The 1,153,433-nt window shown below is 46.0% G+C and overlaps 7 protein-coding genes across 13 annotated transcripts; 2 read left to right on the top strand and 5 right to left on the bottom strand.

Moving 5' to 3' along the window:
- The first annotated feature begins 1,633 nt into the window (after positions 1 to 1,633).
- Positions 1,634 to 202,231, top strand: LOC147730783 (uncharacterized). Of its 3 annotated transcripts, none has more exons than XM_086958631.1 (23): positions 1,634 to 1,708; positions 59,891 to 59,943; positions 62,861 to 62,965; positions 100,487 to 100,578; positions 101,671 to 101,784; positions 101,949 to 102,003; positions 114,878 to 114,940; positions 137,539 to 137,606; positions 137,725 to 137,827; positions 139,393 to 139,509; positions 145,458 to 145,561; positions 148,322 to 148,488; positions 148,782 to 148,917; positions 152,747 to 152,870; positions 157,419 to 157,593; positions 168,423 to 168,619; positions 184,386 to 184,444; positions 184,831 to 184,892; positions 190,497 to 190,635; positions 191,088 to 191,160; positions 195,066 to 195,222; positions 196,750 to 196,907; positions 201,118 to 202,231. In XM_086958631.1, exons 2-23 carry the CDS (start codon positions 59,932 to 59,934, stop codon positions 201,574 to 201,576), a joined length of 2,739 nt encoding a protein of 912 aa, XP_086814757.1. In that variant the 5' UTR covers positions 1,634 to 1,708; positions 59,891 to 59,931; the 3' UTR covers positions 201,577 to 202,231. The 3 variants fall into 3 exon arrangements, with proteins under 3 accessions (XP_086814757.1, XP_086814758.1, XP_086814759.1); XM_086958632.1 differs by having other exon boundaries at positions 1,688 to 1,785; XM_086958633.1 differs by lacking the exons at positions 1,634 to 1,708; positions 59,891 to 59,943 and adding an exon at positions 60,233 to 60,430.
- On the bottom strand, positions 7,657 to 10,527 carry LOC147730784 (uncharacterized). The gene is made up of 2 exons (XM_086958630.1): positions 9,992 to 10,527; positions 7,657 to 9,714 (listed from the first exon to the last, which is right to left on the bottom strand). The coding sequence occupies exon 2, from the start codon at positions 9,433 to 9,435 to the stop codon at positions 7,657 to 7,659; it is 1,779 nt and encodes a 592-aa protein (XP_086814756.1). The 5' UTR covers positions 9,436 to 9,714; positions 9,992 to 10,527.
- Positions 202,232 to 237,191: 34,960 nt separating the features above from the next.
- On the bottom strand, positions 237,192 to 279,190 carry TMEM216 (transmembrane protein 216). The gene is made up of 6 exons (XM_086955601.1): positions 279,149 to 279,190; positions 262,517 to 262,533; positions 260,345 to 260,438; positions 259,260 to 259,352; positions 242,752 to 242,953; positions 237,192 to 242,391 (listed from the first exon to the last, which is right to left on the bottom strand). Exons 1-6 carry the CDS (start codon positions 279,159 to 279,161, stop codon positions 242,376 to 242,378), a joined length of 435 nt encoding a protein of 144 aa, XP_086811727.1. The 5' UTR covers positions 279,162 to 279,190; the 3' UTR covers positions 237,192 to 242,375.
- Positions 279,191 to 460,180: 180,990 nt separating this feature from the next.
- On the bottom strand, positions 460,181 to 523,148 carry TMEM138 (transmembrane protein 138). The gene is made up of 5 exons (XM_086955602.1): positions 523,079 to 523,148; positions 514,139 to 514,317; positions 498,462 to 498,633; positions 468,431 to 468,506; positions 460,181 to 461,652 (listed from the first exon to the last, which is right to left on the bottom strand). The coding sequence occupies exons 2-5, from the start codon at positions 514,264 to 514,266 to the stop codon at positions 461,540 to 461,542; spliced, it is 489 nt and encodes a 162-aa protein (XP_086811728.1). The 5' UTR covers positions 514,267 to 514,317; positions 523,079 to 523,148; the 3' UTR covers positions 460,181 to 461,539.
- Positions 523,149 to 523,181: 33 nt separating this feature from the next.
- Positions 523,182 to 709,901, top strand: CYB561A3 (cytochrome b561 family member A3). Of its 2 annotated transcripts, XM_086955608.1 has the most exons (7): positions 523,229 to 523,267; positions 601,708 to 601,766; positions 634,769 to 634,970; positions 647,931 to 648,139; positions 656,949 to 657,103; positions 672,692 to 672,854; positions 709,684 to 709,901. In XM_086955608.1, the coding sequence occupies exons 2-7, from the start codon at positions 601,710 to 601,712 to the stop codon at positions 709,711 to 709,713; spliced, it is 816 nt and encodes a 271-aa protein (XP_086811734.1). In that variant the 5' UTR covers positions 523,229 to 523,267; positions 601,708 to 601,709; the 3' UTR covers positions 709,714 to 709,901. The 2 variants fall into 2 exon arrangements, with proteins under 2 accessions (XP_086811735.1, XP_086811734.1); XM_086955609.1 differs by lacking the exon at positions 601,708 to 601,766 and having other exon boundaries at positions 523,182 to 523,267.
- On the bottom strand, positions 709,862 to 932,453 carry TKFC (triokinase and FMN cyclase). Of its 4 annotated transcripts, none has more exons than XM_086955605.1 (18): positions 932,295 to 932,453; positions 817,408 to 817,516; positions 801,242 to 801,431; positions 800,697 to 800,807; positions 798,247 to 798,428; positions 797,435 to 797,513; positions 796,758 to 796,847; positions 773,235 to 773,269; positions 764,555 to 764,639; positions 764,353 to 764,442; positions 758,828 to 758,944; positions 745,167 to 745,289; positions 733,270 to 733,407; positions 732,651 to 732,757; positions 732,346 to 732,449; positions 731,020 to 731,053; positions 722,656 to 722,745; positions 709,862 to 710,438 (listed from the first exon to the last, which is right to left on the bottom strand). In XM_086955605.1, exons 2-18 carry the CDS (start codon positions 817,411 to 817,413, stop codon positions 710,277 to 710,279), a joined length of 1,743 nt encoding a protein of 580 aa, XP_086811731.1. In that variant the 5' UTR covers positions 817,414 to 817,516; positions 932,295 to 932,453; the 3' UTR covers positions 709,862 to 710,276. The 4 variants fall into 4 exon arrangements, with proteins under 4 accessions (XP_086811731.1, XP_086811730.1, XP_086811732.1 ...); XM_086955604.1 differs by lacking the exon at positions 932,295 to 932,453 and adding an exon at positions 833,793 to 833,985; XM_086955606.1 differs by lacking the exon at positions 932,295 to 932,453 and adding an exon at positions 833,681 to 833,802.
- A 115,267-nt stretch (positions 932,454 to 1,047,720) lies between these two features.
- Positions 1,047,721 to 1,048,448, bottom strand: LOC147730789 (mitochondrial import inner membrane translocase subunit Tim22-like). The gene is made up of 2 exons (XM_086958634.1): positions 1,048,232 to 1,048,448; positions 1,047,721 to 1,048,124 (listed from the first exon to the last, which is right to left on the bottom strand). The coding sequence occupies exons 1-2, from the start codon at positions 1,048,446 to 1,048,448 to the stop codon at positions 1,047,775 to 1,047,777; spliced, it is 567 nt and encodes a 188-aa protein (XP_086814760.1). The 3' UTR covers positions 1,047,721 to 1,047,774.
- Between the last annotated feature and the right edge of the window lie 104,985 nt (positions 1,048,449 to 1,153,433).

A 1,153,433-nucleotide genomic window follows, 5' to 3' on the forward strand; every position in this document is an offset into this window, starting at 1 on the left:
CGTTTGTAACATGCACACGTCACTTTTCTCTTGTAACACAGTGTTTTCTACCTCTTACATTTTGTTTGCTTTCGATACCTGCACAAGTGCCACCATTGCCTACGTAACGTTTGTTCTTGTGTTTGAGTGTCCTCCATATATTGCAGTATTATACCTCTATGTTTACTTTGTACGCTTTTGTAACCTGCACACATGTCACTTTCCTCCTGTAATGCACCGTTTGCTACCTCTTGTATTTTGTTGACTCAGAGAGTCCGCCTCCCATCATTCAAGTCAGAGGCCTCTGAAGTCATTTGCGGCGTGCCACAAGGATCTTCACTCAGCCCCACCCTCTTCAACGTATACATGAGCCCCCTCGCGGCCATCGCACACCAACACAACCTCAACATCATCTCCTACGCTGATGACACTCAACTAATCCTCTCACTCACCAAAGACCCCAACACCGCCAAAACCAACCTCCATGAAGGAATGAAAGAAGTAGCCGAGTGGATGAAGCACAGCCGTCTGAAACTGAATTCAGACAAAACAGAAGTCCTTATCTTAGGTACCTCCCCCTCCGCCTGAGACGACTCTTGGTGGCCAGCGGCCCTTGGAAAAACACCCATCCCGACGGACCACGCACGGAACCTGGACGTCATCCTGGACTCCTCACTCTCGATGACCAGACAAGTCAACGCCGTTTCATCATCTTGCTTCAACATTCTCCGCATGCTCAAAAAAACATTTCGCTGGATCCCCACCGAAACTAGAAAAACGGTCACCCACGCACTGGTTACAAGCCGACTGGACTACGGAAACACCCTATACGCCGGTACCACCGCAAAACTTCAGAAAAAACTCCAACGCATCCAGAACGCAGCAGCCAGACTCATACTAGACATCCCACGTAAAGACCATATTTCTGGTCACCTGAAAGACCTCCACTGGCTCCCCGTCAATAAACGGATAACATTCCGCCTCCTAACCCACGCACACAAAGCACTTTACGAACTCGGACCCGAATGCCTCAACACACGACTCTCCTTCTACATACCCTCCCGCCAGCTGCGCTCTTCCAACCAAGGCCTTGCTGCTGTACCTCGCATCAACAAAACCACCATGGGAGGAAGATCCTTCTCCTACTTGGCTGCTAAAACATGGAACTCACTTCCCATTCACCTTCGCCTCACTCAGAACCACCTAGCATTCAGAAAGCAACTTAAAACGTGGATATTCGACCAGTAATTCCCCACCCCTCTTCAAGCGCCTTGAGACCCTCTGGGTATGTAGCGCGCTATATAAATTCATTGACTTGACTTGGCTCACGATTGTCACTTTTGCCTCATGTAATGTAACTTTTGCTTTTGTTCACTTGTAAGGTTCTCATGTATCAGTTCTGTTCCTATTGTGAAGCGCTCTTACACCTTCGGGTAAAGTCCGCGCTATATAAAAACGTATAAATAAATAAATAAATACATATCTTGTCCTGTGGGGTGGGCCGTGCCGCTGGGTGACTGAGGGAGCCGGTGTTCCGCGTTCAAACTTCCCAAATTTGAGTGTGATCGGAACTGCGCCTTAGCACCATCACCTCTAGAGGGAGGTATTGTTTTACTTATCTCCACATTACCCTTTCCAATGTCTCCCAGCAACAGACACACCAACAGGGCGAACCGACGCTGCTACCAGAGCTCAGGGAAACTCCGGAGGTCCTGGCAAGTGGCAAAAGGTAGAAATGTGCACTCTGCCTGTTGGCACCACCGTCTCATGAGACGGCACTGACCTTTTGAGGGGGATGAACGAGAGGTAGGTCAAACCTTGGCCAAGGTTGAAACTGGGTAGAAAGAGCAGCCGAGATCCCAGTAACCGGTACGAGGAGGGAGGGGGCCTTGAGACCAGAGTGTTTGGGATGTGAGACCCCGCAACAAATGAATTCTGGTGGGGTCCAGACGGGCTGGAGGTGTCTGTGGTCGGGTTTCCCCCGCTATGTTCCCTGTATCGTGCATCAGTCGCTCAAATGCGCATGGAGTGATTGATTCATCGAGTTCTCGTTGGGTTCTGCAGATCTTGGGCCAATCCATTTCCTTTAGGGGAACTTTCGTTTTGAGCTGGGATGTAACTGCATGGTATCTGCAAACCTGCCAACTCCCACAGTGCCACCGTGTGTTACACGATTTTGTGTCCCATCACCCTGTCACTGTGAAGAGCCGAAATCACAGGGTGGCAAGGAAAATGAGTGGAAAACAACTTTAAACAGTGGATTCTCTGCTGATTTTTGGAGGCAGTAACCAGCTGCTGGCCATTAAGAAGTGTGAAAACAAGCCCGGACATCGCAAACACAGTGGTGTAGCAAGGTCAGGTGGTACCTGGTGCAGAACATTTCTTGTCACCCCGGCTTGACAAAATGTCAAAAGTATGTGTCTAAAACACATATTTTTGCCATTTTGTCACCCCTTTCAGTGTTGACACCCACCCACCGCACCCCCTTCCTACACAACTGCACAGACAGCCTCAATGACATATTGTTGTAATTTTTTGGGAGGGGCCTGGGGGCCTGGTAAGGGCCAGAGTGCCTCTTAGGTAGCTCCCTGCATGAGGCCACACTCCCTCCAAGGCACCGCCCTTCCTCACACAGTTGTGAGCTGGAAGGTATGTATCTGGACTTCACTACTGGGACAAGGCATTTGCGTTTGCTACTCTCTGGGGTTCCTGTGTCGGCCAGTCTACCACCCTCTTACAGTCTGCCCACATGTCCGTTGGGACTGCCACTTCGAACAACATATCCAAGTCTTCCCATAGCACCTTGGAGATAGTCACAATCCTATCCGAATGTTCCATTTTTCAGGGTTCTCCCTTAATTTGGGTAGTGAATTTGTGAAATGGGAAGAGGAGTTGGCCTAACGGCTACGTCGGTCTACCTCGAATCTGGTAAACCTGGTTACAGTCTCGGCAATGATGCTGTACATCCTGTGATTCTGGGCAAATCACTTAATCTCTATATCAACAAGAGGACACTGTTCCTATAGCAGGGTGCAAAAAGTCATCCATGAATGAGGTGCAAAAACCCGGGCATTTAAAAAAAGAGGAGTGAAGCGGAAAGAAAGAAAAGCGTGGGGATCCTAGGTGATGGGGACCCACACATGAAGATGAAAGACCACAATGTGTCCTCTGATGCCCTCACACACCCCAAAGGGTGTCATGCTTCATCATCGGGCAGTTGCTTCTCATAGGGCCGGCGCTGTAATTCCCTACGGGTCTCCCGAAGGGTCTCTTTATCGGAGATCTTTTATAGGACTGCCGGATGGTGCATGTGGGTGTGTACGGTGGGGGTCCAATGAGGGTGATGGAAGTGCGTGCAAGTGTAATAGAGAAGTTAAAAAAGGGTAAACATGCAGAGAATGTCTCAATTGTGTACCCTTAGTAGACTCAACTGCTAAATAAAATCTAGCCTCAACGGCATATTATGCCTGGGTTTTAGAGGTCATAGGTCAACATGTTTTGCGCCTGCGTCGCCTTGGCGCTTCTTCAGGACCTAAACTATAAAATGTAAGGTGCACGTAAAAAATTGAATTAAAATACCCTCTAATTTGATCATGGCGGGCAGTGCTCTGTATACCCATAATCTGGCTGCAGCTGCATGACGTAAACCGCTCCTGAGTAATACCCTCTAATTCGATCAGGGCGGACAGTGCCCTGTATACCAATAATTTGGTTACAGCTGCATGATGTAAACCGCTCCTGAGTAATACCTTGCACTGCTGAGGGAATGCGTTACATGAGGGAATGTGTCCTCATGTAACGCAACTGGTGCTATGTAAATCACTCTGATAACCAATACCTTCGGGTCAAGTTTGCGCTATATAAAACTCTGCTAAAAAATATATATAGGTTGACTCAAGAACATGGAACATCAAAAATCACTTTATTCGGTTTTTCAAAGAAGACCATAAAAGTTCATAGAAATACATTTCATACATTAGTTCAATTAAAAAAAGACTGTTAAAAAATCATGAATTTAAAATACATTTTGTAAAATCATTAAAAAAAGAGGATAGACTCTTACTACCAACCCTTATAGTCTTTTCATACATTTGATTTTGATTTTCAGAGATTAGACCTATGGCGTATACAAAATTTCAGAAAACGTACAGTTACTTTTGCTATCAATTCATTTTCCAGATATTGTAACGCCAGGTAGGCTGGGCGACATTGGCGTAGGCCCCAATATTTAAATATGGGCAATAGCCATTGTCTGCGGGGTGCCTCAAAGAATTTACAAAATAAGACTGTATGTATCGTCGACTGCTTTGATTGGGAGTCACAAGGGCACAATGACAGTTTTGATGACCAATCATTTTGTGTGGGAAAGCAGACCATTAAGTGGAACATGTTGAACCTGAGGCGTGTCAGAAGTAGTTTTTCAAATTGGGTCATGTTATACAGCAAATAAGGTTCGATGGATGATACTGTTTGGACTAATAGACTTTGTTGTACAGAGGATTTATGGATTTCTTTTAGCAGACGTGTTTGGTGCAGATGTGATAGACATGCTTTCCTCAGTTCTAGTTTGGAAATACTGTTTAGAGATGATGGATCTGTAAAATAATGACTATGTCCCATATCTGTAAGAAAGGCTTTTACGTAGGCTGTCCATTTCATCCGCCCATAGTGCTCAAGCGTCTGAATGTCTTGAATAATGAGTCTGGTTAAATTGCATTGTTCAGTGACCCAAATTCTTCTCCAGAGCATTATAGGTTGTGTTCTTATAATGTCCTCTAGGTGGTCTATGCCCAGCTCTTCGTGACAGGCGTATGTTGAAGAATTTTTCGGCAGCCCCAATAGGGATCTTAAGAAGGCGTTTTCTATTTTTTGTAGTTCAGTCACGTTTGCGTAGCCCCATATCCCTGCCCCATAGATAGCGGTACTGACACATTTTGCCTTGTAGATTTTTAAGGTTTCTAGAGGTGGCTTGTGACCCAGTTTTTGAACAAATGATCTCAAGGCCGCTGTTGTTTTTAAAAATGATAGTTTTCTCGCCGAAATTGCCGCTTTCCTCTTAAATTTGTCATCGATGACAATTCCCAGGTATTGGTAAGTGGGTGTTCTTTCTAGAGCTTCCCCTTTCACAAATAGTCTTTTAGGTTTCATGTTTTTCCTCCCCGCATGCATAGTAAAAGTTTTTTTAACGTTTAAAAACAAGTTCAAACTTAACATGAATTCACAGTATCTATCCAATTCTCGCTGCAGTTCCACAGATGTTCTCGCTAAAATGACCGCGTCGTCGGCATATAGCAACGCGGGTATATGCCGACGACCGACCGAGGGGAGGTCTCTACTTCCCTCAAGTAATGCTGTCTCAAGGCCATTTGTGTAGAGGGTGAATAGAAAGGGGGCCAGTACGCATCCCTGTCTGACCCCCTTTTCTACACAGAAGCTATCTGACAGTTGACCCTTTGTCCCGAATCGCACTCTGCCTGTTGTTCCAGTATAGAGTTCTCGTAGGAAATCTACGATAGGGGGATCTACTCCCATATTCAACAGGATCATCCACAGCCTTGAATGTATGACACAATCGAAGGCTGCGGATAGGTCCACATACACCATGTGAAAGACACTCCCCTTGGCCTCTAAGTATTTTCCTGCCAATAGGGTCAAGTTTAGCGCTTGATCCACAGTGCCCAGACCTTCGCGGAAACCATATTGTATATCTGATATGACATTATTAGTAACAACCCACTCCTGGAGTCTCTCGAGAATTATCCGACCAGCGACCTTCCCGAGAGAGTCCAGGAGGGAGATAGGCCTATAACAAGTTGGTGAGTTTCGGTCTCCCTTTTTAAAGATCGGGACGAGTACAGAGGTCTTCCATGATTTTATCAGGCCTTCTTCTAGGGATGCGTTTAAAACATTTGTCAAGAGCGGGGACCAGAGTTCTTCCTCGTATTTATAAATGTCAACGGGGACCCCGTCGGGCCCCGGGGCTTTGCCTAATTTTGTGGATCTTAATGCTTTCTGTACCTCGTCATGCGTAAACTGCAGGTTTAGCGGATAGATAACTTGCTTCAGCAAGTCCGTTGTTTCCATATTATCTGATGGACTCAAACCAAAAACATTTGAGTAATGTTTTACCCATTCAGTGTTGGTGATCGCGACGTCGATAGAGGGTATGTCCTCCTTCCCTGTGAGGTATGGTGACCTTACTATTTTCCAGAACTCAACACTATCTTTGAGTTCTGTACTTTTTTTTAGACGCTCCCAGAGCTCAGTTTTTATCTCGTGTTTTCTGTTTTTAATTGCTAAAGCATATTCTCTCCTTAGAGCGGTAATTTTCACCCTGTCTCTATACTTACTGGCCAATGCTTTTTTTAGTTTTACGTGTGCTTTAGTACAAGCTGAATTGAACCAGCCTTTCTTATCACAGTTAATCTGTTTGCAAGATCTAGTTAAAGCCTTTTTTATCTTTTCTGTGATAGTATTGAAGCTAGCTATTGTCTTGGAGCTTTCTGCCTCATGGTCTAGACAAAGTGATATCTCTTTTTTACATGCTGTAACAATTGTTGAGGTGGTCGCTTTTTTATCAACATTTCCCCATTTTAGGGTGTAGCCATTAAGAGACCCCATCTCTAAATTTTGCTGATGCAGTAGGGAAAAAGTATCAAAATCTTTTTGTTTTCTTTGTTCTCTTAAGCTGATTACAATCGGAAAGTGGTCACTTAAAGGGTTTTTGGCTACTTCGAATAATTCTATATTTGGACCTTTATGTGCTGAGATCATAACGTAGTCTATCAGACTCGTCAGTCCCCTGCCATTAAAGGTTGGGGTAAAAGGTACTTGGGAGGTTTTTAGTTCGTTTGCAAAACCCAGTTCTAATTCAGTTACAGCCTCATTCATTTTTTCACCTTCATGTGAATGAGTAAAGTGAGTGATCATATTACCATCATCTTCTACTATCCCACATTTATCTGTATTATTGTTGTTACATAGGTGGATGTTAAAGTCACCGCCCCATAGTATGGTGCATGTTTTATTAATAAATTTCTCTTTTAGATTTTGTAAAGTACCAGAGATTTCTTGAAGAAGGTTAGTTAGATCATCTAGTTTTTTGTTATTGTAAAAGTTTACAATAATGTATAACGTCTGTTTAGTTGTCTTTAGAATAACTATTTGGTAATTCTCATGTAGTTTAACTGGAACTATCTCTTCATAATGTAGGGTGTTGGCTATATAGATAATTAAACCGCCACTGTTTCTTCCAGATGAAGATTTTTTTGCTGAAGAAAGGAAAGTCTTGTATCCCATTATATGTAGTGGGTCAATGGCCCAAGTTTCCTGAAGACAGATAATACTGCTCGCAGTCACTTGGTTTAAAAAGTTAGGATTTGTTACTTTAGCCAGCAAGCCTGCTATGTTCCAGAAAATTATATATATTAAGGAAGTACTTTTGTTATTGCTGTGCGAAATTTTCTTAATTAATGAGTTTCCATGAGGTTGGTGGCTAATTTTTGATTGAGCTAAGTTAGTTTCGTCATTTGGTCCTACTTGATTTTGAGTATTTAAGGTATTCTCTGGTATTATGTTCTGCATGTCTAATCCATAAGTATTAGGGGGGCTATCTGACATCTGGCCTTCTGGGTTTAATGTATGGTTCTCTAATTCTACAGGGTAGGTATTTTCTTGTCAATCATTAAAGTCAAGAGTAGAGAGTGCAGCAAACCTATTTTGAGTTGGAATACTATAAAGATTGCCAGGTGCCGCGGCAACATGTTGCCAACGAGGGTCCCTATACTCTTTGTTTGGCATTGTAGACAAGTAAGGGTGAGGTGTGAAATGAGAATGGACCTGTGGATGATGTCTTTGCATATGGATGTTCGGATATGTAAATTTGGGATACTGCTGTAAAAAGGGGAAGTTGTTTGAAAACATTGGATGATGATCGAAGAAAGGTGTGGCTAGGTTAGATTCCGTTGTTGGTACATCAGTGATCAGATGCCTATAGAAGTACCCCAGTGGGAGTAAGGTAGTATTAAATTCCCAAACGGAAGGTGGAGGGGCTCTGGCCAGAGTTTTCTCGGCCCATTGTGGATTCTTGAAACTAATAGATACACAATCACCTTCAAATTTTTTCTTTAAAGGGCCTATCCATCCTACTCTCTGTACGTTGTTTATTTCTCCTGTGCATTCTATCGGATAGTTACAGTTTGCTATCAACCAATGCAGGATCTTGTTTTTCAAAGATGAGTGAGTTTCCTCTTGATCGTTCCTAAGCCTAGGCACATTAACTAAAATCAATACATAAGCACCACATTCGGGAGGAAGATTGATTCTTGAAGGGATCTGCCTTGAATTATATGGTGGATCGTGTGTTAACCGGGGTTTTTGAGAGTTTGTGGTAATAGAGGTTGAATGATTTTGTCTCTTTTTTTGTTCTTGAGATGATGTTATCGTCTTTCCTGGAGTAATGTTTACCGCCTGAGTACTAGTGGTTGTACTTGAAGTTGGGCCACTTCCTGTGGTAGAGTTGTTTGTAGGCTTATCTTTGCTTACTAGAATGGATGAGTTTGGTTGCGGTTTTGTTGTTCTAGTTACAGATGATGTAACTTTTTCTGTCTGTTTTGTAATAGTAGTTTTACCGGTGTTTGGTTTTCCTGCTGTATTAATAGGTACAATGTCTCTCATGAGAGTCTTTTTGTTAACAGCGATGAGTTCCTCAAGTTTCTTTTCAATTCTAGTCAGTCTAGATTCGATTGGTGAGATGTAAATTGCCAGGAGATTGCCGACACTTTCTATCAGTTGGTCATCTTTTATTAGCTTTACTGATGCGTCAAGGTTATTTATATACTCCTGGACCTTTTCCTGCATGGCTTCAGTTGAAGGGTCAGGTTGTTTAGTTATTCCATTGGCTATGGGGTACTTGATTGTGGTTTTTCTAGATTGAACTTTAGATTTTTTGCGTAATTTACCCACAGAAGGGATGCTTATTGTTGGTTGTTGAGTCTGTTTACGAATAGCGCCCTCTTCGGTGGGTCTTATTAATATGGGGCTATTCGGTTCTGTGTTTTCCGGAGTAAGATTTATGTTTAGATCTGGTGTCTTTTCGAGATCATTGCTCGTGTCAGAGTCGCACTCAATCAGTGGGTCAGTGGCCGATAAATTGATTTCATTAGGAATGGTATGAATATCAGGCCGTGTTTCTTGCAAGCATCCTGGTTGTTGTTCATGTTGTTTAACAGGAGTTTTTGCCAACAAAATGTCGCCAAGGGAGGAACGTTTAGTTGTTAATAGTTCATATGAGGCCCTACGCTTGGCAGCTTCTAAGTCTTGTGAGACTCTTCTTTCAAGGAGAGAGATGCTTAAATCAATCGCGTCGTGTGTTCTCGTGATAAAGTTGTCAATGGGGCCAATGATGGATGTACTGTTTGCAGCAGCAGTTTTGCTTCTACTTCCCCTGGTAGACATTGCGATATAATTGTGGCCAGGGTGTGATGGCAAGCAGTGATAGGTAAAACCAGAGATCTCTCGGTCAATCTGATACAGGGGAACTCAATATCGTGCAAGCAGTTTTGGCTTAATATACTAAGGAGCGAGGGAGGTTTTTAGACACATGTAGGTAATAATAGAAGTGTACCTGGAATGACGTTGTGCAAAGATGATAGAGGGGTGTATCCAACCCAACCTCCTCGACCTCTGAGGGCCTCAGAGGGCCCGCCCTTTGCCCGGGCTTCGCCCGGCGTCCCGCTCGCGTCCCGCGAGACAGGGGTGATGGTTGATTTATGCGCCTCCTGGCGCCGAAATATCGCGGGATGTCCCGCTAAGCCTGCTGGGTGTTGTGGTCCTGTGCCTGCACCACGCCCACACTCCACTCGTCAGCCGGACTCCCGAGATGGCAGATGGGGTCCCACGGCGGGAGGCGGGCGGGCTGGGTCTGAGTGAGTATCCCAAACGTTGTCCCAGGGCAAAAACAGGCAGCACCTGTCCAACAGTGAAGGTTTCTGGTTTTTTACAAATGATTCACCCCCTCGACCGGGATGATGGTTGATTTATGCGCCTCCTGGCGCCGAAATATCGCGGGATGTCCCGCTAAGCCTGCTGGGTGTTGTGGTCCTGTGCCTGCACCACGCCCACACTCCACTCGTCAGCCGGACTCCCGAGATGGCAGATGGGGTCCCACGGCGGGAGGCGGGCGGGCTGGGTCTGAGTGAGTATCCCAAACGTTGTCCCAGGGCAAAAACAGGCAGCGCCTGTCCAACAGTGAAGGTTTCTGGTTTTTTACAAATGATTCACCCCCTCGACCGGGATGATGGTTGATTTATGCGCCTCCTGGCGCCGAAATATCGCGGGATGTCCCGCTAAGCCTGCTGGGTGTTGTGGTCCTGTGCCTGCACCACGCCCACACTCCACTCGTCAGCCGGACTCCCGAGATGGCAGATGGGGTCCCACGGCGGGAGGCGGGCGGGCTGGGTCTGAGTGAGTATCCCAAACGTTGTCCCAGGGCAAAAACAGGCAGCGCCTGTCCAACAGTGAAGGTTTCTGGTTTTTTACAAATGATTCACCCCCTCGACCGGGATGATGGTTGATTTATGCGCCTCCTGGCGCCGAAATATCGCGGGATGTCCCGCTAAGCCTGCTGGGTGTTGTGGTCCTGTGCCTGCACCACGCCCACACTCCACTCGTCAGCCGGACTCCCGAGATGGCAGATGGGGTCCCACGGCGGGAGGCGGGCGGGCTGGGTCTGAGTGAGTATCCCAAACGTTGTCCCAGGGCAAAAACAGGCAGCGCCTGTCCAACAGTGAAGGTTTCTGGTTTTTTACAAATGATTCACCCCCTCGACCGGGATGATGGTTGATTTATGCGCCTCCTGGCGCCGAAATATCGCGGGATGTCCCGCTAAGCCTGCTGGGTGTTGTGGTCCTGTGCCTGCACCACGCCCACACTCCACTCGTCAGCCGGACTCCCGAGATGGCAGATGGGGTCCCACGGCGGGAGGCGGGCGGGCTGGGTCTGAGTGAGTATCCCAAACGTTGTCCCAGGGCAAAAACAGGCAGCGCCTGTCCAACAGTGAAGGTTTCTGGTTTTTTACAAATGATTCACCCCCTCGACCGGGATGATGGTTGATTTATGCGCCTCCTGGCGCCGAAATATCGCGGGATGTCCCGCTAAGCCTGCTGGGTGTTGTGGTCCTGTGCCTGCACCACGCCCACACTCCACTCGTCAGCCGGACTCCCGAGATGGCAGATGGGGTCCCACGGCGGGAGGCGGGCGGGCTGGGTCTGAGTGAGTATCCCAAACGTTGTCCCAGGGCAAAAACAGGCAGCGCCTGTCCAACAGTGAAGGTTTCTGGTTTTTTACAAATGATTCACCCCCTCGACCGGGATGATGGTTGATTTATGCGCCTCCTGGCGCCGAAATATCGCGGGATGTCCCGCTAAGCCTGCTGGGTGTTGTGGTCCTGTGCCTGCAACACGCCCACACTCCACTCGTCAGCCGGACTCCCGAGATGGCAGATGGGGTCCCACGGCGGGAGGCGGGCGGGCTGGGTCTGAGTGAGTATCCCAAACGTTGTCCCAGGGCAAAAACAGGCAGCGCCTGTCCAACAGTGAAGGTTTCTGGTTTTTTACAAATGATTCACCCCCTCGACCGGGATGATGGTTGATTTATGCGCCTCCTGGCGCCGAAATATCGCGGGATGTCCCGCTAAGCCTGCTGGGTGTTGTGGTCCTGTGCCTGCACCACGCCCACACTCCACTCGTCAGCCGGACTCCCGAGATGGCAGATGGGGTCCCACGGCGGGAGGCGGGCGGGCTGGGTCTGAGTGAGTATCCCAAACGTTGTCCCAGGGCAAAAACAGGCAGCGCCTGTCCAACAGTGAAGGTTTCTGGTTTTTTACAAATGATTCACCCCCTCGACCGGGATGATGGTTGATTTATGCGCCTCCTGGCGCCGAAATATTGCGGGATGTCCCGCTAAGCCTGCTGGGTGTTGTGGTCCTGTGCCTGCACCACGCCCACACTCCACTCGTCAGCCGGACTCCCGAGATGGCAGATGGGGTCCCACGGCGGGAGGCGGGCGGGCTGGGTCTGAGTGAGTATCCCAAACGTTGTCCCAGGGCAAAAACAGGCAGCGCCTGTCCAACAGTGAAGGTTTCTGGTTTTTTACAAATGATTCACCCCCTCGACCGGGATGATGGTTGATTTATGCGCCTCCTGGCGCCGAAATATCGCGGGATGTCCCGCTAAGCCTGCTGGGTGTTGTGGTCCTGTGCCTGCACCACGCCCACACTCCACTCGTCAGCCGGACTCCCGAGATGGCAGATGGGGTCCCACGGCGGGAGGCGGGCGGGCTGGGTCTGAGTGAGTATCCCAAACGTTGTCCCAGGGCAAAAACAGGCAGCGCCTGTCCAACAGTGAAGGTTTCTGGTTTTTTACAAATGATTCACCCCCTCGACCGGGATGATGGTTGATTTATGCGCCTCTTGGCGCCGAAATATCGCGGGATGTCCCGCTAAGCCTGCTGGGTGTTGTGGTCCTGTGCCTGCACCACGCCCACACTCCACTCGTCAGCCGGACTCCCGAGATGGCAGATGGGGTCCCACGGCGGGAGGCGGGCGGGCTGGGTCTGAGTGAGTATCCCAAACGTTGTCCCAGGGCAAAAACAGGCAGCGCCTGTCCAACAGTGAAGGTTTCTGGTTTTTTACAAATGATTCACCCCCTCGACCGGGATGATGGTTGATTTATGCGCCTCCTGGCGCCGAAATATCGCGGGATGTCCCGCTAAGCCTGCTGGGTGTTGTGGTCCTGTGCCTGCACCACGCCCACACTCCACTCGTCAGCCGGACTCCCGAGATGGCAGATGGGGTCCCACGGCGGGAGGCGGGCGGGCTGGGTCTGAGTGAGTATCCCAAACGTTGTCCCAGGGCAAAAACAGGCAGCGCCTGTCCAACAGTGAAGGTTTCTGGTTTTTTACAAATGATTCACCCCCTCGACCGGGATGATGGTTGATTTATGCGCCTCCTGGCGCCGAAATATCGCGGGATGTCCCACTAAGCCTGCTGGGTGTTGTGGTCCTGTGCCTGCACCACGCCCACACTCCACTCGTCAGCCGGACTCCCGAGATGGCAGATGGGGTCCCACGGCGGGAGGCGGGCGGGCTGGGTCTGAGTGAGTATCCCAAACGTTGTCCCAGGGCAAAAACAGGCAGCGCCTGTCCAACAGTGAATGTTTCTGGTTTTTTACAAATGATTCACCCCCTCGACCGGGATGATGGTTGATTTATGCGCCTCCTGGCGCCGAAATATCGCGGGATGTCCCGCTAAGCCTGCTGGGTGTTGTGGTCCTGTGCCTGCACCACGCCCACACTCCACTCGTCAGCCGGACTCCCGAGATGGCAGATGGGGTCCCACGGCGGGAGGCGGGCGGGCTGGGTCTGAGTGAGTATCCCAAATGTTGTCCCAGGGCAAAAACAGGCAGCGCCTGTCCAACAGTGAAGGTTTCTGGTGTTTTACAAATGATTCACCCCCTCGACCGGGATGATGGTTGATTTATGCGCCTCCTGGCGCCGAAATATCGCGGGATGTCCCGCTAAGCCTGCTGGGTGTTGTGGTCCTGTGCCTGCACCACGCCCACACTCCACTCGTCAGCCGGACTCCCGAGATGGCAGATGGGGTCCCACGGCGGGAGGCGGGCGGGCTGGGTCTGAGTGAGTATCCCAAACGTTGTCCCAGGGCAAAAACAGGCAGCGCCTGTCCAACAGTGAAGGTTTCTGGTTTTTTACAAATGATTCACCCCCTTGACCGGGATGATGGTTGATTTATGCGCCTCCTGGCGCCGAAATATCGCGGGATGTCCCGCTAAGCCTGCTGGGTGTTGTGGTCCTGTGCCTGCACCACGCCCACACTCCACTCGTCAGCCGGACTCCCGAGATGGCAGATGGGGTCCCACGGCGGGAGGCGGGCGGGCTGGGTCTGAGTGAGTATCCCAAACGTTGTCCCAGGGCAAAAACAGGCAGCGCCTGTCCGACAGTGAAGGTTTCTGGTTTTTTACAAATGATTCATGGAACATGTAAATAGCACCCTCCCTGAACTTCCCTTGGGGTACTTCTTCACTGCTACTTCTGTGTCCTCTCCCTTCACTTCCCCTATTGTTTCCTTCCTCCATCTTACCTTGAACCTCTCCTTCATTGTTCGTTCTCTGAACATCTCCAGATGACTTCATTCTTGATCAGTTCCTTCACATGCGTTCTCAAGCCCTTTTGCCTTAATGCCCTCAAGTCCCTGTCACCAGCCATCATTTGGGCATTCCTTCTTAACTTCTTTCTCTGGGTCACATCATACCCACACTCATTTGCTAGCTTATCCATATTTGCATACACTTCCGACCACTCTTACAGCTTCTTTGCCCAAGTAAATCAGTTTGTCCTCAATCTGGTGTCCTAGGAAATCTAATCCCACATTTCCCTTGACAATGACAATCTCTTCAAGTTCAGTTTTTAGTTGGGCAATGTTTATTCTCTGAGGAACTGATCCACCAGATGCTGAGGCTGCCCAGGGAACTGTGGCCTGTATGGTGGTCGCTATGGTTCCTCCCATTAGATTTCTGCAAACTAAGACATTTTGGGACCCTGTGACAACCTGACTGTTTGGAGCAAGCTGAGCTTGAGGGGCACTCAGTGTTTGGGGGCTGATAGGGCACTCATACTTGATTGGTTCATGGATGAAGGGGCACTTACGACCAATGGGATGCGTGCTTCCTGCCTCAGTGCAGCTCAGGGCGCACTAACTTCTATGGGGGTTGGCGCAGTGCGTTCGTGCGTTCACTTTCTGCTGGATTTTGGGGCATATTTCCAGCTCCTGATGCTGCATTATATGAGGGTGGTATGGACCTTTAGTAATTCATCTGTGAAAAAAAAATAAAAATGTAATGGTGATACTTGTAAAGCGCACTGTTACCCCATCTCGGGGTGTCCTGGCGCTGAAGACCACTGGGGAACCCGTCCTGGCTTTCCCTGTGAGATGGTCCCTACTGGGTATCTCCAAGGTGAAATCAGACATCCCCGGCGTCTGTGGAGGGCCGTTGTAGAGATCAGGCAAGCTTAATGCCCAGAGTTGCCGAGTGTGATCCACGGTTAGAGTAGGCACCGAGGCGAGAATTATCAAGTCCGTTGACCCTGGTCCACGACCCTGCCGCATCGGGGATTGAACCCTGGTCCCGGGCCGTTCTCTGCTTCCTGGTCTGCCGCCTCTACCAGTGAGCCACACCACTCCACCCTCTTCATCACTCTCGGGCTGTAACTCTTCTTTGGGCTTCTTTGGAGTGGCAGGATTCTCTTTACCCAGGGCATCGCTGTCTATCAGAGGTTAAACACCTAGGGGCGGATTTACAAGCCCCCTGCACCACCAGTACGTCACTTTTTGTGACTTACTGGTGGCGCAGGGGGCTCCTCCATATTTAGAAGGACAGGAAAAGCCTCCCTGCGTGACTTTTCTACTCCTTGTAAATACGGCCTATTCACACGCATCACTTTGCGTTGAAGGGGCGTTCCATGGGTGTTGCTGTGGGTGTTCCAATCCAGCCAATCACATCTCAGCTCTTAGGCATTTGCTAGCCTATCCCTGCTCGGTATCCTATGTTGTAAATAGCCGGTGTGCTGTCAAACTCTCCTGAACTCTGTTTTCTCGCACTCTCATACAATTTAAACCTTTCTGCTTCTTCTATGTGAAATTAAGTCTATACAAAAACTGCTTTACTCAGAACCAGGGCCGGTCCTAGAACTCCTGGGGCCCCGGGCGAAAGAGAAGATGTGAGGCCCCTCTAATTTGCATGTATCTTCCAGTCGCAGCCGGCATGACTCGCGGGTGGAGGATCTCGCGGGAGTTCAGAAGGGGGGGGAGAACAGGAAGCAGGCAGCCTCCCTCCCCTCCCCTAAGCCAATCATAATGCTGCAATGGCAGCGTTGTGATTGATCAGGACGCCGACCAGCCAGGCGCCTCTGGGGAGGCCATTTTCCCCTTGTAGGCTGCATTGCAGCCTACATAGAGAATGGCCAGAGTGCGCAAGACTGGTTTGGCTGAACAGTCAGCGCCCTTAGCAGTTGGCAAGGCAATCCTCCCCTCCCCTAAAACAGACCCGCCCGCCCCAACCATACACTTCTGCTTTCTCGCAGTGCTAGAAGTAGAAACATAAAATGTTCGTTTTAGCATTTTGTGTTTCTGCTTTTGCGAGAAAGTAGTGGGTCGTCGCTCCTCCGCCCTAGTGAAGGAGCCGTCCTTAGTAATATCACAAGAAGTGATATTATAAAGGGGGGAGATCCTGTTGAGGTAATGAGGGGCGGGATCATTCAAAATATAAAATTACACAAGAGAAAACCTCTAACACCATGGATATAATTGCACATTTCAAAACGCTCCCTTATCTTTCTGTGCCATTATTGTGCTACCTTAGGATGACATTACGTAATTTGTTTTAACGTAAGTCATCTCAGCAGAATCCCACACTCCCATGCTACGAGACGTAGGTCAATCTTTTTTGTGTGTGTGCTCTTTACTCGCCAGAATTATGTTAAGTGCAAAAACACAACACATACAGTACAAAATTACAAGACACCATTGCAAACAAATAAAGATTTTACATAAGCAAAAACAGTCTTAGAACAACTGAGACCACTGCTAAATCATACATGGACTTTTAGGTATGCTACAGATTCAAGGGGTTGTCAAATCAACGCTTTTGATTTGGTATTAGAACTGTAGGAAGTAGATGTGGCCAGATTTAGCACTGGTGGAGCCCTGTGCGACAATGTTGGTGCCCCCAATGACTTGCTCTGCCACGGATTCCCTCGCTACCACCCTTTACCAGTGCCCCTCAAGTCTCCATAACTACACTCTCTCTCAGATGCATTTAATTTAATAAACAGCACCACTGATACCAGTTTAGAGTGTCAGAGAACTTTATATCACACTTTACACAGAGATAATCAATAATACGTGTGTAAATCACAATAGGTAATTTTACATAAAACAAAGGACTAGGAGTCACATGACAATCGTACTAGTAGGCAGTATAGTTTAATAGTGATTGATCTGGAGAAACACAAACTCTGAATTTAGAACGTAATACCATGGTTGGAAGTTCTCTTTAATAACCAGAATTGATTTCTGTTCAAGTGAACCCTTTTCGCAACATTATGTTAATCAAAGACTTGGGGAAAAACCATAACAATGTAAATTATACCTTGCAGTGTGCATGCAGCTCTTAGATGACAGTTAATAGCTCATTGTTCTATGTTAGGATTTTGACTTATAAACTGCAAGTACCAATAGGATCTCTCTGACAAAAGCAGTTATCCACTGGCCTATTTACATTATGTGGACTTAGTGATCTGCATGGTACATGTTCTTTGCAGCGAGCACATTAACCCTTTGCGCTACCTTCCCATGAGTCAAAACTTCCACTTGACAAACCTCCATCTCTCTCTAGGAAGAACATTGATCACCGGAGTTTCATGACATTTTTATTGTTGCCGAAAATTCCTGGAGGCCAGGAAGGAGGCAGCAAGTGCTTTTAGAAACATAATATACTCGCAAACAAGACCCAAAGTCAGCGCTCAATGCGATCTCACCGTTTGCACCGCCCTAGAGCCTCCCTGCTCAAGGGTCCTGTGACCTCAATGACAGAGTCACTGTTGCTCTAGGGTGTGCTGCTTCGTAGGCCTGCCCAAAAGACTTGCGGTGGGCTTCAATAGGGATTGTGGTAGACAGGCCTTCAAGGTTAACCCACACTTGCCACTGCTAGGGTTCACCTGCCGATGCTAAGACACCAGGGCTTCTAAGGTCTTGGGGGTCCTTCCAAGGTCTAGCATGGAAATGTGCTGCCTCAGGGAGATTGGTCTGGTGGACTGGTCATGAAGGCTGAACCTGGCTCCCCAGTTCCAAATTCGGCAGCTCTGACCATGGTGCCACATCCTCTCCCCACTGAATACCATACTACCCCACTGAGAGAAACTCGCACTGCTTTCAACTACAACCCAATTGTGCCCCACTAGAAACACCTAGAGGCGACTCATTTCAAATTATGCACTAGACAAGAGCAATATGCTGCCTAAAAAAAAGTGACAACATGCTGGAAAAAGCAAACACTCATAAGGAATGTAAGATTAATTAAAGCAGGGGAAATGTAAGCAGGAACAACACGGTTACCTTAACGCTTTTGCACTTATTCAGAAATGAATGAGTGCTTTTGCATGAAAAGTTAAGGCCATGACTACAGGGCCGGAACGGACCTGCTTCAATGCCCATTGAATATATCCTTACAAAACTAAAGCAATATGGTTTAATAAAAAGACCACATTTGTGAATACAGAGCAGCGGTATGCACTTTATTTTCCAGTTCGCCCATCAAGCAGGTATTGCAGGACATCCAGAAATGGTGCACTTCCCCACCCGGGGAAAACAATGCTGTTTAGAGAAAGATAAGAAAACAAAAGTAGCGCTTCACTGGTAAACTCTGTGTAGTGGCACTAATGTGTTTTGGCTGTGAATAAAATCAATCTGGCCCCTTTTCGACCCACTCTGTCTTGCTTTAGTTATTTTTTACATTTTGAATTTTTTATTTCTCTCTTTCCCAAGGCTGCACTTTGGAAGTGAAAAATGTCACAAAAAGATGACCTTTCCAGCAAAAAAGTTTTTATTTTTTGTATTCATTTCACAGGGTAACAAATAAAGGAAAGGAAAAGAAAGAGGGAGTAGTGGCTACTGGGAAGGGGGCCCCCACACCCTGACCTTGCAGATTTCTACAGTGCTTCGAGGCCCAGGAAAAGGGGCCCCCCTCCCCTGGAACTGAAGCAGTAACAAGGCCTTTCTTAAAACACTGCCCCAGCACCAGTTTCTCTGGCTGCTCCCTCCTCCCCTCACCCACCTCTCCTTACCTGTGTCCGGCTGGTCCTGGAAACAAAGGGGCCTTCTGTCACCTAGCAACAAAATGCAGACAGGGAATGGCCGGTACTTAAGAGAGGTGTTGCCTCGCCCCTGACACTCTGAGCCCTAATTGCTGGCCCTGCCACTTTGACTTCCCCACTCTGTTTGTCCCTCCCCCCCACCCCTGCACCCCCAGGAATGCCACCACGTGGTTGACACCAAACATCTCTGATGTATATTCTAATTGTGTGGGGAGGGGGCCCTGGTGGAGCAGGGGGGCAATCTGAGAAAGTAATTAATTTCACAGTAAAGGGGGAGGCCCCCTGCGGGGCCCCCTGCCTCTCACCTGAGCGCGAGGCCCTGGGCGGTTGCCCATACTGCCCATGCCTAGCGCCGGCCCTGCTCAGAACAACACTCATGCCTTAGAAGACGTTCGACCTGCGGAGGTTTACCCTTACCAGTGTGCCCACTTCAGTGATCTAGTAATGAGCGACAATCAGCCTTAATTAGTACACCAGCACAAACAAAGATATGTCCCTATCTTGGTGTGACTGATAGCACTTCACAGTACACCTTAGCTAAGCTGACAATATAACAATCTGAAAATTTCGGAGTTACACCTAAGGTATCTTTTTCCAGTGCAAGTCACGACAAGCACTTTATACAGTACGATCTTCAATCATCCTCAAACGACATTAAAGAAACAATGACCAACATCTCTATGAATCCGAGAGTCAAAGTAACATTATAGTTCAATTCAAAACCCGTCCACTGCATTTCAACATTTCTCCTCACACTACAACTTGCAACATGCACCTCTTCTCATTCACACTAATTTATACACCAATGATCCCTATTGATACTCAAATTGTTGTTTTCGGACTATTGGTCAGCTACCTGGTCTCCTCACAGCCATCACCGGTCAGAATTGGGGCATTGACTTAGTCAATTTGGACCTGGGGGCGCAACCACCTATACCATGAACGAACAGTTCTCGGGTGGATAAGATGGCAGTCGCCTTCTTGTGAGGCTCCGATAAAATCCGGGCCCATCGTGCATCATCCTGCATACCTCCAACTCACGAGTCCCGGTAAACTGCGGGGAAGAACCCCCGTCTGGCACTGATATCTGCGGGTTGCCGAAGCCGCTGCCTGCTGGAGCTGGCGATCTTAATGTGACCAGTGAGTGGCAGGAAGAAAGGCCTACTCCCCAGTACAACAAGACTCGCGTCTAGCTCGGCTCTGGGTGCCTACAGAGCCCTCCCCTGGCCGCTTTAAATACCTGCCCGGGGGTCCACGGTGCTCATCTCCTGGATCCCACGACACACCAGGAGAGGTGCTGGCGTTGCCGGAGTACCATGGCTGTGATGGTGCCGGACGGCTTCTTTCCTAGTTGTGGTGCAGCCATTTTGCCATAGACTGCGCAGAGGACTTGATACATGTGGAGCGGCACAGGAGGAGAGAGGACCACTGATCCCATAAACCTGTCTCTGCCCATACTTTGTGTCGTGGGACATCCTTGCTGGGGATAAGTAGGTGGGCTCTCCACCGCTTGCAGCGTGAGAATGCATGTTAAGGACTGCGGTCTTGGAGATCAGCCGGGCGTGAGGCCTGGAGCGGCCTCAGCCTGCTGGACGAGTGTGACACAGATGCCTGTGGTAGAATAGTGCGGCGCTCTTGGGTGCGTCAGAGGGGGGATCTGACTGGTAACAGTGACCTGCACTGGGACTGGCAATGGGGGATTGCAGCACTGGTCCCGTCGGAGACCAGGGAGGTAATTGCTCTAAGCATATAAGCAATTTTTTTAATGTTGATTGCAAAACTATGCTGACAGTGTTTTAACCTGAATAGAAGGAATTGGGTTGTGTATTTCTCTGTGGCATACTGCAATAATCTCGCATACCTGCAAACACCAAAGCCACGATAGTTAAAATCCTACCTAAGCCTGCACGCTCGGCAGCCAATCCCGGTGTGTGGAGGGCGGGGCTGAGGCAGGACATACTGGAAAGCGAGCGGTTAGCGCTCTAGACTCTGACACTTCCTGGGCTATTTAGGCGGCGAGGAGGCAGCGCATTTTGCGGTAGGGAGGTGGTGGCAGCTTCTCCTAACCCCGCTTGGCGCTACAAAATCAGATAGCGGTGCCTAAATTGTAAATTGTAAAAGGAAACGGATTTTTTAAAAACGACCGAATTTTTTTTAATGTTGATTGCAAAACTATGCTGACAGTGTTTTAACCTGAATAGAAGGAATTGGGTTGTGTATTTCTCTGTGGCATACTGCAATAATCTCGCATACCTGCAAACACCAAAGCCACGATAGTTAAAATCCTACCTAAGCCTGCACGCTCGGCAGCCAATCCCGGTGTGTGGAGGGCGGGGCTGAGGCAGGACATACTGGAAAGCGAGCGGTTAGCGCTCTAGACTCTGACACTTCCTGGGCTATTTAGGCGGCGAGGAGGCAGCGCATTTTGCGGTAGGGAGGTGGTGGCAGCTTCTCCTAACCCCGCTTGGCGCTACAAAATCAGATAGCGGTGCCTAAATTGTAAATTGTAAAAGGAAACGGATTTTTTAAAAACGACCGAATTTTTTTTAATGTTGATTGCAAAACTATGCTGACAGTGTTTTAACCTGAATAGAAGGAATTGGGTTGTGTATTTCTCTGTGGCATACTGCAATAATCTCGCATACCTGCAAACACCAAAGCCACGATAGTTAAAATCCTACCTAAGCCTGCACGCTCGGCAGCCAATCCCGGTGTGTGGAGGGCGGGGCTGAGGCAGGACATACTGGAAAGCGAGCGGTTAGCGCTCTAGACTCTGACACTTCCTGGGCTATTTAGGCGGCGAGGAGGCAGCGCATTTTGCGGTAGGGAGGTGGTGGCAGCTTCTCCTAACCCCGCTTGGCGCTACAAAATCAGATAGCGGTGCCTAAATTGTAAATTGTAAAAGGAAACGGATTTTTTAAAAACGACCGAATTTTTTTAATGTTGATTGCAAAACTATGCTGACAGTGTTTTAACCTGAATAGAAGGAATTGGGTTGTGTATTTCTCTGTGGCATACTGCAATAATCTCGCATACCTGCAAACACCAAAGCCACGATAGTTAAAATCCTACCTAAGCCTGCACGCTCGGCAGCCAATCCCGGTGTGTGGAGGGCGGGGCTGAGGCAGGACATACTGGAAAGCGAGCGGTTAGCGCTCTAGACTCTGACACTTCCTGGGCTATTTAGGCGGCGAGGAGGCAGCGCATTTTGCGGTAGGGAGGTGGTGGCAGCTTCTCCTAACCCCGCTTGGCGCTACAAAATCAGATAGCGGTGCCTAAATTGTAAATTGTAAAAGGAAACGGATTTTTTAAAAACGACCGAATTTTTTTTAATGTTGATTGCAAAACTATGCTGACAGTGTTTTAACCTGAATAGAAGGAATTGGGTTGTGTATTTCTCTGTGGCATACTGCAATAATCTCGCATACCTGCAAACACCAAAGCCACGATAGTTAAAATCCTACCTAAGCCTGCACGCTCGGCAGCCAATCCCGGTGTGTGGAGGGCGGGGCTGAGGCAGGACATACTGGAAAGCGAGCGGTTAGCGCTCTAGACTCTGACACTTCCTGGGCTATTTAGGCGGCGAGGAGGCAGCGCATTTTGCGGTAGGGAGGTGGTGGCAGCTTCTCCTAACCCCGCTTGGCGCTACAAAATCAGATAGCGGTGCCTAAATTGTAAATTGTAAAAGGAAACGGATTTTTTAAAAACGACCGAATTTTTTTAATGTTGATTGCAAAACTATGCTGACAGTGTTTTAACCTGAATAGAAGGAATTGGGTTGTGTATTTCTCTGTGGCATACTGCAATAATCTCGCATACCTGCAAACACCAAAGCCACGATAGTTAAAATCCTACCTAAGCCTGCACGCTCGGCAGCCAATCCCGGTGTGTGGAGGGCGGGGCTGAGGCAGGACATACTGGAAAGCGAGCGGTTAGCGCTCTAGACTCTGACACTTCCTGGGCTATTTAGCCCCTCGTCGGCCCTAGCGCGCAGCGTTGGCGCGCAGCGTGGCGCCTACTCCTGCGCCTAAGACGAGCCGAAGACCAGCCCGTCTGCGCCCGTCCGCGACAGGACGGGGCTAAGGGGCCGGAGATTATGGCGCTACCATCACATGTCCTAGAAACATCGTCTACCACACGATTATCATATACTTCGCAGGTATTGCTTGCGATTCGTGCTGATATGTCCCATGCCTGTACTTTTTGTATTGATACTCCGGCTGAAGGTCCTTTTTCCTGTTACAGATGCCAGAGACAGTTTGATCTTGATATGAACTGGAACATGCATTCACAGGTAGCTGAGGTCATACCAGCAAGAAAACTAGATTGTGTTCCTATTAATATACAGACAAATAACCCCATTAGGTGGAGTAAAAATCTACTCTGTAATACTCGATCTTTAGTGAAGCATTCTACACAGATATGGGATCTTGTACTGACTGAGGAGCCAGACCTCTGTTTTTTAACAGAAACCTGGCTTAAGCCCCATTTGGTTCCAGCAATCACTCTTAGTGTCCCATTAGGATATAAGATTGCCAGGGTTGACCGCTTAAAGAAAACTGGAGGGGGGGTGGCAATTGTGTATAAAGAGGAATTGAATTTAACTATACTGGAGGAAGTTAGTAATCCTCAAATGCAACTACTTATTTTTAAACTTAGTCCTAATCCCAGAGATCAAAGTAAGGGTGCATTGTTGTATAGACCACCAGGTCCGATTGGGACTTTTCCAGTTGTGCTAATAGAGGCTTTAGCACCATTTGTACAAGATAATCAGGATTTCCTCTTGGTAGGGGATTTTAATGTCCATAGTGAGTTAGAGGACTGTAGGGAGGCAAGAACTCTCCTAATGGACCTAGACTCCCTAGGGCTGAAAAAGATCAATGACGGCCCCACTCATGAGGCAGGCCATACGTTGGATCTGGTAATGTCCAACTCACCTTTAATCAAATGTATGCCTCCTGAACAAGTAGACTGGACAGATCATTTTATTTTAAAGTTCCACACTGCTACTAACAATAAACCTCAAAAGCGGAGTACTCTGGCCACTAAAAGGAGGCCCTGGCATAAACTAACGGTGGAAGCCTTTAGAGATCAGTATAAAGCTCCCCTATATGGACTCACTACAGGAGATATAACAACAGAATTGTACAGGTTTGACGAGGCAGTTAAGGATGCAATAAATAATACTATCCCCCAGAAAATCTACAAACCCCGCCCAGCTAAAAAGCAAGAAATCTGGTTTTCTGAAGATTTAAGATCCTTGAAACAAAAGACCAGAAAACTGGAAAAATTATGGAGACGGTCTAGAAAGCAGGAGGATAAAACACTCTATAAATCCTCTTCTAAATTGTACCATAAAGCCATCAGGACTGCGCGGAAAACCCATATTGCTGCACAACTCATAGAGGCAGGGAAAGATTCTAGAGTTTTGTATAACATCTTACAAACCTTTACCAGACCAGCAGCCTGTGAGACTGTTGAGGTAGCCACTCAAGAGCTGTGCAATGAGATTTCTACCTTCTTCATGGAGAAGATAGAGGCTATCTATGAGAAGATAATGGCCTCAAAGACGGCTGTGGGAACAAGTAATAACAACATATCCCAGTCGAGTATACTATCAGGACCACCTACTCAATGCCTCTCTAGCTTTCCTCCTATCTCTTTGGAGGAGGTAATCTCACTGGTTGCACAGATCAAGAGTGGAAGTCCCTATGATAGCATTCCTGCCCGCATCCTGCCTAAGCTGGTAGAAGTTCTTGGACCAGAAATCCAGAACTTGATTAATCTTTCCCTCTGTACAGGGCAGGTTCCTATGGACTGGAAGAGGGCGCTAGTAAGGCCATTGAGGAAGAATACTACCATCCCCTGGACGGAGTTGGCGAATTTAAGGCCCATCTCTCTTCTCCCCTTTTTGGGGAAGATTATAGAGAAATATGTAAATCGCCACCTATCCAGCTACATTGAGCTAGTAGGCGGTCTGGATCCTTCTCAGTCGGGATTTAGACCAAGACACAGCACCGAGACCACCTTGCTGTCAGTCGCAGACGATCTACGCATGTTCCAGGATAAAGGTCATTCTGTTATCCTGGTTCTGCTGGATCTGTCTGCGGCGTTTGACACCGTGTCATACGACATCATGACAGCCAGGCTAGTTAACATCGGCCTGGAAGGCAAGGCGTTGTCATGGCTGAGGAGTTTCCTGACAGGTCGTACCCAAAGGGTCACCCTGGGCGATTATCGGTCAGAGGAGTTGGAGATCTCTAAGGGGGTGCCACAGGGCTCTTGTTTGAGCCCTACTCTTTTTAATATCTATGTGGCCCCCCTAGCTAACATCATGAGATCGTATGGATTTATTCCAGTGTCATATGCAGATGACACCCAACTCCTCTTTCCTTTTAAAACCCTTACGGTGGAGGTCAGGAACTCCTTTGCCCAGGGGATGAAGGCGGTGGCAAACTGGATGGCATCTAACCTCCTGCAGTGTAATGTTGCAAAAACGGAGGTGATGCTGTTCGGTGAGGCCAAACTTCTGTGGACCCCAGACTGGTGGCCTCAAGATCTTGGCCCGGCTCCAGAACCCAAGCAGGTAGTGAAAAACCTTGGCGTCCGACTTGATCAGGAGCTTTCATTAAAACATCATAGCAATCAAGTGGTGGGCTCCTGCTTCCATATCATCGGGATGCTACGAAAGGTTTTCCCTTTACTACCTGACTCTACTAGGAGAACCTTGGTGCAGGCCCTAGTATTGAGTCGCTTGGACTACTGCAATGGGCTGTTGTTGTCAACAAATGAAGCGGTAATCTCTAGACTCCAGGTAGTCCAGAATACTGCTGCCCGTCTGGTCCTGAACAAGCCCTCTCGCACCCCGTCTAAACCCCTTTTGGAGAAGTTGCATTGGTTACCCATCAAACAGAGGGTGAAGTTTAAGATCTGCTGTACAATGCATAAGTGTCTACAGGGAAATGGTCCAGCATATCTGATTAATAAATTCTCCTGGTATACACCGACACGCTCTTTGAGATCCAGTGAGCAGGCATTGTTACAGATTCCAAAATTTAGCAAAGTGAGACAAGGGGGAAGATCTCTTACGGTTGCTGGTCCAACTTTGTGGAACAGCCTCCCACTGTATTTGAGACAGTGCAAGGACCACCTTCCTTTTAGGAAGCAATTAAAGACATTCCTTTTTCAAAATTGACTTATGTTTATGGTTAGGGTCCGCTAGTTGCTTTTTTGGCTGCCAAAGGCGCGGAGATACTCCTTCGGGAAGTGATCCTAGCGCGGTACAAACACGCAAAATAAATAAAAATAAATAAAAGCAGGTGAGGGCTGCCTTGGGCCCAGGAAGATATCACCTAGGCACGATGCCTTCCACAAGACCGATGGTGAGGGGACCACAACGGTCTGGCTATGCTATGACCCTAGGACATTAACAAGCACTGTGCCATATGTCTGTATGAAATGAGGACTCCCTCTGAATGATAGGAGTGGCAGGGGGTCCAGCAGAAGCATGCTACCCAAGTGAATCTGAAGACGGAGGGGTGATTGCCCAGGGGTGTGGCCCATCGTCGGTTGCTTGGGGTCTTGTTCATCCCCTTGAGGGAAGTCGCACATCAGGCAATTCTGAGAAGTGACTGGCTGCCCTATGGCCAGAGTGGACATTGAGATGTGGTCATGGAGAAGGTCTTCAGCCTGCACTGCCTGTACATAACAAGACGACTTCATGCCTCTTGTGGGCAATTGAAGTGCCGCTTCTGATTGCGAGGTACTGGGGTAAACTGTATTGGCACTAACACTTACTAAGTGCCCAATCTGCGTGGGCTGGCCTCCCACGAGCTCACCTAAAGAATATTATTTAATTGGTGTTGAAAATGGGCGTAGGGGCGGTGGGTAACTGCAGCCTGGGAGTGCTCTGTGGTGCTGGGTGTCTCCCCTCTCGGCCCGCTTGATTTCCACACAGGACCCTTGACGTTGTGCCTAGTGACTGTACTTCCTCGTCTTGAACCCCTAGACACAGTGGATGGCTGCCTATAGGGCATGATTAGGCCAAAGTACTCCAGGCCATCGCCCCCTCAGAAATCAATCATGGCTATGCTGGCTGCCTCCCCCCCAATGGTGGACCTCATCCGTCAACTAGTGAGTACTCTCTAAAAGCACCCTGGAATGTTTGACAGGGTGTTCTAGGCCATTCAGACTCTAAAAGTTCTGTGGATGCTCAACTCGGGCCATCCAGATGGAAACCGGCCTTCTGCTGGCATATCATGCCAAGTTCGCGTAGAGAGTTGCTGAGGCAGAGTCCTCCATGACCTCTACGTGGCTCTCCATGGTGGCTGATTGGGAGCAACTAAAACTCTGGAAGATTGAAGTGCAAGACCTCAGGGGAGAGCAGAGGATGCGAAACGGCGTTCAAAGCACAGCAACGTTCACTTCCTGGGCTTCCCAAGAGAGCAACTTGGAGCACTTTATCAAAGATTGGCTACCACAGATGGTTCTGGCCAATCATATCTATGGGTTTTCCCCTAAGAAAGAGTGCACCGCATCCTTGGTTGCTCGCCTGTACCTGGGGTGCCACCATACCCAGTGATTCCGTGTCTGCTCAAATACATGGAGAGAGATCTGATCTTGCTGGTGTTTCATGCAAAGGGCCCTTGTACCAATAATGGGAACACTATCACTGACTATACGGCAGAGGTATGAAGGTGTCGCAAAACGTTTAGAGCTGTGAAGGTGTAACTGCGGAACCTGGGACTGCCATATGCCCTGCTCTTTACTGTGAGGCTCAGGTTGGTTGACGCAGACGCAACTCACTTCTTTTCTGCCCCAGACATGGCGGTGCACGAAAAGAGTTCAAGACGAGTTGGTAACGGAGGGAGATGACCTACAAGGCTGGTCTGATGGGGGATCCAAACTCAACTGCCGCCCATGCAGATCTTAATCACGTCCATCTTATGACCAAGCTGAAAAAGAATGAGCTCAGGTGTTAGGTACACGTTGTTAAACAAATTCAAGTGCTGGCACTAGACAATAACCAGGAATCTGTGCTTGGTGTATCTGATTCAGTGACCTTGGACGGAGACTCCACCATTGCCTCGGTGAGGTCACCTCGTAGAGAACTTTCAGACCAGTGACTCCTACTACACCCGTGTGTGAAATGATTTGCACTTGTGCTGGAGAGAGGCAGATGGCGCCGTGGTCATTTTGTGAGAAATTGTTTAACTGAGAGGAAAACTCTGGAGCATTTATGTTCTACGTATGGGTCTGTGGTACCATCAGACCTTCCTTAACATGCCTATTGGCTCCACCCTCAGGGACTTCCGCAAGGACTGTTTGGCATTAAAGTCACATTTTAGTTACATGGGCCATATGTACGAAATTTCCATTTTACATTTCCTAAATAGCAAATCCCAAGAAAACACTATTTGAGAAATGGAATGTACAAAAATAGAGATTTCCTAATGGGGATTCTTACAGAGAAGTAATTACTATTAGGAAATCACAATTTAGGAAATGCTAAACCATTTGTTTCTATGGGCCTATAGACCCATAGGTATGAATGGTATTGCATTTTCAAATTTGCAATTTCCTAATAGGAAATCACAGATTAGGAAATGCAAAACCAAGGGTGTCTATGAGTCTAAGCCCCCCCTTAATACACCCCCAAAAAAGTGGTGCACATGTAAAGCGCATAAATACCCTAGGGGCATGTTCGCTACATGACACTTTAAAAAAATACATATTGGGTGCATTTTTTTTAAATTGCACAGGGTTTCCATTGACTTGGAGTTGATTGTAATAGCATTTCCTAATACCCATTTCGCGTTTAGGAAATGCTTTGTACATGCGCTTAGGAGTTGCAATTAGGAATCCCTGTTACGTATCTCTCTCTTTCTTTGTACGGGAAACATCCTTAACAACGCAGTCAGTACACATCAATGCTGTTACATCGCGGTCGTTACAACGACCGCATGTAACAACGCTATGCCATTACAACGCAAGTCTTTACATCGGCTTGCGCTAAATGGCGTGCTAACATTAGAAATGGTGTAGTTTACTATCCCAACACCTTCCCTACTGATAAGTGGACTGGAGTTGGAATAGTAAATTACACTTTTTTTAATGTTAGCACACAGGGGATGAAGCACTACAAATAAAATAAAATAAAGTGGGTAAGAAGACGTCAGGAGACATATGAGCATAATTAACTTAATTCAAAAGAAGTTGTTGGGAATGCTACTGATCTATTTCAAATGAAACAAGCTCGAGGAGCTCCAATGAGTGTGTGAGAAAAACGTTAGAGGCCCGCTGCTTTCCACACCTATTTCCCTCATGCATACAATAACACACCAGACACCCATTCATACACTTACACACCGAGGCACACACAGATACATACATTGACACATCCAAGCACACAGTCTTGTATGCACTTACATACACAAAAACCAATTCATACACTAACACACCCAGGTGCACACTGATACTTACATGAAAAGACATATGCACACACAAACATAGACTAACACACCCAGTCACACACTGATACATGCACTGACACACCGAGGCATACACTGAGGCATTCACTTAGACTAACACACCCACACATATACTCATACATACACTAACACACTTAAACTCACACTGATATATCCACTGACACACCAGGCACACACTCATACATATAGTAGCACACCTAGACACACTGATAATTGTACTAGCACATCTAGGTAGACACCAATGCATACACTAATACAATCAGGGACAGACCAATTCATATACTGACACACCTAGACACATACTCACCCATACACTGACACACCCAAGATCAGATTCATACATACAATGACACACTCAGGCGCACAGTTCTACATACAGTAACACAACCAGGCACACAATAGTAAATTTAACAAACACACCCAAGTAGACACTTGTGCATATATTAATACACTCATCCATACACTCATAGATACACTGATGCACCCAGACACACACTCATTTGTACACTAATACATCCATCTACTCACTAGTGCACACAGTGAAATACAGAGGCACACAATAGTAAGGAGACAGACACAGCTCTATATGGAAAATATTTACCGGTTCATACAAGAACCTTTTTTTATATTTTATCTTAAAAAAAAAATTTTTTCAGAACCAACTTTTTCTTCTTTTTTTATTTCACAAAAAGGAACTATACTGAATGCAAAAAAACTGCAAACAAGCAAATTGTATGCAAAACAGTCGCATACTGAAAAATAGTACTGTTTTTGAACAGTAAAAAGAAAACAAATTAACAATGATGAATCTTCACCTTCTCTAACATGGTTATGATGTCATCGGTTTTCTTTAGAACAAGCTCTTGGCACTTGCCACAGTGAATAACCATGGGTTTTAGCTCACTGCAGGTTGCTGGAATAGTAGTGTTCCCGCAGGGTTGTACAAGACCAGATGCTGATGGACCAACATCAGTTTTAGTAGTTGCGCTCACACCATTGTTAAATAAACTCGTTCATGGTTGTTCTTCACATGCTTCCACATCGATAATGTGCCCTAACTATATTTCTTGAGAGTACCTCTGGAAAGCTTTTTTCCACACAGCATACATTGTACATACCGAGCACACACCTTTTTTTCTCCTGATGGGACTGGAAACCAGACCCAAACATCACTCACCTTTCTTAACTAGGCAACTTTTTTCTTGTGAATCACCTTCCTGCTCTGGTTCTAGAGAAGCAGCTGGAGTATCGCCTTCTGTTATAATTTCTCCTTGGGTAAACGGTTTGCACCTTTCTCCATCAAAAGACAGTCTAAAAGTGACTGTATTGGGTGTGGTCTTTTGAAAAAGTTGGGTGTGGTTGAACATTAACCAATAGGAATGAAGATTTTCTTTTTCACAACGCACCCTTATTGTATAATTTACTTTAGAAGCTCCTATATTCCTAAAATAATTTTTTTAAGAAATTGGAGAATCTGCGGATTGAAAACCGTGGGCTCCTTACAACACGTGATCAGAACAAAAACCATAGAGTACAACCCGGGGACAATCTACGGTTCCGCAGAAAATCAGCAGATTTGAAATAATTTTTAAACTATTACAGTAATAATAGTTATGTGTAAATGAACACTGCTATATTATTGTTTTTTCCAAAATAATTTATTTTCCTTCTTCATATTTTCCCCTTATTGTCCCTGCTTTGCATTTGGTTTTTCTACTCTATTTAGTATATTGCTTATACCCTTTCCCCTCATTGTCAGTGCTTTCTTCTTGCTATTTGTGTAATATTTTGAGCACTTTTTCATTGCGTTTCCCACATTTTTACAACTTTCTCTTTTATTTTGGGCACATGTTCTCAGTACTTATTCATTCTTTTTGACATGTACTATAAACTAAGAACCATGCAGGAAGTTGACGAGCAGGCCTAGCAGTAGGGAAGGTCCTGTGAACAAAACAAGAATTAGTAATGGGAGAGGCACTCCAGTTTAAAAAAAATTCTCCAGTTGTCTAAGCGTGCTGCAGAGGAGGACGCAATGCCCATGCTGCGTCAAAAAAGACAAACATGAAAGAATCAAGCTGAACAGCCTGACCTCTGTGCACTGTCACTATTACCCTTCTGGGTTAAATTATACACATTATGCAACAATTTTCAAAAAAATTAGAACACCGAAAGCTGTGATCTTGATTGTATCCAATTGTATTGTGAAATCATAATATGAAATTACATTAACATTCTCATGTAATTCATTCATTGGAATGAGATATTTTTTCCATCAAAAATGGTTTCCATCTTACAATTTTATGGCCAAAAGTTATCGTGCCCAATGCATTTCGGGCCATACGGCCCTTCGTCGGGGGCAGTACTTATCTGGCCTAAAGAGCTAGCAAGATCTGTGGATTCTACGAGAGTTGAGATGATTCAAAGAAGCATCCTCCGATGTGCTTGATGACGAGCCGTCTATGTCCCGCACTCTATTTCAACAATGTTCTACAGGCAAACCCCTGCACGCGTTAACTGGACGAATTCTCAAACCCGGACTATGACCGCCACTCGATCTGTCTGACAGATCGAGTGGCGGTCAGACAGATCGAGTGGCGGTCATAGTCCGGGTTTGAGAATTCGTCCAGTTAACGCGTGCAGGGGTTTGCCTGTAGAACATTGTTGAAATAGAGTGCGGGACATAGACGGCTCGTCATCAAGCACATCGGAGGATGCTTCTTTGAATCATCTCAACTCTCGTAGAATCCACAGATCTTGCTAGCTCTTTAGGCCAGATAAGTACTGCCCCCGACGAAGGGCCGTATGGCCCGAAATGCATTGGGCACGATAACTTTTGGCCATAAAATTGTAAGATGGAAACCATTTTTGATGGAAAAAATATCTCATTCCAATGAATGAATTACATGAGAATGTTAATGTAATTTCATATTATGATTTCACAATACAATTGGATACAATCAAGATCACAGCTTTCGGTGTTCTAATTTTTTTGAAAATTGTTGCATAATGTGTATAATTTAACCCAGAAGGGTAATAGTGACAGTGCACAGAGGTCAGGCTGTTCAGCTTGATTCTTTCATGAAGGTCCTGTGAACAACCTATAACAGCATTAAAAAAAATATGAAAATTCACAGAAAAAAAAAAGTTACAGGGACATAGTTAGGAAATAGAATAAAAAAAATATTAGAAATTCATTAAAAAAACAAAGGTTACAAGGACTTTATAGTTAGGTACTGAATTTACTCACACAAAACCATACAAATTTAGCAGTTATAGTTACAAGCCCTAACTGCTTAGGACCTCACATATTACATCACTCATGACATGGTCAGTGACATCACTGATGATGTCTCAAATGTCATCACTGACGACATCACAGTTGAAATCATTCAGTGAGTTTGTTTTCTAAGAGTTAATGATTGTTAAACATATATATTAAGCTACTACAAAAGTTAAATTAGTATACTAGGTGTGCTACTAATGAGTTATACTATTCTAACATATATAAGTGGCTGTGTGACTGTTCATTGGCGGGGCCTTGAGCAATCAGCAGAAGTGTTCCTTGACAGACTGAACTCTAACAAACTGTATATACACTTTGCATCTAGCATCAGCAAGCAGCCAGAGCAGTTTTTCAATCTTACTGTATACATAGATCAGGGCAAGTATGTTACTAAAATCTAGAGGAAGCCCTCTGAGGGCAACACGATTTTACATACCCGCAGTTTTCATCCCAACTAATTGAAATTCAGCATGCTATAAAACTGGCATAATGTGATGTCCCGGAGTGCTGTTTGTTTTTCTTTTTCATTGACCATTGGAGCAGTTCCTTTAAGGGTCTATAACTCATGCCCTTAGGAAACTATAATTTGCGCCCCCACAATGCACAATTTTTACATCAATAATTTCTTTTGCAAATGATGCAGAGATGTTTATCAATGATGTCATAGAAGATGTTGAGTGATGCAATATGTTGGATAATTTGCAGTGAATGTTGAAGGTGCGAGTTATGATTTGATTTGATTGATTTGATTTTAGGATTTCTAAAGCGCGTAGCTACCCTTGGGCGTCCCAGCGCTGACATTAAAGCTTGACCAGGTTTTCAGCAGTCTGCGGAATGAGAGAAGATTGTTTTCTTTCCGGATCTTAAGGGGAAGGCTGTTCCAGAGTTTAGAGGCGTTGTAAGAAAAGCTGCGACCGCCAGCGCAAGCCTTTCTTATTCTGGGAATTTCTGCTAAAAACAGGGTGTCTGATCTGAGTTCTCAGGAAGATTTATGTCGCTTAATTAGGGGTCTCAGAATCTTAAGGCTCGATTGCAATATTTGGATGTCTAAGAGAATCTTTTCAGACATTGTCAACATTTGCAGAAATGCTCATCTACATGCTGATGATAATTTCTTTTACATATGGTTGGTAAAAAAGAAGATTAACAAGTACAATGCTGTGGTAATTTATAGCATTCTGATTTTGATACTAATGACCTGTCATTTCAGTGTGTTATCTGTTTTTAGGTACTTCCTATTATTCTTTGTCATTGTAGCTTGTAATTTCTTTTAAAAGCAATTTTAAGTTTTAACAAAATGGGTTATTTACCAAGATGAGAAGCGAATCTGTTTTCCAAAAGATTATTTTCTGTTACACTGCTACTATCTGCATTCCTTCTTGTCTCATTGAAATCTGTAATATACAGTCCTGTAAGTTGCTTTACTTGAGCTAGAGCATTGTAGGCCATACTCTTTTTGAATACTGTTGATCCAATGTTGAGGAGTGCATAATCTAAGCTTAGTCCTTGTGATTTGTGTATTATTACTGCATAAGCCAAATAAAGAGGAAACTGTACTCTACGAATATATAAATCTTTCAGAAATAAGAATCTTGCTGCACATTCAGAGATATGTTTTTGCTGTTTTTGCTGTTTAATGTGGTCAAATTTGACCGCAATAAATTGAATGTCTTGTTTTTTACCAGACTTAACAAAGTCTACTACACATGGATCCATTTACTAGTCTACTACACATGGATCCATTTACTAGTCCTTCTTCTACATTTAAATTGTGACTTAAAATGAAGCTTCAAGATATATATATATAGCAAACAACAGCAAAAGAATGGGTGAATGTCTTGTTTTTTACCAGACTTAACAAAGTCTACTACACATGGATCCATTTACTAGTCTACTACACATGGATCCATTTACTAGTCCTTCTTCTACATTTAAATTGTGACTTAAAATGAAGCTTCAAGATATATATATGTAGCAAACAACAGCAAAAGAATGGGTGAATGTATGACATTGTTCTGCATTCTGTCCATCAATTGTTCTTTTTGCATTTGTCCCCCCAAGTGGGACGGTATGCCCAGATGTGGGTCCAGTGCTCTCCTTGTCCAGTGCTCTCCTTGCCAGTGGAAGAGGTGTGGCGACGCGGCTAGGGCGACTAACTCCAGAATCTGGGGATCATGGTTCGATCCCCGGCACCTGCGGCAGATTAGCCCAGCACCATGTGACTCTGGGCAATAGCTTGCTTAATCTTCTCAACGGCCCCCAGCGCCTAGAGACCCTTATGGGTGATTGTGCGCTTTACAAATGTGGATTATTATTACTGGAGTCAAGCTATCCTGGCTGATGAAGGGTGAAACCCTGAAACCGGTCCTAAGATGCTTGTCTCCAGTCCAGGGAGGACCTGGCCTTGCAGTTCGGGTGGGATTGTTCCATGAGGCACAGGGTCAAGACTGATTTGCATATGGCTGCGTTCAAACTGGAACGGCATGGTGAGCAAAAAAAAGTTGGATTTAGGCCCAGATCTCTGTACTGGGGTGAATGTATGACATTGTTCTATATTCTGTCCATCAAGTGTTCTTTTTGCATCAAGATTTATATAGCCATAAATCTTTCTCCAGTCCGGGGGTATGTGAAACCTATTTTCCTTATTTTGTAATTTAGAAGGTAAAGTTTTGCTTATAGGTATGTTTAGTTCAAGATTCTCCGCTTTGTCTTTAGACGGAAGATGTAGAATTATTTCTATTGGTCAGGTGTAGCATTTGATTGTTTAATTGTGCACATTCTTCTACAGTTGGCATTAAACAAACAGCAGACTTTGATTTAGAAAGAAGGGAATGCATAACTTCAGCAGGTGAATGAAGGTTAGGAAATAATGTTTTTGTATTTAGCTTGCCTCAAGTTTTGTATTAATTCTGTATATGTGAAACGCAACCAAAAGTCAACGCTGTCTTTACTTCCCAAAGAATTCCGAGCTCGGTCTTGGAAACGTTTGTTGAAAATTGGTTGAACTTTTACAATTGTTAGTTGTAATATCTCCAAAGACAATCACGTTTGCCTTCAAACAGCAGATCATAGTGGGGGCGTGGCTAGTAGCCGAGCATGGCGGCAGCCTAAAAGAAGAGCTGCGTAGATCGGACGGCCTCTCCTAATATCCGACTACTTATCCGTGCAGGAAAGATGCTCTAACGGAGGGTCCCGAAGCCTAGGACCGGGCAGAACCCAGGGCAGCAACTTTGAACATTGTCTGACACCGGAGGCGAGACTTATGTCGTGGCGACTCTGAGGCCTACACAGTAGAGACGAGCTGGGTCCTATCCTATTTGATAGTCCGAGAGGAAGTGAAGGCAACTCGGATCGACACCACCGGAAACGCTCGACCACCACGATCCAAACAGGCGGCCACGCGTCCGATAACTGCACGGACTGATCGGTATGGCCTAATTGGAATTTGGTGCATATAAGAAAGGAAACTATCCACGGTTGTGAAGAAACGCAATCAGACTGCGGACAGGTGAAACCGAAACCACGGTGGAACAATGGATCGGTCCGCCATCTTAACACGTCGGGTTCAGACCAACGAGGGACAGCATTGAGCGCCGTCACCACAGAACTGTGATCAGCATTCTAAAAGTTGGACCTCTGGCCTTGTAATACCTGCTCCCAACTTGTTCGGGAACTTGCAGATTAACAAACTGCGAGAACCCGCACAATACGGATGGTGTGGGCCTACTACTCAGTCTGATCGTACGAAGGGAACGGCGCAGACCAGTTACAGGAAAAGTCCACTGGACTCTGAAAAGCTAAGAGACACAGCCTACGAGACGCTTGTGGTGCGAACAAGCAAAGATGGCTGGCAAGAACTCGAGAGGAGGCACTACACAGACCCGTATCGATAGATTTGCCAGTGGCAAGCATCCTCCTACCCATCGGACGGGAAGGCCCCAGCCAGCAAAATGGCGGATGGGACGAACACACAGAAAACCACGCTGGAGGACATCATGCAAGCGTTAACACAAGTGCAGGCCACAGTGGGCTCAATATCAACGGAAATCACACTGATTAGAGCAGACTTCCACAAGATGTCCGAAAAAGTGAAATCAATGGAGGTGGTCACAAAATCACTTGTGGAGGATGTCTCTGAGCTCCAAACGGCGATGGTACGGATGGCGGTGGAGAACAAAACACTACGCGAGAAGCTGGACGATCAGGAAGGTCACTCAAGAAGGAACATCAGAATTCTTGGCGTACCGGAATCTGAGGGCAATAGAGCAACATACCTATATGTGGAGGACTTGGTTAAAAAAGAGCTCCAACCCAAGGGGCTGTCTGACTTTTTCTCAGTAGAAAGAGCACATCGAGTACCGGGGGGTAGACCTAAACCGGGCGCGACACCACGGCCCATTCTAGCCCGTCTATTCAACTTTCGGGACAGAGACGCCATTTTGCAGGCGGCTAGAGTGTCCCCTCCGGTCAAGATCCTCAACTCCACGCTGGCCTTCTTTCCAGATTACACAGCAGAGGTGGCGCGCCGCACGAGGACGTTTCTGGAGGTAAAGAAAGAACTGAGAGCCAGAGAGATCCCGTACTCAATGATTTTTCCGGCTAGGCTGAGAGTGGTATCAGAAAATAAGACTTGGTTCTTTGACACTCCTGAACTGGCGAGAGACTGGCTGGAGGGATGAAGACCATCGACCCAGCCCCGCCGATCGAATAGGACACAAAAGAACAAAACCACGGGAATTCCTGAGGGCTCACAAACATCTCAAAGAACGGAAGAGGAACTCTCACTAGACGGAGATACAGTGGTCGACGACGCCAATAAGGAACACTAACCTCCTGGGGACAACTAATGACTTGTTATTTAACTTTGTGACCTGCCTGAAGGTCTGTTGCAGGACACTGGGCTGAGGGCATCCGAGGAGAGTAAGAGGGGCCACCGGCTCCGGAGAATCTTCACCCCTGCGAGCAAGTATTTGGTGTGGGGAATGGGTTAAGCACTCTGCTAAGTTGAGGGGGCGGGCGGTTCTATGTCCGTATAGCAGGGGGGCAGGGAGGGGGGGTGTTCAGGATAAAGGGGGGGGTTTCGTTGTTTGTTTTGTTTGACTCATAAGGATAACGCACATCATGACGAACGGAACACGCAGATGGGCATACGCCGGACACAATGGCAACCATGCACTGAGAAAACCATGTCAGTCCTTCCAGGTATGCTATGGCACACGACGTACAACCTGATACCCTAGGTGAGAGCGCTCGCTCGGGGCCGGTAACTCCACTACAATTGATGTCCTGGAACGTGAGGGGACTGGGAGGCAAGATAAAGAGGGGGTTGGTTCTACAGGGTATTAAACGACTAAATCTGGATTTGATCCTTCTTCAGGAGACACACCTAGTGGGAACGGCCAGTAAGGCGTTAGACAGACGAGGCTACAGCATGATAGTGCACTCAGACTTCACCTCAGGGTCCCGTGGAACGGGCATCTTAATGAGAAAAGAATCCCATTTTATTTTACATTCCACTAGAACTGATGAACACGGCCGTTTTGCGGCAGCAATTGGGCAATGGGAAGGTAAACCACTCAACATTGTTTCTGTATATATTCCTCCAGCATTACATGCGACTACCCTTCCTGATTTGGGGAAATTACTGTTAGATCTCCCGGAGGGCGACCTTGTGGTGGGGAGGGACTTTAACGCAGTGGCACACAACACACAAGATTGATTTCCGGTCCGGTCACGCGCTCTTGGACCGTCCCGTTTCAATGAATTCCTCGAGGCGCAAGGACTGCTTGATATTTGGAGGCATCTTAACCCTGAGGGCCAGCAATACACCTACTACTCGGCAACTCATAATAGTCTGTCCCGCATAGACTACTTTCTTACACTGGGCGATGGCCACCTTACCATAAACGATGTGAAGATCAGACCCAGGGGTATTTCGGACCACTCCCCCCTAACATTGAGCCTCTCGAGCTCAGAAAGAGCCCGCAAAAGAATCTACCCAATCTATCCAGGTTATATTAAGATACCGCATGTCCGGAAGGAATTGAAAAAGTCGACCCGGCATTATTTTGCAGATAATACTGCCTCGGTATCATCCCCCACGACCCTATGGGAGGCCTATATGACGGTTTTGAGAGGGCATGCAATTACAACGATAACGGGGCATAAACGCGCACAACAAAAAGAATTGCTGGACCTAGAATTGAAACTTGAAGCAGCAAACGCGGCACACATGGCACATCCAACAGAGGACACACTTCACACACTTAATCTCTGCCAACAACTGCACAATGATCATACACGGCGGCAGACGGTTGAGAATATAACTGCGACAGCGAATAGAGTGTATAATATAGGTGACAAAGCCAGTAAACTCCTGGCTTGGTTGGATAAAAAGAAAGAGGGTTGTAGGAACATATTGCAATTGAAAGACCCGGTTGGGAAGCTACACTCGCACACATCGGACATAATAGAAATCCTAGCGGACCACTTCCAAGGAGTATATACCCCGGAAGTGGAAGTCACAGCAGATGTAGCAACACTGGCCCTCCAGAATGTACGAACCCCGACTCTACCCCAGGAAACAGTAGATGAATTGGAGGCAGACCTATCGGTGGAGGAGATACAGGCAGCAATCAACGCACTACATACAGGAAAAGCGGTAGGCCCCAATGGTATCCCGGTCGAATGGTACCAAACAATGGCAGACACACTAAGTGGGCCATTGTTGGCCATGCTAGAGGATAGTTTAGAGCGGGGGATCCTGCCCTTGGATCAACGGATGGCAACGTACCACCCGATCTCGCTTCTCAACGCTGAAGCAAAAATATTGGCGAAAGTATTAGCCACTAGATTGATGCCCCACCGATCCCACCTGATCCATCCGGACCAGTCGGGTTTTATGCCCCATAGAAGCACGGCACTGAATCTTCGACGTGTACATGGCGCATTGGCACGAGCCCCCTTACTATCAGAACCAGCAGTCATACTATCGTTGGACCCCAGAATGGCGTTCGACATGGTGGAATGGCAATACCTATTCGCAGTCCTAGCACACATGGGCTTCGGCCCTAAATTTATCGCATGGATAAAACTTCTGTACACAAATCCTGACGCACACGTGGCGGCCAATGGCCACATTTTCCGAGAAATACCGTTGGCCAGGGGGACGAGACAAGGTTGCCCGCTCTCCCCCCTACTGTTTGCCTTGGTCCTAGAACCATTAGCGACTGTCATTAGAGCCACCCCATTAATGAGAGGAGTGAGTTGGGGGGAACACTGGGAGGACAGGGTCTCCCCCTATGCAGATGACATGTTAATTTACCTATCCAACCCAGCCACTGATATCCCGGTACTATTAGAAATATGCAATACGCATGGTATTAACTCTGGTTATACTATCAACTGGTCGAAATCGGTCATCTATGAGCTGAAGGGTCCACTACCAGACCTTCCCTGCGACTGCCCGTTGGCGATTGCAGACGCCTCGTTTAAATATCTGGGAATCTACGTCGCCTGAGACGCCGTGATATACTATGACCAAAACTTGATACCGCCACTCACTCGTTTGAAAGCAGAAGTGAGACACTGGAAACTCTACCGTTGACGCTGCTAGGGAGGGCAGCACTGTTTAAAATGAAGGCGCTTCCACGTCTTCTATATATTCTGGAAAATACACCAACTCTAGTGCCACCCTCATATTTTCAAAAAGTGACGGCGGTAGTTTCAACCGAGGCTGGTACGACGGTGGAATAGCTTTACTGAATATGCAGTTGTACTATTGGGCGTCGCAACTCAAGGTGATAAACCAATGGATCCACGCACCACAAGAGGACCCAGCTTATCTAGCAGACAGAGCGCAGTTAGGCACACACAGTCTATTGGCACCGCTGTACAATAAAAGTCTTCTGACAAAACTAATGGACCCGACTAAACACACAGTAGTACTCTGGCATAAAGCACAGGCTTGACTCAAATGGGGGGATGTGATAACTAAACTTACACCTTTGTGGGACACTAAGTTACTAGGATGTCTGAGACACAGTAAGGGGTTCACCCAATGGGACAATATAGGGATTACCACAGTGGGGGACTTATGGACAAATACTGGTATGGTCCCTTTCTCGCAATTACAACAGCAGTATGACCTAGGTCCTAATGAGACATACCGGTATATACAGATACGACATGCATTGATGACGGCCAATGAGCCGGGATCAAAGGTTCCCGAATCCTCCCCGTTGGAGGACCGTTTGCTCACTGATTTTATGCAAACGGGTGCCACGTCCCTCACTTATCGGAAATTGTTGAACAACCTACCTGATCCACTAACTAAACTAAGAGAGAAATGGGAGGAGGAGTTGGGTGAAATGGATGAGACAGACTGGAACGCCGCATTGGCATCCCCACGAGAAGCGGGCATTTCGGCCCGCTTCCGGCTGGTACAATTTAAGATTCTACACAGGGTATATTATACCAGAACTACCTTATACAGACTGCATAGGACTGACCATCCAAATTGTCTGAGGGGCTGTGGAGAGGAAGGGACACTGCTACACACACTCTGGGTTGCCCGATTATCAGTGAATACTGGCGACGCATTATGCGGACCATTTCCCAAACTCTAAAAGTATCGCTCACGCCGGACCCGAGAGAATGTTTGTTGAATGTATGGGGGAAGAATGATTTCACACGTCAGGGACAACAGTGGGTAATAATGGGAGTAATGTTAGCCAAGCGTGATATAGCGCAGAAATGGGGGGCGGTGGAAGTACCTACTTCGGCACAATGGTGCAGAAACATGGATAGATTGATGGTAACCGAGCGAGCGGTGTACAAGATAAGAGCTAACCCTCGCAAATGGAACAGAATATGGCTACTATGGAACAAGTATCGGGGTGACCTGTGTGAACCTCTTTCAGAAGAGGACGATGACAGCTCCGGAGATGAGGACGAGCTAGATGACTGACTCACTTAGAATACTGAAGAGTAGCGGGAGGAGGTCTAGGCACACATGTGATTGCTAGTTTACACTACCCACAAAGGGAAGAGACAGAACAGTGGTTCGGGGAAACCCACTGATGTGAACGGTTGAATATATATTGATATCTTTCTATAATGTTCATCATTCCTAATGAGTCTATAGTTGTGTTCAGATAAAAATAATAAAAAGTAAGACGTTTAATTTTCTACAACTATTACCGGAATGTCTTAACTACACTGTCCATTATTGCTGCCGGACCGGAAGGTTGTCGGCTGAAGAGCTGTGTAACACCGAAGTCGAATCACTGAATGTATGACAATTGGTCTCCGGACATACAAGTATTGTAATGTACATTTGACAACTACTAATAAAATCTTACAACCAAAAAAAAACAAAAAACAGCAGATCATAAGAGGTTTTGAGTAACTCCTGCATACAAAGATGAACAAAATGCCAACATTAAGTTACAAGCCATACTAACTTCATCTATAATCAAAACCTTAATTTTTTAATGACTCTACCAAGTTCTTAGCATATATCAGTATTTAATTTTTAGTATTTCAGTTTGTTATCATGCTCCACAGGTGGTAGGAGTAGACAACATATGGTAATTCCTTTGATGTAATGTGCTGCTAAGCCAATAGGAGCAGTAACTGCACAAGATAAGTTAGAGCTAGCAACTTTATGCACATAAGCAGTAATTTAATAGGAAGGCGTTTCCCTGTGTCTGCTTGCAGTGATGGCCGATGCAGATAAGAGTGATGGAGAGGGGGGAGGTGGGAAGTCAACAGACGACGATGAGGGAAAATAAAATTGAAGAAAAAGAACACTTACTCTGCTCTCACCGCATCGGCGAGGCGAGCGTAAGGTGAGTGGTTTTATTTTTGTTCAATTTTATTTTCCCTCGTCATCTGTCGACTCCCCTGCTCCCTCTGCCCCACTGCCCTACCGCTCTTACCTGCAATGGCTGTCTTAGCCTACTTGTCTACTTATATATTGTAATATAGGTTCATAAGTAGTACATTCACATATTCCATTTACATATTGAACCAGATGACCTACTGATTCTTTTATGTATTTTTACATTTCTAATTGTTCACTAATTAATTGAGGTACTAAGTTATTTAAATTATATACAACCTTTTTGACTTGGCCCACTGCATATTGAACCTCCTCTGTGGCAACCACAGCTTCAGTATCAATAATTGGTTGTCCAAATGGGTCAGCAGTCCTGGAAGTAGAAGTATTATTAGTAGATGGAGTATTGTATTTCTGCATTTTAATATTTTTTCTTCTATTTTCGATTTAGCATTTATAATTATGTTTGAAATTCAATTAACATGAAAATGTGGCTGGTTAACAAACAGTTAACACAGGCTCAGTAGTGCACAACTGGATAAAATCTATTGATCAGACCTGTTTAAACCTTTTCTTTAAAGAAACATATTCTTTAATCATATGTTTTACTCATCAGTTGAACTTATTACAGCACAACATTTTGTTTTTATACATAAACACTTTGTAAAACAAAATCATACAACTTTATACATTGAAGATACATTGAATTTTCTTGTATGCATCATAATTCGCCCGCCCAATGCATTTCGGGACAATTGTAGAGTCCCTTCGTCAGGGGCAATGCTGCAAAATAACATAAACAGGCACATCAGTCTCTATGTTGTACATGATTCACTACAATATAAATCATACCACCACCAAAGAAAATCGAAAAGAAAAAAAACACACCCAAAGTGTGATTACCAACAAGCATCCAAAACCCTGAAGAAACATTACCAACTACTCACATTTATACACTAATGAATATACTTATTGCGAGCTTCGATCTGCCTCGGTCCAAATAAACTATAAAAAAAGCAAAATGGACAGAATCAGCCTGCCTCCTCTGTATACGTGCGTGAAAAGTCTAACTGCCAAGCAATCAATCATTATGCAAAAGCGTACCTGTCTTTTCTTTCGAAATCCTGCGTTCTGCAAACCCTTATCCTCTTAATGTGTTATCAAGAATTCGATATCCCTCTGTAAAAAAAATAGAGTGCCTCAATGCACAATACGGTTCCAAGAATTATACTACCAAAGGTTCTAAGACCTTGCTCTGTAAAAAAGTCCTTACCGAATCGAACAACAACTTCAACTCGTCAAACAATCTTCGCGTACACCTTCCGACGTTCGGAGTCTCCCGCGTTTGCGTTAAACTGAAACGGATCTGGGTTCAACTACTGTAACCTTCCTCCCCATTGGTTACAACAACACTCTTCTTAACCAATCAGATACGGGATGTCATGGCAACTTCTAACACGTCGTCCGTAACTACGGTAACAAGGCTCTGCTGTTGAATATGATCGCCACCTATTCTGTTTACCTACTCAAAAACCGGGCAAATCGGTATGATATTTTACCGTTTCCTTGAATATAAAAAGTCCGTGTACTATGTGAAAACCCTCACTAAAAGGATTCTCACGTATACCAATTATGCTAAACGAGGCCACAAGTATGGGTTTCAACCTCGAGATGTTTAAAGCTACAACAGAACTTTATTGAAAGCTGTAAGCACACAGATGTTACTGAATTCAATAGATATAGCGCGACCAGCCAATTTCTTCACCAAAAATACGTGAGGCTAGGTGGAGAGAAAAAATAAATAAAAATAAAGAAGAAAAGAGTTGAAAGGAATCAAATATACATGAAGAATATACATAAAAAACACTGGTCATTGAAAAACATGCAAAAATAGAACCAAGATAAACAACATGTCATGAATCTAAACACATCAGAATTAATGCAACAAGGTGAATATATTACACTAGAACACATATTTACAAAAAGCTACTTAACTCTATCCGGTCATTTAATCCCCCCGGGGGTCAGTGTCCCCAACATTTTTATCCAAAAAGATTCTCTTTGTAACAATTTCTTATTCCTGTCACAACCCTCTGTGATTGCTACTGTCTCTAGAATGGTGAATCTAAGTTGGGCAATAGTGTGTTGTTTCTCAAGCCAGTGTGTTGCTAAGGATGATGTCGTGGATTTATTTCGTATTCTGCTTTTATGCTCTGAGATACGAATTTTCAATTTCCGCTCGGTTTTACCCACATATAAAAGGCCGCAAGGGCATTTAATAGTGTATATAACCTGATTGGTGTTACAATCTCCTACAACTTTCAATTTGATATTTCTTCCAGATTGAGGATGCGTAATCACATTACCAACCATCACATTGTTGCAATGCACACAATTTGTGCATTTCCTCATTCCTTTGTATTCCTTATTTTTCGTGGACTCTGAATACTTTAGCAATTCTTTTAGGTTTTTGGACCTTGTGTAAGCAAACAAGGGTTTATCCCTGAAGCTGTTGTGGAAGTCATTTTCTTGCTGAAGGAGTTCCCATCTTTTTTGTATAATGTTTTTCAATTTTGGTGAATTGACGGAGTATTTTGAGACAAACACATTCCGTTTTTGTTCTTCTTTTTGTTTTTGTACTAATAAGTCAGTACGACTTTTCTCAATAGCTTTCTTTTGCGCTGTATCCAGTATATCCATCGGGTAGCCTCTTTTTATGTAGTTTTCCTTGTATTCATTAATATACTTCAGGCATTCATCTTGTCCTGTGACTATTCTCCTGATCCTCAAGAATTGGGAATATGGTAAATTCTTCAATAGATTCGGAGGATGAAAGCTGTGATAGAGCAACATACTGTTCTTGTCAGTTGGTTTACGATACAAGGAAGTGCTAATCCTTTCTCCTTTGAGTTCTACCATCACATCCAAGTATGCTATCTTTGATCTGCTGACAGTGTGTGTTACCTGAATACGTGGATTCCTTGAGTTTAGTAATGTAATGTTATGATGTAGTTGTGCTTCTGTTCCAGACCATATTAGAAATATATCGTCTATGAAACGACAAAAAAATTCCAGATGTTCCGTCCATTCTTTGTGCGCAAAAACATGTTCTTCCTCAAATTTCGCCATGTAAGTATTGGCAAATACAGGAGCCCCAGTAAAGCCCATTGATGTCCCATTCAGCTGCATGTAGAATCTTTCTGACCATTGAAAATAGCTGTTCTTTAAACAAAAACTTGTTAGCTGTAATAGGAACACTGGGTTAATGTCAATTTCTGGGTGTTGCAACAACATCCATTCTTCAGCTTCCAGTCCGTCAGTGTGTCCAATTGATGTGTACAACGACACGACATCTATGGTACATAGAATGTATTCTTTGCCTGTTTGTAGATTGACAGATGCCAGCTTTACCAGGAAATCGGTTGTATCCTGTATGTATGTATGCCATTTCTGAATGAATGGTTGCAAAAAATAATCAATAATTTGCCCAGCTGGTTCGAAAATTGAGTTGCAACCTGCCACTATTGGTCGAAAAGGTGGATCTTCTAGTGACTTGTGCACTTTAGGCAACATGTAGATCTTAGGCTTGCTAGGATTTTGTGGCATAAGAAATTTAGCCATGGTCGGTGTGATCCAGTCTCCATCGATGGCTTTGTCTATCAAAGATTGTAATATCTTTTGAATTTCACTTGTCGGGTCTTGTTGCAACAATAAATAAGTATTGGTGTCATTAACATGTTCTTCTACTTTTCGTTGATAAAACTCAGTATCCATGAGTACCAATGCACCCCCTTTGTCCGCTTTCTGGAATGTCAACTCTGTCTTTTTTGATAATCCCGAAATGCATTGGGCGGGCGAATTATGATGCATACAAGAAAATTCAATGTATCTTCAATGTATAAAGTTGTATGATTTTGTTTTACAAAGTGTTTATGTATAAAAACAAAATGTTGTGCTGTAATAAGTTCAACTGATGAGTAAAACATATGATTAAAGAATATGTTTCTTTAAAGAAAAGGTTTAAACAGGTCTGATCAATAGATTTTATCCAGTTGTGCACTACTGAGCCTGTGTTAACTGTTTGTTAACCAGCCACATTTTCATGCTACTTTGTAGAGTGTTAGGGTACACTCATTCAGTCGCTGCACACAGATCACAATATCAGGTTTAGACTTGGTAAAATTTGGAATAGCAAAGGAGTGCTCGGCGCACTATTGAAATTCAATTAAAGCAATTTCATTTTTATACACTTTAAATGAATCTTCATAAAAAGGGACCTTTGAGTTCTTCTTCTTTGTGCCATTGATTTAAAGTTAAAGAAGTGTTAAATAGTAAAAGTCTTTAGTTTCCTCTGTACTACAATTTAAGTTTACCATCGAGTAGGTTTAGTATAATGTATTAAACAACCATTGGTACCTTCTACTTAAAATGTACTATTGTTGAGATCTTCTATCACATTGTTGCTATATGTGTAGAACTGAGCAACTTCAAAGAGGCATTGTTTTTCAAAGAATTGTCTTCTCTTTGGGTAGTATGTATCCAACATATTTGTTTTCAAATGTCTTTGTGGGTTTAAAATATGCAAAGTATCCAATTTAAAGTAGGCTTTTCAGAACTTTTCGGCACGATGAAGACAAGCCTAATCTAAGCCACATGATTACTTCTGATTTACAATATAATCTTGAGGAACTTAAGCTGTCACATGCTTCACAGGTACTAACCTCATGGTGAGAAGGCATTTGTAGGCTATATCTGTATAATCTTTTACTTAAGGATTGTTCGGCAGATATTTCTTCCCATGCTTCCTTCATATCTGTTTTTCTGCCTTTGTAGTGTATGAAGTAGCATAATGTGAAACCACTGTAGAGTTATGTGCAACAAATTGTATATCTATGTAAGCAACCTGCATATGTAGACTTAAAGGGTTTCAGTCATTGATCCGTTATAATGGTTGTGGTCTTCTAAGATTGTTTGTGTTTTTTTGTGATTTGCCAGTAACCACGTGTCTTACAGATAACATTAAGTTGTTTACTTTTCCTTTCTGTAGAATTGGTATTGGGAATCCAAAGCAACATTTTGGGTAATATTTAGATTTGGTCCAATATTTTCTTAAGCAGTATTTACCACAGTTATGTGATTGGAAGCATAAAACGTGCTCAATTAGTTTCTTGTTCTCTTTTTTTGGGATGCCAAAAGTCACATAATGTTCATAAAAATTTAGAACTAAGTCATCAGAGTCATATCCAAACTTAGGAGCATCTTTGATTCAGAGAAGCATATAAATTTGTGGTGTGCCTCTTCCTTGATACTATTTTTTTCACCAAAAGTAATCCAGTACTTCTCCAACTGGATTTTTCTTTTTGTTGGTCAGGTAATGAGGCCTAGTTTGAAATGTGTGATTCAAATATCTGTTAACATTTGCAGGATCCAAACAACATATTTCTGCCAGTGTTTTGCAGTTAATGTCTGGAAAATTAGCATTGGCTTCGAGAAGAAATAGATACAAATCATCCAATATTCACTCAGCACAGCTTTAAGTAATAAACCAAGTAGGGGGTCCTAAATTTCTGAGTATACATTTCAGTTCTCCATGTCTTTGAAACCAATATTCATTTGTTACTTGTGGAAATGCCATAATATTTATTATTTTATATTCTAGATTTGTAATTTTTTCATGCATCTTTTCAACAAAACCTGAGCTGTTATATAAGGAGAGCCAGTTCCAGATCGCATAACATGTGCTACAGCATAAGAAGTGACAGAAAGTACACTTTCATATAGTAGAATGAAAATATAAAGAATATCTTGTTAAAAGCATTGATCCTATGAATATAATCTGATAGCTTGGTACTAACATGCTTAAATCTGGGGTGGGCAATCATTATATTGTCCACCTTTTCCAGGGGGAATAAATGTGGATAAAATCTTACTTCTACTGTTGGTACTGTGCCAGCAGCCTGGATAAAGGTGCTTGTAGTGCCACTTTTGAAAAAGAACTAATGCAAAACCCTCTAATTACAAGCAACTATAGAACTGTTTCATTACCCCCTGCATTGGAGAAAATGCTGGCAACACTGGTAAATTCCCAGATCACCAGGCATTTTGAAAGTAATATCATTCTTCACCCTCCTTAATCCAGCTTCCACTCTGGTTTTAGCACAGAGTCAGCTCTCTTTGAAGTCACTGAGTAAATCAGAAGTATTCTTGAGCTTAGAAAAAATATCTCTTCATCTTACTTGATCTGTTTGCTGCCTTTGATACTGTCTCTCACGAAATACTCCTGCAGAGACTGGAGAAGGCAGGTTAGGTCGATAGTGGATAATGCCTGTAATTGGCTAAGATCTTATCTCTCTGGCTGGCGTCAGGCATGTTTTATATCATCTTTCTTCTCACAGTTTTAATAAAATGAGATGTGGGGTCCCGCAGGGATCAGTATTAAGCTCAAAATCAGTATGGCCCCACTGACCTCCATTGTCGAACGCTTGGGTTTCAATATCATATCTTAACAGACGGCACACAATTTAGAATGACATTCCAGCATGTTGATGATACAATGGTCAGTAGCTTCCAGGGATGTCTCTCAGCAGTTGCTAACTGGATGTATCTTCATTAGACACCAGGAGAATATGATATATTGATTTGGGTGAGGTCCCGTCCCTACACCAGTTGCTAAAAATCTAAGGGTTCAACTGGGCACTGCTTTATCATTCAAACAGCAGATGCACGCCACTGCCAGCACTTTCTTTTCCTCTTCCTAATTCTTGAAGAAAGACCTTAAAATATCTTTCAATGGCTACACGGAAAGACATTGTGCATGCATTAATTACATCAAGATTGGATTATGCTAATGTACTTTACCTTTAGAGCAAGTAAATAGATTTCAGCCGATTCATAATGCAGCTGCCATCCTTGTATTAAACATCGCTGAAAGGCAATCAATTCGTCAAGGTCTGACACAACTGCACTGGTTACCCTTTCAAGTTAAGAATCAAATTCAAATCACTTTTGATCACTCATTGGCATTTCGTTATATAAGCCCTCAGCACATTCAGGAAAATATAAAAATATACTTCCCAGCAAAGGAACTATGCTCCCTTAATCACAATTTGTTTTGCATATCTAGGGTGCAGAAAGCTAGAGCTGGATGCAGGTCCTTCTCCTAATTGGCACCTAGCCGCTGGAACTCTTTGCCGGAATATCTCCAGTTAACCTCTAAAGAATCTATTTATAAGGCTCACTTGAAGATTTTTTAGTTTTATGAGACTTTATCTGTCATCTTTTGTAGTCAGCTAAGTGCTAGGACACTTCCTTAGTAGCAGTTGTTGTGCTTTATAAATCAATTTTTATTCATACTGTTTTTCCCTAAAGCTACTAAGCTTTCTTCATCTGATATAGTTCAAAAGCATCACCCATCATATCTCGAGTGCAGTTGGTGTATACTATAATGTTCATACATTTATTCAGCTTGTTCTTCAGTAATCTGTTCAAATTGTCCTGCTTCATTTGCTTTTCTAAAGGAAGAGATGTAGTTTGCCTTACCAAAATTATATAGTATAAATTGTTTTTCTCAAGGTAATGTAGTGCTTTCTGAACTTTTAATGCAATTAGTTCTTGTTTTATTTTGTAGGTACTCCATTGCCTAAAACCATTAAATGTTCATATATTTTGCATTCAATTCAAAGAGTGGTTATCTTTTTGTTGAAATCTAATGGGAGAAAACCAACTTTTTCTTTCAGTGCACATACTATTTCATGTGAATGAAAATTTCCAGATTTTGGTTGCATTCTAAATATGGTTTGAAAATGATGCACTGTTTGAATTAAAAGGCTTTCATATACATTCAGCTGCTGTAGTTCCAAAGGGATTGGCTATATTTGCAAATTGTTATTAATTTCACGTGAAGGCATGAAGTTACGGTTTTTCAAGACGGTAATTGCAGATTACATGGTATTCCTTGAGTTCGTATTTTTCTTCTGCAAATAGGAGAGTTAGATTTCTCTACTCTGATTTATCCTGATTTTTTTTCTTTCAAGGAGATCAATATTTACTTGCTTCTTTCAATATGTTCTTCAGAAATAAACACTAATTTGATGAGGGGTTTCTTGAAATTCAAGGATATCCAATTTGTAATTGGCTAAGTCCATTAATGGATTTTTTGATTCATTGTGACTAAAGGCAACGTCTGGACAATTATTGATCTCAGAGAGGGTATTAAAGTATTTAGATTGAATAAAAAAGGTATTGGAAATGATTTATGCCTGAAAGGAGTCACAAGGATTGGTGAAAGAGGTTTGAGATGGAATCAGTTACTCCTTTTTCTTTCCTCTGTTATTAATTGTGACTATCACCACTCTATGGTTATCCACTGTGGTGATAATGATATAGGACACTTACCTGGAGTGAGATTGGAAATTGAGATGACCGAGACATTTTCCATTTTAATGTCTATGTTTCCAAACATCGAACAATCAAAAGGTGATAGGAGCCATGCTTGCAATAAGTCTAACCACTGGCAATCACTTGGGGTAGCACGCCAACCCATTGTTCTTTTGCCCACCATGTCACCTCAGTTTGGTGTCAACCACATCCAAATCAGTCTTGACACTGCTCCAATCAGAACAGTCAAGCTGGAGCATCCAGGCCAGGTCCTGCCTGAACCAGAACACAAGCAACTCAAGACCTTTTAAATGTTTCATGCATCGCTCTAAGTGGCGTGGGAATTTTCAGACGTGGATCTCGTGTCCACTGTGACACTAGAACCAAGCTGTATCTGGCTGATAAGCCCATAACTAGGGCAAAACCATTCCTGGGTTGCTTATGTTCCAGTTGAAGAAGGACTTGGCCTGGCAGGGTTGAACTGTTCCCATGAGTAGCAGGGTCAATACTGATTCACATATGGCTGAGTCCGAACTGAGGTGGCTTGGTGAGAAAAAGAACAATGGGTTGGGATGCTACCCCAAGTGGTTGCCATTGCTTATACAAATTGCAGGCATTCCTCCATGCCCATCACCTTTTGTGTTTTTCATGTTTCCGAACACATATTTTATGTTGTTAGACGGACCGGGAGGGTCGGCCGAGGACAAGGGGAGAGGTCTCCGGGGAGAGCCGTCTCCAGCGAGCGTACAGACGAGTAACTTCCCCCCCACAGACGTACACCACACAGAGATAAGGTTTAACGTTCTTTATAAGCAATCTTGAGGTACGGTAGAATGGTACAAGGAGGTCTGGACTCCGGGGTCCCCTCGAATTTTAGTCTCTTGGACGGGAAGGTGGTAGCGGGACAGTCTTATTACCAATCTGGTAGATGTGATGATGCGATGGATAGCTCACAATCCTCGAGCTCGGCGTTCTAGATGGTCGGGCCGCGGTGGAGCCAGCAGGTCCCGAGATGATCGAAGGTGAAGACGGTCCGCGGCGGTGCCAGCAGGTCCCGGTGAAGATGGTAGTTACAACGGTCCGCGGCAGTGCCAGCAGGTCCCGACGAAGTTGAAGGATTCAGAAGGTTGCGGCAGCGCCAGCAGGCAGGACAATCGTTCGCAAGGCAGGACTACGGCAGCGCCAGTAGTCCGTCAGGGATGAGTTTGTCGCGGTGTCTCTCGACTCCAGGATACAACTGCCTTCCTGCTCTGGAGCTGCCCCAGTTAAAGGTCTGGCGCCCTTTGATGTCCGGACCCTCGCACTTGGAGGTCGGGAGGTCCGGGATGAGGGAGTCCAGACACCCAGCAGGGGGGTGGAGCCAGCGCCCGGGGGAGCTGGGTGCGATCGGCACCTGGCGGGGAGAGCCATCGACACTTCTCTCTCCCATTGACCTGCCAAGTGGGCCGTTCACCTCCTGGGTGGATGGTGGTGCCGGGATGTCGGGGCCTGGCCAGGCCCAGGGTTAGGGTCGATCTGAGGCCACGCGGCCTCGTGGTGCAGTGTCCAAGATGGCGGCCGGGCCGGCCGAGGGAGCTGGAAGGGATTCGACCACATGACACAGAGATGTCCGGGGGCAGGAGTCCCGCCTGGGACGGGTTGCGGGTTGCTTCTGTGGGTAACATCTGGAGGACCGGGACTCGGGCCCTGTCATGCGGGGAGGAAGCAAGCCCCTCACGTGGCCTGTCCAACATGCGTCCCCCCCAGCTGAAGGCGGGGAGAGTCACCCATCCTCTTGGGGACTCTCCTCGTCGAGGCGGAAAAAGCGTGACAGGCCATCTGCGTTGGCGTGGTCTTGGCCAGGTCGATGTTCCACAGTGAAGTCCATCCCCTGCAGGGAGATGGACCAACGTAGTAGTTTTGGATTTTCCCCCCGCATCTGCATTAGCCACTGCAGGGGTCGATGATCTGTCTGCACCCGGAAGTGGGTACCGAAGAGGTAAGGCCGGAGCTTTTTGAGGGCCCACACCACTGCGAAGGCCTCCCTCTCGATGGTGCTCCAGCGTTGTTCTCGGGCCAGGAGACGTCTGCTGATGAAGGCCACTGGTTGGTCAAGTCCTTCGGGGTTCAACTGGGAGAGGACTGCCCCAATGCCATGGTCGGAGGCATCCGTTTGGACGATGAATTCCCGACTGTAGTCGGGGGCCTGGAGCACAGGGGCAGTGCACATGGCGGACTTCAGCTTCTCGAAGGCCGCTTGACAGTCTGGGGTCCAGTTGACCTTCTTTGGGTGGTTTTTGGATGTGAGTTCCGTGAGGGGCCCCACAATGCTGCCATAGTCCCTCACGAACCGCCGGTAGTAGCCTGTGAGCCCCAAGAAGGCGCGGACCTCGGTCTGTGTAATGGGGGGCTGCCAGGACTGGATGGCAGCGATCTTGAGTTGCAGAGGGGCTACCAGCCCGCTTCCCACCTGGTGTCCGAGATAGGTCACGGACCCCTGCCCAATTTGGCATTTGCTGGCCTTGATCGTGAGGCCAGCCCGTTGGAGGGCCTGCAGGACCTCTCGGAGGTGGTGGAGGTAGTCGGGCCAGTGGCGGCTGTACACCGCGATATCGTCCAGGTAGGCGGCGCTGAATTCCTCGAGTCCCGCCAAGACCTGGTTCACCAGACGCTGAAAAGTAGCTGGGGCATTCTTCATGCCGAATGGCATGACCTTGAAGTGGTAGTGGCCATCAGGGGTGGAAAAGGCGGATCGTTCTTGAGCCCGGGGTGTGAGGCCGATCTGCCAGTAGCCCGCTGTCAGGTCGAAGATGCTGAGGTAGCGAGCAGCTCCCATGCGGTCGATCAGTTCATCCGCTCGGGTAATGGGATGGGCGTCGGTTCTGGTGACGGCGTTCAAGCCCCGGTAGTCGACGCAGAACCGGAGCTCAGGAGTGATGCCGGGGGCGGCAGCTTTGGGGACCAGTACCACTGGGCTGGCCCAGGGGCTGTCGGAGGGCTCGATGACCCCGAGCGTGAGCATCTTGGACACCTCCTCTTGGATGCAGGCTCGTACCCGATCTGGTACGCGGTACGCCCGATGTCGGATAGGGGGACTGTCCCCAGTGTCCACTTCGTGCAAGCACCAGGGGGTGATCCCTGGGGTGAGGGAAAACAGGGTCGTAAACTGCTGTAGGAGGTCCCGGCAGCCTTGTCGCTGTTCCGGGGTGAGGGCTTCTGAGAGTCGGACCCCGTCCACGGAACCATCTTTCTCCCGGGTCTTTAGGAGATCAGGGAGGGGCTCGGAGTCTTCTTCTGCTCCGCTGTCTGTAGCCATCAGGAGGCTGAGCTCCGAGCGCACAAAATGGGGTTTGAGTCTATTGGCGTGGAGGACCCGGAGGGGGTTCCGTGCAGATTCCATATCGATGAGATAGGTGATGGGGCTCTTGCGCTCGACCACTTTGAAGGGCCCCGTCCACTTGTCCTGTAAGGCACATGGTTCAGTGGGGGACATCACCCACACTTGTTGGCCAGGTTCGAATCGACGGAGGAGGCATTTTGATCGTACCACTTCTTCATGTCCTCCTGACTGGCCTCAAGGTTCGCTTTCGCCATTTCTCTGGTCTGATTGCGTAGGGTCAGGAGGTACTTGAAGACATCTGGAGGGGTCTTTAGGGGGGGCATCTCCCAACCTTCTTTGACTAGGCTGAGGGGCCCTCGCACAGGGTGTCCGTATAAGAGCTCGAACGGGCTGAAGCCGAGGGATTTCTGGGGGACTTCCCGATACGCGAAGAGGAGGCACGGCAGTAGCACGTCCCACTGGCGACGGAGGGGCTCTTCCAACCCCCCAATCATCCCTTTGAGCGTGCGGTTGAACCGCTCAACTAGTCTGTTTCCTTGAGGGGGATAGGGGGTCGTGAATCGGTAGGTGACCCCGCACTGTTGCCAGAGGGATTTCATATATTTTGAAATAAAGTTTGTGCCTCTGTCGCTGACGACTTCTCGGGGGAAGCCCACCCGGGAGAAGATCCCCATCAAGGCCCGGCCGACCACCGGGGCTGTCACAGTTCGCAGGGGAACAGCCTCGGGATAGCGGGTGGCGTGGTCCACCAGTACCAGGATGAACCGATGTCCTTGTGCTGTACGGGGGTCCAGGGGCCCCACAATGTCTATTCCCACCCTCTCGAACGGGGTGGTGACAACTGGGAAGGGTTGCAGAGGTGCTTTAAGTTTGCGGCCGCTCTTCCCGCTGGCCTGGCACGTGGGGCAGGAACGGCAGTGGTTAAGGACGTCGTTTCTCATCTTGGGCCAGAAAAAGTGGGTCACCAGGCGACTGTAGGTTTTGTCTTGTCCCAGGTGTCCAGCCAGGGGGACATCGTGGGCCAGGTTTAGCAAGAAGTCTCTAAAGCGGAGGGGCACCACTAGTACTCGACTGGCCCCTAACTCCGCGATTCTCTGTTCACTGTACAACAGGTCATTGTCCCAATAGATCCAATGGGCTCCGGAGGTGTCCCCTGCGCTCTGGGCGAGGGCTTGCTGGCGGAGTCCCTCGAGGGAGGGACAGGTCTTCTGCTCTTGACGGAACTGTTCTTGGGTGGGCCCCCCTTCCTGTCGCCACTGAGCCAGGCTGGGAAGGTCCTGGGGCTGAGCAAGCCCTTCGGGAGTTGGCCCTGGGGGACCGGTCGGGTCGGTGTCTTCTACCGGAGCGACCGGGGGAGGAGGTGCTGGCCATTCGGGTTCTTCGGGTCGGGGGATGGTACGGGCCGCCATGGCCCGGGTGGTTACGCACGCCCAGTCCGGGAGGCCCAACATCCCCAGGTGCTCTCTTCTCTCGACGGCGGCCCACGGGGAACTCTCAAGATCATTCCCCAGGAGACAGTCCACGGGGGCATCATCTCGGACCGTCACCTTCAGCATGCCGGAGACTCCCCCCCATTCGAAGGGGACGCAGGCCATCCGACAGAGACTCTCTGAATTGTCGGCTGAACGGACGGGGCAGAGAATGTTCGGCAGGATCTGTTCCGGTGTCACCAGGTGACAGCGGACGGCCGTCACACTGGCTCCTGTGTCACGCAGGGCTTCGGCCCTGCGCCCATTAATGTTCACCCACTGACTATATTTTCTGGTGTTGGCGGGTAGGGGAGCCCGCGGGACCATGTCTCTTCCCCCTAGGCACGCTAGCACCATGGCGGCTGGTTCCCATTCTTGTTGTTCTTGCTCGCATTCCTCTTGTTCTTCGGAGATCTGTTCTTCCCCCAGGGCGGCGGCCGCTACCTGGCGGGGTCTCGGAGTCTGGTACTGTGGACAGTTCGGGTCCCTTGCGTAGTGGCCGACTCGCTGGCATCGGTGACACGTGACATTAGCTCGGTACCCCGGGCGCACTGGGGGGTTGCCCCGGTTGGCCGGGGGCGGTGTGTTGGCAGCGGGGGCGGCCGGGGCGGTGTCTCTTCCTCGTCCCTGGCCTCCTCCTCCTCCTCGGGGACGGTGCTGACCTTGGTTGTTCCGGTGCTGTTCGTGCAGCCCGCTCCGGCCTACTCGGGTGATCTCCCACCGGTCAGCCTCGGCGGCGAGCTGCCGTGGGTCCGTCAATTTACTGTCGAGGAGGTGCTGCCTGAGCTCAACGAAGCAGTTGTTAGAGAGGTGTTCCCACACCATGAGATTAAAAAGTTGCTCGTACGTTGTTACATGGCTTCCCTTGATCCACCCCTCGAAGGCTCGGCTGAAATAGTTTACGTATTCCACCCACGTTGTACCCGGGATCCGGGTGCAGTCTCGGAACCGCTGGCGGTACATTTCGGGTGTGAGCCCATATCGTGTGAGGAGGGCAGCCTTCATGTGGTCATAGGAGGTCATCAGATGGTCTGGGAGTTGTAACAGGGCATTGCGGCCTTCATTGACGAACCTCCCCCATAGACCGGCTCCCCAGTCACTTCGATCGATCCGGTGGGAGGTCATGGCGATCTCGTAGGCCTTGAACCACTGTTGTATGTCGTCATCTCGGAAATACTCTCGAACGACATCCTTGGGGATGTGTACTTTCTTTTCTGTCGCTCCTGGGGTGCGCGGTTGCTCGGGCACCCCCCAGTTCTTTGTTCTGCTTCCGTAAGTCTATTTCTGCTAGTTTGCGCTCGTGGTCATACGCTAGTCTCTTTTCTTCGAGTTCTCTCTGTCTCTGTTTTTCTTCCCGTTCTTCTCGGAGCCGCAGATGTTCTAGGTTCAGTTTTTGCTCGGCTAATTTGAGTTCACCTTCCATTTTGAGCCGGGCCATTTCTAACTCATGAAGTCTGTTTTTTTCTCTCTCTTGGATCTCTTCCTGCGAGAGACCCGTTCTTCGCTCCTCGGGAGCCGTGGTGTTCCTCTCTGATGCTGCAACATTTTGGTCCGGGGGTCTGACGGCCCCGGTTTCTGCCCATGACTCAATGGCGTGTTTGAAATCGTCTTTAGTACTCAGACCGGTGGTAGCAATGCCCAATTCAATGCAGAATTGTTTCAGCTCACGATGGCTGTACTCTTCCAATTTCTCCATCTGGAATTTCTCGGTGGATCCGCTTTCTTTGGTTGTCATTGTGGTTTTGTCGTGGGGTGAGCTACTCTCTGTACGATTACGCGTTGATTCGGATCGCGCCGCTGGCCACCAATGTTAGACGGACCGGGAGGGTCGGCCGAGGACAAGGGGAGAGGTCTCCGGGGAGAGCCGTCTCCAGCGAGCGTACAGATGAGTAACTTCCCCCCCACAGACGTACACCACACAGAGATAAGGTTTAACGTTCTTTATAAGCAATCTTGAGGTACGGTAGAATGGTACAAGGAGGTCTGGACTCCGGGGTCCCCTCGAATTTTAGTCTCTTGGACGGGAAGGGGGTAGCGGGACAGTCTTATTACCAATCTGGTAGATGTGATGATGCGATGGATAGCTCACAATCCTCGAGCTCGGCGTTCTAGATGGTCGGGCCGCGGCGGAGCCAGCAGGTCCCGGTGAAGATGGTAGTTACAACGGTCCGCGGCAGTGCCAGCAGGTCCCGACGAGGTTGAAGGATTCAGAAGGTTGCGGCAGCGCCAGCAGGCAGGACAATCGTTCGCAAGGCAGGACTACGGCAGCGCCAGTAGTCCGTCAGGGATGAGTTCGTCGCGGTGTCTCTCGACTCCAGGATACAACTGCCTTCCTGCTCTGGAGCTGCCCCAGTTATAGGTCTGGCGCCCTTTGATGTCCGGACCCTCACACTTGGAGGTCGGGAGGTCCGGGATGAGGGAGTCCAGACACCCAGCAGGGGGGTGGAGCCAGCGCCCGGGGGAGCTGGGTGCGATCAGCACCTGGCGGGGGAGAGCCATCGACACTTCTCTCTCCCATTGACCTGCCAAGTGGGCCGTTCACCTCCTGGGTGGATGGTGGTGCCGGGATGTCGGGGCCTGGCCAGGCCCAGGGTTAGGGTCGATCTGAGGCCACGCGGCCTCGTGGTGCAGTGTCCAAGATGGCGGCCGGGCCGGCCGAGGGAGCTGGAAGGGATTCGACCACATGACACAGAGATGTCCGGGGGCAGGAGTCCCACCTGGGACGGGTTGCGGGTTGCTTCTGTGGGTAACATCTGGAGGACCGGGGCTCGGGCCCTGTCATGCGGGGAGGAAGCAAGCCCCTCACGTGGCCTGTCCAACATATGTACTCAAATATTTGTCAGAGACAAAAGTGGAAATTGTATACTGTAAATGCTGCAAAGTTTGACACTTTATCATCGCATTTCATTGCGATGATAAAGTGTCTTCCATTTTTGATTTAAATATAAAATATGGCAATGCAACATTGTTTCGTCCTGTTGGTGTTCCTTTTTCAACCTATGGAAACCATATCTTTATTTTAAAGCTAGAAATTTAGCTTGACAAACCGATATAATTATGTTTATTTAATAAACACAAAGGCTCTTTTAAGTGCCACTATATAGTGCATCTAATTTTATTTTGCCGGATATACATTTTTTTTTAGATTTTATTGGGCGTTGGAGTACTTTCTGGATAATTTTGTGAAAGTACTGTGGCACATCCTAAACTTTTGTTAAAAAATATAAATCAATAAAAATACTTTTCCCTAACTCTACAGACTTTGCTGAACTGCCTCATTTATTCCTTTATGTTAGAAAAATCATAGTAAGCTATATTTCACTTAAAAACACAGATCAAAGACAAAATGTGGTCTAAACAATATGACTGCCTTTTCATTTTGCAAGGGCTTTTGTTAACAGATAATATTGTGTTTCATTATTGCCCTGTACTGCAGTATACTGTGAAGGTAACCGCAGAATATCACGGTCCAATATATCACTAAGTTTTTGTATCTAATTACTTGAAATCAACTGACCAAATAAAGATCCAATAACAAAAAGGACCCTTCCCACACATATTTCTAGAAAATTTTAAGTAAACCAGTGCAACTATTTTGCAGCTACATCTTTCTAAAAAGTCTATGGAAAATTGATTGGTGGAAATACGTGTTTTGAGACCCCCCTTTTTCTTTGCACACCCTTAACTAATCACCACAAAACTTTGTATCATAAACCAATGCAGAAAACAGAATAGGTCTGCAAAGGTTTGTGAAGATTCATCAAAGGGTGACAACGTTATTAGCAAGCAAAAATCTGAGGAATTCCTACCTCTTAGAATCATAACTATAACTACCACCACCCTGAAATACCCCCCCACACACAGACACACATGCACCACCCTATACCTTGCTGAATTTTGCCTTATGTACTGCACCCAAAGTTTCAGATGCTCCTGCTGACGTGATGTGTTTTTAGGGGTTTGCAGCTCTTTTGAGTTGAAATCACATTATTTTAAATACCTCATATAATATAGCTACAACTTTGTTGTCACACAAATGCAAACACATAGCCATACAAGAGCATTAGCTTAGATGCTATCTCACTGCCATTGTAATGCCACTGATGGTTGTTAAATCTCTATTTCACACCCCACAAATTTAAATGACTAAAATCACCCTGGTTAATGATTATGTTTATTTTTCAACAGACATGCAAAGGTCTCGATGGTTGTGAAGAAACTCAAAGAAGATGGATCAACAGGTAATGATGCAATTTTACGCATGCATAACTATGAAAGACTTCACAACTTTCTCAATGTGGGGGGGTGGTTCTGTTGTCTGAGTACTGGTACTCATTCTGTCTGGAACCACTTGAAAGAGTTTTATTGCAGTTTCTTTCACCTTCCACTTGTAAACCAGAGGAGAAGGATATTTCTGAGCTGGCCGCCACATCTCTCTTCTGCAAGATTCTACACCTCCCAAGTAGGGTCTCCACCATATGCCTTAGGATTGACTTTTTCCAACATCTTTTGTAGGTCCCACCCCAATCCTGTTCCTCTAGAACATGGGTACTCATAGTACGGCCCGCGGCCGGTGGCGGCCCGACAAGCCTTCCGTGGGGCCCCGCGGACCATGAGACATCCTACCCGTGTTTTCAAAGAGTGTCTGCAAACACTCTGCTGCTCTGTGGGGGCCGGACGATTCAATCCAGTGAGGCCAGAGTGGAGCTGCAGGGGTGCTAAGAGGAGGTGAATGCACATGCAAATGGTCTTTTTAAAGACCTGTGAAGTGCTGTGAAGTGCTCAAGTGGGGGCTGTGTGTCTGTGCGCTCTGGGGAAGCTGGCTGGGGAAGCTGTCTCAGCCCGTGACACACAGGCAGGGTGAGATGGCAGAGGGTGACAGAGGGAGGTAGAGGGACAGAGACAGAGGGAGGGAGGGAAAGGGAGGGAAGACAGAGACAGAGGGAGGGAAAGGGAGACAGAGAAAAGGAGACAGAGAAAGGGAGGAGGGCGATCGAGGGAGATGGAGTGAGGGCAGGGGAGTGAGGGAAGGGAGTGAGGGAAGGGAGCAAGGGAAGGGAGTGAGGGAAGGGGAGTGAGGGAGGGCGGGAAGGGGAGGGAGGGAGGGAAGGGGAGTGAGGGAAGGGAGTGAGGGAAGGGGAGGGAGTGAAGGAAGGGGAGTGAGGGAAGGGAAGGGAGTGAGGGAAGGGGAGGGAATGAGGGAAGGGGAGGGAATGAGGGAGGGGGTGAGGGAAGGGGAGGAAGTGAGGGAGGGAAGGGAGTGAGGGAAGGGGAGGGGAGGGAGTGAGGGAGGGGGTGAGGGAAGGGGAATGAGGGAGGGAGTGAGGTAAGGAGTGAGGGAGGGAGTGAGGGAAGGGGAGTGAGGGAAGGGGAGTGAGGGAAGGGGAGTGAGGGAGGGAAGGGAGTGAGGGAAGGGAGTGAGGGGAGGGAGTGAGGGGAGGGGGTGAGAAAGGGGAGTGAGGGAAGGGAGGGAGGGAAGGGGAGTGAGGGAAGGGAGTGAGGGTAGGGGACGGAGTGAGGGAAGGAAGTGAGGGAAGGGGAGGGAGTGAGGGAAGGGGAGGGAGGGAAGGGGAGTGAGTGAAGGGGAGTGAGGGAGGGATGGGGAGTGAGGGAGGGAGAGAGGGAAGGGGAGGGAGGGAGAGTGAGGGAAGGGGAGTGAGGGAGGGAGAGGGAATAGGGGAAAGGGGAGTGAGGGGAAGGGAAGGGGAGTGAGGGTGAGGGAGGGAAGGAGATGAAGGGAGAGGGAGGGAGAGGGAGAGGGAGGTAGAGGGAGGTAGAGGGAAGGAGAGAGGGAGAGGGAGTGATACAGTCAGAGTGAGTGAGACAGAGGGAGACCGGGGAGGGAGATAGAGGGATGGAGGGAGGGAGGCAGAGAGAGGGAGATAGAGGGAGGGAGAGGGAGAGAGAGAGACAGAGAGAGAGGTGTGTATGCCGGGTCTGGTAGCTCAGTGGACGAAGGCGTCTGCTGCAGGGACCTGTGTTCAACCTCATGGTCACAGTTTTTTTGTTGCTCTAGACCCGCCCCCTCCCCCACTGACCCCCCCCCCCCCCCCCCCACCCCCCCACCGGTGCAGCCCTCGGACACAAACCACACTGTAAATTTGGCCCAGAGAGAAAGTTTGTGAGTACCCAAGCTCTAGAAGATTCCCTATTATGTTTATATAAGCTCAGTTCAGGTGCTGTCCAGGCTACTGTACCTTGAAGCTAGATTCTAGAATAAGATCTTGACAGGGATGACTGGAGAGTGGACAAGGGGCACAGAAACCTTGTAATGGGTTTTTTGTAAAATAAATAATTGTTCTCAACCTTGTGCTAGTATGTCTACATTTTCATCCTGCATTTTCTCTATAAGGTGACGCCCTGTAGTTTTATAAAGGCGCACCATATAGTCCCGGAAGTTCTCCCGAAAGACCCAAATACAGCTTCCTCTGGAAGGGCCTACTCTGTGCTTCTCACCTAGATATCCAGCATTTGAGTCCTCCTGAAGCTCTCAACATGCATCTAACCTGCAAGGACTCGACCTGGCAGCCTTTCATCAAGGCCTGTTCTCTAACGTCCTCCAGAAGGTCTCAATCTACACCTCTTCTAGAGGGTTTCCCACACGACCTTCTCTGCAGGGCCTTGTCTAGAAGATTGACTGCTTGAGTTACAGTAGGCATGCCTAACTCCTTTGGCGAGTCCAAGCCTAGACATCCTCTAAGATGTGCCCACCTGTCCTCCTCCAGATGGTCCCAGCCTTAAATCTCCTCTGTATGGGATACATATTAAGCATCCTCTAGTTGTTATCTATATTGTACACCCATTGGAAGGACTTTGCACTTCCATTCATAGGTTTCCTGCCCTACAACTTCTAAGGAATTTTTTGAAAGCTATATGCTTGGGATGGTACCCATCTGAGCATTACTCATCTCATTGCGATGCGCCTCCTCGACATTTTGTGCAAGCTATTCTCCCTTTACCTTCCAGGCTGGAAGATCTGAAGCTTACACATTTGCTGAAGTCTATCATCATGAAATACTCTATCTTAAAAGCTTATACCTGGCTCCTCATTCCTCTTGGCAGTTGGAAGAGGAAGGGGCAGCTTCTGTGCTGTGTGGCTCTCATGTGTCTCTTGCCATGATCTTACCAGTTCTTGACAAATGTCTTTGGGCTTTTTAGAGTGAAGATGACTCACAGTGGAAAGATGAGGAGCAGCAGATATTTGAGCCACTTTGTGAACGTCTCCTTTGTGCAGTGTCCCTTTTGCAGACCAGTCTTTCTGAGGTAAGGCTATGCATGCAGCTGAGAAATCTCAGTGTTCTGCCTCAAGTCTAGAACTCTGTACCCAATCTCAGGTTTTCGTGCTTATCTTTAATTCCTTTCAACATTTCTGCTTAGCATTGCATTTTTGGCTGACGGTATTCTTTGCATCATTATAATGCGAGTGAAAGGTGATTTACATGATTGTATGTCTTACTGCACTTCCTGCCACTCAGTGGGAAGTCTAAAGAGAGTCTAGCCTAGGAGGGATACTTGGTTACAACTCCTGGAAGAGATCAATTCAATGTAGGGATTTGAACGTTTAGGTCCTCTGAACCAAAAGCATAATTAAAGATTTCAGGGCTTAAGAGGCAAAAGGTACAGAGACAGTAAGGGATGGTATCTACTCGAGACAGAGTGATCCGTTGTTGCCACCCTCAACTTTCCTTCAAGGGGTCACCAGCCCCATAATCTATTGCGCCCAGAGGCGCCACTGAATCGTCAGAGGAGAAGTGCCCGAAGGCGCTTAAACTGGTGCGGGTCTCCCATGGCGCGGGACGCACGCGAGCCTGCTTGGGCCAAGGGCGGGCCCGTCTGTCCCAGTCAGCGGCAGGAGGAGGCAGGGCAGGGCCACCTCCCTTGGCCTGGCTGTAGGACGATCTTCCCTGGTCCAACGGATTAAATCAGATCATGGTACTGTACCCCTTCACTTTATGGTTAATCCCCTGTTTTGAAGAAGTATAGTTATCTCCATTTACTATTTGGTTCGGCCCGTCCACTCTTCCTGCCTCAGTGGGAGTGAGGGCCGAGTCAGAGCCTTTGAGCATTTTCTTATAGAAGTGTAGTGGCGAGTCACTATTGCTAATCAAACAACTAGGGAAATCCGAGTAAGATGGGCAAGAAGAAAATCCCTGATAAGGCTCAGGGAATGGATAACTCTCAGAATAAGAAGTCTCTTTACCATGAGACTATGGACCATATTGAGACAATATTAACTGAGTGCCAGGAGATAGTAGACACGGACCCATTGAGCTCCCATATCGCCAGCCATAACCATAGATGATGACCCCGCAGCCCCTTTACAAACTTCATCCAACCCAGTACAAGGGAAAAAATCTGGGAAGCTAATTCCACATATGTTCAAAATATGTCCCAAAAGGTTGAGTTGGTGTCTGAAAAACCAATCTTCCAATTTGGAACCAGACCCGATTAAATCTGTACAATGCACAGAGTCATGCTGCATCCCTAGTATAGCACAAGTTACCCAAATTGAAGGTCGAAATAGATTTGATGTCCTTGTCCAGGAGGAGGTAGGGTTCTCAGAAGTGGGTCCAAAGATCTCCGAAGTGTCCTTTAGTGTCCATGCCCCTGAAGTGCTTGAACTAAAGTCGTTGATACAGTCACTGAGAGATGAGGTGGCTGCCCTCAGACGGGGGGTTGCTACACAAACAGAGGGAGCGGCAGGCAGGAAGGAGGTGTACCACTGGTCCCTTTTTGCACCCCCCAGCAGTCCAATTTACAGCAGAGGACAGGGGTACAGGACCTTAATCTCTGGGGATTGCAGAGGCATCGAACAAAGTTGCCCTGCACAGTACCTTACTCAACCTTAAGTCAGCCCCATGAATCACTATCTAAATCTTATTGACCCATTGGCAACTAGGAACACACAGTCAGGAACTGTCCATGCCAGGGCCCGTTCGCCAAGGTATGGGGAGATACGGGAAATGGGGTCAGTAAGGGATAGTATCTACTCGAGACAGAGGTATCCGGATGATCAAGATGTGGTTTACCTCACTGAAATTCCCAAACTCTCTCGGGTTGGGCCGGAAGACTATGACTCACTAAAAAGTAAAGTCATTTAATGGCTGAGATCCACCCGCCACTGTTATTCGATAATTTAGAGGTGATATCAAATATGCAGGAAGACTCATCTTACCTGGGGCCAATAGGGACATAATTGAAGTTAGGTTCTTTGATAAGAATATGGTCATTGGATTATTGGCAATAGATTCCTGTACTATTCCCCCGGCCAATACCTCTATTTCTATTAGGTATAGACGCCCTTCAAGGTTGGAGCAAGGGCCCCATAGACTTACTGGGGAAGGATTATGTACTTATCCTCGTCGAAATGAGGAACACACTTTCAAAAGACTTGGTCACACCAGTAGAATCGATTATTGTTTAATTACGCCAAATCTTTAGCCCTTAGTGGAAGATATGATAGTGGTGAAAAGATCAGAGAGTGACCACAACGCCCTTGCTCTTGCAAAACATTGCCCCCCACAGACAGTCATTACGGGGTGCCCTGATTTGGGTGTGCTCTCGGTTACAAATAACCAAAGAGCTGTTAAATCGGACCGGGTGGAGGTGCACCTGGCAGCTTTAGAAGTAGCGAAGGAAAAAGCAAGGCAGTTGATCAAGGAGCTGGCCAAACTGCCTGCCAAGAATGCAATGGATAGCCTGGGGCCTGCCACAAGCTGTTCTTTAGCGAAATAAGGGACACACTTAGTCGGCCCCCCACAGTGTGGGGGGATGTGGAGAAAATGTAAAGACAGGTTGCAAGACACTGTGAGTCCTGGGATAACCAGGATTGCAGGAAGGCTAAGGGGGTGCTAATTGGTGCATTAAAACGTAGGGGGTGTGTGGAGATTGCATCTTGTAGAATAGAGTATTATTGGCCATTGGCAGACGACATGCTTCAAATATCTAGATCGCCACAGGGTCTCCAACAACTTCTGAATGATTTTATAAGGTTTTGTGATGACAGGGGCCTGATTTTAAATGAGTAAAAAGCAAAGGACATGATTCTGAACAGAGGGAAAAACAAACCAACAACTAGATCTGTGTGGGCTGGTAGCACCAAGTTGGAACACGTAGAAGTCTTCGATTACTTGGGCATCTGTCTGACCCCATCGATCAACTGGGGGGCACATATGGAAAAAGCAAAGTTACAATTAATCCACCAATGTGCCCACGTCAGCAAAATACATAGGAAGATGGTATCCCGTCAAATTTCCCTAGCCCTCGAAATCTATAACACCAAGGTTTTGGGAGGAGTACTGTATGGTGCTGAGCTATGGGGCACGGGCAATCAATTCCCCCGTATAATTGTAGAAAACCGCTTCCTAAGATCGCTGGTCGATTTTCCTGATAGTTCCCCTTTGAAACCTCTGTACTTGGACCTTGCCCATAGGTAGCCGCATCATAAGCTGAATTGTAAATTGCTAATATTCTGGTTTAGGCTATGGACAGTGGAAGAGCTGGAAACTTATCAAGAGACTCTGAATGATCTCCTGAAATTTCCCAAGGCATCTTAGATTAGGTGGTTTATCTCCTTACGCGATTTACTTGGGAGGCTGGGGATGGAGACCTTCTGGACTAATCAAGAAAGTATGGTGCAAATCACGAGGGTGAAGCTGAAAGAAATGTATTGGGAAAAGACACTGGCAATGGCTTTGGCAGAATCAGCTAACAGTTTGACAAAAGACTTTCTGCTTTTTAAATTCGTTCCACTGTTTTTGAGTCAACCATAGATAAAATTACAACTGTGTTGGTGCACAAACTTGCTTTACAGTTTCGCTATAAGACCCTACCGAACAGACTATTTTGCTCCAAGTGGGGTTCTAGGGCTTCGTTTGATATTTTTTGCCATGCTTGTAGAGCTTGCCCAGAATCAATTGTCCATTTATTTTTCTTCTGTCCCCATTATTTATCCTTGAGGAAAAATTGATTTTTCCATTGCGTAGACTTGTTGATCCGGGACACTATCTTGAGGTAATGAGAACATTGTGTATTGATACCCGTAGACCATTGGTCTTTGGCCTCTCCAGATTCTGGTACGCACTATGAATCAGGCGTGGGAAGCTACTTGCATGAAGCACTGTATTTCCCTAGGAATTGCTGCATTTTGCTCTTTGCACATTTACTTAATGAAATAGTTTTTAATATAGTTATTCTTATATGTTTACTGCTTTTATACTTGTATACTTTTTAGGATCTTGGTGATCGTAATAAAGTTTTTGATGATGAATAATCCTCATTCCCTTTGTTATTCAGCATTTATGTTCATCCTTTGTTCATTGATATGCTGACAATACTCAAAACCTCATTAATTTAAGGGCTATACAACACGCCTGCCTACCTTTGTACATCAATTTCTGGCTGGATGAAACAAAACTACCTGAAGTTTAATCCCGTCCAATCTCAGAGTCTGCCCTTAACCAACAAAGTCAATTGTGGATATAGCTTGCATTGGCCAAGTAAACTAGGGGATTGTCCAAAACCACTTCCTTCTCTTAGAAATTTGGAATCATGCTAGACTCAGAGCTGAATCATTAGAAAGATTACTCAAACGCATTTTAATCAATTGCAAGTAGTACAAGACATTCTATCTTTCCTATGTTTTATTCAAAATGTAATGCTAACAAATGTGGGGGCATATTATCAAGAAACGGCGTTAAAATTATCGCCGCTATAGCGGCATGAAACTGCCGTTAGAGCGGCGATAATGGGCTTGATAATATGCCCTTGTGAATTCCCATAGAAGCCCATGTTCTGGTGTGAACATGGGCTTCTATTGAAGTTCTCAAGGGCATATTATCAAGCCAATTATCGCCGCTTCAGCGGCAGTTTCCTGTCACTAAAGCGGCGATAATTCTAACGCTGTTCTTGATAATATGCCTCACAGTTGTCCACTTACATTAATACTATGGGCCATATGTATCAAAATCCTCATTTACGATTCTCAAATAGCGATTTTTTAGAAATCGCTATTTGAGAATTGCAAAATGGGATGTATGAAAGAAATCGCAATTTTTTAGCGAATTCTTAGTATTCCTTCATTGCGATTAGCAAATTGTGAATTTGCAATAAAGGAATACTTTCCCATACATTTCTATGGGCCAAGTCGCCCACGGGAATGAATGGGAAGTCATTCTCAATTTGCGATTCGCTATTTGAGAATCGCAAATTGAGAATAATTTCAAGGGTGCAACGATATCATAAGGACACCCTGATGCACTCCTGAAATGACCATGTGTGCACATATGGAGCACATACATGCCCTAAGGGCATGTATGTGCGCCACATGGCACCTTTGCAAATGCCAAAAAGTGTATTTGGGAAAGAAATCGCAAATTACAACCAACTTGAAGTTGGTGGTAATTAGCGATTTCTTAATGAGTAATCACACAACTTGGGTGCTTTATACAAAGCATTTAAGGAATCGCAATTTGCGATTCCTTAAATGCTTACGCAAACTTAAGGAATCGTAAATTTTGCGATTCCTTAAATTTGCGATGCGATTATCCTCATACGTACCGTTTTCCGAATTTTGAGTCGCAGACGCTGCTTTTTTGCGATTCGCAGAGTTTGTGAATCAAAATTCGGTTGATACATATGCCCATAAGTCAACTGTGCTACCTAGGTCTCCCATCCAAGTCTGTCAACCATCGTCAAAAAATCGAAAATACCCTGATCAGATCAGTCTTTAACCTTAAAAATATTCGATTTGGTCTCTGGCTACATCCAACAAATCATATTGCCTGCTGGTGAGTAAAATAGTTATTTTCAAAATATCTTATATGATGTTTAAAATCTAACATGGTTCTTTACAACTGCTCAGCACTTTAGATTTGCTAGTGGAGCCAAATTCGAGGTTTCCCATTTCAGTTCCAAGAAATAGTGTGGCAGAGGACTCGTTTTATGGAATTCAGTGCCACTTACTCCGCTCTCAAGCCGCACTACTAAAGTTCAGGCAAGTGTTAAAGACATTAGATCAACACCATTAACATCTAAACAACAGATCTTCAATAGGCTCTGCACTCCCCATTTAAAAACTGCTTAGCTCAAAGAGACTCATTTGAATCAAGAGACTCTTTTCAAAACACAATAAATAAATAATTATTAAAGCTAGTGTGGTCCATCATAAAGCTTAGTAATGGGCCTACCACAATATTACTACTCCTTTTGGACTAAAGATTATGAAATGCAGAGGTTTCCATGATTTAGGAATTCAATTTGGATGTGAAACGGCTACAAAAAGAATCTTATTGGCTGCTTGGAAATACGCAAGATTTTCTATTAGGGCTCCCTGGTGTGTTGATTTACAGAACAGAGGAGAGGACGTTGTGTGCACTCCATGGCAGCTATGCTATATCCAGCAAACCTGAGTGTCAGTCATAATTATAATGGTGAACACCCTAAATATTGATTCCAAAATATAGACTTCCCAAAATATTGAATCAAAAATATAGACAGCCCAGAATATCGAATTACTAAAATATAAGCAGCCCTTCTGGACAACCTCGCCAACCTCGGACTCAAGCACTACGCCGGCCACACGCTAGACCCCATCTTCTCCTCCAGCAAGCAAATCTCCTTCAGCCACGCCACCGGACTACACAGGACAGACCACAGCTGCGTCTACTTCACCTTCGAGAGAACCACAACCCACCACCACCCGCAACAGGTTCCCCGCAGAAGCTGGAGCAGGATCACCACCGACCAGCTCACCAACTCCCTCAGCCAGAACTCAGTGGCTCACCAACTGCGCCGATGACCTGGCACCGCTGAAGAGCCCTCCCAGCAGACCCAGCAGCAAGGGGGCCTCGTGGTTCACCAACAACCTCGTAAACTCCAAGAAAACCTGCCTCACCCTCGAGAAAGCATGGCGCCACGACCAGACAACAAAAAACATGTCAGCCCTCAAGGACGCCACCCGCAACCACCACCAGCTGATCCGCACCACCTGGAGGACAACATTCAAAGAACGATTGGACAACAACACCCACAACAGCAAGGAACTCTTCAGCATCGTTAAAGAGCTCTCCAACCACAGCGTCGGAAACAACAACATCACACCCTCGCAAGACCTCTGCGACTCACTCGCCTCGTTCTTTCACCACAAGATCACCGACATACACAACAGCTTCGACGCACAGTCCAGGCACCCAACCACTGAACCAGCGCCCCCCACCATCACCCTCTGCGCCTGGACCCCGGTCAGCACCGAAGACACCACCCGCATGATGAACACCACCCACTCCGGCTCCCCAACCGACCCCTGTCCACACCACATCTTCAACAAAGCAGACACCATCATCGCACCCCATCTACGGAACATCATTAACTGCTCCTTCGCATCCGCCACCTTCCTGGAGAGCTGGAAACATGCCGAGCTCAGCGCCCTCCTGAAGAAACCCACCGCGGACCCCACGGACCTCAAGAACTTCCGCCCCATCTCGCTCCTGCCTTTTCCTGACAAAGTCATTGAGGAGACCGTCAACAAACAACTCTCCACCTTCCTCGAGTCAAACAGATCCCTCGACCCCTCGCAGTCCGGCTTCCGAGCAAACAACAGCACCAAGATCACCCTCATCGCAGCTACCGACGACATCAGGGCCCTGCCCGACAAAGGGGAAACAGCCACCCTCATCCTCCTAGACCTCTCTGCAGCCTTCAACAACGTATGCCACCGCACCCTAGTAAAGCGCCTCAGCAACACCGGAATCCAAGGAACGGCCTTGGAGTGGATCATCTTGTTCCTCGCCGGAAGAACCCAGAGAGTCCGCCTCCCCCCGTTCCGTTCCGTGGCCACCGAAGTCATCTGCGGCGTCCTGCAAGGATCCTCGTTCAGCCACACCCTCTTCAACGTCTACAGGAGCCCCCTTGCAGCCATCGCATGCCAACACAACCTCAACATCATCTCCTACGCTGAAGACACCCAGCTGATACTCTCCCTCACCAACAACCCCACCACCGCCAGAACCAGCCTCTAGGAAGGATTGAAAGACGTCGCGGAATGGATGAAGCTCAGCCGTCTGAAACTGAACTCAGACAAGACGGAAGTCCTCATCCTGGGACCTTCCCCCTCTGCCTGGGACGACTCCTGGTGGCCCCCGTCCCTGGGCTCCGCCCCCAAGCCAACGGACCATGCATGCAACCTGGGCTTCATCCTGGACTCCTCGCTCACAATGACCAAACAAGTCAACGCCGTCTCGTCCTCCTGTTGCAACACCCTGCGCATGCTCCGTAAGATCTTCCAGTGGATCCCCACCGAAACCAGGAAGACGGTCACCCAGGCCCTCGTCACCAGCCGACTGGACTACGGGAACACCCTCTACGCGGGAACCACAGAAAAGACTCCAGAAAAGACTCCAGCGCATGCAGAACGCTTCAGCACGACTGATCCTGGACATCCCCCACCACAACCACATCTCTGCCCATCTGAGAGACCTGCACTGGCTCCCCGTCAGCAAGAGGATAACGTTCAGGCTCCTCACCCACGCACACAAGGCTCTCCAGGACATGGGCCCCAAATACCTCAACAGCCGCCTCACATTCTACACACCCACCCGCCAGCTTCGATCCGCCAGCCTCGCCCTCGCCTCCGTCCCACGAATCTGCAGAACCACCGCCGGAGGAAGATCCTTCTCCTACCTGGCGGCCAAGACATGGAACTCCCTCCCCGCCCACCTTCGGCTGACCCAGGAACATCTCTCCTTCAGGAAGCAACTCAAGACCTGGCTGTTCGAGCAGTAGCGTCTCCCCCTCCTCCCAGCGCCTTGAGACCCTAGCGGGTGAGTAGCGCGCTTTACAAATTTTGCTGATTGATTGAATTTAGGATATGAAAAATCGAATCCCATAATAAAGAATTGAAAATATCTATTTCCATAATATTGAATTATTTGTAGCGTTATGTATGGTAGTATATGTATTAAAATTATGTATTAATTTTGTAATGTATGTTTAATTTTTTTTAAGTAATGAATGTTATGTAATTTAATTTTTGCGTAATTTAATTCCTTAGTGGGTTATGGGTTTATAGGGGAATAGGGTGGGAAGTAATTTAATTATAGTAAATTGAATATTAATTTTTAGTTATGTATTGATAATTAATTTTTAATTGGTAATTAATTTAAATTAATTGGTAATTAATTTTTACTAATTGGTAAATAATTTGTATTTGATGAATTGATAATTATGTTAATTGTATTTATTTGGAGCGGGTTGTGAGTTCATAGGGGAATAAGGTGGGAAGTGATTTAATTGTAATGAAGTGAAAAATGATTTTTATTTATATGTATTGATAATTAATTAATAATTAATTATTGAGTGGTAATTTATTTTTAATAATTAATTCATTTTTTAATTGGTAATTAATTTTTTATTAATTGGTAATTATTTTTAATACATTTTTTATTGGTATTGATAATTAATTTTAATTTTAAATCATTACTTTCCCTACTGTTGCACTCTCTGGAGTGGGAATAGTAATTTTACCCCTACACTATCCAACGCTTTCCCTACTGTTGCACTCACTGGAGTGGAAATAGTCATTTTTACCCTCCTGCTTTCCCTACTGTTGCACTCTCTATAGTGGGAATAGTAATTTTACCCCTCCGCTATTTAACGCTTTCACTACTGTTGCACTCACTGGAGTGGGAATAGTAATTTTTACCCCTACGCTACCCAACGCTTTCCCTACTGTTGCAGTCATTGGAGTGGGAATAGTAATGTTTTGCCCTCCCGCTATCCTACGCTTTCCTTCCTGTTGCACTCTCTGGAGTGGGAAAAGTCATTTTTACCCTCGCTATCCTACACTTTCCCTACTGTTGCACTCTTTGGAGTGGGAATAGTAATTTGTACCCCTATGCTATTCAACATTTTCCCTACTGTTGCACTCACTGGAGTGGGAATTGTCATTTTTACCCTCCCGCTATCCAACGCTTTCCCTACTGTTGCACTCTTTGGAGTGGGAATAGTAATTTTTACCCCTACGCTATCCAATGCTTTCCCTACTGTTGCATTCACTGGAGTGGGAATAATAATTTTTACCCCTACTCTATCCAACGCTTTCCCTACTGTTGCATTTACTAGAGTGGGAATAGTAATTTTTACCCCTACGCTATCCAACGCTTTCTCTACTGTTGCACTCACTGAAGTGGGAATAGTAATGTTACCCCTCCGCTATCCAACGCTTTCTCTACTGTTGCACTCTTTGGAGTGGGAATAGTAATTTTTACCCCTACGCTATCCAACGCTTTCCCTACTATTGCACTCACTGGAGTGGGAATAGTAATTTTTACCCTCTCGCTATCCAACAAATTCTCTACTTTTTTTTTACATTACATTTATTATTTTTATATTGTAAGATTTTTTTACATTATTTTAAGTATGTTTTATTTAATTGTTTTTAAAATTTAATTAATTTTATATTATTTTTAATATATTTAAAACATTCTATATTTTGGTTAACTATATTTTTAACAATCTATATTTTGGATTCGATATTTTAGTACCTACCTGTTTGTAGATTGGGATTCTATATTTTGTCTGTCGATATTTTGGAGTCAATATTTTGGGCATTCTATATTATGTCCCTCGATATTAAGTCACTGAACCAATTATAACGTCTAATTTCTGGAACCTGTTGAAGGTGTAAGGCCCTGTTGGACACTTAGAATCAGATAAAGGGAACAAACAATTTATTGTAAAACCTGTAGTGGAGGGGGAGGCTGAGGGGGAGACGACTGGTGCCCGGGGAATGACTGCTGTCTTCGTGGCTCCGTTGGCCTCCTCTAATCAAGGGCCATGGGAAGAGAAGCTAGAGCATTGCTGGAGAAAGGAGAGCATCCTTAAGTGACTCAGTGAGATTCGACTCGTTTTTAGTGGAGCCCAGTCAGACTACGATATTGGCTGTGACAGCATCTCCCCTGTAGAAGAGTTATGATGGCACTAGTGCAGCCCTGAGGCCTCCACTGCCTCGGCTCTTTCTGCATGTGAGAAGGGTGGACCAGTTTTATACTGAGAGTGCTTACACTCCTTTGTAAAGGAGAGACGGACAGGTACATATGTGCTCCTGTGGCATACACGTGAAAACTCTCAGTCTCAGGGCATGGTTGCTCTTTGTGACCAGGGGCAGGTGAACTGGGTACATGCACTTTTTTATTTGAAAGAGAGGGTAAGCACCTCACAAGCTGGGTGCAGTACATTTATTGTTAACGTATCAGCACTTCTCAGTAGCAATAGGGGACGCTGGGATGGTGACCTCGTGTGATAGACCTGCTCTTCTGTGAAGGGAGTGGTCTATGATGATAAACTGAATTTTGGAAATCAGGTCAACACTTTGGTTTGATCCTCATTTCACACTTTGAGAATGATCAAAACAATACTTCCTTTCCTTCCATCAGATGCTAGAAAAACAGTTATTACAGCTTTAATCCTGTCCAAACTCGATTATTGCAATATACAAGAAGAGTATCTGAATAAACTACAGTTTTTACAAAATATGGTAGCCGGGTTACTTCTTGGAATTCTTAAGTTTCATTCAGTCTCCCAGGCTATACACAAACTACATTGGCTGCCATTCAGGAATGGCATTACATTTAAAGCTATGTATTTAGCCTATAAGGCATTACATGACATCGGCCCTAATTTCCTGATGTAGGCGTTCTTTTCGATATGAACCCAGTAGACATCTCAGATCCTCAGGGGCCAAGAAATCAGTGGTCCCCAGTTCTAAGACAATGAATTAGGTGTAGGAAGAAGCTTTATTACGGGTGCAGCCAAGCCCTGGGATCCTCTTCCACCGCACATTAGGGCCCTAACCTCCTTGCTCTCCTTTAGAAAGGAGTTGAAGTCATGGCACTTAATAACTAAGGGTAGCTTCTTATTTGTGTTCGAGAAATGGCTGTTCCATGACACCTCCGGGTATACAAGTGCTTTACAGATCTCTTTAACATAACATATTTCATTCACTGCTCTAGCCTGCAATAGTGTGGGTCATATAACTCTACTCCAATGTCTTAAAAATGTGCCAGAATCTCTGATAAGGCTCTGTGATAGTGGCAATCATTCTTGTCAAATTAAAGACAACAAATCAATGTTGGCTCATCTTCACCATCCCAAAAAGCTATCTCAGGTGTAATCACACAGCAATCTATTTTGTCTCATTTACTATTCAACATATACCTGAAACCACTGGCAAAGCTGATCTCTCAGTTTCAATTACCATTCCAAAAGTATGCGTATGATAATAAACTACATGCCCATGTGGACAGTCTCAATGAGCAGGATGTGATCAAATGATTTTCTAAAAGAATTTTTTCTAAAATTGCTTTTCAAAAAACAACTTGTATAATTGCTTTGCTTTCCCATTACAAATTTAACAGTGCATTCAACGGCACAAATTGCGACATTTAGCCTAAGAAATATTTGCTAAGAATTTGACAGCAGTTTCAAAAGTAAAAGTTATTAACTATGAATAAAGAACATTTTGTAAATACTTTTAGAATTTTTTTGTATCGTGGTAATATTTATTTACAATGTAAAGTGTGGAGAAAATACAAAACAACAATTCAAAACAGCTAAATAATCATTATAATGATCATAAGTTTAAATGCTTTGACAGTATATGTATTTGGAAAGCTTTGCGTTTGGCATGGTGCAATGACTCTTAATTATTGGCTGTGTTCCCCTATGCTAATATGTTGTTTCATATATTATATATGCATTCCACAAGAAATCCAGCCTTTGTATCGTTAATTACCCACACTTTCGTGAACTACACTTATAGGTTCCCTGACACACACAACACCTCCGTGGGAGATTATGCAGTTTTGCTTTGGACCAACCATTGTCTATGTTTATGAAAAATGTACAAACAACACACACAAAGAACACACAACACACTCTCCGAGGTCATTTCACATGGAAACAAAGTAATATTCCAGAACATTTATGAACACACAAATGATAACACACAAAACAATCTATTTTTCAACCATCTTTGGGGTTCTGAAGCCCTGTAGGGTTCCAGAGGCTCAAGTAGAAGTTGTATTGGGAAATGCGACTTGAAAAAGTGTCACTCTTCGTCGGAGATGATGATGGAAGATTACACTCTCCAGTTCTTTACAGAGCGTAGCTCGGCACATGTTGCAGACTACAAATGTAGTGACAATAAAGTCATGTGTACAGCTGCAGAAGAACATTCTCCACTCTGGTCCCCCATCTGTGCAGTTGCTCACATAGGGGCTGCAACAGAAGAGAAAGGTGAGCACCAGCCTAACTATTCCACAAGTATGGGCTTTGCTATCACTACTTTGCAAATGTTGAGGCTCTCTGTGTTACATGCACTCCCAATGCCATGATTGCATGTGTTGCAACGTAGTTGTTGTGCCTAAATAATCTTTAGAGCCCTCTTAAAACATCAGGACATACAATGCAAGTGGTGCATGCTGCCAGTCAACTTTCCACATTTCCATATGATGTGAAATAAGAACACACCTACCAGTTGTGGGGGCCTCTTTGTCCATCTGAGGGAACACCAGCACTGCTGCTACAGCTCCAGCACCTCTCTCCGCAGCCACAGGAGTGTTAGCTCCATCTACCGCACCACTCCGGTTACCAGCAGCCACTTGTCCTACGCGGTCTATCATGGCAAACAGCACACACAGAATCTAATACAATTCTTCTGCACAGCAGATTACCCTGCTCATTGAAGTGACTTGCAAACAATGGCTTATATAAGGCAGGTTTGGGATCTTCTCGCAAAAATCAAATCATACTTTGAAATTTAAGCAAATGTGCCTGTATTTTTCGTATCAAGTATGAATTGAGTTGCATTAAGTTAATTAAAAAACTTTCATTGAACAATTAAAGGACAGTCTGCAGTACAGCCTGCAAACAATATAACTCCTACTTAGACATACGACTTCATGGCAACAGCACATCGCAGCAACCAATCCGTTTTACCTTCACTTTGTAACATACCATTTATATTTTGAAGCTTGACATTGGTCTAAACTTTCTGTGACAGTTAGAAAACGAAGGGGCATATTTACAATAAAGTGGCGAAGTGTGTCGTGAAGCCAAGAAGGCTACCGACACGCTTCATCACTCTAGAAACGCAGGGCTGCATCATGTTTACTAGAATATGGTGCAGCCCTGCGTTTCCGCCTGCGCTACCTTTAGCTGCCTAGCGCTAATGTAGGCATGCTTGCACCATACTGTAAGTGTGCCTGTGTTGAGAGGAAGATTGTTTATGTGCAAGAAGGTCCACTTTCCTGCACATAAACAATCTTTAAATTGTGTTTTGTAACTTCTATGTGTGCTGCCTAATACAGCACACATAGAAGTTGCAAAACAGCATTTAAATGTTTTGTATTCTTTATGTGCCGGAAAGGAGACCTTCCTGAACAAAAACAATCATAGGCAATTTGAGGTTTCTATGTCTGTTGCACAAGGCAACACACATGGAAATAGCAAAAACGAGGAGAAATAAGGAATTTCCTCGTTGCGCCAGGGTAAGACCTGGTTTTCCCTGGTCCTAATTTTGGTGCTGCCTCCTAATTACGCTGCCCTTGTAAATAGAGGGAAGCCTCAAAATCAATGGGTGTTGCAGTGGAATGACCACAGTGTGAAAGGGGGCCTTATTTACAATGCAACATTAAGCCACGTTAAATGGCTTAATGCTGCCTTGTAAATAAGGCAAGGTCCCTATTGCCATCACAACGTCACTGAAAGTTGCCATATGGGCTTGTAAATATGCCCCTACGTACTGTAGGTACCTGATCCACGTAATAACGAAATACTTTTTGAAGTAATGTTGATTGGTCCCTCTGAACCGCCTCAGCCCTGGGTATAGGACTTCTTTGAACCTTTGTATGGTGCAGATCGTAAACATACAGAAGTGCTACTGTGTGGCAGATACCCTTAAATGTGCAAAACGTAATTGTCAGTACAAACTAGTCACAACTACAATGATACAGCATCTCCAAACATTCGACTACAACAGCATTTCTCATGAAATACATCTGCAACTAACTCCTAATCACATTGAACACCATACTGAGAACAGTGAAGCAAATCTGTCTCCTCAACCTCAGTGTTAGCTGAAATCCAAAATGTTCAATGTTTGAGATGGGTGGACTCTGCTTCAGAAAAATTGGCAGCAAAGCTTCAGAAACATTGTCAGCATGGCGGTTTTTAGAGGCTGGTCCTTCCATTGCAATGGCAGTATAAACTGGGCACAAGAGTTAACAAAACTAGGCTCTCGCAACTACATGTGTGTTATCAAAACACGAGAGACGACCGCCGGGAACCTACAGAGGAGGGATTGCCTGCAGCGGCATACCGCCGTAGAGGTGACGCACCCGTCTCCTCATTTGGCACATCTATAGAATCCCCTCCCGGCTTTCCGCCTTACACAAAAGCGAGACCCAGCGCCATACTTATAAATCATCATTACCAGTGGGAAACGATCACCTAACAGACGAGAGACTTAACCATATATTCCTACCGAATACTCTCTCAACAGTATCAACTATATTATAGTCATACAGAATACTGAGTGCCTGAACTGAGATCAAAAGACCCAGACTTACTCCGACCATACATTGGATTTGGAGTGGAAGCCCTGAAGAGTCGTGTTGACTCAACCGTACACGACGAAACACGTGTCGGCGATTGTTATCATTCTCAAGTCTGGAGATAATAAACATCTTGCTGTGACAAGAAGATTTACACCAAAGAACCTGCTTCTGCGCATCTTTTGCCTTTTTGGTCATTGTACCTTGTTTTGATAACACACATGTAGTTGCGAGAGCCTAGTTTTGTTAATTTGCCTTGTCTTTTGACTTGTTTGGACGGTTAAGGGTGTTTGCCGTCTGCTCTTTACGCACTACACAACGATACTTCATGTACCTTGTACACACTGTAACGTTCTAACCTAGGCAGCGCGCCCCCGGAGTCCTAATTTTTTAAAAACCCCTTTGCACAGTATTCTGGGCACAAGAGTTGTTAGCACTCCTGTTCTTATCAGTGTGATTGCTGTAATAGGTAATACACTGTAGTGCAGTGGTTCTGAATCTGTGGTCTGAGCCCCCTGGGGGTCCTCGATTGCTTAAAAAATTAAATTATATTAAACGAGTATGAATCATATATAAATCAAAAAGCAATATGAAAAATTAAAAATGTTCTGTAAGAGTGAAGGATTCTGACATGGGACACTAAGAATTTCATTGGCACCCGCAGATTGATTTTTGGGAGCAGTGCAAATGCATAAACCAGAATATAGTATGGATGATGGGTAGGCTCAATTTAATTTGCAAAAGCTTGTGTGTAAATTAAATCAAATATTTCATCATTTATTTATTTGTTTGATGAATCCTTGTTTCTGCATTTTTGGGTATTGTTTTGAGGTTCAAATCCTCGCAATTACTTAGGTCAGAGTCTTATGAGGGTAGGGGTGGTCCAAGGATTCAAATAATGATTCAGTGCGGGTCCCCAGATTCCACTAATAATTATGTGGGGGTCCACAAAGGATGAACCGCTGCTCTAGTGGACAAATAAGTAAGTAAAGAACAGCCAGATTCATCATTGTCCCGTTTTGCGAGTCCTTAATAGCGATTATTAAGGAATCGCTATTAAGGACTTGCAAAACGGGATTCATGTAGGAATCGCAAAATAAATTGCGATTCCCACAGCTTCCTTATTTGCGATTAGCAAATTGCTAATCGCGATTAGCAATTTGCTAATCGCAAATAATGATGCGATTTTAAGGGTGCCAGGGGTGTCCAAAGGGCACCCTGTAGCATCCCTGAAATGTGAATTTACACTGATGTTGTGCACACACATGTCCAAAGGACATGTGTGTGTGTAACATGCAACTTAGAAAAATGCATTCAAATGCATTTTTCTAAGTTTTTCGCTATTTACCACGAGGTTTGACTTCGTGGTAAATAGCGGACCTAAATTGCGAATTCGCAATTTTTAAATGTTTCATGAATAGCATTTAAGGAATCTCTAATAGAGATTCCTTAAATGCTAATCCTCGCAAATTTGCGAATTCTTTATTAGCGATTTTTGTATTTGGGATGATGAATCCCAAATGCAAAAATTGCACTCGCAAAGGGCCAGATTCTCAGAACCTGGCCCTTTTGCGAGCGCATTTCGCTTGATGAATCTGGCTGGTAGTTTCTTCATTCTTGAAAATCAAGATGCTTGTTTATAAATAGTAGTAAGTTTTTATTTGCTTTAATGTTTTTCACACTTCTGAACTGTCATACACCTTGAACTTTTCTTTACCTTACCCTCACGAGCCCTCCCTTGGGCTGGCAAGTGATTTAAGAGGAGAAGAAACATTACTTTTACCTGTGTGTCCAATGTACCTAACCATCACTCTAACATTAAACAGATTATTTTAAAAAAGTCTTTATGTAAATTAGCATAAGAAAGATGTAACTGAAACAGTAGCTCTTAGATGTCTTTGCGAGTATTAGACAGGTGTAGGTGAAAATTACTTAGTAGCATGTCTAGCAACACTTTGCAAATTACACAAAACAATAGCGTTACCATCTACTATTTCTTCAAAAAAGCTTGCCCGGACCCAGATGAGTTCTTTATTAACTTGACCTTCACAAAAGATCTCTGCATAGGGAATATAATGTCAAATGGGTACACTTAGCTGGGATTCAAGAGCACTTTGATCTTCACAATCATCTAAAATCCCACAACTGCTGTACATCAGAGACTGTTGCTTAGAGGTTGTGGAAGGCGTTCTGTCAATCATCAGTAATGGTGAACTATTTCCCTTTATGCTGCTTGACCTATCAGTGGCCTTTGATACGATGTAAAACAACGAATACTTTCTAAATAAGGCTGGTGGGACATTCGCTCAACGCTACAAAGGGGGAATTATCCAAACCCATTGCCAGACAATGGACTTTGAATCACAATATGATTCTTTTCGAGTCTCCCATCCCTTGCTAAATGCCTGAGCATTCTCATTGACCCCTTTCTGTCCCTCAAGAACCACATCAGGGTAAAGTAAAGACTGCATGGTTCCAGCTTATATTACTGCACAAAATAAGTCCCTTTCCCACCTCATTTTGTAGCCCCTACTTCTCTAAACCCTAAACAGCCCAATGAGCAAGGACAACGAGAAGATGGTAAGAACACAGACTTTGTACTGTGTACTTTGCAATTTAAAAACTGCTTTTCTTCCTCTACCCATGACTGTTTACATTTATTAATGGGTTTCTGTGCAATTTTTACTTCTAAAACTGCTGTTTTCATCTACCCGTGACTGTTTAAATTTCTCTTTTGAGTCTTCCCTAAACTGTGCTAAGGATACTAAAAGGTAGAACCCGGCCCCCCTTTACAAGCTAGAAATACACAATACACCCTAAACCTAACCAGAGTCTGTTTAAGAGGCTGCTTAACCTGTTTTATGGTTTAAATTGTGTTTGGAAAGTGTATTTATCACTCGTTTTTGGCAAGAAAAAAAGTGTTTATTTAAGTGCATGAGAAGCAGTATTTTAGTGGCTTAGAATTACCTTTCCTACAGGGTTGAGCAGGAACTACAAAGTGTTTATTGAGCCTGTCTGGATCCAAGGAGAGTCTGATTTCAGGGGTACCCCCTTGCCTCCTGCACACCAGTTTTGCTTTAGTGATCGACCCCCAGGCATCTGAGCAGGCCTGACCACTCCCCTCACACCTGCATAGGCCCTTAAGTTTAAGGTTACATCCTCTTCAAATAGATTTCTTATTGGTTGATGCATCCATGTTGTATTCTGCATAGGGCTAGGGTTTCTATTGGATCTAGTTCTTAGGGTTTTGTTAGATTGGTAGGGCTAGGGCTTTGATTGGTTAATAGGATCAGGCTCCCATTGTTCTAGGGTTTAGGGCTAGGGTTCTGATTGGTTAAGGTTAGGGCTTGGGTTCCCACTGGAGCAAGGTCACCTGATCTTGGGCTGGACAAAGACGGTTGCCGTTTTGGGCCGGGTTGAGCCTAGGCCCAGAGATGTTGCTCTTTTTACCATTTACTGGCCAACACCTTACACCATCCAGATACTCAAACATACAAACACAATCTCAGCAAACACACACTGCTCATTTACAACAAACAAACTATAACTGCATTTAATTGTCTTAACAACCGCTATTAAACCCCACAAACCACATCTAAACACCCTTCTTCCCCTACAGCCACACAATGGCACCTTCACTCTCATACAAACGAAACCTCTGTCCTATACCACTATCATATCCACACATCACCAACACAACCCAAACCCACATTATACATAACATTAATCCCTTCAAACACACACTCCATGTTCATACAAAATGCCAGCTCTGTACTGTACTTACGCTTAACAGACCCCTTTCCATCACCACCAACCCTATACTCAGTCCTCTCTCATATCATCCACAACAGCACCAATCCAATTCTCTCCAATGCACTACTTGCAACCGACACATCACCTCCTCTGCTCTCTGTATCATTCCTGGGCGTTAGCAGCTCAATTACCCTGCACCGCCTCCAGGAACTGACACATCATTTTGCTACAGAGACACCTCACCTCCTTTGCACAAAGCATCATCCCCATGGTCCAACGTACCAATGACCTGCATAGTAGGAAGGAACCGACGCATCACTTGTCTTCAAAATGGCTCACCTCCTATGCTCATCGCACTGTCTTTGACTTTTTGACTCATTCAAGGTACTGTTCCAGAGTCTGCGTTACTCATGTAGCCCGGCCCATGCTCTATCACAGTCGGACTGAACTTGAGGATTTATCCTGGTCACTCGTGACCAGATAGCCCCAGTTGGATATATTGTTATCTATGCAGTGTCTTTTGATTTAATCTTTAAAAAATCATATCTTGACTTGTGTTTGTTATATTTTTGTCGTTGTGCTCTTGTTTTACTTAGATAAATATTGCATATTTTTCTAAACTGGTGTGAAGTAGTTTTGTGATGTTTTCACTGTGTTACTCTGCGTGTGTGCACAAATACTTTAGACATTGCCTCTTTTGTTTAGCTAGACTGATCTGAGCAAAGCTACCCGAGGGTGAGCACAGGTAAACTTAGTGTGTACTAAACTTACACTGACTGGAGTGTAGGTCCCTACTTGGACAGGGTGCAAACCCCTGCCAACTAGAGACCCATTTCTAACATTGGTGATCAGCGCTGAGGATAGGACTTGAATTTGTGCATTACATACAGTGATTAGTGTATAATACTTCTATATATCAGACCATATCGTTCTGGCATACTATTTATTTTTATTTTTCTATTTTTTTGTTTGTTTTTTATAGCGCGAACTAGAACCAAGACATCGGGTATCAGAACACTTTAGATGAGCACCAGTTTCGTTACAAATGGACACATTCTTTTCTGTTAGGCACAGGGAGATTAAGTGAATCGCCCAGAATCACAGGATGTTGAGCATCGTTGCCGAGACTCGAACCCAGTTCCCCAGCTTCGAGGTCGACCGCTCTAGCCGTAAGGCTACATCCTCTCACCATTTATGCCTTTTTTTTCATTTGCAACTTTTTGAGTTTTTGCAATCATGTCTCAATCTGGAGAGCCATCAGCTGTACCTGCAGATTTGGAGTTTGAGCAGGAGAGGTTGGAAACCTATATGGTGCTTCAGCTCAAAAGGTTCTGCAGGGATTTCAAGTGTTCTTTTAAAGGCCTCACTAAAAAGGAGGAGCTGCAAATGGCGCAGAGGGCCTGGTTGGCAGCCAGGGAGGCAGCAGGGCATCCAGAAGATGGGCTTAAAGTTGTGTATATGGAGTAGCAAGATCTGCATTTGTATTTACTTGAGAATCAGGATCTGCCTGTGGGTAAGGCACCCTCCAGGGCAGGGAGCAGTGTTTCCATTAAAAGCCTGTCCGCAGCAGGGTTGAGGAAAGGAAGCACATGTTGGAGCTTGCCAAATTCAAAATGGATTTGGAGAAAATTAAATTGGAGGAGCCGAAGATGCTTTTAGCCCAAGAGCTGAGCTTGAAGGAGCTGCATTTGAAATCCAAGTCCAGCACAGATCGTGGCAGCATATCCTCAGTGCAGTCTGAGGGAAATGTACATATACCCAAGAGTCTAGTGGCTAATTATCATATGGGCAATGACATAGATTGGTGGTTTCATGGTTATGAGGCAGCTTTACATAAGCACAGGGTCCCTGACAGAGATTGGGGGTGCAGGCTTGTAGAAGTATTTGCAGTGGAGGGGGGGACACCTTATTGGCACTAGGGCCAGCAAACCAGATGAGGTACCCCAACATGAAAGAGGCCCTGATCAGAAGATATGTTCTGACCCCAGAAGCCTACAGAATAAAGTTTAGGCAGAACCCTAAACTTGGTTCCCAGACCTGGCTTGAGTGTGTTAATACCTATTGCAGAGCCCTGGATGATAGGGTGAAGGGCAGTGAGGTAACAGACTATGAGTGGCTGTACAATTTGATTGCACGTGAGCACTTGTTTAGTGTATGTTGTCCAGAACTGCGCCAGCACTTGGTTGATAGTAAGCTGACTGACCCCAGGAAAATGCTAAGGAGGTGGACCTCTGGCTTAGCACCAGGGTCCAAAGAAAGTTTTATGTGGGAGACTTTTCTAAGGGTGGGCAGGGTCCTCAACAGAAGAAGGAGGGGGACAAATATAAAAGTAAGGAGTTTTCTAAAGGGCCCCAAACTAGTTCCCAGGGCAACGATTCCCAACCCCCTATTAAAAAGAAGAGTTGGGACCCCAGAAGTGTTTCGCCTGTAGTCAGGAATGGCACTTCAAGGGGGATCCCAAGTGTTCCAAACGGGCACAGCCCCTTACTGGTGGGCAGTCACTGGGGATGGCAAGTGTGGCGCTTGGGGAGGAGTTGGTCCCAGCTAGTGGCGGGGAGCCAGCGGAGTTAACCGTAGTTTCTCTTGGTGACAGTCAGATGGTCCAGGGAACCCTCATGCCTGAGAACATTACGAAGTACAGCCAGTGGATGACAATCAGTGGGAGGAGGGTAGATGCTCTGAAACACAAGAGCCAGCATGACTACCATCAGTTGTCATCTGGTGTCTTCAGAGCAGGTAGTCCCTAATGTGGCCCACCAAGTAGTTACAGTAAACAACATCGAGCACCTAATGTTTGGTGGCTCAGGTTAACTTTGAGTGGGGGTGGGTCTCAGGTTTCTTCAAGGTAGCTGTGAGTCTGTCCATGCCTGTGGATTGTCTGCTGGTCAACGACTTGGAGAATACCGCCTGGAAAGCAGTTGAGCTCAGCTCACACTTGGAGATGTTGAGATTGCCTGAGTGAGTGTGCCTGAACCACATGGTCCAAGGCAGCACGTGAGGGTGGTCAGAAGGACATCAAGCCTGAAAGAGCGGCCCAGGTCTCTGCCAAGAAGGGGAGGGAAAGGGGTGCGGGAAACCTGCCCCAGAAATTCCCACGGTCTGGGAGGAGGCTGAACCTGAGAGGGACACCCGCAACCTACAGGGGACGATGTGGCCAAACTATGGAACCTGTCGGAGCTTTCCCTGTGGCAGCAGAATGGAGGTCCCTCCAGGGAGCAATTTTGCACAGCACAGAAAGAATTCCCTACTCTTGTGGGTCTTTAGAAGCAGGCCAAGGCCCAGTCACCTGGTGACGCCTCTGGAACTCACCTGATTTATTGGGAGAATGGTCTCCTGTAGAGTAAACCTAAGGTTGCCTGGTATGGGGAAGCCCATGTGCTGGTGGTACCCCAGCACTTCAGAGCCTTCCTACTGGGTCTGGCTCATGATGTGCCTTTGGCAGGTCGTTTGGGGCTAGACAACGTCTTTGACAGGCTTGTCACCCACTTTTATTGGCCTCAAACGAGGAAGATCTCAGATGCGTTCTAAAGGGCCTGTCCAACCTGACAGGTGAGTGGCAAGATGGAGGGGGGATGCAAAGCTCCCCTCCAACCCTTTCCTGTCATGAGCAGCCCTTTTGAGCGGGTGGGCATTGGCATTGTGGGGCCTCTGATCCCAAGACAGCCATAGGCAACAGGTTCGTCCTTGTCTTGGTAAACCAATCCACCCAGTACCCATAAGCTATCCCTCTCAGGACAGTGACTGTACCTACCATGGCCAGGGCAGTGATGCGGATCCTTACCCACATGGGTTTCCCAAGGATTTGGTATCTGACCACAGTACCATCTTAATGTCCTTGTACATGAAGGACATGTGGAAGACATGTGAAGTTACCTACAATTTATACACACCTTACCACCCCCAGATTTATAGGTTGGTTGAAAGGTTCAACTGAACCCTGAAAGGCGTGATTGTGGGTCTCTCAGAACCCATGAGGCGTACACGGGACATCCTCTTGCCATGCCTTATGTTTGCTTACAGGGAGGTACCGCAGAAGGGGGTTGGCTTCAGCCCTTTTGAACTTCTGTATGGGCACCCCATGAGAGGACCTCTCAGTTTGTTGAAGGAGGCTTGGGAGCAAGCTCCCAAGAAGTCACCCCAGGATGTATTCAGTTACATGCTGGCCTTCCAAAACCAGTAGTCAGCTTCCGGAAACTCACTCAGGAGAATCTGGAAGCTATCTAGGAGGATATGAAACATTGGTATGACCAGAATATCACTCTGGTTGAGTTTCAGCCTGGTCAAAAGGTGTGGGTGATCGTACCAATAAAGCCTTGTGCTCTGTAAGACCGCTGGTATGGCCTGTTTGAGGTAAAGGAGCGCAAGAGTGACATCACCTACCTGGTGGACTTGCAGACTCCTAGGAACCCCTTGAGGGTCCTAAATATGAACTGCCGTAAGCCACATTTTGAGAGGTCTGAGTTGACCATGTTCTTGGTTACGGATGATGGGGTGGAAGAGGAGAGTGAACCTCTCCCCAACCTCCTGTCTTCTCTACAAAATCTATACGATCGATTATTCAAAGTGAAAACGAACAAATACCGGCTATCAGGATGAATAGTGATTGAAAAGAAAGCGTTCTTCAAGTCTATCACAGAGAACGTGGTTGCAGTCGGGGGAACCAAAGTAAGACGTGTCGTAATGTCAGAAACCACAGGGTACTGTGGTACTACAATCTTGTTTACCTCTCCCAGGTCTATGATAAATCTATAGACCCTAGTATCAGTATCTTTTTACAGACTTGGAAGAATCGGGCTGTTACAAACATTAAATGTAACTTCCTCAACAACTCCAACTTTAATAAGGCCATGTACCATTCATATGAGTGCTTCTTCAACCTCCTGTGAAATTCTATATTGAGGCAAACGTGGCAACACAGCTCCCTCCTTAACACTAATATGTACCGGTGGGATAACCATTTGAACCACATCAGTATCTGAGGTAGCCCACAAAGCTTTAGGGAGTGAAGCCAATGCAATATCCTCTTTAACAAGACAAACTCTTTCAATCACAGGATGATTATCGTTCAAAATAACACGCACTCCTTCAGGAGAACATCGTATTGTAGCCCTGAAATGCTTGAGCATATCGAGACCCACAATATTATCTGGTGTGTTTGGGGAAAGCAAAAACGGACATGGAGCAGTAAATTTATCTAAACAAAAGAAGAGAGGTTAAATGTGTCTCAGAAGCCACAGAGACGGCGCAATGCAAGGAAGGAATTACACACCCAATTTGGGTAGATAAGAAAGCCCTCACACACCGACCTAGTCAGTGTCATGCTTCATCATAGGGCCCCACCAAAGAGGCAGAGTGCCTCTTTGGTGTGCTACGACACCAGAAGACTGCGGAGCTGGTTGTGTGAGTGGGCGTGCAGTGAGGTATATAGATAAAAGTGCCTAAAGAGTATCTAAAAATTTTTTTTATTGATAGATCCCTAAGACACGATTAAAACGTTCTTATGTGTCTGAATTTACAGCCAAAGGTAATGGTTTGGTTTAATTCAGAAATTACATAAAGTCAGTCAACATGTTTCAGCCTTTTACAGTGGTGTTAATTTACCTAAGCATTCATCAGGACTAGTGTGAACCCCGGCGGTATGGACTCTCTAATCGTCCACCCTAACCTGGGGACGTGAAAGTGAAAAAGTAAAAAGTGTAGTAAAGTGCAAAAAAAGGGGGGGGAAGGAAGAGCAAAATAGCCCATTCCTAAAAAACTCCTGATTTAGGAGTGTTTCTGCACCTGTAAAAGAAAAGACACAGACAAACATAGAAGACATACACACAATTAATGGTAGGTATAGGTCAAGTCGTTTGTCCAGGGTGCTCCAAAACTGTGGCAAAAATAGTGTTAGCAAATAAACACTAAAGTTATCACCATCCGTATAACCCTGTAGGGATGATACCACTAACTCTAGGGAGTGAAGTGGAAAATGAGTGCTTGAAACACGCTAAATAGCTAGAGGAGGTTAAAAACACATATAAAAGTACTCCATAGGAAGGATCAATGGACCAAAGGTCAGTGACCCCACCAGATAGTTCGTAAACACAAACAGTTATCTCACTTTAGGTTATGGCGCTAGCTGCACCATGGGTCTCGGGAGGGGGGTAGGAGCGTACCTGGCACACCCTGTAAGTAAAAGGCAGAGGTTTTGAGTACATTAGATCGGGTTTACTTAGCTCGATCGCGTAGGTCGTGTTGGATGAAATGGTGTCAGGAACTCACGCCCTCAACGCTCGCCACCCGCTAAGCACCTAGCTTAACCTCTGGACCGTACCACGACGATGAATAGCGGGCCGGTTATCGTGTTTAAAAGGCATTCCTCGTTACTCCGTGCACTTCCGGGTGGGCATGGTTGGGCTGAAGCGAGGCTTGGAACGCGCCGGCCGATTGCCGGTGGGCGTGGTCTTACTGAAAATGAGGCTTGGTTGCCGACGGCCAATGGAAACAAGCTAACAAACGTTTCCATGGTAGCCGGTCAGCTACTTTCTGACAGGGACGTTGATTAAAGCTTTATTCAATCAAAAAGCCAGGCTGACAATGCCATGCTGCAGACTGGATACCCCAAGATCGAGAAAGGGGAATGCGCTGCGCTGTGAAAAGTCACAGGGGGCGGATTACCCTAGGCTTGGTCTGATTGTTGGGTGACATGCAGTCCAAGCGCCAGTGCTAGGAAAAAAGGCTGATCAAAGTAATCATAGTCCCACCTTGTCTTATATCCACACAACTATGTAGGGGTGAAGGGGAAGCCGCTGGGATCGCAATGTATGTTTAGTCCTATAGCAAGAGAGAAAACACCATTAGGCGATAATACGGTGGTAGATCTTACACTACTTCGCTTAACAAGAATTACATAAGTTCTCAAGCAGATCAGTTATTTGGGGTCAGCCTGCAGTATATAGTGGAGGTGCAGGTGTTGTGCGGTCCTCTCTTTACATCAGTACTGTGTTCCATGGGATATCACCGTTCAGCCCAACTACAATGGTGCCCAAGCGATAAACCCAACGCTGTTCTTTCTCAAACAGCCTGCTTGTGATGTTAGTGGTACCAGTGATTACCTATATAATAGTGCATCTCAGGTCATTGGTAGTGTGATTGCTGTCCAGGAAATGACGACTCAACTTGGTCGTTGTTTTCTTGCATCTAATATTACTTCGATGCTCACAGATACGCTGTTTTACTTTGCACGTGGTCATGCCTACATAACGCAAGGCGCAGGGACAGGTGATTAGATACACAACATTGGTTGAGTTGCAGTTCGTGTGTGCAACCTGTGTCCAGGTCTTCCCTTGCTCTAATGTGAGTGTTTTAGATGCGTCCGTCAGATGGCACACGCTACAATCTGTGCAGGGGTAGTGCCCTGTGACTTGAGGTAAACCCCATGACTCCGTGACCGAAGGGATTCGTGGGGGGATCTTTTCTTTGGGGCAAGTGTGAACCAAGGCGTCTTTTAGACTGCGGCCCTTCTTGAAGGAGAAGAGAGGCTTCTCCCAGTCCTTTTTGGTGGATTTGATGATGCTCCAATGCTTGTTTATGGTCTTTTTCATGTAGTTGGACAGGCTGTTGAAGGTGGTCACACATGTGAGTGGTATTTTATGTTGAGTGTTAGTTTTCTCTTCCAACAGTGCCTCTCTAGGCTGGTTCCGAGCTCTCTTGAAACCCTTATTCAGAGTTGAGGCTGGGTAAACCCTATCTTTCAATTTTTCAGTTAGTCCAGAAGACTGTTCTTTGAAATCTTTTAGAGTACTACAGTTCCTTCTGAGTCTTAAGTATTGCCCGTATGGTAAATTCTCCTTCAGTGGGCGGGGGTGGAAACTGTTAAACTCTAGTAGATTGTTCTTGGCTGTGGGTTTGTGATGGGTTTTTGTGGTTAGACTCGTACCGGAGAGAGAGATCACTACATCGAGAAAGACAATTTCAGTTTTACTGGTGGTGTAAGTGAACCTGAGGTTGTGGTCAAGGGTATTAATCCATGTCAGGAATAACTCAAGGTCACTGTCACTGTCTGTCCACAGTAGCAGAATGTTGTCAATGTAACGCTTCCATAAAAGTATGGAAGCCGAGAATTCTGCGGATGGAGGTAAGATGTGTTTGCCTTTGGTATCGTCCTGGGGGATGCTCGTATAGAGGCTCTCAACATCCAACGTCACCAATGTAATTGAGTTTTCTGCAAAGGTGATGTCTAGAAGGAGCTGTAATAAGCTTTTGGTGTCTCTCAGGTAAGTCGGGGTTGACTGCACAAGTGGTTTGAGAAATTGATCACAAAATCGGGATAACGGCCAGTAAAACTGAAATTGTCTTTCTCGATGTAGTGATCTCTGTCTCCGGTACGAGTCTAACCCCAAAAACCCATCACAAACCCACAGCCAAGAACAATCTACTAGAGTTTACCAGTTTCCACCCCCGCCCTCTGAAGGAGAATTTACCATACGGGCAATACTTAAGACTCAGAAGGAACTGTAGTACTCTAAAAGATTTCAAAGAACAGTCTTCTGGACTAACTGAAAAATTGAAAGATAGGGGTTACCCAGCCTCAACTCTGAATAAGGGTTTCAAGAGAGCTCGGAACCAGCCTAGAGAGGCACTGTTGGAAGAGAAAACTAACACTAAAGATAAAATACCACTCACATGTGTGACCACCTTCAACAGCCTGTCCAACTTCATGAAAAAGACCATAAACAAGCATTGGAGCATCATCAAGTCCACCAAAAAAAACTGGGAGAAGCCTCTCTTCTCCTTCAAGAAGAGTCTAAAAGATGCCTTGGTTCACACTCGCCCCAAAGAAAAGATCCCCCCACGAATCCCTTCAGTCACGGAGTCATGGGGTTTACCTCAAGTCACAGGGCACTACCCCTGCACAGATTGTAGCGTGTGCCATCTGACGGACGCATCTAAAACACTCACATTAGAGCAAGGGAAGACCTGGACACAGGTTGCACACACAAACTGCAACTCAACCAATGTTGTGTATCTAATCACCTGTCCCTGCGCCTTGCGTTATGTAGGCATGACCACGCGCAAATTAAAACAGCGTATCTGTGAGCATCGAAGTAATATTAGATGCAAGAAAACAACGACCAAGTTGAGTCGTCATTTCCTGGACAGCAATCACACTACCAATGACCTGAGATGGACTATTATAGAGGTAATCACTGGTACCACTAACATCACAAGCAGGCTGTTTGAGAAAGAACAGCGTTGGGTTTATCGCTTGGGCACCAATGTAGTTGGGCTGAACGATGATATCCCATGGAACACAGTACTGAGGTAAAGAGAGGACCGCACAACACCTGCACCTCCACTATATACTGCAGGCTGACCCCAAATAACTGATCTGCTTGAGAACTTAAGTAATTCTATGTTAAGCGAAGTAGTGTAAGATCTACCACTGTATTATCGCCTAATGGTGTTTTCTCTCTTGCTATAGGACTAAACATACATTGCGATCCCAGCGGCTTCCCCTTCACCCCTGCATAGTTGTGTGGATATAAGACAAGGTGGGACTATGATTACTTTGATCAGCCCTTTTTCCTAGCACTGGCGCTTGGACTGTATGTCACCCAACAATCAGACCAAGCCTAGGATAATCTGCCCCCTGTGACTTTTCACAGCGCAGCGCATTCCCCTTTCTCGATCTTGGGGTATCCAGGCTGCAGCATGGCATTGTCAGCCTGGCTTTTTGATTGAATAAAGCTTTAATCAACGTCCCTGTCAGAAAGTAGCTGACCGGCTACCATGGAAACGTTTGTTAGCTTGTTTCCATTGGCCGCCGCCAACCAAGCCTCATTTTCAGTGAGACCACACCCACCGGCAATCGGCCGGCGCGTTCCAAGCCTCGCTTCAGCCCAACCACGCCCACCCGGAAGTGCACGGAGTAACGAGGAATGCCTTTTAAACACGATAACCGGCCCCGCTCTTCATCGTCGGGGTCCGGTCCAGAGGTTAAGCTAGGTGCTTAGCGGGTGGCGAGCGTTGAGGGAGTGAGTTCCTGACACCATTTCATCCAACACGACCTACGTGATCGAGCTAAGTAAACCCGATCTAATGTACTTAAAACCTCTGCCTTTTACTTACAGGGTGTGCCAGGTACGCTCCTACCCCCCTCCCGAGACCCATGGTGCAGCTAGCGCCATAACCTAAAGTGAGATAACTGTTTGAGTTTACGAACTATCTGTTGGGGTCACTGACCTTTGGTCCATTGATCCTTCCTATGGAGTACTTTTATATGTGTTTTTAACCCCCTTTAGCTATTTAGCGTGTTTCAAGCACTCATTTTCCACTTCACTCCCTAGAGTTAGTGGTATCATCCCTACAGGGTTATACGGATGGTGATAACTTTAGTGTTTATTTGCTAACACTATTTTTGCCACAGTTTTGGAGCACCCTGGACAAACGACTTGACCTATACCTACCATTAATTGTGTGTATGTCTTCTATGTTTGTCTGTGTCTTTTCTTTTACAGGTGCAGAAACACTCCTAAATCAGGAGTTTTTTAGGAACGGGCTATTTTGCTCTTCCTTCCCCCCCCTTTTTTGCACTTTACTACACTTTTTACTTTCTCACTTTCACGTCCCCAGGTTAGGGTGGACGATTAGAGAGTCCATACCGCCGGGGTTCACACTAGTCCTGATGAATGCCTAGGTAAATTAACACCACTGTAAAAGGCTGAAACATGTTGACTGACTTTATGTAATTTCTGAATTAAACCAAACCTTTACCTTTGGCTGTAAATTCAGACACATAAGAACTTTTTAATCGTGTCTTAGGGAGCTATCAATAAAAAATGTTTTGAGATACTCTTTAGGCACTTTTATCTATATACCTCACTGCACGCCCACTCACACAACCAGCTCCGCAGTCTTCTGGTGTCGTAGCACACCAAAGAGGCACTCTGCCTCTTTGGTGGGGCCCTATGATGAAGCATGACACTGACTAGGTCGGTGTGTGAGGGCTTTCTTATCTACCCAAATTGGGTGTGTAATTCCTTCCTTGCATCGCTCCGTCTCTGTGGCTTCTGAGACACATTTAACCTCTCTTCTTTTGTTTATGTACTATAACCGGGGACTAAGAGAGTGTTCCTTAATCTCCCTGCCTCTCCTATTGTTGTCCTGCAGTAAATTTATCAACATGAAATGCAAGTGGTTGTGACAATGGGCTAAGGGAAGGTGTTCCATCGAAACCTATCGATGTAATGGTTACGCCAGACAGGTGAGACCTTGGAACCAATTGTTTAGACAAGGCGCATACGAGTAGCTCCTGTATCAACCAAAAACTGATCAGTAGAACCCAAAACATGTGCTGTAACATAGGTACCCGTCTGATCTACCGGAACTTCAACTGATTCCTTACCCCATCCTAGGCAATCCTATGCATAAGCAGAATCATGAAAATCAGGCTGCACATAATCAGACATCTGGTATTGATTTTGTATATCAAAAGTGTTAAACCCATCCTGCGCTCGTACATTAGTATCAAACCTAGCGCGATTGTTCGTATTTCCCCTAGGCCCTGAATATCCTGAGCGATTTCTCATTTGTCCCCGACCTCTTGAATAATGTTGAGAACGCAATACTGGACAGTCGGCCATCCAATGTCCAAATTTCTTACAGAACGCACATTGATTAATAGACAAATTTGAACGAGTGTAAGAAGAGCCCTAAAATCCACGTCCGCCTCTATCATTACCTCTAGAAGACGGACCATAAGCTTGAGCCAGCATAACCTTTGTTTTTAATTCCTTACACTTCTTGTCCCCTCTACCTTTCACTTCTAATTCTTGACGTTCATAATATTGAGCCATAGCCAAAACAGATGCCGGAGAAGATGTATTACAAGAGCTTTCACTGGCTTTTAAACGGCTAGCTATCCCTAGTAACAGATTTGTAACATATTTATCAACAAAGAGATGTCTGCCCGTATCGTCTGTCAATGACTGACCGCTAAAATCATGAAATGCTTCCTCAAAGCGTGTAAAGAAATCAGAAACTGATTCGTCTACATTTTGCTTACACAACTCTAGAACAGTCCAATCAATCATTTTAGGGGGAATAATTGTTTTTAATGTAACTAATATAGCTGCAGGAAGATCTAGTATCAACTAGCACGGCTTTTGAGCAGGTTCCCTTTCCTCATCAATTTGCTCTAAATCTTTCCATTCTGCGCCAAAAGTTACACGATCATCAACTTTACAAATGGTCCTCCACATATCCGGTGGTAATATTAATCCAAAAAATAAATCAATATCACACAGGGTCATAGTACAAGAGCTAATGGCTCCCTCAACTTCCTCATAAAAAGCGGCTGGATTTTTCCGCGGGTCAGGTAATGCTGTTTTAAGTGCCATTACATCTGCCCTAATCCAAGGAGTATACACCCAATTATAGATCAAATAACCTTTAGCATCAACAGAACTTTTATCATCACTCGTACCCGTTCCTTTAAAAGGAACATACAAAGGCGCGGCTTCCCGCATAGGTTTCGCATGAACTATTATAGTCTTATCTGTTCCGAAGATAGAAGCTTGCGCCCTTCGGTCTGAGATGTCCGTGCAGCTGCATCTGCAGTCTTTTTCTCCTCCTGCAAGCGAACCGCCTCAGTTTGTAGTTTAACCAAATGCCTGATCGCATCAGTCACCTGGGAAAGAACAAAAAGACCATCACGCATTTGCTTATAATCAGCTGCTATATCATCGGGCTCTAAGTCTCTAGAATATTTCCGAAATAATTCAACAACTTCCATGGCAAACGTCTCAGTAAAATATAACTGCTCCCTTTCCTGCCACCCTTTCATGTTATCTAAAAGTTCGGAAGCAAGAGCAGTGCTACGACATGCTTTACGAGCAGCCTGTCTGAGTTCGGACGAACGTTCAGCGGACAGCATAGAACGGGTGTCTCGTATCCTTTGTTGCTCTGACCCAGAATCCTCATTGTCTTCGAACGGAGCAGACGGAACGGCATACAGAGGTGGAGGGCGATCTAGTAACAAAAAATCATCTTGCGGTTTATTAAGGACGCGATAGAGAGGTTGTCGAACAGCGTATTGGCCAGATACCTGTAATCTGTGTTCTCTCTCTTCTCTCTCTTTCAATTCTTTCACTTCTTTCTTTCTCATATCCAATGCTTTCTCCTACACATTCTTCTGTTGCCCTTTCTCAATCAAGGCTTGCTCACGCTTCGCTCGTTCACGCACTTCTTTCTCCCACATACGCACACAATCAAACATATCACATCTAGACTTCCGCTCAAATATCCATTGTTCCACATACTCAATCTTTCTCAAATCAAATGACCCATGTATAGGCCAATGTAACTCGGGATCCTTACGAGTGTATTTATTCCACAATGTGCTGTACATTATAGAAGAAAGAGCCTGTTTAACATACATATCTCTTTTAGGCGTCCCCTCTGGGGGAGCCGGTTGCGATTCTTCAAGTCTCAAATTGGTACCACTACAAAAGCAACACATCCTACGAAGTGCGCTAAAAACAGGCATGCCAAACAATAGTGCAGAATATGCAGTATTATAATCAAAGTAGCACTTAAGGTACTTCTAGTACGATGTGCCGTTCAAATCTAAATCAGATTGGAGAAAAGTCTCCACATTACCTGCCTATATGAATTGCAACTCATATATCAAATAAAAAGGATACAAATCTGACTAGTCTTTCCAAACAAATTTGCCACGGTAAGTGTTCCTAGAACTACCTTACCAAACAAGGGCATCCAAAACCCATAGCAAGTGCCGATAAACGGCTCTTACCACTCACAGGGCGTCCAGATTCCAACTGCCAAGTTCTAAATTCGACCAAACGGTCACTGCACGGCGAATCAACAGAAGAGATCTCAGTCAAGGACCGGCGCCACCTGGATGCCTGAGGCGGATTCCAGTAACCCTATTAATTACCGTCCTATTTCCCTCCTGCCCTTCCTCGCTAAAGTCTTGGAAGCCCACGTGGCCAGTTGTTTGTCCAACTTCATTGAACGTTCGGATTACCTTGAACCAAACCAAGCTGGCTTTCGCCCAGCACACTCCACGGAGGCTGCGATCTTAGCAGTAATGGACACCATGAGGGCCAACGCAGACAGAGGGGAACATCAAGTGCTGGTGCTCCTGGATTTGTCGGCCGCGTTCGACACGGGTGACCATATCATCCTTCTTAACCGTGTCGAGCAGGCCGGCCTGCGTGGAGCCACCGTAGAATGGGTTAAATCTTTCCTCGCAGACCGTACCCAGGCAGTCAGGCTTGGTGAATTTACTGCTCCCAAACTTTCTTCAACCTGCGGGGTCCCACAGGGCTCCTCTCTGTCCCCGCTGCTTTTTAATATCTACCTCTAATCCATTCACTCAAAATCAGGAACATTACATTATTCAATTATGCCGACGATCTTCAGATCATCTTCTCCCTCAGTTCCCCTAACGCCGTAAGCGAGTTTCAGGTCACCTTACTTCACATTCAGCGTTGGATGGATATAAATCATTTGAAACTTAACCCAGGCAAGACTGAGCTGGTCCTGCCTGGTAATAGTAAGTCCAGCTGGGGCCCACATTTTTGGCCACCTGAACTCGGGCTCCCCCCGGTCCCCTCCTCCTCCGTGAAAAGCTTGGGGATCATCATTGAGGACGACCTCTCGCTTTGCGGGCAGGTGGGCGCTGTGATCTCTTCCAGGCCTATCAGTACCGGAAAATGAGGAAGAGTGCCCTTCTGCTTACTCACTCTGCCCTGATTCAGGTGGTAATAGCATTGATACTCTTACGGCTCAATTTTTCCAATTCCATCTACCTTGGCCTCCCTGCTGGTCTGCTAAAAAGGCTGCAACCAAGCAGCCAGACTGATATTCAAACTTCCTAAGTGGTCTTCAGCCAGCTCTTGCCTTGCTCAGCTTCATTGGCTCCCGCTGGCCCACAGAGTGTCCTTTAAGACTGACTGTTTGGCCTTCAAAGCAGTGCACTGCAACTGCCCCAAATTTATCAGCAGCAGGCTTACCAAATACACCCTGAGGGGCTGCCTACGCTCAGCCCACCACCTTCTGCTTACCACCTCGTCTTTTAGACGGAAACGTCTGGGTGGCTGGAGCTTTTCCCATCTGGCTCCAAAATTTTGGAATTCTTTGCCTCTGGCACCCCGAAGCTGCAAAGACCTTACCAGCTTTAGAAAATCTTTGAAAACATGGCTATTCGTGCAAGCGGCTGGCTAAGCGTTCTGGACATAACAGCCTCCTCCTCTTAGCGCCATGAAACCCAAGAGTGTACGCGCGCTCAATAAATACTTGTTAACATAACATAACATGGTCAGATCAGAAAGAAGGGAAAAACGCCTTGGTTTGCCAAGACTCGGGTCTCCTCGGGCAATGATCGTCCGCGGCGAGATCCCAATCCTTCGTCGCGACCACTCCTTCGGGCATCCGAGTCGTCGATGAGCTCTACGTGTCGGGCGCCAATTTGTAGTAGCAGGCCTCAGCAAGGCCCACCAGTGCAAGGGGTTCGCCCTTCTCTGCACAAAGTCCTCAGACCATATAGGAAGAAGTTGGCACAGAAACTGGAATAGAATAGATAACGTTTATTACACCTCATGAGGTGGTGCCACGATTCAAACAGTACCCTTCGGTATTGCAAGAAGTAGCACCACAAACTAAAAGAGCATGGTCCTTTTATACCCGCACAGGGGCTCAAAAGAAGGCAGTACAAACACAGAAGCGAGTTTTATGTACATATAAGGTCATATAGAAAGGCACAATCAATAAGTGGGAGGAGCTAACGGTTTTGGGAACTAGTAAACACATTTCTGTCTGGTACTAATCACTTATATCAAGAGGGGGGAACAGAAAGCGGACAATTTTTAACGGGGTCCAATGTACGGTGTCCTATAACGTAGAGATCAACAACAATTGTACAGAGTTCCCCTTAGTAGGTAAACTAAAGTGACTAAATCTAACCTCTCTCTGAAGGAGTGTGTATGATAGGGAACGTGATAAACCCTGTTCGGAATTTAAGGATGCCTCACACAAGTCAACGGTTGGACGACTGTTGCCATCCCACCCGATGATCGTCCAGTGTCATCATTGGCTTCCTGCTCCTGCGGCAGGCTGGCGATGCAATGCCCGTCGGGCAGCACAGGGTGCTGCACTTTAGCGGAGTTCTTTTATTCCTTTGCCAATGGGTGTATGAGTGTGAGGGGCCTAGAAGGAAAGTGCAATAGTGAGCGTGAGGGAAGTTTTAAAAAAAGTCAGTAGAGTCCATTAGGCAAAACTTTAATAGCATGGCTCACTGCTTTATTAAAAAAATGAGGGGTATTGAGGCGTGACGGCTAGGGTGATCAAGCCTCATTCAACCCTTAATTAAAGTGTGGTCGACATGTTTCATGCCTCTAAGGCAATTCATCAGGACCAGAGTGCTCATCAAATTGCTGCCGATTCCCCCGTGATTGAAGGAATCGAGTATACGACCTGAATTATGTCGCTGGATCAACCCTTCATTGAGGCCCTCCCTGGGATCCACTAAAAACGTTGCAGTAGCCTATCACAATTTCACATTACAGACCTTCTTCAATATAGTCGTTATTTGTACCACAGAGTTCTCACAAATTCCTTACATGAGAAGAAAGAAAAAAGATCCCTCAAAGCTCCAGTCGGAGCAGCATCAACTTCATATCCACTTAAATGTCTTATCACGGAACACCGCTTTTTATCTTAATTCGCCAAGTGTGAGTTTCTCCCTCTATTATTGATATTCCCTTTCGTAGTATACTCTCTCCTGGGAAGTATCTATAGGGCTAGGTAGTAATAAACAATCTGTCATCAAAAGTGAAGCTCGTCAGTTTCTCCGGAATGATTCAAATGCTATTGTCGGGATAGCTCATTGCAGAAAGGACACCATTTATTTATATCGCCATCCATCGAGGTTTCACACATGTCTCGGTCGGAGGTACTAATCACTAACAGCTGCAGACCCTACTGGGCATGCGCGAAAGTGGGGGATGCTAAATATAACTCGTTGTCGGGCAGATTTCAAGCGCAGTTAACAGGATGATAGGACAAAGCACATGGTCAACATGTGGCAGCATGTAGCAAACAAAATGGCTGCCATGAATACAAAATGGAGTCTGCTAAATGTCACGATAATAGCTAAATATGAGATGGCTTCTGCTAATGCTTAATCTAATCGCTGTCAAACTACAACACTGTGACCCGCATCGTCATGGGCGTTAGCAGCTCAACAACCCTGAACCACCTCCAGGAACCTATGCATCACTTTGCTACAGTGACACCTCACCTCCTTTGCGCAACGCATCTTGCCTGAGCGCCAAAGTGCGTACGACCTGCACAGCAATAAGGAACAATGCATCACCTGCCTTCGCGATGCCTCACTTTCTCTGCGCATCGCAACTTCTATGACATTTTGACACATCCAAAGTACTTTACCAGGGTCCACGTGACTCATGTAACCTGCCTCAATGCGGTTGGGCTGAACTTGTGGATTTGTCCTGGTCAAGCACGACCAGATAGCCCCAGTTGGAGCTATTGTTTTCTAGGAATTATGTTTTGATTTCATCTTGAAAAATTCATATCTTGACTTGTGTATGTTGGATTCTTGGTTTTTTGCTCTTGTTTTACTCAGATAAATATTGACTATTTTTATAAACTTGTGTGGAGTACTTTTGTGTTGTTTTTACTGTGTTACTGTGTGTATGCACAAATACTTGACACATTGCTTCTTTAGTTTAGCCTGACTGCTCTGAGTCAAGCTACCTGAGAGTGAGCACAGGTAAACTTAGTGTGTACTACACTTACCCTGACTAGTATGGGTCCGTACTTGAACAGGTAACCCCTACCATCTAGTGACCCCATTTTGAACCGGATGGAGCTATAGTCCACATTCTCAAGCTATCTGGGAGTCAAGTTTCCAATGCATCCTTAGCCACCATCATAATGTTGGGCATATGTCTTGTCAGTCATTCTCCACTCACTAGTGGCAAGTAAAATGCAAGACTGTGTCAATGTTTACCAATTTCAGGTATACAGTGGTCAAGAAAAACCTTTCAAACATAAACCTCTGGCAATAGGACAGGGTCTATAGTAGATGGGGGTAGGGTTAGTAGGGGGATGAACTAATTGGAGAAGGAAAGGAGAGCACTGCAGGAGTACTTAGCATAAGAGGGTTAGGATGTTTCGGTTTAAGCAACTGGTGAGTCTACCCATGCTCCTCCCCTACCTAGTCTCATATGCCTCCCTTTACTTAACTCTCACCTACCCACCCCTCTTTTCTAACCTTCCACCATGACACCAGCCATCATACATGAGTTGAACTTCTCGCCCCAAATCATCACCAGATATTCTTGCTGTACAGCCTGTTTTCTCTTACTCAGTCCTTGCTGCTTGTCCCCAGATGCTGGACCTCAAAGATGAATTGATGGCACACTCACTGCCAAGCAGTCTGACGACCCGTCTTTCCATTGCTTCTGGGCGGCTTTTTCGCAGGTATGTACGATTGAAGATCAGAAAATATGGTTGGTAGACCTCAGATCAGCGATGACTGCATAGGACACCACAGTAGGTTTAACAGAGAGCATTTCTAAGGCCAGGGAGAGCGTGATATTAGCAGGGTGGGCTCTTTCGCATCATGAGGGAGATGAAGGGACCTGACTGTACTTTTAATTTGGCTGGTGACTTAAAACATCCACAGATTGAAATGGAGCTGTTCTGAACTAAAGCACAGTCTAGAGCAGAAAAGATTTAGATTGGGACATTGTTTTTCTTTTTAGTGATGTGTGTCTTTGTGTCCCAGAAACCTAAGCATGTTTCCCTTTCAGTGCAAAGAGAAATTTAGACACTTCCACAGAATTTATTTGAACAAATTGTAGCTTTCTGGGGGAGCATTACTTTATTGGACAGTGGTACGTATGACTGAAAATGTCTCACGCAAGACATCGAGACACCAGATATTCCTGTTGCTCTCTGGTTTCTGCCTCGTGTTGCCTGTGTCTAGTAGTTTAATGTTGACCTCTGGGAGTGACCACTGGTGCCAGCGTTTCTTCTTGCTGATCCCTTGATAATTGTTCTCCAATGCTCTCGATCTCTGTTTTTTACTCCCGTTTTCTTTTATCTCTGGTTGTTGCATTCAATTTTTGTGACTCAAAGATATTTGCTTCTGGGGTCGTTGATCTCAGATTGCTCCATTTCAGGTTTTCCCTAGTTGTATAACCAAGTGTAGAATAACCTAATTTTGCCTATTTATTACATTATTTCCCCCCAATACGTGTAGTTCCTTGTCCTGCTCCTGTGGCCCTTAGGTGTGCACCTTCTTTCCCCCTTTAATGTGTCCCCTGTTGATGCTGATCATTGTTGCTTTATCTTGTTCGTTTTGATTCCTGCCTGGCATTCACTGTTATTGTTGATCCCTGGTTGCTGCCACATTCCAATTGATCTTTCGTTGTTTTTCGTTGTACTTGGTGTCTGTGATGTAAGCTCTTTGTTCTTGTTGACCTCTGGTGAATGGCACGGTTTTTATAATCTTCTGATGCCTTTTTATTTATATCCTGTTTGTTTTCTGTTGGCCATTGCTCATGGCAGCGTATCAGATCTGTCGGTCCCCAGTATGGAGCTGGTGCGGTTGGTGCAGGTTCACTCTACTCCTTGGGAACAGAAAAAAAAGATCCTTGAGAAGCTGCACTCGGACAATGAGAGGTAAGAATGCGCCCATTTGCTATAGAATAATAATGAGGATAATCGTATGGGACCAAATATGGGCTGACGTAAGGGGACCAGGGTGAGATGGGGTAGGATACCAAGAAATATAACATGATAGCAGGAAAGTTTCTTCTCACAAGAATATCTATGTTTGTTTATAGGAAACAGAACTATCTCTCTGTGGCGCTCAGGCGCCTGCAGCTCCTGGAGGCCCAGGTGAGTCTCTCCATAGCTCCTCCTAATGTTAGGCTTCAGCTGGAGGGGTGTGGTGCCAGCTGTACTGGGGATGCTCAGGAGGCTGCAATAAAGGTTGAACAGAACAAAAAGTAAGGGCTTGAATGCATGAATTGCCTCTGGTGAATGCTCTCGGCTGAATGCTGTTCCATTCCTTGTATTAGTTCCTCTGTGCTGTTAAAGACAGGTGCTAGACATATGCTAAACAATCCTGACCTTAATCTATAGGTGACAGCCCAGAATGAACTTCCAGCCGAGGTCCCCTCTAAAGAGAAGGCAAGCAACCCCAAGACTGCTTTTGTCTTGTGGAACATCATCAGTGAGATGAATTAAAGTATTCAACCAATCATTTTTTGGGGGGTAATGGGGGTTTTACAACTAATCTGAAGGCAGTATGAAACTCTGATCCTTCAGTGGAGTCATGGGAGGGGCTTAGGATGGTTCCTAAGTGAAGGAAAGGCTGGGGTGAGATAAAGGGGCGTGGAGGACACTGAACCTTTTGCAGTGTCATGGGTGTGCTGTGTGCAGAGGTAACTGCAGAGTAAGACAAGGAGAACATTGATTTTTTGTTTTTGGTCAAGCCGTTCCGGCATTACTATTTGCGGATGACACGATTTTAATCTCTCAGACCCCTAAAGGATTACAGAATTTATTAAATGCATTTTACTCGTATTGTTTGGACAAAATCTTGAAATTAATTCTTCAAAAACTAAGGTTATGTCCATAAACCCGCATAAAGGTTTTAAAAAAGTTTTTAGTGTAAATAAGGAGAATATTGAACAGGTCCAAAATTTTCAATATTTGGGTATCAGCCTTGACTCTAAAATGAACTGGACTTCACAGATAGAAAAGTCTCGGCTAACGCTAATACAAAGCCAAGCTCCCATATTAAGGAATCACAAAAGTAGCTTTCTCAAGGCAGTATCACCCGCTATTGAATTATATAAATATAAATATAAAGCTCAATCTGCAGCCCTGTATGGCGCAGAATTATGTGGACATGTAGTCAGAGACTCCTTTTCAATACAGGACAATAGTTTTTTTAGACAACTTTTAGCTGTCCCAGGCTGTACTCCTCTAATTCCTCTATTTTGGGATCTAAATGTACGACGCTCCGATGACCATGCTTCCTTATGCCCGCTACTCTTTTGGGTCCGTCTTTGGTCCACTGAGGAATTAGTGGATTACAGAGCAGCTCTTAAGGTAATTCTACAGATTAAAAATACTGCTAGAATAAGCTGGCTATTGCACATTGAAAAATGGTTCCTAAAACTAGGTTTAAACAGCTTTTGGACATACCCCGATTGCTTGACCTCTAGTTCAAAAAAGTTATTAAAGGCACGATACTGGGAACATATCTATAGTTACCCACTCCAAAATTCTAAAATCGGGAAATTGACTCTTAAATTCTTTGATGTCAAAAGCGAATGTAAATTTGAATGTTTTATGGATGAAATATTACCCTCAATGGCAAAATCACTGTATTTAAAGTACCGCTATGGCATTCTACAATTAAAATCTAGAACCTCTAAGTGGGTGTGTAAGTCAGAGCCAACGAATGAAAGTAACTCTGACCACTGTGAACTCTGTGATATGAGCTTTAAGGAAGATGAGGCCCATGTCATATTTATATGCCCGGTGTACTTGCAAGCAAGGAGAAAGTGGATCAAACCCATCTGCCTCCTTTTAGGTTTTCGGAAAATTAAAGATGGGGAAAGAGTTTTCAAAGGGGATACTTCTCAGACCATAGTATTCGGTTTGAGCAGGTTCTTTCTAGCAGTAGCGATAGTGAGGAAGAAAAAAGGTCTCAAAATGTAATAACATTTTAGCTTTGTGCCCACTGTTAACGTAATGAAATAAAATGCATTTGTATTATAGTAGTCCCCACTTAATCTAGCTCAAACTATCCCCTGTAATATGTTCCTTGATTCTTTCCTAACTATTTTAACGTTTTATTATATTCATTTGTACTAATCTATTTTGTAAATATGAATTTCCTGATGTTTTGAATTTTAAACCCACTGTAAACCTGATCCCCCTGGCTAACTTTTTCTTCACACAATAGCCCAAGTAATTATGTGTATCTCAATTATCTTTTGCTCGGATTAATAGCACTTGATGTACTAGCACTTGATGTATATATTGATGTTTTTAATTAATTGTATTCTTTTATGGTTACTTTAACCGAAATAAAGATTTAATGAATGAATGGATTTTTAGTTTTAAGTGTGGTGCCATTGTGCCGTCGCCGCCAGTGGTTTTTCCAGCAGTTCATTGGGGTCCTGAGGTAGAGGATAGGGGTAAAGTGAGGTTTGATGCAGAGAAGACATAGAGAGCACTGCCCTGGTACAAGGTGTCAGTGTTTCGGGCCTGAATACAACAAGACAGTGGAGGTAGAATGGAAAGGGGCGACCAACTCGGTCCCCCCGAACGTATGGCCGAGTGCCTCGATCCCCCCGGGAAGCCATTTTTGGGCGGGAGGCGCGTCTCAGCTGGTATGCCCGAAGCGGCGTAGCTGGGGCGCGCTCGTTCCCGCCCTAGAGTGGGCTGGCCTAGACACCGACGCAGCCAGCCACGCCCTCGGGGCAGGCAGGGGCGGGTATACGCCCGCCCTGAAGACGGATAAAAAGGGACGCAAGACCAGAAGACATCCTCTTGTTCTTGTGCTCTGAAGCTGCACCTCCTCGCTGCACGTGAGCTCGGGACAGAACGAAGAGCCAATTTTGAGCGTTTTAATCTCTCTTTTTGTCTTCTAGATACTTCGTCTGAAAAGATGCCCAAGAAAGGCGCGAAGAGAATGTCGACTGACCAGTTGGTTCGGGCCCTCATGAAGGACATGTCCGAAATTAAGAAGCGGTTGGCGGAGCGAGACGGCGAGGAGGGATCGGGGCGTCCACCGGCCGGAGGGAAGCCAAAGAGGCCGAGAAGGGGGCCGGTCGGGGGAGACGTCCCGGTTCCCTGTTCCCCGCTCGAGGCGCCAGCCCCGGTACCGGCCCCGGTACCGAAGGAGGGGAATCCGATTCCCGTAGTAGTCACCCCGACATCCACTGAAGATATGCCTCCCGAGTTGGCGGCACAGTTAGCGGCGTGGTTGGGGGACAGTAGCGAGGGCGCCACGGCTGCCGAAGCGCAAGCACTCATTAAACAGTTGCGCGAGAAACGTGATACAGCCAAGGTGCCCGCGTCGGATGCGGTGATAGACAAGCCACGAGTGGCGGAGGCAGCATCCGGTGCAGGTAAGCGGCCATTGCCGATCGCAAGGGATGAGTCAACACCCTCTCGTAGAAAAAAGTTGGGGCAACATGTTCCTTTGGCAATAAAGGAAAAGATTTGGGCGGGGGAATACGTAAACATTTTCTCCTTGCTCGTTGATCATTATGAGGTTGAAACTGTTAAGGGCCAAAAGGATCTGATGCATCCAAGTGTTTGGCGCGCAAAAATGGCCGCCTTTAAAGTGAATGAGAATATTGGCAACTGGGGTAATGCTTGGGGAATTTTTACGTCAATTTTGGGGGAACGTAGGCCTGAATTGCTCCCGGAATTTCCAGTATATCAGTCACGAATTATGGGGTACTTGACATCGCACCAAGGTAACCAATGGTTCTGTTATGACAACCTTTTCAGGAAAGCGATGGAGCATAACAAAAGTTTAACCTGGGACTGTTACGATTCTTTGACATGGAATAAAATGAAAGAGTCGGGGATGTTGAACGTGCCGTTGGTGGGGAGTACTGTTGGTGAGTCCTCCCGCCAAAATGGGGGGACGCCCTTTCGGTCGGGTACGGGTACAGACGTTTACCCGAGACCCGCCGGCAATACAGGGAAGAGGGGTTTCTGTTTCAATTTCAACAGAAGTAAATGTACTAGGCCCCCGGGATCTTGTAAATTCAAACACGAATGTAGTGGTTGTGGGGCACCCCATCCTGAGTCCTCGTGCAGAGCCAAATCGGGTGAAAATGGGGGTAGAGGGGGCGCCAAACAGGTCTAATATAGTCCGAGGGGCGCCTTTACCAACCCCGATTGATACCCTGGCGATGATTCCCTGGCTCAGCGAATACCCAGATCGTACTTCAGCTGGGGTGCTACGAAACGGTTTTTCATATGGTTTCCGCATCCCGGTGGGGAACTTTCAGGGTGTCGGGTCGTGCAAAAATCAACTTTCCGTCTTGCAGCATACGACTGTAGTACAGGATAAGATCCGGAAAGAGGTTACCCGAGGTCGGGTTGCCGGCCCGTTTAGTGTTCCCCCGGTACAGAATTTTGTTTGTTCTCCTTTAGGGGTGGTCCCCAAGAAGGACCCAGGTGAGTTTCGATTGATTCACAATTTATCAGCGCCTCATGGCCTTTCTGTAAACGACGCAATTGATCCAGAGTTATGTTCGGTGCGGTACGCATCATTCGATGAGGCCGTAGCCATTTTGAATCGCCTGGGGCCCGGGACGCTGATGGCGAAATCAGATATCGAGTCAGCGTTCCGTTTGCTCCCGGTATACCCGGAAGACCAACGGCTTTTGGGATTCATGTTTCAAGGTTCGTATTACATGGATAGGTGTATGCCGATGGGGTGCTCTATATCTTGTGCATATTTCGAGAAATTCAGTAGTTTTCTACAATGGGTTTACACGAAGAAAACGGGTTTTCGAAATGTGATGCATTACCTCGATGACTTTCTGTTCCTTGGGGCCGCTGGGGATGATAAATGTGCCCGGGCCTTGACTGAATTTTGTGTTCTAATGAATCAATTTGGCGTGCCATTGGCACCAGGTAAAACTGTGGGTCCCACGACTTGCCTCGAGTTTCTCGGGATCGAGTTGGACTCTAGTGAGGGTTGTTTTCGTTTACCAGCTGCCAAAGTGTCGAAATTCAGGGCAGCCCTGCAAATGTGTATTATTGCATCTAAAGTTACGCTGCATCAATTGCAGCAATTGGTGGGGAAGTTGAATTTTGCCCTGAGGGTGATCCCGATGGCCCGCCCCTTCTCCCGTTCAATTGCCCAGGCGATGGTCGGCCTAAAAGAGGGTCATCATCGCACGAGATTATCGGCCGAGGTCCGCCAAGACATGCGTATTTGGTTAGCATTTTTGGCGGATTTCAATGGTCGAGTCGTCTGGAACAAACCGGCCTTGTCCTCTGAAGAGCTTGGTCTATGGACGGATTCAGCGGGAAGCATGGGTTTCGGCGCCATCTTCGGCACAAAATGGTCGGCACAAAGGTGGCCAACATGGTGGCATGAAGAGGGGCTGACGAGTAATATTGCTTTCCTTGAACTGTTTCCCATTTTGGTGGCCCTCAGAACCTGGCCCGATGGATTCAAAAATCACTCTGTCATATTTTGGTCTGACAATATGACCGTTGTAGAATGCATCAATAGTCAGGCAGCACGTTGTAAAATGGTTTTAAGGCTGCTTAAAGAAATTGTCTTACTGTGTATGCAACTGAACGTGGTATTCAGAGCAAAACATGTCCCAGGGGTGATGAACCAGGCTGCTGATGCACTGTCTCGTTTTCAAATGCAGGCTTTCTCGGGTTTCCTTCCCTCAGCGGACCCAGAGCCAGCACCCTTTCCCGAAGCTCTCTGGTCTCTCGGTGCCCCGAACTTCGTTACCTCGTGGGAGAGAGTCTAGCACCAAGGACGAGGAAGGCATACGAAGGGGCGTTTCGGGCTTATTTAGCCTTTTTGGGGACTGAGAGAGGGGGGCTTTGGGGGCATGAGGATTGGGTAGTACATTTTCTGATGTCCTTGCGTAAGGCTGGGAAGTCGGTGGCTACAGCCCAGAGGCATCGTGCTGCCATTTCCTTTGTTGCCAGGGCTCATAATATCCAGGACCCGACAGCGTCTTTTGTGGTACAGAAAGCGCTGCGTGGGTGGCAACGCCTTGAGGGTCGCAAAGTAGATGAGAGGCGCCCGATAGGTCTGGATAGGTTGTCCCAGTTGCTGGCCACACTCCCCGCCACATGCTCGTCTCAGTTCGAGGCCTGTTTGTTCCGAGCTGCTTTTACGCTTGCATTTCACGGGGCAATGAGGATAAGCGAGCTGGTAGCAAGGAACAAGCGGGATGTGGTGGGGGGTTTGTGCCGGGAACACGTTCAGATCAGGGGTGAGACGATGACTGTATCCTTTGTCAAGTCAAAAACCGATCAAGGTGGGGTGGGAGACTGCATAGTCATTCGCAGGATTCCAGGGTCTTCCATGTGTCCGGTGAAGTGTTTAGAAGATTACCTAGCACGAAGGGTGGCATCATGGGGGGGGACATTGTTGAGACACGCGGACGCCACCCCACTGACGAAGTTTCAGTTTCAGCGGGTGCTCGCGATGTCAATTACCGCAGCGGGCTTGGACCCGGGTGAGTTTGGGACCCATTCCTTTCGGATAGGGGCTGCCACTGAGGCTACAGCCAGGGGTCTTAATGTGAAACAAGTAAAACGAGTGGGGCGTTGGTCCTCCAATTGTTATAAGAGGTATGTGCGGTTGCACATGTTGTGAAGCCGTAATAATGTACTCACGCTTCTTGTCTTTTGTTTGGTTTTCAGTTACGCAAGCCTTCGAGGCGGGGCGGACTATGCAGTCGACCCAACACCAGGCCAGCGGTCAGACATCACCGGCTGTGAGAAAGGAGGTGTGGGTCGTGGGCCACTCATACGTGAGGCGTGCCGCTGACGTATTCAAAGCAGGTGACATGATTCACGTAGCTGGGGAATACGGGTACAGAATGTCCTTCTACGGAAGGGGCGGTCTCTGTATTGACCAGTTTCAGGCATTCTTTGAGGGTTTATTAGGGCGGACGAGGTCACCGCCGTCTATAGTCATAGTACATTTAGGGGGCAATGATTTGGTCACCACCGGTAGACGACTTCTCCTGGAGGCAATGCTTTCCACTGTAAGTTGGTTGGCGAGGAAAGTTCCGGGGTGCATAATTGCGTGGTCTCATATGATCCCACGAAAAGTGTGGCGGGGGGCTGTTTCGATCCCTGCTTTGAACCATTCTGTTAGAAAACTTAATAACAAAGTGAGTAGGTTGTTTCGTTCCAGGACATTGCATTCTATCTCGCACGGTTGTATTAATGATGACAGTATGTATCTAGGGGATGGTGTGCATTTGTCTCGGGTGGGAAATGAGTTACTCATAGGAGACTTCTTAGCATGGTTAAAAACGTTGGAACATGACCTTTAGCTAGGAGTTTTGTGGGGGGCCCGGATAGCCGGTCAACTATCCGGGCCTGTGGCGGTAAGGTCATGATCGGTGAGCACTAATTAGTAGATCCCTATGAGTGGGCGTCACCCAACACGGATGGGAGCGCTCGGGAGAGGTGGCCATTGGCCCCTCAATGGGGAGGCGGTCCCTTCTAAGGATGGGTCGCCGGAAGTAAAGGAAAGGCGGTCAAGGCCCCTTCCTTTGTAGGAGGGGTTACAGCCCCCTCCTGGGGAATTTCCCGGGGCCAGTGACATCTGCGACGGCAGATGCGGTAAGTTGTGTGGGGTTGGGATAAGGTCTACGGTACCTTCTAGATACCTCACACGAGTATTCGAACGACCTTTAACTGGCGTCGAGTCTTTAGGTGCCCCCGTCAAGTCAAGGGAAATTGGTAATAGTTGCACTTGAGGTACGCCTCCGTGCTGTCGCCCAGCCCAAGTGGGAGGGGTAAGTCTGGTTAGGGATCTTGACACCGGTTATGACCTTGCCGTTGGCCCTTAAACGTTAGGTTGTACAATTTCAATATGTCAAGAAATGTTTTGTAGGATGCTAGTTCGGCTAGGAGAACCTCTGTATTAGAGAATCTGTTAAGGTTAGCCAAACATCGCAATATGGTAATGAAATTGTACATAACATGAAACGTTTAATGTTTTTAATTTTGTTTTAATAAATACGGCCGGGATGGTCACTCCATCCCACTTCCAAAAACTTCAAGAACTGTTTCCGGTTTCCCTCCTTTTGGGGATTGTGTTGAGAGGGGGTGGCGGGTATCTCGGCCATATGGAAAGGGGCGACCAACTCGGTCCCCCCGAACGTATGGCCGAGTGCCTCGATCCCCCCGGGAAGCCATTTTTGGGCGGGAGGCGCGTCTCAGCTGGTATGCCCGAAGCGGCGTAGCTGGGGCGCGCTCGTTCCCGCCCTAGAGTGGGCTGGCCTAGACACCGACGCAGCCAGCCACGCCCTCGGGGCAGGCAGGGGCGGGTATACGCCCGCCCTGAAGACGGATAAAAAGGGACGCAAGACCAGAAGACATCCTCTTGTTCTTGTGCTCTGAAGCTGCACCTCCTCGCTGCACGTGAGCTCGGGACAGAACGAAGAGCCAATTTTGACCCACCCACCAGCCCCTGAAGACAGCCAGTTGTGTATAATAAAGTTGATTAATTTTGCTTCGGTTTTCGTATACAGGTTTTAGTGCCATGTTGATGTTGAGTTAATAAAGAATGGTCGTTTTGAGTATGTTTGCCATTAAAGATATTCAGTTTAGTGTTGAATTTTTAATGCATGCTCTTTCGGTCATAGTGGCCAATGTATTCGTAGGTTAATTTGCACTGTCGTATTTATTTTGGTAGGCGGTAAGGTCATGATCGGTGAGCACTAATTAGTAGATCCCTATGAGTGGGCGTCACCCAACACGGATGGGAGCGCTCGGGAGAGGTGGCCATTGGCCCCTCAATGGGGAGGCGGTCCCTTCTAAGGATGGGTCGCCGGAAGTAAAGGAAAGGCGGTCAAGGCCCCTTCCTTTGTAGGAGGGGTTACAGCCCCCTCCTGGGGAATTTCCCGGGGCCAGTGACATCTGCGACGGCAGATGCGGTAAGTTGTGTGGGGTTGGGATAAGGTCTACGGTACCTTCTAGATACCTCACACGAGTATTCGAACGACCTTTAACTGGCGTCGAGTCTTTAGGTGCCCCCGTCAAGTCAAGGGAAATTGGTAATAGTTGCACTTGAGGTACGCCTCCGTGCTGTCGCCCAGCCCAAGTGGGAGGGGTAAGTCTGGTTAGGGATCTTGACACCGGTTATGACCTTGCCGTTGGCCCTTAAACGTTAGGTTGTACAATTTCAATATGTCAAGAAATGTTTTGTAGGTTGCTAGTTCGGCTAGGAGAACCTCTGTATTAGAGAATCTGTTAAGGTTAGCCAAACATCGCAATATGGTAATGAAATTGTACATAACATGAAACGTTTAATGTTTTTAATTTTGTTTTAATAAATACGGCCGGGATGGTCACTCCATCCCACTTCCAAAAACTTCAAGAACTGTTTCCGGTTTCCCTCCTTTTGGGGATTGTGTTGAGAGGGGGTGGCGGGTATCTCGGCCATAGATATGGCGAACAACAATCCTATGAGATGGTGACCTGGTTCTGGAGCACAAGGATATAATGAAGGAGAGAACGTGGAGTACAGGACAATAGGCCTCATGTGCAAAAGGATTTTAATGTCATGAAGCCTGTGTAGGAAGCTGGCTCTGTATATAGTATACCAAAAAGAGGTATACTATGCAAAGAGTTCAGGTATCTCTTATAACTGATCAGGGGCTTGCTTTAGCAATCCCAAAGTGCTCTCTTAGGGAGTAGTGTGTTCGAGCAGCCTTAAGCTTATCAGAGAGGAGTGTTAGACTTCTGGTGCATGCACCCAGTCAATAAATAATACACACAAATCAATAGGGAGATCCAAACCAATTTATAAAATAGCATTAAATATATTTTGTCACATTTCAAGATAGAAATATTTACAGTTTTCAAAAATCCACATAGTGCAATTTCTGTAGCGGTAATGTTATCTGAAGGAGAAAAGACATGTACTGCATACAGGTAATTCAGAGTGACTTACAATCTTCCGGAGTTAGGGTGAGTATGGAACAGGGGCCAAGGCAGCACCAACAGGTCACCTCGGGCAGCACTGGGGCAGCTGGCTGCAGAGGTGTAATATAGGGTCTGGTGCCCTGTTGTAGTCAATGGGGATCGGTCTGGTCAAAAAGAGGCTGCAAGGTGGAACTGGGGACCAGTCTGGCTAACCCAACAAGGGGGCTCAGGTCTCATTATACCCTGGGACGTGGAGACACCTTTGGTCCTCTTCTCCTCGTGCCGCCAGATAGGACATAGGTGTCACAAGGCATCAGGTTTCTTTCACTGGAGATGCTCATGGTAGATGGGGCCTTTACAAAGAGGCTGCAGGCAATGTTGGGAAGTCCACAGTTGGCAAACCAACGGTGGGCTTTGGATCTGTAGGGTCTGGGCACCACCCTGGCACCGTTGACCCACTTCAACTCAGGCTACAGGGCACAGGTACAGTGGTGCTTTCTGGTGTCAGGTTTTTGGCAATCCGGAGTCCCTGCAGCTCTTATTGGGTGCCTATTGGATGCAGGGGATCAGCTCTGCTACTCCACAGTAGTTCCTGGATCTTGGGTGAAGGATGGAAGTCCGCCCAGGCTTTTGGAGGCACAGGCAGCTGCAGGATCAGTCGTCTGTGGTGCAGTTGTTGAGGGCTTCAAACAATTGAAGGTACCCCCCCTATATATGATTTGTAGGTCTGGGAGTAAGGGGGGAAACAACCTACACTAAATTGCAAGGATACTCCCACTAGACCTAAATTCCTTTTCAATAGCCTATGGAAAAGCAGGTGTTGAGGGCAGCAGACAGGCTATCAGGGTTGGCCCCAGGTCAGTTGCTGGTCTTCTGTTCTTGCTTTTGCAACTCTTCAGTGTCCGTATTTCAGGTCGTCAGGATCCGATTTTCTAGTGCCAGAGGCACCCTAAATACTAGATTTAGGGGTGTTATGGGAGTATAGGGCAGTGATCAATGGGCTACTTACCCCTGGGGTCTCTATGTCCCCTATATGATCACTTCCTGTGAGAGGTAGGCATAACCCTGTCCCAGAGTTCCTAATTCTGCCATTACAAAGGCAGCAGACTTTTACATTTTGTGTCCACATCAGGTAGCCCACCTTATTGGTGGAACTAGCCTGAGGGTGAACACGCTTTTCTGACTACAAATTCTCCTGCTTGTCCAGGTGCCAAATGGGCCCTGGCCGAGGGGCATGAGGACATCAACACTGGGGGAAGCCAGATCTGCAAACCAAAGACGGCGGGCTCTTTGATGCTCCCTGCCTTGTAATGCTAAATTACAGGTCTTCCTGCTGTAGGGTGGTAAAACACTCTCTAACGGAGGAGACCTTGTTCCTAACCTGGGAGCGTGGACACTCGCCTCTGGGGGGTCAGAAACTTGTCTTTGCTGGCAGGCTGGTTAGGACCAGGCAGCCAGCTCATTATTAGTTGGTATGTTTTCAGCAGGCACCTCTAAGGTGCCCTCTGAATGGATGTTTCAATCAATCCATCACTGGAATCAGTGTGGGTTTATTAATACAAGATGTTTGGTACCAAACATCTTTGGATTCAGTGAAGCCATCATGTAGCTAGGGAACTCGTTTTACACCAGTGTCCAGCACATGTATTTAAAACAGATTCGCTGATCACTTGTACTGGCAGCAATTGGGCTGGCAAGCACATGGCATATCTGCTCATTCAGATATGTCCACACATGTAATATAGTCCACCCTGCCTTAGGGCTGTAAGGTCCACTGTAGGGGTGACTTATTTATATTGCATGCATTGTCTGTATGCGTGGCACACAGAGACGTGTGCCATGTCATATTTTCACTTTTCTATGCACTAAGACATGCAGCCTGCATTAGCAGTCTGCATGTGTTATGTGAGGAGTCCCCTAGGGTTGCACAATACAAGCTGCAGCCCTTGGGATCCCTCTTTAGTAGCCTTGCCCTAGGTATCTGGTATACCATTTACTAGATATTTACAGAGGTGCAAAATGTTTTGCTAAATGGGGAAAAATTGTATATTTTTAGGGAAAGAGATGTGGCACTGGGATCCTGGATATGAGTAACCCAGTGCACTTTCTGTCAAAACTGCATTGAGTACCAGGCAAAAAAGTGAGGGTGACCATGTCAAAAAGGGCAACTCGCAAAATCACAGGTTTGAGACCACAAAACAGCCACAGCCACTGCAGGTAAGAGCGGTGGGGCGGTGGGGCCTGGTGAGGGGTAATTTCGAGAGACAGCCATGAGGAAAAATTATTTATTTATTTAATTTTCCCTCGTGGTCGTCTCGAAATCCTCCCTCACCTGGCCGCACCACTCTTACCTGCAGCAGCCACCACAAAATACTTTTTTGCTATATCCAGTATTCCTTCTACTAGACGTAAAAGTCTTCCCGCACTTATAAGGGTTTTTCTGACGCTTTATTAATGGCAAACCGGAGAACGAATGAAAGGGAAGTTGCAGTGGAATGTATCAATGCTTGGCGACCACAAATGTTTTCACAAAGTATTGATCACATATCAACACCTCAAAGTTGGTGGTATCTGATATGCAAATCATAGGATAGCTTACCCTTCAAAAATCCAGTTGGGTAGCCTCGGAAGAAGGGGTGAGTGGTACCGATCAGGCAGTGGCCCACATACTTCTTGCATGATCCTTAATTCCCTGATTGCCAATGATTGTTCTCTTGAGGTCCTTGCAAACTGGGATTTTTTTTTTAAAAAAGTAGAAACTGACCTTTTAATTGACATGGGCTGCTTTTTGTTTTAAATGCCCCTTTGGGAAAGCAGATGTTAGACCTTCCTGTGTAATTTGCATACACTTTTTCCAACTTTCCTGTACGTATATCAGGCCTAAAGATACTTGATGAAAGCCAGAGTGATTTTGGGGATGTGTGACAAGCTATATTATGGGTTGTGAAGTGGGTGGAGAGAAGGGGAGGAAGGTAAAGTGGGGGTGAAAAATATGAAGAAGACTGAGCCTTCGGGGCTTAGGTGCAGGATACTTGTTATTGGGTATCTCATTCTCTCTTCCTTGTAATTTTTTCCCTTTCAGTCCCATAGCATTGCTCGGTATCAGCGCATTGGTAACTGGGAACGTCTGTTTACAAGGCTAATGGTAAGTGACAAATTTGTATATGGATAGGCAGATATGCGTGTATGTGAGCACATATGTATATCTCCGTAGGTGAGAATGTTTGTTATTTGCAAGATGTGTGCATTTACATCCAAGAAACACTTTCAATATGTTTTGAAACCAGGGGCCTTATTTACAAGCCCATTGCGCCGTTGGTATGTCACTTTTTCTGACTCACCTGTGGTACAATGGATTGGCCCATATTTACAAGGCCACGTAAAGTGACCTTGCGTGACTTTACATGGTCTTGTAAATATGGCCCCCTTTCACACATTACTCTGCATGAAAGGGCCATTTCCTGGGTGTTGCTATAGGTGTTCCCATGCAACTTTCATGTTACTTGATGCATTCCCAGATTTACAAAATTTTGTAAAACTGGGAATGCTTCAGCATCCTACACCTCCCCAGGGTAGGCGTAGGAATAGCGCAACGAGGAGAAATAATGACACTTTTTATGCGTGTTGCATTCTCCAGCACGCAAAGAAAGAGGCCTTTTTCTTTAGCGAACTCCATCAGCTCTGCCAATGAGCGACGGTCATCCTTTGCAGCCGGGGCATCCTTGCCCTTTCGAGCCCATCTAGGAGGCATTCTGCACTTAATGAAAAACAGAAACGCATTGGTCCTCGTCCCTTCCCCTTCTAGCCTCCTTTGCCATTGGTCCTGAGGGTCCCCACTGCCTCTTGAACCCTCTACCCCATGCATTAGTGCACTTGCTCCACCAGTGTGGCCCGTTACACTTGAGTATGCGATCCATCCCACAACACCTTCGCCCTTGTGCCTTTATTGTAACACATGCTAATGCATGAGATATTAAACATTAGAGGGAAGAGCAAACAGAAAGGGCTATAGTTGTAAGGTAATCCCTCACGCAGTTCAACGCAGGCACTGGAGTACTGCTAATTAGTCCTTAGCATTAGTTAAGGGATGAGTACTTCAACGCAGGCACTGGAGTACTGGCAGAGGCAGACACCCAATTAGCCCATAGCACTAGTTAAGGGATCAATACTTCACCGGGCTGATCCAAGACATGTTTGACCAAGTCTCCAGGCGAAGGCTGGAAGAGGCTCGTTGGAGCCCGCCAATGGTTAAAAAAGGGGGGTGGGGACTCAAAGCCTGCTCAGACTGATCGACTATGTTACTGTCAAGTCAGACCTATACTGCAGTGGTATTCTTAAGAGAGTTTATAAAAGGGGGCCCCACACTTCACAGACATGTGCAGAACAACTGCCTTCTGGCCCAATTGCTTACAATTGACAAACATGTGCAGAACAACTGCCTTCTGATCCTATTGCTTACAACTGACCCCTCAATGAGCGCCTACACATATACACTCAATTAAGCTCGCCCATTGACCTGCTTGCCGCGCTGCTTTATACTTTCACTTCTCTAGTTGTAAGCGCTTAAGTAGGAGCTGGTATTTCTTTAAATAATATGCCTCCACCGGAGCGCCCGTTTCGCGGTTATGAGCCCACGCCGAGCACTGTCCCTGCTGCACCGCGCTAGTGTGCCCCCGAGTCCGATGCCACCTTCAGCTGACCCCCGCCCCCCATCCTACGCATCGCGGGCGGGAAGGTTCTCGGTAATACGTAGCATGCACCCCCGCCAGTGCGACCCGCTCGCTGTACCTTATCAAGCGGGGCCAAGCAGCAGTTCGCGGCCACACCTCTCCAGGCATCTTAGGGGAATCCGGCCCTTGATCCCATCACCCCACAAACATTCTTATAACAAGCATTTACAATGCAATCGTCTCTGCATTATTAAAGGTAGAGCTATTGGCATTGCTCATGACATTTTTTTTTTTTAATCATAAATAAATGGCATTGTCATTTATATTGCCAATAGCTTAATCTCTTGCATATGCGAGACCTATTGCATTAGCACCCACACACAGAGTAAGTAGTAGAGTAGTAGAGTGTGTAGTTGTTAGTGAGTAGGAGAGAGTTATTAGTAAAGAGAGTATTAGAGAGCGAGTAGTAAAAAGTGAAAGAGTGAGTATTAAATAGTGAGAGAGTGAGCAGTAAAGAGTCCTAGAGCCACACACATTTACATGCACAGCCACACCCTTACATATACAAAGTGTATTTTTAGTTTCAGTAGTAAAGAGTGAGTATTATAGAGTGACTAATTATGAGTGAGTAATGTTGAGTAGTAGAGAGTGTGTGTGAGAGAGAGAGTGTGTGTGAGAGAGAGAGAGTGTGTGAGAGAGAGAGAGTGTGAGATGGTGTGAGGGAGAAAGTGTGTGAGAGAGAGAGAGAGTGTGAGAGAGAGAGTGTGAGAGAGAGAGAGTGTGAGAGAGAGAGAGTGTGAGAGAGAGTGTTAGAGAGAGTGTGAGAGAGAGAGTGTGAGAGAGAGAGAGTGTGAGAGAGAGAGTGTGAGAGAGAGTGTGAGAGAGACAGGAAGGTGCACTGTTTTGAAAGTGCTATCCTATAGGGTTTGGGCATGAGCCATTAGGGTTGGGCATGGCTTTAGAGAGTTGACTTTGTCAAAGCAGCTCAGGAACTACAGTTAACAACCCCAACAGAACCACCAAAGTACTGGATGCTGCCTCCCATGGAAGCTGAAAACACTGCACTGAGTTACAACAGTGCAGAGCTAGAGAGAGAGTGTGTGTGTGTGAGAGAGAATGAGTGTGTGTGAGAGAGAGAGAGTGTGAGAGAGTGTGAGAGAGAGTGTGAGAGAGAGTGAGCGTGTGAGAGAGAGTGTGAGAGAGAGAGAGTGTGAGAGAGAGTGTGAGAGAGAGAGAGTGTGAGAGAGAGAGAGTGTGAGAGAGAGTGTGTGAGAGAGAGAGAGTGTGAGAGAGAGTGTGAGAGAGACAGGAAGGTGCACTGGCCTACAAAGGCCTGGCAAACTTGTAATGTTTTGAAAGTGTGATCCTATAGGGTTTGGGCATGAGCCATTGAGGTTGGGTGTGGCTTTTGAGAATTGACTTTGTCAAAGCAGCTCAGGAACTACAGTTAACAACCCCAACAGAACCACCAAAAGTACCCGATGCTGCCTCCCATGGAAGCTGAAAACACCGCACTGAGTTACAACAGTGCAGAGCTACCACCAAGCACCAAGACCATGTCCAGTCAGTAAGGGTGTACCGGGTAATGAGCACAATGCTTGGGCAAAGGCCACGGCAAGCATAAACTAGATATTGGTTTATTGGGCACACAGCATGGCCAAACGCAACACCCTGCAACCATAGTCTGTAGGGCACACCCCGGCCTTCCAGGGTACTGCAAAACTTGATCTGGGTGTAGAATGTGTCCCAAGGCTACAAATGGTAGCCAGTGTGCGCTGACCATGGTTAAAGGGCATAGTTTTGGGCTCTGAAAACAGGGAGATCAGATGAAGGTCAGCGAACACCCCTCGCAGTCTTCACCCCACCAATTTTCAAAGGTTTGGACTGTAACCATAGCATCACTTCAAATTACGCTTTTTTAGGTAAATATGTTACATATGTTGGTTACTAAATCTAAGTAAACCACTTTAACGTCCCTTAGCAAATGTTTTTCATTGGGTATGTGTGTATCTTTCTGCCTTCTCTCCCTGGTGGGCGACCTACATCTAAGCTATCCTTCAAAAATATGTGGGTAGCGATTTAACCCCCAAATTTGCTGCAGGTTTGTGGAAGGAGGGCTCTATAAGTTATAGAGTTGCAAAATAACTTTCTTGAAATTTGCATAGGCGAAACATATTTATATGTTTACTGTGTTTATAGACTTCAGGTCAACCTGAATCCTCAAAATCTGCTTCATGTGAGTGATATACCGAAGGCTTGTCAGCCAAAAAAACGGCAGAATTGCATGAAGAAAGACTGAACCAATGACTAACATCAACACACAGGAGCATTAGAAAGGCCCTAGGAAACAAAAACAAAAACAAACAAGCTGAGGGGAAGAATGCAAAACAAGAAATGTGGTGGCAGGAGTTATGCATAGATGTGGAATGAGGAAAATGAAACCTCTTAGGAGATGGGCTGAAAACATCCAAAATGATAAATCCAATAGATGAAAACACAACAGAGAGAGAATACAAGAACATAAAAGACAAAGGAGTAAAATGAATTTAACACAGCATGTAAGCATAAATCTTACAGAGAAGGTGCGTGTGGCATGTCCTGTCCTACACATACACGTACTCTGCTCTACTGTAATCTTCGCCTACTTCAAATACGCACTGTGCGCTCAGTGGCAACACCCGAATCTGCTCGGGGTCTGACGAGGAGTCTGACAGACACCAGCGACAGCAGCACTCACCATCCTCTCACGGCAGCACTTACCGTCCTCTCACGGCAGGCCCTCAACGGCTCGTTGCAGCTTCACTCGGAGTCCCTTCTCCCGAGTACTCGTCAGCTGCACTATACGGAGGCCTCTGAGACAGGCTACGACTATCTTACCGCCCTGCTAAACCCTGCCCACATGCATCAGCCGGCCACCACCACCCCACCCTCGTTTGCAGCCTCCACCCTGCTTACCCCACCGCCGGCCTTTTCATCTGCAGCCCGCCCACCCCCACTGCCAACCCACCGTGCCCCCTCCCGGTCCCAATACAAACACCAAACCGGCAATTACATCGCTCGGGCGCTGATGAGAACCATGTGTAGGTTGTTCCAAAACAGGATCTCTACCTTGACACTGGGGACCAATTTTAGAATTGCGCACCTCAGCAAATAGAAGGAAATTTCACATTTACTTTTTCAGTCCGGCTTCGTAATACTTCAGACATCGGGGACAATGTTATTTTGTCTGCACATAAACGTTTTAGAAGGAGGCTCATGGAAGCAAGCGGATGGATGCAAGGGCCGGACGCAGTCGGGCAGAAATGGCTGTCGCAAAGCTCCGACATTTTCGGAATCGGGGGTGTGCTTTTTGTTGAGTGACGGATGACGTCACGGTGAGAAAGAACGCAAAAAACACCCCCCCCGAATCCGAAAAAGACGTGGCTTAAAGGGAGTGACGCCCCTCTCCTCCAATGGCTGGCCAGCATTTACGAGTCCAGCCAATGGAGAAGAGGAGCGAGTTCAAGCCCCCTAACTAAGAAACATTAAATCTCGGAGTTCCGCCCACACTGCTATACAGTGCGACGCAGTCCTCGACCTAATAAAGGACCGCGCCGGGCGGATCAACACGCAGAACCATTCCCAAGCAGAGCCAGCCACAGTTTGCGGACAGACCTCCCCCCTGCTCCCGATTGCAAACCAGATGTCCCGATGTCCCACTGTGAGGCCCTCTCACCTGCTCAAAGGTCATACGACCGCTACTGCTCACAAACGCCGATGCCAGCCACGGCCCTCTTGTGCGCAAAACTTCCTCTGCGACCTCCGACCTACTGCAAGCGAGGGGACAAAGAGGGCGATGTTCCTGCCTCTCAGGCTTTTAAACCCCCAACCACTTCCTGATCCTGGGAGGATCCCACATGACGCGTTTCCGGGGAGGCATTTCTGGCATGCCTTGCTCTTAGCCCTCATTCCCTTTCCGGGTCTTTTGACCCGGAAGGGATTCCTACATTGTTCGGCCCTTTGCTGCCTCTAAAGGCACCACGCCCCCTAGGTAGGGTGGTGCCCGTCATTAATGGTTGTTTTTGTGCAGGAAGGTCTCCCTTCCCCGCAATCATCCCAGTAGCGCAGGCACCCTTGCAAAATGACACAAGGGTGCCTGCAATGGCGCTCGGCAGCCAATGGTTTGCCAGCCCTGGGAAAGCACCGGGATGCATCATATTGTTGTTAATACTGCACATCTCTGTGCTTTGAAAATTACGCAGCATGGTGCAGCTAAATGGCTTGTCGCGCTGCACGATTTTCTTGTAGATGAGGCCCCAGGTATCTGAAATGCGATCAGAGCCAATAAGGCCTAGACAAGCAAGGTTTTCATCTTGCCTTTTTCCCAAATGTTCATCCTTCTTAGTTTCAGAGATTAGTGTAAACTAATTAGTTATAGAACTGCTGCCAGGAAGGCACAATGTGCTGACGACTGTGGCTACGTAGTGGGAGTAGTTATTAATAGACCTGCACCGGCTGACCAGATACTAAAATAATACAGTGGTCTCAAATACTCGTGGTCTAACCCCAACACTTCATCCTTTAACTTGTTGTCCGGAAGGAACAATGCAGATGTTCCCTTTCAGCTTTCGAAGAGAGACAGGGTTCACAGCTTGTGAAGAAAGGTCCAGGTTTCACCCGAGGGGTGATTGCACTGGCTAGGCACTAGATGCAATTCTGTATCCTGGTCAAGAGGTAAGTAGACCAAAGGGCATGTAGGACTTCTCCATGTTTTGCATATCATCAAGGACATCTCCCCAGCAGAATATCAGGTGATTAGGCTGCAGGTCAAGTAAAAGGTTTCTGCAGTGTCTGGGCGGGATGTGGTAAGGCCACAAGGAGGAGGAACAAGCAGGAGAAAAGGCCTTCATTTGGATTTAGATTTTGTTTCTGGTGCAGGCACCACAGGGGAAGGGGATGGCTCCTCTGAACAATGGCTGGCAGATATATCAGGCAAATCCGCTTTCATTACACATGTTTTAACTTTTCTGAAAGTTAAAACATTTATGAGATTAGTCAGCATTTTGTAAACCTACATCTTCCTGGAGTTGCTATGTTGCAACTGGGTCAGTTAGTAATTTCTGATGTTCTATTGCTAAGCAGTGTCTTCTTAGGCTTGCAAAACTTCACTCTTTCGTGACTCATAATGATAGTCTATTAAATCTCCTGATGGGATTTTGGGAAGTTGTGTCTTTGTGCAGTTGCACATTGTAAGGATACCGGGCTACTAGTTGTGCTGGATGTGAGGCCTGCTCAAGTACTTGGTCCGTGATTACCCAGTCTCTGGGAACCAAGCACCCCATTGTAGCGCTTGAATCTCTCAGGGTAGCAAAGCTGAGCAGTCCAAGGCCTACTCAGGGGAGGTGGTGTGGGCTAGTAATCACTATTCACAGATACCCAATAATAACACTCAGTAAATGATTGTCCAGTCAGTGCTTTTTCTTTACGAAAGGAAAAATACATTCATTACACACACACACTACTCAATACTGTGCTGTAATTTACAAATATATAGATAAGGTATTTGGAAATACCTTGGTGACACTCTGAAATCACATTTGACCCCTAAAGATCACATACCACTAACCCCCACCTATACCATAAAGTACATTACAATACAGATAGGTGTCACTTTAAATAAAGCAGGCATATTGGCTTTCTCAATGTTACCACATTAAAAGACCAAATACCATATGCTATATTCCACCTCTCTATCACTGACATCAGTAACCATATTTCCTCTCTAATAATTAGTAATAATACTGCATTACAACCTTTTATGAAAAATCACTTTCAGCAATACATTTACAAATAAAGGACTGTGCTTGAAAGTTAGGCTGAAACAGTGGGTTGTCATAATTTCCCTGACTCTGGAGATGTAGGGTCACCTTTTAAAATCCTTTGGGGGACTCGGTTCTGTACTCCTGCAGTCGCCACAACTCATCTTTTAAAACAGTTGTGCTTCTGCCATCCTGGGGCCACCACAAGGAAGAGAAGTTTGTGCAACTTCAGCCCCACAGGAGGGGCATGCATATTAGATGAGCGGCTCGACCCGTGGCTTTTCTTTGCTCCCCTGGCCTTCTGCAACTTCTTTTTCCTTTTGGGCTCTTTTGTTGAGGGTGCCCGGTCCCACCTGCGAGCTCTGAATTGCATTTTCCTTGGGACTGCTTTGAACGACTTCCTTTTCTACCGGCACGGGTGCCGGCAACTGTATTCTCCCTGCCCGCTCCATGTGGGCCAGGTGTTGTCTTTGCAGTGGCCACCCTGCTCACCCAAGACATGGGTAGGAGTAGCAGGTGAAGTTCACCCCCATTGTGGGGAAGGTGGGGCCGCGAAGTCGATCCCCTGCCAAGTTCTCCATATGGGGCCTTACCTTTCTCCTCTTGCGTGGTGTGGGCGGCGACAGCACTCCTCCTCCTTTTTGCCATCAAGGTCTCAGGGATGTGGTCCTGGGCCCCTTCTTTGCATAAACTGGTCCGGGGGATGGAGTCCTCAGGCTACACACAGCTCTGGAGAGGGGGCCCAAAGCATGCTCCATTCCCCCGTAGGATGAATTATTAATAAGCTTTGCATCAACCTTTGGGCACTGGCCCACCCGGGGGTACTTGGCGGCACTCACGTTGGGTGGTCAAAGGTCAAATCTTTTCATATTCGACATCTCAGCTCCTGTTGGGCTAAATTGATTGATTCTGGGCTCATTTTGCTCCTGATGGTGAGCCTGCCTCTTGGCGCCTAAGGTGGCACACTTTGCAGTGAGCTGGTTCCACTGTCTTCCTGCGCAAGAATGTCTCCTTTTCTTGATATCTGGTGTTCCTCTCCTCTTCTTTGGGCACAGAAGTACATATCTTTCCCCAGCTGGTCTTTATGGGGTGTAGGGTCACAAGACTCACTAGTCCTGACGAAATCATCGGACTTATCCTTCCAGATCCATTGATCGGCGCTTAGCCATCACGGAGGGATGCTGCTTAGAGAAGAAGGCCCAGTCATTTACCACCTGGCTGTGCTGCTCATAGTACAGGCAGAGGTCAGGGTGGCCTATTCTACAGAGGCTCCACAGAGGTTTTCTAGTAAGGGACATTCAGGCAATCCTTGTTGTCCCCAACCCCACAGCAGGCCTCGCTTTACATCTGCAACGGCCAAAAGAAACGTTTGGGAACCTCGAATGGCGTGTTCTGTAAAACATAAAGACATTTTGGCAGATAGATCATTTTGTTAAGTTGTACTTTGCCCATCGGGGATAGTAGCAACCTCTTCTTCCTGTAAAAGAAACAACCATTGAAATAGTCAATAGGTATCGCCTTTTGGACCATATAAGTGTTTAGCCAAAAACAGTATTTGAGACAGACATCAGATCAAGGGCTGGGTTACAGAATTTGCTTTAAAAACTACTATTGTACATTAGGAGCCACAGGTCTGCGAACATTCATTACAATTATCACATATTTCACATTGCCCTGTTCCTATGTCAATTTGATTTTTTGAAGTTAAAATAATCTCAAAACTTAAATCCACAGTATTAGAATGTGCAAAAAATTGGTTTCCTTTGAAAACGGTGGGCGTGCTCAAAACCCACAGAAGAGATACAGCAAAAATTGTATTACATGCAGTGTTTCTTGGGTCAGCTGTTTGTTACCTCCTACAACAGGTTCTGAGCAGCTCTATCGATCAGAAGACGGCCACAGTCGGCCTCCAAATCTGGAAACGCCCAAACTGCTCAGATCCTGGGGGGGTCACTGGTAAATCAGCATCACACTTGAATAGCGCATCTAGGCAGAGACATCTCTAGGCGCTGTATATCGTATGGATGACAAATGTTTCACCATTTATGTACTGATGGTTCAAGTGGTAGGCAGTCAAAATATCGAATTGTTAATATCGAAGTACAATAATATCGAAGTAGTATTACCGAAGGTAAGTAATATCGAATGTAAGTAATATCGAAGGTAAGTAACATCGATTTTGTTAATATCTATGTAAGTAATATCGATGTTACTAATATCGATGTTACTAATATCTATGTTAGTAAAATCGATGTTACTGATATCTATGTTTGTAATATCGATGTTACTAATATCGATTTTTATATGATTTTTATGTATATTAATATGTATTTAATATGTATTATTTTTTTTAATGTAATTTAAGTACATTTTGTGTTTTAGTACCGTAGCGGGTTGTGGGTTTATAGGGGAATAGGGTGGGAAGTAATTTAATTATACTAAATTAATTATTAATTTATTAGGAATTATTAAAAAAAATTATTAGGTAATTCATTTTTATTAATTAGTAATTTATTTTAATTAATTGATTAATTGATAATTAGGTTCTCTAGCGGGTTATGGGTTTACAGCGGAATAGGGTAGGAAGTAATTTAATTATAGTAAATTAATTATTAATTTATTAGGAATTATAAATTCATTATTAATTAATAGGTAATTAATTTGTATTAATTCGTTTTTTATTTTAATTAATTGATTAATTGATAATTATGTTCTGTAGCGGGTTATGGGTTTACAGGGGAATAGGGTGGGAAGTAATTTAATTATAGTAAATTAATTATTAATTTATTAGGAATTATAAATTAATTATTAATTAATAGGTCATTATTTTTTATTAATTCGTTTTTTATTTTAATTAATTGATTAATTGATAATTATGTTCTGTAGCGGGTTATGGGTTTACAGGGGAACAGGGTCGGAAGTAATTTAATTATAGTAAATTAATTAGTAATTTATTAGGAATATTAAATTAATTATTAATTATTAGGTAATTCATTTTTATTAATTAGTAATTCATTTTAATTATTTGATTAATTGATAATTATGTTCTGTAGCGGGTTATGGGTTTATAGGGTAATAGGGTGGGAAGTAATTTAAATGTAATTAAGTAATATTTTTTTATTAATTGTTTTTGGTAATATATTATTGTTAATTAATAATTAATTGATAATTAATATGTATTAATTGCTAATTAATTTTTATTTATATTTCTTAATTGATAATTATGTTAAGTGTATTATTTTAATATTGGTGTTTGTTGTGCGCTCATAGGGGAATAGTGTGTAAAGTAATTGATATGTAATTAAGTAGTTATGACATTTATATTTGTGTATTGGCAATTAATTTATTGGATATTAATTATTAATTGGTAATTATTTTTTTAATAATTATTTATTTGTATTTGTAAATAGTTTAGATTTATTTAATAAATAATATTTTTAATATTTTAAAATATAAATTTATTTATAAATATGTTATTTTTAATGTCTACGCTATCCAACACTTTCCCTACTGTTGCACTCTCTGGAGTTGGAATAGTAATCTTTACCCCTACGCTATCCAACACTTTCCCTACTGTTGCACTCTCTGGAGTTGGAATAGTAATTTTTACCCCTATGCTATCCAACACTTTCCCTACTGTTGCACTCTCTGGAGTTGGAATAGTAATTTTTACCCCTACGCTATCCAACACTTTTCCTGCTGTTGCACTCTCTGGAGTTGGAATAGTAATTTTCACCTCTAAGCTATCCAACGCTTTCCCTACTGTTGCACTCTCTGGAGTTGGAATAGTAATTTTTACCCCTACAATATCCAACGCTTTCCCTACTGTTGCATTCTCTGGAGTTGGTATAGTAATTTTTACCCCTACGCTATCCAACACTTTCCCTACTGTTGCACTCTCTGGAGTTGGAATAGTAATTTTTACCCCTACGCTATCCAACGCTTTCCCTACTGTTGCATTCTCTGGAGTTTGAATGGTAGTTTTTACCCCTACGCTATCCAATGCTTTCTCTATTGTTGCACTCTCCGGAGTTGGAAAAGTAATTTTTACCCTCCCGCTAACCAACGCTTTCCCTAATGTTGCACTCTCTGGAGTGGGAATAGTAATTTTTACCCCTACACTATCCAACACTTTCCCTACTGTTGTACTCTCTGGAGTTGGAATAGTAGTTTTTACTTCTACGCTATCCAACACTTTCCCTACTGTTGCGCTCTCTGGAGTTGGAATAGTAATTTTTACCCCTACGCTATCCAACGTTTTCCCTACTGTTGCACTCTCTGGAGTGGGAATAGTAATTTTTACCCCTACGCTATCCAACGTTTTCCCTACTGTTTTTTTGGGGAGTTGGAATAGTATTTTATTTCCTCTGTTATTTAATATTTTTTGTTTTGTTTTACTTAATGTAGTATATAATTATTTTAGAAACATTAAAAGTAAATTAATTTTTTAAAATTTGTTTTGTATAATTATAACATTTTTATTTATGTTATTATTTTATGTTTATAGTTGAATTTGTAATTTATAATATTTTTAATTATTTAGAAGTTATTTACATAATTATTAAAATGGATTATTAAGTAAGTATATATATTATCTGTTATATGTATTTGTTTAATTTTTTTATTAAATGATGTATAATACTCATTAATTTTAAATAATATAAAATATGTTTAACTATATTTATTATATTTTTAAGTATTTTTTAATTAATTGTACATATTGTTTTTAATGAAAAATAACGGTATTTTTTTAAAACGATATTTTTGACATCCATATTTTTTTCTCGATATTTTTGTACTTACCTTGTTGTAGATACGATGTCGATATTGTTGACATCGATATTTTTGTTGCGATATTTTTGTATCTCGATATTCTGACTTTCGATATTCTGTCATAGATCCGGTTTAATGGACAGTAGTGATTCTTAAGTGTGTACAGTTCCCCCAAAATACATACATATATGTGTTTTGTGTTTTTCATGGGAGAAAATAATGTTTTGGTGCATCATTTAGTCAAAGGTTGTCCAACGGGAAGCTGCACGCATCCTTCATTTATGATTTGAGTTTGATATCAATTCACTTGGTACAGTTGGATGTGGCTGTGTCCAGCCCAGTGTGCCAAATCTGTGCTAACATTTTTGACTCACATCACCTAATGATGGGAGAATTTGGGCCCACCCAGTCAATTCCTTCAGAAGCAACAACAATTCTCTTCACACTCATGGGATGATAGGGTGTCACGGTACAAGGTGGTAGGACTGTATTTAGTAACACATTTTAGATTTTGGGATCCAGGGGACCTCGATTCAAATCCCGGACTCGGCCTCTCCAACCAGAGTAACCGGTGTGATCACATGTAAACACTGTATCCCTAAATTATCTAATCTTACAATCAAAATTGATTCATTTATTCACTGTCAGAAGTTCCAGCACATCATTAAACGGGCTTTACTAAAAAGTACCCTGCAACATTTTGAAGTCTGACCCCAGATACTTCCAGTTGTCGCCCAGTGATAGGAAGAGCATGTTGTCCTGTTTTCCTAAACAAACCAATTTCAGTCTTCCATAGAGTTCATGGACAGTGCATGCCCTTTTAAGCTGCAGTCATGCCATCAATCAGTAGTACTGCAAGCCAGTACTCAATGGACATGAACAGGCACTCAATTACACTCAGAGCAGCTGTGCTACGCTCACTCCTGGCCATCATCTGCCCCAATCTGAAGAGCATCCATTCATTACAACAGTCACAGCCCAGGTATAGAGAACGCAGTGCACAGAAATTCTTGGAACACAAGATACAGTGCATTCAAGCTTCTGGCGCAGAAAACAAAGCAACCCTCGCACCGTGTGATATACTGCAGCAACCGTGCATGCTCCAGCGAAGCTGATTGATGCGTTTTGCTGAGGAGTGGAAATGGAGGCATCCTCCAGACTCTCAGAGTTGAGGTAGGTACTCTAACCCAAGAGGATGAACATGCGGGAGGAGTTTGGTGCACAGAACAGGCGCCCTAAGAAAACCCCTGACATTTGATCTCGGTCTTTAACTGCCCAGAAAATGTGTCAAGATAAGAGCACGAGATGAGCAGGAAACAAAGAAAATAAGCCTTGGCATTCAAGGGTAGCTGTGTTTGTAAATGAAAAATTCTGGGTATATGTGAACTATAAATGACAACAGTTAAGCACATTTTGTTTGAAATACCAAAAACAAAAATATTACGAAAACATAAGCAGAAGGAATTGAGGGAAAGTGTGTGTTTATAATAATAAAGTCATAATTGTTTGTAAACTAAAGCCATCAGTTGAAATAAAAAATAAATCAAATGACCAGAAGAGTAACACGACATGTAATAGGGCCAGTCTACATGGGATTGGGCAAAACAATAAAAGGAGGGACAAATATAACCAAATCACCACTTAAAAGCAACGATTTCTGAACAGCACTCAAAAGAACGAATGAAAAATGGTGGGCATGCTTGAAGCCCACAGAGTAAATACAGCATGACTACAACTCGGTTTAACCACATCATTGCTGCTGTATATTCCCGTGCTGTGCTGCAATTTTCAAAATCCCTTGTATGTGACAAGGTCAACTCATCAAACGCACAGCGCAGGTAACACCCATGACGAGTTGACCTTGTCACAAGCATCGAAGGTGTTAAGGGCATGTTTTTGGGTGTGGGTTGACAGTCGTTGGCCAAAACATCTGAACTACTTTGTTGTAAAAGAAAATATCTCAATCTCTAGTTCTAATATAATAGATATTTCTGTTACAACAAAGTGTTTTTGATGTTAATTTTGGCCTACAACTCCGTTCAGGAGTGTGTTTATGGAGGTGGGTTGTTCTTTTTTAAATTGCTATATTTCTAGTGGTCCGCGCTATTATCAGTGTCTTTGGGGAACCCATTTGTTCGTTTTCTAACCTTTTCTAATGTTCCACCTCAATTGTGTAGGAATCCAGAATTTTCCCTAGGTTCTCCACTATTAACAGGTCTCGATCTTTTGTGATGAAAATCATGAGACGTTTAAAACCTCTAGGCTACCACTTTGGGGGTAATGCTTGGTCCAGTCCCTCTCCTCCTTCAACTGTGCAAATACAATGGAAATGTTCCAGTTAATTCTGAGCCATGAAAAGGAGTCAAACGCATCCGGAATCACCAGCAACATGTGTACCGAGTATTTGGGGTCCACTAAACACAGCAGTATGTCATCCAAATACAGGAATAGAACATCTTCCCAGTCTGGACATCTCTTTGACAAACCTTCTCTCTTAAAACCAAGAACATTTACAATAAACATTAAATGTACCGCAATCCTAATGAGCCCCTTTATGTAGTCTTTGCAGTAGTCGGGCTCACCATAGGGATTAAGGGGCTTATTTACAAGCTCCTTGTGCCGTCAGTACATCATTTTTTCCCATATTAAAAGTGATGCCCTGGCTACGCAAGTGGCATGTAATTAAGACCCGTCAATCACATTCTACACAGCTCACCAACGCTGCCATGTAAGAGACTGTAGGAACTCACCAGAATACAAATTCTCCATGACTAGCTGTCTTCGTAACTCTCAGACTGATCATGCATTCTCATCTCTTTCCCCACTAACATCATCACCTTTTGTCATAAAGGCAGGCACAGCCCAAAGATCAATTGATGCCTCATTCCTTTTAAAGTCTACTTCAGCCAGCTTCTGGGCATGATATAATCCTTTAATCTGACATACTATAACTACCCCAGAAACACTCTGATCATCCTAAAACTGCAAACTCCACAGGATCTGGACCAACCAGACCATCGACCAATGGATGCATGCTGACTGGCCGCCTTAATCCTAACTCATCTAAAATGGAACTCCTGCATTAGGGAGAAAGATTGAAGAAGTATTATCCCATGCTATTCTGTCTTCAGAAACTTGGAGCACCACCAACATTGACCAAAGTGATTATAGACTCCAGCCTGTCCCTGGTTCTCCAAGCTCTTTTTACACCATGCATATGTTATGTCATGCTTTGACTATGGAACCAGACTTTACCAGAGTGTATCATTCTGTCTATCATTACTGCATGACTACAAAGAATTCATAATACTTCAGCACAACCACTGCTACACATTCATCCACAGGATTGCTTCTCACTCTCTCTTGATGCAATTATCTACTGATCACTATATGTTCAACTTTAAAGGCCCACGGTATCATCCATAGGGTCATCAATGGCAGAATCCCCACATGCATTCAAGTAGGCCTCAAAAGATGTTCACAGAAAAAAACATTTTACTCCAGCTCACATCAGAGTTGGCCTTGCCTACCTATGTGAAGACATTGATGGGACCTTCTCTGTACAAGTGGGTAGACCCTGAAACTCTCTTCTAGAAAAAATAAAAACCTTCTAAAGCAATTTGTAATACCATAACACAGACCGGACTTTTCCCAAGATGATGACAGAGTGAATAGACATAACCACCACTTGTGAGGAGCAAGAAGAAACTGTGATACCTATTCTGCTCTGCAAGGCATCTACGATGGCTACACTATAATCTCTAAACCCCTAAAGTTCTCAGTGACCTTAAGATGCTGCCCAGTGCATGATGTCATCAATAATGGCTAAGCTTTTATTCAAGTAAGAAAACATCAAAGACATTCACAGAGGAAGCACACTTTGCTCCAAGTTGGTTCCTGCTTACCAGAGGAAATGCATTGGTAGCATCACATTATCTGTACAGAGAGCTAACACTCACAACACTCTAACAGATAAGTTAAGGACTATATAAAAACACCTGGAATTCAGGAGAACTGCCAGGGCCGGACCTTCTATAAACAGTGCCCCCAGGAGAAAATGTTATTGCTGTACTACTTCTTTTTCACTCATGGAGATTCTTGATGGCCAGAAAATCTACAACGGATCTGATCTGCACATGTCTAGGTTAACTGTGCACGTGGCGTAAAGTGTATTTGACTTTACATTTACTATACATATTTAACTTGTTTAAGGCTCTACAGAATTGAAATGTGTTCTTGGAGCACCCATGTTTCACGCCTCAATGCTGACCACACCATTCAGTCTGTTAAGACTAATTTGAACTGAACAGGATGTGATCACTCTCACAGTGCTCATTGCATAAAATGTGGTTGTGGTATTGTATCTATTGGGTTAGCATCCCACCTTAGTTAAAATATATTTGATGTACATATGCTTGTCTAAAAGCACTACCTTCAACTATATGTAGCTGCACCATTGCTAAATGAATGAACTGAATTGAAAGGAATTGCCTGTGTTCAGTGCAAACCATGTCATTCGTGTCCAGTGTAACCTGGGTCCTCCATCGGCACCCACAGGCCACACTTCCTCAGACTGCAGTTCTTCCTCTCTATTATCCTTGGAATTTTCATCTGTCTGTCTTGGGCTAGCTCTCATGACACCTACTGGTCCTATAATGGCAATTATTATTGGTTGATGTATCCCACACCTGGGTGACTCTCACTTGAATGAAATGGATTAACCATGGCTTTGTGCAGCATCCGGTGCTATGGATTGATCTCTACCGCACCTAGGAGGAGTCATAGAAATGTATATAATTGCTGGCCGACAGTAATCCCTAGGGATTTTTTACTCCATGGTTAACACATCAGAGCATACATGATAGTAGGGTGTGTAATACCCTTTATTAGGGGTTGCTGTCAGACACTCCTGGGAAATCTCAGATCATTTACCACTGCTAGTGACATAATCAATCTATTCACTTTTTTACCACCACAGGACGTATTTCACATCGGATTAAGACATTTTCGCAGATGGTATATATGCTTTTGTATACTTCTGTCTCTTCTCAAAACTTTCTCTTACCTCCATCCACGCATAGATGTGGCTACAGACTTGAAGAAACGAAGTAAGAGTAATCTCTTCCATACATATACAACAAGACACTCCCTGTATATGCCACAGCACACTCATATACTTTAATTGCATCGACACACTAGCCTAGGACTGAATGCCTAATACCTCACTCATTCTCACCGGGGAAGAACCTTTACAACTAAGGTTTTACAACGCAGTACTGTTACCACGCAACTTTTACAACGCAAGTCGTTACAACGACTTGCGCTGGGGGGCGCTCCAGGATAGTAAATAGTTAAATTTACTATCCAACTCCTTCCCTACTATCCACGGGGACTGGAGTTGGAATAGTAAATTAAAATATTTACTATCCAGCACCCCCCAACGCAAGTCGTTGTAACGACTTGCGTTGTAAAAGTTGTGTAGTAACGGCACGCATTGTAAAAGTACGCGTTGTAACGTCGTACATCCATTCTCACCTCACATTCACACATAAGGCTCGATTCCGATCCGGTAAAAAAAATCCCCCTTACGATTCGTATTCGTAGCCGTTTCCGTACGACTCGTAAACACACCGTACGACCCGGCGAGTACGATCCGGACCGGGTGATCAGGACGCTATTCGTACGGTCCGCGTCAGGTAAGAGCGATTCGTACAGAAAAGCGCTCAATCACATACACACCGTACGCCGCGTACCCCCCATGATCGCCGGGGTACGCGCCGTACCCCTGCGATCATGGGGGGTACGCGGCGTACACCCAGCGTACATGGGGTGCACACCGTATACCCACCGTACATGGGGTACGGTGCGTACCCCATGTACGCTGGGTGTACGCCGCGTACCCCACGTGATCGCAGGGGTACGGCGCGTACCCCGGCGATCATGGGGGGTACGCCGCGTCCCGGGGGGGGGGCGTTCTGTACTTGATTCGGCGCGAACTATGCGTTTACGGCTGTTTCCAGCTCCCGTAAAAAAAAGGGTTGTACGTTGCGTACCCGACACGAATCGTACTTGCTGGGTTGTAAAAACCAGCCGCGAACCGTAGCGATGTCACGTACAGCGGGTTCCGAGTGAGACTCGTACGGATATTTTAGTCATACGGAGTCCTGTACGACTCGTACGGTCTTTGGCTCCTGGTACGGATCGTACTTCGTCGTACGTACGGGGACGTGTACGGGTACGATTCGTACGGGGAAAATTGCTCCGTACGACGATTCGGAGCGCATTTTACCGGATCGGAATCGATCCCATAGTGTAAGGAATTAGAGTATTAGTTTAGTGGGTGAGAACCTACCTCAACTTATAATTACATTCCTTGTCAGAGTGAATCACAAACGTAACAAAATAAGCTGTGCTCATGCCCTTGGTAGCTATGATACACAGCAGACAGGTTTAACTTAGAGGCCCTGTAAAAAAGTGAAAGCATTATACAATAAAAACCCCAAACAAATTTAGGAAAATAGAGAATATTTTACCAAGTTAAATGACACCAAAAAGACAAAAACTCAATTAGTAGAGCCGGAGTTATGAATTTTTGAAGTTTGTATTTCAAAATAGCGCCTAAAATGACTGAGCTGCAAAAGTGAGTAGCCGGTCAAGCTGAACTGGGACAAGGGTAATATTTAAGGCTGGCGCTGATAGAACGTAGGATGGATACAAGGACCAGGTTTGTCCCGGTCACAAAGTTACCTTCTCATTTAAAAATGTTTATAGAGGTAGAATGTCTTAAGTGAACGGACTGGATCTGAGGAAGGGTTGATGACAACAGGGAGCCGCTGCTCAAAGGCTCCTTAGGGGTCGATTCCGATTCGGGAAAAACCGATCTGAATAGCCGTTCGGAGCGTTTTTCCTGTACGAATTGTACACTGCAACGACCCCCGTACGTACGACGAAGTACGATTCGTACCAGGAACAGGACTCCGTACGAATCGTACAAAGACCGTACGACTCGAATCTCCGCGCAAATCTCCCTCGGAACCCGCTGTACTCGACATCTGTATGGTTCGCGGCTGCTTTTTCCGACCCGGCAAGTACGATTCGTGTCGGGTACGCACCGTACGACCCTTTTTCTACGGGAGCTGAAAACAGCCATAAAAGCAGAGTTCGCCCGGAAACAGGTATGGAATGGCCCCCCCAGGTATGGTGCATACACCCCATGATCGCAGGGGTACGGTGCGTCCCCCTGCGATCACGGGGTGTACGCACCGTACCCCGCGATCTCGGAGTACACGCACCGTACCCCATGTTCGCTGGGTGTACGGTGCGTACACACTGCGATCGCGGGGTATGGTGCGTACACCCCATGATCGCAGGGGTACGCACCGTACCCCTGCTACCATGGGGTGTACGCACCATACGGTGTGTAAGTGATTGTGTTCTTTTCCGTACCAATCGCCCTTACCTGGCGTGGACCGTACGAATCGTGTCCTCATCCCCCGGTCCGGATCATACTCGTCGGGTCGTACGGCATGTGTACGAGTCGTACGGTCAACTGTTCAGCCTTGCAATACGTATGGATCGTGACAATTCAGATCGTACTACGCGAATCGGATGGACGGGTAAGAATCGTACGGCGATGGCTCCAGATGGAAATTGTACGGACGTTTTGTTTACCGAATCGGAATCGACCCCTTAGCGTCGAGTCTGGGGAAGCTATTTCACAGGTCCTGCACCGCGTCGAATCCGGCAAGGCCATTGATGAAGGTGGTCGGTGTAAAGTTCGATGAAGCCGTCTATGAAGGTGGTTGGTCTCGATTGTCTGCGTCGAATCCCATGAAGTTCTCAATTAGGCAGGGACTGGTACGCTGTGAGCAAAGCCAAGATTCCATGAACTTGGGGACAGTACTTGGGGGTCATTACTCACTCCCACAGAGGTAAAGAGAGGGGCCAGGTCAGGTTCAGTTGGGACTGGCCACCTGGAAAGCAGGAAAAGACCTCTGGAGGCTTGTTGTCGTCCTATAGCTCAAACAGGAGTTCAGCCACCTGACCCTGGGAGTAATGTCTGGGGTGATGGGTTTAAGACAGGAAGGCACAGTCTTTCTTTGGGTTCTTCGGACAGAAACGCAGTCCTTCTTCTGATTCTTCTCAGGATCAGGAGGGTTCTGAGGAGGGTACTGGGGATGCAACATTAATGCCCAGTGTCAGCCTGTGGATAGGGGTAACTACTGGCCACACCATGTCCAATAAGGTAAGAGTTAACAGTGGTGACCATAGCCACTTTTACAGCATTTCCTGCATGTTTTACTATAAACAATTCCACAGTGTCCCTCCCTACCTAGGTCCAAGATAGCAGAACCTTTCTTCCCATAGTCAGCTTCCTGGGCACACCCAGAGTTGTGGCTAATATAATAGACAAACCGTCCTTTGTGGTCACTCCAAACTGGTTCTGGGGCAGCTCCCCCTTCTATTGGGTTTGGAGTCATGCTGACTAGAGGGACAAAGGAAGGGAGCAACCTGGTTTCAGCTTTATCTACTTGTGACTGGGTAGGCCTCTTTAAACTGTAACTAGTAATGCTTTACAGTCCTACTGTAGTGGTTAGTACAATGAGTGCGGCAGCCCACTAGTAGCATTTAATTTACAGGTCCTGGGTACATCTATGACCATTTAATAGGGACGTATAAGTAAATTAAATGTGCAAATCAGGAGTCTGCCAATTGCAGTGTGTTTTTAAGGGAGAGCCCAGCACTTTACTTCTGGTTAGCATGAGTAAAGTCCGCAGAGCCCCTTACCTTAAAAGAAAGAGTTCATGCAAACATCTGGAGTACTACCGTGCAAAAGAAGGTCATTAACGCATAGGTGCGCTGATAAAAACACAATAAGTACATATCTGTGCTCCTCCTGCACAATATCATAAACTACATATGTAGCACACTAGAAAGACACTCAGTGTTCCATCTATGGCACTGCAGCAGAGTAGCATACAACCTATCCACAGCAGTAGATGCAATTAAAATACAGTGCTATATAATACAATACAGTATCACTCTAGTCTCGGAGAGACTAAATGACTGTTCTCAAAACACCCTTCTGCTTCACTTGAAAACACTTGTGTTGATAAGTGCTAGGACTCTCTTATTGGACAATTGCCAGAGAAGCTAGAAACTATGTCTAGCTCCTGGAACTTTATTATTACAGACATACTGCCATGAAGTGCTACTTATTTGGGTGTGGTACAACAGTAGTGAGGTTTTACTATAGGGCTGCAACAATAATGACTGCAGAATATCGTCAAGGTAACGTAGATTCATTAGTGATGGATACTTTTGTGTTTACACATTTTTTGTACGGATCCATGTTACTGTGTTCTTGCTCCTGGAATGACAATGTCATACCCTGAGTGCCTCATTTATGAAAAAAGACGCATCGCTGCGAGAAAAAAAACGATGCGCCACTTTTTATTGCGCCTTCTTGCTACACCAATGATGCGTCATATTTACAGTATTTACATTTGCAGACATTTACATGTCGTAAGGAGTTACAGATGCATCAGTATTTCTGACGTATCTGTAGGCCCAAAAATGATGCATTGCTGGAGTGTGTCACAAAAGATTCAACTCTTTTTGTTACACAAAAAATGAGGGAGAGTTCTTATTTTAAATTCAACGCTGTTGTGTATTTATAAGGTATTAATTCTATTCCTTTATCTTGATCCGTTGTTTGATTCAGCTTAATTAATAGCTGATGAACGACGCGTTTCAAGCATCACTGTTGTCTCTGTGGGCTCTCATCAGGGCATCTTAATTTCCCACATTGGACTCATCTGCCAATATGGTAAAACTCTTTTCTCTGTCTTTGGAATCTTGGGCAGCAAGCGCAAACTATTTTGAGGTGGATCTGGCACTACTTTTGTTCGTTTACATTTATAATTTCAAATTATGTGGAACTCTTTAAGGCGTTTTTGTTTGTTCTCCACCTGCTCTCTCAACAAGCCCTCACTCATGGACTGTCTCTCTGTCCTTCGCGTGTTGTCTCGTCTACTTGCTGTTCTTTCCCGATACACTTCAAACACGGTTCTGCAGTCAAGTTCAGAGCAGCACACACCCTGGGAAGTTGAACTCCAGAAACGCTGCGGATTCACTTGTGCTAACCAAACACCTGGCACTTCCCGGTTCAGTTCTCTGTTCCATAAAACAAGGTTTGCTAACTCGTTTCCAGTGTGCATGTGTGTCATAATGGGCAATGAATATTCATGAGACTGTTGCTAGTGTGGATACATGTTTGCTGTTCGTAACCCATGTCTGGATCACTGTTGTCAGCCTGTAGCGCCACATCCAAATGTGTACTAGCTAGACTAAGGAAGCATAGCTGCTAGGGAGCTTCAATATCTTCTTGGGGTTGTCACAAAGGCCTTAGAGACAGCACAATGATGGGCAGGTGCGGGTGAAGGATAGTTGCTGTCCCGTGCCCCTCATACTGCCTCTGACACCTTGACTTGTCCCTTCAGGGCGCGCAGGGTGTGGGCCGAAGATGGAGGCTGAGGGTTGAAGCGCTCCGGAGGACCGCTGTCTCTACGTAAGTGGTGCTCTGGGATTCTGGATTTTTCGGGGACATAAAGATGGTTGGGGAAGAGTGGTGTAGCAATTCAAGAAGTTTAAGACTAGCTACACTAACTGTCTGCTGATATTCACAGGGAGATTCCAGAGCTCATGGTCGAGACCCATCAGGATCCCCAGGAGGCAGACGTAAAAGACCAGCACCAAGAAAGTGAAGGAGACGTTGCGTCTGCTGAGAGGGTAAGTCCATTGAAGCATCCTTTAGTGAAGTATGTTGCTCGGACTTCAAGGGGATGATATAGTCACATAGCAGGCAAGTCTTCTACACTCTCTCTGAGAAAATAATCCACATCTGCCATCAACCCCATAAGCTTGGTAGAAGGTCATCTCGTGGTCCCCTAGGTTCTGTGCCCACGCCCTTACGCCATTTACTCTTCTTCAATGGTTCTTCTCTTTATTTTAGTCACAAGCCGATTTCAATAAATAGAGCATAAGATAATAGAGACAGATTCTTTTAATTCAAAACTGTATTCGCCATCTGTTCTTGCCCAGGGGTTCCAAAAAACACAACATAGCGGAGCCCATTTGGCCCACCACACCTCAGCAACTATGCTCCTTTCCTGCCTTTCGGAATTAAATAAACCACATTGTTGCCAAATTTGTGCAAGAAAGCATGGGTAGAATTAAAGACCATGCAAGTGGTGTGTAACCATATCGATGGCACATATTAATTTGAACAAAATATTAAAAAATAAAATATCCACACTTATCTGGGGCTTATTTATTAGAAACTGACACATCACTGCATTAGAGCAGCGATGCGCTGGATTCCTTGCGCCTGCGAGAGAACCCCTTATGCCACCATGGATATTCCATATTTATAATACAGATTGACAAGGATTGACAAATGCGTCAGAAAATCTGACATATCTGTTGGTGCAAACACCATGCATTGCTGGAGTTGTGTCATAAACCTGACGCAACTCTAGCAATAAATGGGGGAGGCCTATTCTTATTGCACTGTGTCACTCCTTACGCCTGCTTCAAGCAGGCGTAAGGTTTTCACGCAGTGGCGGCCTGGATGTGGTGTAGTGAAATATTGTAGATTTCACTGCGTCGTCTCTACGAGACCTTCTGGCGTGGGAACGCCCACCCTGCATACATTATGCCTGACCCAGGTATAATGTGGCGCAGGAGTTTAAAAGGTGACGCATCTGCCTAGATGCCTCACTTTGTAAATAGGGAGTAACCTGGCACCTTGGTTACGCCACCGTTGCGTCACAATAAGTGACGCATGACAGTGCAAAAGTGTTGCATAGGACTTGTAGTTAAGCCCCTCTATACCGAACTCCACATATATGTACCTTGGTGATAGATAGATAGATAGATAGATAGATAGATAGATAGATAGATAGATAGATAGATAGATAGATAGATAGATAGATAGATAGATAGATAGTTGTCCATGGTACGCATATGTGGAGTTAGGAAGAGTAAATCTATATATCCCTATATGGGCACCCCTTTTGATATATTTTTGTACCACAATATTGTGGTGGTCAATATTTGGTAGCACAGCACGTATAGTTTATATATATATTAATGAAAAGTATACAGGAAATGAAAAGACAGTTGTATTGAGGCTCTCCTCCTGGGTATGACCTTCCCCGCCGTTAATGCAGATAAATACAATTTTGCATTTTAAATGTAACTTTTTGTGTTTTCCTCTGTGCCGTTTTATTTGATTGTTTTGCTTTAACGTTCTATGCAAATGTCATTATATAAATGAACTAATCTTCACACAGAACAGCCCAAGGAAGTCTTTGTCTGACCATGAAGGAGTGGAGTCTGAGGAGGACATGGAGGAGCCCCGTCAAGGGAGTGCAGGCAGCAGGGCCACTTCCCAGAGCCCCATCAGTGAAGTGAGTGAAGCCGTGCTTGAAGAAGGGATAACCGAAGGGAGCTGTTGCCATTATTGACATTAACACATGAGAGTGTATAGTACTTAATATAATCATATGGGAGGAAGTACACTGGGTTTTTCATAGAAATATTAATATAAGAATCATACAATTCAAGCTTTTTTTCACCTTATTTCATGACAGAAGATGACAAAAAAAGAAAAGATTGAATTGAATGATCCTAATATTATTATTACTGCGAAAAAAGAAATCCATTCTACTTCACCACATATAATTATATTAAGTACTATAAACTGTGTGTGTTTAGGTTCCTAGTAAGAATACAGGAATAGGAGTGCACAATAGTGCTAATCCAGAATCAGGACAGTACCAGGCGACATATAGGTCTAGTGGGGACCTCCATTATTAGGAGGCTGAGGCATTGGGAAATGCAAGCCACTTCTAACACATTGCAACAGAATGGATGACACCACAAAGGGGTTGGGGCCAAGGTAGGAGTTATGACATAGGATGGATGAAGCCATGCGATCAACAAGTAAAGTTTTAAAGTCAGACAATAGCAGGAGTGAGGCAACAGGACGGGTGAGGCTATGAAGGTGGTGCTGCAATAGGAGATATGTAGCAACAGAAGGTCAAGCTCAGATCAAACCTGGGACCATGAGCATGGCTGGCTAAGGCCAATACATCATGGAAGGTTTAAGACCAAAAGAGATATGAAATCAAGTGAGGACTGGGCATATTGGATGGGACTACTTGACTAGAGTGACTAAGAGAAGGGTAAGAATCTGGAGAGAGCTGGTCATGGGAAGGAAGAAGTATTAAATGGATACAAGGAGTGGGATGTCCCACTGCCTTCCATGTCCTCTATCAGTACTGATGGTTACCTTGCTCCTGCCCAGATCCAATAGTATCTTTGTCTTTTTCACACCCATGTTGAACTTAAGCAGCTGTTGTGCCTCTGAGCAACAACTGCAGTCAAGATGCTGCTCTTTCCAGCTCAAGAATAAAGCACTGGACGCATAGTAGTGGATTTAAAGGAGTATATTTTTACTTGACAAAAGTATCAAGTGTATTAGTTTAGTTAAGGTAAGATCAATGGCTCCACACGCACTTGGCTCAGATAAAACAAGAGTGTGTATACATGAAACGAACTGTGAAAAATGTGTGGTTGATCATTTAGGTTTGACTTCTCATTTGACAGGAATGTGCTCTCAAATTCTGTGAGGAATGTGCACTCCTACTCTCTTCAGGAACTCCTGTTGGCACCAGGCACTGGAATATACAGCAAAAAGGCAAGGACTCTGACTGGTAGAGGTGCTCTAAACATTCACACATCCCCTACTTTGAGCTAGGTTGATGCTATGCAAATAGCACAGTCTCTAAATCCTCCCTGAGATTAGCACAGATAGTGGGTGGCATAGGCAGATTCTGCAGTGCCTCATCCTTTAAACCGGTTTCCCCTGTCCTAGAGATATATAAAATACAGGTCAGGTCTGCAGCCTTATATGCAGCCGAGCTCTGGGGACATACTAACACATGTAACCTGATGAAAGCAGAACATTCTTTCATGCGGCATTTGTTTGATCTCCCGCAAAGCACACCTTTGCTCCCACTACGTTTGGATTTGGGTCTGGAACCTATTACTGAGCTGGCGGCAGCCCGACCTTTACTCTATTGGAGAAGGTTCTGTTCTGTCCCGGAGCTGGAACCGTTTAGAACAGAATTTAAAAACATTTGGGGGCAGTTAAAGACCAAGAACATACCATGGCTAACACATGTTAAGTCCCTTCTCTACCAAATCGGCCTTCCCCAACTTTGGGACACACCGGAGGAGAGCTGTTTGAGGACCCAAAGGTCTGTCCTGGTGGCAGCCGTTAAAGCGTATAACCTCAAAAAGCTACATTCCTCTAAATCCCTGGGCAGACTATCTAATGAGTTTTTTACAATCAAAGATGAATTCAGGAAGGAGGCGTTTTTGGACTTGGTGCAACCTCCACTGGCAAGAAAGCTCTACATTCAACTGAGACATGGCTCCCTACCAGTCGGAGAATTTACCTCAAGATGGGCGAAAGCGACGAAACCTAACTGCCCTGCCTGCAATCATGATAGGGAAGACATTATACACATCCTCTTTTTCTGCCCAGCATATGGCGAAATTAGGAAGTGTTGGATCATTCCACTTTGCAAGAATTTGGGCTTTAGGCACTGTGCTCTCGCCCGTAGAGTCTTAACTTATGATACTACCCCCCCCCCCCATTGTCTTCGCTGTTTCCAGGTTTCTTCTCGGTATGTGGAGGAGAAGATCTGTAATAATCCACAAGGACTAAGGGATGACCGCTTTCATTTATAACTATTACTTTGATATCTACTGTTTAATAATTTTTTTACTTGATGTATTTATATTTTAACACTGTGCTTGTACATATTTTATTGCACTTTTATGGTCTAAGACCGAAATAAAGTTATCAAAGTAAATAGCACATACATACACGCACATCCAAGAGAACAATGAAGGGAACGCAGCAAGACTGGCTGATTTTTGGGTGCTCTGACCTTTACCAAATCTCTGGACTAACGGTTGTGCAAATCTTCAGAGTAGGGTGGTTGATGAGAAGACCCTTCCTGACAACAGACACTTTGTGTCTTTTTTGAGGAGTACCCAGTTGAGAGGTAGTCTAGTCTCTGCACGATAACTGAAACACGGCCATTGCCATCTGTTTGTCACTCACAGGCAACAAGAACCTTGTTTGCTGACATTTTGTGGTGTACCACTCCTAACCTGCAACGGTAAGGGTGAAATGTGTTGTCATGAGGAGGCTGACTTGCACGAATGGGAATAGCAAGGAATTATGTATATGGGGAAGGCGACAGTCTAGGCGAGCAGCCTAGCACAATGTTTGCCCTAATAGTAGATCATCCCCTATGCCCTTGATATAATTGAACAAGGCTTCCTCTCTCAGATGGTCTTTGGTTCTAAGAATTGTTAGGACACAGCCCTCCTGTGTTACTGCAATAATAACTTCAGCAGCAGGCCTTTGTCAGAACAGCTTGAATGTTCAACAAGGACAGGAGGGACAATAAAGGAAACACATGCTACTGTCCTTGATAGCTTCATGTTGGGCACACCGATAATTATCTAGAAGCGTTTTTCCTCTCTTACAAATGTTATGATTTACTCAAGTGACTGGCCTGAAGGAAGGGCCTGATCAATCTAACTTAAAGTCCAGTCCTTCCCATATTGTGAATCTCAATGGCTGAAGCTGGTCACGGGTAACAATAGAATACGTTTGCATTGTTGCCCTTCCCTGGCACGTACATGCCATCAAACTCAAGGCTTTCAAGTTGTAATATCCGTTTTTTTTTTATTCTGGCTGGTTTGTGTGCAGTAGAATCACTGAAGATTTACCTGAAAGGATTGTGATCTGTCATGACATTGAGTCAGTGCCTCCAGAGGTAGCGAAGGAAAGTCTGCAGCCTCAAACACGTGCAATGGTCTCTCTTAAGCTTGGAGTTTCACTGTTAGTGTAGGTAATCTGAAATACAACCGTCAAGTATGGCTTGGGTGAATACAGTGCCACTATTGCCTGCAAGGTGGCTTCAAAATATCACGTATTGTGTTCAATTGAAATGTCTTTCGCTCACTGGAAAGCAGACCGTGACTCAACCATTTGCAGGCAGTTTGTGTTTGGGTGACCGCAGTTTTGGATCATGGTGGCAGTATTCTCAAAGACACAATGATAAAGGCACAAAAGAGGAAATTAAGTCAAAAAGTCACAAATTATTTTGGGATCAGCAAAACACCATTAGCCCCAAAGAAATGCGTACAAGTATGAAGCATCAGTTGCATTGTGGCGCCTTTTGATTTGTTCAGAGTAATGCCATGGTGTTTCTGCCTGTGGGATACTGGCCTCAAATGGGTGCACTGCACTGGCACCATCTTAGAATAAACAATAATGTCTTCACTGAGGGTGACTGCTACAGAAGACATAATGCTGACATTCAATCTATGGTATCTCATGGGTGATATATGAAGTGGACTTGAGGTTTAGCCCCTGATTTCTTGACTGAGAAAACAATCACACACCCTTTCTGGGAAGAAGTTGTCTAGGGTAGGGTTAAACTGACTCTCGCCCTTGAGTGTTCTTTTTGGGAGACATGTCCACGCCAATGTGGACCTCAAGATACTATGGGGTTTGCAGGTCGGCATTCTGTGAGACATACAAGATTGGTCAGACCTTTTCATTGATCCCTCTGTTCCCCATCATAGCCAGCTCAGGCCCAGCCTTAGGTGCAAGGGCACTTTGTGGTTGAACAGAACCCCTAGCCTCACAGTGTCATCATTTTGCACTTGCTCTGGAAGTGCAGTTGCACTCCACTTTTGAATGGACCATACAACACACCCAGGATGAGCCATTATTGTGTAAGTAGAAGAAATGGAAAATCTGGGTGTCTCGATTGTGCAACAATGAGTAGGGTCTTGGCCCAAACAAAAGAAGCACATACATTTACCTCACTGTGAATGCCTACTGACTGGGCTGCAACCATGAGTATGTCAAGCAAGGAGGTGGAGTCAAGCCACACTGAATACAAAGATCTTGACACAAGTGGTGACAGTTTTGCCCAGTTATTGAAACTGAAAAATTGTCTTGAAGGCATGATGTTCACTGGTGCTTAACTATCATCAACTATGTATTTTAGTGAGTTCAACCGAACGAGAGCAACAATTAAGACAGTGTTGTCACCAATCAAATGAGTCTCCCTCGTGACCATGGGGTACATCAGTGACTTGCAATACTAAAATGCTACATTGCTGGGCAAGTGTAGAACAACAGAGCCTGACAAAGTGGTGAAGTTTGCCATGCTTGAGGTTGTAGAGACCTCTAAGTGAGCATGCATTGAAATTGGTGCATCACAACCACAGGAGTCACAGAGAACCATCATTCTGCCTACTGTGGACTATTTTTCAGACTGTGGTGCATCATCATGGACATGCAGGACTTACATGGCATGATCATACATGGCAAAAACAATGTTCTTCACATACAGGATCATGTTGGATGTTGCTTTGTTTCGGCAGCTCACATCTTGCCTGTTATGTTACCCATGTGTCATGAACAATATAGGTGAGTATCATACCCAGCACCCAAATGATCTCTCACCACAGATTTGAAAGAAAACTAGAAATATCTTCCATGCTCTGGTGCAAAACAGAATAAATGATGATTGGACTGTCATGACATACGGGTAAAGCCATAATTACAAAATAGGCCACCACAGTGGAATCATAAAATATGGTGAGCTAACCACCACTGTGCTAACAGAGGCAGGATGTCACTGCTGCCAGTGGCTTGCCAGCTTGCCTTCTGAGCTCTAAATGAGTTCCTTAGACACAGATAGTTGGAGCTCAAATTTGTCTATTAGGAAAACTATATACCAGGAGGAAGGCTTTGTCCCAATACCCACGAATTCCCAAAAATGTAATAAGGTCAAGAAAAAGGTGCCTTATATGCAAAACAGTCTACACAAAGACCTGTGAAAACCAAGGAATGTCCCCAACTTTCTGAATTGTAATGCAGTCCCTTACATCTCTGACTCAACGTTAGAACAGGGCTGTATCTGAATCAGATGTCGTTTTTTGCCTGTCGTTCAGCAGTCTTGGGTTAGCTTTTTTTGTCTATCTTCTGTCTATATATTTTCTTTCCTTCAGTTTGTCTCTCTACCTAGTTTCCCTTTCTGTCGCATCTGACCTTCCTTCTCTTTTTTTCATTCCCTCGTATTTCCCTTCTTTACTTTCTTTTACCCCACCAATTTTTCTTTGATCTGCACTTTGCTCTTTCTGCATGTCACCACCTCACTCTCTCTCTCCTTTTCTTTGATCCATCCTTGTCTTTTTCTTTACTTTTTACCTTGCGCTTCATCCTAATCACTTTTTCAATTCTCCTACAAAGGGTGGTAATGTCCCAATTTTTATTGAGACTCAAGAGACGGGTGCACAGACAGAGTTACAGACAGAGGATAAGGAAACCTGGACAGGAGAGTCACTGATAAACAGGTGAGAATCATCTGGAATTTCAAGAGTCAGAACACTACCTCACACACATCTTTAGTTAAACATAAAAAAAATCACTACCAGCAAGGGCTCTTTCTTTGTCTCTATAATCCCTTAAACTCACACATTCTTCAGACACCTTGTCACTTACTCCTCCTCCAACATACTATCCTTTCTGCTAACATAGCCTTCCCATTGAATGAACATTCCTTGCACGCCTTTCATTAACCATGCCTCCTACTCTGACATTGCCTACCAGAGTCAGAAAGGATAGTCTTAGGAGTGTAGTTTGTCAGCCATGTTGGTCCTCAAGTGGTTGAAGAGGCAAGTTTTTAACGTTGTCCAATGTGAAAATGAGTATAGCGGAACACAAATAAAGATACTGTCACCATTGCACATTGCTCATTACCAAAATGTTCTTAAGGGACTTGGTTCTGTCTAGAAGGGAGTGGAACAAAGTAGAATGTTAATATGGAGCAGTAAATAGAGGAATAAGTTATTGGAGAAAAGGATGCCAAGACACATATGAGGAGATTTCATAAATGAATGACCAGCCAGTGCTGAATTGCTGTGAGGCGGACCAAGATCAGAATATCGCAGATTTTATTTAATATTCAAACCAAAAATGACACATTTCTCATTAACAAAAGAGGCCAGGGGAAAACAATGAATTATTAAAAAGTATTATTCCAGTAACAAGCCCTACATTCACTAGGTTTAGCGGACATGGGAATTACAGAACTAGCTTGCGCTAAGTCACCATATTTCAGCCTTTACAGTATTTTCCAATGGGCTTTCGTCAGAACAAACAATATTTAATCTACCACGGTGAGATGCTGAATATAAAAGTAACCGATCAAAACTGTTGTCAGCAGGCATAGACAACCATGTTCCACTGCTCCTGCGAAACTCTAAGTTTAGCCATTCAGTACTGTATGTCATTTCAAGGTCTGGTATTTCCAAATACCCAGCCCTACTGAATGCCTTAGGGTAATTGAGTATGGTGGGAGTTTTAAGTGCAACAGGAGAGAAGGTGATTGGAGAGGAATGGGAATTAGTCAATTCATGAAAGTGATGTCCAGGGAGGTGAGGACTGCTGACATTTTAGAGAGATGACTGTTGAACTACATTGAGATGACAGAGAGAATAAGAAAAGAAGAGAGGCATTTGTCGCTGGCTGAAGTGCGCAGTACGCACACATAAGAGCACAAAGCTTAAAGAAACCAGATTATGTAAATGTTAAAGCTTGCATAATGTCAATGAAGAGTATATGCATGTTAGTTTACATAATCCACTGCCTATAGTCTGTCTCTCGATCTATTGGATTCCCCATGTGTATTTACTAAGAATAAATATGGCAAGCCTGGCCTGTAGTTGATCTTAGAGTAGAGGATTGTTCTGCACCTTTTTGAAGAACAATTTGTGGCAAAAGAGAGTGAGAAAGCAATAACTCAGGGTTTCTCTTAGACCAGCCTGGGCCTCTCCCAATCTATATATTGTTAAGCGACATAAAATGGATGCTGTGGCCAGCAAGACTGCTGTTGCAGGCAGTGTTTAAGGTTAAGCCTTATGATAACATATACTTTCCTTAACCTTGTTGGAGTGTTCGAGTTGGGAAACTGATCACTATGCTGCTTGACTTCATATTTGGTGAGGCCACTTGCAAATCAACACTTCTGCATGATGTTCCTATGTATTCGATACAGGGACAACTCCTAATTCATTGAAGGAACTCTGCTGATCTGATCATCATATAAAAGAGATACTTCAAAATCTATTGGGAGTGCTGATTTGTGTTGCTTTTATAGAACTGTTCAAGTTGTGTGAATGTAAGGTTCACTAATCAAATGACCTGAAGGATTAAATCAATTAAATTGCTGGTGCCCCTTTTTGCTACATGATGACTTTGAATGGCATTTCCTGATTATCCTCAACCATAACTGCAACGTTACCCACTGTCATTGAATCTATTAATGTTGTTACCATGGCAGATGGCATTGGCTGATTGTCAAACCCCCTTTGGAAGTACTAGTAGGAGGCTTCTGTATAGAAATGTCAACACTGAGCACCTTCCACCCAGAGACCTGATGTCCCTGTCATAGGGGCCTATTCTTTAAAGTGAAGTCATTAAGGAAGAACCAGTTTGAGAGGTATTGGTAGATCTAGATTTTTCAGATGTCCAATGTAACACTAACACTACCTGATGTGGACTCTGTGGGGCTCGGTATTCAGATTTGCTACAGTGGAGAAAGCCTCCTATTTCCCACCTCAATAAAAGACTCTGAAATCCTTTCGTATATCTAATCATGAATGGATTAAATTAAACAAAAGGATTTAAGGATCTCAGGAAGGAGCTTCATTGCCTGCCCCATATCACTAAGCGTTCTGTATATTTATGTGCATTCATGACTCCCTGCTTGCTTTTTACACAGGTTCTCACACATCTCACACACCTGCGTCTTATACACCTCCATTTGTACAGACCTCATCATCTCTCCTCCGCTGTTCATCATTTCCCTACTAACCTCCTCTCCCATTCCTCATATGCCAGCACCTCCCCATACAGCTTTCTCGCCTTGTCACACATTTTGCTCTTTGCTCCCCAGAAACCTCCACTGTTCGCCTCCACCCCCTGCTGTCACATACACTTGGAATGCTGCTGAGGGTGGTGCAGAGTGTACTGATATGAAGGCTGCAGTTTAGAACAGTCCTGGGTTGCTGTTAGTGTTGATGCTCCCTTTCTCTGCCTTTCTTCTCTCCCAGGTTTATCTGTGTGTCAGTGTCTCCTATCCAGAGTGGCTCAGGCAAAGGATTCTCGTGTCGCCTCACTTTTGGGAAGCAGACACATCATGTGCAGCTTACAACAATGCCTCTTCCAAAGCCTCCAAAGCCTCTGCCCCTCACTAAGCAGATCACCATCCAGGAGAAAGGTAGGCAGCTTTTTCAAGTTGAAAGAGATCAGGCCCGAGAACACAGGAGGAGATTGTTCCAAATGTTCCTTATCAGTATCTGTTTCCTCTCCATATGGAGTCTAGTTTGTGACACGATACATAATGTAATGTCCATTAATCACTTTTTCACCAGTTTTTACCAGTCCTTCAGCAGATTCTGCCTTTTGAACCTTGTGGATCTCACTATCCTAGGGTCCGTTCACATGCTTAGCCTCTCTTGGTCCATTTTGAGCTTTTGGGAATCTCATATGTTGTTGCTTAATATCGCTCAGGCACTGTTCTGGCTGCAAAAAAGACCTCTCCTGGAGCCCTAGCACGAGGTGTGGGAACGCCCAACAGAGGTACACCAGCTGGAATCCTGAGACGAGGTGCTTTATCACCTCACAGGGAAGCAACATTTGACGTACGGTGAGCATACCTCTTTGGGAGCACTTCCGGAAATCTTAATGTGGATATGTTGTATGCGTGGAGAAATGTGTCTGCTGTGTCTTCTCATCTCAGAAGACAGCATAGGAGTGCAGAAGCCAAATGAGGCCTGACAGGATGTTAGACAGGCCCCACTCATGAGATGGGTCTCCATTAAGGTGCCAAGTCTATGACTTTATTTATTTTTTACTGTAGCACATCATATACCATAGGCATCTTGGCACTCGAAACATCAAACGGCAGGGAATTAAGGAACACTGAGGCACAAACAGGAAACTAGTTAGCTGAGCAGCTGGCCTTAATGTGTTTCTTGAACAAGGCCTATTCAATAATTTTTCTAAGATGGTCAGGGAGAGCAATTCACAGTTTGGGATCCGCTACTCAAAGTGCTCTTCCACCAGCACCAAACTTTCTTAAAGAGCAGACTCACTAATAGGTTTGGGAGCCAGATCTAATGGTTCATGTTCTAGCATGGAGAATGACGTAATAGCAAACAATGCACAAGGCCAACTGCCTTAAATTAATACGATGACAGATGTGGAGACAATGTTGTCTTTTCTTTTCCTCTGCCACGTGGTCACATTTCCAGAGATATATAAGGTAAAATATCCATGTTCTGCAGTAGCTGGATTTTCCACAGAGGTGCCTGCGGTATGCCTCGATACAGAGCAATACCACTAACCAAAAAAACGAAAATTAGCAAGATAAAGGAGGCAGGCCAGAGTCTCTCAGTCCTTAGGTATGGGTCACATTCAACACCAGAATCTCAGTTTAAGTCTGTACTTCTGGCAAGCATTCACAAAGCTGGTTGATTCCATCTGGGGAGCAGAGGTCAAACCTCAGTATCATTTGTGTGACTTAGAGATATGTAAGGGCTGGATAATCTAAGTCCTGGATCAAGTCGTGTAGATTTTGAACATGATGGGCTAGCGCTGACTCCTGAGGGATGCCACAGTGTATTGACATATCTGCTCATTGTAAAAGGGAAGGGAAATTACTTGTGTCTGGACTTGGAGGAAACATAAAACCCATTCTAGGGTCTCTCAGTGGAACTCTGCCAAGCCAAGAATCAGAAAGACATGGTTAGTTGTATCAAAGGCTGTAGAAAGCTCTAACAGCTCTCCCCTTACGGTGCATAGTTTGTCAAGGGGTACTATTATGACTGTTCCATTGCTGTGTTTAGCTTGGAAACCAGCTTGGGACCAACCCTTATAATCAAGGGTGTGGGCCAGCCGCTAAGGCCTTCATTACTAGTGGCCCGGAAAATGGCCTAAATGTTTCCCACCCTTGGAACTATTGATACCCCTGGGAATCGGTAATTCAGGCAAGTTGAACCTCCGGACGATTACAAGTGGGACCCTGAGCACATAGTAGGTTCAGTGCCCAAAAAAGGCGGTCTGCTACACGAGCAAGCCAGTTGTATAAGTGATTCAATTGTTCATTGACAATGTCAAAGTCATTACTGAGAACAGTTAAATACGTTATGCCTGATAATGTATGCTCTACATTTAGGTTACTCCGGCGTCTACACATCCTGTTATAAGCAGTGCTCATTGTTTACAATGATTTGGGAGCGGGATCATTAAATTGAAAAGAGTTCAGGTAGTGGTCTAAGCTTTTAACAGCGGAGATACCTCTGCCCCGACCCAAACAAGGTAGTGGGAAGATTAGATTAAGGGCATGACCTGTAGCATGAGTAGCTTCTGTTATACATTGAATACGGTTGAGCATAGAAATGTACTGTTCAATACTGGTCAAGCCTTATCTAGTTAGCATCAGAGGTATCATCAGCCTGGTCGCTGAAGCCTCCCAGAACCATGACGCGAGAGACAGAATGGCTACCTCACCTAACAGGGTGGTAAGTGATTAACATGGTCAGGTTTGAGGATGGGAGAAATTGGAGACTACAGGTTGAGGGAAGGACACTATAAAGGTTAATGCTAATGGGAGACCTGGAGACGCCCTAAAAATCATAGCTAGCCCACCACCTTGTTGGATTTGAGGTGTCCTCCATCCATGATTCGGTGACTGCCAAAATATCAACAGGATCATTAATAAAACTGAAAATCTCCCAACAATTTCTGTGGAGAGATCAGCCTTAATTAGTCTGTACTTTATAACTATGCTCTGAGGTATTGGAGCAACGTCAGCATCCTCCTTTTGGTTTATCTCCAAATGGGTAGTCTGTCTGATACTTACGATTGCACAGTATCCGCATATACAAAAATAGTACAGCCCTATGTTTTTTTATGTGCGTAGACTCCACAGTAATAAAGATACTAATAGTAAAATTCCTTTGTGAATAGCAAACAATCATAAACTTACACAAATGTGTAAGTTTGCCTTTGTGAATCAGGTTCACAATATCATTCAACAATACTCCAAACAGAATCAAGGTCAGAAAACTAAAAAATGCACTCAGTCACAATCAGCGTAGAAAATGAGAGGAACAGGGATTGCAGGAAAAAAAATGTAAAGTGAGCCATTAGTAAAAGAAAAGAGTTTAAAACTTTGCCAAATTACCTTCAATTGCAGGCAACCACGTTCTTCTTGATTTTCCTGAGTGTTAGGTGCAGGGGTATTCTCAAAATAGGCCCCCAGTGGTCATTACATTCCACAGCACTAAATTGCAGCGAATATGCACCAAGAGTCCTCCTTCCAAAAAGGGTAGAAATCAAACAGAGACAACTTGGTCCAGGAGCAAGTGTCATAGACAAATTGACTAGTATTGCACTCCAAACAGACTCAAGGTCACAAAATCAATTGTGTTTCACAGTCGCAATCAGTGTAGAAACCTAAAGTGACAGAGATTGCAGGAGGAGAGAGGAAATGTGTAGGTAGGGTGAGGCTTTAGTTAAGAAAACACAGAAAGCTGCACCAGGCTATTTCCAATTGCAGGCAACTTCACTTTGCATTACAGTCCTGAGTGCCATGCGACCTATGTACTAATACGTCACATTGGTGGATTGACATTAATGAGAATGTCTAAACATTATTGTAAACACTAGGAGAAGATAGAACGGAACGCTGAAACTCTTCAGACACTCACCTCCAGTCACAGACCTGGGTTGAATCCAACATCGTTCTTTAGCTCATTTCGCCACGTCTGTTCAGACCCAGCCATATGTAACAGTAAATCAGTCTTGACCCTGTTCCTCCTGGGAACAGTTCACCCGAACTGCCAAGCCAGGTCTTCCCTAGACAAGAAACAAGCCTCCTACCCTGCCAACTCAAGGTGCACAAAGAGATGATGGAAGGAGAGCTCACTTTGCCACTGGATTCAAGCTAGCCTGGCTGATCAGGGGTGTTACCCCGAATGCATTTGTCCAAGACACAATCTGTTTGTTAATAAGTATCACCCAAACATGTGATGGATATATAGGGCATTTAAGCGAGGATTTGGCAACTTCTACACAAAATGCATGGGTGATTGTCTCATATTAACCTTTGACTAAATTAACTACTGAATTTGGGCTGTGCAATATAAATGTTCCAATAAGACATATGTCCAAGACTGTGGGCAGTGATATCTGTGTAAGCCTGGAAGACACATACTGAGTATCTTCCACTTTTTTTTTTAGATATTACTACTTCTATACATATTTATTTCTGGTGCATAATTTTTCCTAGTACACGATTTTTGTATAAATCTGCATTTGGAGAGTGCAGGGCTTTTAAGAGTCATGTATTACTTTGAAAGGCCTTTTGATTTAATTTCCTTTCTCTTTCTCTCTCCTTTATTCATCACCTGTACCATGGTCTACGCTCCCCACTCTCTCTTTACCTTTGTCCTCTCCATTCCTCTCTGCAGCTCAGATGAGGTGAAGTTTGAGGTCCCCACCGCCCCAGGACATGTAGGTGATGCAATTCTGGACCTGGCCTTGTACCATGAGACTGAAGGAATAGTGGCAACCGGCCAGCTTCGCATTACCTGGGTAAGACCCACAGCTCCTCTGTCCTCTGAACCCAGTGCTTCTTTGTACCATTATTCAGCCTTTTCTCTGGTCTCCGCTGTACAAATGTCCTAGTTACTGCTGCTTTATTTCGCAAAGTCATCAATGAGGACATGCCCCATCATTTCATCAATATTCTTGCTTGCTCCTTGTTATAGCAGATCCGCTCCCCTTGCTGCCATTCTTTGTCACTGTTTTTCCAGGCATCTTTTAAGGGCAGTATCTTCGCTAGTTAAACCTCTAACCATCCATACTCGTCACTGAACCAAATTATATTGGGCAAGTGAGCACACATAGAAAGAAGAAATCGCCTCCTTTGATTGTTTTTATGCAGGAAGGTGTCTCTACCTGCACAAAAACAATCACCCCAACAATGCAGATGCCCTAGAACCATGGTGCAGGGTACCTGCGTTGGTGTATGACAGCCAATTGAGCACCACCGCAAGATAAGAGGACAGGAATGCACCATATCTGATAGATATGGCACATTCCTGCCTTTTTCTTTTGCCATAGAGCAGTGCAGCAGGAAGGCTTGTAGCACTGCCATATGGCAAAATATTGTAAATGAGGCCCTAAAGTCCCATTGTCCCCTAGAAGTGGACCTAATCTAATTTGCATATGATTGATCCCTGTCTGTAATGGCACAGGTCAGCTAGCTAAAAAGTGATGGCCCAAAATGCAGCCTTGAGTGATAGCCAATGGCTGACAATAATTCAAGCATTTGACCTAGTATTTAGAGCAAGTCTCTCTACGTAGACTGGCCAGATGTGGGTCCAAGTGTCCCTAGTGTCACAAGACTCAATTTGCACTTCACTAATGAGACCCAACAAAACTAAAACCGGTCTGAGGTTGCTTGAATTCCTGTTCACAGGGCACTGAGATGGGCCACCTCTTGTGGTGCTTGGCCATGCCAGATGTGCACATGACTGATCCCTTTCTGCAATAGCACGGCCAAACTAATCATGATGAACTGGAAACTGGAGTGATTGCCAGTGGCTGAGAATAATTCAAGCATTTCACTCATCACCTTTTGTGCTACCTATGTAACAGAATGAGGTTATAGACCTAGGATTCCAGGGGGGACCATGTCTGTGATTGTGGCTGACCCAATCACATAGGTGAAAGTAATATTGGACAGCAGAGAGTTTGTGTTCTGTAAGAACATGGAAACTGTTGATAACAAGATACATAACTTGTGGATGTTACTCCCTAGGATACTTGTATTTGTATTTGTAGGGGTACTTGTAGAGCGCGACGTTCGCTCCGGAGGGAGCATCTTGGCGCTAAGAATCCTAGATGACCGGTCCGGAAACAGAGGGGGGTTAGATGGCTGCCTTAGCGAAGTCATCGGGGAGGCTGAAAATCCAAGTCTTCAGGAGCTTTCTGAAGGGTTTTTCGCGGGTTTGTTGCCTGAGATTTTTGGGCAGATTGTTCCATGCTTTGGTGGCTAGGAAGCTTAAGGTTTTACCTCCCTTCGTCTTCAGATTGTACTTTGCGGGTAGGATGAGGTTGTCCTGGGACGAGCGGAGAGATCGACTGGGGGTGTAGTGGGGAAAACGTCTGTACAGGTATTTTGGGCCGGATTTATTGAAAGCTCTGAAGGCGATGATCAAAATCTTGAATAGAATTCTCTTGTGGAGAGGCAGCCAATGTAAGGATCGAAGGGCTGCGGAGATGGAAGCTCTACGGGGCAGTTTGAGTACCAGTCGAGCGGCGGTGTTGAGCACGCTCTGAAGTTTCGCTAGAGTGCTCTTTTTTGCCCCTGCAAGAAGGCCGTTGCAGTAGTCCAATCGTGAAATTATAAGGGCTACTGTCACACTCTTCCTGGCGTCGAGAGGGAGAAAGTCGAAGAACTTTCTTAAAGATCTTATTATTCCGAAACATTTGCCGGCTACAGTCTTAGCATGTTGATCGAAAGAGAGATCTGAGTCGAATATGACGCCTAGATTCCTGGCCGTTGTTACAGTTTGAGGGGGAGCGACTGAGTCGTCTGGCCACCACAGGGCTGGGCAGAAGGAGGTGTTCTTGCCAATCGGGAGTATCTCCGTTTTGTTGGAGTTACACTTCAGATGGTTTGTGTTCATCCAATGGAAGACCTCCGTTAGGCAATTCTTGAGGTTGAGCTCAGAGCTGGTAGAGTTACCGTCCAAGGGCACGATGAGTTGTGTGTCATCGGCGTAGGAGGTTACTGGTATTCCAAAGGATTCGATCAAGGACAGGAGTGGAATGAGATAGATGTTGAAAAGGAGGGGACTTAGGATAGAACCCTGCGGAACTCCTGAGGAAATCGTCTTCTCTTTTGAGTGGAAAGGGCCCAGAGCGACGGTCTGTGATCGGTCAGCGAGGAATGATTTTAACCAGGATAAAGCGGAGTCTGAGATCCCTATGTCGATCAGTCTACTGATAAGGATGGAGTGGGAGATGGTGTCAAACGCCGCGGTCAGGTCGAGAAGAATGAGGATTGAGTTTTTTCGCTGATCTTGTAGCAGTTTGATCGTATCTGATAGTTCTATCAGCGCTGTTTCCGTCGAGTGTTTGGGACGGAAACCCGACTGCTGTGGATGGAGTATGTTATTTACTTCCAGGTATTGTCTAAGTTCTCTATAAACCAGTTGTTCTGTTATTTTTCCTAAGGCTGGGAGTAGTGAGATCGGGCGAAGATTGGTCAGGTCAGACGGGGATTTGTTGGCCTTTTTCATGAGGGGCTTGACAATTCCTTTCTTCCACCGGGGGGGGACGATTCCTGTGCTAAGCGACGAGTTGACTATGTCGTTGATTGCTGGGTTTATCACATCAATAAGTTGGTGAAGGATTTTGGGTGGACAGGGGTCAGACGGAGAGCCCGATTTGCAGGCCAGGATGACTTCTCTGGTTTGCTCCAGTGTTACAGGGGAGAAACTTTTCAGGTTGCCGGGAAGAGAGTCAGGGGGAGGGGAAAATGAAGAAGTACAAAAAGGGGGGAAGTTGCTCTGGATGGAAACAATTTTGTCTTCAAAGTAGTCGGAGATTTTGTCGCATAAGTCTTGTGATGGAGGTATTTCTGGTTGAAGTGCTTTGGGCTGAGTAAATGACTTTACTATAGAAAACAGAGTCTTTTGTTTTTGATGGGATTCTTTGATGGCGTTCACGTAGTAGGATTTTTTGGCTGATTTGATACTCGAGAGATAGGCTTTCCTTATTTGAATGTAGGAGAGACGGTCGTCGTTGTCGTAAGACTTGCGCCATTTTCGCTCTGCTTTCTTACAAAGTAGGTGAGAGGTAGCAAGATCGGGGGTGAACCAGGGGGCATTAGTTTTGGATTTTTTATGAGAAGTGCCTTGGCGTTTGGGAGGGTTTCTGGTTTTCATTTCCTGTGCGAGCCAGTTGTAGAAGAGGTCGGCGTCGATTTCGACATTTCCGGACAGGGTAGGGGTATGGGATTGATTCATAGGTTTAAGAGTCAAGCTTTCTTGGACTTTTTTCCAATTGACAGAGTTGGAAGGGTGGGAGTTAGTATTGTTGCGGGAAGGAGCACGCACGCTATGGATGTGGAACAAGATCAAGCTGTGATCAGACCAAATTTGTGGAAGCGGGGGCAGGGTGGTTAGGGAGGAGAGGTTGGTGCACACACCATCAAGGGTATGACCCAGCAGGTGGGTAGGTTGGGTGACAAGTTGTTGGAGATTAAACATTTCTAGTGTTTGGGAAAAATTGATGGCTTGAGTATCAGATTTGGACTCAAGATGTAGGTTAAAATCCCCGAGTAAGGTGAAGTGGGGGTACCGGAGAACGAAGTGACCCAGGGAATCGCACAATGAATCAAGAAATTCAGTGGCATTACCGGGCGGGCGATAAATAAGACCACCAGAGAAGGAGGTTTGTTCGTTCAGTTTGATTGAAAAACCTAGGCCTTCTGTGCTTTTTAAGGGCTCTAGATTGAAGGTATGGCAGGGGAAGGTGTTCCTAAGTATAATGGCAACACCTCCACCTCTGCCTTTCGGTCTGTCTTGCCTAAAGAAAGAGAAGCCTTGAGGTAGGGCGGTAGCAATATCAGGATTGCTATCTTCTGTTAACCATGTTTCGGTTATCATTAGGCAGTCCAAATCAGAGTCGCGAATGAGATCGCATATATCTTGATTATGCTTGCACATAGACCGTGCATTAATCAGACCACCTTTAAAGAGTGTTAGGGCGGCCTTGGGTTGTGATAGGGGAGTGGATGTGTCGGCTGAATGATTTGTAGTCGTCCAGCGGCAGTTTTTACAGCTGATAGTGCCCGCAAGCTTAGCTGGATCGAATTTACAGGGGCAGTGTTTGACGCCCTGTAATCGAAAGAGGTCCTCAGGGAGGTACCTGATGAAGGTGGGGGTTTTGACAATTGTCTGCTTGACTTAACCACCCCACAACCTCCAATGCATCACTCCCAGGCAAATGTCTTTTGTTACAGTTTCCTTCTCCAGATTCAAGGGGAAACCCCTTGATTTATTTTTCCAGCTCAGCCCCAGAAAAAGCACCTAATTGCTCCTCTTGCCTTTTTTTACTCCTCTGTAGGATGCGTCTGATGCCCTCACTTTGAATGTTCCTCTCATTGGTGCTGGGGTCAGGACCCGCTCTCCCCTGTCATCACTGGACCTCAATCTTCGCTTCCAGGAGGAAGAACTGCCTCGCTCCAGGGAACAGCTCACCCAGGCCTGGAGTGTACATGAGTTGGTGAGAGAAGCCACAGGTGGGTAAAGCATGTGGGGGAAGGTGGAAAGTAATGGGAACCACAATATGGGCCTCAACTGGCCTGTGTGTTTGGCCATCAGAACTAAGCATGCTGAGACGTGTAAATCCATATGTAAATTGAAAGCCTCAGCATTCTAACCACCATTGGTCGATCAAATAACACTAGTTTGAGATCGCCCTTATGGCATGGGGCAAGTTCGGTGCTATGCACCTTTAATGATTTCTTCATAGCGTACAGAAATTCTGATCAGAAGAAATGTGAAAAAGGAGAGAGGAACAGAAGGCTACATTCTACAAACAAATTCTCTTCCATCTAGATAGAGGACATGAACTAAATGGATATGAATTCTGAACTCCACTCCTACTGTCTAATGAATTCTTTTATTGTTTGGTTACTCAAAACCATTACATTAAAAACAAGATACAAAGTTAAAAAATTACAAAAATTACAAAAATTAAAACCAAGGGAGTTTGTGCCGCCCTGAGGGCTGGGGTTACGATGAGTAAAGTTCATATTGGGCATGGGTCTGTAAAGCCGCTATAAGGACATGCCCTCCGGGGCCATCAGCAAGGATCGTGTCTGGTGAATGAACTTTCCGAAGGAGGCCATGTGCTTTACCGTTGTCAAGGTGTAAAGATGGATGGTTGCCTCCTTTGCGGTGCGGATTCCTGATTGTCTTAGAATTGGCCTGAGATAGAGACTACGGGCCGTGCGCAGGGCTGGGCAGCAGAATAGTAGGTGAGCCAGTGATTCACGTTTGTACTTACAGAGCCTGCATTCCCGGGCTCCTGAGCCGACCATGCCGAAGGCATATAGTTCTTTAAGAGGCAGTGGATGTAGTCTGTAGGCTAAGATCTTATGAAGGGCTGCGCGGCCCACGGCCTGCTTCAGATGGTGTTTGGGATTGTGCAGGATATGCGGTAAGCACAAGGACTTATGAAGGTCTTTTTTTGCCAGCGACTCCAGGTCCAGTGACCACGCGCGCACTTGTTTTTTGATGACGGTGTAGCTGACATATTCGGAATTCCAGGACTCAATGGCGAGATTGAGATGGTCCTTCGCCGCCTTGAGAGTGGTCGACCAGGGATTCCCTGGTTCTATGAAGATACAATTCAGCGATGCCTTGAGTGTGTTCTCCTTAGCCGTCGTTGTTAGAAAGTAGTATTTGCTTAGGGTTGCCATCTCTTCCAAGTATTGCTGGTTGAGTGAGAATTCCAAGCGGACGAGTGTTTCTGGTACACCTCGGGAGGTGAAATAGTCTCTTGTAGGCTCTGCAGTGAATTTTTTCTAGATCTTTATGCAGTTTGCCTGGGAATGCCTGGAGAGCGTAATTTAGGGCCGGCATTAATTTTGCTTTGAGTACTCGTTGGATGGCCATTGTGAATGGGATATATAAGGAGGCGTGCAGATTGCAAATAGCATAGATTATAGTTTTGCCTTTGCCTTGGATGGTCTTTAGGTGCGCGCTTGAGAGCCCCGACTCCTGGAAGCAAATGCCCAAGTTAGTGTACCGCTGAGTACTTTCCAGCAGAAGGTGGCCAAGCCTCCATTTTAATGATTTTTTCTTTGGGTACTTTCCAAAGATGATGACTTTGGATGGATTTGCTACGAGCTTATTTTTATCGTTGTATGCGGCAAGTGCCGTCAGCGCCTTTTGTAGCCCAATTCTCGTATGGTCCAGGAGCACCAGGTCGTCGGCGTATTGCATGAAGTGAATTTTTGTCCCGCCTATCCTTGGGATAAGCAGTGCTGCCCCAGTCAAGGCTCTCTCCATGTCCGCTGTGTATAAATTGAATAGCAGTGGGGCTAGCACGCACCCTTGTTTTAGACCTCGGTCCGTGTTGATCTTTGCGGATGCATGGTCCCTCGAGAGTTTGATTCTTACCCACGTTTTGTGGTGCAAGGATTGGATCGCCCTCAACAAAGATGGATTGATGTTCCAGTGGGCCAGCTTTCTCCACAGGATTGCACGATCTATCCCGTCTAACGCCGCCGAGTAGTCAATGAAGCAGGCGAATAAGGGTGGGCTTTTGCGTGCCGAGCGTGGTGGACCAGATAAGAAAGTGCAGTGATGTTATCGACTGTGGTGGACCCTGGTCTAAATCCGGTTTGGCAGAATGGGAGGAGACCTTCAGCGTCCGTCCAGTCTGTGAGGTCCCTCAAGATGGCACTGGCGTAAGCTTTACCCTCGATGTCCAGAAGGGTGATCAGGCGATAGTTTGATGGTTCAGATTTGGGGCCCTTTTTGTGAATTGGCTGCAGGAGCGAGCCTCTCCATGAGTCTGGGACATCCCCCAGGAGCCAACATTCAGTGTACAGGTGGGTCAGGGTTTTTGACCAGAAGTCGATGTTTGCCTTGAATAAGTGTCCAGGAAGGCCGTGTGGCCCCGGGGCACCATTTTGTCTGATGTTTTTTTAGGATTTTGGTCACCAACAGTTTTCCCGGCGAGGCAGACATCTCAGTGGTTGGGTCTAAGTCAGCTCTAATGTTAGATGTTTAATTTTGCTTGGTGGCGGGGCCGGTTTCGATGTAAAGGGCTTTTACATGGGCGGCCCAGATGGGAGCCTCGAGGGAGTTTTCTCTGTGGTTTGTGCATCATCCGAGGGTGCTTAAGTAGTGCCAAAACTCCTGCGATTTTCCTGGGCTCAGCAAATCAAAGATTTTCAGCCATTGTGCTTCGCAGTGGTCTCGTTTTGCCTCCCAAACCTTCTTGGAGTGGCTTTTGCTGGCCTCTTGAAGTTGTTTCTTCATTGAGTTTGTGCCATGTTTGCGTTTCTTGCTCAGTTGTTTAGCGCTGATTTTGATTTCCGCCTTGTGACCGTATGTAGGTGGGGAGTCCCTGTTTAATGTGCAGTTTGAGGTTCCACGAAGGATCGCAGCAAGGGTCCCAGCGGTGGCATTCCAAGTGGCTATTGCGCCCTTTTTAGGCCGAGCCTAGACGAAAGCAAAAGCGAAGCTTTTGCTGTCTAGGGCTCGACAACTTATGTTATCACTCTGGGGGGAATGTGGACAGCAGACTGACAGGCGCTTCTCCTGCCGGAGATTTTACCTCGTGGGCGCGCACGGCGCCGTGCCCCTCTCGTGCCTCATATTCCCGTGCGCAAACACTCACACAGCCACACTCACGCATGCGCACATACACAACCACACGCATACACAGACACACACAGACACACACTGCATACACACATGCACCCCCCTTAAACAGACCCACGCGCACACAGACAGACACACGCACAGACACACTCGAACACACACAGACACACGCGCGTACACTACCCCCATTCCCCCCCCACCCCCACCACTCACCGGGCTCTTTCCGCGTGTTCCGTGTGTCCTCCGCAGCGCTGGTCTTCACCCGGGCCCCCTCCTGGGACCCGGGACTTCAGATGCCGCACTCCGCTTTGCCGCCGGGGCTCGGACCGCCCTCTCACTTAGCCCGGGCTGCTTTTTGTTTCTGTTCTGTGTTGCTGGTTTCACAAGCACCCCGTTCAGTGCTTTAACATAATGTCAGCAGCACCACTGTCTACAGAGGCAGGTCGTCAAAGAAATAAATGGGCGTGGACGTTATTTAAAATGAAAAGGCGAAATGAGGCGCTTGTTTTTTTATCGCGGATTCCCGTCCCGTCCGCCCGCCCTGGCTCTTTCCTGCTCCTTCTTCACGCCGCGTTTTAGAGCGTTTTGTTTCACAGCAGTTGACAACCTGATGTCTTCGGATAAAGCATTGGGACATTAATTCCGAGAAGGAAATGCCTTCCGCCGTCACTGATGTGTCAGCTTACTCCTGCTAATAAAATGCTACAGTCACATGTTTCGAAACTGAAATAATTCGAAAAAATAAACCTTTTGGTCATAAAAGCCACCGATGTTTTGAAATAACTCTGTACTGCACTTACTTCTGGCACTATGTTTAACCTTAACCAGCAGAGCTACCTTTGCATCCGGAGTTTCCAATTGCTGTTTGGTTCACAATTCTTATCTTTTTTTCATTCCTCAGCACGACACAATATCAATTTCAACTGCAACATGTTAGAAATCAGTAATATGTTCCTTAACGTAGTGAACACACACTGCATCAATTATCCCTACAAACAAAACCCCCTCTCTTCCAGCAGGGTAGCTTTCCTAAAAAGCAAGACCCCAGGTGTTCCTCGATTTTCCTCAGTGTTAGGAGCCTGACTCACAGCCCGAGGCCTTTTAACTTCGTTTTAGCCACAGATTCCATATCGATCCCAGTGGCTTCATTTCCTCTTGGAATATTGTTTTTCCTTCCAGAGTGTGACCACATGCAGGTTTCCCCAACACACCCTTTCACCCTCACACACCCTCTCACACTCTCGCACCCTCACCCACCCTCTCACCCTCTCACCATCACACACCCTCACCCACCCTCTAACACCCTCACTCACCCTCACCCCCACAACCCTCACTCACCATCATTCCCCTCACCCTCACACACCTCCTCCCCTCATACCCCCTCACTCACACCCCCTCACCCTCACACATCCACACACCCTCACACACCCTCTCACACTACTTCGAACCCTCACCCTCACACCTCTTCACCCTCACACACCCTCTCTCACCCCTCACACCTCCACACACCCTCACACCCTCACTCACACCCTCACCCTCACACACCCTCACCCTCACACACCCTCATCCTCACTCACCCTCACACCCCCTCACCCTCATACACCCTTACCCTCACACCCCCTCACCCTCACACCCCCACACACCCACACACTCCCTCACCCTTACACCCTCCCCTCATTCTCACACCCCCTCACCCTCACACCCCCCTCACCCTCACACACCCACACCTCCTCCCACACCTCCTCCCACACCCCCTCACCCTTACACCCTCACACACACACCCACCATCACAGCCCCTCACCCCCCCTCACCCTTACCCTCACACACCCTCACCATTACACACCCTCACTCACCCTCTCACCCTCACTCACCCTCACACCCCCTCACACCCTCTCACCCTCACCCTCATACACCCTCATACCCCCTCACCCCCCTCTCAGTATTACTTATTGAAAAAAAATTAAAAGCCATTGTTATTTGTAATATCAATACATGTAAGTCACGTAAATACAACACATGTTGCATTACAAATGCTATACGTGTCACATTTGCGAAAGTTATAACTATTGGCATTGTAAATGACTAAGCTATTAATTTCGCTATTTTCAAAAACAAAACATAAATAAAAAATGTGTCATTTACAATACCAATAGCTCCAACTTTCCTAATGCGAGACCTATTGCATTGCAAATGCTTGTTCTGTTCATTCAGTGACCAGCTTGGCCACTGGTTTGCCCAATTGTTAAAAGTTGTGATTGAGGTCTGTGCCCATTTGATTCTTCTAGGCAACTTTATCAGTTCTTCGCCATTAGGTGCTCCAATGTATTTGAGCCAGTGGCGAGTGTCCACTATGAGATTCAATGTGATGGTTAAGGCAGCGTGGTCGCTATCGCTGCTCGGATGAACTGTGAAGTTTGACATGAGAGGTTGTAGTTTTTCACTTAGGATGATGTAGTCGATCGTTGTTTGGTTGTTATATGTAGGACCGACAAAGGACCCTGGGCTGATATTTAGGAAGACCGAGTGCGCTGTCGCCAGTTTATAAGTTTTTAATAGATCATTCAGAGCAATGGTGGCCCCAGACTGATGTCGTCGTGTGGTTAATATCCCTATGTTATGGATATTGAAGTCACCAAGAATTATGCATTCCAAGGCCGGGTATTGGAGCATTAAGGACTCAAGGTGGGTTGTCAGCGTGGCCAATTTGGATATGGGCCCAAGTGGATTGTAGTAGAGGTTAATTAATGGAAACGCAAAGTTTCCATTTGTCAGGCGGCAGCCTTTCAGGATGCCCGCCTGGAGGTTGTCCGGGAGATTGGGAATTACCGCGAACTCCTACTGTCTACAGATGATCTCTCCAAAGAGGGGTCAAGGTTGAGCTGGGAATGTAGAGAGACCCACCTTTCATGTTGTGTGTTGCTCCATGCTTAGACAGGCCACAGAGTGGATGGAGAAGAGGGGACACTTCCTGAACCTGGTCTGTTTGTGTGAGATGCACTTCACTGCTACTACCCATGCTGTCAGCTTTGTGCAAGCCAGTGAAATGTGTACAAGTGTGAGAGAAGTATGCTCTTGTGATGCCCATGATACACATACTCTGTGTACAAGGAGGGAGGAGCGCATGCATTCCTATTGGTGTCCTATTAATGATGAATGTGTGAAGGAACACTTCACTACTGGTACGTTCTGTACTTCCAGGTGAGAGAAGCATGTGCGGCCAATATCCTTATTGACCCGTTAAATGTGCATCCGATGCTTGCACTGTTGCTGTTCGTGCTCTACTTACAAAATGGGGCATATTTACAAACCCTACTTACAAAGTGGGGCAAATTTACAAGCCCCTTGCGCCGCCGGTGCGTCACGTTGCATGACGCACTGGCTGCACAACCTGCTGCTTGGTATTTACAAAAAGCCAGCCTGCGTGGCTTTACCTGTGCTTGTAAATATCGCCCCTTTTCACACAACAATTTGCATGTTAGGGGCGTGACATGGGTGTTGCTGTGGGTATTCTCAGGCAACACCCATGTCCACTGATGCATTTCCAGATTTACGAGCAATCGTAAATCTGGAAATGTGTCAGGATGCTACGCCACCCAAGGGGTGGCGTAGCAAGGTACATTGAGGAGAAATGTTTTCATTTCTTCCCGTTTTTTTCCTCCTTCAATGCGTGCTGAATTCTACAGCACGCATTGGAAGAGGAAATTACCTCAATTTATGGTTTTTGTGCAGGAAGGTGCTCCTTCATGCACAAAAACAATCTTCCCATGATGCAGGCATCCTTGCGCCATGTGCAAGGGTGCCTGCACCGGCGCATGGCAGCAATGTGTGCAGCAGCTCTGGGGGAAGCACAGAGATGCAACATAATATGTTGTTTTAAATATGTTGCATCCCTGCGCTTCAAAACTAATGCAGCCGGGCGCAGCAAAATGACTTTCGGCACCACACTGCTTTAGTTTCTTGTAAATCTGCCCCAATGTGTGGGGAAGTCTAGTTCTACTGATGCCAGTGCTGTCCCTATCATGTTTGTGAGTGACATGTACATTGCTTGTGTACCAGACCAGTGTTTTAAGAACCTCACAGTGTTACTCCATGTGTTGAAGCTGCGAGGTGGCTATGTGTGTGGAAGCAACTTGTAAAATGATGTCTAAAATCTGAAGATTGAGTGCTAACCTTGAAAAAAAATCTTAGGGGCATATTTACTAGAAACTGGCAGAGCGCAGTGTTACACTAAAATAAGGCTGCACTCCATCAGTTTCAAAACACAGGAAAGTGCTGCATTTGCAAAACTACAGCACACCCCTGCATCCCCTAGGGCTGGCGCTGAAGAATCTGCCTAGTGCCAGCGCAGGCACTCTTGTCATGTTGCAAGGGAGCCTGCACTGCAGGGGTGTTTGTTTATGTGCAGGAAGGGATACCTTTCTGCACATAAACAATCTTTACATGCGATTTGCTGTTTCTATGTGTGCTGCAGAATGCAGCACACATGTAAAGATCAAAATGCAAGGAAAAATAGAACATTTCTCCTCCTATCACCTGCTTAGCCCCTTCCCCGCGGTGCTAATTCCCCCGCTGTGCTGGGGGCAGGGGGGTGGCGCACCGCCATGGTGCTCGTGACGAACTCAGCTCGTCACGCAGCACGGTGGCGCTGTGCTCATGACAAGCTGAGCTCGTCATAACCACGCCCGTTTTAATAGAACGCTCAGCACAGCGGGAGAATTATCCCCGCGTGTGAGCTCCGCGAGTGTCATGACGAGCTCAGCTCGTCATGAGCACAGCGGCACCATGACTTGAGCTCGTCATGAGCACGGAAGAGGTTAAGAACAGGTATTCCCTGGTGATATTTTTGGCACTGCTCCTAACCTTGTAAATATCAGGCAGTGTCAAAAAGCAATAGGTGTTGCAGTGGAACACCCACTGAAATACCCACTGCACGCCCCTTTCACGCTAAGTGCTGCATGAGTAGGGCTATTATTTACAAGGGGGTGTTACAACACATTAAGTGGCGTAACGCTGCCTTGTAAATAAGGCAAAGAGCCTAACGCCACCCGAACATCACAAAAAGTGACGTTCTGCTCATGTTAACTCCTTCTAAATATGCCCCTTAGTGTCAATTTATGAACGGAGATGTTAGTTTAGGATCAAGAAAACCATTAGCTTGATTTCCTTTATTTATTTCTATTAGTATTATTATCCATGTGAATCATGTGTATGCTCTCTTGAAAGCTTACTGCAGTGGTGTCATATATATTTTTGGTTGGTGGAGTATGATTTTGTAAATTCTGTCAAAGTTTTCATAACATGATTTCTTGTCAGACCCCCACAAAATCCATATGTGATGCCTTTATACACTGAAGGCCTTCGGGTAATGGGAAGCACAGTTGTTCTTGGCTCTGGCTAGTAATATGACTCCCAAATGTTTCCTCTTCACTCCTTCAGGCAGGGAGAGGTCCTCTAAATGGTCAAAACACAAAAAACCCAAGAAACACAGTTCTGCTTCAGTGATTGTTTAAAGCGTCGTTTCTGCCTTTTAACAGCGTCTGCTTCTTCCGCGCGGTGAATCCCAGTTCTCCAGAAACCTTAACCAGAGTGCATCTCCATCCACTAATCTGTCTTATTGAGGCTTTTTGTCAGGCCATGATGACCCTTTCACCCAGGGACCCATATGGCTCCCAAGGGTGTGTGACACCCTTCAGCTCAGGAATTCGGTAATTACAGCCCTGACACCACACAACCCCAGAAAGACATTAGAACTAATGTTACTGAAAGTTAGCTGCTTTTTCTTCCAGATTATAACTTTGTTTGAGAGATCACCAAGTGCTAAGAAAGGACGGCACGATGGTCAGAGCACACAAAGATATGGGCCAATGACCCAGTGGGTGAGTGGAAGATCATCCAGACCCATGATGAGATTTTTAGTACTCAGTAAATATGGTCAACCAAACCATACATTTATACTTTAGACACTATTACAGAGACTATATAGAAAGGTACGTTTACACGTGTAGATTTACCTGTGTCAATTTACTACTACCCCTATGGATAATTTTACTACTTTTTGCTGTTCACCATTTTTAAGTGTAAAGTTACTCCTGGGGGCAATCGGACATGTGTCCGCCCCCTGGTGGATCCTCCTGCACCAGGATTTATGAGTGTAAAGTTACTACTCATAACCTTTCACACATAGGTTCCGGTCTCTACCATTGGGGCAGAGATCATTTCCCAATAGTCAAGTTCAGAGAACAATAAAAGTTGAATAATTATTTTTAAAAATTAAACATTTTGTTAATGTAAAATAAAATTGTAGTTAACTTTACAAAAATATGATTAACTTCTGACTAGAAAAAAGAAAGTTACAACACATTAACTCATTTAATTAAAAGCTTAATAAATAATTAAATAAAATATATTGCTTTACTATATAAATATTATTACTTGAAATAATTAAAACATCTCACCCTCAATGCAATTTTCATATGCAATGATTATTTTGTAAATGTTAGTAAAATGTAACGGTTAAAGTAATTTTTGTTTTTCATTAAAAGTTTTATTTAGTTATTTTTAAATAAAAAATATGTATGTCATAAAAAAAATCTAATTCAGTATAACTTTTAACATTTTGCCAGCTCGTATCAGAATAGTCGTCTAAACCCAGTAATGAGATGAGCAGTGTCAGGCACACCAAGAGAACTCCCTACTTGGTATGGTACATCAGGACACCAAGAATAGGAGATCAGTCTTCTTATAGGAGGTTAAAAAAGAAAGGAATTACGCCCCAGATAAAGGTTAAGGAATGAAAAAATGAAGAATGGCAGCTATTCGGGACGATATCAAAGAAGCCAAGAAAAATGATTAACATGAATTCAGAGCGAGGTTGAACCTAAAAGATATATCCAGTAAGACACCAAAGATCCCGAGCAGCTTTTGACAACAACCCCACAACCTGCACTTACCCCCCAAGCACGTACCCTCAGTATTTTCCCTCCTTATCTTGACCACAATGGCAGGGGCGGCCTTAGGCATGTGCAAGCTGTGCACCTGCACAGGGCCGCCAAACCCTAGGGGCCGCCACGCCATTATATATCCTTAATATAATGTTCCTCTGAGGATGGATACATATTTACGTGGCAGCCCCTGGCAGGGATTTGGCGGCCTCCGGCTCTGTTCCACTTCCAAACACCCTGACCCCCTCTTCAGGGCCCCGCACTGACCCCCTCTTCCGTGGCCCCCTACCTACGCTCCCTGCCCAGGGCCGTCATGAGCCTAGAGCCGCCCCTGACAATGGGCATTATTAATTACGTAATAATGAAGAATCAAGGGCACTAAAGGACTGCTTCCGGTATGCGAGTGTAGCTCTGCTGTCTAGTAGCACCTGTACCTGAGCCAGTCTCATATGGCCTGAAGTCTGCCAACCGCCCACATAGATGGTATGGTGGGAGAACAAAGTGACATCCACCCCATTATGGCACTCTCTTTCTATGCCACCACTCTTCACCACCTCATTAAATACTATTTAACCGGTCCACCTGATGCCATCATAAATTGGGTGACTGTATCCAAACCTCTTGCACATTATTATTAAAAAGCATGAGTGTGTATGTCGCTTTTTACATTTTTTTACACCTTTTGTTAATAATGTGTGGCATGAAAGGCTTGCCTGAAATTATTTTCATAAATATAATGATTAACCTAAAAATCGGTAATGCTGTCTGATGTACTGATTTATTTTCAGGGATTGACCTGCAGCTGACAAGTCTACAAGAGCTACAGAGGCTCCTGCAACCCTCACCAGAAGTACTAGAGGCATCTACATCTCCTTTCCCTGGTCCAGCAGGTCCGCCCTGCCAAGACAGTAGCACCTCTCCTATGCCTGACCCTTCCCACCGCATGGCACTGGAAGATGTGCCCAATCCAACCATGGATTACCAGGTCAGCAGCTTCACACATAGGTCTAGGTCCAAAAAGTCGTTCAGACACTCTTCTAGACTTGTCTTTTTGTCCATGCATCACCAATGGAATGGTAATACACTTTCTTGGCCTTCTAAGAAAGGTGCATTTACCTACACCTTTTCCGACTGCTGCTACCTCTAAAAGAGGAATAGGTCTCAATCTCACCATACTAGTGAGCACACACTGACATTGCACCAGGGCCACCTATACTCCTTAATCTCTGTGGCTTTATTCACTGTTAATTTTCTACAGTGTACAAACTTAATCACAATTTTCAATTTGGCATCAGTAGGTATTGTCTTAGGGCTAATGTGTATAAGGTCTATCAAATTGGCACAAAGTAAAGCTTTGTCACAACTCATTTTACATTATTGATTATCCCTTGCTCAGGGTAGAACATAAAATGTGTAATTCAACTATTCATCCTTCATCTGTGAAATATTTCTCCACTTAACATCCTTCCCAGTTGTAAATGCCATAGAATGAATTATTTGCCACGTCTCATCAATCCCCAGAATACCATAGTTTGGCCAAAACATCTCTGCCCTTATGCATTCTCTGACCAGCCTTCTGCATTTCCCCCACTTCTCCAGCTGTAAGTTTGGCAATCTTGCAAGCCCATTGGAGTTTCTCCATTATGAATTCATTATATTTGAAAATGTTTAAATGATAAACATTATTATTTACCCAAAAAACTGAGGCAAGTATTTCGTTCTTTTTCAGGTTTTTTAAAAATTGTATTTGGTTTGCACCTTTCATATAATGCTTAGAGCGAAATGAAGAATCATCTTTTCTATTTTCTGCTCTGTCAGAGTTGGACAGCAGCTCATTCTTCCACATCCGTTTTTATACTCAGCAGAATTACTTTTCCTCCAGAGTGGTGTTTTTGCGTATGTGCCTTGTTGGTATCGCATTTTCTTACAGTTTGTCGCCCTTTGCCCGCACATAAACGACACAGGAGTCAGAGCTAACTTTTCACATCCTTCTTTATTCCCTGCCAGGATGTAACTGGCTTACAGACTAGATTAGTGTTCCTGTTCCTGTTTCCGCCTTTCCTCTTCCTGTCTGCCTGCTCTGTCCCGAGGCAGAGTCAGGCATGACGACATGACATCTCCCCCTTTTGTACAAAGTCCTACTGCTCCCTACATTTCTTCGACAAGCCGCCTAGGTCTTCTTACTTGACGTCTTGGACGGCTCTCCTGTTCTGGCGCTTGGCTATGCCGACTGGAGCTGCTGACAATTCTTGGGGAGTTGTGATGATGTGAATCGTTGTTGTCACTTTGACTAGCTGAGTCGCTCGATACTTGACTCGAGGAGGTTCCTCGGTGGTTTGAGGGAGTGTATCTCTTGAAATGCGATATGTTTCTTGTTATTTGCTTGTGGTCAGCTTTTGCTGTGATCATTGTTCCCTTCCTTTTGTAAACCTGCAGTGGAATGTCAAGGTATCGGCTATCTGCTTTTGTTCACCGGTCACCTCGTACTATGACCCAGTCTCCTTCTTGGATGTCGACGTCCTTGGCGCGCCGGCGTCGGTCTGCATACGTCTTCATTTTCTGTTTCTTCTCTCTGTCTATTTCGACCAGCGTGTTGTGATCAACAGTGATGGTCCGTGATTGGGACGTCGTGTTTATTGTGGGTAATCGAGTGCGGGGTGCTCTCCCCAGCATTATTGTGGCTGGGCACTGGTTCGTGGTGTTGTGCGGAGTGGTCCGGTAGGCCCTCAGCACCTCATTCAGGGTCTGCTGGATGTCTCGGTGTGTTAGTTCCGCTTGCTGGATTGCCTTTTTCAGTGTCCCCATGAATCGCTCCACCATGCCGTTGGCTTGTGGCCATAATGGAGTGATTTTCTGGTGTTTAAAATTGAGGTGTTTCGCAAAGTCTGTGAACTCATGGCTGTTGAACGGGGGTCCATTGTCAGATTTAACTCTTGACGGAATGCCCCATGCTGCAAAGATTTCATCTAGTATGGGGATGACTGCTGTTGCTCTGGTAGATGGTATCATGTGCGCAAAGGGGAATCTCGAGTACTCATCCATGACAACCATGATGTATTGTCCTGATTGCAGTGGTCCAAAGAAGTCGACTGCGACTTGTTGCCACACTCCGTCTGGAAGTTCTGACATTTGGAGTGGGGCTGGAGGTTCCTCACGACTAACCAGTTGGCATGTCATGCAGTCTTTTAGGGTTGATTCTACCATATGATCGAGAGAAGGGAACCAGACTCGTTCTCTCAAGATCTTCTTCGTGGCGTTTATGCCTCTGTGGCCTTCGTGGGCCAGGTTGATGATTCCTTGGTGCAGCTTGTGTGGGATCACAATTCTCCCCCCTCTCAAGAGGAGTCCTTTGTCACTGATGGAGAGTTCATCATGTATGCGTTGAAAGGCTGTGAGATCACGGAGGTGTGTATCCGAGCCTTGAGGTGTGTTTTTGACATGTTTTTGACATGTCGCCAGGAGTTCGCACGTATGTGGGCCATGACTGCTTGTATGAGTGGGTCCAAAGCGGATGCTTCTTGAATGGCCTCAAGAGGAACTGTAGGAGGGCATGCCGCATCGATGACAAAATGGATATAGTCGTCAGCTAGTGAATGTGCAGTCGTGGCACTGGATAAGGGGTGCCGAGACATGTAATCAGCTGGATTTTCAGCTTTGCCAGGCTTGTGGACGATGGTGTATATGTAGTCTTGGAGACGCAACCCCCACCGCTCAATGCGTGGCGGCATCTTGGCGTTAGGATTGCCGAATATGGTGATCAATGCCTGGTGGTCGGTGACGATGGTGAAGTGTTTGCCATATACAAACAGGTGAAAGTGTTCGCACGCCCATACCACAGCCAAGCTTTCTTTCTCCGGCTGGGAGTATGCTTTCTCCGTATCCGTGAGGCTGCGGCTGGCGTATGCGATAATATGGCGTTGATCAGAATGTTCACGATATTGAGCCAGGATGGCGCCCAGGCCCACTGGACTGACGTCGACTGTGATCTCTGTTCTCTTGTTCGTGTCAAAATAGGCAAGATTGATGGCTAAACCAACAGCCTGTTTGATTTCCATGAAGGCTTGCTCGCATGCTTGTGACCACTCGAAAGGTTGTCCTTGACGCGTGAGTTCTCGAAGTGGGTAGCTGATGGTGGCGTAATCACGGATGTAGCGTGCGCAATAACTCGCCATCCCAAGGAAAGAGCGGAGATCACTCACGTCTCGGGGCGTCGGGGTGTCAGCAAGTGCAGCTACCTTGTCAGGATCTGGTTTCATCCCTTCGCTTGAGAAGATGTGTCCGTAGAATTTCAGGGTGTTTTTGTGGAACTCACACTTGTTGGCATTGAGCGTCAAGTTTGCATTCAGTAGAGCGTGGCATACTCTGTCCAATGCAGTATCGTGTTCGATTCGATCTTTACCAAATACTAGCAGGTCGTCACTATAATTGAATGCATTGGGGATCCCTTGAATAACTCGCCGGATGGCTTCCTGGAAAATTTCGGCGGCTGACGAAATGCCAAAGTTCAAACGTTTGTAACGGAACAGGCCTTGGTGCGTGGTGAATGTTGTAATGTACCTTGATTGTTCATGGAGCTCTAGCTGGTGGTAACCTTTGTTAAGGTCAAGTTTGGAAAATATTGTAGCGCCATTGAGTCTCGTAATCATGTCACTTATGTGTGGCCCCGGGTGGCGCTCTCGCTCGATGGCGGTGTTGGGTGCGCGCATGTCCACACATAGTCTGACTTTATTGTCCTGTCCTTTCTCCGGGACCACCACGACTGGGGATACCCAGGGGGTGGGTCCTGATGTGCGTTCAATGATGTCCAATTGTAGGAGATCTTGGAGCTCGTCATCAACGGCTTGCTGTAAGTGGAAGGGCACTTTCCTGTGATGCTGGGCAATGGGTGTTATACGTTCGTCAATGTGTAACTTCACCTTGAAGTGGTTTAGTTTCCCCAGGCCCTTGAAGAGATTTGGGAATTTCGCCACGATGTCAGGGGCATCTTCAGTCATGTACAGCAGTTCCACTAGTTTTAGTCTTTCGGCTGATGGCAAGCTAAGCAGACAGTCAGCGACATCAGGTCCCTCTACCACATGGACGTATGCTGGAACTTTCCTGTCCTTGAAAGTCAGTGTGGTGTGAAAACGACCTAGACATGGTAGGGGTTTCCGAGACATCCATGTGAATATACGAACCGCTGCTGGCTCCAGTTTGGGTCGATGTTTCATGTTGTAATACTCCAGCGCACAGATATAGTTTAGCGATGCTCCCGAGTCCAGGACGAACTTTGCTGGATGGTCTCCTATCATGATGTCTAGTTTGGGGTATCGTTTCAAACGGTCCGGGTCAGACACCATGCAGATGTATTCGTCACTGTCTTGCGACGCAGGCGTGCGTGATGATGAGTCACTGGATGTGGATCTGTGCGCTCGATGTGAGCTTGTCGTATGGTGTCGAGAGTAATGCGTGCTCGTGGATCGGCTTCGCGGTTGGTGTGAGCTTGTTGATCGGTTACTTGATCTTGAGGAGCTGGATGGGTGTCTTTCTCTTCCCGTTACTGCACGTGCGTGGTGTCATATGCTAGGTCGCGGGACGGGAGACCGGTGCGTTGATTGTCTGGCTTGGCATGCTACCTCGAAGTGATTATCTTTTCCACAGCGGTGACATCGCTGGCCAATTGCTGGGCATTGTCCGGAATGGGGGTATTCTTGTCCACACCGATAGCATGCGGGTGTTGATTTAGTAGGTCTAGTATGTCGTGATTCTCGTCTGGGTGATGTTTTCCGGAAGTTATGGTGATGTTTGCTCGATCTGTGTGAGTTTGTCACGGATCGGGTGGTCTTGCGTGTTTGTACCCGGAGGGCGTGTTCTTTATGATCGGGCTTGTGAGTTTCCATTCACTTGGCATGGTCCTCCGCTTGATCATTGATTCTTGTTAGTTCTTTGATCTCTTCTAAAGTGTATGGTTTCTTCAATAGTCGCCTGCTTAGTGATTCAGATTGACATCCATCGATGATGCGAAGTCGCAGTGCGTCTTCCGTCTTGAAATTTTCAAATTCACAGTATTGCATCATCCTTTTAATACGCACAATGAAGTCGCCCATGTATTCTCCTTTTTCTTGGGTGGCCAGGTTAAACACATATCGCTCGTAGTCCACGTTGCGTTTGTGTAAGAATCGTCTATCAAGAGCAGCTTTTACTTCGTCATAGGTGGCAGTTGCTGCGTCCGGCATCTCCTTGATGATTTGTGCTATCTCTTGGCCTGCTAGATTTCGCAGTGCAACCAGTTTGCGTTTGGGATCTTGTAGTAGGGAGCCGTCCATGTAATCTTCAAAATCCTCACTCCAGGTTTTCCATGCGGGCCCCATGGTGTTGGCGGGCGTCACTGTCAGCGGCTGTGACTGTCGCATAAAAGGTGCCCCCACAGACGCCTGAGGCATCATGGCTGCGTTGGCTTGTGCTGCTGGGCCCGCTACCGCGTGTCTTCCAGAGGTACTGTTGGGCTCGGTGTCAGACATGTGAGGCTTGAATAGTAGTTTGGCTAATTGAGAGTTTTATTCACCCTTTGTTGTGTCTCCCTGCTTTCTCGTTGTTGCTAGGGCTTGTTGTAGTTGGGCATGTGTTTCTTTGCTTTTCCTTGCCCCTTTTAATTATTGTAGGCTTGTTTTCCCGCTTTATTTGCTAGCCTTATGTCCTGGAGTAAGTTGCGCCTGATTCTAAGATGGCCGCCGTGTTTGAGGCGTGGGTTGTTCAAGGGCCGGCGCCTGACCTAAAATTGGCCGCCAGATGGGACGCTGTCTTCTTGGCCCAGACACTCTTTGTCCACACGCTTGCAGTTGCTGCCACAATCACGCTTTCTTTGCTTCTGTCTTTTATTTCACTGTAGCGGGACTCACCCTCGCATCTGCTCTCGCTTCAGTGTCTCCGCGAGTGGGCGGGGTCTCCGCTCCTGCAGTGGCGCCGCTCGGTACTGGGCTGCTCCGGGGATCAGTCATCCGGTGATGCGTGTGCACTTTCCTTGCTCTGTGCACCTTGAGTGGCAGCGCGACGTCGTCTAGCCGGGTCGCGGCTCCGGGCAGTTTCTCGCGCCTTTCTAGGCAGCCGGTGCAGGAAACCACGGACTCGTCGTTTTTTTTTTTTTTTTTGGGCCGTGCAGGCGGCTGGGCTACACGACTCTGTTGTGGGGTAATTGGATCCCACCCTCGTCGCCAATGTCGCGCTTTGCCCGCACATAAACGACACAGGAGTCAGAGCTAACTTTTCACATCCTTCTTTATTCCCTGCCAGGATGTAACTGGCTTACAGACTAGATTAGTGTTCCTGTTCCTGTTTCCGCCTTTCCTCTTCCTGTCTGCCTGCTCTGTCCCGAGGCAGAGTCAGGCATGACGACATGACACCGTTATTCAGATTTTTTTCCTCCACATACTAAGGCTAGTTGACTGCTTCTGCTAAAAATGAGGTTCTTTTAATTATACAGCAATAGTGTCTCTTAGATGGACACTCGCATTACCTACTCTTCCCGTCCTCCACCGACAAGACTTTGTCATGGCAATACTGCGTGAAGATAAGGCCCAGAGTCCTCAACAGTGGCGGTTTCTGCTGTTGGGCGTCGGGGCTCCGCCCCCCCTTACTTTCATTGCCAAGGACAGTCAGAGTAAATAAAACTAAAAGCAATTTGTTGGCCAACAAATGTTTTTTTTTTTTAATAAAATGAGCACACATTTTTTGCTTTCTCTGATGCACCGACGCCGTGTCAGTCACTGTGCTTGCTTCCATCCGTGACGGAAGCAAGCATTCCATAAATGCTGCCCCCTAGGCTTGCCGAAAGTGTAGAGCATTTGCCGGGCTGAAGCTCTCACGGCCCTGAGGCCTGTGAGGTCATCAGCTCGGCAAATACAAAGCCTTGTTGACCAGTCTCCTCCCCCTGATCCCCTGGGAATGAAATCAGTCCCGAGCGTCTTTAACTGAAGCCCTGTATCTCTGGGGCTTTCCGTCACTCAGGGAGGTGAGAGCATGGTCACCACACCCTTTCCCAGCACGTCACAAGATGGGGTGGCACCCACCCTGTGATGTACTAGGAAAGGGTGGAGTTAAGGCTACAGGTAGCCGGGAAGCCAAGTAATCGAGTCTGCGCAGTGTGTCTTCATTAATTTTGAATACACATTTCGCAGACTCGAGTTGTCTGCTTCCCGCGCTGCAGACATTTTTGGACGCCTTTTCCACCACATGCAGACTCGTGAATTTTAGACACTGCAGATGTCCAGTGCAGTGAAATAACTTGCCGTGCTTCAATTAACGAGTCACCCGAGTCAGTCTTGACAATGCTTCAGACCGGCATGACAAAGAAAAACTTTGCTGCTGGGGAAATGAGAAAGGGACTTGCTCGGACCCGGCCTATTTGAAGAAAGTAAAGTAAGCAATTTTATCAATCACAGCTGTATTATAATCTCAATAAAAGGTATAAATTAATTGTTTTTTGCATGTTGGAATGGACACATCGTTTTCTAACTTTCTTAAGGTTTATTGTTAGGATCAGGAGGGAGAAATTTTTATTTTATAAATGTAATTTGTAAATACAGGTATGAACGTATTTATAATTCTTTAGAGTTTAATATGGGGTGCTATTTCAAATATATGGCGGTCCTAGCTTGTAAACAAAATGATCCCGTGAGGTGTGCTTGTGACATGTTATGATTGGCATATTTTCTTTATGGTAGATGATGTGAATGTCAGAGCGGCGATTTTTCAGTGGTGAGCTAGGATCGAGTCCTGGTGTCAGCTCAACATCCTGTAGTTTTGAGTAAAGACTGTCCCTGTCCTTATAGAACATGAATATGTCCTTGTCTCATGTAACTGGTGCTCATGTAAAGTGCACCAGTATCTTTGGGGGAGTTTGGCCTTTATAAAAGCTGCAAAAAAAACACAGAGCTAGAATGTCAGAACTAACATTAAAACGCATTTACTGTTCATTTTTTACCACATCCAGATATTCCTTCACAACTGATTTGGGGAGTCATACAACTAGATCTGAACTCAACAAAACACTGAATGAGTTAGCTTTGTAGAGTTCTCTTCTCTTTTTGGAGCAAATAACGTTGCATTTGTTTTCATCACAAAGAACCTTTGATTAATAGTATCAATCATTTGCCTATCTCTGTTGAAGCTTTTACGGTTATGCCGCCTGAAGTGCAGAGCATGCATGATTGGGTATTTTTTGCACTTTCAATGACTAGTCAGCAGGATGCTGGTGCCTGGATGTTTGAACAGCCACCTAATTGAAAATTGTCTCTTAAAAGAATTTCATTTCAACTGAACTTTTTCTGCTTCTGCTCATCACAACATTGTTGTGCTCAATTCGTTGCTAATTTCCTTTATATATTGCTGCAATACAAAAATATGCCAAAATAAGGACTTCCATTAAACGGGGAACCATTGAAGTTAAAAACATCTATGGTGTTTTGCTCTTTTTATTTAAAAGAATTGTTCTTGAAAATAAATTATTTAAGTTTTAAAACAAGATTTGCGCAGGAAATCGCGACCGACCTTGCAAAAAAATCCTGTGCTACCCTAATGTTATGTTAACTCATACCTTCGCAACCCCAGCCCACCACTCTCAAACTTCACTTGCCGCCACTGGTCCTCAAGGCACATCAACACAGTCTGTATGCCAGGCTGGTACAGAAGCACAGTTCTGAACTATCTGTCTGTCTCTTATCCTCTAAAGCAGGCATTGACCTCAGCATGTAAGGTCAGTGGGAGCAGGCTTGGGAAGGGGCAGTGATCTCACCTCATTCTGCTGCACCAGATGCAGCCTGCTGAGATCTTCGCCTACTACCACATCAACCTTGACCTTGCTGCTGGTAGAAGAAGCTTGCCACCATTCTCAGTGCCGGGTAAGGCACAGAGAGTTAATGAAACTCTTGGCTGCCAGTTTGGTGCATAGTGGCTCAGTCGTCATTTGGGCCGAGGCTTTTAGCACCATTAGACTTGACGCTTAGGGGCACTCGAACACGACCAGCTAGACACAACCAGGTCATCGGCACTCATGCACCTGATGGTAAAAAAAGAATTATGAATGTACCTTTGCGAGTAATATCCTTGTATTTGCCACCAACAACAAGACCTTACTGTAACAACAGTTCTAGACATTAAAGTTTAGAAGTAAAGATTCTACTTAAAACAGGAGCACAGAGAAGATCCTCCTTTGAGAACAGAGATCAGCAACATACTCCAGGCTAACAAGAAAGGGTGCAAAAACGAAGTAACATGAGCATGATCACAGATCTACTACAGCTAAAGAAATTTCTACAAAAAAGCTACTCAAAAAGATCATTTATATTCAGTCACTCTTAAAAAAATTGAACAACTTTAGTTTTCTTTTGGCATAGCACGCCTGCACATGACAGTGCTACAATGTTGCCCCTAAAACCAGGGAAGACAAAATTAGGGAAAACTTTGTCCAAGATTGTACCCCAGCCCTTTGGTGGATAAAATGTGACAATCTTCTCAAACAGCACTGTGTAGTACATACTAGTCACTAAGAAATTTCTGTGGTGGATTTGTGATTCATTGGCTAGGGAGCCCACACAAAGAATTTTGTGTCCCAGGACCCAAAGAGAATCCCTTTATCACAACAATGTGCTTGAGATCAGAGCGATTCACGTAGCTCTATAGGCTTCCACTCTATTGCCCGATGAAAAAGAAGTTAAAATTCAAATGTACAACACTAATGGCATGCATTATAACAGAAGCAAAGAGGAGCAAGGACATCAGCCCTCATGAAAGAACCTCAGCTGCTATGGATTCATCGCGAACGGCACTACTCGTTGCGCCAGAGAGTGCTGCTTGTTTCTGCCACTCGAGTAGATATTCTACTTGAGTAGCAGCTTCCCCCACGTGAGCAGCAGATTTCTCAATGCCAGCAGTCGCAACCTGCCGCAACCACCAGTGTTGAGAAATCTCGCCGGCAGGAGATCTAGCACACGATTATTCTTGCTTGCACTCAGCAAATTAACATTGATGAGCCACATGAGAGAAAAAACACTGCAAACTCAGCCGGTGGAGCAACATTTTTCACCCACCCCTAAAATTTATCGCACTATTAACTTTGAAACATGCTCTTCAAATTTGTGATTTTCTGCTGAACATATGCTTTAACAACTAATCATAAAACGTGTGTTGAAACATTGCCTGGATGTGACTAAACAATTCAAAACCTCTAGACAACTATAATCTCAGCACAATTAACCTTAGGCTAGTCTAATATTGTTGCCTGATAAATTATTATTGTTGGAAAATTGATTATTAGTGGTGGAAATAAGAACACTAACACAGTCTAGGGCTCAGAATAATTCAGAGGGTTCACTGGCTTGCCTTGCAATGAGCTTCCGGTCAACATTATGAAAGTCTGACCTCCAGAGCTTTCCAGCTGGATGGACTCGAGATCCAGGCCAGCTCGCAGTTGAAGGTGAGCAGCTTGACTCTCGTGATTGGTCCCGGTCACCTCCTCTACTTTCGGAAGTAAAACATTTTACAGAGCTTTTTTTGGCGGGCCCCTCAATGTTCTTCACCTGCCCAGATTCGGTGAGGGTTCGCCGACTTGGGTTTCAACCAACACCCAGTCAAACTCTGGAAGTCAGACCTCATAGAGCTTTTCAGCTCAATGAAACTGGACGGCAGGTTGAGGGTCGGCAGGTTGGCTGGCCAGATCAGTCGGTTTACTTATGGAGCTTTTTTTCCAAAGTTGCTCCAAAGTTCTTCAAACTTCTGGAACTTCTTCCTGAAATTCCTTTGAAGGTCCCAAAGTGTCCAAAACAACATCTAAGCGTGTGGAAGCTCCAAGATGGTCCTTGAAAGTTTAGGACTTCAATTCTCACAATCCACTTAGACAAAACCCTTACAAATCCACTGGTAGTACTCCAGGCTGGGGATTCTTGGTGGTGATCGTCCAGGTGAGTTCTGTTAACCTGTAGCTTGCAAGGAGTCCACCCTTTAGTCCTTCTGAAGCAAGGTAGGCCCACTGGGCTGTAGTTCCACATTGTGCAGTCAGTCAGAGTGCAGGGCCAGGTTGGTGCAAATCAAACTTCTCAGCATGGCCTCTTCTTCTTCTGCTTGTTTCAAGCAGCAGATGTGAGAGGCTCTGCCCCTCTCAGATGCTTGTTTCAAGTTCTCTGGGTCAAACAGGAGGGCACTCCCGGCCAATGAGGTGCAGGCCAACACTCCAGAGTATGGCCATATCCTTCCAGGTGTGGCACCATAGTCTCCCAGAGAGCACCATTTCTCCAAAATTCAACATGGCTGATTTTTCAGCAGAGAGGAGGGACCAGGCTAAGCCAACCTTCAGGATGGTTCGTCTTGATATTGTCCCTCCCCCTTGCATGTGCTCATTCCTTCCTTAAGCCAAAGAGTAGGGGTGTAAATGAAACTAGCTTCTCCTACCTGTCTCTTCCTTCTATTGAAGATTATTGTTTACGACCCTTCCCTCTGGTCTGGCAATCCTATGTAGCAGAACACTGATCTCACAGAATGGCTCTCTAACCCCAGAGGCTACTTATCACCTCATCAATGCAGCCTCGCTAATACACTTAACTCTGACCAATCAGGACATACCATAGGAAGGCTGAATTTTGGCTTACAGACGAGAAGGTCATATAGCTTATTGTTAGATTCATCAATTCCATTCAAGTTCTTGAATTATATTTTGATGACATCCTTGAAGTTAGTTAATATTTAATAACTTCTTGCCATGTTAACCTATGTAGCTGGGGATCTGCAATGAGGAAAATTAATTGGGAAATTTCTCTAACACCAGGGCCTATAAAACATATTTTATGAGGACCCTGCCTATATCTACAGGATGTCCCCACCCCTGGAACACCTAGGAGAGACTTTAGGGGTTCTGAATAGGTCTAAATATAGCAGATCCTCACTCTACAGTGCTCCTAGCACCAAAGTCGATTTTGGGAAGCACTTTACCACAATTTGGGGAGTGAAATTTGCAATTTCACTAACATTAGGGCATATAAAAACCATTTTATAAGGACCCTCCTTATAAAAAACTGAGCCCCCACCCCTGGGACACCTGGAGGAGAGTCCCTTATATGCCACAACATTGTAGTTTATTAGTTTTTTTGTGCCCCAAATACCAAAGTCCAATTTGGGCACAATTTGCATTTTAAAAGCAGCCCTGCAACACAGGGCTGCTTTTAAACTGACCTCAGGCTTCAGCAGTGCGCACATGCAAGTGCAGGAAGGGCTGCTTGCCTCTAAGCTGCCATGCCCTATTATATACCAGCGAATTAAAGGAAATTTCAACCCCCCAGTCCTATTATGTACGAGGGCCTTTTTGGGGAGGTCGTGCTAATCATAGGGTTACCCTAACCCATAGTGAACCCTAGTGTATGTAGGTGTTTTCACCGTATTCCTAGTGTTTCTTCAGCATAGAACTGGCCCTGGCCCTGGTTTGGCAGAGCCCAGGGTCAGTCAGTTACCACCGGTACCAGTCAGCAAAAAATGGGGGTGCCGAAGGCACCTGGATGACTTTACAACCCTTATCTATATTATTATCTGTAGTTGCAAAAAAAGATATATAGTAATTCTCAGCTGCACTAGGTTTCATTCCACCATGAATAATGCTGTCAAGGAATACGCTTTCAGAAAGTTCCATTTGCAGAAAGCTTCCAGGCAGTCTCGTTAGGCTTCGCACACCTTTTCCTCTGACTTCAGTTTGGATCGTACAACAGAACTGATGCAAGAAAGCCAGTACCACGTCCCAAAAAAGGTTGCTGAAGTAAATGTTTTGGATAGCATGCGTGACTCGCCTAAGTGATTTGTCACTTGTATGTAAGGATTCCTTGACTAGAGGAGGAGCCACTGATTCTTTTATAATCTAAATTCCAGCAGTGATAAGACTCTGAGATCCCCTTGCACCGGTCAGAGCTGGTCATGTTTTTAAACTGATATCTTACTCTTGTCACAGCAGATCAGGCTTGACTCCCTAAGCTATACAACTTCTGTAAATAGAACATTATTTCTCCGCGTAGCTTGATTTATGACCTGGTCATAGGTCATATGAGCCTGCATTCCTCCCACTGCAAACACCACTAAACACTCTATGTAAAATGAACATGTTGCTAGCCACCCAGAGACAAATCTGTACCTAGGGTAGGAGAGCTGCCAAATCACTAGTAATTGCTGTTGAACGTAACACTCTACATTAAATGAAATGTTTTTATTTCATTTATAAACCTTTATCAATATCCACTCACATTAGCAGGTGTGCTTAGTCTGCCACACACACAGGCCCTTACACACACTACACCATACTGTTTCCGTCACAACTCTGCCTACATTGGAGGGTATGCTTCCCAGGGTGAATGAATGTCACTAGTTGAATCGGGGAACATCCTTTACAATGGAACTTTTACAACGCAGTACCGTTACCACGCAGGTTTACAACGAAAGTCATAACAACGACTTGCGCTGGAGGTCGCTGTAGGATAGGGAATAGTTTAATTTACTATCCAAAACCTTCCCTACCATCCACGGGGACTGGAGTTGGAATAGTAAATTAAACTATTCCACTATGCAGCGCCTGTAAAACCTATGTGGTAACGGTACGCGTAGTAATACCACGCGTTGTACCGTCATACGTACGTTGAATCAGACTAAAGTAACAACTCAGCAGACAAAAAGGATACAATATGGTAAGACCTCTGTAAACTTGAGCATTGTCTATGTGTACCTGAGCTAGACTTTGGGCCATTTATTGTATCAACTCATCTGCCTATGAAATGCTGAACATGAGGAAAGCAACTCACAGACCTCACTTTCATCTATGTTCCAAGACAGCTGTCAACCGACTATGATTAATGTTAATAAAATTGGTTCCAGCTGAATCCCATCACTTTATGGGATGGCGTCTTCCTCTGTTAGTGCGTTCCACCACTTATTGTTTCTAGTATTTCACAACATTCTTCAAAAGTGGTTTCCACCTTGGATGTTTCTCGTTGAGTTGATTGTCTTGGTTCTTCTTCGTCAGGGGTAGTTATCTTAATAACTGTGGACTTAAAGGGTCCTCTAAGTCGCGCAGCTTCAACAGTGAGCTGTCTTCTGAATCTCATTACTTTTCAGCTATTCCCATGCTACCCCCATAGCACCAACATTACCAGTAAGTGCAAGAAGATGAGCCAAAGGCAGTAGGCATGCACGACAAAGGTATAGAATTCTGAGCAAGTTCCATCCCTCCCCATCCATGCTCCAATCAGATACCCCATCCATCCTCACTGCCCTCCTCTTCCTGTGCATTCCTTTCGTCTTCAGCTGTCTTAATAGACCTCTGTGGATTTGTAGATAGGTTAGCCCTTCGGAAGTTCCAAGCGTACATACTCTCAACGCTCGCTAGGCAATGGGTACCCTGAGGTTTACAAGAGGGAATCTGATAATGAAGTTTTAAGGTCAGATAAGTGACCATCCCCCAACGCCATGTGAAAATAGTTGAATACTGCTCATCATATCATTCAGGAGTGTCAACCAAATACGTTAAGTAAAAGCCACTGGAAAAGGTAAAAAAGAACAATTACAAACAGAAACAACACGTAGTGACTGTCCAAGCAACAGCCAGGCCAAAGAAAGGGGGCAAGTCTTTTCTTTTCTCTCAGCCAAAATATAGAGCATTTTCTCCTACATTGATGCTTTTTTTCCTGAACATGTCTTTTTTTATTGCATTGTAACATTCTATTGATTTAGCTGGCACGTGCTACTTGAAATTGCTGCAAACTTGAAACATGTTATTATATTGTAATCCATAACTTAGAGAGTGTGGTAGACAAAGTACACGATGAAGCATTGCTCATCTCAGAAGGGTACGCCTTCTCTGACCTTGCCGTTCCTAAGTTTGACCTCAAATCTGTGTCCCGTATGATTGAGATCTACATAGCAGAGCTATCATAACAAGCACTAATAAATCTAGAAAAGTAGCATTTGCCCACAAAGCTTTAAATGGGAAACCTATCCCATAGATGTCACATCTGAAAGTACTTGAATACGTAGTGTTAAGTGAGAATAGACTCATTTGTGATTCGCTGAATACAGCACTTATTCATGTTTGTCCATCATCCCCACTGACCTCTCTGTAGCATGGCTCATTTTTACAGGCTACAAGGCTGGCATGTGTTAGAATTGGACCCGAATTTAATTGGAGAAGTCTACACAAGGGGATTGTTGTAACTTTTGCGAGTAAAGAGACAAACTATCGCAACAATTGATTGCTTATTGATAGCTATTGCCTGTATCTAAGCAAAAGGTGTGATGTGTGGCAGTTATCACAACCTCTTGCCTTAGAGGGACTCCTCTTCAATTTCAGAAAGTGAACCATCTTATTGTCTCCCGTAAGCCTTACTCCTGTGGAGAAGCTCTGTATGTTTCCTCTTAATGGTCCAAGGACTTATGAGACACAGGACAAAAGAGATGAGCGACACTTCTTTGCCACCTTACTTTTCCAGGTACGAATCCTCATCTCGGAGACCACAATGCTATCCTAAAGAAAGCTTCTCCTGATAGCTGTCTGGGTCTCTGAAGATCAGAGTAGAGGATACAACATTTTGGAGCTGTTAAATCATCTAGGGTGGCAGTGTGGTTGAAATCCTCGTCTTGAGCCTAATTTCACGCCATAAAGTCATCACAATGTGACTATACTTGCGGGCGCACTTCGCAGTGCCAAAAGGAGCACTGTCATTTTTCTTGCCTGAGTCTGTGTTTTTTTCTGGCAGGGCCAGCATCTTCTTCAGGAGATGGTTGGAGAATTACGATCACTGCAAAATATTCCTGAGTGAGTAACACCAACAACTATCCTCTGCTTCACCAGAAATGTCCATTCTACACACACCCACTGCGGCACACTCACAGCTCCAACCCTGCTCAGCGCACGAGTGTGTTTGCTCCCCATACTTGTATGTGTCTACGCCTCAGACCTGTGTGTGTCTTCCCCCTCTCACATTCGGTGCCCAACACTCCTGGATGCATGTCCCCCTCATTCCTGGGTGTATCTGCTCTCCGCTCATGGCTTCATCTCTAATTCACGCCTTGGTCCTTCCTTGGTGCATGTGCCCCTCAGTGCTGGGGGTACCTCTCGCACATTCTGTTCTCTATCCCGTCCACTCGTTTCTCAGTGGTGCAAATATGTTTTGTGTTAATAAACTGATGTCTCTTTGACAGGAGAGATCTTCAGATGCTGCTGGACACATTCACTCCATCCACAAGTATCCCAGAAGACGCAGGTATTGCACTGATTCTTTCCATAGGTACTATAGTCCCCTATATACCAAGTTACTCGGCTGCCTCCCGTTTGCCCATTGTCTTTACATTCTGTTATCCTACAGGAAGTGAATCCACTCCCTTGTTCCGGATTCTGTAGCTGCTTTCCTTCCCCCGGGCAGTCGTGCATCTCTCATCTCCTATGTACCCTACTTCCTCTCTTGTGTTCTAATTATGAATCTGCGACAAGTAACAGCTAAACTCAGCATTTCGAAATTCCCCAGGGCCGTCCACCTGTAGGCCCTGTCCTCCTGACCTTCCCCAGGTATTCACCTTCTGCCCTTTTCCTAGGTTCTGCTAGGCCAGTGCTTAATGTGCCCCGGTGGTTTCCAGTGTCCAGTTGCACAACAACAGTTGCTTATTAATTCAATATACATTAAAAGGACTAATTCCGGCCACCCAAGCCATTCTTATAGCTTTGTGGGGCTGGAATAGTATGAAGTGCCATACTTGAAAGAGTTAGATGTTCTTAGGTGTGTTTGTACTGTCAGCCAGCGATGGCCGAGGGAATGGTGGTGCAAGCTTAAGAGGCTTCCTGACAGCAGACATGTCAGTTTCCTGTTTTACAGATTAAGCACAGTGCTAGGCACCAGTCTAGCACTCTCACTTGCCAGGTTTTTTGTGTTTTTTTCCCCACACAAGCTGTGTAAAGTCTAGCCACACAGAAGGGTATTGCAGGTTTCACAATCCATTAACAGATTGAAGGTGTGAACACGGACTCTTGAAAGGGTTTTTTTCAGATTCCGACAGGAGTACCAGAAGGGGTACCTTAAGTAAACCCACTGCGGCAGCACGTGCCCATAGGTTTTACAGGTTAAGAGCACCACAGCCAGAAGGGACATTACAGGGTAAAGCAATGTTTAGAATGTGTCTCGCTGTATTTCTCGATTGAAGGTAAGTTTCAGGAGCCAGGAGAAAGAAGAGTTAAAGCATACTCTTAGTGGAATGTGGGCAGAATGATATATCAAAGTATTACAATGAAGACTCCATATTTCAATTTTTAAGGATTACACACACAGCAAACGATGAGGCAGATTCACAAAATAATTTATGAATACAGTAGTATTCTTTTCCATACTATTATTTGCATTTGTGAATCGGCACGTAACGTCCAATTCCCTGTTAGTAAAAGTGCAATGCTATTCAGCTGATATTCCAATTTTTTGATGTTTTGGGGCCGTTCCACAAAGGCATGTAAAAGCACACAAAGGAGTATTCGAGGAGTACTACTTTACATACTCTAGACTGCTTTTGTGAATGGGTCAATTGTGAGTATCTGTCCATGCTGTCAGCCATGACTGCCAGGCCAAATGCAATGCAGACAGATTGCAACCAGTGAGATTTCAACAAGTGTTAAAAATACAATGCTATCCTTTTCGGAGAAGTGTATTGTTGTGAAACACAGGTTTGCCTTTTATTCTAAAATCTGTAATGCACGTGGCAGCGTAGTCATATTCGTTAAAAGAACCTGGAAACATATTAGACTTTTTTTTCTCAGAACTGAAAGTACGATTAGATATACACAAGGGCAAAAAATAAACTTGTATGAATACTGAGAGAAATATTTCAAAATACAATATCAAAATACCATCAGCACTTATTAGATAAAGGTTACCAGTTTTCCATTTTTACTGATTTTTATGCATCAGTGCGGTTGGAAAATGCTCTGTTTCTGTATACATATTTATTTTTAAAAACAGAAATTTGGCATTTGTTTGAGTGTTCCTCTATATTGTCAATCAATGCTGCCAGGCCAATGAATGAAAACACTTTTAAAACGCAACAGCTGCATAAGTGCATATTAAATGCTGGGAGCAAAAAAAGGATACGTTTTCATAATAGTGCTTAAACAGCTATTGCTGTGCATCTATGCTAGTGATATCACAGTAAAGTTTTCAGGTCGACCTTATTGTGCATAGTAACGTAGCACACTATGGGTTACATGTACAAAACGCGTTTGTGGTTGCAAAGACTGTGAATCGCAAAACATATAGGCTTTGCAACGACATAAGAATGTTTTTCCACCTCGCAGACATATCGGGGATATTAAGCTACTGAGAGGGTGGGAGGGAGTGCAACACAAGCAGAGTGACTCAGGAATAGAAATGAGATCTATGTATCTGAATGACAATCAACAGTAATTGAGTATGTATCGATTCTGCCATTGTTGATGATGTAAAAGTCATGTTATGATGTACTGAGCATTGGTTAATAAAAAGATTTATAAAAAGAATGTTTTGCCAAGTACAGACCTCCTTTTACGAGCCGGAGAGATATATCTACGTAAGTCGCATTACTATGCCTTTGAGAAAGCAATTGAGATTGCAAACAATTGATCAGATTGGGGTCATCGCTACTTGTCATAGGAGGAGAAGCCAGTAGTTCAGGAGACCATTTAAAGCACCCCTGGAGTCATCCCTGACAGAATTCTGTTTTTAAAAGCTGCACTTCTCCCAATAATGGGCAATTTAATATAAAAATACATAAATTCCAATACAGAAATGCAGGTATGCTGTTCCTTTCAGAACTGCATTTCTTAATTCATAAACATTTGCCGGGGAATCCCGAAATGCCTCCTATTTGATTAATATTAACAAGGCAGGAAATTATGCAACCGTCTTAGAATCAGCATTTTGCGAAACTATTAAGAATAGTAAACTTATACTTACCTAGGCATACTTACCTTCAAGATATTGTGATAGATGATATTTTGGCTACAATATTTAAACACAACATTCTGGTAGAATACCTTCAGTCGCACTATGACAAGGACTCGCCATCATAAGGTGATAGGGTCAGTCTGTCACATGGTGACAATGTCACTCTCAAACAGAGGTAATATTTTCCAACAATGTCGCTCTCAAACAATGGTGGAAAGTGACACAAGGACAAGGATAGACAGTCACGCGGTGACCAGGATTGACTGTCGTGCTGTCATACACGTACAGGATCAGACAATATTGCCCTAACAAATTAGATAGTCGCAAGGCAACAGGAATAGGCATTCCCATGGACGTAAAGTCATATCCACACTGATTTCATACAGTGAGCAGTGGTTTTGTCATAAACTGATAGTGACACACTCATGAAGATAATGTGCCTTGGAGTACAGAGGAGAGGTAAGGGACCTGAAGAATGTTGGAGTGAGGAAACGGCCAGAAACCAAACCCAATAAATCAGATTGTGTTCCAGGATCCGGGGCTCCTAATGCAAGCCCAGACTGGTAATGGTGAGGCACAAGTGGTTGCATAGGTAGATGAGGCCATAGGGGTATATTGAGTAGAGGTTGCTCTTGTAGAAGCGCGAACAGATCTAAACAATAATAGTCATGACGCTGTAGTGCTTTGGGAGCCTATCTAGAGGAGACATTAGAGTTGCTGTACGTAGAGGCGGCCCTCGAAATAACTTTGGCAAACTTTACATTATTATCTTGAGATGGATGGTACTTCCAACAGGCCCTGGTGATTGCCCTAAGTGGTAGCCACAGACCTTAGCAGCATCTCAGGATGAACTAATGGCGGTAAATGGATGGATGGGGATAGCAGCGCTCCTGGGTTGCTGTTCCTAGCCATAATTTAAGTATGTTCTTCCAGTAAGTGCATACATCCATTTCCTTACTGTAATTTCCCTTCAATTGTGATGTAAGTGTCTAGCCATAGGTGGCCTGAAATCGACACTGGATAGTTCTAGATCCGAGGAGACTTATATTGGTCAGAAAGTGATAGGGGTCTCTGCAGTTATCACTTTCAGTCTGTTGAAGTTCATGTTATGACCTTCTCCTAGTAGTTGTCCTCAGACCTGCTTAGGTCTGAACATGTGGCAAGGACTCCACATAGGTGGCACTGGCACAGCCAGATAGGATTTGATATATTTGTCTAAATTGAAAAAGTCTGGAAGTCTGGTACAATGTAGGCTTTTTCCTCTGCTCAAGAATATCCTTTTTTGTCTCGGATCAGGGTTGAGCATACATAGCTTAGACTCACAACAAAGAATCACCAGCTGTTTATGAAGTTCATTGCTCTGTTTTCAGACTTTCTACCGTGGCTTTATTTGTTTCCACAGTCAGGTGAATCAATTTACCACTCCATCTCAATGTGGGCCAGCACATATCATGCTATTTCCAGCTTTTCCTCCTTTCCCTCAAAAGTTCAGAAATGAGATTTGTGGAAATGGCAGTTTGTGCCATAGCTGTGAGGCTGAAGGTTGTGGCAGTTCTGCTAATGATGTAAGGGGAAGCAAAATGTCCTTTCTTTATAATGCTTTGCCAGAGCATGGGAGGACAGTGGGTACCTGTTACATGAACGACAAAGTATGAAAATAATCAATAGGTAGGCCCCAGCAAAAAACATGTGTGGCCTGAAATGTTCTAGCTTTTAAGTATTTGTTGAGGATCTACCGCCAATGCCATATTGCATAGCCTTGCCAGAAGTCCTAGAGAGATTACAGCACTAAGTTAAGCAAGGATCTTACTTACTTAGGGCCGGATTTAGAGTTCGGCGGGCGGACGGGTTACTCGGTCACATGCGTGACAGATATCCTGCCAGCTGTATTACAAATTCATGATATCCTATGGCACTTGTATTACGGTGGATGGAATATCCATCAGAACTCTAAATCTGGCCCATAGTTCTCAGAGCAGGCAGAGAGATAGAGTGGCATGCTTCAATCCCTTCTAGATCATATTATGAACAGATATGGGAAACGTTTAATGCTGCATTGATTTTAAACAGAGGGCAATTTTCAGTGACCCTCTTCTGAGCCGCACGATATAGCTTAGGGTTCAGTTGTCTGAAGTTCTGGCTGTATTTTCGTATATTTAAATCTACTACATTGCCTTTGTGAATATATTTCGCTTTTCATAAATAAACAAGAGTGTGAAAAGAAGAAATTATGCAGGGCCACTAGGGAATGGTCTATGTTTGGGGTTTATATAACACAAAGGTATTTAGATAACACCAAAGCATTGTACAAAGATGTGGGTAGGTAGGTGGAGTATGGAGGAGAATGGAGGCGATGCAACTAGGACAAGGGTGATTACCAGTTGACCTCCATCATCCAGTGGGTTATACATGGATAAAGTGTTGCTGGAATAGGTGGAGAACCAATGTGAGCGAGTTTTGTAGGTTAAGATAAAGGACACAGATGGAATCACCATCAATTTTAATAATACAACTTTGTACAGGAATATTATGTTTTTTATTATGTCTCTACAGTGCTAGCATATGCACACTCGCTATCACTGTTGTGCTCGGCTTGCATCCATCCCACAAAGACATAAATTATAAACCAGGAAATGCAGGCTATACTCTTTGATAAATCAAGCAATCTGCCTACTTATGTGGTTATCAACTGTAGTGTTAGACCTATATTTAGGATTTAGAATTAGTAAACAATTAAGATTTAGGGAATGTTCCAGTCGTAACTCCTGTAGCTAATGCCAAAGTGGTAAACCAGGCAAGAAAGTCACCAATTACTACTGTTTAGTGTTTTCAGATCTCTCTTTTGCTAAATCTGTCTATGGCACTAGTCTACCATCCTCCAAAGTTACAATTGAACTGTTTTAACAGAGCTCTTGCAGAGTTTATCCCAGATTCGAGCTGATGGCAATAGTCCAAATGGTGATGCTAGCAAGAGAGACTGGGATGAAGAGCCTCCAGTACCACTAGTGGGAACAGAGCTCAGCAAACCAACAGGAGAGACAGCCAGGTGAGGACACCGGTCCTGATGACTACCCTACGAGTGCTCACCTGGAATGTTCCCATATTCCTTAGGACTGCTCTGATGCACCCTTCCTTCCTAAATACTATTTAATTATCCTTTCATCCTTAAGGTTCTGATTCTCCCTTCCTATTTTGGCCTCTCTCTATTGTTACCATACTCTGCAGGACCTCTGAATCCTTCATCATTCTTAAGTCTGTTCTGATGCTGTATTCTTCCTGAAGACAACTTTGTCCCTCCTTTCCTCTTTAGGGCCTCTCCAGTACTGCCTAACTTTCTAGGATTTTTTCAGCTGCTGATGTTCTCCTAATGGCTTCTCAGAAGTTGCATCCTAACCCACCAGTAAAGTACCCACCTTACTAAAGTATTTCTGTTGCATCTCTGGTGCTCCCTTCAGCCATGCACTCTGGTAATATTTAACTCTTTGTGTTTATTTTCAGGTCACGCAGGCAGAGGACACACGGAAAGGATGTCAGTCGATCTTTGTTGCTACGAAAAGCTCTTCCAATGGATGTGAGTCTAGTCTGTTGGGAGTGGGTTGGATATAGGGTGTGTTTTGGGAATGGTTGGATTATGGTTGATTATATTTTGATAATGGAGATGCCTACTCACTTCTATTTGCTTGGTCTTTATACATGGGAGTCAAATAAAGCTCAGGATTCTAGGCACAAAATGATCAAACCCATGCTTAGACAGTGGAACATGCTCACTTCCCAGAATCATCCTACTATCCGTGGGTGACACCATTGTTCTCGGTTGTATTACCCTTTGTGCGATTGGCCATAGAGGGTGATTTACTTTTTGGATGAAGTTTCTCTTTATACATCCTGATTTTCTAACGTGCGCTCCAAAGAGACATTTGTTCATACAAAAAACTACAGAAACTATATTAAAACCAGATGTCTTGATCTATGAACGTGATCAGCTACTATAGAACACGTATGCATTCTAAAGAAATCTATCTAGACAAGAACCTCGTATCTGAAATGTCAACAGGTATCAGACTAGAACAGCGGAAAAAGCTTTACCTATTTAGGAAGGATTAAAAAAGACATATGCGTACTGAACACCCTACATTGCCTGCCCTCTACTTACTGCCAAAGGTACACGAAGGAGATTTTCTACTAGTAGGAAGTCGTATTAATTATATTTGCTTTTGTGTAGCCAAACATGTTAATATACAATTGCAATAAAAATTTATAAATAAATAAACCCTTTGACAGGGGGCTCAGTTCACATACTAAGGACACAATAGTTGAACTATGAAAATTAAAAAACTTCTATTGATAGGATGACTATATATTGACTGTTATAGATGTATTCCACTTATATACCTCCGTCAGAAATCAAGATGGAATATTGCTGTCCAGTAGGTTTTCTCCACGGGTTCTGCACACTAAACATTGACAAATAAAATACTTCTAGAAAGGCTTAAAGAAAGTATCCAAATATGTTTTTTTAACTTCACTTATACAGTCTATTTACAGGGTAATAGGAGCCAGGTATGCAATACCGTACCCAAATTAGTTTATGGGCCACTTCAAAAGAAACTAGTTATGAATGACAAGTCTTCTGAATATAAACCTCATGGGGGTGTTGCATAGATCACATTCTCTATATTTGCAGAGGCACAAAAAGCCATCTTAATAAAAATATCAGCAAAGCCAGAATGATTACAATATCCAGCAGCTCAAATGCCACACCTGCATAGTGCAGGTGGAATTTTTAGATCAGGAAATATATATTTAAAAGACTATCGCCTTAGCATTAATTTACACAGAAAAGAATCTCAATGTGGTAATTATTTTCCAACTTGTTCCCGCTAATGCCGCTACTATAATGGGCCACCTCCTTTCCTTCCAATACTTAGTTCTCATGTGAAATTTCTTTGTAGCTGGACTGGACGTACATTTACTTCTAGTTCAACTGGTAGGTACCTACATTTGCGTTTGTTGATACTGAGCATATCTTATTATAGAAATCTCTACCCAAAGTGCAGCTAATTCACAACGATTGCATAAATGTTTCTTCATTTTTTCACTATTATTGATAAACAGGTGCTTCTCAGGATAGTAGGTGTAACTGTGATAAAGTAGATGTCTTACATATCGCTGAGTGCGCTCTTCAAGTTTGTAATGTTTCACATAAGAGTCCTTTCCCCGCATTTTAGTTTAATGGTACTTCATGGGGACGAACATACTTTCTGTTACTTTTATTCTTGAAAAAGCCATAGGTGCGAATGGCCATAAAAGATGAAACATATCAGGTGAAGTTTCTCTTTTTACATCCTTGTTTACTATAATCAAACTTGAAGACACTCACGGTTAGCACCATGCATCTTCATCTTTAGAATGTACCCAGCCGATATAGAACATATACAAAGAAGATATTCTACAGGTATTTCATTCCTGATCTTTGGTGACATCTGCTTCCATCTTTTCACTATTATTGGACCAGAACCTCTGCGGCAACAATTACCAAGTCTTTTCTCCAGGCGCCACAGTAAGGCAATGGATAGTTCATGGTCCTGCTAGTTCTTCCCAAAAGTTATCCGTAAAGAAGACCCCACCTTTTTGTTTTTAGTATTCCCTGTCTGATGGGTTGTTCATTCCATATCGTCTGCTATTCCCCTCCATAAGCTAACTTGCATAAATGAAGGCAATGGTAGACAGTTATACAACATGGATTGGCAATGGCAGTTCTCAGTTGTATAGTGAAAAGATGCTATTGGTGGTAGCACACAACACAGCTACAGCGTAAACAGTAGAAGTGCAAATCTGCATAACGCAATGGAGAGGTGTATGGCAGATGATGGCAGCAGAATTTTCTTTCGCTCATAGAACAAGGGCAACAGAAGCAACAACAGTTCATGCTTTCTTGGACAGCACACACTACATACAGCATTTTTAGTAGCTGTGCAAGCTTTCCTTATATACTAGACCTAAACCTGGGCATATGGCTGAGTAGAGCTTAGGCAGCAGAGGAGGGTGTGAGGTTGCAGGAAGTACCATGATTGTCAGATAGCCAATGGCTCTGTAGATCTTGGTGGCAGATGTCACCTCAGAAGTTACTGTCATTGTTTGGTGGAGAAGGAGAAGAGCCATTGGCGAAGAGTCTATTCACCACTACAGATTCCCTTCACAAGCGTTGTCTGTCTCACCCACATGGGCACGAATGTGGGTAGGTGTGCAGGTTTCCAATGGCGTGAAAGGGTCGTGCACAGGTCTCCCAAAATGATTGCCTCCCTTTAAATATCATATATTAACCCATGGCCTTCTCCAAAATGAAGGATGCGGTGCTAGGACCCAAACCTGCTCCTCGTCTTTTACTCACCAGATGGGAGCTCGTGGTTGTGGCAGAGGCAAGTGTGGGTCTCGCAACTCGCACTTCCATGTTTAGTTCATGGCTCAGGTTAGTCTGCCTGAACATGTGTGCCATAATAAAAAGAAAGACATTCAAGACCGATTCTAAGATGGCTCCTTAGATGGGACACGCTCAGAGAACGAATCTCGGTCAACAGTGCTGAGTCAACATAAATGAGTAACATTGTGATCATCAAACGGCAATATTGGGGATTGTTCGTGTTTGCTTCAGGCTGTCCGGTCTGCACCCAGACTCAGGATTTCTGCACGTTTGTTTTGTCCTTTGCATTTCCTTTGTGGTATTCAAATCTTGTCTTTCAATTTTGGGTCCTGCTGAATGCCCTTTTCAGTTTTATGATTTGCTGCATCATGTTCTACCTCTGGAACCTCCTCGAAGATCTGAAGACTCAATGGGCCTCATCTACAAGAAAATGACACCGTACTGCGCTGAAAGCCATTAAGCTGCGCCATGCTGCGCCATTTTCAAAGCACAGGGATGCGTTGGATTAACAATACGGCGCATCCCTGTGCATCATTTTGCAAGGGTGCCTCTACTGCGGCGATGATTGTTATTGTGCAGGAAGCAATACCTTCCTGCACAAAAACAATAATTAATGAAATGTTCCTGTTTTTATGCGTCTCCTACGCCTCGGATTCTGATGCATTCCCAGATTTACCAAATGTTGTAAATCTGGCCATGTGTCAAGTTCCATGGATGGTGTGTGATGCGTGAAAGGGGCCCATATTTACAAGGCGTGTAAATATTCCCCTTTGCTGTTTGTTCCTATATCTGGTTTCTGGCAAGGGTAGGGAGAGACCTCGGATTACCATTTGTTTGCTCTCTCGCCTGTATAATTATAAATACTCTTTGCTCACAGGACAGGCCTTGTTATGAATCTTGAGTTTCCGGCCTATTAGCAGCTTCCTGTATCGGGACTGGCTGAACAATCCCCGCTTACCTTTGAGCTCTGGGTGGGACTTTCAAGCCCACACTACAGGGCTATAACTACAAGCAGAAAGAATTATCCTGGCCGTGGTGTTTCTTCTCTGTCCTAGGTCTGGCAGCGGATGAAGTATCTGCAGGACGTCATGCAGAAGAATAAACAGAACGCCCTGGAGAAGCTGCGCTCGGCCTCCAGCGAGAGCCTGGAGCGGCAGCTGAGCAGCCAGCGCCGGATCCAAGCGCCTCCCGAGCAGGACACGGGCTCTCAAGGTGCTGAGCGGAAATACACTTATTAATGAGTTCTGATCTCTCGCAATACCCCCCAACAGGATAAACGGGCTTTAGTCACATACAAGTGCTCTCACCAACGGGAGTGGGGTTAGGTCAGCCATACGCGTGCCCACACCTGATCTGAACTCAGTTTGTGATAAGGTTTCAGTCAAACACAACTGCAACTTCAGGTCGAATATTGATTCATGAATACACCCTGACGCACCACACTTAAGTGAATGAGTTTATTTCAATCACAGCTGTCCCACTAGTGTAAATGGGCATTGTTCATACACGCACAGGTGCACCCACCAGTGTGGATGGGCTCAGTCACACACACAGCTACACCCACAGGATGACTGAGATTCAGAGTCACACAGCTGCATCCACAGAGTCCAACAGCTGCATCCACAGGATGACTAAGCTTAAGAGTCACACGGCTGCAACCACAGGATGACTGAGCTTCAGAGTCACACAGTTCCATCCACAGTATGACTGAGATTCAGAGTCACACAGCTGCATCCACAGAGTCCAACAGCTGCATCCACAGGATGACTAAGCTTAAGAGTCACACAGCTGCAACCACAGGATGACTGAGCTTCAGAGTCACACAGTTCCATCCACAGTATGACTGAGATTCAGAGTCACACAGCTGCATACACAGAGTCACACAGCTGCAACCACAGGATGACTGAGCTTCAGAGTCACACAGCTGCATCCACAGAGTCAAACAGCTGCATCCACAGGATGACTTAGCTTCAGAGTCACACAGTTCCATCCACAGAATGACTGAGATTCAGAGTCACACAGCTGCAACCACAGGATGACTGAGCTTTAGAGTCACACAGCTGCATCCACAGAGTCACACAACTGCATCCACAGGATGGCCGAGCTTCAGAGTCACACAGCTGCATCCACAGGATGACTGAGCTTCAGAGTCACACAGTTCCATCCACAGTATGACTGAGATTCAGAGTCACACAGCTGCATACACAGAGTCACACAGGTGCAACCACAGGATGGCTGAGCTTCAGAGTCACACAGCTGCATCCACAGGATGAATGAGCTTCAGAGTTACACGTGCATTCACCACTCTGAAAGGGGTTGAGATAATGCAACTTGCTCTTCTTTTCCAGTCTCCTTTGCCAACCTGCCTTCTGTCTGCACTCATGGCCTACTCCACAGTTCCTGCTCTCACTGCTCTACTCATGGTTTCACTGCCCCCTTTGATGTACCTCCAGTTTTCTTTCTCTCTCTCTGCCATTCTTGGCCTTCTCTTGCTGCTGCCCCTGTTTCTCTCTTTTCCTCACTTTATTCCACATTTCTTGATATACGGTATTTCCCCTGGGCTGTAGCCACTTTCATTCACAGATGCTCTGTGCCCCCTTTTTACCTCTCCTCTCTCCTCTCCTGAGTTGTAGCTCTCCGTCCTCCATGTCCCTGCATTTACAGCCTCTCTTTTTTCACCTACTCTTTTTCTCCCTGCTTTTCTCTCCTTGGCGGCTAACTCTGTCACTCTCTTTTCAGATGATGTCTGCCTGCCCGCCCTCTACATGCCCACAAAGCTTGGGCACCTGTTCACCCCCAAGGCCCACCTATACTTTCACCCTTCTGGATCGGGCAGCGCCTTACGCCTCACGCAGCCGCCATCAGTGCTAAGTCTGCCACCGCTGAGTGCCCAAAATGTATCCTTTTGTCTAAGTCATGGAAGCAGACATAATGCAGTGAGTAACACTGGAGGAGAAAGTATGGGACTTGCACTTAGTAGAAGTGTAGAAAGTAAGTTCCCTTCATAGCGGTGCTAACAGCACACTGCTCTACTTGAATCTCAATACAGGCGAGCGACTGCTATTAGCAGGACAGTCCGATGCATGGTTTATCACAGCCTGGCAACTGTATTGTAGAGAATATCTATCTCTCTATCTATCTATCTATCTATCTATCTATCTATCTATCTATCTATCTATCTATCTATCTATCTATCTATCTATCTATCTATCTTTCTATCTATCTATCTATCAGATAAAGTCAAAAAAGTGCTTTTATTTGCATTGGGTTCGAGGAGCCCATTCAGAGTGCATGGTTGATAGAATGCTGGATGGAGTTTGTCCTGTTTTGGAGATACTGAATGAGGTGTGTGGGGTCCAGACACGCTTCATGGTATGATTAAGTATGATTAATTTTAGTGCCCATAAGTGTGAGGTGTTGCAGAGAGTGCGAAAATGCATGCATTTATTTATGTTTTTTCCAATATCTCGGTGATTTTTGCAAAGAAAAGAGACTCACCATTGTCATACCGTTTGCACGATTATGCACTCGCCATGATCAACCACACAGTGGCAAATTCTTGAGACATGACATTTTCTATAACCATCCCAGAACTAGGGGATCGTGACCGATTAATGTAGTGATTTTGTTCGCGGGGAATGGTATAGAGCTTGTGTTGAATAGTGCTCTAATTTCATGTATTGCTCGATTTTTAATGCACATTGCTTTGAAGATATGCGTCTGGCCACAGGTTGTGAGTGTAAGGAAATGAAGGTTGTTCGGTGTGAGTCCAAATGGGCATACTGAAGAACTGTCTGGTCCTCGTATTCTGAATCTTCCATCATTTCTGAAGTACTAGGAGAGGGGCGCCAACCTATAGCCTGTTCCCTAATGTTGTTAACAGATGCTGATTCATCCAAGTATCCATGCCTCCTTCCTGCAATATTCATGTTCACTTACTTGCTGTAATTTCCAAGTTCATTATTGACCTTATAATCAATTGTGGGTCAATTTGATAATCTGCCGGACACTTTGTATGTGCGGTTTGCTTTTGCATCATCCCAAAGCCCTGTATTCAGGACTCTTGCTGCATCCTGGGATAGCTGTCGTAGCTGTTGGGATTCCTTTTGCAAGCCGATTGTTATTGCAGTAGGATCTTCCTGTGACTCCGACCTATCTCCCCTTAAGAGTGACTTTCTTCTGCTCATACATCCTCCCTCCCCACTTCTCCTCCTTAGTCAACAAACTTTCACGTCACCTTCCACCTCCAGGGGTTCATGGATGTCCAACAGGAAGGCGTGCATACAGACCTCAGACAGCGAATCCCCATCAGTCCCTGCTCTGCCTGGATGACATGTTTACTAGGCTGTGCATGATAAAGCACACTCCCTGGCTCTTTGTGAACTATTTTGGTTTGATGGTCAGCTGCGTTTTGGCTGCTTGACTGCTGTATAGAACCATATCTCATGGCCTGGATTTTCATTTCTATACATACCGATGGCATGCTTCTTTGTTGTTTGAAGCCACGAGGCACTACCAACATTTGTGAGGTTGTTGGCCCCAAATATATTATCTGAATGGTCAGCATGGGTTCTTATCCTAACTTGTCTTCAGTGAAACCCCCCAATATTCATTCAATTTCTGATGCCGAATCCAGATTTAATGGTTCCTATTTGCACTCTTTACACAGCTCTTACTGTAGTCAAGAGTCTAATGAACTATACCATTGCAGACAATAGGAAATAATCCAGTTACTTCACTAAATTATTTTTCCCACTTCTACATCAACTGCGGAGAAGTGTTTTCACAACCTAGATGCTATAAGACTGGTGTGATGTTACTCGGCCTTGGTCAAAGGTTGAAGGCAGCATCTCTAGATGGTAGATGGATAACATTGTGTATGCCATGGCCTAGGCCAATGCCTACAGCAAGGTACTAAGCAAAGCTATAGTCCATTCCACTAGAGAAACAGTGGCAACTTCTGCTGATACACACAATTCACCAGTGGTCCTTGTACTTGTTTCTTCTATTAGATAAATCACGAGAATTGCAAGCACATCATATATGGACCAATTTGGCGATGCATACACATTGATGTCTTATGGGTATATACACAAGACAGCCTCCACATGTATGATATAGGAACTTCCTGTTTATTTCTTTCCCCATGTGACAAATATTGTGAGAGTTCTGTGCTTCGAGATGAAGAGTAGTTACTCAACATGTGATGAGTATGATTATGTGAATGGATGCATGTGTTCTGAAGAAGTTCTGGGATCTCTCCTAGATCTGTAAAAAACGAACTGAGCCTTAAAAAGAGTAGATACCTGGGTACCATAGTTTTAGTCCTTTTTCTAATAAATAATGTAAATCAGCAGATACTTTAAATTTCACACCCAGATCAGTCTCCTGATTCACTGCAACCCTTTAGTAACAGAAGGGTCCACACTCACCCTGCAACTTGTGTTGTAACAGAGTAGGGTTTACACCTCACTATTACCTTATACCACTGATGGCTGTTGCAGCCAAATCATGACAGATTAGAAAGGTTAGAGTGGGACAGGTGGTGCTCCAAATCATATTTCATTAAGATGAGCCTCACTCCTGTGTTCCAATTTGTTTATACTACGTGTTATTATCATTCAGAAGCACACGATTATGAAAGACCCAATGACGGAGAAGATACTGTGCCTTACCAGTAACTAAAGTTCTCCAGTATTGGTGGCTTTCTTTACCTCCTGTTGATACCAATATTGATGACACAACACTTTAGGTGAAGCCCCCTCTCGGGGTAATGGCAGACATAGGGGCTGTATGTGTATACCTAAGTTCCTGAATTCCCCTGCCCTTTTGTGGCATCAAGGCACCCTTCCATCCAGCCCCCAAGTTTATATTAGTCCATATACTTGGATCCTAGGAGTGTCTCAATTTACATAACAACAGAATTTGGGCTTTCAGCACAGGACGATGAACCAACTTTCTCTTTATGCTCTGAATCGCATGTGCCTTCCATACCGACAATAGCCCTGAGCTATCCCTCTGGTTTACTCTATCATAACATTGATCACATGATTCACTCGATCCCCAAAAACCGTTTTTGTTTCTACCACTCTTTTGTCCTACCGTCAGCTTTTATGCTAGCTTTTCACTTCTTTATTCAATAGATCTCAACATTTCTTTATTCAATAGACCTCAACGCTTCTCTTGAAGGAAGTTGATGATGATTTACGCATGAATGTACATATGAATGTTCTGTGACAACTCCATGACAATTTTTTGAGCCGCGTAAGGAAGCATATTGCTTCTAAGACGTGACCTCTGTTTCCAAAGTTATTAGAAAACTAGAGCACACTGATAGCTATTCCTGGGTGAGAATTTCTATAGGAAAATGTAAATTAAATAAATAAATACAGTGTGTCCCAATACAATGCAAAACTTGTGTGCAGCTTTTACTTGTAGAAAACAGGTGCTTAAAAGAGAGACAGTGATCTCAGAACTGACAGAGAATTGCACTGACTGTCGCAAAATGACAGAGTCCTAATTGTACCAGATGACGTTTAGCACCCTTGTATTGTGCAAAGACACACATGTTTCCATCAATAGGGAGTTGTTGTACTGCCCAATGTCTGCAGTGTAGTGAGACTAGTAGGGAAACATATCCACAAACCCTGAAATATACAGCTGTGAGGTCTCCTGCATTGAAATGTCCTCAAGCTATGCACAATGACAAGTGAAGGGACCCTTTACCCCCCCTTTATGTTGAAGGAATGTAAAAGTAAGAAAACAGAGGAACGTGCAACCACAAGAATAGCTCAGGAACCCTATACGTTAATAGCAAGAAGGTGAGATGACAAGTGGATCATGAGCACACATTCACCCTAACCAGGTAAGATCCTTTTTATTTACGAATGAAAATCGGGCTTTTAATGCAGTAACTTTGTGCCTTAATGTATGACATATTTCTTTGCTGTGTAAGTGAGAAGAACCTCACACATCTTTGTAAACCTCCTCTTCTAGGCCTGGCACACCTACATATCCGTTCTCTCTTAACACCCTCCTTCTCCACCTTTCGTTCTTTGTTTTTGATTCCCCTCGCCCCTCAGTAGTTTCCTTGACCTGATCGTACAGAAACTGTCTGTGCTGAATCTCCTGGAGCCCAGTGTGACACTGCCCTCTTTCCAAGGCCAGAGGAGAAGTGGGAAGAAGATGAAGGGGGTTTCCTCAGAAGGTAAAGAAGATCCCTCGGGTACATCAAAGGACATCCAAGAAATCTCCAACAGGAAAGATTTAACTGAACATTTTGTTGGAGTTGCCCAGGAGGGTACAGAGTCTTTTTATAGTCTTCACAAGGACACTGAAGATAACCCAGCGAAGGAGCGCTCATCTGAGAAGTTGGTTACAGATGTATCCGAGAGCAGAGAGACCGTTCCCATTTTGGGGAATAACAGTGAAAAAACGCTTGAAGGGACAGAGTTAATTGAGAAGGTTGCTCTAGATCGACCAAAATTAACAGAGGGCCTTTCCACTGAAGGGAAAGGCATTGGAGAAATCCTGGTGGGGGAGCAGATATTTGAGACTGTTGCTTGAAATGTATTAAACATTATGGAGTCTAATCAATCTCATAAAGAAGAGCAGATAAAAAGGAAGCAAAGGAATTTACCTCAGAAGTTTAGGAGAATTATATCAGTTCACCTTAGAAAAACTGGTGGAGAAGAATTTACTTAAGTATGTTGCTGATGCTACCCTCCAGGAAAGGTAAGGGAGTCTCTGAAGCCCTTCAGATAGATGATGTGATGGAAGGGAGGAAGCCGCAGCTCACCCTCACAATAGTTTGAGAGGAAAAAACAGTAAAAGTATTGCTTACATAGGAAATACGCGGCTGGAATTAGGGGTGCAGGGGATGCTGTGGCACCCCCTGAGGTCTTGGAAGGAATTCTCTTTTAAAATGAAAAATAAAGAGAAGATTGGATATTTGTCAGGAAAGTGATACTTTTTTCAAAGATATAGACTGTCAGATGTCAGAGGGCTTCTTCTTACTTGCTGCTGATAATTGTTTACATAAAGTGTTTATGTGTTTTCTAGGACTCAAAACTGAAGGCCTATTGTAACATGACCAGAGTGACACTCTTAATTGGGCACAGGAATGTGGGGGAAAAAGAATGCTGCAGTATGTCAGTGTTTATAGCACATGTAGTCAAGTCAAGTCAAATGGTCTTTATTCGGATATAAAATATCCATAAAAGTACAATCATCACTGCTAATATACATGCATTACATATAACATACATTCATCAACATAAAAATACAAGAAGAATTAAAAAACGGGATAGAACAATAAGCTTACAGTCAATAAATAGCATAAAACCAATGTGCAAGGCGTAGCAATAAAGTGCAGATAAACGCAAATTTAAACCTTCAATAAGTACAGAGAATCTAGCAGCATTATTGTGCAAAGATCGCAAATTTGTAAACTTTAGACTAAGTGCAAGTAAGCATTTGTAAACATTAGACCAAGTGCAAAATAAGCTATCACATGTATGATAGATCCATATCGAGGAGTGATTACAAGTGTATAACATGGTTTAGGGTGCATTCATGGAAGCTCGTGAACGTACCTCTGCTCGCAGAAATGAACTCACTCGAAAAATCATGTTATCACAACCCAGCTGCAATATTTCCTGGTATGCCAAGGTATAATCAGAAATCGCATTTGCCTTAAAATAGGGGATTAAATATTGTTTTGTATACCTTACATAAAATTTACAGGAAAAGAGAAAATGTAACATTGTTTGTTTACAACCAGTGCCACATGGGCAGCATGTCTCCTCCAGATTACTATTAAAACCAATCGGGAAACAGATTGAGTATTTTATGCTGTTATCCCTGAGGGGAAAAAGCAAACTATTCCATCTTCCAATATTTTTCCTAAGATAGTCCTGTGGCATATAATAATTGTTACTTAATGGCCTCTGGATGGAAAGATATCTAATAATTGAAGATTTACAAAACTCATTTTTTCCTCTTTCTTCATGATATAAATCATATAGTGCCCCTCTCACTACCTTTAAGTTTATACCGTCTGCAGTTAAAGGAAGATGAAAGGTATATTCTAGCTGAACGCTGGCTAAACTATTCTGCACTGCTCTAAGCCAGGGTATTCCTTTGCCTCCATCTTATTTAATTCAGAAAAGGGGGTGGTGATGAACAGAGTGTCTGAATTGAGCAGACCACTCTTACCCAGTCCAAAGATCAGGGCTTGATCCATCACCATTATTTATCTCACTGCCCCATCCCAGCTCAGAACATGGCTATATGCAAATCAGTCTGTCCCTGGCCCAGTGCATCATGGGAACAGGGCAGACTAAACTACCAAGCCAATTCTTCACCAGAAAGGAAACAAGCTACCGGGGACCGGTTTCTGGCATTTCAGCCGTCTTCGGCCCGGCTTGCTTGAATCCTGATGGAGCAGTGAGAAAGGGACTCATGTCTGAGTATACCCTGCCACACCTATAGTGGCCAAAATCGATTCAGAAAAGGGGGGTGGTGATGAACAGAGTGTCTGAATTGAGCAGACCACTCTTACCCAGTCCAAAGATCAGGGCTTGATCCATCACCGTTATTTATCTCACTGCCCCATCCCAGCTCAGAACATGGCTATATGCAAATCAGTCTGTCCCTGGCCCAGTGCATCATGGGAACAGGGCAGACTAAACTACCAAGCCAATTCTTCACCAGAAAGGAAACAAGCTACCGGGGACCGGTTTCTGGCATTTCAGCCGTCTTCGGCCCGGCTTGCTTGAATCCTGATGGAGCAGTGAGAAAGGGACTCATGTCTGAGTATACCCTGCCACACCTATAGTGGCCAAAATCGATTCAGAAAAGGGGGTGGTGATGAACAGAGTGTCTGAATTGAGCAGACCACTCTTACCCAGTCCAAAGATCAGGGCTTGATCCATCACCGTTATTTATCTCACTGCCCCATCCCAGCTCAGAACATGGCTATATGCAAATCAGTCTGTCCCTGGCCCAGTGCATCATGGGAACAGGGCAGACTAAACTACCAAGCCAATTCTTCACCAGAAAGGAAACAAGCTACCGGGGACCGGTTTCTGGCATTTCAGCCGTCTTCGGCCCGGCTTGCTTGAATCCTGATGGAGCAGTGAGAAAGGGACTCATGTCTGAGTATACCCTGCCACACCTATAGTGGCCAAAATCGATTCAGAAAAGGGGGGTGGTGATGAACAGAGTGTCTGAATTGAGCAGACCACTCTTACCCAGTCCAAAGATCAGGGCTTGATCCATCACCGTTATTTATCTCACTGCCCCATCCCAGCTCAGAACATGGCTATATGCAAATCAGTCTGTCCCTGGCCCAGTGCATCATGGGAACAGGGCAGACTAAACTACCAAGCCAATTCTTCACCAGAAAGGAAACAAGCTACCGGGGACCGGTTTCTGGCATTTCAGCCGTCTTCGGCCCGGCTTGCTTGAATCCTGATGGAGCAGTGAGAAAGGGACTCATGTCTGAGTATACCCTGCCACACCTATAGTGGCCAAAATCGATTCAGAAAAGGGGGTGGTGATGAACAGAGTGTCTGAATTGAGCAGACCACTCTTACCCAGTCCAAAGATCAGGGCTTGATCCATCACCGTTATTTATCTCACTGCCCCATCCCAGCTCAGAACATGGCTATATGCAAATCAGTCTGTCCCTGGCCCAGTGCATCATGGGAACAGGGCAGACTAAACTACCAAGCCAATTCTTCACCAGAAAGGAAACAAGCTACCGGGGACCGGTTTCTGGCATTTCAGCCGTCTTCGGCCCGGCTTGCTTGAATCCTGATGGAGCAGTGAGAAAGGGACTCATGTCTGAGTATACCCTGCCACACCTATAGTGGCCAAAATCGATTCAGAAAAGGGGCTGGTGATGAACAGAGTGTCTGAATTGAGCCGGGAGCTTGTTTCCTTCCCAGTGTAAGAATTGGCTTTTGAAGTTTGGTTTGCCCTGTTCCCATCATGCACTGGGACAGGAACAGACTAATTTGCATACAGCCAGGTTCTGAAACTGGGATGGTGCAGTGAGCTAAAAACCGGTGTTGGATCTAGCCCTGATCTCTTGACTGGGTGAGAGCTTTCTGCTTAATTCAGAGACTCTGTCCCTCACCACCCCTTGTTGTAAATATCCATCTTATTTAAGGCAGTCTGTGATCATTTCTTGGGTTAAAATCGCGGCTGGATTTCGCCATATCTTTAGCCAAAATAGAGCAGGTCGTGATTTAATAAAATCCTCCACATAATGTAAATTTAGTTCTTTATGGCATATGTAGGTAGGTGATGAAATTTGAGCCCCTAAAATCTACAGAATCTATTTTCCTCCATTTGTATTCCACTACAATTTACATGCCCCCATTCTTCGGCGCCATAAGACGCCGTGGGCAGGCATTGGGTTTTATAGATCTGTAATAATGGCATCACCACTTCAGCCCTCTTGGGCTGTCGCAGGCTAATGATGGAATTAAATGCCTTGCCAAGTTTATTTCTACCTTGAGCTATATGCGAACGCCATGATCCCGATTCAGAAAAAACTAAACCCTAATAAGGAAAAGTGCTGGTGCTTTTTAAAAGATCGCTTCCCGACATTATGTCCTTAATATGGTGCTTTTTTGGCCCACAAGACATTATGTAAGATTTTTTAAAATTGGTGCAAAGTCCCAAATCCGCCACGAAGGATACAAAACCTGAGATTAAAGTGCGTAGTGCTTTTGGTGCGCGGCCCATTAGGACCACATCGTCCGCATATAAAAGTACGGGGTAAAATTGACCATCAATTTTCGGTACATCCCGTGTTAATTCAGACAGGGAGTTATTTAATTTATTAATATAAAGAATAAAAAGCAAGGGAGCTAAAACACACCCTTGTCTCACCCCTCTGCCAATTAGGATGTCCCTAGAAACCTCTCCTTCATTGTTGATCCTCACCAGTGCTTTCAGATCTCTGTACAAATATGCCAAAAAGTGCACAAGTGCAGTGTCCAACCATAATTTAAAGCACATGTAAATAAAACATCCGCTTGCTATACAAACAATACATTTCAAGTACCTAAAAAATATAATCAACTCTGAAACAAGGTGCGGCTCATGAGGCCCATGGTATGTGAGAAGGTAATACCTCACTCAGTAAATACAGCTGAAGTGCAGTTTTCACCTACCTAGTGCGAGTTATACAACTCACAATGAGGGGTGATAAAACATGCTTTCCTCTGTTGGGAACTGCAAAACTAACATTGCAGGATTTCTCCTCAAATTGTATCAGGTTTTACCTGTCAAAATGTGGGCAGTGAAAAAGTGTGGTATTTTTACCCACGTTAGAATCTCGATCCAAGTGCAAATTTCAGGACAATAATTTACTCCCCACATTTTAGCTGTATATTTTTTTGCTCCAAAAATCACTATTGGACCTTGCACTACTAACCCTCCGCCCCCTCCCCCCCCCACCCCCCTCACCACGCCTCACCACCACCACCACCAGCCCCAACCCCACCACCTCCCACTCTTTGTAGTAAAGGAAAAATCTCATGAAGGACATTTGTGCTTCAAGTAGCATTTCAAGAAAAGAAAAGTGCCGCAGAGCGGGTTGAAAGAATGGCCTCCATCCTATTACATCAAACACAGTGTGCGCTTTACAAATGCTTGATTAATATATGGAAGGTGCAGAGGCAGGGAACGGTGAATACAGCAGAGAGCGAAGAAAGGGCGTGGGGTGAAAGGTCTGGCCAGCCAGTGCACCTGATGAAGAAGACGAGATGTGAAGATAGAAACAGGATCTGTAAGGTGACCTGCACAGACGAACTGAAGATGCTCTGCACAGGAGGGAGCACTTTGGCAATGAGGTCGGGGCACAGATGGAAAATGAGCGTCAGGCGAAGGACAAGATTGTGGCTATTGCTTTCAGTCCTAAGGTTAACTTAAAATTTTTTTTTAAAAAGGGTGTACTTTCAATCACACAGTTCTTGTGGCTTTAAGAAGCAGGAAGACAAAACAATGGGTTGGGGTAAAAAACATTTAGTAAATTAGTTTGATACCTGTGAACACAGCGAGCTTGTGTCGTAGAAATAGATTGCAATGAGGTCATACTATAAACATAGGGAAACCTTGATGTCATGCTAAACACATCTGTTACTAACTGAATGTTATTTTCGCAGGAAAGAGAAATCTGGCAAACACAGACATATATAAAACACGATTTATAACAAGATAGATCGGTGCTGATGACCAGATCCAGGAAATAGTTATTCACTTTGTTTCCTTACCAGAGGCTTCTCTCTTAGTTATTTGACAGGTAGGATTGCTCCCTTCTGAGAAAGGTATGAATATCCTTAAGTTAAGGCTTCCCTAATGAAGCTGATTAACTCTACCAAGACAACAGATTGAAAGTAAATTCATGAGCCCAGCCTGACGAGAGTCAATAGGCTATAACACCTTTCTCTGTTTCATTTCATACAGCGGAGTCAGACACTTTGCAGGTCAGCGCTATTCCGCCCGAATGCATCATTTTAAATGTAGTGTAAAGCAATCTGATTACTCAGGTTTCTGTCAGAATTCGTAGACTAGTTGAACTGCAGCCAGAGAGGGATATCTATTTATTTACATAACTATTTTGTACAGTTTTGGCACTAATCAGAAGATAGCATGTCATTATATAGGAAGGTATGGCCTGCTGTTTGAAGCTCCTGTGGTCAACTACCCAGCAATGCCTAACTTTGTACCACTGGTTCCACACTAGCTCCTCTGTGAGCAGACGTTTGACTCAGATTTATACAAAGGAGCCACACACTTGGCATGCCTAAACAAGCCCTTCCATGCATCATCATGCAATGCAGCATCATAAATATGGTTGAAAGCAGCTTCTTTACTTGCATGCCTTTCAGTATTTCATACCCGTAAGAAAGTTGGTGAGCTCAGGAGAAACTACTTAATCTATCAATCAATCAGCGCTTGTAGAGCGCTGCACTGTCACCGCTGAGGGTATCTGGCTGTTGGGGTCGGAGTTCTGCACCGAAAAGCCAGCTCTTGAGGAATTGGTGGGGAGAGGGAATAAACGAGCAGACATGCAAAACAGAGAGCAAAAAAATTAGCAAGCAGAAAAAGCAAAAACGGGCAGAAAAACGAGCAAAAGAGGCAAAGCAAGGGGCAGAAGAATGAGCAGAAAATGCAAAACAGAGCAGGAGAGGGCAAAACAGGGTAGAAAAGTCCAAACAGGGGGCAGAAAAGGGGAAACAGAGGACATAAAACAAACAGAAAAGGCAAAACAGAAGGCAGAAAAATTTGCAGAAAAGTCAAAACAGAGCAGTAGAGGGTAAAACAAAGGCCAGAAAAACGAGCAGAAACAGGCAAAACGCAGGGCAGAAAAATTAGCAGAAAATGTAGAACAGAGAAAAAAATGAGCAGATGAGACACAAATAAAGGGCAGCAGGCAGACAGGCGGCAGAGGGTAGCGGACTGAACAGGTGAACTGTCACAGGGGGAGCTGGCACGAGAACCTGCTGAATGGGGTTGTACTATGGACTCCATTAAATAGGTCCTGGGGGGAAGGAGGGGTGCTGGGAGGCGGTAGGAGGGAAGAAACCAGTAGAAGAAGCCAAAACAGAGGGCAGAAAATGAGCAGGTAAGGCAAACCAGAGGGCAGAAAACGATGAGAAAAAAGAGCAAGAAATTAGCAGAGGAGGCACAAACAGAGGGCAGCAGGTAGACTGGCTGCAGAGGGTAAGGGACTGTGGGCAAACTGTACAGGAAAGCTGTTGCAGGGGGAGCTTGCGCAAGGACTTAGCATTGTTTGCTATCCCAAACACAACATATGTGTTTAAGGTGCCAACTTAATTACTTATGGTGACATTAATTCAGCAAAAAACATAAAATTATATATTTTCAAGCCCAATTGTTGGCGCTACTTTATTTTCTTTTGCTTTATTTTTAATTTAACAAAATATTACAACAAACGTCACGAATATACACAAACAATCATTAACACAAAACGAAATCAAGGCCAATTTTGGCTTCTCCCACCCATATCTTTCACAACGGATTTAACAAATGTAATGGTGTTTCTATTAGTTCTAATATAGAGGTTTAGGTGTCAATCAAAAGATTATATCTAGGGACACTTAGGGATTTCTTTATATCTCCTAATACAACATCCCATCAAAAATTGGTTAATTCATCATTTCCATCTGTGGATTTGCTCCCACAAGAAGGGAAATGATCAACGCGTTTCGGCCATTGAAATTTTTAAGGCCTCACCAGGAACAGAGAGAAATGGATGGCCAGTTAGTCCTCAACGTTATCGAGTGAAGTGTAAACACAGGATATTCATCCAGCCCGAACCATTAATGGTCGCTGGTGTTCCGGGCAGCTAGGTGAAGTGGGGGAAAATCCACACTATCCTCTATATATTATGTTCCACTCATATGAGCCATGTGTATGTATAAGGAAGGGTGCTGCACGGGGTATAAAATCCACCATGGAGCGGGAAGAAACGTCTTCCTCAGTGCCAATACTAGTGTGAAGTGCCCGGATCGAAAAGTCAAAAAGAAATTTGATGAAAAATTCAAGCACAGCAAGTACAGGACATCTCTTTGCCTAGGTTTATTCCATACATTCGGTATGCATTATAAGAAAGCTGTTCATTACATGGGGGTGCATAATTTGCTACTTGATTTTCCCTCAGAAATAGGAGGAACCCAACGTAGCCCCTAATAGGAAAACTGAAATACAATTTTTGATGGTATGATGCACATTGTGTATTGAGATAACATAATGATAATTGGAAATATGCCAAGAATTTAAGCATAAAACTATTAACTATATTTGACACATATTTCTGTTAACAAATCAAATGTATACTGTATAATTTAAAATTAAGTATTTAGTAAAGTGATGTCAAATGAAATGCAACTTGGGGAGAACACTAAACTTACCTGCCTCACGCCGGAGCACGCAGCACTTACCTGCCTCACGCCAGGACAGTCAGCCCACGCCGCCACCGCCAAGAGTCACTTCCTCTGCACTCTGGTCGCGCCGCCGCTCCGGGACTACGATTCCCGGCAGCCTACGCGGCGGCGCGCGCTGTGACACCGCGAGGGCGCCAGGGGAGGCGCACAAAAGCGCCGAAGGGCCAGCTACGCGGGACGCGAGCGGGACGCCCGGGGCGAAGCCCGGGCAAAGGGCGGGCCGTCTGAGGCCGTCCGAGGTCGGACAAGGTTGGGTTGGGCCAGGAACTCTGCCCAAACATCTACAGACCTACAGACGCTCATTGAGCTGCAAACCTATCGTCTGTCAGGTAATTCGCTTCTTTATATTCCAACATTACGTTCTGTTACCTAGCCATCTGCACACATGCCTGGTTTGCCTGGTAAAAAGTCAACGCCTGCAACTAACACTATGGAGAACTATTTAGTCCAGGTAGTGGCGAAAATCAACAGTGATAGAAGGTCCTCTCTGGGTTTGGATTCATCCACACAATCCCCACTAGTAGATATAGAAACAGAGGACCCTTTTAACCTGACAAACACTAGCCTCTCTGGAGTAGCACAAGCTCCCTCACAGGATACTGTCACCATTCAACCTAGTGGCATAGTGGCCAGCACCGAAGACATCAACGACATTGACGTAGTGCCTCTGAGTCCTATGATCTGTGAGCTTATTACCCCCCCCCCCATTGTTCCAATTCCAGCACCAAGGATTACAGGGGTTAAAAGAAAAGCTATACAAAAACGACCGGGGTTAAGGTCAGCTAAAAACAAAATTGCAACACCACCAAGGAAAACCTCTTGTGTGGAGGAGGACGATCCCTCGGGGGAAACATATGCAACCTTCTCTAATATTCTACTTCAGAAATTTTGCAATCTGATGGACATAAAAATCAAAGGTATAGTCAAACCTCTGATAAGCAAAATTGATAAGCTATCCGCTGAAGTGACTAAACTGGAAGGTCTCCTTGGTAAAACGCTGGGTGAAGTAGGGAAACTCCCTGAAGTCATTACGTCCAATGTACAACCTCTGGTTAATGACATTTTAGCAAACAAATTGCCACCCACTGTTATTCCAAACCCCCCAGTGGCTCCTCTGATGAACCTACCGGAAATTAGCTCTGGTGTTGCACCCCCCGCCAATTCTATTGTTGAACCTAATACCTCAAAAGGGTCATTTGAGCTGGTGGTGGAAGCCTCGCCATTAGTTCTTGTTTTAGCAAATGTACCCCCTCTGGCTTCCGGTGAAGCTGAATCAACAGCATCGCTTGTAAACAAATCTTTATCTTGGCTAACCAACAACATGGCCATATCTTCGTGGGGGAAACAGCAACTGGCGGAGGAACTGGTAAATGCAAGAAGAGTGGAGTGGATTGGGAACAGAGAAAAAAAGTTCAAGGGCGATTGCGTTGTGCTTAATCTCTCACACCCTGATGCATTACCAAACATATTGCCTAATATTTTTCCGCCACAGAGACGCTCCACTTCTATTGTACCACTGACCCTTGACTTCTTTTATCCTCGAAAAGGCAGAGGCCCCAATCCAAGCACCTTAAGAACTAAATGGAACGTTGTAACCAAAAGGGCTAGCAAGAATTTTGGTTCCGTTGAGTGGGGTCTAGGTTTAGAAAACAGATTTTCTGCTCTTTCCAATCTAGATGCTTGTGATTGACAAATAATTAATTGTATGCCTCAGCTGCAAATACCCTCATCCTTGTGTGCAACAGGGGGGCATAATCGAGCCATTGGCTCTTCAAACGAGTTATGTACTCCAGATGTTTTAGTAGGATTAACAAATCTAATAGTAGAAGGTAATGTTAATGTGGATGTAAATACGAACAGGCCTGTTTTTGGTTGTGATTTATGTGGGGAGCATGCCTCTGGGAACCTACTATCCTGGAATATAGCTGGGCTATGTTCCAAAATGGACTGTGGAGAGTGGTTTGAATTCGTCAGTAAGTATGACGTCTGCATTTTCCAAGAAACTTGGGCCTGTGATCCTGTTTATGCATTGGGGTATCTGAATTATTATGTACCGGCCACCAAAGGTCCCAAGGGGAGACCAATGGGAGGTCTCACTATATGGGTCCGTCAGTCCCTGAAGATCCTAGTAAAAAATATAGAGCTAAATCATAAAGACATCCAGCTCATTAGACTAGAGAGGGACTCCTCTACTCCCATTGACATCTATAACTTATATGTTAGAGGGGGAAATGCTGGCAAATCTACGGTCTTAGCGTCACTGTACAGTTACCTAGACACTCACTCTTCTGGGAATAACATCGTACTGGCAGGAGACCTAAACCGTACTTTTGAACCCCTTGATACTGGTGAGGCTTTTTTAGGTGCGGAAGAAGATAATCTGTGGGAAATCCCTGCACTTGATTTAACCCCAATAACTCGCTGGACCGAGGATATTTTAAGCCTGAATGCTATGTGCCTTGAATATGGGCTAAGGGCTCTGAATGGTCGTACCAAGTCAGACAGAGTATCAGCCATGACCTTTGATAATGGAAGATCCAAGAGTCGTATTGATTATGTTATATGCTGTATGGCCCTGTGGTCATCCATTATTGATATGGAGGTTAAGGAAAGGCTTGAGAGTGACCATAATCCTCTTTGCGTCCTCCATAAATGGTGGCTGTCTGATGTGTTTGTCCCCAGTGCTGCTATCGATCCCTTACCCCCGTTGATTGTACCTACAAACGATTTACGTAGGCTGAGATGGACTAGTGTTAAAACTGATGAGCTGGTTATGGAAAAAATAAACATGGCAACTGACAAGGCTATCATGGCCCTGGAGGGTGAAACTGGGCTTCTTTCTAGTATAAATAATGCCACTAAGGTCCATGAAGCTCTCTTTGATGAAATTAGAGGCCATTTCCTGAAACCGGCAAATAAAAAGATGCATGCCCACAGGCCAGCACGTTGGTACAATCACGAATGTAGGCTGGCAAGAATCTCCTTGGGTGATGCTATTAAGAACAAGAATTTAGAGGCAATTAGATCTGCCAGGAAGCATTACAAACAATGTATAATAAGAGCGAAAAAAGATTGGGATGAGGCACACTGGAACAACCTGAAAAATGCTAGCGACCGTAAGGACTCCAGGTTATTTTGGCATATAGTGAAATGGGGACACGATAGGATAGAAGAAGCAAGCACTAATAATGTCCCCCAGGATGCTTGGGTAAAGTTCTTTAGTGAGCAGTATGCTTCTAGAGATCAGGCAGTGGATAGAAGGTACACGCATGGTTTACCTACTGGGGATGACATCTTCACTAAGAATGAAATACTTGCTGCCTTAAAAACTGTTCGTAGTGGGCGGGCTCCTGGTATTGACGGGGTGCCGGCAGATGTTTTCCTGAATGACACTGATAGATGGTGCAGATACATTCTTTTGTTGATAAATTTGATTGCCGGGGGGGCAGATATCCCAGTGACTTGGAGGGGCGCTGAAATCATCCCTATATACAAAAAAGGAGATCGGGCACAGCCTGGTAACTATCGCCCCATTAGTTTAATAGACACCATCCAGAAAATAGTGGGCCGAGTAGTTGTCAACAGGTTGCTGGATTGGGTTGATGAACACAACATTTTATCCCCCTTTCAGGCCGGATTTCGCAGGGCAACCAGCACTGTGGATCAAGTCTTCAGTTTCCAACTAATACAGTGGAAGACCGTGGTGCTAGGGGGAGGCAGCCTGTATGCAGCATTTGTTGATTTGCGGGCTGCCTTCGACCTGGTACCGAGGGCGAAACTGTGGGAAGGGCTTGAGACACTAGGGGTCCCTGGGAATCTGTTGATTTTAATTATGCGACTGCATGAGGGCAACTATGCCAAAATAAGATGGGGAGGATACGGGAACAACACTGCCGAATTTCCTGTTGAGCGCGGGGTTCGGCAGGGTTGTTCAATGGCCCCTACTCTGTTTACCCTCTTTATTAATGGTGTTGTTTCCCGCATGCAATCTCAGGCTGTGGACGCCCCTTCTCTCGCTGGGGAGAAGGTCCCCATTTTAATGTTTGCCGATGACACTTTAATTTTATCAAAAACCCCCAGTGGCTTACAAAAAGCATTGGCAATATTTGATGGGTTCTGTACTGACCACGGACTTGAGGTGAATGCGACCAAGACAAAACTCATGGCTTTTAACCCACATAGAAATTTTAAATCGAATATTACCATGAGTGGCCGCATACTCGAAGTTGTAAAATCCTTCACCTATCTGGGGATCTTGATCTCCAATGACAATAAGTGGCAGCAACACCTTAACATCGCTACATTAAGGCACAAGCAGCTATCTGGGGCTATAATTAAGGAGCATAGGAAGTCAATGACTAAACCAATTAAACCACCAATGACAATATACGAGGCAAAAGCAATTGGGTCTGCCTTGTATGGTGCGGAGCTATGGGGGTATGAAAACCTCCATGAACTCCAACTATCCGAAAATAAATTCTTGAGGTCATTGACGGGTACTCCGCAGAGCAGCCCTCTATTGCCCCTGCGTTACGAGTTAGGTAGAAGAGAGCTTACGGAAAAGGCCAAACTGCGCCCGATATTATTCTGGCGCAGACTTTGGACCACACCAGAACTCTCTCATTATGCGGAGGGGTTCTCTGATATCATTAAAGCTGATCATTACAATAAAATCAGGTGGCTTAAAACATTAAAGACTGTACTGTTCAATCTAGGACTTCATGCCCTATGGGCAGATCCTGCTGGGGCTTTATTTCCCTCTAAGACTGTGTTAAAAGACATATTTTGGGAACATGTAGCTAATAGTAGCTTACTTAACACCAACAGTGGGACTATGACCACTGGCTACCTAGAAACTAAAATGTTCCCCATCTATGAAAAGTACTGGGACTACATAATGAACCCCCTGGATAGGAAACTGTTATTTCAAATGAGGGTAGGTTCGCTCCCACTCTGTAACTTAACAGCTAAATGGAAAACAGGGGGGGCAGTACTATGTCCAGCCTGTGGGGTAGGAAAAGAAACCCTAGGTCATTTTCTGTTTTGTTGCCCAGTATATGCTGCCCCAAGGCAAGCCTGGTTGGCTCCTATGTGTAGGAACTTAGGTACAAAAAGTAGTATGGTGGCACTGCGTATAGTAAAATCTACCACTGAAGAATGGATCAATATTGCAATCGCAAAGTACCTGGGATGGGCGTGGGTTTTAAGAATGAGACTGCTGGCAAGTTAAATACTGCCACCAAGTCGCTCAGAGACTGCTAGACATTTGTCTATTCTCTGTAACCTTTAGTAAATAGCCAGAGACTGCTAAACTAACGTTTATTCTCTGTAAATTTTTTTAATTGACCAGAGACTGCTAGACACTCGTCTATTCTCTGCTTATGTAATCTGTCATCGGCTTAATATTGATTTTTTTTTTTTTTTTTTTTTTTTTTTAATGTAATGAATTCTTTTTTAACGTATGATCTACTGGGGATATTTACATTGTTATTATGATCATTCCCCTCTGGTCTCTATTTGTCGACGATAATGATTTTTGCACCTGTACATATGATGTGTCATTGTTTTTAAACTGTCAAAATACGTATGTGCTTGTTTGATTGATCATGTAAATTTAATTGCTTTTTTAATTGTATGTATGTCTGTCTTGCTTTTATGAGTAATACTCGAATAAAGCACTTTTTGAATTGAATTGAAATGCAACTTATTACATCCAATCAGAAATGAGAATATCACTCAAGAAACAATAGAATTAAAAAGTCAAAGCAAGAAATGATTGGAAAGTACAAGTTGAAGTGGTGACCATGGACTTATTTTGCATGTGGCTTGGAGAACATATCAAAGTATTGCACCTGAAAAGTAGGACCAAATATCAGTATGATTCATATTTCGTTAAAAACATTGATATTGTACTTACATATCTTTATAAAGGCAGCTAGTTGGTAGATGGCATATCCATAAAATGTCTTAAAATTCACGGTACAAAACTTGGATAGAAGATGCAAGATAGATTGGTAAGAGAGGCTGGGGGTATCTGTTTTTAATTTGTGCTATGTGCTGCATGCAGCTGGTAGGCACATTGGCAGAAAGGGGAATACCGCTACACAGATATATGGTGGGTGCAATGGGTATGTTTGATCGAAAAGTGTGTGGAGTTAGTCTAGTGGTAGTGTTGATCCATATAGCATCAAGTGGTTTTTTTTGTTTTGTTTTCAATCTTCCATGAGACAACCTTTTCAATTTTGGTGGTGCCAGTCAAACTTGTTAGGAGATGACAAGGGTCATTCTTAGGAATCAGAAAAGCTTGCTAAGCTTTGTAACCTAGGGACCTAGGCGCTTTCAGGGCAAGACTCAGCATTGTTAGTAAACCTCAAGATCAATGAGTGATAGTAAGTGAACCCTTTGTGAATGCTATTAGAAACAGGCAAAACTGTAAGAATTTTCGCAACATCTCAGCTCTCAATACTAAGGGACAGATTTACAAGCCCCTTGCGCTGCCGGTGCATCACGTTGTGTGACGCACAGGTGGCGCAGCCTGCTGAGTGATATTTGCAAGCACAGGTAAAGTCACCCTGCGTGACTTAACCTGTGCTTGTAAATATCGCCCCTGTTCACGCAACCCTGTGCGTGTTAGGTGCATGACATGGGTGTTGCTGTGGGTGTTCCCATGTAACACCCATGTCCACTGATGCATTTCCAGATTTGCGAGAAATCGTAAATCTGGAAATGAGTCAGAATGCTACACCACCCTAGGGGTGGCGTAGTGAGGTGCAATGAGGAGAAATGTTTAATTTCTCCTCGTTTTTTCCTCTTTCAATGCGTGCTGCATTCTACAGCACGCATTGGAAGAGGAAATCACCTGAATTGATTGTTTTTGTGCAGGAAGGTGTACCTTCCTGCACAAAAACAATCTACCCATGACGGAGGCATCCTTGCACCATGGTGCAAGGGTGCCTGCACTGGCGCATGGCAGCAGTTGGTGCGCCAGCACAGGGGGAAGCACCGAGATGCGACATATTGTTGTAAATATGTCACTTCCCTGTGCTTCGAAGTAACGCAGCGTGGTGCAGCAAAATGGAAAAATATATAAGGAGGACCCCTCTTGGTAGTTATATGGGACCGGGGGGAATTTAGTAAGAAAATACAGGGTGTCCCGCTCTATCAAGTCTAAGAACATTTTCTACAATGGAAGTATACTATGTACTTCTGTGTATAGTAGGATCTAAAAGGACCCGGGATCAATCTATCTTTTGGGGTTTGCAACAGAAGGCAGAAGACAACAGAAATGTAACCAATGTACAAACCATGAATATGTGTAGCAGGTATGTTCGTAAATACAAAATTGTCTATTATAAACAAAGAATGACAGTAATATAAACTAATACAAATAAGTTTTGATAAAAAAGTATACAAATTTATTGTTATTCCTTACAGTCTGAATCATTTGATGATATTAAAAACAACGATAAAAAGCAAACATCGAGGTAATCATTCAAAATATTTTGTACAATTCATCTTAATTAAAACAAAATACATTAAAACAAGAATCACAGGTTTAGTCGACGCGGCGTTAGGTTTTTCTTCATATGACACCTTCTTCAGGACAGATTCTAAATTTAAAAAAAACACAAGATTACCCACTACTATCTATTTGTACACATTTTGCATTTTAACAAGTTGATCTAACTTCATTTAACCGTCTCTTCGTGTTAACACATCTCTCGGCATTTCTATATCTTCTACACATATTCTTCTTGAGTACTACTAAGCATCGATACACTGTGGCTTTGTAATATTAAGAACCATTAAGAACATCATATATGACAGAGGATATGGAAAATTAGTAGTTGTTGCCTTTGTCTTTCATTCTGTTATCAATCCCCCAAGGATAGCACTGTCTTACAGGCTATTTTGTATTCGTTCTCGCAAGTTATTGCAGAGAAACGGCTACGTTTTAGAAAAAGTCTCAGCAAGAATCGGTTGAGTTTTATAAATCACAAGTTGAGGATTTAAGGGCCAGAATGGTCACCTACCTTAAACCAAATGATTATTAACACACCCACTTCAGTTTTAGTGCTATAATATGCCCCAGTCTTGTACGATCTGTTGGCCTCAGGTGCGTTTTTCACTGGAAATATCTATATGTTGAAAAAACTAAATATTGATATCGTATTGTTTGTTATAACCTCCTGGTTATTAGGCCATTGTAATAACTCTAAATACCTTGGGTAGTTCAATTAATGGCCTTCCACACTGTGCGAGGGAGCCACCGTAGTATTTAGGATATGGAGTTTCCTTATGAAAATAAAAAGGATTTAAATGATACTTTTCCGGGCTGATAATAACGGATTCTGTATGTCTGCCATTTTAAAGTGGTTACACTCACCTATTCTGATAAAGGCAAGCCGTTGCAGTCGTAGATACTTCAATTGGTATCGGCACAGGAAAGATTCAGGGGATCGCCTCCAGTCCTGGTTATTTTGCCCACTGTACACTGCGGACGAATTTAATAAACAGTGTATTTGGCTATGTTTGTTCCCACCTTCCTCGTTATTAATTCAAGACATTCGAGTATACTCGGTTGAGATGGTTATAAAATAGATACCGTGACCGGAGCATATATCCTAGGCCTAGATGGAAAGCGTGCTATTACTATTAAGTGCCCCTTCAATTTTAATCTACCACGGGGCGAGTTCCCATATTGTAACCAGAGCATATTTCTTAATACTAGATTGAGAGCACCCTGTTGCTCCCACTCGCTCGCTTTTAGTCTACCATAGGGCGAGTTCCATAGAGAAAATTACATATAGGTGGGCTGGTGTCTTATATAGCCATCATCCTATCCCATTTTGTATTCTGGTATTTCTAATTTTATGGTATTTAAGCTAATTCAGTTGCTTGTTGTTATTTAAAACTCGGTTACTTTGCCTTAAATTTCTCCTGTTATCTAATTCACAGTCTGCTAGTACTGCCATTATTACCCATACCGACTGAGCGTAAACGTACCTTTTTGTATGTATTCGGCCTCCCTGCTCCTTCGCGTCACAGCGTCGCCGGTTCCGTCGTCCAATCTGATAAAAATTTTAGACAACTACACGGTTCTTTCCTTTTACCTTATATAAGGGACTTTCTGATTGGTCCTTATTTATCAGTGTTACGATTGGACATCTATTAACCAATCCCACGTAAGTTACCATAGTGATATAACGCGTTTTTATGCCTATATCGTAGTTTTATTTACTTGTTGATTGGGCACGACTTGACCTATCAGGGAAACGTTGCTATGGAAATTTAACACGCTTTCCCTCACGCTTTTAGTGGCGTCCTGGCTTGTGATAATTACAAAGCGTTTATACTGGCCACCGGCCCATATTCCTCTACACTATTGCGCATTTCTGAGTTTAACTATATATTAACCCGTACAAAGTGGAGGTCTGTTACCAAAGGATTTTTTTATTATTTGTTTTTATACGCTGCCTGCCAAGCATTGTTTGACCTGTCGGAGTAGCGTTGCTATGGCGATCAGTCGCACGATCACTCGCTCTATTAGTAACACCATGTCTTTTGGTCATTAAACCTAATGCGTAATCATTCAATTTTTAATTTTTATACGCTTTCTGCCACGCGTTGACCTGCCGGAGTAGCGTTGCTATGGAGATTAGACACGCGATCACTCGCGTTGTTAGTAACTCCCTGTCTTCTAGTCAATAGTCCTAATGCCTATTTAGTGACAACAGCCCTATGATACTCCATACTACTGCGGATTACTCAATTTAGACTGCGTTTTGGTGCGTATGGAGAAAAGTCTGTCTACAGAGTTATTTCTTTAGTAATAATTCAATGACTGGTTCAGAATGTCGTTATACTTAGCAATCTCAACCTAGTCATTGGTGTGTTCCGTAATATCGCTTTTATCTACCATCAATTATCAATTACATAATCATATAGCACGAGGAAAAACTCATGTCTAATAGAAAAAAATGTTTTTGCTCAGAATATTGCAATTAGCGTTCCTTAAGATTCCTTACAGCCTAGTCTGTGAGAAACCTACTAGTTCTGTCAGGACGGGCTTTAGAAAAATTATGTTTATTGCACTATTTGTTCCCAGTCTTCTCTACTATTTAAGCCACATCTTACACTATTTAATTTTGACATGTAAAATTGTTCCCTCTTTTTCCTTTTTGCATTCGTGTTGCCTCCTCTTATGTTTAAAGTCACTGTTTCAAGGCCACACCATCTAAGATCTTCTATTTTATGTCTTGCTGTCTGCCAATGTTCCGTCAGTGGCGCCCCTTTCTTGTTGTTTCTGATTGCCGATTTGTGTTCATTAAGGCGAATTCGTATCTCTCTAGAGGTTTCGCCCACATAACACAGTTGGCAGGGACATTGTATTAGATAAATTAAGTTCTTGGTGCGACAGTTCATAAAACTTTTGATCTGTACTGTCGCATTTGTTGTGGTAATTGTGCTGCCTTTGATGATACTGGTGCAGTTAATACAACCTTGACACGGAAAAGTTCCCATTGGTAGTGGTGCATTGTTAATACATGGTTGAGTAACTTGTCTGCTCTCTCTATCGGTATGCACCAACCTATTGCGAATCGTCCTATTTCTTCGGAATGAGAACATAGGTTTAGGTAATTTTTTTTGAGCTTTGTTAGTAATTAAATGCCAATTTCTGTTTATTATATTTTTGATTTTGTTACTTACTTGGTTAAAGTTTGTTACAAAGATTAATGGTTGTATTTCATTGGGCGATGCTGATTTTTCTTTAAACAAATTGTCACAATTAAGATATTTTGCTCTTTTATATGCTTGACGAACCATGCGGTTTGCGTATCCCCTTTCTAAAAATTTAGGTTTGAGAACCTCAGCATGTCTTTCGTAGTCTTTCATGATTGTACAATTTCTTTTAAGCCTTAAAAATTGTCCAAAAGGGATGTTGTTTTTTTGGCAGGGCGGATGGTTGCTGTTGAAATGCAGCATAGTATTTCTATCCGTTGTTTTAGTGAAAAGCTTGACATGTAGTCTGCCCTCAGTGTGTTTAATGGTTATATCCAGAAACTCACATTGCTCACGATTTTTATGTGAGGTTAATTTTTAGATTTGAGTCACCTAGATTTAACCATTCTAGGAATTCAGTCAATGTGTCCGTGTTGCCTGTCCAAATAAAGAAAATATCGTCTATATACCTGGACCATTCCGTGATGTTCTCATAAAAAGGCGCAGCTGGATTAAAGACGTGCTTTCCCTCAAATTGTGAGACATACAAGCAGGCCAGACTCTGCGCACAGGTAGCCCCCATGCTGGTGCCCTTGATCTGCTTGTAGAGGTCTTTTTCAAAGAGGAAGATGTTGTTTTTAAGGACTAGAGTGATACAGTTCACTATAAATGTTTGGTGGGCTGTCAAATCTTGCCCCTCTGGGCTTGGGAGGTCTATTATCATGGTGATTGTACTATACTGCGGAATATTTGTATAGAGTGCCTCTATATCTAAAGTCACTAAAATTTGGGTATCTGGATTAAAATTGAGGCACTCTTCTTTTTTAATCATGGATGTGGTGTCTTTTATATAAGCTTTTTGTTTGACAACCAAGGGTTGTAAAAACACATCAGCATATTTGCTGAGGGGTTCGGTAAGTGAGCTTATACTGGATAGAATGTGTCTCATTGGGGGGTTGTTTATAACTTTATGTATCTTTGGAAGACCGTAAAGTGATGGAATGATAGGGTCATTATTCATAAAAAATGCGAATTCGTCTTCACAGATGACCTCAACATCTTTTGCTTGTCGCAACCATCTCAACCGAGTATACTCGAATGTCTTGAATTAATAACGAGGAAGGTGGGAACAAACATAGCCAAATACACTGTTTATTAAATTCGTCCGCAGTGTACAGTGGGCAAAATAACCAGGACGGGAGGCGATCCCCTCAACCTTTCCTGTGCCGATACCAATTGAAGTATCTACGACTGCAACGGCTTGCCTTTATCAGAATAGGTGAATGTAACCACTTTAAAATGGCAGACATACAGAATCCGTTATTATCAGCCCGGAAAAATATCATTTAAATCCTTTTTATTTTCATAAGGAAACTCCATATCCTAAATACTACGGTGGCTCCCTTGCACAGTGTGGAAGGCCATTAATTGAACTACCCAAGGTATTTAGAGTTATTACGATGGCCTAATAACCAGGATGTTATAACAAACAATACGATATCAATATTTTGTTTTTTCAAAATATAGATATTTCCAGTGAAAAACGCACCTGAGGCCAACAGATCGTACAAGACTGGGGCATATTATAGCACTAAAACTGAAGTGGGTGCGTTAATAATCATTTGGTTTAAGGTAGGTGACCATTCTGGCCCTTAAATCCTCAACTTGTGATTTATAAAACTCAGCCGATTCTTGCTGAGACTTTTTCTAAAACTTAGCCGTTTCTCTGCAATAACTTGCGAGAACGAATACAAAATAGCCTGTAAGACAGTGCTATCCTTGGGGGATTGATAACAGAATGAAAGACAAAGGCAACAACTACTGATTTTCCATATCCTCTGTCATATATGATGTTCTTAATGGTTCTTAACATTACAAAGCCACAGTGTATCGATGCTTAGTAGTACTCAAGAAGAATATGTATAGAAGATATAGAAATGCCGAGAGATGTGTTAACACAAAGAGACGGTTAAATGAAGTTAGATCAACTTGTGAAAATGCAAAATGTGTACAAATAGATAGTAGTGGGTAATCTTGTGTTTTTTTAAAATTTAGAATCTGTCCTGAAGAAGGTGTCATATGAAGAAAAACTGAAACCCCGCGTCGACTAAACCTGTGATTCTTGTTTTAATGTATTTTGTTTTAATTAAGTTGAATTGTACAAAATTATGTTGAATGATTACCTCGATGTTTGCTTTTTATCGTTGTTTTTAATATCATCAAATGATTCAGACTGTAAGGAATAACAATAAATTTGTATACTTTTTTATCAAAACTTATTTGTATTAGTTTATATTACCGTCATTCTTTGTTTATAATAGACAATTTTGTATTTACGAACATACCTGCTACACATATTCATGGTTTGTACATTGGTTACATTTCTGTTGTCTTCTGCCTTCTGTTGCACACCCCAAAAGATAGATTGATCCCGGGTCCTTTTAGATCCTACTATACACAGAAGTACATAGTATACTTCCACTGTAGAACTGGTGCAGCAAAATGACATGCTGCACGCGCTGCGTTATTTTCTTGTAGCTCTGCCCCTCAGTGCCGGAATTAGAACTCGGCGGACGGGTTACTCCATCACAATGCTTACGGATATCCCGTCCACTGAAATATAAATCCCATAGGATGTAATGGGATTTATATTTTGGCAGGCGGTATATCTGTCACTGTTGTGACAGAGTAACCCGTCCGCTGAGTTCTAAGTAAGTGCTTACCGCTTCTCCCCAGATTACGGGCACGTGGAGTTTAGAAGACAGGGAGTGAGGCTAGTCTGGGGTAGTGGAAGACCAGTGTTTTATTGCTGGAGAGCAGTCAACTGAACCTCTGCGTCATACGATGCAGAAAACCCAATCACTCCGTTAAGCCAAAAGGGAAGCTGTTCTGCATAAGGCTAGATTTTCAGGGCCTTTATATTTAGAGTTAGGGGGTATCATTATTTACTTCACAACACAGTAGAGGAGTAAGTGCTCCCAACAGAGGAGGTTAAGGGAACCTGTAAGCATCCAATATCTATGCCATGGGCCATGAAACTCCATTCCTTTGTACAGGAGACACTGACGACGCTGTGGCCTCAGACTACCAGTTCTCCAATGGCACACACGGCTCCTGCGGCAACTCAGGGTGACTCTTGGAGGAGCCAGGTGCCCAACGGGTCGTAACGGACAGCCACGAGCGGGCCATAGATACATTATCACACGCGTGACCCCCCCCACACTCTCCTCCCCTTCACCTGCGCATGCCTAACTAGCCACCATGCCATACTGCAACACTCAGGCAGCCACAACCAAATGGAGCAATATATGACGCAATGTATCCCAGTTCGACCTCCTGGGTTCATTCAAGTTCTTTTCTTTACTGGCACAAAACAACCCCTACGATATTATAGTAATGTCTTTGGCCTCTCTAATATCCCTTGAGAATCATTATGCTGGTTGCGTGCTTCGAATGCATGTTTCCTGGATTCTTTGCTAGATCAATGCTTAATTTGAGTAGGTGGTTTCCGGTGAACGACACAGGCAATTGCAGACCAGCACTTAATTGCCAACACCGGCACTTATGACAGCTGCCACATGGTGGCGCTGTTTTTATAACTGAAAGATGAGCAGAGAAACAGTTGTTTGTTAATTCAATATACATTAAAACAACTAATGCCTGCCACTCAAGCCATTCTTAAAGCTTTTGTGGTCTCGAAGTCTGAATTGTCACACTTCAATGTGATGGTTAGTAGTTGTGTGAGTACAGTGGCAATGTGTGATGCAAACTGCAGTGGCCTCCTGATGAGGGCCCTGGCACCTATTTTTTTTTTTTACAAATTAAGCACGGAGATGCTTCCAGACCCGATGAGGGGAACCTGGTAGCCCTTTTGCATTATTGCAGACTGCTCTTCCTGAGCATCTGGTAAGTCAGTTGGAGGACAATAATTCTGGGGAAAGAGTACTTTTCATCTTGATGCACAATTTCCATATTGTGGCATAATTTATAACGATAATTCCTCTTTTATCTCAGTTGTTACATAAGTGTACTAGGCCTGCTCCCCACTTAAATTCACAAAAGGTGATAGAAGGAATGCTTGCAATGCGTCTAATCATAGTCACTCGGCCTAGTATTTCAACCCATCGTTCACGCACATTTGCCTCACTTTGTCCATTCTATTTGTTGATTTAAGTGTCCCAGAGTGCACAAGCACACACCAAGAGAGCGGCTGGTATTTTGTTTTTTCTTCTTTCTCTTTTCACATGTTTTCCTCTGAGGGGTACTAACTGTTCAGCTAGATTACCACATGCTTTCACCCTTAATCCCATGGAGTGGATGTGGCTTCAGAATTCTGTTTCTGGCAGTGCTCTTCTGGGTCAAGTCCCCGACAGATGCAGCCATAGGGCGTTCTGTGAGTAAGACGCAGACCATCATTGCAATAACTGTCACCTATCCTGAGATATATTTGCAAAAACGGTGTAGTATATGCAGATTTATTTACTTAACAGACCAAACTCCACATGTCAGGGTATTGAACAGTCATTGATGTTTGAAAGGCGCTCTCTTGCGAAGGATGCAAGTGTATCGATACTCAACAGACCCTGTCGCCATTTTGTGTGGCAGCAAGAGCTGCATGCCCTGATCCAGCTTGATATTTTATGCTTAGAAATAACTGGCCTTTGCTTCACTCGATAGGTCCCGATTTACGATTTAGTGGGTGGTCCCCCAGTCTGACAGGTCGGCTGTGGCCTCTCCTCCCATGGTAGATGACATGCGAAGCATACGTAAAGAAAGATCTTTAGCTGCGCATCGGCAACCGGTGTACGGTTGCCCTGCAGATTGAAGAGTTTGCCGAACAGGCACCATGTCTGTTCAATAAAGTTATTTGTTTAAGAAGACCAAACTCCCAAAGCAGCAGTTTGTGTTCGAAAAAACAAAACCAAAATCTAATTATCCTAATATACAAGGAGTTTTCTACCTTTACCTCATAACCATTAGTCAATGCCCATGCCATGGGAGGTAAATCCAGTGACAGGTCCCCTCCCTCCCCCCCCCCACCCTTCGACCTAAATAGGGCACTGAAGGAGAACTGGATTCCGAACTAAAGTTGGTTAAAAACCTTGCTAAGTGTGCATTGCTTTGCGTCATGCAAGCACCCCCGCAGAACATTAGAAAATTACCCCACTCAGTGAGGAAAAGCCATGCTGTCAGCTACAATGTGGCTGGGACTTTTTTGATCATTTTCTTTTTTTTCAGAAAAATTCACTTGGGAGGTAATATATGGTTGGCGGCATATTTCTAATGCAACAGAACCAGATGATATAAGTTCTGATTATAAACTGTTAGGAGATGGGACTTTCCTTTTTTCGAACCTACCTGATATGAATAGACGGCTGGTCCAATTAAGAGATGACACATTGCGTTTGCAAAAGGAGCAAGAATTAGCTAGGAAAAATAAAGTTGCAGAACCAGTTCAATCTCAGGCAAAGAAAGTAGATGCTTTGGTGGATGCGAATAAACCTAGTAGTAGTGAGTCTGCTATGAAACCTATGCATGAAGCTGCACCCCTATGTTCCTCCAAAGGGTGCGGGAACCAATAATGATACAACTTCGGATAATGCAAAGGGATATTTTTATATAATTGGGTTTACACTCCTTGGAGTAGCGCTGATGTGATGGCTCTTAAAGCTGCTTTGCCCGACCCCCGGAAAAAATCCTGCCGCCTTCTATGAGGAGGTGGAAGGAGCCATTAGCTCCTGCACCATGACCTTGCCAGATATGGATATGTTCTTTGGGCTTATTTTGCCCCCGGATATGTGGAGAACAATACGTAAAATAGATGACAAACGCTGCATTTGCTGACACGTGGGTGGAATTAGAAAGAATAGATACAGAAAGGGAGCTGGCGCAGAAACCTCAGAAGGAGACAATAGATATTCCTAAAGCTATTGTGACTAAGTTAAAGACTCTCATACTCCCTAAGAAAATAGATTAGACAACGTTAGCGTCCTGTAAACAGAAAAAGGTGAGTTAGTTTCTGACTTTTTTTCAAGGATTGAAGAAACATTCCACGATTATAGTGGTCAGTCATTGGCCGATGATAAGGGTAGGCCAATGTTTGTTGATAAATTTGTTGCTTATATGTTACCATAAATAGCTTGTCACTTAAGTTCTTGGACCACATCTTCTCCAGTTTCACTTTTGACTATGGCCCAATATTATAAGCAACGGGAATAGGATTTCGATTATGCATAGGGATGCCTAGGATGGGGTAAGGGACAGGTTGAGGTGCCGGTAGATCAAATGTGTCCTTATGTTGATCCAAGTGTCTTTGGATCTACAGATCGGTTTCTGGTTGACACCGGGGCTGCCTGCAGAACTCTGTCTAAAATTGGTTCCTAGGGCTCTCCTCTGCTTCATCTAATTATCACTCTCTATCTGAGTTGGACAGTCGGACCTCGGGCAGGTCACGGGGCAGGTGAGGTTGTGTGAGAGAGAGAGACTGACTGAGTCATCACATTGACTCGATTAGAGTCTTCACTCTCTGATTCCCCTTGTGGTGGTGCCAGTTGTGACTCCTGTGAGCTACCGGCCCTGGGCAAACCTCAAACAGAAGCAACAAGTAAAGTAAAATAAGATTTTCTGTGTATTGAATTGACATAGGATTCTTAAATGCCCTGCAAAACATCAGAAATTATTGTTAAAGAGCACACATTTAAGGTTCAACCCTTCTAGCGGTCTAGCCATTGTTTAAGTAATATGAATAACACATTAAATGCCATTGTGATGTGTCGAACACTACATCTGTGTAGCCACAGCTTGTGCACGCTGGTCAGTGAGTGCTGGTGGACTGGCCATCAAGATATGGTCTGTTTTGAGCACCACAATGGCCGGAATGGCAGTACCGAGCATCGGGCGATGGACAGGTGTTTCCTCTGGAGGCTGGAAGGGTAGGGGACACGTTTTGTTAGTGGGGCTGGTTTTGTAGGAGTGCAGCAGTTTTAAAAGCACTGCAAAGTTCCCTGTATAGTCAGCAGTTTTCTGACAACAATGAAAGTGTCAAGTTAACTCTGGTGATTTATTAATGTACCTGCTGGAGAGAGATGGAAGTTTTGTCTAGTGGCAGTTTTGAATTATCTAAGGTAGCACAGAGGGTTAATATACCTGTTGCAAACTACATGTACCATGCATATCAAAGAACAATATTTTATGTGGATAGCTCAGTGGATTACTGCTTTTGTCACTGAGATTCTGTTGTTACTGTGCAGTTCATAAATTAGATTTGTAATCTAGCACAGTGAGTTATGAACTGCTGTCTCAGAGCTGCATAAAAGATGCATGGTACAAGTTAGAAAGTTATGTTTTTTTCCCAATCTTTCTATCCTGATGTTGCTAAGAAAGGTTTGTTCAGGTAGAAATATATTCTTTTTATTAAAATCAACCCTAACCACTGTGTTATTTTCGGAATCCTGAGTTTGTGCCTCTCCAGACTAAGCACTCTTAAAAAGTGCCTACCAATATGGATGACATGTGAATCCTACACCTTGTAGTCTCCTTTGCCTTCTGTAACATTTCTTATACACTGATTTACACACGTATGTTTCATTGTCTCTGTATGTGTGTGTGATGGATTTTGAAAATGTGGAAAGTTTTCCTTTAGGAGCAGTGATTAATGGAGTCATTTAAAAATGCAGACTGTAACATCTTCATTTGTGGGGGAGGAGCTACGCCAGCAACCAAGATGGCCGCATAAACTCCTGGCTCCGCCGACCTCCGCCAGCAGCTCGTATATCCTGCGAATTATCGTGATTTCACACCGAACTCCCGTATGTATGAGGAGTAACTGATTCTGAAGGCGCAATCCCGAACTTACTATCATACCGGGTGACAGAGATACGCCGTGTTTTATTCTCTATTCTCGGCCTACTCCGGAGCGGAAGCCGGGGCCTCGATTTCCAACCCATCCGGGCTGGAATTGAACAACATCGGCTGTGAACCCTGGGCTTTGTCCGGTCTCCCGAACGGAGATATAATCTTCCTGTTTTTGATGGCGATTTCATATCCTGCCTGACACACACGCTACGGCGTGTCATATCGTTTGCTGCGGCCCCGTATCCTACGTCCGGAGACACAGTGAGCTTGTCGTGGGAGTGAAGACAGGAGCCCTGATCGGTGGCAATAGAGTAACGTTGTGAGGTGAGAACGCCCGTTGCTGGTGTCCACTCCAGATTTGCTTGCTACCCCGGAGAAGTCGGCCTCTGGGGTCTGCATCCTGATCTGTGGCCTGCGAGGGGAGATGGAGGAGACGGAAGACTCACCCCCGCTGCATGCCGTAATGGCGGCCATTAGAGCGCTCCACTCACAGATCACCGTCAGCTACCTGGTGCTGTCGGCAACAATGGAAGCTCTTTGCCAGAGACCGGACAGTGGCTTTTTGCCATCATTGCTGCCAGCGTTGGCGCCAACGGAACATCGTATATCCGACTTCGAGGTCCCCGTGCAGACGCCGGATCCCTTTGGCGCTGTGGATTCCTACCCTACGGATCGCACGCCCATGGACATTGTCTGCGTCCCCTGCTTGAACCCTGTCTCGTCGAATTTCACAGTGGACAACCTTGACTGCCTTACCAAGATCACCTGTGACTATTGGAGGGTTTTATCATTCTGCCACACTTTTCCTCGCCTGCTTTGTGTGGATCGTGAACACTTTTCCTTTACTTGGCTTGTTCGCACTGACTTGAATCTTCATGCAAGCATTATTGCTCTCACTGTTGCTGGGGCCTGGGTTATAAGTGCTCCAGTGAACATTCGTACTGGCCAGGGTTAACTTGTGGGGCTTTTCAGGATACGGGACAACAATTGACTTGGCTGTTGGGATTGTGACCTGTTAACTGCGGGAGTTGGGTGGTATGTTGGGTGCTTCCCCGGATTGATAGTGTATTTTGCTGCATTTATTTTGAACTTGTTTCCGGGGGGTCGCATCTGGTGGGGGATAGGGGAGTCAGGGAGTGTGTTTTTCTGGTCTCCTCCTCCGCCATTTTCTTCTTTTAGGGATGCTTCTGGGCGACAGGCACGCTGCTAGTGGGTTCGGCCGTAGCCATTGCAGGGGTGCAGGGTGGTGGGGGGGTTTGTTACTTTGCCTTTGTTTTGTTCTATGGCCCCTTTTTCTTCTTTTTCTTCTTTCTTTCTCTATTTCGGGTATTCCTCTGGGCGACAGGCGCGCTGCTAGTGGGGTAGGTCGTAGCCATTGCAGGGCAGCAGGGTGGGGGTTTTGAGGGGGTTTGTTATTTTGCCTTTGTTGTGTTCTATGGCCCCTTTTTTTTTTCTTTTTCTCGCAGGGTCCGGTAGCGATAACTTTCGGTTTCATCCAGAAGTAGATGAGTGGGCAGGGTCTGGGGTGGGTGGCTGCGATGATAGATCGGTAGCTCTGTTCTTTCCTCTTAGTGAACTAACTGGCGCTTGCATTTATATTGTTGGTCTACTTTGATTCACGTCCATTTTTAACACCTACCCGCATTTTTGTACCTCCGAGTGTGTAGCTCCGGATATCCTGTATTTTCTTCTTTATCCCATTCTTGGTGGGGCGGGGGGGGGGGGGGGTTTAAATATAAAATGAAACCTTATTCATATCCTTGATTCGAAATGTTTCCGATACACCGCCTATCCTTTACCGCTGCCTGACCCATGGGTTGTCGGCTAAATAGCTGTGTCATTGCATTACTGATCCGTTTTGCATACATGTGGTACCGGCCCCTGCTGTTGCAGGGCTACTTTTGTATCTTGTGTTGAACGATATAGTAAAAGGTTTTCAAAAAAAAAAATCTTCATTTGTAATGCAAGCATTCATGCCTTTGCTAATGAAGAACAAACATATTGTTGTTCAACACAAGTACTGTACCAGTGATGTGCATGTTTTCTGTAGAAGACATTAATTATATTAAACCTGGAAAGAATCAATGGCACCACAGGTTTAGAAGTATGTACACCATATCATGAAAAGAAAGGTTGCTGGGCGAACTTGACCTTCAATAAAAAGCATTGTTATCTATGCTCCAAGACAGATTTAATATGTTACTCTTAATTCTAAAACAAATGATGACGTAAACTTGTTTTGAACACTATAGGCCTATCAACCATCCATTTTCATAAGGTATTTGATATTGATAATGGTTGATTAACTAGACTAGCGTATTTTCCATTATTGTACACTATTTGAAATGTTCTCAATCAATGCTACTTTATCTTAATTGTATACCTGAAGATACTACCTTAAAACAATGTATGTAGCTTCATTTTCAGTAGGATTTGAAGTATGTCTGTTCATAGGGTAGTTATTTTGTATCTGTAGAGATTTTCCAGCCTATGTGTGTGAGTAACCAAAGCCACCTGTGTGTAAGTTACCAAAAGCTAGATGCATCACTTCCTGTAATATCACCAAGCCGAAGGTCATGCAGTTGTTTCCTTTGATTTCATGGAGTATACAGGTCACATGATGTCACTTACTGTAATGTGATCAGGTACTTCCGGTGACATTATCATAGTGGATCAAAAGGCAGATGATGTCACTTCCTGTGATGTCACCAGGTCAAAGCCATTGAGATGTCACTTCCTGTGACATCAGGCAGGGGTCACGGTATATGATGTCAGTTCTGCTACCCCGGGCATTTTGATGAATCGACATCCATGCATTGAATCTTGGTGGGTTGAACAGCATGGAAATCTTAGGCGTACTAAAAGTGCCCAAGACTAACCTGGTGCACAAGACTTATTTTGCATTTCTCTCTTTCTACATTGCAGTGATCAGTGGAATAGCTTTAAATACAGATATTCCTAATTCATTCAAACACCTCTCTTTGAGTCATTGTTGCCAGTAGATGTTGAAAAAAAGTTAGCATTTTGATTGCCCAGAGAGGGTGCTTCTCTGTAGTAAAAGGCGAGCTCTAGTCGGATGTCTTCTAACTCTCACTGAGAGAACTTGTGCTTTTCTTGCTGAGCTAATCTGCTTGGTTATTGGAAAGACCAGGGAGATAGCCCATAGGTGTGGAGACGCCATGCTGGTTTTCCCACTCTGCCTACAGAGAAAGAACATGCAACCTTGTACTAACCTGAATCTTTGTGTCTGACACCTTTGTGCCATAGCCCATCTGAATCTTTACAATCTGAAGTTTTATCCAGAGAAAGATGACTACTGCAGCAGACAGATCAATTTTAGCTAAAAGACATTCATGTATAATGACTTTTCGTGCCCCGTTGTCTAGCTCTCTGATGTTAACTCTTGAAGGAGAGCAGTGTAACCCTCTGCTAAAATGGCAGAATCTGCTGAAATGTTTCTACAGTACCAGCGCTGATTTTAGATATGCTGCTACCCGAAATGACCCTTCCAGAAACGTTTTGTTAAACAGGATGTCTTGCACCAGTCCCTTGCAACGTCTTACACTACTACCATGCACCATCTGTTGCTCAGAATCAGAAGCATGTAACAGACAGAAGGTGATCTGGGAGTGGGTCAATCACTACTGTCTGCTTGCTTACCAGTCAGTAGTCGAGGTACAGGAAGATGTGGACGCCGCTCCTCTGGAGATGTGCAGCTATCACTGCAAACCATTTTGTTAAGTCTCCAGGGGCTGTAGTTACCCCCAAAAGACAGAACTTTGAAATAGAAGTGCTGCGCATTTATCATGAACCTGAGGTAGCGACAATGAGCAAGGTGGATCGGAATGTGAAAATAGGCATCCTTCTGGGTGGTCATGAAGTCACCTTGGTGCAGTAGAGGATTTATGTCCTGGAGAGTGACCACCTGGAAATGTTCCAACAAGATGTACTTGTGGAGGAGCTGAGGTAGAATATGGGCCGTCTTTCTTGGGGCATCAGAACGTACAGAACTATAGCCAGAAAATGCTGGCCAGCATCAAATCACCCCTGCCAATGCATTCCTACAAAAAGGAATCCAAGTCATTATTCCTAATATTTTTCAGCCTAACAAGAGTGGGGTTCTATAAATGGGAAATGTTAACCTGTGAGCATCTGGTTGTTGCATGTAGTGCTGGGAATTTACATGGTCTGCATGCTCTCCTACCATCCTACCATCATCTGCTGGGCTTGGACGTGTCCAACTTGTTTTTTCTTCTAAAAAGTATAGGTACAGTCACTCCCCCCATGACACGAATAGGCATCGGCTGAATTGTTGGATTGTTTTCCCACACGGCGGGTGAGGATGGAGATGGAGCACAGAAGTGAAAGAAGATGGCCACGCAAGCAAATTAAAAAAAAAAAAAGTAGTACTGACTTTGACCCTGCCATTGCAATTGTACTTAAGTAGCCCTTAGTACTCCTGATAACGCGTTGAAGCGTTTTTCAGAGAGTAGCTTGTTAATCAGGAACGCAAAAACCCCAAACCCTTTGGAGTTATTCGCTCTATAGGCACTGGAGGGTTGCTGATGCTGCTTCTGCCTCTGTTGGAGGTGGAACCATCTGGGAAGGTTGTTTTGGTGCCACCGCAAAACTGGCTCCTATGAAAGGACCCATGTGGCAATCGGGGCTGAAGATCCCCTATTGTCTTAGATGTGTCCTTAGTAATCTTTTTCTAGTATCTGATCAACCTGAGGTCCAAAGAGGTGTTCCCCATCAAAAGGCAGGTTGCTCAGATGCTAATCGATTTATGGCTTAAAGCCATAGACACGAAGCCAGGCAGGACGGCAAATGAGAATGCTTGAATTAATACATCTGGCAGCGGTATCAGCTACGTCCAGAGCACACCTGATGGTGATGCTGGCAATATGCTGACTCTGCAACTAATTCTTGTGCCCGTCATCTATTCGGATCCGGAAGGTGTTGGACCAGGTCCCCCATCTCATCCCACTGGGCCCTGTCATACCTGGAGAATAAGAGAATAAGCTAACCCAGTTGGCTACATGCCAGTTGGTGGCAGATTGAGTGGACACCCTTTTCTCTGCAGTGTCAATCTTTTTACTCCTTATCTGGCAGAGAGGCATTTCCAGTACCTTGAGCATTAGCTCATTTACGTGCAGTATGCACAATCAACAAGTGTTTTGGGAGCTGACAGAATGATGGATGTTGGTAAGTGCTTTGATAAGGAAGTCATGGTCCTCAGTAACAGAGTGGACACCTACCTTGTGCAAATTGGCTGCACTGTGAATAACCTCATGATAGGTGATGGTGTCGTCCGTATTTGAGGGTTTGGCTGGGTACAAGTCTGGATCTGTGTCAATGGGACAACACGTTCATAATTGTCCAAGAGATCATGATGGAGCTCAGAATCAAATGGAGCAAAAGTGTCCAGAGGATGTAGAGGACTACCCCCCCTATAGGATGAGTGTGGGGAACCCTCTGGAAAGCAGTGTGAAAGCATCCATGGCCCTGGTGAAACCTCAAGACGTTAGACAGGCTAGATGTTAAAATAATTCTGACTCACACCACTTCATTATTGTGTTCCAGCAGCCTGCGTAGATGGTACAGGTGGCAGGCTACCTGGCTGCCAAAATGACGTCTGCAAACTTAAGAAGGCAAAAGGGTTGTAACTAGCACTGCTCAACCTGCATGCACATGCAGCTTCAGAGACTGGGGATTAGGGTGCAGGACAAAGCATGACCATAGGTCTGCTCTATGTTGGAGGGGAAGAGGTGGCCAAATTATGAGTGCATAAAAAGATCGAAGTAACATATTCTCATTGCTCAGTTTGCAGCCATCACAATAAACTGTGCCTCACCCGCCCACACTTTGCGCAGATGTTTGGACAGAAGTGGGAATCTGTGGTGATGCGTACAGCAGATCTCGGGACCAGCTGAATATGAAGGCATCACCATGGAATAATCCAGAAGGCAGGGATGACCCAAAAGAAATGAGGGAACTTTCTACCTTAGGCTGTGTCAAAGAAATCCCCAATGTGGAGAATATCAACTTCATCACATAGCAGTGTAGCTCCCACTCGTAGACCTCCAGCTAGACAACTGATGGCATCCACTTTTATAATGAGGAAGCCTGTGAAATAGGCAACTACTTGGAAGACTCCAAGGGCTGCGCCTATTTCCACAGGTGAATTGTCTCCCAACAATGGACCAACAGCCCACACTGCCCTATTGATCTAATGGATGCTTGTGATGTTGTCTGACAGACTACAGAAGTTGCCCCCTGCAATAGCAGGGAGAAAAGCCTTCAGGCAAATTGGACCTCCTGACGCTCAAGTACATAGATGTGCAGGCACTTCTCCAACCAAAGGCCTGCACTGTTGTGACGGGTTGATGAGCAGTTTAGCGAAGAGACAAGCTTTGCCACAATGGCTAGAGCCGGAGGAGGGCTGAACGGTTACCCTTCAGAAGGTTGGAGGTTTCAACAACTAAAGCAGATCCTGATGCTCCGAATGGTATATCCTCACCTTAGCCTAGAGACTTCGATGAAGTAGTGGCTACAACACCAATAAACAACACTAAGAAGCACTCATCCACCAATATACACAAGGCACCAACAGGACGAACAAGGCCATGAGGACCAGCAGACCTAAGACCAAGATCCGAGCTGGAGTCAGACTAGTTGCAAAAACCACCTGAAGATCCACGATCCTCTGAAAAAAAAAAAAAGGCAAGCCTTCTTAAGTTGTTGAATACTCTGCCCCAATAAACGGCTGCCCTCTGTGTGGCAGGGAGAGGAGACTTCTGAATATTGATGGTAACACTGAGGTTGGGGAAGAGTCGGTGCCTGGAGATGTTCGTGGATCAAAGTTGGGTACTCTGCCTTTAGCAGTTAGTCATCAAAGTAAAGGAATACATGGTCTTCCAACCTCCATAGCAAAGCCTCCGCAGCTGCCAGCACCTTTGTAAAAACGTAAGACTATCATTATTCCAAAAGTGAAGACCTCAAACTGAAAATCATGAACCTCCAATACCACCTGTGAGCATGGAGAATTGGAAGATGACACCAATCAATAGGATCTAGTTCAGGGATACCATCTTGAACGTTTCCTTATGGCTGAACAGGATCAGAAGGCCGAGATCTAGAATAGATCTTAATTCTCTGTCCCTCTTGGGGATCAAGAAGGGAGTAAAACCTTGCCCCCCTCTCTTCCAGAGGCACTACAGTTATATTCCCTTCTGCTTTGAAGATGATGTTTGAACCACCACACTTCAGTAACGGATGGAAGTAAAAAAAAAAAAGAATAAAAAGTGCAAGCGACACGGAGCAGGTTATGGGGTCTGCTAATCAGCTTCTATATTACCAGGTCTGAAAACGCTTTCTCCCATGCACTCATTGTTTGGTCTAGGAGAGCTTCATTTAACGGAAGCAAGTGCCCTGCATAAGTTGTAGAAGAATTGAAGAGGTTCTTTTTTTTTTTTAAAGATCCATAATCTCTAGCTGGAAGGTCTTAGCCTGCATGGTGTCATCTGAAGAATCAGGAAACATCAATCATAATCTTTTTTGGGGAGGAGGGAGGGTGTTTTGGGACACCTGGCATTGAGGAAGAGTTTGGCATTGGGTAACGGTGTTGAGGCTCCATAAAGTGCCATGAAAGGTGGAAAATGACTTCTGATTCATATGGCAATTTTTGTTTTTTTTTGTGGGAGAATGTCTTAGAAGAATGTTACCTCGAGGGTGATTTTCCTTTTGGGGTGATAGTTCACTAGAGAGTCTCCCTTTGGGCATTTGTCAATAATAGACTGGCCTCCCACTCCCTAATGGCATTCACAGCTGCAGCTGCTGAAGGTAAGAGAGGTGGGGCCAGGTGAGGGGGGATTTCGGGGGAGAACAAGGAGGGAAAATTAAATAAATAATTAATTTTCTCTCGTAGTAGTCTCTTGAAATCCCCCCTCACCTGGCGCCACCACTCACCCCAGCCGCGGCTGGGCCTTCCGGTGCATGGAGGTTCTATAGCTGCACACTATCGCGTCACGTCCAGACTTCAAACACCTCAAATATTCATTGTTGGGTTCCAAAGGGATATCTTCTTGCAGCAACCGCTACAAAAAATATATTCTGGAAAAAAAAAATTTGAGAACGAAGAACCGCATCAACGAGAAACTTTAAAATAGGAATAAACACTAGCAGGCAAGATGACAACTAAGGCACTCCGGGAATGTCACGTCTTGAGCACAAGTTATGGCTGGAGTTATGTGGAACCACCTGGTGGTGCTGGAGAGTCCTTGTTGGGGGGTTATTGAGGGGAATGCTTTTGAGACCATAAAGAAGTCTGGAAGGAGTATTCATATGGTGAAGAATCTGCGGGAAGATCTATTCATTAGAATTCGTCCATATGTACTTTAAACCCCAAGATTCCTTACATCCCTGAAACTCTTGTCAGGGCTCATAGGAAATGTCTTCCTGGGTCAACAGAATTTCATCAGCAAACATGATTCATTAAGAGTCAGTTATTATCCAGGTTGAAAGCCAGGTAGTAGGCCCTACACACAGAAGTGTAGGAGAACCCGGAAGTGCAGGAGAATTTCACACAGTATGTTGAAGAAGTGTTCAATCAAAAAACAGTTGTTATGGAAAATAAAGATTTATTATAAATATTTCAATAGTCCATTTATGGAAAACTGGTGATTGGGAAATGAACATGATACAGTTGAAAATCACAGAACACTGCATACATATTGACTGAAGTCCTTATGGACTTAGGGAAGAATCTGCACCTCTTCAGAGATACATTATTGCGAGGAGACTTGCTCAAGAGCTTACGGATATCACACAATCTGGAAAGATGTTCCATCCACTTCCAGGCCCAGAACCTCCAGACAAACGTCCCCTTGGTCATCTGAATTCAGCAGACACAATGAAGAAGCTCCATCACCTACAGAACTCCTTAAACCAAGTCTATCTTCAGCCACCACAATTTCAGGCACTCATGGCCAGGAGAACAGCCTTTACTCCGGAAGAAGTTTATACTTTCCATTTAGTAATACAAAGAACATCTCTCTCAATACATGCCCAGCAACAGCTAGAGGTTACCTCTCCTCACAAGAACAACACATCTATGGAATTAGACCCTCTTTAATAAGTGGGAAAGCAACTAGGACAGGGGCACCTTTTCCTTCTGAAAGAATCAGCGCCACCAAGATATTAATAGGTTACACTTGCATTGAAATGCTACCACGGTCACATTATTTGAATCTACTCACCAGCATCATGTGGGTTATCAAACAAATAATCAGACTATCAGTTTACATTTTTGATCTATTTTCACTCTAGTAGTACTAGCATTAAACATCAGTGCTATTTCCTTCTTCCTTTTCTCACATTAATGAATATCCACAACTGTGCCCACCTCCCCTTTTCTCCTTTGACAAAATTGATAGGATCTTAATATAAAGTTTATGATATGTACCCATATGTACCAAGAAGGAGCCCTAGAGAACTTGGGGGGTATTGTAGTGCCTACTGGATGCCAAAGTTATGCAAGGGTGCCCTGCTAATTTGGATATTAGCCATGATGTCACAGGTCACACAACAATGCTCAGCAAATGCATCCATAGAAGCTTCAGTAGCTGCTTTGCACATATTCACCAATAAGATATTCCTGAAAAGCTAAGCAGTAGCACCCTTCCGTCATGCATTTGTTTGCAATTCGTAGAAGTGTTACATGCAGTATTCAATCCACTCCTACACCAATTTCTAAACAGCACATCTTAATCTCCTGGATGACAGGTCTAAATTTGTAGGATCCTTTGGCAAAGAAATCTTGCCTAGAGATCTGGAGACACTTTAAGAGCTGAGAAGCAGAACTGGCATTTGTGATGTGGACTCAAGATCTCTGTTTCCATGTAATTCATTCTTACCTTGTACACAAGTTGTACAGGGGAGCATATCAAAAGTCAGTCTGTCCCTCAGCCTTTGACCATTCTATAAGCTAGTGTGTTTAAGATAGCCCTATGCTAGTATGTGGAGCCTAAGTGATGTAATCAGTTTTCCTGCTATAGGAAAAGTCATATATAACGTGAGGATGGTCTCAAGATATTTCTACAAATGCAATTCTTTATATAAGGACCACCACTGAAATATTCTGAATCGCTGATGGCCTACTTGCCATATTGAATGTTCTTCAAAAATGCGTAGGAATTTGGTGCACTTGTGTTACGGGGGTTGGACCGTACTGGCATTTTCATTGTTTTGGAAGTAACTGGTCTACCAGCCATGGACGCTACGACGAGCAGAAATGTAATGCTAATGTGGCTACGGGGGCTGGTTAGTTGCCATCTCACTCCATTGCATTTTCAGTGTGTATACTATGCTTCCTGAATACTGAAGGCTCTTATGAACTTGTGATTTAAGCGGAAGCACCTAAAGGATACAGGTGAGGGAAGTCCCTGCACATGTTTATTGCAAATCATGACTGACATACACGGTCAGCCTGATTGAATGTTTCAGCCTGATTGAAAGTATGCATTGACGACTATCTCGGGTAATTTGAAGTATCTTTGAGATGAGGTATAGGTTTTTATTTCTTTAATTACAGCCGAAATAGGAATTATAGGTTGCTCTATCAGATGGTTAGAGGAGCAAGAGGACAAATTATACGCCCCTTTGTTGACAGTCAGTTGTTATACAGATATATTGCTGGGATTTTCGGGCAGCACATCTCTGTGAATGCTTTACTGGCAGAGTGGAATGTCCTAATCGTTGAAATGTTTTTAGCGTCTTTCTTACACATTGGTGTGGCTTCACCCTGTTCTTTCTTTTTCTTACTGGTGTCATTGCCCCTTTCTGGTTCTTAACAATGGGCCAGGAAGAGCAATACCTTTTTGAATATGTTCTACAGACATATCGCTATGATTTCTGGGCAGCCCATAGGTGAGATTACTTTACCGGCATGGTGGAATGCCCTGATCAGGGGGATGCTTTTAGCGTCTCTCTCGCACACTGGGTTGGCTTCACCACGTTTCTTCCTTTTCCTACTGGTGTCGCTCACCCTTCTGCTTCTTAACAATGGGCCCGGAAGAGTAATACTTTTTTAGTGTATGGAGGTAGTACGGTGCAATGCTCTGTTCGGGGGTATCTAATCTTTGTTTTCACATTGGTGTTGTTTCACTTGGTTTCTTCCATTTCCTACCAATGGTATTCCTCTTCTCTGGTTATTAATATGGATCTAGGAATAATAAGATTCTTTGCTCATGATCACATGATCTTAAATCTTAGAGTCTTACAAATACCCGAACAATTAGGTGGTGATGTTGTGCACTAGAACTGGTGACCTTAACTGAGTCATTACTTGATGGTGAGAATATGGCATTAATCATTTTGAATATTTTAAACAATGGGCTCTGGCACCCTACACTTGGTGTCGGGTCAACTTTCATACGGAGGGGTCTATGGAATGAATAATGGATTAGTAGTTTCACTCCTGTGTAGTCCATGTCTCCCCTTTGTATGTAGTAGTGCGTTTTGTTTTTCACCCTCTGTATATTTGGAAGGTGTGTTAATTGCTGCATGTATTTTGTTAGTTTAGGGTTTGATCCAAAAAATTCTTCTTCCTGCTTTTGACTGATCTATTTTTGTGTCAGTAAAGTTTATCACCTGTATTTTAGTCTACATTTGTCTCTGGTTTGTTATATAATTAGTAAATTGTCTGAGAATGTGTATTTGTTGTGCATTTGTAATGTTTTATTAATGCATTTGGATGACTATAAATGTTTTTATTCTCAGCTTTTAAAAGAATCATGTGGGAAGTTTTGGACCTGTGTTGTTCCTAATACACTGTCAATTTGTGTATGTATTTATATGTGTGTTTTCTGTTGCATGTTTGCAGCCCTGAAAAAAGCCTTGTACTGGCAAAACACGTTGGCTTTTTTGTTTACATGTGAAACAAAGCAAGCATAAAAGAAAACACTCTAACAGAGGTTCATTTTGTCTTGCGCATTCTGCTCTATCGGTTTACAGTGTTCAAACACATATCTTTTGTTGCCTGTCGAATATGTGTAAGGTACTCAGGATGTTTTTTGCATACTCTTGCCTACCCACTCCCCACAACAGATGTGACCTAAGAGTTGAGATCTGGTCCTACAAAATGCCAATTAATCACAACTCTGGTATTAGCCTTATATTGTGGTGGAAGCGTGCTCTTGAGTGCTGCAGGAAGTTTGGAAATATGTCACACGAAGTCCTAGATAGGGCTTTCACTGTTTTGAACTCAGCAATGTGTTTTCCTTTCAGAGGTTTTCTTATCTATAAACTACAACAAAGTGGTTCCAACAAAAGAGATAAACAGTCCTAAGCTACTATGCTGAACATCAGGACACTATCAATACTTTGTTTCCATGTTGCTATCCATGATCTATGAGTTTCTGCAAAGTTAAAAAAGAACATCGGTTTGATGGCAATTTTTGATACTTTCTCAAGTGACCTGAACTAGTTTTTTCTTACAAATGGTAGAACCTTTATCCAAAGGCAGAGAATTTCTCACAGAAAAAGTGTACCATGCCCTCACCAGTACATGCCAGATGGAAAAGCCCAATCTTCTTGTACTGTATAACAGAGATTTCGTAAAGTCTGCAGTCTTTTGTATGTCTCTGCCATCTATCACTACCTTGTATTCACTTTCTGTGTTTGTGGAAAGAATCAGTCAGCCCCTACCCATTGTTCTGCTGTTCTATTGTTGGCATCCAACATGAATGGCATTTCTCAAAGTTCCCAAATGGCGCTAAGAAATAGTGATCTTTTTCAAATACTGCCCCCACCTCATGCCACTGTGCTGGCACTCTGTGATTTGAGGATTAACTCACAGAAGTTAATCTAAAGAAGGAGTCATCCTCACCAGAAAAATACTTTAGCTACTGCATTATATTAAGGTTGACTAAGCCACATTCTTAGCAGCATGAATGTCATGAAAACCTCCGCTGTCCAGTTGACGGTCTGATATGACCAGACAATGAAACGTTTTTCTAAAAAACGCTAACTTTCTCAGCATCACCATCCAGAAGATGTCAATAGAAAAGTGCATGCAGACCCAGAAGCCACTACTGACGTCAGACTAGTCTGCAAGTCTGTGACCAACCAAATCATGTCTCATCAGTGAGACAGCGGCTGAAGGACGAAGGACTGCTTGCATTATCCCAACAGAGGTAGATCAGCTTATGAAATTGGACGTGAGCCGGCACACCTATAGAGCTTCTGAACCTATAAGGGGGATACTTGTTTAGAGATGCTGACTTTCTGGTGGGTGGGAGCTCATACTGAGAGTCCTGGGCGAATTGATTCCCACTCTGAAACTCTTACAAAGAACACTCTTCCCTGGGAAAATTATTTCTGCTGTTGAACGCAAATAACCACACATCAAACACCTAAAGAACCCCAGAAATCACCATTTCAGGGAGTTACACAAGAATAACAATAGTGGTGGCATATACTGATTATCAGGGAAACACACAGGTACACACAGTGCCACACATGAACAAACTAACACAGTCACACTGCACAGATAATGAACTCCTGCTCTCTGCTGGAGCGAGCACCTCCTCTGTGTCACAAACGTACTCCTCGACAACAAGTGGAGCACAGCCCCTACCACGGGTGCCATGAGCAAGGAACATGTGCACATTCACTGCAGAGCACTGTGAGGAGCAGTCATCTGCTGTACACAGCAGCTTCTGTCTGCTTATTACAGAGGATCTCAAAACCTCTTGGGCAGTAGGGTGACAAATTCTCAGGTGTCCTGCATTTGTGAGAACAGCATCAGTATGTTTCCAGCCTGTGAAAAGAGACAAAGATTGGGTAAGATGCAAAGTACAAATGCCTCCTCAGTATCCCTATTTATCTCCTAAACAGGTGTTATCTATGTGGCGGGGCAACCCCAGAGACATACAGGTACATCTATATTCACTCATGTTAAACACTGCAGATGAGATATCACATAAGGAAAGGTAGCCCTGTCCTATCTCTCTTAAGGTCTCTGTGATGCATTTACAGTTGATTCTATTTTTAGTGCTCTGTTCATCTGGCATTAACTATTCTTACTGTCCCTTCAATCATGGACGTTTTAAAAGGTGTTCACAACATGAGAGAGGTTTAGTTCCCCTCACCAGACCCCAGAATACAGGTATACCATTACCTGGAGAAAGAGACGAGGGCCACAATGTCTAGAAGGACTTCTAGAACATAGAAAACCAAGAGGATGACATTCATTACTGCTTCGAGACGCAACACGTAGGTCTGCAGGAGCAGGTAGTACAAAGCCATCATGGCAGCTGGAAACGTCAGGCCCACACTGATGACTACAGGCAGTTTTCTCTGAGTCAAGTTTCCTTTTGAACCTGTAGTATGCAAAGAGCAGAACATCTTGTAACATAGAAAGTCTAAAGTACAGCCCATACACAACAAGAAGAAGAAATAGATGGGGCGGAGAAGAGAAGAAAAATAGATAGTAAATGAACATATCAACAAATCCAAGTTAGGACCCATGTAAAGGCACTCATTCTGAATGCCACTCTGACATATTACGCAATCAGATTGCTGTTTAATGGAGCACCATCAAACATTACTCTGTAAGGATATAGGTTTGTTTAGACAATTCACAGTAAAATGATTTATAGACACTATGAGGAAGCTACACAAACTACAGCTGTTTAAAATGAACATAGAACCCACTTCATGGTGCACAGACAACAGCCTCTTGAGTAATGCACAACATATCATGGCATCTTATCCTGCGAGATAAGTATTTTATCATCTCTGATGTAGCAGATTACCAAATATTCAATGAAGTATGCAGAATACAAACAAAAACTAGTAGTTTACTGAACTTGTAAATGTATAAAAGGAGGCACCAGTTACATATAACTTCCTCGGTTCCACAGAACCATGTGAAATAAAAATATGAAGGCCGTTTTTAAATCTCATCTATGTATGGAACAGGGGTGGATTCTCCATTAGGGCTCTGCGAATGTGCCCCCCTGCTCCTCCTTCACATTCCTGTACAAATATTAAATAGATCGATTTATTTAGAGATAAGATTGTATCTCTAAACAAATTGATGTATTTAAGTCTGGGCTGTGTGTCCCAGGTTGCATGCACTGCTTCAGTCTGATGCAGGACACTGAAGCCAGGCAGTAAATCAACTTTCTGAACTGTGATGCACGACGCAGGGCTTACTGTTCTAAAGCCCTGCATAATGAATCATAGTCATTATATTTTTTGGCAGTATCCACTGTACGCCAGTAACGCTTTCAGCATCATAGTTTCAGGTGTCAAAGTCTCCATCTCTGTGTGAGAGCAGCCGTCGGTCATTCACATACATAGATCCCGCTCATTTCCATTCGTCACAATTGTGGAGTGGATGCAAGCATGGTGCCTTGTTCTCTGTAATGGTAAGTGCTAGAATACTAATCATCTCTTATGTATATTGTTCTGAGAACCCTCGCCACCCTAACCTCCCCCACTGTGACACGCGTCACCCCATGCCGTGGCTGCACGTCGCAAGACCCGTTCGAAGTGGAGCTGCTGCATTTGATCCCCTGCGAAATGATCCAAAAGAGGAGTAGGCCAGGGTTCTTTTCCCCCTGTGAGGTTGATGCAAATATCTGAGTCAGGGGCAAAGCGAGAGAAATGTGCTTACAGTAGATAGTTATCTGCAGTAAGACATTAAAGCTGGCCTTAAGTACCGAGTCCTGCAGAGAAGCACATGCTGTGCGCCTTAAAGTCTATCCAGTCCAGCTGAGCTATGTTGGCACATTTGATATAAATGCATTGCAGTTCTAAAGCGGTCTGCCGGCTAAGTGTCTTTAAATCAGCTGCAGGCCTCACTGCAATTACTACATCTCTGTAGGTGCATGGCCATGCGGCTTAGTCTCCAGACCAACAGCATGCAATGCAGATTTTAACAATAACATGGTATTAATGGCACAGTTTATGCTCCTAGGATTTGATGAAATACTACTCTGAAAAGAAAAGTATTGTGTAGTTTTTTTTATTTAATTCACAAGAAAGAGGTGGACATTAGCGATCATAGGAGTCCGAACCATGGCCCTCCAGCCCGCATTACCGCAGTCTTGCACACCAGTGACATGCCCTTAACAACAGTAATGCCAAAAACATGGATTGATTTACAAACAATGAGTGTTAAAAACGTTAAGGCAATGAATGTCAGCTATTTAGTTTCTCTCTTATTTCAAGTTTTACTTAATCTTGCCTCACTCAAAAGTTTGCTATTTAATCATGTTGTGTTTCTTTCTGTATTTATTTTCGTGCATACTTTGAGCTGTGCAGGGATTTATGAGGGGCTTTGATTAAGAACGCAGACGCCGACGCTGAAGCCAAAGCAAAGTGCCTGTCAATGGGTTGGCCTCTCTGCAGAGTACACAGAACAATGGTCATCATGTATTCCAGTTGTAATTGCAATTTTGTGAAAATGCGTGTGATGGAGGGGGGGGGGGGGTAAAATATTTACAGGGCAAAAGTAAATAAATTGCTCAAATATGAGTGAGTGCTATGTATGATTGGAAGTGGTGAAGTGAGGGAGATACAAGGAAGTGCATTTGGGGTCGAGTGAAAGGAGGGTACCGAAGAAGAAAGAGAGGTGGTTGAAGATGTGCAGATGGACGAGATGTGCAGAGAAATAGGACAAATATATCTAACCTAAAGCACACATAACTGAAGACAGAAATCCATCCACAGGCCTCAATACTACTGAAATATCAGAATGGAAAGCCATTTTGAAGGTAAATTATTATAACAAGTCCTTGTTGCTACTCATTTATGTTAAACAGCTAAAAACCATTGACAAAGCCAATCACACTGACAGGTTTTAGGTGTAGGTCAGTTTTTGTGTCATATCTGGATGCAATTACATCTAAGAGAGAAACCAAAATACTGGTCGGGTAGCACACTATGGGAATCACTGAAATTTATTTTACGTGTTCCCTTTTAGAGAGTCAGCACATTTTTCATTCCAATTAAAGACCTGTCTTCACATATTTCTATATGAAAGATTGCAGTCAGCAGCTGTGGATCATTTCCTAAGCATATTCTTCCAAAGTTGATGCTGCATGCAGTTCAAGACACTGGGCAAGCACACACTTTAAAAGGCTGAAGTTGTTGTGTTTTACAATTTGCACATTATAGTAACTGTCGAATATATTAATGCAATAAGATATAGGGTAGATTTTTATGTGTTTAATTTTTCAAAACTGTACATTCCCACTGCTTTATAAACCTTGCTTTATCACAAAATTAATTTGCTGCAAGATGCACCATTTGCCAATCTTTTGTATAATTTATTTCTCTGGAGGAGGATCCAGCCTGGAAACCACGTTTGTCCATTAAGCTTGCCCACGTCGCTCACTACATAAAAGTCATCCCAAACTTTTACGCCACACCACTTTAAATGTCACCAGCCGCCAAATGGAAAAAAAATTGTCAAAATATGAGCAATGGAAAGTATCAAGCCCATTCTGTTTCTTTTGCTTACACACTCCCTATACATAGATTCCAATCATTTTGCCTTGTTAGCTACATTCTGTGGAACCTAATCAATTATGGGTTCTTGTAGGTGAACTCAAAAATAAAAACATTTTCACTTCTCAATCACACATAAGACACTAACCAAATGATCTACCTTTTCACGTTTGTTCAGAAAAAGGAATTCTGTTCATGAGACTTTTTTTTATGAAAAGAATGACTCACAACTGAGAGCTTCATAAAAGTGCCCCGTTATTCTAAATAGATCCTGTGATGTAATTTACTGGCATCAGGATTAGAAAATCTGCAGGAAAACTATAAATTTGAAGTTTATCACTGAAACAAATGGATTCCCGCATATTACTCCCTAAAATCTTGTCCATATTGTCAGCTGTTCTGGAAGTGGAGGTTTGGAGTAAGGAGCTAATATTAGGTCGAATCACCGCCCATGTGTAATGGGGCCCTTATATAGAGCTTTCACTGGATGACCCTCCTTCTCGCCTTTACCAAAATTATTTTAAAAGGTGGCAGTAGATTCCCAAAGGTTCTGTTCTTATCTGATGGGATCTAATGTGACTAGCGAGCTGATGAAAGTGTTGCTTTTCCTTTAGAGCAGTCTGTTTTCATCCTTGTGGAGTTCTTACCTTTTGACAGCAACAATGGGTTTATCCCCATAGTATGCGAAGGCAAAACAGCAGATCTCTGCTCTATAAATTGATGACACAGAAGAGGCTAACTCTCACGCTGGGCACTGGTATAGTAAAGATTAGTTAAGTACCCCGAGTATGGGGAGGGAAGATTCTTTTTAGATCTGGTGTAGCCAAGACCTTTTGTTTTTACTTAAACCATTAATATATGTATATATTTACACATAGGGGGCTTTCTGTTACGTCTCTTCATCCATTGGTCTGCTGTAAAATGTCATTATCCGCCTACCACAGCATATAGTATGGGGTACAGAGCCAGCCCAACTCAGCTGGTCTCACTTGAATGACGGCATTTTGCTTATGCACAATATGCACATCAAGAAGAATTAAGTAATAGCCTAGGAGTGATGGGGTAATACTCCAGGGAGTCTACATCAACTTGAACAGGGCTCAATTTTGTATTCAAAATGGGCCAACCTATTGATGGATTATACCCCTTAAATCCACAGCGCAATCACAATGAATAATCAGAAAAAATATGAGTCCATTATATCACAGGTCTTAAAAATTTCAAATTCAAATTGAGCATTTGAGTCCATAAGTCGTCATTTTCTTGTATAATAATAATGTATTGATCTTGTGGTCCTTGAAATTAAAATATTTCAGGGTGCTACAAAAAGGTCCCAATCAAAGCATTTTTCGCCCCTCTACACTCATAGGCTATTACTCAATAAACTTATCTTCGCAGCCAAGGCCTTGGAGAAAATCATCAATAGACACCTCAACGACCACCAACTACTTGAGACCACTCAGTCTGGTTTTAGACCAAACCACAGCACAAAAACGGCCCTCTCACTCTGGACAGAGGAGACAAGGTGACCCTCATCCTCCCGGATCTCTCTACAGCATTTGACACAGTCTCCCACCCCATCCTCATCCAATGTGTTCATGACATTGGAATCCAAGGACAGGTACATCAATAGATCTTCTTCCTGACTGGAAGGATCCAGTCAATCAGCCTGGCAGCGTACCCACAAACTCTCTGTGAAGTTCCGGAAGGATGCTCCCCGAGCCCAACCCTCTTCAATGCATACATGATCTCTCTAGCCAGAATCATCTACTTTTGTGATATCAACGTCCTCTCCTACGCAGTTGACGCACAACTCATGCTCTAACTCATGAACAAGACGCCCAGTACCCTGATCAAGTTCAAGCCCTGCTTGACTGAAATCACCCACTGGTTAAAGACCAACTGTCTAAAGCTGAATGCCGATAAGGCCAAAATCATTAACTTTGGGAAAAGCACATCACTGTGGGACTTCACCTGGTGACCAACAGAGCTAGGACTGATATCCCCACCCGACTACCCATTCCAAGAATCACAGGATCAACATAGACAGCAAACTTAAATGACCGCCCAAGCCCATGCTGTCAGCACCTCATGCTTCCATACCAATCAATCAATCAATCAAGTAGCTTGTAAATCACAACTATTCACCCGTAAGGGGCTCAAGGCACTGGGGGGGGGGGGGGGATGTGTGTGACTGCAGATCTGTCGCACGGCACTGTGGTTCAGTCGAAGAATCAGGTCTTGAATTGGGGCAGTGACAGTGACTGTCTTAGGGGGAGAGGCAGGGTGTTACAGGTCTTTGCTGTGAGGTAGGAGAAGGATCTTCCCCCGGCTGTGGTCGTGCAGATACATGGGATGGCGGCAAGGGCCAGTTGAGCAGAGCAGAGGTCTCTGGTGGGTGCATGGAACAAGAGGCGGTGGTTGAGTAATGCAGGTCTTGTGTTGTGTAGGGCTTTGTAGGCATGTGTGAGGAGCCTCAAGGTGAGCCTTTTGTTGACTGGAACTCAGTGGAGGTCTCTCAGGTGGCTGGAGATGTGGTGCGGCGAGAGATGTTGAGGATGAGTCTGGCGGAGGCGTTCCGAATGCTTATAAGTTTCTTGAGGAGTTTCTGGGGTGATGCTGGAGTAGAGAGCGTTGCCGTAGTCGAGTCTGCAGCTCATGAGTGCGTGGGTGACAATCTTTCTGGACTCAGGGGGGATCCACTTGAAGATCTTTCTGAGCAGGCATAGCAAGTGGAAGCAGCATGATGAGACTGCGTTAATCTGTTGGTTCATGGTGAGGGAGGAGTCTAAGACGATACTGAGATTTCCTATGTGGTCTGTGGGTGTGGGGGGGAGGTCCAAGATCTGCAGGCCACCAGGCGTTGTCCCAAGCGGAGGGGGTGGAGCACAAGATGAAGACTTCGTTCTTCTCAGAGTTTAGCTTGAGGCAGCTGTCCTACATCCAAGTGGCGATAGCCTTCATCCTGTCCTTGAAGTTGTTCTTGGCAACTGTAGGTTCATTGGTGAGGGAGAGGAACAGCTGGGTGTCATGAACCCTGATGATGCGGAGGAAGATAACACCCTCTATGCCAGGATCAACATAAAACTTACCAGAAGGCTGAAGACCACTCAGAACTCAATGGTTAGAATCACACTCAACCTCCCACACCGCAATCACATCACACAAAACCTGAAGAAGCTCCACTGGCTCCCCATTCATAAACGAACCCGAGTAAAACTCCTCACCCATGCTTACAAGGCATACGTAATACTGGCCCTGCATACCTCAACAATCACATCTGCTTTAACAAACCTTCCAGGGACTTGTGCTTGTCCAGACTACCACCTCCACAAACTCCAAGCATACAGAAAACTAGATCTAGTTTTTGAGCCTTCTCCTACATTGCTCCTAAAGCATGAATTGGCATGCAAATTCACATAAGAGCTTCCTCCTCACTTATTAAACTCTGCAATAAGCTGAATACCTGGCTTTTCTAGTAGTCCCACTAGGCCCTAGGTTTCCTAGACTCACACCTGCTCAGCACAAGGATGCCCTCCTGAGTGATAGTGTGCTCTACAAATCTGCAGAACACACATATTACATCTATATGATACAGGCGACCGCTTCATTATAATAACAACTCCCATTTAAGACAGCAATAAGCATAGGAAAATGTCTGGAGGTTAAAGGTCAGCAAAGGCTAACCAGGCAAAAGTTGGAACAACTCAAGAAAGGCAGCAATAAAATGGCATTGATAGAGGAGATATACAGCGTGACCTTAGGAAAATAACCACGCAGTGTTGGTCTCCAAGGGGAATTTTACAAGAAGTACATAGATACATTGGTCAATACATTATTGGAAGTAATCCTGGAGGCAGTAGAATGGCTCCCCTTCAATGCTGGAGGCAATAATAAAAGTTTTAGCCAAACAGAACAAGAGATACACTGGACTATGGAGCATATCATCAACTCTCAAAGATTAACATGGACAAAATAATGACTAGATAGCTAACAGATTGCTCATAAAAGCAATGACAGGACTGATATATGAAGATCAGTGTAGGTTCATGTCTGTAACGACTTGGATAAGCTTAGAAACAGTAAAAAAAGACTGGACTGGACGGGGTAGGGTTGGTGACAATTTCAGCCCAGGAGAGGGAGTAGCACACAGAACTCTTCAGGAAAATAAGGGGATCATATTGAAAGAGGCTGACAGGGGAAACATTGTGGTCATTAATAGACATGACTACAAGAGTTGTGGTCATTAATAGACATGACTACAAGAGTGAAAAGGTGGTGGGTAATTCTTCATTTGAATTAACAAAAATCAATCAACATCTAAAGAGATGGCATGACAACTGTTTATTATATGATAACGAATACATGTATTTACGAATAGACCGGCAAAAATAGCTATGCCTCTACACTCTCCCCAAGATACAAAAAACAAACCTTTTCGACCAGGGAGAACAATAATTTCGGGTATTGGTGGAACCACAAAAAGACAATCTGAATTTGTGGATGTATTTCTACAGCCTCTGGTTAAAAACCTGCCCTCATATATACAGGACACAAAGCTTATGCTTAATCTGTTGGGAGATATCTAGTTGGAATCAGGCATGACAATGGTTACATTGGATGTTGTATCGCTATAACTAGCCTTGGACATGATCGGGGACTTGCAGCTCTATGACAAATACAAAATAAAATATCAGCCAGCCTATGGTAATATACAGAGATGCTGCTGGAGATGACAGAGTTGATCTTGAGGAATATTGTGATCCTATGCAAAGATGAATGGTACAGACAATTACAGGGGACTGCGATAGGTTCCAAATTCACTCCTTCATACGCCTGCCTCTTCAAGGGGGAGTTAGAGGTGGAGCTAATTTGGGTCCCACGTGGAATGCCACGGATTGACTATGTGTTCTACTGGGGACGCTACATAGACGATTGCTTTATGATTTGGACAGGTAGCGTACAGCAACTACGCGATACAAAAGGGGATGATGGACGGAGTGTTTGAGCCAATCAAACACTCACCCCCAGTCAACTGATATGGGTTCAATCCATCACCATTCTTTAGCTCACTCAGCCACCCCAGTTCAGACATGGCCATTTGCAAATCAGTCTGACCCTGTGCCTCATGGTAACAGCCCAGCCTGAATTGCCAAGCCATGTCTTCCCTGGACCGGAAACAAGTATCCTGGGACCGGTTTCTGATTAATAATCCTCATCAGCCAGGCTATCTTGAATCCAGTGGCCAAGTGAGCAAGGTACTCACATCTGAGCATACCCTGCCAACTTAGGGCGAACAAAGCGATACAAAAGGGGATGATGGACGGAGCGTTTGAGCCAATCAAACACTCACCCCCAGTCAAGTGATCTGGGCTTAATCCATCACCATTCTTTAGCTCACTCAGCTACCCCAGTTCAGGCATGGCCATATGCAAATCAGTCTGACCCTGTGCCTCATGAGAACAGTCCAGCCCGAACTGCCAAGCCATGTCTACCCTGGACCGGAAACAAGCATCCTGGGACCGGTTTCGGATTCATAATCCTCATCAGCCAGGCTATCTTGAATCCAGTGGCCAAGTGAGCAAGGGGCTCACGTCTGAGCATACCCTGCCAACTTAGGGCAAACAAAGCGATACAAAAGGGGATGATGGACGGAGCGTTTGAGCCAATCAAACACTCACCCCCAGTCAACTGATCTGGGTTTAATCCATCACCATTCTTTAGCTCACTCAGCCACCCCAGTTCAGACATGGCCATATGCAAATCAGTCTGACCCTGTGCCTCATGAGAACAGTCCAGCCCGAACTGCCAAGCCATGTCTTCCCTGGACCGGAAACAAGCATCCTGGGACCGGTTTCGGATTCATAATCCTCATCAGCCAGGCTATCTTGAATCCAGTGGCCAAGTGAGCAAGGGACTCGCGTCTGAGCATACCCTGCCAACTTAGGGCGAACAAAACGATACAAAAGGGGATGATGGACGGAGCGTTTGAGCCAATCAAACACTCACCCCCAGTCAACTGATCTGGGCTTAATCCATCACCATTCTTTAGCTCACTCAGCCACCCCAGTTCAGACATGGCCATATGCAAATCAGTCTGACCCTGTGCCTCATGGGAACAGTCCAGCCCGAACTGCCAAGCCATGTCTTCCCTGGACCAGAAACAAGCTTCCTGGGACTGATTTCGGAAGACATGGCTTGGCAGTTCGGGCTAGACTGTTCCCGGGGGTGGAGGAGAGAAGCCTTTTATCACAGCCAGTGGTCATCCTTGAAACAAGTATGAACTCCCCTAGGGGCATGGGTATACATAATGCTGTAAGGAGCATCCCTTCCCCTAATATTAAAACCTGCTCAGCCAGCCATGCAAAATCGGGATTTGTTCACCAGGAGGCGGGTGTAACAGCAAAAAGAAAACGCCCCGGGGCACAAATGCAAGTAGGGGGGAGAAAAGCTGAAATTGGCAAAAAGGCTGTGTCTATTGAGGATCCTGTTGTTGGGTCATGCTCAAGCCCTGTTCAGCCTGTATTATCTGCTAAAGAGGGGCATAGTAGTCACCAAGTAACTGTGGGGGTTGATGCACAATTTGATTTGGGTCCATTGTTCTGGAAAAGACTGGAAGGCACTTTCAAGAAGATATGTCACCCAATATACGATCGGTTGGACTCTATTGAGAATAGACTGGTGTGCCTTGAACTTTCACTTGCATCAGTCCAGAAGCAGTTGGAAACCCGGAGCACTGCCCCAATCTGCATGCAGAAAACAACTACAGCTCAAAGTACTGCTGATTCCAATATTGCTGGTGGGGTAAATGGGGATGTTGTCTCTATTCAAAAAGCCCCCACGGTGTCCATTGACGCACCTCTGCCTCCTACTTTGATAGGGGCTGGGAACTTAGCTCCAAGGGATGGGACGCATCAGGCAGATGTTAGTAGATCTGTAGTTATACACCAAAAATCGCCCGTGACGTCCCTAGCACATAGTGTAGCTACACAACCCAATATTGATCTCCCTCCTGAATCAGCCCCCTATGTGGTAGTCTTGGTCGGGGTTCCCTTATTGGCTGAGGGGAAGCGGGAGTCATATATAGACCTAAAAAATAAGTATACCTTCTGGCTTAATAAGTATCGACCACTGCCAATTAATATATGTGCAGAAATTTTGTTTGCCAGGAGAGTGAATTGGATAGGTAGGAGCCGTAAGTCTATGGTGGGGGACTGTGTTAAAATTAATTTTAGAGACTGGAGGTGTGTTAAACACATCTGTAGTTGGCCACAAAATGACCTGTCCCCCGAGATACAAACATTGCCTTTGTCCCATTTTTACGGACCCACGCAACTCATACAGAGGGATATTTTTCCACTGAGAGAGGCGTTGAATCCATGTCCCTTGGGGAATATAAGGTTGTTTAATAGATTCGATGCCTTGTCGGGGCTGGGGGAATGTGATTGACGATTTGTGTCTCAAAGTCCTATCCAGAATAGTGTAGAATCAAGAAACGGGGAAGATGTAGAAAGGACGGTGGGGCAAGCGATTGGCAAAGGAAGCAGGCAAGAAGGGAACGCTGGTCATAGGCAAAATATATTAAGTGCGGACACTGGAGAGGTGGCTAGAACAGAGTTACCGTTGGGGGAGCAGAATCTTACAATCCAAGCCCCCCTTTTATCTCCTGTGATGGTTGATCTTGTTGTCAGATTTGAGGGGCCAGTTTGTCAGATATCCTTCATTTCTTGGAACGTGGCAGGTGTGGGTCCCAAACTTGATTCACCACATTGGATGGAATTTATTAATAAATTTGACATCTGCCTTTTTCAGGAGACTTGGGCGGTTGATCGGGTGTTTAAAGTGGGCTATTTGAATTTGTATTGTCCCTGCAGTTAGGAGGCAAATGGGTCGCCCTATGGGCGGATTAGTGATTTGGGTCAGGCAGAGCTTTAAGTGCAATACCCAACTCCTCCCGGAGACAAATTCTGACATTCTCACCGTGAGACTTAGCTTTCCGGCCAATTTAAATATTGATATTTTTAATGTTTATGCCAGGGGCTTGCCAGGTGGTAGGAAATCTGATGTTGTAACAGCTCTGGCAGTGCTGATTGAGAATATCCCAGCTAATGTACTGCCATTAATTGCAGGAGATTTTAATACCACTTTCGAACCAACTGGACTCGATGATCTGAATCTAACAGAGGATGAGTATTGTAGGTGGGGAGTCCCCCAGCTGGATATTAAACCTATAAATAAATGGACAGAGGCCACAATACAGCTGAAGGGTCTCTGTATGGGGAATCAGTTGAGGTCTGCTAATGGCCGAACATTGTCGGACAGGATGGGTAAGAAAACTTATGATAATGGGGTTAGGGCAAGTAATATAGACTATCTACTCGTTCCCCTTAAGCTGCGGTACACCCTTGTTGATATGGAGGTAATATCCCGCATCGAGAGTGACCACAACCCCTGACTGCGCTGTTCAGACTGGGCCTAGATAAAGAGGACGAAGTGGCCCAGGGATTTATACCCACTGAATTAGCCATAACAAATGATGAGCGCCACCTTAAGTGGTGTCTAGTTGCAGGACATCCAAATACTATGTCTGATATGGAGATAGATTTGGATGCTGTGCTGGCTATTAGGGAGGCAGATATAATGCAAGGGTCATTGTATAAACCTTTTATGGAAGCCCATGATAATTTTTTTATAAAACTTAAAACACACTTTTGTAAACCCATCTTAGGCAAAAGAGTTCCAACTCGAAAACCTGAGAGTTGGTATAATGGTACCTGTCGACAAGCTAGGGGGGAGCTGGGCCAAGCATTAAAATCTATAGATCCTACCAAAGTAAAAGTGGCCCGTGCTAATTATAAGCATAAACAGTGTATCGCTAAAAAAGCATGGGAAGAGAGTAGGTGGCAGGACCTTAAGGTGGCATGTCAGTCCAAAAACCCAAAATCTTTCTGGAATATTTTTAAATGGGACAGGGGTGGGCGTCACAAGAGCCCACAGAATAATGTCGCTCAAAGCTTGTGGATTGATTATTTTAAGCCACAATTCGCCAAAAGTGAAGTCACTGATAGTGATGGGATTTATGTCCATACTTTTTATAAGGAGGCTGTCTTCACTGTAAGTGAAGCAGATAGGGCGTTAGACTTCGTAACTGAGGGACGCGCCATTGGTATGGATTGCGTCCCTGCTGATCTATTTCTAAATGACAAAAATAGATGGCGGTTGTACATTACGTATCTTGCAAATGCCATAGCTCAAGGGATGGAAGTCCCCCATTCTTGGAAAGGTGCTGAGATAGTGCCTGTCTATAAAAAAGGGGACAAGTCGTCAGCAGGCAATTATAGGCCTATTAGCTTGATTGACTCCATCCAAAAAATGATGGGTCGTCTGGTATTGGGAAAAATCCAAACCTGGATGGAAGAAGAAAACATCCTGAGTTACCTCCAGGCTGGCTTTCGTCCCAGGACCAGTACGATAGATCAGGTCTTTCGGTTCATTATTCTTTATTGGCGTTCTGTGGTATTGGAGACAGGCACTTTATATGCCGTATTTGTTGATTTAGGGGCGGCTTTTGACCTGGTCTCACGTAATAAATTGTGGCGAGTCCTGGACGAGCTAGGGATGGCCCCTGAGTTATTGAGCTTGATCGTTCGCTTACATAAGGATACGTTCGCTCGGGTTCGGTGGGGACGACAGGTCGAGGTAACGGAATCCTTCCGTGTTGAGCGGGGAGTGTGGCAAGGTTGCGTCATGTCGCCTACCTTGTTCTCGCTCTTCGTGAATGGGGTGGCTGATTTCCTCTCCCTGGTCCCGACCGATGCCCCTGTGATGAACGGTAAGCGAGTCCCGATCCTCATATTCGCGGACGATACCTTGATAATCTCAAAAACGCCAAGTGGACTCCAATGTGCACTGCGGCGCTTTGAAGAATTTTGCTTATTTATTTATTTATTTTATTTATTTTATAGCACTTATAAGGCGCGCAGCTACCCACAAAGGGTTTCCCGGCGCCGGCAATAGCAAAGCACATGACACAACTAGAGAGAAAAGCAATCAGCAGGCAATTATTTGTCGAACAACCACGTTTTTACGCTTTTCCTGAATCTCATATGGTTTTCTTCCTTGCGTATATGGACGGGCAGTGTGTTCCAGAGAGTTGGACCCAGATATGAGAAGGATCTCCCGCCCATTCTAGCCCTTTTGTACCTAGGCACCGCGAAGTTCGCTGCTGTACATGAACGGAGGCTGCGATTTGGGAGATAAGGCTTAGCAAGATCTTGTAGGTACCTAGGGGCAGTACCAGCTTTGATTTTAAACAGATAGTTCAGGGTTTTAAAGCGAATCCGATTTTCTACCCTGAGCCAATGCAGGTCCCTAAGATGTTTTGTGATCCTAGCGGATCTAGGAATTCTGCAAAGCAATCTGGCAGCAGCGTTTTGAACGAGTTGCAAGCGTCTTATTACTGCTTTGTTTGAGCCCAGGTACAGGATGTTACCGTAGTCAAGCCGAGATGTAACTAAGGCATTGACTACGGTCTTCTGGGTGGTGGGTGGTAACATCCAGACAATTTTGCGTAGCCATCTAAGAATGGTGAAGCACATGCCTGCCACTTTGTTGGCTTGCTGTGTCATAGATAAACTGTCATCTATGATGACCCCGAGATTTCTAACCTGGGAAGCTGGTGGCGGGAGCTTACCTAATGACGCCGGCCAGTGGGGATCACTCCAAAGATCTTTACTATTCCCTAGGAGGAGGATCTCGGTTTTCTCCCCATTTAGTTTAAGTTGGTTAGCCGACATCCAACTAAACACTTCGTGCAGGCCTATTTTTAGTGCAGATGGAGCAGACGGGTCACATTTAGAGAGTGAAAACAGAATTTGAGAGTCGTCTGCATAGGTCATTAAGGTAAGACCATAATTTTCTGCAAGGTCGGCAAGTGGTCGTCGGTACAAGTTGAAAAATAGTGGGCTCAGGATAGATCCCTGTGGTACACCATGGGGGGAGTAGAATACGTCAGAACATGCCGAGGAAGAGGCGATCTGAAAGGTGCAGAGGGATAAGTATGATCTAATCCACTCTAGTGCCCTGCCCTCAACACCATTCTCCTCCAACCTGGCAAGCAGTCTGGAGTGAGAAATGGTGTCAAAGGCCGCACTGAGGTCTAACAGGACCAATGCTACCGCTTGGACTGGGCCTAGAAATAAACACAGCGAAAACAAAGTTTATGGTCCTTACTGAACATAAACCGACTAGGCTTGTTAAACCTTTCAGAGGGAGCATATGTATGAATAATTCCCCACTAGAGCGGGTTGACGCCTTTACATATCTGGGGGTTACCCTCCAGAGAGATATGGGATGGACTAGCCAATAAGATCTTGCAGTATTAAAACATCACCAGCAGGCGGGTCTCCTTCTAAAAAGGTTTAACGCTTCAGTATCGAAACCTATTAGCCCATTATTAGAGATATCTGGGATGAAGGTGTTAAGTTCGGCCCTTTATGGGGCTGAACTTTGGGGGTTCGAAAATTTAAGAAATTTGACGCTAGCGGAAAACGAGTTTTTGAGAAAAGTAACTAGCGTCCCGCAAAGTACCCCCTTGACGCCATTAATGTGGGACCTGGGAAAAAAAGCTGTTCAAGACCTTGCTTCCCTACGACCGCTCTTGTATTGGCGTAGGATATGGACCACAGAGGAACTACAGCATTACGCATGGGGCCTAAAGGAAATAATTGCTAAAGATTCCTTCCATAAAATACACTGGCTGAAGGCCATTAGGTCCTTGTTAGTCAGCCTCGTAATGGGAGAACTATGGGATGATCCCGTAAATGCGATCTAAAAAAATGTTAAAGGCCAAGTATTGGGAGATGGTTAACTTAAAAGCATGTACAAAGGGTTCTTCTTCTCACCTAACAGGTCGTTTTCTGGAATTTAAGGCACAACCTAAGCTGGAATTATATTGGGATGCCATAGAGAAGCAGCATGACCGTAAACTCTATTTCCAACTTAGAGCAGGCACCCTTCCAATAAGGTCATTCACAGCGAAATGGGCAGGAGAAAACGACAATGACAAATGCCCTCGGTGCAGGGATGAACAAGAATCTATAAGTCACCTTCTGTTTTTCTGTCCCCTATATGTTGCTCCTAGATTAATGTGGGTGAAACCTATTTGTAATTTAATTGGCACCCGCAGACATGAAGAAGCATTAAGAATCCTATGTACTGACCCCAGTCTCCCAATTGCTATAGCTGTGGTTAAGTTCCTAAAATGGGCTTGGGTAATTCGGTTAGAACAGTTACGGCAGTAAATAGAGGATTTTATATTCATCTACTCAAATTAGTTGTGAAAATGAGGAGACATATTTTTTTTTAATCGAGCCTGGAGTAATATCACCCTGGACTATATATATTGATGAGTTTTAAGGATAACAGACATTCGACAATAGTCTCTTGAAGTTTAATCTCTTTTTAAATATTTATTGTAAAAAAAATTTGGCCACTTACTCCCGAACTTAAAACTTACAGGTGTCTGTGGGTTATATTCATCTTCAAGGGCCAGTGTCACCAGATCTACACTGTTTTATTTATTTCACAGAACAAGAAACCAGTGGTCTCTGGAAACAAGAATACCGAGACTGCCACAAGTTTGGCCAATCTGAAACAAACCCATTTCTGTCCCGATTGCCCTTTCAATTAAAAGCTTAATTTATATAAACACAAATAACATTGTAAACACAACCTGTACCTCCAGAGAGAACAGGCTACGATAAACAAAGGAAAGGCATACAATGCAGCAACGTCATTGCCATACTGATAAGTTATTAAACAAAACGATTGTCTTAAGGGAAACCTGGAAGCAGCTGGAACAGAAGAACTGCATTTATCACCAAAGAAACCTTGCAAGAAAACAGAGATAATGACTGTCCTTAACAAAGATTTCCCAATAGACCATACATTTGCAGCATTGTATGTCATTTGAGAACAGAAAAAGAACTCATTGGATTTCATGGAGTTGCTCTCTTTTAGTCCCTCACACACCAAATCAAGGAACGTGCTCATGGCCACTCAGTCGGTCTTCTCTCCCACCCCATTCCTCTCGAGCTTTTTTGTAATTCTGACCTTACAGTATGTGCCTCTTTGAAATTAATAACATGTCAAATTCTTATTTCTCACCAAAAAATATGCGGACGACCTCGATGGCAAGGTAGAGGAAGAGCATCACCAGGTCCAGCGTCAGGTTGGCCGTGGGATATGGTAGGAGCAGACCTGCAGGGTGAGACAGACCTCATGAGAAGCGCTAGCGCGGGCAGCGAGCACAGGGTGGACGAGGGTGTTGGTGGTACAAAACGGAATATTACATAGTGTGAGAGAAACGGGGGGTGCATTGGGGAGAAGGGAGAAAACACAATAACAATTGACAAAAGGCATAATGGTAATGGCACCGGAAAAGAAAAGGTATCATAGGGAAGCAGCAGCTAGGGAGAGGGAAGGTTGTTTACTTAAAGGAGCATAGAGTGATGGGACAATTCTGTGGGTCTGGTTTGGAAAATGCACTACATTTGTAGACTGCTCTCTCCTGTCATCACTGCCAGTGAGCGGCCTGCTTTTGCAGATCTACGATGGTGAAAGGAGACTACAAATGTGATGCCACTATCAAAACTAGGCCACAAACTGATGGGCACACCCTGAGAAAAATGTAATCCATCTCAATAGGTTTACAATGATCTCGCGCAAGCAAACACATAATACAGCAGGCCAGCATACAGTATTGTATTATATACTTGTCAATCTAGTTTGACTGTCCCCTTTAAGCTGGTGATGGGATGGCTTAGTGGCAGTATGGTACAATGTGAGGTGAACCAGTTGGAACAGTGCACAGGCAACAAGGTAGAAGGAGTTATAAACCCATATATGGCACCGAACGAGGGGAGAGCAGAGAGATTAATAAGTAAACTAAGTTATTTGAAAGGAGGTTAAAAGAGCAAATGGAAGGTACTATTCTGGTGACAGCGCTGAAATTAGTGATAGTGAGATTATTAGTACTAGAGCATAGAAGGAAAATGGCACACATTGCTTTATTTTGTCAAAAGAGAGTTTGGACTAGGTGTAGTTTCTACCCTGTAATGGCTTAAGAGGAGACTGTTACACCCCAGGAGCACTTGAGTGGACAGATGCTGAAATTATGGACTGAAGGCAATGTAATGGAGGCACCAGACGTACTGTTGAAACTAAAAGATCAGCATAAGTTACATACTCACCTTTGTATGCAAACATGAGTATTTCCATCACAAAGTAGGTTGCATAATACCAGCCGTTCAGAAAGAGGAGGACCTCCAGGGGAGTAGAAGAGAGCTGTTGGTCAAGGAATTCAACTTCTACCCTGAAACAGGAACTGCCCAACAGGTTAAGAGGCTCTAGAAATATTCACCCGAGAAGAATTATGTGACGGGGCAAAATTAATCAAAAGGACAGAAAGAAACTTGCTAAATTATGTACCAGCTATTGTTCTTTCCAATATTTTTTATATATAGAAACTAAGGTTGATGCTCGATATGTGTCTACGTGCTCCTGAACTTGGAATAACTGATGAACTAATAAAATAATGTGACACAAACATCACTTTCGTTTTTTTTGGACTCCCTCATTTACTTTTATTAGTCATTTTCATCCTGAACATTCTTTCTTCCACCCTCCCTTCCCTTTTGTTTTCCATTCTTACTCCCCTCCATTTGTGCATCCTTCTTAGTTCCTTCTTTTTTGTAGCATGCTACTCTACATCTACCTTTTCTTCAGTCAGACTCCTTCCTTCCTTATTACCTCAATGTAACTACTTTATAGGGTTTCTTCTTTCATCCCTTTTTAATCTGTGACTCTCCTATCCTTCCTCAATCCCTGCCTTCATCTTTTATCGTTTCTTTATCATACCACTGTCACTTTCTCTTTTTCCCATCATCCTATTATGTTCCTTCTTTTATATTGTTATCATCTTCATCCATTCCTTTTATACTTACCTACTTTTCCTTCACAAAATTTCCATTTCCTCTCCCAGTTCCTCTTCTCTTTTTCTCATTACCACCTACTCATCAGGACCCAATAAGAGAAATTATTTCGGGAGGGGGTAGTGTCTATAAATCCAATTTTGCTTGCCAGTTTCTTGTTAATGGGCATTCTGCAGAGATTTACATCGAACAGGAACGAGTCTTGTGTCTTCAATCTTAGTCGGAACAGCTCAACCTTTAATTATTTTGAGGTGCATCGAATTCCTACGGTACTAATGATTTAATAATAGTTGCACCTCTTATTACTATATTTGCAGTAGGAGTCGTATGCTCCGAAGGCGGTTTATAACCTCTTGATGAATGCTTCCCTAAACAAACTAACCGAAGCAGCACAGTTGAAAATAAAGTCACATCTGCCATAGGAAACGGTGGCTAGATGATCACAGAAGTTACAGTCTGGAAGACGCAGATGAAATACCTGGTATTTTTCTTCCAGCAGAGAGGAGTGTGGACTAGAGGGTGGAAGATGAGTACCTATGGTTATGAACTCTAATTGGGTGGCCTGCACCTTGGGCGGGCAGGATATCACCTTACTGGCATCCCAGCTCTGTGTGCGTGTGAGGCAACAGGGGGAGTGTGCCAGGTTCAGCACTGTTGGCCTTGAGAACCTGTAAATGCTGCACATTGTAGCCTGCAATGATAGGGATATGGAGGGGTGAGTTGGAAGGCTGTTTTGGAATTCTGGCCATGCAAACCATACGTTTGATTCTTTATTGTTTGAAATATACATGGAACATTCTTAATAACCAATGGTAACAATATATCAAGTATATCTACTCATAATACTGGGGAATACACACTCTATCATAAAGAAACGGATACTACAAAAGGCGTAGTTGGTCCAACCCTTCCCATGGTACATTCCCCCCCCCCTTAAGTAAAATATAATCACTGTGGTGTTGTTTGAATGGCAAGGGGTTTGTCGGGCTTACAGAGAGCATTCTCTAAGCATTACTAAGATCCTAACAAGAATGGTTTCCCTGTGGCCTTTCACATGCTCTACTTTCACCGCCTCCTCCTTTCCACCCTTCTCTCTAATTCAGCCTTCCTCAGCTAGCCTCTTATTCTCCCTCTTCCTTATCCATCCCTAGTTGCCTTCCTCCATCTCTCCTTTGTACCACCTTTATCTCAAGCTGTAGTGGTTGCTCAGCTAACAGTCGCTGTACAACGCCTGCAGCAGGAACATGAATCGGACCCTGTTTATAAGACTCAGCATATGCCCCCTCCCCAGTGCATTTACTTTCATTAAATGTGATAGGCATTTCCTTCATAGGGGCTGGTGGGCTGCGCTTGTCAGCGTCCATCCTGCTCTTACAAATGAGCTGTGGTGCTTATCCTACTGCTCACGCAGCAGCATGGCCCAAAGGATACAACTCTTCCGCGTCTCCCTAGAAAAAAAACACAAAGAAAATCAAATGTTAGAGCCGTTCTCCTTATTAATGTATCACCCTGCGTGTACTTGTTTCCTCCCTGTCCGGGGCTGTCAAGGACTGCCATCCTTGCAATGTTTTGAATGGCCAGGTGTGCAATAGTGCTGTTTTACCCTCCACTCTCTTTCTATCAGGTTTGCTATGTGGGATCTTTTGCTCTTTCCCGGTTCTTTTAATTGGCGGGGGGGCAGGTGGGATGAGGCAGGCAGGACGGGAGGAGCAGATTCACTCCATGTGCCAACATCAAGGCATCACTTAAGGGTTTGCTGTCCGTCGAGGTTGCCTACTCTTGGTTCACGCAGTTGATACTGCATCCTAAGGAAACGTCAAGTTTCTCTTTCTATTATGATATTGCCCCAGAACTGTTGCATTTCATCAGTTCTCCCTGCCTAGGTTTCCAAGTGTGTAATCTTAATCTCGTACTATCCAGGTCTCCCTCCAGCCCATCTTCCTGATCCAGAGCACAGTCAATGCTCCTCAGGCCCCCAGTACTATCCGCCCTCTACCCCATGTAGGTAGCACTCGGTGCTGTCCCGCTTTATGAAAACGCAATAACTGTGCACTGGGCCCTGTCCAACATAATACATCATGTGACTGCCTTGTGCAGCAAAGACATCAGGGGCAACTATCTTTACATTGAGGTCTGAATTAGTTGTGGAGTGTTTTTTAAAATGGCGTACCCATCTGACATCAAGGGGGCATGGAAAAAGGCAAAAAAAAAGCCTGAGACCAGTGGCATACATGTACACTGGTTCTGCCCTCCTTATCAGCGGCTTTTTGACAGAGCAGAGCAACTTCAACCTTGTGTTTGACTCGCAAAGCCTTCTACTGTCAGGTCTCCCTGCTGCCTTTTTGAGATGTCATTAAAAACCGTGGCTCTTGCCCCTTTCTCCCACACTGATGTCCTGCTACAGTGTTCCAGTGCTGCCAGTCATGCTGTGGTGCTCTGGTGGCTTCCTTCATGCCTCTGGGGTTCTGGGTGAAGCCCCTCCTGCTAATGAATTTGCACGTGATGGGCACTCAGCAGCTGTATTCCCCAGCAGGGCAACACTGCTTTCTTGCCTAACGCCGCCCATCATCGAGTGGTTCTGCATACATAACATACCATACCATAACATAACGTGTGTTTTTGAAAACCTCTCGTTCACCCAGTAGGGTATCTTGGCGCTGAGTAACATGTTTAATGGGCTACTCCAACTCTGAGTTCACTTGTCCTGTGGCTGTGCTTCCCCAGTGCTGCCTCTCTTGCTGCTCAAGGGCCGCCCCTCACGTGGTTGGGATACTGCTGGGCTAATCACTTAATCTTTTCGCGCCTAAAAATGAGTATCTTGTCTGTAATGCAACTGGTGCTCCGATACCTACGGGTCGAGTTCGTGCTAATAAAAACTGCTGTCTACAGTGTTCCTTTATTTCCCAGTGCTATTTCTCCTGTTGGTGTCTTTCCTAGTTCTTTCCACAGTGTTTTTTCCCTCGTATTGACAGGTGCTTCCAGCTCCCGATCAGAGATGCTGTTCCTCGAGCCGCTGTGCTCTCGAGCAGGGTCCCTCCTGCTGCTGTCTGCACTGCCTAGCTCCTGTCAGTATTCGTTTGCTTCCTCGTGCTGGGCTCCTCCGTTCCACCCCATCTGCTCTGTTTACCAGTTCTGTCTCTCTTGTGTCAGTGTCCCCAGTGCGCTCTTCCATCCCTATTACTGTTTTGCCTCCCAACCCCAAATCCTTGCTTCCTATTCTTTCAAGTGCCAGCCCTCTTGCTATCTCTCCACGGGTACTGTCCTCAAATGCAGCCACCCTGGACTGACTAATCTAAAACAGTTATGGGGCAGGCTACATTCTAAAAGATGGGTGGGAGGGGGCCTTCTGTGCACTGGCGTCTGCCTCTCTGCTTGTTGAAACTGGATTCTGCTTTATGTAATACAGAGCTTGTAATAATACCGGTGCAGCATGGCCTGTGCAAGGAGGAAGTGGTACCCGCATCTTATCAAATCTATCAGCGGCATTCAACAGCACTGATCCCTAGATTCTTACTCATCAGCATGCAGACATCGGAGGAGGACTTTTGAAGGGATCGCTTCGTTTAGGTCAAATCGATAAGAGGGATCCAAGGCAGCCAGGGTCGGATTGGGGTGATAAATTGGCCCGGGCACCCAAACAAAAGTGCCCCACATTTGCGGATCGCAACCTTTCAAAAAAGATTGTGTGGTTAGCATTAGCGGCTTATTTTGGGGAGATATAAGTGGTAAAATACGTTTTTTAAAGTTTAAAAGGTCAGTAGCATCATCTAAGACTGGTAACACTGTTATTCCATTACAGATCACCTACGTCTTCTGACACATACCTTCTGGTCAATAAAGCTGTCACCGTCAGGCCCTTGAAGGCATTGCTATCTCTCTTAGATCCCCAAGCCCTTGCTCAACCTCAGATCTCTGGATCCCAGCAGGACCTACAACTCATGGTCATCCTTAGGGATTCTCAGTCACCAATCCTATCCAACATGGCCCCAGAGGGTTACACTCATCCTCAAGTCTGTAGGCTTCTGCTCACCTCAAGGACCCATGGGTTCTGCAAATCCTAAGGACATGATGCTCATGCTCACTATCAGTTGGTACTTAAACCACCCACTTACCAATAGGACCCTTGAGCTCATTTCCACTCTTTGGCCCCCTGAGGATTCTGCTCAGGCTCAGATCTCTGACGCTCCAGCACAATCTCAGGAGCCTTTGGATTCCCTGTTTACACTTAGGCTCATTAGCTCTTTCTCACTCATACCTAAAAGCTTCAGGATGCCCTCGGTTCACTGAAAACCCTGTTCACCAGGAGATTTTGCAAAGCATATATTTCCCTTACTGCTTCAGAAGTAACTAATATGAAAGGAAAGGTCGGAGACCCCTATCCCACTCTATCATTCAACCCTTCTTGCCACTCAATATTTCCCCCGTTTGTCTCTCAGCTCCTCTCCCTCATTTCCTTTTGTCTCTCTTTCTCTCCATTCTTTATTCTCTCCCCTTTCATCCCAGGATGGAGGATGAATGTTTTTCTTTCTTTTTTTTTACACCAACACTGCCAAAAAGGCGTTTTTCTTTATTCAGTTTCTATTAAAAATATTTAAACAAATTTCCAGAAATTCGGTGAGTCCTTCTTTGCCTGGCACTTCCTTTGTTACCCCTGGACTCCTCGGGGGTAGCAAAGGAAGTTCCAGGAGTAGCAGCGAGTAAGTTAGAGGTCACAGCTGCGACCCCTGACTACAATGGTATGCTGCCAAGACATTTGTCACATCCTAATTACAGTGGTGATGGCTGGTCTAAAGTGGTTTGCAAGGTGTAGAATGTGGCACATGATTATGTGGTCTTGTGAATGATGGCGAAATCCAATGTGTTTTGGTTTGTGTGGATTTCAATTGGTTTGGTGTTGTACGTGGACAACACCTGGCAGTGGGCAGGCCTGATCTGCCCACTTCCTATGTCAAGTCAGATTTTATCAGAATGAGCTGTTTTTAGGCCCTACTGGCCTGGTCTGGCAGCTGAAAAACAGGTGTCCTGTTCACGGAGTTAAATGAGCAATAAAGATGCCGTTAAATCATGTTTTCCAGGTGTCACATTTGCTCTGAGCTCAAAGACAGAGATCAAATGTCAGCTTGGTGTTTATTTTTCTTTCTCCAATTTCAAAGTTAGAGGATTTTGTAAAGTGATCTGTCTGACCATGTAAATAACTTCTAAATGAACTGTTCAAATATTCAAAAATATATTTCAATAATCTGGCATTACATTTTTTGCAATTGTGTGATGAAAACAAAAGATTTCAACAGAATAGAAACAAATAAGAACACTTTACTTACTGATGTGCAAATGACAAATTTGTTTGCTGAAATCCAATTTCCACACAATATTGTTTAAACGTTGTTTAGTTTTATCAGTAAAACTGGATGTTAGTAGTAACATTTGTGGCCATTTCAATAGCAAATGTGCGGTCTGTAAATAACAGTGCGCTTCCAAATCATGCTTTAATAATATATTTTTAAAAATTGAGTTATTAAACTGAGAAACATTCCTGCCCATCCCGATGACAATGCTATTAGTGAACTAACAGGCAAGTCAGGGGTCATGTGCTCTCGAATTGTGGGCTAAATTCTTATTATGCAGCAAGCAAAAACTTTAGTCTAGTAAATCAAATAAATGTGCTTTTTTAAACAGCAGAAATACTGAGCTCATTGATTTGAAGCTGCTCCCATATGTGATGATGAAGATAAAGGCGACCGTGAAATTGGAGATTTGTCTAGTATCACACAATTCGAGACCAGTTTATGGGTCAAGTATGTTACATTCAGGTTTCATAGATTACTCAAGTCTCTGGAACTGCAGATCTGGTAAAACATCATTTTTCGATGCCTGAGGGAGACATGATGTTAGGAGATTTACTGAACTATCATGGTATGTGGAGTATGTTCCAGTATGTGTTGTGAGGTATTGTTTAGTATGGTGTGAGATGGATGGCATTGCTTACCTGGTGTTTTGGAGTGAACCGTGTGACACAGAGTGTCCTGGTGCAATACATTGTGTATGATGATATATTCTGGCACATTAGGATTCTAAATGCTAGGATTTCTATGCAATAACAGGGCATTCAATAATACTTGAAATGGTATCGTATTCATCATATTTCAGTGTGCAGTAACAGTGTTGTATAGTGAGGTGTAGTGGGATTTGACCTAACAGTGCAGTGTTAAGTTGTGTATTGTCGCTCAATGTGACGAGAAGCTTTGCAGTGTGGCAATGTGTGCATGCCTTTAATGTTTGTTGTGCTGTAGGTAGTGATATGATGTGGAATATGGTGTGGTTTACTATGTTATGTGCTGCATTGTTTGGTGCACTAATATGTGGTATGGCTGTGGCCTTGTGTTAATTATACAGCAGCGGACTTCAAATGTCTTTCATGCAGCGTCCGTCTCATGTCAAAAACACTTCATCGCCCCCCCCCACCCACACAGAATTAAAAACCTATTTTTTTTCAAAATTATTCTATAAAATTGGGATAGCTAAACATATTTAACAATTCAAACATTCTATTTATGTTCAGCTATCCCTTTTAAAAATACAATCAAATAATATGATGTCAACAAGCTATGGGCCGCCTTGTCTTCCTAAAGTGTAAACGTATCAACAGTGTAATGCTTTACCAGAAACGAGGGAAGGGACTATGCAGGGCTATTTAGAGCCCCCCTCGACACCTTCTCGCAACAAGACACTTTTTTTTAACTAAGAGGAAAGCAATGTTTTAGCATGTTGCTTCTCTTGGCCAGTGCCTGGCGCTATCCCTGAGATCTATTCATGCTCCCCCAGAGGAGACACACCCAGGTTGAAGACCTCTAGTATATGGTTTGTTTAGTGAAAACTTTAGCATGTAGAGCTGTATTGTGGAGTGAGGTACTATACTGGTAGAGTAGATAAACTGCTTGTGTGAGGGTTATAGGTGTGGTGTGATTTTGAACTGCAATATTCCAAAAGATCATTTGATGCTGTGGCAGAGTGGAATGTATAAGTGTGGTACTGAGTTTGACAGGATACCTGTGTTGCTTGGTGCATCAAATGATGTGGATTTAAGGTACTGAGAAGGTTTTGTCTCCCAAACAATAAACTCTACGAAGAACTGGGTTGAACACTTTAGTGGTTTATAATAGACATATTTTTCAGTCACAGGGGAGCATTAACATGAGTACAGAGGTTTGTAAAGAAGGATCAGAGCCTTACATGTAACTCTTTCATTGAGTGGGATTCAGCACATTGATCTTAATGCAGGAGTTTGGTGTCCTTTGTTAAGGCACAATATCATTATTACCAAATCATGCAGTATCAACTGAAATCTGTGCATATATTTCTTCCTGCTTTCCTCTGCACCCTATTTCTGCTGGCATGAGGGCTCAGAGCCGCAGTGAGTGTGCTCTGACCCCAAAATGGTACGGTCAAAATTGCTTTCATCCACTTCATCTATTTAACTTCCTGTAAAGCCATGGTAAATGGCATAGAACACACTCTAAAGGCATGGAAGTGCAATGTCATATGCGGGCTGCAATGTGCATTTACACCACCCGTATGTGTGACAAAAATATATGCCGACCAATAGCATCACGGAGCTCCAGCTGGCCTGCAGTTTAAAGCACTACTGTGACACACGGAAAGAACAAGTGCCATAGCACTTTTAGAAAAACTTAGTTTTATATATTAATAGATCACCCCTAAAATGTGTCTTCTAAAGCCACAGATCTGGGCGCTTTAAAAAGTGACACACTGTTCACAGGGCCACTGGAATTAAGCAATTGTGCGGCTGCTGTGATTTTTCGCAGTATTATAGATTTGCCGCATTTACCACATAATCCATCATCTGCCGCATAATCTGCAGATTTTAACAAAAGAACATTTTGTTCCTATCTCAAACAGTTAAAAAGTTACTAACAATGCAGTGACATGCGGTGCTGCAAACTGAAAGGCCCTTTGGAAAGTTCGACTGGTCATCTTGTTGTTGCTTATTGCTATACAAGCAGCAGCCTCCCCAGAATAAGGAAGATAGCACACTTAGGAGCACTGAGATGCTGTATATGGTAAAGCGCAATGCTGCTATCTTCTGAACACACTCAGAATTGCCTAGTGAGTGGGGGGGCTAGGAGAAGGCCTCTGACCCCTGTTCCGGCGCCTGTGTTTTTTCTTCCTCATATCTGCCCCTCAGTAGTGCCAGACAGCCCATACAAAAAACTGGGCACACAATTTTTTTTTGCAGGACTCACGCTGCCCTGTCACCAGGGAAAGCCAGAACTTCAGGTGTTACAGCAGCCGCACTATTCACAGTAGAGTTCCATAATGTAAGAAAGTCGATTATGATTAGGGCCTGGAAGCCGCCCAGGCCCCTGGAATTATATGGACAACTTTGTGGCTAGAAAATCTCATATTTATGGATTTGCAGCATTTGACACGTAATCCATCCTTTGATGCATAATCTGTGGCTTTTAACTCAAATGGGTTTCTAGCTCAAACAGGTCCAAAGTTACAAAAAACTCAGCAATGCATGTTGCACCACAGTGGAAGGCAATTTGGCTGGTCACTTTTCTGTTGCTTAATGCTGTATTTGTTTGTCAAACTGGTACTAATCAGATGAAACATTTGCCCAGACAATGTTAACATGTGTAAAACTGACAAAACAATGAACTAATACTATCACAAAATGTACTGCATTACACTGCATAATTTGGCTTTTCTTGCCACATAATTGAGTCAGTCTTGCCACATAATTTGGTCTTCCCAGGCCACATAATTCCTGTGAGTCTGGTAGTTGCCCACCCTAAGGAGTAATACTGCTAAGACTAACACTAACTTGTGAGGGTGAAATGTAAACGCACTAACTTAACTAGAGCTCAACCCCCTGGCAGTTATAACACAGAGCAGAGCAATATATAAAGCATTTAAGCAATATGGACAACACACTGAACAATACTAATTCCAAACTGAATTAGAAAAATAGAGTACATTTAAATGAAAAAAATGACCCTAAAACTTCAATAAAATAATTAGGGCCAAAAAGCACTTAACATCAATAACAGTCTAAGGAATGGGTAGTCTGAGTCCTAGATGCGATTTTAGACTGACTTGACTCAGAACGAATTGGAAACACTGAATACGTTCATTTCAGGCAAAGCTCTTACCATCTTACTTAGTCTTCTTAAGTAGCTCAAAATCATCCAGTGGGGCAAGCCTGAAGCTCTATCCAATGATGGTGCAACAAAACTGGATCTTTCTCAATATAACACTTATTCTTTTCTTTCCCTATACCAAACTATGAATGGGCAAGCCTAACCACTGTCTCATTCAAGTTAATGGAGTTCCTGGGTTCACCCCAACTGGGCTTCCTGGCCGGAGAGGGATCCAATGGCCCATAAGTGCTCGGCGAGTAGTTTTCACACCTCACTAAAGTCAAAGATTTGCTGGGCAGCTGCTGATAAGCTAATGCAAATTACCCTGCAGGTGCCTCAGGGAAAATGAAACTTTCTAAAAGTTAATTTTCCTAAATATTTATTAAAATCCAGCTTCACCAATGAATTACATTGTTATTAAATATGAAAAATTGTTTTTGAATTACTATTTTTGCCGAATCCTATTAAAAATGACAGTTTTAAGTTTATAATCTGTGCTTTGCATTTTTCATGATCCATCTAAAATCCTTTAACTTTGCACTGTTCCACTTTTAAATAACAGGCACTCTACCTTGTGGGAAAAAAGACGGACTTACGAGTAATTATTACTATTTAAAGGCGAGGTATCTTGTCTGTCAAAAGGGTTATTTTGATAGGTTTGACAGCAGGTTTTTAGGCTGCTGCAGTTAGGATACACATGGCAGGCCTGAAGCTATGTTTTATAAGCCCACTGTGTGGCATTAGGTGCTGCAGTCCACAAGTGGCATTCAACGTATAGGCCCTGGATGCATGTTCTATACCATATACTGGGGACTTATAGACAAGTTAAATATGTCAATCAGGGATAAGCCAATTAAACCATGTTTAAAGGGGAGCACAGGCACTTTACTGCTGTTTTGCAGGGGTAACAGTGCACAGAATTCTAGGCTGAAGTGGGTGACCTACTGAAAGCTCAAGTCAGAAGCCTGGCTCTGCTCAATGAAGTCTCAAGCCCAAAACAAGCCACGCTTTTACAGGAGACACTGTGGCCTAGGGTCTAAAGTTGCTAACAAGGCAACATGGGGAACTAGGTTCGAATCCCAGCCTAGGTTCAGCATCCTGCGGATCCCAGCAAATTTCCCTGTGCTGATAAAAACAAATGTTAACATAGTCAGTGTCTCTTATTATGCGCATTTGTTTTGTTGGTCATGGTTTGAGCTAGGTAATTTGGTAAAAATAAAAGGTGGATTCTGACAGTCACTGTGCTCTGATCTCATCCTCCAAAAATTAGGTACTAAGCATTACCCTTTTATATCAGAAAGAGATATCCATCAAGTGGCTCAATTGCACAATAACCCAGACCCCTCGGATTAATGTCTGTAGCAAAATAAGCTTTGTTTAGCTGTAGGATCCCCTATATACTTACTGACACTGTCTAAATGAATGTAGCTTAACTGTTCAGCACCTGATTAAGTTATGTGGAATGCATATGGTTCTTGCCACAACAACAGTACTTGCACTAAGAGCAAATGGTTGCATACTGTACAACTGAAATTTCAATAAACACAGTTTATTCGTTTTTTTTTTTAATGGCTCAATTGCACAGCGTGGAACTGGAAAATCTGTGCTCAAACACAGATTCCCTGATTGATCAAATGTTGTGATCCTAGGCAAACACTATTTCTCCGGGCCTCCTTTTTGGTCATTACACATGAAAGCACCTTAAAATAGGATTGTTCAGGATGTATGGTATACAAAACATCCCTGGTGTTAGATTTATTAGCCTATAATATTGCTCCATCTATAATACAAACATAGGTCACATATAGGGTACATGTGACAACAAACTTGCCTCTTCGTTCACTAAAAGCATTGCCACTGTGACGGGGGAAAGCTCGGCTCAGCCTATAAATTTGTTGGCTCAACCACCTCCACTTCTAAGTCCAGAGAAAACAGGGTCCAGAAAAAGGCAAATAATCTGAAGTGACAATGAAGAAAAGGCGGGTTTCTACATATAGAACTCAGAGATAGCAGCTGTTGCATCTGCATTACATCGTTTTCTGCATTTTCAAGATTGCCGAGTTACTTTAAATTGGACTGGAATGGTGGGTGATCATGTTGGGAGGAATGGCGCTCTATTTATTTCAATTCCTATTGTAAAAATGAATGTGTGAAGGAAGCACAGAATGAAAACTGAAAATGTACACCCTTAAGTATCTGAGGACTTGCACAGCCACCTCCGGCGACTAGTGAAAATGTATGTAAGGGTGGTTTTGTCGTACTTGTGGTGTCCTTCCCCACAAACTTCTCCTAGCAATCAAGCAAACACAGCAGAGGATGCAGCACAGGCCAAGATGCCAGAGAGAAAAAGAAAACTCTGCACTTCTGAATATGGAAACATAAAGCTAATATTGGAGTGCTATGTTATGTTAGCTGAAACACCAAGGGCTTAAATTTATGCAGAGGGCATATCGCTATTAAAGAGGGGTGCAATTTCAGCTTTCATGCCACTGAGTTCAAGGGTCTGTATGAGGAGTGACTGAGCCAAGCAACAATGTAACAGATGGAAATCTCTCTAACCACAGAATAATCCAGTTCCTACTCCTCTACATTGACTATCCGTCCATCTTTCTTCTGCTATCCTATTCCTCAGACACTACATACTCACAATAACCATGCTCTAAGCTTCTGCCCGTGCTATTCCTGCTGTCCATGTACATCCTACACTGCAACAGTCTGTCCCGTTTTGCTGTGTGTTTGTCTCAGAATGTCACAGGCGCGATACTGGAGTAGTAGATTTTTGTTGAGAGCAATCAAAGCTTGCATGATACTGCATGTGCTTCAGCACTGCACTGCTGCTTTCATCATTATACCTGTTCTATACACGAGAAACCCTTGCACCATGGCAGCCTGAGCTATACACATTCTTTGCGTTCTTTGTATGAGAAGCTTGCATGATGCTGTTAATTGGACTAAACAATATACGCCCATTCACACCTTGGCAAGTGTCTGAAAGCGGAGATTTGATGCCCATTCGTCTTTTTCCCGAGACTGACCTCCCCACCCCATCAAGATCATCTTCTTAAAAGTAGAAGAGGTGAATTAAGATTCTTCAACGGTCCAATTAAAACAAGGCAGCTCCGTGAGGCACTAGTTTCAATGAAAGTAAAGTGACACTAAAGTGAAGAGCGGATATCTCCCAATGAGCTGCAACAGCTCTACCAAGTGCCAATGCTATTCCGTTAAAAGGAGAAGTGACCAAGAGGTGCTAGCACTACACTGCCACCACACTATATTTATGCACTGAGTAATGTTCCCGTGGGCTAAATTCATGGAAGGAGAGCAGATGTGGTAGGCGCTCCTTTTCATATAATGCTGCCATTGGTGGGAATACCCTTCCACTTCATTTGCGTAAAGAGCCCAATCTGCTCTCGTTCCGAAAGCTCCTAAAAACCCCTGAGGTACAACTGCTTACCCCCTGAGGTCCAACGGCTAGGTTCAAATGCTTCTGGAGAGGGGGTTGTGGCCCATGAGCAGTCACCATTATCAAACAGGGAAGTTGCGAGTAAGAAATCGTATATATGGGATTAATTGATCAAGGTTGTGTATTGCTGGGCAGGATGAGGACTAACTCTACTGGGACTTATAGTGGGAAAACCACTTCCCTAGATCAGGTTATAGAAGTCCAAAGCCAGCAGGATGATGAGGTTTCTGACCATTTGGTGAAGATGGGTAATGATTTGGCCCCAAAAGAGAATCTCAACGGGCCAGACGCCTTCCATCTTGAGGACATTGTTGAGATTACTGTTTGTCACGATGAGGTAGAGTTGCACGTGCACCATGAGATAGGGGATCTCATCTTAGACCCACAGAGCAATAAGGTACCCATAGCACAGGGGTTGACGATGCTCTCTTGGAATATTGCCGGTTTGAGTACCAAAATGGATCTCCCTGACTGGGGTGAATTCATGGATATCCATGAGATCTGCCTTTTTCAGGAAACATGGGCTTTGAAGCCCATGCATAGAGTGGGGTTTGTTGCATATTGTAAACCAGCGGTACAGGGTGTGAGGGGAAGGCCATCGGGGGGGCTGGGTATCTGGGTTGGTGTTCATCTAAACTGTGCAGTTAGGATGATGGAAACCTACTGCCCTGATATCCTTTGTATTATTATTTCCCTCATTAACTTTCCAAAGGTGGCTATTATCAACGTCTATTCCCGCCCAGTTAGGTATGGTGAGACATCACAGGCATTAGACCACCTATTCTCCCTCCTCTCTATGTTACCTGATGGAGTGGTTCCCATCATTGGTGGGGATTTCAACTGCCACTTTGAACCCTTTAATACTGCACCCGATTCAGTCACGAGTGACGAGGACGTATAGTGGGGAATCCCAATGTGTAACCACTACCCAGTGAGGGCTTGGACCCCTCTAGTCCTGCAACTGACCACTCTTACTCTCAGCTACTCCTTGAGAGCATGTAATGGTCGCTTATCTGCCGATAACCCAGGGAAAAATACTTTTGATAGGATTGGCCAATCCTCCGCAATAGATTACATCCTGATCAACGTGGAGGTGTGGCATAGGATAGTAAACTTTTTGGTACAGCCTTGTGCCGAATGTGATCACAACCCGTTGGTTGTCACCCTGGAGTGGCATTATCCGGCACAGGGTCAGGTCGCGACCATCCCTCCTCCTCCTGCACTGCTTGCTGTTGATGGAGGCAGAAGGATTCGTTGGGGTCCTTTTCTGCGATCCCCAGAGGCGAAGGCTTCCCTGTATAATTCGATTATATCTTTCTTAGTTAAGGCAAGTACACTCGCAGATAGTAATGGTGCCACTGATTTGTTAGAAGCGATGGGGGAAAAGCATGTAGCTCCGTTCTTTTTTAGTGCATCCACTTGTAAAAAGAACATTAAAAGAACCAATAGCCTTTGGTACAATAGGGCATGCAGAGAGGCAAAGAACGCCCTGTTGACCCACTTACGACAGGGGTGACACTGAACGAATAAGGGAGACTAGAGCATCTTTTAAAAAATGTATTTTAGAAGCAAAAGCGGAATGGGAAATTGACAGATGGCAGGCGATGCAGAAAGCCCTAGAAGACAAGGACTCCCGAGGTTTTTAGAACTTGGTAAAAAACGGAACGCCTGAGGGCAGGAATGCCATCGAACCAAACCTTGGGGAGGAGGTTTGGCGTTCCCACTTCGAACCTTTTTATTCCAAAACTCAAGATGGAGTTATCGCGATGGGGCTGCCCACCATTGACCTTATTTTGGTACCGCAGGTAGACATACCCCCCTGTTCATTGGTTGAGGTTAGAGTGGCCCTGTCCAAAGTTCTCCCAAATAAGGCACCCGGACTGGATAGGATCCCTGGAGACTTGTTTAAATCTGAATTGGTGGTCTGGGGTCTGTATCTGCAGTGCCTATTCAATTCAATTCTCTGCGGCCTGACACCCCCACAAACGTGGGCAGGTGCGGAGATCATCCCTATTCACGAAAAAGGCTCTCCCTCAGATTCAGCAAATTACAGGCCTATTAGCCTTATCGATGTATCTCAAAAGATTTTTGCCCGGGTCCTTTGGGAAAACTGCAGAGTTGGATGGGCTTACCACCCTGCAAGCGGGTTTTAGGTCTAAAACCTCCGCTATAGATCAATTGTTTAGACTTCAGCTGATCTATTGGAAAACGATATTGTTGGAGGGAGGCTCTCTCTATCTAACGTTTGTGGACTAAAATCCGCATTTGACATGGTAGATAGAGACCAATTGTGGGACCTTTTTCTTGAAATGGTGGCCCCAGCTTATCTTTGTCAACAGCTTAAACGCTTACATAAAGGGACATTTGCCAAAGTAAGATTTGGGAAAAGCGGGGAACTTTCTTCACCATTCCCTGTAGAGAAGGGAATGAGACAAGGTTGCGTGCTTGCACCAACTCTTTTCTCCCTCTTCCTAAATGGGCTTATAAATGACCTTTTAGCTGTTAAAGACATAGATTTGCCCAAACTTTCTAACCGCAGAATACCAGCTTTAATGTTTGCGGACGACACTGAAGAATTTAGCTTGTTTTGCAAAAAGAGGAATTTGGAGGTCAACATTTTGAAAACAAATTAAATGGTCTTCCATGCCGACTCCACCAATTGTCCCCACCCCAAAATGGATTCTAGATCTCTAGAAAGGGTGCCTGTTTCTGATTATTTGGGTCTTACTTTGAATGAGAGAATGTAATGGGGGCCACAGATTTTTAAGGCTAACCTAAAACTAACCCAAGCCAGTGGGGGAATCTTGAAAGTTTATAGAAGCTGTGCTGTTAAAGTCATTGGTTCTCCTGCAGAAATATATAAGGTTCAGACTAGGGCAGCTTCCTTATATGGTGCAGAACGTTGGGGTCATTGCCCAACTAATATCCTGACTGTGACTGAAAATAATTTTCTAAGGCACCTATTGGGCTTACCGCAGAGTACTCCCTTAATCCCATTGAGGATGGACTTGGGAATCGCTCCCATTGCTGACCTGATTGCCACTCGTCCACTACTCTATTAGTGTCGGCTTTGGAGTACGCCTGAGTTGGTGGACTATAGAGTGGAATTGAAGTCGGTTATGTCAATCTTGGGGGCGGGTAAGATCCCCTGGCTGTCATTCATTCAGGAAACAGTTCGTAAAATAGGGAGAACTGAAGAGACCTGCTCTGCTATTTCCAAACAGTCACTAACCTGTGCCTTGAAGGAATTTAGATTTACAACAATCATGCAAACAACCGAGTCATCTAGTTTAACTTCTAGATTTCTGGATGTGAAATTGTACTACACCCTGGGGCCAGCTTTAGACCTGATACAACCTCTTGTAGGTAAGAAATTGTTTGTTCAATTTAGGCACGGGACGCTCCCCCTTTTAGCATTTACTAATAAGTGGGCGGGAGCCAATAAATCCTTATGTCCCGGGTGCAATGAGATCGAAGAGACAGAGATCCACGTGATCTTCTTTTGCCCAGCATACCATCTGCTGAGATCAAAATGGATTTTCCAACTCTGTAAGAATTTAGGAGCAAGAAACTACAGAGAGGTCTATAGACTACTAAAGCATGACACGCACCCAGTTGTTGTTGTTGCGATAGTAACATTTTTATTTGCAATGTGGTGTAAGCCCAAAAGTTTAGTGAGCCGTTGGGATTGAGTATTAGAGGGTGTCGTTTTTCTGCTGGTCAATTTCCTGATTTTAAAAGGTAATATTTGATGTTATAATTATTCTCCTCCCCTGCTAGCTATTTATTTTTTAAATGCAAATTTTTACTATTTTATGACGGTATTATTCTATTTTGATTTTCAAGATTGTCTATCTGTGATGCTCGTCGCTCCCCAAAAGTTACCAAAGGCTAATTTGTAGAGGGGTAGTTCTCCCATTTACATTGTATAGTCTCTGATATCAAGGGTTTAAATGTGAGAGAGTAATTATTGCAATTGTTTATATATTGTATAATGCTATCTTATGTTGTGACATTTTTTTTTAAATTATCTGATTTTTTATTGTGCTTTTAAGGCAGTATTGCCGAAATAAAGTTTTTCGAATCGAATCCTAAAAACCTAGCTCTTTTAGATCTGTATTCATTTCTCACTGTTCTGTCTTCTGCACCCGTCCGCAGTGCTGAGAGGCCTCCGGGAAGCCATTGCGCTTTATAAATGCTATTTCATTTCATTCAATGATCTACCCACCAAACATAATTAATCACAATGTGGTACAGTAGTTGAATGGCATAATCAAACAAAAGGCCCCTAATTCGATTGATGATACTGTATTATTCATAATTCAACAGTAACGCCATTCAGTGGTGCAGACGGCGCAAGATGCAAAGAAGTGCGCAATCCGTGACAGTATTTACAATAAAACGCCTAAACAACAAGGTGTCACAGGATAATACATCAATAAGTTCATTGTCCACATACAATCCTTACACAACAACTAGAGTTGGGGCGATTTTCATTGTGTGGTCTATACTCCCCAAGAAATGCCACTGGTTCCGGATTTCTGACCAGATGTTTAATAGAATATTTCTAACTAGTGCTTTGGTAAAGTTATAAAGGCAGCATTTGGGAGAAAGTATTATAGAATAACAATTCGAATGAGCACTCGATGACTCCCCCAAATAAAATACACTCCTCTGATGCCTCCGCATGCAAAGTGCTTCGTTAAGCAAGTGTGCTGCTGATAATGTAACGTTGATCAATTCATTCCCAATTATCAACACCTTGAAGAGTCGATCAAAATAACACCATTGGATGAGCATTTGAACGCACTAGCTATGGATGCACCTGAGCCATATGATTTTTATGAGTTGAGCAACGGAGCAAATATTCCTCCTCGAAAGCCCTGGCAGATCTTAACCACTAGTATTGTAATGCCGGTCCGATCTGAACATTTAATTGAAATGGCTTAGACTCAAACGATATTTCCAAGGGTCACAGCAGAAAATTAACAATTTTAAGAAAAAATAAAAGGGTCGGGTCTTTAAAATGCGAGTCACTTCAGAAGTTATTTACTTACCGCCGATTAATTTTTTGCACCTCTCCCAGCAATCCTTAATTTGTCATCCTTTCTTCCTGTTCTTTCTCTTAATTATCTTCTTTTTCTCCTCTAAATAGCTTTTCACAAAATAGTTACCCATTCTTCTTTCCATAAGCATTCTCCCTGGCCTGCACTTGAACCCTCAAACTCTACACCTCACCCTACATCCACTTTCGATGTCCCTCTATCCATGCCCCTTTCTCATAGAACTTTACTCCAGTCCTTCACATAACCGATCTAGCTGCCCCCTCCTCACGGCCAGTATGCCTCTCATCATCTCCCCTTTCTCTTTGCACGCTCTTTCTGCCCCCTCTTACCTCGCCTCATTTTCTTTGGTGCCCATTCTCTGTATGACACTCACCTCTAGGCGCCATCTTCAGTGTCCATGGGAACCAGTACAGCGTCGGAGCCGGAGAACGGTATCGATCTGTCAACAGTAAACATAGAAAGCGGACAAACAAATAGCTAGCCAGAAAAGCCTGACTGTGGATATAGAAAGAGGACGGGATATTAACCACTGTAACAGCAAGGGGGCGGGCTGCGGAGGTGCAGAACTGTCGTTAGAACTGAGATATAGTAACTTTGCTAGGCACGGGAGCCGTGAATAGTCCAGACCAGAACAGAATAATTCATGGATACGATCATAAAAAGATCACTTCTCTGCAGGCTCCCACATACGTCTAATAAAGAATTAGCGCGCTGAAGGCTTCGAATTTACCCGGTCCATGCGTGAATGGCTCATTCAGTCCAGATTTTTGTCGTTGCCTGCAGAGATCTGTAGTCTTGCTGTTTGACGTATTATAAAACTAGAACTACAAAGTCCCAGAAAAAAATATATTCCAGACTGAATAAACTGGTTCGGACCTCTATGTTCTGTGAGGCACAGTGCTCTACAAGAATACAAATACAGTCAGATATGTGCAGTAGATCTTGTTACCACCTATACTGGATTTATGCAATTTGTATTATCAAGTATCCACAGGATACATTTCGGGAGTGCAATTGATAGAGCACGCAGGTCACCCGACTAACTTTATTACCAAATAGTGCACACTTGGGCCGATAAAATTATTTTCATTCTACTTTAATCAGGTAACCTACACACTATTGTCAGCAATTAAAAATTTGCTAACATTCGTGCCAAGAATTTTCAATTCTATTAAGGACAGGAGGCGAGGATTATGCTTACTCTATTTCTTTACTGAAAAGACAGCAGCCAAGCAGTAAACAGTAAAGAAAAAAACTACAATACCCATGAGTACACAGACAGTATAAATAGGGTCACAGAGGTCATAACTTCCTCTTTCTTTGTCAGTAACAGTTAAATAATGAAAGTCAAAAACGTAGAAGAAAAAAACCAAGGATTCATGAAGAAAATCTGGCCGCAGGTCATCCACAGGTCAAGTAAACAGGCAAATCCAAGGACCAGAGGGACGAACCAAAGCAGCAACCGGAGACGCCAAATCCAATGTTCATTTGAGGTCGGAACCTGAAAATAGCAAAACATAGTCGTAATACCTACACCCACAACTCAATGAAGGAAAAAACCATGAGAGGGCGGGATACATTGCATAAAACATTGCATAATAAAGACAGAAACAATAAGTTATATCATAACTGTATTGAACAATGCAATTATCAATCAGAATAACAAGGGTGGGATAATCCTCGCCTCCTGTCCTTAATAGAATTGAAAATTCTTGGCACGAATGTTAGCAAATTATTAATTCTATGGCAGGACGGAGGCTCCGATTATGCTTGTTTAAAGCTTATCCACCACGACAGATGCAACATCAACAATTGGTTTAAAGTAAAACGTCTTGAACACAGATTCAGAGGACCAATCCGCAGCCCTCATGATGTCATGAAGGCTGGCACCCATGGAAAAAGCTTTTGAAGCCATAGCTCCTCTTGCGGAATGAGCACCAAACAGGGAAGTATCAATGCCCGCTTCCTGCATGAGCCAACGAAACCAACGCGCTAACGTAGCTGGAGTAACCGGTTTAAAAGGCTTTTGCAAAGCAATAAGAAGCTGACCCTGCAAATCATGTCGAAAAGATGCAGTGCTTACCTCGTAATCCTTGATACACTGGACCACACACAATTGAGGGTTGTGAGGAAAAGAAGGATACGAAACGGAGGAGGTATTACATTTCGTCCGTTTAGAAATAACAAAGGTGACACCCTCAGGGGAGAACGTGCGACCAGCGAGGTCCAAAGCCCGTACATCAGAAACCCGTTTGCAGGATATCAAACACAAAAGCATAGTCAGCTTGGCTGAAAGCTGTTTACGGGTCAAAAAAGAATTGGAAGGCCAAGCAGAAAGAAACTGCAGTACAACAGACACATCCCCCAAAAGCAACTTACTTGGGACAAGGAGGTTTAACCATCCTAATGCCTTTCAGCAATTTAGAAATCAAGGGATGTTCTCCCGCTGGTTTGCCATCAATAGGAAGATGACCTGCCGAAATGGCAGAACGAAAGATGTTCACAGTCCTGTAAGCCAGACCAGAAGATGCCACAGAGGCCAAAAAATTACTAATCAAAGCAAGATCTGCTGAAATGGGATCCACCGACCGTTGTGAGCACCAATCACACCAGCGTTTCCAACTAGACGCATAACGCTTGCGTGTGTTGGGGGCCCAAGCTTCATTGATAAATCGGGTAGTGTCTCCCGATAATCCAGGGACTTGCCAACGTCCCGCGAAATCCTCCATGCTACCAGCAGGAGCTGACCCGACAACACCAGAGGGTGAGGATTGTGAAGAGGATCCAAAAGCAGGTTCCACTTGTGTGGAAGAAGGAGCGGCGTCGAGCAGCTCATCTCCAGAAGAACTGGAAACCACGCCTGGGCCCTCCAGAGAGGGGTGATCAGAGCAAGCTCCAAAGAGAACTGACGCGCCCGGGCCAGAACCCGGGGAATCATAATGAATGGAGGAAACGCATAGCACAGGAGAGGAGGCCAAGGCTGGAGAAACGTATCCCTAGCCAAGGCCTCCGGATCCGGACGCCAGCTGTAGAATTGGGGAAGCTGGGCGTTGAGACAGGAGGCAAAGAGGTCCAGCTGACAAGACCCCCAAATGTAAGTCAACCTCCGAAAAACCCGAGGATGAAGCCTCCAATCCCTGAAGTCGCGTAGATGGCGAGAATTCCAGTCCGCAATCTGATTGCAGGAACCCGGCAGGTATTCTGCAATAACTGTGATCTTGCGTTGCAGAAACAGGTGCCAAAAGTCCTTAGCAATCTCCGAAAGAAGCTTGGACTTGGTACCCCCCAGTTTGTTCATATAACGAACTGCAGATATATTGTCCATCCTGAGAAGAATGCAACAATTCGTCTGTTGAGGGGACAGACACCGAATTGCGAAGGAACCCGTTAGAAGTTCCAGGCAATTGATGTGCAAAGACAGTTCTCCGGTGACAAAAGACCCCCCGTCGCCACCATACCGCATCGGGCCCCCCAACCCCAGAGGCTGGCATCGGACTCGATCACAGCATCGGGAGTCTTCCTGAACAGCGCCCGGCCGTTCCAAGACTCAATATGGTCCAGCCACCACAACATCTCCGTTCGGGTATCCTCCGAAAAGGGGACATGATCGGAATATAGCAGACCCTTCTGAAGATGTCTGATCTTGAGACGTTGAAACGCTCGATAATGTAGTGGACCCGGAAAGATCGCTTGGATTGAAGAGGACAGAAGGCCTACAATGCGAGCCACTGAGCGTAAGGAAACAGTCTGTTTGGCCAGAAGTAGACGCAAGTCCCTCTTGATGGACCTGATCTTCTGCCCGGGCAGAAGGAGTTGGCAGGAAACAGAGTCTATCCGAAAGCCCAGGAAATCCATCGATTGAGAAGGAGTAATGTCTGATTTCAGAGGATTCACCAGGAAACCCAAAGACTGTAAAAGATCTATGGACCATTGCAAATGAGAATGAAGAAGGAGAGGACACTGCACCAATAGAAGGATGTCGTCCAAGTAAACAATCAGACGAACTCCGCGAGACCTCAGAGATTCCATCACAGGGCGAAGAAGCTTCGTGAAACACCACGGAGCTGAAGAAAGGCCGAAAGGAAGGACCTTGCACTCGTACCAATTTCCGAGCCATTGAAATTGAAGATAACGGCGACGAGGGGCATAAATTGCCACCGAGATATAGGCATCTTTGAGATCTAGACGAACCATCCAGTCGCCCTCCCGAAGCAGGTCTCATAGAAGATGGATGCCCTCCATCTTGAAATGGCGGTATACCACTCCGCCGTTAAAGTCCTTCAAATTGAGGACCAAACGAGAACCACCCCCTTTTTTCTCGACGAGAAAAACATTGCTGATCGAGGATGAGAGGACGTGACACGATGGCCCCTTTGGCCAGAAGGGAGGCGATCTCTGCAGAGATCTTGTTGGGAAAAAACAAGAGGCTGAGGCCGAATGTGCTGGTGAGGGCGAGTGTAAAACTCTATCTTGTATCCCTGTACCGTCTCCAGCACCCAGGCATCGTTCAAGAGCAATTGCCAATTGTGGAGAAAAGATTGCGCTCTGCCCCCCAAAACCACATTGGAAGCGAGAATCAAGCTCACCTGAGGCGGAATCTTGTCGTCCTCCTTGGTTACCGTTGTAACCACCCTTGCCATAAGTACCTCTGCACTTCTTGGAGGGGTAGAAATTTGACTTGTTGTTTGAATAAGATTGGTTTCCTCTCTGGGACTTGTTGCCACGCTGCGAGGCTTGATCTGCGCCACAGCCGGACGAACGTCCCCTTCGTCCAGCCCTGCCAAAAAGTGGACGAAAGGCTCTACGGAGATTGGCCTGGGCCTTTTCCAACCCACTGAAAGAGGACACAAACTTGGTCAACTCCTTAAGATAAGGAGCCCCAAAAAGCAAGCCCTGAGCCTGGGATCCCCATTCTGAAGATGCCAAATCAGTCAGCCTCGGGTCCAGCTTCATCAGAATAGAACGACGGCATTCTGAAGACAAAGCGCAATTCGCATTACCCAGAATGCAAACTGCGCGCTGGGACCACCCCACCAATTTGTCGGGGTCAATCATAGCTCCAGACTCCTTGGCTCGGTAAGCCAGATCAAGAATCTTCGTGAGAGGCCCCAACATATCCAAAAGCTTATTCTGACATGAGCGCCAAGAGCGATCCAAACCTTTACTGGGATCCTTCGAGTATTTTTTCATATAGGTGATCATGGTCGGATCCACCTCAGGAGTGACTGCAAGTTTGTTGGAGAGATCAGGGCGAGGACACTCAGAGCGCAAACGCGCCCGCACATCCTTCTCGAAAGGGGTGCAAATGTGTTCCTGGACATATTCTGCCACCTCAGGAGAAGGCAGCCATGAGGATGAGTTTGGATGAACAATATCCGACGGGTCAAAGTCAATACTTGTGGCGTGGAGGGAGCATCCACAAAATGCTCCTTTCTAGCCTTCTTGGACGGAGGCGGCCTCGCAGGCTCTGAGGAGGAAGTGGAGGAAGAAGAGCCGTTGTCAGAATCAGAAGAAGGAGTAGTACGAGCAGGAGCAGGACGTGTTTTAGCTGCAGGTGCAGAAGATAAAGTCTTCGCCAACTTAGCAAAGTCGGAACGATGGGGGTTTTTGGGCGACTTCTTACTGCGCCCAGAAGAAGGAGGCAACCAGCCCTGTTGCGCAGCATACTCCGATAAATGCTTCTTCAATGGCGCAATCGCCTGGAATAATGCTTGACCCATGAAGTCATCCATGGATGCAGAAGGCTCCTCCTCACTATAATACTCATACCCTTCTTCATCATAAAAATCAGCCATGGCGACAAAGTCTGCCCAGCAGTGCCCACAGGAAGAAATTCAAAATAATTCAAATGATTTAAATGGCCAAAGCCGAATTTGGGGGAGTGGTACCCCTAATGCAAGCCAAAATTGCAGGCAAGCCTGACAAGTACGAGAAAAATAAATTTGGAGGGAGGGCTTGCACTGAAAACAAAGCTGAAGCCACTCTAGGCAGAGCCTATGCTACAATTTATACAACCCCTTCGATATAATTGCACAAAAGGGGAGTAATGGAGCTCAAACGGCAGGCAGAGGCAGGGCACGTCTTCTGAAATTTTCCGAATTCCTCTGTGAGAGACGAGCGCCCTCAGGAATGCGCGTCGTCACAGAGGTAAACAAACGCTGTCGCGCGAACAGCAGCCTGCCGATAGGAGGGACGCGCGACACACGTGCGTCTCTCCAGCCCCCAAATCTCCCGCTCCACTAAATAACAAAAGGACGCGACACAGCGCGTCCGTAAAGAAAGAGGTGACACACGCTCTCACAAACCAGTGGCCGAGAAGCTGAACACTCGAAAAAACAATATTTTCAAAGAACAAGGGAGACCCAAAGGAATATCACTAGGGACCTTGGGCAGTTACGTATTTCAAAAGACAGTGGTCCCTAGTAGTTCAGGGATTAGGCAGAATTGATGGACATACACTCAATAGTCAGTATGACCTTTGTCCAGCAGGGCAGGTTTTTATTTTAAGAGATATGGAAAACATAAAAGGATTTTTTACAAGGTGGGTACAACCAGTAACCCACAGGGGACAAGACAAAACAGGGGGGTAAACTTGACGCAACAAAGGCGGTCTGTGCTAGTATCTCAGTGAACAGACAATGGTAAAGTACAAAGCATCATTGTGAACAATTTTCTATTTGTAGGGTACATATGATGCTACTATGTCGACGGCGTTTCGATGCCTACACACAGATACATGGCATCATCTTCAGGACAAAGAATTAATTTGTTTGTCTTGAAAGCGTAACAGTTTTTTGGGGCCTATAAGCATACATACAGTTATATTGGGGAAACAAAAAAAGGGGAGACAAAACATAAACATTGGTCAATAACAAAACGACTAGGCATGTATATAAATCTGACCAGTGATCATCTGTGGCATTGTGAGCTGTTTGTGGCAGTTATTCATCTTTTAGGAATAGTAATTTTGTGAATTGTAACGTGGTGGCGTGACAGGCTTTTGTTTCCATGCAACCTATTGTGAATTGTTTATGACAGTGGGGACAACATTTAAAATCCGACGCAGTGACGGAACTGTGAGGGGCGACGCATGAGATTAAAAAAAATTCAATGAGCTCAGAGTTGGGCCATGCAAAGTTTAAAAACGGGTGGCGAGCGGTGTAAGCAGCGAAGTGTTGGTAACCGGCGGTTACGTGTAAAGATTTTTACATGCGGTTCAGAGGCGAAAGGAGTTTGTGAATTATCGTATAGCTCTATGTGATCAATTTTAAAAGGAAAGTAGCGCAAGCATACAGATCGTGATTTACCAATATTGTGGTCCACAAAGTAGTCTGTTAAGCAGTACCTATGCTTTTGGAATCAAAGCAAGTAAGGAAAATGAAGGGTTTAGGAGCACAATAGTATCCTGCCAAAAAAGCGGGAAAATAAAAGAGTGAGTAAAAACATATTGATGGACCGGTGAGAAGGTGAAGAAAAGCTCATAAAATAAAATAATTACCAAACCAGGGCAAGGGAGCCTCTAAATACGAGACCGGACCAATCGTGTCTCACTGAGAAAGAAGAAAGTAGATTTATATGAGTTATGGTCCTCGTGGGGTATGGAAATGCCGATTAGAGCATTCTGCAGGTACTTACTTCCTGGTTTGGCTGCTCCTTGTCTATGCAGGATACAAAATGGCGGGAATCGCTGTCGTGCTCGTGCCTGAGGGCTAGATATAGGGGAATTCAGAAATGAAAGAGGGACTAGTCGTGGTGAGTATGGCGGCCATGCTGGAAAGGTGTGGGAGTGTTTAGAGATAGGTAAAGGACTAATCGCAGTGAAACTGGCGGCCATGCTGGAATGGTGTGGGAGTGAGGAGAAGAGGTTATATATAAAGGACTAATCGCAGTGAAACTGGCGGCCATGCTGGAATGGTGTGGGGGTGAGGAGAAAAGGTTATATATAAAACCAAGTGCAATAAACATTTACATATTTACATGAATTATTTAAGAAACATCGCGAAACCTAGGAGGAAGTCAGGTATGTATTACAGGGTGACTGATCACAGGAGAGATGTCCAATCTTCGAGACGATTGAGGCCTGTATGGATACTGTTGGTGCGCAGTATCCAGTGAAGTTCCTCCTTGTTCAGTAACTGAGTTACGTCCGCTCCTCTGGGTGGTGGTTTTACCATGGTGATGATTGTCCATGTCAGATCATTTTCAGTGTGTCCTTTTTCTTTGAAATGTTCGACAAGAGGGGCATTTGGAGTATGGCACCGGATCCTACTAAGGTGTTGTCCGATGCGTAGCTTGACCTTCTGGCTGGTTTGTCCAACATATATCATCTTGCAGGGGCAAAAAATGGCATACACCACATTGATGGAGTTACAATTAGTGAAGTGTTTTCTTTCAAAGGAAATAGTGCCAAAAGTAAATGTTTTTCCCTCAATAGTGAAGTCACACACTATGCAACTGCCACATTTTGCATGACCCGTTAGGGCAGGTAACCCCCATGCATCATTGATGGTTGTTTTCAAATTAGGCTGAGGTAGGGAAGCTCTTACCAAATGATCTTTTACATTTTTTGCTCTCTTGAATGCAAAGATAGGGTGCTCAAGATTCAGTAGTCCGGCATTTAATACAGGCCAGTGTTTCAAGATGCTTTTCTTTATGGCATTAGAGGCTGGGGTAAAAGTGGTTACACACACTAGTCTGTCTTGGTTTTTCTTAGGTTTTGGTTCTAGCAGACTCTCTCTGGGGCAGTACCAAGCCCTTTTTAAAGAACGCCTTACTAGTTTTCGAGGGTATCCCCTGTTTCTGAGTTTTATGCTGAGAGTTTTTGCCTCGGAGAAATAGTCTTCTTTGAAATAACAGTTTCTTCGAATACGAAGGAATTGTGAAAATGGGAGTGAATCTCTGAGTGCTCGGGGATGGTGACTGCTATAATTCAGCAAGGTGTTTCGTTCAGTTGGTTTTCTGTGGAGGCTGGTGGTAAGGCGTCCTTCTGTATGTTTAATTTCTAAATCTAGAAATGGAATTGAGTCTTTATTCTGGGATAGTGTGTATTTCAAGCCATTACTGTTATTGTTAAGCCAATGTAGTAGGTGTGGTAATGCTTCCGGTGAATCGTTCCAAATCATAAATATATCGTCTATATATCGTTTCCACAGGGCAATGCCACTGTGGAAAGGATTGGATTCTGTCAGTATACAAGAGGTCTCAAGATGATCCATGTAGAGAGTCACTAGGTTGGGGGCAAAAATAGCCCCCATAGATGTTCCACGTACCTGGCCATAAAATTGACCCTCAAAAAGAAAAAAGTTTTTTGTTAAACAGATCTCCAGAAGTTGAAGAATAAAGACTGATGGGACATTGTGAGGGCGCGGACGTGTGTTAAGAACTGTCTCAATCACGCGTAGTGAATCATATTGTGGAATATTGGTATATAAAGATTCCACATCCAGCGTGCACATCGTGCTGGATGTGGGATCAAATGGGTATTCCTCAATCATGGTGATCATTGACATGCTGTCTCTGATGTAGCACAGTGTGTCAGCTACAAAAGGTTTTATAAAATAGTCAATATAGTGCCCGAGTGGCTCAAGGACAGAGCCACACCCTGACACTATTGGGCGACCAGGTGGAGATTCACAATTCTTGTGAATCTTTGGTAGGCAGTAGATAACTGGTACCCGTGGAGCTTTGGTATTGAGGAACTCATGTTCTTTTTTAGACAGGTATCCTTGTTCTAGGGCATCAGCAGTGACCTGTTGGATCAGTTTCTGTATTTCTTTTGTGGGATTTCGAGGTAGCTTACAGTAGTGTTCAGTGTTAGCTAGTTGGCGATGGATTTCTTTTTTATAGTTATCCAATTCTTGGATAACAATGCCACCTCCCTTATCCGCAGGTTTTATTATAATGGAGGAGTTATTTTTCAAGGAGGTTAGAGCTTTCTTTTCGTCAATTGTGATGTTGTAGGGGATGAATGGTTTTTGTTTTTCAAGGGTGGTAAGGTCATTGAGGACAAGTTTCTCAAATGTTAGTATTTCAGGGGGGACCATGCTGCCAGTTGGTGAAAATTTGGACGGTGGTTTAAAAGGAGTGCTCAGGTTTTTCATTGGACTTGGGTTCAGCAAGAAATAACTGTGAAGTCTGATTTTCCTGAAAAATCTTAAGAGCTCGGTTTGAGCATCGATGAAGTTAGGTCGAATAGTTGGGACAAAGGAAAGGCCTTTTGTGAGCAAGGATAGTTCATTGTCTGATAGCTCATGTGTGGTAAGATTAAAAATGGGTAACAAGGCAACCGCTTGAACAGATTCATTATTTTCTAGGACAGTGGTATGGGTTATATCTACCATTGGTAGTGTTGTCGGCGGGTAAACCGCTCGCCTGGTGGATTCGGGCGATTGGGCCATTTCTGAGGCTGTTTGGTTTTGCCTGTTCCCGGCGGTTCTGATTGACCTCTGCCTCGCCCTAAAAAATTCCTGTGCGAGGGTCCTGGGCTATCACTTGGGTCTGAATACTCAGATGAATCTCCTGAGCTATCAGAAAAGCCTACAAAATTTCGTCTTCTGTTAAACCTTCCCCAAGGTCTTTGGTTTTGAGGGCCGGTATAGGCTCGGTTAATATAGTAGTCTTTAATTAGGTAGGGATATGCTCTTTCTTGTGAAAAGTTTTTTATATCTTTTTTTACTTTAGTGGTTTTTTTTATCGGTTTCAAATTTGTGGAACTCTTCGATAGTTTTAGCTACTTTTTCGAGGAGTTTCTTAGCCTCAGTGTTGGTATTCTTATCTTTAATTTGTTGTTCCAATTCGCCAATTTCGCTAGCTACTTTTTTTAGTTCTTCTGTCGCAATATCTATTCCTAGCATCATCCAGTGCCTTGAACAGGTAGTTCTGATGTAACTGAAGCCGTTTAAATATTTCGGGTTGTCTGTGTAGACTCCCGGAATATTTCGGACTTGGAGGCCGACTGGTATTATGTTGGCCTTCAGATAATCTGTCAGTAGTTTAATCATTAGTGTTAATCTGACTTCTTTTTTCTTTGCTTTCTCTAATTCCTCCACTGGTGATGCATTTGTTTCAGTGGGTGTTTCTGAAGAATCGGAGAGAAGTGAGGGCCCTCCTAGGATTTTGTTGATGTAGTCAAGAGTATAGAGAGGTGGGTGGTCAGACATGCCTAGTTAAAAAAGTGAGTATTAGTGTGTGAGTGTGTATCCAAAAGAGTGAGGAACGAAATAACTGGAGAACCCACTTGTAAAAAGTGGTGAGGTTTTCACAAACCCTTGCAACCGTGCAGTTGCGCTACATTATTTTCAAAGAACAAGGGAGACCCAAAGGAATATCACTAGGGACCTTGGGCAGTTACGTATTTCAAAAGACAGTGGTCCCTAGTAGTTCAGGGATTAGGCAGAATTGATGGACATACACTCAATAGTCAGTATGACCTTTGTCCAGCAGGACAGGTTTTTATTTTAAGAGATATGGAAAACATAAAAGGATTTTTTACAAGGTGGGTACAACCAGTAACCCACAGGGGACAAGACAAAACAGGGGGGTAAACTTGACGCAACAAAGGCGGTCTGTGCTAGTATCTCAGTGAACAGACAATGGTAAAGTACAAAGCATCATTGTGAACAATTTTCTATTTGTAGGGTACATATGATGCTACTATGTCGATGGCGTTTCGATGCCTACACACAGATACATGGCATCATCTTCAGGACAAAGAATTAATTTGTTTGTCTTGAAAGCATAACAGTTTTTTGGGGCCTATAAGCATACATACAGTTATATTGGGGAAACAAAAAAAGGGGAGACAAAACATAAACATTGGTCAATAACAAAAAGACTAGGCATGTATATAAATCTGACCAGTGATCATCTGTGGCATTGTGAGCTGTTTGTGGCAGTTATTCATCTTTTAGGAATAGTAATTTTGTGAATTGTAACGTGGTGGCGTGACAGGCTTCTGTTTCCATGCAACCTATTGTGAATTGTTTATGACAGTGGGGACAACATTTAAAATCCGACGCAGTGACGGTACTGTGAGGGGCGACGCATGAGATTAAAAAACATTCAATGAGCTCAGAGTTGGGCCATGCAAAGTTTAAAAACGGGTGGCGAGCGGTGTAAGCAGCGAAGTGTTGGTAACCGGCGGTTACGTGTAAAGATTTTTACATGCGGTTCAGAGGCGAAAGGAGTTTGTGAATTATCGTTTAGCTCTACGTGATCAATTTTAAAAGGAAAGTAGCGCGAGCATACAGATCGTGATTTACCAATATTGTGGTCCACAAAGTAGTCTGTTAAGCAGTACCTATGCTTTTGGAATCAAAGCAAGTAAGGAAAATGAAGGGTTTAGGAGCACAATAGTATCCTGCCAAAAAAGCGGGAAAATAAAAGAGTGAGTAAAAACATATTGATGGACCGGTGAGAAGGTGAAGAAAAGCTCATAAAATAAAATAATTACCAAACCAGGGCAAGGGAGCCTCTAAATACAAGACCGGACCAATCGTGTCTCACTGAGAAAGAAGAAAGTAGATTTATATGAGTTATGGTCCTCGTGGGGTATGGAAATGCCGATTAGAGCATTCTGCAGGTACTTACTTCCTGGTTTGGCTGCTCCTTGTCTATGCAGGATACAAAATGGCGGGAATCGCTGTCGTGCTCGTGCCTGAGGGCTAGATATAGGGGAATTCAGAAATGAAAGAGGGACTAGTCGTGGTGAGTATGGCGGCCATGCTGGAAAGGTGTGGGAGTGTTTAGAGATAGGTAAAGGACTAATCGCAGTGAAACTGGCGGCCATGCTGGAATGGTGTGGGAGTGAGGAGAAGAGGTTATATATAAAGGACTAATCGCAGTGAAACTATAAACTGTAAATGTTTATTGCACTTGGTTTTATATATAACCTCTTCTCCTCACCCCCACACCATTCCAGCATGGCCGCCAGTTTCACTGCGATTAGTCCTTTACCTATCTCTAAACACTCCCACACCTTTCCAGCATGGCCGCCATACTCACCACGACTAGTCCCTCTTTCATTTCTGAATTCCCCTATATCTAGCCCTCAGGCACGAGCACGACAGCGATTCCCGCCATTTTGTATCCTGCATAGACAAGGAGCAGCCAAACCAGGAAGTAAGTACCTGCAGAATGCTCTAATCGGCATTTCCATACCCCACGAGGACCATAACTCATATAAATCTACTTTCTTCTTTCTCAGTGAGACACGATTGGTCCGGTCTCGTATTTAGAGGCTCCCTTGCCCTGGTTTGGTAATTATTTTATTTTATGAGCTTTTCTTCACCTTCTCACCGGTCCATCAATATGTTTTTACTCACTCTTTTATTTTCCCGCTTTTTTGGCAGGATACTATTGTGCTCCTAAACCCTTCATTTTCCTTACTTGCTTTGATTCCAAAAGCATAGGTACTGCTTAACAGACTACTTTGTGGACCACAATATTGGTAAATCACGATCTGTATGCTCGCGCTACTTTCCTTTTAAAATTGATCACGTAGAGCTAAACGATAATTCACAAACTCCTTTCGCCTCTGAACCGCATGTAAAAATCTTTACACGTAACCGCCGGTTACCAACACTTCGCTGCTTACACCGCTCGCCACCCGTTTTTAAACTTTGCATGGCCCAACTCTGAGCTCATTGAATGTTTTTTAATCTCATGCGTCGCCCCTCACAGTACCGTCACTGCGTCGGATTTTAAATGTTGTCCCCACTGTCATAAACAATTCACAATAGGTTGCATGGAAACAGAAGCCTGTCACGCCACCACGTTACAATTCACAAAATTACTATTCCTAAAAGATGAATAACTGCCACAAACAGCTCACAATGCCACAGATGATCACTGGTCAGATTTATATACATGCCTAGTCTTTTTGTTATTGACCAATGTTTATGTTTTGTCTCCCCTTTTTTTGTTTCCCCAATATAACTGTATGTATGCTTATAGGCCCCAAAAAACTGTTATGCTTTCAAGACAAACAAATTAATTCTTTGTCCTGAAGATGATGCCATGTATCTGTGTGTAGGCATCGAAACGCCGTCGACATAGTAGCATCATATGTACCCTACAAATAGAAAATTGTTCACAATGATGCTTTGTACTTTACCATTGTCTGTTCACTGAGATACTAGCACAGACCGCCTTTGTTGCGTCAAGTTTACCCCCCTGTTTTGTCTTGTCCCCTGTGGGTTACTGGTTGTACCCACCTTGTAAAAAATCCTTTTATGTTTTCCATATCTCTTAAAATAAAAACCTGTCCTGCTGGACAAAGGTCATACTGACTATTGAGTGTATGTCCATCAATTCTGCCTAATCCCTGAACTACTAGGGACCACTGTCTTTTGAAATACGTAACTGCCCAAGGTCCCTAGTGATATTCCTTTGGGTCTCCCTTGTTCTTTGAAAATAATGTAGCGCAACTGCACGGTTGCAAGGGTTTGTGAAAACCTCACCACTTTTTACAAGTGGGTTCTCCAGTTATTTCGTTCCTCACTCTTTTGGATACACACTCACACACTAATACTCACTTTTTTAACTAGGCATGTCTGACCACCCACCTCTCTATACTCTTGACTACATCAACAAAATCCTAGGAGGGCCCTCACTTCTCTCCGATTCTTCAGAAACACCCACTGAAACAAATGCATCACCAGTGGAGGAATTAGAGAAAGCAAAGAAAAAAGAAGTCAGATTAACACTAATGATTAAACTACTGACAGATTATCTGAAGGCCAACATAATACCAGTCGGCCTCCAAGTCCGAAATATTCCGGGAGTCTACACAGACAACCCGAAATATTTAAACGGCTTCAGTTACATCAGCACTACCTGTTCAAGGCACTGGATGATGCTAGGAATAGATATTGCGACAGAAGAACTAAAAAAAGTAGCTAGCGAAATTGGCGAATTGGAACAACAAATTAAAGATAAGAATACCAACACTGAGGCTAAGAAACTCCTCGAAAAAGTAGCTAAAACTATCGAAGAGTTCCACAAATTTGAAACCGATAAAAAAAACCACTAAAGTAAAAAAAGATATAAAAAACTTTTCACAAGAAAGAGCATATCCCTACCTAATTAAAGACTACTATATTAACCGAGCCTATACCGGCCCTCAAAACCAAAGACCTTGGGGAAGGTTTAACAGAAGACGAAATTTTGTAGGCTTTTCTGATAGCTCAGGAGATTCATCTGAGTATTCAGACCCAAGTGATAGCCCAGGACCCTCGCACAGGAATTTTTTAGGGCGAGGCAGAGGTCAATCAGAACCGCCGGGAACAGGCAAAACCAAACAGCCTCAGAAATGGCCCAATCGCCCGAATCCACCAGGCGAGCGGTTTACCCGCCGACAACACTACCAATGGTAGATATAACCCATACCACTGTCCTAGAAAATAATGAATCTGTTCAAGCGGTTGCCTTGTTACCCATTTTTAATCTTACCACACATGAGCTATCAGACAATGAACTATCCTTGCTCACAAAAGGCCTTTCCTTTGTCCCAACTATTCGACCTAACTTCATCGATGCTCAAACCGAGCTCTTAAGATTTTTCAGGAAAATCAGACTTCACAGTTATTTCTTGCTGAACCCAAGTCCAATGAAAAACCTGAGCACTCCTTTTAAACCACCGTCCAAATTTTCACCAACTGGCAGCATGGTCCCCCCTGAAATACTAACATTTGAGAAACTTGTCCTCAATGACCTTACCACCCTTGAAAAACAAAAACCATTCATCCCCTACAACATCACAATTGACGAAAAGAAAGCTCTAACCTCCGTGAAAAATAACTCCTCCATTATAATAAAACCTGCGGATAAGGGAGGTGGCATTGTTATCCAAGAATTGGATAACTATAAAAAAGAAATCCATCGCCAACTAGCTAACACTGAACACTACTGTAAGCTACCTCGAAATCCCACAAAAGAAATACAGAAACTGATCCAACAGGTCACTGCTGATGCCCTAGAACAAGGATACCTGTCTAAAAAAGAACATGAGTTCCTCAATACCAAAGCTCCACGGGTACCAGTTATCTACTGCCTACCAAAGATTCACAAGAATTGTGAATCTCCACCTGGTCGCCCAATAGTGTCAGGGTGTGGCTCTGTCCTTGAGCCACTCGGGCACTATATTGACTATTTTATAAAACCTTTTGTAGCTGACACACTGTGCTACATCAGAGACAGCATGTCAATGATCACCATGATTGAGGAATACCCATTTGATCCCACATCCAGCACGATGTGCACGCTGGATGTGGAATCTTTATATACCAATATTCCACAATATGATTCACTACGCGTGATTGAGACAGTTCTTAACACACGTCCGCGCCCTCACAATGTCCCATCAGTCTTTATTCTTCAACTTCTGGAGATCTGTTTAACAAAAAACTTTTTTCTTTTTGAGGGTCAATTTTATGGCCAGGTACGTGGAACATCTATGGGGGCTATTTTTGCCCCCAACCTAGCGACTCTCTACATGGATCATCTTGAGACCTCTTGTATACTGACAGAATCCAATCCTTTCCACAGTGGCATTGCCCTGTGGAAACGATATATAGACGATATATTTATGATTTGGAACGATTCACCGGAAGCATTACCACACCTACTACATTGGCTTAACAATAACAGTAATGGCTTGAAATACACACTATCCCAGAATAAAGACTCAATTCCATTTCTAGATTTAGAAACTAAACATACAGAAGGACGCCTTACCACCAGCCTCCACAGAAAACCAACTGAACGAAACACCTTGCTGAATTATAGCAGTCACCATCCCCGAGCACTCAGAGATTCACTCCCATTTTCACAATTCCTTCGTATTCGAAGAAACTGTTATTTCAAAGAAGACTATTTCTCCGAGGCAAAAACTCTCAGCATAAAACTCAGAAACAGGGGATACCCTCGAAAACTAGTAAGGCGTTCTTTAAAAAGGGCTTGGTACTGCCCCAGAGAGAGTCTGCTAGAACCAAAACCTAAGAAAAACCAAGACAGACTAGTGTGTGTAACCACTTTTACCCCAGCCTCTAATGCCATAAAGAAAAGCATCTTGAAACACTGGCCTGTATTAAATGCCGGACTACTGAATCTTGAGCACCCTATCTTTGCATTCAAGAGAGCAAAAAATGTAAAAGATCATTTGGTAAGAGCTTCCCTACCTCAGCCTAATTTGAAAACAACCATCAATGATGCATGGGGGTTACCTGCCCAAACGGGTCATGCAAAATGTGGCAGTTGCATAGTGTGTGACTTCACTATTGAGGGAAAAACATTTACTTTTGGCACTATTTCCTTTGAAAGAAAACACTTCACTATTTGTAACTCCATCAATGTGGTGTATGCCATTTTTTGCCCCTGCAAGATGATATATGTTGGACAAACCAGCCAGAAGGTCAAGCTACGCATCGGACAACACCTTAGTAGGATCCGGTGCCATACTCCAAATGCCCCTCTTGTCGAACATTTCAAAGAAAAAGGACACACTGAAAATGATCTGACATGGACAATCATCACCATGGTAAAACCACCACCCAGAGGAGCGGACGTAACTCAGTTACTGAACAAGGAGGAACTTCACTGGATACTGCGCACCAACAGTATCCATACAGGCCTCAATCGTCTCGAAGATTGGACATCTCTCCTGTGATCAGTCACCCTGTAATACATACCTGACTTCCTCCTAGGTTTCGCGATGTTTCTTAAATAATTCATGTAAATATGTAAATGTTTATTGCACTTGGTTTTATATATAACCTTTTCTCCTCACCCCCACACCATTCCAGCATGGCCGCCAGCTTCACTGCGATTAGTCCTTTATATATAACCTCTTCTCCTCACTCCCACACCATTCCAGCATGGCCGCCAGTTTCACTGCGATTAGTCCTTTACCTATCTCTAAAAACTCCCACACCTTTCCAGCATGGCCGCCATACTCACCACGACTAGTCCCTCTTTCATTTCTGAATTCCCCTATATCTAGCCCTCAGGCACGAGCACGACAGCGATTCCCGCCATTTTGTATCCTGCATAGACAAGGAGCAGCCAAACCAGGAAGTAAGTACCTGCAGAATGCTCTAATCGGCATTTCCATACCCCACGAGGACCATAACTCATATAAATCTACTTTCTTCTTTCTCAGTGAGACACGATTGGTCCGGTCTCGTATTTAGAGGCTCCCTTGCCCTGGTTTGGTAATTATTTTATTTTATGAGCTTTTCTTCACCTTCTCACCGGTCCATCAATATGTTTTTACTCACTCTTTTATTTTCCCGCTTTTTTGGCAGGATACTATTGTGCTCCTAAACCCTTCATTTTCCTTACTTGCTTTGATTCCAAAAGCATAGGTACTGCTTAACAGACTACTTTGTGGACCACAATATTGGTAAATCACGATCTGTATGCTTGCGCTACTTTCCTTTTAAAATTGATCACATAGAGCTATACGATAATTCACAAACTCCTTTCGCCTCTGAACCGCATGTAAAAATCTTTACACGTAACCGCCGGTTACCAACACTTCGCTGCTTACACCGCTCGCCACCCGTTTTTAAACTTTGCATGGCCCAACTCTGAGCTCATTGAATTTTTTTTAATCTCATGCGTCGCCCCTCACAGTTCCGTCACTGCGTCGGATTTTAAATGTTGTCCCCACTGTCATAAACAATTCACAATAGGTTGCATGGAAACAAAAGCCTGTCACGCCACCACGTTACAATTCACAAAATTACTATTCCTAAAAGATGAATAACTGCCACAAACAGCTCACAATGCCACAGATGATCACTGGTCAGATTTATATACATGCCTAGTCTTTTTGTTATTGACCAATGTTTATGTTTTGTCTCCCCTTTTTTTGTTTCCCCAATATAACTGTATGTATGCTTATAGGCCCCAAAAAACTGTTATGCTTTCAAGACAAACAAATTAATTCTTTGTCCTGAAGATGATGCCATGTATCTGTGTGTAGGCATCGAAACGCCGTCGACATAGTAGCATCATATGTACCCTACAAATAGAAAATTGTTCACAATGATGCTTTGTACTTTACCATTGTCTGTTCACTGAGATACTAGCACAGACCGCCTTTGTTGCGTCAAGCTTACCCCCCTGTTTTGTCTTGTCCCCTGTGGGTTACTGGTTGTACCCACCTTGTAAAAAATCCTTTTATGTTTTCCATATCTCTTAAAATAAAAACCTGCCCTGCTGGACAAAGGTCATACTGACTATTGAGTGTATGTCCATCAATTCTGCCTAATCCCTGAACTACTAGGGACCACTGTCTTTTGAAATACTCGAAAAAACAAAGCCGCGGGAAAGATGAGCACAGCCAAGAAGCGGCAACTAGAAAGCGCCGAAACCGAAAGGAATAAAGCGCAATATGCAGAAGAAGAAGCGCACAAAGCCGTCAACAAATGCACAACAATAGCACTAAGGTAAGATAAGTCATATGAATAAAGGCACTTAACTGGCTGCGAAGCAGCAAAGAAAGAGGAAGTTATGACCTCTGTGACCCTATTTATACTGTCTGTGTACTCATGGGTATTGTAGTTTTCTTCTTTACTGTGTACTGATTGGCTGCTGTCTCTTCAGTAAAGAAATAGAGTAAGCATAATCGGAGCGTCCGTCCTGCCATAGAATTCAGTTTCACTTCTTTTCTATTTCTGTGTACCTGACTTACCAATCCTTGTCACAGGTACCCAAGATCACAATGGATCAAGGAGCTAGCTGTGGATTAGATAGACAACACAATACAATATACAACTTTAACTATGTTTGTACTCTTTATAATGACCACAGACTCAAGAAGTTTTCAAAACCTTTATCTAATCATCATCATCATCATATGCCATGAGCCACAGATTTACACAGATCAAACTATCTATAACTAGAATTATAAATATCGTATAGCTATGAATGAGAGTAAGAATCATTTAGAAATCGGCAAAAATAAAGGGAAGGAGAAATAAGGAACACGCTATTTTAGATTAACAGACTTTCACAACTTTACTAAAGGCGGGTAAAGAAAGGGAACATGCTAATCAAAGTAGACTTTCGAATTTCATTTACGGTTCAGAGGAAACGAAACTTAGGCAATTTAATTTATCCAGATGTACTTATTCTCTATAGGGATGGTAAGAATGGAACAACCTATATATGCAAACGATTTAGTATTTGACTAAAGGTAGGTAGATAATTGGAACATGCTAATAGACAGTAATGCATGAAAAATCTCAATCATAGAACAATAGGGAAGAGAAGAAAAGGACGTGTGCAATTGTGCTTTATTTGAGAAAAGAGGAGGAAAGTGTAGGAAACGAACACCCACATATATATATATTTACCTAGGATAGATTTAAGACCAACCCTGGCCACGGGTCGGTTTGGAAAGACGGGAAAGGAACCTCAGGGACTTAGGTTGCCAGTAGGCGAGCAGGTACAGCTCGTGGACAGTCAAGACAGGATAACCCCAGGATTTGGATCAGGACCGGGTTCACCAAAGGGTACGATCAGCACCTGCAGCTTCGGTTGCAACGCCTGCGCTACTCCCTCTCTGCAAGGAATCTGCCAATAACCCCGCTTGGGTTCTCGAATCTCCTAGCAAAGTGCTTCGCCAGCGCTTAAGGTTTCCCAAAACCCCGACTGGGTCTGTGGAAAATACGCACAGACTGCTCCGCAGCTCTCTGTATCAGTCACCTATAGAGTACGTTGGGTCAGTGAGAGGTCAGCTATTCGGACAAGTCGGACAATTTCTCTAGCTAAACCTAGGCTAGTTATACTGTTTTTCGGGTCAGTGTACCACCCATAAATGTTGCAAGTGAAAGGATCCCCAAGCTCTGATTGGATAAAGGAGGAGGTTAAGTCATCACACCACCTAAATTATAGACTTTCCCAGGCTTAATATTCATTTTCGAACCCACCCCATAAATTCTATTTTCCCATGGCATATGTTTTACAGAGGACAATGGGGTATTCAGCAGATAAATACAATTGTTGCAAATTCAGGTACAAGTCAGCTTCTTCAGCTAGGTTGGAGTTCAGGTTCCCAAGATCATCTTGGCTTTGGCTGCCACCTGGCTGAGTTCCACTGCTGCATGGCTTTCTTTTCCCCCATCACGTGACTGGGACCATACGAGCTTCAAATATGGAGTAAGAAGTGCCTCTCAGGCCCAAAGAACACGATACATGAAAAGCAAGCGAAAACAATTTAGAAACACAGAATAAAAGATTACACTGTTGTGATCCGGTCCCATTGTCACCCCCGCCAGGACTGTGCCCCCCTGAAACCTTACCGCTGTCGGGAGCCCCACGCCCAAGCACTGTCAGACAAACTCCTCGGGTCCGTAACATTGCCAGAGCGAAAACCATGACCCACAGCGCCCCGCCCCTCTCTCTATTCCAGGAGCCAATCAGTGACCCGCAGCCACCGGAAGCACTTCACCGTGACCCCGGAAGTCCCACCCCGGAGGCAGCGACAGAACGAGTGAAAAGCGGAAGCACCATTGAGGACGCCGTCGGAGCATTGTGGCAGGATACTCAGACTGATGTTGGAGAGCGAGAAGAAGAACAACCCGAAGAAGACGAGTGGTCGGAGGACTGGTGGAGCCCTTGAGGAGGTGGCTGAAGAGCGGCCGTGGCTCACTGGAGAGCTACGGCGGACCGCGTGAGTAGCGTAAACCTCCCCGTGAGCACGCTAGGTGCTCAGTGTATATATTGTATAGATCTCTTACCTTTAGGCACTTATCGCACATTATAAACACTGTGAATATCGTAAAGCACTCTCACCTTAAGACGCCCCTCTTCCCGTCACACTCACCCTGACACCCTTGCTATTTTCTAGTTCTTTAACCTTCAGTACATTCCTCCTCCCCGCACCTCCCTCCCTCACTATTCGTTCCTTTCCGTTCCACTCACGTCCCGGTGTCGGTGGCGGCGTATGCCTTGAGTCCCTGTTCGGACTAACCGTCCCTTCTTTCTCTTGTTGTCCTCCGAGGTACCTCCCCAGCAACGGAGACAGAGCCCAGCCGTGGACCCTTCAAGCGGAGGCTAGCCGACCCGGAAGAACTACCCGACCCAGCTGGATTACTATATTCGTCCCTTCTGTTGACTCTTGTAACAATAAAACCCAACTATAGCCCACTACATTCGGCCTCCTTGCCTGATTTTCCGGCCCGCGACACCCTCATGACCACAACTGTATACCATGAAATGGCTATACTATACCCTTTACTTTATAATAACTATTGCATTAGGCTAAGTGCAGAACAACCAGCTTTGCAAAAGCGGCAATGCAAGCTCAGAGCATATGAGACAACAAAGCGGCCATCTTTAAGTGCATTGCGCATGAGCAACAAATTCCCACCAGAACTGCGAGTGCCTCACATCACATGGGTATGACCGACGCATGCGCAGACTAAATTCCTGTGTAGTAGCGACCATTTTAAAGGCAAGCGTATTACTGTTTAGTAAACACATAAGCAAGCTTCACTGTGACACCCGTGTAGTGTAAATTGTGCAATATTAGTAAAACAAACAGGTTGATTTAGTCCATTAAGATTATTTGAGGTTCTTGATACAAGCAAGTCGCTTAACGTGCGAATACTTGCTCCATCAATCCCCTCTTTGATGATATTTACTATCATCACTATTAATGGAACCAGATGCCAACTTTTCACATTTCACCCAATTCAATTTCTTCAAACTTTTTGTTCAGCCTCTTTTCTGCATCCTTATTTGGATGATAATTGTTCACCCTTTTATATATCTGATTATTCAGTTCTTCTAATTCAAGTTCATCAACATTCCGTTTCATTCCTCTCTTATTCACAGCATACTTCTTTTTGTGTTTTCGGCATTTGCAGCAAATTATTATGATAAGCACAAATAAGCCTATTCCCTCTATTGGCATCAGTATTTTACTCACAAGACTTTTCCCTAGGTTAGAAAACCAATTACCTACAGAGGAGAGACCATCAGTTAGTCTCTTCCAGGCACTGTCAACCTCCAGTGGTTTGAGCTCTTTTTCCAAATTAGTTATGTTTCTCACATATTTCTTAATTTCAACACTTTTATCAGGAATGTAAGTGCAACAATGTCGCGCTTTCAACATTCTACAGACTCCGCCCTCTTTTGCCAATAGAGTTTCAAGGGCAAGTCTATTCTGTAAAACCATAGATCTGATCGCAACCATTTCGTTATTGACCATCAGGAAACCTGCAGCAGTGTCAGTTGATAACCGATCTACCGATCTACTACTGTAGATAATTTGCAGATTCTGTTTGTATTCAGAGTCACTCCCACTGCAGGTATCAATGCACTAAATATATCACCTAATATTTCTCCTACACTTTCTCTTTTACTACGCACTAATCCATTAGTATTTTCATTGCTTCCAGCGACTTCATGCACATGGTATATCTTTGGGAAGACAATTCCAAAATAACAGCTTCCATACCAGTGATCTGGCAATTTGAAATAAGCCTTATTTCCACATATGTAATAAATTCCGGGAAACACAGGTTCTGACCCATTTTTGAAACTCCAACCTCCAATTACCTTGTAATTGTGTTCGCATTCACTGGAACCAATGAATATGTTATTATAGTAACTAGTCTTTTCTCTATGAAGACAAAGTTTCCATTTCTTTTCGAAATCCAGCAGCAAAGCAGGATTAGCTCCTCCATTTGAGGTGCTCCCCATATTTTCAGCTCATTTAGGAGTTTTCTATCTTTTATCATTCGCTTTTCTCTGGAAACTTTCTCTTCTTTTCTCTGCCATATTTAGAAACATTTTCTCTTGTTCATGTAATGAACATGTTAAGTTCTCTCTATGTGCTTCACCTAAGTCTATTGTACCTATGGTTAGAAAGTATTCTCCCATATAATGTGTTACATCACTTTTAGTATGTACAGGATTCAGATTTCCACATATAGGAAGTTCAGAAAAGATTACTTACGTCTGAGTTAGAGTAATAGTACTGTAACGGTCCTCTTTTATAGAACAAACTAGCTAAAATACTACAGGAAATTCCATATGTTAGTGGTAAATGATGATAGGTCACACCCTCAGCTACTGAAGTAGGTAGCTTCATACAGACGTTACAGTCTTCTATTTCTATTGCTTCTTCATAGTGTACTAACAAGTTTACAAATACATTTAAATAAGGTCAGTTCTTGATTCTGTGATAATGTAGTCCTTCCTCATCTGATGCATCTAAGTCCATTTTAGTTTGTCTAAGGCTAAGTGTTTTCTCAGGTCTGTCTACACTTTGTGGTGTCTCTTTCGTTTGCATCTCTTCTGTGTCTTTTGTCACTAATTTAGTAGGGTACAAATTAGTATCTTTACTCATCATGTAAGGAATAGTAATTGTTAGTCCTATCCATAATATCAGTACTAATGCTATACTACACAAACATACTTTGCAGCATGTTTTACAACAATTGTGTCTAGGTCTTCCATTCACAGTGGAATCAGACATTTCTGTTTAAAATAAGTTTTTCAACCCCTCTTTGTAACTTTGCACAGGTTGCTTACACAGGGCAACGTTCAGGTTGGTTCTTCTTCTTCGATAGTCTGGTCAGCAACCAGTTCTTCATCACTTTCATCACTTATATCAAGATTTTCAAATTCCTCCAACACCAGATAAGTCCATTCAGGACTCTGATACTTGTTGTTTAGTCCCTTTCTGTCTGACTAGTTCCAGGTCTTAGATCAGTTTCTTCTGCCTGGTCACTAAGCTGGCTTTGTTCAGGTGTATGCTGGATTTTGCTTTCGGTTGTTTCAGTTTCTATTTCCTGAACACATTCGTCTAACTCTATCTGATCCTGTTCAAGCACTTCGAACTTTTGGTCTTTTTCCGCTTGAACTTCCGCCCTATTTTCTGTTTGCCCCTCTTTAGGCTCAGGAGTTTTTGGAGGTGTGTCGATAACCTGTTCTGTCCCTATCTGACCTTCCTCATCATCACATTTGACATGGATTTTGATGATCTGATTATCTTCTTCTATTCCTGTCTCGTCCTCACTATCCCACTCTCTATCTAAGTAGGTTTGTCTTCTGTTTCTTATTGAGTCGAGTGTCAGGTCGATTACTGGAACCCAATCATCTTGACTGGTGCTTGGTTGTTCTTCTTCAACTACTTCAGGACCAATGTCTGGAGACCCCTCAGCTGCACAACCTTCAGCCTCAGTTTCTTCTTCGTCCTCTGTCACCTTTTTAGTATGGCTGGCATGGATCCACCGTGGCACACCCGCACACTTCACCGCTGTTGTGGTAACAAGAATCACTTGCCTTTTCTTTCCCCACTTCGGTGCAAGGCAACTCGTCCGAGTGTGTTTCTTAATTACAACCCAATCACCAGGGTTCAAATCATGGGCTGGAGTTGCTGGCCTGGCAACAGCGTCTTCCCCAATCTGGTGAGAGATAGAACGCACTTGGTCACCCAGTTGCTTGCGGTACTCTAGCACCAAATCATCAGAAATGTTTATCAGTTTGTGTCCTGGCACCCATGCTTGTCGCATTACTCTTCCCATCAGAATCTCGTGGGGGCTCAGGCCTGTCTTCCGATCCGGAATACTTCTAAGTCCCATCAAGACAAGGGGCAACGCGTCTATCCATTGCATTCCAGTAGATTCACACATTTTTCCCAATCTTGACTTGATAGTGCCATTCAGTTGTTCTACCACTCCAGAAGCCTCTGAGCGATATGCACAGTGTGGTTTTTGTGTAATTTTGAATGCTTCTCAGATTTGGCCTATTATTTCATTCCGAAAATGCCCACCTCTGTCTGTTTCAATTGTGACTGGAAAACCATACCTAGGTATTAGTTCCCTCAGTAACAATTTAGCTACAGTGATGCTATCGTTTTTTCTTGCAGGATAAGCTTCTACCCACTTTGAAAATAGGCAAACAATGACAAGGACGTACTTCATTCCTCGACAGGGGGGTAACTGAATAAAGTCAATTTGTAATTTTATAAAAGGACCTTCTGCTTTTCCAATTTTACCGGGTAAAACTACTGTTTTCTTTCCAGGATTCAATTGTTGGCATATCGAGCACCTCTGGCAGAGTGCCTCTGGTATGTTCCTGAATTTCAAATTGAACCATGTCTGTCTAAAGACACGGACCATTGCATCTCTTCCTAAATGTGCATCTCCATGTAACAAATCTAGCCATAGGAGCAAGCAAGCTGTCTGGCAACACAGGCATCTCATCAGTGTAAACAATGACACCATCCTCATTCCTTCGCTGACAACCACATTTTTTCCACCTTCTCTTTTCCTTTGGTCCTGCTGCATTCTGCAACTCTCTCAGTTCTTCCCATGTTTGTACATCTTCAAACACCATAAGTTGGCAGCTGTTTCCGCCTACCCCCAATTTGGTATTGATCGATATTCTATGTCTTGCACAATGTTGGGCCAGTTGGTCAGCATATCGATTACCTGCTGTCACATTGTCATCGCCAGATTTGTGAGCAGCACACTTGACCACTGCCAATTCTTTTGGTAACTGGATTGCTTCCAGTAGATTTTGCACAAAATTTCCGTTTCTGATAGGAGTACCTGAAGAAGTCAGAAACTCTCTTTGCAGCCACAATTGGCCAAAGTCATGCACAACCCCATAACCATACTGGCTGTCCGTGTATATGGTTATTCTCTTGCTTTTTCCAAATTTACAGGCTCTTGCCAATGCAACCAATTCGGCTACTTGTGCAGACTTAACTCCATACAAATAGGATGCTTCTACCGGACCTTCTAATGTACACACGGCATAGGCAGCGCTTAGGCCTCCATCCGCATGTCTCAGACATGAGCCATCTACGAACAGCTCGAAATCTTCTACAGTCAGGGGCATTTCCTTGATGTCTGGGCGTGGTTTTGTACTAAACTCAGTCAGGTCAAGGCAATCATGCTCGACCTCTCCCTTTACTTCTGCCATGAGTGAATTTGGTAATAGGGTAGCTGGATTCAAAATATTACATCGGGAAATGGTTACATTTGCTGCACCTACTAGAATTCTCTCCTATTTAGTGAGCCGACTAGGTGTGAGATACTGGGTTTTAGTTCTGGTCAGTAAGATTACAACTGCATGTGGAACATACACAGTTACAGGATGTCCCATAATGATGGATTCACTCTGTTCAAGACTCATGCAAGTTGCAGCTACTGCTTTCAGGCATCCAGGTAATCCAGCAGCCACTGGATCCAAAGTGGCGGAAAAATATGCCACTGGACGTCTAGTCAAACCATGCATTTGAGTTAGGACTGAAAGTGCACAATTGTCTCGTGTGCCACAAAACAGTGCAAACTCTTTCGAGTAAACAGGCATTCCTAATGCGGGAGCTGTACACAGACATTCTCGTAATTTTGTAAAAGCTGACATGCTTTCATCATTCCACTCCACTGGGTCTTTTGCTCCTTTCTTTGTCATTTTTATTAATGGTCTGGCTAGGACTGCAAATCCCACAATCCACTGTCTACAGTATCCTACAACTCAAAGGAACATTCTGATTTCCTTCTGAGTATTTGGTATTTCCATATTTCGAATTAATCTAATCCTTTCTGTGGTAACCTTCCTGATACCTCTCTCTATCTGGTGTCCCAGATATTTCACTGAGGAGGTGCAGAACTGTAATTTGTCTGGTGATACCTTATGTCCTCCTTCACCTAAATGGTTCAGTAAGGCAATGGTGTCAATGACACAGTCTTTCCTGCTTTTAGACACCACCAAGAGGTCATCTATGTATTGGACCAGGACTGATTCTCTAGGTAAAACCAAGGATTCAAGGCATTTTTTCAGAATTTGATTGAAAATCGAAGGACTTTCCTTGTACCCCTGAGGGACACAATTCCAAACGTAAACATGACTGTCGAATTCAAATGAGAAAATAAATTTGCTGTCTGGATGTAATGGAATTGAAAAGAATGCATGGCACAGATCAATGACAGTGAACCATCCAGCATTCCAGGGTATTTGGTACAAGATCACTGCAGGGTTTGGCACAATAGGACAGCAAGGAACGACAATTTTATTTACCTTGCGCAGGTCCTGCACTACCCTGTACTTACCACTCGGTTTCTTTATTCCAATTATCGGCGAATTACAAGGACTTCTCATTACCTCCTGTATGATGCCTGCTTCCAACAACCTTTTTATTTCAATAGCAACTCCTGCTTTCATTTCTGCACTCATTTTATACTGTTTAGTATTTGGGTAAACTGCATCTTCTTTTATGGAGATTTTAATTGGGTCAACATGTGCCATTAGTCCTACATCTTTTCCCGTAAAATCCCATACCTCTGGTTTCACTGTCTGTTGGAGTTCTTCAGGTAAGTTTTGTATTGTCAGTCTTTTGATTTCTGAGTCAGGTCTTATTAACATTAATTTGTAAATTCAGTCTTCATCTGGGGGTCTGAATTTCAACGCCTTTTGGTGTGCAAAAGATGGTACAGTTCATTTTGCACAGCAAATCTCATCCTAGTAAGTTCACAGGACTTGAGTCACAGACAACGAACCTATGCATTTCTTTGAAATTCCCTATTTTAATCTCCATGGGCTCTGTAACTGGGGTACTAATTAATTGATTAGAAACACCCACTACTTGGATCGCTTCTCCCGAGAGGGGTAGGTTTGGAATGTCTGCAGTTCTCACAGTATAACGGGTAGCACCAGTGTCCAACAGAAAGGTGACGTAATTTCCTTCAACCTTCCTTCAATGTATGGCCCTGACTGGTCCACCGGCAAGGAGGCGCCAAGCACGCACTCCTCGTCCTCCCCCTCAGGCACCGTCAGAAAGGTTCATCACAGAGGAATGTGTCATTCAACAAAAATTGCGAAGTTGCTGCATTTCTATCCTTCCTTCCTTCCCAAACCTCTGCTTCCTCACTCTGTGTTGCTTTGCTCCTATAGTTTGGTCTAGGTGCACAAGGCAACTGATTCTGTTTTACCTGTTGCTGTGTCTTTCGTGGTCCCTCATTCTGCGCCTGCGGATTTAAATCATTAATTTGTACATTATCGTTCTGCACAGCCTTACACTCGTCCCTCCAATGCCCTATCTTTCCGCACCCGTGACAGGGAAACTTCTTTCGTGCCTCTTCTCGGCTCATTTTTGCTCTGGGCTTTCCTCCACCCCCAGGGCCTTGATTCTGGGTATTATTCATTTTACTTAACTGTTGTTCTTGGTGCTCTGCAAATTTTATTTGTGCCCACATAACTTTTTCTTTTAATTCTTTTCGTTTATTTTCCAGCTCATCTTCACAATATTTAGCATACTTCAGGACTTCATCAATAGGTTTAGCTTGCCAACAGATTTTATTGTCTTTAATCCATTGGGAAATTTCAGGTCTTAACCCTAACACAAATCTATAAATGAAATGGGTCATGTCCTTCATTTCATTGTTATCTAGCCCGCTGTACGTTTTGAACACCTGTAACAGTCGTTCATAGTATGAATGTACAGTTTCATCTCTATTCTGGGTAGTTCTATCTATTCGAGTCCAATCAGTTTCCTTTGCAGGCACCTTTCCTTTTAGGTACAATATAACCTGGTCATACTTCCTCATCACCTCCGCTGAAGGAGCTCTTGTCTTTAGGTCTCTGGCATATTCTTCACTTGGCCAATCAACAGCAATTTTACATTCTGTCCACAAATCTACGGGAACCACAATGTCAAAGAACCCATCTAGATCTTTCAGGAGGCATTTTTGAACTTTAACAAATCTCTCGACCTGTCTGTACCATTCTACAGGTTTCCCTCGTAATTTCGGGAAATCATTTGTAAATGACACAATATCCTGTCTGGACCATGGGACATGTACATATCCTCCACCTGGCATTCTCTCATAGGATACAATGTTTCTGCTTTATCAGCTTCTTTTAGGAAATATTCAGAAGTCACTTGTCTTGATCTACTGTCTTCCTTTTTCTTTGCCCACCTGGCTTTCCATTTTTCGAAGTCTCCCCATTTCTGTAACAGATTCAGCACCTTTTTCTCTGACACGTTCATATTTTCTAAATCTTTGTCAGAAAATTCTGCTCTGTAGGGCTTTTGCAATACTTTGGATCTACTGACGTCTATTCCCATGCTAGCTGCTGTGTCCATTAATTTCTCATGGAACACTCTGGTGTTTCGAGTAATACTTTTGCAAATGAATAGTAATTCTTCCTCACTAAGGTGTTCAGCCTGTCTAGTCCCACGTTCCCAGCCATCAGTTCTTCCAATTCTATTCTTAATTTGTAAATATCTAATGGTTTTGGCTGAGGATTTATTTTCTCTAATTCTCGGGTCCATCGATCTATTTCTTCAGGAGTCACTACTGTGGCACTTCTAGTACCAGACGAGGACTCAATTTGGACTTCTCTTGCACCAATATGAGGGTTCTTTCTCTGTGAATTACCTTCTGGTTCCCTTATGGGCAAATCCATTAGGGAATTTACAGACTCGCATTCACTTGCCTGGTCATCAACTATTAAGGGCTCTCTTCTTGGCTGCACCACAGCTGGAGTAATAACTGGAGTCTTTGGACTAGCCTGTTTATCCCAGTAAAGAGGAACAACTGGGCCAATAGTTACTGGAATTGTCAAAGCCTCAGGACTTGTATTTAACTGGGATATCTTCTGGATAAGTTCAGTTCTCTGTTTAGCTAGAGCTTCTTTTTCTCGATCCTGTAAGATCTTTTCCATGGTGGTCTCATGTACTACTTGTGGAATCAATGGAGGGTAAAGATTCGGTGCAGTCGGAACTGACATACTTGGTCCCTCACCACAGGATGACCTATAATATGGTTCAGTCCGCTCGGACGTACTCGACCCCTCATTACAGGGAGGTCTAAAGAATGGATTTTTCGTACTCAGGGACCTAGATTCCTCCTTATAGGGTGATGGATTTTTCATTAATAAATCCTCCAGGTATTCATCCTCTGAATCACCAGCAGTCATTAAGTGTCTAGTTTTCTCAGTCCTTTTTCCTCCCACAGGTTCATCTACAGTTAAAACTGGGAACACTCCTTCTATCATCATGTTCTGTCTCCACTGCTTCATTTTTTTCTCCTTTGCTTCTCCATGCATTTTTGGATACCATTTGCTTATCCCTTTGTCAATTCTAGGTCTATCTCGCTCAAAGGCCTCAATCTCCTATTCTTCTAAAGCCTCATATTGTGTCAATCTGGGTCTGGGAGGTAAATCATTCATTCGAGTCCTCAAATTAAACAAAATTCTACCATTAAAGGTACAGTCTAAAGGAAATGCTAGAATTCCGTCATCTTTGGTATATTCCACCCAATTTTCCAACCATACACAGGTATGGTACCCTCTGTCAAATAACATAAATGATGCAGGAGTATTAGGTGGTGGAATGATTATACCCTCTCTAGTTTTGATGGGTTTATCCTTCTTGAAGTAGTTTCTAACTTTGTCTACAAAAGTCATCTTTCTCTTGTTTCCGTACATATTGTAAGGTCTGCCTTTTAACATCTGTTCTTTCTCAAAACCTGAATATTTCGGATCAGGTAAAAATTCTGGATACCACATATACTTCGCTACCCTAGTTCGTGCGTGAATTACGTACTCTTGTTTACAATATTCTTCCAATGCTAGCGCGTCTTTCAATTTTCAACAACCAATCAACACTGTGATTGCAAATAGTTTCGACCAATGGGAGCGCAGCCTTTCCGTGAGACGCGGTCTCACACTCCGGCGCTCGCCGCTCCTTTACAATACCAGCTCCGTTACACACCCGCTGTTTTGACCAATACCAGCGCGGCACAGAGTGACGTCAGCGCAGCTCCGCGACTGACTTCCTCCTTCACAAGGTAACGGACACACTCTTTCTTTCTAAAGTACAAGTGCTCTATTTGATTTACAACGTATAACATTCACCACTGTACTCTAGTGTCTAGAAAGGAAAGATTTGTTTCACTAGAAGTAAACCTCTTCTGTCTACTTTTCATATACTGCGGATAGACCCTTCTGCCTACCTTTCACACAAGCATTAGAGAACCTGCTACTTCTTTGACTCATCCACTCTTTTCAGGATATATACTAAGTCTAAAGTTTCACTAGCGAACTCCTTTGCTATCATTCAAGCTCTGACGAACCTACTACTCCTTCTATGTGACCCTTACTAGGTTATATCACAATTGAAGTTTCGTTAGCGAACTCGTTGCTATCATTTATTCAACTATTCGTACAGAAAACCCTAATTAGCGCCTCCAGTTCTGCCTAACCATGCACTAATTTTCCTCGACGTAAGTGACCTCTCTGCGAGGTGGATTCTCCTCACCACCCGCTATTCTTCCCCCGGGGATTCCAGACAAACATATAACAATCACTAACGGTTTTGTTAATTACATATATCAATATAGCAGCATTTCATTAAAAAAATTATTTCAAAAACATTTCATAACATTTCTAAGCAATTTTTCATTCGATCGATCGATACTTTTAGCAGCAATTGAAATTTTTAGCAGCAAATATATTTTACACAGTTATCAGCAAGTAACCTATCTACCTATCTTAACTAGTCCTTAAACCATACTACTGCTACCAGAAAATTACTGATAGAGCGCGCAGGTCACCCGACTAACTTTATCACCAAATAGTTCACACTTGGGCCCATAAAAATATTTTCATTCTACTTTAATCAGGTAACCTACACACTATTATCAGCAATTCAGTTTCACTTCTTTTCTATTTCCGTGTACCTGACTTACCAATCCTCGTCACAGGTACCTAAGATCACAATGGATCAAGGAGCTAGCTGTGGATTAGATAGACAACACAATACAATATACAATTTTAACTATGTTTGTACTCTTTATAATGACCACAGACTCAAGACGTTTTCAAAACCTTTATCTAATCATCATCATCATCATATGCCATGAGCCACAGATTTACACAGATCAAACTATCTATAACTAGAATTATAAATATCGTATAGCTATGAATGAGAGTAAGAATCATTTAGAAATCGGCAAAAATAAAGGGAAGGAGAAATAAGGAACGCGCTATTTTAGATTAACAGACTTTCACAACTTTACTAAAGGCGGGTAAAGAAAGGGAACATACTAATCAAAGTAGACTTTCGAATTTCACTAACGGTTCAGAGGAAACGCAACTTAGGCAATTTAATTTATCCAAATGTACTTATTCTCTTTAGGGAGGGTAAGAATGGAACAAACTATATATGCAAACGATTTAGTATTTGACTAAAGGTAGGTAGAAAATTGGAACATGCTAATAGACAGTAATGCATGAAAAATCTCAATCATAGAACAATAGAGAGGAGAAGAAAAGGACGTGTGCAATTATGCTGTATTTGAGAAAAGAGGAGGAAAGTGTAGGAAACGAACACCCACATATATTTATATTTACCTAGGATAGATTGAAGACCAACCCTGGCCCCGGGTCAGTTTGGAAAGACGGGAAAGGACCCTCAGGGACTTAGGTTGCCAGTAGGTGAGCAGGTACAGCTCATGGACAGTCAAGACAGAATAACGCCTGGATTTGGATCAGGACCGGGTTCACCAAAGGGTACGATCAGCACCTGCAGCTTCGGTTGCAACGCCTGCGCTACTCCCTCTCTGCAAGGAATCTGCCAATAACCCCGCTTGGGTTCTCGAATCTCCCAGCAAAGTGCTTCGCCAGCACTTAAGGTTTCCCAAAACCCCGACTGGGTCTGTGGAAAATACGGACAGAGTGCTCCGCAGCTCTCTGTATCAGTCACCTATAGAGTACGTTGGGTCAGTGACAGGTCAGCTATTCGGACAAGTCAGACAATTTCTCTAGCTAAACCTAGGCTAGTTATACTGTTTTTCGGGTCAGTGTACCACCCCCAAATGTTGCAAGTGAAAGTATCCCCGAGTTCTGATTGGATAAAGGAGGAGGTTAAGTCATCACACCACCTACATTTTAGACTTTCTCAGGCTTAATATTCATTTTCGAACCCACCCCTTACATTCTATTTTCCCATGGCATATGTTTTACAGAGGACAATGGGGTATACAGCAGATAAATACAATTGTTGCAAATTCAGGTACAAGTCAGCTTCTTCAGCTAGGTTGGAGTTCAGGTTCCCAGGAGCATCTTGGCTTCGGCTGCCAGCTGGCTGAGTTCCACTGCTGTATGGCTTTCTTTTCCCCCATCACGTGACTGGGACCATACGAGCTTCAAATATGGAGTAACAAGCGCCTCTCAGGCCCAAAGAATACGATACATGAAAAGCAAGCAAAAACAATTTAGAAACACAGAATAAAAGATTACACTGTATACCATGAAATGGCTATACTATACCCTTTACTTTATAATAACTATTGCATTAGGGTAAGTGCAGAACAACCAGCTTTGCAAAAGAGGCAATGCAAGCTCAGAGCATATGAGAAAACAAAGCGGCCATCTTTAAGTGCATTGGGCATGAGCAACAAATTCCCACCAGAACTGCAAGTGCGTCACATCACATGGGTATGACCGACGCATGCGCAGACTAAATTCCTGCGTAGCAGAAACCATTTTAAAGGCAAGCGTATTACTGTTTAGTAAACACATAAGCCAGCTTCACTGGGACACCCCGTGTAGTGTAAATTGTGCAATATTAGTAAGACAAACAGGTTTATTTAGTCCATTAAGGTTATTTGAGGTTCTTGATACAAGCAAGCCGCTTAACGTGCGAATACTTGCTCCATCACAATCCTTTTGGCATTTTTTGAGGGAGGGGGTGGGGAGCCTGGGTGCGTAAAATGAGAAGGGGAATATACCAAGTAAACTCAATGTGTGTTTTTATTGTGTGGAGGCGAGGATAATGCATTTCTTTCTATACTTTATTTTCACATAGGAATTAAAAGAACTTAAACAAACAGTAAAACATTACATACTACACAGCCCATCTACCATAGTGGAGCAGTCTCCATGGTAACCATAGTCCAGTCACAGTTCAGTCCATTGCATAGAATCACGTGACGTCCCTTCCACTCCTTCGTCTTCACTGCAACACTGCAAGATGTTAAGCTGGGATCGCCACCCTATTCAAACTTTTGAAATTACCAACAATATAGAGTCCTGTTACTCTATTTTGTGTTCCTTGTGTTCCCCTTGTCCTCCCCCCGCCCCCTCCTTCTGCTCCCTCTTCCCCGCGCGACCTATCCCTTGCGCGCGACACTGATGTCACCAGCTGGAATGTTGACAGCTGGACATTCTACTACGACAGTTTACTTGTCAGTTGACAGCTGACAGTTATTCAGTTCCTGATTGCTAGCCTTACTTAGCACTCCTGTCTAGGGTGTGTTGTCATATAATCTTAATAAATAACTTACTCCACTAAGCAGATTCTGGAGTACTACTTTACATTTATGGCAACGAGGTACCTGGACGACACACCAAGGGACCCACGGAATTAATTAAGGAAAAAGAAACTACGAAAATAAAATCAAAATAATAGAGAAGACTTGAGGAGACCTTCTAAAAGAAAATTTGTTGAACTAATAATCATCTGAACACATCGCAACGAGTAAAGAGAGAACAAAAGGCAAGTGGTCCGGATGTGGAGAAGATCGAGAAAGAAAAAAAGTATAGAAGGCACTGCGGAAAAGTAAAATAGCAGGGAAGTCAGTCGCTAAACTAATAAAAAGGCAGGAGAAATTACAAGGAAGCTGACCTTATTGAAGTGACTCAACGGCATCGCGGATCTCCACGGGAGCACATCGCGACGTGTGCGGGTGACGACCAGTGGCAAGTGGTGCGAGTGTGGAGAAAGTCGTGAGCGAGTGATAAGTTCTCCCAAAACTCTGCAAATTAATTGAAGCTATGTAGTCAGCCGAAAGGAATGAAAAGTTTCTGGTGATTTCCAGGGTACGAGCTGTGTTGAGGAGATCAGTGATATCTTGAGGAAATCTCCACAGAAACGGTGGAGCATTTGGAAAGGAGCATCGATGACGTCAGACGCAAGCGACGCCATCTTGAATGTTGAAGGTTGACGGTCTAGGCATTTTATCATGCACAGGAAGCATGGGTGCTGCCATTTTAGGGAATTATAAACAAAGACTGGAAGCAAGCTATAAGCATACCGGAGAGGAGAGTAACGTCTGATTTAGCACTTGCAACCGAACAGGAGGAACTAATGAACATTGCTTAATGCAAGAAAATTAGAGCGTTCTGAGAAACACACAGGTGAGGAGTGTGATTAAATATTTTCAAGCACAAATATTAAGGAGATAAATACTTCAAAGGTACTGTGTGACTACTTAGTTAATAAAATACTGTGACATCTGTGAACTAAAAATGAATTAGTGGACAGTTGTTTCACCATGGTGTCAGGGAATATTTACAATTTGCAGCCTCCAGAAGTATTTATAACCCCTTCGCTGCTCATGACGAGCTCAGCTCGTCATGAGGCATGGTTGAGCTGTGCTCATGACGAGCTGAGTTCGTCATGAACAATGGGGATTCAGGGAATGCAGCACAGGAGGGGAATCTCTCAAGCACCCAAGGTGTTAAAAGGTGCAGGGCTACCACTGGTTAAATGGGAAGAATGGAAGGAGTACTTTTGTAACTACATTTCAACATTTGATAAATAAGACGAACCGCTTAAGCCAGAGGAAAAGAAAAAAATATTATTACACTGTTTGGGAGCAGGTGGCTTAAAGGTGTACAACAATATCATGAAAAAGTAAGAGAAGGAGGAGAAAGAAATGTTTTTAATGAAGCCATGGAGGACTTAGATGGTTATTATAAACCAACTGTTTGTGTTGCTGTACACAGATATAAATTTTACAGAAGGAAACAAGGTAAGGAGGAAAGTATAGAAGACTATGTGTCAGCCTTAAAGAACCTAGCGCTCACATGCAAATTTGAAAACAAGCACAATGATTTCATTAGGGATCAGATAGTAATGTGTGCCTACAATCCAAACATACAGGACGCACTATGGGCAAATGGGAGAAACCCCTTCAACAGGTTATTGATATTGTTAAGAAGGCAGTATTGTAGTGTAGTGGCTAAAATAAGTGGAACCAATAATAAGATTATGGGTTGCAAGAAAAAAGAGAAGGAAGAGCAGAGATTAAAAGGAAAAGTGAAAACACATGAACAATTAAAATGTTACCGCTGTCGAAGCATTAAACATTTGGCAAACGACTGGAAATCCCCGGCTAGGAATAACAAATGCACACAGTGTGGACTTATAGGGCATTTTAAAAAGACTTGGAAGAGGAAAATAAAAGCCAATGTAAAATATGTTGAGGATGAGGAAGAGGACGAGTAAAACTCCTCATATGACTCTGACTACAACTTGTGTGTATTGAATGTGACTGAAGATACAAGTAGTGAAGAAAAAGAGAAAGGCAAAAAGAAGAAACCCATGTGCATAGTGGAAATAGGAGGTGTGAATATTGAGATAGTGGCAGACTCTGGTTCGCCGTGCACCATAATCAACCGTGTGGTGTGGAGAGATAAATTCCAACAAAAGTTAGGGATGCAATTGTAAAAACCAGATATCACACTTAAAACATTCACGGGCGAACCTATTTAACTTATGGGTTTCAGGGAATTAACTTTTACAGGAGAGAGAGACTAGTAGCAAGTTGTATGTCGCTGCCACTGGCCCTTCTGTGCTTGGATGGAAGGACCAAGGTAAACTAGGCATTACGCTTAACCCAAACATCTCTGAAGCGGTACTAGTTATGCAACAGGACAGGATACAAGGTAGCAACTTGATTGACAAGTTCCCAAAAGTATTTAATGGCAAAATAGGAAAACTGAAGGGTTTTCAACACAAAATTAAACTTAAAGATGATGCTGTGCCCTGCTTACACAAGGTAAGACACATTCCGTTAACACTCAGGGAGGAGGTAAGAACAGAAATTGAGAAACTACTTGAAGCAGACATCATTGAACCGGCAGAATCTTCTGAATGGGTCGCACCTCTGGTGGTCGCAAGGAAACCTAAAGGGAAATTGAGGTTATGCATGGACTTGCGTGACCTCAATAAAAATATCCTTATAGACCAAAACCCACTTCCCAGAATTAACGAGATGTTATCCCTCACAAAAGACATGACAGTATTCTCGACCATAGACCTAGCCTCAGCTTACCACCAGGTACCATTGCATCCTGAAAGCAGACACCTCACCACCACCTTTATTTCACCATTTGGGTGTTTCAGATTCAAGAGAGTACCTTTTGGTTTAGCAACGGCAGCTGTGTTATTCCAAAGACTTATGCAAGATATCAACAACAAACTAATACAGGTGCTTAAAATCTTGGGAAAATGTGGTATGACAGCAGAGTACAAGAAATGCAGGTTCAGTAATAAGACTGCACCTACCTTGATCATGAAATAACACATGAAGGTATAAAACCAAAGAAAGAATTAATCAAAGCTTTTAAGGATGCTCCAGTACCACAAAACAAGGAGGAACTTAGAGCATTTTTAGGACTCGTGGAGTACTACTCCAATTTTGTAAGGAACTTTTCAGCAAAAACTTACAACATAAGGACACTATTAAAAAATAAAAACAAATTTGAATGGTCACAAGGTTGCGAACAAAGTTTTAAAGGACTTAAAAAGGAAATTTGTGATGCTCCACCCCTGATAGGGTTTAATACTAATGTGTATTCACTACGGATGCAAGTGGAAAGGGTATTGGAGCAGTCCTCACACAAATTGAAAGCAATGGTAAGGAAGTCACCATTGCATTTACATCTCACTCTTTAACTTGCACTGAGGAAAAATACTCAGTTATTGAGCGAGAAGCCTTAGCTTGCAGGTGGGGCCTGGAACATTTTGACCAGTACATTTGGGGCAAAGGGATCATTTTGCTTTGTGACCACAAACCACTGACCAAAGTACTTGCAGTGACAGGATTGTACAACGCGTCACCTTGGTTGGCACGTTTATCTATAAGACTTTTAGATTACAACTATGAGGTACAATACTTGCCAGGAGTCAAAAATGTGGTCGCAGATTTTCTTTGCAGGCTGCCCTTACAAATGGGGAGAAAGTAGTAAAGGAAGAAGAACTCTGCGTGGCCAGAATCAACGAGGAATTCCCAAGCATACAGAAAGAGGATTGGAAAAAAGAGTATCTTATAGATAAAACATTACAAGAAGTTAAAAAACTCATAGTAGAAGGATGGCCTAGGAAGAAATGTTTGAAAAATGAGTTAAGACCTTTCTGGGAACTGAGGAGTGAATTGTCCGTGGAGGAAAACCTCATCTTAAGACAAGGAAAAGTGATACCTCCGATTACTTTGAGAGAGAGGATAGTCAACATTTGCCATGAGGGACACTTAGGCATTAACAAAACTAAACAGAGAATAAAGAATTGGTATTGGTGGCCAGGCTGTGACTTTGAAATAGAAAGAGCGGTAAGGAACTGCATACAATGTGAGAATTCAGATAAGACTCAGACAACTCTCAGACCCCCACTGCAACCGTTGAAATGCCGGAACATGCCATTGGAGAGAGTAGGAATCGATATTATGGGACCCATAAAATACGCAGGAAGAACAAGTGCACATACTGGTCTTAATAGATCACTTTTCAAAGTGGCTAGATATAAAGGTTTGCAGGAAGGTGGATGCAATTGACCTTGTCACATTCATGGATGGTATATTCACGAGAGAAGGTATACCGAAGACTATAGTAAGTGATAATGGGAGTCAGTTCACATCGGACATTTTTAAGAAATTCATTGACAGGAATGGTATTACCCACAAAACTACTTCCGTTTACCACCCGGCTGGAAATGGGACTGTGGAAAGATTTAATAGGGCAATAAAAGGCACCATTCAATTAGCTAACAACAATGGTAAAAGTTGGAGGAAGGAAGTAAACAAAATAATTTGGGGTACAGTATAACACCTGGAGAGAAAACATTGGTAAGCCTGTTCAAAATCATGAGAGGCAGGACACCAATTGCCAAGGAAAATATTGGATGGCTCAAGACAGCTAGGAAAAGTGAATGGTCGGCGGAAACTGTCAGAAAAAGAATCCATGAGGCACAAGCACTGTGCAAAGAGAAATTTGACCGTAAACATAACTGCAAAGAAATCAACATCAAAGAAGGAGATAGAGTGAGGGTCAGAAGGAGTGGACAAATTGTTAAGGGACAGAATAGGTTTACAGCACCGTTAATTGTAGAAAAAGTATTTTGTAACGCTGCACTCCTCAGCGATGGTAATGTGTGGCATGCCTCCGCTATTTCAGTTTCTTTCAGATCGGATGTTATCCATCAAGACACCACTGAACCTTTGCCCATGGACAAAGGGGAGGATGTGGTTGAACAGGGCATCTATGGATAGTTGCGCCAAGAAACATATGAACCGGACGGAGAAGGTGATGCCACATTTACGTCATTTGGCAACAATGGAACCAGTGACGTTCAGGACCGTGAACTCATTGAGTCTATTGGTGAATACAGAGACCTAAGCACTGGTGTCTCAGAGGTATCACCTGGTGCTAGTAGCATTGCCACATCTGTGGAAGATCAAGATGCATTGGAACTCATGTATGAGAAGAGAGATCTTATCTCTAGAGAGACAGGTAGCTCATCAGATTTGGGCGGTAGCCCTTCGTCTGAACCTGAACATATGGCAGAAAGAGACACTATGGAAGAAGAGGCCAGCACTAGTAGGTTTGGTCGAAGCTTGGTTAAACCATGCAAATACAAAGACTTTGTTTGCGACTAGGTGACCTGTTTATTACTCTGTGCTTCTTCCAGTTTTAGGTTTCCTCCTTAAGGGTCTTAAGGGAAGGAGATGTGTTGTGTTCCTTGGGTTCCCCTTGTCCTTCCCCCCTTCCTTCTGCTCCCTCTTCCCCGCGCGACCTATATCTTGCGTGCGACAGTGATGTCACCAGCTGGAATGTTGACAGCTGGACATACTACTTTGACAGTTTACTTGTCAGTTGCAGCTGACAGTTATTCAGTTCCTGATTGCTAGCCTTACTGACCACTCCTGTCTATGGTGTATTGTCATATAATCTTAATAAATAACTTACTCCACCAAGCAGATTCAGGAGTACTACTTTACACTCTATTCTTCAGAATTGCAATAGGTTAACATCAGTCCATGAATTGACTCAGAGTACAATATCCAAACTGCATAAATGCCAGGCGCCCAACGCCCATAGGGCTAAAAGGGCTTCAGCCCACCCCCGTTGTGTGTCTCAGCCAGGACTGCTGCAGCTGGAGCTGCTGTGGGCTGGGCAGTGTCTGGAGTTTTATCTCCGGCACGCCTGAGTTTTTCACAGGTCTTTAAAGATCATTTGCATGTTTACATACCTTTGTAAACTGGTTACTGAGGCTTAGTTTTTTTTCTGGTTCTAATACCCCCTGGGCCCCCACTCTGCTTATCCCTAATTTGTATTTTACATTTACTGCCGTAGTGTAAGAATGAATTTTATGAAAAAGAATATAAAGTAGGGTTGCCAAAAGAAAAATGCCACCATGTGTTGTTTAAAGAGCCTGCAAAGACCTCGTCTTGACATCAAATACGAAAATGTATGTATGCATTTGTAATGTGACTTTTCTGTCTTTGTTCTCTAATTATCAGTCATGGATCATTCAGGCCGCCCTAGAACACAATTAAAAGTGCTTTCTATGTACATTTGCTGTTCAATGTATGCACAGATAAGTGCTGAAAATACGGTTTTAGGTAACTGTTTATTTTTATACCGTTTGGGACATCAAAATAATGAGCTGGCAACCTTAGTCATAAGACTGGAAGTTTGTTGCAGGATCAGCAAATGATTTATTTCCTCCACCTTCGATCCCTGATTAATGCCAAAATAGAAATAGTTTAACATATATCTGAAACCCTGCACCCTGCATTCAGATGACTCACTTCTCATTCTCACCCTTCACTTTCACGCTTACCCTGCACTCACAGCAATCACAATGCACTAACACTGATCACCATGCACTCACACCTTTCACCTGCTCACCCTGCACTCACAGTGATCACTCTGTACTCACAATCAGGGCCGGACTGGCCGCAGCGGGCACCGGGCATTTCCCCGGTGGGCCGCCATAGTGGGGGCTGGTTTAGGGCCCCTGGGGGGCCATTTCTATTACCAGGGGCTGGCAATATCGCCCCCCTGTAACAAAATCAGTCGAAACTGGCACTAACATACAGCTGGGCTGCACCCCCTTCTCCCTCACAGGGGGGCCGGCCGAGCAGTTTGCCAGGGCCAGTTTCGGATCCCAGTACGGCCCTGCTCCCAAAGCACTTGTCCTGTACACCTTGTACCTCACCCTGCAATCACACGAGCACTCTACTCACCCTGCACTCATGTGAAACTTCACTCACCTGACCCCCTCACTGCTCAATCTGCAATATCACTCAAACAAGCCCATCACTAACCATGCATTCATTTGTCCCACTCAGCACTTACATCCGCACCCATATTCATATTGTAACCTCACTCACACTGCAGTCACTTCTCTTATCCTATTCTTACACTGTTGCATCGCTCACAGTGCACTCACATGGGCACTCCTTCCACCCACACAGCGCAGAGGGTTAATGTGTCTGCTACAAAGTAACGCTATAAAAAAATGAAATGTTTGTCAGAAAGGTGCTATAGAGAGATGAGGTGCATTGTTGGTGAGAGGTAGTGAGGGAATTCACAGAGAAGGAGGAAATAGGGGAGGGGTACCAAAATAGACTGTTGCACTGGGTGCGACCAATGCTAGGGTCAGCCCTGGCTGGAAGTGTTATCCCCCCCCTCACCGAAGTTCGGGTCTAGGTGGGCCTCTGATAAATGTAATTGCAAGTAATGCTTCAAAAAATAACCATTACTGTGCAATCATAGTACTTACTGGTAACAAATCATCCTGGCTGGGACAGAAATCAAAGGGATTCTCAGGGCGGGATGATCCTAACTTCCTTGTCCTTAATAGAATTGATACTTTCCTTCCTGTTAGCTAGGATATTTTTCCTTCTATGTCAGGATCAGAGGCAAGGATCATGCATGTGCAAAGCTTACTTACGACCAGAGATGCTGCCTCCGAAATGGGCTTGAAATAGAACTACTTAAAGGTAGACTTAAAAGACAAATCAGCCGCATTCATAATATCTTCCAGCCTGCCACCTACCTGAATGCCCTTTGATGCCATAGCTCCTCTTGTGTAATGAGCACCAAATCTCTGCACATCCACACCTGCCTCTGACATCGTACCCACATGGCAATGAAAGGAGACGAAACCGCTTTGAATGGTTTCTGCATGGCGATAAGGAGTTGCCTTTCCCTAGGTAGCTCTGAAGTAATATCCTCATATACCTTAATACACCTAACCACACACAACTTAGGATGTTCCGGAAAGGAAGGATAAGATATGTCTTCCTCCATCTGTGATGTTAATTGTTCTTGGGCTCGTAACAAAATGCTCAGGTAATGCTAAAAGGAGAGTCTGTTGGACTGGAAACATGCTTTCGCCGAATTCTACATGCACTGTACGATTTAAGTTAGCATTTGCTTCACCATTTTGTATTAGCAGCCATTTTGAGCAATGATCGAAACTAACTTCTGTCTCACTTCATGTTTACCTCACCGAAAAGCAGCTGCCAATGTGTTCTCGGTGCTTGTATTTCTTCAAGGTTGAGTTTTGCTGTGCTAATGAATAGACTGTTCATATTATTGCATACTTTTCTGTCCAGATAGGCCTGCTCCCACAGCTCAGTGTGGTGAGGGCAGGCAGAGTAACCTTGAATGCAAGATAATGTGTGCTCGGTCCGAGTATTGTAACTTATCTTTCTGTCTATCCTTTGTTCACCAGCTGGCAGACTGGAAAATTCCCATCTGGGAGTGTCTTTAGGGGGTATTGGAAATGTACTTTATGCCTTACCATGTTGTCTAAGGGCAGTCCCTCTGCAGCAATCCAAGGAGGCTTGTCAGACTTGACTCCACTTGTTTGTATGACTAATAAATCACTTTGGTTTGTATTCTCTACTGTCTGACCGACTCTTCATTTCTATGGAAGGCTGAGAGGTGGTCGTGAGTGACCAGGGTGACCCTGATCTGGTCACTTCCTTCATTTGGTGCTCAAAAAGGACCCCATCGGGTGAGTGACCCTTCCTTGCCAGCGGACGGGTGAGGACGCCAGGGCCGCGTTGGGTCAGATGGGCGGACCAGGGATCGCTGCATGAGAGAGGCTTAAACTCGCAGCTGCCCCGTCTGTCTGACTGAGCGGTGCCTCATCCAGTGATTATCCCAACTGGTGTCCTGAACAGCAAAACCCTTGGATCTGACTGTTTGGTCCAAAGAGTCAGCAGTGGAGAATAACTTTGTTTGACCTGTGTGCACCAGGCGAATTTGCTTCGGTTTTGTGTGGATATGGCGCCATTTTGGTTTGTATTTGGCACCGTCTTAGAACCGTCTTTGGACAAGTGCTGAATTTGTTTTGGTTCTTTATGAACATGGTACCACTTTGAGTTGTATTTGATGAGGTCTGAGGACCGACTTGGGTAAAGATATTTGCATAAGTAGTGAACTTGTTTTACTTTTAAAAATGGCTTGTTGTAGCAAATTGCTTTGTTTGAGCTGTTGTTGTTCTACTGATGCTCGATTGGAAAAAGTCAGCCAGTGCCCCCAGAAGGCACTCCAAATTTAGATTTATATGTGAAACAAGGTATTGGCCCTATTATGTTTAGTGCACTGTGGCACAAATATACGAGAGACAATGACGAGTTGCAGTGGCCGTTGACAGGCACTTTTGATGAACAGAAAATTAATTTTCTGCAGGAAAAATTGTTTGCGAGAAGGAGTTGGCAGTCGATTCCCCTGAGCATTGCTAAGGGAGTATAAACAGAGAAGTATGAAAGCAGAGAAAGAAGCCTGGAAGGGGAGAATGCAGACATTGACTCCGAAAGCTTTAGCGCATGATAGGGAGAACATAGAAAAAGGAATAGAGTGTGCTAATAGGAAGTTTTGATAACAAATTGATAAGACTTATATTGCCCGAGACGAGAAAGATACTTTTGTGGAGGAATTGTTGGATGCTCGACCCCCAGCTCCGTATGCCCCGCAGAGGGTATACCCCGTACTTCCCCCACAGCTGCCCAGTCCTTCTGTCTCTGTTGTCTCTGTCTCTGCTACTGTTGCTCTGTCTGCCTTGGCCACTGCACCTCCTCTCCTTTCTTTGTCTTTGCCATCTGTGGCAACTTCGACTGTCAGTATTCCTGCAACTCCTATTGCTTCGGCAACTATCTCGCCAGCCTTCACACCTACCACACATTCACCAGTGACGTTGGTACCTGTTGCCATTGTTGCTACTCCCACCCTGTTCTTTCATCCCCCAACATCATTGAGTAGTGGAACGCCTGTACGTAGGCTAGGGGATGGGGACTGGGCAATAGCTAGGGAGCGATTGAGCAGGACATTGTTACAATCAGATGTGGGAGATGAAGAGAAAAAGGTGGTAGCTACTCAAGCAGCTCACTTGGCTCGTAATCCCATTTACAGTGTGAAGGATGTGTGGGATGTGATGAAAGATTGTGAGCCTTTTGAACAGCAGCATGTCCTTAAACACATGTCCACTACTTTGGCTGGCCTTTGGGATCAGTGTTTTAATGAGGCAGTGTCGCAGATTATTAAGGCTCATGTCTACATAGCTGATATGGCGCCTGGTCAGGTGTTTGGTAATGTTGCAACATTGGTTACCTATTGGAGTAGACTGCTTGATAAGATCCTGAAGATGGTGTCTCAGTTTCAGATGAGGAGGGTGCACCCTAAATATCACCCAGAAATACCAGAGCAACGGGACCAGCATGATGTTGTTACTAGACCAATGGTATAGGCCCAGTTTCAAGAACAGTGAGTTTATGCTCCATGGAAAAGGAGTGAGGTTTCATCCCTTAAGACTCAGTTACCCGATCCCAGGATAAATCTTACTGCATATTATAAAGAATTGACAGAGGCTGCTTCATCGGCGGTGATGACGCTAGCAGATATTGAGATGTTCTTTGACTTATTGGTGCCCATTGATATTTGGCGACAGGCGCACGCACAGGACCATGTTGTGGAATTGAGTGGTACCTGGAATCAGATTAAAGCATGGGACCAGGAGAGGAAGCCTGGTGAGAAGCCTAAGGCCGAGATACTATCTTTGCCTGGCTGGATTATTTTGTACATGCACTCTCTTATTCCACCAAGAAGGGTAGATTGGGATAAGTTAATGGCACGTCGTCAGAAGAAAGATGAAAGTGTGTCAGATTTTTCACCCAGTTTGAAGGTGTATTTTAGGATTTTAGCGGACAGGATTTTTCAGTGGAGGGGGGTGTTAATCAATAAATTTGTTACAAACTTGCTTCCTGAGATCGCTACTCAATTGCAAGCTTGGGAGAGCTCTTGGACTGTCTCCTCCCCTTCTGTAATACTGTGTATGGGGCAGTATTACGAGTACAGAGAAAATTAGGAGAAAGAGAAGGTGGAGAAAAAGCATAAAGAGTCGAAGACAAAGGTGTTGTTGCAGCAGGCTCCTAGGGGAAATGGTAGAGGATGTGTTGGTTCGGACCTGCAGCTTTCGCATACTAGCCGGACTACTACGCCTCTAGGGCCGAATCAGTGTGCATATTGTAAAGAGGAGGGACACTAGGGTAGCGAGTGCCCAGTAATGTTGCAGAAAGTTGCGGCCACCAAAGGGCGAGGTTCTCGTGGATGGGGTCATGGAGCAGGTGAACAGGACAGAGCTCAGCATGCTACGGCCTCACAGAATATTTCCGGTGGTAATTGCTTTGACGACACTAGAGGTGGACAGTATTATCATGATGATTATGACATGGATGAGGCAACAGGGATGTCTCACAGTTAGGACAGCCAAGGGCAGAGTGGGGACCAGTTCTGATACCTGTAGATCAACACGGTCCTTATGTTACTGCGGATTTGCATGGCTCAGCTAAGGCATTTCTGGTGGATACATGTGCAATGAATAGCTACATTTTTTATTCACTTGTCCCCGGGGCAGCTCTGGCTGGCCAAAATAATGTTTTGGTAGGCTTTTCTGGTGTACCGGTTGTGATCTCCATTTCTAAATCTCTTGCACTGACTATAGGCTCTTTTCCTGTGGATTCGCCATTTTTGTTGACATCTAATTGCAGAGAAAATTTGATGGGTTTAGATTTACTAAAGAAGTGGCATGCAACAATTTATTGTTCCCCTAAATGCGTTTACGTGACAATGGGTTCTAATGTGTTTAACACCAAGCAGTGTCTGTCCAAGGATGCGCCACTCCCTGCTGATATCAAAGACATTAAGCCCACCTTGTGGGCAACGGATGACACGGACGTAGGACTATTTCAAATACCCCCATCAAAATAATGAACAATGCCATTGTGCCCAGTATTCCTCAGTACAAGATACTGCATGCCGTGGAGCGAGCCTTGTTGCAAATCATACAGGACTTGATTAGGTTAGAGGTTGTTGAAGAGACGACTGTGAATATATGCAAATGTCCTATTCGTCCCATTCTTGAGAGGGCACCTTCAGGTTCCTCCGATGACCATCCAAATGTTTACCATTTTGTGATTGACTTGCGTAAAGTTAACAAAATAGTGGCTCCTCCTTTTCAGTTGGTCCCTGACATTACTGTCCTTCTGACAATGATTCCATCCTCTGCTAAATTATTTTCTGTTATTGATCTAAAAAATGACTTCTTCAGTATTCTGATCCACCCAGACAGTAGGCATTTGTTCGGATTTACACTGGCTGGCAGAAGCTTCTGATTCTGTTGTGCTCCCCAGGGCTATACTGAAATCCCTAGTATATATACTCAATCTTTAAAAGCCCAATTAGATTCCCTCACACTGTGGAAATGTATAATATTTTACTTAGCATAAGCTACAGTCATTTTGGCTGTGATGTCCATTTTGTTTCCTTCGTAATCATTCTGTCCTCTGCTGCTCGTCTTTTTACTCTGCTTGTGTTATCTATTTTAGATGACCTCCTGACATGGCTAAGCAATGTACGTGCTGGGGGTTTGTAGCCTTCAGTGCACCTGGTCTCAGATGTTAACTGTTGACCATTTACCTCTGCCATAAGCATTCCTGTTCCCCCTCCCACTTTGCTGACCACATAGTCATTCATCTGCCCTTGTTTGCTGATAGCTATTTCTAAACTTGTTCTTTCCATTCCTGTTTACATGCTTACATTGCAACAAAATGGTATAAAAGGGACGATGGTTTGTGAATTCAGTGTACTACCTCCTGCAGCACTTGACAGTGTTGTGTGGGTGTGGTCACACTCATGAGTGATTAATAAACTTGTTATTTTATTTCAACTCCAGTGCTGATCGCTTCCCTTGAACAAGAGAGTGACCCTGCACCAGTGTACCCCTAAAAAGGTGCATTTCCACAGTTGGCGCCCAATACATGAGGCCCCATCAGAGACACGGCCGTCCGAAGAAGTGGTCTTGATGGAGGATCGAAATATTACTGAGGATGCGCACTGCATGAGGAGACCCTTGTCTTTGCAGGCCAACATGACTTTTCCGGTTTTCCCGATTTGACCCTCCTGGTGGTGGCCAGGCTCAACTGGGGCTTTCTTTGGCATACTTTTTGTAGTAACCAGAGATGGGCAGGTGGGAGTTAGAGACTTTTGTTTGGTAAGGTCACTAAAGCGGAATTCTTGATTTGCTTGGTTTGGTACTTTTGTTTGGAATTCATTTTTTGCAAAGACTGAAGACAGGTAATGTGGAGATTTTTCTCCTTTTGGAATATTTTTTTGGAGTAGTAATATTTGACATATACTTGTAAAAACATGCCTGTTGGGGGCGTGGTCTCCCTGATGATGGAGTGAGACGTGCGCTGTAGGAGCTCTGGGCCGCCGTTGGCATTATAAGCATTTTTAAGCAGTACATAAAGCGCGGAGGCGCTGGAATTTGGAACATGGTGACAGCGAAACCACCTGGGCGAATTTTAAGATCCAGTGACTCTCAGAACCGGCAGACAGCGGCGCGAACGGAGTCGGTGGGAAAGCGCTTCAGAGTAAGACGCTGAGGCCGCCATCTTAGCTACCACCGACTCCTGAGCCCTGGGGTGAGCGGTCACTGTAGACATCCCGCAACTGTGGCCTGTGGCCTGGGGACTGGTAGAGGCCTGAGGTGTGTCCAGCGAGCAAGGCGCAGAGTTCAGGGGGTCTTGCAACTGTTCCCGAAGGTGAGAACCCTCAACTGCTCTCCTGCCTGGCCACCATTTGGAGACTTTGCTGCACGAATCACATACGGGGCCTGCCTGGCACAGACTACTGACTGGCGGAGAGGATGCACCCCTGACTGGGCCCGCCCCCATTTTAAGGACTCCGTTGGTGTTTGGCTGCCCCCCTGCGGGCCCCAGAGCTGGCGGACGGCAGCGCGATGACGGGAGCCAGTGGGTGAGCGCCCCAGCCCACGAGGCGGCATCCGCCATCTTACCGCCTGCAGCTGCACTAACCTGTGAGGTAGCGGGGACGCCGGCGGGGCCCCAGGGCCTTGCTGTTACACTCTCCTGGAGGTGCTGGGCTGTCCTTCGGGGGGCCCCAGAATGAGCCGGCACACAACAAGGCAGCCACCCTCTTGGGGTCTCCCACCCTCAACAAGAACTCGCACCCTCTGCCCGGGACCTGACGGCGGTGCCCAGTGAAGCCGGAGGTGAAGATAAGGGGGCTGGGTAGCCCTGCTGCTGCTTCCCGGGGGAGCCTCTTGGGCTGAGGCCTCTCGCATCCTAGTGCGGGCAGACGCTTCTGCCACCTTGCCTCCACACCCCGAGATCACCTTGTGGGGAGGATCCTGTTGACTGTCATCGGCGGGAGGGCACCCTAACCCGCGGAGGTCTGCCCGCCATTTTGAAGCCGTAGGTCGCCTGGGCCCTGGTGTGCCCGGACATTCCAGACGCCCGGCCTGGTGGCGAGTAGAGGACCACTGGCGGGGGTGAGAGGATAGCACAGAACATTGCGACGCCTCGGGGACTTGGCTGGATCCTGAGGTGCCTGGCTGGGCCCCTGGGCCCCATCACAGATACCTTCGGGAGTGTGAGCGGCCTCCACGTGGACTGCGGATCTGGTAGGAGATAGTGGGAGCAGAGAGGGCGCAGGGGCTGCCAGGTGCCTAATGGCACACCCGCCATTTTGAAGTCCCTAGCCTTGGCCACGCGGGGGGAAGGGTGGCACCATTGCCCCAGACCAACTGCCCGGACACTGCTCAGACATTGCCTATGCCCATCAGCACCCCCGGCACGCCCTGAGGCTGAAGTGAGGGGGCTGGAGGAGAGTGCGGGGGCCCCCTTTGATAGTATCCCATTTGGCCGCCATTACAGGGTTGCCCCTAGGGTTGTGGATCTAGAGTTGGGCGTATTGGGCCCCCTGCACGGAGCACGATTGACTTATTGAGACCCTGTTGCACAGGCCCATCGCTTCGACCCCCTCTGGCCCCATAGTGCAGGCCTGGACTGCTTGCCTTCCTGGATCCCCACTGCCCCGGAGACAGTGAAACGCGTGTGCATTGATCTGTACCAGGAGTGGTGGACTGTGACCGCAAGGAGAGCCACATAGCTGGCGCGGAGGCGACCCCATATAGTGGGCTTCTGCTGCTCCACTAGGCTGAGGCTTGGCTCGATCACCGGGGGCCCCATCCGCTTTCCGGGACCTTGGGGAAGCGGGTGGAGGTTGTGCTTGTGACAGGGGCCTACTGCGCTCCCCTACTATACTGAGACATTGAGCCCGGGTCCTGTCTGTCTGCAGGAGCGGAGCGGCCCGCATCTGTCCTGTTATTTGTGACGCCACTCAACGTAAAGCATCTTGTCCCGGTGGTGGGAATGGATAAGGGGATCTACAGTGACCGCTCGAGCCTGCCCAGGCGAGGTCGCCCCACCTACGATGCTCCTGCCTGCTACTGCCAGCACGCTGCCCTTCTGCCGGCTGCCCTGCTGACGGCTGCGCTCTTCCTGCTACCTCCGTCGTCACCGCTGCCTGCCTGCCTCCCACTGCGTGCCTGGTTTCCCTGTCGCCTGTTGCTTCCCCGTTTTTTTCTGTACCCCTGCTGTGTGCCTGTTGCCTCCCCCGCCCGCCGCCTGGTCACCTTTCCTTCCGTTTCCCTCTCCCCCGCTTCGGCTGCCCTCCCCCTCCGGGGTGCTCTTGCCGCCTTCTTCCCGCCACTGCCCTCTGGCGCTCCGCCCCCCCTCCTGCCCATTGGCCGCCCCGCTCCCAGGAGGATGTAGTTGGCGGAGGGGAGGGCATGCGGGCTGATGAAGTCGGCGATGTCCTCGCTGAATTGTGTGCGTGATCCCGGGGGTCGGTAGATCAGGGTGCCTCTGAGGGTGGTTTTGGGGTCCGTGTGGATCTGGAAGTGCAGGTGTTCGGCGGTTGTCAGGGTGTCGTCGGTGTTGGTCTTGATGCGGATGGTGTCCCTGTAGATGATGGCGATGCCTCCTCCAGTGTGGTTGTCGCGGTCTCTTCGGGTGATCTTGTAGCCCTCTGGGATGGCGATGGCGATGTCGGGCGCTGAGGAGTCGTTCATCCAGGTTTCCCTGAGGAAGGCGCCGTCAGGAGCTGTGGTGTCGAGGAGGTTCCAGAGTTCGATGGCGTGTCTGTGGACGGAGCGGGTGTTGAGGAGGATGCACTTCAGGTGGTTGCTGCTGTTGTTCGGCTTGGTGGGTGCTGGTGTAGTGCAGGTCCGGATGCAGGTGAACTTGCAGGCGTGGCAGCTGAAGGGTCCGTGGGTTCGTCTCGGGTGGCTCGGTAGCATCCCGGGATTCGGCCGGTGTTGAGTGCGTTGAGGGCGGCGGCATCGTACGACCGCAACACCATCACCCTGCTCGACAACCTCGCCACCCTCGGCCTCAAGCAGCTGGTGTCCACCCCCACCCACCTCGCCGGACACACACTCGACGCAGTCTTCTCATCCTGCAAAGACATCATCTTCAGCCACGCCACCGGACTCCACTGGACGGACCACAGCTGCGTCCACTTCACCTTCAAAAGAACGACGATCCACCACCACCAGCAACAGGTTGCTCGAAGAAGCTGGAACAAGATCACAGCCGACCAGCTCGCCGCTTCCCTGAGCCAGCACCCTCCCGCCAGCTCAGCGAACCCCAGCCAGGCCGCCGACAACCTCACGAAGTGGATCAGCAACTACGCGGACGAACTCGCCCCACTGAGGACCCCGCCCAGCAGACCCGGCAGCAAGAAGGCCCCATGGTTCACCGACGAACTCAAGAGCTCCAAGAAGAACTGCCGAGCCCTCGAGAAAGCCTGGAGAAGGGAACCAACACCGGACAACATGACCACTCTCAAGCTTGCCACCCGGAAGCACCACCAACTGATCCGCGCCACCAAGAAAACTGCATTCAAGGACCGGCTGGACAACAACGCACACAACTGCAAGGAACTCTTCAACATCGTGAAAGAGCTCTCCAACCCCAACGCCGGCAACAACGACATCACCCCATCGCAAGACCTCTGCAACTCCCTCTCCTCCTACTTCCACAACAAGATCGCGGACATACACAACAGCTTCAGCACTCAACCGACGCATGCCACGACCGAACCACCTCCCCCCACCACCACCCTCCGCGCCTGGACTCCGATCAGCACCGAAGACACCGTCCGCATGATGAACTCCATCCACTCCGGATCTCCAACTGACCCCTGCCCTCACCACGTCTTCAACAAGGCCGACACTGTCATCGCACCCCACCTGCGGGACATCATCAACACCTCCTTCAACACCGCCACCTTCCCGGAGAGCTGGAAGCATGCCGAACTCAGCGCCCTACTCAAGAAACCTACAGCGGACCCCACCGAACTCAAGAACTACCGCCCCATCTCGCTCCTCCCGTTTCCAGCCAAAGTCATCGAGAAGACCGTCAACAAGCAGCTGGCCGCCTTCCTCGAGACGAACGGATCCCTCGACCCCTCACAGTCTGGCTTCCGAGCCAACCACAGCACCGAGACCGCCCTCATCGCGGCCACCGATGACATCCGAGCCCTGATGGACAACGGAGAAACAGCGGCCCTCATCCTCCTAGACCTCTCCGCGGCCTTCGACACTGTCTGCCACCGCACCCTAGTGCAGCGCCTCAGCAACGTCGGAATCCAGGAGAGGGCACTGGAGTGGATCATCTCCTTCCTCGACGGAAGAACATAGAGAGTCCGACTACCACCGTACAAGTCAGAGGCCACCGAAGTCATCTGCGGCATCCCTCAAGGATCCTCGCTGAGCCCCACCCTCTTCAACGTCTACATGAGCCCCCTCGCGGCCATCGCACGCCAGCACAACCTCAACATCATCTCCTACGCTGACGACACCCAGCTGATCCTCTCCCTGACCAACGACCCCGCCGCCGCCAGAGCCGACCTTCACGAAGGGATGAAACACGTAGCCGAGTGGATGACGACCAGCCGCCTGAAACTGAACTCAGACAAGACGGAGGTCATCATCCTGGGCTCCTCGCCCTCGGCCTGGGACGACTCCTGGTGGCCCCTCGCCCTGGGCACCGCACCCAAACCGACAGACCACGCACGGAACCTGGGCGTCATCCTGGACTCCTCCCTCTCCATGACCAGACAAGTCAACGCCGTCTCCTCGTCGTGCTTCAACATCCTGCGCATGTTACGGAAGATCTTCCGGTGGATCCCCACCGAGACCAGGAAGACGGTCACCCAGGCCCTCGTCACCAGCCGATTGGACTACGGCAACGCCCTCTACGCCGGAACCACCGCCAAGCTCCAGAAGAGACTCCAGCGGATCCAGAACACCTCAGCCAGACTCATCCTCGACATCCCACGACACAGCCACATCTCCGGACATCTGAGAGACCTGCATTGGCTCCCCGTCAACAAAAGAATCACCTTCCATCTCCTCACCCACGCACACAAAGCCCTACACGATCAAGGCCCGAGCTACCTCAACAACTGCATCAACTTCTACGCTCCCAAACGCCATCTCCGATCAGCCAGTCACGCCCTCGCCGCCGTCCCCCGCATCCGAAGAACGACAACAGGAGGAAGGTCCTTCTCCTACCTGGCCGCCAAGACCTGAAACGCCCTCCCGACCGACCTGCGCCTGACCCAAGACCACCTCTCCTTCAGGAAGAAGCTCAAGACCTGGCTGTTCGAGCAGTAGCAGCACCCCCCCTGCCCCCCCCAAGCGCCTTGAGACCCTCCGGGTAAGTAGTGCGCTCTATAAATGTCTTTGATTGATTGATTGACAGGCGCTGCGATCTCTTCTGCTGACTCCTGCATCGGAAGCCTCACAGACTACCTTACGCAGCGCTCTACTGTTCACACTATTGCAGACCCGGACCTTCCTGGGGCACCGGCACACTGAAGGGCGCTTCTCTGACCGTGATGACATGCACTGGGGGGGGCAAAGACATCCTGGGAGGCGACCATCAGTGACAACTCAGTTGTAGCAATGTGGGGCAGGTCGGGCGCGTCTGCCCCGGCGGAGGTGACCTCACCGCCTGGGGGGGGACTCGCTGCCGGTCACGCAGGCGTTCATGGCCTCATTTACGTCCGAGCTAAAAACTGAAATTGGTTCCCTTCTCTTTGAAGTGCACACATGCGTCCGAGAACTTAGAAGAGAAGTCACCAACTTGGGCGTGCGGGTGGAAGGACTGGAAGGACGGTTGATGCCTGTACGGAGGACCAGGAGCAAATATGGCAACACTTGGCCACCTTGGAGGAGCAGCACATAGAACTGCAACTTAAACAGGAGGACTTGGAGAATCAGAGCCACCGGAACAACCTCCGGTGGAGCGCAGGGGAAGGACATCATGACGTTTGTGGTGCAGCTCCTACATGAGGTGCGGGGAGATGACGACGCTTCTCCGCCGACCCTGGACCGGGCCCATCGAGTATCTGGCCCCGCCGGGAGGCCGGGAGTTCTTCCGAACAACCTCACCAGAGTCCACTTCTTCACAGAAAAAAAGCCATCCTCAAGGCAGCACGAGCTAAGCAGGACCTCACATATAACGGCCACAAGATACAGATTTTTCAGAACCTGGCACCCAACACTCTGAGAAGATGACGTGCCTTCAAGCCGGTAACGGACAAGCTGCAGAGCATGGACATCTCTTATCAATGGGGCCACCCGTTCGCCCTCATTTTTGAGTGGAGTCCAAGCGTAGGGTGATGCGGAAGCTCAATTACTCCGGCTCCCGTCCTCACAGTCTCTCAGCCCCACCTGGCCCCCGCCTTCGGTGCAGATCCCTGCTAAACCGACATGGTCCACTGTGCATCACCGTAGACGCTCGCCACCCCTTACTGAGCACTCATCATCGCAGGTCAAACAAGACATCATAGAACACATCAGGTCCGTAGAAGGAGACACGTCGGGTCTACTCAACACCCGCTAACCCCTTGAAGGCCGTCTCACGCTTCCACGCTGCTCGTTGTGGCCTGCCCCGGGAACCGCCCCACCCTGACTGGGATGGAAGGTCGCATAAACGATCCAGACAAAGCTTCAACCACCCAATTGCAACATTGGCGGTGCCGGAGCTCCTCACTCGGTTGGATTTGACCACGGCAGCCAACTGTTCTTGTGAGAGTGACATCTCTGGGACTTTCCAAACCTAGTGGTGTAGGATGTCCCGTCCCTGGAACAGAACATTGAGGCCAGGTTGGCCATTGTTGTTTTTTTTTTCCTCCTCTCTCCACTCTCTATCTGGCCTAGCTTTTCTATTCTACCTTTTCTTGTCTCCTAGGTGTGGCGGGAGGGCGACCCTGCCGCTGCGGCGCGTCCTCTTGGCTGGCTTTGATAGGCCCTCCTGCGCCTTTACCCCAATTCTGCGCTCGCTTCTACAGTGGCAGGACAGACCTCTTTGGGATCAGTTATGACTGGGACTCTCCCTAGCCTCTTGAAAGTTTTATCGCTTAATGTTAAGAACCTCAACTCTCCTAATAAGCGGCGGCAAACATGGCGCTCCCTCCTCCAGCACAACTCTGATATCATATTCCTCCAGGAAACCCACCTCTTAAAGATCGACGTGTCGCGCATGGCACATCCTAAATACCCCTTTCAATTCTGGGCCACGGCAGACACCAAAATGGCAGGAGTGGCGATTTTGTGCAGAAGTGGCATTAGGCAAGGGGACGCTAAACCCTTTCGTAGCTCGGATGGACGCGTCATCAGAGCGAGTGTTGGGGTGGCCTCTTCACCTTGTGTAATGTGTACGTACCAAACCAGATGCGGGACAACTACCTCTGGACGCTCCTGGGGGACCACGTACCACATGACAATCCCTCAATGATCCTGGGAGGAGATTTTAACCAGGTATGGGACTCTAGAGTAGATCGCAGCGAGCCCTCCTTGAGTACGGCAGTCTGCCCTGTTCCCATGATGCACTGGGCCAGGGACAGACTGATTTGCATATAGCCAGGTTCTGAGCTGGGATGGTGCAGTGAGATAAATAACGGTGATGGATCAAGCTCTGATCTTTGGACTGGGTAAGAGTGGTCTGCTTAATTCAGACACTCTGTTCATCACCACCCCCTTTTCTGAATCGTTTTTGGCCACTATAGGTGTGGCAGGGTATACTCAGACATGAGTCCCTTTCTCACTGCACCATCAGGATTCAAGCAAGCCGGGCCGAAGATGGCTGAAATGCCAGAAACCGGTCCCCGGTAGCTTGTCTCCTTTCTGGTGAAGAATTGGCTTGGTAGTTTAGTCTGCCCTGTTCCCGTGATGCACTGGGCCAGGGACAGACTGATTTGCATATAGCCAGGTTCTGAGCTGGGATGGTGCAGTGAGATAAATAACGGTGATGGATAAAGCCCTGATCTTTGGACTGGGTAAGAGTGGTCTGCTTAATTCAGACACTCTGTTCATCACCACCCCCTTTTCTGAATCGTTTTTAGCCACTATAGGTGTGGCAGGGTATACTCAGACATGAGTCCCTTTCTCACTGCACCATCAGGATTCAAGCAAGCCGGGCCGAAGACAGCTGAAATGCCAGAAACCGGTCCCCGGTAGCTTGTCTCCTTTCTGGTGAAGAATTGGCTTGGTAGTTTAGTCTGCCCTGTTCCCATGATGCACTGGGCCAGGGACAGACTGATTTGCATATAGCCAGGTTCTGAGCTGGGATGGTGCAGTGAGATAAATAACGGTGATGGATCAAGCCCTGATCTTTGGACTGGGTAAGAGTGGTCTGCTTAATTCAGACACTCTGTTCATCACCACCCCCTTTTCTGAATCGTTTTTGGCCACTATAGGTGTGGCAGGGTATACTCAGACATGAGTCCCTTTCTCACTGCACCATCAGGATTCAAGCAAGCCGGGCCGAAGACGGCTGAAATGCCAGAAACCGGTCCCCGGTAGCTTGTCTCCTTTCTGGTGAAGAATTGGCTTGGTAGTTTAGTCTGCCCTGTTCCCGTGATGCACTGGGCCAGGGACAGACTGATTTGCATATAGCCAGGTTCTGAGCTGGGATGGTGCAGTGAGATAAATAACGGTGATGGATCAAGCCCTGATCTTTGGACTGGGTAAGAGTGGTCTGCTTAATTCAGACACTCTGTTCATCACCACCCCCTTTTCTGAATCGTTTTTGGCCACTATAGGTGTGGCAGGGTATACTCAGACATGAGTCCCTTTCTCACTGCACCATCAGGATTCAAGCAAGCCGGGCCGAAGACGGCTGAAATGCCAGAAACCGGTCCCCGGTAGCTTGTCTCCTTTCTGGTGAAGAATTGGCTTGGTAGTTTAGTCTGCCCTGTTCCCGTGATGCACTGGGCCAGGGACAGACTGATTTGCATATAGCCAGGTTCTGAGCTGGGATGGTGCAGTGAGATAAATAACGGTGATGGATAAAGCCCTGATCTTTGGACTGGGTAAGAGTGGTCTGCTTAATTCAGACACTCTGTTCATCACCACCCCCTTTTCTGAATCGTTTTTGGCCACTATAAGTGTGGCAGGGTATACTCAGACATGAGTCCCTTTCTCACTGCACCATCAGGATTCAAGCAAGCCGGGCCGAAGACAGCTGAAATGCCAGAAACTGGTCCCCGGTAGCTTGTCTCCTTTCTGGTGAAGAATTGGCTTGGTAGTTTAGTCTGCCCTGTTCCCGTGATGCACTGGGCCAGGGACAGACTGATTTGCATATAGCCAGGTTCTGAGCTGGGATGGTGCAGTGAGATAAATAACGGTGATGGATCAAGCCCTGATCTTTGGACTGGGTAAGAGTGGTCTGCTTAATTCAGACACTCTGTTCATCACCACCCCCTTTTCTGAATCGTTTTTGGCCACTATAGGTGTGGCAGGGTATACTCAGACATGAGTCCCTTTCTCACTACACCATCAGGATTCAAGCAAGCCGGGCTGAAGACGGCTGAAATGCCAGAAACCGGTCCCCGGTAGCTTGTCTCCTTTCTGGTGAAGAATTGGCTTGGTAGTTTAGTCTGCCCTGTTCCCATGATGCACTGGGCCAGGGACAGACTGATTTGCATATAGCCAGGTTCTGAGCTGGGATGGTGCAGTGAGATAAATAACGGTGATGGATCAAGCCCTGATCTTTGGACTGGGTAAGAGTGGTCTGCTTAATTCAGACACTCTGTTCATCACCACCCCCTTTTCTGAATCGTTTTTGGCCACTATAGGTGTGGTAGGGTATACTCAGACATGAGTCCCTTTCTCACTGCACCATCAGGATTCAAGCAAGCCGGGCCGAAGACGGCTGAAATGCCAGAAACCGGTCCCCGGTAGCTTGTCTCCTTTCTGGTGAAGAATTGGCTTGGTGGTTTAGTCTGTCCTGTTCCCATGATGCACTGGGCCAGGGACAGACTGATTTGCATATAGCCAGGTTCTGAGCTGGGATGGTGCAGTGAGATAAATAACGGTGATGGATCAAGCCCTGATCTTTGGACTGGGTAAGAGTGGTCTGCTTAATTCAGACACTCTGTTCATCACCACCCCCTTTTCTGAATCGTTTTTGGCCACTATAGGTGTGGCAGGGTATACTCAGACATGAGTCCCTTTCTCACTGCACCATCAGGATTCAAGCAAGCCGGGCCGAAGACGGCTGAAATGCCAGAAACCGGTCCCCGGTAGCTTGTCTCCTTTCTGGTGAAGAATTGGCTTGGTAGTTTAGTCTGCCCTGTTCCCATGATGCACTGGGCCAGGGACAGACTGATTTGCATATAGCCAGGGTCTGAGCTGGGATGGTGCAGTGAGATAAATAACGGTGATGGATCAAGCCCTGATCTTTGGACTGGGTAAGAGTGGTCTGCTTAATTCAGACACTCTGTTCATCACCACCCCCTTTTCTGAATCGTTTTTGGCCACTATAGGTGTGGCAGGGTATACTCAGACATGAGTCCCTTTCTCACTGCACCATCAGGATTCAAGCAAGCCGGGCCGAAGACGGCTGAAATGCCAGAAACTGGTCCCCGGTAGCTTGTCTCCTTTCTGGTGAAGAATTGGCTTGGTAGTTTAGTCTGCCCTGTTCCCATGATGCACTGGGCCAGGGACAGACTGATTTGCATATAGCCAGGTTCTGAGCTGGGATGGTGCAGTGAGATAAATAACGGTGATGGATCAAGCCCTGATCTTTGGACTGGGTAAGAGTGGTCTGCTTAATTCAGACACTCTGTTCATCACCACCCCCTTTTCTGAATCGTTTTTGGCCACTATAGGTGTGGCAGGGTATACTTAGACATGAGTCCCTTTCTCACTGCACCATCAGGATTCAAGCAAGCCGGGCCGAAGACGGCTGAAATGCCAGAAACTGGTCCCCGGTAGCTTGTCTCCTTTCTGGTGAAGAATTGGCTTGGTAGTTTAGTCTGCCCTGTTCCCATGATGCACTGGGCCAGGGACAGACTGATTTGCATATAGCCAGGTTCTGAGCTGGGATGGTGCAGTGAGATAAATAACGGTGATGGATCAAGCCCTGATCTTTGGACTGGGTAAGAGTGGTCTGCTTAATTCAGACACTCTGTTCATCACCACCCCCTTTTCTGAATCGTTGAGTATGGCAGGGGCCATGTTTTCGACTCTTCGGAAGCAGATTACAGACATTGGCCTGATGGACTCATGGCGGTACCACTCACCCGAAGTGCGAGATTACTCGTATTATTCCCACGTACACCATTCGTACTCGCGCATCGACTACCTGTTTGTACCTCATGCCCTGATAGAGGACACGCTGGCCACTTCCAATGTCTGCTATATCGCTCTCAGACCATGCCCATATTGAGCTACTTCTGCAGGACCCGGCCCCTTGCCCCACCCGCGTGCCACAGTGGAGTGTCCTCCAGGCCCCGGCGGATGTGGAAAGCATACCAACTGCCATTGGCTCTTACTTTGCAAGTAATGACATTCCGGAGATGCCTTTTCCTGTGGTGTGGAGTGCATTCAAGGCCACTATCCGTGGGCACATCACTTCTCTTTCGATTGCGCGGTGCGGGAGGCTCGACTCCTTGAAGACAACCTTACCAAGGATATAAAGTTAGCAGATAAACAAGACCAGGGGCAGCCTTCACTGACATCCCGACGGCGGCTCACGAACCTCAGAGGACAACTCAGCATTTTGCGTACTAATAAGGTGGAAAACTCCCTATTAGCGTTAAAACAGAGGTACTTCGAAGGGGGAGATAAGGTGGGCAGGCTGCTAGCGAGACGTCTGAGAGCAGGAGTGGCAAAGGCCCATATAGCCAATGTAAAGCTGCCGGATGGAACAGGAGCCACCATGGAAAGGGCCAAGTGTGAGGCTTTTAGGACCGATTATGAAGCCCTCTATAAGGCGGAGGTGCGTTGTAGGACCTTATAGCAGATGTGCTGAACTGTTGCACCTGGACTCCGATACACCCCTATCACACCAGCTCCCTGGAAGGCCCCCTCACTGCAAAGGAGTCAATAGCAACTCTAAAGGATCTCCCCCTTGGAAAGACGCTGGGCCTGGACGGCCTGCCCCTGTCCTTCTATTGCATGTTTCAAGCACAGCTCCAGCCTTACCTTCTACGGTTGTATAATTCCTTCTCCGACACGGACGGACCAACGCCCGACATGGCCATGGCAGAGATAGCACTTATCCCCAAGCCGGGGAAGGATCCCACGCTTGCGTTTCCTACCGACCTATAGTCCTGTTAAATACTGACCTAAAAATATATACCAAAATGATGGTGAAACGTCTAGACCCCCACATGCCTGGTCTTGTGGAGCTGGACCAAGTTGGCTTCATTCGTAAACAACCAGGGGGCAGATAATGAGCACAGGATTGCACTTTTGGTGGGGAAAGCGCACCACTGGAACATACCAGCCTGTCTTCTGTCGCTCGACACGGAGAAGGCATTTGATCGGGTGGATTGGACCTTCCTCCGGGCTGTGCTGAAAAGAGTCGGACTAGGCCAGAATATGATATCTAAGATTATGGCACCGTATATCGCTCCGCAGGCGAGGATCAGGGTAAATGGGCAACTTACAGAACCCTTCTCTATACACAGGGTTACTCGGCAGGGCTGCCCCTTGTCGCCTCTGCTGATTTCCTTGTAGTGGATCCTCTAGCAGAGTTGATTAGGCAGACACCGGACATAGATGGCATCTCTCTCAGGGCCGACAGACCAAGGTGGCGCTTTTTGCTGATGACCTCATTGTCACATCCTCAAGTGTCTCTCCCAGCGCTTCACTCCTTGCTATAGACCTTTGAGTGGGCCTCGGGCCTCAAAATCAATCATGGTAAATCCTGGGCCCTCAATCTTACAATCCCAAAGGAGGAGATACCAATTCTGGAGAAGCTCGCTCCATACCAATGGGCTACTGGCTACATCCGGTACCTAGGATTACAGCTGACTCCCACCTTAGATACATGGACCCAGGCAAACTGGCGAGAATGTAAGAGGGCGATACTAGAGGAACTGAGGGGGTGGAAACCCTTGCTGATGTCATAGCTGGGCAGAATTAATGCCATCAAGATGTCGATTCTCCCCATAATGTTATAATCATTCCAATGCCTTCCCACTCCTATTCCGTAGCACCAAAAACAGGGTCTTCAGTGCGAACTCACCACATTTATCTGGGGCAGACGTAGGCTGCGATTTTCACATACGATCCTCATGTCGCCGCGGGACAGAGGGGGACTGGTCTATCCCAACCTCATGGATTACTACTGGGCCTCCCATCTCCGCTTCGCGGTGGAATAGACAACAACTGAGAGCTAGAAAGTCTGGCTGCACATGGACAGGGTGGTACCTGGGCGCACCATTTGGGATCTCACTTGGCTCCACCGAGCAGCTCGCTCTGGAAGTGCCTACATACCGGTACCCACTAAAACGGTCCTGGATATATGGGACAAGCTGTGCGCAGAGGTCCCTCGACATTCCTCTCCCCGCATACTCCCATTGAGGGAAACCCATTATTCCCTCCGGCCTATCGCACACGAGCCTTTGCTAAATGGGCGCAAGGGGGATGAAGAGTGATTGGCGATCTATATGAGGGGGTGAGCTTAAGACATTTGCCCAGTGCAGGGAAGAATTTCGTCTCCCAGCGGAGGCTGGAATGCAGTATGCAGTATGCGCAACGGCGGCCCTGGGTCTGCTCGTGGGAGATGCAGCAGGCGGCTACTCGCCCATTCACCCCTTTTGAGCGGCTGGTCCGCTCCTTTGATGAGTCAAAGGGCCTCATATCTTGGATTTACCAGATCCTACAACATCCCCAGGGAATGCCTTCCCATTCATACCAACGTCAATGGCAGTTGACGTCTACTGCGGAAATCACGCCCTCGCAGTGGAACTGCCTATGGCAGAATATTCCCAAGGTATATCGCAGTATCCCGCAGCGAGAAAATGCTTATAAAATTATGACACAATGGTACTATACCCCCGCGCCCTTGCACAAGATGTTTCCTGCCTCGTCTCCCTTGTGCTGGAGGTGTTTGGCTGCAACTGGCGATTTCATACACATTTGGTGGGCCTGCCCACTCCTGGCTTTGTTCTGGAAGGAGGTTTTGAGCCACATTAAAAGGGTGTTGGGTTTCCCACTGCCTGAAGGCACAAGGCCAATTCTTTTGGTTGTCAAACCTGCTAGCCTGAAGGCGCTCACTCGCAATGATTGGATTTTGGCGCTTCACATGCTTGTGGCTGCCAAACAGCTCATTGCATTATACAAGAAGAAAATGGAGACTCCTCCCATCTCTGCTTGGCATGTGATAACTACGGAACTCTTTACTGCGCGACTGCAAGCGCGTGACACTCGCTTTAAGGCTGTCTGGCAACCTCTGATTAAATATCTTTGCGCGATAGAGCATGCACGCTATAAGCCCACCAAACTTAGGACGCTGCGACTCTTTGAAGATGTTATACTTCCACCTGATCCTGGCAGATTGCTTCCATAACCAGATTATATGACTGCATAACCTCCCCCTATGGGTAATAGGCACTCCAATAGGATGCCCAACCATACTCTCCCTCCCTGGCTGCACACACCACTCTTATTCTTACTGCACCTTACCTGTCTTCCCTCCTACTCTCTTTTCCTTCACTGTCTCTCTGTCTTTACTTGTCTTCCTTGGGCCTCTTGCCCCTGATCTTCAGTTACAGTCCTGAGAGAGGTCTTGTATAATCCGAAAAGGAACTGCACAGCACGCAGGACCTAGATGTTTTATAAAGACACTGAGTCTATCAAAAATAATTTGTGAACTAACCAGTCCCGGTTTATCCCCCAAACAACCAAAAGGAGGAAACAGATGGTACCTCGATAGAAGGAGGCCCTTCGCATCCACATTTGGAGGGTGAATTATTAAAATAAAGTACCTGTGCAAAGAAGCAGTGGAGCCCACATGTATCTACAGTGCATAGAGCTCCCCCAAAAACAAGGCATCTGAATACTACTTCAGACCAATAGCCAGATTGAATTGGGCTATAGAAGCCGCGGTGCAAACACAATACCTAAACCATGGAAATAGAAGGTACATAGTTATTCACAACTGTATCCTGCTTAATAAGAGTGATCCTTTGGTCTTGATAAAGATGGAATAAACTGAGAACCCATCGAAACGCGTCGACGCACATTAATCTGTACACAATCCTCTTACTCCACACTACTTGAACGGCAAAAATACACAAATGTGTTCAAGTAATGCTTTTAGTACATAGTTTAATAGGGGACGTGTAGCTTTCCAAGACCAAATGTTTAGGTCTGGTGGAATACTCTCTTCATGTTTGTTTAATTTATACTTTTGTATTCATTTGTGATTATCAATACGTTCGCATTGTTTTTATAAATTTGTCCAGCTGATTAAAGCTTTTTAATGTGACATTTTTATGAACTTGTAAACTAAATAAATTGTTTAATAAGTGAATTTATTGGTCTTTTGAGGTACATTGAGCAATATGTTATAGTAGATTCTTGGTGAGTGAATGGAATGAATGAAATCTTGAGATTTATTGAGTATATGTAAGTGATTGATGAGTACCTTACCCATTGGGATTTTTCTAATTTTCAATTGTATAATCACGCATCAAGTCGAGTTAGCGTTATATAATATGCCACGCGGCCGGTCCCACAGGGGTTGTAGGCGACATGCTGTGTACTCACTAGGCCCTTGTGTTGCCTTACTATGTGTCCAGAAGAATGTCCACAAACGCGGCCGGCCCTATATAGGGTTGTAGGCTTAACGCTGTGTACATCCAGACCTGTACTCTGTTCTCTTTCTTATAAGTTGAAAATAAAACACCACCCTGGGGACCTCTGTCCATCAACTGTGTTTTTTGCAATTTTCACCCTGAGTGTGCTGGGTATACTCAGACGTGAGTCCCAGGCTCTCCACACCACTGGAGTCAAGCTATCCAGGCTGATGAAGGCTGATAGCCAGAAACCGGTCCTTGGACGCTTGATTCCGGTCTGGGAAAGACATGACTTGGTAGTTCGGACTGGACTGTTCCCATGAGGCCCAGGGTCAGAGCTGATTTGCATATAGCCAGTGTCTAACCCAGGGTGGTGTGGAGTGCAAAAAAACGATGGATTTAGGCCCAGATCCTTGTACTGGGGTGAATGTATGACATTGTTCTACATTCTGTCCATCAACTGTGTTTTTTGCCCTTTTGCGAGGTCAGCAGTGCCAGCGGGAAAGGGGTAGTATGAGAGGACGCCCGGGGAATTCAGGAAACAGGGGAGGTACAGGAGCTCATCCTAGGCTTGAGGCAGTTGAACAAGCACCAAATTACTCTAATACTTTTGATAGACGAAATCAATACCAAATGTCTGATTATTCTGCTGATGCACTTACAGATTCCCATTACGTATATGGATTCCTAGGATGGGGTAAGGGACCAGTTGAAGTGCCTGTAGATCAAAAGGGTCCTTATGTTGACGCAAATGTCTTGAGATCTACTGATCAGTTTCTGAAGGACACAGGGGCTACTCGTAGTGCTCTGTCTAAAAGATTGGTTCCAAGGGCTCCCCTGTCCAGCACAATAATAACATTGATAGGGATCGATGGAACACCTACACCTAGCCCGCTTTCTCAGCAACTTGAATTCGGACTTGATAAATTTACTGCAGCATGTCCATTTTTGCTTTCCGCTAACATGCCGGACAACATTGTGGGTATCGATATGCTTAAATATTTTCGTACTACAATACGTTGTTCTCCAGAAGGTGTGCGTGTTATCTTAAATGACAGTTATCCAATGGTTGAGAGATCCTGTCTTATCAATGAGGATGCCGCTCTGGCGTCCCCACCTTGAACTGTGTGGGCTGGATCAGATACTGATGAGGGTCAAATGGTTATTTCATCTGTGCATATCCAAGTAAAGGAAGGTGTTTCATTGCCTCATCTCCCCCAATACAAAAAATTCTGAGAGGGGGAAGAAGCACTAGCAGGTATTGTTCAGGATTTGATTAAAGTGGGGAAAGTGGAAGAAGTCCCCTACAATACTTGCAATAGCCCTATCCTTCCTTTTTTGAAAAAAGACACTGATACTAACATTTACAGATTCATTATTGATTTGCAAGAGGTTAATAATTTTGTAGTGCCCCATTATCTGGTAGTTTCTGATATCACAATACTGCTCACTATGGTCCCTCCCACTGCCACTATATTTTCAGTGATCGATTTGAAGAATGCCTTCTTCGCGATACCCATTCACCCTAAAAGCCGTTATTTGTTTGGGTTCACCCTAAAAAAATAGATCCTTCCTGTTCTGCAGAGCTCCACTGGGCTATACAGAGAGTCCTAGCATTTACAGTCAGGCATTAAAACAGCAGCTTGATTTCTTTCCTGTACCAAAAGGGGTGGTTCTTATCCAGTATGTCGATGGCATCTTGTTAGCTGCAGATACTCCTGAGCAGTGTGAAAAAGGAACACTGCTAATGTTATCATTTCTTGCCTCTCATAATCACAAAGTCTCGCAAAATAAATTGCAATATTGTAGACAGCAGGTCACCTATTTAGGTCACCTCCTGTCTAAGGAGGGACGTGCACTCACAACAGACCGCATTTAGACCATTTTAGATACTCCTGTGCCCCGTACTTAGAAGGATGTCCGTGGCCTGATTGGCCTTACTTCTTTTTGTAGGCAGTGGATCCCCAGTTTTTCGCACATCATTAAACATTTGTTGGCCCTTTTGACTAAAGATACTCCGATGCCCCTCCCATGGACTACTGAATGTCAGAATGCCTTCCAACAGTTACGCTGAGCTCTTTGTTCTGCACCAGTATTTGGAACTTCAGACTACACTAAGACTTTCACACTCTATGTTCACGAGAGGGAAGGTTGTGCCCTCTCGGTTTTAACACAGATGTACGGTGATAAACAACATCCTTGTGTATATTTCTCAGCTGCCCTTGACCCAGTCGCTCGCACGCTGCCAGGATGTTTCCGAACGGTGCCAGCAACAGCTGTATCTATACGTCAGAGTGAAGGAATAGTTTTGTCACACAAACTGCTTGTGTTAGTACCCCATTCAGTTGATGCCTGGTTAAATCAAATGAAAACACAGCATTTGACTAGTGCTCGTTTGACAGGATATTAATTGACACTTTAGGCCCCTCATATCACATTGAAAAGATGTTTGACATTAAACCCTGCTACACTATTGCCATTTCCATCTACTCAGCCATAGTCACAAGAGTCACATGATTGTATATTCCTCACTGAAGAGCAAACAAAGGGCCATGTTGACCTACAAGATAGACCTCTCTCTAGTGTTGATGGGGAGTTATGGGCTAATAGCTCATGTCTGAAATTACCCAATGGCACCACATCTGCTGACTATGCTATTACGACACTTCAGACAGTAGTTGAGACAGCTCGCATCCCACAGAAGTCGACCCAAGCGGCCGAGCTGATTGCACTGACGAGAGCATGTGGGCTTAGCACAGACTTACTTGTCAATATGTTTACTGATAGCCAGTACCCATTTGGGGTGGCACACAATTTTGGTCGCTTGTGGAAAGAAAGGAGGTTCCACACCTCACATAGGACACAGATAGTGCATGGAGAATTAGTGCATAATCTTCTTTCTGCCCTAACCTATCCTAAGAAAGTGGCAATTGTTAAGTGTAGTGCACACAAGAAAGTGACTGATAAAATAGGGGAAGGTAATGCGTTTGCGGATCACATAGCCTGTGAGACCGCAATGCAGCGAAGTACCACATGTATGTATGTTGTAAAGTCACAAGCTGAATGTTGGCATGATGCGAGGCAGGAAGTGTTGGACATGCAACAATCTGCCACTGCTAATGAACTAGATCAATGGTCTAAGGAGGGAACACTGGATGATGAGGGCTGTTGGTGGAATAAAGATATAACCAAACTGACATGGTTAAGCAATGTAGGTGCTGGGGGTTTGTATCTGCCAGTGCACCTGATCTCAGAAGTTAACTGTTGACCATTTACTGCTGCCATAAGCATTCCTGCTCCCCATCCCACTTTGCTGACCACATGGTCATTCATCTGCCCTTGTTTGCTGATAGCTATTTCTAAACTTGTTCTTTCCGTTTCTGTTCACATGCTTACATTGCAACAAAATGGTATAAAAGTATCAGAACTCGTTGCCCTTAAATGAGCCTGTGAGTTGAGTGAGGGATTGGCTGTCAATAGTTATACTGACAGCCAATACGCATTTGGAGTCGCCGATAATTTTGGATGACTTTGAGCAGAGAGATGGTGACTCTCTTCCCATGGGTTGAAGATCCAGCATGCCCCCATTATACATATTTATTTATTTTTTAGATGTATAAAGCTTGCAAATACCCAAGGGTGTCTCGGCGCTGTGGACGCCATCTGCTGGTGAGCGGGGTTATTGGTTATATAGCCAGGTTTTGGTCATTTTTCTAAAATTTAACAATGAGTGACATGATCTTATATGCAAAGGGAGAGAGTTCCACAGTCTAGTAGCCGAAGCAAGAAAGCGCTTGTCACCCCATGTGGCAGTCTTGACGCGAGGGACCTTCATCAACAATGCATTGGCTGAACCAAGAGCTCTATTAGTAGTGTAAATAGCTAGCTCTTTTAAAAGAAATTGAGGCTCAGAGTTGCGCGTGGCCTTGAAGGCAATGCATATTGTCTTGTGCTTGATTTGGTTCTTTACCGGCAGCCAGTGATACTGTTTAAGAACATGAGAAAGTGGCTTGAACTTAGGAGTTTTAGATAGCATACTAGCTGCAGCATTCTGGACCGTTTGTAACTTTTGGATAACTTTATTTTGTGCATTTACAAATAGCCCATTGCAATAGATTATGGAAGACGTAGGCTTTTGTCGGTTTTGACCCTCCCCAAGAAATTTGCGATAGTGAAGTGCAGCACCCACAAGGCAATTACTGACAATGTGGGTAAAGGTAATGCCTTTGCAGATCAGACAGCTAAGGAGACACCCTGAACAAAGATGAAAAGGATGTTTCTAGCAGGTCCCGCTAGGTGGGTGCCCGAGGTTACCATGTTTGAGGGCACTCTGGAAAATGTCAAGGAGATACAAAGTGAGACAACTATTGAGGAGTTAGCGATATGGCAGGAAAGCACAGCACGTTTGGATGAGGATGAGTGTTGGTCAGGAAAACAGAGATGGATATTACCAGATGGATATGTTCTCCACATAGTCACCATGGTGCACAGGCCTGCTCATATCAGTGCTGAGGGTATTTGTAAGTTATTAGACCCTGTATGGCAAAATGACAATATCCCAAAGACCGCTGCTCATTTGGTTACATGTTGTATGGTGTGTATGATGCTCAATCCTGGGAAAGGTACCCCTATGCCACCTGCTAATTTTGCACCCCCCACTTTCCTTTTGAGGTTCTCCATCTTGATTATATGGAGATGGATCGAGTCAACAATCTGAAGTATGTGTTAGTGATTGTCTGTGCATTTAGTAAATGGGCTGAGGCGTACCCCACCAAAGAGAATACTGCCATAGCGACTGCGAAAGCACTCTTAAAGGAGTTCTTTCCTCGCTTCGGCTTGCCCCGTTTGAGTTGGAGTGATAATGGAAGCCACTTTAACGCGAGAGTCATACAGTTGGTTTGTGAGGGGCTCCACATCAAACAAAAGTTTTATGCTGCAAATCACTCCCAGTCAGCGGGTTTGGTTGAGAAGTACAATGGTACTCTCAAACTGAAATTGACAAAGATCCAGGAGAGCACAGGGTTGCAGTGGCCAGGTGCTTTACCATCAGCCTTCTTGTACAAGAACGACAGCTCACTCTAGAACAGGATTGTCACCCTACGAGGTCGCCGGCAAATGTCTGGGGCGTCCCGCGTCCTCGGAAATTTTCCGAGATTGAATATCCTCTGTTGGTGGACTACATGTATGAGTTAACTAAAGATCTGCATTCTATTCACCAACAGATCCAGGACACACTCCCGTTAGCACCTGAGGGGCCTGGGCATGATATTCAGCCCAGAGACTTCATCTTGAAGCAAAACATCCAGAGGAAGAAGGCCTTGGAGCTGAGGTGGAAAGGGCCAGTCCAGGTGGTCCTTGCTACCCGTGCCGCCGTCAAGGTCGCCGGCCAAAAGAATTGGATAAACAGCCAGCATTGCCAAAAAGTACCTCTTCCTCTGCCCTACGACCAATGGGTCATTGAAGAAATTGGAGACATGGAGTGGGAGCAGGTGCCCCACTTTTTTCCTTTTTCAGATGCCCGGCTAACATGGGCCCAAACGGAGAATGAGAATAATGCAGTGTTGAATGCTGCAGTGCCCCCTGAGGTCAGGGCCATTCAGGAGCCCCGTTCTACTGGCCCATCTGTGCTTGAGCCCCAGTCCATTGGCCCCTCTGGGTGTGAGCCCCTTTTTGGTTTCTCCACTGTGTCTGGAGTAGCTAGGTGCAACCTGCATCCCAGAGGGAGGAACAGTGCACCAAAGGAAAAGTCAGATTAGCAGGGATGGACTCGATAAGTCAGGCAACAGTAGCGTTGGCAGAGGCGAGATTGGTACATTCTTCGGACACTGGATAGGATAGTTTGAACGTGTTCCCCTGGAGGGGGGTACTTTATCCTTTACGACGTGGGATTTTCTTCAAGAGCTGGTCCGACAGCTCCACAGCTGGTGCTCAACAGCACCAATGTTGATGAACAATAGGAGTCTGCCAGCGAGGCTCTAACAGACGCTGGGAACATTTGTCGTTTGCCCTTGGTTTTCTTGCATTCTTTCCCCATTGACTTCATAATGTACCTGTTTGGCCGACCCATTACTCAGTAGGAACAGCCATTTGCAGCACAGCGTTTACAGCGGGATGGGTCTAGTTGGTCTGGCGGGTCCATAAAGAGCAACATTGTTTTTGTAGTGATCGTTGTGATTTTCTTAATAGCAGTACTTGGAGTAGCATGGTTCTTGGAAGAGAGATATCCAGTGCATTCCCTGGTTGGTACAACACCTGTCCCCCCGAACACATGTTTGTATGTAGAAAATGCATTTTTACAAATGCTGCATCAGGCCCATGGTCGTCTAATGTCACTGATTGTTGGCTTACTCCCCTCAGTTATGCATAAAAGTGATATCCTGTAATCGATGCCATTATCATATCTGGGGAGCTTCGAGGAGTGGTTTGAACTGTTTACTATGGTATATATTCACTTTAATTCTTCTACTATGAATATGACATCTGCTGATTATCATACAGTTTTAGAATATATACGTGTCCACCGAGGGTTTACTGCAGGAGAGCAAGGGGCCCCCGATACTTTGTCCCAGACAGCTTGCATGAATGTATATGAGCGGAAAAAAATGCAACATGGCTTTGAAATGAGATGTTAAACTTCCAGGGGTTCAATGCTACTGAATATGTCATATGTTTTCAAACACACAATATTACTGACGACAAAGTGATGCCAATACCAGTAGTCAACACAACTGCTGGGTTTTGTGTCCAGGGAACAGGGAGGTAAAGGTAGGAGAGAGCAATTGCAATTACACCTATGTATTGAGCAAAATCATTAGTCCGCCTTTACTCCCACCGCATAATGTTTATTTTGTTTGTGGGTCTCAAGCTTATGTTTGGGTTCCTAGGGTATGGTCAGGTATATGTTACTTCTCTTTCCTTCTTCCCCCAGTGTATATAGCACCGTCCAACTACCATAAGGACCATTAATTACAGCAGAGGAGTACAAACCGATCTCGAATTGGAAGGGTTATTAACACAGAAGATATAAATCAGACAGACTCCACTTTGCAGCAGTTTACAGATGCCATGAATGGTATTATATCATTTTGGGGCCTTATGTCTAATAGCCTTAACATTCGTTGGCTCACAAGAGTTGTAGAGGGGGTTATTAACACAACGGCTGGAACTCTGACAAATATTACAGCTGAGCTCCAGGCTACAAGACTTGTTGCTTTACAAAACCGGATGGTGTTAGACATCATCTTCGCTGATCGGGGAGGAGCCTGTTGCGTCATTGGCAGTAGTTGCTTCGTATTCGTACCTGATCACGCCCCTAATGTATACTCTGCCATTCAGAATTTACACAGGCTTGCATCTGACATTCGCCAAGAGAAGGGTACTTGGTCTCTCTCTGGATGGTTTTGGGGTCTATTCGTGTCCTGGGGTTGGAAGATTCTCATTTTCCTAGCTGTAGTTGCTGGCACAATTTTCACCTGTTGCCTGTGCATACATTGTCTCTCTGCTTGCTGTGCTCATTGTGCAAAGACTCTAACACTAGTACCTGACACTAAAACAGCAGCCATGATGATTCAGGATATACAAGACCTCATGTCAATAGGCAAAGGCATTTTTAAGTATTGATACAGCCTATATTGGCTTGTAGTGATGATATGTCTTCCTCCATCTGTGATGTTAATTGTTTTTGGGCTCATAACAAAATGCTTAGCTAATGCTAAAAGGAGGGTCTGTTGGACTGGAAAAATACTTTTGCCGAATTCTACAGAAGTGTGGCTCAATGGTTAGAGCGGCAGACCCTGATGCAGAGGTCTAGCCCGGGACCAGAGTTCAATTCCCCAGGCTCTCCACACCACTGGAGTCAAGCTATCCAGGCTGATGAAGGCTGATAGCCAGAAACCGGTCCTTGGATGCTTGATTCTGGTCTGGGAAAGACATGGCTTGGTAGTTCGGACTGGACTGTTCCCATGAGGCACAGGGTCAGAGCTGATTTGCATATAGCCAGTGTCTAACCCAGGGTGGTGTGGAGTGCAAATAAACGATGGATTTAGGCCCAGATCCTTGTACTGGGGTGAATGTATGACATTGTTCTACATTCTGTCCATCAACTGTGTTTTTTGCCCTTTTGCGAGGTCAGCAGTGCCAGCGGGAAAGGGGTAGTATGAGAGGACGCCCGGGGAATTCAGGGAACAGGGGAGGTACAGGAGCTCATCCTAGGCTTGAGGCAGTTGAACAAGCACCAAATTACTCTAATACTTTTGATAGACGAAATCAATACCAAATGTCTGATTATTCTGCTGATGCACTTACAGATTCCCATTACGTATATGGATTCCTAGGATGGGGTAAGGGACCAGTTGAAGTGCCTGTAGATCAAAAGGGTCCTTATGTTGACGCAAATGTCTTGAGATCTACTGATCAGTTTCTGAAGGACACAGGGGCTACTCGTAGTGCTCTGTCTAAAAGATTGGTTCCAAGGGCTCCCCTGTCCAGCACAATAATAACATTGATAGGGATCGATGGAACACCTACACCTAGCCCGCTTTCTCAGCAACTTGAATTCGGACTTGATAAATTTACTGCAGCATGTCCATTTTTGCTTTCCGCTAACATGCCGGACAACATTGTGGGTATCGATATGCTTAAATATTTTCGTACTACAATACGTTGTTCTCCAGAAGGTGTGCGTGTTATCTTAAATGACAGTTATCCAATGGTTGAGAGATCCTGTCTTATCAATGAGGATGCCGCTCTGGCGTCCCCACCTTGAACTGTGTGGGCTGGATCAGATACTGATGAGGGTCAAATGGTTATTTCATCTGTGCATATCCAAGTAAAGGAAGGTGTTTCATTGCCTCATCTCCCCCAATACAAAAAATTCTGAGAGGGGGAAGAAGCACTAGCAGGTATTGTTCAGGATTTGATTAAAGTGGGGAAAGTGGAAGAAGTCCCCTACAATACTTGCAATAGCCCTATCCTTCCTTTTTTGAAAAAAGACACTGATACTAACATTTACAGATTCATTATTGATTTGCAAGAGGTTAATAATTTTGTAGTGCCCCATTATCTGGTAGTTTCTGATATCACAATACTGCTCACTATGGTCCCTCCCACTGCCACTATATTTTCAGTGATCGATTTGAAGAATGCCTTCTTCGCGATACCCATTCACCCTAAAAGCCGTTATTTGTTTGGGTTCACCCTAAAAAAATAGATCCTTCCTGTTCTGCAGAGCTCCACTGGGCTATACAGAGAGTCCTAGCATTTACAGTCAGGCATTAAAACAGCAGCTTGATTTCTTTCCTGTACCAAAAGGGGTGGTTCTTATCCAGTATGTCGATGGCATCTTGTTAGCTGCAGATACTCCTGAGCAGTGTGAAAAAGGAACACTGCTAATGTTATCATTTCTTGCCTCTCATAATCACAAAGTCTCGCAAAATAAATTGCAATATTGTAGACAGCAGGTCACCTATTTAGGTCACCTCCTGTCTAAGGAGGGACGTGCACTCACAACAGACCGCATTTAGACCATTTTAGATACTCCTGTGCCCCGTACTTAGAAGGATGTCCGTGGCCTGATTGGCCTCACTTCTTTTTGTAGGCAGTGGATCCCCAGTTTTTCGCACATCATTAAACATTTGTTGGCCCTTTTGACTAAAGATACTCCGATGCCCCTCCCATGGACTACTGAATGTCAGAATGCCTTCCAACAGTTACGCTGAGCTCTTTGTTCTGCACCAGTATTTGGAACTTCAGACTACACTAAGACTTTCACACTCTATGTTCACGAGAGGGAAGGTTGTGCCCTCTCGGTTTTAACACATATGTACGGTAATAAACAACATCCTTGTGTATATTTCTCAGCTGCCCTTGACCCAGTCGCTCGCACGCTGCCAGGATGTTTCCGAACGGTGGCAGCAACAGCTGTATCTATACGTCAGAGTGAAGGAATAGTTTTGTCACACAAACTGCTTGTGTTAGTACCCCATTCAGTTGATGCCTGGTTAAATCAAATGAAAACACAGCATTTGACTAGTGCTCGTTTGACAGGATATTAATTGACACTTTAGGCCCCTCATATCACATTGAAAAGATGTTTGACATTAAACCCTGCTACACTATTGCCATTTCCATCTACTCAGCCATAGTCACAAGAGTCACATGATTGTATATTCCTCACTGAAGAGCAAACAAAGGGCCATGTTGACCTACAAGATAGACCTCTCTCTAGTGTTGATGGGGAGTTATGGGCTAATAGCTCATGTCTGAAATTACCCAATGGCACCACATCTGCTGACTATGCTATTACGACACTTCAGACAGTAGTTGAGACAGCTCGCATCCCACAGAAGTCGACCCAAGCGGCCGAGCTGATTGCACTGACGAGAGCATGTGGGCTTAGCACAGACTTACTTGTCAATATGTTTACTGATAGCCAGTACCCATTTGGGGTGGCACACAATTTTGGTCGCTTGTGGAAAGAAAGGAGGTTCCACACCTCACATAGGACACAGATAGTGCATGGAGAATTAGTGCATAATCTTCTTTCTGCCCTAACCTATCCTAAGAAAGTGGCAATTGTTAAGTGTAGTGCACACAAGAAAGTGACTGATAAAATAGGGGAAGGTAATGCGTTTGCGGATCACATAGCCTGTGAGACCGCAATGCAGCGAAGTACCACATGTATGTATGTTGTAAAGTCACAAGCTGAATGTTGGCATGATGCGAGGCAGGAAGTGTTGGACATGCAACAATCTGCCACTGCTAATGAACTAGATCAATGGTCTAAGGAGGGAACACTGGATGATGAGGGCTGTTGGTGGAATAAAGATATAACCAAACTGACATGGTTAAGCAATGTAGGTGCTGGGGGTTTGTATCTGCCAGTGCACCTGATCTCAGAAGTTAACTGTTGACCATTTACTGCTGCCATAAGCATTCCTGCTCCCCATCCCACTTTGCTGACCACATGGTCATTCATCTGCCCTTGTTTGCTGATAGCTATTTCTAAACTTGTTCTTTCCGTTTCTGTTCACATGCTTACATTGCAACAAAATGGTATAAAAGTATCAGAACTCGTTGCCCTTAAATGAGCCTGTGAGTTGAGTGAGGGATTGGCTGTCAATAGTTATACTGACAGCCAATACGCATTTGGAGTCGCCGATAATTTTGGATGACTTTGAGCAGAGAGATGGTGACTCTCTTCCCATGGGTTGAAGATCCAGCATGCCCCCATTATACATATTTATTTATTTTTTAGATGTATAAAGCTTGCAAATACCCAAGGGTGTCTCGGCGCTGTGGACGCCATCTGCTGGTGAGCGGGGTTATTGGTTATATAGCCAGGTTTTGGTCATTTTTCTAAAATTTAACAATGAGTGACATGATCTTATATGCAAGGGGAGAGAGTTCCACAGTCTAGTAGCCGAAGCAAGAAAGCGCTTGTCACCCCATGTGGCAGTCTTGACGCGAGGGACCTTCATCAACAATGCATTGGCTGAACCAAGAGCTCTATTAGTAGTGTAAATAGCTAGCTCTTTTAAAAGAAATTGAGGCTCAGAGTTGCGTGTGGCCTTGAAGGCAATGCATATTGTCTTGTGCTTGATTTGGTTCTTTACCGGCAGCCAGTGATACTGTTTAAGAACATGAGAAAGTGGCTTGAACTTAGGAGTTTTAGATAGCATACTAGCTGCAGCATTCTGGACCGTTTGTAACTTTTGGATAACTTTATTTTGTGCATTTACAAATAGCCCATTGCAATAGATTATGGAAGACGTAGGCTTTTGTCGGTTTTGACCCTCCCCAAGAAATTTGCGATAGTGAAGTGCAGCGCCCACAAGGCAATTACTGACAATGTGGGTAAAGGTAATGCCTTTGCAGATCAGACAGCTAAGGAGACACCCTGAACAAAGATGAAAAGGATGTTTCTAGCAGGTCCCGCTAGGTGGGTGCCCGAGGTTACCATGTTTGAGGGCACTCTGGAAAATGTCAAGGAGATACAAAGTGAGACAACTATTGAGGAGTTAGCGATATGGCAGGAAAGCACAGCACGTTTGGATGAGGATGAGTGTTGGTCAGGAAAACAGAGATGGATATTACCAGATGGATATGTTCTCCACATAGTCACCATGGTGCACAGGCCTGCTCATATCAGTGCTGAGGGTATTTGTAAGTTATTAGACCCTGTATGGCAAAATGACAATATCCCAAAGACCGCTGCTCATTTGGTTACATGTTGTATGGTGTGTATGATGCTCAATCCTGGGAAAGGTACCCCTATGCCACCTGCTAATTTTGCACCCCCCACTTTCCTTTTGAGGTTCTCCATCTTGATTATATGGAGATGGATCGAGTCAACAATCTGAAGTATGTGTTAGTGATTGTCTGTGCATTTAGTAAATGGGCTGAGGCGTACCCCACCAAAGAGAATACTGCCATAGCGACTGCGAAAGCACTCTTAAAGGAGTTCTTTCCTCGCTTCGGCTTGCCCCGTTTGAGTTGGAGTGATAATGGAAGCCACTTTAACGCGAGAGTCATACAGTTGGTTTGTGAGGGGCTCCACATCAAACAAAAGTTTTATGCTGCAAATCACTCCCAGTCAGCGGGTTTGGTTGAGAAGTACAATGGTACTCTCAAACTGAAATTGACAAAGATCCAGGAGAGCACAGGGTTGCAGTGGCCAGGTGCTTTACCATCAGCCTTCTTGTACAAGAACGACAGCTCACTCTAGAACAGGATTGTCACCCTACGAGGTCGCCGGCAAATGTCTGGGGCGTCCCGCGTCCTCGGAAATTTTCCGAGATTGAATATCCTCTGTTGGTGGACTACATGTATGAGTTAACTAAAGATCTGCATTCTATTCACCAACAGATCCAGGACACACTCCCGTTAGCACCTGAGGGGCCTGGGCATGATATTCAGCCCAGAGACTTCATCTTGAAGCAAAACATCCAGAGGAAGAAGGCCTTGGAGCTGAGGTGGAAAGGGCCAGTCCAGGTGCTCCTTGCTACCCGTGCCGCCGTCAAGGTCGCCGGCCAAAAGAATTGGATAAACAGCCAGCATTGCCAAAAAGTACCTCTTCCTCTGCCCTACGACCAATGGGTCATTGAAGAAATTGGAGACATGGAGTGGGAGCAGGTGCCCCACTTTTTTCCTTTTTCAGATGCCCGGCTAACATGGGCCCAAACGGAGAATGAGAATAATGCAGTGTTGAATGCTGCAGTGCCCCCTGAGGTCAGGGCCATTCAGGAGCCCCGTTCTACTGGCCCATCTGTGCTTGAGCCCCAGTCCATTGGCCCCTCTGGGTGTGAGCCCCTTTTTGGTTTCTCCACTGTGTCTGGAGTAGCTAGGTGCAACCTGCATCCCAGAGGGAGGAACAGTGCACCAAAGGAAAAGTCAGATTAGCAGGGATGGACTCGATAAGTCAGGCAACAGTAGCGTTGGCAGAGGCGAGATTGGTACATTCTTCGGACACTGGATAGGATAGTTTGAACGTGTTCCCCTGGAGGGGGGTACTTTATCCTTTACGACGTGGGATTTTCTTCAAGAGCTGGTCCGACAGCTCCACAGCTGGTGCTCAACAGCACCAATGTTGATGAACAATAGGAGTCTGCCAGCGAGGCTCTAACAGACGCTGGGAACATTTGTCGTTTGCCCTTGGTTTTCTTGCATTCTTTTCCCATTGACTTCATAATGTACCTGTTTGGCCGACCCATTACTCAGTAGGAACAGCCATTTGCAGCACAGCGTTTACAGCGGGATGGGTCTAGTTGGTCTGGCGGGTCCATAAAGAGCAACATTGTTTTTGTAGTGATCGTTGTGATTTTCTTAATAGCAGTACTTGGAGTAGCATGGTTCTTGGAAGAGAGATATCCAGTGCATTCCCTGGTTGGTACAACACCTGTCCCCCCGAACACATGTTTGTATGTAGAAAATGCATTTTTACAAATGCTGCATCAGGCCCATGGTCGTCTAATGTCACTGATTGTTGGCTTACTCCCCTCAGTTATGCATAAAAGTGATATCCTGTAATCGATGCCATTATCATATCTGGGGAGCTTCGAGGAGTGGTTTGAACTGTTTACTATGGTATATATTCACTTTAATTCTTCTACTATGAATATGACATCTGCTGATTATCATACAGTTTTAGAATATATACGTGTCCACCGAGGGTTTACTGCAGGAGAGCAAGGGGCCCCCGATACTTTGTCCCAGACAGCTTGCATGAATGTATATGAGCGGAAAAAAATGCAACATGGCTTTGAAATGAGATGTTAAACTTCCAGGGGTTCAATGCTACTGAATATGTCATATGTTTTCAAACACACAATATTACTGACGACAAAGTGATGCCAATACCAGTAGTCAACACAACTGCTGGGTTTTGTGTCCAGGGAACAGGGAGGTAAAGGTAGGAGAGAGCAATTGCAATTACACCTATATATTGAGCAAAATCATTAGTCCGCCTTTACTCCCACCGCATAATGTTTATTTTGTTTGTGGGTCTCAAGCTTATGTTTGGGTTCCTAGGGTATGGTCAGGTATATGTTACTTCTCTTTCCTTCTTCCCCCAGTGTATATAGCACCGTCCAACTACCATAAGGACCATTAATTACAGCAGAGGAGTACAAACCGATCTCGAATTGGAAGGGTTATTAACACAGAAGATATAAATCAGACAGACTCCACTTTGCAGCAGTTTACAGATGCCATGAATGGTATTATATCATTTTGGGGCCTTATGTCTAATAGCCTTAACATTCGTTGGCTCACAAGAGTTGTAGAGGGGGTTATTAACACAACGGCTGGAACTCTGACAAATATTACAGCTGAGCTCCAGGCTACAAGACTTGTTGCTTTACAAAACCGGATGGTGTTAGACATCATCTTCGCTGATCGGGGAGGAGCCTGTTGCGTCATTGGCAGTAGTTGCTGCGTATTCGTACCTGATCACGCCCCTAATGTATACTCTGCCATTCAGAATTTACACAGGCTTGCATCTGACATTCGCCAAGAGAAGGGTACTTGGTCTCTCTCTGGATGGTTTTGGGGTCTATTCGTGTCCTGGGGTTGGAAGATTCTCATTTTCCTAGCTGTAGTTGCTGGCACAATTTTCACCTGTTGCCTGTGCATACATTGTCTCTCTGCTTGCTGTGCTCATTGTGCAAAGACTCTAACACTAGTACCTGACACTAAAACAGCAGCCATGATGATTCAGGATATACAAGACCTCATGTCAATAGGCAAAGGCATTTTTAAGTATTGATACAGCCTATATTGGCTTGTAGTGATGATATGTCTTCCTCCATCTGTGATGTTAATTGTTTTTGGGCTCATAACAAAATGCTTAGCTAATGCTAAAAGGAGGGTCTGTTGGACTGGAAAAATACTTTTGCCGAATTCTACAGAAGTGTGGCTCAATGGTTAGAGCGGCAGACCCTGATGCAGAGGTCTAGCCCGGGACCAGAGTTCAATTCCCCGCCTCGGCGGGTCTTGGGCTCAAAATTCCACGGACCTCATAATTCTTGCCTCTGTGCCTATTCTAATCATAGAGTCCCACCTGCAACTCTGGGCAATAGCCTGCTTAATCTTCACAACGGCCCCACAACGCTAAGGATGCCTGGCCTTCACCCTGGGGGTGCCCAGGAGTGGACGCCTCACAGGGAAAGCCAGGACGGGTTCCAAAGCGGTATTCGTACAAGCGCCTTGAGACCCTTGCGGGTGAGTAGTGCGCTATACAAGTATCAATTTACAATTTTTATTTTACATGCACTGTACGATTTAAATTAGCATTCGATTCACCATTTTGTATTAGTCGCCATTTTGAGCAATGATCGAAACTAACTTCTGTCTCACTTCATGTTTGCCTCACCGAAAACCAGCTGCCAATGTGTCCTCTGTACATGTATTTCTTCAAGGTTGAGTTTTGCTGTGCTAATGAATAGACTGTTCATATTATTGCATACCTTTCTGTCTAGATTGGCCTGCTTGCACAGCTCAGAGCGGTGAGAGCAGGCAGAGTAACCTTGAATGCAAGATAATGTGTGCTCTGTCCCAGGATTGTAACTCATCTTTCTGTATCTCCTTTGTTCACCAGCTACCAGACTGGAAAATTCCCATCTGGACATGTCTTTAGGTGTATTGGAAATGTACTTTATGCCTTCCCACTTTGGTTTGTATTTTATACTGTCTGACTGACTCTTCATTTGTATGGAAGGCTGAGAGGTGGTCGCAAGTGACCCGGCAGACCCTAATTGGGTCACTTCCTTCAGGGATAAAAACTCTAGTGGAGATATCCAGTGCTCTAAAATCCAAAATCTGCCTTCAAAAAATGAGACACAGGAGATTTGCTAGTTCAGTGGACAGCTCCTTGCAAAATAAATATTGGTTATCCTACCAGCCAATAAGAACTCTTAGCACTGCATTAACGTCAACACAGGTCAGAACATGTAGGCTCTGGAGGTTTCGACAGGTGGATGCCTATCTTTAACTTACAAACCCAGGGATGCTCCCCTGCTGGTTTGCCATCAACCTCGCTCTGTACCGCTGAGATGGGCGATCAAAAATAATTAACTATTCCAAATGACAGCCAGCAATGGTGTTTCTGGACAGCACCGCTCAAATATCCCAATCTTAGAGTTCTCTGATGCCCACTCCTGGAGTTCTGACTGCCCATAAAGGAATTAACTGTTTGATAAGCCAGCCCAGCTTCAGCTCGTTCTGCCAAGAAGTTTAGAATGTGAGTGACCTTTGCACCCACGGGCTCCACGTGTCTCTTCAGACGCCAACAGTGCCATTGTCTCCAAGCCGAGCGATACCTCTTGACTGTATCTGCTGCCCATGCCTGTTGGATGAGGCTTGCAGCATCTGCCAAACGTTGTGCATCTTTCAAGCGTCCCCTGAAATCCTCCAAGCCATGAGGGGTATATGACCCTGGAGGACCAGCATGTGACAGCTGCCTGAGGGTCCATGACAATCTAAGGGAATGAGGGCAGTAGTATCGGGCAATCCCATGACAGTTCCATCAGTGTCGGGAACCAGGCTTGGGCTCTCCAGAATGGTGTGATCATCACTAGGGAAGCTACTTGTCGCCAAGCTTGAGCAGCTACTCTGGGGATCATCATGAAAGGGGGAAAGGCATATGGGCACTTCTTCTACTAATCTTGGAAAAAGGCACCCACTTCTGTGTTTTTCGGGTCCGGTCTCCAGCTCACATATCGTGGTAGTTGGTGTTTCAATCTGGAGGAAGAGAGGTCCAGATTGCAGAGACCTCATCTGTCCATCAAAGCAGGGAAGACCGCATGATACAGTTGCCAGTCGCTGTAGTTAGAGAAGTTCCTGGAGTTCCAATCTGCTACCATATTCGGCAGACCAGGAAGGTACTCCACTGTCACTGAGCTCTACCTCTGTAGGCAATAGTGGCAAAAGTCCTTTGCAAGCTTCGATCGAGGGCCGACCAGGTGGTTGATGTACTGAACCGCTAAGATATTGTCCATCCTCAGCAGACTGTAGCATGACACCCTGTCTCTGGTGAGAGATTTTATCGCAAAGGATCCATCAACAGTTCCAGGCAGTTGATGTGCAACTGTAGTTCCTCCTCTGACCATCTGCTTTCCATCGACACCTCCCCGCATTGGGCTCTCCAGCCCAGTCTGCTGGCATACGACCCTATGCCCTTATCTGGAGTCGATCCGAAGATCGATCTTTCATTCCAGGCTGCCATGTGGTTGATCCACCACTGGAGTTCTGTCCTGGCTTCCTCCGTCAGGGAGATTATATCCAAATAGGTTAAGCTTCTCCTTAGATGTTGAGCTTTCAGTCTCTGGAGGGCCCTGTAATGTAATGGTCATGGATAATGGCGGAATTGATGAGGAGAGATGGCCCACTATACTGGCCAGCTGTCACAGCAAGATCCTGTCTCTCCGAAGGACTTGCTTGAGGTCCTTCCATAGCTTGGCCACCTTCAAAGTTGGTAAGCTCAGGGAGGTTAAGACTGAGTCGATGAGAAATCCTAGGAAGACCATCTGCTGCGCCGGTTTCAGTTCTGACTTTTGCTGGTTGATGACGAAACCCAGGCCCTGGAGCAATGCAATAGTCATGTTCAAGTTGCGGGTGAGCTGCACCAAAGACTTATCCATAATTAGGATATTGTCCAGGTAGATAATCATTCTTACTGCCCTCTCATTGAGCATTTCCAGCGCTGGGAGTAGCAGCTTGGTGAAGCACCATGGGGCCGTAGAGAGGCCAGAGGGACGTGCTTGAAACTCAAAGCTCTGGCCTTTCCATGTGAACTGGAGAAATCTCTGATGAGGAGGGAAGATGGGGACTGCTAGGTAAGTGTCCTCTAAGTCCAAGCTAACCATCCAATCCCCAGACATTAGGATGTCTCGGAGCATATGGATCCTCTCCAACTCTAAGTAGCGATAGACCAGCCCCTAGTTGTATTCTTTTAGATTGATGACGGGTCAGAAGCCCTTGTCCTTACTCTGTACAAGAAAAAGGTTGCTTAAAAATCTGCCTGGGTGGAGTACTGACCTGTAAATGGCTCCTTACTTTAGGATTTCCGAGACCTCAGAATCTATGAGACATTCCTCTTCTGCCAAAAAGACCAAGGGCATAAATCTTGAACAAGGGCACGTAGAACTCTATGTGGAAGCCTCTTACAGTCAGTAGAACCCAAGTCCGTTGTGATCCTTTCCCAGTTGTGCTCAAAGTGCTGTAGCCTCCCCCTAGATCCCACCACTTTTTCCTTTAGCGAAGGTCTAGGGCATTCAATCTGGAGTCTGGTCCTAACTTTCTTCTCCAAGGGCTGGCGGATCTTCCCCACCACATACTCTGTCACTTCGGCATCAGGGGTCCACTGTGCTGACCTGGGGTGATATATCTCAGTAGGGTCCAACATATCTGAGTGGCCCCCATCCCCCTCTGGGGACTCAGAGTCTTGGGATCCCCGGAGCCAGGGATGGCCTGAGCCATTGTCCTCGTCAGAGGAGAAATCTTCCCTCGACACACCCTCTCCTCCAAAGGGAAGACTACCTTCGGGGTCTGTATTTGGAACAACAGTGTTGCAGTTTTCTCCGGGCTTGCCTTCCTCCCGGCAGGGTACATGCTTCAGCATTCACACACTTTTCTGGAAGGTTTTCCTGAGCCTATCAAATCCTTCCTAAGTGCCCTGCGTCACACTTTGTAGACCTTTTACTCCCCACCTGGCAGCCACTAGGTCCCGACTCCACTTGAGTGGGGTCGCTGAACACCCCCGGAATGCCTTTGGACAGACTATCCACCTGAACCCTAAGGGGGGCAAGCGCTCTAGAAATAGCCTGTGACAGAGCCTGGATGGGGGGGGCATTCTTCCTCTACCTACTAGAATGAGGAGTAAACATGGTCACCAGATGAGGACATATTAAAGTGAGGGTGTGAGCACACAAAAAACACCCTTTAGAATTTAAAATGGGCAGCCCCCTCGCCGGGTCTCCAACAGCTAAAAGCTGTACTTGTGTGCGAAAAATAGGCACCAGGTGACGCTGTGGTCACCTGATCATACATGGATTCGCACCGCGTTGTGGTGTCAGTGCGGCGAGGGTTGGTTAAGGAAAAGCAGGTAGAGGACCGGGCCAATAGGCTCAGAAAGTCCTAATCCTCAAGTGCGTGCAGAGGGCCGACTAGAGCTCGAGGCAGCTTCCTCGTTCGGTCTCTGCGCACCTAACAGACCACACAGCGCACTGGCATGCTATTGAGAGGTCTGCAACAGTGGGAGACAAAAGTGCTTGGCCTAAAGCCTACTGCGCTGAACAGTGGGCAAAAATACCTATCCAATAAAAAAGTGAAATCACCATATAGATATACACTTTTTGTTACATCAGATAAGACAGGAATAATAGGAATGCACCTAACTGACAAGAAGTGAAGAAAGAGGAAGCGAAAGGGATGTCATGTGATTATATGCAATGGACTGAACTGTGAATGCACTACGGTTACCATGGAGACTGCTACCATATGGTTGATGGGATGTGTAGTCTGTAATGTTTTACTGTTTTTTTGTTTAAGTTCTTTTAATACTGCTGTGAAAATAAAGTGAAGGAAGAAATGCATAATCCTTGCCTCTGGTCCTGACATAGAAATATTAAAGGTGGAGTCTTATAATTTTGGTGTAAGCCTCACACGTTAATAATATAAAGTGGTGCACTTGAACTCAGTACTGAAGTGCATTCAATGTATAACTAGAGATTCAACTACACTGTGCCTTAACCTTATTAAAATGTAGACTGTAGAGATTGGATAAGACCATCCTCCCACTATTAATATGTATTTACTTCAGGAATGAGAAAGATTTATGTAAACTTGTGTACTAACTTATTCACATTTGAATTCATAATGTAGTTCACATTACACTAAATTAATCTAATATTGAACTCATTTACTGACAATTCCACTGACTATTTCCTTTATTTTTAGTTGTATGTGCACATATTAGACGCATGAAATGTGCATTAAATGCTGCTTTTCATTACTACTTGCATGTCGGTTCTTTGCAGGTGCGTTTGCATGGTTTGTTAGTCTGAGAATAGATGTAACACTGTACTAGTGATAGAGAGCCTGAGAAGAGGACCTTGACAAAAAACATTGAGAGCCAGAGCGTTTACTGACAGTCCCTGTTCAATAATGTATTGAGGAGTGGCAGGTACCCAAGGTCAATATCGTTCACAGGATTGGTCCAGGAGAACTTGCTAATGTTGCAGCTCAAAAGGTGAGAATGGAAAGTACAATGGAGCCCCTGATGATGTGAATAAGGGGTGCTACACAGAAGGTTTGTGTGTGTGGTAATCTATTAAATGAGTTAAGGCAAAGATGGAACAAAATGTGTTCTGTGTTTCATCTTCTGTCATAGAATGTAGTTGTGCCAGGACGTCAGTTGTCTCTTGGTGCTGTTTTTTATGAGACGTAAATACGTTTCTACAGACAACTCATGTTTTATGGTTTCTTTGACTACTAGTGCGACTCAGAAACCACAGTCTGTGGTGATTTTCAGTGACGACGTTCATGTTCAGGGCTATCCTGGTTTTATCTCTCAGGTCCCAACCGTAGCAGAGTTCGAGAGCACGGTACGTCACTGCTTTGTTAGCAGCAAATGGCAGATTGGTGAAAGTTTTACTGCTGGCATTAATGATTGTCAGTTACGAGTCGTGCGGCAACGCTTGTTTGCCCGAGCTCACTCGCAGCCTGTGTGTGGTCTGCAATCCATATTGTTTCTATGTGAAAATTAAAGTATTTGAAACTTCAGACCCCAAAGGCGTCATGTATTTGGACCGTAATTAATGTTTGTACTTTCATAAGTTACCTCTCCTCGGTGGACAACCATTTGGGCCTGTCAGGCTGACAGACCTAGATTTTTGAACTCTCTGGTGCTTTTGGACATATTAGTATCGACTGTGTATCAGGAGGTCTTTTTGATACTAATCAACACTAGATAGGTGGCATAGTGTAATTAGTCCTTGTATATCACACATTTTCTTTTGCCCGTGTTCCTCTACTCAGAATCTGTGATGTGCGAGTTCAGTCAAGTGATCACTGCCACCTAATTTTGTTTATGACAGATTTCATCTTGCCAGCATGTCCCATCCACAGGAATCAGCCAGCAGTGAAACGCACACATGCTTCTTTAATGTCCGGGCTGCAGGAATCAGCTGGCAGTGACACTCACACTAATTTGTTTATTTATTTTATTGAAAGAGTTTTATAATGCGCTGGCTAGACCCGAAGGTATCAGAGCGCTGTTGTAACTTGGTATGCCCCTCCTTTTCCCTTTCCCCCCGCTTCCCTGTTGGTTCGACCTACCTTGGAATGTTGGAGTGAAGCTCGCCTTGGAATGTTGGTGAGCTTCACTCGTGTGGCTGGCACAGGAGAATCCGGTACGAAATAAACTCCTCTTCATTTCACTTCGTGTGGAGTATTTCCCAACAAATTTGGCGACGGATACCGTGCTGGGGACGGTCGGATTCTTTCCCCTGTCATCTCTGCCGACCACAGAAGTCACTTTCTTCAAACTTTGAAGCAGTCTGTTTGACGACCAATTAACGGAGTCGGAAACCTCTCCGGGTGGCTGTGGCTGCTGTCTGCTGTTGCGAGCATTGTTAGTCACTTTCTTCCAATTTTGAAGCTGTCTGTTTGACGTCCAATTAACGGAGTCGGAAACCTCTCCGGGTGGCTGTGGCTGCTGTCTGCTGTTGCAAGCATTGTTGGCAGCATGTGGTAAGGAACCTCGAAGTTTTTCATAGTTTCTTTGCCTCAAGACGAGTGGCCGGGCTGCCCGATATCATTCTTCCAAGAAGCTGTGTACATTCTTGGGAAGCGGTTCCTAGGTTACGGAACGCTGCCTTCGGCTCCGCCTGCTTGCTGAGAGCGGAACCCACGTCGGAGCGCTTCCCCCGCCTCCCCCCCTCGTTCAGTGTTTGTCAGTTCCTTCCTGACGGACCGCCCTTGTGAGGAAATTTTGACGAGGAAAGAGTGGGGTTCGCTTTCCCAGCTGAAGCTGTAGCCTGTCTGTGGTGCCGTCTGTCTGCGCAGTCCTAGCCATAAAGAAAAGGTATTTCATGGACTGTTATAAACACGGAGGAGGTAGGAAGCTTCACTGTTGATTGTCACTCACTCTACTAGTTGGGTTGAGGGCTACCCTGTCGACGAGGGATTCTGCTCATGACATTTGCTAACCGGTAATCTCTCTTACGTGTGCTGTGTCTAAGTGCCCAGCTTATGCGTGGAGTGTTTTGATTGACGTCGAGGGATATGGTGATTGACTGTTTTTGACAACGTATTTTGACTTCTACTTAGCTACGTTTCTCAAGGAACTTCACAGAAATTGTCTATCTTCGAGAGTTTTCCCCACCTAGTTTTTCTACTTCTTAATAGAGACTTAACTACAGTGTTGATGTCAATTTGTAGATTTAAGAGAGTGCTCAAGTTAAAATGTTCTACTCGGGTGCCTTCCAGCTTTTCTTCGCTGATGGGCACAGCTCATGGACTTTTATACTCCCTTCAGATTTAGCGTTGTGTTCCCCAGGAAATTTTTTATTTTTTTGGTTCACCTTGTGTTAGTTTCTACACATATTTGAAGAACTTACATTGCCAGTTCTGTCATTCCTCTTGAATTCTTCTTCTCTCATTGTTCTCATCGCTCTTTTCACCGCTTTCAACTCGCTCTCCGTTTTCACTCCTTATTCTTCCTCTTCTCAACCATGACTGCTTTAAATATGTCCCAGCCACCGCCATTTTTGGATGAGGCTGGTGATCCCCTGATTTCCTGGAAAAAATAGTTTAATTTGTTCGAGTCATACTTGATTGCAATAGGTGGAAATAGGTTTTCATCCTTAAGGAAGCAACACATCCTACTTCACAATTTGGGTAAATATGGAATGGATGTGTTTGAAGATTTACCTGAGGTTGAGGATGGAGGTGCTAACATCAATGTGGGGGGAGATGGGGCTGTTCAACCTGATGTCTATGAGATTACAGTTAAAAGTTTAGCTGAGCAATTTGGGGACAGAATTAACATTGTTCTGGAGCGTCATAAATTCTTCTTAAGGGTCCAAGGGAAAAATGACAAAGTAAAGAATTACATTGCTGTGTTGAGGGGTTTGGCAGCCACTTGTGATTTTGGGGCGCTCACTGAGTCTTTATTCAGGGACCAGTTGGTCAGTTGCACATGTGAAAAGAAAATCCAGGAGAGACTTTTAGCAGAAGCTCCGGATTTACAAAGAGCTAGTGGCATTGCTATTAGCATTGAGCACACTAGCTACTGTATGAGTGAAATGAAGGATGTCAATGAGGTAAAACAGGTTAGTGACAATTGTGTGCATAAGGTAGTGCAAAAGGATTTAAAATCTAATCTTCTCATCTTGAGGTGATTAAAAACAACGCACAGTCTAACAAACCCAAATACTATAGGTGCGGTAACCCTAACCATTTGGCAAATGACGTTAAGTGTCCTGCCAGGTGTGTCACTTGCAGTATTTGTAAAAAAAGGGGTCACTTTTCGAGAGTGTGTCATGATAAGAAAAGCACCACTCACTTGGTGGTCCAAGAGTCTGAACAACCATTGCAAGGGGACATTATTTTCCAAGTGTTGAACATTGGTGATCACGATGTAAATTCCTATCCTGAATGTGAAATATTCCTGGACAGTGTTGCATATGAGGTTTATGCTGATTCATGTTCACCTTACAGGCTGATTAATGAAACTTCTTTCAAGCAGAATTCAGGACATAAAAACTATAATCTTTTGCCTCCCGACATTAAACCAGGTGGTTACAATTACAATCCTATTCCCCTGGTTGGCATGTTGTTGATGCAGATACATTTTAAAGATAGAACAACATTAGGAAAAGTATACATCACAGAAAAAGGGTCCAATCTGTTAGGGTGGAAGCATTAAAAAGACCTTGGGATCAAATTAGACCCAAATGCACCTGAACCAGTGTTACTTATTGAGAGGCCTACTGTTGGAATGGAAGTGTGTAAAACATTTCCAGAAGTGTTCACTGATAAATTGGGGCAGCTTAAAGGGTTCCTCCACAAAATCAAACTTAAATAAAATTCGAAGCCAGTATTACATAAGGCTAGGTCTATCCCCATGCTGTTAAGAGAACCCCTACGACTTGAATTGAACAGACTGGAGGAAAATAGGATAAAAGAGCGTATTGAAAGCTCTGAGTGGTTGGCCCGCATTGTAGTAGCGGCAAAAGGAGGGGGGAAAGGCATCCGCCTCTGTGTTGATCTCAGGGATTTGAATGCTAACATCTGGGTGGATAGACACCCTCTCCCCAACATTAGTGAAATGTTGATGGCCATTCAAGGTGCAAAGTTTTTCTCAGTCTTATATCTGTCCTCGGCTTACCACCAGGTTGGTCTCCATCCTGAATCTAAACACCTCACGTCCTTTATAACCCCTTTTGGTGCTTACCAATTCTCAAGATTGCCTTTTGGGCTCGCATCGGCGGCCGCCGTCTTTCAGTGTATTATGCAAAACATCCTGCATGGTCTCGAGAAAGTAACGATATCTTACTCTATGGAGCAAATGAAAGTGAGCACAACAGAATCTTGGAGGGTGTACTGTCTAAACTCAGCAAAGCGGGTGTAATGACTCAGAAAGACAAATGCAAAATTGGCCTGGAGACGGTGGTGTATCTGGGGCACACGATTTCAAGTGAAGGTATCAGACCCAAGGCCAGCCTGGTAGACGCTGTCAAATTTGCACCTGCTCCCTTGAACAAAGACAAACTGAAATCCTTTTTGGGCCTGGTTGAGTATAAGTCGAAATTTGTGAAGAACTTCGCTGACCAAGTTCAACCTCTCAGAGAACTACTTAAACAGGGTAACAAATTCAAATGGAGCACGGAACATCAGCAAACATTTCAACGCATTAAAGAAGCTATTTCGGAAGCTCCAATCCTGCACACTTTTGATACAAATGCTAAGACCACTCTCTCCACTGACGCAAGTAATAAAGGTCTGGGGGCCTCTTTGACTCAAATGGTGAATGGAGAAGAAAAAGTGATAGCTTTCGCTTCAAGAACTTTGAAGACAGCGGAAATTAATTACTCTACAATCGAAAAAGAAGCACTTGCATGTTACTGGGCTATTCGCCATTTCAAGTACTTCCTGTGGGGTATTCCATTCTGCTTGAAGACAGATCACAAACCATTGATTCCGTTATTTGCTACCAAACTCTTAGAGAACACCTCCCCACGCATCTCCAAGTGGGTTTTAGGACTGCAAGGGTTCAACTATACCATTGTGCATGTCCCTGGCTCAAAAAATTCCTTGGCGGATTGCCTGTCGCGTATGCCACTATTGGAAAATGAACCTGAAGGAAACATAGAGGAGGAAACCAACCTAGCAAAAGACATACCGGCCATTAAGAAAATCGAATGGGAGAAATCTCTACAGGAAGATGATGTTTTGTGCAAATTGAAAGACATGATTGTGAAGGGTTTGCCAGAGAAGAAAAGTGAAATACCAGAGAATCTTCAGGAGTTCTGGAGCGTGAAGGACGAGTTGTCCATAATTGAAGACCTGGTCTGGAGAGGGAATAAAATAATTCCCCCGACTGGAATGAGAGATCGCATCATACAGATTGGACACGAAGGTCACCCCGGACGAAGCTTGACCAAAAGCAAAATTCGACAAAGCTATTGGTTCCCAAAAATGGACACTCTAATTGAAGAGCTAGTAAAAGAATGTATTGAATGTGGGGCCAGCGACAAATCCAAGAATGTCCGTAAGGCTCCTCTTATTCCAGTCACTGTGCCCACAAAACCCTGGGACAAACTGGGGGTGGACATTATTGGTCCTTTGAATCATTTGAGTCCTTCTCAGAAAACGACTAAGTTTGTTCCTTCCATTTCAACAGTCCATCTCATCGAGTTTCTCAAGGAGAACTTTTCAAAATAGGGCATTCCCAGTGAGTTGATAACGGACAATGGTGTACAATTCACTTCGGATGAGATGGGAGTTTTCCTGAACAGTTTAGCCATTGTGCACATCAAATCTCCACTGTACTCCCCAAAATCCAATGGGTTAGTGGAAAGGGCTAATAGAATGCTTAAGGACACTATTCAATTGGCTATAACGACCAAAGAATCAGTTGATGACAGCCTAAGGAAAATGTTGTGGTCATTTCACATCACTCCCAATTCACTGTCTGGAGTCTCCCCGTTTACTTCCCTTAAAGGCAGAAACCCAGGTTCTAAACTTACTCCAAACTGGTTCAATGGAGGGTCCCCGGTGTGGGTAGACAGGGACATTGTTTCAGAGAAAGTGAAAGAAAATCAATTCAAGTATAAAAATTGTTATGACACTAAATGGGGCACAATTAACAGAGAGTGGATGGTTGGAGATTGGGTGGTAGTCAAAAAACCTACTCTGTTAAAGTCCCCATCTTCTGCTTTCTCCAGACCTCCTAAAATCAGAAAGGTCCATAGTAATTCTGTTGAGCTAGATGATGGTAATTTATGGAGCATGGACAGGTTGGCTTGTTGCACTAATGTTAATGTTTCTGAACTTCCTAGCAATGATGACGCTGGAGTTGAGTTGGGGGATTCCACTATGGGAAGAGTTGCACGTTAACGTAGGTGTCCAGCATGGCAAGCTGACTACAGTATGTAATGTTTGTATACAATTCAAATGCTTGCACCTGTTTCCACTTATGTGCACTCCATCCTCTCGAGTTTCTGCATATATTGCCTTGTTCACCTTTCAACACACGTTCTGGGCGGACCCCATTGCATGGTCCTCCTTGTTTTGGCCTGTGCTTCCCCTCCATGCCCACATCCTTTGTGTATGCTTGCTTTAAGCTTTAAATTTGTGATGTTTCTGGTACAGAGGGAGGTGTGTTGTAACTTGGTATGCCCCTCCTTTTCCCTCCCCCCCCCCTTCCCTGTTGGTTCGACCTACCTTGGAATGTTGGAGTGAAGCTCGCCTTGGATTGTTGGTGAGCTTCACTCGTGTGGCTGGCACAGGAGAATCCGGTACGAAATAAACTCCTCTTCATCTCACTTCGTGTGAAGTATTTCTTAACAAGCGCTTTACATGAGAATCAACAATGTAATAGAAAAAGATCAACAATTACACAATACATCAAAAATAGGCAATACAATTAGGAGAGGAGAGAAAGGAGAGAGAAAAGTAGTGGAGGGGGTCAGGGAAGGTGAGAAAGGGGGGATGAGGGAAGAGACAACAAGGAGAGACGAAAGGAAGTCTGTCTAAAGACCGACTGGGGAGGTGACGACCAAGGAGGGAATCCACGGCCCATCTCCCCTATAGCTAAACCAGGTAGCTCCATCAGGCATCAGACAAAATAGTTCAGTCTCAATACATTGAGAGAGGAGAGAAGGAGAGACATAAATAGAGGGAGGATGCGGGAGGAGATGACAGGAGAGACGAATGGAAGTCTGTCTAAAGACCGACTGGGTAGGTGACGTCCAAGGAGGGAATCCCCGACATGTCTCCTCTATGGCTAAACCAGGAGCTCCATCGGGCATCAGACAAAATAGCTAGATCCCAATTGACGGGGGAAAATTCACAGATAAACAGGGTGGGAACTAGTGACACACACACTCTATGGCACTGAAGTAAACAGCATTTCAAAGTGTTTATTCACTCGTAAGTGACATGCACTCTGGTAATTTACATCAGAAGTTATTTTTCCTGATCATCCTTTACCCAAGTAAATTTGTTTCTCTGCAAGGTAAACAGTGGCACGCACACTTTGCGTGTGAGCGGAGTTCAGCACCTGTGAAAACTGCAGTAACAAATAAACTTTTTTTTGTTGGCTATCACGAGTTTGTTTTTAGACACAATGTGCATGTCAGCCTTTGGTTGTAATAAAGGCTGACAGTCATTGCTAATTTGCAGTGGGAATGCAGGAGGTGTATACAGCCCTAATTTACAAAAGTACAGTGTCCTATTTGGTCATCTCCATAAACATTTCAACCCCCTCTCTCCATTTGTACAGTCACCAGGTGAACTACCAGTTAAATGGAAGATTCGGTTTGAAGGCTTTTACAAAGTATTTAAGAGCCATTGGTGAAAATCGATACATTACAGAGAGAAAAAGGTTTCTCCTCAAGCACAATTAGTGGTTTGAGGGACAAACTATTTTTGAACATCTTCCTCCGATACGACAGGTATCAGATGATGAAAAGTAATTGGACGAGTTTCAGGAGGCAGATCAGAAGCAAGAGAAGCAATTTGATGTAACGCTAAGTCTAATTGTAAACAGGCATACATTTTCTACAAGAGAACAACACCAGGAGGTGTTGATGGACTTTATGTGTTTTAGCCACCGATTGTGATTTTGAAGACTTCATGAACCAGTTAATCAGGGACCAAACAGTGGTCAGGTTCCCTGACAAGAAGGTACAGGAGAAATTTCTCACATATAAGAGTCCTTCTCTAAATGAGACAATTAATATTGTCAAAAGAATTGAAATATCTCAAAAAAGTTAGAGAAAATTGATTAATAAGGACAGTGTCTCCGCAATGTTAGAGAATTGATCTGTTAAGGGGGTGAACAGCAGAATTTCTTTTCAGGAGAATTTTTTTTTAATTAATAGAGTTGACAAGAATCAATTTTTAAGCAGAAAAATGTATGCTTCAGGTGTGGGTAACCTCAAAATCATCCGATGTTCCGCCAAGAATGCCATATGTAAGAACCTCGGGAGATTTAGGGCCAGATGCATCAACCAAAAATGCGATCGCAACTGGTGCGAATTACCAATTGCGATCGCAAAGTAAAGAAACGGCATGCATGAAGTGAAATCGCAAGAAAAAGCGAAATCGCAAACGCAAAATTGCGAAATCGCAATAAATTCGCAGAATCAAAGCCAAATTCCGTTTGCGACTCGCAAGTTGTGAGAAACCAATAAATTGCGAATGATATAGCGAAATCGCTATATCCAAATAGCGATTTCGCTATAAAATCCTTTTTCCCCATGCATGTAAAATCGCTATTTGCGATTCTGTCATTATTCGCTATTTTGCAAGAGCAGTTTACAGGGAATCACAATCAGGTGGTAAAAAAAAAAAAATCTCCTACTCACCTGCCTGACATCAGAGGTGTATTTAAACAGACCCATGAGGCCACAGTGGCCTTCCACAATGGCAGGACTCTACATATTTGCGAGGAGGAGGAGGATACTTGCAGCAGGCCAGGCCAGAAGGAGAATCCAGGATAGAATCTTCCGTCTGCGCATCACATTGTTAGGACAGACAGCTGAGCAAATTTATGATAAGTACAGGGTGAATGCTGCAATGATACTGGACTTAATAGATGAATTGGACCCACTATTGCAGCGGCAAACACATAGGAGCCAGGCTATACCTACTCATGTCCAGGTGCTATGTAGCCTCCACCTCCTTGCCTCAGGTAGCTACAAGGACATAGTAGCAGAAGCAGGAGGGGTATCACAGAGCTCCCTTTCGCGGTTCTTCAAATCCTTCCTGGCCGCCATGATGACTGTCATCAACAACCACATCACCTTCCCCACCACCCCACAGGAATTGAGCCAAACAAAACAGGATTTTTACCAAGTAGCAAGGTTCCCACACGTGATTGGATGCATTGATTGCACCCACGTAGCCATATGTCCCCCTGCCGTGAATGAGTATATATTCCGCAACCGGAAAGCATATCACTCAATTAATGTTCAAGCAGTGTGCAATGCTGAAAACATCATCACCGACCTAGTCGCACAATACCCAGGAAGCACTCACGATTCATACATCTTCCGCCATAGCGGCTTGCACACACGTCTGCTCAGGGGAGATTTTGGCAATGGACACCTGCTAGGTAAGTGCAATACTATACACATCACTGACTTAGTCATGGCAATGCATACGTGACTCTGACATCTTGCCTCTTACTCTGTAGGTGACAGTGCATACGCGGTGAGGCATTACATCTTGACTCCCTACCTGAACCCAGCCAGCCCACAACAACAGAGGTACAATGCAGCCCACATCAGGACACGTAACGTAATAGAATGGACATTTGGATTGCTCAAGAGTCGCTTTCGCATCCTGCATAAAACTGGAGGAGCTATGCTGTACCAACTGGAAACCTGCTGCAGGATAATTGCGGCATGTGCAATGTTGCACAACATAGCAACAAGGAGAGGCATCCCCATTGAGGAATCTGACACAGAGGGCAACCAGCCCCCAGCACAACCACGCCGTGCACATCTTGGTAGTTCAGCGGAGGGACAGAGGAAACGTGCAGACATCACCCAGCATTATTTCTAAGGTATGTAACAATGACACACAACACTCATTTGCATTTGAAGGTCAACTATTTATTCTCACGGCTGGCGGTATGGGGTGTCAATACAACCTGAAATGGTGTCCATTAGCACATTAACTCCATGCACCAATGGACAGAGGAGACACACTAAGGACTTGTCATGCAGTCACTAAGATAGTCTTGTACATGGTTACGTCACCATGAGGTCTAACACCCCTCCTATTTGGTTTACCGTCTCCTCCCTCTCACACCCAAATGTCTTTCTACTGCTTCAGCATCTGCATTCCTAGATGCTGCGGGAGGTGCCTGTCTACGGCTACTGCTCCTCCTGACAGTGTTGAGTGGCGCAGTGATGCTGCTGAGGCTGGAAGCCTCACTACCCTCTTCCCCTGTAACGTCGCCCTGAACACCAGTGCTAGCCTGCATCAGTTCAACGGCTGTTGTAATTTGCCCCAGTGCCTTGGACACATCCCCACAACAATGGGCCATGTCAATCTGCATTCCCACAGACCGACGTGACAGGTGTGACACGCTAGTGCTGATCTTGTTGTTTGACCTGGCATAGGCCTCCATGCATGTGAGAAACTGGCGATGCCTCTTCCTCTGTGTGGTGTGTCCCTCGTGCATCACACGCGCAACCTCCAGCAGGGCGTTGTTGGATTCCCTGTGAGCCTCCACTATTGCAGTTGTGAGCTCCCTCACACTGTCAGCCATTGCAGTAATGTTACTGTTCATTTTTGTCATCTGCAGGTTGATTGCTCCCATGTGCCTAGCTTGCACACGCTGAACCCGCACCATCTGTGACTCCACACCACCCCACTTATTGTGACTTCCTGCTTCCTGTGACATAGTAGGGCTCCTTGGTCTGCGTCGTGATCCTGCCCGGACATGTGCCTGCGGTGTTGGTGTGTGACTGGCACTTTCACGGCTTGTAGTAGGTGCGGTAGATGTATCCTGTTCTACCTCCATTGGCTGTAGTGGTGCAACTGTGGCCCTGCGTTTTGCTGGTGCCTTGCCTTTGGATGGTGGTGACACAGGTTTTGACACCGCAGTCTCATGATTGGGCTGTGTGCTGTCTCCAACATCACTGTCATCAGTGTTTCCTTCAGCTGCATCTGTGATGTGAAACAGTGCAATGTTATATACATGTGTTTCAATAGTTCTGCAACCTTAATAAAATTATACTTTTATGTTATAACTGTCTCTCATCTGTCACTGTACTGCTTATTGTTAGCATTTGGGCTCACTGTGTTGGATTCTAACTGGCAAATGGGTACTACTGACTACAAGTCCCATGATGCATTGGTCTCCCTATGTTAAATGTGTGCTGGACTATTTTTGCTGTTCTTTTTGCAGGTGAAATCACATTTGGGCACTAACAGTATGTTCTTTGTGCTGTTGATAGTCATGCATCTTACCTTGTGCGCTACAGGCTGCCCCAGATGTGTCCAGGATCGTCACTCCTACCACTGCTTCAGGATCAATTGTGGCCTCAATCATGTCCTCCTGGGGTGTGTTGTCTGGGACTGTTGGGCCTCCTCCTCCAGTCCCCTTCGCCTCCTTCAGCCTTTCAGCAGCCTTCTCCTTTGCACGACTGCGCAGGTCGTACCAGCGCTTCTTCAGGTCATCGATGCTGCGGTGTGTGACCCCCACAGCATTCACCTTGTCCCTGATCCTGGTCCAGATCCTTCTCTTGTCTACCTCTGGCACTTTAAGGGAGAGCTTGCCAAATAACTTTTCATGGTTGTTTGCAACCTCCTCAATGAGGATGTCAAGTTCACCCTCACTGAACTTGATTTTGCGCTTCCTGGCCACTGCTCCCTCCTCTGTGGCTGTTTGGGACATGGCTGTCTCCACCAGTTAGCAACCTGCACTTCGTTTTCTTCTGCTCTCACTCCCTGCACTCAGCTTCTGCCTCAGTGTTCCACTGTGCACAGGTGGCAGCATGGGCTGATTAACTTCCTGGTTGTGATGTCATCAGCCTGCTCCCAATGCGACTCTGTAGTTTTTCACGCTCCCGCTTTTTGCGAACTCGCAATTTGCGATCTCGCAATTTGCGATTTCGCAAATTGCGGAATCGCAAATTGCGAGATCGGTATTATTTTACTATTGCGATTACTTTACATGGAATCGCTAAAGTATTTAGCGATTTTTTGCGATTCCTTGTTTTTTCGCATTCCACATCATGCATAGCCAATAGAGAGTCCTTATTTGCGATTCCTTAATAATCGCAATTAAGGAATCGCTATTTCTTTGCATGATGCATCTGGCCCTTAGTCATTTTGCTAAAGCGTGCCAGTCAAAAGCAAAGTGATTGTGTTATTTAAAGGTGATATGACTGATTTGGTAGATGGTACAAGAGACATGGTTTTAGTCATAAACGATGGGAATGAACATGAATGTAGAGATCCATATTCTGATTTCTGTATGGATGGCAAGTTGTTAAAACTACTAGTGGATTCTGGAGGAAAAACTACCATAATAACATAACAACTATTCAAGAACACATGAGACAACAAGGTGTTGTCGGCTCCAGATAGGTGTCTGGTCTCATATGAAGGGAAGAACATTTAGTTGATTGGTTATTTTTACACCGCTCTTCAATTCAAAGAGAGAATAATTCAAGGGAAAGTGTAAGTTGCAAAAAAGGTACGTAACATTTTAGGTTGGTATCACCAAGGATTGTTTGGGTTGATTTTGAGACCTGGGAAGGAAGTACTGGTGTCTTTGGTCAGGGAGATTTATACAGACACCAGCATTTCATGGATGCTAAAGTTACCTAAGGTGGGAACTAGCTAAGCCATTATGGCTGCTAGCCTGGATAACGAATGCTACTGCCGGGGAGAGGGGAGGGGTTGGGTGGTGGGGTTAATTCTTGGTTAAATATTTAAAGTGCATTGCGATATAAGGAAATGTACTGGATCAGAGTGCTCGATGTTTGATTTGAATTGAAGAACCATTGTTTGAGAATACTGGATACCATATGATGTGTATATGACAAATGTAAAAGTTATGATGCAATTTTACCATTAAAAACAAGTTACAAAAGTTACCTAAGGTGTTTGAGGACAGTTTCTGAAAGATTAGTGGGTTCAGACACAGGATTAGGGTCCAGGACAATGCGGTACCTGCTAAATACAGACTTAGGCCTTTTAGCATCAGAGAAGAGTTAGAAAATATTCTGGGAGGAATGTGTATCTAAGGTGTTATTGAACCCATGGAACCTTCTTTATGGCTTTCCCTGTTAGTTATCGCAAGGTAAAAAATGGGAGATCTTAGAGTCTGCATTTATTTGCGCAGCTTAAACAAGGTTCTATGGGTTGACTTCCATCCTTTTCCGCAAATTGATGACATTGTATCTAGTTTTGCTGGTGCATCAGTGTTTAGCAAGATTGACTTATCATACACTTACCATCCAGTAGAATTGGTCAAACTTGCAGGCATTTTACTACTTTCATCTCAGCAGTAGGCACTTTTGAGTTTAAGAGGATGCCTTTCGGTTTGGCATCCACTGCTTTAATTTCCCAACGTATCATGAAATCCATAGGTAAGGGCATCAGTGGTTTAGTGCTTCGATATGATATTTTGGTTGCTGCTAGGGATATCCTTGAACATGACAAAATAATGCACATTGTATTGGGAAGGCTGGAATGTTCCAGTGTTCACGGCATGTGGTGGAACCGCGACCGGGTTTAGTGAAGGTTATTGTAAAAGTTCATGCTCCCAATCGAAAGAATCAAGTGTCATCTTTTCTGGGTGTCTGTGAATTTTATGCTATGTTCATTAAACATTTTGACAACAAAAGAGAGAATTTAAGGAATCTCCTAAAACAAAATACCTGTTTTCAAGTGGGATGAAGGGCGTCAGAAAGAGTTTGACCAGTTGAAGCCTGTTGGCACCATATAATCTCGCCAATAAGTGCATCCCTACTGTTGATGGCATCAACAGTGGTTTGGGGGCTACTCTTTCTCAAATGAAGGGTTTGAGTGAACGCACAGTTGGTTTTGCCTTGAGAGCTCTACGTGAAAATGAGAAGACATTTCTGTGATAGAACACAAACTGCTTGCTTGCTGTTGAGCAGTGGAGCGATTCAAGTGTTTTGTGTGGGGATGAAAGTTCACAATTATTACAGACCACAAACCCCTCGTTGGTATTTTGAGTGGGGATGTCATTTGAGATTTGACTCGCAGGTTCGCAAGATTGAGTGCAAAACTACTCCAATCCTATTTTGAGGTAGAGTAGATCCCTGGAGGGGAGAAAATAAGGGCAAATTACTTGTCGAGGTCTTCATTAAGTATCATTACATTTGAACCTGAGGATGAGGATCAAGAATGCCTAATAGCAGCAGTTGATGTGTTTGGAGAGTTCTTTCGAAAGAGATGAATGGTTGGAGTATATGGGAAAAGAGCAAGTTTTAGAAAAGGTTCAGGAATGTGTGGTCCATGGATGGCCTAAGGAATCTTCTCTGCATCCTAGTGTCCAACCATATTTCAAGATCTCTAATGAGCTAACATCAGAAGATGAAGAACTGATCATGAGAGGTGACAAGTTTATTCCACCAGTGTCCCTCAGAGGGCGTATAATGCAGGCTAGTCACGAGGGTCATTTGAGCCAAACTTTCACCAAGAGAAAGTTACATGCTGTGTATGGACAGAGAAATTGTTGAAATAGTCAGGGATTGTGTCCTTTTTTCCACAAGTGATGAGGTCCTGAAGACTGTCACTCCACCCTTACACACTGATGAGCTTCCAGAAAGGCCATGGTCCAAACTCAATGTGGATTTTGACCGTCCTGATACCACCGGAAGCGGTCGCTCCCCACGCTCCCTGTCCTGCCTGGGTATCGTTGGAACTTACTTTCATTGCCTGCTTACAGTTCGAATTGCTACCTGCCTAGACCGCTGCCTGCTCAATCATAACAGCGTGTGCAATTTAATTTAAACAGCGCTTTACTGTTATTTTATCTCTGCTGCATTATCGTTGCCTGCTCGATTTCTCATTGTGTGCATTGGACTTTGCTAGCGCTTTCACTCCCCATTGCTCCATAGCGCTTTGTGCCCCAACCTGATTCGGTGTTGTTATTGTTGCCTTCCATTTTGTTGGTTGTTGTCCTGCCTCAGAGCCCGTCCTCTCCACCCCGCACCCGCCTCCCAGCTGCTCCTCCCACCCACGGACTTCTAAGGCTCTCCACGCCCTCATTTGCGCTGTGACCGTCCTGATACCACCGGAAGCGGTCGCTCCCCACGCTCCCTGTCCTGCCTGGGTATCGTTGGAACTTACTTTCATTGCCTGCTTACAGTTCGAATTGCTACCTGCCTAGACCGCTGCCTGCTCAATCATAACAGCGTGTGCAATTTAATTTAAACAGCGCTTTACTGTTATTTTATCTCTGCTGCATTATCGTTGCCTGCTCGATTTCTCATTGTGTGCATTGGACTTTGCTAGCGCTTTCACTCCCCATTGCTCCATAGCGCTTTGTGCCCCAACCTGATTCGGTGTTGTTATTGTTGCCTTCCATTTTGTTGGTTGTTGTCCTGCCTCAGAGCCCGTCCTCTCCACCCCGCACCCGCCTCCCAGCTGCTCCTCCCACGCTCCGCCCCCTCCTCTCTTCACTTATGTCAGAACAGTCCACGTGCAGCGTTCACGCGCTGCGGACACGACCCATGCGCGCCGAAGTTGCGCCAAAGGTAAGCCCGTCTACGCCCGTCCGCGCCTGGACCGCGCCCAGCGCCAGACCCCCTGGCCACCGCAAACCCATCATCTCCCGCATCACATACAACGCCGCAACCCTCACAGCCCTTAACCCCGGCCGTCCACCAAAGTGCTACCAAGCCGCCCCAGAACACACCCATGGACCATTCACCTGCCACTCCTGCAAATTCGACTGCATCAAGACCCACACCAAATCCACAAACCCCAAACAGAGCCCTGATACTAACAACCTAAAATGCATCCTTCTCAACACCCGCTCGGTTCACAAACACGCCATCGACCTTTGGAATCTCCTCGACACAATTTCTCCGGACGTTGCCTTCCTAACAGAAACCTGGATGAATGCCTCATCAGCTCCAGACATCACCATAGCCATCCCGGACGGCTACAAGATCATCCGAAAGGACCGCACCAACCAAACAGGAGGAGGCATCGCCATCGTCCACAAGAACTCCATCCGCGTCTCGACCAGTTCAGACGACAACCTCGCTATCGCCGAACACCTTCACTTCCAGATCCACACCGACCCCAAGACCACACTCAGAGGCACCCTCCTCTACAGACCACCTGGACCCCGCACACAATTCAGTGAAGACATCACTGACTTCATTACCCCACACGCCCTCCTCTCCGAAGACTACATTCTACTGGGAGACTTCAATTTCCACCTGGAAAAGAGCAATGACAGCAACACAACCGCCCTTCTGGACAATCTCGCCAATCTCGGACTCAAACAACTTGTAAACACCCCCACCCACTATGCAGGACACACGCTCGACCCTATCTTCACTTCCAGCAAGCACATCTCCTTCAATCACACCACAGCTCTCCATTGGACGGACCACAGCTGCGTTCACTTCAACTACAAAAAGACCACGATCCACAACCACCCTCAACGAATTATGCGAAGAAACTGGAACAAAATCACCACCGAACAGATCTTCACATCGCTTCTTCAAAAACCCCCCTGCCAATTCATCGGACCCAAACCAAGCAGCCATCAACCTCACACAATGGACCACCCACAGCGCCGACGAATTAGCACCCTTGAAGAACCATCAAATCAAGCATGGAAGCAAAAATGCCCCCTGGTTCAACGAGGACCTTAAGAAATCCAAGAAGCTTTGTCGTACCATTGAGAAAGCATGGAAAAAAGACCCAAACACTATCACCCGGGCCGCCTTAAAAAATGCCACCCGCAAACACCACCAACTTATCCGGACAACCAAGAAATCAGCATTCAAAGACCGACTAGACAACAACGCCCACAACAACAAGGAACTATTCAACATCGTCAAAGAATTTACCAATCCCACCGCTGGCACTAATGACATCACTCCCTCCCAAGTCCTCTGCGACTCCCTAGCATCTTTCTTCCGCGACAAAATCGCCGACATTCACAACAGCTTTGGCAACCAACCCCTCCCACCTCTGAACCAAAACCCCCCCCGAACATCCTCTACAACTGGGACCCAATCACCACTGATGACACCATTCGCCTGATGAACTCAATCCACTCAGGATCACCAACAGACCCATGTCCCCACCACATCTTCAACAAAGCAGACTCCATGATCGCACCCCATCTCCGAAACGTCATCAACTGCTCCCTCAACTCCGCCACATTCCCGGAAAGCTGGAAACACGCCGAACTTACCGCCCTTCTGAAAAAACCAACAGCAGACCCCACCGAACTCAAAAACTACCGCCCCATCTCGCTCCTCCCATACCCTGCCAAAGTCATTGAGAAAGCCGTCAACAGCCAGCTCGCCGCCTTCCTCGAAACCAACAAATCCCTCGACCCCTCACAATCCGGCTTCCGAGCCAAACACAGCACCGAGACCGCCCTCATCGCAGCAACAGACGACATTCGAACTCTACTGGACAACGGAGACACAGTCGCCCTCATCCTACTTGACCTCTCCGCAGCCTTCGACACAGTCTGTCATAGCACCCTTATACAACGCCTCAGCAACATCGGAATTCAAGGAAAAGCATTGGACTGGATCATCTCGTTCCTCGCCGGAAGAACGCAGAGAGTCCGCCTTCCCCCTTTTTAGATCAGAGGCCACCGAAGTGATCTGCGGCGTACCACAAGGATCTTCACTCAGCCCTACCCTCTTCAACGTATACATGAGTCCCCTCGCAACCATCGCGCGACAACACAACCTCAACATCATCATCATCTCCTACGCAGATGACACACAGCTGATCCTCTCCCTCACCAAAGACCCAAACACCGCCAAAATCAACCTACACGAAGGGATGAAAGAATTAGCCGAATGGATGAAAAACAGCCGTCTAAAACTTAACTCGAACAAAACGTAAGTCCTCATCTTAGGTACATCCCCCTCCGCCTGGGGCGACTCCTGGTGGCCACCGGCCCTGGGAAACGCACCAATACCGACGGACCACGCATGTAACCTGGGCATCATCCTGGATTCCTCACTCTCGATGACCAGACAAGTCAACGCCGTCTCATCATCATGCTTCAATATCCTACGCATGCTCAAAAAAACATTCCGTTGGATCCCCACCGAAACAAGAAAGACGGTCACCCACGCACTGGCCACAAGCCAGCTGGACTACGGAAATACCCTTTACGCCGGAACCACCGCCAAAATTCAGAAAAAACTCAAACGCATCCAAAACGTCTCAGCCAGACTCATACTAGACATTCCCCGCAGAGATCACATTTCCGGTCACCTGAAGGACCTCCACTGGCTCCCCGTCAACAAGAGGATAACGTTCCGTCTCCTCACCCACGCACACAAAGCCCTCTACGAACTTGGTCCCGAATGCCTCAACACGCGCCTATCCTTTTACACCCCCACCCGCCAGCTGCGATCGTCCAACCAAGCCCTCGCCGCTGTTCCGCGCATCCACAAAGCCACCATGGGGGGTAGATCCTTCTCCTATCTAGCGGCCAAAACCTGGAATTCCCTCCCCATCCACCTCCGCCTTACACAAAACCACCTATCCTTCAGAAAACAACTAAAAACTTGGATATTCGATAAGTAAAATCCCCCCCCACCCCCCCTCCCTAAAGCGCCTTGAGACCCTCTGGGTATGTAGTGCGCTATATAAGTGCTGACTTGACTTGACTTGACTTGATTTCATAGGACCGTTCAGCATTCTGCAAACCAGGTGCAAGCTATTGTTTTGGTTGACTATTACAGCAAGTAGGGGAGGTGAAATTTGTCCAAGAACCCAATACCAATTATGTCATATCTTTTTTCAACAAGATGTTTAGGAGGGAAGGCTTACATAAAGAGCTGGTCTCTGACAGTGGTTTTCAGGTTGTGTCAAGAAAGATGAGAGAGTTTCTGAGCAAAGCAGGAATCATAAGAGGGTGGCTTTGTGTCATGGTTTGGTGGAGAAAATGAACTGAACCTTGGTAGATTGTATCCAGTGGGCTGGTCAGAATGGTGTTGGTTTACACACGGCAGTGGAGGATATGCTGTTGCCCATCGCAGCAGTCTCAAAGCAGTCTCAAGTAAAACACCTTTTGAAATTATGAGAAGACGGTTACTTGCCAGTGTATGTTTTTTCAAAAACAACAGTTGATGGACAGAATGCAGAACAATGTCATACATTCACCCCAGTACAGACATCTGAGCCTAAATCAAATAATTTTTTTGCTCACCATGCCATTCTAGTTTGAACCCAGCCATATGCAAATCAGTCTGTACCCTCTGCCTCATGGGAACAGTTTAGCCCGAACTGCCAAGCCAGGTCCTCCCTGGACTGGAAACAAGCATCCTAGGACCGGTTTTGGAGTTTCACCCCTCTTCAGCCAGGATAGCTTGATTCCAGTGGCATGGAGAGCACGGGAACCACGTCTGGTCATACCCGTCCCACTCGGGGTGACAAATGCAAAAACAACCGTTGCTGGACAGAATGCAGAACTATGTCATACATTCACCGCAGTAAGAGATCTGGGTCTAAATCCATATTTATTTTGCTCACCATGCCATTCCAGTTTGAACCCAGCCATATGCAAATCAGTCTTGACCCTGTACCTCATGGGAACAGTCCATCCCAAACTGCCAAGCCAGGTCCTCCCTGGACTGGAAACAAGCATCCTAGCACAGGAGTGAGCTAAAGAATGTTGATCGATTAAACCCAGATCAGTTGACTGGGGGTGAGTGCTTGCAATGTTCAACAGTCTGTCCATCATCCCCTTTGGTTTTGCTTTGTTCACCCTAAGTTGGCAAAGTATGCCCAGGCATGGGTGCCTTGCTCACTTTGCCACTGGATTCAAGCTAGCCTGGCTGATGATGGCTGATTAGCCAGAAACCGGTCCCAGGAAGCTTGTTTCCGGTCCAGGGAAGACATGGCTTGGTAGAACGGGCTGGACTGTTCCCATGAGACACAGGGTCAGACTGATTTGCATATGGCCATGTCTGAACTGGGGTGGTGGAGTGAGCTAACGAATGATGATGGATTAAACCCAGATCAGTTGACTGGGGGGTGAGTGCTTGGAATGTACAACACTCCGTCCATCAGCCCCATTGGTTTTGCTTTGTTCACCCTAAGTTGGCAGGGTATGCCCAGACGTGGGTCCCTTTCTCACTTTGCCACTGGATTCAAGCTAGCCTGGTTGATGACGGCTGATTAGCCAGAACCCGGTCCCAGGATGATTGTTTCCGGTCCAGCAAAGACATGGCTTAGCAGTTCGGGCTGAACTGTTCCCATGAGGCACAGGGTCAGACTGATTTGCATATCGCCATGTCTGCACTGGGGTGGCAGAGCTAAAGAATGATGATGGATTCAACCCAGATCAGTTGACTGGGGGGAGTGCTTGCAATGTTCAACACTCCGTCTATCATCACGGTTGAAAGAGTGCAGGTTTGGTTCCTTTTATAAGTGTGATATAGATACGATTATCCACCATTTGGTGGGACTGGCACAAAGAAAAACAAAACAGAGATTAGATGTCAAAACATGGCGGGAACAAGCATGGGGATGCCATTGTGAAAGGAGTTAGGATCCATATAAAAAAACCTTCTCATGTGCTGAAAGCTCTGTTTAAGTTCAGGGAACCTGTAAAAGTTGAAGCCATCAGTGGATATCTGTCATGGTGAAAGGACATGAATGGTGAAATAGCTCAAGGGTAGTGAAAGTAAAGGGCAGAGATGTCATGGAAGCACTAGAAGAGTATGGTGCGGATTGAAAAGAAGTTTTGTCTCCAGACAATGGTGTACAACAAAAAGGAGTCATCAGGAAACCTTTAAGGTATTGTTAAAAATATGTTGGATTTTTGTGTGTTTGTTTTGCAATGAATATACATGAAAAGCTATATGTGTGTATGTTCCTTTAGTTGCATGTTGGTCATCGATTTTCTCTGTTCTTTTTATTCAAATCATTTCATATTGTTCCATTATATTAGTGTCTTTCATTGTTTTTTGCAGGGAAAAGGGAGATATTGTAGTAATCTATTATATGAGTTAAGACAGAGATGGAACACCAGGTGTTCTGTGTTCCATGTTCTATCATAGAATGTAGTTTTGTCATTACTGCAGTTGTCTTCTGGTGCTGTACGTGATGAGACGTATATGAACTTTTCTACAGACAACTTGTATTTTATGGTGTATTTGACTACTACAGTGTGGTATTAACTTGTGTTCTCACAGGTCGATATTGGCTACTTTTTCTTTGGACATTGAGATGTACAGACCTCTATGTTTTCCCCCTTGGAATCCTTTGCTAAGTGTGGCTTAGGCTAATACTTTTTCCTCATCACTTGAAGACTCTTGACCAAGCTTCTGAAATGCTGACACCTTCCTACTATTTTCCTTTTTCAGCATTTTCCCAAGTTTTTGAGGTCCTTTAGGACCTAATCACCCTTAAAGGTTTTAGGGGCAGATGTATCATCATTGCAGTTTGCGAATACAGAATGTTAGCGATAAGCTATTAGGGACTCGCAAAATGCAATGTATGTAGGTTTCGCAATAAAAATTGCGATGCCGACATATTCCATAATTTTGAATCGTAAATTGCGATTTGCAATTAAGGAATACCTTCCCATTCATTCCTGTGGGCCTAGAGGCTCGTAGGAATGAATGGGAAGACATTTGCAATTTTACCCAATAGGTACCCACAAATTGCGAATGCAATTTCAAGGGTGCAAGGGTGCCAAATGGACACCCTGTTGCACCCCTGGAATATGCATGTGTGCACATGTGGCGCACATACATGCCCAAAGGGCATGTATACATGCCACATGGCATTTTTAAAAATGCAAAAAGGTGCATTGTTCTAGGAAATCGCAAATTACCTGCAACTTGAAGTTACTGGTAGTTTGCGATTTCTTAAGGCAAAATCGTACAACTTGAGTGCTTCCAGAATTGCATTTAAGGAATCGCAATTTGCAATTCCTTAAATGCATTTGCAAGTTAGGGAATCACAATTTTTTTTACTCCCTATTTTGCAATGGCCTTTTGGGATGATGCATTATTATGTATTATTATTAGTGTTTATTAAGCGCAAAACTAATCATCCCCACGGGGATCTCTTGGCGCCACATCCCATCCCATGATACATCCCAAAAGGCTTTTTCCCGTTCGCAAACGGGACGATTCTGAGAATTGGCCCGTTGCAAACGGGAATGAGGTTTGATTTCATTTCATTTCATTTTCAATCTTTATTTCGACCATTTGGTCATAAAAGATACACATACAAATAAAATCACATAAACTCTGTCGAATTTTGATAGAACATCAATATATGATTTAAGATCAACACAGACAATAAAAACAGTTATTAAAAATTGAAGCGAATCTAAAGTCTACCCAGCATTTTTTAAAAGGCGATTACGCGTATACCAAACATTCGTAAAGAATTTGGAGAGTGCGAAAACAATTGGGCCGGAAACATCGGATTTTAAAATCCTGTACATAGGTGTGTATTCCCTGCCACCCAAATTCTTAATCAAGGGAAGCAGCCAATGCTTCCTGGCTGCCTTGTAGGCTGGGCAGAAAAAGACCACATGTAAGTCATTTTCCTCTTTATCATCGCAAAGAGGACAGTGCTTGGTAGAAGGGACTTTTGACCAGGTGCTAGAAAAGGACCTAAAAGGCAATGTACCGTATCTCTAAAAGGCAATGTACCGTATCTCTAAAAGGCAATGTACCGTATCTCCTAAAAGGCAATGTACCGTATCTCCTAAAAGGCAATGTACCGTATCTCCTAAAAGGCAATGTACCGGTTTGATACACTTGGCCCATAGACTCTAAATTAGGTGACTTTAGGCATTACTCATGTTTAGGAGAGAAGATCGGAGTCTCTTCTCCGAGCACCACATTCTATTATTAATATTTTGTATTGCTGTGACTGAACTTCTTGTTTGTCTCATGCTGATGCACCTGCACTTCTTTTGGAGGTTAGGCTTTCCTGTTGTTATCTTGTATCTTTGCAGCATGGTATTGAAATGTACCTACAGTATCCTGTTACCTTGTAATAAAACTTCTTAACTTTATTCTCTGATTCCTAGTCCTCTTTGTGTAGCCAAATTGGTTACAGTGTTAATTAGATTTGTTTGACTAATGCTAACTCCTTCTACCTCTCAGTCGACAAAGAAAAGACCCATTGGTAAATCAATGGTAAGAGGTTGGCCCAACGCTGGATCAAATGCGATGATGGTTAAATTATAATAGTTCTTTTTATAGTTTTGCAACATCTCACAGGATTAATATCAGCCATTTGTTCATGTTTTGCAATCCTTAAGCTGCACAGAGCAGGTCCTTAAGAAATGATATGCAGTCCTCTGCATTCTTTGTAATGTGGCAATTCTTCCAATGATCCCTTCAACAAACCTTTAGCAATAAAATATAAAAAATGTAAATCCAGTATTTGTAAAGCACACAGATACCCATGGGTGTCCCGGCGCTGGGGGCCGTCGGGAAGATTAAGCGAGCTATTTCCCAGAGTCACATGGTGCTGGGCAGACCCCTGCCGCCAGAGCCGGGGATCGAACCGTGATCTCCAGCGTTTGGCGTCAGTCGCCCTAGCTATTGCGCCACACCTCTGAAATACTTCTCAAGTAGTTTCATATATTTCCTGTTTTAGGTGCATATTTCAAAGGATCAACAAGAATTGGCAAAGCCAATATACCCGGCATTGACTGCTAACCTTTTCGCTTTGTCAATGTGTGCTTTTTATTTTAAATTATTTAGTAAAACCATTTCAAAAAACCTTTAAAATGCATGCATGTGTATGCACAGTCAGCGATCTTGAAATGGTTTTTGTAATAAAGTTTAATAAAAAACAGTAAAATACAGGTGCCTAGGTGAGCACATGAATGCATGTTGGTGGGCATCTTAAAAATTTTTACCAATGCAAAAAGCATTAAAGGATGGCCATCCATGAATGCAAATGCGTCGATGGCCAGCTTTGAATTGTTTTGAAGCTCACTCAAAGATGGGCAACAATTGTAGTATCTATCTGTATTGAATGCAGTGTACTGCAAGTGAGAGACCTGTTGCAGTGTTTGTGGACTTGCAAGGCTCTCACAAAGCAAAACAAGCATTTACAATGCAATGGTCTCGGCATTGTTAAAGTTAGAGCAATTGGCATTGCTCACGACATTATTTTTATTTATGTTTTTGTTTCAAAAACATAAATAAATGGCTTTGTCATTTACAATGCTAATAGCTTAATCTCTCGCAAATGCGAGACCTTTTGCATTTGCACCCACACACAGAGCCACACACACAAAGCCACCCACACAGAGCCACCCACAGAGTCATTCACATAGAGCCACCCACACACACACAGAGCCACCCACACATAGTCAATCACATAGAGCCACCCACACCACACACAGAGCTACCCACACAGAGTCATTCACACAGAGCCACCCACACACACACATAGCCACCCACAGAGCCACCCACACAGACCCACCCACACACACACAGAGCCACCCACACAGAGCCACTCACACACACACAGAGCCACCAACACAGAGCAACACACACACACAGACAGAGCCACACACACAGCCACACACACACACAGCCACACACACACACAGAACCACACACACACACAGACACACACACACACACACACACACACACACACACACACACACACACACACAGAGCCACACACACAGACATCCCTCAGTCTAGGTCAGCCACACGCCCATCTCTGCCCAGTAACGCCCCAGGGAACAGAGGCAAGAAAAAACGATCACAAGCAGAGAACAGAGGCACTAAAAAAACAATCACAAGCAGGGAACAGAGGCACTAAAAACACACACAGAGCCCAATACACACACACACAGAGCCCAACACACACACACACACAGCCCAACACACACACACAGAGCCCAACACACACACAGAGCCACACACACACACACACACAGAGCCCCACACACACACACACACACACACACACACAGAGCCACACACAGAGCCATACGCACACAGACACACACACACACACACACACACACACACAGAGCCACACACTCATGCAAACATACAAGCATACACGCCCCCAACACACACACGGCCAAACACTCTCATAACACTCGCATACATACACAAAAACAAACCTGAACGCCTAATCAGACGTTGCGTCATGTTTATTTCACGGTTTAACAAAGAACAAACGCTAGCATTTTTATCCCAGGGTACCACTGTGTGTGCCACCCCTGGACAGTAAGAGGTGTTTTCGGTAGTCCTGGGTCTCTGACCGCTCTGCATTTTTTAAGGGGTTTCCCTGAAATTGGGTATGAAGTTTCCTCTCGCGGCTCAAGTGGAAAACAAGAGCCTTGAACTTTCTACCGCCTTTGGGTTAACAGAGTGTCAGGGCTTGCGAAGTGAATGTAAAGGTGATCCAAGTTGTAACCCAAGAGGTTTTCTTTTCTTTTGTACACTTAGCGGGCAGTGGGGTTTGCATGATTTGACCATTAATGACTTTGTGGCTGATGATAGGTGCTGTTTACTCCATTTTGTCTTGCTCTATTCTGCGGGGCTGCGCAGCACAGTATTACGGTTAAAGGTAATTTGAGAGAATTACCATTCTCTATAAATCCGGAATGGCGCTTCCTGGTGGAAAGGCCATTGTGCAATCGCCCAAACATGAGCGTGCGCTGGGCAGTGCGGGCCCAGTGTCTGACTGCTGTCTTGACTCTGTGCCTCTTAAGCCAGTCCAAGTGAGGAAATGTTGCTTCAGGCATTCTGCGCTATGCGAGTAGGCACTCGCCACTTCCGGGTCTTGGTTTTGCAGCTGATGTTAAACAGCTGTTTTCAGGGGTGCCCTAACCTGGCGGTTGTTTGTCCCTCCCGGATTGGCTGGCTGCAGAGTACTGTAGAGTTGAGGCCTTTGGTCAGTGGGTCTTCCCGCTGCGTTTCCTCTTTTTAAAGTACATGTGAATATTTATGTTATGTAAACAGCAGTGCGTGCTTTCTAAAACCATAATACACTGTAGTGATGTCACAGCCTTGAAGAATTTTTCATAATCCATGCTTACGATTCACATAAGTCGCATGAGTTGAGTACAATTTTCTCAAATCCCTACCTTCAACAAACCGGGCCCAGAGGGACAGACAAGCGCTCGCCGTGCTCTGTAATACCAGTCCTTTTCTGATTGAGGGGCGTGTCTTTCGAGGAGAAAAAGAAAGGAAAAAAACACGCCCCTCAATCCGAAACTGACGGGGCTTAGCTACCAAAAATTACGTCTTAGAACCCTCTTCTCCAATGGCTGGCCGCCGTTTAGGCAGCCAGCCAATGGAGAAGAGGGGCGGGTTCAAGCTTTCCTACTTTAAGACATGAGACCTCGCAAGCGAGACTGCGCATGCGTAGCCTACGCTAGAGGAGACCTAAAAAGGTTACAACTTTTTTTTAAGTTAATAGTTTTGTACACATTGTTTTTTCTTCCATCCAAAACTAATAAAATAGATTTATAACAAAAAAGAGACATTGGCCCACAAGGACCTGTCACCAAATATAGCACTATGCATGGTCAGAATGCAGTCACTCACACAAATGGGAAACAGTGGTTCAAGAGGGTGGACATACTGTACTGCCCATGCTATGTTCTGAGGTGTATGGAACAAAATGTGCATAACCCTACAACAGAGCAATGGATGAACAGGACTCAGCGAAAGCGCTTGTATATATGTAAAGCCCATGGATATATCTATATGTTAACTGAAAAGAACTATGATAAAAAACAAAGTATTTTTCTGGCTCAAACATATAAACCATTGAAATTCACCAGTAATATTTGTGAACACACACAACATAACTTATGGTCGTCCACCATGTTGTTTTCCTTTAACTATTTTTGTGTATCTGTGACACTGGCAAATAGTTTTTTGTGCATGGCGGTCGATGTTATCTGTGTTCAGAAATGAAACTGGCAAATTTCACTGTTTTATACATTTGAGCCAGAAACAACACAGTTTTTAACTTTGTTTTTTCCCCAGTAAATTTCATAATTTTTTTATGCTGTACTTCAATTTTACCCACACTGGGCACGGTCTTTGGCGAATGCTGCATGGGTTAGGCCGCAGTTCAACCTGTCATGGTTGCCCATCCCTTGCTGCTGCGCTCCTCAGGGTCTGTTCGCATTGCAGAGAGGACCTGAGTCCAACCCACTGTTCCCACCTAACTCATCCCTCCGCATGACCTTCAACGAGAGTATTTTATATAAAAAAACAGTGGTTCCAGTGGAACGATAAAAGTATATTCGATGAAAACAGAACAATGTCTAATAATAGTATGAAGGTTACCGAGGATGTAGGAAGGAAAAACAAAACTCATAACACCAATTGAATACCATCATTTGTTATTTTTACGAAAATTCAAAAAGTGTACAAATATTTACATATTGCAATTTACATATACAAATGTGAAGACTTTTGAAAAGGAGTCCCAAGTGTAAAGTGTGAACCGAAAGAGTGGTTGAGCACACATTAAAGTGACAGCAAGTGACAGTTATGTACACGGTTTCAACAGGGATATATTTACAAGGGAATGGGAAAACGACCATATAAACAATATTCAATAATATAAACGATGACTATTGAATTCATAGACATTGATTAGTAGGTTAATTCCCAATGAGCGTCGACGGCGATTCGACCCTTTACCGAAAGGAGGGTCTCATCAGGACAGGGACAGTGTGGGACATCTGTAAGGATTCAATCAATGGCTCCGTGATGGGGTAGGTGCCAACCATGCGTGAAAAGGGAGAAGATAACCGTACTCACAATGAACCCAGCCGGGTACACTGTAAGTACAGGGCTCTCGACAGGTCTGGGTACACACTGATAGCACACTCCGGGTATACGACGGATTCACTGGGATAGGAATACTGCCCAAGAAGACAATCCGTTGCACAGTGCAACGTACCTGAAACGAGCTACAGGGTAAATTTGTGGTAGTGACAGATACTTGGGAGGGTGAGACGTTGAACCTATGCTCCCTCTACATCCCACCATGACTACATACGGGAATTCTACCAGAAGTGGACACAGCATTATTGGCCCTACCCACTGGCACAGTGGTGTTGGGGGGCGTCAATGATATAATGGATATAGCCCTAAACAAAATGAGCGGGTGGGCTGACTGGTAAAAGAGGGGCATTCTCGTCCTTTACAGAAGCCATGGGATAGGTCGACCTGTGGAAGCAACACAATTCTGCAGGCAGACAAATCACACATTTCTCCCCAGCACATGCCTGCTACACCCAGCTAGACTAACTACTGACACATACGAAATCAGCCAGATGGTTCTGAGACACAAGTATCCACTCGAGAGGCATCTCGCACCACTCTCCAGTAGGAGTACACCTACAAGGGCGACCAATAAATAATTTTCAATTGATTCACAGAATAGACGTTTCTTATTTCCAGGAGAGGGTAAGAAAAGATAAAATTAGGAAAGGTACCACCCTATACTTCGAAGAGAACCAGGGGACAGTCCGCTCCCCATGCGTGCTTTGGGAAGCATATAAAACGGGTGGAAAAAGGAAGGAGGAATGGAAAAAATGTGGGAACCTTGAAAGAGAGGTCTTAACCCTAGAAAGGGAGCCAGCGTAGGACGGATCAGAGGCAGTGACCCACCAGCTGCGCCTGAAGCAAGATGTCCTTTGCGCTCTTGCAGAAAACAGAGGGAGGGCACACACCCTTGGTGACCCAACATCGACAATATAACTTTGGTGACAGAGCTCCATGAATCCATCATCATCCGATCTAAAAAATGGCAGTCTGACCCCGAGGCAATAGAAAACGGTAGCAATCTGGGTCCTTTTCCCAGTCTTCCACCCCGGAACCTCCTTTTTAGAATAGGAAAAACACTGTCACCATTATACCTGCAGAGATGTGGCCAGAAAGCTACCTTTTTTCATATATTATGGGACTGTCCACTCATTCAGTCCTTCAGGGAACAAGTCACTGGAATACTGACCCAATTCATATCCAAAACTATCCAAATAAATCGAAAAGAAATACTACTGAATATGTCCGGCGATGAGCCTTGAACCAGGTATCACAATATATGGGTCACTTTAGCCCTAGGGGAAGCAAAGAGAAATAGTGCTAGGGCATGGGGCAAGCCAGAACCTCCAACATTACGAAAATTGATGTCAGACATGGATTGGTGCCAGAATGCAGAACAAGTGATATATAAAAAATGAGAAAAAGTGTGGGGACATTGGAGAGTCTATAGAGGTACAGGAGGTAACAGTCAGATTTCAAGGGTACCCAAAGTGACCAGGATGGAAGGTGGTTGATTCTGTGGCTCTGACTCAGAGTAATGCTGATCAAAACATGCTAAGAAATGTTGAACACCAAACACGATTGCTTATTAACTCACGTTTTTCCCTTGTTTCTTTTTCTGTAATTGTTGTAACCTAATGATAAATGCATGATCCGTGCTAAATGTATGATGCAAACCTTAATAAAAAAAGAGTTTATAAAAAAAGAAAATTGTCAGAGGTAATTCTTTTCACCTGAACTACACTTTCTCCATTTCATGGCGGTTCTTCAAGGATGATCTAATAGTCCCCTAAGTCAATGTTTTTTTCCACAAAGTATGTCCAGTAAGAGCCTGAATACTTATTGTTCGGTTTTCTTAGTCTTCTTGGTCTCTCTATTGCTGGTTGCTCACTGTCACCAAGCCCTATCTGTTCTGTGTCTTCTTTCTCTTCCAGTTCTCTTTCCTTTCTAATGATCTCTGGTTTTGTAGATCTTGTCAACACACCTTCTTGCATTTTCATTCTTTGGGAATTTGTCTTCGTAATGCACTCTTCTCCATGAACGTCATTTAGGGGTCGCTTCTGCAACCACTGGCATGTCTCTTGTGACCCCTAGCAATGCCTTCATGACCCCTAATGGCAGAAGTGGCAAAAACACTGCCAGAAACAGTTCATCCTTATGAACGTCAGTGGGGGCTTCTATTTCCTTGTTTTTTATCAAATTTTATTTATTATTAAATATTAAATTATTTGCTATTAGTTTAATTTTAAAAAAATGGGGTACCAATATGTGGAATGTAACTTTCCTTAGCAGTTTAGGTAAGTTGAAAAATGCTTTTAGATGTATGTGTGTTGTGTGCGTACTTGCAGTATTGAGTGTGTTTATGTAAAAGAGCGTGTGTATGTGTGAATGTGTGTATGTGTTGGCAGAGTATATGTGATTGAGTGTGTGTGTGTGTGTGAATATGTGGATATGTGTACGTGTGTGTATTTGTAAGCATGTGTGTGAGTGAGTGAAAGTGAAGGTCAAAGGGCATGTGAAGTCACTTCCGCTACCTGTGGCATTTTGGTGAATTGACGTCCATGCTCTTCTATTTGAGGTACCTGTCACCTTCGATTCATGGAACACCGATTTTAAGCCTACCGCTTCTCCTCCCTCATCTTCAAATGGCTGTGCACTTGTTTCTCCTTGATTGCTCTTTCTTCTCCAGAGTTCACCAGGGATTCGACAGATGCAGAGTTTCATCACTGTCTATGCATGCTTCTCCTGGGCTTTGCTCTGACTGCTATTCAGACAGGTGGTGGTGCGGACTCTTGGGTAGGGCCTCTTCTTCTTCCTCTGATGCCGTAGAAACTTCAAATCGAGTTGGATTCAGAGAATCAGTGAATGTTACTTCCACGTCTTCCGGCTCTTCGCGATGTTGATGCATGGATCATGCGCATATCTCACTTGCCACGGACGCTGTCCAATCATGCCCCAGTCCTACTTGAGCTTGCCCTCCCAAGGGGTTCCTTGTTTCCCCTCACCTATTGGCTCCCGCCTTGATTTCTGAAGGACTAAGTGTAGTGTGAGGAAATCAGAATCACAGCAACTGATTATTTTGAGCATAATGATAAAACTGAGCTGGTGCGCTCCTCCCTCTGAGAGGCCTTTAAGGTTGCGACATAAGGCGCATGAAATTCGAGACAGGCTGGGGTGCTAGGGGCGCTGCGAGGCGAGCTGGCGCACCTAGAACAGGAAATTAGGAAGTTAAAGCTTAGGGGGCAGATTTACAATAACTGGCGCATCCCTGCATATCAGCAGGGATGTTATGTTATGTTATGTTATTTGCACTTATAGAGCGCGCAATTAACCTTGGATGTCCTGGCGCTAAGTACTGGTTACCTGAGGAAGCTGAGAGAAAATCTTACTGCAAGAAGAGCCATGTCTTCAGGCTCTTCCGAAATGACAGAAGATCCGGAGCAGTCTTAAGAAAGAAGGGTAGCTCATTCCAAGCTCTCGAGGCACAAAGAGTGAAGCTCCTGCCCCCCCAATTAACTTTTTTTGACATAGGAACTTGCACTCGTTTAGCACTGGTAGATCGTAATGTTCTGCCAGGGACATACCAGCGGAACTTTTGCTTAAGAAACTCAGGACCAATTCCATTAATAGTTTTTAAAACAATACAGAGTGCCTTAAAGCAAGCCCTTTGTTTAATCGGAAGCCAATGTAGTTTCCTAAGTTCTCCTGTCACAGAGACAAATTTGGGTGTTCCAGACAGCAGCCTGGCTGCTGCGTTTTGGACTAGTTGAAGTCCATACATATGTTGTTTTTGTATATTCAAATATAGGCTATTACAATAGTCCAAACGCGACGTTATTAGGGCCATGACTACTGTCTTAAGATTGCTCTCAGTCAGGAAGATATTAATTTTTCTTATGATTCTGAGAAACATAAAACAAGCTGAGGTCACCATGCTTACTTGATCACCCATGGTGAGTTTGTTGTCTACTAATACCCCTAGGTTTTTGGCCTTCCTGGTGGGTACAGGGCAAGCGCCCAGGTCTTCCGGCCACCAGTCTTGTGTCCACACCTGTGGGTTATTCCCAAACTTTAAGACCTCAGTCTTATTAGAGTTGAGCTTTAGACAATTGGAGGACATCCAACAGGATATTGCGCTCATGCATTCGTGAAAGCGGTCCCAAACTTCTTTCTCACCTCCCCTAGTCAACGACAACACTATTTGTGTGTCGTCAGCGTAGGAGGTAAGCTGGAAGACAAAGGATCTAATAACTCCTGCCAGTGGTACCACGTATATATTAAAAAGAGTTGGGCTAAGGGAAGAGCCCTGTGGCACCCCACATGGCAGTGTGAATGGTTTAGATGAATTGCCATCCAGATCCACAGTTTGTGATCTGTCTGCTAGGAAAGATTGTAAGAGTTTCCATGCAAGGCCTTTTACACCAATCACAGACAACCGGTCAATCAATTTATGATGGACCGTGTCAAAGGCCGCAGACAGATCCAATAAAATTAGTACCGCACTACCTCCTCCATCTACGGCCTCCCTAATTTCCTTGGTGGATTTCAACAGAGCCAGCTCAGTGCTGTGATCTGCTCTGAACCCATATAGCGATGGATCCAGAGAGTTAGTACGATGGAGAAAGGCACTGAGCTCGATGTTCATCACCTTTTCCATGATTTTAGCAGGAAAAGGGAGCTGTGAGATTGGCCTGTAGTTGTTGGGTTCTTTAGGGTCCAGATTCTGATTCTTCAAAAGTGGAAGAACAGATGCTTGCAGATTTTTGGGAATATGCCTGACGCAAAAATAGCATTTAACAGGGGGGCCAAAACCATTCCTATCACTTCAGGTAATTGTTGAATGACCTAGGCAGGGTAAGGTTCACTCGGAGCTCCCGAGCGAATCGAGGTCAGGACCTTGGTTGTCTCGGATACCTCCAATGGTACGAATTGATTAAATACCAATGAGGAATCATTACTGCCTGAGCCATTTATATTCAGGTAGGACTGTGCAGTTTTATTTGCTTCAGTGAAGGAAGAAAATATAATTTCAACTTTGTGTTTGAAAAAGTCAGCAGTTTTTTCACAAAATAATAGGTTACTATAGCTTCTTGGAGCGGTAGGAGTAGATAGTTTTTTTATAGTGTTAAAAAGTTCCTTTGAGTTGGACTTGGCCAGGGCTATTTTATTTGAAAAAATCTTTCTTTTTGCTTCCAATAACAGCTGTTTATAAATAGTGATGCAGTATTTACATCTTTCCTTATCTGCTTCACTATAATTTTTGCGCCATGCCATTTCTAACAATTTACAATCCAGTTTTTTATCTCTGGGTTCTTCCGAGTACCAGGGGGCTGACGGTAGAGCTCATTTGGGAGTCCACTGTTTCCTAGGGGCTAGTTGATTGCAAGATGTGGCTAGCCATTGATTATAGGCTACTGCGGCTTTTTCAACTCCCATGGGAGGGGATTGCATTGAGCTACTACGAGAATTTCCAAGTTTATTAATATCCAGTTTTCTCCACGCTCTGGTCACAATCTCCTGGGCTGGTTTAGTATTAACGAGTTGGTTCCCCTGGCTATTCAATTCAAACTGATTAGCACGGTGGTCCGACCATGGAATAGAAAGGATGGAGGTATAAACGAGGTCCTGGTTATTCAAATATATACCGTCAAGGGTATGTCCTTTTTCATGCGTAGAGGCCTTCACCAACTGTAAGAGGCCACCAGCCCCCATGATTTGCTCAAGTTGATTAGTATCGGAATCCAAATGATTTTCTAATTGGAAGTTAAAATCACCCATAACTGTGTAAGAATTTAGACATAGTCCTTCTTCAAGTAATGAGCCTACTGTCTCCAGAAAACCATTTTTAGGTCTCGGTGGACGGTATACTAATATGCCTTTAAAGGTCCTATGATTGATAGAATGGATATTAAAAGCTAATGCTTCGCAGGTCGTATTGGAGACAGGAAAAAAGTTAGGTCCCAGAGATTCATGATAATTAACAGCAAGCCCACCCCCTTTTTTATGTGGCCTGTCCAAGGTGTAACAATGAAACCCAGTAGGGGTAGCCTTCACAAGATCTGGTCCTGAAGCATTGTCTGTCCAGGATTCCGTAATAAATGCCAGTTTTACCTCTAATTCCTCTAACAATAAGTCACATTCCATACTGTGCTTCGTTAGAGATCTAGCATTAAATAATATACATTTCAAAACGCCTGGACTGGATGCAACCATCTTATGATCAATCACCACTCTAGGACCAAGTGCTGCGGCTGGTGACATCTGAAATTGGTGGGGCGTAACAGTGTGGGCCAACGGAATGTACGGCGAGCGAGCGTAGCGAGCGAGCACAACTTCTATAAGGGGGATTTGGGGGGGTTCTCCCCCCAAGAAATTTTTGAAAAAAGAGTGACAAAATGGTGCATTTTCAAGCAAATATGAGAAAGCAAGAAGGTTAATAAAGCAATTGTGAAAGTGTAGCTATGACATCAATAAAGAGCCTCTGGGTGGCATTACTTTAACAGCAGAAACTGTGGCAAGCTGGGGTGCTCTGGACGTGCATTCCAAAGGCCCCATGTTCTTGTTGGTACCTGTACATTGAGGAAGGCAAGGCTGTGGCACAGAGGCAAATGCTAATCTACAATATCTGACGGATAGTAGGGCGGGAGAAAAGTCAATCACATGTCAGGTCTGGGTCTCTGAATCGTCAGCATGGCTGTGACAGTGGCAGTCACTTGTCACGTTGATTGACCCTGAAAGGCTAGGCAGGGGGTGACAGTGTGCGTCAGTCACATGCCTGACTGGTGCCTCCAACAGACCAGCTGGACTGGGTTGGTGTCAGTCGCTTAGTAGCTTGTCAGGCTGGTGCCTCTTTAAGGTCAGCAGGGCTGGCTCACTGTTCGTCACTTGTCAGGTTGATCATCTGAAAGGTTAGAAGGGTGCGACAGTGTCAGTCACATGTTTGTCTTGTGCCTTAATGAGCAGCTGGACTGAGGTGGTGTCAGTCACGTCAGGCAGGTGCCTTTCAATGGTCAGCAGTGCTGGGGCTTTCAGTTCCATGTCAGGCCCTGAATTGTGAAGAACTGTGCTAGGAGATATATGCCCAGCCCTGGCAGAGGAGGAGATCGCACCAGGGTGTGTGTGCAGACGGCAAGGTTCATTGACAGGTCCATGCGAGGGACACACTGCATAGGCGTTTCAGTCTCAGTACACAGCGAGTGTCTCAGGCCCACCAAAAGGCAAGAGGCTGTCGGCAGAGTCTTCCCGAGACATATAGAAGTGTCTGCCAAGGCTCCCAGCTGGGTACAAGCAACTGAGTCACATCGGCTGGACATAATAGGCTGGCAGCAGAATCTTAATTGGACTCACAGTAGTGCAAGCTGGGACTGTCAGCAGAGTACGGGACACTCAGCCACATCCACCGTAGACAAGAGACTGCTAGCAGCTGCAGTATCTGACTGAGACTCTCAGCAGGAAACAAGATAGAAGAGACCGTCATCACCATCTGCAGCAGGCTGCTAGCAGGAACCTGCCAGCGCCATCTGCATGACACTCTCGGAAATATCTGGAATCTGGAAGTAGAGAGTGCAGCATTGGCATGAGACTTGCAGCAGCAGGCGGGGAACTGAGCGTGTTTCTCTCTCTCTCTCTAAGATTAGTACGCAAAGCAGATCTTCACTGGATGTTAGTTTATTCCATATTCAGGTGATTTAAAACAACACTTTGCAGTGCACTGCACACTGTGTTAAAATCGTACTTCTGGGCACAGATATTTCCCAGAGATCCTATTGCTTCCATAGCTGCCAAGTTTTCAATTTGCTTATGTGTGACATTTCTGGTATGTTTACGTGTAACATGTCAACTTTTTGGTGCAACACTTTGAGTGACACCTTACTTTGAATAGATCAAAGCAGTAATGTTAATGCATGAGAAAGACTTCACAAATGATCCTGCTTTACACAATATAATTTACCAGAAACAATCTTAAAACAGCTATAGTGCACAAGCATGTAGGAAAGTTTAGTAACCTGCTTCCCATTTCTAAGTGGATCATCCTGGAAACAATAGTGACATAATAAATAATTTAGGCTTGAGTACATATTATGTTATGCCTGTTTAACTTTAGAATGGGAACTGTTAGGAGAAGCGGAGTGGGATGTTATATTTTTCAAGTCAAGCATTGAAAATGCCATTGCACTAATGCACTCTTAAAGCACACTAAGAAATATGCCTTTTGAGAATGAATACAAATACAGTTGTGGCTCGGTCATTAGCAGCCTCAAATATTACAACATATGAAAAAATCTTAATATGTCTTCCACCTAAAGCACACAAAGAAATACATCCTATTCAGTACAAGAAAACACCACCATAAAATGAAACTCATTCAAAATAAACTTGTTCATGCAATTTAAAAGCTTCATTTTCTTCAGCATACCTGCTGACCGTTGGAGCCTACAAAGCTCATAATTTACACTGTCCAGGTGCACGGAATTCAGGGGTATAGTAGCATGTGTGCCCATTGAAGTGCCAACTTCAAGGGAGGGATTATTTGTCTTCCCACCCAATTTACAAGGCTGAAAGAAGTAAATACCAAATACCAGTCTACAGACAACACCACCCTGCCCTCTGGTATGTTCATCTGCTCTCTTCAATAAAGCTGCAGCTGATGGATAGCGATGGATTTACTGGCTTGAGCATTAACGAATGACCAATCCCATTGGCACCAGACTTGGGATTAGGCTGGATTCCAGTTGACTCTGCTCCACACTACCAAGTCAAGCTGCTAAGCAAGGAGATGGAAGTAAGTCAGAGAAACTGGTACTGTACATGTCAACATCGGTCCAGTGGACACCTCCATCCACCGTCCGCCCCTCATTTTCACAAACTGGAACAGGCTTTTTTCTGATAAACAGATGGGTTGCTAGAGAGTGACACAATAGGGTCAGCACAATAAACCTAGTTATTTTGGCATCTGTTTTCACTAGACTTGAGAGGAGAGGTCCTAGACCTGGAACTAGATGCTTATTATAATTATACATTCTGACCACACAATGCCCATCAACCCTTGATAGACAAAAGCAGAGGAGCTTGTAAGTTCGGCAATGTAACTAAGGAAATGATTCCTTTATGCGCATGTTTTGTATTGTAATTGCATTTATATAGCGCTTACTACCCATGATGAAGCGTTGAAGCCCTTTTTCGGCGAGTAGCATGCTACTCCGGAATCCATAAAGGATTAGTGTTGAATTAGTATAGTGCAATATGAAAGTAATTTGATTGGGGGATAGGTTAGTCAGTTATTTGGAATGAGAAGGATAGCAAAGGAATAGAAGAGGGAAAAAGGTTTGCATTTATATAGTGCTTGTTACCCCTGATGGGGTATTGCAGCGCTTTTTTGGTTGTAGCAAGTCACTACCCAGTACCACAGAATAAGACTTAACAAGTCATTGCAGACATCTGTCACTTTTCATGCCATCCCAAGGCAGCACACACCAAGCCAGATATTGGTGGATAAGATCAGCAAAGAGTGAAATCAAACGTTAAAGGAAGAAATGTATCTCATGGATAGAGCTCATATAATTAATATGATCCAACTTCCTCCTCTTTGGGGTTCATATGGTCTACAGCATCAGCCCTGCACAAACAGAAGCAACATCATCTACCAACCTCCATTGTTTACTGTGACAAAGAGTAATTCTTGTGTCATCAAAGCTTAGCAGATAGACTATTAGAATATCATCCAAGGGTTTGCTTCAATTAAAAAAGATCTTATTAAGCACCTTTAAAAAATAGTTTCTGGCAAAGAGACTATGTTTAGGGTGTGACCACAAAATGGTCAAACACACAGCACCTCAGAATGAGTATTTTTCGTATCAACACGCCTACTCTATGAATGTCTTGTGCTAAACTTTTGGCTAACTAGCAGTAATTAATTTGTAAAAGAATAAGTGGCAGGCACAACGTTTTGCTCAGAACCTAGCGACTGGTGCTACTGAATGGCGGGCCCCCTCTACAACCACTGGCTTAAATTAAGTACTATTAATAAGTAAGTGAATGAGGTCTGTCAATATTTACCATAAAGTGTGCAAACTAGTATGTGATCTCAAGCTACAAAGCATGCCTAAAAGTGAGTAGCAAGGCCCTTCTGTACAGCCCTGCTGGCATTAGGCTTGCGTTTACCTCACATTAGGAAGATAAAACCTTTAGTTTTGATTCTTTGAAATGTACATTGTAGTTAAGTTGGGAGAAACAGTGAACCCCAAGTCAAGATGAGGTTTAGCAAAGAGAAGAAACCAGTGAACAGTGAATCATTTAAAATGATAGCAACCAAAGGTCTATTCATAGAAAAAGGACTTGCAGATTTATTTGTATTACTAAAATCTAGAGCTCAGACATTCAGCTCAGTGATCTATGAAGAGAACAGTGGAAAACTGAAAAGACAGCTTGATGTCATCATCTGTAGTGGTTTTGCTGCAGTCTTCAACAGTTTGTAAATTAATGAACTGTTGAAGACTGCAGCGAAACCACTACATGTTAATGAATTGGTGGGATTCACTTAAGAAAAAGGCAATTCTTCCCCCAACTTAAATGTATACTCATACATTTGCTGTAGTTGAATGACACTAAATACATTTTTCACAGTGATGCAGTTACCAAGTGTGTTGAATTCAGAAAGGTTTATTAAGTCCTTTTTTTACGTGCTAGGTGTGTCTTATCTTTACAGAAAAAAACATCATCTAAAGTGAAATCGCAGGAAATGAAGGTCACCACCACTAAACAATGAAATGTTTCTATCTTCTAACTACATCCCTCAATCTAGACCCCCGGATAAGGAAATAAGCCTCACAAACCATCCACAATACTAATCAAGTTCCTTAAAACCTGCCCCATCATCACAAGCTGCTGATTTATGACGGGCTTCTGTCTTTGCTCATCTAGGAGCAAGGTACTCACTGCAAAAGTTTAATAAACCATCAGATGCTTAGGCCTTTTAATGAAAGATGCACAATATTTACTGAATACTGTCAGTTTTACTTTTACGTTACATTTCCATATTCCCCATGATGAGTAGCCGTGACCTTTTATTACCCAAATGAGCACAATGTGACGTTTTCCCAATTAACAGACTTCAAGAAATAACGTCCAGTCAAAGAACTGATGATTCACACACTGCCTGCCGAGCAACAAAACCTGGCGTGATATAATTGGTTGGTCCCCCTTGGATATTATAAATATGGGCCTGGTAAGGACACATTTCAAGGCCCGCTTTTCTTGTAACCTAAATCATACAGCCCATGAAAACCCTCTCTAAGCCCCCACCCGCACTTGCCTGGGATACTAACTGCCAGCCTCTCTGGTCCGAGCAACTTTGCTGCTTGCTTTTAAGAAGAGCACAAGTGCAGCAGATCAGGTCGCCTCAGACAGCCTCGTGTCGTGAGCACCACAGGCCTTTCCCAGCTCTTCCCAGGGGGTGGGGCCATGGAATCTTGCTCCCACCCGATGCTGACGTCGTGATAGAAAATGGGTAGGGTGCAGTGACGTACGTAGTGCACCCTCACTGATTGACAAGCAGACTTTGAAACCCAGGGCTTCTGCTTGAAGCGCCCAGGCTGCTTGCAATCAGCGAGGCTGCATTACGTCATCAGAGGGCAGCGACTTCGATTGTTGGAAGCCACAGGGACGGGGCTGAAATAAGGCCAGCTCTTAAAATCCTGCGACGCCCGGCACATGCGCTCTAACACCACATGTGCCTGGTTTTGCCTGATCATTGCGCAGAGCGAGGGTCGCAGGTGTAATGGATTCAGAATTCTTCGAAATAAAAAGGAATGAATAAGAAGCAGAAATTTAAGCGGGCGGAGCCCTGCCGCCCTAATAAGAAAACCGCCACTGACTTAGTGCTGGTAAATTAAGAATACGGGAAGTTCCTGCCTACAACCACGGCAGGAAAGACTCTCCTGCCTTTATGAATATCCCATAGAGGATCAAAAGGACAGCATAACCTACCCTTCACTGAGTTTAGTTTGTGTAGCTCCTCGCGGATATATTTTATAAATTTTGAGGTACAATGGCCATGGGGACTGGCCCTGTGCCCGGCCGGCGCGCGGACGGGTGCAGACGAGCTTGCCTTTGGTGCGCCTGCGGCGCGACCACGTCAGCGGGCTAAATAGTCACGCTTCCAACAACTAGACAGCTGACCTGCTGCTCAAGCGGTTCGGCGGTACAATCCCACCTCCCTCCTCCAAGTCACCAAGCAGTAGAACGTTAAAAACAATGTGAGGCGAAATTTAAAACACAGTGAGCAGAACTAAAATAAAAGTATAGTCAGGAACTAAGTGGGGGTCTCACCTGGCGAGCATTCCACACAGCTTTGCCAGGAAACCAGCGCTGCGCATCTGAGTCAGCATGCGGGCTAAATAGCCACGCTTCCAACAACTAGACCGCTGACCTGCTGCTGTGTTTGGGCAGGAATAAAAGGGATATGCATAATGTTGGCCTCCGGGCCTTTGACATAAAATTTAAAACACAGTGAGCAGAACTAAAATTAAAGTATAGTCAGGAACTAAGTGGGGGTCTCACCTCGCGAGCATTCAACACAGCTTCGCCAGGGAACCAGCGCCAGTTATTGTGCGTCACGACAGACACCTCTTGCGCCACCATTGATGCGCCGCATTTACAATTGGGCGCACCATGTGTGACAGATGTGTGACGCATCTGCTGCCATGAAGGTGACGCATTGCTGGAGTCACGTAGCAAATGCGACGCAGCTCCAGCAAGGCTCAGGGTGCCCCTATGCCTAACATTCTGTGTCAATCCTTACGCCTGCTTCAAGAAGGCGCAGGGTTTTGATGCAGCATGGCCTAAAAGTGACTGAGTGAAATCTTGTAGATTTCATTCAGAAACTTTTGGGAGGTGTTCATGCGCCGGAACGTCCACCCCTGTGCCGGAATGCCCACATGTGGCGCAGGGCTTTACAACACGTTTTAGGACACAAGGGAACCCGGTAAGGGACCTTCGGACCGTGGGTTACTTAACTTGTTTTAAAGAACAGGGGTCCTAAGGAATCACAATATCACAAACAGATAATGATATAGACTACAATCAGTACTATATTTTTGAAAAACGTCCAGCCGGACGTAAGTTTATTCAAAGAATGACGTAGTGTAATGTTGGCCCATGGAGAGGCCAGAAATAGTTGCAAGATAGGGTACAGTCCTGTACCTATCCCGGAAAGTTTAGAAGAGATAAAACAGAAAGAAAGAGATAAAACAAGGAAAAAGGGGTTTTCAGGCAAGAAGGAAATTTTTGAGCCGAAAGGTGACTTGTAGGTACAATAAATACAGTTTCAACAAATTCACCCTGCAGTGTCAACAGTTTAGAATAAACATGTCAATTAATATGCTACACTGCAAATTGCGTCGACGTTTCGATCCCTAAGGGCTCATAATACAATGGGATCATCATCAGGACAGTTATTTACAACACGACACATCTCCCAGATGCGTCATGTTGTAAATACCCCGCAACATGGCGCTGGCTTTGCTCCGCCGCTGTGTCACAAAAGTGACGCAACGACGGTGCAAATGTGGCATACGGGGCTTGTAAATCTGCCCCCAAGTATTTTTCAGGCTGTAGTGCAGCGGTGCTGGTATCCATCAGGGGAAAATTGACGGAATATGTACAGGCAAAACAGAGGGAAACCCACTACCTGGGAAAGGAGACTCGCGCACGGAAATATAAAGAGGGAGACAGGACTGTAGTGTGGCGGTGCTGGCATCTATTAGGGGCGAATTGACAGAATATGAGGAGACAGAGCAGAGGGAAACCCACTACTTGGGAAAGGAGACCAGCACACGAAAATATGGAGAGGGCGACAGGGAGGGCAAGACATTAGCCCAAATGATGGCCAAACACTGGCCTAGCGATTAGTTTAACTGCAGAATCAGCATCCATGTGTGCACGTCAGTACTGAGGCGGTGCAGGATGCAATTAATGATTTCTTCTCTTTGTTATATTAGACACAGCAGACTACTCCTCCGCCAGACCTTACGTCACCAATTCCCTTTGCGAAAACCAAGGAGCCGGTTACTGCACGGCTGAGGCAACATCATTTGTGACGTGGCCTAGCCTTCACACCCCATAGCATCGTTATGCTGACAATATGATGCTTTACATCAGCGACCTAAAGTCTAACCTAGACCTGCTGATGAGGGAATTTACGAAATGTGTTGTTTTGTCAGCTGTCATGATCAACTGGACAAAATCTATCCTGTCCCCCTTAACAAATGCAATGCAGAAATTCTCCCCCGAAAGGCGAGACTGGAGCATTTGTTCGCTCCATCTGTGCCGCTTATAGGACATCCCCAGTTTCCCATCACCCTGGATGCAGGCACACACACAGGCTTGTAGGTGTAGACCCCTGTCTGTCACAGAGCGTTGGACGCTGATGTGATGCCTCCTATTAATGGCGGTTTTGCTGTGCTCAGGCGTGTGCACTGTCCCCTAACTATCGACTCCGTCTTATAAATTTTACATACATACACAGACTATATCGCACTCCAGACAAGCCGCATAGAGCGGGACCGATTGAGGATGCACGCTGCGTGTGATGTGTGACACCCTGTGCTAATTTTTTACAACTCGCGTGGGATTGCCTAGAAGTGAGGAAGTACTGAGTTGTGCTATTTGAGACGCTGAAGACGATTATAGGGAATGTGCCAGAGGGGCGCGACTGACTGTGATGCTACTCTTGCTTGCCAAGCACCGAGTGGCAATGCACTGGGGCCAACGCGCAGTGTCACACGTGGCAGATTGGCTTAAGGGTGCAGCATTCTGCCAGGCGCAATCGAATAATGACTGGAAACTGATGCAGGTACGTGCTCTAACCCAAGATATTTTGTCCCCCTTATAGGCCTACTTACTTGCTCAAGCTGACAAGGAGGCCGAAACTGCAGACGGTACGGTGAATCTAGAGGGGCCCGCTCCAGTGGTAAAGGGGATATCATTCAGAATGATTGCCTGACCCAGGCAGGGCGAGTGTGTGAATGATTGATCAAGACCAGGATTGCACTGTTGTGCTGTCAATACCCCCACTTTATTTTTTAGGTTTTGCCTAGCCAATGCGTACGAAGTACGCATGTGCTAGGAAAAACTTAATGATATCTGTGTGTGGGGACTGGACCGTCCCCACTCTCTCATTGGCTAGCTCCATAAATGGAGGCTAGCCATTGGGAAAAGGCTCTGTCCGTCAATCTCGGACCAGATTCGGGGGCGTTCCCGAGAATTTTTGGCTTTTGGCTACGTCACGCTACGTCAGCCGAAAGCCGATTCTCGGGAACGCCCCCGAATCTGGTAAGGCACTAGTGGCACCCCAAGCGCTCTGCCGCCTCCTACTACGGTGCAAACGCTGCCTCCCTGATTGCCGCCGCTGGCCGGGGCCGAGAATAACTTGAGGACCTCGCCGGGGCCGCGGAGAGCAAGAACGAAGGAGCTGCCCTCCCATTGGCTGAGGCGGTCGAGCTCCTCAGTGCCGCCGCGCTAGGAGTGGTTCTCGAGCCGCCGCGTCATCGCTGGAGCCGCGCTGCGATTGGCCGCGCGATCACTCACTGCCTCGATTATTGTTTATTTGACACAAGCCAGTGCCCACCCGGCATTGCCCCGTGCTTTTACTGCCGTCGGCCGGGGAGAAATCAGGAGACGCTGTCCCGCCTCCCGACATCGGAGCGAAAATGGGGGATCAGTATTTTAAATTATCTCAGTTTGCTGTTGACCAACAACAGTGTTGTGATTCTGCTAAATTAACGTAACGCATGATTGTCGGCATGGCGCTGCTCTTTAAGGTGAGCCGGTGGCGTGTGTGCCGGGTTCGACTCAGGAGTGTTCGAAGGAGCTCTTAGCTCCCTGCAATGTGCACAGGACTTTAGTGTCGGTTGCGGTGCCTGCTCCCGCTGCGGAATGGTGCGCGGCACGTTAGCAAGGAGGCAGGCTGCTTTAGTGTCGGTTGTGGTGCCTGCTCCCACTGCGGAATGGTGCGCGGCACGTTAGCAAGGAGGCAGGCTGCGGGTCTGATGCTGCTATTACCGGCCCGTAAGAAAGCTAAGCAGGGTCAGGCCGGGTAATCTCTCGGATGGGAGACCATCTGGTAATGCAATGCCTCTCAGCAGCTATATCCGAATTCAATAATGTTATTAATTTCATGCTACGATAATTTACACTTTGAAGTGTTCAAGGCTCTTCTATAAATTCTTCCAAAACTGGGCAATTCCTCTTGGTGCAAGGGCTGGTGACATTTACTGGTTTTATCCTTTGCTTTACTGTATTACAATATTTGCCACATTGTGGGTTTTGTATACTGATGAAACGTCTGCAAGTGTGAGTGATACGAGGAAGAGGGGTCACCTGGCTAGTGGTAACAGAGCCCTCTTGCACTGTTCTGTGCTGGCAAAGAAGCACACACTGCTGTCACCTGTCTTTGCGAGGGAAGCTTTAAAATAGAAATGAAAGGGGCCAGTGTTTTTATTATAAATGATCTCTGAATGCCAGCATATTTGGTGCAAAAGCGCCTTCTTAGAAGTAGTTTTACAGCACAAGTCTGAGCATTTACGTTGAGGAAAAGCTTTGGAAAAAGTTATTGGAAAACGGATGCAGTTTAGGATATTAAAATGACTGTTAGCAGAACGGAGGAGAATTAATATTTTATGCCCACGCAGTCAGGGAAATAAAATAATTTGCATGTTTGCATTGGCATCAGGATGTGTTAAATATAATCGAACCGACCTGACACCGCCGGGTTTACTCGGTCGCATGATCTACCGGCCCGGGCCCCATCACTAGTCATTCCTCTCGTCCTAATGTCATCCACATTTAAGCTATCACCTGTCACAGCGCGAGCGCCGATTTATGAAACAGCATGGCGAAAGCAGATCAGTCACGAGCAGGTGCGCAAAGTGATCTGGGACGGATTTATAGATGAACAGTCGGTAAGGTTAATTAGTACTGACGGAAACTTAATACCCACAGGGGGGCTCACTTCCTCGGCTTAACACTAGGTTTGGTTGCTGTTCGGGGAACTGCTTCCACATAGCTTGTGTGAGCTGAAAAGGCCAACCATGTTCAAATAAAACCTCTCTTTTGGCACCGAAACAATATAATTAATGGTGACAGATCAGATATTCTTAATAAATCAGGGCTTTAAGTGGAAGTTTTTCAATTTATATACAACCGATAGTTGCTGCATATTTGTCTTATACATCTGTTTGCAGACAGACTTCTGTAGTGATCGCATTAACCAAATAAGCTTTACCACTAGAACAGTAGTACATTTGCACAGATTACTTTAACATACATTCCTGTCTCGCGTATGGTGTTTGTGTTCTATTTTGTATGCTGTTACGTTTAACAGAAAGACCAAGAAAATATACTATTTAACTCAATTGTTTGTTTTTTTTAGTCCTTGTCTCTGACCCTGCCTCCACAGCGCTCTGAAGCGTAGTAACCTTACTCGTGGTCGCTTTGACTGCGTATACAACAACAGTTTGGTTGTGTTTGTTGTAAAATTATATATTTCTGTCAAATGGCTTCAGATTTATTAGCAAAACAAAATTTTTCGCCCAATAAATAGCAATCATAAATATAGACGCACTTTCCCCGGTTTTGTAAAGCAAGTCCAAAATCAAACTCTCGAGCAGTAAAACTGATCGGGCGTTTACTTATTTCATCTACATTAAAAATAATGAGTGAGTCGGCCCTTGGGCCTGGAATTTTTCGCATGCCGGTTGCGCCGACCTCTTTTAAGTGGGCGCATTGACCCGCTGAGCTGCCTCGCTAGCCTGCAAGCCAGGAGGTTATTATGGGTCACCAGAGCTGCAATGCTGCATTGTTTTACGCCACATCAGCCTCTTGCGGAGGCCCGCACAGCGTACGGAGGGGGTGTTGAACGGCTCCTGTCAGGATTGGGAGGTGGGGGCTGCGTCATTCGCGCGCAGTTCATTTTTCCGGGTATCTCGCGCTCTCCAGTGACGCCGAGATTGATGGATCGAATACAGACTGCGCAGAATGATAACTAATGCACACCAGAAGGGTCTGGTATCCTCTGTGGATGTGATCTAAAGCCAGAGTGTTATAATGTCACTACTGTCTCACGGCTCATCAACGATGTTGTAGAAAGCCCTGTGACTCGCATTAAATGTAGCATACTTCTTCTCTGTGTGGGTGTGTGTGGGGGGCTCTGTGTGGGTGTGTGTGTGGGGGGCTCTGTGTGAGTGTATGTGTGGAGGGCTCTGTGTGGGTGTGTGTGGGGGGCGCTGTGTGTGTGGGGAGGCTCTCTGTGGGTGTTTGTGTGTGGCATTTGCGAGAGATTAAGCTATTGGCATTGTAAATGACAATGCCATTTATTTATGTTAAAAAAAACATAAATAAAAATAATGTCAAGAGCAATGCCAATAGCTCTAACTTTAACAAAGGCAAAACCATTGCATTGTAAATGCTTGTTTTACTTGCTGGGTGTTTCCTTACTCTTCTCCCTTTCAGTTGCCTTTCTTGTAGTTGACTCACGGTATCACGAAATCATATGCATCACTTGCAATTGTGACCATGTAACACTACCTATCCTGAACTGATGTCGCTGTATCCTGTGTTGTCTCGCCTTGTTTGAAAATCGATAAAATATATATTTTTTTAAATAGTCTCTGTATTCTCGAACCATGATCAGATGCAAGCTAGTCATGTGCTTCTACATACTTTTTTTTATAGTTTCTCTGCATATTCTATCTCCACTCTTTCCTTTTGCCTATCATAACTAGAGCGTCATCCGTCTTTTTATCAAGAGAGACAGGTGTTCAATGAGGTTGTTGAACTCCCATCATGTGTATCTGCTTGAAAAGTTACATTGATTCTTTCCTCCCGGCCCTGTGTCCTGTCTAGTCATCGAATCCTTTGCAGGGCTGTGAACATGGAGTGCATTTTCATTCTGATTCTTTCCCCATTCACCACTTCAGAACTCGGTAGAAGGGATATGCACCGGTCACCGGGTTTTACTTATATTAGCCTATTGTAATCTGATCCATTGATAATTCAGTGCACTCTACATAATCACTCGTGGTACCCCAGCTCCGGCTCAGCTGCACCTTGTCCCTGGCTGACCCTTGTGCATCCTGGGAAGGGCCAGCTCAGGTACTGTCATCATAATCCTGCCCCTCTGGCTTGAACTTGATTCCCAGTCATTTCCTCTGCCGGGCCGCTTAGGGATGATTTGATATCTGCTGACCCCTCGAAAAATGATTTACGTCCAAAGTGGGCACGGAAGAGTTCATGTTTCTTTTGTTTCGTAGATAAAACGTCTAAACACCAATTTTCTAAATCAAAAAGCCTTAACGTCGCATGGGCCTTATCCGGCCTTTCCAGATTTAAGTAGACGTGCATACCTTCAAATCCAACACCACAAATGAAGATACTTGTCGGTTATACTGTAACAGACGTGCCTTGTTTCACTCCCTCTCCGTGTGTCAAAGATTTGAAACAATCTTAAAAATAATGGCACCTCTCAGTCCTTGTTTTGAGGTTTCGGTGTTTCGCAGAGGAAAGACAGGAAAAGCTTGATTGCTCCAACTAACTGCTTTCAGAAACCATGTTGCAAGGGGTTTTCAGTTCACCTTTCCCATGCCTTCGAACTTTATTCAGCACACTGGCTCCACCTCCCAGAGCTTCGAGAGCACCAAGAGGCAATAAAGCACAACGAGGCAGCAGCCAAAGCCTCAGCGCACAGTTTCCAGCGTACACCCCAAACTGCGTTTTCAGCCTCTAACTTCACTGAAGAAGGCGCGACGAGTGAAGCGGACAAGGATGCCCACACCTCTGATCCAGGCAGCCCCCTGCTCCGACTGGCTGGCTCTGCTGCCACGCGCCCACCTGTGCGCCCACCCTGCTGGAAAGCCCTGCATCTGCACTGCGGCTTCGCAGGTACAGGGAGCAAATGTCCTCCTTAATCTAGCAGTCCAGGTATTGTTCTCTGTTCTCGTAGCACCGCCACTAAACCAACACAATCGCTGTAGTACAAAGCACTGAGAAGGGGAGGCCTGGCAAACCCAACTACCAAAAGCATACGAAGCAACCTGCAATCCAGCTCCTATTGGATCTTCGTCCGTTTGCAAGACTTCAAGTGGAGAAAGAAAAGATCATGCTCAGAATACTTACACCAGGGAACGGAAATGGGAATTAGAGCAACTGCCAGTGACTGTCAGAGCATGAGATACTGAAGGATGAAGATTCCTTAAGGCGGCAATGTCATTTTTCCTGTTTTATTGGACTGCAGCCTCGCTAACTACGTTGCCTCGGTTTTTCCATTCATATTTGTTTCAAGAAGATTTCTTTTGTTGCCACCTTTTTAATTGGCAACTTTTTAAGACTTTATATTGCCTAATAAAATGTGGCAAATATATCATTTAAATAGGCTAAAATATGCTTTAATGAGCCAATGACTTTTTAAATAAAATGGGAAAAACAGTGAAAAGTGCTCCTGCCTCTCGCATGTGGTGTGACTATTTGATGCTTATAATTAATATTTGGGATACCCTGAAGGAGAAGAGAGCTTCTTATTGGAAAGTGTCACAATTGGTGCCTGCTGACTCTTCTTTTGATTTAACATGAATTACTGTAGTATTAGAGAAAAACAGCATGTACGCGGAGCTCATCTACATAATCAATCAATAATAACAATCAATCATAACAGTTGTATATCGCGCTACTCACCCGGAAGGGTCTCAAGGCGCTTGGGGGAGGGGGGCCCCTACTGCTCGAACAGCCAGGTCTTGAGTTGTCTCCTGAAGGCGAGGTGGTCCTGGGTCAGCCGAAGGTGGATGGGGAGGGAGTTCCATGTCTTGGCCGCTAGGTAGGAGAAGGATCTGCCTCCGGCGGTGGCTCTTCGGATGCGTGGTATGGCGGCGAGGGCGAGGCCAGCGGACCGTAGCTGGCGGGTGGGCGTGTGGAAGGTCAGTCGGTCGTTGAGATACTTGGGGCCCAGGTTGTAGAGAGACTTGTGTGCGTGGGTGAGGAGCCTGAACGTGATCCTCTTGTTGACGGGGAGCCAGTGCAGGTTCCTCAGGTGGCCGGAGATGTGGCTGCGTCGAGGGATGCCCAGGATGAGTCAGGCGGAGGCGTTCTGGATGCGTTGGAGTCTTTTCTGTAGCTTGGCTGTGGTTCCGGCGTAGAGGGTGTTTCCGTAGTCCAGACGGCTGGTGACGAGGGCCTGTGTGACCGTCTTCCTGGTTTCGATCAGGATCCATCGGAAGAGATCTTGCGGAGGGTGTGAAAGCATGAAGAGGAGACGGCGTTGACTTGTCTGGTCATTGAGAGGGAGGAGTCCAGGATGAAGCCCAGGTTGCGTGCATGGTCTGTTGGCTTGGGGGCGGTGCCCTGGGCTGGGGGCCACCAGGAGTCATTCCAGGCAGAGGGTGATGGTCCTAGGATGAGGACTTCCGTCTTGTCTGAGTTCAGTTTCAGGCGGCTGTTCTTCATCCACTCGGCGACGTCTTTCATCCCTTCGTGGAGGCTGGTTCTGGCGGTGTCGGGGTCTCTGGTGAGGGAGAGGATCAGCTGGGTGTCATCGGCATAGGAGATGATGTTGAGGTTGTGTTGGCGTGCGATGGCTGCGAGAGGTCTCATGTAGAAGTTGAAGAGGGTGGGGCTGAGTGATGATCCTTGCGGGACGCCGCAGATGACTTCGGTGGCCTCTGAGCGAAACGGGGGAGGCGGACTCTCTGTGTTCTTCCAGCGAGGAACAAGATGATCCACTTCAGTGCCTTCTCCTGGATGCCGGTGTTGCTGAGGCGTTGGACTAGGGGGCAGTGGCAGATAGTGTCGAACACGGCGGAGAGGTCCAGGAGGATGAGTGCCGCTGTTTCCCCGTTGTCGAGAAGGGCTCGGATGTCGTCGGTGGCTGCGATGAGGGCGGTCTCCGTGCTGTGGTTGGCTCTGAAACCGGACTGTGAGGGGTCGAGGGATCCATAGAGAACCTGACAAGTCAGGACATTTTAGGAGGCACATTCAGGGCCCACCAGGGACAGGGAACCACTTCCCAGCAAGTAAATCTTGGTGCACAACACTCATTCTGCTCATTGTGACATTCCTGCATGCTGACAAGGCCAACAAGCATTTGCAATGCAATGGGTCTTGAATTAGTTAAATGGAGAGCTATTGGTTTTGCAAATGGAAAAGAAATACGGCGTCCGTCTGCCTTTGTTTTTCTATTTATATACTTTAGTTGCAATGGAGACAGGCTGCACTTTAGCTTTAGATGTTTAAAACTAAAGCACGCCGTGCTGCCATTGCTGCAAAAGTCAATATATAGAAAAAAAGTTGTGCAGCCACCGGATTAAATTTTTTTTTTTACTATTGTAGCAATCCCCGCATGCCGCGCTTAACCTCAATATGTTTAAAAGTAAAGAGCGGCACAGCATGATTGCTATAAAAGTAAATAAATGCAGAAGAAATGTGGCATCTGTCCGCCTTTTTCTATTTATTGATTTTAGTAGCAATGGTGGCACGCCACACTATAGCTTTAGATGTTTAAAGCTAAAGCACGAGATGCAGACACTGCCACACAGCGACATGCAGACATTGCCACACAAGTCAATCAATAGAAGAAAACAAAGTCGTGTGTCCGCCGTCTTTTTTTCTATTATTTTACTTTTATAGCAATCACACCAAGTTGCACTTTAGCTTAAAATGTTTAAAAGTAAAGCATGGCCTGCCACGATTGCTACAAAATTAAATAATGGAAAAGAAATACGGCATTCGCCCGCCTTTGTTTTTTTTTTATTTTTTTGTAGCAATGAGCGTATTGTCGAGTTTTAGCTTTAGATGTTAAACACTAAAGGGCGGCGTGCCGTCATTGCCACAAAAGTCAATGAATTAAAAAAAAGTTGTGCACGCGCCATATCTTTTTTAATTTATGTACTTTTGTACCAATCTCGACATGCCGCGTTTTAGCTTAAAACTAAAGCCCAGCATGCAGCGATTGCTACAAAAGTAAGTAAGCACTGCAAAGAAAAAGCAGGAAGGACAGTAACAATAATGGGAGGGAGAGGGTGCATCTGCGAGCAAGGAGGCAACAGATAGCTAGAGATAGCCAACCAAAAGAAAAAAAAAAAAGCAGACAGTATGCAGACTCACGGTGTTACCATCGTATAGAGCACTACTGGTTTTTAAGATGAATTAGAATGAATAACTGAGTGCAGTCTTACCTCGCACGCATGTGCACAAAAAGACAAGAAATTGGAGTTAAAACAATTGTTTTCTTTTATTTGAACCCTTTGGAGGGTTAAAGAGGGAAGGCTGCATGTTTATTTTGTTTTGTTTTTAAAGTATCTGTTGTAAGAACATTCCAAAAATAGTTTGACAGTGTTTTCCAGTGAGCATAGAGTGAGGCTTTGTGCTGCAGTGGTCCTGGTAAGACTTATCTGTAGACAATGACTTGAAAAGAGAGCTACAATTTCCTTTTCCAGGTCCTCAATCTTTTTATTCCTCATTCTGTTGAGTCGGTCTTTGATGCAGAGTATTTTGCCCCTGATTGTGGCTTTTAGGAAACCCCATAGTTGGTTTCTGTCCATATCGGGGGTATCGTTAAGTACAAGGTATTCTTTTATAGCAGCCTCTATTTCTGCCTTGGCTGTTGTGTTCTTGAGCAGGTCATCGTCAAACCTCCACCTGCGTGTTGGACTTTCATTGTGTTTGCCAGTCAGCGTCAGGCTGATGTGTGAGTGGTCAGAGATGGTTCTTGGGCCTATCTCTGTTTGGTCGATAAGGTGAGTGTGTGAATCTGCTATTAGGATGTATTCGATTCTGCTGTAGGAGTTGTGTGGGTTTGAGTAGAAGGTGTACTCTCTGCCATCCAGGTTCTGAAGTCTCCAGGGGTCTTTGAGTCTGAGTTTTGTGCATAGATTCACCAGAATGTTCCCTCTTTGTGATTGTTGGCTCGGACTGTGTGGGTGTCTATCTACGGCTGGGTCTAGGACCTGGTTCATATCGCCTGCTACTATTAGGAGTTCTTCTAGAGGTAAGGTGTTCAATTGCTCCCCAACCCTGTCCCAGAAGAGTCTGTCTTCTGTGTTGGGACCGTAGATAATGGCTACATGTAATGATTCTTCCCCTCTTGCTAGACTGGTCACTAGGACTCTGCCCTCTTCGTCAGCCTGTGAGTTTTTCAGTACTAGCTTTGATTTCTTGCTGATTACTGTAATAACTCAGTTCTTTTTATTTTGTGCGGGTGAGCCTATGACTTTGCTTATCCAGCTTGCCTTGAGGCGGCCTATGTCCTCCGCTTCTAGTTTAGTCTCTTGTAGGACATATATGTCGCTTTTGAGCTTTGACAGGTATTCTAGGACTTTCCTTCTCTTCACTGGATGGTTGAGACCCTTCATGTTCAGGGATACTACTTTGATATCAGCGGAAAGGTGGCTGTGTTGGTTGAGTGTCATTTTATGTGTTGTGTATCTCGCGGTACGGCTGGTTCACTCTTGTAGATGTCATTGTTTCGTGTAGTGTGTTCCCTATTGCCCTCTCGTGTGCGGAGGTGTTGCCTGTCCCTGCATGTCGGTAGCAGCCTATGCTCCCTCCTAGTCTGAGAGTACAAGTGGAGAGGTAGAGAAAGGAGATAGAGAGAGGGAAAGAGAAAGAGAAACAACCCATGTATTTGCACTGAAAGCCTCCCCCCACACTTCTGCCCCCCTGACCCCCTCCCGCCCCACCCCCCTCCTCCCCTTACTTGCTAAATGGGTGTGCGACGGCAAAGTTCCCTTGCTCCGCATTTTGTCCCCGAGGCTCTTGCTTGGGAGGCCTTAGGGGATATGGTTGTTGCATAGTCAGTTCTCCGTCGTTGGTGCCCCTTTGCTTCCCTTCTTACTCTGTTGAGCAAACTGAAAGAGAGAGTAGAAGGGTGGCCACCCAAATTCACCACATGGTGGGGGAGAGTGGAGACAGTCAAAATGATGCTCACGCTGATAGTGAACTATATGCTCAACATGCTTCCGCTGATTAACACAGTGGACTTCCACAAAAAGCTGGATAAACTAATCAATAACTTCTTATGGAAGAACAAAAAACACCGAATTAGCCTGCAAAAACTCAGGCTAGCCAAGGACCTGGGGGGCCTAAATATAACAAATTTCAAAACCTTCCAAACTGCATGCATAGCGAAACAAGAGCTGTACTGGGTCACCCCCAAACAAGACTACACCCCAGCATGGCTCTCACTAGAGAGGAGACTACTAGAAGGAATGGAGCCCATCGCCCTCCTCACAGCAACCAAACAGCCCGCAATCATGCACAACCCCATACTGAGGAACACCAGGGTGGCCCTCCTCAAGATAGACAGGATGTTGGACAGAAGCTTCAGAAACACTCAGTGGGAGTCCATATGGCACAACCCCAAGATCAAATATAGGGATAGAACACTCGACATGCACTCCTGGTACAGGCACGGAATCTCCACAGCTAGTCAACTACACACCCAAGGCACACACACCCACCTTTGACTCACTCAAGAACGAACACAAACTAGACAGCATTGAGCTATACAACTTCCTTAAGATCACAGTAGCGATTAGCAAGGCAGGCCTCACCAAACAAATACCTTCAATACTGCAATATGCTATCAACCTAAATAGAACAGGACACCAGGTAGCATACCTCTACAAAGCCCTGTGCCCAAGATCCAACAAACTTAACAACAAAAACCACGGGCTACTGGGAAACACTAATGGGTAGGGAACTCAGTGAGAAAGAAAAGTCCGCCCTCTGGACATCCACCTCGAGGAAGAAAGTAACGACACCCTAAACCAAACCAAATTCTGGCTGATACACAAAGCATACTGGACCCCCGCCCGCCTAGCCTCCGTAGGGATCCGCGAGAATGACACATGCTGGAACTGCAACAGACAGAAAGGCGATCTAGCACACCTGATCATTCACTGCCCCAAGGTAAAAAAATGTTGGCGCAAGATAGGCGACATAATAGGCACCCCACTCCAGCTCGAGTTTCACAGCTTAGCCACAGGCTTTATGACCCACACAATCAAATCCAGAGAGGACAAGGACCTGATTGACCTACTTTTAACAGCAGCGGTCAAGACAGTACTGAACAACTGGAAAGACACAAGGAAGGCCTCTTTCAAAACCTGGTTCAACTGGGTCACCTTTCTAAGGGGGGCAGACACCATAACGGCCAACCACACACCGAAGATACACACAAAGTGCGAAATGTGGCTCTCTCTGGATAACTACCTATCCTCGCACAAGCCGCCGTAAACATTTGTTCTGACCGACTTTTTCGGCCCTCCTTTGAGGGAAGATGATTGGAAGTGACTCTAGTCTATCAACATTCTAGTGCAAGGATTAGAACTATAGACAGGGCCTATTCATAAGGCACAGTAATGCACTTTCGTACCCTTTTCCTTAGATCAGGGCTTATAAACCTATATTAGGGGATAGATTCATTAGTATTAGTGATAATCCGTCCTTTTGCAAGAGTGTTAGTATACCTTCTATGGAGTTATGCTTATTTCGGGCCTTGTAGGCCTCACACGGGAGAGACTCCATCTTGCTTTCTGCCCCGGCAGCTTGAGATGCTTCTAGGTCAAATGTAATGTTTTAGTTTCGAAGTGTTGTTCGCTTGGAGAGAACCGGCTCAGGCTGGCCCTTATCGAAAGACTGTATTGTTCTCCACTCCGAAGACACAACATCAGGCCGGCCGGATGGGAACGTGTCCTTGGTACGGGGAGGTACAAGAATTTGGTGGGCGGCAGGTTACTGGCCGTAACTTTCCATGAAAGGACAAGCTTCCATATTAGCGAAAGCATGAGGCAGTGAGTTAGTCAGTCTGTAGGCGGCAGCTAGCCGTTAGCATCAATGCCATTAATTATTTCCAAAAAACACAGTTGATGGACAGAATGTAGAACAATGTCATACATTCACCCCAGTACAAGGATCTGGGCCTAAATCCATCGTTTTTTTGCACTCCACACCACCCTGGGTTAGACACTATATGCAAATCAGCTCTGACCCTGTGACCCATGGGAACAGTCCAGTCCGAACTACCAAGCCCTGTCTTTCCCAGACCGGAATCAAGCATCCAAGGACCGGTTTCTGGCTATATATGTTCTACATTCTGTCCATCATCTGTGTTTTTTGCAATTTTCACCCCGAGTGGGCTGGGTATGCTCAGACGTGAGTCCCAGGCTCTCCACACCACTGGAGTTAAGCTATCCAGGCTGAATGAAGGCTGATAGCCAGAAACCGGTCCTTGGATGCTTGATTCTGGTCTGGGAAAAACATGGCTTGGTAGTTCGGACTGGACTGTTCCCATGAGGCACATGGTCAGAGCTGATTTGCATATAGCCAGTGTCTAACCCAGGGTGGTGTGGAGTGCAAAAAAACAATGGATTTAGGCCGAGATCCTTGTACTGGGGTGAATGTATGACATTGTTCTACATTCTGTCCATCATCTGTGTTTTTTGCAATTTTCACCCCGAGTGGGCTGGGTATGCTCAGACGTGAGTCCCAGGCTCTCCACACCATTGGAGTCAAGCTATCCAGGCTGAATGAAGGCTGATAGCCAGAAACCAGTCCTTGGATGCTTGATTCTGCTCTGGGAAAGACATGGCTTGGTAGTTCGGACTGGACTGTTCCCATGAGGCACAGGGTCAGAGCTGATTTGCATATAGCCAGTGTCTAACCCAGGGTGGTGTGGAGTGCAAAAAAATGATGGATTTACGCCCGGATCCTTGTACTGGGGTGAATGTATGACATTGTTCTACATTCTGTCCATCATCTGTGTTTTTTGCAATTTTCACCCCGAGTGGGCTGGGTATGCTCAGACGTGAGTCCCAGCCTCTCCACACCACTGGAGTCAAGCTATCCAGGCTGAATGAAGGCTGATAGCCAGAAACCGGTCCTTGGATGCTTGATTCTGGTCTGGGAAAGACATGGCTTGGTAGTTCGGACTGGACTGTTCCCATGAGGCACAGGGTCAGAGCTGATTTGCATATAGCCAGTGTCTAACCCAGGGTGGTGTGGAGTGCAAAAAAACGATGGATTTAGGCCCAGATTCTTGTACTGGGGTGAATGTATGACATTGTTCTACATTCTGTCCATCATCTGTGTTTTTTGCAATTTTCACCCCGAGTGGGCTGGGTATGCTCAGACGTGAGTCCCAGGCTCTCCACACCATTGGAGTCAAGCTATCCAGGCTGAATGAAGGCTGATAGCCAGAAACCGGTCCTTGGATGCTTGATTCTGGTCTGGGAAAGACATGGCTTGGTAGTTCGGACTGGACTGTTCCCATGAGGCACATGGTCAGAGCTGATTTGCATATAGCCAGTGTCTAACCCAGGGTGGTGTGGAGTGCAAAAAAACGATGGATTTAGGCCCAGATCCTTGTACTGGGGTGAATGTATGAAATTGTTCTACATTCTGTCCATCATCTGTGTTTTTTGCAATTTTCACCCCGAGTGGGCTGGGTATGCTCAGACGTGAGTCCCAGGCTCTCCACACCACTGGAGTCAAGCTATCCAGGCTGAATGAAGGCTGATAGCCAGAAACCGGTCCTTGGATGCTTGATTCTGGTCTGGGAAAGACATGGCTTGGTAGTTCGGACTGGACTGTTCCCATGAGGCACAGGGTCAGAGCTGATTTGCATACAGCCAGTGTCTAACCCAGGGTGGTGTGGAGTGCAAAAAAACGATGGATTTACGCCCAGATCCTTGTACTGGGGTGAATGTATGACATTGTTCTACATTCTGTCCATCATCTGTGTTTTTTGCAATTTTCACCCCGAGTGGGCTGGGTATGCTCAGACGTGAGTCCCAGGCTCTCCAAACCACTGGAGTCAAGCTATCCAGGCTGAATGAAGGCTGATAGCCAGAAACCGGTCCTTGGATGCTTGATTCTGGTCTGGGAAAGACATGGCTTGGTAGTTCGGACTGGACTGTTCCCATGAGGCACAGGGTCAGAGCTGATTTGCATATAGCCAGTGTCTAACCCAGGGTGGTGTGGAGTGCAAAAAAACGATGGATTTAGGCCCAGATCCTTGTACTGGGGTGAATGTATGACATTGTTCTACATTCAGTCCATCATCTGTGTTTTTTGCAATTTTCACCCCGAGTGGGCTGGGTATGCTCAGACGTGAGTCCCAGGCTCTCCACACCACTGGAGTCAAGCTATCCAGGCTGAATGAAGGCTGATAGCCAGAAACCGGTCCTTGGATGCTTGATTCTGGTCTGGGAAAGACATGGCTTGGTAGTTCGGACTGGACTGTTCCCATGAGGCACAGGGTCAGAGCTGATTTGCATATAGCCAGTGTCTAACCCAGGGTGGTGTGGAGTGCAAAAAAACGATGGATTTAGGCCCAGATCCTTGTACTGGGGTGAATGTATGACATTGTTCTACATTCTGTCCATCATCTGTGTTTTTTGCAATTTTCACCCCGAGTGGGCTGGGTATGCTCAGACGTGAGTCCCAGGCTCTCCACACCACTGGAGTCAAGCTATCCAGGCTGAATGAAGGCTGATAGCCAGAAACCGGTCCTTGGATGCTTGATTCTGGTCTGGGAAAGACATGGCTTGGTAGTTCGGACTGGACTGTTCCCATGAGGCACATGGTCAGAGCTGATTTGCATATAGCCAGTGTCGAACCCAGGGTGGTGTGGAGTGCAAAAAAACGATGGATTTAGGCCCAGATCCTTGTACTGGGGTGAATGTATGACATTGTTCTACATTCTGTCCATCATCTGTGTTTTTTGCAATTTTCACCCGGAGTGGGCTGGGTATGCTCAGACGTGAGTCCCAGGCTCTCCACACCATTGGAGTCAAGCTATCCAGGCTGAATGAAGGCTGATAGCCAGAAACCGGTCCTTGGATGCTTGATTCTGGTCTGGGAAGGACATGGCTTGGTAGTTCGGACTGGACTGTTCCCATGAGGCACAGGGTCAGAGCTGATTTGCATATAGCCAGTGTCTAACCCAGGGTGGTGTGGAGTGCAAAAAAACGATGGATTTACGCCCAGATCCTTGTACTGGGGTGAATGTATGACATTGTTCTACATTCTGTCCATCATCTGTGTTTTTTGCAATTTTCACCCCGAGTGGGCTGGGTATGCTCAGACGTGAGTCCCAGGCTCTCCACACCACTGGAGTCAAGCTATCCAGGCTGAATGAAGGCTGATAGCCAGAAACCTGTCCTTGGATGCTTGATTCTGGTCTGGGAAAGACATGGCTTGGTAGTTCGGACTGGACTGTTCCCATGAGGCACAGGGTCAGAGCTGATTTGCATATAGCCAGTGTCTAACCCAGGGTGGTGTGGAGTGCAAAAAAAACGATGGATTTAGGCCCAGATCCTTGTACTGGGGTGAATGTATGACATTGTTCTACATTCTGTCCATCATCTGTGTTTTTTGCAATTTTCACCCCGAGTGGGCTGGGTATGCTCAGACGTGAGTCCCAGGCTCTCCACACCACTGGCGTCAAGCTATCCAGGCTGAATGAAGGCTGATAGCCAGAAACCGGTCCTTGGATGCTTGATTCTGGTCTGGGAAAGACATGGCTTGGTAGTTCGGACTGGACTGTTCCCATGAGGCACAGGGTCAGAGCTGATTTGCATATAGCCAGTGTCTAACCCAGGGTGGTGTGGAGTGCAAAAAACGATGGATTTAGGCCCAGATCCTTGTACTGGGGTGAATGTATGACATTGTTCTACATTCTGTCCATCATCTGTGTTTTTTGCAATTAATTATTTCCAGGCAGACAGTCGCCATTTTGAATTCAGAGAAAGATCAAGAAGCTGATACTCTCTTAGAAAGATTGAAGAGGAGAGAGGAGTAGTGCAGAACGGCCAGAGAGAGAGCGACAGCAGCTAATAAAAGGAAGGTTCCAGACACTTGGAGGAAAGCAGAGAAGACAGAGCATAGCGGTGCAGACGTGTACTCGTGACTGCTGAGGTGTGACTCTAAGACGAGCCAAGGCACAGACGAGAAGGGAACCTAGATGACTGCTGAACCCCGACTTCGCGTCCATAAGGTGTCTTCTGCCCATATTCTATAGTGTGCACATTCTAACCTTTCACTTTTCTTTGCAGGATATATGTTATAGTGTGGTATTGTGTTTTTATGATCATTGTAATAAAATACCCCAGTTCTTAGTGAACCAACATGTGCCTCGTATTCTTGTTCAATCAGGGTAACCTGTTCTTCTAGTCAGGCATTGTTTTCATGAACGGATGTAATTCCCGGTCAGGTAAGAGGTGACTGAGCAATGAGGGAGAGAGGGACCCCTCGATGTGAAGAATAGATTGCACATCCTCTAATTTGGTAAATTGTGGTAATTCCTAATATTGTAGTCTCATATCCCAAGTAGCCAATGAGAGATTCCTTCCAAAGGGACTCATAGGAAAGTGATCGTCGTTGGTAAGCGGCGTTAATGAGAACACCAGGTGGGAAACTGGTGTGTAGGTCCGCCGGATTGCGGATCGGGCTGTGAGTGAGAGAACACTAGGGAGGACACTAGTGAATAGGTCCGCCGGATTGTGGACCAGGCTGTGAGGGAGAGAACACTAGGGGGGAAAACTAGTGTGTAGGCACGCAGGATTGCGATTTGCCGAGTGAGCACTGACTGTGGTCAGTGTGTAATGGTAACTAATCAGAACTGCCCTAGTGTAGATTAGTCTGGGCCTACGTTGCCGCGAGACTAACTGGTATGAGTGGGATATTGTAGAAAATCTATGCATGTATATTGCTAATTCCCCATCCTTAGGTACAAGACATATATATACATACCTATTGTAAATAAGGAGGGAGGTGATTACCTTCCGGCTGGGTTGGAGGTGCTCTGATTAGCTGATCCTATCTGGTCCGAGAATCCGGCCGTTACATCTGGCGTCACGAACTGTTTACGAAGCCTGTGTGCGCTTTATTGTTTTGATCTTATTGATTTGCGCTCGGCTCATACGTAGTTTCTTTTGTATATTTCTTGTTAATAGTTGTGTATATATTTTTTGTGTGTCAAAATGTTTTCGCGAAAATCGAAATCTACTTTCAAATTGCCTGTTGAAATTCCCGGCTGGGAATCTACGCCTTACGAGGCCTTAGCCAGCGAGTGGGCCAATTCTACTGGTTTGAGTGAGAATTGGACTTCTTGTTTGGAGCTGGCGGAGCCGGCTGATGTGGTTTCTTGCTTGCAGAAGGCACCAGTAGTGAAGGGTGATGAGCTTCCTATTTTAGGACGCAGAGGTTGGATTATTTTGACTGCATACAGAATTCTTCATGAAAAATTTGTGAAATTACAGCAACGATTTGTGGATATGGAGGAAAAGTTTGTTGAGGTGCAAAATGCGCATACTCTTTTGCGATGTCAAAATAAATTGCTTGCCGACAAACTTGAAACTTATAAGACTATAGCCGAAAGGGCTGCTGTTCGCATTGCGAAATATAAATATAGACACCGTCGCGGTCGTGTTTGTAAACGGAAAGTGCGTCTAGTCGTGGCGAAAGCCGGACTGGATTGGAACCCCGACGAATGGGATGGTAATATCTGGGACTCAAATGATTCCGGTTCCTCGGCTGAGGAATCGGACAGGCGCGAGTCTTCTCGCTCCGGCCGTGATTGTAAATCTGCTTCTTGTGATAACAATGATGATTCTAGCGGCCATGGTCGCTCTTCCCATTCTAATGACATTTCTCATCCTGATTGTTCCTCTAAATCTATGGATCGGGCTTCTTCGGATGCTCGTCCGGAGGTTTCTGCGCACCCGGTTTTTCGACGCAAATTGCAACAGGCTCCTGGTAACCCGAATGGAGTTGCTTTGGATAGCTTCGAAGATTTTACTCAACAAGAGGTTAGTGACATTTTGCAACGATTTCGACAACGGCCTGGTGAGGCTTTGCTTACTTGGATGGTGCGTCTTTATGAATTGGGTGCTGCAGGTATCATGTTAGATGCAGGAGATGCCTTGAAATTTTGCTCTTTGAGTTCCGATTCTACTGTTCAAGATCATTTTCGAAATTTTAATGGTGCTGGCCAGATTAGTCTGCTCCAAATAGCGACTGATGGCTGTAATCATAAATACCCTACTGAATCTGACTGGCCTATCAATGACAAGCCGTGGTACACTTTGCGTGATGCGGCGCAGCGATTAAAAGAGGAGGTGATGAAAACTGCGATTTTTCTCAGTACGGCTGACAGGTTGTTGGATGGTTTGTTGACATCTTCTGTGCGGAATCGCATTATCCGTTCTTCCCCTGTTGCTTAGAAGCAGGTTATGATGACTTTGTTGATCAATCAAACTGACAATGCCTTATCTATGGTGCTTGAATCTGTTCGTCAGCTTGGTGAGTTGGGTGACTGGTTTAAACCTGAAAGACAGTCCAGACCGGAGGGTCGTACTGCTGGTGACTATAAATTCTCTAGACGTGATATGTTTCTTGCGCTGTTGGATGACGGTGTGATGAAGGAGGACATTGATGGTGAGCCTAATAATCGCTTATGGGACATGTTTCGCAAGCGTGGATTGGATCGTAAGGAGGGTGCCCGTCGTGTGCGTAAGAATGATTGTGATCGTGGTTGTTCTGATGACAGTGGTGACGACAAGCGTCGTGTTGATTCTGATCGTCGTGGTGAACGGCGATATGAGCGTGATGTGTCCCCTCGTCGTGAGAAGGTGAGGGAGCGAGAGGGGGAAAGAGAAAGGGGGAGAGATGATCGTGTCTACAACAGATATAGAGATGAAAGGGATCAGTCCCCTGAGTTGAGGAGAAGGGAGGATCGACACAGGCTTTCTGATCGTAATTCACAGTACTATGCAGATGACAAGAATCCATTTCGTAATGGAGATGGATATGAACAGGATGTTTTGATACCCAAGAAACATGAGAGCATTTACCCTGATTTGTCCTGGTTGACGGAACGCAGTAAAAATGACTAGGAAATAGGTCAAGCTCCAGTACACAGGTGGGCTCACAAAGACAACAGACCCTATGTAGATATTGAAATTTTTTGGAAACATCGTAATGTCCAAAGAGCCCGAGCATTGGTAGATACAGGAGCGGAGGCCACTCTTATACACGAAAATCAAAGAAATTCAAAGGTCAATTTTTCACAATTACTGCTTTAGGTGGAAAGGAAACTCCCGCAGTGCAAACTGCACTTGAAATGAGAATAGGCAGAATTCCCCGAAAAGAATATTCTGTATTAGTTGTACCACTCTTGGAGTACATAATTGGAATTGACATTTTGAAAGGAATGACTTTGCATTTAGATGACGGCTGTTATCAATTTGAAACTAAACATTACATATCGTCCAGACCCGTACGGGTTGGTCGTTTACGAATGCCCCCCATAAAAATACCTCAAGCTACAAAAGTTGTTTCTCAGAAGCAATATCGTATTCCAGGTGGCCATGAAGAGATTAGTGCCACTATTCAGGATTTGGTTGATGCAGGAGTCATAACTCCGGTTACTTCTGCTTGGAATAATCCCGTTTGGCCCGTGCGTAAAAGTGATAATTCTTGGCGCATGACTGTTGATTATCGCGAGTTGACAAACATACACCCCCTTTGACTGTTGCAGTACCAGACATTATTTCCTTAATTGAAAGGATCCAAAAGCATCCAGGTACATGGTATGCGTCTATTGATATTGCTAATGCTTTCTTTTCAATTCCGATTGCCCCCGAGTGTCAGGAACAATTCAGTTTTACATGGAATGGACGTCAAATGACGTTTAGAAGTCTTCCCCAAGGCTATGTACACAGTCCCACGATCTGTCACCGGCTGGTGGCGGAATATTTGTCTGAAGTACCTGTACACCCGCAAATCCAGATATGTCATTATATTGACGACATTTTGATTCAAGGTGAGACACAAGATCACGTTCAAACCCAATTAGATCAAATCCTTGAGTGCTTACGCGAGAAAGGTTGGGAAATCAATCCCGATAAGTTACAAGGTCCATCCCAAAATGTAAAGTTTTTAGGTATCAATTGGCATGAAGGTCACCGAGAGGTGATCCCGCAGGTTAAACAAAAAGTTTTAGATTTTGCAGTCCCAAGAAATCGGAAGGAAGCCCAGAGCTTCATTGGCTTGTTCGGCTTTTGGCGTCAGCATATTCCACATTTGAGTCAGATACTGGCTCCTTTATATCGAATCACTCGCAAAAAGAATGTGTTTGAATGGGGTGAACCACAGCAGAATGCGTTTAATTTGGCAAAAGAAGCAATTCAGTATGCTTTGGATCTGTGGCCTGTGTGCGAGGGTGATGTGGATTTAAATGTGTCCGTGCAAGGTCTTTATGCAAATTGGAGTCTGTGGCAGAAACAGGGCAGACAAAAAGTACCATTAGGTTTTTGGACCAAAAAGTTACCTGAGGCTGGTGAGCGTTATACACCTTTTGAGAAACAGTTGCTTGCATGTTATTGGGCTCTGGTGGATACCGCGCAATTGACTTTAGGTCATGGTGTAATTTTGAGACCTGAAATTCCTATTATGCAGTGGGTTTTGAGTTCGCCGAAAACTCATCGAATTGGACATGCTCAAGAAGCGAGTGTGATTAAGTGGAAATGGTACATTCAAGACAGGGCACGTGTGGGTCCAAAGGTGTGGCAGCATTACATGAGCAAGTGGCGCAGGCGCCATCGATTGAGACTGGAAGTGATTGCTCCGTACCTGTAGTACAGGAATCTCCTGTTAAATGGGGTAAGCCATTTGATGATTTGTCCGTGGAGGACAGAAAACATGTGTGGTTTACGGATGGTTCAGCGAGGTTCATTGGAGAGAAACGGCATTGGAAAGCAGTGTCTTATAACCCGATCACACAGAAATTGTTGAGTACAACCGGTGAGGGTAAAAGTAGTCAATTTGCTGAATTATATACAGTTTAGCAAGTTTTGAAACAGGAATTGCCTGGCACATGTCATATTTTTACTGATTCCTGGTCCACTGCTAATGGACTGGCGGTTTGGTTACCAACTTGGCACTCTCATAATTGGGAAGTGCATTCAAAAGAACTGTGGGGAAAAGAATTATGGCAAGAAATTTGGGAAATGCTCCCACAGAGTACTGTGACAATCTTTCATGTGGATGCTCATACACCAATAGACTCCCTTGACAAATTCTTTCATAACATTGCAGATGAAAAATCTAAAATTGCTGAGGCAGTGGTGGACATGCAGGATTCTAATTTGGCGGGATTGGTGAAACGGGCCCACCAGAAAGCAGGACATTTTGGAGAGAGAGCCACTAGCAGGTGGGCCGCCGATCGTGGAATTTATATTCCTTTAAATTACATTAAAGATACCATTTTGCATTGTCCCATCTGTCAACACTCTAGACAACGAAAAGTACCCCAAATTGTTAAAGGCCATTTACATCGAGGAAAATTGCCCGCTCAAATTTGGCAGATTGATTATATTGGTCCACTCCCTATGAGCAAAAATTGCCAATATATTTGTACAATTGTCGACACCTACAGTGGCCTGTTAGTGGCCTTTCCTTGTAAACAAGCTACTCAAGTGAATACCATTAAAACATTGGAATTAATTATATTGTATAATGGCGTTCCATTTCAAATTCAATCTGACAATGCATCTCAATTTCGTGGAAGATTGGTACAGGAATTTTGTGCGGAAAACAATATTAAATGGGTGTTTCACATTCCATATTATCCACAGGCATCAGGCCTTATTGAATGGTTTACTTAAAGAACAATTGCGAAAATTGACTGACAACAAATATAAGAATTGGAGAGATTATTAGTTTCAAGCATTATTAATTCTGAATAATCGTCCCTTTCTGAATGCTGAATCTCCTTTAATGCGTTTGTTTCCCCCGAATGTTGATGCGAAACCCAACACCATTGGCAATACTGTTATGTACTGGGAAATTTCCCCCGAGCCCTGGCTCCATGCAGAGCAACCCCAGGTTCCGCAGGCTTGGACCTGCATGCCATGAATGACACTGTGATTAAGAGTAAAGATCAAATCATTATCGAAACAGGTGTTGGTGTCTGTATACCAACTGGAAATTTTGGATTGATTGCCCCTAGATCGGGCCTGGCCTTAAAAGGCATTCAAGTACTCGGAGGAGTGATTGACAGTGATTATCAGGGAGAGATTAAGGTTCTCCTGCTGAACAGCAGTGAGGTTGATTTATCGATTCAAAAGACTGACCAAGTTGCCCAATTGCTAATTATGCCTGTTTTCAGTGGTGGGATTCAGAAAGGCACTGCCCCAACGTTGCTAACTGTGCGAGGCCAGAAAGGCTTTGGCTCTACGGATAACCCTGGAGCGAGAATATGGGTGCAATCGCCTAAAAATCCCCCTGAACAAGCTGAAATCATTGCAACCGGTCATGACAATACCATATTGGTAATGAGACCAGGGAAAGATAGCTGGGAAGCTGTCCCGGCTGACAAATGTTATTTACGAGAATGAATAATGCCTGTATTTGATTTTCTTTCAGATCATTCTCTGGACTGCTGCTGCAGGATGTGCCGGCGTTGGACTCCTTTTGGTCTGCTACGTTGAGAGAGGAGGGAATCCACAGACTCTGGTTGATTCGAGAACCCGAGTACCGCGTTCCTTCGCTGCGTGGGATTCATCATCGAACTTTTGGACAACTTTGGCTAAACGAGTTACCAATTCTCCGCATTTTTGCTTGACACCTATGCGTTCAGTAACTGATATTCTAGCGACCTGTTTGGTTGCTGTCCCTGCCTCGATGCAGACTCTGAAGCATATTTTTAATATATCAAATGCCCGACCCAATGTAATTCTTGGCGATTTTGCAGCTCACGAGTACTGTCTCTTATGTACTATTCTTTCAGATTCCATACCCCCAATTCATTCCAGATCACTACCTATAATATCACGCAGGGTGACCTGTGCTTTTTCTTGACTTGTGATCCTAATGCAATTACTGAATGTGTAAAATTGAAGCTCAAAGCAGCTACCTCTTTTTCGACTCATGAACGAACGTTGTGCTCACGAAGACCCCCAAAATCATGTATTTCTGATAAAAATAATATGACTTGTAAAAGTATAGTAGTTGCCCCTAGCCATTACCATACAATGTTGTTACCTTCTGGTTGGTTATTTTCTTGTGGCAACACCTCTTGGCCCTATATTCCCGCAAATATTTCCGGAGGCCCGTGTGCCATCACTAGACTGAGTTTATTCATGTTTTCCTCACATCCTAATACCTATTCCCGTATAGTTCGTAATGCTATGATGTTACATGAGGACTGCGATTCTTCTCTACATCTTTATTCCAAATCGGAATACCTTAGTTTAGCTATTTCCATTATTGGTGTCCCAGCATTGGCTGTTTATAACACCAAATCTATTGGAAAAATGGCCTGTTGGATGGTCAAATCAATTAATCAAACTTCTACAATTTTATCGGATATGTTATTAGATGCCCAGGGTGAACGCCGAGCTATCTTGCAAAATCGTGCAGCCATTGATTACCTTTTGCTAAAACATGGACATGATTGTTCTGATTTTGAAGGTCTTTGTTGCTTTAACCTCTCAGACCACACTAAATCTATTCAAGCTCATATTGACAAACTTCATGACTTGACTGAGGAGGTTAGAAAACACATTGATCAGGGTTGGTTTGACTGGCTCTTCAATTGGTTACCTGACTTACATTCCCTACGACAGATATTAGGGGGTATTGTGATTTCTATTAGTATTTTAGTAGCTATTTGCTGTTTTATTCAGTGCATCCCTTCCCTACTCCAATACTGTAGATTCGGCACGAGGAATAGATCAGTTAGTTTTGTTTCCTATTATTCTTCCACGGATTTTAGTTCCGTATAGCAAATGATTAATAGACTAAAGTCAAGGGTGAAGTGTTCTGACCGACTTTTTCGGCCCTCCTTTGAGGGAAGATGATTGGAAGTGACTCTAGTCTATCAACATTCTAGTGCAAGCATTAGAACTATAGACAGGGCCTATTCATAAGGCACAGTAATGCACTTTCGTACCCTTTTCCTTAGATCAGGACTTATAAACCTATATTAGGGGATAGATTTATTAGTATTAGTGATAATCCGTCCTTTTGCAAGAGTGTTAGTATACCTTCTATGGAGTTATGCTTATTTCGGGCCTTGTAGGCCTCACACGGGAGAGATTCCATCTTGCTTTCTGCCCCGGCAGCTTGAGATGCTTCTAGGTCAAATGTAATGTTTTAGTTTCGAAGTGTTGTTCGCTTGGAGAGAACCGGCTCAGGCTGGCCCTTATCGAAAGACTGTATTTTTCTCCACTCCGAAGACACAACATCAGGCCGGCCGGCTGGGAACGTGTCCTTGGTACGGGGAGGTACAAGAATTTGGTGGGCGGCAGGTTACTGGCCGTAACTTTCCATGAAAGGACAAGCTTCCATATTAGCGAAAGCATGAGACAGTGAGTTAGTCAGTCTGTAGGCGGCAGCTAGCCGTTAGCATCAATGCCATTAATTATTTCCAGGCAGACAGTCGCCATTTTGAATTCCGAGAAAGATCAAGAAGCTGATACTCTCTTAGAAAGATTGAAGAGGAGAGAGGAGTAGTGCAGAACGGCCAGAGAGAGAGAGACAGCAGCTAATAAAAGGAAGGTTCCGGTGACTTGGAGGAAAGCAGAGAAGACAGAGCATAGCGGTGCAGACGTGTACTTGTGACTGCTGAGGTGTGACTCTAAGACGAGCCAAGGCACAGACGAGAAGGGAACCTAGATGACTGCTGAACCCCGACTTCGCGTCCATAAGGTGTCTTCTGCCCATATTCTATAGTGTGCACATTCTAACCTTTCACTTTTCTTTGCAGGATATATGTTATAGTGTGGTATTGTGTTTTTATGATCATTGTAATAAAATACCCCAGTTCTTAGTGAACCAACATGTGCCTCGTATTCTTGTTCAATCAGGGTAACCTGTTCTTCTAGTCAGGCATTGTTTTCATGAACGGATGTAATTCCCGGTCAGGTAAGAGGTGACTGAGCAATGAGGGAGAGAGGGACCCCTCGATGTGAAGAATAGATTGCACATCCTCTAATTTGGTAAGTTGTGGTAATTCCTAATATTGTAGTATCATATCCTGAATAGCCAATGAGAGATTCCTTCCAAAGGGACTCATAGGAAAGTGATCGTCGTTGGTAAGCGGCGTTAATGAGAACACCAGGTGGGAAACTGGTGTGTAGGTCCGCCGGATTGCGGATCGGGCTGTGAGTGAGAGAACACTAGGGAGGACACTAGTGAATAGGTCCGCTGGATTGTGGACCAGGCTGTGAGGGAGAGAACACTAGGGGGGAAAACTAGTGTGTAGGCACGCAGGATTGCGATTTGCCGAGTGAGCACTGACTGTGGTCAGTGTGTAATGGTAACTAATCAGAACTGCCCTAGTGTAGATTAGTCTGGGCCTAAGTTGCCGCGAGACTAACTGGTATGAGTGGGATATTGTAGAAAATCTATGCATGTATATTGCTAATTCCCCATCCTTAGGTACAAGACATATATATACATACCTATTGTAAATACGTTCTAAGGAGGGAGGTGATTACCTTCCGGCTGGGTTGGAGGTGCTCTGAGGAGCTAATCCTATCTGGTCCGAGAATCCGGCCGTTACATCTGGCGTCACGAACTGTTTACGAAGCCTGTGTGCGCTGTATTGTTTTGATCTTATTGATTTGCGCTCGGCTCGTACGTAGTTTCTTTTGTATATTTCTTGTTAATAGTTGTGTATATATTTTTTGTGTGTCAAAATGTTTTCGCGAAAATCGAAATCTACTTTCAAATTGCCTGTTGAAATTCCAGGCTGGGAATCTACGCCTTACGAGGCCTTAGCCAGCGAGTGGGCCAATTCTACTGGTTTGAGTGAGAATTGGACTTCTTGTTTGGAGCTGGCGGAGCCGGCTGATGTGGTTTCTTGCTTGCAGAAGGCACCAGTAGTGAAGGGTGATGAGCTTCCTATTTTAGGATGCAGAGGTTGGATTATTTTGACTGCATACAGAATTCTTCATGAAAAATTTGTGAAATTACAGCAACGATTTGTGGATATGGAGGAAAAGTTTGTTGTGGTGCAAAATGCGCATACTCTTTTGCGATGTCAAAATAAATTGCTTGCCGACAAACTTGAAACTTATCAGACTATAGCCGAAAGGGCTGCTGTTCGCATTGCGAAATATAAATATAGACACCGTCGCGGTCGTGTTTGTAAACGGAAAGTGCGTCTAGTCGTGGCGAAAGCCGGACTGGATTGGAACACCGACGAATGGGATGGCAATATCTGGGACTCAAATGATTCCGGTTCCTTGGCTGAGGAATCTGACAGGCGCGAGTCTTCTCGCTCCGGCCGTGATTGTCAAAGTTAAAAAAGATTTTATTTGTGTTGGTACTCGACAGAGGACCACAAATTTTACATTTTACACATTCAAAAAAAATTTCATTATTTATCAATATAAAGGTAAAAAAGATTTTAAAAATGTATAAAGATTATAGCATACGAATTCGTTCGGAGGCTGCTTGCACAATAATATAAGTTCTCTCACCATTGTTATTCTACAGGAACGGTAGATTGGGTCAAGGTATCTTGCACGAGCTATGGTTACTTTAAGATTTGGACATACAAATAGTACATGCTCTAAGTTCTGAACACCCCCTTCGCACAATGTACATTTTGGCGATCCTCCAGGGAGCCATCTTGATGTATACGCTGATACAGGTAGGATGCCCAGTCGAAGCGTAGTGATCGCCCTCCTTGCGCCATGCGTCAAGGTAAACCCGATATAAGGCTGGCTTTGTTTATATTCCAGTAAGTCTGCAAAGGGTTTATAAGTAGATAGTTTGTTACAATGTTCGAAGTCCAGTTCATAGCTCAATTTTGGGGTGAAACATTTTAAGAAAAGTTGTATTTGCGCTGGTGACCAGGTGAGCAGTATGTCTGGGCTAATTTTTGCCATACGAAATGCAACAGTCATGTTCTCTAGAAAAGTTTGCTTTTTGGCATCCAACCCGAAAGTCTCTTTATTCAGCAACGATCTTAGAGTATTCTCTTTTGCATGTAGTAAATTATAGGCCCACCTAATTACGTTAGCCATAGCTGTAGCGTAAGAGCTTGTGATAGATAGTTCTAATCTCAGTGCTTGAACAGGTACAGCCTCTGAGACCTTCATGATCCTTCTTAGAATTTTTCCTTCTTTGCGATCCATGAAGACCCATTGGTTTATGGGGATGTACTCCGTCGCATAGGATAATACAGGCGGTATTTTTACTCTGTATATTTTTAACATTGAGGAAAAATGCCTGTTCCCAGTGGCACTGTAAAATCTCGAGAGGGCCGCGGCGTGTATTTCGGATTTCCTTTGTAAATTTTTTATCTGTGTTGTGTTTGTTAAGTTCTTCGAAAGGATCCTGCCGAGGTAGGGATATTCGTTAACCTCTTCTATCTTTTCTCCTCCAAGCCTCCAGCTGTATTTAGCGCTTTGTTTCCTCCCCGAGAAGGCTACCACTTTTGTTTTCTTTATATTTGGAATTAAGAAGTTTTCTTTGGAATATTTGTGCAAGATATCCAATGATCTTTGTAATCCGAAAGGAGTGAGGTCTAACAACACTATGTCATCAGCATAGAGAAATGCATGTATGCTTTGTTTGGCGATTTTAGGAGGCAAACTGGAGCCCAGTTGCAGCTGATATGGCAAGTCGCTTAAATAAAGGGAGAATAAAATCGGAGCTAGAAGGCACCCTTGTTTTAGCCCATTATCTGTTTTAATTATTTTTGTTAGGCCTTTTTCTCCCCCCATTTGGACTTGACACCAAGTATTAGTGTGTAAGTTTACTATGGTTTGTAGCAGTTGTTCATGAATTCCAAGCCTCCTTAATTTTCTCCATAGTGTTGGTCGATCTACGCGGTCGAACGCCGTAGAATAATCAATGAATGCTGCATATACGACCTGGGTTTTTCGGGTTACATATCTGTCTAGAGTGGCCTGAATGATCGCAATATTGTCTGTAACAGAGTGTTTAGGTCTAAAACCTGCTTGGAACATGGGTATTAGACCCAACGAAAAAGCCCATTCTCTCAAGCGATCTAGTATTTCTGCTGCAAATATTTTTCCTACGGCGTCCATGAGTGCTATTTGACGGTAGTTCCCTGCTTGGATTCTACTCCCCTTTTTGGGAATGGGGATGATGATGCTCCCCTGCCATGATTTAGGTACTTGTCCGATGTCAAAAATATAGTTAAAGAGGGGGCATAACAACTGACTCCACTCCTTTGGGTCTGCTTGCAACACCTTGATCGGGATCTGATCAGGGCCAGAGGCACCTGTGCTTCTTGCTTTACGAATGTTCATTTCGACGGATATAACTGTGGTTTCAGTTATTAGTCGATTATCTTTTTCTGTGATGTTAATCTCGCTATTTTCATATGATTTTGTTAAATTTGCTTTATAGAGATCTGACAAATAAGTTTCCCAGTCATTCGGAGGGACCGGTATAGTTTGCAATTTCTTTTTTGATCCTGTTATTTTTGCGATTAAGAACCAATATTTGCGCTGGTTATATTTTTTCGCTGCTATTTGGATGTCGACCCAATTGCGATCTTGCAATGCTTTTTTGTTGCTTTGATTCTCACGTCTCAATTGATTTTTTAGTTTATTTATTTCCTTCTTCGTAGATGGCGAGGAATTCACATATTGGGCACATATAAGTTTATTGAGCTTTTTCTTTAATTCAGAGTTCTTAAAAATGTGCTTGTTTTTGTCTTTCTTCTTGCTATTACCTACTGTACCCTCTAGTACCATATTTAAAATAAAGTTTTTGATATCCTTAACGATGAGTTCAAAATTTTCTATTGGATTATCCAAATATATTTTTGCTAGGAATTGAGAGTGTTCAATCAATGTTGAGATTTTGTCCAGAGTCGAAGAGTTCCAGAAAATGCGTCTCTGTTCACTTTTTATCATTATAGTGCTTTTGTGATAAATGATGTGACAGGCTGGTGAGGATTTGGGTATCCAGTCTGTGGTTAGATGCATTAGTGCATGATCGCTCTCTTGAGTAAACTGGGTGAGCAAATACGTAACTGTATCCAGCAGATCCATACTACTAATGATGTAGTCTATAATGGAGAGGGTTCCGTTGCCCCGTCTAGTGTAATTTGCCGGGATGTCCCCTTCCATATTGCCGTTCAGTATTACCCCATTTAAATTCGGCAACGCTGATATTAACAATTTACCTCTTTTGTCAGATAATATACCTTTAGGAAAGTGTGGAGTTGTTATTTCCATGGATTCTTCTATATATAATTTTGCCCAATTATTGATTTCAGTATTAGAAATGTTGGCATTGAAATCTCCCACGATTAAAAAAGACAAATAGAGATGGTCTTCTGTTATCTTCATAATATTTTCCATAATATCTAAGAATATGGTATCCAGTTTTTTGCCTGGAGGGGCGTATACATTGAAGAGCAGGATTGCCTTTTGGGGAGCTGTGCTATGTATTTTTACGGAGATTTTGATACACTGTAAATTTTCTAGTTTAGTATCTACTATTTCCTGCGCCCACGAGTATTCTTCCCTCAGTAGAATGGCCAAACCACCTTTTGTGTGGCCACGTTTGGTGGGTATTGCTGGGATATCATATACATAATAGCCTTTATGGGTGAACGGTTCAGTCGCCCACGTTTCTTGTAGGATCAGGCTATCAGGCTGGTTACTCATGGCTTCAGACAATTTATTCTTAGTTCTACCAGCGATATTCCAAGATGTAATTTTTAAACCGGTGCTAAACAGATTGTTGTAGAGTGGTCGTAGCTTTGTTGCTGTTCAAAGTCTCCGAGACCCAAGACCAAGACTTTATGCTATTGTTATTTTCGATTTCTTTTGAGTCATGGTACCAGACTGCCCTTTGTCCTTTAACCAGAATTTTTAGGTTATCTTGCCCTGTAAAGTTTGTTCCTGAGTACATAATTCCAAGGTCTTCTGTTACGTCAAAATTTCGATGGAATTATTTGACGTGTGTGTTGGAAATTGATCGTTGTACCAAATTGGGATTTTATTGACCATTGGTTCCACTCTTTCAACTACGTCATATCCATGTTTATGTAGTATCTCCTTTTCGTTGAGTATGATCCCTGGAAGAACTGATGACCAGAATATTACCGTCACTAGTTTGATATTATCTTTTTTGGGAAAGATCACTAAATCAAGTTCATTGCTGGTCAGTGATTGTAAAGACCTTATGTGATGTAAAAGATTAATAATCCTTCCTCTATTAAGTGGGGCTGAGTCGGTAGGGAAAAGTTCCTCAAATTGTAGAATTTTGGAGTGTGACTCTTCGCCCTTTTGTCTGTGCCTATTGATATCTTCACCTGGATTTATGTTTCTTTGACCTGGTTGTACAGAGAGTCTGATTGGAGCGTACTCTTCTGCTCTTGGATCCAAATGTAGCATCTTCTCTTCGAAATTTCTGTTATTAATTTCCAACTTTTCGATAATTTGAGGCTTTGTTTTATCATCGAGTTGTTCCTCTTCGATTTATAAATAGTGGTAGGTTTTTGGAATTTTAGTTTACAGGTTTTCTTTTTTTGGATCCTTCTTACTGGTTTTTTCCTCCTTCTTTTCCCCCCTTCTTGGTCATTTTCCGTTTTTTTGTTAACTATCGTTTCTCCTTTTCCATCGCTTGATATATTATTAGTGCGTGTTTCCTGGGTATCTTGTGCAGGATCATTTTTATGTTTATCTGTTGTACTTGTTTTACTTTTTGTTGATGTTTTTCTTTAAATAATTTTTTTAGAGAGTATATTACTGATTCATTTAGGTTATCCAACTTCTGGTTTTGTTGTGTTTGGATTTCTGATGTTTGAGTACCAAACTCACGTTTTGTTTTCTCCTGGTCTTTGTTATATTCATTTAAAATGTCCTTTTGCGCATGTTTGGTTTTAGTTAACAGATTACTTTTCTCTGCTTCAGAAGGATCTTTTTTCCTTTTTTCTTCAACTAGATGTTTTAATATCCCAATTTGAACATCCAAGGTTTGGTCGGAATTTTCTAAGATATTTCCTAAAAATGAAAGAACTGATTCCAATATTTCTTGAAGCGAAAAAAGGGCCTTTGACATTGGTTTAGCTGTGTTAATGATATTATTATTGTTTTTGAAGTTAAAAGGGTCCAATGAAGAGTCGAGTGAGAGAACTTGAGGAGACGTTTTTTTTTAGAGTACTGTTGGTTGACCTGAGTTCTGACTTTTGAATCATTAAGTTTGATTTGTTAATACGTAATTCCTCAAGTAGCGGTGAGCTCCCATGGTTTTTTATAGGAGTTGAGGTTTTTAGATGAGTCGCCTCGTGATCCGAGGATTGGAGGTCTTTTGGGGTGCAGAATAATTTATTACTTGAGTCAGGATCTAGGTGGCACAATTTTTGTTGTGATTGAAGTATCATTGAGGTACTTTCTACTACCCCAGTGGTTACTGTTGAGTTGAGAGTAATTTCTTTTTCTGGTGTGTGTGTTTCTAGTTCCTCTTTAGTTTTAAGGGCAGAGAAATATGTACTAATTGCCGGGGTGTGAGTTATACGACCATGTTTTATAGCTTTATCAGAGGATTTCCGTACAGCGTTCTCGGTACCCATTCTTTTCATAAATATTGTGCGGGATCGCAGTTTTTTGAATCCCATTTCTTATCCAATTGTCGGTCTGATTTAATTTCTAGGTCGCTCGATTCGCCAGGAATTAGATTATACTGGTGCTATTGGGAGGTTCCTGACGTTCCTCTACCACCCTTCACTTTACTCGCGATGTCTATATTAAGCCAATTTTTATGTTCAATTATCTACTGGTGGAGACCTTACTCTCATAAAACCGCAGTGATTTCGAGGTTAGTGCGCAAGAGGTAAGAGGGGTGGCCCGTCCCGTCCTCGTACGTCCCCGGACGGCCACAGACGGCCCGCCCTTTGCCCGGGCTTCGCCCGGCGTCCCGCTCGCGTCCCGCGACGCGGATGTAATGCTGTTATTATGAACTTGTAGGTGGTGGGCGTGTCCGTGGGCGGGAGCGCCGGGGAAAGAGGAACCAGCTGGGCTACCTGAAGGATGCTGGTCCTCGCAGTCCCCCGGCATGCTGCAAGTTGTAGACCCGAGCCTCAACCCGTGGGTCTCAAGCTGGGAGCGTGTCACCAGCCCTGCCGATTGCAGGGCTCGCTCACACCAGCGAGTCCTCGTCGAGGTGAGGCTTCAGGAGACGAGCAAGATGAAGTGCAGGACGGGCTTTCGCTCCACTTGTGCAAAAATAAACAGCACAGTTCCTCTCGTTATGGTGAGTGGCGCCCGCGAAGCAGGGGTCACGAAAGATATGCACAGTAGGTGGTGGGCGTGTCCGTGGGCGGGAGCGCCGGGGGAAGAGGAACCAGCTGGGCTACCTGAAGGATGCTGGTCCTCGCAGTCCCCCGGCTTGCTGCAAGTTGTAGTCCCGAGCCTCAACCCGTGGGTCTCAAGCTGGGAGCGTGTCAGCAGCCCTGCCGATTGCAGGGCTCGCTCACACCAGCGAGTCCTCGTCGAGGGGAGGCGTCAGGAGACGAGCAAGATGAAGTGCAGGACGGGCTTTCGCTCCGCTTGTGCGAAAACAAACAGCACAGTTCCTCTCGTTATGGTGAGTGGCCGTGATTGTAAATCTGCTTCTTGTGATAACAATGATGATTCTAGCGGCCATGGTCGCTCTTCCCATTCTAATGACATTTCTCATCCTGATTGTTCCTCTAAATCTATGGATTGGGCTTCTTCGAATGCTCGTCTGGAGGTTTCTGCGCACCCGGTTTTTCGACGCAAATTGCAACAGGCTCCTGGTAACCCGAATGGAGTTGCTTTGGATAGCTTGGAAGATTTTACTCAACAAGAGGTTAGTGACATTTTGCAACGATTTTGACAACGGCCTGGTGAGGCTTTGCTTACTTGGATGGTGCGTCTTTATGAATTGGGTGCTGCAGGTATCATGTTAGATGCAGGAGATGCCTTGAAATTTTGCTCTTTGAGTTCCGATTCTACTGTACAAGATCATTTTCGAAATTTTAATGGTGCTGGCCAGATTAGTCTGCTCCAATTAGCGACTGATGGCTGTAATCATAAATACCCTACTGAATCTGACTGGCCTATCAATGACAAGCCGTGGTACACTTTGCGTGATGCGGCGCAGCGATTAAAAGAGGAGGTGATGAAAACTGTGATTTTTCTCAGTACTGCTGACAGGTTGTTGGATGGTTTGTTGACATCTTCTGTGCGGAATCGCATTATCCGTTCTTCCCCTGTTGCTTATAAGCAGGTTATGATGACTTTGTTGATCAATCAAACTGACAATGCCTTATCTATGGTGCTTGAATCTGTTCGTCAGCTTGGTGAGTTGGGTGACTGGTTTAAACCTGAAAGACAGTCCAGACCGGAGGGTCGTACTGCTGGTGACTATAAATTCTCTAGACGTGATATGTTTCTTGCGCTGTTGGATGACGGTGTGAAGAAGGAGGACATTGATGGTGAGCCTAATAATCGCTTATGGGACATGTTTCGCAAGCGTGGATTGGATCGTAAGGAGGGTGCCCGTCGTATGCGTAAGAATGATTGTGATCGTGGTTGTTCTGATGACAGTGGTGACGACAAGCGTTGTGTTGATTGTGATCGTCGTGGTGAACGGTGATATGAGTTTGATGTGTCCCCTCGTCGTGAGAAGGTGAGGGAGCGAGAGGGGGAAAGAGAAAGGGGGAGAGATGATCGTGTCTACAACAGATATAGAGATGAAAGGGATCAGTCCCCTGAGTTGAGGAGAAGGGAGGATCGACACAGGCTTTCTGATCGTAATTCACAGTACTATGCAGATGACAAGAATCCATTTCGTAATGGAGATGGATATGAACAGGATGTTTTGATACCCAAGAAACATGAGAGCATTTACCCTGATTTGTCCTGGTTGACGGAACGCAGTCAAAATGACTAGGAAATAGGTCAAGCTCCAGTACACAGGTGGGCTCACAAAGACAACAGACCCTATGTAGATATTGAAATTTTTTGGAAACATCGTAATATCCAAAGAGCTCGAGCATTGGTAGATACAGGAGCGGAGGCCACTCTTATACACGAAAATCAAAGAAATTCAAAGGTCAATTTTTCACAATTACTGCTTTAGGTGGAAAGGAAACTCCCGCAGTGCAAACTGCACTTGAAATGAGAATAGGCAGAATTCCCTGAAAAGAATATTCTGTATTAGTTGTACCACTCTTGGAGTACATAATTGGAATTGACATTTTGAAAGGAATGACTTTGCATTTAGATGACGGCTGTTATCAATTTGAAACTAAACATTACATATCGTCCAGACCCGTACGGGTTGGTCGTTTACGAATGCCCCCCATAAAAATACCTCAAGCTACAAAAGTTGTTTCTCAGAAGCAATATCGTATTCCAGGTGGCCATGAAGAGATTAGTGCCACTATTCAGGATTTGGTTGATGCAGGAGTCATAACTCCAGTTACTTCTGCTTGGAATAATCCCGTTTGGCATGTGCGTAAAAGTGATAATTCTTGGCGCATGACTGTTGATTATCGCGAGTTGAACAAACATACACCCCCTTTGACTGTTGCAGTACCAGACATTATTTCCTTAATTGAAAGGATCCAAAAGCATCCAGGTACATGGTATGCGTCTATTGATATTGCTAATGCTTTCTTTTCAATTCCGATTGCCCCAGAGTGTCAGGAACAATTCAGTTTTACATGGAATGGACGTCAAATGACGTTTAGAAGTCTTCCCCAAGGCTATGTACACAGTCCCACGATCTGTCACCGGCTGGTGGCGCAATATTTGTCTGAAGTACCTGTACACCCGCAAATCCAGATATGTCATTATATTGACGACATTTTGATTCAAGGTGAGACACAAGATCACGTTCAAACCCAATTAGATCAAATCCTTGAGTGCTTACGCGAGAAAGGTTGGGAAATCAATCCCGATAAGTTACAAGGTCCATCCCAAAATGTAAAGTTTTTAGGTATCAATTGGCATGAAGGTCACCGAGAGGTGATCCCGCAGGTTAAACAAAAAGTTTTAGATTTTGCAGTCCCAAGAAATCGGAAGGAAGCCCAGAGCTTCATTGGCTTCTTTGGCTTTTGGCGTCAGCATATTCCACATTTAAGTCAGATACTGGCTCCTTTATATCGAATCACTCGCAAAAAGAATGTGTTTGAATGGGGTGAACCACAGCAGAATGCGTTTAATTTGGCAAAAGAAGCAATTCAGTATGCTTTGGATCTGTGGCCTGTGTGCGAGGGTGATGTGGATTTAAATGTGTCCGTGCAAGGTCTTTATGCAAATTGGAGTCTGTGGCAGAAACAGGGCAGACAAAAAGTACCATTAGGTTTTTGGACCAAAAAGTTACCTAAGGCTGGTGAGCGTTATACACCTTTTGAGAAACAGTTGCTTGCATGTTATTGGGCTCTGGTGGATACCGAGCAATTGACTTTAGGTCATGGTGTAATTTTGAGACCTGAAATTCCTATTATGCAGTGGGTTTTGAGTTTGCCGAAAACTCATCGAATTGGACATGCTCAAGAAGCGAGTGTGATTAAGTGGAAATGGTACATTCAAGACAGGGCACGTGTGGGTCCAAAGGTGTGGCAGCATTACATGAGCAAGTGGCGCAGGTGCCATCGATTGAGACTGGAAGTGATTGCTCCGTACCTGTAGTACAGAAATCTCCTGTTAAATGGGGTAAGCCATTTGATGATTTGTCCGTGGAGGACAGAAAACATGTGTGGTTTACGGATGGTTCAGCGAGGTTCATTGGAGAGAAACGGCATTGGAAAGCAGTGTCCTATAACCCGATCACACAGAAATTGTTGAGTACAACCGGTGAGGGTAAAAGTAGTCAATTTGCTGAATTATATACAGTTTAGCAAGTTTTGAAACAGGAATTGCCTGGCACATGTCATATTTTTACTGATTCCTGGTCCACTGCTAATGGACTGGCGGTTTGGTTACCAACTTGGCACTCTCATAATTGGGAAGTGCATTCAAAAGAACTGTGGGGAAAAGAATTATGGCAAGAAATTTGGGAAATGCTCCCACAGAGTACTGTGACAATCTTTCATGTGGATGCTCATACACCAATAGACTCCCTTGACAAATTCTTTCAGAACATTGCAGATGAAAAATCTAAAATTGCTGAGGTAGTGGTGGACATGCAGGATTCTGATTTGGCGGGATTGGCGAAATGGGCCCACCAGAAAGCAGGACATTTTGGAGAGAGAGCCACTAGCAGGTGGGCCGCCGATCGAGGAATTTATATTCCTTTAAATTACATTAAAGATACCATTTTGCATTGTCCCATCTGTCAACACTCTAGACAACGAAAAGTACCACAAATTGTTAAAGGCCATTTACATCGAGGAAAATTGCCCGCTCAAATTTGGCAGATTGATTATATTGGTCCACTCCCTATGAGCAAAAATTGCCAATATATTTGTACAATTGTCGACACCTACAGTGGCCTGTTAGTGGCCTTTCCTTGTAAACAAGCTACTCAAGTGAATACCATTAAAACATTGGAATTAATTATATTGTATAATGGCGTTCCATTTCAAATTCAATCTGACAATGCATCTCACTTTCGTGGAAGATTGGTACAGGAATTTTGTGCGGAAAACAATATTAAATGGGTGTTTCACATTCCATATTATCCACAGGCATCAGGCCTTATTGAAAGAATGAATGGTTTACTTAAAGAACAATTGCGAAAATTAACTGACAACAAATATAAGAATTGGAGAGATTATTTGTTTCAAGCATTATTAATTCTGAATAATCGTCCCTTTCTGAATGCTGAATCTCCTTTAATGCGTTTGTTTCCCCCAAATGTTGATGCGAAACCCAACACCATTGGCAATACTGTTATGTACTGGGAAATTTCCCCCGGAGCCCTGGCTCCATGCAGAGCAACCCCAGGTTCCGCAGGCTTGGACCTGCATGCCATGAATGACACTGTGATTAAGAGTAAAGATCGAATCATTATCGAAACAGGTGTTGGTGTCTGTATACCAACTGGAAATTTTGGATTGATTGCCCCTAGATCGGGCCTGGCCTTAAAAGGCATTCAAGTACTCAGAGGAGTGATTGACAGTGATTATCAGGGAGAGATTAAGGTTCTCCTGCTAAACAGCAGTGAGGTTGATTTATCGATTCAAAAGACTGACCGAGTTGCCCAATTGCTAATTATGCCTGTTTTCAGTGGTGGGATTCAGAAAGGCACTGCCCCAACGTTGCTAACTGTGCGAGGCCAGAAAGGCTTTGGCTCTACGGATAACCCTGGAGCGAGAATATGGGTGCAATCGCCTAAAAATCCCCCTGAACAAGCTGAAATCATTGCAACCGGTCATGACAATACCATATTGGTAATGAGACCAGGGAAAGATAGCTGGGAAGCTGTCCCGGCTGACAAATGTTATTTACGAGAATGAATAATGCCTGTATTTGATTTTCTTTCAGATCATTCTCTGGACTGCTGCTGCAGGATGTGCCGGCGTTGGACTCCTTTTGGTCTGCTACGTTGAGAGAGGAGGGAATCCACAGACTCTGGTTGATTCGAGAACCCGAGTACCGCGTTCCTTCGCTGCGTGGGATTCATCATCGAACTTTTGGACAACTTTGGCTAAACGAGTTACCAATTCTCCGCATTTTTGCTTGGCACCTATGCGTTCAGTAACTGATATTCTAGCGACCGGTTTGGTTGCTGTCCCTGCCTCGATGGAGACTCTGAAGCATATTTTTAATATATCAAATGCCCGACCCAATGTAATTCTTGGCGATTTTGCAGCTCACGAGTACTGTCTCTTATGTACTATTCTTTCAGATTCCATACCCCCAATTCATTCCCAGATCACTACCTATAATATCACGCAGGGTGACCTGTGCTTTTTCTTGACTTGTGATCCTAATGCAATTACTGAATGTGTAAAATTGAAGCTCAAAGCAGCTACCTCTTTTTCGACTCATGAACGAACGTTGTGCTCACGAAGACCCCCAAAATCATGTATTTCTGTTAAAAATAATATGACTTGTAAAAGTATAGTAGTTGCCCCTAGCCATTACCGTACAATGTTGTTACCTTCTGGTTGGTTATTTTCTTGTGGCAACACCTCCTGGCCCTATATTCCTGCAAATATTTCCGGAGGCCCGTGTGCCATCACTAGACTGAGTTTATTAATGTTTTCCTCACATCCTAATACCTATTCCCGTATAGTTCGTAATGCTATGATGTTACATGAGGACTGCGATTCTTCTCTACATCTTTATTCCAAATCGGAATACCTTAGTTTAGCTATTTCCATTATTGGTGTCCCAGCATTGGCTGTTTATAACGCCAAATCTATTGGAAAAATGGCCTGTTGGATGGTCAAATCAATTAATCAAACTTCTACAATTTTATCGGATATGTTATTAGATGCCCAGGGTGAACGCCGAGCTATCTTGCAAAATCGTGCAGCCATTGATTACCTTTTGCTAAAACATGGACATGATTGTTCTGATTTTGAAGGTCTTTGTTGCTTTAATCTCTCAGACCACACTAAATCTATTCAAGCTCATATTGACAAACTTCATGACTTGACGGAGGAGGTTAGAAAACACATTGATCAGGGTTGGTTTGACTGGCTCTTCAATTGGTTACCTGACTTACATTCCCTACGACAGATATTAGGGGGTATTGTGATTTCTATTAGTATTTTAGTAGCTATTTGCTGTTTTATTCAGTGCATCCCTTCCCTACTCCAATACTGTAGATTCGGCACGAGGAATAGATCAGTTAGTTTTGTTTCCTATTATTCTTCCACGGATGTTAGTTCCGTATAGCAAATGATTAATAGACTAAAGTCAAGGGTGAAGTGTTCTGACTGACTTTTTCGGCCCTCCTTTGAGGGAAGATGATTGGAAGTGACTCTAGTCTATCAACATTCTAGTGCAAGGATTAGAACTATAGACAGGGCCTATTCATAAGGCACAGTAATGCACTTTCGTACCCTTTTCCTTAGATCAGGGCTTATAAACCTATATTAGGGGATAGATTCATTAGTATTAGTGATAATCCGTCCTTTTGCAAGAGTGTTAGTATACCTTCTATGGAGTTATGCTTATTTCGGGCCTTGTAGGCCTCACACGGGAGAGATTCCATCTTGCTTTCTGCCCCGGCAGCTTGAGATGCTTCTAGGTCAAATGTAATGTTTTAGTTTCGAAGTGTTGTTCGCTTGGAGAGAACCGGCTCAGGCTGGCCCTTATCGAAAGACTGTATTTTTCTCCACTCCGAAGACACAACATCAGGCCGGCCGGCTGGGAACGTGTCCTTGGTACGGGGAGGTACAAGAATTTGGTGGGCGGCAGGTTACTGGCCGTAACTTTCCATGAAAGGACAAGCTTCCATATTAGCGAAAGCATGAGGCAGTGAGTTAGTCAGTCTGTAGGCGGCAGCTAGCCGTTAGCATCAATGCCATTAATTATTTCCAGGCAGACAGTCGCCATTTTGAATTCCGAGAAAGATCAAGAAGCTGATACTCTCTTAGAAAGATTGAAGAGGAGAGAGGAGTAGTGCAGAACGGCCAGAGAGAGAGAGACAGCCGCTAATAAAAGGAAGGTTCCAGTGACTTGGAGGAAAGCAGAGAAGACAGAGCATAGCGGTGCAGACGTGTACTCGTGACTGCTGAGGTGTGACTCTAAGACGAGCCAAGGCACAGACGAGAAGGGAACCTAGATGACTGCTGAACCCCGACTTCGTGTCCATAAGGTGACTTCTGCCCATATTCTACAGTGTGCACATTCTAACCTTTCACTTTTCTTTGCAGGATATATGTTATAGTGTGGTATTGTGTTTTTATGATCATTGTAATAAAATACCCCAGTTCTTAGTGAACCAACATGTGCCTCGTATTCTTGTTCAATCAGGGTAACCTGTTCTTCTAGTCAGGCATTGTTTTCATGAACGGATGTAATTCCCGGTCAGGTAAGAGGTGACTGAGCAATGAGGGAGAGAGGGACCCCTCGATGTGAAGAATAGATTGCACATCCTCTAATTTGGTAAGTTGTGGTAATTCCCAATATTGTAGTATCATATCCCGAGTAGCCAATGAGAGATTCCTTCCAAAGGTACTCATAGGAAAGTGATCGTCGTTGGTAAGCGGCGTTAATGAGAACACCAGGTGGGAAACTGGTGTGTAGGTCCGCCGGATTGCGGATCGGGCTGTGAGTGAGAGAACACTAGGGAGGACACTAGTGAATAGGTCCGCCGGATTGTGGACCAGGCTGTGAGGGAGAGAACACTAGGGGGGAAAACTAGTGTGTAGGCACGCAGGATTGCGATTTGCCGAGTGAGCACTGACTGTGGTCAGTGTGTAATGGTAACTAATCAGAACTGCCCTAGTGTAGATTAGTCTGGGCCTAAGTTGCCGCGAGACTAACTGGTATGAGTGGGATATTGTAGAAAATCTATGCATGTATATTGCTAATTCCCCATCCTTAGGTACAAGACATATATATACATACCTATTGTAAATACGTTCTAAGGAGGGAGGTGATTACGTTCCGGCTGGGTTGAAGGTGCTCTGAGGAGCTGATCCTATCTGTTCCGAGAATCCGGCCGTTACAACATTGTAGCAACCGAAGCTCCTGCAGGAGTCATAATCCGGCCTAGAAGAGTAACGCATGCCCTCCAGGACCACAACCAAACTAAACTCTCCCTATACCTCCCACCTTTTGCTCCTTCTCTTTCTCTTTTCCTGCCACTGAGGGGGTGGACAATTCAATGGCCGCGAAAGGGACAATCTCACCGGTCACACAGATGTATACACAGCCCGACCGCAGATGCGGGGAGGGTGGGGAAAACGGGGCAGAGAGTCGAGATGTAACCCACAAGGTGACACGAACAACAGGACGCAATGCCAAGACTACGCAGCCAGTCAGGAATGCCAAAAGTCAATGTTATGTTATGTGATACTGTTACCTCTGTGCCCCCCCACCCGGGGGCGTTTTTCCTGACTCTAGTCTATTGCTACCCATGTAAGTGTAATGAACCGTGTATATATAATTTCAATAAAAAATGTACTGAAATAATAAAAAAATAAAAAAAAAAGAGAACTAAAAGATGGGCCCTGCACTGCACCTCAACAGAAAGAGTGGGTTAGGGTGAGACAGTCACAGAAGGAGCCTGTACTGCACTCTAGCACCTGGGATGGCCTAGGGTGCTAAAGCTGTAGATAAGGCCATGCACTTCACTGCAGCACTGCGTGTTGCTTAGGGTAAGACAAATACAGGACGTGCCCTGCACTGCACTCTAGCACTGAGAGTGGGTTAGGGTGAGACAGTCACGGAAGGTGCCTGTACAGCACTCCAGCACCTGTGATGGCTTGGGGTGCCACACCTGTAGACCGGGCCATGCAAGTCACTGCAGCACTGTGGATCGGTTAGGCTGGCAGATCTGAAAGATGGGCCTTGCACTGCAGCTCAGTACTGTGGGTGGGTAAGGGTGAGACAGCTAAAGAACGGGCCTTGCATTGCACATCAGCACAGTGAATGGACTACGGTGACACAGCTACAAAATAGGACCTGCACTGCACTACTTCCCTGTGCTTCCGTTAGGATGCCAAAAAGTGATGGATGAGCCCTGGACTGCTCGGCACTGTGAGTTGGATAGGTAACATGGCCAGAGGGAGAGCCTTGCACTGAAGTCCATCTTGTGGTCCATTCGGGGTGACACAGCTGCAAAATGGGCATCGCACTGCAGGATGGGCTTTACACTGCAGCCCTGAACTGTGGATGTGTTAAGGTGAAAAACTCAAGGGTGGGCATCGCACTGCAGCCCTGCACTGGGATGTGTTAAGATCTAAAACTGAAGGATGGGCTTTGCACTGCAGCAGAACTGTGTGTGCGATGCAGCTAAAGAGATGGAGGATGAGCCATGCATTGGACCTCAGCACATCAGATCGTTTAACGTGCCAAAACTACATGATGGGTCCGCACTGCAGTTCAGCACTGTGGATTGGTTTCAGTGACAATGCTGTAGGATGGGTCTTGCGCTGCAATTCAACACTGTGGGCCACTTAGGGTGATAGTGATGCATGATCAATACTGTACTGCAGACCGGACTGTTGGTCGATTATGAACATAAAGCTCAGCAGTGTCAAATGGCCTAAGGGGGCATGGCTGCAGGGTGGCCTTTGACGTGCAGCCCTAGAGTGTGGGATGAGTTACTGTTACAAAACTTCAGGATAGGCCTGCACTGCAGTTTATTTTTGTGAGAAAGTTATAGTAAGAGAGCTGCAGTGATGAGCACTGCACTAGAGACCAGCGATGTGGAAATTCGTTCTGCTGATAGAGCTACATGGCACCCTGCACTGCCACACTACTTTGGTTGAATTATGATGACAAAATCTACAAGATGTGCATTTCACTGCAGTTTAACAATGTGGCATGGTGCAAGGTGACACAGCTCCAAGATGGGCATTGCATTGGGATGAGATACAGTTACACAGCATCAGTTTCGACCTGCACTGCATTTCAGCACTGGGAGTTGGTTATATTGAGAGAGCTTCAGGATGGGTCCTACGCTGTAGTCAAGATAGGTGGGTGGCATAGGGTGACAGAGCTACAGACCCTGTGCTGCAGACATGGCTTGTGGGCGTGATATGGTGACAGAGTTGCAGGTTGGGCCCTGCTCTGCAGTGAACAGCTGTGGGTGGGTTAAGGTGACAGAGTGATGGACCCCACGCAGAGGTCAATATCTGTAGTTGGTTGGTTTAGGTTGACAGAGCGATAGACCCTGTACTGCAGTCATGGCCTGTAGGCTCTTAATATCCTTCAGATGAAAAATGCTGACATCATGAGGTTTTGTGTCAGTGATCTGCAGCGCACTCCCACTGCGCGAAGCTCACACTTGGATTCCAAGAAGGAAGAAGCTGCTATCCATCACAGTACATGGCACAACACAGCACCTGAAGGTGTATCATGGCTTGACTTGGCATGAGAGCGCTGGGAAGCGCCCGCCAGCTGCCCCTCCCTGCACACTCCTCACTGAGGGTCAGCTACTCCCTCCACCCACCGCTGGCAGGAATGAGACGTGTCCGACAGCCCCAGGTCATTTGGGAGTGGGCTCTTCCTGCATTGGGACTCGACACGCTCACTGGCGTAACGAAACTTGATGGGGCCCCCCTGTAAAGTACATGGATGGGGCACCCCCCATTATACACGCCACTTAAGATCCCTCAGGCCAGCCACCTGCCTTACTACAGGGGCTATTGCTTCTCCACGAGTACCGATAGGGCCGTTATAAGTAACCCTGGATGGTGGAGTTAATAGGTGGTCTTAGTTTGCTTGCAGTCTATTTAGGTGGTGGTCTATCCACTACAGGGCCCCTACCATCAGTATGCTGTGGAAGTTTGCCCTATTTTAGGGGGGTTTCCAGATGCAGACTCCCGTCATGCTATACAACATCTGGCCCACTCATCGTTTAGTTTTGCCAAAAGTGCATCCACTGCTCCTTCTCTTTCACACCTCCTTCCTCCCTCTTGCTTTCTGTCTCTACCTTTCTATTATTTCTGAGTATCCTATCTTTTCCTCATTCTAATCCCTGCCTTTTTCTTTCTATTCTCTATCACTTTTATCTCCAACTTTTTCTCTCCTATCCCATCAAAATCATTCCACTATGCTTTTCCTATCTCCTGTGCAGTATTTCTCTCCCTTTCTCTGCTCTTTTTATGCTATCTGCTTTGTATTCCCTTCGTCCATTTTCTCACCTTCTCCATTTCCTACCTCTCTTTTCTTCTTTTATACCCCAGCTGACCTTGTCCCTATAGCACCTTGTGATTTCTTTCCTTCATACTTTCTCGCTGGGTCCCTTGATTAGCGCTTCCAGTACATTCTTATGCTCTTCATCAATCCTGTACAGACCTTATTACCCTTCTTCTTTCTCATACTCTCCCAGAATCCCTAGCCTCAAAGGTTGTATTGGTTTACTCCAGGGTCTTCACTGGTGTCTCTATAGAGGTCAGATGGTGCCTATTCCCCAGTGCTATTTGTCCTGACTCCTGTAGTGCCCTCCAGCACAGCTGACTAATGTATTGGGTGACGACATCGAAAAAACAGACACTGCACCTTGCCATACACATTAAATTGTCCAACTTACCTTTTGTAGCAAATCAGTGCTGTTTGATTACATTGTTTGAATCTCTCTCTCTCTCTCCATCTATGTACAGCACACAAACACACACATACAAAAAGGCCACTGATGGAGGAGAGGATTTTGTTGGAGCGGGGGACACATTCTTACCTCTGACCCTCCACAAGCACTTTTTGTTTTGGACCATGTATAATAGACTTATTCAAACCCCTTCACTTCCCTTATCACTCGTACAGCATTCTCGTTGTATTCTGTACAGTGACATGGCAATGTTGTTAGGGACTCTTATGCAAACAAGAAAAAGAACACCCCACCATGTCAATACCTCATACCCAAAGACATCCACATTGACACAGCTCCCAAAACCCCCAGGCACATTCCAACATAGGAAAAAGTAAAAAATAGTATATTGCATGAGGAGCATCTATTAGGTCAGCACATTGGCTTAAATGGGATGTACACTTTTCTTGTGGTCAGAGTTCGTTTATCAACATTTTCCATCACCTGAGACATTAGTAAACCTTGTCTTGGAATCTCTCCCTGCTGCCTTTTAATTTTGCTAATTCATTGGTGTTTACACTCTGATTATAAATTGTAAAGACCAGGCAGGTGGTAAGGATCTTAACACATGCAACTGTCAGTTACCATTCTTGGACAGATGTATTTAAACAGTACATTGTTGTATTTCCTGGATGCTAACTACTCGCTCTTCCTGCTTTTGCAACCTCCACTCCACTACCTCACATAGCCATTAACTGATAAGCACCACTATCGATCAAGAACAAAATCACCCCCAAAAAATAAGCTATGTTCCAACACTACACCACCTTTACAATAATTCACTTTAAAATACTCCGCAGAGGTCTGATCCATTTAATGTTTGACAACAGCCCTTGAAACCGACTTCCTGTAGAGCATCAAAACCCATCCAACCAGCTACTGTACAGAGAACAACTCAAGGATCTCCTGCCAACACCAAACCTACCAACTCAAGACTCATAAGTTTCCCCAACTCCTGCCTTGTCGATCATCAGCCCAAAAGTAAGACCTACCTCTTTCTTCAACCTACTGTCCTATAGAAACAATCCAAGATGTCTTCCCCAAATTTCTCTAAACCGATAAAGACAAAGACAACCAGTCACAAACATAACCTTTCACACTGTGCAGCTTTCTCTTCCAGGTTGTCTGAGAGACAGACAGACACACGTTCACTGTAGAGTGCGTCCCAGCACTCCTCTTGTCAATTGACAGAGACCATGCATTTGATCGAGTGCACAGGCCTTTTTCTGTGGAAAATACTAAATAAGATGGATCTGGGTACACAATTCAAAACATGTGAATTGTGCAACTATTCTTGCCCCGCAGCTCGGAAGCTGAGCTGGACTTTCACTTCATCATAAAGAAATGACATCCTCCACAAAGTGCACACCTCCTCATTCTGTGCAATGCTTAAGATGACACACTATTGGTACTACGCCCCAGCCAGAAGGTGAAATGGAAACTCAACAGACCTAATGGCTGTTAATGCAACTCAGACACACTGACTCGTGTCCTCTGTTTCTGTCCGAAACTCAAACGCTACTGGTAGGCCGTCTGAAAAATATCAACGAAATGTTTGCAACAGATATACCCTGTCTTTCTAGCTACGTCCTACTGAGCCTCACTAATGCCCAAACATACCCTCTACACTCTTAACAAAGGGAAAGCAATAATAATGGGTTTTGGATTTGTGTGGGGCTAAACAGGTCATGAAAACCAAATGGGACACAGATACATTGTCGTCTCACTTTGACTGGCTGCATAAACTGTGGGACCTCACAGGGATGGACAGGCTTACTGCTTCCCTGCAGAACAAGTTACTACACTTTGACAAAATTAGGGGCCCATGCATCCAATATCTGGCACAGGACTTTTGGGAACTTACTAGTCCTCTTTACTTACGAGTACACCAGCTTACAGGACGAGGGGGTACACCTGATCAGCAAGATAAAGACTGACCGCAGTGGGTATGATGCACTAAAAGACCCAGCCTGCTGACACTGAATAAACAACAATGCCCCTGCGCTATACACATACAATAATAGGATAGTATTGATGTAAGTTAGTTTAGGAAGATAATAGAAGTTGTTGGGACAAATCTAACCATTTCGTGACTCTCCGAGAATGAGTATCAAAGAGTGAAAATACATGGATGGATAAACAATCTGTTCTTGGTGTAGTCACTTCTGTTTATTGTTCCATTTCAAAAGCCAACACGTGTTTCATCGCAGGGAACAAACTGCGAATCTTCAGGGCTTGATTGAAACACTTCTAGGATTAGATACATTCCATCCGGATGTCTAATCCTCAATCATTTTGTGATAATGAATTTGGGGGAGAAGGCCGGTCAGTGTGTAGACTATGTTAAGTGTCCTCGTAGGAAACAATAAAGGATGAAAGTTCGTTTAGGTAAAAAACCCAGTCCGGGCGTTGTGTGGAATCCTGAATTCGGATTTCCAAAAATTATATATTCGGGCTGTGCGGGATCTCGATTATTCACGAGTAATGTGAAAACCGGGAGGGGAAATAAGTTCGTGGTTGGGCGGGTATGCCGTTTCGTTCAAGTAGGCAGTTCACCTAGTCTGTATAGTTCCCCCTCTCTTGGTTTCCCGGCGCCGTGTATCAAAAACGGACGGTCCGTTTTTGAATTCAGGATTCCACACAACGCTCGGACTGGGTTTTTTACCTAAACGAACTTTCATCCTTTATTGTTTTCTACGAGGGCACTTAACAGAGTCTACACACTGACCGGCCTTCTCCCCCAAATTCATTATCACAAAATGATTGAGGATTAGACATCCGGATGGAATGTATCTAATCCTAGAAGTGTTTCAATCAAGCCCTGAAGATTCGCAGTTTGTTCCCTGCGATGAAACACGTGTTGGCTTTTGAAATGGAACAATAAACAGAAGTGACTGCACCAAGAACAGATTGTTTATCCATCCATGTATTTTCACTCTTTGATACTCATTCTCGGAGAGTCACGAAATGTTTAGATTTGTCCCAACAACTTCTATTATCTTCCTAAACTAACTTACATCAATACTATCCTATTATTGTATGTGTATAGCGCAGGGGCATTGTTGTTTCTTCTAATTGTGTGGATCAGCTTGCTGGTCCATCTTGGAGCGGTTGTGAGGTATTACCGCTCGCCTCATTGCCTACACTGACTACCTTTTGAACATATCACCTTGCGGCCACCCAAGTAGTGCGCCTAGTAATTCAGGAAAACTAAAAGACCTTCAAGCTGTTTTTTGCTGACACTGAATACTTTGTGAAAGAGCTAATGCTGGCGAGAGCGGCTATGCTCCAGAGGGGACAACCCATGATATTTTACCACTTCCCTCTCTCCTTTCCCAGTCCCCCCTGGTATCCTCCCTTCCTCGCCTTCTATCTCCTTCTTCTGTTCTCCCACTGTTCTTCCTCATCAGTCTTTGGATTTAGGTGAGAGTATCTGTTCCTGGATAAATTAATAAAAAGATCTGAACCATAAAAAGATCAATGGGTCGGCAAAATATTGACATTTTAACATTATTAATATAATATTCCACCATCGCAAGTAAAATTCAAAGTGGTGTACTAACTCGCAGCTGCTGTCACATCTGTCTTTCAGAACTGTATATCTGCTGTTTCTGAGAACTACCCCAAGAGCTGTGAGATTAGGTAGCAGCAGATAGAGCTGAACATGTGGGACACCTCAGTTAAGAGAACGTTGGCATCCTGTCATGGCGGCAGCCCCACAGTGTCATGGATAGCGTGTGCTTCAGCCAAGGCAATAACTTCTGGTGTCTGCGTGTACCCAGGGGGTCTGAACCAGTACTCCATTTATTATTCCATTAGGACTGCCTGGGAGACACCCCCTTTAAAAAAAAACTTTTTTGTTTCCTTCCATTCCTCTCCAACCGTACACCACTAGGATAGAAGGAGTTAAACAGAGGCTCTGATGTCAACATATTAATGCATTGAATATAACAGGAGGCTCCTGGTTCTACTCAGAGTAGAAAGAAGCCTTCAAGCTGCCTATGTGCACATGCATGTGACTGGGACCCCGGAGGATGAACACGGACACTGATATGTAGTAAAACATCTGTTGTCATCCCTAGTCTACACAGGTTCATCTGTGGCCCTGGGAGTTGTACTTAAAAGCAATGAATGCAGAAGACATATGTACAAGTGCGCATGAGGCTCTGAGACTTGTACGCATAGAACTGTTAAATACGTCACATTCACCCCAAGACTACACATGAAGTTGTTAGCCTGCATGTTTAACACAAAGCCGGAAAGGGGCAACTATCCCTTGTGTGTACACATGCTTGTGGATATAGACATGTGAAAAAGACATTTGGGGCCTATCTCAGCCTTCTCCCCACTTTCCTCCTCACATTTACCTGCATTAATAAGACATGTTTTAGAGTGTGACATATGGGTGGTGTATCTCTTGTTCCCTGAAGAGATAGTAGGAAGCTATGGTCATAGCAGCTATAAAGTGACCCCATTACAAAAGATCCCTTCAGGCATCCATTTGGGTGTTGGGACTTTAGGTCTGCACTTAGCTGAAAGCCTGTCCTGGTGGCCTATGTCAAGCTTTACTGGTCCATCTTGGCATCTCAATACCTTATGTTTGGCACCCAGCATCCACTGTGTACTCCTGGGGGGCATATGGCTTGCCCTCTCACCCCCCTCCTCTCTAGGCCCTGCTATACTAGGTGCTCAGCTGTCAGCATGTCTCGGACTTTCAGCGTGCCCTGATTTTTCCAACAGTGCCATGCATGCTGGATGAAAAGTCTGACTCTGAAACTTTAACCTGGTTTCCTAGACCCAACGTAGCAGCATAGCTCTGCTTTTTAGGTCAAGCTTAGAGTCAGAGCGTTTTCCACTTGCTCTCTGCTGTGCCAGTCAGAAATGCTGGCCCTTTTGGTGGACTGCTTTCCAAAGTCCCACACCAGGCTGCTTGGTCGATTCCCAGGCGATTTCACTAAGAGAACAATGTTGGTGGCCATGATAGTACTTTCATGGTTCCTCCTGTTACAGCATGTAACAGTCCCTCCTCTTATCTGCATTGCATCTTGCTAAAGCCCCGCCCCACCTCCCCTGCTCCTCACTATGCTCGTGCGATGGAATTCCGTCACCATAGTTTTGAAAAGGTTAATACGTTGCGCTATGTTTATAGCAGATTAATTACAGATAAATACCGAAGCTATCTCTTTAAAAACAAAGAGTGCTAGATATCATGAGGACAGTTTAAGTTTTTGTATGTAGCTCCCACTCCAAATAATTCCAGGACACTTAATACCACATAATTACTATCGACATAATTCCACAGCACCCAATTCCAATACACAAATTCACTCCACACCACACAATTCCAAGCCACACAATTACACAACTAACTAATTCAATCCAACCCACATGATTCTACAACAAGCCACATGCACACACTCTGTAACAAAAATTAAGTATTAAACATTGCCATTTACAATTCCAATATCTTCTACACAAACAAATGCGAGAACTATTGCATTTCCAATGCTTGCTTAGCTTCCAATGCGTACCAGCAGAGTCCTATTCCTGGAGCTGCAAACCTTCTCCTGGCCAGAGATGTTTTAAGGCATGGGCAAAGTGGGCTCTGGCCCAGGGCCCTGGCCTTTCAGGGGGCCCCCTCATAGAGCTAGCTCTTTTCTGCAGAGTCTTGTCCTGGTGACCTTGAATAATGCTTAGACAGTTTGCTTTACATACCATTTTTCTTTCATTTATTTTTAATGTGGGTGATGTGTGAAAGTTTATTACAGACATTTTGCAGAGAAATGTTGTGTTTAGATTTTTTGTAAAATCCATTTAAAAAAGTTTCTTTTATATCAAAAGGACCTAAAATATGAGAAATGGGAGGGGGACACAGAGGTTATTAGCAGTAACATTAGTGAGCTGCTGCTGTGTGACCATATTGCAAACACAAGTTACTACCCCTTAATATTAGATGTAAACACATTTAGAATTTGCAACAGTGTGCTTGTGACTGTCAGTGACCTGGCCAAAGGGTGCATGAAAAAGCTGAAATAAGAACATCAATTGAAAGCTGTTCCAAACAGGAGCCCCCAAAATAATTTGGCCCAGGGCTCCCAAAATCCTTAAAATGTCCCTGCTCCTGGCCCTGTCAGCCCTGTGTTGCCTCTTCTCACAGGAGCAGTGCTCTGTGGGGAATGTTCTTTCTGGGGCCCCCACCCCCATCCTTTTCCCGGCCTGGCTCTGACTCTGACTGAACAGAAACAATGTAAGTTGTTACTTTGTTTCTCTACAGTCAGCGAGGAGGTCAGAGCAGGCTGCATCTGCTTTAGAGGGAGAGAGGCTTGCTTTAGCGCAAGCCTCTCTCTCACAGCTCTCACCAAAGAGCTGAGGGGCCCCCTTTATTAGTGGGGGCCAACCGCACAGCGGGGGGTGAGGGGGTGTTTGTTACCGCCCTGGACACACTGTCCGAGCAGTGAGGAAGATGAAGGCGCCCCTAGGGCCGGCCAGTCGAACGGTAGCAGCCCCCCTCGGAGGGCACCTCGGAGGGTCTGTCCCCACTGTCACTAGTCAGGAGAACTGAGGCCACACGTAACCACACGGGCACAGATACCGCAACTCGCTGTTTATATCCCAGTTACTGGCACAAGAAAGAGATGTGGGAGGCAACTGAAAATAGGGACTCTCAGTAGAAACACGATCAGATAAACTGACAAACAAAGAGTCCTGCTGAGGGTGTATGCAAAGAGGGATACAGGGAGGGCATCACACACATGCACACAGGCAGGCACGCACACTAAAGGATAGGCAGCACAAAGGCAAGCCTTCCATGTTGACAGCAAATATCACACACAGACAAGCTGCACTACTGCACCGGAGGTGAAACACACACACAGACCCGAGCTCTTGTGGGGACCCGGGTTCCACACATGGCTGACCTCTGTTTCTCCCTGGCCCTGCTCGCTCCACCTAGGGCCAGTTGGGGGAGCCCCTTAAATCAGAAAGTATGGTTCTGGGAAGATGCAGTGTGGTGAAGTCAGAGGGTGTGAGGGGCTGGGTGTGGAGTAACCAGCCCCGCCTGCGGCTGAGAGGCCATCTTCACCCCACAAGGAAGAGCTGCCTGTCTGTCCCAAGATCCACCGACGGGCTATGGAGGTGCCTCGAGGCAGAAAGCGCCACAGTACACATTGCATCATGCACTCAATCTTCTTTTAACAGCCAGTGCCTGAGACTGACAGGGGAAATGCAAATAATTTTTCTTTCTTATGGTTGACAATATTATCAGCAGGCATAAAAGAGCTTTCACAGGGCGGTGCGCAGTTCTCCCCCTAAAGTGAGATTTCAGCTCCGCCATCTGTGAGACAGGGAAGAGGTGTGAGAGACAGTCCGTGAAAAGTAGGCACTTGGGGAGAAGAAGGCGGGTGCGCCGAACAAGAACTGCTGAGACAGAGAGAGAAAAAGAGGCAACGAGAGTGGATGGCAACGAAAGCCGACTGACTGAAAAAACATAGTGCTTTACCACAATGCCGCAAGTAAAAGATCTAGTCCGGATTGCGGTCCCAAAAGGAGACAGGGCGGTAACAAGGAGGGACTAAGAAGCCTCATTTTCAATCAGAAGCCAGCATTTACCATGGACGATGACGCCAGCCAATCAAAAATATGGGCGGGGCTTCCCACTCCACTTCTAAAACATACCCTAACCCTACTACAATATGCCTTGCAGTGTGAGCAGCTCAAGCGCGCTGCAGCGCTAGGCAAGACCTAAAAAGCACTGTTGTAATATAATACCTAAACAAGTTAATTAGTAGCAGGGAGGTTGCTGTGTTCAAAAAGCAAGGATACACATCAAGGTGGTTGTGTCATCTCCGAGCACAAATTAGGATCCCAACAACTTTTTCTTAAAGCACCTAGAGCACCTGGGATGACAGTAACTCGAAATTTCCTGGTGTGAGGAGAGAAGAGCTGGTGAGAGTTGTCTTCATGCATGTCCCTTAGGGACATTCCCTATAACTGTCAACATTTTTTCCAAGTAACAATACAATAGTGACCATGTACTGAAATGTGCTTACATATCTCAATGCTTGATAGTCACACATAACGGGAACACTGAAAAAGCATGCTGGTTGCTGTTTGCAATGGGGAAAGCGTCTGCCACCTCTTTGAAACTGCCTCTAAGTCAACTAAAAGTTACATTCCTTTAGAGCAGAACTTAGCTCGGTCTCGCAGCAGAAGATTAGTAGTTGTTTTCTATAGGTTTACATCCCAAGACTGAATGCTAACTCAACCTTGAAGTTGACCCACTAAATTCCTAAAGCCTTGCATGAAAAAGTGACCTTGACAAATGAAATGTTTCCTTCCTTCACTTCTTTTGAATGCCTCGCTTTCCTTTCTGAATCCCTCCTCAGACTTTTTTTTAAGCTGCATGTCAGTCTGCTTTTATTGCTATTTCTTTACAACCATTACCCTGCATGCTAACAATATATCTATTAATTTCCTCATCTATTTGGTTCTCATATTGCCTCCACAAATATTCACACCTAACTCATTAAAAATGTATCGCAAACGAACCGGTGTAAACACATGCAATGGTTTCCTCAAGAACACTAGTTTAAACCTGATAACCAATGGACTAACCACTCACTTTAGGTTCAAGAGTAGCATGCTGCACTGCACTTAAACACATCATCAGGAGTAGTAAGTGATATATCAATGATTTAAATTCAATACTAACCCACGAAAAAGAAAAGAAAACAGATACAAAGAAGCCTGCACCGATTTATAAAGGGATGTTTCTGGTGAAACATTTAGATCAGTGGTAAGTGGTACCACCAGCACCATGCCCCAAGAGGGAGTGTCCATTGTTGCTGCCAATACCGCTTTGGCTTATGGGAATTGCCCCCAAGAAAAATAGTATGGAACGGAACAAAAATATTCAGGTTTTATTTAAAAAAGTTTTGCTTGCCTAACATTTCAACTGTTAATGACAACTTCAAACATACAGATATAAATGATCTCAAAATTAAAATCTTATCTGGATCTTTGCTTGGGAGTCTATAAAATGCTAAAAACAAAAACGTGCTTAAGTGTCCTTATTCTCGGACTACAGGCTAGTTTACTTACCAAGTATGCATTCAAACAGATTTTGTGAAGACCTGAACTCTTTTGAGATTAAGTACAAAGCCAAGAAACAGGGCACTTTTTGGAAAATAGTTGTATTAATTTACACAATGATTGTAAATTAAAAATACAAAAAAATCTAAAATTAGGCCAAAGATATACTCCCACCCCACCCCAAAATCCGCTGGAGACATAATCCTGGAAGTGAACTCTTGAGGAAATAACAGTGGAGAAACAACGTAGATTGCTTCATGGACATTTGTGATGTAGCAGATCCATGTTCCCACATCTCGCACACCTCCACCCACAAGCTCAAACACCAGCACCAACTATAAAGAGGACTTGACAAAAACACAACTATGCACAGCAAGGAAAAGATGGACTAAACTTATGTTTGGAAGACGGCAGATTCCTCATTCTTGCACACTGCATGGCCGCGAGCACTTCATTCGGACAAGTATAAACATTTCATCAAACCAATATGCACATATTTTGTCAGAAACAAAGAATATTGTAAACAAACATTTATCAAGATAGGCACACAATGTATCTGAAGACTGGGCCATATATCGCATCACTAGGATAAAAGCATGCCCTACCTCACAGACACCTGTCTGTGTGACATCTGAAACACTCATGCTCTACCACTCAAACTTCAATATAACAGACATTTGTGTCCTTTAACCTCGATGTACTGGGTAGCTTGTGTTTCTGTTGGATGCTTTGCTGGAACAGGGGCTCACTCCTCGTACATAAGGGCTAAGTTAAGTCGATGGGTTTATGGTATCTTAGTGGAGGTCACATTATGACATTAGTTCACTCTCAAGTAACAGATACTCCAAACATGATCAGAAGGGATCTCTGGAACACACATTAATAGCTGTAAGCCTCAATCTGCTCATTAACCACCCAGGCAAGCTCAATTTCCAAATAAAAAAAAGTCATGTACTGTCAAAGAGGAGTTCTGACACAGGCAGGCTCTCCTTCAGGGAACTCCATGTATCCTCTTCTTCCAGGAGCATCAAATACTCCCACCCTCCAAAGAGGTGGATATTCTTCTCCCCCCGTGGAGCAGCAGGTACACACATGAAAGGCTATCAGTCATGATCAATATAAGCCCATTGGCTCCTTGTGAAGTTCCCTCAACTCTGTACCATGAGTGGAGGTCAGCTCCGCATGTGGGCAAATTCCTTCCGCAGCCAAAGAGAGTCTTCATAAAAGCGTGGATCCCCAAGGCACACTGCCGTTCTCTTATAGAAGTAATAATACAGAACGGCCCCTGCAAGAAAATGGAAATAGCAGAGAAGATATTAAACTTACAGAACAACATGTGGTACAGCACTACGTTCTCTTTCAGCAACGGTTGTGCTACACAAATACCACATAAATACAACTCACAGGTACCAAGAAATGAGTCAAAGCTACTTAACAATTAATTATCAGAGGAGCAAGAAAAATTAGGTTATGAAAACCACACACGAGTCCAAAACCCTCCTCAGCCATTGAGCTCTACGAGCATAGTTTTCCAGTATGGTCCCCTTCATGTGTGCAAATGTTTGCACTTCGTTCCACCTGGCAATGGATTCCATAGCACTCTAAGAAAATATGGGTTTCTTTCTTAACATGAAGTGGTTAGAACTACATTAAACGGAGAACCACCCCAGAAAAACAAATCTTAAAGGTTTGTGTCTTTAGAAGATTATTTTACCTACATTTCACTATTCAGACTCTTGCATCAGAGATTATGTAGTATTCCAAGCATCAACTATGAGTTATAGAATTATATATGTATACAAAGAGAGATTTCTCTAAAAAGTCTGATCAACTGGTGGAGCTGCAACGATAAACCACAGGCAACCAAACCAACGATGAACATCCAAAGGTGATCAATTCAAGAAAAACACAGAAGATCATTAGACAAATAGTTAACAGTTTAAATACATATGATCTGCCTATTGATTACCTCAACGATCAGAGACCCTCCTAGGACTGATGTCTTACCCTCGTAGAGGCCTGTGGGGACACAATTACGTGCTTAAATGTAATTAGACCTCCTTCAATCTGACCAAATCCCCAAGCGAGAGGAGGGTCAATGGCTCTGGGGACTCCTGCAGACTGGCCCAGGGTGCGGTCAGTGGATGTAGCGCGAGGATAGTAGCGTGTAAATGGAACTTGTTAGAGGGAGTACAGCTTGAGGGATGACTGCAGACAGACCTAGGAGTGCACTGAAGAAGAGTGACACTGCTCATGAGGCGCCTATGTGACCAATTTCAGTGAGGCCAAAGGCTGGCATCAATATTTTTATCGTATTTTCAAACATAACAAGAAAACACTGCTTCTCCATGACCCATATCATCACACATATCAATAACATGTTCACTCCACGCACCTCCCCCATCTATTATTCTATGCTCTACCATTTTGATCCCACCCATCACCCCCAATTTCATTGTATTTATGTGGGCAGACGGGGGCTTTTTAAACTGTTTTTTTCCAGCTGCAGGGCATAGGCTCATGTCATAAGTCCACTTGACCAAAGTAGAGGGAAGTGACAATTCAGTGTCTTAAAATATCTCGCTTTGCCACAGTCATACTGGTGGTCACCAGGCAGCATGCACCTAATTAACCTGGGTCCTCACCTTCAAATCCCAGGATGGCACTTTTGGAACACAGGGTCAGAGTGCAGCCAGCCACCCTGCTAGGTTCATTATATATCTTGGCCCTGTAACGTTAGATTTTGGGGAAGTCTCAGCACTGATGACCCATATAATATTGCTTCTGGGCTCCATTTTCAGGGAAGATCTTGCTCCAACCTGTAGGCCAGGTCTAGACGATCCCCATATATCTAATCATTAACTACCACTAGTTATGACACCCAGTAGTACAGACAGATGTCGGGCGCCCCAGACCACCACAGTAGAATCCACGTCCATATCTCGCTATATAGGGTCTGAAACAGCTTTAGGAAGTAGCAACTAAAGTTAATTCCATTTAGGGTCTGAAACAGAAATGGTAAATGAACTGATTCGAATGATTTCTTAAACAAAAACAAAAAACGACCAGTACCAGGGTTGTTGCGTCATGCACCTCTGTCACCATGGCTATGGCTACTGCAGGTAGTGAATGCAGTGCCTGATGCCATAAGCTAGTATAAAGTCACTTTGGTCTGCCTGGACCAATAATCATATAACCAGAGCCAGCTGTGAGGCTAGTATTTTAAGAAGGATCTTTGCCTCCGTATTAATCAGGATATTGGACGGCGTGATGAGCAATCTGTGGTACCTTCCCTTGTTTGGGAATAATCACTTTCATGGCTCACCCAAAGTCATATGGCTTTGCTGTAGTATTTCTACAAAGAGCACCCAAGAGCTGCAGGGCTGTAGAGAAGAGTACGGATAATAAAATCCAGCCGAAAAAACATTTGGACCTGGCATCTTACCAGTGTGCATCAAAGATATAGCTGCTTGCACCTCCTCCAGGAACAATGCTTCATCTAGCTACCCCCTTTCCAGCATCATCAACTTATTCACTAGGTGATCGGGTGCTAGTACAGGCACAGATTGCTCTTTTGCGGAGTGGCCTGTGTGGCATATAAATCGGAGTAATACTCTGCAAACACCTCTGTAATAGAGACCGCAGCTTTGGCTACACACCCACTACTGTGGCGTATCTGTGGAATTATATGTAGTTTCATGCCCCCTGTAGCCAGACAATATAGCAGCCAACCCAATTTAACTTCCCATTTGTAGATCATATGCTTAGTGAAGAGCCATGACACTCTTGCAGCATTGAGTCTGAGGGTCGCAGGTATTCCTCGGCTGCCGCCAGTCGTCTGACAACAGGGAGTCCCGCGCACAAAAAACACTCGACAAGTTCACAGATTTCGGCCTCCAAGAAGTCTGCTTCTTTTGTTTTTACTCTTTGGTTAACCCCCATTATTAGAGCTTTTGTGAGACCGTGTGCAGCCCACCATAAAGGCCTCTTACACCATGCAAGGGGTTATCTCTTTGCCCTTTTCGCTTTTTCCATTTAAATCCTGTATGCAACACTTTCCTGTTGGCTGCTTTGAACCGATTGGTAGTGCTTTTCTGCATGAATTATAGACCCTGCCCTTTGCTTATATGTGTCTGAGGGAGGATAAAGAAGTTTTCCTTACAGGGGCGGGAGTGTGATTCGACAGTGCGTCACTGTCTTGTGTGCAAACAAGTTAAATTGCACGGCGAGTAAAACGTGTCAGCGCCGAATCTCTCTTGCTTTTTAAAGGGGACAGATTACCATCCATCACGCCTGTCTTTACATTACTTACTAACGGCAGCTTTCTCCTCTTAAACAATCAATACTGCTGCGGCTTGCGAGTGGGAGTCCCATACTTAGTAACAGTTTGCCAGCGCGTTACTTGCTGTATCAATGTCCTTTTCCCACTCCCGCAGGGGAGTATAGATTCTTCACTTTGGCCTTCCATTCCTACTTTGAAACCAGAGTTCAACAAGTTGAGCAGGCTCATAGCCCTTTTATTCCAACAGGAGGAGGACCTCACTTCTGCCAAAGAAACATTCAGATTGCAGCTGGTTCGGACCTAGAGTAACTAACCTCAAACTTAATTGTGGGAAACTCATTCACTAAAAATTTAATGCATCTCAGATGACAGGCCTCGCGCACTTTTTAAATGTGTGGTATCTGGTCTAGTCTCTTCCTTTCAAACTATATTCGGGCTAATACCAGTTTTTATTCATTCTACATTTCAAGCATTTTCGGAGGGTTCACCTTAATATTGGCGCTAGCAGCTGGTGTCCTGCTTCTCCTCATTTTGCTCCATAACGGCTGCTCACTTTGTGGCTCTGCATAGGCCAGCCCAGCTACAACTGTACCGCAATCGCCTGTATGAGGCTTTTGGATGCTTGCCCTTAGCAACGATTGGTGCAAGTTATGACTTGACCTTTCGCTTTGCCTTCTATACTTGCGTGCAACCTGTGCTTCATAGCAAAAAATGTAATTTATCCTGTGCGATGGAACTTTGCTTATCGAACACGTGGTGTCCAATCCTTGATTTCAGTAGTTTATGGGTCCCTTAGAGGCGCATGACAAGGCTTGTTCTGTGGATGGTCAAATGACATGTGCAGCTTTCCTTGGAATCTTGGCTCAATGGAATTTCTGTGCGGCTGCGCAGACTTTGCTACAACGTAGTATCATTGAATATCACAGAAGTTTCCCATTTCTAGTTTTGGATGCTCCTGCTTATGAGGAACATGATTGTTCCTTCGACTTATTGGATATCATCACTTTTTTCTACCAATGACAAGGATGAACTATTGGAGGGAATTGCATTTCTTTGCACACATACCTTCATGGTTTGACTACTTGGTTCGTCACAATTCCAGTCTGGGATTACAGACTCTTTTTTTACAGCTGAATGTACCTTTTATTTTTCTTTGGACTTTCCCTTTTTTCTCCGATTTGTTTTTTTAGAAAGTTCCTCACCAATATTTTAAACACTGCCTGACTATTGAACTCTGTTTATGTTCTTCTGTCTATGACCTACTGACTTACCATGGGGAGGGTGTTATATGGGGCCCGTAGATACATTGTCGACATTGCTAAGTTAGCGTGAGTTTTGCCTGCCCTATGCTGCTGCTTTTTGCGCATGCCTCTGCTACAGTTTGTTTTCGTGACACTTTGCCTCTGCCCTGTACATGATAACAGATTGTTTTTCACGTTCTGAGCTTTCCCTTCAAATTCAGTCTGAACAAAATGTGCAAGGTCGATCAACAATGTCTCTTGTTATTCTGTTCTGGTCAGTCCCTATTACCTAGACAAAACAAGTTACCAACAGTTGCAATATGGAAAAATCATGCTTTGATATAGCGTTGTTGCATGTTTTTGAAACACACTCGAAGAAAGCCGTTCCAGGAAGCTCTGCTGTTCCTATGATGTAAACCTTTGCGTTTAGGCTTTCAGGTAAGGGGTCTGCAAACAACGCCTAGAGATCTTCTCTTATATAAAATATCTTCTTACTGCCAAGGGGAGGATGATTATGCCTAGTTATTTTGCCTTTCTCACAGTCTTTATAAAATGATGACTCCTTTTGTATTCTATGGTATTGTAACAATCCGAATGATGTTAGCTTTATGCATTTTGCTGCTGGTCGTGGTTCACATACTGTTTTATGAAACACTATAGTCAAAATAAACATTTTGAACTTATTTAGTGACTGATTATTCTTATTGTGGACAAGTACAAGAGAACAAAAGATGGTCTTTAAAGATGGTCTTGTTCCCGCAACTCTGAGGTGAGTTGGGAGTGCTCATGTTCTGGGTAGTCTAAGCATTCACAGCTTCTTGATATTTGTGTGAGACCGAATGAGACACTATTGCTAGTCAGTCGAGATTTCGGGTACTAATGTGGTAGGAGGTACACCCCTATTTACTGAGGTCCTGTTTTCTTGTGCATAGTTCTGTGTATGAGCAGAATCCCTGCAACATAATCTAGGGAACTAGGTTTGAGTCTCGACAAAGACACTGAACATCCTGTGGTTCTGGGCAAATCAATTAATCTCCCAGTGGCTAACAGAAATGACTTTGTTCTCATGTAACGCAACTGGTGCTACGTAAAGCGTTCTGATACCCGATACCTTCGGGTCAAGTTTGCGCTATATAAAACTCTGCAAAACAAAATTAAATGACAGTGAAGGTATCCAGCCTGCCCCTTAACCAGAACAGGTAGAAGCAGTGGTGCAAAGGAAAAAGGTGAAATCTGAAGATGGGAAGCCTCAAAACTGCTGCTGTTCCCTGATGAAGAACTAATAGAAGGTTTTCTTTATCAGTTGGCTTTCGAGTGATATGGGAGTCGAGCGACTGAGGAAGACGTGTTCTTTCAGGTGAAAACTACCAGAGCTTTCTGCAGCATCTTGGATTCTTCTAAGCATGTCTACTATATAAACATTTGATCACCAGATTTTTCTGTACTGGATTATACTGTCAGCAATGATTAGGAGGAACTAATCTGTGGATGCTGTAATGTTTGGAGTCTCTTTCATGCTGTTTTTAATCTGACTTTAAATGCACAGGCAGCAAAATATAAAAACATTAAAAATACAAAAACTTAAATACCAGGTTGCTAAACATTTCTATAAAACCAACATCAGCCAATTGGAATACCAAATCTTTGAGATGCTACTATGTAATCTCAATTGAGACAAAACAAAACATTTTCTCTGCTGAGAAGCAGCATTGATGGAATGAACAAACTGGACAGTCTCCACCGCATGTGCTAAACAAATTATAAAAAGTGTTTTTTTTCTTATATGTCTGCAGGTTGTACTACAATGGATACTGACTGAGTGTGCAAACCGGATGTGACAATGTCATCTACAGAGGCCAGTGGGACAAAAAAAAAAGAATCAAGGAATGAAGACCAAGCGTTAACGGTGGTGTGAGCCAATTCAACTGCGTCATCATTTTTTTCCATTTTCACTTAAAGGTAAACTCTTAGGAAATCATGGCTGCATTTTTATTCACAAGAGTTGGTTGTTGATAATGTGGATGATTACCTTGCGTTTCTGTTACAGTTGTTTATTACAAAATGAAGGAGATTGTAAAATAGTTTTAATACTTAATGCATTTCACACAATCTTCAAACTTCTACACAGATCTTCTTTCAAATGAAGATATATGAATGTAGAGAACTACAGAAAAAGTGACTTCGAAAAGTGACAAATAAAAGAGAGTCTAACGTATCACATCCACAAACGGATTTTATATGGGTTATATATTAACTAGGAACTAACCTGAAAAACTGAAGTTGACGCAGATTGTGCATTTGCTTTGTGAGGGGTTAGGTGTTGTAATACTAAACAGTGTGCTACTTCATCATAGGAGTGAAGCCTATAACGTAGTGCAGAAGGGAAAAAAGAATAGTGGTCCAGCAAGTGACAATCTTACAGCAGAGAACATTAAGACTAGCTGTTATATGCACAGGAAGTAGAGTATCTTCTTAATACCAGGTTTGGATTCACATCTGCGGGATCATCTCTCAGATACTCCCACACCCCATGCTCTTACCTAACCTCTGGAAGACGAAGAGTGCCTGGAGCCCATCTGTCCACACAAAGGCTTCACTGTTTCCCCAGCGCAGACTCTAAAAGGGAAAGGCAGGTGTAAAGGAGGGGTGAATGGGAGGGCGGGTGCACAGAGAGGTTAATCAAATGAGCAGCTTTAACAAGAAACCCAGGGATCAGCGCCAAGGCTTCTCTGTGGCTCAACGCAAATCCTCTTATAGCAGCACTATGGGGCCGGCAAAAACCAGGCCATGTTAGTGACATAAGAGAACAGATCTGTGCCCTGGGAAGGCCCTGTGCGACTCATACAACGGATCACGTACAAGTGATACCGGGCCTATTCCAAACCAGGCAAAACCACGCCAAATCACATGCAGCCACGTGCTCACAACTGACATTGGAAAAAGTGTACATTGAACCATATCCTGCTTAATCGCCATATCATTCAATCCATACCCTTCACATCTTAAGTAACTTCTCTTCCACACTGTTATGTAAACTCAGGCTGCCTCCCCTCCCCAGTCTTTGAAGGCCAACTCAGGGCCTCAAAGCGCTTGAAACTGTTTGTATACCCCTCTGCCACTGACACTGTGGGTTTAAATCCGTCCCCTCCCTCTTCACCTGTTCTCCTAACCTTTACCTAGCCTACAGACCCTTACCATCTTCAGGACTTTGAAGCACAGTGATGTGGACAAAAGACAAAAATAGCCGTGCAATATAAATTACAAAATATAAGTATGCACACATTGCTATATCTTGTTCAACCACAGTCTGATCTAGCAGGCTAATCACACACAAGGCATGCAGTGATCAACCGCACATTGGTTAATGCTTTGCTTGGGCGTACAGATTAATATCCAGGCTTTTCATGCAAGTGACACATTAACAGTCAGAGCCAAACATGGCGTAAACACAAATCATATGCACCCTGAGCTAAATTTTCTGAAGCAAATACATACATTATCACATGCATGACATGTCCAATCAAAGACCGGCGATATGTACCACAAGGAAAAAACACTGAACCATAACAGCAGACTAAAAGATCGTTCAATACTGTGCCTAATCCCACACAGTGCAATACTAATCCTAATAAAACACTGGCAAGACCCACAACAATAAACAACCTGCCCAATCACACTCTGCCTAATTACCAGAAAGGCCAAGGCCTGTCTAATGAAACGCATAACCTGCATATTCACATAACAAGCATAACCTGGCTATATTCAACTTAATAGCACTAAGAGATCCACATACGCTGAACTCTACACTCACCTGTCAAGAGCTGTGCCATACTGCCCGAACAACACACCCACAAGATGTAGGTGAAAATTATCTAACCTGATCATAGCCAGCCTAATCATAGAGAAGGCTCCCAGTTTTCTGTTTTTATTGATTTTACAGATAAATATTGATATGAGATTGATAATTAGTAGAGCGCTCGACTTCCCAGGGGTGTCTGGCGCTTGTATATGTGAACAATGAAGGTAAAAACAGGTCTGTGTGAAAACAGGTAAAAACAGGTACTTTACAAAAAAGAGCCATGTTTTCAGTTGTTTCCTGAACTATAGAAGGGTGGGTAATGCTTTGAGGTGCAGGGGTAGCGTATTCCATAATTTAATCTGGGCATCTGAAAGAATTCTACCTCCCCAGAATGCTTTATTGATTTTGGACCTAGCCATTGATTTAATAGAGCTAGAACTGAGGAGGTTTTCTGGGGACATACCAGCAGAATGCACGAGTTACTACTTGTGTAACGATATATCTGTAAGAGACATTAGTTAGTGATAGATTCCCTACCTTAGAATATCCCCAGGCGTCAGACTGGATCCGGAAAGTTTTGCTTAGCAGTCCCCCTACGTGTTGGTAGGTGGCGTTGTGCGGCTCCGCGCCAGTCACTGGCGTCGTGAGCGCCGAGATGACGTCACAGAGACTACTTAGGCGCCACCCATGCTCGCTGACGTCAATTCTGTACACGACTTTCCACGCCGAAACGCATAGCCATGCAAGGTACTGACCATTGGTGCATAAAACTATGGCCCTAAAAGGGGATGACCTTAACCCTAGTAATCAGTTTGCAGAACGGGGAGGATGGGTGGGGCGGTAAGGAATCTAATCACTAACTAATGTCTCTTACAGATATATCATTACACAAGTAGTAACTTGTGCATCTGAAAAAGACATGTTAGTGATAGATTCCCTACCTTAGATTAGATACCCCAGCAATACCAACCCCAATGGTGGGTCTGCGAACAGGATTACACCAGAAAGTCACGGAGCACAGATCGGCCAAAGAAGCTGTCTCTCCGGACCTGACTGTCAAGGCAGTAGTGTTTGATAAACGTGTGCAGCGAGGCCCACGTAGCTGCCTGACAAATGTCCTGCAAGGCAACGCCGCGTCCCAAGGCAATAGTGGCTGCAGTTGCCCTGGTCGAATGGGCACGCAACCCCACAGGAGGCTCCTTCTTGGCCAAGGAGTAATATGCTTTGATGCACAGAACGACCCACCGGGAAATGGTCAGTTTGTGCACAGCCCAACCTTTTTCGGCGCCCAAGTAGCCAACAAAGAGCTGATCATCCACCCAGAACTTCTGTGTACACTGCAGATAGAAAGCAAGCTCAAGTTTTGGGTCCAGACGGTGGAGCCTTTTTCTCTTCCCTGGAAGGATGCAGAGGCGGAAAGAAGGTGAGCAAAGTGATGGTTCATCCCGTTGTGGAAGGGCATGACAACCTTTGGCAAGAAAGAAGGACGGGTCCTTACAACCACCTTGTCCGGATGAACCGAAAGGAAAGGAGGTTTAGAAGAAAGAGCCTGGAGCTCACTCACTCTTCTAACAGAGGTGATAGCTACCAGGAAAGCCGTCTTTAGAGTAATAAGACGTAAAGGACAGTTATGAAGAGGCTGAAAGGGAGCGCACATCAGAAAAGTCAAGACAAGAGTTAAGTCCCATTGAGGCATTATGAAAAGCACAGGAGGAAACATGTGTGTAATGCCTTTGAGAAAGCGGTTAACAACCGGGGACTTAAAGAAAGAAGGCTGATCAGGAAACCTCAGGAAGGCGGAAATGGCAGAAAGATAGCCTTTGATAGTGCCCAGAGCAGAGCCCTGCTGGGCCAAAGACATAAGAAACAGAAGAACCTCAGAAAGAGGGGCCGAAAGGGGATCCACAGCCTACGATGTGCACCGCACCACACTACAAATCTGTTCCATCGGCAGGCGTATACAGTTTGCATGAAGGTGGAGGATGGACAGGTACGGGTGGAGGACCGCCCCCTGCTACTGCGACAGAAGATCCTCCCGAAGAGGCAGACGGATCGGGGGATCGATGCTCATACTGAGTAGCTTGGTATACCATACTCTTCGGGCCCAGTCCGGAGCCACAAGAATAACTTGGGCCCGGTCGCGTCTGATCTTCTTCAGCACTCCGGGCAAAAGTGGTATAGGCAGTAAAGCGTACAGTAGATCGCAGCTCCACTCGAGACGAAAAGCATCTCCGAGTGAGTGCTGCCTTGGAAATTCCAACGCACAGAACTGATGGCATTGCGCATTCTCTTTGGTGACGAATAGATCTAACCAAGGCTCTCCCGACTGTAGAAAGAGACCTTGCTCCACGCCCGAGTTCAGGCGCCATTTGTGATCCGTCATGCACCAGAAGCTGAATTTGTCTGCCCTGGCGTTCAGAGAACCTGCCAGGTGTTGAACTACCAAGGTAATGCCTTGATGTTCCAGCCATGTCCAGAGGCGCAGACATGAGGTTCACGACTCCACCCTGCCCCGTTTGTTGCAGTACCACATGGCGGTGGTGTTGTCCATGAACACCTGCACTACACTTCCCCGGACAGAGGGAAGGAATGCTTTCAGTGCAAATCGGATCGCCCGCAGCTCCAGAAGGTTGATATGGAGCCGGGACTCCGCCGGAGACCAGAGGCCTCTGATCTCCGCCTCTCCTAAGTGGCCTCCCCATCCCAGGAGGGATGCATCCATCACCACTGTGTGCTCCAGTTTGGGAAGGGAGAGGGATCTGCAATGGACCCAATCGCGATTCGTGAGCCACCACTGCAGATGTCACGCAGTGTCCTCCAAGATCTGGACATGATCTGACAGGTTGCCCTAGTGCTGAGCCCACTGGAACTTCAGATCCCACTGCAGAGCCCGCATATGCAATCTGGGATGTTGCACCAGCAGGATGCAGGAGGCCATCAGACCCAGGAGCCGGGGGGTTATCCTGACTGAAACCCGGGATAGAGGCTGGAAGATCGGAATCATAGCCTGAATATCCCAGACTCGCTGCTCGGGAGGATAGTCCCGAAACTGTGTCTGGTCCAGAACCACTCCAATGAAGGGGAGCCTCTGAGAGGGACTCAGGTGCGACTTCGGCACATTGACGGAAAACCCCAGAAAGTGCAGGAGGTTGACTGTAGTCTGAAGGTGGGTGACGAATGACTAGGGCGAGCCCGCCTTCAACAACCAGTTACCAAGGTAGGGAAAGACTGACACCCCTGACCTGCGCAGATGAGCTGCGACCACCGCCATCACTTTCGTGAACATCTGAGGGGCACTGGTGAGGCCAAAGGGGAGCACAGCAAACTGAAAATGCTACTGGTCTACGGTGAACCGCAGGTAGCGCCGGTGGACCGGCAGGACTGGAATTTGAAAATATGCGTCCTGCAAGTCCAACGCCACCATCCAGTCTCCAGGGTCCAGGGCAGCTAGGACCTGAGCCCGAGTCAGCATCTTGAACTTCTCCTTCCGAAGGTAGCGAATTACGTCCCAAAGGTCCATGATGGGGTGCAGGGCCCCCTTTTCCTTCTTGGGGGCCAGAAAGTAGTGGGAATAACAACCATGTCCTATTTCTGGCCCAGAAACGCGCTTGATGATCCCCTTGGCCAGGAGGGCCTAGACTTCCTGACAGAGAAGAGTCAAATGATCCCCCGACATGCGGTGGTGCCGAGGCTACATGGCAGGAGGGGAGGACAGAAAGGGGAGTGCTTAACCATGGCCGATTATCTGCAGCACCCACTTGTCCGATGTGATTTCGCGCCAGTAGCGGAGGTGGTGGCGGATCCTGCCACCCACCGGCGTGGGGTGCTCCCTGAAGCTTGGATTAGGAAGGCTTAGAGGCGGAAGCAGCGGGGGTGGAAGTGGACTAACCGACACACTGGTTACCAGACCCGCCCCTGCGGAAGCCATGGCCGCAGACGTGCTGAGGCTGCTTCTGCACAGGCTTGCTAGAAGAGCGTGCCTGGGTGCCACTGCCCTGGCCACAAAAGGAACGCAACCCCGGCGTGGCAGGGTTCTTCGTGGAAAGACCCAAAGACAGCTGTGGCCGGAGAGTCTTTAAAACGCTCCAGGGCATTGTCGGCCTTATCGCCAAGGAGGCGGGAGCCATCAAAGGGCATATCCATGAGCGAGCTCTGGACATCGGGTGAGAACTCAGTGGAACGCAACCAGGCGTGGCGTCACAACGCCACAGTCGTGGAAATTGCCCGGCCCAATGAATCAGCGGAATCCAAACCACACCTGATGGCAAACTTCGCCGCATCCTTGCCTTCCGCAATCCCTTGGGAAAGGACAGCCTGGACCTCCTGAGAACACTGTCCACTGTCCAGGCTGGACTATTGCAATGGCCATTATGTCAACGTGCAAGAAGGTCCCCTAAGGAAATTACAACTCCTACCGGATGCGGCAGCCAGACTCCTGGCGGGCACCCAAAAATATGAATCTATCTCGGCAGATATAAAAAAGCTACACTGGTTGCCAGTTAAGAAGCAAGTTTTGTTCAAGGCCCTATGCATAACTCATAAATCGCTATACTCAACAGGTCCAAAACATCTGATCCAAAATATCAATTGGTATGCCCCGACTAGATCTTTGCGCTCCTCAGAAGCTAAAATAATCCGCATTCCATTGGCAAAAAAAGCCAATTGGGGTGGTAGGAGCTTTTTTGTAGTTGTAGGCGCCGCCAAGGCTCTGAACGCCCTTCCACTCTCTCGTAGAGGCACAGCAGAGCTGCTCGCTTTTAGAAAAGCCCTAAAAACCTGGTTGTTCAACTCATAAAGCTCAAGGCATTAACACTATCATCCTCTAGGGGGACATCTCACATAGCGCCAGGACGCCCATAGGCAGCAGTGCGCTCTATAAATGTCATTACCATTAACATTAACTGAGCCAAGACCTCAGCTACCGAATCCCACACTGTGTGAGAGTAACGGCCCAATAAGCAGGCGGTGTTAACCGCCCGCAACCCCAAGCTGGCTGAGAACAACCTCTTGCCGAATTAGTCTAGCCTTTTAGAGTCCTTATCTGGCAGAGCAGTGGAAAAAATACTCTGCGACGTCTGTGCCTGAATGACCAGGCTCTCAGGCGTGGGGTGAGTGGTCAAGAAGGCAGGATCACTAGGCGCACCAGAGGCCGGTCTCACCAAGTGCCCAAGAGGACTTCGGTGAGAGCCTCATTGAAAGGGAGCAGCGGCTCCGACACCTTAGACACCGTCTGGAGCACCTCCCTAAGGAAGTTGGTCTTAAGGGCCACCGTAGGGAGGTCGAGATGAAGGGCCTCCGCAGCCCGACGCAGCAACACGGTATAGGAAGCGCCCTCCTCCATAGTAGGCGGAGGAGAGGCAAACCCCGCATCAGAAGACACATCAAGCTCGCTCTCATCTTGAAGGTCTTCCACCCAATCCTGCTTGGAGTCACATTGCCGGGCAAGGGGGTCCTCGGAACCGTCCCAGTCCTCGTCTGGCTGTGGAGTAGAGGGAGACGACGGCGGAGCCGGAGAGGGAGCAAGCGGCGCCAGTCTGGGCCGAGCCAGAGCAGTATCCCAATGTGGATCCCAGGTCGGAACGAAATGGTCCGAGAACCGGGGCAGGGGTGGGATAAAAAGCACCCAGTGCGGTGCCTGTGCCGGAGCCAAGGGCAGCGCCGGGGCGGGAGGCAAGGACAGCACCGGGGCTGGAGGCAACAGCGCTGCACCTCGTGGCGCCGAGGCTAGACAGATGGCGCAGGATCCAGTGGCGCCGGGGCTGGTGCCAGTGGCGGAGCCACCAGGCCCACAGGATCTGGACATGGGAACCTAAGGCGCACCGGCAGGAGCCCAGGGCCTAAAAAGCGGTCCATGGCAGCAAGAAACTCTTGCATCTGTTCGGGAGTCACCGACGGACTCGGGTATAGCGGGTAGGCCACGGGACTCCCCGGCTCCAGAGGAACCGCAGGGGCGGAACCACTGTCCCCCCGCCTCCCCTGTCCGCCTCCGGGGAGCGGCGGGGGGACGTCGGAGAGCGAACACGCATCTTTGACTTCTTTTTATGGCGCCGCTTACCCGAATCTGAAGGCGAAGACTTGGAGTCCGGGGAGTGACGGCTCCGGTCCCACGAGCAGTCCTGGGAACGGCCTCTAGACCCGGAGCGGTGGTGAGAGGAATGCTGAACCTCCAGCAACTTCCTGCGCCGCTCCCGCAAGGCCTTCGGGCCATGGCTCGACAGTCTCAACAGTCCCGGGAGTCATGATCGGTCTCCAGGCAGTAGAGGCACACATCGTGGGGGTCCGCCACCAACATATTACAGAGGCATGACGCACAAGACTTAAATCCGGGCATCCCTACGTGCACCAGGAGACGAGAGGAGAAGACAAAAGTCTCAAAAAAGTAGTCACAAAATTACTGAGGTACGTGCTCAATCCGGATCTGTGCTTTCGGCGCAGAAAAAGACAGAACTGACGTCAGCTCCCATGGGTGGTGCCTAAGCAGTCTCCGTGATGTCATCTTGGCGCTCACAACGCCAGTGACGGACGCAGAGCCGCACAACGCCACCTACCAACGCGCAGGGGTACTGCTAAGCAAAACTTTTCGGATCTAGTCTGACGCCTGGGGATATTCTAAGGTAGGGAATCTATCACTAACGTGTCTTTTTCAGATACCTTTGTGAGGTAGAATGGGTCTGAATCGTGAAGTGCCTTGTGTGTCAAGCGAAGCACTTTAAATGCTACTCTTTTAGTGACAGGGTGCCAATGAAGCATCTCAATGGTTTGGGAATCTGGTTTGTATTTTGGGATTTTCATAAGAAGAGCTGCTACATTTTGAAGTATCAGCAGTTTATTCATCTGCCTTTTTTGTATGTCCATATCAAGGGCATTACAGTAATCAATCTTAGAAAGGAATAATGTAGTGATTACTGATTTGCGTAAATCAAACGGGATGAATGAATGGATATTTTTCAATCTTTTCAAAAGATAAAAACAAGATGATGTAGTATGATTTAGCTGGTCTGTAAAATTACCCTTGCTGTCGAAAATGAACCCCTCATTCTAACCTTGGAGACTGGGAGAGGAGTGGGGGGAGTGGGGCAGGAGAGGGCCCAATTCATGAGGTTAGCAAGTGGGATTCTAGAAGGTTATTTCTTTTTCAAAAAGTAGGACTGCCGCCTTCTCAGAGTTTAACTTAAGACAGTTGTCTCCCAACCAATCATCAACGTCACACATACACTTTCTGTAACGTTTGGCAACCTCTAATGGAGCCCCCGAGATTGAAGCTACAGCCTACAATATCATCAGCATATGATACGGTGGAAAAAGCAAACGACCTACAATCACAAAACTAATTATTTTCCTGAGTGTCTGTGTGCACAGCGCTTTTGAGAGTTATCTGGCGAAAGAGCAGCCTCAGCTGGAGAGTGCTGGGTGACTGCAGCTAGGGGGGGTGCAAGCCACTGGTATGAAGTCCCTGCCAGTACTGGAGAAGATACTTCTACTGCTGACCCACCTATGCTGGTTGTATGTGCAGTAAAACGCTGCTTTCCTACATCACCAAAGTCAAAATGCAAAGTCAATGGCTCAGTGTAACCCTCCTTGAAAGGCCATGGCCTTGAATTGCTCACATGACCCTTGCAACAGACACCTTGAGCTGCTGCAGCGAGACGCTTACAATGGATATCACGTCTATTGCATAGTTCTCAATGCTGATAATTATGAGCTACAAAGCCAATGGTTGTGCAGACAGACAAGCTTGGAAGTTTTAAAAAAAATAGGATGAAGTTTCCTAATGAAGCTTAGACAGCTGCGTATTCACACGCATTTGTACTACAGTACTAAGCTTTTAATATGATTGCACTGTTCTACTGGTGTTCTTACATGGCTACTTACACCACTAAAACCCATTAGGCATCCAACAGCGAGAGTACTTCTATTGATTAAATACATTTTGAAATGCACAACATGAATCTTCATTTTTCCAGAAACACATGAATCAATATAGTTAAATAAAACCTCAAAAAATATATAATTGAACTAAGAGTGCTAACTGTATTCTGAGCCATATCTCAATAACTCACACACCATGTCTAACCATATAATTAATTACTGTGCATGATGATATACTGGGCCACAACTTGTTTAAGTACACTAGGCCAGATGGAGAGCCCAATCCTAGTCTAGGTCCGAATCTGGAAAATCTCACAATCAAACCATCACATAATGCACCGTCAGTTTGCCTATTCACAAACCATGTCCCATCTAATCATACACTGTGCCAAATGCATATAGCCATATAGTGGCATTCACTGCTTAATGGTCCACCAGGATACCCCCTACTTAGTCATATACTTAACTTGAAACAGACAAAGTCATACCCAGGCATGAGCAGAAAGAGGCATGTCCTGTCTAATTACGCACTACCAACATTCATAGTAAGAATAGTAAGGAAATTGTGCCTAAAGACAACATACCAGATTATCAGCAAGACAAACCATTGCCTATTCATACATAGGGCAATATCCGCACACAGGTACTGGAACTAATTGTGCAATACTGTGCCTAATTGCACTCCTAGACATAAACTGCCTAATTACCTTCTAACCCCCTAACCTGCCAAATCATACACCAGGCCCCATTCTGGCTAATCACACACATAGCCATATGCATACTGAACTCTATTATGCCTAACCCCACATTGACAATGCACGGAGCAACAAAATCAGTGCCTCATCACACCTGAAGCAATAAACAATCTGATGAATCACACTAGCCAGAGCAGGTAAAACCAAAAACGATGCCCTCCTCTGATAACCACAAACCATACCCTCTCCTGCCTAGTCACATAGCATGATATATCACACCAAATCATATGCACAATGAACCATACACTCGTATCATCACGCTAGACTCTTATACACACATAGCAAAACCATGCCTTATCTTACACACAAACAGACACCCACATTATTCTCATCAAACCACATGGTATAACTAACCTAATCACTTACTGGAGCATAAGAACAATAGTTACTTACCTGTGATCTGTGGTTCTCCAGTATTGGTGTCTTTCATAGATTCACATGCCTGAATCATTCCCCGTCGTCGGAGTGGGAGTCCCACAGTACATAAGAAAGCAATAATATGCCATAAATATGTAGTAAATACCCATATAAACAAACCAGGAAGTAAAGTAGCAACAGATACAGTAGAAAAAACTTCCACATCTATGACTATCCCAGTCATTTTGTATAGTCCAAACTACAGCCAATCAGGCGCTAGCACCCACCAGAATGTTCTCCCCAGAGGCTCAGGCTCTCAGATTTTCTCGCAAGGAGTGTTAGTAAACCAAAACAGCCTAAAAGCCTCTGAGGGGAGGTGGGCGGGTTGCATGTGAATCTATGAAAGACACCAATACTGGAGAACCACAGATTACAGGTAAGTAACTATTGTTCTTCTCCAGTATTAGGGGTGTCTTTCATAGATTCACATGCCTGAATCAGAGTAAATAGCAGTACAACATTCCTTTGCTCTTAGACGCCATCCTGTATTATTATGCATATGTCAATGATACAATAATATATAAACATAACATAGGCGTCTAGGAAAGCATAGAGGAGGAGGGAAAAAGAGAGGCTCACCTTATTTAAAAAGATTGCGTAACACTGCTCTTCCCACCGAAGTATCTGCATCGCTGCTGCTCTCCAGGCAGTAGTGCTTGCTGAAAGTATGCGTGCTGGACCAAGTTGCCGCTCTGCATATATGATGTAGGGGCACTCTAGCAAAGAGGGCCGCTGAGACCGTCTTGTAGAATGCGCTCTAGGCAAGGATTGTAGTGGATTTCCTGCTTGCTGATGACACAAACCAATTGCTGAAGACACCCAACGGGCTATAGTCTGTTTGGTTACTGCGTGTCCTTGTCGCATTCTGCCATATGCTACAAAAAGCTGATCTGTCTTACGCAATGTAGCCGTTCTCTGAAGGTAAAATTTGAGGCATCTCTTGATATCCAGAGAATGCAAAGATCTTTCTGCCATCGTTTGTGGATTAGGAAAAAATGTCTTTAAACACACCGGTTCGTTAAGATGAAAGTCAGATGGGACTTTTGGTATGTATCTTGGATTTGTGCGAAGCACCACTGAATCAGAAGTAAACTGCATATAAGGGGCTTTGATGGTGAAAGCTTGTATGTTACTGACTCTTCTTGCTGACGTTAAAGCCAACAAAAGTGCCACCTTCCAAGAAAGGAATTTCAGATCCACCTTATGAATGGGCTCAAAAGGATGACGCATGAGCTGAGAAAGTACCACATTCAAGTACCATGATGGAGGTGGATGCCGAATAGGCGGGAACATACGGAACAGACCTTTAAAGAATTGCTGTATTACTCTAGAAGAGTACAGAGAGTTAGACCCATCTTGCCGGAATCTGGAAATGGCCGCTAAGAACACCTTCAGTGTGGAGTGGGCCAAACCAGACTTAGCCAGTTGGAGAAAGAACGGTAAAATCTGTTCAGGTCTCGCTTGAAGTGGATACAAATGAGCCTCGCGACACCAATTACAAAATCTTTTCCATTTTAACTGGTAAGTCTTTATAGTCGCAGGTGCTCGGGCATTGGCTAAGACCTCTTTACAATCCTCTGGGATATTTAAATGAGCAAATTCGACGTGTTGAGGAGCCAAGCTGCTAACTTCAAGGAGGCTGGGTCCGGATGACAGATTTGACCCTCCTGCATTGTTAGAAGATTCGGCAGAGTCCACAATTGTATGGGTTTGCACTCCGATAGAAGTAAGAGCTCTGTAAACCAATACTGGCAAGGCCAGCTGGGTGCGATGAGGATCAGACGGCAAGGTTGTTGTTTCATCTTCCGAATGACTCTTGGAATTAGAGGGATTGGTGGAAACACGTAGGCAAATATTTGGTACCAGCTCATCGAGAGTGCTTCTCCGCAAGACTCCTTGTGAGGGAACCTGCTTGCGAAGTGTAGGCATTTGCTGTTCTGCCTCGTCACAAACAGGTCCAACTCGGGTTGACCCCACTCCTGAAAAATTTTGCCGAGAGTGGCCTGATGAAGTTCCCACTCGTGATTTGTTGTTGTCGCCCTGCTGAGTGAGTCGGCGAGCACATTGGACAATCCCGGAACATGTATTGCTGACAGATTGATCCCTTGCTGTAAAGCCCAACTCCATATTTCCTGGGCTTCCTGTGAAAGAAGGGCTGATCTTGTGCCCCCCTGCTTGTTCAGGTAATACATACTCGTTGTATTGTCTGTTCTGACAAGTACCGTTGATCCGTGAATCACTGTTTGAAAAGATTTTAAAGGCAGAAAGATTGCTCTCAACTCCAAAAGGTTGATATGCCATCTCTTTTGTTCTTTGCTCCATTTGCCCTTGGCTGTCATTCCCTCCAGATGCGCTCTCCAACCTTCCAGAGACGCATCTGTAGTGATGGTGTAAGCTGGAATTTCCGTTAGGAACGAACGTCCTCTTTTTAAATTGCCTGTCTGTGTCCACCATGCAAGAGCGTCTCGCATTCGGCCGGTTATGCGGATCTTGTCTTCGAATGACCCTGTCACCTGAATCCATTGTAGACTGAGCTCTTCTTGAAAAGGGAGCATGTGCAGACGACAATTGGGTATGAGAGGGATGCAAGATGATAGCATCCCTAGGAAAGACTTGTAAGTTCTTACTGAAACGCACTCTCTTTTCTGCAAGTCGAGGGCCATCTTGCAAATCTTGTACTGTCTTTCCTTTGAGACAAAGGCTTGGGTGAGCTGAGTGTCTAATGTCGCTCCTAGAAAAGATATTTTCTGTGATGGAACAAGGTGTGATTTTTTGAAATTGACTGTTAATCCCAGGTTTGGAAATAGTGAGAGGCATTCCTGGACATGCATAGTAGCTGTCTTCAAAGAACTGGCCTTTATAAGGCAGTCGTCCAGATATGGAAAAATCTGGATGCCTTTTAAGCGAAGATGCACCGCTACTGGTGCCAACATCTTTGTGAATACTCGAGGCGCTGACCGAAGTCCAAACGGGAGAACTTTGAACTGTAAATCCCTGCCAGCCACTCTGAATCTTAGAATTTTCTGTGCCTCGGGAGAATCGGTACATGAAAATAGGCATCCTGAAGGTCCAGGGAAGCCATATGGTCGTTTTGGGACAGAAGCTGAAGGATTTCTTGGAGCGTTATTATTCGAAAAGATATCTTTTTGAGATATTTGTTGAGGGCGCGTAGATCGAGGATGGGACGCCATTCTCCTGTATTTTTCAGAATGAGGAAGAATCTTGAGTAGAAGCCTCTTCCTTTCTGTAACTGTGGAACAGTCTCGATTGCGCCTTGTCGAATCATAATATTGATTTGGGAAAGAAGCTCCTTGATGTGAGCTGGTGGGGGACCCTTTGGAGGTGTATTCGGAGGAACTTTGATGAACTCCAAAGCGTGACCTCTGGTTACAACATCCCGAACCCACTTGTCTGTTGTAATCTTTGACCAATTGAATGAGAAATGGGATATTCTTCCTCCAACTCTTGATGGGATATTTGTCAGAGGTGGTGACAGGTGACTGTTCTCATTGTCTCTTAGCAGAATCTTTTCCTCGGTAAGAAGATCTTCTTTTGCCTTGTGAATAGTTGCCTCGTTGTCCATAACTTTGCTGCCTATACGGCTGGTATCGTTGATTACTTTGTGAGGACTGGTAAGAGCGTTGCTGGGAAAAACCGCCTCTATTCGAATAGGACCCCCGTCCTCTGGCGCCACGAAAGGACGATCTACGAAACTGTAGCGTTCTCAGGGATTTTGCTGTGTCTGTATCTTTTTTAATGGCTTGCGGGGCTTCATCTACATGTTGCCCAAAAAGATACTCCCCATCATAGGGCATGTCCATGATCTTTGCTTGGACTTCTTGTCTGAAAGTAGTTGACTTCAGCCAGCCTTGCCTCCTTAGCACAGCTGCTCCCGCCAGCTGTCTAAAACCTGTGGACGCGACATCCACTGCTGCGTCGATCATTTCTGCCGAGACGCACTCACCCTCATGAAGCACTTTCATTGCTTCCGATCTGTCTGGCTCTGGCAATTTCTCCAAACAAGCATTGGAAATGCAATAGGTCTCGCATTAGAAAAGTTGGAGCTATTGGTCTTGTAAATGACAAATATTTTATTTATTTGTTGGTTTTCCAAATAGCTAAATTGATTGCTTTGTCATTTACAACGCCAATAGTTATAACTTTCGCGAATGTGACACCTATAGCATTTTGAATGCAACATGTTTTGTATGTACGCGACATAGATGGCAGCTCTGGTCGTTAGGCCACATCTCTAGAGAGCAGGAGAGTGCAGCAGGTGTGAGAGGGTGAGTGGGTGTGTGAGGGTGTGTGAGGGTGAGGGTGTGGGTGTGTGAGGGTGAGTGAGGGTGTTTTAGGGTGTGTGAGGGTGAGTGAGGGTGTGTGAGGTGGTGAGGGTTAGGGGGTGTGAGGGGGTGGTGGATGTAGGACAGTGGAAAAATGTCCGCTATATAAACTAGTGCAGCTTAACGTTGATTCGGAAGAGGGCACGAGTTGATCACGACCCCCCCCCCATGGTAATAAATAATATCCCTCTCTGCGGACCTGCACACATGCTTTACGCCGTGCCAATAATGGATTCATGCCGATAGTTGCGAAAGGTGTTAAAGGAGAGTTAGAGCACAGGAAGTGGTAAAACACTGTGGTAATAAATGCATGAATCGGAGTTTACTAGTAAGCTCGCTCCTATTATCATCTTTCCGTGTGCTTCATACATTGCACCAGTGAGGCATAAACACATTGATGTCATGCCGGTGTGCAAACATGTCCCCAATTAAAACATGTACTATTAGTATACTAATAAACGGACGTTCACAAATGTATGACCACGCACCACCTCGCAGAGCTCTTGTGTCATGCTCTCAGAGGAGTCCAGCAGAACATTCACACGGTGCAAACCCACTTTCGGCTCTGGAGCTGGTAAAAACCTCTGTTCACAACTACCAGAGCCACACAATTACCATTTCACAAATCATCTGTAAAGCTCACTGCTACTCAACTGTGTAAAGAGAAGAGTTATGTGGAAATACACACACAATCTTAAAAAATATATACTGCCCCCCTCCTGCCCTTTTCTGCTACTGGTCTCACTGTGAGGGGAGCGGGCAGACATGTAAATATGAAAGAGGGGCGAGAGAGTTTAATGCGCTCTGAAGACCCTGTCCTAGACGGATGATTGGGGAGGGGGGATTGTTACCAGAGTGCCCGGCTCAGTAATAAATAGGCAGTCGAGCCCTATACTGTGTGTTGTCGGACACCCGGAAAGGAAAGAACGCTGTGAAACTTACACCAGGACCCGTCACTGCTGCCAGGCTCACCCACCCACCCCCAGGCAAACAGCGCGCGGATTTCGCACATCTTAAATTCAGAGCAGTGCGATTCAATCCAGTGATTCTTGCTCACAACAGAATCCTACCCCCAAAAAATAATAACAACAACATCCGATGCGGCTAATAAATGGGCTTCATTTCCAGGTGCTTTTGGTAAAATGAATTTCAAAAGGAACAGAAGAAACCAAAACTCCAGCGGCATACCGTCATCTGTTTTGGTCTGGGGATACATTTGCCAATTTCTGCCGATGTAACTGCATCGGCTTGGACGGCTCTGATAAATAAAACAAGGAGGAGGCAGCGAGTCAAAATGGAGGGCATTGCTGTGGGGAGGGGGGAGGAGAAATGCGACGCGACATGGCAGGCAGGGGAGGGGGCGGAGCGGGGGTGTGGGAGGAGTGCGGGAACAGACGGCGAGGGGAGGAGAGTAGGAGGAGGAGAGTAGGGGAGCTGTGGGGAGGGGGAGGAGAAATGCGACGCGACATGGCAGGCAGGGGAGGGGGCGGAGCGGGGGTGTGGGAGGAGTGCGGGAACAGACGGCGAGGGGAGGAGAGTAGGAGGAGGAGAGTAGGGGAGGCACGGCCTAGCGGCCGTGCAATCAAGAAGTGAGGGGGCGGGAGAGTAGGCAAGGCAGGCGGCTGGGGGCATGTGCACGCGCTTTTAAGCTCAATGCGCATGCGCATTGAGCTTAAAAGTCACGGGCACTGCAAGGAATCGCCACGATTCCTTGCAAGTTGGATAAAGAGTGGATAAGCCCCCATAGTCTCGCTTGCTCGATGCGCATGCGCATCGACAGGCGAGACCTAAAAAGGAGCTATGTCTGCCCACATCTGTCGTTTGTATCTCGCCAAAATTGCTAGTGAATTTGCTGTCCTGACAGTGGTCGCAGACATTGTGGACACCTTTTTCCCAATAGAGTCAAGGCGCCTTCCATCCTTGTCCGGTGGAGCATTGACCTGAGAGGCTGGAATCTTAGATCTATTTTGTGCCGCCTGCACAACCACAGATACGATCTTTGCCTGTCCAACAAGGCATGCAGGGGATGTCTTGAGTGCTCTGTATTTTTTCTCTAGCCGTGGCATAACTGCAGGTAAATAATTTGGCGTAGACATGATCTTTATGCCATATTTCCAAATAAAGTCAATTATTGGGATTGTTCTTACTTGTTTGTGTGGTTGATCTTTAAAATCATATAAAAAACAGTCTTGCTGTGCAACCTCCATAGCGATCTTAAATCTTTTTGTCGCTCTATCCATGACCAGGTGAAAACCTCCAATGTCAACAGGTGGTGAATCCGCTGTGTTGGGAGCAGTTGGTGATGGGGTCTGTGTCTGATAATTATCCCACTCAGGCATTTCTGATTCTTCATCAACTTCCCCTTCCTCTCTCTCATGATCATCATCATCATCATCATCATCATCAACTGTCTGATATGTATGTTGGGATTGAGCTGGAGATGGAGGGTCAATAGTGTGAGCCTCAAGTATTGGCGTCAGTGACGACCGTCTAGGTATTGTAGTAGTTGAGCCATGTTCTTGCGTCATTGGAGTCGCCGGACGTGATCCTGCAGACTCTGACGGAGGAAACCTGCGGTAATAATCACTCAGCATATACTGTAAATTATTAATAAGATCTATTGGCATTTGTGCCGTAGGTATTGGTGTAGATGTTTGACCCCTTTGTGGTGCAACGAATTGATCTTCCTCCTGATCATCCTCTTGCGTCTTGATGAACAATTCTGAAGGACTTCTGGCTACTCTGAAATTACCATCATCATCAGAAAAGTTTTGATCTCCTTCCTCATCTGAATACAATAACTGGTCAGATAACTTCAATGGAGAAAGAGGCTGCAATGTAGAGCTTCTTCTTTGTAGTAGTGATGCTCCTGACGTCTGAGAAGCGTCATAAGCAGTATACGACGTAGCAGACCACACCTGTATATCTGTACAGGATGATAAAAGTGGCGTCGACGGGCCCATCGTCGACGGTATCGTCAGCGGAGGTTTACCCTGTGTCGTTGACAGAGTCATCAGTGACGCAGTTGTTTTCGTCGACGATGCTCTCGACAACGATGAGGTTCTCGTCGACGATGAGGTCGTCGACGATGGTACATCTGTCGTCGGCGGTGCTGTCTTCGACGACGATGACTTTTCGTCGACGGCAAAGCTGTCTTCGTCGACGAGTGATCCGTCGACGGGCTTAGCTTCGTCGACGATGAGCTCGTCGACGGAATTATCTTCTTCGTCGACGACGAAGGAACGTCGACGCTTGATGGTTGGATGGTCGTCGACGAGATGGGTCTTATCGACACAAACACCCTCGTCGGCGAAGAAGACGCCGAAGTCATTATCATTTGAGGCTTCGGAGACGAGAAAGTAACCGTCAACGTAGATGCAATACTGTAGACAGGACCTGTCGACGAAGCCGTCGTCGACGATGAGTCCGTCGTCGAGGTTAGAGTCTGAGGTGATTTTTTGTCTGAGTGTCCTTTAGATGACACAGGCTTAGCAGACTTTTTCAGGGGCGATTTTAGTCCAGAAGAAGAAGGTGCAGAAACCTTTTTCTTTGAAGAAGAAGAAGGCAGGTCTGAGACCTTGACTTTTTTCTGCATTTTAGCCCCAGGAGAAGAACTCTTTTCCTCAGTCTTTCTTTTCCTTGATGACACAGAGGAAACAGAAGCCACACTTCCTACCTCAGAAAGAGCATCCTCCTTTCCTTTCAGTTTCTGCAACCACAGCGGCAAACGACCTTCCCTATCTCTGAGGGTCTTCTGCGGAAAAGTCCTGCAGATTTTACAGTCTTTCACCTCATGTTCAGGGTATAAACAATATATACACTTCTTGTGGGGATCTTCTTTAAAAAGCCTAAGCTTTCCACAAGAGTCACAAGCTCTAAAGAGAGACTTAGAAGACATTCCAATTCTGAAGAAACACTGGTAAAGTTGAGAAGTACTGAGCAGAGCTCAGGGAGACTCCCTTTCACACGACGTGCGGTAGAAAATCTGAGAGCCTGAGCCTCTGGGGAGAACATTCTGGTGGGTGCTAGCGCCTGATTGGCTGTAGTTTGGACTATACAAAATGACTGGGATAGTCATAGATGTGGAAGTTTTTTCTACTGTAGCTGTTGCTACTTTACTTCCTGGTTTGTTTATATGGGTATTTACTACATATTTATGGCATATTATTGCTTTTTTATGTACCGTGGGACTCCCACTCCGACGACGGGGAATGATTCAGGCATGTGAATCTATGAAAGACACCCCTAATACTGGAGAACCATGGTATTGTTTCCACCCATACAATGACAACACACATCTGCAAGTCATTGGACTAAAGTAGAGGTGTCCTTGTAAGAGAATATATTGGAACCAATTGTTTGAAACTGAACTTAGATGAAAAGGAAGGGATGCTGTTGAGTACGAATAATTTGCTCAATTGTCTAAAAGCATGACTTGCCACTTTCACCTTAGTAAGGCAGTTTCCAAATTTACAAAAAAGAAAAATATGAAAAATCAAATGGGGCAGGGGTGTTAACATGAGACTTCATGCCCGGCTTTGGCTAAAAGAAGCTTAGACACCAAATAGCTGGATATGAAGACAACCTGCATACCAGATTCAGCAAACACAATATATACAAATATAGCAGCACTGGTGATCTTTCAATTGCATAAGCAAGATGCAGGGTCAACTCTTAAGTGAACAATCCTTTGGCATCCAGTGGAGTAGAGACACACTTTGAAGACACCCTGCTTAATATTTAAATAATACATCTTGAAGGCCCACTGTACCTGCAAGCAAAGGTCAATACTTATGTGTAAAATATTATGTTAGAAATCTCCTGGCCTATATTTGCCAATAATTCCACAGCCTGGCCTATATTTGCTGACAATTCCACAGGCCATGTATAAATCCTTGGAATACACTGTTTGCCCACACTGGTTACGTTCAGGAAGGGATTAAAACACCCGAGGCTTATAAAATGGTCAATCTGTATGACACTTTCTTGATAGTACATCTTTTCAGACCCATGTGTGATTGGCTTATGTGTTACACACTATAAACATTTTAAAAAAATCTAATTCCTAAAAATACCCTACTCATTCATAAAGCAGGCAATATACACACCAAGCCAAACACTGCCATAGAACACGTTGGGCAATAATCTGCCTGATCACACTAGGCCACTTAAACACCAAGTCGTACCCTGCTTATTCACATTCAGTGCCATATATCCGTAGGTCTGAAGATTCACAAACTGACAATATGCACATGAAACTTCTGGCCTATCACATACTTGGTAGCCCTACTGCTCTTTATTTCACTTGTACCACTTCCTGCCTAATGGTATCTGAATAAATGTGCACTAATCCATACCTTGCCAGTTTTCTCGCTGGTCAATCAGCACACAGAGCAAAACATTGACTCATTAAAGCCTGTAATAAACCAGGCATAAATGACATACCCTCTTCTAGTAAATCACTAGGTTTATACGCCGAGACAGCAAAACCCTTTCTAATGAGACACTAAGCTAATCAGAGAAACAAACATTGGCATAGCCAATTGGTCTCGCCTTTTGGACCCTATAAGTGTGGAGCCATGCAGCACGTTATCCTGGGTTCTGTTCCGCCTGGGATTGAAGGGGCTGCTCCGAGGGAGGAAACAAATGACAACAAGGACAAGTCCATCATTATTCTATGGCTCAGTATCGTAAATTTGCCCCTGTAAATGTATTTAAGTGCACAACCAAGTTTAACTCCAATCTATAAACTGCTTTACAAATTGGGTTCTACATTTCACAATCAGTGTTTACATAACTTTTATAAAAACTGTACAAACGTCTGACACATTAAAGAATGAGTAGCTGCCAACTGATAATATCGTAATAACAACAAATCTCCATTCTAACAATAGGTTCAAATGAGAAAACCATCACCACCGAGCCAACAATAATCACAAACTGGACCCTATTAACCGACATTTCTGAAAACAATAATGTGTAGCTAAAGAACAAGTTCAAGTCCCTACTCCACTTGATAAACACTGCCTGCACCACTAAGAACTGCCTCCTAAACTTTGGGCCTTCTCCCACGATTATTACTGAGACAATAATGCTTAGGAATCCGTCGAGTGAATTAGATGCACTCCAGCTACTTGGGAATACTGATGTAAAGCACAGAATGCTTTGGAGTATTTAGACACGTGGGAGTTACAATGCACCCTGTCCACTGACTGCAAATCAGTTCCTGAACAACATCGCTGTATTGGCACACATCTGGTACAAGGCAATGCACACAAGGAAGTGTTCACAACCAGTCCAGAATTCGATACAGATTAATCAGAAGAGCAATGAAAAGATACACTCAAAAGCAAGAGTGGGCACAATCCAGAGTCATGGTGGATGCCGAAGAACTGTCAAAATAAATTGACTCAAACCACACTCTTTACATAGCGCCACAAAATGCTAAATTAAACAATTAAGTTGTCTTCGTTTTGAAGCACTAATGCACAAATTGCCAAAAGAGAAATTGCCTTCATTTTATGTTCAGTGACAACTGTAGGCTGGGACTGCATCCTCTCCTGGGTTCTGTGAAGCTGATGTTTCCTTGCTATCAGTCCAGATAGGAGAGAAAAACCACACCTATTGTACATTGCACTCAAACTAATATCATTTTTAAAAAATTGGGGCCGTAAGGGCCCTTGCTATCACTTAGGGGAGAGAACAAACCCCCTGCAATGGTTGCTTTCATACAGTGGGCCCGGGACAGACCGTGACAGCAGAGCAGCGACCTTGCTGCACACTACAGCAAAGGAAACAATACAGGAAGAAATGGATGCTATATGTGTTATCGTACATATAAGAGTACAAACAGGGGCCCTATATGCTATAAAGCCTTAACCATCGCTGTGCTGGCCAAATATGAAATGCCCCTGTGGCACCTCTACTAAAGTAGAAACTGCGCCAAGGTCCTCACTGCCATCAAACTAAATGAAACTTATCAATGCAACCATTACAGTAAGGGATTATAGAATACAAATTAAGAGCATAAAATAATTACAGCCTTCCCTGTCTTTAAAAGGTTTCAAAACGACAGTATACAAATTGTATAGGGGCTGTTGATGGCAAAATGCCGTAGTTACACAAATCATGTTCAGCGAGGATCTGTAAGGAACTCCTTGTTATGTCACTCTATTTCACCTACCATCCAGCCACAACATGCACATGCCACAAACAACATGAAAAGGCAACAGCGAATTCTGACAATCTGGATGTCCTATTGTTAACAGGGGGGACGGAGTGTTTTGCCAGTGAAGTGCGACCGCTTTGTATTTCACGTTTTCCGCTCTGATTTATTTACTTGTCATATCTTGCTACCTAAATCAAAATCTCTTCCCAGAACTCCTCGGAGCCTCTTATTCATGCCCGGACATAAAGTGGGGATATCCAAATCGTGCGCTTAAGCCTGGCAACAGATATATTTTGGACGCTTATGTGGGGGAAAAAAGTGCATACCATGTAGAACGCAAGAGAGCGCTGGTCAAGCATCTCTTTCATCAAAGTCATGTTCACGACAGCCAGCCCTTCTGAAGCTCGAATTGGAGGCCGCCTGCTTTTCCGCTAGCTAGTGGGGGCATGGGGGTGAAGGGGGGGGTGGGGGGGGGGGGGGAAGTGCTTTTAAAAATAGCATTGGCATAGCCAATTGGTCTCGCTTTGTGGCCTTATAAGTGTTTAGAGAGAGAGCATTTGGCCTTGCTAACGTTTTTAATATGTGTTGCAGAGCATTCTGAATGTTGTGTAGTATCTTTAAAAGTTATAATGAAAAAAGTAGTATAACCATTTATTACCTTATATATAACCTAGAGAACATTATATACAACCGAAGCATCCTAATAAAAAACAGAATTATTAAAAAAAATGTGTTCTCGTTTTTTTTGTTTATGGAAGGAAGAGGGCAGTGGGGGATGAGAGTGGAGGTGATTGTTTTTTTATTGGGATCTAGTAATGTTAGTTCCGGCATACACCGGCTTAAATTAAGCCCCCTGCATGGGGGGGGGGGGGGGGGGGGGGGGGCGCTGCTCTGCTTTGTGTTAGCATGCCGATGTGCGTACCAGAAGCCACATGTTTAAATTAAGCCCTCTGCATGGGCCTATATTACGCGCCTGGTTTTGAGGGTGCCATAAGAGCTTGGCATTGTTCACAAAGAATGCGAGTGAAAGGAGGCCATGTTAATGAAAGAAGGGGGCAGAAAAATGCTCGGTTTTTTTTCACGAATGTGCTTTTATGTATTGTCTATTAAATTTCTTGGGGGGGGGGGGTTAGCCACCGGCTTAAATTAGGCCCCCTGCATAGGTGGTGCTTGTGAGCTTTCTGTTAACACACCGATGTGCGTACCAGAAGCCACAGGTTTAAATTAAGCCCCCTGCATGCGCCTATATTCATCGCTCTTCTCCCTTCACCCAGACATTGCTTGAGGAAAGCTAGCTTCCTTGAGGCAGCAAAAATACCTCCTACAATTGCCTGAACATATGTTTGAACCTTCTCTTCAGTCTTCCCACGGTACAACTGGTTCACCAGGGGAATATAATAATACATCAGGAACTGATAAACCTTCTACAGTATTGCTTTAAATAGTCACAACAACCAGAACAATCCTTATACAGCAGCACTGATACAGATGCAAAATTAGCCTAGCCAGCAGGGGTTAATCCAGTAGAGAGATTTGTCGCCGGAATAGCATGTGTTTGCCAGGCAACCAATCCGGTAGCTACAAGTTACAGCGGGTCTTATGCGTGCACGTGCCGAACCCCAGGAAAGTCGAAGGCGAAACTCCTCTGTGCAGAGACCCTCACAGCTGCAAATTAAACTGATTTCTTCTCCCGAGAGCTTCCAACGATCAAAATAAATGGAGTCCTGAAGATCCTTGTGAAGGTGTTGCCAAAAGTAATGCAACTGCAAATTCTGGCTCTGTGTCCCCCACCGTGCAGGCCCTCTCAGAAGCCATCCTCCCGGAGGCAAACCCTAACAGTATTTTACTAACTCCTACCTAATGCAGATTCTGTGTCTAACCCCTAACTATCTGTTAATCTAATCCTTTCTGCTTTTAATCTAACTTTATTTAATCTATTTTTCTCACTTTTCTCGGTTTGGCATAAAAAGTCGCAGCAATGAAGCATGAAGTTGTGCTGTGCGGTTAAAACACTGTGCCACTCGGGTAGGATAACTTTAAAAAAAAATGTATTTTGTGTTGCAGTTTTATGTAGCGCGAACTAGGCCCAAGGGCATTGCAGCGCTTTACTTGAGCGCAAGTTACATTACACAAGGTCAGATTCAATTAAACTGATTTGTAATGAGCAAGGATTGTGGTTTTTTCCTTTCAGCAAATGTTGTCTGGGCCATTGTCCGGGAAAAATGGTGCAAGTTCTGTGGTGAAAAACGCAGGGCACTTCCTGGTTTGTGACTCCTGGGGAAAGCCCAGCTCTGCTCTTTGGCGCCAACCACTTTCTGCTCCAAGCTGGTGTGGACAGCGCATGTTAGGCGGGCTTCGGTGCACTCTGTGTTAGTTGCCTGCTCCCCGGGATGGGGGTGTAGGGGTGCACTCTTTGCTCTGTGGTCACCCTCACGCTCTGTACTTAAGGCCGCTTGTTTCTAGAATAATACATGTAGAGTTTAGGATTAACTCCTTGTAAGTAAGAGTATCGGTTTTGTTTTTACTTGTTTGTACCCGCTAAAGCAGACAGAAAACAAACCACCTGTTACTCAGTCTGCATTTATTTTTTGCTGCTCGTCTACAATTTAAATACACGTTTCAGTCAAATTATTGACATCTTCGTGTTATCAACAGCATACCATAAACCTGGATAACTACAAAAAATTGAGAAAAATATTTATGGAAGAATACAGACACATTTTTAAAAAAATGAATGTCATAAAATAGGGAGCCCTGGTAATAATAAAGCTGTAGTCCGTGCAGGTCTGGGCTCCCGGTGTGCGGCGGTTCTGAGGCTGGGGTTGCTGGCATTGCATAATCACTTTTCTTTGTTAAGGTTTTTTTATAGGACTTGGGTAGTTGTTTGTGGAATTTGGAAAAGGAGGTTTTTCCCCTGTGGCTAAACTTTTCCCTATAACCTCGAGATCCTGTACATGAGATATGCCTGTCCTTCCTCTTATCTTTGATTGAAGCGGGCAAACAGAAGGCTCAGCATTGCCTGAAGTCAGCCTCATCTCCTTAGAGCCCCACTTGTCCTAGACGACTTCAAAGTGTTCCAAGTAAATTAAAAGCGCTGAAACAAGTGCTGAAAGACAAGTGCGGCCCCGCAGCCGCGAAAGTTAAAGTCAGTCTACAACATTTACCTTTCGGGAGCGAGCAGCAGCGGGTGCGATAATTGCAAACAGATGGCGCCGGTACTCGCTCCCGCAAGGTAAACGCTGTACATGCACGAGGGCTCATTGGAAACAGTGCAGGACATGCACGAGTTTCCCAAAAAGTACAGAGTGATTCCAAAAGGTCACTCCAAAGCAGCGCTTGTGCGCTGCCTAGGAGAGACCTAACAAGCTTCATGTGTGATTGCAGCAGCTCGGATTGGAACACAACAGCTGGTCTTTTCCAGATACCGGCCATGAGGAAGTTAAAAGCGAAGTGGATAATGAGAATTACTAAACCGGTAGGCACAGCAGCAAAGCGAGATGGTTTTGGGGGAACGTGAAAAATCTTCTCATTTTGAAGTCTGAGAAAGAAAATTACCTTGACAACGAAAATAGCATCTGACATTTTGTTCTCCTTTTTTGAATGGACAGCAAATGTGAGGAGAGAAGAATTGCATCCCTGTTTACACAAACAGAGCTCGGTGCAAGTGAAAAAATCCAGCACGGGGGGAGGAGCTACGACACCAACTAAGATGGCCGCATAGTCTCCCGGGTCCGCTGACCTCCGTCCTACGCTTCACTATCCTGGTTACAATCCTGCTTACCTGAACCGGATCCGTGTGGGTGATCCGTCAAACACTCCAGTGGTGCAATCCCGGAGTTTTTCCGCCGTCGTGGGGCGAAGATAAGTCGAAGAATGTACTGAGGCCTAACCTGCCTGGGAAGCTGGGATCTCTAGTGATGGCCCTGCCGGGTCCGAGCTGAACAACAGCGGGCTGCTGCATGCGGTTGGGCCCGGTCTCTGGTTCACTCGAACTTTTTCTCGATTGTTCTGTTACCATCAGCTGCCTGGTGCCCTGTAGCGTGTGAGGCGACGAGTGACGAGAGGTACTGTCTTGTGTGGGTCCCTGACCGGGGATCCGGCATCCATAACGCCGAGCCCCCCGGATCGGCGCCTCGCCGCGTACCACTGCTCGCTGACCGCCGTTCCCTACTAGCTTATTCCTGCTCCGTTTCACTTTGCCCCGGAGAAGGCGCCTCTCCGTTGGGATCACCATGCCTGAGGACAGAATAAGTTTAAAGGAGCGGGTTCGATCTGGCCTGTCTTTGTTAACGGTGATGGAGGCACTTATGGCGCTTCAGGGCACTATCAAAGCTCGGACTCGTGCCTTGTTGTCTGCGATTGATGAAGTCACAGGCTTGAGACTGGACCCTGACTCAACGCTTGCGACCAGGCAGCCAGCCCACTTTACAATGGATGCTTCGGAGGTGTATTTAGACCCAGCGGTGGAAACAGTGTTTGCCCCCATTGTGTCGGATTTGCCAGGCTGGAGTGTGCCTAGACACCCAATTGAACTGTTGGAACCTTCGATCCTGCACCCTTCGGAACATTTATACGTCCCCACTGAGGTATTCACTACTTTGTACTGTATGCGGTTTTGGACTTTGTTGATCCCCCTCCTCCAACGGTCGTTCAAGATGGCGGATGAGACGAAGCTTGGCCTCGGAGATGGGGAGGGGCGATGGTGGTACCAGCAATCAACATCTCTGCGCTCCTGTTCTGCCGACTTATGGGACATTGTGTGTAAGGGACTTCCCTTAATTACCGATTTCAGCACATTTGATCGTAGGGGTCAGGGTTGAGATCTTTGTCTGGGCTTATTGAGGTGAAATTATGGTTGACGGGATTGCTTCACTGTCCTAACTGATTCCGGGGTAGGGTTGGCTAGGCTGGGGGAAGGAGACCGGGAGTCCGTAATATTATGCCCTCCTCCGATTTCCCCTTTCGATTGGGGCTTTCTTAATTTTTTCTCTTTCCCTTTTCTTCTATATTTCGGGCTTTGGTTGCTGGGCGACAGGCATGCTGCGTGGGGGGTGGCCGTAGTCATTTGCAGGGGTGCAGGGTGGGGGGGTGTGGGGGTGGGTGTTTCGTTTTTGTCTTTGTTCTATGGCCTCTTTTTCTTCTTCTCTTCTCTTGCCTTCCTTTCCTTTCATTCCGGGTTAATGTAGTGGGTTCGGCTTTCTCTGCAACCTCATCTCTACACCTGTGCCTAGACCTCTCCGGGGCCTGGGTGCTGGGGGGCGGACAACAAGGACGGTGTGGATATTAATACTGTGCAGTTTATCCTGATTTCGTATGTTTAAACGCCGTTGATTGCTAGGGTAGCGAACTTGGTATGGACGCATCGTTTTCCTGTTCGCCCACATTCCCATGGTCCGAGACACTATATGATACCTGATCCTTTCTATTTTATATTGAAAATGAAAACCTCCTATCCGGTTTTGTATCGAACTGCACTTTTAACCACTGTACTTGATAATCTGAACTGCTATGATCCCTGGGGACAATTGCTTTGAAATTGACTGTGATATTATACTGAACTGTTTAGCGGCCAGCCCCGGGGGTTGTAGGCCCGGTCTTGTATATGTGTGCAAATGTTAAATAAAGGTTTTTAAAAAAAAAATAAAATCCAGCACGGATGTTAAAGGCTCTTACCCAAAGGGAAAAGTAGTCCCTAAACAGATGTTAAAATTGGATATTGGAAGCCTGCAAGTCCTGGGGGCCTACTCCGTGGGGGCGAACAACCAAAGAAAAGGAGGGTCTAATGGGAAAGATGAACCCCTTAGAAGCAAGGATTTTTTAAGGACACTGAAAAGCAGCTAAGCCCACAAAGAAGTATATACTAAAGTATATACAACAGGTCTCGAATGCTCGACCAAAAAAAGACATCAAGCGCAGCAAAAAAAGGAAAACAATAGATGTAAAAAGCGAACAAACAGAAAGACATCAACTGTGAATTGTACAAATGTAGTGGAAAATACAAAGAACTCAAAGCAATCACAAACTAACAAAGCACAGTGATGTAGCAGTCAAAAGAATAGAGTAATCTATCTGTATAAGGCTGACAATGGGTGCCAAGTATAGTGGCTTGCACAAACAAGCATCGGCAAACACAATAGGTCTCGCTTTTGCGACCCATTTGCTTTGCCAATGGTTCTAGCATTGTGCATAGCACTCCTGAGGCATGGCTTTAATAAAAAATCCCTATAACATGATCTGCCTTTATTTTGTAGGGGCACGCATAAAGCATGCACACACCAACAAAATGAAGTGCACAATTACTTCATTTTGTTAGCCAGTCAGTAAACACACAGAGAAAAAAGTAGGATGGGGAAGCAACACAGATGGTGCGGGGGAGGGGAGAGAATCACAGAGTGCAGGAGGCAGAGGAAGGAAGACCGAAGGCGAAGGTGGGTTTGAGACCAAACAGATAATAGAGGAAGTGCAACTGGGAGGTGAAGAGCACCACACAGATAAAAAAAACATTGCAGGGAGAGGATAAGCACACAGTCAACAGCAACATGAGTGAGGTAGAGAGGAAGGAGCACATGACAGAGATTGCTAGAAAATGCATCTACTCTTTAGGAATGCTTAGACAAAAATAAAAAAGTAGTACTCGAAAAGGGAGCATTGGAAGTACACAAATAATGTGCCCATGCTCCAGGGAGAGGGACAAACAAGAAGTAGAAGAGAAGCCCTCACGCATTAAAGAAGGAGAAACAATCAAATGAGAATGAGACTGAAGCCAACCAACGCTAAGCAATCATTGTGGGCTGTAAGCCCACGGTAAGCTGGCAAAATAACTTCCAACGACAGCGCATGTGCAGTCTATGGCGAGACTTGAAAATGGCATACTAGACGGGTGCTCAGTGTTGCTTGACAAGGGCCTCATTCATGCCATACTTTTAGGTTATCCATGTCATTTACATGTACATAAAAATCGGGGCATGCAACGTGTTTTTGTTTTTTCTTCAATCATTATGATATTTTATGGAAAAGTGACAATTTCACGATGCATGAATAATTATGGCACACATATACTTATTTAACACAAACAAAATGGTTCTGTAAAAACAGTTTGTGATTTTTCCCTCTGTAATGACATTGTACCTGGCAAAATTATGCAAGTTATACTTGGATGGCAAATGTCTAAACTTTTGCTACCTACTGTACATAGAAAAGCTTTACAAAAAGTAAAATTGCAGAGAAATTATTTGCCATATATCTTCTAACATGGGTGAGGTTGACCAGAATGAAAATGATCTCAAATAAAAATATCTAATGGGTAAAAGTAAACTGGGCAACTTTTTAGGCTCCGCATAGTGCGCATCTGGAATTTTACATGTAAAAGAAAAAGAGAAATAAAAGACCTACAAACTGAAGACAAAAGCACTTGCACCGCAGTAGAAAGAATAGTGCTGAACATTCTCCTAAAATGCTGTGCATCTGGTCAGGGGTCCCTTCTTACCAGGATTTAAAACAAAACCCTACTTGGATACATAAACCCCATATTTATTCTGGTACGGCTTTGCCTGGAAATGAGGTTTGTGTCCTTCACTGCAAGTCTGCTAAACCAAACACAACCTGGAGTCACTAATCCTGAGAAAAGCCATACTCTACCTAATTATACTACAGGACAAATGTACATCCAGCCATAGGCGGACTCATAAATGAAACAAGGCTATATTTAGATTGGGAAAACTCTGCCTAACTACACATTGAAGATCCAGCCTAGTAACTCACCCACACAAATTCAAGGCCATAACTTACATGGTCAAATACCAGTCAAACCTTGCCAAATTACACACGGAAATACTGTCCAAAACACCTTGACATACTTTGCCTAATCACATGACAGGTCTTATCATCACGTACCAACGAGCATCTGTCTCATAATCCAGTCCATGCATGATAAACAGTGTCCCCTAAACACATGCTGACAAGCCCAATCCCAAACACACTAACATTCTGTGAACACACACTAACAGTGTTCCCGCAGCCAGTGCCTAAACATCTGGGTCATATGCAGGAACACAACTTGCAGTCATACACAAAATGACCCTTCACTTGAGACCAGTGCCCACGAACTCACAAACTTAGCTTCAACACTACTAACAATAACTCCCATTGTTTACCAATAGTCTGAGCTAGAACAACTAATAGTGATTGCTGAGCCTACTTTCACATGATATTTGTCCTTACCATCACCCAGACGTGGAAGGCAATGCTCAGCCCCAGGTACACAGCCGAAAGGAGGATGGTGCCTTTAAATTTGTGGAACAGGAGACTAACTAGGCCAGCCTGGAAGACGAACGTGTTGAAGAACATCAGGAAGAGTGTGATGACATTGAAGAGGATGGCAATGTCCTGAATGCTGCAGAGACACAAAGCCAAGCAGGAAATGTATCAGACAGAGGCATGGTTCGTAGAGTGTCTCACCAGAGACCATTTCTGAGAAACCACCGTCAATTTGAGTAATACATAGACTAAATTACTGTGAACGGAGACTGGAAGACAAGGTATGAAAAAGAAGGTTTTGGAGGGATGCCAAGAAATGGAGCAAAGAGGCAAGATGCGGACAAAGAGGGTAGGAAAAGGAGGATTAGTCAAGACACCCGTCATTGGCTCCCAGTCCAGAAGTGAACTTAACTCCCTCAGTTCATTTTGTCAAAAAAGCTTATTCACACATTTCTACATTTTATAACCGTCACTGGACTGAAAACATAGAACATTAAACATTTCTAGGTGGTTGTATTTTGGCCTCAAGCACATCAAACCAAAGCAACAACAGATAACGACAACATGTTCAAATAAGACTTGTATTTTTATATACACAGGGATCCATCCGGCACTCTAAAAGTATTCCTGTAGGAAGGTGGACTATTATGTGGTGATACTGGATAGTCTGCACCATGCAATAATCCCACAATACCCCCAAAAGTGGCAAAGAGCAGTCAAGCTTTACTAGAGGAACATGTGCTAAGCATTTCAGAGTACCAAAATGGACGATAAGTAATTGACACAACTCTAAATAAATCCAACACCAGTTTATAAAAATAGAGAAGATTTTTATATTAATTTAGACAACAAATAAAAAACAACAACAAATGAAAAAATACATAAATCACAGCAATTCAATACTGCAGAGCTTTTGCATTGGGGTCAATGGGAAAGAGTAGTAGTGACAATCGGTCACTTACTTGCAGGTCGAGTTGCGTGGAACCCAAGGAGGGTAAAGGTGAGGTGAGTTGCAGGACCAAGCCACAACAGTCAGTTAGATTTTACCTGGCTCAAGAAGCCCGGGTGCAGAGTTGTCCTGGCTGTCCTTGGTGCTGAAGCAGGAGCCGTGGCAATGCTGGGTTTACCGCTTTCACAGTGCTGGTGGGGGAACATGGTGCACAAAGTCAACAACGAAGCACCTTCTGAAGTCAGATGAAGGTTTTGCCGTGCTACCTCTAGGCACAGCGTTGAGTAAAGGAGGTGGTTGCCAGACTCGCGACCAACAAGTCTGGCAGCGGTAGGCACCGCAGAAAGTGATTTTGATGTCTGGAGGTCCTGGTGAACACAGTAGCAGCCTGAAACATTGTGGAGTTCAGGAATATATTTGCCGCAATGCAATGGATCATCTACTTACTGGCGCTCAATTGGAGTTCCCCACAGCCAGCGATTCTTCGGATCCTTTATGCTGTTTTTACCTGCGGTTGCAGGGGACTTTTGCCACTAGTCCAGTGGAGTCTGGTAATACCTTTGACTCTCAAAGGGGTCCCTCTGTCTGGGGGAAACTAACTTTGGTCGAGCACATGTGTGCAGTTCCAGGAAGGTTGCCACAGGTGCAGAGTACCACCCCTTTGGTTTGTGCAGCTCCGGTTGTCACAGACACGAGTCTCTTCTTTTGTCCTTGTTGCAAGTCAGATCAAAATGGCAGTTCTGATATCAGGGGTAGCGCTGATATCCTAGATTATGAGGCATCAGGGATACGGGTGCAAGTAGCCAATCTGCCCCTGAGGTGACTACATCCAGCGGTGTATGTCACCTATTCTACCCAAAACCCACTATTCAACTACTTATAAAAATGGCAGAAGTCTTCCTTAGCCGTGCAGACCAGGTAGCCCACTCTAAAGGTCTGGCTAACATTCTGGGGGTGTACACATCGTAAACGTCTCACTTTCATGCCTGCCTGGGTGCAAATGTGCCTGGGGTCAGGGCTGTTTCCTCCTTTGTGGGGCAGCCTGATTGCACATCACAGGCAGCGGAGTATTTAAGGCTCACCGCCTTGAGGTGCTGCTTCACTAGCCAGCCTGTCAGGGAGGGAGGTGTGCCCTCCTTCCCATCCAGGTCGTTGCGTCTGATTCCTGGGATAGTTCACACCTCCTGGCAGGGGGTCAGATTCCTGTATTGGTAGCAGCAAATGTGGGCCGGCAGCCAGAATACAGAAAAGGCTGGCGCAACCACAACCTTCAAGGTAGCTACTTGGAAGCACGCCACATCATCCACAGCCCATGTTATCCTGTGGACCTTTAATGGTAAAGGCCTCTTAAGGACATATAATCTTGCACTTACATGACCACACCTTAAATATAATGCACCCTGCCTCCTGGGCTTTAAGGAGGCCTTCCTTAGGGATGACTGGCAAATATTAAAAATAGTGCATTGACTTTGCCACACATGGTGAGGGCAAAGTAGAGTTCAACCTGTTTCCACTGTTCCTGCAGTCTGCAATGGCAGGCCTGTTGTCATTAGTTTATTTGGGTCAATCAGGCTTGGACAAACAGTGCTTTGGGTCAGGGTGACCCCTTAAACATCATGTCCTGGGTACCACTGGCACCACATACTAGGGACTTATAAGGGGGTTAAAGTTCTATGCCAATTGGGGTTACCAACTCAATATTTATGCCTAAGCCCCAGTGCACTAGCACTGGGGCTTAGGCAGAAGGCTCTAGTGCACGTTCAGACTTTCAGAGGCGAAGCCATCAGCATTGGGGCAAAAAGGGGGAGGGCAAGAAAAAATGGCACTTTTCTACAATCCCATTTGTATTTCCCTCTCCAACAGTCTCCTAAAGCCTACTGTCCATCTTCATAGAGTACAGCCTTCAGGATCTTGCCTTACTTGATGGTTGAACTAAACTCCTGAAGCTACAGTCCTGATACATGGTGTTTGGTTGTCAATGGTTCCTAGACACTGAAATCTGGAAACAGGAGACAGGACTCCTTCAAAAAGGATTAGGTATTTTTGCCAAGAGGGGCCGCTGCTCTTCCCGTAGCACTTCCATATAGTAGAAGATGATAGTGAAGGGTGGGACTGTAGTTTCTCCTGTTCAGAATGAGAAGGATCCTTTAAGTGAGCCAGCCTTTTGTCTCTTTTCTGATTACTGTCAGTGTGTCTGTTAACAAGCTAGGTGCAGAAAGTTGCATGTTTGTTGTGGTAACTCCGGGTTTGAGACTGTCCTGTTATGAGAAATATTAAGCTGCACAAAGACTGTGCCTGGAGAACAGTCTGGAAAATGCAGATAAACAGATAGTGAAACCACATCCCCAGTCGGCCTAAACTGTTTTAAAGTGGGAACCACTGACTGACATATTGCTCCAGTTCCATTCTTTCTTCAACCAAGAAAGGGAGTGTTCAGAGGACTACTGCACTACAAGGGCTCGTATCTGCCCGATAAACTTTTTCCTGAGATGAAGGGACATACCTGGAATCTGGCCTTGGTGGAAGTAGTGGAGTCTCTGGCTTAAAGCTCTCTGAAGCCAACGTGCTGCTGAGAGAGGAAAGGAGCCTGCCAACCCTGCAGAGGTGAGATGGACTTGAAGCGCCTGAGCAGACATACCTCCAGTGCTTTGTAAGTCTGCCAGCCGATAGAAGACTTGGACAACGATCAGCAAGGCCCATGAGTTTTGGGCAGTCTCTCCTGCATCAATTCATGCATCTCTCATACAACATACATTCCGAAAGGCAACAGTGTTTAACAGTTTGGTTAATAAAGTACTTTAAGAAAACTAAACGTCTGTACCCACATGACGAAGGAAGGGAGAGACAACTGGAAAGAAACTAAAAAGAAGAAAACACTTACATATATACAAGTAATAATCCAAAGTTTTTTTCATCCTTTATCTAGCCCTCGACAGTGGAGCACACAATTGTATTTATATAGAGCAATGAATTTATACTTAAGTTAATATACAACTATGATATCAAAATGTGCACATTTGGTAAGATTGATAATACTACTTAAGAACGGTAATGATGGAAGGTATAAAAATCAGTCCAGGATATTCAATGAAAACTGAGTATATAACAAGTCAACCACAGTTATTTATTTTTGTTTTTTTATTTTAAAAAATAGACAGCAATAGGAAAACTGTCAGTTGCACATGTACAGGTGTTAAAGGCTATAACCTAGAAATCAGTAAGGTTTTGAGATTTGTCAGCATCATAGGTCAAAAAATGGGTACACTCATTACAGGCACTATTTAGGATCAGCGGCGAACGAAACTTGAGGGGGCCCCCCTGCAAATCACAATAGGGGCCCCGCACAGTGGCCCGGCTCACCACCTATCACTTTGCCCCACCGACAAAAATAAGCAGTCACCTAAAGCCGTATAATCAGCACTTATCTGTGCATACTTTGAACAGCAAATGTAAATAGAATGAACTTTAATTGTGTTCTAGGGCTGCCTCAATGATGAGATCCATGACTGATAATTATAGGGAACAAAGACAGAAAAGTCACATTACAAATTAATACATACTTTTTTATTTCTAACCCTATTTAGTGCCAAGACAATGTATTTCCAGTCTCTTTAAACACATGGCTGGCATTTTTCTTTTGGCAACCCTACTTTATATTCCTTTTCATGAAATGCATTCTCACACTACAGCAGTAAATGTACATTTCAAATGCAAGGAATAGGCAGAGTGGGAGTCCAGGGGGTACTGGAACAGTAAAAAAAACTAAGCCTCTGTAACCAGTTTACAAAAGTATGTAAATATGCAAATGGTCTCTGGCCTCGAGGCAGTTGCCTTCAATAACCCTTGTTTCTGGGCCTGGAAGCTCAGGTCATCTGCACCCACAGCATGCGGCACGCACCATTTAATTTATGAGGTAGGACTGTTATGAGGCAACTCACTGGTACAACCAACGCCGGCAAGAGAGTGTAGTGCTGCCTGTGTGTGCTACAGCGCTGATGATGCCCCTGGAAGCTGGAAAACGGGGGCTGCTGGGGGCATAGCTGCCAAGATTTTAGATTGCTATGTGTGACATTTTCATAATTTCAGTGTATTTATGAGAGACATTTCAACGACTATGTGTGACACTTGCGAGCAAAATTAAGCAATGAAGACGGTCAACACATATAGATATCAGAAATAACACCACAAAGACCATTCCGGTAGAAACACGTCGGTCTTTTGAATGAACTTTTGAATAAAATACTATGGCAACTATATATCTGAATGCGAGCTATCCTCTGTGTGTGACCACGACGCAGGGCTGTTTACATTTTTATAGTGGGACATGCTCCCACTGCTGTGCACCAACCCTGACAGGTGGATGCGATCGGAAGACTGTAGTCATTTCATATATACATATTTATAGCCTTTCTTTCATGCATCGATAAATCATTATATTCATGGCTCAATCTACACATTTTTTAAACTATTCATTCTTCACTCTTCCCAATCTATCTATTCTTCACCCTTCAATTCATTCACCCTTTAATCTATAAATCTTTCACTCTTCCAGCAATCATTTCAACATCCCCTCTATCAATTCTTCCACTACTCTATTCATTAATTCGTTCATCATTCCTTTCACCCTTCCATCCTGCCTTTTCTCCCTTTTTTCCTTTCATGTTTCTTTCCTTCCAGTCTCTCTTTCTGTCTTTCCTTTATATACCCATCTGCTATTTAACATCCTTAATTTTTCTTACGCTCACTTTTTCTATTTGTCCCTTTATCAAGATGTTTCCCCTAATTTCTCTTTATCTATTTCCTTGGCCCATGTCAGCCACCACCTACACCCCTCTCTCAGGATATTGCCTAACAGTGTTATTCATGAGCACCTTGTATGCAGGGCTGAGAGAAGAGGCCCAGAAACACAGGAATAGATTGTTAGTCAGAGGGGATGTAGTGGGGGCAGGAATGCTGGCACAAAGGAAATTTAGGGTTTGAAATAGTATAACATTTTTAGGATGACAGCCATAGTGAAATTACTAACTGGATCCCTAATTTATAAGATTAACTAAAATGCACAAGTTGCTTTTTTTTGCCAGTTAAATATAGGCTGGAAAACATATTGCAAGAAGCAAAGATGTGCTAAAATACAGCAATGGTGTAATAGTTATCTGGTGACATACCAGTGTGTGAGTTATACACACAGGCATTTTTATGCATTACTTGAAGTACTTTACGCTATTACAAGTAAAATTCTCTAACACATAAAATATTCGAGGTTGTTGCAAATTTTGTCAATAACAAATTCGATTTATGGCCATTGACTGGAAAAAAACACAATATCCCGAAATCATCCATTCATCTGAATTTTGCCACTTTTTAAAAAAAACTTTAACTGCTAAAAGCTAATCCTTGACATCTGTCCCGTTGCTCCCTCCTTGCCGTACACCATATGTTTATTTGTGTGCAGTAAGTGAGAGCCCATGGTGTTTTCAATTATGACCCTCCCTGAAGGAGTTCATTCGCAGAATCAAATTGGAAATATTCTTTAAAGACAAGGTACAATTGAATACTAATAACAGCGACACAAGACTGAGAAAAAAATGTTGACAGAAACTGCTAGTTACACCTAACTCATTGCCAGTAGGATACCTAGCATCCCACCCCGTGTTTAATGTACCCCCCAGGAGCAAGAATAAATCATTTGTAGCTCACTAGGAAGGTAGTTTTAACTCACTTAAATAATACCACTCCACTTCACAACACCTTTTGCACCACACATAGTCCATCACTTAAAGTGCTCCTACGTAGTTCGCAAGTTGCAGCACGCCTCAGTCTGTAGAGGGCTGAGATGGCCCCAATGATGAAGAATGTCACCGTGGGGAAACCCTGGTGAGTGAGGGGACACAAGAAAGAAAAATCCTTTTCTTTCTTCCAAAAAAATGGTGATTCCAACTCCAGCGAGTGTTGTGAACACTAGTCACTGAAAAGCCAGGCTCTTGATCCTTGGTTCCAAGGGTTTTATGTTCACTGTTAATTTAAGGAGGGTGAGCCTGGTTTCTACTTCCCTCTTTGTCCCCCTTTGGAAAATAGGCATCAACACAGTGCCAGGCCTGGGAGTCCCCATCACTGCTGTCATGGCACTCTGTTCACGCGTGTCCCTGCACTGGTAAAAAGGGAAGGGCACGGATTGGCATTGCAAACACTCAGTAAGGATATCTACTCTATTGCCTTGGCCTCTGCCCAATTAATTCCAGCTGATAGGCGCATTGCCGTGCGAAAGAGACCCTAGACTAGAGGCTCAAGCGTGAAAGTGCGAGAGCTTCGCTGGGTGTCCCTTCGCTTGGTTTGTGTGCTAGCCCACGTGTGACTCACAACAAAGTAAGAGAATTCACGTTTACTGCCTTGTGCTAGCTGGACCCCCCGGTTTTACACCCCCACCCACACAACTCCTCTGTGAAATCTCTCAACACCGGCCGTGCCCCCGCCACAGCGGAGCACGTACTCACAAGGCGGTGACCACAGGCACCCTGCTATCACATGAACGCTGATGTGTAGTACACTGAAGAAGCCAATACCTTCTTCTGACGCTATAAAATAAAATACTACTCATAGGACGAGTTCGCTTTAGAAGTTTATTCTAAAACAATGTAAATACTGCCCTATACTTGAGCCCTAAAAATGCTGCCCTTTTCTACAACATAGCAAATACTAACCCATTCTTGAGCAGGCCGGCCTTGAGTAGTATATGAACATGATAGGTAGGCAGTACCAGGATCTCTCTTGAAAAATCCCATCTTTCTTTATACATTAATGAGTATAAAATTATAGCAATACACATCTCAGCCTGAGGCTCGGACCACTCCTGCCTCAGACAGACTCACTCACCTGGGGCCTGGCCTGTCCTGCAGCTTCAGAGGCAGGCCCGAGCATGCAGCAGAAGACAGGGCAAGGCTAGCCAGGCAGGGGCTAGTACTAGTAATAATTAAATTATGCCCGGTGGCCGCACAGTGACAGTCCCTCAGTACAGTAGTCTCTGGCTGGGTACTTGGATGGGATACCTCACAAGTCACCCACACTTTTAATTGTGCTGTGCAATGCGCATGACTGGCAATGGCATTGGTCACAGGTCACCATAGCTGCCAAGGTTTCAGATTGCTATGTGTGACATTTTCATATCATCAGTGTAATTATGAGTGTCATTTCCACAAATATGAGTGACACTTTTTCATAAGCAGAATCAGGGAATGAAGACGAGGAAAACACAAGTAGCAGAAATAACACCCATCTGAGCAATGAGAAACTCTTAACTTAGCTGCTGCAAAGCACTAGAAATGGATGGGCATTAACGTAGTGCCCTTCGCTACTAGGCCACCCTAACAGAATGTGTGAGGCCCCAACAAACTCTTACCCTGAAGCAAGTGGTCCACGGCCCAGATGGCACGCCGCTACATGCCCAGCACCGGCGAGATGAATAGCCTTCATAGCTGCCAAGGTTTCAGATCACCAAGTGTGAGATTTTCATACTTTCTGTGTAATTATGAGTGACATTCAACGAGTAAGAGTGACATTTTTCACGAGCAAAATAAAGCAACAAAGTGTATGAAAATAAATATTAGAAATGACACTTGAGCAATGAGAAGCTTTAAAGAGACCTTGAAACTGCTACAAAAACACCTGGAATGAAATGTCACTAATAGACTCTCCTCAAAAAGGCCTCTATACACTTGCACAATCTCTACACATCCTAAAGTTTACACCTGCTCCACTGCACCTGCTTGCACTACTATGGATAAATCACAATGCCTGACCATGTTTGATTCTATACACATTACCATAGGGCTGACAATTAAATCCAAACTCTTCCTTTTCATGGGTAAATACTAAATTACACCTCTCTAAACAGACATCACTCTAACCAGGTAGATTCCCCTTTTGGCCTGGCTACTTACCCACTGATGGGAAATGTTGGATGCTACACTGCATGTGCCTCAATGCTGCGCAGTGCTTGACTTTTTGGCCCTGCTGCGTCACACAGGTAGGCAGGTTCCAAGCCTCTTTCTCTGGACTGAGGGGGTGTTTCAGACGGTGCTGCAGTCAACAGTGAGATGAGTCTGTTAAACTTGTTAGCTATGTCTTTTAATCCCCAGACACAAGCCTGTGCCCCCACTGCTCTCCAAACACACGTGGAGGGCAGATGAGTTGTTAAACGTGGGCCTGCCCGAGCAGCATTTTTTTTGTAAAGAGTGAACTGAACACACCGGGTTACGTGCACTTGTACTTTTTGAGTAAACTAGACGTATGTGTTTAGATAAATCACTTTCCACTAGATGGCTTCTGATATGCGTTTTTATTTTTATTTCTGATATCTGTTATTTTTTCTTAACTCTTATTTCATTTCAGTTTTTTATAAACACATTTTTGTTGTTTATTTTTGTACAAAGATTTTTTACATATAATACATAACAATAATTTCACATTAAATAGTCCTTAAAATATCTGCACAGTTTATAACTTAATTCCTTCAACACAGAATATATTCCCTTCAACGCGTTTCGGCCGTTCGCCTTCCTCAGGAATTCTGCATTGTTCTTTTTTACATCAACAGTGGCTTTTCTTATGGAACGTAGGTGCCCTGATTGAGGATACGTGGTAATTCTTAAAGGAGTGATTCAGACCGAAATTCTTACTACCTGTTTTGTAGCGTGGCTGCCTAAGGGCTCTTCTGCCGGTACTGTGGGTTACTGCTCATCCGATAGTTAGCGTACAGGGCGGCAGCGATCAAAACCGGATTAAATGACTGGACTTCGATAGCTCTTTTATAAGTGAGGATTTAATGCCATTTTTGATATCTGGAAACCAGATGGGATCGCCTTTTGACATCCGCCTCCTAATATTCGGCTGATTTGTTCTTTAATGCCCGAGCAGCAGACATTTCTGCCTGGGGGCCTTGGCTGCTGATCAAGGGGGCCAGTGCAGAGGAGCCAAATTCACAGATGATCTGGCAGAGGACTTGACTATTCTCTTCTACTTTTCAGTCTTCTGCTGGTGTTGGCGGCCTACAGATGCGCACGGACAGGCCCAGCTCTGTGACAGCTTCAGTCAGGGGACAGAGGCAGCGACGGATCCAGGCCTTCACAGCAGCAGTTTTGCCCCCCAGAGGAGCAAGGATTCCTCCAGACCACCGGACGAGGTTACAAGCTCAAGCACTCAGCCCCCACAGCACCTACTACGATGGGATGAGGGGGTGCTGCCGCAGGCGCTGCTCCCCCTCCCAAAGATCTCTTACCACTGACTGACTCCTCCTTCTTATGGGCTCACCCCGAGGCGGCCGGAGTTTATTATTGTGCTCGCATTAGACGCAGAAGAGCCTCAGAGGGGCCCGGACATGCGCACCAAAAAACCCTTTACTTAATGAAGAGGCCGCCCGGCTGTAGGCAGCGTGTGCGGCTGCGCATCATTTAATTAATGAAGGCTTGAAGAGGCTTGCTGGCTCCAATGAGTGAGGGGGCCCCTGGAGCGCGGGGCCCCCCTGAAGCACGGGGGCTTGTGTTACACCCCTGTTTAGGATGTTGCCAGGTATAGGTCGACAGAGAACGGGCGGGAATTGTCTATAAATAGCAATTAAAGCTTCCAAGGAACGAATTAGATTGTGGAATGTTGCAATGATATTGTCAGCAGGGGAATAACACCCAGAAATTTTTTTTATTTCTCTTTACTCTTTTAAAAAGTTCCACTTCTAAGAGCTAAATTGGATCCTTGCGCTAACATCCTAAGTGTATTATGCTTGTGTGTGTATGTGACCAGTGTGCTGTAAGTAGTTTATGAGTGGAGAAGTGTGGCTCACTGGTTAGAGGAGGCATACCCTGAAGCAGAGGTCAGACCCGGGACCAGGGTTCGATTCCCGACGCGGCAGGGTCCTGAGCCCAATTGTCCACGGACTCGATAATTCTCGCTTTGGTGCCCACTCTAAGCACGAGTTCACAATATGCAGCTCTGGGCAATAAGCTTGCTTAATCTCCACAACAGCCCCCCGCGGCGGGATGCCTGACCTTCACCTTGGGGATGCCCAGTACGGGTTATCTCACAGGGAAAAGCCAGGACAGGTTCCCAATGCAAGCGCCGAGATGCCCTAGGGTAAGTCGAGCGCTATATAAGAACATACATACATACATACATACATACATACATGAGTGAGCCAGAGTAATAGAAGCCTGGGGGTTCCATTTTACAAGCCCCTGGCTTGGGCACAAGATGGAGATGAGACTGTTTTAACAGAAACTGGAAATGTAATGATTGTATTCCTGAAGCTGGAGGGAGGCGACCTAGACACTGAAGTCTGGAAACATGAGACAAAACTCCTTCAGAAATTATTAGGTCTTTTTGCCAAGTGGAGCTGCTACTCCTCCTGTAGCACTTCCATTTGGAAGAAGATGGTAGTGATGGGTGGTACTGTGGTTTCTGATCAGAATGAGAAAGATCCTCTAAGTGAGGCAGCCTTTTGTAATTTTTCTAATTACTGTCATTGTGCCTGTTAACAAGCTAGGTGCAGAAAGTCGCACCTCTTTGTGCCTCTGTTTTGGTAACTCCGGGCTTGAGACTGCCCTGCTATGAGAAGAATCAAGCTGCACAAACACTGTCTGGAGAATGGCCTGGATAATGCAGATAAACAGGGAACCATCTCAGACCAGTTCTTAAAGTACAGATAGTAAAACCACATCCCCAGACTGCTTAAACTGGATAAATAGGAACCACTGACTGACATATTGCTCCAGTCCAATGTTCTCTTCAACCAAGGGAGTGCTTAAAGGACTACTGCACTGCAAAAGCTCATATCTTCCTGACAAACTTTCCCCTGAGATGAATGGACATACCTGGAATCTGGCTTTTGTGGAAGTAGTGGAGTCTCTGGCTGAAAGCTTCTTGAAGCCAACATTCTGCTGAAAGAGGGAAGGAGCCAACCCTACAGAGGTGAGATGGACTTGAAGCGCCAGAGCAGACTTATCCCCAGTGCTGTGTAAGCCTGCCAGCTTATAGAAGACTTGGCACAACGATCTGCATGCCACAAGACTATTGGACAGCAGTCTCTCCGTGAAAAGAAAAGAGAAAAGCAGTTCCAGAAGGGGAAACAAGTTTGTGGTTGTCACTACTGTCACTGAGAAGTATGTGTCAGATATGGACTGTGCCACCATCACACAAGCCTGCGCCAGAAATGTGCAGTGCTGCTGCGAGAGACCCCAAAGCTGCTGCCCTCATGCCACTATTACCTTTGCTTTTGGCGACTCACCAACTGCATCTCATTGGTGACCAAAAAGAGTGCCCACCATTACCAGAGCCATTGCCTACGGGAAACATCCTTTACGACGCAACTTTTACCATGCAGTACCTTTACAACGCAGGTTTTTCAACGCAAGTCATTACAACGACTTGTGCTGGGGGGCGCTCTAGGATAGGTAATACTTTAATTTACTATCGAACACCTTCCCTACTATCCACGGAGACTGGAGTTGGAATAGTAAATTAAACTATTCACTATCCAGCACCCCCCAACGCAAGTCGTTGCAACGACTTGCGATGAAAAACCTGCGTTGTAAAGGCATGCGTGGTAAAAGCATGCGTTGTAACAACGTACATCCATTGCCCACCAGTGAGGATGTAGGACAGCAGTGCCCCATTGTTAACCTGCTGCTGCCCTTTCCAGGATTGTGGGACACGCCTCCACCCAGCATGTTCCCCCCTCCACCTAGAAGCGAGAGTGACAAGCGCTAAGGGTCCTCTCCAGATGCTGGAAAATGGACCCCAAGAACTGAGCTGTGGTGAGGCTGTGCAATAGAAGAGACTTTCTTGGAAACGGAGCACTAAAACTGAACTCTGGGGTAAAGTGCATCTTTCTTTTGATACATCCCCAAGGAACACTAATATGCCCATTGAGAGACCTACCTAGACCCACCAAAGGGGGTCGGGGAGACAACCAAGAAAGGAGGAGATGGGGCAGAATACAAGGAGCATTATCCCAAGCAGAAAATTCTGACTGTTTTATGTGCTGTGAAGTATTATGTTTTAATTGTGTAGATTAAAGCGTTTGTTTTTTTACCAAAGTACTACACTAGGTTGCACATTGAGTCATTGTGCTGCTGGGTGATGGCTAAGTGGGTTTGCAAACCCTCACACTAACAGTCTGCGAAGCCTCTGACTGCTCGATATCGCTACCACTGAGAGTCAAATGATAAAGGGGTTGTATTTGGGCCAGTCTGTAGAGCCATAGTAGCACAGACCATAGGGCATCACAGGAAAACTATTGCAGTCACACGGCTGTGGTTCAGTTGTCCCCACTTGCTCCATGGCTCTCGAAACAAGTTCTGACAACTGCAATTCTGGAATTGCGACAAACATGGTTGTCAATACTCTTATACAAACTACACAGAAGAAAACAGGACAATGCCATTAAAGGGACATCAAAATAGCCCTGACCAGAGGTAAGTGCTACTCCTTGAACTGTTTTCTATGTTGTGTCTATTGTTGCACAAAGGTACTTTCTTGTCTTTCACCACAGTTGTACAGATAAGCTGCTTTGTGGTTACAGGTACACTAACAGTATATTATATGCCCTAAAACAATATAGTATATCTACCAAGGTCACACAATCTTGTCAAATGTCAAATGCTTTTATATAGCGCACTTATCACCAAAAAAGGTCTCAAGGCGCTTTGCAGGAAAAAGGCATTGACCCCCTCGAACAAGACAGGTATGAGGGGACTTTATTTGGGAAAAAGCCACGTTTTTAGACCCCTTCGAAACTCCAGATGATTAGGGAGGGACAGGATATGAGTGGGAAGTTTATTCCATAGTTGGGGGGCCACATATGAAAAAGAGCGGCACCCATTCCTAGATGATCGGACTCTAGGCTGGGACAACAAAAACCTAGAGCTAGAGCGAAGAGCTCTGGATGGAATATACCAGGCTAATTTCTTTATTAGATAGGACGGGCCGATCCCATGAAGAGGTTTATGAGTTATGTACAGGAATTTATATAGCGCAAATCACCGAGCGGTTTCTAAGCGCTTGCCCGTCCTGGTATTCCCCTGTGAGATAACCCCGGCAGGGTATCCGCAAGGTGAAAGCCAGGCATCCCGCCGCGAGGGGCCGTTGTGGAGATTAAGCAAGCTATTGCCCAGAGTCGCAGAGTGTGAACCCGTGAATCGAGTAGGCACCGGAGCGAGAATTGCCAAGTCCATGGACATTTTAGGACTCAAGACCCCGCCGAGCCGGGAATTGAACCCTGGTCCCGGGCTGACCTCTGCTTCCAGGTCTGCCTCCTCTAACCAGTGAGCCACACTTCTCCACAAGTTAAGCTTAGGATTTTGAAATGGCATCTTTGGCGCACAGGAAGCCAGTGCAGCTGTTTAAGGGTGGGTTTGGCAGCAGACCTGGGAGGCAGGCCCAGCACCAGCCTTGCCGCCGCATTCTGTATGGTTTGTAAATTGGTCAGCAGGCTCACATTAATGGAGGCAAACAAGGCTTTACCATAATCAAGCCAGCTGACAATCAATCCCTGAACCAGAGACTTTCTGGCTTCAACTGGGAGCCATTTGAAAATTGTGCGCAATAGTCGGAGAATGCCGAAACAAGTCCTGGCCACATGGTTGCCGTGAGATTGTGCTTTTACACACTGTACCTGTATGGAAACACCTTGTAAAGCGCTCTGATACTCCTGGGTCCAGCCAGCGCTATATAAAACTTCTTAAATAAATAAATGGAGAGATCCACATCAAGCATAATCCCTAAATCTCTTACAGCTTCTTTAGGCTCAGGGCAAGGCCCTAAATCAGAGGGCCACCAGTCCTGAGACCAGAAGGTCTTGGCCTTGCCAAATAGTAAAATTTCGGTCTTACTGCTGTTGAGTTGGAGTTTGTTTTCACTCATCCAGTTTTTAATGTGAGTCATACATTGTTTAAAACTGGTGCAGGTCTCCTGGAGATTACATCTGCAGGTGATAAGTACCTGCGTATCGTCTGCGTAAGACACGGTGGAGAAGCCATAAGATTTTATAATGAGGGCCAGAGGGCGAAGATAGAAATTAAATAATAAAGGGCTGAGGATAGATCCCTGTGGGAACCCCACCGAAAGAGGAATAGTGGCAGATGCAAAAGAATTCATCCTGATGTAAGAGTGAATAAACTAGGATGCTGAGCAATTCCGATGCCTTTTATCAGGAGAGAGAGAGAGAGAGAGAGAGAGAGAGAGAGAGAGAGGGAAGTTTGTCCATCAACTGAATTGCTTTTTATCAAAAGAGTTAATATCAAAATGGGAACAGAGAGCACTCAAACGTTGTTTTAAAACCCACGGCATTATGGTCTTTATCTCCCCATTTTTGATGGAGAAAGCAATCATAACTCCCCCAGACGTTATGGAGGAAGTGACAGATATAAGGATGGTGCGTTTATAGAACAAAAAGTTGAGAGGGGACCCACAGGATGCTAATATAGACAGGTGGTCAGGACAGGATTAGCAAGAGAGGGGAGGCATAGGATGTGATTATACACAAAGAAGCAGGGATGTAGACACTAATTGGGTGGTTTTAAGGAGAAGGGTGGTGACATACTTCCAGTAGCAGTGGTTATAAATGCACAAGGAGAGACAACTTGTGGATATGACTGTTTGAGTACACACAATTACAGAGAGAAAGCTCAAAAGGTAAAGTTGTACTTACATGAAAAGCACAAGCTGTATGACAGAAACAGTGCGCAGCAATTCAGAAAAAGAGTTAACAAAGAGGTCATAGAGGAGCAGCAAGAACTGCAAGGACAGCACTAGGCTGTAGTTGCTGGTCTGAAGCATCTTCCTGCAGGGCTCAGCATCCAGAGTCAGAAGCGAAGACTGTCATCCTCGCTACAAAGAGAGAAAGAGAGAGTGTGTGTGACAGTTAGCATTTAGGCGGGGACAGAAGCTTGTGGGCTACGGAGAAAGCGAACTGGCATGCAACACAGCACACTACTTCCTGAATCTCCTCTCGGTTCAAATTATCATGTGTTCATATAATGCAGAGACTGAAGTACAAATAGATATATACCTGTACTAAAAGAGCACGTGAACATGAAAGGAATTTTGCAATCTTAACTATGTTTATTCAAGTTTCTAGAGGGATGTACATGCACACACATTGGAATGCTTGAAAATGTTTGCAAATGTTTGCATCTCTCCCACAATATACACTCCGAAAGTCAACACCGTTTAAAAGTTTGGATTATAAAGTACTTTAAGAAAACTAAAAGTCTGTACCCACATGACAAAGGAAGGGAGAGACCTGCAAATAAAGGAAATAGAAGAAAAACACTCACATCCAGACAAGTAACAATCCAGTCTTATTCATCCTTTATCTAGCCCCATTACCACATTTGTTGCCACTTCGGGCACTCTGCAACCTTTGGTTCTGTTGGCATGTGATGGATTGAACTGAAAGATCAGGCCTATCCCCCTCATTCCATGCCTTTGTTTCTCCTGTATACAGTGCTGGACAGAAGGGGGAGATCCTGCCGGATCCCAGTTCCTGCAACTAATTCTGGTTTGGATCTGGCATCCGGCTGAACCAGTAAAACATGTTAAATTTGTCTTGGTGTTATTTTCTGACATTGGGACATAATTCAGAAGCACCCGCACGTTGTCTGCATTTTATTAATGGCAGCAACCTGCAGGCAGTGAGGGAGCTTTCCTATTTTCACTTCCAGCCGTGCACAAAATAAAGGCCTGATTTAAAGGGCTATAAGACCTTCTTTTGTTTAAGTATCACTCTGTCTAGGAGCTATCTAGAACCTATTATCTAGATGCTAATGGAAGAAAACAAAGGCACAAAGTTTAACACTTCACAAGTAGTTTAGAGAAACTATGACTTGGAGGCAGGTTTTTTACTTTGTTCAACCTCCAGGTAAGAGATAGGCATGCAGTGTAAGATTTCAAGATTTAGTGTCTGTGAGTGATAACACAAATACTGATTTAAATGGCAACTGCTATTTTTATGTAATTCTTTTACATCACTATTCCTCCCAGTGTATTGTGTCAGAGTGCTTTACATCACACACAGGGGTATAATATGTAAAGCAGCACAGGAAGATCACTGTGACATATCAGGACTGCATCATGACCTGGAAATAACAAAGTGATCACAGTGGGTAAAAGAAACAGTCCACTTACCTATCTACATTAACTATAAATCTGTGAACTGCATGTTACATGATGTACTTTGCAGGGAGCACATTAACCGACTATGCTACATTATGGGCTAGAAATGCGGTATTCACAAGAGTTATTTTCCAGCTATTATGATCCTCTCAGAATTGCTGGGCACACACAAATCTCTACAGCAGTTGTCTTAACCATGTCAAATATGTAACAAGCATTTGCAATGCAATAGGTCTCGCATTAGGAAAGTTTGAGCTATTGGTATTGTAAATGACAAATATTTTATTTATGTGTGGGTTTTGAAAATAGCGAAATTAATAGCTTTGTCATTTACAATGCCAATAGTTTTAACTTTCGCAAATGTGACACCTATAGCATTTGTAATGCAATATGTGTTGTATTTACATGACTTAGATGTATTGATATTACAAATAACAATGGCTTTTATTTTTTTTAATAATTAATACTTAAATAAAAGTTATTTTAATTTATAATGGCAATATCTTTAACTTTTGTAAATAACTTTTGTGAAGATTATGTTCAGTGTATTTTATTGCGACGAAAATCCAAGAACAGAAGAGAAACATTAACATCTTTTTGTGACATTTGTAATAAAGCTTGAAACATTGGGAGAACATATTTGAACCAGTTGTTGTTGAATGGTTGCACAGATTGATGCTGTGGTGGAGCTGAGTGATGCGTTGGAATTCAGTGGTGTTGTGGTGCCCCTGAGTGATGTTGTGGTGCCCCTGAGTGATGTTGTGGTGATGCGATAGAGTGAGTGCGATAGATAGATAGAGGGAGGGCGATAGATAGAGTGAGGGGCGAAAGATAGATAGATAGATAGATAGATAGATAGATAGATAGATAGATAGATAGATAGATAGATAGATAGAGTGAGGGCAATAGAGTGAGGGAGATAGATAGATAGAGTGAGGGTGATAGATAGAATGAGGGCGATAGATAGATAGAGTGAGGGCGATAGATAGACAGCAAGGGCAATAGATAGAGTGAGGGCGACAGATAGACAGCAAGGGCAATAGATAGAGTGAGGGCGACAGCTAGATAGAGTGAGGGCGATAGATAGAGTGAGGGTGATAGATAGAGTGAGGGCGATAGATAGAGTGAGGGCGATAGATAGATAGATAGATAGAGTGAGGGCGATAGATAGATAGAGTGAGACGATAGACAGATAGAGTGAGGGCGATAGACAGATAGAGTGAGGGCGATAGACAGATAGAGTGAGGGCGATAGACAGATAGAGTGAGGGCGATAGACAGATAGAGTGAGGGCGATAGATAGAGTGAGGGCGATAGACAGATAGAGTGAGTGCGATAGCTAGATAGAGGGAGGGCGATAGATAGATAGAGCAAGGCCGATAGATAGAGTGAGGGGCGAAAGATAGATAGATAGATAGATAGATAGATAGATAGATAGATAGATAGATAGATAGATAGATAGATAGATAGAGTGAGGGCAATAGAGTGAGGGAGATAGATAGATAGAGTGAGGGTGATAGATAGAGTGAGGGTGATAGATAGATAGAGTGAGGGCGATAGATAGACAGCAAGGGCAATAGAGTGAGGGCGACAGATAGACAGCAAGGGCAATAGATAGAGTGAGGGCGACAGATAGAGTGAGGGTGATAGATAGAGTGAGGGCGATAGATAGAGTGAGGGCGATAGATAGAGAGAGGAGACAGATAGATAGATAGACAGCTAGATAGAGTGAGGGCGATAGATAGAGAGGCAATAGATAGAGAGAGGCGATAGATAGAGTTAGGGCGATAGATAGATAGATAGAGTGAGGGCGATAGATAGAGAGAGGCGATAGATAGATAGAGTTAGGGCGATAGATAGATAGATAGAGTGAGGGCGATAGATAGATAGAGTGAGACGATAGACAGATAGAGTGAGGGCGATAGACAGATAGAGTGAGGGCGATAGAGTGAGGGCGATAGACAGATAGAGTGAGGGCGATAGACAGACAGAGTGAGGGCGATAGACAGATAGAGTGAGGGCGATAGAGTGAGGGCGATAGACAGATAGAGTGAGGGCGATAGAGTGAGGGTGATAGACAGATAGAGTGAGGGCGATAGAGTGAGGGTGATAGAGTGAGGGCGATAGACAGATAGAGTGAGGGCGATAGACAGATAGAGTGAGGGCGATAGACAGACAGAGTGAGGGCGATAGACAGATAGAGCGAGGCCAGCCGATAGATAGAGTGAGGCCAATGGAAAGATAGATAGAGTGAGGCCAGTAGATAGATAGAGTGAGGCCAGTAGATAGATAGAGTGAGGCCAATAGATAGCTAGAGTGAGGCCAAAAGATAGCTAGAGTGAGGCCAAAAGATAGATAGATAGAGTGAGGGTGATAAATAGATACATAGTGAGGGCGATAGATGGATAGAGTGAGGGCGATAGATGGATAGAGTGAGGGTGATAGATGGTTAGAGTGAGGGCGATAGATGGATAGAGTGAGGGCGATAGATGGATAGAGTGAGGGCGATAGATGGATAGAGTGAGGGCGATAGATGGTTAGAGTGAGGGCGATAGATGGTTAGAGTGAGGGCGATAGATGGTTAGAGTGAGGGCGATAGATGGATAGAGTGAGGGCGATAGATGGATAGAGTGAGGGCGATAGATGGTTAGAATGAGGGCGATAGTAGGTTAGAGTGAGGGCGATAGATGGTTAGAGTGAGGGCGATAGATGGTTAGAGTGAGGGCGATAGATGGATAGAGAGAGGGCGATAGATGGATAGAGAGAGGGCGATAGATGGATAGAGAGAGGGCGATAGATGGATAGAGAGAGGGCGATAGATGGATAGAGTGAGGGTGATAGATAGGAGTGAGTGAGGGCGATAGATAGATAGAGGGCGATAGATAAATAGAGTGAGGGCCATAGATAGATAGATGGTTGTGTGTGTGGGGGCTTGTGTGTGTGTGGGGGGGATGTGTGTGGGGGGGGGTTGTGTGCGTGGGGGGTTGTGTGCGTGGGGGGGTTGTGTGTGTGGGGGGGTTGTGTTTGTGGGGGGTTGTGTGTGGGGGGAGTTGTGTGTGTGGGGGGGTTGTGTGTGTGGGGGGGTTGTGTGTGTGGGGTTGTGTGTGTGGGGGGTTGGGTGTGTGGGGGGTTGTGTGTGTGGGGGTTGTGTGTGTGCGGGTTGTGTCTGGGGGGGCTGTGTCTGTGGGGGCTGTTTGTGGGGGTTGTGTGTGGGGGGTTGTGTGTGTGTGGGGGGGGTTGTGTGTGTGTGTGGGGCTGTATGTGTGGTGGTTGTGTGTGTGGTGGTTGTGTGTGTGGGGGGGTTGTGTGTGTGGGGGGGTTGTGTGTGTGGGGGGGTTGTGTGTGGGGGGGTTGTGTGTGGGGGGGGTTGTGTGTGGGGGGTTGTGTGTTGGGGGTTGTGTGTGGGGGGGTTGTGTGTGGGGGGGTTGTGTGTGGGGGGGTTGTGTGTGGGGGGTTGTGTGTGGGGGGGCTGTGTGTGTGAGGGCTGTGTGTGTGAGGGCTGTGTGTGTGGGGGCTGTGTGTGGGGGTTGTATGTGGGGGTTGTGTGTGTGTGTGGGGTTGTGTGTGTGGGGGGGTTGTGTGTGTGGGGGGGTTGTGTGTGAGGGGTTGTGTGTGAGGGGGGTTGTGTGTGAGGGGGTTGTGTGTGAGGGCATTGTGTGTGGGGGGATGTGTGTGTGGGTTATGTGTGTGGAATTGGGTGTGTGTGGGGGGTTTGGGTGTGTGTGGGGCTGTGTGTGTGGTTGAGTGTGCTTGTGTGTGCATGTGGGGTTGTATGTGTGTGGAGTTGTATGTGTGTGGGGTTGTGTGTGTGTGGTTGTGTGTGTGGGGGGTTGTGTGTGTGGTTGGGTGTGTGTGGGGTTTGTGTGTGGAGGGATGTGTGAGTATGGGATGTGTGTGTGGGGGGATGTGTGTGTGTGGGGGGGATGTGTGTGTGGGGGGGATGTGTGTGTGTGGGGGGATGTGTGTGTGTGTGTGGGGGGGATGTGTGTGTGGGGGGATGTGTGTGTGGGGGGATGTGTGTGGGGGGGATGTGTGTGGGGGGGGTTGTGTGTGTGTTAGGGGTTGTGTGTGTGTGGGGGGGTTGTGTGTGTGGGGGGGTTGTGTGTGTGGGGGGGTTGTGTGTGTGGGGGGGTTGTGTGTGGGGGGTTGTGTGTGTGTGGGGGTTGTGTGTGTGTGTGGGGAGGTTGTGTGTGGGGGGGGTTGTGTGGTTGTGTGTGCTTGTGTGTGGGGGGAGTTGGGTAAATGGGGGGTTGTGTGCGCTGGGTGTTGTATGCGTGTGGGGTTGTGTGTGTGGGGGGGGGTTGTGTGTGTGGGGGGTTGTGTGTGGGGGGTTATGTGTGTGTGGGGGGTTATGTGTGGGGGGTGTAAGGTTGTGTGGGGGGGTTGTGTGGAAGGGGGTGTGTGGAGGGGTGTGGGGGGGGTTTGTGGGGTGTGTGGGGGGTTATGTGTGAGGGGGTGTGTGTGGGTGTGGGTGTGGAGGGGTGTGGGGGTGTGTGGGGGTGTGTGGGTGTGGGTGGTTGTGTGTGTGGGGGTTGTGTGTGTGTGGAGTTGTGTGTGTGGGGGGGGTTGTGTGTGTGGAGTTGTGTGTGGGGTTGTGTGTGTAGGGTTGTGTGTGTGTAGGGTTGTGTGTGGGGGGATGTGTGTTGGGGTATGTGTGTGTGGGGGTGTTGTGTGGGGGTGTTGTGTGGGGGTGGGGGGGTGGCGGAGACGGACAGACCAGTTAAAAGTACTGAATGTGACCAGGATAAACACAGCATGGATTGTTTAAACAAATTGCTGCGTGATTTTTAAAACGTCACTCTAGTACAGCCTGTTGCTGGATGCAAGGTTGAAATGGATACTCGAGAGCAAACAGTTTTGGCAACGATAAACCGGGGCTGATAGTGACTGTGGGGAGTGAGACACAGAAAGAACAAGGGTTTGGCAGCCTGGAGAGAGGCACAGAGATAGAGACCATTACATGTAGAAAGTCAAAGAGAAAATACATTGTTAAAGGCAGAGAGAGAAGCAAATGTAGGGTTGAAACAGGGAGAAAGGCAGGTGAAAAGGTTGTGGGCGATTAGACAAAAGAGGAGATTAGAAAAGAATATAAAGTGGGAATATTCTGGGGGTAGAGTGGGTAGAGAAACATAGGTGTAGGAGAAAGAGAAAAGAAAATAGCAGAGGTGAGGCTGGTGACTCAGATATACATAGATAGAGAACGATAGACAGGAGGGAATAAAGTGGAAGGAAGAAATGAGGGTTGACAGCAGAAAAACACAGAAGTGAAGATAGTGGGAGAGAAAAGGAGATAATGAGAGAGGTGAGAAAGGCTCAATAGACAGTAAAAACTGAGGGAAAGAGAGAAAAAGGTCGAATGGGGAGAGAGGAGAGAAATATTAGAAGATGTAGCGATGGAGAGCAGGTCTACAGTCAGTTTCAGATTGTTCAGCTGTAAACTGTGATTGCTCAGCTGCCCATATTTTTCTTTGAAGTACATTGGAAGAGAGAAATGTTCTGGTGGTTCACGAAAGAAACAAAAAGTTATGTTTTTATGACAACCAAGTCCGCTCTTCCAGGGCAAAGGCATGTAGTTTGCGGAATCACCACGAGTGGTGGGGGGACCGGACGGACATTTGTTGGAGAGCTGTCTTGCGTGGTACCAGCATTTTGTTTCCTGCGGAAAATACATGCAAGCCTTTTCAAGGTGAGCATGCATGGGAGGGCAGGGTGGAATCTAAAGAAACATGGTTCACCCCTTGCATTTGGATTGTCTTCTCTTAAGCCACCAATTTGGGAATGAGCAGTGTGACTTTGCCAGAGAGCTACTGGTGACTCCTGATCGACCTATAAGAGATCCCTACTGTATGCGTTGGTAATATTGAAACCTGTTTAACCTATATCACCGCCCTGTAGCTGGCAACACCTGGTACTTGTTTGCACATTCAGGGTCAGATCCATCCACCCATGGTCTTTGCGAGAGATCCCACCGTTCCTACAGCCCAACAAAGCAAAGCATGAGAACTGCAGACAGTAACTCCGACTGCTTCCAGAAAACACACGCAGGCAACATGCACACACTTTGCACACGTGTAATGTGTGAAAAAGGGTGTTTGTTTTTGCAATAACAGCAAGTAGTCATTTCGCAAAACAAACTTAAAATAAAAAAACTAAATAAAATAATTAACAAACGTGCACACATGGTACTTTGTAGAAAAACAGGGTGCAGATGGAAAAAAGTTACAATACTTGGGAACATAAATGGTTTGATTGCTTTGAATAGAAATGCCCACGGCCAAAAGAATCTTCAATACAATAAATGGTTGCGGGGGCACGGATCTGTATGCTGCTGATTGAGGAGACTGCTCGTAGAGAAGGCAGGCGGGGAGAGGATTCCTTTGAAGTCTGATGGGGAGGCGGGGGAGCAGATTCCTTTGAAGTCTGATGCCGAGGCTCAGACAAATGGTGTGCGATGTGGCTGGCGATGTGCACGTGCCTGGCTCACATGAACTGTACCTGATCCGCAGTTTCTGTAGACTTTTGAAAGCCATACTATAATCTCGCCAAAGAAGCATTGCAAGCAATGCTGTAGGCGAGATCTAAAAAGGCAGCCTGTTTGTGGCCAATTAAGTAACCTAGAACACATTTACTGACGCGCATGCTCTTGGGGCCTATTACTTTAAATGTATACGTTAACTGCCAGACTAGACTCTGACTTTCAAGCAACATCCGAGTGACTCCTCCAAACCTTGAATTTCAATGTATGGGTTCTATTAGTAACCCTCACCGTCTGTAGATTTCGCTTCTTCTAGTTCATCTTTTTTGTTTAATGTTTTACAGCCCACCCTCTCCGATTTCCATCCGGAAACCTTCTGGGCTCTGTCTTTCTCCCTTTGCTCCTGGCCAGCTCCACCTCAAGAAAATATGTGTGTTCACCGCTACGGTCACAGATTGGAATCCACGCGATCTCTAGCTTTTTATTTATTTATTTATTTATTTATAAAACTTATATAGCGCAGCTGTCACCTTGCAGGTATCCTGGCGCTGTAACAGTATAGCTCCTGAGATGGAGAGCAGTGGGGACTGCCCTCCCGTCATCGACAAAACGTGCTCCACTTAATTCTTCTGTTATTTAGCGACAAGATTCCCACGGGAGAAAGTCCACTTTATATGTACACGTAAGGGTTTGGATACTCTCCTCTCTCCGCGACTTCCCAATACCACCTCCCCTTGGTTCCCTTCTTTCTCTTCCCTCATCATATGGACTTTAAACTAATCATACCAACGCTTCCCATTCACCGACAGCCCTGTTTCTCTTAGGGTTTAGAGGTATTCTACTCTTCCGGACTCCTCACTACCGAGGTGCACCTCTTACTCGTCCCCTCGTCCTCTAATCTAACGCCTTGCCATTCCTAGCATCTTCCCGGCTCAGGTCCGCCAGTTCCCCGTCATTAGCATCTACCAAAATCAGTTCTACCCACTCCTCCCGTTCTCACCTCTTCAGGGTTTTCAGCCACAAGCGTCATGGAAACAGCAACATCCGACTGACTTAGCCCCGCCTCTTCCGAACACGGAACCGCATTTCTGATTCGTTCATCACTCAACGAGCATTCAAATCCTACAACTCCCAGAAAGCCCAGCTGCACTACCAGGAAGTGTGTACTGAGGAGACCCCGACAGCGGTGGTGAGCAGTGTTGCCAGATTGGATTAATTTCCGCAGAAATTGACGATATTTTCCCCATTGTTGCGGGAAATAACTCTCCAGGCGGGCGGGGGCAGAAACGTGGGATTTACTAAAACCTGTGCGCTTAAAATCTCGGAGGGGGGGCGACGCAGCCAATCAAAATCATGCAGAGCCCCCGGATTCAGCATATAGCGCGAAAGCGCTACCTAATACGGCCCTGCTGAATTTTTATTTCTTTATCAGAGACCCCGGATTCAGCATATAGCGCGAAAGCGCTACCTAATACGGCCCTGCTGAATTTTTATTTCTTTATTTATAAAGCGCCATCTAGACCCGTGGGTATCAGAGCGCTTTACATACACAAAGGAAAAGCAGCATTGTATAACTTTGCAGGACATGAGGGTGCGTAAAGGTATAAGCAAAGACATAATACTTCTGTATACTGTGAGCGGAGAAAGACGCAGGTGGTTGAAACAGTCAGATTACCACCACCCTTGAAGGTCAAAGTGAGGGGGGAGTACATTAAGTTATTGATGCCTAGGTTGGTTGATTTGGTCAGTAAAATATTGGTTGAGGAGAAGTTGTTTCAGGTCCTTTTTGAAGCAAGAGAAGGAGGGGTTGCATCTGATGTATGGATTTCCGCATAGTGCCGTGGCATCTCGCGTTAGTTACTACCAACAACCTGTCATAGGCGCCGAATTATAGGCCGGTTCTAATGGGACATGAACACCTCATGAGGGGCTAACAAAATAGGCTTATTTATGACTGAAAATGCTGTGCAGATCTATTCCTTACCAAATGCTTGGTGTCCTTTTGAGTCCACCGCAGAAATATTTAAAACGTTGACATGCGCAGCACAACCAATGTTTTTACCTCATTTTAAAAGTCAGCACGAAATAACGCAGCCTGCCCTTGGGTACATTGTTTTGGAACATCCTGAAAGTGAGAGAAGCAAACGGTCCCTAATGAGCCGTAGAATACATGATCAAAGCCATCAGTCCTCCTCTTTCCGTCCCCACCTCAGGGTCTCTATGTACACGCGCTGCTTCTACTGATATGGAAGGAACTGTGGCGTTTGAGAGAGGAGTCAGGAGTGTCAAGGCAAGGGCTGGTTGGCCTACCCTGCAGCCAGCTTCTGTTGCTCGTGAGATTCCTAGGTGCCCAGCAGGTTATTTAAGGCAAGGTTAGTTGTCCAAGTCACCAAGTGTCCTTCTGCTCTGCTGCTGTCAGCTGCCCTCTCTCTCTTCCTCTTCTTCCCTTTTTCTAATTGCGCCTCCTCACTTGCTGAAAACCGTGACTTAAAAAAAAGTAGTTTCCTCTACTTTCCCTCATCCGTTCCCCTGTGAAATTGATCCAAAAAAAGAAAACACTTGTGCTGGAAATGTCCTCTTTTTCTGAAATTTTTCTGTTCCATGGTGCAGCCTCGGGAAGAATAAGAAAAAAAGTTTGAGAATACAAAAAATAAATATCTAAATAAAGCATGACCAAGTGGTCGTTAGGTGGCCAGATTGGTTTTATTCACTCCCAAACACATTAGCGCCATTTTACAGAGTTTACCATTATAGCGCTACTTTCGTTTTCTCGTCTTTCTTTGAACAGCATTGATTTCCCCGGCTGTGGAAGTACACCAATCCTGGCAGCACTTCAATGCCTGATTGATTGACAGGAGTGGAAAACATTTAGGGCCATATGTAGGTGAGGCAATACCAGTCGGCAACGGTGAAATTCGGTCAATTTCACCGTTACAGACCGGTATTTAGGGATTAGAGATGTAGGAGGCAGGTTTCAAGGAATCTGTAATTTACTGAATTGGTTATTTAGGAAATCGGTAAATTACCGAATTCTTAAAATACCGATTCGGTAAATTACCAAATACTTAATTCCTATGTAGGAGGCACTCAAGTGAGTGCATATTAGCATTCAGGATTCGTTATTTACCACCATCTATAAGTTGGTGGTAAATACCAAATACCTTAGTAAAAGGAATATTTTGCTTTTTTTTCAGTGCCATGTGGCAAACATACATGCCCTTAGGGCATGTATGTGTGCTACATGTGCACACATGCACGATTCAGGTGTGCAACAGGGTGTCAATGTGACACCCTGCCACCCTTGAATATATTCCTCCTATTACCGATTCGGTAATCACCGAATCGGTAATAGTGAATGACTTCCCATTCATTCCTATGGGCCTTCAGGCCCATAGGAATGAATGGGAATTACTGAATCAGTAAATACCGAATCGGTAATACAGAATATTACCGATTCAGTAAAATTTATCGATCATTTACCTACTTACTATTTACCGATTTTCAAATACCCAATCAGTAAAATTGGGTATTTAAAAATCGGTAAATAGTGATTACCTACATATGGCCCTTAATGTGATCCTTATCAGTAGTTTTCCTTATTTTAGTTTAGTTATTTTTAGTTATTTTAGTTTATAAAATCTGTGTTCAGGGATGTGGTCTCTTTAAACCATATTGCTCACATTTTGTAAGGAATCAACATTGAAACATGTCCCTTCTGGGCCTTGCAGTCCTGTCCTTTACTTTTCAGGCAAGCACACTGATTGATTTCTGAACAATGAGTGTAAAAGTGTTAAGGTAACCATGTTGTTCTCCTTACATTTCACATGCTTTACTCAATCTTGCATTCCCTATTCCCTATGAGGGTTTGCCTTTCCCAAGATGTCACCTGGCATCATATTACTCTTTTCTAGTGCATAGTTTGAATTGAGTCGCCTCCATGTGTTTATAGCGAGGCACAATTGGGTTGTAGCTGAAGGCAGTGCAGTTTTCTCTCAGTGGGACAGTATGGTGTTCACTCTGGGGAAAGGATGTGGCACTATGGCCAGAGCTGCCGAATTTGGAACTGGGTAACCAGGTTCAGTCTTCAGGAACAATCCACCACACCACTCTCCTGGGGAAGCACATTCCCATGCTAGACCTTCAAAGCCCTGGTGTCTTAGCACCTTCAAGGCCTGTCCACCACAATCCATACTGAAGTTCACCTCCAGTCTTGCGGGCAGGCCTACGAAGCAGCACACCCTAGAGCAACAGTGACTCTGTCACTGAGGTCACAGGACCCTGGAGGTCAGTCCACCGCACCCATTGGTACCTCCATTGGCCTTTTTCAGCAGGAGTAGTGCAACTCACCAGGGATCAGCAATGCAGGATTTGCATGCACACCAAACTAAGGCGCTTCTTTACAAGGGAATGGCGAAGCGTGGCGTTAAGCAAACATTACTTATGCCTCACTCCACCATTCTGAAAATGCAGGGATGCACCGTATTTACAATAGTATATCACGTCCCTGCATTTTCCCTTTCGCTAAACCCAGCTGCCGAGCACCAACGCATGCACACTTGCACCCATGGTGCACGGGTGCCAGCGTTGAGAGAATGATTGTTTATGTGCAGGAAGGTGTCCCTTCCTGCACATAAACAATCCAGCATGGCGAATTATAACTTCTATTTGTGCTGCATTGTGCAGCACACATAGAAGTTGCAACTCGTCATTTATTAAATGTATTTTTTTGTGCAGGAAGGGATACCTCCCTGCACATGAACAATCCTTCATGGTGATTTGCTGTTTCTATGTGTGCTGCACAATTGAGCACTCATTAAAACAGCAAAAACCAGAAAATAAGCATTTCTCCTCATTTCGCCATGTTAAGACCAGGTTTTCCTTGGTCTTAATTTTGGCGTTGCCTCTTATTCATGTCACCCTTGTAAATAGGGAGCAGCGTCAAAATCAATGGATGTTGCGACGGAACATAGGCCAGCCTGACAGACACTCTTCTTGTTCAGGTCAGGCAGGCAGGAGCTGGATATGCCTTCAATGCGCGGACTCCCTGAGATGAACTTTGCCAGGCTGAGGATTTCACAGCCCTGTTGGCGTGACCTCCTCAATCTGGCAAAATTGCCCTGAGGCCCTTCCCTAGTGATGGAGGGGAGCATCATCGATTGCCTTGGACCTGGGCACTTCAGTTTTAAGCGCTGAAGTTCCCAGGGCAGTGTGTCGGAGGCACCTAGTCACTGAGTTGGGTGGGATTAGGAGTGTCATTGACCCATCCCACTCTGTGACGAGGTTGAGACTGTTGCCTTCCAATTAGCCAATGAGGTAAGGCAGAAGTCCCAACCCTTCTAGGACCTGTGAGGCTTCCCTCTTGGAGAGCTGCTAAGGTAAGTTGTATCCATATTTTTTTAATGTTTAATGTGTGTATGTATTAATGTATGTGGATTTAGCTCGTACTAAATACACATACTCTCAAATAGATTTATACTTTTATTAGTGTTGTGAATGGGTGTGTGCGTGTGTGAATGCACAAGTGTAAGTGAGGTGTATTTGCATGTGTGGCCGCCGCCCCCTCCCTGGTAAAATTACCGGACATCACTGCTTTGAACACGGATATCCTTTTGTTATCTGCAGTTAATATGCCCCAATCCTTCTTCTACAGCACAGTAAGGCATTACTTTATGGTTTATATCTTTTTAGGTCTCGGCCTGACGTCAGCAGCGCATGCGCTGCTTTCGTCATGAGTCTTCTTGGAATCGATACGATTCCAGAAGCCTCAACCCAGCTCTGCCTTCAGCTTTCATTCGTGCGCATAGTTGGCGTCACAAATTATGCCTAAAGCAGTGCAATGATTGCACTGATGGCATGCCAATCATTCCTTGTTGCCACCCTGTCTCCTTTTAGACACGCCCACTGGGTTTGGATAGTTTACGGGCGGATTTACACTCTTTCCTTTAAAGGTTTAAAGGACTCTAAGCACTTTTTAAAAAAATTTGCAGCGCCGTCCACATGCTTGTAATGGATGTTGACAGCCTCTCCTGCTACTGCCCCCGCCTCCCCCCCTCACCCTCTCAAAATATGGAATTCTGCTGCATCATCAACGTACCTTATCTCGCTGGTATTTCGCTTTGTAAAGCAATCTATTCATGCATTAATTTGCGCATTATGATGAGCTGACGAGTATATTTCGTGTGAGGTGGGGTGGGACTACAGAGGTATGTTTGAATAGTCAGAGCCTTTAGAGCCAGAGAACTAGGTCAGCAGAGCTGCTCTAGAGGCAGAGAACCAGGTCAGCAGAGCTGTTCTAGAGCCTAAGAACCAGGTCAGCAGAACTGCTCAAGAACCTAAGAACCAGGTCAGCAGAGCTGCTCTAGAGCCAGAGAACCCGGTCAGCAGAGCTGCTTTAGAGCCAGAGAACCAAGTCAGCAGAGCTGCTCTAGAGCCTAAGACCCAGGTCAGCAGAGCTGCTCTAGAGCCTAAGACCCAGGTCATCAGAGCTGCTCTAGAGCCTAAGAAGCAGGTCAGCAGAGCTGCTTTAGAGCTAGAGTAACAGGTCAGCAGAGCTACTCTAGAGCCAGAGAACTAGGTCAGCGGAGCTGCTTTAGAGCCAGAGAACCGGTCAGCAGAGCTGCTGTAGAGCCAGAGAACCAGGTCAGCAGAGCTGCTCTAGAGCCTAAGACCCAGGTCAGCAGAGCTGCTCTAGAGCCTAAGACCCAGGTCAGCAGAGCTGCTCTAGAGCCTAAGACCCAGGTCAGCAGAGCTGCTCTAGAGCCTAAGACCCAGGTCAGCAGAGCTGCTCTAGAGCCTAAGACCCAGGTCAGCAGAGCTGCTCTAGAGCCTAAGACCCAGGTCAGCAGAGCTGCTCTAGAGCCTAAGACCCAGGTCAGCAGAGCTGCTCTAGAGCCTAAGACCCAGGTAAGCAGAGCTGCTCTAGAGCCAGAGAACCAGGTCAGCAGAGCAGCTCTAGAGCCTAAGAACCAGGTCAGCAGAGCTGCTCTAGAGCCTAAGAACCAGGTCAGCAGAGCTGCCCTAGGGCCTAAGAACCAGGTCAGCAGAGCTGCTGTAGAGCCAGAGAACCAGGTCAGCAGAGCTGCTGTAGAGCCAGAGAACCAGGTCAGCAGAGCTGCTGTAGAGCCAGAGAGCCAGGTTAGCAAAGCTGCTCTCGAGCCAGAGAACCAGGTCAGCAGAGATGTTCTAGAGCCAGTGAACCCGGTCAGCAGAGCTGCTGTAGAGCCAGAGAACCAGGTCAGTAGAGCTGCTTTAGAGCCAGAGAACCAGGGCAGCAGAGCTGCTTTAGAGCCATGTAACCGGTTAGAAGAGCTGCTTTAAAGCCAGGGAACCAGGTCAGCAGAGCTGTTGTAGAGCCAGAGAACCAAGCCAGCAAAGCTGCTCTAGATCCAGAGAACCAGGTCAGCAGAGCTGCTTTAGAGCCAGAGAAACCAGGTCGGCAGAGCTGCTTTAGACCCCGAGAAACCAGGTCAGCAGAGCTGCTCTAGAGCCAGAGAACCAGGTCAGCAGAGCTGCTTTAGAGCCAGAGAACCAGGTCAGCATAGCTGCTCTAGACCCTAAGAACCAAGTCAGCAGAACTGCTTTAGAGCCAGAGAACCAGGTCAGCAGAGCTGCTCTAGAGCCTAAGAAGCTGGTCAGCAGAGCTGCTCTAGAGGCAGAGAACCAGGTCCGCAGAACTGCTTTAGAGGGAGACAACCAGGTTTGCAGAGCTGCTTTAGAGGGAGACAACCAGGTTAGCAGAGCTGCTTTAGAGCCAGAGAACCAGCTCTGCAGAGCTGCTCTAGAGCCAGAGAACCAGGTCAGCAGAACTGCTTTAGAGCCATAGACCTGGGTCAGCAGAGCAGCTTTAGAGGCAGAGAACCAGGCCAGCAGAGCCAGAGAACCAGGTCAGCAGAGCTGCTCTAGAGCCTAAGAACCGGGTCAGCAGAGCTGCTGAAGAGCCAGAGCAACCAGGTCAGCAGAGCTGCTTTAGAGGGAGAGAACCAGGTCAGCACTGCTTTAGAGCCAGAGAACCAGGTCAGCAGAGCTGCTGTAGAGCCAGAGAACCAGGTCAGCAGAGCTGCTCTAGAGGGAGAGAACCAGGTCAGCAGTGATCTGTGATCTTCGCAGGCCAAGGTAACAGGGAAATAGGCCAAAAGCTTTCAGGTTTTTCAGGGTCTAAAGAAGGTTTCTTGAGCAACGGTGTTACCCTGGCCTGCTTCCAAGCTCTGAGCACCACCCCACACTCAAGGACCCATTAATCACCAATTCCAGAGGGTATATGATGGTAGGTAAGATCCTTTGAAATTGGTCAGGCTTCAGAGATCAGCAGGGGAGCCTGACTTCACCTTGGAACAGAGTGTCAGTAAGACCTCTTGAGTGATGGGGGGGAAACCTCAAGGATGCCACCAATGAGGTCGCAGGATATCTCAGGGGGGCCTATAGGAACCATAGGAAAGTTTTTATAAATATTCTCAACCTTCCTGACAAAAAACGTTGCCAGCTCGTTGCATTGCAAATCAGAGGTGATCGCCAAACCTGTGGCGGCTTTCTGTGTTTTAAGCTCCGTGACTATGGAGAAAATACTCTTAGCCGGATTGGAACTCCTGCTAATTTGCTTGGCATAAAATGCGGCACGCTCAACATGAAGGGCCCTGTGGTATCGCTTAACAGCAGCGCGGTAGAGATCCTTGGACATAGGGTCAAAATCCTGTTGCCAAGTTCTCTCCAGCTTCTTACAAATCTTGCGTAAGACATCTAGTTTAGCGTTATACCAAGGATTAGATTTAGTATTCCTATTCATAGACCGCTTGGTAGGAATAAGGCCGTCCAAAGGCTGTGTGATGTAATTAGAAAAAATGTAATAGGCCTTGTTCGGGTCAACCGGAACAGTCGGAGAGGTGGCAGCGAGATGACTTTGAAAATTTTCCCAGTTCAATTTGTGCCAGGGGCGCTTCAATGAGAAGGTATTTACTAGATTGCGGGCTGGCAAAATATCATAGATCAACATGGGAACTAGATGGTGATCAGACCAATCCAACGGAACAGGAGGTTGAACCACAAGAGAGGGTATATTTGTGAAAACAGGGTCTAATAAATAGACAGCCAACTGCAAGGGGCCTAAGACCCTTTGATCGAGCTGACACGCTGCGAGATCAGCCAGGAAAGATGACACATCAGGATCAGAGAGGTTGTCTAGATGTAGGTTAAGGCCACCTATAACAGAGAAGTTAGAGGCATTGACCGCCAGAGTGCAGACTGTCACAGAGAGAGCATCGCTGAACCCTCTGGACGGACCCGGGGGACGATAAATCAGTAGACCTGACACCGTATAATTGGAATTAAGAGTAATTTTTAAAAAAGGCGCATTCGCAGTCGATAACAAGCTGCTTAACGAAGGTACAGGGGTACCCGGTTTTAAGAATGAACTCAGTGCCCTCGTTGATCTATTAAGAGTGTGAATCGTATAACCCTCCGGAAGAGCAAGTACTTGCTCCGTCAGCATGTCTTCAGAGAGCCAAGTCTCAGTAAGGAATAAGACATCGGGGGACTTGTCTTCCAGGAGGTAATGAACATCACCAAAGTGCTTGGCTAATGAACGACAATTAAGCAGGAAAACCGTGGCAAAAGTGCAAGAAAGCGGGTTACTGGTCCTAACCGGAACCAGAGAGACAAAGCCACAGCATATACACCCAAAACGGCTCTCTAGACCATGTAACCGCAGTTGTCTGCACTTTGTTGAACCCATCCCAATCGCAAGCAGCTCAGTCTGGGAATAAGAAACCCCGATTCCAACAAAACTGGCAGCATGTCCAGCGACAGACCGGCACGGACGGGCGCCGACTGGCTTGCCTTTGGCGCGTCCGCTGCGCGGCTGAGTACCTATGATGTTTTAATAGGCCCCCAGTAGCGGAAATGAGGGGAGGGGTGAGGAGCCACGTCCCTCTCATCAATTCCCTTCTCACGGAGCATTTTACTGTAAACCACAGGCTTGATCCCTCCCAAAATGGTTTTCGGCCCGGCCACAGCACTGAGTCAGCGCTTTTGGCTGTGACTGAACATCTGTGGAAGGCCTTAGATGCGGGGCCGATGTCGGCACTGATCCTTCTGGATTCGACACAGTGTCTCATGCCATCTTGCTGAATTGTCTGTCTGAGGGTGGTGTCACTGGCTCAGCACTTAAGTGGCTATTCTCCTTCCGCGCAAAAAGGACGTTTCAGGTGGTTGCCCCCCCTTTTGCCTCTGGTACTTTTCCTATGGGCCAAGGGGTCCCCCAAAGCTAGTCCCTGAGCTCTCTGCTCTTCAATCTTTATGTCCAACCCCTGGCTGGTTTAGCCCGGAGTAGAGGGTTGACCATGGTCTCTTACGCTGACGACACTCAGTTGGTGGTTGCTCTTTCGAGTGACCCCGAGCAGGACGCCGGGAAATTTCAGGGCGACCTCTCAGCGGTTGCCGAGTGGATGACCACCAATTGTCTCCAACTGAATACCAACAAGTCGGAAGTGCTGTTGGTGGGAGGAAACCATGATTGCTGGAGCGAGCTGTGGCCCAAGGGTTTAGGTAAGGCTCCCACCCTAAGCCTGTAGTAAAGAACCTGGGGGTCTGGATGGACACCTCACTCAATTTTCAGACTCGGACTAAAAAGGTGGCGAGAACCTGTTTCGGTTTGTTGCGCGGGCTCAAACCTATACTGGCCTTCTTCAATGCCACGACTAGGCAGATCATTATTCAGGCCTTGATTTTGTCTAGGTTGGATTATGCTTGCTCGCTGTATCTGGGAGCTAATAAATCTGAAATACAGAGGCTACAGAGCGTCCAGAATGCAGCCGCAAGATCTCTTTTGGGCCTGAGCAGAACATCTGCAGTGACCAGTGCCATCCGTCGCCTCCACTGGCTGCCCGTGGACAGGCGAATTGAGTTTAAGGCACTGTGTATATTGCTTTTAAAATTCTGAAACTGGCATCCCCTCAAATTCTGACAGATCTCCTTTTAGGTTATATTCCTTCATGATCACTTCGATCCATGGGACAATGTCTGGTAGTGATCCCCCGGGTGAGAAGGTTCCGCGCCTGCGGGTGCTCCTTTCGTAATATAGCTGCCATTCTGTGGAACTCTTTGCCGGCCCACATTCGAGTACTCACTAATTATCTTCACTTTAGGAAGGCCATTAAACATTTCTTTTTCCCTCCTGTGTTTTTGTGCATGCTGTTCTCTTGCTGCTTAGTGCTGGGACACCTCTTAGCTGGGGCAGCTGTTGCACTTTATAAAATTTTAACATAACATAACAGTGCTAATGATGAAGGGGAATGGAGTGGGATGGAACACGAACGTTATCAGTGGAGTTGAGGGAGTGGGAGGGTTCAGGGTGTCACCAAAAGTTCTGGGAAATTGGGTATCTTTCCTTTCTGCTCTAACTTTCATCTGTACCCCAAACAAACCCATCTGCTGCTTGCCAAGATAGGAGCTTTAATCGAGCGCTTGCTGCAACACAATGGAAACCACAATATCCTCTATACCTTTTACTGTCGGAGTAAGTGGTCACGGAAAAGGACTTTGGAACTGAGGGCAGGGAGTCGGTTAGAGTAGGTGACTGTCTCTTTTCTGGCCTCTCCTAACATTTTAACTGGATAAGTGTTGAACTCTCATCTTACTGTAGCAGCCCTCAGTTTTCACACTGTTGCTTCACATTTACAGACACTTGTTTTGCATGAAAACTGTGTTCCAGATTGGTCTGCTGCAATGGTTATTTTTGCTGTTGTCCCATACTGTCATTGTAAAGTAGTTTTTTGTTGTATATTTTCAGACAAGTACATAGAATGTAAGCTATGTCAAACAATTTGTGCTGCAATTACGTTAATACAATGGGATGTTTCTTAATATGTAGATCATTGTGTGGTGTTAATTCTGCATAACCTTTTCAATAGTCTTTTTGGAGCCAAATTGTTGAAATGGCATTGAAATTCCTATTCATAGACCTAAAGTGGTTTTTAATCTGCTTTAATTTTGTTGAAGTAATTCATGAATGCCAGGTTCCTGTTTGGTTCTGTGGTGAAAGAACTACAAGATGAAAAGTAAAATGAGTAGTAATTAACACAGGTGACCAGTTAACCTCCTCCTACTATCTGTATATTGAATAGAATTAATCTTTAAAATATTTTCTGAAGACTACTTTTGCAAAATTTGAGAGTTTCGACTTTGGGCTGACACTGGTCTGCATTGGGCTAAATTTGGGCTGGCGTTTGTGTGAGGTCTTGGCTGCCGCTGCCGGACTCAGGACGTCTCCTTACCTTACGGAAGACTACCTCACACAAGCGCTGCCGGACACAGGACGTCTCAGTCTCACACGGAAGTTTACCTAAGCATTAACACGGATTTGCTTGGAGGCTTACTCATCGCCCTAAACTAGGTATTTGTTCCCAACCTTGGTCAACGTACTCCCTTATCTGGACTGAGGACCTAGGGGCTTTTGTCCCTTTCCATAGAAACCTCTTTGATTATATTAGTTGTTGGCATTCACGCTTGGACTTGTGAATTAAGCTACCTTATTGCCCAGAAGAAGCCCTTTTTATAGGGTGAAACATGTTGGCTGTTCTTATACATGTATACTAAGGATATTTGAATAATAAAAGACTTTCAATCTATATTTGAAGATTATATGTTATATTGTTAACACTTTACCTGCTGAATTTGTTAATTGGTGTGTTGTGTCTCGCATCAACATTTTCTAATGATATTTATCTGTGGTCATGTGGCAGCTGACTATTTCAGGAGGGCAACATTATCTTTTGTTTACTGTTGGTGGCAAGCCTAGACGGTGCAGTTGTCTCCAACCCTGCTGCCCTTCTGTCTCTGTTGCTTCCACCTCATTAGTACCAGTTTAATAACAAATTGCAGAAGTAAGCAACTGAAATATGACCAGTTAACCTTTGTAAAGGACCTTCTATTGCAAGCAAGCACATTGCCACATTTTTAGTAACTTGATCTGTTTGTAGTTACAGACAATTTTTTGTTAAAATCTGCAAATGATGCATTATGTGGCAAATAAGGCAAATCCTTAATTATGGGGACAACAAACGCGGCTACAGAATAGCATAATTTAAGTGGCCCTGATATACATTATATAGATATATTTAATAACTTTCTCTTTTTTGGGAAATCCCACCTTGTTTTATTTACTCCTAACTTTTCTTTACCACTACCCACCCCTAGGCACTACAATTACTCTTACCTCCCTTTACCACATCCATCCCATAATCCTAAATGTAACATTTGATTTAATTGATTTTTCGGACGGGAACCTCCGTGTTACACCTGCCACCATTGGTGTGAGTCTCCCTTCCACTTTTTGCTGTTGCCGCTTATGTTTTTGCTGGTTTTAGATGCTTTTGGGCACTGTGCCACTGCTGTTCAGTGCCACAGTGCAAGTGCTCCCTATGGTAAATTGATGTATGGTTTAGTGACTCCATGATTGGCTTGTTTGGTTTACTTGTCAGACCCTAGTACAGTGCACTGCGTGCGCCCAGGGCTTGTAAATCAAATGCTGCTGGTGGGCTTGCAGCACTGATTGTGCCACCCACCGGAGCAGCTTGTAAAGTGTGTCTCAGGTCTGCCATTGCATAGCCTGTGTCCAGTCTGGTACTGTCATGTTGACTGGGCAAGTGCACCCACTTGCCAGTCCCTGAACTTTCTCTTTTATACATGTTAGTCACCCCTAAAGTAGGCCCAAGTGCAGGGTGCGTTGTAGGTAAAGGGTAGGACATGCCATGGTGTGTGTGGCATGTCCTAATAGTGAATTACAGCCATTTATGTTTTTCACTATTGCATGATTATCTGTTCCCCATAGGCCAGAATGGGCAGTTTGATTATAACATCTTATAATCCTAACTGACTCAGGGAACTAGGTAGAAATTCAAGTTTAGCATGCCTTAACTCAGAATGATAAAATACATCTTTTAGTGAAGTTGGTTTTAACATTCTGTGTTTGAAAATGCCACTTTTAGAAAGTAGGTATTTTCTTTCCTAACTATCCAAGCCTGCCTCTGCTAGGTTGTGTATTCCTTGTCTGGAGTTTGAGTGACAGGGGCTGGGGGATTCCAGGAGATAGGGTGAGTCAGCACAGGGCTGAATAGAGAGATCTTCATGTAGATGGTAGAGAGGAGTTGCACCTGGGACCTGAATAGGGTTGTGCCTTCCCTCCACAATGCTGGCTCTATGTCCTGTGGTGCGTCTGATGTCCCTGGCCTACACTGAAAAGGGAAAGAAGGAGTCTTGTCAACAAAGTGCTCCAGGACTGACAAGAACTGGTTTGGTCTAGGCAAAGGCCCATCTGCCTTCAGAGAACAAAGGGAAAATGAGTATAAATGTTGGGACCCAGACCCAAGGACTTTAGATCACTTCTGGGAATCAAGAGGAACCTTTGACAAGGAGAAGAAACAGGAAGCTGAAGGAGGAGACTACTCCAGTCCTGTGTGTTTGGGGGTTGGCCTGCAGTGGTTGCTTCATTGCCAAAGAAAGGGGGAAAGGACTGAGTGTGCTTTTTATCAACTTAAAGAAGAATCTCCAAGGGCTTGAACTAGAGCTAGCCTCCTGCCTGAAGTCTCAGGGATACAAGACTTCACCAACCAGCTCCCCCTTGAATTCCCTTGCTGGGAATTGAAGTGCCTGCTGTTGTGCTTGGCCTTCTGAGAGACTGCGTGTCGCTTGGAGCGCAACGCAATGACGAGAAGCTCGTCGCCGCCGCAGCAGCTGTTGTCGCATCGCCGAAGAAGTGAGCCGCACTGTCACTGTCGCATCGTAACCAAGACACCATTTTGTCGCATCGCACCGGAGAAGAGTATCGCATCAAGGTGCCCTCTTGTTGCATCGCACCGGAGAGCAGTAAGAAACCAACACATCACCTCCCCACACAGTAAGGAAGCGAACATCAACTTCCCTCGCAGCTGTAAGGAACCGGCGCATCCACTCCCCTGCGTGTAAGGAACCGACGCATCTCCTTCCCTGGGACCCTTTTTTTTTTCTTTGCGTTACGCATTCAAGGTACATTGAGAGTAAAGTAGCGCAATTACAACTTTAGAGAACTGCTCTATTTTATTTTAGAGTCTATTTTTGAGTACAGTATTGTGGATTTTTGTTGTTTGGTCTTGTGTTAAGTCTATATGAAAATACTTATTTTTATAATACAACCTGTGTGGTTTCCATTTGTAGTGTTGTCACTGTATTACTGTATGTGTTCGCAAATGCTTTACACACTGCCTCTGAGATGAGCCTGCCTGCTCGTGCCAAGCTACCAAGTGGGTGAGCAGGAGTTATTGTAGGAGTGTAGCCCCTTACCCAGACTAGACGCAAGGGTCCCTATTTGGTCAAAGGTACCTAACTCTGCCAACTAGAGACCACAAATCTAACATTGCTGGTCAGCGGTGAGGATTTGGACTTGCTTTTGTGATTCATATACAGTGATTGGTGTACGCTACTAGTGAGTGCAGACCATAACGTGACCACATACTTTTTGAGAGTTTTTCCTTGGAACTTCTTTTCTATTTTTGATTCTTGAGAACTGCCAGTCTTTTCTACCATGAACAAGTCAGCATCCATAGTATCTGTAGACATCGTATTTGAAGAAGAGAGAATTGATACTTACACTGTGCCTCATCTCAAAGCTTTGGGCAAGAAATCTCTGTGAAAGGCCTCACCAGGAAAGAGGAATACCAAAAGGCGCTGAGGGCCTGGGTAGAATCTAGGAATGCCAGTGATCATCCTGAGGAGCCAGTGATGGAGCCAGAGGATTTAAGTGGGCAACTTGAGGGGCCAGTGGACCCAACCGGGGGAATGCACCTTCAGGGGCAGGCATCAGTGTTTCTTCCAAGGGATTGTTCCCAGGAGAGCTAGAGGACAGAGCAAAGGAGAGGATCCATAAGTTGGAGCTAGCTGGCTCAAAATGGATGGTCAGAAAGACATAGAGAACAAGAAAATAGAGCTTGGGATGGCATTGGAGATGAAGAAGGTAGCCTTAGAGGAAAAGAGAATGCATTTTGAGCATGAGTAAGGATTGAGGGAATTGGAACTCTAGGCCAAAAGTTTGGAGGTGCCTCCCTCTGGTGGCAGCACACTGCCAGTGTCTGTTGAAGCAAGAGCCTACATCTCCAAAGATGTACTTAAAGATTTCCACAAGAATGAGGATATTGTTCAATGGTTTAGGGCTTGTGAAGCTGCAATGTTGGCCCACCGGGTCCCTGAGAAGGATTGGGGAGCGGGGTTGTGGGCCACTTTGTAAGGGATGGGAGGGACACTTTGTTGGATTTACCTACAGAGGAGCAGATGTCCTATACCTACATGAAGGGAGCCCTAATGTCCAGATTTGCTTTGACCCCAGAGTTATACAGACAAAGGTTTAGGAATTGTAGAAAACTGGAGTCTATCACATGGGTGGAATATGTGTCTTTCTTTTGCAGAGCATTGGATGGTTGGGTGAAGGGTAGCAAAGTAGATACTTTTGAGGCGCTCTATGATTTGTTTGCCTGGGAGCACATGCCAAATAACTGTTTATCAGAGGTACGCCAGCATCTTATTGATAGCGAGCTGACTAACCCTAGGAAGCTTGCTGAGGAGGCGGACCGCTGGGTGAGCACCCGGGTCCAGAAGGGTCATGTAGGAGACTTTGCCAAAGGTGGGCGGGGTCCCCAGCAGAAGAGTAGAGGGGGGTGGGCAAGGGTAACCAGAGGGAATTCCAGAAAGGGCCCCAAAGTAATCCCCATGGGAAAGGTTCCCAGCCTCCCCCTGAGAAGAAGGTAGTGGCCCGACAGATACGCCTGTTCACAAGGGGCCCAATACCTGTTTTAAGTGTGGTCTAGTAGGCCACTGTTCTTATGATGCTAGATGTCCCTTGTATGGGAAGACTGCATCCACTGATGCACCACCCCGGTAGTTGGCTAGTGTAGCACTGGGGGAGGAGATGGGTGCCCAAGGTTAGTGGGGTCCCGCAGAGATGCCCCTTGTCTCTTTAGGAGACTGTGAGGTGGTCCCCAGGACCCAGCTGCCTGATAACACTAAAAAGTACAGGCAGTGGGTGACCATCAATGACAAGAGGGTGGAAGATCTTAGAGACACCGGAGCCAGTGTGATAGCTGTCAGTTGTCGGCTGGTGTCTGCAGAGCAGGTAATCCCCAATGCATTTTACCCAGGTGTTGCCGCTGACAACAAGGAGAGCCGCTGCAAGGTGGCACAGGTTGCCTTTGAGTGAGGAGGGGGGGTCGCAGGGACTTCAAGTAGCTGTGAGGCCAGCCATGCCTGTTGAATACCTATCAGGTAACAATTTGGAGAGCTCCCCTTGGGCTAAGGTGGAGCAAAGAGCTCATTTAGAGATGTTGGGTTTGCCTGAGTGGGCCTGCGTGACCACTCGGTCTATGGCAGCCAGTAAGGGTATTCAAGAGGACCTGGAGCCTGAGAAAATGGCCCAGGTGCCTGCCATAAAGAGAAGAGGTGAGGGCACGGGGAAACTGGCCCCTGAGATTCCCACGGCCCAGGAGGAGGCAGACCCTGAGGGGGATGCCCTGGAGCCTATCTGGGAAGAGATTGCTGAACTGGGAGACCTGCCTGAGCTGACCCATTGGCAGCAAGAAGGAGGTCCCTCCAGGGAAGAGTTCTGTGAGGAGCAGAACAAGTGCCCTTCTCTTGTGGGTTTGCGGCAGCAGGCTGCAAATCAGGCAGCAGGTGATCAGTCTGGATCACTTTGGATCTACTGGGAGAATGGTCTCCTGTATAATGAGCCTAAGGTTGCTGAGCCTGGTTCAGCCCGTGTGCTGCTGGTACCACAGCGCTTTAGAGCCTTCCTACTGGGGCTGGCTCATGATGTGCCTTTAGCAGGGCATTTGGGGCAGGATAAGACCATTGAAAGGCTTGTCACCCACTTTTATTGGCCCCAAATGCGCAAGAGTTTAGACACTCATTGCAGGACCTGTCAGACTTGCCAGGCAAGTGGAAAGAGTGGGAGGAAGTGCAAGGCACCTCTCCAGCCATTCCCTGTGGTCAACACCTGCTTTGAAAAGGTGGGCATTGACATTGTGGGGCCTCTGGATCCCTAGACAACCATGGGCAACAGCTTCATCCTGGTCTTGGTGGACCATGCCACCCAGTACCCGGAAGCCCTCTCAGGACAGTGACGGCCCCCGTGGTGGGACGTGCACTGATGGGGATTTTCTTCTGCGTGGGGTTTCCCAGAGAGGTGGTGTCAGACCGAGGTGCCAACTTCATTTCTAAGTATATGAACTCCCTGTGGTTGGAGTGTGGTGTAACATACAAGTTCACCACTCCTTACCACCCCCAAGGTAATAGGCAGGTTGAGAGATTCAGCCGGACCCTCAAAGGCATGATTATGGGTCTTGAGGAACCCATGAGGAGTAAGTGTTACGTCCTCTTACCATGCCTTCTTTTTGCATATCGTGAGGTGCCACAGAAGTCCCTAGGGTTCAACCCCCTTGAACTTCTCCATGGTCACCCAGTAAGAGGACCTTTGAGTTTGCTCAAGGAAGGCTGGGAGCATCTCCCAGGAAAACCTCCCCAGGATGTATATAGCTACATGCTGGCCTTCAGGAACCAAAGTAGGCGAATCAGAAAACTTGCTGAGGCAAATCGGGAAGCCAGCCAGGAGAAGCGGTGGTACAACCAGAATGCCCCTCTGGTTGAGCTACAGCCTGGTCAGAAAGTGTGGGTCATGGCCTCAGTGTAGCCCTGTATGCTCCAGGATAAGTGGACCGGACCATTTGAGGTGGTGGAGTGCAAAAGTCCGGTTACCTACTTGGTGGACTTGCGGTCTCCCAGGAACCCCTTGCGTGTCCTGCATGTCAACCGCCTGAAGCCCCTTTTAGAGAGGTCGAAGTGGGCATGCTCCAAGCAACAGATGCTGGATTCAAGCTAGCCTGGCTGAAGAAGTGTGACATACCCTGAACCCGGTCACAGGATGCTTGTTTCCGGTCCAGGGAGGACCTGGCTTGGCAGTTCGTTCTGGACTGTTCCCATGAGGCACAGGGTCAAGACTGATTTGCATATGGCTGGGTCTAAACTGGGGTGGCATGGTGAGCAAATGAACCATAGATTTAACCCAGATCTCTTGACTGGGGATGAATGTATGATTCATTCATCATTCCGTCCATCATTTGTTTGCTTAGCACTTTTCACCCTATGTGGGATGGGTATGCCGAGATGTGGGTCCCTTGCTCACTGTGCCACTGGAGTCAAGCTAGCCTGGCAGAAGAAGGGTGACATACCCTGAAACCGGTCCCAGGATGCTTGTTTCTGGTCCAGGGAGGACCTGGCTTGGCAGTCCGGTCTGGACTGTTCCCATGAGACACAGGGTTAAGACTAATTTGCATATGGCTGGGTTTAAACTGGGGTGGCATGGTGAGCAAAAGAACAGTGGATTTAACCCAGATCTCCTGACTGGGGGTGAATGTATGATACATTCTGCATTCCGTCCATCATTTGTTTGCTTAGTACTTTTCACCCTATGTGGGATGGGTAGGCCCAGACGTAGGTCCCTTGCTCACTGTGCCACTGGATTCAAGCTAGCCTGGCTGAAGATGGGTGACATGCCCTGAAACCGGTCCTAGGATGCTTGTTTCTGGTCCAGGGAGGACCTGGCCTGGCAGTTTGGTCTGGACTGTTCCCATGAGGCACAGGGTCAAGACTGATTTGCATATAGCTGGGACTAAACTGGAGTGGCATGGTGAGCAAAAGAACAATGGATTTAACCCAGATCGCCTGACTGGGGGTGAATGTATGATACATTCTGCATTCCATTCAACATTTGTTTGCGTAAGAATGGAAGAGGAGACTGAGCATCTTCCTGACCTGTCTGCAACAGAGCGAGATGGGTCAGTGGATGGAGTGAACTTCTCTTCCACCCTGACCCGTGAGCAACAGAATGACTGTCACCAGTTGCTGGGACAGTTTTCAGACCTTTTCTCCCTGATTCCCAGTGTCACTGATTGGTGCATCCATGATGTGGACACTGGGGACAGTGCTGTTAGGCACAAAACCTACAGGGTGACTGACAGGGTGAGAGCTTGCATCAAGGAGGAGGTCTCCAAGATGCTTGCATTGGGGGTGATTGAGTTCTCTAACAGTCCTTGGGCCAGCCACTGGTCCTGGTCCCAAAGGCTGCTGCACTGGGTGTCGCACCAGACCTGAGGTTCTGCGTGGACTACCGAGGGCTCAAGTCAGTCAACAGGACTGACGCATACCCCAACCCCAGAGCTGATGAGCTCATTGATTGGTTAGAGGCTGCCCAGTACCTCAGCACGTTTGACTTAACGTCTGGGTACTGGCAGATCGCCTTGACTGATTAGGCAAGAGACTGGTCAGCATTCTCCTCACCAGATGGGCACTACTAATTCTGGGTTATGCCCTTTGGGATGAAGAATGCCCCTGCCACCTTTCAGAGGTTGGTCAACCAGGTGTTGGCTGGACTTGAAGAGTTCAGTGCCGCCTACCTGGATGACATTCCAGTGTTCAGTGCAAGTTGGGAAGAACATCTGCGCCACCTCTGGGAAGTGCTGATGGCGCTGCGGAGAGCAGGCCTCTCAATCAAGGCGAGTAAGTGCCAGATCAGGCAGGGTTCCATGGTGTACTTGGGACACCAGGTTGGGAGCGGCCAGATGGCGTCCCTACAGCCCAAGATTGAGACCATCCTGGCTTGGGAACCTCCCCAAGAGCCAGACAGAGATGAGAGCCTTTTTAGGACTCACCAGGTATTACAGGACGTTTGTCAAGGTGTATGGCAGCATGGTTGCACCCTTGACAGAGCTGACTTCCAGGAAGCAGCCCAAGAGAGTGGTTTTGACACCTGTCCGCTTTTGATGCCATGTGCACGGCACCCGTGCTCTTGGCACTCAACTTCTCAAAAGAGTTTATTGTTCAAACAGATGCTTCAGAGCATGGTGTGGGGGCTGTTCTTTCACAGATTAATGAGGAGGGCCTAGACCAACCTGTAGCCTTCATCAGTAGGAGGTTACTTCTATGGAAACAGAGGTGTAGTGCAATTGAGCATGAAGCATTTAACTATGGTCTGGGCACTGAAGATGTTAAGACCATACTTATTTGGGACTCACTTCCGGGTTCAGACAGACCCCTCACATGGTTGATGCAGATGATGGGTCAGAATCTAAAGCTGTTGTGTTTTTCCATATCCCTACAGGGGATGAACTTCACAGTGGAACACCGCCCTAGTAGAGAACACGCCAATTCTGATGGTCTGTCTAGATTTTTCCGCCTTAGTTATGGGAACTCCCAGGAGGTAGGGTAGTTCTCCCCACATTTCGGCTGGAGGGGACACTTGATAGACCTGGCACCATTGGCGTGGGTCTCCCTTCCACTTTTTGTTGTTGCCTCTTATGTTTTTGCTGGTTTTAGATGCTTTTGGGGACTGTGCAACTGCTGTTCAGTGCCACAGTGCAAGTGCTCCCTATGGTAAATTGATGTATGGATTAGTGACTACATGATTGGCTTGTTTGGTTTACTTTTCAGATCCTAGTACAGTGCCCTGCGTGGGCCAGGGCTTGTGAATCAAAAGCTGCTGGTGGACTAGCAGCACTGATTGTGCCACCCACCGGAGCAGCTTGTAAAGTGTGTCTCAGATCTGCCATTGCAGAGCCTGTGTGCACTCTAGTACTGCCATGTTGCCTGGGCAAGTGCACCCACTTGCCAGTCCCTGAACCTTCCCTTTTATATATGTTAGTCACCCCTAAGGTAGGCCCAAGGGTAGGGTGCATTGTAGGTAAAAGGTAGGACATGCCCTGGTGTGTGGCATGTCCTAATAGTGAATTACAGCCATTTATGTTTTTCACTATTGCATGATTATCTGTTCCCCATAGGCCAGAATAACATCTTATAATCCTAACTGACTCAGGGAACTAGGTAGAAATTCAAGTTTAGCATGCCTTAACTCAGAATGATAAAATACATCTTTTAGTGAAGTTGGTTTTAACATTCTGTGTTTGAAAATGCCACTTTTAGAAAGTAGGTATTTTCTTTCCTAACTATCCAAGCCTGCCTCTGCTAGGTTGTGTATTCCTTGTCTGGAGTTAGCGTGACAGGGGCTGGGGGATTCCAGGAGATAGGGTGAGTCCGCACAGGGCTGAATAGAGAGATCTGCATGTAGATGGGAGGGAGGAGTTGCCCCTGGGACTTGCAGAGGGCTGTGCCTTCCCTCCACAATGGTGGCTCCACCTCCTGTGGTGTGTCTGATGCACCTGGGCTACACTTTGAGAGGAAAGAAGGAGTCTTGTCAACAAAGTGCTCAAGGACTGACAAGAACTGGTTTGGACTAGGCAAAGGCCTCTCTGCCTTCAGAGAACAAAGGGAAAATTAGTATAAATATTGGGACCCAGACCCAAGGACATTAGATTACTTCTGGGAATCAAGACAAACCTTTGCTGAGGAGAAGAACCCGGAAGCTGAAGGAGGAGACTACCTCTGTACTGTGTATTTGGGGGTTGGCCTGCAGTGATTGCTTCTTTGGCAATGAAAAGAGAAAAGGACTGAGTGTGCTTTTTATCAACTTGACGAAGAATCTCCAAGGGATTGAACTAGAGCTTACCTCCTTCCTGAAGTCTCAGGGATACAAGACTTCATCAGCCAGCTCCCCCCTGAATTCCCTTGCTGGAAATTGAAGTGCCTGCTGTTGTGCTGGGCCTTCTGAGAGACTGCGTCTCGCTGGGAGCTGGAAGTGCGACGCAACAACGAGAAGCGTGTCACCGCTGCTGCAGCTGTCATCGCTTCGCTGAAGAAGCGAGCCGCCGCTGTCATCATCGCATCACCGAAATGCGACGCATCACCGGAGAAGTGTGCCGCCGCCGCAGAGGTCGCCGCCGCCGGCCCTGTCGCGGCTCCAAAGATCGAGTTGCTGCACGCCCATCGGGTGTGCACGCATCGCACCAACGTTGTTGCATCTTAACCAAGATGCCATTTTGTCACATTGCACCAGAGAAGAGTATTGCATCAAGGTGCCATCTTGTCGCATCGCACCATAGAGCAGTAAGAAACCAACGCATCACCTCCCCACACAGTAAGGAAGCGAGCATCAACTCCCCTGCGCAGCAGTGAGGAACCGACGCTACGCGAACTGCATAGTGCGGTAGGGAAAATGCTGTTTGCACTGATTGCACAGTGCCGGATGCTTGTCCGCACTGTGCAATCATTGCAAACGGCATCTTGCACAATGCAAGCAGTCTTTTTCTGCCGCTCGAGTAGATTTGTACTCGAGCAGCAGATTTCTCAACGTGGACTGGTAGTTTCTCATCGCGAGCGGTCGCAAGCATATGTGACCACTCGCAATAAGAAACGTGACCTCCCTGCGTTGAGGATCTAGACGGGAGGTTTATTTTCCACGCTCGTGATCGGCAACTTGATGTTGCTTATCGCGAATGAGGAAAAAGTCTCGCCGGGATGTTGATTTTACTCGCTCGTGGTCCCCAACTTGTCATTGAGGACTGCGAGCAAGCAAAAAATGCCAGCTACACGTTCTTGCACTGTGCTATGTGCAATTTGGGTAGTAGTGTAAACTACGCACGCTCTGCAAGCGTAGCTTAGTTCTACGCCCAGCGTTACTTTTGTTCAGTAATAAAATAGCTGGATGATTTCAAGCCTTACAGATTGGTAGTAAGGGAATTGCCACTTAGCTCCTGTTAGTGTTTGATGGTTTGATCTGGGATAGCATAATTATTAGCTATTTTCCTTTTAATTTCCATAACATATTTAGTGATTCAGCAGTTCAGTTGTATGTTAGCCTTGTAGGCTAGCAAATCATTGCATCTTGGCAAGTTGTTATATTCAAAGAGTTAAATAATGGCTTTAGAGGACAAATTCTATCCTCACTAAATTGCGAACAGGTACAGAAAAGGTATATTGTGAATTCGGGATGATATTCACAAAACTTGTAGCTTTTATCTGGGTCTTTTAGCTGCCATGGAAGAGATCTATCCTTCAATTGAATTGAGCCTGTTGATATTGGTGAAATGTAATTTCAACTCTAAGCAAAATATTTGATATTTGAGGACTAAGACATTTATAGGAGTTGAAAGTAAAACGTGTGTGAGCGCTTATTAAAAGCAGCGGTTTTCTCAATAAATGAAAACCTTTTAGCCCTTCCATTGGCAGCCTTTTTAAATATGGTATTGATTATTCTATCTGACCAAAGATTTTATGAGCCAAGTTATTGAGGTGAGTGGTAATTCGAATCATTGGTTTATTTCCTGTCTGGTGTTGTCGGAAATTTCCTGCCATGTATAAACAAGCATTTGCAATGCAATAGGTCTTGCATTACTGAAAGTTTGAGCTATTGGCCTTGCATTATTATTTGCTACACCAATGGCTCAAACTTTCAGTAATGCAAGCCCTATTGAATTGCTAATGTTTTTTTTTATTTTTAACATGTTGTTCAGAAGCTTAACTGCTGTGCACAGTATTAAAAAAACATTGACAAGCGAATAGATTTTGCATTGACAAAACCTACTGCTTTGCCAATGCTTTCTATAAAAACAATTCCTAGATCATGTTCCTGCATGCGAAATATGAGACAGCATACGGACAGATGGCCTAGAGAAAGTGTGCCTATTCTGAATCTCCCTACAGCCCAAAAAAATTAATGATAGTCTAGATGTATGTGCAGAGGAGTATTAGATGTGCCTCTACGTGGAGTATCATTTCAAGCACTGTGCGTAAGCCCCATGTCTTCAACAATCGCCTTAAGTGCAAAGTTCATATTGGAACTTTATTATTTGCATAATGAGGAGTTCAGAGGGAAGTGTCCTATGCTGCTCGTGTTGCGTGAATGGTATGTGAATAACTGTGTGATTGAGCTTCTTCAGGAAATTACTGAAGGAACCAGTTCAAGATGTTTTTAATACAAACATTAAGCACATTTGTGTATCAATGCTTAAATAAGTCGCATGATTTCCCCTTTAAAGAATATTTTTTTTTTTGTCATGGTGAGCCGGCCCGCAGACACATTTAGCCCGAAGCACCAGCCATACGTTTGCATATAACCCCAGAACTTAATGTTGATTCAGGGTTAGAACAACTCCTGCAGCATCAACACAGCCAGGGCAAAACAGAGTGGTATCACAGCAGAATCAGCAGTCCGAAAACCGTAGCAAGGCACTAAGGCAGGAGGGGTTGCGGGACGGGCAAGCAATGAAGAGACAGGAAAAAATTAAATGGGGGAGGTAATAGGGAGGGGCCAGGAACTACTTGAAAGATCGCAGAGGAGTAGAGACAACAGCCTGCAAATGCACTAATATCGGGTGCTCAATATCAATATCAAATAAAATAAATATTAGTCTAAAAAAATTTGATTGCAAAGCGTCCTGTCCAGCTTAATTAGTGCATGTTGCAAGACGGTCAGTAATGCCATAGAAAAAGGCCTAAATGTTCCCCCTCTTCCAGATAAGGACATGGATGGTTGCTCACTCTATGCACGTGGAAAGGGTGGGTTAAGTGAAACATTGCATTCGTGCTCGGAGGGTGGGGGAGGGCTCAACACCAATCCCGAAGGTGAGGGCGTTCACTTTGAAGCTCCGTGGTGACCTAATAAACAAAAAAACAAGCAGGTCAGTATGTCAGCTTTTAAGTTTAAACGCTGTGTAATCATGGGAGGCAACAAGAATGGTGCACACCAGGAGTTGGTAGCGGAGAAGAGTACAGCATGGGCAAGAGTGGCTTGCCCTGTGAGGTGGTAGTGGAGGAACAATCAACAAACCAGTTTTTTTAGAGTCATTAGCCAACACCATCCCATCTACTCATGACAAGATCAATTCCTCGGTCTCCTCGCTCACCAGCTGGCTCAATACGGCCAGGGATTCTCATGCCCCTCTTAAAAAAATCAAACGGGCAAGACGCGCTGACGCCAACCGGTGGTTCTCCACCGACTTAAAAGCAAGGAAATTGACCTTACGACAATTAGAACGCCAATGGCGTAGGAAGTACGACCCTGACTTAAAAAAAACCTTTATGGAAGCTAGGAAAGAATACATGACGGCCATCCGGACGGCCAAAGCATCCTACTTTTCCTCTAAAATTTTGGAATCCACAAATAAGTCTAAAGACATCTTTTCCATCCTCAATGAACTTACAAACCTTGATACAGTCCGACCCAAGATCATCCCTACCCAGTCGTTATGTGATTCATTTAACGTCTACTTCATCGACAAAATACTGGACATCAAAGCCAGCATTCCTCGACCAGTGTCCCCCCTCATTTCTGGCATGTCAATCAAGCCGAACCATTACACCGTGAGCAGGTTCCCACCCATCACCCAGGACCAATTTTGGGAACTACTATCTAGAGTAAAATCTGGTGCTCCCTCAGATAGCTGCCCGCCCCACATCCTAAAAGAGTGTTTCCTGACCCACCCTGCCCCTGCCCTCACTATTTTGAACAAATCCTTGACTCTTGGCCTAGTCCCCACAGCTTTTAAAGAAGCCATAGTCATCCCGCTCCTAAAAAAACCGGGGGCAGACCCAGCCTGCAAGGCCAACTTTCGGCCGATCTCACTGCTGCCCTATTTGGCAAAAGTTCTTGAGGCACATGTGGCCAAATGTTTATCTAATTTCTTTGAGGAATCCTCCTGCTTCGACCCTCACCAGGCAGGCCTTCGACCTGCTCATTCTACAGAAGCAGTAGTCACGACAGTTCTGGACACCCTGCGAGACTGTGCTGACAGACACTCTCCGCAAGCCCTGGTGCTCTTGGACCTCTCGGCCGCCTTTGACACGGTCGACCACAACATCTTGGTCGACCGTGTCGAACAAGCCGGCGTCAGGGAACTAGCAGCCGGCTGGCTGAGATCCTTCCTGACTGACCGTAACCAAACTCTGCGTCTAGGTGACTTAATGGGCACCAAACAGGCCATCACCTGCGGAGTGCCACAGGGCTCCTCCCTTTCTCCTCACCTATTTAATCTGTACATTCTCCCTCTGATCCAGACCTTAAGAGATAATCAGGTGAGAGTCTTCAACTACGCAGACGACTTACAGCTGCTATTCACCATCGATAACACCGAAGACTCCATACGGCACTTCCAGTCCACCATGAGTTTCATCAAAACTTGGATGGACCAGAATCAGCTCAAATTAAATCCGGGCAAAACGGAACTAGTCCTGACTGGCGATAGCAGCAAGTACTGGGGCCCGCACTACTGGCCTTCTGAACTAGGCCAAGCCCCAACACCCTCCCTGTCAGCCAAAACACTAGGAGTCACTGTGGACCGGGACTTATCTCTTAAAACTCAAGTTGGTCAAGTGGTCTCCAAGTGTTTCTTCCAACTGAAGAAAATCCGGAAGGTACGCCGCCTGCTCACACCCGAGGCACTCACCCAGGTGGTGATGGCTACTGTATTATCCCACCTGGATTACGCAAACGCCATCTACCTAGGTCTTCCCAACTACCTAGTTAAGCGACTCCAGATGGCACAGAACCATGCCGCAAGGTTAATTCTGAACCAACCTAGGCGCCAGGCAGCCACCCCCCTCCTTAGGAAACTACACTGGCTCCCGGTGGCCCAACGATGTGCCTTCAAAACTGGCTGCATAATTTTCAAGTCCTTATACTGTAAAAGCCCACTATTCATCAACAATCTGATTTCCAAATACACCCCGTCCCGCAACCTACGCTCACGCCATCAGAACCTCCTGCAGTCGCCTACCTTCAACTTAAAGCGTGCAGGAGGTCGTAGGTTTGCCACCCTCACTCCCTGCTTGTGGAACTCTCTCCCGATGGAGTCCCGGAATTGTCAAGACCTCCTTTCCTTCCGGAAAGCCTTGAAGACCTGGCTTTTCAGACAAGCATTTTCATAACTCTCTTCCCTCTATGTTCATGTTATTGCTGATCACAGCGCCAAGCAACCAATCGGTGATAGTGCGCTCTAAAAGTACTTCAATAACATAACATAACAGGAAGGTCAGTATGGCAGCATTTAAGTCTGTAGTTTGTCTCTGTTGCTCCCTTATCATAGGAAGAGCCAATAGTTGTATGTCCCGGGAGGTGGTAGCGGGGAAGAGTACCACAGGGCTAAGAGTGGCAAGTCCCGGGAGGTGGTAGCGGGAGAAGGGCACTGCTTGGGCCAAAAGAAGCGCAATGCTTGTCTCTGCTGCCCGCTTGTCATTGGAGGAGCAAAAAGTGGCGTGCCCCGGGAGTTGTTAGCGGGCGAATGGTACAGCACAGGTTAAGGGTGACATCCCCCGGGAGGTGGTAGCAGGGGAAGGGCACCGTATGGTCTAATAGTGGCGGGCCTTGGTAGGTGGTGGCAGGGGGAAGGCTACCGCACGTCCCAAGAGTGGTGCGGTGGGAGTAGAGCAACGCACAGGGAGATAGATTGCGAGAGCAGGGACACTGAAGTCAGGAGCTGAGCTTGTAGTGTAGGGAACGGAAGCAGAAGACAAGCCCGGGAGTTATGTGCTCGCGCGCAAAAAGGAAATGAAAAAAAGCACGCGAGTGGTGCAGGCGGTGGCAAAAGTGAAAGCAGCTGCAGCGTCCTGCATGTGTAAGGGTGAAAAGCCAGATGGCGCCTGTGCGCGTAACGGCACGCTTTAGGCCACACAAAAAGAATGTGGTCGGATTTTTGAAGTCCACTTACTAAAAGTCTCACCAGGGCAGCCCATGCGCTGGCTCAGGCGAGACCTAAAAATGAAGGTGTTATTACTGAAGTTTTTCATTATATGTATTAGGTTGATATATGTGAGTTCCCTAATAATTAGGTGTTTACAGAGGTCAAATTCCAAACTAATCTGGCTTCAAGCCACATTTGTTGTTAGACAAAATAATTTTCTATAGTTTAACTATTTTGATGTTCAAAAAGTGGGTAATTTCAGTTGGGACTGTGGCCAACCCGTAGTTCAAAGCTGAATCTGATTTGCTCTTTATTGTTTTTAGCAGTGGTTTGAGGGAGTCCCCCTGTAGTTTAATATGCCACTGCTTAAATGCATTGCAGCAGCCAGTTTGCTTCTGTCATAGAAGATGCTTTATGTTCATTAAAGGAGCCTAGCTTATTAAACATAATGCCAGATATTTGTTGGAGGTTACTATGTCAACATTCCGCTTCCTTGATGTTTGGTTCATATTGTTCCTCCCAGCATAAATTTGGTTTTATCTAAGCTGGTCTCCAGGCTATTTATCAGACAGAGGGACGATACGTAGCCCTACTTTGGCCTATTTGAGGTGTAGATTTTACAGTAGATTGCAACCTGTTTCCCAATTTTTGTTTTGACCCATGTTTTCATATATAGAAGCTTCATGGTCTTTGAAATTTGGGTAGTAAGGACCTTTTGAATAGTTTCAACCAAAGAAGTTGTCTTGGACTTTTGTCATATGCCGATGTCAGGTCGATAAAGCTAGTGTATAATGTTTGTTTATGAATTGGAACGGAAAGAGCTGTAATATTCCAGTCTGTTGCACAACGGAATCCAGTTTGTTTGAAAGGAACTACCCTCTGTTCTTCAATCTTGTCTTTTAGATATTGTGAAATTTTAGCCTCTATATTCAAAGGGGCTGTCAGCCTGTATTTTAGGAGCTCCTTCCATATCCCTTATATATTGTCTGCAAGATTGATCCATGTCAGGATTCTAGTATATTGAAAATAGAGGCCCTCGTTAAATAACAGCGCAAGCAAAGGTGACAAGAAGCTCAGATTTCTTTAACCAATTGAGATGCATACCTTATTGGAGTTGCACTGAGCCAACAAGGAAGAGTTGTTTTCAGGATTGGTGTTATATAACAGTTGAAGAAAAAGAATCCAGTTGTTGTCAGTGAGGGTTTGTTTTTCTAACAAGGGATGAAAAACTGATTGACGATGGACCGGAATAGTTTTAAATTGCCTTTCCTGTAGGCAGTTGAGCCTAAGTTTCTCATGTCTCCTTTTTTGATCGTGATTGCAATTCTTTTTTTTTTTTTGTACTTTTTTTTTTTGGTCCTATGAGTTTTTGGGAATAACCAGTGATTTCCTTCAGAGACGCTTTAAAAAAAATCTTTTTGAAGTTCTTTATTGATTTAGCCATCTAGTTGAGTGCAATTATTTATTTTTGTTAAATATTTATTTGATATATGATGTTATTATCCTGGTTTTTCATGAAGACAATGCATTTCTTCCACATTTTGCACCCCTAACCCTATGTGACCAACCTTGCTTATTACAGCTGGCTGTTGAGTGCCATTCAAGTCTGATAGGATCCGTCTTGATTTGCTACAAAATCTAGTCCACTTCTTCAACAATGCAGCCTATTATGTTTGCCATACTTGTTATTTCTGTAATTGGGCAATGTTTTTCCAGGGAAGGTATTGTGGTTAGCTGGAGATGGTGATGGTTGTCAATTCCGTTTTCTATTTCAAAGTCCCAGACAGCTGAATCAAGGTCTTGACTGACCACCATATAGTCTAAAGTGCTGTTCCTGAACTTTGGAAAGCGGGTTGTTTTTCTGGGCTATTTTATGTTTTTCTACCATTGAGTGCTCCTAATCCCATAGAGTGGAGGTCTTCATCCTGAAGTAGTCTCATTAAGTCTCCCAGATTATAACAGCAAATCCGTTTCTTTTGTTGTTGGCAAAGGCTTGTTATAATTAATGCTGACTTCAGTTTATTTAGCACTGGTGCTAGCTAGAACCAAACTCCAAGAGTGAGAGGTCGATGAGATTTCAGTAACCTGAGTGTGAGTTTATACAGATACCTTACCAATATTATTCACAGATTACATTGTAGAGGGATAGATTGATTAGTAATTTCTGTCAGCTGTTTTTAAGTACTGATTTTGTGTATAAATATGCTTTGACTTCAGTTCGCTTATTTTTTTCATAGGTGTTTTCATATCTAAAAATGAGTGTTTATTTGGAAGAAGAGAACTTGGATATATTTGCGTTGGAGGTTTGTTTGTAATAATTTGTAATAATAATATGATTTGTTTGCGAGGATGAAATAAGCTACCTCCACAGAATTTCATATGACCAAAGTTGATACATTGGTAGTTGACCTTGTACTTTCAATACAAATCTATTGACAATATGTGCGTCAACAATAAATGTTGCAGGTCAGTATGAGTTGCAAGTAACTTTGTGATGTTCCCTCCGTTTAGTATGACTGGTATTCTGAGTGGAGAATCAGTTGTTGGCTGCGAGCTAGTGATTCCAGATTTTATGATCCGCCCTGTGAATGGGAGTACTGATATTCTTGGGTCATGGGTATTATTGGGAAACATTCCTGTTGTTTGATTTTCACCCGATGACAGAATCGGCTCGATCTTTATCTGTATGCTCATAGTGAGGCTGCTTCTCTGATATCTTTGTCTTAGTCACTATGTGAATGTCCAGTGAGTGGTTTTGAAGATCCAATTTGAATGGAGTAATTTTAACGTTGGCTCAGATAAGTTAGCTATACTAGTGCCTGATGACTACTTATGTAGTTTTCGTTCTTTGTTGCCGCTTACTAGTGTCTGCTGTCAGGGTTGGTCTGCAATTAGGCGCTAATTTTGAGTTGAGAAGTTTTAGCTTAAAATTCAGTCTCAGTTTGGATTTAAAAATGTGTCCTTGTTTTTGAAGTATCCAAGGTGGCGTTGGATCAAGTTTCTTTCATTGGAATTTTGTCTTGTAAACATGAGAAATCATTTCCGAGTCTCTGTTGATAGTTTGGAGTTTGATTGACTATTTAACTTTTGTAATACCTTCTTAATATGAGATTTTCTCAGCCTTTGTTTGTTTTGCCTATTTGTTAGTCGGTGTGAAGTTTGATCCTGGGTGACTATGTGACTAGCAGTTAAATATTTGCTTTGGATATTTACAGTAAGAAATATTTCCCAATCATATTCATTTTTTCTAAACTTGAGGAGGTTAGATTCAAACTTTCACTAGCCTCTTCCTCCTTGTGAATTTAAGCTCCGTGCATCATCTTGGCTATTGCATGAAGTGTGGGTTTTGTTCATGATTTCAAGAGTTTCTGTTTGTAGATTCATGTTTTTCTACTTCTGATGTAATTATGTTTAGGATTTCTGGGAGATCAGAGAGTATCTACAATATAGGACAGCTGTATTGTTCTTGTTGTTTTTTCACAAGTAGTGAATTTTTACAAGTCTTGAAAGTACTTCTGAATTTGTTAGTGATGACGCTTAGTGATTCTAATATTTTATCAATAACCACAATTGCTGTTTCCAATATTTTTATGAGAACAACCTGGAGCTCCAATTTGGTAGACTGATTATTCAGAACTTTTCCTGATTGATTTAATGAGCCAAGTAGTGTGGGCCAAAATGATCATTAGCCATTTTCACTGCAGTAGAGATTAAATGTTTTTTACGTTCTGTAGAGAGACAAAATGAGTCAGGACTCGGAGATTATTGATCTGGGCTTCATGGAGATAAGATAAAGACCCTGTTTTCTTGTGAAGGCGTTAGATTGACGTTTACTTTGATTGTTTCCTGAGTCAGTTCCTTGTGCAAGGTGGCGCATTGTTTGTTGCTTCATTGCGTATTACTATTTCTAGTTGCCTGGGTGCCTCCAATTGCTGCATATAACCATGCAGTTACCAGTTTTGTGAACATCGGGCATTATTTGTTGCCTAATGCCAAACCCTCTTTCTGGTTGACTGGGAACTTCTAGTTGCTCCATAGTCCCGTGATCGTAGAGTTATTCTGCTGTGCTCAGGAAGTACTCATCAATTCTGTTTGTATTTTTTCTGTAACTGAGGTTTTAAATATATTACCTTTGCCACAGTTATCGTACTTGCATTAGTTATGCCCTCTTTGTTTCTATTTTTTGATTTTTCTTTTCTACTGGAGTAAATGGTTGTGCTCTGATCTCAAACAGCCTGAGCACGTTTGTAGTATTTATAATTGGGACTCACCAAGTTTTCTGTAGTGAATATTATTGAATTTGTCGATAAGTAAGATGAAGATCTCTGTTTATATAATAATACAGGTGCATTCTCTGATGCCTTAAGCAATGTCATTAGGCTAGATAGTATATAATCTGTCGTCTTCATGAGGTCCACAAGCTGCACCGGGCAGTCTTCGGCAAGGATCTCCCTCTGTTACCACTAGAGTTGCTGATGCACTACCTGCAGAGGTCGGCTTCTTGACTTCATTGGTTTGGACTGGGGCCGAAGAGCAAGATGGATCCTAGGGAAACCGCAGCCGCGTCCCTCGAAGCGCAGTAGTGCAATACAGTGGCACTCCTAATATGTTGGCAGGGAGAATGAGGCAGACAAGCTCCGTCAAACCACTGCAAGCCTAAGTCACAGACTTAGGTTCCTACCTCTTGCTGACTCCTCGACTCATCAAGCTCTACAGACACACTGTGCCACTCTGCCTTTGTCATGGCTAGTCACCTTCTTCTGGTTCAGTTCTCCATGTTACTCAGGGAGCATTCAAGGGCAAGGAGAGGGTCCTGTGAAGAGAAATTGAGACTGTTTAGGTGCCGCCCAAAAAGACCATCCAGAAGCTTCGGTCCGAGTCCTGAGTGGTTAGGCAGCCTCCTACTGTTATATGGTTCCGAGTAATCTAGTAGGACTGTGTATTAAGTCAACAAAACGTCACAATATAGAAACTAAGTCTCCTTATATCATCAGTAAATATTAGCTTTGGCTAGCTTTCAGTACCACATCTAATCTCCTAACTTTCCACGGTTATATATGTTGTCATTAACCTCGAACATCATCATGACTTCTCCAGTTCCCAAGGAATTTGTGGAAATAGATCTACCCCTTTTGATTGTCGCTTCTGCACGCCCACGGTGTTACGAAGAAAAGAAGCACAATTGCATTTTCAAATGTTTATTAAAAAACTCTAATCCTTGTAAATACAATGTGAACCGTGACTATTAGACAGATGAAACACATCATTTTTGTAAGCATTATTATAATGGTGAAAAACACAAACAATTCAACCATTTTAATTGTTCCTAATGTTACCCCTATCTATCACTAGTACCTCTACACTAAAGCCACTAAATCAATCAATGATATTACTTGTAAAGCGCATTACATACCCGTGAGGGTCTCAAGGCGCTGGGGGAGAGGGGGTGCTGCTACTGCTCGAAGAGTCAGGTCTTGAGGAGTCTCCTGAAGGTCAGCAGGTCTTGGGTCTGCCGTAGGTGGACGGGGAAGGTGTTCCAGGTCTTGACGGCTAGGTGGGAGAAAGATCTGCCCCCGGCAGTCGTTCTTCGGATGCAGGGGACTGTGGCGAGGGCGAGGCCGGTGGAGCGGAGTTGGCTTGTTGGGGTGTAGAAGCTGAGTCGCCTGGTGTGTATGCTGGTCCGGTATTGTGGAGTGCTTTGTGTGCGTGGATGAGGAGCTTGAAGATTATCCTCTTGTTGACGGGCAGCCAGTGCAGGTCTCTCAGGTGGGGTGTGATGTGGCAGCGGTGGGGGATGTCGAGGATCAGACGTGCAGAGGCGTTCTGGATGCGTTGTAGCCATCTCAGGAGTTTGGCCGAAATTCCTGCATAGAGGGCGTTTCCTTAGTCCAACCTGCTGGTGACGAGGGCCTGGGTGACCGTTCTTCTCATTTAGGTGGGGATCCACTTGTAGATCCTGCAGAGCATGCAGAGGGTGTTGAAGCAGGAGGAGGAGATCGCCTTGACCTGCTTAGTCATGGAGAGGGTGGAGTCGAGGATGGCCCCTCGGTTGCGTGCGTGGTCTGTGGGTGTCGGAGCAGTTCCCAGTGTGGTCGGCCACCAGGAGTCGTCCCAGGCTGAAGGGGTGGGTCCGAGTATGAGGACCTCCATCTTATCCGAGTTCAGCTTCAGTCCGCTGTTCCTCATCCATTTGGTGACGGCCTTCATTCCTACGTGGGGGTTAGTTTTGGCGGTGGTGAGGGAGAAGATCAGCTGGGTGTCGTCGGCGTAGATTATTATGTTGAGGTCGTGTTGTCGGACGACATGGGCGAGGGGTGCCATGTAGATGTTGAACCGCGTCGGACTGAGGGATGAGCCCTGGGGTTTACCGCAGATTATCTTGGTGGCATACCGGAGAGGAAGGATGTTGTCCAGTCCAGGGCCTTCTCTTGGATCCCGGCGTCGTGTAGGTGTGTTCATAGTGTACGGTGGCAGACCGTGTCGAAGGTGGCTGACAGGTCCAGGAGGATGAGGGCTGCTGTTTCTCCGTTGTCTAGCAGGGTCCTGATGTCATCGGTGGCGGCGATGCGGGCTGTTTCGGTGCTATGGTTTCTGCGGAACCCAGACTAAGACAGGTCCAGGATGTTGTTGTCCTCGAGGTAACGGGTCAATTGTTTGTTGACGGTTTTTTGATGGCCTTTGCCGAGAACGTGAGCAAGGGGATGGGCCGGAAGTCCTTGTAGTCCTTGGGGTCCGCCTTGGGTTTCTTGAATAAGGCGTTGTTCTCGGCGTGCTTCCAGCTTTCCGGGAAGGTTGCTGTCTCAAAGGGGATGTTGATTACTTTCCGGAGATGGGGTGCGATGGCTGTGCTGGCTTTGTTGAAGACATGGTGAGGGGATGGGTCTCACGGTGATCCGGAGTGGATGGTATTCATGATCTTGCTGGTGTCCTTGTCGTATATGCTGGTCCAGGAGAGCAGGCGGTTGGTGCGGGTGTTGGTCGTGGGGGCGGAGGTCTCAGTGGTTGTCGGGGTGGACGTGACTTTGAAGCTGTTGTGCATGTCGGTGATCTTGTAGTGGAGGAAGGTGGCCAGCGAGTTGCACAGGTCTTGCGAAGGTGGGATGTCATTGGTGTTGGAGCTGAGGTTGGAGATTTCCTTCACGATGTTGAAGAACTCTTTGCTGTTTTGTGCATTGTTATCTAGGCGGTCTTTGAATGAGGCCCTTTTTGTGGATCTGATGAGGTGATGGTGTCTGCAGGTGGCATTCTTGTGGGCTGCGTAGCTGTCCGGTGATCGTTCGCAGAGCTAGTTTTTCTCCAGTTTTCGGCATGTTCGTTTGGAGGCCTGGAGGTCTTTGGTGAACTGGGTGACCTTCTTGCTGGTGTGGCTGTTGGAAGGTTTCCTGAGCGGGGCGAGGGTGTTGTCGCAGTTGTCGATCCACTGTCTGAGGTTGTGGGCGAGGGTGTCTGGGTCGGTAGGGTCGGCGGGTGGGTTCTTCGAACCCCTGGGCAAATACTTGGATTATTTTATACAACCATTCGTACAGACTTGGTATTCGTATATTAAAGACACGACCCACTTTTTACAGAGATTAGCCACAGTTCAATTTCAAGAAGGATTCCTACTATGTACTTTGGATGTAAGAGCATTATATACCTCAATTCCGCATACCGGCGGCATTGAAGCAGTAGAATGGGCCCTTCTAAAACAAAACGAATTAAGAGCTGATAAAATATTTCTATTGGAACTGTTACACTTCTGTCTTCACAATAGGTACTTTAAACATGAAAACGAGTTTTTTCTACAAAATAAAGGAACCTCTATGGGATTTTCTGGAGCACCTGCATACGCCAACACCTATATGGCAACATTTGAAGAAGAATTCCTATTGACTGACCCTGAATGGATGGAAAATATAACCCTGTACTGTCGCTATATCGACAACATCTTTCTAATATGGCACAATAGCAAAGACAGGCTCGAGCAAAAAATACTTCAACTGAATACACTTGATGAAAATTTACAGTTCACTAAAACCATTGATGATGTGAAAATTCCTTTTTTGGACGTACTAGTGAGAATTGAAGATAAGGAACTTCAGACAGAAGTATATCATAAAGCGACAGACAAAAACATAGCTTTGATGTACGACAGCTTCCATCCAAAAAATCTCATTGAAAACTTGCCATACTCTCAGATGCTAAGAGTTAAGAGGATTTGCACGGATACACAATCATTAGAGCATAACTTGGAAAAAGTTACGGACAAATACTGAGAGAAAAAATACCCAGAAACATTGCTACAGAACACCAAACTAAAAGTGACAGAAAAAAACAGGGAATCACTACTGATATCCAAGACTAAATCGGAGACTAATCGTCAAGTTTTTGTGTCTAAATATTCTACCAGCTCACGAGAAATCAAAAAAAGCATCAATCAATATTGGGAAATGCTTAGCAACGAAAATGATTTCCAAGGCAAATTTAAAGAAAAACCTATTTTTGCCTATAAAAGGTCCAGAAACCTAAAAGAAATGCTAAAACCATCCATGATGAACCTGCAAGAGACTTTTCATGGCACTAGGAAATGTCATAATTGCGTACAGTGCAATAACGTCATAGTGAGCAATACGGTAAAGCATCCGCACACAGGTGAAACTATCACGACTAAGCACAATGCAGATTGCAACTCAAAAAATTTGATATATTCCATAAAATGCCCCTGCGGGCTCTTATATATAGGCAAAACTGAACGCAAGATTAAAACTCGCATATCAGAACATAAAAGCACTATACGCAACAATAATCCCAACAGCAGCTTAGCAGTACACTGGACCAAAAATAGGCACACCATAGCGCAGTTACAATTCCAGGTGCTCGAGGTAGTTAAACCCACCCCTGGTAAGGATTTGACCAAAATGTTACTACAAAGGGAAATATTCTGGATTAGGAAGTTAGACTCCCAAGATCCGAAAGGGATCAATGATCGAGTAGATTTAGGATGTTACTTATGAATATTGCATTATCGTCGCCTGCGTGCGACCTGAGTTCATTGAATAAGAGTTGCCATGCCAATGTTTTTTTATGCATTGTATTTCATGTTTATGATTCGTTAATGATATCAGATATCTGTTTGTGACATACTTATCAGCAAGTCATACATGCAAATCTTCTTCTTTTCTCACTCCACATTTATTTGCTCTATTTTTCATTCTTATTTTTTTCACTTTGTCTCGAACCCACTTTCTCTCGTGTGATAGCCCTGTTAGTAATGGCCGCCGTATATTCTCCAGAATCTCGGAGCCCCGACTTTAGTCCTTTGTTAGTGTTAGTATGGCTACGCATACGTGTGATTGCCGATTTAACCTGGAGTTCAGCCCGTAGTCTGTTCACCAGTTGCGGAGTTTTGCGGAGTCGTTTGAAGTAACGTTAGGTAAGAGTTTTCACTCACTAGATTGAGCCCCGTACTCACGTAGAGAGCCGGTATTGAATATGTCCTTTGGTATATCTGCAGCACGGGGATCCAGTCCATGTAAACGCCTCCAGCAGCCAAACGTAATTTTCATCTCGATACTTCGAGACCTGTACTGAACCATTAAGGTAGGACCGGTATTGCCTCACCATTGTAGATTCTTACTACCGTGATAGTTTTAGCCACTCTTTTGAATTTTTCCATCTAAGCAGCAGTTTTTCTGCTTTTCAGCTATTTCTCTTATACCAGCATACGCCTGATTCTAGACTTCTGAGAAACGACTGTTTATGCAGAGGTTGGTTGGAATATTTAGTATTTGGCATGCCACTGGGAATTACGCGCCACTCCTATTTGTTCACCTATTTCAATTATCAGACACGGAGTTACTCGCACGATATCAGGTCTCCTCTACTTTTCACCTTTACACTATATCAGAGGTCGTTCTTCCATCGGTTGTTTCCTGTTTTTCTTTTTATCTTCTTTTTTATCTAGTTAAATCTCACCTAGGCATGCACTCTAATTTGCACTTTTCAGACATATTTTGTCAAACAATTTCTAGACTGCTAACTCTTCCATGTTGAAGGAACATATCAAATGGTATGAATTCTCTGATTTTCTTCCAGATACAGCCCCTGAGGAAGGGCCAAGAGGCCCGAAATGCATAGGGCATCGCAAATAAATGTAAAAATGTATATATGAGAAAAGCTTACTGATAAAGTGTAACCCAATGAAATTTACAATTGGTCATAATCGTTGATTCTATGTTTGGAAAAATTGTCAGTAAAATAAAATAATGTGTAAATCAAGCTTATTAGTTGATGACTTATAAATGTTATTTTTGATTTGTGAAATAGAGCATTCAAGCAGGAAACGCAACAGTGCGCATTAGGACAAACGGTTTCGCTTGGTGTTTTTTAGTCAACATGTTTCTGCCATATGGGTGGTTTCAATTTACCAAGGCATTCGTCAGGACTAAACCCCGGCGGTATGGACTCTCTAATCGTCCACCCTGACCTGGGGACGTGAAAGTGAAAATCTTAAAAAAGGTGAAAAAAGTGCTTAGAAAAGGTGGAAGAGCGGGTCGCTCATTCCGAAAAATGCTCCAAATTATGGAGTATCTCAGCACTTTAAAACAGGGCGCTACTTGCACCATGGGTCTCGGGGGGGGGGGGGGGGGATTGGCGCGTGCCTGGCACATCGCCCTCAACGCTCTCAGCCCGCTGTGAACGTGGGTATCGCCTCAAAACCGGACCCCGATGATTATCTGGTCTATGTCCTCACAACAACTTTTTTTTGTCATTTCTTTCAGGAATGAAAATCACTCTGCCTGTATAGAGGTAATATGATTATGCACAATGGTATGCCTTCACAAATGCAGTAGCTTTTAAAGCATAGGTCCTGAAGAAAGCCTGGGCAAGTAGCCCGTTTGGTTGAAACTAGTCGACCTTTTTTTGATCTGGGGCATATTTGTTACACGCCGCTTCTGCACTTTTTAATCAGGTTTGGGAGGAATATTATAATAAAAAGTTTTTTTCTTCCATATCCTTTTTATATTCTCACTCACTTGCACTGCACTTATCTTTTTCCATCACCATTGATATCCTTGGCTTATATCATGAAAGTTGTTGACCCAGATAGTCATCAGCCCCTGGTTTTATCACTTTCTGTGGAAGTCACAGTGACTACTACGAAATTTGAACCACATGATCTCCCTCTGTGTTTAAGAGGTCAAGTGGTAGCAAGGAAAGATATCCAAATGATGACACTGGCCACTCTTGGCAGTTGATGGAAATCTGACTGTTTCGTAAGAGTCTCTATCTCAGATGCTGGTCTCACTCAAAAGGTTCACTTTGTTCCGGGATGTGACAGTTGTAGTGGGGCACTAACCAGTTGTTGTTCTTTTTTCCCTGTTTTGACTGCCAGATTGTTTTTGTATTTGACAGTCATCTACACCATCAGTGACTGTCGGCCCAATTCCTAGCTAGCTCATAGTGCCTCACCTGAACCCCTAAACTTTCTGGGCTGGCAAGTGATTTTGGCAACATTAAACATGACACTCTGATCCCCAAGTGAATTGTGGAAACAGATCTTACCCCTCTCATTGATTACTTATGCAAGCCCATGGTAAACACAAGAAAGGTACAACTAAATTTGTCAATACTTTTATTGAACTAATCGTAGTCTTGAATAGAAAGAGAGCTGCAATTATTAAGCAGATAAACCAAAGCAATGTAACCAGCATGATGAATATGGTCAAAAGCATAAACAGTCCCACCATGGCAGTCTGTTTTATATAGATTTCTACCTTTCATTACCCCTACTCCGAGAACACTGTGGGTGTACCATCTGCCTGATCTGTAAGGTTAGCCTGAGCTCCCATACCTGGATAACTGAGCCTGGGAATCGACCTGAAGTGGAGCTGGCAATCCTTCACTGCAGGATGAAAGATGAGTGTCCGCAGAGCTGCATGTCCAACACAGGATTTGTTCCAGGACAGTCATGACCGGAGTGCTCCTTTGACTTGCACAGGGCATTGCGCAGTGTTTATAATAAAAGCCTACTGTGTTATAGGGGCACCTCCGATGCAATGATATGTCCTAGATGTTAGAAGCTGTCTCCGAACAGGCAACACAAGCACTTGGCTATCTTGTTCTGATTTTGTAGCCTTAAATGGAGTGTACAGATTACATAGCGAGAAAGGCTTCCTGAAAACAAGCAACATGCACAGCATTTTCTCTGAATAATATTGTGCAAGTATAAACATGCAAAATAATATTGCTAAAGCGGTCAGTCTAAAACTTGTAAAATATTAAACTAAAATGGAGAACTAAAGTGATCCCAAGAAGGCCTCACAAGAGTTTTCTAATGACAAAGTAGATAATGTTCCACATAGCTCCCAAAAGCTGAGGTTTACAAGGTCAAAGATCCTTATGGTAAAGAACAGAGTAGGCTGAGACAGTGTCTCGTTCACTTGCACTCAGCAGTTATACAGATTTCGGCTGACCATCAAACAGCCCAAAGTATCTCACACCATAAAGTCTTGACTGGAGGGAGCTTTTTAGTTACACAATTAATTACCTCGCCGAAAAGAAGTCAACACACTGTAATCCAGTACTAGAGACAAGGCAGCAAGTGCTGCTGCTTGAACACTGACTCTGCAATGGCTGTCAGGTTCTACCCTAACATTCTAAATGCACCTGACATAAACCAACATCCCCACCTTTCTATACAATGAAAAAAAGTATATGTTTAGCACATTGTCCCTTTCCCACTACAGAAACCCACTACAGAAACAACACAAGTTAAAAATACAAGCTATATCTACAAAATAAATTGGGGGGAAATGAGAAACGGTATTCTGGTGTGCAGTAATAATAAACAAAATTGCCAAATTGTGAAATTGCTATATGAACAGAAAACAAGGTCTATGATTAAAAGAGTTCTTAGAACTTAATAGTGAATGACTGAATATATATCTTTGTGGGCTTGCTAACAGCACAACAACAAAACTCTTTATATCTCAATAGTTTAGACTTTGTTCTTTGAGACAGTTGTCAAAAGACCACAGTCACCAAGGTTTGCAAGCTTACCGTTGTTTAATATACATTTTTCTCATAAATGTTCCGACATTGAGCCTGCAATGATCGATACCAAACCCGTATTCAGCACTTTACCATTCTGTAGTACTACTACGTGGTCCTTACTTCCTTAACTTGCACAGGGGCAGAGAAATGTGAAAACCACGTCTGTACATGACTTGGCTTTTTGATCCTTACCCAGTCACCCACTTTAACAGGGAATGTTCTGTACTTACCCTGTACAGCGTTTTACATCTAAAACCCTTTCTAATTTTCCGCATTCACTTCTATCCTACCCATCCATTACTTGTTTAACTTGGATCCAGCTACTCTTCCTCTCTGCAAGGCGAAAGGTGATATACCAATATTGATGTGTGGTGTGGTCCTCATGTTGCATAGCGTGTTCTGTAGTGCAGACTTTCACCTCAGCACATTAACCAAATGCCAATTTATCCTTGATTACACTATGCATCTTTTCTACTAAACCATTGCTACGGGGGTGGTAAACGAAGGATCGGACACGCTTGATACCAATGCATTTTTATAAATGTTTGCATTTCAATGGACACCAGAAGGGTGCCGTTATCTGTTACAAGGTCTTCAAGGTACCCCTCTCTTAAAAACACTTCTGGGAAAAAATCCCTTTGATAACACACCAGTTAACATTCCCCACACATTGTATTTCAGAGAAGTAGCATATCAAAACAAGGGTGTACTTCAGCATACCTCCTTAAACGCCAATTGGTCAGTAAATGTCAAATGCCAGTTTGTGCCACACCAATCGCAATAGGAGTGATATGACTAGGTGTGGTTACTTGCAGATTGTCACTGAGAACCTATCCACAGAGATGAACTATAAATCTCTGACTCCAATACAAGGAGATTGTAATACCGCTAATTACTTAGGGATCAGAGTCTCTGCAAAATTAGATGAGATAGTTGCGCTAAACTATGAGCCATTATTGAAAGAAACGGTTATCTCATTAAAAAAATGGCACAAGGTCCCTTTAGGTATAAGTGGGCGGATACATTTAATACAAATGAAGATCCTTCTTAATTTCTTTATTTGTTTCAGTCCATCCCCTTGCGTATCAATAACTCATTTTCTAAACGCCTAGATGGTATATTTAGCAGTTTTATCTGGGGCTAGAAAAAGCGTGTTGCGCAATTGAGCTACTAAAACCTCCATTTAATCAGGGGGCCTCGATTTCCCAGATTTTAAATGATATTTTTGGTCAGTTTTTCTAGGACGTATGCGCAGTTTACTAAGCCCTAGTAACAATTTTTTTATTATGTATTTATGTTGGGAGAAGAATCTAATATGTTACTGTACAGAACTAATGATCCAAACTATTATAAGTGGGTCAAATTTAAGACTGCACAAGATAGTGTAATCATTTGGCGGGCTATTCTGAACAAATGTAAAACATCGCTTTATCATCCAAAATTTCCCTAATGGGATAATCCAACCCTCCCGGGAATTTTTCATGATGGGGCTGGGAAGCGATGGTCTAACTTGGGTATTAAAGGTTTGGGGGATTTGTATGATTCCAATGGGTTCTCGTCATATGACAGATTAAAGATCTCACATAATCTCACAGAGAATATGCGGTTTAAGTATTATAAAATCCGTGATTATTTTACACGAAGTATGAAGCTCACAGCTGTATTAGACTCTGATATATGAGACTGCATTCATATGGCTAAGGATAAATCACTGATTAGTACTGAATATAAAAGTCTTAACTCTTATAAAGAAGATGATTGTGTGAGACTAGCTGGGCAATGGAGTCAAAACATGGGGACCAATATCACTGCTAATACTATCTTGTTCGTACTTAGTGGTATTTGTAAATCGGTTCATTCCTCTAATCTGAGATTACAGCATTACAGAACTATTTGTTCATTATATCATACTCCTGAAATGATAGCAAAATGGTCTACTAGTGATCGGATCAAGTGCCCAAAGTGCGACTTATTCGCAGCTGATTTTTGTTTTTTCAATGTCCGGCACTAAGAGAGTTCTGTCGATGGGTGGTTCAAATTCTGTCTCAGAAATTTGGTAGACCTATATAATTTACAGTATTGGATGTGATGTTGGGGGGACAGAACAGGGACTCTAGCCAGAAAGACCTAATAACTATTTTACTGGCTTGTGCTAGACTAACAAGAGAACCTATGCATAGCAACCCTTGACAAAATGTTCCACTGCCTTTGAATTTCAAGCCACCAGACATCCTCTCTTAATCTATGTTACATGGCATGTAAACCAACGTGCTCCTGATGTACCAAGTTCAGTACTTTGACACTGAGTTTACCTGGAACCACTATTATCCCATATCTGTGTATCGTGTACTACATAAAATTTTTCAGAAACCCTAAGAATGTTGTGCCCATTTATATCTTACAATCTCACTCTTGTGTTCTCTTCCATTCGTCTTTGCATATTGCCCCTTTCATCACTCCTTCACCAAGCTTATCGCGCATACCATCTCAAAATCATCTTTGCATCCACATTTGGCATCAATTTCAATCAAGGGTAATCTAGACATACAATCTACAGAATAATTCTTCACCCCGGCAACATAGTTGAGTGTCCAGTGAATTTCCAAAAGTCTGTATTGCCATTTGAGATTGTAGGAGGTAGCTCTCATTCCCCCAGTAAAACTGACTAAATCTGCTAATGGTTTATGATCTGCTCTTAGGATAAACTGATTTCCCCGAACAACATTCTTAAAAATATTGAGTACCCCACCTTAAAGCAGAGCTTCTTTTTCTATAGTGCAATCTGTGGGTTCTGCCCGGCAAAGCTCTTGAAGCAAATGCTAGTATTTCCTCACAACAATTGATTCTTTGTTGCATCAACACAACACCTAAGCCTTGGTTGCTGGCATCAGTGGTGATGATGCTTACGTCGATTTTGGAAAAGGGGGTGGTGATGGACAGAGTTTCTGAATGATGCAGAATACTCCTACCCAGTCAAGAGATCAGGGCTGAATCCATCACCGTTTTTTAGCTCAGTGCACCATCCCAGCTCAGAACCTGGCTACATGCAAATTAGTCTGTCCCCGGCCCAGTGCATCATGGGAACAGGGCAGACCAAACTACCAAGCCAATTCTTTAACTGGAAAGGAAACAAGCTTCCGGGGACCGGTTTCTGGCATCACAGCCGTCGTCGGCCCGGCTTGCTTGAATCCTGATGGTGCAATGAGCAAGGGACTCACGTCTGAGACTGTGCTGAAGAGGTGAGTACTTGGACCCACGGCTGCATATGACCTCTTCCATGTGTCCCGGGCCTGGGGACTAGCTATGTGCTGCCGTGGCCCAGAGGGGAAACCACCCATTTATGTGGAGGGGGGGTTCCGATAAACACAATGCTATGGGAGTGGAGCCTGATTATTCCATGGCATTGTGAACCCTGATATTGAGGGTGGCAGCTGACCAGCCCAGGGCCCAACATATGTGACAATCTGGCCTGTGCTGTAGCAATATGAGAGGCATTAGAGTAGCACCTCCAGCTGCATTATTGCTTTCATCCTCGAGACAGCCTTAAAGTGGACTACCTTTTTTTTCTCTCTGGTGAACAGGCCTGCAGTGGCCTGTGTCATGTATGATTGACCTCAAAGTGACTGGAACAAAAAAAAAACTGTAGTGTCAGGAGACCCCTGCCCTGCTAACTATCACCCTATACCTACTTTTATATCTCTAGTCATACCCTCTGCTGAGGTTTGGGATGCCCCCCACTGTGGTGCTTCTGCATGGGAGGTACTGATCACCGTTCCCTCTTGCCTTTGTTTTCCTTCTGCATAATAGATGACCCAGCTGAATAGAATACCTGCTGCCTTGATTAGCTGTACCTAACTTGTTGCCGTTGTCCACTCCCTTCAGGGATCGCCGGGGGCTTCCTTGTCCCGAGATCCACTGGCTTGTACTGCCACGTTGTTGTGGGAAGCGGTCTATGCCGTCATTGGCGGCATTACTCTACAGAGTCACGCACCACTGCCATGGGTAAGGACAAAACTACTCAGCCAGCAACCTCCCATACCCTGATGGAGTAGTTCACTACAGGACCTATGAGTGGCCAACTGGAGGGTGGTGGAAATGGGGACTAGGGCTCCTCACTACGATACTTCAGACCATTCAAACCTCGCAAACAGCTATAGAAACTAAAATTGATGAGGTACGCATAGATGGGGCATTGCTCTGCCAAGATTTCCGAAACGCTACGGCTCTCATCACATAGGGTGAATCTCTGGAGTGGAGGATGAGGTTGCATCCCTCAAGACACAGGTCACCAGCCTTCTTGCACATACCTCAAAGCTCCATTTCTGCGCTGAAGATTAAGAAAATCATTGCTGACGCAATAATGTGGGTGTGATTGGAATCCCTGAAGGGACTGAACATCTATAAATTGCAGATTTTCTGGAGACATGGATTAAATCCTGGATGCCTGTGGAGCACCTATCCTCCTGGTTTGCGTTTGAAAAAGCCCATTGAGTTTTGATCCCAAAACCTCCTCTGGCTGCCTCCCCGAGACCAGTGATCACCTGTGTCCCCAGCTTTAGAGCTAGAGATGTGATTTTGAAGGAGGCTTGCTCTCAACCAGAACTTCGCTGCGGGGATGCCAAAGTTCTTCTTTTCCCCGACTACACTCGAGAGGTGTAACAACAGTGCCATTCGTTCACTGATGTTAATCAAAAACTCAGGACAATGGGTCTTCAAAACCGTTTCCTTTTTCCAGCCGGGCTCCGGGGGATTTATGCAAATAAATCTCATTACTTTGAGTCCCCAGAATCAGTCTGGACATGGTTCATAGAGGAGCATCCTCTTCATTCTCATGTGGAGTACTCCCCTCGAGGAGATGGGGTGCAGGACTAGCTAGAGGCACACCAGCACCTACATCATGAAGATACTGTACCCGCTCCCGCAGGAGACTCCCTGCCAACCATTCCAAGCCGCCTTCTAGGTCCCCTCTGGTACGCCCCCTCTCGGCATCAATCAATCATAGCATTTGTATAGCGCGCTACTCACCCGGCAGGGTCTCAAGGCGCTTGGGGTAAGGGGTCCGCTATTGCTCGAACAACCAGGTCTTGAGTTGTCTCCTGAAGGCGAGATGGTCCTGGGTCAGCCGAAGATGGATAGGGAGGGAGTTCCTAGTCTTGGCCGCCAGGTAGGAGAAGGATCTACCTCCGGCGGTGGCTCTTCGGATGCGTGGTACGGCGACGAGGGCGAGGCTTGTGGAACGTAGCTGGCGGCTGGGCGTGTAGAAGGTCAGGCGGTCGTTGAGGTACTTGGGGCCCAGGTCGTGGAGAGACTTGTGTACGTGGGTGAGGAGCCTGAACGTGATCCTCTTGCTGACGGGGAGCCAGTGCAGGTCCTTCAGGTGGCCGGAGATGTGGCTGCGTCGGGGGATGTCCAGGATGAGTCGGGCGGAGGCGTTCTGGATGCGTTGGAGTCTTTTCTGTAGCTTGGCTGTGGTTTCGGCGTAGAGGGTGTTTCCGTAGTCCATTCGGCTGGTGACGAGTGCTTGGGTGACCGTCTTCCTGGTTTCAGTCGGGATCCATCGGAAGATCTTGCGGAGCATGCGTAGGGTGTTGAAGAATGATGAGGAGACTGCGTGACTTGTCTGGTCATTGAGAGGGAGGAGTCCAGGATGAAGCCCAGGTTCCGTGCGTGGTCTGTTGGCTTGGGAGTGGCGCCCAGGGCGGGGGGGCCACCAGGAGTCGTCCCAGGCGGAGGGCGATGGTCCCAGGATGAGGACTTCCGTCCTGTCTTGGCATATCGGCCCTGGACCTGTGGTGAGGGAGAACAGAAGACAGATGGATAGATCCTTCTGAACGCTGCACCCTTGTTACCAGCTGTGATTTTACCAGACTCTGATCTTTTTCAGAATCCCACACTGACGCCTCCAATGTTTAAAACTCATGGGATTTGATCATGTTTTTCACTATGTGGCGTTTTTCTTCAACCTGATGGCAACTAACTATCCGATCTACATGGAAGAGGCTGACATGCATGCTTCCCCTTCTTTGAATGTTTTAGGGCAACAGATGCTTCTCGGGTGGAAGTATGGGGTGGAAGTTGGGGGGTGAAGTTTCAGTGCAGTATTGTTGTTGACGTTTTATTTGCAACTGCAAAATTGTTTCAGTAACTGTTCTATCATTTCAGTTGCACACTTAGACACACATTCATATCAAACACCATGCAAGGCACATTGACTTCCCTTTACAGGTGCTGATTTTCAGATGAGTTGGTTCCCCTTATCGCCCTCTTGCTACACAGTTTATTATTCACCCTGCGGTAGCATTTTTTCATATTTTGTCATGGAAGGTTAATGGCCTCCTGATCGGGTGAAACGTGCTGCAGTTTTAGCCTTTGCCCATTGCTACCTCCACACAGATCTCTTCCTCCAGGAGGCACATCTCTTGAGGACTTGCTGCCCCTTCCTGGCTTGTAAGAAATACAACAGGGTCTTTCGTGCGGGGTTTTAGTGCGGTTCCTAAGGGGTGGTCATTCTGCTTAGACACTCCTTCCCCTTTACGATTTCCTAGGAAATCCGCGATCCATTAGGTCGCTACCTTGCGCTTTCAGGAATGCTTGGGGGCCAGACCGTCAATCTGGTGTCTATGCCCTACCTGCAACTCATGTTTCTTTTTTTTGCCATTTATCTCATGCCCTCCTAGACCTTCCACAGTGCCTTACAGTTCTAAATAGAGGTTTCACTGTGTTCTCCGCCCCGAAGTTGATTCTACTGGACCCCCTCGGCATTTGGATGCTCGGGTGCACATAGACTCTCTGACTAGGCTAATGCTCTGGGTCTCTGCTTCACATGGAGGATCAAGGACCCGAGACGCCACCAATACACAAACACATTGGCTTCCTATCGTTCCCACTCCTGTCTAGACCTTGTCTTTCTACCAGCCCCTGATTGCTGTGTCATTTCCCATCTCCAGATTCTCGCTTGTGGAATTTCTGACCATGCTCCTATTCTGCTTCATCTGGGCTCTCCAGAGAGGGTCCTCAACCCATGTGGCGCCTTAATGCTTGCTACCTACAAGACAAAGTCTGCATGAAGGCTCGAGGGTAGAACTACAGGCATGCTTTATTATAATGAGGGCTCGGTTGACGCTTTTGGTTCTTTTGGGGCTGCTAGCAAGGCTACATTGGAGGGTTTTGCCTAGGAGTGGATCCGTATATAGGAACACTCTCGCTCGCTACACATCACCCAGCTTACTCTCCGCTTGGAGAATAAACTAGAAACTGATTCTGGCAGAGACACTTACCGACAACTAACACTCCTCCACAAAGAAATTTGCCTTCAGTCCCTGGAGGCCATAAAGCATCTGTGGCGTACTACCACAGCCAGGATATACGGATGGGGGATAAAAATGGGAAGCTGCTGTACTGGCTGGCCTCCCATCATCCGGTGAGTTGGATTGTCCTGGAAATCATTAAAGCACATGGTATTTCCTTTCATTCACTCCCTGATATTACACAAGCGTTTGCTCGTTACTTCTGCTATGTGCATGCTGCTCTATCTGAGTGAGATGCATCCATCTTCACTCAGTTTCTCACCGACGTTCCCTTATCGGCTGTGGTGACTAGGAAGACCCCAGCTCCTGATGGGTTCCCAGCGGAATGCTAACTGGCACTCCGAGATGTCTTGACCCCGCAGCCCTCTATAAGGAAGTGGAGGAATTGGGTACCTGTCCTTGGAAATGGATACAGCCACGATCATGGTGATTCCCAAAACACATCTACTTCATGTGCTGACCATCGCCCAATTTCTCTGCTCAACAGGACGCTTAAGAACTTTGCTACTCTGCTGGCTGCCTGACTTAAACAGGTATTACCCACCTTGATACATCCGGACCAGTGTGGCTTCATGCCGACCTGTGCTACGTGACTCTGTCTCCGCCTGCTTCATGTGACCCTGGCGCACTGTCATCTCTCATCTTTGAACTTAGAATTGTTTTTTATAGATTTTGAACAGGTATTTGATACAGTGTACTGCAGCTACCTCCAACTGGTATTAGAATGGCCCAGGGTCAGGCCCCACCTTAGGAGCATGCTTCGAGCGTTATACTCTAATCCGAAGCCTATGGTTTAAATTAAGGTAGTACTCTCCCACGCATTTTCCATAGGCATGGGAACTAGTCTGTGCTGCCCTCTTTCCCTGTTCATCTTTGCACTCGCGATTAAGCCTCTAGCACAACTCGTCCAGGTAGATGCACAGAACCATGGCCATGGGTGGAGTTGGGGCGAGGGTCATGAAGACCATATAGTACTGTACGTAGATGATGTCCTGCTTTACTTGGCGAACCCTGCTCAGAGTGGACCCCAATGTCTTTCTCTCCTATACTGCTTTGGAACAGCATCAGGCCTTATAGTAAACCCTGCTAACTCGATATTGGTACCCCTGGCCCCATCCTGAGACTGCTTTGACTTACCAGGTCTCTCAACATTGACAAGATCAGCTTTGGCTTTCCGCATCAGGGGTTCAAATTGCAATCCCTCCCACTAAATGTAATGGGCCGCACCACCCTGTATAAGATGATGATTCTATCCTGCTTTTTGTACACCTTTCAAAACTTTTCACTTTCCATACCACAGAAATGATTCCAATCCCTGGATAGGGTTGCAATATCCTTTCTCTGGCATGGGTCCAAGGTTCACCTCGCATTTGCACATTGCCAACCAAGCCCCTACGACGGTGGGCTGGGAATGGCCAACCTCTACCCTTATCACTTAGTTTCATCCCTTTTGGTGACCTATGATTGTTTCAATGGGGGTGATCAGAACCTGCCTACCGTCTGGAACTAAACCTTATGAGACTTCTTAAACTCTTATCTATGCTCTATGGTTTTCCCTTTCCCAATTCCACACCCTCTGTGACCAAAGCGGTCCTACAAGTCAGGAAAGCAGCCCTAGGACATATTCACTGGGATATAAAAAACGTACGCAACAGACACCTCTTTGGCATGGCACTAGGTTGAGGAAGGTGGCGTCCTTGTAGGGGTTTGAGCGATGGAACCTAATTGGATATTTGGTCGGGCACACACATGTGCTCCTATCAAGAACTCCTAACCATGTACGCACTTGCTCACACACAGTTTAATATCTATCTCCAACTGAGTCAAACACTTCAGGCGCATCTCCTTCAGACTGATACACTCCCTGAATTTAGTCCGTTGGAGGCTACGCTTTTGATGGGCAACTTAGGTAAAGGTGGAGTCTCTAAGATACACCACACCATGATAATCAATGCACTTTGAACCATCTGAGAGCCCAATGGGAGGCATGGCTGGGTACTGTAGAGGACAACGATTGGCGGTATACACTAATGACACCAAGGGTGATCAACACCTCTTCTAAACTTTGACTTGTTCAAACATATAACTTCTAAGGGGCCTATCTCTCCCCAGCTAGGCACTACCGAGCCAAACTACTGCCCAAACCTACATGCCCTCGCGGTAGAGCAGCACCAGTTAACTTCTACCATGTGGTATTGATGTGCCCTATATCTTGACCGTTTTGGTCTGTGGTGGCAGGGGAATTGCCCGAGGTGTTGGGCTAGGAACTTCCCCTTTCTCCCTTAATACTTCTTGGTGTTTTTGCGGGCTGGGGGGGTATGATGGCCTATCGCTCTTTCCTGGGGACAGCCCTTATTGTCTCTAAACAGGATGTTGCTGCCTGCTGGAAATCTCCTTCTCCCCCCACTCTCCCACAATGGCACAGAGGGATAGACTGGTATGCAATAATAATAATAATAATAATAGACAGTTTATAAAGGGCCTGGTAACACCTTCCCGGTGTGTCCCCGCGCTAGTAAGGAAGAGCTAGACACTTTATCATAGACTGCCTGCCCCGACGTGCCTCTATCGCCTATACAGATGAGTTTTCAGAAATGCTCTAAACTTGACTTCCACGCTCTCTAGTCTCATCTCCAGAGGGAGCTTATTCCAGCTGCGGGCAGCCATTACACTAAAGAGCGCCCTCCCATTCTTGATTTATTAGCCTGCGGGACCACCAACTGACTCGAGCCTCCCGAGCGAAGAGCCCTCGAGGGTTCATATCTGCACACTAGGTTATCCAAATAAGAAGGGGCCCTCTTCCATACAATACGATGGCACATCAGGAGGCATTTATATTGGACTCTTTTCTTAACCGGCAGCCAGTTCAGGGTGTCCAGAGCCAGACTGGAGGCCGCTCTCCTAGGTCGTCTCAGAACCAGACGTGCGGCCGAATTTTGTAGGACTTGTAATCGCCCCAAACTTTTCTCGGTGGCCCCCAGGAATAGCACATTCCCATAGTCCATCCGGGAAGTAACCAGCGCTTGAATCAAGGTCCGTCTGGCTGGCAGGGGGAGTAGGTCCAGCGTTTTATTCAGTGTTTTCAGAACACCAAAGCATTTACCGACTAGTCGTCGGATATGTCCCTCATAAGACAGGGTGGGATTAACCCACACCCCTAGGTTTTTTGCTTCCTCGCATGGCATCGGGGTGGGACCCAGACATGGCGGCCACCACTCTGATGACCAACTAAGACTATCTCCACCCACTATCAACACCTCCGTTTTAGAGCCATTCAATTTTAAGCAGTGGGAGTCCATCCAATTAGCCAGAGCCTGCATACAGGACTTAAAGTTGGATGCTGTCATTGCAGGGGCTTGGGACAGAGATAACAGCAGTTGGGTGTCGTCGGCGTATGATACTAATTCCACTCCATACGCCTGAATGATCCCGGCCAAGGGGGCCATATATAGGTTAAATAAGGTGGGGCTCAGGGCAGAGCCCTGAGGCACCCCCTGGTCCAGTGCCATTTCAGAAGAGCGGGCAGACCCCAGTTGGACTTGGAAGAAACGGCCCGTGAGGAATAACTTTAGCCATCCCAAGGCAGCCCCGGTTACACCACTATCGCTAAGACACTGCAGCAAGATGGAGTGTGCTACAGTGTCAAAAGCGGCACTGAGATCAAGCATCACCAGTGCCATGGTGTGCCCAGCATCCGCTCCCTGTCTCAACGTTTCAGTGGCTCTCAGAAGGGCCGTCTCCGTCGAGAAGCCTGCCCGGAAGCCCGACTGAGAGGAGTGAAGAATCTCAGCCCTCTTCAGGTGATCCACCAGTTGACGATTTACGACCTTCTCTGCCACTTTGGCCGAATAGGGAAGCAGAGATATAGGTCTCAGATTTTCAAGAACCTCCATACCCACATTCAGCTTTTTCCTGATTGGCAGGACAATAGCCTTCTTCCAGTCTGCCGGGAGCTGTTGGGAGGTGAAGGAAACGTGAAGCACCTGCCTAAGCAGGGGTTCAAGTACCTCCAAACCCTCAGCCAGCACCCTGGGAGGCGCAGGGTCGCGCAGGGAGCCTGATTTTACACTGCGGCAGATACTGCGAAGGTCTTCCAACAGGATGATACCGAAGTGCTCCAATCTCACCGTCAACCCTCCCCGCCCCAGTGGTTCTATAAACTCAAGGCCACTAGCAGGTTGTTCAGAAAAGGAAGCATAGATATTCTTTGACTTTCCCAGCAAAGAATTCAGCCACCCGGTTACACTCTGCCACCGAATCTGTAGACGGGGCGTTTAGGCTCGGTACCTGGGATATTTCTTTAAAAATGTTAAATAACTCTTTCGCGGAGTGCTCTGCCTCTTCTATCCGCGTGTGGTAATACGCGGCCTTGGTCCCTCGCACTTGCCTTTGATATTTCCTCATAGCTAACTTGTAGCCATCCTTACTCCCAGAGCAGGATGTCGGCCGCCAGCTGCGCTCCAGCCTCTTACACTCAGATTTATCCAGCTGTAACTCTGGAGTCAACCAGGGGGCGGTCCTGCTTCTTTTACTACAAGACTTAGAGCTGCTTAGTGGAGCCGTGGAGTTTAAGGCATTTAGAATGCGCTCATCAAGCTTAGAGTTCGCACTCTCAATATCTGCGCCATCCAGCGGACCCCCGCTTAGTATACGCATATTAAAACTATTCTGGGAGAACTGCTTCCATTTGCGATACAAATTTTTATTGTGTCAGCTATGTTCTTCTCATAGACTGGGCTAATTATCTCGAAGGGAACTAAATAGTGATCTGACCATGGAATCGGGATTGGGGTATCCACAGTCACACCATCCCAGCTAGCGAACACCGGATCTAATAGGTGACCGAGTGTATGCGTAGGGGAGTCGTTTTTCAACTCAAGTTGAAGTTCCTGAAATTGCTGACGAAGGTCAGTGACATCTTTCAATTGAGTATCTTCTAAATGCATATTTATGTCACCTAAAACTAACAGTTTGCTCCGTCTAATAGGTGAGCGACGCCCTCAATGATACTAGACCTGAAGTTTCCGTAGCTGCCTGGGGGTCTATATAAGAGGATTCCGGATATAGAATCCTTTGGACTAAGCTTCAGATTGAACGTACCAGCTTCGCTACTGTCTATTTTAGTCGGGAGTAGAGTGCATTCAAATGGGGCCTTTACAATAATAGCAATCCCCCCACCTCTTCCTCCTCCCCTGTCAATTCTGGCTATGGAATATCCTGGAGGGACCGCGTTGATAATGTCCGGGTCAGAGTGTTCGCCCAACCACGTCTCCGTTAGAAAAAGAATGTCTAGCTTCTCATCCAACAGGAGATCCCATATTTGAATGCAGTGCTTACTCAGAGATCGACAGTTCAATAGGCCTCCTTTAACTCTCCGCCCATCAGCACAGCCGGCGGGTTCCCTAATGCATTTAAAGGAGCAGTAGGTGCAATCATGAAGCGCAATCGCCTCCATAGATCGTCTGCAGGGGTTTTTTAGTGGTGGGCATAGGTCACGAAGCTCCTGACTTTCATAGTGGATGGGGACTCGCCCAAAATGGGCAGGGATTGTGGCCCCTAGCCCCAACCGGCCGCGGACGGGCGCAGACGGGCTTAACTTAGGCGCAACTTCGGTGCGCCTTCGTCGTGCCCACTGCACGCGTCCACTGCGTGGTCGCGGTCCCACACACATAAGTAGGCAGACGGAAATTAGGAGGGAGGGGCAGCTAGAGCGCTGACCTCCCTGCGTTGAGCCCGGAAGTGCTGGGCTCCTCCTCACCCTCCGCAGCAAACACCCACACTGGGCGCGGCGGAACGGGGCGGAAGTGCAGGAGGTTAGTAACCCCCCCGGACTAGTATATCAGCCCCAGAAATCGTGCAGGTAAGTTAGCAAGCAACGCTGTAAGCGTAACAGTTAAAACACACAAGCAGACGTTTCTATTGATTAAAAAGCGCTCTACATCAGCACACACTACAATTTAAAAAATTCAGTGCAGTATTAAAATGCTATTAATTAGCGTACAAGCAGTGCTTTAAATGGGCCGGTACTCACCGGTACTGAGTACCGGCACTTTTCAATTTTCTTCCCTTGAGTACCGGAACTTTTCAATACAGAAAGGAGAGTACCGGTACTCACAGGAGCTTAGCAGCACGCATTTCTTAGCTATTCCCAGACTGCCAGTAATTCACAAAGCACCTTATTGGCTGGCTGTGCGTGTGATCAGGCAGCAGAGCTTGCGCTGCAATCAGCAGAGAGCAGCATCTTCACTTACTTGACTGAATGAACAATATGTGCGCATTAACCGTGGTTTACATCGCCATTTTACACACAACCACCCATTCTCATTGCCAGGGCCGGACTGGGAACCAGAACCGGCCCTGGTAAAGTGCTCGGCCGGCCCCCCTCCTCCCCTCCGGGAGGAGAGGGGAGGGGGGAGAGGTGCGACCGCGCTCTGTGACCGGCCGGTTTTCGGCCGTTTTTGTTACAGGGCCGTTTTTGCAGCATAACGACCCTGTAACAAAAACGGCCCCAGGGGCCCAACACCGGCCCCCAAGCTTGCGGCCCACCGGGGGATTGCCCAGTGCCCTCAACGGCCAGTCCGGGCCTGCTCATTGCACGATTACATTTAGATTTGTTTTGTTGTGCCGGCTGATGCAGACGCGCAACGCTTATCAGGATCAAAGGGCTTCAGCCCACCCTCAACGAGCACTTTAGCAGACACAGGTGTTCTGGCTGGGGCTCCGACCAACATTAATCTTCATTGAGCTTTATATCGCCCGTCACGATGTACAGAGGGGAAAAAGATGGGCCTGCGCTTCTCCACAACCGCTTGGATTAGAGAGAGAAAAGGTAAGATGGGTAGAGAGATTGAGAGATGCGGAAAGAGAACATAGGGATTGGTAAAAACCGGGAAAAGAGATGAAAAGCACTAGAAAGACAAGAGAAAGAGAATGAAGTAAGGCAACTGAGTAACGCAGGAGAGACACAGGAAAGAAAGAGACTGGGCAAGGGAGAGAAAGGAGAAATGTGGATAGACGAATATAAGGCAGGAAAAAACAGGTGCATGACATGAGGGACAGAAAGTAGAAACTAGCATGTGAAAGTTTTAGGAATGTGAGATAGACAAAAGTCAAGAGGTGAGAATACATTTGTGGGCATGGAAAATAAGTTTCATGGGTAGGAGGACTAGAGACATCAGGAAGAAAGAAAGGGGAAAATGCTTGTGGACGCCATGTAGCAACGCATCACCAAGGGAATCTCGAAAGGCTCTTTTTGATCTTTGCTTGGTTATCTGGCACCTCTAACATAACCTTTAAATGGTTCAGTGTTTGAATAAGAGTCCTACAGGAATTCCGTAGGGGTGTAAGCAATCTATTCTAATGTATACAGCTCATACACTTTGCAGCTTTCATTTAAATGCTGACCTTTAAACAAATATAAAGGATATAGACGTAATTAAAAAATCAGCTTCAAATGCAAAACATAGTTTTTTCTTTTAAAGAGTGTTATTCTCATCAATATCTGTGTCACAGCTTCAAACCTTTAAAACAGCTGACTCTGTACTAAGATTCTTTGAATGGCACATTGCCCTGTGCCTTCAGTATGCACATGCCTTCCTGTCGGGATGTGCCTCTATCCCCATGCTCTTGACTCTGCATAACTGAGTAAGTGAGTAGGTCTTCGACTTGAGGGCACAGCCAAATCTGTAATCAAGGAAAGATACATATATTGTACACCCTCCAACAGTTGAGAACCCCAGAGTCTGACAGGGCCTGTTTTGCGTGCCCCAGGTGGGCAAATCCCTTTACCTCAGTCAGAATCGTATTGAAGAGTGAACTCAAAAACTTTCTCCAACCCACCACCCGATATGTAATGCTTCTTTCTCTCTTCTGAACTATCACTCCTTACACAAACTTGCAGTGAGGCAACTTCTCTTTTGCTCTCAAAATTTGTCAATCTCCTAAATAGAAAGGGTATAATGGTTTATTATTGCGCATGTTTCTTTCACAAATTGCCCACAGTATCCATAATTGTGCATAATGTGACAATCCAATAGCTTTCATGAGCCATAAGTGCAGAGTCACATTGTACACAGGAAATTTGAAAGTTACCGTTAAAATTACACTTTTGTGCAAGCAGAGCCACAAAGAATGCTCTACAGAAGGCAGAACAGTTGCTGATTTCCTGTGCACAGTTACACAAAAAGAAAATCCTAAATGTTTGTCTCCCAACCACGCCCTTAGCCACGCCCCCATCCCCGCCCCTTCCGTTAAAGCTGGTGAGTACCTGCACTTATTTTTTTCCATTTAAAGCACTGCGTACAAGTGAAATGGCCAGTTAACACACAAGCGGAGGGAGCCTGCCACTGCCACCGGCTAGCTCTTCTCCACAAGTGGCTGCTTTCTCACCTGCTTTAAATAGAGGAAATGCATACAGCTCACTAGAGCGCTGACCTCCCTGCGTTGAGCCCGGAAGTGCTGGGCTCCTCCTCACCCTCCGCAGAAAACGCCCACACTGGGCGCGGCGGAACGGGGCGGGAGTGCAGGAGGTTAGTAACCCCCCCCGGACTAGTATATCAGCCCCATAAATCGTGCAGGTAAGACTGGTCTATGAAGTCAAGGGCTGTTCTTGTAAATACAACCGAATATGGGGAAAGTGACTTGGTCAGTGAGTCTACAACTGTGTCTGAGGGTGTAGAGGCCGCTAATTTTATATGCTGAATTATGCTAATTGATTTCTGCTGCTTTGTGATCGCTCTATGTAAAAATGTTCAAAACTCAATAACATTTGTTTATCCGCAAAAAATAATTTAGAGTTGCTTTAAATTTACCAACCACCTCTACTGTTTTTCCACCATATGCAAATATCTTTATGCATCATTCCTAATGGTGTACATCATCAAAATGTAATAGTTCATTGATCAACTTGAATGGAGATCCTGAATACTCCATGAAACTGATCTTCTGTCTGTCAATTGTTAACTGAGGCTATTCCGAACACTTCTTTCACCCCGTCTGCAGAGGAGGAAAGCATTAGCACAGAGTTCTCATCTTCTGAGATGGTGGCCTCAAGTGTTTTACAGTTTCACCACCACATGTTTTCTGTCCCACTGATTATTTGCCTGCATATGCAAAATGTTCTTTTTTTTTTTTTTAACACATTTGAAACCGACATGGCTGAGGGCTGCGTAGACCTTAGGTTCGCCTAAATTAGACTTGCTACCACAACAAAAGCATACCAGATCCCTTTTCTCATGAATACTTTGCAATAGAAAATTTCCCTTTTATGTCCTTATTTTTAATTTTCAACTTTTACAGTACAATTTCAGGTTGCTTGAAAATGTACTTTATTTTACTCGACCTAGCATTTACATTAAATTCCTTCATGCAGAGTTTAGAGTGCTCTATACTCTTTGCCAGTGATAGTGCGGTCTTTAGTTCTGAATCTGCCATTGATAGTAATGACTCCTAGATTTTCATATTTTCCTTTTTCTCAATCAATTATTCATGAATAGCCTCATCCTTAAATTCACAATACGTGCACGTGGAGCTCTCAATGCTGCTACAAGGTCATCCATAGGTTTCCCAGGCCAATCGGACCACTGAAGAAACTTGTTTCGTTCCTGGTCAGTATTCTTCTTTGGATTGAATGTTTGGTCCAGCGTCCTTATATAAGAAGGATAATAATCCAGGACTAGTGCAGGAACTAACTAATTCTAAAGGAAGTGTGTTTAATAAACCTTTTCCTTCAGGTCGTTTGAAGACCAAAAGCAACTTTTTTTGTTCTTTGAGATGAACGTGTCACCATCATGGCTTCAAGGTATGATTTGAATGTTTCTCGGTAATCGTTACACGGTTTATTCCATACAGTTGTCAGCGCCAGAGTCTAGGCAGCAACTACCACTACCGAAACCCAATCAAGTTGTTCCCCAACATTCAAAATGCACACAACCTAACTCAACAATCATTCACTCTTAAGAAGAGAGAATCGGGGTAACATTTTAAAGTGAAGCTGAAAGTACAGTATGGTTTGAACGGATGTATGTCCTTACTATGCATGCTTTTACAACGCATGCCTTTACCACGCAGGTTTTACAATGCAAGTCATTACAACAACTTGCGTTGGGGGGCGCTGGATAGTGAATAGTTTAATTTACTATTCCAACTCCAGTCCCAGTGGATAGTAGGGAAGGTTTTGGATAGTAAATTAAACTATTCCCTATCCTACAGCGCCCCCAGCGCAAGTCGTTGTAACGACTTGCATTGTAAAAGTTGCGTGGTAAAAGTACTGCGTGGTAAAAGTTGCGTTGTAAACGCTGTTCCCCGGTTTGAACATAAGATAAGAGACATTGTTTCTCACATCACTGTAACTATTGTCTTTTTTTCATTAACGTGTGAGAGATGTTTGTCATGTAAGAAGAACATTTTAGGGTGCATCACATTCTGTTTATTGTCCCATATAAATGTAAGTCTGACAGTACAGTATCTGCATCAGATCTCGTCTGTAAAACCCATCAGATAGGACACTTTATCCGTATTATGAAATCTTTAACACTTTTATATTCACTCAGTCCCAATCCTGGGCTGATCCCAGTCTGATCCCTGCGCAAACTGCCATTTGCTCAGGAATAAAAAATTAGGTAAATGTACTGTAATTCCTACACCCCAGCACGTACATTTCAGCAATCCAAACATGAAGACATTTTCTGGATGAAAATGTTGGTATATTAATGTAGAAGAATGCAGTGCAGTTCGTGCCAAACTATGCATGTCATTCTTCATTTTCAGGGAAAACTCAAATTGAGACATTTATTTATTTATTTAAGAAGTTTTATATAGCGCTAGCTCCACTCGGGGGTATCAGAGCGGGTTATATTTGCACAATAATATTTAGGGAATACAGAACAGTTGATCTAAATGAAGCATTCATACATGGTAGACTAAAAGAGTAAATTAAGTAATATAGACAGTAACAGTACACAAGGGTAGGCTCAGTTGTCAGAATAACGGGGGGATTTTGTATGTGAGAAAGGGTGGGAGGGGAAATGTTAGGCTGGGAAAGGAGGGAAGCGGGGTGGAGAGGGGTCAGGAAGAGGGGGAGGGGGAACGGTAGTGCTTTGAGGAGGGGGAGTATAGCAAGTATGGTAAGAGAGGGATTAAGTACCCATATAATTGTTGAGCAGGTGTATTTTAAGGTATTTTTTTAAACTGACATAAGAAGGGTTACATCGTAGGTCTTTGGGGAGGGCATTCCAAATGCTGGGGGCCCTACCAGAGTAGGAGCGGGATTGAGAGGTTTATTTGTTTTAACAGCGGGGGGATGCGAGAAGAGAGTTGTTGCTTCTCAGTGTCTGGGCACACCCAGCTTTATGGAGTTTGTTTGAGAGGTAGAGAGGTGTCTTTTGATAAAAGGCTTTGTGTGTAATGCAGGCAATTTTATAGGAGGATCTGCCTTCGATGGGAAGCTATTTGAGGTCCTTGAAGGCAGGTGAGATGTGGTTGAAACCAGTGCTTTAAATGGGGGAAAAATAGTGCAGGTACTCATCTAAATGTGGCGAGTGGGCGGGGCTTGGGGGCGGGGCTTATAAGTCATACGTTACTTCTCGACTTCTATACTACTTGCAGCACATACCAAAATATGAGAACTGTCTTTCAATAAACAACGGTTTGTCAACTAATTACGCAACGAAAGCCAAACGTGGTGATATTTTAACATTTCCTTGTTTTTAATGTTTTCAACATCAATACTGTTGATTGCTGTTGCTTGGCACAATACTAAATATTCTCGAGGCTAGGGACACAGAAACAAGCAGACGTGCACAAGCAAGCATTCCACACATCTCCTTTAATGTACCTTGCAAGAGTGTGTCTATTCTCTCCCCCTTTCTCGCATATTTCTCTCACACAAAAACAATCACAGGCAAGCACACAAACATAAGCAGACACTTACACAAAAGAATGAAGTGGGATTAAAGCCATTTGAACCTGGTTACCTCACACGGCTTTCTTAATAGGCTGTCACCAGGCTGCCTCAAATTCTGTGTTTGCAACACAGCAGGATGGTGAACACCCTGACAGTATGCAGATGAGCCCAAGCTGAATAGTTCAGCGGGGGCTCGGTTGAGGACTACAGAAGTGCCTTGGCTGTCAGAGACGGCCGCCAGCACCAGCGTTTAATGAGTACCGGTACTCTCCTCGGCAGCTGAGAAGTGCCGGTACTCAAAGAGTTAAAACTAAGAAGTGCCGGTACTCGGTACCAGTGAGTACCGGCCCATTTAAAGCACTGGTTGAAACGCTTACAGTCAGTTGTTTGCCTGGCCGCTTAGTGGATATATTTACTGAATCCCATAAATGCTGCACTCCAGGGTTTTAATATTTACTGAGTGCCGCAAATACTTTGCCGCCCTCTAACCCATTCAAAAACTGAGGCCAACATTACAGGGGTCCACTACAGGGCTAGAGACAATTATTTACATGTGCTTATGTGGCTGGTCCAGCATGTTCAGCCTTTCAAAGTGATTTTTATAGCAGTGGTTTGTTGGGCAAGCATTGTATTATCTTTCAGTTGCACACATTCAGCCCCACATTCATTCACTTCTACCCGCAGGCTCATCATTCAAAGACTTGGGTTATAATGTCGCTCAAAATGGGATCTTGGTGGTTCACCAGTAGTCTGATTGAACACTGATCACGCCTATAACCTCAACATCAGTACATAAAAATAAACTTGGTGATATATACAATTTTAACAGTATTTCAGCAATTTATTAGGTACAACCAAACAGGGAGGAATGCTCCAGTTTGCCCTTTCAAAAAAACAAATCAAAATTATTTACGAAGACAGATGTAAGATGTGTACAAGGAGAGTGGTCAAGATTACATACAAATTCACAAAGGAGTAATTTTCTCTGACACATGTACAGATTTTGTAACCAATAATACTTACATGTTTACATATGTGTCCTTAAGAACAAAATGGTTTCGAGACCAAAAGCAGTTTGGAACTCCGGAGCAGTCCCCATTACATTTGAAATTCCACGATCCACGTGAGGTGGGTTCCTGCAGACCCCTAGACGTTGGTAGTCCTCCATTATATTCTATTTTCAAATTTCCACCAACAAACTCTAAGGCTTTCTTCTTCTCCTCAAAATCACTTAACAAGGTGTACATGTCTGCCCATTTGACCCATGGAAAGAATGAAAATGTTGACATTCCTTTTCATGCCTTACTGTTTTTCGTTATGCTGTCTTGCAAACTTCACAGTGTACTAGACGTCTCATGTCACTTTCATAATCGGGTCTCTGCCTTTTTTCTCATACTGTGCACATCTGACTTTGTGGAGTTGACCAGTCTTTTATTGATCCACCCCATTCTTTACATGTTTGTAGGTTTCCTTCCTCTCATTGACTCATAGGGACTCCGACCGATTTTGCATGGTGGGGTAGTGCTGTATGCCCACACCAGCTTTTTGATGCAGACCTTCAAGTACTCACCTTCACACTCAGCCAATCGAAACCCCCCTCCTTTAGGACTATTTTCCGCTTCTCAAGTAATGTCTTATCATGATGATAAAATACCAAAGATTTTATGGGCTATTTTCCTCTCATATTAAAATATCCCTGCATCTTATCGAAAACCAATAATTCACCATTATCATTCAACAGAATCCCAGTAAGGCATTTCCATACATAATTTTTCTAAAAATTCAAAACTTTCCTTAGTGGTGACTTGGCTGGTAAATCCTAGCTCTGGCCAATATGAAAAATATTCTACTACAATTATGGTGTACTTCGGATTACCTCCTAAGGTACAATAAGGCCACTAATGTCCAGTGCAATCATTCTGCAAGAATCTTCCCCCTTGTTAATTACAGTGGGAGGATGGCTCACTGGTATTTGGGATTTGTCACTTAATGCGTGGGGAATGCAGTTCCTTGGTATAATTGCCACATCCTGTTCCAAGCCTAGCTACCAGAAATTCTAAGAATCTGTCTTTGGTGGCTCTCTTGCCAGTATGACCTTTGTGGGACACCGTTAGTATTTTCTTTCTCCGTTCCACCAGCGCCACTATCCGTTCCTTTCCAAATATAATACTTCCTTTATCCAACACTGGTCTTCTTGAAATCTGTTACTTCATTATCCATGCTCCCCTATTTTCATGTATTTTCAGACCTCATTCAAAACTTGATCCTGTTTGTCTGTATGCACCCTGCGAAATACAGACATCTGACCTCTTGTACACCTGCCAACATGAACTCATCCATCTGACTTCCCCCTCAGATACAGTCTTACTTTCAACACATTCTTACCTAATTAGTATTCATGAGATAGGTCTATTTCCTACGCACTAGTAATCACTAATGGAACTCAAGAGTTTCATCTATTATAAACGGCAATTTCCTAATTGCGATGCACAGGAAAATGCAATTAGGAAATCGCTATTCATCACTATTGTACATGTGGGCCATACTTCTTACAGCAGCCACTGTCCGTCATCCTGTCTTGGCATTGCTGAATTGGTAGGAAATACGCTGTGGAGGACTGGACTCGCATCAACTGGAATTTGCTTTTGCTTTGTGCGCCGTGGCCTGTGACCTAGAGATTTGGAGCCTGCCCTTGCCTCACCTTGTGCAGGAAACAGGTAAGCTAGTGGTATTTCCAGCTCTGAATTTCCTGTTTATGTGTCCGAAGAACTCATAAATGATACCATAGAAGCAACAACCCAGCAGAGAGATATTTGAAAATTAATGCTGTACTGCAGGCAAATGATAAATTATTGCTTAATAGTAAAGAAAAGGGATATGATATGAATTGCTGCAGAGGTGCACCTCAGAGTATTACCTAGTATTAGCAGTGCCATTACAAAAAATATGCAATCACCGTGTTAAAAATGGGGGTCTCTAGTTGGCAAGGGCTTGTCCAAGTAGGAACCCTTCTTCCTAGTCAGACTAAGGGAGTTACACTCCTAAAATAATCCCTGGTCACCCCCTTGGTAGTTTGGCATGAGCAGCCAGGCTTATCTAAGAGGCAGTGTGTAAAGCATTTGCACATAACCAACAGTAATGCAGTGTAAGCACTACAAAAGGACACCACACCAGTTTAGAAAAATATCCAATATTTGTATATACTTAAGACCAAAAACGATAAGAATCCACAATACAGTACTTAGAAATCTTCAGTTATCAAAATAACCTTGAAAATCAGTTCCTTGAAGTCAATAGCTCCCTCTGGGGCTATCATGGCATCGTGAACAAACAAACCCAAACAGTTCTGGCTGACCACTGGTCAACTACAGTGTCGGTAAGACCAGCAAAACAGTACCTCTAGGAATGTAGGGCGTCGGCGACCTCTCAGTGAGCTTTCGAAACGATGGCATCCGCAGGCCTCGATTTCGGAGGTTGGTGCTAGAGTTGTTGGGCTCTTGAAGTCGCACAAGTTGCAGATCTAATTCCTCGCGGTTGAAGTCAGGAGCGCTGTCGTCGGCAGGCGCCGGGTGCTGCAGTGCGAGATGCAGCGTGCGGTGCCCTTAGGTCGCAGTGTGAGCAGCGGCCCGGTGGCGGCGTCAGATGGCGTAGTCGATGAGACCAGGGTCGTAGTGCGAAGTAGTGCGGTGGTCGTCACAGTGCTGGCAGGTCATGGGGCAAGCAGCGGCGGCGTCGTTGCTGAAGCGCTGTCTTCGGCTGCCGCACTAGAGTTGATGGCGCTAGCGTCGGTAGGCCAAGGCTGCGGTGCGGGATGAGGACGGGGCGTCATGTAACTTTACGTGCGGTGCCCTCGAACCATGGTACAAGCAGCAGCGTCGATTTCGGTGTGGAACGGTGTCATCAGGGATACCAAGGCGGCGTTGTGAAGTGAGGTGATGCGGAGTGCAGTGCCCACAGGTTTCGGTGCAAGTGGCAGCTCGGTGGAGGCATCAGCAGGCGTCGGTGAAACCAGGTTTGCGAGTGCGGAGTTGCAGTGGTGCCCTCTGCGGTGCCGGCAGCGCGTCGTAGATGGCGTTGGGTTGCTTCTTCTTCAGTTGCAGCACAAAGCACACAGTCGCCAGTGCTGAGGGCAGAAGAACTTGAAGTCTTTGCTCTACCTGAGACTTCTTGAACAGGGGGCGAGCTCTACCTCATTCCCTTGGAGAAACTCACAAAAATAGATTGCAGAAAGTTCAGTCCAGTCCTTTCAGTGCCCAAGACAGAAGCAGCCACTACAGGCCAACAAAGTAAAGTGGTAGTTCCTCCTCACAGCTTCCCCAGCTCTTCTTCTTGACAGTCTTAATGGTCCAAAATAGTTCAAAATTTCAGGGGTGTGGCACCACTTTTTATAGCCCAACATTCTTTGTCCTCTCAGGCAGATAGTGTCTGTGCCCAACCAGAACCAGTTCTGTCCTCTCTGGTGCAGCTTCCCAGCAGGAGGTGGAGACAGCATTGTCAAAGGCAGAAAGGGCTTATTCAGGCGCAATGGAAATCTCCTCCCACCACTCTAAATGCAGACCGGGCCTATTCAGGTGCTAGTGACAACTCCTCCCACTACTCTGAATGCAGCCCAGGTCTATTCGGCCCATCCCTGACCCATCTAGACTCTCTGGAGCCACAGCTCCTACCCATCCCCTGTCATCCAAAAGCAAGACATGCAATACACATCCTAGCAGAGGCACACTGAATGGCTGAGCAAGAAAATACCTACTTTCTAAAAGTGGTATTTTCAAACACAGAATGTAAAAATCACCTTCACTAAAAGATGCATCTTTAGATTCTGAGTCTAGGCATGCTAAACTATAATCCTCTACTTTGTTCCCAGGGCCAGCTGTGTTCATAAGATGTTATAAACAAACTCCCCATTCTGTCCTATGGGAACAGGTAGCCTTGCATCAGTGAAAAACGAAATTGGCAGGAATTCACTACCGGGACAAGCCACACATACCAAGGCATGTCCTACATACCAGGGCATGTCCTACCTTTTGCATACACTGCACCCTGCCCACAGGGGTACCTTAAGGTGACATGTAAGAAGGGCAGGCCAGAGTTACATTTGAAGGCTGCTTGGTTGGGTAGCACAATCCAGTGCTGCAGCCCACTAGCAGCATTTGATTTACAGGCCCTGGCACACTCAGTGCACTTTACTAGGGACTGACAAGTAAATCAAATATGCCAATCATTGGAACACCAATCCATAACACAATTTATAGAGCGCATATGCACTTTAGCTCTGATTAGCAGTGGTAAAGTGCCCAGACTCCTAAAACCAACAACAGCAGGTCAGAAATAAATAGGAGGTTTCTTACTGAAACTTGGCTAGGACCTAATTCAGACCCTGATATTGTGGAGGCCCTGCCCCCTGGATATACGATAGCAAGAATCGATAGACCAGAGGGCAGGGGAGGCGGTATCGCAGTTATCACAAAGGTACCTTACGAGTGCTCCCTCCTACCCTTACTGGTGAGCAACAGTGAGGCAGGGCACTTTGTATTAAAGCTTAGCCCTAAGTCTTCTATTTCTGGCATCCTCCTTTATAGACCTCCCGGAACACTTGGGAATTTTAAGTCTAGTCTCTTAGACAGCATAGCCCATTTGGCGATTAGGCGGAATAAAATCCTTGTGCTCGATGATTTAAACCTGCATTTTGAAGATGCCCTGCACAAGGAGGTGGTTGAACTATGCCAGGATTTACAATCAATGCAGCTGGCTCTTAAGTCGACTGTCCCCACCCACCTACAGGGTCATCTGTTAGACCCAGTGTTTGCCAGTTGGGATGGGGTGGAGGTAGGGACTCCACTCCCGGTCCCCTGGTCTGACCATTCAGTGGTGCCTTTTAACATGGCCTTATCCACAGAAGATCCGCAGAAGGGAGAGACTAATAACTTCCCTAGTAGGAAATGGAAAAAGTTCTCGCAGGACACTTTCAACCAGCTGCTCAGGGAATGGGCCCCCCCGGGAGGGTCAGACAGTGAAAACGCTAGCAAAAACTTAAATGAGCGCATCTTACAGGCACTCAATAAAGTGGCACCTCCCTTACTGAAGACATCTGGTACGAGAGCTAGAAGATCTGCTCCCTGGTTTACCCCCGACACGCAGAGGGCCAAGACAGACTGCAAGAGAATGGAAAGGAGATGGAGAAGAGAGTATAGATCACAGGAGCGGAAGCTCTATAGGGAAGGACAGAGGGAATATCATAGCCTACTAAGAAGAGCTAAAGCAGCCCATTATAAAACCAGAATAGGAGAGGCGGAGAACTCCTCCAAAGAACTCTTCAAAATCTATAAAGAGATCTCCACAGTAACAGACTCAAATACCCCAGATAATGACTCAGTAGAAGAATGTAATAGAGTGGCAGACTATTTCTCTTCGAAGGTCAGGAACATCTTTGCCACTTTCACTAGTAATCCTGGGAGTGGCTTGACTTTTGAGGAAGCACCGGGAGACAGTGTAGTGACACAGAACTTGAGCTGCTTTACAGTCCCCCCTCCAGAAATTTTAACTAGCATTTGTCGTAGTATCAAGTCCGGGTCCCCCAATGACCCTGCACCCCTCCCCCTCCCCCCCCAAGGTACTGGGTGAGAGCTTAGAGACTCTTGAACCGTACATTAGGCACGTCCTGGAGATCTCTTTTGCATCTCATACGCTGCCAGCATCATGGAAAAAGGCGGTGATACTACCTATTAGGAAAAAGACCACTCTTAGCCATAATATCCTCGAAAACCTTAGACCCATCTCCTTGCTGCCTTACGTTGCGAAAGTAGCAGAAAAAGTGGTCAATATCCAGCTGACTGCACACATGGCAGGCTATTCCACCGAAACCGCTCTGTTAAGAGCCACTGAAACCATCAGGCAAGGAGCAGATGCCGGACACACCATGACACTGATAATGCTAGACCTCAGCGCAGCGTTCGACACTGTAGTACATTTCACCTTGCTACAGTGTCTGAACAGAGGTGGCGTTTTGGGCCCAGCGCTGGGCTGGCTGAAATCCTTTCTGACTGAGCGTAGTTTCCAGATCCAAAGAGGATCATTTCAGTCCAAAGAGGTGGCATTGGAACAGGGGGTCCCTCTAGGATCGGCCCTAAGCCCCACCTTATTCAACTTATACCTGTATACCTGTCCCCCCTGGCTGAGGTGGTGCAGGCGTTTGGAGTGGAATTAGTGTCATACGCTGATGACACTCAGTTGCTCATTACTCTATCTCAAGCACCGTCGGCTGAGGCTTCCAACTTTAAGCAATGCATGCAGGAGCTTGCCTCCTGGATGAATAACAACTGCTTGAAATTGAACGGTACAAAAACTGAGGTGTTAGTGGTCGGCAGAGACAAATCTTATTGTACATCAGAGTGGTGGCCACAATGTCTGGGCCCCACCCCTACACCATGTTCAGAGGCTAAGAATCTGGGAGTCTGGGTGGACTCGGCCCTCTCCTTTGAAGGCCACATCCGCCGGCTAGTAGGTAAATGTTTCGGTGTATTAAAAACCCTAACAAAAACACTTGATTTACTCCCACTAGAGACCAGACAGACCGTAACTCACGCCTTAGTTACTTCCCGACTAGACTACGGGAATGTCCTCTTTCTGGGTGTCCCTGAAAAGAATATCAGACGTCTTCAAGTCCTGCAGAATGCGGCTGCTCGTCTGATTTTGAGATTTCCCAGAAGGGCCGCGTCAAAGTCTGCCCTTGAAGCCCTTCATTGGCTGCCAGTCAAGAAAAGAGTGTTATTCAAATCCCTTCTGATCTGCCATCGCATCCTTTGGCAAAAAGCTCCAATGTACCTGGGAAATCTGATTACGAGATATATACCGGGCACAACATTGAGATCAGGCGGGACAGGACAGCTGGTAATCCCTAGGATTAAGAAAGCGAGAATGGGTGGACGCTCATTTCGCCTATTAGCGGCGCAAAGCTGGAACAAACTACCGCTAGGACTTAGGATGGAACAATCTGAGACCAGGTTTAGGAGCCTTCTTAAAACTCATTTGTTCTCTCAATAGGCTCTTCCATGAGAGTGGATCAAGGGATCCTTTCAACTGTCATACACCAGACTCTTCTCCACAGCGCGGGGACACGCCGGATGGCGTGTCCAGGCGCTTTATAAGCCCCTTTATTATTATTATTATTATTATTATTATTATTATTAAAAAGGATTTGGTACCGCGCACATACACCAATTGGTTTCTTGGCGCTCAAGACCGGGTAGATGGAGAACATTCAGGGGCCGGGCAGCTAGGCATGCGCCAAACGAAACAGATGAGTTTTTAAAGAGTTGCGAAAGCAACGATAGTCGGTAGACAGACGAATGGCAAGAGGGAGGGAATTCCAGTTGGCCGGAGCAAGAAAGGAGAAGCAAGCTCCTCCATGTTTCTTGCGGTTAAATCTAGGGGTAATCAGGAGGTTGTGAGCTGAGGATCTGAGGTGACGGGAAGGGACATAGGCAAGTAAACAAGAAGAGATGAAGGCAGGAGAGCGTGAGAACAGGGATTTGAAAATGATGCAGGCCATTTTGAAAACACACCGCTGTGCAACAGGGAGCCAGTGTAAAGTTTTCAGCAAAGGGGTATTATTATTATTATTATTATTAAGCAAAAAGTTTAGGGATAACCCTGCAAAAAGGGCCATCTCCAACACACCACCTTTAAGAATCTGCTCCCATAGGCCATGCAGAGCCACTCACCATGATTGGGTAATTTTCTATTGTTCTTTCCTTTTTGCAATGTCAACAGATCACCTGATGGCTCAGTTTTTGCAAACAAGCAGCAGAAGCTTAGGAGAGGCACATTTATGTTGGGTCTTGTGGCTTAGTGGACTAATGCATCCACTGCAGGGGCCTGTATTTGACCTCATGGTTACAGGTTTAATTCCCGGTGGGTCAACTCAGCCTTTCAGATTTTCTGAGGTTGATCAAACGAGTACCATTGAGTTGGGTAACAATAAGCATCTGTTATTCGGTGCCAAGATGCCCCTTTGGGGGTGAACGTGCGCTTTACAAATACACGTTATGTTTTGTTAAGTTATGTTACATTTGTTTGTTCAGGATCACACGGCTTGATGAAATGGGGAAACCTGGATCAAACGCGTGGATTTTAGTTTTGCCTTTTGTAATTTTGACCTCTGGATCTTATCTCATTGTGTGGCATGTGAGGGAAGATATATAGTTTGTGGGGTGGAAAGATGTATGATTTCCTTTGTTTGCAGGGCACCTGGAATATTTTGTATCCAGTGTTAGAGGACATTGTGTAATAGAAGGAATAAGGTATTCTCGCGTTTATCTTGTGTACAGATGGCATGTCACAAATGTGGGTGTGTGAACAAATGTCACAATATATTCCACTCAGTAGCACGGGCCCATGTCCAACTTTTATGGCCCACCACTTTGAAATGTCAGACCCACTACTACATAATATGCTGATCCCATGAAGGAACAAATTTGAGCGTTGGGTTAAGGTGATGGGAGAAATTCTGTTTTGATTGAATCCATGACCATGATAGTTTACTCCATCTTAATTCTTCTCTTCAAAGCCAAGCTGTTTTTCTTTGAATCCTCTACACCTTATTGAGAGCTACATCATGCACCTCTTTCTTGTGCTGAAGACCAAAATGTCATCCTTGATATATGTTAAATTAGGAACCACCTTGAATTTCTGGTGCAAGGCAGTTTGAAACACTGTGCCTCTTGAGTTGAAATCAGGTTGCCTAGGCCTGTACCTATATAACCATCAAGGGGCGACCAAAGAAGTAAGCAGTCTGGAATCCGGGTGATAGGCAATTTGGGGAGAGGCTGCATAAGGTGGAGAATATCTCTGCCCCATTCATTTTCAGTAGCATTTCCAAGCTGTTCAACAAGGTGTCTCTGTTTACCCAGATAGCTGTGTTAAAGGTTCATAGGTTAACACAAACTCTCAAATCCTCTGTGGCCTTCCTCACCAAAACCACTGGAGCTAACCACTCCAAAGCCTTGATGGGCTCAACTGTAGTCCCACTCAGTCCTCAAAGCTCCTTACATAAAGGTTCTAGCATCACCATTCTTCAGCTTGTGCACCATTGACCTTGCACCATCTTTTACAATTATTCAGTAGCAATCCTTGTCCTCTTTATACACGTCTGGAAAACCTATATGCCCAATATATAGCTCCAATTTTGTTTACCCTGGCAGCATCCACTCCTAAAACATGGTCCGGGATCAAGTCTTCTCTCAATGTCACATTAATGGAGCTAACACCAAGAGGCAAGATCCATCCTTAGCAGCATGAATCTTGGGCTGAACCTTTATTCTGATGAATAGTAACACAGCTTCAAAATATCCTACCATCTCTAAAGGTGTATTTACATTAGTTACAAGCTTAACATCAGGTGTTTTTAGTTTATTTTCTCCCAATGTGTAAATGTTCCACAATGAGGGTGTTTCATGCCCAGGAATCTGCCAACGCTCTTACTTCATTATCATCAATCTTTTCCTTTATTAAATCTTATCATATTGATTTTCATATAGCCCAAAAAATAACATTGCCCCAGTGCAGCAAAAATGAGTGGGATACACAGGTTTCCAGATTACTTTACATAAACATCAACACATAAAGCACCCCTATTCCCGCTCCAGGCAAAAGTCCTTAACCATAATGGTCCCACCATGCATCCCATGTCTTATGATATTTATGTGGGCACCCCTATTCCCCCTAGACCAATGCTTAAACTGTGGTGAGATGTCCATTCTGTGTGCCCATTAAGCTGCCCAAGCGAGAGCAGGTGCAACCCAATGTCTTACAATATCAGGTTTTGCCACCAACAGGCCCATAGCCACGTGGGAGTGAACACCCACAGTCTCTGCCCCCTCTCATTTAGTACCCAATATTGCCTGCTTGGGATCAAGAGACTAGGGATACCCAACGATCCTACCTTACTTATGCTTTCCTTCTGAGAGTCCATGTCTTTTGTAGGAGGCTGTGTTCTGAGGTCTTGGACGTCAATATCACCATTCCTCTAGGATGGAAATGTATTGCTTCACTGATCGGTTGTCACTGCAGGAGGAGCAGGAGGACTAAGTGATATTCGTATGGATGCAATAAAACAACATCATCATCGTCGTCTTCCACAGCAGAGGTTTGATACTTGATTGGTCATGGTCCAGACATTCTAGTAGGATGAAACTGCCCACCAAAATAATTTCCAACATTTGACAGTCCACTTGCCGTTGCTGGTGTTCCCAAAAAAAGACATTTCTAAAAATTCTCTATAAGCATTTGTGTCTATTCCAGGGCAACCGAAAAAACAACCAGCTGCAGCCACCGCTCGCCAGAGGCAGCTATTTTACCTAATGTGATATAGATTGTGGACCAGCATTGGGCAGTCCAGGGACATGCCCATGTCATATGAAATCTGCTCATTGGTTGAATGTGGGTGAGTGAAATCTTTTCTTCTACCCATGTGCCACAGTCTAGAGGGATCATATTAGATCCTGTGGAAATATTTAAACTGTATAATTCTTAATTTGTTCGAAATGACTAAACACTTGGCTGCCATCTTGGGGACCAACGGCTGCTTGCCACTAAGGGGCAGATGTATAAAAAAATGTTTTGCGATTCCCTAATTGCGAATCTTTACAATTTGCAATTAGGGAATCACAAAACGGCATGCATGAAAGTGTGCACCACACTTTCTGCGATTCCTAAGGAGCCGCAAATGACCAACCTCATGAATATTAATGAGGTAGGTCGCAATTTACGACCCCCTAGGAATCGCAAATATCAAAAGGACCGTGGCCTGCTGAGATCAGCAGACCACCATGTCTGTGATTTCTTTTAAATAAAGCAAGCTTTTTTTTTGTAAAGCAGCCCGTTTTCATTAAAGGAAAACGAGCTGCTTTACAAAAAGAAAAATGAAAGGTTTGCTTTTTATTTTTTAAGAGCAGGCAGTGGTCCGTACAAAACGGGCCGTTTGCAAGGAGAAACATGTTTAATGCATCTGGCCCTTAGCCTTAAGTTGCAAGAGGGTTGTACAGTGGACCAATAAGGATCTATATATGAAAGATATACCTCTTAATGCAAGTGATTGCATCACAATGTTGGACTCAGGTGGGTTAAATTCCTGCCCCATTTGCAAGAGATAGTGGTATGGGTGGAGTGAGTTTCGGAGTTGCTTTTAGCGTAGGAATTGGTAGCAATGTAGTGTATATTCCTCTGCCAACTAGGCATATCATTTGATGTGCCCCCAATCTCAGATATGGCCTATTTTTGAAAAGCCAATCCGGTCCCAAGACCTAAACCCAGCCAGGCCTTCGACCTCAGGCAACCAAGTGCTCTTCCACATGTGATTGTTTTAAAAAAAGAATAATGTGCCTCGGTGCCTTATGCCAACAGATCAAAGGAGTCCTAGTAGGCTCAGGGATCACTTTGGGGACCGGAGAGCATTTTTAAATATATTGAGGTTCCATATCTTTTGGAAGTCCTGCTCTAGCCTGTATGTTGGGTGTCAGAGTGTCCCCAAATAAACAGCCGTTAATGACTACCATCTGTGAGGCCCCTTAGTACAAACCGATCTGGTATTCCTAGCCCACCATCATTGGGAGCGTGGATACATTTGGCCAATAACAATCTACTAAGTATAGTGTTAGTGTAATTGAATGGGGTCTCTGTAAGGTGTAGGGGACGGTTTGGAGTACATAGAGTAACTTAGACAGTGTTACCGTCTTAAAGAAGGCCCATGGCCTGTAAGTGAGAGGAGCAGTTTATCCAAGGCTAGTACCTCATACCTAGTTCATGCCATGAGAGAAGCAACATTGAGATTCCAATATAGTTGTGGTTATGCAGTTAAATGAATGCCCAAATATGTGATTCCTTGGGTCTCCCAACCTCGCCAGTGTTGAAAATTCTAAAATGATAGATATGGAGTACAAAGGTGTCTCCATCTATTTTAAGAATTTCAAGAAACCGAGGTGTAGAGCTTTTCGGCCACTGCAAATACACCAGAAGATCATTGATGTATAAGAAGACTCTGTCCTCATGACACAATAGCCATCTGATTTCCAACACCCCCAAACTTTCATCACATTGGATCCTCTCTACCATAGGCTCCACGACGAGCGCAAAGAGGAAGAGAGAGTGAGAGGACACCCCTGTTGCTTACCCCTCTCAATTGGGAATGGTTGAGACAACATCCTGTTTACTCACACCCACGCTCAAGCAGCACGGTACAGACTTTGAACATATAGCAGGAATTGGAGGCCAAAATTCTAACATTTTAGGATCTAGCATTACTGTCACTCTTCATTGTACACTATGGGTTGTTCTTCATACTGCTTTCCACCTCACAATCCTGTAATATGAATTCTCGATGGCCTCCTCTTCCTCATTGGTTATAACACTCACTCTCTCTGGCTTTCCTATAATTTCCCCCTAGCTGGGCTTTGCACAGAGGCATAGCGTCCCTCTATTAGTCCTTTTCTGCAAATCTTGCCTTCGGTGGAATACTCCTCTTCAGTTGCTAGATGTTCTCTGGAACCACATTTGAAACAAAAGTAATCACTACTGTTAGAGGCAATTTTTATTTTATGTTCTCGTTTGCTTCTTGCAGTATACCTTTTCATAATACTCCTTCTATCCTTTATGGCTGCCATTTCCTCTTTGGTTGCTACCAACATTTCCTTAAACTTTTGACTAGTATTTTCAACACTTTGCACAATATCTCTAGTCTTTTGCAATGTAAAATCCTTGTAGTTTAACTATTTTTCTTGCACTTTTGAGTTTACTAGTTGTTTTCTTAACATCTCACTATGAAAGCCTTTGTAATTGCAGGTAGCTGCCCGTGACCTCAATAGGCTCGTCAGGCAGGTAATCTCTGCTGCACATTAACCTGAACTTTTCATCTACCTCATTGTTCTACTTTCCATAGTTTTTATTCAATATGCAAATTGCCATTTGATAACTGTTGACTTCTTTCTCTGCTCCCTCCTTTTCAAGTGGTGGTGGTATGTGTTTTAACAGCGAACTTCCTCCCTTAAACAGGGTTTCAACATGGACAATTTCATGTAATCCGGGAAAATGTCATCTCCAGCAGGCTTTGCATAGGCTTCAAACCACTCTTTTCATTTGGCCCAAATCAATGATGGTTCCTTCGGTTTGTCGAACAGCATCGGAGGTGCATACATGCTTTCCATGACAGAGTCATACATGTTTGAAATACGTGAAGTAGTTATTTGAAGTAGGTGTCGTATTGTTTTGTGTCAGTGGCTCTTCACTTTATCTTAGTTTCCTATTTCTTGAGTTTATTGTGCTTAGCACTCTGAGCAGTTATGCTATTAAAAGTGAGTTGAAGCTACTGAAAGTAGGGTACACAACAAATTAGTTTTGTTGTTCTACTTTAGTCTATCTGAATGTTGGCACATGTACTTCCTAGATTGCAAACTTAAGGCCTGATTAGGATGGCGGGTGGACACCATAAGGGAGATTGGGACTGCCCGACATAGTGTCGGGAGTCCCACATGCACAATTACAATGCGGCCGCCACTGTGGTAGTCGCATTAAACATAACGGGTGTATTTGTAAAGGACGCAATTACCCGTAGGTGTCCTGGCGCTGAATAACAGATATTTATTGTTGCCCAACTCAATGACATTGTGCATATTTTCCATTGCGGCGGGTGCTACTGGCTGCAGCACCTGCCGCAATGGAAAAAAATGCAGGTTTTGCATTTCCCTGCACTATGTGGCAGGCACTATGCGGTGCCTGCCACATAGTGCAAGGAAATGTAGGGGGGCACCATATTTGCCCACCAAGTGCACAAACATCCAGCCCCTTCATAAGAGGGGCACGCAACGGGCCCCCAAAGCACATTCCCGCCAGCCTTTCCATGGCGGTTGAACTGCCATGGAAAGGCTGGTGGGGATTCAGCATCCTAATCTGGCAGATGGTGCCTGTTAGGCACCACCACAATTTTGAGGATGCGGCGGGTTCAACAGGCAATCGTAGCAATTATCTCTGTCCCTACCCGTGGTGGACAGGCTTTCCGCTTGCCATCTTGATATGGCGGGCGGTAATTGGCCGCACGGTGGCGGGTTCACCGCCATCATAATCACCCCCTTAGTTCTTAACTCTTTCTGCTGCTGACTAGCTGGTCAGGCACTGTATCCGGTCAGCCTAAGTGAGGGGCAGCACCTTCTCTGTTGGGGACTTTAGATAGCTGTGACACATCGTGTCAATGAACACTTGACGAATTCCATTTCGAGCGAACCGTGACAGTACCTCGCACTTGAGGCCGAGAAGGGATCATGAATGAGATTAGTCCCTGCACTGGTGGTCCCAAGATAAGCAAGCAAGGATTACAGCATATGATGCGTGGATTCACAGCTGATCTACATCTTTAAATACTACTGTCAATAGATATGGTCTGATGTAACACACACTCCAGAATAACTAATAATTTGGTGATGCTTGTGCTGACAGGAGTAACACCTGTTATGCTGGCTAGATAGATTGATCACTGGCTGCATCTGGTTCCTGGCCTCTCACTGGTCATCCACAGCATAACAGATCCACAAGGCATTCTTCTCCCCAATGTGTGACCAATCGTCACCAGTGATAATTAAAAAGTGGTAGTGATAAAGATTGAATATGAAAATGTAAAAGCTATAACCAAACTGGGATAGAACAGTCCGCCACTAATAAGAATAAAACACCTAGAGCTTTCCACATTAAGGTTCCAGCATGAAAGTTTGTTCCAGCGACAAGTAATCCAGATATGATTCTTCTACAAAGGATGCTACACTTGGTACTGCTGAACTGGGTCGGAATTCAGGGACCTGAGATCCATAATCCAGTATCTGAAGTGTCCAAGGTAGGTTTCTAACACAAACTGTGCTTGCGGATCACCTCCATAGAGGTTTCTAGGAAGACCTACGGTAAAGTTGCTTCTAGTCTTCGGATCCATTTCTTTGTGAAGAACATTTTGGAGGCCGTGACTGTTTTAGGTGTCTCTAGTTCCACCTATCTGGTATCCAAGCAGAGTGTTTTACTGTGAGTTAACCATGCAGGTTACCATTCATGAGTTCACAAAACATTACATAGGCAACACAGTCTTTATAACAGAATTCTAGACCTTTGTCTGTTCTCAAGACTCAGTAAGATATTTGACTAAGTAGTGACGTTGAAAGAGTAAGTCTATAAGCTCTACTTTAAAGGGCCTAATATGGATAGGGTAGAGTTCAAGATTTTGGGTCCGGTTCCTAAGAAAGCTTGATTGAAGGTTCTTACATTCTTTTTTTAAGTTCAGAAGTAAGTTTATTAAGATGAAGAATTACATTGATGTACAAAATATATGAACAATGAAAAGGATTACCTATAAAATATGTCAGTTGGAATGGATAATCGCAAAGGTATAAAACAATCCATCAAATATATCATGTACATACAATAAAATCATATATACTATATTGGTATGAAAAGAGATTGTATATTTTGTGTTCTACAAAAAGTTGTAATACATAGTGGAGTATAAATAGAACTATATGATAACGTAGAGGAAGTCCTGGAGGTTTAGTGACTTCTTGTTGCAGAGGCGTAGGGATCGTAGAGCGTCTAGCACTAGTCTCAATGAATAGTGCAACTGGCACCCACAAGTCTAAACGTTTAGATGCCAGATGTGTCGGGTATACAAATGTGGTATCTAGCCTATGTTTATAGCAGACAGCATACCACCATGCTTAGTATGATATTTTAGTGAAATCATTCCAATTCTTGGTTATTTGTTGGAAGGCTACTGCTAATAATAGGTCAATTATTTTTACATTGGTGTCGCAACCCTCCCATATAGAAGATAAGCTACCTAAAAAGATATGTAAAATAGAAAAGGGGTGGCTGGAATGAAAAATGTAGTTAAATTGTGACCATACCTTTTCCCAGAAAATCCGGACACATTTGCGAATAAAAAGCAAGTGAAATAAGTCAGCATGTGGTAGCGAGCAAGACCAACAGTGATGAGAGAAATCCGAATATCGTGCATTGAGGTCAAAGGGAGATAATAAGAGCCTATTATATATGAAAAAGAGTGTCTGTGTTGTGTTTGTGGCTCTAGAAGATTTCCTAAGTTTAAGCCAGATTCTATCCCAGAAATCTACGGGCCAGGAGATGTCAAATTCCTTTTCCCACAATAATTCTACCTTAGTTTTGTCTATTGAGATAAGTGAACTATGTAAGAGTTTATATATGGTGGAAGCCCTAGAGTCATGAAGCAGTAAGGAGCGCAATATATCTGCATGAGCAGATTTAGGAGAATTGCTAAGATGAGATGTTGTATGTTGTAGGCGAGCAGATTGGATAGTTTGTGTTAAGAGAGAATATTTAGAGCGGAAAGTTGAAGGGAAGCCAAAAACAGTGCTGGCTTGTGCAAAGGGTATAATCATATCCTGACTATATAATTGGTGCACCCAAATAAACCCTCGGTCTCTCCAAGACTTCCAGAATAAAGGTCTATTATTTATTACAATTTGTATGTTGTGCCAGATAGGAAAATTGAGAAAGGATGTCAAGGGAGCTGCTGGAATAATCTTGGAAGTATGTTTAAGTATGGGAGTGGAAACAGATTGCCGTTTGCGCGTGAAGGATAAGTATTCTTGGAAGGAAAAGGGGGAAATAAATGATCTTTCTAGTGTAGTCCAAAGAGGACAATTTATGGAAAGATCCGAGAGCCAACACGACGATTGATTTAGTATTAAGGATTTATGGTAAAGAGGAAAATCAGGAAAATTCGTCCCACCCTCCGATTTTCGACGAATCAACTTTTGGATGGACATACGTGATTTCTTGTTACCCCATAAAAAAGAAGATAAGATGGAATTACGTTTTTTTAAATATTTGAGAGGGATTGACAGTGGAATGTTCGAGTTTGTATATCAAACTATGGGGGAGAGCATAATTTTTATGGTGTCTAAACAACCCCACCAGGACAGATATAGGGGATGCCATTTCGATGTTAAAGAAGGTAATCTTTGTATGCAGTTTTCCATGCATCGTGATACTGTTCCCGATATGGATGAAGTAAAGTGTAAACCCAAGAATTTAATAAATTGGGGGCTCCGTGCGAAACCTGAAGTAGCAAAGTCCGCCTTAAAGGTTTATTTTGTCAAAGGTAAAATCTCACAGTTGTCCTTATTCAATTTGTATCCAGATACAAACGTAAAAGAGTCTACCTCTTCCAGAAAAGCAGGGAGGGAAACTTGAGGTTGCGAAAGAAATAGAAACACATCGTCAGCATTAACTGCCATTTTAATGCTGTTCTCCTTAAAAGTAAAGCCGAGAATGTTATCATTTTGACGAATCCTGAGCAAAAAGGGTTCCAAGGCGGGATTAAAAAGAAACGGAGAGAGTGGACATCCCTGTCTGACTCCCCTACCAAGCTTAAAATAAGAGGAAATACCACCATTCGCTGTTACAGCTGCTCTTGGGTTGGAATACAAAATAGAGATTAAAGCAATAATTTTTGGACCAAAGCCAAACCACTGAAGTGTGCAAAAAAAACTGTTGAATGCTTTTTCTGCATCCAAAGCTATGGCTGTCAAGGAATGAGAGGTATGTGAGGCCTTGGAGAGGATATAAAAAAATAAGCGAGTGTTGTCCGTAATGAGCCTTCCTTTAACAAAGCCAGATTGCTCAGTCCCCAGTAAATCAGGCATCTGAGATTCCAAACGTAATGCTAGAGCTTTTGAAAACATTTGATAATCTATGTTGACCAGGGAGATAAGTCGATAATTTTTACAATGTTGCGGATCCTTTCCCTCCTTAGGTATGAGGCAAATAAGAGCATCGGAAAAAGAGCCAGTAGACTCTCCAGACTCTAAAAAGGTATGTATAAGGGTATGCAATTTAGGAATCAGTAAGGACGCAAAATGAGTAAAGAATTTTACAGTGAAGCCATCTGGGCCAGGAGCTTTATCTTTTTTGAGTATTTTTAAAGCAGCATGAAGTACCTTCTGTGTAAGGTCATATTCTAAAAGAGAGAAGTCTGGGCGCGTGTCAGCCGAACAGTGAATTTTAGAAAGAAATTGAGAAATAGAGTGGTCAGAAGAAAGAGTTTCAGATGTATATAGTGATTTATAAAAGTGAAGAAATTCATTCAAGATGTCTTCGTCTTTGAATTTCAGTGAGTCATCTTTTCCAAAAATAGATTCTATATTGAGTTTGTTTTGTTTAACTTTTAAATAGCTAGCCAATAATTTCCTGGCTTTATTCTGACTACCATAACATTTTGCGCTGGATTTCAAGAAGTAGTTTGAAGCATTGTTAGTAGTGTCTTGATTAAATTGAAATTTGACTTTTTGGAGTTCAGATAAACAGGCTTTTGATTTAGAGAAGTTGTAAGAGTGTTCTAGTTTTTTTATTTTGGCTAGCAAAGTATTGGTTATTTGTTGCGCTTTTTTACGTTTTTTGGGGACAAAACGGATAATAAAATCTCTGGCTGATGCCTTGAAGGCATCCCAAACCACATGAAAAGTTATGGCATCTGATTGATTAAAAGTGAAATATTTGTTAAAAAAGAGATGAAGGAAGATGTGAAGACCGGATCTAGAAGTAGGGCAGTATTAAAATGCCATTTCCGGGACAATTTGGGTTTACACAAAACATCAAGATGAATGGTTATAGGGGCATGATCAGATATTAGTGTAGAACCAATATCCACCGACATTCATGATTGAGAAACATTATGAGATACAAAGATATAATCCAGGCGTGACTGAGTATGATGAGCTGGTGAGTAAAAGGAATATTCCCTCAAGGTAGGATTGCAGAGTCTCCAAGCGTCTATGAGTTTGTGTTGTTTCAATGTTTGTGAAAATAGTTTGAGATTTATGAGGGACAAAGGGAGATGACGAGTTCCGATCTAAAAACGGATCTAAAATTTCATTACATTCGCCGGCAAGAATAAAATTGTCATCGTAACATTGTGTGATTTGTTGGGCCAGGGATGTCCAAAAATAGGGATCACCAATTGTGGGTCCATAAATGTTCAATAAAGACAGTGGAACATTATCCACCACAAATTTATCAAATATCCATCTACCAGCTTGATCTGTACAATGTGATAATATCTTAATGGAAAGAGATTTCGAAAAAGAACGAGGACACCATTGCGTTTGCCATCACCCGGAGAGAAAAGGGATTCACCCACGAAACCTCTTTTCAATTTCGCAGATTCATCAGTTGGCAAGTGAGATTCCTGTATATATGCAATGTCTGCTTTCAATTTAGCTAAATGTGTCAGGACTCTGTCATTTAATAGGCGAATGTAAACCTCTGACATTCCACAAAATAATTTTTAAAGGCATTGATTAAAACTGAGAATATACGAAAGACTCCAATAATAACAACATCTTGAAATAATGAAACTATGTTTGACATCAAACCAACTGTATATTGAATGAAATATTTGAGATAGGAAAACAAAGGAAGAAGAAAGGGAAATACAGTGAATGAACAACTTCTGAAAAGGAGAAGAAAATTGTGAAGCAAAGAAAACCAATAAGGAAGGTAATAATTGAGACAAAGCATTCAGAGAAAAAGAAAGAAAAGTAGTACAGAAAAGACAAAGAGCAATTGAAAAACAAGACTTGCATACAATCCAGGACATATGAGAGGTGGAGAGATGGAAGGCCACACAGAACAATGACGTGTCCATGACCCACGTAGGAAGGCGGGAAGGAGAACAGAACGATCAGACTTCAGGACATAGGGAAGGAATAACACGCGGGAACAGCCTGTTTGGAGAAAAAAGAGGTTAATTATACAATGAAAACAATAACAGTATGAATTAACTCCTGTTTACATATTAATAAAAGATAAATGATTCAAGTCTAAATTCAAAGATCATGAAAGGTTTGTAACCATAACAGAGTCTACTAATTGTCTATTTAGGAGTAAATTAAGAAGTAGTATCCATTGTGTCAGGATGGTAGGAGTATAGGAAACTCTTCAATTTTATCGGGTCTTCATAGGTAGTACTTCTATTATTTTTTTTTTTGAAAAATTTTTGAAACCTTTATTGTGCAAGTAATAGAAGAACAAATACGGGCCTACAACCATCCGGCCGGCCACAATACTTTTGAGCACAGGTGCTAGCAATACAGTCCCCCAACGGCATCAGGTGACATAGCAACAATTAAAACAGTTACACTGGAAAAAACATGTCGCCAGGGAGGAGGAGCAGTAAAGGTGAAATTTTAAAGTTTTTCGGTTAAATAAAAGTCAGGGAAGGATAGGTGCAAAGACGATCTGAGTCCGTACAGTAATTTCCCCACATGAGTAGGCAGCAGGAATAATAGCAACAGTTGCGTGAAGCACCCCATCAGAGTGGCAATACAATAGAAGAACAAATTGGACCACAGGAACCATACTCGTACCACTCCCAGCGCCACCCACTCCCAGCCATCCCCTATCACAGACCCAGAAAGGAAAACAGTACAAGAAAGCGCAGAAAAGTGAGAAAAAGGCCCATAGAAACTAAATAAGGAAAATAAAATCTACCCCCCCACCCTACACCAATGCGGAGGCTACGGCCTACCCCCCCCCGACAATGTGCCTGTCGCCCCTTAAAGAACCCGAAATGTAGTGCAAGTAAAAGAACAGAAAGAAGGAAAGAGAAGAAAAATAATAAAATATAACTCTGAAATATAGAGAGTGAGATTAGGCCACCCTAGTCTACGACTCTCAGAAACTACAAGTGAAGCGTGAGGAGGAGCCATTCTAAACGTTCCCAGCACTCCAGTCAAAAACACTATCCCCACCCAGTCTGTGACCACTAAGGAACAAATATTAATACGAAAGCAGTCGTGGAAAGACATTATATCGTGCGTGACTTAGCAAGCGTGTAAAATTCCTAATCCCGGTCCAACCAGCCAAGCAACCGACAGCATCAAAAGAACCTAGCCCTGTCCCGACCTCGGACAGATCCCAAAGTGAGGCACATGAAGAAGGTCCGCCCCCACCAAGACAAAGAACCAATATGGCTGCATAACGGAGGAGAGTAAACCAGTGACGCAAAATGGCCAACGAACATCATCAGTAAATCATTCATCCTTTCCCAACCAAGTTCCATAGGCCATCGGGGACAAGGAGAGGTCCTGCACATATCGGAATAGTATTCCAATCCGGGTCCCCCCCAACTGATCAGGCATAAGGTCCGGGACCATCAATCACAACTTTTGTCCCCGGAACACCAACCCGCAAAATCAATCACCCCATAAGGCAGGGACAAGGAAAATCAAACACAGTAATTGCAGCTTGAGGTGGATAGGAGATCAGTCCGCATGATAGCAACGGCGACCTGTAGTGGGGGATAATTGCAATCGATACATGACCAATGTGTCAAAAAGCAGTTCAATCCGGGATCGTAGCCAGGCAATCTATCAGAACCACCAAAGGAAGACCTCAGCCCTCCCCCGTACGTCGGATTCCCTCCAGGAAAGGCAGCAGCTGTGAGTGTACTCCATGCAGAACAAAGGAGAAAGATGGCCACACTCGATGAAGACGAAGCAGAGGAAGAGGAGGGGAGTGTCCCCACTCACCAGCCAGATCAACAACCACTTTGACGAACTCTCCTTTTGTCCCAGGATGGCACCCACTCCGATGTTGTTGAAACAGCAATGTCTGCATTTTCACAGGCAAAGTCTCGGATGTCGGAGTGGAGGGAGATTGTGCAACTGTAGCCTCGTCCATTAGGAAACATTCAACATTGTAGCCAGGGACAGAGTAGCCCTCCGTATCCTCACGTTGCAACACTGTGTCCCCTCCGGGAGCAGTGAGAGGCAGTAGGGAATCAGCCAGCCGTAGTCGCTTTATATCAGAAGCAACTTCTTCGATCTTCCATTCCAGACCTCGGGCGTTTCTTCGCCATGTCGCCCTTAATTCTGCTAGGGCTGAAAGGATGTCGCCACAGGTCAGGGCACCCCGCAATACTGGCCGGTCTGCACTGCTCGGCGGCGTCTCCAGAGCAGCCTCGGGCGCTAGGACGGGCAGGGCTGCAGATGTTGAGGGCAGGGGAGCCACCACGCTTCCGATCCGATATGTAGGCGCCATTACCGCCCATACGGTCAGCCTGCCGTAGAGGGAGGGGGGCGACCACAGCAACAAACGAAACAGCAGGTAGGGCCACTAATGGTAGCGCGGCTCCCAGTCTGGGGGTGTGGGGGGGCTGCACAGAGTGAGAGCCCCCTCGCTTGCTGTTGGGCGGGCGTGCGCGGCGGTAAAGACGCTCAAAATGGAGTCCACTCCAGTTGCCTGCCTAGGGATAAAGAAAGCGTCGCTGTCCCCGCTCCAGTCCTTCAAACAACCGCTCCGTTATGAAATGGGGTCCCGGCACCATGAAGAAGGGCGAGTCAGCCCAGCTCCGCAAATGTCAGCACCCAAAGGGATCGGGTCTGCCCCAGCGAGCCTCACCGACTGACTCCAGCGGCGTCCGGCGGCGATCATCTGGTCAGTTTTCAGGGGCTACGCCGGAGGTCGGCAAACGCCGCGAGTCCGCCGCGGATCCAGCCGGGAGAGACATCAGGTGAACGCCGTTTTCTCCAGCGCGGCTGTGGCCTCGGTTAAACAGGGTACAGCCGAGGATAGATAGCAGGATTTTTGTCTAAAAGCAGACGGGCTGCGGAGCCGGGAACTCACGCGTCCGTTCCGTCCGCCATCTTGGCTCCTCCTCCAGTACTTCTATTATTAATGGTCACTTTAAATAGGCAGGGGTGATGAAGACCATATCGTGCACCTATGGATCCTAATTGCGGTCATAGTGCTAAGAACTCCTTGCGTCAATCAGCAGTCGGCCTAGCATAGCCTTGAGAGCAAAATAAGGAGTTTCCTGATCAAATATGCGATTGATTGCTCTGACCGATGACAGAATGTTTTATAAGTCAGTGTATTCTAGAAAATACAAGATCACTCCCCTTGGTTTTTGTGCTGAGGAAGAAGACCATAGACGTGATGGTGGACACAGTCGATGAGCTGTCTGAATGTTCAAAATAGTGCTCTCTGGTAATTTAAGAAGTTTTGGAAGAAAGGATTTGAAAAAAGTAATTGGGTCTGAACCTTCTGTTCCCTCAGGAAGACCATAAAGGCGAAGATTATTCCTCCTATTCCTCCTATTCCTGTTTTCCACATTTTCAATTTGCTTGTGTAGCATGGACACCTGGGAGCATAGAGAATCCACTTTGGAAGTAGAGGAAGATAAAGAACCAAAATTCTGTTCCAGTGTAGTGACTCGTTCCTCCATATTTAGCCATTTTTCAGAGAGGATCTGAAGCTTAGAATTGGTCTCTTCCATGAATGGGCGCAAGGCCCTAATTTCTTTTAATAACAAGTCAATTGTAACAGAAGTAGATTGTTTAGGTGGAAAAGGAGGATCTTTCTTCAACCTTTTCGTTGATGCTTTGGTAGCATGAGATGTCGACACACCCTTAGGGGATGTATTGGCTAAGTCATCCATGGATAAACAATTATAGCATGAGCTAGTATGAATCAAAAATCTACGGGATGCCAGTTTAGATAAAGGTACATTTTTAGGCAGTATTCCCATAAATAGGAGAGATGAACTCCAACAACAAATATCAGCGATAATTACACATGAAGTTGCAATAACCAGAAAAAGTAACAGCGTGATATAAACATATAAAGTGATAATCAGGATGTTATGTAATGAAACAATTTGCTCAATCAATGTGAGCACACAGCATTATTAATGCTATAAAATTAGGAAGAATAAAGAAAAGTTGGTCCTAAAATACAGGCATCAAGAATGACATTAAAAATGGCAGTAAGAGGGCTGGAAAAAGACATATAAAATTAACTTTGCGTCAAGAAAAAGCGCCCTTAAAAATATGTCATGACCAATACATGCGATTGTTTGAGAATGATATACATAAACAAAGTAGTATGCATCGTTTAAGTAAAAAGCAAATCATCGTCAAAAACAATATATAAGTGATATTTATGAAGCGTAATATCCTCACAGTGGAAATGGAATATGTTATGGTAAAAGTTCAGTCATGGTGCTGAGGAAAGCATTACTCCAGCGAATACTTTGGGGTTTGCAGTCTTCAAAAATATATAAAGGCAAGAATAAGAGGCACAGTTTAAAATTATATGAGAAGAAAGATGCAATTAGATGCTTGTTATTCAACTCTCAGTTCCCATAAGATTGAATGAGAAGGCATCACACTGAGGAGAAGCGTTGTGCCGGTGGAGCATAAAATGGTGGACATATGTTCAGGGGAGCTGCGCTGCACCATGGTCAGGAGATGAGAAGACCTTCATATTGCAAATTGCCATAAATGTACTTGCATTAGCTTGGGAAACCATCAAAGTCGTCCCCTGGCAGGAAGCTAATTGCGTCGGTAAAACGGCGCGTTGGAGAAAACTCCGTCTGCGGCTTATAAAGGCATCAAAATGGCGTACCCGAGCTCGTCGGAGTCGCGTCGGGACTCACTTACGCAACAACCTTGCCTGCCGATGACGAAAATCTATAAAAAGGGATTCTTTCAGCAGACATTCGCGCTGCATATCCTTCATTTTGGAGATGGTGCGCGTGTAACATTACCGCGTTCGCTCCGTCTTTGCTCCCGTCACCTCAAGAGAGTCACGGATCTGCCGCCATTTTCCTGGGGCGCAAGTCACGCCCCCCAGGTTCTTGCATTCTTGAAGCTGGAATTTCCATGGGGAGAGAGTCTGTGCTGTGGAGGGTACGAAATCTATCGTATATACCAGTTTACTAACTAGATGGGTAAGAGAGATCTCGTATACAGTAATATGGACAATGCAAGTTAGATTAAATAGACGTAACTCTGAGTAGCAAGAATAAAATTGAAGTAATGTCGTCTGATATTCTGGCACTAGATAGCAGGCGTTGAATTAAGATTTTGGCAAGCCGGAAAATGCTGAAAGCCATTTTAGAAAGCACTAGGGTTTCTGCTATCCATTTGAAGTCATTTGTTGAAATGATGGACTTCATTCCTTGTTGAAGTCTGATTTCGTAGTGTGCGTAACTACGACAATAATTTGGTGTGCAAATTGAGTTTTTTTATTTGAGTAATTTTATACAATTGGAGGCTTGCACTACTGCATATTTGTTGCATCTAGCCAGGCCTGAAGTGGTGTGGCACATTTAGAGAGAGGGAGATGAGGAGGAACTCTGTTTTTAAAAGGTTCAGTTCAAAGTGGAGGTTAGGCTTCCAGGATTATAGAAATGGCCTGGTACCAGTTATTTGACAGTTTCTTGTTTAGAGGTGATTCTCTGTAAGCTGCGTTAATCAGCATAGAGGTGGAAAAACTGTTGCATGATTCAAGTGTATATTTATTAGACCTAATTCTAAATCTGCTGACTGACCTTCATTGCAGTGATGTCTGCTATGCTCTGTGCCAGCATAACACTAATTCAGGCTGCTTTGTCCTTTTGAAAAAAATAGAAAGGCCTCTAGGAAGACCTTGTTTATTTTACAAGGATTAACAAATGCACTAGAAAATGATACTGATGATCATTCTGGGTCAAGTAATAATTATTAATGTTAACATAACATTTGTACAAGAGGCTTACGCTTAAAGAATCTGTTTCCTGACATTTACTAGACTGGGAAACCGCATCAGTTCTGGGTTGGAATTGTAGTGTAGTTCCTATTTTCCCTATAGGCCCTGCGCATTGGAATAACATAAACAGCAGTGTAGACGTAGGACTGCGGTCTTCTAGGTCTCTACTGACTATGTTAGACTTAATTTAGGTTTGCGCCAACTAGCTCAGAGGTCACTGGAAACTTTCTTGACTGAATAGGAAGTGATCAGCTTCCCTGGCTCAGACAAGAAGGGATTCAGCTTCCGACTACCGCATAAACATGACAACTTTGCTCCTCAGAATAAGAGTCAATCTCTAGAGTCGTGTGAAACAATAGATAGCTATTTCACTCAGTCAGTTGTGCAGATTTACTTTCACCAGGATGCAGTGAATAGAGAGACGGGCGTTTTCAATAAAAGATAATATTTATTGAGCAGTCTTCCTTCTCATGCAAGAGAAATGAATTGCCACAATAGCAAGACTTGTTATTATGAAAAGTGCGTACAGTAAAAGGAGTATTACGAAATAATACTGTAAAAGCATTGATATGGTTTCTTAGCCATAAGACAGTTAAAATGAATAAAGTATATACATTTATATATACATTGGCTAACGACCTCAACTGGTGCTTCTAACTACGCCTACCCCAGTGTACCTGACCTAAGCCTAATACAAGGGAGGGAGTAAGTAGCAGTTTAAGTTAAGTTGGTTTTGCCAAGAGTTTGTTTCAAGAATTCTCTCTAAGGGTTTAGTCAGCACCGTACCTCTGGAATAGAATGCGGGAGGTCTGGTATCACCTCTCAGGACCTGATATCCCAGTCACCCGCAAGGGTAGGCTGGAAACCCCGGAGCTGGATTTTCTCGGCAGGAGAAAAGACAGCGTCTTTCTCAGCGCGTCAAGGAGGAGGGGCAGCGTCCGTGGGCTTCTCGCATCTGCTGGGCTCTGCAAGGGGACAGCTGTTCTGCTCCTGTATTCACCACCACTGTGTGCTTGCTTAAGGCAACGTTGGTATATTTATACCTGAAAGGTGCCGAGTTTGCCGTAAGTTTTTGGACATAAGACGTCAATAATGATGTCACTAAGAACTGGTCGTTCTTACAGTGCTCGCAGGAGTAGTTCTATTACTAATCAAAACAAAGCAAGCGGGGCTTTCCCAGGTTGCTGGGGGTTTGAGATGTCGAACGAACTCGGTGTGCTATCTAGGAATCTAAGGAAGTGGCTTCTGCTGTGTCATGGACTGTCATGAACTGCAGAGACGAGTTACTGAAATATGGCTCTGATCGTTATGTCATTATAGGGATATGTATTGATTATAGCCGTATAGGGGCATGAGGTCACAATATTGATCGGGGTCCTAGATAAAACACAACACCCACTCCACGAATTTATGTCCATCAAATTACTAAAAACTAAAGCAATAAGAAGCACGTGTATTCCTACCCACCCCAAAATACATTTTGCATTTGAAATGGTGTATATGAAATACATGGAAATGAATTGGTACTGTATATTATCAAGCATAGTAATCATTCAAAAATATTGCATATGTAATCATTTGAACGATTCTGCGAAGAATTACACATGAAAAGTCTCTAACAGAAAAGAAGGGTGAGACTATTTCATCACATATAAATACAATTTCTGTAAAATGTGCTAGAGGCTAAGGTAACATTTTGTCTCTAGATCTACTAAAAATAGAAGCTCTGTTCTTTATGAATAGTTCTACTTTAAGCAAAGGACGTGTGCCAGAAAAAAGGTAAACATTTTGGAAAAAATAATTTCATGGTGAGCGGGGAAAACATAGTTCAAAACGCTTTTCAGTAGCTTTTTGTTTATCAAAGCTACCCTCATGGAATTACTAGCCCCTTATCTCAGAGCCAAAGAAGACTTTGTCCTCCTAGGAGATTTTAATATACATGCAGACAACGCGGAACTTACGGAAACAAAATCTCTGCTCGCAGATATGTCCACGATAGGTCTTGAACTCCATAATTCCGGTCCCACCCACGAAGGGGGGCACCTCCTAGACTTACTCTTCTCGAATTGCCCCACCTTGCCCTGTATAACCACCTCTCAGTTGGATTGGACAGACCACTATCTGTTAGAATTTGACCTTCCTATAACAAGTAAACGGCCATCCAACAAAATTCTTCCTCCAATATGGCGGCGCCAGTGGCATAAAGTCACTACAGAAGGATTACAGAAGATCTGGAAAAAACCCAAATTTCATGAAACAGATAAGGTAGAAGATACACTAATCAAATTCAATGATTCCCTTATGGAGGCAATAGATAAGCTAGCCCCGCTGAAACTTCACAAACAATTCCCCACTCACAAACAGGAGAAATGGTACTCAGACATATTAAGAACTGAGAAGCAAGGGTGTAGAAAACTGGAAAAAAATGGAGGAGGTCACACCTCGCAGATGATGGGAAAGCCTATTTAGAAGCTCAATCAAAATACTACAAAAACATCAGAAAGGCTCGCAAGAACAGTCTGGCCCAACAACTGTCAGAGGCAGGCAATTCCTCGAAGGAATTATATAAGATACTTGAATCATTTGTAAAACCCACAGCATGTGTGAGCTCGGATGACTTCTCACTGCCACTCTGTAATGAGATATCCCTGTTTTTCGAGAGTAAAATTAATATCATATATGATAAAATCTTGAAAGCCACCAGTACCAACTGTGGCAACCATGTCCCCACTACATCGCAACAAAAGACAATATCTTTACTCTCTTTTCCCCCAGTTTCCAACATCGATCTCCCCCTCCTAACTAGCCACATTAAATCTGGCTCCCCTAATGACCTCATACCAGCGAAAATGATGGCTCCTCTAAACTCCTTCCTAGGCCCATTTATTCAAACCATCATAAATCAATCCCTTAGAGAAGGACAGGTACCATCTGAGTGGAAACAAGCTGTAGTCAATCTCATTCGGAAAAATACCAAATTACCCTGGTCTGACCTATCAAACCTTAGACCCATCTCCCTCCTACCCTACCTCAGTAAACTCACTGAGAAGCATGTTAACACCCACCTGTCGAAATACATCGAGGCAGCGGAGGGCCTGGACCTATCCCAATCTGGTTTTAGGCCCAATCACAGCACTGAATCAGCCCTCCTCTCCGTGACCGATAACATCAGGATGTCACTGTATAGGGGGGGATCAGTGATTTTAGTGCTGTTAGATTTGTCCGCTGCCTTCGACACGGTATCACATGAACTTCTTCTCGAAAGACTGAGTGATGTGGGGGTAGGAGGAACGGCTCTATCATGGCTGCAAAGCTTTCTTTCTGGCCGAACTCGAGGTGTCAGACTGGGCTCTCATTCTTCACCATCAAGGGTGTTAACTAAGGGAGTGCCACAGGGCTCGTGCCTTAGCCCCACGCTTTTTAATATTTATGTGGCCCCCTTAGCAAATCTGATAAGATCTTATGGATTCACTTCGGTGTCATACGCTGATGACACCCAGCTTTTGTTTCCCTTTCAAACTCTCACACCAGCAATTCAGTCAACATTTGCGGATGGGATGAGAGCAGTAGCGCATTGGATGGCTCAAAATTTCCTCCAATGCAATGTGTCCAAAACCGAGGTCATGCTGTTTGGGGGGGCGACTCTTCTATGGTCCCCAGAATGGTAGCCCCTGGAGCTAGGCCCTGTTCCCAACCCCAAACCAATAGCAAAAAACCTCGGCGTTAAACTAGACCAGGCGCTCCTGCTCAAGGAGCACACCACTCAAGTGGCAGGTGCTTGCCTCCATGTGGTGGGGCTACTGCGACGCGTCTTTCCATTTCTGCCAGACAATCATAGAAAAACACTCATCCAAACCCTTATAATAAGCAGAATGGACTACTGCAACGGACTATATTTATCGGCTAATGAGGAACAGTTGGATAAACTTCAGGTTGTCCAAAATACGGCAGCTAGACTGGCTCTCAATGCCCCTCCCAGAACGCCCTCCCGCCCTCTACTTCGCCAACTTCACTGGCTGCCAGTAAAGCAGCGCATCAAATTTAAAATCTGTAGCATGATACATAGATGCCTGTTTGGTACTAGCCCCAAATACCTTAAAGAAAAATTTGTACCATACACCCCTGGACGTACACTACGTTCAAGCAACCATCAACTGCTACAGGTCCCAAAGATAAGAAGAGCAAGACAGGGCGGTCGAGCCCTGTCTTACAAAGGACCTATCCTCTGGAACTCCCTACCCACTGAACTGAAACAGATCACGAATCTTGAACCATTCAGGAAAAAACTTAAAACTTACCTCTTTACCTTGCCATAAAAAATGTAATTCAAACTTCCCCCCTACAGCTGCAAATCACACTGTAAACTGTCCAATGTAAGCAACAGCGCAGAGATATCCCTTCGGGAATTGACTCAGGCGCTTAATAAGCAAATAAATAAATAAATAAATAAAGCTGAAGGCCGAATTCAGAGTTCATGGGAACGCTGTGTGCCGGAATGTTTTTCCAAAAAGTTATTGTTTCTGTTCAGGGTAGAACATCATTTCAGACAGGCTCGCAAAGAATTGGTCTACATATTCAGGTGACAGTTCGACCAAGTTTGATAATGCTGTAACTTGGCAGTTGTGAGAATGATTGCTATCATCGATTTCAGGATCAGCAATGCTCACAGAAGGTCGTACCTGGGTGATGTTGCTTTCATTTCTTGCTTCACTGCCACCACCTAGTCGTAGTGCAGGAGTCTCAATGAATGCCGTCATCAGGATTGGTAACCGCTGGGGACAACACGATGTGTGAGCCGTTACTGGACTTAGCAAAGTATCGACGTCCATTGGTATTGCTAATGGTAGTGCAAGACAGGTGTCTAACACGCATTCCTCTCCGCATAGCATACATAGAAGCACAGGTAAGATGCAGGTCTGCCATATAGGTCTGAATGAAAGAAACCAGGTCATATTCGGATCTCGTAGCCGGGCTATCCCAAGGACTTTAGTTATGCGGTCCCGGTAGCGTATTGCTAGGATCGTTTCTTCCATCCGTGCCGGAGTCATGTCTGCGGTTTGGTTTGCCATATCGGAGCAGGAGACTCAAAAATAAAATACCTTCTACGAGTCCCAAAAGTAGTGGTACGCCGCCAAAAATCAAATGTACAAAATTTGGAAAGATACCCTGGACCTCTTCAAATGGTGTTAACAGTCCCGAAAAAACTGTCTTAAATACATTCGAGATACCACTGGCATTCGACATATTTAGGATTTGGCTAAGCATTTCTGTGAAATGCACCGGGCAATTTGTTGATAAAAGTGTATGTATCTCTGCCGCCGTCCTTGCAAATTGGTGATCATACGTCTCTTTTGATGACGAGATGGGCACTGTTGTCTGCAAAAGCACAGACTTCATTCTGCTTAAAGTATCAATTCGTATAGAAGAGATATTCAAACTAGGTCAAATCGGAGCCACTGAGTCTCCAGGGCCGTTCGGATACAATGCTTGCATACAGCAAGTGACCATGGAACTCACGCTTAAGAGATATGCTTTCCCTGGCACCAAGCCACAACAGCTGTAATCCGTTATTAGAACGTAACTCCCGTTAGAAAGTCGCCTAAAGAATGGCTCTATTTGTGCTGCAGGTGTGCCATGCTGGTGGCATGAAAGGTTGTTCGAAGTATCCTCACAGGCCCCATGTAAGTTAATACCTTGGCACAAAAGTATACCGCTTAGTGAATGTTTACACTCATTACCACTAATAAATAATTTTTTGTTGTTGTCACTGTAACATGTGTGTGTATAAGGTAATTTCCATGATAACTTAATGTATCCTTTACCCAACTTTTCATACTGGCCTGCCGGTATATACTCAAGGCAATTTTTAAATTGGAAAGTTGTTATCGGAATTGTGATAATCCCGTGTATTATCCATTCAATGACAGGTCTTTCTGACATTGTCAATGGTAATCCTGTGTATTATCCATTCAATGACAGGTCTTTCTGACATTGTCAATGGTAATCTCTCAAGTTTTTCGATGCTCAGGATTGTATAGTCTGCTCCTTTCTGTGCCAAACTGATTTGTTTATCAGTAAGGTTAAAGATAGTAAACAATGACGTTGTGTTGATTAAACGCCATGGCACATAGCCTGAACGAAGATTTTGCAATGTCCAGCCTAGCTGTACAATAGAACGTAATTGGGACTGGCTATGTTGTAACATTAGCAAGTCCTGGTCTATTATATCAAATGCAGATGATACAATACTGTCCAGTGAATATAATCTGGAAGACAGTCATTAACCCATTGTCTACAACAGAAAGTGATTTTTCCAAATTAATACGATAAATTTCTCGTATTTTCTCGGCTGTTTCAATTTGAGTTTCTTTCCAAGCCTCGTTGTATGCCGCATATATGCTGGCCACTATGAAACGTTTTTGACGCTGTTTGCGTGGTCCCATAATGAAATCGCGCAAGTCAGCACCATCTTTAAGTAAAGACAAGTGTTGCTTAATTTGTGCCAGTGTGGATGTTTGTAGCCATTCAAGGCATAGTTTCCCTACACTGTATGTTGTTACTATCCCTGGATGTTGTCTCTGGGAGTATCTAGGGTCTGGTCTGGACATTTTTAACCCCTGTATTTTGTTCAGGAATCTATCTTGACAGTTATTCGTGTCTGTAGGCCAGATTAACCACTTTTTCCAATCAGGATGTGTTCTGTTTCCATTTAAAATTTGGGATACGTCTAATTCAATATCTGTGGTTGCATTATCAGGTATTGGCTTCGGAATAGACGGTTTGTTAAGGTCTTTAATCTTGGCTAGACCAAGACAGGTTGTTTGTTGAATTGTGTCATTCAAGAACATTATTTGTTCTGGGATCATGCAGGCTCGAAATAATGCTTCTAGGCCTTGTACCTTCCAATCTTTTGTACCCCAGATGGTTTTTGTTTCAATGTTATTTTTCTAGTAATCAAAACCAAATGTAATAATTTTTTCATAAAATGCTTCTAAAAATATCAATTTAGTATTAGCCAGCATGGTTTTCGTCCCTGTTTTATCCAACAGTTTATAATAAAATGTTTCTGCATTACTCATGTTAAACCCTGAGAAGTATTGGAATTTCTCATAGAATGTTTTGAACTGCTTTTAGGTGGAGTAGCACAATGTTCCCATTGGTTATATTTAAAAACATTTCTAGGTTGAGCAGATTTATGTAAATAGTGGTCTGCGTAATGTGAAAAAACAGTACATCTGTTCATAATTAGATGAACCTTGTAAATAATCATGTTCTGTAAATTTTGCTGACAACACTAAATCCGACATCATATCATTTATACTTTTAAAGTCCCAATCATCAGAGAATGTACTTGGTTTTACAAAGTCACTTAATGAAACCTTAAACTGGTGAGGATATTTCAAGATCTCGACTGGGCCATATATTTCATAGTCTGTCTTGTCCCAAACTACCCCGCCGGGTATTGGAATGGCTGTGACATTTACTGATGATAGTTCTCTTTTCTCGATGTGAGATGATTTGTGAGGCTTCAGAACTAAGTTGATGTTCTGACTTGCTGTGTCCATTGAACTGTGATAAATGTTCCTAAAATTAAAACTAAAATTAGGCATTGTAGTAGTATAAGTATCCCTGATACAATCCGATGTTCAATCAATGGTGCATTCAGATATGCTTCTTTGATCTGATGAAAGAGTTCTGTTACTTTTTCTTGAAAAGTCTTTGTTTCTGGCGTCACTTCAGGGTCGCTTTGATCTTCAGAAAAGTTGTCGAAATTGATGAAGTAGCCAGATGCAGTTCTGTCGATTGTTGGAATTGTTTTTCCCATTTGGCTTTCATTAGCACATTCTGATGCCACATCATTGTAGACTGGTGTTTCATGACAAACTGTTTCAATTTGTGTTTCAAGAGGCACAAGTTCCATGAAATTTCGGCATAGTCCTTTTTTAGGTCTCGCCTGTCGATGCGCATGCGCATCGAGCAAGCGAGACTATTGCGAGTTATCCACTCTTTATCCACACTGCAAAGAATCGTGGCGATTCCTTGCAGTGCCCGTGACTTTTAAGGTCAATGCGCATGCGCATTGAGCTTATGCGCATGCGCATTGACCTTAAAAGCGCGTGCGCGTGCACGTCCGTCTTTGTTTACCCGCTCCGCCCCCTCCCGCCGTGTCGCATTTCTCCTCCCCCTCCCCTCTCTTCCTTCCGTCTAACGCCCTTCCGCGTAACACCGCCGCAAAGGTCACATCCTGCCGTGTCGCACCTCTCCCCTCTCCGCCCCCTCCCCGCTCCGCCCCCTCCCCTTCCCTCCGTGTCGCATTTCTCCTCCCCCCTCCCCTCTCTTCCGCCCGTCCGTCTTGTTATTCAACGCTCCATGTCTCCAGGCACCAGTCGGGACCTCCTGCTTCCCTGGGCCTCTCACCGGGGCTACAAGCGCGCCCCGGGTCTCAACGCACCACCACAGAGGTGCTCAGGCCGCAGAGCCAGTCCACCGCAGGCTCGTCTTCAAATCCGGTTCGGAGCGGGATCCTCGGCATTCAATCGCAGTCAAGACAGGTCTGCCCCGTATCCCGCGGCCCGGCAGACAACCCCCAGTATGGCAGGCATGTTCAGGCTTTCATCGGCCGCCTATCTGAATTCTGCATAACAAATGTGTGGGATACTGAGTTGGGCCCTGGTCTCCGGAATCAATATTATATCAAATGTGCTTTCTATTCTTGTGGGAACTTCTTAGTTTAGTTATGAGTCCCAGCAACGCTCGATCTTCATTACTCAGCTATCCATACCTCCCCTCCGCTCACTGCCCGACCCCTCTTGCTCTGCTCCCCCCCCCCCTGCTTCCCTCACATTGTGACCTGCTTCCCAGAGTCGCTCTTGCAATGCCTGCAAAAAGATAATAGCTTCCAAGGTATACAATGGGCTGGCTTTCTAGGGCGTCTTTCGCCACTTCCACTTCACCCCCTTCGTGTGTATGCCTTTCTCACCTTTAGAAAACATTCTGCACATGTGCGTCTCTTTGTATGTACGCATTTATTGCATTCTGTATGTGAGCACGTGTATTATTGCTTTCAGTCAGTGTGTATTTTTGTGTTATGTGAGTGTGCCTTTGTGTGTGTGTGCCCGTCTGTGTGTGCCGGATTGCCCCTTCTCTCTCACCTTACCTAATCACTTCTGTCTTCATCTCTCTCCCCCTTGCTCTCTTGCTCTCTCTCTTTACCCATCCACTCATGTTGCCCCATCTCGCTCTGTGTCCTTAAAATCTCTTGTTTCTTCAAATCTGGACGCTTTAAACCTCCCATTGCAAAGCAGTGAACGGCAGGGGTCTTCTGAACCTTCACAGCTGTGGTTCAGGAAATAGGAAACCCCTCTAGAGGGTCCTGTAACACTCGCAGCCTTCTAAAAATCCTGGTCACTGCACTCTACCCTCAGCCCAGCCACCATCTTCGCCATCCTCACCCCGACCATACTTTAACCAACCGCACAATGGTGTAGCGCCCGCTGTTACGTGAGTTTAGTGCTCATACAAAATATGTGACGCAATGGAAAAAATGGACATGTTGCTTCACTGCAGGCTCATTAAGTAATTGACATTTTTTATTGTTGTCATGCTCCATTAAAGTGCATGTTCTACAAGGGCATCTTCTGCCCTCCCTGTCCTTACTTGCACCCGCCTCCCACAGCACTTCTACATCAAAATTGCTTCCACCCGCCCGAGCACTTCAAATGCTTGCATTTTTCAAAGGTGTAACATTAATATTTCATTGAAGCCACCTCACAGGGGTGAGACAAGAGATACAAGAGTGTGTGCGTGTATAAGTGCGCGTGCATGTGTGTCTGAGTGTACACATTTGCATAGGTATGTAGGAGTCCCTGTGTTTGTGTGTGTGCTTATATATCTGCATGCGTGTGTGTAAATGTATCTGCTCTTGGTAGTGCTGCATATGTATATGCATGCTTGCTATATGCATTTCTATGTGCATGTGTGTGTCTGTGTTTGTATGTGCTCCTGCTTGCAAGCGTATGTGTGCCTGAGAGTGTATATGTATGCTTGCGTGGTTGCATCTATCAATGTATGTGGCTGCAGGTGACTGTGTTTCCAGATGTGTGCATGTCTGTCTGTGCATGCATGTTTCTATATTTCTGTGCTTGCACGTTAGTGTTTCTATCTGTGCATCTATATTGATATTTAAGAGTTTTTTAGGTCGAGCTATTCGATTCGCATGCGCATCGAGCTTGCGAGCATATAGGGCTTTAAACAAACTTTAACTTACCCTCAACCCCTCACCCTCAACCCCTCACTCACCCTCACCCTCACTCACCCTCAACCCCTCACCCTCACTCTCACTCACCCTCACTCACCCTCAACCCCTCACTCACCCTCACTCTCACTCATCCTCACTCACCCTCAACCCCTCACCCACCCTCAACCCCTCACCCTAACTCACCCTCACCCTCACTCACCCTCAACCCCTCACTCACCCTCACTCACCCTCAACCCCTCAACATCAACCCCTCACCCTCACTCACCCTCACTCACCCTCACTCACCCTCACCCTCACCCTCACTCACCCTCACTCACCCTCACCCTCACTCACTCTCACCCTCACTCACCCTCACCCTCACTCACCCTCACTCACCCTCACTCACCCTCACTCACCCTCACTCACCCTCACTCACACTCACCCTCAACCCCTCACCCTCACTCACCCTCAACCCCTCACTCACCCTCACCCACCCTCACCCTCACTCACCCTCACTCACCCTCAACCCCTCACCCTCACACAGTGCAATAGGTCTCGGAGCATTTGAGTTAGAGCTTTTAGAAATGTTTATGGCTTTTTTTTTAAAATTCTTTAGCATTGGCTACAGGAAACAAAAATGCTAAAGATTTACAAAAAAACCCATAAACAATTCTAAAAGCACTAACTCTAATGCTGCGAGACCTATTGCATTTCCAATGCTTGTTATTCACTGCAGGTTTATCAAATGTGATTAGTCTTTCAGTTTGAACCTCTTGGATACTTGCAAATTTGGGTATTCTGTTACTTCTTGGGAGTCCACTGGGCCTGCTATTGATTATAGGCCACATGATTGTGGTTTTACCAGGTCGATTGATACAACTCTGTTCTCCTTTTTACCAGCAAGGGGCGGTAGTACTACTGATCTTGTTCCGTTGATCGCTAAGACAGGTACTGCTTTTCTGTAAGAAGGCCCAAATTCCTTCTTCACCGCTATTTTCTCTCTGACCAGATCCCCAATCTTTGGAATCCAGACAGGTCTTGATGGGACAGGTGGTGTGTCTTCAGTGGTGGTTGGCTGTTGTTTTAACTTTATGTTGCTCAGGGCTTTTCTTGTTTCATTTAAGTCCTGTAAAACAGCCAAACGATCTTTGATGTCAAAGTCTTTATTCTTATCTTCTACCACTGAAGCAAGACTATCTAAGTCCTGAACATGCATTCTAGTTCCGAACAATAGTTCGTACGGGCTGAAACCTTTTAGAGAATTTCTTGGCAAGTTGTTAAGACTACGTTGGACACTTATTAAATGTTTGACCCACCCATCACCCGAACCTAATACCTTTGCTGTTATAGATTGCTTTATGTCTCGTTTTTTCTTTCCACTACGCTGTTTCCCTCAGAATGGAAGGGACAAGAGAATCGCAATCCAATGCCCATGCTGGTCATGGCCTCCTTATAAGCTCGAGAGCTAAAAGCAGGACCCTGGTCAGAATGAAGCATGGCAATTGCGTATATGCCGATAAAGACTCGCAAATCTTTTATAACAGTTATGGCGTCAGCCGAGAGCTAGGGCCACATTTTTAAAGTGAACGTAGTCTTAAACTATTAATAGGACGCTGGATTGCATGTGTAGATAGCTTTATGCTACCTTCATAAATGGCCATGGCATTACTCCGCTTGACTCGTTACTGCAGTCTCTGTCGCAGTCTGGACAGCTCTTTACAAATTTATAATGGTGCAGGCTCATCCCCGGCCACCAGTATACTGATTGTAATTCGGTCAGAGATTCCTTCACCTGCTTGTGCCTTGGACCTTCACCCATGTGCGCGTCTGCTATTAATAACTTTCTCCGATTCGTGTTTGGAATTACCCTATCCCCCACTCCAGGGATTCTAGCAAAAGGAACGGAGTTTGCATCAATTACATATGTATAATTGAGTAGATAGTTCACAGGTAATGCTGCACAGTTGCCTTTTGAAGACGTTTTTACTGCCAGCATGGTTTCCCCTTCTATGTATTTTTCTGAATGCTTTTTTGTGGCTACGGAAGACAGTTTAGTTGCTTCCGATCTGGCTGTATTAGCCAATGAATTCCCTGCAACGTGAACGCCATCACGTTGATGACTCAGAGTGTGTATCGCGTGAGTCTTTTGTAGTTCTTTCTGTAAAAGAACTACTTGTTTCCAAAGCATTTTATCCTTGATTGTGGCACCTGTGTCATCCTTATAATCATTTTGAACCCAGCTCTGCAAATCATTATTGTAAGAATTGACGCAAAAATGCGAATCGCACACGATTAGTGTCGGGAATTCACGTTCGGCATTTTCAAGCGCCATCTTTAAAGATCTGATTCCAGCTCGCTGAGCCGAACATTTTCTCAGTGATTCAGTTTTTGTTATTTTCGGTCTGAATTTACCGCAGAGCCAGCAACCTTTAACAATCGCGCAGGCTGCATCGTAGGATTTATCTTCTACATTGTAATGCTGTACAAATCTGTCTGTATAGATTATACAGGAGTACTGTTCTAGAGGGGGAATTTCGATTGGCAGAGGATATTCTTTTTCATATTTTAAATCATTCCGTTTTTTCATGTGTGGGGTGAAATAGTATTTCACGTCTTCTGCAGCAAGAGAATTTTCCCACTGTATCCATTTCGGATCCAGTGACACTGTAGGCAGGTTTACTGGGCTGAATAGTGCCTCGAAGGCGGATTCTGCTGTGAGAACAGTGATCCTTTTGCCTTGTGCTAGTGCTCGTTCTTTCGCTATAGCAGTTTGCACTGCCTTCACAGTATTTTCTGTGAGACTGAATGTTTTTTCTGCTTGTGTGTACAAATGTGATTTGTAAACCATTGGTACCGTTTCTCCTTCATTAGAGGTCAGGTACGTGAATCCGCATCTTCCTGGGATGACCCGGATTACAAGGTTGCGTGTATTGTCACGTGTTTCTAATTTTGTTTTTGCTAACATGTCTGTTTTGCAGTGATCTCAAAATTTCCGTGTGTTTTTGAGTCCAGTTGATTGGTTTAAAATCAGGTTTAATTAATTCGTAGAGAGGTTTAATCCTCTCTGCGAAGTTTAGAATGTAAGTTCTTCCGAAATTCAGGAAGCCTAGAATCGATTGTAAGTTCTTCAGCGTTTTTGGTGCTTGGAGTACAGCGCATTTCTCTAAGAAGTTGTCCGCTAGGCTTTTTCCTTCACTTGATAATTCGTATCCTAAAAATAAGACTGTTAGATGGGCAATCCTCAACTTTTTAAAGTTGAATTTGTAACCCTCTGCTGCGAACCCAAGTATTATGGTGTTCACCCTTTTCAAGTGAGTATCCAAGTCGTCGTCTGTGAGATAGATGTCATCGACGTAAGATAATGCCTCATCATCATATATTTGTAGTAACTCTGTTACTCTGGCTGAGAATAGTCCTGGGCTGTTCTTGAATCCCTGTGGGAGCCTACAGAAATTTTTCTGTGACCCCATTATTGAGAAAGCGGTTAAGTACCTGCTTTCTAGTGCAATATTTTGGCAAAAGAACCCATTAGATATGTCTAATGTCGTTTTGTACTTTTTGCGAACTATGTTATTCATTAGTGCCGCACTGTGCGAATTTTGTACTGCAAATGTTTTGCAACATGAGTTAAGGTGTCTGTAGTCCAAGACTAGACAATACGAATCGTCCGGTTTGGAGACAGGAAACAAAGGATTGTTCATTTGAGAGGTGCATGTTTCAATTACCCCTTGGTATTCAAGTTGATCTAAAATCTCCCTGATCTGTTTTTTAGCTTCTTGCTTAATTGGGTACTGCCTTTGTGCAGTCAGTTGACTTTTTAACTGGATTTTGTGAGGAGGAGAGTCCTCATCCCATCCTACATGATTTTTATATAATGCTGGTGCCTGGGCTACTGCCCATTTCCTTGCATATATATACTTAGTGTGAATTGGAATGTGATTTGAGAAGGCACGCATAATCATTTCTTCGCCATGAGGGCACTCCCTGACAAACTCTGGGGGCCAATCTTTCTCGGCTAACAGGATGTCATAGCCTTTTGAGAGGTTATCCCAAAATAGACCCCTTATTTTTCTAGTCTTATCTCCCTCTATACGCAGTGTAATTTCGTATATCATATGAGGTTCGCTAACTCTGGTGTCTGCAGTTTCTACCTGAATGTATTCATTCGTGTCCACTGTCTCCAGATGACTCATCTGGATCTTGCGAGCTATGCTGATTTCTGCTGCACTGTCTAGATTTGTCTGAGCCCACTCTCCATTTTTCAGCGGTGTCCTCAGTATTCTCGGCATGTTCGATTACTCTAATACTGGCTACCTTCTTCCTTGGGAATTGTAATTTTTTACTTTGAGCAGGTTCCTTGTCTTTGGACTTGGTGTGCTCTTCCCTTGGATCTGACCGTCCTCTTCTTTCCGATTTCTGCGAAAAAGATCGAGAGGGACGTGTATCAATACTTTGATATCTATCAGGCTTTTTCAAGTTATCCCTATTTCTAAGGTTATATCTTTTCTCAGAGTGTTCCCTCTGGGGAGACTGGTGTTCTCGAGTCGGAGTTCTTTCCCTCCGTCGAGGAGACCTTCCTCTGGACTGGAAAACTTTTTCTTTGGGAGTGGACTGTTTATTTCCATCCCAGCTCTTTTTAGGAGTGTTTAGATTATTTTTAATAAATAATTTTTCAGGATTTTCGAGTAGTTGGGGTTTTACTGGTTTCCCACCCAAACTATCTCTACCTAATTCTTCATAGCATTTTTCTATACTTCTGGCAAGCTCAATTGGTTGATCTGTTATATCTGTTTCTTTCAATTTCTGGCGGATCGCCACAGATGCTGCTTCTCCTTTTATGTTGGCTAGTAATATAGCCGAGACTTGCTAGAAGTCTTTCAGTAATTTCATACCAGGTTCTGGACCGTATTCATTCTGAATTTGTTTCAGCACATCCGGTATTACCGCCATGGGCGGAACACCATGTGTTTTTGTGTAAATGGAAGCAAAGACTGTACCCCAAGTGTCACAGTCCTCCACATGTGGTGCGACCCCCATTGGAAGGCAGATAGTCAGAATTCTGTGTTTCTCAATAGGGGTAGTATTCGGGAATACTGCCTCTATTTGAGTAATTTTCTGTGCTAACCAGAAAGGTATTTGTTCCCGTTTTCCAGGAGTTTTTCCAAGACATTATTGTATGTTCTGTGGTGTAATTTTATTTGTGTTCCCCTGATGAGGGGTCAGCTGTGGAACATTAACAGCTGTTTGGACTGTTGCAGTCCGCATTACATATTGGACTAACTGTCTATGTATTTTAATCAGTAATTTCAGCTGTGCTAAAAGTTCTTCTCTTGACATTTTTTCAATGTCTGGATGTGGTGTGTAGCTGGCTAGAACCGGCCACGTTGCTCCCGGTCTACCTAGTGGACCGAGCCTGGTGATGTGATCATTATGTTTTAGGGCGCCTTTAAACCAGAGCAGGTGCTCTTGGTATTTTAATGGGATTTCAATCTCCTCGAAAGGAGCGTACTCTTCCGGTGGTTCCTCTATTTTGTAATAGTGAAACTCGTGTGTTGTAGCATTTGCCGCTGGAAAGTTTATCCAAGAATAGAATACCTCTGTCTGCCGATATTCGTGTGCCTCTATCACGAAAATGACTGTACCACCTCGTGATGTCAGTCCGTTTTCTATAAGTTTTGAAGTTATAGATTTTCTTATGTTTGCCGGGATGATAATCGCCCCCGGTTCATTAATCCCTGTAACATCGGGACCCTGCTGATTCGCGTCTACCGCGACTTCATTGGTTCTGTTGTTATTGCCATTTTCTGACATTGTATTAATGAAGGTTTGCAGAGCAGGTTTCCAAGGAAACAAAGATTAGGTGCACAATATTTTGGAACACTGTATCCTTCAACGTTGACTAAACCAGAAACTTTACATAGGAATCTCTTCCTACTAAGTTCCGGCGGATTTTAACCTTTCACCCACACCAGACGTCTATTGGAGTATTTACGGGAGAAAGGGTCTGTGTGAAAAAGCACGACTGAGTTACACTAACGTCTAGCGTTAGTTTTATCGCCTTAACAAACGTTGGGCGCCATGTAGTGTAGTTCCTATTTTCCCTATAGGCCCTGCGCATTGGAATAACATAAACAGCAGTGTAGACGTAGGACTGCGGTCTTCTAGGTCTCTACTGACTATGTTAGACTTAATTTAGGTGTGCGCCAGCTAGCTCAGAGGTCACTGGAAACTTTCTTGACTGAATAGGAAGTGATCAGCTTCCCTGGCTCAGACAAGAAGGGATTCAGCTTCCGACAACCACATAAACATGACAACTTTGCTCCTCAGAATAAGAGTCAATCTCTAGAGTCGTGTGAAACAATAGACAGCTATTTCACTCAGTCAGTTGTGCAGATTTACTTTCACCAGGATGCAGAGAATAGAGAGACGGGCATTTTCAATTAAAGATATTATTTATTGAGCAGTCTTCCTTCTCATGCAAGAGAAATGAATTGCCACAATAGCAAGACTTGTTATTATGAAAAGTGCGTACAGTAAAAGGAGTATTACCAAATAATACTGTAAAAGCATTGATATGGTTTCTTAGCCATAAGATAGTTAAAATGAAGAAAATATATAATTCATATATACATTGGCTAACGACCTCAACTGGTGCTTCTAACTACGCCTACCCCAGTGTACCTGACCTAAGCCTAATACAAGGGAGGAAGTAAGTAGCAGTTTAAGTTAAGTTGGTTTTGCCAAGAGTTTGTTTCAAGAATTCTCTCTAAGGGTTTAGTCAGCACCGTACCTCTGGAAGAGAATGCGGGAGGTCTGGTATCTCCTCTCAGGACCCGATATCTCAGTCACCCGCAAGGGTAGGCTGGAAACGCCAGAGCTGGATTTTCTCGGCAGGAGAAAAGACAGCATCTTTCTCAGCGCGTCAAGGAGGAGGGGCAGCGTCCGTGGGCTTCTCGCATCTGCTGGGCTCTGCAAGGGGACAGCTGTTCTGCTCCTGTATTCACCACCACAGTGTGCTTGCTTAAGGCAACGTTGGTATATTTATACCTGAAAGGTGCCGAGTTTGACGTAAGTTTTTGGACATAAGACGTCAATAAAGATGTCACTAAGAACTGGTCGTGCTTACAGTGCTCGCAGGAGTTCTATTACTAATCAAAACAAAGCAAGCGGGGCTTTCCCAGGTTGCTGGGGGTTTGAGATGTCGAAAGAACTCGGTGTGCTATCTAGGAATCTAAGGAAGTGGCTTCTGCTGTGTCACGAACTATCATGAACTCCAGAGACGAGTTACTGAAATATGGCTCTGATCGTTATGCCATTATAGGGATATGTATTGATTATAGCCGTATAGGGGCATGAGGTCACAATATTGATCGGGGTCCTAGATAAAACGCAACAGAATAAGCTTGATTGCCATTTTGTTAAGAATCAATTCACACCATATTGGAACTGACAGTTGGCGCAAAGGTGTGGAGGACAGCTGCTTTATAAGAGAGAGAAGATACCTCATTTAAAAATCTGTTCTAGCCTGTTCTGTTGAGTACTTTCTATCTGATTCATTTCACTATTGGTGCTGTACCTATTTGTTAAAAAGTTGTATAGGAACTGTAATCACTTTGAAGGGTTAGACCAGGCAGCGTGTATAGGCATAACCCTGGTTTATTATTTTTCATTCAGTTTACACTTTACATAAAAGAAAAAAAAAGTCCTACTGAGATCTTTATTTACAAAACACCAACCAGCAAGTTTTGTATGTGTGTGTATGTGTGTGGGTGTACACACGTACACACAATTCCACCTACTGGTGTTAGCCAGTAGGTAGATATAGTTAGGAACTAGTTTCCATAGGAAAATCGTTTTTTGTTTTGACAATAACTTTGGCATCGCTGAACGGATCTTCACAAAAGTTTCAAAACTAGTACTCACCTGGGTTCAGCTGCTGCCTGGAAAGTTTCAGGGTGAAACGTCAAGTGCTGGCCAAGAAAAAGGAGAGTCCCAAAATGTGTTTTCCCAATGCAATTTCCAATAGGGATTTTTGACATCACTACAGCCAGAACCGCTGAACAGAATTATACCAAATTTGGCAGAAAGGTAGATCTTGGTCAAATCGTGTGCTTTTAGTGACTTTGTATAGATCAGTTCAGTAGTTTTTGAGATATTAAAGGAAATACTAATTTGTATATCTAAAAGTGGAATCCTTCATGGTACTTTGTGAATCCATGCACCAACAGCAATGCAGTGATTGGGTGGCCACAATCTGAGTAGAATGTTGTGGTTGCCATTTTATAAATCAGGGACAGTCATGAGAGGTGAAAATTCATCAAAAAAGTAATAGACGGGGTCAGGGTAGAGGTACCCTGACCCCATTGGTGCAATATAGGGTTCTGTGTGGGACCCGTGGTGGGCAGGAATATGTGCAGAAACTTTTTTTCATGTACGAGGATTCACAAATCCACTGCAATGCTCAGCGTGGCCCCCGTGTACCACTACCACGGCGGATTCGCAAATTCAGCCCAAACAAATATTCATACTCACTCAGACACTCCCACACCCACTCAAATACTTATGCATCCACCCACAGGCCCACTCACACACCCACTGACGGACCCACTCAGATACTCATGCCCCACTCAGAGACTCACGTAGACACTCACACCCTCTTACAGACCCACTCAGACACCCACTCATAGGCCCACTCAGACACACACACATCAGTCACAGTCCTCAGACACTGGCTCACCTATTCACAGACCCACTCAGACACACATGCACCCAATTTCAGAGCCACTCTCACAGCCACTCATAGACCCACTCAGACATTAACAAATCTACTCACAGAACCACTCAGACACTATTCACCCACTCAGACACTCTCACCAACCCACTCAGACACACACACCCATTGGCAGACCCATTCAGACACTCATGCGGCCACTCACAGACCCACTCAGACACTCACACCCACTCACTGACCCAATCAGACACCCACCCACTCAGAGAACTACTCTGACACTCTTACACCCCCTTCAGACACCCACACACCCACTCACAAACCGATTCAGACACTCATGCACCCCATGACAGACGCACTCAATCACTCTTGTATAGATACTGTTACTCAGAGACACAGACCCACTCAGACACTTGCGCACTCACTCAGACCCACTCAGACAATCACGCCCCCACTCGTAAGACCCATACAGCCACTCGCACATCCACTCACAGACCTATACATGCACTCACACACCCACCCTCAAAGGTTACAGGTTACAATTGCAAAAATGATATTAAGAAAACCCTTAGAAATTCACTAAAAAATAACAAATGTTACAGGGACGTTATAGTTAGGAAATAATTAATTTAAAAACCAAAGGTTACAGGCACATTATAGTTGAATAATGAATGAATATTACACTTATAAAGCTCTAACTTAGCCCAAGGGCATCAAGGCGCTTCAGGGGACTGATGTGCAACCGAATAAAATGCTCATACTGAAATCTTTTTAAAGAGCCAGGTTTTCAAGGCCTTGCGGAAAAGAGAATGTGACCCAGACCATATAAGCCATCAGGGTGAGAGTTCCACAGCTTAGCAGCAGCAGTGGAAAAGGCCCTGCCTCCCCATCTAATCTTTTTATACCTGGGAACTACTTGCATATTCGTGCTAGCAAGTTGAGGTTCAGATTTCACATCCACAACACCATAGAAATTCAGCAGTTATGAGCTACCTATAATTTACGCCCCTGAAATGCACTGCTTATGACCTCCCGTATTACATCTCTCATGACATGGTCATAGGGTTCAGTTGAACAGCCAGGTACTGAGTCCCAGTGGCGGACGGTAACATTTGCAAGTGGTAGGGCGTAAATTGTTGTGACAACTTTCTGAACGCAAATAGCAATTCAGAATTTCGCTCTGAGTTAATGAAACTGTGATATAAGCACAGGTTATTCTGAAATAAATAGAAGCCATGGGATACTGTCTGTAGGACCTACAGTATAGCTGTCAGCAGCATATGTTACGACAGATCCAGTCCATGAAATGGCGCTGGGAAGAGGCTCCTACTAGGGATCCAGTAGGGTTCTAGTAAGAGGGCAAGAAGTAGCACAGTGCTGGTAAATCAAGGAATAAACCGGGTGCAGCAAGAACTTCCCTGAAAGATATGGAAGCTTGTACATTATCCTGTAACTTCTGAGAATTGCAGTGTAACTCACTCGAGGCAAGGACACATCAATTACATTCTTTCGAGAATTATTTTTTGGTTTTTGGTATGACCCATGGGTTTTTGTCAATAATATGTGAGACGTGGATTGAACATGCCAACAAAGAATGGAGGGAAAGTTGACAAATTAAGATGGAAAATATAGTGCTACAAGTCCTTTCATTTTAAAACAAAATGCAACCTCACACTTCAGCCACAGAATGTTATCTGCAAAAGAGTATGTGAGACTTTTAGGAAACGTAACGGTACCGGTAAAATGGAGCCTATTCCTCTATTTAGGCCGTCAAAGGAAGTCTAATAGGTGAGGGTTTATCTTTCAGCCGCGAGAACACGGAAATTGAAAGCATTGATATGTAACGTTGCCAATGCCAAGGCGACAGTCGGATATAATAAATCTGCCTTCCCAGGCTGTTGCCGCCTGCTGCTAAATCCGATATGAATGAAGGCTCGCCATCCCCTCGTTCCACGACATGCCCTATCCGACAGTCTATTGCACGTTGTCTTGTCGAGACCCCTCCTCCTCGGAACCCTTCTTCACACCCTTGATTGAAAGGTATATTTAATATACCTTCTTAGATACATAATGGCTCCGCTGCCGCCCGCCCTTGCATTTTAAATCGCTGAGAGAGAGGAAAATGAAAATATATGCGCGGATATTTAAAAAGTACTGCTGATTCACGACGAGGCCTTTCTCTTTAGCATTTACAGTGCCATCTGTTGCTGCATTTCTGTCAGACTGCTTTTCCGGTCTTGAATTCATTCTTTGTAACAATTTACAAATCCCTACCTGCTTTGATGCTTTCAGAAATGTCTGTGCCCAGAAATTACCGCACGTATTGTTTTTATTTACTGTAATTAGTTTGAAAAGTAAATTTACATAGGACCCAGTAAGTATGATGCCATTGCCACCCACCACCACACACGCACACCGGTCTGTCCGCAGCCCCGCACACACCACACATGCATTCAGTGAGTCAACTACTTACGTGCTTTCATCAGAACTGTCTGACGACACAGACTCTCATCTCTCACACTTCGTCACCAAGAAGACAATGACTGCACAGGCACGACGAGTCACGAGGTCTGACCTGACGAGGTCTACACGCTCACCTCACTCCCCTCGTGACTCTCAGCCACCCACCCACGTGCGGCTCCACCACCATCCTCGTGCGCGGTAAGTCAGCCAATCCTGGCGCAGCATTAACATCGCCACTGCGCCAGGATTGGCTAAAGAGCAGGGCTAATACTGCCCATAATGAGACCCGGCTCCCCCCGGGTCTCTGCCTGTGTGAGTGCTAGGGGAGGAGGAGAAGGCAAGGGGCTACTGCGTGTGTGCGCATGCGTGGGCAAGTCATAAAAACGACTTGTCCTAAATGCGCACACACTACTGCTGCCCTCCCTGCCACGCTGACGCTGACGCTATCTGCCAGCCTGCCACTCATTGCCGCAGGCCCGCCCCCCACACCAGTCCTTCCGCGATCGTGATGACGTCCCGAACGACCTCAAATGCATTATTATGACTATCGGCAGTGTCGGAAATGGGTATGCGCAGTGTCAGTAAAAGTCAGTGACGGTCGTCTATGGCTAGTGGGGCAACGCCCCAACGCCCCCAATGGACGAACCGAGTCCTTTACTGAATTCCAGCAGAGAGGATGAGGTCTGAAAGTGAAGTGGGTCGTTGTTCCAGGACTTTGCAGTGAGGTTGGAGAAGGAGTGTCCTCCACTGTTGCTTCAGTGGATGCAGTGGGTGTGAGCGAGGGAGAGGGTGGTGGAGCGCAGTTGTCTGGAACATTAGTGGAAGTTCAGGCAGTGGTTGATGTATGCTGGTCCTGGTTTGTGAAGGCTTTGTAGGTGTGGATCATCTTTTGAATTGATATCTCTTCTGAACAGAGAGCCTGTAGAGCTTCTTGAGGTGGGGATGATGTGTGTGTTTTGGGAGGTCGAGGATGAGTCTGGCCGCAGTATGTTCTGTATGGTCTGCATTCTCTTCAGAAGGTGTGTGGTGATTCCTGCGTAGAGTGCCATGCCATAGTCAAGCCGACAGGTGACTAGAACTTGAGGGATGATGCGTCTGGTGTTGACAGGAAAGCATTTGAAGATCCTGTGGAGTATGCAGAGAGTGAGGAAGCAGGCAGATGAGACTGCATTGACCTGGCTCCTCAAGGTGAGCTTTCTATCCAGGATGATGCCAAGGTTGCGGGCATGATCTGTTGGAGTGGGTGCGGCTCCTACTTCGGATGACCACCAGGCGTCATTCCAAGGGAAGGTGTTGTTCCTGAAGATCAGTACTTCCGACCTGTCTGTGTTGAGTTTAAGACAGTTGTCTTTCAACCAGTCAGCGATGCTTGTCATGCACCCATGGAAGTTGACCCTCGGGGGGGTTTCCAGATAGCAGGAGAATGAGCTGAGCTGGGCGTTGTTGATGTAGGATATGATGTTAAGTCCATGGGTTCTGATGATGTTGGCTGGGGAGGTGGGGTAATGTAGGTGTTGAACAGTGTAGGGATGAAGGATGAGCCATGAGGGATGCCGCAGATGATGATCTTAGGTCCTGAGGTGAAAGGTGGTAGGCGGATTCTCTGGGTTCTTCCAGTGAGGAAGTAGGCGATCCATATGAGGGCATCTACGTGAATTCCAATGTGGTGCAGCCTCTTGATAACGGTGTGGTGGGATATGGTGGAAAAGTAGAGGAGAATCAGGGCCACTGTTTCTCCCCGGTCAAGGAGGGTTCTTATGTCTTCGGTGGCAGCAATCAGGGCAGATTTGTTGGTGTGGAATCCAGATTGGGAGGTATCCAGAGAAGATTGTTGTTCTCCACGTGTTCCTTAGGTTGGCGGTTGATGGCTTTCTTGAGGACTATGGTGGGAAAGGGAGCAGAGAGATGGAATGACAGTTCTTGAGTTCACTGGGGTTGTGGAAGGTTTCTTGAGCAGGGGTCTCACTACTGCGTGTTTCCATTCTTTGGGGAAGGTGCCCATGGTGATGGATGCTTTGAGAATGGTAGTGACCTTGTTGCAGATCATCTTTCTCCCAAGGTTGAACATTGGGTGGGGGCAGGGGACCGAGGGAACTCCTTAGTGAACAGAGGCCATGATGGTTGTGGTGTGTAGTGTGGTGAGCTGATCTCAGATGGTCTGGGTTTGCGTCTGTGGGAGTGGGGTGGCTGAGGCTGTCGGCAGCGGTGGGTTGGGCTTTGAAGTTTTTGTAGATGATGGCGATCCTTTTTGTAGAAAAAGTCCACCAAGGGGTCGCAGATTTGTTGGGAAAGGTTGAGGATGTTTTTGGTGGCTGCCCAGTTTCCACCAACCATAACGATCTACTCCGCTTCCATGCCACGCACACACACACACATGGACATTCTATTAGATAATCATTCACTTTTAACCTTCCAGACACAGGCTCAGTCACTTTTAGCCTTCCAGAAACAGGCTCAGTCAGACATACAAGGAATAGGAACACACAGGATTCTACACAGTATATGCTGTCTTCTAGGACTGTATAGCACTCTGCTACATGGAGAGGAGGAAGGGGCTGCATTGAAAATGTATTGTGTTTTTACATTAATTGTCTTAAATGCAATAAGTAGCACCAAAAGTAACCCACCTTTCTTTTATCCAGAACAGCCTTTTCACAAAACCCACAGATGCCACAATGTTCGCATTTTATGTAACAAATGATATAAAAAAATCCATTTTACTGCTCTTCTTGCAAATGAATGCTAGTATCAACGGCAAAGTTAATTTAAGCTTCAGATTCATTTCTTGAAAAAGTTAAGTAAACCTGAAGTTTAAAAAAATAGCTTTTATTTCAATTCCAAAAACATATTTTGGGAACCTTATTTGTGTATTGCTCTTACAGTGCCTTTCCAGGTAGTCCAGTTTGGATTACCATATTATTGTAACTAAAATAATTACCTTTAAAAGTATGAAAGAGGGTCAATCTTTAAGTCCTCAATGAGTGAATAGTCTTCAAGATAGATTTTGGGCATGAATATGCCGAGAAACCTGCTAATTCTGCAAGGAATTCATTCTCTAATCATCGTTCTCATATTTATAGAAATGCATCTCTTGACTTATATACCTAAGCTCTTTATTTAAAAGACTTCACCAGAATTGCGCACCTCATCCTTTGATTTTAAACACCTCCTCTTGTGAGTTCTTGAATTGTGGAGTTGGTGATACTGTAGGTGTACCAAGCATTAATGTCACATTCTGAACCCAGGATATGTTACTGAGCTTCTTGGTCTGCTACATGTAGGAGATAATTACACCAGTTTTAATCTACCCGTGTCCCTAAGATGTTTCCCCACACCCTACGAACGCTGTTCGCTCTAGCAGCCCATAAACTACTTTTTCTCTAGTAGCATTGCTTATGAATGCGCCCTAGCAGCCAGGCAGTCCGTTAACCTGACATATAAATGCTTAACCTACTGTAGATTTTTTCCTTCCAACCGAGACCTTACCAAACTATCTGAAGACTACTACTTTAGGATCCCTTTCACTAAAAATATGTCTGCGCAGGTGTTTCTGATTTTCACCCAAAACCTTCTATTTGCTTCCTGCCCCACAGACTAGCCATTACCTTTCTCTCTGTTCATATTTATCTCATTGCCTCCCCTGCGATATACTCTGTTCTGTTCTGTACTGCAGAGGTCTAATTCTCTCCTTCAAAGGACCCTCCTCCTACTCCTAGAGAGGTGTATCCCTACATTCCACCCGCTCCCCAGTCCCTAAATGTATCATTCCTTTTCCATAGATCTCTTCCCTAACACTTGTCTTTCATGAACTCCATATCCTGAAGACCTCTACTCACTAGTTCCATTTCTCCACAGGTGCTGCAGTGTCACACCAGGAAGATGAGGCTCTTCTCCCTCCTGTACCTCCTTGTGATCCTCCTGGGCATTCTGTGTGTGTTCCTAACCGTGTTCTGGGTCCAGCAGTGGCGTGGTGGCTTTGCCTGGGATGAATCAGGAATGATGTTCAATTGGCACCCGGTGTGCATGGTGACTGGACTTGTGGTACTCTACGGAAACGGTAAGTAGCAACTGGAACTTTCAAGGAGGATAGAGTAGCCAGTGTCAGATAACTGCCACCAAGCATTTATGCATGCTTTCAATCCATAACCTCTCTAGTGCTCTATATTTTGTACTCTGAGACAGTCTGCTGCGCCAAGCACCTCCTGTGCTAGCAGACCACTGGGTGTATGCATACCCATTATACTTCATGGGTAGCAATAGTACAATTGTTTAAAAAAGTTATGATAAGTTAGATACAAGGCAGAATTTGTGACATCATAGTGTTCCAAGGGAGCTTTTGTGGCAAACTCTGGTTAAATAGGCTTTTGGTGTGTTATGGAGGGAACTAGTACAGAAAGTTACATGGCGGTGTACATACTGATGGAGATAGTATTATAATGTGGCACTGGCTTGGTGGGTGAGACAGCATTGTGAGGCCAAAAGTGAGGCCAGTTTCAACAGTACCTGCAATGACTGATTCATGTCATATACAAGGAGAAATTATGATGGTGGTGTGTGGGTTGGTTGGCAATAGGTGCTCTTCTGCTAACTTTTTGTCACATATTTAGAGGAAATAGTTCCACCATTTGCACTGAAGCAGGGTCCATGTCCACGGGTGTTTGTTGCTTGGAAAGATCTTTAATAATGGTGAGTAAATCAGATAGTAGTAGGGTGGTAGTGGGAGTCTTGCAGATAATTGGAACAGAAGGCTTTTGTTCATACTGTCATTTTATGACCTTTTTATAACCAGCCGAATAGATCTTTGTCTTTATGAGGAGGTGTGGGTCCAGTTTCTTTCAGCCTTATGAAAGATGATTTTGAAGACTCTGAAGGGAGAGCACTGAGGGTACCCATTTCGGTGCTTGGATTTGGTCTCATCAAGCATAGCAAATGTGTCTAGGTTGACAAAAGGTTTATCATTCTAGGCATCACGTTGCTACTCTTTGATGGCAAGAAGAAGAAATGCTTCACTGTGTTGAGCAACAAGAATTACAGTGAGAATGAATGAGAAACTGGGGCATTTCGGAGAGTTTCACTTTAATATAGGTGAGGGAAGAAATGATCACTCAAGTTTCTTCAATGATGTTGTGATAAGTGTTGGTTGGTCTCGATGCAAGCTCAAACAAACACCAGCCAGCTTGGAATATTTTGGGCGAAAATCTAGTAAAAAAGTAACAGGCTGGGTATGTTGCAGCAATGAGTTGGGTGAAACTAATAACAATGAGAGGGGTGAGTATGGCAGATATTGCTGTGCTGGAAATCTAGTTGTTGTTGAGCTGAAAGTAGCCTAGGATGTTGAGACAAGAGAAACAAGCACTGGCGTTGCCAATAGGTCTCGCAGTAGGAAAGTTGGAGCTATTGGTTTTGTAAATGACAAAGCCCTTTATGTTTTTAAAATGAAAACAAAAATAAAAGGCATTATTATTTGCAATTGTAATAGCTCCAAATTTCCTACTGCGAGACCTATTGGCAACGCCAGTGCTTGTTTTATCTGGCACCCCTCACTATGGAATTCACTCACCACGCCACTTCGGCATGAAACCATCTATAAGAACTTTCGCAAAGGTCTTAAAACGTGGTTATTTAACCAATAATGTTTTCTCTCTTTTTCTGCGTTGGTCCGAGGGCACCGGGAAACCTCCGGGTAGCTGTAATAATAATAATAATAATAATATGTTGTTTCAGTCTATGAGTAACCACGTCCTGACCTCTAGAATGCACTTATAAGGAAAAATGTCAGTTTTTAACAGGCCTAATAAAGCTGTAAAGTACACGGAAGCAGAGAAACATGTTGGCCATTCATTGAACTGAGCACATCACTGCCACTAATTTTTAACTATGTGCACAATTTAGAAGCCGTATAAGGCACCATGCTTGAAACGTTCTGAGCTTGTTTTCATTTTAGCTACAGAACAAACGTAAACCTCTTTCACAGGCTTACACACGGTTTACCAATACTGTCCTCTGACCCATCAGGGTAAGCTGTAGACAGAATGAAGTTCTCTAGGGTGGAATATGAACTGCGTTGTTATAGGCAGGGACAACATTAGGAGCCAGTCGTAGGAATAGACCTACCTTCCTTAGGAAAAGGAGGAAGCTGATGAAGGGATACAGGGGCTTAGGATTAAAAGGTACCCACTTTATGAACTGCTGGGGTGTTTCTTCCATTCCATGCACCTAAAAACACTCAATCTAGTGGATACTCCAATCTGTGAAATTTAAGGTACAGTCGGCATCACTAGAACCGTCAAACAACGGAGAGCTTGCATGGTGATTGAGGCCCAGATACTCAAGAGTTTTGGATTTTATAATAGTTGGGGTGACCTCGTGCTCCCTCCCCACCACTAGGCATTAACACATTTGCTTTAGACAGTGGCATGCCTGTGGTTCGACTGCATGTCTCCTGGTGCACAGATTACTAGCCCTGTTGCATAGTCTGCACGACCACTGAAAGTAAAGAGAGGAAAGGAGAGAGAGAGAGAAAGAATGAGAGCGCAAGAATGAGAAAGAGAGGGAGAGAGAGAGAAAGAGAGGATGAGAAAGGGAGAGAGAACGAGAGGGAGAGAGAAAGAGAGAGAGAAAGAGAGAGAAAGAGAGAGAGAAAGAAAGAGAGAGAGAAAGAAAGAGAGAGGGAGAGAAAGAAAGAGAGAGAGAGAGAAAGAAAGAAAAGAGAAAGAAGGAAACAAAGAGAAAGAGAGAAAGAGAAAGAGAAAGAGAGAGACTGGCCCTCTCCAGGTACATAAACAGCCCAGGCCTGCAAAGAGCAGTAACAGGCAAATGGCCAGCCATCACCCATGGGTTATTAAGGCAGGCAGCAGCAATCTATCAGGACAACACTAGGGCATACATCTTGTGTCAAGCATGGAAACGATGCATTGCAAGGGCACAGGCTTAAGGTGCTGCAGAGACCTACATGGCTAACGTGTTGAGAAATGGTTGTGCACAAGCTCACTAGAAAACATTTCTGGATGCTTCATTGAATTGTTACATTGAGGACGAGCATGAAATAAGGGAATAAAATGATAACTTGAAACAAATGGCAGGGATAGTTGCATCATGTTAAAAAAATGAACATTTCTCTGCAAAATATCTGTAATAGACTCCCATGCATCACCTACAAAAAAAAAACATTCAAGGAAAACAGGATTTAAAACTATCTGTTTCAGAAATATTCAAGGTAATCAGGCCAAGAAGACCCTCTGCAGAACATAACTGGTTCTATCATGTGCCCTCCTGAAAGGATGGGACCCTGGGCCCATGCTTTAAACCGTCTCTGGGCCAGTGCTCACAATGACCAGTTTCTGGACCTCGCATCACCCTAGATTAGTATGACAAAAGAGCCAAAACAAATGTTAGGATGCCAGTTTCACGTGCAGTCCTGTCAGGCACTCGGGCAAGGGTATGCGTCTGTTTAACAAGCAGGGCACATTCATGTTCCAACAATTACGAAAAGACTAAAGAACAGTTTTAGAGCAGGGCTGGTGCTCAGTCATTCCACGAATAATGCAGATTCCCTTGACATTTATATGTCGCCTATTGTTGTGATAGGAAGAGCGTGTGCCGTGTCCTACGATGAAAGGGTGGGTGGCTGGCTATGATTGTTTTAGGAGCAGTGGGCCTCACTGTGCCATGAGGACTGCTTAATGTCAGCTTGTGATTAGTGCATTTTATCCTCACGAGCCTGGAGTATATCGTCGTGACAGATGGAACAGTGCATCATATTATGAAAAGACTGGAGCCTATTGTCGTGATAGTACTAGTGCATATTATTGTGACAGGGCTGCTGCCTATCGACAGGGTAGTAAGAATGCACCTTAATTTGACAGGACTGGTGCCCATCGTCCTAATGAGGAAGAGAGAATGTATAGAAACCCGAAATAGAGGATAACTACCGCACCTAGAGGGGCGGGAGAAAGTGGAAGGTGAAACATTGAGAAAGACAAAAAGAGATAAACAGTTAAAGCAGTAAAATAGAATATACAGCGGCATGGATGTTAAAGAGTTAGTGGTAAGTAGGCAGGAAGAGAAAGAGGAAAATAAAAAAGAGAGATGAAATAGAGAGAAAGAAAAAATGAAATAGAGGTTACGGGGAGGCGACTAGGAGAAAGACGTGCAAAACTGCAGAATTCGAAGGGGGGAAACAGAGACGTCGGAGAGTGACTAAGAAAGAGGCAGAAGAAGTGAGACAGGATGGAGAGAGGGTTAAGGCCGAGGAATAGGAAAGATATGCACATGACGAAAGAGAAATTAGGGTAGACTGAAAGGAAAGAGGGGGGAGAGAAGGTCACAAAAGAAAGACTGGCAGTGAAACAGAGGCGGAGGAAACTGAGGAGGCAGAGTGCGAACACAGAGTAGAAAGGCTTGTGGGAAAAGGCAGATTGCGATAGGAAGGAAAGGTAATTGAGAGCTTGAAAGCAAAAGGTTAGTGAGAGACTGCGAATGCAGGCAGAGGATACACAGGAAGGGTGGAGAATCCGGAAGAAGAGAGACGGGGAATGGGGTAGACGTGGTATGGGGAATAAAGAGGCTAAAGGAAGGAACGGCATTAGAGTGCATAGAAAAAAAGTACGGCCAGCCAGCCATGAATAATTAGGGGAGGAGAAGCCGCACAGCACACGCTGGGAGAAGCCCTTTGATGTGCTGTGCGGCCGTGAAAAAATGCAATTAGGAGGGAGGGAGGGAGGCTGATGTGCGTGCTTGTTTGGTCACGTGAACTCAAAGAAAACAGCAAGAACGAAACCCTTGATTTGACGAGCATTTTGAGCACTTGAATTCTCGCTCCGCTCAATGCGCTTGTGCGCATTGATAGGTCGCAAGACCTAAAAAATACGGAGTAGCACAGGGGAACTGAATTTAAAGATTGTGTGAAGGGTGAACGATAGCTGTGAGTTATCAAATGATTGCTATTTTTCCACCTGTTTTGAGTAATGTAATCCAGAGGAATGAAAGGCCTCCTGTGGGCCTGAGTTCATATGCAGCAAGGCTTCCAGAAGGTATAAGATTGAATGCTGACAGAGTAATCCTGTCTACCGCCCAAATTACTTTTTCTACGAATAAAGTGGAATTTTATTGTTTAGATCGGACATGTCGCTTCTTGAAATATGACCTCAAATCCCTGACAGATATATACACATACAAAAGGGAAGTAGGGAAACGTGGGGGAGTGAGGTCATTATAGCTGCACTGCTGTACCGTCTGCCACTGTCCTGGGTTGGACACAAGCTGCCCTGGAAGCTGCTCCACGCTGGACTGACCATGGCTGCCTTCATCCTCTCATTTATAGGCCTCGTAACAGTGTTTGCGTCCCACAACAAGCATTAGATCTGAAATCTGTAGTCGCTTCACAGCTGGCTGGGCCTTGCCGCAGTCCTGCTCTTCTCAGGAGTTCTTGATTTTTCTTGAGAGGGAGAGAAAAAAAATCCAATATCTCTTCATCCACTTTCTCATGTGAAAATGCCCCTTTCACATTGCAAGCAGTTTCACATTTGAATATGGCATCAGTCACATGAACAGTTTAATGTGAAAACACTCTCTCCGATTGCCCACTCTGTACCCATTGTTGTGTGACAGCTCTAATTCCTTATGACAAATGTCAGTCACGTTCTCTGGACATGGTGTGACCCTATATTATTTCCCTTGGTGTGTGCCCAAACACTCTCGCCTGTCTCTTGGTATGCCCTTCTCGCCTGTTTCTCGGTATGCCCTTCTCTCCTGCCTCTTGGTATGGCCTTCTCTCCTGTCTCTTGGCATGGCCTTCTCTCCTGTCTTTTGGCATGGCCTTCTCTCCTGTCTCTTAGTATGACCTTCCCTCCTGTCTCTTGGTATGCCCTTCTCTCCTGTCTCTTGGTATGCCCTTCTCTCCTGTCTCTTGGTATAGCCTTCTCTCCTGTCTCTTGGCATGGCCTTCTCTTCTCTCTCTTGGCATGGCCTTCTCTCCTGTCTCTTAGATTGACCTTCCCTCCTGTCTCTTGGTATGGCCTTCTCTCCTGTCTCTTAGTATGACCTTCCCTCCTGTCTCTTGGAATGACCTTCCCTCCTGTCTCTTGGTATGCCCTTCTCTCCTGTCTCTTGGTATGCCCTTCTCTCCTGTCTCTTGGTATAGCCTTCTCTCCTGTCTCTTGGCATGGCCTTCTCTTCTCTCTCTTGGCATGGCCTTCTCTCCTGTCTCTTAGATTGACCTTCCCTCCTGTCTCTTGGTATGGCCTTCTCTCCTGTCTCTTAGTATGACCTTCCCTCCTGTCTCTTGGAATGACCTTCCCTCCTGTCTCTTGGTATGCCCTTCTCTCCTGTCTCTTGGTATGCCCTTCTCTTCTCTCTCTTGGCATGGCCTTCTCTCCTGTCTCTTAGATTGACCTTCCCTCCTGTCTCTTGGTATGGCCTTCTCTCCTGTCTCTTAGTATGACCTTCCCTCCTGTCTCTTGGAATGACCTTCCCTCCTGTCTCTTGGTATGCCCTTCTATCCTGTCTCTTGGCATGGCCTTCTCTCCTGTCTCTTAGTATGACCTTCCCTCCTGGCTCTTGGTATGCCCTTCTCTCCTGTCTCCCGGTATGCCCTTCTCTCCTGTCTCTTGGTATAGCCTTTCTTCTATTTCGCTTGATAAGTGCCTCCTCGCCTTCTTCTTTTATTTATTTATTTATTTTGAAAGTTTTATATAGCGCGAACAAGATCTTCGCAGATATCAGAGCGCTTTACAGAGGGGGGGGAGCATGTATACGCAGATACATCAATCAAGTTAACAGTACATTGAAGTGATATCATAAAACAATCAAGTAAGTCAATTTCAAAGTCAACCTAAAAATACAAGGGTTCGAGCAAGTAGTACAGATGAGTCTCGAGTCTTTGTAGTTTATCCCCAGTAGTGGTTCAAGTGTATTTAGCCATAAGGATTGCTTTTACTTCTCTCTTGAAAAGTATGGTAGAGGTGATGAGCCTTGTTTCAGGGGGGAGCGAGTTCCAAATCCTGGGGGCCATTCCTGAGAAAGAGCGTTTATAGGTTTTTTCCTTGCGGAATCTTTTAGGCTTTAGCAAAAGATTGTTTGTGCCTCTAGTGTTTCTGGAGCCTCCAGAAATCGTCAGCTTCTGAGCGAGGTATCTAGGTGAGCTCAGGTGGACAGCCTTGTGGGTCAAACAAGCGATTTTCAGGTGTATTCTGGCTTCAAACGGCAGCCAGTTCAGTGATTTGAAGTCAGGGGAAATGTGTGAGTGTTTTTTTGATCCAGTGATAAGTCTCGCTGCGGCGTTTAGAGAGGCTCTTATGGGTGCCGTAGTAGCTAGGGGGAGACCGCAGAGGGCGGTGCTGCCGTATTCTATTCGAGGTATGACTAGTGATTGTACCGCAGTTTGGAAGTCTTTGGCTGGAAGGAAAGGTTTAAGTTTCCTAAGGGTGTTGATTTGGTAGTTTGCTCCCTTAGTTGCTTTGTTGATGTGTTCCTGCATGCTGAGATTGGTGTCAAGTGTTATGCCCAAAGATTTCGCTGAGTCCACGATGGTGGGTTGAACATTGAGTGCCGTTAGGTCTTTAAGCCACATTTGTGCGGTAGTGATCTTCGCGGGAGGTGCGATCAGGAGGAACTCTGTTTTAAGGGCATTGAGTTTGAGATGATTAGCGGCCAACCAAGATTGGGTGCTTCTGATCGTTGAGTTCAAGAGCGTGATGTCTTTGGGTGATTGTAGTTTGAGATAGAGTTGGGTGTCATCAGCATACATGTGGAAGTGTACATTGGATTCTTGCAGCAAGGTGGTGAGAGGTTCCATAACTAGGTTGAACAAAGTTGGGGCTAGGGAGGATCCTTGTGGTACGCCTAGCGATACAGGTCTTGGTGCGGACATCAAGTTGTTGCTCTCGAATTTCTGCGACCTGTTGTGCAGAAAAGAAGTGAACCATTTGAGCACAGTTCCAGATAGGCCCATTCTTGTGTTTAATAGTTCGAGTAAGTTCTCATGTTTGACGGTGTCAAATGCGGAGGAGAGATCAAGGAGGATGAGGAGGCAGGTATCGTTATGATCTAGGATTTGGAGGGCGTCGTCGATTATGTGAATCATGGCAGTTTCCGTACTGTGATTGGCTCGGAAGCCTGATTGATGAGAGTTGAGAAGATCAAATTGATTAATATGTTTAGTCAATTGTATTTGTGCGCATTTTTCCAGCAGTTTGGCAAGAGTCGGAATGTTGGTAATGGGACGGTAGTTGTTTAGGTCAGAGGGGTCGGCTGTAGGTTTCTTTAGCAAAGGTGTTACTTGTCCAACTTTGAGGGAGTCTGGAATGATCCCTTGTTGAAGTGAGCTGTTAATAATTTTGGTCCAGAGTGGAAGGAGCGACGGGGTAAGGACTTTTACAGCGTTAGCAGGAAGGGGGTCCGTGAGGTGATTGGATGGTTTCAGAGTGCTGAGCAGTTTGCCAATTTCTTCTTCCGTGTAGGTGACAAAGGTTGACCAGGTTGCATTGTTTTTTGGTTTAGCGGGTGTTATGCAGTGGGGTTTGGGATAGAGGCTTGCGTCCATGAGGAGATCATTCTTTATGTTGTCAGTTTTTTGGTTAAAGAAAGAGGCGAAGTCTTCGCAGGAGGGAGCTTTGCACCTAGTGTTGAGAGGTTGGGGTTGTTCTTTGGTTTGTGTTCGGATAAGCTCAAACAGCTTTCTCGGACGATTTTTGGCTTGGTCGAGCTGACGGCTGAAGAAGTCTGATTTTGATCGTTTTATTTTCCTGAAGTAGGCATTTCTCTTTTTCTTCAGGTTTTTTAGGTTCAATGCAGAGGGAGCTGATCTCCAGGAACATTCTGCCAATCTCATGGCGCGTCTATCGTCATTGAGACTCCCGTCATACCAGGGATTGGAGATTTTTGTGGTGGCTTTTTTTAGCTGCAAGGGTGCGACTTCATTAATTATTGCGGTCATATTGTTAAGATAGTGATCAGTCAAGGATTGGACGTCCTTAACGCCAGCCGGAGGAAGTAGTAAGTTGTAGCTGTTGGGGGGCAGAGAGTTTGAGTTTAGTTTTTTCATGTCTCTTTTCCAGACTTTGGGCCTGGCGGATTGAATAGGGTTAAATTTAACTTTTTCATTGATGAAGAACGTGATATGATGGTCCGACCAGTCACAGGGTAGTATAGATTCGAGTTGGATAGAGGCCTCTTTGGAGATGATAAGGTCGAGGATAGAGCCTTTCTTGTGTGTTGGACTGTTGCAAATTTGTGTAAGGTCAAGGGCGTTGAGGAAATTCTTCAGACCTTTTACCACCGCATCATTATGATCGTTCCAGTGGAGGTTGAAGTCCCCAAGGTATATTTGTGTGAGTTGCCGCCCGGAGTTGGTTGAGATCATGTCCATGATTTGTTGGGAGAAGGTGAGGTTGTCACCGGGTGGGTGGTAAACGCCGTGAAGAGTGCAGATCGGTTTGCCCTCACTGATAATATCTAGGCTGATGTATTCACAGGACGATGGGGAGGGTAGGGAAGGGGAAGATACTTTCAAGACAGAGAGGTTGCTCCTGTATATACATGCGATTCCGCCACCTTTTTTATTGCCAGACCTGTCAAGTCTAGTGATGAGGTAGTTGGGGGGAACCAGAATGTCCATTATAGGTGTAGAAGATTCTGTTAGCCATGTTTCAGTCATGATGATTAAGTCCAGATCCAATTTTAGGATGAGATCGGCGATTGCGGCGGAGTGTCTAGCAGCTGATCTGCAGTTTAGGAGAGTGCATTTGAGACGGGGTGTGTCGAGGGTGGAAGGGTGTTCTAGGGCGAGGGGGACTTTACTCAGGTTACTATGGATAGCGACTCTGTTGTTCAGTGTGGGGGGTCTAAGGGGATTGGAGTGAATCGTAGGTATGGCAGTGAGAGTGTCGGGTGTGTTGCTAAGGGGAGCTAAGTCATAGGAGCGGAGGAGGGTGATTGTGTCTAGGTCCGATAGAGGGTTGCAGGAGCGATGGGGGCGGTTTTCACGATTGTGAACAGGGATTGAGGTCCAGTGCGGTGGGAGTCGAGTGCGAGAGTTCGCCGCCCGAGTGGAGGACCAGTTGGGAGGGGAGGTGATGGTGGAGGCGCGTGAGTGGTGTCTGGGGTGTGTGCTGAGTAGTTGTTTGTTGATGTGAATGTCTTGTTTGATCTGATGGAGGGTGTTGGGTGGGGGGTGACTGGAGTGTGATAGACAGAGTAGTTGTTGTTTGATGCTGTACATGTCTTCTTTGAGTTGTAGGAGGGAGGCCGTAATGTGGTCCACTGTGGGACATGTGTTGGAGGTGGGGATGGGAGGGTCAGGCATGGATGACATAGGGGAGAGGTTGGTGGTGTGGATGAGAGTATTGGTGGTGGGTGTAGAGTGCAGGGTGGAGGATGGGCGTTTATTAGTGGTGAAGGGGGTGGAAGTTGGGTAATGGATGGTAAGACTGGGGGGGGTAGTGGGATTGTAGATGGTTCTATTTAGAGAGGGTCGAGTTGAGTTGATGGAGGTGGCGTGTTCTGTGTGATTAGTTAGTGGGAGGAAGTGGGGGCTGAGAATGGGTGGGGATAAAGGGTGGGGTTTGCCTGTGTGTGTGTCGGTCAGATGTTGATCTAGGATAGGCGGGATGCGGGTGGGAGCTGTGGTATCAGGGGTGAGAGGAACGGGGATGAGGGCTGGTGTGTAGGTGGAAGGGGTGTGGTGGTTGTTATAAGAGGGAGAGAGATCTATGTCTGTGCTTGAGGGATGTGGGGTAGCTACGGTAGGTGGGAGAATGACTAAGGTGCCGTAAGTAGAGGGGTGGTGCATGTCTTTTTGGGTGGGAGGTGGTTGGTGTAAGAGGGTAAGTAATCTATGTCTGTGCTCGACGGGAGTAAGGTAGATACGGTAGGTGGGTGAGTGACTGGGGTGTCGGGAGTAAAGGAGAGGTGCATGTTGTTTTGGGGTTGGGCTAGGTTAGAGTGAATGCGGTTTGAGGCTGCGGTGTCAGGGGTGACGGGAATGGGTGAGGTATGGGAGGGTGACAGGGTGAGGTTGTAGGGGGGGGAGGGGGTACCGCTGGACTGTGTGGGTGAGGGATCTATGTCTCTAAATGTGGAGTGCGAGGTAGCTACATTAGGTGGGTGAATGTCTAAGGTGCCGGGGGTGGAGGGAAGGTGCGTGTCGTTTTGTGGTTGAGCTAGGGTTGTGGTTGGGGGCTGTGAATTCAGGGGTGATAGGCCTGCGGGTGCTGCGAGTGGGGGTCCGATGACTGGTGAGGTGCTGTTTGAACGCGGGGAACAGGTTGTCTAGTAGTTCCAGGTTCTTGTCTGTGGATTGAATTAGGATAATCCCGTTATTGTATTTAGTGAGGGTTGTTCTGCCCGGGAAGAGTAGTGATGGAGTGATGGTAAGTTTTAGGCCATGCGCGAAATTCCTGGAGGTGGAGACGGTGAGTAAAGTGCGGAACGTGTTTCTCCATTGGGCTCTGCGTGTGGTGTGGAAGATAATATCAATGCTCAGTGAACCATTGACTGGTGAGAAGTAGGTGTCTGCGCACGGAGTTTCAGGGTGGGACCTCAGGAAGTTGTGTTTAAAGCGTTTAGCGGCTTTTTTAGTGAGTGAGGGTGGGTAGTTGATTTTATATGTGTGTTTGCCGACGGGTTCCATGATGGGAGGACAGTCTAGGTAGGTGTAGGAGGGAGGGTGTAGGAGGGAGGGTGCACTGTCCTAAACAGTTGCCTAAAGTGATACTAGTGCGTTCACAGTAATGCTATGCGCAGAGTACAGCCGCAGACAAAAATAGTGAGATAATTGGGAGAGACACTAGTGAGCTGCCAAGGTATTTGAGGTAGTAGTTGGTGCGTGCAAGAATAACTGACACTAGTGTGTTGCCAAGGTAATTGAGGTAGTGCTCGGTGCATACAAGATTAACACTTGAGATGGGTGCGAGTTGCACAAGTATAGGGTGCGCACTAAGGATATAAGGGAGCAGAATAATGCGAGCAGTTAACACATATGCGATAATAATCAGTGTATACGGGAAGGGACAATGTGAGTGCAGGTTACATCAGTGACAAGTCTATGTGAGAAAAGTCAACAGGATATTTTAGGATTAGGGGTGAATTCGATGTAGGTTATAAACAAGTGCAGAACAAGTAGCAGTATAATACTGACAAATACTGGAATAAAACACTGAGCAAACCGTAATAATATCTATCGAAGGTGACAATAGTGAGTAGTCAAAAATATGTAGGGTACAGGAGTCTGTGACAGAATACCATTGCACACACCACTTATATGAATCAACAATTGACATTAGTGAACAGCAACGAAAAATATATGAGGTATAAAATATGAAATATAGCACTGAGAAAAATACTTGAATAAGATAAAATAAAATAACAGTGCAGAATATATGAGGTATAAAATATGAAATATAGCACTGAGAAAAATACTTGAATAAGATAAAATAAAATAACATAACAGTGCAGACCCTACAGAATATCTAAATCAAAGGTGCCAATAGTGAATAGTCAAAAATATGTAAGGTATAGTGATGTAATACAATTGCATACATAGATTAAATGACACAGATTAAATGGCACAACAAATGGCATTAGCGAGCAGCAAAAGAAAAATATATGAGGTAGCAAACGGTGCATTACCGGTGACGATAAAGTGGGACGTGCATGATACAGTTAGGAATATATAGAATATAATGCTACTGTACGAGGCATTAATATATGGGTAGCAATTGCAATTGGTGCAGAAAAAGTGAGGTGTGCTGGATACAATCAGTAATAAAATAATACATATCACTGTGAAGAAGCAGACTATCTAAATCCGGCGTGAAAAACGTCCAGCTGTGTAAATTGTGCAACCGCTAAAAAGTAGTCTGAGAGTCTAAGAGGTCTTAGGTCTTTAAGGTCGATGGTAGAAATGACTAGACCATGATGGTCTCCCCAAGATAGACAAGCTAAGATGGCCGATCCGATGGGGGAGATGTATTCCTGAGTTGTCACTGATACAGTGTTGACCTCTTCTCTTTCATTATAGCTGCACTGGTGTACCGTCTGCCACTGTCCTGGGTAGGACAGAAGCTGCCCTGGAAGCTGCTCCACGCTGGACTGACCCTGGCTGCCTTCATCCTCTCAGTTGTGGGCCTGGTAGCCGTGTTCGCATTCCACAACAAGCAGCAGATCCGAAATCTGTACTCGCTTCACAGCTGGCTGGGCCTTACTGCAGTCCTGCTCTTCTCTTTCCAGGTGTTTTCTCTTGACATTTCTTTTGCCATGCAGCAACCTAAAATGCACCTGCCTATTGCAGCGATTACCTCTTTATTTGGCAAATTAATTAAAATGTATTATCATATTGCAAAGTTTATTGAAACCATTCCTCCAAACATTAAAAAAAGTTGTAAAAATTACAATGTCCGTAGTATTATCCATCTTTAGCCACAATATAAGTAGATGTTAAAAAAGAAAAGCTAAAAAGTATTTTTTTTTTTTAAAGAAAGAAAAAGGACATTTGTTATGCACTGGGTGGGTGCCAATGTTCTTAGCTGTGCATGACTGTAGGTTGCAGTTTTAAAACACATCGTGCTCTGTTCTTGGGGGATAAAGTATGTCAGGGGTGTTCATGCAGGGTTCAAAGTGTCAGTGCATAATACAGGTCTTTAAGTGTTTCTGCTTCTTTCCTGTGGCTCTTACTCTAGCTTCAAAACTTTCCAGGAACGTTACCACCCTGATGTTAAGCTGTATACATTTAGGGTTCAATACTGCAATGTTCGAGCTGCTACCTGGTTAAAAGTGCACCGCAACCACCTCCTTCGATCTGTTAGCACAGTGGGGCAGAGGATGTGCTCAGGGTTTCTTTTCTTCGACACTGAGTCTACAGTGTGTCTGGACTGGCTTCAGCCAGTGGGGTGGTTGTTTCAGAGTTGGCTGGGTTACTAGGCGGAGGTGCATGAGTTTGAGTTTATAATAGGAAAAAAATCCTTAGTCAAAGTATGCTTGCGGCTTTAAAGTGTCGTAGGAGTTGATACTTTGCCATGCATGTGCACACTTTGCCAGGGTCTCTGTCTCCTTGCAGTGAAATGAAATTGGTAGATCTATTTAATGTTTTTAATTACCCAGCTGTTGAAGTCCTTGCTCTCCATAGATAGAGGGCTTGCAGCAGCTGGAAAGCATCAAATAAATCATGTGTAAAAACAGATATCGAGTTTGGCTTGTTTATTTCAAGCCAGGCTTGTGCTGCTAGTGTGTTATTCTCTGCTAATCTGAATTTTTTACACATTTCTAGGAAGCTGCACTTTATGGCCATTGATTGTTTTATCAAGCCTAGCTCTAGGCGTCGTTGGGCCTGCGATGTGAAGTTTGGGAGTCTATGTACGGCCCGATAAGTATTAGCGATTAGAAGACCCCGCAACTTTGTCACCTTTGTTGATATAATTATTTTGCAGCCATACAAAATAGGCAGGAGTGGTTTTGTGGCAATGACCTTGTGAAAGGGGCCCATCATTTGTAAGGATTTCGACAAGGTGATAAAACCAAAGCTTAGAGAGGCAGCTTTGGATTTCATTGCATCTATATGTGCAAAGAAGGTGCCTTTTCAATATCCCAAGATATTTCTATTTTTGCTGATCTGCTAGTCTGACCCCTTCTATCCACTGGGCTGGGGATGTTTTAATTTTCTTACTTTGTTTTGTTACGGTTAATTTCTAGTTTATGCTGCTTGGTAAAGATCGAGACAGTGTCTAAGACCCGTTGCAGGCCTACCGGAGCAATGCTCAACCGAAGCAGGTCATCTGCGTATAGTATATTGGTGGATAGGCATTTACGGAGTCCAAGTCTGTGGATAAGCTTGAAAGGTAGATGTGAAAAAGAAAAGAGGCGAGCACACACCCTTGTTTCAGCCCGGTATTTGCGCAATATTTCCACAAGAGTTATGAGCCGCTACCCAATTTACACCCAGCCAGGTGTCCGTGTAAAGAAGTTGGATGGCCCTCATGATTCTCAGTGGTACCCCATGCCGGTGAGTTTTTCCCATCATAATTTTTTGGGGACTTTGTCAAATGCTACTTTGAGGTCAATGAAGCTGGCATATAAAATTGATTTTGAGTCAAGTGCCTTCTCAATGCAAAGGGCAAGGCAACAAGGTTGGATAAAGTTCCCTGGCCAGTACGAAATGCTACTTGGTTCCAAGGGATAAACGCCTAATTGTCCACCCACTTTTGTAGGTCTTGCAGCTGTATTTTGAATTGTTATCAAGGAGGGCTATTAGATGACAAATTGCAGGGTTGCCTCTATGTCCCCTTTTCAAGATTAGGTGTATTACTGATCCCTGCCAGGAATCTGGGACTGTTTGCTGGATATTCATTGCACTAAAGAGAAGGGCGACATTTTTTGCCCAAAGCTTGGGATCAATTTTATAAGGGCGGAAGGGAGTACATTTCGGCCGGGGGTGCTATCAGAATAGCACCGCCATATTATTTTTCTCTCTCTTTTAGATCCTTTGATTTTTCCATGACCGTTCCAGTTTCCTGGGGTGGTGGCTCATCTCGCTTGATCACGTCTCCACATGAGTCCTGCAATTCGGGTTGCTTTACTGGATGATTCTGAGTCAGGGGACTGGCACTGACTTGGTGGGTCCCTTTGGCTGTGGTTGCCATTGGCTCTTCTCACCTTAATGAATAATATTTTCGTAGGTGCTGAGACCATACTTTCTTGCTTATGGTATCCCTGAATATCGTGGTGTGGTCATTGTTAAGCCCGAAATTATTTTCCAGAAGGCTCGAGAGTCTCTGGAATTGCATGTATGGAGCATCTTTGCTCAGAATATGTCTGAGTGCTGTTTCTTGGCGAACCACACCCTCTTGTACTCTCTGCGTAATTTCCTGACTTCATCTTGCTGTTCCTTCACTAGATGATTACATTTTAACAGGCGGTAGTCCCGATCTAGTACTCTTTTAGCCATGATGATATTTTTTGTCATCCATGGGGTGATTCTCTTTTTGGTAGTTGGCAATATAGGGGAGATTTTCTTATTTCTGTGCCTTGTTATCGGGATCCTACAGTACTGCTCCCAGTCACTGATGGCATTGGACATTTTAAGAGGGCTTTCTCCTAATGAATTTGTGCAGTCTGCTAGGTTTTCGACCTGTCCTTGTGTCAGCCAGTGCAGCTGCTTCAGGTTTTCTGAGTCTGCTCCAGAGGAAAGAGTATTGGCTGAGGTATGAGCAATGGCTTTAGAGTTAGTTGCTATTTTTGTTGCAAAATCTAAAGGAGAGGGGAACAGAGGCCCTCTCAAAGGGGTTGAGACTGATCTCAAAAGAGATTACAACCACACCCTCCAGTCCTGTATGTAAATAAAGTAAACATTGACAGGTTTTGAGGCCTGAGACTAAATGAGTAGAACTCAGTAATCAAAATGTAGGTAATCAATTGTGAGTTTATTCGATACTTTTGTATCAAAAGATATTATTCATAGGCCAACACGTGTTTCACGACAACATGCTGCTTCATCAAGGCCATGACATGTAAGTTTCACATTAGCTGTTAAAGAATGTTCATAGCATATTCTCTGTAAATCACATGTAGTCTTCATTTGATATATTATACGCTCACAATTTCGGTGCGATGGCCGAACGCTGGTTTTTGCTGGGGGGTGTACAGACTTCGTTAACTAAACTTGAATTACCAAGTTTTACTCATTTATTCTCAGACCTCAAAACCAGTCAGTGGCTATTTTCTGTTGATTATGGCTGCTTTCCTCACGTTCTTTGTTTTTGAAATCTGTGATGTATTCAAAATGAGCCAATGACTCTGCTGTGTAATCTCTAATGGTAAAGACCTTTTTGAGGTGTATGTCCAGGCCAGGCGTATGTCCTCCATGAGTCTACCTTGAATAAGATCCAATCCTGGTTCTACGCCAATCATCTTAAACTAAACACTAAAAAAACTGAAATTATTCTCTTCTCACCTAAAAACAATCGGCTCCCCATCCAAAGCTGGATCACTGACCTGAATGCCCTCAACTGCTCACTTTCCCTATCTGATTCGGCAAAATCCCTAGGTTTCACGCTTGATAAAAAGCTTGACCTTAAAGACCACATAAAAAAATCTGCCAAAGGAGCACTCTGCACTCTCCGTCACCTCAAGAAAATCAAGCCCTTCATTCCCTCTGATGACTTCAAATCAGTTGTCCATTCCTTAGTCTTCTCTCGATTAGACTATGGCAATGCTATCCTCACAGGAACCCCCAAAGTTCACCTGGCCCCACTTAGAGCTGTTCTCAACTTGGCAGCCAGACTCATCATGGATTATAAAAAAATTGACTACATCGCCCCAGCCCTGAAAGCCCTTAAATGGCTCCCTATTGATGGAATATGCTTCTACAAGACCGCCTGCATCACACACAAAGCCATTCACCAACAAACCCCGCTATACTTAACAAACAAACTCAAAAAGGTGGGTTGCACCAGACTGATGAGAAGCACCAATTCGCTCCTCCTAGTCCCCCCACTGCTAAAAAAGAAATCCACCCAATCTCGCTCCTTCTCAGGGAAGGCTACGAGCATCTGGAATTCCCTCCCAATGGACCTGCGCTGCAACCCCACCTACATCAACTTTAAAAAAGACCTCAAACTCCACCTTCTCAACTTATACTGGGGTCCTTAATCCCCACATGGACTGAACTTTCTTCTTCCCCCTACTTCGTTTTTGTCAGTTTCTTTCCATACCATCTTTGCACTCGCCCACTGCTCATAACATTCCTCCCTTCTCTGACACTGACTTATACCCCATGTATATTATGTTTGTTTCTTTTTCTCTACATTGTTTGAAATCGCACGTTTTCACCCTAACTCCTTACCTCGCTTATTTTTATAATATGATGTATTCGCTTTCTGCATTTGGTATCCTGTTCAACTGTTTTTCCCGTTTGCCTATTTTCATGTAAAGCGCTCTGATACCCCGGGTCTAGCCAGTGCTATATAAAACTTTTCAAATAAAATATAAACTTATCAAATAAAGTCTCCCATTAATTAACCAGCTCCTCAAGAATGTAAGTGGATCAGCTAAAACTAACCGAATCAAGACTGAAAGGATGTTAATTGTTACATTTCCAAACGTTTGGCCTAAGTAAATATGGCTGGAATCATACAGTAAACTATGTGTTCATACAGTTAAACGAACCTGGGTTTAATCCTAGATACAAGCTTTCAACTTGGAGGATCTTGGACCTCTAAAATGCATTATTAAAGCTCACTTGTTTCGTTGGCTTTACCCTGCTCTTTAGGCACTCGCATTATCATAATTTGACAGCTAATTTTGGAAATTCTCAGCACCAAGCTACAGCAGCAGATTCATGTAGTTCAAGTGTCCCCAGCATAAGATTCACTTATCTGATATGGTGGCGTCAGGCAGTTTTTAGCAACAATATAGAAGGCACTGGGTGGTCATACCTGGGCAGGAGCTACAGGTTCTGATGGAATTCTGCCAAACGTATGTCAATCCGACAAATTTGTATGGCGCGCTACTCACCCGTTAGGGTCTCAAGGCGCTGGGGGGAGGGGGAGTCGCTACTGCTCGAAGACCCAGATCTAGACTTGTTTCCTGAAGGAGAGATGGTCCTGGGTCAGCCGTAGGTGGGTGAGGAGGGAGTTCCATGTCTTGGCCGCCAGGTATGAGAAGGATCTTCCTCCGGCTGTGGCTTTGCGAATGCGTGGGACGGTGGCGAGGGCGAGGCTGGCGGATCGGAGCTGGCGGGTGGGTATGTAGAATGTGAGGCAGCTGTTGAGGTATTTGGGGCCCATGTCATGGAGAGCCTTGTGTGCATGGATGAGGAGTCTGAACGTGATCCTCTTGCTGACGGGGAGCCAGTGCAGGTCTTTCAGATGGGGAGAGAAGTGGCTGTGACGGGGGTTGTCCAGGATGAGTCGTGCAGAAGCGTTCTGTATGCGCTGGAGTCTTTTCTGGGGTTTGGCTGTTGTTCCAGTGTAGAGGGTGTTCCCGTAGTCCAGTCGGCTGGTGACGAGGGCCTGGGTGACCGTCTTCCTGGTTTCGGTGGGGATCCACCGGAAGATCTTTTGAATCATGCGCAGGGCGTTGAAACAGGATGACGAGACGGCGTTGACTTGTTTGGTCATCGTGAGGGAGGAGTCCAGGATGAAGCCCAGGTTGCGAGCATGGTCCGTTGGCTTGGGGGCAGTGCCCAGGGCAGGGGGCCACCAGGAGTCGTCCCAGGCAGAGGGGCCCAGGATAAGGACTTCCGTCTTGTCTGAGTTCAGTTTCAGACGGCTGAGCTTCATCCATTCCGCGACTTCTTTCATTCCTTCCTGGGGTCGTTGGTGAGGGAGAGGATCAGCTCGGTGTCATCAGCGTAGGAGAGGGTGTTTAGGTTGTGTTGGCGTGCGATGGCTGCGAGGGGGCTCATGTAAACGTTGAAGAGGGTGGGGCTGAGCGAGGATCCTTGTGGGACGCCACAGATGACTTCGGTGGCCGCGGATCAGAAATGGGGGAAGGCCGACTCTCTGGGTTCTTCCGGGAAGGAACAAGATGATCTACTCCAGGGCCTTTCCTGGATTCCGGTGTTGGTGAGATGGTGTATCAGGGTCCAGTGGCAAACGGTGTTGAAGGCTCCTGAGAGGTCCAGAAGGATGAGAGCAGCTGCTTCCCCGTTGTCGAGCAGGGACCTGATGTCGTCGGTAGCTGCGATGAGGGCGGTCTCGGTGCTGTGGTTTGCTCGGAAACCGGACTGCGAGGGGTCGAGGGATCCGTTTGTCTCGAGGAAGGCGGAGAGTTGTTTGTTGACGGTCTTCTCGATGACTTTGGCCGGAAAAGGGAGGAGCGAGATGGGGCGGAAGTTCTTGAGGTCCGTGGGGTCCGCGGTAGGTTTCTTCATGAGGGCGCTAAGCTCGGCATGTTTCCAGCTCTCTGGGAAGGTGGCGGATGCGAAGGAGCTGTTAATGATGTCCCGGAGTTGGTGTGCGATGATGGAGTCTGGGTCGGTTGGGAAGCCGGAGTGGACGGTGTTCATCGTGCGGGTGGTGTCTTCGGTGCTGACCGAGGTCCAGGTGCAGAGGGTGGTGGTGGGGGCGCTGGTTCGGTGGTAGGGTGCGTGGTCTGTGCGCCGAAGCTGTTGTGTATGTCGGCGATCTTGCGGTGAAAGAACGAGGCGAGTGAGTCGCAGAGGTCTTGCGAGGGTTTGATGTCGTTGTTGCAGGCGCTGGGGTTGGAGAGCTCTTTAACGATGCTGAAGAGTTCCTTGCTGTTGTGGCTGTTATTGTCCAGACGTTCTTTGAATGTTGTCCTTTTGGTGGTGCGGATCAGCTGGTGGTGTTTGCGGGTGGCGTTCTTGAGGGCTGTCCTGTTTTCTGTTGTCTGGTCATGGCACCAGGCTTTCTCGAGGGTGAGGCAGGTTTTGTTGGAGTTTTTGAGGTTGTTGGTGAACCATGAGGCTTTCTTGCTGCCGGGTCTGCTGGGAGGGTTCTTCAGTGGTGCAAGGTCATCGGCGCAGTTGGTGAGCCACTGTGTGAGGTTGCGGGCTGCTTTGTTGGGGTCTGCGTGTTGGTGGGAGGGTTCTGTCTGAGGGAGGTGGTGAGCTGGTCGGTGGTGATCTTGTGCCAGCTTCTGCGGGAAACCTGTTGCGGGTGGTGGTGGGTCGTGGTTCTCCTGAAGTTGAAATGGACGCAGCTCTGATCTGTCCAGTGTAGTCCGGTGGAGTGGCTGAAGGAGATGTGCTTGCTGGAGGAGAAGATGGGGTCAAGCTTGTGGCCGGCATAGTGGGTGGGGGTGTTCACCAGTTGCTTGAGTCCGAGGTTGGGGAGGTTGTCCAGCAGGGCGGCGGTGTTGCTGTCATTGTTGCTCTCCAGGTGGAAGTTGAGGTCCCCTAGGACACTTTATATATTGTTTTTATTCAGAATGTTTTGTCTGCAGGGATCAAATTAGGCACAATAAGGCATTTTGCGAGCCCACTATGTATTGTGTTATTGTCATTGATGCTTGGTCTATATATTCTGGTTACTATGTTACCCAAATTATTATTGAAGGTTAAGGCATACTATAGCCAAAATTACAAGCAAAATAATACATTGTGCAGATTATAGTGAAAGTATCACACTCGCGTTTAGAATGTTTTCCTTAGCATCGTAATTCCAGTGTACCCAATCATTTTCCGATTTGAGCACTTTATGATGGTGGATATCTACTGTAATACCCAACACAGGTATGATTATGCGTCCATGTAGGTTTTCGCTCCATAAAAAAAAAATGCTACAATACTATTGTGTTATTATGAATGAATGGAACACTTTTTCAGTAAAATGGTAGCAGAAAATCTACTTTCTATCAAAAGTGCTAAACCCAATGGAAAGTCCCCCAGAAGAACTTCCTCCACATTATTTCTGTGGCTTCATAATGCCACCAGTGGATTATCATCCCAGTTTAGCATTACCTCGGGAAATCGGCGGACTTACCATCACCAACCAACTGCAAATCAAACTTTCTGTCTGTAAGATTCACCACTTCAAGCAGTGACTTTGTGTTTCATCTCTTTTGTAATTGTCCTGCCCTTCCACTACTTTTCTAACTGCTTGCAGTCTCTCTCCGCCACCCATAACGATTGGCTTTTTATTTTGTAGACTCTTACAGCTGGCTTGTATGTGGCAGTCTCTCCTGCTCCGTCTGGTGAGATGATATCGGTTCTTTCCTGCAGTTTCTTTGACTCTTCACTGCAGTCATTCTTACTATTGTGATCTTTAGTCTGGCAGTCTCCCCTGGTCGCCTGTCTACAAGCTTACAGTCTCTCACCACTAACAGTGGCCACGTGTTCTGGCCATTGCTTTCACATTACTGTTATCCATTGAATTTACAGTCTTTCTATTGACTTTATTTGCTGTTTTTTCGACTTTTCCATGGCCCCTTTACGCACTGTTAGTTTATTTTTGAGTCTACGCTTATAATGCTTCTCTTTCTCTTTGAGGTGCCTTGTTCTCTCCAGCCGTACAGCTTCTCATCATATATCATAACTCTGTTTTCCTGCCATCTGTTTGACCATTTTTGTTTTTGTTTGTAGTGGATGTCAGGACTGTGCGCCTTCCTCTTGCCACTGCTGCCTGCCTGGTTCAGCAGTGCCTACAAACCAATCCACATGTGCTTTGGGTCAGCCATCTTCATCCTCTCGTTGGCTTCTGCCATTGCTGGAATTAATGAAAAGCTGATATTCAGCCTGTAAGTAATGAGTCTTTTAAGCAGTATGGTTGACAGAGGAACATTAAAGCTGTACTTCTGAAATCAAGTTTTCTCTCGGGGTCCTTGTCTTGGGTGGTCTTCCAGGCATCAGATTGGATCATGAAGATTTTGCATTAGGGCCCCCAGTCAACACTAGATGGTGCCCAAGTAGCTCCTGCTATATGGCTGGAAACGTCAAGCTTGGAGGAGATGCAGCTACTGCATAAAGGGGCTGCATTTTTGGGTAATGTCGGTTCCTCTTTTCTGGATGCCAGTGTAATAAAGACGGGATCAAGCTGGTAGTTCAAGTTCATCTTTAATCAAATGTAAGCCTTGCAGGGCAAACTGGACTTTCACATCTTCTCTATCCCTCCACTTCATCCTCTTCAGAATGTAGTTACCTCTAACATTTGTACCATCACCCTTGAACTTTCAAACCCAAACAAGGTACGCCCATAGGAAGGTTGGAGGAGGGAACTAACTAAAAGGAATATATGCAAAGGGGAACAGATGAAAAACTGAGAAGAGATAGACATAACACATTCCATCCCTTTAAATAAAGAAACATAGAATTAATTCAGTCTTGTAATATCCCCAACAGGGTTTTCTCTTTTGAGACATATTCTTTACCCTGTCAGCCACTGGTCTTAAAATAGGATGGCTCTGCCCAGGTTCTGGTTGAACATGAGGATGGCTGTCTAAGATCCAGCGGAGTCAAGGACATGGGAATTATCCTTGACAGCCAAGATATTTCTCAGGTTCAGTAAGACCAAAAAATTGCTTCCTTTGTCTGCTTGTGAGTCTATTATTTCTGCCTGTTCTTAATGGGTTTCAGATTGTTCATTAAACATAATACATCTGGCAATCCACCACAAGTGCCTTCCTTGGTCAAAACACTTTTTTCCGCCCCTGCTGTGCAGAGGGTCAGGTACACCTTAGGACAGAGATAATCTTAGGATCTGAGCAGCACTAAAACATCAAAAATCCTGGTATCTGAAAGAAACACGTTAGTGTTAGATTCCTTACCTTAGAATATCCCCAAGCGTCAATCTGGATCCGGAAACTTTTGCATAGCAGTACCCCTGGCCGTCGGTAGGCGTCGTCTGCCGGCGTCCCCTGTGGCTCGCGCCGCGTTGGCGTCGTGCGCCGTGATGACGTCGCTGGAGTATATAGACGCCGCCTCCGCGCGCTGACGTCAGTTCTTCTTTTTTCCGCGCCAGTAAGCGCAGATCCGAAGAGCAGTACTCCGGTCTTTTGACCAACTTTGTTTAACTTCTAATCTCTTTTTGGTGCCTGGTAGGATGCCCGGTTTCAAGAATTGTGACGGTTGTGACCGCACGATGTCGGTCACGGACCATCACCGACTCTGTCTCCGGTGCCTGGGCCCCGACCACGACGTGGACGCCTGCGTCGACTGCCGGGCTCTCACTAACAAGGCTAGACGGGAGCGGTCTCGCAAGCTGCTTGAGCTCCGGGTGTCGGCCCCCCGTCGGGAGCGGTCCCGGTCCGGCCGGAGGTCCAGAGAGCGTTCGAGGGAGCGGTCGCGGAGCCGCGCCGAACGCTCTGGAAGTCGTCACCACTCGTCGGGCTCTTCAGGTAAGAAACACAAGAAGTCGGGGCGACGTCATCGTACCCCCGACTCCCCCCGACGCGGCCGGGGGTTCGGGTGACCCCAACCCCGCGGCTCCGCGAGAGTCGCCGGCCCGGCCTGCTCCATACCCTCCGGTCCCTGGGCAAGGTGCGACGCCTGAGGAGATTGAGGCGTTCCTCATGGCCATGAGGTCGCTCACTTCTCTGACGGGACTTCCGGCGCCTTCGGGCCCGGTGAACCCGTCTGGGGGCCCTGGCGGCTCGGGTGTCCTTGGCTCGACGCCATCGGGTGCTCCGGGCCCGGTGCCGCCGACGGCTCCGACCCCGGCGCCGCAAGGACCTTCGGGGTCGACGCCGGGTGGTCTGCCGGCCGCCCCGGCGCCGATCCCATCGGGGTTACCCCCGATGCCGCCCCGCGCGGCGCCGGTTCTCCGGCGCCGGCTCCGGCCGGCACCGGGGGTCCGGCGCCGGCTCCGGGCGGCGCCGTCCCCATTCCTTCCCCGACTCCGGACGCGGAGTCGAACCGACGTCGCTCGACGCCGGGCTCGACGCCGATGGGGCCTGTGCACCCCGAGGAGCCGGTCTACATCGTTGACTCCGAGTATGGAGATGATGAAGAGTACGGAGAAGGTTGGGAGGGGTCTGAGGACCCTCTGTCACGTGAGTGCCAGTATGACCCGGACTGGACAGGTGATTTGGGGGACGCCAGTGGTCTGGACGACTCTCCTAACCCTGGCTTTGTCTCTCCTCCTTCCGTGGCGTCGGAGGAGGGAGCTGCATATTCAGTGGTGCTGATGAGGGCTGCCAAGGCCTTACACCTTGAGCTCCCCGTCGCGGCTGTGAGGCCTAACATCCTCACCGAGGTCTTCAAACCGCAGTCATGCCCACAGGAGCCACTGCTGCCGTATAACGAAGCCTTGTCAGACGTTCTGTTGGGCACGTGGTCCAGGCCCGCTTCAGGTTCGCCTGTTGATCGGAACGTGGCCAGACGCCACCGTCCTTGTCCGGACGACCCCAAATTCCTGTCCACCCATCCCACCCCCGAGAGTCTGGTGATCCAGGCCTCTACCTCCCAGACCGCCCGATCGGGAATCCAAGAGGTATGACCAGTATGGCAAGAAGGTCTTCTCGTCCCTGAGTTTGGGACTGCGGTCTTGCAACACCGCTTGCCTCTTGGGCCGCTACACCCACTCTGTGTGGGATACGGTCGCGGACCTGCTGCCTGAATGCCCCATGGAGGTGAGGGCAAAACTCGGCAAGGCTGTGGCTGAGGGCCGAGACGCAGCTAAATATTCTATACGGTGTGGTCTTGATACGACCGACTCGCTGGGCAGAGCTATGTCAATGACGATGGCGATTCGTCGCCACGCCTGGCTGAGATCCGCCAACTTCTCGGCAGATGTCCAGTCTGCATTGATGGACATGCCGTTCGATGGCTGTCGCCTGTTTGGCGACAAGGCGGACCATGCGCTGGAACGCTTCAAGGACTCCAGGGTCACGGCCAAGTCCTTGGGTCTCTCGACCCAGCGCCAGCAGACGGGTTCGTTTCGCTCCTTACGTGGCCAAGGAAGGGGCGTCCCCACACGTGCTGCCAGCCACGCGCCGCAACAATCCTTTCAACGCGGTGGGGGCCGTGGAAACCACCGAGGCGGCGGTCGGGGGCAACGGCGGGGTCAGACCACACCTCCCCCCGCAGCATCTGCCTCAAAGTCCTCCTAGTCCGTGCTTTCGGCCCCATGTGACGCCGGTGGGTGGCAGGGTTCGCCATCACCACGCTCACTGGCGCACAATTACGTCGGACAGGTAGGTGCTGCAAATCGTCCGAAGGGGCTACTCCCTCCCCTTCGAGACCACTCCTCCAGCCATGCCACCGCAGAACCACCGTGTGTCGGGGGACCACTTGACGCTTCTGCAGGAGGAAGTTACGGCCCTCTTGGCCAAGGGGGCCATCGAGCGCGTTCCTGGGCCAGAAGTAGGGCGTGGTTGCTATTCCCACTACTTTCTGGTACCCAAGAAGGACAAGGGGGGCCTACGTCCTATCTTGGATCTACGGATGTTGACATTGGCTGCTCTAGACCCACAAGACTGGATGGTAGCGTTGGACTTGCAGGATGCGTATTTTCACATCCCCGTCCTGCCGGCCCACCAGCGTTACCTGCGGTTCACGGTCGGCCAGGAGCACTTTCAGTTTATCGTGCTCCCCTTCGGCCTTACCAGCGCCCCACGGGTGTTCACAAAGGTGATGGCGGTGGACGCAGCCTATCTGATCTGCGCAGGTTAGGGGTTTCAGTCTTCCTATACCTAGACGACTGGTTGTTGAAGGCGGGCTCGCCCCAGACAGTCGTCCACCACCTTCAGATGACGGCAGACCTCTTGCACGACCTGGGGTTCTCCATCAATGTGCCGAAATCACACCTGTGTCCCTCTCAAAAGCTCCTCTTCATCGGGGCAGTTCTGGACTCGGCGCAGTTTCGGGTTTATCCTCCGGAACGGCGGGTCCGGGATATACAGGCTTTGATTCCCATCTTTCAGCCGCTATCCCGGGTTTTGGTCAGGTTGACGCTGCGGCTGCTGGGGCTGATGGCCTCCTGCATCCTTCTGGTGCATCACGCCCGGTGGCGGATGCGGGCTCTGCAGTGGGACCTGAAGTTTCAGTGGGCCCAGCATCAGGGCAACTTGTCCGACCACGTCTTGATCTCGGAGGGCACTGCGAGACAACTGCAGTGGTGGCTTACGGACCGCGATTGGGTCAGAGGCAGATCCCTCTCCCTTCCCCAACCGGTGCACGTTGTCGTGACGGACGCGTCCCTTTAGGGCTGGGGTGGCCACTTGGGAGAGGCAGAGATCAGAGGCATCTGGTCTCCGGCGGAGTCCCGGCTCCATATCAACCTGTTGGAGCTGCGGGCTATTCGTCTAGCACTGAAGGCATTCCTCCCCTTTGTCAACGGGAGTGTAGTGCAGGTGTTCACCGACAACACCACCGCCATGTGGTACTGCAACAAACAGGGCGGAGTGGGGTCGTGGACCCTTTGCCAGGAGGCTCTGCGCCTCTGGCAGTGGCTGGAACGTCAGGGCGTGACTCTGACGGTTCAACACCTGGCAGGTTCCCTGAACGCCAGGGCGGACGAACTCAGCCGTCGGTGCTCGATGGATCACGAATGGCGTCTGAACTCGGACGTGGCGCAAGTACCTCTTTCTGCGATGGGGAGAGCCTTGGTTAGATCTATTCGCCACAGAAGAGAACGCACAATGTCATCAGTTCTGCGCGTTGGAGTTTCCAAGACGGCACTCGCACGGCGACGCCTTTCGGCGCGAGTGGAGTTGCGGTCTATTATACGCCTTTCCGCCTATACCACTTCTGCCCAGAGTGCTGAAGAAGATCAGGCGCGACCGGGCCCAAGTTATCCTTGTGGCTCCGGACTGGGCTTGAAGGTACTGGTATCCCGAGCTACTCAGCATGTCAGTCGGTCCCCCGATCCGCCTGCCCCTTCAGGAGGACCTTCTGTCGCAGCAGCAGGGGACGGTCCTCCACCCGAACCTGTCCAGTCTCCACCTCCATGCTTGGAGATTGAGCGGCGGCAGTTGAGGCCATTTGACTTGCCTCCTGAAGTCTGTGATGTAATTCTGGCAGCCAGGCGTCCCTCCACAAAGTCGGTATACGCCTGTCGGTGGAACAGATTTGTGGCATGGTGCACAGCAAAGGCTGTGGATCCTCTCTCTTCCCCTCTTTCTGAGGTTCTTCTGTTTCTTCTCTCTCTTGCCCAGCAGGGCTCTGCTCTGGGCACTATCAAGGGCTACCTTTCGGCCCTTTCAGCCTTTCTAAGGCTTCCTGATCAGCCTTCTTTGTTCAAGTCCCCAATTGTAACGAGATTCTTGAAGGGCATCACACACATGTATCCACCTGTTCCGTTTGTGATGCCTCAGTGGGACTTGAACCTAGTTCTAACCTTTTTGATGTGTGCTCCCTTTGAGCCCCTTCATTCTTGTCCTCTCCGTCTCCTGACTTTAAAGACGGCTTTCCTGGTTGCCATCACCTCTGCCAGGAGAGTGAGTGAGCTCCAGGCTCTTTCTGTCCAACCTCCTTTCCTGTCCATTCATCCAGACAAGGTGGTTCTCAGAACTAGACCTTCTTTCCTGCCCAAAGTAGTTTCTGCTTTTCACATCGGGCAGTCCATTACCCTCCCCTCCTTCTTCCCGCCTCCGCATCCTTCGAAGGATGAAGAGCGGCTCCACCGTCTGGACCCAAAACGTGCGCTTTCATTTTATATGGATCGCACACGCCAGTTCCGGGTGGATGACCAACTGTTTGTTGGCTACGTGGGTGCGAAGAAGGGACGGGCGGTGTGTAAACGTACCATCTCTCGGTGGGACGTTCTGTGCATCAAAGCGTGCTACTCTTTGGCTCGGAAGGAGCACCCTGTTGGGCTGAGGGCCCATTCCACTCGGGCCACGGCGGCTACTACTGCCCTGGGCCAGGGAGCCCCTTTGCAGGACATTTGCCAGGCAGCTACGTGGGCCTCGCTGCACACCTTTGCGAGGCACTACTGCCTGGACAGTCCAGTCTGGAGGGATGGCTTCTTTGGCCGTTCTGTCCTCCAGGACTTTCTGGTGTAGGAATGTATTGGTTCGCAGACCCACCACCGGGGTTGGTATTGCTGGGGTATCTATTCTAAGGTAAGGAATCTAACACTAACGTGTTTCTTTCAGATGAACAAGTTACTTACCTTCGGTAACGATATATCTGTAAGAAACATTAGTTAGTGTTAGATTCCTTACCGAACCCACCCATCCTCCCCGTTCTGCGAACTGATACTTAGCGTTAAGGACATCCCTTTCAGGGCCCTAGTTTCAAATGGCACCAGTGTTGGTTCTCTCATGGCTCTGCGTTTTCTGGCGCGGAAAAGCTGTGTACAAAGAACTGACGTCAGCGCGCGGAGGCGGCGTCTATATACTCCAGCGACGTCATCACGGCGCACGACGCCAACGACGGACGCGGAGCCGCAGCGGACGCCTGCAGACGACGCCTACCGACGCGCAGGGGTACTGCTACGCAAAAGTTTCCGGATTCAGACTGACGCCTGGGGATATTCTAAGGTAAGGAATCTAACACTAACTAATGTTTCTTACAGATATATCGTTACCGAAGGTAAGTAACTTGTTCGATAAGAACACTGCACCAAGGAAGTTGGCGAGCCACCAGCAGACATCTGAACAAATACTAAAGCAGGAGCGATGATTATGAGAGACTTGATGTCGGGTAGTAGATCAGCCCACCAAAACATTCCCCAAGTACCTATGGGATAGCATAAATGTGCAAAATATCTGTAAACATCAACTTGTGACCCCTGTAATGAAGACAGGATTAAGCAGTGAGTTCAAATTTAGCTTTAATGAAATGTAAGTGTTGCAGGAGAAACATGAACTTCACTCCATCCCTTCACTTCAGCCCCTCTAAACATCTTTGACAGATCCACGCCTCTTGCCTCAGCACCTTCTCACTCCAAAAGATTCTATTCCAATACCATGTAAGATGCAGGCTCAAGCGTTTGTGGCATGTGGTCCAACACCAGCAATTCAGAGCCTAATCTTTCTCGGATACCTGTAAGCAACGTAATTTTAAGTACTGCTAGGAAGAGTGGCTGAGACTCGGGTGTCGATATCAGAGCAAATGAAAGGCGTAGACCGTACAGAATCTGCTACATCCTAAAAATTCATACATGGGTTTATTAATTGAACTGCAAAACGTCAGTGGGTTTCATCTCTCCCCTGAGTCGAAATTACACGGAGGCTTTGTTCCATCTTCAGAGGACTACAATTCATTTCAAAGGTCCATTCAGAAAGCTGTTGAGGCTCCGAATTTCATAGTGACTTGCATGTAAAAGATAAACTGTGGACTGACCCTTTCATGTAAAAAACAAGCTGACTCACTCCGAGTGCACATCCCGCCATGCAGAAGTTGGTGGTCCAAGCATACTCTGAAAGAAAGATGTCTTCCCTTCTCTGCACTTGAAAGGCAACCAAAGAAGATGGGTATTCTAAGTAGAAATTATTTTGTCATTGGCAGTTTGTCCTTCTGAGCCATGAGTGCCTTCTGCAGGCTATGCTGGTACTTCCACACTATATGGGAGAAAGAGAACAGGTAACGTATCCGAGCATGACATAGTCACTTTTGTCTTGTTTGGAAACAAATATTACACTTCTTTATGGGTGTGGTGCAAGCTCAAACGGCACAGACATTAGTGCAAACTGGCGTATCCACTCTTCACACTGGAATGGCGACCATCCACTTGAAACAGAACCCCAGCTGGAACATCCTCAGCAGGAATGCAGATGCAGCAGATGGAAACCGCTACTGAAAAGGGTTGTACCAGGGAACAGCGTGCACGGCAACAAAATGGCCTCAGTCCTACCCTCATCACCAGGAAAAATAGAGAAAGAAAGCAGAGTACTGATACAAATAGTGTAGTGTATTCAGCAGACGAAAACCATTGTGACTGTCAGTCTCCCAGAACCTCGAATGCGGTCCAACTGTCACATTGAATGTTCTGACTCCCAACATTCGAGGCAGGACCAAGAAAGGAGAGAAAAGGAGGAGGAAAGTGAAAGGAGAGAGAAAAAAGCAATAATAACAACGTACAACAGCATGCCTCTAGGTTTTCTGGCAGTTAAATAGCAAGGAATGGACACGAATGAAGGAAGCTACATTTGTAGAGCGCAACTGCTGCTTCAGAAGAGGACATGCCTTTTCACTGCTACAAACTGTTGAAGAAAAGGCAGATTACTTTTCAAAAGGGTGAAATAAAGCAGACCCAGAGCGCACTCAGGTGGACGTTGTGCCTCCCCTGTGAGGGGGTCCCGTCAGGTGTAAATAAATAAAAAAGGTCGAGCCCGCAATAGGTAATCTTTCTTCGGACAAATCCTTTCACCACCGCTGCTGCATATTCCCCAATATGTCTAGCCTGTTTGGCTGAGAGGTTATGTGTTTTTATCACCTAAGACAACTAACCAGTTAAAGGCACTATTGATCTTACAGAAGCATGATCTCCAATTTTTCTAAAAGTGGTAAGAGACCCCTTTGATCCAGTTCGTCCTCCGAGTAAGGAGACCCCCTTCCATATTACTACAAAACAGCCACCCGTCTCTCCTACCCTGCTTGCCTCTTGCCTCCCACAGAAATATCTTGCTACAAAAGGAAATACTAGAACTGGTACCCTGCTGTCAATTGAAAATAAATCTGTGACTTGAATTGTTTTCTGGTTCCCAAGTAGGATGGATTTGACAGATTTGTGCTTAAGTAGAAAATCAAAATAGTAACAATGTTGTAGATTTTTTAAGCCCTGGAACTTTATAACACCAAGATTAATATATCCATATGCCTTAAGGTATTGTCGGAGGAAGTACCTGAAGTTCATCGGAGGGAGGAAAATGAAATCCTTCCAAAGTTGGAAGTCCATGTTACCAGCAATATAGCAGTAGCATTACCAGGCTAACTCAGAAGGCAAGGAATCTGGGTTTTTTCGTACCTTGAAAATTTACTAATCAAGCCTTATTCTCCAGGTTCGACATCTTCAAACGATAAATGATCTTTTTCACAGCCAAGGTTTCTCCCTCAACCTCTTCCAGTATTATTCCAAATGCCTTCATGAAGACTGCAGTTCATTGATCAAGACATGTACAGATACCTTTTTCTCATCTGCAGGGAGGGAGGCGAACATCATGTTCAGCAGAACATACAGAATTCTAGAAGGATAATGAGGTGTTCTGAGTGACATCAAATCGATAACAAGAATGAATCTGTGATTGTCTAAGGACAGTCCTATTAAGATGCTCGGGACTCCTAAGATTGGTTCTTGGAGGACAAATTAAACAAGCATTTGCAATGCAATAGGTCTCGCATTAGGAAAGTTTGAGCTATTGGTATTGTAAATGACAATTTTTTTTATTTATGTGTTGGTTTTGAAAGTCGCAAAATTAATAACTTTGTCATTTACAATGCCAATATTTTTAACTTTTGCAAATGTGACACCTATAGCATTTGTAATGCAATATGTGTAGTATTTACGTGACTAAGTTGTATTGATATTACAAATAACAATTGCTTTTTTTAAATAATTAATACTTAAAAGTAGAGTGAGGGCGATAGAGTGAGGGCGATAGAGTGAGGGCGATAGAGTGAGGACGACAGAGTGAGGGCGACAGAGTGAGGGCGACAGAGTGAGGGCGACAGAGTGAGGGCGACAGAGTGAGGGCGACGGAGTGAGGGCGACGGAGTGAGGGCGACGGAGTGAGGGCGACAGAGTGAGGGCGACGGAGTGAGGGCGACGGAGTGAGGGCGACGGAGTGAGGGCGACGGAGTGAGGGCGACGGAGTGAGGGCGACGGAGTGAGGGCGACGGAGTGAGGGCGACGGAGTGAGGGCGACGGAGTGAGGGCGACGGAGTGAGGGCGACGGAGTGAGGGCGACGGAGTGAGGGCGACGGAGTGAGGGCGACGGAGTGAGGGCGACGGAGTGAGGGCGACGGAGTGAGGGCGATAGATAGAGCGAGGGCGATAGATAGAGCGAGGGCGATAGATAGAGCGAGGGCGATAGATAGAGCGAGGGCGATAGATAGAGCGAGGGCGATAGATAGAGCGAGGGCGATAGATAGAGCGAGGGCGATAGATAGAGCGAGGGCGATAGATAGAGCGAGGGCGATAGATAGAGCGAGGGCGATAGATAGAGCGAGGGCGATAGATAGAGCGAGGGCGATAGATAGAGCGAGGGCGATAGATAGATAGAGCGATAGATAGAGCGACGGCGATAGATAGATAGAGCGAGGGCGATAGAGCGATAGATAGAGCGATAGATAGAGCGACGGCGATAGAGCGATAGATAGAGCGACGGCGATAGAGAGATAGATAGAGCGAGGGCGATAGAGAGATAGATAGAGCGAGGGCGATAGATAGATAGAGCGATAGATAGAGCGACGGCGATAGAGCGATAGATAGAGCGACGGCGATAGAGAGATAGATAGAGCGAGGGCGATAGATAGAGTGAGGGCGTTAGATAGATAGATAGATAGAATGAGGGCGTTAGATAGATAGATAGATAGATAGATAGAGTGAGGCCGATAGATAGATAGACAGACAGACAGACACAAAGACACAAACAATACAGAATGAGATCGATTCTGTTGTCTCTGGAGTAAGAACACATTAACCATCTTTTGCGAAACAACGAAGTGTGAGAAAACACCAACTGCAGAATGTCCCAGGCGTGTTTCATGGCCAAAAACCTGCAGATTGTAGTAACAACAACATTCCCAAGGATAGTAGCGTGCGACAGAACAGAAAAAACCCAGCTCCGTTAGAAATGTTAAGAAGCGAGGAGAGCAGATGCCACCGACGCAGCGTTAGCGCCCCTCTTTGGCCCTCATGCCTATGGACTAGTAATTAATAGGGCATGCCAGGAACCGGACGGCAAACCAGGTGTTTATCAACCTATTGAGCGGCACCGCTCCGAGGGCACGAAACGAACCCACGTGCTATGAGCACCCGGTTAGCATTTGAACATGGAACGTGCCGTGCCCTGGAGGGCAGCACAACCGTCCCTGTTTGAGCAAAGGCTTCTACATCAAAGAGCAGGCGTCAAGGAGTCGCCATGACGACGAAGAGGAGGAGAGTGTGAGTGGGGACCCCAGTCGGCGATGCGCACTGACCCGTGGATGTCATATAGTGCAGCATGCGTGTCCTCCCGGGTGACTGAAATCTAAGGGGCGGTGTGTGTTCCACCAGCGATGGGGCCCTAAGGGGACCAAAGCGTGTGTTCTCGGGTGACTCAGATGTAAAGGGTGATAGATGCCCAGAAAAGTGGCACAGAGTGAATGAGAAATGCTCAAAATGCAGCAAAGAATGAGTGAGAAAGAATGAAAAAAGCACAGAAAAGGGACTGAGAGAAAATGAGAAAAGCACAAAAAAGCGGCAAGGAGTGAATGGTGGGGAATAAGAGATGCACAAAAAATGGCAAAGAAAGGATGAGAAATACTTAAAAAAGAAGCAGAGAATAAAAGAGAAATGAAAGAGAATGAAAGAGAAAAATGCACAAAAAAGCGAGTCTAACAGAGGGCAGAAGGGCAGAAAAACGGGGAAAAAACGAGTCTAATAGGGGCAGAAAGGTACAAAAAAAAGAGCCTAACAGGGGCAGAAAAGACGTGGCCCCGAAATGAAAGTAAATAAACGTGGCCGCGAAATGAAAGCCTTTGATGCAGCAGGGGGCGGAGCGTATCCCTTTGAAGTGAAGCTGCTGGGGAAGCAACAGATGGCTGGCTTTGATGTGGTGATGCCAGGCAGGCAGGCAGATTGAAGCACGTGCACGGGACACATGCACTTCTGGAAATCCTTATTTTTGAGAGCTTAGTTTAGCTCTTAGTTTAGCCCCAATAGCCTCGTCCTATTCATTCCTTGCGGAATGGAATAGGACGAGACCTAAAAAGCAACATAGAGCATGTGGAAGGCAGGTACCTTCGTGGAGGTATGCAGCACGAGGAAGACAGAAACTGGGAGCGCTGGTGCTGATATTTAGTGAGGTAGAGGAGACGCACATGGTGGAAAGAGCTGGAAAACACATGTACTCATGGAGTGCGTGCTTGAGAAAAAAGAAAAAGTAGTTCCTTAAAAGTGAACAGTGGAAGGATACAAGTCCGCCAATCAGAGCAATGGTAGATGTTCGGGTATGCTCCGGGAGACAGTCAAACAAAAGATGGACAAGACTGTACAAGATAAACCATCCAATAAGAAGCAAGTACATGAGAGTTGTAGTAAAGCGGACTAATGACGGTCTCTAAACCGCTTTAAATACTTGGTAAATCCCCAATCTGTGTTTTGTAACAAAAACTGGTAGGCGAGACATAGAATTAAGTAACTTTTATTGCATGCCAGAGCGCCATATGTAGGGCTTCACAGAGATGTAACTACAACAGAATCAGGCGCGCATAGTTTCGAATAAAGCTCAAACCTTTTTATTGTAGTGAACCACTTGGCTTTAAATGAGAACTGGGTTACTTCTCTGGTTTGGGGGTGGATATTCTATTTAGAATGGGAAGAATAGGGCACACCAAAGACTAACACTCTGCGATTGTGTTATTTATTCTGACATTTGCCTCCACCCTATACTTTCAACTCGGAAGGGACTTAGTAACTGAAATAATGCCGAAAATTCCAGGAAAAGATCCAGGCGTTGTATTGACTGTAACCTATTCACTGGCAGTAAAAATTGCGCACCTTTTTTCCAGATAATCTTAATGACCTGACCGCTGAGAAAGGTCCGAGCGCGAAACAACAGAACACGAAGCCAGGTGATGTATTGTGGCCACTGTGACTTCTCCCGGGGGCCTGCGGGGCTGTCGGAGACACGAGGAGGGGGAGCCGGCAGAGCACCCTTGTGTCGAGACGCAGATCCTGCTAGAACTGCCTCCCGCAGCCCCCTCCTTCATTAAACGCCCCCATAAAAAGCGCCCGTTGAGTGAATAAACGTCGCAGATTAAACGGCTCTCCCATTTATCGCTTCAAAATTAATCCATATAAAATGCTGTAAAAAGGCATCGCCTAATAAATGTCACTTTATAACCGGCAATTTCATGTCAAAAACAGGGGGCCGGACTTAAAATCCAGCGGGGACCATTTCTACCCCCTCGTCGTCATTTCATCATCTTCAATCAGCAAACTAATGGCCACAATATGAATATTTTAGGTTTTTGAACTCGCCCACTGATTTTTGAATGGCAGGGAATAGAAGCACATTTTCCTATAAATTTTTTTCAAAACTAAAGAATATCAGACGCAAAGGTTATAAGAATGTAGAATATGCATGCAGACTGTTCGGGCCAGATGTAGAACAAGCCAGCAACAAAACAAAAATATTATAGGGCGCTGCCGCGCTGCCCGCGGCGACCCGGAAGCTCTTGCCCGGCCGGCCAATCCGCTCGCGGCCGACCGGAAGTCCCGCCTCCCGAGGTCCGCGAGCTGCCGGCGCATGGAGCGCCCTGCCGTCCGGGGTAGCCCGGGTCCCCAGGAGGGGGCCGGGGAGAAGGAGGAGTGTGGCGCCTGTTGCGGGGCTCCTCTGACCTGAGGGAACCCCGATTTAGATGAGGAGACACGCCGCGCCGTGAGGAGCCCCGCCGGAAGAGCGCAGTCGGTGAGTGGGGCCCAGGGCTGATGTGAAGTGCGTGCGTGCCTGTGTGTATGCCTGGGGGGTGTGGGGGTGGGGGGGCAGGGGGGGAGTGTGTGCGCGCGTGTGTGCGTGTGCGCGCTAGGGAATGTGTGTGCGCATGCGTGACTGTGTGTGATTGAGAGAGAATGCGAGGTAGGGGATAGTGTGCCTGTATGTGTGCCGTATGCCTGCATGTGCATGCGCGCGCCTGTGTGTGTGTGTGTGTGCGTGCGTGCATGCAGAGGGGTGGGGGCTGCCTGTGTCTGTGTGTGAGCAAGGGCTTTGCACCGCGCATGCGCAGCTATCAGACGCTCGGTCACGAGGTGAAATCTGACCTCGTCAAAGCGCGCGTCTGGTACCTGTACACATTCCTAAATACGGGCCACAATAGGTCTGAAGCAGACACCTTCAATGCTCACGCATTGAGGGTAGGTCTGCTCGACCTAAAAAAAGGTCATTCAGAAATCTGAATTCATGTGACATAGGGTGCGATTATTTGTCCCCTCCCTCAGGGTCAGCTCATGACAAACCTCCTGTAATGACCCTCTGGCAATTCTCCTTGGTAGAGAACGTAGAACAATCTTTTGTCCTCTATGCATTATCCAACTCACCCCTTCCTCCCAAATAGGTCAGAGGTTAGGAAGCATCAACAGCCCACTTACCCTCAGAAGAATCAGAATTCATGATAGAGAGGTGCAGTTTACTAACTTATAGTACAGATTTTGCAGTTCAGACCTGATCTCATCCGTACCTGATTGTTACAGTCGGACCCATGTGGGGCTCAATGGAGCACAAACCCTCCTCCTTGCTGCACCCTGAATGTACATGGTGCCTTGTGTTTGAGTATCTATACCAGCACTAGAGGACATTGGAATTTAAAATAAAAAGCTCTTGGTGGCACTTCCTGGAGCGTCTCAAGGATTTCCAGATCAGGCAACAATGAAATGGCCCTCGTAGCCAATGTTGACTCTGACAACACCTTGTTATGGCATCCTTGCAGCTCAAAGATGAGTAAACTCCAGGAAAATAAATTGTCTGTCTTATGTTTCTGCACTAGGGGGGCAACTATCAAGAAAGCAGGGCTGATACAGGCTAGTCTCCATTCAGAAAGTCCTTGCCTGCCAGAGGGAAGGGTTTATCTAGAAGAAACAGTTCAGTGCAAACAGAAATCTGTGAAAATAGGTATTTACTCACTTCTACCTCATGGGAAGGAAACTTCTGAAACTCCTTCACGGCACACAAACTGAAGATATTCTGCAATCAAAGTAAATGGTTATCGAAACTCCTACCAGAATACTACAAGAATACAAACTTTGCTAGAGGGTGGTCATATTCTGGCATGAGTGCCCTACCTCCGCTAGATTCCTTAGAACTAGGCTACTAGTTAGGATATAAGGTAGCCCAAGAATGTGAGCAAGGAAGTAACTAGCAGAAGGCTATATACAGATAATACTTAAAGTAGGAAACCAGCAGTGCATGCGCTTGTACAACAGCAGCTGTATAGAATGACCCCTTCCCTAATGGCGGAAAATGGGAAGTCAGATGAGAAAAACATGTAGCATATGAGGGACAGGGCTATGGTGTAGTACAGCTGTTTGAACCTTCAGAGATTTATTTATTATTCCCCATGTAACAAGTTCTCCGATTAAGGACAGAGAATGGGGCTATGGATGTCAAAATAAAGACTTAAAGGAAATAAATGGAGCTTATGGTCTGCTTTAGGTAGAATCGGTAAATCCAAGTAGTGACTCTTTGTTTGTGCATGATTTTGCTTGATCTAATGAATGCTTCTTCTTCATTGTAACTTATTAGGAAGCCAAGCAACAACACAGCAGGGTATTCATCACTGCCACCTGAGGCACTCTTCGCCAATAGCTTGGGTTTGTTGATTGGGGTCTTCGGACTACTGGTTCTGTGGATGCTCTCTCGACCGTCCTGGCAACGTCCTGATCGGCATATCTCTGAAGCAAGACAGGTAAGGAGAAAGTTCATATCTAATATTGTAGCCCAACATGATGGGTATCTTCATTATGATCATAACAAGATAATCCTTCAAGTCATGCTGGACCACAGAACTCTTAAAAACAGTACATATAATGAACCCTATGTTGCACCACCACTTCTGAGGGTTCTGTGATTTTTGTTCGATTCTCAATTTTGTCTTCCTGGTCTCCAGTCCTTATGATGTTGCAAGTGGGATCAGTCAGATGCAGGTAGCAGTTCCCCGTTAGATCATATTGTTTTGTTCTATCTGAATTTAATCAGAGAGGCATAGCACCTCCATTCAAAGAGAGGCAAACACCTTTCCTCTACAAGTAGATCTTTTTTATCTCTGTATCATAGATGACCGTTGAAAAAATACTCTCTTTGAGATGACATGGCATGAATTTTCCAATTTCACAGAAAGACCTATTTGGGTTCCTCAGAGGGCCCACCATGAAAATAGGGCTCCGTCTCCGATTTAGACCGTGTTGGTCTGGTCGGCGCTGCGTCAATTGACGCTGGTCCAGCTCCGTATCGGACACAGGAAGTATGATGGGATTGGCACTACAGATGGGCGTTGGTGGCACTAGGAACGGTGCCACTGGAACCGTCTCCAGTGAAGGCTGTGAAGTTGCAGACAATCCACCAACGGATCCAGTGGGCCTGACTGGTGTCGAAGGTTGACCCGCCAGGTGGCAAGGGGCTTCCCGCCGGCAGAGCCCCAGTTGTAGACCCTTCGGAACCTTTTGGACTCTAAGGCGCTCCAAAAGGGTTCAAGTACCTCAAAATGAGATTCATGGCCTCATAACATTCTTGTAGTTGGGTGGGGTGAGAAACTCGGAAGCACGTAGCAGACTCAGTGTCAGATGCATGCTCCATAGGAACAACCTGGGAGCAGAGCCTGGATCTGTGGCGTTGTTCCCTCGCATCATCTCAAAAATGGGATTGACTTGAACTTCTACGTGTTAGACATACCTATATAAGTCCGGGATCGTGACAAAGATCAACGCAAGAAACTTTAGGAGCAGTCCCTAGACCTCTCTTGCGAACAGGACCAGCAGGGGCACAGAGTTGCATAAGCAAATGACCAAAAGCTTCATGGTCACTTGCGGGTGGCCTTGGGGTTTATGTATTGCACTCCACACAGGGTGCGGAGTCGTGGTCCCACTCCACAGATAGATCAAGTGGTGGTTAGTCAGACATCTGTTTGTGTCAAGCACCACAAGGGTTAAACCCAGTAGGTTTCTTTGGGGATATCTCTGAAAAATAGCAAGAGAAAAAAGGCATACTAGTCAACATCGACAAAATGTTTAAAAAAAAGCTAGACAAAAATGCCTGTGTGAAGTTTGTCTGAATCTGCGCTGATTGAGGGAGGGGGGGGGGGGGGGGGGGGGGGTAAATGAAGGAACCGAAGTCAGCGTGCTGGGATGGCCTACATAGGCAGTAGCACGCCACTTCTGTATGACACCTGAGGATTATTTTAAGGTAAGGAATCTGTGGCTAGAAGTCTCTATCAGATATCCCTAGGACAAGACCTAGAATGTAGATCCATAATATATATTTCAACTTAGTCTCTACAATCTATCATCTTGTATCCTATGGTTGTGTCCAGGTATGGCGCTGTGCGTCCACAGTATAGCAACTCTCCTCTTTGCCTACACTATTGAAGTGAAGTGAACCTTTGCATTCAGTTTCAGTTTCATTGGTCTTTATTCAGATATGCGTTATCCATAAAAGCACAAACAACTCTCATAATCATTTACATAATTCATCATCATTAAAAAATAAATAAAACAAAATTAACTATGAAACTAATCAATGAAGATATTACAAAGTTGTCACACATATTCAAATAGCAGCTTCAATACTAAAATGCAAAAGTGCAAAGTGCGAGTATTTCAAGGAGTAGCAGCAAGGATAGGCCAATTATTCGATCACATTAGAGTTACAAATAGCAGCATCGTATAAAAGTGCCAATGTGCAAAGTGCGAGTGAAGACTAAAAACACAGCAGCAAAAAGGGCAGACTCATTAGATTCTATACATAGGGCTCTATACACCCGCATATTATTCATATTACATATTACCCTATTTGAATATAGAGTCCTAAAGTGCATATAGTGCATTCTAATCCAGCGGTCAGGAGTTCATAGAAGAACGCAAACAAATAGCCATTTTCAAAAAGGTGCAAACTCGGTATGTTAAATCGTCATCCTTAAGCTGGAAAATAGTTTTGTATGCAGCCTTAAAATCCGTTATTCCCCTTGTCCTAAAAAACGGTATCAATAGCTGCATGCTATATTTTTGATAAAAGGTGCAGAAAAACAGGAAATGCAGCATAGACTGTTTTCCTAAGTTGCCACAAGGGCAAGCCAAGTCCTGAATATTGGGTTGATATCCCAAGGGGAAGCACAACAGATATTTTATTGTACCCGATCGAAGGCGAAAAAGAAGCCTTCGCTACCAACGAGTGATGTCTCTTAAGAGATAACTAACGGGTAGACTAGATGGAGGTCCGCCTTCTTCTGCCATTAATACATACTGTCCTACGGATACTTTAGTAGACTCCTGTGCATGTCTCATATCCTCATAATATTTATATAAAACTTTGAGGATGGTCTTTCTATCAATTCCATCCAATTGGTCAGGTTTATAAAAAATATGGCCAAGGTTAACTGCTATCAAATTTGCCCGTACTTCCGCAAGCCACGGTATGTCACCACCCCTGTCACATGTTAGACAGTCAGCCAAGATCTCCCTTGTTAATGAGGCTGCCGGGTTTTGCCAGACCTTTAGCCAGAACATGGCGGGTCGGGACCTAATATAATCCTCCAAGTAAGGTAATCTTAACTCATTATTACAAATAAAAGTAGATGATGAAATTGATAGACCCAAAATTGTCCTGCAAAATCTGTTTTCTTCGGCATGGACACTTTTCAAGTTTATGAAACCCAAAATTTCAGCCCCATAGGTCATAATCGGTACGCATTGTGTCCTATAGATTTTAAGTAGGGACAGTACTACCTCGATTCTTTTTGGTTGAGGGAGGCTTACCACTGAGTTAATTGCTTTTAAAAATTGGTCCGTCCATATGCGAGATGCCGTGTCCAGGAACCATTATCTGATAATTGTAAACCCAGATACGGGAAAGTGCGAGTGCAAAGCAGTGAATCTGAGTCCAAAGTAATAGTATTAATAAGACATTTTTAGGACCACAACACATTAAAAAGGATTTCTTAAAATTTGTGCAAAGATTCAGACTATTCATAAAAGCTACAAAACCCCTAAAAAATTTTTGAAGAGCATTGGGTGTGTGCCCCATTAAAATAGCATCATCTGCGTATAGTAGAACGGGCAGTTTGTTACCATTAATTATTGGGACATCTGTAGCTTGGTTGGACAGAACATTATGTAACTCATTGACAGATAAAATAAATAAAAGTGGGGCAAGAACGCACCCTTGTCTGACGCCTCTACCAACTTCTATGTCCACTGAAACTGCTCCATACATAGTTATTCTCACCGAGTCCTTAAACCCTATGTAAATAAGCTAAAAAATGCACCATATCTTTATCCAACTCATAATCTAAAAGGCCCTGCCAAAGCCTGGATTTATTAACGAAATCAAAAGCGGATGCAAGATCCATAAATGCCTGGTAGAGGGGACTGTGTCGGGCGATGGTATATTTCCCTACAATTAAATTAAGGTTAAGACACTGTTCCACCGTTCTAAGATTGCTTCGGAAACCTAACTGCCATTATCTAGTATATTTCCATTCTCTGCCCAAGGTCTGATTTTGTTAAATAAGATCCTCCCCAGTATCTTAAGAGTGTTGTCGATTAGAGGATTGGTCTACGGCAGCTCGGATTAGATCTATCTCCCTTTTTAAAAATGGGAACGATTATGGATGTGGACCAAGTATTTAGAATTTTAGTTATTGTTAAATTATTAAAAACATTCAATAGCAAGGGGGCCCAAAACTCTAGCCTTGATTTTATATGGTCAATAGGTAGCCCACCCGTGCCGGGGGCTTTATTTCCCAGACTCTGGTTTATTGCATTCCCAACTTCTGACAGAGATATTTGAATTTGAACGAGGGTGAGATTTTCAAAAATATTTTCACATTGAGACGTGGAAGCATATATTTTTGAAAAATGAGCTACCCACGTTTCACTTGTTATATTGCAGCTTAACGGAGTGGATGTATTGCCAAACGCTCTCAATGACTTAGTGGCTAACCAAAAAACATTTGTATTATTAAGCTTAGCAGCACAGGCCAGGATACCCCAATGCTCTTTTAAAACCACATCTTGCCTATGCTTTACTACACTCTTATAAGTGTGCCTTAACACTCTGATAAGGTTGGGGTCCCTGGGGAAAACTGTTAGGGCTGCTCCGAGTTCCCTGTTTGCCTTAGAGCAAATGTTATCAAACCACCTAGGGTTTAGGTGTGGCTACAGGTCTAGAAATCAATTCTTTAATACCTGCACATAATAAGACAAACGCAGAGACTGCCTCTGGGTTAGGGTTGGCCAATGTGAGACAAGTCTCACAAAGCGATGGATAGGTTTTTACCATCTTTTGAAACACCTTTGGGCAATCCATGCCCTTCCATTTAACTCTTAAGTTATCAGTTGAGGGTTACTTATTACCAGCCCCTGGCTCCTTTCTATTATTGGGTCTCAGAGCTGCCCTAAAAGAGACTCTGTTTGGATTATGGTCCCCAAAAGTAGGTACCCCAACCTCTGCCAGAATTAGGTGATCTTCTAATAATGCTGATATAAAAACATAATCTATGTTTGAGGCCCGTCCATAACCTCTATAAGTAGGTTTTTAATGGGAATTGATTTTACTCTACCACCCGATGAGATGCTAACCCATATTGATAGGCCACCGAAGGTCTGCCATGCTTGGGATGGGGAGGTATAATATTAAAACACTCATATCCTTCGAGATATAGCTCTTTGGTTTCCCAGGTCTCCTGGAACATAATAATGTCATATTTATTTACCATGTTGACCCATTCTTCGATATTTAGTTTAGAGGCCAGACCGGCCGTGTTCCAACTCAGCACCTGTAGTAATGAATCAGAATGATCATTTCGGGGGATATTTTTGACCTCATTGTCAATGTTGGCTTTAAGATTCTCCATAGGTGCCATGAGGGCGGATTCGGTCGGTTGAGATTTAGATAGGGGTAAATCAAGGGTCTCTAAATCAGAGATGGCAGAGAACCTATTTACCGACTGGTAAAATGGGCTAATAAGTGAACGCTGCGCAGGTGGTGGTCTATAGAAAAAGCCAAGGGGTAGTGCACAGATGTTTGTGGGTAAGGGACAATTAGTCTCTCTAACGGCCAGTATTGATCTAACATTGTCTGGTCGGCGAAGGTTGATTATCATATAATAGTTTTTTCTGCTGGTCCCGCCCAGCCTACCCTTCGTACCATTAAAATGTCATGTATATCAGACCTCCTATAACCTTTATATTTTGCCAGCCAATCCACACTTTTGTTCCATAATTGTTCCCAAGACTCTGATTTATTTTTCTCTAATGAGGGTACCCCTACAAGAATCAGAACATACGGACAAGATGCTGGGGGTAGATTTAAAACATCCTTATTTGGCTCAGCATGCCCATTTGTGTTATTGTCAATAGTGATTGTGCGGGCTGTCGAGGCAACATGGGGGCCAGTTAGGGTTATATTTTGAGTATTGGCAGATCCAATACATGTTTTTAAAACTGTAGGATCTTTAGTTTTACTATTGGTGTCACGGGAGGCAGATGGCAACTTTGCGATTAGGGGCACTTGTAGCCCACTCTGAGCTAAATTCTCCTGAAGATTAGCCTGTTGAGATAACTGTTTAGGTTCCCTACAGGAAGATTTAGCGAAGTGCCTCCATAATTTTGCGAAATTTGAATTGACAAGCCCTTTAACACGTTCGCACAATGTATCAATAATAATATCCATAGCAGTGTCCCCAAGTGTAAAATTAGAGAAGGCAGTCTGTATGGATTTCGTCTGAGTATATACAGAATTAATATCCAATGAAACTGAGTCAATTGAGTCACTACTAGGGATTAAGTCTGCTAGGGCCTTCGTGCCCTTAATCCAAGTATTTAATGTTGTACGTTGTGAATTGAAGCGTGGAGGTTGTTTCCTTTTGGAGCAGGCTGGTTTCACTGCCTTCCTCTTCCTTTTCGCTCCACATATTTCTGGATTAGGGGAAATGTCTGAGGTGGCCACGTCTAAAATATCAATTGGGCAGCTCCCAAATGCCGACTCTACTGTTGCTCCTGTGAGGCCAGAGCCTTCCACGCCCAATGTGTTCTCTCCGATTAATGGGTGTGGGCAAAGATCAACCTCACTGTGTGTCATTAATTGGGGAGCACTTGTATCAGTGTTCTCAATTTGTATTACAGATTGGGGTTTTGTGAGGCCCAGGGACAATCGTCTCTCAGTCAGCTCAATCTCGGTGGTTACTATATTCATCGCCCTCTCCAGCATGGTATGAATAGAGGTGGCATTACATACTACGGGAGTTCGATTTCGTTTGCCCATAGTTTTTGTTTGCCCCAAAGCATTCAATAGATACTTATTTAAAGAAAGAAACCCCACTCACCACTACGGAGTCCAACTATTCTCAAAATAGCGATGTCAGGGGGGTGGCCCAGCACGGCCACGCACGGGCACAGATGGGCCTACCCTTGGCCCGGGCTTCGCCCGTGCGCGTCCCGCGCCGCGGGAGCCCGACCGTCCTTTCGGGCGCCTCCTGTCGTGGTCTGATGGCGTCAGCGGCGTGCGTGCCGCAGGGGACGCTGGGAGGCGTAGTTCGCCTCTCCTCCGGCGTCCGTCCTATCAGGAATGGCCCCGATGACTCTCGGCGGTGGCGGCTTCTTCAGTGACAATGCCCCAGCAAAATGAGTGACTTTCGGCGGTGGCGGATCTCAAGTAATGCCCCCAAGAAATGCTTGCCGGTTTTCAAACGAGCAACCTTTGCATTGTTTAGGTAGATCTGTGGTGGCTCCCAACAATGCCACGAGTGATGCCCCATTCTTAGTATTCTAAAGACTGCAGTTCAAACACTTTAGACCAATATTTAAGTCTTGGTGCAGGACTATGCCACATGGAAAAAGCCAACAATAGACATACCACATTTCACTACACTGCAAAGAGTGGCTTGGCTGTGTGCTCGGGTGTAAGGTAAAAGCAATGTATGAATTTAAATTGAATTAATGTATGTATGTATGTTATTGGAGCATCCTTAACCTGTGCGAAGAAATAGAACTAGCATTTTTCTGAGATAGGACCCCCACCCCACCCCCCCCCCCTCCAAGTCTGCTTCCCATTCTAAGTTCCTCCCCAGTGTTAGTAGTTTTGTGCCCACTATGACATCAGCACGAAAAGTAAATGGTCTTGTCCGTTCCGCTCAAAGATTATATTTAGTGAGTAATATTTGAAGTTCAGAAGATGGCCTTGGGAAGTCTGTGAATGCTTGCTTTGCTAAAGATCTTAGCTGGTAAAAAAACAAGCATTTGCAATGCAATAGGTCTCGCATTAGCAAAGTTTGAGCTATTGGTATTGTAAATGACATATGTTTTATTTATGTGTTGGTTTTGAAAATAGCGATATTAATAGCTTTGTCATTTACAATGCCAATACTGTATCAGTACAATGCTCAACAAACAGGGACAATAGCGCACAACAACTGTGGTGGGTGGATGCTGCTGGACTGAGAACGTGCTCCAGAGAAAAGCAACATTGCACTTTGGAGAAAACTGTGGATGAAAATCTGTATCTAATAAACCGAAACCGGTTTACCATGCATTATATGCTCTGCATCATAGAAATTGCAAACAAACAGAAAGAGTCACATGGAAGTCCATCACCGACAGAGCTACATCAGAAGAGCTCCTGGTTAAAACATTAACTTTCTCTAGCATGGCCCCAAACAGCTGTTGGCACGTGGGATCCACAGCACTAATTCAGAAGGTCCGCTGACCCTTTTGACCTCTACCCGCCAATTTCGGTCAATAAATTTGAAGTATTGTGAGCTAAATATCCGTCTGTAGACAGTACCTACTATGAAAAGAATAGCTTCATCAAGAAACAATGATACTTGAAGTCTACTTTATTGCTTCAGCAGTGTGTTTGATATATGTATTAATAATTGTGAGTATTTTAAAAACGTTTTTAGTTGGAAGATGGATGGTAGTTCAGGATGAAAAATCTGTTAAAGTTCGCAGTCGCTATTTAAAATAAAACACGTTCCAATCTCACCTAGTAATCACAGTCTGACGAAAAAGGTCTTGACAACGAAATATTCAAAACGGATTTAAACTACCTCAGCCATAAGAAACCCTTCAGGGCCGCCTGCTTTTTAACCCAAAAAAGGTTCCAAATTTGAAGGTATTTAAAAAAATATATATGTATATGTCCTTGATTGAACCTGAGCCGAAAGTAAAAAATAAAAACAGTTTTGAATTGGTTATGATTTTCTAAAAACTCATAAGCTTCTGCTTATTTAGCTAGTGTTCAATGAGCTTTCTGATCTGTGCTTGTTTACACAGGTAGCCTTCCCTCCTAGACTGCACAGGCTCACATCAACTGCCTTACTTGGGCAGGCACTTACAGACTCCAACCACTTATACTTGGAAAAAGAGCATCTTTCCATGAGCCGAAGTTCATCCCAAGGCAGAGTTGCCACTTCCAAATGATAGCAAGGAAGCATTTACTCTGGCATAATGAGCATCTGGCCTTCCAGCTCTCACGCAATCACTTTCATTGTCACCTTTTGACATAAAGACCAGGCATGTCTTCAGCTTTGTCCATACCAAGCTCATTTGCTGACCGGTATATGTCCGTGATCTGTGTAAAGCCAGTTACTGCTTCAGTGGAGAGCTCCTACATAACATTATTATATATAGATTTGTGAAGCGACTTTGGTGTTACACCGGTGTGTAATCATTCTAACAATGCATGTAACTGCAGAGGAAAGTAGATGGGCCGAGTACATTTAGCGTATACTTATGTATTTTATGTTTATTAGTGTTGAGGTACGAATCATAGAAATACCTTGGGGTCCCTGGCTTCCAGGTGCAATTCAGTAGAGTCCACTGCTCTGGTTCACTCAGCCAGTGGCGGGTTGGTGAAGCAACACCCACCCGTCCAAAGCAAGCATCAGACGAAAGATGCAAGGCAAGGGGCTTTATGGAAAGTAATGCCCCTGTTCCAAGGAACCAGTATGCCATGGTTTCACTGTGGGACACAGCACTGCGATGCCCAGGAGCGCACTTTAGCAGGAGGACTTTTAGTGGCAGATGCAGTGACTGAGACTGTAGTATCCATTGAATCAATAATCCACTACTGAGCCCAAGTGGTGCCAACACCTAAAAAAAACGAAAACGAAACCTACGAGCCGCACAGTTTACGCTGAAGAAGCAGTGTTGCCGGCGGGGGCGTAACCAGGAAGTCAGGCATCCTTGCCCGTGACATGGGCGTGGCCTGTCACGCGGCTGGAAGAGGCCGGTGTTGCTCGTTGATGCAGGGCTCCCATCATGGAGGGAGAGCCCTGAGGTAGCGTGAAGATCCAGAGAAGTGCCCCGCGTGTGGAGATGCGCCGGAGAAAAGGAGCGCAGCGAGGCGACGCGACAAGAGCACGGTGAGTGGAGGGGGGGATATGTGTGTCTGTGTGTGCGTGCGTGTATGTGCGCGTGAGCCCCGTGAGTGGTGGGGGAGGGGGGTGCGTGCGTGTGTGTGTGTGCGTGCCTGCCTGTGTGTGTGTGTGTGTGTGTGTGTGTGTGTGTGTGTGTGTATGCCTGCGGGGGGAGGGGGGTGAGTGTGCGCGCGTGGGAATGTGTGTGCGCGCATGCGTGACTTTGCCTGTGTGTGATTGAGAGAGCATGTGAATGGCAGGCAGGGGATGTGCACGGCGCCGTGCGCGCCTTCGAGGAGGAATCTGAGACAGCAGACGCGCGTGCCCGAACGCTGTCTCAGATTCCCCCAAAACCGCCGACAATAGGTCCTTCGCTGACGCTCGACCTAATAAAGTGACCACAGGCGAGGTCCGCCCTTTTACTTGAAACACTGGGAGACTAATGAATCCTCCATTAGGGAAGTCTCTGCTAAAGTATCTTTTGTCACCTTCCCTAGAATTGGCATTGCCAGTTCCTGAGGCGTAGGTGGGAGTGATGGATTGAGCAGTGCTTGCAAGAGCGGGTAGTACAGCAGGTTGCCTTCAAATTTCTTTGACATTACCCATCATGCTCGGGAAGTCATCCAACTAAATCCTTAACATCTATTGTCACTGAGGGTTGTTTACAGACCATAGCTAATAGGGATTTAGGACGTGTTATTGTGCGTTTTATCCTTGAATGTATCAGTATCTTAATGCCAGGGATCCAATATTTATGCTCTTGTACACTAGAAAGTATGACTGGGAATCTGGAACAGAGGGGCCTCCATCATGCATAGGCTTCGTAAGAATTGCCCATTTCACTTGTGGTGGCTTACCTCACCATGCCAGACGACTCAGTATTTATTGTCATTTGTTTAAAAAATATTGACTAGTATATGTATATTAGTCAATACAAAAATATAGGTAACACTGTCATCTTGATGCTAGAAATGGAACCCAGAATAGAAAGAGAGAGCCTTATTTACTGCTCAGCCCGTGTCATTAGAGCCTCAAGTGCTGCTCCTAAGTTGTGTCTATGCAGCTCTAGGATATCCTGCCTAATGTAAATGCCCAAGCACTCCACTCCCCCTATGCTCCACTTTAGGGAGTATTCTGTGAAAGTTAATTCTGTGATGTCAGTTCAGAATTTTCCCACGTTAATTTGTAGGCCTGAGTGGCCCCCAAACTATACAACAGCCCTGATAACTGATGGAAGAATTTCTTTAGGGCTCTGAATATATAATACATTTTCTGCATATAAGGACACTATCAGGGTCCGTCAACTAATATAGATCCCCCAGTCTGCATTGAGGCCACGTAAAAAACAGGCAAGTGATTCAATCGAAAGTGCAAAAATCAGTAAGGACAGGGGGCAGCTCTGATGCATGCCCCTGTAGATGGCTACTGTCTCACAGTATATGCTGGTAACGATGATCCTGGCACAAAGTGTGGTGTACAGTAATGCTACTGCTCTCAAGAACTGGGCTCCCAGAAAATGTGTATTAAAAGCAATAGATTTTAAAGGCAACTGCTCTTTGGCAACAGTGTTGTGATACACCTCCAGAAACCTAGGGGCTAGAAGGTCTCTATGTATTCTTTATAGAGCTCTGTGAGCAAACCATCTCCCCCTGGGGTCTTTCCACTAGTGAGGCTCACAATTACACAGTTAACATCTAAGGCTGAGTAGAGAATTTAATAACTCCCCCCTTTCCCCTTCAATCCATCCTAGGGCAATATTATCTAGATAGTCAGCAATGACCTATTTGTCACTTTGGACCTTGGATGTTTACTGACACGAATTACATCACCTAAAAGCATCCACTATTTGAGTTGGTAGAGGTGGCCACCCTGTGTCTGTGGCTACGGTTGCTATACGGCTACTGTCTAGATTGGACTTGATCACCCACGTCAAGATTCTGGCTGACCTGGCTCCTTCCCCAAACAAGTCAGCCCTCAAATCCTTCCTCACGTAAAGAACCTAGCGATCTGCTGAGTTCTGAATCTCTTTCAAATTATTTAGTGATAGCATATGGATTCTCTAGCGTTTTGATCTCGCCCTTTAGGAGCCCAAGTGTGCCATGGAGTGGTTTGAGGATACCTGATCCTTTCGATATACATACCTCTCTAATATATACCTTGAATACTTACAATAATGTGGCGAGCTCAGCAATTGACCCTTCATTCAGTATGAAAACTTCTATTAATGCTGACCTGAGCTAAGAGCAAAATGCCTTGTCTTGAAGTTCTGTGCCCTTCAAAAGCCAACTTATAAAGGGGGAGGGTAGAGGCGGATCCTCGATAGTGAGACTGACTAGGAGTGTTCTGATAGTATTCCTTGGGTAAATTCTAGTTCCTGTACCCTTGCATTAATGGCCGTATGTCGATGCGTGAGCATGTATCATGCACTGAGGAACAGTACATTAACTCTGTGTCTGATGGTCGTATAGTTCTCCGTACATCTACCATAAAGATGCATTACATGTTTGAGCCACCCTGCAGGGCGGTCTATGAGCGCATCATACAGTTCAAACAATCAAGTTGAAGCCTACTCCCCATAAGATGGGCTAATCCCTCTAGCTTCCACACTTTAGCATGACTTCATCCCAAATAAATCTGGATCATCTATGTTAATCCCGTAGATATTCACCAATAGAATTGGCTGTGCATTGAGTGTACCTGCCACTATGACTACCCTCCCAGCTGTGTCAGTAATACCCTCCCTGGGGACGAATCCAAGTGTTTGCTTAACGACCAGGTTCACTATCTTTGGTAACACTCTTTCTGGTAGAGAGGCTATCTATTATTATTGGGACATTTGTAGAGCGCTGCGATTACGCACACCGGCGTGTCCACGCGCTGAAAGTGGGAGAGGCAGAAAGCAGGGGACACAAGAAAACTGCGCGGGCCGTTATTTAGTATAAAGAAATGTTTTTAGTTTCGCTCGGAAGCTAGCCTCCTCTGGATCCAGGCGCAAGTCCGCTGGCAGTTTATTCCAGTTAGTAGCCGCTAGGCATCTGAAGGACCTGCCTCCCATGCGGGCCTTCTTAATTCTTGGAATCTTCAGTAGGCCGCCCCCTGTGGATCTAAGCGCACGTGTAGGTTTGTACACTTCGATCAGTTTGGTCAGAGGGTCGGGTGCCCTGCCATTCAAGATGCGATGACAGGTGCAGAGGGCTTTATACTCCACTCTTCTCCTCACAGGGAGCCAGTGTAGCTGCTGGAGGGCCGCCTTAGAAGGCGCCCTTTTAGGCAGTCTGAGAATCAGACGCGCTGCCGCATTCTGCAGCACTTGCAGGCGCGCCATGCTTTTTTCTGGAGCCCCCAGGTACAGCAGGTTCCCATAGTCCGACCTAGCTGTCACCAGGGCATGGACCAGGGTTTGACGGGCTTCAATCGGGAGTAAGTCCAGGACTTTCCTCAGCTTCTTCAGAATCCCGAAGCAGACTCCCACCACCCGATTAATCTGGGGGCCGAATGTGAGACCCGCGTCAAACCACACCCCCATATTGCGTGCCTCTTGGCAGGGGGTTGGGGTAGGTCCAAGGCAGGAAGGCCACCACGCCGGCGACCAGGCAGACTGGGCTCTCCCCACCACCAGCACCTCTGTCTTGCTGCCGTTCAGCTTCAAACAATTGTTGGCCATCCATTCGGCTAGATCTTTCATGCACGAACGGAAGCCATCGGCAGCAAGACAGGGCGCATGCGATAGGGAGATCACCAGCTGCGTGTCGTCGGCGTAAGAGACCAGTTGGAGGCCATGGCTCTCCACAATCGAGGCAACAGGCGCGACATACATATTAAAGAGGGTTGGGCTCAATGACGAGCCCTGCGGCACGCCTTGGCCCAAAGGCACCCCCTTCGAATAGCAGTCTCCCTGCCTGACTCGGAAACTTCTCCCATTGAGAAAGTCTTGGATCCATCTCAGCGCGGTGCCAGAGATGCCACCTCTGTTCAGACACTGTAGCAGGATGTTATGTGCTACAGTGTCGAACGCCGCGCTGAGGTCCAACAGGATCAAAGCCATAGTTTGGCCTGCATCCACGCCCTCTCTCAGATGTTCCGTAGCCATGAGAAGGGCGGACTCAGTTGAATGTCGTGGCCTAAAGCCAAACTGCGTCGCATGGAGCAGTCCCCTTTCTTCCACGTGCTTCATAATTTGGGTATTGACCACCTTTTCCGCCACTTTTGACAGAAAAGGCAGGAGGGAGATGGGCCTCAGATTTTCTAATACCTCGAAGCCTAAGTGGGGTTTCTTCCGGAGCGGGAGCACCACCGCCTGTTTCCACCCCTCCGGCAGCTTTCCCGATCCGAAGGAGACGTCGAGGATGTGCCAAGGCTCCAAGACTTCCAGGCTGTCTACCAAGCGTTTTGGCGACACCGGATCCCACGGGGACCCTGATGTAACAGAGCGGCACACCGCTATTAATTCCTCAGGAGGAGGGGTGCAGAAGTGTGTAATATGCCCTGCCGTCTCTGTGTCCCCCATTGCTACCTCCAGGTCAGACCCTGTCGACCGAATAGGGAAGGTCGAGTAGATCTTCTCTACTTTGGCGGAGAAATATTCGGCAATCCGGTCACATGACTCCGTAGAGCAGCTCTCCGGCTCTGTAGGTGCATTTACCGAAGTCAGGGATTTATAGATGCCGAAAAGTTCCTAGCCGCAGATTGCTCATCCTTCTGAATATTCCACAGGAATCAGACTGGAACTGGAAACTTTCCCATGGTACCTCCTCACGCCAGAAGGATAAACTCAAACAAATATTTGTACTCATGAGAGTTGAATATATGAATAGGAGTAATTGGGGGGCATATTCAAGTGAGCCGTTGGTCTTTCGATTGTCAGATGACTTGTCCTTATAAGACCCTAGAAGTTTGATTGTGGTTGAAATGTCGACAGCAAATCCCTCGGTTTATAAGGACTTTGTCTTATGATGGACACCAAATAGAAACAAGATTTTGTGTAGATTGTTACATCGACCAGGGATTGTCAACAGAGCTGTGTTTTTATATTTACATAAGTCACATATGCACTTTTTTACACACTACATTGTCTGCACTATGTTGCAAAGTTAGCTCACTATGCTGGAAACCTACCTAACATCATATAAAGAGAATATATATATTAAGTACATAAGAAATAGGCCTTGTTGTTTTGATTACAGTTGCATGCTTGACAACTTCAATAAATGAGATCCATAAATTGTGTATGGTAATGGGTCACCATTAATGCTAAGGAATGTTTACCTCTCTAAAAGAGCCTCACAGGACCACTGTTCCTTGTAAGAGGTCAAGGACAGGTGCCATGCATGCAAACACAAAGGCAGAAGCCTTATTCATGGTACAATTGGCTCTCTGACCTTTCGGCAGTTGTTTCTTTGCAAGTCCGTAGCAGATCTTAATGCAGAGGACAGTCTACCTTGACAGGGTTGTCCTCTATACAGCCTCCCCCTTCTTTGCCCCGGATAAACCTCATAAAAAGCTGATTGTCCATACACTGTATTTTGGTATGACCAATATAAGAGCTTAAAGCCCTTTCCGGGTCCAGACAACCATTCTCTTTTTAGGGGTTGGGAAGGGAGGTAAAGAACGCAGGCAGGGTGATAGATTACTCAACTTAGTTGTTTAAACAAGGATGGTTGGGCTGGCAAACGTAAAAAGGCCAACAAATAGCCCTTCATAGAAATAACCTTCAATAGTAGTGGTGCTGCTGCTGCAAGGCTTTGGTGGGCCAAAGACAAAACAATCAAAAGAACATCCAACAGCTTGGCTTGTAAAGGGTCAGTCTCATGGCTACCACAGCAGGCCACAACAATGTCCCAGCACCCGGATGGACTTCATAGAAGGGCATATGGCGGCAAGGAGGACATCCACTACTTCAGGTGGTTGATCAAACTGAATCAACTGTGCAGGTCTACCTCTACAATGGAGGTGTAGATTGTGCAGGTTCATGTGCGAAAAACTGCTCCTCTGCTGTGACAGAAGATCCTTCCTTAGTGGAAGTCTGATCGGAGGACAGATGCTCTTGCGCAGATGTTCTGGGTCCCACACCTTCCTGGCCCGATCTGGAGCCACCAGGATGACCTGGGCCTGGCCATTCCTGACCTTTTTCCGAAATTCAAGGAATGAGGGGTGGCGCCGGAAGGCATATGACAATTCCAACATGCAAAATCCTTGACACTGGACATGCTTGAGGGTGGTGAGAAGATGGGATGCAGACACCATTCATGATCTGCCAGATGTTGCCAGCTTAGCTCATGCACTCTGGCATGCAAAAATCCCACCAAACGGTCTACATCCTGATGCCCTGATTTCCAGAGTTCCTGGAACTGGACCCACAACTCCACTCCCATCTGCTTATTGCAAAACCACATGGTGGTGGTGTTGTCTAATAGAACCTGCTCCAGCCTCCCTTTGACAGATGGTAGAAATGCCTTCAGAGCCAGACGAATGGCCTGCAACTCCAGCAGGTTGATAATGAGCTGGGTTTCTGTTGGAAACCACAGTCCCCTGATTACCACTTACCTCAGATGCCCCCTCACAACCCAGTAGTGATGCATTTGTCTCTACCATCAGCTCGAGGCAGGGATGAGAGATGGGCTTGCCACTGGACCAATTTTGTTTGAGCAGCCACCACTGCAAATCATGAGCATTTCTTCTGTAATTTTGATGGCATCCAGTAGAGTTTCTTGTTGCTGGGCCCTCTTGAACTTTAGATTCCATTCCAGAGCCTGCATGCGCCACCTGGTGTAGTCAACCAGAAACACTCATGGAGAGCCAGAACCGAGGCTGAAACATCTGGATCATAGTCTGAACTTCATGTGCGCGTTGCGGCTGAGGGAAAGTTTTGAACTGCACTTTAACCAGGACAGCCTTATTGAATAGCAGCCTCTGCGAAGGAGACAGATGTGAATTTAGTTCTTTGAGGGTGAATAATAATAATGTCAAGAGGTTTGTTGTCATCTGGAGGTGGTCTACAACTGACTGGTGAACCTGCTCTCAACAGACAATTCCCGATGTTGGGGAAAATTGGAATTCCCGACCTGTGAAGATGTATCGCGTTCACTTTCATGAAGACCTGTGAGGCCGAAAGGGAGGCCTGCAATTTGGAAATTTTACTGGTTGACCTTGAACTGTCGGTAAAGTCTATGGTACTGCAGGATGGTTATATGAAAACATGTGTCCTCTAGATCCAAGGACACAATCTAGACCACCAAGTCCAGTCTAGCCAAGATCTGGGAAAGCATGAGCATTTTGAATTTGTCCTTCCACAGAAAGAGTTCGAGAGGATGATGGTTCAGTATAATCCAGAGTCCTTTTTAGGTCGAGGACTGCGTCGCACTGCATAGCAGTGTGGGCGGAGCTCCGAGATTTAATTTTTTTAGGTTAGGGGGCTTGAACCCGTCCCTCTTCTCCATTGGCTGGCCTCGTAAATGCTGGCCAGTCATTGGAGGAGAGGAGCGTCACTCCCTTTAAGCCCCGTCTTTTTCGGATTCGGGGGCGTGTTTTTTGCATTCTTTCTCACCGTGAGGTAATCCGTCACTCAACTAAAAACACGCCCGATTCCGAAAATGTCAGAGCTTTGCGGCAGCCATTTCTGCCCGACCGCGTCCGGCCCTTGCATCCATCTGCTTGTTATTAATTATAATATTTGTTTTTTAAACCGGTTCTCTGCCAGTATTATAGCATTTCTGATAAACGATTTGTGGAACGTCAGTCACAATTTGCTGCACCGTGGACGTGGAGGGAGAATCTTAATTATGTACGTTAAACCACACATTCGTATTCTCAAGGTATGTGTTTTCTCGTGATAGCAATGAGCAGAGTGCTAGTCCAGGGAACAATTTTCTTATAAATTGCCCGTCTGTTTGTTGACGTGAATGGCGCCCACAGGCAAGGCTAGGTAGCCTTGCACCAGAGCAGCCCCGGACAAACCGAAACCCACATGAAGGCAGGCACCCCCTGTGGAGATACACAGCAGCTCACACTACTGTTTACCTTTCCTTGCGACAGCTCCCTGCGTCCTGTGTATCTGCAATGCCAGTACTTGTGTTAATCAAGGTCACTGCTGCCGAGAAAACATTTTAGTTATGGGGTCCATAAGAGGGGATTGGGACACTTCATTTCCAACATTGAGGATCCCGGAAACGCTCTAGAGCGGGGCGAGGCTTGTGAGGGCGCAGCAGTTCAAAACATTAAGCAGGAGGACTTGTGAGAAGCGAGGGGAAGTTCTGGCCGCCGAGGAGGGTTGTGACAGCTCCGGCGATGAAAGGAGAAACTTGACGACAAGTGAGAAGGGGTAGGGAAGGATTGAGGGGTGTGTGCGGGGTGGGAGAGAGAGGCGTGAGAGGGGGTGGAAGGCGAGTTTGCTCCGCTCCAATGACATCGGGAGTCAGCTAAAGCGCCAACGTCGTGCAGAGAGGGAGACGAGGCGCAAGCACTCGTTCACTGCACTCTGCATTTTCTGGTCAACGGAACAATGCAGCAGGAGTGAAAGAGGGTGTCTATAACAAGAGGGGCAGGTACGGAGAGTGTGGCTCGCTCCCTCCGCGTCCCATCACCCGGAAGACACAAGCGTGCTCTCACCAGAGACATCCGTGTGTCCCCAGCAGGGTCCGTGCGCTCCGGCATCTGACAGCTCTCCCGACCTCCGGACACCAGTGTGCATCGCGCAGCCGTACTCCACAGGGGCAGCATTTCCCCACAGGCCGGCCCTGGGAAACTACACTCGGTGAGTAGACGCGTTATCTGGGGTGATCAGCTCCGATAGTAAACCCAGCCTCCACTTTAAGGCGCTAGAAACTGGGCAGTGCTGTATTAGTAGCCTTCACAACCACAAGCTCCGGCGCACCACAGCTAGACATGCACTCATTACAGTCTGGTCCCTCCTCGTCACTCTGTTGTCACTGTCTCATCTTTCCTGCCCGCTTTGTCCATTCACCACAGGCAGCGTTTTATTTTCAAACCACAGAATCCATAAAGCTCCTCTCCACACCCATCACTACCATCAAAGAGTAACGTTATGCCAGTGGTGTAATGAAACTTGAGGGGGCCCCCTTGCAAAGTACATGCAGGGAGCCCCCTCCATGGTCCGGGGACAGTCCGGAGCTTTCATATCAGGGACCCCCTCCTCCCAAGCTCTCCCCACCCCCTCTGCGGGGGCTTTTGTTACTCCATTTTGTTAATGCCTGTCCTTGTCAGGTTCCTGCGTTTACTTTCATCTCGCTCCATTCCTCACACTTTCAAGATCCTGAATTTGCCATCTGTTCGTTTTATTAACATGATACATATATAATGCACATACGCATAGGGGTTTTCATCCAGCCCTTTTCATATTAGTAAGAAAGAGTTCTCCCAGTTAATTTGAGGTCCAGAGGGGGGAGAGACAAATCAGGCAAAAAGATACTAGAACCTCTGTAGGGACCTATATTGCTTTTAACATTGAGTGAATCTCAAACATTAATAAGAGAGATGCCAGAAAGGAAACTACAAAGTATTATCAAAACATATATATTTTATTAATCTTTTTGTTTTCTAAGGTGAATGTTTTTGGGAACATTTACAAGTCTGTGCATATCATTTTGTTATCACAAAAAAATTAATCACTTTTACATACATTTTTTTCTTTTTATAACATTCATAAGCAAGAAAAACGTGCCCTCTCATAAAAGTTGATCCTAACATTCATACACACATACTCACAACCCAATCATACTGTTTCTATTGGTTTAAAAAAGACATACCTATCTACATAAACAACAAGGTCTAAATCATACAAAACACAAGGTTAACATAAATGGCAACTCTAAGGTGTGCTATATGAGATGGAGTAGGGATCTAGATGGTACAGTTCCGCTAGTTAAGTTGGAGTTCACTAGTTCATGTCCAAGACAATAGGTGTTAAGCCGACGTACGTTTCGGTGAATATCACCTTCCTCAGGGCCATAGACAACATATACAGAGATACGACATAGGTAATATTAGAGAGATTGAGGGCACAGTGCAATTTTCCAAAATCAGCCAGCCTCTCTTTTTTTCTGTTTTCCTAATGTTCCTAATCCTTGATTTTTTCCACAAGAACCCCCGATTACGACTACAGCCACATGCACAAAAGGTTATATTGAAACTCCTTAAAACACGTCGCAAATATGCCTTACAGCATGCTGAGTCGTTGGAATCTCTGACTGCGGCGCCAGACCTTCAACATTAGGAAAACAGAAAAAAAGAGAGGCTGGCTGATTTTAAACACTGAAGAGTTAGATACTAAAGACCAGCACAGAGAAATATAGAGGTTCCGAATCATAAGGATCTCACTTCAAGAAAACCAAAGAGATCAAATCTTTTGAATCCAGTTTATGCCTCAAAAAGAACGCCCAGCATCCGCTCCTCAACACAATCTATGCTGAGACGATTCCACACCATAGAAAATTGCACTGTGCCCTCAATCTCTCTAATATTACCTATGTCGTATCTCTGTATATGTTGTCTATGGCCCTGAGGAAGGTGATATTCACCGAAACGTACGTCGGCTTAACACCTATTGTCTTGGACATGAACTAGTGAACTCCAACTTAACTAGCGGAACTGTACCATCTAGATCCCTACTCCATCTCATATAGCACACCTTAGAGTTGCCATTTATGTTAACCTTGTGTTTTGTATGATTTAGACCTTGTTGTTTATGTAGATAGGTATGTCTTTTTTAAACCAATAGAAACAGTATGATTGGGTTGTGAGTATGTGTGTATGAATGTTAGGATCAACTTTTATGAGAGGGCACGTTTTTCTTGCTTATGAATGTTATAAAAAGAAAAAAATGTATGTAAAAGTGATGAATTTTTTTGTGATAACAAAATGATATGCACAGACTTATAAATGTTCCCAAAAACATTCACCTTAGAAAACAAAAAGATTAATAAAATATATATGTTTTGATAATACTTTGTAGTTTCCTTTCTGGCATCTCTCTTATTAATGTTTGAGATTCACTCAATGTTAAAAGCAATATAGGTCCCTACAGAGGTTCTAGTATCTTTTTGTCTGATTTATCCAGCCCTTTTCATCCATTGATGTGTTGTTGTTGGGCATTCTCGTTTTAAATCTGCCTTCTATAGCATTGAGCAGGGGGTCAGCCCGCTTCAGAGAGGGTTCACTTCTCTGAGGGACGGCATTTTCCCTTTCATGAGGAACATATCCAAACATATATTAGTTCCTTTAAGTGCCAGGGTCTCTTGTGGCAATGTGTGCTTTTCGGAACCAAATCATATTTTGTTTTTAGCCAATGTATTTTAGATGGGCGAGGTCCAGCATCTTCCCCCAACAAAAACGTTTTGCAAAAACAATAGCAAACAAAACAAGCACTAACAAAGCTAATAGTCTGACTGCTAATTTCAGCCCTGTTGACTTTGCCAATGCTTGTTTCCATCATGGACTGTAAGCCTTTCCTTTGATCTTGGTTCTCTCCATACCTTTTTCTCTTTCTCATACTGGTCTTTCCATCACAGACTCTATGCCTGCCCACTTTCTGTGACCCTCATGCCTGTCCACTTTCTGTGACCCTCGGAGCTCCGCCCAAAGGAGGGCCGTTTAAAGTCAGTCAGGAAGTTTTTTTTTAAATCAACAATCCACATGCAACAGTTTTCCTAAAATACATTTCGGAAACCGAGTTTCAATCTGGTGTTGAACAACTTCTCATTTAAAAACATACTAATTTAAATGTACTTCACACTGTGGGCTAGATGATAACTGTACCGGAAGAATTCTTGAGACGTGCTACTTAATCTATCTTGCATATTTGCGCACATCCACAAATATTTATTTGTGCACGTTGCTCTAATAGCGCATCATTCAGGATGTGCACGAATTCAATAGTTTTTCACACAAGTGCAGGAACAAATGATGCCATAGCTTGTTGCTCGTGGCCATTGTCATCGTTCAACGTTGAAAGAATATATATATTTTAGCAGCACTTGGGCAAATGATATTGGTATGTTAGAAACCTTTGTTCTTTATTTTTTATTTATTTATTTAATGCGATTTTATATAGCGCAAACTTTACCCGAAGGTGTCAGAGCGCTTTACATAAGAACCAGTTGCAAAACACAAGGATTTAGGGTTACATGCGTTACATAAAAGATACAAACAGAAAAAAATGCAAATGTACAAGATGCAAAGTCACACAAGGAAGAGATAAGAATGAATATACTCTAAGAGTCAAATATGAATGGTAGAGAGTACAAAGGTCTACTGCATATACTAGTGATTAGAGTTATCTCTATATACATATATATACACATAGTAGATTTTCGCAAGTCAAGACCCAAAACAAGCATTTACAATGCAATGGTCTCGGCATTATTAAAGGTAGAGCTATTGGCATTGCTCATGATTTTTTTTTTTTAAAACATAAATAAATGGTATTGTCATTTACAATGGCAATAGGTGAGCATTAGAGCGTATTCGCGGACACACAGCCGCGCACACACACACAGACAGAGCCACGCACACACACACAGACAGAGTCATGCACACACACACAGACAGAGCCGTCTGTGTGTGCGTGGCTCTGTCTGTGTGTGTGGCTCTGTGTCCGGGAATACTCTCTACTACTGTCTAATGCTCACTTATTGCCATTGTAAATGACAATACCATTTATTTATGGTTTTAAAAAAAAAGAAAATGAAAAAAAATGTCATGAGCAATGCCAATAGCTCTACCTTTAATAATGCCGAGACCATTGCATTGTAAATGCTTGTTACATTTTTGGTACAAGGAAATAGCAAGCTTACAAATGCTTTCCTCTTTCCAAAACCCTTTCGAAAGCACCTTAGGAAAGCAACACTTTTACCTCCTATAACAGAATGGAGAGGTGCTCTCTCTGAAAGACAGTTGAACGTGAGGGGGACATTTGTCAGAGTAAAAATAAAGAGTAGGGAAATAGTCATGCTGAATGATTTGTATGACTCATCTGTCATATGTGATAGATTTCCTCCCTGGGAGGAAAAGCTGAAGCCTCCCCCACAAGAGATGACAATGCACTGATAAGGTCAAAATAAAGCGGCTTAGTGGTTGTTATCACATGAGAAGAAGACTGCAGACCTGCAAGGACATCAGTCTTCCAAACTGCCTGCCAGACCCACATCCTGCCTCAAAGAGGCTGATGTGACTGCTGCAGCAGTTCGAGCGACTGTCTATATGCCAGCCCCAAAGAGTAGCTTCTGCTTTTTTTTTCTAGAGTGGTGCAGAGTTGTGCAAAGATTCAGACTATTCATAAAAGCTACAAAACCCCTAACAAAAATTTGAAGAGCATCTGCGTATAGTAGAACGGGCAGTTTGTTACCATTAATTATTGGGACATCTGTAGTTTGGTTGGACAGTACATTATGTAACTCATTGACATATGAAATAAATAAAAGTGGGGCAAGAACGCACCCTTGTCTGACGCCTCTACCAACTTCTATGTCCCCTGAAACTGCTCCATCCATACTTATTCTCACTCGAGTCCTTAAAGCACTATGTAAATACGCTAAAAAATGCACCATATCTTTATCCAACCCACATTCTAAAAGGCCCTGCCAAAGCCTGGATCTATTAACAAAATCAAAAGTGGATGTAAGATCCATAAATGCCAGGTAGAGGGGACTGTGCCGGGCGATGGTATATTTCCCTACAATTAAATTAAGGTTAGACACTGTTCCACCGTTCCAAGATTGCTTCGGAAACCTAACTGGCATTTATTTAGCATATTTCCATCCTCTGCCCAAGTTCTGATTTCGTTAAATAAGATCCTCCCCAGTATCTTAAGAGTGTTGTCGATTAGAGAGATTGGTGTATAGCAACTCGGATTAGATCTATCTCCCTTTTTAAAAATGGGAACGATTACGGATGTGGACCAAGTATTTGGAATTTTAGTTATTGTTAAATTATTAAAAACATTCAATAGCAGGGGGGCCCAAAACTCTGGCCTTGATTTTATAAGGTCAATCGGTAGCCCATCCGGGCCCGGGGCTTTATTTCCCAGGCTCTGGTTTATTGCATCCCCGACTTCTGACAGAGATATTTGAATTTGAACGAGGGTGAGATTTTCAAAAATATCTTCACATTAAGACGTGGAAGCATATATTTTTGAAAAATTAGCTACCCACGCTTCACTTGTTATATTGCAGCTTAACGGAGTGGATGTATTGCCAAACGCTCTCAATGACTTAGTGGCTAACCAAAAACAATTTGTATTATTAAGCTTAGCAGCACAGGCCAGGTTACTCCAATGCTCTTTTAAAACCACATCTTGCCTATGCTTTACTACACTCTTATAAGTGTGCCTTAACACTCTGATAAGGTTGGGGTCCCTGGGGAAAACTCGTCCCTAGGTCTATTCGCCAATTCAAAATGGGCAGATAATTGGTCTAACCTAGAAACCTTATTAGAGATAAAAAATAGCTTTTCTGTCAGAGGTTTGATTACATTTTATATTTTGGCACCCATAATGCTGACTAACAGATCAAACTGGTCAGCATTAATGTTTACTGTGCTTGGGTTATCCATGGACTCATCTCCACCTAATGTGCTTGTTGGGGGTGTTTTAGCTCCCTTTTTATTATAATTTCCTCCACGTTTTGTTTGGGTTTTTCTACAGCCCCTTCTTGTTCTAGGGACCGGGGAACTCTGGGTAGGAGTATTAGAGATATCAACCAGTCTAGTAGGTGTTATTGGTATTTGGACTAGAGCCTCAGGGGTGGTACCAACTAAATTGCTAGATTTCATGGCAAGACCGGAGGCTAGCATTATGCATACCCTTTTATTCCACCACTCCTTACAGCACTTAGAAGTAATACATCATCAAAAAACAAACTTCTAGAACATAGAATGTTCAAACACAATATAACTCAGAACACAGCAGCCATCTTCCTCTTTTATTTTGCTGCTCCTTGCAGATAAGTACTCTTGTGTTTTACTCAGAATTATTTAATTTAAGAAGGATTGAGTGAATTATGTTTGGAAGATTACACGTTTTTAATTTGATGAGGAGAGCAAGTTTTTAATTGTTTTAGGTTTGAGAGTGGGTGTTTAATGCACTTTTTCATGTTTTGAGTATGTTTGATCGTTGATAACCCAATTTTTGGGTTTGGTGTGTTTGTTATAAATTTCCTTTATTTATATGCTGTTTTGAATTTAAAAGCGTTCGGAATTTTTTAAAAGAAGAACAAAGTAAGAGAAACGTTATTATTTAAGCAAGCTCGTGAGGCAACATACTCGTCTCGCGTTGGCTCGAGGGTTGTCGTTTCAGAGTCCGCGAGGCGGGGGAGACGCTGCGAGTTGCGAAGGTTCTTCTTGTTTCGGATGAAGATGGTGGTCGCGTCATCGCGCATGCGTGCGTGATGACGTTTTTGGTGGCCATCTTAGAGGAGGACTAGAGTGCATTGGTGCGCTTTTTGTGACGCGATTGCTTCGTCGGTTGAAACTGTCATTTGAGGAGAAGTTTTTGGTTTTAGAAGGATCGCGGAAAGGAGGTTATTAGAGGTTTTTACTTGATTTGTTCGTTTCGAGTGGTATAATGGAGGTTAATGTGGAGACACAAGGAGAAGGCTCAGGGGAGCCTGATTTGAGAAGGATGGTGCAGGAAGAGATTAAAAATTCAATGAAAGATGTTTTAAAAAGTGTTTTTAAAAGGAAAAGGAGATTTGACATTGATGAGGAGGAGGAATTTTGGTCAGTTAATGAAGATGAGAGTAGTGAGGTTGTGAAAAAAGCAAAGAAGCTTAAAAATGTGGATGTTGAAGTGAGGTTTTTAAAAGGATCTGGTGGTTCAAGCGCCACAAGAGATGGAGGTGTCCAGAGCGGCACAAAAGAGGGTGTCCATTGCGGCACGAAAGATAATGAGGAATCTTCTGAGGAGATTTCTGATGAAAAAGAGAGTGATGAGGATGAGTTCATTCTTGAAAATTATGATGACGATGATTGGGACATGGACAGTGATAAAAATGAAAAAGAAAGGAAGGAGAAGGGCTTAGCGAAAGATCCTCAGGGTGAGGAGATGTTTAGCCCGGATTTGATTAGACATCCCAGAAGTGGTGATTGGTGGCCTCTGCCACATGTTGCAGAGTTCATAAAACTATGGATTCGCAGGCCATTGGAGAAAGAGGCAAGGGCAGTTATGAAGGCTGAGTGTTCTAGGCCTGTGTTGGATGGAAAGGCTTGTTTAACTCCTGATTTGGATCCTGATCTTATAAGTTTTTTATTTAAGATGGGTCGTCATTCTAGGAAAGGAATTGAGAAGGCTCTGAAACAGTGTGAAGACAGGTTATTGGACATACTAGGGCCATTAGCTAGAATTCTAGATGTGGCAGAGGAGGCAAAGATGAAGAAGGTTACGGTGGATTTGAATCTTTTGAGAGGATGGTCTCAAAGGGCGGTTTGCTTATTGGGAAATGCAAAGGCTGCATTGATTTCTGAAAGAAGAAAAGGAGTTCTTATGAGGATTAGTCCAAAGTTGGCTGATTTTTCGAAGAAAGAGCCAACGGATGACCCAAAAGGGTTTCTGTTTGGTGAAGGTTTAGTTAAAGGAGTTGGCAAATATGTTGCTACTTTTACAAGTTTGGATAAGGCTCAATCCAGTCTTAAGAGTCTTCAACAGAGGTGTTTTTGACAGGACTAGGGGAAGGGGCTGATCCCTGGGCGAGGATTCTCGAGGGAAAAATATCAGTCAGGTGGTAGAGCTGCGTTCAGAGGCTTCCAGTCTGCGACAGGATTTTCCCGCAAAGAGGAAGAGGATTTGGAAGAGGGCGGCAGCCAAGGGGAAGAGCTCTATTTACACAAAGTTCCTTTTGTAAGTATGAAGACAAATTTTGTTTTTTTCCCAGACAAGGTAGGGGGAAGGTTGAGATTTTTCGAGGAAAATTGGAAAAAGATTTCAAGAGACAGTTGGGTTTTAGGAGCTGTGAGAGGATATGTTGTGGAACTGGTGAATATTCCAGTTCAAATAAGAGAACCAAATCAGTTGGTGTTCGATGGAGAGCTAAAGGAGATTGTAGGGAAGGAAGTTTTGGAAATGTTAAGAAAAGGTGCAATCGAGGAAGTCTCAGAGGAGTTCAAGGGCTTTGTAAGTACTATTTATTTGGTGGAGAAAAAGTAAAAGGATGGAGGCCGGTGATAAATTTAAGGAATTTAAATCAATTTGTGGTTTACAGGCATTTCAAAATGGAAGGAATCCATCTGTTAAGAGATATTTTGCAGGAGAAGTATTAGTTGGTGAAGTTGGATCTGAAGGATGCATATTTCACGATTCCGATTGCGGAGGAGAGTCGCATGTTACTTCAGTTCAGGTGGTTGGGTCGCTTGTACCAGTTTTTGTCTCTCCCTTTTGGTCTGGCATCTGCACCTTGGTGTTTCACGAAGGTTTTAAGACCTGTGGCGAAATTTTGAGGGAGAGAGGTGTTCAAATGATTATGTATTTACACTATTTTCTTCTTATGTCTCAGAGTCAGGAGGAGTTGAAGACTTAGCTATCGTTTTGTATGGATCTTTTGGAGAATCTAGGTTTTATAGTAAACTGTTTTAGTTCCATCTCAATGTTTGGAGTTTGTGGGTTTCAATGTAAATACTGTCGGAAGTGAAATGTGTTTTGAAAAAGGATTCTATGAACTTGAGAGCTTTAGCAAGAGTGATTAGTTTATTTTCTTCTTCAATTTAGGCAGTTTTCCCAGATCCTCTTCATTACAGGGCTTCACAGCGTTTGAAGGCAGATGTTCTCAGGAAGGGTTTGTGGTATGGAGATCAGGTGGTAATTTCGGAAGAGGCTCGGGAGGAGTTGTTATGGTGGCTGGAGAATTTGGAAGCTTGGAACGGTCGTGCAATTTTTGGAATTTGCACGGATTTTGTTTTGGAAACAGATGGAAGCCTTTTTGGATGGGGAGCTTGCTTAGAGGATCAGGAGACTGGCGGGAGGTGGTCTCAAGAGTGGAGATCGATGCATATAAATGGTTTAGAGAGGAAAGCAGGGCTCTATGCTCTAAAGAGTTTTGGAAGGAATTTGATCAACGTCAATGTTTCAGCTGTCCGTTATATAAATCGATTGATTGGAAGCAGGTCAAAGAATCTGTCTCAGTTGGCAAAGGAGATTTGGAATTTTTGTTTGGAGGAGAAAATTGGTTTGATAGCAGAATATTTTCCAGGCAAGAGCAATGTTGTAGTGGACTCGAATTCAAGGTTTTTAAGGGATTACAGTGATTGGAAGCTGAATGTTCAGATTTTCAGGAGAATGGTGAAGGAGTGGGGTCCGTTGAAGGTGGATCTGTTTGCGTCGAGGTTGACTTTTCAGCTGGATCGGTACTACAGTTGGAGGCCGGATCCCTTGGCGGAGGAAGTGGATGCATTTCAGCAGAATTGGAGGAAGAATCAGTGTTACGCTTTTCCTCCATTTGCAATGATTCAGAGGGTGTTGCTGATGGTGAGGAAACAGGAGTGCGAGTTGGTGTTGGTGACACCGTTCTGGGCTGGTCAGGTTTGGTTTCCAGGTCTTTTGGAATTGGCGGTAGAGGAGCCAATGTTAATTCCAGATTCGGAGGATGTGTTAATAGGAGAAGGAGGAATGTTTCATCCTTTGGTTATGGAAGGGGCATTGAGCCTTCTTGTTTGGAGGATATCAGGAGAGATGAGCAGTTCGGAGCGCTTTCGGAGCAGGCTCAGGATTTGCTCAATGAGTCATGGGCTCCAGGTACCAGGAAAAGATATTTGGGAGCATGGAAGAAGTGGTCTTGTTGGTGCTTGGAAAGGGGTTTGGATCCCGTGGAGGCTTCTGCCATAGAGTTAGCTCATTTCTTGTCTATTTTGTTTGGTAAAGGTTTGAGTTATCGGACAATTAATTGTTCTAGGTCTGCTATTGCAGCAGGTCATAGTTTAGTTGGTGGTTGTTCGATTGGAAGGGAACCTTTGGTTTGTAGAGTTTTGAAAGGTATTAAATTGAGACGATCGCCTAAGCCTAGGTATAATGGTATGTTAATAAGATTTTAAGTTTGTTTGAGAATTGGCCAGCTAATAAGTATTTAAGTCTTAAGCAGTTGTCGGGGAAATTAGCGAGTCTTTTGTGCCTTATTTCTTTCAGGAGAGTTTCCGATGTGAAGGCATTGGATGTTCGTAACAGATGTTTTACTCCTGATGGGGTTCTTTTTAGTGTAACTAAAAGGACAAAATGCATGTCAAGTTCTATTTTTTATCCTAGATTTTTGGATCATCCAAAGTTGTGTGTGGCCATGTGTTTGAAAGAATATGAGGCAAGGATGAGTGAGTTTAGGAGGGATGGAGATGAGCAGTTGTTGATTTCTTTTGTTAAGCCTTTCAGGCCAGTTTCATCAGCTACAATTGCTAGATGGGTGAGATTTTGTATATTTGAAGCAGGTGTGAATTTGGATGAGTTTGGTGCTCATTCAGTGAGAGGTGCTATGACAAGTAAAGCTTTTTTGTCTGGAGGTCATTTGGATGAGATCGTGTGTGCGGCTGATTGGTCAAGTGCAGATGTTTTTGCAAAGTTTTATTTAAAACCATTGGGGCATGTGTCGTCTGTGGTTTTACCACAGCTTTGAACATGCATAATGCTAGCCTCCGGTCTTGCCATGAAATGTAGATTCTCCAAGTTTGTGATGAGAGAATCTGGATTTCATTAAAGACACGGAGGCTAGCATTATCCCTCCCACCCTCCCTTTTATGGGTGTGGTTTGGGGGGGTTTGAAGTTTTAGTTTTGTTAATAAGTTTTTTTGTAAAAGAAAAAAAAAAGAGTGTATATTTATTTGTATGTTGTTTTTCAGATGAGAAGTAAGGGAGTTTTTTGGAGAAGTTCGGCGTGAAGTTGGAGTTAATTTGTTTTTTCTTCAGGAGCAGCGTAAAAGAGGAAGATGGCTGCTGTGTTCCGAGTTATATTGTGTTTGAACATTCTATGTTCTAGAAGTTTGTTTTTTGATGATGTATTACTTCTAAGTGCTGTAAGGAGTGGTGGAATAAAAGGTTATGCATAATGCTAGCCTCCGTGTCTTTAATGAAATACAGATTCTCTCATCACAAACTTGGAGAATCTACATTCCCTACTATTATCTATGGGTGGTACTGCCAGAGGTGTCGAGGGCATTGTTGGCAAACTACCTAAGCCCAGCGATAATCGCCGTTCTGTTTTGTCAATTTCAGTGTTTATTTTATTTACTGCTTATACCAGATAATTGTCGAGCGTAGCACTAGCCAGCTCAAGAGGGGTTGTTTTTCCCTTTCGTTTTGACATATTTGCAATGGGCTGCTAAATATAAATTATATTGGATATACAAAAGCTATTATGAATGAGAGGAAAATAAAACTAGATAAACTATAACCCGAGATTCCTCATTAACAGAAAAATAAAATACGGGGATAAAAACACAACAGAAACTTTATCGTCCCCTCTTACAGTCATTAATGGCACTCGTGAGTCTCACTTCGTTGTTGTTCGGAATCCTAATGTTCAAAAACCAAGGGGTCGGGCCCAGCCCAGCCCAGCCTCGGACGGCCTTAGACGGCCCGCCCTTTTCCCGGCGACGCCCGCGCGTGTCCCGGGACGCGGGGGCTCTCGTCCGATTTAAAGCACCTTCAGGCGCGGAAAGGGCAGGAGCGGCTTTCTGCCGCTGGGGCTCCTGGGACTAGTATCCCCCCCCCACCCCCCTCGTCACAGCGGCCGTGCCTGGATGAAGTGAGGCTTGCGGCGGCGGGGGGAGACCGGCAGCTGGGCAGGGATCCTGTTGGCATAAGGTAATGCTGCCCCCAAAGTTCACGAGACGCGAATATTTGTCATTTGCACATCACCAAGTAAAGTGTTTTGATTTGTTTTGCTCCTATTTAAATTTTTGTTTGCATCACACTTCTGAATTAAAAAAAAATTGGTTTTGTAATTCCGGATATATTTTGAAATATTTGTGCTATTCATTTACAAACTATTTAAATGTTTTGTGTTAGAAAAAAAACTGACTTTTGTTTCACGATTGTCAGAGCTCTATTTACAAAATTCTCAAACTGTAGTTATAGAAAGAAAAGTAAACACCATTTTCAAGTATGAGATAAGCTTCCATTAGTAAAAAGACAAACTGACATTTGACCTCTGTCCTTGAACAGACTGCAAATGTGTCAAGATAAAACATGATTTAAAGGCATGTTTCTTGCTCATTCACTTCCTGAATGCACAGAGTACATCTTTCTTTCCAGCTTAAGCTCACTTGCCAGAATGGATCAGTAGGTCATAAAATAGCTTGACCTGATAAAATCTGATTCGCCATAACATTTGGGCATGTAGATTTTTTTAGGCCTGGTTTTTATAGCATGGTGCTACTGTACATGTTGTACATACTTAGGCTGTTGCTCAATAAGTGTAGTTGTGTAGGCTACATCTTTTGGCTTGACAATGTATGATATTATTAAAAGGGTCTGGTACTTTGATCCACTGACTGTAAACAGAAAGATCATTAGCCATTACCTAGAGGTAACATTAACCCCTTTGCTGCTAGGCTTTCCCCCACCCCTGTGCTAAGCATTTTTTGGGCTATTTGGAGTAGTTCGCACTTAAGCCCCTGTAACTTTTTGACCACATAAGGTATCCACGCCAAATTTGCGCCCTTGTCTTCCAACATCACGGGGATTTTAAAGGTACCCAGGGTTTTGGGATTACCCTGGAGGGGACCCAGAAATTAGCCAAATTTTGGGGGGAAAATGGGAATAAAGTGCTGCAAATGAAAGCGTCTGGTTTTTTCCCTGCAAATGGTATCAAAAAAGGGTTTGTGGGGCTGACATCACCATTTTCCCAGCTTTTAGGGAATGAGACTTTTGTCCGAAACCCAACATTTTTTACACAGTTTTGGCATTTTTCTGGGACATAGCCTATTTTTGCTCATTTTTGTGCTTTCAACCTCCTTCCATTTAATGGTAGAAATGGGTATGAAAGCAATAATGGATACTGAAAAGATATAAATTTTAGAAAAGTAGACACAATTCTGAATTCAGCCAGGGGTCATTTGTGTGGATCCTTCAAGGTTTCTTTGTAGAAACTAACAGTTAAATATAGGAAAAATTGAAAATGAGTTAAAAAAACAGCCATTTGTGTCCCGTTTCTATGTGCACGTTTCTAGGTTTTCACCTGTAACTTCTTCTAATTATGACAACTCTTTGAAAGCAATATACTGTTACATCCGCTGGACCTTACGGTATATAGGACTTGTAGGTTCACCAAGAACCCGACGAACCCAGAGCCAAACACTGAGCAGCGACTTGCAATGGTTTTTTATTATGTACCAGGTATATAGCAATTATTCTGGGAAATGTATAGATGGAAAAATCGGTATTAAAGAGACTGATGTATTTCTGAAATGGGAACAAAATATAGAGATTAGAAACAGTAGATATTTGCACATTTCGAAATTGGGAATACTCATACTAGCATGAGTATTATTCCTCATTTTTTAAAATGACTTCTTTTTTACACATTGTCTTTCATTTGGAAGGCAGAAATGCATTGAAAGTCAATAGGTATTAACAGTTGCTTTACAAATCTGAATTACTCTAAGTCACCTGATAAAAATGGTACCTCAATTGTGTGGGTAGGCATAGTGCCCATGACAGGAAATGGCTCAAAACGCAACGTGAACACACCACATTTTCAAAATGAAAAGTTACCCTTTTTTGCAAAGTGCCTAGCTGTAGTTTTAGAACCCTAGCTCTGCCGGCACCTAGGGAATCCTAGCAAACCGACACATTTTTGAAAACTAGACACCCAGGGGAATACAGGATAGTGTGACTTGACTGGTTCTCAACCCACATTTTCCTTCCATTTCCGTGGTCGATAGTTCTGGACTCTGCGTAGATCCACAAATTTCCACCCATCCCGCGTTCCCCAGAGTCTTCCGAGAAAAATGGTACCTCACATGTGTGGGTAGGTCTAGTGCCCGCGACAGGAAACGGCGCAGAATGCAGCGTGGACACACCACAATTTCACAGTGAAAAATGACCCTTTTTTGACAAAGTGCCTAGCTGTAGTTTTTGAACCCCCGGCACCTAGGGAAAACTTGCAAACCTATACATTTTTGAAGACTAGAAACCCAGGGCAATCCAGGATTGGGTGACTTGACTGGCTCCCACCAGGTTCTGGTACCCAGAATCCCTTCCAAACCTAAAAATGTGACCCAAAAAACACATTTCCCTCATTTCTGTGGTGAAAAGTTCAGGAATTTGCGTAGATCCACAAAATTCAACACACCCCACGTCCCCAAAAGACTTCTGAGAAAAATGGTACCTCACTTGTGTGGGTGGGTCAAGTAACCGTGACAGGCAAGGGCCCAAAACCTATTGAGGTGACATCAAAATTACCTATCACAAACCAACCTGGTTTTGCAAGGAGGGGGCATGAGTTTTTGGCCCAGGGTTCGGCGCTCATATCGGGAAACCTACCAAACCCACACGTTTCTGAAAACTAGACACCCGGGGGAGTCCAGCGAGGTATGGCTTGCATGGGACCCCCAACTTTTTCCTACCCAGAATCCCCTGCAACCCTCCAATTTAGCAGAAAAAAATCACTTTTTTCTCATATTTCTGTGTGGGAAAGTCTGGAATCTGCGTGGATCCACACTTTTCCTACAACCCAGCGTTCCCCCAGGTCTCCCGATAAAAATGGTACCTGACTTGTGTGGATGGGCAAAGTGGCTGCAACAGGAAATGGCCCAAATCGTACTGTGGAGACTTCAAAATTACCTATAACAAAACTACCTAGTTTGGGGGGGAAGCACCTGGGGTTTTGGCCTCAGACTCGCCGCTATCTAAGGAAACATACCAAACCCACATATTTCTGAAAACTAGACACCCTGGGGAGTCCAATGGGGTATGGCTTGCTTGGATCCCCCAACATTTCCCTACCCAGAAACCCTTGCAAACCTCAAATTTAGCTGAAAGAAACACATTTCCACATATTTTTGTGTGGAATCACCGTGCCGGCACAAATGTCCTACCCCACAGCATTCTCCTTAGTGTCCCGAGTAAAATTATACCTCACTTTGTGTGGGTGACTAATGCAGAAATGGCTAAAAACTTATTTTTAGAAGAATGTAGCGCTTAGGAATTCTTGGTGCTGTACCCTTAATCCCTATGTTTTGGGCTCTTCCCAGTCACAGTCCCTTGCCCCACCCACACAAGTGAGGTATCATTTTACTCGGGAGACTGAGGGGAACGCTGTGGGGTAGAACATTTGTGCCGGCAGGGATCTACAGAGGAGATTCTCCCCTTTCCAACGATACCCCTCCAATCTTTCTACCTGCTCAGGGGGCTGAAATAGCTCCCTGAGCACATAGAAAGGTAAACTGAAATGAGCCTTTTGGCTCATTTCAGTTTCGGTTTCACTGGAATGACGTCAGCGCAACATGCGCGCTGATCGTCATTTCAGGGAAACCCCTGGGGGGGCCTCGGGAGCTGGGGATGCTCTTCCGAGGGGTAAAGGGAATCCCTCTGGTGCATGCACCAAAGGGATTTCCAGTGCCATGGCGTCAGATGCGTGGGAGCCGTCCAACGCACATGAGCACTGATGCGTCGGACGGCTCCCAAGCATCCGCATTGAAGGGGTTAAGCAAAAGTCACAGTGCCTTGATATAAGAACCTCGTCATGAATGTTTAGTGTGATCACCTTTTAACTGCAGGCCTGTTTTAAGGATTATGTTACAGCCTCATGAACTGGACCATAAAATAGGCATGAGCGAGCTCCATGGGGACAGTAATCTGCATTCCTCTTGCTTTCTTATAAACACTCTCACTTTGAAGTCACAGAAAAAAAAGTAAACACCAAGCTCCTATGGAAAAAGAAACCTGACATTTGACTTTTGTGTTTAAACGAACAGCAATTGTAACAAGATTTCAAGGCCGGTTTACAGAAAGTAAGATCTTGTATGGATACTGTAAATAAGGTTTGGACAAGAGAAGAACCAAACTCATGCTATACAGCCTAAAACAAATAGGTCAGCAAATAGAAAATGTGAGTTATTATCATAAAGCCAATGGTTATCAATTGGCAGAAACATTGCCAAGGAAGCTTTCTGAAGGTCCCCTAAGATATCTTCAGCAAACCAGACAGGTGCGCTTCCACCTAACTAGGATAGCGATGAGGTATCATTTAATTTCTCTGCAGGATGCCGAGAGCTAGAATATTCACTCTCACAAAGACCTTCATCAAAGAGTCTTGCAATTTACTATCCCTCCATCATACACCATTTTGCAACTGTTCATACTATCGCTTTCATGTAGACAAAAGGACATATGGAATCTTAATCATCTGCTTATCTTTCTAGTGCATTTGTTAAAGCTGTTACACGAAAGGGGGCCTACTTCAATCAGAAAAAAATATCTTCTGTAAGCAATATAACAGAAACCTAAACTATAGTTGGGCTACTCACTATTACAAAGGGACCTGCCTTATGTTTTGGTCTTGAAGAACACTAACCCTATCCCTGCCCATTTTGAAACTGTTCATATTGAGATTTTAGGATAGATGAAAGGACACATGGAGTCTTAATTCTCTATCAGCCCATATTTCTACAGCACTTGCTAAATAGGAGGGGCATGCTTCCATTAGCAAATTAATATCTTTTGTCAACAATATAACAGACACCAAAGACTTACCCCATAAAACAGCAGTTATAAATAAGAAACACGGTCTAAATAGGGAGCCACAGTATTCTGTGACCATTTCTGTGCGAGCGAGACCTAAGGGCATGTAGGCTTCAGGGCACTGGGTGATGTTGGTTGTGGCCTTAAAGGGCAGCAGTCCCTAACTCTCTCTCGGGCTGATCTCTCTTTCTTTGAAATTTAAAAAAAACTTTTTCATCTTGAATATTTCAAGAAAGTGGTTGGACCGACAGAAACATCCCAATGTTACAGATATAGTGAAGTTCTCATGATGGAGCAATACACCTGTAGGGATACCTGTGAGAGGTGCAAGGCATGCTCAGAATGGGGTTAATAGGTGTAGGGCAAAGAGGAACCTAATGATTACAGATAAGAGGGTCACGCATATAAAGCCAGATGGGGTATAGAGCGTAAAAGAGTGACTTTAGAGTTACCCAGGGAATGGTGCAGAATAGTAGTGGGTAAACGGAGGCTGCTTATCAGGCACAGAGGGAACAGCAGTGACATACAAGGAGGGGGGAAGGCACATAACACATGCCTGAAGGGTGTAGATAGTAAAGTATGATGATGGTAGATATCCACAAAGCATGCCAAAGAAGCACAAAGGGTGCTGGCTGGGAAACAGGAATGAAAGGTAAGAGAGGTGCACTTAGGTGCCAGTGTGGCACCAAATTGCATGCAGGAGAGGCACTAGTACAAATGCCCAGAGGGTACACAAACTGGTTAGAACTGCAGAAGGTTTACATGGGGTGCTGTATAGGGTGTAGAACCGAACACCAAAGTTGTTGGAAATGCTGCGAAATCACACGAGGGGATTAGAGACAGAATTTTGCAGTAGATGTGGGAAGAAAAAACTATGGGACGAACACACAGAAAGCCAAGAGGTGCACATTAGGGAGAAGGCAACTGTTGCAGGGCAGGTACACACTCTTGGGAGCACAGAGTTGTATTACAGTGGGAGCACAAAAGTAAAGTTAGCTTGCAAAATTGTGAAGGGATAGAGTGTTGGTATGACCTTTGTGTTGCTATGGTCATTAAGTTCTGCAGCTTTTACAAATAAGAGTTTGACAGTCATTCGTTTCAGAAAATGTTTTATGCTTAGGGCATGTCAGAGGATTGCTTTTAGGTGGCTAAGAGCAAGAGTTGTTAAAGTGTTTTGTCTGCTTGGTGCTGGAGCAGTTGGATCATTTGGTTTCAAAATCACTTGCTGAAGGATCCATTGATTTATATAGCAACTACAGTACTAAGTGTAGGAAATGTTTTTGTGGCTCCTACATCCCCAGAGATGAAAGCAGTGAGATGCCGTGTCTATTAGGATTCTGAGGGCAAGATGTCATACGTTATAAAGATAAGGTTGAATTTGTTTTGTCAAGGCAGGGTGGATGCCATTCTAATCTAAGACAGCTCTGCTTTCTAGGTTAAAATTGTGAGACTTGCTCCTGCAGAATCATACTTACATGTTTTTTAAAAAAAAACTCTTTTCAGCCCCTGCTTGAGGAAGAGGATGGAGGATGATGAGCCAAGCTGCTTCGCCCATGACAGACCGGCAATAGAAGATCAACATTTTGTACAGCTTCTTCTTCCTCCTGCAACACTGTGCGAACTTGAGAAACTGAACGCCCTGCCCCCCAATATGTCATGAATGAAAAGACACTAAGCCATATTAAGTGAAATAAATATGATTTTATTTCTAATACAAGTGATAGAGGTCTAAGTTGTGTTTTGTTTGCCATCAGTCTTTTAATGGTCACTTACTCCAAATATGCATACATCAGATAGTAAAAACCAAACCAAGGACTTCTGAGTTCAAATGATTGTTTTTCTCCAATTTATTGTTAATTATTATTGTAAATTTACCACAATTGTATTATGAACAGGAAACTATACAACATCACATTTTTGGATTCTTATGCATAGGCTATTGCAAGATCCTCTGCACTTATATAGCACTTGTTTCTTTTTGTTTGCTTCCCCAAGGGATTGTGTTGAAGGTCTCTGACTTATACTCCAGTAACTGCATTTACTACATCGGTGATGGGGAATGAGCGAGCTGACAATGTGGCGTCTTTCCTCCTGGGTCACTGCTCCCCTGCTTGTAGACCTTGCAAGATAGCTTGCAGGATAGCGGCAGCAGCCACAGCTCCTGGGTCTGGTCTGGTTAGCCGCGATGAGCTGATGTAACTGGCCCTTCCTGCTGCGGCTTCCATGTCCTTAGTAGATTCTGCCACTGCTTGAGCCCTCTGCCAGGAGTAGAAGAAAAACATGTCAGAGGCTGGAGTGGTGACATGGGAGACCCACATCGAAAAAAGAGACACGCTACTTTGGACTGATATCAGAGAAACACAGTTTGGAAGGTCCTTGTAGAACAAGAACGAACATCAACCCTCTCTCAGAAAATAAAGGGTATGCAAGTGGATCTCTCCAAGGCCCTCCTGCCAGCCATCCAGGATTCGGAAGGGCTGAACAAGGCTCCAATCAGAGATTTTGGGCTTTATTAGGAGTTTGGCTGGGTCTCATTTAGGATTTAAATCAACTGGAAGACATACAAAAGCGTTGATTCTCCTGCCAAACTCTGTTTCCATGCCCCATTGAGAGGAGGGGAACCACTGGGTTACTGTCAGTTAAGCCTCTACTGGCGCCACCAGTGATCGTGCTGCCACAGGCTGTTCAGTCATAGTATATAAAACTGCCTGTGTGTCAGGGCTATGTGTTTTATGTTAGGAGAAAACAAAATTGTGTTTGGGAATTCTGTAAACAATATTTTGCAGAGTAGGTTTTTAAACATTACGCCTTCTCAGCAAACCAAGCAGTCCTGTCTAGGAAGCTGCCAGATTAGGGGGTTCCATCACAGCACAGAGACCCTCTCGACGAAACCTTGATCTTTCAATGGGGTGGATACTACACTTCCAGGGTGGCTGAGGCCATGGCCTCTGCCCCCTGACGGACTGTCCACAAGGGAATAAATAACCCCTTTGTAATTTTCTAAGATAAGGACAAAGAATGGCCTGCATGACTTCAAGAGTTCCACCCGTGAGAGAGAACGTTGGCCGTCCTTGGTCAATTTCAGGAGGAGATGAATACCATGCCACTTGACCTTTCGTAGAACCACCCCTCAGGAGAAGAGATTATGGTCTAGGAGAAAACGACCGATAGAACTGAAGCAACAAGGCCAGCTATATCTGCATTATGAGGAGAGATAGACATAAATTCTAAGTATAAGAGTCAAGGCCGAGCTGTCATGGACCTCCAAAAAGCCCTTCTGAAAGAAAACATACTAAGCTAGGTCTGACTACTGAAACTCTCCCAGAAGAAGAGAGCAGCACATCTAACACTGATCTGAGAGAACTGGGTCAAGCAGAAGAGACAGATCTAGAACTCCAACAACAAGACACATTTCTCAAGTATGTATAGTTTGAATATTTTCTTGTTGTGCTCAAACCAAGGAATATCAGTAGGTACGTTTACACTGGAACAAATGCAATCATAAGAATTGTTGAAAAGCAGGAGGAACAAGCTACTCAACACAACTACCAAGTTTTGAGACCGCCTTTGTGTGTCATTTTGTGGTTTCACTTGGCATATGAGTGATATTCTACTGTCAAGTGGGTGACATAGGGGGTGGCGCCAAGATTGGTCTGAGTGGTGTGGTTCGCTGCTCAGACAGGGCTTAGGCACCTGTGACATTTCTCCAACCCAGATGTGTAACACAGCTGGGTTGGAGAAACCTAAGTGTGCATGTCTGTTAACACACACACTTGCATTATGCCTACCGCTCCACCCTGCTGGCATCGGCTAAGTCAGTGGTCATTTGCTAGACTGCTGACTGACTGACCAGTGGGGCGATGCGGTTTCAATTATGAAAATATTAGTATTGTGTATTAAACATTGCTAGGTCTGTGGAAGGGGTACAAAAGGGGGTGGTGATGGACGGAGCATCTGAATCAATCAAACACTCACACCCAGTCAAAAGATCTGGGTTTAATCCATCACCGTTCTTTAGCCCACTCTGCCACCCCAGTTTAGACATGGCTATATGTAAATCAGTCTGACCCTGTGCCTCGTGGGAACAGTCCAGCCCGAACTGCCAAGCCATGTCTTCCCTGGACTGGAAACAAGCTTCCGAGGACCGGTTTCTGGCATTCCAGCCGTCTTCAGCCCGGCTTGCTTGAATCCAGTGGCAAAGTGAGCAAGGGACTCACGTCTGAGCATACCCTGCCACACTTATGGCGGCCAAAAGCGGTCTGTGGAAGGGGCAGCGGTCTTCACAGTATATCAATCTCTCCCGTTTTCCCCACTATAATCTGCAGTTTCACAGGTACCAACTGCAGCATCCTCCCCACTCTGGGTACACGCTATTGACTATGACCAACACGGAGCTTAGTATAACACATCTTTAGCGATATGCATTCAACTGCAAACTCAACTTTCTAAAGCTGCATTCACTTCACTACCCTTTAACACTTACGTCCCACTTCTGCGGAGTCCATCAGGAGCCAAAAACATTCAGTCACTGCTAACTCGCACAACACTACATCGCCCCCATTTTATTTATTTACAAATATATGTATACAATCATAGCTCTTCGAAAGTCTTCATGGTGCTCTGATTACACATTCTGATTGTGTTGTCAGAAACTGGGGACAGGCAGTAGAAGTGTCTGTGATCTGCGTTGGGGATTAGGAACAGCAGAAGTCCGTTTCTTTTCAATGGTCCTTTCAGAACCAGTCGCTACACTCATCAGTTTCTGATGAGTAATGAGCCACATGTTAGAAATGCGAGGAATCTCACGTAATGGACTTCCCAAAACGTTGGCCAGTCACCATGTGTCCTTTGCTGGTCACAACATGAAATGGCTCAGTATCCGGGGAGCATCAGATTTATGTTTTCTAGTCTGTCAGACAAGCACTCGATCTCCTCTAGTGAACGTAACGTCTTTTGCATATCGGCACCTGTCTCATAGGCCTTCATTTTTCTTTTACAGTCCAAGTTTTTTATACATGTTTCTTCCTCAGTACTTGATCTTCTGTTGGTTCATTGAGGTAACCTGGCCACCAGGGCTCTCCTGAACAGCAAGGTTGCAGGGCTTTCACCTGTGTCAAGTGAGGGGTTGAACGGTAGCTTGAACAGTAGAATTCTAGATGGTTTTATGGTCAAGCTTTTCCAATACAGCATGCTGAACAGCTTTCTTAAGTACTCATGAAACGTTTGATAAGGCCATTGGCCTGTGGCCAAAGAGGTGTTCTCTTTACATTCAGATGACTGTGAAAGTCTCTGAATTATTGACTGTTGAAAGGTGGGCCGTTGTCAGATATTAAGATTGCAGAAGCAGCCCATGTCACAAAGATACAGTGTAATCTCTGGATGACTCTTCCTTAAGTGATAGATGAGAGATCTGTAGAATGGAAAACAGGGGTATTCATCAACAATCACCATTAGGTGATGTCCATTGTCTACAGGACTGACGAAGTCTACACCAATTCTTTCTCAAGAATGCTTTGGCAACTCTACTAAAAATAACAAATGATAGACGGAATGCTGAACAAATTAAATATTCAACCCCAGTCACAGATTTGGGTTTAATCCATTGCTTCTTTGCTCACCACGCCACCCCAGTTTGGACACAGCCAAATGCAATTCAGTCTTGACCCTGCTCCCCATGGGAACAGTCCAGCCCAAATTGCAAGGCCAATTCATCCCTGGACTGGAAACAAGCATTGTGGGACCGGATTCCGGGAATTACCCCTCATCAGCCAGGCTAGATTGAATCCAGTGGCACAGGACCCGCGTCTGGGCATACCCTTCCCACTTAGGGCGACAAAAGGAGAAAAAACAAAGGATGGATGAAATGCTGAACAAATCAAACATTCACCCACAGCCACAGATCTGGGTTTAATATATCTTTATTAACCACCCCACTTTGGATACAGCCATATACAAATCAGTCTTTATTTTTTTTTTTTTAATATATGTTTGAGGCATATGAGCTGCAGATTACACACTGTGCATAGATCGCCACCTAGTGTTGGGCCCGGATGTTTGCAGTTTGTTGTTGTCCTGAAAAGTTCTTTAGAAGTCACGAGATAGGTCACTCCTCCTTTGGACCACATTACGCATGGGCATCGGCTCCATCCTCAGATTGTTTTTTTCCGCCATCGGGCTCGGATGTGTTTCCTGCGTTCCGGTTTGGAACCGAAATTCCTTCGGAGCGCAATCCTCACCCAGTTCGACGGTATTGTTTCGATCGCGCTCCACATCAACGCGATTCTTCACCACTTTGAAGTCTTCGATTCCGCTCGTCGACGAAGGCCTTCATGCCTACCTAGGCCTTACTCTCTGGCTCATGGAAAGGACGCCATTCAAGAAGTGTCGAAGTTTCTCCACACAGAATTACATGAGGTGTGTAACCTTTGCCTCTCACCGGAGCACAAGGCCAAAGACTGTTCCGCCTGTGCCTCTTTCCGCTCCAAAAAGACGATTCGGGACCAACAAGCTCGAAGAACAATAACTCGCTCGTCAGCGTCGATTCCCAACGACATCTTTGAAGAAGGCGTCAACGTGCCAGAACACCAGCAGGCCGAAGAAAGTGCCAGTTCCTCTGATGCCGAAGACTCGGACGTCGAGGACATCACTCCAGCTCAACGGGTCGTAAGTAAGACAGTCGACCCCAACCCTTCCTCGACACCCTCAAAAAAGGCTTCGGTCACACCCTCACCTTCGGGCCCTGGTGCCCACCGAGATACTGCTTCCCACGCCCTGCCTTCGGGCTCGGCAAAGAAGCCTATTAAGCCTTCAGGTGGCTCGGGCTCGAGTCAGCCTATTCCCGGTGCCGATCCCATACCGACACCGAAAAAGAAGCCATCTTCCTCAACCACGCCGACCACTGCTCCGACACTTAAGCACTCGGCGCCGAAGACTGACACCGGCTCATCGGAGCAGAGTAGAAAACCACCTAAAGGTCCCGACTCTCACGCTTCGGAGCCAAAAAAATAGCCGGAACCGAAAAAACACGTTCCGGTAAAAGACATTTCAAAAGGTCATACTTCTAAGCCGAAAGACTCTAGACCAACTAACGAGTCGGTGCCGAAGAAACCTCCAGAACCGAAAACTTCGACGCCGAAGGATCTGCCAGATACAGAAGAGCTTTTTACACCAGATCCTACTCAAAAGACTCTTGTAAAGGATTCTAAGACTGGACAACTAGCTCTTAGCTCCAAGAAGAGACCACTAGAGGTGCCTGCACCTCCTCCTCCCCCAAAGAAGAAAGACATTGCAACCTCTCCATTAAGGGTCCCTTCTCCACCACCTCCCCATACTGTTCCTCCTCCTCCACCACATCATTTGCCTACACCATCCACTAACCCAGATGATGATGTAGATACAGACTCTGATGATACAGGTGGGGTGCACATGACCCAGCAGGGAATAATAGTCCCCCTCAGTCACCTAACCCATGGGATGATTATAACACCACTGATGTGCCTTACGTCCGCCAAGACTATGTATATCCTTCCATGTCTTCCCCACCAGAGAACACTATAGGTTTTAACCTACTAGTCCAAAGAGCTGCCCAGTACCATGGGGTTGACTTACACATCGATACTGTGGAGGAAGATTTCCTATTGGACACTTTTGATAATAAACAAAGGTCCACTGACATTTTGCCAATGCTTAAAGGGGTTATTAAGCAATCAACAGAGGTATTTAAAGATCCTGTCAGGGCTCGGGTCCTCAACCCTCGTATTGAGAAAAAATAAAAAGCTGCCTCTACAGACCTAGTTTACATTAGAGGTCCAGCACCATTAGATTCTTTAGTAGTATCCAATGCACCTAAAAGTGCTAATTCACAGACATCAGGTGAGGCCTCACCGCCAGATAAGGAATCTAAACTCTGTGACGACTGTGGTAAGCGCACGGCGTCACAGGCAGCTAATATATGGCGCATTGCCAATACCCAAGCGTTGTTGGCAAGATATGACAGGGCACATTATGATGAACTAGAGTCCATAATGCAGCATCTACCAGACAACTATAAAAATAGGGCCAATGAACCCATACAAGAAGGTAAAAATATTACTAATACTTCAATTCGTTGTGCCCTAGATGCTGCTGACACTGCCTCAAGGGCAATCAATACCAGTACCCTTTTGCGTAGACCTGCATGGCTACGTATTTCAGGTTTTAAACCGGAGGTACAAAATTCCATCCTCAATCAGCCATTTGATGAAAAACATTTATTTGGCCCTAATGTCGATTGTATCTTTAGAGAAAATGAAAAAAGACACTGACAATGCAAAATCTATGGGAGCCTTGCAGCTGCAAGCTCCCAGATGTTCTTTTTGTCGCTCATCATATAGAGGCAACGCAAGAGGCTACTCCTCCAAAAGCTCTTCCACTTCCTACAAGACCCCTAGCCAATCCACATTCACTAGGGGCTACCAGAGAGAGGGTTACAGGGGTAATAACAACAAAGGCAGAGGCAAAACCAACAACTCCCGCTCTGCCTCCACCCCTACTCAATGACTTTCCTCCCCTTCCCCCCCAACATTCCACTCCTGTGGGGGGAAGACTGCAAAAATTCCTTCCTGCCTGGACCACCATCACATCAGACAGGTGGGTGCGACAAATTATTCAGTCAGGTTACTGTCTAGAACTAACATCTACCCCCCTCCAAACATACCACCCAAACAGCATCCAATGTCACAAAAGCATCTATCACTGTTAAAGCAAGAAGTAATATCTTTGCTAGAAAAACGTGCAATAGAACCAGTTTCTCTGCACCAACAAAACAAGGGGGTTTACTCCCTATACTTTCTTATCCCAAAGAAGGATGGCTCTCTAAGGCCTATTCTAGACCTCAGACCGCTAAATTTATATATATACAGTCAGACCATTTTCACATGGTCACACTCCAACAAGTCCTTCCTCTCCTGTTACAAAACAACTTCCTTGCTGCTCTAGATCTCAAGGACGCATACTTCCACATTCCCATTCACAAAGCACACAGGATGGATCTCAGATTTGTAATAGACGGGCAGCACTATCAATTCAAAGTACTCCCATTCGGAGTCACAACAGCACCAATAGTATTCACCAAGTGCCTAGCAGTAGCACATTTACGAAGACGGCACATCTAAGTCTTCTCGTACCTCGACGACTGGCTCATAAAAGCCAGCTCATACAACCAGTGTGTAGAACACACTCATACCACAATCCAACTGCTCCACAACTTGGGGATCACAATAAACCATGCCAAGTCCCATTTGCAACCATCCAAAGTACAACAATACCTAGGTGCTACAATAAACACCTCAACAGCGCTAGCTTATCCCACTCCAGCAAGGATAGCCAGCATGCACACTCTTCTCACAAAGTTTCAGCCACAACACTCCCTTCCAGCACAAGTGTTCATGCAGCTCATAGGGATGATGGCGTCTTACATTTTCATAGTGCCCCATGCAAGACTTCAAATGCGTCCTCTACAAGAGTGCCTATCACATCAATGGAACCAGGCTCAAGGTCAATTAACAGACCTAGTGTTGGTAGACGGTCTAACTCATCACTCTATGCAGTTGTGGAACACCAAAAACCTTTCCAAGGGGCGACCATTCCTAGAGACAGTTCCTCAGATAATCTTGACAATAAACGCATCGTTCTCTGGCTGGGGGGCCCACCTACTGCAACACACCATGCAAGGCAGGTGGACACCGCAACAAAAGTGACTCCATATCAATCATCTGGAGTTACTAGCTATATTCCTAGCACTGAAAGTCTTCTAACAACAAGTATCAAACTAAGCTGTGTTAGTCCGCACGTACAACATGACAGCCATGTATTACATTCAGAAACAGGGCGGAACACACTCCCTGCAACTCTTTCATCTAGCACAAAACATATGGAGGTCTGATATACCTCAAAACATATTCCTCTTGTCCCAGTATGTCCCAGGAGTACAAAACACCATAGCAGATCTGTTAGGTCAGCAGACACAACAGTTCCACGAGTGGGAACTTCATCCGCAAGTTCTTCAACCATTCTTTCAGATGTGGGGACAACCTCAGATAGACCTCTTTGCCACCCAAGAAAACACCAAATGCCCAAGCTTCGCCACCAGATATCCACACCCACTGTCCAAAGGCAATGCGATATGTATAAACTGGTCAAACAAATTTGCGTACACTTTTCCACCTCTACCACTCATGCCACTAGTAGTATGCAAACTACACCAGCATTCTCTGACCCTCATCCTAGTTGCTACAACGTGGGCCAGACAACCGTGTTACACCACACTGCTACAACTGTCTGTAGTACCACACCAAAAACTATACCTGTCTCCACAACTTTTAGCACAGAACCGTGGAGAGATCAGACACCCGGACCCAGCTCAGCTCAACCTTACGATCTGGCTCCTGAAATCCTAGAATTTGGATATCTTAACCTTCCTCCAGACTGCATGAATGTCATAAAAGAATCTAGATGGCCAACCACCAGAGCATGTTATGCAGCTAAGTGGAAACGTTTTGTAATATACTGTCACAACAATAATATTAATCCTCTAGACGTGTCTATTCACACATGTGACCAGTGGGCGGAGAGGGATCTTCCAACAACCCCTCGATGCATGTTCCCCGCTTTATCTCCACTGCAGCAACCTGTGACCTGGAAAGGAGGGTTGTCTGACACTACCACTGAACTCCGAGAGGAAGAGGGTGACTGTTACTTTAACTGTGCGGAGTTACAGTCCGAGCCCGCCCCCTGGTCAGCCGGGGCTCCGGAAGTAAAAGACGGCTCTTCCGACACAGAATTGTGTACATCACCCGGAGGAGAGGAGGAGGTGACGAGAGGAGACGGAGGCATGCGGAAGGGAAGAATGGACGAGGAACGACGAGAGGCGGAAGAAGTGGAGGACGAGACGAGGCCAACGACTGGGGAGCCAGGAGGCCAACGACAAGGCGCTTCGCCCAGCCGCACTTCAAGGGAAGTGTGGCTCAACCAGGTACGGGACCGTATCGTGGGCTGGGTGGGGAGAAGAGGTTTTAGACCTCCCTAGAGCGCTCGACGCCGTTATACCTACACAGTACCCCATCCCCTTGAGAGCACTCTCGGCACGACGTAGAGTCTTTGTTTGTTTTCTGCACGCGTGACTTCTCACTCCCCTTTCCCTATCAGACTGAGGGAAACAGAGCAAGTTTACTCAGAGCCTTTTTCTTTCTTTTTCATGCGAGCGGAGACCGGCTCCCAAGACGGACGAGACAGCGACTACAACTCCCAGAAGTCCACGGGAGGGAGGCAAACCAGGCGGGGGTATTATTACCCCCGCCTGGCAAACCAGGCGGGGGTAATAACTTGCAACAGTTGAGTGGCCAGGACTGTGGCAAATAGCTTAGTCTCAACATTAAGCAGGGAGATTGGGCGGTAGGACTCGCATTTATCCCTTGGTTTCTTGTCTTTGGATAGAGCTACAATAGTGGCCCATCTCAAATCCGGGGGGGGGGGGGAGTTCGCCTAATTCCCGAACTTCCAAAAACAGGTTTCGCAATAGGTCCTCAGTAAATTCTCGTATCATTTACAGAATTCTGCCAGGATGCCATTGGGCCCCAGAGTCTTCCCAGATTTAAATTTTGCCATAGGGGCCTGTACTTTGTTAAACGTAAACTCCTCTTCTAGAGAGTTACCTGCTTCCCCGTTTAGTCCTGGGGTGGAGATTGCCGCAAAGTATTGTGCTATAGTGTATGAATCATGTAATGGTCTAGTGCTATAAAATCTTCTTAAAAGCTTCCTACAAACACAATTTTGGACTGTACTGAGAATTTGTTTTCAGTAAAGTATAGCTCTGTATTACCCCTGAGTCCCCAAGCTACCTCCCTGTCTTTCAGGTCCCAGGCGTTGAGGTACCAGCCCGTTGCTCGCCTACACCTAAAGCCCCCCACTTTAACTAATAGGTGTGATTGATTGGAGAGGCCTCTTGCCAAATAATCTGCGCATACTACCTCTACCAGTAAGAAATAAGAGTATTTCCTATCTACAAGTTGTAGATCTCGTCAGAGGTCGACCAGGCCCAGTTTTTCTGCGAATTGCACCAGTGCTGTGTCTTGAGGGGGTATTTCCCTTGCCCCGAATAGTCAAGGCTTGGGCCATCACATCATTTAAGTCCCCGCCTACTATGTGTAACATGGAGGTAGAGTCTAAAAGAATATCTGTTATCTTGGCCAAGGTGGGTGCCTGGAGATTTTGGGGTTGCTAATAGAAAGGAGGCTTGGGTTCTTGCGCAAACTAGATTGGACCACTTCTATTGCGTAAACTAACAAGGCATCTAGTTGCCATATTTATTGATTTATTCAAAAGTAAAGGTACTAATGTTCTGATTTCATTAGCCCTTATGGTTTATTTCACTTTTCTTTTGCAATTGTTTTTTTGTTTTATTAAGGCATTTCTTAAGGGCAACACTTAGTTTTGAAAACACAAAATACAAACAAACATTATACAATTGATATACATGAGTTACCAAACAACATATAATGAACTACTAACATATTCATATACATAAACAACATCAAATATTTCTTTGACCTGTCCTTTATTAACACATTAACACTAGGCGGATTGATCACTTTATGTTATGTATAGTGTGTCCTGCCAATGTGCATTGCCCCGGGGGTGCTAATTTTTAATGTTGTCAAGGAGAAGCTACAATTCTAGATCCCTCTCAGACACTGATGATGCGACTGTTCTTTCCAAGGGCATCTAGAATAAATAATCAAAGGCCCATTTTGGATGGAGTGACACACAAAACTGTTGCCAGTGTGTTAGGTTGTTGCAGTGGAACAGAGACTCATGACAAACGTTAGCTGGACCAAAAGACTAATAATGCCTGAACGGATATCATGTAGTTTTCCATGGAGTGGTCCTTTGCTGCTTTTTGCTCAACCTCCAGCTCATGCAATATTATAGCATTTCCATGCCCATTGCAAAAAGCAGTGAAACAGTGAGGAGGACCTTCAAAGACATCTTGCGGATTAAGAGCCTATCAAGTAATGCAGGAGGGCACTTCAGTCTAACATGCCTACCTTAAATTCTGGGTCATGCCCTTGCATTCACATGGGGTGAAGAGCATCACGGTCCAGACACGCAACCTTGACATCTCTGGGAACTCTATCTCAGTGGGACGAGGGCCACTTGCTTTCATTGCCATCTAGTTATTTTGAGTATCTTGGGGATGAGTATCCAGTAAATGAGCAAAGGATATGCTTAAATTCGTACCAAGATCGGGATTAAAAGCTGATGGCTCTGATCATTAGATGCAAACTCAAGCTCTAAACTGTTGTTGCTGCGCCTTCTGTGTAGCATATTGTGCCAATACTCACCCCTAATCCAGGGATGTTTGAATATAGCAAGAGATTAACAATATTAAGGATTAGTTCAGAGACTCTATCCTATGCATTCATCTATCAAGTAATAGTAGTTGGGGAACATATGCATTTGCATATATAGCACAAAGTAGCACGTTTTGAAGAGGACAACACGTATTTATCAGGATGCACAGACGGCAGAAGTGGGCACTCTGTGCAGTCTTAAACAATCTGACACCTCCGACCTATAGTTAAATATTCCTGCTCTGAAGTTGCAGGTATGTGCTTTCCCCGTCTATGTGTACACAAAAATGATCTACGAACAAATCTGAAACATAGGTGTTTCTCAAACATCCAATGATTCTTATGGCCAGCGTCACATAAGTGATTGAGCTACCAAAAAAACACTCTGCTTAAACTAGAAGCAATTTATGAAAGAGAGGAGATTTACAGAGATCAAAATAAATAGATCCAAAATATCAGACCTCTTTTCAAAAGACAAGAGCAGCCTCTCTGGCTAGATCTCGATGATCACTGTCCTGAACTAACCTCTGAAAGATGCTGCCCAAAGAAAACAGCAACATAATTAAGACTGAATATCCAAGGACTGGTTCCGAAGAGAAAAAAACAACAAACCTTAGACCACATTTCAAAAGTACCTTCATAAGAGAATGATAAAAACTGCAGCTTTGGAGAGGAGATTGGCAGAAAAAGGTCTGTGGCAAACATCTGACGTAAATAAAAATAATCTTCTAAAGAGTCCTGCTTCATAGGAGGGACGTCAAATTTAGGGCTAACATGTCAGAGAAACCACCTCAGAAAATGGAACCAAAGTAGGTGGATTAAACCAATAAAAGCACCCAGCCAATGAGTAAATAAGAGACTCTCTCCCAACACAGCCAAAACAGGAGATAAAGATACACATAGTTTTATGTTCCCCTTGTTTATTTCATTTCCAAAGCTACCGCTTGTGGATACAAGGTCTACATATAGGTAATGACTTGTATCCCTTTAGTGACAGTGGTAATTTACGGATGTTCCCCTCCACCAGGTCCTCTGGTGCTGCACAGATCTTATCAACTGGCCTAACTAATGGACAGAGACCACTAACCTCCACAGCTGCGGATAAAACCTTAACAGCATTCGTGTTGGGCGTCTTCAGTGCCTGAAGTTCCTTGGCTGCAGCACATAAAGGGTCCAGCTAGAAAGTTAAAAAAAAGTGCAGGATTAAGTAAGAGGTGAGGAATAGTAGTCCTCCTACAGAAAACGAAAGATCAGTTCTTCAGGAACCTTTGTCAACTAGTTTCCATTTCCTCCCCCCCTCCTTCTTTAACGCTACATTCTTTGCAATGCAGCGTCTGTCTACTGAGCAGCATTCCTACACAAGTGTCTGTCTGCTCCCTCAGCCAATCCCATACTCTGACCAGCAACTGGGTATCACTGATGGGCAGGTGCCAATGAGGTCTTTATATTTTTCAGCCAAAGCAATATTCTGATGGTTGTCTTGGACTGTTACAGTGGTGCCAGACTGCCCCCTCCAGAAAAAGATACACATAGTCTAACTAGGCAGTAGATGCTATGACTGCACCATTGTTTGCTGTCTTCAGAACTCAGCGAGGTCAGGCTTAGACTGAACACTATCAGGTCTGTGAAGGTGACCTTCAGCTTTCCAGTCCATAAACCAATGAGGTACATGGACCCTGTATAATGAAACCCAATGTCTGTGCTCGTTTTTTTTTAAATATGTCTCCGGAGTATGTTTAAGGGACATACTCAGGAGACATATGCTATAGCTATGCTAATGTATTTATGTTCAGTCATGGCCCCCTTAGTTTCTTCTCCGCCAAGGTTCTCGTGGCAGTGGAACCACCCTGAAAAACCTGGCAGTGAGGAAACTCGTAATATGCTTGGCAGGACTGGTCCAGCCAAGCATATTGCAGCCTCTGACCACTTCCCTGGCGGAGCCGGCAGTCTGACTGCCTGAATCGTACAACCACTGGTGCAGAGGAGGCTGGGTCCACCACTGCTGCGCCACCATGAGTCTGGTGGTCCAACTCGGAATAGGGCACTAAGTGAATGAAGTATATGTAATGGTGATGTACATTATTAGAAAGACTGTATTGTGAATGAAGCTGCCACCTTGTACCCAAAGTATCATTTGAAGGACTTCTGTTGGAAGTGTTAGTAAAGACGTGCAGAAACAATGAGCCATTGTTAGAGGGTTGTTTCATTTTGTGTTGGTCATCTCAGCAGGATGGTTGCGGGTGCTGAGGGAAGAGGATGGAAGATTTCTCTTACCTTAAGAAATGAATTAGTGTTCATGTTTTTTTAATTGCGTAAATGTTTCTTATTTGCCAATGCGTTACTAAACATGATCATGCTACGCTAAATTTGGAGAATCTATTTCTAGAAAGTGTGATTTGTATATAAAAGCTTCTGGAGTTTAGCTGTTCAAGTTTTAGTTTGGGTGTCGTCTGGGCTAAGAGTTTAGTTAGGCGTGGGGTTCTGTTGGATTTTGAAGCCGTCATTAAGATTGCTTTTACTGAAGACTTTATTTTCCATGTCCATTTTGGCTTAGATTCTCTATGGGATGTGTCTCTATTCTTTGAGTCTGACACTTGGAGTATTTACTTGATACCTGTTAACTAGGGATTATTGTATTCTACGATTTTGCTTTTATATTGTAATTCTGCATTCTGAGCCTTTATGGCATTTCATGCACATTTTCTCTGTACCATATTTTAACTTTTTCTGTATTAAAATCCAATTTTTGCTTTATTTTTGGCCTAGAACTCAATTCTTTATGCTTCAATATGTATTAGTGTTTAACTCTGCTAATTTTTTTATTCTGATGAGGAGTGTAATCTTTAATCGTTACATCAACTGGAGACACTGAAGCTGAAATATTTGGGTCAAATGTCAGGGTCTCTGAATATTGAGGTTCAGATGATTATTGGGGTTCGACTCTCATACCACCAAGGAATAAAATACATGCCTCTAGGTGTCCAAACAATTCGGACTTCCACAAAGGGACTGCCCACCCCTCTCGTTAGTCATAGGTTTCCTCGTGACAGAATCATTAAGTGACTCTGCATGGTACACCAGCCAAGATGCTCTTAAAATGCCATTGTTTTGTGAAAATAGACCAGTCTATATTACTGGGATGAGATGAAGCTGGTCAATATATTTGTGTTGCATTGTTTGCAATCTCAGCTTGTGGATACCAATGTTATGATTCAGTTAGTATTCTACATTCAATGCAATTGTGCCTTCTTAGAATGTAATGTCTCCAGAGTGGTGTGTTGACCGTCTAGTCTGCCTGTAAGAAGGTCGTACTGTGCTGCCAAATAAAGAATTTTTTATTACATGGATTGTCTACTTTCTAATAAATGGTGAGGAAAGGCAATGGTATCCTTTCATAGGGAGTCAGGCAGCACAGGAACGGATTTGCCTCTGAGGACCCATATGCTTTACGTGGGTGTTGGGGAAAGTTATTTTGATGTTGGAGCGACAGATCATCTTCGCGGCTGAAGTCGTTCTTAGCAGTGTGGATTTTGACATTTTTACAGATACTTTTGAATTAGGAAGATCATTGGCAAGCGGATCCGAACTGTATTTATGTTGAACGGGTGCCATCAAGCAAGGTGAGCTTTACATCGTGATGTCACTTGTGCCTGGCCTGAAGTTCCAAGGCACCATTGATATGAATATTTCCTCATGGCCCAGCAGTGTGTAAGTTCCTTCTTCCTTGAGTCGCTTCTTCTGTCTCGAGAAGCAGTTGGGCGCGATGAGAGTGGAGCATCAGGTCCATGCGCACAAAACACGCTATGCTCTGCGTGATATTTGGAGCGTAAAGGAAGGAACACAGACCCGGTGCTAGCCTGTGGAGATTGGAGGACTTTGTCATTGTGCTGAACGTGTAGGTCACGTGATGCAATATGTCAATGTGCTAACATGGCAGCCATTTTGACTTGGGAAGGCCACAGTTACAGACAAATGGCATTGTTTTGGTTTATTCTTCAGCTACTGTTTTTAATCAGCGTTTGAAGGTTTATGGAGCATTAAAAGAAAAAACAAATAAATACATTATAGTGCCTTTCATTGTGCCTATGGTCAGCACTGATGGATCACTTGAAATCGTTACTACAGTCTGCTCCTGTTCCCACTGTGTTATGGTCAGTACTATTGATTCCTTTGATATTTTACACATCATAAACCTTTCCATTAATGTTATTGAACTATAGGTTGGGCCACTTAAGTACTACTATTTGACCCCACCAGCCAAAGTTTTGCAGTGCAAATGGAAATTGCTTATACCTTGGTTGAGGTGGAAGGAGGAGTTTATTACTTTTATGAAAGCTAGTGACGGTGAAACGATCGAGTGGGAGAAAAATATACTTTTACGTTGTCTTGGATCAAAGAGTCAAGTAGTTTTTATTATTATTATTTATTATTTGCAGTTTTTATAGAGCGCGACACTCATCCCCTGGGATATCACGGCGCTTATACCAAATAGGGACTACTGATGGCGGATGCTGAGATGCTAAAGATTGGGGAAGAGGTGGGTTTTCAACTTTTTTCGAAACTGGAGATAATTTGTAGTATGCCTTAGGTCAGTAGGGAGCTCATTCCACCTTTTTGCTGCCAAGTAAGAAATGGAGCGACCGCCTGTTCTAACTTTGTAAATGCGTTTGATTTTAGCCAAAGCTGATTGACATGAGCGTAGGTTCCTAGTGGGGACATAAAATTCGATCTTCCCTCGAAGAATTGTGGGGCCAGTATTATGTAGAGCCCTATGGGCATGGCTAAGCAATTTGAAGGCAGCCCTCTGACGCATAGGGAGCCAATGAAGTCTCTGTAAGCATTCCAATGCGGAGTCTAGTTTACCTTTGTTGCAGATGAGTTTGGCCGCCAGATTTTGCAAAACCTGTAAGCGGGAGAACAAATGTTCATTCATCCCTACAAATAGCGCATTGCCATAGTCCAGGCGACTAACCAATAGGGCCTGTGGGACTGAGCGTCTGCAATCCAGGGGTATCCAGGCAAATATCCTGGCGAGAAGTTTTAAGATGGCAAAGCCCTTGCCACAAAGGGATCGGACGTGATCCTTCATGGACAAGGAATCATTCATGATGATTCCCAGGTTGCTGGCATGTTGTTTTGGAGTGGGGGCCAATCCCAGTGAAGGTGGCCACCATGTGGCATCCCACACACGTTTGCCACCACCAAATAGAAGAATCTCAGATTTACCTGCATTCAACTTTAGGCAGTGATCATGCATCCACTGGGCCATTTCGGAGAGGCAGTCATGTAACTTGGTTTTGGTTGCATCAGGCCCTTCGTCCATGGCCACCATCAGCTGCGTATCATCCGCATAGGAACAGATGCCAATGCCCCACTTCCTTCCAATGTCGGCAAGAGATGACATATAGACATTGAAAAGAGTGGGGCTCAGTGAGGCGCCCTGGGGGACCCCGCAGCCGATGGAGTTGGGCCTTGAGTGGAACTGACCCATATGTACTGCCTGAGTGCGGTTGCTCAGGAAAGAGTGTAACCAGTTCAATGCTGTGGATTGGACTCCCTTGCTCCGAAGTATGTTCAGCAGGCAGTCGTGGGATACCGTGTCAAATGCCGCTGACAGGTCAAGCAGTATCAGCGCCACCGCTCCACCTTGATCGGTGGAGGATCTGATACTGTCCGACACTGCCAGCAATGTTGCCTCGGTGCTGTTATTAGCTCTAAAGCCAGTCTGGGAAGGATCCAGTAGGGAGTTACTTTCTAGGTACCTAGTCAGCTGTACATTGACCAATTTCTCCAGAGCTTTAGAGAGGTAAGGAAGCTGGGAGATAGGTCTGTAGTTCTCTGGATTGAGAATGTCAGATCCCGCTTTCTTCAGAAGGGGGGTCACAGAGGCGTGCTTCCAAGCATCAGGGAAGGTGGCAGTACTTGAGGATCTGTTTTCATAACCTTACCTCGGGTAACTCTCTCAGGGGGGTCAAGGAGACATGGATGTGTACCAAGAGGGGTTTTTAAGGATGGAACTTACATTTAAACCCACTACCAGCATTGGTTTGAATAGATTTAAGTTTTATACTAGGGCGAAAAGGGATGGAGAACTATTTGATACATTTTTCGTGGCTTTGAGAGCTTTATCCATAACTTATTATTTTGGTCCCATGACAAATGAGATGATTAGGGTTGAAAGCATAGTTCATGTAAAAAACAAATCAATTCAGGAACAATTATGGGTCGAGGGTGATCCTAAGGTACAAGATGCCATTTCCACTGCTAAGATGTTAGAACAATCAGAAAAGTCGTTGTATTAAGGGCACTAGCATACAAGTGGGAAATGTTGATGTGTGTGTGGTGAAACGTCATGATGAGTACCGGTTAGACAACACTAACCTGAGTGTTTCGCGTCCTAACAATTCTGCCAATTTTAAAAAACTTCAAAAAGAGAGAAGAGTAATGCATGTTATAGGTGTGGTAGCAATACACATATTGCATTCTGTACTTTGGTGCCTGACTATCAACAAAGGAATGTGGCCATTTAGGGCATTTTGCGCATTTGTGCAGGGATCTTAAGAAAAGTCCTGGATAGATGCAGGGTAAAGTGTCATATGCCACAGAAATATTAGATAACAGCTGGATGGAGAGTATGGAAGGGTCACAGATAATGGGAGAGGTATTGTATTATCTATTCAAGAGGATGGTGATGGTGAAACAGTACAAGGGGTAAAACAATCCACCCAAGTGTGTGGTTCACATTTCTGGAGTGGAGCTGGAACTTATGGCGGATTCTGGTTCTCTATGTACTGTGATAACTCAACAGTATTTCCTGCAATAGTTTGAAAGTGTCAAATATTAGTCAGTTACAGCCTTCAGACATACTAGCTGAACACTTTGATGGGTCCACCAATAAAATGGATGGTTATGTGTGTTTGGAATTGGAGTGCTAGTGAAGGTGAGCTTAAGTTAAATAATTTGTGTCGGTAAAGGGAGTGAATATGTTGTGATGGAGAGATCAATGGAAATATGGATTTTATTTAGATCCCTGAGGTAGTGAACCTGTGTCTTTGGCTGAAAAACAAATACAATATAATGATGAAGGTAAGGAAGATTTTGTAGATTATATCTTAATTTTTCTAGGAATGAGAAGGAGTGCATAATGTAAAATGTTTTTAAAATCTATAACATTTCTAAGTCACACTTTGTCTGGTGATGGAGTGGTGCCAAAGAAATCTGATGCAGCAGCTATAACTGAGGCACCAGCATCTGTTAACAAAGAGCAAATGCTGTCTTTCGCTGGGATGTGTGAGTACTATATCAAATGTATTACAAATTTTGCCATTAAGAGGGAACCGTTGAGGGAGTTCTTGAGACACAAACCTGATTTTGTTCGGTTGGCAAGACAGCGGTTAGCATTAGAATACTTAAAGCGTGAAATTGTAGAAGCTCCAACGCTGAAGCTGTTGTGCATGGCAAAGGAGTGTGTAATTAGTGAACATGCCAGTTTGTATGGTGTGGGTAGTACATAGTCCCATAGATGTGGTAAAGATGAATGGATTGTAGCATTTGCATTACATACATTGAATGAGACAGAATGAAGGTATGCAGTGATTGAGAGGGAGTTGGTGGCATGGGATTGAACAATTTAGAAACTATGTGTAGAAAATTTGCCCTAAGGATGGGCCACAAGCCATTAGTCAACATATTGTCTCCCAGTGGGGGTAGGAATTCCACAGCACATATTGCTAGCCTCACTTCAAGGTTGCAGAAATATACCTTCAAAACTGAGTTTGTGCAAGAAAGAGAAATGTGACTGCTGTTTATTTATCCAAGTTGCTGTGTCAGCAGTCTGAAGCAAAAAGTGTTGTGAGTGAATGTGATATGGTGGCCACGATTAAGGACATTTTGTCCAAGTAGTGTGATGACATTCAGAAGAATTCTGAAAGAAAAGTAAGAGGAAACACACAGTATGGCAAGCCACCTAGAAGTATGTGTTGGAGGGTTGGGACAAAAGAAAGGAAATTGTGCTACCAGAATATTACCCATGTTCAAAGTGGCAGAGGAGATAGAAACGGAGGGGTATTCGTTGTTCAAGAATGGATAATGTGTATCTCTGAGTAATGTGCAGGAGCTGATTCTCAAGGTGGCCCATAAAGGCATGTCCGCTATGAAACATCTTGTGCGTAATTATTTTGATGACCTGGAGTGGACAGGAGAGTGAGGGAGTGTGAAGTGTGTGCCAGTAGTGAGAAGATGTTACAAATTAATACTTCTCCATTTAAGAAGACTAGGAGCGCATATGAAATATCCGGTCCATTTAATTTTCTTCCTATGAATGCTCGGTTAGTTTGGCACTGATTGATTATCATTCTAAATGGCCGAAGGTGAAATTGGTGTCAAAAACTTTGACCAATATTGTAAAAAGAAATTCTTCAGAGCGGTTTTTGCCAAGGACAACTGTTACAGTTACTGACAGCGGTGTAAAGTTAAGATTATCTGTGATGGCATTGTTTCTTAAACATTGTAGTTTTAAACGTGATGACCACACTATACGAACCTCATAAGAAAAGTGAAGTTGAAAAATTCAACAGAGTTTTGAAAGGGTACATAAATGAAGCACACAGAGGTGGAGGAGACTGGAAGAATTCCTTGAGGGAAAAGTTCTGGTTGTACCGTAAAACTTCCCACACCACCACTGAGGTTAGCCTTTTCAAGTTTTTCAAAGGTAGAGGTTTGGTTTCAAGTTTGTGAGATTGGTAATTAAAAATGTGTATAAGAGTGGAAGTTGCGAAAGGGTGAAAATAAACAAAATAAATCCCAAAAATGGTATGATGCCAAACGGAATGCAAATGGCACAGGAGATCAAACTTGGAGAGTGGGTTAGACCAGGATTAGGGAAAAAGGTGCTTCTAAATTTGGTAAAACCATAAGAGTGGTAAAAATGTTCAATGTGTTTCGATTCAAGATGGCGAGGGGTGGCATGTAAAGTGGGTGGACAAATACACTGGGTCATTGCCTGTGAGTGATGAGGATGATGCGGACAACGAGGACGGATCATTTTTGTCAAAATTCATAAGGAAGTTCACTAGTGTGTTCCAACAGCAGTGGACAATGAGACTTTCATGTTACAAGTCAATCTGCAAGGTCAAGTGAAGGGGGGCGAAATAATGGAAGATACTATAGCCTCAAGAGTTAAAGGTGCGAGCATGTTCAGGCAACCGCCTATCATATTTGCTGAATTTGATAAATAATGTTTTCTGTTCACCTGTGGTTTGTGATATTTTACGTTGCTCCCCTGGCTATGTATTTAATATTATATATAGTTTTTCAGTGTGTTGTTCTTTCTTATGTTATATTTACTTTTTTGTTTTGCTGTGTACTCAGTCCACATACAGTTTGTTTGGGAACTAGAATGTGAACCCCAAATGTTCCACAAATTGAAGTCAAAGGGCCTAATATCACTCACCATGGTACGGTCTCCAGGCTCCGCACCTCCGTACCTGCAGCAGGAACCACAAACATGCATGAGACATGGAGACCATAGAACAACATTTTGCAGGGAAAAGAAAAAGCATTGTGCATAATTCTTGTAACCCCAAGTATTTCCCACTAATCATAACATTCACACACACTCACTCATGTTCCCCTCATAACTCCTCTTCTCCTAATCACAACACCCAGTCACCTCTTAATCTCAGTGTTTACTCCTCTCCACCAATTCGTTCCCCTGTTTCCTTTCCTAGGTAGACAGAAGACAGGGCTAAAGTGAAGGATCCTACTTTTAGGTCTCACTTATGCAGCTCTTGCACTGTCTCTCCGAGGCATGCTGTATTCAGGCTCTTGTTACTGTTCTTTGTAAATAGTGGCTTTTCATTGGTCAATAGGCTTAGTAGTCCCTCCTTATTAAAGCGTCTTCTCTTGTTATTGCCACCTATGAGGACTGCCCCTGTTACACGTGTTGTAACTCTACATGTTTTAATTACAGCATCGGAGCACTATTTTGTTAAATCACTTTCTCCTGCTTTCTGTTGCAGGTAGGACACGCTCTCATCCAACGCTTTTTTAATTTAACCAGCGTGGTACCCCTCAGCTGCAATAATGGCGGCCGTGCCTTTCTTTTGTTATATTCAGCCGCTTGCCTTTTTCTTTTTCTTTCCCTTTCTTACAATGGCAGCATGCCCCTCTTTAACTTTAAACACCTTAAGCTAAAGAGCGGGTGCTTTGATTGCTTCAAAAGTAAATAAATAAAAAATAAAAATGCATACCCATGCCTTTTTTTTCTTTTGCTTTACTTTTGAAGCAATCGCGGCACCCGTACTTTAGCCTAAGATGGGTAAAGCTAAAGCGTGCGTATTGCAATTGTAACAAAAGTAAATAAAAAGAAAAAAATGCAGGAATCCGCACACCTCTTTTTTCCAATTTATTTTCTTACAATCGCGTGACCCGTGCTTTAGCTTTAAACATCTTAAGCTAAAGCGTGGGTGCCACAATTGCTTAAAAATTACATAAATAGAAATAAAACCTTTAACAATGCAATAGCTCTCACATTACTGGACGCTTGAGCAATGCCAATAGCTCACACTTTCAGTAATGCAAGGCCTATTGCATTGCAAATGCTTGTTAAACGTAGGTACAAGAAAGTCATACAGAGGCAGGAGTGATTCATGCTAAGCCAACAGAGTTTCATGTTGGGGTGGCAATGAGTTATGCTACAGAAGCTCAAAAACACTGTGCTTGCTGGTAGAAATGTGTCTTGAAATGTTTACAGTAACAGAAGTACACAGGCACAAACCTCTTCATGGCTGCAATCCCCGCATCTACTGCTTCACACCAGACCGCAGGTCCGCTGCCCATCTGCAGGGCCTGTGCAGCCGCCAGGAGAAAGAGACTGTAAAGCTGAACAGGACATAAGAGAAAGCTCTTTGTTAGGGTAATTCAAACTTCCCTTCCTTGAAGCTGAACATAGTTATTCTGCAGAGCTTCACAGACCTAATCCTACACATTCTTCAGGGCATATCTTATTTTTTGAGATTCCTGTTCCTTATGGCCAGACTCCCTCTCAGGACAATTGAATTTGTGAGGGCCCTTCACACTCACCGCCCCTGACGAGCCCCCCATCCTCTCCAGCAGGATCCTGGCCAGAGCAGAGAGAAGCTGAGCCTGGTCTGTAGACACTGGGGGCAACTTTATCCATTCCTGGATAGCTAAGGAGAAAAAAGCAGGAGAACAGCAAGAAAGGGTTGACTTTATATGTGACATAGAAAGGGTGAGTGTTTACAAAGTAAGCACAACATTCTAAACTCAATCCAAAAACTGGGCCTTGAATCTGACTGGTGAAAATGTCTATACCCATTTAACATAGCCTGTGAGTCGTGTAGTCTTAAAGTGACAAACTTTTGTGTCACCGAATAGGAGACCAGACAATCCGGGTCACGCTGACCTTATCCAATCCGGTAGGTGGCAGGTTTGCAATAGCTGCCTTTCAGCCCAGCAGACATACATCTAGGAGTAGGAGAGCATTGCATCGCTCATGAGTGTGTCTGTGCCTGATTGCTCCTAGGAAACGTGTGCTCCTTCACCTTACTTGGTTCTTGTCACTTACCTCGACTTCACATGTTCTCTCGCCTTGCTTGTGTACATGGGTCCCACTGGTGTGCTATCCCCGAGTGTTTCCCAGATGAGTGCATGCTTGGTACCAGGTAGGTTGCTCTCTCACCTTGTGCCGCTCTTGTGTGGGTGCTCCCGCAGTCTCCATCCCCTGCAGCTCGGTCCAACTCATTCAGTTGGTCTTCAAGGCTGAAGAGGGTGCTGCACACCTGTTCCAAGATTCGCCTCATGGTGAGCGATAAAGGGACTGAGCGGAGAAGAATGACAGTCGGCATTAGATGCTTAGTCGAACACGCGGTGATCATTTCCACATTACCCATAACTTTCTACCACTTACCTAGAACTTTATCTTCAAAGCCCAGAATATGCTATAATTACTCTGTTTTCTACAGGGGGATTTCCGAGCTGCCACCTTCTAGCATTGGGGGCGACTACAGCACAATAAGAGATTATGTATCATATTTCTGCACATTGTTTTTGACTGGTGTACAGTGATGCATTTATAACGCTGTAATATCATGTCAACCCACAGCAAAAACAGGCCCATGACCAGGTTTTTGCTGGTGGTAACACTCAAAATGAATTAAAACCTGCACAAACAATACTTCTGCAAGTCATTTCCCATTTATGTGCCAAAAGTGATAAATCTGCAGTAATACTACGCGTTGCAGTTACAGTCATGTGATTACCACTCTGTGGTACTACTACTCTACTACATATTAAGCAGGCCACTCTAAATAAGGACCCTAGATACAACATTCTCACAACTCAAGTGTCAGTCTTTCACATTCTAGTGTATGCAGCCTAGTTTTGATAGTTTTTCTCATCCCGGCATCAGGAGCTTTCACTGCCATCGTGGACTGTCTTCCTATCCCATTTGGAGAGGGGGAGATCTTAGTGGATATACACCAGAGAGGGGTGAGAGCAATGTATGGGAGGGATAGGGTGAAGGACAGGAAAACTGTGACCATCAAGAGGGGGAGCGTTTGGAAAGAAGAGACTGTAGAATAACAACCGACTGATGGATGGGAAACAGACTACACAGGGAGGATATAGGGTCAGGGTAAGAGGGCAGGCGAGAGATGTGAGTGGGGACACGACGAGGTGGGGGGGAAGGACGTAGATTGAAGAGATGGACAAAGATGAGAGGGTGGTGGAAGGGACAGAAATGAAGTAGGGATGGTACTGGAGTATAGAAAGGAGACTTGAGAGTCCGGTGAGAAGGGCAGAGACAAGGTGAGATACGGAGAAAGAGGTGAGTGAACAAGAAGGTACGATGGACTGTAGGATGGGATAAGCGAGAAAGAGAGGGTACCGAGGGCAGAGAGTATGGGGAAGGTGGTGAGAAAGGAATGATTTGAGTAAAAGGAACAAACATGTTAACTGGGTGAGAGGAGATCGGAAGAAGAGGTAGTGAGAAAAAAGTAAAGAGGGTGAGGTGAAAGGAATAGTTGGAGGGCTAAGTCAGGTAAAAAACAACCTGGTAAGAAGGTAGAAAAATATGCGAAGAATGAAAGCAAACACAAGAGAAAATGAAGAAAGTAAAAGAGGGCCATATTAAAATGTTGGTGGGCGAGAGGGATGGCAAAAGAGTTTTTTGGGAAAAGTGAAAGAGGAAATAAGACGGTAGGAAGAAGATTACAGGAAGACCACATAGACACAAAGGGTGTGTGGTGGAAATCCGGCGGGCTTAGTTCAAGAAAATGTCAGAATTGACAATAATGTGGTTTGGGTAATAACAGGGAGCAGATATAAAATTGCCAATGTATTGCTAGAAATCTGAGCAAAACTTGTCAGAAATTCACCACTTGAGAGACATTGGCTTCAAACAAGAGATTTTAATTAAAGAAAAATACAACTTTCAGATTTTGTATCTAGGTCGTATGAATTGGTGTCTCATCCAGTTGTCCCTACCAAGGGAACAGAAAAGCAGAAGTTCTCTTCACCAGGGTCTCCGTCATAGCACCATGTATACAACAAAACACTCCTTGGGTAATTACAATTGTTGTAGGGCATTTCTACTATATTAAACATATCTAGGGAGTAGCGCATAACCATTATAGAAGCTGATAAATTGCATCTGGGTTGTCCATTGCTCCTGACACATAGGGTGACCGAGGTCCCCATTGGGAGGGAGGGAGGGCAAGGTTAATTTTAGTGATCATTTTTTATTTCCCGGAAAATTAAGTTTTTGGTGACTCAAGTTAACTTATGTAAATGTATTTGAGCTTATATAGCGCACAGCTACCCGCAGTGGGTTTCCCGGCGCTTGCTTAGGGAACCCGTCCTGGTATTCCCCTGTGAGTTAACCCCAGCAGGGTATCCACAAGGTGAAAGCCAGGCATCCCGCCGCGAGGGGCCGTTGTGGAGATTAAGCAAGCTATTGCCCAGAGTCGCAGAGTGTGAACCCGTGAGTTGAGAAGGCACCGGAGCGAGAATTATCGAGTCCGTGGAATTTTTAGCCCAAGACCCGCCGAGGCGGGGAATTGAACCCTGGTCCAGGGCCGATCTCAGCTTCCGGGTCTGCCGCCTCTAACCCCTGAGCCACACTTCCCCACATCATCTATCAGAGGTTCTACCTTCTTTATGATGTGCCTTGGCTAAGTAGAGAAGATGCAGAAATCCTCAAATATCTCTAGGCTTAGAAGATTGTTGTGAGAGAGAAACATAATCACCTTTTTTATCGTTAAAATATAATAAGGTTTTTTGCCATTCAAAATGTTTGGAGAGGGACAGCAAAGAGCTACTGGTATATCCTTTACATAAGTCAACAGTGCCATCAACCAAGGCTGGCTAAGCAGGAGACAGAGCCCGAAACACCTTGGATCAATATTTTGCCATACCCCAGTATGACTACGTTAGGTGGGAAAACCCTACCTCTTGTTCACAGTAGCAATGGCACTGTAACTCATTCCCATACCCTCTTCCCACCATGTCCTTGGGCTGATAGTACACCCTGTGAAAGAATTGATAATAAATCAGAATGTTTATTAATATAGGATACTTCCTCAGTATGCACGTCCCTTGCTCATCCATAATTTGTGTGCTCATCTCAGACTCCCATTCAATATTACCATCCACATCTTGGGCACTGTCAGCTCGGAGTGATTATTACCAGGCTGAGGGAAAAGAATGAGGGGGTAGCTGAGGAAACATTAGAACTTTGACTTGGCAGGAGTAGTGCAGAGGAAGGTATCCAGCAGCGTGCTTTGAAAAACGAGTGTTCTTGTTGTAGCGGCAGAAACGTACTGTCACGGAATATGTCCCCTAATACTCCGGGCCTTAAATTTATCATATCGGTTTTGCTGTTTGTTTCCAGCTAAAGTGGTATTGATGGGCTATTTAGAAGTTGCAGGGTAGGTGAGTAAATGTGGTACTAGTCCTCATCTTACTTGGATTGTGAATCCCCAACTGGTGCAAGCTTCTGGTCCAGTCTACCTAAGGGCCTTTTACACAGATGTTCAAGTATAATGTATCATGTATGGGGTTGTCGGTATGCAATATCTCGTTCTGATCATAAATGTGTTAGGAATGGCGGGAACGGAAACCAGTAAAGGGCCTACAGAGCTTGGTCGCATACGAAGTACAGCTCAAATTTAGATGCTGTTTAAACACTTCCGTTTCTATGTTTCTATCAGTGTATGCCATTTAAGGTGCAACTGTTTGCTTAACCAGGCCAGTTTGATCAGGAGGGAGTTCAAACTGGTCAAATTGATGGGTCAGTGGGTATGGCATATTAAGGAGTAGGAAAAGGTTTGGCAACACCACAATGTTTATCAAGACTATTTGACCCACAAGCGATAATGGAAGGCGAATTCAGCAGTTTACTTGTTCAGCTATTCTTGGTGCACGTGACTCTGTAATTGGCACTGATAACATGTTGCGCCACTTATAAATTCCTGCCTAAGTATTTAATAGACCAAAGGGCACCAACCTGAAACAGTCAACATTGCATATATTTGTGTCCTTTATTAATGGAAATATTTGTGATTTTTACCAGTTAATTTTAAAACCAGAGTCTCCACTAAATCTAATTGCTTCACATACAATGGAGGTGGGATTAGATGAGAGGGTCTCTGACCAACAATAATATATCATCTTCATACATTGACAGCAGTAATATAAAGTGAAGCCCTCGTGCTGAATGATGTTGACAGCATGCACACCATTGGCTCTAGTGCATTCACTTATAAGACTGGTGAAACTGAGAACTATTGCCTTGTCCCTCTAGAGATTTTGATCTGTGTGGATAGTGTACACTTTATTCTGATATAGGACATATATTGAGCATAAAGCAGCTTAATCCATTCCACCATGTCCCTCTCCAGCCAGGGACTGTAAACAAGAAGCTCCACTCCAGTGGATCGAAGGCTTTGTTGGCATCTAGAAAAACAGTTGTAGCTCTTAATACTGTCTGGCTATATAGACTGGCTGGTTTATAATGGACAACAGGGTACGAACCTTACGCAATATGGGTTGGCCTGGTATTAACCCAGATTCATCCAACAAGACCAAGTTCAGCAGCAGAAACAGAGGTCTGAGGGAGGAGTGTTTAGTGGGTGTTCTTTGGGCAGAAGTAGTGATATAGTTAGAGGGTCATGAAATGTGGAGGGTAAGAATCACTTTGCTCTTGCTTCCTTGTATATTACGGGGAGGTCAACTGAAAGGATATTGGCTCTCAAGGCCTCACCACTCGGCATTCTGCATCTTTGATTTCTGCGATCAATAGCGGTTCAGTTAGCGGTTGCTGGAACGCATCGCCTGCCTAGGCCAGTGTGACTTCTCTGAGGCATAAGTCACCATATCCAGATTTTGTTATCTAGAAAGACCATGTTCCGATTGGCCCACAGAACATCCCATCATTCTTTCCAACACCGCACCATCTGAATACGTGCGGACATCAAGAGCAAATGCAGAGGACAGAGCAATAAGGGACAATCCTTGGTAAAGTGTTTCAGTTGTTGTTCATGGAGAGACTGAACCTAGAGGAAACCCCCTAAATTAAAATAAGGTATTTCAGTGTCTCAAATGCATCTAAGAAGTCTTTTAATATTAGAACCATTGGAGGCCTGTTATCTAATGATTTCAGCATTTTGGTTAATTTTTGGATTTACTAAGAGCAATGTTTGGTTTTGGGTTGACATTTCATGGTATATCAACCAGTCCTGCAAAATAAATATTTGTAGGTACAGCAGTTGAACAACTGTTTGGTTTTCAACTACTTGAATTTCCCCTGAAAGGCTATTACCAATTCATTATGCTGGGACAGAAAAGATAGAGACCAGTGAAAAGGTTAGTAAAAGCAGGCACTGAAATAGTCCGAATAAAGTTTGCCAGGCTAAAAAATTTCAGAAACTGTTGGCCAAAGAATATTGCCGAACCTTGAGATATGCACTGTAACTTGAAGCCCTCACAGCTCGTTACTTTTAGCCAGCATACATTTTTTATTAGGTTTTTATTTCATTTTTCAAAACCAAATCTTGGCTATATCACAGGTAACTTTGCATGTATCAGTAGAACTTATATACACTGGTTCTTCTACATGGACCCCAGAAGAATATGTAGAGAAACAGATGTTGCTGAGGTAGTTAATATGGGTAGTATGAGGCATTGAATGGTTAATTCTTAATTCACCAAATGTATGGACTTGGTTCCAAGCAGCTGTAGGAAGCACACAGTCCAGTAGTAAGTGCACCTCAAAACTGGGAAATACTTGTGTTACCAGGCTTTACAATGACAATTTATAAGTAAGGTATGGACCAAGGATTGTCTGGTCTATAAGGTTGTCAAAGATTTCATGAGATTGCTTTACCTGGGTTGCGTATTGAGCACAGACTCTTTTTTTCTAGCTATAGACTCTTTTGCACAAACAAGTATGTCAGGAAAACTCCCTATCACTTTACATGGCAAGAGGAGTCTGCTGTTGGTTACGTAGGGATTGGTAAAATGGAGCCAATAGTGACAATGATGCCATGATCTATGCATTACACACTTGTGACATTCTAGTCACACATCATCTGTCAGACAGGCTCAGTGGTAACAAGGGCATGGAACATAAATGAGCATAAAGGCTAAGTACGATAATGCTTTGTATGGGGGAAGTGGCCGAGCGGTCCAACATGGCAGACGCGTATTAGCCAGCTCAGTCAGCCTGATTCCAATATCCTACCAAATCCTCACTTAATGCCACCTAAAATTTACTGGCACCCCCAGTAGACATCAAGCGGCGCCAGAGATACCGGACTGAGATGCCGGCATTCCCACACTGACGCAATGCTCAGAGCCACGCCACGCCACACTCTGGGCCACCAAATCACCAACAGGGAGTCGGATGTGGAGCCTGGTGTGCTGCAGCGCAGCCACACCGGACAAGGACGGGATCCTGAGCATGCGCCCACCACAGAAGAATTGAGGCGCTTGAAATCTCGCCGAGGGGCTGGCTGCAGCAGCGAGATGTGAGCTGGGCATGATCCGCGTGGCTTTACTGGCAGCAACTGCGAACTAGGCAAGGTCAAGAGGCATATCAGTAAAGAGGACCCGCGCACTGAGAGAGACATGCTGCAAACAGCCCTGGGTGCTCTAGTGGTCCGTGTTGGTCCCACCACAATCAGCAGTACCAGAAGCCCCGTGGACAGAGGTGGGATGGAGGCAAGACGTGCGACCCCAACAGCAGCAACCATAGCTGGAGTGAGGCGTATCAGGCCATACACAGAGACGCACTACAGCCCATATCTGGACTCCTGGGGTGAGCGGACTACAGTCCACCCGGTGACATAAGGATCATCACCGCAGAGGGTCCTCAAGACACAGCATTGTGCCTGGTCTCCTGAAGAACCATCAGTGGCCTTCACATATACCAGTACCTGAGAGGTGAGGCACCCAATAGGGGTTGGACGTTGCGGTCTTCCGACCCCAGAGGCAGCCGGGCTAGGTCCCAGTACAGCTTGGGGGGGCACTCTCGTTTGCACACACACCCACGCCATGACTCAGACTCTTCATCTGGAGCATCCCATTGAACACAGAAACACCCCAAGGATAAACGGCGACACTGCTCCTGCTCGACATGGTGTTCTAAGACTGGGGACCCTGATTGGGGTAAAATATTCGTAGACGAAACGTCTAATTCCCACAAGTGACTTAATACATGTACCCGAAGAAATACATTAGAACCTTCCACATCTCATGAGACTTGGCGGTATTTTGGTGCTTCATATTGGCCGGTACATTAAGTGTTTAATTTTATATTGACATGAAGATATCAGGGTGTTCGAGGATCCATTGGATGGACATGGAGCTACGTTGAGGTTTGTACTACTGGCCATCCGCGACAGATGCTTCATTGTTCTTCTCTTCTGCAATTTACATTTCTCCTCATCCCTGACCTCTTCACTCAAATTCTCTCACTCCCTTGCTGTCCTCTCTCATCATCTCATCTCTTCTCACCAAGCATACGGGTCGGACCTGTATGCTCCTCTCAGCCTGTGCCACTCTACTTATTGTTCCCTAATTCAAGAAGGCATGAGTTGTCTGTTTTGGTGCAGGCTGCGCAGTTATGGTACTTGCACCCTCCTTTGCTACGCTCCACCAAAAATCTATTGTCCTTTAGAAAGATATAAAAACCTATCTTTATGCTCTGTTGGTTACCCCATTTGGCTGGTTCCCTTTCTCCTTATGTGTGTTTCTCATTTGCCTTCAGGCAGCAGATGGTTATTAGCCCCAGGACATCTTTTGGTAACAGTAGCGCACTACAAATGTAAATAATAATAATCGGCAGAAGCAGGGAAGCCACTAGACCAGAACTTCTGGGGGGGTGGGGTTCTCTTTAACACTCCCAGCCAGGGCTGGCCCTAACCCTGATTGCACACGGTGCAACAGCCTTTTTTGGTGCCCCACCCCCGTTTCCTTCTTCTCCATAAATTCCCTCACTACATCTCACCAGCAATGCACCTCATCTCTCTATAGCACCTTTATGACAAACATTTCATTTTTTTATAGCGCTACTTATAGTTTACTCACACTCATTTCTGTGATTTGCAAGGTACATATTCTTTGTAGCAGGCACATTAACGCTCTGCACTGTGTGGGTGACAAGAGTGCCCATGTGAGTGCCTGTTGAGCGATGAAACAGTGTGAGAGTAGGGTGAGAGGAGTGACTGCAGGTTGAGTGAGGTGACCATATGAATTTGGGTGTGGATGCTAGTTCAGAATAGGACGCATACATTTATGATTACTGCTGGGCTTGTTTGAGTGAGTTGTATATTCAGCAGTGTGGGGGACAGGTGAGTGAAGTGGCACATGAGTGCAGGATGAGTAGTGTGCTTGTGTGACTGCAGGGTGAGTTATAGGGTGAACAGCGCAAGTGCATTGTGAGTGCAGAGTAATCATTGTGAGTGCAGGGTGAGAAGGTGAATGATGCGAGTGACTGGTGATCAGTGGGAGTGCATTGTGATCGCTATGAGTGCAGGGTGCGCGTGAAAGTGAAGGGAGAGAATGAGCAGTGAGTTGTCTGAATGCAGAGTGCATTCCCAGACACTTGAAGCATGTTATTGACGGCGGCGTAGGGTTTAAGATCTAAGTTAAACTATTGATATTATGGCATTAATCAGGGATCCAGGGTGGAGGAAATAAATAATGTGCTGATCCTGCAACAAACTTCCAGTCCTATAGTTAGGGTTGCCAGCAGATGATTTTGATGGCCCTGTTGGTACAAAAATAAGCAGTCACCTAAAGCTGTATTTCAAGCACTTTTATGTGCATACTTTGAACAGCAAATTTAAATTGAAAACACTTTTAATTGTGTTCTAGGACTGCCTCAATGATCCATGACTGATAATTATAGAGAACAAAGACAGAAAAGTCACATAATAAATGAATACATACTTTTCTGATTTATAAATCTATTTAGTGTAAAGAGGAGGTCTCTGCAGGCTCTTTAAACAACACACACAGGCATTTTACTTTTGGCAACCCTACTTTATATTGCTTTTTATGAAATGCATTCTCACACTACAGCAGTAAATGTAAAATACAAATGTAAGGAATAGGCAGAGTGGGACCCGGGTGGTACTGGAATCAGGAAAGAACACTAAGCCTCTGTAACCAGTTTACAAAGGCTTGTAAATATGTAAATAGCCTTTAAAGACCTGTGAAAAACACTGACAGGCGTGCCAGAGATAAGACTCCAGACACTGCCCAGCTGAGGCCCCAGCAGCTCCAGTTGCACTGCAGCAGCCCGGCTGAGACACAGGACGGGGGAAGAGGGGGGCTGAAGCCCTTGGGCCTGAGCAGAAGTGTGACTGGGAATGCACGACCCCCTCTGCATCGCTCCTCGGCACTCCTGGGGTCACGCCACACAGTTTGAAGACCCCTGCCCTAGACGCACCCATAACCTTAGAGGAATTAACAAAGGAAGTAACAGAATTGCAGATTAGCCGAGCAGCAGGCACTAATGGCTAATCCAGTGAATTTTATAAGACCTATATACCAGAATTAGGACCCCACCTCCTTAACACCATCCAAGATGCAATAGAAATTACCCGCTTACCAGCTGACTGGAGACACGCGGAGATAGTGGTCTTCCCTAAACCAGGCAGACTCCCTGACCAACATGCCTCCTATCGCCCCATATCTCTCCTGAATACAGAGGCGAAACTACTAGCAAAAGTCCTCACAAATAGGCTACTACCATACATACCATACCATCTAGATCAGACGGGCTTCATGCCTCGCCGCTCCACCCACCACAATATTAGAAGGGTCCATAATGCCATAGCAGTGGTAGACCAACTAGGTAGGCCAGCTGCACTATTATTGGCCGACATAGATAAGGCCTTTAATTCAGTCAGCTGGACATATCTTTTCATGTTGCTCAGGAGACATAACTTCGGCCCATGCTTTGTAGCATATATTCGTCTCTTATATACAGACCTGACTGCAACTATTAAGATAACAGACTGCATTTCATCCCCCCTCCCTGTCAGACGGGGTACAAAACAAGGGTGCCCCCTAACCATCCTACTATTCGGGCTTGTGATTGAACCTTTGGCCACATGGGTCTGTAAAGAAGCACTCACTAGAGGCTTCGAATGGACACCCAAAATCTCAGACCACATAGCATTATATGCAGGTGATATTCTATTTTTTCCTCACAGACCCATACAAATCGGGATCCAGAATCCTACAGATAATGCGTGTGTTCGGGAAAACATCTGGATTATACACGAAAACGACGATCTGGCCACTACAGGGTACTCTAGGGAATGGCGAATTGGCCGTAAATTTAACACATGCTGCAGAGGGGCCGCAATACTTGGGGGTCTTCCTATCGGAAGATCAAAAGATGTTGTGGGGTCAAAACATCAGGGCCACAACTAAAAAGACACTGTTAGACATACGATTATGGTCAGGGCTACCCATATCCCTCCATGGGAAATTTGCCATATTCAAAATTATCTCTCTTCCACAACTCCTTTATCTACAAAACCACCCATATCCAGTACCATAATTCTGGTTCCGCCAAATTAACAGCATGTTAGGACATTTTCTATAGGGTGGTGGCGCATTAGGCGTTGCACTAGGCACATGCTTTCAATGAACATACTGCGGTGGAATAGCTGCTGCAGATATCCAAGCCTACCATGAAGCATCACACCTACAGCTGTTAAACGACTGGTGGTACGGACCCTGTGATGATCTGGCCTATGCAGTGGAGAGATGGCTACTTGATGACCCACACTTATATCATACCTATATAGTCGATCAGACGTACAGGCCCTGCCACCAGAGCGGTAATACTCACCTGCCGGCATTCTCTCAGATGGAAAGGCTGGTGGTAACGTATTACGTGCAAGACGCCTCTATGGCGAAACAGATTACTGCCTCACCTGGCGGATCTTCAGTGCTTTAGTGGGAAGGACCAGACAGGAATCCCCACTATCAGGGACATAATGCACAGCCTTAAACTTAAATCATTTCAAGAACTCAGACACGAATATTCAATGCCAAACTCCCAGTTCTATAGGTATCTGCAGCTTTGTCATGCTATCATGCCCCACATAGCCAAGATAGAGTCACTTCCAGATTTTAACTCATTAAAAGGCAAACCATTGATGGGTGATCTTGGCAATCATAAAATTTAAAAAATATACCAATCTCTCATTACACAAAGTACCACACCACTTGAAAAGCCGAAGACCTTTTGGCAAGCAGGCATTGGCACCCTTGATGCTGATGACTGGGCAGAAGCTATGGAATCCCCTCGAAGGGTAGCGATCTCCTCACGCTTGAGACTAATCCAGTTAAAATTTCTAGGGCCCAATATACACGCTATAAATTATGGAGGGCTGGATTGATAGAATCCCCCATATGCCTAAAATGCCGGAAAGACGAGGGATAATTACATACTTTACAGATATTCTAGGTTTGGAGCTATCCAAATCCCCCAGGCTAATACTACTCCACATAGCGGATGAAATCAGAGGCAATAGATATAAGAGACACTTGCTACAGGTAGGTCTCACCCTTGCTAAGCGAGACATAGCAAGACTATGGAAGTCAGATAAACCTCCGGCAGTAAAGACATGGAAAAAACGGATGGACATTTGTATGGGACTGGAACTACCAGTTTTTCGGGTACAAGGATGCCCATAGAAGCACACAAAAATATGGCGGAGATGGGCTGAATGTTGTGGATTTGTGCTGGAAGACTAAACGTTGATTTCCGAAGTCATAGATTCTGAAATCCAAACATACAATCCTGAGATGTGATATATCGAACAATACTTTTCAAAGACTACAACACCACCTAGGGACTATATTTATAGATCACGACGAACCTTGCATTGGGTTTATGATGTTATGGTTCATTAGTTAAACATGCGATCCAATATATGTATGTAGCCCGGCAGGCTATTATGTCACAAACACGCAATAAAACTTGTTATGAAAAAAAAGAAATGTTTTATATTACAACACAGTAGACCAAACGTATTTACAGATATTACGTACCTCCTGCACTGTGTAAAGCCTTGTCTTCTGTCTGCCCTCCTCCTGGAGCTGGGAGCCAACGGGTCTGTCCAGATACAGACATTTTAGCTACAGTGGGCCATGCTGGTGCTTCTGTGTCAGCATCTGCAAAGGGAAAAAACAAGTCTAGAGACAGGCATGGATCACCTACTTGATATTCATGTTACCACACCTTGCCATTCCTTTTACCCACTGCAGCAGCAGAAGCATGTAGTGAAACATAGGATAGTGTCCAAGTAAGTGTCTCAAAAGGAGCTTAATTTTACTGACTCCTTCTGATTTTGCTGATAGGTTATAAGGGTAATTATTTAAATACGTTATTATTACTCAGAATCGATTATTCTAGAACAGGAGATTACAAAGAAAATAATTATTTGCTACATCACGTCAAACTCCATGACATTCTATTATACGCACAGGTTGATTTTCCGCATCAGACATAAAACACAATGAAGTCAAACAGTCTTCACATCCTACCAAATGTTGAAAATTATGTCAAAAGCCAATCCATGAATCCCCCCTTTTTCAAAGTTTCTCCCTATTAGTGTAGCCAATCCTTTGTAATGTTGCTGGCTTAGTTGATAATAAAAATGTTCAATGGAACTACCCAACACTTCCTGTTTTTTAACATTTTTTTTACGGAGTTTTATATAGCGCAAACTTGACCCGGTATTAGGTATCAGAGCGCTTTACATAGCACCAGTTGCGTTACATGAGGACACATGCATCATTTTTGTTAGATACGGAGAGATTAAGTGCTTTGCCCAGAATCACAGGATGTTCAGCGTCATTGCCGAGACTCAAACCCGGTTCCCCAGTTTCGAGGTCGACCAGGCCAACTCCTCTCCATCCGCTTGGCAACATTTCAAGAATGGGGCCCACAGTGACTGAGGTTCTACATACTCATTTTCACCATCATGTTCTTAAACACTGCAAAATTGTGTCTGAGTTTTAGCTATCACATTTGCATCAATGGCCCACTACTTGCATATGCGTGATCAGTTTGATGAAAAATAACATTTCCTAGACCAAGAAAGAAAATGGACACAAGTCCTGGGTGGAATATTCGGGTCATCCGGTAATCTACGTTCTGTTATGCTCTTGACCTTTACTATAATGTCCTTTTTAAACCAACCTACTTCCATCTCCTACACCAGAGTTCTGGTGTATGTAGACTATACTTTATTTATAAAGTGTGAAAAACCATCTAGAAATATGTTTTACACAAAATTCTTTGCTTTTGAGGATGTGTCATGGTAACTGCAAGGTGTCGAGTTGGATTTCCAATTATTTATGTCACCTTTAAGGAAAATCATATTGCCACACGCTTGGTAGGGAAGATTGCAGAACAGAATAAAATGCAGAAAGGTGTGTTCAAAGTCTTCAACAACATATTACCCCGGCACCTACTGCATAGAAGCTATTATGGATTTTCATTATGGATTATCGTTATTGTTAGAGAGTTCCAGCTTGTGACAGCTCAAACTGAAATGTGAGCAAGCAGTGGACACCCTGGGTGTGATCATCGCGAATCACATAATTTTGATTACCACCAGGGCTCATTTCCATCAACTGTGTCACTGCTGGTTCAAGATCACCTGAAAAAAATCTCTTTGAAAGTTCTACAAACACTACGTGACCATCCCCCATATTTACTGTTGTCCAACAAGAATACAATCTGCACTCTTGTAAAACCTGAAATGACAGTGAAAAAGATCACGTCTTCCACATCTGGAGAAAATATGCAGCATTCCAGAGATGTGCAGGTCGAAAGTTTGCCCAGTCAGTTATATGACCTCCCCTAATTCCACTGATTCATTAAATTCCAATTATATGTCTGTGCATTCGCTCCAGTGTGATTAGAAAAGATCTCCAGCACAAAGCTCTGCTAAACTATGGAAGCTGTAATACAGAAAGTCTGAAAGACACATCTCTTACTATAACTAAAACCCCGCCCACAAACTTTGCAAAGTGACGATTATCTAAATGGCTCTGTCTTCCATAGCAACCCTCATCAAACCCACTGCTCCTCAGGGAAGATCCCCCATGATCTAAAGGACAAATCTATAACAATGCTACAAGGGTAATCGATTTCAGTCTTGTAGCAGTGCTAAGGGGACAACTCTTCTCCCCAACTGGATAAAACAGCATTCTATCTGCTGCCAAAGTCACTCTTTGAGAGAAGCTGCTCAGCCCTGTGTGTGCTATGATCCTTCTTGACCTCTCCGCAGTCTTCAATATCATTAACCGTAAAATATTTCTCCTCTTTGTGATGTAGTAGGTAAGGAGAATGGCACTGCAATGTTCTTGTTCCTTCCTGGTTAGCTGTAACCACTAGGTAAAACGAGCCTTTTTTGCTACAACAAATACCTGCAGTGCGTTAGCACCTCTTCCCAGCAACGTCCATGGCTCCAGCTGCAAGTCGACAATACCAAGATCCAATTTACATAAAAGACGAGAGGAGAGCATGAATCCCTGACAATTTGTCGACTACCTCCCTCTTATATGCAATAAAGGATGGAATGACTCCGTACATTACAGAAGGAGTACCTAAACTTAGGATAGGGTTGTCTCACCTCCCTACCAGTCCACTAGCCCACATTTGCCATCCCAGCCACCTTCTTTCTAGAAAGGTTATCAACAATGGGGTCACATTCAACAAATATCTATCACTTGATCCTCAAGTAAATGGTGTCGCAAACAAATCCAGTTTCTTCTTCTCCGAAAAGTTTCTTTGTTCTTGCAGTGGGTTCCTAACAGCAACTACTGATGCAGTTATCCTTGACAGTCAAAGGCTGAAACCAGGCTAGCGAATCAATGAGTGCTTGAAATGACTAGATCACACAACTGCCAACACTACACTTGCCTTGTACACAAAGTCCCATATAAGTCATGCATGGATAAAGCTACCTCACTGGAGTGCTGCTGCCATGCCAATCAATCAAAAGCCTAAACTCAGCCTTCCATGACACCGTACATCTTGACCTGGCGCAATGCCACTGTTTGTGGCACGAGACCCTCTTTTCTACTGCCCATCTGTAAGAAGAAATAGAAAGGGCTGAAAATGTGTATCCAAGTTTGTGCTTGGCCTGCACTCTATATGTCCTTTACCCCTAGCATGGCCTATTGAGTGATATCTTCTAGCTCAGTGTCTCTCCTCATCCTACGCCTCATCACCATGAAACGTGCTCTGATGGGGCTAAGTGGCAGCTTGAGTATATTACAAGAACAATTAAACAAGCATTTGCAATGCAATAGGTCTCGCATTAGGAAAGTTTGAGCTATTGGTATTGTAAATGACACATTTTTTATTTATGTTTTGTTTTTGAAAATAGAGAAATTAATAGCTTTGTCATTTACAATGCCAATAGTTCTAACTTTCGCAAATGTGACACCTATAGCATTTTTAATGCAATGTGTTGTATTTACGTGACTTACATGTATTGATATTACAAATAACAATGGCTTTTAATTTTTTTAAAATAATTAATACTTAAATAAAAGTTACTGTAATTTATAATGGCAATAGCTTAAACTTTTGTAAATAACTTTTGTGAAGATTATGTTCAGTGTATTTTATTGTGACGAAAATCCAAGAACAGAAGTGAAATATTAACATCTTTTTGTTACATTTGTAATAAAGCTTGAAACATTGAGAGAACATATTTGAACCAGTTGTTGAATGGTTGCACAGATTGATGCTGTGGTGGCGAACGATTGATGCAGTGGCGTTCAGTGATGCTGTGATAGCGCATAGTGATGGTGTGGTGCCCCTGAGTGATGCTGTGGTGGTGCTGAGTGATGCTGTATGCTATGCTATGTTTTGTTTTGCTAACCTATGTTTTGTTTTGTTATGCTATGCTATGTTTTCCTATCCTATTCTTTGATTTGTTATGCTATGCTATGTTTTGTTATGCTATGCTTTGTTTTGTTATGCTAGGCTATGTTTTGCTATTCTATGCTATGTTTTGTTATGATATGCTATATTTTGTTGTGTTTTATTATGCTATGCTTTATTTTGCTATGCTTTGTTTTGTTGTGTTTGGTATGCTATGCTATGTTTTGGTATGCTATTATATGTTTTGTTTTGCTATGCTATTTTTTGTTGTGTTTTATTAAGCTATGATATCTTTTGTTATGTTTTGCTATATTTTGTTATGCTATGTGTTTTGTTTTGTGATGCTATGTTTTATGTTATGCTATGTTTTGTTCTGCTATGCTATGTTTTGTTATGCTATGCTATGTTTTGTTTTGCTATCCTATGCTTTGTTTTGTTATGCTAAAGTATGTTTTGTTGTGTTTTGGTAATGCTATACTACGTTTTGCTGTGTTTTGCTATGCTATGCTTTGTTATGCTATGTTTTCTTGTGTTTTATTATGCTATGCTTTGTTTTGTTATGAAATGCTTTGTTATGCTATGTTTTGTTATGCTATACTATGCTTTGTTACGCTATGTTTTGTTATGCTACGCTAAGCTTTGTTTTGTTATGCTATGTTATGTTGTGTTTTGTTATGCTATGCTATGTTTTGTTGTGTTTTGTTATGCTATGCTGTTTTGCTATGCTATGTTTTGTTATCTTATGCTATGTTTTGTTCTGCTATGTTTTGTTGTGTTTTGTTATGCTATGTTTTGTTTTGCAATGCTTTTTATGCTATGCTTTGTTTTGTTATGCTATGTTTTGTTATGCTATGCTATGTTTTGTTATGCTATGTTTTGTTATCTTATGCTATGTTTTGTTCTGCTATGTTTTGTTGTGTTTTGTTATGCTATGTTTTGTTTTGCAATGCTTTGTTATGCAATGCTTTGTTTTGTTATGCTATGTTTTGTTATGCTATGTTTTGCTAGGTTTTGTTATGCTATGCTTTGTTTTGTTATGTTATGCTATGTTCTGTTATCTTATGCTATGTTTTGTTGTGTTTTGTTATGCTATGCTATGATTTGTTATACTATGCTATGTTTTGTTTTGCTATGCTTTGTTATGTTATGCTATGCTTTGTTGTATTATGCTATGTTTTGCTATGCTATGTTTTGTTGTGTTTTGTTATGCTATGCTTTGCTTTGTTGTGTTTTGCTATGCTAAGTTTTGTTATGCTATGTTTTGTTTTGCTATCCTATGCTTTGTTTTGTTATGCTATGCTATGCTTTGCTATCCTATTTTTTTTGTTATGCTATGATGTGTTTTATTATGCTATGCTTTGCTATGCTATGCTGGTGAGGGTGAGTGGGGGTGTGTGAGGGTGAGTGAGGGTGTGTGAGGGTGAGGGTTGTGAGGATGAGGGGTTGTGAGGATGAGGTGTTGTGAGGGTGAGGGGGTGTGGGGGTGAGGGTGTGTGAGGATGAGGGTGTGATGGGGTGAGAGGGTGAGAGGGTAAGAGGGTGGGTGAGGGGTGTGAGGGTGTGTGAGGGTGAGGGTATGTGAGGGTGAGGGGGGTGAGGGGGTGTGAGGGTGAGGAGGGTGAGGGTGTGTGAGAGGGAGTGAGGGTGAGGGTGTGTGATGGTGAGTGAGGGTGTGTGAGGGGTGTGAGGGGGTGTGCGGGGGTGTGAGGGGGTATGTGAGGGTGAAGGGGTGTGTGAGGGTGAAGGGGTGTGTGAGGGTGAAGGGGTGTGTGAGGGTGAAGGGGTGTATGAGGGTGAAGGGGGGTGTGAGGGTGAAGGGGTGTGTGAGGGTGAAGGGGTGTGAGGGTTAGGGGTGTGTGATGGTGAGGGGGGTGAGGGGGTGTGAGGGGGAGTGAGGGTGAGGGGGAATTAGGGTGAGGGGGTGTAAGGGTGAGGGGTTGAGGGGTGTGGGAGAGTGAGGGGGTGTGAGAGTGAGGGGGGTGAGGGGGTGTGAGGGTGAGGATGAGGGTGTGTGAGGGAGTGTAAGGGTGTGGGTGAGGGGGTGTGTGGGTGAGGGTGTGTGAGGGTGAGGGAGTGTGAGGGCGAGGGGGTGAGGGGGTGTGAGGGTAAGGGTGTGTGAGGGGGTGTGAGGCTGAGGGGGAGTGAGGGTGAGGGGGAGTGAGGCTGAGGGGGAGTGAGGCTGAGGGGGAGTGAGGGTGAGGGGGTGCGAGGTAGGTTGAGGGGGAGTGAGGATGAGGGGGTGTGAGGGTTAGAGGGTGTATGTTTTGTTGTGTTTTGTTATGCTATGTTTTGTTTTGCAATGCTTTGTTATGCTATGCTTTGTTTTATTAGGCTATGGTTTGTTATGCTATGCTATGTTTTGCTATGTTTTGTTATGCTATGCTATGTTTTGTTATACTATGCTATGTGTTGTTTTGCTATGCTTTGTTATGTTATGCTTTGTTTTATTACGCTATGTTTTGCTATGCTTCGTTGTGTTTTGTTATGCTATGCTTTACTTTGTTGTGTTTTGCTATGCTATGTTTTGTTATGCTATGCTATGCTATCCTATCTTTTTTTGTTATGCTATGCTGTGTTTTGTTATGCTATGCTTTGCTATGCTATGCTGGTGAGGGTGAGGGTGAGTGGGGGTGTGTGTGAGGGTGGGTTGGGGTGTGAGAGGGTGAGGGTTGTGAGGATAAGGGGTTATGAGGATGAGGGGTTGTGAAGATGAGGGGGTGTTAAGGTGAGGGGGTGAGGGTGAGTAAGGGGGTGTGGGGGTGTGGGGTGAGGGGGTGTGAGGGTGAGGGTGAGGGTGTGATGGTGTGTGAGGGTGAGAGGGTGTGTGAGGGCGAGGGGGTGTGAGGGTGAGATGGTGTGAGGGTGAGATGGTGTGAGGGTGTGTGAGGGTGAGGGTGTGTGAGGGGGTGTGAGGGTGAGAGTGTGTGACGGTGAGAGTGTGTGACGGTGAGTGAGGGTGTGTGAGGGTTGTGAGAGTGAGGGTGAGGGGGTGAGGGTGTGTGAGGGTGAAGGGGTGTGCGAGAGTGAGGGGGGTGAGGATGAGGGGGGGTGAGGGGAGTGAAGGTGAGGGTGTGTGAGGGGGGTGTAAGGGTGTGTGTGTGAGGGTGTGGGTGAGGGGGTGTGAGGGTGAGGGAGTGTGAGGGTGAGGGGATGTGAGGGTAAGGGGGTGTGAGGATAAGGGTGTGTGAGGGTGAAGGGGTGTCAGGGTGAGGGGATGTGAGGGTGAGGGGGAGTGAGGGTGAGGGGGTGTGAGGGTGAGGGGGAGTGAGGGTGAGGGGGTATGAGGGTTAGAGGGTGTGAGCGGAGGCGGTGGGTGAGAGGTAGTGAGGGTAAGGGGTTGTGGGGGTGTGAGGGTGAGGGTGTGAGGGTGAGAGGGGGTGTGAGGGTGATGGGGTGAAGGTCACGGGGTGAGGGGGTGTGAGGGTGAGGATGTGTGAGTGTGTGAGGGTGTGTGAGAGTGAAGGGGTGAGAGGGGGTGTAAAGGGTGATAGGGTAAGTGATGATGAGGGGTTGAGGGGTGTGGGTGTGAGGGTGAGAGGGTGTGAGGGGGTGAGAGGGTGGGTGAGGGGGTGTGGGTGTGAGGGGGTGTGAGGGTGAGGGGTTGTGAGGGGGTGTGGGGGTGTGTGAGAGTGTGCAGGTGTGAGGGTGTGACAGTGAGGGGTTGTGGGGGTGTGGGTGTGATGGTGAGGCGGTGTGTGAGGGTGTGAGGGTGTGTGGGGGTTAGAGGGTTGTGAGGGGATGTGAGGGGGTGAAGGTGAGGGGGTGTGAGGGTGAGGGTGTGTGAGAGTGAAGGGGTGTGCGTGAGGGTGTGAGAGTGAGGGGGTATGAGGGGGTGTGAGGGTGAGGTGGGTTGTGAGGGTGCGGAGGGTGAGGGGATGTGAGGGTGAGGGTGTGTGAGGATGAAGGTGTGTAGGGGTGAGGGTGGGTGAGGGGGTGTGAGGGGGAGTGAGGGGGAGAGGGTGTGAGGGGGAGAGGGTGTGAGGGGGAGGTGGGTGAGGGGTGGGATGGTGGGTTAAGTGGGGTGAGGGGTGTGAGGGTGTGTGAAGGTGAGTGGGGGGCTAGGGGGTGTAAGAGTGTGTGAGGGTGAGGGCGTGTGAAGGTGAGGGGGTGTGAGGGTGAGGGGGTGTGAAGGTGAGGGGGTGTGAAGGTGAGGGTGAGTGAGGGTGGGTGAGAGGGTGTGAGGGTGTGTGAGGGTGAGGGTGTGTGAGGGTGAGGGGGTGTGAGGGTGGGTTAAGTGGGGTGAGGGTGAGTGAAGGTGTGTGAGGGTGAGTGAGGGTGAGAGGGGGTGAGGGGGTGTAAGGGAGGGTGAGGGTGGGTGAGGGGGTGTGAGGGTGAGGGGTGTGAGGGTGAGGGGGTGTGAGAGGGAGGGGGTGTGAAAGTGAGGGGGTGTGAGAGGGTGAGGGGGTGAGGGTGAGCGGGTGTGAGGGTGAGGAGGTGTATGAGGGTGAGGGTGGGTGAGTGAGGGTGTGTGAGGGTGAAAGGGTGTGAGGGTGAGGGGGGTAGGAGGATGAGGGGTTGTAAAGATGAGGGGGTGTGAAGGTGAGGGGGTGAGTGAGGGTGTGTGAGGGTGAGGGGGTGTGAGGGGGTGTGTGAGGGTGAGGGGGTGTGTGAGGGTGAGGGGGTGTGAGGGTGAGTGAGGTGGTGTGAGGGTTGTGAGGGTGAGGTTGTGTGAGTTTGTGAGGGTGTGTGAAGGTGAGGGGTGTGATGGTAAGGGTGTGTGGGGGGTGAGGGGGTGTGAGGGTGAAGGAGGGTGAGGGGGTGTGAGGGTGAGGGTGTGAGGGTGAACGAGGGTGTGTGAGGGTGAGAGGGTGTGCGAGGGTGGGTGAAGGAGTGTGAGGGAGGGTGAGTGTGGGTGAGGGGGGGTGAGGGGGTGTGAGGCTGAGTGAGGCTGTGTGAGGGTGAGAGGGTTGCGAGGGTGAGAGGGTTGTGAGAGTGAGAGTGAGGGTGTGTGAAGGTGTGTGCGGGTGAGGGGGTGTGAGGGTGAGGGGGCTTGAGGGTGAGGGGCAGTGAGGGGGAGTGAGGGTGAGGGGTTGTGTGAGGGTGAGGAGGTGGGTGGGTGAGGGGGAGTGAGGGTGAGGGTGTGAGGGTGAGAGGGGGTGTGAGGGTGATGGGGTGAAGGTCACGGGGTGAGGGGGTGTGAGGGTGAGGATGTGTGAGTGTGTGAGGGTGTGTGAGAGTGAAGGGGTGAGAGGGGGTGTAAAGGGTGATAGGGTAAGTGATGATGAGGGGTTGAGGGGTGTGGGTGTGAGGGTGAGAGGGTGTGAGGGGGTGAGAGGGTGGGTGAGGGGGTGTGGGTGTGAGGGGGTGTGAGGGTGAGGGGTTGTGAGGGGGTGTGGGGGTGTGTGAGAGTGTGCAGGTGTGAGGGTGTGACAGTGAGGGGGTGTGGGGGTGTGGGTGTGATGGTGAGGCGGTGTGTGAGGGTGTGAGGGTGTGTGGGGGTTAGAGGGTTGTGAGGGGATGTGAGGGGGTGAAGGTGAGGGGGTGTGAGGGTGAGGGTGTGTGAGAGTGAAGGGGTGTGCGTGAGGGTGTGAGAGTGAGGGGGTATGAGGGGGTGTGAGGGTGAGGTGGGTTGTGAGGGTGCGGAGGGTGAGGGGATGTGAGGGTGAGGGTGTGTGAGGATGAAGGTGTGTAGGGGTGAGGGTGGGTGAGGGGGTGTGAGGGGGAGTGAGGGGGAGAGGGTGTGAGGGGGAGAGGGTGTGAGGGGGAGGTGGGTGAGGGGTGGGATGGTGGGTTAAGTGGGGTGAGGGGTGTGAGGGTGTGTGAAGGTGAGAGGGGGGCTAGGGGGTGTAAGAGTGTGTGAGGGTGAGGGCGTGTGAAGGTGAGGGGGTGTGAGAGTGAGGGGGTGTGAGGGTGAGGGGGTGTGAAGGTGAGGGGGTGTGAAGGTGAGGGTGAGTGAGGGTGGGTGAGAGGGTGTGAGGGTGTGTGAGGGTGAGGGTGTGTGAGGGTGAGGGGGTGTGAGGGTGGGTTAAGTGGGGTGAAGGTGTGTGAGGGTGAGTGAGGGTGAGAGGGGGTGAGGGGGTGTAAGGGAGGGTGAGGGTGGGTGAGGGGGTGTGAGGGTGAGGGGTGTGAGGGTGAGGGGGTGTGAGAGGGAGGGGGTGTGAAAGTGAGGGGGTGTGAGAGGGTGAGGGGGTGAGGGTGAGCGGGTGTGAGGGTGAGGAGGTGTATGAGGGTGAGGGTGGGTGAGTGAGGGTGTGTGAGGGTGAAAGGGTGTGAGGGTGAGGGGGGTAGGAGGATGAGGGGTTGTAAAGATGAGGGGGTGTGAAGGTGAGGGGGTGAGTGAGGGTGTGTGAGGGTGAGGGGGTGTGAGGGGGTGTGTGAGGGTGAGGGGGTGTGAGGGTGAGTGAGGTGGTGTGAGGGTTGTGAGGGTGAGGTTGTGTGAGTTTGTGAGGGTGTGTGAAGGTGAGGGGTGTGATGGTAAGGGTGTGTGGGGGGTGAGGGGGTGTGAGGGTGAAGGAGGGTGAGGGGGTGTGAGGGTGAGGGTGTGAGGGTGAACGAGGGTGTGTGAGGGTGAGAGGGTGTGCGAGGGTGGGTGAAGGAGTGTGAGGGAGGGTGAGTGTGGGTGAGGGGGGGTGAGGGGGTGTGAGGCTGAGTGAGGCTGTGTGAGGGTGAGAGGGTTGTGAGAGTGAGAGTGAGGGTGTGTGAAGGTGGGTGAGGGGGTGTGAGGGTGAGGGGGCTTGAGGGTGAGGGGCAGTGAGGGGGAGTGAGGGTGAGGGGTTGTGTGAGGGTGAGGAGGTGGGTGGGTGAGGGGGAGTGAGGGTGAGGGTGTGAGGGTGAGAGGGGGTGTGAGGGTGATGGGGTGAAGGTCACGGGGTGAGGGGGTGTGAGGGTGAGGATGTGTGAGTGTGTGAGGGTGTGTGAGAGTGAAGGGGTGAGAGGGGGTGTAAAGGGTGATAGGGTAAGTGATGATGAGGGGTTGAGGGGTGTGGGTGTGAGGGTGAGAGGGTGTGAGGGGGTGAGAGGGTGGGTGAGGGGGTGTGGGTGTGAGGGGGTGTGAGGGTGAGGGGTTGTGAGGGGGTGTGGGGGTGTGTGAGAGTGTGCAGGTGTGAGGGTGTGACAGTGAGGGGGTGTGGGGGTGTGGGTGTGATGGTGAGGCGGTGTGTGAGGGTGTGAGGGTGTGTGGGGGTTAGAGGGTTGTGAGGGGATGTGAGGGGGTGAAGGTGAGGGGGTGTGAGGGTGAGGGTGTGTGAGAGTGAAGGGGTGTGCGTGAGGGTGTGAGAGTGAGGGGGTATGAGGGGGTGTGAGGGTGAGGTGGGTTGTGAGGGTGCGGAGGGTGAGGGGATGTGAGGGTGAGGGTGTGTGAGGATGAAGGTGTGTAGGGGTGAGGGTGGGTGAGGGGGTGTGAGGGGGAGTGAGGGGGAGAGGGTGTGAGGGGGAGAGGGTGTGAGGGGGAGGTGGGTGAGGGGTGGGATGGTGGGTTAAGTGGGGTGAGGGGTGTGAGGGTGTGTGAAGGTGAGAGGGGGGCTAGGGGGTGTAAGAGTGTGTGAGGGTGAGGGCGTGTGAAGGTGAGGGGGTGTGAGAGTGAGGGGGTGTGAGGGTGAGGGGGTGTGAAGGTGAGGGGGTGTGAAGGTGAGGGTGAGTGAGGGTGGGTGAGAGGGTGTGAGGGTGTGTGAGGGTGAGGGTGTGTGAGGGTGAGGGGGTGTGAGGGTGGGTTAAGTGGGGTGAGGGTGAGTGAAGGTGTGTGAGGGTGAGTGAGGGTGAGAGGGGGTGAGGGGGTGTAAGGGAGGGTGAGGGTGGGTGAGGGGGTGTGAGGGTGAGGGGTGTGAGGGTGAGGGGGTGTGAGAGGGAGGGGGTGTGAAAGTGAGGGGGTGTGAGAGGGTGAGGGGGTGAGGGTGAGCGGGTGTGAGGGTGAGGAGGTGTATGAGGGTGAGGGTGGGTGAGTGAGGGTGTGTGAGGGTGAAAGGGTGTGAGGGTGAGGGGGGTAGGAGGATGAGGGGTTGTAAAGATGAGGGGGTGTGAAGGTGAGGGGGTGAGTGAGGGTGTGTGAGGGTGAGGGGGTGTGAGGGGGTGTGTGAGGGTGAGGGGGTGTGAGGGTGAGTGAGGTGGTGTGAGGGTTGTGAGGGTGAGGTTGTGTGAGTTTGTGAGGGTGTGTGAAGGTGAGGGGGTGTGATGGTAAGGGTGTGTGGGGGGTGAGGGGGTGTGAGGGTGAAGGAGGGTGAGGGGGTGTGAGGGTGAGGGTGTGAGGGTGAACGAGGGTGTGTGAGGGTGAGAGGGTGTGCGAGGGTGGGTGAAGGAGTGTGAGGGAGGGTGAGTGTGGGTGAGGGGGTGTGAGGCTGAGTGAGGCTGTGTGAGGGTGAGAGGGTTGCGAGGGTGAAAGGGTTGTGAGAGTGAGAGTGAGGGTGTGTGAAGGTGTGTGCGGGTGAGGGGGTGTGAGGGTGAGGGGGCTTGAGGGTGAGGGGCAGTGAGGGGGAGTGAGGGTGAGGGGTTGTGTGAGGGTGAGGAGGTGGGTGGGTGAGGGGGAGTGAGGGTGAGGGTGTGAGAGGGTGTGAGGGGGTGAGCGGGTGTGAGGGTGAGAGGGTGTGTGAGGGTGCATGAGGGGGAGGGGGATGTTGAAGGTGAGGGGGTGTGAGGGTGAGGGTGTGAGGGAGGGTGAGGGGACGTGAGGGTGAGGGTGTTTTTTCTGTACTGTCTAAATAAATGCCCGTGTTTTGCAGCATTGTAGACTTGTTCCCTGGGTGCACGTGTTTGGGTGGCCGTTCTTTGTGCCATCGACATAAGTACTCCCTGAGGACCTTACAAGGTCAGTGGGTGGTAGCCTTTCAAGCCCTCGTTTCAAGTTAAGCAGGCAGTTGGAGAAGAGGGTGCCTTTGTGCATGACTGTGTTTTGGGGGACTTTAAGAGCGTAAGTCATCCTCGATGTTGCTGGAGCGTTTTGCCAGTCGTTTAGTGTTGTGATCAATGTGTGCTGTAAAAAAGATGGGCGGGCGTCTTTTTTGCCGGGCATTGTTTAGTGTTATGTACACTCCTCGAAGGCGGATGCAGACAGGTGTTTTTAAAACTTGTGGCCCAGTTGTGGTTCAAGCGGAGATTCGTTTCGTATTAAAACCTGTTTTGATGGTGATCGCACAGTTGGAGACCGTGGGTGCCTTTCTGCTGATCTCTGAGGGCATCGGAAGAGAGCAGCTCCTTCCCACTGTGATTAAACAAACATATGCCCCTTTTTTTGTTGACGTACTTTGGATGGAAGCCCTAGAGCGATGGCGCTTGAGGCCGTGCGGGGAGGACGAGGCTCGGGGACGGGCAGGAGGCTAAAGTTTTTCACAATAAAACATGGCCACCTGATGACAGTTAGTATCCACCACATTAAACAAGCATGCAGTCAGGCTGATACAAAGAAGCCTCTCAGAGCAGTGAAAAACAAGCTCTCGGCATTGAGGGGGGATGGGGGCAGGGGAGCGGAGCGGATTCCCTTGAAGTCTGATGGGGGGGCAGGGGAGCGGATCCTTTGAAGTCTGATGCCGAGGCTCACAAGCTGATAACAAATGGTGTGTGATGTAATGTGCATGCGCCTGGCTCACATTAACTGTATCGAATCCGCTGTTTGGGGAGACTTTTCGGAAGCCTCACTATAATCTCGCCTACCATCCCTACGGGATGGAATAGACGAGACCTAAAAAGACATTGTGATCACAGACTCAAATCAATTCCAGGAAATATCACAGACTTCCATAATACTTTACATTCATACCGTGTTTGCTAGAAACGTCTGTGAAGGGAGGCACTGTTTGCAACAGACACTTACTGGTTCACCAGATCCACTCCATCTGTGTTTTGGTCCTAGTGTCTTTTGATATTTTTGAGTGCTTACCTAACAACTGCAATAATTCATCGTCCACCTGCATGAAAGTGAGAGAGACACCAGCCATTTCTAAAGCAGTCATGAAAGGGCCTGCCATTGCTCGCTCGATCACCACTCCTCTCTGTTCTGGAAAACAAGCACAAATAGATTATAAAAACATCTAGGAAATAGAGCGGGTGCATAGTATTTACAGGATACATCTGATCTGCAAGTACAGGCCTTCTCCATATATAGGCATGTGAGATCTGTACAGCAAAATTAAGGCTTGGCACCACTGGAATCAGCATTGAGGCACACACAACACAAATAAACACACAGAATCTGCACAAAGATATATACGTATTATGCACACAGAACTTCACCAAGCATAACATTCTAGCCAATGATCTTTTTATGGACAAGCACTCAATGTTATAGCCATTACATACACATGACCTAAGGTCCTTCTGGCCCCAATATAGCACAGTTAGAGCTGCCGGCCTGTCATTTCACATTTTCCTTCAGCTCCAATCTTCTGTCAATATTCGTCCTAACCCCACTCCACCATTCTGCTGATTACATTTACAGACCACCAGGTTTTACTTGCAGCTGTGGAAAGCTGACTAACTTCTAGTTTTCGGATCTTTTAACAGGATTTCATTTGAAACCTTAAACATCTAAGAATTGGGTATGCTTCACTTCTTGTCTGGAAAGGAGCTGCCTTCTGGACACCCGGGCAACATCTGCTTCAACCGACTTTTCTCAAACCGCACTTATTTTGCAGGCGACACCTTCAACTATATATTTATCTCTGAAATCAGATCAATTAATATATTGAAGATGCTTGTTTTCTCATTGACTAACCCTTTTCACTGTATTTTCACGGTCTCCTTACAACATTCTCAGGCGACATTGTTCACATTGTTCAATTTCTACTTGGACCAAACTAACCCTGACAGCCTTAGCTTTCAAGCGATACTTGCGTCCACCTAGGATCCCTCTGTTAAGCATAATTAACTCTCTTGCCCCTCATGAGCCCAAACTGGGAGGTCAATCCATAGCCAATGTCCTTTATGTGGATGACCTACTTCTGATGAGCAAGACACGAGTGGGTCTGTAAAGACTGATTACCAAGTTTACAAGCAAATACACTGTGGGTAAAATACTAGAAATAAACCTTAATAAGACCAAAGGGATTTCGCTTTGTAAATGCAACACAAAACATGGTAAGTGGTTACTTGATGGTCGGCCCGTAGAAGTGTCGACCTACAAGTACTTGGTTTTCACCCTTGATGCTCTGGCATCCTTTGTCCCACAAAAGAAAATATTAAGAGTAAAGCCTCAGCACTAATCTTTGCATTCATACCCCTTTATAACAGACTGCGTGGCTCCACCCTGAGCCCACTTTCAGCTGTGGTAAAGTCAAATTCCTACCTGCAATTTGATGCTTGGGCGGGAAGCTAAACTTATGGAGACCCTCTTGACAAGGATGTACAGATGTGTATTTCATTAAACCAGATCTGCCTCACTAGATCAAATCAGTCTTGAGTTTGCCCACGCTAAACAAACTTTGGTCAGGAGGGGGGCCTTTTCAAAATCTGTCATAAGATTCGGCACTCCACAAATGACACCATGGATTACTATGTATGGGCAGAAATAAACCTGAGGAAAGGAAAGACATGCTACAAGAGATACTTGGATGAATCAAATGAGAACTTAAATAAGAGTGAACAAATGTATCCAGAGGATAAGCCAGGTGGAGGACAAAAAGGCTTTTGCATAGCAGGAGGGAGAGGTGTGGCGTAGCGGCCAGGGTTGCTGACTCTGGAGCATGTGGTTCACCGTTCGATCCCTGCACCGGCGGCAGCTCAGCCCAGCACCATACGACTCTGGGCAGTAGCTCGCTTAATCTCCCCGACAGCCCCCAGCGCCTTGAGACCCTTAGGAGTGATTAGTTCACGCTTTACAAGTACTGGGTTAAAAATACCGGGTGATAGCGGGCCCGCGTGTGGTTGGTGCTAAAATCTTATACAGCCATGTTGGAGAACCACACTTGGGGGGCCTGCTACTCTATACAAATTTAAATAAAGTTCATGGCTCTGCAATGAGGATCCTTACCGACCCTAGAATACTCCCCAAAGAAGCTGGAACTAGAAAGCAATACTAGGAATGAATTCTGTTGAATGTGGAAGTCTGCGGAGGAAACCATTTTGCATATATTCTGCATTTGTCCTTGTATGCTGATCCATCAGAGGTCATTGCTGCCCAAAGAACCCTTGGCCCTGGATGTGCGAAGCTGCAGGCAGGCGCCCACTGACTGAGTCATTAAACCCGCGGAACCTAATGTTGAACATTCGAACAGTGCAATTCTTTGACGTTTTCAACAAGGGGTTTGCAGCTACCACCGCGCAGGCCACTAGTATGAGGGCCGTAGAGTGAACTATGAGATCATTTGTCATCAATGTCACACCCTAAAAAAGATGTTTCCACATATGTCTCTTTTTTTGCTTGTTATTCTTAAGGGGCCAGGCTGCTACAGGACTGCTCTTTATCTGGGGTTTGCTGTCCTCTATCCTAACACAGTTTTTAAAGTCAGAAGAATGATAAAAGCTCCCCATCTAGGTCATGGTTTTCTTGAAGTGGACCCTTTATCTAAAGTGCCACCACCCCTAACACTAAAACTCTTGTTTCTATAACCAATTGTCTTGGGCTGGACCTAGTACAGGAGCTGGAGAGAGAGATCATGGTGGAGGAATTGGGCAAGGCAATTAAAGCTCCTAAAAAATCTAAGGCACCTGGAGGGGATGGATTCCCTGTGGAATTTTATTAGGTCTACTCATTGGTACTTAAAGACAAACTGCTGGAGGTATTTCAGAAGTCACGCAGGAATTAAATTCTTCCCGCCACCATGAGGAAAGGAATTGTAGGTTTTAGGTCACAAGCAGGCAGGGATGTCGCAGACACTTCATTATGTAGACCCCTCACCATGCTTAATACAGATGTAAAATTTGGTGTAAGCTGCTCGTGACCAGACTGGTGGGGGTATTCCTAGAGTTGGTGTATGAGAACCAATGCAGCTTTATGCTGACGTGCAGTATGGCATTTAATCTCTGCAGGCTTATACACCTGCTCCACGTGCCACTCGTTGATTGTTAGGAACGCTGGAGTGGGCTTACTTGCAGGCGGTTCTGGTTGGTATGGGCTTTGGGCTGGTGTGCTGCAGTTGGGAGCGACTCCTGCACACTGGCTGTGTAGTCCGTGTTTGGAGTGGGGGTGATCTTACAGGGCCATGGGCGGTGGGGCAGGGCACTAGGCAGGGTTGTTCCCTTTCCTCCCTGCTCTTCGCCCCTTGTGATTGAACCCCCAGCTTTGCTGTTACGTCAGGAGTTGGAGCACTGGGGGTACAAGTAGTGGGCTACCTGCATGTTGTCTCCTTATATGCGGATGACGTGCTGATTTCTGTTCACACCCCAGACCGCTCTGTGTCTCGATTTTAATGGGCTCACTCACTACCTTGGGGCAGTTATCTGGGCTTCGGGTGAATCTTTGTGAGTCACTGCTGTTCCAATTAGAGAGTCTGATCGGGGTACCGGAGGCTCGACTGCTGTAGTTGGGCTTTAGATGGGAAACTGAGGGGTTCCTGTACTTATGTATAAGAGTTGCCCTTACATAGGTTGCCTATCTGCGCCTGAATGTTGATACTCTCCTGAAACGTCTGAAGGCCTTGATCGCTTTTTGGTCCAGACTCCCCCTGTCGGTGATGAGCAAGGTGCAGTGGCGAAAATGGTCTTTCTGCCTTGGTGTCTTCACTTGGATCAATCTGTTTTGTTACCACTTTGGCCGAAGTTCTTCCGACACTTAGATAACTTCCTTATTTTGCTGGTGTGGACGGGGAGGTAGATCAGGCTGGCACTGTCAGTCCTTAAAAGAGATTTAGAGGATGAAGGACGGGCCCTTCCGGGTTTCGGAATCGATTATTAGGCCACCACACTGCAGAGTGCAGTGAAATGGTTGACATGACCCCAACAACTTGGATAAGAGAATGTACATTGACATATTAGGAGGAGGATACTCTGCCATGGTTATTTATGAGAGGGAGGTACTCTGATCACCCACTTGGTAAGACAGACATCAAGAATATGGGAAGCCGTGGTCACGAGGGTGCTACGTAGAGCCCACTCGAATAGAGAGCTCAGTCTGTGGGACCTGGACCAGTTTCAGGGATATGTCCATGGAACAGTGGAGGCTGGGGGCTGCGCAAAGGCAGGTCACTTTCTCCACTATGCCAAATTGGAGGCTACAGCAAGGAAGGTGTGGGCTGGGTTCCCAGTGGTGCCACAATCCTCCCAGGTGCTTGATGGGTTGCTCTGGTGGGAGGACAGGTAGCATCTCATTACTCTGTTTCATGGCACAGTATAGGCAGACATGGAGGGCTCAGAGACCTCCGTGAATGGGGAGCGGTGGAGGAGGCCCATACGCACTCATCCATACTGATGAGAAAGTTGCATATGAAATAATGACCTGGAGGTTGATTATGAATAACTTCAACGAGGATGGCGGAATCGGGAGGGGGAGGCGGTGGAGGGGTGGTTGGCACGGACACTGAGGGGTGAAATACCTCTTCAGATTTTCATGTCCTGTATAGTATGTGAGGGCCAAGTGTGATTATTTTTTTGTCTACTGTATCCACCGAGTACCTGGGCAGTGTCTTTGACTAATTTTATTATGCTAAATGTACATTTTCTGCCCCCTAACATCTGAATGTTATTGTATTTCCCTGATGATTATGGTGTGGACTGGATGTAAAGAAGCAATATTCCTATTGGATTGTCATCTGTATGTTTAGCACTGCTTGTTTCTTTGTTACGTCTTATGAGAAAAATCAATAAAACAAAGAAATAAAATAAAAATCATTAAACCGCCAGACTCCCTAAGATGAAGACCAATCATTCAGCCACCAGTCTAATTGACCTGATAAGGAATGTGATGACATTAATGGAAATGGTGCTCACCAGACTTCACGCGATTACAAATTATGCAGTCTATCTTCTGCTCAATCCTCCTTTCTTCTTGTCAGTTAGTGCCCACCTTCTCAGTGTCAACTGGCTTCCATTCAGAGAAAGGATCATCTTTCAATCTCACTCCTTGATGTACACCTATCTCCAAAATCGGCCCTCTTCGCTCGGTTTGTAATCTTACGGACCTCTCTGTTTCCCTACCGTATGCCTTAATCACTCTTGCTGCTCCAGAATCCTATGCTTAAGTACAGAAGATTTGCAAGACTAAATTTTTGGGTATCAGATGCCTCCTATTGAACCAAACTTTCTTAGACACCTCAGTCCATTGCTAATCATCTGGCTTTTCCTAAGCACCTGAAGAGATTTACAGACGTATAACTTCAGGACAGGCCAGACAAGTACATACCTGCTGCAGAAGGTGCATACTGCCTTCTGTATAGTAAACTGGAAGCAGGATGAAGAGTATCCATGCACGAAGAAAAGATTTGAATCAGAATCTGATGAGAAACTACAATTATGCTTTGCACTTGCACTCACCTAGGCACTGGACTGCTGAGTTAGACACAACACCCAACTCCAGGAAGGACAGTCCACCTAAATTGTTCACCATAAGGACCACTCGGGTTCCTGAAAAAACGAACACCAAATGGGGAGAATGTGAAAATGTAAAGCTCACAACTCTTGCCTCTTTTGTGGCACAAGTTGATCTTTCTGATTTTAAACCCAGCTTATCACTTACCTGGGTCGAGTTTAACACAGGATGCATTGCTAGCATTTGTCATGTGGTCAACCATCATTTTCACAACTTCATCTGCAGGCAGCATCTGTTTCACAGAAGGTATGCATAAACATAGTTACTCGACCCACAACACAATGTGCTCAGCTCATTCTTTAATAGGGTGTTTTACGATATGCCTCAAAAACTGCTAATCACATGATTTCTGCACCCACCTTCTGCATTATCTTTTAATTTTCACCAGAACTGACAAATTCCAGGCCAGCTTAAAATGCTAGGCAGACCATCAACATAACAGAGCGGAAAACCAACAAAACACAGGTAAGGTAAACTGTCAAAATACCCAACAACTCTAAAAAAAAAAAATAAGTAACATCACTCAAAGTCATTCTGATGAATCCAATCTAATAAAGCATACCCAAAAACAAACAACATAAATACAATTAATCATACACTCGAAAAGCAACAATAGGATGTACACCTATGAACATAAATAGAGATGCAACCAACAAACTCAAAATGCTCATCATTTCAGTCTATCAATATCTCCTCAGAAAGACATTCTGAACAGAACACAATAAACGTGAAACAGTAACTTCCCCAATAAATATTTTACCTACAATTGATCCAACGTGGCCTTCAGCAGTCCATCACAACCAAGTCCAAGAACACAACTAGTTCAATCTGACTAAACAGTAAAACAAAATATAAGCAACCAATCCTAGCATATTATCAGAGCTACAAAGCCACTAACCTCCATTACTTGTCCTGAAATGAAGTGGAAGTGCATATGCTGGATCCACTCATGACCTTAAAAGAAGAGGGACAGTGCAGCAGAGAAATACAACTTAAGGGGGTATTATGCAAAGACTAACATGGCTATGAAGAACTGATTGCAATGGCCGACAAACTTCCCAACTCACAGTCAAGGAGAAAGAGGCATCACTTTTGAAGGCAAACGACCAGGAGCCTTCCCCTACATCTGGGTAGGCACCATGCTTAGCACAGTCAACACAAAGAGCAAGTTACTTACCTTTGGTAATTATTTTTGGTAGATACCCTATCTAACAGCAGCTTCCTAACCTTGTAAATAACCCCAGGTGCCAGAATACATCTGGAAAATTCAAACCAGTGCTCCTGTGTGCCTGCAGGTGAGACGCCATTTCACTCTGAAAGTGACTAATGGAGCCACTTATATGAGCTATTTATGTGGATGAAATCAGTTTCTATCATTAATTCTTCTACACCCTTAGATGTGGAGCCAACTGACCAACTGAAAAACCAATGTGCAGATTACTAAATTGAGATCTTGCTAGATGGAGTGAGATCATACCATAGATAGCGATGGCAGGGGGCAGTGAGAAATCTGCGATTAGGTAAGGTATCCACCAAAAAAGCATTACTGAAGGTAAGTAACTTGTTCCTATGGTGGATACCGCAGATTGCTCACCTTGTGTATAGATACCAGAGCAGTACCTCCCAAGTTGGTAGGCCCCTGCAGTGACTCAAACTAAAAACTTCTGCAGGACAGAGCGAGTATCATACCCATCTCAACAGACCTGACTGTCGAGGCAATAGTGCTTCGTGAAAGTGTGCCCCAATGCCCAAGTAGTGGTCTAACAAATATCCAGGACATCCAACACAGTGGTAATGGCCTTGGCCTTAGTGGAGGGAGTATTCTAGCCTTCTGGAGACTGCTTCTTAGCCAGGGCATAGCAGATCTTGATGTAGCGAACAAACCATCGAGAGATGGTCTATTTCTGTCCCTCCCCTCTTGCCCTACTTTGCCCCAGAGAAACTCACACAGCCTTGGTACAATCAATGTAAAAGCTGTGCACTCACTTGGGGTCAAAACAATGGAATCTCTTTTCCTCTTTTGAGGGATGGTGTGGAGCAAAGAAAGTCAGAAGAGTGATGGCTTGTCCAATGTGAAACAGCATCGCTAGCTTCAGCAAGACTACCACTCGAATCCTTAGCACCAGTTTGTCTGGGAAAAGGTGGTATAAGGAGGCTAAAACGAGAAAGCCTAAAGTTTACTCAACGGCCATGCGGACGTTATCACCATCAGGAACACAGTTTTCAAAGTCAACTGTTCATCAGTTTGAAAGGAATACACATCAGAAAGGTGAATACTAAATTTAACTCCCAATGTGGAACACTATCTTGGCCCATTTGGATGAGTTGGGCCCTGTCGTTTCCAATCATCTTCAGAACTTGGGACAGTTAGCGGTGAGAAGGCATACAGGAGTCCAGTCCTCCACCGTATGTAAAAGAATAAGTACAGAAGTTTTGTGCGTCTCAAATATAAGTTACCATGAAGGTACGATATAGGAATCCACTCAAAATTTAGATATCAACAATGCTTATAATGCTTTATTCTTCAAATAGGTATTTAATAAACTGCAATAGTGCAGAGAGCATAATGCCCATAGGTGCAGAAATGTGACAATTAGAATTTGATAGATATGTACAGGTAGGATATCCATAATTGTACATGATGAACATTAAGTAGATGCATGTATCATAACTTAAAGGTAACATATGAATGAGACCCACTGAACCACTGAAATGATTCTAGATTATACTCAGGTTCCTGTTCCAGGCAAAAAAGGTTGGTCCTGTGTATCTTTCCACCATCTTCAGAGAGAACTTTCTTGGGACCTCCTGTGCACAAGCGTTGACGTGTGTTCTCATAGGAGGTGAACAGATCTAGTCAGGGTGCCGCGACCGTTCGAAGAATCCCTGTGCCACCTCCGCATGCAATTGCCATTTGTGATCCACTTGGTGACTGAGTTTGTCGGTCCTGTCGTTTAAAGACCCCGACAGGTTGTGTACCACCAGGAAAATCTCCTGATGGTCCAGCTAGCTCCAGAGGTGCAGTGCCTCCTGACACAGGACACTGGACACCACTACACCCTGCTTGTTCCAGTATCACATGGTGATGGTGCTAACTATCAGACCCTCCACCCTCCCCCTTTGATCATGGGCTGGAATTCCTCAACCCAAATGAATCACCTAGAACTCCCACAAGATTTTTTATCATGTATTTTTATTGCCATTAGGTATATATTCACACCATACTGCATACGTCAAAAAAGCAGGTTATTTTCGATCTCATGTCGTTCGACAAGTGATGTATTATGCTATTGGCATATAATTGCATGTTTATCATCAAACCATTTTAATTTTCAATATTAACAACAAAGGTAACTTTTTAACATAACTAACCACCCTCCATCCCAAAACTTGTATATATATAGTTGCTCCCTCCAGTCCTTTTTGTCTCAACTCTTAAACTTCTTCAACTTCTTTCTGTATGTTGTGAATAGTGAGGTTATTGCCCTACGCGATTGTATTTGTATAGATAGTCGAGGTTATATCTTTGGGGTTTCCACCATGTCTAGAAGCATTAAGTATCTAAGCAAGACGTAAACCGACAATGTGATATGTGTTGTGTTCCTTTTTGATTAAGGGTAAAAAAGATAATCAAGGAAGTTCATGTGGGCAGATAATCATTTTTGTTATATGATTTCAATGCTTCCAACATAACATCCCAGCTTTGGGCAATGAAAGTTTTCCTTAATCCTGCACTTTCTTTCCTGTGTAAATGGACACATTTGACTTCCAGCCATTGCACAGATGTTGCCTGTCATCTTACAGTAAGGGGCATTGACATTTTTCATGTTATGGTAATATTTCATAGCATCAGTGCAATTAGTTTCTTAAAGGCTTTTTCCCATTTTGGTGGTACAGAAAGGCCAGGTTTGCATTCTTCCACTGTGTTCTAAACTTCATAACCAGTAATGGCAACCACTGCCAAGGCAATCCAGTCTGCATACAGCAACAGCGAACTGCAAGACCGTAGCATATGAGGGAGATCAGCTTAGTTAAATTACATCGAGGGCAATTAGGGGAGATGACAGGATAAATCCTACTGAGTCTCTGAGGCGTAAGATACACTCTATCTAGAATATTGAACCAAATAAATTTTAATTACGCAATACTGTATGCAGTTACATAAGGATTTTTTTCCAGTCTGAATGGTGCAATGCCTAGATATATCAGCGTCAAATTGTGTGCAAGGATTACTGCCCATAGCCACTTAACTAGGCACCTGCTATCACCCACAGCCCAAAACTAACAAGTTGACGTGGAGGTAGGTCTCTGCCAGAGACCAGAGTCCTCTGATCTCCCCCTCTGGCCTCCCGAACCGAGTAGCAATACATCTGTCACCACTGTCAGCTATGGGTGGGTAGGAAGAGGGTCTGCCGCTGGTCCAACTGCATCCTTGCAGATCTTTTGCAGTCCCCTCCAAAACGTGGATGAAATCCAATAGGTTCCTATGGTGCTGGACCTACTGAGACTTCAAGTCCCACTGCAACACTTGCATATGCCACCTGGCATGAACAGTAAGCAGAATGCAGGATACTAATAGGTCCAGAAGCCTCAGGGACATCAATGAGACCGAGGACAGAAGCTGAAACACCGGGATCATTGCGCAAATGTTATGGACTTGCAAGTCCGGAAGAAAAGCTTGAAGCATACTGCTTCCAGAATGGCTCTGATGAAAGGAAGCCTCAGCGAAGGCGTCAGGTGTGACTTTGGCAGGTTGAACAAGAGCCCTAAAGATGTTAAGCGGTCTATAGTTGTCTGGAGATGGTCCGCAACCAACAGTGGCGAGCCCTCCTCAACAGTCATTAAGGTAGGGGAAGACTAGTACCCATGACCTTCTCAGATGGGCAGCGATCACTGGCAGCGCCTTCATGAACACCCCAATGGCGCTGATGAGACTGAAAGGAGGCCTGGTAAACTGAAAGTGCTAGTAACCCACCTGAAATTCCAAGTAGCCCATGTAGGACAGGGGTGTGACAATAACCATCTTGAAGGTCCAACATCAAGATTCAGGGCAGAAAAAAACTTGGTCAAAGTGTGCATCTTGAATTTGTTTTTGTGAAGGAAGCCTTTGATAGGTCTAAGGCCTCCACCCTTCATCGGCACAAGGCAGTAACAGAATATCAGTCAGTCCCTTCGTCTGAGGCATGAATTCTCTCTACAGCTCCTTTGGCTAGAACACTTCTTGGCATAAGACAGTCAGGTGATCTTCCAACAGGCATTCTGCTCTAGGTGGCAGGTGTGGTGAGCCAAAAAGGAAAAGCAGGGTGTGTTCCCATTGTACAATCTGCGGGACCTATTTTTCTAATGTGAAGTTGTGCCACGCTTGCAATAAGTGACTGATCTTGCCACCAACAGGATGGCTGTGTGCCACTAAGGGTGCACTAAAGAGCTTTTGTGGTTGTTGCTGGAGGGCAGGAGACTGGGAGAAACGCTGTCACTGATGGCCAGACCATTGTCTGCCAGAACCACAGCCCTGACCTGGAAAGCCTGTTGCACAGGTGATGGGGGCTGGAGCTGTCGATTTGCTAGATTCCAGGCATATACCCTAAAGGACAAATCTGTTATGGCAATTGGCAGACTGGAACCGAGACCCAGTGAACCTCTTGTGGATTGGCTTACTTTAAAATGTTCCAGGGCGGTATGTACCTTTTCGCCAAACAGGTAGGAGCCATGAAAAGGCATAGCCTATTAAGAACACCTGGGAGTCCCCGGAGAAGCTTGTGGACCTCCTCAATGCATGGTGCTGAAGCAGCATGCTAGTTCCCATAGCTCTGCCCAGACAATCTGGCCCAAGCGGATTCCGAATTTGGCAGCTTCACATCAACATTGAATGATTTGGGTTAGTGAAGATTGTAGATCTTCTGAAACCACATGTCTCACCAATCATGCCTTAATGTGTTAGGGTATAATGCCGTAGTAGGCAGCACACACTAAGTGACCTCAGGGCAAGACCTGCTGCGGAAAACACCCATGCAACGGTATCACCTCATTTTGACTCTCTATCAGGAGAGTGCTTGAAAAAGCATTGGGGTTTACCATAACGATGGACAGCTGTACCACCATGCTCTCAGGTGTCAGGTGCTGGGCCAAAACATCTGGGTTGCCTGAAGCAGGTCTAAGGCCGGCAGGCAACCTGTGGTGGGTTGGGGGTGGCAGAGCATGACTTAGCCCAAGTGCCCGCTTCACAGAAAGGTAAAAAATGTTCAGTCATTGTCTTGCCAGCATGTAGGACCTCTGTAAGGATATTTGTTTTAACCTCCATAGGGGAGAGGTGAAGTTCAAAGACATCAGCAGCTCTTTTGATTACTGTGGCGAAGGATGTACTCTTCTCTGTTACTGGTCCGGGGTGAACAAACTCTGTATCGGTTGAGGTGTCAAGTCTACTGGCCTCCTGTAATTTCATATACCAGGCATGTGCATCATAGGAAGGGGCACGTTCTTCCTCGTCTCCTCCATTGTCATCTCCATAAGACTGGTTCTGATCAAAATCCAAGCCAAAAAGCTGGTGCAACGTATGTATGCCGCTGCACGGTAGTGGAATCATATCCGAGTTCGATAGGTTCAGTATAGGCTACAGCACATCAAGATCTAGACATGGTCTTAGTCAAGCTGAAGAACCTTGAGTCCCATAGGTTAGCCAGAGGGAATCAGAAGCATGCCAAAGATGCACAGCATGGCCTCTCAAAAGAACTCAGGGTATATCGAGACCAGAGATGAATTAGGCTTGTTAATGAATTGGGAGCGTGACGAAGAGGCACATTGAACTTCCTTGTGCATTCTCCAAAGAGTAACAGGAAAAGGCCGAATCCTGGTTAGACTTTTTTGTGTTTCTCCTTTGACTTACACTAAGGTTTTTTGAACGCGAGGAAGATCAGCCTCGGGAATGACTTAGGACTCGGAGGAGAGAGTTGGAGCCAGAGAAGGTATGCGTTCTCGGCCGGAGCTTGGAGCAGGACCTATGCAGAGCCTTCTGGTAATTCACACTTAGAGGTTTGCCTCGTGAACTCGGCTGGCCTTTGAGTTCACCAGGGCGATTTCATCACAGGCCTTGGAGTAGTGCGATAAACCCAAGCACCAAAGGCACACCGGGTGAAGATTTGTCACAGACATCTGTTTATGACAAGGTTTAAACCCTGTAGCCTTGGGGGCCAACATCCCATGCATACTGGAAATATTTTTGGGAAGGAAAAACTTCTATTCACAAGTGAAAAAAAGAGGAGCAGAGCTCCAGATTCGCATGTAAAGGTGCAGAAAGAAAGGAACTGACATCAGCATGGATGGATGTCATTTATACGCAGCTCAATTTGTCACCTTCGGAGTGGAATTGTGCCGACACAGAGCCACACAGCACCTCCTGCTGGCACACAGGAACACTGTTTTGAATTTACCAGATACAGTCTGGCGCCATGGGATATTCACAAGGTGAGGAATTTGCAGTTAGAAATATCTATCAGGACTAACATACTAAAAGCAAGATAACCACTTGCGTGTCATGTTTATACGTAGACAAAAAAACTTGCTTCATAGCCAGGAGAGGGCCCGGAGAAAAGGAAGGGAACCCATATACGCTAATCATAGGTTGGACAAAAAGGAGACACATCAAAGGGGCCAGGGATCCAAAGCTTAGTAACCAGGATAGGAAGAGGCCAGTGCACCGTGGAAGAGCAAACAGATATCATCCAACACTGTTTCTGTTAAAGACAAGGAACATGTACAGCAGCAGTTACGATCCGCTTGCAGGGAAAAAAGAACACAGTGTATCGTTTTCCATTCCATCAAGTGGTTAGAGACAGACGAGCATGCTAGGAGACCCATTATATAAACTAAAACAAACCCCCAAGGAAAAGTTCCAAATAAAAGAACCCTGTCCTGTAATGCCATCAAAAAGCAAGTACTTCACTGGAAGAAGAAAGCTGACTCAGAATGAAAGAGACTGACTTATGACCCCAAACCCAGGTACCTTCCTAAAACAAATAAGACCGACCTGCGACCCAGGAAACCAGAACCAGACAACCCCTAGGGAAGCACGAGACTGACTTCTGAAGATTGAGCCCAGAACCACCTACATCTTTTGCAAAGGGAGACGAGGTACAGACTCTAAACATTTTCAGAGTTTGTGATATGCAGGCCATCTACCAAAAAGCAGTGGATCTCCCACCAGCTGTTTTTCGAGCGCCAATGACATCAATGCCCTCTTAATGCTGTGCACGGGACCTCTGTCACTCTTTGGCAGATGTCCCTCATCTTCCAACCAATAAATACGGTTCTAGATCTTAACCTGAGAGGGATTCTGAGCTGGAACATTACCAATCCAGTGGCAAAGGACTTCCAAAGAGCAGAGAGGGCACATTTCAACTGAGAATGTGCAACCTTCTTCACATTTCGACTAGAAAGAGCTCTTCCCACAGAACCCGAGGACCAGGAGGAAGAAGGAAATCTTGATAATTCGCCAGTAGGGGGAAGCTCTCAAGTTCACTACGCTTGAGTTCTAATGAACAAGCAACGGAAGTATGGGAAACAGTTAAATAACACAAACGTCGCAGAGACAACGTTTGCACTGAGGTACAGCTTGACACAAACCTTTGATACAAGAAGACTGAAAACTGCAACCCAACCACCATGACCTTTAATAATGTTTCACCAAACAAGTGAACGCCATAAAAATAAAATCAGCCAAACTAGATTTTTTTAGATTTAAATTGATTCATTCTGACAACTGTTCTATAAAATCACTACAATATACATACATCACAATTTCATCAACCATCTCTACATTAGCCAAATGTACCTTCATTCGTCGGATTCCTGCTTCTCCGTGAATCCCTAAAAAAAAGACACAATCAGCAAAACATCACACAACATAGCTGGGGGGTGGGGGGCCATAGAAATTAAATGTAGAAGATGCAGGCAAATGTAAGACAAAAGTGAGATGTGAGATGAAGATGAACAAGAAAAGTAGTAAAATGGTACAGGTTATTAGTTGGAAAAGAAGAAATAGAAGGCATGGTCTTATTACTTCATAAGAGGGCCGTGATATGCAAATCTCCAAATAGCCCATAGACCATTCTAATAGGTGACAATTCCAACTTGCTGAGGTAAGTGGACTAACTGGAAAGAGAATGCAGCGGAAGGTATATCCACGCTTTTGAGAGGTTGTAGCTAAAGGGGTTAAGGCATATGTGTCCTACACTGTGATTGTCTCCCCTTTCCTGGAGCGCCCTCCATCTTGCATAACTGCAGTGCAGTTATCATCAATGTGATCAACCTGAGGCTGAATATTTATGTAGCGACAAATTAGAAGATCAAGCACAATGACTAATGGGAACAAGTGACCCTTGGATACATTTTCGTAGAATTCAGCAGCACAACCATTGATAAATAAAAGCAAAAGACCTCCGTGGAAGGCATTCTTGTAATACAAGCCTGTGTACAGATGCGTACTATGGCTCTACACATTCCACCATGATATGCTGGTTAACTTTTTGGGGTATTACCGCTTGCACAGCAATGTCATGAATTTATTAACAAAATTCTAGTATCTGTGATTTGGAATTCTTTCTCCCCAAACTCACAAAGCCGGAGGGGGGAGGCGAGGAGGCCCCCACAGCAGCCGCCACCGCCAGGAGTCAATTGTTGCTTCCTACAGCGCCGCCGCCCCAGGAATACATCTCCCGGCAGCCTCAGCGGCGGCGCTGCATTCTGACAACAGGAGAGCGCCAGGAGGCGCCTTAAAGCAGCGCACTGCACCGCTTCGCGGGACGCCGGGCGAAGCCCGGGCAAAGGGCGGGCCCTCTGTGGCCCTCAGAGGACCCGAGGAGGACGGGACGGGCCACCCCATTTGACTCTTTTATAAGAGGAGGTATTGTGACTTTTCTATTTAACTGACTATTTTGGCATTCCCATTACAGACATTATGTCCATTTGGGAGGAGCTCAACGCCCTGTGTGGCACAAAGTGCGTCCCTGATGCTTTAACCCCTCCTATTATGGGCACTAACTGTCTTACTTCTAATGGCTTCCCACGGGATCCAGCTTCTCCTGTAAATAAAGACCAAAATCATCTAAACTCTTTGCCCCTGGATCTCAACATTAGAGGGAAGCACAACAGCGAAATTGACAATGAGAACTATGCAAGTACACAAAATTCGTGCACCAGCCCAATCTCATCTCCCTCTAACCTAACAACATTAATGGAGGTCACGGCTGCGGAGAAATTAGACGACCCTGTCTTGTCCCCCCAATTGTCTTTATTGGCCCAAATAGAGCAACTGTTGTTAGCTGTCATTTCACCCTTGGCCATAAAAATTAACGACTTGGGGGACAGGCTGACTAGCATTGAGGAATTAATCAAAAAGAATTCTCCTCCAACTAACATTATGGCTTCATCCGTCTGCCCTAATCCTCCCATCGCCCCCGAAAAGCACAAATCTGTTATATGTAAGAACGGTGAAACTCAATTACAGCCTCCCAATATACCTACCCCAACAGACCCCAAAGCATTTTTAAAACCTACGCCAAAAATCCACACAGTGGCTAGAGCCACTAATGCCACATATCAACCTACCACCCGAAGCAGCCCCATATGTGTCTGTCCTCTCTGGGGTCCCTGCACTCAGTCAGGGAACACACGAGTCACAGCAGGACCTGCTAAATAAGGTCATTTTCTGGCTACAAAACAATAGACCTTTGCCACCTGAGCTAGATGGTGGTATCTTGAGTGTCAGGAGGGTGGGGTGGTTAGGTACGCTGCCCAAAGACATCGCTGGGGACCTGGTGCTAATTAAATTTAAGGACAGGAATATCGTCCCCTATTTACGATTTTGTCACCCCAAAGAAAGATATGGCACTATACGCATTTGGGACTTGCACGATTTTTACCCAAGCTTCCCACATATCCCGTTACACAGACCAACGGTAAAAAAACACTACTCCTGGGGAAGGGGACCCCGACCCTATAGCGCAACTAACTTTCTAGCCTCCAATGGTTTTGAACTTTTGTCCAAAAATTGTATCTTTAAGTCCCTATCACCAAGTGGCCAATCGTGAGTTTCGAGCTAAACTGACAGTGTGGTTTGCCACTGACAAGCATATTACTAATAGAGGTTTGCTTAATGTTCTTCCCCGGCCCCTCAGTATGTACGTACGACTTTTTGTTTCAGAATTGTTCTATTGATATTGTAATTTTTCCATATTGATTAGCTGATTCGTCATACTTATTTAATCTTGTTTTATTAATTTTGTAATGATATGTCAAGGTGTGCATTTATGTATTGTTGATGCTTTTATGATTTTTAAACTAAAATCGAATAAAGCTTATCTGATCTGATCTGACACAATCAGCAAAACATCACACAACATAGCTGGGGGGCCATAGAAATTAAATGAAATGAAGAAGATGCAGGCAAATATAAGACAAAAGCGAGATGTGAGATGAAGATGAACAAGAGAAGTAGGAAAATGGTACAGGTTATTAGTTGGAAAAGAAGAACTAGAAGGCATGGTCTTATTACTTCATAAGAGGGCCGTGATATGCAAATCTCAAATAGCCCATAGACCATTCTAATAGGTGACAATTCCAACTTGCTGAGGTAAGTGGACTAACTGGAAAGAGAATGTAGCGGAAGGTATATCCACGCTTTTGAGAGGTTGTAGCTAAAGGGGTTAAGGCATATGTGTCCTACACTGTGATTGTCTCCCCTTTCCTGGAGCGCCCTCCATCTTGCATAACTGCAGTGCAGTTATCATCAATGTGATCAACCTGAGGCAGAATATTTATGTAGCGACAAATTAGAAGATCAAGCACAATGACTAATGGGAACAAGTGACCCTTGGATACATTTTCATAGAATCCAGCAGCACAACCATTGATAAATAAAAGCAAAAGACCTCCGTGGAAGGCATTCTTGTAATACAAGTCTCTGTACAGATGCGTACTATGGCTCTACACATTCCACCATGATATGCTGGTTAACTTTTTGGGGTATTACCGCTTGCACAGCAATGTAATGAATTTATTAACAAAATTCTAGTATCTGTGATTTGGAATTCTTTCTCCCCAAAAGGAAAAGGACTAGAATGTTCCCCCTAGCCTACTAGCTCGCAGCCTCGTGGATCTAACAGTTGAAGAAGACAAAGAAACTAATAGGGCCTTTTACAATTCTATTTGTAACTTTGTTTTAGGCTGCACCTAATTTCCTTGCTTTTAAAGACATTGGCGACAATTCATGAACTGACTATATAATGTTTTTCACTAACCTATGTGTGGAGGTTTCAGCCTCTGCCTCTACGATCTTTTATGTACGGTGGTCACCACATGGATATGCCTACGTTTTAGTAGTAAATGTTTCAGGGGTGAGATGGTTAGAAAATGAGGAATGCCTCCTACTAAATGGGGATGGTTTAGGGAGCAGTAAGGAGGGGTAAGGAGCGATTTAGGGAGGGACATGCACCTACCCACAAAAAGTAAGTCCATGCCTATTTACAAACTGTGGGTAGAAGGTGTCCCTACTGTAGTTGGGAACACACTAGTTGTTATTGGGTACCCCTCACACACCAACAGGCCCCTTGGTGCCATGCTTCATCATCGGGGTCCTCGCATCCCTCTACGGGATGCGGCGTGCTGCGACCGACGGTTGCGTGGGAGCACTAATTTGACTATGTGTGGTGTGAGTGAGGGAATTTATAAGTGAGTGCTGTGGTGGGGTTTAAATAGTGAGTGGGGTTTAAAAAGTGCCTGGCTCGTGGGGTAGCAAAAAAACTTTAATTGGCCCCCGGGCTGGTACTATTAAAAAGGGGTGGAGGTATTGGCGTGACCTATGCGCCACCTCCTATGTGTGTGTCAACATGTTTCGATGTAAAAACATCTTCTTCAGGACTGGGGTACACAAATCCCCACCTTACTCACGTTTTTCTATTTATTGCTTTTTATATTTCTAAAAAAGTGGAATTTACAAGTGCAGGTATATCAATGTACCTACAGAACAACCGCTATTTAGCTGACTGTTTTGTTTGGAGTTTTTTTACTCCATGAGACCGTACTAACGTAGGGGTTACTCGTGCTTCCTTGCTGCGAGTCTATAAGGAGATTCCCTCTTCGCTGCCCCTTACGTCGGCTCCGATGATTGTGCCAGGGTGTCCAACAGGACAGATGATTATCAGGACCTGGGCACAGGAGAGAGATGCATGTTCTACCATGCCACCATTGGGACTCCGTCAGAAGCTGAGTTATTAGAGGAGACTGCAGTACCTAATTTGACTCTAAACCCTAATATTAGATTATAAATCTGATGTGTTGTACATTTACCTTCAGACTCAGCTTTCAAAACAAGGAAATATTCAAGGATTCGGAGATTTCTAGGGTTTATCTCACCTAGGCACGCAAAAGGATACTTTCTAATAATACTCCCGCCATCCCCTCTCTAGAATCTATTTACTGAAAACTGTGAAGTGAGGTCTTCTGTGGTACAACAGTGTCTCACATCATGCATAACAACAGAAAACAAATAAATGTATCTTTTTAATTGCGCCATACTGAAGAACTACATAGTTCTTATGAAGCTAGCTAGCTTGAAGAAGACTCCATTAAAGTATCACATAGAGTGTTGAAATGTGTCAGTGTAATCTGTTTAAGGAAGGACTGACTGCAAATCAGTGTGTAACTCCCCCAGAGTGACTACTTTTGCGGTCCTTCTTGTGCATATTAACACTCACAAAGAGACGGACTGCTTGTACACAAAACTGCTGTAAAATGCCCCGTGCTGGAAACTGTTTTATAGTAGAAATTGCATATATAATGAGATGATATGCTTTTTCTTCAATGCTCACTTAATGTTACATATTTACAGCAAACGGTAGTTTATGACCCCTGCACTTTTTCACTACTTAATATGTTTTAATAACTGTTAATGCTGTGACTATTTCTACTGAATGAAATCTAAATATATGCTACTTAAATCATCCAATTGTCCTTGTGTCGTATGAGATGAAAACTAACAGTTTGTGTCAACTCAAATAATTTGTGATGTAAGTTCCTATTCGTGATGTTCCTAGTATATGGGTATGTAAATATTTCTAAAAATGTACAGACTTCTAACCTAGTGAGAGTACACACATACTCGTATTATTTCACTTGACCCAACACCCTTGGTTGCAAAATGTTTCACTCATTTCCTTTTCCTCATAACTACTTTTCTTCATTAGGATTTTTAATTTTTACACTGTGATATTCTCTACACGTTTCAGGACATATTCTGTCCCTTCATCAGGAGAGTGTGTGGAAGTCTCATTCTGGAAAATAATCAAACAATACATTTCAGGTGTTACACATCTCAACACCATGCTTAAACCAGGGTTATAACCCCTTGTATATATGGATAATTCATGTATTTTGTTCAATGCAAGAGCTTTCAGCATTGAAAAGTATACACAATGACCACCACAGTGTCTAACTTACATTTGCCATATTTTCTCACCCGAGGCTCCTCTTCTCACAATTTTGGGTTTTCTCCCTAATTTTGTTTTAACCTACTTTTTTTAGTCTTCTAAGATTCCTTTCAAAAACAATTATGACATGCACTTATTCAAAAAGTTATCTAGCGTATGATAAATGCAAAAACCACAGTTGATGGACAGAATGCAGAACAATGTCATACATTCACCCCAGTACAGAGATCTGGGCCTAAATCCATCGTTTTTTTAAATCTATTGTATGATATCACAGTGCTGCCCAAACTCCATCTGACATCACTAAACAAATAAACATGGTAGAATGTTTATTGTTAGTGATGCATGAATGGGTAAAGACAACTGTTCTTTTCTCTTCACTAAATGGCCCATTTAAACAAAATATGAAGGTAACTTTTTTTTTGTTCGTCAGTCATCTATTAGGGACGGAAAGTTTGTAAATAGTCAATCTGGCAACTTTCCATTTGGAGTATTTTCTGTGGTAAGTCACATCCTCTCTTTGGTAATTCAGCTTCTTTACAACTCCCTCACAAATCTGACATCTTAATTGAGCTACATTGCTGCCTGCTTCCATAAAGCCATATTTCTAATGCATGCTTAATGCTCATTAATCTTCTCATTTATTAAGTTTTCCAAACACAGCCCATCCCACATGACCATTTCAGCAATCGGATCACGTTCTTAAAACGAGGAGTTTTATCAAAATATCTGTTCTAGTTTTACTATCACTCTCTTCAAGTAGCATCGACACGTGCAGAATTCCACAAAACTATCTAATGAAGTCAAAACTGATGCCTTATTTGACTAGCTATTTTGATTTTATCAATCAAGCATATAACATGACTCCTGTGACTATGCTCATGTCCATAGTTTAGTTCCATGAATGTTCTTATTGAAAAAGGCCAGAAGTCCTAATGGCCTAGCACTTGAATTCCATGTGTCTGTTCACTGCCATCTTGTTTCAAGTCATTAGTTGGTATATTCCATTTTTTAGGTCTCGGAACTGCGAACAGATTGCGAAGCAATCTGTCGTTCCGAGACTCTTTTGTAATCATTCTGGCTTTTTTAGGTCTCGGAACTGCGAACAGATTGCGAAGCAATCTGTCGTTCCGAGACTCTTTTGTAATCATTCTGGCTTTCAGGCAGTCAAGGGAGACAGACAAGCGAGGTGCACGCGCAACCTTGGAACTGGGATCAGGTCGCGCGCGCTTCCTGTCTCCCATGGCTCCTTGGAAGCAGACTCACACGCACGCACACACATACAGACCCCCCCCCCTCCCCCCCCGCCGCACATACACACACTCACCCACACACACTCACACACACACATACAGAACATCCCCCCCTCGCCGCAGCTCATGCGCACGCACACAGAGACACCCCCCCTTCCTACCTCGTCTCGGCGTGTCTTTGCGCTCCATGGTGACGTTCGCCAAATGAGGGTGAGCACTGGACAGACTGTCTTGCACAAGGACGGGCAGGTGCACAGTCGTCAACAGGCCCCCAACAAGTCACCGAGCACCTAAGAAGGGGCACCCTCTTTCAACAGGACACACCGGCTTGCCCCAGTCGCGTGCCGTCCCTGCCTCTCAGATTACGTGCTAGTGCTCGCGCGCAGCCGCCGTTCACGGCTGTACGTTTTTGTGTCCCATAAAATGTGTCCTTCGAATATATTTGATTTAACGTTGCCACTAACGGGTTATGCTTTTTGGGTATTGAATGTATGTTTGTTTAATTTCACCACTTCATTCGTCTATAAACATGCGCTACTCCCCTTTGTCACTTGGGTCAGAGAAAAAAATAAAGATAATGTTTTGGTATTTTGGAAATGCCAAGAGCTAAGTGATTACGCCAACTCCATTTTGTACATTAATGCATCGTTGTGGTTACCGGTTCTATTATCACTTCAGCGTTTTCATATCGAGTCTCTTGTGGTAGTTTCGTCAACTTCTTGAAATTAGGGTCATTTTAAGAATGTGGGGGTTCTCGAACAAGAACTATACTTGGGGGAGGCTGTTCAGTTCAACTGTTTTATTTATACTGTTTTATTTATTCTAATGCAAGTAGCATGGTGCTAAACAACATTGAAATGTTGTGACGCAGTCATCTATACACAGGAACTATAAACGTCCCTTTCCCGGAGGTGCCGTGCGGGGTTTAAGGCTAGGAACGTGTGCCCTCTGGGCAAACCTGCCCATTTATGTAAAAGCCTGAGCTGTAACTTATCAAATATTTTACTTTGCGCACCCTCGTCCCCTTGCTTTAACCAGAAGTACATAGGGGCTTATTTACAAGCCCCTTGCTCTGCCGGTGCGCCACTTTTAATTGCGGGAAAAAGTGACTCAACGGTGGCGCAAGGGGCTTGTAAAAAGCCCCATAGTGTATATGTTTATACATTTTCGAATTGTTGTAGGATGCTAACCCACTTAGTGCAGATGAACCATAACCACGTAAGAAGATGTAGACAAAAACCTTCACATTCAATGTATTTTCCATATACTATGGCTTGCATAGTCTGATAATTACATTAGAAAAATTGGTCGTACTTTTCTGTATTTTCATCCGTTTGACCCAGCGTGCACGCGGTCGCACTTCCTTTTACATGGAAGACAGTAAAATGTCTTGCATCCCCACCACTGCCATGCACACACAGACACCACCAGCTGAGTGCAGAGTGCTGAGTAGTGAGTAGTGAGTTTCCAGAGTGCAGAGTAGTGAGTGCAGAGTAGTGAGTAGTGAGTGCAGAGTAGTGAGTGCAGAGTAGTGAGTGCAGAGTAGTGAGTGCAGAGTAGTGAGTGCAGAGTAGTGAGTGCAGAGTAGTGAGTAGTGAGTGCAGAGTAGTGAGTAGTGAGTGCAGAGTAGTGAGTAGTGAGTGCAGAGTAGTGAGTAGTGAGTGCACAGTAGTGAGTGCACAGTAGTGAGTGCAGAGTAGTGAGTGCAGAGTAGTGAGTGCAGAGTAGTGAGTAGTGAGTGCACAGTAGTGAGTCGTGAGTGCAGAGTAGTGAGTAGTGAGTGCAGAGTAGTGAGTGCAGAGTAGTGAGTGCAGAGTAGTGAGTAGTGAGTGCAGAGTAGTGAGTAGTGAGTGCAGAGTAGTGAGTAGTGAGTGCAGAGTAGTGAGTGCAGAGTAGTGAGTGCAGAGTAGTGAGTAGTGAGTGCAGAGTAGTGAGTAGTGAGTGCACAGTAGTGAGTGCAGAGTAGTGAGTAGTGAGTGCAGAGTAGTGAGTGCAGAGTAGTGAGTAGTGAGTGCAGAGTAGTGAGTAGTGAGTGCAGAGTAGTGAGTAGTGAGTGCAGAGTAGTGAGTGCAGAGTAGTGAGTAGTGAGTGCAGAGTAGTGAGTGCAGAGTAGTGAGTAGTGAGTGCAGAGTAGTGAGTAGTGAGTGCACAGTAGTGAGTGCAGAGTAGTGAGTAGTGAGTGCACAGTAGTGAGTGCAGAGTAGTGAGTAGTGAGTGCACAGTAGTGAGTGCAGAGTAGTGAGTCGTGCGTGCACAGTAGTGAGTGCAGAGTAGTGAGTCGTGAGTGCACAGTAGTGAGTGCAGAGTAGTGAGTCGTGAGTGCAGAGTAGTGAGTGCAGAGTAGTGAGTAGTGAGTGCACAGTAGTGAGTAGTGAGTGCAGAGTAGTGAGTAGTGAGTGCAGAGTAGTGAGTAGTGAGTGCAGAGTAGTGAGTAGTGAGTGCAGACTAGTGAGTAGTGAGTGCAGAGTAGTGAGTAGTGAGTGCACAGTAGTGAGTGCAGAGTAGTGAGTAGTGAGTGCAGAGTAGTGAGTGCACAGTAGTGAGTAGTGAGTGCACAGTAGTGAGTGCAGAGTAGTGAGTAGTGAGTGCAGAGTAGTGAGTGCAGAGTAGTGAGTAGTGAGTGCAGAGTAGTGAGTAGTGAGTGCAGAGTAGTGAGTGCAGAGTAGTGAGTAGTGAGTGCAGAGTAGTGAGTGCAGAGTAGTGAGTAGTGAGTGCAGAGTAGTGAGTAGTGAGTGCACAGTAGTGAGTGCAGAGTAGTGAGTAGTGAGTGCACAGTAGTGAGTGCAGAGTAGTGAGTAGTGAGTGCACAGTAGTGAGTGCAGAGTAGTGAGTCGTGAGTGCACAGTAGTGAGTGCAGAGTAGTGAGTCGTGAGTGCACAGTAGTGAGTGCAGAGTAGTGAGTCGTGAGTGCAGAGTAGTGAGTGCAGAGTAGTGAGTAGTGAGTGCACAGTAGTGAGTAGTGAGTGCAGAGTAGTGAGTAGTGAGTGCAGAGTAGTGAGTAGTGAGTGCAGAGTAGTGAGTAGTGAGTGCAGACTAGTGAGTAGTGAGTGCAGAGTAGTGAGTAGTGAGTGCACAGTAGTGAGTGCAGAGTAGTGAGTAGTGAGTGCAGAGTAGTGAGTGCACAGTAGTGAGTAGTGAGTGCACAGTAGTGAGTAGTGAGTGCACAGTAGTGAGTAGTGAGCGCACAGTAGTGAGTAGTGAGCGCAGAGTAGTGAGTAGTGAGTGCAGAGTAGTGAGTAGTGAGTGCAGAGTAGTGAGTAGTGAGTGCAGAGTAGTGAGTAGTGAGTGCAGAGTAGTGAGTGCAGAGTAGTGAGTGCACAGTAGTGAGTGCACAGTAGTGAGTGCAGAGTAGTGAGTAGTGAGTGCACAGTAATGAGTAGTGAGTGCAGAGTAGTGAGTGCAGAGTAGTGAGTGCAGAGTAGTGAGTAGTGAGTGCAGAGTAGTGAGTGCAGAGTAGTGAGTGCAGAGTAGTGAGTGCAGAGTAGTGAGGGCAGAGTAGTGAGGGCAGAGTAGTGAGTGGTGAGTGCAGAGTAGTGAGTGCAGAGTAGTGAGTAGTGAGTGCAGAGTAGTGAGTGCAGAGTAGTGAGTGCAGAGTAGTGAGTGCAGAGTAGTGAGTGCAGAGTAGTGAGTGCAGAGTAGTGAGTAGTGAGTGCAGAGTAGTGAGTGCAGAGTAGTGAGTGCAGAGTAGTGAGTGCAGAGTAGTGAGTGCAGAGTAGTGAGTGCAGAGTAGTGAGTGCAGAGTAGTGAGTGCAGAGTAGTGAGTGCAGAGTAGTGAGTAGTGAGTAGTGAGTAGTGAGTGCTGAGTAGTGAGTGCAGAGTAGTGAGTACAGAGTAGTGAGTAGTGAGTGCAGAGTAGTGAGTAGTGAGTCCAGAGTAGTGAGTCCAGAGTAGTGAGTGCAGAGTAGTGAGTGCACAGTAGTGAGTAGTGAGTGCAGACTAGTGAGTAGTGAGTGCAGAGTAGTGAGTAGTGAGTGCAGACTAGTGAGTAGTGAGTGCAGAGTAGTGAGTAGTGAGTGCAGAGTAGTGAGTGCACTCACTACTCACTACTCTGCACTCACTACTCACTACTCTGCACTCACTACTCACTACTCTGCACTCACTACTCACTACTCTGCACTCACTACTCACTACTGTGCACTCACTACTCACTACTGTGCACTCACTACTCACTACTCTGCACTCACTACTCACTACTCTGCACTCACTACTCTGCACTCACTACTCTGGACTCACTACTCTGGACTCACTACTCTGGACTCACTACTCACTACTCTGCACTCACTACTCACTACTCTGTACTCACTACTCTGCACTCACTACTCAGCACTCACTACTCAGCACTCACTACTCTGCACTCACTACTCTGCACTCACTACTCTGCACTCACTACTCTGCACTCACTACTCTGCACTCACTAGAGTAGTGAGTACAGAGTAGTGAGTAGTGAGTGCAGAGTAGTGAGTAGTGAGTGCAGAGTAGTGAGTGCAGAGTAGTGAGTGCAGAGTAGTGAGTGCAGAGTAGTGAGTGCAGAGTAGTGAGTGCAGAGTAGTGAGTGCAGAGTAGTGAGTACAGAGTAGTGAGTAGTGAGTGCAGAGTAGTGAGTAGTGAGTCCAGAGTAGTGAGTGCAGAGTAGTGAGTGCAGAGTAGTGAGTGCAGAGTAGTGAGTAGTGAGTGCACAGTAGTGAGTAGTGAGTGCAGACTAGTGAGTAGTGAGTGCAGAGTAGTGAGTGCAGAGTAGTGAGTAGTGAGTGCAGAGTAGTGAGTAGTGAGTGCAGAGTAGTGAGTACAGAGTAGTGAGTGCAGAGTAGTGAGTAGTGAGTGCAGAGTAGTGAGTAGTGAGTCCAGAGTAGTGAGTCCAGAGTAGTGAGTCCAGAGTAGTGAGTGCAGAGTAGTGAGTGCAGAGTAGTGAGTAGTGAGTGCAGAGTAGTGAGTGCACAGTAGTGAGTAGTGAGTGCAGACTAGTGAGTAGTGAGTGCAGAGTAGTGAGTGCAGAGAGTAATGAGTGCAGAGTAGTGAGTGCACAGTAGTGAGTAGTGAGTGCACAGTAGTGAGCGCATAGTAGTGAGTAGTGAGCGCAGAGTAGTGAGTAGTGAGTGCAGAGTAGTGAGGGCAGAGTAGTGAGTAGTGAGTGCAGAGTAGTGAGTAGTGAGTGCAGAGTAGTGAGTAGTGAGTGCACAGTAGTGAGTGCACAGTAGTGAGTGCACAGTAGTGAGTGCACAGTAGTGAGTAGTGAGTGCACAGTAGTGAGTAGTGAGTGCAGAGTAGTGAGTAGTGAGTGCAGAGTAGTGAGTGCAGAGTAGTGAGTGCAGAGTAGTGAGTGCAGAGTAGTGAGTGCAGAGTAGTGAGTGCAGAGTAGTGAGTGCAGAGTAGTAAGTGCAGAGTAGTGAGTGCAGAGTAGTGAGTGCAGAGTAGTGAGTGCAGAGTAGTGAGTGCAGAGTAGTGAGGGCAGAGTAGTGAGTGCAGAGTAGTGAGTGCAGAGTAGTGAGTGCAGAGTAGTGAGTGCAGAGTAGTGAGTGCAGAGTAGTGAGTGCAGAGTAGTGAGTAGTGAGTGCAGAGTAGTGAGTGCAGAGTAGTGAGTGCAGAGTAGTGAGTGCAGAGTAGTGAGTGCAGAGTAGTGAGTGCAGAGTAGTGAGGGCAGAGTAGTGAGGGCAGAGTAGTGAGGGCAGAGTAGTGAGGGCAGAGTAGTGAGTGGTGAGTGCAGAGTAGTGAGTGCAGAGTAGTGAGTGCAGAGTAGTGAGTGCAGAGTAGTGAGTGCAGAGTAGTGAGTGCAGAGTAGTGAGTAGTGAGTGCACAGTAGTGAGTGCAGAGTAGTGAGTGCAGAGTAGTGAGTGCAGAGTAGTGAGTGCAGAGTAGTGAGTGCAGTGAGTAGTGAGTGCACAGTAGTGAGTAGTGAGTGCACAGTAGTGAGTAGTGAGTGCACAGTAGTGAGTAGTGAGTGCAGAGTAGTGAGTAGTGAGTGCAGAGTAGTGAGTGCAGAGTAGTGAGTGCAGAGTAGTGAGTAGTGAGTGCACAGTAGTGAGTGCACAGTAGTGAGTAGTGAGTGCAGAGTAGTGAGTGCAGAGTAGTGAGTGCAGAGTAGTGAGTGCAGAGTGCAGAGTAGTGAGTGCAGAGTAGTGAGTGCAGAGTAGTGAGTGCAGAGTAGTGAGTGCAGAGTAGTGAGTACTGAGTGCAGAGTAGTGAGTGCAGAGTAGTGAGTGCAGAGTAGTGAGTGCAGAGTAGTGAGTGCAGAGTAGTGAGTAGTGAGTGCACAGTAATGAGTAGTGAGTGCAGAGTAGTGAGTAGTGAGTCCAGAGTAGTGAGTCCAGAGTAGTGAGTGCAGAGTAGTGAGTAGTGAGTGCAGAGTAGTGAGTAGTGAGTGCAGAGTAGTGAGTGCAGAGTAGTGAGTGCAGAGTAGTGAGTGCAGAGTAGTGAGTACAGAGTAGTGAGTGCAGAGTAGTGAGTGTAGAGTAGTGAGTGCAGAGTAGTGAGTAGAGTAGTGAGTGCAGAGTAGTGAGTGCAGAGTAGTGAGTGCAGAGTAGTGAGTGAGTGCAGAGTAGTGAGTGAGTGCAGAGTAGTGAGTGAGTGCACAGTAGTGAGTGAGTGCACAGTAGTGAGTGAGTGCACAGTAGTGAGTGCACAGTAGTGAGTGAGTGCACAGTAGTGAGTGCACAGTAGTGAGTAGTGAGTGCACAGTAGTGAGTAGTGAGTGCACAGTAGTGAGTAGTGAGTGCACAGTAGTGAGTGGGTGCACAGTAGTGAGTAGTGAGTGCACAGTAGTGAGTAGTGAGTGCACAGTAGTGAGTAGTGAGTGCACAGTAGTGAGTGCAGAGTAGTGAGTGCACAGTAGGGAGTGCAGAGTAGTGAGTATTGAGTGCAGAGTAGTGAGTATTGAGTGCAGAGTAGTGAGTAGTGAGTGCAGAGTAGTGAGTAGTGAGTGCAGAGTAGTGAGTAGTGAGTGCACAGTAGTGAGTAGTGAGTGCACAGTAGTGAGTGCAGAGTAGTGAGTGCAGAGTAGTGAGTAGTGAGTGCAGAGTAGTGAGTAGTGAGTGCACAGTAGTGAGTAGTGAGTGCAGAGTAGTGAGTAGTGAGTGCAGAGTAGTGAGTAGTGAGTGCAGAGTAGTGAGTAGTGAGTGCACAGTAGTGAGTAGTGAGTGCAGAGTAGTGAGTAGTGAGTGCACAGTAGTGAGTAGTGAGTGCACAGTAGTGAGTGCAGAGTAGTGAGTAGTGAGTGCAGAGTAGTGAGTGCAGAGTAGTGAGTAGTGAGTGCAGAGTAGTGAGTAGTGAGTCCAGAGTAGTGAGTGCAGAGTAGTGAGTGCAGAGTAGTGAGTAGTGAGTGCTGAGTGCAGAGTAGTGAGTAGTGAGTCCAGAGTAGTGAGTGCAGAGTAGTGAGTAGTGAGTGCAGAGTAGTGAGTAGTGAGTGCAGAGTAGTGAGTAGTGAGTGCACAGTAGTGAGTAGTGAGTGCAGAGTAGTGAGTAGTGAGTGCACAGTAGTGAGTAGTGAGTGCACAGTAGTGAGTAGTGAGTGCAGAGTAGTGAGTAGTGAGTGCAGAGTAGTGAGTGCAGAGTAGTGAGTAGTGAGTGCAGAGTAGTGAGTAGTGAGTCCAGAGTAGTGAGTGCAGAGTAGTGAGTAGTGAGTGCAGAGTAGTGAGTAGTGAGTGCTGAGTGCAGAGTAGTGAGTGCAGAGTAGTGAGTGCAGAGTAGTGAGTACAGAGTAGTGAGTGCAGAGTAGTGAGTGCAGAGTAGTGAGTGCAGAGTAGTGAGTGCAGAGTAGTGAGTGCAGAGTAGTGAGTGCAGAGTAGTGAGTGCAGAGTAGTGAGTGCAGAGTAGTGAGTGCAGAGTAGTGAGTGAGTGCAGAGTAGTGAGTGAGTGCAGAGTAGTGAGTGAGTGCAGAGTAGTGAGTGAGTGCAGAGTAGTGAGTGAGTGCAGAGTAGTGAGTGAGTGCAGAGTAGTGAGTGAGTGCAGAGTAGTGAGTGAGTGCAGAGTAGTGAGTGAGTGCACAGTAGTGAGTGCACAGTAGTGAGTGCACAGTAGTTAGTGAGTGCACAGTAGTGAGTGCACAGTAGTTAGTGAGTGCACAGTAGTGAGTAGTGAGTGCAGAGTAGTGAGTGCAGAGTAGTGAGTGCAGAGTAGTGAGTGCGCAGGGTGAACAATTCCAATCCATACCACATAATTCCATTACACACCATATGCATACACTCCATAACACATGGCTAAAAGGCATTGCCATTTACAATGCCATTAGCTCTAACTCAAATAAATCCGAGACCTATTGCATTTCCAATGCTTGTTCTGATTCTGGAACAGCCACTTATTTTTTGGTAACCATGATCACACTTATACATACACCAGAGCAAAACACCCTAACCTTAAAATTACAAATCAACTTCCCCTATTAACAGACTGCAAATGCTTTGCAAACAAATCTAGCAGATTGCTTAAATGATTTGTGGTGTGCTTCTATCACTTATGTCCAAGCTAACGGTGTGAATTGAAGATTAGATTCCACCAACACTAGAGTAAGCATTTCTTAAAAAATTCGAAGCCATGGTATGCCACAATCACAAACACTAAGAAATAATTTTATGGACTGGAAAGGGCATACTTTTTTATAGCCTTGAGTTGGTATGCTGCCTTTAAGTCTTCATCTTACCTACTGTATACCTTGGACCAGACCAAAAAACTCTGGTCTTGGCAAAAGGAAGCTGCTCAACATACTTAATAGGGACTCAAACAATCTTCATAGGGGATCTAGTCATGGAGGCCTAATTCTCCTCTTCTTCCTGTTGTACTTGAAACCCTTTTCCAAAAAGGCAAACACAATCCAAGGATATACGACCTATCATATTCTGACCCCATAGTTACCTCTGCTCATGTTTTTCTTCCCTCTAATCCCTCAAACTCACCATTCAATGAAATTAATAACTGGACTCTAGTATCAATTTATAATGTTAACAAAAATAATATTTAGGTTTTACCCCTTCCAAGTTCTGCATCAGAGGCAATGCAGCAAATGTGGGTCTTCCATGGAATGGCACTTCTATCAGACATCTCGCCATGCACTTACCACATCACATGGACACTTGTTTTTCATTGAACTAAAAGTTGCTAACTGGACGTAGTACAAGCAAGATTATCAAATAGGCACTACTTTAGGTTTTCCTCAGTATAATCAAAATGACGATATCAACTCTCCCCCTTCTTGTCTCTTTAGCCCAAAAAGGATTTTATAGCAACCTCCATAAGGTTTTATCAAAATGCTTATAGACGTATAAGCACTCACATCCTCAAACCGCTCTGAAACCACTTGTATAGCAGAGAATTGAATTTCCCAAACTATCAGCTTACTTAATAAGCCTTCATTTTGAACCAAGCATCACCTGATTCGGTATGCATCTAGAAGACCGACAATCCCTCCATCTCATCACACATAGCTCTCTCTAACTCTGCGTTTGCTTCTCTGGGCAAATATAATTGAAGAAAGTCTTGCAGTTATTTGTGCTTGCTTTTTAAAAACTGCACTCTGTAAAACTTGCTCAAGGAGCAACTATAGCAAATCATATTGGTTCATCATCATCGTGGGACAACTACTTCAAAAAAGATATGACTGATTGAACAGTAGCGGTCGGCAGTAGGTGTTTCTATAGGGCGGTGACGTGGGCAGGAGGAGGGGCAGGGTGGGGGGAAATAATGTATGGATTACGGAGTTTTACAGGTAAGTAAACATTTAAATACATAAAACGAATTTCGTTGCGCACACAGCATCACCAAATGTGATGCCGTGCGCGCAACAAAATTCGTTTTATGTATTTAAATGTTTACTTACCTGTAAAACTCTGTAATCCATACATTATTTCCCCCCACCCTGCCCCTCCTCCTGCCCACGTCACCGCCCTATAGAAACACCTACTGCCGACCGCTACTGTGATTGAACTCTACTTTTAAAACTGATAACCTCATTAAATGTTAAAAAAACGCCCTCAAACTCGGATCAAAGTAAATCTTTAATTGTAAACACTGCACTTTCAGGGATCAGTTACACTGGAATCGTATTATTTGAACGTGAAATGGGAAAAAAACAAAAGGACTGTGCATTTCAGGAAATGACTGACTGAGTATCTCCTTCGTGGCTATGGTTGTACTACACAAATCACAATATTTACACAGAGGAATCCACGTATGTTGCATATCTGCTTGGTAATACAAGCCCTGTTATTCCTAGCTTAGAAGGGCTTGTGGATTCTCAAAAGACTGTTTTAAAGCCGCCTATCTCCAAATATTAAATGCTGAACGTGCCAAAAAGTAGTTGCTTTCCAAGAATATAATTTTGTTGCTAGCTTGCACAGATCCCAGGTTGATCCAAAGTAAAATCAGGAATGCCCCATGCTTGAAGAACGGGCATCTAACCTTGCCCACCTGAATGAGAAACTGGGATGCTGACGTTATTGTTTCTCCCTAGCGTGTGTGCAGAGCCTTAAGACTGACCATTGAAAATGAGGTACAAAACCTATTCTGTGACCTGAAGGGGCACACCACGGATGCCTACCATACCGGCATGAGTAACAAAGTGGTTGTGGCAATGTACCACATTTTTGTGACTTATTAGTGTAATCAGTCTTTTTTTGTGTGTTATGGAGGGTGTACTCTTCTGCCCATCTCAAGTACAGAAGTGGACCCCAGATCTTTGTGCATTTTGAGTGTCTGCAATATATGTGTAGCACTTGTATGGTAGTACGACTGTGTGTGGTGAGAGGGTGAGTACTGGGACTAGTAGGAACCACTTTGATGCCCCTGGCTTAGCATGCCACAAGACGGAGAGTACCTACAGATTCCCTAGACAGCAGAAGCATATAGACTGTATTTCTGTAGCTGGATGGCGGAGATGCAGAAGACAAGCCTACCCTTAAAAATTCAAGGAGGCCTGTATTAGCAAAAGTCTGCTGATTAGTTCTTACTGACTGTTACTATTTGGTAGATGGTAGGGATGAAGGGGGGACTAGTTTTTCAAAGTGAGAACCGTTCTAGCACTGTTTTTGTTTGTGTGTGTCCCAGATAATGGCTTCAAGAAGGCTTATAACAGGGTACAGAAATCTCACACTTCATTGTGTCCTTGTTTTGGATACTTCTGCGTGCAACAAGCATCATTGCTTCCTGCTGTTAGAGCCATCAGTTTGCACAAAGGCTGTATCTGAGGAGCAGCCAGAAAACGACATTTGAAAGAGAACCAATCATATCAAAGATCTATCAATCATTGGTGACCCATAGCTCCACTACATTTGATAAACTCAGAGAGTCTTTGCCTGGGGATATTGGCCAAGTACTTAGAGATGATTGGATGGACGTGCTGGCCTCTCCTAGGGAAGCAGCGATAGCAATGCATTTGCGTCTCATTCCATATAAATACCTTCACCGGGTCTATTATACCAAGTTCAGGCTGTAGAGGGAGGGTTTGGTGACGTCCCCGATGTGCCTGCGTTGTGGCCGGGAGGAGGGCTCGCTATATCATACCATTTGGACTGTACAGCACTCACAAAATTTTGGAAGGGAGTACTGACCTGCTTGGCGGAGGTGTTGTGATGGGAGCTCCCTTCCTCACCGAGATTGGCAATCTTGCATATTATGGAGGGTATAGGAGGTGACATATACAAGAGGCATCTATTACTGTTGGGGCTGACATTGGCTAAAAGAGATATAGCAAGGCTGTGGAAGGCGACGGCCCCCTCTCGCCATAGAAAAATGCGCTGGATTTTAGCATGGGGTTAGAGAACCAGATATTCTGCTCGCAAAAGCACCCAAAATCTGGAAACGATGGGCAGATTATCAAGGCCTAGATTTGGACCCGTGCCCCCGGTGGATGCCTCTATATCTACATTTATTTGTGGGCCACTAGGGTAAGGGCCCGGATGTGTGGTGAGGGAATTAATTTGTTGAAATGGGGGACGTGGGGCAACAGAAAAGCTGCAGAGTGGTACTGCAACGGGGGAGTTCAATGTGTTTAAGTTATATTGCACTTCATGACTATAATAATGTATAAATTAAATATCAAGGACAATAATCTGCAATGTCTGATGTGGCAGGTGTTTCCTGGGTTAAGGAGCACTGCACCGTATATGACTATTGACATAATAAAATCAGGTTTTTTTGTAAAAAAAAAAAAAGAAAGAGAACCAATCTACACTGTTTCTGAAACAGTGGCTCCACATCCCCTATCTTGAAATTTTTTACAAATTGGTATCAAGACCACCTCACATTGTTCCAGTTCAAAATTATTCATGAACAAAGAAGAGTGCGCTCTGCAGCGTACTTGAAAGACTGCTGTGTGGCAAGGACAGGTGTCTGCATGACAGACAGTCTCCCAGAGGGAAAGGTGCATAATCTGACATCTGCAAGGTCAGCAGGAGGAGTGGAGGGTCCGCTAGAAGCCTGTCAGCCTCTAAGAGACAGAAGGAGTGTCTCTGGCCCTGAAGGAGAAGACACAGTCCAGGAGGAGACACCCAGCGTATTCCTGGTATGGGGAATAGCCAGTGAGAGACTGCCAGGAAGCAAAGTCAGGTTAGACCCATGTGTGGAAGGTGTCCCACAAGCCTCCCTAAAAGGTTCTGGTTGTGAACCCAATTAATTTTTCTACAGAAAAGCAGATAAGCAGCCCGCTTTAGATAACAGTCCCTGCTGACATCAGTACCCAACTGCCGTTATCCAAGAAGCGAGGCCGGGATAGGATCAGGGGGTACATTTGTCAGACCAGTGTCCTGTCTGTACCCAGCTTAGGTAGGCCACAACTGAAGAAGCCAAGAGCTCAGGTGCAGGAGCGAGCTGCTACACTGAAATCTCCAAAGTCTTTAAACTCAAAGTGCGGCTTCTGCCACCGGTGCAAGACCATAGCATATGTCCATCCCACATCCATACTGCAACCCCCAGATGCAGGTCACCTCGGGGCTTGAAAACTGTGTGCATATTAGAGACTCAGTAGCGGGCCCAGGCCTGCCATATGAACAAAGACATTTTTTACGAATATCTCCTGAAGTAAAAAGTGAATTGAACTGTTGGGTCGATATACAGCTGGGGTGGCTGAGGGAAATGTGTGCCAGATTAGATGGCAGGGATTATTGAAGCTGAGGAACTCTGTCAGCGGAGGGGTGGGTACTGACTGGTGTGGCGTGTCAAGATCTCAATCAGAGTTTAACCCTGTGTTACAATCCTCTAATTGTGCTGTATAATAAATAATAAATATTGTTGGGGATTAAAGTACACATTTATTCAAAAGACGATCTCTGGGCCGGACAATACATTATTGTGCCTGTTGGTTGATGAGTTCTGAGCTCTTGTCCCTCACACTAACTCCATGAGAAGCCTTTAACTAGTCAACCGAACTATCTTGACAGTCATGTAGGAAAGGGTGTATCTGGCCCAGTCTGCACAGCCATAGCAGGACAGACACCAGGACACTTGCGGCAAATGACCTCAACTGACAAAGCTACGGCCCAGTAGCCCCTGCTCAGGTTCTGACAATCAACATCATTTCAGGATATAAAATTGGTGCGAGAGATATTTATGAGTTACCTGTCTGGCTCCTTGTTTATTTCTTAGGAAAGGCCATTATTAGTGTATATAATTGCCTCCAGTCTGCAGAAAATCATTGCAACATGAGATACTACTCCCGCAAGCCATACTCGATAGTGCACTCTGCCATGTCTCCCTTATCAACTAAAAGAACTGTGATAAAATACAGAGGATTAAACAAAATATCATGAAACGTTGTCTTTGTTACATATTTATATGAAAAACATGCTCCAATTAGTTGGTTCCGACGCCTGAACTCAGCGTTGAATGGGTTCCTGTGGGCGGGCGGCGCAGTGCGTGTGGCCCTGCGAACCTGTTTCTTGTCAACGTACACCGGGGGACTGGCCACATCGGATCTGCTCTCCTATTACCAGGCATCCCACCTGCTGGTGCTGAACGACTGGTGGTACGCGGACAAGAGGGATCCAGCCTAAGCGGTAGAGCGGGTGTTGATGGGGACTGCGTCTCTTCACACGCTCCTATACTCAGTGCAGCTCCGGAAATCCCTTCCGTCGGTCACGCAGGTAGTATTTCTGGTCTGGAGGCAGGCCCTACGCCGCATGGGCTGTTAGGGCGTGCTGACTCGGGAAACCCCGCTGTGGCGTAATGGTAGGTTGCCCCAGATGGATGCTCTGATGGGATTTGGAGGCTGGGATGCGATTGGCATCTCGACTCTGGGGGATGTTATGTCCGACAGCGTCCTCAAGTCGTTTGACACCCTGCGGCAAGAATTTGCGATGCCCCGTACCCAGTTTTATAAATACCTCCAGTTTCATCACGCGTTACTGCCCTTTATAGCTGGGGTGGACCACATCCCTGACTTCAGTCCGTTGGAAGTCAAACTATTCATGGGGGAATTGCCAGATAAGAAGGTGTCCCGCATCTATCAAGCTCTTGTAAGGCACTGCTCCTCTGACCTGCAGCGGCTTAAAACCGAGTGGGAGCGGGATGTTGGGGACTTAGACGAGGAAGATTGGGTGGAGGCCCTAGGGAGTCCCAGGGGGGCAGCTATCTCCGTGCGCCTGCGCCTTATTTAGTTTCGGTACCTCCACTGCACGTACTACACTAGGGAACGCTTATGGAGGGCGGGCATGGTAGCGTCTCCAGACTGTCTACGATGTGGGAGCGCAGAGGGCACATTACTTCACACGGTTTGGAACTGTGGGGCACTGTAGCGATTCTAGAATGGGGTCTTCCGCTGTTTGGGGGAGGTCCTGGCTTGGGAACTTCAGAGGGACCCTCGATTGGCATTGCTCCATGTTCTGGCTGGAATAGGGGGCAACAGGTACAAACGCCACTTATTATTGCTGGGGCTGACGCTGGCAAAACGAGACATTGCACAAGCATGGAAGGTATCGAAGGCTCCGCCTTTGGCGGCCTGGAAAAATGGACTAGACTTTTGCATGGGGCTTGAGTTGCCCATTTTTATGGCCAGGGGTTGCCCTCGGAAGCATTTTAAGATTTGGAAACGGTGGGCAGACTATCGGGGCCTGGAGCTGGACCTACCACCGGAAGACGCTGCCTCACTGCCCTCCATTTGAACTGTCGGGTAGGATGGTTGGACTGTGTTTAATGTACATGGCTGATACTGTCTGTGTTTTACACTCTGTGTGGGTTGAGCAAACTGCAGCACTTAGGGGGGTGGGTAGGGCGGGTGGGGGGTAAAGTTGTTCCTTTACAGTTTAAGTATTCACGTATGTAAACTACTGAAGTAGACAATGCTACTATGATTCTGGCATTGGCTTCTGGCTTACAGAGCAGTGCATATGTTTTCCTGTGCCTTCAGTCAATAAAATCTGTTTTCGGAAAAAAAAAAACATGCTCCAATTGCAACCACTGATTTTCCTTTTTTTACTTCTGCTTAGTTTCTTGTCTAATTTTTGTGTGCATATCTTGTAATAGCGCAATTAAGATAATTGAATTTGCATATATTAATAGGCGATCCTAACAACTTTCAAACATTTATAAATCACTTGTCACACATGCCTCTGACTCTTTTCCTAGTCTTCTTGGGCGCAGGACCTTGGCCAGTTGACGGATGATGACTGGCTGGAAGTGCTGGGAGCCCCATTGAAGGCTGCTATTGCGGAACAATTTCCATTATTACTGTTAAAATACCTGCACAGGGTACATATATTATGAGATCTAGGTTATGGAAAACGAGAATATTTGCCACACCACTCTGTCTGCGTTGCTTTACCCATTAAGGTGATTTTCTCCAAAGAGTTTGGTGTTGCCGGGCTTTCACTACCTTCTGGACGGGGATTCTGATCTTCCTTGGGGTTGTTCCCACCCCAGTGATCCTGGATTAGCCCTATTGCACATTATTGATGACCTAGATGGCAACATATTTAAGAGAACCCTATTGTCGATTAGGTTAGTGGTGGCCGAAAGCGATATTGCCAGAGATTGGAAAAAAGTTGAGGGTCCATCGTTGATGGAATGGAAGAAATGTCTGGATAAATGTGTGAACCTGGAAAAACACTATTTATATAGCTAGAGGTTGCCCAAATAAGAAGGGTAAGATCCGGAGTGGATGGGCTCAATATCGAGGGATTCTACTTGAACCTTGCATCAATCAGTCATGGTCTTTGGACAATGAGGTTCACACCTGAAGGCCGGGTTGAAATTACATGGCTGTCTGCGTGGGGAGGGAGTGGGTTTGAGGTCAAACGGTTCTGAGTTGATGCAAAGTGCTCTGGGTCATGTTCCACACAAAGAAAAGAGAGCTGCTTCCGGGGGAAGATATTTTGTCAATTTTTCTAGCTGTTAACATGTGTTATAAAGAAATCATTTAGCTCACAAAAAGGAGAGCACAAATATACAGTGAGGGTGCAGATAAATAAATGTTGAGAGAAGCATGGGTAGAGGGAACAAAGATAGTGAGATAAAAGACAGAAAAGGGAAGAATAGAAAATAGAGAAGAAGCTAGGCATAGGTGAAGGGGGAAGGAAGAGGAGGGGGGCATTTGCATCTGGCTGCAAAGCTACTTACGATCCAATTACCACAGTGTTCACTGCACTGGTGCTAGACGAGACAGGAGGGGAGAGAAGAAATAGGGATTCTAAAATGCCATCTCACCTAACCCAAGCTCCATCTCATCCTGGGCAAGATGAAAGGTTGGTACGGACCCCGGCACGCTGCAGGGGGACAGGCTCACCCCCAAAGTACCTGCATTTAAAGACAAAAAAGTGTCAGGAGAAGGACTAGTGTCAGGGTCCAGCTTATACCTGGCAAGAGGAGGCATTCACCTGAAACACCTCTTTACCTGCCAGGGATTGGAATTCACCTGTGTTAACCCCAGTGAAGTTTCCAGAGAAAGAAAGGAACCACTATCAGGAAAGAATTCGAGTTCTGTCAAGTGATCCCTTCTGCAACATCCATTTAAAGGTCTAGATGCAGAGGGGTGCATCTCTGCCGCGATCATGTATCTGTCAGGAGAGGGACTCCTGTGACCAAAGTGTCCATGTCACAAGAGGGGGATCACCATAGTGACTCTTTGTAGCAAGCACAAAGGGGACTCACCTATGCATCCCATATACAGAGCAAATAGCAGAGTAATGTAAAGGTAATTCGGTTTATTATGGCATTCTGAGTTCACATAGTGCTGCTGAAGCATTGTAGACGCCCTCAGAAGTGAAAGCTCTCAATGCTCGGTGCTATGTGCAGCCAATGCCTTTACCTCCCTGCATTTCCAAGTACTTGGGTGTTTTTCAGACATAATCTCTATATTCTCTTTCACAGTCTTTGAAACTTACCCATTTTAGCCGCGGCTGCCGTGACCTTCTGGACAATAACCTCCAGTGAATACCCAGCCTCGGCAAGAGCTCCAGACATCTATAGGAATTCAAAGGCGACAAATGACCAAGCATTCTGAAGCCTCATAACACAGACAGGTACAAGTATCCCTAATGCCACATCACAGAGCATTGCAAATGTCAGCTAAATAGCAGCCATTATGGAAAATACCACAAAGGGATCCATAATGACAAGTATTACAAAGCAGCATTAACACCAGACAACACACACAGTGCCTAATGTCACATATAGCATGATGATCATGCCAGATAGCACACAGTACCCATAAAGTAAAATATCACAGAGCACCACCAATGTGTATCACCCCGGAGCACCACTACAGCTGCACAGCACATACAACTGTAACTGGCAAACTTCGAGCTATTGCAGGAACTGGGTTTTAGAGAAGCAAAGAATCTGCCGACAGTTGTGCCTGGCTGAGGAGTTTCAGAGAAGGATCCAAGTGACCTGCAAAGGGCCAGAGTTCCATGGCATGGTCACATCTGTTAGACACCTGCCTATCATTTTGGGATCAGGAGTCATGCCAGCTGCCATAGATCTGCCTGGATCAGGAAAGTACATCTAGAGGAAACATTCCAGAAAGTTCCCTGGCACAGGGCAGATAACCTGAGAAAACAAGCAGCACAGTTGGCGAAGTTCAGCATCGTTACTTACTACTAATCTCAAGGACGGTTTAGTGTTGTGAGAGCTGCATGTTCTATTTGTGATCAAAAGGCCTGTCTTGGCGTTAGTCTAGGCACCCGGTACTCACCTTGTGGATCAGCACAGTCCCACAAAGCCCTCTCCGTCCAGCCTTTTTGTGTGCAGCAAACGCACAGTCATCAGCAACCACCACCATTTGGACATCTATGCCCTGCACTCTGGCCTGCTCCAGCGCCAGGCCAAAGTTCAGACGGTCCCCCGTGTAGTTCTTGACGATTAAGAGGACCCCAGCTGCAAGAAAAAGCATTGCACTGTAAAAACCACCAACATCTCCCTCCCACAGTTCAACAGAAGAGGTGCATGAAATGATCTAGCTTCTCCCTCTCTGTGCTTTCTCCCCTTCTGGAATCTTAGTCACAGGCTTTCCTGTGAGACAAGATGTTGCAGAGGCATGAAGTGTGCCCCATTTGACAAATAAAACATACACTACATTTGTGAACGAGAAGGAAATTCAGGCTTTTCAGACTGCACTCAAGCCCTGGTAATATCACAGAGAAAAAGTATTTCACAAAACTAAGATAGTAAACAAACAAAATATAGACTGTGTTTGAACACAGAAAGAAGTAAAGAATAGTAAAAACTAGAAAATATTTTGTGTGAGTGGCATCTGGAGCTAGCTTCTTTTCCAGATTGTGGCAGAAACGTGTCCACAAGATAAATCCCTAATTTGTCTGTATTTAATAGTTAAAATATTTTTTTCTGTAACACAAGCAGCTCACAGGATGCTTCAGGCTGTACTAATTTGTTTAAAATAAAGGTCGATTAGTGCTGCAACACAAGTGGATCAATGTAGAGGAGTACGTGAAAAAGGGTAGAAGACAGAAGTTGTAGCATCACAGATTGCAGGATTGAAGCACCTCCGATTCGATGGGAGTGTATGGGCAGTTTTCCAACCGCTTAGATGATCAAAATATTTGAGTCGTGACTCGTGAACAAGTGTAAGTCTCTTCCAAAAAGTGCTTCCGGCAACTTATAAGGCAAGTCACATTCTAGATCTAATTTTTAGTAATGTCGAGGATCTTCAAAATAATAAGGCAGAGCCCGTGAGGTGGACTGACTGCAGTGCGCTTCCTTTTGAGTTTACTTATGCAATGAAATCAGCCTCCTTCTAAAAAGACCTTCCTCTATCCGGTGTAGAACTTGGTCCAAACTTTCCAGTGAGAATTTCACATCAGTGCTCTATGCCAATGATTTTCTTTACAATACGATATCTGGATTTGCTCTAAACTCTATTATTTTAACAAAGAACAAGAGCAACCTATATGTCCCTGTGAACTGGGTATAGTAAATCAGCCAACAAACAATTGTTCACAAGGAACTCATTTGGACAACAAATGTAAAAATAACGCAAGGAGTGTTAATTTCTTGCATACAAATTAGAGTTTGTAGTTGAAACGGCAAATTGTATCCTTCTAACACTGTTATTATATTGGTTCTATACAGAATCAATCAACGTTTTTAGGTTTCGTCTGAGCCAGCGCATGCGGTGCTCTGGCGAGACATTTTGTAACTGGGTTTTAAAAGGGCTACCCACAGGCTTTTGCCGGCCACCAGCTTGCTGTTAAGGGCACAAGCGCGCGAGACGTGCACAGCACTCTTTCCCGTTCAGCGTGCGCACCACTCGTGTTTTCTTAACTCCCAGTCGCGGCCAATGTTTGCACTTTTCCCGTCATGCGCGCACGCACCACTCGCGTCACTACTCTTGGTTTTTTTTTTTTTTATTTTTGCGCTTGCACCCGCTCACAACTCCCGGTCGCGGCCAATGCTTGTTTTAAATACCTCAACTACAAGAAGGCTAGTGGTGGTCTGAATAGAGGAACAAAGACTGAGCAAAAAAAATGAAAGCAAAAAACTGTGTGTCAGAGACTTGGTGGTGTGAGTATGTAAGGAAATGAATCCCATCAGCCCACCCATATGGCGGAACTTCATCATCTGGGATTATGAGAGGTCAAAGTCTAGATAAGGAGAAATACCTGATGGCATTGTGTTCTCCAACTCTCTAAGACCTCCAGTGATGCATCCAACCCAGGATGTTGTATGTGGGTATGATGGTGTGAGAAAATAATATTGCAGTGAAAAAAATGTGAACAAAAGATCAAAAAGTGACTAAGTAAAATTGGCTACCATTAGGGAAAACTTTAATGGGAATACATCATGGTGTCAAGATTAAAAGAAAGTGTATGACAGTCTGAAAAAATTACTGTCCAACTAGAATGGTTGGACAGTCATTTTTTCAGACTGTCATGGTAGCCAATTTTACTTAGTCACTTTTTGATCTTTTGTTCACATTTTTTTCACTGCAATATTGTGCACTCTGTAATGCTTTTTAATTCCTGCTCTTATAATCCCTGATGTATTTAACCTATTCTCTGCAATGTACTGCACCACTGTGCACTACATAACACTCCACTGGTTCCTAAAGCAAGGTGTATATTTCATAAATACCACATCAAAATAAAAGAAAGCTGAAAATATGTTTCATAACCATTCTTTGCATACCTGCTCCAACTCTGGCCACCGCCTGAATTGCTGCAAGAATACTGCCAACTGGAGGGGAGGTGAAGACTGCTCCTGCGATAGCTCCGGAGAGCATTCCTCTGCCAACATAGCCTTCAAAGAAAAGAGAAAAACAGGGAATGCTGGAGTGGGAGCAATGAGAATGGTTATACTGACCTTCCCGCAACAGATTCCACTACTTCAGCACATAATTCCCGAAACAGCTTCTGTGACAAGTTCCCACCCAGCCATGTCGCGTCAAGATGCTAGCTACCCGTTTCCTCCCAGCAGCACCCCATGCCAACAGTGCGAGTGCTTTAGCAGAGAGATTATCCACAGAGTGAACATTCAGATAACAGAATAGGAACAGCCCAATAACCCCAGCAGTGCTGTGGAACAAATACGGCCTGAGCATCACAAGCTTCTTCCTTTCGGTATCTTGACAGTTTTCTTCCACAGCACTTTAGTATTGTTGGCCTTCAACTTCTATGAAAGTGCAGCAGCTTAAGCTTTCTCCAAGCTGTGGAGGTGATTCCAGTCCTCCATACCTGCATGGGCTGGCTCGTGTCCAGAGCCCCCTCCTGAAAGTACAGCTACTCTGCCACAGAGCTCCTTCAGGTCTCTCCTCAGCACCACACGATGTCCCTGCAGGATCTGGACATTGGGGTTACAGGATACCAGTCCACCCAGAGCATCATCCACACAGCTGGGCACAGAGTTCAGCAGCTTCTTCGAAACCTGCAACAAAGACACAGAAAGTCGATGAAAACAAACGAACAGGTAGTGTGCTTAGTACTACATGAACAGGTTCTAACTTTGCAGTGCAGTTCAGTAAGAGATGGTACCATGATTGTATCTGTCCAGGCATCTGCAAGGTCTGTGCTGTGGTCAGTGAGTAGCGTTGGTCTGCTCTGTAGGTTAGTGACAGAAACATATAGGCTTGCACATAGGAATCAGCGAGTGGAAGAAATGTCTGTTCCTGAGATCCATACTCTTGTTATGTACTCTCCATAAATGTTACTTTCTCCCTAATGCTGTACACTACTAAACTAGTCCAGAGTGTCTTACCTGGCTCAATTCTGTCTCTATTGTCTGGCTTGACAGCTCAGTTGTCACCCGACAATTAAGTGCAAATCACTAGAGAGTGGCTTTTACTCCTCCAGCATGTTGGGAGCAAGGAGTACATGATTTTGATTGGGTAGAAGTTGTGTGCTTACACAAACAAGCATTGGCCAAGCTAATAGGCCTTGCCTATGTGAGAGCCATTGGCAAAGCCAATGTCTTTGAGCCATGTTGTACAGCAGCATGGCTGTTGTTCATTATGGTTAAAAGTTAGTGGCATTGTGTAAAAGAGAATGGCATAGAGTGGAGTACACTCGGGTGGAGTGGAATGGCATAGAGTGGAGTGGTGTACAGTAGAGTGGCAAAGGGTAGAGTGGCGTAGAGTGGGGTGGCATAGGCTAGAGTAGCATTCAGTATAGTGGCAGAAAGAGTAGATTGGAGTTAAGCAGAATACAGTGGCACAATCTGGAGTAGAGTGGCATAGAGCGGAGAGGCATAGAGTAGAGAAGTGTAGTGTAGGGTGGCATAACGTGACAGTGGAATACAGTGATGTAAAGTGCTTCAGGGTGGCACTGAGTGGAGTGGAGAGAAATGGCTTAGAGTGGCATAGACTAGAGTGGAGTGGTGTAAATTAGAATGGTGTACAGTGATGTAGAGAGGCATAGAGTAGAGTGGCATTGTGTGGAGTGGCATAGAAAGGCCTGGAGAGGCATAGAGTGGCATGGAGTAGAGTGGCATAGAGTGGGGTGGCATGGAGTAGAGGGGTGGCATGGAGTAGAGTGGTGGCAAGGAGTAGAGTGGTGGTATGGAATGGAATGGAGTAGTGTAGAGTATAGAGGCGTTCAGTACAGAGGCAAAGAAAGGAGTGGCATAGAGTGAAGCAGAGTAGAGTGGAATGGAATGGAGTAGAGTACAGTGGAGTGGCATACAGTGCAGTGGAGTGGTGTAGAGAGAAGTGGAATAAAGTGGAGTGCCCTTAAGTGGCATTGAGTGGAGTGGCGTAGAGTGGAGTGGCGTAGAGTAGAGTGGCCTAGAGTAGAGTGGCCTAGAGTAGAGTGGAGTGGCGTAGGGTAGAGTAGAGTGGCGTAGAGTGGTACAGTTGTGTGTCTAAGTAACTAAAGAGTCAGTAGAGATGGCAGATAGGGTGAAAGCAACATAAATAAGAAGCATGTGCCTTTGTTAAAATTGAATTTAATTATTTTCAGGAATAATAGTGAAATGCTTATTGAAAAAACAGTGTGTTGCAAAAAGAAGAGTAAGAACAAAGATGAGGAAGAACACATTTACTTGGCTTATGCTCCAGGAAGGAAAGGAAGCATACAGGAGCTAAATAATTGAAAGACTGCAAATGAGAGCGACAACTAAAAGAACTAATGGTATGCTGTGGGGGGCGGGGGGTTTGGAAGCCCACTGAATTGTAAACTATACATCTCGTAGCACAGTGCATGCACTGTGTAGGCTAAACCGTATGAGTACTTGCCCTTCACACAGGTTTGTTTATTTATCCAGCAGTCTGACCATGCATTTTCAGGAGCACACAGATGGCATTGTAAAGCTATTAAAGCGTCTTAGATAACTTGATCATTAATGGTGATTTTCTCTGGCAACAGCACAGAGGGGAGGAAGGCAGTCATTAACCTACATGGATTTTCAAGTCTGGCTTGCCAGTGCAACCCTCATCTTACCTTTTAATCTACATCAATATTATTCTGCATTTCTTTGCTTCCACACGAGTACATATCCATTCCCACACTATCTACTTGTAATGCTCCACATTACCATACAGCATTCCTTTAAGGCCTGACCGACTGGCATTGCTAATGTATTTAAATTGCACTTAAAGCACTTCTGATGTATGACTTCCAGTATCGAAGTGCCCATGTCGTGTGTTTATAAAAAAAGACCACTTAAACAAGATAGCGGGGAGTGCATTCCTTTCAAGTCTGATGGGGGGGCGGGGGAGCGGCAGCCTTTGAAGTCTGATGGGGGGGACGGGGGAGCAAATGGTGAGGCACATGCACTGGCCATAATCCGCATTCCAAAACCCTCTGGCATCAAAGGAAGGGTGGGAGGGAACGGGCATATGGAGTGTGAGCGATAACGAAATTAAGAGGGGAAGCAGGAAATGAGGCCCAGCGCGCGCTGGCGAAAGCAGTCCAGATGCCAGCTTCACGCTTGAATGCCTCACATGCAATGGCCATAATCCGCATTCCAAAGCCCTCTTGTTAGGTTTTCCTGGAGCCCCTACATAATTTCTCACAGAAGCAATACGCAAGCGCATTGGCTACAGCGAGACCTAAAAAAGGGCTACAGTTAGAAACATAATCTTGCTCACTTGTAGCAAAAACCTATATTCCAAAAGGCGCTATTGAAAGTATATGTTACTCCTGGGCTGATGCCGCCGATATTAGCATCTCTCAGGAATGATGCTTCAGGTACCAATCACAAATGCTTAGTGGCGGATGGGCTCCACAACTAATCTCTTCGGGACCGGTATACTGTCCTAGTTTTCTACACTGCAAACCACCACAGTCTTTCCTAGAACCATTCAACCCCCTCACAGCAGTGGCCTTTCCCTGAGCAGTCATTTATCCTGCATGTTCAGGGAATTTTGTAGCCAAAGTCCAGTCCTTACTGGCCTACTGGTCCTTTTCTGAAGGTGCCTGTAGTCTGTTATTTATGATGACTTGGTCTGGACTTTCCGACTACTGGCTGGAATCGTTGCTTCACTGCTTGCTTTTCAATAACTACTTTTTCTTTTGATTAAAGAACCCCATTAGAGCGCATGTGTTTTTTAGCCGTCTCCCTCCTGTAAGTCTCTCCCTCTGCACTTGTTGTTGTTCTCTGTTGCCCAACCGCTTCTCCTTGCCATCCTCCCTCTTGTGCTCACTTGTGTGGCTCTCTCCATTGATTCCCCTCACCCGACCTTCTGTGTTGCTTTCCCCAATACCCATGTTGCTTTCGTTCTCACGTTCCTCCTGTTGCTTTTGCACCCCTTTTGTATTGCTTCGGCGTTCCTCACCACCCTGCCCCCTGTTGCTTCATCATTCATCCCCCACCCTTCCTATGTTGCTTCGCTGTTCCCCCAACCGTTCCACAGTTACCTTTTGGTCCCCGACTGCTAAAAAAAAAAGCAAAAAACATGATTTTAGACATTTTCTTTCTTTTAGTTACTGCTCCAACTCAGAGGAGTAACTAAAAAGAACAAGCATTGGCATAGCCAATAGGTCGCGCCTTTGGGATGCAGTAAATATAAATGTTAAGTCTTACACTGCTTGTTTAGTTTTTGGTGAGTTCCCCAAATAGATACATTTTTTCATAGCTCATATAGTATATGCTAACTAGTATTTCACAGTCCTGCACCAGATTAGTAATATTTATTTTCAAACAATTTATTATTTTTTTATTTTGTAGTTTCAAACAAATAAAACAAATTCACGTTATTACAGCGCAATAATAACTGTGTGCTTTCTCTGTTCTAGTTGTAATTCTTAGCCAGTGACTCCTGAATGTGTTTGTACAACCTTTGCAGAAATTGTGTAAAATATTAAGTATAGAATTCTCATAGCACACACATAGCTTGGGTGACGAGTAATGTTTGGAGCAGGATGACTGCTGACTCTAAGGCCAGGTTGTGTTGTGTTGAATGTTGAGGTGTTGTGTTTAGTGTGTTCTGCAAGTCTGTGTGTGGTGTGCTTGGGTGACAAGTGATGTTTGGAGCAGGATGACTACCGACTCTAAGGCCAGGTTGTGTTGTGTTGATTGTTAAGGTGTTATGTTTAGTTTGGTCTGCAAATCTGTGTGTGGCGTGCTAGGGTGACAAGTGCTGTTTGGAGCAGCATGGCTGCTGACTTCTAAAGCCGGGTTATGTTGGATGCATGAGGGGTGCTGTTTCATGTGTTATGCATGTCTGTGTGCAGCGTGTCTTGGTAGCAAGTGACTGTCCAAGTTGTGTTGTGGTGGGTGTGTCTGGGGTGCTGTGTGTATTGTGTCCTGCTACATGCTTGTCTGTGATGAGTCTTGGAGTCAGTGCTGTTGGGAGCTGATGTGTCTGTTTGCGGTAATAACTTTTTGCAGTGAATGTGAGTGTGTATGCACGCCTTTTGGCAGGAAGGGCTTGGAAACAAGTCAGTTGTGTGTGTTCTAGTAGAGGGGGCTCTTTCTCAGAGGGTGGCGGTTGAGGAATGTCACATGCAAATGGAGAGATCATGGGCAGACCCCGTCGCTCCGACCTAGACCCCCCGTTTCTCAGCACTTGTCTTATCTTGTTAGCTGCTGATAGAGGGCTCTGCAGCTTCGGAGAGTCACTTTTAATTAGGACTTTGCCTGGCATGGGTCGGGCTCCTGCTAACCAGGCAATTGTCGGATGCCCAGAGCCTGCGCGCCCCCGGCACTCTGTGCCTCCCCCACCCACCTTGTTTCTGTCTCGAAAGAGCAGCCGTCAGACCGAGGCAGCCTGTGTGGCATGACACGAGGCATGAACACCACCCTGCTGGTGTCCGGATGCCATGTCTACAACTTTAGGACGCGGACCCTAGGTTGTATCATACGCATCCCGTGCCAGGCGCACCCCCACACCTGCAGCCTCAAACCTTAATTCACAGTGGCACTCGGGCAGCTTTTTAACATTTCTTTATCTTGAGTTCAACTTGGAATGCGTTTTTATGAAAAATCCAGTTAGCAAGTTTGGAGTCGAAGAACGTCAGTCAGACTTGTGGAGGTTTGCAGTATGCCAGGCCCGCTAATACGTATCTGGATCCTTCATCACTTAAATGTGCCAGGGACAGAGCAGAGGTGAGGCGGGGAGGCTTTGATGAGGTCAAAAAATGTTTGGGTTGAAAAAGATAAAAAGGGTTGAAAGACGAGCGCGGCGTTTGCCTTGCGTGAGCGAGAAGCGGCAGGTGCGATACTTACTAACAGATGGTGCCACTGCTCGCTCCCGCAAGGCAAACGCTCTGCATGCACGAGTACTCATTGGAAACAGTGCAAAACATGCACGAGTTTCCAAGAAAAGTACAGAGCGATTCCAAGAGGTCCCTCCTAAGCAGCGCTTGCGCGCTGCATAGTCGAGTCCTAAAAACAAAAAGTATCGACTTCATTCTGTAGGCATGTGCATGTGCGGTGCACGTACCTACAAAATAGAGCAAGTGGCCGAGTCAAGGGCTTTTTTTTTTTAAACCTTGGCCATGATGCACAGCATTGCAAATGCTCTCCAGAGTGGTTAAAAACCATCTGCAATGCTGCTGTTTTTTTCTGTGCCTGGACTTTGCAAAGTGAGAGATGATGCAAGCTCAGTGGGTCTTTCTTTGGCTGGCAAGGGTCCAATATGCGCTCTGTTTCTTTTGTTTAAACAGGACCAAAATGTTTCGAAAAGAGGCTACTTACAATCGTGATTCAAACTTTTCGAGGCTAGAGCTTTGAGTTCGGGGAAAGACTATCAACATATACTGTAGAAATCCCTGGGCTGCATGACCAAGGCTAGTAACTGCCAGTTCATGAAGCAGAAATATACAAACTTTCTAGAAATAATATTTGTGACTTCAAGCTTAAATGTCGTGTGCGCCACGGAAGCAGCCAGAGATGCTCATAGCTGAACTGTGCTTGCACAACTGTGGTGATAATTTCCTGGCTGATTTCTTGCCTCCGCAACTCTGCAATATTGAGGCTTCCAAACTCAACTTCCCAAGGTTGGGAGGCTATTAGTCCCCAGGTCATGAGACTAGTCCCTGTATTCCTGCATATGCTGGGGGTGTCCAGGAGACAGGGCTCCAAGGAGAGTGGGGGGCTGACTTCCTGAGGGAGGCTGCGGGAGCACAGGAACTGGGAGTCGAAGTGGCCAAGAGTTTTTGCATTTGTCTGCCAGCTGAGTATGTGTATGGAAGGTGGTGTTAGGTGCTGCTTGCAGCCAATGAGCAGTGACTAACAGCTTTTCAACCTTATTGTGGTACTGCGCCTAAGGCAATACATGGTGCTATATACCCTCTACTTGGCCACAACACATGCTGAATAGAGGTGCAGGGATCCAGTTTGGCATGAACAAAATGAAAGGGGGCTTAACAATGTAGTAATTCATGATTTGGATAGAATTTGGGGCTGTAGACTTTGACCACAGCCATCAATAAGTGGGTACCATTGGGTTTACTTCATAGTAACTGAAACTATCTACTTAATGTAGGAATCAGTGTGACTATTAGCATTGCCACATAAATGTACAAGTGGCTAAAGTGACTAGTGTTCAACAACCTTCACATTTCTAGTCAACAAGTTGTCAGTGGCCCTATACTAGTTCTATTAATTCTGCAGCCTTATTTTCCTCTGCATTTATCATGACTCGGCCAAGAAGAGGGTATCGATGAAATTATCTGAGAACTCGCTAGGTGTATTTAACTTCCTTGGCCTGAGCGTTTAGATCCTGGACAATTAAGAGCAGAGAGGATGAGGAGCCTCATTTTTTATTCACAACAATCTACTTCTGAAAACAATGCTCGGATGTTCAACCAAGGATTGTTTGCGGAAGTAGATTGCTGTTGAATAAAAAATTATCCGTTGCAGGGTATAATACTTTACGACTAGATCATGGATTAAAGAGAGTTAATGATGTAGTGGGGGTGAAATCTTTAATGTATTGGTAAAGACTTTGGTCAGCCTCCGAACTTCTACTTCTACGAGGAGCCTTGGAAGAAGTTTTGGGGCAGTTGAGGTGCAGTAAGATTTCCTGGCTTAGGGTGGTCAGAAATCTGTTGAGACAGATTGGTTTTGGCAATTTATAGTAAACACCAACTGATGTTCGACTGGTCTCCAAACAGGCATTAAAAAGAGCCTACTGGCAGTATATGGGCCAAAACACTGCACCTCTAGGGTGGGCTCCCTCACTGCCTCTTTCTTCGAGTTCAAAATTGACTACTGCTTTGAACCATTTTTGGATGAGGCAGAACCCCCCTATGCCGGAACCCTGTACTTAAAGTTCCGTCTAGGAATCCTCCCAATTCAAGCCTTTACCAATTCATGGAGGTCTGGGAATAGGGAGTCTAACACACCATGCCCTTTCTGCCCTGGGGTGATCAAAGTGGATGAACATGTAATTCTATTTTGCCCAGCCTATCAGGGTCCAAGGGAAAAGTGGCTTTTGCCACTTTGTTGTAATTTGGGTCTGAGGAATTACAGCATCGCCCTTAGAATACTCAGAAGTAACACAAGTCAGCTCATTGTCTATGCAGTCTCAAGGTATCTGATGTTTATGTGGCGGTTAAGACACAAAAACGGTGTCCCTCTAATGTTGCTGTGTACTAAAGGTTTTAACATATTTTATCCTGGTTTTACTGTCATTTATCTAGTTGGATCTCTTTTCTCTCTTTCAAACGCCTGTATTTTATTTATTTGTATATCATCTGTATTTATGTATTTATCTTGCACTTTTATGGCCTTTAAAGCCGAAATGATGATATGATTGATTTAATAAAAATACTTATTAGGCATATTGATTTAATACGTGCTCCAGTGAAATAAGCAATACAAGAAGACCACAAGTAATATAAGTAGAATGTACCATAAAATGCTATAAAACTAAGCAAACTAACCAAACATCTTCCAAAAGAAGGTTGCTGAAAATGAATGGTCCCAGACCCATTGGGGCCATCGAAAACAGAGAAATATTTTTACCGACCACTGGCAACCGTCAGTACCTGACAATACAAAACAAGCTTGGGGCAATTATTGTGCCTTCTGGTATGGCCAGTAAAAGTACCATTGATACAGCAATAAACAACAAGCATAGTGAAAACCACCAAACTTCAGGATGGCAACCAACATTATCTCAGAAAAGAGACAGACCCATTGACCATAATGATAATGATCCACGTATGCTTAATGATGAGAAACAATGGAAAACCCGGTTCTCTTCACAATCTCTCCAATTTTCACATTTTCACACAATCATTTAGAGCCGGTGCTCAAAAAAAACTATGGTGGCTTTGTGGCTCAAATGTCGCCGTAACGGGAGACCAAAAAAATAAATGAAGACTCAATATCAGAGGAGAAGGGTCCTGGCACTGTGGTGCCGTCATCTACTAGTGAGAACATTCAGACATCTGTGGACATAAAATACTGAGCCAAAAGCAAGGCTAGTGCAGATAACCAAAAAAATGGTCTAATTACAAACTTGAGTGACAATTATCCAAAAGGTGAGGATACTCCAACTGACAATATAAACTAACGCTATAAACTAAATGCGCTTAACACAAGATATAATGGCCACATTGAAGCAGAAGCACTTAGTTTTTTTTTCATTCTACGAAAATGGAGGAGCAAATAGACAAACTCCAACGGCTGGCAACTCAGCTCAAAAGTACTGGTGGGAACATGCATAAATTGTAAAATGCAAATACACAAGCTGAAAAAAAATTGCCCAGACGGGATAAACATAAGCATGGGCGAATTTTGCGAATCTCGCGTTTGCGAATTTTGCGGATTTGCGAACTCGCAATCCGCAAAATCCGCGAATTCTCGCGAATTTGCGGATTTTTTTTTGTGTTTGCGCGGGTTTCTGCCAGTTCGCGAGGGTTTTGTACAATTTCGCAAATTGCGAACTTACCTGTCGGGTCGCAAGTTTCGCGAACTTGTTGTTTCTACGTGTCCAGCCTGTTTGGGACACTCTTCTTCATCACTGCCACTCTCTGTCACCACTGCCACTCTCTGACTACTCATGCCACCCTCTGGCCCACCCATGCCACCCTCTGTTTCATCACAGCACCCTCTGGTTGTCCAGTCAGTGTACATTATTGTGGCAACGCAAGCACACCTTCCCTGCCTCAAGTGACCTGAATTAATTTGGGGCTGATTAATGTGTCACAGAATATTTTTTTAGCTGGCACCTGCTTCCTTAGTGCTTCCTGATTAGTGATCTTTTGCACTTGCTAAGTGCTTTCATTGTTGCAAAATTAGTTACAACACCTGCCCTGCCCCAACTGACAATAATGAATTAGGGGCTGAAATAATGGATTTGAACTTCCAGCCTGGCTCCTGCTTGTCTCCCTTAGCTGTAATTCAGGACCTTTGTGGCATATGTGTAACTATTCTGAGGTTCAGAGCAGGGTCACATAATAGTTTCAACTGGCAACTGAACTCTGGAGGGGCCCCTCAGGAAGCACTACAGGAAATGGCTACTAATGATGAGCCTGAACTTTTGAACCTGGTAAGTAGTTTCAGTTTTGCTAAGATCGTATTTCTGCAATTTTGCACTTATTCGCGGGGCGCGAACTCACGCGAACAGTGCGAACAGTGCGAACAAAATCCGCTGCTTGCGGATTTTGCGGGAGATTCGCAAATCTCGCGGATTGCGAATTTACCGAAAATCCGCAAAATCCGCGAGCGAAACTGATTTTCCGCCCATGCTTAGATAAACATTGCTTCTGTGGAAAGATAATTGATTAACTGAGCGCACTCCCAAATATAACTTCAAGTCATGTTTGGAAGTTGGCAAAGAAATCAGGTGCAATTCAGCAGAAATTTAGCACACTGGATAGATGCTGTTAGTTATTTTTAACTTCTTTTTAGTGTTTCATTTAGAATAAAAACAAGAAAAAACAGCCTGTGTGCCGTCCAAAACAACACATATCCTGAACATGTAATTAACAAACAATACAACTGACATTCCCAATTTGCATAAAATCTTTCATAAAGAGATCAGAAATGCTCATGGCAGTCTGCCTGGGCGTGACCTTGGGCCAAGAAATCTTGAAAGTGATGTAGCCATTTGCCTCATATTCTCTGGTACTTCCCAGAGCAACCCGTACATATGTAAATGCATTCTTCAGCAAGTATACAATAATCCATACTCCTGAGAAACTTCGAGTAGCTGGGCTGCTGCACACTCGCCAATATCTACCAATAACTTTTTTAGCCACCATGTATCTTGTATGCAATGGTAGTTTGCCTCACGCTGATCCATCACAATCATTGATAAGCCCCAGGATAGCACAAGTGTTATTGGGAAGATGATAACCTCCTGCATCTTTGAATGAACTTTTGATCAATACCACTATCAATATGGAGTTTTTGACAGGCCCAAATCATATGCTAGAAAGTCCCGGTTGCAGTTGGCAATGGAGGATCCTATACAATCTATCTGGGGTATAGTACACCCAATGGAATAATTTTAAGTGGAAGAGGCGTAATCTTGCTGAGATCACCAGCACCCTGGCTATCATTATATCTCAATCCAGAAGTCATCTTCCGATGCACCAAGGTCAGCAGTTCATCTGTCTCTCAAGTTTGTGAGTGTGTCTGGCGTATTTACCATCAGTGCCCCTACAGAGTCATGAAATACCTTTTGTTCCAATAAATTCTAAGACTCATTTTGCTGCTAGTGAGTTACAGTCTGGGATAGGATTACGGCATCTTTATGTTTCTTCAAGGTGTGGTACAACTGCAGAAAATGGAAGATCTTGGTTTTTTGCAAATCCGATTCTGCGTATGCTCTGATGTGTGAGGATTCCGGTACATCCCTAAACGTAGAGATCCCGATCCTGTTCCATTCCTTAAAACCTTCCAAACCATAGATAATTTAATTAAAAATCATACAATAGGCAGTTCCACAGAGGAAGTTGTGTATCATCTGTCCGGCTCTAAAACAAAAGAAACTCGAAAAAACTGCTAAACGCAAAGAAACAGTCTAAAGATTATAAAAGGGAGACATGGCTACATCATAACCTTCTCCCAACATATATAACGAAGGACAGAATTGTGCTCATCAAAGGAAATTTTATCTCATTAGTCTCTGAAGTTATAGAAGATTGAGACACAATCGCTCCTCATAAACAGTGCAAGGAAATAAAAAAACTAAACAACTGGAAAAATATACCAAAAGATCTTCCCTTCACTAAGTTGGTACAGAATGAATAAATTCCGATACTTTTTTAATACAAGTGAATCAAAAAGAATGAATCAAATATTGCTCAGTACGTGCAACATATTACAGACATAGGAGACGTAGTCACAGCATCATTTCACATTGAACTAAGGCAAGTGGCCTCATGATCCTATCTTATCTAAGGAAACAAGTTCACCAAAAGAGGGGTAGAGCGGTTTACAGACCTCAAAGTCCACAGAGAGGATGTACACCACTAGTAAACACACTACACATCTCCTTAAGAAGACAAAACAGTCCAACACAATCAGGGTCTACTCAATATATGTCTGACCCGTGACTATGCTCGAAATACCAAGAGCCATTAGCCCAGTGGGCTGAGTTGCTCAACATAAGTATTCAATCAGGAAAAGAAACAGGAGCAGCAAGTGCCTACGCTATCTATCTGAAACAACCAACTGAACGAGATATAGGTGAAGAAACTATTGAACCTGTCCTAACTTTCACCCCGGATTAGATAAGCGAAAGCCTACACAACATACTAAATAGGTCTTCTAGCCTGAAACTACAAGCAACAGCAACTATCCCCGCCCTTGCAAAGCTTGAAACAGGACATCAGGATATTAGCAATGTAGAGCCCATGCCAAGGCATACACCACCTCTGAATAATTTGTCCTCAAGGTAGCTGACGAAGGTAACATGGAAATCTGTTGCCACAATACATTCAGTGTCGTCTCGCAGCCCGATATTTCTTACACGGGGCATAACAGTATGTCTTTATTGACCACCTGATAGTCCTCACTTTTAAGGGAATCATCTTGGGAATCAAAAGGAAGGACATAAATCTAGAATTAACTAAATATTCAATATTATAAAACCTACGAAGCAAATAAGGTCCCCTTAAATACCTTACAGAAAGAATCTTAGTACAAGCATATCCAGAAGGGAGTCATGTTATAAAGCACGAAACAACCATAAAGCCCAATATGATACTGAAGTATAGGACAGGTCTTGGACAGCAGGGTCGCTTGCACCATCAAAGAAATGTAAATTGCAGGCTTCTAGTCAGAGCATTCGACTGGCATATAAATCAGCTTCCAGTTCTGGGAAGTTTTGTGTATCAGGAGGGGACTAAATCACTAAGACGTCTTAACTGGAGCAAGAGTAAAGAATCAGAATACGAAAGTTGGAAAATAGCTAGAAGTATTTTCCAGGCTACTAATTAATGCCAGAGAAACTAGACCAGTGATCAATATATCGAACTGGAGTGACGTGCTTACTGAACTTCAAAACAGGATAATAACTCAGAAACCATGCAAAAAGGTCCAGCATAAGTTTGAAACCTTGCAGAGGACAAATACTTGGGTGGTATGCAATAGAATTAAAGGTCATGAAGCGTAGTCTTAATGAACGGAGTTAAAAAAAAGCACGAAGGCCAAGACAGAGATGATCTTCACGTTCATAAGTTTATAAAGAAGCTCTTTAAAATTGGTGTCGGGAGGAGAAACAAGATTTACAGACAAAAGAATGGGAAGACATAAATACATGAACCAGGGTAAACAACTTCAACCAATTCTCGAATTTTATTACAAAGACTATATGAAAATCCACAGAAACATAAATGAAATGCAATTCTAACTGAGATGTGAAGTGACTTTGTCAGCTCTTTAAATGCATTTCAATCCTAACGCAGGTCAATGGGAGGTCTTCTTATCAAATACTGACCATATTAATGTAATGGAGAAAACTCGAGTTCAGAATCTAAGAGCTGCACAGCCAATCAAGAGCACATGACCCACAAGATGACAATTAACTTCTTTAAAGCAGATGGTGATTTCTGATCTGATTCTGTCCACTTACTATCCTTTTTACTTTATTTTTTGAAAACCAGGTGATACCAGATTCATGTATCTAGCGTCTCATCCAGCCCGGGAGCAGCCATATGAATACGCAACACACGGAGCTCTGGATTGTACATCTTTATTCCTACGTATACAATTACATACTGTTCTCTAATTATGTCATAACCGTTAACCACACTTTAACACCTCCCAACCAGTTACGTACTTCCTCTGTTGAGTCAGCCCAGAACCACAATGGTCCAAGCACACAGTCTCATTAAACTACATCGCCCCCTTGTTAAAATAAAAGTACAATCAACACTTACATAATATTTCTTCTATAAGTCATCAAGGTGCTAGCAGAGGTTGGCCAAGTCGAGTGGCATGAAGTTGTTGAGATGAACCCTGCTCATGCACCAATGGTACAGGTTCTGATGCTTCATTTGGACTATCAGACAGGACAGCCTCACTACTAAATGTAGAAGCTGACAATTGCAGAAGTAGGCGCGTAAAATGTGACTAGTCTGGTGTGACGGACTGTCCAGGAAGATGGGCCGTCACCATGTGTCCTTTGCATGTCACAACCTTCAGAGGATCAACAGCAAACAGAGAGTCTGTTTTCTGCTTTCGCATCTGCTTAACCAGAACTAAATCACCTTCACTGAAGGCTGTGTCTTTGGCTCTCCAACGCCAATCGGCATGCATCTTCATTTTGCACTTTCGAGAAGTGTCGATGACATGAACCTTATCAGCACACACTAAGTGGTCTACTGTCCATTGTGGCAGTTTGGTTCTGATAGCTCCCCGAAATAGCAAGGTGGCAGGAACTTTAGCCCGTTGTGGAGTAGTGAGAAGTTGAACGACAGGCAAGGAGGGTTTGACCCAGGTTAATTCAATCCCCTTTAGTGATACTCGCTGAACTACACTTTTGCGGGTACCTTTGAATCATTCCACAACACTATTTGCTTGGGACCACAGAGGTATACTCTTCTGGTGCTTTTTATTCATTTTGACTAGAAACTCTCTGAATTCTTTGCTGTATAGCGGCGGACCACTGTCAGATTTATGAGGGGGGGATACCTCACACTGCGAAGATGCTGTCCAGCTGCTCAATTACCTTGTCATAGATCTTTAGTCAGGGAGAGGGTGAGTTAGGTGTCATATGCGTAGAAGATAATGTTGAGTCCATGGCTCCTGATGATGTTGGCCAGGGGAGTTATGTATACGTTGAAGAAGGTTAGGCTGAGGGATGAGCTTTGAGGTACACCGCAGGTGACGTTCTTAGGAGTGAGGAGAAGGGAGGGAAAATGATCTTCTGAGTTCTTCCTGTGAGGTAAGATGCGATCCACTTGAGGGCTGCTCTTTGGATTCCGATCTAGTGGTGTCTGTTGATCAGTGTTTGGTGGGATACAGTGTTGAATGCTGCTGAGAGGTCGAGGAAGATGAGGGCTGCTGTTCCTTTGTGGTCTAACAGCATTCTGGTGTTGTCCGTGGCTGCGACTAGAGCGATCCTGGCGTTGTGGTTTGCTGTGAAGCCGGATTGGAAGGGGTCCAGAAGGTTGTTGTATTACCAATGTCTAGTTAGCTGGATGTGGATAGTTTTCTCTAACACCATGGCTGGGAAGGGGAGCAGGGAGATGGGTCGGTAGTTCTTGGGTTCTCCTGGGTCTGCTGAAGGTTTCTTAAGCTACAGCTTCACGTCACCATGTTTCCATTTCTGGGGGAAGTGGATCGTGGGGATTGAGGAGTTGAGGACCTTGGTGAATTCTGTGCTGATGGGTTGATTGTCGAGGTTGGAAGTGTGGTAAGGGCAGGGGTGTCCTTGGGTTTAGGAGTGGAAGGATCTGATGATAGACGCTGTTTCGTTCTCAGTGAGGGTGTTCCATGAGGAGAGCTGGTATGGGTGGGTGTTGGTCTGAATGAGGAGGTTGACTACATCCGTGGCCGGGGTTTGGGATTTGGAAGTCTTAGAAGATGGAGTTGATTTTGTCATGAAGAAGTCCGCGAGTGCTTAAAGCACATGGTAACTTTTGGTAAATGAAAGATGCATTCCCCTTACACCGTAAGGATTTTGGAGGAGGTTACTATTGAAACAGGTTTAGCACAATTCACTTTTCATTTCTCACAATTATATACCTTTGCGTAATTTAAGGCACACTATTAGTGATTTAGCTAATATTAGACGAAGCTTAAACAGGTCAAAACATTTTAATCTGACATATTAGCCCTGCTAACTGGCCTGCTGTGAGACAAAGCAGGTAGGCTTTACAAATCAACACGAGGATGGTGTACAGCCACAATGAAGCCCACAATGGGCATTCATCTTTTTGCATGTTGGGCATTTTTACAATGGAATTACCTAAAAGAAAAACATTACAATTGTGTTTTTATCCAGTCATATGCCATATTTTAGGGAACTCAGATGTAGGGAAAGGTTCCCACGAACTAGAGCCGAAAAATGCCAGCTATTTAGTCAAAAGCAAAATTAGTGACAACAAGCACTTTTCTAGAGGTCACGAGATGATTCACCTGACCTTCACAAGTAAACAAAAAACCGTAGCAGAGACAAGGTAAAGAGAGGCTGCATAGCCTCGAATCACCTGTTTTATGAAGCTTCTCTACACTCACTTGCGATGTGGATCATTTGAGAAGCTTAAACTCACCTGCTTTGTTGACCACGCAAGCAGCATGGACTGACCTGCTTTGAGCACCTCCAGTGAAGCCTGACAGTGACTTACCTGCTCTGTAGACACCTCAACTGCAGCCAGGACTCTATTAGTTAAGAGCCACTGAGCAGCCTGAACTCACTTTCATTGGGGACAACCGAGGCACCTTAATATCATCTGGGAGGAAAGCACTAATGCAGTCTAGACTCACCAGGGTTGGTAACCACCACAGCACACTGTAATCACCTGCTTTGGGAACCAAGTGGGCAACCTTTTCTCACCTGCATGTTGCTGTTGAGTGCGACAGGTCAAGCAGAGATGTTGTAGATGCAGATGTTCAGAAGCTGAGATTTTTAGGAGTCAGTACTGTTGAACACGGTACACTGACACCTAAAATAAACCAGAGACATAAAAGTGGTCAGTGAGTGATTTCACATTAAACAGCGAGGCACATATACCTTAAAAGCCATCAGACCCCTGCAGCGCATAATCATGATCCCAGCCTGTGTCAAATCGTAGGATTAGATAAGTGACTGTAGCAGCAAATGTATACATTTAGGGGCATTATGGTCATACAGACAGACAAAACATTACACTGTCTTTTGTTGATAACGCTGTCCCTTTACAAAATACAGAATTTATTGTGGATAAATGTGAATTCATGCTGCACGCAACAGGACTTGATTACCCATCAAACATCAGCACAAGAAGTGACATCACTGGATCTCCCATCATCTACCTACACAGAAAGTGACATCAAGAATTTCCCATTATTAATTTGGACAGGAACTAGCATTACTGGTTTTCCCACCAAAACCGTCTTTAAAAGAAGCCAACCAAGAGGACTTCATTTCCCATCACCCATCAGCACAGGAAATGACATCAAAGCACCCTGCACTCCTCCGTCCTCCTGGGACTTACTTATTGGCAGCTGCAACACAAATGTGCGGTGGGTGCGGCAAAGGCCAGCCCGTTTGCGCTCTTCTGCGCCTGCCGTGAGCCAAGCGCAAGGAACCCTGAACCGATCACCGCTCAGAGATACCCAACAGCACTCCTTAGGTTGCTAGACCCCGGACGCTGTTCCCTCAACTGCTGCAGTGCCGTGCCTCAAACCACTGCAGGAGCTTTCACCTGCACCCTCTGCTGTTTCTCCAGCAGCCACACCTCCACGCAAATACTAATAATACCCTCAACACCCCCAAACACGCCACACAAGCACCAACAATGCCGACACCCCCACCCTTTTACCACATCACAAGCCACAGCAAACCTGTATGTCAACACCCCCTTGCATGCATGCTTCTAGACATACAATCACACAGCAAACACACAACTGAAATGTTGGCACCTGCTGAGTAGAGATGCACCGACATCCTCTTTATCACAGAGACCTGACTCAACCCCTCATCGACTCCAGACACTGCCATGGCAATCCAAGCGGGCTACAAGATCGCTTGACAGGACCGCCTTCACAAGCCAGGAGGAGATATTGCTATCATCTACAAGGAATCCATCAAATTCACAACATCCACAGAGAAAGCCACCCCATTAATGAAAAACCTGCACTCTAAGCTGCAAATCTCAGAAAACTTAACCATGAACAGAACCCTTGCCTACCAACCTCGAGCCACCTTTGCCAACCTGATCACCAACTTTGTGCCTCCGCTCACCATTGACTCCAAAGCCTACATTCTCCTCCGTGGCCTCAACTATCACCTGGAAGATCGGAACAACCCACACACACCGCAGGACACACATTGGACCCCTCTTCACCATGAGTGACAGCATCAAATAAAACTCCAGCACACTGCTGACATGGACCGAACACTCCATCATCCACTTCCAAATCAACATACCTCAAGTCAATATCCCTACTAGGTTCAGCATTCCAAGGCATAGCCTTGGCAAAATCACAGAAGCAGACTGGCTCAGCGCCCTCAACCAGGATCAGCCTAGCCCCACAGACAACCTTGCCAAGAAAATCAGAAACTTTCACAGCTGTATCAAGACAAGAACTGGGCTGTAGGAAAGTACGATCTGCTTTCATGGTTACCCCTGCTTTTTGCTGGTGTTATTCGGTTTTCTGACTAGTCTGACTGAGATTGGTACCTTCCCAATTGGCTACTGGTATATGGTACTAGGGTACCAAGGGCATAGGTACACCAGGGGTCTCCCATGCGCTGCAGCAAGTATTATGCCACCCATGAGAGACCACTCAAACTGTGAATTCAGGCCTGCCATTGTAGCATGTGTGAGCTGGTGCTAGCACCACTCACCACAGGTATAGGTTTCCTTACTTCTGGGATCACTGCATTTAAAACCTATAAGTCACCCCCAAGGCAGGCCTTTCAATCCTGATGGCAGGATGCTAGGTTATAAGAATGAGGGTTCCCTGCAAGAGCAGGATATCCCCTACAAAACCAGGCATCGATTCTCCAGGCTTTGTAAATGCGGTCAGCCATTTAATATATACAGTGGACATCAAGTCAATTACGATATGTCTAACTATATATTGGCTGCACTAAAACCAGTCATGTTTGGAATCAAGCATGTTGGAATCCTACCCCAACAACGATTCCCGTGTTGGATGTAGGATCCCATGTACTGGGGGCTTCCCTCGGAAGCCCCCCAGTATTATCTGTACCAGCCTTCCAGGGTTTAACTGCAAGCTAGTGCTGCTGCTAACCACAGACATGATTCTGTACTCCTCCTGCTGAGCCGAGCTCGAGCAGGGGAAGGTAGAACAAAAGGTTATCTGTCACTGGGAGGTGTGACCACCTCCCAGACAGGACTTAGTGTATTGAGCTAGGTTGGGGATGCTTGCCAGCACCACCAGACTGCTTTGAAGGACACATTTGGTACCCTCCTTGCATACTCCAGTTGGAACCCGTTCAGGGAGCCGTTGGCTCCCTCTCTGGTGCGTAGCTGGACAAAGGACACAGGAGTATCCTGCCCTCTGTGCAGCCCGTCCTCTGGGAGGGATCCCTGAACCGTCCCAACCCTTTCCTTAGGGTACTTAACAGCTTACATGTGGGTGGCTCTTCAGATCCGTTGTGTGAAAATATTCAGATCGGAAATCACTTCAACTTCAACTGTCTGAGCACCTTGGACTTTGATGGACTTAGCCTGGAACCAAGACTGCATCAAGGAAGACTCCTGCTGCTCCTGGTCTCATCGTCCTGCCATTCTTCTGCGTCTGTGCCTGTGCTTCATCCAGGTTCATTTCCAGGTGAGGGAGTCACTCCCCTGCGTCTGCAGGCACCGCAACAAAGCTGACCGGTCTGCTGTTCCTGAGGTCCCATGGACTCCGAAAGGCTCTGGAACATGTGTTAGTTCTACAACTCCCTCGAGGCCTGCACTGTCTTCTCAGCAAGTTTGAGGCCAGTATCCCTCGTCGGAACCGCTGTAACAGAACCCCTGTGCTCCGCGCCGACTTGCCGTTGCCAAGGCTTATTGAGTCTTTCCTCCAGAGATCTTCGGGCTACAAGAAGCTCCAGCATCTCCTGCTACCAAAATCTTTGTCCTCACTGCATCCTCTGCACCATGGACCAGCATCCTTGGTTAGCTGCTCGAGGTCCTCTTGCGACTCCTGTGCCTTCGGCCTGTGGGTCCTCTTGAGGGTCTTCTTTTGTTTCAGTGGTCTCCTCTGCTTGGTCGGTGCCTGCTCTGACTCCACTGCACTTGGGAGTCCCTAAGAGGATCTTGCTGGTCCCGAAACTGCACCTTCTTCGTTTACCAAGTCTGTTGCTGCTGCCATTCAATGTTCCCCCTAATTATTATTTTCTGTGTGCGGGAATAGCATCCTTGTGTGCACACATTTTCAGACAGTGAGCGCAACAGAGAGTGATCATAGGAAACGTGCTATCATGCATGATGGAACTAGCACTACAAGGCCACACAAATAGCAAACAAACTATACAATGGAAAATAACAACACTAACTCCATGTAAAGGATGTCTCAATGAGTTGAATGATTGCCAATGATATAAATGTTCATCTGCAGCTGTTTAGTCTAGCTAGCCCAATGTTACCTCTTATTTACATCGCTAATAAATGACAGGAGAGCATTATAGGGCTTTATATATAGAAAAAGTTCATATCATTGTGAGGCTACACTCAAATTATGCAAAACAATATTTGAAAGGGTAAGTCTTGGAAGGGAACTCTAGACTTATTACCAGGTAATTCTGATCCAACTGATCAAGTTAGAGGGCAGACCTGACATTGAGCACCAGGTTATTTTAATTATGTTCACTTTTCCATTTCAAAATCAGAAAAACTGTGCACATTGGCAAATCAGGGACCTAGAGAACAGTACATCAACTCTTAGAAACAGATCAAAAAATGAATGGCCAAAAACACCTAAAACACTTTTATGGTGCTGGGTTGGACTGCGAAAGTGGTCAAGCAATATTTGAACTCCAACATCTGTCAACATTAATGCAGAGTACCTAGGTGCTAACATGAGCTTGAGTTGTCTCTCCAGCTTCAATAATAAAAATCATAAATAAAAATACCACCTATTAAATCGTGGCACTCCCTCTGTAAACATGTGAATCCAAAACTCAGTTTTGGTGTCTATCAGGGCTGCATACTTTTCCACTTTCATTCATTAAATTATCTTGGCACTGAGGTCCCTGAAGACTAAGTTTGAATGATCTGTTTCTTCTTATAATCCCTAAAATTTGAACGGTCACCTTTGGAAACCTTGCCATCTTAACTTTCGACACTACAAAGTGGAATTGCCTCCCCATATCCATTCATTTTGAATCTTCAATCATTTGCAGGAAACTTTACTATTCTCTGTGAAAGCAGGAAGATCCTTTTCTACCCTCTGCAGTAACGCAAAAACACTATCTCTGGTAACCTAATTCAATGCACCATCACCCAGATAGACAGCAAATTGATGGAAGTATTGGCAAAGCAGACAGACATGCTGATGTCCATCTGTGACGGGGCTTCAGGGCTACAGCACAAGAGGTGACTGGAAGAAACAGCTTTTATGACCCAGAGTGGCCGTAATCTGCAGTTGAAGTTGGCGAGATCTGCCAGACACAAACTTAACAAAATGACAGCGTCTGGATCGTCCGAGTTCGGAAGATAAAACATTGAAATAAAAGCTGAGTGATCAAGTTCCTCTGCACTGCAGCAATCCCGGCGAATGAAGGTGGGTGTCTGCACTTTTGGATACATTTATGGCTAATCTGAAGGATTTGCTTGTCCGATCTCGTCATGCCTGACCCTGCAATGGCGCCCGAGTGTCCTGATCTGCTACATGTTATTCGGTAACACTCGCTGCCACAACTCAAAGCGGGCTCATTATAAAGCAGCGCTAGCCTGTCTAAACGCATGCTGTTGCCCATACATCTGCCAGAAGCAATCTACCACAAATAATATGCACGCACCGTAACGATCAGGGTAAAAGGAAATTCGTTTCCAAAATGGCGGAGCAACCAAGGTGATCAGGAGAGAGGGTTAGCTACGCGTGTTTACCTGCCTTTGCCCTGCTATGTTCCATGTCTGCAGTGTAATCTCATGCTGAAACGCTAGAGAAAGCAAAGTTCTGCAAAATAATAGCGCACTGGCGTCTTTGTGTCTGTTCCCCACCTCACACAGGGAATGCTGATGGGAGGGGCCCCGGAGGTTCCGTGTAAATGGGGAGAATAACATCGAGCCCGAGAGTTTACACCGGGCAGAAAAGGGCCAAAAGGATATTTTTGATCCTCTGAAGTTTTGCGGAAGGAAATGGTACTATCGGCGCCCTGGCGGCCTTTGCCTCATCTACAGCTGGGCAGCAAGTAGTGCCAGCTGCATCGTTTAGGCCTTTTACAGCTGCACAGCAAGTAGTGCCAGCTGCACCGTTTAGGCCACTAACAGCTGTGCAGCACGTAGTGCCAGCTGCATTGTTCAGGCCTTTTACAGCTGTGCAGCAAGTAGTGCCAGCTGCACCGTTTAGGCCTTTTACAGCTACTCAGCAAGTAATGCCAGCTGCACCGTTTAGGCCTTTTACAGCTGCGCAGCAAGTAGTGCCAGCTGCACCGTTTAGGTCTTTAACAGTTGGGCAGCAAGTAGTGCCATCTGCACCATTTAGGTAACTTTATCCGTGGGGATAGTTCTGAACCAGGCATCCACCTAAACCCTCCCGAGCACCCCCGCTTAAGTACAATATCCCGATCACCCTTCAGAGCCCAAGTGCCCCCGTCACCAAAACAGTCTTGACAGCGCTGCGCTGTTTGCTCCACAACTGCAGATCTGCAGTAAAACACAAACTTGAAATCTCCGATACCATCACCTTTCACAATATTGAAATGATCTTCCTCACAGAGACCTGGTTCAACGATACCTCTCACTCTATGCTTGATCTCCTATTACCCACAGGCTATTCTATATTTAGGAATGAAAGAACTGACAACATTGGGGGAGGTGTTGCAGTCTTCTTTAGAAACTCCCTTAAACTTAAGGCGTCTCCTATGAGCTCCTTCCACACCTTTGAATGCCTTTTTCTTGAGCTTCAATTGCACCACCGCTCACCACTCAGATTCCATGTCATTTACCGCCTGCCTTGTAGTGGCCCTTCGTTTATGGAGGAACTCACTGACTTCATCAGCGACCAATACACGCAAAGTGACAATCAGACCTTCGTGGGTGACTTCAATCTCCAATGGGGCGTACTGCATGACTCTTCTGCGAACTCGCTGGCCACCTTCCTCTCTGCAAACTATCGTATCCAACACTGCACAGATTCAACACACTATAAGGGCTCAATCCTGGACCTTGTTATTTATTGCAGGCATGCTTTCTATCACTACCCCTATTCATGTAAACTGGTCTGACCACCTCCTCATCCCATTCTCTCTTCACCTATCACACTCTATAACTCTTGGCCAACCTAAGAGGGCTACCTTCTGGTTCCGTGATGCTAAAAATATTGATGTCGGTCCCCTCTGTGAATCAGCTGCGTTATCACTTCCAAGGCTAGACCCGAACCTAGATGTTGACGAATTCACCTTCCAATGCCTCACAGTTCTTGCAGCCGAAATTAATAATGTCGCTCCACTCAAAAGCAAAAAGATAAGGCCCACTCCCTCAGCACCTTGGTTCAACAATCCCCCCTCTATGAAGAAAGGAAGCAGCTAAGACTCCTGGAGAAACAATGGAGGCAAGTGCCCTCCACCGATAATTTGGCCACGCTTCGTTCAGCAAGATCCAAGTACCACAAGCACATCTTCCTTGGAAAAGCGTCGCACTTCAAAACCCTCCTTGACTCAGCCAAAAATAGACCCAAAAAACTATTCGATCTCATCAAGATTCCTAACTGCTCTCCCCAACCTCCAAGTTGGAGGATTCTAAAAAGAAAGCAGCGGATTTCGCTATATTCTTCGATGAAAAAGTGAAATCACTTGTGGATCAGGTCGCTCATCCTACCCCTCCAGAGGAGCGCAAATCCTCAGCCATTTGGCAGAACTTTGACCCCATATCTGAAGATGCCCTTCTCAAGTGCATCCTCGAAACAAAGCCCTCCAACCATTCTCTGGACCCCATCCCCAGTGCCATTGACTTCTATACCCATTCCCTTTTCTATTGGACAACTCTGGTCAAACTCTCCCTCTGTCAATGCTCCCTTTCTGTCTCCTTCAAAACTGGGCAGGTCACCCCTATGCTTAAAAAACCCACTGCTGATAGGAATGACCTCAACAACTTCCGCCCCATCACTAACCTACCCTTTCTTCCGAAGATCACAGAAAGATGTGTAGCGAAACAACTCTCTCGTCATATCAAGGACAATGATCTTCTTGACAATTGTCAGTCTGGCTTCATCCAAAACTGCAGCACTGAAACAGCCCTACTGCAAGTGGTTGATGACGCGCTGAGGATACTCGATTCGGGGGGGGGTCCTGTCTTCTAATTCTCCTAGAGCTTTCTGCAGCCTTTGAAACTGTCAATCACAACACCCTCCTCAACACTCTTCAACAGAGAATGGGCATGGAGGGCACTGTGCTTAAATGGTTTGCCTCCTTCCTCTCAGATAGATCCCAAATGATCAGAATAGCGAACAGTCTTTCATCTCCTGTGGCGGTAGGTCAAGGTGTTCCTCAAGGCTCTATACTTGCACCCACATTGTTCAATCTATATTTAGAACCACTGGGAACTCTCCTAAGTAAATCCGGGATCCACTATCATCTCTATGCAGACGACACTAAAATCTACCTCAAGGTTGCCTCCACTCATGATCTCTCCATCCTAAGCTCTACTCTCGACTCCATTCACAACTGGTTGTCAACACATCAACTGATTCTGAATCCCTCCAAAACTGGATTCTTCCGACTCTCCTCCACACTCTCTCCTCCCCCAGTTCAATCATGGATGGATCAGATGAATCTACTTAACAATAAACCCATCATTGTTGACAGCGCAAAATCCCTTGGTGTCATACTCGACAAAAAACTCAATCTAACCTCCCACATCAATTCCATTGCAAAATCTGCTCGATACCAACTGCGCCTTCTTTGGGGAATTTGTCGCTTTTTCCCGGAGCAGGACCTTAAAACCCTGGTGCAATCGCTGGTCCCGTCCAGACTGGACTACTGCAATTCTCTTCTTACTGGCCTCCCCAAATCCCACTTGTCCCCCCTTAGATCTGTTCTCCATTCAGCAGCTCGTTTCATTTATGGGGTCAAAAGAAGCGACCACATCACACCGATGTTATCCACCCTCCGCTGGCTTCCCATCGAGGCTAGCGCTATCTACAAGACTGCCTGTATCACCCACAAAGCCTTGCACTCCTCCTCTCCTCGCTACCTGGCGAATAAACCGAAACTCTCTGGAGGCTCTAGACCATCACGTAATGCGGAAAATCTACTGCTTGAACCTCCCACTTTCAAGAGGGAAAGATCAATGGCCCAATCCTTTTCAGGCAACGCGGTGAGAATCTAGAACTCACTTCCGCCTCAGCTCCGGACCACCACCTCCTCCCAGGCCTTCAAAACGGACCTCAAAGTTCTCCTCCTCCAAAGACACCTCCAAAAGTAATTCACGCCCACTCTATTATCTAAAGCGGCAATACTCATAGTACGGCCCGTGGGCCAATTGCGGCCCGCCAGACCTTCCCTTGCGGCCCCCATGGAAAACAACAGCAGTCAGGGTCAGGACTCAGCGCCATTACTGCTGTTGTGATTCTTCGGGGGTCGCATTTGCCGAGAAAGGGGTCAAAGGGGCATATGCAGACAAGTAGTGTCTTGCATGCTCACCTGCGGCCCCCGCCCTCATCTGCCACTGGAGGTCATAGGCTTGGGTCACGGCAGGTGAAGATTCCAGAAGAAGACACGCAAGTTGCTGCCTTTCTTTATCTGCCCTTTTTTATTGCGAGTGATTTTGCATATTATGTGAATGCAACAGAAGATGGCGCTGTTGTGACCAATTGTGAGTTAATCATCAGCTCAAATTTATTTTTCATTCGAGTTTGTTCTACCGGAGTTAACAGAAAGGGCTTTTAGTGGACCAAGAGCTTCAAAGCTGGTAGCTATGGATGCTCCATTTTTGCCTTCAGGGTGGCAAGAAATATATATATTAACTTGGCAGCAGCACTACTACGCAGAAAGTCTTTGTCAGTTCAAATCGACATGTTTTCTTTCATTTTTTCAGTCTCATCATTTCAGATCTGAAGCATTTTCAATACTATATACAACAAAGCCATTGTTTTTGCTTATTTATCTTACGCAACTAAAAACCTCTTAGGTCTCCATTTTCGCCCTTAAATAAATCTCAACTCAACAGCAGCTCAAAGCCTTTGATGTAATTCCAAATAGGCTCGTTTAAGTTCTTTAACAGTCTCATCATTTCAGAACGGATGCATTTTCAATGTTGCTTATTTATCTTATGCAACTATCAGGGTCTCGATTTTCGCCATTTTCAATGTTATATATTATATACAACAAAGCCATAGTTTTTGCTTATTTATCTTATGCAACTAACTACCGGGGTCTCCATTTTCGGCCTCCGGGTGAACAAAAAAATCTCATCTCAGTAGCAGCATAATTGCTCAAATATTTTGATGTAATTTCAAATAGACTGGTTTTACTTCTTTCACAGTCTCATCTTTTGAGAACTGACACATTTTCAAAATTATAATTTATATACAACAAAGCCATAGTTGTTTCTTATTTATCTCATGCAACTAAAAACTATTGGCAAAGCCAATAGTCCTGAATTGTTGCAGGTATTATGTTACTGGTTGTATCTCATATATCTGAATCCAATGACAAGCAGCAACATACCAGTAGGGTGGCACACTATGATAAACACAGATTTGTGTTTACATGTTTTTAAGCCAACCCCATAATTTTAGCTGTCTTGGCCCTTTGAGAGAACCCCCAGTTTTTTCATCCCACTAAAAGCCCTGTAACCAGGCAATCCATGTCAGCTATGTGTATATATCACCATAGTTCGATCTAAAAATCTATTTTTTGGTTCTGTTGCGTGTCTGTTAATAGTAAAGAATACTGCTATTTAAAGAGAGAGAGAGAGAGAGACTGGCTGACTATGAGAGAGACTGACAGAGAGAGTCTGACTGAGAGGGAGAGACTGACTGAGACAGAGACTGACTGAGGGAGTAAGACTGACTGACAGAGAGACAGAGAGAGAGAGACTGACAGAGAGAGAGAGACTGACTGACAGAGCGACTGACTGACAGAGAGAGAGAGACTGACTGACAGAGCGACTGACTGACTAGCGACTAACTGACAGAGAGACTGACTGAGAGAGAGAGACTGACAGAGAGAGAGACTGACAGAGAGAGAGAGACTGACAGAGAGAGAGGCTTACAGAGAGAGCGAGAGAGACTGACAGAAAGAGAGAGGCTGGCTGAGTGAGAGAGACACTGACAGAGAGAGAGGCACTGATAGAGAAAGAGACACTGACTGAGCGAGAGACTGATGGAATTGGGGTCAAAGTGTGTATGAAGCTATGCAATGCCTCTTTAGATTGCTATTGTCTGCTAATAAGAATATATTGTCAAAATGTGCTCTTTGTAGTTACATCTGCTTTTGAAATATAGCATTTTACTCTAGCTCCGCCCCCCACTGACCCTGACCCCGCCCCTACTGGTGCGGCCCTCGGCCATAAGCCACACTGTAATTTTGGCCCCCGACAAAAAGTTTGTGAGTACCCATGATCTAAAGGAAGACCTCCCATTACTGAAAACTCTATTCTCCATGACTATGGAAGTGCCTTCACAGTGTGTTTTTGTGGTTGGAGTGTTATCCATTTATTGCAGTATTATCCTTGTACCTGTGTTTGGTACTCTTTTGTAACATGCACACGCCACTTTTCTCTTGTAACACACTGTTTGCTACCTCTCACATTTTGTTTGCTTTTGATACTTGCACAAGTGCCACCATTGCCTACGTAACATTTGTTCTTGTGCCTGAGTGTCTAGCATATATTACAGTACATTACCTCTAATTGTACTTTGTTTTCTCTTGTAACCTGCACACTTGTCACTTTTTCCTCCTGTAATGCACTGTTTGCAACCTCATGTATTTTGTTTGCTCACAATTGTCACTTTTACCTCATGTAACTTAACGTCTGCTTTTGTAATTTGTTCACTTGTAATTTTCTGTTCCTATTGTGAAGCGCTCTGACGCCTTCGGGTAAAGTCCACGCTATATAAAAACGCATAAATAAATAGGTGAACTCCGTGGCCTCTGGAGAATGACCAGGAAGCTTGAAAACAGCACTGCTGATATGCAGCAGTCCATGCACTTTATCAAACAAGCACTGACAAAGCCAATAGGTCTCGCCTACCCGGTATTGGCTTTGTTAATGCTTTTATTTATGCTGCACAGTAGTGAAGCTGCTGTGCAGCATTACTGAACGTTAAACAAAAAATTAAAAAGATGCACTGGCCGCATGATAGCGCCTTTTTCTTGCTGGTGGGAGGGAGGGCATATGGGGACGGAGCGATATAATGCCATCAGCATGTCCGCCTCATAGCCCTTTTGTTTTTGTTATGGCGGGTGGGAAAGAACACATTTGACATCACACAAATCTGTGTGCAGCCATACACATAAAAGTACTGCACCCTAAATACAGTTGCATGTGAGATCACACAGAAGGGTTTTTGACGTAGTTCTCTCAAGAGGAGGCAATCCAGAGGCATAGAAAGCCAAGCCTAACGGACTAAACACTGCTGATGAAATCCTAGCTGCACATTATCCCCTCATCCGACCTCCCTGTCACAGTCCTTACATCAATGAGCAGCTCCTCCCCATCCTGTGGGATTTAAAACCTTTGACCTCACACCCGGAAATCCTGTTATCCAAAGTCAATGAAGCCGAACACAGGGAGGGATGGGAACCAAGACTGTGATGGGGAAGTTGTAGACTCGGAGTAATGAACCTTACCGGTAATAAACGGGGCAGTAGATGTCACTCTGAATCTCCTACCCTACTTCAGAGAGATTTGCACAAGCCCTCAAACACAGATACCCTTGAGGTACAACTCCTGAAGCATGACTGACTGCAGAGTGATAGCTAAAGAAGTGTGCACGTCAGTGTCCAGAAACCGCAAACTGAAATAAACAGACATACATACATACTCTCACACATAAACACACAGAACCCCCAACACATCTGCAAGAGCAATAGAGGGACCTATAGCAAAAGAAGCAGCCCGCATTTATGTTCGTGCATGTGCCTACACATAAGTGCTACGATGTGGACCAGAAATCCTTGGTGATCCTGGTGCGTGCCATAGACAAATCTAAGAGAATGATGTGGAGTGCATCAAAAGTGCAAAATTAACAAAGATACTTTGAGCTCATTCTAGCAGGAGAATTTCTAATCAGAGATTTGTTACTGAGGCCGACTGAGGCCCTGCGATATCCTGAGTGCTTCCAGAGCAATAGCCTGGAACACCAACTTGATTGAGGGATCGCTTATTCCAATTGATCACAAGAGGTCACTTTGGACCTAGGCTACACTGCACCCAGTATACCTGTGGAGTGCAATAGTTCTCAACATACACCTTTAACTTCAGCAAAAAGATACTCGCCTACTGAGCCCTGACGAAGTTCTCATCATGAAAACGAAACGTGTTGGCTGCCGGTAAAATCTCCAATTCTGTGAAAACTAACGGATTGAAAAAAAAGACTCATTTGAAAAACTAAATATTGACTTCTTTGACTTCATCACCTAGTGCACGCCCAACCCCTCTATGGCATCAAAAGTGCCTTCATATGACAAACTACTGCAATTAAACATGTGCCAGATCACCTGGCCTTCTAGTCAGGAAGATACTGCAACTCCTGTTATTGGCAAAGTGTGCCTGCATCTGATTATGTGACATCTTCCAAACAGGACATAACTTGCTGCACTTCTCCGCCCAATAACTGAAAGATAAGTAACAGATACACCTGTTTCTCTGGGATTGGTTGACTGCAGCTAAGTTACAAGAATTTTGGACCTTTCAGTGATAGCTGCATAGTCTGTTAAGGATCACAGACTAATCTCATGTAGCAAGAGCATCAATAAAAAGCAGAAGCATATGTTAGGACAGGTATGTCCCCTGCAAGGCAAACAAATGTGCCCCCTGCTCTGAGTACCTGGCCACATATGAAACAGTTTTTTGACATTCAGGCCCTGGCGTCAAGCTAATTTAGTGTGTATGCAGAGAGTTAGGCCTGCCCCTGGTGATTCAAAGTCGATAACTTAGCGGGGCTCACCAAGTGGGCTCACCAAGTGTGCCCTCACAGTGGACACTGGACTACTGTCCTGAGGGTATCACATAAAGCAGAAGCGACAACATACTGTGTTTTGTGAATCATTAATATGACTAGAACTACTTCTCTGTGTCAAGGAGAGGCAAGCCTAGTGGCTCTTCTTGTGGAAAAGTCTGCTGTTATGTGAAACCCAGAAGCCTGAGATGCTATTATGTGTGCGCATGTATGTGTAATGAATGTGTAGCATACATACAGCAGTCAGATTCTGTGTTGCACAAGTCTGTGTACTTGGCCCAGTAGGATCCATTTTGGGTGCCATGAACATGAAGGATGTGGACAGCTTCACCAAGATCATTTTAAAAACAACCACTGGCAGCCAATTCTCAATTCTTGGACAGTGGATCTACATCTTCTTTCTGGAAACTGTATTTAAACGAGGGTTGTAAACGATATCGGTTTGTTCCAGTTCCAAGTTACGAAGGAAGGAAGCGCTCTGTGGAGTACTCAAAAGACTGCTCAATGCCCATGCTCTTTGCTTTGTCATCTCTGACTGGCTACTATCTAGACGTTTGGTGTCCCACAGTAGCTCACTGTGGGACACAGAACAGACAGCCTCAAAGCAGAACAACCCCAAAGACAGTTGGCCAGCCTCTACTTGTTGTGCTTGGCTTAATCTATGTTTCAGAATGTTACCACAAAGAATTGCAATCAGATACTCCTAGATACTTAAAACATGCCCATTTCAAAGTGCAATGCCCTTATGGAGTTAATTCTACTAGTTTAAGCCTGAACAGAAATGATTAAGATTAAAATAAAGTGCCCTCAGTAACACAGCAAAAAAACCAACTCTGAGCAACAAAATTAAAAATTTTGCACCACAATATTTGTCAACCTATGCCATAACATCCTGGGAGGGTCTTACACAGATTTTACTATACACTTGAAAGACTGTGGAAAATTAATGTAGGATCCTTCCAAAATAGTTCTAGATGCCTAGCGAAGAAGGGAAGTTTGATGCACATTGTATGGGACTATTCTGATATTCTAAGATAATCGAGATCGGACCAGTCGTATTTTACAGAAACAACGGTACAAACGATTGACTTAACACCTAAAGTGGCGCTGTTGGGAATTATGGAGGAGATGGGGGCTCCAGAGCAGCACGCACACTCATTGGCTTGGGATTCCTAATCAGCAAAAAGGATATCGTTACAGAATGGAGAGTTAAAACTCCCCCAACAATTCAGGAATGGAAACAAGGCATGGACTGATGTTCTACACTAGAAATATTGTTTACATGGCTAGGGGATGTCCACAGAAAAATGAAAAGATGTAAAAGAAGTGGGCAGGGGCGTAGCTTGGTCAGTAAGAGTGGGGGGGTGAGCTTCAGATTTTCTGCCAATCATGCTGGCATATCAGGTTAATCATTATGTGGAAAGAAGGGGCGGCTGGTATTTAACGGCGGTAGGAGATGGGTTGCTGGGGAGGAAATGCGGGTTAAAAAATGAAACGCTTACCCCTGTGCTGCAGCCTCTAGTTCCTCTTCACCCACTTCCAGGACTTCAGGCAAGGAAGCACACGGCTCCCAGGCTCTCCATAGCCAATCACAACGATACAATGCAGCGTTGTGATCGGTCCCTCAGCCAGGGAATGGGAGCCTGGGTGGAGAACATGAAAAGTGCACATGACCTGCTGCCCGAGACGGCTGGCCAAAGCCTCATGTGCACTTGCAGTGGGCAAACCACTCCTCCCCTGCCCTGCTCTGAACTGAGCAGCCCCGCCCACACCCAGCAGAGGAACGACGAACAAATAAAATGATAATAATAATGAGTTATTATCATTTTAGTTTTACTTTTTGACCTGCTCAGTGGGGCTACACTGCTCTGCCTTAGCAGAGGCACCGTCCCTGGTGGGAAGCAGCACATGAGCGGGGACTGAAGGGTTAGTGGAAAGGGAAGGAAGGGTACTTAAAATACAATATTTTGACAAATAACCATGTTTTAAGATATTGAAAATAGAGGGGCTGGGGGTGTCTGAGTATTTAACAATCTCAGATGAAATCGAACAGACATCTTACCATACCCGACTGAAAGCTCCTGTACCCAACTATTTATTAAATAATATATATATTAGGGGGTGTAACACCCCAAAGACCCCTGAAGCCACGCCATTGGAGGTGGGTGGAAACGATGTAGACACGACAACCAACTTCTGTCTGGGGAGAGATCTGCTCCGTTTTCTTTGTCTTTCATTGCATCATTACTGGAAAACATGATTTCTTGTGTAAAGTATACACTGTACAGGATTGCATTTCCGTTTACTTCCTGCCTGCTTTCGTTTTGGAAAACCAGGGATTTTGAAAAGAATAATATGATGATTTGAAAAGCACAGGTCATATTTGGCAGCTTTCTAGTACATGCTGTGCAGAAACACATCTCATGCTGCAGTTGTCAAAGCTGGAAACTTGGTGTGGCCGTTTTCAAAGGTGTAAACCACAGCCATGGAGGAGTACAAGGAGAAACAAAAACGTGTAATGCAACGTTCTTCACAACTAATATCTTAGGATACTCGAGCTGCCTTCTTCAACCGAATATCTAACCAAAAAACGGTCACGGCAAACGTGTATCCAAACCAGAACGGCCTACTGTGCCTAAACATCAATGACCCAACATAAACTGCAAGATAGACAAGCATTGGCAACGCCACCAGGTTTGACTCTAATTGGCTGCACGCTGAAGTCACCAAAACGCACACTGTTCCCCCTGTATGCATACCTCCCAGTATGTCCTCGTGCAGGCTCACCTCTCACCCTGCAGTCACACAGGTGCACTACTCACCAAACACTCCTAGAGGCACAACTCGCTATATCCTCGGGCACAAGTCTCACTCTGCACGCACAGAGACACATGGTTCGTCATTTCAAATTAAAGAAGTGTAAACACTCAGTACCTGCCCATTCAAACATGGAGGGAGGTGCAGAGTCCACAAACCGGGCAGCCTCGGCGCAGGTGCACTTAGGAAGCCCTCTGAACACACTGTTGGAAACGTTTGCTCTGAGGGAGGACCGACTATAAGCTTGCTCCCTGAGCGAGTGCCGCCTAGAGCAGGGAAAGGTCTCTTCCGGGGAGGACTTCGGACTTAGTCCAAATTCTACCCTGGTGGGGAGGGAAGAAGCCTTGGCGGCGTAGCCAGGGCAAGGTAGTGTGGGCAATAGGCCAGACTAGGGGCAGAGCTTATAACTGAGGCAAGAAAGTGCAGTTAACTGTCTCACACAACCTCCACCTCCTCTTAAGTGCCTGGAGAGGAGAAGGCCCAGCAGCACTACTTATAACCCCCGCACTTAGTACACATCCCACATATACATTTATGAATAAGCTTACACCAGCCGTGTGGTCGTATTTTCTGTGGGAATAGTTGGCTACAGTTTTATTACATTCATTCTGAGTGTTACAAATCATTCTGACAGGGGCAAAAATCATAATACGCGACAGGTCATGAATCACTGCTGCAGCACACAAATCATTTCGACAGTATGATAAAACCTTGCTGCGTGACAGGACATAAATCATCAATGGTTGACATGTCCCAAATCATCACTGCCATATATCAATCAAGTCCTTTTCATTTGCTTGTCATAATTCTGCCACCTTTTTTTGTTGAGGTCATGCCGCGTTTTGGGGTCATAAAGTATGTTGGTCTCCTGTTGGTTCTTTCTCTGATCGTGAGGGGTAGCCTCGGCTTCAACTCACAACCTTGTCTGTATTTTGTGCCCTGCCAACCGGTGGGTCTGGGCTGCGAGTGCCGTGCTCCACTTTCTCCACCGTTGGCCTACTTATCCTGCCGTAAAGCATCCCCGTGCCCCAGTTGAGGGTGTGGTGGTGTCTCCCCCTAGTGGGGGTTCATAACATTACTCGGTATTACCCGGCCCTCATTGGCCCGGTGTCTTTGCACCAACCTTGCATGCTTTTCTTTCCCTGACTGGGGGTGGGGCAGGATGCCCCTCCTCTCGTTGTTTGCCGCTAAGGCACCTCAGACTGGTATTTTCCATGTCCTCGGTAGCTGTTATTGCGCCAGCCAGGGACGGCCTCTGCCAAAAACACTAGCATTGTCCCGTTAAGGTATTGCAACTCTGCTGAAAAGCGTCAACACCGTCTCATTAAATGTGTAATGGCAGATCTATCTCAATAAAACAACATCAGCATCTCGGATAGGTGAAAATAGTGTCCCATTACAAACAAATACTTGTTGACCAATGCTAGAACTGGCCACTTAAAAAAACAAGCATTAGAAATGCAATAGGTCTCGCAGCATTAGAGTTAGTGCTTTTAGAATTGTTAATGGGTTTTTTTGTAAATCTTTAGCATGAGGTTGAGGGTGAGTGAGGGTGAGTGTGAGGGTGAGTGAGGGTGAGGGTGGGTGTGAGGGTGAGTGAGATGGGTGAGTGTGAGTGAGGGTGAGTGAGGGTGAGTGAGGGTGGGTGAGTGTGAGTGGGGGTGAGTGTGGGTGAGTGTGGGTGAGGGATTGAGGGTGAGGGGTTGAGGGTGAGTGAGGGTGAGGGGTTGAGGGTGAGTGAGGGTGAGGGGTTGAGGGTGAGTGAGGGTGAGGGGTTGAGGGTGAGTGAGGGTGAGGGGTTGAGGGTGAGTGAGGGTGAGGGGTTGAGGGTGAGTGAGGGTGAGGGGTTGAGGGTGAGTGAGGGTGAGTGGGGGTGGGGTGAGTGAGGGTGAGTGAGGGTGAGTGTGGGTGAGTGTGGGTGAGTGTGAGGGGTTGAGGGTGAGGGGTTTAGGGTGAGGGTGAGTGAAGGTGGGTGAGGGGTTGAGGGTGATTGAGGGTGAGGGGTTGAGGGTGAGTGAGGGTGAGGGGTTGAGGGTGAGTGAAGGTGAGGGGTTGAGGGTGAGTGAGGGTGAGGGGTTGAGGGTGAGTGAGGGTGAGGGGTTGAGGGTGAGTGAGGATGAGTGAGAGTGAGGGTGAGTGAGGGGTTGAGGGTGAGGGGTTGAGGGTGAGTGAGGGTGAGGGGTTGAGGGTGAGTGAGGGTGAGGGGTTGAGGGTGAGTGAGGGTGAGGGGTTGAGGGTGAGGGAGGGTGAGGGGTTGAGGGTGAGGGGTTGAGGGTGAGTGGGGGTGAGTGAGGGTGAGGGGTTGAGGGTGAGTGAGGGTGAAGGTGAGTGAGGGTGAGGGTGAGTGAGGGTGAGTGAGAGTGAGGGTGAGTGAGAGTGAGAGTGAGGGTGAGTGAGAGTGAGGGTGAGTGAGAGTGAGGGTGAGTGAGAGTGAGGGTGAGTGAGGGTGAGTGAGGGTGAGTGAGGGTGAGTGAGGGTGAGTGAGGGTGAGTGAGGGTGAGTGAGGGTGAGTGAGAGTGAGGGTGAGTGAGAGTGAGGGTGAGTGAGAGTGAGTGAGAGAGTGAGAGTAATGCTTAAAAAAACAGGCTTATACCCCGGAACAAATGGGGTGCTTAGTGCGAACACTCCAGCCCTGGCCAGGTCGCTGTGACAGAGGCCCCCTGTCTACCGGTTGCACAATTGTGTATCCCTCCAGGCGCCCGAAAGAAAGAGGCAGGGTCCTGGAACACTAACTAAATCAAGTTCACAATCTCATGGTCTAGGCCCCTCTCTTAGTAGCAGGGGCGGCTTGTAAGGAGAGCCTCGCTCTGTGTGTGTGTGTGGGGAGGGGGCACGGGGGGCAGGAGCTACGTCACCCAACCAGTTAGCTTCGGCTGGGTGCTGTTAACTACACCACATCCAACAACATTCAGCTGAGAGACTCCATTATTGTGTTTCATCTCGGCTCAGTGGCTCTCGGGGTGCTGGGGGAGGGGCGCGAAGACGGGACGGAGCATCCAAATGATTAAACCAACTTGACACGGTGACAGCAAGATGCGAACACAGCCATTAGTGACAGGAGAGAGACCACTATGGTGTAGTCCTTTTTCTATTTCCGTGAAATGTCCTAGTTTTTGGCTTTAAGCAGATGAGGTGAACGAAAGGGTGTCTGGGGGTGTGATGGGGAGAGTGAGTAATCCAGAGCGAGGGAAAGAAATAGCTGAAGGAAAGAGGTGCGTGGGAACAGAATGGAGGTGTGAGTGAACACAGGTGCGCGAGGACTCTGGGGAGGGCCGTGAAGAAGGGAGAGGGAGAGAACGAAGGGCAGCCGGCTGACCGGACAGTGTGGGGTATGAGGGGGCGAGGGGGAGACGAAAGGAGAATAAGGATTATTGAAATAAACCTGAAGATGGGGGGCAGGGGAGTCGGGGGGGGGGGCATGGGGTGATGTGGAGGAGTGAAGGAGGCAGTAGCACAATAAAGGGGGGTTCAGAGAGGATTGTGAGGGGTTTCCGTCAGGGTTTGGGGGCGCCTGGAAAGGAGCAGACGGGCAAGAGGAGCGTTTATTGTAGGGCCTGAGGGGAGAAACGAAAGAAGAGGACGCAAGTAAGGAAGGATGAAGAGCGGCTTTAAAACACCTTCCATTTAAAAGACTGGGGGCAGTGTGTAGACAGCTCGGCAGAGGGGTGATAGTGAGATTGCAACAGAGCACCTCGTAGCCACTGTTCATAGACTAGACAGAGAGACTGCGGCAGGAACACATAGGAGACCTCCGTTTTCAGGGCAATAAGACTGCCAGCATCACTGCCATGGAGGGTGTGAGGCTCCAACAGAACAGACCAGACAAAAGTGCCCACCGGAAGTGCAGCGAGACTGCCCAAAAGCATGCTGCAGACATTCTACCAGTACCCAGAGATTCTGAGAGACTGACGAGCGCAACTTTCAGGGGCGGCCCACAGCGAGGACAGTGGGATTGCCTACAACAGCCCAGACAGGTAGAGTAAACGAAGCCCGAGGCTACCCAAAGGAGGTCACGGATAAGCTTGCTGCATTTCCAACAGCGCTTTGGCTTGGTTCCTCTGCGCCTTTCTACAAAAATGCGACACGGCGGGAGGGGGCGGGCAGGGGAGGGGGCGGAGAGGGGAGAGGTGCGACATGGCAGGAAGACGGAGGGAAGAGAGGGGAGGGGGGAGGAGAAATGCGACACGGCGGGAAGGGGAGGGGGCGGAACGGGGGCGGGGAGGGGAGAGAGAGAGTAGGCAAGGGTAAACAAACACGGGCGGGAGGGGGCGGGCAGGGGAGGGGGCGGAGAGGGGAGAGGTGCGACATGGCCTACTGGGAAGTACAGGTAGCAGCAGAAGCTTGAGTGGAGCTGGAGATCGAGAAAACGTAAGTCGGAGAGGTCTGCCACCACTTTCCCCGGGCGTAAATTAATTTTCAGTATTCGTTAGTCGGTATTGAGAAATAGTTACTCTGTGTTGTATCAGACTTTGTTTAAACAAAACAATTAAGAGAAGAGAACTGAACACTAATAATTGCCAGCAGAAGGGTTTGCACCAACCTTATTTTAAAGAAAAGAGATTTTCTCCTTATGTGCAGTGAGATCTTATATATAAAAGAGTCACAGGTCTAGTTAGCCGGTTACAAAGAAAGCAAGACACGTTTCTAAAGTAATCCCTTAGATGACAAAAGAGAACTATGGTAGACTCACTTTCTCTTGAGGCTGGTCGGAAGAACACACATTTTTAACTTAACCTACTGAAGAGTCTGCCATAACCAGTCCTAACCTACCTGAATGACAAATGTCCGGTTCAGATGTTGTTCCAACCTAACCTGCTGGCAAAGAGCAGAGGTGCTCACAAGTTAATTCAAGCTAACTCCTTGAAAAGGGGAAAAACAATCAAAAGCCGGGAGCCCACAAACCTTATTGGGTTGAAGACAGCAGGAGACACAGTACTCATATACACTGCAACAACCATTTGGCAGGCAGCTCTTGCAGCTGTGCAACTGCGAACTTGGCACATTGATGTTGCAGCAGCCATTTGCCAGCAGCTCTTTCCGCTCACATACGTAGCCTGATGAACATAAAACACGGTTATTTCAGTGGGCAAAAAGAGACAAGCGCTGACAAAGTTCCTTGCCGAAAACGTGCAGGCGAGGTGCGACACGGCCCGGAAGACGCAAGGAAGAGAGGGGAGGGGGAGGAGAAATGCGACACGGCGGGAGGGGGCGGGCAGGGGAGGGGGCGGAGAGGGGAGAGGTGCGACACGGCAGGAAGACGAAAGGAAGAGAGGGGAGGGGGAGGAGAAATGCGACACGGCGGGAGGGGGCGGAGGGGTAAACAAAGACGGACGTGCACGCGCCCGTGACTTTTAAGGTCAATGCGCATGCGCATAAGCTCAATGCGCATGCGCATTGACCTTAAATTTATCGTGCACTGCAAGGAATCGCCACGATTCCTTGCAGTGTGGATAAAGAGTGGATAACTCGCAATAGTCTCGCTTTGCTCGATGCGCATGCGCATCGACAACAGGCGAGACCTAAAAATCACTTATGATAAATTCTTGGACTTTTAATTCCAAAGCACAACAGTCCTGCTATGTGGGAATTAATTGCTAGATATACTACACTGAAATAATGCCAACCTTGTTCGGATGAATCACGCAGTTACTTCCAAATTGAAATACAATAGCTGTGAAAAAAATACAGGTGCTGCTACACTGAAAAAAAAACAGGTTGTTATGATGAAAAATATGAGTGCTTCTAGAACACTGGTGATTTTCTGAAATGCTAATGATGCATTGAAAAGTAGCTGCCCCACTTTAATAGGACGCTCTGGTACTGATGAATACCTGCCAAAATAATCTTTAAAAATAGGAATGCAGATGAGCAGACCTCATTCCCCAGTCTTCATCTCTACAGAAGTGGACATCACTGAAGCTGCCAGTATCCATCTCAACAGGAAGTGACAACACTGGCTTGCAGCCAATAGCATCTTTAAAAGAAGAACCCATACAACAACACGTTATTCCTCTGTATCTATCTTCCCAGCATTTATCTCTACAAAAGTGACATCGCTTCTTGCACCCTCCCTACTTCAATCACCTCATTAGGGTGTCTTTAGATAAGGGTGGATGCAGACAAGGGAATTACCTGGGCTTTTTAACACCTGCGCCTGGACCTGGGCCTTGGCAAAAAATCCTTCTCCACTGCAACTAACAAAGTAAAGTCTCACCATAAGCCTCACTCAGCATCCCACACAACCCATCCCCACCATTACACCCATACCTAGACTACACGAACACTCAAACAGCACCTTCACAACACAGACTAAATTTCCTACACATTCCGCTGACCACCACACACCCTCAAAGCACAAAACAATCTCCAGCCCATGCTCATCAATGCATGCTCTGCAGTACTACGCTAGAGAAACCCCCGCCCTCATCACCTATCACGACCTGGATGCACTCTTTATCACAGAAACATGGTTCACTTCTACACCACTGCACATTCTATACATCCTTACAGAGGCGGATCGCACAGGGGGGCTTCGGGGTGGTGAGGCAGGGCGGGTGAGAGGCAGGGTGGTGGGGTAGTAAACTCGGACATACGACAAAATGGAGGAATGTAATCATTACGTTCCTCCATTCCGTCGTATATCCAAGTTTACTACCCCCCCCCCCTTCCTGCTACATCCCCGCCCCGCAGCAAGCGCTATGCGAGCCACCACTGCATCCTTATTCCCACAGGCTACAGCAGCACGATGTGAACGGCTAGATATTGAGTCAGTCGAGTCCCTTTCTTGAGTTCAAGAGTAAAGGGCAGTAGTCACAGTACCACCCTAAAAATACAACATGTAAAAAGTATCAATTGCCTTTTAGGAAGGGAAAAATACACAGAGTGTAAAAAAAAAATCTCCTTGCTACTCTTGTAACTCTTGATTCAAGATGAAGATTAATGCAGAAAGAATAGCATGACTTCAAACTCCCCTTGAACTAAGGGAAGGGGAAAAAGCCAATCAAGAATATCCAGAAGTAGGTCCCGCAGAAGTTCCAACTGTAAGAAGCAAAAATTAGGGCCACAAATAGTGGCAAAGGGGCGAAGAGCATGATGGAAAGTAAGGAAATGAATGCATTCTGGAGCATCCATCTCTTGTAAGTGTCTCCTGCTATGTGTTTCAAACAGGAACTGACATCATTTTGGATTGAGAACCTCCAAATGCGCTGAACAAACCACAATCTTCGAAAAAGTCGTTTATATGGATTAACCATGCTCCTTTCCTGAAATGTAGGGTGTCAGTTTTGCACATGTAGAATCACAAGTTTGACCTCCATTCCACAGTAATGACAACAGTACAGCAGCTGGCCTTCTCGCCCAATGCTTTACACAATGTGTGGAACACCTCTCCCGTTGACTGCAAATGCAGAAAAGTCAATGCAGTGTAAGCAGCAAAGATACTTAACCATGGAGGTGAGCAAGGTATCAAGCAGCATGCTGCCTAACTGTGCGAGGAGCACATAATCTTCTCCTGAATGCATGCAATCTCAGCACCGATGTAATACCAGCATGCGGACCGTGTTCATCAGAATAGAGAAAGTCTCACTGCAATTCATAAGTACCCATGGTATGCACCACAGATAAGCGACACACAACTCAATGAATGTCATTTCACACTTTCTATCGCTCAGTCGGCCACTTGCCACCTCATTTACACGCCTCCTGGATGGAACATGGACTTTATATACAAATTCTTAGACCCCCTGCCACCTCATTCGTTTAACACAGCCACATCACAATTCATGGTGACTTCAAATGTTGAGTCAACTCTAGCATGAAAAAAGGAAGAGACACCCTAATCGACATACTAATCACGGTACAAGCATGCCACCCAACCAACACAAACCAAAGGCCAAAACTGAATTTAGTCTTCACGACATCACCAACATTTCCAGTGTAACTGGACTCACCAACCACCTTGCCATCCAAATTAACATGCTCAGTGTTCCAACCACACGTTGAGGTCAACCTAAAAGAAAACAATATATTCTTTGTAGACTTCTCCATTGATAACCTAAAGCTCAAACTGATCACTCTCCATGCCATTTCCGCAGCTGATGCAAACATTTTCTATATAACTCTACAAATTGTTTTTTCCATTGTTTTTTATTGCTTTATGATAACAAAACCAGGTAATCGGTACAGTACACAAAAGTCACGTTCTTTGCCAGAATCTTGAATGAGTTAATTTCATCACAACATAACGGGACTACAATTCTGCTCCTCCCATCACCCCCCGGAAATACAGGCTCTACACCACCATAGGCTTTCCTGCCTGAATTCATAACTCTCCCCCCCCCCTTCCTTGCCCCCTTTTCCCATACCAGGGCTGGACTGGCAGTAGCAGGCACCGGGCGTTCTCCCGGTGGGCTGGAAGGGTTGGTACCGGTTTTGGACGGGTGGGGGCGGTTTTTAGTTCAGGGGGCCAGTTTTGTAGCAGTTCGGCAATATCAGTCCTCTGTACCAAAAGCAGCAGCATTGTTTCCCACCAAGATGTCCCCTTGCCGCCACCGGCCGGTCTGACTTATTTGCAAGGCAAGTTTGCTTTCCCAGTCCGGCCCTGGCTTGGGCGCTGGGGGGGACCCGGGGTTGACCTGTCCATGAGCCCCATGTCTTGGTGCACTTGTGCGGGCATCCGCGGGATGTATAGACTGCCTCTACTGCACTCTCTTAGTAATCCATGCCCCCAAGCAGATTCTGTATTAGAGGGGGAGGTGCATATCTCCAATTATCGACTATATCCCTTTTGGCTTGTGGGCACCCGATCCCTACCAGTATTTCGTGTTCCCTGAGGCTGTCCCATCCAGAGAATATGCCTAATAATCCTATTTTGGGGGGCTGCTCGATCGGGAAACCCATAATTTCCACCAGAATGGGAAAGATTCTATTCTAGTGTAATCAGGCATTCCTAAACAGTGTGTGTCCAGTTCCCAACAGCCCCTTCCCCCATATGAGAAATTCTGAGGTCTGGGCTCTCCCCTTTAGCCATAATTTGTGAGGTGTAAAATATATACTATATACTGTGAAGGAATTTGAATTGGATTAGTCTAAGGCATGCTTGGATCACCGATGGCTTGACTGTCATTTTGGCTTCCACCCAGTCGTCCCCATGTAGTTCTCTTAAGTGCAAGGACTTTTTGATTCTCAGATTGGTGATATTTTTGGGCGTTTTGATCATCAGGGTCATGTACAGCCAGTATATGCATTTGCAGCTGATTTGCCCCCATCGTGAGTTTGAGTCCTATTGGAATATATTCGGGAACGGAATAGACCCTTTCCCTACTAGTTCCAGGGTGCGTCTCAATTGTAATATTGAAAGAATAATGATTGGTATAGGTCATATTCTGAGGACAATTGTTAAAACAATAGCATTTGTCTGTGTGCCCACACATACCCTAACTTGGAGATGCATAACTTGCTCCACTTATGAAACGAGCCAGGTCCTTTGCCACAATGGCATTTCCCTAATAATTCTCCTACTCCAAGCCAACGGTTTCAGGGCCCAGCACTTGACCGGGACAGTTGACATTGAGGTTATCCCAAGGGGAAAGTTTTGCGTCGTAGAGCCAGGACCGTGGGGCAGAGTTGTAGAACTCTGCCACCTCCAGTCTGATTGCTGGGTCGCATCTGTATCCAAATATTCAGTCAATTATAGCAGTCAATTGAGCTACCCAATAGAACAGTTGTTCATCTACTGCGCCGAGTCTCCGTCCAATAGCGATTGAATATACTTAGCGTGCGCCACCCTCAGAGGGAAGTTGTCCCAGACAGATCAATTAATTTCCAATTGCAGCTTGCGAAACCATTTGGGTAGTATCCTATAGGGCAGTTTTTAAAGGTGTATAGCAGTTGGGGGAGTGCTATCATTTTAAATAATGTGCCAAGTCCCAACAGATTCAGGGAGAGTGAACTCCAGCGTGTCATATGGTTCCTAACTTTATTTTTGAGTGGTGCTATGTTTAATTTCCAACTGGTCTTTCGATATTTGTATCCCTAGGTAGGTGAACAGGCCCTGTTCCTGTTAAATATAAGGGTGATGGTACGGGGCTTTTGTAGTTGAGGTAGTCGGGGGGATTAGGTGTGATTTGCTTCAGTTTACCTCAGTCCAGATACATCCTCCGCAGCACATGTGTTTATCAGGGATCAAGATTTTCAGTAACTTCAACATTTCTGAAGATCATGTGTACACACAAGCTCCAACTTAAACAGGTCAGTGCAAGCTGAAACCTTCAATATCCTGGTACCCCAGAGACCTTGCCAACATCAAACCCTCCATCTGAAGACAAAAAAGAAAATGGAAATAGAACCCAGGAAGAACTGTGCTACTGACACGCAGGCAGCTCATCTCATCAGACAAAGCCAAGTACCATATTCAAACCATTGATGGAAATGTCAATAGAAGCAGAATTCTTGTCAAGACAATCAAGCTCTGCATCAACCCCACTGTCTGCTGGTCTTATCTCACATTCCAAGGGTATGTGTAATCGATCAATCAATCAGAGTACTTGCAGAGCGCGCTACTTACCCTTGAGGGTCTCAAGGCGCTGAGGGGAGGGGTGGGGGGGTGCTGTTACTGCTCGAAGAGCCAGGTCTTGAGGAGTCTTCTGAAGGCGAGTAGGTCTTGGGTCTGCCGTATGTGGGTAGGGAGGGTGTTCCAGGTCTCGGCGGCGAGGTAGGAGAAGGATCTGCCGCCGGAGGTCGTTCGTTGGATTCAGGGTACATCGTCGAGGGAGAGGCTGGCGGAGCGGAGCTGGTGGGTGGGGGTGTAGAAGCTGAGTCTGCTGTTAAGGTAGGCTGGTCCGGCGTTGTTGAGTACTTTGTGTGCGTGGGTGAGGAGCTTGAAGGTGATCCTCTTGTCGACAGGGAGCCGGTGTAGGTCTCACAAGTGGGGGGTGATGTGGCTGCGGCGGGGGACGTTGACGACCAGTCGGGCAGAGGCGTTTTGGATGCGTTGTAGTCGTCGTAGGTGTTTGGCTGGGATTCCTGCGTAGAGTGCGTTGCGTAGTCCAGTCTGCGGCTGACGAGGGCTTGTGTCACTGTTCTTCTTGTTTCGGTCGGGATCCACTTGTAGATCCAGTGTGGTTGGCCACCAGGAGTCGTCCCAGGCTGAGGGGGTGGGTCCGAGGATGAGTACCTCCGTCTTGTCCGAGTTCAGCTTCAGACGGTTGCTCCTCATCCAGTCGGCGACGGCCTTCATACCCTCGTGGAGGTTGGTTTTGGCAGTTTGTGGGTCCTTGGTGAGGGAGAGGATGAGCTGGGTGTCGTCAACGTAGGAGATGATGTTGAGGTCGTGCTGCCGGCCACTTTTGCAAGGGGGGCCATGTAGATGTTGAACAGCGCCGGGCTGAGGGATGAGCCCTGGGGGATGCCACAAATGATGTTGGTTATTTTGTAGAACAATGGTCCTTAGGAAATAAGTATAAAAAACAAAAATGATATAGACCTTAATGGGTACTATAAACTTTCTATGTCCAGCCGGACAAGGAATTTTAATGTGCAATGAAAACAAAATATTTTTAACAGTGGAAAGGAGAAAGATACAGCAGGACGCAATCCTGCACCCGATATGTATGACAAAAAGAGCCAGCAAACATTAAACACAAAACATGAAGGATAACAGGCAAAAATCAGAGAATTTGAAGCTTGAGCTAATCAAACAGTAAAGCAAGCTAACCAACATAGTGACCACATTAATCATATACAATGGGTAACGGTGGCACAATTTAGTATATCGACGACGTTTCGTTCCCAAGCTCATTAATTATAGGGATCATCATCAGGACTACAACAGATTGATTTGGCTGGTAATATCCACAATGCCTGTAGGGACAATAAACAGGAAGAAAAAACACAGCATCGTACAGATGAGTGCCACGGGTACTTATAATGGTGATGTAATGGAAGCATGTGGCTTATTTATAAGTGAATGTGAAAACCATACGGGACGGGACCGTGGAGGCAGGTTCAGTGTTGCTCAGGTGAGTGCCTTCGTTCAAAAAGCTTGCTGACGGTAGGTTAAAATGAAGGGTTTTAAATAGAGACGGGCAGACCGCGTGATCTAGAGTAGGTGCAGGCTTTTCGAACGTTGACCTACATGAGCATAAACTGGTGACTTGGTGAACAAGAAGGCGCTGATTACGCTGGTGCACAGAGCGGCGCTGATTTCGAAGTGGGCCGTAGTTATAGCAACTAACAAACCTCATGGAACTGGTGGTTAAGTTCCTGGGCGTGGAATTAGTGAGCGGGTTGGACGGAACTGAAAAATAAAAAGGGTAAAAGTGACCAAAGGGAAGGTTCGGTGGACCGAAGTGACTAGATTCTCATCGGTTTAATTGGTTACCTTGAATTTTAAAGTATGGGGACCGCAATTGAGCCAGAGGTGCGTCTAAGATCTGCTTGAAGATCCGAAACTACGGAGCGAGCCAGGATGGGCGTGTTGCTCCAGTAGGCTGCGGGAAAATTAGGGATTTCGAAGTGTTGGACTATAGGTCAGGGAATGGTGTATTGGGTGGTAACCATTCTCGCGCTTACCTTATTAATCGCCGGCGGTGATACGTCTGTGGTTCCAGGCTTGATGCAGGAACTAGGTGTGACTGACTTAGCGTCATAGATAAAGGGAAGTAGATGGGACACCATCTTAGGTGAGTACGTAATGAATATGGAAGAGAGACCTCCGTGCAACTAGAGCCTAGTGTGATGGTGAACGATCGAGGCTGTAATAGTGAAATTAAAAGTGAAAAAACGGTTGAGAGAATATAAATCAAGCACAATAGGTAGACCATGGAAATACTGTGGGATAATTTAAGACACTTAATATTTGTCTTCCTGTATAAACACATTATTAAAAACATTACTGCAAACATGAAAAGGAGTAACGTGGGGATGACCATTTAATACCAATTACCACATAATACTCCTTACATTGAAAATTATTTTACATGCAAATATCAACAACTCTATTTGGTGACCATACAAGGAGAGAATTTCAAATTGAAATGGCTGTGATAAACGGTGAGCTGTTTTGCAAGGACAATACTACATAATGTTCTGGTGTAGTTACCTAGTCTTTTGGAGGAAGTACCATAGTCTGTTTTAAGGAGATGCAGAGCAAACTGGGGTATGATTGTCATAGTCCATGATGTATTAGAATGGTGGCCTTTAGGTATTGGTTTTGCAGTTGGAGCAGAACAATTAGTCTAAACTGGGAGGCAATTATAGCAACGTTGCCCAATCTTAATTTCTGTTCAGTCCGCTCCTGATGGTGTCGAAAAGAATTATGGATTTTAGCTCCTCTCTGTTCAGAAGTTGAGCCATGTTGCCGCCTTTTTGTGGGAGTTTGAGCACTTTCAGAATTGTCCACCGGATATCATCTTCACTGTGATTTGCCAATGCAAAATGTTCAACCAGGGGGGCATTCTGTGTCTTGCACCTAATCCTGCTACGGTGCTGGTAGATCCTTGTTTTTATTTTCTGAGTTGTCTGCCCAATGTACAGTTTTAAACAGGGACATTGAATCAAATACATCACATTGCAGGTATTACAATTTGAAAAAGCTCGGCAATTTACAGTAATGTTGTTGAAAGTGAAGGATTTTCCTTCCATGGTGAATTCTCAAACATTGCAAGAGCCACATTTGGAATGGCCAGTCAAAGGAGATAAGCCCTATAATAAATCAATTGTTCTTGGTGGGCTGGGGTTAGAAAGTCCTGTCCTTACCAAATGCTCTTTTAGGTTACAACTTTTGCGAAACGCAAATAGAGGTCTTTCAATGTTTAGGCTCCCTACGTTTTATATCGACCAGTGTTGGAGTATGGTTTTCCGTATTTTCTTTGAGATTGGTGAGAATGTGGTGACACATGCAATCCTGTCAGTATCTTTTTTGGGTTTTGGACTTTAAAGGATTTCTCGTGGTCAGTACCAAGTTCTCTTGGATGCATTCCTGACTATTTTCTTGGGGTAACCTCGGTCTTTTAGTTTGGTAGCAAGAGTGTTAGCCTCTCTGAAGTAGTCCGCTTTGTTTGAGCAGTTACACCTTATTCTTAAAAATTGTGAATAAGGAAGTGAATCCCTTAGAGCCCTGGGATGGTTGCTGGAATAGCTTAAGAGCGTATTGCGTTTGGTGGTTTTCCTGTAAAGGCGAGTGAGCAATTCACCTTCAGAATGGAAAATAGTGAGATCTAGGAAAGCAACGGACAGCTTGTCGACAGTGATGGTAAATGAGAGGCCTGCGCAATTATTATTAAGCCAGTGTAGAAAATGCTGCAGACAGTCTGTATTGTGTCGCCATATGACAAAAGTAACATCTATATATCTGCACCACAGGGTAATCTCGGAGTAGAAGGGATTACTGGTAGTCAGATCAGTGGCTTCGGATCGGAATGGTGGGAGACGGACGCTCTGGGTTCTGCCGGAGAGGAAGGACGTGGTCCAGTCAAGGGCCTTTTCTTGGAATCTGGCTTCTAAGAGGCGTGTCTTTAGAGTGTGATGGCAGACCGTGTCGAAGGCGGCCGACAGGTCCAGGAGGATGAGGGGTGATGTTTCGCCGTTGTCTAGGTGGCGCCTGATGTCGTCTGTGGCAGCGATGAGGGCTGTCTCGTGCTGTGGTTTTGTCTGAATCGGACTGGGACGGGTTCAAGATGTTGTTGTCTTCCAGGTGGCGGGCCAATTGCCTGTTGACGATTTTCTTGATGACTTTTGCTGGGAACGGGAGCAGGGAGATGGGCCGGAAGTTCTTGAGGTCCTTGGGGTCTGCCTTGGGCTTTTTGAGGAGGGCGTTGATTTCGGCGTGCTTCCAGCTTTCCGGGAATGTCGCTGTTTCGAAGGAGATGTTGATGACCTTCCGTAGTTGGGGTGCAATGGCTGCGTCTGCTTTTTTGAATACGTGGTGTGGGCACGGGTCTGATGGAGATCCTGAGTGGATGGAGTTCATGACCTTGCGTGTCTCGTTGTCGTTGACATTGGACCAGGAGGTCAGGCGGATGGTGCTGGTGGTGTTCACAGGGGAGGTGGAATCTGGCGTAGTCGGGGCGGTTGTGGTGTTGAAGCTGTCGTGGGTGTCAGCGATCTTGCGGTGGAAGAAGATGGCTAGTGAGTCACACAGTTCTTGTGAGGGCGGGATGTCGTTGGCGCTGGGGTTGGAGAGTTCCTTTATGATGCTGAAGAGCTCTTTGCTGTCGTGTGCGGTTGTCGTCCAAGCGGTCTTTGAAGGAGGATCTCTTGGCTAATCTGATGAGGTGGTGATGTCTGCGGGTGGCGTCCTTGTGGGCAGCGTGGTTGTCCAGTGTGCGTTTTTGGAGTCATATTTTCTCTAGTGTCCGGCATGCGCGTTTGGAGGCCTGGAGCTCATCGGTGAACCAGGTGGCTCTCTTGCTGGCGTGGCTGTTGGAGGGTTTCTTGAGCAGGGCAAGGGTGTTGGCGCAGTCGTCGATCCACTGTCTGAGGTTGCGGGCTGCGGCGTCTGGGTTGATGGGGTCGGTGGGTGGGTTCTGGGCAAGGGTGGTGATCAGCCGGGCTTTGGTGACTTTACTCCAGCAGTGGCGGGGCAGCTGTTGGGTGCGGTGGTGCGTGGTTGGTTTCTTGAAGGTGAAATTAATGCAGCAGTGGTCGGTCCAGTGGAGTTTGGTTCAGTGGTGTGGTCAAAGGCAACGTGGGTGCCTGTGGAGAAGACGGGGTCCAGCGTGTGGCCGGCGGCGTGGGTGGGTGCGGTGACGAGTTGTTTGAGGCCGAGGTTGGCGAGGTTGTTGATCAGGGTGGCGGAGTTGGCGTCGTTGTTGTTCTCGAAGTGGAAGTTCAGGTCCCCGAGGAGGATGTAGTCCATGGAAGCGAGTGCGTGGGTGCTGGCGAGGTCGGCGATAGAGTCGCTGAACTGAGCCCTGGTTTCGGGGTGCTGTTGGGGTCGGTGTGGATCCGGAAGTGTAGGTTTTCGGCGGTGTTGAGGGTTTCATCTGCGTGGATGGCGACCTTGAGGATTGTTTTGTGGACGATGGCTATTCCTCCTCCGGTTCCGTTGGTGTGTTTCCTGCAGGTGATTTTGTAGCCGTCCGAGATGGCTACGGTGAGGCGCGCCCCGGAGTATGTTCCACCAGGTCTCGGTGAGGAAGGCAACGTCTGGGGCGGAGGTGTCTAGCAGATCCCAGAGCTCGACGGCGTGTTTGCGTGCTGAGCGGTTGTTGAGGAGTATGCAGCGGAGGTGGCTGGGGCCAGTCCTTGGCGATTTGGTGGTTGTGTCGCAGGTGAAGCTGCAGGTGCGGCAGGAGAAGGGTCCGTGGGTCAGTTTCGGGGTGGCCTGGAAGCAGGTGTGGTTTCGGCCGGCGTTGAGTGCGTGGAGGCTGCTGGCGTCGTAGTGGAGTCTGGTGTTGTGGTATTTGCGGGGTCCAGGGGTTCTGGCACTGGGTGTGGTCCAGGCGCAGACGGGCATACCGCCATTTAAAAGGGGAGCTGGGAGGGAGGAGCAGCTGGGAGGCGGGAGGGGGGGAATCGAATGGGCACAGGGGCAGCAGTGGCAGGAAAGAGAGCAGTGGGCACGGGGGCGAGGAAAACAGCACCCAGGAATAGGCAACAAAACCAGGATGTAGGGCACAGGTGCTGGTGGAGCTGCAGCGCGGGGGAGCGACCTACCTGGCAAGGTCAAGAAGATCTGACAACACTTTGACAAAACTAAACCTACTTAACCTCCACACCTCGCTCTGCATCCCAAAATACCCACTTACAGACCTTACTGACACCCTGAACTCCCTCAAAGCCACCACCTATGAAGATAATGGCTTAACTTCACCTTTCATCAAAGCCCTCTCCAGAAAAGCGCTAGATTCTGGTCTACAACCAGACCAATTTGACTTTTTTTTGTTCATTCTTACACTTTATTCAGGTGAGCTTCTACAGCTTCAAGATATTTTACCAACCAGTAACTCAGTTGGACTTCATCGCCGGAGAAGCATGCCAGGACTGCTTGCCTGCATGACCTTATCTGGTTTTTATAAATCAGTAGTCTAAAAAGGGTCCAGCGTTCTTGTAATAGATCCTTGCAGATGGTAATAAGGTGTACAATATTTTCTTTGCCGTTACCACAGAGGCGGCACTTTGCTGGTGTTAAGGGGCGCAGCTGGGGGCCAATGGTTTGCAGAGAGAAACAGTCCTAGGCCCGATTTAAAAAACTCCTCTTTTATCTTTTTAGTGAAGCTGGTCTGGAGATATGTTTGGGGCCCGAGTTTGGTGTAAGATTGAATAGTAAACCAGCCGTGTGCACGCTCCGCCAGAGAGGTTTTGTCCTGCAAGAGCGATTCTTTCCAGACAATGTTATTTACTGCTTTTTTAAAGCCCGCCAAAGGCCCTTGGAGAACCCATAATTGACGCAGCCCCAACCGTTTAATTGCGTCCTCCAGGTAGAGCCTTGCGGGGGAGATTTCTTTAGCTTGCAGTTCCTTCAACAGGAGAGCGTTGAGCGTTTTCGTTTCTCCCCTGCTTATTTTATACCAGCTTTTTAAATATACTCCTTTGAATGCCAGCTCTTCCTTTGCAAGCCCAAATTCTAGCCTCATCTGTGCAGGTGATGTGTACCCCGGCAAGCCAAAGATCATGCGCAGTGCTCTTGCTACTGTGCCATCTACCATTTCAGCGTCCGTCCTCTCATTGCTTCACTGCCGTAAGTGATAGATGGAATAAATTTTGCCTGAATCACCTTTATTAGGGGGAGGAGGCTTAAGCCACTGATTTTGTATTTTAGATTTCTTAGCGATACCACAGTCATTAATCCTCTCTTTTTTATAGCCTCACATAGTGGCTTGAAGCTGCCCTTAGACTCTACAATGACCCCCAAGTATCTATATTCACTTAAAACCTCCAGTTTCCTTGAGTCCAGGAACCACTTATTCATTATTCTCATTTTATGAGAGCTGATACACATAACTTTAGATTTTTTTTTAATGATTCTGAGCTTATTTGTTATAGAGAATCACGATGTGATGTCCAGCAGCCGCTGCAGGCCTATCGAGGTCCAGCTGATGAGCACCAGATCACCCGCATAGAATAAGTTGGACAGCTGGATGCCCCTAACTTGGGTGCGTGCAAATTACTTTCGTTCAGCAAGGTTGACAGTTCAGCCATGAAAAGATTAAATAGTGTTGGTGAAAGCACACCCCCTGTGCTTGTAGGAATCTTTCTGGATAGAAATTCCCCTGCACCTAGTTTGACCTGGACCCAGGTATCACTATGCAAGAGAATTAATTGGTTTAACAGCAGCGGAGGGATTTTCAACTTTTTACATTTTTGCCACAGGAGATTTCTATTGACATGGTCGAAAGCAGTGCTGTAGTCAATATAGCACAGATATAGAGGTTGGTTTGCTACGAGTGCAGAGTCAATCAAAAGCGTTAGGGCTAGTATGTTAGTGGTCATCCCCATGTTTTTGCAGAAGCCAGTTTGATTGCATGGAATTGCTGTTAAGTCTTTCACCCATGATATTAGTTCCTGTAATAAGAGGCCTGCATAGTATTTGGCCTCGTTATCGAGTAGGGCTACGAGCCGATAACTTCTTGGGTCGTTCCTATCTCCTTTTTTGAACATTGGGGAAATGCTTGCTCCCCTCCAGGATGGTGGGATTGTTGATGATTGCAGACACTTTTCAAACATTGGTTTGAAGGCGGCAGCCCAGTATTCCGGCTCTTCTTTGAACAAAATTGGGGGAATACCATTTGGGTCCTGGTGCGCCCACGCATTCCCCTTTGAGATTCTTTTACAAATCTGTGTATTCGTGATTTGAAAATCCTGGTTTTCTACTAGAGCTTCTTTGAGTTGAGGTGGTATGCCCCGAGAGCGTTTGAGGGATTGTGTGGCCCTTTCCTAAATTCTAGGGCTTCATTCAAATGTGTGCTGAGGTAAATTGTCAAGTCTCTTCCGTGGCATAGGATACGATCCCATGACTTCGCTCGCTAGTCAAATTGTTGATCTTTTGCCAAAACTGCACACTGTTATTTGTTTTAGCATCATGTTGAAGTTTTGCTCAAAAGGCCTCATCTGCTTCTTTTTTGAGTCACCAGATCAGCTTCCTACAAGCAACTTTTAACTGTCTCAACTCTTGATACGTGGCGGGGTCTGTCCTCACTCTTCGAAGAGTTTGGTTAATCAAGGTCTTTAACTGTTTTAACTGAGCGTTGTTTCTAAAATTTTGATAGTTCTTATATTTCAAGACTTTGATCATTCCTTCATTCCTTACGTTTCCTTTTTTTATTCCGGAGTTCTCTCGTAATGTTTTTGTAAACAGCTCCCAACTCTTAATTGGGCAGAAGTTGCTGTTTGTGCCTCTCCTAAAGCATGTTTAGCTTGGAATAGGAGACTTTGTGGGTTGTTCTTTCTGCATTTTATCCGCCTTTCCTTGTTGGTGGTTGTGGGAGTCTCAATCATGACTTCATGGGGAAGGTGGTCACTGTGGTCATTTGAATCAATGTGGAAGTCTCTTACCCTTTGATACAAGCTGCGTGAGAGGAATGTAAAGTCAATTGTAGAGCTGGCCGTGGTACTATAAAATGTTGCTGCTTGGGGACGATCCTCTGAGAATCTACCATTGAGTGCTCGGAAGCCCAACTCTTCTAATGTTGCCAGGAGCCTCCTAGCTGTTTTCAAACTTCTCCCTCCCGAAGTGTTGTCTTGATGACTTGGCTCCCAAACGAATGGGTCCTCTTCATCTGTGGTATCTGGGGCTAAATTGTTGAGCATATTTAAATTGAAGTCCCCGCTTATGATCAAGATGTTGTTTTTCTCCGTTTTTAATAATGTTAAAAGTTCTTCCTTTAGCTGCTGTGCTCCCTTGGTTTTTTCCCAGGGGTGTAGATAGAGGTTTATCAGGACTATATCCTCCTTTTTATTCCGCTCACGAGTAGACACTCGCAGGACTTGCATTGTGTTCGGAGAGGCTAACTTGTAAACCAAGGGCGCTGCTGCAACAACACTCTTTAAAGAGCTGTATGTGGCAAGGCCTCCCTTCTTGTGGCCAAACGATGAGCTCTGTGTAGAAGGTACAAAATTCAAGTTATAGCCCGCCAGTGCCAGCGGAGAGTCGGACTATGTTTCTTGCAGTGTAATGATGTAGAATCTTTGCAGATATAAGTTTAATTCTGAGTCCATCAGCTTATCCCCTAATCTAGTGATGTTCCAGGAGCACAGGTTGAAGACGTTTAGCGTGTTCCCAGCTTTGGCTATACTTGGTCATTGATTTTTAGTTTTAGCATTCATGGTCCTGGAGAGCTAACTCCAGTCTTGCAGAGTTGGGCTTTTCGTGGCAGATGGTCTCTTATTACACTGCTCTTGGTGGACTAAGTTATGAGGGGTGTTCCTCCGAGCCCCTCGCAGTACTGAAAGAGAGCGAGGGTTCGTATTAGTCTCTCCGTTCTCTTTCCAATGCTCACTGTCAAGAGTCAGAGGATCCGGGTATCTTGTTTATAAGAATGGTCGAAGTGAGGGGCGTGGCTAGCCAGCCGAGATGGTGGTCAGCTGAATCCCGAGCTCCGGTGCTGCCCAGGGGTAATCTCCTGATTTAGACCGTCTGGAGGTCCGATTTTGCCTGTCGAGGTACAGATCCTACCGCGGGTACCACCTGGGAACCTCTGTGTGGCGCCAGTAGCCGCCGCGGCCAGCAGGGATCTCAGCGGCAGCCCAGGCCTACTGCGGCCTGGGTTTACGACAGCAGCCGGGGACTGGAGTACGGGAGGAGCCCGGCCCCGCCCGGGCAAAAGAAATTCGAGGTGCTCGGTCTCGGGTCTTGCGGCTGTCGGGTTGAATCCTGAGTGTCGGACAGCTGTTGCCACATATGGTGTTGACCCGGGACACATGAGACGGTGGTGACGGAGGAGAGCGTTGGCGCTGATCAGTTTGCCCCGGGTGGCGAGGGGAGACATCTAGCAGCCAACTGCACTGAGTTGGCTGGTGACTGGGACCGGCGGTGCTGTTGGAGGACTGAGGAGAGGGCTGAGAGGTGCGAGGCTACCACGGGGGACGCTGAGTTGCGGGCGGACCCCACACCTGACGGCAGTTGGTGAGGAGATCGATCTCACTGGACGGGGAGGTTGCTTGCTCCTTTCCCCCCCCACTTGTCCTCGCCCTCTCCTCCTAATTTCCTTCTCCCTCTACCCCCCCCCCCCGGCTGGCCCTGGCTGACGACCAGGACATGGTGTGGTGGAGGCCAGGGAGGACCGGAGTAGAGAGACCTGAGCCGTGGTGGGGACGGATTACACCCCGAGGAGAGGCCTTCCCCAGATCTGCTACTGGCTAACGACGAGGACACTGGAGGGTGAGTCCTGAACTGGGGACTGCGGCTGTAGGGCCCTGGAGACGAGGGGGCGCAGCAAAAGAGAGTGAGGAGGCCGACAAGGGGTAACTCTATCGGAGACTGCAAAAGGTCAGTCGGTTGCTGGTCTCTCTGACCATGGTCCGTAAGGGGGAGAGGACACAAGATACCAGGGAAGACCCGGCTGCGACACAACATGCCCCGATCACAGAGGACGACGGAACCTTATCCGGACGGGGTGGGTTGAACAATGCTGAGGGGCAACAATTGGACAAGTTGGATTTGATATTGCAAGAGATTAGAGACTCTAGGACGGCAATGGAGCGGCAACTGGGGACCCTCACTACCAACCTGTCACTGTTGAAGGCTGACCACAGTAAATTAGCTGATAAGGTCAAAGATCATGGTCTTGCGATTACTGACCTAACCCAGATGGTGGCGGACCACACGACTTCTATTCACCGGCTGCAACAGCAGGTAACATCACTAATGGACCGCGCAGAGGACGCGGAGGGGCCCAATCGGTGCAATAATATTTGCGTCATTGGCCTTCCGGAGCGCTGTGAGGGGGTACATGCCGCAGACTTCATGGAGCAGTGGTTCTGGGACCATGTAGCTGCGGAGGGTCTGTCCTCGCACTTTTGTGTGGAACGAGCACACCGCATCCCCACTGGGAGGCCTAGACCCGGCTGTCCGCCTCGCCCTTTGATCATCGGCTGTTAAACTATCGGGACAGGGACTCCCTCCTTCAGAGAGCAAGAGAGGAATCTCTAATACAATACGACAACTGTCGCGTGTCTCTTTATCCGGATTACACCAACCTAGTACAGAAGCAACGTTCCTCGTATCAGGATGTGAAGAAGAGGCTTCAAAGGGCTAAGTTGACTTATACACTATTGTTCCCAGCCCGATTGAAGATTGTTTATGAAAAAAAGACGCATTTCTTCGAGAGCCCTGCAGATGCGGAGGAATGGCTGGACGTGGTGGGCATTGAGGGCAGCCAAGAGGCCACCCAAGACACAAACAACGGTGGATCGGGGAGGAGTCTGGATCGGACTGGTAGGGGCACCCCTGCCAAGGGGAGGAGGCCCGTCAAGGGAGAAGCAGCAGGAGGAGCAGCTGGACGTGGTGGAACTGGTGGGCAGCTTTCATGAGGATCAGGAGAAAATTAACACAGACACAGAGGACAGTACGATTCACTCTGACTCAGAGCACAGTATGGTCCTGTTCCCGACAGTCACACCCAGAGCGGCAGATGATATGTTGGACAACTAAGAGGATGCAGGGTCCGGTTTATATCGGACGGAACACTTGATGACATTTGATATCCTTTTGGTGAAAATAAACTCTACTTGTATCCTTGACGCGCAGGGGGATCCCAAAGGGGATGGGGAACAGTATTTATCGGTTTCTGGAGGATGGGGCCACAGACAGGGCTCCCCTCTTAGTGGCGTAGGACTGGGTGCGGATGCGGGGTCTCCTAGTTGGTTCATGTACCCCCCCCCCCTTCTTTTTCAGGACCTCCAGACAGTAAAGAAGAACAGACTCCTAGAATTACTCCCCCTGAGCTGGTTCACTGTAGAGCCTGCGGCAACCGGTAGGGTTGCTAAGTTGTCTCAAGCGGCGCTAGGCCACCCCCCCACTGGCGAATGCAATCGTGTTTTGTTTATTATGTTCATGATTTTCTCGTTCGGCTCAGGACTGTTACACTGCTCCGCCAAGTTAGTTAAGTTCAGGGGGGGTACACAGCGGTCTCCAGGTTGACACTCACAATATGGGCTAGGAAAGTCCTGCTAACACTCCGGGATCAGATAGAAGGAGAGAATGGCTGAAAAACAAGGTTCCTATAGATTTGCCACCTGGAATGTGAGCGGGCTTGGGGCCATTCAGAAAAGGCACCAAACCCATGCGTTTTTACTAAGGCAACACGCACAGATCACATTTATGCAGGAATCACACCTAACGACAGCAGAGGCGCAGACACTAAGGAAACGATGGGGGGTACTATATATTCCACAACCTATTCTGCCTATTCCAGGGGGCGACCATCTGGGTCCAGCACGGGACGCCCTTTGTTGAGATAGAGAGGAGAGTGGATGATCAAGGGAGATACATTATGGTGAAAGTAACGCTAGATGGAACATTGTTGATCATAGGCAGTATACACGCCCCGAACTTCGACCAGGAGGTATATCTGGGGAAGGTGAGCAGGGCGTTATCTGATTGGGCTGATATTCCCTGGATACTGGGAGGTGACTGGAACATGATCTTAGATGTGGACCTAGATAGGTCGCACCCCCCCCTACAATTGGCTGGGGTCGCTAAATTGGCAGAGGTGTTCATGACCTGGGCGGAGGGCTGGAGATTAGTAGATGCATGGCGTGAGCTACACCCTACCCATAAGGAGTATTTGTATTATTCCCCAAGCATAACTTGCACACAAGGATAGATAGATTTTTGTGCTCCAGCTCCTTAATGACGAAGATTGGTGATAGGGAATATTTAGCCAAAACCTTCTCGGACCATAGACCACTGACACTTGACCTCCTATGGGGCAGGATACCCTCCCCGGTGCCCACCTGGAGACTTAATCCACTTCTCTTGGAAGATGGCCCCTTTCGTGCATCACTTTCTGATGCTCTGACAAATTACTTTCTCGAAAACTGGGACTCCGCAACGTTTAACTTAGTGGTATGGGATGCCATGAAGGTGGTAGTAAGGGGCGCCGCCATTGTACAGCTAGTGGGAGCTCGACAAGAAACCATTGGCGACTATGTGATGTGGAAAACCGACTGAAAATACTGGAGAGGGAGGCAAGTATAGACCCACAAAAACAGGGTGCTTTACAGGCAGAGAATATTGTCCATGCAGAGGTACTGGAAACACTGAGAGTCATTGATTATAAAGAATATCTGCGTCGGAATCATGCTGAGGCTGACAGATCAGGTGCCTTATTGGCTCGCCTGGTACGTGAACATCCGAATCCCCCGGTGATTACCCAGATTCGGGACGGCTTGGGTGGGATAGTCCACACACAGTCTGAGATTAACCAGGCGTTCTGTGCCCACCTACGGGCCCTGTATGCCCCTTTTCCCTTGGAGGACCCGAACCGAATAGAGGACTTTCTTTGTGATCTGCCATTTCCGGCTCTGTCTGCGGTGACCCAGAAGGAAGTTGGAGTCCCCATGACACAAGGGGAAATCAGAGCTGCCATTCGGTCCCTCAACCGCAATAAGACGCCGTAGATGGATGGGCTACCAGTGGAATTTTACCAGACCTACTCTGAAACCCTAGTTCCCATTCTGGAGAAGGTATATAAGGAGGCCCTAGTCATATATCCATACCCAAGCCAGGAAGGGATACACTTGATTTGTTCACCTACAGGCCCCTATCAATGCTCTCTACAGAGTACAAGATCCTGATCAAGGCTATTGCCTTATGGTTACAGCCCCATCTCTCTGCCTTGGTCCACCCGGACCAGTGTGGTTTTCTCCCTGGAAGAAGTACATACCAGAATATGCGGCGATTACATGCCCTTATGACTGCCACCACGCAGGACAGCCCCCGGGCAGGTTGTGTCGCTCTGAACCTGAAACAGGCGTTCGACTCCCTGTCCTGGACATATATGTTTGAGGCCTTGAGATGCCTTGGCTTCCCGGACTCCCTACTGAAATGGGTGAGATTACTATACACGAACCCATCGGCCTGCGCACGCACCGCTCGATACACCTCAGATAGCTACTCCATCTACAGGGGCACCCGGCAGGGATGTACTCTATCTCCGCTCCTGTTTGTGCTGGCTCTGGAGCCTCTGGCCCTGATCCTTCGGGCCCGGGAAGAACGGATGGGTATCTGGATAGGGGGCACGCACCACCTAATCTCTAAATACGCAGAAGACGTTCTAATATACTTTCGGGAGCTAGAGGCTGACCTTTCGAATATAGATAGACTTTTTAGCCACTTTGAGAAGGTGTCTGGTTTAGCAATTAACCCAGAAAAGTCCATAGGATTTTATTTTGGAGACCTACCACACACTCCCTCTCTCCGATTCAGGAGGTATCGGATTCCGGTAGCCCAAACGACGTTCAGATACCTGGGCATTCAAGTGTATAGGCGACCAGAGGACCAGATAGAAGGTAATGTCAAGAGAGCAATTACAGGTCTCCGTAGCAGTGTAGGGTTTTGGACGGCCCTGCCCTTATCAGTCATGGGCAGAATCACCATTTCCAAAATGGTCCTGCTTCCCCGTATGTTATATTATTTTGTTAACCTGCCTATCATCCTTCCACAGTCAATATTCAATACACTGAACACGATTCTGATAACTCTGATCTGGGGTCCTGGCCGCAGACGCATCAGCCTCCGAAAGCTCCAATTAGGGACAAAATTGGGCGGACTAGGGGTGCCCGATCTCAGGGGGTATTACTACGCCAATCAACTTCAGTGGTTGGCAAGATGGGTGGCAGGTAGGAACTTGCACGAAAATGACTTCACAGCTGACCGATTAGCACGGGGCGAATTGCACTCACTGCTGTTACCCGGGAGCAGGATTGCCATCCTCTCTTGAGCACGGCCCTGATCTGTTGGAGGAAGGCACTGGCATATACGTCCAACACGATACCCTTTGCGGAGAATATCCCCCTGCTAGGTATCCCAATGCCCCAGGGTAGGCTCACACAGCGCAGATTGCGACTTTGGGCAGAGGCGGGGGTAGAAGAAGTGGGTGTCTTCTTTGGGGATGATACCCTACTGGATCATGACACTTCCTGCAGATCACGGGGGCCCCCCAGAGGATGTATCTACTACACGCTGTGGTGGCTCACTACATCAAAAACAAATGGGCCCCACAGCGACTTAAACCTTCGAATCATGAATTGGTCCACATGCTTTATTATATGGGAACAGGGGGTCACTTAGTGAGGTGGTTATACGCAGGGATTAGGGAACACGCAATGATCCCTCTCACTACACTCAGAGATTCATGATTACAGGACACGGGAGGGGTACTGTCGGACAAGGATTGGCAAATGGTAATTGAACATCCACAGAGAGTGTCCAGGAACGCTAAGTTTAAATTTATTCAGGTCATGGTGCTTCATAGGGCGTACCTTAACCCACAGAGATTGCATAGAATGTTCCCCGATTCTCCCTACTGCTGTCCACGCTGCAAAGCAGACGAAGCTGGTTTTCCCCATATGGTGTGGGCATGCCCGCGGCTCCGCAGTTACTGGGGAGAGGTCTGCCAGATGCTACGTACAGTGACCTCACTGCCGGTACCAGTAGATGCCCTATATTGTCTGGTAGGATCCCGAAAACGACCTAAAAAACAGAAAGCTAAACTGAAGTTCTTGGACCTGGCTCTGTTACTAGCTATTAGAGCTATAACGACGTGATGGAAGTCACCTGGGGTGCCCAGGATATCAACTTGGCAGTCTGAGCTAGTGAATTGGGGCAGAACGGAGGGCATGGTGTTAAGACGAGAAGAGGAGAAGGGACAAAGGAAATATCCCATAGCGCAAGACTGGGAGGTAATGCTGCTAGAATTGATGGAGATAACAGCAACACAGGCAGGTGTGTTGTGAATGGACAAAGACTACGTAGCTTGTAGGGATGTGAGGCGTTACAGCATTGAAGCCTGCGGATGTATGGGTGTGGCTTCTGTACATTTATCCTACACTAAATTATGTTGATAGAGCTGGTACGGAGTGTCTTGTACAGGACTTACTGTGAGTAGGAGACGTACGGGGTTGGGGTGGGAAGGGGGGAGGGAGGATCGGGAGTTGTGATCCTATATGTGGTTGGTTGCTGGACCTGATAATAATATGATGTATAACATACTGATACATAAGACAATGCCCCAAAAGAATAGCAAGTTGGAAACAAGAGGATTGTATGTACTCATGATTTATGACCAGATGTTATATGTAATAGGATGTAACAGCAATGGAACGACATGTTTGGTTGGGGAGAAAACGAGAAAAGAACTGTACGATATAATAGGAATTCATGATGTAATGTCATTTATATGGTGCAGTTGCGAATAAAGTTAAAAAAAAAAAAAATGAATGGTTGAAGTTTTATTCCCCATGAGGTAAACTTTGCTTGTTCTCTTGGCAGTTTCTCAGCTAATTCTGCTGTAGCCCATCCTGTTTTTGTTACTTCTACCCATGAGGATGTTGATGGATTTCAGTAGGCGTAACATATTATCCCTGTTTAAAATATCTATTGCGCCCTTAGATTTGTACTACGGGTGAAACACTATTGTGGGGTTGCCCGCTTGCCCCTTCTCTTGTGTTGGGCTGTTCTGCGCCATAGTAAGATCGTCCCCTGACCCCTGGCATTCCTCAGTTACTTCTACATTTCTTTGAGCGCTCATTTCATTTGCATAAGTTGGCTCTGAGCCAGTGGCACTTGCTGTAATTGTGGCCCCTTGAGAGCCGCCTCCATCTTCCTTTATTTGGGAGGGACTGGTGGCACGCTTTCTATTTTGAGATGTTTTTCTTCTGGATTTTTTCCTCACTTCCTGGTTTCCAATTTTCCTTAGCTCATAGTCCATATCTATATCATTGCTCTTCTGAACAGGGCTATCTTGTGTTGGGCCTGGTATCATGTTCCCACTAATGTTACTCTTGCCCCAAGCTATAACAGGGGTTTTTCTCTTTTGATTATGCCCCTTCCTTTTCTGCTTTCTCCCCTGTTTTCCAGATCGGAGATGCACCGGTGCAAATTCGTCCAGTAGCATTGTGTTCATAATTAGTGGTGGTTGGGTTCCTCTGCTTTGCTGGCTGGTATTGGGCTCTGCCTTTATTGAGTCTGCGGTTTCCCTGTACTGCTGAAGTTCTTGGGTCATCTTTGGGCTTTCCTGAGGTAATAACTGGGTTCCTGCTAACAGTGGCGGCCACATTTCATTTCTCTTTCTAGCAGGACCATCTAAAGGTTTGTTTTTTACTGCCTCCCTAATGTCAGAGAGGAGGTTGTCCATTGCCGATGGAAGTGTTGCCAACTTATCCACAATTGTTATGCAGGACCATTTAGGTTGTATGAATTGAGTCTCTGCTTGCACCCTTCTAACTAGGTTGTTGAGCTCTGCGAACTTTGCCGTCAATATTGGCAACAAAAATTGACAGAGAGTTAGGGACCGAAAGTTGGAGTTCCATCTTTTCCGACTGATATTGGATGGCATTTACCGACAGTTGCATTGTGTGCAGAAGCGATGACCAAATATCTTCTTTTACTTTTAGTGTTTCCTTCCCGGAATCTGCATTCCTTGTGGTGTTGATTCCTCTTGATAGTTCCCCCTGAGGGGCCGCTGGGTAGGACGCTACCAGTTCTTCCCACTCCTCAGGGGTGAGATACGAGATTTCAGAATCTGTGGCCTGGAATGGTATGCGTGGTGTGTTAGTTAGAGTGGCTAGGCCCGGAGAGTAAGTTTCGATTTGGCTTGACGCGCCGCCTAGCTCGACTTGCTCAAGTTGTTTCTCAAGGTGTTGATCGTTTGTTTGGGGTGCAAGCCGTTCCTGCTCTGTGGCTTACCGTATAGTTTGTGTGTTAAGTTGCCTCTCTTCTTTCATGTCTTTCTGGTGTACTTACAGAGCACCAGCTCTGCTTGAGCTGATACATCACCCTGCTGCGTGTATTCATTGCTTTGCGCATCATCCTTGCCCTGCGGTGTATGGTACCTGGGCCTCCAGGGTGCTGCTGCCTCTGGCCCTTCTTGCCTCTTGAAGTTTGCAGGTAGTCCTTTTCCTCCCTTTAAAGATTCTAAGGATTTACCAGCTATAGGACTATCAAGGCTTGTAGTACTACTCTTTCAATTTTTTGTTGAAACGGAATTGGGACTTGTGAGCGCATCTTGACCCTCTCTTTCGTTCTCCTTTATGCCTCTACAACCACGGACCTTTGAGTTTATCCTTAGGTTTGGGTCTACCTGCTCCTGTCCTCATCCCCGTTCCTGCACATTTTAAATCCATGGAGCAATCTATTCAAGTCCCTTGTTTGGCTCTTCTTTGCTTACGTGTGCAACCTCTTCCTCGTGGTTCCCCCCTCCTCCGGGTTCAGCTCCGGGTTCTGCTGGTTAACTCTTTGACCCCGCCTGTGGTTGCTGCTTCAAGGGATATGCCCTACTTGGTTGCAGTGGAGTTGGCCGATTGCTTGAATTGCGACTATTTAAACAGAGGGCTGAACCGGCGTCTTTAATAAATGAAAACTTTGTGTAGATTTTAGGTTTGGAGCCGGATTTATTCATAGGGATCGCACTTGCGTTCCCTCTCGCCTTACATCTGACGAAACTTTGGGGCTTGTGAGCAGAGGGAAATCCAAGAGAAGTTCTTCCTCCTCCTCCTCCTTTCCCTCTTTTATCCCCAAACCATCTTCGCTGACCTTCATTAGGTCCTTTTTGAGATTTTTGTTTGCTCTTCTCGTTCTTTTAACGGGGTTAATAGATGCCAACTGGTCCCTTGACTTCCCCGACTTCATTGCTCTGCTTTTTACTTTTGCATTTATTCTGTTATTCTTTACTCCTCCTTCTTCTTCCCTTTCTTTTTTCCCACTCAGCTCTGTGCAGTGGTTCCAACCAGGCGCGCAACACCCATTGGACTCACCGGGCTTCAGCCCCCCCCCCGTCGTGTGTGGCAGCCCTGGATGAGACAGATCTCGCGCACACACAGAGCCCCACCCGAACATTTCACAGGTCTTTAAAAGACCATTTGAATGTTAATTAGACCTTGCAGTTGTTTCACCTCTTCTAAGAGCCCCTGCAGCTCCACTCTGCCTACTAATTAAAGGTTCAGCCCCCCCCCCCGAAATTTGGCTCTAGTTGCACCTCTGGTTCCAACCCGTTAGTCCCCCTAATTGCGAGTCCAGTTGGTAGGCAGGGGCGGTGGTGACAATGATAAAATGAGGCGAGAAGAGGAGAGGAAAGGGAATACGGGCTGCCAAGGATTCTAAGAGTGGAGCGAGAAGATCAGCGAGAGATAGGGAGATAATGAGAGAGGGGGAGAGCAGGGCTCGCTGGAAGCACCACAAGCCTCACCCGACCTAGTCGGGCCGCCTACGTGGGCTTGCCTGGGCTCTTCACTCTGTGACCTCCACTAGAGGTAGTCATGCTCTCCTCCTCACTCTCTCATGGCCCTCTCTGAGCTCTACACCCAGTTCGCTGCTGCCAGTTCCTCACCGGTGCCCCGCTGTGCTGCACCGTACCTCTCAGAGCCTTTAAGCTCTCAGATCCACTTAGTGCACAATGCTGTCGTAGCAGGCTGAGGTAGTCTGTGGTTATTGCTGTGGTTTCAAGGCAAGCTGCGGTAGTCTGTGGTTATTGCTGTGGTTTCAAGGCACACAGGGCGCAGCGCCGACTCACGCTGGACACCAACTCTGCCACACCGCGCACCTCACAGCTCACAGCCCGCTCCTTTTTGCACGCTCTGCCTCTGCTTCGCTCAGCTCAGCCTGCCCCAGCGCCTCAGCAGGGTTGGGAAACTGGGAGCTGGAAACCACGGAGGCGAGAGACAACAATTTCGGGGTCTTGGCGTCTCAGCATCCTTCCTCGTGTCTCCTGGAGGCCTGAAGCACACCGCAATCGGCAATCGGCGGTCAGCGCAAAAACCCGGTACGGGCTCTCTCTGTCGCTGTCGCTGCTGTAGGAATGTTTGTCTGTTTCCATCAGAGTGAAAACTCCCCAAACCAGCTGTCAACAGAATAAATCACCTAAAGCACGTGCACCCCCACGGCAGCCACTCACTGTGCACAACTGTTATGTCTGCAAGTAGTAATCACCAATACACGCAGGTATGACTGTTCATTGTCCTGGCCGAACCAGGACTATTTTATTGACCAAACAAATCCCACCCCCAATTAACCAATTAGCTCAACACTCTTTATAAACAGCAGCTGTGACGGCGTGATCCCTTTTGCCCCCATTCTCATTCAGGTAAGCACCATGACCACATCACATTCCTCCCCAATTTACAATCAAAGCAAAATTAAATTATTAACTTACACAAGTGACATAATCTCTTAGACGTGTGGAACGAGCAGGACAACTCCTCAATTGATAGCGACCCGTGCCCCTCTGTTGGTGTTCAGGGCCTAACAGCAGGTCACGAGTGGGGGACACAGGGGTTATATCATTTTGACCAAATCCCACATCCACCCCTACCGGGACCAAAGGAGGAGGATATGTTGGAACAACATCCTCCAGTACGGGAACTGGAGGAGGGAGACACGCTGATATAACATCCCCAAAATCTGATGACACTGAACCCACATCTGAAGTCAAAATGGGACTCCTGTCCTGAACGTCATTACGATGTACAAAGAAAGAATTCCCTTGAACAGAACTAGATAAACATGGCACGAAGGTCAAAAAAACAATAAAAAGATTCACTAATGTAAAAAGAATTCTTAACAATTTATTGAAAATACAAATGTTAAAAAAGTGGACATACAAGAACCACTGTAGCAAAATTAAAAAAAAACAACAATAAAACTGTTTGACAATCAATATTGACCAGCAAGATTGAAACATAAAGACAGAACACAGTGAGACATGAAGCTTGTACAGTACTAAATGTATATTCCAACTCTGTTTCCAACACCTAGGTTGTGCACACCACAGAATAGCATATCAACAAAGGTGTATGAGTCATGAATTATACTGTTATGGTGCGTCGACGCGTTTCGGTGGGTTTCCACGTTTTTATCCACCTTTGTCAAGACAACATTTATCTGTCGTAGTGAGTGGGTCAATATGATCTCCCTTGAGATTCTCTTTTGAATGTGGTCCGATTTTCATTATTAATCACACCGGAGCGTGTTTTAGTAAAGATTTGGGCTTTGTATATTCCCCTCTTTGGTTAAAAAAAGTCATATGCAATAGACCCCTGATATTGGAACTTGAAGGCGTTGACTTTAGCTGTTGTCTATTATTTAGGCATTGTGGTACGTTTTCATTTATTTATTAAAAGACCAGAGGCGCTTCAGTCGTGTCCTTGCGTCGTGAATTAATGTTTCTCACTATGGCGCAGAGGGACTGCTTGCTTCCCTGGTTCTAGGGGTTTTTTTCTAAAAAAAGGTACCAGAGGCGCTTTCGTCATGTCCCTGTGGCGCTTGGGCGTATATCACTGCTGTTCCGTCAGGGACTGCCTGCCTCTCTGGTTCCGGAAGGTACAACATCCTCCAGTACGGGAACTGGAGGAGGGAGACACGCTGGTATAACATCCCCAAAATCTGATGACACTGAACCCGCATCTGAAGTCAAAATGGGACTCCTGTCCTGAATGTCATTACCACTTTCATAAAACTTTTTAAAGAAAGAAACATTCCTTGAGATGGTTACCCCACCCCTCACTACCGTAATCTTAGTGCCATGAACAGATCTCACAACCCAAGGCTCAGGCTCAAATGGCAAACTAAACTTCCCTTTCCGATGTCTATTTCTCATCATTACTACATCACCAACAGAAAATGTCCAGGCCTTAGCCCCTCAGCTCAGTGTCACTTTGTCGTTCTTCACCTGCCGGTTTCTTAGCTCTCCTCTCACGACAGCATAACTGGCCAGATGAGACTCCAACACTGGCACAAAATCACCCATAGGACGATTCATACAGAAGGACATGGGACTGACTTTAATAGTGGAATGGGGGTCAGCCGATACTCCTTCAGAAACAGAAAGATAGCACAATCCAAGTCCTGACGATCTGTAACAGCAATCCTAAGGGTTTTATTCAGGGTCCGCATAAACCGTTCTACCTCCCCATTGGCTTGAGGCCATAAAGGAGTCACCTTACGATGGAAAACATCCCTTGACTGTAAATAAGAGGAAAAGTTATGATTGGAAATGGGGTCCATTGTCATTACGTAATTCAGAAATTAAACCATGGGTTGCCATAATTTTATCGAACAAAGGAATTGTACGACTTGCTGTGGTAGTGTCCATAATCTCCATTTCAGGATACTTGGAAAAGTCATCGATCACCACCAACATGTGACGACCATCAGGTAAACATCCAAAATCACCACTAGCTCTCTGCCAAGGAAAAGAAGGAACCTCTTCAGTGATGATAAGAGCAGGAGCATCTCCCCCCGCAGCAGCCTGACATAGTGCACAACCCAAAACAGTGTTCTCCACCAGAGAGTCCAAACCAGGAAACCATAACTTGTATCTCAAACGAGACTTCGTCTTCACCACCCCTTGATGGACCACATGAGCCAGATCCACCACCCACTGTTGCAAACTTGCTAATTCACCAACCTCGATCCCCTCAGCAAACATTCCTCCGGGGAACAGGTCAATTCACTCCGTATCTGAAACAACGCTGCTCAAGTAGATCGGGCATCATCAATACGGCACTTGGCGGCACTCAGAACTCCGTTCCACTTTCCAGTCCCAATAGCAGCCAGGCATAACTGAAGACACCCGTCATGAACAGTGGCGTCCACAATTTCCTCCAGAGAAATTGGGAGAGGCCGAGACCGCTTGACCACCATCCGTACATATTCCTCGGTCTCCTCAGCATCATTAACCTCCAGAACAGAGGCAGGTCGAAAATGCCGGGACAAATAATCAGCTGGATTCAATGCCCCAGGACGGGAAACCACTATCAAACAATAATCCTGCAGTTGCAGGATCCACTTCTCAATCCGCGGTGGTGGTTTTGAAGAGGAACCCATAAATAGAGGAATGAGTGGCTTATGGTCTGTGTACACTACAAAAGGCTGACCATATAAGTATAGATGGAAATGACGACATCCCCTGCTCAAACCCCAATCCCATGGAACATTGGATTTTGTAAGCTCTCGTAAAGGGGCTGTTAAAGTAGACAATCCGGGGATAAAGCGTCCACAGTAATTCACCATACCCATGAAACTTCTCACCCCGGACACATTGCCAGGAGCAGGGGCAGTCTGTATTTCACACACTTTCAAAGGATCAGGAGACACACCATTTTGTGAAAAATGATAACCAAAGAATGAAATATCAGTTCTCAAGAATTCACATTTCTCTCTGTGTAAAGTTAAACCATGATCCAGCAAACGTTGGAATACGCCTTTCAGACAACTATGGTGTCCATCTAAAGTGGGAGAATGAACCAAAATATCATCGCTGACATTAATTACTCCTTCCAGTCCTGCCAGCTCTCCCCGAATAGTGTCCTGAAATACTTCGGCAAAAACCACAGTTGATGGACAGAATGCAGAACAATGTCATACATTCACCACAGTACAGAGATCTGGGCCTAAATCCATCGTTTTTTTGCACTCCACACCACCCCAGTTCAGACATGGCCATATGCAAATCAGTCTGACCCTGAGCCTCATGGGAACAGTCCAGCCCGAACTGCCAAGCCATGCCTTCCTTGGACCGGAAACAAGCTTCCGAGGACCAGTTTCTGGCATTCCAGCAGTTTTCAGCCTGGCTTGCTTGAATCCAGTGGTGTGGAGAGCATGGGACTCATGTCTGAGCATACCCATCCCACTAAGGCCCAGATCTCTGTACTGGGGTGAATGTATGACATTGTTCTGCATTCTGTCCATCAACTGTGGTTTTTGCATCTGAAATACTTCGACAGCACTAGAAATGCCAAAGCTCAACCGTTTATAGCGCCTGAGCCCAACGTGGGTGGAAAAAGTGGTAATTCCCCGGGAAGCAGGGTCAAGCATCAACTGATGATATCCAGCACGGAGATTCATGTTAGAGAACCACCTGGACCCACTGACTTCCACCACAATATCATCAACCATAGGAGTAAGATGACGCACCCGTTTAATTGCCAGGTTGGGTAATCTCATGTCCACACAGATCCTGACCTGTCCAGGCTGTTTAGGATTGCGGGCAACTACAATTGGGGATACCCACTGAGTCGGACCCTCCGCTTTCTCAATGATGCCAGCTTCTTCCAATTTTATCAACTCCGCCTCCACCTTCGGCCGAAGATGGAAACCCACACGCCTTTGACGTAGTGCCACTGGTCGAACAGACTCATCAATATGCAATTTGATCATCCGGTCTTTCAGACAACCTATGCCTGCAAACAGTTGCGAGTACTGACTTAATAAGTCATCCATAGTCCATTGATGGATAGCCAGTGCAAAAACCACCAGATGTAGGCTCTCAGCGGTCTGACAGCTAAATAGCATCCCGTGACCCTCCTTGGTGAAATATATAGCTGTTTTCACGGATTGGGTGCCATGAGAAATCACCGCAGAGAATACCCCAGCTAATACGAGAGGTTCACTGGCTCCAAAAGCAAACACTTTAACAGATGTACCACTCAGCACTGGTAAGCTTGGCAGTCCCTTCATCATGGATTCAGCCATCACATTAATGGATGCGCCCGTGTCAATCAGAGCCGGCACTAAATGACCATCCACCTTAACATCACATTTGGGCAAACCCCTCCGTACTGCACCCCCAGGCTGTAGAGCATGTAACACATAGACAACCTCTTCATCATCATCCAAATCTTCCAGCTCTGGAAGAGCAGCATACACCTGGGCGGAAGGCGCAGGAATAGACCCCCGGACAGGAGCTGAGCGACATACTTTCGCAAAATGGTTCACTTTATTACAGTTGGAACACCGCTTCCCAATCGCCGGGCAGGTCCCATTATGAGGAAATTAACCCCCACACCCATAGCATGTCCGACGTCTGTCCACCTTACGAGGCAGCATTTTCTGTTTCTCTGACCCTTGAACCATCATAGCATTTACTGGTTCCGTCTTTACTGACTGTTGGAGAGCGGCATCCACGTGGGCCACCCTAACCTTTGAAAGTTCTTTCGACCGACCACGGGTCAACATATCCGCCATCGGCATATTAGGCACCTGTAGTATCGCCTCGCGTAGCTTGCTGGAATAACAGCCCTGTATAAATTGGGCCCATATCTCATCTGCCGCATTGGGCAACCTACAAGTGCTGGCCAATACAATTGGGCCTGTATCTCATCTGCAGCATGGGGCAACCTACAAGTGCTGGCCAATACCCGCAATCGGGCAAAGAAGACAACCACTGACTCATTGGGCAACTGCCATTCCTGACGTAGCAGAAAACTCTCATAATCAGGATTCACCAGTGGTTCAAAATGCGCAGTCAGGGCCTGTTTCAGAGTGTCATAAGTATGGGGCGTCTCTTCCACCACCGACCGCCCGAGCCGATGAATCGCTACCCCGCCAAGATGTAATAGCATGGGACGCTTCCACTCCTCATCCAGATTAATGGCCTCAAAGTAGGTCTCCAAGCGATCCACACACTCTTTCCAACGCGCAGCCTGCGCAGAAGGGGGGCCATCCAGCAAGAAATGTTCCACCGGGGGAACTGTGGACATGATTGTGCCCTTCTGGACGAATTAATAAGCGTGCCCAATGTTCAGAAAGAATGCCCGCACCAGCCGGGCACTCCAACCACAAGTGACCCAGTGGACCAGCACTCGTATTCACAACACTGTCCCAGGTCCAGTTAATCCCCACCAAGGGACTTCGCCATGTCGAAAGCCTCCGTGCTCTCAGAACGAAAATAGCCGGCCAGACCTCCAAGACCTGCCTGAATAATGACAGCCTCCGTGTCTTCAAGGCTCACTCGACAATCCCACAGTAGGTAACAGGAAACTGACAGCCTCCGCGCTGTCAAGAGCCGTGAGCCAGCCGGCCCACCAGCACACGCACTGTAACGGCTCCAGGCACGCCCCCAAACACCGTCGGGGCAGGCGAGGAAAATGAACCGCTTCCCGCCGTCCACGGAGTACGAAACCACCGGACCTGAACGAACAGCACCCACAACGCCGATCAGGGACACAGGAACCGCCCCGGTGAAACACCGCCAATCCACCGTTGCACCAGTAGAAAGGCGGGAGAACAGCCTCACAAAGCTCCGGACCTTCGTCGCCAAGATGTTATGTCTGCAAGTAGTAATCACCAATACACGCAGGTATTACTGTTCATTGTCCTGGCCGAACCAGGACTATTTTATTGACCAAACAAATCCCACCCCCAATTAACCAATTAGCCCAACACTCTTTATAAACAGCAGCTGTGACGGCGCGATCCCTTTTGCCGCCATTCTCGTTCAGGTAAGCGCCATGACCACATCACAACAACGACATGATGTCCGGATTAATAGTAGCAGACAGTGGAACCTGGCATTCCCTGGAGGTGCATTTGTATAGTACTTGCCTGCCCCTAATGGTACCACAAAGTGCCTTATGGAGTAATAAACTACTCAGTTTGTTGTGCATAACTGATAGGGTATATATGCTGGATTCATGTTTACATAGACGGTTCCCGATACACAAGCTCAATCCATTAATAATGTTATGTTACTTTATTTCTTTTATAGCGCACGGCTACTCCGGGGAGCATCCCGGCGCTTTAGCAAAGAATAACAGCATAAAACGGCAGTCACACAACAGAAAAAAACAGAGAAAGAAAAGGGTCTATTTCATGAAAAGCCATGTTTTCAGGTCCTTTCTAAAGGCAAGAAGACAGGGAGCCTGTCTCAAGGACAGTGGTAGGTTGTTCCAAACTTTAGGTGTTAAATAGCGGAAAGACCGACCTCCCAATCGTGCGCGACGAATTACAGGAACAGTCATCATAGACAGACCAGATGACCTGAGAGTCCTGCTCGGTGCATACCGGGAAAGACGTTTCCCGATGTACTTGGGGCCAATACCATGAAGGGCCTTAAAGGCCACAGTCAGGCATTTGAAAGTAATTCGCTTGGCGATGGGTAGCCAATGAAGAGTGTTCAGTAAGGTAGAGGCATCAGCTCTCCTCGGGAGTCCAAAGATGGTACGGGCTGCCGAGTTCTGGACAACTTGCAACTTGCAAACGGGTCACAGGATAATTTTATTGCTGAGCGCTTCAGTCGTAGAGACCCCAAAGGATCTGCTCCTTCCACCTGACACACAGCGCAAGAAAGGCTCTGCAGGACTGTCACTTTACTATCAACATCAGGGCTGTGTATGTGCATGGCCAAAGCACTATCTTAGGGGCTACCATATATGACAGTGCTTTCTCTTCACTTATGGGTTCTTTTGGAACATTTGCCCTTAAGTCACACACAGCCACACTTATGCAGGTGCTCACCAAATAGAACTATTACAAGTACAATAACTTACACTGCACCTAGCCAGAGACACTCTTTGGCAGGTAGAGAAGGCAATGCATAACTCCAACAAGATATACTATGGATAGGCTATCCTGTATTGGGTTTAAGCCTATAATAAAGTCAATGGATACATTGGTCATCGTTTCTGCTTGGTGTTACCTAGTCAAGGACAAGCTGCCACCCATGGATACTTGGATATGTATTAACTAACTGCTTCCCTGGTACAGAGTAGGCTCACAGGAGCAGCCTTGATGGCTACAGTGGGAGAGTTTATGCAGGATGGGTTTCAAGACTATTTCAATCCTAGAAGTTAACTCAGACATTTGTCTCACAAAGCCATTTAATGTTATTGAACCTAATAGCCATGAATCTTATCGAAAAATTAGCTTTGCACATCACCCTGGTGGTTGCTACTCCCTACTGGAATTGAAGCACACCTACCATCCCAAGAGGGCTGAGCTATGGGTCTCTATCACCTCTCCATCAGCAAATAGTGGGCATAGCAGATGGTGAGGCAAGTGACATGAGCCTTTGAGTTTGTCTGATGGACTGACACTCGTCTGCACTGAACAACCAGTACATGTAAATCCCCTGGATGAAATACTGCAATACATGCACCCAGCTTAGTGCCTCAGGATAGTGCACACACCCTGGACATGGAATCGGATCTCATATTTACCATTCACTGGGTTGACAATCTTCATGTGTCACCCAGTTAATGCCTCCGGTTGCTAGTTGGTCCAGCTTCCAAGAGGCTCCTCCTCTCCAGCGTTGGACACTGCCGAGGCAGCCAGGGACCAGTATGGTTCTATGTAATCTGCCTGCTACTGACTCAGGATAATTTTATTGCTGAGCGCTTCAGTCGTAGAGACCCCAAAGGATCTGCTCCTTCCACCTGACACACAGCGCAAGAAAGGCTCTGCAGGACTGTCACTTTACTATCAACATCAGGGCTGTGTATGTGCATGGCCAAAGCACTATCTTAGGGGCTACCATATATGACAGTGCTTTCTCTTCACTTATGGGTTCTTTTGGAACATTTGCCCTTAAGTCACACACAGCCACACTTATGCAGGTGCTCACCAAATAGAACTATTACAAGTACAATAACTTACACTGCACCTAGCCAGAGACACTCTTTGGCAGGTAGAGAAGGCAATGCATAACTCCAACAAGATATACTATGGATAGGCTATCCTGTATTGGGTTTAAGCCTATAATTACGGATAAGATCCCACCAAAAATATAAAAACACTAATAATAATTTGCACAACCACATATTAAAATGCCATTCAAAGAAAGGAAAGTTAGAGAGAATGAATCATCTTCATTTCTTTCTGAAGGGGCAACAAATTGCAATTTTGTTATAAAAGGTGACAGCAGGAAAGATTGGTCTTGGATAATTCTGCCTGGGTTTTGTTGTTTAGGGAGGTCACTTAACTATTGTTTCTTTTACTGTAACACCCTTCTCGAGCTCTATGCAAACCTACTCCTGCCCTCGTCCAGGCTGAAAAATATATGGTCTCCACTGCAATCATACCTACTAAATATAAAATTTTAATAAGTTGTTGTAGGTGTGCTGAATGGTAGCCCCTCCTTATATGAACGATCATACATATCTGTTTGTTAGTAATTTACTTTACGCTAGAATGTATACATTATAATTATTTTCAACAAAGAGAGAGTATCCCAGAGTTACAGAAAGGACTGGGTATAGAGCAAATGAAAAAAAGGGGGGTTCCTTTCTGTATGATTGTCTTCTGATTAGTGGCCAGAAGGACTATTACACTAATATCACTTATTAGTGTTTGTGAATAACACCTATTATTACTTTCTGGTGTTATGGCTTCAAATTCATGACCATAAGGTCTGCACACTACTATCACTTCTTAGGGTTTGTAAAGTACAATCTACTATAACTTTTAATGTTATATGCTAACACGGGTGATATTAAATCTGCACAAAAACCTACAATATATTTCGTTTCACAAATTTTATTTATTTTACATTTTTTTTTAAAAGTTTACATATAAATTCATTTGTTGCATTTGGTTACTGTAAATACATCACACTAGTTCAGAATATATCAGTTGCATACAATTAAAATACACTTGTAACAATAAGCACATTTCATGCAAGACAAAATGTAAATTCTACAATTTTTAACAAGAATGTTTAAAAATGATGTTAGAGTGAGTCCTTTTGTCGACGCGTTTCGGTGCTTTACAGAGTTTATAACACTTTCCTCAGGACAGACTTATTTAAAACCAAGTTTCTTCAATCTAGAAACAAATGCATACAATTAAAATCATATATTCTCTTAGGTGAATACAGAATACAGTACAAAGGTTATTGCAGGTTTGCCGCGTGTCACATTCTTAGCAAAGGAAAATGATCTTACTTGCTAACGGTTTATATTGGAGCCTTCAAATTTAATGGGGTTCCACACCCAGGGGGATGGGGTGTCTACAGATCCTAAGGTTTAGAATGTTTTTCTAAATTAACATTCTAAAAAGTTGAATAGAGAGAAGCCAACATCAATTATTTGTGTTCTACTTTAGTTAAGCGACGTTACTTAACACCCCAATACACTTACTTTAAAAAGGGGAGATGATCTCATAAGTGTCCTTGTCAATTGCACACCTTCTGATCAGCACTGGTTCATACGGGGTTTTGTTAATTTAACCCAGTCTGCAAAAAATTAATTAATGAGAATTGTATTTGGGTCTCCTATGGGTCAGAGAGACGTTTAGCATTTATTATTTGACCATAATTGGGATAGTTGTCCACAAAGAGTTTCTACATACCGTTATGTGTTGTTCAATCGTCCAAAATCGCTTTAATTTTAATTTTGATGGAGGTGTTGCTCCATAGATGGAGGTCCAGTGGGTAGCTATTCTCTTTTATATTTTCATAGAAAGGACTTATTTCATTATAAATGTGGCGCTGCTCGAATTTGCCAACGTACAGGCATGCCAGACTGGGAGCACACATGGGTGTTAAGTAACGTTGTCGCTTAACTAAAGTAGATCACAAATAATTGATCTTGGCTTCTCTCTATTCTACTTTTTAGAATGTTAATTTAGAAAAACATTCTAAACCTGAGGACCTGTAGACACCCTATCCCCCTGGGTTCGGAACCCCATTAAATTTGAAGGCTCCAATATAAACTGTTAGCAAGTGAGATAATTTTCCTTTGCTAAGAATGTGACACGCGGCAAACCTGCAATAACCTTTGTACTGTATTCTGTATTCACCTAAGAGAATATATGATTTTAATTGTATGCATTTGTTTCTAGATTGAAGAAACTTGGTTTTAAATAAGTCTGTCCTGAGGAAGGTGTTATAAACTCTGTAAAGCACCGAAACGCGTCGACAAAAGGACTCACTCTAACATCATTTTTAAACATTCTTGTTAAAAATTGTAGAATTTACGTTTTGTCTTGCATGATATGTGTTTATTGTTACAAGTGTATTTTAATTGTATGCAACTGATATATTCTGAACTAGTGTGATGTATTTACAGTAACCAAATGCAACAAATGAATTTATATGTAAACTTTAAAAAAAATGTAAAATAAATAAAATTTGTGAAACGAAAGATATTGTAGGTTTTTGTGCAGATTTAATATCACCCGTGTTAGCATATAACATTAAAAGTTATAGTAGATTGTACTTTACAAACCCTAAGAAGGGATAGTAGTGTGCAGACCTTATGGTCATGAATTTGAAGCCATAACACCAGAAATTAATAATAGGTGTTATTCACAAACACTAATAAGTGATATTAGTGTAGTAGTCCTTCTGGCCACTAATCAGAAGACAACCATACAGAAAGGAACCCCCCTTTTTTTCATTTACATTATATATATTACATTACTTCATTACTTAGCAGTAGGTACAAAAAGTTCCTAGCCCCATCACATTGGAAGAGAGATCTTCGGTTAGTATTTAACTTCACACTTGCCTATTACAGCAAGGAGAATTTCATAATGTCTCATTTTACATTCATATTTTAATACTGCTTCTCTTTTTTTCCTTTCTCCCTTTACCCTCTCTACCCTTCCAGCGTTTATGTGTTTTTGTTGAATATTTTCATTAAAAGTTATAAAACAAATGGAATATGCTACTTACCAGTATGCATCTGTTCTTGGCATAGAGGGCTGCAGAGTGGTACATTATGAATAGATCGCCATCTGGTGTTGGGCTCGGATGATTGCACTTGTTTTTCTCTTGGAGAGTCTTTTGTATCTTGGTGACTCCTCCTTTGGTTGCTAGTGCGCATGGGCATCGGCTCCATCCTTAGATTGTTTTGCCATAGTAGGGTTAGATGGAGTAGTATGATAGAATACAGATAGAAATGCCCATGTAAGTGTATCTAAATAAGATATTGTTGGAACAGACACAGGTTTCCGGGGAGGCTGGGAGGGCATGTACCACTCTGCCGCCCTCTATGCCAAGAACAGATGCATACTGGTAAGTAGCCTATTCCGTTCGAGGCATATGGGCTGCAGATGGTACATTATGAATAGACTATACAGCAGTTTCTCCCTAGCGGTGGTCGCCCGTGTCTGTTGCAACAGTCTGAAATAAAGTCTTTAGTACAGCTTGTCCCACTCTAGCTTGTTGTGTTGTGTGCACATCTACACAATAGTGCTTTGTGAAGGTATGCGGTGTAACCCAGGTAGCTGCTTTGCATATGTCATCTAGTGGAATGTTTCCCAAGAATGCCATAGATGCTCCTAGTTTACGTGTAGAGTGAGCTCTAGGAGGAACAGTTAATGTCCTCTTTGCCTTTAAGTAGCATATTTGTATACATTTTACAATCCATCTGGCAATGCCTGCTTTAGAGATGGGATTGCCCTTATGTGTAGGAGAAAACGCTACAAATAGCTGTTTTGTCTTTCTGAAAGTTTGTGTTCTTTCTATATAATACAATATTGCCCTTCTGACATATAATGTGTGTAGGGCCCTTTCCGCTACCGTCTGTGGTTTTGGAAAGAAGACCGGTAGTTCTACTGACTGATTGATGTGGAATGCTGAAATTACTTTAGGCAAGAATTTTGGGTTTGTTCTAAGAACCACCTTGTTTTGGTGTAACTGCATGAATGGTTCTTGAATTGTAAACGCTTGTAACTCACTTACTCTTCTGAGTGAAGTGATAGCTATGAGGAAGGTCACCTTCCATGTGAGGAATTGTATTTCACACCTATGCATAGGTTCTAAGGGTGGTCTCATTAGTCTGGTAAGTACTATGTTGAGATTCCAGACTGGGGAAGGTGGCAGTCTTGGTGGAATGACTCTTTTGAGTCCTTCCATGAAAGCTTTAATTGCTGGTACTTTAAACAGGGAAAGATGTTGCCTGTTTTGTAGGTACGCTGCTATAGCTGCGAGATGAACTCTGAGGTTTATGCTAAGTTACATTGCTGCAAGTGTAGTAAATAGCAAATAATCTGTTTAGTAGATACGTCCAGAGGGTTGACGTGATTACTGTTACAGTGTACAGCAAACCTTTTCCATTTTGCTGCATAGCATGCTCTGGTGGTAGGACGTCTTGCTTGTTTAATGATTTCCATACATTCTGGAGGTAAATCTAAGTATCCAAACTCTATGACCTCAGGAGCCAGATCGCTAGGTTCAATTGTTTGGGATCTGGGTGCATTATTTCTCCATGGTTCTGTGTAAGGTGCATGGGTAATAATCTTAGCTTTTGATGTGGCACCTGTGAGAGTTGTAGTAGCGTGGTGAACCACGGCTGTCTTGCCCACGTGGGTGCTACTAGTATCATTGTCATTGAGTGCTGTTGCAGTTTCCGAACCACTAACGGAATTAGTGGGAGAGGGGGAAAAGCGTAAGCAAATTTGTGGACCAATTTATCCATAGTGCATTGCCCTGGGACCGGTGGTGTGGGTACCTGGATGCGAAGTTTTGGCATTTTGCGTTCTGATGATTGGCAAACAGATCTATCTCTGGTTGCCCCCATCTTTGGAAGAATGGCTGCAGTATCTGGTTGTGCAGCTCCCATTCATGTACTTGTTCTGACTCTCTGCTTAGGATGTCTGCTATCTGATTTTGAACTCCTGGTAGGTGTTCTGCTAACAGATAGATCTTTTGAGGAATGGCCCATCTCCAAATGTCCTGTGCTAGTCTGGATAGTTGGAGAGAGTGTGTCCCCCCCTGTTTTTGAATATAATACATTGCAGTCATGTTGTCTGTTCTGATCAGGACTGCCTTGTTGGTTATTTGCATTTGGAAAGCTTTTAGTGCTAGAAATACTGCTAGTAGTTCCAAGTAGTTGATGTGTGATTTCTTTTGCTGCACACTCCATTTCCCCTGCACTATGTATTTGTCCATGTGCGCTCCCCATCCGGAGAGCGATGCGTCCGCTGTCAGTATCGCTTGTGGAATCGGTTCTAGGAACGACCGTCCCTTGGAAATGTTTGTTGTGTTCCACCACTTCAGAGAGCGATGCGTACGGTTGTCTACCAACACCAGATCTGTAATCTGACCTTAAGCCTGATTCCACTGTGTCGCTAGACACTCCTATAGTGGACGCATTTGTAGTCTAGCATGTGGTATTAGTAGTATGCAGGAGGACATCATGCCTAACAGCTGCATAAACACTCGTGCTGGTAGTGAGTGTTGTGGTTGAAATCTTTGTATTAACTTGACCATTGTCTGTATCCTGATTGGATTGGGGTATGCTTTGGCTCTTTCTGTGTCTATAGTAGCCCCCAGGTATTGTTGAATTTTGTTTGGTTGTAGGTGGGATTTTTTTGTAGTTCACCGTAAACCCTAGGTGGTGCAGCAATTGAATGGTCTTCTGTGTGTTGTGAAGGCATTCCTCTTGTGACTTGGCCTTTATTAACCAATCGTCCAAGTAAGGGAAGACATGTATTTGTTGTCTTCTTAGGTGTGCTGCCACCACAGCTATAAACCAAAAACAGTACCAATATTGCCACACTACTTCAACTTGGACCAAGGATGATCACTCGAATCACTGACTGAAACAGTAACTCTCGGGAAATGTTTTATCCGGAATAAATCCAATGAGTTTTATTACTTTTACATCACGAGCATCATATCAATGAGCAATTTTATCTTTTTTAGATGAACACTTATTTAACTCCACATAAGCATGTCAAATAACGAAAATTACACAAACAAAAAAACAATAATTTTTAGCAACAAACTCTCAACTTGCATTCTACATTCATACAGAACAACACATTGATATATATACACATATAGCCATTATACAAAAATATTTACAACGTCAATTTATAGAAAAACATATATGGAAAAAACATAGCATTGGAAATCAGCAAATAAAGAATTTTGGTATGCTTGAGAGTCAATCGAGAATTCCTAATGCTGGATAGAGGAGGTCTACGCGTTTCGATGACCCCTTGTTGTGGGGAAATCTCGTCAGGACCATGCGCCTGTGAATGGAGAACAAAATCGGGTCAACCATGAGGACCGAACTCTGCCTCTCAACGCTACAGTGGGGGTATGGGAAACTAATCCTACCTTTCAGTTGCTGGGTTCTCTTTTGTAGGTGAAACTGTAACAAAAACAGAGCCTCTTTTAGCCTCTACTTGAAAAAAAGCATTAGCACTTTCCTGATTGTCACATTCATACGTGAATACTCACATATTTTTACGCATGCTGCGTTTTTTGCAAATCTTGTTGTTACAAATTCGGATGGAAGTGGAGATCTACAAGAATAGAAGGACTAGTCAGGATGCGTGGGAATTGAGCTGGTGGCGGTGGCCGCTATGGTTGGAACGGGGGCTACTTACATTTATCGTAGCGTGGAAACAAATGGGATGCTGTTTCCCGGGTAGCACGGTGAAACGCCTCTTTCTAATTTTGGGTTCCTGAAAGGAAGGGAAGACTAATGTCAGGTCTTCAGTGGGAAACCTTTGAATAGTGGTTGTATTCTGCCACGGTGTTTCGATATACCTGTTAGGTTCTTGTATGCTGAGTATATCGGGGGGTCCACGCTCTTCGGTCTCTGTCAATGAATGCAGCTGCCGGCAACATCCAGTCGGTGTTCCTGATCTCGTGTGTCCTAGTTTTACTCACTTCCTGGTTCTGAGGATTGTGGGGATTGTAGTTTAGAAGTCCGTCGTCATGGAGACGGTGTGTGTTTTCATTGCATTTGACCTTGTGTCGCCGGGCTCACGGTCTGCGCAGGAAACCGCAACCCGAATGGAAATATGTTCATGTATCCTAATAGATCTTGAAGTGTTTACAAACGGTAAATCTCAGAGAGTTCATTGAGACCATTTGTCGCTGTATTAAACTTGACTATAAGCATGGCTTCGTTGCGGGATAATTTCGCCTCAATGTCACCACCTCTGGGATCTTTTTCAATTTTCGCGATGACTGTCCATTTGAGATCATCCAATGTGTGCTCATGACTCATCCAATGATTAACAAGTGGGGCAGTTATAACTTTCTTTTTTATCCGTGATTTATGTTGAGTGATGCGGCATCTTACCTCCTGACTTGTTTTGCCGATGTATAACTTGTCGCAAGGACATTTTATGCCGTAAATTACGTATCTCGATTTACAGTTCGTGAATTTTTCATGTTTCCAGAACAATCGCTTATGTTGGAACAAGCATCCTTCTTCTGTACTTGCACAACAAATGCAGGACCCGCATTTGTGATGTCCTTGGATAGGTGGCAATCCTAGCATGGTGCTAATTGTTGGTGTGTTTTGCTTTATTGCTGCTCGGACTAAATGGTTGGCAACACTTTGATCCTTTTTAAAGGCGAATAATGGCTTCTCTTTTAGTGTCTCATCTACATTTTCTACCAAATGCCAATTTTGTAAGATGGTTTTCTTAAATTGATTCGAGTTGGGGCAAAATGTGGAGACGCATACTATCCTGTTGAGAGTTGGTTTTGTCTTTTTGACTAGTAGTGTATCTCGAGGGATCCACCATACTCTCTTCATTGTTCTTCTTAGTAGTTTTATAGGATAGCCTCTTGACGCTAGATTGTCTGTCAGGTTAGCAGCGTGGAACATATATTCGTCTTTGAAATGGCAATTTCTCTTGATCCGCAAATACTGTCCAAAGGGGAGATTTTCTTTTAAATTTCGCGGGTGATTGCTATTGAAATGTAAAGCCTTGTTTCTGTCTGTCAATTTTTTGTATAATGTCGTCACCAAGCCCTCATCTGTTGGATATACCTCGACGTCGAGGAATGACATTTTAACTTTCGAGAAATTCATGCTGAATTTGATTTCCTCTGTTCTTGTATTGAGCCACACGTGACATTCCTTTAGGTCCTCCTCGGACCCTCTCCAGGTTAGAAAAACGTCGTCTATGTATCGACTCCAACTGGTAATTTTTTCAGAGAATGGATTCGACTGGTACACAAATTTCTCTTCATATAATGACATAAATAGTACAGCTAGTTCTGGGGCGAAAGGACACCCCATGGCTACACCGCTTATCTGGTAGAAAAAATCTCCGTTGAAATTGAAATAATTTTTCTTTAGTGCCAATGTAGCTAGTTGCATGATGAACTCTGTTGGTACTCTAGTAGGTCTTGGTCGTAGGTCTAAGTAATACTGGATAGCATCCAGACCGTCACTCTGAGGGATCTGAGTGTACAATGAACTAACATCCATTGTTACTAGGAAATCCTCATTTTGTTCAAACTGAATTGTGGGAAGTTTATTGATAAAATCAGTCGTATCTCGGAGGAATGATTTTACTTCAGACATGAAGGGTTTCAAGAAGAAATCAACAAACTTTGACACTGGTTCAAACAGAGACTCACACCCAGAGACGATTGGTCTTCCGGGGGGGGGGGGGGCATTTATGTCTTTGTGAATTTTTGGTAAGACATAAAATAAGGGTATTCGTGGATTGTTACATTTTAGATATTCAAACTCTTTCTTCCCAATTATTCCTTCAGCCAAGCCTTTCTCCAAAATTGGGTTGAGTTGTTGTTGCAATTCTGTAGTGGGATTTTTCCCTATTTTTCTGTAGCACCTAGGGTTATTAAGTTGGCTCATCACTTCTCCAATGTATTTCTCAGTGTCCCATACGACAATCGATCCTCCCTTGTCCGCCTGTTTTATTATAACTGACGTATCCTTTTTGAGATTCTCTAGCGCACGTTTTTCAGCTTGTGAAATGTTGAATTTAGTCCAATTCCGTCTTTCTTCCATTTTAGTTATGGCTGACAAGATGGTTTTTTCGAAGGTGATTATTTCTTTAGCTACTTTGTTTCCCGGTGGGCAAAATGTAGACTTTTTTCTCAATCCTGTGACTTCTAATGGTAAATTGACCGGTGTTTGTGCGAAGAAAGATTTTAGTTTTATTTTTCGACAAAATTCAAGTGCCTCCATTTTGAGTTTCACAAAATTAGTATGTCTCATGGGGACAAAGGAGAGACCTTTCTCCAAAATACTAGTTTCTGGAGGACTTCAGATAAAAAATATCCCCGTGATATTTACAGACGACCCGATCTACAAAAAGGGATACAGTTTTATTGAGACCAAGTGTAGCCGAGACCTCATGGTCCTAACGGTTGAGACAGCACAAAGAATCTCACTACAACAACTAGAAGAGATAAAAACTTTGGAAAGTGAGATACAACAAAACCAACTCATTCCGGATGCTAAATCATTACTTGAGAAAGTCGAAAAGGAGATCCTAGAATTCAAGGATTATACGATAAACCAAAAGGAAAACCAGTTTCAAAAAGACAAGAAAAACTTTAATCTAGAAAAAACATATCCATATCTACAAATGGATTTTTATTCTAGAGCAGACTCAAGGAGATATTTAGGAGAATATCAAGGACGATCAACAAACAAATTCATTTCCTTCTCAGACACCTCGTCAGCATCAAGCAGTAGTGAGAGTGAAAACAACAATCAAAGGAGAGGTGGTAATAAAAGAGGAGCATTCCAACAACAACCAGGACCCTCCTCGGTTCCTTTTTTAGGAAGAGGCCAACCACAAAATCGAGCACGCCCACGGTACAATCAGCCATGGGAAATGTCGACACGGAGGCACAACTACAAGAACTGGTAGTCTCCCCAATCTTCAATCTGTCCGACAAAGTCCTCACTTCATCAGAAACTAGTATTTTGGAGAAAGGTCTCTCCTTTGTCCCCATGAGACATACTAATTTTGTGAAACTCAAAATGGAGGCACTTGAATTTTGTCGAAAAATAAAACTAAAATCTTTCTTCGCACAAACACCGGTCAATTTACCATTAGAAGTCACAGGATTGAGAAAAAAGTCTACATTTTGCTCACCGGGAAACAAAGTAGCTAAAGAAATAATCACCTTCGAAAAAACCATCTTGTCAGCCATAACTAAAATGGAAGAAAGACGGAATTGGACTAAATTCAACATTTCACAAGCTGAAAAACGTGCGCTAGAGAATCTCAAAAGGATACGTCAGTTATAATAAAACAGGCGGACAAGGGAGGATCGATTGTCGTATGGGACACTGAGAAATACATTGGAGAAGTGATGAGCCAACTTAATAACCCTAGGTGCTACAGAAAAATAGGGAAAAATCCCACTACAGTATTGCAACAACAACTCAACCCAATTTTGGAGAAAGGCTTGGCTGAAGGAATAATTGGGAAGAAAGAGTTTGAATATCTAAAATGTAACAATCCACGAATACCCTTATTTTATGTCTTACCAAAAATTCACAAAGACATAAATGCCCCCCCCCGGAAGACCAATCGTCTCCGGGTGTGAGTCTCTGTTTGAACCAGTGTCAAAGTTTGTTGATTTCTTCTTGAAACCCTTCATGTCTGAAGTAAAATCATTCCTCCGAGATACGACTGATTTTATCAATAAACTTCCCACAATTCAGTTTGAACAAAATGAGGATTTCCTAGTAACAATGGATGTTAGTTCATTGTACACTCAGATCCCTCAGAGTGACGGTCTGGATGCTATCCAGTATTACTTAGACCTACGACCAAGACCTACTAGAGTACCAACAGAGTTCATCATGCAACTAGCTACATTGGCACTAAAGAAAAATTATTTCAATTTCAACGGAGATTTTTTCTACCAGATAAGCGGTGTAGCCATGGGGTGTCCTTTCGCCCCAGAACTAGCTGTACTATTTATGTCATTATATGAAGAGAAATTTTTGTACCAGTCGAATCCATTCTCTGAAAAAATTACCAGTTGGAGTCGATACATAGACGACGTTTTTCTAACCTGGAGAGGGTCCGAGGAGGACCTAAAGGAATTTCACGTGTGGCTCAATACAAGAACAGAGGAAATCAAATTCAGCATGAATTTCTCGAAAGTTAAAATGTCATTCCTCGACGTCGAGGTATATCCAACAGATGAGGGCTTGGTGACGACATTATACAAAAAATTGACAGACAGAAACAAGGCTTTACATTTCAATAGCAATCACCCGCGAAATTTAAAAGAAAATCTCCCCTTTGGACAGTATTTGCGGATCAAGAGAAATTGCCATTTCAAAGACGAATATATGTTCCACGCTGCTAACCTGACAGACAATCTAGCGTCAAGAGGCTATCCTATAAAACTACTAAGAAGAACAATGAAGAGAGTATGGTGGATCCCCCGAGATACACTACTAGTCAAAAAGACAAAACCAACTCTCAACAGGATAGTATGCGTCTCCACATTTTGCCCCAACTCGAATCAATTTAAGAAAACCATCTTACAAAATTGGCATTTGGTAGAAAATGTAGATGAGACACTAAAAGAGAAGCCATTATTCGCCTTTAAAAAGGATCAAAGTGTTGCCAACCATTTAGTCCGAGCAGCAATAAAGCAAAACACACCAACAATTAGCACCATGCTAGGATTGCCACCTATCCAAGGACATCACAAATGCGGGTCCTGCATTTGTTGTGCAAGTACAGAAGAAGGATGCTTGTTCCAACATAAGCAATTGTTCTGGAAACATGAAAAATTCACGAACTGTAAATCGAGATACGTAATTTACGGCATAATATGTCCTTGCGACAAGTTATACATCGGCAAAACAAGTCAGGAGGTAAGATGCCGCATCACTCAACATAAATCACGGATAAAAAAGAAAGTTATAACTGCCCCACTTGTTAATCATTGGATGCGTCATGAGCACACATTGGATGATCTAAAATGGACAGTCATCGCGAAAATTGAAAAAGATCCCAGAGGTGGTGACATTGAGGCGAAATTATCCCGCAACGAAGCCATGCTTATAGTCAAGTTTAATACAGCGACAAATGGTCTCAATGAACTCTCTGAGATTTACCGTTTGTAAACACTTCAAGATCTATTAGGATACATGAACATATTTCCATTCGGGTTGCGGTTTCCTGCGCAGACCGTGAGCCTGGCGACACAAGGTCAAATGCAATGAAAACACACACCGTCTCCATGACGACGGACTTCTAAACTACAATCCCCACAATCCTCAGAACCAGGAAGTGAGTAAAACTAGGACACACGAGATCAGGAACACCGACTGGATGGTGCCGGCAGCTGCATTCATTGACAGAGACCGAAGAGCGTGGACCCCCCGATATACTCAGCATACAAGAACCTAACAGGTATATCGAAACACCGTGGCAGAATACAACCACTATTCAAAGGTTTCCCACTGAAGACCTGACATTAGTCTTCCCTTCCTTTCAGGAACCCAAAATTAGAAAGAGGCGTTTCACCGTGCTACCCGGGAAACAGCATCCCATTCGTTTCCACGCTACGATAAATGTAAGTAGCCCCCGTTCCAACCATAGCGGCCACCGCCACCAGCTCAATTCCCATGCATCCTGACTAGTCCTTCTATTCTTGTAGATCTCCACTTCCATCCGAATTTGTGACAACAAGATTTGCAAAAAACGCAGCATGCGTAAAAATATGTGAGTATTCACGTATGAATGTGACAATCAGGAAAGTGCTAATGCTTTTTTTCAAGTAGAGGCTAAAAGAGGCTCTGTTTTTGTTACAGTTTCACCTACAAAAGAGAACCCAGCAACTGAAAGGTAGGATTAGTTTCCCATACCCCCACTGTAGCGTTGAGAGGCAGAGTTCGGTCCCCATGGTTGACCCGATTTTGTTCTCCATTCACAGGCGCATGGTCCTGACGAGATTTCCCCACAACAAGGGGTCATCGAAACGCGTAGACCTCCTCTATCCAGCATTAGGAATTCTCGATTGACTCTCAAGCATACCAAAATTCTTTATTTGCTGATTTCCAATGCTATGTTTTTTCCATATATGTTTTTCTATAAATTGACGTTGTAAATATTTTTGTATAATGGCTATATGTGTATATATATCAATGTGTTGTTCTGTATGAATGTAGAATGCAAGTTGAGAGTTTGTTGCTAAAAATTATTGTTTTTTTGTTTGTGTAATTTTCGTTATTTGACATGCTTATGTGGAGTTAAATAAGTGTTCATCTAAAAAAGATAAAATTGCTCATTGATATGATGCTCGTGATGTAAAAGTAATAAAACTCATTGGATTTATTCCGGATAAAACATTTCCCGAGAGTTACTGTTTCAGTCAGTGATTCGAGTGATCATCCTTGGTCCAAGTTGAAGTAGTGTGGCAATATTGGTACTGTTTTTGGTTTATAGTTAATTGATGGTGAGGCTTGTCCTTATTACCAGTGAGCCCAGACCCTGTCTTGGTTTTGCCACCACAGCTAGGCATTTTGTGAACACTCTCGGTGCTGTTGTGACCCCGAACAAAAGGACTTTGGATGGATAATGTTGTCCTTCCACTACAAACCTTAGGTATTTTCTGTGGGCTTTGTGAATTGGGATGTGAAAGTAAGCGTCTTTTAGATCCAGTGTAGAAAGAAAGTCCCCTTTCTTCAGTAAAGGAAGTACTTGTTGGAGCGTGACCATGTGGAAATGTTCCGAATTTATGTATGCATTGAGAGGTCTGAGGTCCAAGATTGGTCTTAGAGACCCGTCTTTCTTGGGGATTAGGAAGTATAGAGAGTATACTCCTGTCCCTTGTTGCTGTTTTGGAACCTTCTCTATGGCATGCTTTTGTAGCAGTGATAGTACTTCTTCCTTTAACAATGTCAGATGGTCTTGACTCATTGGACGCTGTTTGGGGGGGATGTTTGGTGGGGTAGCAGTGAGTTCTAGGCAATAACCATGTTGGATAATTTGTCTCACCCACTGGTCTGATGTGATGTTTTCCCAGACAGGTAGGAACTGTGCTAGAAGTCCCCCGACCGGTGTTATGTGGTCTGGGGGAAGTTGTATTAAGTCACTGTTTTGGGGTTGGGGAGTTGCGGTTGTTATTATTTCCGCGACCTCTACCCTTGTTGTTGTTACCTCTGTAACTGCCTCTTGAATTACCTCTGGGTGACGTTGGCGTAAAAGAGGTGGATTGCTGACTTGTTCCTGTACTTTTTGAGCCCCCTCTACAGGCGGATCTACGAAAGGAACCCCTTTGTGTTGGCTGTTGTAAAGCTCCCATTGACTTAGCCGTTTCTGTGTCCTTTATCATCTTTTCTAAAGTCTCATCTGTGCTTGAGCCGAAAAGTGTCTTCTGATCAAAGGGTTGGTTCAATAAAGATGTTTGTACTTCTTGTTTGAACCATGAGCCATGCATGTCTCCTTAACATGACACTGGCGTTGATGGATCTTGCTGCAGTGTCTGCCGCGTCTAGGGCGCACTTAATGGAAGTGTTAGTTATTATCTTTCCTTCCTGTATTAGCTGATCTGCTCTCTTCTGATGTTCTTTAGGGAGATGTGTGATGAGTTTTTCTAACTCATCATAATGTGCCCTGTCATAGCGTGCAAGTAGCGCTTGTATATTGGCTATACGCCAGCTATTTGCCGCTTGTGATGCTACTCTTTTGCCTGATGCATCTATTAACTTTGACTCCTTATCAGGTGGAGGGGCTTCTACTGTAGATAATGAGTTCGCTCTTTTGCGAGCGTTTGAAACTACAAGCGAGTCCAGAGGTACCTGCCCCTTGATAAATATTGGGTCCTTTGGAGCTGCCTTATATTTTTTATCAAATCTTGGGTTAACACCCTAGCCCTCACTGGGTCTTTGAATAGGTCTGCTGTGTGACTGAGAAGACCCTTCAGCATAGGTAGAGTACCTGAAGTTCTTTGTGCAGTAGGTAGTGTCTCTAATAGGAAATCCTCTATTTGAGGTTCTGTATGTAGATCTACCTTATGATATTTTGCTGCCCTATTAATGAGCTGTACAAACCCTGTGTTATCATCAGGTGGTGAAGGCTTTGGAGGATATAACTCTGGGTCGTTGTCATCATCTGACCCTGCGTCATAATGTTCCCATGGGTCATCCTCATCTGGGATAGTGTCATCATCCCCATGAGGTTCTCCCTCCCCTGCATCACTGTCTACATCTGACTGAGGTGTAGATGGTCTTGGTGTAGAAGGTGGAGGAATAGTTGGCATAGTGTGAGGAATAGGAGAAGAGGGTATGACTCTAGGTCGAGGAGAAGTAGGAGGAGATGTATTTGTCCCCATTGTTCTCTTTTTAGAAGGAAGAGGTTTGTCTTCTAGCTGTTCATTCTTCCTCTTCTTCGTCACTACTTTGCCAGTTTGTGGATCGATAAACAAAATCTTTTGTTTCGGATCTGTTTGCTGCTCCTGTGTCGGTACCGAAGCTTTTGGTTCCGAAAGGTGCCTTTGCTTTCGATCGTCAATGTTCGGTGTTTTCGGCACCGAGGATTTGCTCGATTCCGATTTTTTCGGTGTCGAGTGAGTCTTCGACGTCGAAGCATGTTTCGGTTTCGACATGGAATGTTTCGATGCAGAGCTTTCCCTTGCATGAAGCTTCGGTGTCGATGTCGACCGCTTCTCGGATCCGACATGGTGGGAGACCGAGAGTTTCGGTTTCAGTTTCGGTTTCGTTGCCGGGCCCGAAGGCGGGCGTCGGAAACTTTCTTCTGCGGTTTGACCGGGCTCGAAGGCGGGGTCGTTTTTTGGTAAGGGGACGTCGTCACTCACGGTTTGTTGCACGTCGAGTTCCCCGACATCCGACTCGTCCCCTTCCGACCCGACTGTTCTTCATGATCCTCTTCTTCATCGAGGTGCTGGTCTCCGAACAGCTCCGGGATCGCCTCCGACTGCATTCTGGAAACCTCGTGTCTTCGAGCTCGACGGTTTCTAATCGTCGACTTGGAGGAGAATGCTGCGCAGGCTTCGCAGTCCCTGGATTCGTGTTCAGGCGATAGGCAGAGATTACACACCTCGTGTAGGTCCTTGTGTGGGAACTTAGCACCACACGTTAGACATTTCTTAAATGGAGTCCTTTCCATGGACTCCGGGCTTGACCACGTCGAGAAAGGCCTCCTGTTCGTCGACGTAGATCAAAGTTTTTCTTCGATGTTGGAGTCGAAACGCGTCGGAATGGAAATGAAATCGCGTTCGATAACAATACCGTCGAATTGGAAAGGGAATACGCGCCGAAAAGTCACTTCTTTCCGAAGTCGATCTGGAGCGCTTCAATCCTCATCCGAACCCGATGGCGGAAAAAAACAAGGATGGAGCCGATGCCCATGTGCACTAGCAACCAAAGGAGGAGTCACCAAGATACAAAAGACTCTCCAAGAGAAAAACAAGTGCAATCATCCGAGCCCAACACCTGATGGCGATCTATTCATAATGTTCCATCTGCAGCCCATATGCCTCGAACATATTGTTTCAATTCACTTCAATAAGCTTTATTCGGTCATCAGGCCATTAAAGCACAATGTAAATAAATGCAATCCAAAAATATTTTTAAATTAAAAGGAAATTAAAAAAACCATCAGAATTTCTTAAATACACAGTAATTCATCAATTTGAAGTCGGCTTAATGAGGCAGTGCAATAATCACTATACAAGTGCCAAAAGGCCAGTTCACAATACTTAACAATACTTAATACATGGATAAAACAAGCTGATTAATAATAATGCAAACATTTTAATATAATTCTAAATACCAAGACATACATATTCTAAAATCAATGGTTGATGGTTCCCTCAATACTATTATACCCTCATGTTTTTAATCAGTGCTTTCATGAGCAGGGCTGTGGCTTAATAGGGTAAAATCAGGTCTCAGCTCATGGCCTTTCTTTTTAGGCCCCACATGTGACCCAGGAACTTCGCAGTTGCACACACTAATGTTGATCTAGTGTCAGATTTTAGTATGCTTTAGTATGTCATAGCACTTTACAATAATAACACTAGGAATGTTGCAACAATAAGCGTATAAAGTAATGCTTTTACCAGCTAGAATACTATAAATTTACAACAAGTTGTCAAGTAAAACGGATACAAGGATATAAACTAACAGCACTTAAGAGTAGTTAGTTACATAAGTGTTTTTGAATGAGTAAACCTTTAATGTGATCCTTATCAGCTATTTTCTTTATTTTAGTTTATAAAATGTGTACCCTTGCTCTGTGTTCAGGGATGTGGTCTTTTTAAACCACACTGCTTACGTTTTTTAGGATATAAGCATTAGACATTGAAACGGGTCCCTTCCAAGCCCTGCAGTCATGTCCTCAACTTTTCAGGCAAAAACACTCATTGATTTCTGAATAATACATGTAAAAGCTTTATGGTAACCATGTTGTTCCTGCTTACATTTCACATGCTTTACTTACTCTTGCATTCCCTACAAGTGTTCGCTTTTTCCAGCATGTTGTTACTTTTTTTTTCAGGCGGCATAATACTCTTGACTCCCCTCTCTCATAACCTATTCCCCATTTTCTAATCCTCCAGTGCCACGGGGTCATATGAAAGGCAATAGCGCTAAGCAAATATGATCACTCCACTGTAAATAAAAGCATAAGTAAAAAACATTTTCATTTTCAACACCAAGAGCTCTAACTTTCACAAATGTGAGACCAATTGCATTGCAAATGCTTGTTATAAAAAGACATCTGGCCAACAAGACTTATGGCCTGATTTAGATTTTGCCGAACAGGTTACTCCGTCACGACTGCGATGTATATCCCCTCCGCCGAAATATAAATCCCATAGGAAATAATGGCATTTAAATTTCGGCAGATGGAATATCTGTTACCGTTGTGATAGAGTAACACGTCCGTCAAAATCTAAATAAGGACCTTAATTTAGTCCAATCTATGATATGTTATGTTACTATTGACTTGATAAAGTGCACAGTCTGTGAAATCCTAAAATCAGCTCTTGTTTTAGAATCAGAATCTCTCGTTTTTGAATGAAGCTGTGCTTCATCCATGCTCACCGTTGACCTGTTTTTCAGCCTTGCTCTATCCTTTTCATCACAACTGCATAAACATTAGGTAACGAATCCAAATTGAGACACTGAAGGCTGCGTAAACATGCAAAGTTAGCACAAGAACAGCTGATGTCTGCACTGTGGGTTTTGTGTGTTTTTTAAACAGAGGTAAAGCCTTAAATAAAGTCTGTTCAGAACAGCCTTTCTTGATATGCAGCTTCAGGACGCGGCAGTTACACAAGACAGCAAGGTTGTTGATTCTTACCATTGTCTTATTTGTATGCTTTTCCCAAAGCTCTATTTACCTCTGGGCGTCCCTTGCCTGTCATTTTTACTATAAAAACCCCTGTAATCGTTGTTCATTGTGCTCTCTCTTTCGGTATCTCTATGGTACACATTAGATGGAGACCCATTCTGAATGATTAAATAATTACCTATGGTTTGACTTCACTCCATTGTCGATTCCTCCTTACTTGATCAGGACATGTGGCAAAAGTGGTGATCCTGCATCAAGCAGATTAGAATAAATCTATTCCACAAATTGGTGCCCGAACATGGATCCCCATCAAAGGCTTGCAGTCGGACCAGGAGGAGGAGATCGGGTCGGTAAGAAGAACTTCGCTGAGGGGCTCACCACCTGAAGAGATTAGGGTTGCTCGTGGTCCAAGGTGATTTTTCAGCTCTCCGACTCTGATCTTCCTGGCGGCTGCTGGCATTGACTGGGACCTCCGGACGGTCATTTTTGGATCAGGGAGGATCGACAGGTGGGAGTTGAAGACTACACATGAGGTAAATCTGTAATGAACAGGTTCATTTGTTCATTTCGTTAGGATTTGCTTAGTTTGGTATTTGTCTGGTATCTGCTTGAAATTTTGAAACTTAGACTTTGTTTTGGAACTTGCTATTTGTTTTGATTTACATTTTATCTTACAGGTAAATTTGAGAATGTTTGTTATTTCTCTCTGTTTATAAGTGTTCTATATCTTATATACCATGCCTGTGTTTAGCACCCTTTGGAAGTTTTGTTGTTGCTGCTGTGATAAGCAGAGCATTTTGGAAGCAAGTCAGCCGGCGCCACCAGAAGGTACACCAAATTTTGAGATGTACATCAAATATGGTATTAGTCCCATCATGTATAGTACAATAGGGAACAAATATACAAAAGGGGATCCCCAATTATAATGGCCATAAGAGGGAACCATGGATCCTCACAAACTCGAGTATATAGAGAAACGATTTTTTTAAAGAAAGTTAAGCCAGCTATGTTTGACAGTTTGCATATGTGGAGGAAAGAAGTAAAGGAGCGGTAGCTCAAGGTGGAGAAGTTACAAAGGAAACAGGAAAGGAAAACAGAGTATCAGAAGTATAAGGAATTGAAGGATAATGAAGTTCAGGAGAAAAAGTAATGTTTAGATAGAGAACATAGATTACTAACATTTAAAGAATATATAGTTAGACCAACCATAGCGTTCAAGTCCACCAAGAAAATGAATCGTGGGTTGGGGGAGCAGATATTGATGGGTTGTTGATAGAACAACCTCCGCCCCATATGTACCCTGAACACCTCTTCCTCCTAGACCACTAAATATCGCCCCCTTGTGCCCCCGCTCTCCCTCCTTTGCCCGCTGTTGTCCAGCTTCCTATTCTTCAACCAGTACCGGTACATCCCTAACCCCTCTGTCCCAAGTCACTGCTCCCCCATCCCAGGTCACTGCATCTGAAATGACTGATGATCCTGTACTTCCTGCATCTGTCCTGACCCCTCGAGTTCTTCGCTCTACTATGCCTCAGTTTCGTAAGGATGCAATAAGATTGATTGTATTAAATTGGTTGAGTAATCTAGAAATGGAGGTAGGAGAAATGATAGATCAAATACAGGATTTCTCGGAGGGTGAGCTTCCTTGTCTTATAAATAAGCTCTCTCATCAATTTATGGTTCAATTGTAGATGATTACAGGACAGAATGGCCCAGATGATGTTAGAGCTATTAATCGACAATGTCAGATAGGGGCCTTCCCTTTAAGAGAGGGACCCTAGAACTGAACCTGACGCTCCTACTGGGAAATATTAAAGAACTACTAGTTACGTGGTCACCCAAGTTCATCACATGCTGGGGTAGAATAGACACCATCAAAATGATGGTAACTCCTATAATCAACTACCTAGCAGACATGCTTCCACTGCCACTGACAGAAGACTTCCACAAGAAAATAGACCTATTGATCAACAAATTTATACGGAGAGGGAAAAAAGCTAGAATAGGCCTCCGTAAGCTGAGGCTGGGGAAGAAAATGGGGGGGCTCAACCTAGCAGATCTGAAAACGTTTCAACTAGCATTCATAGCCAGACAAGGGATGCACTGGCTGCTCCCTATACAAAAGTACACACCAACATGGCTAGCCATAGAGAAAGCCATGCTGAACAACACAGAGTCACTCACACTGCTAACATCAAACGAACAAGCACTCAACAACAACCTGATCCGAAAGATCAAGAAACAGGCACTATTGAAAGTAGACCGCAACCTGGAAATCAGCATCAAAAACTCACAATGGGAATCACTCTGGTCTAACCCCAAGATTAAGTACAGGAGGAAAACACTTGACATGAATACATGGAGGAAGAGGGGCATTCAGTTCCCAGCACAACTAGAAACGGAGGGCAAACCATACACCTTCAACAATCTGAAAACAAACACAAGCTCCGAGATATAGAACTCTATAATTTTCTAGCTACCAAAACAGCCTTAACTACATCAAAATTACACAGACAAACCCCATCCATCTTCCAGTTTATGGAGGACATAAACAAGACAGGGGACCAAGTCTCACTCCTATACAAACTACTCCGACCCGCCAAGTCCAAACTTAACGCCAAAAAAACGACCTACTGAGAATCCCAAATTAAATCCAAATTGACAGAACAGGAACTGGAGACATTGTGGACATCCCCATCTAAAAACATGATATCCCAAGTATTAGCACAGACCAAATTCTGGCTACTCCACCAAGCTCATTGGACACCAGCTCGCCTAGCCTCTATAGGTCTAAGAGACAACGACACCTGCTGGAACTGCGAAACAGAGAGAGGAGACCTAGAACACCTCATCTTCAACTACACAAAAGTCAAACATTTCTGGAAACAAGTGTTAGACTTCACAAACAAAATGCTGGGCTGCAGCCTTAACAAGCATTTGCCACAATCATAACGGCACATATATCACCAGACATCTCCACTCAAGAGGACAGAAATCTCCTTGACTTCCTCCTCACTTCAGCAACAAAGATAGTACTCATGAACTGGAAAGAAGACACTGCCAAGGCCACATTCAAAGAGGGTCTGAACTGGATGATCTTCCTTAGAGGGGCAGACTACACCACTCTCAGAAACACTCCTGGAAGACACCCCTACAGAGAGATGTGGGCTGAACTAGATAATTTCATAGACTCTTTCAAACCACCATAGACAAAGCATAGCCCAACCTCAAATATGGTCATATTTTTCTGTCACAAACAACCACCACCACCTATTGTTGTATGTTTTATGTTCTAACTAGAAACCAGACAACGGTGACAATAAGAGTTAAATGTTTCTCGTGGGCCAGTTCGTCGGGCAAACATAGCTGAACAGCGGAACCCATCATAAAGGCCCGACGTGATGATCATCCAAAGAACATCAAGTTTATATGTCTGTTATTATATGTAATATGTAAATACCAATAAAAAGATTTTTTTTAAATAAGTTAAGAGAGAGACTTGTCCAACTTTCAGCAATTCGTTCAAATCCAACCATTTCTACAGAATCCTGGCAAACCTCTTCAACCTTGGGACAGATGGCACTATTCTTTTGAAGAGTTTCTGGTTGCAATTGATGCAGAGAAATTTAATGCACAAAGGAAAAAGGCAATTCTATCCAGCAATCTTGATATTGAGGGACAGCAAGTTTTTAACAGCTTACCCCTGATAACATCATCATGACAAGGAGAGGGCTGGAATGAATACTTAGAATCCATAACCAGAGTGAACAATACATTTACAAAACAGCCAAGTGTGTTATTGGGAAGATTTAATTTCAACAAGAGGAAGCAGTCGGCAGATGAGTAGAAGGAAGAACATATCTATGCACTCAGGATTTTGGCCACAAAATGCAATTTTGGTTTGTCTGTTGAAGTTTCCATTAGAGATCAATTAGTATTTGAGTGTAATTCGAAGAAAGTTCAAGAACGCCTTCTTCCATTCAAGGGCTCCAACTTTGATGGAAGTAAGTGACATGGCGAAAGCAATTGAATGATCCATTGGCTTCAGTAGATGTATTTCTTCAGATGAAGGGGCTCAACCCATTATCACTGTTCAGATTCCTGAATTCATTAACATTTTGTCTTTCAGGTCTAAAAGTAACACGTTTCATGGTAAGAAGAAGAATTTTTGCTACAGGTCTGGATCTAAGACACACCTCAGAAACAATCCTGGTTGCCTTGCCGTTGGTAAGAAGTGTACCAAATGTCATGGGTCATTTTTTGGTTGTGTGCAGGAGTGGTGGGGATATCACTAAGTTGGGATATGTTGACATTGCCTCCGTCACAGAGGATTGTTCACATGACTGATCCAGACTTGTCCTCACCCTTAATGCTGAAACAATTGATGCTGTACCAATTAAAGGTCCCATCTGTAATGTCTACATAGGTGTCACTAAACTTGATATGATGGCAGATTATGGTGCACCCATCACAATAATTTCTGGTACCCTGTATGAACAAATGTGGTCGGCAACCAAATCCTTAAAAAGACCAGATGTATTTCCAAAAGCTGATGGTGAGAAATACATTGATATGCTTGGCTTCTTAATGGAAAAGGTAAAGTGTTTAGTTAAAGAAACACTAAAATGTATGTGGCTGTGAAAGGCAAATTGATTTTCGGTTGGCGAGACTTGGCAAGATTCGGTTTGATGTTGGTTTGATGTTGGTGCCTGGGTAACCCAATCCGGTCAGGATATGTGATGTTATCTTAGCTTCTGTACAAGATTCTGAAGATGATCTCCTTACTGAAATAGTAAAGGTTTTTCCTGATGTCTTTTCGAACAGGATTGGCAAGTTTGAACACAAAATTAAGTAATAGAAGAATGCTATTCCCTTCTCACACAAACTCAGGTCTGTCCCTTTATCAGCTAGACCTGAGCTTAAAACTTTACTGGATAGTCTGGTAAAAGATCAGGTAATTACCCAGACTAACTCTTCTGAATAGGTAAGTCCCATTGTAATAGTTTGTAAAATGGATGGTAATATTAGGTCACGTGCAGACTTACGCTCCTTAAACAAAAATATAGTCATTGATTGCTATCCATTGCCTAAAATCAGTGGAGCTACGTTTTCTCGCTGTTGGCCCTTCGTTATTCCTATCACCAGATCCTGCTCGCTGCAGAATCTTAAGACCTTATGACATTTATCACTCCTTCTGGGGCATATAAATTCATAAGACTCCCGTTTGGTCTGGCTTCTGCAGCAAGTGCGTTTAAAAAGTTCATGGATTTCGTAATATCTGGAATCCCGGAAACGCAAATTTATCAGAAAGGTGTCCTAATTTTACCTCGAAACCGGTCCCATGATGCTTCTTTCCGGTCCAGGGAAGACCTGGCTTGGCAGTTCGGCCTGGACTGTTCCCAGGAAGAACATGACTGATTTGCATATGGGTGTGGCAAAATGAGCTAAAGAACGATGATGGATTCACCCAGATCTGAGACTTGGAGTGAGTGTCTGAAAACTTTCCGAACATCATCTCCTTGTGTTTGCTAATTTTTTCAAGTACAAGAGTGGAACATAAACACATTTTAACAAAGGTCTTCGAAGTGTTTAGAAGTGTTGGTATAACTCTTAAACCTGACAAATGCAATATGTATAAAACGGAAGTAGACTATCTTAAATCCAAAGTTCTCATTGATAAAGGCAATACAAGAGGTTCCTCCTTCCAAAGATAGGGATTCTCTCAGATCTTTCTTGGGAATGAGTGAATACTATGCAAAATGCATTCAAGGTTATTCCATCATTGTTCAACCTCTCAGTAAACTATTTTTAAAAAAACATTTTATTTAGGATAAGATTTCTGACCAAGCATTCAATACTGTAAAAATTGTTACCACTAATGCACCATTTTGTCTGCATTTAAACCAGGTGGACGATGTTTGTTGACTGTTGATGTCAGTCAAATGGGTATAGGCGCAGTGTTTTCACAATCCTACAATAACAATGAGAACACTGTTGCTTTTGCTTCATGGTCTCTCAAATTATCAGAATCCCATTATAGTTCCATCGAGAGAGAAGCTTTAGCCGTTCCTGGGCCGCTGAGAAATTCAATACATACCTATGGGGAATTAATTGTATTCTGTTTACTGATCACCAACCACTTATCCATCTTCTTAATGGAAATGGGTCAGGGAAAGCTTCCTCTAGGTTGGTTAGGTTGTTATCATGATTGCATGAGTACAATTTTAAAATTGAGTTTATTCCTGGTAGCAGAAATTCTAGTACAAGTTTTTTTGCCTAGAATACCAATTCAGGAAGTTAACGTGAGTGAAGAAAATGAAGAAGTGGAGAACTGCAGTTGCTCAATGTTGAGTGAGCCAGTATTGAGGATCTTCAAATTGTGTCTGATAATGTGCTTTATCTTGTTAAGCAGCGAGGTGAAGGTCGTAACGCATGTGATGACATTGCTCGTCTGGGACTCCCTTGTCTAGAGGCTTATTCACCATGAAGAGTGGGGGACAACAGACCCTGTCTCCTAGGCTGGATATTGTGTTCTCACAGTCAAATCAAAGGTAAGAAGGAGGAGAAACGCCATTTCTTGGAAAAGTAAGAGTGAAGTAAGAGTGAATAGAGGATTTAAAACAAGGCACCACTTACACTACATCCTGATGTTCTGATGACCTGATAATCCCCTAACGAGGTTGCAGGATCCCCGAATTTAGAGGAGATCATTGGGTGGTAATAGGAAAAGTTCTATACAGGAGAGAGAGCCGTGGGCAGCAGATGCAATGTGTGTATCCGCCTGCTGTAGGATTCCAGACCCACCATGAGTCACAGAGCCCCAGTCCCGAGGCCCAGCCGGCTAGACCATTATCCATCCTAGGTACCGTGCAAGGGTTCCTGAGAGAATCCAAGGGACACATGCTATCACTGAAATCGCTTCCCATGACTAGCGTGCCAGCTTGGGGAAATAGGACTAAGTTCCTGAGTGATAGCAGTGTAGAGGGGCGATCTGTGGGGGGACATATATTGAGTTCTCCACCAGCACCCTCCTCCCGAAGGCGCAGCCGGTTATGCGAGACACTGCCATCATTAGAGAGTTGTGGAGGAGAATCACCACCACCTTAGAACCGCGGGCAAATCCCACATGATAGACTTTGGAGTACCCATACCAGGGCAGAAGGAATCAAATAGTCCCCATGAGGTGTGTTTCTTGTAGCATTACAAGCTGGGGACTGTGCCTATGATGGAACTGCAGGATCGCGCCCCTCTTAAAGCGGGCCAACAGGATGTTTGCGTTCTATGTCATAGCTGTAAAGGCCATCATGGTGGGTCATGTGTGCTGTGGATCGGGGTCAAGTGAGTGCCATGTGACTGTCTTGGGGGATTAATAACCTCTCAGCGGTCTGTACCATGTGGGTGTGGGTTGCACGGAGTCTGCAGGGTAGGCAGTGCTGCAGAGTGTGTCTCGCCAAGCCTTACATAATTACTATAAACCAAAAGGTATAACAAATAAGCCAAAACCCCATCCCCACAACTCCACCCCTCTCTAGGCCTACCCACACATGTGAGTTACCATTTTTCTCAGAAGGCTTTGAGGAACGTGGGGTGGTTGGAATTTTGTGGATCCATGCAGATTACACAACTTCCCACCACAGAAATCTGAGGAAAATGTGCTTCTTTAGACAAATATTTAGGTTTGCAAGGGATTCTCGGTAACAGAACCTGGTGAGAGCCAGTCAAGTCACCCCATCCTGGATTCCCCTGGGTGTCTAGTTTTCAAAAATATACAGGTTTGCTATGTTTCCCTATGTGCCGTCTGCCCTAGGGTTCAAAATCTACAGCTAGGCACTTTGTAAAAAACGGGTCCATTTTCACTGTGAAAATGAGGTGTCCACGTTGCGTTTTGGCCCGTTTCCTGTCGCGGGCACTCGGCCTAACTAAACTACACAAGTGAGGTACCATTTTTCACGGAAGACTTTGGGGAATGCGGGGTGGGTGGAATTTTGTGGATCCATGCAGATTCCTGCACTTTCCACAAGATAAAAGTGAGGAAAATGTGTATTTTGTTACGAAGTTTGAGGTTTGCAAGAGATTCTGGGTAAGAGAACCTGGTGAGAGCCCGACAAGTCACCCCATCCTGGATTCCTTTTGGTGTCTAGTTTTCGAAAATGAACAGGTGTGCTAGGTTTCCCTACGTGCCAGCTGCGCTAGGGCCCAAAATCCACAGGCGTCATTGGTATGACCATTTTGGACAGCCCCCACCCCCATGCATTAAAAAAGCCTGCGTAATTGCTGGCGTCTAGTGGCCTAGTACTGCCCCCATCTGCCCTCCCGGGGAACAGAAAGACTGGAATTTCTCTGGGGGTGGGGTGGGGGTATTGTCATGCCCATTTTGGAAAGCCCCTACAAGAATAAAACAAAAAAATCCCTGGTTTATAGTGGGCTTTCTGCCCCACCGGTGGGCCAGATTGGGGGATCCAGCTCCCATCTTCCCCCGGGGGCGGAAAGACTGTCAATTTTGTGGGGGAGTGGGGGCAGAAAGGCTGTAATGGCGATCCCCAAGCAGGGATCCACTGGGTACCATTGGAAAGGGGAGATTCTCCCCTTACCATTGATGCCTCTCCCAGCTGAGATAGCCCCCTGAGCATGTAGAAAGTGAAACTGGAATGAGCCTAAAGGCTCATTTCTGTTTCGATTTGTGTGTAATAACAACAGCGCGATGTGCGCACTGATCGTCATTGCACAGAAACCAGGGAGGGGCTCTCGGGAGCTGGAGAAGCTCTTCCCCAGCTCCCAAGGGCACAGGGGAGTAATAGAAATCCCTCTGCTGTCTGCAGCAGAGGGATTTCCTGCCCCTGGCCTCATGACGGAATGGTTCTGTCATGAGCACAGGGGCACCGATGCTCATGACGGAACCATTCCGCCAAGAGCATCGAAGGGGTTAATGTGCGATTGAGCAGCGTCTACATCTAACAACACTCAAAACAACTAATAATTAGTCAGAACAGGCCCACAAAAAGGAGTAGTTGATTTAGAATTGGAATTACGGCCAATCACAACAGGCAATTAAAATCTTTTAAAACTTCAGATTGAGGGTCATTCACATAACGACAGGAACAATTTTATCAGATTGTACATTTTTTTCTTTAACATTTTTGAGGTTTGTAGGAGAGTCGGGTCTGCTATCCTATGGTCACCCCAATTTTTGCTTTTTGCTTCACTGGTTTTCGACTTACTGAGGCTGTGGGCCTGCTAATCAGACCCCCAGCCTGCTGTTCTCTCTCTAAATTTGTAATACATGTGCTATAGGTACATACCACAATCGGAAATGGACTCCTTGTCATCCCCTGTACCATGCACTATAGGTGCTCAGGGCATAGGTGCCACCAAGGCCTACCAGGGGCTGAAGCATAGCTTTTGCCACCCCTGGCTGGTTCTTAAATTGACACAACTGGCTGATCACTCAGCTGGGGCAAGTGGGTGTAATCACCCCTTGCTTAGATATAGTATACCTATATCTAAACCTATATCTGGACACATATAAACCTGTGAGTCACTCCTATGGAAGGCCTTATCATTCCTGGAGGCAGAGTGCGTGGTTTTATGTGAGATGGAGCTCTGGCATGAGCTGAGCCTGTCTGCAGCTGTCGGGAACAACTCCCTAAGCTGATCCGGGATAATGCCATACCATATACTCTTAAGTGCCTTATAATCCTCGCGGTTATATAGCAACTTTGGTTTGGCTTTATCAAAACATGTCGTGTAAGGTGTCATACGAATTGGAATACTACCCCCTCGCCAGTTCTGGCGACGGGGGTAGCATTCCACCCTTCTAGAGGGAGAAGACATGTTACTTTACTGAAACGCGGTTGATTTTAAAACAGCCTCAGATCCACAAAATGGATGCCTCTGCCACAGACACGGGTCTGGCCTCCTGCTGCTGACCGAAACTCAGCAAATGGTAGCCTGGACAAAGGGTTTCCTGTCGCAGGGCGGTGTCAAACCACCCCAGACAGGAGATAGTGGATTGTAGCAGGGAGGTTTCAAAGAAACCAGACACTGCCTGGGGAGCACAAGGCTGCCCCTTGCATAATCCGGCCAAACCGGTTCTGGGGCACACCAGCCCCAGACCCAGCGCGGCCTGGATCAAAGGAAAGGGGTGTAACCACCCCCTTCCTGGGTCCCACCCATAGGAGGGGACCTAGCAGGATGTCCAGCCCACCAGATTCGAATAAGAGTGGGAGCAGTGCCAATGCAACTCAGATCATCCTGAAGAAACATAAGAAACAAATTCTGGACCTTTCGACATCCTACTCAACGTAGAAGACTGAAGAATCTCCCTTGTGGTCAAGGAGTGACCACCCTGTGCAAACAGGCACCATCCAGCACCTCGACCCTTGCTTTGTTGCAGTTCCCGCCGGAACTCGAGCGACAGATCGATGAGATCAAGCTTGCCTGCCTTCCCCCAGCCCGATCCACAGTCCCTGCAGAGCTGAGACCCGTGGAGGCGACCGGAAGCGTGGGGCACGCCATCTTGAAAAGGCCACGAGACGCTGACCGTGCAGCCCACGAGTGACCCTCGAAGCTGTACACCGGGGTTTGAGAAGCCCCAACCCTGAGCTACACTTGCACCAAAGCTACCCCCTCCACACTCGACGAGTGCTGCACGAGGCCCTTCTGCTTGTGTTGGCTCGACGCGTTGGCCCGGTCACTAGCCAGCTGGCTTGTGGCCCCTGTGCCGACGAAAACCCGAAACCGACTTGCTTTTCTGGTTGCTCCAGATCTGCACCAGCGCCTGTGAAAAGGAGCCCCCCCCTCTGACCCTCCTGGTCTGAGTGAGAAGCAATCTCCCGGTTCCGTGTGGATTGCTTTTGCCAAGTGCTGTTTGCTGCAATCTTGAAGCCGACAGTGCTGACGGCGAGAGCCTGCGTGGGACAGATCGTGACCTGCTCCTGGACGTCGCAGATGCCCTAGAGCCCACGTGACAGCGGAGAGAAGCCTCTCGACAACCATCTGATTGCGCCCGACATTGCCTGGTTCCGTCCTGGTTCCACCCTGGTCACTGCTGAGTGACCCAGACTCTGTCCCCTCTGCTTTCAGATTCATCTCGACTTCGATCCACCCTTGGATCACACCGGACACTTCTGCTTCCCATCGCCTGCAGCTTCTCCAGCTCCAAGCACCAAGAACCTGCGTGTCAAAACCCGACGCCACTTCGACCCTGTGCACCCACTTCCTGTGGGTGAGGTAACATTGCAACCCCGGTGTGCCCACGTTGGTACACACCTCTAGGGTCTGTGTCTTAAGGTTCAGCGGAAGTATCTTTAAACTAACTTTGTGTAACTTTTACGCACCACTGACTTTGCATTGATGCAAGCCGCCTTTACGTGCTGCACCCGAATCCCGCGGGCTTCTCCCGACTTCAGCATTGCTAGTCCTGACTGCTCCCAGCGATTCTCTAGGCCCTAGGCCTAACCACTGTTCGATTGGTATCTCTTATACCATTTTTTTAGTATATGGTTAGAATGGCCACCCTCCCTCATCCATAATTGTGCAACTTTATTTGTTATACTGTGCTTTTGATTTAACGCTTGTGCCCCTTTGCTCATAAAGAGTACTGGGGATTCATTTAGAAATAAACACATATATTTTTATAATATATACTTGTGTGGTGTCCTTTCATTTGGTATTACAGGATTGTATGTGGTAAAACAGCTTGCTTAACACGACCTCTTAAGTTAAGCCTTTAAGGCTGCTTAGTCCATGCTACCCCTAGGCTAGCTTGTCTAACAAGGTTGACTTACAACCAGACACCATAAGGGATTGTTTGGACTGATACAAAGTGGTTCCAGAATTGGAAACACTACATATCAGGCCAACTTCTCACAAGGTTGGTACCATTGTCCTGTAAAACTGGACTTTAATATTCTAGGCATGCAATTGATGTCAGGAGTCATACTCACGAAGTAGCTTTTTTTCTGTAGTGAGGACGAACTTTACAAACTGTGAGATTAGACGAGGCCTGTTCCCAGCAAGACAAGTTATTATAGCTTGTCAACAGGTTCTCACCCCCAATTCATTAAAGATGGATTTTAATAGAGCTTTCCTCTCTTCAGACAGCTGAGGGCAAGTAGTTACAATATGCATAAAAGATTCTTTGTGAAAACCACATAACCTACAGCTGATTGTGGGGCAAATTTGTTCCGGGTATTCCATCCTTTGTGGGATATCTCCCAAACCGTAACAGCATAAATCTGTCCCCTTAGGTGGGTTATGAGATACGATCCTGGATCTAATTTTCTTAATGTATTAATACCTGACCATAGCTCTTTTTGGCGAGCTCAGCCTTGTCTAAGAGTATCGATAGGAAGTTAGCAGATCGATTTATTATCTGTTTAAAAGCCACTTTGCTCCTGGCTACGTCTTTGAGGGGGCGGCGATTTAAAGTTATTTAAACTCTCCATCAAATATGCTCTCCAGCCCTTAGCATGCTCATACCTCATTATCTCCTGCCAACATTGGTTCGCAAGGTTGCCCTGGTCTGAACAACAAAAAAGAATGCAACGATTTTAAAAAGACAGATTGTCTTATCAGAGTTTGTCTTTTCAGACCAAATTCCAATCTGACATTGGCATGCCCAATATATCTTGGAACCCTAAAAACAGATTTAAAAACTTTTATTTGTAGGTTATCAGAGATTTTTGCGTCTTTTCCTTGAAAAATCATTGAACCATAAACCAAAGAGGGAATCAGCTTTGCTTTCATGACCTTAAGTAAATGCTCATGGTTTGGACATGCCAACGTATCTCTCAACTTTCTTAAAGCAAAGGACAAAACTGTCGTTTTTGCTTTTTGGTTAATAAAATGCTGTTTAAAAGACAATTCATCACCGAATTGGATGCCAAAATATTTATAGAATTTCACAGTTTCAATATGTAACCCACTATTCTTCCATACTCTCTTGTCTGATTTGGTACCACCAATCATCATTATTTTTGTCTTCTTGGTATTAGTTTGTAAACCATTAGCAGTCATATAATTGTTGAATTAATCTACTAATCTTCTTAGACCTAAAGCAGTGTGGCTTAACAGTATGGTATCATCTGCCTATTGTAAATATTTGATATCTTGTCCTAAGAAGGTGGGAGAGTAGGCATTGACTTTTTTGAGATATGATGGTAGGTCGGCCATAAAAAGATTAAAAAGGCATGGTGCCAAAACTTAACCCTGTTTCAGACCACTTGCACTTTCAAATCGGCGGGTTGTACATCTACCGTCTCCGACTTTAACCTGGGCCCACACGCTGGTTGTAGCAATTTAATCATATCAAGCAATTGATTTGGAATACCCTATTCAGATAGCTTAGCCCATAATAAATTAGAGGGGACAGAATCAAAAGCAGCCTCAAGGTCAACAAAACAAATAAATAGCTTTTGCTTTCTATACTTTGCTCTTTCGGCCAATAAAGTCAGTAAGGTCAAGTTCTTGGTCGTTGATTCGCCCCTTCGGAAGCCAGTTTTGAATGTTGGAATTAAATTTTCTTTTGAGGCCCAATCTTCCAGATCATTCAACAAACAGTTTGAGAAGATTTTTGCCTCCACATCTGTTAGGGCGATCAGCCTATAGATTGCTGGGTTGCCTTGTGAGCCACTTTTGTAAATCGGCTGAATTATGCTTCCCTGACATGATACGGGGACCATTTCAGTTTTAATAACATCCTTAAACAAAGTTGTTAAAATGTCTGCCCAAAGAGCAAGCTTAGCTTTAAAGATTGAATTCGGGATTCCGTTGGGGCCTGATGCACCATTTGATCTAATCCTACTTATTGCCATTTTTACGTGATCCAGTTGCCATATCTCATTGACTTGTGGCTCGGCTTGAATGCAAAACTGAATGTTCCTAGATATTTCACTGACTTCTCTACACAGCGAGCAGGGGATGCCCCATACAGGCTGGAAATAAAAGACGCCCAAATGGATTCAGTTATATTAGCACTATTTGCTCTTTTGCTACCATTTTCAAGATTGTTTATTATGCCCCAGAATACCTTCAGATTTTTTGTTTTGCAGGAAAAATACAGCTTAGTCCATATTCCTTCATAGTACATATGTTTGGCGTTTCATTTTTCATTTTTATAGGACTGTCTAAGCCATTTTAGTTTGCAAAGTTCCGAGGTTTTTAGAGCTCCGTTCCTTTTTAGGTTTCGCCTGGGGCACGGAGCTTTAGCTCCGCCCCCAGGAGAAATCTCTAGTTTTCAGTAAGGGGGACTTGAATACGCCCCTCTGTTCCATTGGCTAGCTCCATAAATGGAGGCTAGCCATTGGAACAGAGATCTGTCCGTCATTCACGGACCAGATTTGGGGGCGTTCCCGAGATTTTTTCCATGGGCGTTCCCTCTGTGTAGTCATGCGGCGGTGGGCGGGGTTATTTTTTTGGTTTCCTCAAGTCATGTTTTTGTCATTGCGCCGAAGATGGCGCCGGGGCCCGTCGACTTCTCGTTGCTCCAAGAAGTCCAGGTGAGTGCTCTGCCTTTTGATTACCCTTTTCCGCCCCCCTCTCCCTGTGTGTCCGTTCCCGCCCCCCTCTCCCCGTGTGTCCGTTCCCGCCCCCCCTCTCCCGCTGTCGGCGTGTCCTTTCCCGCCCCCCTCTCCCGCTGTCCGTTCCCGCCCCCCCTCTCGGTGTGCCCGTTCCCGCCCCCCCTCCCGCGGTCTGTGTCTCCAGCCCCTTGTAAATGCTTGTTCCTTCACTTTTCCAAATGGCTTGTGCGCGCTCTCTCCTTCTCTTCCAGGCCCCCTCTCCCCCAAGTTTCTCGCCAATGGCCACGCCTCATTTTCAGAGAAGGCGGGGGCATTCTATTTTTGGTACGCTGGGTCAGTCACGTGATTGCGAGTGACGTCACCGAATGTTGTTGTCGGTACGGGGTGCGGGGGGGGCTACAGTGGGAGTTGCGGGGATGGAGGAGGAGCGGAGGCGGCCCGGGAGGGAGCGGCGCTGAGAGCAGGGAGGCACGGCCAGGAGAACGGGCCCGGAGCGCGTTACAGCAGGTAAAAAATGGACGACAACCCGCCTTGGGAAGATGTTGGTCGGTTAGGGCAGTTACTTAGAGTACGTATGGCGAGTGACGTCACCGAATGTTGTTGTCGGTACGGTGTGCGGGAGGGCTACAGTGGGAGTTGCGGGGATGGAGGAGGAGCGGAGGCGGCCTGGGAGGGAGCGGCGCTGAGAGCAGGGAGGCACGGCCAGGAGAACGGGCCCGGAGCGCGTTACAGCAGGTAAAGAATGGACGACAACCCGCCTTGGGAAGATGTTGGTCGGTTAGGGCAGTTACGTAGAGCTTGGAATGTGCAAAGGTACAGGGTATGTATGTGGAAGGCCAATGGTTCTCCTCTGGAGTAGAGGAAGAAGGTATGGGAACGGCTGTAAGAGGAGAGGGGCTGGTCGGAGTGGCTGGGAGAGGACAGGTAGTGGGGGAGGAAAGCTGAGGCAGAAGTGAGGGGTGTTCAGGACATAGGCATGCATGGACCAGGTGGGACGATGGGGGAGCTGGTGTCAGGGTGTGTGTACAGCTATAGAGGTGGGGCGAGGAAGCTTATGAGGAGAGTGATACGACAGTGAATATGAAGTATGAAGAGAACAGTGTGAGAGAGGATAATGGGGAGACGTGCAAGAGTGTTACTTGGAAAAGGCAGAGAGCAATATGGGTGCAAGAGGTGTGTCTGACAAACGGGAAGGCAGGTATCTGGGAAAGAGGCAGTGACACGAGAGAACTGATAAGGACCGTGACTTGGACCACAGAGGGAGGAGTAAGGCAACAGTGATGATAGGAAGAGACTAGAGCGCCGATTTGTGGAGGAGAGTGACCTACAATGGTGGCGTCTGAATAGAGTGACGGGACAAATGACGAGAGAGGGGCAACGTGTCGCGTGGGCTGTGAATGGTGAGGAAAGTAAACAAGGCTGAGGGTAAATTAGGAACCATGTTACGTGAGATGGGCAGATGATGGGACATAACACTTACGAAGGGGCATGCAAGACACTGATCAGGAGAGTCAGGTCGGTCAGACACTGAGAAAAGAATGGTAAAGTGACAGACAATAAAAATGACAGGTAGGGACCACGGAGGAGAACCTAGATAAGAAGAGTGGCTCGGTAATTGTCAGGCCATGGAAGGATCAGCGGAGTTAGGATGGATAGTAACCAATATAATAACATTGGATAAAATAGTGTACACCACAAATAGAATGGTCTCTTGGTACCTAAATGATACATGTAAATGGACAGTGGCGTACAAGGAAGGAAACACTAGCATGGCATGCAATGAAAGAGAGGTAAAGGTGCCACTCGGAGACTGATCAGGGCAAAAGCATGAGGTAGAACAAGGGGTTGGAGCTTGTCTTATCGGGAATTGCAGAGACCATGATGAAGACAGATAAATGTAGGACGACTGCTGAGTTTATGTTCGACAGACGCATCTCTCCCAAATACTTGCAATAGCTAATCACTGTATCATTTTACTTGATCACCAAAACACATCTGCTTTGTAAAGGGTTATTATGTATTCTACATTATAGACATATCAGTACTCCCTTTAGTTTTAAAGCATATGCAGCTTCAAAAATAAATATATTTTATTTCGTTTTACAGTTTTATCAGAAGAGCATGTACTACAAATGAACATGTTGCCTCTTTTTTCCATACTTGTCGATCGTAAAACAGTTTTTAAAGATTCTCCCATATTCTTTGGCTAGTATAACTCTTTTCACTCGATTCCTTGACTTACTGGCACTTTATGATCATTACAGTTTTCAGGTGGCTTCTCCTGTTTATTCTGTTTGTAGGTGCTCTTACATTCTTTTATGTGGTGCAACACTGCAAACTTAATTTGAATTTAGATAAGGGTCCCCACATAAAAAAGAGAAGTTTGAAGTGACATGGCTGTTGCTGGAAAAGCGATGGCAATTGATGAGAAACGGCCAATGAGATAAAAATGCCTGGTTGATGACGAGAAAACTAACTTATAAGGGAAGGAAGGAACCATTGACCTAGAAGAAATAGGACAGAGCCTGGAAAGTTACGTTGGAAGTGGAGATGGATGTAAGGTTACATAAAATGGAAAAATAAGTTTATTTTTTTTGTCTTAGGGATCATTCTCTGTGTCTTGTTAAATTCAGATTGGGAAGAAATGGTATTTGTGTCACTTCAGATTCAGGTTTGGTCCCAAATTGCGCGGGGTCCTGGGGATATTCCCTGCCTGAAGTCCTTCACCCATTAATTGGAGGACTTTTCTTGTGAAATCTGTCGGAAAAGAAGATAACGTTTTGCTTACTTTAAAATTCAAAACTACACAGTATTTCCTAAAATCTCCCGCTATGCGATAATGTTATTTTCTCCCATTGCTTTTACCTTAGAATATTTTTTATCAGTCTACAGCGGAGGCGCTCAGGGCTCCATTCCGACTAACGAAGGTAATTGGAGACTCTGGTGCTGACTGTGTTTACATCTAAACCGCATTAAACTTTGTATGGCAATTGCTAACACATTTTCCTCCAGGTACTACCTTAAAGAGTGTGTGTGTGTTTGTGTCTATGTAAGAGGGAGCTTGCAAAGGGTGGCATTTCAGAACGAGGGAAATAGTGGGAATTAGGATGTGGTACCTCCATTTCTGCATTCGGAATAGTGAAGTGAATTTTTCCTGGAGATAAGTGCAACATATAGTAATGAAATTACCCTAGGGCAGATTCACCGCTCAGTTAGTTGAAATTAGGGCATTTGTCTATCCAGTGGGGAGGAGGGTAATTAAGGTGAGAAAGTCCTAAGGTTATCCTGCTTTGGAAGGCTGGATTAAATGCGGTTGGGAGAAGCATGGCAGTGCTTTACTGGCAGCGCGGTAATATGCAAATTAAGCACTGGGTGCGAGGCTCCTTTTCGGAGAGCACTGTGATCAACAAAGATGTCAGAGCGCTCTGCATGTGTGACTAAGTACTTTAATGCGGTGATCCTGGGAAAATCACTCCTTTCCCCTCTTTTCTTATTGACAAAAGCCGACAGTGCTTAGAAATCTGGCAGGCTGTATGAAGAACTATGTAAAACATACGGGAGAGATCACTCCGTTCAGGCTGGAGGAGCTGTAGGTAGCTGCAGTGTGTTATGATTATCTGATAGTGCCTTCTATCGCTAGTAAGGCTTCGAATCGCTTTCTTAGCGTGATCGCCGTTTTCATGCTATTAACGGATTCAATGAAAACTATGCTGCACCAGCCTATCTATAAAGCTGCAGGGTGTTGTTTAAGGGAATGGCGGGGTATAAAAGCAGAAAACGCATTATTTTAGTGATTTCATTTAGAGTTGTGCTATGGTGCAAAGTACTCACTCACTCACACACACTCTCACTCACTCATTCACTCGCATACTCACTCACACACACACTCACTCACACACACACTCACTCTCTCACTCACTCACACACACAATCACTCACTCCTGCCAGCCCTCCAATCGTAAGGTAATAAGGCGCCAGGGTGCTTGGAGTAGTCCAACAGTGTTAATGGGATCAGGGGAAGTGACAATTCCCCCAAAGAGTGGGTCACTCTGGGGAGTGGGCTCAGGAGAGACCTCCATGCCGTGGGCTTCCAGTTTGTCAAGCTTCGTGCCCGGGCTGTGTGGGTGTGTGTGGGAGGCTCTGTGTGGGGGAGGCTCTGTGTGTGTGTGGGTGGGGCTCTGTGGGGGGGCTCTCTGTGGGTGTGTGTGTTTAGCATTTGCGAGAGATTAGGCTATTGGTATTGTAAATAACAATGCCATTTATTTATCTGTTTTCAAAACCAACACATGAATAAAAATATTGTCATTTACAATGCCAATAGCTCTAGCTTTTGTAAAGGCGAAACCGTTGCAGTGTAAATGCTTGTTCTAAATGTGGCCCTTATTGCTTTGTTAACCCCTTCCATGCTGGGCCGTTTCCGCCGCTGTGCGGTAAACAAAAGAACAGGGCGGGGCCGTGACGAACCCCAGCCGTCATCAGCACACGAGCGCCGCAGAGCGTGACGGCTGGGGTTCGTCACCAGCATGGAAGGGGTTAAGATTCCTTTTTTGGTGAAGTAATCTATTTGTATACCATCCTGATTTTATAGGCCTCATAATGGACCCTTTTGATATAGTTGAAGAAGTAAAGCGATCCAAAAGTGATGCACACAGACCGGACCAAATATCAACCATAGACTTCCTTTGGCTTTTCTCAATTAGCGCCTTAGCAATTGCAGGTTCTAAAATTTCTCATATTTCCTTCTGGAAGTCTTGAGTTCCACACTAGCCTTTTCAGGCTGAAGGCAGTTGACCTGGTTACTATAGATCTTGCTTCATGCAGGTGGGCAACTGATAATACCAGGGAAATTGATTTGGTCACTTTCTATCCTAGGAATCACTTGATAATTGTGGAAGGAGGATATCAATTCCATTGATCTTGCTTCATGCAGGTGGGCACCTGATAATGCAAGGGAAATTGATTGTGGATTGTGGTCGCTTTCTATCCTAGGAATCACTTGATAACTGTGGAAGGAGGATATCAATTCCATTGAAAGTATGGGATAATCCATAACAGAAAGTTGACCTGATTTTTTAAAAGTGGGAAAGCTCTTATTGGGATTTTGGGAGTCTTCCTGTAATATCATAAGATTATGTTTATTGAGGTGAGAACGGCACATCTGTGTCAGCGCTCTACTTGGTTTTTTATAGCAGTTTTTGGCGAACAAGTGCATATTAAAGTCTCCTGAGATAATTAGCATAATGGCAGGATATTCATGGTATAACATTTTGACTACTTCCCATAATGTAGTAAATTGGGATGTCTTGATAGTATTTTTTGGACTTAGGTACACGTTTATAAATATTATTGGCTGTTCGAGGTCTAATTTAATGCACAGAAGCCACGCTAGTTGAAAGTCAATTGCATAATGTTTGACATCCAGGGTCAATGACACATACATTGATAATATTCAGTTATCAAGGAGAGAGAGAGAGAACTGGGTAGCCAGTCCATATCCCCAGGTTTATTATATGTAATCAAAGGAGGACTAGCTTATTTGTGAGTGATACAGGACTCAGGACTGTATGGGGAAGGGGAGAACTACTTAGTTTTCTTATGAAGCCCTCACCCATCAACCTAGTTGGTGGCATGCTTAATCATCGGGCCCACCCAGTGCCACCGAATGTGTCCCGGGTGTGCTACAATGCCTGTATTACAGCGGAGCTGGTATTTGGCTGAGTGTGCAGTGTTGGTGACGTGAAAGTCAAAGTTTAAAAGCTATACAGTGGTCCAGAGGGGGTAAAACTTTAATATATGGGCCTCTGTTAACGTTAAAAGCAAGGCAATGGATGTAGGTGGAGTGAATTTTAGGAACTCCTGCATCCGGTGTGTGGTCTACATGTTTCAGCCAGGCCTTTCTTTAAAACTGGCTTTCCTCAGGACCGTAGGAGATCTGCGACAGCACAACAGGTTTCTAAAGGGCCCTGATCCACAAAGTCGGTCAGAACCTCTGCCGGATATTTCTACAGGATTCAGAAAAGGGGGCGATGATGAACAGAGTGTCTGAATTAAGCAGACCACTCTTACCCAGTCCAAAGATCAGGGCTTGATCCATCACCGTTATTTATCTCACTGCACTGTCCCAGCTCAGAACCTGGCTATATGCAAATCAGTCTGTCCCTGGCCCAGTGCATCATGAGAACAGGGCAGACTAAACTACCAAGCCAATTCTTCACCAGAAAGGAGACAAGCTACCGGGGACCGGTTTCTGGCATTTCAGCCGTCTTCGGCCCGGCTTGCTAGAATCCTGATGGTGCAGTGAGAAAGGGACTCATGTCTGAGTATACCCTGCCACACCTATAGTGGCCAAAAACGATTCAGAAAAGGGGGTGGTGATGAACAGAGTGTCTGAATTAAGCAGACCACTCTTACCCAGTCCAAAGATCAGGGCTTGATCCATCACCGTTATTTATCTCACTGCACTGTCCCAGCTCAGAACCTGGCTATATGCAAATCAGTCTGTCCCTGGCCCAGTGCATCATGGGAACAGGGCAGACTAAACTACCAAGCCAATTCTTCATCAGAAAGGAGACAAGCTACCGTGGACCGGTTTCTGGCATTTCAGCCGTCTTCGGCCCAGCTTGCTTGAATCCTGATGGTGCAGTGAGAAAGGGACTCATGTCTGAGTATACCCTGCCACACCTATAGTGGCTAAAAACGATTCAGAAAAGGGGGTGGTGATGAACAGAGTGTCTGAATTAAGCAGACCACTCTTACCCAGTCCAAAGATCAGGGCTTGATCCATCACCTTTATTTATCTCACTGCACTGTCCCAGCTCAGAACCTGGCTATATGCAAATCAGTCTGTCCCTGGCCCAGTGCATCATGGGAACAGGGCAGACTAAACTACCAAGCCAATTCTTCACCAGAAAGGAGACAAGCTACCGGGGACCGGTTTCTGGCATTTCAGCCGTCTTCGGCCCGGCTTGCTTGAATCCTGATGGTGCAGTGAGAAAGGATATTTCTACAGGGGCATTTGCTGCAAAATACTAGCTAATACCTGGAGAGGGAATCCCCCTCCCACACGTATGGCACCTTAGCGCGTGCAACACATTTCAGATCTCACACTCACTGTAAGTGTAGATCTCACCTTCACATAACTTTACACCTACATCCATTGCCTTGCTTTTAACGCTAACAGATGCCCAGACATTAAAGTTTTACCCCCTCGGACACTGGGACCACTGTATAGCTTTTAAACTTTCACGTCACCAACACAGCACATTCAGCCAAATACCAGCTCTGCTGTAATACAGGCACACCCGGGACATATTCGGCATCACTGGGTGGGCCCGATGATGAAGCATGCCACCAACTAGGTTGGTGGGTGGGGGCTTCAAATATAAATTGATAAGCCACCACAAGTGCGATCAAAGACAGACGTGCAGGATGCAAAATTTGAATACTAATAATATCCAATAAGGGGTTCCTTTTTCGTATTACATGTTTCCTGAAACATTAAAACATCAAAATCCCTTTAAAAAGTTTCTGTATCTTGGTCCTCTATTAGAGCTTAAAGCCGTTGGTGTACCACAAACAAATGGTAAAAGGTTTTATTTCCTTGATTCAATTTTTTGAGCGTCATTCATGCGTTCCAGTCTTCCCTTTTGGGAGTATTTTTGGAAGCCAGCTCAAGTCATCACTAAGTGCTGTATTTTACTTTAACTTCTTGCACACTCGAGAACCCAAGTTGCCGCTTGTAATTTTGATCCCGGATGACAGATCTGGATTAAAGAGTGTCCCTAAAGCTCCTTTTAATACACTGGTATAGCCTCATGATCCTATGGTTGTAGAGGGATTTTTTGAAGCAGGACCATCAATTATTAACTTAGGAATCAGTAAAGTTGGATAATGACTTTCATTGCTTTTCCAGATATCGGTGCCCCATTTCTCAAATTGAGAGTTTTTTCTAAACTTTTAGAAGCAATCTCATCACAATGACAAGGTGTGAGAGTCACTTCTTTAGTAAGATATTAGGATCTTGTTTAAATTCAACTGAATCTAAATCATCCGAAGTTAAATCCTTAAGCTCTGGAATTGAGTTAAACAGTTTCAGAATATTACCACAATTCAATATATCGTGAGGGCCCCTTGAGGTATACTGTGGTGTGAATATCAATTTTGTAGTGGAGACTGAATACTTGTTGTTCACTAACTCTCTCTTTTTTATGTTACCACTTGGCTCAGGTGACCACTGAATGCCTGGAGTGTTCCTATCGCCCGGACTGATGTGGTCATTGTCTGATGTTCCTGAGGATACCTTTGGCTTGATGTCTGTTGGAAAATTTTCCGGTGGGGCAATATTTTTATCACGCTTCCCTCTGACCACTTTTTGCACTACACTCTGACAGGCACTAACTCGTTGAACTGGATCTTGTCCAAGCGTTTGAGAATAAGATACTGCAGTTGGTTGTGATGCTACAGGTTCAAGAGCTGCTTCAGTGAAAGAGGAGGATACGGCTAATTCATCTGGGCGTGGGGTCAGCCCTGCCGTTGTTTCACACCGACGAGATTTCAAAAATCTAAAGTTGGATACATTTCTTTTGAATTGGGATTGGTAGGCGACAGGGGCGGTGGGTGACATTTCAAAGTGGTGGGGCGGCAAGTGATTTGCATACAGCACCGTAGCGAGCGAGCGCAGCGAGCGAGCCTGAACCCCAAAAGGGGGGTTTGGGGTGAGTACCCCCCCCCCCCCAAGAAAATTTTGAAAAAAAAGAAGAAAAATCGTACATTTTCAAGCAAATTTCAGAAAGCAGGAAGGTTAATAAAGCAATTGTGAAAGTGCAGTTATTACATTAATAGATGGCATAACATAGGTAGCTGCTTATTCAGTATAACCACAGAGCTTCATTCCTTCCGTCCTATTACGCTCTTACGCTCAGGTGCTGAATTCAGACTATAAGACTTTCATGAAAATCTCAGCTCTAAGAGTAGAAGAAGTTGCACAGCAGTTGGGAAACAGCCTTCACAAAGCATTAGGAAAATGAGAGGCAATTACTTGAAAGCAAACTGAAAGCAATGCATCAAGTAGTAACTTAAAGCAATGCATCCAGCAAAACAGTGCATGCAGTCAACCATACAAAAGTAAACTAAAGCAAGTGTGAACCTGTGAACCTTCACTTTGAAAGCAGGGTGCTAGTCAACAGGCCAGTCACATACATTTAAACTGAAGAAGAGTACACCTCAGCATGCAGGCACCAACATAAAAGCACCAAGCAAGTCAAACAGTTTAATGAAAGACAAATGTCTGGTCTGGGTCTGGATCTGACTTGGTACGAGCAGGATACAAAAAGTAAACGAGTAGGTGGTAACCCACTTCAAGTGAAGGAGCTGTAAGGAACCTAAGCGCACTGGTGTTGATACCAATAACAGGGCAGCTCTGGCTTTCTCAGGGTGGGTGTCAGCTGTGTGATGAAACCAGCATGTGAAGCAGTTACCTCAAACAAACTAAAACCAATGCACTTATCAAGACAAGGAGTTACATGAAATCAAATAGAAAACCACCATCAAGCCAGGTAGTCACCTAAAGGCAAATTGAAGTGACTGCACACTATGGGAAGTGCACTTCACCAGCCAGCCTATTACACTAAAGGAAAATAAAAGCAATGCTCCCAGTAAACAAGACAACATAAATTGAAAATGTTTCCCAGCAGGACCAACAGTCACAAAAAGTAAAGAAACAGAACGAAGTCAGAGGCACTCCAGGAATCCAGGAGGGTAGTCTGGTGGACTGTTCATGAAGGCTGAACCTGGTTCCCCAGAACGAAATTCGGCAGCTCTGGCGTAGTGCCACATCCCCCAATGAACACCATACTATCCCACTAAGACACCCACACTATCTTCAGCTACAACCCAGTTGTGCCCTGCTACATATACCTGGATGCGGCTCAATTTAAATTATGCACAAGAGTGATATGCTGCCTGGAAAAAAAGTACCTTCCTGGAAAAAGCAAACCCTCATATGGATGCAAGATTAAGTAAAGCATATGAAATGTAAGTAGAACAACATGGCTACCTTAACACTTTTATACTTATTATTCAGAAATCAAGAGTGTTTTTTACTGAAACTTTAAGCACCACTACAGATCCCTGGGGGGACCAGTATCACGGTGTATTGCTTATATCCTGTGAACCGTGAGCAGTATGGTTTAAAAAGACTACATTACTCAACACAGAGCCACTGCTTGTTTTTCTTTTTTTTTTCCTGTTTCATTATTTTTCATCCTTCCACTCCCTTATTGTTTCGAGGTCTCAGTTACTTTTCTTTTGTCCTCCACATGATAAATGCGCCTTCCTTCCCATGATTTCCAATCTTTCCCATCCCCTCCTGTGATTTAACCTCTCAGTTTCCAGGTCACCCAATACCTGAAAAGAGGAACTGGGCCCCAAGACATGTATTAAATAGCCCCACATCCTCCACTGTCTCTCATACTCAGGTACTTATGAAGTATTTGGTGACCTAAACATGGCCACTGAGATGGACATTAGCCATGTTGAAGTACATGGCTTTGAAATCAGGCACAAGTCAAGGGTGCACATGGGTCAACAACAGACCAATTCGGTTGGCTGAAAGCCCCAATAGGTAAGTATATTGTATACAATTTTAGGAAAATCAAAATGTCTTGGCTACCACAAGACCTAAAAACATCCTTGTCAAAGTCAAATTGTGGACCGCTGTTCCTGAGTCTCTGAGAAAGTGTACCTCATTTTTTCAATTTCAGAAAAAGCTGAAGACATGGTTATTTTAAACAGCGGCTATGTCACCTTAGCTTATTGACGCGCGTATTAATAACGCTCATATACTTAATAACGGTCATATACTTAATGCCAGTTGACTGAATTGTTTGTAATGCATTCATTAATACTGCAAACGCTCAACAAAGCTACAAATAACGTAAATCGTGCGCAATGTCAATATCATCATTCCTTTGTTAATGCGATGGGTGGATTGATGGGGAGAGGGTGGGTGGATGGATAAAGGGTGTATGTAGGACTGGTGAAAGGCTGGCTGGATGGATGAAAGGGTGGGTGGATGACGGATGGCTTGCTGGCTGAATGAAAAGGTGGCTGGATGCATGGACGGATGAAAGGGTGGGTGCGTGAAGGATTGGTGGATGGCTAGATGAAATGGTGCATGGATTAATGGATGTTTCAAAGGGTGGATGGGTGAAGGATGGCTGGATGGGTATGTGGATGGATCAAAGGGTGGGTGGATGGATGAATGGGTGGATAGTTCACAAACAAATACTTAATAATTGCTTCATGTAAGTCTGTACAGGGTGGATGGATGGAATTGCAGGCATAATCATTTCAGGGCCTTTTGTAGACGGGAGGAGCGAGCTGCAATAAATGTATTCACAAAAACCTCTTTCGTTCCATTACGTACATGAACTAGGTTTAAAAAGAAAAACTAGCCATGTTTAAAGAATCAGGTCGTAAATCATGTACAGTCAGTGCCAGTTTGCGTTCCCATAGAAAACACTGTGCCTCAAAAATGTAATTGCAAGCGAAAGAAACGTACACAGCAGAAGAGAAAAATGCACGTTAGAAATCAGATTATAAAGCTGATCACATTTTATGCACAGCGAACCAGACTATCCCGAACACTAATGGTATTTACATAGCGCTTCGTACCGCTTTGGGTGGCGTACAGGTGCCTTATCGAACGGGTAGCAAGCGCAATCTGCGAAATACGTGGCTGACGAAATATGCACCGATATAAATTACACTTTAGGGAACAGATTTTAAAGCCAATCACAATTCATGCACAGCGGACCAGACTATCCCCAACAGTAATGATATTTACATAGCGCTTCATAACGCTTTGGGTGGCGTCCAGGTGCCTTATAGGACGGGCAGCAAGCACACTCTGGGAAATGCGTGGCTGGCTAAATACGGACCGATATGGGATATGTATTCTTGTCTTTTTTACAACAATTTCATTTCAGTAGGATAAAAGAGCAGTTCACACATGAAACAGAGGGGTACAAAAAACAAAACGCGTTGTCGGGCGTGTGCGATTTCGTGGTCTGCGAAGTTAAGTACTGCCCAATAGCAATCAATGTATTGGCGTTGCCACAACTGCCTCTCCCTCCCTCTGTGTCACTCCATCCCTCACTCCCTCCCTCTGTGTCACTCCATCCCTGTGTGTCACCCCTCCCTCTGTGTCACCCCCTCCTTCTGTGTCACACCCTCCCTCGGTGTCACCCCCTCCTTCTGTGTCACTCCCTCCCTCTGTGTCACTCCCTCCCTCTGTGTCACTCCCTCCCTCTGTGTCACCCCTCCCTCTGTGTCACCCCCTCCCTCTGTGTCACCCCCTCCCTCTGTGTCACCCCCTCCATCTGTGTCACCCCCTCCTTCTCTGTGTCACCACCTCCTTCTCTGTCACCCCCTCCTTCTGTGTCACTCCCTCCCTCTGTGTCACTCCCTCCCTCTGTGTCACTCCCTCCCTCGGAGTCACCCCCTCCTTCTGTGTCACTCACTCCTTCTGTGTCACCCCCTCCCTCTGTGTCACTCCCTCCCAAGTTCTGTCCCCGCTTCCCTCACTTCCTCCTACTGTCCTTCACCTCACACGTTTCTCTTCCATTCACCTATCTCTTCTCCCTTGCTTGGGTCACTCTTTCCCCTATGTTTCACATGCTCTTCCTCTTCCTTCGTGCCTGCCCTCCCCTCTCAGCAGTGACCTAGCTTCTCTCCTCACCCCCTCTCTCTCTATCTCTCTCTCTCCCTCTCTCTTACATTCTCTTATCTTCTCTCAGGGCTGTCTTCTCTCTTCTTGTCCCCTTCTCTGCACGTCGCCCCCGTCTCCCTTTCTGCACCTCGTTCTCTCCGTCCACGCTCTTATCTCGTTTCCCTCCCACGGCCCCCTCCACTTAACTCCCGCCTCTCGCTCTCTCTCTCGATGTGAAAGAGATGAGAACAGCTTTGCGATGTTAATAAATGGGATGGCTGCTACTTAAAAAAAACACTGCACCAACATCACAGTAAGTTGATAGCACCGCAATAGGAAAAACAGTGTTGAAGGTGATCAGTCTAAAACTAATCATATTTTTAAACAAGGAAACAAAAGCAGTCGGCAGCCGTACCTAAACCGAAAGCGCCATGCACAGCCAAGATATAAACGTGAGGCAAAATCACGATTATCATTTATAGTTGCTTAATTTCCAATGAAAAGTCCAAAACTGACCACTGGGCATGACTTGCTTTTCGAATATACACTCCATCTTCTAAAACAGTCTTTGCAAGTTAAACTTCTGAAATCCGAAACGTCTCTGTGCCTATGTTTATTGCTTTTGCTTTTAGTCCTTACTAATCAGGGATCTGACTTATTAACTCCATGGCTGCTATGCATTTCCCCCCCCTGTGCTGAAGAACCAAAATACCCATTGTTCATGACGAGCTGGGCTCGTCATGAGTGTACGAGGAGGCTACACCATGACGAGCCCAGCTCGTCATGAGTGTGGAAGGGGTTAATAGCGTGATGTTTGCATCTTTGCTATGAACAGCATCACACTTCACACAGCCCATAATAACGAGAATCATAATGTTAATGGAGGTGAGAAGACAGATCTCTGGGGCTTTGATTTGGCCACCATGAGCAATGCACCCTGCTCACTTACCGTGAAGGTTTCATACTCTGTTACGGCCTCAATCACTGAAATTCTTTCCAAATTAATCATATTTCCTGGACAGGTCATGCAAAGCAGCACCACCGCCTTCCGATTTTCTCTTCACCAGAGCTAAAATTAATTGAAAAAGTCACTCACTGTGCTGTGGAAAACCGGAATCGGGCACCGCCGGCGCCAACGACCAGTCCTCCTTGGCATACGACGAGACGAATGCTGCCGCCGGGCCAACCCCACGCGCGGCATCCAATGGGATGCCGCTTGCAGGTGGACCAGCCAATCCTGGCGCAGCAGCAGCGCCAGGATTGGCTAGGGGGTCACTTTGCTGCTCGCCCTTTCGCCCTTAGGAAACCCGGGCTACAGCAGCACTGTGAAGCACCCCAGGGTCCCACTGGGGAACTTACAGTGCGCATGCTTGAAAAAGTTGAAAACTTTCTCAAGCATGCGTACTGTAAGTTCCCCAGCGGGACTGCGCACTACGGCCTGCTGCAGCCTGAGTGTGTGGACTGTCACTCAAGCTGCAGCAGGCCACCCCCTTGCACAATTTTTAAGATACGGCCGGCGGCCGCGATGCGTCCATGGTGGCTGGTGGGGCTCCGCCCCTACGCCCCAATGGACGCACCGCTGCTGGTAGGCGAGCTTGCGTTTGTAAATTTGTTTAGTTTCTTTGATTTGTTATGGGCTTTTCTTAATCTTTTTCTTGCTCTTTTAGTTAATTTTTCTTGTATTATATTAGTGGTTGGGAAAGTTGGAGGTGACTTGGGAAGCATCGACAGCTGATACTGATAATAGTTCAATGGATACATTTCCTTCTGTTGAGTCCTGAGGTTTCTGATGGTTGCTTTGTATAGTCTCTTCCCTTTGTGATGGATTTATACTATCATTCTCCTTCCTTATTGATGGAACTGTGTTCTGGTGCTGAACTTAATGGAAATTAGCTCTATTGGTGTTTTTTCAAGGTTTTCTTCTGATCCCATATTTTTCCTGTGAATTCCCAATTTTGTCTGGTGTTCCTAATGTTAGAACTTTGGTATCTGAGTGGTGGCAGTGATCTTGAACAATTGAGCCTGCCTTGACTTCAGGAAATCTGTCCGACATTAACTTGACCTCTGTCACCATAGACCTTACTATAGTCGGTAGATCTGAAATTTTATTGATTATATGAGCGCAAGTACATTTCATCAGTTGGTTGTCTTTGTTAGATTCAGCGTTAACTACCAAGTCTGATAGGTGGAGTAGCTTAGTGTGTATTCCAGATACATAGAGAGATAATGTATTTAGTAAGTCAACCTGAATGTTCAACTTGACTGAGTGGCATTAGTAATATTGTCCATTTTATTAAGCAGACTACCCCATATTCCATTTTCGGGATCTTTTAATTTTACTTCAGGAACACGAGTGCCATCCTGAGTGAATTCATTGTATTTGGCTAACAATGATAAATCCACAGAGTTAAGAGGATTAATTAAAGATTCAGCTTGCGCAACCTTGCTTTGGCCGTTCAAAGAGAGAACATTTTCTAATGAAAATTTACTCTAGACCAGGGTTGGCTTCTGATCCTTTTTAATGATACTGGTTTCCAAAATAAGACAGGAAGGATCCTTTTCAATTACATTCATACAACCATTTGGGCTTGAGGAGGTCTCGGGTATCATGTTTTGGCAACCACCGACCATTCCTGGATTGAGCAGAATAAGAAATGGTATCTGAATAAAAGAGGGCATAAAAACCTTGTCACTTGTATTTTGGTCAGGCAGGAGATTTACAAATAATAATAATAATAATAATACTGGATTTTATACAGCGCGAACAGCTACCTCGCGAGGAGGTGTCCCGGCGCTAGTAGATCACTGATAACCTTAGGCATAAAAATAGGAGAGCTAGCGTGGCTGGGAGAAAAGCCAGGTCTTTAGCAATTTCCTAAAGCAGGGTTCGGAGGGGGCCTGTTGGATAACTTGTGGCAGGGAATTCCACAAAGCGGAGACGTTGGCTGAAAAGGTCCGGCCGCCTAGCCGGGCCTTTTTTGCCCGCGGGATGACCAGTTGGACACGGTCATTGGATCGTAGTGCACTGCTTTGAAAGTATCTAGGAAGGCGGTTTTTCAGGTATTGTGGGCAGGAGCCATACAGAGATCTGAACGCAAGCGTCAAAGCTTTGAATTTTATCCTGTTGGCTACTGGTAGCCAATGCAGGGTTCGAAGATGCGGAGAGACTGACTGCTTGAAAGGAATTCGCAGTAACAGTCTCGCAGCCGCATTTTGAACTACCTGAAGCCTGTGAGTCAAGTATTTTGGGAGGCCCAGGTATAAACCATTGGCATAGTCCAGCCGTGAGGTGACAGTCGCGTGGACAACCGTTTTTCTACAACTCTCCGGTAAGAGCCTTAGGATTTTTCGGAGGTTTCTCAGCTTGCTAAGACAGCATCCGGCCACTTGTTGGACATGGGATGAAAAGGACATGTTATCATCCCATCTCACTCCAAGATTTTTTGCCGAGTGACTTGGTGAAGGGGGCGGGCCCATCTCCGTAGGCCACCAGAGTTCAGGGGCGGGGGGGGGACCCTTGCTGAAGAAGATGACTTCAGTTTTATTGGCATTCAGTTTTAATTTATTAGTGTTCATCCAGTGTGCTATATCCTGGAGACAGCCTTTGAAATTTGAGAAAGAATCATGCGTCATCTCCGAGTACGGAAATACCAACTGGGTGTCGTCGGCATATGAAATTGCCTTGACACCCCAGTTGGCAATTAACGTGAAAAGAGGAGCCAGGTAGATGTTGAACAGAAGGGGGCTGAGGGCCGATCCCTGCGGAACTCCGCAGCCAAGAATTTTGGGTGTGGAAGAGAACGTCCCAAGTGCTACCTTCTGCGTTCTAAGTGATAGGTAGGAGTTTATCCACCCTAGTGCTCTGTCCTGAATGCCTATCTCTGCGAGCCGGTTGAGTAGGCTGGCGTGGTCCACCGTATCGAAGGCGGCCGACAGATCCAGGAGTACCAGCATTGCTGAGTCTCCTGCATCCATCGACCACCTCACTGACTCGGCTACCTCTATGATCGCTGTTTCTGTGCTGAAACCGGGACGGAAACCCGATTGAGTTTCATGTAGGATGTTATTGGTTTCCACAAATTTACTCAATTGTCGCTGTATAATTTTTTCCAGCATTTTTCCCGGGGCAGCAAGTAGGGATATAGGGCGGAGATTCGTAAGGTCGTCTGGGTCCCCATTGGGTTTCTTCTTTAGGGGTAGAAGAGTAGCATGCTTCCAGACGTCCGGGAAAATGCCCGAAGCAATGGAAGAATTCCAAATGCATTGAAGTATCGGGGCTACCGAGTCTGCAATGGCACTCCATAGTTTAGCTGGGCAAGGGTCGTCAGGGGAGCCGGATTTGCATCGGCTAAGTTCTTGCCTTACCTCATTCAGTGGAATATGCATGAACTGGGTAAAAGTCTCTTCTAGCTCGCCTTTATTCGTTATGTCCTGCTTCACTGTTTCTGTTATTGGGCCAAAAGAGTCGTAGACTTTTTTAATTTTATGATCAAAATACTCAGAAATTTGCTCACATAGCGTTGTTCGAATTTTGACTAAGAACCTTGTGTGTTCGAAAACTTGTGTCTGCCTTTTCTGAATCGTTTTTGGCCACTATAGGTGTGGCAGGGTATACTCAGACATGAGTCCCTTGCTCACTGCACCATCAGGATTCAAGCAAGCCGGGCCGACGACGGCTGAAATGCCAGAAACCGGTCCCCGGAAGCTTGTCTCCTTTCCGGTGAAGAATTGGCTTGTTAGTTTGGTCTGCCCTGTTCCCATGATGCACTGGGCCAGGGACAGACTAATTTGCATATAGCCAGGTTCTGAGCTGGGATGGTGCAGTGAGCTAAATAACGGTGATGGATCAAGCCCCGATCTTTGGACTGGGTAAGAGTGGTCTGCTTAATTCAGACACTCTGTTCATCACCACCCCCTTTTCTGAATCGTTTTTGGCCACTATAGGTGTGGCAGGGTATACTCAGACATGAGTCCCTTGCTCACTGCACCATCAGGATTCAAGCAAGCCGGGCCGACGACGGCTGAAATGCCAGAAACCGGTCCCCGGAAGCTTGTCTCCTTTCCGGTGAAGAATTGGCTTGGTAGTTTGGTCTGCCCTGTTCCCATGATGCACTGGGCCAGGGACAGACTAATTTGCATATAGCCAGGTTCTGAGCTGGGATGGAGCAGTGAGCTAAATAACGGTGATGGATCAAGCCCTGATGTTTGGACTGGGTAAGAGTGGTCTGCTTAATTCAGACACTCTGTTCATCACCACCCCCTTTTCTGAATCGTTTTTGGCCACTATAGGTGTGGCAGGGTATACTCAGACATGAGTCCCTTGCTCACTGCACCATCAGGATTCAAGCAAGCCGGGCCGACGACGGCTGAAATGCCAGAAACCGGTCCCCGGAAGCTTGTCTCCTTTCCGGTGAAGAATTGGCTTGGTAGTTTGGTCTGCCCTGTTCCCATGATGCACTGGGCCAGGGACAGACTAATTTGCATATAGCCAGGTTCTGAGCTGGGATGGTGCAGTGAGCTAAATAACGGTGATGCGTCAAGCCCTGATCTTTGGACTGGGTAAGAGTGGTCTGCTTAATTCAGACACTCTGTTCATCACCACACCCTTTTCTGAATTGCTTTAGAAGCCGACATTATCTTTATCTCCTAGGTTGATGGTGCTGAAAGGTCAGGATTTATTGTGCCTCCAAGCAATCTGGATGAACATGTTTGCTGTAATCCACCAGTTTTTACAGTGGAGGCGTAAACCTAAGCTTTTAACAAGAGTGGGCCGTTGGATTGTGGTGTTGCTGGTAAAGGGGCCACACGGTCAACTATTGGGAAAATACAGGGACTGTTGTTGACTAGTGAGCGGTTAATACACTCTTCCTTGTTCCCTGGAGGAAGTGGAACGATTTCACGCAAACACCCTGGGTTAAGTCCTAGATATTGTGTTATTTTAGCTTTATTCGTAGATATTTTATCTCCATCTGCACTGCAGGCTGTTAGTGCTTTTCCATGGTCTTTGTTTACAGTTTCAGGTTTCTTTTTCAAATATCCTGTGATAGTTGGTTGGCAGATCCCACTAGGAACTCTTGTGTATTTGTCCTCTTCGGGAGCAGTTAGAGATAGTGCTGTTTAATTGTCTGACTCTTAGTCTATATCTCCTCTTGGAATACTCAAGCTGCTGCACCGGGAATCGTCCCCACTCTCTCCATTCTTTCTCCGCCGCTTTGTTTTAGGTTGTGGTATTGCCTCAAGCAGCCGTCCAGACCTCATTGCGTTAACTGCGCTGAGAATTTTTTCTTTTTGAATTGCAAGCAATTTTTTAGGGGGGAGAGGGGATTTCAAGAAGATTCCAGCTAAATTCTGCAACAACTTTAGATCGTGATGTTAAGTTCGGAGTGGAGGGGTTGATAATGATGTTTGAAACGATGGTTAGCAACAACAGCAACCTGTTCAGCCAAGAAGAGGGTGAGGACAGACCATTGACCAGCAGCTACTTCCGCTGTCCCTGCAGCCACTACCTTCGTCACACGCTCCCAAGAACAGATCTCCAGGGAGGAAAGCAGCAAGCAGCGATGAACAAACGTGGGAATACAGGGGTATGAAGGGATGGGTCCCGATCTCCTGCTGATAACCGGACGATTTCAGACTGATGTTAACTGGTAACGGACTGGGTGTCTGGCAAATATTAGGAGAGTAGTCTTGAGTAGCGGACAGGTGCTACCAGGTGCCTGACAGCTGCACCCAGACCTAGCTGGGCCGCTTCTACGGGCACCCACGCTCCCACTCAACAAGGACCTACTAAAAAGACCCTCAAAGCGAAGGTATTAAATGTAATGTTATGGCAGTGCACAGCTGCAGCGGCTCACCTTTCCTTCTGCTCCTCCATAGCTGTCAGCCCAACAGTATGTCAGCCCCCGGGCTCTCCGGCTCTCCTTCCTGCTCCTTGCGGCTCGCTTTCCCTGCTGCACCGGGACCAGGCGCAGGCTTGCTTCACCTTTCACTTGCTGCTCCTGTGGTTGATACCTCCTGGGGCTGAGACCACTTCGCTGTACCCAGCAATCCCCCTGGGCGGGTTATGCAGCACCTGCTGCCACAGTTGACACCCCCCTGTGAGGGCTCCTCTCACTTGTTGCTCCTGACAGCCCGGGGGTATGGATTCCTCGCTGCAGCTGCTGTCAAACACCGCCAATCACCAGCCAGCAGCCGACAGCCCCCAGGGCTAGGCTCCGGCTGCCCATTAGTTCCCGGTTCTCGATACACAGCCAACCGCATGGCCAACCGCGGAAGCTCCTGCCTGGCTTCCAGCCTCTTGCCTGACTTCCAGGGTGTGTGCTTCTCTCACAAGTCTCTAAGCTCCATCCTAACCATTTTTTATTACTTTAAAAAAATTTCTTCTTTTCCTCACTAGTTCAATAGTGAAGCACTTTAGATAAAATAGTTATGATACTTGCATATTGTGGTAGATGAATAAAACAGGGATCCATAATCATCTAATTAAATAAAAAGTAAACAATGACCTATAACATGTTAAGCACAGAAGAATATATATATTAACTATAAGTAATACATACATTTTTAAGCAGACCTAAAGAATAGCTATATATTTTAAAAACATAATTATTATACATATTTGTACAAAGAAAGAAGCACATCTAGATACATATGTATCATCTCATTATAAATGCTTACAAACATAGGGATATGCTGTACATTAAGATTGAATATGATGGTTATGTAGGAAAGAGTCAACTCTTGAGTTCCTGTTGTGACTGCTGTATTGTTCCATATCCTTGTTTGATCACCAATTAGATTCTGACATAAAGCAATCCAGCCAGTGGGGTAGATGGCATCAAAGTAGGGAGCTGGAAATCTAACACTACGATTACCAATGAAATTGATGCCCTCAGGCTGTCTATTAGGTTACTGCTATGAACTCATTCAACATACTTGACTTAACTTTAAGAATGTCCTTCTTCTGTAGAGTGACAGAGGAGCACCCAATATCAGGGGGTCTAAACTAAGAAAAATAGTTTATATGTTTAAAACAGAGAAGGGACAACACGCCCTCCATGAAACATCTCTCACTGTAGCTCTAAAAACAACCCTGCCTGTACTGGTCTAAGTTGTATCTAATAGAGCTACAGTTAAAGAATGGTATGATGGGAAAACTATATACATGTCCAAATCTTCATTGAGATATGCAGAGGGTTATCTTGGTGGGAGCAACAATAGTGGGTTGAAAAATGTATTTCTACCTGTGGTTTGACAATTAAAGAATATGACGTGTGAGATAAGCAGATGGAGGATCTCAGAAAGAGATGGACATAAGTGGCTAGCAGAGCAGAGGAAAATTATGTGAAGTGAAGATACAGGTGTGATTGAGACTCTTTGAATACCACTACCCCTTCCACAGATCTAGTATTGTTCAATTCACACAGTATTAGTCCCTCAGAATTGAACATTTTTCAGTTCTAAATATTCAAAACAACATCATTATGACACATTGATCTGATAATTCTAACAAGCATTACCAGCGCTAACAGGTCTTGCTTGTGTTAGGCCAATGTTCATTGTTGTAAGGTATGCCTCAATACAATCAGAAAACTCACAGGGAGATACTTGTATACTAGTCATTGGTTTGATGTACTCACGAGAAAGTGTCACACATTTGACCACGGGCTGTCACTCATAAGCAGTGCTTTAAAGGACCAGTACCGAGTACCGGCACTTCAAAATTTTCGGCGCTTGAGTACCGGAACTTCTCTTTGTCGACAGAGAGTACCGGTACTCATGGGCCAAGCTAAGTGATATTGGCATTTACAAAAAAGAAACATAATACACCTGAGAATGAGTGGGTCCGTTTTCCTGAAGCACTCTAATCGAGTGCTAATCTCCCCTTTCAATGTGCTAATTGGACCGCGGCCCACAGACATTTATTCAGGGTTGGCAGGAAGTTTGGGAGGGGCCCGACTTACACTGTGATGCCTGAGGCAGTGTCCTCCTGGTAGTGATGACCCTGAGATAATCTGCTAAGTGGCACCGCTGTCTCGAGAGCCGTGCTTGTTGTGCCTTTTAAAGACACACATCACATGCTCTCAGACTCACGCTGGGTGGGACACAAACTTCAGGGATCCCCCACGACAGGGGCTAAAAATGCAGAAAGTGTGGTGGTCAGGAGGTGACAGTCCGAACACCGGCCTCAGTAAGGTTGCATTTCCATGTAAAATTTTAAGAACTTTGATCTAAGACAAACTTGAGAAATGTGTACTATCAGATGTCTGTGTTAAAAAAAATGCCATACAAAAAAATGCCGTTGTGTGCTTCCCAGGAGGGTATTCGAAAATGAATGTCCATTAAGACAAAACAGGACTTAAAATATATTCCTAGGTGAAAGCACTGTGAGCTGTGTTTTCAGTTTAATAAACAGCAGTGGATTAAAGCCATAATTCTCAGGTATAATGCAATATCCGTAAATTGCAGAAGTGACATGTGTAAAAGAAGAGTTGACCAGAATTTCAAGAAAAATCTGCATTTTTATCGACTTGTAAAAGGGCCACAAACACAGCACAAATGTGTTTAGTGGTGAACTTGAGAAATGTCTAGATTTGGCAGTTAATGTATATTGTGTGGCTCTCCCTGGAAAAATGGGGTCCTGGGCGAAACAGACGAGCTGCTCGTAATGCCCCTTAACTGGGCAGTTTGTGTAGTCTGTGTGGGTCTGATTTTATTCGAGAAAACCACATGAACTGCCCGACAGATCACTTCTCAGAGCGTAGGCCTCTTTCTGCGTGGTCGGTGGAATTTGAATTACATAGAATTTCTTCAAACTTTACTTCCCTGTTATGAAGAATAAAAAAATACAAATTCACCCGGTGCTAGCGGCGGCATGTCAGGTTCAAGAATTATGGATTTCAAGCAAAGGAAAGTCTAAACATAATGGCTGATTTGTGACACATTGAGGCAAGGTACTCCCCAATAAAGTCTGAATTCACAATCGAGGCCTCTGTGCAGAGACTGGAGACAGCAAGCACAGATTCTATACGTGTGAAGTCCGCCTGGCCCTCAATGCATTACTAGTATTGTGCGGGGGCACAGGTGAGCCTTGTGGGTGCATTGACTAGAGCCTGCTGATCTCAGGTGCTGCTCCGCCTACGTCACCAAGGGGAGCACATTGGCATGTATATGTCCTAAGGAGCTCATATGTGTCAGTACCCCACCACTCTGGGATGTAATCTGTGGGATGGGATTTGCAAATTACACTGCAACGCCTTCCTCTGCTGTAATAATGCGGAAAAGAGAAATCAAAGGTGCAGGAAGCATTCCTTTCTGATTGGCAGATGATAAGATAGATCAGTGGACTGATGCAACCACTGCAGAGATCTTTGTGTTACCTGAAAGTCTTATGTTCAAATTTCAACGGGTCCACTCTGCCTTTTACCCTACTGAGCCTATGAAAATGAGTAACATTGAGTTGGGTAACACCTGTTATCAGCTCCAAGAGTCCAGGCAAATGATAGAGTTTACTACAGAAGTGTCACAATTATTCTTAATGAAGGATGTTCTTTCATATGTGCTTGTTAGACAAGTAGGCATGTCCTCACATACAACATGTTTGCCTGGGAAGGAGTGCATATGCTAGTCCGGCCTTGCAACCTATTTTCTGAACTTCCAAATGTTCTTTGGGAATCTGTGCATGGTCAAAACGCACCTATATGCAGGGACACTGGAATTATGCGGTAGGGGATGGCTACATTATGTGGCAGGGTTGAGTTAATTATGCAGCTAGATAAAGCATATTATTAGGCATAATGCGGCACATTTAGAGATAGTATTACTTTATTATTTTGTCATATTTACACTTCTTAACAGTCTGGGCATTGGTTGCACCTCATTAGTATCATTTTAACACCCAAATATAGCATTGAGAAACAAAAAGGTGACCAGTCAACCTTTGCAAAGGGCCTTTCACTGCACAACAACACATGTTGATGCAATTTTAGTAACTTTTGAACCGTTTGAGCTAGAAACTTCTTTTTAGTTAAAATCTGCAGATTATGCAGCAGAGTATCAATTATGTGACACATGCGTCAAATCTTCAATTATGCGTAAAACGCCACAGCTGCACAATCAGATAATACCAGTGGCCCTTCCTATAAAGAGAAGGATTTTGTGAGCCAGGACCAATGTTTCTTTAAGTGTAAAAAACAGAGGCTGCCTTGTTGTTTGTCATCTTGTGACCTGAAACCAATGAAGGTGTTAAAGAACCATTAAAAAACACCACTTTGAGACCAAGGTTGGTTAATAGTGCAGGCTTGAAATTCACTGTACTGTAGAGGGCAGAGGTCTTCATCTTCTCTAAAAGGCTGAGGAACAGAATTTGTACCTCTCCTTGCACATCCTCTCCATCACTTTACTATCCTGTTCTCTGGGCACCCAGTACATGGGATTTTTAAAGCACTATATTCAAAACAGGACTGATTTCTCTGCTAATCATCTGATCCAAACCACCCATTGTCACTTCTTTTGTGTTACAGCATTACTACTACCTATTTTAATGGTCCTCAACTCACAGGCCTCAGAAGGATAAAAAGCTGAGTTTGACTTGCTGAGATCCGAACTTGTGAACTGTAGATCGCAGGACATATCAGAGACCGGTGCTGAACATGTTTCGCCTTTTCATTTAGCATCAGGGATACAACATTAAGTGTGATATAATCTGCACACACATATGTCTATTTTAGATTCCTCCTGAAAGCACCCGGAGTGCTACCGCAAACAGCATCCACATGTATTGTATTTACATTAACCTGATCTGTAGTCTCTGTCATGCTTTCCATGCTTTGCAGGACAACAAGTTTCAAGAAGCAACAACCACCATCCTATTCTTTCTCTGATGTGACCCCGTAATTGAATATCCTGAAAATCTTCCATGAATCTGTCCCTACTGGACTTATGTTTGAAACAGAGGGACCAATTTATCATTGAATTGCATTGCTCTTGTGTCACGCTAGATGTTGCAAGGGCAACTCAATTCTACAGTCAGATTTACCAAGCACTGGAAGGCCACCTTACGTGGCCATGTGTTGCTTTGTAAAAGACAAAAGGGTTAAGCATAGTTAAACCTTTCCAAAAAATGTTAAGGAAAATATCTTTTGCGAGTCATATGTGATCTAGGTGTTGCACCATGAGAAGCCCGCTTTAATAATAAATGTACTGTTTTGTATGTATAAGGTAAATGGAATAATCAAAATATACCAGAAAAAATTTGTATCATTATGCACATCTGCACACCAATTAAATCGCAATCACATCATCTGACACCTCTTTTACTATACCGATCCCCTAAAACAAACCTTCCTAAACTCTTTCCTCTGAGTCCTTCCCTCTAAACTCCTTTTTACTCATCCAAAAGCCTCCTCCTATTGCTAAGACCTAAAAAAATATTCTTTGACTCTTTTATCCCTCCACTATCCTTTTCAATCGAAATTAACAGACTAACATGTTCACTTCTCAAATTCTATATTAAACTATACTAATATACTACCCAAATAACTGAATAACATATCCACTACTCAAATTACTTCATATTTTTTTTTACTATACTAATTTTCAACAGTAATCCTTTATGGGTTAGGGAGTGGCGTGCTACTCGCCAGAAAAGCGATTCAACACCCATTAGGGGTAACAAGTGCTATATGAATTAAAATCTTTCTTCCCCTTTTATCCCTCCGCTATCCTTCTCACTCCAAGTAACTGACTAATATCCACCACTGAAATTACTTCATATTTCACCATATTAATTCACCACTAATCCTTTGTAGGCTTCCTGAATAGTGTGCATCAACAAGCGCTATATAAATACAAACCTTTGCCCTCCTCTATCCTTCTGCTATTATTCCAAATCCAAATAACTGACTAACCTATCCACCACTTAAAATGTACTTGCATGTTTCACTATACTAATTCAACACTAATCCTCTATGGGTCCCAGAGTAGCGTGCTACTTGCCGAAAAAGCGCTTCGACGCCTCAGTCAGGGGTAGTAAGCGCAGTTACAATACAATACATTAAATGTGTGCCCCTGGCTGGATCCCTTTGGACTGCCAATAGCCCCGCCCCTAACCCACCCACCCCAAGACCCACCAACCCCAAGAACCACAAACCCCAAGACCCACCACTAACCACGCCCAAGCCCCGCCCCATATCTTACATCTCAATTTGTTGAGTACCTGCACTTATTTTTTTCCACTTAAAGCACTGTTCATAAGTCAACTGAAACAAAAAAACGTCATACATAAGCAATCTAAAAAATGTGGACACTATGTAAAGCAAGCCCTGCAATGAGAAAACGTGCACCTAACAGCTATCCTATTTAACCAAAAGAACAGGACGGAGAATGTACACGAGCTAGCGCACAGGTGTTCCCATCACCATCGTTCCTTCAAAGAATGAACACCAAAGTTCCAACATTTTGAGTTTCCAAAAACATAACAGTCCTACCTCTACGAAGTTATATCCAGCGACCCCGAGAAATAGTTATGTAGCTGAACCTTGTCCATTATTTACAACAGACGGGTATTATCGCCATGTGTTATTGCTCTTAGATTTACAAAAAAACAATATTCTTTTCCTTTCCTTTTTTTCTGGCTCCGACGTCATAGCTGTCTTTCTTTTGTTTCTACTACATTCGGTTGCTTGAAGCGCAACAATGTTAATATTTCTTTTGTGTCAGTGTCAAAGGCGTTGTTGATTTGAGCCTTGAAAGCAAAGTATTCACGTTCATTCAGTTGGGGATCCTTTAAAGCGCTGTATATTGTTTTATTATTCCTGGTGCTTGATTGAAAAGGAACACGTACCTAATTTTTGTCGAAGGACATGGAAGCCCAATTTAAAATGGCCGCCACCCAGTTGTTGGGAATTAGAACTAGACCGCTATGGAGAAAACACATTAAAGCAGTTATGGGCGCCGTGGGTCTGGAACAGTGCTTATTATAAAGTTCTATCTCCTAACTTACGGTACTCCGTTTAACAACATGTGAAGGGTGGAAGACTGGATTTTGACAACGTGGACGCAGACTTTTTATTCGTGACTGACAAATGTTCTGCTCACTGAGCCATCCTGTTTGCAGAACTCCAAGCATTTAGCCAAAAATGAGGAGGGATAGGGGGCGTGATTATTTATTTTATTTATTTTATTTATGCAATTTTATATAGCGCGGACTTTACCCGAAGGTGTCAGAGCGCTTCACAATAGGAACAGAAATGATACAAACTGAGAACATTACACGAGCAACAGATTGCAGAGGCATACGTTACGTTACATACGGTAAAGTGATAATTGTGAGCAAACAAGAATACATGAGGTAGTAAAAATTGTGAGAAACCAAAAATACATGAGGTAGACAAGGTAATTGTGACACTTGTGAGCAAACAAAATACATGAGGTAGTAAAAATGTGGGCTACCAACCATACATGAGGTAGTAAAAAGTGCACAGGAGGAAAAAGTGACAAGTGTGCAGGCTACAAGAGAAAATAGAGTATAAATTGCGGTATAATACTGCAATATATGTTAGCCACTCAAGCACAAGAACAAACGATTACGTAGGCAAAAGTGGCACTTGTGCAAGTATCAAAGGTAAAAAACATGTGAGAGGAAGCAAACCGTGTGTTACAGGGGCAAAGTGGTGAGTGCAAGTTGCAAGAGGGTACCAAACACAAGTACATGGATAATACTGCAATAAAAGGCAAACACTCTAACCGCAAGAACACACTGGGAAGGCACTTCCATGGACATGAGAAGTAGAAATTATCAGTAGTGGGAGATCTTCCTTCAGATAAAAGAGAGTTACTTTTGGAGGTGTCTCTGGAGGAGGAGAGCTTTGAGGTCCCTTTTAAAGGCCTGGGAGGAGGCGGTGGTCCGGAGCTGAGGCGGGAATGAGTTCCAGATTCTCACTGCGTTGCCTGAAAAGGATTGGGCCATCGTTCTTTCCTTCTTGAAAGTGGGAGGTTCAAGCAGTAGATTCTCCGCATTGCGTGAAGGTCTAGAACCTCCAGAGAGTTTCAGTTTATTCGCCAGGTAGAGAGGAGAAGAGGAGTGCAGGGCTTTGTGGGTGATACAAGCGGTCTTGTAGATAGCTCTAGCCTCAAAGGGAAGCCAGCGGAGGGTAGATAACATCGGTGTGATGTGATCGCTTCTTTTGGCCCCATAAATGAAACGAGTTGCTGAGTGGAAAACAGACTTAAGTGGGGACAAGTGGGATTTGGGGAGGCCAGTAAGAAGAGAATTGCAGTAGTCGAGTCTGGAGAGGACCAGTGCTTGCACCAGGGTTATAAGGTCCCGCTCCGCGAAGAAGCGACGGATTCCCCAAAGAAGGCGCAGTTGGTATCGAGCTGATTTCGCAATGGAATTGATGTGGGGAATTAGATTGAGTTTTTTGTCTAGTATGACACCAAGGGATTTGGCGCTGTCGACAATGATGGGTTTATTGTTTAGTAGATTCATCTGATCCATCCATGATTGAACCGGGGGAGGAGAGAGTGAGGAGGAGAAGAGGAGGAATTCAGTTTTGGAGGGATTCAGAATCAGTTGATGAGTTGACATCCAGTTTTGAATGGAGTCGAGAGTGGAGCTTAGGATGGAGAGATCGTGAGTAGAGGCAATCTTGAGGTAGAGTTGAGTGTCGTCAGCATAAAGATGATAGTGAATCCCGGATTTACTTAGGAGATTTCCCAGTGGTTCTAAATAGAGATTGAACAGTGTGGGAGCAAGTATCGAGCCTTGGGGAACACCTTGACCTACCGCCACAGGAGGTGAAAGACTGTTCGCTATTTTGATCATTTGGGATCTGCCAGAAAGGAAGGATGCAAACCATTTAAGCACAGTGCCCTCCATGCCCATTCTCTGTTGAAGAATATTGAGGAGGGTGTTGTGATTGACAGTGTCAAAGGCTGCGGAAAGGTCAAGGAGAATTAGAAGACAGGACCCCCCTGAATCGAGTATCCTCAACGCGTCATCAACCACTTGCAGTAGGGCTGTTTCAGTGCTGCAGTTTTGGATGAAGCCGGACTGACAGTGGTCTAGAAGATCATTGTCCTTGATATGACAGGAGAGTTGTTTTGCTACACATCTTTCTGTGATCTTCGCCAGAAAGGGAAGGTTAGTGATGGGGCGGAAGTTGTTGAGGTCATTCGCATCAGCAGTGGGTTTTTTCAGAAGAGGGGTGACCTGCCCAGTTTTGAAGGAGGCAGGAAGGGAGCCTTGCCAGAGGGAGAGGTTGATCAGAGTGGTCCAATAGGAGAGGGAATGGGTATAGAAGTCAATGGCAATGGCAATGGCACTGGGGATAGGGTCAAGAGAATGGTTGGATGGCTTCGTTTCTCGTATACACTTGAGAAGGGCATCTTCAGATATGGGGTCAAAGCTCTGCCAAATGGCTAAGGATTTGCGCTCCTCTGGAGGGGTAGGATGAGCGACCTGATCCACAAGTGATTTCACTTTTTCATCGAAGAAAATAGCAAAATCCGCTGCTCTCTTTGTAGAATCATCCACCTTGGAGGTTGGGGGAGAGCAGTTAGGCATTTTGATGAGATCGAATAGTTTTTTGGGTCTATTTTTGGCGGAGTCAAGGAGGGTTTTGAAGTGTGTCGCTTTCCCAAGGTAGATGTGCTTGTGGTACTTGGATCTTGCTGAGCGAAGCTTGGCCAAATTGTCGGAGGAGGGCACTTGCCTCCATTGTTTCTCCAGGGATCTTAGCTGCTTCCTTTCCTCATAAAGGGATTTGTTGAACCAAGGTGCTGAGGGAGTGGGCCTTAACCTTTTGCTTTTGAGTGGAGCGACTTTATTAATTTCAGCTGCAAGAACTATGAGGCTTTGAGAGGTGAGTTCGTCAACATCTAGGTTCGGGTCGAGCCTTGGAAGAGATAACAAAGCTGATTCACAGAGGGGACCGACATCAATATTTTTAGCATCCCGGAACCATGAGATGGCCCTCTTGGGTTGGCCAAGAGTTATAGAGTGTGAAAGTTGAAGAGAGAATGGGATGAGGAGGTGGTCAGACCAATCTACATGAATTGGGGTAGTGGTAGAAAGCATGCCTGCTTTAGAAATAACAAGGTCCAGGATTGCGCCCTTAGAATGGGTTGATTCAGTGCAGTGTTGGATAAGATCGTTAGTAGAGAGGAAAGTGGCCAGTGAGTTCGCAGAGGAGTCTTGCGGTACTCCCCAGTGGAGATTGAAGTCACCCACGAAGGTCTGATTGTCACTTCGCGAGTATTGGTCGCTGATGAAGTCGGTGAGTTCATCCATAAACGAAGGGCCGTAAATGACATGGAATCTGAGGGGTGAACGGTGTTGCAATTGAAGCTCAAGAGAAAGGCATTCAAAGGTTTTGGAGGAGCTGTTAGGAGAGGCCTTGAGTTGGAGGGTGTTTCTAAAGATGACTGCAACACCTCCCCCCGTGTTGTCAGTTCTGTCATTCCTAAGTAAAGAGTAGCCTGTGGGTAATAGGAGATCAAATATCGAGTGAGATGTATCTTTGAACCAGGTCTCTGTGAGGAAGAGCATGTCAATATTATGAAGGGTGATGGTATCGGAGATTTCAAGTTTGTGTTTTACTGCAGATCTGCAGTTGTGAAGCATGCAGCGCAGCTCTGTCAAGACTGTTTTGGTGACGGGGGCACTAGGGCTCTGAAGGGTGATCGGGATATTGTACTTATGAGTGGGTGCTCGGGGGGGTTTAGGTGGATGCTTTGTTCTGACAGAGGTGATGATCGGAATGGCATAGATAGTGGGGTTGCTAGGGTATGCCGGTTGAGGAGGGGTGGCGTTTAAGGGCTTGAGTGAGTTAACAGAGTTTCCCGGCGATAGGTTAAGCTTGGCTGTACTGGGGTGAGGAGGCGAGGTGCATCTCGTGTGAAGTTGGGAAGGAGTAGCGGTGCAAGAAGGGGTGACAATCTTAGAGCATAAAAGTGAAATGGCAGCTGTAAGCTGGGAGATGGAGGTGATAAGAGAGCCTAGCTTGTTTTCCAGTGAGAATGGGACAGAGCACGGAAGGTTGGGTTGGGGAAGGTTGGGTGGCTCTATTGAAACAGGGGGGGGTGGAGTGGGTGGTGGCAGGCAGGAAGAGGTGGCAGGAAAGGAGGTAATTTTGGGTGTGGGGGTCATAAGTGGGGAAGGGTGGTGGGTGAGAGCGGGAGTTAGTGAAAAGGAGGTTAAGGGAGAGTTGTCTATGTTGGTGTTGCAAGAGGGAGAGGAATTAAGGACACATTTAGGGGGAGAGGTGTGCGGAACACGGCGGTTGGGTAGAATGAGAGGGGAGGCCTGTGTGGCGTCATGAGAATGTAGGAGGTTTGGGAGGAAAAGAGGTGCGGTGGTTGTGGAGGACCTGTCAGCTAGGAGAGGTGGCTGCGAGGGAACGGGCATCAGGCTGAGTGAGGGGTGTTGGGAGAAAGGGGAGTTGAAGAGAGGAAGTGGTTCTGCTGGGCCAGAGGGAGGGAAGTGGAAGGGGTTATCGGGCGGGGAAGGGGAGTAGTGCAGCATTACTGGCGGAGTAGGAGGGAGGAGAGAGATGTGGTGGGATTGAGGAGAGGACGGGGTGAATAACGAGGGGAGGAGGGGGTAGGGGGGAGGGATGGAAGGGGTGAGGGGAGCATAAGGAAAGTACACTTGGGGAGAGGGACGGAGGAGAGGTGGGCTAAAAAGGGGGGTGATGGGAAGGAAGATGGGGGAGGAGAAGAGATTGGAGGATCGGGATGGTGCAGATGGGACGAGGAGCGTATTGGCTTGTGGTAAGGTTGAAGTCATGTGTGGAGGGATATACTGTGAGGGGGGAGGAATAGGAGGGGAGGTCACACGGGAGGGGGAGGGAAGGGGGCCGACCTGTGCTCCTCGAGGGAGCAGCCAATTGGAGTGAGGTGGGGTCTGCGGAGGAGAAAGGGAGTAATGGGTGGAGCTGGAAGGAGAGTGATGGGGGAATCCGGTTGCAGAGGAGGGGAGTAAGGAGGGGAAGAGGCAGTCAAAGAGCGAGAGGCAGTTGTCTGTGCCTTGGATCAGGACAGTACCGTTGTTATAGAGTGAGATAGTGAGGTTACCTTTGAAGCAAGCAGAGGGGGAAATTTTTAGTTTTTTCCCATGGGGGATAGAGGAGGAGGAGGTGACGTTGAGGGCATAGTAAAAACTGTTGGACCAGGAGGGGATGTCATGAGTGAAGAAAATGAAATCATTTTTTAGCCTCCCAAAACAACTATTGTAAAATTGATCCACAAAAAGGGAATCTGGGAAACGTTCAATAGTGTTATGTTTCCATCGTTTAGTTGCGGCTTTAGACAGGCTAGGAGGATAAATGATTTTGTAGCAATTAGTTCCAGCCTTAACTCGGGGGGTGGCCATGATGGTGAAAAGTGGCGAAGGAGTGTGGGGGGGATAAGAGGAAGGTGTTACTGGGAAAGCGGTGGAGAAGAGAAATAGAAGAGCATAAGGGGGGCACATAGTCCGGACGTTAAGGTGAGGATATCAGAGCTAATGTGCCGTTTGGCACTAGCAAAGCCTAGGTGTGCAAACCAGCCTCAACATCTTAAGATTATCAGTAGAGGTGCTCAGGGCAGGGTGCGGAGAACATACTATATGCAAAGCGATTTCTAACACCAACAAATATCTACTGGCCTGGCGCCCTACAAGTCTTGCAGACTCCTTGTCCAGCTGGCCATTTCTGATGGGGACTCACATGCCCTAAAACCATAGTGTCAATAAGTGCAAGTGCACTTGATACACAATAGTAGCATACGGTATATACGGTGAATTACAAAGTACAAGGTGTAAGTGTAGGTAAAATACTGATAGTATATAAGGGCAGGATACAAAAAATATGAGGTAGCACACGATACAGTTTACACAATGTACAAAAATATACGTAAATATATGAGGTATCAATCGGTGCATTCCAGGATAAAAGTGAGATATTCCAGGATAAAAGTGAGATAGGTGCAGCTTACAAAAATGTACAATAGACAACTACAAGAATGGTACTAATGATGTACTGAGACAGGATACCGGTGCAACCAAAAAGCTGCATGATGGTATATGTGAGGTATCAGTCGTTGCATTCCAGGCATAGAAGTGAAATAGGTGCAGCTTGCAAAATGTACAATAAACAAATCAAAGAATGATATACTGATACAAGGTACCGGTGCAACCAAAAGCTGCATGAAGCAGAAATGACATTAGCGAGCAGCCAGAAATAATTGAGGTAGCGATCTGTACATTACTAGTAAGAAAAGTGAGGTTTGTGCAGGTTACACAAAATGTACAAAATACAAGTAGAGGTATAGTACTGCAATAAAAGGTAGACTCTTAGTCACATGAGGGTTTAAATACAAAGCTATGTAAAGTGTGCTATCTAACAAGGCCAGGTCTTAGGGAATGGTCGGATAGAGAGAATGACTAGACCAAGATGGCCGCCCAAGAGGGAGAGAGACCAATCTAAAATGGCCGCCAAATAGTGAAGATAGATAGTTAGTCCTCTTTTTGTTGTTTTGCTTTGAGAGCAGGGAAGTGAAGTTTCAGTTTCTATTCAAGCAAGTCCAGTCCCTAGCTTGCTGGAGGGAGTCTTATCTCTGATGTGGAGGTCTTGTGTGGGGGAGTTAAATTGCGGAGCCTCGTGACCAAAAGAAGGTACTGGATGGGATTTATGACTACAGTTTTATGGCTCCAGCCATTTTGAACAAAGGAAGTTTTTCAAAGATGTGTGCAAGCGAATGGGGAAAATAAATACCTTATTTGTGGGTGATGGTCGCTGATAGGTATATGTTTTCACTTCTATAACAAGCATTTACAATGCAATGGTCTCTGCAGCATTAAAGGTAGAGCTATTGGCATTGCTCATGATTTTTTTTTTTTAAATCATAAATAAATGGCATAATCATTTACATTTTTTTATATCAACGAGAGAGGTAGGGCTCGAGTCAACACTCCTTTGCCCCATAAGGTCTGATGATGCACCTCAGGCACGGGCTCACAGCTGTTATTATTCACACAGTTCTGATGCGCTATCTAATACTCTTTACTAATAACTCTCTCCTACTCACTATCAACTTCTCACTCTACTACTACTTACTCTGTGTGTGGGTGCTAATGTAATAGGTCTCGCACATGCAAGCGATGAAGCTATTGGCAATGTAAATGATTATTGAAAACAACAAAGGAGTGCTTATGTGTAACTAAAAACCCAGATACCAAAGAAAAATAAAGTGACAGTTTATTCCCGGACCCGTACCTTGGTCAGGTAGTACTGTGTTTTAGCATGTCTGCTCCTAATAGTCAGGAGGCGTCCACCCTGTGGTCAGGGATGACTATATCCAACTTTCCGGTCAGATGGCGGTCCCTGAATGTAGGTGCTGGGCAGGGAGTCGCAGGCGTTAAAAGGACGCAGCGTGAACATTGCCCAAAGCCGTCCTGACCCAGGAAGTCTACGAGTTTCTAACGATTCGTACCTTTAGGCTACTGTACTCTACAGTGTGCCTGCACGGTTAATAACCGTGAGTAATTTCTCTTTTACTATTTAATTTTTTGTATTTTTCACATTAAGTGCCTCACGGGAGGGTGTACCTTAGCGCGTGCATACCCCCGGAGTGCCATTTAGGTGTGGTCCTGACGAATGCTGCACGATCCCGCTTTTTTGACAGCAGAAACATGTTGACCATTTGTTGTAATTAAGGACACAGGTCTCCTAACATAGTACCATTGGTTGTCCGACCTTCACGTTTTTAACCTTAATACGGGCTGGCCCGCATTAAATATTTTGTTTGGGTTCTAACCCTGTATTTTTTAACTTTGCACTCACTTATTTTGCACACACTTTTGAGTTTAATCACTAGTACACTCACCACCAAACCCGCTCCGCTGTAACTCAGGCGTTGTAGCACGCTGGGGCGACATTCGGTCACCCAAGCGGGGACCCAATGATGAAGCATGTCACCAACTAGTGGTGAGTGAGGGTCCTTCTAAACAAAAGGCTGCTTGCCTTGCCTTGTTGGATATAGTCATCCCTGTCCACAGGGTGGACGCATCCTGACTATTAGGAGCAGACATGCTAAAACACAGTACTACCTGACCAAGGTAGGGGTCCAGGAATAAAATGTCACTTTATTTTTCTTTGGTATCTGGGTTTTTAGTTACACATAAGCACTCCTTTGTTGTTTTCAATAATCATTTACATTGCCAATAGCTTCATCGCTTGCATATGCGAGACCTATTACATTAGCACCCACACACAGAGTAAGTAGTAGTAGAGTGAGAAGTTGATAGTGAGTAGGAGAGAGTTATTAGTAAAGAGTATTAGATAGCGCATCAGAACTGTGTGAATAATAACAGCTGTGAGCCCGTGCCTGAGGTGCATCATCAGAGCTGTGTGAATAATAACTGTGTCAGCCCCGTGCCTGAGGTGCATCATCAGAGCTGTGTGAATAATAACAGCTGTGAGCACCTGCCTGAGGTGCATCATCAGAGCTGTGTGAATAATAACTGTGTCAGCCCGTGCCTGAGGTGTATCATCAGAGCTGTGTGAATTATAACTGCGTCAGCCCGTGCCTGAGGTGCATCATCAGAGATGTGTGAATTATAACTGCGTCAGCCCGTGCCTGAGGTGCATCATCAGAGCTGTGTGAGTAATAACAGCGTCTAGCCGAGACCCAAAAAAGAGCTCTGAGGAAGCTCTCGCTGGCCATATTTCACTTTTTTTTGCCACCACCTGTCCTCCCTTCATTGTCTGTGTTGTCACTCCCCCACCTGTCATCTCACCCCCAAATAACAAAAAAGTGCTGTGCCAAAGCTGGAGGCATCATATCTAATTGTTCCCTTTGTTTGTGCTGCCTCCCCCACCCCACACACTCTCCTCCTGTTGTATTGATTCCCACTCACCCTCCCTCCTTGCAGTAATGAAAGAAACAGAAGCGCTATGATGGTACCTGCTGGCAGCGTCAGTGTTATTTTTTTAATCTTATTGTTTTACTTTCAGAGATATTGAGGAGCATTTGTGCTGTTGTAAAACATGCCTGAACAACTGACAAGGCCAATGCATTGAGTAAGCAAGAGATATTGGCCTTGCCAATGCTTATTTATTTATTTTATCATTATTGCCTTTTGTGGCATTCCCAAAGTCTATCCCAAAGTGAAGAGAAGCACTTTAAAAGCAGCATGCTGCTGCTATTGTTTGTTCATTGCGATAGAAACTTATGTCAGTGAGGGGCACGGACTGGGAAAGAGCTCTGCATGAGCCAGCCTTGAGGTGCACAAAGACAATAGTGGGGGAGGCTCTCGAAGACGACAGCTGAAGGGCAGGGGAAACATAGACTGGATGGAATACGAAAGCATTTGCACTCCGCCAGTTTACGTCTTGCACAGTGGCGAAATAGGGTCCGTCCCGCAGCCCCCTCAGTGTCTTGGGGGCAGGGGGGGGACAATACTCCGGCCTGAGAGCGCCTATCCCTGGAGGGTGGGGGAAAAGGGGGGGGCTCCATGTACTCTGCAGGGGGGGTCTTCAAGTTTCCTTACTCCTTATATTTTGCAACTGGTTCTTATGTAAAGCGCTCTGACACCTTCGGGTAAAGTTCGCGCTATATAAAATCGCATTAAATAAAAAAAATAAAAAATAAAAATTGCGCCTCTAGTTTCCATTACTTCATCCTGCAGAAAGCTTATCTGCAGTGGCCCCTGTTGCTCAATGTGCCCAGTGACTCCGGCTGGAATCACAGTACGTCCAAACTCCCTTTCAGCAGCAGTAACCCTCTGCACGAGCTCGCCAGAAATCACTAAAACATGACGTAGTGGACCAGATTTCACATTAACGAAACAATGCATTGATTGTCTAAAACTTTAGTTTCAGTATGACGCACACATTATATATCGAAACAATAATCTTTGCTGCCTGAAACATGGCAATTATCTTATAGTAAACAAAAAAACAAGTTTACTATTCTTCGCAAATTAATGAATCAAAACAAGTCTAGCATAAAACGAGAGGACAAATAAAAGACACATACCTTCACCGTTCTGCCACGGACCTTGTCTAACAGCTTCGGGAACGCCCTTCAGTATTTATACCGCTGCAGGCAGTCGCCTTTAAAACAGTTTCACTTTCATTCTTACTCTGCTAAGTGAGCACGCAATTTACAGGAAATGCAGCACTGGAGAAGTTTCCAAATATCCACACAGGATAATTTCTGTTTCTGACTTGTTGAAGATAAAGGTAGCACAGAGGCCTCATTGACGGAATCCTCTTCATGCTAACTTATTCGTTTGTTGGATTCATATAACAATTTGGCATATTTAAACAAGCTGAAGGAGAAGCAGCACGAGGGCCTCGCCACCTTCTACCGGCCGGACAAGCTCACCCTGCTTAGCCAGCATGACATCTGCCTCAGCGAGGCTTTGCTGGCCGAGCCCATGCACGCCGAGCTGCTAGAGAAGCTGTCGGACTACGGGGCAGCCAAGGGGCAGCTGCTGCAGAAGGCCCGAGGTGCAGGGGGGTTATCCAGGTCCCAGGGACCTGCCACAGGGGAATAGGCCGTAAGAACATATCTCCAAACAAGAGAGGAGCGCTCCACATGACCAAGTTTCTCCGAGGCAAGGCAGAAATGCCTCGGAGAAACCAGGGTCATTTTTCGGATTGGGGGCGTGTTCGGTGTTCTCAGAATGGACATGGCCTAAAAGTGGAAAGAAGAACACCGAACACACCTCCAAATCTGAAAAGGACGGAGCCTATTTGGAGGGACAGCTCTCTCTTCCAATGGCTGGCCTCCGTTTAGGAAGCCAGCCAATGGGAGAGAGGCAAAAACAGAGGCGGGACAAATAGTTTATACTAAGAATCATTAAATCTCTGTACTTGCGGTTCTGCCTTCGGCAGACCGGACAGTACCTCGACCTAAAAACGAAAGAACCATTGAATCCTTGAAGCATCGTGATTCCTCAAATAGGTATTTTAACAAGCATTGGAAATGCAATAGGTCTCACATTAGGAAAGTTTGCGCTATTGGTCTTATAAATGACTTTTTTTTATTTATGTGTTGTTTTTGAAAATAGCTAAATGAATAGCTTTGTCATTTACAATGCCAATAGTTATAACTTTCACAAATGTGACACCTATAGCATTTGTAATGCAACATGTTTTGTATTTACGTGACTTAGATGTATTGATATTACAAATAACAATGGATTTACATTTTTTTATATAATTAATACTTAAATAATTAATTTAATTTTTAATGTCAATAGCTTTAAGTTTTGTAAATAACTTTTGTGAACATTATGTTCAGTGCTTTTTATTGTGACGAAAATCCAAGAACAAAAGTGAAATATTAACATCTTTTTGTGATTTGTAATAAAGCTTGAAAACAGCTTGAAACATTGAAAGAACATATTTGAACCAGTGATGCTGTAGTGGTGCCGAGTGATGAGGTGGTTGCGCTGAGTGATGCTGTGGTTGCGCTGAGTGATGCTGTTGTTACGCTGAGTGATGCTGTGGTTGCGCTGAGTGATGCTGTGTTTGCAATGAGTGATGCTGTGGTGGTGCGGTGTGATGCTGGGGTGGTGTTGAGTGGTGCTGTGGTGGTGCAGAGTGATGCGACGGTGGTGCTGAGTGATGCTGCGGTGGAGCTGAGTGTTAATGTGGTGGTGCTGAGTGATAATGTGTCGGTGCTGAGTGATGCTGGGGTGACGCTGAGTGATGTGGTGATGCTGAGTGGTGCTTTGGTGGTGCTGACTGTTGCTGGGGTGGGGCTGAGTGGTACTGTGGTGTTGCTGAGTGATGCTGTGGTGGTGCAGAGTGGTGCTGTGGTGGTGGAGAGTGGTGCTGTGGTGGTTCAGTGTGGTGCTGTGGTGGTTCTGTGGTGGTTCTGTGGTGGCACTGAGTGGTGCTGTGGTGGTGCTGAGTGATGCTGTGGTGGTGCTGAGTGGTGCTGTGGTGGTGCTGAATGGTGCTGTGGTGGTGCTGAGTGATGCTGTGGTGGTGCTGAGTGAGGGATGGGGAGAGGGAGAAAAAGGAGAGCAGGAGAGGGAGAGGGTAAAGAGAGGGAGAGAGAGAGGGGAAGAGAGGAGAGAGAGACGTAGACAGGGCGAGGAGAGGGAAGAGAGGGAAAGGGAGAGAGGGAGAGGGAAGTGAGGGAAAGGGAGAGAGGGTAGAGGGAGAGAGGGAGTGTAAGAAGAGAGGGGGAGGACGAGAGCGAAGGACGGAGGGGAGAGAGAGGGGAGGGAGAGAGGGAGAGAGAGAGAGGAGGAAAAAGGAGAGCATGGGGAAGGTAAAGAGAGGAGAGAGAGGGGAAGAGAGAGAGGGAGAGGGTGAGAGAGGAGAGAGGAGAGAGGGAGAGGGAAGTGAGGGAAAGGGAGAGAGGTAGACGGAGAGAGGGCGAGGGATAGGGAGAGAGTGAGGGGAGGGAGAGAGAGGGAGGACGAGAGGGAAGGAGGGAGAGTTGAGGGATTGGAGTGAGAGAATGAGAGAGAGAGAGAGGAGAGCAGTGAGAGGGATATTGGAGGAGAGAGTGAGAACCGGGTGCAGCATACCAATTCATGGCAGTCCATTTATAGCTTTGAACGGTCTTAATTGGAAGACAGCAATCAGATTTTAAGGTGCACAGTCTATATGCCTTTGAGTTTCAAAATGTTCGTTTTCTACATGGTATCCCTCCAATGAGGTTAAGTACTGGCCTATGAGGTTACAGGAAGAAATCACAGTTGAAAAGAGGGGCAATAAACAAACTAGCCGCAACGTACACATAACTATTGTTTTTGATTCAAGAGAAATTAATACGATTCTCTTTAGTTATATGCCGAAGTATATTTTCTCCGAAAGTGGATAAAGAAATACTTATGAAGACAATACAGAAATTAGTTACCATGCAAGAAAGCCGTAATTGAATAATAAATAACAGAAGCAACATGCAATACTTTCAAGCTCAGTTCTTTGAAAAGCAAACGAAAAGATGGTTTAAAAAAAAATCCACGCCACAGCTTGCTATTGCTCTCACAAATAGGAATGCATTTGCTTGGCTTTACTTCTACCTTCTTTTTTATGCATAACAGACCTGTTGTTGTGTTGGCCCCATTACACCGAAACACGACAACTTGTCTTCAGAAAATCGTGAGCAAATCACTGCTAAAACCATGTTACTCCCGAGTGGGTAGCGCGTGTTCACAACATCAATTACATGGTGTTTGGCTCAGATTTTCACCAATAGTGATGCAACAACCAAAATTACAGCGCAAGACACAGTGAATTTTACCTTCATAAAGTATACGGCAAAGTGGCAGCCCCACGACAAATCACTCGGTACCAGGTATTGGACGAGTGAGGGCTGGAACCAGGAAGAGAATAAAATGGAAGTCTCTGAAAGCTCATTGGTTGAGGACATACGTAAGAGCTGGAGCGTCACCCGCAATTGTGTTAAATCAAAAGAGCGGCAAAAAGTGAGGAAAGACTATATGAGTGGTGAAAGACTCTTTGTCTCATACTGGTCATTAACTAAAACTGGCGCTTAGGTGCCAATATGTGTGAATAAAGTCAGCCCCTATCAGTGTTTGATAGCTAAGGTACATTGCTTACAATTGACAATTGTACCGAAACGGGCAGTGAAAATTGGGTATATTACGTAAATGTACTGATTAATTTATCATCAGCCAAGCTTCCAGTTGCGCCGAAGAAAGGAAAGGGAGAGAGGTGGAATGGATAGAACCAGAGGTAACTAAAAAAAGTTCAAATAAAAGGAGACACGGCCTGGCGGCCGTGAAACTGAAAGTACGGCCGGCCGGCCATGAATAATTAGGGGAGGAGAAATGGCTGACGCTGGGGGAATGAAAGGCTTTGATGCAGCAGGGGGCGGAGCAGGAAGAGCTGCTGGCGGCAAGAAGCTGGGGAACAGATGGCTGGCTTTGATGTACACGCGCTTTTTAGGTCAATGCGCTTGCGCATTGACCTAAAAAGCGCACGGGCACAGCATCAAATCGCCAGTTTGGTTAAACTCTGGATAAGCCCCTATATCTCTCGCCAGCTGGAATGTGCAAGCGCATCGGCAGGCGAGACCTAAAAACGATATACCAAACAATTCATTTCTACAAAGTTATCCCTATCCTATCAGTTCCACATTGACTCCTAGAATTAATAAAGACGTCCACATTTCAGGACATGAAAACAATTTTCTAGCTGACTGGTCTAGAATTTTCAATTAAATTAAGCACTCGGAGGCAAGGATTAAGCTTTCTCCGGTGTTTTTTTTTTTTTTACAGCAGCCACTTAAAACGTAACATAAACAAGCATTTGCAATGCAATAGGTCTCGCATTAGGAAAGTGTGAGCTATTGGTATTGTAAATGACACATTTTTTTTATATGTGTTGGCTTTAAAAATATATAAATTAATAACATCGTTATTCAAAAAGCCAATAGCTTACACTTTCCTAATGCGAAGCCTATTGGCTCTGGCAATGCTTGTTGGTAGCAAGCAAGGACAGTGCTGTTATGGTGCTGAGTGATCATGTGGTTGGGCTGAGTGATGTGGTGTATTAGAGTGATGTGGTGGTGTTCCAGAGTGATGTGGTAGTGTCCCAGAGTGATGTGGTGGTGTCCCCGAGTGATGTGGTGGTGTCCCAGAGTGATGTAGTGGTGTCCCAGAGTGATGTTGTGGGTCCCCTGAGTGATGTGGTGGTGTCCCTGAGTGATGTGGTGGTGTTCCTGAGTGATATGGTGGTGTTCCCAGAGTGATGAAGTGGTGTCCCCGAGTGATGTGGTGGTGTCCCCGAGTGATGTGGTGGTGTTCCTGAGTGATGTGGTGGTGTCCCCGAGTGATGTGGTGGTGTCCCTGAGTGATGTGGGGGTGTCCCTGAGTGATGTGGTGGTGTCCCCGAGTGATGTGGTGGTGTCCCAGAGTGATGTAGTGGTGTCCCAGAGTGATGTGGTGGTGTCCCCGAGTGATGTGGTGGTGTCCCTGAGTGATGTGGTGGTGCCCCTCAGTGGTGCCCCTGAGTGATGTGGTAGTGCCCCTGAGTGATGTGGTGGTGTCCCTGAGTGGTGTGGTGGTGTCCCTGAGTGATGTGGTGGTGCCCCTGAGTGGTGCCCCCGAGTGATGTGGTGGTGTCCCCGAATGATGTGGCGGTGTTCCCGAGTGATGTGGTGGTGTCCCCGAGTGATGTGGTGGTGTCCCCGAGTGAAGGGGTGGTGTCCCAGAGTGATGTGGTGGTGTCCCAGAGTGATGTGGTGGTGTCCCCGAGTGATGTGGTGGTGTTCCTGAGTGATGTGGTGGTATTCCGAGTGATGTGGTGGTGTTCTCGAGTGATGTGGTGGTGATCCCAGAGTGATGTGGTGGTGTCCCCGAGTGATGTGGTGGTGTCCCCGAGTGATGTGGTGGTGTTCCCGAGGGATGTGGTGGTGTTCCTGAGTGATGTGGTGGTGTCCCTGAGTGATGGGGTGGTGTCCCCGAGTGATGTGGTGGTGTCCGTGAGTGATGTGGTGGTGCCCCTGAGTGATGTGGAGATGTTCCCGAGTGATGTGGTGGTGTTCCCGAGTGATGTGGTGGTGTTCCCGAGTGATGTGGTGGTGTTCCCGAGTGATGTGGTGGTGTGATGTGGTGGTGTCCCCTAGTGATGTGGTGGTGTCCCCGAGTGATGTGGTGGTGTCCCCGAGAGATGTGGTGGTGTCCCAGAGTGACGTGGTGGTGTCCCCGAGTGATGTGGTGGTGCCCCTGAGTAATGTGGTGGTGCCCCTGAGTGATGTGGTGGTGCCCCTGAGTAATGTGGTGGTGTCTTTGAGTGGTGTGGTGGTGTTCCTGAGTGATGGAGGGTGGAGTTGGAGGGTGGAGTTGAAGGGTGGACTTGGAGGGTGGACTTGGAGGGTGGACTTGGACGGTGGAGTTGGAGTTGAAGGGTGGAGTTGGAATTGGAGGGCGGAGTTGGAGGGTGGAGGTGGAGTTGGAGTTGGAGGGTGGAGTTGTAGGGTGGAGTTGGAGGGTGGAGTTGTAGGGTGGAGTTGGAGGGTGGAGTTGGAGGGTGAGTTGGAGGGTGGAGTTGGAGTTGGAGGGTGGAGTTGGAGGGTGGAGTTGGAGGGTGGAGTTGAAGGTTGGAGTTGAAGGGTGGAGTTGTAGGGTGGAGTTGGAGGGTGGAGTTGGGGGGTGGAGGGTGGAGTTGCAGTTGGAGGTTGGAGTTGGAGGGTGGAGTTGGAGTTAGAGGGTGGAGTTGGAGGGTGGAGTTGGAGGGTGGAGTTAGAGGGTGGAGTTGGAGTTGGAGGGTGGAGTTGGAGTTGAAGGGTGGAGTTGGAGGGTGGAGTTGGAGTTGGAGGGTGGAGTTGGTGGGTGGAGTTGTAGTGTGGAGTTGGAAGGTGGAGTTGGAGTTGGAGGGTGGACTTGGAGGCTGGAGTTTGTGGGTGGAGTTGGAGGGTTGACTTGGAGGGTGGAGTTGGAGGGTGGAGTTGGAGGGTGGAGTTGGAGTTGAAGGGTGGAGTTGGAGGGTGGAGTTGGAGTTGGACGGTGGAGTTGGAGTTAAAGGGTGGAGTTGGAGGGTGGAGTTGGAGTTGGAGGGTGGAGTTGGAGTTGAAGGGTGGATTTGGAGATTGGAGTTGTAGTTGGAGGATGGAGTTGTAGTTGGAGGGATGACTTGGAGGGTGGAGTTGGAGTTGGAGGGTGGACTTGGAGGGTGGAGTTGGGGAGTGGATTTGGAGGTGGAGGGTGGAGTTGGAGTTCGAGGGTGGAGTTGGAGTTGGAGGGTGGAGTTGGAGGGTGGAGTTGGAGTTGGAGGGTGGACATGGAGGGTGGAGTTGGAGGGTGGACTTGGAAGGTGGAGTTGGAGGGTTGACTTGAAGGGTGGAGTCGGAGGGTGGAGTTGGAGGGTGGAGTTGGAGTTGAAGGGTGGAGTTGGAGGGTGGAGTTGGAGTTGAAGGGTGGAGTTGGAGGGTGGAGTTGGAGTTGGAGGGTGAAGTTGGAGTTGAAGGGTGGAGTTGGAGGGTGGAGTTGGAGGGTGGAGTTGGAGTTAGAGGGTGGAGTTGGAGTTGGAGGGTGGATTTGGAGGTTGGTGTTGTAGTTGGAGGATGGAGTTGTAGTTGGAGGGTGGAGTTGGAGGGTGGAGTTGGAGGGTGGAGTTGGAGGGTGGAGTTGGAGAGTGGATTTGGAGGGGGGATTTGGAGTTAGAGGGTGGAGTTGGAGGGTGGAGTTGGGGGGTGGAGTTGGGGGTGGAGTTAGAGTTGGAGGGTGGAGTTGGAGTAGGAGGGTGGATTTGGAGGTTGGAGTTGTAGTTGGAGGATGGAGTTGTAGTTGGAGGGTGGAGTTGGAGGGTGGAGTTAGAGGGTTGACTTGAAGGGTGGAGTTGGAGGGTGGAGTTGGAGTTGGAGGGTGGAGTTGGAGGGTGGAGTTGGAGTTGGAGGGTGGACATGGAGGGTGGACATGGAGGGTGGAGTTGGAGGGTAGACTTGGAGGGTGGAGTTGGAGGGTGGAGTTGGAGGGTGGAGTTGGAGTTAGAGGGTGGAGTTGGAGGGAGGAATTGGAGGGGGGAGTTGGGGGTGGAGTTGGAGGGTGGAGTTGGAGTTGGAGTAGGAGGGTGGAGTTGGAATTGGAGGGCGGAGTTGGAGGGGGAAGGTGGAGTTGGAGTTGGAGGGTGGAGTTGGAGGGTGGAGTTGAAGGTTGGAGTTGAAGGGTGGAGTTGTAGGGTGGAGTTGGAGGGTGGAGTTGGGGGGTGGAGGGTGGAGTTGTAGGGTGGAGTTGCAGTTGGAGGGTGGAGTTGGAGGGTGGAGGGTGGAGTTAGAGGGTGGAGTTGGAAGGTGGAGTTGGAGGGTGGAGCTGGAGTTGGAGGGTGGAGTTGGAGGGTGGAATTGGATTTGGAGACTGGAGTTGGAGAGTGGAGTTGGAGTTGGAGGGTGGAGTAGGAAGGTGGAATTGGAGTTGAAGGGTGGAGTTGGAGTTGGAGGATGGAGTTGGAGGGTGGCGATGGAGTTGGTGGGTGGAGTTGGAGGGTGGAGTTGGAGGGTGGAGTTGGAGTTGGAGGGTGGAGTTGGAGTTGTATTTGGAGGTGAGTTGGAGGGTGGAGTTGGAGGGTGGAGTTGGAGGGTGGAGATGGAGGGTGGAGATGGAGGGTGGAGTTGGAGTTAGAGGGTGGAGTTGGAGGGTGGAGTTAGAGGGTGGAGTTGGAGGGCGGAGTTGGAGGGTGGAGTTGGAGTTGGAGGGTGGAGTTGGAGTGAAGGGTGGAGGTGGAGGGTGGAGGGTGGACTTGGAGGCTGGAGTTTGAGGGTGGAGTTGGAGGGTTGACTTGGAGGGTGGAGTTGGAGGGTGGAGTTGGAGGGTGGAGTTGGAGTTGGAGGGTGGAGTTGGAGGGTGGAGTTGGAGTTGGAGGGTGGAGTTGGAGTTGAAGGGTGGAGTTGGAGGGTGGAGTTGGAGGGTGGAGGGTGGAGTTGGAGTTGGAGGGTGGAGTTGGTGGGTGGAGTTGGTGGGTGGAGTTGTAGGGTGGAGTTGGAGGGTGGAGTTGGAGGGTGGAGGGTGGACTTGGAGGCTGGAGTTTGAGGGTGGAGTTGGAGGGTTGACTTGGAGGGTGGAGTTGGAGGGTGGAGTTGGAGGGTGGAGTTGGAGTTGGAGGGTGGAGTTGGAGGGTGGAGTTGGAGTTGGAGGGTGGAGTTGGAGTTGAAGGGTGGAGTTGGAGGGTGGAGTTGGAGTTGGAGGGTGGAGTTGGAGTTGAAGGGTAGATTTGGAAGCTGGCGGTGGAGTTGGAGGGTGGAGTTGGTGGGTGGAGTTGGAGTTGGAGGGTGGAGTTGGAGTTGGAGGGTGGATTGGGAGGTTGTAGTTGGAGTTGGAGGATGGAGTTGTATTTGGAGGGTGGAGTTGGAGGGTGGAGTTGGAGGGTGGAGTTGGAGAGTGGATTTGGAAGGTAGATTTGGAGTTAGAGGGTGGAGTTGGAGGGTAGAGCTGGAGGGTGGAGTTGGAGTTGGAGGGTGGAGTTGGAGTTGAAGGGTAGATTTGGAAGCTGGAGTTGGAGTTGGAGAGTGGAGTTGGTGGGTGGAGTTGGAGGGTGGAGTTGGAGTTGGAGGGTGGATTGGGAGGTTGTAGTTGGAGTTGGAGGATGGAGTTGTAGTTGGAGGGTGGAGTTGGAGGGTGGAGTTGGAGAGTGGATTTGGAGGGTAGATTTGGAGTTAGAGGGTGGAGTTGGAGGGTAGAGCTGGAGGGTGGAGTTGGAGGGTGGAGTTGGAGGGTGGAGTTGGGGGTGGAGTTGGGGGTGGAGTTAGAGTTGGAGGGTGGAATTGGAGTAGGAGGGTGGATTTGGAGGTTGGATTTGTAGTTGGACGATGGAGTTGTAGTTGGAGGGTGGAGTTAGAGGGTAGAGTTGGAGGGTTGACTTGAAGGGTGGAGTTGGAGGGTGGAGTTGGAGTGTGAGGGTGGAGTTGGAGGGTGGAGTTGGAGTTGGAGGGTGGACATGGAGGGTGGAGTTGGAGGGTGGAGTTGGAGTTGGAGGGTGGAGTTGTAGTTGAAGCGTGGAGTTGGAGGGTGGAGTATGAGTTGGAGGGTGGAGTTGGTGGGTGGAGTTGTAGAGTGGAGTTGGAGGGTGGAGTTGGAGGGTGGAGTTGGAGGGTGGACTTGGAGTTGGAGGGTGGACTTTGAGGCTGGACTTTGAGGCTGGAGTTTGAGGGAGGAGTTGGAGGGTTGATTTGGAGGGTGGAGTTGGAGGGTGGAGTTGGAGTTGAAGGGTGGAGTTGGATGGTGGAGTTGGAGGGTGGAGTTGGAGTTGGAGGGTGGAGTTGGAGTTGAAGGGTGGAGTTGGAGGGTGGAGTTGGAGTTGGAGGGTGGAGTTGGAGTTGAAGGGTGGATTTGGAAGGTGGAGTTGGAGGGTGGAGTTGGTGGGTGGAGTTGGAGTTGGAGGGTGGAGTTGGAGTTGGAGGGTGGATTTGGAGATTGGAGTTGGAGGATGGAGTTGTAGTTGGAGGGTGGAGTTGGAGGGTGGAGTTGGAGTTGGAGGGTGGAGTTGGAGAGTGGATTTTGAGGGTGGATATGGAGTTGGAGGGTGGAGTTGGAGTTGGAGGGTGGAGTTGGAGGGTGGAGTTGGAGTTGAAGTTGGAGGGTTTAGTTGGAGGGTGGAGTTGGAGGGTGGACATGGAGGGTGGAGTTGGAGGGTGGACTTGGAAGGTGGAGTTGGAGGGTTGACTTGAAGGGTGGATTTGGAAGGTGGAGTTGGAGTTGGAGGGTGGAGTTGGTGGGTGGAGTTGGAGTTGGAGGGTGGAGTTGGAGTTGGAGGGTGGATTTGGAGATTGGAGTGGTAGTTGGAGGATGGAGTTGTAGTTGGAGGGTGGAGTTGGAGGGTGGAGTTGGAGAGTGGATTTGGAGGGTGGATTTGGAGTTGGAGGGTGGAGTTGGAGGGTGGAGTTGGAGGGTGGAGTTGGAGGGTGGACATGGAGGGTGGAGTTGGACAGTGGACTTGGAAGGTGGAGTTGGAGGGTTGACTTGAAGGGTGGAGTTGGAGGGTGGAGTTGGAGTTGGAGGGTGGAGTTGGAGTTGAAGGGTGGATTTGGAAGGTGGAGTTGGAGTTGGAGGGTGGAGTTGGAGGGTGGATTTGGAGGTTGTAGTTGTAGTTGGAGGATGGAGTTGTAGTTGGAGGGTGGAGTTGAAGGGTGGATTTGGAGGGTGGATTTGGAGTTAGAGGGTGGAGTTGGAGGGTGGAGTTGGAGGGTGGAGTTGGAGGGTGGAGTTAAGGGTGGAGTTATTGTTGGAGGGTGGAATTGGAGTAGGAGGGTGGATTTGGAGGTTGTAGTTGTAGTTGGAGGAGTTGTAGTTGGAGGGTGGAGTTGGAGGGTTGACTTGAAGGGTGGAGTTGGAGGGTGGAGCTGGAGTTGGAGGGTTGAGTTGGAGTTGGAGGGTGGAGTTGGAGGGTGGAGTTGGAGCTGGAGGGTGGACATGGAGGGTGGAGTTGGAGGGTGGAGTTGGAGGGTGGAGTTGGAGGGTGGAGTTGGAGGGTGGAGTTGGAGTTAGAGGGTGGAGTTGGAGGGTGGAGTTGGAGGGTGGAGTTGGAGGGTGGACTTGGAGGTTGGAGTTGGAGGGTGGAGTTGCAGGGTGGAGTTGGAGGGTGGAGTTGGAGGGTGGAGTTAGAGTTGGAGGGTGGAGTTGGAGTTGGAGGGTGGAGTTGGAGGGTGGAGTTGGAGTTGGAGGGTGGAGTTGGAGGGTGGAGTTGGAGTTGGAGGGTGGAGTTGGAGGGTGGAGTTGGAGGGTGGAGTTGGAGGGTGGAGTTGGAGTTGGAGGGTGGAGTTGACAGGTGGAGCTGGAGTTGGAGAGTGGACTTGGAGTTGGAGGGTGGAGTTGGAGGGTGGAGTTGGAGTTGGAGGGTGGAGTTGGAGGGTGGAGTTGGAGGGTGGAGTTGGAGAGTGGAGTTGAAAGGTGGAGTTGGAGGGTGGAGTTGGAGTTGGAGGGTGGAGTTAGAGTTGGAGGGTGGAGTTGGAGGGTAGAGTTGGAGGGTTGACTTGAAGGGTGGAGTTGGAGGGTGGAGTTGGAGTGTGAGGGTGGAGTTGGAGGGTGGAGTTGGAGTTGGAGGGTGGACATGGAGGGTGGAGTTGGAGGGTGGAGTTGGAGTTGGAGGGTGGAGTTGTAGTTGAAGCGTGGAGTTGGAGGGTGGAGTATGAGTTGGAGGGTGGAGTTGGTGGGTGGAGTTGTAGAGTGGAGTTGGAGGGTGGAGTTGGAGGGTGGAGTTGGAGGGTGGACTTGGAGTTGGAGGGTGGACTTTGAGGCTGGACTTTGAGGCTGGAGTTTGAGGGAGGAGTTGGAGGGTTGATTTGGAGGGTGGAGTTGGAGGGTGGAGTTGGAGTTGAAGGGTGGAGTTGGATGGTGGAGTTGGAGGGTGGAGTTGGAGTTGGAGGGTGGAGTTGGAGTTGAAGGGTGGAGTTGGAGGGTGGAGTTGGAGTTGGAGGGTGGAGTTGGAGTTGAAGGGTGGATTTGGAAGGTGGAGTTGGAGGGTGGAGTTGGTGGGTGGAGTTGGAGTTGGAGGGTGGAGTTGGAGTTGGAGGGTGGATTTGGAGATTGGAGTTGTAGTTGGAGGATGGAGTTGTAGTTGGAGGGTGGAGTTGGAGGGTGGAGTTGGAGTTGGAGGGTGGAGTTGGAGAGTGGATTTTGAGGGTGGATATGGAGTTGGAGGGTGGAGTTGGAGTTGGAGGGTGGAGTTGGAGGGTGGAGTTGGAGTTGAAGTTGGAGGGTTTAGTTGGAGGGTGGAGTTGGAGGGTGGACATGGAGGGTGGAGTTGGAGGGTGGACTTGGAAGGTGGAGTTGGAGGGTTGACTTGAAGGGTGGATTTGGAAGGTGGAGTTGGTGGGTGGAGTTGGAGTTGGAGGGTGGAGTTGGAGTTGGAGGGTGGATTTGGAGATTGGAGTGGTAGTTGGAGGATGAAGTTGTAGTTGGAGGGTGGAGTTGGAGGGTGGAGTTGGAGAGTGGATTTGGAGGGTGGATTTGGAGTTGGAGGGTGGAGTTGGAGGGTGGAGTTGGAGGGTGGAGTTGGAGGGTGGACATGGAGGGTGGAGTTGGACAGTGGACTTGGAAGGTGGAGTTGGAGGGTTGACTTGAAGGGTGGAGTTGGAGGGTGGAGTTGGAGTTGGAGGGTGGAGTTGGAGTTGAAGGGTGGATTTGGAAGGTGGAGTTGGAGTTGGAGGGTGGAGTTGGAGGGTGGATTTGGAGGTTGTAGTTGTAGTTGGAGGATGGAGTTGTAGTTGGAGGGTGGAGTTGAAGGGTGGATTTGGAGGGTGGATTTGGAGTTAGAGGGTGGAGTTGGAGGGTGGAGTTGGAGGGTGGAGTTGGAGGGTGGAGTTAAGGGTGGAGTTATTGTTGGAGGGTGGAATTGGAGTAGGAGGGTGGATTTGGAGGTTGTAGTTGTAGTTGGAGGAGTTGTAGTTGGAGGGTGGAGTTGGAGGGTTGACTTGAAGGGTGGAGTTGGAGGGTGGAGCTGGAGTTGGAGGGTTGAGTTGGAGTTGGAGGGTGGAGTTGGAGGGTGGAGTTGGAGCTGGAGTTTGGACATGGAGGGTGGAGTTGGAGGGTGGAGTTGGAGGGTGGAGTTGGAGGGTGGAGTTGGAGGGTGGAGTTGGAGGGTGGAGTTGGAGTTAGAGGGTGGAGTTGGAGGGTGGAGTTGGAGGGTGGAGTTGGAGGGTGGACTTGGAGGTTGGAGTTGGAGGGTGGAGTTGCAGGGTGGAGTTGGAGGGTGGAGTTGGAGGGTGGAGTTAGAGTTGGAGGGTGGAGTTGGAGTTGGAGGGTGGAGTTGGAGGGTGGAGTTGGAGTTGGAGGGTGGAGTTGGAGGGTGGAGTTGGAGGGTGGAGTTGGAGTTGGAGGGTGGAGTTGGAGGGTGGAGTTGGAGTTGGAGGGTGGAGTTGGAGGGTGGAGTTGGAGGGTGGAGTTGGAGTTGGAGGGTGGAGTTGACAGGTGGAGCTGGAGTTGGAGAGTGGACTTGGAGTTGGAGGGTGGAGTTGGAGGGTGGAGTTGGAGTTGGAGGGTGGAGTTGGAGGGTGGAGTTGGAGGGTGGAGTTGGAGAGTGGAGTTGAAAGGTGGAGTTGGAGGGTGGAGTTGGAGTTGGAGGGTGGAGTTAGAGTTGGAGGGTGGAGTTGGAGTTGGAGGGTGGAGTTGGAGGGTGGATTTGGAGGGTGGAGTTGAAGGTTGGAGTTGGAGGTTGGAGTTGGAGGGTGGAGTTGCAGGGTGGAGTTGGAGGGTGGAGTTGGATTTGGAGAGTGGAGTTGGAGTGGGAGGGTAGAGCTGGAGGGTGGAGTTGGAGGGTGGAGTTGGAGGGTGGAATTGGAGGGTGGAGTTGGAGTTTGAGGGTGGAGTTGGAGGGTGTAGTTGAAGTGTGGAATTGGAGGGTGGAGTTGGAGGGTGGAGTTGGAGGGTGGAGTTGGAGTGTGGAGTTGGAGTTGGAGGGTGGAGTTGGAGGGTGGAGTTGGAGTTGGAGTTGGAGGATAGAGTTGGAGGGTGGAGTTGGAGTTGGATGGTGGGGTTGGAGGGTAGAGTTGGAGCTGGAGGATGGAGTTGGAGGGTGGAGCTGGAGGGTGGAGTTGGAGTTGGAAAATGAAGTAGGAGTTGGAGGGTGGAGTTGGAGTTGGAGGGTGGAGTTGGATTTGGAGGGTGGAGTTGGAGGGTGGAGTTGGAGTTGGAGGGTGGATTTGGAGGGTGGAGTTGGAGTTGGAGGGTGGAGTTGGAGTTGGAGGGTGGAGTCGGAGGGTGGAGTTGGAGGGTGGAGTTGGAGTTGGAGGATGGAGTTGGAGGGTATATTTGAAGGGTGAAGTTGGAGGGTGTATTTGGAGGGTGGAGTTGGAGTTGGAGGGTAGAGTTAGAGGCTGGAGTTGGAGGGTGGACTTGGAGGGAGGAATTGGAGGGAGAGCAAGGAGTAACAGGAAGAGCGTGGGTGCAAGAGCGAGAAAGAGACCTAGAGAGAGGGGTAGGTTGGAGAAAAAAAAAATAACGCAGGAGTGGTGTGTACGTAGAAAGGGAAATTTTTTTTGTTAAAAACACCTGGCGACTGCTTATATTTTTCAATATTCAGCATTGTTATGTTATGTTATGTTAAAAATGGGTTTTATATAGCGCTCAGCTACTCCGAGGAGTGTCCCGGCGCTTCAAAACCCAAATACGGAAGCAGGAGACAGACAAACAAGTGGCAAACCTATTGGACAGATAACCAGGAATTCAGAACCATTCCTGAAAGCTAACAGAGTACCATTCCTTCTCAAGAGAACTGGCAAGGCGTTCCACAGTTGGGGGGCCAAACATCAGAAAGAGCGACCTCCAATGCGTGACCGTTTAAAGACCGGGACCGGCGCCAAAGCCAGGGAGGCTGACCGCAACGATCTGGATGGTTGGTAAAAAGCCAGCCGTTTCCTAATGTGCTTGGCACCGGACCCATGGAGCGCTTTAAATGCCAGCGTAAGCGCCTTAAATACAATCTGTTTACGGATAGGGAGCCAGTGACGGGTTTTCAGCGAATCAGTGGCACTGGCTCTCCGATGGAAACCAAGAATGGCTCGTGCAGCCGAATTTTGAACAATTTGCAACCGCTCAAGATGATATCCCAGCAGCCAGAGATAGAGCACATTAGCATAGTCTAAACGGGAGCCAATTAAAGCCTGCACAGTGGTTTTCCTATGATCAAGGGAGAGCAAAGGGAGAAACTTTCTGAGCATTTTAAGCAGGCAGAAACATTTCCCCACTAGGCCAAGGATCTGAGGCTTCGTAGTGAGGCCATTATCAATCTGCACCCAAAGATTCTTAGCCTTGGAAAAGGCCGCTAACGGAGGAAACATGGCTGCCGGCCACCACGACTGCCACCCGGGGTCAGCAGAACAGCCGAAGAATAACACCTCCGATTTATCTGAGTTGCACTTGAGGCTATTTAGCTGGAACCAATCAAACACAGCCCCAAGACAGCGTCTGATACTCTCCCCATCAAAGTCAGAGCCCTTCTTCCCTACCCGGATCTCCGCCCCGCTCCCGCCTCCCAGCTGACCCTCCCTCGCCCCTCCCCCTTCCACTATCCACATATGACAGATGTTTGTACGCGCAGCGGTCACGCGCAGCGGTCGCGCCCCATGCGCGCCGAAGGTGCGCCAAAGGTAAGCCCGTCTACGCCCGTCCGCGCCTGGACCGCGCCTAGCGCCAGACCCCCTGGTCCACGCAAACCCCACTCCACCCGCATAACGTACGACACCGCAACCCTCCATGCCCTCAACCCCGGTCGCGCACCACAATGCTACAAAGCCACCCCAGGACTCACTCATGGACCTTTCGCCTGCCACCCCTGCAAGTTCACCTGCATCAAGAACCACACCAAATCCACTTCCCCCAAAATCAACTCCGACCCTAACCACCTGAAGTGCATCCTGCTGAACACCCGCTCGGTCCACAGACATGCCACTGAACTTTGGGACCTACTCGACACAGCATCCCCGGACATCGCCTTCCTTACAGAAACCTGGATGAACGCATCATCAGCGCCCGACATCGCCATAGCCATCCCGGATACTAACAAGATCATCCGAAAAGACCGCACCAACCAAACAGGAGGAGGCATCGCCATCGTCCATGAGAACACCATCCGAATCACAACCAGCTCCGACGATAACCTCCCTACCGCCGAACACCATTTCCAGATCCACACCGACCCCAGGACCACACTTAGAGGCACCCTCATCTATAGACCTCCAGGAACCCGCACACAATTCAACGAAGACATCACTGACTTCATCAGCCCACATGCCCTCAACTCCGAGAACTACATCCTACTGGGAGACCTCAACTGCCAATCTCGGACTCAAACAACTCGTTGACACCCCCACCCACATTGCCGGACACACGCTCGACCCCATCTTCACCTCCAGCAAGCATATCTCCTTCAACCACACCACAGCTCTCCATTGGACGGACCACAGCTGCGTTCACTTCAACTACAAAAAGACCTTGACCCACAACCCCCCACAACCTGCTCCTCGAAGAAATTGGAAAAAAATCACAGCCGACCAGCTCGTCACATCGCTTAACCAAAACCCTCCTGCCATATCATCGGACCCAAACCAAGCTGCCACCCAACTCACACAATGGATCACCCACAGCGCTGACGAACTAGCACCCTTGAAAAACCACCAAATCAAACGAGATAGCAAAAAGGCCCCCTGGTTCAACAATGACCGTAAGAAATCCAAGAAGTTATGTCGTACTCTCGAGAAAACCTGGAGAAAAAATCCAACCACTAACAACTTGACCACCTTCAAGGCCGCCACCCGCAAACACCACCAATTGATCCGATCCACCAAGAAATCAGCATTCAAGGACCGACTCGACAACAACGCCCACAACAGCAAAGAACTATTCAACATCGTCAAAGAATTTACCAACCCCACCGCCGGCACGAACGACATCACTCCCTCCCAAGACCTCTGCGACTCATTATCCTCTTTCTTCCACAACAAAATCGCCGACATACATAACAGCTTTAAAAACCATATTCACAGCGGCCTCAACTCTTCTTGCAAAATAGGCTTTCTTTTCTAACAGAATGCAACCATGGTATAGTTTAATCGATTCCCTGTAAGCCACTTTGTCTGAGTGGTCATAGTGGCGACGCCAGGCCCTTTCGGCCTTTTTACACGTCGGCCGAATCTCAGACAGAGCGGCAGTAAACCATGGGGCAGAGGCACGACTGATGAATTTGCGGGAGAAAGTCACCGGGGCTAGTTCATCAAGTCTCTCAGCGAACCAGGTTTGTAGGAGGTCGAGATCCGCCTCTAAACTACCTGACAGCTGTTATGTTATGTTATGTTATGTTATGTTATGTTATGTTATGTTATGTTATGTTATTATAGGTCTTCTATAGCGTGCGGCTACTCCAAAGGAGTGTCCCGGCGCTTTGTGCTCCAGACCTAGGAAAAGGGAACAGATAAAACATAACAATGAAAGGATAAAAAGGCAGAACCAAAAAAAGAGATTAAGAAACTCTAGCGAGTAAAGAGCCAGGTCTTTAAACTCTTCCTGAAAGCGAGTAAGTTGGGCGTGGAACGCAAAGACAAAGGTAAAGAGTTCCACAACTGAGGGGCCAGCAGCCTAAAAGACCGTCCTCCGATGCGGGCTTTCTTTATACGGGGGACTACTGCTAGTGCAAGCGACTCCGATCTTAAAGATCGTGCCGGGAGGTAGAAAGCCAGCCGCTTTTGTAAGTATTGGGCTCCCGTGGCATGCAAGGCTTTGTGAGCCAGTGTCATAGCCTTGAATATTATCCGCTTCCGGATGGGGAGCCAATGTAGAGTTTGCAGTAAATTCGAAGCACTCGCTCGTCGATGCAGGCCAAAGATGGCTCGTGCGGCTGCATTCTGAGCCACCTGCATGCGCTGTAGGAGGTATTCCGGAAGACCAAGATACAGGATATTGGCGTAATCCAGTCTCGATCCGATGAGGGCCTAAACAATTATTCTCCTATGTTCCTCAGAAAGCAGCGGAAAGAACTTCCGGAGCATCCTGAGGATACCGAAACATGTTCCTGTGAGGGTCAGTACCTGGGATTTGAGCGTGAGCCCGTTGTCTATTTTAATTTCCAGGTTCTTGGCTGACTCAGAAGAATGAGCTGGAGGGAACATGTCGGCGGGCCACCACCCTTGCCAGTCCGGTTCCGATGGACATCCAAAGAAAAGTATCTCGGATTTATCTGAGTTGCACTTGAGGCTGTTCAGTTGGAACCAGTTAAAAACAGCCCCAAGGCACTCACGGATACTTTCGCCATCGAATTCTTCGCCCTTCCGGCAGGTGAAGAGAAGCTGGGTGTCGTCGGCATAGGAAACGATCTGGGCCCCGTAGGACTCCACCAATGTCGCCAGAGGGGTCATAAAGATGTTAAATAGAGTTGGGCTCAATACTGAGCCCTGAGGAACTCCGACTCCCAAAGGCAACATTTCGGCAGATCCATGGGAGGCCCAGACCGTTTGTCGACGGTTGGCTAGGAAGAAACGAAACCAACTGAGCACCGTCCCCCTCAGACCGATGTCATGCAGTCTTAGCTGGCATCGGTGAGAAGATAATGCCTGGGCCATCATATCTGGGGGGACACGATGATATGCTCGAAAGGTCTGCCGAGGACGGCCCTGCGTCCTGGATGAAATTTTACCAAAGAGAGGGATCTGAAAATTTACCAAATAGTAGTCTGACCACAGAACAGGAACCGGGGGAGAAATGCCAATTGAAATAGTGGAGAAAACTTGGTCAAGAGTGTGGCCTTTGTTGTGCGTGGGACCAGAGAGGTAGGGGGAAAGACCCAGAGGGGAAGTGGTGTCCAAGATCTTAATAGCATCAGCATCATTTCTCATGTCCATGTGAATATTAAAATCTCCCAAAAGCAGGCAGTGATCTGTTTTCTGACAAAGTGCTGAAACAACTGCATAAAGCTCTTTGTAAAAAGAGCCCATAGGACCAGGGGGGTCTATAGATTAGTAGCCCTGTACAGGATTGCTGGGGGGACAGGGATAGGGAAAACCCAAGGACCTCACACCCGTGAATGTCATCCGTAGGAATGATGGAACAAGTGAAACGCTTGTCCACCACCAGCGCAAAGCCACCACCTCTTCTGTTATTCCTATCCTTCCTAAAGATGACAAAGTTAGATGGAATAGCGGCAGCTATGTCGGGGCCAGAGCACTCTCCCAGCCACGTCTCGGTTAGAAAGAGACAGATGGGGTTAGCCTCAGATAGAAGGTTGTGGATGTCCAAGGCATGTTTACCTAAGGACCTAGTGTTCAAAAGTAAACAGGAACCATTTTCAGGCAGGTCGCAGGGAGTAGAAACGGGGGCGTTTCCCGGAAGCCAGCCGTAACCGGGGCCGCGCCTTTTATTACAAGGCCTGCAAGGAAACACTATACAGCAGTTGGCGGCATTACCCCTAAAGGAGAGAAGCTCACAAGCTGTATAAGAAAGCATACTGACAGGTGGCAAGAACAATATATTACACACCCGCCCGCACCCGTCCGCCTCCGGGATGCTGACGGGCGCAGACGGGCTTACCTTAGGCGCTCCTTTGGCGCGAAAGAGGCACGTCCACTCTACGGGTCCGCTCTGCCGAGCAAAGGGCCTCTACATTTATGGGTTTACAGGTGAGACACCGCACCACTGGACCGCCGACCAGCGTGCCAGGCTTCCCCTAAGATGGCAGCTAGTGTAGGAGAGTAGGGTCTGCTATCCTATGGTCACCCCAAATTTTAGCTTTTTGCTTCACTGGTTTATGACTTCATGTGGCTGTGGGCCTGCTAATCAGACCCACAGCCTGCTGTTCTCTCTCTAAATTACTGCCAATGCACCCTAGGTGCATTACGAATTGGAACTGGTTCACCTTATTGGCCCCTGTAACAGTGTACCCTAGGTACCCAGGGCATAGGTGTTTCCAAGGCCTACCAGGGGCTGCAGCATGTATTGTGCCACCCCTGGCCTGGCCTCCATATTTGACACAACTGGCTGATCACTCAGCTGGGGTAAGTTGGTGTAATCACCTCTTACTTAGATATAGTATCCCTATATCTAACCTTAAACTGGACACATATGTTCCTATCAGCCACTCCTATGGAAGGCCTCATCAATCCTGGAGACAGAGTGCTTGGAAATATGTGAGATGGCGCTCTAGCATGAGCTGAGCCTGTCTGCAGCTATCGGGAACCACTCCCTTAGCAGTTCCGGGATATTGCCATGCCATATACTCTTAAGTGCATTATAATCCTCGCGGTTATATGCTAACTTTGGTTTGGCTTTATCAAAACATGTCGAGTAAGGTGTCATACGATTTGGAATACTATCCCCTCGACATTTCTGTCGATGGGGATAGCATTCCACCCTTCTAGAGGGACACAACATGTGTGTAGCCTTAACCCCGGTTAAAGTTAACCAGAGCCTCAGCATCACAAAATGGATGCTGCCACCACAGACACAAGTCTGACCTCCTGCTGCTGGGAGTCCTTCCAGCGAGGGAGGCTTGGACAAAGGGTTTACTGCCTTGGAAGGTGCGAGCACCCCCCCAGAAAGGATTTTGTGTATTGGGTAGGACAGGGCTGAATAGATTGAGACATGCCCGGGGCACACAAGGTGTCCCCGTGCATAAGCCAGTCCAAACCGGTCCTGGGACTTTCCAGACCCAGGCCTGGCGAGGAGCTGGACAAAGGAAAGGGGGTGTAACCGCCCCCCTTCCTGGTCCCACCCAGAGGAGGGACATAGCAGGTGATCCACCCCTCAGATTGGGAATAAGAGTGGGACCAGTGACCCGTCTGCAATCCGACGAAAGGGCATGCCTCTCTGCTGACCGGGACTGCGCCCTGGACCCGGGACCCCGTGTCCCTGCGCACCGCCGGAGGGGGATGTGACTCGGAGGGCTGTTGGAGCGGTGCAGTACTGGACGCTCCCAGGCGGACTGTATGCTGTGAGGGCGCCGGTTTCTGCCCTCGCTGGAGAGTGCACGTCGCCCGACTGTGGATCCTTTCTGCTTCACAGCTCCCATGCGACACAGAGGTGAGACGCGCTGCTCCTTTCTACCGTCTGTGTGGCCGGCGGCCATGATTAGCCGTTTCACTCGCTCCTGCCAGCATTTACGAGAAGGGGTTTCTTGCTAATTCTTGCCCACCGGAGACGGACCCAGCTATCCGGTGCTACCACCCCGTCTGTCCACTGTTGGCTTGCCTCCTCGATCGGCGAAACCCCTAGCAGCGCAAACATGGCGGACATCCCCTCTGTGATCATTCTGGGCTCTACCTCGGCTTCGGAAGCTGCTACATTGAAGGCACTTGGGCGGAGTGGTGGACGCGGTGCTACACTTCGTACTGTGGACACGGCGGGCTCCCCGCCTGAATATACCTGCGCCTCTATTATGAGCGCTCTCACTGCCCTGAAGGTGGACTTGTATGAGTGCTCCCGAGTGCTGGGACAGAAACTGGACGAAGCCGCGCTTGGGCTTAAGGATGCAACGTCTGGCTGCTTACATCTTCCTTCCGACCGACCCCCGCACGGCGAGGTGCGGGCTACATTGTTGCAGCGCGCCTGTGATCTTGAACACATTTCTCACTCTGATGTTTCAGAAACCCTGCTGTCTGCCGATCCCGGCGTCGCTACAATGTTTCCTATCCTGTCTAAGAATTGCACTCCGGCTACGGTATCGCTATCCTCCCACGTGGATCAGCAGGCACAGCTCCTGGCTTTATTGAACACCTGCACGCCTCGTTATGCTACTCTATACCCCAGTGATCCACAACTTCAGATGGACTTTGGACTGTTGCCCTTCTGGTCTGCCAAAACTGTGTGTGCCTGGAAGTGGCCATTTTGTCCTGGGGGATCATCTCTTCACCGAGTGCGGCCATCTTATCCCTTTGTTCCACCTGAGGCGGGGCTTCCATCGGAGCTATGTTTGAGACTGCGTTTGCGATCTGGCCAGGGTTAGAAGTGCCCTTACTCGAACGAACTGTGTTTTAATGGACGGTTGAGACTCGGACTGGAGCGCCTCCTCAGCGCGATAATGTGTTATATGATGTTCTTCCCTATTTCATTCGGTGCTTGATAATCCTTGCTTTGCTTATGATGATTAAAGGGAAGTGGGGGTTGAGATCGGGGTAGTCCGGGGGATTTGGGAATTGGCCCTCCTCATATAATTTTGTGGGAGTTCAAGGATAGATTCTGTTCTTACTCCCTATATCACTGGATTATACTTCTTTTACTTATCTTTCCCTTCTCCTTCCTAATTTTCTTTCTTCCTCTTTCTTTCCTTTCTCTACTTCTCTTTTCTTCCTAAATTTCGGGTTTTTGGGGCGACAGACACTCTGCTGGGGGGTGGGGGGGGGCAGGCCGTAGCCTCTGCATGTGTGTAGGGTGGGGGGTTATATTTAGTTTTAGTTAGTTTCTATGGTGCCTATGTATGATCTTCTCTTATAATTTTTTCTTTTTTCTGTTCTGGGTCTGTGATAGGGATTAGTAGGGAGTGGGTAGCACTGTGGGTGGTACGTAACTGCGAACTGACTCTCCTGTTGATTTATACTGTACTGCCGACTTGATGGGGGGTTCCCCACTACTGATGTTACTTCTTGATGCTGCCTGCCCATGTGATGAAGTTAATGTACGGGCTCGGTTCTCCTTGGTTTATTCTTCATTGCTTTATCTTTAGACTAAAAATTTAAAAAAAAAAAAAAAATGTAACCTTCAATGCTCCTTCTCCCTAGCGACAGTACTCCGTTCAGTGTAACTACTGTTAATTGTTGCTATATTGCCTGATGGCGCTGGGGGACCGTATTGCTTGCTTATGTGCTAAAAAGTATTGTGGCCGGCCTGACGGTTGTAGGCCCGTATTTGTATCATTCTTCATGCACAATAAAGGTTTTCAAAAAATTTAAAAAAAAAAAAAGAGTGGGACCAGTGCCAGAGCAACTCAGATCATCCTGAATCAACTTTAAACGAAGAAGACAACTGGACTTCGACATTCTGCTGCACGGGAAGACTGAAGAGCATCTCCCTTGTGGCCTAGGAGTGGCCACCCTGTGAACACAGGTACCAACCAGCAACTCGACGTCTGCTTTGCCGCCGCCTCCCGCCGGAGCCCGAGCCCAGAGCCTGACAAGACCCAGACTCCCAGACTTCTCACAGCCCGATCCACAGTCCCTGCAAAGAAGGGACCCGTGGAGGCACCGAGAGACGTGGGACCGGACCTCTTGGAAGACACCCGAAGAGCTGACTGCGCAGCATCAGAGGCACCCTCGACGTTGTGCTTTGGGGACTGAGAACCCCCACCACTGGGCAGCCCTTGCACCAAAGATCAGCCCCCCCAGCATCTCCACGATCTGCGTGGGGCCCTTTTGCATTGTGCAACTCGACGCACCATCCCGGCCACTAGCCACGTGGTCAGCGGCCATCTTGGTGACGAAACCGACAAACTACACTGCAGGTCTGGTTGCTCCAGACTTGCCCTTGCTCCTGTAAAAAGGAGCACCCGCTCTGACCTTGCTGGTCCGAGTGATAAACCTTTTTTGACTCCAGCGTGGCTTGCATTAGCCAAGGCCTGTTTGCTCTAATCAAGTTGCCGACACTGCCAACAGCGAGAAGCCTGCGTTGGACAGCTTGTGACTGACTCCTGGACGTCCTCGACCCCTGGTGTCCATGTGGCTGCAGAGAGAAGCTACACCTCAACACCTGTTTGCACCCGACATCGCCTGGTTCCAATCTGGTTCCACGGTAGTCACTGGCTAGTGACTTTGAACATTGTCCCCTCTGCTTTCAGGTCTTCACAACTTCAGATCCACCCTTGGATCCACCGGAACTCTTCACATCGAGCCGCCTCCAGCATCTTCAGCTCCAAGCACCATCGACCAGCGTGACGAAACCCGACACTACTTCGACCCTATGCACCCGCTTCCTGTGGGTGAGGTAACTCAGCAACGCCGGTGTTCCCACACTGGTACACACCTCTAGGGCCTGTGTCTTAAGTTTCAGCTTCCTAGGTCACTCGGAAGGTTCCTAACTAACTAACTTTACAACTTTTACGCACCATAGACATTGCATTGGTGAGTGCGTGCACTTTAAACACTGCACCCGAGTCCCGCGGGCCTTTCCCGACTTAGTCACTGCTAGTCCCGAACAGCTCCAGCGATTCCCAAGGCCCTAGGCTTGTTTCCTTTTCAAATGGTATCTCTTATACCACTTTCTTAGTATATGGTTTAGGTGGCCCCTAGGGCTCATCCATATTGTGCAACTTTTGTGTATTTTAAACTGTGGTTTGTTTAACGCTTGTGCTTTTGTGCTCATAGAGAGTTCAGGGGATATTTGTAGTTAATAAATATATATATATTTTCAATATATATCTGTGTGGTGTCCTTTCATGTGGTATTCAAGGGGGTTGTGTATGGTAATACAGCTGGCTTCACATGCCTTTCAGGGTTTAGCCTAAGACTGCTTTGTCCACGTTACCACTAGGATAACTGGTCTATAAGGTTGACTTACAACCGATCATCATAAGGGTTGCTTGGCATGGTACAAGGTGATCACTAGAATTAGTGAGCATCACATACCAGGCCAACTTCTCACATTGGTGAGCAGCGGATTGGGATATGAGCTTGCTGTTGTTTTACCATTACAATCTTTGAGATTATCATTTGAAAGATCATACAGGTACCTGCAAGGTACATATAAAACAAGACTAGTATACATAAGTTCTACTGAACTTAGTTGTTGTAGAGGATAGGGAGTAGCACACCCTGACTACAACTACTAGATAGGTTTAGTGGGTAAACACCAGTGTAGGTAGATTGCAACATATCCACCACACTAGAGCAATGTCTGGAGCAGAGGGGTCCAGTGGACTTACTCCTGTTGAGAGTGACCCTCCAAGGGCACCATCCAAATTTGCTATCTTTTCCTTTAAGGAACTAAGGCAGCTTTGTGCCTTAAGGGGTCTGAAGACAGGGCCATCCCCTACAGCAGACCACCTTAGAGAGATCTTAGACCAGTCTGAGACTCTAAAGACCTCTAAAGCAGGGAATGCTGAAGGAGGCTCTCCTTCTGAAGATTGACAATACTGATGCCCCTGTCCCTATAGTCCAGATAGATGAGGATGACCAAGTCACTGGAGCTCCTCAGGTAGATGTGGAGGAGGAAGAAGAAGAGGAGACAGAAGGGGTAAGCAGTGATTCTGATGATGGCAGAAATAGCCAGGTGCTAGTCAGTAGGCTTAACAAGGCTAACATAAGTGTATTTGGGACTGCAGCAAGGCTGACCTTGCCCAGACACCCAAGTGGACATAACCAGGAGTGCAGGAGGAGGAATCACTCAGGTGACTCCAATACCTCCCAGGCTTCTAGAGGCTCTCATGGTCACTCCAGAAGGGAGATGACTAGCCCTCAGAGAAGGAAGCATGAGGCCAAAATGAGAGAGGCTGAACTTAGGATCCAGAGACAAGAATTAGAAGTTGCCCTGGCCCAAGAGAAACTTGCTAGAGCAAGACAGCCTAGAGAGAGTGGGGTAATAGAACCCACTGGTGGCAGCATTATCCACAAGGATAAAGACAGGTCTTTTGCTAACAGAAACCTGAGTAAGATTGTGCCCCCCTACAAAGTTGGGGATGATATCCACAAATGGATGACTGCACTTGTGAGAGCCTGCAAGGTACAGCAGATCCCTCAGGAGCAGTGGGCAGCAATCTTGTGGCTCTCCTTTGAAGGTAGAGGCCGAGACAGACTCCTCACAGTTAGTGATGGGGATTCTAGAAACTACCTGGTCCTGAAGAGTGCTCTGATTGATGGGTTAGGCTTAACCACTGAACAGTACAGGTTAATGTTCAGAGACACCCAGAAGACACAGACTCAGGACTGGTCTGAATTTGTTGAGTGTGCCACTAAGGCTCTGGAGGGATGGTTGCTGGGAAGCAAGGTTACAGACTATGAAGGATTGTACAATTTGCTTATGAGAGAACACATTTTAAATAATTGTCAGAACCAGCAGTTGCATCAACATTTGGTTGACTCAGATTTGACCTCTCCCCAATAATTGGGAAAGAGGGCAGATTAATGGGTTGGAACCAGAGTTAAGCAAAAGAACCAGAACCAGGGTGGTGACCGGAAGAAAACAGACCAGAAGGGTGGGGAGCAGAAAGCTAAAGACCAGAAGTCTTCAACAGGGCCCCAAACTAATGCAGAGGGTGGGTCCCACACTTCTAAGAAGACGAAGAAAGAAGGTCAAAGAAAACCCTGGTGTAGTGCTTGTAAAAACACCTCTCACTGGACAAGTGAGTGTAAAAAGGGTGGAGCCCCCAACACTGCAGCCCCTAAGGCACCTGCACCCACTAGTACAGCTGGCAGTGTTGGTCCACAAACCAAGGGGGTAGTGGGTATCACCTTGGGAACTGAAGGAGATTCTGACCTAGTCAGAATCCTTACACAGTCTGTTCTGATTTGTGAGGGGGACATAGATTTGGCCCCTACCATAAGTTCCAGTAATCTGGGCAAATACAGACAGACACCTTTGATTAATGACAAAGTGGCTCAAGCATACAGGGACACATGTGCCAGTGTCACTACGGTGACACCTAACTTTGTGGACCCTGGACAATACATGCCAGGTGATAATTACCTGGTGACCAATGCCAGCAATGTCACCACTACCCATAGAGTGGCAATTGTTAACTTTTCCTGGGGAGGGGTAACTGGCCTAAAAAGAGTTGTGGTTAGTGCTGATCTCCCAGTTGAATGTTTGTTGGGCAATGACCTGGAGAGCTCACTATGGTCAGAAGTTGAGTACAGGACTCATGCAGAGATGTTAGGGATATCATCACATGTCCTTGCTGTGACCAGGTCACAGGCCAAAAAGTGCCTCTCTGAACCTCAGGTCTTGGATCCTGGAACAATGGACCAAGTACCTTCCAAGAAGAAGAAGAGGAGGGTAAAGGCTGTGCCTTCCCAACTGCCTACAAGTGAGGATCAGACTTCACAGGAAGCTGGTCTTGAGACCCCTGAAGGAAGTGTCTCTGAAGATCTTGAACCTGACCAGGTTGAGTTTCTGGGGACAGGGGGACCTTCTAGGGCAGACTTGGGGCAGGCTCAGTTAACCTGTCCTTCTCTTGAACCCCTCAGACAGCAGGCTGCTGCTGAGGCTGCTGGGAATGCTCAAGGTGCCCATAAAGTATATTGGGATGATGGACTCCTTTATTCAGAGGGTAGAGACCCCAAACCTGGTGCAACCAGGAGGTTGGTTATACCTCTGCAATTTAGGGGCTTCCTACTTACCTTGGCCCATGATATTCCTTTAGCAGGATATCTAGGCCAGAATAAGACTTGGGACAGGCTTGTCCCTCACTTTCACTGGCCTCACATGTCTGAAGACACTAAGGAGTTTTGTCGCTCCTGTGTAACCTGCCAAGCCTGTGGTAAAGCGAGTAGAACCACAAAGGCCCCCGATACCACTACCTGTGGTGGGGGTTCCCTTTGAAAGAGTGGGGATTGATATTGTAGGTCCAATGGATCCCCCTACAGCATCTGGCCACAGATTCATACTGGTGGTGGTGGACCATGCCACCAGGTACCCAGAGGCAATTCCACTTAGGACCACAACAGCTCCTGTTGTGGCCAGGGCCTTACTTGGAGTTTTCTCCAGAGTGGGGTTTCCTAAGGAGGTAATATCTGATAGAGGTGCCAATTTCATGTCAGGATATTTGACAGCTATGTGGAAGGAATGTGGTGTCAACTACAAGTTCACCACTCCTTACCATCCACAGTGTAATGGGCGTGTTGAAAGATTTAACAAGACCCTAAAGGGTATGATTAAAGGATTACCACAAAAGCTCAGGCGAAGATGGGACATCCTTCTACCCTGCCTTTTGTTTGCTTACAGAGAGGTCCCTCAAAAGGGGGTTGGCTTCAGCCCCTTTGAATTGTTGTTTGGGCACCCTGTAAGAGGACCCCTATGTCTAGTGAAGGAAGGATGGGAGTTACCTCTCAAAAAGCCTAAGCAGGACATAGTGTACTATGTACTTGGTCTCCGCTCCAGGATGGCTGAGTATATGGAAAAGGCATCCAAAAACCTTGAGGCTAGCCAAGAATTACAGAAAGCTTGGCATGACCAAAAGGCTGTCTTGGTTGAGTATCAGCCAGGACAGAAGGTATGGGTGTTGGAGCCAGTGGCCCCAGCAGCACTCCAAGACAAATGGTCTGGACCCCATACAATTCTGGAGAAGAAGGGAGAGGTTACCTACTTGGTGGACCTAGGAACTCCCAGGAGCCCCCACAGGGTGCTCCATGTCAACAGACTGAAGGTATATGTCAACAGGGAAGACATGGGTTTGCTCATGGCTACAGATGAGGGACAGGAGGAATAGAGTGACCCTCTCCCAGACCTGCTCACTCAGAACCCTGAGGATGGCTCAGTTGATGGTGTGGCCTTAGATGGCAGCCTCACTGAACATCAGCAAAATGACTGTAGACAAGTTCTGCAGGAATACAGGCATATGTTCTCCTTGACACCCAGTCAGACTAACTGGTGTACCCATGTGGTGGACACTGGTGACAGTCTTCCTGTAAAAAGCAAGATTTACAGGCAACCTGACCATGTCAGGGACTGTATAAAGACTGAGGTGCAAAAGATGCTGGAATTAGGTGTCATTGAGCCTTCAGAGAGCCCCTGGGCTAGCCCAGTGGTTCTGGTCCCCAAACCTCACACCAAAGATGGCAAGAGAGAGATGAGGTTCTGTGTGGATTACAGAGGACTCAATGCTGTCACCAGGACAGATGCACACCCTATTCCAAGGGCAGATGAGCTCATTGACAAGTTGGCTTCTGCCAAATATTTGAGCACATTTGACTTGACAGCTGGCTACTGGCAAATCAGGGTAGCTGAGGAGTCTAAAGCCAAAACTGCATTTTCTACCCCTAGTGGGCATTATCAATTTGTGGTGATGCCCTTTGGTTTGAAAAATGCACCTGGCACCTTCCAAAGGTTGGTGAATCAAGTCCTTACTGGGTTGGATGACTTTTGCGCAGCATATCTGGATGATATTGCTGTCTTTAGCTCCACCTGGGAGGATCACCTGGTCCACCTGAAGGAAGTGCTTGAGGCTCTGCAAAAGGCAGGCCTCACTATCAAGGCAACAAAGTGCCAGATAGGGCAGAGTAAGGTTGTATACCTGGGCCACCTTGTAGGTGGAGGCCAAGTTCAACCACTGGAGAGTAAGATCCAGACCATCAAGGACTGGTCCCCTCCAACTACCCAGACTCAGGTTAGAGCTTTCTTGGTCCTGACTGGGTACCACAGGAACTTTGTTAAGAACTATGGGCCCATTGTGACTCCTCTTAATGATCTGACATCCAAAAAGATGCCCAAAAAGGTACAGTGGACAGTAAACTGTCAAAAGGCATTTGATGACCTGAAGAAGGCCATGTGCTCTGCACCTATCCTGAAGAGTCCTGACTACTCAAGAGAGTTCATTGTCCAAACAGATGCTTCTGAGTTGGGAGTGGGAGCAGTGCTTTCACAGCTTAATGTAGATGGTCAAGACCAGCCCATTGCTTTTATTAGCAGAAGGCGGACCCCCAGAGAAAAACGTTGGTCAGCCATTGAGAGGGAGAACTTTGCTGTGGTGTGGGCCCTGAAGAAGTTGAGACCATACTTGTTTGGCACTCACTTCAAGATTCAGACCGACCATAAGCCCCTCTTATGGCTTAATCAGATGAAGGGTGAAAACCCCAAACTACTCAGGTGGTCCATTTCCCTACAGGGGATGGACTTTACAGTGGAGCACCGCCCAGGGACTGACCATGGCAACGCAGATGGTCTCTCCAGGTACTTCCACTTAGAACATGAAGACACAACTGGTCAAGGTTAGTCTAATGTCCCTGCGTTTGGGGGGGGGGGGGGTTGTGTAGGAGAGTAGGGTCTGCTATCCTATGGTCACCCCAAATGTTTGCTTTTTGCTTCATTGGTTTATGACTTCATGTGGCTGTGGGCCTGCTAATCAGACCCACAGCCTGCTGTTCTCTCTCTAAATTACTGCCAATGCACCCTAGGTGCATTACGAATTGGAACTGGTTCACCTTATTGGCCCCTGTAACAGTGTACCCTAGGTACCCAGGGCATAGGTATTTCCAAGGCCTAACAGGGGCTGCAGCATGTATTGTGACACCCCTGGCCTGGCCTCCATATTTGACACAACTGGCTGATCACTCAGCTGGGGTAAGTTGGTGTAATCACCTCTTACTTAGATATAGTATCCCTATATCTAACCTTAAACTGGACACATATGTTCCTATCAGCCACTCCTATGGAAGGCCTCATCAATCCTGGAGGCATAGTTCTTGGAAATATGTGAGATGGTGCTCTAGCATGAGCTGAGCCTGTCTGCAGCTGTCGGGAACCACCCCTTAGCTGTTCCGGGATATTGCCATACCATATACTCTTAAGTGCATTATAATCCTCGCGGTTATATGCTAACTTTGGTTTGGCTTTATCAAAACATGTCGAGTAAGGTGTCATACGATTTGGAATACTATCCCCTCGACAGTTCTGTCGACGGGGATAGCATTCCACCCTTCTAGAGGGACACGACATGTGTGTAGCCTTAACCCCGGTTAAAGTTAACCAGAGCCTCAGCATCACAAAATGGATGCTGCCACCACAGACACAAGTCTGACCTCCTGCTGCTGGGAGTCCTTCCAGCGAGGGAGGCTTGGACAAAGGGTTTCCTGCCTTGGGAGGCACGAGCACCACCCCAGACAGGATTTTGTGTATTGGGTAGGACAGGGCTGAATAGATTGAGACATGCCCGGGGCACACAAGGTGTCCCCGTGCATAAGCCAGTCCAAACCGGTCCTGGGACTTTCCAGACCCAGGCCTGGCAAGGAGCTGGACAAAGGAAAGGGGGTGTAACTGCCCCCCTTCCTGGTCCCACCCAGAGGAGGGACCTAGCAGGTGATCCACCCCTCAGATTGGGAATAAGAGTGGGAGCAGTGCCAGAGCACCTCAGATCATCCTGAATCATCTTTAAACGAAGAAGACGACTGGACTTCGACATTCTGCTGCACAGAAGACTGAAGAGCATCTCCCTTGTGGCCTAGGAGGGGCCACCCTGTGAACACAGGTACCAACCAGCATCTCGACGTCTGCTTTGCCGCCGCCTCCCGCTAGAGCCCGAGCCCAGAGCCTGACAATACCCAGACTCCCAGACTTCTCACAGCCCGATCCACAGTCCCTGCAAAGAAGGGACCCATGGAGGCACCGAGAGACGTGGGACCGGACCTCTTGGAAGACACCCGAAGAGCTGACTGCGCAGCATCAGAGGCACCCTCGACGTTGTGCTTTGGGGACTGAGAACCCCCACCACCGAGCAGCCCTTGCACCGAAGATCAGCCCCCCAGCATCTCCACGATCTGCGTGGGGCCCTTTTGCATTGTGCCACTCGATGCGCCATCCTAGCCACTAGCCACGTGGTCAGCGGCCATCTTGGCGACAAAACCGACAAACTACACTAAGGGTCTGGTTGCTCCAGACTTGCCCTCGCTCCTGTAAAAAGGAGCACCCGCTCTGACCTTGCTGGTTCGAGTGATAAGCCTTTTTTGACTCCTGCGTGGCTTGCAATAGCCAAGGCCTGTTTGCTCCAATCAAGTTGCCGACACCGCCAACAGCGAGAAGCCTGCGTGGGACAGCTCGTGACCGACTCCTGGACGTCCTCAACCCCTGGTGTCCACGTGGCTGCAGAGAGAAGCTACACCTCAATGCCTGTTTGCACCCGACATCGCCTGGTTCCAATCTGGTTCCATGGTAATCACTGGCTAGTGACTTTGAACATTGTACCCTCTGCTTTCAGGTCTTCACAACTTCAGATCCACCCTTGGATCCACCGGAACTCTTCACATCGAGCCGCCTGCAGCATCTTCAGCTCCAAGCACCATCGACCAGCGTGACGAAACCCGACACTACTTCGACCCTATGCACCCGCTTCCTGTGGGTGAGGTAACTCAGCAACGCCGGTGTTCCCACACTGGTACACACCTCTAGGGCCTGTGTATTAAGTTTCAGCTTCCTAGGTCACTCGGAAGGTTCCTAACTAACTAACTTTACAACTTTTACGCACCATAGACATTGCATTGGTGAGTGCGTGCACTTTAAACACTGCACCCGAGTCCCGCGGGCCTTTCCCGACTTAGTCACTGCTAGTCCCGAAAAGCTCCAGCGATTCCCAAGGACCTAGGCCTGTTTCCTTTTCAATTGGTATCTCTTACACCACTTTCTTAGTATATGGTTTAGGTGGCCCCTAGGGCTCATCCATATTGTGCAGCTTTTGTGTATTTTAAACTGTGGTTTGTTTAACGCTTGTGCTTCTGTGCCCATAAAGAGTTCAGGGGATATTTGTAGTTAATAAATATATATATATATATATTCAATATATATGTGTGTGGTGTCCTTTCATGTGGTATTCAAGGGGGTTGTGTATGGTAATACAGCTGGCTTCACATGCCTTTCAGAGTTTAGCCTAAGACTGCTTTGTCCACGTTACCACTAGGATAACTGGTCTATAAGGTTGACTTACAACCGATCATCATAAGGGTTGCTTGGCATGGTACAAGGTGATCACTAGAATTAGTGAGCATCACATACCAGGCCAACTTCTCACAGCTAGCACTATCAGCAGCCTACAGGTCCCAGAATACCCTGCGGCACCTAATCGGCCGTGCGGGTAGGGGACAATCGCAGAAGACCAACGCGACCCTGTTGCCACCAGGCAGAGGGGGGAGAAAAGGCACAGGCAAAGGTAGGCAGAGAGCAAGATGTCACCCGGCATCTGCCTCAGGTGACGAAAATTGAAAAGAGAGTGAAAGGGCACACAGTAAAAATTAAAACAGCACAAATGACAATTTTTAAAAAGCGCTAGCAATCAGCGCGAATCGCACAGCTAGAAGTAGTTTTCATCAGCAAGTTATAATAAGCATTGAAAGGGAAAGTAGGTTAGCGAGAGGGATGTTACGGGGAGAGTGAGGGAGAGCGCGAGAGAGGACTACAGGAAAGGAATGGAGATAAAGAGAGCAAGGAGTAACAGAAAGAGCGTGGGTGCAAGAGCGAGAAAGAGATGTGAGGAGAGGAGATTTTAGTGAGGGGCAAAAGACCCACTGATGAGCTTTAGCTAATGCTTGGCGAGTGTAGGGCTAAAAGAACAAGATAGCAGGGAGTGCATTCCTTTCAAGTCTGATGCGGGGGCGGGGGAGCAGCAGCCTCTTAAGTCTGAGGGGGAGCGGGGGAGAAAATTGTGAGGATCATGCAATGGCCATAATCAGCATTCCAAAGCCCTCTGGAATCAAAGGAAGGGTGGGAGGAAACAAGCATATGGGGTGTGAGCGATAACGAAAGTAAGAGGGGGAGCAGGAAGTGAGGCCGAGCGCGCGCTGGCCAAAGCAGTCCAGATGCCAGCTTCGCGCTTGAATGCCTCACATGCACTGGCCATAATCCGCATTCCAAAGCCCTCTTGTTAGTCTTTCCTGGAGCCCCTACATAATTTCTCGCAGAAGCAATGCGCAAGCGCATTGGCTACAGCGAGACCTAAAAACTACATTTCTCACTTAGCCACTCATGACTGACATTATCTTCAGAGACCCAATCAGGACATGCCTATGCCAATATATTTTTTCAGTGTTGCTAGATTGAGCTGTATCCCGGACAAATGGGTGGTATTTTTCAATTCATGCAGGAAAAAAACATCCTTGACAGGTTGTTTAAATTTGGGGCAACATTTGTCCGCCTGTCTGTGCGTAATATTTGTAGAATTGGCGGCGCCCGTGGTTTCAAATCAGTGCAGTCATTCATTCATAGCACAAACACGCTCTGCTTTACATGTGTTTGCTTGAGTATCGAAGACGTCACCTACCTGCCTGCCCATACCAACAAGGGAACAACATATGGAGCTGTGGCGGCGCATGAGTGCACCTACTGAACGGCATCTGGCACACTCGAGGTACAGACTTCCTGCAAACCACTTGGGTTGCAAATGGTTGTCTTTCATAGTGATTGGATCTAAAACAAACCTATGTTACAAAAACGATTGTGGACAGAAGGTGGTGCAGAGGCCTTGGTTTTTACCACTGTGCATTATGTTGTCCTAAAAGAAAAGTTTCACCTTCACAAAATGTAAGGACAAACCCATGGAGGCAGGTGAGAATTGATCCTCAAGAGGGCATGTGCTATTGTGACCCCAGGGCTATTTAATAGTAATAAGTAATGCACTTTCTTGTGCAGAAGGCGCTCTGCGTGGGTGAAAATTCTGGTTTGTTAACATTCGCAGAATAAACGAGGTTTGATTAATGTGGAAGGCCGGTAACAAAAATAATATGGGAAAAGATATTAGTCTGTTTCTTAGGAGATTACAATTTTAAAACTACAGTTTCAGACAGAAAACACCCCCAAAACAACTTCACATATATCAATTGCTCCTTAATCTGTATTATCAGAACCGGCTTTTGCACTGGTAGCGCTTAGGAGGGAAATTTTTCTTGGCGTCCACCCATGACTTTCCTCATTACAGATTCCCTCTACCATGCTCCACCAGTGCCCCTCATCTCTCCATTTCCTCTCTCTCTATCTCATGTATTTTATTTGTTTTAAAGCGCTACTCACCTACCAGTGTAGGGTGTCAGAGCACTTTACATCCCACACACAGAGCCAATGACATGTCTCTTGGATTATTAGCAACATTTTTATCAGGGTGGGGATGTTTCCCAATTCATGCTTAAAAATGTTCATATTTTATAAAAACATCCCGATCCAGTGGTATATATGTTAATGTGCTAAAGTAAAATGCTTTCGCGTGTTAAAAACACATTTTTGTATTGTCAAGACACCATATCATATTTTTTATTTGTTATTTTTTATTATTTATATTGGATACATACAAGAATCTTAAAGCAGTTATATGGGTTAACCACCTTTGTCATTGTCACAGTTATACAGTACATATTGTGTGGTTCTCCCCTTGCTGGCTCGTAGTAGTAGGAAGGAAATTAATAGGAAAGTTAGAAGTAAGCAGAGGAAGAGGATAGGACAAGCAAGAAACGGTATATACCATCCTGACTTAAAAAAAAGAGAAGATCTTAGGATCCAACATATTCGTTGCTTTTTTCTGCAGGGTAGGTTCAGTCCTGTGCGCTTGCAGCAAGAGATTTCGGATCATTATCTTACGGGGGCTCGTAGGAGTCCAAGGCCTTGTCCATAATTTCCCAAAGTTCCCTTGATAACGCTTTCCAGGAAGAGTATTGCAGCGCCAATCGATCCGCTCCTCTGAGGTGGATGACCCAGATGAGCCAGCCATTGTAGCTAGCTTTGGTGGTGTCCTTCCAGTTCGTTAGCACCAGTTTGACCGCAGCTGTCAGTAGTAGGTCCATTAGGTCTCTCTCTCCTTCTGAGGGGAGGCTGGTTCGGATAAAAGCTGTGGTGAGCAAGGCCAAGTCTCTTATAAGTTTACATTTAAACACACTGTCTATTAAGTCAAATACCCTTCCCCAGAACCCCTGGAGTGTTGGGCATTGGAAGATGAGGTGTGCTAGGTCCCCCTTCGCTGTGTTGCAATTCCAGCAGAGGTGATTTTCCCTGAGGCCTAGTGTGTGTAAACGATCTGGGGTCCAGAATGTTTTGTGGAGTAGCCAGAGTTTTGTTTGCGCTAAGACGGGATATTTTGTTTCGGGTGGCCGAGGTCCACAGGCTGGTCCACTCATGTTCTTTTAGCGAAGGGTGAACATGGCTATCCCAATATTCCATTGTTTTGGTGTTAAGTTTGGAAGTTTTTGGGCGTATATTTGCGATACTTGATGGCCTATTTTGTTGATGTTTGTTACGTATTGAAAGATCGAGGGTTAGGTGCTAGTTAGCTTTCACTTCGCTAGGGCTGCTTATATCTTTAGGAATCTATACAGGTCTAAGGGCCAGATGCATCAAGCGAAAAGCGCTCGCAAAAGGGCCAGATTCTGAGAATCTGGCCCTTTGCAAGTGCAATTTTTGCATTTGGGATGCATCATCCCAAATGCAAAAATCGCAATTAGAGAATTCGCAAAATAGCGATTGTTTGCATTTAAGGAATCTCTAATTGAGATTCCTTAAATGCAATGCATGAAAGTATCAAAAATAGCGAATTCGCTAATAGGGCACGCAAATTACCATGAAGTACAACTTCATGGTAATTTGCAAAAACTTTGAAAAATGCACTTTTGTGCATTTTTCAAAGTTTCATGTTGCGCACACACATGCCCTAAGGGCATGTGTGTGCGCAACATATGTGCACAGATCACATTCAGGGGTGTAACAGGGTGTCCTTTGGACACCCCTGCACCCTTGAACTCGCAATCTCAATTTGCGAATCGCTAATTGCGATTCGCAAATTGAGATTGTCTTCCCATTCATTCCTATGGGCCTTTAGGCCCATAGGAATGAATGGGGAGGTATTCATTAATTGCGACTCGCAATTTGCGAGTCGCAATTAAGGAATCGCTATTTATTGTGTGATTGCTTGATGCATTCCATTTTTCTATTCCTTATTAGCGATTCCTTATTTTTCGCTAATAAGGAATCGCAAAATGGATGCTTGATGCATCTGGCCCACAGTCTTCTAGCTGGTGCGATGATTTAAGGTCAGCGAATGTAGTAGGGAGAGTCCCATTTTCGAGTTGATGTGGGTGCAAAATGCCTTTTTCTATTCATGCCTCATATTTGAGGCTTTTCCCCTTGTATTTGATGTTGCTATTAGCCCATAGCGATTCTGATTTTGATCCCTTAATGCTGATCTCTATTTTCTTGTCGAGTTTTAAGAGCGCTATTTTAGTGTTTCTAACAATCTGTTTAGAAGTGTGCAGGTATGTGTTTGTCGTTAGTAGGGCTAGTAGGTTCAGGTTGTTCAGAATGGCTTTTTCTACCTGTAGCCACACCGATGTGTATTCTGGCGCCTGGGTAACCCATTGTGTTCTTGTTTAGCTAGGAAGGCTAATTGGAAGAGCCTAAAGTCAGCTAAATTCACCCCACCTTGTGGTTTCGGTAGCCTCAATTGCTTAATACTAATCCTAGCCTTCTTATCGCGTCATAGGAAATTGGTGAACATTTTATCTATTTTCCGGTGGAAGACATCTGTGAGGAAAATTGGTAGCATGCTTGACAGGTTGTTTACTAGAGGCGTGATCATCATTTTTAAAGTTTCAATTCATCCCCACCATGTCATGAATTTTGGTGACCAGGCTTCTAATTGTTTCTTTACTTTGTCAAGCAGGAGTTTGTCTTGTCATTGGAACGTAAGGTGTCTATCAGGTCATTGCCAAAGAATATTCCTAAGTATTTGATGTGACCTGTCTGCCAGGACAGGCCTGACTCTCCTAATGTGTCCCTGGTGCAGTATTGAATTGAATTTGAATTGAATTTGTTTATTGCACAGTTAATAAAAACTCACAATTTTACACAAAAATTAAAATAGAAATTAAAAGTCTTTTGACTATGTAAAACTTTTCTTGACAAAAAGATGTTGCACTTTAATAAAATCTCAAAGAGTCTATAGTCAGGTAGTGGGTCTTCCTATTGATCACTGCTATTTTTAATTGAAGTTCTTGTAGTTATAAGGCAGTTGCAGGATCTCTATTCCCCTGATTTAATTAATTTTCGCTCAGCAGTCTTTATAGTTTTGTTAAGGGTCGTTTGAGAAGACTGCCTTTATCCCAGTGCGGTTGGTTTTTCGCATCCTTGTACTATTTCATTTAATTTTTTGGCCACTATTTCAAAATATTTAACTGTTCTACAGTTTAACTGGGTCTCGTTGGGGTTGAAGCAAAGCATTACTGCTTGCCTACATGATCTTACACCCTTCTGGTTCCATAGGGGCCGGAGCATTGACCGCCTTACATCCACAAAAGCTTTACAGATACATATAATATGTATAAGATCCTCCTTTGCAGATTGACAAAGGCGACATGCGTTTGATGGATCAGGCCTTTTCCAAGGTTCCAGGTGATGTGCTATGGGTATGTTGCCTAAGCGCATATTTAAGAACTTGCTTTTTATTTTTTATGTAAGGCCCCTTGATAGGTATTCTTGTGGCTTTATGGCTCCATACCCTTCGAGCACTACCCATCCGTGTGCTCTCCTGGTCAGGGTGGCTCTGTCCTCGAGTGAGGAGACCAGTTTTGTGACCTTTGTCACAGTTTTCTTAAAAGTCCCAAAGTCCGTCCTTGTTTCCCAGAGCATGTTTAATCCTAGGCTCTCCAATGAGTTTGTTAGGTAGGCCCTTGCTGGGGAGATTTGTTTGGCGTGAAGCTCAGTCCATAAGTTCGCATTTAACGATCCTTGCTCCGATTCTTTGATTTTGCGCCAACTTTTTATATATTATCCTTTCCTCTCCACAGATTGTTTCAATAGTCCGAATTCAAGACGAATTTGGGCAGGCGAGGGGTTTTTAGGGAGATGGAAAATTGCCCTGTATGCACTGCTGATAGTTTTGTCCAGAGTGCTTGCATCTTTACCCCGCATTGATTTGCTGCCATAGGAGAGCATTGGCAGTAGGCGAGCTTTTATTACCTGTAGAAGTGGCGCTAGTGTCCTGTCGGGAAGGACTTTCTGCAGGGGCCTTATTGATAGTTGAAAGGTCATGCCCTTCCTACGGATGGCATCTAGTTGGTGCTTGGAGGAGCCATTGCCCTCTATTATAACTCCTAGATATTTATATGAGGCTACCAGTTCTAGTCTTTGTTTATCCAGATACCATGCGGGCTTCTGTTTTTTATTATAGTTCATTGGCATGACCTTGGTTTTGTCCAGATTTATTGTTAAGGAGTTTGCTTTGGAAAATGTGTTTGTTTTATCTAGAAGGTTTTGAAGGCCAATAGGAGACCGGCTGATAAGGACCAGGTCGTCTGCGTAAAGCAGATTTGATAGCGTGATATTTCCTAAACGGGGTGCGTGTGATGTAACTGTTTCTAACTCTTCAGGAAGATCCGTGAGGAAGAGGTTGAACAGTGTTGGCGCTAGGACGAAGCCCTGCTTTAGGCCTTTGCTGGTCTTTATTTTCCTCGATAGATGTGTGCCAGATCCCAGTTTTATTTGGACCCATGTATCGGTGTGCAGCATTTCCAGCTGCTGTAGAAGGGGGCCGGGGATTCCCCATGAGCTCAGCTTCCGCCATAGTTTGTGTCGGTCTACATGGTCGAATGCGGCGCTGTAGTCAATGAAACACACGAACAGAGAGCTTTTTGCAGTTTTTGCTGCGTCGGACAGTAGGGTTAGTGCCATGATGTTGGTTAGAGTTCCCTGGCCCGTCCAAAAGCCCGTCTGAGTGACTGGGATGATGTTCTCTTTTGTTGCCCATGTTGTTAGATCCTTCAAAATGAGGCTTGCGTAGTACTTCGCTTCTACATCTATCAGGGCAATCAACCGGTAGCTGCTTGGGTCGATCCTTGCGCCTTTTTTATAGATTGGGCTTATTATTGAACCGCTCCAAGATGCTGGTATTTTTCCTATTTCCCTTGCTTCATAGAATATTGGGATCAATGTGGAGCACCAAAAGGCCGGGTCCTGTTTATATAATATTGGCGGGATCCCGTTTGGTCCTTGCGCCCCCTCAAGTTTTCCCTTTGAGATTTGTTTGAGGATCGTGTCTGTTGTTTCTTGGGCCGATAGTCCGGGTTCTGTTTTACTAGAAACGACTAACTTGGGGCCGGCTTCGTTCTCTGCTAGGATACGGGGCTCAGTTGTTTTCATGTTTAATGTTTGATTTTCTTTTTTGGCGGGTGTATCATTTTTTCCCGGTTGGTGGGAAGCTCCCTCTTCCGAATTTGTCCTTCCGGCTTTCTTTTTTGCAGGGTCAGTTGTGTTAAAGTGAGTTGTTAAGTAGTTGGCCCAGACTGATTCCGGTATTTCATAGGTAATACCTCTGTGGTCTGGCTGTTGGAGCCTGTGAATCATCTTCCAAAAGCTAGAGCTATTCTACTGTTTTGAGTTGTGTAGAATTTTTGCCCATAGGTCTTCGTTCAGTTCCCGCTTCCTGTGCCAAGTTTTCTTTTGTAGCAGTGCCTTTGACCTGCGTAACTGCAGTTGAATTTCCGGATTGTTTGGATCTTGCCGGAGCTGTTTGAGGATCTTCTTTATTTCGAGCTTGATATTTTTTGTTTCTACGGTTGTTACTTTACCAAACATATGCCTAGTGGTGTTCCCTTTTTGGTCTTTCTTCCTTTTGGCATGTTTTTCTCCTAGTACCGTTGTAAATTTTTCCCATAAGGTAATGGGGTTGTCGGTTATATTGTGTATTACTTGTATTATTGTTTTTGCACTGTTTGTGAGAGTTTCTATGTCCGAGATCTTGCATCGTAATCGTTTGTAGTCAGTAGTATGTTCTGTGCACATACTTTTGATTTCGGTTGCTTCGTTTTTACAGGTTAGTGCTAAGTTGGCTTCTAGCGGCAGGTGGTCGCTCTGGGCTCTGTCGCCTATCTTAAATTCTTGTACTTTGTCATACAACGGGAGTGTAACTAGAATAAAGTCTAAATAGGATGAGGCATATGACGAGTGAAATGTTGGTACTGGGGGAATGTCCTCTTTGAATCGTCCATTAAGAGCGCGCAGGTTCAATTTGTCTAGAGATTTTAATAGCTTGGATGCGGTGTTGCTGTGTTTATAACTGTGGGGAATTTTTTGAGGAGGAATTTTCCATACTGTATCCATTTCCTGCGTCATCTCGTCGGTTGTCGGTTCACCGAATAACTGGAGGTTGAAGTCGCCTCCCACTAGTATGCTTTCCATTTCTTCGTCCTCCATGAGTCTTGTTAATTCTTGGACTAATTCATTTGACCCAGACTGCTTGTTCTTAGGATGAATGTAAGTATTAACTACAAGTAACTGTTGACTTTCTTGGTTTTTTCCTATTGTGATTGATATTGCCTGAATTGCATTCGGCGGAGTGAGGTTTATGGTTAGTAATTTAATTTCTCCTATTACTGGTATTGAGGTGAAGATTGCCAAACCGCCGGAGCAGCGGCCATAATGTGATTCTTTGCGGGCCAGGTGTGTCCAAGCTGTAAATCCTTGCAGAGTTATTTCGCTGGGTTCCCATGTTTCCTGGAGGAGAATTAGATCGAAAGATTGCAGGTAGTTCAGTGTTTCGGGATCCTCCAATTTGTCGCCTAAGCCGTTTATATTCCAACTACAAATTTTGAATTTGTCTTTTCTTTTGTAGGGACCTGCAGTTTTGTCCACTGAACCTGACTCGATTTGTCAGTTTGTGACCCTTACGTTTATTGTCCGAGTAATTGTTTCTTTGAAAGAAGCTGTTCGTTGGAACGTTGGACTTTGCGGTTTCCTCAGATGTTTTTCCCGTTCTGGGGAGTAGCTTCGTGCTCCTTTGAGTACTGATGTAGCTAATAGAGGTCGTTTTTCCTTCCGGTCTTCGAGTAGTGGGGTGGGGTAAGCTGGTTTTATTTCCGGTTCAAGCTGAATTCCCCACTGGGAGAAACTAGGCGCGTGCTTCATAATCGATTTTACTAACTCTTTTGTTTTCCACGTTGCCCTTGTTTTCTCATTCCCTTGTGAATTTATTGCTGGATGGAATTCAATTGATAGCAGGTCAGAGGTGTTTATAGATTTTAATTCTTCTATTGTGTTAATTAATTTTAGTATGTTGCCCCTATTTAAGATGTCTACTCTCCCCTTAGATTTGTATTCGGGTATGAAGAAGATTGTTTCTGGGTCTGTTTCCCTTGTGGGCTGCGTTATCTCAAGAGGCTGCTCCTGAGTTGCGTTTTTCCGCTCTGAATGTTTGATGTTCTGTTCGTTTAGTGTGGGCTGTGAGGTGCCCTGATGAGATTGATCACTGGGAAGCGTATTGCTGATATTTGCATTACGTGAGATCTGAAAGTTTGGTTTAGTCAATGTTGTCTTTACCTTATTACAGGGACACCGTGGTATAGAATTATTCAGGATCGTGTCGTTTTTAGTGGAGTTTTGACATTCCTGGTCTTCTGTTTCATCTTCCGGATTTTTTTTCTTTTTCTTTTACTGGCCATCCGATGGCCCTAATCCTGACTCAGTTTGATTTTGGCCTGCAATCTCGGTTATGCTTTCTACCAGTTTTCTCTTTGATTGTTCAGTTGGGCCTGTACTGATGATAGGGGATTCAGGCCCATCTGTTGACAATGGGGTTTCTGGTTTCTGTAGGGGGAGTTGTCATTCCTTTGAAGATCGGAGTTATCGGTCATTACTGATTGCCCCTGGCCGTCCAGTACTATAGAGTTCCAGTTTTCTCCGTGGTCGTCCACGGTGACCTTTCTGTTGCGCCCTTTCCTTTTTTGTTTACGGCGCGCCCTTGCGTTCGTCATTCCCCCTGGTTCGTTTGATTGTCCAGTTTTAAGGGCGTTCTGGATGGTCTTTTTCTCTGTAAAGATTGCATAATTGGAGGAGGAGCTACGCGGGCATCCAAGATGGTCGCGTGAGCAGAGAGCTCCCGAGACCCGCGCCGCCCTTCTTCGTCTATCCTGTACCTATCCTGATCATATTTACGGGCTTTTGAAGTCCTATCCTTCCTGATGCTGGAGATCCTTTTTTGGTCGAAATCGGACCTTGGGGACCATTTTTGTGTCGTCTTTAACTTTCTGGCCTGCCCACGGGCACGACCGGGGACTCGGCTGCCCACAGTGGCCGGCCCGTAACTCAACAACAACGGCTGCCTGGCATCTGGTCCACCGGAGGTGTACTGCTTTCGCTTTCGGTTTCCTGCCTCATGGTCTTTGTCTCCTCCTACTCTGCCCTCGCCTGCTGCTTCACGATCCGCACTTTACATCATTGGACTGGCAAGGAGGCCGCGATACCTCCTCTTGAACTGCACGTCGGAGTTGCTGGATTTCTCCTCCGTTCCATAGCTTCACCTGGCCACTCGGCCGACATCAGAGGCGACATGGCGACGAAGGCCGAGGCCGAGAAGCGCAGGAAGGCTGCAACACGGGGGGGGTCGATCCAGTCTAACATGATCGAACGCTACACCCAGCCGCGAGGCTCCCCCGGTGTTCCAAGTGCAGGAGCTGAAGGATCTCAAACGGATATGCCGTCTTCTTCGGAAGTATCGCTTCAAGATCTTTTGGCTGCCATTTCTGGACTCAAGGCCGATATGAGTCAGCAATACGAGGCCATCGTGTCCAAAATAGACACGGTGGCTGTGGACGTTACTCTTATTCGGGCCGATTTAGCCAAAACAAATGAACGGGTGAAGGCATTGGATCTTAAGACGTCGAGTTTGGTGACGGACATGGCGGAGGCACAGTCTGAGATTGGAAACCTGCGTGCCTCGCACGATCTGCTGCTCAAGCGTATGGAGGACTATGACAACAGGGCCAGGCGAAACAACATACGCCTAGTCGGAGTGCCAGAATGTGATGGTGCTGCCTCGATCGATTTATTGGTCGAGGAACTTATCGTTGCCAAACTTGCTCCGGTGGGACTCAGTAAGTTCTTCGCCGTAGAGCGCGCACATCGTTTTCCAGGAGGACAAGTGAAACCGGGAGGCCCGCCGAGGCCTATCATTGCACGTCTATTTCACTATCGGGACAGAGACGCTATCCTCCAGGCCGCCCGCAAACACGGCCCGCTGAAGTATGACAATAACTCTGTCTCTATCTATCCTGATTTCACTCCCCAAGTGCAGCGACAACGATCAGGGTTCCTTGGGGTGAAGCGTCGCCTGAGAGAAAGAGGACTCAAGTACGCCATGTTGTTTCCAGCCCGACTACGGATTGAATTTAGAGAACGTGCATACTTTTTTGATCAACCGGAGCGTGTGGCCGATTGGTTGGACTCGTTGCCGACAGAAGACTCTGGGAGCGGAGGCCCTGGTGGTGCGGAAGGTGGTGCAACGGCCCAGGAATAATGTGGGACCCCGGAGGTCCGGACTGAGACTACGTACTGTACTGAGTAAATTATCTGTGTGCTTTATGGTTTTGCCCGTGGCGGTGCGGGAACGGGTGATTTCTCCCTTCCTCCTCGGGGGGTTCTTTGTGTAGATAAGATGGGGCGACAGGCACACTGCAGTTGGGGGTGGCTTATTAGTCAGCAGGGGTGCAGGGAGGGGGGTGTTGTAACGGGTTTCTGTTGGGGGGTTGGTTCTTGGGGATTTGGTTGGGTTTTGTTTCGTCTGTTCTGTATTTGTTTCCATGGTACATCACGGTTTGCAATCATTCTGACCTTGGGGTTGTGGAGGGGGAGAGGGGTGGAATATAGTTGTCGTGATGGGGGGGGGTGAACTGCGGGTTCTTTCTTGGAATGTTAACGGGTTGGGTGATAGAATCAAGCGGGGCATTGTACTACAGTTCTTGAGGCGCCACGCCCCTGATGTTGTGTTCTTGCAGGAGACCCACTTGATTGGAAATGCTTGTAAAGCCCTCGACCGTCGGGGCTACCGCCTGGTTGCGCATGCTGGTTTCACTTCTGGGTCCCGGGGGGTGGGTATTATGGTGAAGTCTTCCCTTGCTTTCGCTATTGATGAGATTGTCCTTGACGACCGTGGGCGATACGCTGCTGTTTCTGGGAGGTGGGAGGGTAAACAGATTGTGCTGGTTGCTGTCTATATCCCCCCAGGACTACAGGCCACCACCTATGCCGATCTCGGCAAGACTCTCCTTGATCTTCCGGATGGACTGTTAGTCCTGGGCGGGGACTTTAATTCTGTTATGTCTGGTGAATGTGATCGACTTCCCCCTAGGGTCCTACTACCGTCCCAGATGTGGCTAAGTGAGATGGCTGACACTTTTGGCTTAGTTGATGTTTGGCGCTCACTACACCCCGATCTCCAGCACTACACTTTTCACTCTGGTGTACATGGTAGCCTCTCCCGTATTGATTATTTCTTTATGTTAGCCTCCACTCTGTCCACTGTTAGTGAGGTACGACACCTTCCCCGGGTTATCTCGGACCATTCCCCCTTGCTGCTTAGGATTACTGTTGGTGGTCTTCGTGGTGACAGGGTCCCCCCGATTCCTCCCTGGCATTTCCGAAGCCCCCGGCTCCGTTCAGATTTGGTCAAGGCAATTGATCGCTACTTCGATGAGAATGTGGGCTCGGTCACCTCCCCCACTGTCCTTTGGGAGGCCTTCAAGACGGTTATCAGGGGCTCCGCCCTATCACTCATTGCCACGGAGCGTAGGGTAAAGAGGGAGGCTGTGTTGGCTCTTGAAACAGAGATTACGGCGCTGGAAAGTGAGCTGGGTGGGAATGACACGCCTGCATTGTTGCACACTTTGGAATTAAAACAAGCTGACTATAAAGCATGTGTTACGGATGCTGCTAAATTGATGCGATCGAATCAAGTGGGCCGACTGTATGACGTGGGTGATAAGGCCAGCAAGCTCCTGGCGGGGCTGGATAAGACTGAGCAAGCGAGTCGTGTGGTGCCTGTCATTGTTCGCGAGTCTGGTGAGAGTGTCTCTGACCCTGGTGAAATTGTGGATTGTTTTGTGGACCACTTCCGGAAGATATACACGCCCGTTAGCGATCGAGATGAGGCCGATTCCAGGTTACTATTGCGAGACATTGCCCTGCCTACTGTTTCCGATGAGGATAGCCTCGTCTTGGAGGCCCCTTTCACCGTCGACGAGATCGCCCTTGCTATCCGATCCCTGCGCTCGGGAAAGGCGATGGGCCCAAATGGACTGCCTATTGAGCTCTACAAACTTCGTCCGGATAAAATGGCCGCCCACTTGCGCCAGATGTTTCTCGAGGCGGTTGAGGCTGGTAGTCTCCCCCTCGAGCAACGCCTTGCTACCATAGTGGTCATCCATAAGGATGGCAAGCCTCGTGACCGCTGCGCCTCATACCGCCCCATTTCTCTCCTTAACGCGGAACCCAAAATCCTCGCTAAGGTTCTGGCCAACCGGCTGCTTAAGGTGATATGCGACTTGATTCACCCGGATCAATCCGGTTTCATCCCTCACAGAAACACTGCCCTTAACCTGCGTAGGCTCCACAGTGTTCTCGCGAGAGCTCCAATTCTCGCAGAACCGGCTGTGGTCGCCTCCTTGGACGCCACGATGGCTTTCGACACTATCGAATGGCCTTATCTTTGGGCGGCTCTCGCCAAATTTGGCTTTGGCCCTAACTTTATCGCATGGGTTAAGCTCCTTTATGAACAGCCATTGGCTCAGGTCGCGGTAAATGGCAGATGCTCTGATCCCTTCCCTTTAGGCCGTGGTACGCGCCAGGGCTGTCCGCTCTCCCCTCTTCTATTCGCGCTGGCGCTCGAGCCCCTTGCCGCGTGGCTTCGCTGGGAACCATCCATCAAGGGGATCAGATGGTCTCCAGACCTCGAGGACCGTGTCTCCCTATACGCGGAGGATATCCTTCTTTATCTTACATCCCCTCAAAAGTCGCTTAACGTTCTCTTTGACGTCCTCACTTCCTTCGGAAAGAATTCGGGGCTAGTCATTAATTGGACGAAGTCCTGTGTATACGTCATAGCCGGGACTCTGCCGCCTCTACCTCGCAGGTTTCCCATACTGGTAGCGACCGATGGCTTTAAGTATTTGGGGGTTTATGTCTCCATGACCTCTTCTGTCCGCTATGAGCGGAACCTGTATGCTCCGCTCCGTAGACTCAAGCAAGACGTCCGACGATGGCGTGAATTGCCCTTATCCCCACTGGGCCGCGCGGCACTCTTCAAAATGATGTCGCTTCCCCGATTTCTTTACGCCCTGCAAAATTTCTTTGACCCTGTCCCTGCGCGCTATTTCCGTGAGGTTGAGAGTTTGCAACGGCAACTGATCTGGGACGGCCGTGCCCGCATCGCCTTGTCCAAACTCACCCTCCCATGGTATGATGGTGGTATCGCGTTGCCTGATATTAGACGATACTACTGGGCCTCCCACCTGAGCGCCATCAACCATGCAACGTACGCCCCGGAACCCGCTCCTGCCTTTGCCTTGGACAAACTACTACTTCCCGGAGGCAACTTCACTAGGGCTCTGTACTCTAAGGCGCCCTTCCGACTCCTCACGGGCCCAACCAAATGTGCGGTGAGGGCGTGGAGGGATGCCACTGTGGCCACGGGTTGGGGTGGTAGGCTCACGCGTATGACGCCATTGTATGATTCGGACCGGTTGGGCAATCTGTGGAAGACGAAAGGTTTTGAGAAATGGGATATGATTGGGATCAGTACGGTGGAGGATCTATGGGCACGGGGCACGGTCAAATCCTTCGAATTATTGAAACTGGAATACCGGCTTGATGACAGAGAGCACTTTCGGTATATGCAGGTGAAGCATGCCTTGTCCTCCGTCTTTCCATCAGGTACCGACATACCGCAGTCCTCCCCTTTGGAGGATCGGGTTCTAGACGGCCATGTCCCCGATAGCACTATCTCCCTGATATACAAAAAGCTTATCAACAACAGGGCTGACCAGCTTGAGAAACTTCGCGCTTCCTGGACGGCCGACGGTCTCGAGCTAGACGATGAGGACTGGCAATCGGCTATTTCCTCCCCTAAGGAGGTGGCTATTCCGGCTCGACTTCGCTTTGTCCAACTGAAAATCCTTCACCGTGTGTATTTGACTGGGATGCGTCTGGTGCGAATGGGGTTGGTTTCGGATGGACGATGTAGGCGTGGGTGTGGAATGGACGGTACCTTCCTTCATGTTCTGTGGGAATGCCCGATGATTGCAGCTTTTTGGTCTAGAGTGCATGATGTTATGGGCCGTGTCACCGGGATCCCACTCCTTCCGGAAGCACGACGCTGTCTGTTAAATGTGTGGGAACCGTCTGATTGTAATGCTGCCCAGACGCTTTGGGTTACCCTGGGCAACATGGTCGCGAAGAGAGATATAGCTCAGCTCTGGCGCTCCCCTCGATTGCCTTTGCTCAGTGCCTGGAAAGAGAACATGGACTGGTGCATGTTCAGGGAAAAAACTGTGTATGAGGCGCGGGGGCGTCCAAGGAAATGGTCCAGGGTCTGGGCTCAGTGGAATTCGTACCGCGGGGATATCTGCTCCCCGCCATTGGACTATGAGGTTCCTCTCCCCTCCTCTCCATGATCTACGTTCCTTCTCCAGCCCACGCCACACGCTTTGCTCTACTCTCGTGCTCGCCCCCCCCTCGCTATATGTCCTTCCTTACTTGTTCACCCTCCCCCCACACCCCCAGCAACCCTTGCCGTAATGATACCATGTGTTTGTGTGTTGTTGTTCTTTTCGACAAAAACATAAAATTAAACCTTTCTCATCCTGTCTATATGGTGCTAAGTTCGAACCGATAATGTGGACTCAAGTGATTGCTTTAACACGTACTGCCTGCTAATTTACTTTTTAACCATCCTGCTTATGTCATAGCGGCCGGCCCGGTGGGGTTGTAGGCAGACGCTGTGTATTGTGCTATTATAAATAAAGGTTTAAAAAAAAAAAAAAAAAAAAAAAAGATTGCATAATTAATTTGACTCACTGGGGAATAAAGTTTTTGCTTATCTAAATTATTTTCTCGAGGACCTCTCTTTGTAGGAGGTGACTTTGCTACATTTGTTTTTTGGTCAGGCCTCTCTAACTTTGTTTCTGCTTGGGGGAGTGTTGAGGAATTTAGTTTTATTTCTTCCAGTAGGTTACTCAACATCGTAGGTAAGGATGATAGCTTGTCAATTATTAAGGGACACGTACAACTAGTTCTATCTATTTCAGTTAGTTTTACGGAATCTTGTCCTCTTTTTATAAGTCCGTTCAGGTCGGCTAGTTTCCTGTCTATTCCCATTGTCGCTTCTGCTAGGTTTTGAAGAATAGATAATTGTAAGTCCATCTTGTCGGATTGGTATTGTAGGGCCGTTGAAGATAACTGTATTGTGTTAAGGAGAGTGATCCAAAAAGTATTGACTGAATCCGTAGTCCTCTCGGGAAGCGAGTGCGAGCTTACTTCACTGGTGTTGTTAGTTGGCTGCCTGCCGATGTATGCTGTCTCCAGGTCAATCCATTCTTCCGAGGTCAGGAAGGTCATATCTTTAGTTGGGGATGAAGTTGGTGCGAAGACTGCGTGATCTAATTTTAGCTCTAGGTGATCGGGGGTCCTTGTATTGATGTTAATCTTTGATTCGGTGTTTGCTTGAGAAGTTTGGTCTAGATGGTCTACGTTTTCTTGTTTTTTTTCGTCCTCTAGAGCTGTTTCTTCTGCGAGAATAGGTTGGATTGTTGTAGTGGGCTCACTGCACTGATTGCTTCTGTGTGGCCCTAGGTTCCCGTCACAACTTTTCAGTTGTTCGCTCGCTGGAACTGATGCCTGTGTCGAGTTTATTAGTTGCATCTCCTCTATGTGTCCCTCGTGTAGGGATGGCTGAGTGATATGGCCTTCCTTTGGTGATGTTCTAGTTTGTTGATGAGCCGAGTTGGTCTTATTTTCTGCTCCGTATCCAATTAGGGTAGTTGTTTCTTTTGGTGTTGGTGTCATATGGATCTCTACCATGGTGAGGCCTGTATTCATGGGGCAGGCGTTGGGCTCGCTGGCTGGTTGCAAAGGAGATTGAAGACCAGTTATAGTGTTATTAGAAGAGTAGATTACGTTTCCCGGATTTTTTAAAAGTTGAATTTTGTATACATTTTAGGCTGAAAATTGTGTTTTATTTCGTTTTGTTGTCCTGTTAATTTGATTAGTTCTTGATTGTTTTTTCGTTTCTGACCCTTGCGACTCCCTTGTTTTGAAGATAGACTACTGTTTGTTTTGTTGACCATAGGTGTTTCAAATACTGGGGCAAGGCTGCTCTCTGCTCCTAGACTTAGCCCTTCGGCCTGCCCGTCAGCCGGGTCGATGATGGATCCCTCTTCGGTGCTTTCCAGCGAGGTCTCGTGCCCTTTCGTATAATCGGACGCATTTTTTTTCCAGAGGGTCGATTCGGTCCTCTTAATCAGCTTAGTCTGCTTGGTCGACTTGGTCATGGCGGGTGGGTCTGGGCTTGTTGATGTACTTGTATTGTTCCGTTTTCTTTTGTTGGGCTGGGACACTGGAGGTTTTCTTACCCTTCCAGACCTCATGGTAGGCTGCCTACGTCCTATGTACTGCTCCCTCGGCTCCCTTAGTGCTGTTGTCTGCCTGTGGCTGCCTGTGGCTGTGGACTGGAGACTGAAAGCTGGAGGTGCACTGTTTCTCTCCGCACTTGCGATCACGTCTCGCACCCACCAGCTATTTCGAGTCCAATAGAATTTTAAAGTTGATTTCTCAAGGTTGGCGGGTTAGGTGGATTAGGTAGATAGATGGTGGATAGATGGATAGATAGGCGGGTAGGTGCTTGATTGGTAGCTTAGTAGGTACTTCAACCGCTCTTGGCTGCCCTCAGCTGCCCCTTGGCTCCCCCTGGTGAACTGGTGATGGTCTGATGGCGATATGATGGATATTTGCAGAGGGGCTGTTCAAGCTTCAAGCTTCAGTTGTGCTTCAGTAATGCGGGCAGTAAATTCAGGCTGGGGCGCCGAAATTTCCGTGCTACTAAACTGCAGTTCAGCTGCTGCTGCTAAGCTACCATTGAGTAGCAAGGCTGAGCTATTGAGGATGCAGGGCTGTCGAGGTTTTCTTGGGTACTGCCAAGTCTGCAGCGGGGGGTGAGAGTGGAGAGAAGGAGAGCAGATTTTGTCCAGGTTTTGCTCGTATCCGTCGTTGGGGCCTGAAGAGGGGAGAAGTGGAGGAGGGGGGGGTGGCGCGGTAAGCAGCAGCAAGCAGCAACAAGAGATTAGCGGCTGGTAGCAGACAGCGGTGGAGAGAAAAGGGACTTAGGGCACGCTTTTACGAGCTCTACAAGCTCTACAAGGGGTGCCGCCCTCTCGATCTCTAACTGCTCTAGCCGCTTTGCTTACCTCGCTGCCGCACTGCTTCGCCGGCCTCACCTCACGCTTCACGCCGCCGCCTCCTGCTGCTGCCTCCTCCTCCCGTCCGCCCAGTCCGCTTTGATTCCTAGGGCGTTTTCGCTCCGCGGGTGCCGGTGTGTCCACGGCTCGCAGTATCGGCTTCGATGTCGCACTCGGCTCTTCCAACCCCTCACTCCCGCATGGCTGTGCGGCTCACTCGGCACAAAAATGCAGAAAACTCTATCTTCGACCGCTCTGCTCCCTGTGACCACTGCGACCGCCTGGAGATCAGAGTGGAAGTGGAGTGGAGTGCTCGTCCCGTCTCTCTAGAATAAGTATGAATAAGTACAAGGGCGAAGGCTGGCTGGGTGAACGGGAAGCAGATTGGGAGCGTCTCCAGGTGCCTCTGGCTGCAAGCACCTCTGTAGCTTCTGCCTGCTGCCTGCTGCTTCTGCCACTACTGCTGCACCTCTTGCGGTTCCTGTCTGCACCCGCCTGCTCTTGCCCTGCTTGAGATGGATTTAGGGCTTAGAGCTCAGGGCAGATGCTGATGCTCGGCGGGGTCGAGAGTGGGCGCCTGCAATCGAACGTGCAAACCAACGTGCGCGCCTGGGGAGCAGCCAGCAGTGCTTGAGACCCCCCCTCCAGCCCACAGTGTCAGGCTCGCTCCCGCTGACCACTGACCACGCCGCTCACACCAACTTCCTCGTCGGTACTCGTTGTGGGTCGTGCAGCTCCCGCTCCCGTCTCACTCCGCCACTGCAGCACCCATCGCCTCGGAACCGCCACTGGACCACGGGCTCAACTACGGCGTGCGGCGTGCGGCGTGCGGCGTACTTTCCCGTACTCTCGGGTACTCGGGTCGGGTCGCTGGCCGCCGGTTGTGGGACCGGCTTGATTGGGTTTGGCTGCCGCGGTTTCTCTCGTGGCTGCCGTACGCCGGCGACTCGCACACACTGTAGCTTCTCGCTGTGACCGGCTCTGCGCAAACTCGGATCTCGGAACACTCGTTTTCAGTGCAGTAGATGTTTAGTGGTTTTGCATTCTGACTTTTCATTATTCAATTTGTATCCCGAAAGTTTGGAGTATTCCGCTATTGTCGACATTAGCACCTTTATTGAGGGCTTTGGCTGCTCTGTCACTATTAGGATGTAATCCGCATAGGCGGCCAGCTTTACTACGGACCCATTAATGTCGACCCCATTTATGTTGTCATTAAGTGTTATGTCCTGAATGAGGGGTTCAAGAGCCAGAAGAAAGAGTGATGGCGAGAGTGTGCAGCCCTGTCTGGTTCCTTGTTGGAGCATGAACTGGTCGGAGAGTGATCCGTTTACCGCGATGCATCCTGAGGGGTTTCTGTAGAGGGCTGAGATTTTACAGTCCACATTGATGAGGGATATGGGTCTATAGTTTTTCGGTAGTTGTTGATCTTTGCCTTCCTTTGGGATAACTATTAATGTTGCTTCTGTCATGGATTGTGGGACATTTCCTGAGGTTGCTGCCTCGTTAAGTACCTTTGTCATGGTTGAGCCTAGTTGGGGTAGGAAGGCTTTGTAGAAATCTGCAGTGTACCCATCTGGCCCTGGTGCCTTATTCTCTTTTTAAAGACTTAACTGCCATTTCAATCTCTGAGCCGTTGATTTACTGACCTAGTCTTGCAGAGTCTGTGGGGTCTAACTTGGGGAGACTTAGTCTGTCCAGATATTTTGTGCATTCTTCTTTGTTGAGTACCTTGTCTGACTTTTTTTTTTTTAAATGATCTGATTGGATTTTTACAGCAATAGTTACCACCCTTCCCCCCACCCACCCCGGTCAGACAGGTACGCACATAAACATAACATTATACATGTCCTATTGAAGGCGGCATATGTATTTTGAGGCGTCATACATTTAAGTCTAGCATATAAGACTAAAGCAACAGCACTTTTAAAGACTAAACAAGAAGAAAGCAGAAGCTACAAAGATATTTAAACAAACATAAGCTAAAAACGTCAAGTTTGAGCTGTGCTCTGAGCCAAACTCCATTGTAGCAAAAGAGACCAGATGTTTAGTCCCCTAATCCGCCTTTGTTTAGCCTTCCGTTTATAAATTGTAACCTCAAGATTAGATATAGCTAAAAGTCTAGCTAACAATTGTTGGAAGGACGGTGCCATTGGATCTAGCCACGCAGAGGCTATTCATAATCATAGAACCGCCATTGCAATAAACATTAGCTCGTGGCCTGTACCGGGAGGATCCGGCTCGACGGCCCCTAGCAGAATTACTTCACTGGTTAGGGCTATATTTCTTTGTAAGACAGTAGTCAAAAATGTCTCTATATCTCGTATTAACTTTGTTAGCCCGCTACACAAGGCAAAAATATAGACCGAGTTGGCTTTAAAAGCGTTGCTTCTAGAACAGCATGTTCCCTTACCGTTTCCCCATTTGGCAATTTTGTCTGGCGTGTAATAAAGAAAAAAGCAGGTTTTATAAAACTGTGTCTGAAGTTTGGTAGCCATGAGAATGGATTGGGAACGAGAATAGGCATGTTTAAATCCCTCAGCGGATATAGCTACTGTATCCTTCCATTCATGGGAAGTTTTCTCTAGATCATTCGGAAGCATTGCTATAAGAGAGGAGTAAACTCCTCCAATAGTGTGGACCCTGGATTGAATGATTAACTCAATAAAAGCTGTTTCTTCACCGCATACTTTCCCTCTTAGTTCTCGTATAAGAAAATCCCTTATTTGTAGGTATTTAAAGAAATCTCGCAAGTCCAGGTGGTACTCAGTTTTCAACATTTCAAAAGATTTAATCCTGACTGGGGTGAAGAAACAACCTAATAGTGACAATCCTGCCCTGTTCCACCTAAGCAGGCAGTTGTCTCTAAAGATGGCTCCTGGGAGTATGTGGTTACCTACTAGGGGTGTGTAGTATGAAAATTGACCTAGCCTCAGCATTTTTCTCACCACCTTCCACACTTTGATCCCGCTGTATAGAGTTTTAAATGTAACTTTTTATGGTAGCTATCATGCATATGTCTCCAAAGATAGCCTCTACTTTTGCTACCAAGCAGTAGTTGAAAGATTGTCGGTGAATCGCCCCCCAGCGGGTCCTCCTCCCCCAGGTTTTGTAGGAGCTCGCTACTGTATAGTACTACCGACGCCCAATAATACATCTTTAGGTTAGGGAGAGCTAGACCCCCTCTATCTTTAGGGAGAGTGAGGAGTTTGTAAGCACGCCTGAGTTGTGCATAGGCCCAAATAAAGCTGGCAAACGTGCTTTCTATTGCCTTAAACCAATGGTTTGTGAATTCCAGACAAATTGATCTAAATAGGTACAGAATCTTTGGGAAGTAAACCATTTTAACTGAGTTCACTCTGCCAATGATGGACAGATGGAGATTGTCAAGGCAGCGTAGGTCTTTCTGAATTGAGCCCGCCATTGGTTTTGGATTTATGTCTACCAAATTCTCAAGGTTAGAGCAGATGGCCACACCCAAGTAAGTAGCTGCCTCAACCACCCAAGGATCGATCATCCTACTTGTTTTATTTAAAATGATTTGAATCTTCCCTTGATTAAGAGCATTGCCGGAAACTAGCCCAAAGTTGGTAGCTTCCTCCTCAATATTGGGCATAGCTGTGCTAGGATCATCAGTGGCAATAGCTACGTCATCAGCGTATGCCAGAGTTTTAGATGGATAGTTTTGGAGCAGAATTGGTGGTATATTCCCATTTCTCTTGAGTCTACGAATAAAGGGGTGAATACATATGGCAAAGAGGAGTGACGAGCATGGACACCCCTGTTGAGTTCCATGAGAGATTTTAAATTCTTTGGTGAAGCTTCCATTCACAGATACCACTGCCCTAGGGTTAATATTTAGATTCTGTACTCCTTAATAAAGCCCTCCTTAAACCCGACCTGGGCCATGGTAGCCCATAAAAATTGCCAGGAGACCCTATTGAATGTCTTCTCGGCATCTAGAAGGATTAATGCCATAGGGTCTCCTGCCACCTCTGTACCATCAAATAGGGTAATCACTCTATGTATATGATTAATAGTAGACTTCCCAGGCACAAAGCTGTGTTGACATCGCATAATCACCTTATGCACAATAGGAGCAACCCTATTTGCCAACATCTTTGAGTAAATTTTTGAGTTCGCATTAATGAGCGTGATAGGGTGGTAGGATCCTAACTGTAAGGATCCACGAGCTGTTTCCGCAGGAGTACCAGGAACCGCAGATAGGCCCAACCCCTCCCTCCTACACCCCTTGTGTCTATCCAACCCTAGAACACAATGGTGATGAGGAGGGAAAGGAGGGAACAAAACAAGGGAAGGAAGGGGAATTCTCCTTGGACAGGACTCCAACAAGTCGAACGCTGGTGCTAAAGAAAGGATATGGGTCAGCAACACAAACATGATATATTGCACAACAAACTAACACGTTCTAAGTGTAATTACCTAAGGAAGTTCTTGAGGTCACCTATAATCTGGTTACAGTGCGTACTCCAAAACGACTGAAAGGCTGTACCTCCCCAATGAACAACCCTTGTAGACTGTATGGACAAGGACAAAAAGGAGTTGTATGAGGTGTGTCTTCTCAAGGTTATTTGAACTGGTGCTAAATAGCAAAGATCTTACCCTTTCTTGAGTCGCTAAAACAGGGGAGGTGATAAGTCCTAAAAGTAGACTGTATTCCTGTATTTTCTGTAAAATAAGAACACCACTCACAATACAGTACTCTTATAGGCTTAGAAAAGAAAAAGGATGTGCCGGTATCTGGGACGCACTACCTGAACAGCCTGCGAATATCTTCTGGCGGCCCGGCGACACAAGTAGAGCCCCGTAACAGCCAACGACAGCGGACATTACCGTGGGAACACGCCCAGAGGCGCCGCGGACAACTCCGAAGCTCGAAACTAGACCTGCCATTTTGGGCGTCGGCTGCACGTCGTGCCCCGGACTCTTGCAGCAGCCACCCCCGCGGGAGCAACCACCCGGGAGGAACCATAAGGACCCGAGGTCTTTGCAGCATCACTTGTGGTTACTGTTCGTATGCGCTAAAAATCACTTGCGCGGCCGCCCCACAGACGGAGGCAAAACAAGGAAGGATCAGCCCTCCTCGGCTCGACCGCTGCCCTCTACGCCGGTCTGCGACGACCATAAGAACAAGGCCATGTCCAACAGAGGCCCCAAGAATAGTACTACCCAGGCCAAACTGGACAAATTTGCTTATGAGAGACAAACTCCTCCCCAGGAACAGCGCAAGAATGCGGGGAAAGCGACGGAAACCGAGGGGGCGAAGAAGGCCACACTGGAGGACGTCTTGGCGGCACTGGCTCAGGTGCAAGCAACGGTGGGAGCAACGGCCACGGAGGTCACCCTGATACGGGCGGACCTCCAGAAAATGAATGAACGGGTAAAACAGGTGGAGGTTGTCACCAAATCCTTGGTCGAAGATGTGTCCGAATTACAAACGGCGATGGAACGGCTACAGACTGATAACAAACTGCTTAGAGAAAAGTTGGATGACCAAGAAGGACGCTACCGGCGCAATAACGTTCAAATTTTAGGAGTACCGGAATCTGAAGACACGGGTGCAATGGACCTCTACGTGGAGGAAATAATCAAAACCAGACTCCAGCCCAAAGGCCTCTCGAACTTTTTCTCGGTGGAACGGGCCCACCGAGTGCCGGGGGGCAAGCCTAAGACAGGTGGACCGCCTAGGCCAATATTGGCGAGGCTTTTCAATTTCAGAGACCGCGACGCCGTCTTACAGGCCGCAAGAGTTGCACCAGCCATCCAAATTCAGAACTCGAGAATTGCCTTCTTCCCAGACTACACGGCAGAGGTCTCCAGGAAAAGAAGGACATTTCTAGAGGTGAAAAAAAACCTTGAGGGAAAAGGAACTGGCATACTCGATGCTTTTCCCGGCCCGGCTGCAAGTGGTGGCGGATAAAAAAGGTGTGGTTTTTCGACTCCCCGGACGCGGCCCGGGACTGGCTTGAGGGATGGCACACAGTGGACCGGCATCGGAGGCAACACAGGTCTAATCACGATCGCAGAGGTGACAGCAGGACTGGCTCACAGACGTCGGGTCGAGAAGGGGTGGAAGGCTCTCCGTCCCGAGGTTTTGCAGGGGCCGGCGGTGAAGAATGAACCCCCTACGCCGGCTTTTAATGGTCAGGGCAATCGCTGACCGTTCACACACTGTTTAACTGCTGCATATGGACACTGGCATGAACACCCCGAAGGCACGCAGGGATGCCGCCTGCTCGGGGAGACACTCTCCCCCCTACACGCAAGTACTCTGGTTGCGGGATGGGTCAAGCACTCTGCTCAGTTGGGGGGGCGGGCAGTTGAAAGTCCGTTAGGCAGGGTAGCAGGGAGGGTGGTTGGGGGGGGGTTGCACTGTTACAGTTAGGAATGTATGTATATGATCGAAGACAGGGCCTAGCCTTCCGCATGAGTCAATACAAGATGGGTGGAACGGACAATGATCATATGCCTCCGTGAGGTCCCTCAACATTTTGCTACGCCCTTGCGTAACCAACACACATGATACACTTATTAGCCGACACACCATGGATCCCATAATGTCTAATGGCTAACGTTTCCATCCCTGAAAGGGGTGACGTAGACCCTGAGTCACGGTGTTCCTCCTTGCGTCTAATGACTTGGAACGTAAGAGGACTCGGGGACAATGTTAAACTGGGGCTGGTGCTAACTGCAATCAAGAGGCAGAAACCCACCATTGCGCTACTGCAGGAAACTCATCTGATAGGAGGAGCCACCAAGGCCTTGGATAGACGAGGCTATAAAATGATAGTTCACTCTGGGTTCACGTCCGGTTCCAGAGGGACCGGTATCCTGATACAGAAAAACGCACGATTCATCCCCCTACAGACTAAGACTGACGACCAGGGCTGCTTTGCGGCCCTGCAGGGGCAATGGGAGGGAAAACTTTTCAATCTGGTTTCAGTATACATCCCACCGGAATTGCACTCGGTACACCTCCCAAAACTAGGTGACTTCCTTCTGACTCTCCCTGAGGGCGAGGTCATCCTTGGAGGGGACTTCAATGCGATACTGGACACACAACTCGATAGATTCCTCACACCGGTCCCCACGGGAGGGGTCCACCACTTCCAGCGGTTTTTAACAGCCATGGGACTGACTGATATTTGGAGACATCTCCACCCCAGTGCGAAACAATACACTTTTCACTCCGCAGTGCATGGCAGTCTGTCTAGAATAGACCACTTCCTAACAATGGGAGACGGTCTCCAACATATAGATACAATTGCAATCCACCCTCGAGGGATTTCGGACCATTACACTGACACTTTCCTCCCAGGTTCGATCGCGCAAATGCATATACCCCATACACGCCAACTATTTTAGGGTTCCCCAGGTCCGCAAGGCTCTTAAAAAGACGACGACACAATACTTTCATGAAAACGTTCATTCAGTGCGTTCCTCTGAGATACTATGGGAAGCTTATAAAACGGTCTTAAGGGGACAAGCCATTAACTCCATCACGGGCCATAAAAGACAGCAGTCCCAGGAGCTAGTTAACCTGGAAGTAGCTTTACAAGAATGGACCACAGCACATGAACAACATTCCACTCCATCCACCCTACATGCACTTGCTATTCAACAGCAGTTATACAACGATCACCTGCGCATCCAAGTAAAAGGGCACATAACCGAAACTCAAAATAAGATCTACGAGGTGGGTGAAAAGGCTGGGAGAATGCTAGCATGGCTTGATAAACGGGAAGGTAATTCTAGGGGAATCCAACGTTTGAAGGACGGACACGGGGGAGTACACACGGACCCGGGACGTATCACTGAACTACTCGCGGCCCACTTTGAACGGGTGTACACCCCGGAGCACGTGATTACACCCGAGATGGCCAGAAAAACATTAGCCCCGATCGAGGTCCAAACATTATCACCGGAAGTGTCGAGTGAGCTGGAAGCGACATCACCGCCGATGAAATCCAGTTGGCGATTCGTGCATTGAATCCGGGTAAAGCAATGGGACCCAACGGTATACCCATTGAATGGTATCAAGCAGTGCCTGAGACCCTCAGTAAACATCTACTAGGGATGTTTAAGGAATGTCTAGAGAAGGGCTCCCTTCCGCCAGACCAGCGGGTGGCGACTATAGTAACCATCCCCAAACCAGGCAAACCACCTGATGAATGCTCCTCCTATCGCCCCATATCCTTGCTGAATGCCAAGGTTAAAATTCTGGCCAGACTTCTAGCAACGAGAATCCTGCCCCATTTACCATTGATTATACACCCGGACCAGTCCGGATTTATGCCACATAGAAATACAGCATTGAATCTGCGCAGACTGCACGGAGTGCTGGCTAGGGCGGATTCGATCACCACACAAGCGGTGATATTAGCTCTTGACGCTAAGATGGCATTTGACCTCGTCGAATGGGCATATCTATTTGAGGCTCTGAAGTGCTTGGGATTCGGGCCCCGCTTTCTTGCGTGGGTCAAACTACTGTACGCTGACCCAGTTGCCCATGTGGTGGCTAACGGACATATTTCGCGAACGTTCCCACTAGGGAGGGGCACGAGGCAAGGTTGTGCCCTATCTCCCTTATTGTTCGCGATTTCCTTGGAACCCCTTGCCACTCTTATAAGGACCTCGCCCCTCCTCAAGGGCATATCCTGGAGGGAAGGATGGGAGGACCGGCTGTCTCTATATGCAGACGATATGTTGGTTTATCTAACAAACCCAGAAAGCGGAATACCGGCTTTGCTGCATATCTGTGACACTCACGGCAGAATTTCCGGCTATACATTAAACTGGAGTAAGTCGGAGCTGTATGTTCTGAAGGGACTGGTCCCGACCCTAGGCGCGGCGTGCCCCCTGGCGATAGCGGACTCGTCATTTAAATACCTGGGCATTCAGGTTACTAGGGATCCAAAGGAATTCATGGAAAAGAACCTGAAGCCTCACCTAGAAAGACTCAAACAAGATGTTACATTCTGGTCGGGTCTCCCACTAACACTCCTGGGGAGAGCTGCACTCTATAAAATGATGGCATTACCACGATTTCTGTATGTCCTTGAAAATACACCCTACCCGGTAGCCCCTAGGTTTTTCCAAAAGGTTGCAGCGTTAGTATCTAACCTCCTATGGATAAACCTCCCTGCACGCATAGCGCAATCCAAACTGCACAGAGGCTGGTATGACGGTGGTATCGCCTTACCTAACTTAAAACTGTACTACTGGGCAGCACACCTTAAGCCCATCAACCAGTGGATTCACGCATCACAGACCGAGCCAGCATTCCAGTTTGACAGGGCACAATTAGGCACGAACAGCCTACTGGGTCCATTATACGACCACCGTAAAACTCGAGCCCTATTGGGACCCACTAGGCTAACGGTGCAGCTGTGGCATACAGCGACGGCTGCTCTAGGTTGGAAGGGGAGGATCACCAAAATGACCCCACTATGGGACTCTCGAATATTAGGCAACATGAGAAATAGTAAGGGATTCTCACACTGGGACACTATAGGGATTTCCACGGTGGGCGATCTCTGGGAGAGAGACGGGGTGATACCCTTCGATCGACTAAGAGAATTGTATGAACTTGGCGAAAGGGAGCTTTATAGGTACATCCAGATTCAACACGCATTACTCACAGAGTTGCCCCCAGACACAGAACTGCCTGAGTCCTTCCCGTTGGAGGACCGCCTCCTCACTGACTTTATGGTGGAACGTGCAACATCGCTCACATACCGAAAACTACTCAACAACTTCCCAGATCCGACACTTTCACTGAAGACAAAATGGGAGGGAGACACTAGTGAAATGGACGAGCATGATTGGAATGAAGCAATTGGGTCCCCTAAGGAAGTAGGCATCTCTACCCGACTACGGTTAGTACAACTGAAATTACTACACAGGGTTTATTATACTAGGACTATGCTATATCACATTCACAGGGTACGGCATCCTTGCTGCCTTCGCGGGTGTGGGGAGGAAGGTACGTTTTTCCACACCATATGGGATTGCCCCCGGATTCAGGAATATTGGAGACAAATACTACGAACAGTCTCACAAACAATGGAAATGTCGCTATTGCCCGAACCAAAGAGGTGCCTCTTAAACATATGGGAGCCTACTGACCTTTCTAGACATGGGCAGCTCTGGGTTACAGCGGGGTGATGGTAGCAAAACGGGACATCGCACAAAGCTGGGGCATGGCGGAATTGCCGACCAAGTCACAGTGGTGTTTAAACATGGATAGGGTAATGATAACAGAAAGAGCAGTATATTCCAACCGTGCCTGCCCGGGCAAGTGGAATAAAATCTGGACAAAATGGAATATATACAGAGGGGAGATTTGTGACCCTCTGCCGGAGGACGACCAAGATGAGTCCGACGAGGAAGAAGAAATGGGATAAAGCTGCGAGCGAATTGTTGGGAGGAGGGAAGCCAGAAATATTAGGAGGGATTTCCTTACTGAGTTGCTAGGAAGGGAAGCAAGGGATGGATTACATGGCACAATTAGATACGAGGGATTTGTACTCACGCACGCACACGGCCCCCTGGGACCCCTTGAGTGAATGGGAGAGGGACTAGAGCAGGACACTCGAAGGAGGTACTTACACCTCGGACTGTATTGCTCAGCACACGATCACATTACTATTCCTAACGTTTAAGTTGATTTCTTGTTGTTTTTGGAAAAATGTAAAATCAAAAACCACTACTAACGATGACACTGATGCAAGTGATGCACCTCACTATCGCAGCTGCCACTCTAATATTTATAATGACTAATTATCCAATGAAAATTTTAAAATGCTGCATTGTGATTCGCGAGTTGATTTAGCCGCCGGCCCACAGGGTTGTAGGCATTCCACTGTGTATCTTAAAGGTGCAATAAAGGTTTTTGGAAAAAAAAAAAAAGAAAAGAAAAAGGTAGCGCAAGGCGCTTTTACCAGGGCTTCAAGTCTTCCAGGCTGTGACACTCGCCAGACAATCAAACCCAGAGGATGTCCACAAGGAGGGGGAATCAAAAATAAGGTACCAAATGAAACAACAGGCGGACCCCCACTACACAATGCACCCCCAGCCAACACCGAGCACGTCCTACCCAAGTCCGGCCGATAGGCGGAACCGAAGTCCGGCCAGCAGGCGGAACCGAGAGAAACGGCAGGATAATTGACCAGGAAGCAGAGGAGTGGAAAGCCGGCGCTGTTCAGGACAACAACGTAAGGAGGTTTATTCTGCCGAGGCAAGCAATCAGGCGGTGAGGAAATGCTCCCGGAGGCAAAGCACTAGGCAGGAACCCCTTGAGTAAAACTAAAAGTCTTCCAACAATTTAGGCTCTTAACAAAGGTGTCAGGATACTTCAATGAAATGTTACCGAACACGGCAAGAACTCCGACGAGGCAACGGGAGAAAGGGGCTTGGGCGGAAGTGAGCGCGACGCAAACGTCCAAACACTAGAGCGCGAAGCACCGCTCTCAGGGGAAGTCAGGCTTTTCATTGTCGACTGAGCTCCTCGCGCATGCGCAATGCGAGGCGGCCATTTTGGGTTTTGTCCACGATCTGGCAGGCGTGACAGTAACTGTTCCGGGGGTTTATTCTTTCTAGGGAGTATTATTATTTTAGCCCTGGACAAGGAACTAGGAGGTTGACCACCTTCACATATTGTGGGTAAATAGTTCTAATAGGATACTCTTCATTTGTTCTAAAAAGGTTAGATAGAACTCAGAAGGGATGCTATCCAACCCAATGGCTTTCCCCTTAGGGATATTTTGAAGTATAATTAAGAGTTCCTCCAAATTAGGGGATTGTTCCAACATACACTGATCCTCCTTATCCAGCTTGTCAAAGTCACCACTCTCTAGGTATCTTTCTATCTCCGTTATGCCCCCGTCCTTTGTCTGACTTGTAAAGTTCTGAGTAGTACTCCTGGAATGTCCTGAGTATATCTTTGTGTCTTGTGTGTGTTTTGTTGTTTGAGTCCGTTATTGTTGAGACCGCTACTTGGTTACCTTTATGTTTCAGGTATATTGCCAGTAGTTTCCCTGCTCGATTGGATTCGCAAAGTTTAAGTGCTTTACATTTGCGGAACCACAGTCCAGCTCTTTCGCTTATGATTTTATTGTATTCATACTTATGTTGTGCTAGGCTGTTTAGGAGTACGTTATCGTTCCTGGCGTTTATGTGTTCAAGGGCCAACTTTTTCATCTCCTCCTCGAGTTGGGTGAACCTTAGGTTTGACTTTTTGTTTATTCTAGCTTTAATACTGATTATTTTGCCTCTGATTGTTGCTTTTAGGGCCTCCCATAGTGTGTTAGTGCTGATCTCTGGGGTATCATTGTGGTATAGGTAATCTACTATGGCTTCCTTGATTTCTTTTTGTTGTTACTCGGGTCTGAGATGGTTTTGTTCCGAAAGCGCTACCTTCTATGGATTGTTTCATTGTGGCAGCCACTTAGTTTTAGGTTGTTGGCTGAGTGGTCAGAGACTAGCCTTGGTGCAATCGCGGACTCTTCAATCACGTGTGTGTATCCCCCTGACAATAAGATAGAGTCTATCCTTGTGTATGACTTATGAGGGTTGGAATAGAAGGTGTAGTCTCTAGTGTCCGGGTGTTGCAGCTTCCATGCATATTTGAGACTGAATTTGGCGCATATGGTCTGGAGAGCTGCATGGGATTTGGTGGGATGGTACTGACATGATGACTATCTGTCTATTATATGATCTAGTTGTGTGATGAAGTCTCCTGCTACAATCGTTAGTTCGGCCTGTGAGATTTTGTCTAGTGTCGCAGACACTTCGGTCCAGAAAGTAGGGTCATCTGTGTTAGGGCCATAAATGTTTGCCACATGTAGCCTTTCTTCTCCTCTCTTGGAGACTAAGGTCAGGACTCTCCTCTTCTTTTTGTCTGCTGGGGATGTCGCTAGCTGCGCTATCCATTTGGCTCCGAGTAGTTTGGCGTTTTCCTCATCTAGTTTTGTTTCTTCAATCAATCAATCAATCAAGAACATTTATATAGCGCACTACTCACCCGGAGGGTCTCAAGGCGCTTGGGGGGGGGGGGATCCGCTACTGCTCGAACAGCCAGGTCTTGAGCTGCTTTCTGAAGGCGAGGTGGTCTTGGGTCAGGCGGAGGTGGGTCGGGAGGGAGTTCCAAGTCTTGGCGGCCAGGTAGGAGAAGGACCTTCCTCCTATGGTGGCTCTTCGGATGTGGAGGACGGCAGCGAGAGCATGGCTAGTCGATCGGAGCTGACGAGTGGGAGTGTAGAAGTTGAGGCGGCTGTTGAGGTATCTTGGGCCTTGGTTGTGTAGGGCTTTATGTGCGTGGGTGAGGAGGCGGAAGGTGATTCTCTTGTTGACCGGGAGCCAGTGCAGGTCTCTCAGGTGTCCGGAGATGTGGCTGTGTCGGGGGATGTCGAGGATGAGTCTTGCTGAAGCATTTTGGATCCGCTGGAGTCTCTTTTGGAGCTTGGCGGTGGTTCCGGCGTAGAGGGCGTTGCCGTAGTCCAGTCGGCTGGTGACGAGGGCCTGGGTGACCGTCTTCCTGGTCTCGGTGGGGATCCAGCGGAAGATCTTACGTAGCATGCGCAGGATGTTGAAGCATGATGAGGAGACGGCGTTGACTTGTCTGGTCATGGAGAGGGAGGAGTCCAAGATGAAGCCCAGGTTGCGTGCGTGGTCTGTTGGTTTGGGTGCGCTGCCCAGGGCGGGGGGGCCACCAGGAGTCGTCCCAGGCGGAGGGTGAGGAGCCCAGGATGAGAACTTCCGTCTTGTCTGAGTTCAGTTTCAGGCAGCTGTCCATCATCCACTCGGCTACGTCTTTCATCCCTTCGTGTAGGTTTGCTCTGGCGGTGGCGGGGTCGTTGGTGAGGGAGAGGATCAGCTGGGTGTCGTCGGCGTAGGAGATGATGTTGAGGTTGTGTTGGCGTGCGATGGCCGCAAGGGAGCTCATGTAGACATTAAAGAGGGTGGGACTGAGCGAGGAGCCCTGAGGAACGCCGCAGATGACTTCGGTGTCTTCTGATCTGAACGGTGGTAGGCGGACTCTCTGCGTTCTTCGGCGAGGAAGGAGATGATCCATTCTAGTGCCTTCTCCTGGGTTCCGACGTTGCTGAGACGCTGCACAAGGGTGCGGTGGCAGACAGTGTCGAACGCCGTGGAGAGGTCCAGGAGGATGAGGGCCGCTGTTTCTCCGTTGTCGAGTAGGGCTCGGATTTCGTCAGTGGCTGCGATGAGGGCGGTCTCGGTGCTGTGGTTGGCCCGGAAGCCAGACTGCGAGAGGTCGAGGGATCCGTTCGTCTCGAGGAGGGCGGCCAGCTGCTTGTTGACGGTCTTCTCGATGACTTTGGCCGGAAACGGGAGGAGCGAGATGGGGCGGTAGTTTTTGAGTTCGGTGGGGTCCGCTGATGGTTTCTTCAGTAGAGCGCTGAGTTCGGCGTGCTTCCAGCTCTCCGGGAAGGTGGCGGTGTCAAAGGAGGCGTTGATGATGTCTCGCAGATGGGGTGCGATGACAGCGTTGGCTTTGTTGAAGACGTGGTGAGGGCAGGGGTCAGTTGGGGATCCGGAGTGGATGGAGTTCATCGTACGGATGGTGTCTTCGGTGGTGATCGGGGTCCAGGCGCAGATGGTGGTGGTGGGGGGCGTCGGTGCGGTCGTGGGGTGCGTCAGTTGTGTGCTGAAGCTGTTGTGTATGTCTGCGAGGGAGCTGCAGAGGTCTTGTGATGGGGTGATGTCGTTGTTTCCGGCGCTGGGGTTGGAGAGCTCTTTGACGATGGTGAAGAGTTCCTTGCTGTTGTGTGCGTTGTTGTCCAGTCGTACCTTGAAAGCAGTTTTCTTGGTGCCGTGGATCAGTTGGTGGTGTTTTCGGGTGGTGAGCTTGAGGGCGGTCATGTTGTCTGGTGTCGGGTCTCTGGCCATGCTTTCTCGAGGGCTCGGCAGTTCTTCTTGGAGCTCTTGAGTTCGTCGGTGAACCAGGATGCTCTCTTGCTGCCGGGTCTGCTAGGCAGGGTCCTCAGTGGGGCGAGGTCGTCTGCGCAGTTGCTGATCCACTTCGTGAGGTTGTTGGCGGCCTGGCTGGGGTTCGCTGAGCTGGTGGGTGGGTCCTGGCTCAGGGATGCGGCGAGCTGATCGGCTGTGATCTTGTTCCAGCTTCTGCGTGCAACTTGTTGCTGGTGGTGGTGGACCGTTGTTCTTCTGAAGCTGAAGTGGATGCAGCTGTGGTCCGTCCAGTGGAGTCCGGTGGCGTGGCTGAGGATGTATGACGTTACCACGCATACTATTACCACGCATACCATTACAACGCGGTATTTACAACGCATACCGTTACAACGCATAGCGCTTTGAGGTGCTGGATAGTGGTAAGTATAATTTTATATTCCAACTCCAGTCCCCGTGGATACTAGGGAAGGTGTTGGATATAAAATTAAACTTATTCCCTATCCTAGAGCGCCCCCCAGCGCAATGCGTTGTAATGGTATGCGTGTTAATGCCTGCGTTGTAAGTGTAGTGCGTGGTAAAAAATGCGTGGTAAACGTTGTATACCGTGGCTGAAGACGATGTCCTTGCTGGATGAGAAGACGTGGTCGAGTGTGTGTCCGGCGTATTGGGTGGGGGTGGTCACTAGCTGCTTGAGGCCGAAGTTGGCGAGGTTGTCCAGCAGGGTGGTGGTGTTGCAGTCGTTGTTGTTCTCCAGGTGGAAGTTGAGGTCCCTGAGGAGGATGTAGTCAGCGGAGGGGAGGGCGTGCGGGCTGATGAAGTCGGCGATGTCTTCGCTGAATTGTATGCGTGGTCCCGGGGGTCTGTAAATGAGCGTGCCTCTGAGGGTGGTCTTGGGGTCGGGGTGGATCTGGAAGTGCAGGTGTTCGGCGGTTGTCAGGGTGTCGTCGGTGTTGGTCGTGATGCGGATGGTGTTCCTGTGGATGATGGCGATGCCTCCTCTGGTCTGGTTTCCGCGGTCCCTTTGGGTGATCTTGTATCCGTCCGGGATGGCAATGGCGATGTCGGGTGCTGAGGAGGCGTTCATCCAGGTTTCCGTGAGGAAGGCGACGTCTGGGGATGTGGTGTCGAGGAGGTTCCAGAGTTCGACGGCGTGTCTGTGGACGGAGCGGGTGTTGAGCAGGATGCACTTCAGGTGGTTGCTGCTGGTGCTCGGCTTGGTGGGTGCGGTGCCTGTCCGGATGCAGGTGAACTTGCAGGAGTGGCAGCTGAAGGGTCCGTGGGTTCGTCTCAGGGTGGCTCGGTAGCATCCCGGGATCCGGCCGGTGTTGAGTGCGTTGAGTTTGGTGGTGTTGTAGGTCCGGCGGGTGGGCTGGTGTCTGCGGGGGCCAGGGGTCCTGGCGCTGGGTGTGGTCCAGGCGCTGACGGGCGCAGACGGGCTTACCTTTGGCGCACCTTCGGCACTCAATCGGTGCTCCCGCTGCGCGCATCCGCTGCACGCGTCCGCTGCGCACGGCCGCTGCGCGGTCGCTCTGGGGGCGTCATAAGTAAGGAGCCGGAAGGGCGGGTCAGCTGGGTGGCGGGAGCGGGGCGACCAGTGGGCAGGGGGGGGCTGAGTCGCCGGAGGTCAGTGGCGGGAAGGAGGGCCGAGGGCGGCTCAGCGGCGGCTGGGTCGTCCGGCGGCTGAAAAAGGATGCAGGTAGGGGGAGGGCAGCAGAGGGGGGGAAATGGGAGTACAGAGGCAACACGGGACTACAGAAGGCAAGAAACAAACGGCAAGCGGCAAAAGGTGAGCGGGGCACACAAGGCAAAATACAGGGGTGAGAGGCAAAGGGGAAGACAGAAGGCAAAACAGACGGCAAACGGCAAAAGGTGAACGGGGCACACAAAGTCAAAATACAGGGGGTGTAGTAGTATTATGTCGCTTTTGGTCTTTGCCAGGTAGTGCACTATTTTCCTACGTTTAATCGGGTGATTTAAGCCCTTGACATTATGGGAAGTTATCTTGAGGTCTGCGGCTAGGGTGAGAGTTTTGTTATTGGACATCTGATGTAATGTGGTGCTCAACACTAGGGTTCTGTGCTGCTTCTTGTCTCCTACAAAAACTATGTTGCCCCTTCTTATTCTGGCTAGGCTCGTCTGCTCTAGTAACTTGACATATGCAATGGTATATAAAGTAAGGAAATAAGAAAAAGGTAGAAAGTACAGAGGATAGATACCTGAGATATACTGGCGTGGCTCCCCCCCCTTCGGGCCCCACTCCTGTCCCCCCCCCTCTTCACTAGATTTTGGAGGGTGCGATGGCAGGACCGCCATTACGCCTCCCGGAGCGTTGTTGTCCTGTAAAGTCAGTTTGTAAACTCCATTTTATTTTGTGCTTTACCTCTGGCCCTGGTGCGTATGGCATTAGGTATGAGATAACCAAAGTGAAAGGATACGTTGTAGTCCCTGAGATTTCCTTTTGTCTGCTTCGGTATTGGTGTTCCGGCCTGCTGGGAGATCGTAGTGACATCCCTGAGTATAAGGTAGTCGGTGCTGTTTTTACAGATCGAGCTTTATTCCTGGTGTGGTCCTTGAACTCTGTGAGGTAGGGATATTGTAGAGGTATTGGTGCCCTGTTGATCAGAGTACTCCTTTCACAACGCTACCCCTTGGTATTAGATTCCGGCGAGGGGCCTCTTTTTTGCTGATCCGAAAGAGGCTTCTTCCGTTGTCTGTTATCTTGAACTTTGCAGGTGCTATGAACGAGAATAGAATGTTTCTACTTTTGAATCTCTGTCGTAGTGCTTGCAAGCCTTTCCTGGGGTCCAGAGTGGGTTTCGAGTAGTCCTGAGTTAGGGTGATCTTGTGACCCTTCTAGTTGATCTGACGATTTCTGCGTGGATAGTTAAAGATGTCTTCGGTATGTTGTGATCTCAGCGGTTTGCATATAATAGGGCGATCGTATTGGGACCTTGCTGACTTGAAAGCAGGCCCCCTGTATGCCTTGTACAGCTCGAATTGTCGGGTGAATTTAAGATTGGTGAGCTTAGGGATCAGGTCTTCTAGAAATCGTGCGCACGACCCCGCTACATCTTCTGCCCCTTCTGGTATCCCGAGTATTAGTATGTTCCCTCTGCGGTTTCTATCCTCCATCTCCGCTGTTTTTTTTTGGAGGTTCCCAGTAACTTCTGCTAGTGTTTTCATCTCCTTTCTCGCAGTGTGGGAAGAGTCTTCTGTGTCGCTGATCCGCTGTTTCGCTGCTGTCAGTCTGATGTTCACTGAATTCAAGTCGGCTCTTACTGCTGCAATCTCTAGTTGGATTGCATCTGTGGTGAGTTTTGTTGATTTCGCAAGGTCATGCACTTCTGCCAGTTTCTTGAGTATCATATCCAGGGTGCTATTTATGTCAGGTCTTTGCTTGATCGGTGAGTCCAATGTCACTGGCTCACCTTTACTCTTTTTCAATCGCTGTTGCTGCAACCTCCATTCACTGTCTTTGTCAGTCTTTGCTTGACTATACTATCTTTTTTGCTTTCTTGGTGCTTCCCCCCGTGTGCTGTTTGTCTGGTCTCTTCTGTCTCTGTCGTCCTTCCGTTCTTTCTTGTTTCCGTTTTACTTGAGTCCCCGCGGGGGCAGTATGCTGCCCTGTGGGATATGTCCTTGTCAGCCTGTGGGCTTAGGGTCTGGCCACCATTGTTGTTTGTTGTGTACTATCGTTGTTAAGAGTCCGGCTATCTTTTCCCTCGTTGGGAGATTGTGTTCTCCAGCAGCTGCGTGTTAGTCAGTTGGTACCTTCTGAGGGCACTTGTTGCTATTAGGCTCCTCTTGCGTTTTCTCCATTGTTGTTTTCTGCTGTTTTGCGTGCTGCCTCCCTTACATGCGGTTACAATTTTCCCTTAGTTGCTATATCTTTTCATTCTACATCCCCAGCATGTAGAGTTTATGTGCCACAGCGTTCTTTCCAAGATGTTGTTTGGTCTTCTTCTTTGTTGATCTGGTGTTGTCCTCACCACTTGTGATTTGGGAAGTTGGAACGGGTGTGAGAAAGTGGCTCTATATATACTCGACCAAAGTAAGGTACAGTGTGTGTATAGAGTCCACAATCCCCATAGATATAACAGAGGTTAAAGTCAGGTCATACCTTACTCTCTAAAGTGGTAATAAACTTTGCAAGCACAATAGGTACAGTGATTGCAATAGGCAACACAATTCTAAACACAATTTAACATTGAGCTCAATGTGTTTTTCTACATAAATACAGTTGATTACTTTATAGATTACTTTTGGAACTCCAGGACTGGATCCTAGATTCAGTCCCGGGACCTAAGCTGAAAACAATCTAGTAAAAGCGTTTTGGTTAGTGCAGTGATTTTCAAAATATATAACTGTATTTTAAAAGTTCACACTTAGAAACTTTTCAGTGAAAAATCTAGCAATGTTATCCTATGGGAAGAAATTCAGGTCACAGGTAAAGTACGTTCTCGTTACTTTTGTAATCCAGTACTGGGCTCGTAGGTCCAGCACTGGGATATCTACTTAAGACAGGTAAGTAATTACGTTTCAGTAGTTAGCACGATTTTTAAGGAATATTTGAAGTTTGCAAAAATAAGACAGAAGAAATTTCACAGAAAATCAGTCAATGGTTTCCTATGGAGAAAATTCAGGTTACTAGTAAACATGGGTAGGATTACTTTTGGGGTTCAGTACTGGGATACAAGGTACAGTATTGGCTTCTTTCCTGATCACAGGTGAGTACTTCGGAATTCGTTACTCGGCTGATTTTAGATGAATATTTTAAAGGTTTAAATCTTCATACTTAGAAGATTTTTAGAGTCAAACCAGTCAATGTTATCCAATGGCAGGAAGTGAGTTATCGGTTTGCAGGTGAGTACTCGACTGGTGAAGTTAAGGTTCTGGGCATAGACTCAGGGGTCTCCCAGGGTCGGAAAGGTACAGTAGTAACACTCTCAGCGGCACAGGGGCAGCCGGGTGCAGAGAGAGTAGGCCCAATGCAATCCAATTGAGGAGAGTGGGGCCTGTGGTTGGTGGCTGCAAGAAAGCAGGCCATGCGGCTGTGGAAGCTGGGCTCCTGGTCACTTACTCAGGGCAAGTGGGGAAGTAGAGTAGGGTAGTAGTTGTACTTCCAGCGGCACTCGGGCGGCTGGGTGCAGGGTGCTTTTGAGCCGTCGGGTGCTCAATGTTATCCAATGGGAAAGTTAAAAAGTGAACAAAGGCTGCAGGCTCGGGGTCGGAGATTCTTCAGGTGCGACCACCACTTCGAGAGGTAACTTGGGATCCTGGAGAAGAGGGTAGGTAACCCAAAGGAAGGCACAGGGGACCGTGGGGCCCGGGTGCAGGGGTGTCTTTTGGCATCGGGAGATCTTACCCTCATATGGTCGCGGTTGGAGGGGTCCCTGGTTCTGAGGCTGCTGGTGTCATCTGGGTCGTCAAGGAGGGTCTATGGGCACTGGACTTGGGTCCCAGTCACCGGGGTGACGTCCTCATGGTCTTGGATCACTTGGGCACGGGTCGGGCTTGGCGGGTGTAGAGTGGGCTGGATTTGCAGGTTCCTGCTGGCACCAGGGGTATTGCTGTTGGAGCAGAGCCCCTGCTCATGGGAGTCCCAGTCTGTTAGAGGGTCAAGGCAGGCAGGTCCTCTGGGTTGTCCAAGGTTGCTGTCCGCAGGAGTCACCGGGATTTAGCAGGAGCAGGTTCCAGGATCGACAGGCAAGTAGAGCTGGTGCCAAGTCAGTTGGTGTCATCCTGTTGTTAGCAGCTGCACGGCGGGTCTTATTCTTGATCTTCTTTCTGGTTTTATTATCGGGATCTGAGGAAGGAAGGTTCAGGGTGCCCCTAAATCCTAACTTTAGGGGCGTTACAGGTAGGGCAAGGGCAGGGACCAATAGGTTCCTGTCCTGGGTGTCCTGGGATGGGTACACCCCCTAGCTTGCTCCTCTCCTGTGCGCGGGGGGCAGGAGCCTAGCTGTGTTTCAAGTTTATTGCATGATTAATTAAAATCGTTCCAAATATCCAAAACAATTCAATATATTTGCATCCACGGTTAAAACCAAACTACATTAAATACTATACCCTGTTAATTACAGTGTGGGGACTCTACCAACACATAAAATACAAAAAATACAATAGTTAAAATTTAGTCCAACAGCTATGTCACCTAACCAATTAAATTCTAAATAATTCTACTTTTTCAGTCCGTTTATTGCACAACTTATTTCAATTAAACAGTGTCCTGTTGGTCAGACGTCTCTGATCTTCTCCTGATCAGCTTGGAGTAATAGTTTTTTTTTACTTCTGCAGGTATTTTACTCCTCGACAGGCCAGGATTATGGAGGAACCGTCCATCTAGCGTATAACGGCTAGCCTACACATACGGATTTTAAGTTCATTAAAAACAGCTCTTAAGTAGTATCTCCTACAAGTCGTAACTGCTGGACAAACGAAAAAAAGATGGATTAGGGATTCCTTTTGATAACCACACAGGCGACACTGAGGTACTTGTTTGGGTTGTTTCCAGGACGGCTGTAGGTCTTTCGAATCGTGCAAGCCCAGCCTGTAGATTATATAAGAATTTTTTAGCTGCCAGCTAAAGTGAGATGTTAGGTTTGCTTGCGGTTTTAATAATTTATAAGAAGAGATGATCGTCCACCCGTGCCTGCGTTTAGAAGTTATAATTTTGTCCTCCAGAAAGGATTTCTTTTTTGCTGCGTCATTAATCACTTTACTAAAAGTTGCTTTGTCTAGGCTTTTTCCCAGTCTGCTTATATTTACAGGTCAGCCAAACAAGTTCTCAGATAGCTTCCTGTGGGAGCGCAGGTCGGATAAACAGGCGTGGAGGCTGAAGATAGGTGCGAACAGGTTGTTTATTAATAATTGGATTGGGTTCAGGGGAAACAACGGTCAGTGAGTCACTGTGTTCTTCTTCCGGCGTTTCTTCCTCTTGAACTAGGGCTGTTAGGGCTGTTGTTCCAGGCTCCTCCTCATCGAAGTCCACAGAGTTTCCCCGGAGGCTCATAAAAGAGGCAAAAAGAAAGGGGCCGTCAGAACACTAGTTCCTACGTGACTTAAGGGTTATAAACCGCCACCACACCACACAGTGTTCGTTTCTGGGTCTTTCTTGGGTCAAGTAAATTAATTAAGGGGAACGGTATTAAAGAACATACAGGTACATGCATCAAAGGATTTTGCGATCGCAAACGGTGCGAATCGCAAAAAACATCCGTTTGCGATCGCAAAATCCTCTTTTGGAATGCATGCAGGTTCAAGGCCCTCGTAATTTAAGAATTCGCAAATATTTGCGAATTCTCAAATTGCGATTGCATTTAAGGAATCGCATTTTGCGATTCCTTAAATGCAATGCAAGAAACCTTTTAAAATTGCGAATTCGCAATTAGGGGTTGCAAATTACCACGAGGGTGAACCTCGTGGTAATTTGCAAAAAATTATTAAAATGCTCAAATTAGCATTTTAAACACTGTCATGTTACAGACACACATGTCCTTAGGACATGTGTGTGTGAAACATGCACTTTAAAATACATTTCAGGGGTGCACGAGGGGGTCCTTTGGACACCCCCCTGCACCCATGGAATGCATTAACATTTTGCGAATCGCTAATTGCAATTCGCAAAATGTCAATGCCTTCCCATTGATTCCTATGGGCCTTTTGGCCCATAGGAATCAATGGGAATTGCGAAATCGCAAATTAGAATTCGCATAATATTTGCGAATCGGTAAAAATTGCGATTTATGTGAATAAATTGATGCATCCCGTTTTGCGATTCCTTATTTGCGATTCCTTAAAAATCGCTAATAAGGAATCGCAAAACGTTTTGTTGATGCATGTCACCGTACGGGTGTCGGAAAATAAAGGACATCGATCATCACATCCTATTTGGATGAGTAACCGAGTATTCAAACCCCAATCAGAAACCATATATCAGGCGGTAGCGTAAGAACCGGAATGCTAGTTGGTCAGGTAGGATTTAGGTACAAAGTAGGTACGCATAAGTTGCATCAAAGTCAGGATATGAATTACGGCCAAGAACTATACAGCAGGCTTTCCGTGCCATGAGCTTTTCACCTTGCCGTGTTCCTCCTGTTACCACCTCCCCTTATTCCACCCTCCGACTCCCGTAACACCCCACTCTCCGGCCCTGCCGTAACTCTCCAGAGTCACGGCCGCTCTCCAGCATCCTCCGGGGGACTCCACCAGTCCTCGCACCACGGCTCATCTGGCTCCTCTTCCGCGCCGTCTTCTCTCCGGGGCTCCTTCTCGCTGGTCCGGTCACGCTGAGAGTTCTCCAGAACTGCCCGCCCTCCTCTTCACGTTCTCCGCCTTTCATTGGAGAGTCAAAGTTACTTCCTGGGTCGATCCTAACCCCTTCCGGGTCTTGACTGCCGGCTCTCTACAGAGACACGGAAAGACGGCATGGAGATTCAAAATCAGGCTCGGGACTCCTGATGTCGACCCGACACCCTCAATCCTTCGGTGAACAACGGGAAGAGTCTGCCCATGGGGCTAGCTCGGTGAGCCCCTTGTCACACTTCCCCATAAGCTTGATAATTCTTGGCCCATCTGGAGCTTGATTTCTTCCCAACATAGGCTATCCATTGAGTCTGGTTCTGCGGAACGGAATTTGTGGCAAAGCTTTATAAACCCGCTCATGCTCCGAAATTTTTGATTTTGGAGCCGAATTCAAGCCGGACTTGGGACGGAGGGGCTGACTTTGGCAAATTAAAAACAGCTTTATACTATCCTTGTCTGGAGATCATTGAGTAACTCCGCCTCCTTGCCACACCAAGTGACTAAGCCATATGACAGAGTAGGCATACTTTGTGCTGACATCACTTTTAAAAGGTGGTTATAATTTGGGCAGTCAAATTTAGTTTTTAGTTGTCGGTAAGCAAAGATTAATGATTGGGCTTTTGCTTTAGTGACAAGTTTGTGCTCCTTGTGGATTGTACCCTACCCTATTGTAATACTGAGGTATTTATATGACCCTTGCTCTTCAACCTTTGTCCCTTTTACTGTCCATTTGAACTTAATTTTGTGTGGATCCACCAGACGGACAACCTTTGTTTTTCCTTTGTTAAGTTCCAGATTTTTCTGGTCCAGATAGGTTGCTAAATTATTTAATGCTCTTTGTAGGCAGATAGGGTTTTGGCTTAACAATACAATATCATCCGCATACTGTAAAACGTAGATCTGCTTATTGGTCATTTTTGGCGGGTGGCAATCAGCTGCTTCCATGTATTTACTAAGATCTGAGAGGAACAAGTTAAATAGGCTTGGTGCTAACACGCAGCCTTGTTTTAATCCTTGCTGCGTGTCAATGCTCGCTGTCGTACTGCATCCTTCACCCAATTTTACTCTTGCCCAGGTGTCACTATGTAGGGCCTAGCTGTGATTGGGCAGGGCTCCCCATCTTCAAGATGGCCGAAGCACGGGGTTGTGCTTAACCTCGCCTCCTCCACCTGAGTGGTGGGGTTGGCACAGGCTGGCACCCCCCCTTCCTGACGTAGGGTTTCCCACCAGTTTTCCCGCCAGAGTGGGGATCAGAACTGGCGGGGGCCAGTTGCTGAGTACAGCTGGTGGCCTGGGGAAGCTCACAAGGGCGGCAGGCCTTTGAAGCTTCCCCCTGCCCATCCTGGGGGAGGAGACCTAGCACCAAGCCCAGGATGTGCATTGTTGCAGGCCCAGGAGAGCAGGGGGCTCTCTACCCAGGGGTCCGACAACATGGCTGCTGTCTGGCAGCCCAGGCAGCCACTCAGACCAGACGTGGATTGTAGGTTAGGGTTCAGGGGGCATCTCTAAGATGCCCTCAGGGGTGCATTTTACATTAAATCCCACACTGGCATCTGTGTGGGTTTAATGAGCTGAGAAGTTTGATATCAAACTTGTCAGTCTTTAGTGGAGCCATTATGGTGCTGTGGAGTTCGTAATGACAACCTCCCAGCACTATATACTCTTAATGGCATCACTGCATTTACAGTGCCCAGGAATGGCCCTGGGTACTGTAGGGGCACAGGGCTCATGCACATGTGCCCAGACCACTGGCATAGGGCACCCAGCTAGAGGGGTTACTGAGGTATGCCAGGGCAGTGGGCCTTGTGGCCATGGCACACAGGGATGTGTGCCATGTCGACTCTCTGTTTAGTTCTGTACCTAGACACTCAGCGTGCAAAGGCAGTGTGTGGGTGTCAGGGTACAGGGCCCCTAAGGGTGGCACAATAAGTGCTGCAGCCCTTAGGGGCCTTCTCTGGTCACCATGCCCTGGGTACCTAGGGTACCATTTACTAGGGGCTGATAGGTGGCCAGAGATGCCAATTGGGTTTTAGTTTCAACACAGTTTTAGGGAAGGAACACAGGCCCTGGGCATCTGGTTGGCAGGAGCCCAGGGCACACTCAGTCAAAGAACATCAGCAGTTCAGCAAAAAGTGGGGGCCTACCAATGCAAGAAAGATGGCACTTTCTCACAGGGGAGCCCTTGGGGCGCTTGTGGGTCGGTGGACTACGGGCTGTCCTTGGGTGACTAGGCTGATTCTGAGTAGGCGCGTTATGAGGTGCAGGATTTTTTTATTTTTATTTTTTATTTGGAGGTGAGGTGTGCTTATTTCTGTTGGTTTGGTACTTCTCTGCACTCCGCCGATGTTGTTTTCGCAACTTTGGGCGCCATTTTGTGTTGCCTCCTTCCCATGTTGCTGTGCCTTCCTTTCACTCTTTTTTAATGTTTACAGATCATTTATGAGCGGTTTGTTGGCGGAGCGGAGGGCGGCTGGGAGTTGGATTCCTCTTAAGCCGGTACCTATAATACAGGGACCGCAGGGAGTGTCTTCTATTGTGGCGCCATGGTCTTGCGGGGCTCACTTTACTCCCGCGGTTTCGGTTTCGATTTCGCGTGTGACGCGGGGTCTTCTCCAGTCTGATCTTGGGGGGTTTCTTTAGTTACTGGCTGGTTACCCTTGGGATCGCGCCCCCCCCACCCCCGCTGCCTTCCGGTCACTCTCTCGATTCGCGTTTGCGCTATGCGGCTATATTGGAGACCCCCTCAGGCGCTCACCTCTAGCGTTTTTGGCCACTTCCCTTTTCTCCTTCGCCTCCATCTTCCATGGCAATGCAGTCTTCGCTGTGTGTTTCATTGGACTTGTGGGTCGCCCTCCACTCTCGTCCTCTGTCGAGCTGGCCAGGTCAGGTCAGGATATTTCCCTTTGTATGGGCGCCATCTTGCCTCTCGCACTCTCAGGAAGGCTCGCTTATCAGAAAGCTTTTTCCAGCCCTTCTGAGCCTCCTATCTTTTGTGGGTCGTCAGCATTCCGTGGTGCAGATGAAACTGAAAAACATCCACATTCTATTAAACCAATACCCTTAATTTAGTATTGTTAGAATTTTCAACAGTCACATTAACTCAGGATCAGGGTGAGCAGTAAACATCATACAAACCCACGGGCAAAACTTGGAAGATGAAACAGGTGGGATAATCCTTGCCTCTGAGGCCTTAATAAAATAATTTTTTTTAGACGTGTTATCTAGAAAAAAATGTATTCTATGTCACGACGGGATGCTTCGAATTATGCTTGTTCAAACCTGATTCAAAATCACTGAGGCTACATCTACAATAGGTTTACAATAGAATGTTTTAAAAGCATAATCTAAGAATAAATCAACGACCTTCATAATGTGCAGAAGTTGAGAACCCAGAGAAAAAGGTTTGGGGGCCATTGCACCTCTGACAGAGTGAGCTCCAAATTTACTGGTACAAACTGCGGCTTCTCCTAGAAGCTACTTCACCCATCTAGCCAAAGTGGCAGAAGAGAATGCATTAAAATTCTTTTGAAGAGAAATTAATAACTGGCCACAACCAGAACGATGGAGCTCTCATGTCTGGTCCTCATATTCTTTTAAACATTGCACAATGCATAATTTTGGATTGTTTAGAAAGTGCGGATATATAATCTACTTGGAATCTGTTTTTGTTCTTCTAGACAAAGTAAAAGAAGCACTGTTGGAAGTAAATAATCTACCTGATAAGTCCAGAGCTTTAACATCAGACACTCTTCTGCAAGAAACCAAACAAAGCAACATAGTCAACGTTTTTTTGTGAAAGGTCAGAATTTGCTGGCCACCTCTGTAGGAAAGAAAGGGTAATATTCACGCCCCACAAATAGTCATATTTGGGTTATGAGGGGTTGCTCAAGCGGATACCACACATAACTCCCACTGGTTTCCCATTCACCAATGCTTGACCAGTTGAAATAGCAGAACTATAGTTGTTGACAGAAGAACAAGTCAATCGAGAAGAGGCTAATTCTGCTAAGAACTTTATTGCAATGACAATGGGGGCCCCCAATGGATCCAGACTCCGCTGGTCTCACCATCTCAACCATGTCGCTAAGCAGAAGCATAACACTTGTGTATGGCATCAGACCAGGAATGGAGAAGGAATTTTTCAGATTGTTTTGAAAGGCCAGGCAGGAGCCAGCATTCCCTGACATGTGCCACTCCATGAGATGTAGATGGCTCTGCATCAGTAAGGGATGTTTAGCTCCTGAGGGATCCAGAAAAAGATATAGTGTTCTGGGACTGACATGCGCAAGACATCTCCATTGGATGGGGGAGTGTGGCCAGCGAGCCAACATGGCACACGCAACTCTGTGAGGTTCCGTGCCTAATCCATCAATTATCCTGACTTTCTCCTACCATCAGACCCATCTGACAGAGAAGTTGCTGTCTTCAGCTAATACCAGACTGTGATCGCGGCTGAGACCTTGCGGCAACCCTGAAGCGTGACCCTGACCCTTAATGGCGGCTGTGGCGGGATTGCGGCCTAAGGAGCTCCGAAGTGTACGAATGAATCTGCCGCCCCTGAGTGACGGTCTCAGCGGTTGCGGAGCTGCCACCGTGCCAATGAACTTTGCAGGAGGCATAGCTGCCAAGGTTTCAGATTGCTGTGTGTGACATTTTCATAATTTCAGTGTAAATATGAGTGACATTTCAAAGACTACGAGTGACACTTTCTTGTGACCATAAATAAAGGAATGAAGGCCAGGTAAACATATAATTATCAGAAATTACACCCATTTGAGCAACAAGAAATTCTAAGAAGATTTTAAAACGACTACAAAGCATCAGGAATGGAAGGGCACTTTCTTTAACTGACATGGCACACAGATTCTGATCATATGTATGGTTATTTTGTTTTTCCATTTGGCACTATAATCCGTTTAGAGTTGCCTGAACTCACAACAGCCATAAAGCCTGTCAGTTTCTGGTCATGTTACACATTATTTCTGGGTAAGATGAGAGATAAGTGTGTTACAACTGGTCCACTTCTCCATCTCAGAATTGATACATTCGTCCATACTTGCACTTGATAAAGCACCACTAATACTCTACCAGGCTGTGCTTTGCCGCGTCGTGTGAGCAGTGCTCCGTGGGGGCCGACTTACTTATAGTTGAGTGACCTGCTGCTGCCCAGCCACGATGTGCAGCACCCTGCCACTCTGCCAGTGCCTGTCTTCATCCAGGCAGCTGCTGCTGAACACTCGAGTAGTCGGACACTCCTCGCCTCGGCCGGCCCCTCTCGTCTGCAACACACAGCAGAGAGTGGGCTTCATTCACTATTTTCTTTTGCAAATGATTTCCTGTTGTGCAATTAAAAAATAAGTTAAAAGGGACGTTCCTGATTTCTTGCTGAAAATACTGTGTACGTTAAATCAAAACTTGCATGAGTATTCCCCGTCATCATGCTGTTAATCTGAGTAGTCAATGTTATACAACAGTGTCCAAAACACTCGAACTCTGAAAAAAGCTATAAACTGTGGGCCTGGCCAGGCGGGGAATGGAGAAATGGAGTAGCTATGTTTCGTCTTACCTCTGGACCCCCGTTGGCTCCTGCAAGCATCCACAGCATAGAGACAGCAAGGCCGGACGAATACCTACACAGGGGCGCCGACGATCCTCCTCTGCACCTGGGAGAGAGTCCATTTCTCCCTTTCTAGGGCTCGCCCCTTTCCTATTCGGCAGGAATAGGAAAAGAGCCCTAATGCAGCTAAACCAAACTTCAGTCCCCAGAGGATTTTGGACAGTTCACGTGAATCACAATCACGTGACCTGCTCTCATGCACGAGCCTTCCCCCTGGCAGCAGCATTTCTCCTTTCACGGCCGCCAGGCCACTTCAAAGGGTTCCGCTGCCCCGCTCCCTGCTTCACGGCCATCTGTTCCCCAGCACCTCCCCTCCGGGAGAGCATTTCTCTCTCAGCACCCATCTCACAGCCACCGCACTACTATCAGTAACTTTTAAAAACATTTTACTTTCAGCACAGCACTCATCTAATGACCGTCGCACTGTTCGGTAACTTTCTTTTAAACATTTCGGGCGAGCATTTCTCTCGCAGCATGGCACCGATTCACCGCACCAGGCTTCATCACACTTCCCTCAAGAATTGCTATCTCGTGTCATCAGATGCCCCATGCAGTGCATTATGCGCATAACTTTTATATACACTGGTGCCGTGTTTCATGTTTGAGCACGGCTTCTGCTTTTATGTTTTTTGTTGTACTTGCAAAGTTTTACTCCCAGGAGGAGGGGCATGGCGCTTCAGGTCAACACCATGCTCATGTGCAGTAATAGCAAGCAAGGAACGTTGGGTAGTCCGTCTTCTTAGTCTATCTACCGGTCTTACCAGCCAGGCCGTGTCTCGTTTTATTTTAACTTTTTTTTTTTACTTGTTTCTCAAGCCGCCCGGCATCCCGCGCTTCAGCAGTGGCGGCCGCACACACCATTTGCGGGACACTGCTTGAGCAATTGTACCACTTCTTGTTTAACATTTCAGGTGAGCATTTCTCTCTTAGCACCCATCTCACGGCCACCGCACTGTCAGTAACTTTTAAAAACATTTTGCTTTCAGCATGGCACTCATCTAACGACCGTCGCACTGTTCGGTAACTTTTAAGGATGGCGCCATGTGGAGCCACATCAGCAGTCATGCTTTAAAAGAAAATAAAGTGTGTGTACGTTTAACATACATGCCAATATAAATTGTGCATGTTTAAAATACATAACGCAACTAAGTAGTGCAACTGATCTCTTATGCTGCTAGCTACACTCCTGTCTGTAGACGCTGCAGAAGGTCTTACTCTGCTGACTGGTGTGGTTCTTCTAATGTGAATGTTATGAACATCCCTTTTCACGCAATTTCCCGTAAACAGCCTGCAGGCTCCTCTGCTGCTGGCATTTCCCCCTCCCTTCTCGCCCAGTCCTTTGCGCGCAGACACCATCTGCCTTAAACAGCCTGCAGGCTCCTCTGCTGCTGGCATTTCCCCCTCCCTTCTCGCACAGTCCTTCACCTCGGCGTGCACTCGCACCTCCTTTATCCCCTTTCGGCCGCTTAGATGTTCTCAATTAGCCATGCGCTCTCAGCCTCCTCTATGCCTTTTAACTCCATATTTCTTGCTCTAGGTCCATTCCGTTCTCCCCATCGTTTCCTTTCTCACTGACTTTATCTGCATCTTTCTCCCTATCCTTCCATCCTTCAACTTTCTCAAGCTTTCTTCCTCCGGATTTCTGCTCCTCCATCTCATGTGGGCTTTCTTCACGGGCTTCTGTCTCCTCCAGTGTTGATTTCCCACTCCATGCCTCTGCTGCCTTCTGCTCGCAGCCAGACTGTCCGTTTCCTCTCTGACACTGTCTGATTGCTAAATATTGCATCTGCTGGTGTCAGACCACCAGCCTGGCTGGGGCGCCTGCTGTGGAATATGACCGAGCCAACATTCCTCTACCAGGCTTGGAACTCATCCTCACTCGTACTCACACTACTTTATGACACACACACTGAGCTCACGCACTACTTTAGGCCATAACACACTGCGCCCTCACACTACTTTAGGCCACACACACACTGCGCCCTCTCACTACTTTAGCCCACACACACACTGCACCCTCAAATTACTTTAGGCCTCACACACTGCGCCCACACAATCTGCACCCTCACACACCCTGCACCCTCACACATACTACACCCTCACACACACTGCACCCTCACACACTCAGTGCCACATAATTATATGCTACATAATTACACTGCACTTAATGGAACATACACTCCAAACAATACCACTCAGTGCCACATAATTACATGCCACACAATTACACTCTACTGAATACAACATACACTCCACACAATACCACTCAGTGCCACATTATTATATGCTACATAATTACACTGCGCTCAACGCAACATACACTCCGAATACCACTCAGTACCACATAATTACACACCACATAATTACTCACTACTAAATGCAACACACACTCCACACAATACCAAATAATTATATGCTACATAATTACAATGCAACATACACTCCAAACAATAACACTCAGTGCCACATAATTAGACGGCCCACAATTACACTCTACTGAATACAACATACACTCCTCATAATAACACTCAGTGCCACATAATTAAATGCTACATAATTACACTGCGCTCAACGCAAAATACCCTCCAAATAGCACTCAGTGTCACATAATTACACACCACATAATTACACTGCACTCAATGCAACATACACTACAACACCCACTCAGTGCAACAACATTTTATGCTACGTATTTACACTGCGCTCAACGCAACATACACTCAAAATACCACTCACTACCACATAGTTACACACCACATAATTACACTGCACTCAATGCAACATACAATCCAAATACCAGTCAGTGTCACATAATTACATGCCACATAATTACCTTACACTCAATGCAACATACACTCCAAATACCACTCTGTGCCACATATTTATATGCTACATATTTACACTGCGCTCAACGCAACATATACTCCTAATCCCACTCAGTGCCTCATAATTACACACCACATAATTACACTATCTATCACCCTCACTCTATCTATCGCCCTCACTCTATCTATCTACCGCCCTCACTATACCACTCTACCACCCTCACTATACCACTCTGCCGCCCTCACTATACCACTTTACCGCCCTCACTCTACCTCCTTCACTCTACCACCCTCACACCCTCACTCTACCCAGTTCTCATAAAAAATGCAATGTATCAATGTTTAAAGCTTTATTACAAAAGTACAAAAAAATTAATAATACACTTTTAATCTTGATTTTTATAAAATATAAAAAACGCAACACAATCTTCTCACAATTTTTTTTTTTTAAATGTAGTGCCATTATACATTACAAAAATTATAATGTAATTAATAATTACTTATAAAATGTATAAGTCATTAAGATTTGTCATATCAATACATGTAAGTCAGGGGAATACTAAACATGTAGCTTAATAATGCTATAGGTGTCACGTTTGCAAATTCTATAAATATTGGCATTTACAATAACAAAATTAATACATTTGCTATTATAAAAACATAAACATAAATTAAAAAATTATTACATTTACAAGACCAATAGCTCCAACCTTTCTAATGCGAGACCTATTGCATTTCCAATGCTTGTTTGGTCCTCCTGGTGAGCGCCCAATTTCCCCCGCCGCTTTACTTCCTGTTCCTCCCGGATTTGACGCAGACGGCACTCTACAGATTTAATCCCGGCCCCCTGGTGAGACACGGTCGGAGATTTGGCATATGCAGTATCGGACTGAGAGGGCAGCCCGGCCCCCCTGCAATGTGTGAGATGATTCATGAGCCGCACTGGCGTCACATAATTTGCCGCATTCTTGTTTCCAGGGCAACAGGCAGCTCCTGGCAGAGTGCAGTCGAGAGATACATTTGTAGCGCTCTCAGCCACAGAGCTGAGAGCAGCAGTTTCTGGTTAACTATTTAGGAACAACGGGAGCAGGCGATCCTGTCTCGGAGCAGCAGAAAGAGCCCGGGCACAGTGACAAGCGCCGCTGGTGGCTCGCCTGGCAGCAGGTGACAAAATGCGTGACAATGCATTTCAGTGCGGTGATGCGGATCACCGCACTGAAATGCGTGAGCGTCACACCTGATGCGTGACGCTTGGCACTACTGAGGAGGAATTTTCAGCACTAGCCGCTGGGTAAGAGTCGCCCGTGATCACGTTGGTGCCCAGGCCTTGTCCCTGACAGTCCGTCGGCGCGGGCCCGGATCGTGTGCCGCTGGCGGGCGTGCCCTGTTAGCCTGCTACTGATGCGCATTTGACGGTACTATCTTGTAGGGGAGTACTGCTGCTGCCACTGTGCTGGTACGTGATATGGCGTAGCTAGATTGCGGTCCTTTGTCAGGTGCTGGAAGTGGCCTGAACGTGTCCGAGGCCTAATCCCTGAACCTGTGGGCCCACGCTCCCAAGTTAGTGCAGGAAGGTGTTGCGGGACATTACTGAGGTCGCCAACGAGACAGGTGCTGAGAGATTTGTGGCGCGGCGGGTGCGCCTCTGTTGACCCGTGGATAGAGGGGGCCTTTGGTGGAGTGCGACTCGGGGGCCTGACTCCTGCGATGACGGCGAGGTGGACAATCTGGACTCCTGATTGAGGCAGAGGGGAGTGCTGGTACATTAGACTTTCATCCGGGAAGTGGTGCAAACCATCCCCTATGCTCAGCATACTGCACTTTCCTGGACACTGATGTGGCCCTGCCCGGGCGAAGTAAGATTGGTGCACCGAGCTGGGCCCTGTCTGCGTGGTTGCAACCAGGGGAACATTTGGCTACGCTAGCTGCTGTGTGGCTGTCCTGAAGAAGCGGGGGAGGCCTGAAGACCGAAGGTGTCATTAAGACTGGATGTATTGGGACACTTACCGGAGAACTGAGACTGTTTTACCAGGGGAGTTGACCGGAGGCGCGACATGACATATACCTTCTGGTGGGCGGGCCTCCCTGTTGGACCTACAGCCGAGTGCGCTGCTTCACACACTACTATAGTGCTGTGGGGTGATAAGCCTTGCGCCCACAGCTGGTGGGTGAAAAAACATGACCTGCTCCTCGCCCTGCACCCCTCTTGCATCTGCCTGTGCCAGGACATGGTGACCCACTTTATGCTTTTGCTGCAGGCGCTGCACGACAGTGGGAGAGTTGCTGTCAAGCACCACAAACTTGAAACGCCTGCCTCAGAATGGGGACAGCCACGGCTAACTTCACTGGAGCACAGACAACAAGCAAGGTCGACTACGAGGTACGACCCATCCCTATATACACTCCCTTACAGTTGTTTGCTGTCGACTGTCCATGCTCTCTGCGCAAAAATCGGCAATGGGCCGCCTCCGTAACAATGTGCAGCAGAATGCGGCGCACGCCAGCATGCTGGAGCCGCCACAATCAGGGGGTAATACAACTGGCGGTGATCCAAACGCGGGGATAACTACAAAACTGGATTCGGTACTAGCAGCAGTCGAAGAAATAGGAGCTGTATTGGATCAGAGACGCTAGTCCCTTGAGGCTTGGATCAACAAGGTAGCATCTGATTTCACTTTACTGCATGCTGACCACTGCATTCTGGCGGAGAAAGTCCAGTTGCAAGCTCAGCCACTATTGGAATTGTAGCCAGTTACTACTAGTCATGCAGAGCCCCTGCAAGATGTCCTAGATCGGGTGCATATACTTGAAGACAAAGTCGAGGATGCGGAGGGACACTCACGCCGCAATAACATCCGCTTAGTGGGCCTCCCGGAGGGAGAGGAAGGACAGACCCCGGAGACTATGTGGAACACTGGCTCTGTGGTATGCTGGTAGTAGGGGTGGGTAACCCAATATACCCTTGCGGGCTTGGGCAGTAAAATTGTTTAAAGGAAAAGATTGCCAGCAAGGGGTTTGTTTGTTAGTCTGAGTTAGACAGTGTAGCCCAGTCTGTATTAGTTAGACTTGGCAGCTGAATGAAACAGCAACTGTTTCAAAGTATTACGAATCTGTCAGCCAAATACTATAGAAACTACCACACTAGCCCCATAGAAATGTAGTGATTTGGACAGATTCGACAACAAACTTGTGTTTTCTGGCAGTGAATGAAAAATTAAACACAAGAGTACAAGTAAAGCAACACGAAAAGATTAATTTTTTGGAAAAATTATTATTTTTATATTGAAATAAATCATCAATGAAAATCAAGGGTGTACAGTTATAAACAATTGCATGTATTTCTAAAGTAAATGGAGCTGAAAAAAACAATCCATAAATACAGAAGAAAGCAATCCAGTCAAAAATACATTAAATTAAATTGACTTCTTTCCAAGATGGTGAATAGAAAGCCAGATGTAAAAAAGGGAGAGACTTGGATTGAAGAGTCGACGTTTCGGTCTCAGTGGAGTAATCCAGAGACCATCATCAGGACAAGAGGATAATGCAATAAGGATGACCCTTATTTCATTACTGAAACAAAGCTATAGATGAACTCACGCAGAGTTTAACAATTCATTGCCTTAGGGAAGCTTTAAGTCTGCCCCGAAGTGATATCCAAATAACCAGGCCAAAAAATTAAGTCTTTAGGGAACCTGTGGTTTCAATCTCAGGGTCCGAGATAGTTCTGAAACAAGTAACTGGCGTGAGGCGTCTCTTCTGTATCCAATCAGAGGTGAGCTGTGGTATGCTGCCTGCTGGGGTGCTGTCGCCGCACTTCGGAGTAGAACGGGCTCACTGTGTGACGGCCCAAAGGCCCCCCCGGTGCTCGACCTCGCCCTTTCCCCTTCAGACTTCTGAACTATAGAGACAGGGATACGATCCACTCGAGACCCGTAAACTCTCTGAATTAAAGGTCAGTGGAAGCCCAATCATGGTATTCCCAGATTACACAGCACAGGTGCAGAGACGACGGAGCACCTTCACACCGGTGAAGCGACTATTGCATAATTTGGAACTGCCCTATTCTCTGCTGTTCCCCGCCACGCTTCTTTGACTCACCTGATGAGATGTGGGACTGGCTGGAAGAATCCGGCCTATGGACAGGACCCCGCACCTCCAGTGAAAATTCAATTAGACCGGTCAGCAAGAGGAATCGCCGCTGAGGTTGGCACGAGCAGAGGAACAGCATGTCCAGACGAGTAATGGCGCCAATGCCGGTACAGAGCGCGATGGAACACCGTGATGCCCTGGAAGCAGTTGCGACATTGGGGATCCATGTCTATCGAGAGGCGAGGGAAATCAGCTCCTCCAGTTCGGCAGGTAATAGTGGCATGCACCCCTAGGCCTGACAGCTCCAACGAACTTTGGCTACCAGATGTTACCCCGCAGACTGTGGATGACCTCATGTGAGGGACTGCCAAGACTCAGACACATGTGAGAAGGCCGCGCACGCAAGTAAAGTCTGCCTTATATTGATTAACTGTGATGCTGTTAGTACCCCGCCGTTCGATTTGACGGTATTGGCCTATGCGCAGTGCACGCATGATGTGTAAGTATGCTAACGGCACTACAACACAGGCTTACTACGCTACACCCACTACCATGCAGGTGGGGAAACGGGTGGTTGCTCCTTGACATAGAGGGATAGGTAATAGGCATGGTAAAACCAACCTTGCCCGCCCCGTTACTCTTCAGTCTCCAGACTGAGCTAGTCACTGCCTTGTTGGGCAATATAATAGTTTAGACGAACGTCATTGTGGAGTTCGCACCGATTGTTGATATGGTTATGGTTCATATCTTTCATTTTAGTTCAGTAATACCAGCCCATGCTCCCTGTCTACATGGTACACCGGACATGCCACTGCTCACCTCACATGCACTGACAACCTCTACTGCCCAAGCATGACACAAGTAATTTTGTGACAACATGGAATATACAAGGTATGCATACACCCGCCCGTAGATACTCTATATATTCATAACTACACCGACATAAGATGCATATAGCATTACTTCAGGAGACCCACATGTCGCAGCTTGAATTGGAACGCCTAGGCGGTAGGTGGAGAGGACAGGTATTCATCACCACCTTTTCGGCGCATGCGCAAGGTATGTTAGTGTGGATCAGGGCTGGGGCCCCATTTATGTGTGATGAGGCCTTTAACCTTAGTGACGCAGAGGGTTGGTACACCTTTGTGAAGGACGTTTAAACAGCCAAACCTTGCTGCTGGGTTCCATCTATGCCCCCAACATAGACCAAGTTTCCTTCCTTAAGCCCATCTCTGGGGTCCTAGCCCGTTGGAATGGCATTCCCTGGCTGTTGGGTGGCAACTTTAATTCAGTGCTAGACGTTGATCTAGATAGGTCATTCCCACCGTTAAATAGGAGCCCTTCCCTATCGAATGCAAGGGCCCTCACCCATTGGCTCACACACTGGGCTCTTCTGGATTTATGGCGTTGCCTGAATCCCACTGCCCGGGTTTATTCTCATTACTCCGCAGTACATAACTTGCACATGCGTTTAGACAGGGTGGTGGGGTCGCAGGCACTTTTTCCCCTGATCCAGGGCATTGACTACCTAGGGCAGATGCACTCAGATTATAATCCCCTGTTACTACAGCTCAAATGGGAGATGCAGCACCTTCCGGTTCCTACATGGCAGGCCAGTGTACTGGAGGACTCGGCATTCCAAGCCTCACTGGGAACGGCAATTTTAATGTCTATTTATATATTAAGGTACAGCAAATGACGAGCTTATTGAATGGGAGGAATTTAAGGTATCAATCAGAGGCCACTGCCTTGGAGCCACTCGGAATATCCGTAGGCAGCTCTCCAACTCGCTCTCAAAAATAGAAAAACAATTATTGCACTATGAACAGGGAGGGGGGAGTTGGGCAGAGATGCGAGACGTCTTGAGGAATTGAGTTCTGCGCATGCAGAACAGTTGGAACACCTTCGCTGCCATAATTATACTGCACATACAGCTCGTACACATGCTACTGCGGATAGAGCGGGTAGGCTCTTAGCGTGGCTAACACAGAAGGGTCACACTCGCGCTCCCATTGGGACACTGCTGGGAGGGTCAGGTCAGATGTTATGTACACCGAGTGAAATACATGCCGCCTTGACACACCATTATGCCAGCCTCTACTGCTCCCGTAGACGAGACACTGGGCATGACCTAGAGGGGTTTCTGGGTGCTTTGCAGCTACCTACTGTGAAGTGAGAACATAGGGAAACACTCAACACACAGGTCACACTGGAGGAAATTGGGGATGCCATACCATCACTTGCAACTTGAAGGTCACAGGGCCCTGATGGGCTATCAGCAGAGTACTATAAAGCATACAGAGTCTCCCTTGTACAGTGTCTCCATACCGTACACACCACTGCACTGGATTCCCAGCCGCTTCCACCATCCATGCACGAGGCGCACCTGATATCACTGTTGAAACCCCATAAAGATCCCACGGAGATGGGCTCCTACAGGCCCTTAGCTTTACTTAACACCGATCACAAGATACTGGCAAAGGTGTTAGCTGATAGATTGGCACAGGTTGTTCCGTCACTGGTCCACACGGATCAAAATGGCTTTGTGCCTTCCCGTAGCACCTCCCTCAATTTATGGCGCTTCTTCAGGGTAACGGCATACGCATCGGAAGCACGGGCCCGGACGGGTTGTCTCGTTTTAGACCTGGAGAAGGCCTTTGACTCCTTAGACTGGAGTTATCTATTTATGGTACTTGAGAAATTCGAGCTGGGCCCAATGTTCATACAACTGACGCGTCTCCTCTACACCAACCTCACAGTCAGAGTCAAAGTGGGACCCTACCTTTCTGATTCTGTTCCAATACAGAGGGGTACACGACAGGGGTGCCCATTATCACCGCTCCGGTTTGTGCTCGCGATAGAGCCATTGGCAGAGGCACTGCACACCCAACTGGGTGATGGAGTGCCTCTGGGAAATGCAACGCATCAGGTGTTGCTATATGCAGATGACCTCCTCATCTAAATTAGAGACATCAGCAGTGCTCCTGCCCGTCTCACACAATTGCTGAAGGAGTTTGCTGTGTTTTCTAGGTTGACGGTTAATGTAGACAAATCCTGTATTTACTCATTCAAAGAGGGACTCCAGGACCCTAACTTCGTGATGAGTGGCAAAAAGGTACAGTGGGTGGCGGACACGTTCCGATACTCAGGCATCCAAATCTACCACCACACTGACAATCTTGTGAATGGGAACCTAGGCCGGCGGTGACATCCCTCAAATCGCAGATACGATTTTGGAATACCCTGCCATTATCTTTAACAGGCAGGGTTGCACTTACTAAAAATGGTAGTCATGCAGAGACTCTTGTTCTATTTTATGAACCTGCCGGTCTACATCCCAGCCTCTTTCTTCACCCCCTAGAAAAACAACTCCAAGACTTTATCTGGGGTAACACCAGGCATAGGATCGCACAGAGGAAACGATACCTGCCAGTGGACCAAGCGGCTCCTTCCCTTGAGCAATATTATCTTCCCTCACAACTTCAGTGGGTTGCACGCTGGCTCTCAAACTATCATTGCGCAGATACTGCCACTATGAGTCTGCCCTATTCCCTGCATCATATCATCAGTCTCTTCCACCCAGGTGCGCTCTCCAGACCACCGGAGCCTTTATTACTCAAAGTGGCCCATAAGTGCTTCCGCAGAAGCCTGTATAATACCTGTAAGGTTACCCTTTATGCACCAGCGATACCTCTGGAAGGGACCCCGATCGACGTACAGTAATCTCCACGCAGATACTTAGAAGGTGGCATGAGAAGGACATTCAGACGCTTGGAGACTTATATCATGAGTGTGCACTTTTGCCATATGCAACCCTGGTAGAAGACGATGGGCTCCCGCCCGGCCACTTACTGACTTACCGTACATTGGTAGCTTCACTCACGACTGGGAGACATGACTGCAGAGCCACAGACACATCTCACCATGCAATATTTACATGTTATGGGGTCGAGTAGGCACCTGACACGATGGTTTGCAGCTCCTCAGAGAGCGCTTGCAGCAATTAGCCTCGACCCACTGCGTCATAAGTGGGAGCATGATCTGGGACACCAGTTTACAGATACAGAGTGGGCTCAGGTGCTTGAAAGCCCGACATGCATACCCTGTAATACACGTTTCCCACAAAAACAGCTTTTTATCATTCACAGGAAGTAATCAATACTTCAATTGTGTAGATGCCGAGTGTCCGAGATGCACTGAACTAGGGGCTGGTTTAATTCACATGCTATAGGGCTGTATCCGGGTGAGTACCTATTGGAACCAAGTGGCCTCTATCCTGTGCACCTGCACAGGCAGAACACTAACGCATGACTGGTCAACCTATCTTACACAAATTTCACAGAACTACCACTACAAAAGTTACCTTGAGATTCCTAGATTTGGGGCTGATAGTGGCCTAGCGGCTGATTATATAGAAATGGAAGGCATCTGACCCCCCCCATGGTAATGGCCTGGCGGAACTCAATGCTTGCCTTGGCGAAGACAGAGAGCATCGCCATTCGACGCAAGGAAACACAGGGGCTGTGCAGGATCCCCATTGCAGCATGCTTAGATGCTCTCTATGCTGAGCTGCAACTCCCTGTGGACATGGTGTAGTGTCCAGCCCCAGTAACTCAGGCGGACACAGTGTGGTAGGGTCATGGACCTTCTTTATTATTCGTCCTCCTTCATTGAATCCCAACAGCTTACTGCCCTTTCCTGCCCACTTGGTCCCCAGCTCCTCCCTTTCCGCCCGCCCTCGTCCCTCACTCGGGCCGGTCCTAGTGCCTGACCAGTTGGGTCACTGGGCACTTTGCATCAACATCATTACATCTCACCCCTCTGTGAATAAAAGAAAACAAAATAATATACACCATGGCAAAACAGGAAATTGTCTTTCTTTAGAATTCTTCGATGAAGCGATACGGTAGGGCCTGTAGGGCTCATTCTCAGCGGCAGTCTCCATCAATGCCTGACTGTCAGTTAGCAGTGTCTCAGGATCTCTCTGTTCCAGTTTTGTTTCGGTTTCACGTTGCGGGTGAGTCGTCTTCCGTCAGCCTCTGCAGTTCTTATAGTTCAGTTTTGTTGAAACGCTAGACTGCATCACACTATCACATCTCCCCCTTGTTGACAAAATAAACTTAGCGTCTAACATGTTTAATAGTTCCTCAGTCAGGCCGCCTATTTAGGCTACGAAGATGCATCTCCATTTCTTTTGTATGGCTTTCTGTTGCTTTGGCGAGAACATCTTTTGTTACAGTAGTGTATCTTTGTAATTGCGAGACGTCTCGCGTGGTCTTCTTGTGCTCAGGTTCGTGGTGGTTTCCAATCAGCTTCTGGGTGATCCACTCATTTTCAGTTTCTGAGGTGACTGTGAAAAGCTCAACTTGATGGCGGCAGTCAGTCTTCATATGGGGCTCTTGTTTGATTGACGCTCGATTTCCTTCATGAGGGGATGTTGTTCGGGTTCTTTTCCGAGCACCCGCATATGACTTTACTTCCTTTTGTCTTGTCCGGTCGAGGGCACCACTGCCTTCCTGTTCAAAGTCATGTATACCAGACGGTGAGGCGCTATCTGAAAAGACCATCTTGATTTGGTTCGGGGACTCATTCGCTGCCTCTGTTTGCCTCACCCACTCCCACTCATGTTTGGGACTGGTGAGCTCTTTGACTGTCTGGGCCTGTGCATGTTTCTCTCTCATCTGATGATGATCTGTCTCTGTTAACACGTCTTGTCTTACTTGCGGGGTGCCTGGATATTCCTTTCCCATCCGGTTGGTAGTGTCCACTATCTTTATTTTCTTTCCTTAGGCCCTGTGGGTCAGCCTCGCTGACCCTATCAGTGGTGAAGGTATATGGTTTATATCTTGATGTATCTGCGATTGACATGACAGGTTGTCTTGTGGAGTGACTGAGTACTCAGGGACATTGATGTGAGATACGTTACTCTTGACGTGACTGATGTCATTTGATTCTGAAGTGTGTTCAGGTGGTTGACGCCATGGCCGTCGTCGGGACCATGACTCGGTCGACTCGAGGGATCCAACAGACGTGCTTTCTGAATCAGAGGAGTCTTCTGTCGATGTCCTTTGATACCGTTCTCTTGAGAGTGTCTTGAATAGATGATTTTTGAAATAGGTAGGCCGTGACGAGCTGCTCCTAGAGTCGGAGTTCTCTTTGGCATATTTCTCCGGGTACCTTTCTCGAAATTACTTCGATGTCGTCTTACTGGATGGGTTGTTTGATGACCACATATCTCTCTCTTGTGGTTGATCTCTTGGTATATCTATCTCTTGTGGTTGATCTCTTGGCATTTTATTTCTACCTCTCTCGTGTGATGATAATGGCCTCCTCTCGGGTTCTTCATTGTCCCGGATGTCGTGGATGTGTTTGTCTTCCTCTTCCCGGTGTCCGAGTGAGTCAGTCCGTCTTATCCGGTTTGCTTCTCCTTCCCACTTGTTTTGTGCACTGACATCTGTGTTACGGGTGTGATCATGTACCGAATTCCAGTGCTGGCGTAACTGGTCCAGTCTTCTATAATTTGCCTTTCTTGCACATTTGTTGGGCAGGCTGTCATCTGGTCCATTGGTGCGATCTGTCTCACTTGATGCTTCATCTGCTTCATAATCACTTGCACTACACGTTGAGTTTGAGGTTGAATAAGTGACGCTGTCGTACTCCTGGATCATCCCGGTCTTTTGTGTTGTTGACTCAGAGTACTTCATGTTACTTTGTTTCTCCCGTTGTCTTATCTCTGTTCTGTCTTCATCCTCCCCGTTTCTGGTCTTGTTTATTTCTTGTGCTTTATTCACCGACCTTAGAGATGTCTCTTTCCTGGTATCTTGGTGTCTTGCACATAGGTGCGGTTCTTTTGTTAGTTCTCTTGCTTTGACCCGCTCTCCAGCTTCGGCCTTCTTGATTATTTCCTTTAATGACCAATGCACTCGAAGAATCTTGTGCTTTGTACTAGACCTTGAACAGCCTTCGATTACCCGAAGTCGAACTGCGTCCTCATTTGTAAATGTGTTGAAGTGGCAGCGTTGTACCAGACTCTGCAAACGGGTGATGAAGTTTGGCAATGATTCTCCTGGTTCCTGCCGTGCTGTGTTGAAAATGATGCGTTCATGATCCACGTCATCCTTTGCATTGAAATGGGCGCGTAGCGTCTCTTGTAGTCTTTCATAAGTCTCTGTGTCTTTTTCAGAAAATGTTCTAATTAAACGTCGCCCTCATGGCCCACCAGCTGGAGCAGTAATGTCAGACATTTTCCATCTCTTCGCTCACCGGTGGCGTCAAGAAAGTCGTCCAGTGAATCCAGCCACTGGTTCCATTTGGGACCCAAACTCTGAATGTCAGTCTGTGTCACTGGGGGTGGCACTTCAATGTAGGGATTGGATCGTTGGGTTGCTTTTCCCACCGCCATGCACTTGCCTTTGCACTTGCCTTTGCTCGTGCTTGTTGTGTTTCAGACCTGCATTTGCTTGTGTTTGTCGCATTCGAGATTTGCACTGTCTGGTGCTTGTTATGTTTCCTTATCGCTTGCTTGTCGTTATTTGCCGTTGTCTTGCCAGTGCTTGTTTGTTGCTTTCGTTGCGCTTGCCAGTGTTTGTTTATACTGTTTGTTGCACTCGCCAGTACTTGTTTGTTACTTCTGTTGCATTTGCCAATGCTTGTTTCTTCTGTTGCATTTACCAATGCTTGTTTGTTACTACTGTAATCTCGTTTTTAGCGCGATTTCGGTCGTTTCTGCTCGTTTCTTCGGCGGGGGGGGCAGTTAGGCGGCGATTTCACTCACCGGAGCCGTGGTCCACCGCTTGAGTCACGAATCAAGGTAGGGCAATTTCCTTCACTTCTGCCGCCGAGGTGGGCACTCGATAGGCGTTTTCTTTGGCCACACGCTTCCGCCGCCGAGGTGGGCACTCGGTGGGCGCTTTGGGCAGCGCACTTCTGCCGCCGTGGTGGGCACTCGGTAGGCGATTTATGTAACGCTATTACGCCGCCGAGGTGGGCACTCGGTAGGCGCTTAAATTACCGCTATTCCGCCGCCGAGGTGGGCCCTCGTTAGGCGCTTTAATTACCGCTATTCCGCCGCCGAGGTGGGCACTCGGTAGGCCCTTTAATTACCGCTATTCCACCGCCGAGGTGGGCACTCGGTAGGCGCTTTTATTATCGCTCGTCCGCCGCCGAGGTGGGCACTCGGTGGGCGTTTTTCGCAGCGCGCTCGAGCCTCCAGACGTGGGGCGAGCTCCAGGCCAGTCGGTCACCGGTTGCTGCTGTGGCTGTCCACACGCTTGGGGTTTCTTTCACCTTCGTCGCCAGTTGTAGTGTCCAGCCCCAGTAACTCAGGCGGACACAGTGTGGTAGGGTCATGGACCTTCTTTATTATTCGTCCTCCTTCATTGAATCCCAACAGCTTACTGCCCTTTCCTGCCCACTTGGTCCCCAGCTCCTCCCTTTCCGCCCGCCCTCGTCCCTCACTCGGGCCGGTCCTAGTGCCTGACCAGTTGGGTCACTTTGCATCAACATCATTACACATGGTAGGAGGGGATTCTCCTGAACCACACTCTGTAGATAACTGACATCACCCTGAGCTTGAGTGGCATATGCTTTGCAGCATTTTCCTGTCATATCACACACTACTTATACTCAAGGGCCAATGCAAACTATAGGTACAGAGAATGGCAGTTGGTAGACTCCGGTAGTGGGTAAATAACACACAACTCCCAACAGGACATTAACGAGCTGAATAACAGTTTCTACGTTTCTTATGTGGTCTTCCTTTTTGTAAGTTAACGCAAGTTTTAATTTCTGACTCCGAACTTATGATACAGCCTAAACCGGTGCCAATGCTAATATTATCATTTGTATAGTGCGTTAACTTGTGTAAAGGCACGCACCAGCAGGCAGTTTATAATGTACATTACATTTTTGTTTGATAAATGCAACCAAATATTTGATGAACATTGAGCTCTTGATCCTTATGGTATGATTCTGCCATCTTACTGTATGTGTACCATACTCATGTTGCATGTTATATGGTCTACTACTGCTTGCACGCAGGAGTCATTTGTTTTGAACCCTCCTTAAAATGAGAAAAAATAATGAAACAGATTGGCAAAAAAAAAAAAAAGACATCTCCATTGGAACGGGGAAAATGGTTGAACATTCCACAGTGGAGTCATCAGAATAAGTTCTGCTTGCAGGCTGCGGGTTTGAGTAGACACTCTCAGAATCAAGAGAAAGGGAGGGAAGGCATAATGGAGAGGACCATGCCAATCCTGAAGTAAGGCATCTGTGGCCAATTTTGGGGGTTGATTTGATGGAAAGGAAGCAAAAAGATCTGGGTCGCATGGGCCCCATTGTGTCTGAAGTAATTGGAATATGGATGGCATGCTGGCATCTCAGAGATATCAAGAATTCCAGTCTACCACTATATTGTCCCAACCTGGGAGATATTCTGCGATCACTGTGATGCAATATTGAAGAAAGCAGAGCCAAAATTCTTTGGCAATCTCCACTAACACTTGGAACTTGGTCTCACCTAATCTGTTGATGTACTGGACCATGGAGACGTTCTCCATCCTCAGTAAAACAAACATCAGGAACAGTGAGGGACCGGCGTTCTGATGGCGGAAGAGCCCACCAAGAACTCCGTTGGAATTCTATCTCCACCTGTAGAGATGGTCCCGCACCTGGCTTCCCAACCCTACTGGCTGGCATCCAATTCGATCACCACGTCAGGGCGAGAGCCAAATATTGCCCGATGTTCCAGGTGGCCATGAGGTCGAGCCACCATTGCATTCTGCTCTGGTGTTTGATGTGAGGTTGTTCATCTCGGAATAAGAAAGACCCAGTTGAAGATGCTCATCTTTAGACGCTTCAAAGCCCGCTGATCTAAAGGGGCCGGGAAGACTGCCTGAATGGAAGAGGCTAATAGCCCCACAATTCTGGCTAGGACTCTCAGAGAGATCCTGTGTTTGAAAAGGGCTGATTGAATTTCCCCTTGGATTCGCTTCAGCTTTGGGCAGGGAAGGGAAAGAAGAGCCTCTGCTGAATTTATTTGGAAGCCGAGAAACTCCATGCTCTGGCAAGGGCAAAGATTGGACTTGTTTTGATCGATCAGTAAACCCAAATCTTGGAGCAGCTGAATGGTCCATGAAAGATGAGTTAGTAGAAGAAGTTTGTCCTGCCCCATGAAAAGGATGTAATTGAGGTGAATGATAAGACAAACACCTCTAGCACACACTTTTTCCACTACCGGATGCATCACCTTGGTGAAGCACATCGGTGCCGAGGACAGACCGAAAGGAAGAATCTTGAAATGAAACCATCGACCCTCCCACCTAAATTGGAGAAACTTGCGATGAGGGCGGAATATGGGAATTGACAGACATGCTCCCTTCAGGTCAAGGGGGACTATCCAGTCTCCATCCTAAAGGAGGTCTCTGAGGAGGTGAATCCCCTCCATTTTGAAGCAATGATTTAGTGTCAAGGAAATGAACTCTTTCAAATTGATGACCAGATGGGCACATTTCTTTTTTTTTGGGGAACCACGAAAAACATTGCTGCCAAACTCGACCAAATCGGGGTGGCAATGAGCAATTGCCCCTTCTGAAGAAGTTGGGCTAGTTCATTTTGAATAAAAGTTTGATTTTGTATGGAAAGGACAGAGAATGTGGGAGGAGGGGTTGATGGGTAGTTCTTAAAATAAATGAAGGCCGTCTTCAGCACCCACGGGTCCGGTGTGATAGATTCCCAGTTGAGGAGAACTTGTTGTATTCTGTTATGTCCCATGGAGGTGGCAGTCTCGAACACTGCCTTGAGACATTTCTTTCAGGTGGAAACTACAGTTCCCATGATCCTCGGCGATGCGTGCGACGCCTCATCCTGATGACGTCACACGCGGAAGCTTCAAGACGGAGCCGGTGACAACAGCGCTTCGCCGTTGATTCTACATGCTGCACGAAGACACAGTAGGATTGGTTATCCCCGAGTTCCAGTGTATCCTTTTGTGAGAGCTCTTGGCTCGTTTGGTTTCCTGTTCCTTGAGCGTCCCGTGTGAGCTTCTGCTCGAGTGGGAGGTAACTATTGTGTTGTTTGGAGCTATCGGCTGAGGCTCCATTTCTCGAGATCCAGAGGAGGAGCTTTGGTTCTGCTTTCTTCTGGCGGATTTCACACTGGACTCTCCGTTCTGGAGAGTGAGATTGACTTTGGTTGTACGAGAGCCCGGATCGGGGCCTCGGACTGAATTACCTTGTTTCTCAATGCTTTTCCTGAGAATCCGTGACACTGTTTCCAAGCCCTTGGGTAATTGCTCTCTGAAGTAAGAGATACCTTTATACTTCCTTACGGATGTTCCTTGGGGTTTCTTGGAAGTGCACATTTCGGACATTATGCCAAACTGATGTTTATGTTTTAGTTAAGCTGAAGAAGTATTCAGCATTCTTTTGATCTGGTCCCAAGTCGATATGCAGTAAAGAATTCCTATAGTGGAGTGTCCTGCTTCACTTGTTAAGTACCGCCCTCCAGGTGAAGTTAACCAGGAGATCATATATATATGGTGGGATCTGTGACTAACGATTGTGTTATATTTTGGATTTTCTTGCAACAGGGGTTTAATGAGCTTTGCCTGGCAGGCTGTTTTCCATTGCCCTCTGTTGAAGCCATTCCTGTTATTACAGTTGGTACGTGTTTTCTGTACTAGAGTGTTATGATGTCATGTACTAGTGATCAGAAAGATAACCTGTAGTGTCTTGCATTCTAGATTTGTGATATATGTTCTACATTCCGATTGCCAGGCAAAGCCAACCTTTTTCCTCCCTACAGGTAATAAGCCTATGAATCCATCTAGCTCTGGTAGTACATTGTGTAATGCATCTGGATAAAGTGTCTCTAGTGTTGTGCTTGACTCATAGTGCCTTGTTCTCGTTTCAGCTTCCTCTCCCCGCTGTCCCCTTCCTACCCTACCTGATATCCCTCACTTGATCACTTCTGTGTGTCTGTGTTCATTCAGACCCAGGGGCTGTCGAGAGGTGGAACCCATTACGCATCGTACGGTCCTGAGGACACCCGGTACCGACAGTATTCTGCCCCCCTGTTGAACAGAGGAAGGGAAAATAAGGCTTACCTGTGGTGCCATAAGAGGTGCTGAAATTTCCTTGACCTTGGGAGGGACCTTTTTGGTAATGATATTATTCTCCTCGTCCTCTAGATCTGGTACGATAGAAGTTGGGGAGTATGTCAAATTCATAGTTACAGTTTCTGCCCTGGTACTTTCTGGAAGGGCTTGGAGTGTAAGGGCTGCTGGTCAAACACTCTCTGAATCGACTGGCCCGCCCAAAAAGGCGTTGGTTATGGAAAACCTTATGCAGAAATTATTGTGCTCTATCAAGTGCCGTGAAGGTCTGTATGAATTTTCGGATATCCTTCACAAAACTGTCTACTAGGAGGAGTCTATTCGCCTTTGGGACTGGTTCTGAATTGGCTAATTCTGCTAATTTCAAGTCTTTGCGTATGAGTATGGACCTACGGCGCTCTGACAATAAGGTGCAATTGGTGTTCCCCAACAAGCATTGCTCTTGCTGGGTCATCCAGCTTAGATGTCAGGATCGATGGGGGAACCTGCATCTCTAGCTGAGACTGCCATCTCCAAAATTTTGCACAAGGGCCCAGTCAAGTCAAGGACTTTATCTTGAAAGTCTTTCGACGACCTGTTGATCCCTTTTTAGGTTTCGCTGGGGGGCGGAGCCGTTAGGCTCCTCCTCCAGAGAAATCTGTAGTTTCTAGTATGGGTGACTTGAACACGCCCCTCTGCTTCATTGGCTAGCTCCATAAATGGAGGCTAGCCATTGGAACAGAGAGGCGTCCGTCAATGCCGGACCAGACACGGGGGCGTTCCCGAGATTCTTTGGCTTTTGCCGACGTCACGCGACGCCGGGAACGCCCCCGAGTCTGGTCCGGCCGTGCTGTCTGTTTCTTACAGCCGGCCAATCCCTGTGCAGCCGGCCGGAAGTCCCGCCCCCACAGCCCGGGAGACAGGAGAACAACTATGGCGGGCGCTCTGCCGGGCTCCCGTGAGCTGAGGGAGCCCGGCGGCATCAGAAGCGGGAGAGCCCTGCAGCGTTATCCGCTTCCCTGGTTCACGCGCTGATGGCGGGTTGGGCTGGTCCGGCCGTGCTGTCTGTTTCTTACGGCCGGCCAATCCCTGCGCGGCCGGCCGGAAGTCCCGCCCCCGCAGTCCGGGAGACAGGAGAACAACTATGGCGGGCGCTCTGCCGGGCTCCCGTGAGCTGAGGGTGCCCGGCGGCATCAGAAGCGGGAGAGCCCTGCAGCGTTATCCGCTTCCCTGGTTGAAGAATTCCCTGTGGCAGGTGAAACCCAACCCAAGCAAGGGGGCCACGGAGGCGGGGCTCCTTGCGAGGACGAGGAGCACAACACCGGAGCACCTAGCCCTGCCCGCCTCCTCCTCCTCCCTGTGCCGAGCTGATGTCACTGTGTTTGCGGCCGGGCCCGCCCCCTCTGCTGCCTGCGCTCCCGGCCGCTTCCTTGGTGCACACAGCGTCCCTGCTCCGCCAGCGAGATCCGTGCTGTGGTGTTTGGGGTCACCCGGAGGATGCGCGGCTCCCGCGGTGCTGATTCTGTCTGTTCCAGGTGGATCGCGGTACTGATGCGGGTGTCCCTCTGACACCAGCAGCGGCTCCATTTGTTGGTCGTTACTGCACCCCGGAAAAATGTGGGTGAATCCCGAGGAGGTGCTGCTGGCGAACGCCCTGTGGTTCACGGAGAGGGCCAACCCGTACTTCATCCTGCAGCGGAGGAAGGGCCACGGCGAGGGCGGCGGCGGCGGGCTGGCCGGTAAGAAGCAGAGATGCCGAACCGTGAATAAATAATACAAAGATTGTTGTAAAAGATTCATACAACCGTGCATGAGCAGCAAATGCGGCTCAGTGAATGCATGGTTGTCAGCTGGAATGAGAGCACCCCCCTGCAGTGTGTGTCTGTCTGTGTGTGGTAGCGTGTAACGGAGAGGGCTATTTGTGGATTATTAGCATATAAAATACAGTGCTATTTGTAAATTGGTAGCGTGTAACTGAGAGTTGTGGATCAGTAGCATGTAACAGACCGTGCTATTTGTAAACTGGTAGCGTGTAACAGAGAGGGCTATTTGTAAATTGGTAGCTTGTAACAGACAGTGTATTAGTACATTGGCAGCGTGTAACAGAGAGGGCTATTTTTGGATCAGTAGCATGTAACAGACAGTGCTATTTGTAGTTTGGTAGCGTGTCACAGAGAGGGTTGTTTGTAAATTGGTAGCGTGTAACGGAGAGGGCTATTTGTGGATTATTAGCATATAAAATACAGTGCTATTTGTAAATTGGTAGCGTGTAACTGAGAGTTGTGGATCAGTAGCATGTAACAGACCTTGCTATTTGTAAATTGTTACCGTGTAACAGAAATGGCTATTTGTGGATCAGTAGCATGTAATAGTGCTATTTGTAGGTTGGTGACGTAACAGAGATGGCTATTTGTGGACGAGTAGCATGTAACAGATAGTCCTATTTGTGGATCAGTAGCATGTAACAGACAATGCTATTTGTAGGTTGGTGACATGTAACAGAGAGGGCTCTTTATGGATCAGTAGCATGTAACAGACATCACTATTTCTAAATTGGTAGCATGTAACAGACAATGCTATTTGTAGGCTGGTGACGTGTAACAGAGAGGGCTCTTTATGGATCAGTAGCATGTAACAGACAATGCTATTTGTAGGTTGGTGACATGTAACAGAGAGGGCTCTTTATGGATCAGTAGCATGTAACACATCACTATTTCTCAATCTGTCAATTCTGAGTCCTGCATTCTGGCTGGTCACAAACCTGTGCTACTGTCTGGCTGCAACCAACAACTATCTCCAGTTGTCGCTTTCTGTTGTGGGATGCCAACTACCAGTTGCAGGGTCTAGCATTGACGGTTATTTCTTGAACTTTTCTAGATTGGCAAACGTGAATTATCCATTCTATTTCTGGAGTTCGTCTGCTACAACTACAGATCTCCCTACACTGTCAGTCTGTAAAAGCTTGGCAGTCCTGTTTTCATTGTGGCAGTTTCCTAACAGCAATCCTTCATTCCAGTTAAATAAGTGAGCTCTAACTTGCCCACAAGGGCTCGTGACAAAAACCTTCAAGGATGTAGACTTTGGGGGTTTCGTTTTTCATAAGACCCTGGATCGTGATTGCCATTCATGTCCTGTATCCTGGCTCTAGTGTATTTATATTTTACCTCTGGTGAAAATATTAAATTGATAGTGCCTGCAGTGTCCGTCTGTCTGTCTGTGTGTGTGCCTGCAGTGTCCGTCTGTCTGTGTGCGTGCAGTGTCCGAGGTCCGTCTGTCTGTGTGCCTGCAGTCTCTGTCTGTCTGTGTGCCTGCAGTGTCTAACGTCCGTCTTTCTATGTGTGTGCTGCAATGTCAGCCTGTCTGTTCGTTCCCCCAGCAAAAAAAAGTGAGCACCTACTGTCAAGGCAACCACAGTGTCATGGAGCAGCCCCTCTCCTATCTGTTCCTTCCTTCAACAAATCTCGCACCGGGTGAAACGCCGAAGATGCGCCACTCCGTGCCAGCAGGAATAAGAAACAACCCTTGTGTCTAGGTTTACAATGTCAACCGGCCAGGATACGGTGCCTGTCTGTGTGCCTGTAGTGTCCATCTGTCTGTGTGCCTGTAGTGTCCGTCTGTCTGTGTGCCTGAAGTGTCCGTCTGTCTGTGTGCCTGTAGTGTCCGTCTGTCTGTGTGCCTGTAGTGTCCGTCTGTCTGTGTGCCTGTAGTGTCCCGCTGTCTGTGCGCCTGCAGTGTCCATCTGTCTGATTGCAATGTCCGTCTATCTGTGTGCCTGCGGTGATCGGCTGTCTGCCTGCCTGCAGTGTCCGTGGTCCGTCTGTCTGTGTGTGTGCCTGCAGTGTCCGTCTGTCTGTGTGCGTGCAATGTCAGCCTGTCTGTGTGTCTGCAGTGTCCGAGGTCCGTCTGTCTGTCTGTGTGCCTCCAGTGTCCGTCTATCTGTGTGCCTGCAGTCTCTGTCTGTCTGTGTGCCTGCAGTGTCTAAGGTCCGTCTTTCTGTGTGCGTGCTGCAATGTCAGCCTGTCTGTTCGTTCCCCCAGCAAAAAAAAGTGAGCAACCACTGTCAAGGAAACCACAGTGTCATGGAGCAGCCCCTCTCCTATCTGTTCCTTCCTTCAACAAATCTCGCACAGGGTGAAACGCCGAAGATGCACCACTCCGTGCCAGCAGGAATAAGAGGACTTTGCAAACAGCAAAAAAAAAATGGAGCACATTAAAACTTGGCTGCGCAGCCATGTAAGAGGCAGGGCATGTCTGCGCTTGTGCAAAGTAGTATATTATAACCAGCCACGTAAGAGGGCCGATCTGCGCTTGCGCAGAGTCCCCATCTCCAGACCTCACACGCGTCACCCAGCATCACAGGCACTGGTCACGCTCGAACCCGCGCCATCTTAAACCTTTGCACCTAGGATCTCCGTGCAAACCAGAGCGCTCCACAGCCCGGGGATGAAGTGCTGTGTAAATGTCACAGTGCAGTACATGGTATAGGCCAATTCTACTACAGTACCTGCTTCAGTGCACACTTGCACTGAGAGCAACTGCTGTGCTGTGACAGCTGTGTGGGCGGATGGCTGTGAGAGCTGTGTGGGCTGTGAGAGCTGTGTGGGCTGTGAGAGCTGTGTGGGCTGTGAGGGCTGTGAGAGCTGTGTGGGCTGTGAGAGCTGTGTGGGCTGTGAGAGCTGTGCGGGCTGTGAGAGCTGTGTGGGCTGTGAGAGCTGTGTGGGCTGTGAGAGCTGTGTGGGCTGTGAGAGCTGTGTGGGCTGTGAGAGCTGTGTGGGCTGTGTGGGCTGTGAGGGCTGTGTGGGCTGTGAGAGCTGTGTGGGCTGTGAGAGCTGTGTGGGCTGTGAGGGCTGTGTGGGCTGTGTGGGCTGTGAGAGCTGTGAGGGCTGTGAGGGCTGTGTGGGCTGAGAGCGCTGAGAGCTGTGTTGGGCTGAGAGCTGTGTTGGGCTGAGAGCTGTGAGGGCTGTGTGGGCTGAGAGCGCTGAGAGCTGTGTTGGGCTGAGAGCTGTGTTGGGCTGAGAGCTGTGAGGGCTGAGAGGGCTGTGTGGGCTGTGTGGGCTGTGTGGGCTGTGTGGGCTGTGTGGGCTGTGAGGGCTGAGAGAGCTGAGAGCTGTGTTGGGCTGAGAGCTGTGTGGGCTGTGTTGGGCTGAGAGCTGTGTGGGCTGTGTTGGGCTGAGAGCTGTGTGGGCTGTGTCGGCTGTGGGCTGTGTGGGCTGAGAGAGCTGTGTGGGCTGTGAGAGCTGTTGGCAATATAAATAACAATGCCATTTATTTATAAGTAAAAAAAAAAGAAATGTCATGAGCAATGCCAATAACTCTAACTTTTCCAAAGGCGAAACCATTGCATTGTAAATGCTTGTTAGGTTTTGCCTCGCCAAAAAGATGCGCTCTGCGCATCTTTTTTGCGCAGCAAAAACCTAATGAGAACTGTAGTGTGGCTTTGGGTCGGCCCTCGTCATTCATTGGCTGGCTCCATAAATGGAGCCTAGCCATTGGACGAGGGGCCTGTCCGTCAATGCCGGACCAGACACGGGGGCGTTCCCGAGATTCTTTGGCTTTTGCCGACGTCACGCGACGTCGGGAACGCCCCTGAGTCTGGTCCGGCATTGCCGGTGTTCCTGCCTTCCGGCCTATTAGTGCCGCCGCGCTAGGATTGGTTCTCGAGCCGCCGCATCATGAGCAAGAACGAAGGAGCTGCCCTCCCATTGGCTGAGGCGGTCGAGCCCCCTCAGTGCGGCCGCGCTAGGATTGGTTATTGAGCCGTCGCGTCATCGCTGGAGCCGCCCTGCGATTGGCCGCAGCTTCGTTCTGTGTTCTTGAATTTGCCGGCTTAAAATTACAGACCGTGAAGACAGGTTGAGGGTAAATGTGCTTAGAAATAAAGACAGTGCGCTGGATTTGTCACTTGGTATCGCCATCATAAGTAGTTAGAAATCTGGTCCGGCATTGCCGGTGTTCCTGCCTTCCGGCCTATTAGTGCCGCCGCGCTAGGATTGGTTCTCGAGCCGCCGCATCATGAGCAAGAACGAAGGAGCTGCCCTCCCATTGGCTGAGGCGGTCGAGCCCCCTCAGTGCCGCTGCGCTAGGATTGGTTATTGAGCCGTCGCGTCATCGCTGGAGCCGCCCTGCGATTGGCCGCAGCTGCGTTCTGTGTTCTTGAATTTGCCGGCTTAAAATTACAGACCGTGAAGACAGGTTGAGGGTAAATGTGCTTAGAAATAAAGACAGTGCGCTGGATTTGTCACTTGGTATCGCCATCATAAGTAGTTAGAATGCCACAAAATAAAATTGTCCTTAAAGACATAATTTTCCAGTACCAAGCTCTGCTGTTAACGTAGATAATAGTCAATGGCCGCAGAAAACACTGCAAACCCACCACATCCTATAACACCAGCTTTTAATCCGGCTCGAAAGCCAATTGCGCCTCCTGTGATGCAGCCACTGATGACACTGTTCTTCCAATCAGACTTTCCACGGTACGATTCGACCAAGCACTCTGTGCAGGAGAGCATAGCTCCCACAATGGCAAAGTTTTTTGCATATGATGCACCCCTCTGGCCCATATCTTTGAGGACTTCCTTTGCTGTTGGCGTCCCGTAGGGATCTTTGGGATCAAAGCCTACATTGGTGTCAATGCCGGCTGTAAACACTCCAAAAGCTCCACCCAACACAAAACCACTTGTCGCTGCTCTTCATTGAAATATAATTATCCAACAAATCGGGAGTGGTATTCAAAAACAAAATATACTGCTTTTTGTAGATTCTTCGCATTAGTTTCCTTCCCGCCAACACAGGCCAGGGCCGACTTGAACCCGCAGCTTTCCATAACTCGCTCCATACGTCGCTGCTCGGGACTCTGCTGCTGATTAGGGAATCCGGCCACACCCATCGGGTGCAGCGGTCGTGGGCCTCGCCGCTCCCCCACCAGCTGCTCGAGAAGCATGCTGTACTGTAGATCCTCTTCAGTGGCTGCAGTGCCTCCCGGCTTCACGGGGGCCGCCATCACTCTGCCCCTCTATCACCCCGTGAGATAAGTTGCTGGCGCTCCAGAAAGTCTCTGCATACTCATTTTAGGCTGGTTTACAGACGCCCACGGATTGCTTCTCAGATGGTACAGGGCCGTGTCGTGATTTTAACGTGTAAAAGGAAACTATGAGACAGAAATTGAGACCCCTCGGCAGTATGTAACGTGTCTGCCCCTGAGAGCTGTCCGCCCCCCTACCGCTGCCTCAGCTCCCGTTCCCGCACCCCCGGAGACCCACAGCCTGCATTATATGCAGTATGAGTCACGGCAGCTGCAGGACACATGCGAACAACACACTCGACAGACACGTCTCCCCGTGTCCCAGCAGCGCCTTTAAATTGCATTTTGGCCATGAAGGGCTTTCCTGGGGGGAATGTATGCTTTCATTGAAGCGCTATATGCCACGAGCATGCATGGCGTCCTTGAGCCTCCGCGCAGACATAACGAATCCGGGATGACTGCTCTCGACCTGCTTTTGTCTATGCAGCAACTTCAATTTCATTTTTTAAAATATATTTTATTGCTGCTTTATATTAAACGCGCGTGACATAACCAAGCCGTGATTTGTGGGCAGTGCGCGTGAACGCTTTGTTTAATTTTTAGTTCAGAACCATGTCTTACAGCCGCGCTCAGAGCCCTCTGCGGCCGGGATAGGTGCGTGACGTGTGTGGAGCGCACATACTTATGTGCTGGTTTATGTTTTGTATGTTATTTTGTAAATGTGCAATGTGTTGAGCATCCCTCGAGGCTTTTGCAAGGCGCCCTCTCTCCGTCTCTTCCCAGAGCGCCATCAGACAATGCTGTCATTGCCTGGGCTAGAAAGAAAAAAAACATGAAACACTGGGGAGGAATGGGGTTAACTCTTTATCAGCCGGTGCCTAACGGTGCTCCTTACAACCTGCCATGAAATCATCACTGCAGAGGAGCCAAGCAGGCCTTCTATAGGTCTGGGCCTCTCAGAATCAAAAATAAATGTTTTATTTGTTCAAGTTAGTTTCTACTAGACGAGAGGCAGTGTCCCTCATACCTCTGAACATAGGATACTTGAAACCAAAAATCAATGTTGGATCACAGGAGAGGATGACTGATGTCTTGTTGGTAGGCACCTGTACTAGCCAATGCATGAGGCACAGAAGCAGCCATTCATTTACAGAAAGAGCGCAGGCTGGGGGAGACGGGAGCCTGCTAAAGAGACCGCCTGACTCAATTATTTGGTAGGCGTCACTGGGAGCGAGACCGAGCTTTTGTGAAAAGAATTTACAGAAACCACTAAAAGATTGTATATTCATACTTAACAGAACAACGGGGACACTGGTAAACAGCCTGCTGGGAAGGGACAGATGGGATCTCAAGACACACCTACACGTGGTTAGCTCTGGGTCTGCATTTTCCTAAAGATGGGAAGGAAGAGGTGCAAATCTGTTATGCAGACAGACTTTGAGAGGAGCATCTCTCCTAGGGAATGCAGGGCTCAAGGCTGCAGGAAGAGCTACAGCTCTCTTCTGCAGACAGCCTTTGAGAGGTGCGTCCCTCCTCAGGAATGCACGGCTCAGCACCTCCTGTGAGGAGCCTGTCCGCCGAGGACAGATGGGAAGACCTGCCGAGGCTCCTGTTTGCCATCAGTGACGGGTAGGGTCGGGGTGAAAGGATTAATGTTAGCACTGAGCAACTGGCAACTCGCTCTGTCACTGGCCTGTCAGTACCGGCCCCTCCGCCTGAGAGCTCAGGGGGCGGAGCTTTCTCCTGGCTGGGGAGTCCATAGACCACGCGTAGGCCAGAGGGAGCACAGGTGTTGTGGTGGTGGCGGCGGCAAGGGTGTGGCTATTGTCAGTACAGCCAGTGCAGTGGCACCAGGCTCGGGTGGTAAAGGACCGGCGCACCACAATTATAGCGGTTTCTTAATACCAAGTGCTAGCCAGGGGCTCAGAGTATTTGTGGCACGTGTAATGCCCGGGGCAGAACGCAGTCCCGTAAGGGGTCCCGATAAGCCCAAAGTCTATGAACTTCTGTGAGATAGGGAGCGTCAGGTGCCCCTGGCCTCCTTCTGCAGCAGGGCATCACTGCATTAGTCCACCGGTTATGCAACAAGGAATTTGCATGGGGTTTGTTAAGCCCCAAGACCGATTCAAAACACCCACAATGCGTGTACACCACAGTGTGGCTCCTTGAGTGTGAGTCTGTAGTGTGTGAGGACGACAGAGTAGTAGAGAGGTGTTGCTTTTGGGACAGTGGCATTCGAGAAGCCAGTTTAGAGCGCACTGCTGTTCTAAGGGCGGCGGGGGGGAGGGAGGGGGGGGGTAATTGCAGACATTGGTTTAAATTGAGCAGTCAGTCGGTGATCCCACTCGACTGTGCAGTGTGAAAGGGTAGACACAACCAACAGATGCCAGAGACACACGGACATAGAATTAAATAAATAAATACACACAGACACATCGGTGAGAAAGGTTGCTTTTATTTAAAGTTACAATTCGTGCCTCCCTGTTGCCTGCTTGTGCCTCTGTTTTCGTGTCTCCCTGTTGCCTGCTTGTGCCTCCGTTTTCGTGTCTCCCTGTTGCCTGCTTGTGCCTCCGTTTTCGTGCCGTGACTCTATTGCCTGCTTGTGCCCCTGTTGCCTGCTTGTGCCTCCGTTTTCGTGCCGTGACTCTATTGCCTGCTTGTGCCCCTGTTGCCTGCTTGTGCCTCCGTTTTCGTGCCTGTGAGACTGAGTGCAGGCTGTGAGTGCAGGCTGTGAGTGCAGACTGACTGTGCAGACTGACGGACTGTGCGTACCTGTGTATGTGTGCAGCTATGTGTACAAGAGCTAAGTCATGCTGTGTATGTGTGTGTGATGCTATATGTGTATTATGCTATGTGTATGTGTGGGTCTGTAGCTGTGTATGTGTGCAGATGTGTCCAGGAGCTGAGTGATGCTGTCTGTGTGTAATGCTATGTATGTGTGATGCTATGTATGTATAATACTGTGTGTGTGTAACTGTGTCTGTCTGTATAACTGTGCATGTCTGTAGCTGTGTGTGTATGTAGCTGTGTATACAAAGCCTGTCAATGTGTGTAGAGGAGGAGCTCTGTGTGTGTGTGTATAGCTCTGTGTACATATACCTATGTGTGTATAAGTGCAAATGCAATAGGTCTCACATTTCGTAACCATAAAGCGATTTACTAGTAAACGACAAAGCCATTTGTTTATCTGTTTTACAAAAAAAAACATAGGTGAAAATTTTGACATTTACAATGCCAATAGCTCAAATTTTGTCAAAGGCAAAACCATTGCATTGTAAATGCTTGTTTTGGTATCCTTTGAAGAGCGTTTTAGAAAGGTTGCCAAATTTGTGTCTATTTCTGGTGTGAAAGTCACCTTGTCCGCAATGTCAGGGCGGGGGCACTCGAAATGCAATCTACTGTGCACTTTCTGATCAAACCCCTTCCTGACGCATTTGTGAGCAGGGATTCAAGGAAGGTGGAGGTGGGTCAGAGGAGGTAGAGGGGCGGGAAGAGTCACGTTGGACCCACGGACGTTTCTTGCGCAGAGGAGTCAACCTATCAGTGTCTAAAGGTGAGAAAGGGGGGGTCAGAGTCTGGGTCGTATAAGGTGGAAGGAGGGGGAATAACAGCCTCTGGTGACCTGCCGCGTGCCGAGTAAGCAAAGTTGGAGGAAAAAGTGCTGGAAATGCGCCGCATAATCGCGATGTAAGGCCAGTCAGTGGATGATGCAGCACTATCTGCTTGGGTCTGGCTAGGAGGGGGCGCAGTACTGCAGGCATGACGCCGAAGATGGCTAGTGAAGGGCTGGAGGGCAGCTGCTTGGCCCCATTCACTAAATGTGTCACGGAGGCATCAAGGGCCTCAACTAAGTTCTCTTCAAAGAGGAGTAAATCTTCCTGCATGTCGGGCTGATAATCCTCATAAAAAAGATGGCACTCTGCCATAATTGGACAGATATTATTTACTGGTGCAATGAGAAGTTCAAGGGGCAATTACCTGAGGCAATAGTGTGGGGGGGAGGTGGCAGCCCGAAAAATGGCACACAAAAGGACAGGACTGCTAGGAGGCAACAGAATGTGACACTGGCCCCTCAGACAAAGCCTATATAAATGGTTACATTCGTCCCGTGGGCAGAGGGACGCGTCACGCGTTTGATGTGCACTTTGGTGCTATCTTGGAGTGCAGGCTCCCAACTTGCGAGGCTCGCTATGCCCGTACACCAGTGTTACTTGCAGCGCGTGTAACACACCGACTGCGAGCAGCGAGCTAAAATTAGGAAAAACGTGTCATCAGCAAATGTGAGAGCACAAATATGCTTGCCTCCAAGCTTGGGTGAGTCGTGTAAGGCCAGTTGAAAATGCTCTACCATGTCATTCACATATAATAAAAACAGTGTCGGCCCCAAAACGCAACCCTGGCGCACCCCTCTCCTAATCGGGATTTCCTCTGTAAGCTCCTCTCCTACACCCCAGCAGATCTTTGCGAAGTTCCCCTCATGAAGCCTTCTAATCTGGGTTAGGATCTCATCTGGGACTCCGTGCTTCCGCAGAGATTTCCACAAACAGTCTCTTGGGATGGAATCAAAAGCTGCTTCAAGTCGATGAAGGCGACATATAAATATCCCTGCTTTATTTTAGCGTACTTCCACGCTATACAACAAAAGTCTGAAGACTTGATCTATCATGCTTATTTTCTGCCGAAAGCCGGCCTGGCATGGTGAGAGGATGTCTTTTTCTTCCATCCAAGTATTTAGCCTAGCCAGAATTTGTTTAACATACACCTTTTGGGGGATGTCTATCAGACTAATAGGTCTGTAGTTTACTGGATCGTCTCTGCTTCCCTTTTTATGGATTGGAACTATCTTGGCTCCCTTCCAAGATTCTGAGATAGCCTCTCCCCTAGCCATAGCATTACATAATCGGTTCATATATGGAACCCACACGTCTAAAGCCTGTTTCAGAAGGTCACAGAGGATCTTGTCAGGCCCAGGGGCCTTTTCTGACTTAATGGAGGATATGGCAAGTGCAGTCTCCTCTAGACTAAATTGGAGAAGTGTAGCCTGCGCTTGTAACGAAGGCTCCTCATCAGGTGCACGCTAATCTTGGGCGAGCACATCTAATACAGCATAAAGGTTGGAGAAAGATTTGGGCCATGTACCGGGGTCCAAGAAGTGATCAGTAGTCACATTATTTCCTTTGTTTCCCTGAGCTACTAGTTTCCAGAACATAAGCTGATCTCTTGTTTTTGGAGCTACAATTAGGTCACTCCAGCTAGCATCATCCCATTCTCTCTTTGCCAACTTCCATACTTTTCTGTAGTCAGCTCTTTCTTTTTGGATCTGGCTTATATTCTTAGATTTGAGATCACTGAGAAGTCTACGTTTAGCCCGGGCACATTCTTTATTGAACCATAGGCTCTAGTCTTGAATTTGATATATTAGTGCTCCTCTGTGTTTTGGTTAACTGTTTTTTTTATAGTCTCAGCCATTTTTTGATGAATTTGAATGAACGGTATCTTCCCTTGGCTTGACTCTATGTAACTCGTTAAGAGCTCACAGAAGTCGCTATATATATTGGTAAGGGGTTTGACCGTGTCTAATATTGTTGGTCATTTGACAGTTCTCCGTTTATTACTAATTGATGGATGCCTAGTTTCCTCTTTCTTGCTCATTGGGAAAAATAGATGATTCATACCCCAATCTCCCACCAGGTTCAAACACAGTGGGAAATGATCGCTCTCCCCTCTTTTGTCAACCTTAAAGTCCTGAATGTAGGCCCAATGTGCTGTGCTTACCATCACGTAATCAATGCGGGAGGAGGCATTTCCTCTTGAGAAGGTGTTTGAGCACGCAATATCTGCGGGAAACTGCCTGTTACAACAACAGCAACAGCAACAATTAAAATCACCCCTCACAATGACCATCCCGTTTGGCACAATGTTATCTAATACTTCCTGCTGCATGCCCAGTGCTTCTTTTGTGCGCTCCCTTGGCCTTAAATATATATTAAAAGATATACATGTAACTTGTTTTCGAGTGTCATCTTTATCCTCAGAATATCTTTGGAGTCCGTGTCTATTGTCTCTGCAGTGATGTTTAAATTAATTTTAACCCAGATAGTCAGTCCACCTGAGTATCTTCCTTTTTCGATGGCTTTGCCCCCGTATTAAAAGTTCTATAGCCTAGTTTATGTAAGGACTCTATCGCCCATGTTTCCTGAAAAAGGCATAAGTCATAATTACTGACATAGTCCTGCCAGTCAGGCTCCGAAAGTTTTTGTGAAAGTCCAGCTATATTCCAGGACAGCATCTTTATGCTGTCCGGGACTGGGTTAGAGGAGGGTGTGTCAACGGTCCTTCTTAATACACTATTTATGTGGTTATTTATGCACATCGATATTACTTGTGGATCTTGTGGGTGAATATGCAATTCTACTTTGCCCTTGCCTCCGGTGGAGGGTACTGCGTCATTATTATTGTCAATAGTTACTGCAGTAGCAAAATAATCTTCCTGGTGGTGTGGATAGGGTGTTGGGGGACCATCGGTGGTGATTGTCAGTCCTGTGCCTCTAGATTAGAGAGAATGCATTAAACCTGTTGGTTAACGGAAGCAAAGTGTAGAGATCCCTAGGGGGTTCAGAAAATGGCTTATAAAAATCACCCAGGGGGAGCGCACTAATGTGGGTGTTTGTTAAAAGGGTTGCTCGAAGGTGCTAATCGGCGGATCATCTGGCATCTGCGAAAGTTATGGACAACGCAATAACCGTCTATATTCTTTACAGAGTGACCAACCCATCCTACTCTTTGGGCCATGAGGATATCACTCATGTTCGAAGGAAGGAACCTCTCATTTTTACAGAGCCAGTCTACAGACTTATTACGAAGATCTGTCCAGGATTCCCTTTGGTTTCCGACCAATTCGGGGACCCCATCCAGAACGAACACATAAGGGCAGGAGGCAGGAGGTAGACTTAGTATATCAGTATTTGGTCTCATAGAGGTGTTTCTAGGACGGATGGGACAACCCCTGTTTGTGCAAGTGTTATTTGCGAGGGGACTTACACGTTTGGAAGTAGGGCTGCTTCTTCCTAGGACCGGTGCTATATTTCCCTGGGCAACACACTGAGTCATCCTATGTTCGCTGTGGGGATTTGGCCCATCAACTCCATTTCTATCACTGTTGGTCATGTGCGAAGTGGCAGGAATACTCTCTTTATGGGAAACAGTACTAGGGTGTGGTGCCAAACCAAATGTGTTGCTCATGGATAATGTGGACAATCCATCCCTATCTATTGTTTGAACAGGGTTAGTATTAGGGCACATGAGGTTAGGCAATTCAGATTTTAAAGATTCCATTTCCCCCCACAGCAAATTCAATTTTGTGTCAATTACGCTCTTAAAGTCATTCATTGCATTTTCAATCGTCTTCAGGGCTGACAAGGGAACAGCATCGTCATCCTCTGTGCCTATGATGCTAACACGATTAAAGATAGCACCAGTCTGTGTGCCTACGGCAACAGGGTGAATAACCGCCAAGTTTGTTACGTTACTGCATGGTGGACAGCCTTTAGATTTTTTGGACTTGGTCATCCCTACAACCCTCTTCCTTTTTACAGGTTGAATTTTCGCTTTATTGATCTTTGAGGGACCTGCTGCCCGTTGTCTGGTGCTAATGCCTGGTGCATCTAGAACTACTGAGTCAAGAGCTTCAGGGCACGATGAAGATCAGTCTACGGAGACAGAGCGTGCTCCAACTGGGATTGATTTGTGGAGTTTCATGTATTGCACCATCATTATTCAGGCTTCCCAAGGAAAGACGAGATTGCAATGTGGCTGGGTCCATGGACCGACGATGCTCTATCAATTCGATTTCATGCATGAGCAGGGACTCTGCCCTTACGATGAAATTGTCTAATATCCCGGCAGCTCCACCAATTTGCTCATCATTATAATGGCACGGAGCGAACCAATTATTCCCACAAAGTAGACACTAATGTGCGATTGAGCAATAGCATTCAGTTTACCTTAGGTCTCGAGCTCTGTCCTTGGTTGATAATGTCAGGGGGGGTGGCCCAGCCCCTGACAGGCACAGACGGGCCAGCCCTTGGCCCGGGCTATGCCCGGCATGCGCCTGCACGCATCCCTCAGAGCGGGAGCCGCAAGCACCTTTATGCGCCTCCCGGCGTGGAAGAATGCCGTCGACGCCTCCTGGCGCGATGATAGGCAGTGGCAGGCAGTGTGGGCTTTGAAGTCCCCATTAAAGCGGTTCTCGCGGAGCGGGAGTCGCAAGCACCTTTATGCACCTCTGGGCGCGGGAGAATGGCGTTGGCGCCTTCTGGCGCGATGATAGGCAGTGTGGGCTTTGTAGTCCCCAGTAGAGCGGAGGGGCGGGATGAGTCGCGTTGGGCCCCAGTAAAGCGGTTCCCGCGGAGCACCTTCATGCGCCTCCAGGCGCGGGAAAATGGTGTCGGCGCCAGCTGGCACGATAATAGGCAGTGGCAGGCAGTGTGGGCATTGAAGTCCCCAGTAAAGCGGTTCCCGCGGAGCAGGAGCCGCGAGCACCTTTATGCGCATCGGGGCGCAGGAGAATGGTGTCGGCGCCTCCTGGCGCGATGATAGGCAGTGGCAGGCAGTGTGGGCTTTGAAGTCCCCATTAAAGCGGTTCTCGCGGAGCGGGAGTCGCAAGCACCTTTATGCACCTCTGGGCGCGGGAGAATGGCGTTGGTGCCTTCTGGCGCGATGATAGGCAGTGTGGGCTTTGTAGTCCCCAGTAGAGCGGAGGGGCGGGAAGAGTCGCGTTGGGCCCTCTGACTTTTCTTGGGCAGAGGAGTCAACCTGTCTGTGTCTGAAGGTGGGAAAGGTGGGGGGGGGCGGTGGGATCAGAGTCTGGGTCGTATAAGGTGGAAGGAGGAGGAATAACAGCCTCTAGTGACCTGCTGCGTGCCGAGTAAGCAAAGTTGGAGGAAAAAGTGCTTGAAATGCGCCGCATAATCGTGCTGTAAGGCCAGTCAGTGGATCATGCATCACTATCTGCTTGGGTCTGGCTAGGAGGGGGCGCAGTACTGCAGGCATGACGCTGAAGATGGCTAGTGAAGGGCTAGAGGGCACCTGCTAGGCCCCATTCACTGAATGTGTCACGGAGGCATCAAGGGCCTCAACTAAGTTCTCTTCAAAGAGGGTGTAGTGGGTCTGAATTGCTTGGGGAATGTTTAGTTGATTCCATGTTAGGAATGCTGGCTCTGTATTCTTTGGAACGTACGTTCCTGAGGATTCCCTCTGCTGTGTCAGTTGGATGATCCTGGTTCTTGGGAACGTACTGCTCTGTGCTGTGGCTGAAGTATCGGATTTCTAAAATAAATACTTCTTATCTGGAAACCCTACCTTCGTTGGTCCGGATTCTGTCCTGTTACATTTGGCGACGCTGGGAGTCTTCAGCCACCTGCAAGACATCTTGCTGGAACCACGCTGAGAAAGCCACCCGTCATCTTCCTGCTTCCTACGCTGGAGTTATTCAAGCGCAGCACATAAATTCCGGACTTTCGTTTCATAGGAGAGTCGGGTAGGGTCCACCTCTGTTGTTTTTGGGGGTTGCTGGGATCCGTCATTCGTTGTCGGCTCGAGCGGATGGCGCACGCTGAGTCCAACGTTTGAATGCAGTACGAGACTTTGTGACGTAGCATCTTGCCGCAAAGCATTCTGGGTACTGACGTCGTTCACGTTTCGGAACGGCCATCTTTTTGCTTGTTAAAGCCTGGTTGCCAGAGCGGATCGTCCTGCGGCAGACCTGTTAATCTGTGTATAGCGCTTATAGACATGGTTTTTGACTGCACTTTGGAAGATTTGCGTGTCACGGTGATCTGCTATTTCTACTAAAGCCTTGCAAGCTAGTTCTTCTTCCAAAGTCAATGTGATATATAATCAAGAAGATTCAGCTGACGAAGGGGTTATGGCTATTGGGGAGAATATTGCTGTTAAAAAACCATTTTCAATACAGAAGAAGCTTCAAATGTTCTGTTACAGATGTGGCTCAAAGTTCCACATTGGTAGTTTTCCTAATTTTCCTGCGTTAAATAAGCGCTGTTCAAATTACAAGAGGTTTGGACACTTTCAAAAATTGTGTAAGGATCAAAAAAAGTCAGTCCAGGTCAACAACTTGAGTTGTGATTTAGAGTCATGTTCAGATTCGTTTGACAATTTGCTTCTGACTCTGGATTATAAAGATGATTTGTTGGAAATTAAAGGTCCTTTTTGTGATTCCTTGATTGATGGAATCCATACCCGGGTTATGGCTGATTCAGGTTCTCCAGTGACTATTCTGCGTGACTCTTATTTTTTTGAAAATTGGAGTAAAGATCTCCCTCTATCTCCTTCAGACATTAACCCGAAGGCTTTTGGGGAGAAGGACATTGACATGTTGGGGTTCTTTATGTCTAAGCTGGAAGTGCTTGGTCGTTGTATAATGACTAAAGTTTATGTGGCTGTAAAGGGGAAAAACATTGTGGGCTGGAAGGATCTTGCCAAAATGGGGTTGTATTTGGTACCGGGGGACATTAATCCCATTAAGGTGAGATGTATGGAAGTCATGAGTGTTGGGGTTTCTGACTTCGACTACAAACCCTTACTTGAAGGCTTTAAGAAGGTTTTTAAAGATCGGGTGGGCTGAATTAAAAATGTTGTACATAATATCAGATTGATTCCTAATGCTCAACCTGTCATGCATAAGGTCAGGCCTGTTCCGTTGAGTGCTAGAGAAGAGTTAAAGAAAATGTTGAAGGATTTGACTGACCAGAAAATTATTCAGCCTCCTGAGTCCTCCCAATGGGTCGCCCCGATTGTTGTCGCAAGAAAAAAAAACTGGGGAAATTAGGCTCTGTGCGGATTGGAGGGGTTTAAACAGGAATATCGTGGTGGATTGCCATCCCCTCCCAAAGATTCACAAACTTCTGGCAAATTTGGGGGGAGCTAAGTGGTTTTCCCTTATCGACCTCAAATCCGCATACCACCAGATTCCTCTGAGTGAGGAGTCTCAGGAACTTACTATGTTTGTTACACCTTTTGGTGCGTATAAGTTCCTGAGACTCCCTTTTGGGTTGGCCTCAGCCGCCAGTATTTTTCAGAGAGTAATGGATTCCCTGTTCAAGGGGTTGGTGGGAGTTCAGGCCTACCTTGATGATATCCTGTTTTTTTCAAAAACTTCTGATGAACATGTGATTTTGCTAAAAAAAAGTATTGGGAACTTTGGAAAATAGTGGTATGACTGTAAGAGCTGACAAATGTAAGTTTTGTGTTAATGAGCTGGATTACTTGGGTCATACGATTTCTGATAATGGTATTAGACCTAAGTTTTCGGTCATTAGAGCTCTTAAGGAGGCTAAACCTCCGACAGATAAAGATGCCCTGCGCTCTTTTCTGGGTTTAGCAGAATACTACGCAAGATTTGTATGTAATTACGCCCAGATGGTTGATCCTTTTCGCTGTCTCCTTAAAAAGGGTCAAAAGTTTATTTGGACGGAGGAATTGTATGGCGTGTTTGAAAAAGTCAAGGACTTGGTTATTTCCGCGAAAGCTTTGCATGCTTTTCGCGATGATTGTGTTTCTATGATCACTGTAGATGCCAGTATGAATGGACTGGGTGCAGTTCTTAGTCAACAAGTAAATGGTCATGAACAGACGTAGCTTTTGCTTCCAGGTCGCTCAAATCTTTTGAAAAAAACCTTAGCACTATTGAGCGCGAGACTCTGGCCTGTGTTTGGGCGGTTCAAAAATTTGAAATGTATACTTGGGGGTGGAAGTTTCAGATTTTGATGGACCATAAGCCACTCGCTTTCATTTTTAACAAGGTTTCTTCTAGCAATTCAATGTTGGCTAGGTTAACCAGGTTAGTTTCCAAATTGCAGGAGTTCAATTTTGACATCAAGCACATTCAAGGTAGTAGGAATTTTCGTGCTGACTGTTTATCAAGGATGTTGATGGAGGAGGATGATGAGGAAAATTTTGAGAAGGATGAGGTTGAGTGTGTAGCTGTTTTGGATGCAGTCGAGAATTGTGGTTCGTTTGTCTCTGAGGAGGACTGGAAGAAGGCTTGTTTAGATGATTTGGTGCTGTCTAGGGTTTTATCTTTTTGCAAAGGTTGTTGGCCTGAGATTAGAAATCTTTCTGGTGATCTTAGGAACTTCGCATTGGTTGCAGATGAAATTTCGGTGAAGGATGGAATTATTCTTAGAGGTGACAAGTTTGTTCCTCCATCCAGTTTGAGGAAGGTTATTATTAAAAAAGGTCATGAGGGTCACTTAGGTGTAACTAAAACTTGTATGAATATTAGACAACACTATTGGTGGTCGGGCTTGGAAGCACAGGTTAGATCCTTGATTGATGGTTGTGAGGAGTGTTTAGTTTCCGATAAGCACTGGAAGTTACCTAATCTTTCGTTACATTCCACTGAATTTCCTGAGGAAGCTTGGATCAAGGTGGGTCTCGATTTTTCAGGGCCCTATTTAGTTCTTTCTGAAGAGTTCAGATATTTGATTCTTGCAGTCGATTATCACTCTAAGTGGATGTATTATAAGTTTGTTGATGCTCCTAATACTGAAAACACTATTTTGTTTCTATGCAGGTTGTTTTTGGTGGAGGGTTCTCCCAGATGTCTGGTCACGGATAATGGAACACATTTTGTTTCTGAGAAAATGTGTTCGTTTTTGGGTTCTCTGGATATTAAACATCTCAGGGTTGCTAAGTATTCTCCCGCTTCCAAAGGTTTGGTTGAGCGCGGCAATAAAATCCTTAAGGAAGGAATTCAGACTGCTATCGCTGCTGGCTTAGATGTTAAATCATTTGTTGAGCAGAAAATTTGGAATTATAATGTTTCTCCACATTGCTCCACGGGAGTTACTCCTTTTGAATTACTTAGGGGTAGGAAAGTTAATTCTTTACTTCTACCTTCTTGGCTTGCAAGTAAATCTGATTGGAAGTTGCGTTCTGTTCAATAGGCTGAGACTGTGAAGCATAGTCAATTTCGCATGAAAAAGAATTTTGACAAAAAGGGTTCTGTTGATGATGTGGATCTTTCTATTGGTGACTGGGTGTTGTGTAAGAAACCTTTTGCGGTCAGGAAAGGTGAGTCTCATTTCTATGATCCTGTTAAGGTTTGTAAAGTTGCTAAAGGCTCTGTTTTTCTTAATGGTAGGAGCTGGTGGAATAAGAGACAGGTGGTTACATTGAGGGAGGATCGAGCTGACTTGATTAGGAAAAGGAAAGGGAGTGGTTGTTCTAATGATTTGGATTGGTCATTTTGGTTGCAAGATCAGGGTGATAAATGTGTTGGTGTTGTTCCCGCAGCTGGTGGTGTCTCTGCTCCTAATGTTGCTGTTACTCGGGAAGGGGGTGTTACTGTGGGCAGTTCGGTTAGGAGTGGTCGCCCTATTAGATTGCCTGCTAGATATGAGAATTTTGTTACTTACTATTTTTTTTGTTGTTTTTTTTTGTTAGTCATATTAAGGGGGGAGGTGTTGTAGTGGGTCTGAATTGCTCGGGGAATGTTTAGTTCATTCCATGTTAGGAATGCTGGCTCTGTATTCTTTTGGAGCGTACGTTCCTGAGGATTCCCTCTGCTGTGTCAGTTGGATGATCCTGGTTCTTGGGAACGTACTGCTCTGCGCTGTGGCTGAAGTATCGGATTTCTAAAACAAACACTTCTTATCTGGAAACCCTACCTTCGTTTGTCCGGATTCTGTCCTGTTACAGAGGGGTAAATCTTCCTGCATGTCGGGCTGATAATCCTCATAAAAAAGCTGGCACTCTGCCATAATTGGACAGATATTATTTACTGGTGCAATGAGAAGTTCAAGGGGCAATAGCAATAGTGGAGAGGGGAGGTGGCAGCCCGAACAATGGCACACAAAAGGATAGGACTGCTATGAGGCAACAGAATGTGACACTGGCCCCTCAGACAAAGCCTATATAAATGGTTACACTTGCCCCCTTGGGCATAGGGACGCGTCACGCGTTTGATGTGCATGAGGAAATAGAAATTTTATATGGTCAGTGTGTGCCCCCACTCGCACCCTATCCATGTACCTCTGCCCCATGTATGTCCATGTTATCATGTAATTCCCTTCCCGTGCCTGTAATAATAATACCTCTGCATTTCCGTCTAATGTTAACATGTCAGTTATTAGGCCTTCCATGAATGAAACGTTAATTCTGCCCTGAGGCCTACGTTGCCAATGCATTTACATGGTACACGTTTAAAAGTCGAGAAGCACACGTTTTGTGGCGCAGCCGAGCCAGGCCCTGAATTCAGGCTCCGAGCCTCTTCTGATTCTGAAAGCTGCAGTTTAGGTACGCATCCCTGACCTCTCCCTTACTCCCTGCTCAGCCGAGAGGTGCCCGGCCTGGTTTGCCTGCCAAGACGGTATTTTGCCTACAGTTATCTGCTCAGCTCCGAAAAAACACATTCCAGTCTAGTGAAAAGGGGTAAACATATTCCGCCTGCAGAGCATAGGGCCTAGCCTTCCTGTCTCCATGCAAGTGATTTACTGAACCTGTTGCCATAAAAGGCCCATGCCCCCACGCAATGCACGAAGAAATATATGCACACACTAGCATTTAGTGATGAACAGCTTTTGCTTGAGAGACCTTTACTTCAGACAATACATCCTCCAGACACAAGATATCAGATATGCCAAAGGTGCAGGTCGTTCTGACACTCCAGACTCCTCTACTAGTGCTAAAGTCAGTTTCCCCCCAGCTCTCCCCAGTTATACGTCAATTCCACGTCATGACCAGTTTTGCGCACAAGTAGGGTAAAGGTTTCTGCTGACTCTGCAGACCTCCTCTATGCATCCACCCATCTATGACACACCTATGACTCATCAAGTGCACACCTACGTGTACGCCTCCTTACACGCCTTCTTTCACGCCCCTGTGTTCTTATCTCTCTCTTTCACTTGCTCCGCCTGGAGCGTCCCGCCTTCTCTATTCATTGCAATTGTATGGCTTTACTATATATATTGTGTTATGTGAATAAAACGTGAGATGATGATGACCCTCCCTGAACCTTAGTGGTGATGGAACCTGATTCTCCAGTGACTCGAGTCATTGTATTAAAGCCCTTTTGACTCGGACACCACGGACTCTGCCTCTCATTTTATGAGCTATTCTTATTCCTTATTAATGTATAGAAACTATGTCTGGGTAATGCTTTATTTACCACATAAATCTGGCGCCCGAATAGGGACTAGTCCCCTTCCCCACACGCCGGCGATGTAAGCGCAGCCCCTGACCCCTTCTATAGCCGTGACGGACTTCCAGTGTACAGGTCAGCGGGATTTCCTGCCAACTCCCTCAGGCCCACGGAGGAGACGGAGACTGCGACCAGGCATCCACACGAGGCGGTGAGGATTGCGGACCATCCCGACCAGAGCCCAAGCCGAGAGAGCACGGTCCGAGGTATCCCGAGGCCCACCTGTTCCGAGGCGCATGCGCAGCAAGAATCCGTACCAGTCCAGTCCAGTATCGAGTTTCCGAGGCCTTCAGTTTTGCTTCCCGGTGTGTACCGTTGTTGGGAACGCATAGAGACGGGTTCATTTATTTGAGCCCGGTCAAGACGGGTCTGGGTACACAGATCCGGTAAAGACGTGTCCATTTAGGTGGATGCGGTAAAGACGTGTCTCTTTATGAGACCGGTATGACTGTACTGTTCTAGCAGTGCATACAGTAAGCGAGGTTATTTTAGGATTGTGTTTTTCTATGTACTAGTTAGTATCTGTTTCTAATGTTTTAATGTCGTGGTATGAATGATTGTTTTCAATCTATTATTGTGTTTATTGTGTTTTCGTTCAAGTTAGTTCAAACATGCCTCTGTTTCCGAAATTACGTCAGATAGGGACCAGGAAAGGGATACTCGAAGAGGCAGTTCCCGTCCCGCCTAGGGACACTCCTGGACATTTTATGTACCAGAAACATGGCCTAGATGCCATACTGTATTTAGATTTATGGGTAGATTACACGAAGGATCTGGAAGAGAAATATAGATGGCCTGTCTCAGGGAAATGGGATGCTGATTGCATCATGAGAGTAGAGGAAGCACTGTGGAAAAAGAAAGCTAGACAATCCCAGAAAGATGCCATAGAGTTGTGGCGTAAAGAAGCGCATAGAAGAACAGAGAAAGAAATCCACAAAGCAGAGAGAAGCAGAGAAGCCTCAGAAAAAGCCAAAGAAAAAGAGCTAAAGGAAGAAGGTGAACGGGTTAAAGCAGAACAAATTGATAGACAAAGAAATGCCCTTATTAAAGGCATGTACCCCATCCTCGCCGAGGGCCTACCTAAAGTGACCCCGGAAGTACCCAGTAACTTGCCGCCACCACTGATCCCGACAAAACTCCATAGTCACAAACAGACAGCAGCGGACATTTTTCTTTCCTCCTATTTAGACGACGCTGCTCCAGATTATGTAGATGCAGAGTTTCCTCCTCCTCCCAACCCTACCAATCCTCCTGTCAATATCCCGCTGCTCCAGATTATGTAGATGCAGAGTTTCCTCCTCCTCCCAACCCTACCAATCCTCCTGTCAATATCCCTACCAATCCTTTCCGCCAACCATCCGTAGCACAAGATCAACCCGCACCAGTAGTGTCACTGACAGTGAAAGACGACTCAAGCCAAGGCGACTCCAGTCAGGGGGAATCGGGAGGGGGGCCCACTAGAGACATACCACACACACCGCACACCCCACCACCACCATCGCGATCACTACGAGAATAAGCACTACAAAGCACACCGAAAACGATAACGACACCAGCGTACCTTAGACAATCACTTTCCGATTGTGTATATGATCCAGTACCAGGTGTGGGCATAATGCTCGTACACTCAGTACGTTTAAGACGTGTTGCAGACTATTTGGTCACTTTACCAGACATGAAGGAACATTTAGACAGAATATACCACTTCATTAGAACGGGGGAGGGACCAGAAAGTATACACGAGGCCATGGCAAATAGAAAGGTGGAGATTCAAAGAATGCTTTTACAATTTTTGATTAATTGTTTGATCAGGGAACAAGACCAGCCAGATAAAGTAGTGACTAAAAGTATGTTGACTTGGAGTGACAATATAGGTGTTGGTAAACATGATACAAAGAACAGAATAGAATGCATGTACAGGAAAATTCGTAAAGAAATTCTAGATATACACAAGAAAGAAGCAGAGAAAGGGGAAGACGAAGTCTCAGAAGAGGATGATATAGAAACAGAGGAACCGAGTAAAATTCATTACGTAGGTAGGGCAAGACCGTTTGACAGACCCATAGGCCTAGATTACAATAAACGTTCTCTCTCTCCAATACCAGAAAGATATTCCCTCGAACACCTATTCCAAGCTACTGAACAGGCACTGAAAAAACGAGTAGGAAGTAGTGAACTTTGCACTATGCATGAACAGGAACTAGCCCGGTCAGCAGTTCAATGGGCCTGTAATTCTAACATATATAAAGATGACATGGTAGCGCAAACATTTTTGAGTCTTCCTCCGGAAGAACAGCGTTTAGCTGGTATTTACATGATTCAACATCTCATCACATTGTATGAGAGTCAGCATTCTGATCCAGGTCCCTTGTATAAATTATTGGACGATTTACTCCTAGAGAGATGGAGAGGCCTAGGTACCGAGTTAATTAATGTCATTCTAGATCAACGACACAAGTACTTGACTTTTCTGACCCCGCACCTGATTCCTGCCCCACACCGAGAAAGAAAGACCTTTCACATAGACAGACAGAATCCCCTACGAGAGGTTCATCCCGTTAAAACTTCGGGGGGTGAGCTTCAACGAGTATACGTTTACCCACCCTTGACGAAAATGGAATTATTGGAAATGAAAAAATTACTGCCCTGCCATGATAAAGACCCGGGGGGTTCCACCGTGAATTAAAAGACATGCTCCGTATGGGGGAATACACATACGCTGATACCATTAAATTATTGAAAGTACTATTACCAGCAGGCATTTATGAAAAGCTTAAAGAAAAAGATTGGGAGGTGGGAGAGAAAAAGATCAACTGGACAGAATTAGAAGACGAGGATAAACTCTGAGGCCCTGGGGTTGGTCTTGGGGACAAAGTTAAAGAATTACCAGAACTATTAATACAGGTTTTGCCGAGATTATTGACTACTAAAAAGGAAGATTGGGATGCTATTTCAGCCTGCAAACAGAAACAAGATGAAGACACTAGTGATTTTTATTCTAGATTTGAAAAATGTTTTATTATTAACAGTGGCCTGAAGACAAGTAGTGAATCGTACCCCCATCTCTTTGTGAGCAAATTAGTAGAGAATTCCTTACCCTCGATCAAAAATAGAGTACTGAAGGTTGAGAGTACTTGGCAAGCAAATAGCCCTTCCCAAATGTTACAAATGTTACAGTATCACCAGAACCGAATTAGAGAAGAACAGGAACATGAAAAGAGACGCATGAAAGATACGAAAATGAAAGTGCTAGTTGCTCAATCAGTTCCAGCTGATGGCCAGAAAAAGGGCACGGCACCTCCCGGCCATTCAGCATCTCCTGTCAAAGGGAACTGTAATTACTGTAAACAGCCAGGTCACTATATTAATGAATGTGCTGTCCTGAAATACAATATAGCTACAGGCAAGACGAAAGAAAGACCGCGTCCTCCTAGACAGGATAACATCCCACAGAACACGCAAACGCCACAGAACACGCAACAGACAGTAGCTGTACCCCAACCCATTGCTGCCACACAACATGTCACGCAACAAATGTACCAGTATGCACAGTCAGACTATCCAGATTATCAACAGTACTCATGAAACAGCCTAGAGAGGTAGGTTGGCTTGCCCCTTATTGAGGTTCCTGTAGATCAAGAGGGTCCCTATGTACATAGTCATGTATTGGGGAAAGACAGAAAATTTCTGATTGACACAGGGGCGAGCAGAACTACCATCAGTCATGACGAGGTTCCAGGGGCACCCCTCTCAGGCTCACAGAATATTTCCCTGGGATTTTCAGGAAAGCCTATTGTTAACGAAGTGTCAAAGCCAGTTTCCCTAGGAGTCGGTCCATTGTCCCGCACTACAGATTTGTTGCTTACTAAATTATGTCCAGAAAACTTGCTTGGTATAAAAACATTGAAAGAACTAGGAGCAGTGATTTGTTGTTCTCCGGAAGGAGTGAGATTGTTTTTACGTGATTTTAAAGGACATTATGTGTTGAGAGATTTTGACCCCAGACTCCAGAATGTACCACAGCATTTATGGGCACAAGGTCCGACTGATGTAGGTTACATGCACATTACACCATACCGTGTCACACTCAAGCAAGGAGTTGTACTGCCACGAATCCGACAATACAAGTTACCACCTGATGCTGTTGTAGCATTACTGAAAATTGTTGACGAACTCATTGCACAGGGAGTGGTTGTAGAAACTGACTCCAATGTATGTAATTCTCCTATCATTCCGATTCTTAAACGAACTGACCCAAATGCACCACCGGTCTACAGACTAGTGATTGATCTCCGAGAATTGAACAAATGCATAATACCACAGTACCCAGTGGTCCCAGACATTTCTTCCCTACTGACTGCAATTGATTCTGAAGCGACGTTCTTTACTGTAATTGATCTCAAGAACGCCTTCTTTAGTGTTCCAATCCATCCAGAGAGCCAATACCTCTTCGGATTCTGTTTAAATGGACAAAGCTTCAAATTTACGAGGGCTCCTCAAGGGTTCACAGAGAGTCCTAGTATTTACAGTCAAGCATTGCAAAGACAACTAGACAGTATTCACATGCCTACTGACACTGCACTGCTCCAATACGTTGATGATCTTTTGATCACAGCACGAACAGAACGAGACTGTGAACGTGCATCACTGACAGTCTTATACTTCCTGGCAGAAAAGGGGCACAAAGTGTCCCCTTCGATGTTACAATTCTGTGCCCAGCAAGTGGTGTACCTTGGACACTTGCTGTCCAAGAGGGGTAGACTGCTGACACCTGACCGCATTCAGTTAATCGCACATCTCCCACAGCCCAAGACACAAAAGGAAGTACGGGCCTTCATTGGCCTCACTTCTTACTGCAGACAATGGATTCCTCAGTACGCATATCTAGCCAAACCACTCATACAGTTGACAACACAGGAGGCAGCGACTTCGACTGTCCTCCCTTGGACTCAGGAACATACACTTGCATTTGATGAATTGAAAAAAGCTCTATGTCAAGCACCAGTTTTAGCGACACCATGTTACAGCAAACCTTTTACACTTTTTGTCACTGAACGCGATGGCACAGCATTATCTGTCCTTACACAGGATCAAGCAGGAAAACACAAGCCTTGTGCTTACTTTTCTAGTACATTGGATCCAGTGGCCCAGGCTCTGCCTGCGTGCCTAAAATCAGTTGCAGCAACAGCTCTAGCAATCAGACAAAGCGATTCCATAGTGTTAGGACATCCCCTGACAGTACAGGTTCCACACTCGGTGGAAGTTCTCTTGAACAAGACACAGACACAGCACCTGACTATAGCAAGACTGACAGGATATGAACTGACATTGTTCCAGCCACACATAGAGATCAGACGATGCAATACTCTGAACCCTGCTACACTTTTACCCTCGAGTACACCAGACTCTGCACCACATGACTGTGTGGAAGTAATTAACACAGTGACGAAGCCAAGACAAGACTTGACAGACATTGCACTCCCCGACCCAGACCTGACACTTTATGTGGATGGTTCATGCATGAGATCAAGCACAAGAGAGTTAGTGGCCGCATATGCAGTGACCACTGATACTGAAGTCATAGAGACACATCGTATTGACACCCTGTCTGCCCAAGCAGCAGAGCTCATCGCTCTGACCCAAGCTTGCATAAGAGCCAAGAACCTGAAAGTAAATATATACACGGATTCACAGTATGCCTTCGGAGTTGTACACGACTTTGGAGTCCTCTGGCAGGAGAGAGGTTTCCTGACCTCTCACGGGGCCAAAATACAGCATGGTCCCCTCATTCAAGCTCTATTAGACGCAATACACTTACCTACAGCCATAGCCATCATGAAGTGCAAAGCACATACGAAAGTCACTGACACCATTTCCCAGGGTAACGACCTGACAGATCGAACAGCTAAACTTACAGCTCAGACTCAAACAGACATTCCAACTGACACGACAAAGACTGAAGTACCATCACTGACGAATTGCATGACAGTCAGGGATCCCTCACAAGATGTACTCGACATACAGACACATGCCACTCCAGACGAAATAAAGAGATGGACTGAACAAGGAGGGGTCCAGACAGATCAGGGATGGATGACAAAAGGCAAAGCCACGTGGTTCCTCCCTGACTCCATGGTTCAAGCTATCATTAATACAGCACATAGTCCAGCACACTTAGGAGAGAAAGCCATGTTAGACAGTTTACAGAACATCTGGTTCAACAAGCATTTACGTGCAGCAGCAAAACAGAAAGTGCGTACCTGCATGATCTGTTGTCAGTTTAATCCAGGCAAAGGCATTCCCGTGGAACAAGGTGGATTTCATCCTCCTGACCACCCTTTTGAAGTCCTCCAGATGGATTATATTCAGATGGACAGATGTCGAGGATTCAAGTACGTTCTCGTAGTTGTATGTGCCCTATCTAGATGGACAGAAGCGTACCCAGTCCCAGATTACACTGCTGTGACCACTGCCAAGCAGTTGGTCCGAGAATTCTTCCCGCGATACGGCTTGCCCCGTGTTGTGTACTCAGATAATGGGCAGCCATTCTCTTCTGAACTGATGAAACAAGTATCTCTTCTGTTAGGGTACCAGTGGAAATTCCATTGCGTACGACACCCAGAGGCAGCAGGCCTCGTAGAGAGACACAATCAGACACTCAAAACAAAGTTAGCGAAGGTCTGTGCAGAAAAAGGCGTGGATTAGATGGTAGCCTTGCCGGTTGCCCTCTTTTACATGCGTATGGTAGCTCATTCCAGAACCGGACTATCCCCGTACGAGGTGGTTTTTGGTAGACTGCCGAATATGTGGGGTACGCCTATGCCGAGAAAGATAACAGATGTCAACAGTACTATGCTGACAGATTACCTGGCTTCCTTGATGTCTGCACTCCTTTCTTGTCGTTCACAGGTTGCAGCTGCCTTCCCCGACAACACCCAGGTGAAGACTCATACAATTGTTCCGGGAGACCTGGTGTTTGTCCGCAACTTCGACCGTTCAAGCCCTCTGGAGCCCCGCTGGCGCGCACCCAAGTTGGTTCTTCTCACGACGAGGACCGCCGTCAAGGTCGAGGGGAGGAAGGGCTGGATCCATGCCCACCACGTGAAACGTTTCCATGGACTTGGTTCAGTAAAGAACTCTGAGGACTGTCCCGAAAACCTTGACTCTAAACTCCCTTTGCTATAAAAGACTCCGCAACAAGAATATAGACAAAAACTACGGTCTAGTAAGTCAGACAGCGTTTAATTGTTTAAGTCCCCCTCGGGTGAAGCGGTTAGACAGGTTCCTGACATGTATAAGATCGTAGACCCAAATAGCCAGAGAGATAGGCAGAAAGAGATGAAAAAGAAGTACTGCAAAACCTTACGCAGTAGATGTATAGTAACTCTGATCATTATGTTTTTTCTAAGTATATCGATTATATGTATAAGCTTGACGCTACATGTTTTCTTTCCTCCTCTTGGTTCACATATATATATACATTCTTCCTTCAATGACACTGTAGAGCACACATTCAGTGACCTGCCACCCCATGAATTGTCATATCGACTAGCACTGCGCAACAATACTTTTATTCGTATGTTACACCATTCTCACCAGACCAGCAATGTAACGAATTGCTGGGTATGCGGCCGACTCCCACCTTATCAGAAAATGAAGGGAGCTCTGCCCCTCTTTCCTTATCCGTTTTCGCACAATGGTTCGTGCGGAGCTTGGTTTGCTTTAATGTCATCAACACAAGACAGAAAGTTCACAGATTCTCAGAGTGAATGGATTTGGGGGGACCTGAATATAGTCATGAATAAGGCATGTTTTCCCGATAAAGATGGTTTTCCCCAAAGGAAAGGAACAGATGTAGAAAATGAAGTGTACGAATTAGGGAATGTTTCCCTTAGCCTCATGATTCTGAATGTCCAGTCCGAGACCAATCCAGGTTCACCGTTTATAGCAGTCCTACCAGTAAAAGGTGAATTATGTGTTAGAAAGAATGGTTCAGTGCACCTAGGGCACAGTGATTGTAATACTGTGGTCGAATTCAATGACAAAGGAAAGTCTACTTTCAAAGCTTCCCGCCATTCCTATTTCATTTGCGGTCAGACAGCCTATGTACGTCTGCCCTTAGACTGGGGTGGAACGTGTTATATTGCGTTCCTACTGCCACCTGTTTTTATAGCCCCATCCCATTATCATCGAGATTCCCGACTCGTACATGTAAGACATAAGAGGGACCTCCCCCCAGTCATCGATCAGACTGAGTCAGCGTGGGACCAGTATAAGGATTATGTTAAAGGATATTTCTGGTTCATAGATCCCGTCCAAAATAGTAAATTGATACGCAGGTTAACAAGAACACTGGAAGCAGTAGTGAACGAGACTACTTTTGCCTTAGGTAACCTAACCGAGGAACAGTCTGCTATGAGACTTGTTGTTCTTCAGAACCGCCTTGTTCTTGACGTCATCCTGGCCGATAGGGGCGGAGCTTGTAGAGTGATCGGCTCCAGTTGTTGTGTGTTTATTCCAAATAACGCACCGTCAGTGTATGCAGCAATAACCAGACTCCATAAGATAGCCCGTGAAATAAATCAGGATTCATGGTCTTGGTCAGGCTGGCTCTGGAGTGTAATAGCAGGATGGGGATGGACAGTATTGTCATTCCTAGGAATAATACTGCTCGTAATATTCAGTTGCTGTCTCTGTCTGCAATGTGGCCCAGCGATTTACGACTTGTGTGCCACTGCCTGTATTCCCCGTCCACGTCCACGTTCACGTGCACGAATGAAAAAGGATGAGCAAATGATGCTATATGAACAAATAGATGGTCTCATGAATATAGATGTGTCCTAAAGGGCGCAGTAGGGGACAAGGAGGGAATGAGGAAATAGAAATTTTATATGGTCAGTGTGTCCCCCACTCGCACCCTATCCATGTACCTATGCCCCATGTATGTCCATGTTATCATGTAATTCCCTTCCCGTGCCTGTAATAATAATACCTCTGCATTTCCGTCTAATGTTAACATGTCAGTTATTAGGCCTTCCATGAATGAAACGTTAATTCTGCCCTGAGGCCTACGTTGCCAATGCATTTACATGGTACACGTTTAAAAGTCGAGAAGCACACTTTTTGTGGCGCAGCTGAGCCAGGCCCTGAATTCAGGCTCCGAGCCTCTTCTGATTCTGAAAGCTGCAGTTTAGGTACGCATCCCTGACCTCTCCCTTACTCCCTGCTCAGCCGAGAGGTGCCCGGCCTGGTTTGCCTGCCAAGACGGTATTTTGCCTACAGTTATCTGCTCAGCTCCGAAAAAACACATTCCAGTCTAGTGAAAAGGGGTAAACATATTCCGCCTGCAGAGCATAGGGCCTAGCCTTCCTGTCTCCATGCAAGTGATTTACTGAACCTGTTGCCATAGAAGGCCCATGCCTCCACGCAATGCACGAAGAAATATATGCACACACTAGCATTTAGTGATGAACAGCTTTTGCTTGAGAGACCTTTACTTCAGACAATACATCCTCCAGACACAAGATATCAGATATGCCAAAGGTGCAGGTCGTTCTGACACTCCAGACTCCAGACTCCTCTACTAGTGCTAAAGTCAGTTTCCCCCCAGCTCTCCCCAGTTATACGTCAATTCCACGTCATGACCAGTTTCGCGCACAAGTAGGGTAAAGGTTTCTGCTGACTCTGCAGACCTCCTCTATGCATCCACCCATCTATGACACACCTATGACTCATCAAGTGCACACCTACGTGTACGCCTCCTTACACGCCTTCTTTCACGCCCCTGTGTTCTTATCTCTCTCTTTCACTTGCTCCGCCTGGAGCGTCCCGCCTTCTCTTTTCATTGCAATTGTATGGCTTTACTATATATATTGTGTTATGTGAATAAAACGTGAGATGATGATGACACTTCCTGAACCTTAGTGGTGATGGAACCTGATTCTCCAGTGACTCAAGTCATTGTATTAAAGCCCTTTTGACTCGGACACCACGGACTCTGCCTCTCATTTTATGAGCTATTCTTATTCCTTATTAATGTATAGAAACTATGTCTGGGTAATGCTTTATTTACCACAGGCACTCCGGTGCTATCTGGGAGTGCAAGCTCCCAACTTGCGAGGCTCGCTATGCCCCGTACACCAGTGTTACTTGCAGCGCGTGTAACACACCGACTGCGAGCAGCGAGCTAAAATGAGGAAAAACGTCAGAGTAATAAAAAGCTCCGCTTCTCGACTCCTTATCACCCATGTTCGATGCGAGATCTGCAGTAAAGAACCCACCATGATTAAATGAAACTGCTAGCCCCCGCTCATGCGGAACATTTTGGGATCTACAAAAAGGAACTTTTTGGGAGACAAATAGTGACATTAAATGAGAAGTGGACTGACCTTCCAAAAGAGATGTAGTGTAACATTTAATTGTTTTGTTACCTCCTTTTATCAATAAAATGTAATTGTAATTTGTAACAAGTTGTACATTATAAAAATCAAATGTACATAGTTTACACAACATTGAATGCATGATTATCTGCATCATGGGAGCGATGACTATTCCATATGTACTTACTTTGGTTACCGCATACAAAGGTTGCTGCTAGTTTGAATGCCTATTACCTGTCTTTCATCCTACTTATGGAGTTGTTGCAAGATCAATCAGGTTCGAACACTTCGAAGGGAAGGAAATCTGCTGATTGGCTTGTCATGGCCTAATAGGTTGAAATATACTGTATGAAACACACTATTGTATGCCCATGAAAACGACAAACAAATCTGTTATACAAAAGATAAATCAGGATCTTGAGAATGCAGGGTTCCAAAGAAGACTTTATTCAGGAACAATCCTTTGATGCTCCTCTAGGCAAAGCACCAAACTAGCAACTGTCAATTTCAATGCCAGGTTCCAAAGTAAACATAGCATGACCACTGACCTAGTAAACATCCCTTTTTTAAAATCATTTTTATTGGCATTTTTTATCACGTACAGTACAATAGCATCATTATCGATTAGAATGTATTTTTCATCCATTTTACATCTTGTCATGGAATAGAATTAACTCGTAATTTGCGCCTCCCTTAACAGTTCTGGAATTGGGAATACCGATGCGGATAGATGGGTGAGGCGAGATCTGTTTCCATGAAAGGAAATCTGTGAGCTGTACTGGGAGTTGGGCTTGGCTTTCATTGTCATCCTACACAAAAGTTGGTAATCTGTGCCAGCTAATGATGTAAACAGGAACAAACTGGGGAGACATAGCTGGGATATACTGTGTCTCATATTTCGTCACTTGGTGGGGGCCGCCTATTTACTACATTTTGGCTAGGTCTCAGGTTGTGCATGCACAGTGTGGGTGGGGGAGGACCCTGGAATGCCGCGTGAAGACTGACCTTGTAAACATTCTAAAGTACTTAAAGATAAATGCATCTTTATCCTTTAACACTGAAGAGCAATGTCAACCCACACTTGACAACAGACTAAAACATGTCTCAAATAGACAACACATATACAAAACACACATTAAACGAGAATGCAAACATAACTGAGTTAACAAATAATACACAACAAGCATTTACAATGCAACTGTCTCGCCTTTGCCAAAGTTAGAGCTATTAGCATTGTAAATGACACATTTTTTATTTATGTGTTGGTTTTGAAAACAGATAAATAAATGGCATTGTCATTTACAATGTCAATAGCTTAAGCTCTCGCAAGTAAACGCAATACCTATTGCATTTGCACCCACCCACAGAGCCCCACACACAGAGAGCCCCCCACACACAGACACAGAGAGCCCCCCACACACACACAGAGCCCCCCACACACAGAGTGCTCCCCACACACACACAGAGCACCCCCCCACACACAGAGAGCCACACAGACAGAGAAAGCCACACACACACACAGTGAGTCCCACACACCCACACACACAGAGTCCCCCCACACACACAGAGCCCCACACACACACACACACAGCCCCACACACACACAGCCCAACAGAGAGAGAGAGAGAGAGCCACACACACACACACACACACACTGAGCCCCCCACACAGACAGCCCCCCCACACACAGAGCCTCCCCCACACACACAGAGCCAGCCCACCCCACACACACACAAAGCCAGCCCCCCACACACACAGAGCCAGCCCCCCACACACACAGATCCAGCCCGCCCCACACACACACACACAGCCCCCCCACACACACAGCCCCCAACACACACACACACAGCCTCCCCACACACACAGCCCCCTCCCACACACACAGCCCCCCCCACACAGCCCCCCCACACACAGCCCCACCCACACACACAGCCCCCTACAAACACACAGCCCCCCACACACACAGCCCCCAACACACACACACAGCCCCCCCACACACACAGCCCCAACACACACACACAGCCCCCAACACACACACACAGCCCCAGCACACACACACAGCCCCCAACACACACACAGCCCCCAACACACACACACAGCCCCCCAACACACACACACAGCCCCCCCACACACACACAGCCCCACCCACACACACAGCCCCCCCCCACACACAGCCCCCCACACATACAGCCCCCAACACACACACAGCCCCCCCACACACAGCCCCCAACACACACACAGCCCCCCAACACACACACACACACAGCCCCCCAACACACACACACAGCCCCCATGCACACACACAGCCCCCCCACACACACAGCCCCCAACCACACACACACACAGCCCCCCCCACACACACACACAGCCCCCCCCACACACACACACAGCCAACCCCACACACACAGCCCCCCCACACACAACAGGAGGATGGGGAGGGCAGAAGAGCGAGCAACAGGGGGGTGTGGGGGCATACACACAAAACAGAGACTTCATACGAGGAATCGCATGCGGAGACATACTTCTATCATTTATCAAAAGCCCGAGTTTTTTTTTACAAATACCTTTGGATTTCAGGATCCATTGCTCTAAACAAGTGACTAAGACTAAGGATGCAAAATCAAAATGTAAGATTAAAGTGAAAAGCGAAGACTCACAGATATGCGCTATCAAAATTAAAGTTATAATGATGCCCCACTGAAACTGGCAGAGCTGAAGACTGTTCTATGATGAGGTTCATTCAAAGAGCGAGACTCGAGCATCATACGTGTAGTTTCCGCAATCAATTATTAGTTTATACAAATACAGTCCCTGCACCCCCAAAGCAGGGGTTAGGGGGTAGAAAAGCGATCACGAGGCAACAGGGGGCGGGGGGGCAGAAAAGCGAGCATAACGGACAGCTGGCCTCACACACTGGGTGCGCCAAGGAGATCATATTAAAAAACATACCGCTAACAAACATGCCAGGACGGCACTAACCTGTCCGGGGTTCTGCCCTTCTCTCACTTTCAAGTCTCATCTCGTCTCGGGTAGTAAGCGCTGTGTTACTACTTACTCCTTGACACAAACACGGTAACATAGGCGACTAGGCGAACTAAAGAACTAGAAAAAGGACTTCACAGCAACACCCCCTGAAGCAATGTTAAGCGTAGCGTCCATATTTCATTGGGAACATGTAAACACTTTCCAATATATATTTAGGACGTCAGTCGTCTCTCTGAACAACTGAGCAAAAGTGAAGCATCGTTCATGCTACTGCAAGAGAAGCCATGGAGGTTTCGGCATTTCAACAGATATCAGGTTTCCCAGGTTCGTGAGTTTGCAGCTTATCCATCAAGTTTATGTTCTTGGAAACTGCGAGTTGTAGTCCGTGTGAGAAGTTGAGGAACTAAGGAAGGAGGAACTAAGGAAGGTGGGTTGGAGATCGACAGGGCATTGAGAGGCAGTGACCTAGAGGGGAGTGAGTCGGGGGAGAGACTGACAGTGAGAGGAAGGGCTGAGAGAAGAGAGGGCAAGGGGATAGAATTATCACAGCATGAGGCCCCAAAGTAATAATTATCACAGCATGCCGAGAGGCGCCCCACACTGCTGGAGCACTCATCTGCGCAATAATTATAGTTGAGTGCTCCAGCAGCCTGGGGCGCCTGTTGACATGCTGCGATAAGCGGTGTCTCATGCTGTGATAATTTTATACCGGCTCCCGATCAGAAAGTGAGAATTATCACATCATGAGGCCCCAAAGTAATAATTATCACAGCATGCCGAGAGGCGCCCCACGCTGCTGGAGCACTCAACTGTGCATTAATTATAGTTGAGTGCTCCAGCAGCCTGGGGCGCCTGTTGACATGCTGTGATAAGTGGGGTCTCATGCTGTGATAATTGTGACTTGCGGTGCCTGACGTGCTGCGCATTAATTAACGCGCACAAGCTGTTCCACTGTGAAGCGCGTTCACAGACCTGAATCAGCTCGTGCCCATAGTAGAATCGGCTCGTGCACAGGTCTGTCTCCAGGTCTGTCTTCCTTGGAGGCAAACGCGGCGACTACAAGTCTCGTTGGCGGCAGCGCTTCGCGCTGCAACGCCAGCGAGACCTAAAAGTGGCTTACTTATCCACAGACAAAATACTCCAAACAATCAGGGGGACTCTGTGGTCTCTTATGAACAACTCCTCTGAGAATGCAGTGGAGTTCTTCACGCAAACCCGTCCAGCAAAGGTCATCTGCCATCTTCTGCTGCTTGGGTACATAACTGAGCAAAATCTAACAAAGAACTTAGGTTGGTGATACCAACATACTGTCTTGTATCAGCATGCACTTCTGAGTCTGAGATAAAAGTCCACCCACTATACTCTGATACTTTTTCTGGATTTTTCTGGATGTCCTGGAAATAGTCTTTCTGGCTCCCTGGCACTAAGGACATAGTCAATGTGCCAACCTGAAACAGAAAGCCAATGGACTGCAAACACAGCAAAGTCCAGTGAGCAATCTTTGAGTGTCATGCATTTCAGGTAACAATCGATCTAATGAGATATCACAAGAATAATTGGTGGAACTCAAACCCTTTGTCATCATGGAAAGATACACTCAATAACACTAGGAAACCAGGGATACATTTTAAAGATATATTTTTTAAATCAAAACCCTAGCCTAGTGCATACAATATGAAAAGTGACTATAATGAAAACACACAAAGGGGGGGCGTGGCCAAGCACGCGATGTAGAAAGACGTGCCCGAGCTGAGCTCCGTGCGAAGCTCCCCTGCCACGGGCATTTTATCCTGAATTCCTGGCGGTACCGAGCCCAAACTCGGACCGAGTGCACCCGGACGCCCGACCCACCTCCAGGGCGATTTTCGAGCACATCGGAGCGACTGACCCTCCGACCGGCTGCGGCCCTGAAGACCGGCCGCCTGGAGTGCACTTCCGGCCGGCGGCCCAACTGCCTGAGGTCGGGGATCCGGCCCTGCGGGATAGGCCGCAAAACGAGTGCCCTGCAACGTGCGATCCGGCGGAGGAACAGGACCGCGTCCCACACACCGGACGCCTACCAGTGACCAGACCCTGCAGGGGCCCCGGACATCAGCGGAAATTCGACGCCCAGACCCACGGTAGGCCGCGAAAATAACGCGCCTCGCCCGCCGCCACTGGGGGCATCCCACCGAGCTCCGGGACCACCAGGGGGTGAGTGCGCGAGCCTGGCTGGAGGCCCGCATTAACGCGACACCGCCCCAGGGCCCTGCCGACCCACGACGCACACAGGGAACCCACGACACGGTGCCAGAAGTCCCCGGCGACCCGGCCACCCGAGGGCCCTCAGCGCTGCAAACACCCACACAGAGCCGGCCCGTGGCGGTCTGTGTCACTGCCCCTCCGCACCTGCAGGCACTGGAGTCACCCGAACCGGCTGAACAGGCACCTGTGAACAGCCAAGCTGGGCCACCACGAGGCCCACACAGACACCGTCACCACCAAGCTCAGCGGACCACCGCCGGAGGCTGCACGGCCCTCTCCTACCAGACCTCTGCGCCTGCCCATCTCATAAGAGAGGACACGGATCACCATCGGACCCTCCTGGCGCCGTGAGGCCTAAATCGCGCCACTCACGAACTGTGGCCGCGTTGCACCGGCCCCGCCACTACCCGGCCCAACGCTGAGAGACTCTCCCGCCCTGGCGCCACGAGGCCTGCGCAGCCCACACGCCCCACATCCACCGGACTTGTACCGGACGAGCTAGACCCACGCGCGGCGCTTGGTGTCGCCTAGCATCATCCGGCAGAGCGCGTCCTCCCAGGCTCAGCAGACGGACGCATCGAGGGGGACCCACCACTCCGACCTGCTGGACCGCCGAGTAGCTCAGACGGGAGGCGAACGACAACCGGGACCTCCGCGGCACTGACCGCCACGTTCGGGAGTCCCCTCAACGGCCGCCACGCAACCACCCTGTCCTCCCTAGGCGGCCACGTGCTACAGATCCCCGGAACCCAACGGTGGGACGGCCCTCCCCCCCGCCTACGGCTACGCGGCATCCACAACAGGGAACACAGAGAACCTGACCAAGAGACCCACGTGCTCTGGCCCCTCCGCCGCGCATTGCGAGAATATACCCACCCGCCTGACCGGCCGCAAAGGCCTCCCACATGTCAGGGGGGACCAGGGCAAAGACTGGCACAGGAGGGACCCTCGGCAAAGGGAAAATGGTGAAAAACGCAGAGGCTGACCAGACTGCTTCCAAACTAGACACCATGCTGGCGGCCATGGAGCGCCTGGAGGAATCCATGCAGCTGACCCGCACGTCGCTGGAGAACAGGATCGACAAGGTGGCCGTGGATCTGACACTCCTCCGGGCAGACCACAAGAAACTGTCTGACCGCACCACGACCCTGGAGCAAACGATGGGGGAGGCCACCCCCAAACTAGCACAGACGGACAAGCACGTCCAGGACCTGCTCAACCGGGTGGAGTTCCTTGAGGATAGGACAGAGGACGCGGAAGGACGGGCCAGGAGGAACAACGTGCGCATAGTGGGCCTACCGGAACGCTGGGAGCGGAGAGAGACAGCGGAGCACATGGAGACCTGGCTCAGAGAATTATTGCCAGAAGGCACACTGTCGCCATACTTTTTTAGTGGAACGGGCACACAGAGTACCAGCCCGCCCACCCCCGGAAGGTTCCAACCCAAGGCCGATGCTCATGCGGGTATTGAACTACCGCGACCGAGACGCCATCCTCCGCGAGACGCGGAAACTATCAAATATACAGATAGACAACGCCAAGGTGATGTTCTTCCCTGATTATACCATACAAGTTCAGCGACGACGTCAATCCTTTCTTGAGGTGAAGCACTGGCTCAGACGCTTGGCTCTCAAATACTCGCTGTTGTTTCCGGCACGCCTCAGAGTGGTGGCATCAGACAAGACCCACTTCTTCGACACCCCAGAGGCGGCAATGGCCTGGCTGGATTCGGGAGTGGACACGAACCCCGAGCCCGCGCCGAGAGAACAACGCCGGAATCGAGGCACGCGCAGACGGAGACAGCGACACAACTCGAGGGCCGGGTCGCCGACCGTGGACACGGAAATCGGCCCAACCCCGGAGCAAATACAGAATGAACAATTGGAAGCCGTCCGCATAACAGCTGTGATCAGCGGGTCGCAATCACCTCTACTGCTATCCAATGCCAGCCCGCGTTCACGCGGGAGCGAGGACGACGACTACATGTACGGTCTACCAGACGACTCGAACCCAGGGGGCCTGCCAGACGTCACCCCCCAAACATCAGATCTGATATCGTAAGTGCTCCTCCCCAACCCAGCCCTGGCTGGACCAACGCGACTCTCACAGAGGAACAGTCAGCTCCCCCCCATCGATGGCCCGATCGGGGACTCACATAGATGCTTCTGGAGGCCCTGACGGCCGCGGCTGCCGCCTTCTCCGAGACCTGTGCTTTGCTGCCGAACCCCGCTTTCCGGATTGCCGCGGAGCTACAGTGGCACCGGGTGGGGGGCCGGGGCTCCTCTGCTGGAACGTCACCGGGACCCTGACTTTGGAGGGGTGGACGGACCCCTAGAGGTGAGTGCCCCTCCTCCGGGGGAATGAAAGATGGGGCCCCGCCGTGGGACCATGGTTCTGAGTCAAGTGACACTGGGAACCCTACACTAGCCACAGACACTATCACTGACTCTTGGTGCTCTTCTGGCCCACTGCCCGTGGAGGGGAGCCGCCTTGGCTCTTTCGGCATAACGAACTACCCTGTTTACTTTCAGTGCTGTACTTAGTCAACCCCCCATTGAACTCACGGATTGATTGAGCTCGATAGAGCGTTTGGGCGACGACTTGTTTTTGTTGTTGCCCTTTTGGTATTATGTTTATGTTCAAGTTATTTCTTTTGAGACTAGTGTTGGTACTGACTTGCTATTGTGTGCATCTTTGGGTCTGTGGGGAGGGGCGTGAGGTAACAATGCTCACTATTCACCGCTACTGTGTGGGTGTGGGCGAGGCGGGTGGGGGCCCGGAGGGGGGGAGGTGGACACTTGGCCGCAATCAACACTGTGATGGCTACGTTTAAGTTTTGTACCTGGAATGTCAGGGGCATGCACACACCCTCACGTAGATACCAGGTATATTCCTATCTCAAAAGGCATCAGATCCAGATTGCACTGCTACAGGAGACACACCTAGTTGCCACAGAGGTAGCCACACTTCGCCGTAAATGGAGGGGACAGATATTTGCCACAACCTTCTCGGCGTTTGCGAGGGGGACCCTGATCTGGGTCCGGCCCGGGGTCCCGTTTGCGCTAACACACAGCAATATTGACGCTGAGGGACGCTATGTCTTCATACAGGGCAGACTTGACGGGCAGCAGATGGTCATAGTCTCCATATACGCACCTAATGTAGAACAGGGGAAATTCTTCACACGACTGTCGACAGCGATAGCGACATGGCCGGACGTACCCCTGATGGTGGGCGGGGATTATAACTGCGTGTTGAATGCCTCCCTCGATCGCTCATCTCTCCCAGCGACAATCGCCCCGGTACAGGCGACCTCCAAGGCCCTCCTTGACTGGGCGACACAGTGGAACTTACAGGATGCCTGGCGCGTCAGGAACCCCACCGCCCGGGTGTATTCTTACTACTCGGGAGCCCACTCACTACATGTCAGGCTGGACAGATTCATGCTGTCCCGTGACCTGCTCCCCTCTGTGTCCGACACTGACTACCTGGGTCGGACCCACTCGGACCATAACCCGCACACGCTGGTATATGGATGGAAGCGTCCACACCCGCCCGTACCAACGTGGCGCCTGCAACCGGACCTCCTACTCGACACCCCATTCCGAGAGGAAATCTCCGGGAAGATCCTGCAGTACTTCGAGGACAATGTAGACTCGACCTCCTCCCCGAGAATCGAGTGGGACGCCTTTAAGACGGTGACCCGGGGAAGTTGCCTCAGTGTACAGGCGGGCCTGCGTAGGCAAGTAGAGCGAGACCTGGTACAGGCGGAAAGGGCACTGCGGGGTGCAGAGCAGGGGGCAATGAGGGGTGATGACTCCCAACTCGTCTCGGCCAGAGCGGACCACGCTGCCTTGATGGAACGCCTCAAGAATATCAACTTCGCTGCGCACTCCGCGCGCACCCACAACGCGGGAGATAAGCCTGGCAGACTCCTGTCGTGGTTGGTGCGACAAGACACGCAATCCGCATCGGTCCTCTCTATCCGCACAGCCCAGGGCGTTGAGGTATATACCCAGCAACAAATCCATGATGCGTTCACATCGCATTACAAATCCCTGTACAGCTCACGACTACGAGCCACGGTAGCGGAGATCACGGACTACCTGGCGACACTGCAGCTCCCGACCGCTACTGCTGCCCAACAAGCAGAGCTGGGAGCCACGCTCACTGGTGAGGAACTGCGAGAGGTGATTTTCTCCCTCTCCAATTGCAAGGCGCCCGGCCCCGACGGGCTCCCGGCGGAGTTCTACAAAGCCTACTCTCTGGTGTTAATACCGGAACTGCTGAAAATGTACAAGGCGGCGCTGGAAGACGCTGAACTCCCGGCGTCCCTGAACGAAGCAAACGTGGTCTCCCTGCTGAAACCGGGTAAAGAAGCGAACGAACTCGGCTCGTACCGGCCGTTAGCGCTCCTCAATACCGATTACAAGATACTTGCAGCAGCCCTGGCCCGGAGGCTTGCACCACTAGTCCCCACTCTGGTACACACTGACCAGAATGGCTTCGTACCCACACGGAGCACGTCCCACAACCTACGCCGGTTTTTCAGGGTCCAACGTTACGCGACCCCGACCTGGCCACGCTCGGGATGCATAGTGCTTGACTTAGAGAAGGCATTCGACTCGGTGGAGTGGCCGTATCTCCTCTGAGTCCTTGAGAAGTACGAGCTGGGGTATGCCTACGTCCAGATGGTGGGGCTCCTCTATCAAACGCCCGAGGTCCGGGTCCGGACCGGACGGTTGTTCTCGGACAGGATCCGTATTGGGAGAGGCACCAGACAGGGCTGCCCCCTCTCCCCCATCTTATTCGCCTTGGCGATGGAGCCACTGGCGGAGATGCTCCGCACTTCCGGAGACGCCTGGGGCATTCCGCTGGCGGACGGCATTCACTCGGTGTCTCTGTACGCCGACGACTTGTTATTATTTGTCAGAGACCTCACGCGCATACCAGCGGCGCTCTCGGACACCTTTCGGACGTTTCGAGACATGTCGGGGCTCCATGTCAACTGGGCCAAATCAGGGACCTACGCATTCGATGGCGAGATGCCACAGTGCGATGTGCGTATGATGGGGGAGACACTCCGATGGCACCCGACGGTATTTAGGTACCTAGGGATCTTAATATACCGGGACCCTATGGATCTCCTGGAGGGGAACCTAGTGAGGGCCATCTCCTCGCTCACAGCCCAGGTCACATTCTGGAACTCCCTCCCTTTAAATGTGCCAGCCAGAGTGGCCCTGACCAAGATGATCATGCTACCCCGGCTTCTCTATTATTATACTAATTTGCCAGTGTATGTACCGGTGCGCATATTTAGGGAGCTGGACACCCTCACCAGACGCCTCATCTGGAATAAGGGGAGACCCCGGGTTGCGCTAAAGACCCTGTATGCACCCACAGACGCTGGAGGCCTAGCGGTTCCCAATCAGGAGCTTTATTACTTAGCAGCACAGCTGCAGTGGGTTGCCTACTGGTTGAGCGGTAAGAACCTTGCGGACACGGCCACGGCCGATACTATCCTATCCCCCGTACAGGCGCTCACACTCTTCCACCCACTGACAATGGGCCAGTCTCCCACGCAGGTCCATGTAGCAGTGGCAAAGCGGTGCTTCACACGGAGCCTCCGGCTCACCAGGCATACGGTGCCCTATGCTCCGAACCTACCCTTACTGGGGACACCTCTGGGCGCGGGCACACTGTCCACGGCCGAGCTGCGCAGCTGGACTGCAGCAGACCTGGATGACCTGGGCGGCCTGTACAGCGACGGAGAGCTGATGCCATTCGAGACCTTGGCCGCGGACACAGAGCTACCGGTAGGTCAATTCCTGACACACGCCAGACTCCTTCATGAGCTGGCAAGGGCGTGGGGTGACCTTAGCCACGAGCCGTCCACTCACCTACTCATCCAATACCTGCATGTGATGGGAGACGGGTCCCACGTTGTGCACTGGCTCGCACAAGCCTTACACAGCCATACGCAATTTTCTTCCCAGAAATTGAGGGAAAAATGGGCGACCGACCATGGCTCAGACTGGACGGACAAACAATGGAATGCTATCTTAGCAGGCGCAAGGGTCATTCCCCGTAACGCACGTTTCAAGATTATCCAATACTACGTCATCCACCGTGCATATCTGTCTCCGGACAAGCTGAACCGCTACTTCGGGCTCACTTCATCGGCATGTCCCAGATGCGGCCTCCTGGACTCAGACTTCCTGCACGCACTCTGGAGCTGCGCCCATCTTACCTCGTACTGGTCTGCGATCGCGGATATGCTAACAGCGGCGACGGGCGAAACCCTCCCCACGACGTGGGAAGTATGCCTATTGGGACTCTACAAGAGAACCAAGCAGACCAAGCTACAGGCACGCTTCTGGGACTTGGGCCTTATTACGGCCAAGCGTCTCATCACACGACGATGGAAGAGTCCCACCCCGCCGCGCCCTGCAGATTGGCGCCGCTCTTTTGCCAACTGGGCCTGTGCGGAGAGTGTGTCGCTCCATAGAGAGGAAACCGCGGGTCTACGGAAATACCCGATCGCCCAAGACTGGGACGCTGCCCTGATTACATATCACCGCGCGTGCACCCAAGCCGGCATAGAGTACCGACTCGACACAGAACAGGGAGGGCCCACCTGATTGCTGTCCGCACCTGGCACAGACTCCACCACCCCTCTTCCCCCCCCCCCTCTTCCCCCCCCGTCCTCCCCCCCCCGTCCCGCGCGCTTCCTTACCTCCCCCACCCCCCCCGGTAACAGGGGTCTTGCGCGATGGAGATGTCCCCTGCCGCTATCGCCCCCCCGCCGCTCAGCCCCCCCCTATTGCCCTACAGCCACGGCGACGCCGCCTCATCCATTGTCTCTGCCCCTACACGCCCCACACAGGATGCACCACACACAGCTAGACACCTAGATGCACTACCACACGCACGAATGCTAGTCTAACAGTTATTGAAATGTTCCTCCCCCACCCCCTGTTTTCGGCTACCCAGTTAATTCTTTTGGTTGACACAGAGGCCGTTCATACTGTGCTCTTGATAACGCCCGAGCACCCTTCCTTGTCTGCATCTTATGTAAAGCTGCTCAGATGTGCCCAGTACTAGGAAGCGGGCACCCAGCGACCCACTAGACGCCGGAGGGTATGATGCTGCCTCTATCCCCTGCTACAATGACCAGGGAACTCCATTTCAAACAATGACTGTTGGCTTTTCGTTTTGGACACGCTGGTTCCTTGTTGCAGTGCTATGAACCGTAGACACTGCACCATGTGACATTTCCTGACACCGTCATTTATGAACTGATGCACTTCCACCAGCAACTGTTTGTTTTCACTCATGTGTACCTGATATGTCGACGTGTACTATCTGCTGGGTTAATGTTTGTAACAATACTCCGTGGTTCTGACACTGTATGAATAACTACTGGCTTATCTGTGAAACTGAATAAAGTTTGGGACCGTTGGTCTTAAAAAAAGAAAAATTAAAACACACAAAATAGTAGCAATAGCGATCATCAAAAGTGTGAATAGCAAATAATAATGTAACATAATGGTAAAACGTAAAGGCTTTCTTTGTATCGATATTTACAATCCAACCCTCATCTCTTTGGCTAACTGAACTAACTAAACTAATCCTAGCACCAAAGAAAGGCCTAATTTGAATTTCGAAGATAGAGCCAATAGAGTACAATGGCAGTATCTGCTATTTTTGCCTGCACTTGCAGGCAGACCGATAAGCCCACTGATTGAAGGAAAAATGTGCCTCTTTTAGCCTTCGGAAAAGGACGATGATACAGTTCTGTATGACCAATGCCTCAATTCTCTGGTATGAAGGTCTCTATATCTCTTCAGACTCTGTCCTTAGCCGAACCTTTCAGAATAAACAATTAGCAGAAATGGTCTTTGTAGTGTCGTGCTACAAATCACGACAGACAATCTTTATATTTTAATGGAGCCTTAATTATGTGCTACTGCCCTCGTCCCTGTCCCTACTGCTCCTCCTCTTCCTCTGGCCCCATAGTTCCGCCCACTCCCAACTACTAGAATGCATCACAATATTACATCTCCCTCCTTGTTAACGAAATGAACTTAGCGTCCAACATATTTATAGTGCCTCGATCAGCCATACGGGTCCGCGGGCCGTTCATTTGAGCTATGGAGACGCATCTCCATTTCATTGTGTGGCTTTCTGTCGCCTTGACGAGAGCATCCTTTACTACAAGAGTGCATCTTTGCAACTGCACAACGTCTCGTGTGATCTGCGTATGCTCAGATTCATGGTGGTTTTCAATCAGCTTCTGGGTGATCCACTCACCTTCAGTGTCTGTGGTGACTGTGAAGGCTCAGCTTGATATCGGCAGTCTGTCTTCCTTTGTGACTCTTGTTCCATTGACGCTCGATCTCCTTTCTGAGGGGATGTTGTTCTGGTTCTCTTCTGATCACCCGCATGTACTTTTACTTCTTTTTGTCTTGTCCGGTTGAGGGCAACACTGCCCTCCTGTTGAGAGTCATGTATGCCAGACGGTAAGGTACTATCTGAAGAGATCGTCTTGGTTTGGTTTGGGGACAAATTTGCTGCCTCTGGTTGTCTCATCCACTCCCGCTCGCGTTTGGGACTGGTGAACCGTTGGACCATCTGTGCATATGTATGTTTCTCTCTCATCCGATGATGATCTGTCTCTATTGACACGTCTGGCTTTCCTTGCAAATTGACTGGCTGGTCCTTTTCCATCCGGTGAGTAATGTCCACTATATCTGTTTTCCTTTTGTAGGCCCTTTGAGTCACCCTCGCTGACCCCATCAGGGGTGACGGTGTATTATTTATGTCTTGATATACCTGTGACTGACATGACAGGTTGTCTTGTGGAGTGATTGAGTATTCAGAGACAACATTGTTGATCTTGATGGGAAGAATGTCCCTTGGTTCTATGGTGTGTTCGGGTGGTTGACGCCATGGCCTTTGTCAGGACCATGACTCTGTCGACTCGAGGGATCGAGCAGACGTGCTTTCTGAATCGGAAGAGTCTCTTGTTGTTTTCCTTTGAGAACGTTCCTTTGAGTGTGTCCTGAATGGTAAATTTCTGAGATAGGTAGGCCGTGACGGGCTGCTCCTAGAGTCGGAGGTTTCTTTGGGATATTTCTCCGGGTACCTTTCTCGGAGTGGTTTCAGTGTCATCTCACTGGAGAGGTTGTTTGATAACCACATGTTTATGTCTTGTTTTTGATCCCAGGGTGCTTCATATTTGCCTCTCTCACATGATGGTAATGACCTCCTATCAGTTTCCTCGTTATCTCGGATGTCATGGATGCGTTTGTCTTCCTCTTTCCGGTGTCTGAGTGAATCAGTCCATCTTATGCGGTTGGCTTCTTCTTCCCGCTTGCTTTGTGCACTGACATCTGTGCTATGGGTGTGATGTGTCAGTCAGTCAGTCAAAACTCTTTATTTCGATTAATTAAAATCATAAAAGAAGCAGCAATACATACATACGTTGTGCATAAAATGGGTAAAATAGATACAAATGAATAAATATGCGTACATTTACAAACATTCATGTATATACACTACTTACAATTCAGAACAACTAATAAGCAAATGTCTCCGCCTAGTTTATAAGACCGCTATGTGAAATACAATATAAAAATCTAAAAACATCTTTCAAGTTTCCATGATTAAAAGAACAAAAGTACCCCCCTCTCAACCTGCTGTACTTAATTCATACATATGCTTCTTTTATTATTCACTCTAGCTGCGGCCACCAAAAAGCTTGCTACGCTGAAAATAACATGCACGCTACTCAGCAGTTGCAAATATAAAAGTGCAGGCCTCACCTGCAGAAACCCAGCTTCTCGTAATATGGGATATAGGAATTTTTTGCGTGCCTCGGAAAATTTTTCACAAAACATAGTCAGGTTGAGGGTGTCTTGTGTCGAGAAGTTGTCACAAGAACATGGTGGAGATTCATATGGTTTACCCCATTGCGGGAAATTTCCTAAAATGAAGTGAATTAAGTTGAACCTAAATCTTGTCAACAGAGAGCGGTGGAACGGCTTAGTAAGGTTCAATGGATGGGGAAGTCTGTAGAACATAAGTGCTTCTTACTCCTGATTTTTTAAGCTCCAGTTCCTCCCTGTCTGCCTCCAACATGATCCGGAAATTGTGTTTAATCCATACCAAATCCTCTTTCTTAATTCCCTCTGGGGCTGTATACTATTCAGGACGTCCCAGTCTGACGCACGCCGCTCTAACGTATGCCAGCCATGGGATTCTGTCTGCCTTGTCGAGGGCCAGCAGTCTTTTAGGATAAGGTGATTGAGCGTGATATCCTCATTGAGCCACGTCTTTGCCCAACAGATCAGTGGGGCTGCTTTTAGATAGCCTGTGATGTAACCCACACCTAATACGCAGTGTACAGACAGAGTCGGGGACGACTGAGGTACCGCCAACGGGGATCTAAGGAACCTGTTTTCTGCTAATTGTATTTTACCCACAGGCCCCTAACCCCATATCGAAGCCCCATAAGAGGCAATCGCGCAACACTTGGACTTGTATATTTTAAGCATGGCCTCCATGGGCCTAGCTCCCAGCCTTTTGGCGAAACTAAGGAGGGCTGCTGTGGATCTTGCGACAGCATTGCTTTTATGCGTCTGCTGAGGGCCCCAATTACCCTTCCCATCAAATAGTACACCAAAATAGGTGAATACTGGGACCCTAGAGACTTCCGCACCCAGGCATCTGAATGTTTTAACCTTACTGATCTTCCTGCGGGCCCAAACGATCATTACATGGGATTTGTTACTATTTACTTTTAGATCGAGGGACTCCATGAATGTGCCAAAATTATCCATCAGCCTCTGTAAACCTAGGCCTGTGTGAGCAATGAGTACGGCATCATCCGTGTACAGGAGGACCAGGATACCCGAACCCCCTGCACGCGGAATATCTGCACTGGCCCCAGCCAGAGATTTTTCCAGGCCATTAATATAAATCGTGAAAAGAAGAGGGGCCAGAATGCAACCTTGTCTGACCCCCCGCCTGGAGCTGAATTTACCATTCAGGACACACTCAAAGGAAAGTTCTCAAAGGAAAACAACAAAAGACTCTTCAGATTCAGAAAGCACGTCTGCTCGATCCCTCGAGTCGACAGAGTCATGGTCCCGAAAAAAAAGGCCATGGCGTCAACCACCCGAACACACCATAGAACCAAGGGACATTCTTCCCATCACACCCATAGCACAGATGTCAGTGCACAAAGCATTTTTATGCACAACGTATGTATGTATTGCTGCTTCTTTTATGATTTTAATTAATCGAAATAAAGAGTTTTGACTGACTGACTGACACATCACACCCATAGCACAGATGTCAGTGCACAAAGCAAGCGGGAAGAAGAAGCCAACCATTAAGATGGACTGATTCACTCAGACACCGGAAAGGGGAAGACAAACGCATCCATTTTTTTTTTTTTAAATATGTTTTTATTGCAGAGTTATAAACCACAGGATACAATTAATCAGCCAGTTCACTCGTGATATCCCCCCATCCAATAAGAAATCCAAATCGTACACAGCCATTCAGCCCGCATCCCGGAGGCCGGGCGGCATATTACTTCGTTCAGTAGGAAAACATCACGGTGCACGTCCCATAGGGACCATGGTTGAAATGTCGTTTTGCGTATCTGCTTTTACCCCCCCACCCACAACATCACTCCCGTCAGCCATCCCAGTGAGAATCAGCGGTATCGCCCTTGTTGGGACCTGCCCTAGGCGCTATGAGTTGTCACACCTGGCCGCTCTCCCCAGTCATTCCACGCTCCACACAGTACCCACCATCCTAGTAGGTCCAAGGTGCCCTAGTGGGCCACCATCTTGCGGCTTCCGGCCCACCCCAAACTCCCATTAACCAACTCCCCCAGAGCCCCCCTCCCCTGGCAACTGCTAAGGTGTATGCCTCGTCCTGCCGAATTGGATGGATCCATTACAGTGCGTGGTGCAATACTTTTGTGTTCGCCCCGCGGTGTCCACCGGCCTAGTTTTCACCATCCTCATCCTCTACCAAAGAATCACGCAACGCCTGTACCACTAACTCCCATGCACGCGCCGCATCCAATGCCTTCTCGTTCCCCATCTTGACAGCCTGCTTCATCCGGAGCACACTCTCGCAGTCAGACCACCGCAGCAATTCATTCTTCCATCTACGAAGTGAGGGTCCCCCCCTGGACTTCCAATGCCACGATATTTCCCTCTGCGCCAGTATTAGACCCAGGTCAATGAATTTGCTTGTCACCTTGGTGTGTTTAGTATGCGGGAACCAGAGCAGCAGGCACGCCGCCATATCAAATTCCACCTCCCTGTCAGTTACTTTGTTCAGGAGTTCCCCTACCTCCGCCCAATAGGTCCCCAGGTGTGAGCACCCCCAAAACAAATGGTCCATGTCCGCGCCTAGAGACGAATACCGTGGGCATCGGGCATCCGGCACCTGAAAGTACAGCTGTAATTTCTCAGGAGTTAAATAGGCCCTATGAAGCACATAGAAATGCACTTGCTGAAAGCGCGCGTTTCTCGTGCCCTTCCACGTGCGCCGCAGGATATGGCCCCATGCCGTATCCGGTATGGGCCGGCCCACGCTCTCCTCCCATTTAGCCTTGAGCCCTTGGAGTGGTTCCAATCCCTCATTCAGCATCCTATTATGGAGGCACGTCACAGCTTTGAACGTACCTGCCGCCATCACCACATATTGGCACGCCATAGTCGTTGTTGGTTCCATGAGCCCCCCTTTCCAGTGCTTCTGTATGGCAGCCACCACCGCCGCGTGTAGGAGGAACCCCCCATCTGGCAGCCCAAACTGGTCCCGGAGCGCTTCGAACGGCCCCAAAGCCCCGTCTATGTATAAGTCGCCTACTACCTGCAGTCCTGCCTCTTCCCAATCCAACAACGGGGACCAATCTCCCCCATGCGGCAAAGCCGTCAGCATTCCGATCGGAATCTCCGGTGCATAAGACCGCGATGCCTTCGCTCTCCGAAGGCTCCTCTGCCAGCACAGCCGGAGCGTCCGCTCCTCCATGGTGAGGGCCCGCAACTCGAGCCTCTGTTGCATGATGATGTAGGACAGCACGTGGCGTTGTATCCCCCGATCTTGTTCCTCCTCTGGACCCCGAAACACCCTAGCTACGTTCTGAGTAAGGACCTGCAGCTGCGCCGCAAGGTAATACAGCTCGAAGTCGGGCACAGCCATGCCCCCTTCTAGCTTGGGGCGAAGTAGCGTGCTCAAGGCCACTCTACGGCGGCCATGCCCCCATAGGAAGCCAATAATCATTGACCGCAGGTCTCGAAAGACCCCTTGGGGAATCCAAACAGGCAGCGTTCGGAAATAATAGAGGAAGCGGGGGAGCGCCACCATTTTCAAAAGAGCAATCCTACCCAGAACCGTCAGCGGGAGGGTCGACCAGAAAGACAAGCTGCCCCTCAGTGCCCGGACACAGCGACCAATGTTGCCCTCCAATAAGTCCGCTGTCGCGTGGTAGATGCGAACACCCAGATAGGTGAAGCAAGAGGGTTCCCATACCACGCCCAAATCGCTGTCAGGGACCGGTGAGCCCGCTCGCAGCGGGAACACACAAGTCTTCGCCCAATTGACCTTAAGGCCCGACAGCCGGCCAAACTCAGACAACAGATCCATCGCTCCGATCAATGCCCCCGAGGTGTCAGCTAGGTACAGGAGCAAGTCATCCGCATATAGCGATATATACTGCCAGTGCCCGCCGCTGGCTACCCCCACGTACCTGTCACCTGACCTCGCATGAACCGCCAAGGGTTCCATCGCCAGAGCAAACAATAGGGGGGAGAGAGAACATCCCTGTCGTGTGCCCCTGCCCACCGGGTACGCCGCAGACACCAGACCGCCCAACCGCACTCTCGCCGTTGTCGAGGTATATAAGACCCTCGTCCACCTGCGGAACCCTTCGCCCATGCCAAACCTCTCTAATACTCCATCCAGGAAAGACCATTCCAAACTATCAAAGGCCTTCTCGATGTCCACGGACAGGACCGCCGGAGCTCCCTCTCCGTCCAAAATGGCGTCCATTATTCCCACCAGGCGGCGAATATTCAGCGCCGAGCTCCTCGTGGGTGTAAACCCGGCCTGGTCCCTGTGTACCAGGCCCGTCATATGTGGGGCCAACCTGGTGGCTAGGATTCGGCTCAGAATCTTATAATCTACCGTCAGCATGGACAGCGGGCGATAAGACCTCACATCCGCGGCATCCCGGCCAGGCTTTAGGAGCGGTACAATCAAGGCCTCCCGCATGGACCCGGGCAACGCCCCAGCCTCGAAGGCTTCCGTATACACCACCAGCAGCCTGGGAGCCAAGCTGTCCACATACCATTGATAAAATTCAATCGGCAGTCCGTCCACCCCGGGCGTCTTGTTGCGGGCCATATGTTTGATGGCCACCCGTATTTCTGTGAGCGTGATCGGGCTACCCAGCTCCTTTGCGTCCTCCTCGTCCAGGACCGGAAGCTGCCTCTCCCCCAGGTATTCCGCAATGTGCTGAACCCCCACTCCCAGCTGACTCTGGTACAATTCCTCATAATACCCCCTAAAACGTTCCAATACCGCTGCCTGGGAGTACACCATTTCTCCCTGCGCATTATTAATGCTGAGGATCGGGCAGCCCCTAAGTTCCGGGTTAGCTAGTCTGGCCAAGAGGGTACCCACCTTGTCCCTTTCTGCATGTGCCCTGATGATATACTGCCTGTAGTCATAACACCTTAAACGTTCCGCCTCGGTGGCAACCACTTCCTTCGCTTCCAATAACTGGGCCTGTAAATCTGGCCTAGCCAGCCTACGGCGCTCCAAGTCCCTCAAAGTTTCTTCCGCTTTCATGAGGTCGTTCAACACAGTCGTGCGAGCATTCGAGAACCTACCCAAACACACCCCTCTCACCACCACTTTCATTGCATCCCATTCAGTGGACCTGCTCGTGGCCGTGCCCTCATTCACTCCGAAATAGCTATCAATGCCTTGCCGAACCGCGTCGCTGAACACAGAATCCTAAAGCGGCTCCGGCCGAAGCCGCCATGTTGGTATCACTGAGCGCTCTCTCTGCCACTGAATGTGTACCAATAGGGGGTTATGATCGGAGATAGTCCTAGCCAGGTACTCCGCATGGGAAATCAATGGGGCTAGGGAACCACCGCAGAGCACCGAATCAATCCTGACATGCAGATCATGGAGGGCAGAGTAAAAGGAATAATCCCTGGCTCCCCTGTGCCGCTCCCTCCAGACATCCAACAACCCCCATCTATCCTGCCAATCCTTCCTATGCGCGGCCAGCCTGCGCACCGGGGAGTCCACCAGGGGGGGATGGGACCTATCCAGAGCCACATCCGTGATCGAATTGAAGTCCCCCCTAACACTATCGGGCCCGCCAGGAAAGAGGCCAAGGACCCCGAGAGGCTATCAAAGTATCAAGCTTGTTCTGTGTTTGGTGCATATACACAGCAGAAAACCACATCCCTTCCATATAACCTCCCCTCCACCGCCACAAACCGGCCATCCGGATCCACTACTTGATTCAGCACTTGAAAGGGTATCCCCGCCCTCACCCAGATCAGCACCCCCCTGGCATACGCTGAATAAGTGGTGCCAAACACCTGGCCCCGCCATCTTTTCTGCAGGGCAGCGCACTCTTTTTTGGTGAGATGAGTCTCCTGGAGCATAGCAATCTGAACCCCCCTACGTACTAGATATGCATGAACTTTGTGATGTTTCACCATAGTTCGTAGCCCCCGGACATTCCACGTCAGGCATTTCAAATTAGGTAATGTCCCCATTCCAACTTCGTACAGTCCGATTCAAAGAACAAAGGATCATAGCCCCCCCAATGCAGTTGCCCCCCCCCGAACATACCCAAAACAGAAAAACTTCCCAAACCCCACTCCCCAGGACAGAGCACACGAACCCAATGGCCGCCCCCATCCAAACCTTGAACCAACTTCTCGCACTCTTACCCTGTGGTCTCCACCACAGTCGGCCTTAAGGGCCCAAGGGGAGTGAGTCACCGCCGACCCCAGCAAGCGGAGCCCACGCCCCGCACCTTCATCCCCTCCGATGCACACAGCTCCCCCTCCCGGCATCCCGTCCTCCATCAACAGGATACCACCCTACCATGAAGTCTAGATATAGTCCCAATTCAATCTCAGCCGCAGAAGATACCATCCGATGTCTGTGGGGTCACTATCGGTCCCTTCGAACTTTCCGCCTCTGAGAGTTCCTCTCCCGTCCTGCTGCCTTCCCCTCCCGAGTCCGTCTCTGCCCGTTCACTGTTCTGTTGCGACCCTGTAATGGCTGCCGTCGCTGCGAGCGCATCCCTCTTCTCCGCCGCCATTTGAGCCTCCCGTTTCTCCCGCTGGCGCCTGTTGCGGGATCTGATGCGTTGTGATTGCCTCACCCGGGGCTGCTTGGGTTGGTCTCGCCTACTTTTATGCGATCTGTCCGCCCCCGCTCTATACGACTCCAGCCATTGCCAAACTTCATCCGGAGTCTGAAAAAAGTGCGTGGAGCCATCCATAATGATCCGCAGCTTAGCCGGGTAGAGCAAGGAGTACTGGATGCCTTCCTCCCTGAGCTCCTTTTTCACCGCGAGGAACGATGCCCTGTTCTTCTGGACCGCTTGATTGTAGTCCGGGAAGATCGTAACATTACTGTTCTCCACCTCATACGGGCCCGACATCCTGGCCCGCTGGATGAGGAGATCCCGGTCCTTGTAGTGGAGGAGCCGCACCACCATCGGTCGGGGGGGGCGGCCAAGTCCCGGCGGGCGTGCAGGTACCCGGTGAGCTCGCTCCAGAGTGAAAAAAGGAGTAAGCCCCTCCGGCGCTACCACAGTGCGGAACCAGTTCTCCATATAGGCCACCGCATCCTCCCCCTACGACCCGCACGTTGTTCCGTCTATTGCGGCCTTCGGCATCCTCCGCCCTCCGCTCCAGCGTGTCCAGTCGGGCCAAGATGTCCGTGATCCTGTGCTCCGCGGTCACCACCGATGGCTTCAGGTCCAGCAACAGTTGGTCATGGTCCTTGACCCTGTCCGCCAGCTTCGCGTGATCCGCGCGCAGCAGCCCCAGGCCCGTGGCCACCTGGGCAATGTCTTGGTGCAATGCTTCCTTAGTTGAAGTAATCGCCTCAAGTATGGCATCCAAACGCCGGTTCAGCCGCTGTTCTTGATCAAGCTCCGGGGAAGGACTCTCGCTCAGCCGAGTAGATGTCGCCAAGTCCCCCTCAGGGCGTCCCTCGGCCATCGGCCCTCCGATCGCCGCCATTACAGGGTGCTGCGTCACAGGTCCAGGAACCCGTTTTGCGTCGGCGCCCGTAGTTCCGTGCCAGTCTCCGGGCACCGGGCAGTGCAATGTCCCTTCCGGCGCTCTCAGGAGCAACGACCAGTTAGACTAGCTCCGTTCCGTCGCCCCCCTCGGAAGCCTGAGGGGGGAAGGATGAGTCTTATGGCGGTGGCCAACGAAGGTCCCCAAGCTTCTGGGTGAGTCCGGTCAACGTCCCCTGGTCTCAGGACACAGCACCGCCTATCCTAGTGCCCCGATCAGCCGATTACAGGATCTCTTGCCAATCGGTGCCAACTTGGCTCAGGGCTGAAGTTCGGAGCCGTCCGACCTCCTCGCCGCCATTTTCTTTGCGCCCTCGGCAACACCTCGGCCGCCTCTTCAACTCGGTCTTCCCGGGGCCAGCAGTCCCCCAGCGACTCTCCGATTGTGCCCAGCTGTCCCCTTACACTTCAGAGGGCAGGAGCATCGTCTTCGGGTCGCCTAGGGTTCCGAAAACAGGAGATTTAGCGGGATTCCGCGCGGAGCTGCGAGCTCACGCCGCCATCCCGATCGGCGTCCAAGCCACGCCCCCGACAAACGCATCCATGACATCCGAGATAACGAGGAAACTGAGAGGAGGGCATCCATGACATCCGAGATAACGAGGAAACTGAGAGGAGGTCATTACCATCATGTGAGAGAGGCAAATACGAAGCACCCTGGGATCAAACACAAGACATAAACATGTGGTTTCAAACAACCTCTCCAGTGAAATGACACTGAAGCCACTTCGAGAAAGGTACCCGGAGAAATATCCCAAATAAACCTCTGACTCTAGGAGCAGCCCGTCAAGGCCTACCTATCTCAGAAATTTACCATTCAGGACACACTCAAAGGAACGTTCTCAAAGGAAAACAACAAAAGACTCTTCCGATTCAGAAAGCACATCTGCTCGATCCCTTGAGTCGACAGAGTCATGGTCCCGACAAAGGCCATGGCGTCAACCACCCGAACACACCATAGAACCAAGGGACATTCTTCCCATCAAGAGCAACAATGTCGTATCTGAATACTCAATCACTCCACAAGACAACCTGTCATATCAGTCACAGGTATATCAAGACATAAATAATACACCGTCACCCCTGATGGGGTCAGCGAGGCTGACTCAAAGGGCCTACAAAAGGAAAACAGATATAGTGGACATTACTCACCGGATGGAAAAGGACCAGCCAGTCACACTGCAAGGAAAGCCAGACGTGTCAATAGAGACAGATCATCATCGGATGAGAGAGAAACATACATATGCACAGATGGTCCAACGGTTCACCAGTCCCAAACGCGAGCGGGAGTGGATGAGACAACTAGAGGCAGCAAATGAGTCCCCAACCCAAACCAAGACGATCTCTTCAGATAGTACCTTTTGCACCTGCCGTCCTGCGTGACCCTAACGGAAGCCGCTAGGTCTTGATGGAGGATGCTAAGAAAGTGAACCAGGGGTGCATCTATGCCCATTTCCAACAAGATACGCCATAGTTTGGAGCGGTTCACCAGATCGAAGGCCGATGATAAATCCATGAACCCAAGATATAAAAAGCCCTCTTTTGCTATCGTATATTTGTTGATCAAAAGGTATAAATTTAGGCATTGGTCCATGGTACTCCTGTGTTGCCTAAAACCGTACTGGAGATTCGAGAGCACCCCCCTACCATTCATCCAATCTCCCAGTTTCTGAAGAATGACTCTGCCTATGATCTTAACAGCAGAGTCTAACAGGGAGATTGGCCTATAGCAGGCGGGATACCCTCGACTCCCCTTTTTGAAAATGGGCAAAATAATGGAGGAGGCCCAAGAAGGGGGAAAACCCACTAGGGATGCTGCATTGAACACATTGGTTAAGATCTTTGCCCAGAAATTAGGGTACATGATGTAAAGGTCAGCAGGAACCCCATCAGGTCCTTGGGCCTTATTTTTAGATGTATCTCGGATAGCCCTTTCTACTTCAGCCGGCTCAAATTTAACAGGGTTTGTGAGACAACCCGTAATGGCTATTTCTGATGTTAACTCCTGAAGCTCATTATCCCCGTAAATGTTCTTGAAGTGCTGGAGCCAGGTATCATCCGGAATTACGCATTCCGTGTCTAGATTATCGCTTTCCGAGAAGAATGGCTGATTTATTGTGGCCCAAAACTTTCTGCTGTCCCTTAATACATCAATAGACTGCAAGTTATCCCAGGCCTCCTCTTTAATTTTCTGTTTCCGCATGGAGATTGCTAGTTTATAATCCTTGCGGAGAGAGGAGACTAGAGCCCTGTCCCTTGGGCTCCTCTTGAGAGCCTTAAGAAGAGCCTCAAAGGCCTTTGTACATGAGGAATCAAACCATTTCTGTGCTTTTCTAGAATGTGTCCTACTCCCCTTTAGGTTTTCAGAAATTTGCTTACAGATTGCTGTAAAGGAGGTTATAGTTCCCGCACCCACGTTATTGACGTCCAGGCAGATGCCAATATTGGTCTCTGTCTTGGCAACCAGATCCTCGAAAAAGGCCTCCGGGACCATATTGTCCCACTTTATCCGTTTGCCTTGATCTTTTGTGGATAAATCCAGTGGTGCCTCCCTTCCTTGGACAGTAATGGCAATCTTAGCACCCAATTCTGCTTCCAATACAAGAGGGTTATGATCGCTGCAGGGTGACATCACTATACTGTAGACCAGGGTCTTACTCAGAACTAAGGGGGATAAGAAAATGTAGTCAATGGGTGTGATGTGTTCTACTGCTTGATGCTTCCTCAGACGCATCTACAGAATTTGGCGAATAGTGGGATGCTCGGGGGTGCTTGTGTGCCGATTTCCAGTGTTGACATGATTGTTCCCATCTTCTGTAGTTTGTTTTTCTTGCCCGCTTGTTGGGCAGACTGCCATCTTGTCCGTGGTTGCGATCTGTCCCACTTGACGCTTCATCCTCTTCAGAATAGTTTGTGCCATGCTTTGAATGACTCCTTGAGGTTGTGTCAGTGAGACTGTCACAATCCTGGATTGTCCCGGTCTTTTGTATTGTTGACTCGGAGTATTCCATGTCCCTTTGTCTCTCTCGCTGTCTTATCTCTGGTCTGCCTTCACCCTCCCTCTTTCTGGTTTTGGTTGTTTCTTGGGTTTTGTTCCCAGACATGAGGGATGTCTCTTTCCTGGTATCTTTGTGTCTTGCATTCGGGTGCAATTCTTTTGATATGTCTCTTGCTTTGACCCGCACTCCAACTTCGGCCTTTCTGATGATTTCCTTTAGCGACCAATGCCCTCGAAGGATCTTCGTGTTAGAATTTGAACAGCCTTCGATTATCCAGAGCCGAACTGCTTCCTCATTTGTAAATGTATTGAAATGGCAGCATGGTACCAAACTTTGCAACTGGGTGATGAATTTTGGCAATGGTTCTCCTGGTTCCTGCCGTGCTGTGTTGAAGGCGATGCGATCATGATCCACGTCTGCCTGTGCGTGGAAATGGGCACGTAGCTTCTCTTGGAGTCTTTCGTAGGTCTCTGTGTCCTTTTCAGGAAATGTTCTGATTAAGCGTCGGCCCTCATGACCTACCAGCTGGAGGAGTAGTATCAGACATTTTCTATCTCTTCGCTCACCAGTTGCTTCAAGAAAATCGTCCAGTGATTCCAGCCACCGGTTCCATTCAAGACCCAAACTCCGAGTGTCGGTCTGTGTCACTGGGGGCGGCACTTCAATGCAGGGATTGGATTGTTGTGTTGCTTTTCCCACCGCCATGAGGGAGGAAGATTCTGATCTGCTACGGTCACAGGACTGTTCACTTTGTTCCCGTCTTCTTCGCTGACTCTTTTCAGCCGAGATCCTTGGTCTGGTTGTTTCCTTTGAGGTTGGTAAGCTTTGCAACTGTCTTGATAGGCGCCAGTGAATGAAACTTGGATTTCTTGAGTTCAGAATGGCCACCACTCAGCTACACTATGCGTGACTCGTGGCTCGCTTTCTTTAGAGTCTCATGTTAGCTGCAGGTGGTTGGTGGCTCTTCCGCGATGGTGCCTGGCACATTTGAAATCTTGTTCGCTCATGTGTCTCTTTCTGGACTAGTGCAGGTTATCCAATCACTTCATTGATGAGAAGGCTTCCCTGACATTCATCTACTCATACTTCTGAATCATTTATTTTCTTAGCTCCCGTTACTTTTGATTGTTTGTCTTCACGTGGTGCTGAACGTTTACTTTGGCACTTGTCTTTGCTCGTGCTCATTACATTCAGGATCTGCATTTGCTTGTGCTCGCTGACTTCGGAACTTGTGTTCATCCGTGCTTGTTTATATTCAGTGCAATCTTCGCATGTTTCCGGCACTGACTTGTGCTTGGAGCGCTGTGAATCTTGCATGTGCCAGTGCTCGTTGCTAACAGTTACTTTTGTTCATTCCCCTTCTTGTCACTTGTATTAGTGCTTATTTCATTTGGCTGATGCGTATTCTTTCATTACGTTTGCCACTGCTTGTTCGCTTGCGTTTATCAATGTTTGCTCCTTCACGTTTGCTAACATTTGTTCATTTAAATTTGCCAATGCTTGTTCCTCCAAACTTGCCAAAGCTGGTTCCTTATTGTTCACTTGCAGTTATCAATGCTTGTTTTATTTCAGGTACCAATGCTTGTTTGGTTTCAGGTACCAATGTTTGTCGAATTTCCGTTACCAATGCTTGTTTTATTTCCCTTACTAATGCTTGTTTTGCTTCCTTTACCAAGGCTTGTTTTATTTCCCTTACCAATGCTTTTTTTATTTCCTTTGCCCCTGCTTGCTTGCTTGATACTTGTTTTGTCTTTGCTGATGCTTGTTTGCTTGATTCTCGCTTTTGCCAAAGCTTGTTTGCTTGCTGCTTGCTTCTTGCTTTTGCCAATGCTTGTTTTGTATTTGCCAAGGCGTGTTTGCTTGCCTCTTGTCTTTGCCAATGCTTGTTTGGTCTTTGCCAATGCTTGTTTGCTTGATTCTCGCTTGTGCCAACTCTTGTTTGCTTGCTTCTTGCTTTTGCCAATGCTTGTTTTGTCTTTGCCAATGCTTGTTTGCTTGCTTTTTCAATGCTTGTTTATGCTCTTTGCCAATGCTTGTTGATCCCTTAAACTGCCTGACCTCAAAATGGCTGCTTGCGATCTGCACATAGGGGATGTCTCATTGGTTGCCTGATTCCAAGATGGCCACCGCTATGAGAATCTCATTTCCCACGAGATCTCAGTCTCATTCAGACCTCCAAGCTCACGTCTCTTCACTCGGCACTCACCGGCAGCCAATTTCCAAGGCAGACAGCACTTCCAAACACACCCGGGACACCAGCGGGCAGGTAGGATCGGGGTGGGCTCCCGACCTCCGTTTCTTCAGCCGCCCGCCACGCCTCATGCATCCGGGGTGAGCACCCGGTCCTAGCGCTCGGCCGAGCTTTTCCCGCCGGGGCAGATCCAGCGCTCGACAAGGCTCACCAACTTGGGCTGCACGCGACCAGCCGGGGACATTCACCGCTGGCCTTCTCACTTTTGGCCGCGGTTTCCTTTTAGCACACGTGTCGCAACAGCGACTTACAGCGTGTGCAGCGCGGGACGGGTCACAAGTCTATGTGGGCTTGGGAGGTGATTAGCTGCACCATCCCACCCTCGTCGCCAGCTGTAGTGTCGTGCTACAAATCACGACAGACAATCTTTATATTTTAATGGAGCCTTTATTATGTGCTACTGCCCTTGTCCCTGTCCCTACTCTAACTGCCCCTTTCCTGTCTCCGCTCCTCCTCTTCCTCTGGCCCCCTAGCTCCACCCACTCTCAACTACTAGAAGGCATCACAATATTACAGTCTTGACACACACTCACTTACATTTTGTAAAATTGTGCCCTTTGTTGAAAAACAATAAATGAGAAGTGAAGTTATCAACTTCCCTGAAACTGTGTTCACTATTTAAAACAATTGCAAGAACAGATAATTTGATTAATATGAAACAGCATGAATATATTCCAGCAGACTTGAATATCATTTTGCAATGAATAATAAATGTGTATTGTATATTTCAAGATAAAGTGGCATCAAATTGTAGAGATGAGATTGAGAAAAGGCAATTAAAATGGGCTGCACGTCTAAAAAGAGATATTCAAATTAATGGAAAGCAATTTTTGTGTGACTCTCGCATTATTTTGGAGCCAGTAATCCTACCCAAAAAACTGAATGTGTTTGGTAACAGATAAAACTATAGATACCTTAGGTATATGTTAACCAAGAAGCTTCAGTACTCATTTGTGAGGCGCGTGGCATGATCAGCCCTCAGTCTTGTATCTACCTTCTTTGGCTAATTCTGAAATGAGACAGACAATTTGTGGATGTATCATTAGTCTAAACCCGTTTTATTCTTGCTCTGAGACAGTTACGTTCTTAAATAAGAATGGTGGGGTGTATTATTGTGGATCGCAGATGAAATGCACAAACTCACATATTTTATTGTACTGTTTTTATGTTGTGATTGAAAGACAGAGAATTGTAAGGGCTATTACTACCAAGTATGGGGAGTTAAAATTTGTGAAGCTCTAAAATTGTTATTTAGTGTGCAGTTCCACAGCATTGTCAGTAAAGTGGAAAATGTAAGATCATCGTTGAGGAGGGATATGGAATGGTCAAATTGGCTAGGTATTATATGATGTAAAGTAGGGTTGTTTTATTCGGGATTGTTTTTGTTTTATCCTTTTAACTGTAAACATTTTGCTAAGTTTAATGAACTACAGTCCAAATAAACTTCATACATTCATTCTTTTCAACATTTAAATCTTTTTAACCAACATGAATATTTCAGTAAGAGGATACCTAAAAGGGAACAACTCACCTTGCTCTTCACTAATACTATCGTACATACCTCCCTTCTAGTAAAGAGCAGCCTATCTTAAGTTCCATTTTTTGTTCATTTTCTAGTTGGATCCAAAGGCAATATATCAACTTAACCATTACCCAGTCACCCTTAACAACACTTCTTTGTTGTTATCATTCAATCCAAAGTATGTTCACTCTTAGCACTGTGAGTCTTGTGTACCCAGACTGGTGTCAAATTTGAACCCACCAACCTACCTCTCATCAACCTAAACTGGGATGTGCTCATTATATAGTTGACTGGGTACAGAGTGTCCACAACAACTCACAGTGCTAATACAAGATTTAGGGCCTAATTTATTCTGTGGCTGGCGGCCATTTCTCCCTCAGGTAGACAGAGTAAATCAATCCCTCTCCCTGACAGAGGTGCCATCTGCCATATTTAGAAATGACTGCCACGCTGGCGGCCATTTCTAAAGCAATGGCAGGAACCACTGTAACAGTGATTCCTGTCAATGTTATTCACAGTTGTTTTTTTTAATTTAAAAACATTTATAAATCCTGAAGCGGGATTTTCTTTTTCAAAATGAAAAAGAGAATGCTTCCTTCACCATGGGAGAGGACTCCCATGGTGAGGGGAAAATCTAGCAGTTTTCACTGCCCCTTATTGCCAGGGCTTTTCTGGTGGTGACAGGCAATGAAAACTGAGCTCTAATTGTATCCATTTAAATTAGTTGGGTGAAATTAGAGGTCTGCTTCTGACTGCCCTTGGTCCGCAGGGCAGTCGGAGGGGTTTAATCACAGCAAAGATGGAATATCTCTACCTTGATTAAACTTAAGGTATGCCCACATAGAAATCTGGCAGGTGGACCCTTATCTTAGTATAGATACTCTGTCGCCATTGGGATGGAGTATCTTAACCGGTTTGTCCTCTACACTTGTCTGTTACCTTGGGGAATGTATAACGAGATGCAAGTGTACTTTATTCCCAATCTATCTAAAAGGTTCTTCATTTCCAAAGAGATCAGATTCATTCCATTATTCCTGACCAAACAATATGGAATTTCTCCCCTACAGAAAATTTCCCTCAAAGCACCAAAGGTCGATTGAATGGTCACATTCCTCATAGATATGATCCCAATCGACTTAGAACCACAACCACATGTTTAGCATGGTCTGTAAGCACCAAAAAGTGCCAATACAATCTAAACAAATTTTGTCCCATGCCACCCCTCTAACAAATATATTTTGGTCTTGACTTATGGTTCCCAAACCAACCTTCAAAGGTTTCTCAGATTCCAAACACACCTCACACTCTGACCCTTTCTTGGTCATCTGGACCTGGACACCAAAACCTCTCTGTTTCTTTCTACATTCATTTTGATCGCTCCCGCCAAAATTAGCCCCCTTTGCAATTGTGTATTGTCCTTCATGCTGCTGGACTAATCATTTTTTTTTCATAAATCTGTTTTTATTCAGTTTTTGAAGATTACATCAACATGGAAAATAACATGTATCACATAAAATTTACCATGTAGCAAACCATCCATCTACATAAAAAAAAACATTACGATTGATCAGCGGTTCATGCCACATATGTGCTTGACGTTATTGTAGACACAACTACAAGTTGAGCCTCATTAATTGTGTGTAGTCCGCAAGGATAACCGTCTTCATGTGCTGAATACAGTTCCTTTTTCACTCTGTGTAAAAACTTGCAGATGGTACAGTTCGGGAAAGTGCACAGATGTTATATATCAACAGAAAACAACCAACAAAAGCTTAAAAACTAGCAGCAGCATATATTTGTATTCAGAAGTGTGATTCGCTCCCTGTCTCTCCCTCCCCTTTTCGCACTTCCCCTACTCCCCGTCCCCCTACTCGGATCTTCCCCGCCCCATCCACCTTCAGTGTCACAGCGCTTCTCGGACGCCAGGGGAGGGCGCGCCCCTGCCTGTCATTGCAATTGCCCGCCTCCGGGCTGCTCCTCCCCCCGCCGGGGCGTCTCCTCTATCTCCCCTTGTCCCTCTGGGCAGTCGCCTTCAGTGTGCATCGGGGCTTGAAGCATTCCCTCTCCTTGCTGTGCCATTGGTGTATTCCGTTGTCACAACGTTTCCTCCCGCAGGATGGCAATCCCTTCTGCCTTGGCCCATGCTAAGAGTGAGTACCTCCATGCCCGTATGTGCGGTTAATCACTTGCCTTCCATTTCTTGGTTAAGAGCCGCTTGGCTACCACCAAACCTAGGTCTAGGAAGTGGAAGGATGCTTTGATGGTCGGGGATCTGCGGAAATGGTGTAATAAATAAACGGACCATTCAAAGGGTATGTCTCGGCATGTACAAGTGTGCAGCGCTGCACCTACAGCTTGCCAGTAGGAGTGTAGTTTATGACATGACAGCCCCATAGCATGTGTACTATTTCAACCCTCACCTCCATGCACCTGGGGCATTGCACTTCTGTGCGGTGAAAGTACCTATTTATTTTTTCGGGTGTGAGGTATGCCCTGTGGATTATGAATAGTTGTATTTGCCAGAATTTCATGTTCCTGGGGATTCGTTTAGGACTTTTTAATATCCTTTCCCCAATGGTCGGTCTAGGTCTGCGTCCCACTTACGGCGCAGTGGGGTCAGAGCCATCACTGTGTGTACGAAGGGATGCTGCAACCCATCGGATCAGGTGCCTACCGCGTCCCATCACATGTAGGTATTGAATGGTGAGGTGTTTGCTTGGTTCCCTCTGGCATCTCTCCCCATCTAGAGGACAGCGTCGTGATGAGTGAACGGTGCCTTAGGAACTGTCCTGTTGTATTTCTATCTAGGACCCTAATTTGATATTCCAGATTCATGCCCTTATGTGGTTATAACAAATAATATCCTTATAAAGGCATAAGAATCATATCCATATTTAGTAATAGCCCATGCAGTCCAAAACACAGCAAGGCTACTCCCATAGACTCCTAGAAAGCACAACGCGTTCTTTAAACAAACCAAGCATCCAGCAGCCAGCGAAAACCCCCTGCTTTTGTTTTGATTTGCACAAGAACTCCTGAAGTCCAGAAAGAACTGTTAGTTCCTAGCGACGTCTTATGTCCAACCTTACGTCAAACCCGGCACCTTTCAGGTATAAATATACCAACGTTGCCTTAAGCAAACACACGGTGGTTGGGAGCAGAGCGACGTTCTACTTGCCCGGGAGCCCAGCTGTTATGAGAGCCGAAGGAAACCGCCCCTCCCCTTGACGCACTGAGAGAGACGCTGTCTTTTTCTCCAGCCAAGAAAATCCAGCTCTGGTGTTCCCAAATCACCCTCGCGGGTTGCTGGGAGATCGAGTCCTGAGAAGCGAGATACAAGACCTCCTTCATTCTATAACCAAGGTACGGAGCTGATTAAAACCTTAGAGAGAATTCTTGATTCCGATACTTGGCAAAACTTAACTTAACTTAAAAACTGCAACTTACTTACTCCTTCCTACGTATTAGGCTTAGGTCAGGTACACTGGGGTAGGCGTATCTTAGAAGCACCAGTTGAGTTCGTTAGTCAATGTTTTTATGTATGTATATATTTTATCCATTTTAAAGTATCATATGGCTAAGAAACCATATCAATGCTTTTACAGTATTATTTCCTAATACTACTTTTACTGTACGCACTTTACTTTATACTAAGTATTGCAATTGTGGCAATTCATTTCTCTTGCATGAGAAAGAAGACTGCTCAATAAAATAACACCTTTTATTGAAAACGCCGTCTCTCTATTTCTCTGCACTCTGGTGGAACTAAGCATGCACAATTGACTGAGTGAAAAAGCTGTCTATTGTTTTCACACGACTCTAGAGATACACTCTTTATTCTGGGGAGCAAAGTTGTCAAGTTATATGGTTGTCAGAAGCTTATCCCCTCTTGTCTAAATCAGGATGGTTAACCCTTTCCTGAACATTCGAGAAAGTTTCTAGAACCTCTGAGCTAGCTGGCAAAACTAATTAAGTCTAACATAGTCAGTAGAGACCTAGATGACCTCAGTCCTACGTCTACACTGCTGTTTATGTTATTCCAATGCGCAGAGCCTATTGGGAATATAGGAACTACACTACATGGCGCCCAACGTTTGGTAAGGCGATAAAACTAACGCAAGGCACTAGAGTAACTCAGTCGTGCTTTTTTCACACAGACCCCTTTCTCTCGTAAAAACTCCAATAGATGTCTGGAGTGGGTAAAAGGTTAATATCCGCCGGAACTTAGTAGGAGGAGAATCCTATGTATTTGTTTCTGGTTTAGTCAACATTGAAGGATACAGTGTTCCAAAATATTGTGCACCTAATCTTTGTTTCCTTGAAACTTGATCTGCAACAAAACTTTCTGTCAGTAAAATGGGAGAAAGTGAAGACGAAAGGGACCAAGCTAGAATAGCAGCTCAACTCATAGCGGATGACACAACCATCCAAGAAAATGACCCGGGTGCTATAATCATTCCGGTCAATATAAGAAGAACTATAACTCTTAAACTTATAGAAAATGGACTATCAGCAAGAGGTGGTACGGTCATATTCGTGATAGAGGCACATGAGTATCGGCAGGTAGAGGTGTTCTACACATGGATACATTTTCCAGCAGCACACACTGTGACAAAAGATTTCCACTATTACAAATTAGAGGAACCTCCGGATATATGCCCTCCTTTCGAGGACGTTGAAATCCCACTAACTTACCAAGAGCACCTGCTCTGGTTTAATGGCGCCCTAAAACATAAAAATCATATCACCAGGCACGGTCCATTAGGTAGACCAGGAGCCACGTGGCCGGCTCTAGCCAGCTACACAACACACCCAGACATTGAAACAATGTCAAGCGAAGAACTCCTAGTTAAACTAAAAGAATTAACAAAAGCATATAGAGAATTAGTTCAATTGGCAAGGGACGATATAGAATACCTCCAGAAATTGAAGGAGACAGTTATAACAGACCAACCATTTGAACTTGCCAGAATCATAGAAAAATCCTATGAAGAGCTAGGAAGAGATAGTTTGGGTGGGAAACCAGTAAAACCCCAACTAACTGAAAATCCTGAAAAAAACATTTATTAAAAATAATCTAAATACTCCAAAAAAAGGGTAGGAGGGTAATAAACAATCCACTCCCAAGGAAAAACGCTTCCAGTCCAGAGGAAGGTCTCCTCAACGGAGAGAAAGATCTCCTGGCAGCGAAGGCAAGTCTCCCCAAAGGGAGCCCTCTAAGAAAAGGTACAACCTTAGAGATAGGGATAAATTGAGAAAGCCTGATAGATATCAAGATATTGATACACGTCCCTCTCGATCTTTTCAGACTTCCTCACAGAAATCGGAAAGAAGAGGACGGTCAGAACACAAGGAAGAGCACGTCAAGTCCAAAGACAAAGAACCTGCTCATCAAAGTAAAAAATCAGAATTTCCGAGAAAGAAGGTAGCAAGTATTAAAATTAAACATGCCGAGGATGGGGGGGCGTGGCTAGCCGAGCAGCGAGATGGCCGCTCTCTGAGTGAGCTCCGCCGGCTACACTAATTAATCCTCAATTTATCCTGCTCCTGGTGCCTGCGGACCCTCGTTATTCCCGGGGTCGACTCCGACCACCCAGGTGATCCTTCGGTTTAAGTTTGAGGCGCGGAAGCAACGTTCATTGGAAGCGGCGGCAGCCTGAACATTTGCCGACCTGCGCGCCCGCTCTGCTCCTCGCCGGAAGTGCCGGCCACTGGGCGTTGCGGAGCACTGTGGGCCGCGGCTGTGGAGGCCTCCGGGGGTCCGGCGCACTGTGCCGTGGGACGTCGCCTGCCGAGCAGCTGCCGCCATACAGGTTACCGGTGAGTCCCGATTGCAGCTGTGGAAGGATTGGGCTGCTGAGGGGCTGCGAGATACGTGGGGAGACCGGCGCTCCTTACCTTACTGAGACGCCAGCCGGGGTACAGCAAGGAGATCGGGCATCCACTCGAGGCAGCGCTGTACAGTGTGGAGCCCCGGTGGTCGGAGGTGGGGTTGCGCCTAGAATCATTGAACTGCCGCGCAGACTGAGGTCGGTGCACAGTGGAGCTGCGGCGAGGCGGGAACCGATCGGAACTCCACCCGCTTCACCACCACACCGAGCTTGCTCGTCTGCCACCCGCTGTTGAGAGCGGAGCGCTACTCGGTCATCGGTGCGCCTGGCTGATCGAGTCCCCGAGGTCTCCGATAGCACGGACTTCTTGGCTACCACGCGATCTCACTATAGGGAATCGGGCGCCCGCCATCTTGAGACCTGGCGAGGCCCGCTCTGTGCGCTGCAGCTTAGGAGAGCCACTGTGAATCTACGCCTTTTGTGCACAACACTGGACTGGGACACCAACGACCCATAACCACGACTTGCACGCCCTGGCACCACCTGGGCCATTGAACCGGGACACACAGATTGCTGAAAGAAACGCAAAGAGGCACTGCCCCTTCGCGAAGCTCGCGGACTCCGCCAAACTACAGGGATGGGGAAGAACGAGGCCAAGCAGTCTAAGATTAGCTTTGACAACAAGAGACCCCCGAAAAACCCAGCGACAGAGACGGAGTGTGGTGCATCATCGTCGCAAGGTACACCTCCGGACATTGACTTTGGGGCCCTAATTATGGAGGTGAGGTCCAGCTTAAAGAGCATTGACGCCAAACTTGATAACATGGCCACGCAGCTCGAATCTGTGAAAACTAAAGTGGACGCCCACGAGACCAGACTGGACTGCCTGGAAAATAGACAAACTGAATGCTGCGAATTCCAGCAACAGGCCAAACAACATATCACATCGCTGGAGCGGGAAATCGACAATCTGCGCGCCAAGTCGGACGATTTGGAAGCACGTTCCAGAAGATCCAACATCCGCATTACAGGCATTCCGGAGACTACAAACATAGGCAAGATGGAATCGTTTGTGTCGGACCTCCTACATGACTTATTCGACCCGAATCTGTCCCCAGTCTTCACGGTCGAGAGGGCGCACAGGTCCCTTGGGAAAAAACCTCCGCCGGGCGCCCCTCCTCGCCCCATCCTGGCTAAACTGCTCAACTACCAGGATAGAGACCTCGTCCTGCGATTGGCGAGGGAGAAGGGTAAAATCACGCACCAAGGGAATAACATCTCTTTCTACCCGGACTTCACTCCTCTAGTGCAAGCGGCCCGTAAGGAATTCCTGCCAGCGAAGAAGGTGTTGCTGCAGGCTGGTGTGCCCTACTCTCTCCTTTACCCGGCGAAATTGAAGATACAACATGACAACACTTCACACTTCTTCACAGACGCCAAATCTGCACTCAAATTCGCTAAACATATCTGTGCTGGAGCCAGGAGAAAATCGCCACGTCTGGGGGATACATCAGAAAACCTCAGTGACAATGACTGAAGGGGCTACGACTTTCACTCTGTGCGGCTGCACATTCGCCTCTTCGACTCTCGATTGGAAGTCCGAGTCCACCTTGGGCTCAAAACTGTTGCATCCGAAATGAGTAACTGGGGGTAAGTCGATGATGCGCCCTCGAGCGCCAGACTGTAGCTGCTGCCTCCACGCTCTCTTTGTGACTTTGGTTAATCACAGGCTTTGTGGACCCTGGGATGGGGGCACTGTTAGGACCCAGGAGCCTTAACGTTTGAATGTAGCCACCCCGCACATACGGGGGTGTATGCTGGGCGCACCACGCCTCATGGGGTGCCTCCCTTTGTTATTGATGTTGGGGTTTTTGCACGCTATGCGTGCCTGCTTTTGGGGTATGTCACGACCTGATTGGGGGGTTGCTGAGGGTGGAGGGCGGTGGGGGGTGTTTAAGAAGTTGCAAGTTCTAGTTCTGATCTGGTGCAATGTACTGCTACGACTGCCTATCTGTTTGCGCACTGTACTGGTAGTCATGATGTCTAGGCGACCTTACTGCTTTTGGGGATGGGGGCATTGGGGAGGGATCCGACTCTACAGCACCTTCTAGATGGGGGGGATTAAGCTCTGGACTTGGAACATTAGAGGCCTTGGGGACTACAAGAAAGCCCGTTTGATGCATGGTATACTGTCTAGACATAATGTGGACATTTGCTTCTTGCAGGAAACTCATCTCCATGTGACCCCTTCGCCCCGTTTGAAAAATTCCCGGTGGGCTCATGTATACTCTTCCATTTACTCCAACTATGCGCGAGGCGTAGCCATACTCATTCGCAGGGGGCTGGATTGGCGGGAACACTCTCAAGTGCGTGATGTGGAGGGGAGATATGTTATACTACATGGTTCTTTGCAAGGGCGACCTATTGTGCTGGCTGCCGTTTATGGTCCCAATGTGGACGATCCAAACTTCTTCAGAGGTGTTTGGGCGGAAATTGCGTTGATGGACTGCCAGTCGATCGTGCTGGGGGGTGATTTCAACATTGTATTGAATGATGACATGGATCGGAGAGGTGTGAGCAGACCACAGCATGCTAGGGCGCGCCAAGCGGTCTTGGATGTAATGAGTGAGGGTATGCTATCTGATGTGTGGAGAGCCAGGAATCCAGAGGTCAAAGTGGGGACCTGCTGTACTTGTCATAAAGCTGCCTGGTCCAGGTTGGACTTCTGGCTGGTGTCTCCGGAAGTTGCGACTTGGGTGTCGAATGTTGATATCCTAGCTAGGTCATTGTCGGACCATGCTCCGTGTATGCTGGAACTACGCCCCCCCGACACTATACACAGGGCGTTCCAATGGCACCTTCCCCCACACGCGCTCACAGACCCGGTGTTTGTAGAGGAGATTAGGGAAGACATCATTAAATATTTTGCCGAAAATGCTGGGTCTGCCTCATCCGAGGCCATTGTATGGGATGCCTTTAAAGCTGTGATCAGAGGCCAATGCATAGCACGGAAAGCAGGGGTCCTACGCGCCATCAGGGACACGTTAGCTAAACTGGAGGGTGAACTAAGAGACCTAGATACTGCATTTAGCGCTGACCCGTCATTAGAGATTGCTGGGACTCTGAAGACCAAGCTGCTGGCCTTTAATGAGGAAGCGGAGCGGGAGGTGCGGTTTTTGGGGAAACAGGCCGAGGCACGCAGGTACGGGGAGGGTGACAGGCCGAGCAGGACCCTTGCTAGATTGATAGCTCCCTGCACACAATCCAACTATATCCACACCATCTATGACAGAGCCGGGAACCTAGTGGTGGGTCAGGAAGCTGTGTTAGGCGCGTTCGCGGATTTCTATGCAACCCTTTACACCTCCAAGCAGCCCACGACACCGACCTCCTTGCAAGACTTTCTTGACTCCATTGCCCTCATATGGTTTAACAACAACCACAGACAATACATGGACCTTACTGTAACGATACAAGATATCGCTCAGGTGATTAAAAGCATGCCGGCAAACAAAGCCCCTGGCCCTGACGGCCTGACTACATCCTTCTATAAAACTTATGTCGATGAACTGGCACCAAAACTGCACTCCGTGTTTGTCGAGGCCCTTGAATTGAATTCCCTGCCAGACTCCATGCGTGAGGCCTTAATAATCACACTCCTCAAACCAGATAAAGATGAAAAGCACCTGGACTCCTATAGGCCCCTTTCTCTTATAAACGTAGATGCTAAAATTTACGCGAAGGTCATTGCAGATAGATTGCAGCCAATGTTACCTATGATTGCGCTCCCTGATCAGTCAGGATTCATCCCTGGCCGCGCAACGTCCCATAACCTAAGGACCATTTTCTCTGTCCTTCACTACTTGCACCCATCGGTACAGGCGGCGGTGGTGTTTCTGGACGCCACCAAAGCCTTTGACTCCTTAGAATGGCCTTACCTCTTTAGGGTTCTGGGACGGATGGGCTTCAGTCAGAACTTCATGACCTTGATCAGACTACTGTACACGGAACCTAGAGCTAGGGTGAGTGTAAACGGGCTTGTTTCCAAGCCATTTAGCATCTCCAGGGGGACCAGACAGGGGTGTCCTCTATCCCCTCTCCTTTTTGCTATTGCAATGGAGCCGCTTGCGGCTCGGATAAGGCAACACCACACTGCCAGGGGCATTGGCTTCAGCTCTAGGAGCTTGCTGATTTCATTATACGCGGATGATGTCACCCTATACGTCATCAATCCCAAGGACAACATGAATCAGCTACTCAGAGAATTTGTGAGATTTGAGGGCCTGGCGGGAGTATCCATCAACTGGTCTAAATCGGTTGCCTTCCCCCTGACGGAGACAACAGTTCGCCCAGCTCCGGACTACCCCCTGAGATGGGAGACGGAAGCGGTCAAATATTTGGGGGTCTGGATCAGTCGGGATGTGCAGGAGTTATGGTCACTAAATTTCGGGAGGGCGGTGGACTGGCTGGAAGGGAAAATCGAGGTTTGGAACAAACTACCTCTATCCCTGGTTGCGAGGATAGCCTTGGTGAAAATGGTGGTTCTCCCAAAATTCTTGTATTTGTTCGTGAACGTACCGTTGCCAATGACAGCACATTTTCACGCTCGTGTTCGCTCGCTACTGCTGAAGTTGGTGTGGGCCGGTGGGCAGGCGAGAGTCTCCTGGGATCTGCTCACGCTTCCGTTCCGACAAGGGGGCCTTGGGGCTCCTGACTTGAAGCTTTACTCCCTCTGTGCACAAGCTCAGTTCCTACATTTCTGGGCCTACCCCACTCCATACCAACCGCATGCGGCGGTGGAGCTAGCGGTGGTCGCCCCATTGCCTCTACGAGTGGCGCTATACGGGAAAGTTACATGCCCGTCGCGAGAGGTGGACACCGTGGAAATGGTTCGCTGGGCCTGGCGCGAACTTCAGAAAAGAGCTGGGCTCTCCTTGCTTTATGCGCCGGCTATCCCCCTGAGGGGAAACCCGATGCTGCCTTGTTTGACCGCCAGAGGCGATGTCCTCAAGATTCGTGGGGAACGACTACTCACCTTTGCTGATTTATATCCTGACGGCACCTTTCTCGAGATGGACGAGAACGGGGATGTCCAGCCCGACTCTTTCGCGGATGCAATGCTGTACCATTCCCTTAGGGAGTCCTGCAAAAAGATAGGACCCCGATTTCCCGAGGAGCCGTGCACCCTGAATGCCCTCCAAAACTTGCTTTCACGACCTTCCCCCAAAAAGTTGGTATCTAGACTGTATAACTGCATGCAGGAGCAGGCCCCGCTGACAGTGGCTACGGCCAAGCAGGCTTGGGCTGCAGATCTGGAGGACCCGTTATCAGATGAAACATGGGAATACTGCTGTAAGCAACTCACGGCACTATCTCCGAACTATCGGCTGCGGCTCATCCACTTCAAATTCCTACACCGGTATTATCGCACGCCGGCACTGTTACACCGAATGGGCATCCGCGCGGATGCCTCTTGCTGGAAATGTGGAGGGGAGGGTGCGTCCTTTATCCACGCTGCATGGAGTTGCCCCAAGCTGGATACATACTGGTCGGAGGTCTTCACAGCCATTAATCAAATCACACAAAGAAATGATACACCGACCCCACTCCTGGGTCTGCTAGGCTATGTCAAAGATACAGAGCCCTGCAACAGGAAACTGCATGCACTACTCCTTTTATACGCCAAAAAGACAGATCGCACTGCATTGGGGTAGCAGAACTATCCCCTCACTCAAAGGGTGGATTAGAGATGTGACGTACGGCCATACACAACTGACACACTACTGGGAGACCATGCCCACCGCTTCCAGACCTACTGATATCTGGGACCCATTCATACAGTGGACTAGAGAACGTGCGAGCTCGGACACCTCGGGGAGGTCACCTGCTACGAATGTTTCAGATGATATGGGCTGATTGTGTACATCGCGTGGCTGAGTGACTGCTGCTCAATGGACCTGCGCTGACGCGGACCTGCCCTGCCCTGTCGCACGCTCTTAGCCTGTAGCCCCACTGCTCCTGGTATGACACTGGTCCCCCCACCCCCGCTGGCCCTCTTGCGGCCTCAATCACTCCCCCCCCCTCCCCCCCCCCCCGGTCTACACGTGAAAAGTGTGGAAGTCGCCACACTCCCACCCTAACTGTGGCTTGTCTTTGCTCATGACGATCCGGCGCAGGTCCATGAGGCCCTATGGATGGATGATATGTTGCATAGCTGTTCCTTCGTACTTGCACCAAAGCTTTCTGTTTTTGTTTGTTGTTTGTTGGCGGGATATGTTGGGAGAAAAACGGTGCTGTTAGACGCTTCCTTTCCACATGCCGCTGCAGCTGGTTGTTGACCGCTGCTTGCCCCGTGGCGGCCTAGTTGCTTTCTGATGCCTTCATGTGTCAACAACACTGAGAGAAAAGTAAGACCATTTACGCGCTGAAGTTGTACTGCTTACGTCTGAGATATTACTGTATTGTATGTCTATCTGGGAGTATTGGAATTGGCCGGATCACGGCCCATGGTCTGTTTTCCTAAACCTTGTGCATTTTGTACCTGATAGCGGCCTGCCTCCGGGTTGTTGGCGTGACGCAGTGTAATTCTTCTGTCTCATTGTTCCACAATAAATGTCTTACACCAAAAAAAAAAAAAAAAACATGCCGAGGATTCTCAGGACACAATTGAAAAATGGAGAGTGGGCCCAGACAATGCTAGACAGCGCAGCAGAAGTGACCATAGCTCGCAAGATCCTGATGAATCATCTGGAGATAGTGGACACGAATGAATACATTCAGGTGGAAACTGCAGACACATGAGTTAGTGTGCCCCATAAACTATATGAAATAACATTACGTATAGAAGGGGATAAAACTAGGAAAATAAAAGGTCTCTTTTGGGAGAATCTTTCTAAAGGCTATGACATCCTGTTAGCTGAAAAAGACTGGCCACCAGAATTTGTCAGGGAGTGCCCTCATGGCGAACAAATGATTATGCCTGCCTTCTCAAATCATGTCCCGATTCATAAAAAATACACATTTGCAAGAAAATTGGCAGTGGCCCAGGCCCCTGCATTATACAAACATCATGTAGGATGGGATGAGGACTCTCCTCCCCACAAAATCCAATAATAAAATCAACCCACTGCTCAAAGGCAGTACCCAGTTAAACAAGAAGCTAAAAAGCAAGTCAGGGAGATCTTAGATCAACTTGAATTTCAAGGGGTGATTGAAACGTGCACCTCACAAATGAACAATCCTTTGTTTCCTGTCTCCAAGCCAGACGATTCATATCGCCAAGTTTTGGACTACAGACATTTAAACTCCTGCTGCAAAACCTTTGCAGTACAAAACTCACACAGTGCAGCACTAATGAACAACATCATGCGCAAAAAATATAAAACGACATTAGATATCTCTAATGGATTCTTCTGTCAAAACATTGCACCTGAAAGCAGGTATTTGACCGCTTTCTCAATAATGGGGTCACAAAAACAATTTTGCCGACTCCCACAGGGATTCAAGAATAGCCCAGGATTATTCTCAGCAAGGGTAACAGAGTTACTACAAATATATGATGATGAGGCATTATCATATGTCGATGACATCTATCTTACAGACGAGGACCTGGAGACTCATTTAAAAAGAGTGAACACCATAATACTTGGGTTCGCATCAGAGGGTTACAAATTCAACTTTAAAAAGTCAAGAATTGCCCATCTAACAGTCCTATTTTTAGGATATGAATTGTCAAGTGAATGCAAAAGCCTAGCAGACAACTTCCTAGAGAAGTGTGCAGTACTCCAAGCACCAAAGACGCTGAAAAATGTACAATCAATACTAGGCTTCCTGAATTTCGGTAGAACATACATTCTAAATTACGCAGAAAGGGTTAAACCTCTCTATGAATTAATAAGACCTGATTTTAAACCAGTAAATTGGACTCAGAAACACACAGAAATCTTAAGATCACTACAAACAGACATGTTAGCTAAAACAAAATTGCAAACTCGCGACAACGTACGCAACCTTGTAATCCGAGTCATCCCAGGAAAATGCGGATTCACATACCTGACCTATAATGAGGGAGAAACGGTACCTATAGCTTACAAATCACACTTGTACACTCAAGCTGAAATGAAATTCAGTTCTACAGAAAAAATTCTGACTGCGGTTCAAACTGCTGTAGCAAAAGAAAGAGCCCTAGCCCAAGGCAAGAGAATAACTGTTTATACAGCAGAATCAGCCCTTGAGGCATTAACAAGTCCACGCAATCTGAATACAGTGGCATTAGATCCAAAATGGATACAATGGGAAAATTCTCTTGCTACAGAAGACGTGAAATACTATTTTGACCCGAAATTGAAAAAAATAGATGATCTAGAATATGAACAAGAATATCCTCTGCCAATCGAAATTCTGCCTCTGGAACAATATACCTGCGTAATCTATATGGACAGATTCGCACAACACTACGATGCAGATAAAAAATCCTACAATGCAGCGTGCGCGATTGTCAAAGGTCGCTGGCGCTCTGGTAAATTCAGACCTATGATTACCAAAACTATAACAAATAATATCCTTATAAAGGCATAAGAATCATATCCATATTTAGTAATAGCCCATGCAGTCCAAAACACAGCAAGGCTACTCCCATAGACTCCTAGAAAGCACAACGCATTCTTTAAACAAACCAAGCCTCCAGCAGCCCGGGAAAACCCCCTGCTTTTGTTTTGATTTGCACAAGAACTCCTGAAGTCCAGAAAGAACTGTTAGTTCCTAGTGACGTCTTATGTCCAACCTTACGTCAAACCCGGCACCTTTCAGGTATAAATATACCAACGTTGCCTTAAGCAAGCACATGGTGGTTGGGAGCAGAGCGACGTTCTACTTGCCCGGGAGCCCAGCTGTTATGAGAGCCGAAGGAAACCGCCCCTCCCCTTGACGCACTGAGAGAGACGCTGTCTTTTTCTCCAGCCGAGAAAATCCAGCTCTGGTGTTCCCAAGTCACCCTCGCAGGTTGCTGGGAGATCGAGTCCTGAGAAGCGAGATACAAGACCTCTTTCATTCTATAACCAAGGTACAGAGCTGATTAAAATCTTAGAGAGAATTCTTGATTCTGATACTTGGCAAAACTTAACTTAACTTAAAAACTGCAACTTACTTACTCCTTCCCACGTATTAGGCTTAGGTCAGGTACACTGGGGTAGGCGTATCTCAGAAGCACCAGTTGAGTTCGTTAGTCATTGTTTTTATGTATGTATATATTTTATCCATTTTAAAGTATCATATGGCTAAGAAACCATATCAATGCTTTTACAGTATTATTTCATAATACTACTTTTACTGTACGCATTTTACTTTACACTAAGTATTGCAATTGTGGCAATTCATTTCTCTTGCATGAGAAAGAAGACTGCTCAATAAAATATCACCTTTTATTGAAAACGCCCGTCTCTCTATTTCTCTGCACTCTGGTGGAACTAAGCATGCACAATTGACTGAGTGAAAAAGCTGTCTATTGTTTTCACACGACTCTAGAGATACACTCTTTATTCTGGGGGAGCAAAGTTGTCATGTTATATGGTTGTCAGAAGCTAATCCCTTCTTGTCTAAATCAGGACGGTTAACCCTTTCCTGAACATTCGAGAAAGTTTCTAGTGACCTCTGAGCTAGCTGGCAAAACTAATTTAGTCTAACATAGTCAGTAGAGACCTAGATGACCTCAGTCCTACGTCTACACTGCTGTTTATGTTATTCCAATGTGCAGAGCCTATTGGGAACTACACTACAGTCCCAATATACTAAACAGAACAAATAGCCAGACAGGTATACTTTTTAACATTTAATAACACCCAGCCCAACAGTTCTGGGTGATCGACTATTTTATTTTAGTCTTTTTGTCGTTTTTTATAGAAAAACTTTTTCCATTGATTTTTTATATGTCATCAAAAGAACAAATATCAAGCAATAAAGATATTGATACACGTCCCTCTCGATCTTTTCAGACTTCCTCACAGAAATCTGAAAGAAGAGGACGGTCAGAACACAAGGAAGAGCACGTCAAGTCCAAAGACAAAGAACCTGCTCATCAAAGTAAAAAATCAGAATTTCCGAGAAAGAAGGTAGCAAGTATTAAAATTAAACATGCCGAGGATTCTCAGGACACAATTGAAAAATGGAGAGTGGGCCCAGACAATGCTAGACAGCGCAGCAGAAGTGACCATAGCTCGCAAGATCCTGATGAATCATCTGGAGATAGTGGACACGAATTAATACATTCAGTTGGAAACTGCAGACACATGAGTTAGTGTGCCCCATAAACTATATGAAATAACATTACGTATAGAAGGGGATAAAACTAGGAAAATAAAAGGTCTCTTTTGGGAGAATCTTTCTAAAGGCTATGACATCCTGTTAGCTGAAAAAGACTGGCCACCAGAATTTGTCAGGGAGTGCCCTCATGGCGAACAAATGATTATGCATGCCTTCTCAAATCATGTCCCGATTCATAAAAAATACACATTTGCAAGAAAATTGGCAGTGGCCCAGGCCCCTGCATTATACAAAAATCATGTAGGATGGGATGAGGACTCTCCTCCCCACAAAATCCAATTAAAAAATCAACCCACTGCTCAAAGGCAGTACCCAGTTAAACAAGAAGCTAAAAAGCAAGTCAGGGAGATCTTAGATCAACTTGAATTTCAAGGGGTGATTGAAACATGCACCTCACAAATGAACAATCCTTTGTTTCCTGTCTCCAAGCCAGACGATTCATATCGCCAAGTTTTGGACTACAGCCATTTAAACTCCTGCTGCAAAACCTTTGCAGTACAAAACTCACACAGTGCAGCACTAATGAACAACATCATGCACAAAAAATATAAAACAACATTAGATATCTCTAATGGATTCTTCTGTCAAAACATTGCACCTGAAAGCAGGTATTTGACCGCTTTCTCAATAATGGGGTCACAAAAACAATTTTGCCGACTCCCACAGGGATTCAAGAATAGCCCAGGATTATTCTCAGCAAGGGTAACAGAGTTACTACAAATATATGATGATGAGGCATTATCATATGTCGATGACATCTATCTTACAGACGATGACCTGGAGACTCATTTAAAAAGAGTGAACACCATAATACTTGGGTTCGCATCAGAGGGTTACAAATTCAACTTTAAAAAGTCAAGAATTGCCCATCTAACAGTCCTATTTTTAGGATATGAATTGTCAAGTGAATGCAAAAGCCTAGCAGACAACTTCCTAGAGAAGTGTGCGGTACTCCAAGCACCAAAGACGCTGAAAAATTTACAATCAATTCTAGGCTTCCTGAATTTCGGTAGAACATACATTCTAAATTACGCAGAAAGGGTTAAACCTCTCTATGAATTAATAAGACCTGATTTTAAACCAGTAAATTGGACTCAGAACACACAGAAATCTTAAGATCACTACAAACAGACATGTTAGCTAAAACAAAATTGCAAACTCGCGACAACGTACGCAACCTTGTAATCCGAGTCATCCCAGGAAAATGCGGATTCACATACCTGACCTATAATGAGGGAGAAACGGTACCTATAGCTTACAAATCACACTTGTACACTCAAGCTGAAATGAAATTCAGTTCTACAGAAAAAATTCTGACTGCGGTTCAAACTGCTGTAGCAAAAGAAAGAGCCCTAGCCCAAGGCAGGAGAATAACTGTTTATACAGCAGAATCAGCCCTTGAGGCATTAACAAGTCCACACAATCTGAATACAGTGGCATTAGATCCAAAATGGATACAATGGGAAAATTCTCTTGCTACAGAAGACGTGAAATACTATTTTGACCCGAAATTGAAAAAAATAGATGATCTAGAATATGAACAAGAATATCCTCTGCCAATCGAAATTCTGCCTCTGGAACAATATACCTGCGTAATCTATATGGACAGATTCGCACAACACTACGATGCAGATAAAAAATCCTACAATGCAGCGTGCGCGATTGTCAAAGGTCGCTGGCGCTCTGGTAAATTCAGACCTATGATTACCAAAACTATAACAAATAATATCCTTATAAAGGCAAAAGAATCATATCCATATTTAGTAATAGCCCATGCAGTCCAAAAACAGCAAGGCTACTCCCATAGACTCCTAGAAAGCACAACGCGTTCTTTAAACAAACCAAGCCTCCAGCAGCCCGGGAAAACCCCCTGCTTTTGTTTTGATTTGCACAAGAACTCCTGAAGTCCAGAAAGAACTGTTAGTTCCTAGTGACGTCTTATGTCCAACCTTACGTCAAACCCGGCACCTTTCAGGTATAAATATACCAACGTTGCCTTAAGCAAACACACAGTGGTTGGGAGCAGAGCGACGTTCTACTTGCCCGGGAGCCCAGCTGTTATGAGAGCCGAAGGAAACCGCCCCTCCCCTTGACGCACTGAGAGAGACGCTGTCTTTTTCTCCAGCCGAGAAAATCCAGCTCCGGTGTTCCCAAGTCACCCTCGCAGGTTGCTGGGAGATCGAGTCCTGAGAAGCGAGATACAAGACCTCTTTCATTCTATAACCAAGGTACGGAGCTGATTAAAATCTTAGAGAGAATTCTTGATTCTGATACTTGGCAAAACTTAACTTAACTTAAAAACTGCAACTTACTTACTCCTTCCCACGTATTAGGCTTAGGTCAGGTACACTGGGGTAGGCGTATCTCAGAAGCACCAGTTGAGTTCGTTAGTCATTGTTTTTATGTATGTATATATTTTATCCATTTTAAAGTATCATATGGCTAAGAAACCATATCAATGCTTTTACAGTATTATTTCATAATACTACTTTTACTGTACGCATTTTACTTTACACTAAGTATTGCAATTGTGGCAATTCATTTCTCTTGCATGAGAAAGAAGACTGCTCAATAAAATATCACCTTTTATTGAAAACGCCCGTCTCTCTATTTCTCTGCACTCTGGTGGAACTAAGCATGCACAATTGACTGAGTGAAAAAGCTGTCTATTGTTTTCACACGACTCTAGAGATACAGTCACTCTTTATTCTGGGGGAGCAAAGTTGTCATGTTATATGGTTGTCAGAAGCTAATCCCTTCTTGTCTAAATCAGGACGGTTAACCCTTTCCTGAACATTCGAGAAGTTTCTAGTGACCTCTGAGCTAGCTGGCAAAACTAATTTAGTCTAACATAGTCAGTAGAGACCTAGATGACCTCAGTCCTACGTCTACACTGCTGTTTATGTTATTCCAATGCGCAGAGCCTATTGGGAACTACACTACAGTCCCAATATACTAAACAGAACAAATAGCCAGACAGGTATACTTTTTAACATTTAATAACACCCAGCCCAACAGTTCTGGGTGATCGACTATTTTATTTTAGTCTTTTTGTCGTTTTTTATAGAAAAACTTTTTCCATTGATTTTTTATATGTCATCAAAAGAACAAATATCAAGCAATAAAGAATACATACAGACCCCGAGCCTGGGAAAAAGAAGACGGGTGCAACTAGGGCCATCAAATAGTTCCACACTTTCCATCCCTAGGAGTGCAACCCCAGAAGTATTTATCTATCCTCTGGCTCAGTAAGACAGCAGGCAGTACCTATGAACTGTGTTGTCCGCCTGGCTTCTTGTATATAATATGAAGGACTGGTGCCTAGTGAAAAAACTATTTTAAGGCACTGTATTAATGTGTTTTTGGTGTTTTTCAAATTTACAGTATTGATTTTGTACATATCGAACACTTGTATATATTGCACATTTTTTGTCTGTATGTATTCTTTATTGCTTAATATTTGTTCTTTTGATGACATATAAAAATCAATGGAAAAAGTTTTTCTATAAAAAACGACAAAAAGACTAAAATAAAATAGTTTATCACCCAGAACTGTTGGGCTGGGTGTGATTAAATGTTAAAAAGTATACCTGTCTGGCTATTTGTTCTGTTTAGTAAATTGGAGTGGTCCAAGCCAGTCAGAGACAGGACCCAAACCTTTCTGTCGCCCTGCTAGGAACTGTCCCGGCGGGAGCCCCGTCTCGTCAACCAGGGATTCGAACAGTAGGAGCCTGCCGTCCCAATACAGGTCCCCCTGTGTCTCTATGCCAGCTTCATGCCAATCCATGAGCTCAAGAGGCGTGAGCACCCCAGACCCACTGGGGGATCCTGCTAATGGTATGGCCGGCACGTAGGGGACCAGTGTCTTAGTGAGATACAAGCAGCGTCGGTAGCACCGGTAAGCCACCGCCAGGAGGAGAGGAGCAAGTATTTGGGCCTTGAAGTCGGGGTGGAAAAGCGTTGCAATATATTCGAGAGAATGAGGGAGAGATAAAGTTGCGGTTTCCTCCCGTCCTCTGTCAGCGAGCCAGCGGGCCACCCACTGCAACTGTGCGGCTAAATAGTAGTGTTCAAAGCAGGGCGCAGCCAGTCCCCCCTGATCAGTGGGTAGATATAATTTTGCTAGCGCCAGTCTGTGCCGCGTGCCGCCCCATAAGAACTCTCGGAGCACCTTAGTGAGCGTGGCAAAGAAGGCCGCTGGGACGTAGAGGGGAAGATTGGCAAAGTAGTACAGGAGTCGGGGAAGGATCACCATCTTAGATAGTGCAACCCTGCCTGTGACTGTCAGCTTTAAGGTACTCCAAAAGTGCACTTGTGCTTTAATGGCTGTCATTGCCCGTCCTAGGTTACCGTCAAATAGGTCTTCTGGTTGACAGTAGATCTGAATGCCAAGATAGCGGAAAGTGTCTGCATTACATTGCACCCTTGTACCCTCTAAAACGTAGCCCGGATCCTGCGTATCCCCTCTAAATGGGTAAAGGCAGGACTTTTTAATGTTCACTCTGAGACCCAAGAGAGCACCGAAATCCCGCAGCGTGTGTTCCAGTTGGGCCGGTATATTTCCCACGTCTCGCACAAATACCAGGAGGTTGTCCGTGTACAGCGACACCTGATGGGTTGCATCTCCTAAGGGTATGCCGTCTCCTAGCGCCGTGCGCATAGCCGCAGCCAGAGGCTCAATCGCTAGGGCGAAAAGGAGAGGCAATAGCGGGCACCCCTGCCTCGTGCCTCGCCGCACCGGGATGGCTTCAGAGATGTATGGTCCCAGCCACACTCTAACTGTAGGGTTTTTGTACAGTAGATCGACCATCTGGAGGAACCCCCATCCTAGATCGTACTGCAAAAGCACCTCTGCCAGGTAGCTCCACTACAGACAGTCAAATGCTTTCTTGAGGTCCAGCGCTAGGCATCCTGCTCTCGGCCAGTCCCTCACCCCGACCGCAGCCACTCTAAAGGATCTCCGTAGATTCAGTGATGTGCTACGCTTGGGCCCAAAACCATTCTGGTCAGTGTGGACCAGCTCAGGGTCTATCGGCGCTAATCTCTCTGGTGAGGATTTTGTAATCCACATTTAGGAGTGCCAGCGGCCTATATGAGCCTAGGTTTTCTGGGTCTCTGCCTGGCTTTAACAGAGACACTAGGTAGGCCTTCGCATCGATGGGGGCAGTGTTTGCTCCTCTAGGGCTGTGGAGTACAGGGTGTGTAAGTGCGCCACTGGTTCTCGGTAAGCCTTGCAATATTCGGCTGGTAGGCCATCTGGATCTGGCGTTTTCCCGGAGGCCAGCGACCCTATTGCTTCCCTTATTTCCTCTAATGTGAGGGGACCGTTGAGCGCCTCTTGATGTTCCCCTGTGGCTGCGGGTAGTTGGACAGTTTCTAGGAACCTCTCTAGGTCAGGGCCAGGATTGGTACAGCAGTAAGTAGTGATCTGACATTACTCTGTGTATTTCCCCTGTGGTGTGCGTATGACTCTTATTGGGGCATGCTTCTCTTCCTGTTTTAATAGCCAGGCTAGCAGGCGACCTGCCCTGTCATCTTTGGCATGGGTGCAGGCTGTGTGAGCTATGTAGTTGTGGCACCTTAGCTTTTCTATGAGTTCCGCGTGCTATGCCCTGAGATCCTCTAGGTGGCTGGGTTGTCCATCTCCACCCTCTCCCTCCCCTTCATTCTGTAGGAGCTGTAGCTCAAGGCGATGGAGCGCTGATGACAGTCACCTGCGCATGTTCCACGTGGCACCAAGACAGTGGCCTCTAACGGAGACTTTGTGAGCCGCCCATTCCACCAGACTGGAACTTGCCGACCCCTCGTTAAGCTTGAAGTATTCGAGAAATATCGTCTCTAGGGACGCGCGGAACTCTGGGTCTTCCAGTGCGGTCGGTTGGAGCCGCCAGATGGGCACAGGGGGGTGGTCAGGCTCCCAGTTCAATCTAACTGTCATGGGGTTATGGTCAGAATGCGTCCGCCCCAAGTAGTCCGCCGCTTGCACTAGGGGGATCAAAGATTGGGAGACCCACCACTTTGTCCAGACGCACATGCAGGTCATGGACTGCCGAATAATATGAGTAGATACGGTCTGTGGGGTGGAGGACTCGCCACAAATCCAGCAGTGCCCACTGCGTCAGCCAGTCCGAGAGCGCCTGCGCGTTTGAACTAGCCACCATCGTCCGAAGAGGCGGGAAAGATCTATCTTTATGCACATCCAGCACTGAGTTGAAACCTCCCCACAATAGCCAGTAGAGACCAACATAAGGGGCCAGTGTGGGTGACAGTTGCGTCAGAAACAAGGGATGATCTGTATTTGGGGCATATATGGACCCTAGTAGTATCTGTTGGCCATTGAGTGTCCCCTTCGCAAAGGTGTACCTGCCTGCGGGGTCTTTCACAGTTTCCATGCAAATAAATGGGGTACCCGCCCTCACCCATATCAATGTGCCTCTGGCGTGTGCTGAATAGGTCGTGCCATATACCTGCCCTCTCCAACGCTTGCGCAAACTATCTAGTTCCATCTGGGTCATGTGTGTTTCCGGCAGTGGGGCGATGGCAGTGGAGTACCTCTGAAGATACGCGAATATAGAATAACGACGCGCAGGCGTGTACAGCCCACGTATATTCCATGTGATAGGAACACCAGGGGCCGGGAGCGCCACAGGGTGCAGGTGGCAAGGACGGGCAGGAGCGTGTCTGCGTGCTGCATTAAAGTCAACAACAGTAAACATGTTAAAAACAACAACAATATAACAGCTGGGGCAGGCATTGCGCGATGTCTGTCCAAACCTCATATAACCAATGAGTGATATAAACTAGGCCAAAGTGTTGCCTATTGGGGTGCGTGCACTGATTTAATTTTATTATGACCACCCCTCAGATTCCAGTGTGCGCGACGCGTGATCTATTTAATCCTAAAAGTCAACTCATAGGACCCATGTGTCACAGGCTCAGATGTATGAGTCGGGTGGGAGCATGTGTTCTCAAGTCGTGTGCGTTCCGGTGAATGGCATCAGTGTTGCTGTTATATCAGTGTAATGTGGAATTCCCATCTTGATCAATCTAGTGGGCCCAGTGCCACCGATTCCAGTCAGTAAAGACTAAGGTGACCATCACCCCAATACTACATGTATGAGTCGGCTTTGCCCTCAGGTATCACTGCAGTCCCTTTCCTTATGGTGCCATTAGCAGTTTTAGGGGTCAATGTTATGTGTACTGTCTGTCAGGGCCTCGAGAGCGCCCATTGGGGTGTAACGGTATGTTGGTTGATGTATCAAACAAGCCTGTATGCGGCCTCTAATATACCCCCGTTTTGCCCGGTGTCAGACACTCTATTAAGTTGTCGTAGCAGGGTTTAGAATCGTGTAAAGCGTCACCCAGAAGGGACCTCCCCCCCTCTAGTATGTCAACTAGCAAGACCAAAAGTTACAGAAAATACTTGGCTATTTGCGTGAGTTGCTTATGCTTCAGAAAGTCCTGTCATCACGCCATCATATAAAGCCATCAGAGGTCTGTGGGGTGATCACTGGCAGGCCAAGGTCTTCCGAAATGTCCGTGGATGGCGACGATGAGCCACTGATTACCAGCATGTCTTGCGTGGAACTGTCTGACCGTTCATGGATGTGCAGAGATCCAATAGTTGTGACCACCTCCAATGTATCCTGTCTCTCCTTCCTCATATGCTCAGGAGTTGGAGCCGTAGTCCCCTAGTTTCCGGTCTTCTGTTGTCCCCATCGCCTCCGTCGCTTGGGTTTCTTGCTCCACGCGGTGTCGTCATCAGGACCCGTGGGCTGCACTCCCGTCCATAGACCCGACTGTTCAAGCCAGTCCCATGCCTCCTCCGGGGAATCAAAGAAGTGAGTTCCAGTTTTTGTGCCCACCCGCAGTCAGTTGAGGAACAGCGGCGAGACAGGCAGCTCCAGAGACCGGAGTTGGCGCTTCATCACCATGTAATTGCTCCTGTGCCTCTGCAAGAGTACTGTGTCGTCCGGGAAAAGCATAACTTGGCTGCCGCTCACAGTAAGGGGGTCCATTTTGCGTGTTTCACACAGTACTGCATCCCTGTCTTTATAGTTGAGTAGTTTGAATATGAACGGTCGCGGTCTGGCACTCGGCTGCGTCTTCTGTGTCGGTATGCGGTGAGCCCACTCCACCACAAATTGCGCTGACAGTGTTCCCTTGGGTAGGAGGTTGCGCAGCCAGATCTCTGTAAATTGTCCCGGGTTTTTCCCTTCTTCGCCTTCCGGCAGACCCACCACGCAAATATTGTTACGACGTGAGCGCCCTTCTGCATCTTCTGCTCGGTCCTCTAGCATATGGACACGGTCTATGAGGTCCTGTAGGGCAACTGTATGATTGTGCGTCACAGGTTGAAGCTCCTGCAGGGTTTGGTCGTGCGCCGCTACTTTAGCGGCTAATTTGCGGTGGTCAGCATGGAGCAAAGTTAAGTCTGAGGTGACTTTATCAATCCTGGCCTCTAGGGAGGTCCTGGTGTGATCCAGTGCAGTCCCAATCCGCTCCATAGCCGGTAGGACGGAGTCCATTTTGGCTGCCAGGGTCATGGTCGACAGTTCCGACATCTCTCCCGCAGCTCCCTGCAGTGGGTCAAGGCTGTCTGCCCTCATGTGGTCATGTGCGTCTTGGCTCATATCCGGCCCATTACCAATTGCTGCGCTGTGGGCATTCGCGGGTTGTGGGAAGGGTTAACAGAGCAGCAACACCGGTATCGCAGATTAGCTAGGGGGATCTCCCAAGAGGCGTTATCAGGGGACGCTGCTCACGGTTGCCTTGTCACTCCGCACTCCTTGGGAATATTGTCACTGGTACCAGACTGTGGGGTACGCGGTTCGGCTCGCTCAGGCCTAATCACCAGCTATGACACACGCAAGACAGGGAGGGGGCAACCCAGCAAGTGTCAGAAGCGTCCGCATTCGCAACCGCAGTATCTTTTGCTAGACGCGAGAGTGGGGAGCTGTATCAATCTGCTTGCGTCTTTATCATTCCCCTGATCAGCAGTATGTTGCCTGTGTTTGCCTCAGGCCTCGCCTGTTGTCATCGCCAGCAGGGTGCACCATCCGCTATCCCCCGTTGCTCCGAGGTATATGGCTTCCCCTCTTCGACGACACCTGGGCACTTGGAGCCACTCCACGGACACTAAGTCCTCTCAGTTTTCGGCAGTGCGCGAGGCCCAGGGTCCCGGGAAGGTGTTCTACAGTGTCCTCCCTGGCAGCACCGTTATAATGGCGCCAGTGTTGCTGGGGCTCCCGCTGGAAGCTAGCTTCGGTGCCCGCCCGGCACTTTCGTGCCTCCGCTCACCTCAGCGGATCTCAGTTTTCAGCCCTCTATCCCGACTTTCGCTGTGCTGCGCGTGAGTGCTTCTCAGTGAAGCAGTGATGCAGTTATTTCCCCCCCCACTCTGTGTAGTCTCCAGGGCGCAATTGTCTGTGGAGGGGTACTGCCCGCTCTGCCACTTGGGGCCTTGGGGGAGTGGGGGGGAACTCCCAGCTTTTCTTCTGGAATTGTGCAGCCTCATGTCTCTTCACCAGAAGCCAGTTCCTTGCTGCCCCGAGTACCTGGAACCTTGCGTGGTCTTCCGTTGCCTTATGCTGCAGACGAGCGCTGATGAAGGTATTGCGCCGTCATAACAGTGCCCGCACACGCTCGGGTGCTCGCAGTGGGCCCTGTCACTTCTCCCGCCCGCCAACTGGGACCTTCTTGCGCGCGCTCAGCTCTTACTCCTCAGCTTGTCCCAAGCGGCATGGGGGATGCCACAGCGGGTGCACCAGTGTCCCGGTCACCATGGGTTGCTGTCACGTCTCAGCGCCCTCACCGCCAGGGGTTCCATCGGGGCTGCGGGGCAGCCATTCCACTGCAGGCGGGTAGCTCCGCTCATGAAATGTCAGCGCGCGGCCCAACTGTCAGCATTGCCGCGCGCTTGCCGCAGCCCTTCCAGAAGTGTAAATCACCCGACAGCTCTCCGCCGATGCAGCCCGCCGTCCGACGACTGGTCCTGGGCTTTGGTGACTCAGATGGAGCTGTTAGGATAACTAGTCATGGAAATAGGGGATCGATGGACGGAGCGTTAACAAGTCGCGTCTGCCATGTTAGCTGGCTGTCCAAAGATAAATCGCATTTCAGTCACTCCAAACTTCAAATGAAGACTTCATTAACATACAATTCTTGTTGCTTCTCTAGGCCAGGCTCCAATTCAACAACTGATGATGCCTGGTTCCAAAGTAAACACAGAAAGCAACAAATGACCTAGTAAACATTTTACAGTACCTAAAGACACAAAAGAGTTTAAAGAGTACAGACGGTTAGCCTCTTGTCTTTTGAGGGTGGAACATTGAGATTTGTGTGCATGCATTGTGAATGGTTAAAACAGACTCAGAGACACTTGCTGGAGTACACACACTGTCTGAGCCTATGGGCGCTTTCCACAGAAAACGTATTAATTATTTACCAGTGCCTACCTTGCAATATCAGGGTCATGTGAGTTATTATGGATGGTGACTCAAGAACCTGCTTTCTAAATCAAAGCTTTACAAGACAAGGATTAAAAGTCAGACCATTCGATTTTATTAAAATGTAGAATCATTATAGGAGGCAAAGATGGTTATTTAATCAGGTAATTCAGAAATTCATAATAAGTGAGAGGTTTTAACGTAAGGTCAACCTCCAGAATAAATCAATAGCTAGAATCAAAAAGTACAGAATCAAATAACATTCCAACATGAGGACTGCTCACTCTGATAACAAGAAAGGGTCCAACACACATCCAAAGCAGGGCACTTTTTATCAGTTTTCAGTGAAAGACATGCTTGTGACATGGTGTGAAATGAGGAAATAATAACAACAACAAATAGAGTTTCATAAATACATGATACATAAACAAACAAAAACACTGAAAAATAAAACAGCATTTTTTTCAAAAATGCTAAAAAAAAGTGAATGTCAGTACAGGCAGTCTGAGACCCATTTATTTCTACTCAAGGCATGGGTATGCTAATTTAAAGTGACAGCTAATGAAACATTATTTTAAATAACAAATCTACTCTAACAAGCCCATGTGGTCGGACAGCATATATTACTATCCTGATACTGTGCCCACCGTCAGAGTATTACGTATGATGTAACGTTGTGAACTTTACGTGCCACGTGGAGCACTAGAATGATCTACTGGAAATGGATATTTGTAAGTTGAAGATTATATTATTTTATTGACACTGTCTTCATACAAAAATCTGAAGCCATTCAGATAGGAGGTACAATGTTGTTTTTTTCATGTTAGAAAACTAGGCTACGGCCACAGTTCAATAGGTCCTATAAGGCACCCGTTCTCTCTCCAGCTGTAATCAACTTCCAGGCTTCACCCAGCATACGAATACCAACATTCCAAGCATTATCACAGTCTTATGTGGTGTAGCGCTCTAGTGTTCCGGTCATGTGTTGTGACCAGGAATGCTGGGAGCGCTGGACGGCCATCTTAGAGAGCCGCGAGTGAAGTAGGGAAAGGTTGTCCCTGGCGCTCTCCGGGAATAAAGTATCTGTTTCTCCAACCTACCAGGGTGTCCGCCTCTTCTTTTCCCCTATCGCCTCACTACAAATTGGCGATAAGGCTGGGGGGACTCCTTTGCTGTCACGTAATTACCACGCACGTGCACATGCTGCAGGCCCACGCGCTGCATGCCCACGTGCTGCACGTCCTAGGACACCGAGGCAGTCGGCACCACCCGGAGAGCGTGGCAGCGGGACACTGAGTTAACCCCTGCTGAGACTGCATTAGTCCTCGTGAAAGCTGTGTGTGCTGGCAGAGTTTCCCCGTGACTTTCCTGCTTCCCTCCCGTGGCCGGGCTTGGCTCCGCCCCCCTGTTTTCCCAGTTTTTGATCTTTGACCGGCCAGGCTTGGCTCCGGCGGTCCGGCTCCAAACCACGTTTCCCAGGATCCTTTGGGGCAGGACGCAGTATCAGCACATGCTAGGAGGCGCATAAAGCAGCGCCTGGCTAAGCCCGGGACAAGGGCGGGACCGTTTGTGACCGTTAGTGTCCGGAAGAGGCCGGGACGGGCCACCCCTCTTGGGTTTGTGAACTGGTGCTTCCATAGTCTGTTATGTTTAATAGGCTCTCTCTGAATTAGTAATCTGTGTAAAAAAAGTTGTTTAGTACATTTAGCAATTCTCGTATACAGGATAATGACCATTACCTCCTAGTACCATCTACGACCTCTTATTGTGTAATTTATAGAGTTGTATTTGTTGGCGTCTCTTGACAGCACAGCACGTGTGCCCACAACACTTACCCTTGCATTACATAGTGGTAAAGAATGGGGAAGAATAATCCTGTGTTATCTGTTTCTGCCCCAAAACAAAAAGCAGTCCTAAATCCTCCGCTACCCACTCTGACAGCAATTGACCGTATGCTGCAGAAAACCATCGGGGTGGTGGCGAATTGCATAGAAAATACAGAACGCCACCTTTCGCTCCCTGCTGGCTCTCTTCCCCCCTTGCCATCCACCAATAAATCGACGTTCACTATTAACTCCAAGGACTAGATATTGGCACCATCATTTGTTGCTCTTCCAGGGCTCCACCATATTTCAACAACTCAGGATATTGCCCCTACAATGGGCAATGTATCCCCTGAGTCTCTGCCCTTATCAACAAGGTTATCTTTGACTCCCACTACTTTCCTAAATGAGGCTATTCCCGATACTCCTCCTCATGTAGAGAACACCACAGGTAATAGGTTCTGTGACACCCCATTAACTCCAATTTCGGTCTTTGCCTCACCACTGAGTGTAAATAGTGACAGCCCGCGGGTAACAACCAGAGAGCAGGAGGCTAGGCGTAAGTCAAAACACACTAACAGGGAAGGCCTAATTGTAAAAAACATTAAGGGGAATTTAGGCGGCAATAAACAAAAGAAAGTTGCTGCTAAACATAATGTATTAAAAGGGAAAAATGTTAATAATAATGTATCAGACACTGTATCCACCTCAACCAATGAGAGAGGTCCATACGTCTTAATTCCAGAAAAAACAGTTATTCCCCCACCTTTCCCTTTACACAACGAGGGACTTTTTGATAAAATTGAACCTCTCATGAAATCCCTAATGGCACCACTTCTGGAAAGGGTAAAGAACATAGGCGAAAAAATAGATAACCTGGAGAAAGTAATGAAAAACAGCCCCACTACCGAAGGGCAATCAACGGATAGAGCACACACAAAGGCTACTGATCCACAACCGTGCCCAAGAGCCCCAAAAAACGGCACCAATAATACTATCCAGCCATCACCTGACCGCAGGCCCCTAGTTGCTCAAACAATAATTAACACTGAAAACCTGGGTAGGCTTTCTCAGAGTGCTCCGATGGCGGCTGAAGTTCAGGACTTGGACATAGGGTAGGGTGTCCTGCCCAAGGCCACAGAATCTGCGGGACAGGCGAACAACAACCTATGCGCAGCCAAGGATTCTTCCCTGACTGCTAAACCAAAGAGGTCATTCCCACACATTGATCTACCCCCACAATCATCACCATATACGGTAGTGCTAGTTGGTGTCCCGGAGCTGCCCCAAGAAAAATCAGAAACCTACCCTGAGCTAAGAAATAAAGCTGCACACTGGCTAAACAAGAACAGGACACTCCCGTTTGATACATCTGGGGAAATACTATTTGCAAGAAGGTTAAGTTGGCTGGGCCACAGAAGAAAGGATTTCCCGGGGGACTGTATTGTCATCAATTTTAGGGACAGGCAAGTGGTCCAACATATATGCAATTGACCTGCTCAGTTCGGTGAGAGCGAAATCCATACCAGGGACCTGAGTTTTTTCTATCCTCAATTTCCCCCTTCACCATTAACTATGCGTTACAGGGGTTTAGCAAACGTGGAACTGATCGAAGGAACTAGAATCAGATACAACATCCCGACTTTTAATTATTTCGACAAGCTCTCCGAACTGGAAAGGGTGGATTGACTTCAGTCGGAGGGTCTGTCTTTTAACATCAAGACCAATACATCTACCCCTTGTGTACACCCAGGTAATTCGGACCAAGATGGTGCTGTGAATGAAGAAGCTCCCCCCAATATCACCCAGGCTAGCCACTATGAGGAAACCACAGGAATGGACCCCGAACTTGTAAACAACATGGGTGATCCATCCCTGAAAATACTATTCTGGAACGTTGCTGGTCTGCGTGCAAAGGTTGTGAATGGCATCTGGTTGGATTTCGTTCACAACTTTAGCATTTTATGTCTACAGGAATCATGGGCGCCATCCGAACTACACATTGAGGGCTACAAAACGTATTTCTCTCCTGCACTTCCTTCTCTCTCTGGTAGAGCAAAAGGTGGATTGACTATTTTCGTATCCAATATTCTTCAATTCACTAGTAGAGTCCCTATTAAATTGGATTCAAATTTCCAAATACTTATTCTCCATCAAAATAACACCAATGCCCTTGTAACTGTGAATTTTTATAACAACCTCCCTGTGGACGATTTAATAAAAGCTATAAAGGAAATACACTCCTGCATTCATGAACTATCTAATAAGGTACATAAGAAGTTGGCCATAATCCGGGGCGGGGACTTTAATCAAACTCTTTGTAAGCAGAGAACAAATACAGTTTGTGGCATTGTGGATGAAAACGGTGACCCGGTAACCCATTTTCCCCGCACCTTAGTCTGGCACTGCCTGAACAAAACCATCTGTGGCCTAGATCTTGCCTTTGCAAATGATCTGGTGAATCCTCCCATACCCGTTATACCTACTTTTAACGGTAGAGGCAGGCCAAGTGCAATCGATTTTATCTTTATCTCTGTGACAGCGGGAAAAGAATTACTTAATTGTTAAACCCATGACATTACTATCAGCGACCACTACCCAAACAGTATCACCCTAAAAATCACCAAGAACCGTGAGAGGTTTAACATCAAGATGACCTTAAGTCAAAATAATCTAATAATAGATAGATTAAATGGCTATTCATTAAGGTGGGAAAAAGTGGATCCGCTGGCCATTACAGCAAAACTGGTTTCTAATCTAAGACCAGTGATTGATAAACGTCTTGACCTAGCCACTCCCAACGAGGGAATTATGGCAAATTTTGCAACATTGATAACATCGATAAAGGAAATTCTATTTGTTAATACGAAAACTGGCAAAATTAGAACTAAGGGATGGTTCGACAATTCCTGCACAAAAGCCTATCAGAACCTAAAAGTAGCCTTAAATAAAAAGGATAGAAACACCAAGGAAATTGCAGCTTTCAGGAAGGACTACAATCAGGCCCTAAAATGCAGGAAGAATAACCTGAAAAAAGATCTTTGGGATCAACTGCATAGATCATGTACCCTGAGGGACAGCGCCGCCTTCTGGAAGGTTGTGAAATCCCCATTTCTATCAGACACAACGGCTAATCCTAGTATTGACGTTGCGATTGACAAACAGCTTTGGGTTGACTATTTTGAGCGGATATTCAGCCTCCCCTCAACCGCAACGCAATCGATTGAAGCCGGGTCAAATTCAACAATTGATCTCTTTAAATTTAGCATGGACCTATGGTCGCCAATTTTAACTAGGGTTCTTTAAGCATCCTGTGCCCTGCGACTTATCTACTCTTGGTCCCAATCAATCCTCGTGCCCATTTTTAAAAAAGGGGACCGCCAATCAACATCTTGCTACCAGCCTATTTCCCTGTTGGATTCACTGGGTAAAGTAGCTGGTCGCGTTATTTTAGAGCGCCTCCAGCAGTGGGCATCAGACAATAACGCTCTATCTGACCTGCAATTTGGGTTTCGTGAGGGCCTGGGAACAACAGAGAAAGCCTTCAACCTATCTCTATTAATAGGCAAATATGTAAACGCTAAAGAGGGGCTCTATATATGGCATACGTTGATCTCTCAGCAGCATTTGACTGTGTTAACCATAACAAGCTGTGGACTATCTTAGCGGATATGGGAATAGAAAAGCCCCTGTTAACTTTTTTGTGCAAACTATACTCAGACGCTACAGCTAGAGTTAGATACGGCCTGGGGGGCGAGTTAACAAAGTCGTTCAGAGTGGAGCATGGGGTAAGGCAGGGCTGTGTCCTAGCCCCGTTTTTATTCAATCTATATACCAACGGCCTTGAAAAAGCCATGGTAACAGGGTCCAGGGACCTCCCCACCATAAACAATCGCCCAATACCGGTTTTACTCTATGCGGACAACGCTGTAATTTTAGCCCGTACCCCCATGGAATTACAGCGTGCCTCGTGAAATATCACACTTTTATGGCCAACCTCGACCTGAAGGTTAACATTAAAAAGCGTTTGTTATGTCCGCTGGTCCAAGGATTAAGAACATCAAGGCCATGTACATTGAAAACCAAAAACTAGAGAGCACAATCACGTATCCTTATCTGGGCATAGTATTCGATCACAAATGCTCCTGGAAGTATGCCATTGAATCCAGGAAACTTACCTTCACGAGAACAACAGCTACCTTGGCTAACTTTGCCAATAAATTAGGCAGACGACCCACAGTAGAATTCTTAGAAATCTACAGGGCAAAATATATATCCAGCGTAATATACGGGGCTGGTGTTTGGGGATTTGCGAAGGTCGAGGAGGTGCAAAGGGTGGAAAACAGTTTTCTGAGATTCCTATTGGCAGTCCCGCGGGGAACGTCGACCTATGCATGTCATCTGGAAGTGGGTTTGTCTTATTTAACAGATTCGATCAGGATCCAACCCCATCTCTTATGGCATCGCATCTGGTCATCCAGCGAAACCACTCTCTGCCAAGGGTTCATAGAGGGCTGTATTTCCCTAGATAATGCACACAAGATTGGATGGATCGCTTATATTAAGAAATTCCTTAGCGACCTGGGCATGTTACAATACTATCACTCTCCCACCCTAATTGCTGCAATACCGAGAAAACAGTTTAAAAAGGTTTGTCTGGCTCATTTAGAATCTCTAAGGCTGTCAAGCGAGGTCTCCAGAGTTACAGTGCAACACTCGCTACAAATCCAAACAACTATGGCGTTTCAGCCTTATCTAACTTTTAATCTTTCGGGATACGAAAGATTCTTGTTAACCAGGTTCAGACTAAATATTTTCCACCATCTGGTCACTTTTCCCAAAATTAACATCTGGGAAAAATCTCTCCAACCTTGTCCCTGTGATGAAATTTCTCCCCAAACTACGATCCATACAACACTGTTTTGTAAATTCTATCAGGATCCGAGGAAACAGTGGCTTATACCAATTTTAAAAGTCCTGGGCCTACGCAGGTGCCGCCCTGCATTTCTCGCTCTTCAATTTTTAGATGCTGAACCTTTTGACAAACTGATAGTAAAATTCTTGAAACTGGTTGTTAAGCATAGGCAGAACCTGGAGTAACATGGGCTGCACCTTTTCCAACATGAGTTTCTTTATAATTGTCAACGCCAGTATTGGAGTAACATGGGCTGCACCTTTTCCAACATGAGTTTCTTTATAATTGTCAACGCCAGTATTGGCTGCGCTCTGTACTAATTTTGGTGTATTGAATTTTTATATATGTTTTTAACTTGCCGTTTTTAAAGTTTATTGTCATCTCTCTGTGTACGCACCTAGCACTTTACATATCTCATCTTGAAGCTCTCTTGTTAGGAGTTATACCTTAAGCAAACTAAATGTCTGTCTTTTATTGATGGAAGATTGAGAGAATTGTATGCTGCTAAATTGAACTTGTCATTATCACGACATTTTATTACGCTGACTACACCATTTTAACCGTTTTCTTTATGTATCTGCAAATATATTGTGCTTTTATGGCTGTTTTCTACAACCGAATAAAGCTTTATTGATTGGTTGATTGATTGACTGCATTACAGGCCCACCAGCTCATCTGCAGAGCCAGCAGAAGGGGGCCAGTACAGACAAGCACCAGCCACTCCACTGGAGCAGCAAAGGCAGCCAGCAGAACTGTGAGTGGGGCAGTGCCCACCATAAGTGAAGGGGCAGGGCTTGTACAGAGATTGCACAGAGCATCAAGGGAAGAGCCAGTTATTCCCTAAGGTGGCCAATACAGCCAGCAGCATATGTGAAGGACACTATGCCCAACACCCTCCGGCACACAGCTCCCCCCATCCCCCGCTGCCACCAACCCCACAGCAGCCCACCAGAGACGCCTGGTCACCGCAATTGGCCCAGCTACAGCTATCTAGAGCTCCCACATGCCAGCCCCTTCCTGCAGGACCAGACTCGCCTCTGGCACCTGACTTTGGCGCAGCACAGCCAAGACCACGTGGGCGAAGACCTCATGTCCCAGGCGGAGCCTGCAGTCCTGCGCAACCGGGTCACGCCAGGGGGCGTGGCTTGGACGCCGATCGGGATGGCGGCGTGAGCTTGCAGCTCCGCGCAGGGTCCCGCTATTTCTCCTGAAAACTACACCTGGGGAGACCCCTGGTCGGCGCAACTGGCCTGCGAGGTGTTGGGGAACCACTGGAGAGCGGCTGAGAGCTCTTTGGGGACCGCTAGTCCCACGGAGACCTTGAAAGACGACGCCCGAGGTGTTGGCCGGAGTGCGAAGAAAATGGCGGAGGTGAGGGTCGACGGCCTCTGAACCAAAATTGTGGAGAATTTGCATCGGCTTGCGAGGTGGCCCGCCTATGTGAGATCAGTGTTACGGGGGCTGGCACAGACCTAAGGAGCGGGGGTCTTGGCGACCAACATTGGACTGGTGTACGCACTCGTTTCTACCTACCCCCCTCCCTACCCCTCCCCCCGGTTCTGGCGACAGTGGGGTGGACGGCGCTGGAACTCCTGAGTCCTAGAGTTGCAGGCACAGCGGAGGCACTCTACCACGATCACTGCTGGTGCGCACGTCCCCCGGGCAGAGGATATCGGGCCCTGGTGAGGACCGGGCCTGCCCGTGCAACGACGATAGAGGCACCTAAGATGGCGGCTGCGGGAGGAGCGGCCATCACGGAGCAGGGCCGGGAGGACTCGACCGCGCTATCCCAGGTCGGTGAGGCCTCCCCGCCGATGATGGAACAGGAGCAGAGACTGAACGGGCGTCTGGATGCTATTCTGGATGCCATCACCTCGACCAAGGAGGCATTGCAGCAGGACATTGCGCAAGTCGCCACGGGGCTGGGTCTCCTGAGGGCGGATCATGCCAAGTTGGCGGATAAGGTTAAGGACCATGAGCAGCTGCTCTTAGACCTGAAACCGGAGGTGGTGACCGCGGAACATAAGATCACGGACATCCTGAACCGGCTGGACACGCTGGAGAGACGAGCGGAGGATGCCGAAAGCCGCAACAGACGGAACAACGTGCGGGTCGTAGGCCTGCCAGAGAGAATTGAAGGGGAGGATGCGGTGGCCTACATGGAGAACTGGTTCCGGACAGTGGTGGCACCGGAGGGTCTCACTTCCTTCTTCACGTTAGAGCGAGCACACAGGGTGCCGGCTCGCCCACCAGCGCTTGGCCGCCCCCCCTAGACCGATGGTGGTGAAGCTCCTCCATTATAAAGATCGGGACCTCCTAATCCAGAAAGCTCGGGCCACGGGGCCGTATGAGGTGGAAAATAGCCGAGTCACGATTTTCCCGGACTATACTCAGGCGGTCCAGAAGAATAGGGCATCCTTCCTGGCGGTGAAAAAGGAGCTGAGAGAGGAGGGCATCCAGTACTCATTGCTCTTCCCGGCCAAGCTGCGGATAATCCTAGAAGGGAACACTCAATTTTTTCAAACTCCTGATGAAGCATGGTCATGGTTGGAATTGTATCGCGCCGGCACGGACAGGACTGGCAAAAGTCAGCGAGAGAGGCCTAAACCGCTTCAGGTCCGGAAATCGCAACGGATTCGCTCCCGCAACAAGCTTCAGCGAGCGAAACGGGAGGCTCAAATGGCTGCGGACAAAAGAGGGGCGCTGACAGCGACGGCGGCCATCACGAGATCACAGCAGGAGAGTGACATGGCTGTGTCGGACTCTGGCGAGGACGGCGGCAGGACCGGAGAGGAATTTTCAGAGGCGGAGAGCTCGAAGGGACCGGTGGTCACCCCCCAGACGTCTGACGAGATTTTTCATGGCTGACTCATGTATGGGACTTGGGACACTGTATCTCTTGTGGGGAGGTATCCTGTTGGCACTAGATGGGCTGCCAGGTAGGGTGAGGCATCAACATTGCGGGATGGAAGGCACAGGGCGCGGGCTCCGCCTGCCCGAGGTCGGCGATAACTCACCCCCTCGGGGCCCTTAAGGCCTTCTGTGGTGGCGACCACAGGTTAGTCGGATGTGTGTTTTGTTTAAGGTTTGGATCGGGGCTGAAACTGGGTTTGTAGGCTCTGTCCTGGGGAGTGGGGTTTGGGGAGTTTTTTCTATGGTTCGTTTGGGGGGGGGCAACTGCTGTGATGTGGGCAATGAATGGCTACACTTGAACTGGATCATTCTGCGTTGGTATGGGGACGTTACCTAACTTGAAATGCCTGGCATGGAATGTCCGAGGACTGCGGACTATGGTCAAACGCCACAAAGTGCATGCTTATTTGGTGAGGCGGGGGGTCCAGGTTGCCATGTTGCAGGAGACTCATTTAACAAAACAGGAATGCATTGCATTACAGAAGAGATGGCGGGATCAGGTCTTTGGAACCACTTACTCCGCGTTTGCTAGAGGGGCACTGATATGGGTACGAGCGGGGGTACCGTTCCAGGTATTGAATCAATTGGTGGATCCTGAGGGTAGATATGTGGCGGTGGAGGGAAGGTTGTATGGTCGGGATGTGGTCTTATGCTGTGTATACGCTCCAAATGTTGATCAGGCCTGCTTTTTTGATGGTTTATCCTGCTCACTGGCCTCTTTCTTAGCGGGTCCTGTGATTCTGGGGGGGACTTTAACTCGATCACAGATGTAGCCTTGGATAGATCTCACCCACCACTGGTCGATTCCCCTGTACGTAGGCTAGCTGCACACAGGAAGGATTGGCAGGAAAGATGGGGACTGCTGGATGTGTGGCGGGAACAACACCAGGGTGGTAGGGATTACTCCTTTTTCTCGGCCCTCCACGCTCTACATGTTAGGATCGACTCGGTCCTGTGCAGCGGGTCCCTAGCCCCATTGGTCTCCCATACGGAGTACCTGGCCAGGACCATCTCGGATCATAATCCTTTGCTGGTGCACGTCCAATGGCAGCGGGCGCGATCCGCGATTCCAACATGGCGGCTCCGGCCCGACACCCTGGAGGACTCGGTGTTTAGTGACGCGGTCCAATTGGGCATAGATCAATATTTTGATGAGAATGAGAGGACAGCAACTTGTAGGTCCACTGAATGGGACGCGATGAAAGTGGTGGTGAGAGGAGTGTGCATGGGTAGGTTTTCGAATGCTCGAATGTCGGTGTTGAATGCGCTTGCCAGTGCGGAGGAGAAGTTGAGGGATCTGGAATGGCGTAGGCCGGACCGACCGGACCTACAAGCCCGGTTATTGGAAGCCAAGGAGGTGGTGGCTACCGAAACGGAACGGCTGCGGAGCTATGATTACAGACAATATGCCATCAAAGCGCATGCTGAAAGGGATAAGGTAGGCACGTTACTGGCCAGGCTCGCTAATCCTGAACTCAGAGGCTGCCCGATCTTGAGCATAAAAAATAAAATGGGGGAGACGGTTTATTCACAAACGGCGGTGCTGGAATGCTTTCGGGCCTACTATGCTGAGTTATACGACAGCCAGTTAGGGGAGGAGGCCTGGGAGATCGCTGAATACTTAGACTCGATGCAGCTTCCGGTGCTTGACAATGACGATGCAAAGGACTTGGGTGGTCCTGTTACGCTAGCCGAGATTAGGGCGGCCATTAAACATATGGCGAGGAATAAAACACCCGGGGTAGATGGCCTGCCGATTGAATTTTACCAGAAGTATGTCGATAGCTTGGTGCCCAGACTACTGGTGGTGTATGGGGAGGCTCACAGGCTGGGGAGTCTGCCCGGATCAATGAGGGAGGCGTTGATAGTGCCGTTGCTGAAACCCGGCAGAGAGGCGACTGATGTGAAGTCGTATAGGCCATTGTCCATGTTGACGGTGGACTATAAGATTTTAAGCCGTATTTTGACCACCAGGTTGGCCCCACATATGACCAGGCTGATGCACAGGGACCAAGCGGGGTTTATCCCCACGAGGAGCACGGCGCTTAATATTCGCCGTCTGATTGGGATATTAGACGGTGCAACGGAGGTGGACGATGCCCAGGCGGTGTTATCTGTGGATATTGAGAAAGCCTTTGATAGTCTGGAGTGGGTCTATTTGGACGAAGTCCTAGTGAAGTTCGGCATTGGTGAGGGGTTTCGTAGATGGACGAAGTTGTTGTATTCCTCGGCTACGGCGCGAGTACGTCTGGGCACTCTGGTGTCTGCGGCTTATCCAGTTGGTAGGGGGACGAGACAGGGGTGCTCTCTCTCCCCGCTTCTGTTTGCACTGGCGATGGAGCCACTGGCGGCGAGCGCCAGGTCGGGAGACATGTACGCGGGGATCGATAGAGGCGGGCAGTTGCACTACATATCATTGTATGCAGACGATCTGCTGCTATATATGGCGGATACGGAGCGGGCTCTGGAAGGGGCGATGGATATGCTGTCTGAGTTTGGCCGGTTGTCGGGCCTCAGGGTTAACTGGACGAAGACTTGTGTCTTTCCGCTCAGGGCGGACGCTCCCTGTCCCTCTCGCGATGTAGGGGTGGTCTGGGAGCCATCTTGCTTTACTTATCTGGGAGTCCGAATCTACCACGAGGTCGCGGACTTATTGGAGGGTAATATTGGGCGGTGCATACGGGCGCTGAGAGGCTGTATGTCTTTTTGGGCCTTCCTCCCTTTGTCAGTGTTGGGTAGGATAGCTCTGCTGAAGATGGTGGCGCTCCCGCGGCTCTTGTATTACTTTCGCATGCTGCCCATTTGGATTCCTCAGAGGATCTTTAGGGACCTGCGGACGATGGTCATCGATTTCCTTTGGGGGCATGGTCGCCGTAGAGTAGCATTGAACACGTTGCTTCGTCCCAAGCTTGAGGGGGGGATGGCGGTCCCTGACTTTGAGTTGTACTACCTGGCCGCGCAGCTTCAGGTTCTCACACAGCATGTGGCTAGGGTGTTCAGAGGGCCAGAGCACGACCGAGAGCAGGGTATACAACGCCATGTCCTGGCCTACATTATCATGCAGCAGAAACTGGAGTTGCGAGGCCTCACCATGGAGGAGAAGACGCTCAGGTTATGTTGGCAGAGGAGTCTGAGGAGAGCGAAGGCGTCCCGACCGTATGCCCCAGAGATACCGATAGGTATGCTGACGGCGCTGCCGCATGGGGGCGATTGGTCTCCACTACTGGAGTGGGAGGAGCTGGGACTGCAAGTGGTGGGGGATCTGTATATTGATGGGACGCTGGTCCCCTTCCGGACGCTGCAAGAACAGTTTGGGCTGCTGGAGGGGAGCTTCCTCTTGCATGCGGCCGTGGTGGCGGCCATGCAGAAGCACTGGAAAGGGGGGCTCATTGAACCGGAAACGACTATGGCTTGCCAGTATGTAGTGATGGCCGCTGGCACCTTTAAAGCGGTAACCTGCCTCCATAATAGGATGTTGCATGAGGGGTTGGATCCGCTCCTGGGCCTGAAAGCGAAATGGGAAGTTAGCATAGGCAGGCCCATTCCGGACATGGTGTGGGGTCATATCCTTAAGCGTACGTGGAAGGGCACAAGGAACGCGCGCTTTCAGCAGGTGCATTTTTATGTGTTGCATAGGGCCTACCTGACCCCGGAGAAGATCAAACGGTATTTCCAGGTGCAGGAGGCGAGGTGTCCGAGATGCTTGGCGTTGGAGGTGGATTTGGATCATCTGTTATGGGGCTGCCCGAAACTGGAGGCTTACTGGGCGGAGGTTGGGGAACTCCTAAATGTAGTGACCGACAGGGAGGTGGAGTTCGACATGGCGGCATGCTTGTTGCTCTGGTTCCCACACACAAAAAATACTAAAGTGACAAGTAAATTTATTGACCTGGGGCTGATACTGGCGCAGAGGGAGATCACCTGGCACTGGAAGTCCAGGGAGGGACCGCCTGTGAGGAGATGGACGAATGAATTGCTGAGATGGTCTGATTGTGAGAGTGTGCTCCGTATGAGACAAGCAGTCAAGCTCGACAATGAAAAGAGCCTAGAATCAGCGCGCGTGTGGGAGTTGATAGTGCAGGCTTTGCGTGACTCCCTGGTGGACGATGAGGGCTGAACAGATAGTGCATAAGGACTCCATGAGGCTTACGAGTATGGAGGTATTAGTAGATCTGTAGCGGGACCCATAATGGCGTTAGGAACATGGTCCACATCATCAGCGGTTGCTGGGGGGGGAGGGGATGGGGGCTGTTTTGAGGTTGTTGGGGGGCGGGTTGGGCACCGGGATCCAGGTTGGGAAGCGGAGGTAATTCCGGGCCTGTAACTGTCCTAACGGGTCTGGAGAGCTTGAATAGATGGCGGAGCAGGGGCAGGGACACGTGGCACTGTGATGTTAGGGCCCACCACTGGAGGGACTGGGGGGTGGGATCGCAATATCGCCATGTGACCGGACTGTTAGCATATGCTGGACGGTGTTGGGGGTGGGTTAGGTGTTAGGGGGGTAAAATGCAGATACATGAAGAGATTATCGACCAAATGTCCCTCAGGGACGCTCACTATGCTGTTCTTGCTGGAAGTTTGGAACGTTGCGCCGCCCGGCCCCCGGGATACGGGCTGAATGGCTGTGCATGATCTATGCTTACTCGATCCATGCGGGGGGACACCATGAGTGTGCTGGTTGATTTATTGTATGCAATGGTTTCTAATTCTGCAATAAAAACAAATAAAAAAAAAAAAACGGGTCACGCCATAAAGCCCCCCGCCCACGACAGAAAGATCTCCACCGCGAAGACCGGCCAGCATGTGTGCGCAAACATTCTCCCTTACGAACCCGGTCCCCTTTCTGCTCAAACCAGGGGAGCCGGCAATGAAATGGGAGGATTGGAAAGGATACTTTCTAAATTATTTATCTGCGCTGGAAGACGAAGGTGAAGAAGTTTTTCTGAGTAAACGCAGAAAGAAGATCCTTTTGCATAATTTGGGTCCGGAAGGCCTCAGAGTGAACCTGAACATGGTAAATAAGACTAGACCCGCCAATGATTATGATGTGTTTCAACATGCGTTATAAGACGTGGATAGTCATTACCAGCCGGTTGTATGCACTGCCATAGACCGTTTTAACTTCTTTCAACTGAAGCAGAATGTAGGGGAGTCAGTTGATGACTATGTAGAGGCGCTTAAGAGGTTGGCGATCACATACAAATTTGGTGTGCTTCACGATGACTTTATACATGATCAAATAATCATGCACACAGTGTATACGTCCATACAAGAGAAGCTGTGGGTGAGTGGCGATGCCCCCCTCAAAGAGATAGTAGCCTTGGTCAAAAAGGCTGAACTCTCAAAACGCTGCGCCGAAGCAGCGAAAAAAGACAGCGCAAGTAAAGCTATGGTGTGCAAAGTAACGGACGCAACCTCCCAAGAGCACAAACCGCCGTCTGCAGTCGGCATACGGCAGCACAAGAAATTCACACCTAAGGTGTCCGCATCCCAAAAGTCCCCGGGGATAACAAGAATAGCTGCTACAGGTGCGGCAGCCAAGCACATGCAGCCAATGACAGACGAGGCCTGGCCTTCAGAGCAAAATGTTTGTATTGCGGGGTGATGGAACATTTCGAGGAATTTTGCAGATGCAAGCCATGCAAACCCTCTGTGAAATGTGTCATGCAGGACTCTGACACATAGGAGGGAGTGGGCGAGGAAGAAGAGGACTGTGTTTTGTGCGTTGATGGCCAGATTTTGGGCATAGACTGTTCAAGTACAAAAAAGCCTTTATGTGTATTATCTATTGGGGGGGTACAGGTATCCAGATCCCCATACACCATCATTCAACGCAACAGCTGGGACTGAGATTTTGCACACCCCATAGTCACTCACCTGCTCCCCACAGACGTCCACCCAGTCACCTTCACAGGGGAACCTATCCCTATGGCAGGATTCCGCCCACTTCAATTCGAGTTCAAGGGTCGTACCGCGAAGCGCAGGTTGTACTTAGCCGAAAAAGGGACCTCAGTGTTGGGGTGGGTTGACCAGGGAGCTATAGGGATTCAACTAAACCCTGGTGGCACGACACAGGTACTTATGACAGATCACTCCCGAAAGTATGAGAACAACACATGGAAGGCAGACTTTCCAGCCGTCTTTGGAGGCACCATAGGGAAACTCACAAAGTTTACACACAAAATATGCCTCAAAGAGGGCGCCAAACCAGTAAGTCACAAGGTGAGGAACATTCCATTCAATTGCAGGGATGCAGTACAACATGAGTTATAACGCCTAGAGGACAACGGAATAATAAAACCAATCGAGAGCACAGAATGGCTAGCGCCATTAGTAGTAGCCCGAAAACCGGAAATGTGCGCCTCTGCATAGACTTGCGAGAACTAAATAAAAACATAATAATAGACAAATTCCAGTTGCCAAAAATAAATGAAATGTTGGCCCAGACCAAAAACATTAAATGGTTCTCCACAATAGACCTCACCTCGGCATACCAACACATTGCGCTACACCTCGCCTGCAAGAAACTCAAATCCTTTATCACGCCATTTGGGTGCTACAGGTTCCGGCGGATGCCCTTCAGTTTGGCATCCGCCGCAGCAGTGTTTCAGAAGTTGATGCACAAGCTTTTCAAAGACACCACAGGTGTGCAATACTTCCAGGATGACATCCTAATAATGGGAAAGACTAAATCAGACCATGTCGCCAAGCTGGCCGCAGTGTTACGCATATTGGCACAGAACGGTCTCACAGCGGAATGAGACAAGTGCAAATTTGGCCTACACTCGGTCACATACCTGGGCCATGAAATAAGCGACAAAGGAATTGTGCCCAAACGGGCCAACGTAGAGGCTATCGAGAACGCACCCACACCCCGAACCAAAGATGAAGTCCGCTCCTTCCTGGGAATGGCAGAATTTTATAGCAAGTTTGTGTCACATTTCACCACCATGACACACCACCTACGCCAGATAATCAAGGACAAGAATGCCTTTGCATGGCCGGGGGAGGCCCACAAAGAATTCCAACAAATAAAAGACGATGTTTGCGCGGCGGTGCTTCTACATGGTTTTGACCAAACGGCATTATCCATTCTCACCACCGACGCGAGTGACAGAGGACTGGGAGCAGTTCTGATGCAGAGATACAAGGAGGGGAGGTAACAACGGTTAGCTTCGCGTCTCGCTCCCTCGCCCCCAACTAGGAAAAGTTTAGTGTCATTGAAAAAGAAATGTTAGCAGCGATCTGGGCGATGGAAACATTCCGTCAGTTCCTCTGGGGGTCCAGATTTCTCCTCAGAACAGACCACAAGCCGTTGGTCAAGGTGCTAACTTCCAGGGAACACGCCGGTGCCACTCCACGCATCGCGAAACTTACGCTCCGACTGCTAGATTTCGTGTATGACGTAGAATACCTACCAGGCACAAAAAACAAAGTCGCAGACTACCTAAGCAGAGCAGCAGCAATGGAAGAGGCACCGGAGCACACAGACTGGGACGAGTACATGATATGCTTTGCAGAAGACCAGGAGGCAGCAATAAGTGCACAAGACTGGAAAGCGGCATATGAAAAGGACACGTGTCTCACGACCGCCAAACGATTTTTCATGATGGGGTAGCCAGAGAAGAAGCACCTGGACACAGAACTCTGGAAATTCTTGGAGGTCCGAGAAGAACTATCTGTGGGGGACGCTGCCACCTTCCTTCTACAGGGAGCAAGGTAGTCCCTCCACGGCAACTAGTGGACCGCCTGCTTGCGATCTTACACAAAGGTCATCTCGGGATCGTCAAAACGAAGCAGAGAGTCAAACAGATGTATTGGTGGCCAGCAATGGCAACCAGGTGGAGAAGCACGTCCGGGCTTGTGACCAGTGTAATAACGCGGACAAAGCACATACAATGCTACGACCTCCGTTAGGGAAGTTCATCAACCCAATCAACCCATGGGAAGAATTGTCAGTGGACATTCTGGGCCCTATTCTGGATGCGCAGAGCGTTCCCAAGTATGTCATCGTCCTCATAGACCGGTATTCCTAAGAGAAGGCATACCGAAAGTCATCACATGTGATAATGGCCCACAGTTCACGTCCGATAAATGGAATGCATTCATGTGCTGGAATGGCATATGGACCAAGCATACCCCGGTGTATCACCCTGCGGGGAACTGTTTAGCAGGGAGGTTTAACCATGTGATCATGGGATCGGTGCAAGCAGCCATAAGCGCTGGGAAGAATTGGGAGTCGGAACTCTGATGCACAGTGTGGGCGTACTGCATCACTCCGACTACGACTGGATATAGTCCATTTAAGATACTGCGGGGCAGAGACCCGTTCACGAGAGACTATGCGGCATGGATGCAGCTCACCTTACAAAGCAAATGGTCACCAGCTATAGTGTGCAGCAATTTGGAAAAAGCACAAAGGATTTACACAGACCACTACAACAAATGACACAATGTCAAGGAAGTGTCACTGGAGAAAGGGGAATGGGTCAGAGTGAAGCTAGTATAGCTAAGGAAAAAAGGCAACAGCAAATTCAGTGCTCCACTGCAAGTAACGGAAACCTATGCCAGATCTGCTCTATTAAGCAACGGAAAGGTATGGTCTCAGGACAGAATGGCCAGGTGTAACAGAATAATGAGATGGGACAGGACAGGCGCAGAGCCACCAGAGAAGAACAACAGTTGGAGCCTGGACGAGGAAGAACAGGCACCAGAAATAGAAGAGCAGAGACGCAGGACCACAAGTACCAGGGAACATGAGATGGACAACACCAATTCACAGAGGGGTCCGGAGGATGCAGACCAACACATGCAGCAAGAGGACCAAAGTATTAGAAGGTCAGATACTGGGCGTCAGACATCCTCAATGCCAAGCAGTGACCATCACAACAGCACTAGTGAAAACAGAACACGCACTACCGCAACACGCACACGCACAAGCAGGGTTGTGGTATTACTGAGGATTACCCTGTGCTCAACTGTTCGCTGAACTCAGGAGTTGTTCCTCAGGCTTGGAAACAAGCCTTGATCTTGCCGCTTCTGAAGAAGCCCAACCTTGACCCTCTGCTGCATGCCAACTATAGGCCTATCTCCCTCCTCCCGGCTTTGGCTAAAGTCATGGAGAAGCACGTTCACTCCTCTCTTGCGAACTTCCTTGAGAGCAACAACATCCTCCATGATACTCAGTCGGGCTTTCGGGCCAACATGAGTACAGAGACGGCTCTTCTGGAGGTTACTGATGCCATCAGAGAGGTGTTGGATGCGGTAGGTAAGGCCATGCTGGTTATGTTGGACTTGTCGGCGGCTTTTGACACTGTTCCCCAAAGCAGTCTCCTTTTAAGACTTAGGGAGATTGGGCTGCGGGGAGCGGTGTTTAATTGGTTTAAGTCCTTTCTTGTCGGCCGCCGGCAAACGGTCTGGGCCCCTCCGTTCTCCACCGAGAGGCCACCTCTTGAGGTAGGGGTGCCTCAGGGCTCTGTTTTGAGCCCTACGTTGTTTAACATCTATATGGCACCCCTGGCAGCTCTGGCGGAGTCCTTCGGCGCCCAGATCGTGTCCTATGCTGACGACACCCAGCTTCTTTTTACCAGTCAGAAGGGGTTAGACTTCGTTGGCGGGCAGATCAGAGACTGTTTGGGAGCCGTCTTTAAGTGGTACGAACGGCACAGCCTGAAATGCAACTCCGACAAATCGGAGCTGCTGTTTTTCGGCTGTCCCGCCGACCCCGGATAGCAGTCTTGGACGCCGCCGGTCATGTTTCCCCCCGTAGCTGTGTCCTCCAAGGCCAAGAATCTGGGGGTTCAGATAGACGACGGTCTTACCTTGAAGCCTCAGGTCTTGGGTCTTGTTGGCAAATGCTTCGGTATCATTAAGATGCTGAGGAAATTTCTTCCTTTGCTGACCCTCTGCCATCGGAAGGTTACTGTCCAGGCTCTCATTGGTTCACGTTTGGACTATTTCAACGTTCTCTACCTGGGCCTGCCGGAGTTTCTTCTTTCTCGCCTGCAGGTCGTGCAGAATGCTGCTGCTAGAGCCATTTACGGGCTTCATCGCAAAACCAGTGTGACTATCTTATTAAAAAATCTTCATTGGCTCCCCATTAAAAAACGAGTAGCCTTTAAGGCTCTCACACTGACCTTCAAGGCGCTCCATGGCACAGGAGCTAAATATGTTAGAAACCGTTTGGCTTTCTATTTGCCTTCGAGGATGTTAAGGTCAGCTTCCTTGGCTCTGGCTCAAGTTCCATCAATTAGACGGGCCAGGATTGGTGGACGTTCTTTCCGCTATCTGGCTCCCAAGATCTGGAACGCCCTGCCAGTGTCCATGAGACTCAACGCGAGTCTACTGGGTTTCAGGAGGGAGCTAAAGTCCTGGCTCTTTCTCCAGTAGTGCTGTAAAAACACGGGTTAACCCAGAAAGTCGCTGGGACCTGAATGAATAATTGATACAAACAATGTGGTCCCAGATACTAGAACAAATAAACCATGGCTAGGTAACTTAAGTAAATACAAGAAATGTATAACAACATTGTTTTTATTCACAACGTGTATAGTAAAAATCATTCATAAAATAGATACATAGTAAATCACATTTGATGCCCCTAAAGAATTGGACAGGGAAGGGCAGTGAGGGGATAGTGAAGGTATTGGATAGGAATTATAACAGTGGTCACGAAGACCTCAATAAACCAGAAATAAGGATAGATTAACACAATGGAAAATACAAATCACCAATTGGTTCAAAGAATCATGCCTCAAACAGAACAGAATCACAAATAATAAATCAGGGAAGAGGCTGAACACAAGTTTCGACCCAAACAGATGCAGGCGTGGTGTAAACCTTGCTAGAGGGTCTTCATCAGGACAAAGGACGCAGAAGGGGGGGGCAATGAATCTTAAATAATTAAGGAAATACGGCACATGGGATTCAAATGCGGTTGCTCTTCGAATGCTGACCCATTGAACCCCATTGATGATTTGTATTTTCATTGCGTTAATCTATTATTATTTCTGGTTTATTGAGGTCTTAGCGACCACTGTTATAATTCCTATCCAATACCTTCACTATCCCATCACTACCCTTCCCTGTCTAATTCTTTAGGGGCATCACATGTGATTTACTATGTATCGATTTTATGAATGATTTTTACTATACACGTTGTGAATAAAAACAATGTTGTTATAAATTTCTTGTATTTACTTAAGTTACCTAGCCATGGTTTATTCGTTCTAGTATCTGGGACCACATTGTTTGTATCTTTGTCCAGTAAGTCCTATGCTCGGTCCCTTTTCGCCCCCGATGTCTGTTTCTTAGTTTCTATTAAAGCGCTGGGACACTCTCCGGAGTAGCTGTGCGCTATATAAAACTATTTTAACATAACATAGCATAACAGGTACAAGGAGTATGAAATGAAAGTATAACACCCTTCTTTCACCCCCCCCCCATGCCTAAGCCGAGCACCCTCACATGCCAACACTACAGTTTACTCATCCCTTAGCAGCCACCCACGTTGTTATGGTTCTTTGTATTGGGTTGTTGTAAAGGGGGGCGATATGTGGTGTAGCGCTCTAGTGTTCCGGTCATGTGTTGTGACCGGGAATGCTTGGAGCGCTGGGCGGCCATCCTAGAGAGCCACGAGTGAAGTAGCAAAAGGTTGTCCCCGGCGCTCTCCGGGAATAAAGTATCCTGTTTCCCCAACCTACCACGGTGCCCGCGTCTTCTTTTCCTTCATCGCCTCACTACATCTTACAGCAGCCATATCCAACATTCTACAGCATGTCAACTCTATTCATGCTACCTCATCCCTTTTCCCTAAACATAGGACAAACCAGAAACATATTAAGACACATCATATTACTCCAAAGATGTCAGTGTGCAGCTGTTTCTGCTGTGAGAAGCATACACTACTTTTCTGATCTGATCTGCTCCTTGTGTCTGTCGACTGTCATCCTAGATATGACAGCTAGGTCATCCATTTACCTAGTGGGGGTCTAAGCTCAAACTCTGTGGAAGTGGTTTTTCATTACTGATTGATTATTGTAGAGTTCTGCCCGTTAGTGTTTACTATTGAATGATTCCGTTTGTTTGTGGTGGTGAATAGTGTTTGATGAGTTGACCATATTGCAATAATTCGGTCTTTTTAAGGCAACCTTTGCCGTTTGTGTCAATTATTGCAAAGTACAGCCAGACGGGGCAGTCAATTGCCAGTTAAATGCTAGGATCCTCTATATATTTGAAAACTATTGTGTATTGTTTTGCATTTCACAAGGGCAATGCTGTCATGCTCCCTGGTATGGCTTGTGCGCAAGGTTTGGTGCGCATGCGCGCGCCAGACCCTTTTGCTGAGATCAGCAGAGCAGGTCAGCCGTCTAGCCTTTCTGGACTGGAGGAGCCGAACCAACAACTGACCAGCACTTCCGGGGGAGGACCTATAACTTTGCCGAAGCCGCCGTGATCGGGGCTTCCTATTTCCGTACTGAGCTTCGCAGGAGCGATTGCTCTCTCTGCAACCGGAAATCTTTCGGACGGCGCAAGGGCGCCTACAGGGGACTTCCCGTGACCCGTGTAGAACACGGGGTCGCGTTATCCTTCTTTTGCACCAGCGCAGGAGCGCCTTCAGTTTGCCTTTCGTGACCCGTGGAGAACACGGGGTCGCGTTATCCTTCTTTTGCATCAGTAAAGTAGCGCCTTCAGTTTGCTTTTTCGCGGCCCGTGTAGAACACGGGGTCGCGTTGTCATTCCTTTTGGTACCACTCAAAGTAGCGCTTTAAACCAGCACTCGCGACCCGTGCTTAAGGCACGGGTCGCATTTACTTTACGTTCCTCCAGCACGCGCAGGAGCTCTTTCCCTTTATATTCCGCGACCCGTGTAAAACACGGGGTCGAACTTTCCTTGCTTTCATCCAGAGCGCAGGAGCGCTTCCATACACTTATTCCCGCAACCACAGCTGCGGGTATCCTAAACCTTTTCACATGCGCAGAAGCGCATCCCCTTATTGTTTTCCTCGGCAACCATTGTATGGGATAGAGTTGCCCTTTGCCTACTCCCGGATTACGAGATCCGGAACACTTCCTGCTCTTAAGCGCTGCATTCCAGGTACTATGCCTCTTTCTTCTGTTCTTTGTGATTCTCCTTCTCTGCAGTGTCTGGCGTGTGTGTGACCCATCTGTTCCATCCCTTAGGTGGTGTTCACCCCAAGACCCCAAGAGGATCCAAGGGCAGATCACTCCAAGCGTCCTTCTGCGCTGTCTTACACCCTATCTTGGTTGCCTCCCCCAGTCCCCTCTTCAACCTGGTTAGTATATAGTCCTTGCTAGGAGACAGCGGGTCCGGAGGGGATTGTCCACGTTGTCCCTGCGGGATCACTCCCCTTGAGCTTCTCTATGGACACCCGGTCAGAGGACCTCTGAGTCTGGTCAAGGAAGGCTGGGAGCAATCTCCCAGGAAACCTCCTTCAGGATGTATATAGCTACATGCTGGCCTTCAGGAACCAGACTAGCCGTTTCAGGAAACTCGCTGAGGCGAATCTGGAAGCCAGCCAGGAGGAGATGAAGCGGTGGTACGACCAGAATGCCACTCTGGTGGAGCTTCAACCTGGCCAGAAAGTGTGGGTTATGGCCCCAGTGGAGCCCTGCGCGCTCCAGGATAAGTGGACCGGACCATTTGAGTTTGTGGAGCGCAAGAGTCCAGTTACCTACTTGGTGGACTTGCGGTCTCCCAGGAACCCCTTGAGGGTCCTGCAT

Source organism: Lissotriton vulgaris, chromosome 2_1, assembly GCF_964263255.1.
Source record: "Lissotriton vulgaris chromosome 2_1, aLisVul1.2, whole genome shotgun sequence".
Lineage (NCBI taxonomy): Eukaryota > Metazoa > Chordata > Amphibia > Caudata > Salamandridae > Lissotriton > Lissotriton vulgaris.

Excerpts from the sequence above, each read along its gene's own strand:
- TKFC (XM_086955605.1), bottom strand. Across the intron at positions 764,640-773,234 it reads CAGGAATCCGACGAATGAAG|ATGCTGCCTGCAGATGAAGT; the intron begins GTACATTTGGCT and ends TCTGTGAAACAG. Across the intron at positions 722,746-731,019 it reads AGCCTGGAGACCGTACCATG|CTGGACCCTTTATGTGCTGC; the intron begins GTGAGTGATATT and ends TTAACTTTCTAG.
- TMEM138 (XM_086955602.1), bottom strand. The coding sequence starts at position 514,266 with ATGCTTCAGACCAGCAACTACAGCCTAGTGCTGTCCTTGCAGTTCTTG. Across the intron at positions 498,634-514,138 it reads ATACAGCTTGTGCTTTTCAT|CATTCAGGACATTGCCATCC; the intron begins GTAAGTACAACT and ends GTGTCTCTGCAG. Across the intron at positions 468,507-498,461 it reads CCTTCCACGTCTGGGTGATG|AGTCTGCGCTGGGGAAACAG; the intron begins GTAAGGACAAAT and ends TTTCCCTTTTAG.
- CYB561A3 (XM_086955608.1), top strand. The coding sequence starts at position 601,710 with ATGAGGCAAATAAGAGCATCGGAAAAAGAGCCAGTAGACTCTCCAGAC. Across the intron at positions 648,140-656,948 it reads TCCTGCTCTTCTCTTTCCAG|TGGATGTCAGGACTGTGCGC; the intron begins GTGTTTTCTCTT and ends TTTTGTTTGTAG. Across the intron at positions 672,855-709,683 it reads ATATCTCTGAAGCAAGACAG|CCCCTGCTTGAGGAAGAGGA; the intron begins GTAAGGAGAAAG and ends AACTCTTTTCAG.
- TMEM216 (XM_086955601.1), bottom strand. Across the intron at positions 259,353-260,344 it reads ACTCATGTTTGCATACAAAG|GTCTGCTCCTACCATATCCC; the intron begins GTGAGTATGTAA and ends CTCACCCTGCAG. Across the intron at positions 242,954-259,259 it reads GGTCGTCCGCATATTTTTTG|GTTCAAAAGGAAACTTGACT; the intron begins GTGAGAAATAAG and ends TGCATACTACAG.
- LOC147730784 (XM_086958630.1), bottom strand. The coding sequence starts at position 9,435 with ATGTCTACCAGGGGAAGTAGAAGCAAAACTGCTGCTGCAAACAGTACA.
- LOC147730783 (XM_086958631.1), top strand. Across the intron at positions 114,941-137,538 it reads GTCTGTTTACAAGGCTAATG|GGCGCGCAGGGTGTGGGCCG; the intron begins GTAAGTGACAAA and ends TTGTCCCTTCAG. Across the intron at positions 152,871-157,418 it reads GCCAGCTTCGCATTACCTGG|GATGCGTCTGATGCCCTCAC; the intron begins GTAAGACCCACA and ends ACTCCTCTGTAG.
- LOC147730789 (XM_086958634.1), bottom strand. The coding sequence starts at position 1,048,448 with ATGGCGGCCCCCGTGAAGCCGGGAGGCACTGCAGCCACTGAAGAGGAT. Across the intron at positions 1,048,125-1,048,231 it reads GTCGGCCCTGGCCTGTGTTG|GTGGTTTTGTGTTGGGTGGA; the intron begins GCGGGAAGGAAA and ends GAGCAGCGACAA.